This window comes from Schistocerca cancellata, chromosome 3, assembly GCF_023864275.1.
Source record: "Schistocerca cancellata isolate TAMUIC-IGC-003103 chromosome 3, iqSchCanc2.1, whole genome shotgun sequence".
NCBI lineage: Eukaryota > Metazoa > Arthropoda > Insecta > Orthoptera > Acrididae > Schistocerca > Schistocerca cancellata.
The window spans coordinates 808,906,615-810,012,270 of NC_064628.1; the positions used below are offsets into that span (position 1 = coordinate 808,906,615).

General features: G+C 41.7%; 2 protein-coding genes across 11 annotated transcripts; both read left to right on the forward strand.

The window, feature by feature from the left end:
* Window positions 1-159,900: 159,900 nt before the first annotated feature.
* Window positions 159,901-756,327, forward strand: LOC126175874 (serine/threonine-protein kinase tousled-like 2). 10 transcript variants are annotated; one of them, XM_049922899.1, is made up of 20 exons: window positions 159,901-160,408; window positions 161,711-161,772; window positions 407,989-408,090; window positions 418,465-418,593; window positions 565,546-565,631; window positions 623,367-623,486; window positions 709,106-709,196; window positions 709,884-710,143; window positions 722,204-722,338; window positions 722,754-722,846; window positions 727,322-727,569; window positions 733,089-733,314; window positions 733,397-733,600; window positions 735,515-735,606; window positions 735,696-735,843; window positions 737,278-737,389; window positions 737,684-737,822; window positions 738,779-738,890; window positions 743,936-744,043; window positions 754,227-756,327. In XM_049922899.1, exons 2-20 carry the CDS (start codon window positions 161,742-161,744, stop codon window positions 754,458-754,460), a joined length of 2,670 nt encoding a protein of 889 aa, XP_049778856.1. In that variant the 5' UTR covers window positions 159,901-160,408; window positions 161,711-161,741; the 3' UTR covers window positions 754,461-756,327. The 10 variants fall into 10 exon arrangements, with proteins under 10 accessions (XP_049778856.1, XP_049778858.1, XP_049778857.1 ...); XM_049922900.1 differs by having other exon boundaries at window positions 159,905-160,408; window positions 722,219-722,338; XM_049922901.1 differs by lacking the exon at window positions 407,989-408,090 and having other exon boundaries at window positions 159,904-160,408.
* Window positions 756,328-895,460: 139,133 nt separating this feature from the next.
* Window positions 895,461-991,748, forward strand: LOC126175875 (reticulon-4-interacting protein 1 homolog, mitochondrial). Its single transcript, XM_049922910.1, has 6 exons — window positions 895,461-895,994; window positions 949,632-949,858; window positions 959,489-959,686; window positions 975,098-975,210; window positions 989,260-989,548; window positions 990,549-991,748. The coding sequence occupies exons 1-6, from the start codon at window positions 895,715-895,717 to the stop codon at window positions 990,696-990,698; spliced, it is 1,257 nt and encodes a 418-aa protein (XP_049778867.1). The 5' UTR covers window positions 895,461-895,714; the 3' UTR covers window positions 990,699-991,748.
* The last annotated feature ends 113,908 nt before the right edge of the window (window positions 991,749-1,105,656 follow it).

Here is a 1,105,656-nt window from a genome sequence, read left to right on the forward strand (position 1 = left end):
TTGTTACAGGAAATGTTCAAAATGTCCTCCGTTAGCGAGGATACGTGCATCCACCCTCCGTCGCATGGAATCCCTGATGCGCTGATGCAGCCCTGGAGAATGACGTATTGTATCACAGCCGTCCGCAATACGAGCACGAAGAGAGTCTACATTTGGTACCAGGGTTGCTTAGACAAGAGCTTTCAAATGCCCTCATAAATGAAAGTCAAGAGGATTGAGGTCAGGAGAGCGTGGGGGCCATGGAATTGGTCCGCCTCTACCAATCCATCGGTCACCGAATCTGTTGTTGAGAAGCGTACGAACACTTCGATTGAAATGTGCAGGAGCTCCATCGTGCTCGAACCACATGTTGTGTCGTACTTGTAAAGGCACATGTTCTAGCAACACAGGTAGTGTATCCCGTATGAAATCATGATAACGTGCTCCATTGAGCGTAGGTGGAAGAACACGGGGCCCAATCGAGACATCACCAACAATGCCTGCCCAAACGTTCACAGAAAATCTGTGTTGATGGCGTGATTGCACAATTGCGTGCGGATTCTCGTCAGCCCACACATGTTGATTGTGAAAATTTACAATTTGATCACGTTGGAATGAAGCCTCATACGTAAAGAGAACATTTGCACTGAAATGAGAATTGACACATTGTTGGATGAACCATTCGCAGAAGGGTACCCTTGGAGCCAATCAGCTGCTGATAGTGCCTGCACACGCCGTACATGATACGGAAACAACTGGTTCTCCCGTAGCACTCTCCATACAGTGACGTGGACAACGTTACCTTGTACAGCAGCAACTTCTCTGACGCTGACATTAGGGTTATCGTCAACTGCACGAAGAATTGCCTCGTCCATTGCAGGTGTCCTCGTCGTTCTAGGTCTTCCCCAGTCGCGAGTCATAGGCTGGAATGTTCCGTGCTCCCTAAGACGCCGATCAATTGCTTCGAACGTCTTCCTGTCGGGACACCTTCTTTCTGGAAATCTGTCTCGATACAAACGTACTGCGCCACGGCCATTGGCCCATGCTAATCCATACATCAAATGGGTATCTGCCAACTCCGCATTTGTAAACATTGCACTGACTGCAAAACCACGTCCGTGATGAACACTAACCTGTTGATGCTACGTACTGATGTGCTTGATGCTAGTACCGTAGAGCAATGAGTCGCATGTCAACACAAGCACCCAAGTCAACATTACCTTCCTTCAATTGGGCCAACTGGCGGTGAATCGAGGAAGTACAGCACATACTGACGAAACTAAAATGAGCTCTAACATGGAAATTAAGCGTTTCCGGACACATGTGCACATAACATCTTTTCTTTATTTGTGTGTGAGGAATGTTTCCTGAAAGTTTGGCCGTACTTTTTTGTAACACCCTGTATATATGTGGTGTCCATGTGAGGAGGGCATATGTTCTCTTCAGTTCGGATCCTTACAGTCCTTCGAGCCTGGTGTGCATCTGCACTGAAGAGACCCTTGCCTTAATTGTAAATATGTGGTGTCTGTTCTTTTGGACATTCAGAGTGGATGCACACCAGGCTTGATTTCTTTTGGGAAAGGCAAAATGCTGTGAGTAATGAGTACAGGGGCGGATCCAGTGGTGGGGGGGGGGGATGGGGGCAATTGCCCCCCCCCCCCATGGTGCTTGACCGATCTTTTTTTCCGACTGCTTTAGGGGCTGATTACGTCGGCCTATCTAGTATGTTTCACTTGAAGTCGAAGATGTAAACAATGGCACGCAGTTTGATGAAACAATTCAAGAAGAGACCTTGAAGCCTCTTTCATTTAGCGAATAAACTACAGAAGAAACAACTATACTTGCGAATAAAACGATAATATTCGCTGTGGCATGAGCGATGTGTGTCCTTTTTTTAGCACTTTCCCTGCAGCGCGTATGTAAGATTTAGTTTCTAGTGGCAATTTGCAAAGAGATGGTGTTTATAATTAGGCAATGAACACCGAAGGAATACTTGAAAATATTCTCATTAGTTGCAAATAGTGAGAACCTTACGACAGTCCCTTTTATTCTGCAATTGCACGTTTTCGATCTGGATGAACGCTTCTCCCCCATTTTGGCTTTCTTCTTACTTTTGATGCGGAATGTGAACAAACATTAATTAGCCAAATGTAATAATGTACACGAAAATAACGTCTGTGGATTTACTCACAATCCATTCTCCCATTTTATTTTTTATTTTGTCCAGTAAGAATATAAATGTTACGAACAGCAGATTCAAACAGATACTGAAATCTAGAAAACTCAGATTCATTTCTCTTTCTCCAAAGTGCAGAGGACAACTCTGCCAAAGACTGAGGAAGATGCGTTTTCCTCATCAATATAATTTATTCTGAGGTACTAAGCGTATGCTTCTGCCGCAATCTGCAAAAAGCATGAATTTCTTACATTGTTAGAACTTGGAGCTGTGGCTTTGTTGTAAACTGCTTGCTTATTTCGGAAGTCAAATCTTTGAAGAAACGAACTGGTGTTTGCAAATAGCCAAGGAAACTGCCGGAGTAGAAGGAAGAATCTGCTCTCGAGCTTGCTAAACTGTCATAACTGTATTTAAAGAAAAAATGAGCTCCTGTTGCTAGTTCATGAATTTTTATTGTTTACGTCCTGTTTCTGAATCCTATAATGTCATCATTACCCACCTGCTTTCCTCCCACATGATTTTATTGATAACGTATATTTCGCCACCAGTTCATAAGTATTTCACAAGACTCTAAAAACCCAATGGTACTCGGTCGCTGTAGCGGAACAGCTTTAGGCGTTGTCATGAGCCGCGCGTACGCGAAGACTGTGTTCGTGTCCCCCCTTGGGTATCGGTGTTAGTGATGTCTGTAGATTAAGCTACAATAAGTTAGCACTAAGCTGTCTCAAATGACCACATTGTCAACAGGACGTAAAACAACAACGTAAAAAAAACGTAGGCTTCGCATTTTTTTGCTTCTCAAATTCAGTGAAACACGATAGTGATAATGTAAGTCACCACTGTAGTAGGCCTAGAAGCGTGATTTGACAGAAAAAAAATATCATATATTAGAAACTACTGCGAACCGCTGAAGTCAAGAAGGTTGCGTTGAGGTGCGGTTTGACTGTTAAGAAACTCACAGCGTGCGAACGCTTTGGGTGGCCACCGGCATCGACCTCAATATTCCTCGCATACCTCGCCACGGCCGACGCCAAGTTTATCGTGACAACCTGAACTATGGATGTGTTCAACCTTTCTGTTTCCAGTCCAGAAAGTATTGTGAAGATCTCTGCAGGTGAAATTGAAAATATTGCAGAGTCCCTCACCAACAGCTTCGGTTCGTTGCTTGACGTGGACAAAGGCATTGCTTCTCTTATGTTACGGGATGAAATGATGTGGCGAGAGAAATGGAATCAAGAAAAGAAACGACAAAAAGAGCTTCCAACCATCGCCCTTGATATATTGGCTAGATGTGATAAGAAGGCATATCCTATAATACGTAAGCTTTTATTGATCCTGGCAACGCTTCCAGTGACAACTGTATATGCTGAAAGATCGTTTTCGTCGTTGCGGCGCCTGAAAACCGCCTGCTTGGTCTTGCACTTATGCATATTCATTACCAGATTGTTGTAGATGTAGAAAAAGTAATTACAAGATTTTAAAAAAGTGGGCGTAGAAGGAGATTAGAATTTAATATTTAAGAGCAGTATTTTGAATATACATATTTAATATTAAATTTCATTTTATTTATACTTTTGCATTTTTATTTTATTTCTTTTTTTTTACAAGGAGAAAGAAAGGAATTTCTTATTGTTAATATTTACATTCATGAGGAAAAACAGCTTATTGTGAGCATAAAATGACATAATTAACAATATAAGATGATTTCCTGAACACAGTCAAATATCCTATTATAACTTTTCGCAGTCGTATCGTCATTGCTGCGTATAAACACATGCGCGAATTCAATAGCAACATTCTGTCAAATGAAAGAAATTGGTGACCTAATTTCGAAGATTTAAGAATGGAAACAAATGAACATTAGCATTTTTATAGATTATTTTACATTAGCAGACAAACACAGAGTTTTTCAAGTGCGCATGCGTATTTGAAGAATATTTTTTAGGTAATGCAGTAAGTTATTTCATTAAACACACACACATATGTGTGTGTGTGTGTGTGTGTGTGTGTGTGTGTGTGTGTGCGCGCGCGCGCGCTTATAGAATATTAATGGTTTTATTTGGAATTAATTTTTTGAAAGGCAGGTACACCCCCCCCCCCCACCCCCCCACCCTGAGATCCTGGATCCGCCCCTGAATGAGAATAATGGACAAAGGGCACTAAGCTAGTAGCGTGTGGCCAAGTTGAGGATTTGGGTCTGACAGGAGGTGTGCTAGTGTAGTCCATGCAGCTGCAATGACCACTGTGTCCAGATGGCTTAGTGCTCAGAGCATCTGCTTAGTAAGCAGAAGACCTGGGTTCAAATACTGGTCCAGCACAAATTTTCTACTTTCCCCATTGATTTAAATCAATGTCCACTCAGAGCCAATTGCTGTAACTCCTTTGTGTCACATAATGTTTACTACTGCATTTGTATTACCTATACACTACCTAGACACTACTACTTTTTAATTCTCATTATTCGTGTTGTGAATGGTAAATATTTTCCCCAAGACCATTACATATTCTCATATTTCTTACCATACTGCAAATTATCAAACATTTGATTTTGATTCCAATACTGTAGCAATATAAACAAAAATATAGATACAAACCCATATCAGTAACATCTTAAGTGCTGATATATCATTGGAAACTCAATATTGACTTTAGGAGTGTCATTTTTTTTTTAAGAAACAAAATGCTTTGTCTTTGCAAAAGCTTAGAAAGTGAGAGCAAGAATGAGGAGGTCGGGGAAATAATTTCAGAAATGGACATCTTAAAGTATTGCACTGAATACAAAGAGGAAAATGCTGCAGATCTGAATGTTGTGGTGTCAGAGATAATTTCAAGTTATGTTGCCTATAGAGTTAAATGTAAACATGCATAATTAGCACTTAACCTAAGTGAACACATAATTTTTTTCAGAAAGAACTGGCTTCAAACAATTTCCAGGGGTTTCTAGAATGAATTTACACTCCACAACAGAGTGTGGGCTGATATGAAACTTCCTGGCAGATTCTCTAAAGTCTGGAAGGAATGAGAATAGATACTGGCAGAGTAAAGCTGAAAGGGTTCCCATGTCAAGTCCTAGTCTGCCACACAGTTTTAAGCTGCCAACGAGTTTCGATTTCTATGGGTATTAGATGGTGGTGGTGTTTATAGAATTTCTTTTTTTAAAATGGAAAGAGGATTTCAACAATTCCATTATGGTTTCATAATGGTAACTCAGTAGTTTCTATAATGTTTAATGACATTATAAATTCAAAATATCCATTGATAGGAAACTTTGTTGCAATGTGTTTTGTAAGGACATGCACTTTCTTCATAATGAAAGCTATCAACAAGAAAAAAAAGCAAGAATAATAAAGAAGGCTGAGAGCAAACAAAGACAAAAAGTTAAGAAAATGAAAAAAGTTGCAATATAAGTTCCCAGAGTAAAGAAACAAAAACCTGTTTCTACAGTTAAAGGTTTTAGTGTGAAAATTGAAACTTTATTTATATTAACTATACAGGGTGTTTCACACCTTGAGAGAGGGGACTTAGTAAATAAAGTTTTGACAAGGAACCCACATTCAGAAAAGTACCTAATGGGTATAAAATGCACCTTAAGACGAAAAAAAGATGCACCATGAAGGAGTTATGCAAATTGGTCACTAATTGATACTCATAAATGTATCAATGGGGAATTCAAAATTATAAACGTTGGCACGCAGCGTGGGGTAGCCGAGCAGTCTGAGGCGCCTTGTCACGGTCCCCACAGCTTTCCCCATCGGAGGTTCGAGTTTTCCCTTGGGCATGGGTGTGTGTGTTGTCCTTAGTGTAAGTTAGTTTAAGTTATATTAAGTAGCATGTAAGCTTAGGGATCACTGACCTCAGCAGTTTGGCCCCATAAGACCTTACCACAAATTTCCAAATTTTAAACGTTGGCAGCTGATGGATGAATGTGTGATGCAGATGAGCAATTTCACTGTACAAGTGGCAAGGATAGTAAACAGAGGACATGCCAGTGCCATGGCATAAAGTCTATGTGAATTTCTTTCCATGTACTCAGTTGAACACTAATTGTGCCTCACCAACAGGCATATGAACAATATACACAGATGTCAGCATTTGAGAGAGGATGTGTAGTTGGGCCCAAAGAATCCTGCTTGAGTAATCAGGAAATCACTTGACATATGAATAGGAGCAATGCTACTATTCAATGATGCTGGTAGGAATGAGTGAACCACAGCTGGGCACAGCGTTCAGAAGGAAGCGGTCGGCCTAGAGAGACAACAGAACGTGAGGATCGAGCAGTTGTCAGAGAGCCACTCAGTGCCATAAGTTCATCATTATTGTCAGTGTGACATGCAACTGGTGCTCCAACGACCACAAGGACCATTAATAGGTGGCTCACAAAATGGAGGCTGAGCTCATGGTGCCCCTTTCACTGAATACCATTGGCCTCTGTACACCAAAGAGCCCTGTTTGCAGTGGTGTCATCACATTTGGCCTGGAATCTCATTGGCTTGGGTAGAATTGTCTTCAGTGATGAATCTTGCTTCAAATTGGGTCCTAATGACCAGCAGAAACATATCTGGAGACCCACCAGGCAGCAGCTGGATACCAATCTGACAATTGCTCGCCACATAGCCTGACAACTAGTAGTGACGGTCAGGAGTGTCATTTATGACCCCTTTGGTTCTCATCTATGGCATCCTTACGCCACAGTGGTACATCAGTGTTATTCTGCGCTATTTTGTTGCCTTTTACAGCAAGCCATCCTGGGCTTACAATTCAGCAAGATAATGCCTGCCTGCTCACGGCAATAAATTTTACAGCTGGTCTTCGTGCTTATCAAACCCTGTCTTGGCCATCAAGGTCACTAGATCTCTCCCTAGCCGAGAATATTTGGAGCATTATGTGGCTGGGCCCTCCCATGAACTTGGGATTTTGACCAGCCATACGCCTGACACATTTCACTATTGCAGTTTCATCCCATTCAGGTAATTCCTTCATGGTGTATAATTATTTTTTTCTTAGAGTGTACATTTGAAGATCAGATCATTTTCAAATCTCCCATTCCACAGCACACATCACATATAATTTTCATCAGAGTAGAACAACAGCCGCAGAAAGCTGGTATGTTTACAACTAGATGGGTTGACTGTGGTGCTCCACAGACATGCCACACTTTCGACATTGCTAATGCCGTGACCTATGTAGAACACACAGGTCAGAACTCATTGACTCTACTGTGTGCATACTGTGAAGCAGCAGATTTGTAAGTGATGTGATTTTCCAATTTATTTTAGATGTAAACAGTACATTTCCAAATATGAGTACCTTATCAAAACTTTAACTATGAAGTCACTTCTACAACCCCTAGAAGTATATAAATATGATTGATATGTAAAGTTTTAAAAATTGAAACTCACTGTTACAAAGAGTTTAGAATGATACTAGTGTGACTTTCTCTACACCACAAGTCTGTGTGGTATAACTCTGTGTAAGCCTCTTCTCCCAGAAAAAGAAGTAATACTCTCCAATTTGATGAAAGAGGTTGACGTCTTTCAGAGACTTTATACTAGCATTTCACTGACCACAGAAAAATAGTCTAGATCAATTTTAGGAAGCAATCCTTTAAATATTTCTTATAAGCAGGAAACCAGTTAAATAATGGAAAATTTATTTATTTAACAAATAAATAATTTATTAATAATAATAATAATACACTATAACATGAAAAATCCCAATCCTGTTCGTGGTTGTGTACAAGTTAAACATGTGTGCATGGTGTGCCTACATATTTCTGTGCAGTGTTATCAGGTGAGATGGTCAGCAGTTACATCACTCACAGCACATCTGTATGTGATATCTACCATGTATTCTACTAAGTAAGTCATGTTTGCTTGAAATTCCTCCAGAGGTTCTGGAGCTCTTCCAGACAAATATATCCACATCCATTCATTTACATTCAGATCACACTTGAGATGTTCATGTAGTGCTTGGACTAAAACCCCACATTTTGACTGTCATGTTTACCCCAACATAATTTCATATGCAGTCAATGACCACTTTTTGAAATGGCATCAGCATCATGAGAAGACTTTTTTGAATGAGACTCAAATTTTGTAGGATGTAGGCAACTGTAGCGTATATGTGTAAATTAAGTGATTTGTGGAATCTAGACATCAGTCTCTAATAAATGAAGGAAAAATCTACCTGATATTAAAATTTGTCCTGAACTGTATATGGTGATCTGGTCTTCTTACAATGGATTGTGGAGTACAGGTGAAGCTGAATGCTGACCTGACTTCCTGTGGGTGAAAAGGTGAGATACAAAGGGAATAATAATAGTTGTCAACTGAGCTCACCAGATAAAAATATTAATTCCACTCCCCTCCCCCCAAAAGGAGCAAATCAGTCACTTTGTAGCACTATAGACGGTGTAGAACTGGTATCAGGCTGTCTTGCGATTCTGCTGCTGACGTGAGTCATGGCAGTGAGCAGGTGTGTTGAATGAAGTTGCCCGATTGATTGGTTTATCAACATGGACTGTCCAACACGTCAATAAGGAATAGTGTTCCACCCACTCACTTAACAGGGGTGAGTAGTTATCTAGTGAGAGTACGAGATGACCTTGGCCTTGAGTATCAAGTTGCACTTCTCGTGTTAGGTTACATTACTTTGTCTAGTTATATTCAAGGTCACCTCCACTACCCCTCCCCTCCCCCCTCCCCTCCCCCCCCCTCCCCATTCCACCAGGAGAATCCCCATCCACCTTAGGTAATTGTATGAGCTATATCTGAGGTCACGAAGGGGAACCCTGCCTTACCCACACACCTGGGACGACTGACAACTAGACTAGGTCATGATGTAACTCAATGCTGGTAACATGGTGTTGTATGATACAAAATTGGTGGGAAGCCCACATCTCTCTCGGCCAATGGGAACACATTAAAATGGCAGAAAACCTCTCCTGTCTCCCCAGGACCAATAAGATTCAACTAATCCTCCCCGTCATTACCCTTTACAACTAGCTCAATTACGTAAGCTCCTCCATTCGATGTCTGTGCATCTTAGAGAGAGGTTCAGGTTTATTATCAGAGGTTCAGGTTTATTATCAGTAAATTATTATTAACAATAATTCTATAGCTCTGTAGTGAAAGGGCCAAGAATTTTTTTTACAATCTCTTTATTGGTTTGGTTATAAAGCTATTTTTTTCAATTTTTTTTCTTATGTTTAACGTACATTACTAATACTAACAGGTATGATAAAAGCTAGAAGAACTTAAATATTACATTTACCATTAAATTTGTAATTGTCGTTTTCCATTGTATATACAGTTTAAAAAATTTTAATCACAGATCATTATATGCACAGTGTTTATAATTTAATTATTGATTGGTTTGATCAGTCTCTATATATTTTAATCCACAGGTGAAGAAAATCCACACACACATATACACAGCTATTTATAATAATGGCACACACACATAGTGTGCACATAATTTACACTCACACATAGTGTGCACATAATTTACACTCAAACATAGTGTGCAGTCACTCATACATACTCACAAACACACAACTTTGATATTCAGTTCATCCAGATATTTGTGTGCACTGACACACACCATGAATGTTTACAAATAAGTTAACCAGTCACACACTCAGTCTCTCAATGAATGGTATGAATATGGGAGAGTCCAAATCTTGTCCCCACTGACGAACTGTTTGTTGTCATGATGTGACAGCCCATCTTACAACTGCAGTGCAGCATGTACCTCATAGCCTTGCATCAGTATCAATACCCTCAAGCAGCCATTTCTTGTAATCCTCAATCGTGAGAGCCTTTGATGCTGCACACTGCACACCTACACTTTTTAACAACCTCCTTTGTTAAGCACATTTGGATGAGCATTAATTGTAGGAATGTTCATGGAGTAAAAATATTGGCTGGGTCTAGTGGTAGTTTTAAAGAAAAAATATTCATTTGTTTTTTGAGGATCTCCTTCAATCCATTGCTTCAATTTCTCCTGTCTGGAACCCAGATTCTCTTGTAGGCCTGGAAACCTAACAGGTTGATGTGTTTATTGAATAATATATAATAATATATAAATATATTTTTCCTACGTGGAATGTTTCCCTCTATTATGTTTATTGAATAACATAGACAACAAACTGATTCCTATGTAATTTTCATATTTAATAGTCCTGTATGCCTCTCTGCCATCAATTAGAATGTTCACTCAGCAAAACACATTCCATTTGTATGCAACTCAAATTTAATTTGTCCAATAGCTGAACACAACAGAAAAACTTTACATCCCTCCTTCCTTCCTGCCAGAAACACACAAACCACTTGCAGTACAAAGTACATTAGTAAAAATATAGTCATGCAAAAATCGAAACATAGAACATTAAATAGAAAATAATTTGCAGAAAATGAAATTCACTCAACATCACAACAGACCAATTATGATAATATATATTCACATAAACAAAAATTTATCTTTTGCAGTACAGTAATTTTATGAAATTTGTTTCTTAATCACAGGGGTTAACTGTGTTAGTACAACGTATAAACATTTCAGATAAGACTGAAAAAATGATAAAATCATAAATTTGAGAATATACATGGTCCAGATGGCTTATCACATGTTACGCATCTCGAGAGTTTCAGTCCCATTCCACTGCGAGAGAAAGTCTCACAGGCATGCACAATGTTTACAGATTTGGAAAGTAGAACATGCAGTAAAACAAGTGTTTATGAAATATCATCGTAGGTTTCTGTGGCCTGAATAGTTGAAGGCTGGTAAAAGGAGGCGTCTGATGTGCACTGAATTGGAGATGGCTCTTCATACTGCTGATGGTGTTGATGTTTTTTTTTAGGAGTATTTTAGGGTATTTCCTACAACATTTCACAGTTTATCAGCTTCAGAATCCAAAGTTCCCTTGTCACATATATGAAATATTTCATGAGAAAATTGCAAGATAAAAAAGGCTCTCAGAGTCTAAATTCCGAAGGAAAAAAAAAAAAACAGGGAAACATCAAAATGACTTCTTAACTGATCTGAAGTTAAGTGAAAAGAATACTTGCCAAACCCTTAGGCAAAAGCAAATACTAACTCATCTTTAAAAAAATTGAAAAAGTTACTTCTTGCAAAAATAAAAAAAAATAAAAAAAATTTAAAAAATTGTCAGATGTAATTATGCTGTTGAGTTTTACACAAATACTAATTAGCAATATTTAAAAAAATACTTATACTAATGCAAAAACTGTAAAGCAAATATTAATGCATTAGTGGTAACAAGACTAAAACTAACACTCAACAATCAGTAAATTTTAACTTGGATACAGAAAATAATAAGATAAATGATTTGTTCTCTTATACACTTGACTTCCTAATGTTACTCAATTTTTGAAAAGTTAATACTATTTTGAAAACAGTCTTTTCTGTTACTTTCATCATAGCTGTAAAATACGATACCACTTGCAATATTGCAGATTACGATACCAATTTCACTACCAAAACATGCAATACCATAACTCAGAAGCGAGTCCTCTGTGCCTTTTCAGCACCACCATGGCTTACAGTACCATTTTACATTGTCAATAGTTCATGAAATACTGTGTGCAGCATGGACACTATTAAAACGTCAAAAGCATTTGATAAAGTTCTGTGTGCTACATAGGTACTACTCAGTTCCAGGATACTAGATTATGTGTATAGTAGTTCAAATATAGTAGTTAAAATATAAGTCTGATGTGCTAACATGGCACAATTTCAATTTGGGGATACCATATGGTAAAATCTATCACATAACTTAAGGTCAAACAATGGAAAATCTAGGATGGAATGTAACAATATTATGAGAAGGAAAGTTTCTACTCACCATATAGCAGAGATACTGAGTCACAGATAGGCGCAAAAAAAGATTTTCACACTTAAAGCTGTCGACCAATGACCTTTGTCAACAATAGACACACATATGCACACACACTCATACAAACACAACTCACACATATGACTGCAGTCTCAGGCAACTTAAACCACATTGCAAACAGCAGCACCAGTGCATTATGGGAGTGGTGACTGGGTGGGGGAAAGGAGGAGGCTAGGGCGGGGAGGGGGCGGGATAGTGTGGTGGGGATGGCAGACAGTGAAGTGCTTATCTGCGACTGGTGAATAGCAACTTTCCTTCTCATAATATTGTTACACATCTAAAGGTTCTTTGTGACAATTTAAGTTCAAGTCCATTTGTGGACACCACATAGTGTGTTTAAATACGCAGCTAAGTTCACTATTAGTTTGGTTTAACTCGTGGTTGAGGATACTATACATCAGTGAAACAACTTACACTTAGAAGCACTATGGTGAATGTCTATAGAACATGTTATGTAACTAACACGTAAAGCACAAAAATGAAAATGTTCTCCCCCAATCAAGGAGTTGTCTGAAATTTACATACCATTTCTGGTTGAAAATTCACTTAATAGAATTGAAAAACGTCCACTTAGGTAATACACAGAATTACATACTGTACACAGATGATACTATGTATCAAATTTTGGGAAACAAGTGCCCACAGATTTCAATAACTTCCCTGATATCTTTTACACACTTCTGTGAAGATAGGATTTGGTTGTTTCAGAGTTCTGTGTCATAGACATCTATGTAAAATTTCATGGTGCATTCTGCACTGTTTGCAAGTAGTTCAAAGACAAAGAATAGTATACATGTATTACTAGATATCAGATGGTATCTTCAAGGTATTTACAAAAATGATAAAATGTTATGCAGTGTTTATGGGGTGTGGGTATAATATTAAATGGCAAAGTAGTCTTTGTATCTGTTAGTATCTTTCAAGAATCATCCTCATACTCATAGTTAGTTACATAAATAACAAAATATCAAAGTAAATATGTATTGGCACTAAGATATTTACAAGTCATTGTGTGGGCTATGGTTGTGCTGAAACACTTAAAAACTAGAATTTCTGTACAGATAAATGTTGATCATTACATGTTTCAATAAGTCACTGTATGGTTGTACACTTGGTGCACATCAAGCACAAGACAAATTCAGTATAGGGTCAAAACATCTGGAGTACAATGTTTCAAACACTTAGTATATACCTCATCATGCTTTCAGAAAAGTAACAAAATAACTCCAACCTCTCATCAGATTTTCAGAAACAGTAACAAAACAGTTATATGTCTCAATAAGTAGTTCAATTCATATACCCTTTTGAGTACTAAATACATCAACCATCAAGTGTTCAGATGTGTCATCCTGATTTACCTTATATGGCCTAGTGTAAGGATAAGAAATTTCATAAGTTCAGAAATAAACAGTTTTTGCTTCTCATTACCTTTCAGCAGTGTACAAGTATGTAATGGGGTATAGATTTAGTTGTTACTTCACTAAAAACAATCTCCAGTTTACTTTCTATTTTCGAGTGTCATGTTCTTCACATTAATTACCAACAATATATTTAATCACTTTTCATTGTACAGATTACTGACATGTTGCCAAATTACAAAAGATGTCACACTTCTTATTGAATCAACCTTTCTACATAATTATAACTGAGTATTTAATTAAATCTGTCACTTCAGATCAAAAACAACTTGCATTACTAACCTTTCTGATTATGTGTTTCTTTCATAAACTTTCTCCACAGTAAGAAAATACAGGCCCTAAACAGTCCCTACCTAACTTCATTCTCCTTATTACTTCAGTAATACATCAATACTTCATTAAATACATCAAATATCTCCCCATTGCATCAACATAATAACTTCACCTCCTGTCCTCATAATATCACCTCATTACTCCACTAAATACTCCATAATATTAATCACCTAAGAAACATCACCTGCTTCATACTGCACAATAGATCAACCTCACAAAATAACACCACATAGCAGCAGAACTGGTATAGCTTTTCCTCTAACAATACAAACAAAAAAGCACTACATCATCAGACCACAAATGGCCCATCAGGACCATCCAACTGCCGTGTCATTCTCAGCTGAAGATGTGGATAGGAGGGGCATGTGGTGAGCACACTGCTCTCCCGGTCGTTGTGATGGTTTTCTTTGAGCGGAGCCGCTACTATTCGGGTGAGTAGCTCCTCAATTGGCATCACGAGGCTGGGTGCACCCCGGAAAATGACAACAGTGCCTCGCGGCCCATATGGTCACCCATCCAAGTGCCGGCCACCCCCGACAGCACTTAACTTCAGTGATCTGACGGGAACCGGCGCATCCAATGCGGCAAGGCCATTGTACAACAATAGAAACAGACACTACATTATTTACATGTTTTATTACTTTACTGTAATCACTGCATTGCTTGCATTACTCATTACTGTATACATTCATATTACTTCAACTTAAGAGTCAGAAAGGTAACACTCCCTACAATCACTCCATTACTTTCTAATACACTGTACTTTCACTTGTTACATTACACAAACACTGTGAAAACTAGTACATGACACTAAAAATCTCAGATGTACTCTTCTATTAATAGGTATATATGCCATATACTTCCCCAGAATTTTCCAAAAATTGTGTATACACTGTGTACTAATCTCATTACTCCTGCAATTACGCAACCTTTTACACTTTCATGTTTACTGGTTACTCAGGGTGTTCATCACAATTTGATATACTTGTACATTTTGTAAAATTCCATTATCTTACTTTCTTGGCATAATTGAAAAACTTTTTTTTCACTACAAACAGAAAAACATCCTCCTCCATTACTTTTGTCCTCAGAAAATAATCAAATGGGTGTTAACTCTCTAAATTTTACATAACCAGTGTTGTACAGGTTTTATACCTCTATTTACTGTCAAAAATGACTGCTCACCAATCTTTCTGCTCAAAATATATGTGTCACTCTCTCAAAATGTTAACTATACATTACCTGAAATCTAAGACAGTTGGAGATACTACCTAACTTTTTATAAACTAATGACAGGATAGGAAGAAGAGTGAGTGACATTGCCACTGCAGTGTCACAAACAGATCTTGGGAGCCTCCTACTTGTCTTCTGCAAATTTTGAAAACTAAGTTTTTTGGATGTAAGTCTTCAAATCAGTAGTGTTTCTCAAACGTAGGAGTTTTCTGGACTTATGGTATACCAGTCTGTACCAATTGGAGCAAGGCATTTCATCTACTTCAAAGGCTGCAACGTACATATGAAAGAATTTCTTAAGTCAGAAGTAACAATACGAGAGAAGGAAAGTTGCTACTCACCATATAGCGGAGATGCTGAGCCACGATACGCACAATAAAAAGATTCACACAAACATAGCTTTCGGCCATTAAGGCCTCTGTCAGCAGTAGACACACATACACACACTTGCACACACACTCTCAAGCAAGTGCAACTTGCACACACATCTGCAGTCTCAGAGAGCTGAAGCTGTAGTTTCACAACGTAACTTCACTTCTTCCTTTAAACCAACAAAATATTTCACATCTCCAGCACTATCATCATTAGCTTCTAACTCATTATAATCACTAACAGTACAAACAGTATCATCAACACCTGCGTCATTCACAACATCATTATCAATAACACCATCATTTACAGAACTATATGTTACACTATTACCCTTGGTATTATTACTCTCTTTCAGCTCAAATAGATTTTCAAGAATATTATTTTCACTGCAGCTAGTATGCTCATTCACAGGCTCCTGATTAAACAGATTTTCTAAATCTCCACTGTCCAGACAAAACTCATCGTTTACCTCCTTTGAATTACTCTGATTCATTATATGCCCTTGTCAAAACTTGTACCAATACCTCTCATCTACAGATATTTTATTTACCTGAAAAGTATTCCTATTCTGAACCTGTCTTATTTTTTATCTGTTTTCACATTGGTTATATTTGGTCCTTACCTTGTCATATTTGGCATCTCTCAGGTTGTGGACTGCCGACTGAGAGGGTCTGAATTTAACCTATCACCTCTACTATCATTATATCTCACAAGTGTCCACCTCTATTTTCTAAATTTCTATCACCATTTCTGTTCCCAAATTTCTATTCTCATAAAACTGTTGGTCCCCATGGTTTGGTCCTACATCCTGATAATTTCTAAAATTATTTGGATTCCTGTCATTCCTTCCCAGATTGTTGTTATATTCTTGGTTAAAATTGTCATTATTATTAGTATTTCTATTATGATTGTGGTTACTCCAGTTTGGCCTCCTGAAATCCAAACCTGTTATACAGCCTGTCCAACTTTGGTTGGTTCAAATGGCTCTGACCACTATGGGACTGAACATCTATGGTCATCAGTCCCCTAGAACTTAGAACTACTTAAACCTAACTAACCTAAGGACAACACACAACACCCAGTCATCTCGAGGCAGAGAAAATCCCTGACCCTGCCGGGAATCGAACCCGGGAACCCGGGCGTGGGAAGCGAGAACGCTACCGCACGACCACGATCTCCCTGTCCAACTTTCCTACATATTTCAGGAACTGGTCTACAGAATCATTTGGCCCATAAACTAACCCCACTTGAATTCTTTCTGGTAGCCTTCTCTTAAGTGCATCTATTTGAGTTAATTCATCAAAAGGTTGGTCTAAGTGTACAAGTTTCATGATCTGGTCTTTGCAAAACTCTTTATACCCTCTCTCTTCTCCCTGTACATCAGACCATTTAAAAACTCACTCTTTATCCTTGCCTGTTCAGAAACACTTTTCAGATTCATCTATGGATAAATTGCTACAGTCAAGTTGGTTGGCACATGACAAGGCTTCACCTTCTAATGATCTTTAAATAAACTTAATTTTTAATTCATCACTCATATCAGGCAGAAAACTATCACAGCAATGTCATATAAAATCAACTGCATGAAAATGCTTGTCACCAGTGACACACATTAGTGGCATAGTATGAAAGCTTGGGTGCCCTGCATTACAGGATGTTTCAGATAAGCCCCATCTTGTAACTGTTATACTTGTTTTTTTATAATAGTGACATCATTAAGTAAATCTGACATGTTTGAGTCTGTTGTCTCAGCGATCTTCTGAACTTTTTCATCTACATCTGAGGCAACACTGTCTATTTTTTCATTTAACTTATTTGTAAAGATTACAGCTTGCTTACTAGTGTCTCCAACAGCATCTTTACATCTAACTTCAACAGCACTTATCTCAGATATGAGATCCTTGTCTACTTCCCCTATTTTTGTCTCTAATGATTATATTTTGGATCCTAAAGCCTGTAGCCTCCCCTCTACTTTTTTCACACATTCATCTATAGCTTTCACTTGAGAATACATACAACAAATAAGTCTTTTTTAACATTTGAAATTTCTGCATTAAGTTCTGCTCTAATGAAATTACACCCTGAGACTATTGATTTTTCAAGTTTTTCACTAATCTTTCCCATTGATGACAGTTTTTTTCAAGTTTTCACTAATTTTTTTCCATTGATGACATTAATGCAGTAAACATGTCTTGTAAATTTAACTGTTTGGATTTTTCACTCAGCATTGTTTTACTTACAAGCAACTGTACTTGTTTCTCATGGTCTGGACTCAAATCTAACATGTTACTGTCTAAAAATCCTGAGTCTGCACTGATTTCATATAACTGTTTTGGTTGACTATTGTCAAATACATCCTGGAACATGACTTTATTGGCTATATCCTGTTTAAAGTCACTAGTTGAAGCTGGTAGGTTTGGCATATTTATTTCATTGTTCTGATCACGATCCATTTTTTGTAAATTTGTTCATGAACTATCAATGCTAAAAAAACTGGTCAAAATGTTCACACAACACTGCACTAAGAAAATACAAAAATAAATGTTTTAATTGGTACTTAGCTTATTATTGTCCTGAATTGGGTAGGTGGCATCAACTTTAGTAATAGTGATTCAACCTTTACAACCACGTATGTCCATAGTGTTGCGTCATTCCAAAACTTCTCCACATGTACTATGTCAAAAATATTTGATTTAAAATCGTTCCACTTTGCAACACAATTATATGATTTTTGGTCACTTGAAAAATAAACACTGTCAAAAATCCAGATGTACAAGTATCCTGGTCACGATGGCACCAGTTTAATGACCTCCTTTGTTACGCACATTTGGATGACCATTAATTGTAATAATGTTCATGGAGTAAAAATATTGGCCAGTTCTAGTGGTAGAATCTGGAACCCAGATTCTCTTGTAGGTCTGAAAACCTAATAGGTTGACGTTTTTCTCGAGTAACATAGATCACAAACTGATTAATATGTAATTTTCATATTTAATAGTCCTAGATGCCTCACTGCCATCAATTACAATGTTCACTCAGCAAAATACATTCCATTTGCACACAACTGAAATTTGCAAATTGTCCAATAACTGAACACAAGAGAAAAACTTTACATCCCTCCTTCCTTCCTTCCCGCCAGAAACACACAACACCACTCACACACAGTTGACATTGTTCAAAAGTACATTGGTAAAGATATAGTCATAATAAGATCAAAACATAGAACATTAAATAGGATACAATTTACAGAAAATGAAATTCACTCAACAGCACAATAGAACAATTATGATTTATCTTTTTGTAGTACAGTAATTTTATGGAATTTGTTTTTTAATCACACAGGTTAATTGTGTTAGCATGACTTTACTACTATACAATCAGAGTTTAAAACACTTCAAATAAGATCAAAAAAAGGATAAGAACATAAATTTGAGAATATACATGGTCCAGACTGCTTATTGCATGTTACAACTTGTAGCCCACCTTTGGGTGCTTGTTGGCTACCTATTGTCAGATTTTTGAATATTCACAATAGCTTAAGGGGCTCCGGAACGCCCTATACTTGCAATGTTAAAATAACGCTTATAAATTACATCTTTCCTCACAAAGTATTTGAGGTAGGAAGTTGAACTTTTTACAGATTATTTATTGGAATATGGGCTACAACTTAACACAGGGATTTTACAAAATTTTAGTTCAGTTATTAAAGATGATTTTTTTTTCAATTGTAATGAAAATTCACAACATTTTTTTGCAATTTTTTATTTATATATTAAAAAATATACAGTTTTTTGGAAAAAGGCTGTGTTAAATTATGCAGAAGGTACTGTGTAACATTTACTGAAAGTTTGAAACAAATATGTTTGGAAGATCCTTAGAAAACATGTAATTAGTATGAGAAAATAAAAGTTTTGGGAATCGAGCGACAAAGATTGGATTAACTTTTTAGTGCATTCCAGGTCCATAGGATGGATTATCTTCATCCTCTGCAAACTCCTCCTCCATCTTCCTCTTGTTCCTCCTCCTGTTTACTCTTGCTTGTATTTCTAGACTCTTTACAGCCCTGTCTGCAGCCCGAAGGCGTTCCTTGTCTAAAGCAAGCATCGCTCGTACCATGTTAGAACCTATCTTCATTCCCATATTTCTAAATACCTTGCACCTTACAATGTTGCCATCATTGAAAGTCACAACAGCATCATACACACCAAAGTGAAGTGTTTCTATTCCAACAAATACAGTCTTGGAGATTCTCGACCATATAACACTATTTACACTTTCATTGGGGTTTTGAGTTTTTCCATAAATCCACTTTTTCAACAGTTCAGGTGCTGCTAAGTCTCTGAAAATAGGTTAGCCACAACACATACTTTATCTCACATCACTAAAATGTACCTGATGAACACGGACGTTAATAATAACACCATTTGACAGCAGTTTAACAGCGCCACAGTGGGTCACGCCCATGTAGAACACATTTCAAAAAAAATTTAAAAATAGTTGTAGTCTTCGGAATTGAATAAATTATGTATCTATTAAAAGGTAATAGTCTGCAGATTCAGAAAACGCAAAAAAGTAAAAATTGAACTTTTCATGATTTTGAGCCTTTCCAGAGCCCCTTAAACACTAACGCATGCGCGTGCGTGTGTCCACACACACACACACACACACACACACACACACACACACACACATGAACAGTCAACTATCATGGTTCACCCCGCTTACACAAGGATGCTGTTTGTTGTGATCATTTAGCCACAATACAAATCATCCACTTTTATTACACTTGGATGTTTTAGGCATATGTTCATGACATATGAGGTTAATTCAAGCATTATTCTCCATACATATCAACTGTGGACACCTTACATCCAAAAATAGGAACATCAATAGGAGTGTGTGATGGGTCATATTCAGTCACCGTATTCTTATCTATATACAGGGTTATTACAAATGATTGAAGGGATTTCACAGCTCTACAATAACTTTATTATTTGAGATATTTTCACAATGATTTGCACACACAAACAAAAACTCAAAAAGTTTTTTTAGGCATTCAAAAAAAGGTTCAATATGTGCCCCTTTAGTGATTCGGCAGACATCAAGCCGATAATCAAGTTCCTCCCACAGTCGGAGCAGCATGTCCCCATCAATGAGTTCGAAAGCATCGTTGATGCGAGCTCGCAGTTCTGGCACATTTCTTGGTAGAGGAGGTTTAAACACTGAATCTTTCACATAACCCCACAGAAAGAAATCACATGGGGTGAAGTCGGGAGAGCGTGGAGGCCATGACATGAATTGCTGATCATGATCTCCACCACGACCGATCCATCGGTTTTCCAATCTCCTGTTTAAGAAATGCCGAACATCATGATGGAAGTGCGATGGAGCACCATCCTGTTGAAAGATGAAGTCGGCGCTGTCAGTCTCCAGTTGTGGCATGAGCCAATTTTCCAGCATGTCCAGATACAAGTGTCCTGTAAGGTTTTTTTCGCAGAAGAAAAAGGGGCCATAAACTTTAAACCGTGAGATTGCACAAAACATGTTAACTTTTGGTGAATTGCAAATTTGCTGCATGATTGCGTGAGGATTCTCTACCGCCCAGATTCGCACATTGCGTCTGTTCACTTCACCATTAAGAAAAAATGTTGCTTCATCACTGGAAACAAGTTTCGCACTGAACGCATCCTCTTCCATGAGCTGTTGCAACCGCGCCGAAAATTCAAAGCGTTTGACTTTGTCATCGGGTGTCAGGGCTTGTAGCAATTGTAAACGGTAAGGCTTCTGCTTTAGCCTTTTCCATAAGATTTTCCAAACCGTCGGCTGTGGTACGCTTAGCTCCCTGCTTGCTTTATTCGTCGACTTCCGCGGGCTACGCGTGAAACTTGCCCGCACGCGTTCAACCGTTTCTTCGCTCACTGCAGGCCGGCCCGTTGATTTCCCCTTACAGAGGTATCCAGAAGCTTTAAACTGTGCATACCATCACCGAATGGAGTTAGTAGTTGGTGGGTCTTTGTTGAACTTCGTCCTGAAGTGTCATTACACTGTTATGACTGACTGACTGATGTGAGTGCATTTCAAGCCCAACATATGCTTCCTCGGCTCCTGTCGCCATTTTGTCTCACTGCGCTCTCGAGCACTCTGGCGGCAGAAACCTGAAGTGCGGCTTCAGCTGAACAAAGCTTGATGAGTTTTTCTACATATCTGTAATGTGTCGTGACCATATGTCAATGAATGGAGCTACAGTGAATTTATTAAATCGCTTCAATCATTTGTAATAGCCCTGTACTCTGTTGTGCTACTAAGATAGCCCTATTCATACTGTGAATACTGCACTTTAGCACCAACATGTTTTGCATTTTCTGCTCCTATAACTACTTCAAAGCCAGTTGCAAGGCCTACATTCACATGCTTAGAACCACTAGCAGTCATGTTGTATGGGGTGGCGAATAACAGTATTCTTGTGGGATTTAGCTGAGACTTTTTGAGCTGCAGAAGTTTGTGTTGTGGCTGCTGCTGTGTTGGCAGTACACAACAGTTGAATACCAGGTCCAATAAATTGGGAAGACCACCTGCTGGTGGCTGCTGCTGCTGCTGCTGCTGTGGTGGCAGACAATAGCATACTGAATACTTGATTGCCCTTGTCCAACAGCTGTGCTCCTATAGGATCAGATGTGCAGGTGTGTGCTGCAACACTGCTGGAATAAAAAAAATAACAAAATGTAAATATTTTCAAACAATGGAAAATCCAGGATGGAATAATAACAATATTATGAAAAAGATAGTTGCTACTCACCACATAATGGAGCTTCTGAGTTGCAGGTAGGCACAACAAAAAGACAGATATTTACTCTCAAATCTGAAAGTCTTATTCTTCTTATTATGCCTGGGGGCACTGGTTGGTCCCTGCTAGCACTAAAGGATGAGCCTTTCAGTATGACACTCAAAACTCGAATGAAGGGGGCTCAGACAACTGGATCCGTAATATAATAGAGGGTATGGGAGGGTAGAACTCAAGTCCTACTGCTCCAGGTGTTTCAAGCCATCCTATTGATCCAGAGAGGAGGAGTGGGGAGGTGGAAGGGGTGTGTAGGTAGGATGGTTGGGGGGGGGGGATTCCACTGGGTGAGCTATAAAATAACTCTCACAATTGCTGGTGATTCACTAGGATGGGGGAAGAGGGGAAGGGGGGGGTGACTTTGGATATAACTAGTCCATGTTAGTTGACACCGGAAGTGTAACCTGATACTCAAGATCAAGGTCATCTCATACTAACAGTGTTCATAAAAAGATCCTGACCATCTACCAACCAGTTTATTAGCAAACATGGTGAAGGAAACTGCATGCAATGAGTGTTTGGAGTTGGGTACCTCACAAAAAGTCACTGCTCATGGCGACACACAATGGGCCAAACACAAAAACTGGGCAATGGCTGACTGAAAGTGTGAAGTGTAGTCTGACGAGTCAGGATTTTCTCTCCTTTCAAATGATGTAAGGCATAAAATGCACCAATGACAGACAGTATAATAATGCTACTGCCATCAACATACATCTCGAGTAACGACCATGATGATAACATAGCAGAATTCAAAAAGAAGCATACAGACAATCATTTTTCCCTCACTCACTGCAACATCTCCAGATGACAAAATTTTTTAATTAGGCAGTGATGCAAAGACATAAGTGGAGCAACAATATTAATATTTTGCAATGATTTCTCCCTTGAATAAAAAGTTCTTGGATTCCCAGCTGAGTCAAGTGATTAAAATTATATGAGCTTTCAACCAAGCACTTCTTAGTCATCATCAAGGAGTATGACTGCCAGCAGGCTGCTGGTACACCCTTATATACACTAGCTGCTGGCTGTGACGTCACTGGTTTTTATGGCATTACCATATATGGGTGTATGTAGGCTCAGCATTTGATATGCCTGCTTAAGCCATGCATCACTGGATCCTGTACAGCACTGATCTGCAGTTCACCGTGTCTATTAAGGTTGGTAAAGGGTGTTATCAGTGATTTTGATTTCAATGGCTTCTTTAATTACACAGTCCCAGAAGTTGTTAGTTCTAGCCGTGACAGAATTTTCATCAAATTTGATATGGTGACCAATTTCTAAAGCACGCCCAGCTAAAGTTGATTTCTTGGGGTAGTGTAGGCAATAAAACCTCTCATGCTCATTCCTGTGTTGTTCTACAGAGTGTACTGTTTGTCTGATGCAAGACTGGCTATGCTGCAAGGTACCTTGCAGACCCCAGGTGTTCCGAGACCTGCTGCATCTTAGCTGGTCTCAGTAACTGTCAAATTTTTGTCATATGCCTGAAGATGGATCTGATCTTCTGTCATTACAGCAGGGGGCTTATTTTGCCCAATAAAGAGCCACCGAACTCAAGAAGGCGAGTTTTTTTTTCTTCCTGCTCCTCGGCAGTTGTCTTATTGTGATTGCTGCTTGAAAACCCTTTATTTATTTGATGAACATTGTAGCTTTTGCTTCTGAAGACCTTGCATAGGTGGCTCAACTCATAGGACTGGTTCTCACCATCTAGTATCATTGTTGCACAATGCACCAATGTTTGTAATACAGTGTGCTTCTGTGTCAGATGTTGATGCCTGATGACATGCAAGTGCAGATCAGTGTGGGTAGATTTTCTATAAACGTAATGGCCAAGGCATCCATTTTGTCTGCAGCAAACTAAGATCTAGGAACAGCAATGCACTGTCATTTTCTACCTCCATGCTGAATTGTATGTTACTGTTAATGCCATTGAGATGTTTTAAGAACTTGTCAAGTTTCTCAGTTTCTTACATCCATGTGGCCAAATGAATAGACTAGAATAGAATAGAATCTTTATTTGCCTTTCTGTATGTTTTCCATACAATTGGCATTGTCAGTGTGTTCAATACATTTTTTTTTTTAAATTACAATATTTATTACTGTACATAATTGTGCCTGTGCAGGGCAAGCAGATATGCATGCTATAGTAATATTTATAATACAACAATTATTCATTCACAATAGTAAAAATAAAAATAATAATAATAAATCATAACAGTTAAATATACAATAGTATCAAGCTATATTTATGGTACATCTTACGTATACGTGTAAAAAGTCTTTGTAGGTGCATTACTGTCGCAAACATATAGGTATAATTCATATGGCAGTTTTTTGTTTCATGTAGCATATCTCTTTTGTGTCACTGTTTTGTAACTCATCAAGTGAGTAATATGGCGTACATTTGAGCCACACTTCAATTGTTTGCTTAAACTTATTCATTGGTAGTTTGCTCACAGCCTATGGGAGTTTGTTATAAAATTTCAAGCTAAGGTGTTTATGGCTCTTTTGTGTTAATGTCAGCCTTGTGTATGGTAGGTCTATGTTACTATTATTTCAAGTATTATGAACATGCACTTCAGATCTTAAATTAAAGTTCTTTGTGTTCTCTTTAGCATATATTAAACAATTATAAATGTATATACTAGGTAGTGTCATTATCTTTAGTTCTTTAAAATGATTTTTGCAACTTTGTCTTGGTGCTAGTCCTAAAATGCACCTGACTGCTTTCTGCTGCCACTTGAAGATGGTACTTGAACCCACTGAGTTGCCCCAAAGAAGTACCCTGTATTGCAGTTGCGAATCGAAAAAAGCTAAGTACGTGGAGATTAGCAGATTTTTACTGACAACGTGTCTCAGCTTGTGTAATAGAAAGAGAGTTTGAGCAAGTTTGCCACATAGATAATTTGTGTGTCAGTCCCATGTAAGTTTTTGATCTATATGTAAACCTAGTAACTTGATATTTTTTGTATTCTGTTCAATTGGTTTCAGGTTGAAGTAAATTTCTTCAGTTTTCAATTTGTTTATTGATAAAAGGCTGGCTCTGCACCAGTCACTGCTCATTTCAATTACTACTTTGTTGTATTCTATGACATCTTGCATATATTCTCCATCTGTTATTAGTATCATATCATCAGCATAGGGTACATTATTGCATGGCATATAATTTGAGAAGTCATTGATGTGAATAATGAACAGGAAAGGGCCAAGCACTGATCCTTGTGGGATTCCTCTCTTTACTTTCATGGGTGTTGACTTTTGATAGTTTGTTTTTACTAATTGTACCCTATTGCTTAAGTATGATTGAAAAAATTGTAATGGTTTATCTACAATACCATAATGTTCTAGTTTTTTAATCATTATTTCATGTGTGACTGAATCGAAGGCCTTTGTTAAATCTAACAGTGTAGCACAAGTGAGTTTCTTGTTTTCATATCCTTCATATATATTACTAAGGAGGCATTCAACTTCTTTGATTGTCGATAGTTCAGATCGAAAGCCAGACTGGTGCTTACTCAATAATTTATTACTTTCAAAATAATTGTAAATTTGGATATGTTTGCAGTTTTCCATTACTTTTCTATTACTTTTGATATAATGGGAACTACTGATATAGGTCTATAATTGTTTGGCATTTTTCTGTCACCTTTCTTATAGATTGGGAGTGTAACTGTCATTTTCAGACATTGAGGGATTATTCCTTCTTCAAGTATGCGATTCGTCAGATATGTTAGTGGCATTTAGATTTCAGTGGTTATGTGTTTAACAATACTGTTACTAAGCCCATAATAGTCCTCTGTTTTTGAGTTTTTAAGTTTCTTTATAGATCTGATAATGTGGCCGGAGGTGATTTTTGACCAAGAGAATTTGCTGGTGCTTATTGTTTAAGAAGGGTTACAGCAGCTGAAATACTATCAGAATTATTTTTACCAAAAGAAGAAGAAGAATGAGAGCTGGCACAATTTATAAAATATTCCTTAAGCATGTTGCAATCTATAGGCACTGTGGCTTCCTGTTTGCTCATATTGATTTCACTTTTTATTATATTCCAAGCTGCTTGACAGGCATTTTTGAGCCTGCAATATATTCATCATTTACTTTACATTTAGCTGATTTTATTTCACATTTGTACAACTTCTTAAGGGTCACATAGTGTTTCCTGGCTTCCTCATTTTTATCACTATTATTTTTTAGTATAAGTAGCAGTGTTCTCACTTGCTTGAGCTCTTGAGTGTACCACTTGTTAGAGTGCTGAGGTTTTTTCCTGTTGTTAAGGGTGCATCTTTTTGTGATAAGTGGACAGTGACTATCTACTGCATTTTTAATAATATATAAAAACATAGAGAAACATTCATCAAGATTTTTTATATTGTGTAGTGTATTTGGCCAATCTACCACCTTCAGTTCATGTTTCAATTGTACAATATTGCTCTCTTTTAGTATTCTGAAAGTGACTAACTGTTTAGTTCTCTCTGGGTTCATACTGCCCATTCTGACCCATATCCCGTCATGATTAGATAACTCTAACTTAATCACATCATGCTTTAGTTGATCCTGATTTACATTACTAATTACATTGTCAAGGCATGCATCTAGTCTAGTAGGTTTTTCATTTATACAGTAGCAGTTTAGTGCCTTCAGGCTCTTAACCATGTAATTTACATTTTTTCTACTTTCCCTTATATCAATATTGAAGTCACCTGCAAAAAAATTTTGTGATTTTTGTGTTTAGTGAATAATTTAGTTAGTGAACTTAGTTTATCTATAAGAACATCCTCACCAGAGGCCGGTGTATGGTACACAGAAGCAATGATAATTTTTTGAGTATGCAGTGCTATGGCTGCTACTTCAAATACACCTTCAATGCAATGTTTGTGTAGGTCTATCACTGAATGCTGCAGATTTAAGTTTTCTTTGATGTAGATTGCAACTCCACCATGTGCAATATTTGTTCTACAATATTTTGTGGCTAATATGTAGCCATAAGTTACACACATATCTATCTCTGAGTCATGCGACCAATGCTCATTAATAACACAGTATGCTACAGTTAATTTTGTCTGCCAAGTACTGTAACTCATTAACCTTATGTCTTAGGCATTGTACATTAACATGAAATAACATTAAATCGTTTTTGTTACTGGGAGGAATACTTGTTGCTTTTTCTGTTGCATTATCTTTACTGTCCCTTGCAAACTGTTGTGACCAAACCCTACTTGTGTTAGAATTGGTCACTACTGGGAGTTTCCCTGTACCATATCTTTGAACTGAAGCCTATAAATTGTTTTATTAGCAGAGCTTAATTTTTCTCTTAAAATCCCAAGTATTTTTTGCTTAGAAGTGACTTTCCTAAGCCATTTAGATGCTGACCATGGCTTGTATGACAAGCTCTGTTACAGTGACACAGTTTGATACTCATCATTAGCACCTCCTATAATTACTGCATTGTCATTTGATGGTAGATTCTTGCATTCTCCTTCAACACTGTCAACAACTTGGCTTAATCTTGCATTTGGTTTTACTAGTTCATGAATTTTAAACCTTCCTGCTGCATCATGATGAATATGTCATCACTGTATCAAAGGAAACAACTAGTATTTATGACACCTTGTCCAAGACTATATCCTGAACATTCTCCATGAAGAGGTTTGCAACAGCTGGAGTTAATGGGCTTCCCATCACAAGGCCAATGGTTTGATCATAAAACTGACCATGGTACAGAAAATAAGAATACATAAGTTTGTGCCTAAATTGCTGGACCACATCATTTAGAAATAACTGAGATACTAGGTCCAAAGAGGCTTTGATAGGCACATTTGTAAAAAGCACCACCACATCAGAACTGACCATAATGTCACCCTCACTAAGTCAAATACTGTTAATTTCGCCAATAAAATGTTCTGAGTTTTGAATGTGATGTTCACAGTGTCCTGCATGTGGAGCATGACCAACTATTTCATCAGCTTGGATGTTGGTGAAACAGCAGTGGATACAATGGGGCAGTATAGTGTTCCACCTTCGTGGATCTTCAGTAAAGCTTAAGCAGTAGATGGTATAGGTGCTTGTGGGAGAAGATTCTTGACCACATTGTCTTCCACTGAAGCATGCTTGAGAAACTCAGATAACTTTTACATTATTCTCATTGTTGGGTTGTGTGGGGGCTACCTGTAAGTATATTTCCCCAGCAATGCACATATCATCATACCATAGCCGGTGTATTTCATAATTACAGCTGCATTGCCCTTGTCAGCAGGTATGTCCACAAAGCTTTCATCATTGTATAGTGCTCACAAGCCACTCGACAAAATACAGCATGAAAGTAGCCTTATTCTCATGATGAAAAGTTACCAGCACCCAACATGACCAGGATGTGAGCACTGTGCAATGATGAAAGCATTGTGGCCCTTCCTAATGACAAGTGTAATGCAGCCATAATTATGGAATACATGGACTACAGTATGAAGATCTCCACACCATTGGATGAATATAATCACCGGAAGCTCCCAAGTGACCCAGCATTGAGAATAATGAGAATGACATCTGTGATTCTTAAGCACTCTTCAGTAGAAGACAGTATGGTCAAGAATCTTCTCCCACAGGTACATAGACCACCTGCTGCTTATGCTTTACCAAAGATCCACAAGGATGAGACACCATTCTGTATCATCATGTTCACTATTGGTTCACCAACATACAAGCTGGTGAAGTACTTCCTACTCCCCTCACTCCACATGCGGGACTCTATGAACATCATATTCAAAATTCAGAAGATTTTATCAGGTGAATTAACTATCTACCATGTAGTGAGAGTGACAGTATGATCAGTTTTTATGTGGTGGCTTTTTTTTTTAATATAAATGTGCCTATATAAGACTCTTCAGACCTAGTATCCCAGTTCTTTGTAAGTGATGTGGTTGAGCTATCTAGGACACTATCTTACATATTCTTATTTTCTGTACAATGGCCAATATTATAGTCAAACAAACAGTGTTGCAATGTGAAGCCCATTAGCTCCAGTTCTTGTAAATCTCTTTGTGGAAAATTTTGAGGAAACACTTTAGATACAGTGCCATAAAAGCACAGTTGTTTCTTTCAATACATTGATGACATATTCATTATTTGACCCCATGGACATGAGAAACTTGACATGTTCTTAGATCATCTCAGTGACATTAACACTAACACCCAGTTCACCATGGAGATAGAAAAAGAGTATGTATTGCCATTCCTCAATGTCCTAGTTCACTGCAAACAAAATGGGTGCCCTGGCTGCAGTGTCTGTAGAGAACATCCCCACACTGATCTGTACTTGCATGGCATCAGCCATCATCATCTGGCACAGAAGTACACTGTATTACAGATATTGGTGCAGCATGCGACAATGAAAAAGATGCTGATAACCAGCCCTATGAGCTGAGCCATCTATGCAAGGTCTACAGAAACAACATCTACAATGTTCATCAAATAAATCAAGTGATTTCATGCAAGAATCACAATAAGACTGCCAAGGAGGAGTAGAAGAAGAAACTTGCTTTCTTGTTATTCTGTGGCTCTGTTTAGGGTAAAATAAGCTGACTGCTGAAAAGACACAAGATGAAATCAGTCTTCAGGCTGAGGTCTGCAAAGTACCTCGTGAGTGTGGCCAGTCTTAAATTGGACAAATGGAATGTTCTGTAAAACAAAGCAGGAAGGAGCATGAGAGGTTTTATTGGCTATGCTACCACCAGAAATCTGCATTAGCTGAGTGTGCTTTAGAAAATGGTTACTGGATCAAATCTGATGGAACCTCTGTCATGCCTTGCTCTAACAGCTTCTAGTACTGTGTAATTAAAGAAGCTATTGAAATAAAAATTACCGAAAACACCCTTAATGGAGAATAGGGCAGTGCGGAATCTAGCGATCATGTGCTTGACATGGGTACATTGAAAGCTGAGTTGATGCATGCCCATATACGATGATGCTGCGAGCACCAATGACATCACAGCCAGCAGCTAGTGTATATAAGGGTGTACCAGCAGCCCACTCACAGTCATACCACTTGACGATGGCCAAGGAGTGCTTGGCTGAAAGCTTATGTAATTTTAATCACTTGACACAGTTGGAAACCCAGTTACTTTTTATTCAGTGATACTCTTACAAGAGTCTGCACTCTTAGCTTTCTCACAGAGCTTCTATGTTAATCAAGTTGGGCTTTGTACAAACCCATCACTCTCTGGCAGCTTGGTATATGGACATATCTGTGTGTACTAGCCCTAGGTGAATATTATTATTGCGAAAAAGTACCTTTAGAACTTCATAAAAACAAGATGATTGTTTAAAAGTTTTATTTATTAATTACATATATGAAAAATCGTGAACTCAAAGAAATTCTGTAGTTCTAAAGTTATAGCACCTGCAAAGAGTAGATCCTGACCAGATCCTTTTGGCAAGAATAAGGCACTGAAAGCAAGAGAAGAGGTAAAACTGTAATTAATTCCCAGCAAAATCCAATATCCTTCATGCAGAATGCAAATCCAGAACTCCCAAGAATGAAGTTTGTGAGAATGTGGCCACCATTCCCTAGGATGCAGCAAATTTGCCACAGTCTTGAATCCTAGGGAGAAGACCACGTAATTGTGAGAAAGTATAGAGCCAGTACCAGTTATGACTGAAAAGAAATAATGCCAAATGAAATCACAAAGTCTACCAACTACTTGACATTGAAAAAATACATAAAGTAAATCTGTGTAGATGTGGATTTTAGGAGAGATGAGGCACAAAAAGAAAGTTAAAAATTTAATATTACTAAGTGATGCAGATTGAAATTCTTTGAGTGTAATGGCCGACAATAGCTGCCTGGTGAGCAATGAACATTGTTGAGAATGAGTTGTAGAAGAAAGACACCATTACAGAATGTAGCACAAAAATTTTAATTTCAGAATAAATTGGTGAGGGTAATTTACCTGGTGTGTTTAGAATAAGAAATTTGTGTTTATCTGTGCTCTGAGAAGAGAATTACAAGAATACCTGTAAAACAGTATGATAATACCTGTAAAACAGGATGATAAAATTGCAAAGCTTAATGATCTTTCCAAAAAAGTAAATGTAGTTAATGTTTACCACAGTCCTACAGTAGTTCAATTTTAGAAGCAGTTAGGAAAATTAAAGGTATTTTCAGAAGTAGTTAGTAAAATTAATGACATTTCAAAGAAAGTAGTTGATGTTTCTATGCACGTACATAGGTTCGAGAAGAGAGCAGAAGAAAAGGATAAATAAATGTAAGAAATATTGGATGCAAAATTTAATGAATAGAGGATAACACAAAATGCAGAGTGGGGAAAGTTCTAGTTAAGGTATTTAACCAATGCAGAATTGACATCTAGTAGAATTTGTAATCAGAAGTTTGAAGAATACAAAAGCAATCCCCATGCAAGGTCAGTAGAATTGAAGCCAGAATAAGTGACATTTCACATACAACATATACTAAGCTGAAAAACATGAATTCAGATACAGATTGTAAAATGAATGCTATATCCAATTCTGTGGAAGAAATAAAGTTTGACATCCAATCCATGCTAAGTGAATTTGGTGAACTAAAACGTAAAATGAATGGGCCAGTGTAAAGCAATATAGTTACATAGAATGTGCTTTCACAGATACATGTCCATATATCACTCAGCAACAGAAGAGATTAAATTCATTCGTTCACAAACTTGGAACCACTGAACCAAATCTAACCATTTACTTAATGGAAGATAGCATGCTTAAGCATTTGCAGTTCACAAAATTCACACCAGGAAGGAAAGATGTACATCCAGTCATGTTTATAAATATTTTCATGGCATACTTCCCCAGAGCTGGAGTGACAGACACAAAATTAAATTTTTAGAAGAAAAGTTGCTACTCACCACATAGCAGAGATGCTGAGTCGCAGATAGGCACAACAAAAAGACTGTCACAATATAAGCTTTTGACCAACAAGGCTTTTGTCAAAAACAGATGACCAAAACACACACACACACACACACACACACACACACACACACACACACTCACACACTCACATACATATGAAGCCAGTTCAGCTGCCAGAGGCTGCAGTCATGTGTGTGTGAGTTGCATTTGTGTGTGTGTGTGTGTGTGTTGTCTATTTTCGACAAAGGCCTTGTTGGCCAAAAGCTTATATTGTGACAGTCTTTTTGTTGTGCCTATCTGCGATTCAGCATTTCTGCTATATGGTGAGTAGCAATTTTCCTTTTCATAATATTGTTACAGTCCATCCTGGATTTTCCATTGTTGCTGCCAAAGCTGGAGATAGCTACGACTAGTTTGAAAAGGCTTTTCTACAAAGATATTGGTCCAAGGGAAACAAGAAAGACTAGGGAAGAGAGTATTGCATCCAGAACCATTCACTCAGTGTTAAGGCAGTCTCCAACACTATTTTGAAAAGTATTTGAAGAAGGCTACATATTTGGAACAGGAGATTCCGCTGACCAACATCTTGAAAATTTTAAAGAACCTGCTCCCCATAGAGGCCAGAGAGAAGCTATTAACAGTACTGCATGAAGATACTGAAACGTTTCTCTCATTTGTAGATTCTTTGGACATGTTAGAAGATGATTGATGTACTTTTTATGGGAATGGATAGAGAACACATTTCTGAGGCACAGATGATCTCAGAGGAAGATATGATGACACTGGCTGATGTGACAACGGCCAAGTATGAGGAAGGCATGACACGAGAAGTGCAGCATGCATCTGAACACTACACATGCTGTATCAAAATAGAAAAGATTGGAGAGACTTTAACTGAAAAAAAGATGAAACAACAGACATGAAGACATGATAATAGAGGAAACTGGGCAGAAAGAAACCGGGATTGACAGAGATTTTAATGGAACTGTGACACCCAGCAACAGCACAGAAAAGTCAAGGGAATTATGATGACAGGCAAGGAAGTGCACAATGGGCCCACATGTATATCCTGCTGGCCTGACCATAGGGAATTATGTGGGCTAGAGGCAGACCCATTCCATTAGGCACCAGAATGGGGAATTAATGAGACACCTTAAATCAGGAACCAGTTACAAATAAGTAACATCATTTGAACCAAGCTGCCACCAAAATTAAATGTAATGGAAAAAACATAGGAGCAATTCTAGGTAATAGATCAGAGATGAGTTTAATTTCCTATGTAAGGTACAATCAGTGAAAGAAGAACAAAGAAATTTTGATGCTACCAGTTAGAAATATCAAGAGCTTTGGTGCAGCAGATAATCAAATACAGTCAGTGAAGATTCAAACACAGGTCTGGTTTAAAATTAGTGACAAGGTGCTCAAACAAGTATTTTTAGAAGTGGAGAATTTGGTGGATGCCTGTTTACAAAGTATTGATTTTTGCTGAGTATTACATTTATATGTATATGATATCTGTTCTTTCAGACATGTCCAACTGAATGGACAGCACACACTATTATGATTTAGCAGCTGTGAATATCAGTAGTGTCAGGGAAATTTTTCCAATGGTGGCCACGTTAGGGCATTGAAGTTAACCAATGGCACATGTTGAAAATTTGTGCCGGACCAAACCTCAAACATTTATGAAGAGCCTGAACCCACAAAATATTTTTATGCCCTGTCTGTCTCTAAAAATGTCGTAATTTTAAGGTCCTTTGGAGATTCACTGGCGTCTACGAGAGATGTTCCATCTGTATACATGATCACAGTTTCAATTACATCTTGTGGTATGTAATTTACATATAGAATAAATAGTATCAGTCCCAGTACTGAACCTTGTGGTACATCACATTTTACCTTCTTGAATTTTGAGTGTGCATTTTCTAAACTGTTGCCCTATTTATATTTTACCTCTGTGCACTATTGCCTACTTTCAACAAATGTTTTTATAATATTGTTTGCTCTGCCTCTTATGCCATACTAACTTAATTTTTCTATCAGAAGTGTGTGACACACACAACCAAAAGCCTTTGATAGGTCAAGGAATAGAGTACAAACTTTTTCGTGTCTTTCTAGTGCCCTGACTACATATGTTGCAAAGTCTGCAACTATTGTCTTTGTGTATTGACCTTTTCTGAAGCCATACTGTGCTCTATTTATTAACCTGTCTCCCTATGAATTCACTTTCCTATCATTTATGGCTATTTTTACAGTTTTAGGCAGTCAGATGTGTAACAATATATCTGTAGTTGCCAGGATTCCCTTTGTCTCCCCCATCATATGTAGGAATTCCTTTTCTTTTCTTCAAGAAATTTGGAAATATTCCTTCCTCAACATTGAAGTCCCCACAAATAGTAATTTGCTTTCCCCTATCTGACAGATAGCACAACAAGGCATCCAAGTTGAGAATGGCCTTTCTGATCATGATGCTCAAAACTACCCTCCGAAGTTGTGCATTCAATTAATGATTCAACAATTAGAAATTTCAGAGAAAATCTTCAGCAGTTAGACTGGGATGAGGTGTACAAGGAACCCAATGCTAATTTAAAATATAACTTATTTCATGATACACTTGTAAGAGAATTTGAAAACTGTTTCCCCAAGAAAGTAGTTAAATCTAGTTATAACAAACCATGCTAAAAGCCTTGGCTTACGAAGGAATGAAAATATCTTGTAACCACAAAAGGGAACTGCATTTAACAACAAGAAAGAGTAATGACCCAGAAACAGACAAACATTATAAAAACTACTGTGCTACATTAAGAAAGATTATTAAAAAGTCCAGAAGCATGTGCATCATGTCTGAGATTAATACCTCCAATGACAAAATCAAAACCCACCTCTCCTTCTGAAATTAGATAGATAATAAGCTGTCTAGAAATAAAAGCTCACATGGAATTGATGGCATTTCCAGCAGGATAATAAAAGCTTGTTCCCACGAAATAAGTGGGATTCTTAGCCACGTACGTAATAGCTCTCTGAAGCAGGGTATTTTCCCAGATAGACTGAAGTATACCATTGTTAAACCACTGCATAAAAAAGGGGATACGTCTGATGTCAAGAACTACTGCCCAATCTCTCATCTGACTGCCTCATCCAAAATTCTTGAAAAAGTAATGTATTGTAGAGTAGCTTCACACCTTTGTAAAAATAAAGTTTTAACAAAATGTCAGTTTGGTTTCCAGAAGGGTTTTTCAATGGAAAATGCTATATATACTTTCACTAATGAAATATTAAATGCTCTGAGTAACCGGAAAACACCTGTTGGGATTTTTTGTGATCTATCAAAGGCTTTTGATTGTGTAAATCATGGAATACTTCTAGATAAGCTCAAGAATTGTGGTATGAATGGGACAGTCCTCAAATGGTTTAAATCATATCTAACTGGAAGAGTTCAGAAAGTTTAAATAAACAGTTCACATAATATGCAAAAAAACTGGTGATTTCTCAAACTGGGGAACAACCAAGAATGGCGTGCTGCAAGGTTTGGTCTTGGGTCCTCTGCTGTTCTTAATATATATTAATGACTTGCCATTCTATATTCATGAAGATGCAAAGCTGGTACTTTTTGCCGATGATACAAGTATAGTTATCACACCCAACAGTCAAGAATTAACTGGTGAAATTGTAAATGATGTTTTTCAGAAAATCATTAAGTGGTTCTCTGCAAATGGGCTCTCATTAAACTTTGACAGAACACAGTATATACAGTTCCACACAGTAAATGGAATGACACCATGAATAAATATAGACTTCAATCAAAAATCGGTAGCTAAGGTAGAATATTCAAAATTTCTAGGTGTATGCATTGATGAGAGGTTGGACTAGAAAAAACACACTGAGGATCTGCTGAAATGTTTGAGTTCAGCTATTTATGCTATTAGGGTCATTGCAAATTTTGGCAATATACATCTGAGTAAATTAGCTTACCATGCGTATTTTCATTCTCTGCTTTCGTATGGCATCATATTCTAGGGTAACTCATCATTGAGTAAAAGAGTGCTCATTGCACAAAAGCATGTAATCAGAATAATTGCTGGAGCTCATCCAAGATCATCCTGCAGTCACTTATTTAAAGAGCTGTAAATCTTCACTGTAGCCTCACAATATATATATTCACTTATGAAATTTGTTGTTAACAATCCGAACGAATTCAAAAGTAATAGCAGTGTACATGGCTACAACACTAGGAGAAAGGATGATCTTCACTAGTCAAGGTTAAATCTAACTTTAGCTCAGAAGGGGGTAAATTATGCTGCCACAAAAGTATTTGGTCACTTACCTAATAGCATCAAAAGTCTGACAGACAGCCATATAGCATTAAAAAAAGGAAATTAAAAGAATTTCTGAATGGCAACTCCTTCTACTCATTAGATGAATTTTTGGATATAGTAAGTGGGTAATTTCCCCACCCCTCGCCCAAAAAATATTAAAAATATTAAGAGTCATGTAATATTTTGTGTAATGTAATATCTTATATAGACACCTTTTATTAACCTGACACGTTCCACATCATTACGAAGTGTCGTTTTCATGATCTATGGAACAAGTACTAATCTAAGCTAATCTAATATAATCTAATTGAGTATGCTTTGTTTAGTATTTAGAAATATACTTAACTATTTTAGGAGACATGCCATTCAATCCCTCTCAATATTTTAAGGATCTAACTATAGCTTCAACCTTTGACTCATCTGTAGATGATAATAATATACCTTTTTGGTACTTTATGTGTTTCCAGAATGAGATTTTCACTCTGCAGCAGAGTGTGCACTGATATGAAACTTCCTGGCAGGTTAAAACTGTGTGCCAGACTGAAACTCAAACTCAGGACCATTGCCTTTCGCAAGGAAATGCTGTGCCATCATCATATCACTGTGCCACCAACCATTGACATCTGGCACATCTTACCATGATTATGTCCCTGTTAGCTGCAGGGTTGTTGCTGGTTTTCCCATCTAGTCCTTTTCCAGTACCTGGCAGTGGAATTGGGGATGTAGATACAGATTATCAAAGTTAGAAGTTAGAAGTGGTATTAACATGTGGTGCCCTGTGGGTGACAAACTTTTTGTGCAATATGCTTATTTACCTATGATCATTATGTGTACATCAGGTTGGTTATTATAGACAGAAGGAGGCTTTAGCTGGTGTGTTTTTGGCAGGTGGCAGATGAGCTACTGGTGCGTCTACAGAATGAGTTTGGCACAGGCGGTGTCATGGAGGAGCCAGAGAAGCGTGTCGGCCAGCAGTGGTACCGGCCCATGGTTGTTTATTGCAAGCTACCAGGTGGCGCCTATTACTTGCGTGTGCGCCAGCCGGGGATTGACGTACCACTCGAAGCACAGAAAGCACACTGTCCTGAAGATGTAAGTACCAGTTCACTCCCAACATCTTCTCATGCAACAGGCCTCACAGCATGAGGTAACATCACCAAAGTTAGGCAGCTGTGACCTAATACCTGCATAAGCCAGCTGCACATGCTCTATCCATCAAGCACTTACAATATGACACTGTAGCTCCCCCCCCCCCCCCCCCCTCCCCCAGTACCCAAGTCTTATTAGGGCAAGAGGGCAAGCCTACACCTCTGACAGAATGCCAAAGCTGTGCCCTTGACCAGTCTTCCTCCACCCCACTGTAAAAGTAAGTGAGAGATCATCCTCTGCCTGCTCCTCTCCTACTCCTACATTCACAGAAGATAATTCTTCAGAAGATTCTTGATAGCCAAAAGAAGTGAAAGAGGAGAAGAAAAAATCTTGGGAGAAGGCAACTCTGGTGACTGGAGGTGTCAGGTCCCCCCAGGTCACCAACTTTAAGACTAGTGTTCATGAAAACTCCATCCCTACCAGTGACAGGCACAGTTTCTGGGGTGTGGTCTGTTCTCATGGATGCCTTTGGAGAAGTACCATATCATCGGGTAAGGGCTTTCTGATTGAGAAGCATATTTCTGACTTTGCTGTGTGTCTCCTCCTACCCACTTCCTGGCCACTCAGTGCACCCAGCTTATGATCTCTTTCTCCAATCTCTGGGCTTTGCTACAAATGTTGTTACACAGTGATCTTTGTAATAAGGCTTACTATCCAATTAAATGCAGTAAGGATAAATGCTGGGAGTGCTAAGACTCTTCCTTGGGAACATATGCCGCTTCCTCCCAGATGTCAGCCAAGGTCCATAGTCTACTGGGTCAGCAAAGATCACCAATCATTCTGGGACTCCTCCTTCATAATAGTATTTCTACCAGTGCACCAGTTCTTGCTGAGTGCCTTGCAACCCAGTCTGAGATAGCATCAGTGTACTCACCTTACCTAGCTATCTTTTGAATGGATAAAAGACAAGTTGAAAATATCTCCATGTCCTTTACCCTCCATCACACCAAATTATATAATGAACTTTCCACAGACTGGAAACTACTTCTCGATATTTTGTCACATGATATGGCCCCAGGCCCTGATTTGATTCATAATCAAATGATCCAACATCTGAATGTTATTCAAGGACTCCACCTGCTTATGGTCTTCAACTATATTTTGCTGGAAGGTACCTTCCTTTCACAACTGTGAAACAGTATCATCATCCCAATCCTTAATCCAGACAAAATTCCCATGTCCATAGACAAATACTGACCAATTAGCCTCACCACTGTACTTTGCGAACTGCTTGAAGGAACGGTAGCCTGACGATTATGCTTGGATCTCCAATCGTGAGACTTTTCATTCCGTGTCATTGTGGTTTCCAAGAGGTGTGATCCACAATCAACCATCTTGTTAGACTAAAAAGAGCAATTTGACAGACTTTTTCTGAACACCAACATCTCATTGTAGCTGTTTGCAGCCTACATAGGGTATATGACACTGCTTGACATGATCACATTTTACTCACCCTTAGTGACTTGGGGTTTCAAGGTATCCTGCTGAATTTTATTCGTCAGTTTTGGTCCCAGAAGTTGTTTCAGGTTAGAGGTAGTACATCACTCAGTCTCCCACAGGTCCAGGAGAGTGGCATCCTGCAGGGCTCCATGCCAAGTGTTAGTCTCTTCCTCATTGCCATCTGTGGGTTAGTTACCTCCAACAGACCAGTGGTCACCTTGCACTGTATGTCAATGACTTTGCATTTGGTGTAGCTTCCAATTTGTAACCTCTGCTGAATACCACCTCCAGTGGATCATCTGAAGAGCCTCTGCATGGATCTTTTGCCATGGCTTCCAATTCTCTCACACAAAAATGCAAATTTGCATACCTGTTGTCATACCATTGCCCATTCAGGCCCAGAACTGTTATTGAGTACCTAACAGTTAGACATTGTGCAGTCCTGATTCTTGGGATTCCCTCCAATAAAAAGTTGACACAAAGTCCCATAATTGTCAGCTTAAGACAATCTGTAAGCATAGTCTTCCTGTCTCTCTGCTTCCTTGCTCACACTTCTTGGGATGTGGATCACACTGCTCTACTCCATTGTACCTATCCCTGGTCTCCTCCTGTTGGATTGTGGTTGCCAGGTTTATCACTCATTGGCACCTTCAGCTTTGAAATTAGTGGGCTCAGACCATCACCATGGATGTTGATTGGCTGTTGGTGCCTTCTGAACTAATCCTATACACAGTCTCCTCACCAAAGCAGGGATCATACATCTTCAATTCCAGCAGTACCAGCTCTTGCTCACTTATACAATCACCATCCGACAATTTCATAATCATCCAACTTATCAAATTATTTTTCCATACAAGGGGCATCTACTCTCTGACATCCATCCACAAGTGAGATTACCTGTTGGAATGTTCCTCAAGGCCCTCCAAACTTTCACATCATCTCCTTAATATGTATTCCCTGTGTTTTCCTGCATACCTTCCCTAGCTTAGTACCCATGCAAACTTAGTACTGATCTGTTTCAAGTACCTAAAAGTTTCAATCAGCTCCATGACCTTGTGTCTGTTCCTCTCAGTTCCTTGGGAGTATCAGAATATCATTTACACTGATGGCTCTAAAACCATGTATAGGATGGAATATGCTTTGCTGTCGGGCATATGTAGTGTCTTTACAGCAATGCTGATGTCCATTAACAGAGCTGTACATTTTATTAAAATGATCTACATTTCCCAAGTTTAGATTTGTAGCAACCCAATGAGCCTGGAATGATGTAGTATCTCCTCATACACCTTACCAACTATACCCTGACTCACAACTACATCTCCTTTAAGGGGAAGGTATATAAACAAATCCATGGCACAGCCATTGCCTCCTTCATGGCCCCATCCCATGCCAATCTTTTTATGGGCCATCTGAAGGAAACCTTCCTAGCCTTCAAAAATCCCAAACCCCTGTTTGGTTCTCTGATGACACCTCTTTGATCTGAACTCAGTGCCAAGAAACCCTATCCTCATTCCTTCACAATCTCAACACCATCTCTCTTATCTGCTTCACATGGTACTACTCAACCCAACAGTCCACCTTCCTGAACATTGAACCCCCTCCCCTCTCTAATGTCTCTGTCCATACCTCTGTCCATATTAATGCCACTAACTACTAAAAGTACCTGCATTTCAACAGCTGTAGTACCTTCCACAATTAAAAATACCTCCCATTGTCTGGCAACCCATAGGTGTCATATCTGCAGTTACAAGAACTCACTTGCCAGGTATGCTGTAGGTCTCTTAAGGGCCTTGACCCACCCCCCCCCCCCCCCCAAACCTAGTCTGCAAAAAAATTTCCCATGTCATTTGCTCTCACACCCCTAATCCTCCTACAATCCCCAAGAATCAGCTACAGAGGAACCGTTCCTCATCACTTAGTACCACACTAGAATGAAACAACTGAAACATGTGCTCCAACAGCACTTTGATTTGTCTTTTGCTAGTGCTCTCATTATGTACCTTCATGCACTTAAATAAGGGACATCCTACCCTACATCCTTCCCAACCATCCTAAAGAGGTGTTACATCACCCAACCAACCTACTCAACACCCTACTTCATCCATATGCCACTTCCACTCCCAATGCCTTGCCATAGGTATTATATCCCTTTGGAAGACCCATGTGCAACACCTCCACATTCACTCACCCAGCACTTCCTATTAGAGTCCTGTCACATGCTTATCCTCTCCCATCAGACAGGGCAACCTGTAAAAACAGGCATGTTACATACCATCCATGTTGCAATCACTGCACAGGTTTTTATGTTGGTAGGATACCAACCAGCTATCCCCAGAAGGAATGGACACCACCAAACTGTGACCAAGAACAAAGCTGACCACCTGGTGGCACAACATGCAGCTGAGCACATACTCAGTTTCAATTGCTGCTTACCAACCTGGGCCACGTGGATCCTTCTTCCACCAACAGCTCTTCTCAACTATGCAGATGAGAGTTAACCTTGCAATTCACCCTCTGCTTCTCCTACTCTCCTGACCTCAATTTCCATTTACCCACTGTCTCCACACCCTTCTCCCAACAGTTTCCCCTTCCTCTTTCTTATCACCCCTCCCAATTTATGTCTCCATGTCACCTTCATTGTGTGCCACTGCCCACCATCTCCAATACCAGTGCATCAAATGCCTATCCCATGCTCCCATGGTTTGCCATCCCTCCCTCCTGCATTCCTAGCAAACAAACTGGTTGCTTCATTCCAAACCACTAGCTACTTACCCCCAACCCCTCTTTGTGCCTCCTCTCTCTCTCTCTCTCTCTCTCTCTCTCTCTCTCTCTCTCTCACACACACACACACACACACACACACACACACACACACACACACACACCTCTACCTATCCCACCTGACACTACCCTCACCTTGTACAGGCACAGGTGCAGCCATGCATGAATGCATGATTTGTGTGTGTGTGTGTGTGTGTGTGTGTGTGTGTGTGTGTGTGTGTGTGTGTGTGTGTGTGGGCACACATTTGTACATGCATGTGTCCAAATATTCCAGCTTGAGAAAGAATTTATCCTGAAAGCTAGCAAGTCTCCTTTTTTGTGTGTGTGTCAACAACTCAATGCTCCTCTTTTTTGGAGAATGATCTGCTTTGCTCCTAAAGTATTTACATTCCACCAGAACTTTCCTACTATAATTAAAGAAGCATTCATTAATTTTAGCAATAGTAATACACATTTAGTTTATCTTAGTTGATATTAACTAAGACAAATATGAACATTTTATTAGCTTTTCACCAGTTATTTAAGCAAGAGTATGAATTCAGTGCTGTGGAACAAAAGAAACCAAGCAGAAGGTGTTTTTCTGAGCCTGAAAGGTCAGTTAGGCCAAGAATAGGCAATGTTTGAAAATGGAGGAAGGTAAGTGGGAGAGAAGTTTTGGAGAGAATAACATTTCAGATGAGGAGAAATGAAAGGATGTTATCTTCACTCATGTAGAGTGAGTAAGATTTAGTAGTAAGTATCACATTGATAGTTTAAACAGGGAAAATAATCTTGCACCTGTTTGTGTGCCAAAATGAATTACCAGAATATTATTAATCCACTGCAGATGACTGAATAATATTATAGTGACCCCTGGTCCACGGTGTGTTGGTCATGGGCCAGGATAGTGCCAGCAAGTGGTGGAAGCAAAGTGGATGCCCAGGTGGCTCCAGAGAAGGCCAGCTGCCAATGTTAATTTGTTGAAGCATCTGCACTACTTGATACACTGGCTCAGTGGTCAGCAGGCCACTGAATTCTGCAGGGCTGGCTGCCTACACACCCCACATTGCTGACACAGTACTACATTGCACCAGTAGCCATGTTATGTAAGCTGTTTGCAGGGACCTTGTGCAGCAGCCATGTTATGTAAGCTGTCTGCATGGACCCTGTGCCAGTAGAGCACAAACTTGATGCTCTTGTGGCTGCTACAGCTCCTTGTAGTGCCCAGTGACAGTGGTGGATGATGGCTGGTGTACACAGGAGGTGACCCACTGCCCCGTGGGCAACAGTTGACTGTATTAGTGGAGATGTCCTGGTGTGGCCAGCTGTGCTGTGGTGCTATGTCTGGTGAGGGATTTAGTGTGCAGAGCTGTTGCCCCACTGTGGCCTCAAACTGGTGGCCTCTGCTGGTAGGTCCATGGGGCATTCCCATCTGGCACAGCTCCATCATCCTGGTTGGGCTGCAAGACTCAGAATAATTCTATTACAAAAATTACCATTACTAACTGCCACACTCAGTGTGAAAATCTGCCTTGTCCCTTGCTGCACTAGTCAGGGCAGTGCCGCTGTGTTCACTGATCCAGCAAGCTAACCTGTCTCACTACTCTGTGCTGGCCTTATAGAATTACAGCAGTGCCAACATCCTGTGCTCACCCACCATCAGCATTGCTGCAACACAGTGCTCATGCTCACATTAATATGCCCATGAATGAGATGTGGTCAAAAAGCAATGGGATTTTTTTTGTTTTTCTTAAAGAATATTTATTTATTTATCAACATCAACATTGTCCCATTCACAGTAATTCCCCACAGATATAATATACTTGTGCGAGTGCTTTTTCCAACCTTGGAAAAACTTCTGGAAATCACTTCTCAGTATGGTGTTCAGCACCTTCAGTGATTCTGTTTTATCTCATCAAAGATGGTAAAATGATGTCCTTTCATGGTGCTCTTCAACCTTGGGAGTAAAAAGAAGTCACAGCAGACCATGTCTACTGAAAACAACATAAGTTTTTTTTTTTTTATTTTGCCAAAAAATCATGAACAAGCATTGAAGTGTGAGCAGGAGCACTACCATGATGTAATGTCCACAAGTGGTTTTGCCATAGTTCAGGTTGTTTTCCTTGGACTGCTTCATGCAAATGGTGCATAACTTCCAGGTAGTATTCCTTGCTGACCATGCGACCATTAGGCAGGAACTCATAATGAAGAATCCTTTTGTAATAAGAGAAAACAGTGAGAAGAGCCTTCACATATGATTGAACTTGTCAAATTTTTTTTCGATCTAGGCCCTTCAGGCTGTTTCCATTGGAGCGATTGGGTCTTGGTTTTGATGTCATACCCATATACCCATTTCCATCACCTGTTACAACCTTCTTTATAAGTTCTGGATTGTTGTTGACTTCATCAAGCAATTCCTGAGCAATCTCTACGTGATGTTGTTTATGGCTGAAATGCAACAATTTCAGAGGAAACTTTTCTGCTACACGTTTCATGCCAAAAAAAAAAAAAAATAAAATAAAATAAAATAAAATAAAAAATTGCTTGGCTTGAACCAAAGGATATGCTAACATCATCAGCAACCTTTCTGATGGTGATTCAGTGATTTTACAGAACTATTTTCTTTACTTATTCCACATTGTTGTCAGTAATTGCACGGACATAGGCAAAGGGAGGGTCTGGGAGGGTCCGGAGCCCCGCTGTCACCTAAATGAAAATGCACATGCCCTAGTTGCTGTGCAGTCATACAGCATAAAAGGGATGTGCTCTGTTGATCCTCAAAAGAACCACCTACAGATTTAAATCATTGATATATTGATAGCACTATCGGCTATCACCCATCCCTACTTTAGCCAGGACCAACTACCATACGCTGCTGGCCTTATTTGACCATAGTTGTTGTTTTGCTGATCCGTCCAGTTTTTACTTGTAGTTTAATTTAATGTAAGCACTGCCATTTATTGCTTTTGTGCTGTGCGCTGTTATGATAGTTTTCAATTGTGAATAACTTTCTAACAAGAGAGAAGAGAAAAACCAATTTTGATTCATCCACTAGCATTACAGTAAGTTAAAATATGCATGCACTACTATAATAGCCTAATTACCTCTCTATAGCAGACTGATGTTAGCACAGGAGTCCTTATTTGTAGACTGGTAGAACTTTGGGGTTGCAATATTTCAGTATTACACAAGCCAGCAGAGTGATAAAGGTAAAATTTTACTAATGGGAGTGGTATAGTATGCTAATGCTGGTAATGACTATTGAATACTGGGAGGTATGATGGAAGCAAAAGAATGTGTATCAGTTGTTTGTGCTATGCAGCCAGTGAGAGACCAGCAGCCAGATGACGTATTTCTAAGTAATACTTTCAAAGCAAAGGGTCAAACATTACTGTAAATGAAGATTATAAATTTAATTGTTCCATGTTTGAGCTGAAGCTATTTAAACTGTGCTGATATCTTATTTTTGGGAAAGCAACAAAATATTTCTCAGCTCTGTATTGTTATGAAGTCAATCTGCATGAGCACATTGATTAAGTGGATCAATGTTTTTTTTTTTTTTAATTAAATCATGGGAGGAGGTACGTGGATCAATGTTTTTTGATTAAATCATGGGAGAAGGTAGGTGGATCAATGATTTTTTTAAATTATTGAATGTGCAACTCTATTATGAATAAAAATTAATCTGCCTACCTTCTCCCATGATTTAATTTAAAAACATTGATCCACTTAGAGTGCTTATGCAGATTGATTCCATTGCCTTTTCACCATCACATTTTTTACATTTTTGTGTCTCTGCAATTAATCCATGAGACATGCACCAACAGACAACATCTCTGTGCAGAACTAAATCACTTGAATCAGTCAACTTTATAGCAGTCACTTCCATAATCACAAAAAACTGAAAAAATATGGAAAGAAGTAATTGCACCTTAAAGTTCATGATAACAAGATCAGCACAAGTCATCGCACTGGGCTTCATATTTGTGTATTCTGACAAAACAAACCAGCAAATGTCACTGAATATTGTATACTATCACCCAACTGATTAACACCAGCAGCACATAATTCCCAGCATTCAACAGTCGTTTCCAACATTAGAATGCTATGCCACTGCCATAAGTAAAATTCAGCTGTGATAAACATTATTACAAATAAGATTAAATTAAAACAGTGCATAAAAGTACACTTCAATTTGATAGTGTCACCCAAAAATAGTGTCGATCAACAAAAATATTGCCTAAATGATGATGATTGCAGTTCTTCAAAAAAATTACTCACAATTATTCTATCATTACTAGCCCAAATGGCAAAATATTACCCACTGTGGTGACCTAGGTAGTACTCAGTTCTGAGAATCAGTTCCAATATAGAATGATGGGAAGGGGTTTGTGGAAAGCATAGGGGGTATGTGATGACAGCACATTCTACAGTTAATTTCTAGAAGATTGTTTCAGTGGGCTGCTTGAATCGGTTCAGATCGACGACCCCTGTGTGGGGGCTGCACATCTGTGAATACTGGTAGGGTTGTACACCAATGGGCTTGAGCGACTGGTGGGATGACTGACTCGGTCAAGTTTTGCCTATTGTAGGCAAGTCGAAACAACATGCGAGCCGTCTGAGTGTCACTGCAGTTAATGTATTTACCATTCTGGCATGTCTGGAATGAAGACTGGCACTGTATAACAGCATTGTCCTCATGATTCTGAGAATACTCGTTGACCGTGCCCTGCTGGGCATGACTTTCTGGCACCAGATGGCCAGTGGTCTAGGCATGTTGTTTTCGTAGGCGATCAAATGGCAAGATCAGTTCCCCAAGCCAAATAGCAGAGGCATGATTGGTCAACTTAAACTGAGGCCTGTTGACGCCATAAAGCCCTGCTCGAAATTGGAAGGAATGGTCGCTATTGGCATGAATGATGTTCTGAGATAGTGTGGGGGAATTTTGGGATCACCACTGAATGCTGATTTGCGGTTTTCGAGGATATTGGGGAGTTGAGTAACATGGTCTTCGCTATTGTGTTGTGTGGGTGCAGGACATTTGGGATCTGATCTTTGTTGGAGCTGGACAGTCTTGCGACTTAGTCACACTTGTTTGGCAGAACTTAGAATTCTCGGACAGCCTTCCAGGACAGGGCTTGGAACAGAGTTGCTGCACAGCACAAGTTGGTGCCTATATCATCAAAACACTGTCTACCGATGACGTGCTGCAAGTTTGAGAATTGGTAAAGTATTTTGCTTCTCCGGCGTTATAGGACCTATCATTTTTATATTGAAGTCCTCAGCAGCAAGCACGCTTGCCCTGCTACAAGTCCACCTTTCTTGTTTCTCCATGTGATCCCATTTGAGGTCTCACTACTAATCGCAATACAGCATTATAATCAGGGGAGTAATATTTGATTCATTAGGACCTCCAGTCATTATCATCAATCTATTGCATCTCAGAGAGTAGGAGCCCCTTATTCTTGATTCAACTCTTATTCTCTTAACAGCTCAGTATAACCTACCCTTTAGCCTACAGTTTGTATTGACAATCAAGTACCTTTGTGTTCTGATTAATAATAAATCACACTGTAATATTTAATCCACATATCATTTCATAGATAGATGCAGAATCCCATTTCCTGTTGTTTATTATGATAAAATTCCCTTTTTCTTTATGGGGTAGATAATGATTTTTATTACATTATTGTGAGTGTGCACTACTTATTTTACCAACTAGCAGGGCCCACCATCAATTTCTATTGTTACCGTTGTGCACATAATCAATAACGTGGTAGGTAAGGAGGGTGTTGAGTGCATGTCCAGTTCTCATGCAGAATTCACCAGAATTAAAGAGGTACAAACTCTTTGTCACCCTAGCACCTCACTTAGTTACACTTAGCTTGAAAATAAATGGAATACATGTTAAGTATAGATGTATATAATAGTGGTCTAATTTATATATTTTATAGAGCAATGCAAATACATACATTCGGTGGCTCTTTCCCAAAGGGATGCAATGTCAGGTTATACTTTGCACTGACATATGTCAATATTAAGTAAAAAATTTTGTTTATTTTAGTCTCCTCCCTCTCTCTCTCTGGAAATGCTTGAAAAATGTATGCTAAGGCCCAATTAAGATTCAAAAGTTGTTTTCTTTTTCTCTGCTTTTCTCTATTTCAAGATGTCTGCAGTGTAAAACATTACTACCAGATGAAGGATATGTGAATGTCACGATGAAACAGAGTATAGCGAACAGTTTAAAGATTAATCAACAATGAGCAATGCAGAAGGCAGAGACAATAAATAATAACTTCTTCTAAAAGAACTCCATGGACCAAAACAGCAATAGCAGAATTCGTAACACGTAACTAAAGCACTTGATAAACAGAAGAAAGTCTGTGGTATGTGCCTGGACCTATCTAAAGCATTTTGTTGTGAACGTTATGACATCCTATTAAAAAAGCTTCATTTTTATGGTATAAGGGGGAAAGCAGTAGAAATCATTAAATTGTTTTTGGAAAATAGAAAGCAGTGTGTAACAATAAAGCAAAAAATGAAAAATAATATTACAAGTGTCTTTTGAAATTATGAAATTGTTAAATATGGAGTTCCCTTCCCCAAGGAACTACTTTTCATTTTGTATGTCAATGATATGACCAAATCAAAATCCAATAGTGTGGTCATGTATGTAGATGACACTTCATTTGTTGTTACCAGTTCTACAACAGATGACCTGCATGAAAAGGCTTCACTAAATATGAAAAGTGGAAACAATTATTTCAGGGAAAACAATCTCTTTATAAATCGAATCAAAACAACATATACATGTGTGCAAACAAACAACACACTTTGGACAACATCACAGCCAGGCTTGGAGGTCTAGAACTAAAGGAGACAGTCAGCTATAAATTTCTTGGTGTAACAGTGGACAGGTATATGACATGGGAAGATTCACATAAATAACATGTGCAGCAAAATAGGTTCAAGCATATTTCTGATGAGAAAAATGTCAAAGTTAGTAATCAGACACACCCTGCAAACAATATACACTCCTGGAAATTGAAATAAGAACACCATGAATTCATTGTCCCAGGAAGGGGAAACTTTATTGACACATTCCTGGGGTCAGATACATCACATGATCACACTGACAGAACCACAGGCACATACACACAGGCAACAGAGCATGCACAATGTCGGCACTAGTACAGTGTATATCCACCTTTCGCAGCAATGCAGGCTGCTATTCTCCCATGGAGACGATCGTAGAGATGCTGGATGTAGTCCTGTGGAACGGCTTGCCATGCCATTTCCACCTGGTGCCTCAGTTGGACCAGTGTTCGTGCTGGACGTGCAGACTGCGTGAGACGACGCTTCATCCAGTCCCAAACATGCTCAATGGGGGACAGATCCGGAGATCTTGCTGGCCAGGGTAGTTGACTTACACCTTCTAGAGCACGTTGGGTGGCACGGGATACATGCTGACGTGCATTGTCCTGTTGGAACAGCAAGTTCCCTTGCCGGTCTAGGAATGGTAGAACGATGGGTTCGATGACGGTTTGGATGTACCGTGCACTATTCAGTGTCCCCTCGACGATCACCAGTGGTGTACGGCCAGTGTAGGAGATCGCTCCCCACACCATGATGCCGGGTGTTGGCCCTGTGTGCCTCGGTCGTATGCAGTCCTGATTGTGGCGCTCACCTGCACGGCGCCAAACAAGCATACGACCATCATTGGCACCAAGGCAGAAGCGACTCTCATCGCTGAAGACGACACGTCTCCATTCGTCCCTCCATTCACGCCTGTCGCGACACCACTGGAGGCGGGCTGCACGATGTTGGGGCGTGAGCGGAAGATGGCCTAACGGTGTGCGGGACCGTAGCCCAGCTTCATGGAGACGGTTGCGAATGGTCCTCGCCGATACCCCAGGAGCAACAGTGTCCCTAAATTGCTGGGAAGTGGCGGTGCGGTCCACTACGGCACTGCGTAGGATCCTACGGTCTTGGCGTGCATCCGTGCGTCGCTGCGGTCCAGTCCCAGGTCGACAGGCACGTGCACCTTCCACCAACCACTGGCGACAACGTCGATGTACTGTGGAGACCTCACGCCCCACGTGTTGAGCAATTCAGCGGTACGTCCACCCGGCCTCCCGCATGCCCACTATATGCCCTCGCTCAAAGTCCGTCAACTGCACATACGGTTCACGTCCACGCTGTCGCGGCATGCTACCAGTGTTAAAGACTGCGATGGACCTCCGTATGCCACGGCAAACTGGCTGACACTGACGGCGGCGGTGCACAAATGCTGCGCAGCTAGCGCCATTCGACGGCCAACACCGCGGTTCCTGGTGTGTCCGCTGTGCCGTGCGTGTGATCATTGCTTGTACAGCCCTCTCGCAGTGTCCGGAGCAAGTATGGTGGGTCTGACACACCGGTGTCAATGTGTTCTTTTTTCCATTTCCAGGAGTGTATTTTATGTCTGAGAACAAAGTACTTAAGTGGGTAATTGAAAAACAGTATGTTTTGTGAAAGACAGAGAATCTTATGTAATAACGTGTAAGGAATATTAAATATGTAGAGACAAAGACCTTTGACTGAAGTAATTATCAAAAGTTAAGCAACAAAACTTCTAACTAAAATTTGTATCTTAGGTTTATTAATGAGAATGATATTTCAATTCATGTGTTCAAATACATAACTCGGGTAGAATAAAAGTCACTATCAGTCACACCAGTCATCAGTCTATTGTGACTGGTAGCAGTTATTAGTCTCTTAGAGTTCAATTACATCCATTATGTATAAAAAACAAATAAATAAATGTTTAATTTTCAGCTTCAGTCTTAAGAAAACTGAACTTTCCTCATATAATTTCATCTACAATATTTTCTGCTCAAGGCACAAGTCCAGTAATATATGACCTATCTGTGGAGATGTATGATGTGTACAGGTTGGTTGTAGATGGAATAGCAAAGTAAGTATTAGTGTGACCTTTACAGAGGCTGAGTAATCACTTCTAATGTTGGGTGTCTGCAGAATAAGTAACTCAAAGAGGCAGATTGTGTAACAGAAACACCAGGAGGTATAAGCATTGATAACTCTTCTAAAAATGGTCCACTAGTGAATGAATAGAAGAAAAAGTTTTAATTATTAACATGGAGTGATGTGATAAAGCACAGTTTAAAAAAGTGCAGCTCACTTATCTTGTGCCCAAATATGCTGGATGAAATTAAGACTCCCATCTGAAACCCCTTGGACTGAGCAAGGTGGTGCAGTGAATAAGACATTGGACATGCTTTCATGAAGATGGCAACTCAAAATTTTGTCTGGTTGTCCTGATTTAGGTTTTCTGTGGTTTCTGTAAATCACTGAAGGCAAATGTTGGGATGGTTCCTTTGGAAAGGATGTAGTCGCTTTTGAGATCAGACTACTACTATATTTAGTTTTGAGGCAGCTATTATTTTTTATGTATTTCATAGCTTTTGTTCTTCTGTTTGCAGGATACCATATTCATAACAGGCAGTTGTACGAAACCACAGGGATATTTCAGAATCCATTTTGATCGGTGTGACATAGTGAGGAAGATAACGTGTTATTCTCAAAATGTAAGTAATATAAAAAATAGTGGTTGGACATTTATTAGTTAGATTATGCACTATTGAGAATAGATTAATGCAAGCAATGAAATCTCTGTAGCAGATAGGTTATTAAAATTTTTTGACTATAATTAATGATTTTCTAAAAAACAAAGCAAGTGATTGATGTTCAAAGATAGTTAGTCATATGAAACACATTCCATTACATGTATTTCACACATCCATAGGAAAGACATTCTATCATGGGTGGAGTGATAATATTCTGAAAAGAAACACTGTAGTCACTTGGAACTAAACAAACTTCTTCACAGCAGGCAGCATGAATTCCAAAGCCCCAGTTGTGGGAAACCTAATGAATTGTATTCTAAAAGCCTTGGGTAATGCTCATGAATTTCGTGTTATAGGATTTCAGAATCATTCACATTCATTACCACATTACCTACCAAAGGAATAAATACTCATGTAGTTTTTTTTTTTTTTTAATCAACGAAAAGAACAAGCTGGCTTTAGAAGTATTACTGCATTACCTACTAAAGAAAGAAACACTCATGTAGGATATTTAAATCAATGAAAAGAACAAGCTGGCTTTAGAAGCATTGTAGCAGGTCTGGGTTCAGTGACATCAGATACTGAGCGTTAGTGACAGGGTGGAGTAAAGGTCATTATTTTGTCAGGGATGGCAGGAGGGAAAGCGACACTTCATGGGTGCTGAAGTAGGCACTTTTCATGGCTCAGTGGGTGAGGTGTGAGTGAAACATTGGTGGTTCCACTATCAGTCATGTATTGAGACATAAGACCCTTTAAACAAGCAGAGCAATGCAATGCATTTTAATTCACACATTTCCTCATGGGGCATAGCGTGCAGATTCCATGGACCACTGATACTGCAGTGGGTCATGTTGCAGTGGAGCACCAGGTGCCATATTCTTCCATTCAGTACTGTGCCTGTGACCCTCTGCAATGATGGTGGTGCCATCTTCTCTTTGTGAATTTGCTCACTGCATTATTAACAAGCTGCTGTGGTGCAACATGGAGTGCTCTGTCCTGGAATTGAACCAGTGACCCTCAGGTTTGGCATCTTCTGGCGGAGTTCATCAACCTCTAGGTTCACAGGTGACCCATTTGATGAGGCTGCAGTCCTTTTGTCCTCACCAGCTACCTGGGTAAGTACCACACGAACTTCTTTCCAGTAACATCTGGGACAGTGTCTTCTGTGTTGACCTATTGATGCAGTACTGACATCTTCTTCTCTTGATCAGTGTAGCCGCTAAGTCTTAGTGAAGTATGATGTTCGCTGACAAACCATCGGTCCATCTGTCCAGGCTTTCTCCCCTTCCTTTCTCTTCTCAGAGGACCTCTCATGTCCCTTTATTGGAGGTATTTATTCACCTAGGGTGGTGACTGACTCTTCGATCATTGATCTATGCTTCTCATGTTGGGCAGAAATGTGAACAATCTTGACATGGTCATGTGGTAGATCATTGCCCTGTCATTCTCCTCCACATCGCCAGATACATCACACATGTGAGTTCAGTATGCTGACAGTTCCTGGAGCATTGACCGCTGATGTGAAAACTGTGCTGGTCATTGTTCTTCTTGGAAGTATTGCCTGTCTGCTCGGTTGTTGATGTGTCGAAGTGCTCACTGCTGCTGCACAAACTCTCCAGGTCATCGACCTCCTTGTTTGACTGCTGCCGGTCCAAATATTGTGGCTGAATGTGTCAAAGTCTTTAAAATGCTCACTTAACCTGTAATAAGTCTTTACATATTTTTCTGACAGATCTCTGCTTTGAACAACCATAAATAACACATAATTATTATACACAATTATTATACACTTCAGAGTATATCTAGCAGAATGCACCATTTTCAAGTCATGAATGAAATTATATAACAGAACAATGAGTGTAACAATTATGAAAAGGAAAGTTGCTACTCACCATATAGCGGAGATGCTGAGTCGTAGATAGGCACAACGAAAAGACTCTCACAATTAAAGCTTTCAGCCATTAAGGCCTTCGTCAACAATAGACCACACACTCTCACACACACACACACACACACACACACACACACACACACACACACACACACACACACACAAATGTAACTCACACACACTAATGCAGTCTCAGGCAACTGAAACCCCACTGCCCGATACTGCAGTTGTGTGTGTGAGTTGCATTTGCGTGAGTGTGTGTGTACATACGTGGTGAGTAGTAACTTTCCTTTTCCTAATTGTTACATTCCATACTGGATTTTCTATAGATTGATAGAACAATGAGTGTGAATTACCACTTTCCCTGGGATTCATAGGAATCAAGAAAGCCTTAGATTCACTTCTAGTATTTCTGTAGCAAGAGCCCTTGGAAGAAAAAAAAAAAAGAAAGATATATGAGGTGGTATCCAAAATTTTCAGGACTGGTGCTGCCATCTGTTGAAAACCTTACCTTTGGACTAATGGTCACCGTCACCCTCAAAGTAGTTCCCCCAGCACGTACACACCAGTCCCAGCACTTATGCCGCTGGTCAAATGTTTTCTGGAAGTCCTGTTCTTTGAGGGTGTTTACCACCGCCAGGACAAGAATAAATACTACTTCAGTAGCTTCTTAATTGTGATAATTTCACAGGATTAGAAAGTCTGACTTCATATATAGTTATTCTTCTCTAATAGTCAAATGGTTCAAATGGCTCTGAGCACTATGGGACTTAACAGCTACGGTTATCAGTCCCCTAGAACTTAGAACTACTTAAACCTAACTAACCTAAGTACAGCACACAACACCCAGTCATCACAAGGCAGAGAAAATCCCTGACCCCACAGGGAATCGAACCCGGGAACCCGGGCGTGGGAAGCGAGAATGCTACCGCACGACCACGAGCTGCGGACTCTCTAATAGTCAACAGATGTCATAAAACTTACATGAGGCAAGCAACGATAGCTGTTACAGATGACAAATGTTTTCATTTATGTCTTTGCTTGATAATTTCTGCATTTTTCCAGTAGTCATTAAGATCACAGCGATAGCATGACAGCAAAAACCATAAAATTAAGCCCTCTGCCTATCTGTGGTTTTAACCATAACAAATAAAATTTTGCAAAACACTTCATGATAATCACAATATTCCAGTATACGTTGTAATACTTATTGAAATGCAACTAAGATGTGTGATACAACAAACTGATAAATCCACATAAGTTAAATTGCTGTACAAGATAGTCCTCACTTCCAGTAATGAAATGCAAATTAAGAAAGTGTAATTAAATAAATAAGTAAAGAAGAAAAAATATTACTTCAGTATTCACTCACAATTAAGTTTTTATATGTTGGTGTAATTTCTATAATAAATCTAATACAATGGGTAGCTTAGGTGTGACAATAGTAAATGACACCCTATGTTAAAGTCAGCAAGAAAAATTTTTAAAATACAACTACACACAATAATTCATTAATTACTAATTAGCAACACAAATGTTAATCACTGAACTCTTCTTTCCATTACCTAATTGCTGACTTCCCTTTTCCATTACCTAATTCAATAGTATTCCTCTTCCAGCAACATAAGAAAGCGATCATACAGCAAGAAATGTTTAAAATGTAAGTATTTGTAAAAATTCTTGAAATCCAGTTCAGCCTTAAAAGTGTAAATATATATTTATGTTTTACATATTATAATTAACTATTATCCTTAATTAGTATGTCATGTTGGTTTGATTAATTATACTTATTAATCTGTTAATGAGAGCTAAATTAAGTGGCATTCCACTTAATGAAACCTCATTCCTAAAGTCAAATTAGTACAGGTCATCTGTAGCAGATAACTTAGTAAGGCAGTTCAGAGATCTCAGTTAAATGCTACATAATTAATAAGAATATTAATTTAAATTATATACAGAACAGATTCATTTAAATTAACTACAGAACAGAACTGACTCATCATACAGTAATCAAAATCATCATAGTTTTCACATATCCTAGTAGAGTATAAGTTTTTACATTAACAATATCATCACTCAAAAGTTTAGTTTTTATCAGTACAGTGAAATATCTCTAGTGATTGACTTTTACAAAATGCATGTCAAAGCTGCAGTCTTTCTAACAGCTAAATACGCTCACAGATAATCATTTCACGAGTCAGTTCTGCTACAGAATCCCCTCACAAATTACAGTCACAGTTTAACTTCAAAATACTGTTACATTTCTTCTTCATCATCCTTTTAGAAAAATTAGTTCACTTATTTACTTCAGAAATTAGACATTTTCAAATACTCTTAGTCAGATAATCACAGTGTACTTTTAAAATTACTGATTCTTGTAGCGGATCATAACGAAGCAGAGTGTAACATATGTGAATCTTCACTATCCCCTGTGTCACTGTATACCATCAACTGCCAGAAGCATTCTTAATTAGTCATTAATTACATGCATTGTATGTTACTTAAAAGTGAATCACGGTATATCCATTCAGCCAAGATAATTTACAACATAAGTAAGTTCTGTCTTTATACAGTAACTGTACTTCATTAAACCATAGAAAAACAGTTTTCACAATTTTTTTGATTGTTCACTTCTTAGACAAAGTAATTAACTTTCTTAATTATCTTGAAATAATACTACATTTAATCATATTGACAATAAAATTAATAGATACTGACTTAAGACCAGAAAAGAATGAATAGTAAAAATGGTAACAGGATTACTGATGGCATAATACATAGTTACAGTTCATCAATACTCATTACTCTCCAAGTAAAACAGTAGCTGTGTAGACATGCATAATACTGACTTCATCACTACTGGTGAATGCTCCCTTAGTTACACATACAAACAAACACCATCCAAACAGACCCTGAATGCCCAACGAAACCAACCAGTCTTACACAGCTCTTAGGTGTCACCGGATGCAGATACAGAGGGGCATATGGTCAGCACACCACTCTCCTGGTCGTGGTCAGTTTTCATGACCAGTGTTGCTACTTCTCAATCAAGTAGCTCCTCAATTGGCCTCACAAGGACTGAGTGCACCCCACTTGCCAACAGCACTTGGCAGACCTGGACGGTGACCCATCCATGTGCCAGCCAAGTCCAATGGTATTTAACTTCGGTGATCTGACGGGAACCCGTCTTACCACTGTGGCAGGGCCATTGACTTTAGTTATACTTAGCTATAGTAAAATCCTTTACACCTATAAATTTGTATTGGAACAAATTGCACTGATGGGGAAAAATTACAACACCAAAAAGGAGTTGTGTGACACAAATGAAATTTGGTAGGTGTGTTTCTACAGTTGAAAGATGATGTCTACTCACATTTCACACTGGTTGCATAAGAAAGGCACTAGTAGTGCTGCTGTGAGGATACAAATTAGGTTTGCTTTTAATACAAGCTGTAATGGCCATGAGTGTTAGTTATCTTAGAGAGTGGACATGGTGAGTTGATGTTAGTCAAGAATGCCTTTAAGGAAGCAAAGGCACCATTATCGACACCTCACTGGGTTTGAACAAGGTTGTGTAATAGGGCTATGAAAAGCTGGATGTTCCTCCTGTGGATTTGCAGAAAGACTTGGCAGCAACAGAGCCACTGTACACAATTGCTGGTAGCAGTAGTCATTAGAATGTGTGGTCGCAAGAAGACTGGGATCTGGGTAGCGTGTGACACTACTGAGAGGGAAGACCATTGTGTTTGGCCTATGGCTCTGGCACATCAGAATGTATCTGCAGCAGCAATCTGAGCAGCAGCAGGCGCCACAGTGACACAATGAATGTTACAAACTGGTTATTTCAATGACAGCTATGAGCCAGATGCCCTGTAGTGTGTATTCCACTGACTGCAAATCACCCCCATTTGTGATTTCAGTGGCTTCAAGTGAGAGCTCATTGGAGGGCAGGGTGGATGTCTTTTTTCGTTTTCTGATGAAAGTTGGTTCTGCCTCTGTGCCAGTGATGGCATTGTGTTGATTAGAGGGAGGCCAGTTAATGGCCTGAAACTAACCTGCCTGCAAGCTAGACACACTGGACCTACACCTGGAACCTGGAGTTATGGTCTATGGTACAATTTTACATGACAGCTGGAGCGCTCTTACGGTTTCCAAATGCAACCTGACTGCAAATCTTTATGTCAGTCTGGTGATTCAACCTTTTGTCATGCCACTCGTGACCAGCATTCTAGATGGTGTTTTCCAAAAGGATAACGCTCGCCTACATACCGCTGTTGTAGCCCAACAGACTCTACGAAGTGTCAACATGTTGCCTTTGCCTGGTGGATCACCAGATCTGTCCCTAATTAAGCACATATGTGATATCAGTGGATAACAACTCCAGTGTCACCCACAAGCAGCATTAACTGTCCCTGTACTAACAGACCAAGTGCAACAGGCATGGAACTCCATCCCACAAACTGACATCTGGCATTGGTACAACACAATGCATGCACGTTTGCATGCTTGCATCTGTGATCTTGCAATGTTAATCACGTAAATATTTTACATAGATAAATGTATTCCCAAAATTTCTTTACTTTACATTAATAATTTTTTGGTATTGCCATTTTTTGTTCTATTAGTGCATTTTAATTGCACATTAACTTTCTTTCAATTGTCAACTAGCAAGTAACCTCTAAGCAAACCTAAAGTACTTTAGTTTCAAACTTCAGCTTAATAATAATTATGGTCCAATTTTCAGTTCATTATCCTTCACATAGTATTACTTTCCCTATAATAAATAATTAGCATCAACAATACCACCCAGACAAAATGCAACCTAATCTTCTATGTTAACAAGTAATTTCCTAACGTAGCAGCTGAATCAGTATACTGCATCACATTTCCTATCATTAATTACTGTACAATGTTGGTAATAAAATTACATATTAATTCTTTATTCTTTATTTGTCTGTGGATCATTTCTTACAATGACATTGGATAATTTCATTTTTACATAAATCTTACACATACATAAAGGTAGTACATATACATATATTTCATAGAATATTCCCAGAAAATGTCATTAAAGTACATTATAAAAAATGTATACATATACACTATTTAATTTTTTATTTCAAGATATTCTTTAACACTGTAAGGGCAAATATTGATCAGATGTCATTTTAATTTTCTTTTAATAAGAGACATACCTTCTATAATCTTTATACATTGTGGTAAACTGTTGTACAGTATGCACCCACCATTAACAGGTTCTTTGTCTGTTAATTTTAGCCTGCTTCCTTCTATATAATAGTCATTTTTTTATTCATGTATTATGTTCATGATATTCTCCATTTAGCAATGTAGAGCATTTAGTTTTTAAGTAGATAATTGTTTCATATATTTATATTGATGCTCCTGTTAAAATTTTTAGCTCCCTGAATTTATCTCTGCAGGGTTCTCTAGGTGATACTTTTGTGATGCATCATATGGCTCTGTTTTGTAATCTTAATACCCTTTGTGTGTGCACATTCGCAGCATTTCCCCATGCCAGGATGCCATATGAGAGGTGTGAATGGACCAGTCCATAGTATATTGTTTGCAGGGTGTGTCTGATTACTAACTTTGACATTTTTCTCATCAGAAATATGCTTGAACCTATTTTGCTGCACATGTTATTTATGTGAATCTTCCCATGTCATATACCTGTCCACTGTTACACCAAGAAATTTATAGCTGACTGTCTCCTTTAGTTCTAGACCTCCAAGCCTGGCTGTGATGTTGTCCAAAGTGTGTTGTTTGTTTGCACACATGTATATGTTGTTTTGATTCGATTTATAAAGAGATTGTTTTCCCTGAAATAATTGTTTCCACTTTTCATATTTAGTGAAGCCTTTTCATGCAGGTCATCTGTTGTAGAACTGGTAACAACAAATGAAGTGTCATCTACATACATGACCACACTATTGGATTTTGATTTGGTCATATCATTGACATACAAAATGAAAAGTAGTTCCTTGGGGAAGGGAACTCCATATTTAACAATTTCATAATTTCAAAAGACACTTGTAATATTATTTTTCATTTTTTGCTTTATTGTTACACACTGCTTTCTATTTTCCAAAAACAATTTAATGATTTCTACTGCTTTCCCCCTTATACCATAAAAATGAAGCTTTTTTAATAGGATGTCATAACGTTCACAACGAAATGCTTTAGATAGGTCCAGGCACATACCACAGACTTTCTTCTGTTCATCAAGTGCTTTAGTTACGTGTTACGAATTCTGCTATTGCTGTTTTGGTAGATTTTCCCTTTCTGAATCCATGTTGCTCATCGTTTAGAATATTGTATGTTTGTATAAAATTTAATATTCTGTCTTTTATTACAATTTCTATTATTTTAGAGAGTACAGATGTAATATTTATAGGTCTGTAGTTTCCTGGATCTTTTTTGCAGCCTCCTTTATGTATAGGGATTACTTTATTCTTTTTCAGGCACATTGGAAACATTTGTTTTTTATGGATGAGTTTATCAGACAGGCTAATGGCTTTACTACCCATTGTATACAGTATTTAATTAGTTTAGTGGATATACCATTAAGTCCCTCAATGTTCTTTGTTTTTAAACTACTGTATTATTTTTACAATTTCTGATTCAATGGTTGGGGTCAGGAATAAGCATTTTGTCTCACATGGAATTTTTATTGTGTTTATTTTGGAAATATTATTTTGAGTTATTAATTTGTCCACAACTTCATACAGTGTTTGTTTAAAATATTGCTGACATTTTGTGCATCCCTCAGTTCCCTCCCATTTACCTCAAGTGTTATGTTATCAGTGTTTTCCTCACCTACACCTTTCCTCTTTTCATTTATGAGAGACCATATGGTATTAGTGATGTTTGTAGAGGTTGTTATCTTGTTTTCATAATATGTCTCTTTTATCAGTTTGGTGTATGTTTTCTTCTTTTCCCTATATGCATCCCTATTTTCTTGGGTTGGCCTTAACTGACACTTTTAATACATGCTTTTCACCTCTGCCCTCTCCCTTTCTACCTCTACTGTGACCCAATTTTTATTCTTCTTCTTATTTATTTCTCTACATACTAATGGACATGCAACATCTATGTAATGGCCTAATGTTTTGCAGAATGATTCCCATCCTTTATCTAGGTTTTCTGTTAAGTATACTTCACTACAGTCTTCGCTTTCCAGTAGCCATTGTAACCAACCTGTGTTTGTTTGTCTAAATTCTTTAAATTTTTTTTCTGGAATTCCTATGTTGCCTGCTAATTCAACTACACTCATGCTCATAAATTAAGGATAATGCTGATACATGGTGAAACATCGCTCTAGTGGGTGGTTTGCGGGTTTAAATCACCTCCGGGTATGACCATGCGCTGCATATGACCTATGGTCATTGCACGGTGGCACTGGCAGCAGTCCATATACGTAGAGGTGTGTTGGTGCATGTCAGAGTATGGTGCAGCGAGTAAGTATGCAGACGTTTTCAGACGTGCTAATGGTGACTTTGTGTTGAAAATGGCTCAAAGAACACATATTGATGACGTTGTGAGGGGTAGAATACTAGGGTGACTGGAGGCTAGTCCAGCACAGTAGGTCATAGCATAAGCCCTCCATGTGTCACAAAGTGTGATCTCAAGATTATGGCAATTATTCCAGCAGAAGACCGATATCTCACCATCAGTGCCCACAGATGGCCACGGAGTACTACAGGTAGCCTTGCACGGGACCTTACTGCAGCCACTGGAACAGTTGTCTCCAGACACACAGTCTACAGATGACTGAACAGACATTATTCACCCGGAGACCTGCAAGGTGCATTCCACTGACTCCTGATCACAGAAGAGCCTGTAAAGCCTGGTGTCAAGAACACAGTATATGGTCATTGGAACAGTGGTCCCAGGTTATGTTCACGGACGAGTCCAGGTATAGTCCAAACAGTGATTCTTGCTGGGTTTTCATCTGGTGTGAACCAGAAACCAGATACCAACCCCTTAATGTCCTTAAAAGGGACCTGTATGGATGTCATGGTTTGATGGTGTGGGGTTGGATTACAATTGGCACACGTACACCCCTGCATGTCTTTGACAGAGGAACTGTAACAGGTCAGGTGTATTGAGACATCATTTTGCACCAGTATGTCTGCCTTTTCACGGGTGCAGTGGGACCCACCTTCCTCCTGATGGATGATAACGCACAGCCCCACTGAGCTGCCATCATGGAGGAGTACCTTTGAACAAAATATATCAGGTGAATGGAGTGGCCTGCCTGTTCTCCACACCTAAACTCCATTGAGCACGTCTGGGATGCTCTCGGTCGATGTATTGCTGCATGTCTTCAAACCCCTAGGACACTTGAGGAGCTCTGACAGGCACTGGTGCAAGAATGGGAGGCTATACCACAGCAGCTGCTCGACGACTTGATCCAGAGTATGCCAACCCATTGTGCAGCCTGTGTACGTGTGCATGGTGATCATACCCCATATTGATGTTGGGAAGATACTAGAAAAGGAGGGGAAAATTGCTGCCCTTCAGGCTGAGTTAGACAAGGCCAGGGGAGATCTTGACAGGTTAAGGAAGGAGAAGGGTAAAGAGAGGTGGGAAGTGGCAACAGGCAACAGGAGGAACAGGCCTAGAACTTTGTCTGACAGCTTTATGGTGAATGTGGAAAATAGATTTGACCTGTTGCTTCAGTTAGAAGCTGGTGAGCCTCAAGCAGTTGCAGGTGTAGACAGGGCACAACAAACTTTCAGCAGCAAATTGAAAAGTAAGAATGTAGGGAAATCAGTAAAGAGAAAGAAAGTGTTGTTGTTAGGTAGTTCCCATGGAAGAGGTGTCGGCCAACTTTTGCAGGATGAACTAGGATCAGAATACCAGGTCACCAATTTTTTTAAACCTAGTGCTGGTCTGTAGCAGGTGACAGAGGATTTAGGATCACTTTGCAAAGATTTCACTAAGGAAGACACCGTGGTTATAGTGGGTGGGGCAGGTAACAGTATTGACAGAGATCCTGGGTACAGTATGGAGTGTGACCTGGCGAAGATTGCATCAGCATCAAGGCATACTAGTGTTGAGTTTGTATCTGTTCTTGGGCGCCATGACCGACCTCATTTGAACTCTTCTGTCAAGAGAGTTATTTGGAGCTGGAACGGCTGCTCATGTCGGGTGCAGGGTCACACATTGGTGTGGTTCATGATGATTCTCTCAGTAGGTGGGATTATACTAGGCATGGCCTTCACCTCAACAGGAAGGGGAAGGGTAAATTGGCTGGGGAAATAGCAGGAAAGTTAAAGGGGGGAGGCACTGTCATGAGTGGTAAAATACCAGTGGTTATAGGATTCAGAAAAGACCCTTTTTTAGGGTAGGGAGGAAAGAAAGAAAGCAAATTTTAAGAGAGGTTAGAACTGAGACAAACCTTCAGTTTGAGAAAGAAATCAAAAAACATAATTCCAGCTTATCAGCATAAACAGCCATTGGTTAAGAATTTTCAACTGTCAGCAGATATTTTAACTCCACCCAATTTTAACTCAGTCAGTGTGAAATGTCAGCTATCTTTATTGCATCAAAATATTCGAGGACTGAGAAATAAAATTAATGAATTAACTATCTGCATAGATGAATTAGAGTCTTCAAACCCAGCTGACATAATCTGCCTCTCTGAACATCATGTGACTACTGGTGTAGAACTTTTAAGTGTTACAGGGTTTAGGTTAGCATCTCACTTTTGTAGATCAGAAATGGAGAAAGGAGGAGTTGCCACATTCATCAGGAACTGTCATAAATTTAAGAACATAGACATTCATAAATTTTGCCTAGAACAGCATATGGAAGCATGTGCAACAGAATTAGATTTTCACAAAAAAATCTTTCATAATATTAAGTGTATACCGAGCATCTGCAGGTAACTTTAATCTGTTTGTAAACCACCTTGAAGCTGTACTGGCCCATTTAACAACCAAAAACAAAGAAATAGTGGTTGCTGGTGATTTCAATGTAGATTTCCTTAAAGACTCTCCCAATTAGAACATATTTGAGTTAGTAACACTATCATTCAACTTAATTCCCACAGTAAAGTTCCCCACTAGGATAGCCACTTGCTCACAAACAGCCATTGATAATATCTTTATAGAAAAGTCAAATGAACAAAATTATATTACAAAACCAATAGTCAATGGCCTCTCAGACCATGACATGCAGTTCCTTCTGTTAAATGTTAATACTGAACAGGATATAAAATCTGTTAAATCTGAGCTCAAGAGGGTAATCAGTAAGCCAAAAATTGATTATTTTAGGACACTCCTCAGAGACATTCACTGGACTGATGTTTACAGTGCTCATGACATGAATGAAAAATATAACATTTTTGCTAATAAAGTGCTTACCTTATTCGAACACTGCTTTCCCCCAAAACTAACCAAGGTTAGAGCAAAGTCTACTAAGAAGCCATGGATTACTCGAGGAATAGGAGTATCTTGTAAAACAAAAAGAAAACTGTATCTGTCAATCCGAAACATTTCCAATGTTGATGCTATAGCACATTATAAGAAATACTGCAAAATATTAAAGACTGTAATACGGATGTCAAAGCAAATATATTACAAAGAAAAGATAGTCATATCAGATAACAAAATAAAGACAATATGGGATATAGTGAAGGAGGAGATCGGTAGAACCAGACATGAAGAGGAACAAATAGCATTAAGAGTAAATGATACATTGGTGACAGATGTGTATAGTGTTGCAGAACTTTTTAACAAACATTTTATAACTGTTACTGAAAAGATGGGGTTGTCAGGTTCGGTAGATGCTGCTATGGATTACCTTAGACCAGACATTTCAAGTAACTTCCATAATAGGAATTTGACCCTCACTACCCCAACAGAAATAATGTCCATCATAAAATCTTTAAAATCAAAAACATCTAGTGGGTATGATGAAATATCAACAAAGTTAATTAAAGAATGTGATTCTGAGCTAAGTAACATATTGAGCTATCTGTCTAACAGGTCGTTTATCAGTGGAATATTTCCTGAATGGCTGAAATATGCTGAAGTTAAGCCACTGTTTAAGAAGGGAGATAAAGAAATAGCATCATATTTCCGTCCAATTTCACTGTTGCCAGCATTCTCAAAAATTTTCGAAAAAGTAATATACAGTCGTCTTTATAACCATCTTATCTCAAATAACATACTGTCAAAGTCACAATTTGGATTTCTAAAAGGTTCTGATATTGAGAGGGCTATCTACACTTACAGTGAAAATGTACTTAATTCATTAGACAAAAAATTGCAGGCAACTGGTATATTTTGTGATCTGTCAAAGGCATTTGACTGTGTAAATCACAATATCCTTTTAAGTAAACTAGAATATTGTAGTGTAACAGGAAATGCTGCAAAATGGTTCAAATCTTATATCTCTGGCAGGAAACAAAGGGTGTTATTAGGAAAGAGACATGTATCAAGCTATCAGGCATCATCCAACTGGGAACTAATTACATGTGGGGTCCCACAAGGTTCCATTTTGGGGCCCTTACTTTTTCTTGTGTATATCAATGACCTTTCATCAGTAACATTACCAGATGCCAAGTTTGTTTTGTTTGCTGATGATACAAACATTGCAATAAATAGCAAATCAAGTGTAGTCTTAGAAATATCAGCCAATAAAATATTTGTGGACATTAATCACTGGTTCCTAGCCAATTCTTTGTCACTAAACTTTGAAAAAACACACTACATGCAGTTCAGAACTTGTAAGGGGTGTCCCAAGAGTATATGTCTAACATACGATGACAAGAAGATAGAAGAAGTGGACAGTGTTAAATTCTTGGGATTACAGCTTGATAATAAATTCAACTGGGAGGAGCACACCACAGAACTGCTGAAGCGTCTTAACAAATCTTTGTTTGCAATGCGAATTTTGTCAGACAAAGGGGATATAAAAATGAAAAAGCTGGCATACTATGCTTACTCTCATTCCATAATGTCATATGGGATTATTTTTTGGGGTAATTCATCAAGCCAAGTTAAAGTTTTCCGGGCACAAAAACGTGCAGTAAGAATTATATGTGGTGTGAACTCAAGAACATCCTGCAGAAGCCTGTTTAGTGAACTAGGGATACTAACTACAGCTTCCCAATATATTTATTCCTTAATGAAATTTGTCATTAAAAATATATCACTTTTTCAAACCAACAGCTCAATTCATGGAATCAATACTAGAAATAAGAATAATCTTCACAAGGATTTAAAGTCACTTAGTCTTGTACAAAAAGGTGTGCATTATTCAGGAACACACATTTTCAATAACTTGCCAGCAGCCATAAAAAGCTTAATAACCAATGAATTTCAGTTTAAGAGAAGCCTAAAGGATTTATTGGTGGCCAACTCCTTCTACTCCATTGATGAATTTCTTAGTAAAACCAACTGATTTGTATATAAGTACAACATAACTTCTGCACAATTTCAGTGCAGTAATGTGTTCACTGAAAATTTGTGTGTGTGTGTGTGTGTGTGTGTGTGTGTGTGTGTAAGTGTGTAAGTATAATATTTCAGTGCAGTAATGTGTTCATTGTAAATAAGTATTACAGTAGTTGTATTACATGTTCATTACCTTATAAATAAATAAAAAACTTTTTTATTCTAAATTCAGTGCATTAGTATTTGTAAAATGACTCTTAGTGTTCATTAAAAAATGACGATCATTCCACTTGGGACCTGTGGAATGGTACATTAGCTTATTTGTTTTATTTGTAAATATTTGTCATGTATTGTTGTTTTTCTGACATGTTCCACATCCTGGAGGACCTCCTCACTACGGATCAATTGGAATGAAAGTAAATCTAATCTAATCTACATGTGCAGGAAACAGTGGTGTTTTGTAGCACGTGTTCTGGGGTGGTTTTCTCAACTTATCACCAATACCATGGACTTACAGATCTGTGTCATGTGTGTTCCCTATGTGCCTATGCTATTAGTGCCAGTTTTGTGTAGTGCCACATTGTGAGGCACCACATTCTGCAATTATCCTTAGTTTATGAACATGAGTGTACTACCCCATAGTAGTCTGCAATGGTTGTGTTTATGACCTTTACTGTCTGCCTGCTTTGTTGTACATTAGTGATCACATGATCTATTAATGTTTCTACATTTTTACAGTAGCTCATGGGACTGCCTACTGCTAAATAAAGTCCATAAGTTTTAATCAGACTTGAAAACTCTTTGCACAACGGTTGTCCTTTAGTGTGTTAATGTGTAGGTCACCAGCTACAATTATATAGGAGAATTCCCTGCTAGCCTTATCCAACAATACTTACAACTGTTTTAGAAATCCATTTATCTGACTGTTTGGTGATCTATTGTCCCCAAAATATGTTGTCTGTATCGCTGCATCTTGAAACAGCATTTCTGTACAGTTATCTACTGACCATGGAATGCTACCCTCTATTTTACTGTGTACATAGACTGCCACCCCTCCGCCCTTATGTTCAGATCTGCGGAAATTTGTAACTTTTTTATATTCCTGTATGTTGTAAACATTAATTTCTTTTCCTTTCAGCCCATGTTCTGACATAATAAACACATGTGGTAACTCTGCAGCTACTGGTACTTCTATCTGTTCTAATTTACTGGATGCATACTGTACATTCTGCTGCAAGATTCTTACATTATTAATATTTGTGTTGATGTTTTGATTTTCTATGGCACCTTTCTTTTCACCTGCTGGTACAAAAAATCCTGCTCCTTGAGATGCCCTTGCATCTTCGTTCTCTCTCCTCTCCCGTATCTCGCCTGTGGGATCTCCGTCACAGCTTCTTCTTCTGCAGGTAGCAACACAGCTTCTTCTGCTGGTGATGACACTGTTTCTTTTTCTGCTGGTGATGACACTACTTTTCCCTCCTTTTCAGGGCATTGTGTAGTTTCCTCTTCTGTTCTTTCATCTTGTGGTTGTTATGAGTCTGATACTGTATGCAGTATTGTATCTTCTATTTCCTCACTCATTGACAGTGGTATAGGTCTATGTACCTGTTCTTGTGTCCTGCTAATTTTTTCTAATATTTCTTTGCACAGAATTTGTTTACCATAGTTGTTTCTATGCAGGCCATGCTTTGTGAAGTGGTCTCTCACCGATCTTGTTGCTTCAATAAATGTAACGTTAGAGAAATAGCTACATACCTTCCTGAATTTTCTGTTTGTGTTGACGATTTCTCTGTTTCCACATGAAGCTTCTGTCAGGTTATGCCTGTGTGGAATGCTTAAGACATATACATCAGAATGTATAAGTTTTCGTAATGAATGTCTTAGAGGCCTGGTTGAATTTACACTTTCGTTCTTACATACATCTTTTCCTCCCCCAATAATAACACATTTGGAACCATATGTCACTGTTGTTTCACAGTCCTTTAGAACTTCATTTAGAGGTGTGCCCAGATGGGTAAAACCAGTTACTTTTAGTTCAGTTTGCATAGTGGTCATAATGCCTGCTAAGCCTTTTCCATGGCTAGTTGAAAATATGTAAACATCACCTTTCTTATTTTTCTCACTTGGCGCAAGATTTTGTGAATTTTCAGTATTTTCTCGCTTCTTCCAGGTACTTCTTGGAGATGTGAAATCATTTTTCTTATTTCCCTTGATGACTTTATCTTCATTTTCATGTAGTGGATCATTTTTGTTCATTGTTTTCAGTTAAAAATGTTTTTCATTTTGTTTCACATGCCAGCTTTTTTTAGGCCTAAAAAAGGCTCATTTTCCACTTTTTGTTCTTGTTTGAGTTCCTTTATCACTTTTTCCAGGTTAATTATATATTGTTTTGCACACAATAAGTCCTGCTCTAATGTAGAACAGGTCTACATGAACATAAACCTACAACAAAATCTTTGAAAGTAGAAAATCAGTTAATTTTAATTCACCATTCACATTAAAGTATGTCTCCTAACACCAAACAGTCAAAAGCCTCAAATAGTGATCAAATTATCTCACTCCAACATACATTCCAACGTAAACATTATCCACGTCCAAAGTTACCATTCATACAGAAAATAGGATAAAAAACTACTTTTGATCCCTCGTGGAGATAAACTTCTCTGCATCACTAATGACCTTGTATTACATTTACTCCACCAGGCTGTCTCTGTGACTTCTCTTTTAGTACAACTGGTGGAATCTTTTGTGCCTATAATCAACATGCTTCTGTTTCTACACTTTACTGTTAATTCTCCCTTCACATCTGCTTTCATATTTTAACTACATGACCTTATATCACAAGCAAACACAGTTCTGCATTTACAAAACATTGATACTCTTTCACTTAAAAAATATGATACATCAAATCCACAGAATTTAAGGTCAGAAATGTGCCTATTTTACAAATAAGTGACACATTTTGTATTATTGGAATATTTTTCAGCACAGAACCATGTAGTTTCCAAACACCATAAGGAGTTAGTGTGTCTTAGTTATATGGTTTCTCACCAAACTTATGTGTCTTGCACATGTTGGCATCATTCACTTTATTCCTGCTAACTAATTTCCCATCATCAGTATATATACAACAGCATGCTTATGAATATGTTCCAAAATGAGACACATAAAAACAGGATTTTCCAGTGCTCATACCTCGGGTTCTGTTGGTGATAAAAAAATTAGGGTCAAGTGTTTTGGATAGCCCTTGGGCTATGGACCATTTGTGCTAGGGGCTATTTGTGTACCCAATGGAAGTATTGTCTTAGTATCACTGTCCTAGAGTACAGTGCCAAAGAGTGAATATTACACACTTCCTCCTGCTCAGACAAATGATGCAGATTGGTTGGTTCTTTTTGTTTTTGATGTGGTCTACAGTGTTCTTGACAGAACATATGGAGACACCATTAGTTCATGGGCAGTTACTCAGAAAACCCCAAAAAAGGGATTTTTTACTATGCTTTTGCTGTTGCCAGTGGACCAAAACCCAGCCAAGGATTACGAGGTGGCTATGCACAGCAAATTGCAGAAATTTTGACAATATATTCCTGAGATCCCACCCTTGAACAGACTAGAAAATTTTCCGGCTACAGAGGTTCAAAGTTGCCCTCCTTCTACATGTAAAATATACACATAAAATTTAAACAATGGAAAATCCAGGATGGAATGTAACAATATTATGAGGAGGAAAATTCTTACTCACCATATAGTGGAGATGCTGAGTTGTAGATAGGCACAATAAAAACATTTTCACACTTAAAAACTTTCAGCCAATGGCCTTTGTCAATAATATACACACATACGTGCACACACACACTCACGCAAACGCAACTCACATCATGTGATTGAGTTGCATTTGCATCAGTGTGTGTGTACGTATGTGTGTGTATTGTTGACAAAGGCCATTGGCCAAAAGCTTTAAGTGTGAAAATATTTTTGTTCTGCCTATTTGCGACTCAGCATCTCTGCTACATGGTGAATAGCAACTTTCCTTCTTATAATATTATTAAATAAATTGATTATCAATTGAAAATGACAGCTATATCCATGTTACTACCTGATTTAAATTGATGGTTACGCCCAGGATGAATGAATGATGCATTTGTGTAAATTTTGTGGGTTCATTTCATCAGAACTGCACATGGTATCCCACTCAAAAGAGGCCCCACAAACATTTGCTTAAATTACATTAAAGCCTGTGCACAAAAATCAGGAAATGAAGTGAACATTTCATACCCTGTTCATAGGGAAATAAAGGTGAATCCTAAAAGATGCTGAAAGTGACTGCCCTCGACTTGAATACACAGTTGAACATAACACTGCAGATTCTCAAATGTTACTGCCATAACTTCTTATGTCACTGTCTGGATTTCACGGATGATGTTCTCTCTTAATCTTCCAAGTTATGTGGTTTGTTCTGTAGACCTTGCCCCCTTTTAGGCCACCCCAGAGGAAAAAAATGCACGGGCTACTCAACCAGCACATGTGAATTTTCATTACACCACAAACGTGTATTCTGAGAGATTACGTAGCCAGAGAGCTGGAACCATGCCTCATCACTGAACCATATGTACTGCAATATTCCTGGCCTCTGAGCAATAGATTGCTGAACCCAACAGCTAAATGTAATTCATTTGTGTCTATCACTGACATTCAGTTTTTGGAGTGACATGCAGAAACACGCATGGAGAGCTGCATCAAACCGGTCTCAGGACTGAAGACCACAACAACAACAACATGCAGAAACACACCACTGAATACTGACCTTTCTTACATCAAGTAAACCAGCCTATATGTCAGCAGTTATATGTTTGAGACTCATTTTTGTAGGACTTTTCCCTAGTTTTGACCAGGTCTGTCTACTGTAAGAATATGTGGCATTCCTTTAAACATCATATACATCAATACCATATATGATAAAGCAAGTTACAATTGCAGATTTTTGAAAGACTATGAGGTTATTAGATTAGATTAGATTAGGTTAATACTAGTTCCATGGATCATGAATACGATATTTTGTAATGATGTGGAACGAGTCAAATTTTCCAATACATGACATAATTAAGTTAATTTAATAACATAATTAAGTTAATATAACAACCTTTTTTTAAATTTTTTTATCATTTTTTTGTTTGTATTTTTTTCTTTTTTTCTCAGTTTATATCTAAAAATTCCTCTATGGAGTAGAAGGAGTTGTCATTCAGAAATTCTTTTAATTTCTTCTTAAATACTTGTTCATTATCTGTCAGACTTTTGATACTATTTGGTAAGTGACCAAAGACTTTAGTGGCAGTATAATTCACCCCTTTCTGTGCCAAAGTTAAATTTAATCTTGAATAGTGAAGATCATCCTTTCTCCTAGTATTTTAGTTATGCACACTGCTATTACTTTTGAATTGGGTTTGGTTGTTAATAAAAAAATTCATAAGAGAGTATATATACTGAGAAGATACTGTGAATATCCCTAGATCCTTAAAAAATGTCTGCAGGATGATCTTGGGTGGACTCCAGCTATTATTCTGATTACACGCTTTTGTGCAATAAATACTTTATTCCTCAGTGATGAATTACCCCAAAATATGATGCCATATGCAAGCAATGAGTGAAAATAGGTGTAGTAAGCTAATTTACTAAGATGTTTATCACCAAAATTTGCAATGACCCTTATTGCATAAGTAGCTGAACTCAAACATTTCAGCAGATCATCAATGTGTTTCTTCCAATCTTATCAATGGACACACCTAAAAATTTTGAATATTCTACCTTAGCCATATGCTTCTCATTAAGGTCTATATTTATTAATGGCATCATACCATTTACTGTACGGAACTGTATGTACTGTGTCTTATCAAAATTCAGTGAGAGTCCGTTTACAAGGAACCACTTAGTAGTTTTCTGAAAGACATTATTGACAATTTCATCAGTTAATTCTTGTTTGTCAGGTGTGATTACTATACTTGTATCATCAGCAAAGAGAACTAATTTTGCCTCTTCATGAATATAGAATGGCAAATCATTAATATACACTCCTGGAAATTGAAATAAGAACACCGTGAATTCATTGTCTCAGGAAGGGGAAACTTTATTGACACATTCCTGGGGTCAGATACATCACATGATCACACTGACAGAACCACAGGCACATAGACACAGGCAACAGAGCATTCACAATGTCGGCACTAGTACAGTGTATATCCACCTTTCGCAGCAATGCAGGCTGCTATTCTCCCATGGAGACGATCGTAGAGATGCTGGATGTAGTCCTGTGGAACGGCTTGCCATGCCATTTCCACCTGGTGCCTCAGTTGGACCAGTGTTCGTGCTGGACGTGCAGACTGCGTGAGACGACGCTTCATCCAGTCCCAAACATGCTCAATGAGGGACAGATCCGGAGATCTTGCTGGCCAGGGTAGTTGACTTACACCTTCTAGAGCACGTTGGGTGGCACGGGATACATGCGGACGTGCATTGTCCTGTTGGAACAGCATGTTCCCTTGCCGGTCTAGGAATGGTAGAACGATGGGTTCGATGACGGTTTGGATGTACCGTGCACTATTCAGTGTCCCCTCGACGATCACCAGTGGTGTATGGCCAGTGTAGGAGATCGGTCCCCACACCATGATGCCAGGTGTTGGCCCTGTGTGCCTCGGTCGTATGCATTCCTGATTGTGGCGCTCACCTGCACGGCGCCAAACACGCATACGACCATCATTGGCACCAAGGCAGAAGCGACTCTCATCGCTGAAGACGACACGTCTCCATTCGTCCCTCCATTCACGCCTGTCGCGACACCACTGGAGGCGGGCTGCACGATGTTGGGGCGTGAGCGGAAGACGGCCTAACGGTGTGCGGGACCATAGCCCAGCTTCATGGAGACAGTTGCGAATGGTCCTCGGCGATACCCCAGGAGCAACAGTGTCCCTAATTTGCTGGGAAGTGGTGGTGCGGTCCCCTACGGCACTGCGTAGGATCCTACGGTCTTGGCGTGCATCCGTGCGTCGCTGCGGTCCGGTTCCAGGTCGACGGGCACGTGCACCTTCCGCCGACCACTGGTGACAACATCGATGTACTGTGGAGACTTCACGCCCCATGTTTTGAGCAATTCGGCGGTACGTCCACCCGGCCTCCCGCATGCCAGCTATACGCCCTCGCTCAAAGTCCATCAACTACACATACGGTTCACGTCCACGCTGTCGCAGCATGCTACCAGTGTTAAAGACTGCGATGGAGCTCCGTATGCCACGGCAAACTGGCTGACACTGACGGCGGCGGTGCACAAATGCTGCGCAGCTAGCGCCATTCGACGGCCAACACCGCGGTTCCTGGTGTGTCCGCTGTGCCGTGCGTGTGATCATTGCTTGTACAGCCCTCTCGCAGTGTCCGGAGCAAGTATGGTGGGTCTGACACACCGGTGTCAATGTGTTCTTTTTTCCATTTCCAGGAGTGTATATTAAGAACAACAAAGGACCCAAGACCGACCCTTGTGGAACCCCATTTTTGATAGTTCCCCAGTTTGAGGAATGTGCTGATCTTTGCATATTATGAGAACTGAGAGGAAGTATTATCCAACAAAAATTCTAATAATATCAGCAGTTCTGGTTAAATTATCAACATCATTGAAGAAAGTCAATTAGCTCTTAATGAAGAGAATAATTAGGGTCAAGTGTTTTGGATAGCCCTCGGGCTATGGACCATTTGTGGCTAAAATCTTTAAGTGTGAAAATCTTTTTGTTCTGCCTATTTGCAACTCAGCATCTCTGCTGTATGGTGAGTACCAACTTTCCTTCTCATAATATTATTAAATAAATTGATTATCGATTGATGATGACAGCTATATTTATGTTACTACCTGATTTAAATTGATGGGTACACCCAGGCTGAATGAATGATGCATTTGTAAAATTGTTGTAGCCCTTTTGACTATTGGGTTTTTGAGTCCCCAATGAAATCATTCATTTTGTAGCAATACCTGTAAGGCATAATGTGCAGGGATATAATGTGGAATTATCATTTAGGTTCAGTTTCAAGTCAAGTAAATGTCAGGTCTTGATTCTTTGATAAAATACTGGGAAAGTTTAGTTGTTTGTGATAGACGTAACTTATAAAACACTTGTACAGGCTTGAATGGAATGAAGTTCAAGTGTATGTGGTCCTTGTCAGATTGGATAAATGGGGCCACTGCGAGAATATGAAGAAGGATAGTGTGAATAACTACAGGCATGTACAATTTACAGGAAATTATTATGAAAATACTGAAAAATATGTGCTGAGAGACACTTGGGATGCGTAAATTCTTGTGAAGACCTACTTAATAAATGACAATAAGCAGTTTATCTGAACCCAACAAGAACATTCTCAAACCCACTAGAAAATCCCATCACTACATAATATCAAACTATTGTTCGTCCACACAAAGGCATAAAGCACTAAATCATCCCACAAAAAAGAAGTCATCTGCATTACAGTACATATATAATTACACCATAGTATTAAATTGTTAACAGTCCACATAATGCATGAAGAAGTAATTCTCAAAATGTATGGGTAGAAGCCTTCATAACAGTACAATATTTATGGAAGGCATTAGAGACTGTGTTGTAACCTTCAACTTCTGTAACAACAAACAGATAACAAATTAGTCAATGAATCAAGCAGAAACTGTTCTTGGAGGAATATTCATCTGAGTCACAATAGAAACTATTTGGAGATCACTCCAGAGTAGAAGAATAAGGTCCATGTATGACTAACCAGTTAACACATATTTCATACAGGGGTCGAACAGAAATATGAAAACACCAGAAACACAAGACATTACTGTGCCCATTATGGCAGAGGGAACATGCTAGCATACAAAATAGATTCCAGTCATCTCAGAATGGACAGGTAAAGGTGCTGTATGATTTTCAAGAGTATCATATGCCATTCTTCTTGTAAAATAGTGGCAAGCTCAATTCAGGATGTCAGAGGCAGATAGCAATCATGTACCCTTCTCTCCAAAGTAGACCACAAAAGCTCAATAATACTGAGGTCTGATGACTGTGGTGCCCAGGGGAGAAGGGACAAGTCATCCTTCTGCTCACAAAACCAGTCCTTGATTATGCACGCTGTGTAAATAGGTGCCCTGTCAACTTGTAACATAGCATCACTATTGGGGAATGGATATGGTCAGCCAAAATTGTCACATAATCCTTGGCCGAATTGCGGCCTTGCAGAGTAACCATGGGGCTCAAGGAATGCCATGATATTGCTGCCTGAATCATCACTAAACACTGCCATATTTCACTCATGCAATGTAATTTCAACCAGAAGCTGGAAACAGTGTGAAACAAGGCTCATCACATGACTCATCCATTGCTACATAGCACAAATTTATGGGTTTGGCGCATCGTCTTCGTGTCACAGGTGTTTGCATCATGGATGAGTGGTTTTAGAATACCAGCTCACCCTGCAATTGCCAGTTTATGGAGCTGCCTTCATGTTGTTCACATAATTTACAGAAATGCAGCTGGGTGACATAGTCAACAACCACTATATTTCGGCAGGTGCACAACCTGTCATTTTCAGGACAAACTGCAGCAAGAGACTGCTGTGGAAGGGAATTTAAAAACTCAATTCCAGGAAGATCACACACACACACACACACACACACACACACACACACACACACACACACACATGCAGACTGTAAACACTAGCATCACCACACAATCAAAAATGACTGATATCAGAAGTTATTTACAGTAATTAGAACTAGACATGGCGAGGAGACGCTGGCAGACTCGCCGAGGGGTTCAATGAAGAACCATCAAAAACCACAAATGACAACAATAGCAATAGATGAACAACAAGACAACATGACAGAATAACAAGTCCAGAATGCAAACCAAATTGAAAGTGTAGACATAGTGGTATCTGGAACCAAGCAACTCGCAGATATTAAGAGCACCACCTAGCAGCTGTCTTCTATGTCCAAGCGTTCTGATGAGCTTCATCAAAAACTTTCTCTGTGAGATTTGTCACAGATATAATATTAGACGTGGAAACATTCAGACCTCACCAAATGCTGATCAGTTACACAATGAAATTCCCAGTCAGACAGTGACTATATGAAGCACCATCCAGCCAATCCCAAGAAAAAACCAAAATTGTTGAAGTCATCATTAAATCAGCAAAAAAAAACTCCTTAGAAATAAAATCCATCTGTTGATGAGTGTAATGGCTTCTTTCACAAACAAGAGCTAGGCCAGCACATTGCTTGATGAGACTGGCAGCAGGAGAGACTGATATTCTGTTGATGTGGTCTCTCTGTTTGCTCTAGTTTCTCTGTGTGATTCATTACAGTTAACTGGGGTTAGGTTTAGTGTTGAACTAACAAACCTATTTCAACATGTATTGAATTACACTTATTTTTATTCGATGAAGAAATGTATTTGCAAATTGCAAATACAGTATCACAACAGCTATACAATTTACTGGAAACATATTCAAATTTGTGGTGGTCCGGTGCTCGAACCCAGATTTCCTGTTGTCCCAAGCAGTTGCCTTAACACTTCAGCTATCTGAGCACACTTCCACAACTGACCCAAATCTCCATATGTTCCAGTGTCTGCTTCCCATAGTGCTTGCACAATTGTGTGGCTCCCACAAAGGGAGAGAGTTATTTATTTTTTACATAGGTTTCCTTAACATCAGCAAGAAATACATTAGCACATGTCTGTATTTGACAGTGTCTGTATAGTCTGATGCAATGTTCCTGTGGACATGTGTGCATCCCTGTCTGAAGTAACATTGCATCAAACTATACACACACTGTCACACATTGCATTAGTGAACTTCATTGAATGACCAGTAGTATGAGCAGACAGATGGAGTTGTGATGGGAAGCCCATTCATTGTCACCTATTGTTGCCAGCTTGTTTATGAAAGACTGTGAGGGATGTGCCTTTGCGTTGACAGCTTTGAAACCTGTGCATTTTCCCCTTTCTTGGTGTGTTGATTAGGAGGAAGGTTGATGGTACATTGGGACATGTTGTTAATAGGGATTCCTACTTAGAGTGATGTATCTACAGGCTGATAGTTGTCACCATCCAGCTCAGCATGAAAGGGAAATTCATACCTTAGGTCACAGGGTCCACATCATCTTAGACCATGAGAATTCATCAGTCAAGTTAGCCCATCTTAAGGTCATCCTTCATCAAGATGGTCAAAGTGAAAGGCAGATCAAATGTGTGTTGCACTAGTGACCAGCTGTGCACCAGAAGAGTGATGATAATACCGAGGTGGCACCAAAGTCTATGGCCTTTTTGCCTTACACAGGGAGCATTTACAACAGGACAGGTCATATCTTGCAGATGTATGTGTTTTTTGACCACCATCAAAGGGAGGGTCCTTTTAGGTTCTGTAAAGAATGATTTTGGTTTGCATAAGGTGGTTGTCTATCATATTCCTTGTATTTGTGGCATGTCAAATATTGGTCAGACTATTAGGACCACGGAGGCATAGTGTATCAAGCATGAGCATCACACACACTTACAACAGCTAAGCAAATGTGCAATTATAGAACATTATCTTGGTGCTGGTCGTCCTATGGAATATAACAACACAGAATTCTTGCATGCACTTCCATCTATTGGGAGTGTTATTAAGAGACAGCTGAAATTAAATTAGCAAATAACCATATAAATAGAGATAGAGATTTTTGCTTAAATTCTGCTTCCCCCTTGTCAAAGAACAGGGGGACATGGTTAATGCTACCTCACCCATTGATTATGTGTATTATCTTTCCAGAACTGCAGCACAAACTGAGGTTTGAAAATGTATGTACCTGTTGAAACATTGGTGGTTGTAGACATCACCACCACCTGACTGTATTCTCATAAATTATTTGAACAATGAACATCCCTTCATATTGTCATGGTGCTGGAAGGGTGACATTCAGTGTGACATTCAGTTCTGCAGTGACTTTTGCAGCTGTTGTCCTCTAATTTTTCATCAAAATCCTCTTCAGTGACCATCTGTCATGCACACTCAACATACACTTTCATGCATTTCATGACTTATCAGACAATGTTTCTCTGCTTTCCCTCTATGTGGTATAAATCTTCAATAATATACCTCTTGAAACAGCAAACACTATGGCTGTCTTGATCACAGAAGTGCCCATAATTTACCCACTTTTAAATTCACTTAAGTCTAACATTATGCATTCGCAACTACACAGAACAATTTTCTGATCATAACTGACACTTACAGCACATTGAGGACATTGCACAGATGTCATTCACGGTCAAATACACACATCAACAAAAGTTTATTTTGAAATTCATGGCACAGAAAACGAAAATTGGCTATGAGGTATGCATGGATATTCATTTGCAATAGTGTCTGTTTCCTGAGCAATTCAGTTACATAGTGGAACATCCCCTTGCTTGGATGCAGGCTTGAAACGGTTGTGGCCGACCATCAACGAGATCATTATGCCATCTCTGCTCCAGATTGTTCCAATTCAATGGTCATTCTGCATAAGTTGCACAGGTTATGTGGTCATTGTTGACATCCAAAAATAGCTCATTTAAATCAATCCCACACAGGTTCAGTTGAGTTCCTAACTGTGGCGCAGGCTAGCCACTCCATTCTGGCAGTCCTAGCATACTGAATGAATGTGTTCATAAGAACACTATGATGACCACATGAGTTTTCATCCATCAGAATGAAATTTTCAACAAAACAGTCACACTACTGGCTGTAGATTCTTGTTCCAGTACATAGAGCAGCAAGACTGCCCTTAGAAACTACGAGGGGTATATGGTGGCCCCATGTAATGGCACACCAGAACATCACTCCACCAGCACCTTATGGTACATGTTGGAAGCATTCAACATTACCAGGTTGTCTCCAAACAGATTTTCTGTGATTATCAGGGTACAAACAGATCCGAGTTTCATCCACAAACAACATCTGGCACCAATCCTGGAGCAAACATTCTGCTTGATTTCTTGCACTGCTGTAATACATTCCACGGTGTTGTGGTGTAGGAAGTGGTGCACACCATGGTCATCAGGAATGGATTCCCATCATGCAATCATCTTCTAACAGTCTGGTGTGATACATGATGTCCTATAGCATCCTTGAATGCCAAATTATGTTTTAGAGCACTCAGCCCATGGTTCCTTTGACTCAGAAGTCATAGTTATTGATCATTCAATAAATGTGGGAGGCCTGTGTGATACAGATTCTCAACACTACCTGTCAATTGGAACTGATTTAATGTCTGTACCACATCACTTTGACTCTGGTGCACACATTGAGGTATTTCTGTTGTTGACAAACCATCTGTGCATAATGTGATTATGTGGACCTGATCATTAGTGATGGTTGTCCTCCATGGCATGATGAATATTTACTCTACTGTTCCATAGATATCTCTAAAGTATCCCTACTGGCACTGTACTTTCAGCTGAAATGGTGCATTCCATTGGACTGCAGTATTCTACCCATAGGTAGCACTCTTGGTAACTGTTGTTGATACAGCAACAGTAAGAATAGCAACTCACCTGCACAATATATCAGTGTGATGCAAAACTTTTGTTGAGGTATGTACAACTGCAGGCTTGGCTACCATCTGCATTTATGTTCAAGCGTGAATTTCTCATGACGTTTCCATATTTTTGTCCAACCATTCTAAGTAAAATTTCATACAGGGAAGAGGTAGTGGAAACCACAAGCTCATGATTTCTTTGCATGAAACATCCAATTGGTTCTACAAGGTCCACTTGTGGAGGTGGTTAGATAACAGCAAACTGAAGGCGGACACAGCAACTGTTAGTTATTTTTTAACAAAATTTGGCCCACTGTGGATGGTGATGAGCCTACAGTAGTGGCTGCACTCCTCCAGACATGCCCTCACTTCACATGTGTGACATTACATGTATTGATTGGTTTTTATCATCCATTTGCACATCTGATGGGATTACTAAAGACTGGAAGAAGATTTCATCAGCTTCTACCAAATGTTGTGGACATTGGTCAACCATCATAGATTCGGTGCAACTATACTTGATACCAAAAGGGAACTTCCTGTCCAAAAAGATGTGAGATTTTGTGGGATAGGATCTTTCTTCTCCACATTCCCCCAAGTGAGAAGAGGTTACAAAACCTGTTTCATTCATTCCCGAGTGCGACAAAGAAATACATGAAATGTGTCTGTCTCCTTCAGGCAGCTCTGTGAGGGTGAGCCCCTTGTCTTTCTTGATGCCAATAACTTATATTAAAGTAGTCTTGTTATTGATGTTTCAGCGAGTTGAAAAGTAAGGGTCAGCTGCTTGCAAATCATAGTTCTTTACCGAGCATCATGTGCTTGCTATGTTACCTGTTTTGCAGTATACATAATACCTGGTCAGGTGTGGCTGGCTGTAAGCTGGTAAACATTACCCCTGCAACTGTAATCAATCAATCACTCTTTCCAGATATAGCTGAAATAATGACAGTCATAATATAATTGTAATATAATATCAATGTTTTGTAATTTATATTTTGCAGAAAATTGATGCTGATAATCTCATATGTTTGTATGGGAAGCATGAAAGCCTACTTAATAATCTTAAGTTTCGGTATGAACAAGGAGAAATTTCAGATTTCTTTGAATATTTTAGAGAACCTTGGTGCTACGCTATTTATCACGACCGCTTTTCAGAACTCCAAGCTGAAAATTTGAAAATCATTTCTTCTGGAAAGGTAATATTCCTTTTACTAATTCTGATATTGATTGTACACATCTACTGTCATTATGTAGAGTGGCTAAATCAATAATACTAGTCTCTCTCTTTGTAGGGACATCCTGGAGAAACCATAATAGATGAAATTGGCGCGTACCTTAAAGAAACAAGCTGGAAGAAGGCATGCTTTCTGACACATTTACTATTCTTTGTCCTAAATGCCACATGTATTATTTTATTTATTATTGTCTAGTGTAGATGGTGGGTTAGAGGTATGTGACTTCTCTTAAATGCAACCTACAATTCATTTAGTTTTTTACTGGGAAATAGAACAGTAGATATTGCTTAGCACAAATAACAAAATTGTACAAGGCTCAAGGGCTTCATGGAACTCTTGTTGGATATTACACAGAATGTACAGCTGAGTTAGTACCCTGTTTAATCATACTATGTGGTAGATCCCTTGAACAAATGTGTCCAGTGGTTGGACGAAAGCCCAAGTCACACCCGACTACAAGACTGGTAGCAGAAGTGATAAGCAAGACTACTGTCAAATATCATAAACATCCAACCTCTAGACACAGCTGTTTGTTTGACAGATCTTTGGTATATTATGATTAATATAGGAACTAACACAGTTGTATTTAAGTGAAGAATCTAGAAATATATTAAAATGCCCTATATTCGAGGGGTGTTCAGTAAGTAATGAAACATATTTTTTTCTGAAGGCATGTTGGTTTCATTCAGGATTCCAATACACTATATTATTCCCCACTTTTCTGGCTGCAAAATCCTATTTTTCAACAAAGTCTCCATTCAATGAGATGGTCTTATGCCACCTTACTAGGAGGGCCTGTCTGTCAGCATGGTATCAATCTGTTGGTCAATGTCAGAGCCAATGTCTTTCTGCATCAATAATTTCCCCATCGTCCATGTAATGTGTGTGCATCCTTCATTGGGCCAAACAGATGGAAGTCAGAAGGTGTGAGATCTGGGTTGTAGGGTGGATGGGGAAGAATACTCAAATTAAGTTTTGTGAACTCCTCTTAGATGTGCAGATTTGTGTGAGGCCTTGTGTTGTCATGGAGAATGAGGAGGAGAAGGAGAAGTTCACTTGCATTTTTGAGGCAATGAACACACTGAAGCAGTTTTTTCAGTTTCCTGTGACAAAAAACTGTCGTGATCAGCCTTGCAATACACAAGCAATTCCACACAGGTGGTCCTCTTTATGGTATTCTGTTAGGCAGTGAGGAATCTAGAAGCCTTTGAGTACCCCACTTGGTGGACAAGCACATCAGTAATACCAGCAGGGGTATCCAGTTGTGCAGTGAGGTGTTTGATTGTGATCCATTGATCACCTTGAATGAGACTATCCACACATGCCAGCATTGGAGAGTCACAGCTGTGTGCAGCCAGCCAGCATATGGGTGGTCAGACAGGTTTGCACGACATTGTTGTGATGATGACCAACACCTTGCCCCACAGCTTTCCATGCTTTTGTTCACTGCCAGATCACTGTAAACATTCCGTAACTACCAATGAATATCTGCAATTTTCTGGTTTCCTGCCAAAATAAACTCAATGACAGCTCTCTACTTGGAACACATCTCCATTATGGACGCCATTTTTAAGGCTATATATAATGCCATCACCTATCAGAACTTCATGGAACTAAAGGGGCTGAAGTGGAAATATTCCATGATGTCCCACAACAAAGTCCACATTTTTTAAATTGAAATGTGTTGCACTGCTCACTGAATGCCCCCATTATTTCCCCATAGGAACTGTACAATGAGATATGACCAATTACAGTACAATCAGGAGTATTTAAAAAGACATTATTTCCTACACTCCATATACAGATTACACATACAGTAATATTTATGTAGGGTACAATGGGAAGTACTCCCTGTCATGTTTTCAGATTATGGCTGTAGATGTAGATAAAAGTAATAATGACACCAAAATACAATAATAAGTGTATGAGTAGTGTTGTCAAGTAGAGGAATAATAAAAAGGAAAAGTAATAACAATGACAGTTGCAGTGATGACAACATAAACTCAGTCTGCAGAAATTTACATTTAGATTTAATAATGTCAGAATGGCAATAGTATTAATTCCAAAATAAAAATTGGTGTAATGGGCTGGACAATTGTAGTAGTGGTTTAAAAGCAGGCAACAAGAGACAGGGAGATAATAAGTACTAGTTATGTAGGAAGCATGTAAACTAGTAAATTGTGATGAATTAATTTCGAAGTCAAGGACAAAGAGATAAAAAAGTCTGGAAATAACAAATGTAATAAGAAGATAATGGGATTTTCTTCTGTATCAGACTATAATATAAGTCCATAAAGCTATTATTGTATTTAATTATAGGCTCATTGGACAAAATATTAGTCAGTCCCTTAAAAGAGAACAATGGTCATTTTTGAGCACTGTAAATGGTGTAGAACTGTACCAGATGATCGTTTGACTCTACCCTCCACCAGTATTGTAAGAAATGGCAAAGTGTTGTGTATGTGCCAGTTGGTTGTGTGCAATCAGCATAGTAAGATAGGTCAACATGGATATGTGACAGAATTGCAGAAAGAAGCTATCATATTTCGATGTGCTTATGACCACACAGTGAATGACATTGCCAAGTTTGCCACATCAAAGTGGACTGCCCAATGAGCATATGAAGAATGGCATAATGCTCGCTGCAATGGTACATGAGGTAAGAATATAATAGAGAAAAGATCCTAACTGATAGGGACCAGAGGTGAGAGCCATGCATTTTCAATGGCAATCAATTTTAAATGCAACATGAATTGTTGCCGTTAATGAATACAGATCTATCTCAACCAGTTTTCAATCAAATGTAACAGAGGTAATGGGATATAATTGACATTTGGAATTGGGTACCTCACCAAAAGCCATTGTTCACAGTAAAACATAAAGATGCAATTCTTCAGTGGGCCAAACAGCACAAAATTTGGATAGTAACTGATTGGAGGCATGTAGTGTGGTCTGAGAAGTCACAGTTTGACCTCTTTTCAAATGGTAGAAGTTATTGAGTACACTCACGGCCAGATTAGGCATTTAACTGACATTGTGAGGAGGATGTTGTTCAGGTCTGAGGTGGTCCTGTGGTGTTTTGGGGTTGCTTTTCATACCATGATCTGAGACCTGTCCTTAGCGCTACCATGAACATGAACCAGGATATTTATTTCAACTTTCTCAGGGATGAAGTTAACCCTTCATTCTATATCTTCATGATGATTATGCTGGGAACACTCCCATCTTCCAAGATGGAAATAGCAGTGTTCACAGAGTGACACACATACGTTGCTCGTTTGACAAACACTCAGGTTCCCTATTGCACATTGACTGGTCTGCTAAATCACCTGATCTTAATTCCACAGAAAAAGTTTGGACCTGTTTGGATGAGTAGGTGAAACATGGCAATCAATGTCACTGCAATTTGATTGTTCTGTGGAATCTTATCGTCAATGAGTGGCTACAGCTGGATATGGAATGCCTGAAGAATTTTGTGGACTCGCTACCTCACCAAACTGAGACCAATATTAAAGCAAGAAGTGATGTTCCACAGTATTAATATGAAGTCTGATGACAGTGAATAATTTCTTGTCCAGTGTACCTATGTAAAGTATGAGTAAAATGGTAGCAGCAAACGAGAAAAAGATGGAGAAAGTTTATGTTTTAAGGGCAGATACTCCTAGAATACAATACAGATAAGACTGTGTACAGCAGTTATGAGGTATCACAGGTGAAAAGGCGAGCTATGCTCATGCATGTGACATTTTCTACATGCACATACCAGACTGATCAAAGAGTGAATGACTATAAGATTTTGAGCCACTTAGTAAATTTACATAAGAGCAGAATTTTCTGCCATTCTTGAAAAGATCTTCTGTGGATACATGATGGTGGAAGATGTTGTATGTGTCTTACATAGCTCTCCTTACAGATGCAGGAACTCATCCTAACTTCTACCTGTCAGTATTTCTTTAAACTGTTCTGAATCAAGATTTTGACAATTTCTGTTTACCATTTCCTCAGCTTTTTGTGATTGTTGTTCTTAAATGTGGTTGAAATTTACCCATCCTTATTCAATTTAACTTGACACGTTCTAATCCCTAGAGCAATGCAAGGTAAGTTTAAACTTTCCCCACAATTCCTCTACATCCATTGCATTCAAATTAAATAATACCTATTTGTTTTTTATGTGAAATGATAGCCATGTCTTATTACTCTGCAAAGCATAAACCCAGTCCTAGCCTTCTTGATGTATTTGTTGACTCTAGTAATCACTGTAGATGCCAACGGCCTTGCCATGTTGGTAACACTAGTTCCCATCCAGTCACTGAAGTTAAGCAATTGGATGACTGTATCAGGAAAACCATGTGCCACTGATTTTAAGGACATGTGAGTCACCGAAGTGGCATCCAATTGAAAGACCACGATGTCACATGACATTTATTTATTTTTATTTACCATTGTGGATGTAATGACATCATGATGGTGGTCAGGATGATGGGTGGTAGTGTCCATTTGTCCTTCAGTGTTGTTGATTTGTAGCAAAAAACACTCTACATATTGGAATAATGTATTCAGCTCACCAGAAGGTGTGACTACATAGTGTAGCTGTGACACTGTGCACCAATGCCATGATTGTGGATGAATCATTTCTGTGACATCTTCAATTTCTCACTAAATTTCTCACTGAGGTCACAAGTTGATTGTCTAAACCTGTCCATGAGATAAAGTATTGTGACTATTTGGTAGGTACAAAGTGAGTTTAAGAGACTGATTCTGATTCAGGTGTGTTTCTGTTACATTACTCCAGACTAATTCTGCATACTACTGGGCACAACAGCAGCTTGTACAGAACAACTCAGAAGGTTTGTAAGAGTGGTGACATCAAGTTTAGCAGTGCGAAGAGCTGAAGCAACCTTCCTATCATTTTGACCTTCATCCTTCAACATACTGATGCTAAGTGAGGCGATAACGACATCAAAACAATGAAATTAATATTGTCTGTATGATATCCAGATCATACTTGGAGAACTGCAATACTACATCATGTATGGGAAGCTCAGGATTTCTGTTTACCATTTACTTTGTCTGCAATTTTTGCTGTACGTATGTCTCAATACAAGCATCTTTGGCAGTGGATAGGGAAATGGAACAGGAGAAGGAAGACATAAAGAAAGGTAAAAAGGAAGAGGACAAGATGAGAGTGAGGACAGGGCCAAGTGATGGAAGAGTGTGCATTGGAGGCGACTGAACAGGAATGGATGGAAACTTGAGGGAGGCCAAGAGAGAGGGAAGGTGTAGGGAAAAAGAGAGATAGGAAGTAGAGAATGAGAGAGAAAAGGATGGGTATTGAGAGACAGTGGAACTGGATCAGGATGAGGCAAAATAAGAGGTTGAAAGAGGGAAATGATCAGGGATCCTTACCAGATAGTATTGATGGACGACATCGAAAGAGCCCACCGACAGGCAGTTCATTTCATATTATCACAAAATAGAAGAGTGAGTATCATGGATATGACAACTGACTTGGGGTAGCAATCATTAAAACACACATTTTCTGTTGTGGTGAGATCTTTCCACAAAATTTCAATCACCAATTTTCTCCTCTAAATGTGAAAATAGTTTAGTCAACAACCTATGAGGCATATTCCAAAACTAAAACGGTGATAAATATTCAACTGATAGTAGGTGTGAATGAAGTTTCACACATTTTGTGCTGTCTACCAACTCTTTAAAAAAACTACTGCAATGTTGGTTTGATTCAGTAATCATTTGCCAGTCGGTGAGAGCAGATCACAATGGACGAGACAGTTGTAGATCCCTGAAGCTATGAAGTGCATAGTGCAATTAGATTTTTGCTGGCAAAAGGATCTTCAGCTGCTGAAATCAGATGTAATTTATGCCTAGTGTATGGTTCTGAAATAATGAGTGTCAAAAAAGTTCAAAAATGGTGTCAAGAATTTCAGAATGTCTGCACAAATGTTCATGATGAACAGCAGAATGGAGGCCCAATATTCGGACCAATGACATCATTGATCAAATGAACAAAAGACTTTGATCACAATTGATGATTAGTGATCTGGCTAATGACTTCCTAAATGTTGCCCAACCCTTAATTTACAGGATTATTATTGAATAGCTGGAATATCACAAACTGTGTGTGAGGTGGTTCCAAAAATGTTCACTTAACAGCACAAAGAGCAAAGAATGCACAGTGCTATAGAAAAGATAGAGATGATTTGTTTTCCCACATTGTTAAGGGCAACAAAATGTGGGTATCATATACCATCACAGAATCGAAACCATTCTCAATGCAGTGGCACCATGCAGATTTGTGCAAACAAAAAAAAAAAAGTTTAAGCAGTCTCCATTCTTGACTTAAAAATAATGGCTACCATTTTTTGGGATGAGAAAGGCACCCTTTTGATTGATTTTGTCAATTGTGGTTAGCAGTTACACTTGAAACAGTACCCATACTGTGACATGTGATACAAAACTGACACCATGGGAAACTGTCATCTGGCATAATCCTACTTCATGATGATGCACCCCTCACACTGCTGACAAAACCAAGGAGAAAATGCAAGATTTTTGTTGGGAAATTTTTGAGCACCCTCTTTACAGTCCTTGACCTTGCACCAAGCATCTATTTCCTCTTCTTCCATTTGAAAAGGTGGCTGGGTGGAAGATGATTTCAAAACAATGATGAAATTGAGACTGCTTTTACCAATTGGTTCAGTTCCCAGTTGGAAAAGTTTTATGCAGAGGGATTAAAGAAGCTAGAGGAGCATTACAGCAATTATATGGAAAAGCGAAGTAGATATGTAGCAAAATATTTCACTGTTAATATAAACCTTTTCACATTATCTTCTTTTTTTCCGACCAAATAGGCCCTAGTTTTGGAATATGCCTCATACATAGGAAAAAATTATCACCCCAACAAAATAAGAGATCAGAGCTGGTACAGAAAGATTTAAGTGTTCATTTTTCCCACCCACTGTTAGAGAGTGGACTGGTAAAAAAATTGTCTGAAGGTAGTTCAAAAACACCCTGTGCCAGGCATTTCAGTGTTAATTGCAGAGGAGTCATCTGAGTCAGATGTAGGTGAAAGGAGAGGAATCATGAGGAGACATGAGAAGAAGGGCACAAATAGATTGATGAAAGAAGAAGGCTGGAGAGGGGAGAGGAGAAGTGTGAAAAGGGCAAAGCAGAGGTAGAAAAAGGAGAGAGATGAAATTGGAGAAAGGTAGAATGAAGGTAGAAAAGAGAAGTGAAAAGTGGAGGAAAGCAGGGACCGCTCAAGGGGGAATTAGAAAAATGAGAATGGCAGAAAGGAGAGGCAGGGTCAAGAGAAAGGCCAGATGAAGGAGAGTGAGATGGGGAGACAAACATATGAGGAGCTTGGGAAGTCAAGGGGAGGAGGAAAGAAGAGACTGAGAACAGAAAGGGGAAAGGCAGAAGTTGGAGATGGATGTGAGGGAGGAGGACAGGAAATGGAGAAAGTAAGACAGTATAGGCAGTAAAAGGTGTAGAAGCTGGTGAGAAATGTGGAAGTGCAAGGTGTGAACAGGAGGTATTACAGTCTGGAGGAGAGGTAGTGTGGTATAAGATGGGAAAAGTGAGAATGTTAGGTGGAAGGAGGAAAAGTGGAATTGGGAAGATAAGAAATGAGGTTAGAGTAGGCAGATGGGGATGCATTGAGGGGAAGGAGATATGGAAAAGAGAGTTCAACAGGAGGGAAGAGACAAGGGAAAAGAGAGAGACAGCAATAGAAAGGTAAGATGGAAGGTGGTGGAAGGAAGGAGGGGGACAACTGTAAAAACTGTGTGTTGCAGATGCCAGATGGTAAGCGTGCAGAGCTGGTGTCCCGCTTCTGGACATCACCACTACGGCGAGATGTGGAGGGGCGCATGCTGGCCTTCCTGAGGCAGAACCGTGATGCGCTGCCAATGTATGCTGACCCAGCTACTTTCCGATCTGAGTAAATCTTGTATTCCACACATTCACGAAACTACTTCACCCCCTCCCAAATTAAATAAATATATGTGTATGATTAACAGCAGAACTCTGCAATTTCTTTTTTAATCATTCCTTTTCAAATGTTTGCAAGTTTGGAGAAAACTGGAACAGCCAGATGATCTATTCCAAAATTGGTTTGTATAAACTACTTACAGTCTCCTTTAGTTTCCACACAAGTGATTCACCAAGCCCTTCTGGTTCAGTTAATTTCAGTGGCTCATTCAGATTAAGTTCTTTTTAGAGGCTGTTTCCATTTGACAGTAACAAAACTGACTGTAACACTCAAATACTAGTATGCTGTCATTTCTTATTCCACTAGGAAAGTAACTATCTGCATCAGTTATGCAATTACGCTCCTAAGGAAACTAGTGAGTGTACATCCCTTCATCTTTGTATTGATATGACCATTAGATCTGAAAGGCAGTGAGCATAATTCAGAGACTGTATTAATTATTTGTTTGCCACAAATGAATTTTGATGAATTGTTACCTCAGTTTTGGATAACTGCATTTAAACAACTACATTGCAGATCATCAATCAGTGTAGTATGTGACTAGCCGATTACCTGCGGTTAATTTAAGTAGATGAGACTTGATTTGACCATAAACATTAGTTCATTCAGTAATCAAAGTTGAGTTAAAGTGTCTGAACTGTAATCTTGGTGTACCACATCATTTAAAATAGCCTACCCAGAAAGAAACGTTTTGGCCCCATTCAATGAAGGCATGGTACTTGAGGGCCATTGGTAGCCCTGGTGATTCTGGGAATTCAACTAATGGCAAAACAGCCTGGGCTCATTAAGCATTTATAGTCAGAGTGGATTTTGGTAGTGTGCAATGTGGCTATCCATGATCTCAATGGACAGGAACTACCAGACCCAATGCCACATGATGATGTAGAGTGTGCCTATCCTGCTAATCCCACAATGAAGTGGGATTACTGCTGTGAATGAGGCCTCTGTCATAGGCAGAGATGGTCCAACTGCATCTGGTGCCTCCAGCCAAGCAGCAGCTTTGCTAGGCTGCTGCCATTCATTGGTAAGACATACAAAAGCTTTAAAATGTGGTTAGACATTCCTTTGTGAAAGTGTCACATGATCTTTTCCTCCTATGTATTGTAAACTGTCTGTTTGTTGAGTTTCATTATAGAAGCTGGTGGAATTGGACTCCTCACTCACCAAATCTAAATCCATGTGATTTTTATCTTTGGGGCATTAAAAGATAAGATGTAGGCAAACAAACTCGGTACATTCCCAGAGTTAGAAGGCAGTATTCGGTTTCCAATTTCAAGAATTTTGTCAGCCAAAAGTCAATGAGTAGTTTATAATGTATTCAGAAGGTGTCAGGTTGCTCTTGCTAAAGGGAGAGATTATTTTGAGCACCTGCTGTAAATAAATGTAAGCTTAAGTTAGTTGAACTGTGCCTTTATTTATGTTCAAGGCAGGGAAGACTTGCTGAGCCTTTCTGTGGCAACTGCTGAGCAAACTAGCCACTGTACATCCCATGTGAACTGTAGTCATGTGCTTGCAACATGCATGACATACTCAGTAGATTTGTAGATATTTTAAATTCATACATTCCAAATCATAAATGTAGATGATAGTTCTCTAGCATGTAGCTATCACATCTAGTACCATCGATTGCTACTGAAATTATCATATAATGCTCTAGTGTGACAATGAAAATAATCTTCAAGGATATCATCTCAGTAGACATGTAGGGTCCCAGTTCCACATGGAAAACCATTGTCCCAGTTCCACATGGAAAACCATTAAGTCTGTGCATCTCACACAAGGATACTCTTGTATTGCCCCACCTAACACAGGTAGCCTCAAGGCTTCATATCAGCATGGACAGCATAAAGGAGTGGGAATGAAAAGTTACTACCAGTGTGAAGATATGAGTTTCACTCACTTATCATTGTGCAGCACTGTGACTAGGCCTGAAATGGTTAGTGTATGCCACTTGCTTTTTTGTTGTTGGAATTATGCTGTGGACGTGGTACTGAGTTGATCATAAGTGTGTCAGATCAAGCTTTTATTCTTTATGACAAGTGTGGACTAATCACTGTATGATTTTATATGTACCTTCAGCTCTTGATAAGTGGAACTTATTCAGCTTTGCCTGCACCACTCATGTATCCTCCATTTGATATGAGTTGTAAGACTTGTCCATTTACCAGAGTTGGCTACAAATGCTCTTTCTAATCAAAGCGTGCATCATGTCTTCAGTATTCTATAATTCAGAATGTTTCAAACTTATTCCTAAATTGAATGTGCTAAGCGATAACAGTAACCTAGGTTAAATAAAGATCTACAGTTGTGGATGCTACTGACTTGCCAGTGCAAAGTGCTAAATGGCACAAAAATTTTCTCAGACTTCTTTCCAAGGCCTATCCAGACTTGTCTAGTTTACTCTTAGTTAAAACACTTCGTTATATATACTATTCTTGTGTCTATTATGGATCCAGTCTCTTGAAAATTCCTTACCAATTTGTGTCTCTACGAATTACTGAGCATGTGAATACCAAGAAATTTTTCTACGAAGACATGGTGATATTCCACATACAACACTGTTCTTGCATAGTTCATCACAAGAAACACTCATTGATCATTCATGTTGCAGGCATTACAGATCTGATCAGCAGGCAATGAATTCAGAAGTCTGCTGAAGGTGAGGGTAGCTGCAGCAAATAGCCAGGTTACTATAAAACCCTTTATTGATACATTCAGCTGAATCAGACACAGATGTACATCTGATCCTGTCAGCACAACCCGGCATCAACCCTAAAATTGTCATATCTGGTACAGAGGACGCAGCCATGCCTGCAGCTTGTGATCAAACTGTTACCAATTGCATAGTAGATGCATTTAAAATCTTTGATTTGTTTGTTGCTTCAGATTACACACAAAGCACTTTATAAATTTGGATATGGTGACAGTAGAGCAATATGTGTCTAGTAATTAACTGTTCATTATCATATTAATAATAAGCTGACAAAAACCTGCACACAACAATTTTTAATGCCATATGTTTACTAATTTTAACACTCCATTTTAATAAATTACTGTTTCCTCTGTAAAACACCTGAACTTGACCAAAAGAACAAACAAGCAACTTTCTTGGTGGACTCAACCATGCGATCTGTATATCTTATAGGTACTCAAAGTGTTAAAAAGTACTCTTATAATTGTCAGCTAATTAGACAAAGTATTTCATTTATTTATTTAGTATATGGAAATACAAACTCAACTGCAATGTACATTCATGAATTGCATAATTTTACAAAATAAATAGAATTAAATGACTAAATCTCCAAATTAATATCTAAATGTTCAGTCCATTCAAGGACTGCCTCTGTCACTAAAGAGAAATCTTCTACAGCTTCTTACAGTGTGCTTGATAGTCTAATGTTCATTTCCACAATCACATTGAGAGGATACAGCATTTCCCTGTCAGTGGAGGCTTTCTGCATAAATGCTATGGCCTGTACAAGTCATACTAGTTGTTTTCCACTTTTACAAACAATCTTCAAAGACAATTCTCCTTATTATAAAAATTTACAAAATCAGTACAGTTAACAATGTTTTTTAGTTAGATATGAAGTGTATTCTAACTATGCAAAGATAAAAATCACTAAAGTGTTTCCAAACTCATGTGCAAATACCTTGTGCTACAATTGTTACAGAATAGAACAGTTAAATATGCTTGTGAATATGAATAAATTCATGTTGTTGTTTTTAACAGAGAAACAATTTTAGAACAGAAATAATATGTTTTTCAAGTCTAATAACGTTTTCTACTTCATTAAAATATCAGACTTTGAATAACAAAGTATTGGAAATAAATACATGAAATTATAATGGTCGTAATACTGGATCAGCTACTTCGCTACAAGTGAGTATTGAGTAGCGAACTAAATGAATCTCAGGATAGTGCATTACAAGCTCCCTCACACTCCTAGGAGACAGTGTGCTGATAATGTGATGCACTGGAGGGCGTCTTACCAACACAGTGCCCTTGCAGGCAAGGGGGGGAGCAGTCAGTAGTACCAGTGGTGACACTGCGAAGTCCCACTATGTTTACAGTATTCCATGGAGAGCCCAGCAACATCAAATGTCAGACCTTAAGTAGTGTGGTCAGCAACCATCAAAGGCTGTCTGATGCAATACACAGCTCTGCTGAGCTCTGTTGCCGAACTCTTTGCTGGTCATAGTCATCTAAACCACATATTTATGGCATCTCTGCACTAAGTTGTTTTGCTGTCTGGCGGAGAAAGTGTGCATGAGTGCTGCTTCAGCACCTAGTTGCAGGAGTTTTGCCAGAAGTTGATGTAATGCCAGAGGCAGTTAGTAGGTCTACCCTATCATCAGCCATGTGCTTCAGGGATGGTATATATATATATATATATATATATATATATATATATATATATATATATGGGTGGATATGTGTGTGTGTGCGAGTGTGTACCCGTCCTTTTTTCCCCCTAAGGTAAGTCTTTCCGCTCCCGGGACTGGAATGACTCCTTACCCTCTCCCTTAAAACCCACATCCTTTCGTCTTTCCCTCTCCTTCCCTCTTTCCTGATGAGGCAACAGTTTGTTGCGAAAGCTTGAATTTTGTGTGTATGTTTGTGTTCGTTTGTGTGTCTGTCGACCTGCCAGCACTTTCATTTGGTAAGTCACATCATCTTTGTTTTTAGATATATATATATATATATATATATATATATATATATATATATATATATATGAATATAATAGAGGGAAACATTCCACGTGGGAAAAATATATTTAAAAAGAAAGATGATGAGACTTACCCAACAAAAGCGCTGGCAGGTCGATAGACACACAAATAAACACAAACATACACACAAAACTCTAGCTTTCGCAACCAACGGTTGCCTCGTCAGGAAAGAGGGAAGGAGAAGGAAAGCTCCCGGGATTGGAATGACTCCTTACCCTCTCCCTTAAAACCCAATCCTTTTGTCTTTCCTTCTCCTTCCCTCTTTCCTGACGAGGCAACCGTTGGTTTGGTTGCGAAAGCTAGAGTTTTGTGTGTATGTTTGTGTTTATTTGTGTGTCTATCGACCTGCCAGCGCTTTTGTTGGGTAAGTCTCATATATATATATATATATATATATATATATATATATATATATATATATATATATATATATATATATATATGATGAGACTTACCCAACAAAAGCGCTGGCAGGTCGATAGACACACAGTGTATATTGTGCCTTGTTTACTGTGCAATCATGTATATGTTATTTTTCCTTTATCATTGTGTGTAGTTTCCATTCACTATGATATACACTGTCATGCTGTGGGTGGAATATCATGACACAGAGGAATGTTGAGGCAAAAAGATATATATATATATATATTTTGTAAAATATACAGGCAAAATACATTGTAAAATGTCTGCTTGTGTCTGTGTATGTGTGGATGGATATGTGTGTGTGTGCGAGTGTATACCTGTCCTTTTTTTCCCCCTAAGGTAAGTCTTTCCGCTCCCGGGATTGGAATGACTCCTTACCCTCTCCCTTAAATCCCATATCCTTTTGTCTTTCCTTCTCCTTCCCTCTTCCTGACGAGGCAACCATTGGTTGCGAAAGCTAGAATTTTGTGTGTATGTTTGTGTTTGTTTGTGTGTCTATCGACCTGCCAGCGCTTTTGTTTGGTAAGTCTCATCATCTTTCTTTTTATATATATATATATATATATATATATATATATATATATATATAATAGAGGGAAACATTCCACGTGGGAAAAATATATTTAAAAAGAAAGATGATGAGACTTACCAAACAAAAGCGCTGGCAGGTCGATAGACACACAAACAAACACAAACATACACACAAAATTCTAGCTTTCGCAACCAACGGTTGCCTCGTCAGGAAGAGGGAAGGAGAAGGAAAGACAAAAGGATATGGGGTTTAAGGGAGAGGGTAAGGAGTCATTCCAATCCCGGGAGCGGAAAGACTTACCTTAGGGGGAAAAAAAGGACAGGTATACACTCGCACACACACACATATCCATCCACACATACACAGACACAAGCAGACATTTTACAATGTATTTTGCCTGTATATTTTACAAAATATATATATATATATATATATATATATATATCTTTTTGCCTCAACATTCCTCTGTGTCATGATATTCCACCCACAGCATGACAGTGTATATCATAGTGAATGGAAACTACACACAATGATAAAGGAAAAATAACATATACATGATTGCACAGTAAACAAGGCACAATATACACTGTTAACCAATAGATCATCAGGCACACTGTTCAAGAAACAGGCAACACCATCATGAAGTGATCAGACCCTGCCTATGGGGGTATTGGTTGCCGTGCAACACCAAAGATGGCGCTTACATCATACATATAACATGCTATATGAAAATGATTCACTTAAATACACAAGGCATCACATAACGCCTACTCACTCTCACAAGCAGCAGTCCTCACACTTCGCCACCCAATTCAGCTCATATTTGGCAGTTCACTTGTGTACAACCTAAAATGAAAGATTGTAAGATATTTTGGCTCAATATGCCTCCAGTTTTCTTTTTTAACACCCCTGAAGTTCATGGCATGCAGTCAACTCAGAATTGATGGGATCAATCAATAACTGAAAATTGAGCATTTTTCATCATCATATATGGGATCCGCAAACACATTTTTTTCTAGAAACTAAGGAAATAAACTGTTCTTAAGTGTCAGTTATGTGCTCATTAGTAAACACTGTACAACGAAAGTGCTGCTAGCATACCAACAAAGGTATCTGGCTGCACAGCAGAGAACCTGTGTTCAATTCTCAAATGCGTTATGTAGTTTTTTTTAATTTGTATTTTTTTCCATATTGAAACTGGTAGAAATAGGAGAGTTAATCAGACAATCAACAAATAATAATAATAATAATAATAATAATAATAAGGCATGCAAATGAAATTTTCAAATAACCTAGATTAGTGAAAAATTAAAATTTTAAGCCAACCATGCAATGCTTATACACAGTAATATGTGGTACCGACCTTTATTTGGAGGTTTCAGAACCGCACTGTGCTTCTGAAATCCTAGCAGAAAGTGCATAACTGCATGGGTGCAACAGCAGTTCATAGCATAATTCATTATTAACTTCCAGCACCAATTTTTCAGGCAGTGTTGTGGTACACATGATATACAGTAAAATTAATTCCCACGATTGAGTCAAAATATCTTCTGCCAGTTATGAGCTGAATTGGTTGACCATGTCTGAGGCTTTCCCCTTGTCAGCACAATCTTTTTTAATATAAGATTTTGGAATGAGTTTTCCCATGAGTTCATGGTCAGCCTAATTTAATCTCAACTATGATTTGAACATGGCTGCACTTCAGCAACTATGATGTAAGAGCTTCAATGGATTGGGTATAACAGTCAGCCAGTTGCAAAATACAGGTTTATTAAACTGTCTTCTTCAGAATGTATTGTGCCAATTAAGAAATATTATGACATTTTGTGTAGACAGATATGGTATTCTTACTATAAACAGAATTACAGGAAATGTTTACAAACAATTCCAGTGAAATACATTATTTATGTCCATCGTGCAAGTCATTGACTCTGTCTAGTACAAGTGTGTGTCATTCACCTAATCGCCTTTTAAAATGCACGATTTAAAGGTAGTAGCGCTCTACTGTAGAGCTTTGTCTTAGAACTTCTCAAATTATCACATTTTATATTGGATCCAAGAGTGTGTAGTGTGCCACTTGACAGATCTCTCTGTCATACATATTACATTAAATAGAAAACATAACATCTGATTCTACAGAGCATAAATATGCTACATACAGAACTGTGGCCTGTTCTACTCAGAATATTATGTTCCCTATGTCTTTTATTTTGTTATTTTACAATATACATTTTCATAGTTCAGCTGTTCAATATTTTACTAGTGAGCCACCGTAGAAAAATACCCCCTTCTGTTTAATGTTTCTTTTTCTTTTTTTTAAATTTTTTATTCTTTATTTTTAGATTTTTAGTGTGTTTTACTCTACCTATAACATAATGATTTCTAAACATGCAAACACTGCTTAGTGGCCTTCATTTAGTCATTATTTTATTAGGTATTTTACAACACTTCCCTTCTAGTATGCTTGTTCATGCAGCATGCTTTCTCCTTTACCATTATGCTTCATAAGTGATGATCTACTACCACTTCCCTCCCCCTTACCCATTTCTGCATTCGTCTTTTAATATTTGCAGTTTCTCTGTCACGGAGGGTCCTTTTACAGTTTCCTTCATGTCAGGAACCAACTTAATACATCAGTATTGGGACTCTTATACATTGGTAATATTTCCTTGAAGCATTTCTGCTTGGACGCTCAAGCTTGTTGCAGAGAGAGGGAGAGAGAGAGAGAGAGAGAGATTAAATCATGATTAAGTGGATAACATGTGCATGTACTAGACAGAGTCAATGATTCCAAGATTGGATATAAATAACATGAATCAAAGTGAGTATGCTTCACTAAAATTATTGTAAACATTACCTGAAATTTTGTTTATTCTAAGGATACCATATATGTTCTACACACAATTCCATAATATTTGTTAAGAGATGCAGTACCTTCTAAAGAAGACAGTTTTAAAACTATAGAAAACATGGTCAAATTTTAATAAATCAGTATTTTACAACTGGTTGGCTTTTATTCCCAATCCATTTAACTTCAACTGCTTGTTGATTAGCCCTAGTGACTCAGCTCGTAAAGTATCTCTTCCAAACATCTACAAACTGGTTGTCTAAGAAAAAATTATTTATTGCGGCGTTCAATCCATTTTAGAGCACACAGTGAGAAGCCACCATATTCCCTGAGATAAGAACAAGCATTCACTGGGATCTTCAGAAGAGACATAGGACTGCATGGGAGCTTTGAAAGTACCTTGGTCAGGAGCAGTTAGGTGTATCATGCAGTTATCTACATCTAGTGAAATTGCTAATGCTTAAAAAATTGCTAAATATGTATGGGGATTGGGTATATAAGGGGCAATCAAATGAAAATGAGACAGGAGGAAAAAAGTAAGTGAACTGTTCATTATTTCAAAAGTAATCACTGTAGCTGTTAATATATTTATTCCACTGTGAGATAAGACAGTCAATGCCTTTGTGAAAAAATGTTTGTGATTGCGTACTTAACTATGACTGTATCCAGGCATGCACCTCCTCATCTGAAACAAGTCAGCAGCTGTGAATGTCTGTCTTCTACTTTTATGCGATCAGACCCAATGGACTGTGTGCTGCTACAAGTTCCCTTCTCCATTGATTTCTATCCATATCTATAAAATGTGTAGTTCTTTACCACATTCTCTCAGTTTTTCAGTGAGCTGTCAGAGAACGATGATGTGATCTACTATTAACTGGCCTGGCTGAAAACCTCCTTGTTATTCTCCAGTTACTGATTCCGCCAAGTGTTGAATTCTATGTATGAGGCACTTGGACAGGATCTTGTAGCATAGACTAAGCACAACGATTTCTTGGTAGTTGTCACATTTCAATTTATCACCTTCCTTATGGATTTGATAGATCAAAACCATTTTCCATTCTGCTGGTTGTTTGTCTTTGGTTTTTGTCATTCTTCAGAACTTCAAAAATATGAAAATTGCATGGTCTGAGATTGGGACTTTGTGGAGGATGTATAAGAGCTTCTTAGCAAAACTTCTGCAACATAGTGAAAACAACCTTCACAACGTGTGGGTGGGTATTATCCTCCAGCAGAATGCTGCCATCCATTTACACCCCTGGGTGTTTGGACTTGATGGCATCCTTCAATTTTTGCAAAGTGTTCATGTACCATTATGCATTACTTGTAGCATCATGTTCCAGAAAGTTAATGACAAAGGGCCCTTGCAGTCTAAGAAAAACATCTTCATGACTTTTCCAGAGCTGGTGTGCATGGTGTTGGATTTTTTTGTTAACCACAAATCCATGTGCTACCATTGTTGGCTTGTTGCTTGTTCTCTGGCTCAAAATGATGACACCATGTTTTATCTTCCAAGAAAATATGGGACAGGAAACATTCTTCATCGTAGGATTGTTCCAGGTAATCCAGTGATGTTGACTTTCTTTACAATTTCTGCTGCTTAACACACTTTACACAGATTTCCCAGAATTTCATATGCTCTGTCATGATGGTGTGAGCAGTTGTTTGACTTATGCCCAACATACCAAATGTCTTGCACCATTTGCTACTGGTCATGTCTGAAAGCAGCACCCACTACAGCAATGACAGATGAAGTAACAATATGATGAGCCTGTCCTCACCAACTGCTGTCTTTCAATAACTTACAACCTTCTCAAAATCATTTATTCCATGCAAACACATGCACATGTGACATATTGTGTTCACCATGCACAGCAGACATTCTGCCATGAATTTCACTTCCTGACACTCCTTTCAAAGTCAAAAATTGCACTATACCTTGCTATTCCTCTTTCCCAGCCTCCACAGTGAAGTCTGACTCACACATAACTTGCTGCCCTAAGGTTGAGTATGTGTAACAGACAAATAGCACCTCAGTGAACATTCACACTTACTTCCCTATCCCTATTACGGGGCATTTCTACACACACCTTACCAATGTCCATGCCATATGTCATGCTCATTATATAGTCTGTCTTGTTTTCATTTGACTGGCTCCTAAATGTCTTAATCTTTATTCTCTCCCCTCTCTCAGTCAATCTCGTCTTCCCCCTTTCTCTGACCTTGAGTCTTGTTTATTATTATTGTAAATGAAACCTTGATTGGGAACTGAAGTTGCTTAAAATGAATGGTTAAATTGGTTGGTATCATTTGTTTAAAATTATACACAAGGAGAAATAATATATGGGAGAAACAATTGGCCTACATATTTTCATAGCTGAAATTTCTTGCAGGAAAGAAAATGAAAGTATAAATTTTCACAGTACACCACAGCATTTTCATCCTCACAATCAGTTTTATGAGAAAACCTGTACTTTGTACATTCTGTAAATATGTAACCTATGCCCATGTTTATTAGAGCACTGTATAAAAATCTGAAGTAAACCAATCAGGAACTTTCCAGGGTTCTTGGAAGCAATGTTTCATCTTTATATAATGGTATAGATAAATATACAAGGTGGCCAGAAACAGTTTGAAAAGCTTTTAAGGGTGTTGTAGGATAGGTTGTGTTGAGAAGAAAAAAAATTGATGACTGTACCAGTTCCAAATTAATTAGCCTTGAAGTTAGCAAATCAGCCATTGCATGTGCAAAATCAAGCAGCCTGTCAGCTATGGTGTAACCAACTGTGTTCCTAAAACTTAAGAAGAGACATATACAAAAATTACACATTGGACAAGAATCAAACCTAAGTCAAAGGCTGAGCAGTCTCATACAGTATCATTTATGCTATGTAACGACAACAACTGCCATTAATCATATATGTCAGGCCACTTGAATTTTCACATGCAATGGAATGATTGGCTAACTTCAATGTTGATTAACTTAGAAATGGTGCAACACATGAAATTCTTCTCAATAATTACTTCTCACCACAACCTACTCTGCAAGACCCTTACAAGCTTTTCAGACTGTTTCCGATCACCCTGTATATATTTATATATTACATATATATTGAAAAATATGTAATTCATGTCCATCTGAATGTTTATTAGAGTAACATGTAAAAATTTGTTGTAAATTGTCAAGAACTTTTTGAGGTTTTTGTAAAGAACATTATATCTTGTCTTTCTTGTAGCACACCAAACATATTTGGTCCTACATGAAGTTAGAGAGAAGATTTTAGCAGCATGAGCCACAGGCAAATGTGGGTGTTGTGCTTTACAAAATGTGACATAGCTGTCACTATGTTGTGAGGTGGCCTAGCCAGGTACTGTGTGAAAATAGTTAATGCAGCAGTACTCAAGCAGCAAGGTGTCCCAAGCCTTGCACGTGCCAAAAGGCATAGCGCAGTCCAAGCCATGCAGCTTGGAAGAGTATATAAACTACCATGGGGGCTGTGTTATCTGGTCACTGTACGAGATGCCGATCAAGAACAGCAGTTCACATCTACGCCAGGGCAACCTGCCATGAAGCTGCTTGATCTCAGAGTTGCTGCTACAGCAGGCCAACACCAGCCCAGGGTAGCAGCCATGACAACTACATCACCAGACAGTGATCTTCTGATGCTGTGGGGAGGCAGGGTGAGGATCATGCTGCCACCAGCATAAGGGCCCCTGTGGAGGCTGTTGAGCATGATGAAACACCACTGGCAGAGGAGGATGCATAAAACAGGATTTGTTAGTACCTGTCAGATGTACACAGTGTAATTTGCTGAATCATTCAGCACTGTGTACAAGGTTGGTAGCAGTGGAATGTTTCAAATGCAAGTGTCATGACTACATGGCTAGACAGTGCTGGGAGTTGAAGTGGGTATGAATTAAGCTGGTATGTTTTGTTCAATTGAACTAATAATTTACTGGTGTTCCAAAACAAGTAAAAATTAGGCAATGAAATGGCAGAATCAGGGACACAAGTAGTGTCAGAGCCAGAAGCAGAATGTAAATTGTCAGAAAGGTTAGCACAACTAACAGCCGTTAATACAGAGTTTCATGGTCTATTAAAAGTGCAGTCGGTATAGCAAGATGCAGATTTGACAGCCGCAGGTCTAATTGATCCTTTACTTGGTAAATTGCTGATGATGTGCAAGTGTTTGTTGGAGATCTGAAGTATTTGGTAGAGATGGAAGATTGAAATGACGTGGAGCTTTTAAGAGTTAAGGTTAATGGGAGAAGCAAAGGCTTATGTGGGATATATGGAAGCTCTTAAGAGCAGAGACATTTGAGCATTTTGAGAAAGGGTTGATACAAAGGTACAGAAAGCATAACAGTGCCAGACATTTCAAAGAGCAATTAGGTATGGTACTGAAAAGCATGGAGGGTCTGTGGAAGAATTTGCAGATAGGGTGAGAAAGATCAATTGCTGCAAACATTGACATGTTAATGCCAAGACTGTAAGAGGTGCCTATCTTTTGATAAATGTTATGGAAACTATAGACTATTTGGGTCAGTGCAAATATTTTTTGACAATGGACCTGAAAAGTGGTTACTATTAGCTAGAGGTGGTTCTAGAAGGCCATTTGAAGAAAAGAGTTTTCCTCACTGGGGACATTATTGTTTCAGGAGCATGCTTTTTGGATTGAAAAATGCATCTGAACATTAAAACTGGTGGTTACTGTGAAGTGCCTGACTGCATTAATTTTTCCTTTGTCTGGTGTGCCTGGTGGAAGAAAAATGTTTGTTTTTGTCAGTCAATACACACTTTGCATTTTTGTGATGACTACAGGTAATAAACAAAGAACTGTTTCACTGATAGTCAAATGTACAACATTCAAACATTATTATAAGGAATGGCCTAAGCCACTTTTATGGGAATTACATGTGCAAGAATTTAACTGTTGATATGAAGTTATTGAAACAAATGTTCGTATAGTTTAAGCTAGGCTTTCATCAGAACAAACAAGTACAAGCAAAAGAGAATTCTGTGTGGTGTACCTGGCAGGCCTCTTGCAGGTCTTTCAACTGGACGCCACTGCAGCTACTTACATGTCCCTAACCTTCCCCAGTAACCTAATCGGAAAATGGAGACCTGCAGTTTATTAAGGAATCTGAACCACATCTATTTTGTGGCCACTCCAACGTTTCTGAGAATGCTCAGTTAAAAATCATAGTGAAAAAATTTGTGGTCTGAATGAGATTTGATCCCGTGCTCTCTCGATCAAGAAGTGCATGCTTTGTCACTAGACCATTTTTGTTTTAGAGGAAAAAAAAGTAGAATATGACCATTAGTCCTTAGACGTGGAGTGGAAACACTAGCTGTGTCACCTCTTGTTTATAAATTTCCCCTCAGTGGTAATTAGAAGCCAGAGAAAAATGGCAGCCGACATACAAGCAAAATTTTGGACCATTTCTAAGGAGAAATGGAGATGCAGTTCCATGGAAAGTGCACAATCTCCACAAGTCACACTTCCATACAAATTGAGACATTTAAATTCTTCCTTCCCTGCACCATTTTGCATACTCCGTCAAGAACAGTGCACTCGCCATGCAAAATAATCCTTACTGAAGAGCAAAGCTTCACATTGTGGCTCTAGCAAGATAGCATTGTATCCTGTATGCTGAATATTAGCTCCAAAAACTAAAAGCTAATAACACAGCATTGATAGGCAGTGTTTGCTACCTTGTGTTGTCTTCCGTTCCCTCTAGTATAAACAATTCTACCCATATACAAGAAAATGGTAGTGAGTTTTCTGCAAATGCTCATCTGCACATATTTGCTTCCATTTGCTCAATTGTAAACCAAGATTTAGGTGCTTAAAATTGGTGTCTGTGAACTCTGGATAATTCCCCTAGGTGGCGCTGCATGAGTGATTCACCGAGTCTCGCGCTAGGTGGACAGAGCTGTATAAACCGCTGTTATAAGCTGTTCTTCGCGCGGCAAAAATGTGTAACTTAAACATTTTTTAACAAAATACTTGCAGTGCCTCTTAGCAACTAAAATTTTGGCAGTGTATGTCTTTCGTCGTCTTCTTCCTGTGTAAAAAATTTCAAAATAGGTTTCGACATGTGTTATTGGAGCATTCCCTTGTTAGATTCTCTGATCAACAGTCTATCATGTACAAAAAACTATGATTGCCTACAAAACTGTTTCCACTCATCATCTGTCCTCTGCACTGCTCAAGTTCATTACCAACTATTAGTACACTCACTTTTCTGGTTAATCTGCACGCATTCCCATGTCTTTTCCCAAGACTGTGTATCACTTCATAATTAAACTCACTCAACTTCATCACCCATTGTGGCAACCTACTAGATGTATCCTTCAACCCCAGCAACTATCTCAATGCTGCATGAGTCATTATGACCTGAAACTACCTCTAATAGAAATTAACAACTGAAATCGATGATTTCATAAATAAGACTCAACGTTTCTTTTTTTGTCATGGAGTAATTCTTTTTCACCAATTTCATCTCTCCCAATGCTTAGGCTACTGGATGTACCATGCCCTCAACTTCTCAACTCAGTGCACAACTAAGTGCATGGCTGCACATATTTCATGAAAAACTAAACTCCTTGTTGAAATTTGGAAACCCCAAAAGTGGACTTGCCATTAAAACTTCTTTCAGTTCCTCAAACACATGCTGACAATCACTTGTCCATACGAATTTCAAACTTTTCTACAGTAACTGCATTAATAGTTTGGCAAATCCTTTCATGCATCTCCTATAGTAATTCACGACTCAAGAAACTGCTGCAGTTCCTTCAAAAATTCAGGTATAGGAAATTCATGCACAGTCATCATTAACATCAGGGCCATCTTAAACCCATCTTTACCAATAATGTGGTGAAGATAAGTCACCTCTTCCAACACAGAATTACATTTCCCCATTTTCAACATCAAATTTACAGTGCTCATTCTCAAGAATAGCTTCCTTAAGCACCGTTTGTGCTGCTTCATGGCACTTGAAAATACAATATATCATCCAGATATATCATACACTGACACAGTTTTGAGCCTCTTGGGACCCTATCCAACAAGAACTGCATAACTTCAAGCATTTTTCCCTCCTTTGTTAAACAATATTTCACTGCCTTTTCTTTGTCACTGAAAGCTGTTACACTACTTTTTTTTATGCTTCTAAGGCATTCTTCTTCAGAACTGTATCTGGCACAACTGATGTCATACAAACCACAATTCATGGAGTTATCACAGTTATTTCCTATTTCTTCTAACATATCCACAATTTCAAATGAAATGTCGATATCATTCGAATGACTGTCAAGGAAATCAAGTAACAGATGACACACATATACATCCTCAGGAGAAGTAGGTGATTTCAGCTGGAAACCACGTTCTTCCTGTTTCATCATTACTAAATTCAGAATGTTAATTGGATTCCACATTACTGTGAAACTGGAAGAAAAGAAAGTACTATAAGCAAGCATGCCTTACGAAAGCACAATAAATATTAATTCAGTTTTTACTGTATTGTCAATACTTACCAATACTGCAAAAAGCAACTGACAATTTGTAATAGATGTTACTTGAGTGGCTAATTTGAGAGAATAGTAACTGTGTACTGTAGTGCCAGAGAAACTATCAACAAATGCTAACCTGAAACATCCTTTACAAATTACGATTAGGTTGTATCGTTTTTACAAATGTACCGCCAACCACGGCTGTGTGTCTGTGCCTAGTTGCACATGCGCAGTTGCTAAAGCACCAGCAGGGGCGTACATTTCTACCACCATCTGGCATGCTATGAATTTGGCAATTTTCAGCTATTCTTTTTAAATACATGCAGTGCCTCTTAGCAGCTAAAACTTTGATAGTGCATTTATTTTGTTGTCTCCTTCCTGTGTAAAAAAAATTCTGGGCGAATTTCAACATGTCTTATTGGACCATTTGCTTGTAAGTTGGAGCCACTAGTAGTGGTGTCAGAAAAGTAGAGAGAAAATATATTGAAGGAGACACATGGTCACATGTTATCAGGACATGGGAAGTGTAGATCTACCAGCAGAAGAGTAGCAGGGAGGTACTGGTGGAGGAATAGAAAGGTGGATGTGGATCAGTATGTGCAGAATTACATGCAGTGTACACATAGGACCGATTTGCATGGACAGAGAGTATCACTACAAAGAATGCCTGAAGCATTAGCTTCACTTCAGTTATTTGGGCTCGATGTCTTAGGTACTTCTACCAAAACGCCTACAGGAAACAAGTAGGTACTCACAGTTATAGATAATTTTTTTCAGGTATGCAGAAATGGCTACTATACCAAACTAACAGGCAGTAACAGTAGCACAAACACTAGTTAACAGAAGTCTGGAGTACCTGAGATGATACTGACTAATCAGAACAAAGCAGTAAGTGAGTAGCACACAACACGGATTGCGAATTTAGAGAAAGATTGTAAGGTAACAGGGGATAATATGGAACTCTTTCAAGTAGTTTAAAATTTAAAGCACGGCAGCAGAGATAATATGCTGGGCAAAAATAGACCGGAAAATATTTGTTTGTGTTTTGATGGACGTTGTAGTTCCGTTGGATAGTGTTTTGGTTTTCTTTTAATTGCAACGAATTATATAAGTGTGGTGATAATTTGTAAAATTATATAATGTATTTAGATTTAAGTATTTAAATATTATAAAATACTGTAAACGAATTGTGGCCATGTTTAGCAATTATTTTGACTACTGTCGTGTCATGTGACCCGACTCAGGACTGTGGATGTGAGCGGGAAGATCGAGGTCTTTTGTGGTTGGCCGTTGTGGTGGCGAGTTGGGAGCGGCAAAGTTCCGCGAGTGCAAGCATGGACGCCAGGGTATGCGATGGAACAAAGTGAAAGTGTGTGGGTGTGAGACAAACAGTGTACGAATTGCACCGATTATTATTTGTGAACTTAAAAATGCATGGCCACAACGTTAAAGTGTTTCTTTTGAATAAATAAGTTTCAATCTGAACGTGTATAGTTCAATTCACTGCTCTTCAAAAGCCAGCCAATATCAGACTCAATAATAGGGGCGATAATGCAACCGTTTACTACCAACCCCCTTTACAGATGAGCCACGTGACAAAATAGGTAGTAAACGAGCCCGAGTTCTGTTGCAATTGGGGGCTCGTCCGGGATAGGACTTTCTTCCATATTCCATAGTATTTCGGAATCGAATGTCCTTCTGATGTTAGGCTTTTGAACAGTCAGTGTGGGGGCTCTGAGCTAAATCGGTGCATTAGCAGTACCGGAGTGTTTGTGCTGGACAAGATACGCGCTGCCCCGTGGTTACGCCGATATAAGGCCACCACGATTGTGAAGCAGTCAGTTACACAGTCTGATGAGTCGACCACGTGTTTGCCGCGGGTAAAACAGTCGTCCGTGCCGCGATATGTGCTGCCGCGAGAAGAAACCGTCGTCCGTGCCACGTCCATGTGTTGCTACGGGTAAAGCAGTCGAAGCTGTATCCACGTGCTGCCGACGATCAACGCCGTCGTCCGTGCCACCGACCAACACGACTACATGCTGCCAGGGGCCTACGCAACGTGTTCTCGCTCCTGATTGAGTTTGCTGTGTGTCCACGCCGCCGATTAAGATTCATTGCATAGCTGTGCTGCGGAGCTCACTGCAGACGTCGCGTCACACGAGGATTTAAAAGATAAGTACAGCCAGCAGCTACATTGCAAAATTGTGTCCTTTTCATTACCCATGGCCGATGAGACGCGTGAATCTCAAAGTGAAGGCGAATCAGTGGATGTTAGGAGTACCTGTAGTAGCCCTAGCATGCCAAAAGAAATAGGCTGGATACCAGGAAGTGACCTCAGCACATTTTTTGTGAAACTTACTAGTAAATTAGGAGAAATAGACTCGAAAATAGGGAATATAAAAACTGCAATAGTTGGAGAAATGGATTCGAAAATAGGGGATATGGAATTAAGGCTTAGTGATAAAATAAAGACAGTGAGTGATAAAGTTGAAAACACAGTTAAAATTGTTGAGGGAATTATCGAGAGAGTTGATGAGGTTGAAAGAGGCCTAGTAGCCAAGGTGGACACTGTGCAAAGTAATCTTGTGGGGCAGATTCAGGTACAGGAACAGAAATGCACATTATTTCAAGGACAAACAGAGGCAGACATTGAATCCATTAAGATAGGAGTGCTGGACTGCCATAAGGGAATTACTGACAATAAGAAGGAATTAGAAGGGGAAATAAATGTCTTGAGGGAAACAGTTAATACTGTGGCAGCAGGGAATGGAAATTTATTGTTGGGATATCCTCTGGGGCATGGATTTCAGTCAAAACCTTTTAATGGGGAGAATAAATACCATGCAGTTGACTTTCTAGCTGCATGTAAGGATAACTTTGTGACAGGGATGAGTGAGGAGGCAAAAATTAAATATGTTAAGAGGCAGTTGGAAGGGGGAGCTCAAACATGGGCAAACCAAAATGATGATAAATTTTGTGATTTTAAAACCTTCGAAAACCTGTTCTTGAACAAATACTGGGGTCAAGCAAAACAATTTAGATTGCAAAACGATTTTTTGAATGGATCCAGTTACAAGAGTGGAAAGGAAAGTATGAGAGAGTTATGTGTTAGAGAACTGAATAAATTAAATCATCTGGATAGGCCACTGGGCATATTAACAAAAATATCTACACTACAGAGAAGATTACCAGAGCATTTGCAATGGGATTTGATTCACAGTGCAACAGATTCAGTGGAAGAATTTCTTAATTTTGTGGGTAATATGGACAGGGCATTGTGTTACAGACCTAAATACATGGAACATAGGGAGGTACGAAGCTTGACATGCATGTCTGTTAAAAAAATTATTGGGGGCTATGTATACGTGTATTTATAATTGGAGTATTATTTGTGTTACTGTGTAAGTTGTGTTGCGATGCCATTGTTGGTGGTCAACAAACTTCATTATACTGTATGTATTTGCAATAAGGGAATCTGTTGTCCAATGGATTTGCACAACTGGTGTGGGTGTGATAGAAGCCTTGTTGAAAGTCATATGGGAACTGAAACCTACTGTACATATAATCTATTTCTGTATAAATGTGTGGAGAATATAGGAGGGAGGAAATCTGCAAATAGTTTGTTTAAAAAAAAAAGTTGAGATTTTATTAAAATTTCTAATGTATCTGTGGCACCGGGAGTTGATACTGGTGCGTGGGGGTATGATTGTTGCTGGGACAGTCATGTAGGGCAGTCACTAAATATGCAAATTGTAGAGGCATATGCGAAATAATTAACTTGCTTATTATAAGATGTTCATGAGGGAAGTGAGGGAAAGAACACTAATGGCTAAGTGGATGCTTGTAAAAGTTTATGACCTTGGTGAGTTTGTTTGCCATTTATGATTGAATCTAGATAGCCATGGAAATGTCATGAAAGAATGGGTTTCAAGATACTGCCAAATATTATGTGAAAATTTATATAGGAATTAAAAAAAAAAAAAAAAATTGAGTGTATTTATGTACAGTGATATAGCTGTATGGATGCTTTAAAAAATATATATATATTATTATTATTATTATAAGTGAAATAGAATATATTTAACTATGCCATGTTTGTGTTTGATTTGTGTGCATGTTTGTCATTTGTACAAACCTCAATAAGAACTGATCAGTGAAAACAGGATGTTCTGGGGAGGATTTGGATAGCTTGATTCCTGGGAAATGTGGGTCTGCATGTCTAGCCAAGATTTATGAGGATTTGATTAAATTTTGATAGGATGGCTTGGCTAATGAGAGGAAGCACAGTGCTGTTGGCTGGCAAGTTTGGAAAGACTGTATTCCAATGCATAAACCTGTGAACAAAAGGATCTGGTTACAACAACTTTGTGCAACTTACAGAAACAACTGTGTAAAAAGTGGAAGTGTTAATGTGCAGTGAGTGTGCAACCTACATATAGACTAACATGGGCATTTATTTTGCCTGCCCAATCAGACTCAATAGGAGACTATCCAATTGTATATTTGAGTTGGATACATTGTTGGATTATGTATGTATGTTTTCTGATGACAGTACTTACACTGATTAACTCACCACTATAACACTGTTCTACATGTTTTGGTGCCATTATAGTTATAATTAAAATGTTTAATATATAAAGTAATATGGGTTCACTCCATTTGGTGCTACTTCATGTTGCCGTTACTAAGGTAATGTCTCCATGAAGTGGGGGTATGTAAGGTAACAGGGGATAATATGGAACTCTTTCAAGTAGTTTAAAATTTAAAGCACGGCAGCAGAGATAATATGCTGGGCAAAAATAGACCGGAAAATATTTGTTTGTGTTTTGATGGACGTTGTAGTTCCGTTGGATAGTGTTTTGGTTTTCTTTTAATTGCAATGAATTATATAAGTGTGGTGATAATTTGTAAAATTATATAATGTATTTAGATTTAAGTATTTAAATATTATAAAATACTGTAAACGAATTGTGGCCATGTTTAGCAATTATTTTGACTACTGTCGTGTCATGTGACCCGACTCAGGACTGTGGATGTGAGTGGGAAAATCGAGGTCTTTTGTGGTTGGCCGTTGTGGTGGCGAGTTGGGAGCGGCAAAGTTCCGCGAGTGCAAGCATGGACGCCAGGGTATGCGATGGAACAAAGTGAAAGTGTGTGGGTGTGAGACAAACAGTGTACGAATTGCACCGATTATTATTTGTGAACTTAAAAATGCATGGCCACAACGTTAAAGTGTTTCTTTTGAATAAATAAGTTTCAATCTGAACGTGTATAGTTCAATTCACTGCTCTTCAAAAGCCAGCCAATATCAGACTCAATAATAGGGGCGATAATGCAACCGTTTACTACCAACCCCCTTTACAGATGAGCCACGTGACAAAATAGGTAGTAAACGAGCCCGAGTTCTGTTGCAAGATGTATTGATTAATACTCGGTTGCTACGCAAGCTGACAGCTTCAATAATAAACTATGCCAGAGCTGTGGAAGACGGTAAATCAGAATTTAAAGGTGTTGCAAGCCAGATAGAGGTGTTGGATAAGGTATTAATAATGACAAGGTGATTGCAGTCATTGGAAAACATTGTGTGGGATGTGCAAAAGTAGTATCAGAATTATGGGAAGCCATAAAGCTTGCATTATGAGGGCAATAGAGAGTGTACTTGTTGTCACAGGATCAGTACCTGCAGGGGTACAGAAATGGAATTACCACCCAAGATAAACCTGATTGTGGAGCCTAGTCATAAAAGCCTACATTTCTATTTCAACATTGCAACAATAGAAGTGAGAACTGATGGAGCAAGAGTATACATCTCAATCTCCTTTCCACTAGCAGGAAAGCAAGCACGGTGTCAGTGTTATGCAGTCCATGCATATCCAGTCAAGTGGAAATGCTCAAGAAGTTTGTCCAGGTAAAGGTGCAGTGGTTGTTGTTAATTTTGGAGGATGAAAGCAGGCCTGCAGAAATGAAGGAAGTAGAGTTTCAGATGTGCTATAAGCAGAAGGTCACAGTGCATCCAAGCAGGGCAGTAAGGAAAGGCCAAACTCATGCACAGTGAAGTTGTGGGAACATAAGGGAGAGAAAGATTGTACAAAAGAAGTTCTCAGGCCTGATTGTACTCCACCTGTGATAAAGTAATAGTATTAGCAAGTTGTTATGAGCAGGAGAAGATTACAGCAGTATAAAGGGTAGAACTGGATGGGATTGGATTGTTGCTGAATGAAATGTCATGCAAAGCAGTGGGGCCTACTTTCCAACTATCTGCCACAATCTAAGGAATGACACATTGAACATTTCTCACCCTCAGTTGTATTGGGCAGAGGAGCCCACAGATGTGCTACCAGACATGAATTTGATTATCCTAAATCAGACTTTGATACTTGAGTTAATGAATTCCACAGGTGTAATCATTAATGGTCCGCCCCTCGTGGTCTCGCGGTAGCGTTCTCGCTTCCCGAGCACGAGGTCCCGGGTTCGATTCCCGGCGGGGTCAGGGATTTTTCCTGCCTCGAGATGACTGGGTGTTGTTGTGTCGTCTTCATCATCATCATTCATTCCCATTACGGTCGGAGGAAGGCAACGGCAAACCACCTCCATTAGGACCTTGCCTAGTAAGGCGGTGCGGGGTCTCCCGCATCGTTCCCCTACGCTCTGTAAAGAAGCACGGGACTTCATTTCCATTCCAATCATTAATGAACATGAGGAGTGAATCTCTGTGGAGACACTAACATAATACTTTAACAAATTCAGGGATGACAAGAACCACATGGACTATTATCATACCAAGTGCCACAATGACACTTGCTTAGCTATGTATAGTCGTTGCTTTCATTTACAAAAAGCAGAACATGGAACACTGGACAGAACTAGCCATTGTTCAGATCCCTTTGGATTGAATACCCAGAGCCTAGAAGGAAATGGAGGAAATTATAAACACAGGCTAAGCAGAAGTGTGAATGAGCCAGAGGACCCTGGAAAGGAAGTCAGAGCTTAGAATAAGTAGTGTTAAAGAAAATTATAGTGGTAAGACTAATACCAAAATGAAAGCAGAATAGAGCCAACTGGCTAAGATGCCAGAGTACTTGTCACTTTAGAATGAAAAAAATGTAAGCTAGTTTTAATGTGATCCAAGAGACCAGGTTTTGCTATGACAGAAGGTAACGTAACAATCCATATTTGGTCACAAATGCATGAAGTTAGAAAGAGAATTGAAGCAGCACCAGCTGCAGGTGAGCACAGGCACAGTGCTTTACAAAATGTAACATAGGCATTGCAATGTTCCGAGGCAAGCCAGCCTGATACTGTATGGAAATACACACATCAAAAAAAGTTTTGCATCACCTCGGTTCCGAGAGTTTCTCAAGCTGAACAGAAAACTGGGATAGAGATCAACATAAACATCATTTCTGCCCTTTTTATTGCTCATGAAAACCACACATTGCATGTTGTACAACCATACAGCGAGACCTTCAGAAGTGGTGGTCCAAACTGCTGTACACACCGGTTCCTCTAATACCCAGTAGCACGTGCTCTTGCATTCATGCATGCCTGTATTATTCGTGGCATACTATCCACGGGTTCATCAAGGCACTGTTGGTCCAGATTGTTCCACTCCTCAACAGCTATTCAGCATAGATCCCTCAGAGTGGTTGGTGGGTCACGTCGTCCATAAACAGCCCTTTTCAATCTATCCCAGGCATGTTCAATAGGGTTCATGTCTGGACAACATGCTGGCCATTCTAGTCAAGCGATGTTGTTATTCAGAAGGAAGTCATTCACAAGATATGCACAATGGGGGCGCGAATTGTTGTCCATGAAGATGAATGTCTCGCCAATATGCTGCCGATACAGTTGCACTATCAGTCAAAGGATGGCATTCACATATCATACAGTGGCTTCCATGACCACCAGCAGTGTATGTCAGCCCCACTTAATGCCACCCCAAAACAGCAGGGAACCTCCACCTTGCTGCACTCAGTGGACTGTGTCTAAGGCATTCAGCCTGACCAGGTTGCCTCCAACCACGTCTTAGACAATTGTCTGGTTGAAAGCATAAGCGAGACTCATCGGTGAAGAGAACATGATGCCAAATCCTGAGCGGTCCATTCAGAATGTTGTTGGGCCCATTTGTACCATACTGTATGGTGTCATGGTTGCACAGATAGACCTCACCATAGACATCAGAAGTGAAGTTGCGCATCATGCAGCCTATTGCGCACAGTTTGAGTCATAACACAACATCCTGTGGCTGCACAAAAATAATTATTCAACATGATGGCATTTTGTCAGGGTTCCTCTGAGCCATAATCAGTAGGTAGCGGTCATCCACTGCAGCCATAGCCCTTGGGTGGCCTGAGAGAGGCATGACATTGACTGTTTCTGTCTTTCTGTATCTCCTCCATGTCCGAACAACATCGCTTTGGTTCACTCCAAGATGCCTGGACACTTCCCTTTTTGAGAGCACTTCCTGGAATAGAGTAACACTGTGGACATGATCGAACCACAGTATTGACCGTCTAGGCATGGTAGAACTACAGACAACATGGACCATGTATCTCCATCATGGTGGAATGACTGGAACTGATCAGTTGTCAGACCCCCTCTGTCTAATAGGCACTGCCCATGCATGGTTGTTTACATCTTTGTGTGGGTTTAGTGACATCTCTGAACAGTCAAAGGGACTGTGTCTGTGATATAATATGCACAGTCAATGTCTATCTTCCAGAATTCTGGGAACTGGGGTGAAGCAAAACTTTTTTTGGTGTGTGTAGTTAAAGCAGCAGTGCTCAAGCAGCAAAGCATCACAAGCCTTTCCACATTGGCAGCTGCCAAAGTGTTTAATGTACATATCAAAATATGTAGCACAGGCCAAACATGGGCAGCTCAGAGGAGTATATGTAGCCAAGGCATTTATACTAAAATCACTTCTCTCAGTACCACAACTCTAATACCAAGAGGCCTGTGTCAGCTGTGATGCTGATCGAGGACCGCAGTTTGCATTTATGCCAAGGCAGCCCACCCTGAAGATGTTTGATACTGGAGCCGCCACTACAGAAGGCCAATGCTGGCTCAGTGTAGCAGCCACGAGTGAAGACAAGCATGGGGAAATGGGTCACTGCCCACTACATTACCAGTCAGTCACTTTCTGACACTGTGGGGAGATGGGTAGAGGATCGTGCTGTTGCCAGTATGAGGGACATTGCAGGGGCCACCATGTATGAAGAAACACCACTGGTGGAGGAGGTTGCATCTCGAAAACCAAGGCTAGCTGACTCAACACACTGTGAGCAACGCTGAGCATCTTAGAAGTAAAAAAACCTGAATCAGCAGGTGCCTGAGGATCCCAAGAAATACTACATACAAAGTTCAAAAAAATCAATATTAATTTATTCATATATTCTTCAGCACCCTATTGAGGTGTTGCTCCTTCTTTGTCGTACAGGTGTCAGCTCTGCGGTGTCAATATAATTTTCAATTTCAATTTAAAATGCATGAGTAATCAACATAGTGTTAGGAGAATTAGAGTATGCATGATGGTTGTATGTGCACTGTGGTTGTAGGTAATTTTTATGGTAACTCATCTTCAAAGAAGTCAAATATAAGAATCATTCCTCAGCAGCACAGAACTTGAACATCATGTTCAAACTTATTAATCCACTCCTTCTTACATGTAAATCAAGTTTTCATACATTCAATAATCTTCAGTTCAGCAAAACTAGGCTGTAATATCTTCACTTTCTTCTCTCAAATTAGTATAGAACTAAAATATACTTCTTGGAACTTTCATCTTTGTCATACTAATAAATCACAGTATTATGCTTCAAACATATGTAAATGCCGATGTGAATAATAAGCCCCTACTGACTTTTAAATTCAGAGATTTGTTCATAATTAAGAAAAACATATACAAGCTTTCTTGCATCTCCAAAGTATCAGAACACAAATTTATACATCCTAACTAGTGACAAGATCCAAATTTCAATGAATGGTTTACATAGAGCACACAGGACAAAGCATAATTTTGATGAGATTCAGCCTTTGATGTGTGGCATGAATGTATAACAATTTAGCCCAACAGCAGTTTTGTCTTAGATGTGGGAGCTAATAATTAGTTGAAGAATACGCTAACTGAAAAAAACTAACTTGGTAATGTTTATTAAAGTGAGACCAAACTAAACCAATGCCACTGCAACTATCACTCCCACAGCAATCATGACTTTTGCTTGCTGAGGACATTATAATGGGAGAACTGAAGATTGTTGGTGATGTATATCCACTGGTCAAAATTTCAAATGATGAGTTAAGTCACAGTGATTTTTTAACCTTGACTCTTGGTAAAGCACGGTTGGCATTAGGGACAGTTTTGGTGTAAGAACAGAAAGAGAGCCAATAATCTGCTAACTCACCATGCTGTACAGCAAAGTTTAATTTGCCTATGTGTGCATATGAGGTGTGTTCAAGAAGTAAGGTGACTTTATATTTTTATGAAAAAATATTTATTTATTCATCAGTATTCACATTGGCACCTTCAAAGTAACCTCCTCAGATACAATACACTTGTGCCAACACTTCCTCCAGTCCTTGAAGAACTTCTCATAAGCACTTTTTGGTACAACCTCGAGTACTGCCAGCAATGCAGTTTCTATTTCCTCAATCATTGAAAATCTTCATTCTTTCATAGGTCTCTTCAGTTTTGGGAAAAGGAAAAAGTCACAGGGGACCAAATCCAGTGAATATGGTGGCTCTCTCAAGCAATGATGGATGAGCAGTTGCATTGTCGTGATGCACAAGCCATGAATTGTTTTTCCACAATTTGTGTAATGATTCTCACAAACAGCACATAATGTCAAGGTAATACTCCTTGTTGACCATACAGCCTTGAAGCAAAAATTCATGATGCACTACGCCACTGTAATTGAAAAAAACAGTGAGCAAAACTTTGACATTTAATAGTCTTGGCTCTCCAGGATGATTTCATTGGGACGATTGGGCTTTTGTTTCTACATCATAACTGTAAACCTATGTTTAGTCACCAGTTATGACCCTTTTGAGCAAATCAAGATCATCGTTGATGTCATTAGAGAGATCTTGAGCGATGCTTATGCGATGGTTCTTCTGATCGAAATTGAGGAGTTTTGGAACAAACTCCACTAACACCGATCTCATGCCTAAAACATCCTAAAAAATTGCATGATGTGAGCCGACCAATATGCCAACATCCTCAGCAACTTTTCTTATGATAATCTGACAATTTTCCAAAACAATTTTCTTCACAGCTTTGACGTTATCATCTGTTGTTGATGTGCTGGGATGTCCAGAGCGAGGTTCATCATTGGGACCCTCTCGGCCATCTTGGAAGAGGTTGTACCACTTTTGGACAATTTTTTTTACTTAGGGGAGACTCACCATATGCCACTATCAACATTTTAAGTGTTTTACAGTACTTGATTTCATTTTTCACACAAAATTTGATGCATTTTTTATAATAATCGAAAATTGCCGAACTCTCTAAAATATGTCTAACCTTTCTATCTGTCAAAAACAAATGAAGTATGCTGTACCCTTGAAACTGTGAAAATATGTTCATTACTCGCGTACCAACATAGCAAGAACAAAAAGATTGATAATTGTTGCCCATGCAATTTGAAAAGTCACCTTACTCTTTGAAAAGCCCTCGTATACAGAATTCTGGTTACCCTGCTTATCATGGTCCAGCAGTTCCACTACAAGTAGAATGCTGCATGTGCTCCAGCTGCTCAGCAGTCTTTCTCAAATTATTTTACAGAAACTATTCAGCACAAAAATTTGACTTTGCATTACTTATAATTTTATATGTCAACTTTAAGGTTGAAATGCCCATAATTTCATTGATGGTCACAACTGTTATATTTAGTAAGACACGGTGCAAAATTCTAAAAGTCTGCAATGAAATATAGAGGTTGCTACGATTTTGATTTTGATTCATGACTTGGACAGAGGTGTCTGTCATCTCCAATCTCGAGAAAAAGGATTTAATGAAGTGTACTCAGATCTGACTAAAGTGCCAGTAATAAAGCCAGAATGAAATATCCCTCATATCTCATAAATAGTTGAGATAACAAAACAAGATTTTGGCAAATGATGCAAACAAGGTGGGGAGTATTTGGCCACATGGTTAATGTATGAGACTTCACTATCTGCTGTATTGTTCAAGTAACTATAGATTTTTTTCAAGTAACAGTGTAGTTTTTAAGGGCCATCGATAGTTTGTGAAAGAAGAATTGCTGTGCAATTTGTAACAACATATGTGAAGAAATTATATATTTACTTTTATAATAAGGGTGGGTTTTTCCACAAGCTTTTGACCTGACTTGTCCTCAGTTCCCCACTTAATAAACCAGAGTTTCAGCATTCTGTTCAACTTGCATCTGCATTGGAATGTTTGTGAAATACATTGTGCAAACTATGCTGTGTTTTGGCAAAAGAAGCAAATTTTAAAATGGGAACTAGAAAAATGTAGGTTTTCAGTCAAACTTTCAACTGATGATGTTTCTCTGAAGAAGAAATGTAACCCAATGTGTTTTTACTAATGAACAGCTGATGCTAAAACTCACCAGAGACGTTTCTTTCTATGCTTCAGTGATCTGAGAAACATGAAAAAATTCACACCAAATGGCAAACCATGATTTTCATCCTATGAGTGAAGGACTAAACTTCTTCACGTCATATATTTTTTAGTTCATCAAAGATACTGACAATCTGTTTTTCTCTTGACAGGTAGCCAATAGGATTCTGGAAGTTATCAGAGCGATCACAGCTTCAGAGCTACAAAAAATATTGTCTCAACAAAACTATTATTCCAGAGTCAAAAAGAAGAATAGTTCTTTCATAAAAATGTAGTTAATTCCTTTTATGAGCTGCTTATAATTCTTCATCAAGATGAAAATATATTGTATATTTAACACATCAAAAATTATTTGAGGTGAAACAGTTCAGGAATTCATTTTGAATGGTGATAGGAACAAAAAGGTGATGCACTGTCACTGTGGATTGCTTTCATTTTTCTCAGAGGGTGTAGAAAGAACATTTCTTTACTTTCAGAGAAGTGTTATCAGTGGTTAATTTTGAGTAACACCTATGCTTTCCGTGTTGCTATTTTAAAATTTGCTTCTCTTGCCAAAACACAGTACAGTCTACAAAGATTCATCTCACTAACATGATAATGTAGTTGAAACTGGGACAGAATCCTGTAACCACGTCGTATAAATTACCAATTGCGGGCAAGACAGGTCAACAATTTATGAAAAATCCCATTCATGGTATAAAAATAAGTGTGTAATTTCTAAGCTTATGTTGTAGCTATAAGTAGTGTCAAAATATTTTCTTTTTGTGAATTTTCTTCTTTCTGTGTTCAACCCTGAGGTTGGTTTGCAGCAGAGTGCCATTCCTCTCTCCTGTCTGCCTTCCTCTTCATATGCACGTATGTGTTACATCCAACATCATTTATGATCTGTTGCATGTATGATATCCTTAATCGCTCCCACCGATTCCTTCCCTCAATAGCTCCTTCTGCTATTGTTCCAATGATGTTGTTGTGCCATAGGATGTGCCCTACAAGTTTGTCTCTTGTTGTTTGGATGTGCCTCCACAGAGATCTGGTTTCCCTTACTCTTCTAAGCACCTCTTCATTTATTACTTTCTCTCTCCAGCTGATCTTCATCATCCTTCTATAGCACCACATCTCCAGGGCTTCTAGCCATCTTCTCTCTTCTCTTCCAACTGCCCAAGTTTCACATCCATATAGGGCCACACTCCAAACAAAACCTTTCGTGATACGTTTCCTTATTTTCAGGCTGATGTTGTTGCTGGGGAGTAAGTTCCTTCTCCGATTAAATGCAATTTTGGCCTTTTGTATTCTGCTCGCAATTTATTTCCGGCTTCTACCATCCCTTGTGATTTTGCTCCCCAGGTAAGTAAATTCCTCTACCACTTCCAGCTAGTCTCTTCCAATTCTCATTCTCAGAGTTTCATATTCTGCTCCTCTACTGCATACCATGACTTTAGTCTTTTTCTTGTTTATTCTCATTCCATACTGATTGCATAGAATAGGACTCCCTCTAGATCTTCTTTTGTCTCTGTGACTACAGCAATATCATCTGCATAATGTAGCACGTCTATCTTCTGCCCATTAATTTTGATCCCTACCTCAGTAGTTTCTCGAACTTGGTCTATAGCTTCCTGGATGTAAGCATTGAGTATAAGAGGAGAGAGGGCACATCCCTGTCTTATCCATTTTTTTTATATTTGCTTCTCGTTCCTGGTGACAGTTCCTTATCACTGCCACCTTATTCTTATAGAAACTGAGTATCGCACATATGTCTTTGTACTTTATTCGACTTTTTCTCAGCACTCTGAACATCTCTTGCCAGATAACGTTATCAAATGCCTTGTCCATGTCTACAAAGGCAATATAAGTTAGTTTATTTTTCCGTAATTGCTTTTCAATAAAGATTCTCAGTGCCAGAATCGCCTCTCTCTGAAACCAAACTGATCTTCACTCAGCATATCCTCCACCTTCTCTTCAATTCTCATCAGAACTATTTTTATGAGAATTTTTGATGCATGTAATATTAGGCTTAGAGTTCAGTACTGTTCACATTTTGTACCTGCTGCCTTCTTTGGTATAGGAACAGTGATACATTTCTGGAAGTCTGTCGGTATCTCTCCTGTGTTACAGATGGACCTAATAAGTTTAAGCAGTATCATTTTCATGCTGTCACCAGCATTCTTTATTAGTTCTGCAGGGATGTCATCAATACCTGTTGCTTTGTTGTCCCGTAGTTCTTTTAGAGCTCTGTCAAATTCTTCTTGCAGAATGTCATCCCCTTGTTATCTTTGTCTAATTGCTCTTCTCTTCCTATTGCGTCCTCCAAAAGAGGTGTTCTGGCATACAACTCCTCTATGTATTCTGTTGTAGCGTAGCAAGAGCCACACCACTCTGAGGTAGCCGAAAGGCACGCGATGTAATGCAGACGGGCGTGAATTCTGGAACAGGATAACTATTGAATGGTAGCAAGAAAAGTACGTAGTTGCTTTATACTTAACTTTTATTCTCTGATGAATACAGCGTTCTTCTTGAGACATTTATACTTTAACTCTCAAAGTAGGTAAGGCTAATGGCGCCTTGCTAGGTCGTAGTCATGTGCTTAGCTGAAGGCCATTCTACCTGTCTCTCGGCAAATGAGAGGAAGGCCTCGTACGTCTAGTCGCTAGCAATGTCGTCCGTACAACTGGGGCGAGTGCTAGTCCGTCTTTCTAGACCTGCCATGTGGTGGCGCTAGGTCTGCAAGTACTGATGGCGGCGACACGCGGGTCCGACATGTACTAATGGACCGCGGCCGATTTAAGCTACCGCCTAGCAAGTGTGGTGTCTTGCGGTGACACCACATTCCTCCCCCGCAAATCGGCGAACGGTCGCGTTATAAGGCTTCCGCCCGCCGTGGGGAGGGCCCCATGTTGACGTATGCGATGAGGTGGGGAGCCTAACAACAGGCGAGGCTGTGCCACCCGCACCCGGCCATTCGGTCCGAGGGGAGCTAGGAAACGCCTGGAAACCTACTCCAGGGTGCACGTCAACATGCGGCGTATGCGCCCGTAATGAGACAGGGTCGACCTCCATTGCGTCGGGGTAGCCGACGCGCGATGACGCCATGTGGTCCGGAGCGGGAAAGAGGTCCATGGCGGAGGACAGCTGGTCACGGGAAGCGATCGGCGGCGCGTGACCCAGGGAGGCGGATGGCGGCTGCAGCGAAGCGTCCTCTGCGGGCGGCAGCGGCGGCGGCGGCGACGGCGCGACGCCATAGGGCAAAATGGAAGGCATCGTCGGTAACACCTGGGGATGAGGCGAGCCAGTAGATGGGTCCCCAGGGCGCTGACCGGACGGCTCCGTCGCTGAAAGCAGACGGGGAGCGGCAGAACCCAGGCGACGACAGAGGCGCAGCTGATTGAGATGCCGACGCACCTCACCAGAGGCCCCCATAACCAAATACATCGCGCGGCCGAGGCAGCGAAGAATGCGCCCTGCGAGCCAACGCCTTGAACCGCGATAGTTGCGATATAATACAGCGTCGCCAGGAGCAAAAGCAGGAGTCTGCCGCTGCACAGGAACCTGATGCGGCGGATGCAGCAAAGACATCAAGGTTCGATGAGGACGACCGTGAAGCAACTCAGCCGGCGAGCGACCATCGCGGGGCTGAGAGCGATACGAAGACAAAAAGAGCAACAACGCGTCCTCCCGAGAATGCGACTCTTTCAACTTCAACATCTGTGACTTGAAAGTCCGGACCAAACGTTCAGCGGCACCGGTTGACTGAGGCGAAAACGGCGCGGATGTCAGATGTTGAATACCATTGGCCTGGCAGAATGACTGAAATTCTGCGGACATGAATTGTGGGCCATTGTCGGAAACAATAGTCTGTGGAAGACCTTCAATGCAAAAGATAGCAGACAACGCTTGGATGGTGGCAGATGACGTCGTGGAAGACATCCGGACAACAAAAGGAAAATTACTGAAGGAATCGACAACAACCAACCATCGAGCATTCCAGAAGGGACCAGCAAAATCTATGTGTAAGCGTTGCCAAGGGGAAGTGGCTTTCGGCCAAGCAAAGAATTTCCGCGGCGGTGCGGATTGTTGTTCGGCACACGCCATGCAAGAAGAGCACATATTCGTAATCGCAGCATCGATTCCGAACCAAGTACAGTGCTGACGAGCAAGTTGTTTCGTACGCACTATACCCCAATGTCCTTGGTGGAGAAGCTTTAAGACAGAGGACTGTAACGAACGTGGGACCACGACCCTAGACTGATCATTATCAGAACGCAACAACAAAACACCACGTCGTACAAAAAGTCTCTCCTTGTGAGCAAATAAATCGGCGAACCATCGGATCCTCGATCCGCGACTTCGACAAGGGCCACTGCGTAGCAACAAAACGCAAAACGGTAGCAAGGACAGGGTCAGCTGCTGTGGCTGTAGCTACACGACGAAAATCAATCGGAAAAGATTCGACCACGTCATCGGGTTCCGCATCAATGAACATGCAAGCAAGTTCGGAAGAATCGAATGCTTTATCCTCGGCAACAGGCAAACGGGACAACGCATCTGCGTTTCCGTGCTTAGCAGTGGACCGGTACAAGATATCGTAGCGGTACTGCGAGAGAAAAAGAGACCAGCGAATGAATTTCTGCGCTGTACGTGGAGGTACAGGCTTGTTCGGATGAAAAAGCGATGTCAAAGGTTTGTGGTCTGTGATGATGGTAAAGTGACGACCATACAAGAAATCGTGAAACTTTGTAACACCAAACACGAGAGCCAAAGCTTCTTTCTCTATCTGGGAATAATTTCTTTGCGCTGACGAGAGCAATTTGGACGCAAAGGCAATAGGGCGATCATGCGAACCATCTTTGTGCGCAAGCACAGCACCGATCCCGAAATCCGATGCATCTACCATCAACAAAAGGGGTTTCTGGGGATCGAATGGCGTAAGGCAAGTATTTGAAAGCAACGCCGATTTCAATTGGCGAAAGGCGCGTTCGCATTCCGTCGACCAGACGAACGGAACACCTTTACGGCGTAAGCGATGAAGCGGAGCTGAAATGGAAGAGGCATTGCGCAGAAAGCGATGATAATAATTAATTTTTCCCAACACACTCTGTAGCTGCTTCAAAGTTTGTGGTGCAGGCAAGTCCTGTATGGCACTTAGGTGCTCTGGACTCGGATGGATGCCTTGGGCATTTATGACATGTCCCAGATACGGCAAGTCACGAGCAAAAAACACACATTTGTCCTTCCGCAAGCGAAGACCATTTTGTCGCAAGACCTGAAATAATGTTCGGAGATTTTGTAAATGTTCCGCTTCTGTCTTTCCGGAGATCACTATGTCGTCCAGATAGTTAGCTGCAGTAGGGACCGACGCACAAACAGTTTGTAAATATTGCTGAAATAATGCAGGGGCGGATGCACACCCGAATGGCAGTCTTTTGAATCTGTATAGTCCAAGATGCGTGTTAACCACCAATACGCGCTGGGATTCTTCGTCCACCGGTATTTGCAAGTACGCATCTGCTAGGTCCAACTTTGAAAAATATTGTCCCGGGCACAATTTGTCAAAAAGATCTTCCGGGCGGGGCAAAGGAAAAGTAGCAGTCACTAGTTGTGGATTCACTGTTGCTTTGAAGTCCACGCAAAGTCTCAATTTGCCGGAAGGTTTTTGCAAAATCACTAAGGGTGAGGCCCAGAGAGAAGCCTGCACACGTTCAATGACACCTTGGGATTCTAAATCGTGTAATGTGCTTGCGACCTCATCACGCAATGCGTGGGGAACATTGCGCGCTCTGAAAAATTGCGGTTGCGCGTTGACTTTTAGTTCCAAATGTGCTTCATAGTTCTTAGCGCAACCAAGGCCCGGTGCAAAAATGTCTGCAAATTCCTCACATAGTCTAGAAACACTGGCTGAAGGCACAGTCTGGTTCACTGAGAGAACCTGATTCACAATAGACAAGTTAAACAATTGAAATAAATCTAAACCAAACAAGTTCACTGCAGCAGAAGAACGAAGAACGTAAAACGACACAAGTTTTGTTTGTCCCTTGTATGTTGCAAGAAGGCTGCACTGTCCTAACACAGGGATATGCTGTCCTGAATAACTAGTGAGCTGAACTTTAGCGGCACGCAACGGCGGTGCGCCCAGTTGTTTGTACGTGGCGTGATTGAGCAATGAAACTGCAGCTCCGGTATCGAGCTGGAATGGTATCACTTGTCCGGCAAAGTCCAAATCTACAAAAAGTTTATTGTCCTGCTGACGACAAGAGCGACTGTTTTGTGCAACTGGAACAGACACTGGTACAGAATCACGTGCGACGTGACGGGATTGCCGTCGACGTCGACGCACACTTTTTGCGGGACGAACACAGTCACAGTTAGAGAGAGGAACACTGGGCGGAGTGGCATTAACTACGTGAATGTCCATGGGCGAAGGTTCCCGAGCCTGAGTGTCCGTGGTTCGATTCCGGCGCGAAGCAAAGGGCCTGGAACGGTTGTGATTGTCTGATCTGAGCTGTTTCTGGCAAACACTTTGAACATGTCCTTTCTTGTGACAGTAAAAGCAAATAGCTTGGCGTGACGGGCAATTTTCACGCGAATGTCTAGTAGCACACCGCGGGCATGATTTCACTGCATTTGCGGGCTGGCGAGGCACACCTGGTTTAGAGCGCGGCGTCAGCTGCGTCGAAGTGCGCGAGGGCCGGTTACCGGGCCGCGCAGCGCGTCCAGCGGGCCGGTTAATGTTACACACTGCTGGCGAAGCTTCAAAAGATTCCTGAGCACAGTCAAGTGTGTCTTGCCTATCCAATATGTCTATCACTTGTTGAAGGGAGGGATTAACTAGTTTCAAAATCTGTTCCCTTATGCGAACATCAGAAACATTCTGTGCTATTGCATCACGCACCATTGTATCTGCATAAGGAAGGCCACAGTCACACTGAAATTCACAATCCCTAGTAAGGCCTTGCAAAGTTGCAACCCACTCCCGATTAGTTTGACCGGCCGTACGTTTTGTACGAAAGAACGTATACCTTTTTGCAACCACATTAACTGTTTCTTTGAAATAGGCATCTAAAGCCGACACAATTTCGTCGTAGGACAGAGTTGCTACGTCGCGTCGGGGAAACAATTTCACTATCACACGGTACGTTTGCACGCCGACACAAGACAATAAGTGAGGCTGCCGCTCGTTACCTTGAATTCTGTAGGCGGCGAGATGGAATCCAAACTGGCGTGACCACTCCGTCCATGTTTCGTCGTCGGGACGAAATTGACGAAAAGAGGGTGCAACTGCGTGTTGTGGCTGCGGGAACGGCGAAGCGGCGGCGGCCGCATCGTTTTGCAGCGCACGTTGACCCTGGACGAGCTGTCCCAGGGCATCCAATAACGCCTGCGTCTGCTGATTCTGCAAGCGATAAAATTCGGACAGTACATCTGGAGATTGTGGCGAAGCCATGACACAAGCAAATCAAATCAGAGCAAAACAAGTAGGAAGAACACGTTGACTCGTCGCCAAACTGTTGTAGCGTAGCAAGAGCCACACCACTCTGAGGTAGCCGAAAGGCACGCGATGTAATGCAGACGGGCGTGAATTCTGGAACAGGATAACTATTGAATGGTAGCAAGAAAAGTACGTAGTTGCTTTATACTTAACTTTTATTCTCTGATGAATACAGCGTTCTTCTTGAGACATTTATACTTTAACTCTCAAAGTAGGTAAGGCTAATGGCGCCTTGCTAGGTCGTAGTCATGTGCTTAGCTGAAGGCCATTCTACCTGTCTCTCGGCAAATGAGAGGAAGGCCTCGTACGTCTAGTCGCTAGCAATGTCGTCCGTACAACTGGGGCGAGTGCTAGTCCGTCTTTCTAGACCTGCCATGTGGTGGCGCTAGGTCTGCAAGTACTGATGGCGGCGACACGCGGGTCCGACATGTACTAATGGACCGCGGCCGATTTAAGCTACCGCCTAGCAAGTGTGGTGTCTTGCGGTGACACCACATATTCTTTCCATCTCTTCATCATGTCTCCACCAAACAGCATTTTCCCCTCTTTATTTTCTATTCTGCCTGCGAGTGTTGTTTTATGTTTGTTAAAAAACTGATTTGCTGTTCTGTAGGCTAAATCAGTTCTTGTATTTTGCATTTTTTCTTCCACTTCCCTGCACATTTCTTCAAGAAAATTTTCTTTTGCTTTCCTAGCTTCTCTATTAACTAAATTCCTTAGTCTTCTGTATTCAGCTTTTGCTTGTTCATCAGTTGCATTTTTTGTATAATATCCTGTTTTCTATAAGTATTGGTGAATAGTTTCTGTAAAATCATTTGAGAAAGATTGCAAGGCATGTGCCTTTATTCTGCGAGTGCAATGCATAGCTAACCGGTGGTGTCAAAGTGGCCAAACAATGTCTCGTATTTCCTGGCTTGCCGACAGGTGCAGTTTTGGGCCATTTGGTGGTTTCCCCTGACATCAATTGTGGGCTCTGTCATTAGAAAACCAGGAGATATGCTCTGTGCTTGTTCAAGTCACCTTGTACTGGTCTTCGATATGCAGGTAACCCACTTTCTTTCTGTGCGCATTGTAAAGTGCCAGGCACTGCTCAAGGACTGTAATAGAGTAAAGGCCATTTCCATCTCAAGTTTACCATTTGACTTGCTATCTTAAATCACAAGCCAATATGCACTTCACTTGACTCAGTTAGCAACATATCTTTGCTTGTTAATCAGTGATATAGCAAGCATCTTCATATTTGTAAGCTTTCAACTTTTCAAAAGGTAATCAGTAAATGGCATTTTTGGCTGGCTTGAGCAAAATCCATGGTAATTTAGAGTCATGGGCTGTTGTGGCCAATAAAATTTGTTGTTGTCAAGGGCCTCTCAACCGATGTATTGCTTCATTGTGATTTTTTTTAAAGCAGACAGGGCATATTCTAGATTCTGAAAGCAGATAGTTCCTTTTGTCAGTGTCAGCCTAACAACAGGTATTAGATGTGTAACCATAATTATATTCAAGGGGTGTCTAATGTCAAAGAGAAAGCTGACCCTTTTAACATTGCTCATTGAGTGAAATTGAGGCTCAGCATATCCTGGAAGTACTTGGGAAATTTCCCAATGGATTGGCTGATATATTAGGAGTCACAGATAAGATTGAGTACAAATTCAGCTCATTGATCAAATTCCTGTCAGCTAATCCCCTTACTGATTGTCTCCTTTGAAAATGAAGCCAGTGGTTGATTACCACTCCCTCAATCAAAACATAGTATTAGAACTGGTACCATTACTTGACCTCTGTGGCCAATGAGGCAAAGCCCCTCACTATAGTTTTTACTGACTGGAATGTGTTTGAATATAATTGCGTCCCTTTTGGGTTGCCACCACACTGGTTGTGTTGTTGGTTTGCTGGATTCAGTGTTAGGGAAGCTCAAGTTTAAATTTGTTTACAATTATTTAGATGACATTGAACATTGTGATCATTTACACACTGTCTTCCACTGTTTACATGAAGACAGACTTACTGTGAAACCTTTCAAAATAGATTTGGCCTACCAGAAGATTTCCTTGTTGGAATACGTTGTGTCTGGCAATGGAATCAAGGTATTGTGGCTAAGTTTATAGGAATGGTTAATTTTTTTTCGAAAATTTACCACTAATTTTGCCCAACTGGCCACACCCCTAACTCAGCTGCACCAAAAAGGTGAAAAATTTCAGAGGACCAATACTCAGCAATCTATGTTTGACATCTTGAAAAATGGTTTTGGCTGGCATGCCCATCTTAGTTGTTCTTGATTTCAACCATTAATTTGCCTTGAAAACTGATGTGTCTAATTAGAGGATAGTGGCCGTGCTACTTCAGGTGTGTGAAGGGGATCAGAAGCCAGTCATTTACACTTTGATGCCTATCATCCACCAAAGTCAAGTACTCTGTATATGAGCTGGAGATCTCAGCTGCCTTGTTCGGACTTAAGAACTTTAAGTTCTACCTTGAATACAAATTATTTTGGCTGGATATGGATCACCAGATTTTGACTTGAGTATTAGCTGGGCCCCATAAAACAGGAAGGATTGCCCACTGGACAGTTAGAAATTCCACCTTTTGTTTTCATGTGGAGTAGAAGCGGTGCAGAGAAGCAAGTGGCTGATGCTCTCAGTCCATGTTACAATGCAACTCAAAAGGAGTTGAGAACCCACAAATTAGCAAGCAATTCATATTTTTTTCTGCTGTTCTGGGAGAGATTCCTCCACTGTTGATTAACTTAAAAGAGAAACAGGATGAGGAGCTTGATTAAGTAATATCAATCAACAGCTTAGAGATGGTCGACAGATGCTGGGTTACTCAATAAATAAAGGCCTCTTGTTTTACCATACTTGCTATGATGGGAGGTTTAAGATTTGTCTTCCAAAGGAATTGATCCCAGCAGTTTTTAAATACTGCCACCAGTCTCTACACGGGGGACAATTCTATATTTAAAAAACATCATATGGACGAAAGAGCATTTCACTTGGCTCAATTTGAATGGCAACATAAGGAAGCTAGTTAGCCAATACTGAGAACACAAAACGGATAAACGTAATTCTACTACCCATAGGGGCTGCGCTCAAGTCAGGGTGAGAATCCTATGTGTAAGCTGTTTATTGACTATATGGGGCCTCTAACCAATATATATTTGTGGCGGTTGACACATTTAATCCTTCTGTATGGTTGTTTCCAAGTAAATCTGTGACAACTATGATTACTGTTCAACACCTGGCCAAACTGTTTTCAGTGTCTGGGGCACTTAAGATTTTAGTGATAATGCACTGGCCGTTTTGACCCAGGAATTCAGACAGTTGTTTTTTAGGAGTCCAATGTCATGCATTATGACTGCTCTCATTACCTACATACATATCAGTTGACTTAATTTTGCATCCAACCCAGCTCTGCATGGAACCGATAAAATTGCACCCACCAAGCTGATGTTTTTGTTCTTGATTAACTCGCTGAATCAAATTTGTGGTCAATAAATGACATCCTTCCTGAGGATATGAATTTCTAGATCATCAAGAAAAACTGGGAAGCTGCTAGTTACAATATTCACCTAGCACAACAGAGGGAGGCTGATTGATATAGTAGGGCAGGTACCCTTGCCTTGCTGAAGGTTGGTGACACTTTTTAAAAAAATTCTGGACTTAGAGGAGGCTAGCCAGAAGGTTAGTGCTAAGATGAACCTCAGTTTGTGGGGCCGTATGATGTCATCAAGGTGATGTCCCCAGTCATTTTCCTTGTTCACAACTGAGCCACTAAGAGAGAGCTCAGTGCACATTCAAGTCAGCTCAAAATTAGCTCTGGTAATTGGGATATTGAACCATAGGTTTCCCTTAAATCCCAGGGTCTGGTATTCACCACCACCCTCCAGTGTTTTCCTTTTAAGGAAAGGGAGGTTGGGGGGGGGGGGGGGGGGGAATCAGGGAGAGAATTGAGTCTCTCACCTGCTCATGTGTTTGCTTGCAGAACTTGTTTGAATTTCGTTCCCTAGCTACAGTTCTCTGGCTTATAGTAGGTGGCGCTCTTGTGGTGCCTCGAGCTGGATTTAAGTGTGAACACATCTGATGCTAGTGGTCTGTTTGCTGGCAGCTGACTGTCTCGGAAGATGTATCTCTGGAGCACAGCCTGAGCTTGCTAGTTGTGGAGGTCCGTTGCTGTATTTGAATGGCAGATGTTTACTTTGAGGAGCATGTCTACACCTGCTGGAGATTCACCACTTCCCTCTGCCTTTGCAATAGTAGGGCCATATTATGGAGTTTGACTGTACCTGTCTCCTGCTGCCTTCGTTGTTAGACATGGCCACATAATCCATCCTTAATTCTTCTAGCCTGACACAGGAATAACAGTGACTGGCATTTCTTGTGCTTGGTCAAGTGTCTGCTGCAGTTCTCGAAAACCCGTGTGCTTTTACTGCTGTATTTCATTTGATTATTTGGCCTATACTGCTGGCCATTTTTTTGGATTACAACCTTAACATGGATTAGCATTACAGTAATTAGGAAGTGCTTGAGTTAAGCTTACTTGAGTGTAAGAGGATTTCCATTTTAAACTTTGATCTAGAAAGATTTGCCTTTACTTGCACCACTGGTTCACATCCTCTTATGGATAGGTATTTCAATATTTTTCATTGCCAGTTAAGATTAAAATGCCCATGTAAGTGTAACAATTTATTTTGTTACTTAAATTCTATTCTGTTAACACCCATGTGCTTCCAGTTCAAATGGATTTAATTGTCTGCCTTTATTTAATTTGTCATTGTTGGAGGCCCACATTATTAGTGATTTACATAATGTGTAAATTTAATACATTTTATGTGTGTATGTTATAGAATCTGTACTGAATGAAGCAGCTGTTTAGGGTGGGGGTCGTGCTCACGCCGGTTATCGTACATTGCTTTGATTTGTCCTTGGTTGCTCTTGTGAGTAACTACTTATGCGTGTAAATTTGCTGTATTGAAGTTTCATATTCTGATATCTTTAAATGTTTTTTTTAAGTGTATGCATCTTGTGATCTTTGTAGCATTGCTTTCCAAGTATCCAAAATGATTGTTAGGTCCAGTAAGTGCAAACAGGCCATTTTCAAATGTTTAAAGTTCGAAGAGTTAGTTTGGATTTGATCACAAAAAAGATGAGCTAAATGGTTCATAATTGTTTGTGTTAAACTTGCCCTAAGGTGAATACATATATATATAGCTCATCTTTATTGATGTTAAATTTGGCCTCTGTGATAAATATGTTAAAAAGTTTGTTCTTTAGTCTCAGCAGCTTATCACACTCAGATCATAGCTCTACATCATTTCAGAAACATAATGATGTGAACTGTCACATGTCAGTTCTGAGAAATTGCAAATAACATTTCCATGATGTCTTTACAATGGAATATGGATAAGAAATGAAGTTAAATTTGTACTGTGTAGCTGCAACATGTATTTACACTGTAGATTAGTCAAAAGGGTACTTACAGATCACAACTATAATTTTTCACGAAATAAGCAATTACTGTAAATAATACTACTCAACACAGTGGGCTTCATACTTTATCTCACCTATTAGAGTACCATTTTTGTGTGTGTAATGCTTCTTTATGCATCTCACTTTGGAAATAACATTTTTACACATTATATAACAGGTGAAACAATGCTCACTTTGCAGTTACATCATGAACTCTCCTTGTGTTACCACCTTAATGATGGTTCTGTTTCATCATAGTGAAGTCAATTTTGTGCTCATATGAAAATCATAGTGTGTTGTACAAGGTTCTGTAAACATTTTATGGGTCTGGAGATCTTCTGTTTATGCAATGGAAAGCTGAATTGCATATTCATCTAATGTACAGCTGTGAAAATGGTTGCTATGACTGAAATTGATAGAAAATAAATAATAATAGATAGAATAATTAAAATATACAACTACAAATAAATAACTGTAATAACTGTCTAGGTGGAACATCGTGGCATTTCTAAAGTAAGTTTTTAGATTTTACTAAGTTGACAATTCCATTTTGTGCACAATATTTAGATAAGGTTGTATTAATCTTTCTTAGATGCCCTGAGTACTGGTTTTCTTTCAAGTTCACTGTTTGGACTCCCGGGAGAATGTACTGTATTGTTGCCCCCCATGCTCCTGTTTATTGTCAACTTTGACTTACAATGGGCATTATATCCTCTGATGTGTGTTTGAATTCCCAGATCCCAATAATATTCCATGAAATGTGGGCTGCAAAGTATTTTACTGTTCTGTAGGATGAAAAGACTGGTATGATCTTTTTAAGGGAGTGCCAGATAAGAAGCTTTGCTAAATCATAATCTCTGTTACATTTTATAAAAGCTTCAGAATAAAACTCAGTCATCAGTTGAACAGATATTTTTATTTCACTTTACCAGTTTCAAAAAACTAATTTGTCATCTTCAGAAGCTTAGTACGGGTTTAGCAGATACTAATATCTTCTTTATGGAACCATAATGCCACAACATGTCCAAAAATGTTTACAATAATAACATGCAATAAATACATTTTTGGACAGGTCATGACATTATGCTTCTGTTAAGAATATAGTGACATCTGTTAAACCAGTGCTAAGCTTCTGAAGATTACAAATCAATCTGTCAAAACTAGTGAAGTGAAATAACGATAAATGTGCAACTGATGACTGAATTTTTATCAGAAATACATGCTACAGTTGCTGCAAAAATAACAGTTACGAATAAAATTATAAACATTCTGCAACTTTTTTCAATAGAGATTCTAATTATGCTGTATCAGCAACTGCAAGCTTGAATAATGATACTGGTCTTCTCATATCTCATTTCATCACTATATTCCAGATGGTTCTTAGTGACAGTTGATATGCTTGTCTGTTTCACAGCCTAGTTTTTTGGGGGGAAATTAACCATTAGCAATTTTGATTTAAAAACTGTGAAACTGTTTGAAATTATGCAGACATGAAAGTGCAGTATTTTGAAAGCATCTGATATAATGATCATTGGCTCAAATTTAGTGTATTTTTGAATGTTGAAAGAATAAGTTCACTGTAATTCATCTTTACTTAACTGCATTTTGCACATTAAAAATTAGCAGAAGTGTTTATTTACATTTTATGTTCCACTCTGTGCATTATTGTGAAGTTGCACCACAACATTGTTGACAGACGCTTTTTGATTTGCATTCTCAACAAAGTTTGCTTAAAATTGTTTATTGAAACACCTTCATTCCAAATGACTTACATAAGCAAAACAGCTGAACAACCAGAATACTCCAACAATCTGACAGGTATTCACTGCAATTTAGTCTAGTTATAGACTACCTCACATACAAATATTTTTGCAATTGTGTTTTATGTTCCTTTCATTAATTTTAAATTCAGGCTCAGTGTGCCTTTATTATACTTTTGCCTACAATGTTTTAATCTTAGTGCATGATTTAATGTTTAGCTCACTTAGATACACAAATGTCTTCATTCACTTCAGCCAAATGCTGCAGCATTAGATTTAATGCTTTCATTGCTAAGCATGATGCAGATCAGGCTTTCGAACCTGGTGTATCTTAATGTTTTACTATAAGGGATAGTCCTATGCCCCCGCAGGGGGCTCCCGTCTTGGGAGTATGTGGGTGGCAACCACACGGGCCCTTAGCTAAGCCTGGCATTACTTCCCCTTACTTGTGTCAGGCTTCTCCTGTTTTCTTTCCTATCCGGCCCCCCTCGGCCAACTCTTGGTTTCTTCGACCCCAATGGTACTAGGTTTCCGAGGCCCAAGGGTGTCTTTCACTTTCCTCTCTAGTATCTATTATCTACCCTTCGACCTAACAGCGAAGTGAGAGGAAAAAGAATCTTATATCCCAGGTTCTCAACGATCGTGGAGGCGGAAGAGGTCATGCCAGACAAACTGGCTGTAAAGGCACCGCTCAGCCATCATTGAGCTCACGGCAGTTCGTTGCAGTTCTGGTACTGGAAGTCACATGTCACATACACATGTGCCGTGATGAATTGTTCCAGAATCATAGTGTGTGGGTCACTTCCTCACAACCTGTAATCCACCTTAAACAAATTCACGCAAATGGCAATTTCTCCTGTCATTTTCTCTAAAGACCAATGGCGATGGGATAAAGACGATGTGAGTGAGGCTGGAAGCTACTAGTCTGAACCTGCACATTGGCGGCAGGTGTGTGACTACTCGGGAATCTGGTCCTGCATCTGCAACTGGTCAGGCGTATTTAGGATGACCGCTGCCCACCCTGAATGGGGAAGGCCCTAGAAAATGTGGGCTAAACATCGGAAGTCACACTTTAACCGGGCTGGGAATCCGCACCCAGTAGGTCACTCCTTATACTGCGGACGTAAACAAAAGAAGAATGAAATGATTATGACAATAGGGACATGGAATGTCAGGACCCTCCTGGACGTGAACAATTACAGGCCAGAGAGAAGAACCGCTCTTATCACCCAAGAACTAGCCCGGCTAGATATAGACATAGCTGCCTTGAGTGAGACAAGACTCTCAGGTGAGGGACACATTAGTGAGGTACATTCAAGGTACACCGTCTTCTGGAAGGGAAAGGATGCAGGAGAACCACGCATCCATGGCGCAGGATTTGCCGTAAAAACGAAAATAGTGAAAGATCTTCTACTTACACCTGTCTCAATTAATGAAAGACTGATGACTCTTAGAGTATCCATTGGTTCAGACAGATTCATCACCTTCGTCTCTGCATATGCTCCTACTTTAGACAGTGATGAAGACACAAAGAATCAGTTCTACCACCAACTGAACAGTACTCTCTCTAAAATACCCATTCAAGATAAATTAATTTTACTTGGTGATATCAATGCCAGAGTGGGAAGGCACAACCGTTTTTGGAGAGAGGTCATGGGGAAACAAGGGGTGGGAAACTGCAATGCAAATGGGTTGTTACTTCTTGGTCTATGTGCTGAGCACGAGCTTTTCATCTCCAATACCCAATTCCGTTTGCGTAACCGCTATAAGACCACATGGATGCACCCACCCTCCAAACATTGGTATCTTATAGACTACGTTATTACGCGACAGCGTGACAAGAAATACATTCTCATCACAAAATCAGCACTAAACATCGATGAGTGCTGGACTCACCAAAGACTTTTAGTCGGCCGTTTGAGAGTACCAAAGTATCGCAAGCCACGATACCACTTTTCAAACCCACCACGCAGAAAATTCAACATAAGCAACCTGAACAACAAAAACGTTTGCTCACACTTCCAAGACATACTGTCTAAACAACTTAACAAAGCTCCAGCAACCACAGACGATGTCGAACAAGAATGGACCACATTAAAGAACATCATCTCATTGAGAATGTTGTTGGTTTTAGTGCACGGAGAAGAAGTGACTGGTGGAGAAATCCAAGCCATCATCACTGCAAAGCAGGATGCTTACCTATCCCTTGCTCAAGATCCGTCCTGTGCAGAAAAGAAAGCACACTTTCAAGAACTCAAGCAGAAATGTCAAAGTGAAATACGAGTAATCAAGAACAAATGATGGCAACAGAAAGCCACAGAACTCCAAAATCTTTCCGATGCAAGGGACCTGCGTGGCTTCTACGCTTGTATTAAAGAGCTGTATGGACCTATCCGCTCCTCATCAGGAACACTGAAAGCTGCTGACAACTCCACCATTCTTACTGAAAGTCAGGACATCTTAAATTGTTGGAAAGAGCACTTCACCTCACTGTTAAACCGCCCTTCTACTGCCGCTAGAGATTTTCTCAAAAATGTCTCACAGCACCCTCCAAAACCCTGGATGGTTGATCCTCCAACTTTTCAAGAATTCTGCAAGGCACTCAAGAGTGTGAAACCTGGGAAGGCTCCTGGATCTGACAGCATCCCGATGGAGCTTATTGAGGGTGGCGGCTTGCCTCTAAAAACTAGACTCTTCTCACTCATTCTATTAATGTGGGAAACCCGCAAGGTACCATCTGACTTAAAGAACTCCACAATTGTCACCATCTTCAAGAAGGGCGACAGAAGCATCTGTGGTAACTACCGGGGAATATCTCTACTCTCTGTCACTGGCAAAATTTTTGCAAGAACCCTTTTAAATCGCCTCCAGACACTTTCAGAGACTATACTACCTGAGTCTCAATACGGGTTTCGACCTTCAAGAGGGACAATTGACATGATTTTCTCTGCACAACTACTACAGGAGAAGTGCAGAGAACAGCAAAAGCCTTTACTATTTGTTTTCTACGATCTAGAAAAGGCCTTTGATACAGTTCCCAGAGAAGCCATGTGGATGGTCTTAAAACGCTTCGGCTGCCCTGGACATTTTGTTGACCTGATTGAAGCTCTCCACGATGATATGACTGGACAGGTCCTCTGCCAGAATGAAACGACTGGTGAATTCCCAATAACAAGTCGCTTAAACAAGGATGCGTTCTTGCACCAACATTATTTGCATTGTATCTGGCAGCTATGCTTTACGAGACAACTGTAAACAATGCAGGAATAGAACTAAAGTACAGGTTTGATGGAGGATTATTCAATCAGTCCAGACTCCATTCAAAAAGGTTCACCAGTACCACTCGTGTGACAGAGCTGCAGTATTCTGATGACAATGCTTCTCCAGCTCAGTCACTTGTAGAGTTGCAGCTGTCAGTTGATTCCTTCAGCAGGGCGTACGAACAATTTGGTCTCTCCATCAATATTCCAAAGACAAAGGTGATGGCGCAGCCAACTCCTGGCTCCTCCGTTCCTGACTTCAGCGTATCCATTTATGATACACCCTTGGAGCAAGTGGACCATTTCCTCTACCTGGGAAGCATACTGTCATCTAACTGCTCATCTGGAAAAGATGTGGAGAATAGATTACGTGCTGCCCATGTAGCATTTGGACGTCTTACAAAGCGTGTCTTCCTGAATAAAGACCTAACACTGTACACTAAACTGATGGTGTACAAAGCTGTAGTCATTTCCACCCTGCTATATGGTTGCGAAACCTGGACGTTATATTGCTGTGATCTGAAGAAACTAGAACGCTTCAACCAACAGAAGCTAAGATATATCATGAACCTGAAATGGGATGATTTCATATCCAACACGGCTCTTCTTGAGAAAGCAAAAATGTATAGCATGGAAGCTCTTATCACTGGGCATCAACTCAGATGGGTCGGACATGTTCAGCGGATGAAAAATGACAGACTTCCACGCCAAATGCTGTACAGTGAAGTGAGCACAGGTAAAAGGCCACGAGGTGCCCCTCTCAAACGTTATAAGGATCAGTACAAGAAAAATCTGAAAAACTTGAACATCGATCCGAGTAACTGGTCCACAATAGCAGAAGACCAAAGTCGCTGGCGCTCAGTTACCTCAAATGCTCTTCAAAACTTTGAGCTGGAACGTCGAAGAATGGAGGATGACAAACGCCGGAGACGTAAACTCCTCCAGGCTCAGCCACGTCCTCCACCTTCCATCAGCTGTAATGTCTGTGGCCACCTGTTCCACGCTAGGATTGGATTGCTAAGCCATCAACGACACTTCCACGCCTGAACCGTGACAAAGGAAATCTCAGGAGAGAAATGAAAACTCAGATACGAGTATCAGCCGCCGCCGCCGACAAGTCCTATGGATTGTGGAGTGCTCTGTATCACCAATTGTGAGTGGGACAGTGTGGCTGAATACACTTTCCTGTCTGTCAACATGCCTCGAAAGATCATTTCGAGATGAGACCTTGCACGTGTTGTCATTTTATGTCAAGAAAGGTTGTCAAAGCACAGGAAGTTGAGAGCCAAGTTCTTAACAGCAGCTGATTACAGTTACCTACATATTTTAGCTCATAGGTACCTCAAGGAGAAGGCAACAGAACTGTATGCTGCCTTTTGGAGGCATCTGGGAAGGCTATGTTGGCTCATATTGCATGCAACCTTCTCCCCACAATCAGTCTGTCCTCTGCGAAACCCATTACAAACAACAGTACAAAACCAGTTGGTACTGTAGCACACAAAGAATGTGGACATGGGGCACCTGGAATAGAACCTGGATCAATGGTGTTTGGTTCTCTTCACTGAGGATTTGTCTGTAATTGATGATCGTTGTACAGTACTGTGGAGGTGACCACATAGCATTGCACATCACAGGCATGCAGTCTCATAGGTTCAGCATGCAGTCTCATAGGTTCAGCATGTAGATGGCTCAATCATATTTTAGGTTGGTATCACGTATGAATGTTGGACACCTCTCATGGCTATAGATGGTAATTTTGAAGGCTGTGCAGTATTGCAACAGGATCCTCCAACCTTACATGCAGTTCTGTAGACAATTTTGTGGCAACGTGTTCCCCTTTCAAGACAATTATGCACGATCATATCATGCTCACATCATGGACCCCTTCCTCCAGGAGGCAGGAATTATCCAAATGGAAAGCCCTCTGGTATCTGCTGACGCAAATCCTATTTAGCATGTTCCAGACCAGTTGAACATTGTAGTGCATTGTTGCAGGAAGTGTCACCACACACTAAATGATCTCAGGAGGGGTGCTTTCAAAGTGTGGGACAGACTTGAGCAGCAATGTACCTACCATCATGTAGACAGCATGCCGAGGAGTATCCACTGTTATTGGATATTACTCAGCTATTTTGACGTCACAGATGTGCAAAGATGTATACTTGTGAACAGACTTTAATTTTTATTTAAACTAAAGTTATTTTTAAGTTTCATATGATTTATTTTTTCATTCTTTGTCTTCTTGACCCCACACACATATACATTCATAAATATGCAGGTAGACATACTTTTATTATTACCTATTTTTTTAGCAGTTTAATTTACAGGGGGTGTTCAATAAGTAACACAACACTTTTTCCCCCCCTCAGCTAGTTTCAGTTGGCAAACTGCAGAACTTGTTGTGGGACACTGTGGAATATTCCCACTTCAGCCACTATAGTTTCACAAAGTTCTGATAGTGGCAACACTCTATGTAGCCTAAAATGGTGTCTGCAATGGAGATGTGTTCCTAGCACAGAGCTGTCATTGAATTTCTTTTGGCAGAAAACCAGAGTTTCAGAGATATTAATAGGCACTTGCAGAATGTCTACAGAGACCTAGCAGTGAACAAAAGCACAGCGAGTCATTGGGCAACCCGTCTGTCATCATCATGACAAGGCCGTGCAAACCTGTCCAATCTCCTGCATGCCAGCTGACTTCACACAGTTGTGACTCCTACAATGTTGGAAACTGCACACACTCTCATTCATGGTGATTGATGGATCAGTAATACCTCGCTCCTCAACTAGATGTCCCTATTGGTAGTGCTGACACACTCATCCACCAGTTGAGGTGCTCACCCATCGGACTCCCCACCGCCTAACAGAAGACCATAAAGAGCAACAAAGAACCATCTGTGCAGAATTGCTTGCATGTTACACAGCTGTAACCATAAATTTAAAGAAAACTAACTATATTAACTTCCAATTGAATAAAAAACACAGTGCCACTAGAATAAAAGTTAATAATAATGAATTAGAATGTGTAACAAGTACCAAATTCTTAGGGATGAATGTAGACAGCCAATTGAAATGGACAAACCATGTCAACATTTTGGCAAAGAAATTATCCACAGCATGCTATGCTCTTAGAATCCTTGCACCGGTATGCAATAATACCAGTCTTAAAATAACATATTACGGATATCTACACTCAGTCCTCAGCTATGGGATCATGTTTTGGGGAACAAGTGCCAGTAACATACAAACTGTGTTCAAAGTACAAAAAAGAGCCATAAGGATAATAACAAACAGCAACAACAGGGCCCACTGTCTAGAATTATTTAGAAAGCTAGGCATTCTAACTGTTTCTTGTGAGTGTATCTTTCAGAACATAATGTTCATTAAGAAAAATCTCAACATGTACAACACAAACAGCCTAATATATGACCATGAAATAAGAGCTTGTCACCACCTCCATCTAGACAGAAAGAACAAGGCAAAGACACAAAAAAGTATATTTTATAATGGGATAAAACTGTATAACAAATTACCACAAGAAATTAAAGAAATAAATGAGCCCCTCACTTTCAGACAAAAGCTTAAAACCTTTTTAGTAAGTAAAAGTTGTTATACTGTAAAAGAATATTTAACATAGATGTAGATGATTAGCAACATATGACATTATCACCAAAATATTATGTAATTATAATTGTGTGTATGACTAGTTATAAAAACTAAACAAAATATGAGAAACCTGTTTCATTGTAAATGTAAATGTGTGCTCACGTGTTGTAAACTGACGACATCCATACAATATTTATTGTTCCGCGGATGAATAAATAAATAAATAAATAAATAAAATGTTGTCTATGTTGAAGATATGGTGTGGGCCAAAGCCATTCAAAAGCTGTTTTAGTTCATCAGTCCATTTGGTACAAAGGAAATTATCCATGCTGGCACTCTCTCTGCAGATTTTTTTAAATGTGATTTCATGGTGCTTTTTTAAAATTTGAGACCCATTCTTCACTTGTGGCAAATCCTTCAATCCCAAGAGAATGGGCAAGACTTGGTTTTTGTCTTCAACATGAACCCACCCACAGGAATGTTTTGTCCTCTACACTGATTTATACTCAAGCTGAGGATATTCATCCTGCCGTGAACTTTTCCTTCCTGTGCATGAGGCACTTCCGGTGACACAAACTCAATTTTTTAAAATCATCGACAAAGTAGATGGTAAAATAGTGAACTGTTTCGTAACCTCTTTTTTTGAAATTCCACTCTCCACAGTATCAACAACAAGCTTTTTTCATTAACTGAAATTTCCTTCTAGCACTAATGGCATCTCAGTTTCAAGAAACACAGACTGACTACACCACAGTATTAAAGTAGACAGCAGACTGAATGGCTATGTGTCACAGAAACATAGGAAAGATGGTCCAGGCCTGTACTGGGAATCACCAAAGTAGGGAACTTTAAATTACAGACAGTGCGGGAGGCATGACTTCGAATCATAAAGTGTTGGCACAATGCCATCTTCACTAGAATTTTAAATTATTGAGGGGACCAAAACACATTGATTTCTTTTTTTTTCTTCAGTTTATCAAATACTTTTCATGTACTGAGAAAAATTACAAATTATTGGGAGCTTCAAATTATCAAGAATCAACTGTTATTAAAATTGTCTGCAAGGTCATTAATATACTACATGAGCAGGAAGGGTTCAAACGCACCTCCCTGGAGCATACTTTAAGTTACTTTTAATATCTGTTATGACTCTCAATCGAAGATAAAATGCAGTGCTCTCCCCAGCAAGAAATCCTCAACGCAGTCACAAGTCTCACCTAATACCTCGTGTGATTGTACTTTGAATAATAAGTGTATGCAATGTACTGGAAGTAGTTGTATCACTAATTACTTAATTTAGTATGTTAATACAAATTTTATAGTAAGTGAATAACAAGCTGACATGCTGAGATGCTAATGCATTTTGTGGCGAAACGTATTTTTGTGGCAGAAGGTTCTTATCCCTGCTGTGATCCAGTTACTTTTGCTAGCATTGCTAGCTGCAATCTGGAAGTGGTGAGATAAAGTCAGTGGTGAGATAAAGTCTATATGAAAAAAAATTACATTTTTCACTTACATCACTTATTCCATACATGGTTGTCCATACCTAACAGCCTATTACAAGCATTAATGTTTTTTTCTGACTGAAGAATCCATTAAAAGGTTTTGAAGTTGAGCTTTTTAGTGTATCATTTTTATATCGACCTTAGTACATTTGGGCAAGGTAATCACTGAATACTGTATCACAGAGAAGGTTCTGAATGTCTTGTCTAAAAATGACTGAATAGACAGAGAACCAAAACATGATGGCAATGTCACAGATCTAAAACAACTAACAGACCCAATCTTTTCAAATCAGTTAATGTCAAGCAGAGCGCCATTGATAATAAGGCTGTGACAACATCAGGAACTACACGGAAAACATTTTGTGTAGCAAGAGTGACAGAATACGAGATTCAGGATACCCGAGTTGTAAACATTTATTTATTTGTCAACTATGCACCTCTGAGGGTGAAGTTGTGGAGCATAAACGGATAAAACTCATAAGTATTGTAAAAGATATCTTACACAAGTTATGCAGTGAGCAATGGGAAAGACCCAATGTGGTTCAAGCTGTATTTGAAAGTAGCTACAAAAGAAAAGAGTGTTTCATGTCTGGTTTAACTGAAGTCAAAGCTTAGCTGCCAAATAAAAGCTGCACAAAGAGAAAATGAGTATTAGGTGAGCGAGGGGAGAGACTTTCAATGAATTTGAAAGTAAAATTTTGCCAAATAATCTGATAGTTATCCTAAAAAGTTATGGGCTAATGTAAAATCAGTAAGCATCAATCCAGTCACTCAGTGGCCATACCTGAACCAAAACAGAAGATGACAAAGAGGGGGTGAAAATACTGAACTTGGTCCTCCAAAAGAGTTTCACAGTGAAAGATTGTAATATTATTTCTCCTTTCAATTGCTGCATGAACATCAAAATAACAGATATTGCGGTAAGTGATAACGGAATGGAAAATCAACTAAACTTCTCGACAGAAGAAAGACAACTGGGCCGGATGAGGTATGCTTCTATCTAGCAGTAGTTAACTGTAGGTCATTAGATCAATCTTTTGTAGAACTATGGACCATGTTTTATGCTCATGCCTTATGTAGATCTGAAGAACCACAAGATCTAGCTAGATTGCTGTAGTTAAAAAGCATCCAGTTTGATGCTGTGTTCCCTGACTTACAGAAGACATCTGATAACAGCTCTACATTGTCATTTAATGAAAGATTATGAGGTTAATGAATATCATACCAGATTTGTGGCTGAGATAAGAACTACTTTGGAGGTATATAACAACAAGTTGTCCTTAATGGAACAAAATTGATTGCTCTAAAGAAAATGGTCAACAAACTCTTGTGGCAGATGCTACAAGAGAGGTTTATATTCACAGGACATGTACATTAGTATGACTGCAGAAATGATTAGCATTTCAGTCACCTTGGTTCAGCATGTTTACTGTTGCCTAGTAAGCAACAAGTCCGTCATTGGCCCTGATAATTTGTTCCATGCATGGTGGCACTGACACACATAATGTGCGAATAGCATGCCATGTTATAGCCATCCATACTGCATCCGCCTGGTTCTGAAGTTCATCTGTGGTGGTTGGCATTGGGTCACAGTGCTGCACCCATTGTTTTGCCATATCCCATACATTTTGAAGGCACGTGTTTGTGCAGCAACATGTGGTTGTGCATTGTCATGCTGAAAAATGGCATCTGGGGTTTTGCACAGAAAGGATATGACTACTGGTCACAGGATGTCATTCACATAGGTCACACCGGTGACAGTGCCCTGGCACACCAACTGTGAATTTTGGTTGTATCCTATTGCGCCCCACCCCCCTCTCCCCAACAACTTAAGGCTTTGAGGTGTTGCTGTATGTCTTGTATGAATACAGTCACTGTGATGCCGCTCCATGTCCACAGCAAACCAAAATGCAGCCATCATTTTACAACAAACAGAACCTGGATTCGTGTAGAAACACTACACTATGTGATCAAAAGTATCCGGATACCACAAAAAAATAAGTTTTTCTTATTAGGTGCATTGTGCTGCCACCTACTGCCAGGTACTCCATATCAGTGACCTCAGTAGTCATTACACATCTTGAGAGCAGAATGAGGTGCTCTGTGGGACACTCAGAATTCGAACGTGGTCAGGTGATTGGATGTCACTTGTGTCGTACATCTGTACCAAGATTTCCACTCCTAAACATCACTAGGTCCACTGTCTCTGATGTGATAGTGAAGTGGAAACGTGAAGGGACATGTACAGCACAAAAGTGTGCAGGCTGACCACATCTGTTGACTGACAAAGACCGCCGACAGTTGAAGAGGGTCATAATGTGTAATAGGCAGACATCTATCCAGACCATCACACAGCAATTACAAACCGTATCAGGATCCACTGCAAGTACTATGACAGTTAAGTGGGAGATGAGAAAACTTTGATATCATGGTCGAGTGGCTGCTTTTAAGCCACACATCACGCCGGTGATTGCCAAACAACGCATCGTTTGGTGCAAGGAGCGTAAACATTGGATGATTGAACAGTGGAAAAACATTGTGTGGAGCAACAAATCACGGTACACAATGTGGCGATCTGATGGCAGGGTGTGGGTATGGCGAATGCCTGGTGAACATCATCTGCCAGCACTTGTAGTGCTAACAGTAAAATTCAGAGGCAGTGGTGTGGTTGTGTTTTTCATGGAGGGGGCTCGCACCCCTTGTTGTTTTGTGTGGTGCTATCACAGCACAGGCCTACATTGATGTTTTAAGCACCTTCTTGCTTCCCACTGTTGAAGAGCAATTCAGGGATGGCGACTGCATTTTTCAACATGATGGAGCTCCTGTTCATGATGCACGGCTGGTGACAGAGTGGTTACATGACAATAACATCCCTGTAATGGACTGGCCTGCAAAGAATCCTATAGAACACCTCTGAGATGTTTAGGAAAGCCAGCTTCATGCCACGCCTCATCGACTGACATCAATACCTCTCCTTAGTGCGGCACTCCATAAAGAATGGACTGCCGTTCCCCAAGAAACCATACAGCACCTGACTGAACGCATGCCTGCGAGAGTGGAAGCTGTCATCAAGGCTAAAGGTGGGCCAAGATGGAGGGCGCCACAATCTTGTAAGTCATTTTCAGCCAGGTATCTGAAGCCATTCCTTTCCTCAGTAACATTGGTCCATACACCACTGCTGTCTAGCATGTTTCTGCACATTCGTCAAAGGGTAGGCAGAGAAGTGGACGACATGCACATAACCCGTGCTGAAATAAATCGTGAGAGACTGTCACCCCTGAGAGTGTATGACAGTGTTGCACTGTTTCACTATTATGCTAGAACCGAGGACGACGCACATCTGTCCTGCAATGCCATTCTGATATGGTATCAATCTACTCGGGGGTGGCCTGGGTGGTGCGAACTGACCGATCTCGTGTTCTACGCCCTTCCATGAACCATTCTGCACACATCTGTTGCACTTCTGAAACACTTCGTCCTACATGAGCAGCAATTTCCCGTATGGGTGCACCACATTCTCTCATGCCAATAATGCGCCCTATTTCAAACTCACTGATGTCACGGTACAGTTTGCACTTCTGTCTGCGGGGCATCCTGCACATCTGCTTAAGTCACACTGATCCATTTTATAGTGACAACATGAGCCGCAAGCACATTTTACCAGTAGGTGATGTTGCACCACAATATTGATGTTGACCTCAAACCTATGGGCCGACATGGTTCAAATGCTAATCATTTCTGTAGAACATACAGATGTGCACGTCCTGTCAATATGAACATCCTAGCACTAGTTGTTCAAGGTGTTATGTTTTCTCTTAACTTGGGTGTATTTGGGTAAAGTAATAACTTCATTGTTTTATTTACTGCAGGTAGTTACTACACAATGCTTGAAGTTAGTTCTACACTGCAGGCATTAAAACTGCAATACCATGAAGATAGAATGCAACAAATATCAAATTGCCACGAACTGTACTACACACTTGGATATGCAAATGATTAGCAGTTTGGTGCAACTGCTCAAAGTTGGTAGAGTTATGCTATCTACATTTTGCATATGAGGAAAGATTACACAGCAGGGTTCTGGTTGAGAAATCGCATTTGAATGTTGGTTGTTTGAGGGATCATGTAAGGCTTAACAGCATATGTTGAAATTCAACAGTGGCAGGATCGTGGGCTATTGAGACTGCGGTTTATTGTTCCACAATACTACTACTCATGAAGGTCGGGATTCCATAACTGCCATATGAAAATAAAATCAATGGGTTCAGTTGAGCTACACTCAATGCCAAGCAGTATCTTAGTGGCCCAAAGCTACTGTACCACGAGAGTATACACGTATTTTTCACTCAGCTGCACAGCTTCGTACATCCACATCATGTACCTTGCATCAGTAAATAGCCTTTTCGGCAGGAGGAGAAGCATTCACACAGACAGAAGGACAACAACTGGAATGCCATGTACTGTTGTCTATTGTTGTGGTTTCCGTTGACACAGAAGATATTTGACTGTTGCCCTGAGCAGCAAGTTCTCCCAACCTCTCAACCATTAAAAACATCCAATCACTGCTTGTCAATGGACTGGCATGCCACCATTGCCTAGCCTCTACAACTGATGGTCTCCAGGATACAGTTGAAACAGTACTTATATTTGACATCCAAGCTCAGCTTGACTTAAATGCACAATCATGTTAGATCTGTAGTTGCTACTAGAGGTGGCAGCTCGGTGAACTAAATTTTGTATCCTACTAATTTAATCATGCATTCTTCCTACTATTTCATAGACACACAGCAAGTAAAAATTTATTATTTGCTATCCTTCATGGTGTTGGAATTTTACACACAGTAACATATACTAATTATCATGTAATTTTAACTGAATGATCATAGCTTTGCTCCAATAATCATAGGTGCACACTATTGATATTTCATCACATTTTTTAGCAAAATTTCTAGTTCATCAATTTCATTAAGAATCAAACAATGAAATGATATACTTTAGAACTTTCCTGGCAGGTCTGAGTCACATTCACAGCACCACTGACCTGTAGTTTAAATTTTGCTTGTATTAGAATTTACTTGCGGGTTCCCCATTTATTTCATATACAACTGTATCCAGAGATGGACACCACAAGTCACCGTTATTTACAACAGGTGTAACAGAATAACTAGTACAAAACATTCAATTTTATTAAAACATGTGCAAATGAAAGTTGTGGAATATGGACTAAACTGGTAATTACCTTCCTAGAAAAAAGTAAATAAATAAGAAATAACCATTCCAAAGTGCCAAAATGAAAATACCAGTGCTCTTTTCTATAAATGAGTCACAAATCACAGCTAAGGTTATTTTTTCATTATTTGAATTCAGAACAATACTTATACCTGCTATATATTTCTAGACAATCCTAAGTCCCTCAGTTCGATAAAAAATGAGTCATAATGAGCCACAGTTCTTAAAATTTCTGTCATAGGTAAAGTTTTACTTATGGGAAGGCATGTGAAAATGAGTCATAATGAGCCACAGTTCTTAAATTTCTATCGTAGGTAAAGTTTTACACATGGGAAGGAGTGGGTTGTTGCAAAAATGTCATTTAATGAAAAAATAATATACACTGCAGAGAATAAAAGCAAAGCAGAGTGGGATATCATAAAGAAAGAACCAAGGATCGACAAAAAAGGCAAACAACATATAGATAAGTGAAGCTAGATAAAGTAATAAATGATTCACACTACCTAGCAAACTATGTAAATGAGTATTTTTCAAGTATTGCAAAGAAGTCACATAAAAAACATATAAAAACAACTGTAACACCTATTTTGGACTGTTTGTGGTGAATCTGGATTCCTTACTATTCTATCTGTCACACAACAGCCAATAATTAATAGTCTGTGATGAATTCAATGTCAATTTTCTAAAGGATTCTGATAGGAAAAATTATCTGGAAACTTTATATGGATTCTACAACTTGTTTTCGGAAATTAGCTTTCCAATGCAGGTGGATAAAGACAGTTTGGCGCTAACTGGTAATGTTTCCTTTGGCAAAGCTTTTTAAAAAAAAAAAAGAGAGAGAGAGAGAGAGAGAGAGAGAAACTGTTTACCCAGTAACAAATGCTTTCTCTGTCCATAATGCACAGTTAAGAAAACAACATAGTGCCTGACAGTATGGATACTCCTTGGTGGAAATCAATTACAATAATTAATGACTCCAAGACAACTGTTTTTGAGGATGGTTTAAATCAAACAATGGAAAATCAAGGATGGAATAATGACAATATTATGAAAAACACTGATTGCTACTCACCATGGAGCGTAGATGTTGAGTCGCAGATAGGAACAACCAAAAAAAACTCTTAACAAGTAAGCTTTCAGCCAAAAGGCCTCCTTCTGTATCACACACACACACACACACACATACACACACACACACACACACACACACATTCGCACAAATGCAACTTGCACACACATGACCACTGTCTCTGGTTGCTGAGGCTAGTCTGACCTCGGCAGCCAGAGACAGTGATCATGTGTGTGCGAGTTGCATTTGTGTGTATGCTGTTTAATTCAGAAGAAGGCCTTTTGGCTGAAAGCTACTTATTAATAGTCTTTTTGTTGTTCCTATCTAAGACTTAGCACTCCACTTTAAGAATAGTTTACAAGAGATAACATGGGATGAAATTTATAATGAACCAAATGCTAACATAAAATTTAATCTATTCAACAATAAATTCACATCATTATTTGAAATTAGCTTCCCACATAAGCTAATTAGAAAGGACATTAAACAGCCATGTAAAAATAACCTGGATCACTAGAGCGATTAAAGGTTGTGTAAGGAAAAGGGAAGTGTACCTGTTGGCAAAAACAAGTAGAGATCCTGTAGTAGTTGCACACTACAAAAACTATTCAAAACTACTAACAAAAGTTATTAAAAAATTGAAGAAGACGCACATAATATCAGAAATCAGCAATTTCAACAACAGCCTTAAAAGCTATATGGAATACAGTTTTACTAGACACACATCAACTAGCCACAGACCAGAATAACATCACTACTGAACTGGATGGAAGGGCTATAAATGATTAGTCACAGGCTGCAGGTTATTAAATAATCATTTCTTAAATATAGTAGAAAGTATAGGGACAAACAGCTGAAGACAGAAATCATATGTACGTATGTTGAAAGAGCAGCTTTCATAAAATTCTTTCATACGAATGTATCACCAACTTCTCTTTCTGAAATTACGAAAATTATACATTCTCTCAAAAATGAAAGCTCATCTGGATTTGTTGGCATCTCCAACAGAGTAATAAAGATTTTTTTCCCCATATTATAAGCCCTGTCTTATCTGAAACATATAAAGCATCACTAAATCAAGGCATTTTTCCTGAGAGACTGTGCCATCACCAAACCCCTATTTAAGGATGTGATGGGAGAGATGTCAACAGCTACTGACTGGTTTCACTGCTCACATCACTTTCTAAAATTTTTGAGAAGGTGATGGATTCTAGAATAGTATCTCATGTAAGCAATAATAATATCCTCAGCAATCACAGTCCGCGTTTCAGAAGAGCTGTACTATTGAAAATTACATTTACCTTTTCACTCACCAAACTGTACAAGCATTAGATAATAAAATAGCACCACTTAGTACGTTCTGCAACATATCTTAGGCATGTGGACGTGTGAATCACAGTATTCTCCATGATAAATTGAAGTTTTATGGGACTGATGGTTTAGCCATCCTATGGATAAAGTCATATTTAACCAAAGGATTGCAGGAAGTTGTACTTAGTAATTTTGCCAATTTAGTCTGCAGACATTACTACGACTGAGTAGAAATCACATATGGGGTTTCCCAATGCTCAATCTTAGATGCACCATTTTTCTTTTTGTAGATGACACTAGTATTGCAATCAATCTGAGCATACTTGCAGAAACAGAAGAAATGGTAAACAGCGTCCTTAAAAATACCTCTATGAGTATTACAACAATGATAAATGTAACCCTTGGTGAGGAATTAATAAACAGTATGGAAACTTCAAATTCTTAGGTGCCCATACTGAAGAGAATTTAAGGTGAAAAAGGCACATTTTTGACTCTTATCACTTAGAAGCATTGAAAATCTTGGAAGGAGCAAATCAGGAAGTTGTCGTATGTTACATATTTGAGTAAAAGGTGTTGGGTGGCTATTACTAACTCACAAATGTATATTTACAAAAAAATCTTATAAATATTCAGCAAATAGCCATATTAAAAAATTAATTTGTGATGTTGCAGTGTAAAATGACTTATTCTGCATCACTATGATTTATCATGCAAAATTATGTATGGTACATAAAACTAAGTAAAACTCAATAATTTTGCATGAAGTACGATGATGATGTTCCAATCACAGAGCACAAAGTCAATAAAACTGAACAGAAACTAAAAAAAGAAACATTAGTAGGCTTAGGTGAAGCACCAATGTGTGTACTGAAACAATGCACAGAGAGTATACAAGCTCCCTTCATAAATATAATAAACAAACCCCTCACATCTTGGACATTTTCAGAGTATTTGAAACACGCAAGAGTTGTACCTATGCTAAAGAAACGTAGTGCTGAAACATAAAAAAGTTACTGGCCCATTTCTCTACTTTCGTCATTCTCAAAAATAATATAATCAGTTATGAAAGACAGAGTAATGAGTTGCTGGAATAAACACAACCTACTAAGTGAATCATAGTTTGGTTTTCAAAGTAGCAGAGGTACGGAATCAGCCAAGTCATAGAAGTACGGACTCAGACATGATAGAATTAAGAAAAGTGGCACTTGATGTTCTTGACAAAGATGAGTGTGTCACAGGCATATTTTCAGATATTTCTAAGGCTTTTGATATTGCTGACAGTAGGTTTCTACTACATAAGCTTGAAGCATTAGGAATAAGTTAGGTAGCTAATGACTAGTTCCTGTCATGCCTAGCAATAGAGTACAAAGAGTGGACATAACACACACCTCCAATAATTCTGAAGTTTTATGAAACACTTATCAGAGCCAAAATACATGAATACAGGAGTCTCTCTGACTAGCATTTTTGGGCCAATACTGTTCCTGATACATGCCAATGACTTTCCCACTAGTGTTGGTCATGGAGAAGAAAAATTCTCTTTGCAGATGATAGCAATATTACAGTCACAGAGGGAACAAGGTAATGCCTTGCATAGAAATCCAAAGAAACCCTAAAAAACTTTTCAATTCGTCAAAAGTAATAAAATGACATAAAACATAAAGAAAACAAATGAATGCAACAACTTTCAGTCTGAAGAGGAAAAATGACATTATTCAATTAAATGTAGATGGTCTATCTATAGACAATACAACAAATGCAAAATTTCTATGAATGAATACTGATTCTTAGTTGAAGTGGTTAGTATGAAGACACATAGATACCTGCAAACAGAATGTCATCAATGTGTTAGACGCTTTGAGTCCTGTTACCAGTGTGTAATAGCTACTGTCTTTTAGTTACATACTATTCACATGCACACTCAATTCTTATCTACAACATTCTTTTCTGGGGATCAAATACACAAAAATATTAACACAATTTTGAAACTGCAACAAAGGGCCATAAGAATAATAAAACAAAAAATTGTAGTCAAGCACACTGTAAAGATCTGTTCATAACACCTGGGATTTTACCTGCACCATGTGAATACATTTATCAGTCAGCTTTACACATGAAAAATAACATTGGTAATTAAAGTCATTTCAATAAAACAGTCCTGCTTGCATGTGAGTTGTATATATTTTTTTGGTGATCAGTTTCAATCTTTTTATCATTTTTTCCTTCTGCTGTCACCAAGGAGTAAAAAATGGTCTGATAAAAAACAGAAACCAGCCACCAAACTAAATATACGCAACTCACATGCAGTCTTGAGTGTTTCATTGAAATAATTTTAAAAATTTTTTCAATCACTGTTTCCTAAGGACAATGTTTCAAAAAATTCTTACTACATTGGTAATTACTGCACAAACTGTTCTGTCGCTGACTATGGAACAAGATTTAGACCGAACTTACATTTACCAAGACAGAATAAACATAAAATTCAAAACAGCTTTTTCTATCAAGGAATAAACATATACCATAAATTACCAAAATAAATCAAGAAACTTCTAAAAGAAACTTATTTTAAAAGTCAGGTAAAAAATACCTATCTGTTAACCCAGATATTCTATACAATGGACTACTTAGACAACACAGAGTAGGGGTTTCATAAAAAACGTATCAAAAACAATAATAGTGATAATAAAACATCTAACATTCTATATAACACTTTCACACTATATTTTTTCCTTTGTTCTTCTTTTTCTGCAAAAATATACCCGGAAAGCTATGGAGTGTATAATAAAAACAGCTTATCCTCTTTTTCTGAGCACATAATGTGTGTAGTGATGTGAAACAATGTGTTGTGTGCTGAGTGACTGGGAATGGGAAAGGAATGAACAGTGTAACACTAGCCTCTTACATTATCAAATAACTTATTTGTAAAGCAGTATTGTGCACTAGGTACAAACTGAATGATGTAGCACTGCTTTAAATAGGCTGGCCTTGCATTTGGGAAGGTGGAGGCTCCACTCTTCATCCAAACATCCTGATTTAGGTTTTGTGTGGTTTTCCTCAATACTTTCAGGCCACAGCTGACTACCTGTCCCACCCTCATCATTCTTGACCTGTAAGCTCATAAGTGAATTACTGTAATTTTGCTGTCCTTAATACCAAGGTAGGTCCAATATCCTTATGGATAAATAAAGCTGCTATTGCTACAACTACTTGGCTTATTTATTTTATCCATTCTTCTGCTACCTTTCTTCTCTTTTTCTGTTTTCCTTTCATTTTCAAGGAAGCATCTCATAGCTCTCAAGAACAAATGTTTTTCTTCTGTTGTTAAATGATGTGGTTAACTCTCAACTACTTCAACTAAGGTAAAATAATGAGTATTCAATGTCTGTGACTTGATTCATAAGCGTTCTGTTCTTTACTGTTGCAGGGTATGTGGCAAATAGGCAAAGTAAACTTAATGGTAAAACTGCTGAAAAAAAAATTGTGTGTTTGACAAACGTAAACTGTAGTTGTTATCAATTTTGTTTATGATATATGAAAAATATAAACTCTGAAATAAAGTAATTCCACACATTATTTATAAAATAGATATTTCAAAACAGAATTTATACACTGACTCTCTCTGGCAATCAGATCATCAGCTTTGGAGCACTAGCTCTAGGTGAGGAAGAAATGGGAAGGAACTGGTATTGGCTTTGTTAGAAAAACTGCCACATGTTGTTCTCTAGTATTTTTGAGGATCTAGCATGTACTTACACAAGAAGAGTCAAGTACTCTATTGGTAACATATCTCATAAGTTACAAAACTGTTTACTATTGTTTACCTAACCAAATACTAATATCGATCATGTTTGCTTTCACTGTTCTTTGTTTGAGATTTAGAGTTATGGATGGATCTATGATTCAATGACAACAATGAATCATATATTTAAGAAATAACTTCAAAGAGTACCATATTGTTTTGCAACATGTTGTTTTGGTCTTCAGTCCTGAGACTGGTTTGATGCAGCTCTCCATGCTACTTTATCCTGTGCAAGCTTCTTCATCTCCCAGTACCTACTGCAGCCCACATCTTTCTGAATCTGCTTAGTGTACTCATCTCTTGGTCTGCCTCTACGATTTTTACCCTCCACGCTGCCCTCCAGTTCTAAATTGGTGATCCCTTGATGCCACACAACATGTCCTACCAAGGACAAACTCCTCTTCTCCCCAATTTTATTCAATACCTCCTCATTAGTTATGTAATCTACCCATGTAATTTTCAGCATTCTTCTGTAGCACCACATTTCCAAAGTTTCTATTCTCTTCTTCTCTAAACTATTTATCATCCACGTTTCACTTCCATACATGGCTACACTCCATACACATACTTTCAGAAACAACATCCTAACACTTAAATCAATACTCGATGTTAACAAATTTCTCTTCTTGAGAAACACTTTCCTTGCCATTGCCAGTCTACGTTTTATATCCTCTCTACTTCGACCATCATCAGTTATTTTGCTCCCCAAATAGCAAAACTCCTTCACTACTTTAAGTGTCTCATTTCCTAATCTAATTCCCTCAGCATCACCTGACTTAATTCGACTACATTCCATTATACTCGTTTTGCTTTTGTTGATGTTCATCTTATATCCTACTTTCAAGACACTGTCCATTCCGTTCAACTGCTCTTCCAGGTCCTTTGTTGTTTCTGACAGAATTACAATGTCATCGGCGAACCTCAAAGTTTTTATTTCCTCTCCATGGATTTTAATACCTACTCCGAATTTTTCTTTTGTTTCCTTTACTGCTTGCTCAATATCCAGATTGAACGACATCGGGGAGAGGCTACAACCCTGTCTCACTACCTTTCCAACCACTGCTTCCCTTTCATGCCCCTCGATTCTTGTAACTGCCATCTGGTTTCTGTACAAATTGTTAATAGCTTTTCGCTCCCTGTATTTTACCCCTGCCACCTTCAGAATTTGAAAGAGAGTATTCCAGTCAACATTGTCAAAAGCTTTCTCTAAGTCTACAAATGCTAGAAACGTAGGTTTGCCTTTCGTTAATCTAGCTTCTAAGATAAGTCGTAGGGTCAGCATTGCCTAACGTGTTCCAATATTTCTACGGAATCCAAACTGATCTTCCCCGAGGTCAGCTTCTATTAGTTTTTCCATTCGTCTGTAAAGAATTTGTGTTAGTATTTTGCAGCCATGACTTATTAAACTGATAGTTCGGTAATTTTCACATCTGTCAACACCTGCTTTCTTTGGGATTGGAATTATTATATTCTTTTTGAAGTCTGAGGGTATTTCGCCTGTTTCATACATCTTGCTCACCAGATGGTAGAGTTTTGTCAGGACTGGCTCTCCCAAGGACATCAGTAGTTCTAATGGAATGTTGTCTACTCCCGGGGCCTTTTTTCCACTTAGGTCTTTCAGTGCTCTGTCAAACTTTTCACGCAGTATCGTATCTCCCATTTCATCTTCATCTACATCCTCTTCCATTTCCATAATATTGTCCTCAAGTACATCGCCCTTGTATAGACCCTTTATATAATCCTTCCACCTTTCTGCTTTCCCTTCTTTGCTTAGAACTGGGTTTCCATCTGAGCTCTTGATGTTCATACAAGTGGTTCTCTTATCTCCAAAGATCTCTTTAATTTTCCTGTAGGCAGTATCTATCTTCCCCTAGTGAGATAAGCCTCTACATCCTTACATTTGTCCTCTAGCCATCCCTGCTTAGCCATTTTGCACTTCCTGACGATCTCATTTTTGAGACGTTTGTATTCCTTTTTGCCTGCTTCATTTACTGCATTTTTATATTTTGTCCTTTCATCAATTAAATTCAATATTTCTTCTGTTACCCAAGTATTTCTACTAGCCCTCGTCTTCTTACCTACTTGATCCTCTGCTGCCTTCACCACTTCATCCCTCAAAGCTACCCATTCTTCTTTTACCGTATTTCTTTTCCTCATTCTTGTCAATTATTCCCTTATGCTCTCCCTGAAACACTGTACAACCTCTGGTTAATCAGTTTATCCAGGTCCCATCTCCTTAAATTCCCACCTTTTTGCAGTTTCTTCAGTTTTAATCTACAGTTCATAACCAATAGATTGTGGTCAGAGTCCACATCTGCCCCTGGAAATGTCTTACAATTTAAAACCTGGTTCCTAAATCTCTGTCTTACCATTATATAATCTATCTGAAACCTGTCAGTATCTCCAGGCTTCTTCCATGTATACAACCTTCTTTTATGATTCTTGAACCAAGTGTTAGCTATGATTAGGTTGTGCTCTGTGCAAAATTCTACCAGGCAGCTTCCTCTTTCGTTTCTTACCCCCAATCCATATTCGCCTACTATGTTTCCTTCTCTCCCTTTTCCTACTACGAATTCCAGTCACCCATGACTATTAAATTTTCATCTCCCTTCACTATCTAAATAATTTCTTTTATTTCATCATACATTTCTTCAATTTCTTCATCATCTGCAGAGCTAGTTGGCATATAAACTTGTAATACTGTGGTAGGTGTGGGCTTCGTATCTATCTTGGCCACAATAATGCGTTCACAATGCTGTTTGTAGTAGCTTACCCGCATTCCTATTTTCCTATTCATTATTAAACCTACTCCTGCATTACCCCTATTTGATTTCGTGTTTATAACCCTGTAGTCACCTGACCAGAAGACTTGTTCCTCCCTCCACCAAACTTCAGTAATTCCCACTATATCTAACTTTAACCTATCCATTTCCCTTTTTAAATTTTCTAACCTACCTGCCCGATTAAGGGATATGACATTCCACGTTCCGATCCGTAGAACACCAGTTTTCTTTCTCCTGATAACGACATCCTCTCGAGTAGTCCCCGCCCAGAGATCTGAATGGGGGACTATTTTACCTCCGGAATGTTTTACCCAAGAGGACACCATCACACAAAACAACATGTTGTATTGATTGTTATTCTACCAGCAAGCAGAACATAATCTGCTTCCTAAACTGAAAGTCTTATTTATAAACTAATACTCAAGATGTCACTGTTCCAGCCCTTATGTTATCTAGTTTACTGTATATTAGTGCAGCACATCTCCAGAGACCCCCATGAACCACATACTCTGCCACTGTGGTGGTTGCTTATGTGACTCGACGATACAGATGGTCATACCATAGGTTCAACCACAATAGAGGGTAATCTGTTGAGAGGCCAAACAAATGGGTTCTTCCTGAAGAGGGACAGCAGCCTTTTCAGTTGTTGCAGGGCAACGGGCTGGGTGAATGAATGATCAGTTCTAATAACAGCAACCAACATGGCCTTTCTGTGCTGCTACTTCAAATGCCTGAAATCCAAGGGAAACTATAACTTATTTTTCCTGAGAACATGCAGCTCTATTGTATGGTTAAATAATGGTGGCATCATCTTGGGTAAAACAGTCCTCCATTTGGGCCTCAGGAGGAAAAGCAAAACTCACAGTTTACAGTTTGGTGTGTAGAATTTTACATTCCCTTATTGGACAGGTAGGTTGGAAAATTTAGAATGGTAAATGGGCAGGGTGAAGTCAGATATATGCAGGAGTGGATGTAACAATGAATAAGAAAATAGAATGTGAGTAAGTTGCTATGAACAGCATAGTAAACACATTATAATAGCCAAGACAGGTGGGAAGCTAACACCCACAATAGCGTACTACAAGTTTATATGCCAGCTAGCTCCACAGATGATGAAGATATTGAAAAAAATGTATGCCGACATAAAAGAAATTATTCAGATAGCTAAGAAAGAAGAAAATTTCACTGTGACAGGCACTAGAATTAGATAGCCGAAAGATGAAGAGAAAGCAAAATATTTGGTAGGATATGAATTGGGGGAAAGGAACAACAGAGGAAGCTACCTGGAAGAATTCTGCACAGAGCATAATTAATCATTGCTAACGCTTGGTTTAAGAATCAAAAAAGAGGGTTATATACATGGAAGAGACTTGGAGGCACCGGAAGGTTTCAATTAATTGCTAGACAGATATTTAGGAACCAGATTTTAAATTGTAAGATGTTTCCAGGGGCAGATGTGGACTTGGACCACAATTTATTGGTTATGAACATTTCCAAAAAGGTAGGAAATTAAGAAGATGGGCTCTGGATAAATGAACCAGAGGTTGTTCTGCATTTTGGAGGGAGCACCAGGCAACAATTGACTGAAAGAAGGAAAGGAATACAGCAGAAGATGAACGGGTAGCTTTGAGAGATGAAATATTGAAGACAGAAGGTGATAAAATAGGTAAAAAGACAAGGTCTAGCAGAAATCGTTGGCTATCACAGGAGATAACTGAACTTAACTGATGAAGGCACAAAATATAAACATGCAGCAAACAAAGCAGGTGAAACGGAATACGAAAGTCTAAAAAATGAGATTAACAGGAAGTGAAAAACAGCTAACAAGGAATGGCTAGTGGATAAAAAAGGGAAAGCTGAAAGGTGGACCAATATATAGAGCAGCTATGCAAGGTAAATGAACTTGAAGGCAATATTATAGAAAGGGAAGATGACACAGATGAAGATGAGATAGTAGATATGATACTGCAATAATCTGAAAGAGCATTGAAAGGCATAAGTTGAAACAAGGCCCCTGGAATATATGACATTCTGCCTGAACTACTGGTATCCTTGGGAGAACCAGCCATGACAAAACAATTTCACCTGATGTACAAGATGTATGACAAGTTAAATTTCCTCAGACTTCAAAAAGAATGTAATAATTCCAATTCTGAAGAAAGTCAGTCGTGTCAGGTGTGAATATGGTTAAACTATTGGCTTACTAAGTCATGGTTGCAAAAAATACTAACACAAATTATTCACAGGAGAACAGAAAAACTGGAGGAAACCGATCTTAAGGAAAGTCACTGGGATTCCACAGAAATGTAAGAACACAAAAAATAAGTTACTGACTCTAAAACCTTTCTTAGAAGATGCGGTAAGGACAGACAAACCAACTTTTGTTGATCTTTTATTTCTGCCAGTACTGATTGGTAAACACTATTTGAAAATCTGAAGGCAGCAGGGGTAAAATACAGGCAGTGAAAGGTTATATGCAACTTGTACAAAAACCAGACAGCAGTTATAAGAATCGAGGGGCATGAAAGGTAAGCAATGGTTGACAAGGGATTGGGGCAGGATCGTAGCCTGTACCTGATTTTATTCAATCAGTACGCTGAGAGCACAGTAAAAGAAACTAAAGAAAATGTTGGATAAGGAGTTAAAGTTCAGGGAGAAGAAATAAAAACTTCAAGGTTTGCTGATGTCTCTGGCAGAGACAGTTAAGGACTTGGAAGATCAGTCGAATGGAATGGACAGTGTCTTAAAAGGAGGATACAAGATGGACGAAAGCAAAACAAGGGTAATGGAATGTAGTCAGATTAAATCAGGTGATGCTAAGGAATTAGTTTAGGAAACAGGACACTACATGATGGCCCAAGTAGAGAGGATTTGAAATGTGGACTGGCAATTGCAAGAAAAGTTATCCTGAAGCAGATAAATTTACGAACATTGAATATACATTTAAATGTTAGGGTATTTTTATGGAATGTAGCCTTTTATGGAAGTGAAACATTGGGCAATAAAGCAGTTCAGACAAGAAGAGAATAGAAGTTTTTGAACAGGTACAACAGAAAAATGTTGAAGACTGGATGGGCAGATCATGTAACTATAGATGAGATACTGAATGTGTGCAGAGAGGGGGAAGGGAGTAAGAGTTGTAGAGGGAGATCAAGAGATGAATACAATAATCCGGTAAAAAAGGATGTAGGCTGGGCTGCAGCAGTTATTTGGAGATGATGAGGCATACACAGGATATAGTAGTGTGGAGAGCTACATCAAACCAGTCTTCTGAGAGAGGACAACAACAACTTGCCAAGATAGTATTTGGCTACAGCATTTCAACAGCTTTGTGGTGTTTCATAGCAATCATTTTACACATAAACGTATCTCCTCATACTGCTCCGGTGCATATCCTGTTTTTCCAATAATACAGGAGCTTCATGAGAGGCTGCATGTGATCAGCAAACAGTTTCTCGTATTAACTATCATCAAATAACAGTATACAAAATAAATTAAACTTCTAACAGCCAACAGTATAAATAGCGTAACAATTATAGATGACCCAAGAGTCATACACCCCAAACAGATCAAACTATTAGCTTCATATCATAAGAACTCTGAAAGGTACCCAGTTCTCTATAATTAAATGAGTAACTTCAACAGCCACTGTTAGATGCTGCCTCTTTACTGTGGAGTCAACAGAACACAATGGCAGGTCTTGTTCTCTCATAACCAGCCAGGTATCATCGATTTAGTTTCATGTAATACACCAACACGGCTCGTAGGATTTCTCAAATAAATTTTGAAAGTTGTCACTGTGATTGACCACTATGCTATTCACAGAGGAAATTAATGAATGATTAACAACTGGATCAAAACAATATGATAGACACATCTACTAAGACATATTTCAGTTTAGAGCATTTGTTTTTATACTAGTATTTAGCATCAAGGCTCTCGTTTTGGCCACTACCCCACTTTTGGCCACTCTGATGTAATCAGTTAAATTTTAGGCTTCTTTTGAATACCGGCCAATGTTACAAAGGACTTTTACAAACAGCATGATATGTGTCATTCAATTAGATACAGAAGCATCCATTTGTTTGGAGTCACAATTTTGAGAAAAGCTCTAAGCTAATTACGTATGAAACGAACAACAGTATACACTACGAACAATTGGAGCAATAAAACACACAAATTAATACGCAATGAGCAAAATATTACTGTTATTAATTACTTTTAATTTACGAAATGCCTTCAAACATTCATCATTGCACAACATAATATCGCGTTAAGTCGTTCTACTGCAGACTGTTACACCACCGAACTGAAACACCAAAAACTACTTCTCATTCAATTTATTATTATTAATTTCCTGCAAAATCCAACTTCACGTTCCCCTCAAGTGCTTCAAAAAATTGAACCAACAATTTGTACGCGACAATCTAAACTATCGATTCCTTACCCTCGTACTGACAGTCGTTATCGCGTTTTCGTCTATCGAGATACTCTACGGGTATCGATAATTTCAAACATGAGCCCGCGCAGTCCTTATTCGTTTCAGACGCAACGCAAAAACTGCGCGCGTAGAGCCAATGAAGCGTAACGATTTTTTGTGCTTGAATGTTCAGTGACACTAAATTGTTTAAACATTTTCCGTTCAGAAGAACTTCTGAAACCCCAAGCTAACAGTCTAAGTATGATGACGATTTGTGTATAGGGCTCGGTTACTGAAACAAATAGAATGTGCAAACTGTTATCAGAAATCTGGACCAAAAGCTGAACCAAATGGAAATTAGGGAAGATTCTTATACGCTGCCAAACCCTCAAATTAATTTGAAAATCAGTTTAGTAAATTTACACTGCATAAGAGCATCTGCCCACAATGCTTTTCCACTAACAACATACTAAGTCTTTATTTTTCACCATTATTATCGTGTTCTCCTCTCCTCTATTTCTTCTTCTAATTACTATTAAACTACTTATTCTTCTTTTCATCTTTTTTCTTCCCTTAATCTTTGTTTACATTTGAGATGTATATTCATACACGAAATACACATGCGTTATCGCTTCGTATTTACAATTCATCTGATTTTGTTTGTAAATAAATACTTCGCTATCGAGCGTCGAAAGCCCATAATCAATTTTCACGCAGAATACATCCATACATTGCGCCAAGAAGTCTTTAGAAACAAGTTTCCATTCATAACACAGCGCATGGTAGTTACGCACCTCCAGTGTGAATGTAAGGCAACACGTGCATAGCGATAAAAACAACATACAAATTTCAATTGCGCCGTATTACATCGGTCGCCGTAATGATAGGCAGAGCAGTTAACAGTTCGTGAGTTATTTCTTGTCTCGTCGCGCTCAGTTCATGAATGGCGACGACGCTAAATACAAACTGTAACAGTGTTGACACTTCCACAGCGTGATGTATTTCGATTTCTTTGATCATGCAGTTTAAAAGTCTTGTATATAGTTTAGGTCACAGCTATAAACAACTACTAATATAATGAAATAGTAAAAACCAGATGAATCTGACGTCACAGTCACCTGTGAAACGGGGTAATTTTGATAGTAGTGAGGATGGGAGTATGCTATAATCGTAGTACAGCGTAGCGTAAACGCGAACTGTCACGGCCATTCTGTTGTTAGGAGTATATGTTGGCCTTTTACTTTTTATGAAACGTTTGTATTTTAAGAGTTATAGACGTTTCCGTGTAGTACGAGCCATCCAAGTGAATGACCATAAATCTACGACAGGCGGGCGGCCGCCATCTTCCAGATGAGTTTTTCTTGGTTCTGGCGAAAACGAAGTATTTTATTTCAATTAATATGTGCAACAGGGCGTTTAAATTGATTAATAGTTGATTTGAGTTGGAAGAATACTCTCCGAGGAACACTTAAGACTCAGTCTCAAGGTATGTATTTTGCAATTTAAGGGATAATTTTGTGAAACAATTTAGCACGTACATGACTTGTGTTGCCGAATTGACAGTAAACGTAGCGTTCGTTCACTATTTAATTTTTACATCAGTAGTGTAATGTTCAGAAAAATTGTCCTAAAGTGCTAGGTTAACAAACTCAGTCAATTAAATCGCCTAAAACCGATGGGGTAAACTAAATTTTGCAATAAAGTGGTACAATTCGCTATTCAAATGTGTGTTTTGAGGGTTAATGATCACTTTAAACATTTATCAAGTGACAACACACATTAAAACTACGAAATATTACGTAGAGTCTATTACCGTTTTCTTTAAACGTTGTAATGACGCTATTGGACTTGTATGCCCACTTTTTAAAGAGAATAAAGCGTAGCAATTTGGTTCCTGTATTTTGTTTGAGAAGAGAGTAACCTACATTAGTTATTTTCGTGTAAGTACTTATTCTCACGTTCAGAAGACATTATTATATTCGATCTTAACTTGAAGAGAGAACACTGTTCGTCACATTTTGAGTAATTCAGGTGAAAACTCATAATACAAAAACTTATAAAATAGTCAGTTTATTGCCACTGATAGTAAAAACATTGAAATATTTTGAAGTTAATAGCTGTATCCTGTTAATCACATGCCAAGCTATACACGACGAACTTTTCAACTATGTCTGCTGTGTATAGGGGCCTAATGCATAGGAAGTTCCATAATGTTTTGTGTGTTACTTAACGTTGAATAATCACATTTGTTTTTCGAAATTAATGGTATTTCTGTTGAAACAATTTGTAATTTATATTCCAATGAAATGTTGAATATAGTTTTATTTGTTGTGTAAGTTGGTTTTGCTTAATTGTGTTGGTTATGACATCGTTTCATTCATGTAGCATGTCTCGTATGACATGGAGGAAATGGTCAGCTGGTAAAATAAGTAATGTTTGGGCTGTTGGATATCTGTGAACAAAATTCACAAATAATTTTTCAGTCATTCTTTCGTTATAAAAGGAATTCCACTTAGGTAAAAGGAATGGTATAAGGAAAGAAAATCCTGTGCTTGCCATTGATCAGTTCTCACTGAATGGAAATAATTGAAGCTTCTTGTAGTTTAACTAAATTCTATAAACTTTAGTGTCCAACCACATACAGAATATTTTATTTATTCAATAACACCTATAGATGTTCTGCCCACAATGTCTATTCTGTCTCACACAGTATTGATTAGGTCAGCATATCTGTAATCTGTTTGATAGTACTCAGAGTGGACCACAATTACATGATAATTTTTGTCAGATTTCAGAGATCATAGAATGCAGTATTTGGGATGACTGATAATCGGTGGAATTCTGGTGGTGGTGAGTATTATCATGTTTACAAACCAAGAAAATTTTTGTGTATAGTTTAGCAATTTTTTCATGGGATTCAGAGCTGCTGCGTTATATAACAACACAGTTTACATTGTTCTCACAATTCAAAAATTGTTTTTAAACAAAAAGGGATTGGTTGTAACAAGCACAGGATGACAGGTGTTGAGTGCGTGAAGCTTTCTTAAATAAGAATTTCTGTTATTCAGTTAAATTCATAGACATACTTAGGTAGAAAAGAAACTGTAAGTAAAGGGTGTTGAACAAACAGGTTAAACCCAACAAGAACCCCTTACAAAAACAAATTTTGTTTTGTATCATAACTTCAACAATTTCCATAATAAAATTACATGCGGCTTGTTAATTTGTTGTTTGAGAGATAATAGTTTGTGTTTGCGTACATCTACATTTATTAGGGCTTCTTAGAGATTCATTCGAGTATAGAACATAAAAAGAATAATTGCTTAAATGCCTCTGTGCACACCATAGTTGGTCTAATCTTGTTGTCACAATCTCTATGGGACTGATGAACAGGTAGTTGTAGTATAGGCCTAGATTCATCACTTGAAGTTCATGAAACTTCACTGTATAGTTTGCATCTATCTTCAAGTGTTTACCTCTTCAGTAATTTTAGCGTGTCTGTGATGCTATTGCATGTGACCTGCAAACCTGTGACTATTCATTTTACCTTTCTTTTTATACTTTCAAGAACTCTGTTAGTTGTGCTTGGTACAGGTCCCACACACTTGAACAATATTCTAGGATGGTATGCACAAATGTTTTGTAAGCATTTTGCCTTGTATACTGATTGCATTTCCATAGTAGTATACCAGTGAACTGAAGTCTATCAATTGATGTACCTGCGACTGAATGTATGTGATTGTTCCACTTTGTATTCCTGCAAACTGCTACACCCTGACTTTTTTTTAATAAGTTGAATGAGTCCTCCTGTGTCTTGCTGATGATATAATCATAGGATAGGGTGTAAATATTTTCTCTTTTTGTGAAATGCACAGTTCGACATTGCTGAAAAATTGAAGTAAGTTGCTGATCTGTTCACCACTTTGAAACCTTATCAAGATTTGAAAGGATAGTTACTCGGCTCTTTTATCAGTTGGTACTTCATTACAGATAACTGCATAATCTACAGAAATGTGAGATTATTGTTGATATTGTCATGAATATACTATATGAACAACAAGAGCCTCAACACACTTCACTGGGACGCACTTGAAGTTACTTCTATGCCTCTCGATTCCAATCTTCACAATATAATATTACATCAAATTATTTTGCATTCATTGCAGCATGTGGTGTGGTTGTGTATTTGTTAGAGTTCAGTTGAAATAAAATCTTTTTATTTTTGTTTCTATCTTAAAAGGAGTATATGTTCTGTTAAGACACATCATACATTACCAGACTGAAAATTTCTGTTTATTATAGTACTAGATCTCGTATCCAGTGAAAGTCGGCTCTTACCCCATTTTTTAACAGTTTATTTTCCCACTTGGGTTTGCTGTCTGAGTTATTGGCCATTTTAGCAAATGACGCACGGGCTTTTTACTGTGTTTTACTTTTTATCCGCCAAAGCAATATGGCGAAGGTCATTTCATTTTTAGCTTTGGACCTCTGTTTCTGTAAGGTGTCTTTCTTAGCCCTTTCTCCATGTCCCTGTTTTTAGCTGTCTTCTCTTACGTCAATTGGAACTAACGTATAGTCATTTTTTAACTCCTCACTGTCTTCGTGTTTAATTTTGACATGGGCATTTATGATCCCAGTTGTTTTTTGTACCCTGAAGCAAAACAAAACCAAACCAACCTTACCTCATCTAATATTAAGATGAGTTGTCTGATGATACAGAAACTTATATAATGTTCTGTGATCATAATATTTTGGTCCTCTTCAGTTTCTTCTGACTTAACTTTTATCTCTTAATTCTTATACAGCTGCATTGCATCTTATTTATTGTTGTTTTAGTTATTGATGAAATGTTAATATCTCATCTCTCTTTTTATACTAACTGGGCTTAGCGTCTTGACTTTTTTGTCTTTGGCAGTATGAAGAAAGATTTACGTGGCAATCTACTTTGCTACATATAAACAAAAAAAGAAATGCATTACACCTGGCAGAAAGATGCTTCCTTCCAACTATATGTGGAAACTTACTCATGCTGTGACAAGTGCTGTTGATATGTTGTTTTGAGATTACTTCAAGGAAAGGGGTGGAGACCAGTTCATTTATTTACATTTTAGTATCATTAAATGTCCACTATTGCAAGCATTTGCGGGCTTACATTGTGAGTGACACATTTTTATGAAATATATCAGGAATATTGCATTATAAATGTCATAAAGCACTGTGTTATTTAATTTGCAAGATTTAACTTGTTACTGTTTGTGTGCCGTGATGTAAATCACATTTATTTTGTAGGGTAAGTCTGTCCAGTTTCTACAATTTCAACTTACGTCCATATTGTAACCTTCTCACAGTGGTTAATTCTTGAAATAAGGGTGGCAGTACTGCTGTATGTCATCTTGAATTTGTGCTCTGTTTAGTGGACAAATGCCCTTTTAACACTGTCTGAATCGGCAATGAGATGTAGCAGGGCTGTTGCATTTCCTCAAGAAATGAACCATTATGGGACAACTGCAAATATGGACTTTTGTTGAAACGGAGGAAGTTGGACTTACAGCCACTTGCCTCTAAGGTTTGGAAATGTTGCAGGATTCATCAGTGTTCAGCCTATTAGTGATGTATCTGATTTCCTTTCCTTATTGCTCATGAACATCTTGTAGGTGCTTCATCTGAACAATAGTTTCTGTTATACTCTCAAAAAGCTGTAAAGGATTATGAATGTTGTCGTCTACTGTCCATATCTCATGAGCTTGACATCTTATTAAATCTTTGCTAGCTTCCAAATTTCTCCGTCAGTATAAGGTTGGTATGAACACTGCAGGGATTTTCTAGGTATTTATTATTGGAAGTAGTGTGCCCTTGCCATTCAGCTACCTTTCGAACTAGTTCGGGAGGCCCTAAAGCGTAACAGGACTCAAACCATGGTGCAACTTAGAATTTTTCACATATACAGATAATTGCCAGAGGTGAAATAAGCGATTAGTAATAGTGAAAAATAATATCAAGAAATCTGTTGGGAATTCAGTCAGTGAGATTTGGATTTGTAGTTTGACACCAATTCTTGTGTATCAAAAGTATTTTAAATTCACGTAGTGCACAAGAGCACAACATTAATGTATTTCAATTTGGTTTTATTATTTTAATAAGTGTATCTTTAACTGCAGACTGCTCTTTCTTAATCTTGTTTTTATGATTTGTGTACAATGTTACTATTAAGATCTGTAAATGCCTTTTGCAGCCAGTAAATGAAAGGCAACACTCCAGAAACTTCCCAAAAAAAGAAATAAAATTTGCCTCTTTTGGTGCAGAGCAAAGAGCTCACCCCCCCCCCCCCCCTCACCCCCCTTGCTGGTGTGATTAACACTTCATTTTAATACAATCCAATGTAATATTCATTTTTTCATTTGCTTTATTTAAATATTCAGTAAATGTGTCCCATCATGTTTCCACGTAATTGTCTTGTGTAAAAATTACAGTACTTTTACATCTGATACACGTCTTCAGCTGAAAAGAATTTTTGACTCTGTGACCGAACGTGCACTTACGTGAAACTTACTGGCAGATTAAAACTGTTTGCCAGACCAGGACTCTTCCTCTCATGGGCAAGAACTCTAGGGATTGAACTACCCATGCACAGTGCACGATCTGCCCTCACAACTTTGCTTCCACCACTCCCTCATTTTCTACCTTTTAAACTTCACATGAGTTCTCCTGCGAAACTTGCAGGACTAGCACTCCTGCAATAAAGGATCTTGCAGAGCGTTGGCTTAGCCACAGTCTGGAGAACGTTTCCAGAATGAATTTTTCATTCCACAGTAGAGCGTGTGCTGGTATGAAACATCCTATCACATTAACACCTGTTATAAAAGCAGTTCTAGTCTGTTAGGAAGTTTTGTTTCACCCAACTTTAATTCATAATCTTCCAGTTCCATTTTGTGGACTTTCTCTGTCCTCTTGTGGTTAGTGTTCTTTATATGTATGAAGTTGAAGAGAAGTGCAGGCCTAAAAATATTTGAATCCAGTTGTCCATTTCTGTAACTATCAAAAAAGGGAAGGACTTACTATAAACCTTCATCACCATTAGATAGTTTTTCATTGATGTTAAACTGTTGGTAATACAAAGTTATGTCTTCAGGAGGTTGTGCCCCACAGCTTGTAAGTATCTGGAAAATGTCATACTGACCACCGCAAGCTACTGAGAAAACTTTTTGTTTTAATGAGTTTTCCTTGATAGACCACCATCAGGATCTTAAAAGCATTCATGGCATCATATTAGGTGAATACTAAATCATTGACATCAGATAAAGAAATCTTGAATTTGTCACTGTTGTTACATCATACTCTAAAATACGTCGTCAGTATATAAACTGTGCACCGCCTGCACCGTTTATCTATTGATGCTGTAATTTATATTACAATGTGACAACAGTGACAAATTCATGGTTTTATTATCCAACATCAGTGATTTTTATTCACCAAATATGATGCTGTAAATGCTTTGAAGAGCCTGATGATAGTCTATCAACTGAAACCGGTTGGTAAATAAATAATTTTATCAGCAGCTCAAGGTGGTAATCATGAACTTTTTCAAATAAAGTTATGTGCTGGCATAATATTCATATTTATCTAGTTGAACAGAACACATTAATAGAATGTTTAAAGATATTTAGGAAACATTGTTGCACTTTGGATGCAAGAGAATTAAGGAGGACTTGCACAACAAAAATAAATAGCACCATGCATATCTGTAATGCCAATGCTGTCATAAGTTAGTGAAATATCAGAAAGTCCAGAAAATTGTAGCCTTATGCAAACCTAGCATATCAAAATCATACCTGCAGTCACTAATTGCTCAGTATCACATTGAAACAGAAGACAGCCAGTCTTAAATTCTACAGTGAAAAATTCATTTAGGCAGTAAGGCAAAGATACACATGTTTGACTGCTACAGAACCCTTAAATTTGTAATATATAAAAGTCCCATCAAAAAGTTTCTGTACGATGGCCATACAATCCAGAATTGGTATGCCAATCAGGCAAAATTTGTCATGAGCGTTGAAGCAATCATCCCGCTGATGCACCAGGTTGAAAATACCCATTTGTTAAAACACTGTGTCCTGCTGTGTGAAGAAGTCTATAACTGCCTGCTGCACATCCTCGTCAGACAGGAATTGTCAAACCTTCAAGAGATTTTTTAAGGGAGCGAAGGGGGCATGATAATTGCATGGGGAGAGATAAGCACTCTTGGGTGGGTGCTTCAGTGTCTCCCATTTGATTTTGCGTTACTTCCAGATTACGACATTTGCAAATATGGGGTCATGCATTATAATGAAGCAGTAGCACTCGTCGCACACCATTTCCCAGTGGTGATTTTTGACAGACATGCTGCGCCCATTCACTTCCTTCATTCTCTGATGGATGTTGCCCGTATTTGTCCTGCCAAGAAAAGAATAACAACAACAACATATTGGTCTTGTTTGGACGCATTTGGTAATAATTTAAACATTGTTCACATTTCCTCATTTACCACACACATTTAGGAAAGACACGAATGTCACACTAGTCCCTTGCTAACATGTCGGTGCTTATATGCCCGCAAAGGAGGCGCATTACATATACACTGCTGCAATACTCTCAAATGGAAACTCTTCAATCACCCCTTAAGGAATGATCTTCAGTGGTGTTAAAAGTATACTTTGATGTAATTCTGTTGGAGTGTTTCTTGTTTCACATTTATCTTGAACCTTCATCCAGCAATTATTCCCAAAAGGCTAAAGATCATGTCCAATAAAAAAATATTACAGGTACGCAGAATTGCAAACCAATATATTTAATGCATATCTGTTTCAAAAGCTTTGAAAAATATCCTAAGCTCAAATGTAACAAACTTCTTGAGAAAGAAAAGCTGTCCTTAAGATGTGGAATTAGTAAGCAAGTTATTGTGCGTGCAAAGACCGTGAAAAAAGATGTATTTCGTAGTCACATTAAACATAATATTGAATTTTGAGCAGATGACAAACACTCTGGTAAGTTCCCAACAAGCAATTTGCTTAAAGAATTCTTGTTGGAAAGACCGAGGTTCATTATTCAGCATTAAAAGCTTTTGTTAGAAACAAAAGGTATATTGGAGTGTGCTCCAAGAAATTGTGATAGAACTGCTCACATTCTCTGCATGTTGTTGTGGTCTTCAGTCCTGAGACTGGTTTGATGCAGCTCTCCATGCTACTCTATCCTGTGCAAGCTTCTTCATCTCCTAGTACCTACTGCAACCTACATCCTTCTGAATCTGCGCAGTGTATTCATCTCTTGGTTTCCCCCCTACGATTTTTACCCTCCACGCTGCCCTCCAATACTAAATTGGTGATCCTCAGAACATGTCCTACCAACCGATCCCTTCTTCTGGTCAAGTTGTGCCACAAACTTCTCTTCTCCCCAATCCTATTCAATACCTCCTTATTAGTTACGTGATCTACCCACCTTATCTTCAGCATTCTCCTGTAGCACCACATTTCGAAAGCTTCTATTCTCTTCTTGTCCAAACTATTTACCGTACATGGCTACACTCCATACAAATACTTTCAGAAATTACTTCCTGACACTTAAATCTATACTCGATGTTAACAAATTTCTCTTCTTCAGAAACGCTTTCCTTGCCATTGCCAGTCTACATTTTATATCCTCTCTACTTCGACCATCATCAGTTATTTTGCTCCCCAAATAGCAAAACTCCTTTACTACTTTAAGTGTCTCATTTCCTAATCTAATACCCTCAACATCACCCAAATTAATTCGACTACTTTCCATTATTCTTGTTTTGCTTTTGTTGATGTTCATCTTATATCCTCCCTTCAAGACACCATCCATTCCGTTCAACTGCTCTTCCAAGTCCTTTGCTGTCTCTGACAGAATTACAATGTCATCAGCGAACCTCAAAGTTTTTATTTCTTCTCCATGGATTTTAATGCCTACTCCGAACTTTCTTTTGTTTCCTTTACTGCTTGCTCAATATACAGATTGAATAACATCGGGGAGAGGCTACAACCCTGTCTTACTCCCTTCCCAACCACTGCTTCCCTTTCATGTCCCTCGACTCTTATAACTGCCATCTGGTTTCTGTACAAATAGTAAATAGCCTTTCGCTCCCTGTATTTTACCCCTGCTACCTTTAGAATCTGAAAGAAAGTATTTCAGTCAACATTGTCAAAAACGTTATCTAAGTCTACAAATGCTAGAAACGTAAATTTGCCTTTCCTTAATCCTTCTTCTAAGATAAGTCGTAAGGTCAGTATTGCCTCACGTGTTCCAGTATTTCTACGGAATCCAAACTGATCTTCCCAGAGGTCGGCTTCTACTAGTTTTTCTATTCGTCTGTAAAGAATATGTGTTAGTATTTTGCAGCTGTGGATTATTAAACTGATTGTTCGGTAATTTTCACATCTGTCAACACCTGCTTTCTTTGGGATTGGAATTATTATATTCTTCTTGAAGTCTGAGGGTATTTCGCCTGTTTCATACATCTTGCTCACCAGATGGTAGAGTTTTGTCAGGACTGGCTCTCCCAAGGCCATCAGTAGTTCTAATGGAATGTTGTCTACTCCCGGGGCCTTGTTTCGACTCAGGTCTTTCAGTGCTCTGTCAAACTTTTCACGCAGTATCGTATCTCCCATTTCATCTTCATCTACATCCTCTTCCATTTCCATAATATTGTCCTCAAGTACACCGCCCTTGTATAGACCCTTTATATAATCCTTCCACCTTTCTGCTTTCCCTTCTTTGCTTAGGACTGGGTTTCCATCTGAGCTCTTGACGTCCATACAAGTGGTTCTCTTATCTCCAAAGATCTCTTTAATTTTCCTGTAGGCAGTATCTATCTTCCCCTAGTGAGATAAGCCTCTACATCCTTACATTTGTCCTCTAGCCATCCCTGCTTAGCCATTTTGCACTTCCTGTCGATCTCATTTTTGAGACGTTTGTATTCCTTTTTGCCTGCTTCATTTACTGCATTTTTATATTTTCTCCTTTCATCAATTAAGTTCAATATTTCTTCTGTTACCCAAGGATTTCTAACAGCCCTTATCTTTTTACCTACTTTATCCTCTGCTGCCTTCACTACTTCATCCCTCAAAGCTACCCATTCTTCTTCTACTGTATTTCTTTCCCCCATTCCTGTCAATTGTTCCCTTATGCTCTCCCTGAAACTCTGTACAACCTCTGGTTCTTTCAGTTTATCCAGGTCCCATCTCCTTAAATTCCCACCTTTTTGCAAGTTCTTCAGTTTTAATCTACAGGTCATAACCAATAGATTGTGGTCAGAGTCCACATCTGCCCCTGGAAATGTCTTACAATTTAAAACCTGGTTCCTAAATATCTGTCTTACCATTATATAATCTATCTAATACCTTTTAGTATCTCGAGGGTTCTTCCATGTATACAACCTTCTATCATGATTCTTAAACCAAGTGTTAGCTATGATTAAGTTGTGCTCTGTGCAAAATTCTACCAGGCAGCTTCCTCTTTCATTTCTTAGCCCCAATCCATATTTACCTACTACGTTTCCTTCTCTCCCTTTTCCTACACTCGAATTCCAGTCACCCATGACTATTAAATTTTCGTCTTCCTTCACTATCTGAATAATTTCTTTTATTTCATCATACATTTCTTCAATTTCTTCACCATCTGTAGAGCTAGTTGGCATATAAACTTTTACTACTGTAGTAGGTGTGGGCTTCGTATCTATCTTGGCCACAATAATGCGTTCACTATGCTGTTTGTAGTAGCTTACCCGCATTCCTATTTTCCTATTCATTATTAAACCTACTCCTGCATTACCCCTATTTGACTTTGTGTTTATAACCCTGTAGTCACCTGACCAGAAGTCTTGTTCCTCCTGCCACTGAACTTCAGTAATTCCCACTATATCTAACTTTAACCTATCCATTTCCCTTTTTAAATTTTCTAACCTACCTGCCCGATTAAGGGATCTGACATTCCACGCTCCAATCCGTAGAACGTCAGTTTCCTTTCTCCTGATAACGACATCCTCTTGAGTAGTCCCCGCCCGGAGATCCGAATGGGGGACTATTTTACCTCCGGAATATTTTACCCAAGAGGACCCCATCATCATTTAATCATACAGTAAAGCTGCATGCCCTCGGGAAAAATTACGGCCGTAGTTTCCCCTTGCTTTCAGCCGTTCGCAGTACCAGCACAGCAAGGCCGTTTTGGTTAGTGTTACAAGGCCAGATCAGTCAATCATCCAGACTGTTGCCCTTGCAACTACTGAAAAGGCTGCTGCCCCTCTTCAGGAACCACACGTTTGTCTGGCCTCTCAACAGAGACCCCTCCATTGTGGTTGTACCTACGGTACGGCTATCTGTATCGCTGAGGCACGCAAGCCTCCCCACCAACAGCAAGGTCCATGGTTCATGGGGGGGGGGGTCGCTGCATTTATTAATGTGAAATTACTAGACAGATTCAGTTGTAAAGAAAACAGGCAGATTAAATTAATGTAATGGATGACTTGTGGCAGGAGTATCACAACTACATATGGGACGACTGTACAGTGTGTATGAGATGATTGCACAGTGGGGTACTGTTGGAATATTTGGGATCCTTCTCGGTTCTGAGTGAGTGCTCCGTCTCTTGTGATCTCATTTTTGGTGTAACATTTAAGTGTGCAGGATAAAGTGCTTCTGACCAATAAAGATGTTGCAATGTGAAATGCTGAATTTCTATTTGGAACTAGGTTCACTCAAATGTTTTTCTGTTTGCCTGCTTTGTTTAAGATTTGGATGTTTGTAAAGACCTATGTTCAGTACACTTATGGCAGATGCAGGTGCCGAAACAAGTTTTGTAACTATCGAATTTTCCAGAACGTTGGCTGCTAAATTTGCACTATCAATGCCGGGTCAAACATTGGTGTCCTTTAACCCACATCTTTAGCGAACTTCAGACGTGTCTCATCATTCCTCAGTACTTCAGTATCCCAATTCTTTCCATACTGATTATTCTGTATTATTTTCATAAACTTCAGTCTAGTCTCCATCAGAGCGTCAAATCAGATCCCTTTCGGCCATCTAATTTCCAAGCTGTTATTTTATTGTGGTACCAAGATGGCATAATACGGGGTGTTCAAAAAGTCTCTCCGCAGTGCGGTGTGATTGTTAGCCACGCGTGCCATACATTTGGTCTGAATATTCAATAAATTAATAACTTGTATTTCACTGAGTTTCATTTTGGTGTATTCACTGCGGCATACGACACGTGCGCCTAACAATCGTATGGCTCTGCGGAGAGACTTTTTGAACACCCCGTATATCGCTGAAACTGGTAGGCCTGTAAAATAACAGCTTGGAAACTAGATGGCTGAATGGTGTTGGATGTGACACTCCATACGAACAGCTGAGGTCCGGCAACCATCTCTGAAAAGGTGGACGTGCAGAGGCTACTCTTCATTACTAAATTGTGATCTGAGTCTATATCTGCTCCTGGGTATGCCTTACAATCCAGAATCTGATTTCGTCTGACTACCATGTGATTCAGTTGGAATCTTCACATCTCTGAGCCTTTTTCTTGTTTACCAGCACCTCTTGTGATTCTTGAACGAAGTATTTGCCATTACTAGCTGAAATTTATTGCAGAACTCGCTTGATTTTTCCCCCGTCTGTCATACTACCAAGCTTGTACTCTCCCTCAATCCTTTTTTCTACTCTTCTCCTTCCTCTACAACCACATTCCCATACCCCATAACTATTATTAGATTTTCCTCTCCCTTAATGTACTGAATTACCCATTCACTATCCTTGTATACTTTCTCTCTCTCATCATCACCACCATCATCATCTGCTGCAATATCAGTATGTGTACCTGAACTGATGTTCTCGGAGTTGGTTTCTGTCAATTCTGATGAGAACAAACCTATCACAGGCCTGTCCACATGAATACTCTTTATACCTTACCTTCCTATTCATAACAAATACTACTCCTGTTACACCATTTTTTGCTGTTGTTGACTTTACTCTATATTTGTCAAACCAGAAATCTTTTGTCTTCTTTCCAATCCACTTTATTGACTCCCACTATATCTAGATTCAGCTTTTGCATTTCCCTTTTCAGATTTTCTAGCTTCCCTACCACGTACAAACTTTGACGTTCCTTGCCCGTTTTGTAAAATGTTACCCTTTTGTTTATTATTGCATTTTTTTCTCATGACCACCTCCCCATTGGCAGGTCCTTCCCAGAGATCCAAAAGGAAAACAAATCCAGTATCTTTTTGCCAAAGGAAGGATCATCATGACACCTTTCCAATTATGGGCCACATGTCCTGTGGATACACCTTGTGTTTTTAATTCAGTGATTTCAATTTTCTTCTGCATCTGTCAAGCTGAGGATGTCTTCTTGTGCTGGAAGCACTGGCTGCCATTGCTGATGTTTTTTGTTCAGAATTTAGACAGTGGCCAGGTTCAAACCTGCGACAGAGGGAATTTGATTACCAGTCAGAGGACGCTACCCCTAGACCATGGGTCACATGCTAATCGAGGTGATTGACTGAATCTCCGATGCAAACTGCAGGCAGCTATTTCAGTCAGACACAGAATGCTGAATAAGAGATATTAAATTATGTAAGAAAGTGCACTTACTATATTTTTGTTAGTACTGGTTACGAATTTTGCGACTTGTTGCCAGTCAGTTATGCAGTTCAACAAATTGTTAGTCTGCGTAACTGAAAATGTGATCACACTGTTAAATTTCATAATTTAATTTTTATCCGTGTTTTGAAGCATTTTCCCTAAATACCAAGTAAGACAAATCATTAAGAACACATCATTTCAGATGTTTTCTAAACATCTAAAATTTTTAAAAATTTCCATTAAAACTTTTTGGTCCTAATGCAAATAACCAGTTTCATAATTAAAAACCATCTTTAGAAACTTAATTTCTTTCATAATTCATAACACACCACAAAAGAATAATACCTTCACATTTATGAAAGTTCTGTGAAACAATATTTAATTCCATGAAGAACCTTCTGTGTATACATTCAGTGCCTTGTTCGACAGTATCTTCACCTGTACAGTTCAGACTGTCTTGTGCCTCAGTGTTGGCCAAATGAAATGTTCTGTTGCCATGGACTGAGTAATTTGATTATAAACTCATCCTCTGACATCACTTTCACTTTCGCTTTATTATCATTTTTGTGAGGATTGATTTTTAATAGTCACCAGATATTGACCGTGCTGAAGATCTGAGTAACCCCTTATCTATCCTTTTAAGTAATTAGCATTCAGAGGTCTCTTTCTGATCAGGATCCCTTTTTTGGTGTGTAGTGCTACATACTTTCCTACATATTGTCCATCCTTGCTATTCATTGTATGTAAATTCTGATCAGCTCCCACAAGAGCTTCCACCAAAACAACTGTTGTATGAGGTAGCAGTTTCACATTGCATGTTGTCCCAGGAGTTGTAAGTCCACATTGAACTGGGTGACTGTCAGAGCTTGTTGACTTATTTTAAATAGGCTAACTATCCTATACTGTTGGCATTGTCATTTCTCCAAAGTGGTAGAGGAATACCTATAAAATTGTCTATATACAGGGTGATTCAGACAGAAAGAACAGGTTTCAGTTGTTTATTACGGACAAATTATAAAAGACAAACACAATGCAAATGCTGGTCCCGGCGGAGGTTTGAGTCCTCCATCGGGCATGGGTGTGTTTTTTTGTCTCTAGGATAAATTAGGGTAAGTAGTGTGTAAGCTTAGGGACCGATGACCTTAACAGTTAAGTCCCATAAGATTTCACACACATTTGAACATTTTTTAACAGTGCACATGTCATTGGGCAGATACAGATTCAGTCTTATGTTCACACAGACCCCATAAAATGCACTCAACATGAGCACCATGGATTGCTTGAGAAACATCAAAATGGTAGTCCATTTCCACACATGAATCAACAAGTCCGAATTTGTTTATTGAATCGACAGCTTCCACTATTCGATTTTTCAGATCTTGAAGAATAGCTGCCATAGGTGGGGCAAAGTCCATGTCTTTTATGTACGCCCACGGAAAAAAAATTGCAAGGTATGAGGTTTGATAACCTGAGAAGCCAAAAACAATGAAAAGATCTTGTTGTCCACTTCTTCCAATCCAACATTATGGGCTGGTGTTGTTAAGATAATGTCACAGCTCAAGATGAAACTTAGGCAGGGTGCCATCATGCATAAGATTGAAGTCATTGGAAACTTCGTGAAGTTGAGGAAACAACTAATTTTGCAGTATGTCCAGGTATGACAGATCTGTCACAGTTTCCACCACAAAAAACAAAGTTCCATAAACATTGTGGACAGAAACAGCACAAAACACTTTCAGTTTTCGGGATTCTCTTTCATGTACAATAATGAAGCCAGGATTTTGTGAACCCCCCCCCCCCCCCCCCCAATTCTTACATTACAGCGATTTACTTTACTCAATAGATGAAATGTTGATTTGGCTGAAAAGATGAGTCATTTGGAAAAAGTGCCCTCTGCCATATCCTGGAGAATTGAAATGCAAAATTTGTACCTTCTATTATGGTCGCTCGGATGCAGTTGTTGCAGTAACTGCAACTCGTAAGGCTTTATATGCAGGCTTCATTTCAGAGCACTCCACACTATTGTTTGAGGAAGTTGAAGTTCCAGGCCTGCCCACCTTGTGGAATTGGAGAGCTCCATGTGAATGCGTCTCGGATATGCTCGACATTTTCATCAGATATGTATGGCCAACCAGTGCTCTTTCCTTTGCATATGCAACCAACTTCCAAAAATTTTGTGTTCCAGTCATAAATCAACTTGGGTGGAGGTGGCTTCTTGCTGAATCAACAGCGGAGTGCATGTTGCACTTAAACAATAAATTGACTTCGTGCAAATTCCAACACACACAGCGATTTATCTTGTGGTGTATCCGCCATGTTGCTGCAAACAAACAGTGCTGCTGTACCATAATGCGGAACCTTCCCCTGTCCGTTGAAATGCATAATATGTTTCTCTCCATGCTCCATGTCTGATCTGTACTGAACTTTTCCTGATGTCTGCTTACTACTCGACATCACATGGTCTGTCTGCTGGTTCTAATCAGTTTAATAGAGCTTTGAAAAGAATTTGTAAGTGCCTAGAAAAAGAGTAAAGTTCAACTTCATATTGATGTCATTAGATTCAGATTGCGGTCTCTGATTGGACAAGGATTACAAAGGAAATTTTGTTATTTCTGTATTTAAGGAACCGTCCCGCATGTGCCTCGAGTGTTTCAGGGAAATATAGGAAATGTGACTCAGAGTAGCTGGACACATACATGAACCACAGCCCTCTTGATTGTAAATCCATTGTCATATCACTGTGTCAGCTTGATCACTATAAGTCTCTGTAGGTATGGAGCTCTGCTGTATTCCCTTTATTATAGTCAATGTATCAATACAGGAGAGGATCTCTTATATTTCCTGTATTGTTAGATGAATCTGGTTTTGGCATGGTTTTATAGAAAGGCCATCTTTTGTAAGCTCTCCAAAGTACTCGGAATTGTGATGCTCTTTTTAGTACTCAAGTTGGTGTCACACTTTTGTTGAATCTGTTGCACGATTGGGATTCATGGTATCCAGTTTTATGGCGCTATACGATAAGCTCGTCGATTTGAAAAAAGCGTATGGGGCCTGAAGGCGGCAGAATGAATTGCTGAAACTGGTTGCGGTTCGAAATAAAATAAAATAACCTAAAGTATACGGTTGGTAAAGATTGAAAAGTACATACCAGCCAATGTCCCCCGGCCGTAATGGACCGACAGAGATCACTGGAAGTAGTTACATCCATGAAATATTTAGGAGTATGCATAAGGAGCTATTTAGGATGGAACAATTAGTTAAAATGTAGAATCTGAAGAACATTGACTGAGTGGCAGAGAAGGAAGATACCACTGAATACGCAAAAATTATTCCAAAATAATAAAGGTAAAAGAAGGGCATGTTAAAAAGAAATCCAGAGAAATAGACTAAAATCTTTCCAAAACAACAGGAATGTTTGCAACAATTCTGGAAGAATTTAGCAAATTACCAGTCTTTTTATGCAGAGTTTCCACAAAGCAAATAATACTTAAGAGCCTACATCTACATTTACACTGTGCAAGCCACCTCACAGTGTGTGTGACACAGTACTTTGTGTGCCACTGTCACTTCCCTCTTCTGCTATTCCATTCGCAAATGGTGATCTTTGGATCTTCTCTATTTCCAGTATCCATCTTATCTGGTATCGACTCCAGACTAAGGAGCAGTATTCAGTTGTCGGTCGAATGAGATGTTCTGAGAAACTGGTATTTGGGGAAGAATCAGTGTGGCACATGTGGCGAAACAGGCATTGAGATCACAACTTGTGTTTGGAGAAATGCATCACACACACTGTGCAGTCTTAGAATATATTCATTCACAACGAGTTTCAATCATCTTCACAGTGGAAAAATATCAATTGTGACAACTTCACATGTCGTACATGCTATTTAACCAGAAAAGTATATACCATAGCTGACATGTAAATGTCATAAAAAAATACTTAACACCGTAATGTGGGCTGTCGATGATCGAAACTGGTTGTGAATAAATATATTTTAAGGCAGTACAGTGTGTGATGCATTTCTCGAGGTATGTTATGCTGTTGACGTAGCCTGAAAATAATTTTTGAGGATATTGTGTGTTGCAGTATACACCCTCTACCTTTGTTCACTCATGCTAACTGATAACTTCATAGTAGTCTTGCCAATGTAAAAGCTGAACAATGTGTACATAACAGGTGGCAAATGACGTCATTTCACAGGTGGCTCTCCCTTTTATAGTACATGTTTTGCCACTTACAGGGCTGATATAGTTGGTGGGAGGAGAGTGTGTAGGACAAGTCTTACAGCAGGGATGGTCACGTAGGTAGAAGCCATAGGATAGGATAATGGGCATGGAAGGAGCCTAGGGTCTGACAAGGATATGGCAGATGTTGGGAAGGTGACAAAAAGCCATTCTAAGTGTGGTGGGTGATCAGAAAGTCAGACGTAATAAACCTCATTTCAGGGTATGATTTTAGGAAGTCACAGCCTTGTCAGAGTAGCTAATTAATACGTTCAAGACTAGGTTAACATTGAGCAACAACAGGTGTATCCTAAGTTGCTTTTTGGAGGGATCAGTAGTACAGCGGTGCATTTCTGAAGAGAGTCTGCATCTGAACAAATATGTTTGCCTCAAATGCCAAAAGTTGTATGGGAGGGAGTGTTTGACTTGTAAAGAATGACAAATGCCAATTTTAAGTGAGGATGGGATTCAGGATAGGACCTTACGGAATTAAATTGGGAGAATGTATTCAGAAATTCTCAGAATTTTAGCAGGTTAGCCTCATCATGAGTCCATATGGCAAAGAGGTAATCAGTATATAAACCAAAGCAGGCACTGAAGGCTTTTGAATGCCAGGAAAACCCATCCAAGACATCCACAAAAAGATTGATGAGAGAAGGAGCTATCCTCGTTCCCATGGCCTTCCCCCTGATCTGTTTGTATGTGTGTCCTCCAGAGATAAAGTAATTATTGGTAAGCTAGTTAGTACAGAATGTAAGAGACAATAGTAAGCCACTCTACTTATCAATCTGCACCATATTTAATATCATAAAACATGAAGGCTGAACTATTATGCTACATAGCCGAAAAATGTTAGGTCCTCTTTTAGCACAAATGATAAAGGAAAAGTAAGCTATATGTTATGAGTTAGGAATTGTGGCTTGGGGGGTAAGATAAGAGGAGAAAGTAATGAGTGTGGGAGGTGGGAGGCAAAAAACACATAAAAGTGCACACAGAAACTGTGTGAACTGAAGTAATTCTAAGAACTGGGATTATCTTCCATGTTTTCATGAGCAATACAGCCAAGCATCATCTTGCAATTGCTGAGATATTTTCTGTAACATGAAAGGTCCAGCAAAGAAGCTGTATAGAGTGTGTTGGCAGATATACCTATATAACTAAGTGTGTAGGTTGATTTTGAGCTACTCACAAACATCCAGCATCTGTATTAATAATTCTGACATTACTGAGATGAGATTGATCATTGTTTAACTATTCATGTCAGCTTATTCATTATTATTAGTTGCAGTGAACAGTCAGAAAGGCTTCCTTGAATTTATTTTGCTGTTTCTACTGCTGCCCACAGTATGCAGTATGTGTAGTACATTCACTGACAAAATAAAGAAGCACCTAGGAGAGGAGGAATATTAATGAAATTTAATGTATTCATGACTTGTGTAGTTTTAGTTTGGTGATTAAAAAAGAAGTTAAATGAACAATTAAATTGCCAGGTCTGTAAGAGAGTGCATCTCTTTGGATGGTGAATCTGGCCCTTGATGTTCTGGATATTCCCACTGGGAAGTAATTGTCATTAGAGCTAGTCCCACCCAAATTCTACTGGGGGAAAGTCAGTGGGATATTGCTGGATGTGGGAGTTTCTCAATGTCATGCTCTTGGATAATATACACAAATGCCATGTGAGTACTGATGTTCTCCTGTTGAAACATAATACCAGGGTACTGTGTTGTGAGGGGTAACCCATTAGGATGCATGATATTTTTGATGTACTGCTCTGCTACCAGAGCTCTTACTGTCAATGCCAGAGGTGACTTGATGACAGTGTTCTCATTGGATGGCAGTTCAGTAGTCCTGCGTCTTGCCTCCAATACATGGTGTGGAGCATGAGATGGGGATTTTTAGTGACTCCATTATTTGTGCCTGGGTGGCAGGTGCAGATGTGAATGTCTTACATCACATTTGATACACAATAGTAGGTAAGGTGGTTGGGCTTTGTCGACAGCAGCCCTTAAGGCATGTGTGGTGTCCCATTCATTTCAACATTGGCCCACTGTCAACCCTCATTTCTGGACATTGTACAATCCAGCATGCAGACCATACAGACCAGAATTAGTAGCAAGGCCATTGGCTGAGGCAGAATAAACAACCCTTTTATTTGGATGGGTAAGGCATGTTACATGGAGAATAATTGAATTAGCTTGTCATAGATTAACATCAGTGTTGTTTCAATCTGCCAAGATATTTCAGTTTTCACAAGTGCTTATACATGTGTCAGACACTGATGGAATAGGTTCTTGTTGAAATGGCAGTTGTGTAGAGTAGAAAGCTAAATTGTTTTCTTTAATATCCTCCCTCCATATCTCTCTCTCTCTCTCTCTCTCTCTCTCTGTGTGTGTGTGTGTGTGTGTGTGTGTGTGTGTGTGTGTGTGTGTGTGTGTGTGTGTGTGTGGGGGGGGGGGGGGGATAAGTAGAAATCTATTATTATTATTATTATTTTTGCGGTATCAGCATTCATGAGAATGACAAAACCCTGCAATTCAAGTGTTCCCAGTTTTCCACCTATGTACTGTAAATGATCTACAGTTCCATTAACCACATCACAGAGGCTCCTGAATGAGACCAAGCAATATTTTCAGAAGCATGTAAATTTGTATGTGGTTGGGTCATCAGAGTGACAGGAGAAAGTTGTTTTTGCTTTGTGCTGTGGACCAGATAGACTCAAACCCAGGAATTACCCTTTTGTGGGCAATGGTCTTACCAACTGAGGCGTTCAGATACAACTATTAATTTGCCCTCACAGCTTCACTTCTGCTACTACTGCTCTCCTACTTTCCAGAGCACTGCCTATGATAGGTAAGGCCTGGCTGGGTTTGAGTACTGGTCTGGCACACAGCTTTAATCTGCCATGAAGTATGACCACTGTACTGCACTGTAAAAGACTCATTCTGGGAATGTTATGCTCTCAGATATATAATATGTCACTGCAAGTTCCGTAATATTCAAATTCATACAGAATAGTAGTTGTGATTGGTTGTATCAAGGTTGACAGTACATAAGTTATAAAAGAAAGTACTTTTTAAGAGAATTATGTAAATTACACTGGCGTCAAGGCCCAACTAATATTGCCTTCGTAAACATCGAAATCATACATGTTGTCTTCAGCCCAAAGTTTGGTTAGATGCAGCTGCCCACACCATTCCATCCTGTGCAAGCCTCTTCAACCTCAGCATGACTGCTGCAACCTACATACATACATACTTACAGCCATTTGAACAGTTTATCCTTTCGTCTGCCTCTACAATTTTCACCCCCTCCCCCCCCCCCCCCCCCCCCCCCGCGCGCGCGCGCGCGCACACACACACACACACACACACCCCTCCCTACATTACGACGACAATTTCTTGATACCTCAGGCGGTGTCCTAACAATCAACCCACTGAGTAATTGAAGTTGTCATAATGTTTTTTCACAGTTCGATTCAGAAGCACCTCATTTGTTATTCGATCCACCCATCTAATTTTGGACATCAATACATTTTTAAGAGTGATTTTCGTCTTGGCTGATCTGTATATCATTCATGTTTCACTTTTGTACAAGACAAACATCTTCAGGAAAGATTATCTAACAAGTAAATTTGCATTTGAAGTGTTTAAACGATGTTGCGATCATTTTATTTTTAAGACGTATTGAAGTGCTATCGTGTCTGACATGTTGTTATTCTGAGACATTCCTTTGCATTTGATCACAAGTTTCTTTTCCTAATTTGAGGATGCACAGAGTTAGACAAAAATTAAATTACCGGTTTTGTGGTGAATTTCGAAGTATGTTACAGGCTCCTAGCGGAGATCGTGTAACTTCAAGAGAGACTTTGTACGACAGTCATTCAGATGTCACAAAAAATCTGTGTAGAAATTAGCCGGAAACTCGAATACTCCATCCTTAAGTGTTACGCACTGGATGCAATACACATGCATGTATTTGTTTCTGAAAAACATACATCGGGAGACTGCGCCGAAGACGTTGAAAAATGCTATGGGTGAATGTCTTGAATGCGAATGCGCACATTGTTTTGCATCTCTTTGCCCTATCGTATGCGCTGCGAGCAGCGCGGTAGCGGGCGTCAGCCAAGTGGCATATGGGTGTGACCTGTTCCTGTGTCCATCATTACGTCCCTCCCCCACCACCGCGCCACTTGGGACACGCCCTGTACGTCTCATCCTCTGGTCCGTGGCCACAGCCATCTTGACTCCGACAGGCAAGCCCAACCGGGACAGGGTATAAATTCGGCGTTGAAGAAATTGCGTATATTAGTGAGATGTACTCCTGAAGTACTGTTTACTTTATGGAATACAAGCTTCATAATGTGCATCACTCTAGGTTAGTTTCGTTAAGTTCATTCTCTACAAATTCTAGGTGTTCGTGATCGTGGTGGGATGGGCACATTTAGTACAGGCGGGCTTTTAAAAAAAACACGTGTAGACACTCTTCCCTGCAAGACTCGTGTCGGTGAGATATACGTAAATTTACATTTCCACTGCGTCGGAAAAACATTTATGAAACTCGTCAAGGTTTTTCTCGGTTACTTTTTTAATGCCTTGCTGCTCATTTTCAGATTGTTTCTCTTTTACAAGAATATTGAATAATATGAATTGGTAAGCGGTTGTGGACAGGCCCGATTACCTGACGAGAAGTATATTATTAGATTCTTTTTTTTTTTTTTTTTTTTTTTTTTTTTTTTTTTTTTTTTTTTTTTTTTTTTTTTTAAGGAACGAATGTGGGAATATCTAGTGTACTCGTTCCTATCGCCAATGTAGGAATATGCAGAAATCCTAACATTTCAGAGTATAAAGCAGCTAATCTATAAGTTTTAGATTTAGGATTTAAACCTCTTAGCGCTGTACGCGTAGTGTTTGAAAGCTAGTTAATGTTATTGCATAAGTGTAGAAACTATCAATTCTGTATGTCAAAATAACATTGATTATTCAGAATCCTTATCCTTTCCTGGGACCACTACATCGCTGTCTCTCACGATAAACATAGGTTTCCGGCACTGCTACTGTCGAAATGATTCTTGTAATGCTGTGACTAAACGATGCGATACATGCAGAAGGTATGGACAGTCTATCGGAAGACGTATTTCGCAGATCCAACCCCGTGACATTTCTCTGACCACAATACCGTCGAGGGAAATCCACTGTGATTAGTATTCAAAACGTTCTGGGAATCATTATGTGAACCTTCTGACATAGAAACCTCGGCAGAAAAATATCTTATATACCGGAATCATTCCTACTTCTACTGCTCACTCAGAACTTGGCTTCAACGTAATTTCAGGTTTATATTTTCACTTGATTTTTTAATGATTTTCAGGAACTTCCGCAGTCTCATATCAGTATCTGATGTCAGTTCAGCTCTTACTGAAGTAAGCTTTCTTTGCCTGTGCCATTTATTTCTGCCATCTTTCTTGCTTCGGTCATCCTTCGTAATAGAACTTTTTAGATAAAACTCTTTCTCTTCTTCCATTGCCGTGCCGCTCGCAATTTTCGATGTTAAGTAAGTTGTTCTGTTTATCCTTCAAGCACATTCCGTCTAAGTATATTATCTCTTTCTTTCAACAGATCTTTAAAGTATTTCTTGCATCCGACCCGAAGGACTGTGCCGTCAGCGAATCTTATTTACATTTATTTTCCGTGAACTTTTATTTCTATTCCGAAATCTTCTTTCATCTCATCTCATCTCTTGCTTCTCCAACGTACAAATGGTGATCAGTTGCAGTCTTGCCTTACACTCTTCCTAACATGAACTTGTCTGTCGTTTCTTTTCACTTGTGATGCTCCCACTAGTTTTTTTGTCGATTTTGTTAGAACCAATCGTCTAAGAACTGTGAACATCTTATTCCACGTTACATTGTTGAAGGCTTTCACTAGACCCACAAATGCTAGGAAGGTGTCGTGATATTTCATCAATCTATAATACGTGTACACGCCTTCGCTTTCTTTTCGCTCCCGGATTTGATTTCTAAATCGTTAACAATGATGATATGCACTATCTGATGAAAGTATCCCGACACCGCTATGTAATGCGGAATAGACCACTACATCACGAACTAGTCATTGAATGTCACCTGAGTAACAAATCCACTAGGAACATTTCAACCTTAAAGTCGACTGTTGATACGATTGTGAAATGGAAACTCGAAGGAACAACCACGAGTAAACTAAGACCAGGCAGACATTATGTACTGAGGGACAAGGGCGGTCGAGCATTGCGGAGGGTGGCTATAAAAAGACTGGTATGAAATCAGCGGAAGAACACACTCGGTTAGTTTCAGAGGGCTACCAGCAATCCAGTTGTCACATTGACTGTGCGTAGGGAGTTAAAAAGAATGGGGTATAATGGTCGAGCAGCTCCTCGTGAGCTAAACGACGAGGAGCGACGCCACTGGACTGTGGATGGCTGAAAACGAGTGATTCGGGAGAGGAATCGCATTATACCCGGTGGCAATCCTATCGAAGGGTTGGCACATGCCTTGAAAACGTTACCTGCCATCATACGTAGTGCCATTAGTGGAGTGCGACGGATGTGGAGTTACGATTTTTCGTGGTTAGGATGTGTTCATCTTACTGCGCGTAAGAAAACGTTAAAACCGGAGGGATATGAAGACATTTTACAGCACTGTGTACTTGTACAGCGGAAGAATTGTTCGGAGACGATGACAGTGCACTATTTCATAAAGCAGCATCCTCGAGGCAATAGTTAGTGGACACTTATATTCCTGAAATAGTGGCCTGCCCAGAGTCCCTACCTGAACCCAGTGGAACGTCGATTTCACTCCAGACCCCATTGTCCAACATCACTATAGTTCCATTTCTTGAGAAAGAATGGGCTGCATTCCTCCACAGACATTCAGACCCCTCACTGAAGGTGTCCCCAGCAGAGTCCAAGGGTAATGGTAAGGGTGACTGTATACTATCACCCACCATAAAGTCCGGATACTTTTGATCAGATAGTGTAGTCCAGTTGTTATCTTCCATTGTGTTACAGGCCTTTTCCAGATATACGCTCTCGTCTTGTGATTTTGCAATAGAGATTTCGCTACAACCAGGAGAAACATACGGCAGAACTCAAGAAGCCTCCCCCCCCCCTCTCTTTCCTCCCGCCCCCCCCCCCCACGTATATTCTTCAGTAATTTTACCTTTCAACCACTACTCTAAAACAACGTTCCAGTCGCCTAGGACCATCAATTTTTTTTATTACCATTAACGTACTTGATCGATTCCTCTTTTTTCCCATATATTTCCTATATTTGTGTACCGTCAGCTAGTGTTGTGGTCATGTACAATGGTGATTGGTGTTGGCTTATCTTTAGTCCACAGAATAATTATTCCGTCATTGCTTTCTTCACTCGTCTTTACAAATTTTAACGGAAGTATGCTCATCTCTCCTTTCGGATTCACTTCCTCTAAAACAGCGAGACTTACAACGTTGCAGCGTTGAATTCCTTGCACGTTAGTCTGATTCGTCGACATCCTGATAGCTTCCTGTTGGCGAGTCCTGACTCCGAAATTCTTCGTGAAAGAAGTTGTCATTGTGAGGTTATTTTTGGTAGAACGCTTGTCCTGTTGATACGCTTTATATCTTTAAAGCAGAGAGCTTTCTGCATCCTCGTGCCGTTTTTAATTACTGTTTTTTTGGCCTTTTAGGGTAATTTCCCATCCCAGGGCCAAGACGGCGGCCTGAAATTCTGTTCACTTCTTCGCCCACTCACAAGGTAGTTTGACGGGGTGAGGATGATTCCTTATACCGGAAGTCTTCAGTCGGTCAGTGCTGATGACTTTTATTCAAAATGTAAGCAGTTGTTGCCCATGAACCCGGGCCCCTGAAGGTAACGATGCTAGCGAAAGTAATGGCTATGGACCACGAGTACGAAATAACGTTTGATAGTGAAATATAGTTAAAACAGCACCGAAAGTAACTTGATGTGCTCTGTAAAGTGAAATGCGAGCATAGTCGGCAAAAGCTTAAAGAAAAATACTGATATGCTTTCCCGGGCACACGCGCACCCTCACTGCATTCTGTCGCCACCCAATCCCCCTGCGCAACTACATTCGTGTGCTAACTGCTCGTATTACAATCGGCACACGGGCGGCAATTTCCAACACTATTGCATTCGTTAGTACGTGACTGAGTAACCAGGATTTCACATGGTAAAACATACTAGTGTTCTTTGAATCATCCCTCGCTTTTTTTCTCACAGTGTGTCTGGTCTCCATGCTCGTTATCCAAAAAAGCCTATCCGACGTGCTTTTTAGCACTGTTCAGGTGCAGTGTGATCAACAAATCACTGCCCTGAGCTGTGTTCTCCGTAGCTGTTCGAACACTCGACTTGATAATTGCCAATCATCAGTAGCCGGTTTTAGAACAGAGAAAACTGTACCGTTTAAGTGTCTCATGCTAACTGACGAAAATACAGACTACATGACTAACGGCACTTCATTTCTAAACAGTTCATTACTATTACACATTCTTCTCAAATAATCGCAGACGACATGTGGTGTCATGCATTATATTATTCGTTCAAACCTTTCAGTTATTTTCTTTTTTAACTTTCTATATCTAAGCCCAGACAATGAATAACGGACTAAAATGTGATTATATTAATTAATAAATTATAGGCATTAGCTTCTGGCGAATTTCGAAGGAGTGGAGGAAATTGAGTTGCAGCTTACTACGAAAAAATGTCACGAAAATTTGTGGCAGATGAAAATTGTCTAACCGAGACTAGAACGAAGAGAATTACCCGTGGAACTCACGGTTCCGGGTTATAGTTGCCGTCTACCTCACTGTTTTAATCTGCCAAGAACTTTGGTAAAGCACATGATTTGAGAAACCAAGCACGGAAATTGTTCCTTCAGGTGGTCAGCCTGGAGTGCCCAACACGGTTCTCATCTGTCCCGCATCTTATCACTGTACCATCTCAGTCCGCTATAAGTATACGTCGAAATCTGACTGATACCAGTGGTTTTCTTTCCTGTTACTTAATAAGCTATAAAAATACTCAGAAAATGTTTGCATTCGCATCTGTGCAGGAACTTTCCAAAGTAAGGTTACTGTGCCTCGACTTCCTGAGCAGTAGAAGCGTTCGTTTCATGGAGCTGTCAGCAGAGCTGATGTGGGACCGATTCAATCGATGCATTCATTTCGCACCGCGCATGCTTTTTGGGACCTTGCGTTCTGCAGCGTCCTCGTAAACAACAAAGAAATGAAAGTGAAAATTGGAAACAGACGTGCTGTCACATCGTATTTCTCTTTATTAATTCAGCAGTTCAAAGTACGATTCACATCGCTCTAGGGAACGTAGGTTTCTAAATTACAGACCCACTATAGTATTTCTTTTGGACATATGCAGACTAGTTGACACCTACTAAGAGATTAAATGATTGCATTCTGCCTTCCCATATTCCATCGAACTGACAGCTGAAAGGGAACTCTTGGGAAGTAATTTTAGGCTGCTGCCCGCAAAGAATACTGAACAGCTTGTCCGTTTGTACTCCAGTTGCTGGACACATAAGCATCGATTTTTTGACATTTAACATTTTCCTTAAAATCGACTTACTATGTTCCTTAAAAGTGACTTAACATTTTTTAAAAGTGACTCAACTATTTACTTCCAGTAATGTTGTTGCTGTTGTTTTCAGTCCGAAAACTGGTTTGATGCAGCCCTCCATGCAACTCCATCCTGTGCGAGTCTCTTCATTTCCAAATAACTACTGCAACCAACGTCCTTCTGAATCTGCTTACTATCTTGAGGTCTCAGAATGTGTCCTATCTACCGATCACTTCTTTTGGTCAGGTTGTGCTACAAATTTCTTGTCTCCCCAATTCTGTTCAGTACCACCTCATTAGTTACGTAATCGACCCATCTAATCTTCAATATTTTTCTGTAGCACTACATTTTGAAACCTTGTATTCTCTTTTGTGTCTAAACTGTTTATCGTCCTTATTTCACTTCCATACATTTCAAATATCTTCAGAAAAGACTTCCTAACACTTAAATCTATATTCTATGTTGACGAATTTCTCTTCTTCAGAAATGCTTTTCTTGCCATTGCCACTCTGCGTTTTATATCCTCTCTATTTCGGCCATCATCAGTTATTTTGTTGCCCAAATAGCAAAACTCGTCTCCTGCTTTAAGTTTCAAATTTCCTAATCCAATTCCCTCGGCATCGCCTGATTTAATTTGACTACATTCCATTATCCTTATTTTGCTTTTGTTAATGCTCATCTTATATTCTCCTTTCAAGACACAGTCCATTCCGGTCAACTACTCCTCCGAGTCCTTTGCTGTCTCTGACCGAATTACAATGTCATCGGCAAACCTTGAAGTTTACTTCCTACTCCAAATTTTCCTTAGGTTTTCTTTGTTTGTTCAATGTACAAATTGAATAACATCGGGGGTAGGCTACAACCTTGTCTCACTCCGTTCTCAAGCACTGCTTCCCTTTTATGCTCCTAGACTGTTATTACTGCAGTCTGGTTTCTGTACATGTTGTAAGTATCCTTTCGCTCCCTGCGTTATACACCTGCAACCTTCAGAATGTCAATGAGAGTATTGCATTTAACATTATCAAAAGCTTTCTAAAGTCTGCAAATGCTATAAATGTAGGTTTACCTCTCGTTAACCTATCTTCTAAGATAGCCTATTGCCTCGCGTGTTCCTACATTTCTTCGGAATCCAGTCTGACCTTCCCGAGGTCGGCTTCTACCGGTTCTTCCACTCTTCTTCTGTAAAGAATTCTGACTTATTAAACTGATATTTCGGTGTAGAAAAATTTCCGCTACCAGTCACAATAAAAGGTTATTTGTCACACGACTGGTGTCTGGCTTGCGCTCATCCTCAGGTGTTTATTCATTCATGTACATGTTTATATTGCTGGAGATCACTATATAAATACAAAAAATTATTTTCTGGTGACTAAACAGAAACAAGTGGGACAACTATAAGTGGCAAGGCAGCATTTGTCGGAAATACATCTGTACTTATATAAAGATGAAGCATCCTTATTATACAGGGTGTTTCAAAAATGACCGGTATATTTGAAACGGCAATAAAAACTAAACGAGCAGCGATAGAAATACACCGTTTGTTGCAATATGCTTGGGACAACAGTGCATTTTCAGGCAGACAAACTTTCGAATTTACAGTAGTTACAATTTTCAACAACAGAGGCCGCTGCGGTCTGGGAAACTCTATAGTACGATATTTTCCACATATCCACCATGCGTAGCAATAATATGGCGTAGTCTCTGAATGAAATTACCCGAAACCTTTGACAACGTGTCTGGCGGAATGGCTTCACATGCAGATGAGATGTACTGCTTCAGCTGTTCAATTGTTTCTGGATTCTGGCGGTACACCTGGTCTTTCAAGTGTCCCCACCGAAAGAAGTCACAGGGATTCATGTCTGGCGAATAGGGAGGCCAATCCACGCCGCCTCCTGTATGTTTCGGATAGCCCAAAGCAATTACACGATCATCGAAATATTCATTCAGGAAATTAAAGACGTCGGCCGTGCGATGTGGCCGGGCACCATCTTGCATAAACCACGAGGTGTTCGCAGTGTCGTCTAAGGCAGTTTGTACCGCCACAAATTCACGAAGAATGTCCAGATAGCGTGATGCAGTAATCGTTTCGGATCTGAAAAATTGGCCAATGATTCCGTTGGAAGAAATGGCGGCCCAGACCAGTACTTTTTGAGGATGCAGGGACGATGGGACTGCAACATGGGGCTTTTCGGTTCCCCATATGCGCCAGTTCTGTTTATTGACGAAGCCGTCCAGGTAAAAATAAGCTTCGTCAGTAAACCAAATGCTGCCCACATGCATATCGCCGTCATCAATCCTGTGCACTATATCGTTAGCGAATGTCTCTCGTGCAGCAATGGTAGCGGCGCTGAGGGGTTGCCGCGTTTGAATTTTGTATGGATAGAGGTGTAAACTCTGGCGCATGAGACGATACGTGGACGTTGGCGTCATTTGGAACGCAGCTGCAACACGGCGAACGGAAACCCGAGGCTGCTGTTGGATCACCTGCTGCACTAGCTGCGCGTTGCCCTCTGTGGTTGCCGTACGCGGTCGCCCTACCTTTCCAGCACGTTCATCCGTCACGTTCCCAGTCCGTTGAAATTTTTCAAACAGATCCTTTATTGTATCGCTTTTCGGTCCTTTGGTTACATTAAACCTCAGTTGAAAACTTCGTCTTGTTGCAACAACACTGTGTTCTAGGCGGTGGAATTCCAACACCAGAAAAATCCTCTGTTCTAAGGAGTAAACCATGTTGTCTACAGCACACTTGCACGTTGTGAACAGCACACGCTTACAGCAGAAAGACGACGTACAGAATGGCGCACCCACAGACTGCGTTGTCTTCTATATCTTTCACATCACTTGCAGCGCCATCTGTTGTTGAAAATTGTAACTACTGTAATTTCGAAAGTTTGTCCGCCTGAAAATGTACTGTTGTCCCAAGCATATTGCAACAAACGGTGTGTTTCTATCGCTGCTCGTTTAGTTTTTATTGCCGTTTCAAATATACCGGTCATTTTTGAAACACCCTGTAGTTACGCTGTGGTGACAGTTTTTCCACTTAGTTGCATACTTATCATTTTCATCATTACATGAATGTACAAACACCTGAGGATGGGCGCAAGCCCGAAACCGGTCGTGTGACAAATAAATAACCTTTTATTGTGACTGGTACCAGAAATTTTTCTACACCCTATAAAGGAACAGTCACGGAGTTCAATAGAATCCACTATGGAAAAAAATTCATTTGATAGTTTGGTAATTTTCACACCTGTCAGCAGCTGCTTTCTTTGGAGCTGGAGTTACTACATTGTTCTTGAAGTCTGATCCCTACACCAAATCCGCTATAGACACCAAATCTACTATGGACAAAAATTGATGTTTACATGCTACAGGTTTGCTTTTGCGAAGTTAGTCAAAACGATTGTACAGTGCGTAATTTATGGTTCGTAAGTATTGTGTACATCGTTTGCTACGTCCGAAAACTGAAAGCCTTAGAAGATGGTAGATAACCTCTGTGAGGCAGAGCTCCTTGACGCAGATATATGTATGATCATAATACGACTTTCTGGCCATCACAGATCACTAGGGCGGAGGACAGAAACACCACTGCATGGTTCTACGTGTAGCCATTACGGAAGCAGACCGATCATTCTGCATGGCTGTTTTTCACAAACGAGTGTTCATACCAACAAGTAGGTTTCCACAGTATCTTATTTCTGTGCGATGTTTTAGAATTAGGTTGCTAACATCGTTTGTATCGTGAATAGGATGTAGAATCATTGACAGACTAGCGGCTGCAGCAGTATCAAAAGATTTGCATGTAATAAACGCTGTTAAAAAAATTGGCCAGGTCCGAGTTGGACTCGCGCACTGAGTGTTCTGTACAAACTTAATTATGCCTATAGACCGGTCATCCATTCCGGGGATTAAGAATGGGGATTAAGAATCTCGACCATTGTTGGCTGTTATCGACATTGATAGTGGCAAAATACCTGTCCGAGGGATTCCAAGATTTTCGAGAATGTTTTTATTTCAACGATATAAATGCTACATAATGTCATGCAGGCGACAGTCGACCATTATTATAATAATCAGTAGCTGTCCATTCAGACTGACTGAGTCGCACCAATTAAGGTCAGACATCAGGCAATGAATGATTTCTCATATGATGCATTTCGGAATTGATCCATTTTCAGATATCCAGGAGCGATTACTCCACTAGATATGGCGGTTCAAACTGTACGTGGAACGCCATATCTACGTGCAGTTATCGCTCCTGGATATCTGATGATGGATAAAAGTCAAAAACTCATCATATGAGCAGTAAAGTCATCCCCTGTCTGATGTTTGACTTCTACCATTATGACCCAGTCAGCGTGAATGCATAACTACTGATTGTTTCTTTCAAGTTTGACGTTGGATAACAAATGACAAATATTTTTCGTGTAATATAATCACAAATTAGCAATTTTCAGATTTTGTCCTTTACTTACACTGTGAAACCTTCTTTCTTGCCAAATTTCATCATTGTAGATCAATGGGAAGTACCTTATAGGTTTTGATGAGTGAGTTTGCGAGCACCAAAATACATGAAATAAATGTTCGTTTCTTTTGATCCCAATGACTTAGAAGCTTAATTTTTTCTTTTTTTTACCGTCAAACGGCAGTAGAACTTAATATATGACATAAATTTCAACATGATACGTCTATTCATCCGTGAGAAAAGAGGCTTTTAACAGTTGGACTGACAGTCAGACACAGACAAATATACAGGAAAGTGATCCTATAAGGGTTCCGTTTTTACCGACTGAGGTACGGAATCCTAAGAATATCATTTTCGAAGAACCACATGTAAAAATGGAAAGCATCACTGCTTTTCATTAGAGTGCCGTATAGCTATTGACAAGGATGTCACGCGACTGCAAAAATTAATTGGTTAAAACAATACTTTAGAGTGGAATTCAGACCCAGATTTAAGTCATTCTCCAGTAGCAGCCAGTTTGTGAAATGAGCGATCAGAAAAACTCTGTGACTCATCCTTCAGCATAGCTCTAAAGCCAAGCGAGTCTGATACTAAGCTTGGACTGAACATACGTGACAAGTTCACTGTATGCCGCGCCAGGACTCGAACGTAGATCTTTAACTTGAGGGAGCTTTGCCACTAGTTACGCTAGTATGACTCGCCTCAAAGACCAAGGAAAAGCGTCATCCTACGTTACGAACACGTGAGAGGCTCACCCCCTATACGTAACTGGTACCTTACTGTCTATGAAACGTATTCGAACCGAATACTACACAGGACAGTAGAAACATGTCATATCAGTACTTTCACGTTACTTACTGTCGTAGTTTCTACTAAAAAAATTTGTCAGTTGACAGCGTAAAAACCAGCACAGAAATGGTTTGAGTAATGAACCAGCAAGAGACATTCTCTAAGTGGAAATGTAGACAGCAGTTTGATGTGCTTTTTTACGGACTGTCGCAGCTGAATTTACTGGAACTTTATTTCAAGGCTAGCTGGTTGAAAAGATCGAAGGAGGACTACATTTTTCCGCACTACATAATGCTGTTGTCGGAAAACCACGTCAGCTTGCCTGATCTTACCAGGGAAGGCCACCTAAGCTCAGTTACAGCAGTAACAGAAGACGGGTAATGGCATTCTGTTGTCGTGGGCGTGAGCGGTAGTGAAAAGTAGTCTCGTTGAGATACCCACTGCCCATTTACGCGTTTAGAAAGTAGCCTGCTCGGCGGCATGGTGGTGCCGTCGCTACCGTGTTCTGCTACTAGCGCCTAACATTGTCATTGCCCACGCGTTTGTTTTGAAATTGAATCGGAGCTTTAATTTATACTCTGAAGCCTTCTGTCTCGAACGACCCTCTGATTGTGCTAGACGTTTTGCTGATTGTGTCTGAATTCCCCACTAATGTCTGCAACAATTAGACTATTAGTTCGGAAGCTTGTTAAAAAAAAACGTGCTTTCTGCTCATCGACCCGATCGTAGTGATTTAAACAGGATTATCAGCACTTAGGGTTTGACTTTGGACATTTTATCTGTAGAAGTGTGTTCGGGGCTGTTTCCTTATTCTTGGTCTTTTGTTGGTTAGCAATTTCGGAATCAGCTTTTACTACTTGTTGCGGTCTTCAGTCGGAAGATTGGTTTGATGCAGCTTTCCACGCTCCTATATGCTGTGCGAGCCTCATCATCAGCCTGCCGTTGTGGCCGAGCGGTTCTAGGCGCTTTAGTCCGGAACTGCGCTGCTGTGGTAGCAGGTTCGAATCCTGCCTCGGGCATGGATGTGTATGCTATCATTAGGTTAGTTAGGTTTAAGTAGTTCTAAGTCTAGGGGACTGATGACCTCAGATGCTAAGCCCCATAGTGCTCAGAGCCATTTGAACCATTTTTTAGCCTCTTCATCTGTGCAGAACTGCTGCAACGTACATCCATTTCAACTTGCTTACTGTAGTCGAACCTTGGTCTTCGTGTACAGTTTTTACCCTCCACACTTCCCGTCATTACCAAATCGACTCTTCCATGATACCACATAATCTGTCCCATCAACTGATCTGTGGTTTTAGTCAAGTTGGGCTATGAATTTCGTTTCTCCCCAATTCGATGCAGGAGCTCCTCGTTACTAATCCGATCTATCCATCCAACCGTCAGCGTTCTTCTCTAATGCCATATTTCAAAAGCATCTGTTCTTTTCCGTTCTTATCGTTGCACAATTTTTAAGTTAGCATGCATTCGCTAGGAATCTTCGCAGTAACAAATAAAATTAATGGTGTGCTTTCAAGAGTCAAAAATTCGGCAGAACAGCCGGAAGCACACCATTAAACCGTAACGCAGAGAACCTTATAAATCACAACACAGGAAATGGCAGCAGATCGTGCGCGAGGACATTAACACTGTCGTCTCTAGTACGGCTATCTTCAGACAGTAAACCCACATTTACCATACTGCACTCTGTCCCTTAAACTTGCACTTCTTTTACGATTAGCAATCGGCGTGAATCTGAAACAAGCTGGGTGGTGCTGTAGCCGAGAACAGGGTAGCAGTGCCGATACGAAGACAGGTAAACATCGGACGATGCATCACTGTCCGTGACATAACAACACCGCGGCTGATAAGCAGTAGTTATTCAGTCTATGTTAACGCCCAGATAACGATCTTTTCTCAAGGTCACTGGTAAATAAGGGGGATATCAGGTTACGCATCCGTATCAGGTTACCCTCTTAGACGACTTATAATAAAGCCCCCATTCCCCCCCCCCCCCTCCCCTTCCAGGGGACACCCATGACACCCCGGAGAACCCCCACACACCAAAGGCAATTTTGTGAGCTATATTCGAGGTCATGATACAACTCGATACTGGTCATGTGATATAAAGTTGGCGGAAACCTATCTCCCTGCGCTCGCATATGACAAGTGGTTCATCCAAATATTCCGCACACACTTGCACATAGAACATCAATTATGTACAAATAAGTACACAGCAACACTCTCAAGCATTCCAACGAATAATGAGAGTATGATAGGGTGTCGATACCGTACCCACAGATGAACAGCCTGTCGTCATGACGCACAGTCGTACTTCCGGCTTCAGTGCAGAATCCACCTCATGGCTTCTCGATCAAAAGATTACCTGGCGCACCGCACCGTATGTGGAGCTCGGCCAGCGCACTCAAGGAGTCACCTTTTATAATCTTCAGTTGTAAGAGACTTCGAGGCTGCCCGATGCACAGCTTAGCCCTCCTCTGGATGGCACCTGCATCTATATGGTATGCGTGCATCTTTGGTCTGAGCCCCACAAACTCTACACTCTCTGAACTACTCGCCTCATCTTTCATCAGGCCAACAACTTTCTTGTTTTGTTATGTTATACCAAAAGGATTATCGGCTGTACATCCACACTGTCAAATTCTTCGTGACTGTACCTAATTACTTCATATGGAGCACAGCCTTTCATCCAATAGATGAAACTTTCTGTATCCATATAAAATAACTTGGCGTTGTCAAAGTTGGGCTTCGCAAACTTGTAGTGGAATTGGTACACGCAGAGTTTGGAGAGGTCGAGAAACTCGTGCTGATATAGACAGGCTTCATGAATTGTATTGAAACCTTTACCATATCCACATGTCCGAAAGAACAGACACCACACATATAATTCAGACGTGGACGACCATTGATCCCTTCCGTGCAGATGCACACCAAGCTTGAACTCATACGGGAATCGGCAAGATACCGCGAGTAATGAAGATAGTGGGCAAGGGGCACTACATCAATAGTGTGTGGATAAGTTGAGAATTTTGAATCTGGCGGGAGGCGTGCTAGGGTAGTGCATGCAGTTGCGTTGGCCACTGTGTCAGGATGGCGCAGTGGTCAGCGCATCTGAGTAGTAGGCAGGAGACCTTGGTTCGTATCCTTGGGTGGCAGAAATTTTCAACTTTCCCCATTGATTTAAATCAGTGCCCACTTGCAGCTAATGTCATTAATTCCTTTGTGTCTCAATTCCATTTCTTATTGCGAGCGTCAATGTAATTGCTGTGGAAAGAGCATGGAATGACACATAGTAAAAAATGAATTAACGTTTATTGTTTAAGTGTTAATTGTTCATATATTATACAACATCACATAGGTAGTGGTATGTTTCATAAGATTGGTTGGTCATCTTTCTGTGACCCACTGTCGTAACGTTCTTGATCGTCAGGATCTTGGTCTGTTGTTATACTGCTACCTTCAGCTGCAGGTGTTTCTGTACTGTCATCTTACAGTGGAAGTGTGGAGATTTGTTAAGGCAAGATACACTTCGGCTAATGCTGCATGTTTTGGAACATTGCGGAGCAATCATTTTGCTCACTTGCAGCTTATCAACTTCGGCAGGTGGTCTGGGGTATGAGGGAGCTGAGTAGTTACTGGGACTAGTGTATTAACAGATTTCCTCCATCCCCACTTCTCAGAGGACTTTGCAACACTTACACATAATTGTACCTGATGGTACACTGTAGGAGTTTCGCCTCGCAGCCTCCTCTTTTGGGGGAAGTGGTGAAAGATTCATTTTATTCCTAGTTGCAGAGGTTATGAAGCGACGTAACTCAACATATTCAGAGATGTTTCGTTGACTGAAGTCCGATACAGTGCCATAAACCATCGACAGCAGGCCTAAAAAATGACGTGATGGGATCCACAGGAGCCGTAAACACTTACTCTGAAGGTACCATATACAGGGCTATTACAAATGATTGAAGCGATTTCATAAATTCACTGTAGCTCCATTCATTGACATATGGTCACGACACACTACAGATACGTAGAAAAACTCATAAAAGTTTTGTTCGGCTGAAGCCGCACTTCAGGTTTCTGCCGCCAGAGCGCTCGAGAGCGCAGTGAGACAAAATGGCGAGCCGAGAAAGCGTATGTCGTGCTTGAAATGCACTCACATCAGTCAGTCATAACAGTGCAACTACACTTCAGGACGAAGTTCAACAAAGACCCACCAACTGCTAATTCCATTCGGCAATGGTATGCGCAGTTTAAAGCTTCTGGATGCCTCTGTAAGGGGAAATCAACGGGTCGGCCTGCAGTGAGCGAAGAAACGGTTGAACGCGTGCGGGCAAGTTTCACGCATAGTGATGTGAAAGATTCAGTGTTTAAACCTCCTCTACCAAGAAACGTGCCAGAACTGCGAGCTCGCATCAACGATGCTTTCGAACTCATTGATGGGGACATACTGCGCAGAGTGTGGGAGGAACTTGATTATCGGCTTGATGTCTGCCGAATCACTAAAGGGGCACATATCGAACATTTGTGAATGCCTAAAAAATCTTTTTTGAGTTTTTGTATGTGTGTGCAAAGCATTGTGAAAATATCTCAAATAATAAAGTTATTGTAGAGCTGTGAAATCGCTTCAATCATTTGTAATAACCCTGTATTTACAGTTCTTCAGCACTCCAAAGATTTTTTTTTTTTTTCATGATTGCTGATTACGTGTTGCCACATCCACTGAAGACAAGGAAGAACAAACTTTCAGGAAGTTTCCATTTGTTTGTAGTTCCTTTGATTAGTATAACGTTTGTGCCTTGTTTTCCTTTCTTGGTTTAAGGAAGATGTCTTTCTGAGGAGGAGATAATGCTACATTCAAAACCAAATAGTTCAAATGGCTCTGGGCACTATGGGACAACTTCTGAGGTCATCAGTCCCCTAGAGCTTAGAACTACGTAAACCTAACTAACCTAAGGACATCACACACATCCATGCCCGAGGCAGGATTGGAAACTGCGACCGTAGCGGTCGCGCGGTTCCAGACTGTAGCGCCAAGAAACGCTCGGCCACTCTGGCCGGCCTTCAAAACCAACAAATCTACACCATCTCCTACTACAACAATAACTTCATTAGCTGCGCTAGAGTTGGTCTCAGCAGCTCTCTGAACCATTAACGTATCGGCATCGTCCTGTGTTAGTGTCACTTTGGTCCCTTGCTGCCCTTGCTATTCAAGTTTTTCAGATTGCAAGGCTATGGGCTGCGTTTTGTTCGTATAATTTACTAAGAAGAGGAACACAGGCACTTCAGATAGCATCACACACACTATGCTGTTTCGTAATAAGATATCAAATTCAAGGCTTTTGTGGTCAGTGCGTGAATCCTATAAAACAGGACATGGGACCTTTTTTTGTACATAACTTTGTGTTCTTTAATTTTCCACCGAAGTATTTTGCTCATAAATACTACTGTTTCTCATAAAAATGAGAAAAGGTGATTTTTGCCGCCGTTTTTCAATATGGCTGATGAAGCTCCAGCGCGGTCGGTGGGGACTTCTAGTATGTAGGTATAAGGAAGGTCTGTGCCAAAATCTAGATTTTTACAAATATCTCCCCCCCCCCCCCCCAAACGTCAAAATTCGGCCTAATTTGACTGGGCTGCATTTGCTCACTGCGCGCATGTGTTAAGATACCAGGGTGCGTCAGAATGTGTACCGGAGCAGCGGTACGTGTAGTAATTTTCCAGATAAGGTGACAACGTGTTATGCAGTGTATGAGTGTCACCTTGTGTATATCCCTTGGCTGCACAAACGAACCACTTTTGTTTCGCGTTCGGCGAGAGTTCGGTCATAAGTTGATATTGGCACCGTAGAACAAATTCACAAATTAGCATAGTATGGTCTATAAATATAGTACTACAGTCGATGTAAATGAATCAGGTACTTTTATGTGTAATACCTGTTTGATCAGTGTTAATAACAAAAACCTCGTCATATTATGTTATGAGGAATCGAGTCTGCATTCGAAAATTTGCTACTGCATCAAGGGCTTGCTGTAGTGAAGCGCTTTCCCTCTCGGATACATATCTTGTGACTTTTCTCTGACGAATCCGGTGTCTTCGTTTGAATAGCACGACCCACGAGTCAGAAGCTTGAAAGTTTGCAGGAAATTGGTTAGCATTGAGAACTCATTGCTACACGTTTCTCTTCGTCATCCGCTGATTAGTCTCGAACTTCTATGAAACGAGCATAGGTCCACAAATAAATTGTTTTAAGTAGTTCATGCTTTGTTCCACCTTGTTTTGTATATGTTCTCCCCAACTTTTCAAACCTTTCATGCTTTTGAGGCGTGAAGCTCCCCTTCTACGAAGAGTGGCCAAAAGCCATCCTGGATGTTCTCCGGCTAGATTGACGACTCTAATTTTATAATAGTGCTGAACGTAATCGCTGTCCATTTTAGACTGCTTCTCCTCGGCCTCGTAATAGTCTGAAGAACCTGAAGAAGTCGCGTCACCTTCATCAAACACACAATCAACAACAATGGCCGGCCGCTATGGCCGAGCTGTTCTAGGCGCTTCAGTCCGGAACCGCGCTGCTGCTACGGTCGCAGGTTCGAATCCTGCCTCGGGCATGGATATGTTTGATCTCCTTAGGTTAGTTAGGTTTAAGTAGATCTAAGTCCAGGGGACTGATGACCTCAGATGTTAAGTCCCATAGTGCTTAGAGCCATTTGAACCATCAACGATGTCTTGGAGGGCAATTAATTCGTATTGTACCACTATTGTTTGTCCGCTAGCATTTCGTGAATTCTGCGAAACACTTCTTCTCTAATTTCTGTGTGTTCTTGCGTTATTACTGCTGAAGGTTTCGAAGCGATGACATTGTTTTGGAGAAGGAGCTGTCTATTCTACACGCTTGCCGTTTTTAATCGTACTTTTGAAACTTCATTTTAAAGTGATTCGGCTACACAATCAGGCTCGCGTTCTCTTGCTGTCGAAGTTCCAGGCACACCATTACATTTACTCGTAAAATCAAGAAATCTTGGAACGCTGGCAAACGATTGAAGTATTCTTGATGTTTCTAAACGCTGTTCTCTTCCTCCCTCCACCAACCGAAAGTTGTTTGTGCACACGCAGCTGTTTCTGGTTGATCAAAACTAACTGCAAGAGTGCCGGAAATAATGGGTTCATACGGTGAGTCGTAGCGTACCTGTACGCATACCGGGAAAATAGACTTATAGTAGGTTGAAACGTACCTGCAGGAATACTGATATAATGGTAAACTACTCTCCAAACGTGAGAGAAAAACCCGAATTTTCAAGGTGAAAATTGTTAACAATAATTGATTCCTTTAGATCCTGGTAATTTGCACAGTCGTAATAAACCTGTTATTAGAATTACGTGGGAACTATAATAATAATAATAATAATAATAATAATAATACATAAAAACAGTGGGGGGAGCGAGATTCGATCAAGAGTTCGCATCTTATGAAACCAAGCGTTAACTAGGTCGGTTATGCACCCCTTGGCCGGTAGCGACCACACATATGCGCGCCTAAAACTTTGACTCGATTTTCTCTAAAACGGTTGCGAGCTGCGCCTTCCTTTTTACATACGTTGAAATCAGCCATGTTCCACACACCATATCAATATTAATCAAATCGGTGAGGGCAAGTAGGTACGGTCCCCCTATCAGCCCCTTCGAGCCCTCCCCCCTGCGGGTCCGGGGTAAGAATAGGCCCGAGGTATTCCTGCCTGTCGTAAGAGGCGACTAAAAGGAGTTTCAACCGTTTCGGCCCTCCATGTGATGGTCCCCCTTGGGGTTTGACCTCCATTTTTCAAAATTCTACAGAAATACGAGCCTTTTGGGGAAGGACGCCTTACGTGGTGTATCACTGGTCCTCAGTGAACTAAGACCTGGACACTCAGCATTGTAACGGCGTTGTAACCACACCCACTATTCCTCAAATTGGGCCTAAACGCCTGATGGGTTGCACAAGTTACGCCCATAGTGCGTCCCCATCTGCACCTACGATCATGATGGACTTTCCATGGCACCCGAAATCCAGCACAGTAGCCAGCCCGTTGTGGTGGGGGTCGTCATGTACCCTCTAGGTTGTAGCCCCCTGACAACACAGGGATCGTACTGCCGATACCTGAGCTGCACCCTCCCCACGTAGGCCAAGGAGTAGATGCCCGTCTCCTTGGGGCATCGGGACTCCCGGCAACGGTCATCCTGCCAGGTGGCCCTTGCTGAGGCTGGGTGGCGCCCGTGGGGAGAGCCCCTGGTCGGTGTGGGTGGTATCGGGGCGGACGTTTCGCAGATGAAACGTCAACATATATCAGGTCGCTCTGCGGCCGAGTCTTTTAAAAAGAAAGGTACTGTCTCTGGTTATGGTTCTCCTGCCCTTTCCCCCTTGGCCACTCCCTGGGAGGAAGGACAGGCCCGCCGGCTTGGGGCGAAGTACTTCCCCCGCTATTTAGTCTGTTCTCGGACCAATGGGGGGACGTTCGCCACCTCCAAGCCCATATTCTTTGTCCAGCACATCGAGGACATCTTCGGGGAAATCAAGGCTCTCAGTAAAATGCGTTCGGGGTCCGTTCTTATAAAGACCGCCTCCGCCACACAGTCGGCGGCGCTCCAGGCGTGCGACCGACTAGGGGACATCCCAGTGTCCATTGTCCCGCATCTGGGACTGAATAGGACACAGGGGGTTATTTTTCATCGGGACCTCCTGCTGCAATCTGATGAGGAGCTCAGGGCCAACCTGGAGCGCCGAGGCGTGCATTTCGTCCGGCGAGTTCAGCGCGGCCCCAAAGACCGTCGCATCGACACTGGAGCCTTTATCCTCGCCTTCGAGAGGGACGTTCTCCCGGAGAAGGTAAAGGTGATGTGCTACCGGTGCGACGTACGACCTTACGTCCCACCTCCTATGCGCTGCTTTCGGTGTTTGCGCTTTGGGCACATGTCGTCACGGTGTGAGGCTGAGCCCCTTTGTGGCGATTGCGGACGTCCTCTTTCGTGAGGAACATACATGCACCCCACCACCTCGGTGCATCATTTGTCCTGGCATCCACTCGCCTAGATCTTTAGACTGCCCCGCGTATCAGAAGGAGAAGAAGATTCAAGAATTAAAAACTTTGAATCGTCTCTCTTATTCTGAGGCCAGGAAGAAGTATGACCGCCTCCATCCCATGACGTTGACAACTTCATTTGCCTCAGTCGTGTCCACTCCTTCCACAGTATCCTCACCCCTATCCTGTCCCCCCTCCACCTCCTCACCCCATCCGGGGTCTATGCCTCCACCTCCCAAATCCCTCCCTTCCAAATCCTCCTCCCTCGCGGCCTCTGCCCCAGGGGCCACCCTTCCTCCTCCTACCCCTCCGCCGCCTGAGAAGCGATCCTCTTCTCAGGCGTCCATCGGGGAAACGTTCCGGACCCCGGCTTCCGAGGTCCGGCGTTCCAAAATGGACCCCGCACGTGAGGACCTTCTTCGGGTCCAGCCCACCATCCCCGTGCCTCATCAGACTTCCAAGAAGGCCTCCAAGAAGGCCTCTCCACCCCGGCGCGTTTCGTCTGACGCTCCATCCGTGAGTCGCTGCTCCCGGCCGTCCTCAGTTTCGCCGGGACGCTGTGCTGCCAGGCGCTCAGCTGGCCTCTCGTCGGCGAATGATGCTGCCCCTCCTACGCAACCCGGGAAAGCGGCCGCCGTTGGCGACGACTCGATGGAACAGGATCCGCCTCCCGCCGGTTGTAGCGTTGTTCCCTCGACACCTGGGCCCTCCGCGGCCGTCGAGGTTGACCAGCTCTTCACCCGTTTCGTTCCCCCTCTTTTCTGACTAGCGATGGCTTTGTTACATTGGAACATAAGAGGTATTCGATCTAATCGGGAGGAATTACAACTGCTCCTCCGCCTGCACTGTCCGCTCGTCCTTGGTCTCCAGGAAACCAAGTTGCGCCCAACTGACCGTATTTCTTTTACTCACTATACCTCCGAGCGGTCTGACCTCCCCCCTGTGGACGGTATTCCAGCTCATGGTGGAGTCATGTTGCTCGTTCGGGACAATGTCTATTACCATCCCCTCCCATTGACCACCCCACTCCAAGCAATAGCTGTCCGTATTACTCTTTCTGCCTTTACTTTTTCTGTCTATACCGTCTACACTCCATCGTCATCCGCAGTTAGTCGGGCTGACATGATGCACCTGATTGTTCTGCTTCCTCCGCCGTTTTTATTGTGTGACGACTTCAACGCCCATCATCCCCTTTGGGGCTCTCCTGCATCCTGTCAGAGAGGTTCCCTCTTGGCGGATGTCTTCAACCATCTCAATCTTGTCTGCCTCAATACTGGCGCCCCGACTGTCCTCTCGTACTCTACTCATACCTACTCCCACTTGGACCTCGCGATCTGTTCTACCACTTTTGCCCGTCGGTTCGAGTGGTATGTCCTTTCTGACACCTCTTCGAGCGACCACTTCCCCTGTGTCGTTCGTCTCCTGCACCACACCCCATCCCCACGTCCTTCGAGCTGGAACATACCGAAAGCTGACTGGGGACTTTACTCCTCCCTGGCGACCTTTCCGGACCACGATTTTCTCAGTTGTGACAGTCAGGTCGAATACCTCACGGCTGTTATCATCAATGCTGCCGAATGTTCCATTCCTCGTACTGCCTCTTCTTCACGTCGCGTTTCCGTCCCCTGGTGGAATGAGTCTTGTGGAGACGCTATCCGTGCTCGACGACGTGCTTTACGCACCTTTCGCCGCCATCCTACGTTGGCGAATTGTATTGGATACAAACGACTCCGAGCGCAATGCCGTAGAGTCATCAAAGACAGCAAAAAACCTTGTTGGGCCTCTTTCACCAGCTCCTTTAACAGTTTTACTCCCTCTTCTGTCGTCTGGGGTGGCCTGCGCCGGCTGTCGGGCATTAAGGCCCACTCCTCGGTACCTGGCCTGACTTCAGGTGATGAGGTCCTTGTTGATCCTGTGGATATCTCCAACACCTTCGGCCGCTTTTTCGCGGAGGTTTCAAGCTCCGCCCATTACCACCCTGCCTTCCTTCCCAGGAAAGAGGCAGAAGAGGCTCGGCGACCTTCCTTCCACTCGCTGAATCTGGAAAATTATAATGCCCCCTTTACTATGCGGAAACTCGAACGTGCACTTGCACTGTCCCGGTCCTCTGCTCCGGGGCCAGATGCCATTCACGTTCAGATGCTGGCACACCTTTCTCCGGCAGGAAAAAGCTTCCTTCTTCGTACCTACAATCGCGTCTGGACCGAAGGTCAAGTCCCCATGCGTTGGCGTGACGCCGTCGTTGTTCCTATACCCAAACCCGGGAAGGATAGACACCTTCCTTCTAGTTACCGCCCCATTTCTCTTACAAGCTGTGTCTGTAAGGTGATGGAGCGCATGGTTAACGCTCGGTTAGTTTGGATTCTTGAATCTCGACGGCTACTTACCAATGTTCAATGCGGCTTTCGTCGCCACCGCTCCGCTGTTGACCACCTTGTGACCTTGTTGACATTCATCATGAACAACTTTTTGCGAAAGCGCCAAACGGTCGCCGTGTTCTTCGATTTGGAGAAGGCTTATGATACCTGTTGGAGAGGAGGTATCCTCCGCACTATGCACAGGTGGGGTCTACGCGGTCGCCTGCCCCTTTTTATTGATTCCTTTTTAACAGATCGAAAGTTTAGGGTACGTGTGGGTTCCGTATTGTCCGACGTCTTCCTCCAGGCTCCGTCTTGAGCGTAGCCCTTTTTGCCATAGCGATCAATCCAATTATGGATTGCATTCCACCTAATGTCTCAGGCTCTCTTTTTGTCGATGACTTCGCGATCTACTGCAGTGCCCAGCGAACATGCCTCCTGGAGCGCTGCCTTCAGCGTTGTCCAGACAGCCTGTACTCATGGAGCGTGGCAAATGGCTTCCGGTTCTCTGAAGAGAAGACGGTTTGCATCAACTTTTGGCGATATAAAGCGTTCCTTCTGCCATCCTTACATCTCGGTCCCGTTGTTCTCCCATTCGTGGAAACAACTAATTCTAGGGCTCACACTGGACAGGAAACTTTGTTGGTCTCCGCACGTCTCTTATTTGGCTGCCCGTTGTACACGTTCCCTTAATGTCCTCAGAGTTTTTAGTGGTTCATCTTGGGGAGCGGATCGCACTGTCCTGCTTCGCTTGTATCGGTCCATAGTCCGATCAAAGCTGGATTATGGGAGCCTCGTCTGCTCGGCCATCCCTCTTACGCCGTCTCAACTCCATCCACCATAGGGGGTTACGTCTTGCGACCGGAGCTTTCTACACTAGTCCCGTCGAGAGTCTTTATGCTGAAGCTGCCGAATTACCATTGACCTACCGGCGCGACGTACTGCTTTGTCGGTATGCCTGCCGGCTGTTGTCAATGCCCGACCACCCATCTTATCAGTCCTTCTTCGCCGATTCTCTCGACCGTCAGTATGGGTTGTATGTGTCTGCCCTGCTGCCCCCTGGAGTCCGCTTTCGTCGCCGGCTTCGACAATTGGATTTTGCTCTCCCTACCACCTTCAGAGAGGGTGAGAGCCCGACACCACCTTGGCTCCAGGCTCCGGTTCATGTTTATCTCGACCTCAGCTCGCTCCCGAAGGAGGGTACTCCGGCTGCAGTGTATTGCTCACAGTTTGTCGTTGTCGAACTTCGTGCGCGACTTGCCAGTCACACCTTTATTTACACTGATGGCTCCAAAACTGACGATGGTGTCGGCTGTGCCTTTGTCGTCGGGGCCGTCACCTTTAAATACCGGCTCCTCGACCAGTGTTCCAGCTTTACGGCCGAGCTTTTTGCTCTCCATCAGGCCGTTCAGTATGCCCGCCGCCACCGCCATTCATCGTATGTACTCTGCTCTGATTCACTCAGTGCTCTTCAGAGCCTTGGAGCTCCATATCTGGTCCATCCCTTGGTGCAACGGATCCAGCAGTCCCTCCATTCTTTTGCTGAGGGTGGCTCTCCTGTCAGCTTTCTGTGGGTTCCCGGCCATGTAGGAGTGCCTGGGAATGAGGCTGCTGATGCTGCAGCCAAGGCTGCAGTCCTCCTGCCTCGTCCAGCCTCCCATTGTTTTCCGTCATCTGACGTTAGTGGGGTTGTTTGTAAGAGGCTTGTGTCCTTGTGGTGGGATACTTGGTCCTCACTTCAAGGAAACAAGCTCCGGGCAGTAAAACCTTTCCCAACTGCTTGGACAACCTCCTCCCGACCATCTCGGCGAGAAGAGGTCCTTCTGACCAGGTTGCGGATTGGGCATTGCCGGTTTAGCCACCGCTACCTGCTCTCCGGTGACCCAGCCCCGCAGTGCCCTTCTGGTCATGCATTAACAGTGCGCCATGTTTTATTGTCGTGTCCCCGTTTCAGTCAATCTCGTGTTGTCCTGTCTCTGCCATCTACTTTACAGGATATTTTAGCGGATGACGCTCAAGCAGCTGCTCGTGTTCTTCGTTTTATTACTTTGACTGTATTGTCCAACGACATCTAAATCTTTCACTTATTTTATCTGCATCTTTGTAAGAACTTTCTGGTGTCCCCCCCCCCTTTAGTTTTACTAGTTCTATGTGCTCTAACAATTGTGACTGGGCGCTAATTACCTCAGTAGTTGAGCGTCCTTAAACACCCACCCCTCAAAAAAAAAAAAAAAAAAAAAAAAAAAAAATACAACCTTCGATGCCTATTGAGGAGCTACTTGATTGAGAAGTAGCGGCTATGGTCACGAAAACTGACAGCGGCCGGGAGAGAAGTGTGCTGACCACGTACAACTCCATACCCACAGCCGTTGACGCCTGTCGGCTGAATATGACACGGCGGTCGGTCGATACCGTTGAATCTGACGAGGCCTATTCGTACTGACTTCAATTATACAATATATGGAGTATCCGTCACGACCAAGGATGTGATAAGCTGGCAACAAACACACCCCATTTGACAGAACATAACACGATAATGGATACACTCATAAAAATAGACATGAATTACATACACTCCTGGAAATGGAAAAAAGAACACATTGACACCGGTGTGTCAGACCCACCATACTTGCTCCGGACACTGCGAGAGGGCTGTACAAGCAATGATCACACGCACGGCACAGCGGACACACCAGGAACCGCGGTGTTGGCCGTCGAATGGCGCTAGCTGCGCAGCATTTGTGGACCGCCGCCGTCAGTGTCAGCCAGTTTGCCGTGGCATACGGAGCTCCATCGCAGTCTTTAACACTGGTAGCATGCCGCGACAGCGTGGACGTGAACCGTATGTGCAGTTGACGGACTTTGAGCGAGGGCGTATAGTGGGCATGCGGGAGGCCGGGTGGACGTACCGCCGAATTGCTCAACACGTGGGGCGTGAGGTCTCCACAGTACATGGATGTTGTCGCCAGTGGTCGGCGGAAGGTGCACGTGCCCGTCGACCTGGGACCGGACCGCAGCGACGCACGGATGCACGCCAAGACCGTAGGATCCTACGCAGTGCCGTAGGGGACCGCACCACCACTTCCCAGCAAATTAGGGACACTGTTGCTCCTGGGGTATCGGCGAGGACCATTCGTAGCCGTCTCCATGAAGCTGGGCTACGGTCCCGCACACCGTTAGGCCGTCTTCCGCTCACGCCCCAACATCGTGCAGCCCGCCTCCAGTGGTGTCGCGACAGGCGTGAATGGAGGGACGAATGGAGACGTGTCGTCTTCAGCGATGAGAGTCGCTTCTGCCTTGGTGCCAATGATGGTCGTATGCGTGTTTGGCGCCGTGCAGGTGAGCGCCACAATCAGGACTGCATACGACCGAGGCACACAGGGCCAACACCCGGCATCATGGTGTGGGGAGCGATCTCCTACACTGGCCGTACACCACTGGTGATCGTCGAGGGGACACTGAATAGTGCACGGTACATACAAACCGTCATCGAACCCATCGTTCTACCATTCCTAGACCGGCAAGGGAACTTGCTGTTCCAACAGGACAATGCACGTCCGCATGTATCCCGTGCCACCCAACGTGCTCTAGAAGGTGTAAGTCAACTACCCTGGCCAGCAAGATCTCCGGATCTGTCCCCCATTGAGCATGTTTGGGACTGGATGAAGCGTCGTCTCACGCGGTCTGCACGTCCAGCACGAACGCTGGTCCAACTGAGGCGCCAGGTGGAAATGGCATGGCAAGCCGTTCCACAGGACTACATCCAGCATCTCTACGATCGTCTCCATGGGAGAATAGCAGCCTGCATTGCTGCGAAAGGTGGATATACACTGTACTAGTGCCGACATTGTGCATGCTCTGTTGCCTGTGTGTATGTGCCTGTGGTTCTGTCAGTGTGATCATGTGATGTATCTGACCCCAGGAATGTGTCAATAAAGTTTCCCCTTCCTGGGACAATGAATTCACGGTGTTCTTATTTCAATTTCCAGGAGTGTATTATTGAGCGGACTCCGCACTCATTCCTCCCCATCCGCGCGCATAACTGTCAATTTCGGTCGCGACACAAATATGCAACGCAATGGAACTGAAAATAATTTGTTGACCACCGAGTGATATGGCGCATAGTTTAGCCAGACTCAGGCAGGGTTTCGGGAGGACTACAATTCAAACCCAAAGTCCAACCATCCACATTTACGTTTCCGTTGTTTCCCGTTACCACTTTCGGCGAATGCTGGAATAGTTTCTTTGGAAAGCACATGGCCAATTTCTTTAGCCTTCTTTGTTCTTCCCGAGGTTGTTTCCGCTCCCAATAATCTTGTCTTCGATGATAAGTTCTAATCTTCCCTTCCACTCTTTTTTCTCATCTCTCTTCTCCTTCTCCCTTCCTTTAAAACTATTATATCTCAACGTTAACACACGGAAAGCGCTACGAAGTGTAAATTAGAGCAATCAGAAAGACATTGCAGTTGCCGCAACAAAATGTTTGAGATGTTCTTATTACAAATGTGTGTGTTAATTGAAAATACTACGTCATGTGGTAATACGAGGGCTATCCACAAAGTACATTACGTTTTGGAATTAAAAATAAATAAAGTATTGGAAAATTTTTTTGTTATATACAGATGAAAGCCACACTTAAATACTACTTTTCTACATAGTTGCCATTTAAATTAAGGCACTTTATCGTAGCGATGGACGAGCTTGGAAATTCCTTCGTTGTAAAACTCGGCCGCCTGCGCCTTCAACCACGTGGTTAATCAGTAACCCGGTAGAAATACGATTTTTGTGGATTTCCTGGAAAGAGGCACTACAGTAAACACTCAAAGATATTGCCAAACTCTGCACAACCTCAGAAGAGCAGTACAAAACAAGCGCAGGGGAAAGTTGGGCTCAAAGATCTTGCTGATTCACGACAACGCCCGGGCCCACACGGAAAGTGCCACTCGTGAAGTTCTCGAATCTTTTAAGTGGGAGTTGTTTCCTCATCCGCCGTACAGTCCCGACCTGGCACCGAGCGACTTACACTTATTCCCAGCAATGAAGAAGTGGTTGGCTATGCAGCGTTTTGATGACGACGCACAGCTTCAAGAAGAGGTAACCACGTGGTTGAAGGCGCAGGCGACCGAATTTTACGACGAAGGAATTTCCAAGCTCGTCCATCGCTACGATCAGTGCCTTAATTTAAATGGCAACTATGTAGAAAAGTAGTATTTAAGTGTGGCTTTCATCCGTATATAATAAAAAAAATTCCAATAATCCAGAATGAGATTTTCACTCTGCAGCGGAGTGTGCGCTGATATGAAACTTCCTGGCAGATTAAAACTGTGTGCCCGACCGAGACTCGAACTCGGGACCTTTGCCTTTCGCGGGCAAGTGCTCTACCATCTGAGCTACCGAAGCACGACTCACGCCTGGTCTCACAGCTTTACTTCTGCCAGTATCTCGTCTCCTACCTTCCAAACTTTACAGAAGCTTTCCTGCGAACCTAGCAGAACTAGCACTCCTGAAAGAAAGGATATTGCGGAGACATGGCTTAGCCACAGCCTGGGGGATGTTTCCAGAATGAGATTTTCACTCTGCAGCGGAGTGTGCGCTGATATGAAACTTCCTGGCAGATTAAAACTGTGTGCCCGACCGAGACTCGAACTCGGGACCTTTGCCTTTCGCGGGCAAGTGCTCTACCATCTGAGCTATCGAAGCACGACTCACGCCCGGTCTCACAGCTTTACTTCTGCCAGTATCTCGTCTCCTACCTTCCAAACTTTACTTTAAAATTCCAATACTTTATTTACTTTTAATTCCAAAACGTAATGTACTTTGTGGATAGCCCTCGTATTTATGAAAATGCGGTGGCAGTGATTTTCTCAACTCTGTTTATTTTATTTGAATGATACAATATCCCTGTACTGCGTAGTGAAATTTAAGACATTAAATTTTTACGTAGCCTTTGCGCCGCAAATTATAATTTATGCTCTGTTTATCTATAGTCGTCTAAAGCCGACTTTTGAGATAGGTATTCAACAACGTGTTCAGAAATTTGGATCGAAGTAGACAGCGCAGTGACTGAGAAGCTGGGTGTGTATTCGCGAGGGAAACTCTCCCAGTCTCCGTCGACCGTCGTGATGGTTGCCTTACACTAAATCGCCAAAGATACTCGTACACCTGTCTAATATCGTGTAGGACCCCGCGGCACGCTGAAGTGCCGCAACATGACGTGGCATGGATACGACTAAGTAGTGCTGGAGGGAACTGACACCATGAAGTGTCACCAACCGTAAGAGTACGAGGGGGTGGGGGTCTTTTCTGAACAGCACGTTACAAGGCGTCTCAGATATGCACAATAATGTTCGTGCCTGGGGAGTTTGGCAGCCAGTGACTAAACTCGTGTGTTCCGTGCGTTCCTGGAGCCACCCTGTAGCAATTCTGGACGTGTGGGGTGTCGCATTGTCCTGCTGGAATTGCCCAAGTCCGTCGGAATGCACAATGGACATGAATGGATGCAGGTAATCAGTCAGGATGCTTACGTAGGTGTCACACGTCAAAGTCGTATCTAGACGTATCAGGGGTCCCATATCACTCCAACTGCACTCGCCCCACACCATTACAGAGCCTCCACCAGCTTGAACAATCCCCGGCAGACATGCAGTGTCCATGGATTCATGAGGTTGTCTCCGTACCAGTACACGTCCATCCGCTCGATACGATTTGAAACGAGACTTCTCCGACCAGGCAACATGTTTCCAGTCATCAGCAAACCAACGTCGGTGTTGACGGGCCCAGGCGAGGCGTAAAGCTTTGTGTCGTGCACTCATCAAAGGTACACGAGAGGGCCTTGGTCTCCGAAAGCCCATATCGATGATGTTTCGTTGAATGGTCCGCATGCTGACACTTGTTGATGGCTCAGCATTGAAATCTGCAGCAATTTGTGGAATGGTTGCACTGCTGTCGTCGTTGCACCTGTTCTTGCAGGATGTTTTTCCGACCGCAGCGATGTCGGAGATTTGATGTTTTAGCGGATTCCTTATATTCAGCGGTAAACTCGTGAAATGGTCGTACGGGAAAAACTCCTCGTAATCGCTATCTCGGAGATGCTGTGTCCCATCGCTCGTGCGCCGACTACAACAACACGTTCAAATTCACTTAAATCTTGATAGCCTGCCATTGTAGCAGCAGTAACCGATCTAACAACTGCGCCAGACACTTGTCTCATATAGGCGTTGCCGACCGCAGGGCCGTATTCTGCCTATTTACATATCTCTGTATTTGAATACGCGTGCCTATAGGCCTACCAGTTTCTATGGCGCTTCATTGAATTTTTTCCCAAATAGACGTAGAGATACTTCTTTCAGATCCTGAGTACCAGATAGCTTTGATGATGGTAAGGATAGTAATTCGGAGTGTGAATCCAATCTGTGGGAGCAATCGAATGAAAACAGTCGACACAGTCCGGCTCATTCTGTTATGAGCGGAAACATTCGATCGTTTAACGATTGCTAAGTCATTAGTGTTCACTGTACTCTGTTATCGCATTTCTTCACGTATTGCCGTTCCAGTAGTTCCTTTTTACTGTGTTCCATTAAGTAGCTATTATTTCAGTTTTTTCGTCCAACGCTATTATTAGGATTTTTCTGCAACACGAAAGTTGAAAAGCTTGTATTCTTTTTTTGTCTATGCTATTTGTCACCCAGGTATTACTACCGTACAAGACTACATTTCACACAATTACTTCTATGAAATACTTTCTCATATTGAAATTTATATTCGATGTTAGCAAATTTCTTTTTCCTGAAGTTCTTTTCTATCTGTTTCCAATTTTGTATTCTCTCTACTTAGTCATAAGTTATTTTGCTATCCAAATAGCAGGACTTACCCAATACTGTTAGTTCCTCATTTCCTAGTCTAATTGCCTCAGAATCACCTGATTCAATTCGACTCCATTCCATTATCCTTGTTTTATTTTCATGATGATCATATTGTAAGCAATTTCCATGATATTATCCAATCCGTTCAGCTTCTCTTCCAAGTCCCTCAACATCTCTGACAGCAACTTACCAGATGACTTCAAAAAGTAAGTTACACACTATTAATGTAGGCCAAGTATTTTCATTATGCAACACAACACGTCGGAATAACACAGATACATGACACTATTATCAGCATAGTCACCAACTGTCTGTAAATAACAATCTGAACGTTCTACCAGTCGTTCAATTTCTCGACGATAGAAAGCCTCCTATTGGTCACGAAGCCATTCAAGAACCGCAGTGTGAACGCCCTCATCGTTGGAAGATAGCTTACCCGCAGATGTTCTTTCAGAAGTTGCAGGAAAGATGGAAAACACTTAACGCAAGACTGGACTTCCCGATCAGCGTCACCCACGTCTTTGCGGCCCTGGTCAAATTGTTGGCACCATTTCACTACTGGTAGACGCGACATTGCATTTGGTCCCTATACCGCCAGAAAATCACAATGAATCTGTGTGCAATTTAGGCGTTTTGCTCAAAAGAATTGTACTGTCCCCTATACTTTAACTTTGCAGTAGGCTTCCAGTTGCCGCGCATTTCAGTCGCACACTGTGATGCATCTGCTATACGTATCACGGGAGAACGGTCAGCAGGAAACCAGAAACATGTACTCTCTTCTGACGATTCGCCACTCTTCTTGCGCTATGGACTTCCGTGGGACGACATGTGTAACTTCTTTCTAGAGTCCCTGCGTATTCCTTCTGCTTGAACTTTAGTTCTCTTTGGAAGTTTCTCCTTGATTTCTTTTACATCCTACTCAGTGTACAGATGAATAACATCGGGGATAAGCTGCAACTCCGTCGTGCTCCCTCCTTAACTACTGTTTCTGTCGTGTCTGTAAACACTTTGAATTACTGTACCTTGATTCTGTACAAGTTTCAGGTAATTTTTTGCTCCCTGTATTTTGTCCCCCCTATCTCCAGAATTTCGAAGAGTGGTGTCCAGTCAATGTTGTCAAAAGCTTCCTCTACATACGTGAATGCTATGGATGTAGATTTGTCTTTCTTTGACCGATTTTCAAGTATAAGTCGTAGCGTAATTTTTGCCTCGTGTGTTCCTGTATTTCTCCAAAATTCAGTCTGATCTTCCTCGACGTCGTCTTCTACCAGATTTTCCATTCCTCTGTAAATAATTCGCCTCGGTATTTTGCACCCATGAGTCAGGTTATTTTAAATCAAATCCTGCTAAGGGTCCCTTGCAAGAACTTATTCGGACATAACATCGAACGCGATTAACAAAATAAGAATTTAAAGTTTTGGGTCGTCAAGTAAGGAGCAGAATGAGTGTGGAAAGGACAAGTGTTTTCAGTGTGTTTGGCGGTATCGAGCGCGCGCGTGATGCTCTGTGCCTGGCAGGCGGCTAAGTAGCACGGCCGAGCCCGCCCTGGCGCGGCGCGGTGCGGCACGGAGACTGACCGTATTGATTCAAGCCTTCCGTCTTCCTTCAAGGAATGTGGGACGCGTACGCCCAGCTTCGATTTAATAATGCACCAAGGCTGGCTGCCGCGTGCGGAAAGCAAAGGGCAGCAGGAAACCGTGCAAAGAGCGCGTCGGTAATATCGCAAAGTTATGCGCAGTATTAAATTACATCTGTTATATCACGAGACAATTTCTCGTCGCTGCAACCATTCATCTGTTTTTTCAGTTTGTCTTTGCACCTTCTCAGTTTCGCTCGCTTTCCTCTTCAGAATTTCCTTAGAAAACCCATCGAAGTAGGTCCCCTCCGCCCAACTTCAACACATACGTTACTTACACCGACGGAAAAAGGGTCGCAACAACAGGGAATGATCAATGTAGAGTTATGAAATTTCCGGAAAACCTTTGTCTAAGTAACATATTTAAGTGATTAGCTTTGCAAGATCACATGTTAATTTAAGCGCGAGAAAGGTGATTGCAAATGTGAAATTCTTGTTCATTATTAACTGGTATAACAGCCAGAATGTTGAATGCAAGTATACATTGTGTCGTAGAGGTGTCAGATGTCAGTTTGTGGGATTGAGTGACTGATGACCTCAGCTGTTAAGTCCCATAGTGCTCAGAGCCATTTTTGTGGGATTGAGTTCCACGTCTGTCAATACAGGGACAGTTAATGCTGGTTGTGGAGGACACTGTAGTTGCCGTCCAATGATGCCCGTACATTTTCGGTTATGACAGATTAGCTTACCAAGTAGGACAAAGCAATATGTCGACACTCTGTAGAGCATGTTGGATTACAAGAGCGATATGTGGACGAGCGTTATCCTATTTGGAAGCACTCTGTGGAATGATGTTCATGGGTGACAACACAACAGATCGAATCACCAGAATGACGTCCAGATTTACAGCCAGGGTACGTGGGATACCCAGCTGAGTGCTCCTGCTGTCATACGGAATCGCACCCCAGACCGTAACTCCAGGTGTAGGTCCAGTATGTCTAGGCCGCAGACAGGTGGGTTGCAAGCCCTCACCTGGCCACCTTCAAACCAACACACGGCCATCGCTGGCATCGAGGCAGAACCGGCTTTTATCAGAACACACAACAGTCCTCCAATCCTCCCGCCAACGAGCTGTCGCTTGACACAACTGAAGTCGCAAACGGTTGTGGTTTTGGGTCAGTTGAATACTCGCCACAGTGCATCTTGCTCGCAGCTGTCCTTGAAGTAATCGATATGTAACAGTTCCAATTGCTACTCGAATTGATACTGCAGACGCAGTACGAGGCACCACAGCCATACGCCAAAACTGACGGTCTTCCCTGTCGGTAGTGCCATGTGGCCGTCCGCAGCCCGGTTTTCTTGGGATCGTACCTTCTCGTGACCAACACTGCCAGCAATCACGTACAGTGGCTACATTCCTGCCAACCCCCCTGCGGGTCCGGGGATTAGAATAGGCCCGAGGTATTCCTGCCTGTCGTAAGAGGCGACTAAAAGGAGTCCATTCCCCTCACGCGGGTAGTTAGCGCCTGCGTCCGGAGACGGACGGTTCCACGACCTATAATTGTGGTCTTTTTGGTTTCTCACTTCTCGTTTCTTCCTTCCTTTTGTTGGTTCCTTTCTTTACTCTTCTCCACCTCACTGTCTTCCTTACTCTTTCCCTTGACTTCTCCTTGCCTTCTCATTACCTTCTTCTCATTGCCTTCTTCTCCTTGCCTTCTCTGGTCTCCGCCTCGGCGTTTGAGACAGTCTGTCCTCTTTTTCCCCTCTCTCTCTTCTTTTTCCTCTTCTTCCTTCCTCCCTGTGCGTGCCTGAAGGCCGACCCACGCGTTCGCACGCGTAGCCGGTGACGGGGTAACGCGTAATTCCCCGCCCTGGGTAGACATGTAAGGCACGCGCGTACCCCCTGGTAAAGGCCAGGCCCGGGGAGGGGTGATTGCCTGAGCTGATACCTTCTGACCATGCCGATTGGTCCCTCCGTCTGTTTCTCGGGAGGTGTGACCTGAGGTGTAAACATTCACCTAAGGCGGGAGTGCCCTCTGAGAGGGTCCCCACAAGGAAGGAGCGCGCTATCGGAGACGCTGGCAATCATGGGGGATTCCTCCGCAATGGATTCCACTCCATCTCTCTCGACTTCTGCCCAAAAACGGAAACGTGACCAGCCACCAATGACAAAAGTACTACCGCCTGCCCCACAGTTCCTCGTCGTTTCTCGATCTGAGGACGGAAAGGATTTTTCCTCTGTCAACCCTTTCGTTATCCAGAAGGGCGTAGATGCCATAGCCGGATCTGTCAAATCTTGTACCAGGTTGCGTAACGGTACCTTATTACTAGAAACTGAGAGTGCCTTTCAGGCACAAAAACTGCTTCGGGCCACACTCCTGTACACGTTCCCTGTCCGGGTGGAGGCCCACCGAACTTTGAATTCGTCTCGTGGTGTAGTCTATACTAGCTCCCTCGACGGATTGACTGACGAGGAGATTCAATCTTTCCTCGCTGAGCAGGGCGTGACGGCTGTCCATAGGGTCATGAAAAAGGTCAACAATGACCTTGTACCGACCCGGACACTTTTCTTGACCTTCGATAGTGTTAAGCTGCCATCGCGCATCAAGGCGGGCTACGAGGTTATTTCTGTTCGCCCCTATGTCCCGACACCTACGCGCTGCTACCAGTGTCAGCGTTTCAATCACACTCGACAGTCTTGTTCCAATGCGGCTAAATGTGTCACTTGCGACAGGGATGCCCATGAGGGTGACTGTCCACCTCCGTCTCCTCGTTGTGTGAACTGTCAGGGTGACCATGCCGCATCCTGCCGCGACTGTCCTGTCTATAAGGAAGAACGCTGTATCCAAGAAATTCGGGTCAAAGAGAAAGTGTCCACCTCGGCTGCTCGCAAGCTGTTGGCTAGTAGGAAGCCCGCGCTGCTCCCAGCGGGGAAATACAGTACTGTCCTCGCCTCTCCTCGGACTACCAGGGAGGTAGCAACCCAGACATGCGATCTGACCTTCAGCACCACGGTCGTCCGTTCGGCCAGTGCTAAGATCGCGCGGTCGACGTCTCCTCTTCCTCCCATCACCCCACAGACACCAGCCCCTTCATCAGCTTCTGCTAAGACGAAGACCCCGAAGTCAGATGCACGGGCCTTCAAGAAGGAACCATCCAGTGTAGACTTCCTACGTACCTCGACCTCCCAGCCTTCGACCGGTACTTCCACCAAACGTCCTTCCAAAAAGGCTCATAGGAAGCACAGTTCTCCTTCTCCGCCACGGCGCATTTCTTCTCCTGCGCCACCCAGCGGTTGCCGCCCCAGGCCGTCATCCGTTTCGCCTGGCCGCACCGCTGGTAGCCGTCCATCTGGCCGTTCACCGGCGGAGGAAGCTCCCCCTCCCGACCATCCTCCCAAGATGGCCGATGAACCTATAGACCCAATGGACGATGACTGTCCGCCTACTGATAGCGGCGGCAGTGCTCGCTCGAAGCCAGGCCCTCAGCGGCCTTCGAGGTGACCCCTTCTTTCATCTTCCTTTTCTTACGATGGCACTTATTCACTGGAATATTCGCAGCATTCGCTCCAACCGAGAGGACTTGAAGTTGCTGCTCCGCTTGCACCGTCCGCTCGTCGTAGCCCTCCAGGAAACGAAGCTACGCCCATGCGATCAAATTGCCTTGGCACACTACACCTCTGTGCGTTTTGACCTACCCCCTGTGGTAGGTATCCCAGCTCATGGAGGGGTTATGTTGCTGGTCCGTGATGATATTTACTACGATCCCATCACGTTGCACACCGGCCTGCAGGCAGTTGCCATCCGCATTACTCTCCCCACTTTTACGTTTTCCATTTGTACCGTTTACACTCCATCGTCATCTGCCGTTACCAGGGCAGACATGATGCAACTTATTGCTCAGCTACCTGCACCATTTTTGTTAACTGGAGACTTCAATGCCCACCATCCCCTTTGGGGCTCTCCAGCATCCTGCCCGAGGGGCTCCTTGTTAGCAGACCTTTTCAACCAGCTCAATCTTGTCTGCCTCAATACTGGCGCCCCTACTTTTCTTTCGGACACATCTCACACCTGTTCCCATTTAGACCTCTCTATATGTACTCCCCAATTTGCACGCCGGTTTGAGTGGTATGCACTTTCTGATACATATTCGAGCGACCACTTCCCGTGTGTTATCCATCTCCTGCAGCATACCCCCTCTCCGTGCTCCTCTAGTTGGACCATGTCCAAGGCAGACTGGGGGCTATTCTCTTCCAGGGCGACCTTTCAGGATCAAACCTTCCCAAGCTGCGATCGTCAGGTCGCACACGTCACGGAAGTCATTCTCGCTGCTGCTGAATATTCCATCCCTCACCCTACTTCTTCTCCACGTCGCGTACCGGTCCCCTGGTGGTCCGCAGCATGTAGAGACGCTTTACGTGCTCGTCGACGTGCTTTACGCACCTTTAAACGCCACCCCAGAGTGGCGAATTGTATCAATTATAAACGATTACGTGCTCAGTGTCGTCGTATTATTAAAGAAAGAAAGAAAGCCACCTGGGCTGCTTTCACAAGCACCTTCAACAGTTTTACTCCTTCTTCTGTTGTCTGGGGTAGCCTGCGCCGGCTATCTGGCACTAAGGTCCACTCACCAGTTTCTGGCTTGAAGGTCGCGAATGACGTCCTTGTGGCCCCTGAGGCTGTCTCCAATGCCTTCGGCCGCTTTTTCGCAGAGGTTTCGAGCTCCGCTCATTACCACCCTGCCTTCCTCCCCCGCAAACAGGCAGAGGAGGCTAGGCCACCTAACTTCCGCTCCTCGAATTGTGAAAGTTATAATGCCCCATTCACCATGCGGGAACTCGAAAACGCACTTGGCCGATCACGGTCCTCCGCTCCAGGGCCTGATTCTATTCATATTCAGATGCTGAAGAACCTTTCTCCTGCGGGTAAAGGCTTTCTTCTTCGTACATACAATCGCATCTGGATTGAGGGACATGTTCCCGCATGCTGGCGCGAATCTATTGTTGTCCCGATTCCTAAGCCGGGGAAGGACAAGCACTTGCCTTCCAGTTATCGACCTATCTCGCTTACCAGCTGTGTCTGTAAAGTGATGGAGCGAATGGTTAACTCTCGATTGGTTTGGCTGCTCGAGTCTCGACGCCTACTTACCAATGTACAATGTGGATTTCGTAGGCGCCGCTCTGTTGTTGACCATCTGGTTACCTTGTCGACCTTCATTATGAATAACTTCTTGCGGAAGCGCCCGACCGCGGCTGTGTTCTTTGATTTGGAGAAGGCTTACGGCACCTGTTGGAGGGCGGGCATTCTCCGCACCATGCATACATGGGGCCTTCGCGGTCGCCTCTCTCTTTTTATTCGTTCCTTTTTAATGGATGACAGTTCAGGGTACGTGTGGGTTCTGTCCTGTCCGACACCTTTCGCCAGGAGAATGGGGTGCCACAGGGCTCAGTTTTGAGCGTCGCTCTCCTCGCCATCGCGATCAATCCAATCATGGATTGCCTCCCAGCTGATGTATCAGGCTCCCTTTTCGTGGACGATTTTACCATCTATTGCAGCGCGCAGTGTACACGTGTCCTGGAGCGCTGTCTTCAGCGTTCTCTTGACCGTCTTTACTCCTGGAGTGTCGCCAATGGCTTCCGTTTTTCTGCCGAGAAGACGGTCTGTATTAACTTCTGGCGCTACAAAGAGTTTCTCCCACCGTCCTTACGACTCGGTCCCGTTGCTCTCCCAATCGTGGAGACAACCAAATTTTTAGTCCTTACATTTGACAGGAAACTTAGCTGGTCTCCACATGTGTCATATTTGGTCGCCCGTTGTACCCGTTCTTTAAATGTCCTCCGTGTTCTCAGTGGTATGTCGTGGGGAGCGGATCGAACCGTTCTACTTCGTCTATATCGGTCGATCGTCCGCTCCAAGCTGGATTATGGGAGCTTCGTATACTCCTCTGCACGGCCATCCATCTTACGCCGCCTCAACTCCATACAACATCGGGGTTTACGACTTGCGATCGGAGCATTTTATACTAGTCCCGTAGAGAGTCTTCATGCTGACGCTGGCGAATTGCCACTCACCTACCGGCGCGATATACTGCTTTGTCGGTATGCCTGTCGGCTACTGTCAATGCCCGACCATCCGTCTTATCGTTCCTTTTTTGACGACTCTCTCGACCGTCAATACGGGTTGTATGTCTCTGCCCTGCTACCCCCTGGAGTTCGCTTTCGTCGCCTCCTTCAACACCTTAATTTTTCACTCCCTGCAACCTTTCGAGTGGGCGAGAGCCACACGCCACCTTGGCTCCAGGCTCAGGTCCGCGTTCACCTTGACCTCAGCTCGCTCCCAAAAGAGGTTACCCCCGGTTCGGTCTACCACTCCCGTTTTTTGGAACTTCGTTCGAAGTTCATCAACATGACTTTCATTTATACAGATGGCTCTAAGACCAATGACGGGGTCGGGTGTTCCTTTATTGTCGGGGCACAAAGTTTCAAATACCGGCTCCATGGCCATTGTTCGGTCTTCACAGCTGAGCTCTTTGCCCTCTACCAGGCTGTTCTTTACATCTGCCGCCACCGACATTCTGCTTATGTCATCTGCTCCGACTCCCTGAGCGCCATCCAGAGCCTCAGTGATCCGTATCCGGTTCACCCTTTCGTGCACCGGATCCAACGCTCTCTTCGGCAGTTGGTGGACGTCGGTTCTCCGGTTAGCTTTATGTGGGTCCCTGGCCATGTCGGTATCCCTGGGAACGAAGCTGCAGATGCCGCGGCCAAGGCTGCGGTCCTCCAGCCTCGGACAGCTTCTTGTTGTGTCCCTTCGTCAGATTTTAGCAGGGTTATTTGTCGGCGCATTTTATCGCTGTGGCATGCCGATTGGGCTGCCCTTACAGCCAACAAGCTTCGGGCCTTAAAACCTCTTCCCGTGGCTTGGACGTCCTCCTCACGCCCTTCTCGGCGGGAGGAGGTAGTTTTGGCCCGGTTAAGAATTGGACACTGCCGGTTCAGCCATCGCCATCTGCTGACGGCTGCGCCGGCGCCGTTCTGCCCATGTGGGCAATTGCTGACGGTCCGCCACATTTTAATGTCGTGTCCGGATTTTAACGCACTGCGTCTCGATCTTAACCTGCCATGTACTTTAGATGCCGTTTTAGCGGATGACCCACGAGCAGCTGCTCGTGTTCTTCGTTTTATCAATTTGACAAACCTCACTAAGGACATTTCATGATGCTGTTTTTAATCCTATGCCTGTCAGTCTGTCTTTTATCGTGTTTTCCCTTTTAGTTGTTGTTTTAAACTTGTGCCTCGCGGTGCATTCTTAACGTCGTCAGGGCGCTAATGACCATTGAAGTTGTGCGCCCTAAAACCACAAAAAAAAACATTCCTGCCAAGTCTTTCTGCAGTATCACTGAAGGGACATCCAGCTTCTAGTAGCCCCATTGCACGACCTCTTTCGAACACGGTGAGCTGTTGATACTGCCGTCTTCGTCGTTTTAAAGGCGTTCTTGATTAACGTCGACTCACTACATCCAATCTCGAAGGTGACTAATGCTCACGATCGTTACAGCACGTATTTAACTCAAACCTGATTTGAGTCCTTATAGTGTCCGCAACTAGCGTGAAATTTGAATAGACGTCATCTTTCAGATGTAGAAACACGGTTATCAACTTTAGATTATCTCGCACACCTCCTCTTGGCGTTGCGATTCTTTTCCATCGGTGTGTTACCGCTACAACTTTTCATTTTAGTTAGTGAATTTGACACCTCACCCACAATTGGCGTAGTAGATAGTTGGTGGCTTTCAACCTTTAATCGGATAAATGATCTTCCAGTATTAGGACCACGACCCATTCAATCAGCGAACGTACACCGACGAGCTAAAACATTTATATCACCTACGTAATGGCGTTGTGGTTTATAGCTGGAACTCAACATAATGGCGATCTGCGTGGAATAGATTCGACAAGATTCTAATAGACTTCCAGATATGTACGCACAGATCACGCAATTCCCGCAAATTACGGGTCGGTAGTTTGTGGGCGCGGAGCTAGCACCCGATAGGTGTGTTCCATCGGATTCAAATTAGGCTAATTTGGTGCCCAATACTTTAACGTGAGTTCACGATCATGCCCCTCGAACCGCTGCAGCACGATCGCTGCAAGATGCCATCGCTGTTGATGAAATGAGGGAATGCAGATGGGCTGCAGTAATGTTCACGTAGTCTACACCTGTTGTGATGCCTTCGATTACTGCTACAGGTCCCGTGGTAACCGAGGTGGTTGTCTCCCATAGGATAATACAGCTCCATCGACCTGCTACCATGGTGCAGTGCGGGTTTCGAGCAGCTGTTGGACTGGATGACGGCATATTTGGCGACTCTGGTATAACAAGAAACGTAGTTCATATGACCAGACGACGTGTTTCCATTGATCCACTATCCGATCTCGATGATCCGTGCCCATTGCAATCGTAACTGACAATTTTGTTGGTCAACATGAGAACACATAGGGAGCCCTTTGTTCAACAGCATGTGGTGAACGAAGTGCTTCGCAACATGTGGGGTGCATCAGCATTGTACTCTGTCGTCATTTGCCAAAAATCCACATCTATCCCCTTTACAGGGCGGAAAAGACGCCGATCTCCACGTTCTGTGATGATGAGGCGTGGTCCTCCAACTACTTGAGGCTGCTCGTGGTTTCGCCGTCCCTTAACCCTTTTCCACAGATGCTAACTACAGTGGCATACGACAACTGACCAGCTGAGCCGCTGCCAAGGAGGTCGTTTCCAGGTGCCGTGCCATAAGAATCTGCCGTTTGTCAAAGTTGCACATGTTAGTAGCTTTCTATACGTTGTTAAAATGATTGCAGATTCGGCTGTGATCTGTTTATACACTTTCCTTACGGCGTCACGTCCTCGCCACGCCACCAGGCTGAGTTTAATCTAGCAATGGACAGTGATCATGATGTATTGGCTTATCAGTGTCACACCGTAATACACTGAAGCGCCAAAAAAACTGCTATCGGCATGCGTTCTCAAGTACAGAGATGTGTAGACATGCAGAATATGGCCTTGCGGTCGGTAACGTCTGTATAAGACAAGAAATGTCCGGCGCAGTTGTGAGATCGGTTACTGATGCTACAGTGGTTGGTCATCAACATTTATGTGAGTTTGAACGTGGTGTCGGTGCACGAGCGGTGACAGCGTCACCGAGGTAGCGATGAAGTGGGAATTTTTCCCATACGACCATTTCACGAGTGCCCCGTGAATATCAGGAATCCGGTAAAACGTCAAATATCCGACACTGCTGCGGCCTGAAAAGGATCCTGCAAGAATGGGACCAAGAGTGACAGTGTGCGAACCGTTCAACGAAACATCATCGATATGGGCTTTGGAGCCGAAGGTCCACTCTAGTACCCTAGATGACTACCTGAGCTTTACGCCTCTACTGGATCTGTCAACATCGACATTGGACTGTTGATGACTGGAAGCATGTTGCCTGGTCAGACGTGCCTTGATTCAAATTGTATCGAGCATGGCCGAGCGGTTCTAGGCGCTACAGTCTGGAACCGTGCGACCGCTACGGTCGCAGGTTCGAATCCTGCCTCGAGCACGGGTGTGTGTGTTGTCCTTAGGTTGGTTAGGTTTAAGTAGTTCTAAGTTCTAGGGGACTGATGACCTCAAATGTTAAGTCCATAGTGCTCAGAGCCATTTGAACCATTTTTTTGTATCGAGCAGATGAACGCGTATGGATGTGGAGACATCATCATGAATCGATGGACCCTGCATTTCAGTACGGAACTGTTAAAACTGGTGTAGACTCTGTAATGGTGTGGGGCTTGTGCAGTTGGAGTGATATGTGACCCCTGATACGTCTAGATATGACTCTGACAGGTGACATCCTGTCTGATCACCTCCATCCAAACATGTCCATTGTGCATTCCGACGGACTTGGGCAGTTCTAGCAGGAAAATGCAACACACCACACGTCCAGAGCTGTTACAGGTTCGCTCTAGGAACGCTCTTCCGAGTCGAAACACTTCCGCTATCCACCAAACTCCCCAGACAAGAACATTATTGAGCATATCTTGGATGCCTTGCATCATACTGTTCAGAAGAGATAACCACCCCGTCGTACTCGTGCTGATTTATGGGCAGCCCTGCAGGATTTATGGTGTCAATTCTCTCCAGTACTACCTCAGACATTAGTAGAGTCCATGCCACGTCGTATTGCGGCACAGATTCTTGGTGAGCAACGTTGAACGTCGAAGTGACATACATGACATACATTGAGATAACCGACCTAAGAGTAGAAAAGCAACTATAGTAGCTTAGTGCTGGAAGTGCATCAGGACCAGGTGAGATACCCATAAAATTCTGCAAAAATTATGGAAAGAAGTTGCTCCTCTTCTAGCAATAGTTTATCTTAGTTCGTTCGAGCGTTTAGGGGTACCTAAAAACTACGGTCTGAACAGGCATCGGAAGGCCCAATGGTACCGATAGATTGCCTTGTCATCCTCAGCCTATAGGCGTCATTTGATGCAGATATGGTGTTGCATGTGCTCAGCACAGTGCTCTCTCAGCCGTCGTTAGTATTCGTGACCGGAGCTGCCATTTCTCAGTCAAGCAGCTCCTCAATTGGCGTCACAAGGGCTGAGTGCACCTCGCTTGTCAACAGCGCTCGGCAGACGGGGCGGCAACCCATCCAAATACTAGTCAAGGCCGACAGCGCGTGACTTCTATGATGTGACGAGAATCGCTGTTACCACTGCGGCAAAATGAGGACTGCCTAGCGACTGGAAGAAAGCACAGGTCATTCCCATTTTCAGGAAGGGTCGTAGAACGGACGTACGTAATGTCGTTACGTCAGTGTGTTGTAGAATTATGGGATATGTTTTATGCTCAACGGTTATGACGTTTTTTGAAAAAGGTAACCCCTGTTAAAATCAACATGGATTGCGCAAGAAGAGATTTTATCAAGCTCAGCTCGCACTGTTCCTCCAAGAAATCCATAACGCAGGAAACAACGGCGCTCAGATGGATGCCATGTTCCTTGACTTCAGGAAGGCATCTGAGACCGTCCCGTACTGCCATGTAGTGAAAAAATATCGGACCAGATTTGCGACTGGATTCAAGACTTCCTTGCAGATACTGTAGAACTCAACACGTCACTCTTAACGGAACCCGCGCGACTGCTACGGTTGCAGGTTCGAATCCTGCCTCGGGCATGGGTGTGTGTGATGTCCTTAGGTTGGTTAGGTTTAAGTAGTTCTAAGTTCTAGGGGACTTATGACCTAAGATGTTGAGTCCCATAGTGCTCAGAGCCATTTTTTTCTTAACGGAACAAAACCGAGAGAGTTAAAAGAGCTGTTCAGAAAAGAATGATCATAATTTTTTATGGTCATAATTTCTCGCGCTAAAATTTAAACTTAACGATATTCTGTTAGCTTAATGTGTAACAAACACGCCGTAGTGGTTTCATTGTTGGGACTCGTGGTTCCCGCCTGTGAGAGGCAGACAAGGTCAGACATGTTCAGTATCGCCTACCGCTGCTTTGGAGGTAACATGCGAGGAACAAATGGGGCTTTGAAATTCTGCTTTCGTCTCAATAAATCTTCAATTGAGGCCTATACAATGTTACAGGAGACCTATGGAGAGTCTGTTCTTCCCTACAACACAGCTCGAAGGTGAAATGTTTAAAGAGGGGAGATAATCAATTTCAATGGCAGGTGGACCCGGTGCTCCAGTTACTGCTCTTAAGGAAGAAAACATCAACATTGCTGCTGTCATTGTGAGAGAGGATCGTCGAATTACTTTAGTATCACTTTCTAAAATACTGAACATTCCATTGGGTGCCACCCACACGTTGGTGACAGAAAAGTCACACATGACACGTGTTCGTGCGTGATAGGTTCCAAGACTGTTGATTCCCGAACAAAAGGGCATTTGCGTGCAGCTCTACATGCAGTTTAAGTTGATGTTAGAGGAAGATGCGGAGTTTCTTTGAAATGTAATCACTGCTGATGAAACTTGGCTACATCATTTTGATCCTGAGAGCAAACAACAAGCGCGCGCGCGCACACACACACACACACACACACACACACACACACACACACACAGTAACTGGACAATGCTACAGGGATATCCTGAAACATTGCAAGTCCATACCAGGCGCAAAAGACCACATTTCCGTGAAGCAGGCTGGATGCTGCACCATTATAATGCGCAGCCGCATATTGGCAATGTTGTTGCTGAGTATTTTGCGAAAATCAACATGAAGTGCATCCGTCACACTCCCTATAGTCCGCATTTAGTCCCGTGTGACTTTTTTCTGTTCCCTAACCTGAAAAAACGCCGTCGTGGGAGGCATTATCAATCATCAGAAACGGTGGTGAAGGCTACTGAGGCGATTTTGAAGGACCTCTCAGAAAATGGTTTCCAGCACGTATTTGAAGACTGGCAGAAACGCTGGGACAAGTGCATCGCATTCATGGGATACTGCGTTGAGAAGGACCATCAAAATTATCAGGATGAGTAAAGGTATGTTGTAAAAAAAAAAAATTATGCTGATTCTTTGTTGAACAGCCCTCGTAATTTCCTGACTACCCCAAGGAAGTGTGATAGGACCGTAACTGTTTACAATGTGCATAAATTATGAAGCAGAAAGAGTCGGAAACTCTTTAAGACTGTTCGGAGATGATGCGGTTGTCTGTAAGAAACCAACAATGCCAGAAGACAGAATCGATTTGCAGAATGACCTACAGAGGATTGATGAATGGTGAAGGCTCTGGCAGATGATCCTGAATGTAAATACTGTAAATGTACCTACTGCGCTTACATAGGAAAAGAGACCTTAAGCGGAATGACCACATAAATAGTTGAAAAAGCAGACGCCAGACTGAGATTCATAGGAAGAATGTTAAGGAAATGTAACTCATCCACGAGGGAAATGGCTTGCAAGGCGCTTGTTCGACCGATTCTTGAATATTGTTCATCAGTAGGGGATCCTTACAATGTAGAAGAGTAGAGAGAAATTCAACGAAGAGCGGCGCATTTCGCCACGGGATCGTTTAGACCGCATGCGGACGTTGCAGAAGATGCTCGACAAACTCCACTGTCAGCGTTACAAGATAGGTTTAGTATTGAAATTTCGAGATATCACTTTCCTGGTAGAGCCGCACAACATATTATTTCCTGCCACATACATCTCGCGAAATGACCAAGACGAGATAATTCGAGAAATTAGAGCTAACACAGAGACTTAACAACAGTCATTCTTCCCACGCGCCATTCACGAGTAAACAGGGAAAGGGGGTCAGTAATGATACCAGAAGTGCCTTCCGCCATACACCGTTAGGTGGCTTGCGGAGTATTGAAGTAGTGTAGGTTTCGTAAATGCTGATTATGGGACACTTATCTCATGGTCTTCGAAAACGATACACTCAATTCTGCAGCTAGGAGAAAGCAGGTGATTCGGCCTCTCTAGACTTTAGAAAACCTTTGGATTAAGTAGCACATCGACGCCTCATAAAGAAAATAAATTCCTGTAGCGATGTATAACAGATTTGCAGCTAGTTAGAGAATTTCGTGGCGTTCGGGATGCATCACATCCTAGGAGAGGAGTCACTTACAGACACTGTGTACAGACTGCTGTGCCCAAAGATAGTGTAGTATGGCCATTACAGTTCATCTTTTATATTGATAGGTAAGCGGATACATCAGTTGCAATCTGACTTTCGCAGGTGATGCAGTTATTGACAGAATACTCCATCCAGTAAAATTTGCAGTAATATCTAGTTATAACTTGAGAACATAAAGTACCTATCCTTATTTATCAGTGTAAGAATTCAGTACTTGATTAAAGTCCTTACGTAGGTTCGAGTAAGATCTTCCTTTTTTGTTTCAAAAGTGGTTGTTCTCCTGTGGCAGGAAGCGGCGAAATGCGCCATTCTCTTGTGGGTTCTGTCTTTTTGTTCCTGTCTCATAAAGAGTGAACCAAAAATCGCGCACTACGACGCCGCAACGACATTCCTCGCATACTAATAGTACAAAAATGTCTGTAACGAAATTTAGTCCTGTGCATATTTTTGGTAGAAAATAGACGTCAAAGAGTCAGTTTGGCAAAATTGTAATCACGTGTACCATAAGGATTTAACTCAATACGTCTGACTGTGCTGCCTAATTAATGCAGTGCATAGAGCTATGCATTACTATAATAAAGTAACTATGCTGCTTAGTTGGTGCAATAGATAAAGTTATGCATTAGAATAATAATGTTAGAGAGTTCAATTCTGGGTCTACGCGTACCTATTTATATATTCTGATTTTGGGCTGCGTGGTACGGTATCTGGCTTTTTAATTGTTACAGCATGTCTTGTACAAAACATGTGCAATTATTTAATACCAACACAGAAATGAAAATAGTCATTTTTATTATTCTGCTTTTAAAGATATATTTTTCCTTAAAATGTATATCCTGTTCCAGGCATTGCACCTATGCATGCTTTCTTGTACATTATCACCATTCCTTTTCTTCAGTTGTAAGCCATTCCGCCATTCACAAAGCACCGAAGGCTAATGTATGTTTTGTGAAAGACACGCTGTCACTGATAGTCTATTAAAATTTTAAACTTGCCGCTCCTATTTAATGTAGCATTTATGTTTCACTTATCCACATTGATAAGTTTCTGTCCCGAGGCAGGTAATTAATTTGTAACTGACTACTACTCTTAGTGACAATTTCTGAAATGCCTGAGCAATAATTAAGTTCAACGTTAAAAAAAAACTGTGAATGTAGGATATGTATTATTTAAGAAACGGCGTATGTTACAATATTATTGGTTGGAGGAAAATTAAATAGTAAAAAAATTACACTTAGACCCGAAATAGAACACTTGAACTAGAATATTCTAACGAAAAATTCTATGCAATGCACCAGATGCTAATATTTGTCTTACGGCAAATAACAGTGTTATTTCTTTGACGTCCATTTTCTACTGATCATACGCTTGTGTCGCAATTTTGTTAGACATTTTTGGACAGTTATTATGGAAGAAATTACACTGTCGTGTTAGTGTGCGAATTTTGGTTCACCGTGTGTACTGAACGAAGCGGCGCATTGCTTTCTTTCCTAATACGACTCAAGCTCACTCGTTCACGTTTTTCTTGGTTTTTGTGAAGTCTATAGGCGAAAGCGAGGTCTTTTTGGAATAGAGTACCGGTAGTTCAAGGTACCACTTTTATGATAACCAAGGCAGATAATGAGCTTCGATTACTTTGATGTCAGTTAAGTTAAACTCTCATGAGGTGGGGAAAAATAGTCGGTGTATATTAATCATGGAAAGTCCGTTCTTTTTTTTGTTTTTGTGCACTCACTGAAGTCAGTTCCATGTCAGTTTATACTGATTTATCAGAAATGGTGAGCTTTCTAGTTAGGCGTATGTTTCTCCTGAAGCAACAAACAACCAAGTACCTACTTTGAAGTCTGTAAACTCTCATCGGGACTGTTTGACGAATAATGGCCTCACAAAAAGGCGACCGAAAAGTTAAGATAATCATTTTATTGACATTTTCCTTAGTTCACTGAAACCTACCTTCAGTCACTTCCTATAACATCTCCTTCCTAGGCACTCAGGCGCTGAATCTTTTGTTGTGCGTGCAAATTAGGAACAAATGTCAGACGAATGTGGGTCCCTAGTAAACAGGACACGGTAACGTTGAGCTACGTTCATAGGAATGATGCACTTCTTAGCTTTCTCATAACCTTTAACATCACATACGCGTTGTTGCACAGTCACAGATAGTTATTTAGGGATTCTGAAATATCTGATACAAAACAGTTACCTTTCATTGTATAGTTGTGAGGAGTGAAATTGGTTTAATGGGGTGTTACGTACAATGTAATTTTCGGTCAAGCGCACGGTCTGACTCCACTCGTCGGCTTTGACCAGTGGCGTCACGAGTCGACGATGCGAAGGATGTAAGCGGCCTGTTGCTACTTGTTATCTATGACTGTCCCAGTAACTGCTGTAAACTATGAGGTTCATTCAGATGAAACCTGGTCAGTGCGTCTGCCTTACACGTAAGGTGGCACCACGTAACTGCGGGTATGGTGGCGCCTGCTGCATAGCGCCAGTGTGGTTTCACGCCGATGAGAAGGTGGTCACACAAGTTATCGTCCACTACCGAACATGCAGGCGAGCTAGCAGAAACAGCGAGGAGTGATTCTATTTTTGGCGAAGGAGGGAGTTGGAGGCCGTGAAATGTATCGATGAAGGCTGTGTATGATGAGTACAGTCAGTAGTTCATGTGTCGTGGAATGGCGCAAACGATTCCTTGAGGAATGCGAGTCACTGGAAGACAATGCTCGTACTAGACAGGCTCATCGTGTCATCACACCGGAAATGGTTGCGGAAATAAAAGCTTTAGTCTTGGACAACCGCAGAATCTCCGTGGACGAGATCCATCGATTACTGTGTATTAGCGTGGGCACCGCCCACACCATAATGCATCAACACTTGAACTTTCGAAAAATCTGTGCACAGTGGATTCCACCCCAACTGACCACCGAACAGCGCAATACTCGAATGGCGCTGTCTTGGAGTCATCTGCAACGTTATCATGAGGAGAAATACGGCTTTCTGTCGCGTATTGTCACAGGTGACGAAACGTGGTGTCACCATTTTGAACCGGAAAGCGAGCGTGAGAGCAAGCAGTGGAAACATGCGACTTCACCACCTCCAAAGAAATCGAAGGACGTGCACACCAGTTCTGATAAGGTCATGTCCTTTTTTGACCACAAGGTCCCACTGCTTGTGGAGTTCCTGGAACTGGGAACCACCATCAGTGGCCAGTGTTATCAAGCACTTTACAGAACCTTAGACGAGCCAACAAGTCTAAATGCCGAGGCATGTTGTCCAATGGTGTTATCCTCCTGTATGATAATGCTCGCCCAAACACGGCCAATGCCGTGAAAACGACATTGCACTAGTTTCAGTGGGAAACGCTGGAGCATCCACTGTACAGTTCCGCCCTTTCACCTTGTTACTTTCGTGTGTTGGATCTCTAAAACAAGCTATTCGTGGACATCGATTCGCAACGGACGACGAAATGTGAGACTGTGTCCCGGCCTGCTAGTGTCGCAATGGGCGGCTATTTTTGAGTGTGTGTACTGTGTGTAAATACATTTTTGAATTAATAAAATCGTTACCATTACTTTACACTTGTGACCCGGTTTCATTTGAATGCCTCTTATGTTTTGTTTATTCCAAATAAGTCGCGATATACGAGGGTGCGGTTAAGCAGGAGCACATCTTAAATTGTTGCTAGAAAAACGAGTAGCAATCATACTACAATCTCGTTTCTCAAAAATGTTTTGTTGGTGCTTTCCGTGTTTGGTACGATTTCAGAGGGTAAGGTTGGGGAGGAGCCTAAGAGCACAGCTGAAATTGTTGGAATGGGACGATTAGTGATTATATTTCTAACATTGTGTCTTTCAGATATTTGGTTGTTTTTCGAATGTGGAAAGTTTTTCGAGTGTAAGGCAGGAACCTAAGAGCGCAGCTTAAATTGTTACGATCGAAACGAGTAGAGATCATATTTATCACCTTGGTTCTTACGAATATTTGCTGGTTTTTCATTTGTGAGGACGTGTGGAGGCGCGGCGCATTTCAAATGGATTCGTGTAGGCGCGGCGTATTTCAAATAGATTGTAAGGGGCTTGTTGTTAGTGGTGGCGGCCTCTGGGGGTGAATATTTATGTTCGTGATTTGGTCTGTAATAATGGCTCAGTTGAGTGGAATCAGTGTTTTGGTAGTTACCGTTAGTTTATTTGCTTTTCGTTTTTGAGATGTCAGTTTTGCAGTTTGTTGGTTTTTTTTTAAGTTGAGTGGTACATGTTTCTCTATCGTTTGTTTGTATTGAGTTTTGCCTTACTATTTCGTTGTTTGCAGTACGGTAGCGTGTGTGTGTGTCCGTGTTTGTGATCTTTTTGGTTCACTGTGAGATGGGAGTTTGTTTATGGAAGGGGGAAGATGATGTCTGCGTTTGAGCTGTATAGTTGTAGTGAAAATTGTGATACTGATTATTATGGGTTTGTGCGAGTGTGGGGTGTCTGGTACAGCTTTCTTCGTTTGAGCTACGGTCAAGTGAATTCTCATTTCTGATTATTATGGTTTTGGGAGGGGTGCTGGTGGGCGGGCGGTGTCTTGTGTAGCTGTCTTCGTTTGAGTTATATAGGTCAAGTGAAACATTCGATTCTAGTTGTTTGCATCTTGTATTTTTTGTTCGGTATATTCTGGAGGAATTCGTGTGCGTTACTTCTCGATTATATGGTTGTCATGAAATGATGCTCGTCTTATTCCAGTAATTTTAGTTTGACCCCGCCCAAAACCCCTTAATTCCCGTGGCAATCGCGTTAGTTTCATGTCGGTGACTGGAGTATTTCGCGTGTTTCTTGTGTTTGATTGCTGCCTTAATGGTCTATTTTGTGGTCGCCATCTTGAAGGCCGTAAGTGCCGTGTTGTTAAATGTTATCTCTGGTTGTCTTAGTAACTTGTGTAAAACATGCTGTCTATTCCAGACACGACGTTATGGATCAAAGCAGACGGTTGGAATCCGACCGTGCAGTAATCCCCAATTTTCTAAAACATCTCTGCTGGGAGATCACTTGATTCACGTAGCAGACCCATCTAAACACAATGGTACCATTATCGTTAAGAGTCAGGAATTATCCAGGCAAGCTACTGATAGCGCATTAATCGCTTGATAGCGCATTAATCGCTGATCCGTTTTAAGGACTAAGTACTAATCACAAATCATAACGTACATAGTACCTGCCGAACGCGTTCTCCGCTAGCGGCTGCGACGCGTTGCCACGCAACGTTTCACCGCTATAAAAATAGCGTATTTTTGTTATCCTCAAGGCAGACAAGTGGTCCGCACTGGTGGTTAGAAAGGGCGACTATTTATGTCTATTGGAGACGCGTGTCGAGACAATAGATAGTTGCCACGTAGGAGATGGCAGTCACTACGAAACTGGAGGCAAATGTGCCCTAGAGGAATTACTTCCTGCTGCTGTCGGAGCCCAGTGATGTTACGTGCGCGAATTTTTTAGATGTTTCATTTTCCCATCATTATTTTCTGGTAACGGAGCTTATAGGTGAAAAAATTATAGTCTGCCATCAGCAAATACTTATTTCTACGAACAGAATTAAACAATTAAAATAGTTATGACTTAGGTTTTCCCGGAGGATCTGTTGCAAACACAGTGCTCGGGTTGCCACTGGCGACACACCCGAAAAGTGTAATCGCAATTTAAAAGATATATATAACATGGTATTAGTATCATGTACGTGCCTGTTCCCAGACAGTACACGTATAAATTTAATAAACCTCGGATGCGAATGTGAATTATATGTATCTCTTGCACAAAAGTATTACTCACGAGCTGGCAAGTCTTAGACGGGTTGTCTTGGCTGTCACGCATTTTTGGGTGTTAAATGTTTCCGCACGTTAATTTACGTTTTCCTATATAGTGGCGCTGTAAATCGCTTGATGTTTGTGAAACTTGCAGTAACAAGGAGAATGTTTATAGTTGAAATAACCTCTATCCGAAGGTTATATACATGACAGTACACTGTTTCGGATTACAGTACTGTACATAAACATTCGACTCAAAGAATTCGCTTTGGTGTAAAGTCCGAACGTGTTGCAGTGACAACATCCAAACATCGTGACATAAATCAGAGGACATGAATATGTTTCTAGGAAATGGTCCTGCACATAGTTTGTACACAAAACGACAGCGATCGCTAGTAAGAGAGGAGGAGCATTGTACTTATCGTCCCGTCGACGCTGAGGTCTTTAGAGCCTAAGTCGGATTGCGGAAGATAGGGAAGGAAATGAATCGCGACTTTCTCAAAACAACCATCACGGCATTTGTTTAGATTAATTAGGGAATTCACGGAAAACCTAAATCTGTGATGCCTGACAGAGATTTGAACCGCCATCCTCCGGGATGCTAGAATAGTGTGCTAATCATTACGCTTGTGGTTGTTGAGGAACAAATAGGTGCAGTCTTGTCGTAGATAAATTCGATTTGAGACCTGCGAAGCGAACTCTCAAGGCACGTCACACGTCTGTTTTTCTCCTCGAAGTAGGCTCGTATATTCCCCGCTGCATGTAATCTGGAATACTATTGCTGAAACAGGTCATATGGAGTTATTTGAGGAAGAGGAAACCATTCACGCTCTGAAAATTTCTTTGTGCAGAAGCTGCTGTTAGTATTGCCCTGAATACCCCTGAAGTCGTATCTTGTATCCGATGGAGCCTCCAATAGTCACACTTAGCGACGTTCCTATACCAGATTAGGTACAATACCTGTTGTTGATATGAGTACCCAAAATTGTATGGATATTGCAAGATATTGAATTTTTCGTACATTTTAAGCTTTTCTTTAACAAGAAACAAGGTTAAAATCGAAATTATGCTATATATTCATGATCCAACTTTAATATAAAATAGCAACGTAAACAATAAAGGAGAAATAGTCCAAACGGAAACAAAATATAGGGCTTTATATAAATATTATGCTACACATACAGTATGTACCATTAATAAAATGCATTATTATAACCTTTCCTTTAAGACTAATACTCAGTAACAACGTGCTTTCTTTAAGACAAAAGCACGCATTCAGAATACAAGGCAAAAGTGGGATTCAGCTTGGGTATAAAATCAAAACTCGAATCACTGTTAAAGAGGTAGTTTCTACGTACTTAATCATTAGTATATGTTGTTGAAATAGTACATGTTCGTTATAAACCAGATAGTGTGTATTTTATACGGCTACACATACGTTCTCTATGTTCTACACTCACTCTGTATATAATTTCATATTAAACTAGCTATACAGTTAAGTAAAATAAAGTCGTATGGCATGAATAGCTGGGAGACCCCGAAAACCAGTTTCAACAACCTAATTGAAAAGGTTTTTCCTATCCTTCGTGCCCGCAAACACCTTTCCTTAGCGAAGTATGAGAGTTGTGTAGGTAAGTGTACCTGTTAAGTGTAGTTGACTGTAATGTGAGTGCGTGGGGTGGAGTGTTAGTTTGGTGTTGGAGATGATGAGAAAAGGGCGAGGGTGAAAGACGGCTGCCGGCACAGAGCATACTCCCCCTGAAGAGCACCAAGGTGGCCGCCGAGCGTGACGTCCTCACCTGACTGATGTATTACAATCAACTGTGTCGCGTGCACTCACTTCATGAGACAATGCGGAGAGGTTTGGAATTGAATCCAGGACATTGGCGCAAAGACAGGTGATCAGGGACGTTACGCCACGACCCATCCTGTCCCCTCTGCCGTAAAGGACAAGGGAAAATTGTCAATAGTACGTGGCGTACCCGAACGTTCACCCATCCAAGTACTGACCACGCGCGACGGTGCTTATCTTCGACGATCTGATGGGAACCGGCGCATCCACCTCGACACGGCTGTTGGCATGAAAAGTTAAATTCCTTTCTCCAACACCATTCGATACTTGCGATACCGCTATTGAGATATTTCTTAACATGCTATGGAGTTAGTATTTGGTATCATTCAACAAAAGTATCGATTACTTCTGCAGCGTGCTCAGGAGCGTAAGGGCAACAGTTTCGCGGTGAAGATGAAATATTTTGACGTTTCACAGCAAACGGCTCTGAGTACGTTGGCTATGAGTCAGGAACCATTACATGTTTTTTATAGAAAATATTGAACTGATGCAGTTGTCTGTCTGGGCAGGGTGCGAATTCGGTTACGAAGGTTTTTTTGGAAGGAAGGGGTGGAGAGAGAACGCAGGCTGCTTATTCACATCAATAGCAACAGACTATCCTTTGTCATACCTGGCGTTAGTCACCCAACAAGATCGCGGTTACCAAGGCAGCCAGTAACGGGACTAGTTCAAAGTCAGTTTATTTCCACCCCGTCCAGCCCACACCAGTTTTGAACCGTGCATACAGATCAACATACATCGCGTTGCTCTAGTGTCGAGCCGACACTACACGCAGCGTTGTTCACTGTAGTCCGTTACGGCCATGCGTCCAATCCAACAGGACAGACACCCTGTTCCGTAGTCCCATTGTGTGGCCCGGTACCCGCTCGTTCCTACGCACTACTGTCGTGTTTTCTTAGGCTGTTAGGACAGTGATAGATAATACACTCAGTCTTGCGCGAACTGAAATTCCACGGTTTGGTAAACAAGTTTCTCGTGGGCAATCATTGTGCCCTATTCGAACTCACATAGTGAGGCCTTCATCTACATATATATACTCTGCAGACCACTGTAAAGAGCATTGCAGAAGGGACTCTCCATTTATTACGGCTTCTTCCCCTTCTGTTCGCGTAAGGAGCGCAATGATTGCTTAAATGCCTCTGTATGCGCTGTCATTAATCTTGTCACATCACCCCTAGTCCTCCACCACCTTTCCCAGTAAACTATCAATGAACCAAAGTATTCTATCTGCTTTACCTACGAATGAGACAATGTGATCGATCCCTAAAACTGGTTACATCCAGGTATTTGTATGAGTTGAATGATGGTGACTCGTTGATCTTGTGATCAGAGGATATTACTTGTGAAGCAAAGGTTTCTATCTTTGCGCCACTACAATCTCACCGAATATTTGTGTAGTTGGGATAAAGCTCCATCGTTCATAACGTTGTCATATTTTATATATAGACTGACAAACCCGGCATTGCCCAGGTATTCAATTTGCCAATTTTCTGTTAGAAACGGCAACAAGAAGTGTACATCGTTTGAGTGCAATATCGAAAAAATTTCATTTCAGTGTATTCGTGAAAACACCTTTGAAATAATGGAGCAGTTGTGCAAAGAAATATGCATAATGTACAATCGTGTAAGTAAAGCTGCTTCTCATGTCTACAACGCAGTTTTGTAAACGTCTCTATGGCAATGCCTCTCGTAGCTCTATAGACGACTGCTATTGGTTTCGCCTGCAGACATTTGCGCTTCGCAGTTGAAAACTGTCAAAAGCGCTGGCAGGTGTCATGGATTTCCTTAAGTTCATTCAGCTGTAGGAGTGTCTTGGTAATGAAGAAAAAATGTATTAAAACTTCGTGCATGCTGCGGCAGTTTTTCATCCATCACAGTGTTTATGATGTCGCATCTCCTGAATTACGATGGTAGGAGGCTCTTTCCATGTCACAGATTGTTGCCTGACGTTGAGGGATACGCATGCCAATTACGGTTGAAACCGGCCCAGTGGTTTAGGAGGAGAGGAGGTGACACACACACACACACACACACACACACACACACATATATATAAAGGTCATCGCATCAGATGGATGATATATATTTTTTAATTTCCGAAAAGGATTTACCTCAGCAATACACCAACGTTTGTAAACATACAAAAGTGGATTTTGTATATATAAGATCCACTTTTGTATGTTTACAAACGTTGGTGTATTGCTGAGGTAAATCCTTTTCGGAAATTAAAAAATATATATCATCCATCTGATGTGATGACCTTGATCCATGACATTCAGGGAAGTCACGTGAGAAGTCAGGTTGCGCATGACCTGTGTTTTCGGAATGTCTACTGGTAAGCGCAATGGTGGTCATTCTGTTAGAAATACCAAATTGCATATGAGCTCATGATGTGTTCTGTGATATAACAGATTGATGTCAAAACGATAGTTTTGTGGATCAGTTATGCTACGCTTCTTGTAGACGGATGTGACCTGTTGCTTTCTTCGTATTACTGGGCAAAGTTTTTTGTAAGAGGGATCTACGGTATATTGCGGTTACAACGTGGCTTACTCAACCACATACTCTATCTAGAACCTAATTCGATCGGATTTCTTCGTATTACTGGGCAAAGTTTTTTGTCACAGGGATCTACGGTATATTGCGATTACAACGTGGCTTACTCAACCACATACTCTATCTAGAACCTAATTCGATCGGATTCTTGAGCTTTATATAGTTTTAACGATTCAGTTGTTTCTCACTGATATTAATATGGATTTCGTTCACCCTTGCAGTGATAAGAGAATTTTAGCCGAGAGTCTGTCTGTCTCCAGCAGGAGCTGCTGCTCCTACTCCAAAGGAAAACGGGGTAATATTTCTGATTTTAAAGCAGTCTTATATGGCCCGCTTTGTGCATATGGTCGAATACTCTCGTTGCCTGCCTGCTGTTACACATCCGTAGGGGAAGTTTTTTGGGAGAACAGTAGCCTCAAAAAACTCGTGAAGTGGGTTCCATACTGTAAAACTGGTTTGTTTTGGCTGACTTTCGCGCTGCCGTTGGCACTATTCCAGCTGTCCTCCGTCGTTGATACGCAGTCGGTGGCACCGCGGAACTGTGTCGGCCAAACCGTCGCCTTCACAGTGCCACAGTCTACAAAATGGTGTAACGTTAACCACCGTTCTAACTTTCTCAACCTGCTTGATTCGGTTCTCTAAACCACCTGCTTATTTGTTATAGTACTTGATCCTATTCACATAGACTGTGGAAAGCTGGAATTTTATTATATCAAGAGCGCCGTTGCAACACCTAGAAAAACAGTAGATCATACCACTGTGTTATATAGTGGAACTCGTCGTAAAATCTGCCGTTTTCGAAAGCTTAGGAGTGGTAATCGTACCTTGTAACTTACTTTACGTGCCCGGGTCATCAACTACATTGCTTATTTCCAACTTCGTCGTTTGCTATAAGGTCTGTCGCTGCGCAAGTTTTTCCTATTTTTGGGCCTATCATTGAATGCTGGTGATTTTGTTTTGCACCACACTGACAGGAGTAACTTTCTTTATATCGCCATTTTCTCAGCTTAGTATTGCGTCGTGTGTCGCCAGTTCTTAAGCGGTCAAAAATGCCCTCGATGTCGGAAACGGTAGATGGATCGCAGCAGCCAGTTGTACTTTAGGCTTTATTTACATCTGATTAATACAGTTTCGGCATAAATTTTCACCTGGTATTTCAGGCGGCTCGTCTAAAGGGTTGCTCATTCTCATGAAACTTCGTCGGGACTTCAGTCAGCTATGTTGCATTTGATAAGCTGTGTAATAGGTGCCTGTGATCGTAAGACTGTTTCCTCCTTTCGGACTTAGCTGCAACTTGCCTTCTGATTGTGGGTAGAGCTGTGCCTACACTGCAGTAAATTTGTTGAACTGGCGTTGATTTTAGGCAGCCTAATACTATGAGCACTGTCTCGTTATTTGCCACGTCAACGTATTTGGCATGTGCAGAGCTGTACCTGACAGTTGCTGCATACTCTGCTACAGAGAAACATAGTGCAAGAGTCAGTGTTCTCACAATTTGAGGTTGAGCTCATTTCCTGCTGACGAGTTTTCGAATGATCTTATTCCTCGCACCTCGCAAGTGCTTTTCCCTTAACATTTTGACAGTGCTTCAGCAATGTCAAGAGTAATGGCAAGTGGGATATCCAAATATTTTGGCGCATCATCATGCTTCATCGCCTGACCCTGGCACATCACTCTCAATTGCCTAAGTGCATCTTCATTTCTAAATTGGAAGGCATACACGTGAGTTTTAAAGGGATTTGGCTTGAGGAAATTTCATCTGTAGCAACAGCTGAGTCTTACAGAGTCTGCATCAGTTTCCTTACCACTTCCTCTGACGATTTTCCTCGTGCGACGATGGCATCATCGGTGTATATATATACTGTTTCGTTTCAGCGTTTATAGGTTGGTCGTTTGTATATATGTAATATAAAATTGGTGACAGGTCACTGCCATGGAATAGATCATTAATTTGCGGCCCCCACCAGAAATTGCTCCTCTGTAGAGTCACATAAAATCGCCTATTTTGAAGAAAACATTTCACTATTTTTGTTATTCGGAGGTTCTTAGTCACGTTATAAAATTTAACGAGCAGCCTTTAGTGACTGACAGTGTGATAGGCAGCCTAGAGATCTATAAAAGCGACTCCAGTTGCTCGCTTCCGTTCGAAGCCGTCCTGTGAATTGGGTGAAATTGAGTTTTTGGCCACTACATGATTTACCAGACATGAATCTTACATGTTCTGATACTATTTTGGTCTCTATTGTACCAAAAATTCTCTCAAGGACTTTTGTTTCAAGTACTTTGTAGAAATGCACACAAGTGACGCAGACTTGAAGTTCTGTGGATCTGTTGGTTCTTTCCCTGTTTTTAGCCGGGCTACCACCTTGACTTCCCTCCAGAGATTAGGAATGCGCGTGATAGTGAAACAACAATTAACTATACAGTCTATTTTAGGGCTGCAGGTCCAAAATACTTTATTTGTTGAGTGCAGATATCATCCAAGCCAGCAGCTTTGTTCATTTGGTCGATTGTTCTTCAGTACTGAATGGCGTTGTATTACGTCTTTGGGGTAACTTGTGGCACTGTCCTCAGTCGTAAAACATAATACATAAACTGCCGCAATTTGTAAACAACGATAGTGTCTAGAACTGTTAGGTGCGGCTAGTGACAGACGATTATTGAAAAGGATTGTGACGAATAAAAAGAGGATGACAGCCGCAGAAGCCTCTGCAGAAGTGAAAGTAACTCCATAAACGCGGAATCGGAGAGCGATGTGGAAGGCCATAATTACTCATCAGTCATGAAAATGTTCGTAACAGTAAAACGTGCCGCTGAAGCCATAAAACCTGAATTATGGAGCAACGGAAGAAAGTCGTTTGCTTGGATGAGTCTTGTTTCCAACTTCTGACATAGTTTTACGTCCCAAGAGTGAGACATGGCGGGCGTTCAGTGACAATTTGGGCAGCCGTATCGTGGTATTCCATGGGTCCCGTGAGTACTGCAAAGTCGCATTACTGCCAAGGGTTATGTGACTATTTTGGCTGATCGGACCCATCCCATGGTACAGTGTTCGTTCTCTATTGGTGATGTGTTCCAAGACGACAGGGCTCATGTTCAAGCAGCTCGCATCGCCCAGGACCAGTTTTTGTGCACGAAGGTGAGTCGTCGTATCTTGCCTGGACACCACTGTCATTGGATCTCAATACAGAGTGTATCAAAGAGAATCGCCCGATTTCAAAAAATCATAACTATTGTGTTATTTGAGATACGTGTGTGAACGACGTACTGTTGGAAAGAGCAAACTCTTGAGTTTTACATGGTTCCCGCTAGGTAGCAGCAGTGTGCGCCCACTTCAGTTCTCTTAAAAATGATGTCGGGACAACAAAAAGCTTTTTGTGTTCCACGTTTTGCGCAGTACGGGTTACTAATAAGTTTTAATCCTGACTTTCGTACTAGGTATGGTGGCATTAGACGATGGCATGAACAATTCCGAGAAACAGAGTGTTCGTGTCAAGGCAAATCGCCGGACCGTGCCCGAATGTCTGATACAGACGTCGAATGCATCCGCCATAGTTTTACAAGAAGTCCGCAGAAATCCCTTTCTCCATGCAGCTCCACGACTCAACATGCTCCCGACGTCCGTGTGGTGTGTGTTGCGTCGATTTTTACACATGAAGCAATACAAAGTTCAGCTACTGAAAGCTGTTTGTGAAGGTGACACTGGACCAAGTGACTCAGCCTTACATTACTGGCCTCCAAGGTCACCGCACCTGACTGTGTGATTATTTCTTGGAAGGGGGGGGGGGGGGGGTATAAAAGATGCTGTTTCTGTGACTCCTTACCAAAAACAACGAATGAACTGAGACCTCGCATAATAGCAGTTGTGGAAGCTGCTACTCAAGACATGATCGCTGCTGTGTGGGAACAATTCGAACGCCGCATTGACGTATGCCATGCATCTCAAGGAGGGCATACTTAACGCCTATGAAAAGGTATGAAAAAAACTCTTTGAGTTTCCCGTTCATCAAAAAACAAAAGTTGTTGTATATATTTGTTTCAGAAATGTAGACGTGCCGAGTCTGATGATTCTTTTTCATGCACCCTGTATTATTGAGCCTACTTTGGAGAAAAGGATGCATGATCACTATCCACCTTCACCATCATTACCTGAACTCGACACTATTTTACAGCAAGAATGGTATAATATTCACTTGAAAACTGTACAGAACATGTGTGTATCCAGTAGGAGACGACTGGAACCGTTTTTGAATGACAACAGGTTTCCTTCCTGTATTAGGCATGGTAATGTGTTGTTTCCATATTTTAGTCCATCCCGTGTTAGGGCCTATATGTAGCTTGTAACGCTTAAATCACAAATATAATACTAGAAAATATTTATTATTTTATTCATGGCTGTTGGTTTTTTTAAATATTTGCAACTAATGACTGAAATTTATACTGAAAAAAATTAAAAATGGTATTCATAATAATATACTGTGAGACAAAACTTTATAAAACTGAAGTCTCTCCATCTTAGGCTGAAATGTGATGTAAAAACGTTTGTCTCGTGTTGTCAGATACTCTTCATTGCATTCTTCTGTGAAAAACGCACAAGCTAGGTACAGAGCTTGGGGAGGAAGAGGCGTCTCAGTGCTGCGTAACATTCCTGGTAAACGTAGATACTGAAGACTCATTTAGTTCGATGAGTACTACAAATATTAGAATTTACTCTGACAGTTTGGAGACAGGTAAATTAGGCCTTTGTCGCTGACACTGTTCCCGCCGCTTCGCGCAATAACAAAACCTCCGTCCCTCTCCTCCTTGCTTTGTTTTCGTTGTTTTTATAAAATACTCCAGATGAATGCGGCAATGGTCGCCTTAGCAAGGCTATATCTGAGACGGAACGGAAATCTTCGCTCCTCACCTTCGACAAGAAAAAAATCGCATTTCTACAGCTATCGATATAGTCGCCGCCATTACTGGCGAACATGTTTGCAGTCGAATGCAACAGATGATGATGGATGTTTGCTGGGAAGATGATTTCCATGCATTAGAAAGTTATTAAAGTTTTTGCGAGTAATTTGTTTGTAATTGTGTGCCTTGATTAGATTAGATTAGATTTACTTTCATTCCAATTGATCCGTAGTGAGGAGGTCCTCCAGGATGTGGAATATGTCAGAGAAACAACAATACATGACAAATATTTACAACTAAAACAAATAAGCTAATGTACCATTCCACAGGTCCCAAGTGGAATGATCGTCATTTTTTAATGAACACTAAGAGTCATTTTACAAATACTAATGCACTGAATTTAAAATAAAAAATGTTTTTTATTTATTTATAAGGTAATAAACATGTAATACAACTACTGTAATACTTATTTACAATGAACACATTACTGCACTGAAATGAAATGGTGCAGAAGTTAGATTATACTTACACACTTACACACACACACAGACACACAAATTTTCAGTGAACACATTACTGCACTGAAATTGTGCAGAATTTATGTTGTACTTATATACAAATCAGTTGGTTTTACTAAGAAATTCATCAATGGAGTAGAAGGAGTTGGCCACCAATAAATCCTTTAGGCTTCTCTTAAACTGAATTTCATTCGTTGTTAAGCTTTTTATGGCTGCTGGCAAGTTATTGAAAATGTGTGTTCCTGAATAATGCACACCTTTTTGTACAAGACTAAGTGACTTTAAATCCTTGTGAATATTATTCTTATTTCTAGTATTGATTCCATGAATTGAGCTGTTGGTTTGAAAAAGTGATATATTTTTAATGACAAATTTCATTAAGGAATAAATATATTGGGAAGCTGTAGTTAGTATCCCTAGTTCCCTAAACAGGCTTCTGCAGGATGTTCTTGAGTTCACACCACATATAATTCTTACTGCACGTTTTTGTGCCCGGAAAACTTTAACTTGGCTTGATGAATTACCCCAAAAAATAATCCCATATGACATTATGGAATGAAAGTAAGCATAGTATGCCAGCTTTTTCATTTTTATATCCCCTATGTCTGACGAAATTAGCATTGCAAACAGAGATTTGTTAAGACGCTTCAGCAGTTCTGTGGTGTGCTCCTCCCAGTTGAATTTATTATCAAGCTGTAATCCCAAGAATTTAACACTGTCCACTTCTTCTATCTTCTTGTCATCGTATGTTAGACATATACTCTTGGGACATCCCTTACAAGTTCTGAACTGCATGTAGTGTGTTTTTTCAAAGTTTAGTGACAAAGAATTGGCTAGGAACCAGTGATTAATGTCCACAAATATTTTATTGGCTGATCTTTCTAAGACTACACTTGATTTGCTATTTATTGCAATGTTTGTATCATCAGCAAACAAAACAAACTTGGCATCTGGTAATGTTACTGATGATAGGTCATTGATATACACAAGAAAAAGTAAGGGCCCCAAAAATGGAACCTTGTGAGACCCCACATGTAATTAGTTCCCAGTTGGATGATGCCTGATGGCTTGATACATGTCTCTTTCCTAATAACACCCTTTGTTTCCTGCCAGAGATATAAGATTTGAACCATTTTGCAGCATTTCCTGTTACACTATAATATTCTAGTTTACTTAAAAGGTTATTGTGATTTACACAGTCAAATGCCTTTGACAGATCACAAAATATACCAGTTGCCTGCAATTTTTTGTCTAATGAATTAAGCACATTTTCACTGTAAGTGTAGAGAGCCTTCTCAATATCAGAACCTTTTAGAAATCCAAACTGTGACTTTGACAGTATGTTATTTGAGATAAGATGGTTATAAAGACGACTTGCATTGTAACAAAGCTATTGTTGGGGTTTCGTAAAGCTTTTTATTACACCTATTTCATAAATTCACGTCACATTAAGAGGAATGTTTAAATATCTCTTTCAATGCGAGCTCACTATCGTTTGGTGGATGTTACGTTACAATAAAAGACGGGAACGAAATGGCAAAGTGATAACGCGTTATCGTTGGCAGCGAAGAGAGAACACATGATTAATCTCGTCCTGTAGACGAATAAATTTTCCACACCTCTTAAGAGTGTCAGGACACTGGGTTTTGTAGTTTGTGGAGCGTCGAATAGCGCATATGATTTTATCCGTTGCAACTTAAAAGTTGTTGCGTTCCGTTTGAGCCGTTTGAGATGCGTTCCAGGTCATTTGTTGGTTAATAAAAGCACCATTTCATTTCAGTCCGAAGTACCGAGAGTCTTCGAGGCAGTTAAATTCCTTGCGGAAAACGTTCTGATGTTCTACCATAGTTGTGAGGAAATCTTTGCTACCCTAACATGTTAAGACTGCGTACAATGTAAAAATATTCTTGCAGATGCCTTCCTTAAAACAAATTGCGAGATACGTTTGATAGATCTAATCATTCATGCAGTGAGATACGATTCAACCTTTAGTTAAACGCAAATGCCATTGAAGAACGCAGAGCAGTTCGTAGAGCGCGTTTGTTTTTAGTTTATCTAGAAATCCTCTGCCGTACAAACATGCCTTTGAAGATGAAAAGTTTTTTTCAGTGTGCCGTGGCACATCGGACCTGATCGAGGACATTGTATGTAATTGTTTTTTCTTTTCTTTAATGTTTCCTGCAAATGCAGAAAATGAATGTAAGGAAGAGACGCAGGTTGACGCACGTCTTTCATTTCAGTTTCCGTACTCACAGTTCCGAACTTTAAAAAATTCTGTATTAATAAACAAACCACAACTCTATTGTACCGTAAGATTTGTCGGCACTGATTCATATGGAAAATACTGCACAGGTGTTTCTTACGGAAAACTCCATGGTTCAGTAACACATAAGTAGAAGACGACCATCATCACGGCCGAGAGGAAATCAGCGTTGGAAAGGAAAAGAACGGTTCCCTTTGTCGAAGCGAGTACCGTAGTTTAAAGTAATGAACTTTTATTTTGGTCTTGAGTCGTTCTCGTTCGAATCACAACGCGTAAAACGAAATCTTCAGGAAAAAGAAAAGCAAGGCAGACGTTATTGTCAGTATGTGCTCAAAAGTATTGCTTCTTAATGAAATTAAAATTCCGACTAAGCTTACAATTGATGTGTAATACACTTTTTCCTGTTAATTTCAAATGGCTCTCAGCACTATGGGACTTAACATCTGAGGTCATCAGCCCCCTAGAACTTAGAACTACTTAAACCTAAGGACATCACACACATCCATGCCCAAGGCAGGATTCGAACCTGCGACCGTTGCGGTCGCGCGGTTCCAGACTGAAGCGCCTAGAACCGCTCGGCCACTCCGGCCGGCCCAGTTAATTTGTCACTCAATTTCTTCTCTCGCAATTTGATTTAATTGAATGATAGTGATACGGTCAACGAGAAAGTCACGTCTTGAAAAATGATGCTTGGATGTTAGCGAAATTGTGTGGGATCATTATTGGCTTAAAAGTGCACAAATAGAAACTAAAAATAAACCCCCTTAATCGCGTGACTTAATACGGTGCGTCCTCAACTGTATGAAAGAGTGATTTTTTTTAATATAGAGATTCCAGACCGTAACGACGTACACATTAGCGCGTGGGCGTACACAGCTGTCTGTTAAGCATCCATTGCTGACGCTACGGTGACCGCGGATCAGGACCAGGACGAATGTCGTACATGTAAGTGTCAGCTAAGGGCATTACGAATCGTTTGCTGAAAGGTGGACTAAGGGCTGCAGTAAAACTATTCAGGGTTACTCCCTCACCATGTCGCCGAAAAGCCTACTTTCCAGAAGCTCAAATAAAGATATGAGCTTCGATGAGCTGTGTTCGGTGATGAGAAAAGATTTCTGCTTTGGCGTCATTAACAGTGATACAGTAAGTGCGCTGGTGGCTAGGAAAGTCGGTTGCCAGTGTTACACGTAGCGACGAAATTAGCCATTTTTGTGTAATATTGTGACGAAAACCATATCCTACAGTCACTATACAGCAGTGAAATGCGCGGGATATACCCAGGACGTCATCCGGCCATAATGAGCTTAGTGCTATTCTTACAGTGTGAGAGAGATAGGATTGATAAATACATTTAGCCTTCATGTTGTTATTTCTGTGCCTGGTGTTGTTTTCATAAGGACGTGCAGTAAAACGCTCTGAGATATGACATAGAGATGACACTAACTTCATTGAAAGGATAATGCATGGTACATAATTTCGAACAAATCCTGCGTGAACAGACCATCTCATCTACAGCACTAGATTTCAAAAATGTATTCCAGTGATGACAGCGACGATATCGGCAGCGGTGGAAACGCAAAGGCTTTTCTTGGTGAACGGCTCGGGTGAGGCCTTATCGAGGCGAGAATTTGTCGCTTTCGCCTGTATTATTTCAATAATACTGACAGAGCACGGAACCACCAAGTTAGCCGAGAGCGCTAATACGCCGCTTCCTGGACTCGGGTAGGTGCACCGGCCCCGGATCGAATCCGCCCGGCGGATTAACGACAAGGGGCGGTGTGCCGGCCAGCCTGGATGTGGTTTTAAGCGGTTTTCCACATCCTACTAGGTGAATACCGGGCTGTTCCCCACGTCCCACCTCAGTTACACGACTCGCAGACATTAGACGCAGACAGCTGAGGTACACCAATTACATCGCGGGTGGTACAGGGTGGTGGCAGGAAGGGCATCTGGCCACCCCTTAACATTAACCTTGCCAAATCCGTTCCAAACCATGTCGACCCTGGAACTTCGGGATGAAGGCACAAGCGAAAGAAAGAAAGAGTGACAGAATACACTTTTCGAAGTTACTACGTTTTCAAAGTAGTTCATCATCTCACGAAACTAGCATGATCAACAGACCTGTTTCCCATGGAGTATGCCTGGGACATCTTGGGGACACTGTCTATTTTGGTCTACTTCACTGACTCACAAGAGGACCGCGTCTACTCGTCACATATTTCGTCTAAATTTATGATCTTTGCAGGGCTTGGCCAGAAATTGTGATGGAATTGGGAGCTCTAGAAGGCCAAGAGTTTGGGAAGAATAGCATTTTTGGTGCGAGTCGGCTGAGGCATTAACCATTTATGTTAACGTAGTTACCACGCAGCGGGCGGTGCAGCGGACAGGTTAGAAAACGGTGATCCGAGGGTTGTGGGGTCGAATCCTCGTGGAAAAACTATTTCATTTTCAATTTTAACGTTACGCTGCAAAATATTTCGTTTATTGATATTTTCATAAAAAGTAGGAAAAGGTAAGGCAGAGGAAAATCGGGGATTGCGTATAAATTTCCAAGAAAGGACTGTAATTACTGTGTGTATGCTCTGCAAATAACATTTCAATAAGGGATTGTAATTAACACGTATAGGACTTCGTATCCCGTTAGTTTCATGTTGTCCTTGGGGATGATTGCATCAAAATACATTCCATTGTAAATCGCCAGCTATCGTCCCCAGTGTTTGAAGAAATGATTCGTTATGTGTGGTTTGCTGCTGAACTGTGCGATGAGTGAGAACTTTTAATGACATTATACCACGTTTGTTTATATACAGAAACTTTAAAACAACCTATTAACTTTTCATAACTGGGATTCACAGTCATGTCATATTTCTGGAAAGGCATCATGTATGCGCCAGTGACTGTAAAACAAAATTTTTTTTCCAATATTGCAGTTTCGGCATTAGGCTATTATCAGGTGCAGCTGAAATACAAAATGCTTACAAAATATTTTACAAAAATCTTTGTGTATTTTGACATTCGGCCGATTATACAAATGAAAAATGCAGCTATGTAACCATGTTTTGGCTTTAAGCCATGTCTACTTTATACAAGCTGACACATTTATATGTCGTTGTCATTTGCTGTTGTATACATTCGTAACGCTCCTAAATAGTGGGAGGGCACATGTCCATATATCGTAAAACAGCACAGTCTGTACATACATATGATTGTTCCACCATCACTAGTAACTTTTGCACTAAACCACAGCAGCGAACAACTGTTTACAGGCTACTGGTAGCCGTTTTGGAGCTTAAACGGATTACAGATATTTTTGTTCTGAGTACAGCGTTATTGCAGTCCAGCCACTGTACTAGCAAGCATGGAGTTATGCACTCGTTTTACAATAATGGAACATACCATAATATCTTACAAAACCTACTCTTAATGTTAGATGGGTGTAGGAACAGGACATAATTTATTTCGTCATAGGTTTTTTAAAAACTACGTAGTTAAAATACGTGAAGGTTTTACATCGATTAATTAAAATACCGTTGGCGTGACATTCTGTCAACTTTACACATATTTTAAGCACACAGATTGATCATAGACATATAGGCATAAATTCAGGTACATATAACATGTCGTATTAAAGGCAATCGTCGTTACATAACTAAATTAGTCACTCAAGTAGTGCACATTGTCGTTTTGACGGGATTTAGTCGTTTTATGATAATAGTACAGGGTTATTACAAATGATTGAAGCGATTTCACAGCTCTACAATAACTTCATTATTTGAGATATTTTCACAATGCTTTGCACACACATACAAAAACTCAAAGTTTTTTTAGGCATTCACAAATGTTCAATATGTGCCCCTTTAGTGATTCGGCAGACATCAAGCCGATAATCAAGTTCCTCCCACACTCGGCGCAGCATGTTCCCATCAATGAGTTCGAAAGCATTGTTGATGCGAGCTCGCAGTTCTGGCACGTTTCTTGGTAGAGGAGGTTTAAACACTGAATCTTTCACATCACTATGCGTGAAACTTGCCCGCACGCGTTCAACCGTTTCTTCGCTCACTGCAGGCCGACCCGTTGATTTCCCCTTACAGAGGCATCCAGAAGCTTTAAACTGCGCATTCCATCGCCGAATGGAGTTGGCAGTTGGTGGATCTTTGTTGAACTTCGTCCTGAAGTGTCGTTGCACTGTTATGACTGACTGATGTGAGTGCATTTCAAGCACGACATACGCTTTCTCGGCTCCTGTCGCCATTTTGTCTCACTGCGCTCTGGAGCGCTCTGGCGGCAGAAACCTGAAGTGCGGCTTCGGCCGAACAAAACTTTGAGTTTTTCAACGTATCTGTAGTGTGTCGTGACCATATGTCAATACAGTGAATTTATGAAATCGCTTCAGTCATTTGTAATAGCCCTGTAATATAATGTTTTTATTATGGTAGCCTAAGTAGTGGATATTGGCTGTGTTCTTCTATAGAATAGTGTTTTTTTTTGTTTTTGTTTTCCAGAGTTGGGTGTATAAAATTAGGAACTTAGTGCCATATGTCTTTAGATATCAGTAGTGTTTGATGATTTCGTACCATCTTAATACTGCTTTTTTACTTGAGCTACTATTTGTGGGTACATGGTAAGATAGAGTAAAAATTATCTAGGTATCGTTCATTTCTGAAGTCGGTTTGCTCATTTAAAAGGTTATCACAATCATTTTTGAAGTGATTGTAATTTCCATGTCTTCAAGGACGTTAATGACTCTTCATTTGGGTACAGCGTTTAGTACTGTCAGGGCTGAATCTATGTTACTAACAATGTGTTCATTTTCACTTAAGTGTTTGCTAAACGCAGAAGTGCTATTTTCGGTTTGTCTAACGTGTTCTTTAAATGCATACGTAAATGTTCTCCCTGTTTGTCCGATGTAGCATTTCTCGCACGTGTTACGTAGTATTTAATAACCCCAGACTTTGTAAATTGGTTAGTTTTTACTGTAGTTGTGTATTAGTCTATTAGCTAGGGTGTTACTGATGTGGAAATTGATTTTAACCGGGGTTTTCTTAAAAGCCTGCGCGATTTTATCTGATACTGTGCCTATGAATGGTAAAGTAGCATTCTTAATCTTTTTGCGCGAATTGTACTCTCTTTCTAACATAATTTCGCTATTTATCCCTGTATTTCCTCTTTTAACTTTACGTCCATATACATCCTTAACTATTTTGGCTTCGAATCCGTTGTTGATAGCCACTTCTTGTAATATCGTTAGTTCTTTTTGTATTTCATCATCCAGCGGTAGGGTACATAATCTATGTATCATACAGTTGAAGTAGGCTTGCTTATGTTGTTTTGGATGGCAGGAGTCATTACTTATAATACAGTCTGTTGTCGTGGATTTTCGAAAGATTCCAAATTGGTGTTGATTATTTAAGTTCGTGATTTGGAGATCTAAGAAATTTATACTTCTGTTATTTTCTATTTCTTTTGTAAACTTCGTGTTTGGATGTAGGCCGTTTAGTTGGTTATGCATTATGTTTAAATGATGTATAGAGCCTTCAAAAATTACGAATGTATCATCTACATATCTTTTGTAGTATTGAATTTTATCTTTTGTCTGTTGGAATTCTGTTAAAAAACCTAGTTTCTAATGTGTTTATAAAAATGTCAGCTATCGTTTCTGCTAAACAACTACCCATGACAAGGTCTTCTTGTTGTGTATACATTACATTTTGGAACGTAAACAACCATTTAATTGTAAAAATGCAGCTTCATAACGTGGTGAGAGATACCGAGAAAATTACTGATCCCTGTGTTTTTACTGTGAATATGACATCAATACGTGTAAATCATCTGCTACAAAATAACAAAAGTACCTTTTCATACCTATTACGAAAATATTAGGAAACACAATATGGTGAGAATTATTACGGTTAGTCTAACGTAAACATTGAAAATAATGAAATAAAAATGTTTCTGCTGAAAGCCTCGGTCCCCACAACCCTGTGATTACTGTTCTGTAATCTTTCCGTTGCGCCAGCAGCTGCCCGGAACCTACACCAACAGAAATGGCTCGTGCCTCACCCGACCCGCGCCAAAAATCCTTTTTTTTTTCCTCTCTAAACGCTTGGCCATCTTTAGCTCCCATTCCAGTCAATTTCATTTCTGGCCAAACCCCGCATACACGATAACTTTGAGCGAAATCGGTGATGACAAGTAGCCGCGGTCACCTTGTCAGCACATTCTGCTCGTTCACGGGATCCAAAGCACCACAGAAATCGGTGGTCAGTTTGATGCCTTTCCCATGATTTTCGAAGGTTATGCCAAACCAATGATGACACTGCCACTAAAACAGAGTTATTAAACACGGTTTTCCGAAACTCCTTCGCCAAAGAAGACGAAGTAAATATTCCTCAGTTCCACAAGAACAACTGCCAAGATGAGAAACATAAAAGTAGATATCCTCGGTGTAACAAAGCAGCTTAAATCACTTAATAAAGACAAGGCTCCCGGTCCAGATTGTATACCAGCCAGGTTCCTCTCAGAGTATGCTGATAAAATAGCTCCATATTTAGCAATTATATACAACCACTCGCGCACAGAAAGATACGTACCTAAAGACTGGAAAATTGCTCAAGTCACACAAATACCCAAACAGGGAAGCAGGAGTAATCCGCTGAATTACAGGCGTATATCACTGTCGGTTCGCAGTAGGGTTTTAGAACATATACTGTGTTCGAACATCATGAAGTACCTCGAAGAAAACGATTTATTGACATATAGTCAGCACGGATTCAGAAAATATCGTTCTTGTGAAACACAACTAGCTCTTTATACACGTGAAGTAATAAGTGCTACCGACAAGGGATGTCAGATTGATTCCATATTTTTAGATTTTCAGAAGGCTTTCGACACCGTTCCTCACAAGCGTCTTCTAATCGAACTGCGTGCCTACGGAGTATCGCCTCAGTTGTGCGACTGAATTCGTGATTTCCTGTCAGAAAGGTCACAGTTCGTAGTAATAGACGGAAAATCATCGAGTAAAACAGAAGTAATATCCGGCGTTCCCCCAAGGAAGTGTTATAGGTCCTCTATTGTTCCTTATCTATATTAACGACATGGAGACAGTCTGAGTAGCCGTCTTAGATTGTTTGCAGATGATGCTGTCATTTACCGTCTTGCAAAGTCATCAGATGCAAAATGATTTAGATAAGATATCTGTATGGTGCGAAAAGTGGCAATTGACCCTGAATAAAGAAAATTGCGAAGTTATTCACATGAGTAATAAAAGAAATCAGCTAAATTTCGATTACGCGATAAGTCACACAAATCTGAGGGCTGTAAATTCAACTAAATACTTAGGGATTACAGTTACAAATAACCTATATTGGAACGATCACATAGATAATATTGTGGGTCGAGCAAACAAAAGACTGCGATTCATTGGCAGAACACTTATAACGTGCAACAGGTCTACCAAAGAGACTGCTTACACTACGTTGGTCCGCCCTATTCTGGAGTACTGCTGTGCGGTGTGGGATCCGCATCAGGTGGGACTGACGGATGACATCGAAAAAGTTCAAAGAAGGGCAGCTCGTTTTTTACTATCGCGAAATGGGGGAGATAGTGTCACAGATACGATACATGAATTGAGTGGAAATCATGAAAACAAAGGAGTTTTTCGTTGCGACAGGATCCTCTCATGAAATTTCAATCACCAGTTTTCTCCTCCGATTGCGAAAACATTCTGTTGGCACCCACCTACATAGGGAGAAATGATCATCACGACAAAATAAGAGAAATCAGGGCTCGCACGGAAAAATTTAAGTGCTCGCTTTTCCCGGATGCCGTTCGAGAGTGGAACGGTAGAGATACAGAATGAAGGTGGTCCATTGAACCCTCTGCCAGGCACTTTATTGTGAATAGCAGAGTAATCACGTAGATGTAGATGTAGAATGCTTGCCGAATACCAGATCAAATGTGTGTGGATTTAGGACTTCTTAATAGATGCTACCCAAATTATCATTCTTAACGGAACAAAAATGACCGATTTTACTCGGAACTACCGCAAGGGAGTATCATACAGGGGCTATTACTGTTTATATTATATAATGTGCATCAGTGAGGAGCATACTGTCAGGAGCTCCCTGGGGTTGCTCGCGGACTATGTTGGTGCCCATAGGATCCTTGCTGTAGAGAAATGCAAATATACCTGCAAAGGGACGGCGAATTATGCAGAGATTAGTATTTGACCCCGGCGTAAACAAACATAACATACTGCACGCAAATACGCATCATACGTTGTTAGCGGTAAATCACTGGGAATAGTAATAACCGTAAAATACCTAGGAGTTACCATCATGAGCGATGTAATGGGGAACGACCACATCAAAAGAGTTATAGAAACAGCAGATGTTAGGCTGAGATTAATAGGAAGAATCCTAAGCAAATATAACTCATCGACGTAGCCGGTTACAATACCGATTCTTGAGTATTGTTCGTTAGTCTGAGGCCCTTACCATTAATAGAGGAGGTGCAGAAAATCCATCGAAGAGCAGCGCGTTTCGACACGGTATCGTTTAGTAAGAACGAGAGCATAATGGAGACCATCAACAAACTCCAGCGCCTGACGCTGAATGCGAGGCGTTGCGTATCACGGTGAGACTTTCTGTTGAAATTTGGAGAACGTACCTTTCAAAAAGAGTCGGGCAACATACTACTGCCTGCCACATACGGATCGCAAAATGATCACGACTCGAAAAATCAGAAATTAGAACTAATACGAGGTCGTTCTTCTCACGTACCATCCGCGTATGGGAAAAACGGAGGGGGGGGGGGGGGGATGATTGTGGTACCAAACGTACCTTCCACCACAAACAGTAAGGTGGCTTACTCAATATTAGAAGTAGATAAAGAAACAACGACAACAGCTGAAAGCAACGTGAACGCTGAGAACCAAGATGACGTCCGTCATCTCTGTGATCATTTCTGTATACGATTACAGAACTGCATTGTGCCCAGTGGAAGTTATAAAAGATGCTAAATTCTGTGCCCAAGATAATATCCACACCCATGCATGGCACATACCGCATACACCCTATATTAGTTTGCGTCAGTGACAGAATTAAGGCGGCTATCTTATGTTTACACATTCAAACTAACAGCGAATTTATTTGGCTATAATATACGGATTTACTGATTTCGTTTTGTGTGTTAAAAACTTAACGACATTGGTTTGCTTCTTTCGATAGGTTTTATGTATATTTTATGCCAGGAAAAACGAATTTATTAAGTTTGCTTTGAGGTTTGGTTGCCTGCTTATTACATTTGTGTTTCGTTTTGTTTACGAATAGAAATGCCTAGAAGACGATCGTGTCTTTCTTAATACACCAGAACGGATAAAAGAACTATTCGATGTCAAGGACCTAACAAAGATCGTGATTCGAGACTTGCTGCAGCTCGAGATGCTCCGGGTTTAACTAGCTCTTTGGACACTCCGATCGAGAGCGCCATGCATTAACTCACTCCTCGCAACCTTTCACTTGCAGAGGCTTCAAGACACACATCTTCAACGTAACATCATAGAAGCGTAAATTTTGATGGGAAATGGTGCAGGCGAGCGAGTTTTTGTACTCCGAATCCCGCTTATTCCTAGCAATTTACCACTTTGCTTTAAACTTATACAATTCCCGGTGAGCTTATGTTAATGCCATTATCACAAACAAAGCACAAGGCCAGACGCTGCGTTTTGCGGGCGGGGACCATAGTGTCAATTGCTTTTCGCACGGCCTACTTTACATGGCTCTCTCCCATGTTAGTGAAATGAAAACTCTTCATTTATGTCGACAGTTATACAGCTTCAAATATTGTATTCAAAGAAGCTTTACAAGTAAAAAATAAATTCCATGGATACAAAGACCTGGCCACAGCTATAAATACATACCTGAACAATGCTGGGTTTCTTTGTTTTACACTAGTGTATTCGTGACATTAATACATATAACCATCGATGTCTAAATGGTATGTTATAAAATACGACTCTAATATTCTTAGCATTTTTTCCGTGACTACAGTATAGAATAGTTTCGTGATGTGATACCGTGAACGAAGTTTCTCGATTTTTGTGAGGTCTATGTGAGGAGAAAACAGAAGAAAATATATTCATCTTTCTAACGTGGACCATTAACGTTTCGTCACGACGACGACGGCTGTAATACACACACTTTTCATACTTTGTAATGTACCTCTAAATGTAAGCTCTGCAAACTACCACATGGTGTGTGGCGTAGGGTACTCCTCGATTTTTCTCGTCGTTATTCCGTGAAATGTACGTGAGTGAAAGTAATATTTGCCTTACTATTCTTGAAACGTACGTTCTTCAGATTTAAAGTGTAAACCTCCCCGTGATGCATAATGCATCTGTTACAGCGCCTATCACTGCAGTTTTTTGAGCATCTCTGTAACGCTCTTGGGCCGAGTAAACTATCCTGTGAAGTGCACGGCTCTTCGTTAGAGCTTCCTTATCTCTTCTGTTAATGTTATTTAGTTGGGTGGCCAGACTAATGCACAGTACTCAAGAATACGGCGAACGAGTGTTTTGTAACCTAACTCTTTCGTGGGCGAATTAATTACCTAGAGATTCTCCCTATGTCTGCCATTAGTTTCTTTAGGCAGTTATTACAGTTTAGGTAGCTGCAAATGGTTTCTACGGCGGATTTTACGGTACTTACTACTGTTTTCAGCTATTTGTCGCTAATTGTGATAGATCAGTAGTGGATCTCTTCTGTTTAGACGCAGTACATAAGCTCTATTTACGTTCAGGGTCAACAGTCATTCATTGCATAAATGTTATTGCAAATTGGGCGCGATCCTGGGACATTATTGAGTTTCCTTCTGAAGAAATTGTCAATGAAATTCATGCGTTTGCCACATTACGATTCGACAGATTATGTGGTAGGCATCTCATAAGAATACGTGATACCCTGAATGCGTACATGATCTTTGCTTCGTTTCTTAACCACAGTAAAAAAGGGTTCGGGAGGAACCTTCCAAAATGAAGTCGGGAAGGACTGAAGCATTTTCTGGGTTTCAGGCGTATCGTTATTGTAGACGATACGTGGATCCACTACGATCCAACCAGTGTGATGGCGATGGCGAAAGTACACACAAGTTAAAATGGTTTTCAAGGCAGTACAATTGAGGCAAACTATTTGCCACACAGATTGTCAACGATTGCACATTTGCAAAAGAGCGAAACAGTGATTTGTTATAAATCAAAGCTATAAGACCGTTGACATAGTATGTTGAAAAAGAAACAATCAAGATTTGTCCACATTAGTTGTTCTTCCGCTTGCACGATGCGGTGCCCGTTGCGAAGACAAAATTGCATGAACTGAATTTCCATATATTGCGGAATTACTTTAGTCATCGTGAAACCATTGTAAAGTATCTGATCGAGTTTGGAATACCTAAGAAACTCATTATTTTGGCTAGTGTGCATAACTAGCACTAACTCAAAAGGGTAAAATGGAACGAGGGCTCAAATCACAGAAAGTTCATTTAATGACTGACAACGGGACCTTACGGACTTGGCGTTCTTCGATTTGCTTCAAACTTACAGAATTTGAAGATCAATGTCGGGACATCCACTTCTAAAGCAATGCGACACAATTTTCTTAAAAAAAAAATAAAAAAAAAATGCTTTTGGAGATTAGATTATTTCCGAGCTCTTTTAAGTGCAAAAGATACCAATCTTATAAACATTGTCGCTTGTCCGAATGGCTCTAATGGCAACTTATTATGTTTGTATTTATGTTGTATATTCATTTTCAAGTAGAAATTTTATTAAATATTTAAATTTTTTAACAAAAATAACATTTTTGGCTACTCTTCCTATGTAAACGCGTTGCAAAAAATTGAAATATGTAATGGAAAATATAATTTTTATTTCTAGAGATTGAACAGTTTATATACACTCCTGGAAATGGAAAAAAGAACACATTGACACCGGTGTGTCAGACCCACCATACTTGCTCCGGACACTGCGAGAGGGCTGTACAACCAATGATCACACGCACGGCACAGCGGACACACCAGGAACCGCGATGTTGGCCGTCACTGGGGCTAGCTGCGCAGCATTTGTGCACCGCCGCCGTCAGTGTCAGCCAGTTTGCCGTGGCATACGGAGCTCCATCGCAGTCTTTAACACTGGTAGCATGCCGCGACAGCGTGGACGTGAACCGTATGTGCAGTTGACAGACTTTGAGCGAGGGCGTATAGTGGGCATGCGGGAGGCCGGGTGGACGTACCGCCGAATTGCTCAATACGTGGGGCGTGAGGTCTCCACAGTACATCGATGTTGTCGCCAGTGGTCGGCGGAAGGTGCACGTGCCCGTCGACCTGGGACCGGACCGCAGCGACGCACGGATGCACGCCAAGACCGTAGGATCCTACGCAGTGCCGTAGGGGACCGCACCGCCACTTCCCAGCAAATTAGGGACACTGTTGCTCCTGGGGTATCGGTGAGGACCATTCACAACCGTCTCCATGAAGCTGGGCTACGGTCCCGCACACCGTTAGGCCGTCTTCCGCTCACGCCCCAACATCGTGCAGCCCGCCTCCAGTGGTGTCGCGACAGGCTTGAATGGAGGGACGAATGGAGACGTGTCGTCTTCAGCGATGAGAGTCGCTTCTGCCTTGGTGCCAATGATGGTCGTATGCGTGTTTGGCGCCGTGCAGGTGAGCGCCACAATCAGGACTGCATACGACCGAGGCACACAGGGCCAACACCCGGCATCATGGTGTGGGGAGCGATCTCCTACACTGGTCGTACACCACTGGTGATCGTCGAGGGGACACTGAATAGTGCACGGTACATCCAAACCGTCATCGAACCCATCGTTCTACCATTCCTAGACCGGCAAGGGAACTTGCTGTTCCAACAGGACAATGCACGTCCGCATGTATCCCGTGCCACCCAACGTGCTCTAGAAGGTGTAAGTCAACTACCCTGGCCAGCAAGATCTCCGGATCTGTCCCCCATTGAGCATGTTTGGGACTGGATGAAGCGTCGTCTCACGCGGTCTGCACGTCCAGCACGAACGCTGGTCCAACTGAGGCGCCAGGTGGAAATGGCATGGCAAGCCGTTCCACAGGACTACATCCAGCATCTCTACGATCGTTTCCATGGGAGAATAGCAGCCTGCATTGCTGCGAAAGGTGGATATACACTGTACTAGTGCCGACATTGTGCATGCTCTGTTGCCTGTGTGTATGTGCCTGTGGTTCTGTCAGTGTGATCATGTGATGTATGTGACCCCAGGAATGTGTCAATAAAGTTTCCCCTTCCTGGGACAATGAATTCACGGTGTTCTTATTTCAATTTCCAGGAGTGTATATATAATCATTTAACAATAGGACATTTCACATGTCTATATCAGATCCTGTTTTCATACTATCAATAATTAAAAATAATTGTTGTTGTTGTTGTTGTTGTGGTCTTCAGTCCTGAGACTGGTTTGATGCAGCTCTCCATGCTAATCTATCTTGTGCTATCTCCTTCATCTCCCAGTACCTACTGCAACCTACATCCTTCTGAATCTGCTTAGTGTATTCATCTCGTGTTCTCCCTCTACGAATTTTTACCTTCCACGCTGCCCTCCAATGCTAAATTTGTGATCCCTTGATGCCTCAGGACATGTCCTACCAACCGATCCCTTCTTCTAGTCAAGCTGTACCACAAACTTCTCTTCTCCCCAATCCTATTCAATACCTCCTCATTAGTTACGTGATGTACCCATCTAGTCTTCAGCATTCTTCTGTAGCACCACATTTCAAAAGATTCTATTCTCTTCTTGTCCAAACTAGTTATCGTCCATGTTTCACTTCCATACATGGCTACACTCCATACAAATACTTTCAGGAACGAGATAGTGACATTTAAATCCATACTCGATGTTAACAAATTTCTCTTCTTCAGAAACGCTTTCCTTGCCATTGCCAGTCTACATTTTATATCCTCTCTACTTCGACCATCATCAGTTATTTTGCTTCCCAAATAGCAAAACTCCTTCACTACTTTAAGTGTCTCATTTCCTAATCTAATACCCTCAACATCACCCGACTTAATTCGACTACTTTCCATTATTCTTGTTTTGCTTTTGTTGATGTTCATCTTATATCCTCCCTTCAAGACACCATCCATTCCGTTCAACTGCTCTTCCAAGTCCTTTGCTGTCTCTGACAGAATTACAATGTCATCAGCGAACCTCAAAGTTTTTATTTCTTCTCCATGGATTTTAATACCTACTCCAAATTTTTCTTTTGTTTCCTTTACTGCTTGCTCAATATACAGATTGAATAACATCGGGGACAGGCTACAACCCTGTCTCACTCCCTTCCCAACCACTGCTTCCCTTTCATGCCCCTCGATTCTTATAACTGCCATACGCTTTCTGTACAAATTGTAAATAGCCTTTCGCTCCCTGTATTTTACCCCTGCCACCTTCATAATTTGAAAGAGAGTATTCCAATCAACATTGTCAAAAGCTTTCTCTAAGTCTACAAATGCTAGAAACGTAGGTTTGCCTTTCCTTAATCTTTCTTCTAAGATAAGTCGTAGGGTCAGTACTGCCTCAAGTGTTCCAACATTTCTACGGAATCCAAACTGAAATTCCCTGAGGTCGGCTTCTATCAGTTTTTCCATTCGTCTGTAAAGAATTCGTGTTAGTATTTTGCAGCTGTGACTTATTAAACTGATAGTTCGGTAATTTTCACATCTGTCAACACCTGCTTTCTTTGGGATTGGAATTATTATATTCTTCTTGAGGTCTGAGGGTATTTCGCCTGTCTCATACATCTTGCTCACAAGATGGTAGAGTTTTGTCAGGACTGGCTCTCCCAAGGCCGTCAGTAGTTCTAATGGAATGTTGCCTAGTCCTGGAGCCTTGTTTCGACTCAGGTCTTTCAGTGCTCTGTCAGACTCTTCACGCAGTATCATACCTCCCATTTCATCTTCATCTACATCCTCTTCCATTTCCATAATATTGTCCTCAAGTACATCGCCCTTGTATAGACACTCTATATAGTCCTTCCACCTTTCTGCTTTCCCTTCTTTGCTTAGAACTGGGTTTCCACCTGAGCTCTTGATATTCATAGAAGTGGTTCTCTTTTCTCCAAAGGTCTCTTTATTTTTCCTGTAGGCAGTATCTATCTTACCCTTAGTGATATGAGCTTCTACATCCTTACATTTGTCCTCTAGCCATCCCTGCTTAGCCATTTTGCACTTCCTGTCGATCTCATTTTTGAGACGTTTGTATTCCTTTTTGCCTGCTCCATGTACTGCATTTTTATATTTCCTCCTTTCATCATTTGAATTCAATATCTCTTCTGTTACCCAAGGATTTCTACTAGCCCTCGTCTTTTTACCTACTTGATCCTCTGCTACCTTCACTACTTCATCCCCCAGAGCTACCCATTCTTCTTCAACTGTATTTCTTTCCCCCTTTCCTGTCAATTGTTACCTTATGCTCTCCCTCAAACTCTCTACAACCTCTGGTTTAGTCAGTTTATCCAGGTCCCATCTCCTTAAATTCCCACCTTTTTGCAGTTTCTTCAGTTTTAATCTACAGGTCATAACCAATAGATTGTGGTCAGAGTCCACATCTGCCCCTGGAAATGTCTTAAAATTTAAAACCTGGTTCCTAAATCTCTGTCTTGCCATTATATAATCCATCTTATACCTTTTAGTATCTCGAGGGTTCTTCCATGTATACAACCTTCTATCATGATTCTTAAACCAAGTGTTAGCTATGATTAAGTTGTGCTCTGTGCAAAATTCTAACAGACGGCTTCCTCTTTCATTTCTTAGCCCCAATCCATATTCACCTACTATGTTCCCTTCTCTCCCTTTTCCTATTCTCGAATTCCAGTCACCCATGACGATTAAATTTTCGTCTCTCTTAACTACCTGAATAATTTCTTTTATCTCATCATACATTTCTTCAATTTCTTCGTCATCTGCAGAGCTAGTCGGCATCTAAACTTGTACTACTGTAGTAGGCATGGGCTTCGTGTCTATCTTGGCCACTATAATACGTTCACTATGCTGTTTGTAGTAGCTTACCCGCACTCCTATTTTTTTATTCATTATTAAACCTACTCCTGCATTACCCCTATTTGATTTTGTATTTATAACCCTGTATTCACCTGACCAGAAGTCTTTTTCCTCCTGCCACCGAACTTCACTAATTCCCACTGTATCTAACTTTAACCTATCCATTTCCCTTTTTAAATTTTCTAACCTACCTGCCCGATTAAGGGATCTGACATTCCACGCTCCGATCCGTAGAATGCCAGTTTTCTTTCTCCTGATAACGACGTCCTCTTGAGTAGTCCCCGCCCGGAGATCCGAATCGGGGACTATTTTACCTCCGGAATATTTTACCCAAGAGGACGCCATCATCATTTAACCATACTCAAAAATTTTACTTCGTATTATTAATATTTCCATTTGATAATAAATATTGAATTTAGATAAAAGTATAAAGAGAAGCTGTTACTAGAGAGATTAGAGCCAGAGATTTCATTATTATAGAAATTTATGTTATGTGTTATCTACTGGCGAATCCCTTAATAAAAATACTAACGTTTTGCGCTTGACAGCGGTCAAAAATCTTCAAAGGCGATTTCTCGACTTTTTTTCATGAATTGTTGTCTGGGCACTGATTATCAAATCTTAAAAATATGAAGAAAATCGTAGAGAGCCAGCCATTCCGTGACGCCCCCTTTGTAGACGGGTAATACAGAATCCACCGTGGCATATAGTCGTTTTGTACAGTTCCGAGGAAGAACTGTTTGTATTTCGCGACGGAATGTTGACTGCAGCGACGAGGATAAGGCAATGAGCTGGCGTGTTGGAGATACGAAATAGGTCGTGTAAAAGAGGCCAGAGTAGATTGTTCGATCATTAGCAGGGATCAAGCCGGAACAAGGGATCTACTACAACCACTGACATTAGGTAGATCTTTCTATGAAAAGGCATTGTCAGACAGAATCCAACGCATGACTCCAACTGAAATTTGGCTCCTGTGTCAATACAAACGAAAGATACGGCCATTTAACTTATGTTACATATTTTGACACTCGCAAACTCCTCACCAAAATCTAGATGGTACTTTCCGTTGGCTAAAACCATGAAATTTGGCAAGAAGAAAGCTTTCGCGCGAAATGTAAGGAAAAAACTAAAATTGTTAATTTGTAATTATATCCACGAAAAAAAATTAATCCAACTGCTTGTCCGTCTGTTAAGAGCCCTTTTTCTCAGGAGCGTTTGGACGTATCAAGTTGAAATTTATGCCACGTACTATGGTCCATTGGCGGTGTAAAAAAAATTTACTACATCAACGGAACCAAACGATACGGCCATTTGTATCACATATTTTGATACCTTGGCATTATCGGTATCGATAAGAGGCAAGTCGTCTAAATTCTAGATTCCCAGGGTAGATGAAATATCTGTGTACATAATTACGTTTTTATGGAATGGACGATGCGTGAGTCCTGCTCGCACTTAACTGAATTTTTTAGCGGCGCAAATGCACGTTTGTTGAAATGTAGAAGAGTTCAAATGTTGTAGGCTTGACAAGCACACACCTAGTGTGGGCAGGCTGTACCATTCGAAATGGCACCGCTGATGGTCTGTAAAACTGCTCGATTTGTCTCCTAGTAGTAAAGATACCTCGGGGCAGGCTTATAAAAGGCTCAGTGACTCGTTCAGAGAGGATATACTGTGACTGGCACACGCTACAATTGTGCCCAGAAAGTACCAAATAAAACACAGTAGTAGGAGGAGGATCCTTCACGGTGTTTCAAGTCACTTGAGACTTACCAGTAGACAGTGTGATGGTGATGATTATGAGGGATGACGCTACTGGTCCATCAGAAATAACTTCCTCGTGCGACTACTTCGGACTGTTTCATCGTAATCTGGCAGACTTTAAGGAGTAAAATAGTATAAATTACATGTCCATTATTGTGAAGTATGTTAAATATAAAACCCGAGCCTCCCGATTAGCGCATACGGGGGTGTAAAGAGGCTTAAACTCATATTTTTGACATTACATGGAGCTGTAAAACTTAGATAGTACCCTTTGTGTATGTCGAGTCTAGTCGATTTTACATGAATCGGTCTGAAAGTTGACGCTACCATTACAGAGAAACAGCTGTAACATGATCGTTAAATTACAAGTTTGTATAATTACATTTATGCTCTTGGTTTGCATCAAACTCTCCTACTGTTCACCAAAAAAAGCTTCTGTGGTCCGACGAGGCGAAAAAGAGGTAGAAGTGAACTCTTTGGTAATAAGATGTCGGTGATATCTCTCTCTCTCTCTCTCTCTCTCTCTCTCTCTCTCCCTCCCCCTCTCTCTCTCTCTCTCTCTCTCTCTCTCTGTGTGTGTCTTTCTTTCTTTTGCGAAGCTAACATGTGAACAATTGAGATAGCGGAAAGGGAAAGGAGACCTACGTGTAACACAAAATATAGCAAACTGTTTGGACGGCTTACACATCAGTGTATCATCTACTAACGAAGCTTTCTCGATGCGTGTTACCAGCAGTGAAGCATTGATCAATAGAGCAAACACTCAGGGCTCTCCGTGAGTTACCTACGTGCTAACGAAGCCACCCAGTGTCTACGAGCAGACATACACAGAGGACTCGAATGGGCCTCTAGACCGTCATTTGCACAAGAGGAAGCACTGAAAGGAGCTAGGCGAGCTAACGCCATATTTGCAGAGAGCTCTTCGTGTAGAATTCGTAAGTCTTCATTATGAAATCATGCACTTTTAAATGCTGTTTCAGAAAGGGTTATGTCGTATTGAGCTTGTGCGTAACATCAGGTGGTGTGTTTTGTTCTTCATTTTTTTATTTTATTTTTTATTTATTTATTTATTTAGATTTAGCGACCAATGACAGTCCAAATAGAGTTTCACCCTATATTCACATGATTTTCGTCCCAGAATCTGTCCTACGATACCACTGTAATTCCTGAACAGCACAGTTATAAAATCCCTAGAAACAGACTTGTGCTATGCCTTGTAGATAACGAGTATTAAGTATTTAATCTTTCCAAATATATTATCTTTCGGTAGCTTGTCCAACTTGTATCACTGAAAAAGCCGCTGGCAATTTTATTGAGCGAATCATATGACGATCCGAAACAGTGCCATTAACTGATTCAACTGGTCTTAGGTTAATTTGATATTCAATGTGTTCATTGAGTTACTACGTCATCATCATCCACCGCAGAATAAATGTATTTAGCAGAATTTTCCGTGCATTGGTGTCGTTAGCAATACACATCCTTGGTGATATATGTTTTCTAATATAATCTACTAACTTCGCATTAAAAAGTCGCTTTGGTCTTTTCGCATCTCATTCAACCTGAAAAATAAGTACCTTGGTCTGTCTTCCATGGTTTCACATTGATACATGTTACGCCCACCTACATTTCACTTTCATTACAACCATAATGAAGGCTTCCACTGAAGTGTTTTCCCTGATTCATTTGATCGTTTTCCAGTCACTTCCAGAAATTCCCAACTCGCACCTCTCCATATCTTACTGAACAGCTCTGTATTTGAAAGGTTTGAGCATTAAAAGCCCATATCTTACTTCCATAAGCCAGATAGGGTAAAAACACACTGAGCGGAAACTTTCAGTTTCGAACATTTCAGAGGTTGATTTTTAAAAACTCTATTTAGTACACCAAAAACACTCCAGTCCGGTTTTACTCTTCTGTTTCTCTGCTCAGAATGTTTAAAAAAAGCTGATTGGAAGAGTTCGTTGTCATTGCCCCATTTTATTTTAGATGTGGTGCATATGTTTAACAGTAAGTCAATATTTCTTTGCAATTTTGTCAAATAAAGACGTGATTCGAGACCGTGGCTGTTACATGAAATAAATGGTTAATGATGTGCAGCTACCAGCCACAAATTTGCTTCAGGTTACTGTATTCAAAAAGTACCGTCACCGTTGTACAGTTCGTCACTAGACGGCTCTCATGCTTCCGTCAAAACAAAACTGTTAGGTTACTGGTAAGCTTCCGTAGGATAAACACTGATTCATAGTTAACAAATATGTAATAGAGATCGTTGCGCTACAGACTTATGCTAGAAAGCATCTTACGTGAAATGTTTGCCTGGAGCATTTTTTTTACAGTTTTCTTCCAACGAATCATAATCGTAATGTTGTTTGTATTATCACAGCCACGTACGTCAGTTTTGTTAAACACTTTAGTTCGGTCACAAATGAATTTCCAGTGTGCACCACATGTTTCGACACATTTTAAATACATGAAAACAAATGGAGTTCACAAAGTATGTGAGTGTCAGATATGCTGCGATATAATGACTTATTACAAAGATGTGTCATTTTGGGAAAGGAAACGCAAATCACTGTTATGTTAAACTGAAAAAAGTACTTTTCATTAGATGTAGGACACTAAATACAAGAAGGTGAATGGGACTTTATGAATTAGTCAGTTTACAAAATGATGTAGAAAAGTAAGTATTTGTAATACTTACGTGCTATTTGAACAGTGATGATGACAGTCCATTTAAATGTAATAATGTTTCTACATCTATCTGCGGATCAGGTAACAAATCTTATAATATTATATGTGTCTACAATAGTAAGTAATTTTCATAGCACTAAATATAAACAAATTGTAATGTACTGTCATCATCACTGTTCAAATAGCTCATCAGGATTACAAACGCTTTCTCATCTACATTTACTCATTTATCATTTCGTAGAATATGTCTGAGCTCTGTGAGTCACAAAGTCCCATTTATCTACCTGTATTTAACGGCATACGTCTAATGACAACTACGTTTTCAATTTAACATAACAGTAATTCCCTTTCCCCAAATGCCATATTTTTGTAATATATAATTGTATCGCAGCATCTTTGACGCTCATGTACTTAGTAATCTCTGTATTTTTTTCGTATGTTTTGAGTCAAAACATGTGGTGTGCCTTGAAAAGTCGTTTTATGACCAAACTAAAGTGTTTGATGAATCAATCCGAAGCACCTGATGGATTTGTCTGAAGAAAACTGTGAAAACAAATACTCCAGAAGAAATTTCACGAAGTTTCATTCTACCACAAGTCTGTACCGCAACCATCTTTATTACACGTATGTAACAGTGATTTGTTGTTTATCCTAGAGCAGCTCACCAGTAAACAAATGTTTTTATGAAGGCCGTCTGATGAACTGTATAAATTCGAAACTGGTAACGGTACTTTTTGAATAAAGTAAAATAAAACTAATTTGTTGCTGGTTGCTGTACACCATTAACAATATTTTTATATTCTAAGATTATAATCTTTTTTCATTTTTCGTCATTTTTTAAGTCTTTTGTTAATACTTCTGTCCTGCTGGCTTCAAGGATTCAGAAGATCATTTAGCTTAGCCGTAGATTATTCTACAAAGGGGGCTGGGTGCTCGTATTAATGTGTAAAAGGCAAATGGACACTGCATGTTTTTGTAAATAATGCATTTTATGGAACTCATTGTGCGTCTAGAATTGGCTCTGAGCACTATGGGACTTAACTTCTGAGGTCATTAGTTCCCTAGAACTTAGACCTACTTAAACCTTACTAACCTAAGGACATCACACACATCCATGCCCGAGGTAGGATTCGAAGCTGCGACCGTAGCGACTGTAGCGCCTAGAACCGCTCGGCCACTCCGGCCGGCCGTCTAGAATTCTCTCGCATGAATGTGGGTCATTGCCTCATCATATCTTCGTATCCCGATACTGGTGTGTAATTGAGTTAGGCTGACCTTCTTTAAGAAACTAACCGTATTTGGCACTCGAGCTTTATCCATTAGGGGTGGAGTAATATCTCTCGATATCCTGGCGGGTAAACTGTTACATACTAAAAAATATTTCTCGTACATGTGAATTTATCCTTCGGGAATAAACCTTAACGTCTCACAAAACAACCCCGTTGAATGCCCTGATATTATCATCATCAACATCTATTTAATTTTTTTGTTGTATTCCAAAATAGCTTCAGGTGAATGCCGCGATAATACAGGTATCGTGTTCTCCAGCTTAAAGGCCGTAGAAATCGAAATGTAGCGCTCTAAACTGTTAGGTAAGAGGCTTCAGTATGTTGCTGTGTGTGTGTGTGTGTGTGTGTGTGTGTGTGTGTGTGTGTGTAGGGGGGAAGGGGGGAGAGAGAGAGAGAGAGAGAGAGAGAGAGAGAGAGAGAGAGAGAGAGAGCGCTTGAATTTTTGGGAACGTGTGTTTTACGATACATGTTGACACTTTATGGGTTCCTTTTCACCACATCCTTCTACTAAACATTCGTAAGGACGCGAAAGACCTAGATGCCGTGAACACGGTAACATATATCATCAACAACAATTAAGATCTCTTCTTTTTGCTATATTTCTTGCCTTTTTTGTTAGTCGTGCGCTAGTCGCCAGCTACAGTTCGAAACGATTGTAACTTCACGTAAGTCTAAAGTTGACGTGGAAAATAAGTAGTCAGTGTTTTGAGGTGTCCGATTAGTAATTAAAGCTAGGTGCTGGTGAAGGATGAAGGAAGAGAGATTTGGGTTTAATGGCCCGTCAGTGACGAGGGGTAGTAACAGTCGCAGTGTACTGTCTATTCCGTAAGGTAGATATCGGGCTACTCACTAGAATAAAATTTGTGGAAAGATCTTATGGGACCAAACTGCTTAGGTCATCGGCCGTCCCTAAGCTTATACACTACTTAACCTAACGTAAACTAACTTCCGCTATGGACAACACATACACACACACACACGCACGAGGGAGGACCTGCGAAGGGGGGACCGTAAGAAGACGCGTCATACCGCCTACTCACTAGAGAATCAATTTCGTATTGTTAGTACGAAACAGGAACTATTTATTGACAATGTGCAGATCGTCTCTAGATTCTGGACGTTGGCGAAAAAAACTGATTTCGGCCAGAATCTTCCAATGTCTGCATACAACTTTTTCGATAGTGATCATTTTAATTACGTACATGCAAAATACCATCATCCATTCTTTCGTTCTGCGTAGAAAACACGGTTTGTATAATGCACATGACTAACGGTGGTAAAATAATTGACCTTAGCATTAAGAGTATCCAGATGTGGTGATATCTTGCCTTATCATGTGCTTCAATGCCTATGTGTCTCCTCGTAATGTGCTGCGCGTGACTATGAAATAAGCTCTTGGATGTTACATAACATATCGTTTTCTAGCCCCCCGTATGTAATAACCATGTTCGCTGTTGTAGTAGCCTTAGCCAGTTTCCGGCCGCAGAGGAAGGATTTTTTTTCTTTTTCTGCCCGTGGTGGTGGTGGTGCTAGTAATGGTGGTGGTGATATGACGAGCTGGTTTTCATCCTAACTGGATGAGGGAGAGGACTAGACTGTTTCCAAAAGCGAGTGATCTCTACAGAATGCCCGGTGTCTCCTTAAGGCCCTTCGGGAATGCCTCGGGTAACGGCCGCAAGTGGAACTTTGTGCGACGCTACAGGATGTCCGAGGGACGCACACAAAGAACATTTGAAGTCTTCTGACTGGTCTTGCGAATTCCTGTCCGTTGCCAAGCTCTTTATTTCAAAACAGCACTTACACCCAACGCTTGCAATTATTTGTTGGTTGTATTCCAGTCTTCGTCTTTCTCTACAGTTTTCACCATCTAGAGCTCAGCATGATGTTTTTACGCATGTGCTATTATCGTATCCCTTCCTCTTGACAATGTTTTCCACGTGTTCATGTACTCATAGACTCTGCGAAGAGCTTCAGTTCGGAACCGCGTGACTGCTATGGTCGCAGGTTCGAATTCTGCCTCGGGCATGGATGTGTGTGATGATTTAGGTTTAAGAAGTTCTAAGTTCTAGGTGACCGATGACCTCAGATGTTCAGTCCCATAGTGCTCAGAGCCATTTGAACCATCTGCGGAGAACCTTCCCGTATATTGCCGTATAGGCAGGTCCAGTTCGATAATATCTTCTCACACAAGCTACTTTTAATTTGGCGCCTCCCTCTCTCACGTCTCCACCCCTTCCCCTTTTTTCTCGTACACTATCACCCACGTCAGTTTTTGATACTAATTTTGATACGCGTCGTGGCTTGTGTCGGTTGGGCCTTAAATCGGCACTACCTATAGGTCCACATAATTTCCAGCAACGTTCTCTAGCACCACGGTTAAAACGTCTCGAGTGTCTTATTTTCAGATTTCCCCACAGTCGACTTCCATACAGTGCTTCAAACGTACATTATCTGACATTTCTTCCTTAAATTAAGGCAGATGTTTAATTCTATTAGGCTTGTTTATGCCAAAGGTGCCCTCTTTGCAAGTGGTAGTCTGCAAGATCCCTTATCATTTAGCTACAATATAGCAGGTCAGCAACTGGAAGCAGTTAATTCCATAAATTATCTGCGAGTACGCATTAGGAGTGATTTAAAATGGAATGATCATATAAAGTTGATCGTCGGTAAAGCAGATGCCAGACTGAGATTCATTGGAAGAATCCTAAGGAAATGCAATCCGAAAACAAAGGAAGTAGGTTACAGTACGCTTGTTCGCCCACTGCTTGAATACTGCTCAGCAGTGTGGGATCCGTACCAGACAGGGTTGATAGAAGAGAGAGATCCAAAGGAGAGCAGCGCGCTTCGTTACAGGGTCATTTAGTAATCGCGAAAGCGTTACGGAGATGACAGATAAACTCCAGTGGAAGACTTTGCAGTAGAGACGCTCAGTAGCTCGGTACGGGCTGTTGTTGAAGTTTCGAGAACATACCTTCACCTAGGAGTCAAGCAGTATATTGCTCCCTCCTACGTATATCTCGCGAAGAGACCATGAGGATAAAATCAGAGAGATTAGAGCCCACACAGAGGCATACCAACAATCCTTCTTTCCACGAACAATACGAGACTGGAATAGAAGGGAGAACCGATAGAGATACTCAAGGTACTCTCCGCCACACACCGTTTGGTGGCTTGCGGAGTATGGATGTAGATTTTATGTCCTCCTTGCTTCGTCCTTTACGTGCTTCCAAGGTAGCAGAATTCCTTCATTTTGTCTAATGCCTGGGTGAGCCAGTTCAGAGGTCGGAAGAAGGCGAAGTCATGCCTCCTCCAATAGGAGGACGCATCGCGGCGTTCAGACCAATCTCGGTGCTGAGGACGGCTTTAGTTAATGAATAACAGAGAGCCCTCACGCAGACTGCCGAAGATTGCTAGACCAGGGAGAACTGAAAACGCAGTCGCCATTTATTTTACAATGGTTGCAAATAACGGCGAGTGGTGTAGACGTGGAACACGGAGAAGGAAGGAGAGGCGGCACGAACCAGATGGAGAGGAAAGGGGGATACGAAATAGCGAGGCGAAGCGGCCGGCAGTGGCTCGAGTGGCGCCGACCGTGCTCGACGAGGTGGCGCGCAACCCCGGTAGCCACAGCGGCAGCGGCAGCCGACGCCGCCGGCCCGCCTCAGTCGGCCACCACGCGGCCACACGGGCTGCTATTTTTGCGTGCGTGCCGCCGGCGCTGGCGTACGCGAGCTCTCCCCGCTTTTTGTTTATGCCATTCGCCGACGGGCTTCGTCTAGCCGAGTGCGCGCCCGCGGATCAATACGTCAACCTGGGCCTGCCGTCGGTGTCGGCACGCGGTGATTAGGACCGCGCCCGCCGGATTCGCATTGTACTCTCACCTCTTCTTTCCGCCCCCTTTCTCTCGTGGCCGCCGCCGGACGTCGCCATGGCTACCTTGCGGCGGAGGACCTGTCGTAAGTGCGGTTTTGCTGCGAGTCCAATCTGCTCCGAGGCCTCTTCCTGGGCGGGCTGGGAGAGAGAGAGAGAGAGAGAGAGAGAGAGAGAGAGAGAGAGAGAGAGTGGATTCACAGCTTCCAGCGGTGCCTCGTTCCCACTGCGACGTCAACGAGAGTAGCAGTGGAATCTGGGCATTCTACTTGGCGTTTTAACTGGGAAGTGATCGTCGCCGTTCTCTTTACGGCAACCGTTGTACGAGAATTTGATGCTTTGTTCCGGACCAGGTCTGGAAATCGAAACCTGGCTTACATGGGTACAGAGCTACCACAGGCCGTTTGAAATCGCCACACGCTTTCATTCTTTCCTTCGGAGTTCTGCGGAGATTCTGTGCTGCTTTGGTATTAGCACTTAAAGGAAATGAATGTAGTGGGCAGCTTGGCTTCTCCAGCTTCAATGTTCCCACTCAAACTGAATGGAACTCTTTGAGTGTGGAAGGAGCAGAGAAGATAGGGAGGTAGTTTGAAACTCTACAGGTACTTGGGTAACACAATTCGTACCAAAGGCTGGTAGCTAGATTCCAGTCCCTACCTTACACACAGTTTTATCACATACACACGGGGGCAAACTTCAGGAGATGATTCTCGACAAAGAACAAAAAGTTCGTATTTACGTATGTCCTGACATGGACGGTGAATCTGCGGTGAAGCAGTTGGTACTGGTACATCGCATTAATATTAATTTCTCCCAAAGATATACAGGTGGCCGCCTTGTGGTGCAATGGAAACATTTACACCTCGCACCATGGATTGCCGCGCTCTTTAGTTTTCCCCAGACTGTAGCCGAATGTCGTCACAGGCTACACACACAACCTGTTAGTGTTTCCACATTAGCAACTCGTTCAGCATACGTAACACGTCTCATATCCACCGACAAATACATCTTCTCTTGTAGAACGCATTTCTCCCACGGTCGCCCAAGTTGCTCGTCTCCCAGAAAGGATCCATGATCCCTTAAACGCCGAAGAATGGATACAAAGATTTTGTGAACTGGGAGGGCTGTCTACCATGGTTAAACTGATTCTATAAATCCTTGTAGACTATAGACCTTTCCCGCGTCATTGGCTATAGACGAAATCATCTCGGCTTGCTCAGGAGTGAACAACGGACTACTGTACTTCGATTTTGCTTACATCACACAACCTAGAACGCAAAGAATGTTGCTCATCACAATTGTGTGCATTAGCAAATGCACATTAATCAAGTAACAAATTAATACGCTCTAATATGTAATGTAACGTACAATTACGAATTGCCTTATTGCTGGTTCTCTGCCCATTCGCGGACATACGTTGTGATCCTTTTGTCACCTTTCCGGTCAAGAATCACTTCGTCATTGTCAATGAAAATCGGAGATGTTAAGCCATTGGTTGCTAAAAGTAGGTTTGTTCCCAATCAACCAGCTAGCTCCGAGGACTATTCAAACACCTGTACCCAGGTCCCCGTTGCACGCCTGATGTTCGTCATCGAATCGATAATCTACACGCCCGCAGATAACTCTGTTGTCCACATGACGCGATGTTTGACACTCCTAACAACATATTCTAGCATACTGTCTGTAGTATAGAGTTCTCCAGCATCCCCAATTGACTTAAATACAGGTGGAAGTAACCGCGGAAGGATTTTTCACACAATAATTTCAAAAGGCCAGATTCGCGCTATGCTGTTCGTTGCGACCTTGGCGCTCATGATGCTTACGCAAAACCAGACCGCTTACTGACCAGTACGAAAAATCTATTTCACGCTCCCTTTGATTAACAATAGGGAAGACTGCTAAACCTGCTCTGACAAAAAGCTGCGTCACGCACGCAGTCATTACGTGACAACGCAACAGATGTGCGCTGGCTCTGCACGCGACAGATTTAGCTTGTGAAGAGCGACTGACAAGGCCACGTATTACACATGTATTTTACATGCGCAGATAATTGTTACAGAGATGTAAAAACGCCGCCGGGAAATTACACGATTTTCGTGATGCCAGGTGGCGTATCCGGGCTGCGGCACCACTTTCAAGATGGCGGCGGCCGGACCGCAGCTGAATAATTGCGCGTTTGACCCGTGCTGGCCTGTCTCGTCTCAGGCAGGCAGGCTGACTGCCAGATCAGCCGGACAGAGGGCTACGGCTGGCTACAATATCACGTAGTATTTGCTATACCCACCAGCCCTCCAGCTGACCTTCCGTTTTTCCTTACGTAGACTTTGTAAGTTTGAAGTGTGTAAGGTATTTTCTAATAACGCTTGGTATTATCTATTTTTCGAGATACCAGCGCTTCGAAGGTACTAAGCAGTTGTTGTATATCGGCTATAGAACTGCCAAAACTAAACATACTTTCCTTGACGTAGATAGCATTACTGTACGAGAACTTTTAACTCCGTTTTCCTCTTCGTTGCGATCTGAAATTACGGGCGAAAAAGAAGGAAGAGAGAGATCTTTTACAGTAAGATGCCATTAACTGATATGTAGAAAATTTTATTCTTCACCTATCAAATAACTACTGACAGATTCGAGGTGTAATACAGATGAAGATGCGAAACTTCTTGACGCTTTAAGAGATTACCTAAAGACAAATAAGCACACACCTTATGTACCAGCAATAGCTACATCCGAAGACAGTCATTTGATCTACTCTTTTTTTACGTGCGCCTTCCTGTTGTTTCGGGATAATGATTTCTGATAGCCTACGACCGCTGTAGAACATTATATGAGGCTAAGAACTAACAAATGCATCCTACGTTTTCATTTTGGTTTTCAGAGCAGGGTTATTGCTGTGTGTGTTACTGTTAATTTCCTCGGTTGTTGTGCTGCCGCACTTTATTTATTTACGTTCGTAATTTTTAGCTGCGATCATAATTGCTATTTTTTCCGTTGCGCAAATATTCTTAGATACATTTCCTTGGTGTTCAATTCTTTAGCTGTTCTCTAAATTTATGTTCTTGAAACAAGCTGGAGTTGCAACATACAAATCAAAAAAAAAGGTGAAAGTATATTTCAAAAGTCTGCGTGCCTGCGTTAGTAAAATGTAAAATCAAAAACATAAGCCCGGGAGAATCGTGTCAAGGCTTCGTATGTTACGATGCCATAGATGACTAGCTGATAGTTTCTGTGCACGATAATAAGCGGAAAATACCTTCCACGCAACCATCAGTTTCTTCATTTCTGGTCTGTCCAGGAGCGGACATAAACACTTCATGGGAGAGTGAATACCTTGAGCATAGGTTTTTAGATGGTTCTCGTCTCACTGTGACCTATCACTGGTCTTGAAGTACAGGTCCGGTGTACATAAAACGCATGACATGCATTTTTTTGCAGACTCGCGATGTTACTTACTAACCAGCGTAGATCTCTCTTACAGTCTACACAATTTTGAAAGAAACTACACCTGTAATCTCTAACCAAAACAATTAGTATGTATGTATGTACTGAACTGGAGGCCTAGAAATGACTGAGAGGCTTCGTCACCGGCGTAGCCTTCAGTGGTACACAACCCCACAACAGGTTACAGCAGTCCACTCACCCATCCGCCACCTACACCGAACCTAGGGTTATTGTGCGGTTCGGCCCGCAGTGGGCCCCCCCGGGAACGTCTCATTTCAGACGAGTGTAACGCCAATGTTTGCGTGGTAGAGTAATTGTGGTGTACGCGTACGTGGATACAGTGTTTGCGCAACAATCGCCGACATAGTGTAACTGAGGCGGTGCGCAATCGCCGACATAGTGTAACTGAGGCGGAATAAGGGGAACCAGCCCGCATTCGCCTTGGCAGATCGAAAACCGCCTTAAAAACTATTTCACAGGCTGGCCGGCACACCGGACCTAGGCACGTATCCATCGGGCGGATTCGTGCCGGGGACTGGCAGTGCGTTAGACCGCACGGTCAGCCGGACGGGCCAAAACAATTAATACTCTCTCTTAATATCGGTGAATAGACAAAATATCTGTTCAGAATAGCATACAAGGTGCTAGGCTAACAGTTACACATGAAGTCTATAATAAAAGAAGTTATTTGGTAGTCTATATCATCCATACCGCGTGACGCTTGTCTTAATTTCGTGCTGTTCCACTTAAAAATAGATTAACTATCTCATCTCAAGGTCACTAAGTAGCCTGATGCCCTGTCCACTTCTGGGGCCATGTTGTGTGCTATATTCGTCAGGCCGGCCGCTGTGGCCGATCGGTTCTAGGTGCTTCAGTCCGGAACTGCGCTGCTGCTGCTACGGTCGCAGGTTCGAATCCTGCCTCGGGCATGGATGTGTGTGATGTTCTTAGGTTAGTTACGTTTAAGTAGTTCTAAGTTCTAGGGGACTGATGACCTCCGATGTTAAGTCCCATAGTGCTCAGAGCCATTTGAACCATCCGGCCCCTGTAATGTTACCATTAGCTCTGATATTGGATGGGAATGGTAGATGAAATGCACTTTATTTAAACAAACTAAAAAAATTCGAAGTGTCGACACACACGTCATCGTCTCAGCGGTCGGCGGCGCTGATCTCCCTCATAGCACATCGTTGAGTAGTGGGTCAATGTCTACTGCCGCGACTGCTCGCTGCCTGTCCAGTGGCTGCGTGCCCATACGTCAGAAGAAGCTGCAGTCTCGATAAGAGTCGGCAAGCTGTAACTAGCAGCGATCATGCGCCGGCGGGATCTGTCAGGATCGTCCGCACCTAGTAAATAACCCGGGATCTCCTGCTTACATGGCAGACGCTCTGTCCATCTCAGCCACCGAGAGCACATATGAATAGCGCGACTGCAGGGACTTACACCTTGCACGCTTCCCGTGAGACCCACATTCCCAACTGTCCACAATCTACCTACGTAACGTATCAAATACACATTTGCCCATCCACTCATTAGTCGCGCACACTACGGTGACGATTCCCGTAAGAGTTCGGGCAACCGGTGCGCATTCGCAGAGACAAAGGTCAATGGCTGGGTAGCCTTTAACTATACATGAAGATAGTAACTGTTCTCGAAAGAACAGATACCATTGATGACCGTGCAGCTTCTCTAGAATAAATGATAATTAGTTGAAACCCTCAGCTGTCGACAGGTGTTTCTAGAGAAGCTGCACGGTCATCAGTGGTACCTGTTCTTTCGAGAACAGTTACTATCTTCATATATATAGTTAAAGGCTACCCAGCCATTGACCTTCCTCTGTGCGAATGCGCACGGGTTGCTTGAACTCTTACGGGAATCGTCACCTTATGCGCATGAGTAATTAGTGGATGGCCAAATATCTATTAGGTACATTACATATGTAGATTGTGGACAGTTGAGAATGTGGGTCTCACGGGAAGCGTGAAAGCGATAAGTCCCTGCAGTCGCGCTATTCACCTGAGTCCTCGGTGTCTCAGATGGATAGAGCGTCTGCCATGTAAGCAGGAGATCCCGGGTTCGAGTCCCGGTCGGGCACACATTTTCAGCTGTCCCCATCGAGGTATATCAACACCACCTGTCGGCAGCTGAAGGTTTCAATTATCATTTATTCTAAAGAAACTGCACGGTCATCAGTTGTATCTGTTCTTTCGAGAACAGTTACTACCTTCAATTCGTTTCAGTGTGCTACTTGATTAAGCGCCAAGCACTCCACAGGCATTGACTCTAATAATATAACTGCTATCATAGTCGTTGAGAATCTTTCCAGAAATAAAACTTTATTAACGTTTCACCACCGCGACATATTTTTCTATAGCAGGACCTTTACACTAACTTTTTTTTATGTCGGCCTGACGTCCTACTGCTGCATACGTATACTTTAAGAGTACGAAAGTCCTTTCCAGTAACGACATACGGATTGCAACGATAACTGCCAGCTTCATGGGCGTCTAATGGACACACTTGCTGGGTTTTATCTTGCTAATTAAACATATATTACCTCCAAGTGTGGGAATAAGAGGTTAGTTTTACTTACATTTCGTTCCGAAGACGTATTTTTTGCGACCTTTATCCATCCTTGTTCTATTCGCAAATGGTGCATGGAAAGAAGAAGCGAAGATTTAGTAGTCCTTATAACTTCTAAGGTCTGCATTTTAGAGCCTGTGTTTACTATATATTTTTGCTTAGAATGATCATTCCTGTTATATTCTTGGATACTGACCATTCCTCCTGGGACCTCTTCGTGAATGAGGCGTTAAGAATCAAATTTGAAGGCAAACCACCCGTCTCATATGTTTGACTTGTTTCTAATCAAGTCTCAGATACCTTATTTCATACGAAAAAAATTATATATCCAGTTTTTGTCATGAAATTAATGAAGTAATTTAGTTAATAGTAATAATAATTATACGTTTGCAAAATTTTCATACATAGGCTAGTAACAGCAGTGCATTTTTAACAATTGTAAAGATTGTAATTAATGTGAAACTAGATTCAGAACCCAAAGAACAAACACTAATGTACCACACAGAGTATGACACATTCCAGCACTTCATGCTCCTTGTTATCAGTATTTTGATTAAGCACGCTCTGTTGCTTTTTGACATTTTTCCCACTGCTTTTCGTCTTTTCCTCTTTCTGACTTTTTTCAACTGCTTTTCTTCCTTAAAAATTTTTCACCTTTATTTTGTACCATTTCATTATTACAAGCTGTAACCTTCATTTTCAGCAGCTACCCAAAACAAACATTACTGCTACATATGCGATGTAGACATTGAATCATGTTGGCAACTCTAGATAACAACTGAGCAGCGCAGAGCAACAAAATTATGCTTTGTGCTTTGGGGCCATATGGAAGTGAATATCAGACAAAAAGCTGAGACGGGATTTAATGAATGGTTTTTGTATACTGTGTGCGCCTACAGCACAGACAAAGCTCGTTCGCTATAAGATGAAGATGTCAGGAGCATGCATACATGCTACAATCTCAAAATCTATGCTCAAAATGGCTTAGAGCTATGGGACTTAACATCTGAGGTCATCAGTCCCCTAGACTTACAAACTAATTAAACCTAACTAAGCTAAGGACATTACATACATCCATGCCCGAGGCAGGATTCGAACCTGCGACCGTAGCAGTCTCGTGGTTCCGGACTGAAACGCCTAGAACCGCTCGGTCACAGCGGCCGGCTGAAAGCCTGTGCCGAAGAGGCTTAAGCTCCCGTGGTTCTCAGTGCCTCAGTTATGCAGCATTTTTTGCTAACTCCACCATAGGATGTAATGCAACGTAAACTACCTCATGCAACGTAAACTACACAAATATCCAAAAGACCTAGTTATCTTCTCTCTCTGGAGTATCATGTAAACTAATGTGCACGTAGTAAACACTCTTAAAACATATTTTTTTATGGAAGTATGTTAACGGATGACCACTCTCCCGTAGTATTTTACAGTAAATACAGATATTCTGTATTCCCATTTCGTATCGGTATTTTTTCCGTATTTTTTCATATGTTCCGTAATTTTACACATAGTATATGTAAATGTCCAAGAATATTTGTACTCCTATTGCCTATCCTACACTTGGAAGAAGCAGTGATCTTGCAGACACTTCGTACATTCTCTCTGACTTTGTGATGAATCTGAATGAAGGCAAAAGAATTTGATAGGGTAACAATAATTTACCCAGAGAACATAAAAAATATGGAAACAGGAAGGAAAAAATGGGGATACGAAATGAGAATATAGGATATCTGTGTTTACTGTAAATACTAAAGGAGAGTGGTTGTATGTTGATGTACTTCCAGAAAAAATGGTTTAGAGGGTGTTTACTGCATGCACTTTATTTTACATGACACTTCAGAGGTAGAAGATAGTAGTGGTTTTGGATACTCTGTATAGTTTATGCTGCATTAGAGATCTTACAGTGAATTTAGCAGAAAATCCCATATAATTATACAAGGTAAATAAAAAATGTATACACACTTTGGTGAAGATAAGCTTATACAGGTTGTTAGGAGTATAAGTATGGCTATCTCTGTTGGCGACTGAGGAGGGACTAATGAACAACATGGCATTAATATTTATTTTCCCTTGGGCACATGGACACGTATTGAAGTGTAGACGTGTGGATGCAAAACGGTTAGTCTATACTGACATGCGTTGTCCACTTCGCGACGCATTGACGACCATGCAGGAAAAATCAGGTACGAAATCACATGATGGTTGGTTGGTTTGGGAGAGGGGACGAAACAGCGAGGTCATACGTCCCATCGGAGTAGGGAAGGATGGGGAGTGAAATCGGCCGTGTCCTTTTAAAGGAACCATCCTCGCATATGCCTGGAGTGATTTAGGGATATCAGGGAAAACCTAAATCACAATGGCCGGACGCGAGATTGAACCGTCGTGCTCCCGAATGCATGATGTGTTTGGGGGAAGACTGTTGCAGAGAAAAAACGACTAACACAGTGAAGTTTGTACATATTAAGAACCAATGATCTCCATACCTGTATTATAAACCTAATATCCTTCGTATTATGATCAGTATTATAATGACTCAAAATGAAACAGTTACAATAAACGTTCAAACTACAAATAATCGACTCCAAACATGTCTGATCATGATGCCGTACACACGAGGTCACATTTTCCATAGTAGCTGCAGGAATTGTTTGACAAGCCGTTTCAGTTTCATGACGCAGTTCCGCTAATGTGCATGGTTTCCTGCTATGCATAACGTTTTTGAGGGTACCCCAGAAACAAAAATAAAGTGCGGTCAGCAGAATGTTCGGGGTACTCGATGGGACCCCCTTCGTCCAATCCAACGACCCGGTGCGTTATTATGCATACAGGCGCGCGCATCCCTATGAAAGTGGGGTAGAGCGTTATCTTGTTGGAAGAAAAAAGGTTCATCACCAAACAAAGTACAAATGGGTGGTAAAATTGATTCCAGCATCTTCAGGTAACTCCTGCCAGTAATTTTAACCTCGAAAAAGAAAGGTCCAATCAGGCCCCTTTGATAATAACATTGACCGCTTTCTGAACATAAACATCTGGATATCGCAGGGACCATTACAATCATTTATGCCTGTATACTGTGCCATTTAGTTTAAATTATGGCTCATCCCACCACACCACTTTGGGAAAAAAATAACATGTTCAGATTGCGCGACAAAGCATTCACTAAACTGGCTTACCTGTATGTCGTCCTCAATCAGTGGATGTAAGAACTGGAGCTTGTCAACATTCCATTTTACTCTGGACAAAATGGTACTTGCGCTTGCCTTACTCACGCCTGCTTCACGAGCACCTTATTGTTGTCCATTTTTCCTTGTGGTTCGTGTGTGATTGCATCTAACACCTGAACAGAGCACTCTTCACCTGTTGCTGAGTGTGTGTGGCCGGCATGACCTACCTATATGCATGTCCGTAATTTATCCAGCATTTTCGAACTTTATCACGAAGGCAAGCGATGTTTACGCGTGTTGGTGGTTCAGTTCCATATCCCCGCCTCCAGTGTCATTGCACTCCACTGATGTTTTCGAACTTCCAGTATCATTTGAGCATGCTTTCTCGCTGCTCGAATGTCAGTCTCGTTTGCACCGTGGTCTTAGTTTGTACACATGGGCGCGTCACAGTACTTCTTTCATCTGTTCCTCAATCATCGTACTAAACATTCAACCCATATTCATTGCGATTTGAAAGTGTGTGGTTTGTATAGTCAGTTTTAAAACCTGTATCCATTTTTATATGGCCTTTATATACACCCAAAAGCTGAGGCTGTTTTGTTAAAGTTAAACCTCATGTTGCCGATCAATATAGATACAGATAGTATCTACATCGGTCAATTCTGATTATCATTACATGATTATCTTAACACTTCCTTCTGATAAACTGGCCAACATTAAGGAATCGTTATTTTAGGACTAAAGGTAGAATTGACAGACAGTACCATCGTTTGTCGACATGGACGGTCTTCCGCAGGGTTAAAAGCAGTTCTAGCCGTCACCTAGCACTATTGGTAAAATATTTCGATCTGTATCATCTGTCAACAAATGGCTCACGATGTGGGAGTAACACATCAAACGCAGCTTTTGCTGCACACTCCACTGTGCCAGTAGCGACTTCATGCTGTAGCAGTATGTACTGCATGGAAAAAAGTGAGTCTGTTACAATACATGCCATCTGTAACACTGTAATTACACTGTCCAGTCACATTAATGTGGCATGTCAAAAGCCTGAATAACCAACTTTTGCAGCGCGGACTGCAGTAAGAGTGTCTACATCTACATTTATACTCCGCAAGCCACGCAACGGTGTGTGGCGGAGGGCACTTTACGTGCCACTGTCATTACCTCCCTTTCCTGTTCCAGACGCGTATGGTTCGCGGGAAGAACGACTGCCGGAAAGCCTCCGTGCGCGCTCGAATCTCTCTAATTTTACATTCGTGTCAGTGAGGTTGTGGTAGGTACCGATAGGAAAGTGGAGCCATGCCGTCTCCAGCGCCATAGCTGGCTGCTCTAGGTTTCTCGGTTGAGGATCAATGGCGCGAACAGCCCCATTGAGTTGGTCCCGCCGATTCTCAGTTAGGTTTAAATCCGGGGACGTTCGTGGCCTCCTGGTGGTCTTCGAACCACATATGAAAAACAAACTGCGTGTAGAGGTGGACATGATCTCAAAGAATAGATGCATACTTGTGCTGATCCATTTGCCTTCGAGAATCACATCACCCAGGGAATGCCCTCCGCCCTGTACCCTACGGACTTTCTGATGTTTTACGTCGTACACGCCAACGCCCATCTGTCCGATGGAACACGGAACGTGATTCATCTGAAAAGACCACATGCTGCCACTCAGTGGACGTCCTGTTTCGATAGTGGTGTGCAAATTTCAGGCTTAGTTATCAGTGAACAGCAGTCAGCATGGGGGCATTAACCAGGTACCTTCTGCTGAGGTCCATAAGCAGCAACGTTCGCTGAACGGTGTTCACGAGACACAGTTGGTACCCCCCTTGCTTCATATGGGCGGTGACTTGCTTAACTGTTGCACGTCTATTCACCCATATAAATTTCTGGAGCTGTCGTTCACCCCCTGCCATATATGGCCCATGGTGCACCGCGTTTGCCTCGGCGCTGGTTTTGGATAGCGCCAATTTGCCACGCATGGTTTACTTCAACGAAGGCGGCACGCGAACAGTTTACAGACGTAGCCGTTTTGGAAAGGCTGCCCCCCTTCAACCGAAAGCCAACGATCATGCCCTATGGACGTTAACAAGTCTCTCCTTTCTGCATCGCGACGACAGCACTGTTTTCCGCGTTCCTTCGACCCTTTTAGTGCACCCTCCATTGCTAGTGCTTCCACCTGCCGTCTGAGAACCGTTATTGCCCGTGAATGGACTGTGCGTAACTCATCACCTGTGCCCATGTCTTATATTACAGTCTGGTTTATAAAAAAAAATTAGAAAAAAATCCATATGCTGGAAGTAAGCGGAATTTGCGAGAGAAGCTGGGGGCTTTAATTTAAGAACTTGATGTGTGGGAAGGGGTGGCGTGGGGAGGGGGGGGGGGGGCTGGAGTGGATGGAATAATATGAACACCGTTCAATAGTTCAGTATAGTACATCTAGTTGCAAGTTGGCACAACTGCGTACCTGTAAATACGCTGGCGCTGGTGCAGTGCAGTTGAGGTGTCAAACAGTGGAGGTTATGTTTCAGTGCATTATACACTTTGTTCTGATACAGTTCACACAGGCGATCGGTGAAATATACGATTATTTCAGGCTTCCAAAAAGGGCAACACGCTGGTATGGGGTTAGCGGAAGCATGTGTCACAGAAACGACTAGCTGTTTAACGTTTCACGAGCGACAGTATCCGCGGTAATGACAGCATACCGAAAACATGGAAAAAATCATCGCCGAATTAGAATGGTGGATTTCCAGAAAAGGGTTGTGGCCGTACAGCAGTAAACTACTGCGGCAGAAGTGATTGCAGAACTTACACTCGGTTGAGTAATACTATGTCGACAAAAACAGTACGGCTGGACGTCCACAAGACTAACATACATCAAGAGCTGCTATTACCTTAATCACGGGAGCTAACACAAAACTACGAAAAAAGTGACACGATCATAAAATTTGGACACCAAATGTTGGAAGAATGTGGTACGGTCCGAGGATGAATCAAAAAATTGTTCAAATGGCTCTGAGCACTATGGGACTTAACATCTGAGGTCATCAGTTCCCTAGACTTAGAACTACTTAAACTTAACCAATCTAAGGACATCACACACATCCATGCCCGAGGCAGGATTCGAATCTGCGACCGTAGCAGCAGTGCGGGTCCGGACTGAAGCGCCTAGAACCGCTCGGCCACCGCGGCCGGCGAGGATGAATCTTCATTTACATTGTTGCCTACAAAAGACAGGGTTCACGCATGAAAAATCCTACGATCCGACATACCTGCTTTTTACAGTCAAGAACGGGACAATGATCAGCACACAGGACTCGCATTCGGGTCATCCATACTTAGGTTACTTAAAGCAAATAAGGGATGGTTCCTTTGGAAAGGGCACAACCGACTTCCGTGTCCTTACCTGATTCGACCTTGTTGTCGACTGGACGTTAATCTTTAAGCTTCATCCCTAATGCTGTGATGATAAACAGGCTATGGGTTTGCATTTCTGAAGTCAGTGCGCTGCGAATGGCAACAAGTACATGAAGGATCTGAAGAAAGAACGCACAATATTCAGATATGTCTCTGCGTTACAGAAGTAACAAGGTCACTTTGTCAGTAATATTCTGTTTTGTTCGCAGTCAGTAGTCCGATAAAAATTTATAATTCAACGGAGGAGAATAAATTACTAGTTATCGCGCTTTAATTGCTGTAGCGCCAACTCTAAACAAAACTCTCATACACAGACCACTCCTAGACGTCGACTCAGCTGTTGATTTCTCAAAATGCCCTCCTGTGTGAAACGTCTGTTAACTTGTTAGAAGCAACTGCCAGAACTGTTCAGCAGGCCTTCACGAGGGTCACCTCGAGGTCATCCGTCATCGCAGCTGCTAGCGGCTGGATACCAGCATCCGAGACGCAGTACATTCGCCAGCGGCCTTTGTTCGTCTTGCGCAATGCGCACGTAATATTGGCCGTATTCCTAAACTACTCATTGAGTTTCCATACTGGTCATCTATGCAGGTCACGAAGGGACAGTCTATTTCCAGTGGATCATAACTACCACACTACCACATTTATTCACGGTAACACCGTACGTACTTCAGTGCCAGATATTACACTTACCGTTTGCCGTGTCAAACCGACCACTGAGAATTAATCGGGCTATGGAAGTAAGAATTATTACAATGGAGAGAGCAGATACCTCTTAATATTCGTTCATATCCCACTTCTCTAACAAAAGACGCCCGAATATTTGTTTTATTTGCTACTACAGTTGTTGAAAAACCTCAATGTTAGCGAAAAATGACATTGCGTAGTCTTTGACCCCTACCTGTATTACCTTGTATTATTAAGCCGCTGTCCCGGAACCTAGTGCAATTCCATGTTACCCACCTAACGACATCCATGGGAAACAAAAATTTAAAGAATTTAAATAAATTAAAAATGCTGTCATATTCTACTCATTAAGAGGTATATCTTAACACAAAAAGACAAATCTTAGAGGTGGAAACTGTTTGGGTCAGCTTAACTGACGGCGTGAAAATACGGGATATATTTATCAGGTATTCGGGAATGAGAACACTTATTTACTTTCTACAAAATCTCAAACCTTTACGAAATCGTTTCCCGTTGACACCCCGTGGAGATTGATGAAAGGGAAAAAATTAATCGCTTATTACATATCCGCCGTTCATACAATAAAACTTCAGCATCAGACATGTTTTAATTAAATTTGTTAGTTCTTTTCCACCGACGCAATTCACAACACTGTTTGCATACAGCATTCACATACACCACTGAATGTACCTGCAAAAGTATATAATAGCACGAAACATTGTTCAGGAGATATACTTCATAAACATTAAGATGCGTCAAAAATTAGCTTTTACTTAGAATAAGGCACGGATTAACCAGAATATATTCATCCATCGTTTCATAACGAGAACACTCAGTGATTTCCAGCAAACTTTAATTTCAAACCTTCCCTAAACTAAACAGTACTGCACATGCCATGTCATGGTGAACAGATGACTTAAATATAAGGCGTTTCGGGTTTATCGTCATCAGATATTCCGAAAAAGAAGTAAGAAATTAACAGCAGTGTCATTCTGTGTGAACATTTGTTACAAGAAAATGAACACTTACCAAACGCATCACGTTGTTCAGATGAACTGAAAGTGCAAGTTGAGCGCATACCTGTCAGAGGCAGGCTGGTAGTGCTAGTAAGGTGACATCAGCATGGAGCAAAACCTACTGATACAGGGCACTAGTTTGTCCGGGGTGGCGCCCTCAGTACAATGTTATTAGTATGATGGAAATTCAAATAAGTGCCAAACATACACATATTCAATTGATGACAGTGTTCACATGTCAGGCATAACAGATATAGATAATTACAAAATCAAAAGGTTTTTTCATTTTTGATAAATATTCAAAAAGCCAATATAAGAGCAACATTGTATAACGATACTGTTGGTAAGTCTGAAAAAATAACGATACTGTTAAGTCGGAAAAATAAGAGCTTTATAATAGTTATACGGGCATATAAGAATTTATGGAAATTGGATTGCAAAAGAATACAACCGGTGATATTGGGAATTATAGGAAAACATCAGCATAAAATACTGTCCTACAAGGAATCGTGCCTCTATGCTTATAACCTTGTACGTGTTTCTTATACAACCAATTTTTTAACAAAAGTAAACCACATAATATATTTTCAGTTAATGTAAGGCGCTAAAATACAGCATTGGCAGTTGGTCGTGTTTGGTGCCGTAGTATCTCCACAACACAGAAGCTGAGAGAAGTAACCGTGATAAACACTAAAATACAGCTGTTCACATAGGAATCAATACTTCATGATGTTCATGAACATGTCATTTATATACTCAACATGTAATTTCAGTTCATTTGAATAAACTGATGTATTTGGAGTGTGTTCATTTTGTTGTAACAAATGTTAGCGCTTCTTCATACGGCATGTCACTGTTGTTGATTCACTATTTCATGACAATGTTTCCTCTTTCTTAGAATGTTTGATGCTGAGTAAGCCCGAAACTTGTTATATTAAAGTTATTTGTTCACCAGCTGATGACGTTTCATTGAGTGGCCTATCCAGCATTTGAACAATACTATTTTACTTATGCGTTAACGACTAATGCATCCTACGCGACATCCTGTCGCACCGTCAACTTTATTAATATTTTTCTCTGTTACATGCATGAAGTCAAATATTTAACATACTAACACATTTGAAAAGTATCAGACGTCCGAGGCTGCTTTATACATCAGAGTTCGAATCGGGGTTTATTGATGATGCTGTAGTCGGCTGACTCCATTCCCTTTCGCATACACTATTGCTGTTTCGACTTCGTAATCCACTCAAGGGATTTATTATTGCCCTTACGTAGTTACATTTCATGTTGTATTACAGTCAAAATCATCATATTCATTGTTTGACCATATAGAGATCGTCATGTTAAAAGTCTCTTCTATATTGTCATATGATGCACTTGATATGTATAAGGACATGAAATGGAACTAACTTCGCAGAGACAATAATGAATTACTTGGCACAAGCTACAAAGACGAAATTGCAGTAGTATTTCCAAAAGGAAATAGACCAATGACGATAGCATCATTTGCACAATTCTGCATGACTGTAACACTAAGTAATAACAAAATCTTCCTCTAGCAGTCTAGCTGTTCTTTGAGTTGTCGGTAGGTCTTTCTTATTGTCATATTAACGAAAGTGTTATTAATTTGTAATTAAAACGGCATTGCACGTCTCTGTAGGGCATGCTTGATAAATTAAGTGAAAAAATATAGCTAGGTGATGTAAATATTAAGAATAAGTATTCGAAACGACACTGTGAAGATGAATAATTTACGTCAGTTCTGAAATCCTTTAAAAATAATTTATGCGTTTCAATTTGTTACATGATGGGAGGATTTATTACAACGGAGAGCATATTCGATCAAGACGCGTGAGTGAACACCCGCCATGTGACTTTGCTGACCAGGCTGGACGTGTCAGCGGATAGATATTACAGCTTCGGTCGGTTAACGCGCAGTATCTGCCCTGCAAATAGACCGAGCAGATGTTATGAAACTAGCGTTGATATTGCAGCTTTGTATTCGGCGTTTTGCCTTCTGTAAAATTATAAGCATTAAGTATCCCATCTTGAAAGTAAAACTCTGATTTTAAAAATTAATAGTCAAATAGGTTTCTCTCTCTTCCATGTGGGTATGGCACTAAACTCGTTTGTGGAACTGGTTTCAAGTCTCTGAAAATTTTGGTGGCAGGGCTTCGTAATACATAATATTAAGTGGGATAATGTCACAATCAGCAGCGTCCCCCCCCCCCTCCTCCCCCCCCCCGCACCAAAAAAAAAAAAAAAATGAACTAGTGCTACGTTTGTAAGATCACACTCAACTGAATATTAAATCTCACGAATTAGAAAGCTTATCGTTCCGTTCTAATTACTTGTTATGTAGCATATAGTGCTCATCTTGGATTTTAAAGATTATGGATTGAAAGCCAGAAAGAAGCATCAAGTCTGTTACGATACACGTTATATGGTCGTTAGATACGTGAAAGATGATGTATATGGACAAATAATGCAATACTGTACATATTGGCGCTAAGATGAATTGGTCGCTGCGAAGTGATAACACTGCGCACATATTGCCAGACATATCTGTAAATTACTTTGTAGATATTTATTAAGGTTAAGGGAACTAGTGATGCTAGGCGTGAGCGCAGAACTTGGCTTCGCGTAATATAACTGAGTTGAAGGATACGGAGTCGTGTACCTCTGGAGCGAAAATGATGAAACAACCGTGTTTCCGTGACGTTTGAAGGTATAAGACTGTTCCTAACAATTACTTTAAATACGAACTAACCAGTGGGACCACTTCTCGGAATGACACAGAACGTAAGAAAAGTTTCTGCGTTTACCTACTTGCCTATAAACAACGTAACGCCCCTTTAGTATCTGTTATGAACGTTCGTTTAAATTAATGAGTTTACGTAAAGTGAAAAATATGTTTCTTAAACCGCTGTTAATGTGTAGTTAAATCATTCTGCTAGCCATATCGGTTCTCTGACTGATACTCTTCACTCGTGACAAGTAATTGAAATTCTGTGAAATTGGAACTATTGCATTATGTTAGAGTACTCGAAGTTCCCTAATGAGCTCTCTCAAAACATGAATTAGTCACTTACCGCTGCAATTAGATGTCATACGCTTCCCTGAGTGATGCAGACTTAAAAAAAAAAGAAAAAAAAATGATTTCACGTAAGATTCCGTACTAATATCTGCTAGCAGTTACTCTCATGTGGTCTCAAGAAGTTGAATGGAATCAGTTTTAGAAAAATATGCGTTGGTCACCGAGAAGTCAATCAACGACCTCCTCGTTACAAGATCACGGAAGAGTTCGTCTTACCGAAGTCTTCAAATAGATTGTAAATAGATTCAATCATTATCTAATTAGAGAAAGTGGTGTACTGCTATTACTCGAGCCTGCAAAAGCTCATAGAAAGTTTGCAGAGGCACGTCTAATAACCTCACATTCATGAAATTAGCTGCGTATTTCCACTAGACTTCTTGGGTGTTCACTGAAACATATGTGTGAGGGGGCGAAATTTTTAGTTTAACTCCAACAGTTGAACCACTGTCTTTAAAATCTGTCCCAGGCGCTACAGATCCTCACCAGGATGTATCCCGATATCTTGACGACCTGTTTCGAGCAGTGAAGATAAGATGAATCCGGCATCCTGGTTACGATTGTCTCTGTAAACAGTATGTTCTCCGACGGGACGCAATTTTCATTCTGCTGTCGTCGGCTGCCGGAAATGTCTCCATTTCGTTCAAATATATGAACATTGCAGAGTATATTCGTGAATTTTGCTTGTAAATACAAACACTTTTTCAGGTCATGAGTATTCGTTCTATTCGTTTGTTAATTTTTGTGATTAACAAAATTGACACTCCACGATTACGCGCAGATGCCTTCCTGACATGGCGAAGAACCGCCAGTAGTAAACATTTCATGGAGCTAAGTAGACGTGGGAAGATGACACAATAATGGACCCCGCTCACAAGCTTTGGTTTTGATCACTGATAGTGCCTAGGTGCAGATCCGATCGTCCCCATTAAAACGTAAAGTCTCCGAGAAACATTTTAGATGCGAAGATAACTAGGACAACATCACCACTCAAATGTGGAATATCTCGCTGACGAAGTGGTGGACATTGGTTTGGTACGTCTACAAAGCATGAACAGGTGCCTGTACTCAACTTTACCCGTGAATGGAGACTCGCTATTTATATCCTGTCTTAATAGGTAATATCTGGCTCTGTACCATAGCATCGTTTCTCTTTGACCGTACTGCGAACGAAGACTTTTAGGATTAATCTTAATTGACCACATTGATACGTCAGTTAAAAAAAGAATAAGAACAGGACTAAGAGTTAAATTCGAGTACTGTTGTGCATGAATGTGTTCCGGTACTTCAATATACACCGTAAAGAACGAATAATTCTGTCATGATTGGAAAAAGTTGATAACAGTGGCTCACATTTTCAGCATTTCCGGGGAAAAAAATCACGGATAAACGTAAACCATAATTATGTGTGAAGCCCTTAACTGTACCAGTTGACACTATAAATTATGGTGGCAGTGAAGCTGAAAATATAGGTAAAACCGATTGCTTGTTAATACAGAAACGACGGGATGAAAAAAAAAGCATCAACCAGCCACCATTTAGATTTTCAAACTCGCTTTGTTCTCTTTGCCAATTTCGATATGTCGGTACAGTTGCTTGCTTGTTTCATTCTCTCGAGAAATAAAGTAAATTTCAAATACGGTATTTTTGTGACTTGCCTCTTTAATGCGATGTTACTTAAAAGGTTCCATTATGGACAGAATCTTCGCTACTGGTAACAGGCTTTTAAACATAAATCTCCAGATGATGTAGCGGGTAAGAGTTCGAATAATATTTGCCTATAGTTACCGGGAGACGTTGAAGTATTCGCTTTTCAGACTTAAATGAAACTCACGAATCACTTTTTACAGGTGAATTTTTGTCCGCTTTGTGGTTTACTATTGTGATTTGGATAATGTCCCAGGAAACTTAGATGTCCGAAATTATTAAATTACACTCAGATTTTACGCGGTGTGGGTGCTACAACACGACTTAGTTGTCTTATCAGTGGACGCGCCATATACTAGGCTGGCGCTTTCATCTGAGGCTACTAATAACTGTGGCTACAATGTGAATTGTACGCACCAGGGAAACATGTCAGATACACGCTTGTTGCCAGTTTTAGGCGTTCGGCAGCATTTCTGCAGTTAAGGCATGCGTTGCTTCATGTACAGTGTTACAGTAAATAAAAAAAATCGAAGGATAAAGAACCAAACTATTAAGTCGTCGTCTCTATACATATATTTCAGCTTTCACATGTTTAACTGGTCAGGCACAGTTGACATTTAAGATGGGAGATTTGATGAAAGAAGAAATTCTGTAATTGGAGTCAATTTGGGAGCTATAGTGTATTCTTTTGTCTATTATGATATTGGCATTTGATGACTTAGACTTATTGGTATTTTTTTTGGAAGTCGTCAATTTTTCCAACCACACGTTGTATGTAGAGCTCCTGCGGGATAGTATAAACGCAGTAACAGTGCCATTCAGTAACTAGTATTAACGGTAGTTACCACGAACTTGTGAACTAGTTTGAATGTGATTTAGTTACAGTATTTCGTCAGTTATTAAAGTCTAAACCGTATGTAAAGCATAAAAATACAGGTGGAATATGATTAGTCAAAAAATTTTGATTTGTTGAGTTATTAAGGCAAAATTATTCTCTTTCGAATTTTGTTTATAAATTTTAGCTTAAATTTTAGAGCTGCTTTTGTTAGCATTTCTCGTTTGTTGCTTCCCGCACACGATTGCGAAGATATTACAAAGTAGTGTAAGTAAATTACCATAATTATATTTTTTGCAATGATTTCAGAACTCAGAAGTTTCTAGAGTTTCACGCTGAAATTTTTCCATGATTTTCATTTTCATATCTCAGAAATGTGCCTGTTAGATTAAAATCCGTAATAGTAACCCAATACTCGCGCTTTTTTCTCCATGCAAAAGATAAGACGCTACGGTCGCAGGTTCGAATCCTGCCTCGGGCATGGATGTGTGTGATGTCCTTAGGTTAGTTACGTTTAAGTTCTAGGGGACGGATGACCTTAGATGTTAAGTCCCATAGTGCTCAGAGCCATTTGAACCATTTTTGAAAAGATAAGATCGTTACCCATTAAATGAAGACAATTGCATGTTTTTAATTGTTTCAGTTTTAGGTCTCTGACCATTAGTTTTAATTTCCGGGACAGTCTTGATAGTTCCTCGGTCACTGCAAGTATGAATAATATACAATAAATTAACTAAAAGGCGTAGCAGTGGGAATGGAAAGGTTGTTGGTAGCGTAAGAGGAGTAAAGCGAGGGAGTCACGATAAAGATCGCCGTAATCTGAAGTATGGGACATACAATATAGTAACGGTAAAGATAAATGCTTACCTTTTACGAAGCGCAACAGTGATGAAGATAGGGAATAGATACAACAATCGAAACACGCATAACAATGGAGACCGCCAAAACGCAGCACACTTCGAAGATGTTATCGACTAAGGAAGAACAGAGCTTATCCTTGAACATTTATTACCTCAGGAAAAAAATATTCTGCTGACTGGAGACGTTGAATGATACATTCTGCATGCAGAAGTAAATCAACCCGAAGAGGCTATATACAAGCGCTCTCTCTCTCTCTCTCTCTCTCTCTCTCTCTCTCTCTCTCTCTCACACACACACACACACACACACACACACACACACACACACACATATATATATATATATATATATATATATATATATATGGTGGTCCATTGATCGTGACCGGGCCAGATATCTCACGAAATAAGCGTCAAACGAAAAAACTATCAAGAACGAAACTACCAGATGGCGCTATGGTTGGCCCGCTAGATGGCGCTGCCATAGGTCAAACGGATATCAACTGCGTTGTTTTAAATAGGAACCCCCATTTTTTATTACGGATTCGTGTAGTACGTAAAGAAATATGAATGCTTTAGTGGGACCACTTTTTTCGCTTTGTGATAGACTGCGCTGTAATGGCACAAACATATGGCTCACAATTTTAGACGAACAGTTGGTAACAGGTAGGTTCTCTAAATTAAAATACAGAACGTAGGTACGTTTGAACATTTTATTTCGGTTGTTCCAATGCGATACATGTACCTTTGTGAACTTAAAATTTCTGAGAACGCATGCTATCACAGTGTGATTACCTGTAAATGCCACATTAATGCAATAAATGCTCGAAATGATGTCCGTCAACCTCAACGCATTTGGCAATACGTGTAACGACATTCCTCTCAACATCTAATGTTCGCACATGCATTGACAATGCACTGACGCATGTTGTCGGGCGTTGTCGGTGGATCACAATAGCTAACATCCTTCAACTTTCCCCACAGAAAGAAACCCGGGGACGTCAGATCCGGTGAACATGCTGGCCATGGTATGGTGCTTCGACGACCAATCCACTTGTCATGAAATATGCTATTCGATACCGCTTCAACCGAACGCGAGCTATGTGCCGGACATCCATCATGTTGGAAGTACATCGCCATTCAGTCATGCAGTGTAATATCTTGTAGTAACAGCGGTAGAACATTACGTAGGAAATCAGCATACATTGCACCACTTACATAGCCATCGATAAAATGGGGGCCAATTATCCTTCCTCCCATAATGCCGCACCATACATTAACCCTCCAAGGTCGCTGATGTTCCATTTGTGGATTTTCCGTTGCCCAATAGTGCATATTATGCCGGTTTACGTTACCGCTGCTGGTGAATGACGCTGCGTCGCTAAATAGAGCGCGTGCAAAAAATCTGTCATCGTCACATAATTTCCCTTGTGCCCAGTGGCAGAACTGTACACGACGTTCGAAGTCGTCGCCATGCAATTCCTGGTGCATAGAAATATGGTACTGGTGCAATCGATGTTGTTGTAGCATTCTCAACACCGACGTTTTTGAGATTCCCGATTCTCGCGCAATTTGTCTGCTACTGATGTGCGGATTAGCCGCTACAGCAGCTAAAACACCTGCTTGGGCATCATCATTTGTTGTAGGTCGTCGTTGACGTTTCACATATGGCTGAACACTTCCTGTTTCCTTAAATAACGTAACTGTCCGGCCAACGGTCCGGACACTTGGATGATGTCCAGGCTACCGAGCAGCATACATAGCACACGCCCTTTGGGAATTTTGACCATAATAGCGATACATCAACACGATATCGACCTTTTCCGCAATTGGTAAGCGGTCCATTTTAACACGGATAATGTACCACGAAGCAAATACCGTCCGCACTGGCGGAATGTGAAGTGATACCATGTACTTATACGTTTGTGACTATTACAGCGCCATCTGTCACAAAGCGAAAAAAGTGGTCCAACTAAAACATTCATATTTCTTTACGTACTACTCGAATATGTAATAAAAAATGGGGGTTCCTGTTTAAAAAGACGCAGTTGATATATCAGTGCCATCTAGCGGGCCAACCATAGCGCCATCTGGTTTCCCCCTTCAAGCTAGACGAGTTTCGTTCTTTGTAGTTTTTTCGTGTGATGCTTATTTCGTGAGATATTTGGCCCGGCCACTATCAATGGACCACCCTAATATATATATATATATATATATATATATATATATATATATATATATATATATATATACCAGATGAGAACAATATAATTTACATTGTAGGGACTGTAGGCTCTTGTACCTAGGTCAGACAGGTAGGACATACGAAATATATCTCTAAAGCATTATTCAGATCCTTACGTAACTCTCCTTTTCCCTCATTTGCGAAACATCTCTGAAAACAAAACGACGGACCAACAACAAAAAAGATACAGTGATAATTATCCCTGTTCGTTATATCTCGGTTTAGTAGCAGAAATTACGTGATATTGCAGAAGAACAGGAAAATCTATGTGAAATTTTACTAAGCTAATGAAAATTAAATTTGTCAGTGCAATAAACTGCACCACTTTATAATTTTTGTTGTCTCCTATATCACAGATATATATTAATTGAAGAACTGGCTGTGTGTCTCATATGTCATTTAAGTCGCGTACATGGAAAAGTGGCAACAGTAGCTTTATTTTTAATATCTCTCGTGACACAATCACGTGAGCATTTCACAATGCCGTAACCGGTTTCGACCAGTCAGTGATGATCTTCAGACTGTAGTAGACTGGAAACCGTAGTGACTGTTTGCCGAAATGAAGTGGAGTACTTACGATGCGACTCGGGAGGACCCCCGGGAATTCTACGTATTAATACATAGACGGAAGCCAAATAACCCTTATAGAACTTAAATCCAGGGGGGATGGGTCTCGTAGACCTGTGATGATGTGCTTACATTAAAAAATTCCTCCACCCTTCTATGCCTCCTCCTTTGTTTAATTACAAGTGCTATCAGTTAAAATATTTTAATTTTTAAAGTTTTAATAATTTGTGTAAAAATCATTCAATTGTTGCAATTACTGTAACTCCAGTATCTGCTGAAGTAGCAGTTGCTTTCGCGAATACAGATATGAATAGCCTGAGGTCTTCTTTTCGCCTACATAACGTAGACTATCTTCCTACAATTGCTTTTATACTCTGTTCATCATAAGAATAAACCTGATGTAAACGAATACAAACGCGATGGTTGGTCAGAAGTTGTAGCACAAGTGAACTGGTGGTGTTACGCTCTTGGAAGTAGGTCCTGCTTATGTATTAGATATATTACTGTAAGTTACGTTAAATGAGACTTTCAGATATTCTAATGTATTGACGGCCGTCAACGTTTTTTCTCATCACACTTTTAGCTATGTAGTTATTACTTCAAAAATCATGTACAATCACAGTCTCTGTACAGTTGTGTACGGATTGCCGCGCTGTTAACACGCAATATGAAATTGGCTGAGGCTGCTTCCTCTTCCGTAGAACACACGTGTAGAACACTGTTCGAAAGCGCCGAGAAAAAGGTTTTTCTTACAGTTTTTCATAAATTTACAGAAAAAAATCGCCTCTGAAGTTTTCCGAGGGACTGTATTCGATGCAGTTGAGGTAGTAGTACACGTTGGATGTACAGCGCAATCGGTAGCGTAGTGGATTGATAATTAAGTGTAGTTCATGGATTGCTAGTTAGTCTCGCCTTAGCCATTTTCTTTCGTTTAATTTGAAATACCCACATCTCGTAATTGTATAATTCATAATTTTTTATGAATAATGCACGTCTTCTTGTTTCTAAGTATATATTGCATGCGAAATTCCTGTTTTCATTTCAAATATAAATTCTTAATTATAGATATTTTATGAAAGATTGTTAATGAAAGCTGCTTAAATAAAGAAAAATAAGAGTTTAATTTTTTAGGGCAAAAATTAAATACACTTTATTCGGACTTCGTCCATTGTTTCTACCATTCATGTAGTCTTACACGAAACAGAGTGATAGGAGTCGTAGAAACATGAAGAAAAAAGTCATTTTCACAATATGGAGCGCACGAGACAAATTTTGCACTTTTACATTTGCCACTGTACCATTAGAATATGAACCCAACAGGACGGACCTGGCCGGCCGGAGTGGCCGTGCAGTTCTAGGCGCTACAGTCTGGGACCGAGCGACCGCTACGGTCGCAGGTTCGAATCCTGCCTCGGGCATGGATGTGTGTGATGTCCTTAAGATTAGTTAGGTTTAATTAGTTCTAAGTTCTAGGCGACTGATGACCTCAGAAGTTAAGTCGCATAGTGCTCAGAGCCATTTTGGACGGACCTGAAGCCAGGTTAAGGGATTTGGCCCGAGAAATAACAAGACTGTTAAGCTGCCAGAAGTACTGGAAGCAAGTCACGCAGCTTCTTCCCATGTCACTGCCGAAAGTTACCGGGATATAGAACAGCACGTCATGAAAGAAGAGGAGCAGATGGCAGTTCCAGAACTGAAATGTGTTTCTTGGATTTGGATAAGGAGGGAGCTAAGAGTTTACAGACGACTGACTAATTAATACCTTCAGTGGGTTCAGTATTCAACAGTGCGATGAAATCCCTGCATCACGCATAGCTCGCTCAGAAAAATTATCCTTTGTTAAGTTGGTAATTTCATCACTCTTGTTTGTAATTAGAATACTGTGTTAGCTGAGAGCATTTTATGCTTTCCGTCTGGTCACCTAAAACGCGTTAATTGTGCTGGACGTTCGCCGAATATTATTTCATTGTCTTTGAAAATTAAATGACATCCGAAGCGATGTTGTTTCTTTGCTCGTCTCTTCTTGTGTGTGAGCTGCGACTTCTCACATCATTGCAGGTTAGTTGGACCTGTTGGCTTGCCAGTGCTTTCCAACTTTAATGCGCCGGTAAAGCTGTTGTCACGTATTACCGCTCAGTCAAGGTGAGCGTAACACAAGATAAAACGTATCTTTACGATCGTACTTGACTGTACTGGACACAACTTGGCTTCCGCTCCACCTGAAACGAATTCCAGTAAGATTCAAGCAAACGCGGAAGAATACATGGCCTAATGTTTACACCAGGTTTATTCTTATGACGTAGTATTATAGACAACTCTATGCGAATTGATTGCAGCTTCTGCCTTAAAGTATTTTTTTTTCTTTTGTAGCATTAAGTTGATAGTCACTTGTCAGATTTTATAAAATCTATTATGATTCTTTGTCTCCTCTTTCTGTCCATTGACAGTCTGCAGATGATCACTGGCTTGTCGGAACCAGACACGTTCACGTGATTGTATCGTAAAAGATACGTGAAGAACAAAAGGTAACTGACATCTTTGACTCTACGGCTACAATGACAGGAGGAGAGTGTGTGTCTTAGGTTGGCTGGTGATTCCCTAAATATCGTTGCAGACTGCCATGGCGGTCAGTTGTTTGGGTGTGCTGGCAAGTAGCATCGGGCAGCTAGCGCGTGTTTGGAGGCGGCGACGCGGAGCTGGGATAGTCACCGGCCCGGCCGCGCGGCCTCAGGCTTAGCCGCAGCCGCTGCTGATGGAAACTGCCTATTATTAGCTCGCCCAGCCAACCCTTAGTCACGACAAATGCCTGCCACGACTACCTGACACGAAAACACAGCGAATCTCTGCGAAACTTTGGTCCCAAAGGTCACAATCTGCACTCTTCATCCTAGAATCCCATGTACCCTAAGGCGTCATTGTCGACGTTATTTTACGTCTTTTGTTATCAGATGATGTGTACGACGCTTGACGAAACTGCGCGGTATCATAATGCTGCCACCCGACGGGAAATCAGAACATTTCGCCATTTTTATACGTCAGGAAAGTTCACATTCAGTCATAAAGCCATCGATAGTGTAAGACAATTACCCATGTTTGCTCAAGACCAAGGGCGCGCATACCCGAGGGCAAGGGGGCGCTGCGCCCCTCTCCCCCCCCCCCCCCCCAAGCGCTCAAGGAAAGAAGATAATATAGTGTAATCAGGTGATTTTCTTTAAAGAAAATGATGTAAAAGACTGTATTACGCATGGTTTTTATATGGTCGGAATTGGAACGTTTTTTTGTGGCTACTTACGAATCACCATTCATTTTCCAAAAAATTAAAAATACTTCACCCACCCCCCCATCCCCAACTATCGTATGGGCGCTCTTGCTGAATGCATACTGTAGCTGTGTCACAGAATTCGTCTTGACTTACTCCGTTATCACTGGTTAGGTTCACGACGTCTCGTACAAAGGTGCTAACACGAAGTTTAAAAACATACAGTAAACGAAAAGTTAGTCACCACCAGGGTACACCACGCTAATGTGTAGCATAGCCTCCAGCCTTTTCCTCAGTCATCCTATAACTTATTTTTACGGTTTTTTAGAAAAAACTAATGGAGCAACAGAGGTAATTCTTTGTGCTCATTATTTCCTGATTCTTGGATATAATTCTATGATTTCTTAAAGAATTTCAGTCATCATTAAGCCCGCCATCCGTGGAGTTTCATTTCTGTCCAAAATGAGATGTGTCCATGGCGGAAGTGCTGCAATCTGCAAATTGTATCAGAAATCAAAAAGCAAACAATTTTCTTAATATCTATGATATTACGCATGGAGTAATAGCGCACTGTTTTTGAAATTGGAACAAATAATAAAATGGCGGACGTTTGAAACAAAGATGTAGTTTTGTCGTGTGTTTTTGGTCACGTTTATTGCAATAAATAATGAAGAAATTAAAATAAAAAAAGCAGCCTGCTACTCGTTGCGGACATGCCTGAGATTATCATTATTAGTGATAAAGTGTATCTCGAGCTGTCGGAATGGATTGCGGGCACGCTAATACAAATATGTCTGAAATTTGGCTCAATTACTCGGACGAGTCGCAAGGAGTAATAGGAGAGTGGTATACTATTCATTGTAGTCACAGAGGACGGTCAGCGTTGATATACCAACAAATGGGTGGCCACAGGCACGCTAAATCAAGATAGTTCGTTTCTGCCGTTCTGTCACGTCCACTCATTTTACTGATTTCACACAGTCAACTGGCACATACAGGCCACTTAACTGCCCCGGCTTTACAGCGGTGGAGGATCACATAACTGACTCGTACCATCTGTATATTATCTACAGCGTTCCAAAGCGACAACTATGCCCCTTTAAGGGCATGCCAAAAATGTTCTGATCGGCGACCTTCTATAAATCGTGACTTAATAACTTCAAGACTCATGTCTCTGATGTGGGAGAGCTAGGAGCCGTCAATGGTCCACTTCCACCAAGACAAGGAAGTTCGACAGTAATTTGAAAACCTTAATGACCGCTGTTCCCAGCAACGTTTTCACGCGGAAAACGTTTTTCCGTATCTCACGCTCCTCAGCTGCAGGAGTAGAGCGTCGGTCGCTCATTTCCGTCTTTGGTACCAAAATATCACATGATTAAGGTCTTAGCCGTCTCCACGGTAATGGTGAAGACAGGCCATTCTTCCGAATCGGTGCAGCGGACGCTGTGGATTCCAGGCATAGAACGTGTGTGCGACTGATGTTTGGAATACCATCGTGTGGCTGGGACGCAGGGATGTACCTCGTTATTGGGACGCCACCGCCCCCAGGGGCGAAAAATTTTTTCTGTATGTTGTCCTACTGATTTCATAGTGATTCTTTCTATGTCCCAAAGGAGCCTAAGTTCGGAACCCCATCATACTCGTAGCTGCCCGCAATGATCACGTCCAGTCCTAACCTGTCTTCCAGTTCGTTTCCCGAGAGTCGCAGTTGTCTTTTACCCAAATAAATATAATTTGTATGTTGTATGATGTCCACCTGCAGCGTTATCTCATATACTAAGAGATTATTGTGGCGTTACGTACGGTGATGCTGTAGTGATTGCAGCGGTATTTGTGAATAAGGTAGTATCACCGTCATTGATGTTTTTCGAAGGTAAGTAACATGGCTGTTAATTCTGCCGCCGTGCTAATGCCCCAGGGGGCAGCATATATTTTGCCGTCACCCGAGATGGTGTTGATAACTACTGCACACCCAGCGCCGTTGCTACCCTTTTCCCCTTCTTGATTAACAAATGAAAATGGTGAGTGCCGGTCTTACGATCCTGAGAAGAGAGTGGTTGGATAATAGTTCATTACTTGATGGGAAACTGAAATAGACATATCTGAAGATGTTTTAACGATTCACTAGGGAAGTTGTTTCGCAGATTGCTTCCTCTGATGCAGAAGTTGCACCTAATTTGCAATGTTTCACTTGTTTTAACGCAGTCAGCGCCGTCGTGGTGTCCTACTCCTGACTGACAAGATGGATAGTAGTAAAGGCACTTCAGGTACTGATAGGCCGGGAAATGCTGAACCTGCCGATAACACCCATCTGCTTCGCGGCATGAAGTCATCAAAATGACGGACATAAACCGCTAGTCGGAATACAATACGCTGAAAACACGAGTCATAGCAGTAATTATAGTTCTATTCATAAGTTTCATGTTAATTACCAGACAGTCGCCTTCCAACGTAACTTAGACCCTGGGCGACGCTACAGATCAGCATCTCATAGCAACTTACAGCCCGAAAATTGTACAGAAGAATGGAATTTGTTACTGTTCACTTCTCTCTGTGCGTGCGAATGTCGTCCACCCCAAAACATCGTGGCGCCAGATATCTTTAGATCCAACGTACCCTACAGCTCACCAAGCAAGAGAACGATCTGTGATTTGTTATTTTGTTTTGAGCAGAGTACCTTGGTATCCTTCAGGGAAATGGTACGCATAAATAATCTTCTAAAGTATACTGTGGCTATATGACTTGACAATGCTTTGGGGAACATCACTTAAGAATGGAATGTGCCTTACTATTTATAGCAAAAGATACGATCTTTTATGCAGAATTAATGCATAGCTTTTGACAAGAACCTTTATTTTTTAATTGCAGCTCTCTGCTTACACATGTAGTCAGCATTAATAGTTAACATAAAGCAGAATAGCTAGCATAACGTAATGTTAATTCCCGACTGTCGCACTCGTTTATACTAAGTCGTGCCGATTGAATCGCGTCCCGTGTTGATACGGGGCTCTTACACAGGCTGGAGCGCGATTCAGTTAACGATCTAGCCATCCTGAACAGATTTTTCATAGCTTTCTTAAATCACTCTGGACAAACGCTATTATTTCATTCAGTGTTTGTCAGGTAAGTAAGTGGTGCAATCTGTTCCATCCTTTCTGTATTGTCCCCTTACTCTAACACCTCCTAACCTCTGGCCCGCATTCAGTTCTGAATCACCTTGCTTATGGAAACTCAATAAAAAATGGTAGTGGGTTCGTGGTCTCTAACACAGTCAACAACCTACTGAATTTATTGAATGACAGTTGTAGAAGGGTGTTGCCATAATCCACTAAAAATGATGCTCCACCAGTTACTCTCTATCATAATTAGGTTTGAAGTACTTGGATCGGTATCGGGCTTTTCAGCAATTAATGAATCTTTAGACTGACATCCAGGATGAACTTTTGGATTGTTTCAATCATTTCTGCAGTCTACCCGGTGTGCAGTATTTAAAAGTGTCAACCTGATCTCCAGCGGAGTGGGACAGAACGAGATGACGTAGTGGTAAGCCGTTGTACACGTATTTGATAGTATGGTGTTTCAAATTTCCATCCACTCAGCCAGATTTAAGTTTTCCTTGATTTTCCCGAAATCGTTTAAGAAGAGTGGCGGGCTGGTTCCTTTCGAAGGACACCACCAATTTCCTTCCCCAACTTTCCCAATCAGTTTGTGCTCTGTCTCTAATGACCTCGCCCTTGACTGGATGGTGATCTCTGATGTTCCTTCCTTCCTTCCTTCCTTCCTTCCTTCCTTCCAACGCAATGAACCATGTCCCGAATTTCCTCCATATCAGTTTCGCGAAAAAACCCACTAAAAGTAGTGTATTTATCTTCTTCCATCTGTACTGTCGTGTAAGAAACAGGAGCAGGGTATATGAGGAAATATTTCCTCAGTAATTAGTCGCTATTGTCTTTTCTAGCCACGCAAACAATATTGGAATTTATATGTAAAATACTGGAAGTGTTCGTAGAATGCACCCTATAATCGAAGAACTGAATACAAGAGGTAATTTTGTATCCATGAACAGTCGTCTCCCAGAACACCCTCTGACGGTTTGTTATGACGTATTGGTAGTATTTGACAACGGTTCAAATTCAATTGCTATGAACGGGCACATTCAGCCGGCCATTTTCAGTATGTGAAAATCAGATTAGTTAAGACGAAAACGGAAGAAAGATTTCTTGTAATCAGAAAAAGCTGTCTTGAGTTTGCTTTCTTAGCTGATGGACCCTTGTGGGAACTTTTTTCCCACTATATGTACTGTCTGTAGCTGACTTGCTTTCTTTAGACGTCTCGCCTTTTGCTGGATACGAATGATTTTTGCGAGTGTGAAGAAAACACGTCGTTTTCTTCATCGGCTCTGTTTATAGCAGATTTTTGCGTAAGGTGATTGATTAAACGTCAGGCGTGCAACCATGAAAGCGTAGCCTCTTTTTTTTTTTGCGGTTTCACGCCTGAAATTTAATGGATCAACCATTGAGCTGCGAAAATATGAAGATAAATAATTGCATAAGGTGTTATTTATAAAAGGAAAAAATCATAAGGTTTTGTCTGTAATTTTCCGCTCTTCTTTTGCTACAGGTGGCACCCAAAGCACGATCGTCAATGAAGACAAATGATGGCTTCTTTTACCTCCCTGTTGTAAATTATATTTGGCATTTTCTTTAGCTTTGTTTTATCATCGCAGCTGACGAACAGAGAGACAACACCTGTGCTAGTTCTCCGATGGGTCTTTCCGTATTTTCTCTTCTAGCCCTTCATTGAGACGTGGTACCCTTGTAGAACTATCAGTTGACGTCATAGCTCACTCTATGCCAGAATGAAACGATGTCACACCATTAAGTGGACAGACAACTCTTCAAAATTATCCACCCTTATTTAAGCTGAGACTTTTTGGATTGGTTGATTGAATCTTAAATTCTCCAGGAAAATGTCGACATCCACTGTTAGATTTAATTTCTCGTTCAAATTAAAATTGTTTCCTGTATCTATTTATACTTCAGGACATAGTATTTTCGTAGTTGCTCCCGCTGCTAACTATTTATTTTGAGGGGAGTGCTTTAGAGCAAAGTGGTATTTCATGAAGTATTTCAAAAGAACTTCTTACTCGTTAAATACAGGGTTGAAACTAAAGCAGACGTAGCAAGCCGGTGGTGAACAAACAGGTTAGCATATAACCGTGCCCAGCTCACTAGATACAGTCAGATAGAACCGAGGCCAAGAAAGCTACACTCGGAATAGAAAAGTGTCACCATGCAGATGGTGTTGCTAATTGTATTTTCAGGAGTGCGAAGGCGGGGGAGAGAGAGAGAGAGAGAGAGAGAGAGAGAGAGAGAGAGAGAGAGAGAGAGAGAGAGAGAGAGAGGGGGGGGGGGGGGGAGCTGCCACGGTGTTTCATGACTTTCGTTTATTAAGATGAAATTGTCCGTGTGGTATTGCGACGGAGTTGGGGGCGAACATCGTAGTCTAGTTTTCTTCTCCCCATGGTGCTAAAGTTTTATGTACATATTCCTGAGACTTCACACGACAGTTTTGAGCAGGAAAAACGCAAAATCAAAAAGTTTTCCTCATGATTCATAAATTTCATGATTAGGAATGTTCTTCGTCGTTTGTAGCACTAGCTTTTAAGTTCGTCCTTCCTAGGAAGCTGTAACAGTAATAAAGAGTACGAGCCATTGTAAACGCCGTACATCGTCCCGGTTACGATTTTAACATTGAAAGTTTCGAGAAGTGGCAGAAGGCACTTGATGTGGGCCATTTTATTAATGACGCTGCTGCGATTCAGTGCGCAGTTGCATTCATTGTAGATATGTAGGGCGCTAGAGAGTTGGGAATGCATCATGACAGCTGACCTTTACTTATGCGATAGCTTTGATAATTTAAAGGTGCAATAATTTGAGTAATACTACGCACAAATTATCAGCACGTTTAAGTTGCCCTAATCGCTAGTACCTACGTACTTGTGACGTTAGTTGCCTCCATTCTTTATCTGTGGCGCAAAACACTAGACGATTACTGATGGCGAGTAGCGAGTGATTTAGTAACTAAATACGTGTTGACAATATTGTTTAGTCAAGTAGCTCGGTAAAATTGGTGAAATTCAATCAGCTTAATTGTTGCCGTTCAAGTAGCTTTCTGTAACTCATTCACTTATGAGTGGCGTACCACTGACGAAGTGTGAAAAGTATTTATTTAGTAGAGTGTAGTAGTTTACAGTCTTTCTTGGGGTTTCTTTTCAGTCATCTCTTCCTTTTGAACCGACAAGATTCGTTGGAGTGATGATGGTCACGTTTAAATACCTTCTTGTACCAAAAATTAAATAAAATAAAAAATAAACAGCCCAAGCAGCAACAGTTGCTGATTTGGCGAAGGCGCCAAGAATACCAGGCTTTCGAGGTTAAAGAACAGATTAAAAGCATCTGTTTGTGACATTTCTACTCGAAGTATATAGTTCTCTGTCCTTACATTGCACCCAATTTTGGAGCGCGACGTTTCAAATCATCGTCCGGCCATCCAGATTTAAGTTTCACACGACTTCCCGAAATCGTTTTAGGCAAATAACAGGATGGTTGGTTCGAAAAAGTCACGGCAAGCTTCCTTCCCCAGTTCGAGTCTGTGCTTCTTCTCTGATATTCTCATTGCCGGCGGGACGTTAAACTCACGGTGATTCTTTCATGCGATAGTAAGAAGGAACAAAACTGCTTGCAGTCTTATTAATGTTGGTACTGTTTTTCTTAGATGAATATCGATACGCAAGAGTAAAATAAATACTTCAGATGAATTCGCAATTGCGAAAAATGGCTATCATAAGCTGTAGAATGGAATGATGACAGTGAAAATTTGTGTCTACCCGGGATTCGAACCTGAATTTTCCACTTATAGCGAGCGGTCGCCGTACCATTTGGCTATTCGTGCACGACTCACTGCCAGACCCAAACTTCCGTATGTCGTCAACCATACGTCTACGATCTGTACTCGCGCATCCACTATGTGTATTCCCGTTGAGATCAGACTTGTGCTTCAAAGTCGCATGCGCGGTATCAGCTGATAAATACATTGCAGTGCCGGTGTTATCCTGATGACTAAGCACTGCGGCGACAATAGCCGTTACTAAACTCATCAGATGAATTCGGAATTGGGAATGGTTGACGACATTTGGAAGTTTGGGTTAGGCCGTGAGTTTTACACGGTTAGCCAAATGGTAAGGCGGCCCCTCGCGATAAGTGGGAAATCCGGGTTCGAGTCCCGGTCCAGCACACATTTTCATTGTCTTCATTCCATTCTACAGCTGATGGTAGTCATTACTCGCAATTGCGAATTCATCTTATGTGTTTAGTAACGGCTATGGTCGCCGCAGTGCATCATCATCAGGATAACACCGGCACTGCAATATCGTAAAATAAATACTTTTAGATAGAATAAATACTGTTAGAAAAACGTACTCTTTGCTTGTGTGTGTGTGTGTGTGTGTGTGTGTGTGTGTGTGTGTGTAGGGGGAGCAGGAGGAGATACTCATGTGCGGGTTTCCTAAATAAACTTCGCGGCAAGAGTCAGTCACGCTATGCCCTCGTGCAGTGCACGCTCCACGGCAACTGACGTTTAACCGCGAACCAAACTGTATATGAACGTACAATTGCCCACTAACAGATTTGTCGTGTAGTACAGCAACTGAATGACTCGCCATTTGACTGATTATCAGCTTTTTATCCATAGTGACTTGGGGAAGGGTTCTGCACTTGGGTGTTCAAAAGTGAATTTCTATCATAGTTTTAGGCTTTATCATTTATTAGGGTATCCTATATTTAAACTTTATAATATTGTAAAGCTCTCAGTACAGATACACTTCATTTTTTATCACAATTATGCAAGTACAGTGACGGGAAAAAAATCGCAACAACAAAAAATAATTAATATAGAGAAATGAGATTTTGGTAATACATTTGCCAAGGTAACATATTATGTGGTTAATACTGCATGATCACAGGTTAATGTAAGTGTGAGACAAGACATTGTAAACGTGACATGCTGGCACATTAAAAACCAGTGTAACCAACAGAATGTTGAATGCAAATGCATGCATAGCGTTATACACGTGCTGTATGTCATTATGTGGGATTGAGTTCCAGGCTTGTTGCACTTTGTCGGTCAGTACAGGAACGGTTAATACTGCTTGTGGATGACGCTGAAGTTGTTTTCCTATGATGTCCCATATGTGCTCTGTTGGTGACAGATCTTGTGATCGAGCAAACCAAGACAACATATCAACACTCTGTAGAGCACGTTGGGTTACAACAGCGGTATGTGAGGGAACATTGTCCTGTTGAAAACCACATCCTGGAATGCTGTTCATGAGTGGCAGCACAGCAGATCGAATCCCCAGACTGACGTACAAAGTTGCAGTCATGATACGCGGGATAACCACGCGAGCGCTCCTGCTGCCACCTGAAATCATATTAACAGAACAGACCTCCACCCTGTCCTCCAGTGAGCTCTCGCTTGACACCACTTAAGTCGCAAACGGTGGTGGTTTGAGGTCAGTGGAATACACGCTACACGGCGTCTGGCTCGAAGCTGTCTTTGAAGTAACCGATTTGTAACAGTTCATTGTGTCACCGTGGTGCCAGCTGCTGCCAAAAAACTGCTGCAGATGCAGTACGATGGGCCAGAGCTATAGGCCGAACACGATGGTCTTCCCTCTCCTTAGTATCATGTGGCCTTCCGAAGCCTAGTCTTCATGCGACCTTACATTCTCGTAACCACCGCTGCCAGCAATCACGTTCACTGTCTACATTACTGCAAATCTTTTTTTAAATATCACAGAAGTAACATCCAGCTTCTCGTGGCCCTATTAACATAAACCCTCCACGTCCAGTCGCACGGGTAACTAACGCTAACGATCGTCATAGCCTTTATTTAAGGAAAACTTAATTTAGAACTTCATAGTGACGCTACTAACGCCACTCTTATGCGGCTTGCGCGAAATTTGAGCAGACACAATATTTCAGATGTAGAAATACGCCCACTAAATTTCGTTATAATGGCACAACTCCTGAATGGTGCTGCGATTTTTCTTTTTTTTCAGTGTGTTAGTCAGCCCTTAAATCCGTCGTGGTCTTAATTTGGCGATTGATGTAACACTTATCTAGTTGATAATTTAATTTCTCCGCTACGCTACTGTTGCACTAAATAGGTGAAAATTATGTGTGTAATTGTGTTTAGATCGGAATTTACTTTTGATACGAGAACCATAGTACTCCTGTCCCTTCGATTACGGCCGCTTCGCGTTTCTGGCTACGAGTGACCAATTAGCATTTGCAAAATGACAAAGGTCAGAGCTGTGCCCTTTGCTCCACGCCAGCCTCGCGGCCATTGCTGTCGGTATTTCAGTACTTTGAAGCGCACAAACCCAGTGTCGTCCGCCGACAGTTCGCCCACGCATACGCTTTCCGAGTGAGTTGTACCGTCACTCACTACCTGAATTCGCCGTCTTGTTGTTTAGACCAAAACAAATATCTTTTTCATATCTCAAGATAGCAAAGAGTATAAACCAAATACTTTGGATGCTACTCCAAATTTCTAAGAATCATACTATCAAACTACTTAGTTTATTTACGAACGGTGAGGTATCTAAGACAGGCTGCTACAAATACAGGTGACTCACCTAACACTCACCTAACAAATATTTCGGATATGGGAAGCACTGTCAATACTCTGTTTTCACGAATTGAACTGTAGGCAAGGGCACATATTTTCACTCAGTACACAGATTCTAAGACGTTGACGAAAGTGCAGTTTCTTACAACAGCTATAAATTTGTTAACGGGACAGTGGCTATCGACAGTAAAATCTTAAAATTAGTGTAAATGAGAATGTCGGTTATGTTCGTTGCACGAAGCTAGTGCAAGTAGTTTACAAGTTATCGTATTGCGAACATTGTAAACACCTACGGTTGTTTGTTCAAACATATTGCTTAGATACTAGGTGACTATGTTATGTTTGTTTTCATTTCATTGTGTGTGCCCTACGACTGCATTGCTACGCCCTGTCACTTATTGTATGGTAGTGGACGTAGTAAGATGTGCTTGGAAGATGGTATTTCCCAATGGGGAAAAAAGCGGACGTGCTCATGGTTTATGGTGAATGTAGGAAGTGTTCCGTTCGTTTGTGTACCGGATACGCCGAAAGATACCGCAATAGACGTCAGCCTCTTAATCTCTTCAGTTACAGATGTCATGAAACGGGACACTAAAGCTGCCTGCGGTGCAGTTTCTGCTGATATGCTAGAACGTAGCAGCAATCGTTGCATGAGACATTGCCAGCTTGTATTGACGCTGGTGGAGGTCATTTTGAGGACAGTCTTTGAGGGTGCATTTGTTCTTTACCTGTCAGACCCCGCAGAGGTAGTGCATTCACTTTTGCTTGAATTTCGTCTGTCCTAGACAATGTCGCATTTAACAACACGACAGCTCATGGGCCACACTAACAACTCTATAGGATTGCACCTACGCACCCATATGAAATTCACATTCGTTTGTGCTTAGACTTGGACCAAATAACTGTCGGTGTGTTCAATGTGCAGACTAAGATTTCTGTAAACTATTTGCATTAGACTCCTGTTAAAAATGATTCAAATGGCTCTGAACACTATGGAACTTAACTTCTGAGGTCATCAGTCCCCTAGAACTTAGAACTACTTAAACCTAACTAACCTAAGGACATCATACACATCCATGCCCGAGGCAGGATTCGAACCTGCAACGATCGCGCGGTTCCAGACTGTAGCGCCTAGAACCGATCGGCCACTCCGGCCGGCAGACTCCTGCTAAAAACACCATAGACGTTCCAATTTAGTCTCCCTTGTATTGTCAGTAGCATTGTTCCATTTAAATATTTGTACCTGTTTTAAAAAATAAACACACATTTGTAACTCATTACAGTCTGTGTATGGGTTGCGTAGGCAAGTCCCCGCCTACCATTCCAGTCTGTGGAATCCGCATATCAGTGGCACCTTCCCGTATCGAAATACATACGGTGCAAGTTTTAGGTCACTCACCCTCTACATTCATAACGAGTAAATATATCGAAGTGCGGTTTCCGAAAAGTTAGAGCGGCTTTTCCGACCAATGCAAGTAATATTAAGGTTTGTAAATGCCGAATTGTGTTTCAGAGCTTTTATTTTTAATGGAACTATATAATTTTTTTCTGTGTGATTGGAAACTGCCTTCGAAGAAGACTTTTTAGCCACGAAAAATATTTGGAACTTGATCAAATAATATCAGCGCTGCAAACCACTGTCCCACCTTCAGAAGCAATGTCTGTTTTGAGGAAGAATGCTACAAATGGAAATACCATAAAGGCAACACAAATGAAAACATTTATAACTGCCTTCAAGACGCTGCAAAGAAATAGAACACTGCTTTATGCTAAAATTCCAAAGCAAAATTATACACTGAGATTGGAGATGAGTATCCACAGGTATTAAAAGAACTAAATTCTTAGACGTTCATTATTTTAATCTAGTTTGTAGTCACTTAATGTTTTCTGTGTTGCCGGAGCAGGACCTCTGCCGAGGATCGAACAGAATGTAAGCTGCAATCGAAGTAGCGAAGTATGGTTTGCATTTGTTTACGTTCACATAGTGTGCTCTCTGCAAAAAGCTGTATTTCTTTATGCTGTTCGACTTGGCGACTGCTTTAGTAATTGTAGCAGAAGAGTTATACAAGTACAATCTTCCCCTGCTTGACTATGTCTAATCCTTAAGAGCGCTGTTTTTTGGTTGCCATATGTTCATTCCAGTAATCTGTACCAGCTGTGCGAATTGGGTTGTTCATTGAAGCATATTTCCGTATGCTGTAAGAGGTGGATTCGGAAACAGTTACTAAGTGTGTCTGCCCACCCTCTGTCTGGAGTGCAAGATTCGATAATTGAGCAACAGATACATCTCGTGCAGTTCTAATCTTTTACACATTCTTCTGCAGCTGGTGAGGAAGAATTGACAGCTATCAATCCACAATGCGTTCGTAACAGAGATTCAAACAACACAAGTTCTTTTAGATGTCTAAAGCGCATTGCGTTCATCCAGGGAGTTCGATATGTACACTATAATTCGCAGGAAACAGTTTGTCTCGGCTCCGTTTGCAGACGCGTGATAGTATAGTAAAAGTCCTTTGTACTTCAGACTGTCGAAGATAATGGAAAAATACTTGATTTCTGCGGTGAAATTGTAAATAAATGTACGTGAGAGACATTCTTGCTGCGCTATCAATGTAGAGGTTTGACTATTCAAATTGCTGGAGGCTTTTAGTAACATATAGTTGTGGAAAGAAGCGTTTATGTCACATTGTCGAAAATCTGATTATCATGTAATGTCTACGAGATAGAAATTCTATGAATGTTGATTAAACATTTGTGGGATCATGCTGCAGAGCACGTTCGTCACTGGTACAGTATGTGACTCAGTTCTACATGTAAGAAAAATCAAGAGCTAATATAACAGAAGCGCTCATAAGCATGTTAGTCTTCTGAGAAGGCGAGAAGAGCGAATATCTGATGACTGGTCACGCTGTCCGAGTAGTATCCGGAACACATAAAGAGAATTGTACAGATGTTTAAAGAAATAAGGATGATCTAATATCGCATCGTGGCGAGGGTTGCCCCACCCACTGTGGACTGCTCCGGACGTCTTAAATGAAGAAGCAAGTAACTTCAAAAAAGTCAGCTGGATGTGATTTCACTGTTATTGTACACGGATTTTGTTTGGGAACCAGACTTGGATTCTGATCTGTTTCTGGATGGTCTCCGTCGACCAGATTTTATAGCGCGTATATACACATTTTATTTTTTAAACTGGCCGTTGAAACGAATAGTTATAGAGGTTGCAAGTCACGTTTGACGTGCTTACGATATCATTTTCCTCGTTATTGTCTTTTGTTTTTAAGTGGCCAAATTGAATGGATCACACCAGTATGGTGGTATAAACTGCTTGTTGCATACAGTGCTACATCGTGAGTAAAATACTGTCTCGCTACCTTTAAATGTGATAAGCGTAATTCTTTTCAAAACTGTAACATAAATATGCATAAATAAAAAGGAAGTAATCCATGAGAATTTTACTGATCGGTGACTTATCGTTTTCCTTACTTTCAACGGAAGAGAGTTGTTTTCATCCTATAACTTGTGCTTTCGGAACTGTAACAATAATCCTCCCCGTGACGATAATTCATCACTCTTGTAACGTGCGCTACGTAGTTTGTAGAGTTGATGCTTTCAGTCTCATGCGATCTTTCTTCTCTCTTCTTCCTCTATCCGGTAAGGATCCCAGACTGGTGAATAGTACTCGAGAATAAGTCGAATGAGAGTTTTGTGTGACAGTTCGTAGATGCAGTAAATTTCCTTAAGAAAAATCAGGATCCAGACAAATTAACAGGAAAAATCTTAACACTACTCATGTATAGTCATTCCACTTTGGATAACTCCGTAGGGTTACTCCTAGGTATTTTACGGTTGTTAATGTTTCCGGTAACATCGTCAACAATATGGTCGGACAGTATTTCACCTCTTTCTTTCAGAATGCTGCAGCAGTTTCATTAGCAACTGATCTCTCAGCCAATTTCTGCGCGATCTGCGTCAAGGTCAACTGCCAGTTTCTCCACCATTTGTTAGCCTTCTGCAAGTCTTCCTGCATTTCGCTGTAATCTTTTGTCAATGCAACGTTCGTATAGCCAACAGCATCGTTCGCGAACAGCCTCATGCAGTTTCCAACGTTATGTAACACATCTTATATTCGTAGCCTATATTGTAAAGAGAGCGCCAAGTGGACACATCGCTGTCGCCACAACGCAAAATCTCGCTACGCGACAGTTTAGTCGTCTCGGCTCCAAACACTTCATTATTTCCCCTAGAGCGCTGATCTCCCTCTGCCATTCTTCCATGAACTGCTATGCAAAAGGGAAACACAGTCGACTAGAAAAGGGAAAATTGTGAAATCAGAATTATTGCAATATGCGAAGCGTATTAGTTCCATTGAGGCAGTAATTTAAGCACATTTTTACTTCTACCTCAGATTATACTAACAGAAACTCATTGAATAAAAGTGTGTTTGTTACGTGGTCGCAGTTGTCGCGACTGTCGGATAGGATAGCCGTGTGGGGAGCGTAGCCGTGCACGGGGCCAGCAAGCTTTATCCGGCCGGGGCTAGGAGAGAAGAGGGTAATCGGGCGGCTGTGCCTCGGCGCTTCCTGTGCCGATAAGTGGCTGCTCGCCGCCACCTACGCGTGGTCCGCGCCCGGATGAAACAGCCAGCTCTCGTATTCACAGCCGTGTTGCCACGCCTTTGTTCACCCCAGCGTGCCGCTGCCATCCACGCCTCCACGGTTACCAAAACCTTCCGCATCTGTGAAACACCCTTCAGGCTCAGTACGACGGAGCTACGTATGCTGAGCGAGCAGTCTGCCTGGTGAACTTTATGATAAAATAATTGGCTGATATATTTTCTCTAGGGATTATTCAGCTCATAGAAAAGTCAGGTGAAACTACCCACCACCAGGTTGGTTTGGACAGCGCTTTGCTCTACCAGGCAGCCCTGTTTAAGTAGTATGTCCTTGTCTTCTACCAGCCTTCGAACTAACTCAGCCAGTTATTATGGGACCTTGTGTTGTAACTTGCAGTCCTGACATGCAAATCATAGGCAGAATTGAAAGAAGCGATAGCTGACACACAAGAACCGATGACCCACAGAAGACTGAACTCAAAATGTTTTGATTTCGTATCTCACATTTAGGCACTAAGTCACCTCACTACACCCATGAAAGATAATATTTTAGACATGAACTATGAATAAATTTGGAGTCGCTTACGACGGACGGCAGAGCCAAGCAAATATTTTATAAGTGTCTTCGAGACATTGTTCTGAAACGAGTAACCTCAATAATGAAACGCAGTTCAGAATAGCTGGAACGTGAAGGTGCTCAATGTTTTGTGCCAAGAGTACAAATTCATAAAGAGTAAATTCTTGTGACTGTACAAAGCGAACAGTATCATTTTCACTTACAGGCGGTGTTGAACGTTAAGCCGGAAAGCAAGCTTTCATTGAATAACAAAGTACAAGGTGTCCGTGCTGTAGGTATAGGTTCATATTTCGCTATCTATTCGGGCTTATAACTTCATTTGTCCAACATTGTACATAGGAGCTCAAACATTTTTATACATGTTGATACAGTTCACTGTGGGCACCGTTTGTAGCTCGAAAGATATCGAAACGGTACTACGCCTCTCGCCAGCTGTTCATAAGAATTACGTACTATTATGGTCTCTTGTGCGGCGTAGGTCCGTTCTCTCAAATCTGCCAAATCTGGAAGTAAAAAATGGTTCAGATGGCTCTGAGCACTATGGGACAACATCTGTGATCATCAGTCCCCTAGAACTCAGAACTACTTAAACCTAACTAACCTAAGGACATCACACACATCAATTCCCGAGGCAGGATTCGAACCTGCGACCGTAGCGTTCACGCGGTTCCAGACTGAAGCGCCTAGAACCGCACGGCGACACCGGCCGGCCAAATCTCGAAGTCCTTGACAAACCCACATGCACTGAAATCCAGCGCAGTCAGATCGGGAGACCGAGGAGGCCAGCCAGTGGGACCCTCCTTCCGATTTAGCGCTCACGAAACGTATCATTGAGGAATATGGTAACGTCCTTACGATAGGGGGGAGGGGGATGACGTCGGGAGGCATCTGTGGAACTGCCGCACATGCGGCAAGCGACTCAGGGCTGTTCGCGAAATAGCGAGGATCACATCCTGGAGTGTGTCTCTGTCTGTAGTTAGATGAAGAAGATCAGACCAGTAGCTAGTTTTTACGCTTCATTATTGTGCGTGCACAGCGAGTACCGACTAGTGAGCATTGTGGACTTTCGTGCAACTCTACGGATTATGTCCTGCCGACACTCCTCAAAATTGTCACGATCCAACACACATATTAATCTTTTAATCTCTCGGGAAATCTTGCATAAACGCAGCCTGCGTCACAGTAATTCTTTTTTGGTAATACTAGTTACTGTGCTAGGAAAAAATAAATCTGCTGCATGCGCAAGAAGAAAAGAAACTAAGATTAGAAGGAAGGCTAGTATTGGTCGTAATTTTGATGATTTATTAACAGCAAAATCGATTTTCGATCACATAATGATCATCTTCTGTGCTTTAGCGTACAAATTAAAGCTCGTAGGCACTGGTGTCTAGTTATTAGCAGTAATAGAAGCTATGAGACGATACTAAAAAGTTCAGTATCGGTGGGCAAAATTCAAGAGCCTTGGCCGGCCGCGGTGGTCTAGCGGTTCTAGGCGCTCAGTCCGGAGCCGCGCGACTGCTACGGTCGCAGGTTCGAATCCTGCCTCGGGCATGGATGTGTGTGATGTCCTTAGGTTAGTTAGGTTTAAGTAGTTCTAAGTTCTAGGGGACTGATGACCATAGATGTTAAGTCCCATAGTGCTCAAAGCCATTTTCAAGAGCCTTGTACAATATGCTATAGACAGGTACGTTCCGAACAAAATTATGAGGGATGGATAAGACCCGCCGTGGTTAGACAGTCATTTTAGAAATCTACGAAAGGAATGGGAGCTTCACAGCAAATTTAAACTTAGTCAAAGCCTCACGATCAAATGAAAATTAAGCGAAGCAAAAATTAGCGTAAGTAGAGTCTTGCGTGAAGTGAAGTGTCCGAAAGTTAAATTCTGTCTACCGACTTGTCAGAAAATAGTGAGTATGTCTCATCATGTATAAAAAAAATCAGAGCCATCTGTCCAGACACTGTGAGATCATACAGGCGATGGAACGGAGGACGGCACAGAAAAGGCCGAAATACTACACGTTTTTTCACAAAACTGTTTCACAGAGGGAGATAGTACTCTAGTTCCTCCTTTAAATCGCCGCACGAACGACGAAATGGCTGACACCGAAAAAGTGACAGTGGGATAGAAAAGCAATTGGCATCGCCCAACAGAGGGAATGCCTCTGGACCTGACGGTATAAGAGTAAGATTGTACATGAAATATGCGAAAGCGCTTCCTGATCTTTCAGCAGAAGTGTACTGTAGGTCTTTGGAGGAGCGAAGTGTTCCAGATGATTGGAAAAAAAGCAAAAGTCATCCCCGTTTCCAAGAAGGGACATCGAACAGACGCTCCAAATTATGGACCAAATCTCTGATGTTGGTCATGTGAAGAATTTTGGAACGTGCTCGCGTTTTATGACATTTCTGTAGGCCGTAAATCTCCTCTGTTGGAACCAACATGGCTTCCGAAAACAAAGTTCGTGTGAAACACAGTTCGTTGTGTTCGTTTACGAGACACAGAAAGCAGTAGATATAGACGCTCAGGTAGACGTCGCGTTTCTTGATTTGGGAAGGCTTTCAATACAGTTGCGAACTGCCTCCTAATGAACAAAATAAGTGCGTACGAAATATCAGGCCAACTGTGTGATTGGTGTGAAGGGTTCCTAGCTTTTTGCGGGTGATGCTGTAGTATACAGAGAGGTTGCGACGCTAGGAAATTGTAGCGAAATGCAGGAAGACCTGCAGAGTATCCCCGTTTGTTGCAAGGAGTGACTGTTGAAACTCCACATAAACAAATGTAACGTATTGCGAATACATATATAGAAAGGCCCGTTATTATATGATTACTAAATTAGAGAACTATCACTGGAAGCACTTACTTCCATAAAATATATAGGAATATGTGTACGGACCAATTTGAAATGGAACGACCACATATAATCAGTTTCGTCTAAGGTAGGTGCCATACTGAGATTCATTGGAAGATGCCTCAGAAAATGTAGTCCATCAGCAAAGGAAGTGGTTCACAAAGCATGCGAGACAGTCATTCGACCAATACTTGTATATTGCCAGTCAGTACGGGATTCGTACCGGGTAGATCGATAGAGGAAATAGAGAAGATTCAAAGAAGAGCATCACGTTTCGTTGCAGATTCAGTAAGCAAGCAAACAAAGAGTCACAGAGATGATCAACCAACTCCAATGACAGACGCTGCTTGAGAGGCGTCTTGCATCGCCTTATGGTTTACTGTTAAAGTTTCAAGAGCGTATGTTCATAGAAGTTAAGTAATAGAACCCAGTACGTTGTCCTCGATGGTGAGTGTTCATCGGAGGTGAGGGTATCATCTGGAGTGCCCCAGGGAAGTGTGGTAGGTCCGCTGTTGTTTTCTATCTACATAAAAGATCTTTTGGATAGGGTGGATAGCAGTGTGCGGCTGTTTGCTGATGATGCTGTGGTGTACGGGAAGGTGTCGTCGTTGAGTGACTGTAGGAGGATACAAGATCACTTGGACAGGATTTGTGATTGGTGTAAAGAATGGCAACTGACTCTAAATATAGATAAATGTAAATTAATGCAGATGAATAGGAAAAAGAATCCCGTAATGTTTGAATATTCCATTAGTAGTGTAGCGCTTGACACAGTCACGTCGATTAAATATTTGGGCGTAACATTGCAGAGCGATATGAAGTGGGACAAGCATGTAATGGCAGTTGTGGGGAAGGCGGATAGTCGTCTTCGGTTCATTGGTAGAATTTTGGGATGATGTGTTTCATCTGTAAAGGAGACCGCTTATAAAACACTAATTATTCTTGAGTACTGCTCGAGCGTTTGGGATCCCTATCAGGTCGGATTGATGGATGACATAGAAGCAATTCAGAGGCGGGCTGCTAGATTTGTTACTGGTAGGTTTGATCATCACGCGAATGTTACGGAAATGCTTCAGGAACTATGGTGGGAGTCTCTAGAGGAAAGGAGGAGTTCTTTTCGTGAATCGCTACTGAGGAAATTTAGAGAACCAGCATTTCAGGCTGACTGCAGTACAATTTTACTGCCGGCAACTTACATTTCGCGGAAAGACCACAAAGAAAAGATAAGAGAGGTTAGGGCTCGTACAGAGGCATATAGGCAGTCATTTTTCCCTCGTTCTGTTCGGGGGTAGAACAGGGTGAGATGATGTTAGTTGTGGTACGAGGTACCCCCCGCCACACAACGTATGGTGGATTGCGGAGTATGTATGTAGATGTAGAAGTCAACAGATATATCGCTTTTTCACCGTGTATCTAGGGCAAAGACTATGGAGATAAAATCAGAGATTCGAGACCACTCGGAGGCTTACCAGCAATCAGCCTAGCCGCGAACCACTCCTAACTGGAACAGTATAGGGAAAAGAGACAGTAGTATGCAACATATTCTCCGCCGCAAACCATAAGGCGGCTTGCTGAGTGAACTTAAAAGAAGGGACGTAATGCCACAAAACTAAGTAAAACATGTATTTAATTATGGAATTAAGCTGCCAAAAGGCTAGCGCTATTTTATGTTAGTATCTAAAAGAATTTTACAGTTGCATATTAAATTTGTTTGACTGTACATCAGTGGTGTAGCAACCATCTTTAGGACACTATTTCCACAAAGCAATCTGCGATATTTGCAAAATAAAGTAATGGAATTTTGTACGAAGTGTAAAACGACGGAAAATTTGTCTGTTAAGTCTCTCATCTTAAAGAAATTTTTGTGCTGATTCCAAAACTGGCATTAGGTTTTGCAGTTCTAAAATGTAATATTCAGTTCTCCGTAATATTGAGCTGATACATTTCGGTTACAGTTGTATATGTAAAAAGATAATCTTTTGTCCTACAGCGTCTGCTGAATAAATATTACTTTTCAAAACAGTTGTGTAATTGTATTTAAAAATTGAACAACTGCTTTCTTCGTTAATACGCGATGCAGTTTTCAAATTAGCCAAATGTGTTGACCTTCCGTGTGGTCTGTAGTTGTTACGATCCTGTTTTGGTTACAAAATATGGGGTGATATATTAAAGTGGTTCCAAATTCGAATCATAGTTTCCTTCAGGAATGTAAAAATACAATTTCGGGCGAACTGTGTGGTGTTAGTGGAATCAGTAAGCAAACAGCAGTGTTGTCATAAATGTGTCGTATGTTTAAGGAAAAAATGGGATTCCGTTGATAAGTTTTGCTTAGGGCCAAAGAGTTTGTTGTTAAGTGTAGCGAGCGACTTCCCTTAGAAAACCTTATGAAATTTATCACAGGCTGCATTTCGGCAATTTTCAGTTAAAGATTCATTCAAAGCACTCTTGGGCAGCAGGCGGCCCGCGGTCCGCTTCGGGCCCGCGAGTGGTATCAGTTCGGCCCGCGGAAGAAATTGCAGGTTCACATGGAATGAATCTTTCCTCAGAAATGTGTGTTTTGAGGTATGTTTTGTGTGTCGTGCCATATCGATATCATACCCCATAAACATTAAAGTCATGGACTTCATGCGCTAGGCTCGTTCCTGTCAAGTTGCGACGAGTGTGCTCTTGAATGCAGGAGAAATAGATGATTCTCGTGGTTTTTTGTCAATTGAAGTAAAAAGTATTGTTAAATATTGATGATATAGTTTCATTCCGTACGTTTTTGTCTTCAAGTTTCTGTATTCATATCGGACGCTCCCTATAAGCGCTGCACCAGCTGGAAGGACTCCTTGGAGCCGGAACATTGGTGATCGGCGGGAATTTCCGAAACCCTTCTATTGGACCTGTAACAAATTAATTTTGTATGTCATTTCCAGTACATTTCCTATAGGCATACATAAGATAATTGGAAAAACATAGTAGGTTCTAACAAAATGGTGAAATGTTGAAACGTCATTTTACACGCCGAAAAAAAAAAAAAAAAAAAGAGAGAGACCAAGGCGTGCACAGAAAACTGATTTTCGAGGATACCTAAAATCGACTACCTAATCTGAGAGATTTCAATTTAGAATGCCGGCATCAAATTCCGATCAAAATCTTTATGTACCATAGTCAAGCTATGTCGTCCATCAATTTGAAAAGTATGGTTTCGACGAATACGCTTTTCAATTTTTACGTTACAATTTTTGTAGTTAAGTTAAACATACCTCCAGCAAGCGATCGCTGGACCATACAGCAATCTCTCCAGATTCAAAAGCAGCTCCACTTTCATCTTCTTCGTGGTTCTGGTGGTCATACCGGCCTCTGTGGCAGCTTCTGTCATGCTCTGCGCGCTCGATACGCTTTTCATCCCCATAAATTGTAACAAGCTGGTCCAGTCTCACGTTCGAGCTCTTTCATAATTTCCATAATGCCTGTTAGGCCATAGCTGAAAGTACATGCTGCCACCTTGGCACAGCTTTAATTGTTCCCGCCGCGAATGGTTTTTCGGAGACACATTTTCACAAGTCATCTTGTAACTCGATAACGGAGTTTTTGGCGAACTTGGGAATGAATATTACAGTAAAGTAGACACCTCAGAAATCATTCAGAGCCAAAAAGTTTAAACCTCTTCAATAAATATCAGAATCAGTCCGCGGGTCACCAAGGTTGCCCATTCCTCAAAGTTTGATCCAACGTCGAATAGGTGCGGTAATATAATAACTGTTTGGGTGTTATGCACGAATAACCGCATTTAAATGACACACGAATGCATTTCTTTGTTCTGAAAAATGTATAACTTTATGATTTAAGTGAGTATAAAAGAAACACCAACTTTCGTAAAATTCTCAACCATTTCCGCAACAATACTTGTTGCGCTGATAGGCTGCCTCGGAATGCTTATGAACCTTCTAATTTCAGTGATGATGTAACCGACGATTTCGCCACCACTGTCAGCTTTAGATGCGGAATGGAGTTGCTGCTGAGAATGTAGGTGATCGCGGAACGCTGAAGTACCAAAATGACAGTTCGCAAACGTGTTAGGTGAAATTGAAAATACATCTGCAGCGTCGTGGGGGGTGCCCATTCAACACATGGATGATGGAGATCAATTAACCCGTCTTACACGACAAAATGAAGTTCCCAGCTGCTGTTCAAGAATAGTAGGTTCCGTTGCGTTTCTTTTATTTACGAAGGCTTACTGGAAAATAACACCGTTAAGCTATAAATAAAGTATTGAAAATGTTAAATTAACTTTTTTAGAAAAATCTTAAAATTACGTCTATTACTTGTTCACAGAATCATCTTTCACATTTAAGCATAGGTTAAGTTCTCAGTGAATTCATATATTGCGTATGCAAAAAATCCTGACACTGTCAGAAAATAGACTCAAAAATTGCTGACAATAAGCCCCTCCAACAAACATCTACAGCACCTGTGAAAGACACCAAAGAAACCGCAAAATCGATTTTTCCATCAATAGAAAATTTCAGCGAAGAGCTGTACACACGTCTACACATCATGTCAGGTCCTGAGGTCGGAATGTGTAAATTGAACTGTAATAGCTGTCCCAAATTCTATGTTGGTCACGGGTAAAAGATTTGAAATAAGATTTAGGGAACACCATTATACTCTACGACTGAATAACTTAAGCAAATCAGCCTTTGCCACTCTTCGTGCAGACCATTACTCCGCAAGTCACTGCAATGTATAGCAAAGGATATTTACCACTGTACCACGTATTAAGGTCTTCCGTTTCATTCGTACATGGAGCGTGAGAAGAATGACTACTTAAATGACTCTATGCGCGCTGTATTATAATAACCTTATCTTATCTATACATTCGGGACAGGTACTTAGGAGACATTAATATTCCTTGATTAATCGCTTACGGCTGTTTCTTGAAGTTCCGTATTGGGGCTTTGATAGGATAGTTTGGTATATGTCTAGCGTCTGCCAGTTTGCGGTTTTCAGCATTTTAGCGACAGTATCACCCTCGTGATGACTGGGTGTTGTGTGCTGTCCTTAGGTTAGTTAGGTTTAAGTAGTTCTAAGTTCTAGGGGACTGATGACCATAGATGTTAAGTCCCATAGTGCTCAGAGCCATTTGACAGTCTCACGTGGGTCCTCTAAACCTGTGACCCCTCGTCCTGTCCTCATTTATATACATTTAATATCACCTGATATGGAAATTTGGTGTGGTTTCCCTAAACTTGAACAATATTCTAGAATGGGGCGCACAAGTCTTACGTAAGCATTTTCGTGTCTACTACGATTGCATTTTCCCAGTATGCTATCAGTGAACGGTAATCTACCATTTGCTTTACCCACGGTTGAGTCATTTCATATTCATCTATTGTAATTGGCATCAGGCAGTTCATAAATTTATAGCTTATTGCTCTTTTGGTCATAGGATACCACATTTGTGCGTTTTGTAAAATGTGCAGCTTGATGTTTTTTCTGAACATTTAAAGCAAGTTGCCAATATTACCACCATTTTGAAATCTTATGAAGATTATCGGAATATTTGTACATCATTTCTCAGGTATGAATGAGTAATGTCTGTCCGAAAGAACCGATTCCAAGTATTCATATAATTGATTCGCCTCGATGGGCAGTGAATCCACAATCTTCAATAAGGATGCACATTTACGTTCGACCTCCAGCGGGAATTTAAAATTAGCGGATAGGTGGCGCTAGGTCGGTGTGTCAGTAGGCTGGGGAGCGTGCCGAGGTAGTCTACGCGTTTGCGATAAATACTGCGTCCGGGTGGCACAGTGGTTAACGTAAGTGCGTAATAAGTAGGAGATCCCCGGTTCTAACCTCAGTCACGCACACATTTTCACTCGCCGCCGTCGATTCCACATGTAGTCCCGATGTAGTTGCTATCATTCGCTGCTTCCCTTTCCTTTCCCCTCCCTACACCTTCAATTTACATAATATTTTCAGAGACCATAAACATATATAAGTGCACAATCTACAAAAAGTCTGAGATTACTGTTATTTCTGTTCGCTATGTCATTCTCACGTCAGAAGCAAAGTCAAGGCCGAATGTGAAAGCAGAGTTCAAGAATTAAAACGCTTATAATTAGAGGTCCCCATCGCTGGGATCTACGTTTTGGAACCATCTGCACATTGATGTACGTTAAGGTACTACCCTTCAGCCATTCAGCCTGTTGTGCCCTTACTTGCGAGTAATGTGTGAAAAGAAATTTTGGAATTTTGCGTGATGGTCTTCAGCTTTATAAATAGCTTGTTGTAGAGAGTTGTTGCGTAGCGTATTGGTTATGGTACAGGTCTTACATGTAAAAGATTGTGGGGCAAATATCATAGGGTCCTTTGAAATGTTTTATTTTTTAGTATTTATCGAAATGGCTTTGATCATTATTTTTATTCAATTGTTTTAAATGTAATTTTTCATACTTCAATTCCTTTGTCCCATCATTTTAGTCACGGTATTAACGTTTTCAGTTGCTGTCATTTTTTTATTCCTATGATTCTATTTCTACTTGCAATTTTTGTGTGTGAATTGCTTTTATTTATCTATCACAATATTTAAAAATGTGGCAATTGAAAATTCGAATGAAATAAGGGATTTTAACTAAAACTAAATCGAACAAAATGAGGAACAGAAGTAATGAATGCATTTAATTGGGCGAAAATATGGAATGAGAAACGGAAGAAATTAAATCGAGGTTAATATATAAAAATTATTAAAATCACGTGAACAAACACTCAGAGTGGAAAAAGTGACAGGAAGAAAAATGAGAGCAAATTGAAAAGTTAATACGATGATGAAAACGAAGTGACAGATGACTGTAAATAAAAAATACATTTAATCCAACTAATTGAGGAGTAATAATAATAATAGTCATTTCGAAAAATATTTTTAAAAAATAATTTCAAAACACCTGACGAGATTAGAGTCTACAACCTTTTGCATGTGAAGTCTATACTTCAACCATAACGCTACGCAACCAGTGTGTCGATCTTTCCTTATTGAAAGCTGTAGAGCATCACGCAAAATTCCGAAATTTGTTTCGTCGATTTCTCACAATCAAGGGCCTACCAGGGCGAACGGCTGCAGGGTATAATACCTCGGTTGTTAACCTACGTCACACTATAAATGGTTTCAAAATGTTGATCCCACCGCAGGGGACCTCTGCTTGAAGCACTGAAAGATTTATTGCGGTCACTAAGGTTCAGACACAACAGAACGTCCTCCTGGACGGAGGGTGCTGCCATTTATACAAACTTCTCAAATTTCGAGAACCTTCTAGAAGTGAAATATTTGGTGGTGGTCGAATTTGAACTGGCGACTCGCAGCAGGCACAGCCAGCTGTTATTCCAACGTGCATACAGCACAGCTCGCGGAGTTACACAACATTAACACGAACCCATGGCAGTACCATTTCCGCAGTGGTTAGCACACTGGACTCGCATTCGGGAGGACGACGGTTCAATCCCGTGTCCAACCGTCCTGCTTTAGGTTTTCCGTGATTTCCCTAAATCGTTTCAGGCAAATGCCGGGATGGTTCCTTTGAAAGGGCACGGCCGATTTCCTTCCCAATCCTTCCCTAACCCGAGCTTGGGCTCCGTCTCTAATGACCTCGTTGTCGACGGGACGTTAAACACTAACCTCCCCCCCCCCCCCCGTACCATTTCTTTTAACGAAATCCGTAGCCAAGCGGTTGTAAACGACGTGTGCTGTGCCACACGGACCAGCGTGATATGCGAGACAGTCATACAAGCCGACATTCGGCTGTCTCTTCTGTAGCTATAAGCGATACTGGTCGTGTGGACGTCAGCATTAAGTTATCTCGAGTTCCTTATGAATAAAACAATACTTCAAAATATAAATTGTTATACATAAACAGTACTTCAATAGAAATTACCTTTTTGGGCTTCTTCAGGGGTAAGTTCCTTAGAAGGAATGTAATTACACGACGCCGAAAGGTACGATTGCAAGAAGAAATCCTAAAGTTCTCCACGCTTTTTGTAGTCCGTCAAGAGGACATCTTTTAAAATTACCTCTACCATGTTTGTTCGGACGTACGTTTCTTTTTGTTGATCGCTATTGCCTTATGCATGATGTATGTATTGAACAGAGCCATATCCGACGTACAAAAAAGTTTTCTGTATCCTTTGAGGAATCTTCTCTTGGTTGGGAAACAGACTAAAATCTGATCTTGACGATAAATTCCGCCCATTCCATTTTATAGTATTTGAGGATGCATTTGGGCTTCATTGTTTTTACAAACTGTTTGTCTACGTGTTCAACCACATTTGCCTATTGCTGCGTACTGTGCCCATAACATTTGTATTTTCGTGGTGGAGCTTTAAAAAGAGGTTGGGGGAGAAGTTCCAGTTGTCAGAAAAATATAGCCCTTATTCGGAATGCATTTTGCTAAGTCCATGCACTGTTTTCCGATCAGTTTTGTCCAGGCCAGTGTATATATATCTTGAAACCGTAACAAAAATCAGTGCCTGCCGCGATGACCGAACGGTTCTAGGCGCTTCAGTCCGGAACCACGCGGCTGCCACGCCTCGGGCATGGATGTGTGTGATGTCCTTAGGTTAGTTAGGTTTAAGTAGTTCTAAGTTTAGGGGACTGATGACCTCAGAAGTTAAGTCCCATAGTGCTCAGAGCCATTTGAGCCAATTGAATAATCTGTACCTGCCTCTCATAGTTCGTAAATTTTTAATCCAAATCTCGCTCTTTTCGATGGATGAAATTGTTTATAAGCTAAACGGCCTTTATATTTCATCAAGGATTCTTCTGTACTAACATTTTCGTCCGGTGTGTAATTTCTTTACATTTCTTATTCCAGAGGTTGATGATCGGTCTTGTCTTGCGAAACTAATCAGTACTGTCAGCAGTTCTATTATAGCAAAGATTTAAGAATCTCTAAATTTGTTTAAATCTTTTAAGAGGCATTACTTTTTTAAATATTGGCGTTTCTGCCTTTGATTTTTAAACCAGTACTTTGTATTTAGGTGGATCAAGTTAGAAAATCAAATATCCACAGTACGTAGGCCTTCATTGGGTCAAAAGAAACAGCGTACCAAGTGTCGTCCACTTTCCGTTTTTTCCCTTCGTTGTCTGTTATCTGACACGCGAAGAGAGCCGCACGGGTTTAGCCGAGCGGTCTCAGGCGCTGCAGTAATGGACTGTACAGCTGGTCCCGGCGGAGGTTCGAATCCTCCCTCGGGCATGGGTGTGTGTGTTCGTCCTTAGGATAATTTAGATTAAATAGTGTGTAAGCTTAGGGACTGATGACCTTAGCAGTTAAGTCCCATAAGATTTCACACACATTTGAACGCGAAAAGATTTGTTTACGTAACAAGTATTTCCCACAGCTTGTCATAAAAAAAATAGAAAACAGTTCTAATAGTCCCGCGTGTTCACTTAAATAATTTGAAACATGTTCTTATGTCACGCGACTCAGAATATTTCCAAATGATTGTTGAGTTTGTCGCTTCCTACCAAATCCATTATACAAATGACTTAGGTATTGCATTTTCCTCTTCACTATAGTCATTTACATTATTAAATAAATTGTAAAGTAATAAACTAAATATTTACATAAATAAATTAAACCATTTGCACGCTTTCTCCTTTATACAGTCACGTCGCCTTCACTGGATTCATCATTATTTCCATGTAAATGCGCCTCTTGACATGTATTTATCAAAGGTTTTATCTGAGGTACAGAACAACTAGCACGCTTGCTTTGTAACGTAGATTTTTCGGATTGTGGCCAATTCTCGCGGCTTAATAGTACGAAGTAAACCACGATTGTAACTGCCAAGTGTTCTTCTCACGGGTTATAATACAGAATAATTTTATGGGGTAAATCATCACTTACAAAGAAAGTACTGCTTACACAAAGCGAGCAGTAAGAATGATATATGGAGTTCACCCATGAACGTTATTTAGGTACCTCTCCAAGGAGCTAGGCATTTTAACTGCGCCGTCACTGTGTATATATTCGCTAATGAAATTCGTCATAAATAATCCATGACAATTGGAGGAGACCATTAAGGTCTGTACCTTCAACACTAGAGGAAAAATGACGTATATTACCCACTGTTTATGCTGCCAGTGACTCAAAGGATTTCAAAAAGTTTATATCATTTTCCCAATAACATAAAATGTCTGACACGTACCAAAGGCAAGTTTTAAATTTAATTTAAAATACTTTTTTCCTCGGCAACTCTACCTATTTCATTGACGAATCTCCTTTTAAAAATTTGTGGCCACTAAACAAAGTTAATAATAATAATTATTGTTGTTGTTGTCGTTGTTATGTGATGTTGCACGAGTAGGACTAAAAAATGTTCATTAATATTAGCACTAATCATATATACAAAAACTGATTAGTTCCACAACATTTCGATGAAAGATCCGTTCCAATGTTCTATGGAACATGTAAGTAACTATCCACCCCTACACGCAGTTTGTTTTTCCTCGGCTCAGTGGCATCTACCAGCAGGACAATGCAACGTGTTATACAGCTTAAAGTGTACGTACGTAATTCGAAGAGCACCAGGCTGAGTTTACGAAACTCCCCTGGCGACCCGGATTTAAACCCAATCAAGAATCAGAGGAACCAACTCTGTCGCACTGTTCGCGCCATGGATACTCAACCGAGAAACCTGGCGCAACTGGCCAAGGCACTAGAGTGGGCATGGCTCCACATCCCTGTCGGTGACTTCCACTGTCACTCTTCTTGAACGCCTCGCAGCGGTCCGCGCTGCAAAAGTTGGATAACGCCCTAGCGGCCTCGTGGCAATAAAACGGGTATTCTGGGTTCGAGACGTCAATTAGTGCCCTGCATGTAGCTGTCGTACTTGAAATAATAGTATGGACATCGAACATAGTAAACATATCAAATAAGTGTGTGTACAGCGCGCATGTGCGTCACTGGAGGTCAAGTGACTCAGAGGCGTAAGGCAGAAGAGCATGAATTAAACAAAATAAATGCTAGGACTATCAAGAAAGTAATCTCCATTTTCATGTATCTTCAATGGTGGTGGTGGTGGTGGTGGTGGTGGTGGTGGTGGTGGTGCTGGTGGTGCTGGTGCTAGTAGTAAACAGTGAACTGCCGCTACACCGATTCTCACAGTTCTGTGCACGTAGATGTGCTATACCGTGAAACCTAGAATGCTTAGTTTTCGGCTACAGGTGTAGCGATTTAGAGTTTCGTTAGAATTGAGAAGTCGGCCACAATTGAAATTCATTTTGTAATACAGTTTTTAGTGACTGCAAACCTGAAAGTTGTTGACATTTATAGCGAAATTTGTACTGTACATGGATCGTATGTGATGAGTGGTGGTGGTGTGCGTTACTGATTTAGTTCCAGAGTGGAAACGACGAATATTAATGAGGACAGAAGTAACCCTACCTCCTGTAATCAGCAACGAGCCATTAAATAAAAATTACGGAAAATTTGCATTTCACAATATCTCGACTGCTGTACAACTTCTCCGAGATTTCTGAGTGTGTTTTGCATGAAAGAGGCGTTTCGAACAAATTAACTCCAGGCCAACCAGCATGGATTAAGCAAACATCAGTCAAGCGAAACTTAACTTGCGCTTCTCATATGACACCCTGAAAGTCATGTATCAAGGCAGTCAGACGTAGTATTTTTTGACTTCGGAATATATTTTGACTAGTACCACACAAAGGTTTAGTAACAAATATAGTAATGACGAGCATTAAACACAATTTATGACTGGATTGAGGATTTCTTAGTTGGGAAAACACAGCGTTTTATGTTGAGCAGATGGCCAATGCCAGATGCAGTGGCTTCTGGCGTGACACAGGAATGTGGATCTTTAATCCTCTGCCGTACTTCGACGAGTCTGACTCTGAATAACAATTTTGGTCAGACATGAATAACTCTAGTCAAAGTCGTGGAAGCCAGTGCTGGCCAAACGTAAACGTCACGGGAACGAAAGTCGGGCCAAGGGTAAATACCCAATAATTTGGATCATTCTACCCTGTTTACTGACTCCTGCCCATGTGCTTCATCAATAGTTTGTATGGCTATTTATGTAGAGAACTGAATGCAGAGTGTTTTTTCAAAATTTCGGGAGAGTCCATTTTCAAACTTAATTCATTGGAAAATATAATTTACAAATTCTTATGTTGCTTTCGTTCTGTTGGGGTTTACTATAAAAGTAACGTGATATTGTCCGCAACGATAAATGCATATTTGTATCGATCCATTGCGTCTTTCAGAATGAAGAGATCACCCAGGGACTGCTCTCCTGTTTTGACCCCTCCAACAGTAGTTGCAAGGTGTTTGCTTTCAGACGGGTCACGCCGTACTTGACACCGGCCACCTGTCCGATGGAACATGAAACTTGATTCATCTGAAAAGGCCGCCTGTCGCCACTATAGACGTCCAGAAGGTGTATATACCCTCACTGCTAAGTGGTGCCACCTGCCGTCTGTGAGTGATTACTGCACGGTGACGTCGAACATCGGCGGTGGTCACGTTAATGTCTGAACAGTGTAGCACAGGAATGATGTGAGCTCATACGGCCATCTACCGCCTCTAATTCAGTCGTCCATCACTGATTGTTTCATTGCTCTTTGATTTTCGATAAGCCCCCTGGGAGTGTTAAGCAACTATGTGTAGAAGAAAATGGTCAACTGTAATTGTGTTCTTACTGAAAATTGGTCAGTAGTTGTAAATAGTCTTCACGCGTTTGCCGCCGGATCACGTTGTGCAAATTCCACAAATTTCCTCGGTGGAACTGTCCGACATCTTCAGGTGGTTCAACCTTGCTGGTGGCTAGATACGACTGTATTATGGAATTTGCACGACGTGATCCGGCGGAAAAGCCATGGAGATTATTTACAACATATCCGTAAGAAAAGCTTGAAGCCGGCCGATGTGGCCGAGCGGTTCTAGGCGCTACAGTCTGGATCCGCGCGACCGCTACGGTCGCAGGTTCGAATCTTGCCTCGCGCATGGATGTGTGTGAGTCCTTAGGTTAGTTAGGTTTAAGTAGTTCTTGTTTCTAGGGGACTGATGACCTCAGAAGTTAAGTCCCATTGTGCTCAGAGCCATTTGAACCCATTTGAAAGCTTGAAGGGTCACATTTGGTCAATTATTACTCGAATATTACTCTAAAATGTTATATTTGTGGTCCAGTCAGATAATTACAGTATGTTAACCATGAAACGAGCTATATAACTGCATTTCCCTTTCATGGCGCGAAAACATACGTCCACAAAACGGAACTGAAGCGAATATGATTTATAACGGTTTTTGAGGCAACGCGAATAAAACAAGCTTTCTTCACGACATAATAACGTTGGTTGGTCTTAATTCAGAAACAGATGCTTACAATATTTTGTTATAATTCCATAGAAAAGAGCTAAAGATACGTTTTCATGGTGCAGTCTAGCAATATTCTTCACGTTCGGTATAAACCTCTGTGTCCATGAAAATTTAAAAGCAGTTTTTCAAATATGCTGCACTGAGAGGACGGCGTGCAAACCAACTTAATACCACAGATAAGTTAAACGACGATAAATAAATTCTTACGAATAAAGTAGTCTATTTAATCTCTGACTTCGAAAACTCGACATTGTATGATCCCCAGCATACTGAGTGAGTTCTATGTTCTTGGGGAAGACCATCGCACAAGGTTTGTACCCGAGTCCATAGAATATTAAAAATAGTTAAGACATGTTCCCGGCAAGGCAGGCCAATGTACAGGTCAAAGACGCAGCGTTACCACTTGTTCTTCGAAGGACTGTAACGCCTTCCTCGCTGCACGTTGCCGGGAGTTATCCGTTGAAAAATGTCATGTGAACTCTTCTGAAGAGCCGGTAGTATCTCTGTCTGTGAAATCATCTTGTTGTAGTAGTTGCTCAAATTTCGCTGAGCCGGCCGGTGTGGCCGTGCGGTTCTAGGCAGTTCAGTCTGGAACCGCGTGACCGCTACAGTCGCTGGTTCGAATCCTGCCTCGGACATGGATGTGTGTGATGTCCTTAGGTTGGTTAGGTTTAAGTAGTTCTAAGTTCTAGGGGACTGATGACCTCAGAAATAAAGTCCCACAGTGTTCAGAGCCATTTGAACCATTTCGCAGAACACGGAAGGACACCGGATGTTGTAACCCAGTGGTGTCCATATCCAGAGCACGTGGTATTGTCGTCAATGGTGGTCACCAAAATGGGCTCGTTGCGACCACCACTGCAACATCTAAATGTGTAAGGCCGTAGAGCCGGCCGCGGTGGCCGAGCGGTTCTAGGCGCTTCAGTCCGGCACCACGCGGCTACTACGGTCGCGGGTTCGAATCCTGCCTCGGGCATGAATGTCTGTGATGCCCTTAGGTTAGTTAGGTTTACGTAGTTCTAAGTCCAGGAGATTGATGACCTCAGATGCCAAGTCCCATAAGGCCGTAGATGTAGGCCAGACAGTAGTGAGACTCATAATAATACATCATGCCTCATAGCAACCTGTGACGGCGTTTTTGTGCCCATCCACCATCGGCAGAAATTGTGAAAACTTGGGATCTACTTCAGCGCAGTAGCAGCTGCGGCATTACTTTTGAATCCTTGTTTTTAACTAACGAACCCAGCAATGCTTTGCAATTGCTAAATATGTACGGGAATTGGATATATATCCTAATTTCCTTCTTTCCCATCTGTCCGTTTCCTCCTTCCCCCCTATATCGATTTTCTGCCCCCTTCCCTGCCCATCAGCTCCCTCCTCCCCCTTTCTGTGATCTTTAGTCTTGTTTATTATTACTGCAAATTCAGATTTCATGGTAGTTTTCTAGTAATGAGCGGATACGCCGTACATATAATTCTTCTGTAACCAACTGCGAGAAAGAAAACAAAACACCGCATGTATTCACATTAGATCAGAGTACAGCATTTATTTCTCGCAGTCGGTTTTAACAGAAAACCTTTATATTTTTGTTTAAAAAAAATTGCAGCTCATATGCATTTGAACATTGTTAATGTCCTGTTGAAATTCGACATAAATTGTTCAAGAACATAGGGATTATTATTAATAACCTAGGCCCAGCCAAATTCTTATTAGAGTAACGTGTAAAAATTTGAAGAAAATCGGTCAAGAACTTGACTAAATCTTCGGTAACTACATTTCTCTGAATCGCGCTCCAGTGATACATAATAACCGACGCCTATTCGAATGCAACGTTGTCAGAATTTCAAAGCAGTCACTGAAGCACTTTCGTATATTGAAGATTTTGAACAATCTGGCATTTACCTTGTTTATTTATATTATTTTTGTGGAAAGTGATACGTCTGTAGTGCACGTGAATCAGTTTTCAAGCAAATTTTTATATCGTTTACGTGTAGTGGTTAAGTGTAGAGGTGATAAAATCTCACTCTAAGTTTATTACTAGTAGCAGCACAAAGAATATTCGCGACGAAAGGAGCTTTCGTACAAACAGTAGTCGTTCCATTATCACTAACTCGTCTTTCATCTCGGGAACTTAGGTTATTAATAGGCTTCAGCTTTTGCAATCAGTAACTGCAGAACTGGTAAATTAAGTGTTCGAAGGTACGAAATAAGGTAGCATAATTGAATTATAATAAGACACGTCTAGGGAACGTGTATATTGCGAAGTGACTGTATTAACTGGTATGCAACTTAACAACATTTCAATGAAGATGGGCAAACTACGCGTTTGCTATACCTCGACCGCATCCGTCGATGCAAAACACGATTTGATGAACGAAAAGCAGTACGTGGAGATACGTGGGACGACTATGTAATAATAAACAGAAATTTCGGCAGCGAGGCTATATGTTTTACTATTCCGTCCCACCAAGTAATTTCGTGCGATGGCATGATGCCAGTGTGGCTAAGATGCAGTTATTGACGTTCTCCAGCTACGTTACTGTTCATATAACATTAATCTGACGTCTGATACACCTTAAACTCTTAATTACTGTTTCACTTTTTATTTACTTGATGGCATTAATAAATAAAGTTAATAAATAAATGCAAAACTTAAATTGCGAAGTGTTTTTTTTTATATTTCATATAATACATTGTTAATGCGGAGCGTAAAAATACAATTGTCACAAGCTTGTATGCCTAGTAATAGACTGCAGTGAAATGCTGAAAAATCTCAAACTGGCAGACGGTCAAAAACAGTCGCAAAAAACTGCCTAGGAACAAAAATGTTTTTGCCGTTGAATGTTTAAAAATTCGTCAGTACCTATCATTCCCTTAGCGGTCTTTAAAATATACCCATAAGAAACGCACAGAAGCGTATGAGCAATCATAGGTCACACACGCTTTGCGTGACTGAAACAGGACACCAATCAAATGTATTTTACAGAAACACAGTTTGTCGCCCACTGAAAATGATTCACAAAATACAAATGTGGGTGTATGCATTGTGCAGTTAATGTTGTCGTAAATTTTGGTTGTTGATAAACGGAAACTGTTCCTTCAATTTAGTTGTGGTTGTATTCAGTCTGAAAAGTAGTGTGAAGAACAGGTAACATTAGTCTATCCTCTTCCCTCGAAATTGAATATTCCTTGATGCCTCAGGAGACTTCCATCAACCAATCCTTTCTTTTAGCCAAGTAGTGCAATAAGTTTCTTTTCTTCCTAATTCGATGTAGTGCCGCCTCATTAGCTATCTAATTTATCCATCTCCTCTTCAGCGGCCTCCTGTAACACCGCATTTCTACAGTTTGTGGGTGGTTGCTCTTTTTTTTTCCCCAGGCTATTTATATCCTCTATACATTGACAATCGTGTGTTGTTTTGCTGTTCCTCTTCTGCCTTTAGTGTCTCATTTGCTAATCTAATTTCCACAGTATCATATTATTCGATTCTACTACAATCAATTATGTCGTTTTAGATCTGTTATTAGTTTTAGAGCCAGCCGGAGTGGCCGAGCGGTTCTAGGCGCTTCAGTCTGGAGCCGACCGACCGCTACGGTTGCAGGTTCGAATCCTGCCTCGGGCATGGGTGTGTGTGATGTCCTTAGGTTACTTAGGTTTAAGTAGTTCCAAGTTCTAGGGGACTGATGACCTCAGATGTTAAGTCCCATAGTGCTCAGAGCCATTAGTTTAAGAACCTTTTTCCAAGGCATTACATATTTCGTCCAGCTTACATAGCCGTCTCTGGTAGAATTTCAGTGTCATAAGCAAATTTCAGTTTTATTTGCTCATCTTTAACGTTAATTTATTTTCCATTTCGCCGTCGGTTGCCACAAATGCTTGCTTGCTCGGTATACAGAGTAACATGGTAGATAATCTGTTAGCTTCTCTCACTCTCTTCACAACTGTTGCTTTGCTTTCATGCCTTAAGATTAACAACTGCTCTATAGCTTTCTGTAGATAACGTTTCTCTACGTTGTGTTTTATTCATGAGACATTTCAGCTTCAGGCGAACGTTATTTTCGCGAAGACCGCGTGTTAGGAAAAAATGAAACCAAAGTATCCAGGGTGGCGCTGTGTTTGAACGCAGACTTTATTAGGAGAATTGCGTATTGTTTTTTGTAACAACTGAAGTGAGTAGTGTTGCGCACTTGGGTAACAGAGTAAGCTAGGAGTGATGGCGGCGGGGGCAGAGGGCCCGGCCGGCGAGCATGCAGCGTGCCCGGCGGTGTCGCGGCAGTGGCAGCGTGCCGGCGGACACTTGCTATTGATTTCCAGCACGCACAGATGCGGGTCACAGTGCATGCGGCCCTCTGCGGCTCCTGCTCCGGCCGGGTGGAGCCTCCCTCCGTGCCACTATCGACCCTGCCCCCTCCAATCACGGCCGGCGCACACCTAGCGTAGCCTAATAATCTGATCCGCCGCAAGTCACTGCTGTTAACGAATGTTAATGATTTTTCCAGATTTTACGATAATGGCGCCAGAGACCACTACTTTCAAAGTGTAGGTCATATGCACATGTAAGCGCCGATATTATGACCACTTGCTGTTTTTCCGAATAATCACCGGTTGTTGCACACACAGCAAGTAGACAAACTGGAGGGAAGTCCTCTTAGCTGCTTACAGGGCTCCGTGCTGTTGCAGTGCTTCTTGCAGCTATGCGAGGTGGGATGATGGTTAGTAGGCATAAACATAATTCCTGTAACAAAGAGAACCTGATAGTATCCGATTACTGATGTTCATCTTGAGAACGTCTCATCAGATAAGTTTTTATGAGTAGTACCAAGAAGCGATATGAAATTTGACGATCAAGTAAAAGCGGTATTTGGGAATGTCAGTGAAAGACTTCGATTTGTTGAAATGGTTCTGGCAAAATAAAAACTTTTCTTCCTGACACTAGACATCGAACGATTTCAAGGACGCACTGATCGGATTGTAAAAGGTCTATACCATTCGTAAGAAAGTGTAACAGATATTCTCTAGGAACTTAAATGAGAATCCTTGGAAGAAAGCCTACGTAGTTCTCACGAAATTCTGTTTAGTGAATTTAGAGCGCCTATATTCCAAGAAGACTGCCATCGTAACACTGCGACCAATATATATATATATATATATATATATATATATATATATATATATATATACTCCTGGAAATGGAAAAAAGAACACATTGACACCGGTGTGTCAGACCCACCATACTTGCTCCGGACGCTGCGAGAGGGCTGTACAAGCAATGATCACACGCACGGCACAGCGGACACACCAGGAACCGCGGTGTTGGCCGTCGAATGGCGCTAGCTGCGCAGCATTTGTGCACCGCCGCCGTCAGTGTCAGCCAGTTTGCCGTGGCATACGGAGCTCCATCGCAGTCTTTAACACTGGTAGCATGCCGCGACAGCGTGGACGTGAACCGTATGTGCAGTTGGCGGACTTTGAGCGAGGGCGTATAGTGGGCATGCGGGAGGCCGGGTGGACGTACCGCCGAATTGCTCAACACGTGGGGCGTGAGGTCTCCACAGTACATCGATGTTGTCGCCAGTGGTCGGCGGAAGGTGCACGTGCCCGTCGACCTGGGACCGGACCGCAGCGACGCACGGATGCACGCCAAGACCGTAGGATCCTACGCAGTGCCGTAGGGGACCGCACCGCCACTTCCCAGCAAATTAGGGACACTGTTGCTCCTGGGGTATCGGCGAGGACCATTCGCAACCGTCTCCATGAAGCTGGGCTACGGTCCCGCACACCGTTAGGCCGTCTTCCGCTCACGCCCCAACATCGTGCAGCCCGCCTCCAGTGGTGTCGCGACAGGCGTGAATGGAGGGACGAATGGAGACGTGTCGTCTTCAGCGATGAGAGTCGCTTCTGCCTTGGTGCCAATGATGGTCGTATGCGTGTTTGGCGCCGTGCAGGTGAGCGCCACAATCAGGACTGCATACGACCGAGGCACACAGGGCCAACACCCGGCATCATGGTGTGGGGAGCGATCTCCTACACTGGCCGTACACCACTGGTGATCGTCGAGGGGACACTGAATAGTGCACGGTACATCCAAACCGTCATCGAACCCATCGTTCTACCATTCCTAGACCAGCAAGGGAACTTGCTGCTCCAACAGGACAATGCACGTCCGCATGTACCCCGTGCCACCCAACGTGCTCTAGAAGGTGTAAGTCAACTACCCTGGCCAGCAAGATCTCCGGATCTGTCCCCCCTTGAGCATGTTTGGGACTGGATGAAGCGTCGTCTCACGCGGTCTGCACGTCCAGCACGAACGCTGGTCCAACTGAGGCGCCAGGTGGAAATGGCATGGCAAGCCGTTCCACAGGACTACATCCAGCATCTCTACGATCGTCTCCATGGGAGAATAGCAGCCTGCATTGCTGCGAAAGGTGGATATACACTGTACTAGTGCCGACATTGTGCATGCTCTGTTGCCTGTGTCTATGTGCCTGTAGTTCTGTCAGTGTGATCATGTGATGTATCTGACCCCAGGAATGTGTCAATAAAGTTTCCCCTTCCTGGGACAATGAATTCACGGTGTTCTTATTTCAATTTCCAGGAGTGTATATATATATATATATATATATATATATATATATATATATATGTACATATATATATATAATATGAAAATTTGTGTGGGTGGCTGGTATCCTGTCGGATATGACCGAAAAGAACACATACCATTTTTGATACTACAGCCATTATGAATTAAGACACAAAGGAATTACAGACATTGGCTTCGAGCGGGCATTGATTGAAATCCGGGTTCGAATCCCGGTCCAGCACAAATTTTCAACTTCCCTATTAACTCGATAATGTCCGGTCGCAGCCAGTGTCTATAATTCCTTTGTGTCTTAATAAATGTAATGCACCTCCAACAGGCGTTAAATTGAATCCAAAGAATTTGAAGGAAAATAAAATACTTTCATTCTCAGCTAAAAAAATTCCACCCTCCTCAGGGAAAGCAGCCGTAAATGACCGAGGAGGATAGTATTCTAGCGTGGATTCGTATCCAAGTCATCTTGAGAGAATATCCGACCGTAAGGTTCCCCCATCCCTAATTTCCGAATATTTTCATCTGCTTCGGATCCCCATACGCGCCATGGCTCGCGCTACTGTTATGATAGAACGGTCTGTCTGGACTCATATTTCCTTGTGACGGATGAAGTGATTAGCCTCTAAGCAGTGGTGTTGTCCAAATTGGCACATAACATTGTTGGGACGTGGAGCACCGCGATTTGTGACTATTACTCGAAATTATGCATTTATCCCCATGATGATACTTTAACCATAGAGATGCATGAACGGTTCGCAAACTTGGCCGTTTCAGAAATTTGGTGTCCTTACTCTTCAATTCAACACTGATAAATGGTTTCCTTTTTCGGTGACAGTAATGAGCGAAATGGCGAATAGAAAACCTTTCTTCCCTAGCATACCGAAGCACCTTACTTCGCATCTCGTAACACGTCATGGGTTATGTGACGCAGACGTGAAAGCGAAGTTGACGTCGTGGTCTTATTACACTGTGTCAGTACATCATGATCTTTTCGTCCCGTGGGAGACTGTTCCTCACATATCTGGTGCATTAATTTTCCCGTCAGTGTCACACCGCGAGATACATTTAGGAGAAAGTAGAATGTCTGTTCTCTCTCCGTGGAATTTTAGCAGTAACCAACAAGCCTGTCTTGTAACTTCCCCTCGTCGAGCAGATACCCTTCTATGTGACGACGCTCTTAGGCATATTAAACCAGTCCGTAACAAAACTTTTTGTTTTTTTAACCTCATCACTTATATTCATAGTAAGGGCCCCAGAGAAGAGCAGTACTCATTAACATCTGAACGAGGGTTTTGTAGACCACCTCTTTCGTTTGGGAAACCTATTTCCAAAAAACCTCTAGATATTTCATATAATGATGAGACATAACATTATGATTACCTACTTCTTTGTCTGTCTTTGGAACGAAATACACCACTGATTATGCGTGTCAGAGATCGGACAGTTTGTTGGTCGGTTTGTGGATGTATGTGACATTAGATGTCTCCGCACAGGTCATGTAATTCGTATAAATAACAGGCCACAGATTTACGTATGCGGTTACATCGCCCGATAGCGACCCAGATGGGTTCCATAGGATTTACATCAGGCAAATTTGGTCGCCGAGACATGAACGTGAGTTCATTATAATGCTCCTGAAACCACTGTAGCGCGGTTCTGGCCCCGAGACACGGACAATTATACTGCTGAGAGATGACATCGCCGTCGGGGAAGACATCAAGCATGAAGGAGTCCAGGTGGTTCGCAGCTGTCAGCGTGTCTTCGATTGTACCACACGCCCCATGCAAGAGCAGGAGAATAGCTTAATATTGTTCCCACCAGCCTGTCTCTATGGAGACGTTCCGAACCACCGTTCACCTCGATGACGGCGTTTGTGGAGGCGACCAGCGACCTAGTGCAGCAAAAATGTGATTCACCCGAAGCTTCGACACGTTTCCGTTGATAGACAGTCGAATACCGATGGTCCCGTGCCCATTGCAACGATGGACGGTGTGCTCCAAAACACTTGTGCGTGCACCAGAGATGCCACGGATCACTTTAGAGACCAGACAAGCCTCCGAACCCCACGTTCAGTGAAGAGTCTTGGACGTCCAACCATTTAGCGCCTAGTTATAGTTTCGCTGTGCTACCACTTTCCGTCTTTCCGTAGATGCTGACGTCAGTAACACGTAAACATTCGACCAGCTTCGCCGTTATCGTGATAATCGTTCTCAGGCTCTGCGTAATAATAATTTTCTCTTATTTTTTTTTTCCTTACTTCAATGGATTTCCCCATTTGCAGCCCATTCGCTAGGGTGATCCCCCGTCCGTGTCTGCTCCGTTTACATACTTTTGTTACCGCGTCACGTGCCCGCAACGCCACCAGGCGGCATCCAACGTCCCGGTGGGCAGTGGTCGTAATGTTTTGGCTTATCAGTGTACATTTTGGTGCAAATTTTCTGTCTTTGCAATTTACTATATTGTATAGCATCTATTTGCTAGGAAGTATTTAGTCCAGTCAAAAAGCTTCCGATATTTCGTAAGCTCATATTTTATTCAGTAGGTCACAGTGCGGAACTGTATTGATCGCCTTCTGGATGTCGGTGACCCTCGTAATAAGCGTAGCAAATAACAGGAAGTTCTCATATTTGTGGAAGATACTCACGGTTTGAAACTACTGTGAAATACTCGTCTATTCTCGAGGTTTATTTAGAGGAAACATGTATTGAAATAGCCTCCCTACATAATGTTTGAAATTAATAAATAAATGAGTCGCGTTGTTCAGTGCTGAAATGTAACGTTCATTGTCACCATTCCAGTGCAGTAACGTATTTTGTGGAAGATTTGAATTTCAAGACAACATTTTTCCCTATCTGTTTCACGAAAGTTGTTTTCTTTAGAGTCAAGTACTGAAACCAATGGGTAAGAACTGGACAGGTTCAGATCCCGTTCCTGGCATCCTTTTGCAGGTTACATTTCTTGTAGTAATATAAACAGTTTCTTTACCTCATTGTTGTCACAACTGAACTAGTGTGTGTGTGTGTGTGTGTGTGTGTGTGTGTGTGTGTGTGTGTGTGTGTGTGTGTGCGCGTGTGCGTGCGCGCATTGTGCAGTTGTTATATGTCGAAGGGCATGCATTAAACGTTAAGGGGGGTGTAACGGAAAACATACACATTTAAAAAAAAAATCATTACAACCATATTATTAATGTACAAATTTAAAATTTTGCATGTGTAAAGCAAAATAGCTATGTTTTAACGGAAAAATATAATAAAATATTCAGGATTAATATCTTGCCAGAAATTTGAATTTTTTATTCTCTTTTTTATGAAAAGCCATAACTCGAATTCTAGTCATACAATTAATCTGAACATTTAATTCTAGTGTCCCGAGAAGGCTATAAGAGCAATGAACTACATTACTAATTTATGGTACAAATTGTATCATTCAATTTTTAAATTTGCACATCCAAAATTAACTTTTTTCTATATACAATCATCTAAAAATCAGAATGTAGTTGCAGGATCTCATATTTTTTAGTTCCAGGGAGACAACAACACGTTGCGAACAGTTCCCGAAAATTTCATAGCAATAGCGCATATACTTTTTGGGAAAAGGTTTATAATAACGAAAAAAATGTAAAACACAGAAAACGAAGTTCAAAGATATTCTTCTCATACTTCTACATGTAATAAGCTTACCTCAATTTTAAAATCGTTCATACTGATACTTCTCATCCTCCAGGTTTCTCTTCTCTTCAGATCTGCCTGGCCTGTATTTGCAAGTAGGACGCTGATTTGTTAGCTTTCTTGACCCTGCTCTCGTCGATGGTGTAAAATGATTTTGTTGTGAACACACCAGGATCAATACCAGCTCTCTTCAGCACTTCAATTCTGCCATTATTTCCGTTATTGTAACAAAAAACTGCGTGATACACCTATTTTGAGTTAAAGTCCACAGAATATCCATCTTGAGCATCTAATCCAAATTAAATTATTGAGGCTTTCATTTGCACTTTGTCTCTTTCCGTGAAGACACTTCCTCAATAAATCAGCGTTTGCAAGAATGTGGGCTTAATTGCATTCATAACGAGTTCTCGTAATGAGTGTTTATGTGTACGCGTCTCATGTCTGTTGTTGAACTAGTTCCAATCGTCTTTCGGACACAGATTGTGCGTTGGTTTTTGATCAGTGGATTGTTTGTGGGAGAAAAAATTGCACACACAGCACGCCTCATTGCCTCTAAATTGTGTTTTTCCTGATAGCTTTCCTATAAAATAACTGAAGAGAATCAATTTCTTTCAGAATAAGCCTGCCTTTTTCTCTAAGTGGTTTTCCATCCTCAAGTACTTGCCTTTCTTCTCTTTCAGCAAGTGACGAAGCCTACCACCAAGCCTCTTTTGGATGTGGCCAACACATTCCAACTCTTCTATTGTTGTATTGTACGGATTTTTATCTGTTACAGCTTTGAACGAAGAAGAGGCCCCATCATCAAGGTATTTAGTATATCTAACACCATACTGGTCTTCAGATCAGGAGAACATCCTCACAACTGCAACAGCCACCATGCCCTCAGTTGAGCCACTATAATTTTTAGAGCATGCTACTGTATGCTTTTCTTGCCACAGTTTCTCACTGTCTTCATTGTTGGGCATTTTCATTGTTGCACACTGTTGGCAGTATTTAGACTCAATTTCTACATCTAACACTTTGCCTGAGTCAATACCAATAACAGATGCAACTCCATACAGAGATGTGTGACCTCTTTTTATCCACATCCCATCTAGACACACACACACAGATCAGTAGCATTTGTTGGAGATTCACTGTCATGAATATCTACCCCGGGATCTATTTCTTTTTGGTTTATTTCCACCAATTCCTCCACTGCTTTCTTCATAGAAACTTTCGCAGTATCGCATACGGCATCAGACATTTCTTTGTTTACTTTTTTCAAACCTTGCACAATGTGGAGGCATGTTCAGAAAACCACACAATAAATTAGCTCCTTTCCTGCTCTGTCTAAGGCATCTCAGAGCAAACGCTAACCTAAAATTGCTTTCATAGGTACCAGTGTCTCTTTTTTGGAAGAGGAAAAAGAAAATTCATAGCCACACGAATTATAAATTAATTTAAAATCACAAGCCATTCCCACTTTTCTTTCTCCAACAGCAATCATGCATTCCGTATTTTTACAGCTAAAACATAACATAAAAATTTTATAGCCTGACAGAAAGCTCTAAATCAGCAAGTCTGAAGCCAGTAGAATCCATATCAACATCATTCACGCACCTGTACAATTCTCGTGTCCCAAGTTCCGATGCTGAAACTGAGAGCTTATGTTCTTCATTTCGAGCTGCTTCCCCTTTTTTGTTGGTAAACCGATTTTCATGAAGCCTCCGTTTCCTAAACACAGTTTTCCCACCACCCATTGTGATGAATAACTGTTTACTTCCACGTAAAGTTTTGCGAATTCAACGTTCCACCTTCTAATATGTGGTTCTTATTGTTAAAACTTAAATAAATCACATGCAATAAAGTTTTCAGGCAAAGATATAGGCGTCAACCAGAGTATAGATGTCGCCAAATATATCGAAAGAAAATAGCCTTCACACTGACAAAAATTCCGGTGAAGCAAGCAGTTTCCCAAATGTCGGAAAAAGCTAGGAGTGGCCACCAGTGCAGAGTTAAATTGATTAACAATTTAAAGGCATTTCTAAAGTTGCTCTCACGGTAAAATTCACACACAACATAGATAAAACTGTGTAGATCAAGAAAATAATATTTTTGAAAAATCGTTTTTTTTTAGCAAAATCCATTACACCCCCCCTCCTTCATTCGCAAGTGGTAAGATATTTATTTCGGTGTATGTAGTGTCGCTTAATTGTCATTATAATGATACACTCTGGTATTAGATAGGTTCTGTTAGCAGTATTCTTCCTTCCATTGATTATAATTTTTAAACTGTTGCAGTTTCCCACGATACAGACGGATTAAATATTCAATAATAATGGTTTCACAACTGCACAGGTTGCAGTCCGTGCCTAAATGAACCCTGTGTGGTCGATGAAAACTAAGATACGCTTATTAATGATTCGTCGGGTTATATGTTTTCCCGGAGGAGTGTGCTTCTTCTGAGCAACAAATACATATCCTTCACAAATATAATTTCTCCCTCCTGCACGTTCTACGCTCTTCGTAAGTTATTTTTACCAGTACACTGTCCTGTATCTCAATAAAAATAATAAAGTGACAGATATTCGAGCGTAGGAGGGGCGAGGCCGGCCTTGGTGACCGAGCGGTTCTAGACGCTTCAGTCCGGAACCGCCCGACTGCTACGGTCGCAGGTTCGAATCCTGTCTCAGGCATGGACGTGTGCGATGTCCTTTGGTTAGTTAGGTTTAGGTAGTTCTGAGGTCATCAGTCCCGAACCATTTTTAGGAGGGGCGCTTCACGTTTGATTGCGCACTCAATACGGCTGCGGCAGCGACATCTGGATATTTCCGTCCTGGTTACATTCATACGCTGACCATTAATTACTTGAAGAGGTTATAATAGTCTTACCACTCCTGTGCATTATCGCATCTCGTTTAAATATTGTCATGTAACATACACACGCCGCAAAGGGAAACAATGCCAGCAACGAAAACCAGTCACAGTTGTTACGTTACGAGCGGCATGCATCGTCTGAAACTGACTGTGGCAACTGGCTACTGAGGTTGCAGAACTATGTGGTAACAGTGATTTGCACACACTTCATTCAACATGTAAAGGTCACTACAAATATACAAATTTAGTATAGGGCATGTTCGATATGCCTGCCATCATTGGCGCTGATGTGGCGGAGACCAGTAGCGAAATTGTGCATGATTCGCTGAAGTGTCGGAAAATCGATGCTGTCGATGACCTCCTGAATGGCTGTTTACAACTCAGCAATGGTATTGGGGTTATTGCTGTACACCTTGTCTTTAATACAGCTCCACAAAAAGAAGTCACGTGTGTTCAGATCCGGAAAACATGGTGACCAGTCGAGGCCCACTCCAGAGCCACAGTGCGATCACCAAGTGCTTCTCCAGGACATCAAACACTCTCCTCCTTCGACGGGATCGAAACCCGTCTTGCATGAACCATAGCTGTTCGAAATCAGGGTCACTTTGAATAATGAGTATGACATCATCTTCCAAAACCTTCACGTACCGTTAGGGACTCACCATCCCATCAAGGAACATCGCACCGATTATTCCGTGACTTGATATTGAATACCACAGTCTCCCGTTCAGGGTGAAGAGACTTCTCGATCGCGAAACGCGGATTCTCAGTCCCCCAAATGCGTAGGTTTTACTTGTTGACGAACCCATCCAAATGAAAGTGGTCTTCTTCACTAAACGAAACCATACTGAAACCATACTATTTCCCATCATGCCCTGCGGCCAACCGCGCATTTTGAAGTCCTAACGCAAACCAGTCAAAAGTTACGACGATTTTATTTCATACAGTTCAATAATTGTCACCCTGTAGCTGTCCTATTAACCGGGAACTGTCACACCCGTTGCGCCCTCCCCTCTCTTCCCCCTTTGTGAAACAAATTTACTTATTTACTTGCGCCCCCCACTCCCAGTTTTCTTTCCTTCCTTAGCACTTTTCATACTTGGCGAAAAAAAGGCCCATGATATCTATTCAAGCCTGTCAATGGTCAGTTACAGAATAATAATAATAATAATAATAATAATAATAATAATAATAATAATAATAATTGTAACAGTAATTACGGGGTGCCCTTCGAGCACATCATTGTTAATGTTTGTAAATTGTCGTAAATTTGTGCTATTGAATAGTGACGGAAGTTAAAAATTATAACAAGTTTATGAATAAACACGACTGTGTGTGCCGTTATTACTGAGCAATTAGGTGTATTTCATTACATTTTTTAAAATTGGTTCACATATTAACTATTTGAAGTTTAACTGTTTCCAGTTATGGTACTTTTAATTCCTATAGAATTTTTTAATCTGCGAAAGATTACGACGAACAAATGACACCAGAACAGTAATCAACATATAACTGCTATTCTATTCAAACTGATCATCCAAGAAGAAAATAAACAGGGGTAAAAATGAACATCGTCCAAAATTCGTAAATTTTCCGACATTTGCAAATTAAATGTGATTGTGTCTTTGTTTTTGTCAAGGGGAAAAAAACGGATCAAGTCTTGGTTGTATCTTTGAAACAGCAACTCGCAGATCGCCTTCCAGCAGCAGTCGAGACCGATGTTTCATCTTGATTGATGCAATTGTCAAAATTGATTCATTGAAGTAAGTTGATGCGAGCGAATAGTAATAACTCACTGAAGTAAGTTGATGCGAGCGGTGAGTAATAACAAGTCCATTGCCCTTCATTGCATATGTGGGTATTCATTCCGATTCTGCACCCAAAATTTTTCGAGATACTCCAATTAAATTCATTTCGAAGTATTATATCACTTGAAAGTCATGTTAGCTGCACCTGTTGTACTGTTCTGTTATGATCACATCGAACGGATTGTGGATCCAGCCATTCTCAGACAAAGATTCTGGAAATTTATCTTCGAATTTTTGACGAAGGTGTTCGAGATGTACTATTCTTGTTCTAGTAGTTTTACATGTAACCAATTCACTTTCCTTCTGGAAATCATTTGGACAAGAAAACATCTCGAAGCTACCCCTTTCCATCTAGATTTTTCAAAGTCCAAGTTTTCTCCCACACACTAGCACTATCTTGTTTAGAATGATGATCTTAATATTTCGGCCATGATGTGATACGTTAAGATCATTCAGTTTCTCAAAGACATCGGTCAAGTAGCACAAAATTAGATGCCATTTTTTTACATTCAGAAACAGACCCACGAATGTAAAAATGCTGCACGATAGGGAAAGACAAAGTTCGTCCTTCAGCTCTTCAACGTGACGAAGAAATTAACTACGAGACAATCTACGTATTTCCCTATGCAATAGAAGTGAATCTTGATAGAACCCATCTCTTCGCAAAAAATGGAAAATAGCCAACTGTTTAAAGCTTCACAAAATTTACAGCACTCATTGCATCGCCCTTCCTAAATTGGTCCAGTTACAAATAGAGTCGAATGCGAACAGGACTCGTGTAGGAATCTTACAGAACGAACGGCGACACTTCATTTTTTTTTTCTCCATGTTTGAAGATGTCCATTTTAGGTCATCATTTCATGTTGCAAGGTTCCTCACTAATTTCTGACGAGTAAAGAAAGCTGCCGTTTATAGTATTTCAACCAGATTAACAAACAGCCATTTGCCACTTTATGTAAAAAAAGCTTCAGGTGGCTCTGAGGCATATGTCCTTTCGATTAAGACGTCAAAATTAAAGCTCTTACAGGTATTTATTGATTCTCATTAACAGTATGGACGAGACCACATGTGGCGGAATTCATAATGAGCGTAGATACCACCATTGTGTGGAGAAACAAGTTTTGACTCCGATTACAAATTAGTTATGAGCACCCAAACAGTGCAGTATTCGATACCACCTTTAGAAGCTTGTTGTTTTCAATCCTCAGTGCGTTACTCCCATTGAACCTTAGGTTTCACGCTATCGCCTAGCAAACGAAATCTGAAGTTTCGAGTGATTACACTTCAGCATTTCTTAAGCAAATAGTAACCGGATTTAATCTTAAAAATACTCTTTTTTTCTCCCAGCTAAATTCATTAATAATTACCGAGAGAAAACGCCTCATATACTTATTTAAATCAGGATTCGTTGCAGTGAGGAATTTTGTCATCACACGTTTGTCCTAGCTATAATCCCGCAACATAGGAAATATTTGCATTATTGTGTCTATTTTGAAATGCTGTTATTGGCAACAAGTCAGCGCGAGGTTTTCAGAGTACTTCATTATATTGTCCGACAAAGACTTTTTTAATTTACTGAGACATTTAGTTGTAGGGGTTCCTTACAGACTGGGTACTTTCTCATTAAATGACCAATTTGGTGGTGTTGCTATAGATCTTGCGTGAAAACGCTCTAGCTTCTGCTTACTTTGATGGAGGGAAACCAACTGAATACCTGATGAGGGAGACAGAAATTCGCCGTTTGTGACGTAAAAATCCACCCTATAACACTACGTTTTTTTTTTTAATTTACTGTAATGTCCTTAGTTTACACTCAAGAGCAGTTAGACACTAGCAAGTATGCAGCACTCACTTTCCGCTACAATGACTGCGAAGATGTGTCGTGACACCGAACGAGTTGGGAAGCCGTTCTGAGCCTCGATCTCTTAACCGCTGTTCGAACTTGTGGACCAGTCGGGGCTATGTCCAAGGCCTGCTCAACTTGTACGATGGTATTGCATAAAGGCTAAACAGGATTGGAAGTCAGGCGACCGGGAGAGATGGCTGGGCACAGAAACACCTTAATATCCGTGGATGTTCACCAAACCATCGTGAAACCATACTGAAGCGATAGGGCGGACCACTGTAGCGGGCATCATCGATCCACATCATTGGGCACAGGTTGGTTGTATCGTTAGACAAGAGACGTTTGACACCATGCCATGCAAACATTCTCCATTACCTGGCTGAACGATACCCTCTTGATAGCGAAATTTATCCCATGGTGTGGTTTACAACCTGATAGTATCCTGCAGTAGTGTACCGCGACTCATCAGGCCAGTCTTCCTAACTTTGTGTGTGTGTTTAGTGTCCACTGGTGTTATTCTTGTGTCCTTGCTAACCTCTGTCCCCTGTGACGCGCATAAGTAGAGATAAGAAAAGAATGTGGTATTGTGGTTTCTGCAACTCATAGCAAGGTGGAGGTTGTGTGTTGTATAACTGCTCAACGATTGTATCGTCCAATACTGTATTAGCAAGTGATTTGTTGCATTACAGCTCATCCATTCGCTTCTACTAACAGCTATAGTCGACAGCGCCCCCCTGCCACAAACGCGTTTTCGTTTTCGCCCACGACAGTTAATTCTTGACGGTTGCTTGTTTCCGCCGTATCGCGTTGCTGATGGTACGCTCTTAACACGATGGCACCTGGGAAGCCCCGAGTCTGCTGTAGTGTTCCATTTGTTGGACACCCACAAACTGGCCGCACTGACACCTCACGTTTTGCCCATCTAGCGCTTGACTGTGACGCCAGCGGCCATTACATGCTCTGACAACATTCCACTATCGTGACACACCGCGCTTTTCCATTCCACGTTGCGACACGAGGTTCATTCTCTCCAAAGCAGCAGTGATCTCTTTTCGTGAGTGTATGAACGAATACGGCGACGATGACAGAACAGGTCGTCGATTTATTCTGAATACTTCAGGCCTACGTAACACACTAAGTAACCGCGGCATTGCTGAAATCGCCGGAAACTGAAATCTCACCTGTACTGGAAATGCAGTTGTACAAACACCAATCATCTGAGATGTCATATATAGTGTTCATTGCCGGAAGTTAAATGTAGCAGTACAGCAATTTTTATTGCTGTGGCACATCCAGTGCGTTACCTTCAAAGCGATACTATTTTTATCGTTTTCGCACAGGAACCATACAACAGTGTAAATGAAATGGTTTCAGTTAACACAGTCAGTTTGAATCTCGTGCTTCTTTATTTTTCAACGCCTGTTTGCATTGAACGACGTCAGACGTGAAACACACAGCGTCTTTTTTCCAGACAAGGTGTAAAGGCACGTTGTTAGACGTACTTATATTGTATTAGAATCAGTACGTCGCACACTAAAGCTGCAGTTGTAAGTGAAGAATTGAATTCGAGTGACAGGGCTGAAAGGATGCTGCAACAGGTGGCCTTCGTTAAACTTGGAAGAATGGAACAGTTTGAGACGGAGAAACAAAATTATCTGTGCGCGCGCTCGATGTTATCTTCCGAGAATGCAGCAAACACTAATTTAAAGAGAAGAAATTTGCTTCTACGACTCCTTTTCACGTACGCTACGAGATCAAAATTATGGAGTAGAACACAGAGAAGAGCAAAGAATTTTCGCGTTTCTCGGGTTTTCATCGTATTTTTCAGGAAATACTAAGTCAAACTTGAGGGGGAAGGCAAAGTTACTAGATCGTGGAAATGATATGGAGATAATGTACACATTTAGAACCAGAATGAGAGTTTCACTCTGCAGCGGAGTGTGCGCTGATATGAAACTTCCTGGCAGATTAAAACTGTGTGCCGGACCGAGACTCGAACTCGGGATCTTTCTTAAAAGTTTCGAAGGTAGGAGACAGGAGACGAGGTACTGGCAGAAGTAAAGCTGTGAGGACTGGGCGTGAGTCGTGCTTGGGTAGCTCAGTTGGTAGAGCACTTGCCCGCGAAAGGCAAAGGTCCCGAGTTCGAGTCTCGGTCCGGCACACAGTTTTAATCTGCCAGGTAGTTTCACACATTTTGAGTTTCCATCACGTTCTGATTTGCTGTAAATATCTGTTCCGGAGTCTTTGATTAAGACTTCGGTTTTAGTAATGTGTAAAATATCCAATAGAAACACAATTCCTTTATTTATTTATTTATTTATTTTATTCTTGCATTCGGTTCGTGCCCATTCACCCATCCCAGTAATGGAAAGACGATATGATAGCCTATTGGAAAAATGTTTCTTGTAGTTACAACTATACGAAGTCTCCTATCAAGCGGAAAAATCTCCAATCCGGTCGGGAATCGAACCCGGCCCCTTTCGGTTAGTAACTGGCTGCGCTGAGCCCGCAGCTATCGAGGCGGGCGCCCACGTGTTTCTTGGTAAACCACCATAGAACCAGACTACAATGATCGAAAGGTGACACGTTAAAAGTTAGGTCAAGCTTCATTTTTCGTATAGGATATTGCACGAAGATTTACGGTGGCCTTCTGTATGTAACTAGACTAGAATCTGGACAGAAGTTTGATTCAGATACTACTGACAGAATATGCAGGTTGTTCGCAGCTTCCTGAATTGGAACGCTGAGAGCATAAACCCCCGGACGGTTTTCTATTTTGCACTCGCTGGACAATGTACTGACGACCAGCGTGCTCTGTATATAGGCATAATTGAGTTTCTTGGCGGTAGTGACTGTTACGAATTAAAGCTGTTCACAGTATCAACTCAGCTACAACTTACAGGAGCTGCAGTGGCTTGAGCAACAATATTCGCTTGTCGTTACGTGGTTTTCTTTGAAATAAACTAACACGTAGATACTTTGTGACGAAAATGTATCGCCTAAATCTCTTCAGGTCAGCGCTGACTGGAATTGCAATTATATCAATATACCACTACTAAATTTGGTTTTGTATGTTGAAGAAGTAGTAATTACTATTTTAATTCATATAAGTAGATTAAATATTACAGAACAGTGCCGCGCCGGATTAGCCGAGCGGTCTTAGGCGCTGCAGTCATGGACTGTGCGGCTGGTCCCGGCGGAGGTTCGAGTCCTCCCTCGGGCGTGGGTGTGTGTGTTTGTCCTTAGGATAATTTAGGTTAAGTAGTGTGTAAGCATAGGGACTGATGTCCTTAGCAGTTAAGTCCCATAAGATTTCACACACATTTGAACATTTTTTGCAGAACAGTGGAAGATAGTATGGAAGGGGAGCAGAATAGAGTAAGTGATAGGTGGTGATTCAGGCTGGAATGAGTCGACAAAAGTAATTCTTTTTCATGGAAACTATGTTCTGCAATGGATCTTGCCTTAGAATAGTTTGATGTTCGAACGCTATTTTGTTTACTTCACTTGCCAAAAAAATCTTCAGTAAACGAACAATGAACACATTAAATCGTGTTCCTACCATAAACCTTAAAAAGATCTTCAGTTATACTAAAATTATTAATAACTGTTGAAAGTTAGTGAAGTTTTGCAATAAATTTAACAATTGATGAATTTGTTTATCGAAAACAGCTTGCAGGTCGACACTGAAAGGGAGTAAATAGGAAAACTGGAACGATTTGGAATTTATTTTAGAAATGGAATTCCATATTGTAAAGTAAACGCGCATCTCACTTGAAACAGGTGTTTTTTTTTCTGGTTGTAATTTGTGATAGTGGAGTAAGATTGTTACCAATAAATATGAGATGCTGAGAACTCTTAAGGGCCTAAAACACACGTTCGTCGAATTTGAAACCGTTGCATGTATCCATTCTCTTTACATCTGCTGACGTTAAAGTGAATCAGATTTGTCTGTGCTGCAGCTCCTTATTGTGTATACGAACATTCACGAAAAGCTGCCTCACCGGTTTCTATGATGATCGTTTCCATATGGGTTCGTCGACGGTGTGCTAGAAGACCTTACGATTCTCGGAGCCTCATATGCTAAACGTACAAAAATTACTGTTTGCACAAAAGAAGCAAATTGCGTATAATGAGAATCATTGGGAAGGCGAATAAAAGGATAAAAGTTACGCCTTGTGACTGATGAGAAAGTGAAATGGAGTTGAGCATAGCTCATAAAAATGAACTGAGGGAAACTTCTTTGCTGGATACCTCGTGACAACTGATCTGGACCACGAACTAATGGCAGAAATGTCTAAATGATAATACCTTCTTCATTTGGTTGGTGTTTCTCTTGTATACTCTATTACTGTCTCGGCTTTGTAGCCATTGTCAAGTGTCTAATTATTTTGCTTTCGACATTAATTAAATTGCATGTTTTAGTACATCTGAAGTGTATCGATTTCATTCAGAGATGATGTCATTGTCACTTAGATGGTGCGTTAGATCACTAAGTGAATGTATCATTTAGGTTGTCGACAGCTGATGCTTTCACTTTGTACTTTAACGTATAATATAAGTGACATTAACATGCGATCCCTATATGAATACATTCTTCAGATGTACTATGACATGCAGTGTGCCCGATTCCCAAAACAATAATGACTCACTCGGCGATAGTTACAAAGCCAAAATTGCAATATATATCCACCAGCAATGCAATAAGTCAGGTAGGAAAAGTGTTACCGAAAATGGTTCAAATGGCTCTGAGCACTATGGGACTTAGATCCATGCCCGAGGCAGGATTCGAACCTGCCACCGTAGCGGTCGCCCGGTTCCAGACTGAAGCGCCTAGAACCGCTCGGCCACAGAGGCTGGCCAAAGTATTATCATTTATGCAGTTATACGGAAGTGTGACTCCAAATAATAAGGAAATAGTAATGGTGGAAGGGTTGACAACAAGAAATAGTCAAGTTAAAAACGGAAGACGCTAGCTTCCACACATACTTACCTTTTCCAGCAGTGTAGGAAAAATGTCAGGATTTACATTAATGGTGAGCTTATGGCGTAATGACTGATTTTCATTTTACTGAGGCAATCCCAGATACCTATGATCGGGTTATTGTTAGAAATCTGAGCATGCTTCAATTTTTCCACGACGACGATCTGTGCATACTTCGGGTCGTTCAGTGTGTACTCCCATTGTGAACAGGGTATGACCTGCGTGTACTTCTCGTGATATGCACCTGGCGCGTCGCCTCTTGCGCTGTTTGCTCACAGTCATTGGCGGTATCTGATTAAAATGGCACATGCGGATCGATAGAGCCCGGGGAATATTGCGCGTGGCGATGGGTGGCGGGGGCGGTCGGAAGCGGCGGCGGCGGCGGCGGCGGCGGCGGCGTTGCGCCTTGCCGCGCGTCCGTCGCTCGGCCGCCACGAGCGAGTTTTGCAGCGCCGCACACCGCCCGTATTGATCACTGCCAGCCACGCACGTTTTTCTCTGCTAGAAAATTGGCCTGCAGCTTCCCTCTGCCGCAGTGTACCGCCTTTCTCGCCGCAGTGCCAGCGTTGGCATACGGATCCTGCTTACCTTGCAATGGTGGCATCTATTCGCAGGTTAACCTTGAAACAGAAGGACCCCGTGAGAAAAGGCCTATAATAGTTCATGTGAATAACGTTTACGAGGGAGAATTCCAAGCATGGAACACAAAAATACATTCGCTAATATCCAGTTTATTAGTACATGTTTGTGGTAGAAAATATAGCTACATGTTTTAGCTGTCATATAAGCATTTTTACAGCACATAAAAAGCAATTGCTCAGCGTCAAGAGAGATAATACCAAATTATGTCTAAAACATAATTTTTTAAACCTGAAGTTTTAAATGTTTACAAAAACGTGAAAAGAATTTTTTCTTTTACTATAAACCGCTTGACATTGATAAAGTTTTTGAAAATACTGGTGTTAAAGCGTAACAGTTTTGGATTTCAAGGAAGTAGAAGTATTACAATCTTCAGTTATCTTTGACGTATCTGATGTACGTACGATGATGTGACTAAAGTCACGGAGTCACCGGTTATCTCTTATATCGTGTTGGACCACCTTTAGCGCGGCGCAGTACAGCAACTCGAAACGGCATGGACTGAACAAGTCGTTGGAAGTCCCCTGAAGAAACATTCATCCATGCTGCCCCTATAGTAGTCCGCAAATGCGCAAGTGTTGCCGGTGCAGGCTTTTGTGCGCGAACTGACCTCTCTGTTATGTTCCATAGGTGTTTCATGGGATTCGTGTTGGACGATCTGGGTGGCCATATCACTGGGTGGAATTGTCCAGAACGTTCTTCACACCAATCGCGAACAATTGTGTCCCTGTGACATGGCGCATTGTCATCCATAAAAATTCCGTCGTTTCTTGGAAACATGAAGTTCATAAATAGCTGCAATGATCTTCAAGCAGACGAACGTAACCATTTCCAGTCAATGATCTGTTCAGTTGGACCAGAGGGCCGGCCGGTGTGGCCGAGCGGTTCTAGGCGCTACAATCTGGAACCACGCGCCCGCTACGGTCGCAGGTTCGAATCCTGCCTTGGGCATGGATGTGTGTGATGTCCTTAGGTTAGTTAGGTTTAATTGGTTCTAAGTACTAGGCGACTGATGACCTCAGAAGTTAAGTCGCATAGTGCTCAGAGCCATTTGAGCCGTTTAAACCTTAACCGTTTCGGAAACCTTTTCACATGACTCACCCGTATACAAATGACAGCTCCGCCATTGGACTGCCCTTTTACACCTTGTGTACGCGATACAACCGCCCTCTGTATATGTTCATATTGCTAACCCTTGGCTTTGGTCACCTGAGTGCATGTTGTAAAAACGCATCATTTTGCGACTGGAAGGCTTACTTTATTTATGCAACTGCACCCCGAGCCACATTTTACAGTTTTAAACTTCCCATGTCATTCAAATTCTCAGTATGATTGGTAGATGTAGCCATGTAAACATTATTTATTTAGCGGATTTTGGTTTTATGGCCAGACAACCAACCATAGTTTATACATATCAGTAACAGCTGCCAGTGTTGACTATTATCTATGTACAAATTTACATATGTTATTAGTAAAAGAAGTATAATTTGTATGTGCACATTACGTTAATCTGTGTAAAAAATCTAAATTTAAATAACTCACAACAAAAGGTGTATTACTTTTAACAAAGTAATGGGGTTCAATACATTTCACTGTGTGTGTCTGACATGTCAACGTTTCGCTGCATTCCAGCAACGTGCAGGAAACAAGAAATAAAAGGAAAATATATCGCAGATCATCTTGAGTCACTAATAACACTGCACTAACAATCACGTCACTCAGAAGACAGTAATAAATACAGTGAAACTAATGACGTGGTTTAAGATTAGGACAGAAGTGAGGGATAAAATAGCTGCCGTTGTTTAACTAGGTGCAGATTGGCTTATTTGAAACTACCACCTTATTCTTGATATTATGCAGTGCGACATTTCCTCTTGTTTCCCAGGGCTTGCCTCCGTTTTTTGCTGTACATTTACATTATAAAGTCAGTATTTTTGAGGCTAATCTCTTTCTTAAATCAGTTGTTCAGTGTAATAAACAGACCTTAAGCTACTGTAACTGACCATGTAATAACTTCGACAGAAAGGTGGACATTTCTCCTTTTTCCCCTCAATTCTTATTGCTACTGTATGAAGGTACTGAACTTAGCATGGAACTCCAGTTACCACGTTACGCATGTTAGACTACTCCAAATAACGTGACAGCAGGCTTTGTGCTAATTTTAGTAGTGTCCCAACTACGGTGTCAGTGAATATCCTTCCGTTTATTAGGGCGTCATGCGTTGGCGGAATCGATATTCTTAATTTAGAGGTGACTCGCCGCCCCCACGTATTATGTTAGTCTCCTGTATGTTGTACCGGCGTCCAAATGAAACGTCGCTACAGGAGCTCCCAATAAGCACACGACGGCTAATTTAGGCCCCCAGTATATTGGTAACTATCCTTGCAGCTGACATCAATCCTGGAGGGACTGGCTTACGCAGGATTAACCTCGTAAGAACTGGTGTTAGCAGGGTTAAATCGTCGCCATATGTGCTGGATTTATTGTTTGTCATACATGTTGCAGAATTCTGAATAAATGTTATCTGAATGTAGATTTGGTCAGTTCGTTTGTCTTCAGTTTTTTTTTTTTGTTACCTATGTGCATATGTCTAAGATTTTTATGTAATGATGTATATATTTAACGACATGTATTGAACATGTTTCTGACTTCAGTAAGTAAATAAAAACTAGACCGCCGCGCTGGGTAGGCGCGTGGTCTAGGGCGCTATGTCACAGTCCGCGTGGCTCCCCCCACCCCCCCCCCCACCCCCGTCGGAGGTTCGAGCCCTCCCTCGGGCATGGGTGTTTGTGTGTTGTCCTTAGCGTAAGTTAAAGTAATGCGTAAGCTTAGGGACCGATGACCTTAGCAGTTTGGTCCCATAAGAATTTACCACAAATTAGAAACTAGGCTGACGATCGACACTGATGGTATAAAGCACCACGTTATCTACACAAGCAATTACTTTGTGTACTGCATCTTAGAAACGGCACAGGAACGTTGAAGCTGTAGTAAAACCATTATCATGTTCTGCATTAAGGAACGCGGTGAAATTAAAGAAAGTGAGAAAGTAGCTGTCTCGGCTTAAGAAGCAATGTATCCCGGATCAACGAAATACGACAAACTGCCAATTAACGACTTCCTGTGTACCGAAACTGGCCATGCCCTTTCAAAAGAACCATCCCGGCATTCGCTTGGAGCTATTGGGGAAAATCGCGGGAAACGTAAATCCTGATGGCTAGACGGTGATTTGAACAGTCGTCCTTCCACATGCGAGTCCTTTGTGCTAACCACAACGCCATCTCACTTGGTCAGTCACCTAAGACAAAATTGCGTCAGAAACTTGCAAGGAACAATATCGCACATCAACTTTAATGGCGGGACGTTCCGCCAACGCCTATATCGGCTCAATATTGTCCCCTCTGCCCGCTATCACTGCAGTTCCGAAGATGATTTCCACCGTATTTCCTTCAACTGTCGCCAAAAATAGCATACAACAACGAAATTACTGCAAGAAATGTAGTCAGGGAACAAACTCCCAACGAAGGTGAAAAACATGTTGGCGACAAACGAAATAACCACATACATATATACATACATACATACATACATACATGTATACAACTTCATAACTGTGTCAGAGATAAAGACGAAGTTTCAGCTGCATGAATTAGGTTATTAGCATTGACAGAATACCGTGTTAAGTTATACCGTGTTAAATTCCTTATTTTAATATACTTTTTTCGCGCAGGTAAACTACATGTACACCTCACAAGGGAACCTCGCCATCGCAACCCCCTCAGATTTAGCTATAAGTTGGCACAGTGGATAGGCCTTGAACAACTGAACACAGATCAATCGAGGAAATTGGAAGAACTTGTGTGGAACTATGAAAAAAATAAGCAAAATATACAAACTGAGTAGTCCATGCGTATTATATGCAACGTCAAGGTTATTGTGAGCTCAGGAGCGCCGTGGTCTCGTGGTTAGCGTGAGCAGCTGCGGAACGAGAGGTCCTTGGTTCAATTCTTCCCTCGAGTGAAAAACTTAATTTTTTATTTTCAGGTTATGTGACAAACTCTTACGTTTTCATCACTTTTTTGGGAGTGATTATCACATCCATAAGAAAACCTAAATCGGGCAAGGTAGAAGAATCTTTTTACCCATTCGCCAAGTCTACAAGTTAGGTAGGTCGACAACATATTCCTGTCATGTGACGCACATGCCTTCACCAGTGTCATATAGAATATATCAGACGTGTTTTCCTGTGGAGGAATCGGTTCCCATTGGAGAGGCACGTCCTTTCGTCTACTAATCGCACGGTTTTGCGGTGCGGTCGCAAAACACAGTCACTAAACTTATTACAGTGAACAGATACGTCAATGAACGAACGGACAGATCATAACTTTGCGAAAATAAAGAAAGTAAACTTGAACCAAGGACCTCTCCTTCCGCAGCTGCTCACGCTTACCACGGGAGCACGGCGCTCCTGAGCTCACACTACCCTTGATGTTGCCTATCTTGCGCATGGACTACTCAGTTTGTATATTTTGCTAATTTTTTTCATAGTTCCACACAGCTTCTTCCTGTTTTCTCGATTGATCTGTGTTCAGTTTTTCAAGGCCTATCCACTGTGCCAACTTATAACTAAATCTGAGGGGGGTGCGATGGGGAGTTTCCCTTGTCAGTAACACACGTGGTGATTGGCTGTATGTGTTATTTCCGAAATTCAGGAAATTTAAAAAGAAATGAACGATTTGTATCACTTAGCTGCAAGATAATAGAGCCATCACATCACCTGTTGTGGAAAACTCGGTCTCCTGAATATTAACTGATGACACACGTTAATGTTGTATTAGTTGCAGTGAATTTCGTTATTGTCATTTGCATACATACTTTACACAGATTTTCGCCTCGAGGTTGTAACTGTAAAAGATCCACACAGTAAGCGCACATTTAAAGTTCTACCCATGCCTGAGATGCGACTCGCACCCGCGACCGTCGGTTTGTCAGGCAGCGATGCCATCCAGAGAAGAGAGGGTGCCAAAGAAGTGTACGGTTTGATTATTACGAAATGGAGTCATAAAGTTTTATCAACTCGGAGCAATGAAGCTGTGACCACGAATCTTGGTGATGGGGTTCCTTTACATATTCATCCTTCAATGCGACACGTTTTTCACAATGGCGAAGTACTTGGCGCAGAACCTTCGTTTCAGAAGTCTGCGCTTTGACTGTTCAGATAACGTTCCACGTTGAGAATCACCTCGTCGTCGTTCTGGAATGCTTGCCACTCAGTGGTTTTTTCATCCTGGGAGAGGTGAATTCAGTGGGTGCCAGGAGAATACGGGACGTGAGGCAAAATTTGGTAGCCCAAAGAAGCAGCATATGTGAATGTGCCCCGTGTAGAATGAACTGGTGTTTTGCCATGGAGCGAAAAAACCTCCTTGTACACCTTCCCGCATGCTCGTGTAACGGTTGCCCACTTATGAGCACAGTCTGTTATTATCGCGCCATGGCAGTCCCAAAAGCCGCTAAGCATCATCACCTTCCCCGATGGTATTTCGGTCTTCGCGTTTTTCGGCGATGGTGCATCTCCGTGTCACCGCTTCTATCTTTACTCTTTCGTCGCGGTGTTACAGTGATACATACAGCACTCTTCCATTGCGATTAAGTGGGTAAAGAAGCCATATGGATTGATGTGACAACGGTGCATCATTTCCGTTGCTGCCACAGTTCGGCAGGCCTTTAGTATGGTTGTCAGTAGTCGCAGTATATCTGAAAGCTATCCATTACTGGTTTTCACTTTCTGTACTATCGCCGCGGTTTTAACGGGGCGGTGTTTGTTATTCTAGGACCTCCACTTCTCCCGAGATTCCGGGTTCTTCACAGACAAATGGTCTGCTACTTCGTTTTTAGCCTTTTAGGCTTGTTTGACCAGGCTGTAAGTGTCTGCACCACGTGACCCCTACGCCATATGATGAGGCATCTTCGCGGTAACGTTCCACAAAACTAAGCATCTATTACTGCAGTATCGTTCCCCATCTAATGCACAAAACGAATTACTCCACTTTAACAGTGAACTATGGCGTTTTGTTTTGGCTCTTCCAGCTGCATGTTACGGGAATGTGGCGGCGGTCCTGGGGAGGGGGGATCTGAATATGTTCTAAGACTGCAGACATTTATGTGCAAAGAAACGAAAATTAATTATATAATTCATTGTCCACGCGATAATAAAACTTCGACACCACCAAAAATCTTAGGTGTTGATGAGTGTCATCTTTTAGTGATTAACAGTTCCATAGGTTTTCTACTATCTTACTATAGTGAAAACTTGTAAAAAATATGCCCGGGAACTAAACTTAGAATATTAGCTTAGTGAGCAACATTAGTTTTCCGCACGAGAGAACGAAAGTTGGGCTAGCCCGTTTTGTGTGCTTCTGGTGCTACTACATGCTACGTTTTCAGTCCAGGGAGATTGGTGGCGTGAAATAAGTAACTTCTAATAACATTACGTGTTCTCGAAAATATACGTACGCCGCGTGCATAACTTTCTCCCGTAATACGATTCTCCGTTCCTTCGTCGTTTGCGATTCACGAATGTGTGTGTGTGTGTGTGTGTGTGTGTGTGTGTGTGTGTGTGTGTGTGTGTGTAATATTTCGCCTCATTGATTTTGATGACTATGAGATCTTTCCATGTATTCGACTTATTTCTTTCGTTAGCCTTACTTCTGATGCGTATTTGAAGAAGTCTGCTAATAAGAGTTGGAAAAATACTTCGTACCCAGTCAGGCAAAGAATTTGATTGTTTCCCACACACTTCCGCCGGAGAGAAGTTCATTGAAGATTTAAGATTAATTCATTGAGCTCAAATGCTAAATAACTATGGGCACTTCCTTGTTAATTACTGAACGGTATGGGGCAGCGGTTAAGATACTGGGGACGATAAGATAATCGATTTAATGTCTGTCGAACGTCGTGAAGGAGCATACTTGCAGCCACGTGAAATAGCATTGAGAGTGCCTAGAAGGTACCTTGCAAACGGCCGCTATGAATTTTCTTTACCACACCTGGGATAATGTTGTATGCATTTGTACACAGTAGGTAAGTGCTGGTCCACATGTTCGATCAATTCCGTAGTTCGATCCCTAATTGGTCCTGAATTTTTTTCCATCACTTTTCTTTGTGTCACCCCTGGCAATGATTTGTACGTGTGCTGAATGTCAAGCTGCGCATTGATTCGCATCCACGTGAACTGCAGGTCCCTCTGTAGCTGGCTTGGCTTCTTGAGTTGATTCAAAGGTCGGAAGACGGAAATGGCATACCACCTCCGAAAGGACAATGCCTAATACCGCGCGCAGGTTTCAGACCAAACTTTGTTACTTTGTCAACTTACTTACTGATCAGTCTCTAACGATCTCCATGTCTTGCTCCGCTATGATTTTAGATAACTGAATGGGAACACCCACATTGTGTAGTTGATAATAGATCTTTGGAGTGGTGTTCAGCTAATAAATACCATTAAAATATATGCCTCTGGGATTCAAACCAGGATCCTACCCGTGCGTGGTCCGTGATTTTTTAATGCGCTGTTTTATATGCCCCATTCGCACTCATATTTAATCTGTTTAGGTTTGTCAAAGAAAAACCGTGATACTGATGCTGCTGCAGAACGCACGTCGAACCGATATTTTGGTCCAGCGCCGTATATGTAATATTTGCAAGAAGTGCTGCTGTAATGCTAAACGCTAATAGTTTTTAACCTTAGTGACCTACGTTACAGTTGAGTCTAGCACTACAATAAATATTGAGAGGCCGTGTAAACCAGCAGGGTGGTATTGATGTAAGTTGGTTTATTCATAGAGGAGCATTGAGCGCTTACGCATTTGATGCGGCTCAAATCGGAGTTATCGTAAGGAAGGGTGGTTTAGACACGGTGTGTTAGAGCGGCGGCCTTCCTCCCGGTGCGGTTTTTAGAGCGTCGCCGTGGCGCTGGAGGGGTTGTCTGTTATTAGAAGGGCGGCGTGGCTGGCTGCTGCCTGGCCGGGTGGCGCGTATTGACCGTCACCGGAGGGTGCTCCACAGTTGGGTGTCGGCCACCCCGCGCCCGCACCCGCCGGTGCAAGTCTTGGTTGGGCCCGCCCCCGCCCCTAGCTTCTCCCCCTACCCCTACCCTTACCCCTCACCTCCTCCCGTCTCTCTCTCTCTCTCTCTCTCTCTCTCTCTCTCTCTCTCTCTCTCTCTCGAGCGGATATATTGATTTCGGATCCACACCCTTATCTTGCCACAGTTTCGCAGAGTTTCGCTTACTGCCGCTGCTCTGCATTTCAAGACGTTATGTGGCCGAGCTACAAGAGTCCCCATGCTGTGGACAGCTGTTTACTATTATGCATCTGTATTAGAGAAGACGTGCAAAATTTAACTTCCCTTTAGTACGCAATTTTCTACGAATGCGATCGGCTGCCAAATGATAATCAGTCTGAGTGCGAAAAAAAAGACACTGGCCAGGACGCTTGAGATTAACTTTGTCAATCACAAAGATATTTTTCGGACACAAAATGAAGTTACACAATTACAATCTAGATGTGACAATCTAATTCAGAGAAGGATATCCTAAAGTATTCTGAAATGTTTATACAGGGGACGCTGTCTTATGTAAGAACTCCTTGCTATAAATTGTTCACAAAATTTTGTATATGCTAGTGTAAATCATATAATTGATGTATAAATTTAATGACTTGAGTGTCCGTATGACAATTCTTACAGTATCTTTACAAATAAACGAGGATGCGGTTTTCAGTTTTTTCTTTGAAGGCAGCCAGGAGATGCCTTGCTGGTAGCTGTTGTCGTCTTCTACCATCCTGATATTGTCAAATAAGCATCGTTGTCCGTAGCTCTGGATAATTTTTAATATAGTGAGCTAACTTTCACTTAAAATGTGTTTGAATATTTTATTACGATATCAGGCCACACATTCATGTAAATAATGATTGTGCTGCTGATGCCATTTTTGGCTTTTTTGTGGATGAGGTGCAACAGTTCGACGTGGCACCGATCCGCCATTTTTGGTGTGACTTTGTTACTACTTTACAATATTTTTTTTCTTATCGTACAGTATTAACCTGCAGTCATTCGAAATAGTAGTCCGAGAATTTTAACTAACCGTGTAGCACAGATCGTGATATGCAATTTGCATTTTCAAAAATTCCATCGGTCCACATCTTTAGTTGCGCAGCTCCCAACATCAGTCTGGGACAGTTACGACGTGCATCTTTGTACTGTTTCGGTATTCATATACTGAGCGGAGGCGATATTTTCTGATTATTTTAGTATAACGGGGCCCGTGGTCTCCGGTGGTTCTTTAGAGAGAAATTCGGTACTTAAGATTTATTCATTTTGTCACTCAAATTGCCTTTGTCTCCGTGACAATAAATTCGTCAGTGAAAAAACTTAATATGCAATCACCAAAACGTACAACGCAAACACAGTAATGCAACAACCCTCGGAATTCGTGTTCAGAGCTCGTGCAAAGCGCTACTACTGTTGGCACGATTGTGTAATTCATTTTCTTCAAGGTCGGGTGTTCTGACTCGTTACACGGCCAGTATCTTTCATTCTAACACGGAGGGATCCGACTTCTCGTAGGTGCCGGTGTATAAATGGGAAAGTACTGTCAAATGATTGCCGTTTCTGCGGGAACAGCCCAGAATAGCGTCATCGTGTAGCTTCTCCATTCTATTCAGTGCAGCCCACGCTCTCTCTGCGTATCGATACTCTCTTCATAGGTAAGCTAGGAGTACTGCCGTGTATCACTGTTCACATACAGCTAGTACTACTGGAGAAACAAACACGGGACAGAACCGAGCACTGCTAGAGAGGAATAGTAAAGTGAGCATTGCTGTTGTAAACAGCTAGTACCGTAAGTGGAACAAGTTCGTTTACAAAAAACATATGTAGCTCATGCTGTTGCCATTTGCACTGTTTTGCAGATACTTTTTAGGGTAATATTGATAGAAGGATAATTGGGGTAAGAAATCAAACACAATTCAGTAACGGCCCAGTGGAGACCACGGATGCCTTTTTCTAAAACACTAAAGAAAAGTATCTCTGAACAGGCTCTGGAATTTTGCCGTTGGAGTTTGGATTCACCCTGTATATTCGATGAATACAAACCTAACAAACATACGACCCGTATGTGTAACTGGAAAATGGAACAGTTTGCAAGTGCATTTCTTCTAAATGTTTGGATCACGCAATAGGGATATAAATAACTCCCTTGGACAGTTAAATTAATAAACTTTAAATATATCCCGCAACAAGAGTTGGCTGATAATTAGAAAATGTATTTACAAGATAAATCTAATATTTCCGTCCGAAACACTTTGGTAAATGACATTGTTTGAAGAAAATAGTATGACACATAGGGAAAAGAGACTTCGACGTTTCGCAGCTGTCTGTTCCGGGTTTGTAACACAGTGTTTTTTTTTTTTGTCCGCTCCTGACAGGTAATGTTTGGTGCCATCAGGAAGTCGGGCGACTCCTCACTGTCTGTCAGTTGTACGTACAAATATTCCGTAGAAGGAACTACAAGACGGGCCAGACTACGTGCTAAATTTCGTCCACTCGTGACATTAAATTAGGAACAGTCACTGTATTGGACAGGGAGGTCACCTTTCGACTCGGCGAATGGCATAATTCATCGTGATATGTGCCTGGGATGTCGTCACACCTTGCTCTGGTCGTTAACGTTGTGGTCCAGCAAGGGAAGGCCAGACGCCCGAGAGCGCACAGGGACTTCTTTTATTTTATTTTATTTTCTATCTTGTCAAGGGGTGTGATGTGATCACCGCTGTTAGGGGAAGTACGCCGCTGCTAGAGACAAGTACCGTAGGAAATAACGTGCGGGTGACAGGGGTCCCCATCGGCTATACAGATTTGTAGGTGTCTGATAGACGGAGCAGATATGACAACAAACTAAAATTCAGTGCTGGACAACTGTAAATGATGACTAACCGTATCATCCAGAACGAATAACACACTTAGTGTTGCAGGAGCTATCGCCCTCATACCAGTACGTCTGCTCCTACGTATCATACGGCGCGGAGATAAGCGTGGCCGCAGGTACATCGAAATTGGACTCCCTAATCGAGGGAAATGATCTCTAAACCCCATGAGTCGCGGCTCACATTGATGGCATACGTTTACATAGGTCGTAATGGAGACACAGATGCGTCTTCCTTAAGCCAGTTGACTACTAATCATCTGGACACCATTGTAATGCATGAGGCTTGAAAAAAGCTCAGACGAGACTCCGAGCGTTACATGCGTCAGTTCAGTAATCGAGCAGTTCCCAATGGCTCCCCACGATCTTTGTTTCGTGGACACCCACCGTTGTATATCGCTGTCGTCTTGGAGCGAATCGTGTGCAACCCGCTACTTGGTTAGTGACTCTGTATGCAATTATAAATAGAATTAATTAGTTTAAATTATCGCTAACATATCAATATAATACTCTCAGTTCTAGTTTGAACGTATTCTTAACGTATTTTTGTAACTGTGGAAACGTTGCTGTCAATTCATAGCCTTACTCTTCGATTAAAGACTCGCTGCAGGGGAAAGGTAGAGGAGTGAGTTTGTCGAGGTGGCGATGAGGAAGTGTTTAAATTTAGTTTTATCCATATTTTGCAGCTTAAAACGTGACTGTATTCAAAACATTGGAGGTATGAATTAAACAACGCCTTCAGTTACAACTTATTCGTATTTTATTAACTACACGATGCATTTCAGACCCTGTGGGTCCATCGTCAGGTGTAATTTGTCTTAATACATCTTTCATTTCTTCTCCTGAATGAAGTGAAATACATATTCCTGTCACGAAAAGGTTTAATGTTGGGTTATGAATTTCGTAAGTCGAACGCGGAAAATATGTGCAGAGTAGTGGAAAACTAACCGTATAAACTTACCACATCATACAAGGAGAGCATTTTTAACGTTTTAGTACTGGCAAACATTCTTTTCTCCGTCGTTTTAATACATTTCACTTCATTCAAGATGAACATTTGCACACACGTGTTTATAAACACATCACAGATGTTTTTGCACATGGTACTCTGTGTAGCATGTTAATCTTGTTTGAGCTCTGTTATGTTGTTTTAAGAAAAGAAAGTCAGTGTTTTAGTGATGTATTCATCTTTGTTCATAATTACTACAGAATTGCTTTTGTCAGCTTTCAGAATCATGGCATAGTTGTTATTGAGTTTCATGTTTATGCTCGTTACTAGCTTTCTCTCTTGATAAACTGCCCTTGAGGTTTCGTTATGGTTACGTACGCTTTTATGAATAATTTTATTTATGTTGTGTGCTAAGACAGACTGTTCGGTGTTATTTAGGTCAGCTAAATCAGCTGCTTTTTTAGTGTGTATGAGATCCCACAATAAAATTCCAAAACAAAATCAGAAAAATGGTTAATAAATGCAATTTCCTCTTCACAGAAAAACAAGCAAAAACATGCATTTTAATGAACCACACACCCCTAAGACTATGAGCTCAACCTAAGACCCATAAACCCCATGTTCCCTTAAGAGCCATTGTTAATTTTAAAAACACACCTGCCTCCAAAGTCTCCCTATTACTGAATGAAATTCTGAAACAGTACTATACATTTGATAAATCATACTCAGTTAGGAACACAAACGAAGCAGCAACTAAAATTGACATAAATATTCCTGCAGGTGCTAGGTTTGCCTCTTTTGATGTAACTAACCTATTTACAAATGTACCAACTGAAGTCAAGTCAGAAGTCAGGGACATGTTAAAGCTAATATTGTCTCACAATTAATTTACATTTAATGGGAAAGGTTACCAACAGAATGAGGGTCTTGCCATGGGCAGTAGCATTTCAAGTTTTCTGGCAGACATATTTCTCAATCATCAGGAAAGTAAGTTTTTTAATGAAGACAGTAGACTCAAAAGTAAAATAGTGTATTACTGGAGATACATTGATGACATCTTGCTGCTATTTGATGGAACAGAAGATGAGCTCGAAGAACTACTAGCAGTATTCAATTCTTTCCACAAAAACATAAAATTCACAATAGAACATGAGGACAACAAAAGCATAAACTTCTGGATCTTAAAATCACCAACCACCAACAAAAACATAAGTTCAGCATACACAGAAAACGCACAGACACAGACATAACACTGGACATCTCATCATGCCATCCCATCACACAGAAACATGCTACACAGAGTACACTCCCTTGATTTAAAAGAAAACACTGCCAAGAATGAGATAGAAACAATAAACAGCATTGCCATAAGCAATGGCTACGCAGCCAAAACAATTGACAGTTTAAGCAGACAAACAAACTATAGCAAGACAACGAATGGACACACTGTGAAAGAAGAGAAAATATTCGCCAGTATCCCATACTTGGGCCCCATATCACAAAAAATCGCCAACCATTTCAGAAAAAAACAAATGTAACAGTTGCATTCTCAACCAGTAATACACTCCTGGAAATGGAAAAAAGAACACATTGACACCGGTGTGTCAGACCCACCATACTTGCTCCGGACACTGCGAGAGGGCTGTACAAGCAATGATCACACGCACGGCACAGCGGACACACCAGGAACCGCGGTGTTGGCCGTCGAATGGCGCTAGCTGCGCAGCATTTGTGCACCGCCGCCGTCAGTGTCAGCCAGTTTGCCGTGGCATACGGAGCTCCATCGCAGTCTTTAACACTGGTAGCATGCCGCGACAGCGTGGACGTGAACCGTATGTGCAGTTGACGGACTTTGAGCGAGGGCGTATAGTGGGCATGCGGGAGGCCGGGTGGACGTACCGCCGAATTGCTCAACACGTGGGGCGTGAGGTCTCCACAGTACATCGATGTTGTCGCCAGTGGTCGGCGGAAGGTGCACGTGCCCGTCGACCTGGGACCGGATCGCAGCGACGCACGGATGCACGCCAAGACCGTAGGATCCTACGCAGTGCCGTAGGGGACCGCACCGCCACTTCCCAGCAAATTAGGGACACTGTTGCTCCTGGGGTATCGGCGAGGACCATTCGCAACCGTCTCCATGAAGCTGGGCTACGGTCCCGCACACCGTTAGGCCGTCTTCCGCTCACGCCCCAACATCGTGCAGCCCGCCTCCAGTGGTGTCGCGACAGGCGTGAATGGAGGGACGAATGGAGACGTGTCGTCTTCAGCGATGAGAGTCGCTTCTGCCTTGGTGCCAATGATGGTCGTATGCGTGTTTGGCGCCGTGCAGGTGAGCGCCACAATCAGGACTGCATACGACCGAGGCACACAGGGCCAACACCCGGCATCATGGTGTGGGGAGCGATCTCCTACACTGGCCGTACACCACCGGTGATCGTCGAGGGGACACTGAATAGTGCACGGTACATCCAAACCGTCATCGAACCCATCGTTCTACCATTCCTAGACCAGCAAGGGAACTTGCTGCTCCAACAGGACAATGCACGTCCGCATGTATCCCGTGCCACCCAACGTGCTCTAGAAGGTGTAAGTCAACTACCCTGGCCAGCAAGATCTCCGGATCTGTCCCCCATTGAGCATGTTTGGGACTGGATGAAGCGTCGTCTCACGCGGTCTGCACGTCCAGCACGAACGCTGGTCCAACTGAGGCGCCAGGTGGAAATGGCATGGCAAGCCGTTCCACAGGACTACATCCAGCATCTCTACGATCATCTCCATGGGAGAATAGCAGCCTGCATTGCTGCGAAAGGTGGATATACACTGTACTAGTGCCGACATTGTGCATGCTCTGTTGCCTGTGTCTATGTGCCTGTGGTTCTATCAGTGTGATCATGTGATGTATCTGACCCCAGGAATGTATCAATAAAGTTTCCCCTTCCTGGGACAATGAATTCACGGTGTTCTTATTTCAATTTCCAGGAGTGTAAGTTATGAAACCTACACAAACATACAACAACAGCGGAGTGTACAAAGTATAATGCCCCAGTTATCCTGCCTACAATGTAAGGAAAACAGGAAGAAACTTCAAGACTGCTTTAAAGAACATGTAAATGCTTTCAGCTCAAAAATTTCGAAAAAATCAGTCAACAGTCTAGAAAACAATTCGGTAATAATACATAACAAAGCTAATGGTAAGACCCTAAGTCTGTTAGAACAACTGGAGATATACCTCCACAAAATCGAAAAACCAGTTTCTTTGTTAAATGAACAAACAGATTTCGCAAGCCATAGTTATTTCAGTAATTTTAAAGACCAATTCTAAAGTTATGCCCATGTCAATTGTATAATAGTTATAGCTTTAGCACTACGTATAAATTCATCTTCGACAAATGCTTTCTTTGGACGATGTGGTAAGTTTACGCCGTTCATTTTCCACTATTTTGCACATACTTTCCGCGTTCGACTTACGAAATTCATAACCTTTTCGTGACAGGAATATGTATTTCACCTCATTCAGGAGAAGAAATAAAACATGTATTAAGACAAATTACACCTGACGATGGACCCACAGGGTCCGAAATGCATCGTGTAGTTAGTAAAACACGAAAAAGTTGTGACTGAAGGCGTTGTTTAATTCATAGCTCCAGTGTTTAAATTCTTACCACGTCTGCATATGTGAAACATCACTGCAAAGTGCGTTAACAACTACGAACTACGGTAACGTTTATTGGGTGGTAACAACAATGACTTGATTAGATACTTCTGTTACCTGTTGGTGAGTCTGTTCATTTAGAGAATGAAACGTAATTGTACACTTTATGACTCAGTTTTCTGGAATGCTAATACGACAAAGTTTCAGAGGCATACCGTCGTGTATGTCAGATAGATGGCATGACGCGGCCGGCCGGAGTGGCCGAGCGGTTAAAGGCGCTACAGTCTGGAACCGCACGACCGCTACGGTCGCAGGTTCGAATCCTGCCTCGGGCATGGATGTGTGTGATGTCCTTAGGTTAGTTAGGTTTAAGTAGTTCTAAGTTCTAGGGGACTGATGACCACAGCAGTTGAGTCCCATAGTGCTCAGCCATTTTTGGCATGACGCGTTAGAAACGCCACTTTCAGTTTCATGTTCTGCACTCTTGCTGTAACAGATGTGGATACTACTGTTTGTTCTTGGTGTATTTCCTTCCTCATTCCCTCTTCGTAGGTAACTTACGTCGATTTCATTCAGCAATTGAGGCATTGATTTTGTGTTTCATTCGAGATGGCTTCAAATCTCTATCTATTCGGATTTAAGGTGTCAATGCTTTTCCCAAGTTATTTAACCGCGAATCCCGCTATAGAGTCTTTGAAAAGTTACACCTCTAATCTTTCCTTATCCAATCTAAACTTGTGTTCCGGTACTAACGTTGTTGGCGTCTTCTCTTAGATTTCGTTGCGTTGCATGAACATGATAAAGAACTGCCACTGAAGAGGATATCACGTCGTTGGTGTATTTGGCAGATACCATATGGACGTACGTTTCCAAAGTCCACTTAACTACGAGGGTTGGATCTTTAATAGTGGCAACTATTTACTTACGGCTCGTACAAAATAGATACGTGTTACAATGTTTTACTGACCTTCAAAGTAGGCACCAGCATTGTGTATAACCCGTTGCCAGTGATGTGGAAGTCGTAGGATACTCTTAGCAGTGCCAGTTGTGTTGACAGTTCGATCGGCGCGGTCTGTTGTTCGGCGAATTTGTAGCAGTTCTGAAGCGAATGCCGTGAAGTGTTTGCTTCAGTTTAGAAATCGAGTTGAACTCACGAGGGCTTAAGTCAGGTGAGTGCAGTGGGAGGTCGTAGGTTGTGTTCAAAAAATGAACAGCATAGCGACAGAAGTGATGACACTTTCTGCAGGACCTGCTCATAATTTTGCAGGACAATGTTCAAGCACGAACAGTGCGAGCTGTTACCGATTTGTTTGACTTAGGGGGCTGTTAAGTGCTATCCACCTACTGCACTCCCCACTTACGCCCTCGTGAGTTCAACTCGATTTCTAAACTGAAGGAAACATTTCACGGCATTCGCTTCAGAACTGCTAAACATTCACCGGGCAATAGACCGCGCCACTCGAACCGTCAACACAACTGGCACTGCTAAGAGTATCCTACGACTTCCACATCGCTGGCAACGGGTTATACACAATGCTGGTGGCTACTTTGAAACACGTATCTATTTTGTACGAGCTGTAAATAAATAGTTGCCACTATTAAAGTTCCAACCCTCGTAAAAATGATAGAGCATCTCGTATGTGATTTTTCTGTTACTTCAGAAGTACTTGTAATATCGCTGGAATATTGCTCTAAAATGTACACTGGCAAACGCTTACTGCTTAGTGACAACCTTTATGCTTGCTCATTTGCAACGCGTCCGTAGTAGGTAAATCAAGTAGTACAGGGCGTGATAACACTGGTACTCTGCCACGAAGTGTTCTACTGATCCTTACTAGGCGCTTTGAAACTTGTTAGAAATGTGCATCAAATTCACGTGAATATTGCTTAATAGAATGTTCGAAAACTGATGTTACATACTATACTAATTACCAGTCTGTTATTCGTTATTCTTCACGCGTGTGGGAAGATTTCCTTATCAGATCTATTCTGCTAAGAGTGCCTGCAGTACGCTAAAGCGTTCGGAATTGGCTTTGTTGGGAAAACATTCCATGATCTGCTTGTTTTACGGAAGCTAAGAAACCTTGTATCAGGAGGGATTGCTCGGTACAAAGAACTGTTTTGTCTCATCATGTAGATCCACATTTTGTTTCTGTTAGACGGATATAAGGGGAAAGGAAATAACGAAAAGTGGCTTTCATTTAGCTGAAAGGAAAGCACTTCTCTTAGTCAGCCGTCAAAGAAATGTACGTGTATACTTTCCATATAATGCAGTTCTTGAGTAGTAGTCCTGAATATTTAAACCCCACGCTATTGCCCGATGCGGGATTCCGACCAACACTATCCAGTTGCCATCCAAGAAGGAGTTAAGTCCTGACCCAGTAATGATCTTGAGTGAGGTTGCATAAAGCTTTTGTACAATGTAATCCATTGTTTATTTGGTCGCCTATTCCCATCCCGTTTTTGTTGACAAATTCATATGCGATTCCCTAAGGATGGAAAACGGTGTTTTTCTGCTTTCGACACGTTTCTCATTTGGATCTGATGTCAGTGGGGATTGCGATCGTTATCTGAGAGAGAAAAGTTGTTTAGAAAGAAAATCGAACAGAAGCAGCATTTAAAGTTTTTAGCGGGAAGAGTCCAGCCTTGGAACACGAAGTCTGTCTTGACTGTTTGCCGTCGACGGCAGTGACAGGTGACGACACAGTGGTGTGTTAAGAGCTGTACTCGCCAGAACGACACGTCGCCCGCCCCTACCTTGGCTTAGCCCCCCGCCTCACGGGCGCCCCCATCCGCGCTCCTAATGCTTATTTGTATTTCACCCTTGTTGGGCTCCCCCACGCGGTAGGAAGTGACCGTGAATTTCCATTATCCTGAGTTGATGGAATTCACCAGCGGCGGCGGGAAGGGATGATTACCGAAAACGTCTGTTAGTATGCCACCCTATAATCTACCGGGACCTCGTGGGGCGCAGCTTCCCGTGGACCTTGCTAAGCCTCCCCACGACCTGCTTCACATCTTACAGCGCTTGTTTTTCCGGATTATGCCTGCGTTTTGTTCGAAATATGCTTCCGATGCACGAAACGTTTGGAAGATTGTTGCCGAGGCGACACATGGAGGTTTTTCTCGATGTTTGGAAAAAAATTTAGTAAGGCGTACCTGGTCGAGTCGGTGGCTGTCGTTGTCTGTAAAATAAAATTCCCCGACGGGATGGGCAGAAGGAACAGTTTCTGAGATGATCCGCAATATCCATAATTTAGTAGATTAACCTTGTACAGACTAAATAAAGATATTGAATCAAAACGAATTTCGTTACCAGCAACACCAGCGCTGTCGTTTCGTACGATACATTTCACTCGTGCGCGTACGCACACACATTTGCTTCGCTCGCAGACGCGCGCGCGCGCACACACACACACACACACACACACACACACACACACACACACACACACACACACGAAGTATAATGGTGTGCAAATTTAACTTTCGCATAATGTGTCACTGCCAAGTAACGTAGCTCGCTTAAACTGACACCATGCATATCAAGAAATGCTTCTGTATAGTAAAAATATTACTGGAAGAAATACGCAATAAGAACTATGCAAAATACACTATTTTTTTAAATACTTAGACTGAAGTTACCGCGGAAAATTATAGCTTCGTGGACATCAAAAAAGGCAGGGCATGATTCTTAATAGTGTGTGTGTGTGTGATAACCACGGGCGACAGTACATGCTCTGTAACTTGCTCCCATGTTGCCCACAAGGCTGGTAAGGAGTTCATGTGGTAGTGTTCCTGCCCTCCATCAGCGAGGTTGATGAGTGCTGGTTGGGCATTAGTACACGTGGACGTGCTGCAGTAAGTCTCCGAAAGCATCCCACACATGCTCGATGAGATTTAAGTGGGCCGGTGGAGGGGGCCAGGCCAGTTCATTCATCGAATATCCTCTCGCCGCAAGAGTTGCTCTGCCTGCACTGTTCGATGGGGTCGCGCATTGTCATCTTTAAAAACTAAGTCAGAGCCGAATGCGCATTTCAAAAGACGCACTTGGGGAAGGAGTAAAGTGTTACAATAATGATAACCCGTGAGTGTACCGTGTTAAAAGATGAGGTCAGTACCTCCGTGCAACATTATGCCTCCACAAACCATAGCACCTGGACCACCAAAATGATAATGTTAGACAGTGTTCCTGGGTGCAAACGAGAATATGTCCGGAACCCCTACTCGGACTGAATCTGCTCTCATCCGAGGACGACACGCGTCCCCACTCCTCGTTCATCCTGTCCCTGTGCGCTTCGCAACATCGGAGACGATGCCGCCGATGTGCGGTTGTCAACAGAAGACAACGCACAGGTCGTCGTGAAAAGAAACTACTCCCATGCAGTCGTCGTGCCACTGTGGAGCGTGAGATTGCGTGCCTCGCAAATCTCTCAAATGTTCACCTGCTGTTTGACGTGGTTCCCTGTTCGCCTGCTGCACAATATGCGGCAACGGTTGAACGTGGTCTAGCACCTCCTCCGGGCGGCAGTGCCTTAGTTGCGGAACGCTCCTCATGCAACAGTGCTTTGAGCATAAGGGCTACACTCTTCACACTTCGTCTTTCTTCCAATCTCCCAACGATTTTTCGCCGTGTGAAGTTATCCAAATGTTGACACCGGGACACGTCGTAACGAAGACCACTACCACAGTGCACCATAACTGCTCGCTGAACTCTGGCCGTGTGAAGTCTAGCCATCTGTCCACGACTGGGAGACGTATGGCAACATGATCCCGCACTTTCATTCATTCCTACCGAGTTTCTAATATGTTATATTACTTCACCTGCCTCATCCTCACGTTTTGCAGAGCAATAATGTATATAAAATCTTTAACACTTCCGGAAGGAAGATTAGGGCTTGAGTTGATTTAGGGGGAGGAGGCCAAATTGCGAGGTCATCGGTCTCATCGGATAGGGAAGGATGGGGAAGGAAGTCGGCCGTGTCCTTTCAAAGGAAACATCCCGGCATTTGCCTGGGACAGTTTAGAGAAATCACGGAAAACCTAAAGAAGATTAGGGTTTAACTTCCTGTACGACAAAATCACAAGAAGCCTCGAATAGGATAAGGATGGAGAAGAAATGGCTATGTCCTTTTTCGAATGACCGATCTTTTCATTTGCTTTAATCGATTTTGGGAAACTACGGAAAACGCAATATTTTTGTCCGGATGGGAAATGAAACCAGCTCCTTCCGAATGCGCGTCCATTTTGTTAACCGCTTTTATCGGTATTAAAATTTTTTTAGACGTTTAATGTTGAACTGTAATATCGAAATATAGGATACCAGGTAAGCAGTAAACTAAAACTAAACACGTTTTGAGCCTCATGGAGAACAACGCTCTGCATTCCGACGTGAGAGAGCCTCTTCGGTCCTTTCTGCAATACCGATAATTTTAACTTCAGTTAAATACGAAAAAGGCGACATAGTTATGGGCTAGGTACCCAGATGTGAACTAAACACTTTTAAATACCACCAGAGTGCTTACTAGTGTATAAACATACAAAGATATCATTGCGTGTGTGGCGTTTCTCCCTCTCTCGCTACATTTAGAATGTTTATTTTAAAGATCACAAATTTAGTTAAAAGCTGTCGGAAATTTACTTCGGGGTGAAAAGGTGAAAAAGATAAGGTTAAGAACTGTGACCATGGACTTGTCACCAGTTCCGTGCGTGTCCCTTTCTAGATCGTCTACTACCATTTGGAATAGTATTGAGTTTAATTTAATTAGATAATGTAGTATCCTGGGTCGGACTTAATAATTAACCATAAGCACTTGTAATGAAAGTCACTATTTTCTAGACAACAATTTTATAGTAAGTTAATTTGCACTCACAATGGACATTGCATTAACAAAACCATTTATATGCTCGTAACTGTTACTGTGGCATTTTCCACATGAAAATTATTGAAACTAAAATCAAACAACGTTTAAGAAAATTACAATTTCTATAAATCACAATTTCTCATCATGCTTGCACGATAGTTGATCTTGAAAACAAGGGTCAGTTGATTCAGATGTGAATGCCTTCATAACTTATATTACCTTCTCGTGAATTTTGTACATAATATGCTTTTTTTTTATCTTTTTATCTTACCTACTGTTGACGATTACATATTAATATTCGCAATATAGGTATTCATTATAATTGTATTTCACACAAGGTACTCTCTATGTGCGCTTGGCGACGCGCTTAGATACTCGATTCTCGGTTTCTGTTGTACTTGAAAAACTCTCATTGGCGGGGCGACAGTGTCCAACGAATGTCCGTCTCCCCGTCGACAAGAATTTTTAAGAGCCGCCAGTTAAATTGTTTTAAGATGTGTGGCCGTATTCTTAGTAGGGGACTGAAATGTGGTACATGGTTAACACCTCCTCACGAAAATTACTGCTTCACGGTAACAGATCCTTTACGGAGTCACTTTAACTTCGTGTGTGTAACGTTTTGCATATTCCTTGGCACCGCTGGCTGCTGATGTAAATTGTGCTAAAGCTTTTGAGTGCGTAATTCCCACCCGACGAAATATACGTTTGCAGTATAGTTATCTACTGTGTGGTGATTTAAATTCTATGAGCTGATTATGAAAGCGAAGGATATGACACGATAAAAATTGGTCGCACGATAGTGGCATAGGTTTTATCCCTTTTTTCAAAAGGAAGAGAAATCCTGTTTGAAAAACGAAAAATTGAGTCTGACGGATCAGAACTTCCTGTTACATCAGACTTTAAAGCTATATGTGCCTTACACGAGCAGGGATGTTTCTCAGATAAACGAGCAAGTTGTAAGCTCCACGAATGGACCCGGCGTTTGTTTGCGGGCACACCTCTCGTACGCAAACTCAGTGCCAAACTGGTAAGCACGGAAGCACACCTTATGCAGAGAAGTCAGAAACAGTTTAAAAAGCGTGTAACGGTGTTGCAGGGGAGGTTGTGCTGAGAAATAATTGCTCAGAAAAAACTTCTGTACGTTCCGCTGTTCCCCAGTTATTTAGCACTAAAGGTAGCCAATCTGGTCGTCGCGCGCGCAGATATAAGCAGCGTACCAGAGGCGGTGTCGCCAAACGTGTTCTTCGTTTGGTTTCCTCAAACCGAAGAGACTTAGCTTTTGCTCACCTAGCTTAAATGTGTTGCTTCCGAAAAGGCACTTATAACCGCTAATAAGCATTTCAACAAGTGGTAACTCGGGGAACCACAGATGTCTGTGCATTATTTTACCGCATGTCAGCTCGTGAAAGTGCTTTAATTTGCGCCCGCAATGACCTGATTGGCTAACGTCAATGCTAAATAACTCTGTAACTGTGTAACTATCTAATTTATTTCTCGACAGTTATTTCTCAGTACAACCTCTCGTGCGACACTCTTCAGACTGTTTCCGACCATCATGTATTTAAAAAGTTTCAGGCCACAGACTAAACTAGTCGCGACTTAAAAAAAAACAGTTGTAATTTGTCAAGACCCTTTATCCGGAGCAAATACTGGACGATAAGAAGCGAATGAATTCTGAACGTCAATACTGAAGTTAATGTTAAAGTTACGACGACGTTTATATTGACTCCTATTTGGGTGGGATTCATCTCAAGGTTTTGCATCTGGCCGTCGAGATACACAGAACAGTGGTTTTTCTTATCTTGTCTGGGGGAATTTCAAGGTATTTGCGTGATGGAATCAGAGCCTAGTTTCTTCCCGACGTCCATTCCAAACCTACAAGATATGATTAACAGCGTCAGCTTCCTAGCAAAACACAGTTATGTTTGCTTGTCCAAACGTGTTCAACCACAAATGTTGCATTTTTAATGGGCGTTTACTTAGTTCTTTACTTTCTTTTTTCTGTGACTAAAAATTTCAACCATAGATATTTAGTTAATGCAGTATACCAGTGCCGTCCAGTGGGATTATTAGAGCATTGTGAAATGACTTTCGGCTTCTTGTTTACTCTCATTGCACCCCTGCGTTGTCTTGACTGTGCTCGTGCAGTTTTGCACTGTTATTCGTTTGCCAGCAGAATTTTCAGGCTAAATCAGTTACCCAGAATTAAAAGAATAATTATTCTACTGTTGTCATGTTCCATCAGGTATCCAAGCAAATTTGTGTTTCTACGTAACTTTTAATGGATACATCAGTTTTTATGGCTTCCGGACGATCTATTAAATGTTCAGTTTAATCTTAGCTAGCTTTACATGTGTGACCGAAGGCTCGGAGACTATCTTCGGGGAAATGGCGCTGAAATGGATCATTCTCACTATGGTAGCAACCAAGACACCTCGGCATTATGCTGGATTGCATTTGATGAGTGACTGCAATTGAGGCCGCGTCGTTGCACAGCTGAGGATAGTGCATCATTAGGTGGTACTCGATAAAAGACTGCTACATTCTTCTCTTCCGTCTTTGATCCTTCGCCATTTCGCCTGTGCAGAATGGCAGCGAGCCCACTGTCGTCTGCCAAAAGTCATTTGTTGAGGGAAGTATCTGGTGACAGTTTTAACTTCCCAGTAACAGCTGCTGGTGTCTGAAGAAACAATCAGCAGAAAGCTCTGATGCTGGTGAAAGAGCAGTTTGAATACATCACAACATCGGCTAATACTTCGGCTTCCACGGACCTTTGAGCTTGCTTGTCCAGCCAGTTGTAGGGGGACCTAGAGTTTGACGTGGACTCTGAACCTCTTTGCAAGTGGAAATTTTTCACCATAAAAAGTGATTGTCAGAAGTAAAAGAAGCTACAAGTTACAGAAGATACTTGAACAGCCTGGCAGGGTCAGGGATTTTCTCTGCCTCGTGATGACTGGGTGTTGTGTGACGTCCTTAGGTTAGTTAGGTTTAAGTAGTTCTAAGTTCTAGGGGACTGGTGACCATGGATGTTAAGTCCCATAGTGCTCAGAGCCATTTGAACCATTTTTGAACAGCCTGGGAATCGAATCAGGATCTTTTGATTTGTTTTCTGGAATACTTTGCAGTCAGTGGGTTACGAGCCACTGAACTAGACGCTTCTCATACATGACTCATGAATTAGTGGTATGCAGGATCTTCAGTTTAATTTTATCACAAGTAGCGGCATTTTGCCACTTCAGAGGTTAACTTTCAAAGACAAGGCATAATGGCTTAGGGAAACACTGTGACCATTATGTGAAATTTTATCATATATATATTTCAGCCTCAGTCACACAAATGCCATCATTACAGGCGCCTCTCCTGACTTGTTTAGTTGGACTTCGAAGAGTTACTTTGTAACGTATTCGAATCATCTGATAAGAATTACTTGCCAAGAACTCGAAATCTGCAATGACCTGAGGCTAAATGTATTTTTAAAGAAGGTAACTTAGCCTTCTTCTCGTAATATTGGTATCTACAATATTCTTTTTCCTGCCTGAAAATGAACACTGTGAGCGCACCTAATGGGTGAGAGATGGCTTGTCGTCAGAAGGAAGTGAACAGAGCATTGAAACGAAATTTCCTTTTCCAGAATGAAATTCAGCTCTGCAGCGGAGTGTGCGCTGATTTGAAGCTTCCTTATCCGTGTGCCGGACCGCTCTGCTGTATAATCTGCTAGCTTTCAGGGCACATACTTTCCCGACTGAGATATCCAAGTACGATCCACGACCCGCCCACTCAACAATGGTAAAATAATAGGTACTGGCGGAAGTAGAGTTGTGAGGGTAGGTCGTGTGTCGTGGTTGGATTGTTCAGTTCGTAGGGCAGTTGCTCACGAAATGCAAATGTCCTGGGTTGGAGTCCTGGTCGTGGTCCAGGACATAATTAAGCGTTAGGGAGTTTCGGAATATGCGAGCGCGCGACCTGATTTGCATGTTCAGATATGTCCTCGGAATGGCAGCGATGCAATGTTCGGGCAGCCGCGTTGTCTTGTTAATTGCTGAACCGGTTGCGTAGAAATGTAGTAGTAGTAGTGGTAGTAGTAGTAGTAGTAGTAACAGCAGCAGTTTTACTCATCTGTGGGTCACTTTTAGGATAACTGACAAGTCACGGTATTACAGTTTAAAGAAAATAACAATTCATTTATACAAGCAAATACGTACGGACAGGTACCAGGTTTAGTTTGACAAGGATGCACCAGTCGATGAGTCCTCTATGACTATAGTCCGTGTAAAGTTACGCTATAGATGACGTCTGTCACTTGCTGCTAGGGTGTTGCCACATCGGCCGCTGGCTACCGCTCGGTTGTTGGTAACAGACAAACAAGGCGAGTCACTTCACAAATGCTGTTAATGTATAACGCAGAGCAATCGTGGAAGCGACCCGCCGCGAGGTACGTCAGTATGCGAAATGCTCCGTCGCAGCTGATTTAGGTGACCAGTGACTGAACTGCGGCAGGAGACGCGTTTTGCATCCGGAATTTAAATTCGTGTCGTAAGCAAACCACGACCACGTGATGTGCAATGTATCTGAGAAAGCGGCGAACAATTGCTTTGTTCTCTGCTGTTAAAGCTAACCTCTCAAATCAAGACAGAAAAAGTTCATTTTCGGCGCTAAACACAAACCGTAATTTCTCTGAATAACGAGTTACTTGAAACCATCCTCTCATTGCTTACACGAGCTGCCGCGTTACCAATTGATGAGCAGTCCTCGTTGGCACTTGGTTGTAGATTATAGGCGACACTGGAAGAATCCAGACGAAAAAAGCATGATACGTAGAAAACTACAAATAAATGACATGGCAAAAAATAGGAAATAAAAAAATACATTTAAGCCAATTAACTGAATAAGAATGATAAAATCTAATTAAACTCATTAGATTTAGAAATAAAAAAAAATTAGAGACATTGGACGAGATTCGTACTCACAACGTTCAACATCGCAGGTTAATCCGCTAACCATTACGCTGTAGTGAAACAGTGTTTATTTGTAACTGTGGCCGCCCAGTCGCAGCGATGAATTGCAGCCTTCAAAAATTTTATCACGCAAAGTCGTGCGAAGGTTATCTAATATATAAGATTATCATAACTGGATATGTGATGCTGAATCGCGTCTTCTGCGGAAGTATCCAGTAGTGTTTTGGTTATTGCCGTGTATGAAACGTGTGTATTTCGCTATGTATGACGAAATGCGACATAAAAGTGCCAGACCTACGTACAATTAGGGACCCAAACACATCGAGAAAGAACGCCGGACAAGGAAGTGAACTGATCTTGAGTTCAGCCCTTTGAATGGAGGACCAACCCCAACACGTTGAAGTGCTAACTAAAAAGTAATTTCAATCGTGCTGCTGGTAGAGATACAGAGCGTGTAAGGGGGAACGCTTACTTAAGATGTACAGGATTGCACGTTGCTTGTTTCGCGGGCCCCGCTTTCGGCGAGGTGGTAGATGTGAAGCGCTGGCAGGGCGTGCAGGTGCGGGATGGCGGAGCAGGAGCAGTGTTAACAAGATGGCGCCCCGGGTCGCGGTGCTTAGCACAAAGCATTGCGCAGCAGCCGGGCCAGCCGCTCCGCGCCCGCCCACCCGCCTACCCGCCTTTGAGGACGGGCCGGCCCGCCAAACTAGATACCGCAGATCAATACCGGCCGATATGTCGTCTTCAGCGGGCGCGGCCGGCGCCCGGGGCCAGCTCTGCGACCAGGTGGTCACTTACTTACTTACTCACTCACTCACTCACGCTTGCATGTGCATAAAAGTAACATCTGAACTGCTAGATCATGTTTTGGCCTTTCGCATCTTGCATCTGGTGGCGTTTATACATTGGGTTTATTCCACGTAGCTACAACCCCCCCCCCCCCCCCCCCCCCGTTCGAAATCTCATCAGGCCACTGCGTATTTCACTGGCGTTTTAAATGAATGGATAAATTTAGTCATACGATATACAAATAGTTCAATAGCAACTGGTTGAAATTAATTAAGAGTAGGGTTTGACAAGAGAAACGCGTTGATAAACTCAATTCCTTGGCGTGATAAGTTCTGGTACTAAACAAAATACATACAAATAAGAGTAGAAAGCATATATCTTTATGGATCAGAACTTTGGGAAATGAAAGACAGAAAAGATACATGGCTGTCCATGGAGAAAATTATTGGAGACGAAGTGCTGGAACCACAGGGTTAGACCATATCAGAAATGAAGAAATCGGAAAAAATTTCGAAAAGGGAAGGTATATAATGAGAGCTATTGAGATGAAGGTGTTACAATGGAATGGCCATTTAGGCTGAATGGATGTCCAAAGAAGGTATAGAGATGGATACAAGCGGTGGAAAAGAAAGGAGGTTGATCGCCTAGAAGATAGGTGACAGATGATAAGGAAACTACGGGCTCGAAGAATCTTAAAAGAGGGGATTGTGAAAACCGTAAATGGTATGTCCTTATAATGCCATTTACGGTCTTCACAATCCTCCTCTTTTGATTCCTTGACATCTGTCATCTATCTTCTAGGCGGTCAACCTCATTTCTTTTTTCACTTCTGGGGTACTTTCCTTACCTACTTTGTCCATCTATTATTATCCAATCATTCTAAATGGCCATACCATTGTAACGTATTCCTCTCAATGGATTCCATTATATTCCCTCTCTTTCGGATTTTTTTCTGATATTCATTTCTGATGTGGGGTAACCCTGAAGTTTCAGCATTTTGCGTGCTGTATGTGACTCGCTGAATTGTTAGTCATACGGGGCATGGAGACGCGTTGATTATGCCATTGGACTCTTATTGGGGAAGAGAAAAAAGGGTCAAATGATGTGTCTAATAGTACGAAACTAAACAAATGAGAGAAATACTTAACGCGACTCCGAATGATGCTATAAATCATGTATAGCAGAAGAGACGCATGAGTACACAATCCACCACTCAGTCTAAAAAAACGTTTGAAGATATTTAAGGTAAACATTGAATTTTTAGGTTATCAGTCGGCACCTCATTTGCTGCATATGATTTCGAACATCAGAGTACGTCAAATGATTCCCTAACGTATATTTTCCGGACTTACAGGCAAATTATTTGGCTTTCTTTTCCTCATTCTTTTTATTGACGGCGAAGTATTACGTCAGTGTAACTTTTTATACGCAAAATAACTAGGATTTGGAGAGATCAACTTCTTGACACTTCATTTACATAGCTGGCAACACCTGTTCGGGAAATATTTCGGTTTATTCTCAAATCGCCAAGTTTTTCTTAAGGCAATCGGGAAGTGAAAATCCGTCGAACTAACAATTTTTTGTCAAGTTATATCCCAGTCCTTTCTGAACCAGGACGTGTGAGATGTTTGTATGTTTGGTGCATATTAATAGGAAACAGCATTTTCTAAACAGTGACACGTTCCCTTCTGTCTGCTGTCAATTGAACTGCGTTTGTTTCAATTGAACTGCGTTTGTTCCGGCTGCAGTATATTTTCCTTGTCATTCCTGTATTTGTTCTTTGACCGCTGCGTCGCAAGTAGATCATCCTGGTGCTAAGCGAGCGTAGGTAACAGGTGAATATCAAGATCATTTGCATCAGTACAGTGTAGATTCTTGGGACACAATTTCATTCGGTGATAGACGACCCCAGTTACCTTCGCTCCATCTGCAGAGTACGAGTATGTTGTGTAGACTGGATGGCAGCATGTTCACTTACATTTGAATGCCTCGTAAAATCTTTCTTGGCCCTCCTAGGTACTGCGGCTGACTGTTCCCAACTTCCTGTTATTGTCCGACCATTCTTTTTGAGCCTGGAGAAGACTGCCAGTCATCATATTTTCTCGCAGACTGTTTTATATGGTACATCCCAGGGATCGGTTTGTAAGTTAGTTAGCTACGAATTGCTCCCATCGTTCCATTTTTGTTCTACATAAATGTTCCTTAAAACGTTGTTTAATATACCTGTATCTACCCAACCTTCGGACTCTAGCCGGCCGAAGTGGCCGTGCGGTTAAAGGCGCTGCAGTCTGGAACCGCAAGACCGCTACGGTCGCAGGTTCGAATCCTGCCTCGGGCCTGGATGTTTGTGATGTCCTTAGGTTAGTTAGGTTTAACTAGTTCTAAGTCCTAGGGGACTAATGACCTCAGAAGTTGAGTCCCATAGTGCTCAGAGAAATTTGAACCTTCGGACTCTTTCTTCTTGGGTAATGGTGCTAAAAACTTCCTGGCTCTTCTTGCCTCACATCTTAATTTCCACAGCGCCTCGATCCATATGCAAGGCACTCCTTTAGAATGACCTCTGGTGACAGGTATCGATGCCTCCATTCCTCTATGTGTAGCCACTGCCAGTTACTACCCTTTATCATCTACATTATCACCCAGCGATTGACTTCCCAGATACTGAAAAACCCTTCTTAGTTCTTCCAAGCTAGTGAGCGTTCTAGTTGTATTTGGGCCTTATTTGCATATTGTCTGCGGCGTCTTGGATTTTCCTTCCAGTGATCGTATAGTGTATGATATTGTGGTCACTTCATGTCATTCCACACTAAACCTTCCAGTCATTTACACGGCGCGCCGCTGCCGCATTTGCTAAGTGACGTCAGTATTTGATGTTTCTCCGACCCTCCCTTCGTAGGTTGGCGGTTTGTCAGGTGCATTCAGTGCCTTCAGGCTGAGTTCCACAATGACTTCCTCTACTCGTCTTCCTCGGTCATCAGTCAGGTGGCTATGCCATCATACTGACTTCCCATTTACATCGGTGGAGTACACAAGAGGTTTACTTTGTCGTAGGTAACTAAATCTTTAGTCGTCGATCTCATCAGTAAATTGAAAATACGTGGAAACCAGGATGCAACTCTCCCATCTGGTTAACATTTCCACATGGATTACGTGTGCTTCACAGTACTGTGATACTTCTGTCACTGTTATGACCTTGTTAAAGAGCATTGTTGTTGCCAAAGCACGTTGCCCTTGTGTGATTATCTGGGCAGTAACTGGCATACTGGGATCTATCCTGTCTTAGTGTATGGTTCTTGGAGGCACAATACATCGAACTGCCCACTCCTAGAGCCTCATGAAATACGCTGACACTTCTCATGGCATTGAGCTGTCCTATCTTTATCCCCATTAGGGATGATGGGTATATATTTGACGATCTTGCCCTGCCGCCTGTAATCCCATACTACACTACCATGCGTCATCACAAAGTGCTTGTACAACGTATCTAAGGAGAATAATTAATTTCTTCTGGTAGAAACGTGGCTGAATAACTTCTCTAATTTTTCCACTTCTGTTGGCAGATATTTCACTGTGAGATGGATTCTGTATACGAAATCTGGCACAGGAAAAGTAATGTTGTTATACCTTGGTAGATGCGTTAACGCTGCAGGAAGCATCATCGGCTGTTCCAGACTACTGATTTGCATGACGTTCTCTTTGCTTTCATAAAATCTATCGCGGATCTGTTTGCCTGCGTTTTATTGTTTCCTTCTTTTACTTTTGTAAGTGTATTCCTCAGAAATTCCGTAGGAACTATGAGCGCTTGTTCAGTCGAGGGGTATGTTTCAAAGTACCAAAGATGAACAAGCGGAAACCCATGTTTATGAGACCATTTTTCTTTGAATGATCGTTCTTGTCATATCCATGAATATTGATCAGTCCTTCTGTGATACTTGCTCAATTACTGCTTTTCTGTCTAAAAAAGTTAAGTTACAATGTTTGTACCTCAATACGTTCCATTTCTAGTTACGATTTATAATGAAAATCGGACAGTTATAATGCAAAGTGATCGTTCTGTACATCGACATTTGGATATAAAAGTGATAAGTAACTTTAACGTACATACACAATGATCAACATGTGGACCGTAATTTGCGGTTGACATGGAAGTATTCTGAAGACGTTGTTCCACTCTGCTACATTACAACCTTTATGAATACAGGAAGTGGAAGAGTCCAATTGTGACAAGGAAGTGTTGCGTAAAGGTTGTGTGCGATATGCTATAAATACGTTTTAAGAGAAATTAGACATACTTAATTACTCTGTTAACATATGAGCTCAATGGGAATGAAATTTGCATAGCTTAAAGGAAATGGTTGTTGGAATTAGAGCTTATATGTAGTCATTCTTCTTATTTACTATTCTGATTTCCAAATTAATTTTAGGCGAATGCCGGAATCCTGCTTTCGAAAATCGAGCCGCCAAACCTCTCTTTTTTTCCAGAAAAAACTTGTCATCCGCCTCTAATGTCATCGTCATAGGCGGGCGCTAAATCCTGATTTTTTTTTTTTGTCCTCTTCCAGATATTTGCCCTCTTCCAGATAAAACCTGTATTTTCATAGAAGAATGGCAAGTGTAGATTAATTTATTAAACGACTGCATGTAGAGTGGAGAGCCAAGCAAGTAAAGGGAATAAAGAAGTGGGAGATGTCGAAAGCCATATCAAATACTGAAAGGCGTAGTATGCAAGTATAAAACTTGGAGAATTTTGGTTATTATTAATAATTGTATTCGTGTTCATTTAGTTGCAGCAAAGCAAGAGTGTGGTTTCTTCGCCCCACTTTAATAGTCCCCATGCCACTCCACCTCAACAGTTACATTTGTAGCTTAAGATCTTTTGACTTCTTCGGTGACCTCGTCAACCTCATTCACGGCCATCTTGTACGTACTCTGTTCATTAGTAAGTGGATGGGCTTTGATTCATCGTCTTTCACTGATTTCACATGCTCAAACCATCACATCGTTGAAGTGACTTGTTACACCTCAGCACAGTATACAGTGCGAAGGACATTTTTACATTCAACGTTGTCATTTTATAAAGCTGTACGAGACGGGGGATCCCATACGGATATCTGTTTTTCGCGGATACTGCGCAACCTACAAGGTGCATAAAAAAATTCGATAAATGGTCTCAGAAAACGAAGGAAACAAGAGATTCAAATAAAGCACCGTTACTGGTCTTAAAAGTAATCGCCATTAGCTACAAAACACTTCTGACATCGGTTGTAAACCTGTTGGAAACTGTCAGCAGACGCTTCTTGTGGAATCGCTCTAAGCACTGTCGTCACGCATTGTTGGATATCTGCATCATTACAGGGGATGAGACCTGGTGCTACCAGTGCGATCCTGAGACCAAGTTACATTGGGGTTGTTTGTGGGCAGAGACCAAACTGCGAGGTCATCGGTCTCAACGGATTAGGGAAGGACGGGGAAGGAAGTCGGTCGTGCTCTTTCAAAGGAACCATTCCGGCATTTGCCTGGAGCGATTTAGGGTAATCACGGAAAACCTAAATCAGGATGGCCGGACGCGGGATTGAACCATCGTCCTCCCGAATGCGAGTCCAGACGAACTTACGATCAGTGGCGTCTCCGTCTCTCAGAAAAGTCTGCGTCTGAATCAAAGATTAAGACGATGCTGATCACATTTTTTGGCAGCAAGGGCTTGATCGTCACGAATTTCCACCCGAGGGAGACTAGGAAGACGATGGACAGCATGCCATCGTCTGTCGCCTGGTCTCCGGATTGTATTGGTACCAGAAAGTCTTACCTCGCGTGTTGATGCGAATATCATGACGATAATATTATCTTGGAACTCTTCCATTTGGTCCGTGTTTGCATATAAAAACAGTAATATCAGAAATTGAGTCCACCTTGATGCAAAAAACCTTGTTATTCGTTTATTTCTTTATTATCCCAAACTAGTTTCGGCGACAAATATCACCATCATCAGTGGGGTTTTTTAATCTAAAACATAGAAGATGGTATGGTTGTACAAACACTGTAAAACGCTATTACATTTTTACAAATCGTCTTTTGAAATATAGTTTTATATTGATATTTTCATGCTACCTTATATATTGTATGCTACAGCATGTTCTAAGTAATTATTGGCGCTATTTGTGACATGTTTTCTGTGCTTTTTTTTTCTGTTGCCGTCTTTTTACTTAGCGAACATCATGTCATCTGCAACCATGTGAGCGGCTGTGAGTAAACAAATACTCGAAGGTGAACTTCGTATGTCAGCAGTATGTACTTGTACAACCCCAAGTACATACTGCTGACATACGAAGTTCATCTTCGAGTGTTTGTTTACTAACAGCCGCTCACGTGGTTGCAGATGACATGATGTTCGCTAAGTAAAAAGACGGCAACAGAAAAAAAGAGCACAGAAAATATGTCACAAATAGCGCCAATAATTGCTTAAAACATTATGTAGCATACAATATATAAGGTAGTATGAAAATATCAATATAAAATTATATTTCAAAAGGCGATTTGTAAAAATGTAGTAATGTTTTACTGTGTTTGTACAACCATACAATTTTATGCATGTTTTAGATTAAAAAAAACACTGATGATGGTGGTATTTGTCGCCGAAACTAGTTTGGGATAATAAAAAAATAAACGAATAACAAGGTGTTTTGCATCAAGGCGGACTCAATTTGTGATATTACTATTATCATGACGATGTTGCTTAAAGCGATTCCAAAAGAAGCGTTTGCTGACAGTTTCCAACAGTTTTAAACCAATGTCAGGAGTGAGTTGTGGCTAGTGGTGATTACTTTGAAGGCTATTAAAAATATTATGTTCATAATTCGTGTTTCTTTTTTTTTCTGAGACCATTCACCGAACTTTATAGACACACCTGTTAGTGCTTTGTCCGAGCAGGTCTCGCTGTAGAGAGCTGTCTGAATTCCAGTTACGGTCTGGCACAAATTTTAACTTGCGTTAAATAGTCACCCGTTCGTTTTACTATTTATTAGTCAGTGTGTTCTCTTCTACTTTTGTATGCCGACGCAGTCGGTTCCCACTTTATACTTCGTTTTCCATGTCACTGGTCCTTTATAATCGTTCCTTTGCTCTGTTTTTTGTTCCATATATCGTTATTAGCAAGCATATTTTGTAGATTATTTTATTTGCAACGGGATATTAGTTTCTTTCAGTGGTTTGCATATACGGTGGCCGGGAGGAGGGGGGGGGGTTCAGAGTATTAAGGTGAAGTATTCTACCCTGAAAGATCAGCCAATAACAGCCTTTATCCCGCTTCTCTGTGTCGCGTGCACTTCGGATTGTGCATTAAAGTTTCATCCGTTACTGTCGAGTTTGCCAGTTTCGTGTCCACCATTATACTGTCGAAGATTTCTTTTATTTTGTGAATGGAAGCACTTAAACTCTTTCGCTAATAAGAGAAAAATATATTAATTACCGTGTATAAATTTTTCAAGACGAAATCAGCATAAAGTGTTATTTGGGACATAGTTGCATTGCCAACTGTTCGGCAAGAGAAGCTGAAGTAACTGACGTGGTGCAGAGATTGCTTGCTGCCAACTGATAACGTGACATTGTGTTCTGTGTATGTGTACGCAAAACGCGTGAGGCGCTCGCCTTACTTAGTGCGCATCAGTGTAACAGATTTCGCACTGTGGAAGAAACCGCTGGTACCTTCTTTCCACTCCTGATCACGTCATAAAATATTGTATATTTTCTGTTGGCACATGCCTCTATCATTTTTTTTTCTGTCTGTCCGCTATTTAGTATATTGTTTCATTAAGCACGTCAAAAATATGTTCATGCTAAATTCTATTCAGCCATGAAGAACGATATTTTTCTACCAGCAACTATTTTTATTTTTTACACTACTTGTTTCGGGCATTGCCCATTCTCAAATGTGTCTCAAATCACAATTTAAAAAAAACCAGTTAAACACAAATTGTACAACTACATAGTACGTACCATTACACAAACATAATATTTACCTCTAGTAATATACACTGCTACATCGTCGTCATTAATTTAAAAGTAGCGGACGTGTGACAACTGTGCGTTGCACAATTACGTATGGCGCGCGATTTTTAAATTAATGACGACGATGTAGCCACATTTTACTAGAGGTAAATATGTTTGTGTAATGGTACATCCAATGTAGTTAAAAGATTTGTGTTAGATGGTTTTTGCTATGGTGTGTTGCTGTTGCCACACACTTACGGGTAATTTCCAAGAATGTTTGCCTATCGAAGCCGAGGGCTCCAAACAATAGATATCTAATGTGCTATTCTAAATCGATCATGCGACTGTGGTGGCGGGCGTGATGAGCATGTCTATCACTACAGCAACGACAAAATGAGAGCGTTACTAAAAGAGTTGTAATTACAAATGAAACTACTTGCCTCACTCGTCGTCGTCGACATTGTCGTCATTAGAAAGTCCGTTTGAGGTGATTGCTACGGGAAGCATTCCCTCTTTGCCGTAACCTGTGTAGACTCTGCCAGTGTCACGCAAAAATATGGGTAGAGTGTCACATTTCCGATAAAAATTAAACAATTTTCTACATTGCATAACTATGGAATTATATTCTTCCACGTGAGGCAATCGGCCGAAGAAATGTCTAAGATACCAGACATCCTACTCACTACCGTCATAAATCGTTTGGTTTTCCCTAGTGTCACAAATAATTTATCATAACGCCCACCACCACAGTCTTGTGATCGATTTAGAATCGCACGTTCGATGTCTATTTTTTGGAGCCCGCAGCTTCGATAGTTAAACATTCTTGGAAATTACCCACCTAACAAGGGAACCTCCTCATCGCACCCCCTCATATTTAGTTATAAGTTGGCACAGTGGATAGGCCTTGAAAAACTGAACACAGATCAATCGAGAAAACAGGAAGTAGTTCTGTAGAACTATGAAAAAAAATAAGCAAAATATACAAACTTAGTAGTCCATGCGCAAGATAGGCAACATCAAGGACTATATGAGCTCAGGAGCGCTGTGGTCCCGTGGTTAGCGTGAGCAGCTGCGGAACGAGAGGTCCTTGGTTCAAGTCTTCCCTCGAGTGAAAAGTTTAATTTTTTATTTTCAGACAATTATCAAAGTTCAGGCACTCATACATAATCAATTTCGTTCTCCAAAATTCCAGGACATGTTCAGATTTGCTTGGTCATATGCAGGATTTGACCGTCTCCACACGGAAAAATTTGAAAACGTTAAAAACATATATTTTGACAGAGCACAGGGAAAACTGTGCGACTGTGAAACTGTTGCATTCATTTGTTGCAGTTTACGTGACAAACTCTTATGTTTTCATCACTTTTTGGGAGTGATTATCACATCCACAAGAAAACCTAAATCGGGCAAGGTAGAAGAATCTTTTTACCCATTCGCCAAGTGTACAAGTTTGGTGGGTCGACAACATATTCCTGTCATGTGACGCACATGCCGTCACCAGTGTCGTATAGAATATATCAGACGTGTTTTCCTGTGGTGGAATCGGTTGACCTATGACCTTGCGATCAAATGTTTTCGGTTCCCATTGGAGAGGTCTATCCTTTCGTCTACTACTCGCACGGTTTTGCGGTGCGGTCGCAAAACACAGACACTAAACTTATTACAGTGATCAGAGACGTCAATCAACGAACGGACAGATCATAACTTTGCGAAAATAAAAAAAGTAAACTTTTCACTCGAGGGAAGACTTGAACCAAGGACCTCTCGTTCCGCAGCTGCTCACGCTAACCACGGCGCTCCTGAGCTCACATTCTCCTTGATGTTGCCTATCTTGCGCATGGACTACTCACTTTGTATATTTTGCTTATTTTTTTCATAGTTCCGGAGAACTACTTCATGTTTCCTCGATTGATTTGTGTTCAGTATTTCAAGGCCTATCTGCTGTGCCAACTTACAACTAATTCGGAAGGGGGGTGCGATGGGGGAGGTTGCCTTGTAAGAATGGACAATACCCGAAACTGGTAGTGTGAAAAATTAAAATAATCATACACCGTCTGGTGAAAAAAATGTCGTTCTTCAAATTTATTGATGATATGGGGCCCACACAGAGGAAATGAACTATTTAGTCGTAACTATGGATTTTTAATGTTTTTCTCACAAAAGTGCAGGAACTATTTTGAAGGGACCAAGTAACAGTATCTGGCGCCTACGTCTCTAGAACTTGCTGTTGCTTCATTCGAAGGTAAACTCGAATTTAGCTGCCTCTCAGTTCAGTCGCCCAGATTTAGGGGATAAGAGAGAAAAACTAGAGGGGACAATGGTGAGAGAAACCGCAACAAGAGAGGTAATCGTACACACGGCGAGAGGATTTGGCGAGCAGCGCGTGACGCAAGCAAGGCCGACGGACATGCGCGCCTGTTGGACCGTCCGGGAAAGCGAGGCCGCGGGCGTTGCGGAAGAGCGCACCCAGGAAAGGCGCCCAGCACGCGACGCTGCGGTCTTGCCGCCTCTCCGCCGACGTGTAATTATCGCCGGTGGAGGAAGAGCGCGCTTCCGAAATAGAGCTCCGCTCTACTCCCCTAAGTCCTAGACCGGTTCCACGTGTTTTACTGATTCACGCTATGACAACAGTGCAGAATTATATAAAGTACTGGTATGGTAGTTATGTCCACAAACAGACCAGTTGCTTCAGTGTTCAGTTACGAAGCTCAACGGACTTATTTACATAGTACAGTGGAGCGAGTTCTGTAATTTATCAGCAAGCCATTTAGATGGTTAAACTTTCATGACAAATGTTCCCAGGTCGGGTTTGTAGCCTTTCCCAATAGCCTTTCTAAAAAAGATTCCTCCTGATAACACTAATACACTCACGGGAAAGTCATTTGTGAACCAAACCTGAAAGACCGTAGCAGTAGTCTTTCTCTGTCCCAGGTTTTCTATACCTGCTTTACATCACGACGTATGACGTAGAGTATTTACAAAGAAAGGTTCCCAGCTGTAGGATCGACGTTTTGAAACCACCTATACGGTGATGTATGTTAAAGTCCCAGGTATCACACCCTGCAGCCGTTCATCCTGCTAGAGTGTCGTTTGCGAGTAATCGACGGATAAAAAATTTCGAGATTTAGCGTGATGCTGAATAGCGTTAAGAAGGAAGTTTGGACTGGGGTGGCTGTGTGGTGTAATGAACAGGATAAGGCCTTCACATGTGTAAGGTTTGCGTTTGAACCGAGTCAGATACTTAAAGTTTTTTTTATTTTTAAATATTTATCGAAATGACTTTGATCATTATTTTTATTCAGGTACTGTAAATGGTTTAAATGTAATTTTTTATTTTTATTCCTTTTATTTTTGAGAATGTGAATTGATTATATTTACGTATTATAATACTTAAATATCTGAGAAACCCAATCTCCCGATTAAAAAGCAAAAAAGATGAAATAATTTATTTATGTTGACTGTACAATTGTCTCAAAATTATTTTTCGTCACAAGATGTGCATTTTTCATTTTTTTATGGTAATCGTCATACAGACATTTGGAACGTTGGCTAAACTCCTACTGCGCAGTGGTCAAAATAACGCAGATGAAGATTTAAAAGAAAGAAGGGGATTATAAGTAAAACGAACTTTCAAGCAAACTGAGCAATAGAAATATTAAATCAATAAGATGGACGAAAAAATAGCATGATAAAGTGAAAGAAATCAAATCGAAATTAATACATTACATTTAAATTACATGAAGAAAGATTTCAAGCGGAAAAAGAATGCTAAGAAAAAGACAGCAATTTAATTTGATATGATTAAAATGGTGTGACAAATGAATAGAAATAAATAATACAATTAAACTAATTAACGGAATACAAATAACGATCGAAGTCCTTTTGATAAAGAATTAAAAATGAAAAGCAGTACACTTCACGAGATTTGAACCCATAACCGTCTGGATTTGAAGTTCTTACCGTGGCCATTACACCACGCAACCATTCCATACGTCCTTCCTTTTCGCTACTAAATGTACTTCAAAATTTCGAAATCCTTTTCTCGTCGGTCACCCGCAAACAGGAGCCCGCCATGGTGAATGAGTGGTGGGTGTGATACCTGGGATCTTAACCGACACCGCCGTATAGGTCGTTTCAAAAAGCAGATCTCACCACAGGAGGCCTCTCTTTGTTAATGTTCCACCGTTATTAACCACACTTCTCCCCCTTTTTTCGTGTTGCAGTCGTGAACGGTACGCGGGATGAACGATAGATGGTAAGCTTCCTTTAAGCATGAATCTCTCTGATTTTATCTTTATGATGATTTTAGAAGTTTTAGATAGGAAGAAGCAATATGTTGGGCGACTCCTAATTTTAAAAGCGAATCACGCCGAGACGTAAAACACCTCTATCCCCGATGAATTTCATGAGTGCTGTTGCAGTGCAGTATAATATTGTCTTTATTAATGCTTATGGAAATGGAACTAAGGGAGAGAGTGATACCTAGTGCCTGCGGTAGCATACTTCTCTCTTACAACGCCACAGCGTCCACTGAGCTTATCTGCATCCAACAGATTCAATCGCCATCAATAGTGTTGCATGCATTCACTGCTGTAGAACTGTGGAGAGGCTTGAGTTTCAAGAAAGGATATTGGCTTACTGTTTGTCGATCACGAACTGTGACTGCCGAACACAGATCGCGGAGATACCCTTTTCGTTGATCTCCTCAGCTGTAAGTGGCCATTTAAACTGGGGATGAAAACATCTTTCACCACCAGCACCCTGTCTGGCTACCTGCTCGTACGCATTAGCACGAGTCGGTTGTGACGGCCGCATCCGCGGGGAATTGGAGAAAGTCGTTAGATTTGTCGTTGGGCACATGTTTCTAAACAGTTACGAATGTTCGACAAGTGCAGTAAAATGATTATTTCAAATCTCACCAGATCACATGCCCGGATCGTTGGCCGCTGTTTATGCCGAAGACGGTATGAGTACATCCAGCACTACTTAAAATAGTCTTCATTTTTCTGTACCAAACTTTAATAACAGTCTCTATTCTTATAGGTTTAATGTTATCCAAACTTTTGCGTTTGCGTGTATCATTCGTACCAAACCAACAAAAGGCCAAATAAACATACCGGAAAACCCCTGGTTTTTTACGTTTTTAATGGATGGAATATTTTTACGAAGTTCTGAAGTCAGAGATTCGTAACAAATTTTCAAAATCTCTTCAGTTTATTTCTAAAGAAGAACTCATATTTCAATCCAGGCTGGATACACCAACAGCGTTTAAAATTTATGCGTAGGTAGGAGTTATATGTGACAGGTAGGCCCATGTGTTTCCCCAGCATATCTCACAGTTGCAGTCTTGAGGGACCTTGCGCAGGACAGCCTTCCACATTTCCTACAGAATGCGTTCATGTGAAATTAGGGGAAGCAAGTGGTGTACGAATTATGGGCGCCGGTTACATTGTTTTTTGCACTGCATGTTTGATTTCCTCGCTGACAGGTGGACAGGTTCGAGAGCACCAGGTCCATGGCACGAACGCTCTCCCAATCGTACTCATTTACAGTATTATCCGAGGGTCTAGCCTAAGTAAATTCATAACGCCAAGACGCTTCTTCACAGTGTCATAGAATCCTGCAAACTGTTAGACACGGTCAGTGGGTATTTGAAAGGATGCGACAGTCCACGATCCGGCAATTGCAGGCATGTGTTGAAGCAAGCGGAGGACATTTTAAACATTTAACAGTTAGACAACTGTGTAAAATGTTCTTTCGTTAATAATTTAAAAGTAAAGTATTTCTAGGCATGTGGTTATATGGACTACTTTTTTTCTGTATTGGTGTGAAGAATCAGCCCCGAAAGTTCGTAAAGTATTTTTAACGTATCCTGTATGTCGACTGGCTGTTAAAGTATATAACATTCCTCTTGGAGATTGGGTCGTTCAGGTCACCATTCTCAGTGTGCAGGTACGTCAGTTTACAACACAAGAAACTTACTCTTCAAAAGGTTTCACTACGACCTTTTTCGAGAATCATGTTAGACTGCTTCATCTTTCGGGTTTGACAGTGTTGGACCTCACAGAATATAAAGGGCGTTCATAATCTGGGCGAAAAAATAGTACAATTTCGAGAGGAGATGTCTTCTGCTCTGAAGCTGAATCTTAGATATTTTAAATTGGTTATTAATAGTGTTCACCACGACCCTCATGGGGATTAAACTGTTGGATAGAAGAGTGATGGCTGCCTTTGACATTTGTTCATGGATTCGGGTTACATTAATTAAAAAACTACCGTCTTTTTTGGATGTCGAACCAGTGATGTGTCAGACGTCCAGCATTTTAATGAAACGTCAGTAAGTCAGCGAGTTGACGGAAATTACACATACATACTCTGCAAGCCATCTTATGGTGCGTGGTGGAAGGAACCCTGTACGACTCCCAGTCATTTCTTTTCCTAATCCACTCGTAAAGAGAATGAAGGTAAGCAACTGTAGGCCTCCATAAGAGCCCTAATCTCTCTAATCTTATTTTGGTTATCGTCATAAGAGTCTTTCTGCAGTCAGCTTCAGATGCCGGTCTCCTGAATTTTGTCAGTAGTGCTAGTCGAAAAGAACGTCACCTTCCCACCAGGGATTCGTTGTTCGAACTACCGGTAACATATCTAGCAGCCCGCCTTTGAAATGCTTCAATGCCTTCCTTCAATCCGACCAGGTGCGTATAGCAAATACTCGAACAGCACTCAACAATTGGCTAATGGGGAACATGAAACTTTCAGCACAGGATAGGATCGTTTAGAGGAACTATGGCTCAAGTTTAAAAGAATAATTGACCATGGATAGAAAAGTACCCATTAGAACAGTTCGTAAGCGGTGGGATCCTCCATGGTATACGGTCACCGTAAAGAAACTTCTAAAGAAACAGATTACTGCATAATAATTATAAAACATAATGTAGAGCAATAGATAGAGAGATGCTGAATGAGATGCATTTGGCTTTCAAGAGGGCAATACATGATGCCTTCAATGACTACCGCAGCAGAATATTGTCAAATGATCTTTCATCAAAACCCAATGAAATTTTGGTCGTATGTGAGGCTGTTAGTGTCACCAAAGTTAGTGTCTAATCCATGGCGAAAGAGACAGGGACTGAAATTGAGGGTAGCAAAGCGAAAGCTGAAATGCTTAACTCCATTTTTAAATGTTCCTTTACAAAGGAAAATCCAAGAGAATTTCCCCAATTTAATTCTCATACTACTGAAGAGATGAATGAAATAAGTATTAGTGTCCGTGACGTTGAGAAACATCAGAAAGCTCCATGGAACACTTACAAATTCTATACTGAATTTGCGGTTGAGTTACCCCTTTTTTCTTACTATGATCTATCGTAGATCCCTCGAACAGAAAACCATACCCAGTTCTTGGAAGAAAAAAAGCGCAGTCCACATTAGTCTACAAGAAGGGTAAGAGAAGTGTCCGCAAAATTACTGTCCAGTATCCTTCACACAGATTTGTTTCAGAATCGTAGAACATATTCCGAGCTCTAACATAATGAGGAACAGAACGACCTCCTGAATGCCAAACAGCATGGATTCCGAAAACATCGCTCATGTGAAACCCAGGTCACACTTCTCTCACATGACATATTGAAAGCTTTGGACCAAGGCAGTCAGGTAGATGCAATATTTCTTGATTTCCGTAAAGTATTTGACTCAGTACCAACCTGCTTCTTTAAAAGTACTATCATATGGGATATCAAGTGAAATTTGTGACTGGACCGAGGTCGCAGAACGTTATCTTGGATTGAGTCATCATCAGATATAGAAGTAACTTCGGGTGTGCCCCAGGGAAGTGTGTTGGGATCCTTGCTGTTCATGTTTTATATTAATAACCTTGCAGACAATATTAACAGTAACCTCAGACTTTTTTCAGATCTACATCTACATTGTTACTCCGCAATTGACACTTAAGTGTCTGGCAGAGGGTTCATCGAACCATTTTCTTACTACTACTACTCTACCATTTCACTCTCGAATGGCGCCCGGGAAGAAGGAACATCTAAATCTTTCCGTTCGAGCTCTGATTTCTCATATTTTATTATGATGATCATTTCCCCCTACGTAGGTGGGTGTCAACAAAATATTTTCGCATACGGAAGAGAGAGTTGGTGATTGAAATTTCGTAAATACATGTCGCCGCAAAGAAAACCACCTTTGTTTCAGTGACTGCCACCCCAACTCGCGTATCATATCAGTGACGCTCTCACCCCTATTGCGCGATAACACGAAACGAGCTGCCCTTCTTTGCACTTTTTCGATGTCCTCCGTCAATCCTACCTGGTAATGATCCCCTACCGCGTAGCAATATTCCAGCAGAGGACGGACAAGTGTAATGTAGGCTGTCCTTTTAGTGGGTTTGTTCTGCCAAAAAACCGCAGTTTTTGTTTCGCCTTCCCCACAATATTATCTATGTGGTCTTTCCAATTTAAGTTGCTCGTAATTGTAATTCCTAGGTATTTAGTCGGATTGACAGCCCTTAGATTTGTGCGATTTATCGTACACCTAAAATTTATCGGATTTCTTTTAGTACCCATGTGGTTGACCTCGCACTTTTCTTTGTTTAGTGCCAATTGCCACTTTCCGCACCATACAGAAATTCTCTCTAGATCATTTTGTAATTGGAATTGACCTCTTGATGATTTTACTAGACGGTAAATTAGTGTCATCTGCAAACAATCTAAGAGGGCTTCTCAGATTATCACGTAGACCATTTATGTAAATCAGGAACAGCAGAAGGCCTATGACACTACCTTGCGGAACGCCAGATATCACTTCTGTTCTGCTCAATGATTTACCATCGATCACTACGAACTGTGACCCCTCTGAGGTGATACTCCATATGAACGCAATTAGATTAATAATCGCTTGTGAGGAACGGTATCAAAAGCCTTCTGGAAATCTAGGAATACAGAATCGATCTGAGATCTGTCGACAGCACCCTTTTTTTTCATGGGAATAAAGAGCTACTTGTGTTGCACAAGAACGATATTTTCTGAATTCGTGTTAGTTATGTATCAATAAGTCATTTCCTTCAAGATTATGAATAATGTTCGAGTACAGTATATGCTCCAAAATCCTACTGCAAACTGAGGTCAGTGATGTGGGTCTGTATTTCAATGGGTTACTCCTATTTCTTATCTTGAATATTGGTGTGACCTGTGCTACTTTCCAGTCTTTAGGAACAGACCTTTCGTCAAGTGAGCGGCTGTTTACGATTGCTAAGAAAGGCGCTATTGTGTCTGCATACTCCGAAAGGAACCTGATTGGTATAACATCTGGACAGGAAGACTTGGCTTTCTTAAGTGATTTGAGTTGTTTCGCAACACGTAAGGTATCTACTTTCATGTCACTCGTGGTAACAGCTGTTCTGGTTTGGAATTGTGGAATATTTACTTCGTCTTCTTTCGTGAAGGAATTACGGAAACTTGTATTTAGTGTGTCTTGAAAGGAGGATATAAGATGAACATCAACAAAAGCAAAACTAGGATAATGGAATGTAGTCGAATTAAGTCGGGCGATGCTGAGGAATTAGGTTAGGAAATGAGACACTTAAAGTAGTAAAGGAGTTTTGCTATTTGGGGAGCAAAATAACTGATGATGGTCGAAGTAGAGATGATATAAAATGTAGACTGGCAATGGCAAGGAAAGCGTTTCTGAAGAAGAGAAATTTGTTAACATCGGGTATAGATTTAAGTGTTATGAAGTCGTTTCTGAAAGTATTTGTATGGAGTGTAGCCATGTATGGAAGCGAAACGTGGACGATAAATAGTTTAGACAAAAAGAGAATAGAAGCTTTCGAAATGTGCTGCTACAGGAGAATGCTGAAGATTAGATGGGTAGATCACATAACTAATGAGGAGGTATTGAATAGAATTGGGGAGAAGAGGAGTTTGTGGCACAACTTGACAAGAAGAAGGGACCGGTGGGTAGGACATGTTCTGAGGCATCAAGGGATCACAAATTTAGCATTGGAGGGCAGGGTGGAGGGTAAAAATCGTAGAGGGAGACCAAGAGATGAATATACTAAGCAGATTCAGAAGGATGTAGGTTGCAGTAAGTCCTGAGAGATGAAGAAGCTTGCACAGGATAGAGTAGCACGGAGAGCTGCATCAAACCAGTCTCAGGACTGAAGACGACAACAACAACAACAACAACAACAACAACAACAACGTATTTAGTACCTCGGATTTAGTGACACCATCATCGGTGACATTTCCCTTGCTATCGCGTAGGACGGTATTGACTTTTTTTTTTTTCCTCCAGTGGTGTACTTTACATACGACAAGAATCTCTTTGCAGTTTTCTATAATGAAGTATTGCCTGGAAGAAGCTGCACAAATATTGTCAGATATTGATAATATTCAAAGTGGTGCAACGATTAGCAACTTGCTTTAAATGTTCAGAAATGTAAAATCTTGCTCTTCACAAAACGAAAAACCGTAGTATCCTATGACTATAATATCAGTGAATCAGTATTGGAATCGGCCAATTCATACAAATAACTGGGTGTAACACTTTGTAGGGATGTGAAATGGAACGATCACATAGGCTCAGTCGTGGGTTATTGGTGGAATACTGGGGAAGTGCAATCAGTCTACAGAGCACTCGTGCGACAAGAATATTCCTCTAGAATAAGCGCGTGGGACCCGTACGAAATAGGACTAACACGGGATACTGAATGTACACAGGGAAGGGCAGGCAGACTTCGAAGATCAGACCTAAACTATACCGAGAAGGTTTAACAAAATTTGAAGAACCGGCTTTAAATAATGACTCTAGGAATATATTACACCCCTGCACGTATCGGTCGCATAGGGATCGTGAGAATAAGATTAGAACATTTCCTGCACGCCCAGACGCATTCAACCGCTCACTCTTCCCGTGCTCCATACGTCAATGGAACGGGAAGAAACCCTAATAACTGGTACAATGGGACGTACCTTCTGCCATGCATTTCACAGTGGTTTGCGGAATATAGATGTAATTGTAGAATGGGTCGCTCTGGTGTGCTACATGCTGTCTACTTCACAGATGAACCTCACTTTCCTAAAATTCTCCCAATAAACCGAAGTCGACCATATGGTGGTAATGCAGAAGAGGACAGTGAATTTTAGATGCATTTGCGTACAATGTGATGTTGGCTTCCCGCTGGCGATAACGTTGGCCGCTCACCAGGTTACAAAAACGGAGTGCGTCAGCAATACCTTTCCCGCAGGCGCTTCGCTCGCCGGCCAGATAACGCCGAGCCGCCGCAGAACGCCTTCTTTGTCTCTGCTGAATGGCGGCTTGCGCCAGCTGCAGCGAGCACGTGCCCATCCCGTGGGCTGCTACTGCTAGCTTTACGTGGTTGCCAGCTTTTAAACTTCCTCAGTTGGTGGTCGTCCGAAAGAAAACAAGGCCATATGTCGGTAAAGGACATGATGTACATAAAGACATCTCAGCGTGCGATTGGATTGATGAATTCTTGGCAAACAGTACACTGCATGTCGCTCTTCGCGTAGAGAAACATTCAGACGTTAAAATACCCTCGGGTGCGCTACAAGGAAAAGTTACAGGACCATCATACTGTTCACAATACATGAGTGACCTAGACTAAGTACTAATGAATAACGTTGGAAGCTTCGTGCGGCTGTTAGTGAATGATACTGTTACTTACAAAGAAGTCGCGACGTAAGATAATTGTAGCTAAATGCTGGAAGATCTACAGAGATTCTACGCTTGTTTGGAGAGGTTGACAGTTGACCTTTGGCATAAACAAAAGTGTATTGCACGTAAATCGACGGAAATACGCATTATTGGTCGGCGATCGTGTAATCATACACTCAGTGGAAGCAGTCACACCCATTAAATATCTAGGAGTGTACATACGGAGCAGTTTAAAGTTGAACGACTTCATAAAACGAATGGCGTAAGGGAGTTTAGACCACTGATGGAGGAGATAGGTTATACCGACACTGGAATATTGCTCGTCAGTGTGAGACTCTTACGATACAGGACTGACAGAGGAAACAGAATGTTCAAAGAAGAACAGCACTTTTCGTCACAGACTCATTTAGTAAGTGCAAAAGCGGAGTGCTTCTTATTAGAAACCATCCAACATATTGCTTACTCCTCCGTCTATCTCGCAAAAAGTCGATGAACTCATTATGAGAGAAATTTGGCCTTAACAAGTATCGTTCTTCACGCGCACGACTTGATTGGAACAGGAAATAGGGGAGCAGACAGAACAGGAAATGGGGTAACAGACATAGGTACACTAAGTATTGTCTGCACGTAGAGTAAGGAGGGTTGTTGGAGTATGTTGTTGGTGTACGGTGATTATATTCGAAGGACTGCGAACTCATTAATAGGACAGGGCTACACTAGGGTAGTGTTACTTTAAGAGAAATGACCATGCTGTTCCTTTTATTTCTTAGTGAAGCATAGGAGAGCCACAGACCTTTCGCTTGTGCCCTATACTTGCCATTACTCGTGCTTTCCTTCTCAGCGATGTAGTACGTACATGATTCTCTCTCTCTCTCTCTCTCTCTCTCTCTCTCTCTCTCTCTCTCTCTCTCTCTCTCTCTCTCCCTTCCTTCCACCCCCGCCCTCTTCTCGCTCCAACGCTCCAGTCGAACATAGGTTTGGTGACATCACTTTGTCCTATCCTCGCAATATTATCAAAACGTCATCACTTTCGTTCTCGCTAGAATGCCAATTCGTAAGCTAGTGCTTCTAGAGGGCTTCATTTATTGGGAGATGTGGCCATCTCGCACCAACGGAACGACAACATTATTCATGAATGAGTTTCACTCTGCAGCGGAGTGTGCGCTGATATGAAACTTCCTGGCAGATTAAAACTGTGTGCCCGACCGAGACTCGAACTCGGGACCTTTGCCTTTCGCGGGCAAGTGCTCTGCCAACTGAGCTACCGAAGCACGACTCACGCCCGGTACTCACAGCTTTACTTCTGCCAGTACCTCGTCTCCTACCTTCCAAACTTTACAGAAGCTCTCCTGCGAACCTTGCAGAACTAGCACTCCTGAAAGAAAGGATATTGCGGAGACATGGCTTAGCCACAGCCTGGGGGATATCAGCGCACACTCCGCTGCAGAGTGAAAATCTCATTCTGGAAACATCCCCCAGGCTGTGGCTAAGCCATGTCTCCGCAATATCCTTTCTTTCAGGAGTGCTAGTTCTGCAAGGTTCGCAGGAGAGCTTCTGTAAAGTTTGGAAGGTAGGAGACGAGGTACTGGCAGAAGTAAAGCTGTGAGTACCGGGCGTGAGTCGTGCTTCGGTAGCTCAGTTGGCAGAGCACTTGCCCGCGAAAGGCAAAGATCCCGAGTTCGAGTCTCGGTCGGGCACACAGTTTTAATCTGCCAGGAAGTTTAACATTATTCATGTCTACAATCTCCTGTGTAATTGTTTGGTTACCTTCTATATTTCTTAAGCGTATGGAAAAGTAGTTTTAGCATTTGTTAGGAAGACAGAAGACAAGTGTCTGGCGCAGTTGTTACTTCGGTTACTGCTGCTACACTGGTAGTTTATCAAGATTTAAGTGAGTTTGAACATGGTGTTACAGTTGGCGCACGAGCAATGGTATGCAGCATCTCCGAGGTAGCGATGAAGTGGGGATTTTCCCATGCGAGCATTTCACGAGTGTACCGTGAATATCAGGAATCCGTTAAAACATCAAATCTCCGACCTTCGCTGCGGCCGGAAAAATATCTTGCAAGGACGGGACAAATGCCGACTGAAGAGAATCGTTTAACGTAACAGAAGTGCAACCCTTCCGCAAATCGCTGCAGATTTCGACGCTGGGCCATCAACAAGTGTCAGCGTGCAAACCATTCAACCTAACAACATCGTCATAGGCCTCCAGAACCGAAAGCCCACTCGTGTACTGCGCTACACAAAGCTTTACGCCTCGCCTGGGCACGTCGACACTGATATTGGACTGTTGGTGACTGTGAAACATGTTGCTGGTCGGACGAGTCTCGTTTCAAATTGCATCAAGCGAATGGAAGTGTACGGGTATCGAGACACCTCATGAATCCATGGACGCTGCATGTCAGCAGGGGACTGTTCAAACTATTGGAGGCTCCGTAATGGTGCCGGGCGAGTGTACTTGGAGTGATATGGGACCATTGACATGCTAGATACGACTCTGACAAGTGACACGTTCATAAGCAACCTGTCTGATCACCTGCATCCATTCATATCCATTGTGAATTTCGACGGACTTGATCAATTCCAGCAGGACAATGCAACACCCCACACGTCCAAAATTGCTACAGAGTGGCTCGAGAAACACTCTTCTGAGTTTAAACACTTCCGCTGTCCACCAAACTCGCCTGACATGAACATTATTGAGCACTTCTGGGATGCCTTACAAAGTGGTGTTGAGAAGAGGTCTTCTTCACCCCCTCGCACTCTTACGGATTTATGGAGAGCTCTGCTGGATGCATGGTGTCAGTTCCCTCCAGTTTACTTCAGATATTAGTCGAGTCCATGCCACGTCGTGTTGCAGCACTTCTGCGTGCTCGCGGGAGCCCTACACGATAGTAGGCAGGTGTACCAGTTTCTTTGGCTCTTCAGTGCATAATGAAATGGAAGTGTCAGATTGTGCCAACCAATCGAGAGCACTCGGAATCGCTTGGTGTGGATTCCTCAAATCACCGTCAAATGCTTGCAGTGGGCACTCTTTAACAATGTATTCTATTGTTTGCTCTTCTGCCTGCTCCGCAATCGCAGTCAACAGATGAACGGAAGCTCCACTTCTTCAAGGCGCAACCACACCTTCATTGACCCGTCCTGATGCTGTTCCGCATCGACCAGGTTTGACGCTGTACTTGGAATCCCTCAACATTCTTTATTTGGTATTGAATCAGGCGAGCGTTGCCGGCTCGATCTACGATCCAGCGTTGACGCCACTTGGATGTCACGTCGAAAGAACTGATATTTTCTGATTCTGTCCAGGGGGTTTACGTGATTTCGGACGTGTTGTTGATGGATCTTATAGCACATCATACAAGTGGCAGTTCTTATGAGATCTTCTAAAGTACATTTATCTTAGCCGCTTTCTTCCTTGGGTCTTGTGGATCAATGTTCGTTAGGAATGGTAATCACTGAATGAGGGTAGATGTAGAAGTCCCAATGATAATCCTCATGGCTTCATTAAGCTGCATGTCAGCCTTCGTTGTGTGGGTGCTGTGTTCCCATACAGGTGCGCAATATTCACCTACAGAATACATAAGAACGATTGCAGCATAGCGTGTTGGCGTCCGCACCCCAGTTGTTTCCAGCAGTCTTGTGAAGTAGATTCACTCGGGAGCCAGCCTTCTTAGATAACTTGATGCACTGTTGTTTGAATGCCAAGGACAGATTCGGTGATTCCTAGATGTATTGCGTTGTAGCTTCGCGGTAGTTTGATCCCGTCGTAAGTCACGTGTAGCTTCCTTTGAGCGTGTTAATTATTTGGATGGAACGTAGCAACTTCAGTCTTATTCGGGTTAGGATGAAGTTTCCATTTATGGCAGCAATCACTCAGTTTCGCCATAGCACTTGTCACCTCGTTCTCAGACTGCATAAGATCGTTACTCTGGAAGGCTAATGGTAGATCTTTCGCTTATAGGATTTTCGTGGAGTCAGGCTCTGGCATTTCGTTGGTGTACGTGTTAAACAGTATGGGGGCCAGAACTGATCCATGAAGTAGAACAGTCCTGAATCTGCTACCTTGTCCTTTAAGGAACACGTTAAAATGCCTGCCAGAGAGCATGTTGTTTCTCAGAAACGCCATCTTTCGACGTGGAATGACTTCAGTAATCCTTGACATCAATCCCTTTGTTCATACAGTGCCATAAGATGCCGTGTGATCCACAAAAACTGCAGCTGGTTTGAGACGTCTTTGAAATCCAGCTTCTACTAGAGTTGTCAACGTTAAGACCTTGTCGCAGCAGCTCCGACATTTCCTGAAGCTACCTCGTTCGACGGGGATGATTTGATCAATGGCTTATTGAATGTGATTTAGGACAAGCCTTTGCAATAGCGTATAGGTCATGCTGAGCAGCGAAACTGGTAAGTAGTGAGAAGCATCGGTTCCGTCTTTGCGTGGCTTCGGGATGGCAATTGCCTTAGCCCTGTTTGAAAAACTAGTAATTTTCCAGTTTTCAAGAGTCCCATTGAAACATTCAGTGAGCCACAATTTTGTTTTACATCCGATTAAGAAACAATGGTTATATGCCATCAAAACCAATTCCTTTAATTACCTGTAATGTATTCAAGACTACATCAAGTTCCTATGAGTAGACTGCATATGTGATTATAGATAGGGTGTTTTATGTAAAATTCATTTCCTTAGTTCGTGTGTGTACCTTGTCTCTCTTACTTTCCGAAATATTCATTTGTCTGGCTGCAACAGAAGTGGCGTTCACATGTCGTGCTTGACAACCTTAGGACTGTACCAGATTTTTTTATAATGTTCCAGTCTTTCTGACTAGAATCATTAGAACAAAGGCGTTTTTCGTTGCGACGGGATCTTCTCATGAAATTTCAACCACCAGTTTACCCTTCGCTTGTGAAAACATTCTGTTGGTACCCACCAACATAGGGAGAATGATCATCACGATAAAATAAGAGAAATCAGGGCTCGCACTGAAAAATTTAAGTGCTCGTTATTCCCGCGTGCCGTTAGAGACTGGAACGATAGAGAGACAGCTTGAAGGTGGTTCATTGAACCCTCTGCCAGGCACCTCATTGTGAATAGCAGAGTGATCACGTTGACGTAGATGTGTAAAGTTGAGTCTTGCCGTTGTGTTATACTATTTTTCTCTTCTGTTCTTACTGGGAGCTCCCAAGAGGTTATCAGCTGTTGTCATTCTGAGATTCCTAATATTTAGCATATAACCCGTCTTATTCTGGAGACCATCTGAGTACGTACTCCTTCCAGAACCACGTGAAATCAATTCCCTTACATTAACTTTAATTGCACCCAGAAATCGTTCATAATTGGGTGGAGTTGGGGGACGGATCCACTTAAAGGTACTATCAAGACCTTCCCGTTTCGCAATTTGAAAAGTCCATCTAGTTTTAGGAACGGACGTGACTAATGGAATATCAGTACAATAATGAAATATGACTGGCGTTTTCTAGCTGTGTGAGAAACACATGATATTCTTTCGTTGCGTCATGTTATTTCTAGAGTTACATAAGATGCACAAATCAGAAGACTAATGTTTTTGCCACTTACAAGATTCAAACGTTCGTGGATCTGTAGCGTTCTATACAAGCTGGAGATTGAACGTTTCCATCCATTCATTTAGAATAGCTTCATGGCTGTTTCTTCCTGATGTCCCCAGACATGACTATTGCTGCTGAAATCACCAGCATACACAGCTGGGTGACTGAAGGACCTGACAGGTGATTTGTGAATATTTACAACAATGATGCCGGCAACCTTTATAGCCAAAACAGACATCTGCTGTTCTGTCTTGGTAAGTTACTTTATTATCAGCTAGACTGGATCTGACATACGTTTCAATGCTGTATTGTTAATTATTTATGGCCCCCAACCGTAACGTATCCGAATATACTTCTTTTCTGTACTCATCTGTGTCATCCTTGATATGAGTCTCCTGTGTCGCTATAAAATTTACAGCATTCTGAAGTACCAGACGTGAGAGATATCGACTCTCAGCAGAGGAAACCAATTCAGTATTCAAGTGACATATCCGAGGGTGAACTGGTGGGTGTTCCGTGTTTGTTTGGTCCATAGACAAGAGTTTCTTTACAAAAATCCCGGACTAAAATAACAAAGGAGCCCTAGAGATTGTTAATTATATAACGCCTATAACCTTGTAATATGGGAAGTGCGATACAGTGCAAAACGTAAAAAGTTTTGTATCATGACTCTGTGCATTAACCTCACGTCTGTGATTTGCCCAGAAACGAAATGAAAGTGAGCTGGCTAATCTGTCGCACTCTTCTACGGGAAAGTGCGCATGAATAGTGCGTCGCTGGTGAGGATTTCACGCAAGTTTCTTGATCTCAGACACTTCTGCGGCGAGCAGAAGCTCACAACCCTCTGTGGTGTTGCACGTAAGTGTACTTGCTCGTCCTTTCGTAGGAGCTCTTCAACTCTTTACTAGCAGTTTCCACAGGGGATATTGTGGGACATTAAGTTCCTCATGTGCAGCCCTCACTACCTCGAGAGGGAATATGGGGTTTATTGCGAGCCGTTTTCAACCAAACTGCGGGAAATCTTTCTCCAGTGCTCTCAGCACTTCACTTCAAGTGGTCTCATTTGCTGACTCGTATTCGGGAGAGTTGTAAACGATCTAAGGGCCTTTGGTAAACATATATGAGTTGTGACCGTATCCCGTCGATTGTTTTCAGTATGGAATCCGCACGTTAATGGGTATAGGCAAGGACGGTATGCCGAAACTGGTGATTATCGAGGAAACAGACACATTTGTGCACCTTTTCGTGATAAAGGAACCGTACGTAGGAAATTGAAACCCGGAAGAGAAGCAGAAACAGGTGTCATTTAATATTCTGTTACCTTTAAATAATCGTTACAACTGCACAGGTAAGAGTACCATCGTCGACTTCCAGCAATAGAAAATTGAGAGAGAAATGGCTGCTCTTTGGCACGGAAATTTTAGCATGTAAACAAGAAATTAGGTAATACATGTATGTGCTAACAGTTTTCTGATTCTTATTAACTCGTTTCTCTTAAAGCCGTACCCTATTCACCACTTCAGATTACTTATTAAAAATGGAAAGACTTGTCGACGAAGTGCAGTGGTCCGTTAATCTGTGAACCTTATTAATTATCTTATATATGTTACATCATACTTCCCTAATTTACTTACATTGGTTGTTCGCTCTGTCTGTTAAAGTCTTCATAATTACTCTGAAATTCACGCTTATGTGCGTGGCATAGGGTTCATCGAACCACTTTCACTATTTTTCTACCGTTCCACTCTTGACAGCGCGCAGCAAACAATGGTTTCTCTATGCGTTGGTGGGTGTCAAAAAAATATTTTTGCATTCGCAAGGGAACGTTGGAGATGGAAATTTCGTGAAAACATGCGTCGCAACGTAAAACGTCTTTGCTTTAATAATTGCCATTGTAACTCGCGTGTCATCCGTGACACACATTCCTCAATTTCGCAGTAATACAAAAAGAGAGTCCCTTCTTTCAACTTTTTCAGTGTCCTCCGCCAATCCTATCTGGTAGTGATCCCATACTCCACAGTAATATTATAGCAGAGAACGCACAAGCATAGTGTAGGCAGTCTCTTTAGCGGATTTGTTGCAATTTCTAAGTGTTCTGCCACTTTGTAAAACGCAATCTTTGATTCACCTTCCCCCCAACATTATCTATGTAATCGTTCCAATGTAAGATGCTTATAATTTTTATACCTAGGTATTCAGTTCAGTTGACAACTTTTAGATTTCTGTGATTTATCGTGTAACCGAAATCTGACGCATTCCCTTCAGTATTCATGTGGATGACCTCATATTTTTCATTATTTAGGGTCAGTTTACACTTTTCGCATCACACACATACCTTGTCTAAATTATTTTGCAAATGTTTTTTATCGTCTATGACCTTCCGTCACTTACTACTTTCTGACAGGAAATCACGAATCCAGTGGCACAACTGAGACGATACTCCCAGACAAGCAGTTTTATTAGAAATAGCTTTTGAGTAACGCTGTCGAAAGCTTCCTAGAAATAAGGAATGTTCGGCATCCCCTTCCTATAGCACAAATTCCTTTACTTTGATTATTCTGCCAGATTTCGAGACAGAATTTCGTTGTGGAGAGTATCAAAAACATCTCGCATTTAAGTTCGCGTTAAATTTCGAGGTTCTATAAAACTTCACCAACCTTGGGGATTTTGCGTTCTTTTAAATTAGGCATGCTTTTTTTCGTTGCTTCAGCAACAGTGTTCTGACCTGTTTTGTGTACCATGGCTGATCAGTTCATCTCTTCTAATTTATTTGGTATAAACTCTCCATTGCTGTCACACTATTTCTTTGAATGTAAGCCAAGTCTTGTCTACGCTTACTTAGTTCAGAAGGAATGTAGGCTGTCTCTTAGGAAAAAGTCAAGCGAATTTTTATCTGATTTTTTAGATGTGCATTTTGCATTTATTTTTATTGGATTTGGATGTTTACGGTATCCACTCTGGGTACCACAGCCTAGTAGTCACTAATCTCTGCACCTGTCATGATGCTTCCTAATTGCTGGGGATTATTTGTTGCTAAAAGGTCAAGCGTGTTTTCACAAACATGTATATTCGAGTGGGCTCCTGAACCTGTTGTTCAAAATAATTTTCGGAAAAAGCATTTGTAAGATTTCGAGCGATGTTTTATGCCTATCACCGACTATAAACGTAAATATCACCAACACATCGGGGATAGATGAAGTCACCACCATATATAATTGTATGAGTGAAGCACCTATTTGACATGACTCACTCTTTTTTGAACTGTTTAGCGACTGCATTTCATGAGTCGGGAGGTGGGTAAAAGGAACAAGTAATCAGTGTAGTCCTGTTGTCAAGTATAATCTTTACCCACACTAACTTACAGGAAACTATGTACTTAAATTTCGTTACAAGATAACTACTTCCAACTGCAACAAACAAACGCAACGCCACCACCACCAAATGTGTTTAGTCTATCCTTTATGAAAGACGCAGGTCAGTTTCGAATGAACTTATCTCCGGCTTTGGACAGTTTACAGTACCTATAACGACTTAGGCTTCAGTGGTGTCTATTAGCGCCCAGAGCTCTGATTCTTTCCCAACACAGGTACTACAGTTTTCTACTCTATGGTTCCTAGATCAGTTCTTGTCCTTTGTTTGACCTGCAGCCTATGACACTGAAACCCTTTTTGTTCTTTCCCGAATAATTAATTTTAAGAGAGTGGAGAACTGGTCCACGAATTCTTCCAGGAATTCAGCTCTTGACAGGTAATTATCGTATCCACTTTAGTGAAACTGTGAAATACGTTATACTAAAGCTCGACCTAGGGCCAGTCGAAAAGAATACCCCCTTTAAGCTGAAGCTACATATAGAGCTGTGGTGGCAATTACATCCCCTCGTCACGTTCCTCATCTCAGAAGACATAAATTGTTATTTTTTGATGATTCGCAGTGTAATTTGTTTATCCGTTTTCTCCGTAATTGTGATACTCCCTTCAGGTCGTAGAATACCATACTTTCGATGTCTCAGTTTTTCATTCGTCTACCCTGATTCACAGACACTCCGCTTCTTAAGCAATTAGAATATGTTTCATAAATTACAACAGCTGGGTTCCATTACTTCATATCTCGTCACAACCACGGGGCCGCTGTCGCGTCTACATCATTTCCGATTACTGTCGTGAGGTTCGTCTCTGGTAAAACCTGAATACATCGTTAGCCGACCTTGAGAGCTTCTAAATTCGGTAACTGATTCTTGCGAAATCCCGCCCGGGAAGCTGTATGGCCGTGGAGTGGCACGACCGTTTGATATGCGTGGAGGCGCTGCAACCTACTTTCTTCTTCCGACTCGCCAGGCGCAGTGAATGATGCGGAGCGCCTAGTTCTTGCGGTGGATGTCATTGACAGCTACACACCTTATTTAAAATACTAGCTGCGTCATTTGTATGGTATTTTCAACGCGCGTCGCTTATTTGTATGTATTTTTTACTAACCACTTAGCACTAGTACAAGTTGACTAACACCATATCTTGCTGTGGCCATGATCATGTTAGTAATTGGTAATGTGTATGTGTGGTAGGGATGTCTGCGGCAGAAATTGCGTTACAAACGACGATCGGACAGAGGAGACCGTCCGAGCTAAGCCCTCAACCGCCTGCCCCTGTTGCTTACGAAGCGGGAGGTAAGTGTACCATCGAATCTGACGATCGCCACACATTGGTGTTCGAAATGTTCGAAACCACAAAGGTATGTTTTCTTTCAAGACTTTATTTGTTAGACGACGTGGAAGTCGCGGCCGCATGCGCACAGAAGAGCGCTCCTGTCCCCATTTTCGCCGTTCTAGTCGACGTAATTGAGAAGCGTTTCGAACTCTGTATTCGGGTGTCGCCGCTTAGCGTGTCTCCTCGACTTTCGCGCACTGGCGGTGTTTCATGCTATTTCGTTGGCGGTTGAAGAGTTACAAGAGATGTTGTACATCAGTAGTGTTCAGTCCGCCAATGCTTCCATTATGCAGTCTGCTCCAACGCTGTGATTTCCGCAGACGACCACGAAACTCCCGCTGTGGCATACCGTGTAGTTAAAGTTGTCGCTGAAACGTGCCACCGTATACAGATGAATAACTTTATGCAAGGTAGGGAAGAGGCTGGTGGTTCGATCGTATCAGATTTTTCTTCTTTTATACTCAAGGATGGAGCATGAATTCGGATTCATTGTAATACCCGTTGGCTGCGCTACACAATTTGAAATTCTCACCTAAAATCGGACCACTGAACTATGCAGTGAACATCTGTGAGGTAACAGGAATGTTTCTACCGCATCCTGCAGTTTCAGATCCCGATACATTAACATACGCAGTCGGAAGTGTTACGTTTGACTTTCTTAGCACTGGATCTTTTACTGTTTGTCTCTTAGAATTAGAATACATCAGTAATGTTACAGATCAAATTCCGAAAAAGTCTCTGAAGGTATTGAAAGCTTTTCACACGTACGACTTGACTATGTACAATATTTCAAATTTCTCCGTGTCACAAAATATTTTCCGAAGCGCTATATTCCGGCTGTACGCTGTATGCCGAGGTAGCATACACGACCCGAATGAAGCTGAAGAAATCAATGATGTGCCGTAATGATTTCATTAAAGAAAATGTTTAAAAAGACATCAAAGCATTTTCCTGAAATACGTAAGGTACTTGGAGCGTTTTACAATCAGAGGTACTAGGCAGACAAACGGCGTCAGTTCTTTGAATGTTTAGCCTTCCGCGTCAAATGACTATCAAAGCACAGATGCTCGTGGAACTTGTGTTAACTTTTAAGTGTTATTATCAAGAAATATTTCTTTGGAGAGAGAACAGTGGCATGGCACTCTGCGGTATAATTTTCACCAAGTCCGACAGTGGGACATTCCTTCAAGAAAAATAAACCCAGATTTTATAGCACCTAAATCGCTCTAAAATATTCAAACGCTTGTGTAGATTAGGAGGGGCAACTTAAGTTTTGTTGTTGGTCCTCATTAAGATCGTCCTTCCTGAGGCGAATGGTGGTGTAGTGCGGAAACTACAGGATGACAACTTGAGTGTGACGCAGGTCCAGATAGACGAATTATTGGCAGTCTTATAAACTAGGAGAGAGGTACTGGCGGAAGTAAACCTGTGAGGGTGGCTGAGTTATAAAGAGTATTACCCTCTAAAAGCAAAGTTCCGGGTTAGTGCCCTGGTCCGGCACATGGTTTTAATCCGTCAGGAAGTTACAAGCAGCGCACGCTCTGCTACAGAGTGAAAAATTATTTCCAGGTAATTTTACCTGCACACATGTACAGTTTAGGTAAATCTATATTAAAATGTAGGTCTGCTTTAACAGCTGTTCAGAGATGGAAATGGACCGCCGAAGGCAATTCTTCTTCTTCTTAATTTCACTTTGGCCTTGGGGACCATATTAATTCTCTACATTCCTCCACCAATCACTTCTGTTCCAGGATTTCGTGACCTATTTTCCTTTCCTCCAATGTGGTCCGCGGCATTCCACTGATCCTGAGAATGGTACTCGCGGTAGTCTTTCGTCTTCCATCCTAGTCAGGTATATTGTCCACATTAGCCTTCCTCCTTCATCCTCCGGCCAACATCAGCTTGTAAGTACAGCTGTGCCAGTTCCTAGTTTTTTGGTATCCTCCAGTCCAGTAAGGGGGACCAAATATTTTCCGTTACACCTTTCTCACTAAGATCGGCAGGTTTGTTCATCTGTTTCCAGACCCATATAGAGAGTTATCGGGAGAATTACCCTGTTACAGTCTGATTTTAAAACTTCTTGAAACAGCTCTACTGCACAGCACATTCTGTAAAGCAAAGTATGTGTTATTTGCTGCTGCTATTCTTGCCTTACAAGGGAATACTAAAAGAGGGGGCGTATTTCGCTGTGTTGTTATGTGAATCACGTTATAAATTTGAATACACGTTTCATTACTTATTTCTGAGATTTTCGAAGTAAATCACAAACTTGTAACGTGTGTGTGTGTGTGTGTGTGTGTGTGTGTGTGTGTGTGTGTGTGTGTGTGTGGGTGTGGGGGGGGGGGTCAAAATCATCCGTCCAAGACTATGCCGTTTTTTCATTCTCATGAAAGGGCTCGATTGTAGAGATCCAAACGTTTTTACTTAAGTTAGATCCAGTATTTGGTTTCAAATTCGGAAACCGTCTCCTGCGTAAATAACCGAATGTTTTCTTGCAGTGACATTTGTTTCGAAAGAATGAAACAAATAGGGGTATGTTGAAAATATCTCTTTTTACCACTTGTAATATACACCATTCAGTTGATTATGAATCAAGGGACATGCATAACGAAATTACATTAGTAACTCAATTTCGAAGCCGTTACTTTTTCTTGAAGTGGGGCGTTCTACAACGGACACTCTACAGGTTAGAGTATACGGTTCGTATTTAGGATAAACACGTTTGGGGCTTCTGCCGACGTTCCTCACTTTTCCTAATTAGTCTATAGCATGCTGTCGGCACCTCGTCTTTGTCATCTCGATACATTTGTTAATAAAGGAAATGATTTTCCTGTATTAGTCCGCGATCATTGCGAAAATTTTGTGAATAAAACCATCTAGGTTGCTATTAGAATTTTCTTTATTTATTACGCCGATTCGACTACTGCCATCATCGAGAATTTGCAGTGAAGATTAGAGCAACATAAAAAACGACAAACGCCTGTGGGATATGACCGGTAATTAGTAAAATAATTTATAAAGCCGTCGAAAACCTCTATGGTAAGTATGTCCATACTGCTAGAAATAATGTGAAACATTTAGATACGTACAAAACATGTATTCAGTACAGTGTAGTCGTCAGGATATGGGACAGTCTGAGCAGCAATCTCCTTTCTCACAGGAGGGTAGTCGTCTATATAGTCTGTCGCGTTTTCTTGTAATACATATTACTTCTCGTGAAGGGGTAAACAACGCTTAGTTTCTAGCGTTGCAACTCACCTTATTCATTCCGACCCATAACTGTGAAAACATTGACGTAAAAATAGCTTTAACGCTAATGGCGAAATCGTTAGGTTTTCGTTGTGCAACTCTCGAATATGATTACTACCTTTTTGACTACAGTTTATCTTATCAAGACTTCCACATAATTGCGGAAAAGCTCTCTACAGACACACACTACGAGAATTCATGACAAACATGGTCAGCGCTGATATTGGCAAGCCACCATATTTTGACCATACCCTGATAGCCAGCCGAGGTGGCCGAGCGGTTCTAAGCGCTACAGTATGGAACCGCGCGACCGCTACTGTCTCAGGTTCGAATCCTGCCTCGGGCATGGATATGTGTGATGTCCTTAGGTTAGTTAAGTTTAAGTAGTTCTAAGTTCTAGGGGACTGATGACCTCAGATGTTTAAGTCCCATAGTGTTCAGAGCCATTTGAACCATACCCTGATAGCGTGTGCGGTTCCTTGTCGGGTTGTCAGAGCAAAACACCGCATATCTTTCTCTCTCAATTTGCTAGAAAAACCTTAATAATGTCTTACGTGCCATAAGACGTGCCAGTTCACTTAATTTAAGACATTGAGCAGAGAGTACCCAATATTTACCTTAAAAACTCTGTGTGTTTCCTGGACCATATTAAGGCTTTGCACTCATTTCTTCGTAAATGGTGTGTTCGAATAAAAGTTAACATAATTGTAACAAGAGCTGTAATTGTTAGAAATCTCTTTCAGATCTGTATTTCCACATGTGATACGATCAAAAATTGTTGCCGAGATCGTGGCTTAATCTTGAGGTTGTCTTTATTTTAATTTGGGAGCAGAAGTCCGTTGCTGCATTTAGAGTATGCGAACTGTGCTGAGCTGAAGCGTGGCTGCTGCTGTGAGCGACAATGAACTGGGTCAAATCCTGCGTCGCGCAATCCTGTCACAGGAGCTCGCCAGTCTCCTCGCGTTGCTGAACACGGTTGGGCTGTTCGTGATGCAGGTTTCGTAGCGCTTAGTACTAGATGCCAGGCACTGTCTTTATTGGTGCAGTTCGTATTGCTGTTTAGCTTTGTCGGGTGGAAGGAAAGCTAGAAGCTGAAGGGTGAACGTAAAACCGTAAGGCATAGTAAGCTGGTAAATCGCCTAGGATTTCATTTGCCTATACCGAAAAGCACTTTTCGTTTGAGAACTGAGAATGGTTCCACTTAAGAGTAACTTTTTGTATAGGTTACTTTAACAAGTGCGTGTAACGTATGAAGTCGTGCTTATGTTGCCGAGGACAGCAAGATGGAGAAAGAAGTGGGCAAAACCCAGTGGTTATACACAAAAAAAGCTCACGAAACACCAAGGATTCAGAGTTTAGAACCTACTGTCATCACCCCATGAGACGCTGTGAATGATTTCGGATTTAATCCAAGATATGGGTACAAAGAATTTTACAGTGCCGTTTAATTCTTTCCATTCCTTGCGACATATCGCTCACGAAAATTTCTTAACCACCACTGTCCGAATAGGCCTTCGCTTGGTCAAGTGGTGTTAGACTACTTGGGGACTTTTCCTACATCGAATACTGCGAATACTGAGAGGGGTATTTAAATGGTCAAATTCAGGAACTATGTTTATAGAAAAAAAACTCTTTAATGACCAAATCTTCTTCTTTCATTTCAAGGCGTGGGCATTGGCCCATTCCAAAACAAAAAAAAAATTATCAAAACTGTTTTCTTCATCTCTTACTGGCCATCCATATCCTATTTCCAGTTCGTTTGGAATGAAGTGCTTGCCATGGCAGGCGTTCGCATGACATCCTTTTGATGTGGTCATGCGATTTTCTGTAGTGTCTAATTTCTTCTGTCGTGTCTATGGCTAGTTACTGTCTTATATCTTAATTCCGCGCTCAGTCCCGTAGCATTAAACTTAGAAGTGGCCTCAGAAATCTCAGCTCTGCTGCTTAATTTCTTCGTTCATTTCTCTTTCTTAGGGCCCAGGTTTCAGTACGATACCTAAGAGCATGCTTAGCAAACACGTGTATTCATAGTGTTTTCTCCTTCCCCATAATTGTACGTAGATATCTCCTTACACACACACACACAGCATTATATCCCTGTGTATTCTGAACCACATCTGAACTAATTTTGTACATTGATATCTTTGTCCTGAAGTATTTAAAAGATTTTACCTGTTTGCTTACTTTATTATTTATCATTATTTTTTATTTATTTACACGCACAACCATTTGATAATTTTGTAAAGCGTTATTGAATTCAGACACACATTTTTGTAAAGCCTGCCAGATGTAATAGACTTTACAAGCATCCTTCAAAATGGACAGTGCCCTGCAATTTGAGCATCCTTTTTTAACCCTTTTCTTGTGTATCCTTAAAATTCTTGCTACCTTCCATTCGTCTGGGATTTTTCCGAAGCAATAAATTTCATTCAACAACTGCACAAATAACTTTTTCCATTTAACACTGGTGCATTTTATAAGTTCCAGATTTATTCCATCTGTACATTTAGCCATTCTGTTCCTGACCTCCTTTAAACTACTTTTCAAGTCTGTCATCGTGATTGTATCGTAATCTCCAACATTCAAAGTATTGTTATAGTAGGGCTCATCTTCCTTCCTGCTTGTAGTACAGCAACTATTTCTTTCATGGTATTCTGTCTGTGCTTTGTTATTGATTTCACTACGAAAATTTTGAATACTACGAATCCAAACTTTTGAGTGTTAGTTAAATCATATTCTAGTTATTTAGCAGTACTTACCCAGCTATCTTTATTTGGTTGTCTAGCACATCAACTTTCGTATTTATTGTTACCAAAAAGAGGAGCTAAGTAGTAAGTACCAATGCAGCAGTTTCAAACTAGCAGTTTCTGTCTGTTCCATCGTACTCATCCTTATCTGTGCCCGCTTAATGCTATTAATCCCCAGAAATATGTTTACTGAACCTGGAAAACTTTAGTTTCTCCACTGAACGTGAAGTTGTTGCCGTCGAATGCGTTTCGAAAAACCGGCAGGAAACAGTTAAATCATTAATGTAAAAGAAACGATACACACAGCATAACACTTTATTGAGAGTACGGCATGTTGCTGTAAGGATAACACAGTTTCGATTGAACCAGTTGACAAGGCACAGAGGTGGTTTTTGAAGATAAATAGCTATTTTGAAGTTTGTTTCGTTTCCAAATTAAAAGTAATTTGTGGTTGAAATGAAATGAATGCGCATATTACGTGCCTCAAGATTAGGCTGTTGTTATGAATCGAAAAACATTCGTTCTTAACTAAATGGATCCCACTCTAGCAACATTCTAAACAACTCAACGAGTTCAGTAGAACAGTGTATCTTCCACAAGCAAATACGCCATATTTAAAATTAGTTTTTCTGAAGACGGAATGTCGAAAGAGCAATGTTGCATCGGTCCAGCTGGCACACACGTCTCTCTCTCTCTCTCTCTCTCTCTCTCTCTCTCTCTCTCTCTCTCTCTCTGTCGCTTTTTTGAGACTAACAGTTATGTGTTGAATCCCCTCAGTGAGGTCGGCAGAGGAGCAGTTGTTCTCCAGTTCTCATCGGTGGAATACTGTAAATGGCGAAAATGCAGTGTCGTTTGACACCAACTCCGGACAATAATGTTTTGTGTTGAATCTCTCTAGTAATGTACATATCTTTTACTTCTATTTAAATTCCATGTTTGTTAACAATAAACTTTATTATCAACAAGACCACCTCCGTAGCCGAATGGTTGGCTTTGCTGCCGTCGGTGCGAAAGATGCCGGTTTCGACTACCGGAACCACCCCGTATTTTCCAGAGGTAGTTAGGTCTGGGACGTGACACACACTGCCTCGTGAGGCCGAATTAGGAGCTGCTTGATTAAAGAAACAGCGGCATCATCACAACTCGTCTACTGGTAATAACAAATGGAGAGATTAACGACGTGTTGATCACACATGTCCCGCGATCTTGTAGGCAGCAGTTGGCGATTGGGAACACGCGTGATACCAAATCAGTGAATGATGTTTTAACGTTTTATTTATTAACAAATAGAAGTGTTAACAAATAATGAATCTTAATTATTTAATGGATGTAATAACTAAAGTATGAAAATCTAGTCCACAATAAATTAAAATTTGGTACAAAAATGCGAAACGTCAAATAGAAAATAAAATACTTAAAATACTTCTTATATATAGAGATTGAACAATATTGGTGATGCACACGTCCTTTTAATTTAACAAAAGCATATTTGACGTGCCTGTATGAAACTTTGTTTTCGGTAATTAAATATAAAATGTTATTTTCGCTGAAAATTACGATCCAGGTTTGTTAATATTCCTATTTGGTACTAAATATGGATTTAAAATGAAAGTAAACAAACATGCTACTAGAAAGATTCGAACCAACCACTTTACGACTGCAATCTTTTAACGCTGTGTTTTCATTCACCACGGAATATGTTAGTAAACCAATAATGTTTTATGCTTAACAGCGTTCAGAAATATTCTAATCTTCAAAGGCTGTTTCTTGAGTTTTTTGAGAATTCTGTAGTACTGCGTTACGAAACAGACGACGTGCACAGATCTTCCGATCTTAAAGTTCGATGAAAATGGAAGAGGACCTGTTCGTAAGGGTCCGCTTGTGAAATTAAGTCACTAGGCTTAATAACTGGCGAATTTTATTTTATTATGATCAGCACCTCTCTTCTAACCTGGATGTCCTGTTGCTATGTTTCGTAACAATCATCTCAGATTTTTCATCGGTGGTTAATCTAAAGAGAGGAAGAGATCAGCAAATCAAATAAGAAACATTGAGAGCTATTTCAAAGCCGTAGTCCTGCATAATACATTTTGGTATTCATATGATACTTTCTGGTACTCATATGATACTTTCTGGTACTCCATGTCATGTAATGTTTTGCTTTTTATGGTGGTAAAGGTTAATTTACGGTACTCTTGACGTGCACCGTTTTCTTTTCGAAGTTATGGTTAAGACACAAAAAGTGGAAGTTGTAAATTCGAATACAGCTAATGTGAAGGAGAACTCCAGTGGATTATACTCTGGAGAAACCGAGTCATTATATTTACGGCTTCTATCATTCAATCCATCGGGAAGTTTTACAGAGACGGTGGACTCTGTTGACGTTGTTAGGTTGTAAATAAGTATAATTATCTTCAGGTATTGAGCGCATTACAATTCACATGGAAAGTACAATTTGTCTAGATGTCCGAACGGGAACTTCCGAGCTCTGATCAGAGTAATTTGACAGAAGCCATTCGGAGGAGGAGAATCTCCAGACACCAAGAATTGTCAGTGTTAAAAGTGGATTATGTACGGTTTTTTCCATCTATGTTGTCACTATTATAGTAGGTACGTACCTAGCCACCAGCAAGGTTGAACCACCTGAAGATGTCGGACAGTTGCTCCGAAGAAATATTGTGGAGTTTGCACTAGGTGATCCGGCGGCAAACCCGTGAAGACTATTTACAACACATCTGCCGGGAAAGCTTGAAGAGTCACATACATGTTGTTGTTAAAGTAGACAAAAAGACGTTAACGAGAAATGAAAAGGAAAACGCGTTGGAACTTTACAGTTGTGAAAAAGGAGCACAACAAAAAAGAAACCTGTTAGAGGATGTTAGAAATTGCCAAAGAATGATTATTATCTGCAATCTGTAAAAATGGACATTCAACTTCGTAAACTTAAGAAAGAAAAAAAAAAAAACGAAGAAACATGTTGGTCCACATTGTTACTTTCGTGTACCGTGGATGATGATGATGATGATGATGATGATGATGATAACTCGAAAGGTGGTGATAAATAAATATGTGATACAGATTTTACCGTAATAATTTCAGTTGCGAAAAAATTTTGCTTGGCCTCTGCTCAGATATATAGTTTTATCAGTGATGTTCGGTCTGTCTTATGCTATATACGTAAGGCCAACGACCACATCATATTTATACGAGCATAATTAGTCCCAATAACAATACTATGAGAATCAGCTCTTTCGTAAGTCAAGATGAATTCGATAGTCTCGTGAGAACTATGACCCAAGGGCCGCTGATCAGCCTAAATTCCGTGCTTATGCTGTTCCAGCAGTTGTGTGCAGCCTTCCCCAAAGCTGATATATGGCTCTGTAACGACACTGGTATGTATTGTACAAGAACAACTGCCACCACATCCCAAGAAAAACGGAAAAGTAAAATCTTTACGGTAGCTAGTTCAGTTACAGTGACCCAAAAAACACGCGAGTGACAATCTCCCCATAATTATTGCGCCCCTTTTCGCTCAATTTCCTATTTCCCTATTTCATCTTGCTGTCAGACACAAGAAATATTAGCCCTTCGAAACAAACTTTCATAGCGCTTGATTTTTCTGTGAAGCTAATTTGAGTTACAACATTAAGTTGCCGTATTACTCTGTCTAAATCTGATCAGAGTCTGGTTGTTTTTGTCGCCGTCGTCATCGTTGTTGTTTTGACCGTTGTTGTATAGTCTCTTTTTGGTGGTGGTCGTCGTTCTATTTTGTTGTTGTTTTATGGTGATCGTCATTGTTTTGTTGTTGAAGTATTTGTGGTGGTGGTGGTGGTGGTGGTGGTGGTGGTGGTGGTGGTCGTCGTCGTCGTCGTCTGATGATGATGGTCTTCTCTTCCTTCGTCACCAGCCATGCCCGGATGTATTTATTTTTTTCATTCGTATAGCTCAAAATAGTGTCTATAGTGTTAGCAAAACGTTATTCTACAGTGCGTCTTCGGTTCGAAATCACAAGGTTCTAGGATTTATTGAAAATTTCACAGATTGAAGGTAAAATAGATAATTGAGCACTGAAGTGTAAAGTGTTTCCTCCTAAAACTTCCCCAATTTGAACGTACTGACACATTTCGCTGCCTTCGTGCGTTTTAATCTGTATCAAGATAACAGAGCCTATCCTTGTGCACTGAGTCCCAACATTCACATTCCCAGAAATGGCCGATTATCTGAAAAGAGTGGGAGGCAAGAGAGGAACTATGTAAAAGAATGTGGTTATTGGTCCGCTGTTATCTGCGTTAACGACAAACTGTAATACTGGCGTTTCTTATCTTTCTTTCTTTGCAGTAACTGCCGTCCTCGGGGCGAAAATCAACGACGTCCACACGTCGCTATCCAACCTGGGATTCAACCGCAGCAGCACACTGGAAAACATTTCGCCTAAAACATCGAGAGGGGCGGCCCGGTTATATCGCGGTAGGCGTCGTGAACACGTGGACCTCAAAGTCCCGCTACACGTAGACCTAACACTGCCTGCCGATTTTCCTCCTACACGAAGCTCCTACCATTACTGAGCTTCTCATTGCGTGACACATTTTTATATTTCAAATTTTAATTTCTTCTATTCTTGAATAATTAGAAGCAAATAGAAAATATTCTTTGCTTTTCCCGTAAATCTTCCTGCTGCACTTTGATTTTTGCGTAGGTGTTGAGTCTCTTCTGTAGGTCTCGTTACTTTCCTTTTAACACAGTAGTATTACCAGCTCCGAATTGTCCTTTGCCTGCTCTGTGGCCTTTCTTTATTGCACGCATTTTTTGTTGATGCCTCTATAATTTTCCGGTGTAACAGCTGCAGCTTGTAAGGTGTATGCTTTTATTTTGGCAGTAATTTTTATCAGCGGAATGTAACTGTGTTTCTGATATATAGCGACACTGGTCCTTAATGGTAATTACGTTAATCTGCTCGCAGAGTTCCAAGCACTAAATAGCCATATACGTCAACAGTACAGGTAAGCACAATCATTTTATTACAAATAGTTGTGTACCATGGTCAGTACCACAAAACGGAAGCTTAGCGAAGATGCACTGCGTCTATGGAAAAGGATGAGCGTGCCGTAGCGAGTGAATTTGATTTTGTGTGTCATCACAGAAATCAGACTTTTAAACATTTTATCGACGATGACGTAGTTTACGTCTCAGCCAAACGCGTAGTTCTTGGAAACGCCGAATAATGACAGAATCCCAATAAATACTGCAACGTATTAGCGATAGTTAGTAGGACATTTAAAATTCCACTGTGAAACAAATTTTGAACAGGTTGTTCGAATGGTCAAGTTTAGTTTTTAAAGACTATATTTAGTTGGCGCAAGAGTGAACGAATACAATTTTGAAGGCTATCATGATATGTTGAGTTTGTTGATGCCAAGAGGTTAAAGTGCAAAATCAACTGCTGATTGAGGTGGTTCGACTATTGTTATATAGTGTCGTCGAACATTAATTGCACAAGTGACGACAACACAGAAGAATCTTTTTCTATAAAATAGATCTGCCAAGAGTCCTCTAGACTCCAACGCCAAGGGTAAAGATACCGTGTCCATGTCAGTTGCCGAAGATAGGAATATGCGTGGATCGTAATTGTGTGCACTGTGGCTCATACTACGTGGTCTGTTGAGTCGCTGTATGTACTGTGTCCAAGAAGTTGAAGAGTACTTGAGTAAAGATTCTTGTTATAAAATGTGAAAGCTAACCTCTGATAAATTATATGCCACTACCGTACTCTTACTATTAATCTTAAACGATTGTTTCCTTGATAGTGTGTGTGACCCTATGAAGCATAAGTTAATACTCTAATACACATGTTATTTACTGGTATTAATTCTGTCCTTTAAGATTTGTGTTCACCATTAAACGCTGCTCCAGACCTTCAGTCAGCATGATACCCCTCTCACACCTGTCGGGCAATTGTGTGTGGCACATTCAAGGTCACAAGGTAACATGATACCCATCAGGTGTCCGCCCAATCATCTTGGACAATTATGTGACAAAAACAGCAGATAAATGAAGGTCACCCATCTACTATGGGGTTCTAGCCCAGATACTGTTGGAAGATAAGGTTACACAGATCTAGGCGAAAAGGATGGCATAAAAAGGCGGTAAATCCTACAACCCCCCCCCCTCCCAAATCCCACATTGATCAAGGCCAGTAGGAAGACAATAAGCTGGCGGAAAACTTTCTGCCCTCCTCAGAAGAGAAGTTGTGTGAGCCTCGTCATTTGTGCTCTGTGCATTGTAGTGAAAAGATCAGATTTGTTTGGGATCCGCGTGTCGGTTTTTCGTAAATAATAATAATAATTGGTCTATAACAAATTCATTTTTGGCTTTTCTTTTTTCTAGCGAGGTGTTTTAGAATGCATGTTTAATTTAAAGTCTGTTAGCAATATATTTTTCTTAGCTGAAACAGTGTTTTACAGTACATTTTTGTTAACATTACTTTTGTACTTTAATAGAAACTTATATGCACACATATACAGGTATATTTACTTGGGAGACGATACGGTAATACTGACTGGGTCGATTAGCAGCAGGTGAAGAAAGGAAAAAAAACCCTCTAAGGTGTACACACTACACATATGCAGCATATACAAAATTTTATATATACCTGTTGTTATTTACAAAAACTCGCAATCCCTGATCTCTACCATCCCTGATTCTTTTTCACTAGCGTGCACAAAGCACAAACGACGAAACTCACACAATGGCTCTGGTGAGAAAGGAGTTGGGAAGCAGGGAGTTTGCCGCCATTTTGCCTTACTACTGGCCTTGATCAAAGTGGAAGGTGGAAGGTTGGATTTCCCGCCCTTATGAGTAGCCCTGTTAACCTACATTACTGGTTGGGGACTTCTTCTTGGATCATTATCTGTGCTAGAACCCGCACAGTGAATGGGTGAAGTCACCCATCCCATTCTCCCGCCATTTTGATGTCATGCAATTGCCGAAGATGCTTGAGCGGACGTGTGACGTATATCAGCTTACATCGTAATGCTGAATGAACCGCACACTACTGCCCGAGAGGCGTAGACGAGGGTAATCATATTACACCATGACCTACAGATAAAATAGTTATCTTCCCTAGAACTCACTGTGCTATCCTAATAACACTCGCTGTAGAGAATTACTAAATTTTGTGTCGGTACTGGTACGCACAGCTTGTCCGCAAGGATTTAGTTGTCTTGCAGGTGTTCATTAGGAAAACTCGGAGGCAGATCCTAAGAATTACTTTACTGGGACGTCATGCATTGTTTGAAGTACTTTTAAGGGCTTCGCGAATACGGCGCGTTACAGCTGTTAATTGTAATTTGAACTACAGCGAGAAAATTTCGGAGATTATTTATACATACATCATGAGTGTTTTGGTATAAGCGACCTGTGGTCTCCAGTGTCTCTTCACGAAGTAATTGAGAAATGAAAATAAAAGAAATGAATCGCAAGCCAACTACAAGAGAGAAAGCATGCAAATAATTGGAACAAATTATGAGATAGGTACTACTTTACACGAAGATTATCACACAAAAAGCACAGACAGAAAACAAACTACCACTAGATGACCAAGTGAATATGAGTAACCACTCAGTGTTTCTCGCGAATACGTGCTGCAAAGTAATTGAATTTCAAAATTGTTAAGGCTTTCGTGGCCACTTGTTGACAAACTGCCTATTGGCTTCTGTCTCGGGTTCTTCGGCCGACGTTCATCTAATGATTTTTCTGACGTTTCGCCAGCACGAGTGGCTGGCATTGTCAAAGCTTCACCCTCCATTGCCGGCAATGGAGGGTGAAGCTTTGACAATGCCAGCCACTCGTGCTGGCGAAACGTCAGAAAAATCATTAGATGAACGTCGGCCGAAGAACCCGAGACAGAAGCCAATAGGCAGTTTGTTAATTGAATTTCGTTTTTTATCTTTGTATCTTTACTGCGCTGAAAATAACAACGACAGTGAGAATGTGGACTATATGCGCTCTACGTCCTGTTTGGTAACAAATTTGTTCCATTCACTCGCAGCAGTTAATGTTAGCAATACTAATGCCCACTTTACTTTTCGGCCTTAAACTTGCATTCAGTACCGCGGGGTTCTGTTTCGGGGTCTGTTTTCGGCATTTGTTTACGATGTAACAATGATACACAGCAGTATGAATAGATTTACGCGTGAAGATCTGACCGATATGCACTCGTATACTGGTTCGCTAAAGGCAGTGAAAGAGCTGCACAACGTTGCTATTCTGAACTGATTCGCAGCGACGACAACTACATCACAGTATTTGTGCCGTACTCTGTGTTACGTGTTATAAGTTTTGATGATGGCATACTTCAGACGTTTGGAGTGTTGCACGGTATTTTCACAGGAACAAAATTGGAGTAACGAAAGGAATTAATTACAACGAAGCGACGAAAGTCATGGGGCACCTAATATCATGTCGGTCCTCCTTTCGTCGGCCATAGTCCAGGAACAGAAGACCAAAGTGCACTCCGTGTGCATACCGGGGGGAGTCATTCCAGATGTGGAAAGGGTCCTTCCGGATGCCATGAAGGGTACAGGGTGCACCCATCTGCAGGTGGTCGCTCATGTCGGCACCAATGATGTGTGTCGCTATGGATCGGAGGAAATCCTCTCTGGCTTCCGGCGGCTATCTGATTTGGTGAAGACTGCCAGTCTCGCTAGCGGGATGAAAGCAGAGCTCACCATCTGCAGCATCGTCGACAGGACTGACTGCGGACCTTTGGTACAGAGCCGAGTGGAGGGTCTGAATCAGAGGCTGAGACGGTTCTGCGACCTTGTGGGCTGCAGATTCCTCGACTTGCGCCATAGGGTGGTGGGGTTTCGGGTTCCGCTGGATAGGTCAGGGGTCCACTACACGCAACAAGCGGCTACACGGGTAGCAGGGGTTGTGTGGCGTGGGCTGGGCGGTTTTTTAGGTTAGATGGCCTCGGGCAAGTACAGAAAGGGCAACAGCCTCAACGGGTGCGGGGCAAAGTCAGAACATGCGGGGACCAAGCAGCAATCGGTATTGTAGTTGCAAACTGTAGAAGCTGCGTTGGTAAAGTACCGGAACTTCAAGCGCTGATAGAAAGCACTGAAGCTGAAATCGTTATAGGTACAGAAAGCTGGCTGAAGCCAGAGATAAATTCTGCCGAAATTTTTACAAAGGTACAGACGGTGTTTAGAAAGGATAGATTGCATGCAACCGGTGGTGGAGTGTTCGTCGCTGTTAATAGTAGTTTATCCTGTAGTGAAGTAGAAGTGGATAGTTACTGTGAATTATTATGGGTGGAGGTTACACTCAACAACCGAGCTAGGTTAATAATTGGCTCCTTTTATCGACCCCCCGACTCAGTAGCATTAGTGGCAGAGCAACTGAGAGAAAATTTGGAATACATTTCACATAAATTTTCTCATAGTCTTAGGTGGAGATTTCAATTTACCGGATATAGACTGGGACACTCAGGTGTTTGGGACGGGTGGTAGGGACAGAGCATCGAGTGACATTATACTGAGTGCACTATCCGAAAATTACCTCGAGCAATTGAACAGAGAACCGACTCGTGGAGATAACGTCTTGGACCTACTGGTAACAAACAGACCCGAACTTTTCGACTCTGTAAGTGCAGAACAGGGAATCAGTGATCATAAGGCCGTTGCAGCATCCCTGAATTTGGAAGTTAATAGGAATATAAAAAAAGGGCGGAAGGTTTATCTGTTTAGCAAGAGTAATAGAAGGCAGATTTCAGACTACCTAACAGATCAAAACGAAAATTTCTGTTCCGACACTGACAATGTTGAGTGTTTATGGAAAAAGTTCAAGGCAATCGTAAAATGCGTTTTAGACAGGTACGTGCCGAGTAAAACTGTGAGGGACGGGAAAAACCCACCGTGGTACAACAACAAAGTTAGGAAACTACTGCGAAAGCAAAGAGAGCTTCACTGCAAGTTTAAACGCAGCCAAAACCTCTCAGACAAACAGAAGCTAAACGATGTCAAAGTTGGCGTAAGGAGGGCTATGCGTGAAGCGTTCGGTGAATTCGAAAGTAAAATTCTATGTACCGACTTGACAGAAAATCCTAGGAAGTTCTGGTCTTACGTTAAATCAGTAAGTGGCTCGAAACAGCATATCCAGACACTCCGGGATGATGATGGCATTGAAACAGAGGATGACAAGCGTAAAGCTGAAATACTAAACACCTTTTTCCAAAGCTGTTTCACAGAGGAAGACCGCACTGCAGTTCCTTCTCTAAATCCTCGCACAAACGAAAAAATGGCTGACATCGAAATAAGTGTCCAAGGAATAGAAAAGCAACTGGAATCACTCAACAGAGGAAAGTCCACTGGACCTGACGGGATACCAATTCGATTCTACACAGAGTACGCGAAAGAACTTGCCCCTCTTCTAACAGCCGTGTACCGCAAGTCTCTAGAGGAACGGAAGGTTCCAAATGATTGGAAAAGAGCACAGGTAGTCCCAGTCTTCAAGAAGGGTCGTCGAGCAGATGCGCAAAACTATAGACCTATATCTCTGACGTCGATCTGTTGTAGAATTTTAGAACATGTTTTTTGCTCGAATATCATGTCGTTTTTGGAAACTCAGAATCTACTATGTAGGAATCAACATGGATTCCGGAAACAGCGATCGTGTGAGACCCAACTCGCTTTATTTGTTCATGAGACCCAGAAAATATTAGATACAGGCTCCCAGGTAGATGCTATTTTTCTTGACTTCCGGAAGGCGTTCGATACAGTTCCGCACTGTCGCCTGATAAACAAAGTAAGAGCCTACGGAATATCAGACCAGCTGTGTGGCTGGATTGAAGACTTTTTAGCAAACAGAACGCAGCATGTTGTTATCAACGGAGAGACGTCTACAGACGTTAAAGTAACCTCTGGTGTGCCACAGGGGAGTGTTATGGGACCATTGCTTTTCACAATATATATAAATGACCTAGTAGATAGTGTCGGAAGTTCCATGCGGCTTTTCGCGGATGATGCTGTAGTATACAGAGAAGTTGCAGCATTAGAAAATTGTAGCGAAATGCAGGAAGATCTGCAGCGGATAGGCACTTGGTGCAGGGAGTGGCAACTGACCCTTAACATAGACAAATGTAATGTATTGCGAATACATAGAAAGAAGGATCCTTTATTGTATGATTATATGATAGCGGAACAAACACTGGTAGCAGTTACTTCTGTAAAATATCTGGGAGTATGCGTGCGGAACGATTTGAAGTGGAATGATCATATAAAATTAATTGTTGGTAAGGCGGGTACCAGGTTGAGATTCATTGGGAGAGTCCTTAGAAAATGTAGTCCATCAACAAAGGAAGTGGCTTACAAAACACTCGTTCGACCTATACTTGAGTATTGCTCATCAGTGTGGGATCCGTACCAGATCGGGTTGACGGAGGAGATAGAGAAGATTCAAAGAAGAGCGGCGCGTTTCGTCACAGGGTTATTTGGTAACCGTGATAGCGTTACGGAGATGTTTAACAAACTCAAGTGGCGGACTCTGCAAGAGAGGCGCTCTGCTTCGCGGTGTAGCTTGCTCGCCAGGTTTCGAGAGGGTGCGTTTCTGGATGAGGTGTCGAATATATTGCTTCCCCCCTACTTATACCTCCCGAGGAGATCACGAATGTAAAATTAGAGAGATTAGAGCGCGCACAGAGGCTTTCAGACAGTCGTTCTTCCCGCGAACCATACGCGACTGGAACAGGAAAGGGAGGTAATGACAGTGGCATGTAAAGTGCCCTCCGCCACACACCGTTGGGTGGCTTGCGGAGTATAAATGTAGATGTAGAATGTAGATGTAGAACTCGTCGTGGTATGGACTCAGACAAGTCGATGGAAATCTCTTCCAGTAATACTGAGCGATGCTAACACTACGGCGTTCCATAATAGCGCAAGTGTTGCAGATGCAGCATATTGTGCACGAACTGACCTCTCGGTTATGTCTCGTAAATGTTAGATGGGATTCATTTCGGGCCATCAGGTTGGCCAAATCATTTACTTGAACTGCCTAGAACATCCTTCAAACCAATCGCAAACAATTGTGGCCGGGTGACATGATGAATTGCCATCCATGAAAATTCCGTCGTTGTATGGGAACATAATCTCCAACTAGACGAATGTAACAATGTCCAATCAGTGATCCATGTAAACACAGCTCACACCACTGTGGAGTCACTACCAGCTTGCACAGTTCCTTATTGACGATTTGGGTCCATGGCTTCTTGAAGGGTGCACAACCAGCTCTTACCAACTGAAATAGGGACTCATCTGACCAGACCACGGTTTTCCAGTTGTCGAAGGTCCTACCGATGTGGTCATGAGACCAGGGGAGGCACTGTAGTTGATGTCGTGCTGTTAGCAAAGGCACTCGCATCGGTCGTCTGCTGCCACAGCCCATTAAGGCCAGATTTCACCCACTGTCTTAACGCATACATTCGTCGTACTTCCCACATGGTTCCTCTGGTTACTTCGCGCAGTGTTGCTTGTCTGTTACCACTGAAAACTCTACGCAAAGGCGTTTCTGTCGGTCATTAAGTGAAGACCGTCGGCTACTGCGTAGACCGTGGTGAGAGGTGATGCCTGAAATGTGGTATTCTCAGCACGCTCCTGACACTGTGGTACTCGGAAAACTAAATTCTCTAACAATTTCCGAAATAGAATGTCCACTGCGTCTGTCCCCAACTACAGTTTCACATTCAGAGTACATTTTTTTACGTCGTGTGGCCGTAATTCGTCGGAGACCCTTTCACATGAATCCTTGAGGACAGATAGCTCCGCCAGTGCACTACTCTTCAGTACCTTGTTTTCGCGATACTACCGCCATCTGTACATGTGCATATCGCTATGCCATGACTTTTGTCATCTCTGTGAGTAATGATAATAGTTACTACTCTGTTACGAGCCTCCTGAGATCACATTGGTCTCTTGCTCCAAATACTCAAAAAAACCGAATAACTTCGTAAATTTCTGGGAGGAACTTAGTTTCTCTCTGTATGAGCATTTATAATCCGATATCTTAGAAGAATGCCAAAAGTTTCCTCAGGCCATGCTTCGTTGGATAGACACGTGAACGCAGAGCACTAGTTAATGTTGGAGCGGTATGGAAAAAAAATTCTACGGAAAGTGAGAGAGTCATTGTATAGCCACTATGAACGTTGATGTAGGAGTTACACGGGGATTGTTACGGAATAGAAAGATACCGAAGACCACTGTAAATTTGTGGAATAAACTCTTCCCTACAATGCTCATCTCTATCGCTAGTACCTAGCATTTGTCGTAGGCTATTTCCATCAGTGGAAGTTAGCAGTCTTTAAACTTTGTAATTTCTTTCTTAAATACGAAAATTTAAAAGGCAGATTGTAGAGAAAATTGTCATAAAGCGGGCGTGTTGCGGTGTAGTGGCGGTAGTTGAGCGGCAGAGCTGGGGCTTGCCGATGCTAGCTCTCCCGCTGCTCTATTGCGTAAACGCAGTCAATAAGTCGGCTCGCCAGTACCGCACCGGCGGCTTTAATTGCAACGCGCGCCGAGAGCATCCGCCCGCGCGAGGCACACGAGGCGCTTTCCCGGGAGGGGCGCGTCACTTCCCGCGGGAAATGGGGGAAAATCCCCGCATCCCCATCTCTGTCTCACTCCTGTGAGCGCTTTTCTTTTCTTCTCTTCCGTCCCGTCCCATCCCATTACATTCGCTCTCTTTCCCTATCTTTTCTCTGCCCCTAGCCGCTCACGGGTCGTAGTAGTGCTCGCGGTAAAGAGCCGGTGAAGAGTGGGAGATGGAAGGGCGGAGTAGGGAAAAAAGGACACAAGTGTGACAGCGGCGGCCGAGCGCATTGATCTGCAGCCGGCCGCGGCCGCCACCGCCACCGGCGGCGCGGGTTTGTTCGCCGTCGGCGGCTGCATGGCTGCCGGCTGCCCGGCCGGCTCGGCTCCCCAATAGCCCTCTCCTGCCCCGGCGCGCCCGCGCTCTTGCGAAACGCGCGTTTGATTTAATTAAAAGGAAGCCGCCAACAGAGGGGCGCACTGCTCACCTGCGAGTGCTCAGCACCTCTCAGCCTCGAGAGTCGCCGCCAGACACGTACGTCCGCGTTTAGTTTTATTTCAGTTTCCAAGATCCACCCAGTCTGTAAACTGTTGTTGCAACTACTAAAAGTTAATTTCACAACGCGACGAGATAGGTGAAATTCAGTTCGACATACATCTCTCCCGCCACTCCCTCTCCTTTCATGTATCTGGCGCGATTGAAAAGTAACGGGAATTTTTCTTCATAGTTTTGGTGTACGTGTTCTTGGTGTAAGTTCGTATTTTCGGGTGTTTTGAATATTTAGTTTATTGTTGACAGTGGAAAAGGTTGTAGCGTAAGGTGAAGTAACTTGGCAATGTTTTCAAAGAAACGTGTTGTCAAAACAACATTATGAATAGCAAGGGTACTACTCACCATATAGCGGAGATACTGAGCCAGATAATCAAATAAAGCTATTGGCGAAAAAGATCCTGATAGGATCTCTCTCTCTCTCTCTCTCTCTCTCTCTCTCTCTCTCTCTCTCACACACACACACACACACACACACACACACAAAGTCTCTGGCTGCCGAGACCAGACTGCCGCCGGCCTGGGTGGCCGAGCGGTTCTAGACGCTACAGTCTGGAACCGCGCGACTACTACGGTCGCAGTTTCGAATCCTGCCTCGGGCATGGATGTGTGTGATGTCCTTAGGTTAGTTAGGTTTAAGTAGTTCTAAGTTCTTGGGGACTGATGATCTCAGATGTTAAGTCCCATAGTGCTCAGAGCCATTTGAACCAGACTGCCTCGAGTCTGTTTGGCCTCGGCAGCCAGAGGCTGTCCTCGTGTGTGTGTGTGTGTGTGTGTGTGTGTGTGTGTGTGTGTGTGTGTGTGTGATACACCTGTGTGTGGGTTTTTTTTCCACGTCGGTTATGTGTGTGAAATATTTGCTTCCAATAATATTTGCTACAAACGTCTCACAGGAAGGTGTAGAACTGATTTAAGAGCAGCGTTGACAGTCATCCAAATGAGTAACCGACGATTGAGGCAGATCGATGTCACGCTTAGCGTTGATTTTATAGGGACCCAGAATGTTAGGTCAGACATCTTTCAGCCGTCTACATTTCCAAATTGTTATTTTGTTGGGCTACCAGTTTCAGGGATACATCACGCAATCTTCAGGCCCCTTGATCCGCGTGTAAGAAGATTCCTACATTTGATCCAGTCAAAATAGGAGCCAGCATTCATTGGTATCCGTAGATTTTTGAGATAACGTCAGTGTCGGCAGATGATGTTTGAAGTGGTACTCGTTCGTGAGTTTTTTTTGGCAAAAAAACCAAAACCGTTGATTTAGCCACCGTATACGCCTTATATGACCTGCTGTGACTTCTGTTTTCGAGGCTGAAGAGAACCTTGAAAGGAAGCCGTTTTGTCGCCATTGACGAGATAAAAGCAGGATAGCTGAAGCAGCTGAACACCATAACAAGTGGGTTCCAGAAATGCTTCCAAGATTCGAAAAATCACTGGCGCAATTGTTATGTCTAAGGGGGTTTACTTTGAAGGGGACAAAGGTGAAGTTGATGAATAAATAAAGATTCTCTAAGAAAAAAAATTTCTCGTTACGTTTGATCACATCTCGTATCTATTCAATATTTCTGCACGAATACTGTCATGGAAACTAGGGCGCATCAATGTGTGTATTTAGATGGTGTCGGGCGCACAGACAACGTCATAAGATTTATCCTGATGCTATTCAGTTGAAATCAATCATGCCTGTATTACCTTCACCCTTAATATCCTATGGTATATTTTGGGGCAACTTCATGAACTCACCAACAACGTTCTTAGTCACGATGATCGTTGGTCAGGCAGATGTACAGTGTCAGTTCAATATTCATTCAGCGAACACGAGACGGGAAAACAATTCGTATTTGAATAACACTTCCCTAAACACTGTATAGAAAAGTATGTACTGGACAGCAGGTTCCATTCTCGAGCAGAACGGAAAAGAAATAATGTGATAAACCCAAAGTCTTCAAATTCAGGGAAGAATGTTTTGTTGCAGCACTTCTGTTTTGTACAAGAGTCTTCACACTACATACAAACACCTTTGTAATGTGTTGTTTATTCGTATACTCACAATTTTTCTCACGCTGGATGCTACTCTGAGGTTCAGGCGTTGGCACAGGAGGAGGATACGTAGCAAATCCCATCAAACCAATTAGAAGACTCATGATAAAAAAAATACATTTTCTCTATTCAGCATTCCTGACAGAATAGCTTCGGCACGCAACACTTATCCTGATAATTAAGTAAATAAATACGTAAAATAAAAATTATGAAAAAGAAAAATTTTAAAGTTCGACGTAGCAAGCTAAGGTGCAATCAGTAATTCACCCACAAGTTGGAAATTAAATCCGGAGAACAGGGAACAAGAGCTACAGTCAGCTGAGGCCACCCCACTCACTGAATCGAAGTATGTTGCTGGCAGAACAAATATTGCGTTGCTGTAGTACAGCTGCCAAGCAACTTGTCTTCGAAGTGAAATTGCCAGAAAAATGAAGCGAACCAGGGTCTCCGCTTCCTAAACACGAGAAAATCTGCATCAGACATGTGCGAAGTGAAGAGTTTCGTAAGAACCAGTTAGTTCAGATTGAGCAAGACTTCAAAAGTAAAACATGTTAAGTAAACTTTCAAGCACAATCGGAACAAATACAGCCCCAGAGCGTACAGTTAGACGATTCCAAGGGGAAACGAAACTGCCAGATTCTAGCAATGTAGCTTGAATGTGTCCCTAACTGCGAGGCTCCAGAAACGCCATTCGTTTGTGAAAACAAGCGAGACATCCACCCAGCTTTGTCTCCACCTACGAAAGAATAAATCGGGATTATCATCCAAGAGCTGTAGGACAAGAAGGCAACACTTGACCGAGGGACTTACGACGTCGCTATTTAGTCTCTTACCAAAAGCAAGCAAGCAAGCAAGCAACCAACCAACCTACCATGAAATATATAGACATTGGACGAAGATAAGTTACAGGGTTCGGAAAACATTGCCTCTTATTGCCACGCAGCATGACTGAAGCCAGCCAGGATATCTTAAATATGTTAACCTACTTTCAAGTTCAGAAATGGGGCATGTTGTACAGAAGTCGAAAAAGGTCTACGAGAACTGGACATTTTTCTTAAAGATACACACAAAAAATTAAAAAAAATGTTTTCCATCACCCCGATTCCAAGAACTCCTGAAGATACACGTTGCTGTGGATATTGTGTCACAGTCAGTTTGACTGTTCAGAGGTGTCACTAAATCCGCCCAAAGATGTAAACAACCATGCGTCAGCAGCGCCTATTAGACGGAGGGGATCCGACAGCCGATCAGTTCCTGTCATTCCACCAGGAAGGAGGTACACGGCTCGTGTTGCCTGTTGTTCCACCATGCCTAGGCGGTCAATACCGCGGTTCGATCGTGTCCGCATTGTCACTTTGTGCCAGGAAGGGCTCTCGACAAGGGAAGTGTCCAGGCGTCTCGGAGTGAACCAAACCGATGTTGCTCGGACATAGAGATACAGAGACAGGAACTGTCGATGACGTGTCTCGCTCAGGCCGCCAAAGGGCTACTACTGCAGTGGATGACCGCTACGTACGGATTATGTCTTGGAGGAACCCTGGCAGCAACGCCACCATGTTGATGATGCTTTTCGTGCATCCACAGAACGTCGTGTTAAGACTCAAACTGTGCGGAATAGGCTGCATGATGCGCAGCTTCACTCCAGACGTCATGGCGAAGTCCATCTTCGCAACCACGACACCATGCAGCGCAGTGCAGATGGGCCCAACAACATGCCGAATGGACTGCTCAGGATTGGCATCACGTTCTCTTCACTGATGAGTGTCGCATATGCCTTCAACCAGACAATCGTCGAAGACAACCCGGTGGTCAGGCTGAACGCCTTAGACACACTGTCCAGCGAGTGCAGCAAGGTGGAGGTTCCCTACTGTTTTGGGGTGACATTATGTGGGGCCGACGTACGCCGCTGGTGGTCATGGAAGGCGCCTTAACGGCTGTACCAAACGTGAATGCCATCCTACGACCGATAGTGTAACCGTATCGACAGCAAATTGGCGAGGCATTCGTCTTCATGAACGACAATTCGCGCCCTCATCGTGCATATCTTGTGAATGACTTCGTTCAGGATAACGACATTGGTCGACAAGAGTGTCCAGCGTGTTCTTCAGACATATACCCTATCGAACATGCCGGTGATAGATTGAAAAGGTCTGTTCAAGGACGACGTGACCCACCAACCACTCTGAGGGATCTACGCCGAATCGCCGTTGAGGAGTGGAACAAAATGGTTAACATGGCTCTGAGCACTGGGACTTAACATCCGAGGTCATCAGTCCCCTAGAACGTAGAACTACTTAAACCTAACTAACCTAAGGACATCACACACATCCATGCCCGAGGCAGGATGCGAACCTGCGACATAGCGGTCGCGCGGTTCCAGACTGAAGCGCCTAGAACCGCTCGGCCACAAGGGCCGGCAGGAGTGGGACAATCAGGACCAATAGTTCCTTGATGAACTAGTATGTGTATGATGTATGCCATGACGAATACAGGCATGAATCAGTGCAAGTGGACGTGCTACTTGGTATTAGAGGTACTGGTGTATACCACAATCTGGACCACCACCTCTGGAGGTCTCGCTATATGGTGTTACAGCATGCAATGTGTGATTTTCATGAGCAATAAAATGGGCGGAAATGTTGTTTATATTAATCTCTCCACCAGTTTTCTGTACAGGTTCCGGAACTCTCGGAACCGAGATGAAGCAAAACTTTTTTTTTTTTAAGTGTGTATATAGGAGCGTGATTCGCGTAAGAAAAATTATGAATGCACGCAGGGAAGGCATGGACACCAGAGAGAAAAAAACAGCATCGGAGACGAATGCAGGAATTCGGGCTGTAATTAAAGCTCGGGAAAAAAAGTCAGTTCAATTGACAGTTGGCCGAAAAGAAGAATGACGAAATAAATAATTCGATGGGTCGAGTCGCGTTGCAAGAAGGGGCACTCTACGTAATTTTTTCGTCAGCTAACGTTGGGGGAGGTGCTGGTTCTTAGATAATTCTGTACTTATGGTAGCATACCATTTACAGAGTACTTTCGACGGTCTGCCCCCTTAGCTAAGTGGTCAGCGCGTTTGATTGCCATGCAGGGGGCCCGGGTCGGGGATTTTCTGCGCCCTGTGACTCGTTGTTGCGTCGTCGTCATCGACACGCAAGTCGCCCAGTGCGTGACCTGAAAAGACTTGCAACTCGGTGGCCGAACTTCCGAACTTGCCCAGGCCATCAATGACATCGATCATTTCATTGCATCTTCTGATCTGTCCAGGTACCGACAGGCTATGTTACAATTATGGCAAGAGTGCAGGATCGACGGATTGAGATAAAAACTAAAATCACCCTACCGAAGAAAGTCAACTTTATCTGATGTGCGTCTGCAATTGCATTTGACTTATGCGAAAAAACCTCTTCTAGCAGGAATTTATTTTAAGCAATTGCATTAACTGCATTCGTTCCAAGTGACTACAAAATACTTAAGTCATTTCCATTTTGAAGGATAGTCGTCAGGCAGGTGCATATAATGTTGGACCTGTATCGCTGACCTCAATTTGTCGCCGAATTATAGAATACCGTTCATGATCGCTTGCTACAACGTTTTTTGCAGAAGGAAAATCTTCTCTGGGAGTCGACATAAGAGTCCTTGACAACAGCGCTCGTGTGCAGCGCAGATCGATATGTTCGTCCATGAGATCCAGAAAACAGCGGATAAAGGCGCCTACTTGATGCTCTGCTCATTGATTTCCGGAATGCATTCGATAACGTTGCGTATTGTCGCGTTCTGAACCAAATACGAACTTACGAAGTATTGGACCAACTTTGTTATTGGATTCATGGCTGCCGTAACACATCGTGCATAACACATCGTGCTTAAAGAGGGAAAAATCGTAACATGTGAAGGTGATTTTGGGCGAACCTTTACTATTCACTATAAATTAATGGGCAGGTTCGTGACGCCGAAAACTCCGTGAGGCACTGTATGGATGATGCTGCTGCGTATAGGAAAATCGCAACGCCAGAAAATTGTAGCGAATTTCAGGAAAACCAGCTGAGGACCTACGCTTCATGCAGCGACTAGCTGTTGACCCTCACCTTAAATAAATTTACTTATAGAATCAGTTGGCGAAACGACTTCGTTAGTTAGTAAGATTCGATCTACCATTGAAGCAGGCACCACTTTCTGAAACTAAAGATCCAGAGGCACCTAAAGTGGAACCGCCACATAAAATTAGTTGCAGGAAAAGCAGACGCAAGATAGAGGTACAGTTGAAATAATTCTAAGGAATTCTATGTTCATCAGCGGAAGAAGTGGCTTCCAGAACCCATTCTTGCGAACCTACTAATCAGAGAGACTCTAACAGCCAATATTAATAAAAAAAAATTTAGTAGAAAAGATGCAAAGAACAGAGACTCGTGTCGTCACGGAACCGTTTAGTAAGCGGGGAGACGTTCATCGAACTCCTAAGTCAGACTTTTGAAGAGAGGCACTGTGCACCACCGAGGGGTTCATTCTTAAAAATTCCAAAATCATTCGTTCCAAGAATAGTGAAGCAACATATTCCTTCCTTCCACATAAATCTTGGAAATTGACGTCGACGAGAAAAATAGACAAATTCGAGCTCAGCTTGGGACCTGACCGACGGTCTTACTTCCCGCGCCCCATTCGGGAATTGAACTGGAATGGGAAAATAAGTAGCACTGAAAGTACCTTCGTCCATACAAATAGTGTCTCCTGAATAAATATGTCTGTAACTTTTTAATGGGCAGGGTTTCTGTGCAAATTACCCGAAGAGAACGAACGAAGGAGTACGTCTCATCCATCTCCAGATTATTAGATACGAGAGCGAACTGAGTTGGACAGCGCTTTCAGTAGGACGTGGCCATGTCTTGTTTAAGCACCGTCCTGGAATTCGCCTGTGGAGACCAGAAGGTTGGAACGGATCTTGCATCTCATTCGTTACGAAAATGAGTCTAGCGCCTTAACCACTGCGCCAGTTCGCTCGGTAACAGGATGTGTATTAATTCAGTAACATATAAGCACATTTTGAAAAGGACACAGAGGAATGTAATGGTAATCGATGAGTATTTGAAAGGGATAAGCTTCGAAAGAGTTCGCTGTGACCCAAGTCTCCAGAATCGTTTGTTTTTCGTTAACCATTACGGTTTTAGAGGACGCCAGCGCCTCGACAGATACCAAGTTTTCTATGTTCGTGGTGTCCGGCTTTCGTCAGGAATGATGTAGGAACAAAAACAGAAAAATCAAAAGTCACTAGGTTGGGAATGAGGTTCAAATTGAATGTTTGAGGATACTTGACACCAGAGTGCGACCTGCAGCTGAAAATACGACCAGTCTGCGATATTTTTGGTCACATATCCAGTATTTGGAAATGCACTTCATGTTATCTATTTTTATTGGCTTTTGGTTTATTTGCAAACTATACACCCAGCACATTTTTACGTAGTTCGCTTTTGACTTACGAAATAATATGATAATTACGGTTTATATCTACTGACTTCGGAACGTTAGTACAAGTCTACAATGTGTACGTCGTGTTTGGACAAAAGTTTAAGAAGTTAACTTAACGTTATTTACACAAACATTCTTCGTTTGCGTTTTGGCGACATAACTTCCTGTATATTCGATAATAGCATTATAGGTAATGATAAAGAATTTGTTCTTCTCTGGATGTTGTCTGTGTGTTGCAAGAACTTGACCGAGCGGTTAAAGGCGCTACAGTCTGGAACCGCACGACCGCTACGGTCGCAGGTTTGAATCCTGCCTCGGGCATGGATGTGTGTGATGTCCTTAGGTTAGTTAGGTTTAAGTAGTTCTAAGTTCTAGGGGACTTATGACCACAGCAGTTGAGTCCCATAGTGCTCAGAGCCATTTGAACCATTTTGCAAGAACTTGACTGAGGGGCGTTGGAGTAAGTAAGACCTCGAGGAAGAAGTGATCACGCAATGACGCGTGTGGTCTTGCATTAAACCGCCCGTCGCACTGCTGGCGCATGCGCGGGCGACCCCTCAAGCACGTAATGGCGCGGGAGACTTCTGGAAGGTCCTTGATCGCCCACGAGAGAGGAGATATCTGCTGTATTGCGGCGCGCGGGGAGTTGCTGTGAAATCGATCGCGTGGAGCTAACACACAACACGTGTCAGAAATATTGAGCGAGGGCTTATGTCTCGAGTCTCTAAATACGTTGCTGACGTTCAGTACCGCAGTAGGAGTTTCGGTCTCAAATTTACCGTTTTATAGATTTTATTGCTATACTCCTGATTAAACGGGTGTAGTATTTTCTTTTGTGACACATTACTTTTTTAGAGTACTTTTTTCTCTGTATCTGATACGTTGCAGGACAATTTGATGTAAACATACGCCACTACTACTAAATAAGTGCTGGGAAATGTATGTTTGTTAACCTGTTACAGTATGTTAGGAGAGTTTGCCAATACAGCTCTTGAATCTTAGTTAGTAAAAGTTTCCTTCTAATATTATCTGCGCATGACCGGTCAGATTCGACTCGAGTGATTTCAACACACGCGTTGTTTTTTCAGCAACGCAGAGATAATGTAAAACTTTTTCTGTTTTCTTCAGCTTTAAAATTGCAGTACACACACTTCTTGTGACGGAGTTTGCTGCAGTAACTTAGGAAGAACTGAACTGGGAAACGTGAAGTCTTGAAGACGCAGTGAAATAGAACTAATTTTAATATTTAGGAAACAACCTGACGGAGCATAATACATGGAAGTGAGAAGAAATACGCGATCCCATCCAAAGAAAAACAGTAAACATAGATACCATAAGACGAGATTGTGAGTACGCGAACCCCTTCAGATTGCTGGAAGATTACCAAGCGAGGAGGCGGAAGTAGTAATTAAAGAGAAATCACGTTAGAACGTTTGTCTCGAAATGGCTCGATGAATGTGAGAATATTTAGAAAAACCTTGTTGTTGTTCGCTGTCTTCAGTCCGAAGACTGGTCTAATGCAGCGCACCTTGCTAATCTATCACATGCACGCCTCTTTATGTCTGCATACTGGCCGCAGCCTACATCCATCTGAAGAACCGGCTTTCTGTATTCAATTTCTGATCCCCTCTACAATTTTGACTCCCCCCCCCCACCACACACACACACACACACACACACACACACACACACACACACACACTCGCATTTCCTCCAATACCAAACTGACAATTCCTTGATGCCTCACGATGTGTCCTGTCAAAAATACTATGAAAAGTAATAATTAAAAGAAACGGCGTTATGACTTGGGTTATGAAAGTGAGCGTGGAATGTAAGAATAATTAGAAAAACTGGACGAAAGGTGTGTTCAAAGCACTATCCATAAATGATGTTATAACTCAATGACAGAAGGGTCGTCTTGCTTTTAGTTTCCTTGCAAACAAGGAAGACCACGTTTCTGGTATGGAGCTGATGGTCTTTGGGAGCCTTTTGCTCGTTCCTTCAGCTTTTTTTCAGTTTGCTTGGTGATTGGTAGACTAGGCGCCAAACGACAATTTCACTCCCCCCCCTCTTCTTCCCTCACCACCACTGCCACCACTACCACCACCACCTGTTAACCCCAGGACTTCTTACGGTGGTTACTGTGGACGATTTTAACTTGAGCTACTTTCTTGGATATTAATGAAAATGCTTTGTTGCACCTTAGTTAGGAATCAACGCGAAATATAGCTCCCCCTGAAACTTAGGCTGGTTATCGTGTCTCAGGTTGAAAATGGTTGAAATGGCTCTGAGCACTATGGGACTTAACATCTATGGTCATCAGTCCCCTAGAACTTAGAACTACTTAAACCTAACCTAAGGACATCACACGACACCCAGCCATCACGAGGCAGAGAAAATCCCTGACCCCGCCGGGAATCGAACCCGGGAACCCGGGCGTGGGAAGCGAGAACGCTACCGCTCGTGTCTCAGGAATTTAACGGCACACAGTCTCATTAGGGTCAAGGTTAGTCGATCACTGTCTGTTCAGTTAAGCCTTTGGTGTGACGTCAGTATTACTGTTTTACTATTGTTGAAAGGATTGCAAATCGAGTAATTTGTAAATTATGGATACTTTCATCTGGAAGAGTTATTTATTAACAGTTTACAGGAAAAGCAGCAGCACTTGTCACACTCCTTTTCATTAATTTTTGTAACGGTCCAGGAGGGACATGGGACTTCGTCGTAGCTCTGTAAATAAACAGTTTTAATAATCTTTCCGTATATGTGCTGTCGCCTAGCGATTCAGTAAGACCATTCCAACGTCACCAACGGACGGAGTTTGCACTGGTTAAGGCACATTCCTCGCACTCGGGGGGAGCGGAGTTAAAGTACTCTTCTGACCATACAGATTTAATTTCCAAATGATTACCTCAAAGTCGGTTAAATATCTCTCTCTCTCTCTCTCTCTCTCTCTCTCTCTCTCTCTCCTCTCTCCCTCCCTTGCTGCTGCTGCTGCTGCTGCAAAAACTCTTAACATGAAAGACACAAGGTCGAATAAATACCGGCTGCATAAGCGAGATTACCCTTCATACTTCACAGTTGCTTCGACGTGCAATCACTGCGTCTATTTTCGCGTTTTATAAAGCCCATCACGCGAAGAAGTCATTGGCACTAGCTGTGCTAAGCAAGTTTCAACAGTTACTAAACAAAGTGAACGAACAATCTGTCGCCACTAACATCATTCTGTATATTTTCAGTGTGTAAAGATGTTCGTTTTCTAAGTGATGTTCACATTTTATTTCGCATGTATGAAGTATTTGTGATCCCTTCGATTGAGAGGTAGCCTGTCGTGAGGAAATTTATATCGACCAGCATTTTTTCTAATAAGACTCTACTGCGTTTCCTGTAGAGCGGGAATGGTCTTCAACATATGGGCAAGACGTGGATAGGTGAACTATTTCTTGTCAAAGCGTGATTAATGACGAAGCCTAAGCACGACAGCGATGCATATAGACGATCAGTTACATGCAGATGGTCGCTTTGTGAACCCAGAAATATAGAAGATGGAAATAATTTTGATATTATTTTAAGTGTTGTTACACTATTTTTTTGTGGATATTCACCAACTGACAAAGTATGTGAATTTTGACGTAGGGCGTCCTTGCGCTTTTTTGCAAACATCTAACCATGTAGAGAAGAACGAAAAAAGTAAAAGTAGCTTCCAGCTAAATTAGACTTGGTTTACGGTGGGAGAGATTGTTTTGTATGTTGATCTCGACATCGTAATACACGTCGTGATCGCGAAATTGAAAAGGAGAAAAAATGTCCAAATGAGTCCCTAAGCTTGCACACTACTTTACCTAAATTATCCTAAGGATACATACACACACACACACACACACACACACACACACACACACACACACGCCCGAGGGGGGACTCGAACCTCTGCCGGGATCAGCCGCACAGTCCATGACTGCAGCGCCTGAGACCGCTCGGCTAATCCCGCGCGGCTCAAAAGGAGAAACTTTGGGTGTTTTAATCACAAAATATAACAGAAACCTTGTTCGTAACATTGAAAATTTGAGCCAGTACTTACGTACGAAAGCCATAACGGGGCATCATCCATTTGTTAACTCGCCTCTTCATGTACATACCCAGTAGTTGCATGTGGTTGTTCGTTTCCTTCAAAGGTGAGCAAAAACACGAAGCCGAATCAGTTAACTACAGGTTTTTTCGGCTGGACTATATAGTGGACAACCTTCAGTTTCTGTGTTTGTATGTAAAGCATTCACGAGATTTGTGCTGAATTATGGACCTATCACTAGGTTCGAATAGCATCTCGTACAGACTAACTCCATATGCTCGTATTCAGAAGATTTCTTATAACCTGAAAGTGTGCAGTTTAGATAACAGAAGTATTAGTTAAAAAATTCTCTCAAGAGTCTGGACGCCCCCCGCCCCGCCCCCAAACCCACCCCTCCACACACACACACACACACACACACACACACACACACACACACACACACACCTTCGATGGCAAGATGTCGACCCTCTCCTCGTTCCTTCGTAAGAATGTGTTCCATAAGCCTAATAACCAATCGAGATACGCAGTGGTAAAGACACTGCGCTGTCACTCGAGTAGAGTAAAGTTCATATCGGCTTTCGCACATCTTGAATTAGGCGTTCGTAAATCTCATTAACCGACTGCTAGATGCTTCCTTGTAAAAGGATTGTACTGTTATAATCTATTGTGTTTGTACGGTATTGCAGTGCCTGTGTTAAGATCAATAGTGCAGTGTTCCTTCGGATATGCATGCATGTCCGAAGGAGCAGGTATTGCAGCAATTACGGCCGTTATGAAATACACTCCTGGAAATGGAAAAAAGAACACATTAACACCGGTGTGTCAGACCCACCATACTTGCTCCGGACACTGCGAGAGGGCTGTACAAGCAATGATCACACGCACGGCACAGCGGACACACCAGGAACCGCGGTGTTGGCCGTCGAATGGCGCTAGCTGCGCAGCATTTGTGCACCGCCGCCGTCAGTGTCAGCCAGTTTGCCGTGGCATACGGAGCTCCATCGCAGTCTTCAACACTGGTAGCATGCCGCGACAGCGTGGACGTGAACCGTATGTGCAGTTGACGGACTTTGAGCGAGGGCGTATAGTGGGCATGCGGGAGGCCGGGTGGACGTACCGCCGAATTGCTCAACACGTGGGGCGTGAGGTCTCCACAGTACATCGATGTTGTCGCCAGTGGTCGGCGGAAGGTGCACGTGCCCGTCGACCTGGGACCGGACCGCAGCGACGCACGGATGCACGCCAAGACCGTAGGATCCTACGCAGTGCCGTAGGGGACCGCACCGCCACTTCCCAGCAAATTAGGGACACTGTTGCTCCTGGGGTATCGGCGAGGACCATTCGCAACCGTCTCCATGAAGCTGGGCTACGGTCCCGCACACCGTTAGGCCGTCTTCCGCTCACGCCCCAACATCGTGCAGCCCGCCTCCAGTGGTGTCGCGACAGGCGTGAATGGAGGGACGAATGGAGACGTGTCGTCTTCAGCGATGAGAGTCGCTTCTGCCTTGGTGCCAATGATGGTCGTATGCGTGTTTGGCGCCGTGCAGGTGAGCGCCACAATCAGGACTGCATACGACCGAGGCACACAGGGCCAACACCCGGCATCATGGTGTGGGGAGCGATCTCCTACACTGGCCGTACACCACTGGTGATCGTCGAGGGGACACTGAATAGTGCACGGTACATCCAAACCGTCATCGAACCCATCATTCTACCATTCCTAGACCGGTAAGGGAACTTGCTGTTCCAACAGGACAATGCACGTCCGCATGTATCCCGTGCCACCCAACGTGCTCTAGAAGGTGTAAGTCAACTACCCTGGCCAGCAAGATCTCCGGATCTGTCCCCCATTGAGCATGTTTGGGACTGGATGAAGCGTCGTCTCACGCGGTCTGCACGTCCAGCACGAACGCTGGTCCAACTGAGGCGCCAGGTGGAAATGGCATGGCAAGCCGTTCCACAGGACTACATCCAGCATCTCCACGATCGTCTCCATGGGAGAATAGCAGCCTGCATTGCTGCGAAAGGTGGATATACACTGTACTAGTGCCGACATTGTGCATGCTCTGTTGCCTGTGTGTATGTGCCTGTGGTTCTGTCAGTGTGATCATGTGATGTATCTGACCCCAGGAATGTGTCAATAAAGTTTCTCCTTCCTGGGACAATGAATTCACGGTGTTCTTATTTCAATTTTTCAGGAGTGTAGATGAAATGTATTCACAGTTGAGAATATGGACAGCCATCAGTTCTATAAGAGAATGAAGACAATGAAAATTTTTACCGTACCGGACTCGAACACCTATTTCTCGCTTTGCGCCAGCGATCTCCTTAACTGATTTGGCTATCCGTGCACGACCTACGGCCAGACTCAGACTTGTGTATGTCGCCGCTCCTGCGTCACGACCTGTCTCGTACACACGTTATGAGTCGTGCACGTATATCGAAACGGTTAAGACGACTGCTCGCGTAAAGCGGGAAATCAGGAATCGGGTCCCTCATTGTCGTCATTCCCATATGCAGCTGATGATTGTCTAAATTCGCAACTGGGAATACATTTCATGTACTGTGTGCGCGCTGCCTGTAACTGCCAGTACACCTTCATCTCAACACTTTCTTCTTCCCTCAATCCCTCCGTTCCTTCCTCCTCATCTTCCGCATTCTTCTTTTTTATCCTGTGCCTGCCCATTACCCCTTGCGCAATACTACCTCTCCTTCACACTGCTTCCTCTCCCTCCCTCAAATCCCATTCTCTTCGTATGTCTCCCATTCCTCCTCTATTGTATTTCTCATTCCATTTCTCACTTCAGCGCTTCCAATTCGTTTTTTCTACGTATTCTTCGTCCACAGTTCGACATGTTCGTTTTACTTTCTTACCAGCTGCATGTCTCCCTACAGTTTCTCTTGGCTAGCTGTCAGTAATATTGCACCCGTGAATTCTCTCTGATTCTGTCCCCTGCTTTGTATTAACTTTGTACATTCTAGGCTTGGAAATAATACCAAAGAAATGGAATTGTAGTTTGTGACATACAGCCGGTCGCGGTGGCCAAGCGGTTCTAGGCGCTTCAGTCTGGAACCGCGCAACTGCTACGGTCATGGATACGTGTGATGTCCTTATGTTAGCTGGGTTTAAGTAGTTTTAAGTTCTAGGAGACTGATGACCTCAGAAGTTAAGTCCCATAGTGCTCAGAGCCGTTTGAACCATTTTTCTGTGACATATGTCTCGAGTTTTGTCTATTGAGAGGTTCAGAAACCCGAGTACCCGCCCCGGTCGCTTGTTCTGACACAACCACTGTCTCACTGGACTCATTTTGTTGCTGAGACAAGTGTCGATCCGGCGGCTGCGGCGCACCTGGACCAGTGTTGCCGCTCCGCGAGGAATGCCGCCGCCGTGCAGATCGGCCGATCGCGATATTGTAAGGGCGGCAGCGGCCGCGGAGGCGGAGGATGGCCAGCCGCGACTGGCCCGAGGCACTGACCCCCCTGACCGCTACGCTAACGGTCGCCGGCCCGCGCTCGCCGCCACTCACTCTCGCCAGCCTTGCCACGCCGGCCAAACCACACCTGAGCTTCGTTTGCTTTGTTTGGCCATTTCACTGAAGGACCAAGAGATCACCGCAGTGCTCCAGAGTACACTGTAAAGCAGTCCTCTCACAGATCGTGACACGCGCACGGACAAATAGCTGGTAATGTCAAACCGTGAAATTCCACGCTACACTAGACTACACAGCGAAGCGTGAAATAAAGACTGTCGCAGCTCGTGGGGAGGAACATGGCCAGTGAGATAAGACATCGTAGTACGTCGCAGGCAGAACATCTACGCAGTCCACTGTACGGCTCGTGGCGGAGGGTACCCCGTACCACTACTAATCATTTCCTAATCATTTGCTGTTTGGGCAGTAAAATAACTGATTATGGCCGAATTAGGGAGGATATAAAATTTAGACTGGCAGTGGCAAGAAAGCATTTCTGAAGAGAAACTTGTTTACATAGAGTATAGATTTGTCATGAAGTCTTTCTTGAAAGTATTCGCCTGGAATGTAACCATGCATGGAAGTGGAAACATGGACGATAAACAGCTTAGATAAGAAGAGAATAGAAGCTTTCGAAATGTGGTGGTACAGAAGAATACTGATGATCAGATGGATAGATCACGTGATTAATGAGGTGGTACTGAATTGAGGAGAAAAGGAATTCGTGGCACAGCCTGACTAGAAGAGGGGAATAGTTGATAGGACTCAGACTGAGACGTCAAAGGATCACCAATTTAATATTGGAAGGAGGTATGGGTGGTAAAAATTGTACAGGGAGACCAAGGGGATGAATACAGTTAGCAGATTCAGAAGGGTGTAGGTTGCATCGATTATTCGCAGATGAAGAGGCTCTCACAGTATAGAATAGCATGGGGAGCTGCATCATCACATGGCTAGGAAGTGCTGATGTTAGCCAGTTGCTGCGCAGCTAAATGTTGCCATAACGACAACCGTAGTACTACTGCATAATCTCCAGTCAGTTGTGTCCTGCTAGTCTCCAATATTTGCCCGCCGTACCGTACTGAGAGAACTCCACTTGCAGTGCATTAATTCGCGCAGACCTACTAAACCTGTCGCCCACTAAGGCCAGGGGAGACCAACGTATGAAAAGGAACATTGTTACAACATAAGGCCATGAAGAACTGGAAGAGGCAAAGCTAATATTCGAAACGCAACAGCTGGCGTCAAAGGTGGTGAAGAAAACTATGGAACCAGGTGAACTGCTGCATCGCTGTACAGGTGGTTCAAAAATGGTTCAAATGGCTATGAGCACTATGGGACTCAACATCTGAGGTCATCAGTCCCCTAGAACTTAGATCTACTTAAACCTAACTAACCTAAGGACATCACACACATCCATGCCCGAGGCAGGATTCGAACCTGCGACCGTAGCAGTCACGCGGTTCCGGACTGAAGTACCTAGAACCGCACGGCCACCGCGGCCGGCAGTGGTGCTGTGTTGTTATATAAAACACGCATGGAGCTTTAGAGAGAAGACTGTTGTGACTGTGACCTTGGATAAATAATACAGAACTCTGAGGAGGAATACTGTACAGAAAGAAGCGCTGGCATTTCATGCAACGGTTCAGGCATTTAAAGGAGTGTTACGCCGTTCTACGACACTCTTGTTGGAAACGTAATCGAAGGGAGCTCCATCCTGCTTTAAATAAAAGTAGCCTAAACCGTTACTGTCGTCAATGATGTGCGACCTGTCATGAGAAGTAATAGTGTTGCTATCCAGATACTGCACCTGTGCATTCGCCACCTGATACAAAACCAATAAGACGATTTTCCGAGCACCAGTAAGTACTATTAAATCGATGCGTCTGTTTCTACAGGTTTACTGAAGAATATTCGAACCACAGCGTATTAAGAAATAAATTGCAGGATAATACTGTACCGGCTCACAACAGATTGACTGTAGCGGGATTGTGCCACCCGATAAACTTTCTACAAGGTTGAGGAAGTGCCATGTACTCAAAGAAGTTTTACACGACAAGAATTTTAGGGATATTCTTCAGTGATGGTTTGGAACTGGTCACAATACAGAAAACATTAGTGAATGATTACTGCTCACTACGGAATGCACTGGCAACACTTCCTGTAGTTTAAGTGTTTTCTTCTTCTTTTCACTCATACACGGATCTCTTTCCACGGCGAATAACACTCGTGCACTTTTTATTGTTCGTTTTTAAGCCAAAAATGATTAATTCATTTGCATGTATTGCCATTAACGCTATAAGGCGAATCACTGTGGAGAAAAAAATAGTGTTCGCGTTTTTATTTTTTTCCCTTATCTTCTGATGTTAGCCGAGCTACGCTGACAAGAAAGCAGTAGGATGACCCATTTTTAATTTCCTGTAAACCCCTTTTCTTGTACACCTTTATCGTTGTTTCTGTGCATTTTATTTTGCCACCATGAAAGCCACAGTGGCTTTCTACGTGTCATTTTTGACATAGAATGTTTTGTTTGAATGCCACTCTACTCCGCAAATTATAGTGCAATGCGTGGCGGAGGATACTTAGTATCGTAATTAATAAACTTTTTCCTATTGCGCTAGCGAGCACGGTAAAAAAGCTGGCGTGTTTGTTTCGACATGCACCTTAATCTTTTCAGACTTTTATGGTCATTACTCGATCTCTAGGCTTAATCCCAGTACATTCTCGTCGCGTTTTTACATTGTTGTATTACTATCGAAACGTTCTTCGAAAAACTATAGAAGCAGGTGCGTAATATACTATGCCTGTAGAAGAATGTAGGCATGCGACCGAGTTGCAGGTGCGGGCGGGGCCTTGAATACCAAGGGTATGGGGTGTCAGCAGCATTCGGAATGAAGCTGCTTTGTCGTGACATACATACACCAGGCCCGGTAATGAGACAGGCTCAAGATTGGTGGACTACGCTAACGCTAGTAGTAGCATAAAACCATTTTAATAGTATTTGTGTAGAAACTCTAGTGTGTGACAAAAGTAGTCCTATCGATCACTTTGTTTTCCTGGGGAAATCCTTAAAAAATCCAACATCAAATTGCAAACAGTAGCAAGATACGTCAGTATTTGACGTCAAAGAAGAAAGAGAATGTTGAAATTGGAATTAAAAACTCATTTTAACAAGGAACAGAAACTTTTTGACTGAGAGAAAAAAATCTGGAGAACAAAAGCTAGTAATAGAGACCTACAGATTTTAGAGAAGCGGCACTTTAATGAAACACTGAATTTTGTTTATTGAATTCTGAAGATATCTGTATGCCCTGGAGTTCTACGTGGCATCGTAACGCATATTGTTGGAAGTAAACTCAGCGTTGAGATATGTGCGCTTAGTGGGTTAGGAATGTCAACATAAGACCTAACGGCTTTTCAGCGTTACCTGTCCAGTGCGTCAGTTTGTTGACTTGTGTTTACTTCCCTTTTAGTTCTGATCGCAACCGTTCAGTGAAGAGCATCGACTACACCACACAATAGTGGCCCCGGTGCACTCTCTATCTTTGTCGTGTATTTAGTCACGTCATTGGAGCTCAACGGCTGTCAAGAACTCATGTTACATACTGCGTTTAACTACTTACGCGAACTTAAGGTAGAACTAGGAGAAACAGTGGTACCCGTGGCGGGAACGTGTATATTGCAAAAAAAGAGAACCAAGGTGCGCGTAGGACAGGCTTAAATTGTGGAACGAACGAGTTTGCTGTCAAAGTGAGGTATTCTGTAAGTTCATAAGGCGCAGCGGGTATGAGTGGGCTTTAACAGAGAACGTTGACAGCGAATCAGTTCACCAGAAACTACACGTCATCATCAGAAATTAAGCAATTAAGCAATTGAACATCCGCCAACGCTGCTTTATTGGATGGATTAAAATAAGTTGGCGGATTGCGGATAGATTTCCTGCCAGAATAAGGTTTACAGAATCAAACACACTGTAAGAAGCGGCCTCCAAAGTAAAAGAAACAGAAGCACACAGTGAAGGTGCGGGAAAGCCGGGATTTAAAATTTTAGCCAAATGTAAAAGGAAAACTATGGACAAAAATAGTCATAACAGATGTCAGTTAAAGTAATAACTTTTACATGATTAAACCGATGGACCTGTTGAAAAATAATTATGGCATTTTTTACGTGAAACACATGGCTGCCAATTAAAACTAGTGAACATTATAAACACGACGTTAGTCCATCTTTAACATTTCGTGGGCCTCGATTCGTCGCGTAGTGGATGCATCCTCCATGTTAAATGCTCTCAGTGCCATTTCAGAAGTCCCAAGGCTTTGCTTGTGGTACCAGAGGTTTGAATATTAGCACCATGCCGCTAATGTGAAATCTGTGTGGCTCGCAGCGGACTTTCAGGTACGTACGTAGTAACTGAACTGACAAGTTTACCGTTATTCCATTTCTATACAGTGTGCGGGCAATGAAGACTGGAGGGTCTGATATGTGGGTCACGTATTTTGATCAAGTTTTACGAGGATGTTCTATATGGAAAATAAGAGACACACAAGTGTTTCGGCTGTATGCTAGAAACACTCTAGTTTTTTATTGAAAAAAAAAGGCCAAAGCTGATGACGGAAACTCGTATTTCCAATGGTACACTTCGAAAGGTCGTCCAAAACAAACATTTTTTTATTAATATAATATGCAGTCCAAAGTTAATGACATTTATTCACGTTTTTGTGTTTTCATGCTGTCGTGAATACGTGTCATGTAGTGTGCCTTTACAGAGAGAGGTCGGCGATAGAGCGCTCAAGACATTAGACTACCAAACTTCTGTTCCAAGTTCTGTTCTTGGTCGTGGCACTTTGTCATTCGACATTTTATTCGATGTATCCGGTGACACTCTGATAGTTGGAAAACTTTTCTTTGCCCTTTTTTGAAGTAAAACATGGGGGGGGGGCATTAATAATCAAATAAGTACATGCTGTAATACATTGGCAATTATTTCATCGTGATACACATTACAAAAATACGCCTGGAGTATATTATTATGTAATGCTAACTGGTCGAATATTCGTGAGGGTTCTCGCAATCAGTGGGGTGAAATTTATTATGCAAAACAGCACACACGAACGAAATTTCGCCACATTGACATTTTTTCTATTATATTGTTCGTGGAAAACATACCTGTTTCACGTTGCCAAAAACGGATCTATCAGTCCATTTGGATGCGTACCAAGCGTATAAAAGCACACCTTAAAAGACAGGTGTGGACGACCAGTTACGGACCTACTCACGAAACAGGGAACCAGCTCGTAGGAGGAAAGAAAATGTGGAGTGAGAGTACTCCCCGGTCGTCAGTTTTAGACACTCTAGCGCTATCATTGATAGCCCACGTGCACTGCAGATTATTAAACGGCAGGCATTTGTTGCGGAGTAATGGACCATCTCAGCGCTGAGTTTTGGGAGAGTGCATTGTTCTGTTTAAGATATCACCCCGAATCTTACACCGCTGTCTTATAAAATGATCGTACATTTGGTTTAACTTTTGATGAAAGGTAAATCAGTATTTCTCTATGGCGCCGGTTACATGTTAAATTCGACCCTGTGTCGCAATTACTTAAAATGTCGACCGACTGTCTGTGAAGAACTTTATTTTTTCCATTATGTTTTACGTTTCTCCATGTCTGCTCCGCTTTTATACTTACAGCGTCACAAGAGCGGAACACCACCGGGCGCTATTCAGTGCTCACAATGTTTCGCTTGAAAAGTGTACCTCCGCCAACTTTGGCGAATTTCCGTTGGTGATAAACCGTCCAAAACAAAAACCTTTATGATAGTGCAATATTGAAGTTTACATATTTGAACGAAATACACGAGAAACATTGTACTTGCATGAACAGTAGCAAAAATTATTCATTAATGTCAACACTAACCAGGTGAGGGCTGGTGTATAGATCGTGTTGCACTCCTAGGAAAACTCAAGTTTATGCAACTGATGGCTTTGCACAAAAATGGTTTGAATCACCGATCCTGAACAAATAGAATGCAAAAGGTTGTGTTGAATAACTGAAACAACGTTGTAAGGGTAGAAAATTTCAGTGACTGGGCAGAAGCCGGCCGAAGTGGCCGTGCGGTTAAAGGCGCTGCAGTCTGGAACCGCAAGACCGCTACGGTCGCAGGTTCGAATCCTGCCTCGGGCATGGATGTTTGTGATGTCCTTAGGTTAGTTAGGTTTAAGTAGTTCTAAGTTCTAGGGGACTAATGACCTCAGCAGTTGAGTCCCATAGTGCTCAGAGCCATTTGAACCATTTTGAACTGGGCAGAAGTCACGAAAGGAGTCTCATATGGTTCAATTTTGGGTCCACTCCTATTCGTGGATAACCTTCCACTTAACATGCAACAAGCAGAATTGATACTTTTTGCAGACGATACTAGTGTCTGAATAGATCCAATTAGAGAGAAAACAGGAGACATAGTTAATGACGAAAGAATTCTTACGTATCAAAATTCTTCTGGGCTGTTGACCACATTGTCAACGTTTCGGCCACTATTTGAAGTGGGCTTCCTTAGCACAAAGCCCTGAGGAGAGCCACGTGCATTAGTGGCCGCAACGTCGGACACTTTTATGTATTGACAGTGCTGCCAACAGCCCAGGAAAATTTTATTGACAGAAACCTACGCTTAAAATTATTAAATGGCCTCTGAAAACTGACAACTTTAATTTTGGAAAAGAAAAACTGTATTCAATTCTGTGCAACAAATAGTCATACCAACAGTTAATGTACATGAACAGGAGTCAGTAAATAGGGTAGACAGATCCAAATCTTGGGGTGTACATGTTGATGAAAACTTGATCTGGAAGAAGCATATTTCTGAGCCTCTCAAACAAGTTTAGCTACTTGTGCTCCAGCTGGAGGTTAGAGTCCTCCCTCGGGCATGGATGTGTGCGTGTTGTCCTTAGAGTAAGTTAGTTCGAGAAGTGTAGGGACCGATGACCTCAGCAGTTCGGTCCCTTAGGGATTCACACACAGCTACTTGTGTTGTTCGTATGTTTGCTAGTCTTGGAAACTAACGATTCAACCTCCTGACATATCTTGCACATTTTCATTCAATTCTTTAAGGAGTTAGACATTTCAACTGTGCCATCATAATTCATATATTCGCTAATGAAATTCGTTGTAAATAATCCATCCAGATTGGAGAAGTATACTTATATCCGTAACTACAACACTAGAGGAAAAAATTACCTGTATTATTAAGTCAGTGGCTCCGAAGGGGTTCAGTACGCAGCAACAATTATTGAACATTTGCCCAATAACGTAAAATATCTGGCAGGTGACAAATGAAATTTTCAGTCTAACCTAAAGCCATTTTCCCTGGACAACTCGTTCTATTCCATGGAAGATTCTATTTACAAATGGTAGCTTGAAAATAAAATAGTTTTTAAATGTAGTTGCATGAGTAGAACTAAAATATAAATGCTCATTAACGTTGACGCTAACCAGGTATACATAGCCTTAAACTGACTCGTTCAACGTCATTTCAATAAAAGAATCATTCAAATGATTAAGGGACGCGTAAACAACTATCTGATAGCCCATTCTTACTCAAGAGCTGAAATCGAAGAAGCTACTGATGTTGGACATTGGGATCTGGAGCAAAATCGACGTTCTAAGTCATACCAAAGATTCCTGTCTGGATACTGGGCAGACCAGGAATTTTATTGTCCACAAACCATTGCCTAACAGATGCTGCTGTATGGCAGGGTGCATTGTCATGTTGATAAAATCAGTCATCATCTGTTCCTCTTCTGTAAGCAGTACAAAATGCTGTAAAACGTATTCTTATTCTTTCGCATGAAGGTTTCTCTAAGTGCAACAAGGGGTCCTTACCATAACCACAAAAACCACCCCCAACCGCTCCACCACATCCTACGATCCTCACCATTGGCACTACGTATGACGACAGGCAAAGTTTTTCAGAAATTCACCAAACTCAGACTCATACACCGGATTGCCACAGGTTGTATCGTGATGCATCACTCCAAATCACTAGTTTCTATTCATCCAGTGTTGCTCTGTATAACACCTCAAGCGTTGCTTAGCACTGACTACAGAAATGTATGGCTTACGAGGAATTGCTCGACCATTGTACCCCTTTCCTTTTTACACCCTACGCAACAGTTACTGTACTAGCTGTGCTGGTGATAGCAGTTTGGAATTCCGTAGTGATTCTTTCCGCCGATTTCATCCAATCTTTTACACCCGCCATGTGCAATGCTTAGCTTTTCAATGTCAGTCACATCATCAACAGTCGACTTTAGAATAGTTGAATGGTCCCTGACGGATTTGTTACTGAGGTACATCCAGTGGCTAGTCACTGATCTCTCTTGCCCAACCCCACTTCCTTTTATACTAGGGTGTCCGCATCTAGTCTCATTTAGTGGCCAGTTTCACATTATGGAGGCGTGCCCGGTCCGAATACTTTTGATCAGAGAAACGAAGGTATCGTCTTTGTGTAAATAAAGTCGTGTTTTTATGAATATGTCGTGGCAGCTGCATATTTGTTCTGGGGTGGGGCCCGATTTCCTACTTGGTATGAGTGGTACCCACAACAATTACGCTTTCTGAACACGCCTGCAGGCCAGACTCGAGACCGTCACTCCCACATACCCCGCGAGAGAATATCTGGTAGTAGCGTTCCCAAGTCATGGGTGGAAACATTAGTGACCGTGTGAGCCTTGTAAGGATTAGAGGTCTGATCAGATAGCCTAATGGTGAAAGAGACTGCTTGCGATCACCAGGAAATTCGGATTAGAGTCTCAGTGTGGCACAAATTTACAATTATTTCAACATATTTATCACTGTGCAGATGCAGCATATCTGACGGTTTGCACTGATACAGTTTCATCGATTTCAGCCCCATCGATCATTACTTTCATACCCTGTCTGCTTCGTTGTCGGTTCTGTTCGAAGTGTGTTTTGTCATAATCTGCATAGACATACAGGATTTTAAAGTGAGACACGGAGAACTTTTTGGATTACCAGGTTGTTGACGCAGTAAACGATTTGCGATAATGCCGATTTTTTTAGATGCTGCGGAAGTGTTGTAGTTTACTTGTCGATGAGTACGTGTTCCACTCTCACTCGCTCTCGTTCGCAAGAGGCAATTTGCGCTTTTAATTTTGGCGTAAAAAGGTGTGCCAGCGAACCAGCTAGTGGGCTGGCAGAATCAATAGGCGGTGATAACGCCGGGGGCGCACCAGGTGAGCGTTCCTGGGGTCGCGGAATCGATGGCCGCCGCCGCTGTGATTGGGGTGTCCCCGAAGCGTCCCTGCTGTCCTGCAGGGCACTGCCCGCCTCTCCGGGCGCTGCTGCCGGAACCCGAGAGCACCACTATTCTTGTCTAGATGTAATACGTTTTGCCACTTCCCTCCACTTACTTTTGACGTTTAAAGTAATTTCTTACGTAAGCACTTAACAAGAAACAACAGTGCTCTACTGCAAATAAAATCGTTTTTGAGGTAAGAGGTATGGATATGATTGAAAACTTGACTGCATTAAGCAGTTTGTAATGGACGTAGGCTGGGTAGTGATGTGGAGATGACTCATGCACGGGAAGACTTAACACGGAGAGCTACATCAAACTAGTTTTCGACGACAACAAAACACCGCAGATTTGATATTTTTTACGAAGTAGCAGTTCCACAGCTACACCTTACTGTTTTTGTTTTGTTTATATAGGGTACTCGGAAATTCCCGTTATAAACTTCGAGGATGTGTAGATTGACGTAAGTAGATAATATTTTGAATTAGAACCCATGTCTGGAAAGTTATCGTTTCCATGCTACAACCATTTGAACACGTGTCGGTAACTCTATCACTTTTACAAGCAATTCATCAGGCGTGACACAATACATCACTTGTTATACGTTCTCATTCTTGTAATAAACCAAGTTATGAAGCTGGAACCTGGCATGAACATTGGCGAGTCTGCGATCGATGACGATGCCAGGTTTCAGCTTGTAGTTCAACTGATTACAAGAAAGAACGCTTAAGAATGGATCGCGACCCCTAAATTTGTCGTAAAGAATGAAATATAAATAAAGAAAAATTGCAGTTGTATTACTCCTATTAACAAAACAATACTTTACCAGCTGTGGATCCACACAGAAAAGCCTCTTCGAATATAACGGAGAAGATCATGGCAGATTGTTCAAATAGTTCAAATGGCTCCGAGCACTATGGGACTTAACTTCTGAGGTCATCAGTCCCCTAGAACTTATAACTACTTAAACCTAACTAACCTAAGGACATCACACACATCCATGCCCGACGCAGGATTCGAACCTGCGACCGTAGCGGTCGCGTGGTGCCAGACTGTAGCGCCTAGAACCGCTCGGCAACCTCGGCCGGTTCTCGCTATTCGCCATCAGTAATCGTCGAGTGTTTTGCGCCACAGATAATGAATGAAGGCAACGAACGTTACAAGTACACAGGTACTAGCGATTAGAGCGACTTAAATTAAACGTGCCGATAACTTGGGCGTAGTGTTACTCAAATTATTGTACCTTGAAATTATCAAAGCTATCGCATAAGTAAAGGTTAGCTGTCATGTGTCATTTCCTGTGTAACTCAAATTTGCATAACTTCTTTTACATCACATTTGGAAGTATATGAAGCTCATAAATCTTGGATATATACGTACATTCATATAATGAAAGATTATTATTCTCTCAAATTCATCTGAGAAATGATACTTGCTGTGCTACCTAAAGTGTTTCGTGAAGTGTAGGGTTGCACCGCAGTATACTAGTGCCTCAATAGCATCTAAACTAACCTAAAATTTTCCTGCTCTGCTCTTTTAACAAACAAATCTAAAAATGGTTCAAATGGCTCTGAGCACTATGGGACTCAACTGCTGAGGTCATTAGTCCCCTAGAACTTAGAACTAGTTAAACTTAACTAACCTAAGGACATCACACACATCCATGCCCGAGGCAGGATTCGAACCTGCGACCGTAGCGGTCTCGCGGTTCCAGACTGCAACGCCAGAACCGCGCGGCCACTTCGGCCGGCTAACAAACAAATCTCTCAAGTCTTATGGTTTAACACCATTCTAACAAAAAATTAACCGTGAAACGATTATATAATCTTTTCCTTCCTTCAGTATTGCTCTTGATCGACGTATTGTGAGACACTGGTGGTGGTGGTGGTGGTGGTGGTGGTGGTGGTCGGCATTTACATTGGTGATGCGTTTAGAGTACTTCCATGTGTTATACAAGCGTCAGTTCACCGAAGCTTAGAGTTGGCCAATCTGACACGCTTATTCGCAGAACTGAAGCAGCGTCAATATTCAGTTCTTGAACGATATGATATCGATTGCCTAAAAATCTTTGCTACGAAGTACTCCTGTGTTAGCTGAGTGTGGTAGTAGGTGTCCCGAAGTAGAAAATGTTAACTGCCCACGACATTTTTTCGTGCTTAAACTCATTTTGAAAAGATTAACAGTTATGCCACGAACTGCTCCCATTTCAGCTCTGTTATTGGCAGCATTATTAATTTCATAGTTCATTGCACACACATCATTAGAGAACCTTTTATGGAAACACGTTAAAACTGTTACGCTGAAAGATTCTACCTCAGAAAATTTATGCAACCAATAGCTTTTGTATGCACTGACGACGGTATGTTTAGTGCGGAAAAATATAGCAGTGGAAACTTCAGCTAAGAAATACACTCCTGGAAATGAAAAAAAGAACACATTGACACCGGTGTGTCAGACCCACCATACTTGCTCCGGACACTGCGAGAGGGCTGTACAAGCAATGATCACACGCACGGCACAGCGGACACACCAGGAACCGCGGTGTTGGCCGTCGAATGGCGCTAGCTGCGCAGCATTTGTGCATCGCCGCCGTCAGTGTCAGCCAGTTTGCCGTGGCATACGGAGCTCCATCGCAGTCTTTAACACTGGTAGCATGCCGCGACAGCGTGGACGTGAACCGTATGTGCAGTTGACGGACTTTGAGCGAGGGCGTATAGTGGGCATGCGGGAGGCCGGGTGGACGTACCGCCGAATTGCTCAACACGTGGGGCGTGAGGTCTCCACAGTACATCGATGTTGTCGCCAGTGGTCGGCGGAAGGTGCACGTGCCCGTCGACCTGGGACCGGACCGCAGCGACGCACGGATGCACGCCAAGACCGTAGGATCCTACGCAGTGCCGTAGGGGACCGCACCGCCACTTCCCAGCAAATTAGGGACACTGTTGCTCCTGGGGTATCGGCGAGGACCATTCGCAACCGTCTCCATGAAGCTGGGCTACGGTCCCGCACACCGTTAGGCCGTCTTCCGCTCACGCCCCAACATCGTGCAGCCCGCCTCCAGTGGTGTCGCGACAGGCGTGAATGGAGGGACGAATGGAGACGTGTCGTCTTCAGCGATGAGAGTCGCTTCTGCCTTGGTGCCAATGATGGTCGTATGCGTGTTTGGCGCCGTGCAGGTGAGCGCCACAATCAGGACTGCATACGACCGAGGCACACAGGGCCAACACCCGGTATCATGGTGTGGGGAGCGATCTCCTACACTGACCGGTAAGGGAACTTGCTGTTCCAACAGGACAATGCACGTCCGCATGTATCCCGTGCCACCCAACGTGCTCTAGAAGGTGTAAGTCAACTACCCTGGCCAGCAAGATCTCCGGATCTGTCCCCCATTGAGCATGTTTGGGACTGGATGAAGCGTCGTCTCACGCGGTCTGCACGTCCAGCACGAACGCTGGTCCAACTGAGGCGCCAGGTGGAAATGGCATGGCAAGCCGTTCCACAGGACTACATCCAGCATCTCTACGATCGTCTCCATGGGAGAATAGCAGCCTGCATTGCTGCGAAAGGTGGATATACACTGTACTAGTGCCGACATTGTGCATGCTCTGTTGCCTGTGTCTATATGCCTGTGGTTCTGTCAGTGTGATCATGTGATGTATCTGACCCCAGGAATGTGTCAATAAAGTTTCCCCTTCCTGGGACAATGAATTCACGGTGTTCTTATTTCAATTTCCAGGAGTGTATGTAGCACATTTAGAAGATTTAAAGTGTATTATTTTATTTAACTTTCTTTAATGAACTAGTATATTGCGTCCGATGATGCCACACTACACTAAGCATCGCGGAATTGGCCACTAGATGGCACGAGAGGCGAATCCGCCGGTATACAAGGAGGCGACGAATATTGTGTTGTCCGTAGAGAATAGTAAACAGCAAAATAAGTCACTCAGGAGAACTCAGTCACTTCTAACTTGGACCGTTCATTGAATATCACCTGAGTAAAAAATTCATCGGGTATATTTCGATCCTTCTAAAGCTGCGCAAGTAGACTGTTGGAGATGCGATGATCAAGTGGAAAAGCGATGCAATGACAACAACAACACAAAGACTAGGCAGAACTCAAGGTACAGGGACCATCTAGAATTGCAGAGGTTTGTTGTAAAAGATCGTATAAAATAAGCGAAAGGAATCAGTCGTATATTCCAAAGTGCTACGACTAGTCCAACTAGCACAACAATAGTGCGTAGAAGAGAAAAAGGCAGGGGTAAAATGCACGAACAGCTCCTCATAAACCACATAATTCTGTATTCATTGCTAAGCGATGCTTGAGAATATTTAAAGAGCAACGCCACTACACAGTGGATGATTGGAAACGAGTGATTCGGTGTGATGAATCACTCTCTACCCTCTGGTAATTAGATGGAAGGATAGGGTTGATGGATGGGTAGAGAACGTGACTGCGAGATCTCATTATGTGGAAGGATAGGAACATACTTCACCGTACTGTGTATTGCGTAAAGTAGAGGACGAGTTCAGAGACGTGATTGATTGTACCAGCATGACAGTCCATCCCGTCATCAAGCAGCATCCGTGAGGCAATGCTTTGTGGACAGTAGCACTTCCATAGTGGCCTGGCCTGCTTGGAGTCCCGACCTGAATGCAAGGGATCCCAGCGTCAAACAACAGTGCTTTCTCTGGTTGAGGAAGAACGATCTGCCAGCCCTCAAGGCACTCAGATGCGTCATTGAAAGTGTCCCCAGCAGAGTTCAGACAGTCATAAAAGCGAAGGGCATACACACACCATATTATTGTCCAATAAATAGGTACCCGAATACTTTGCATCAGGTAATGCAAATTTATATGGTTAATGTCACTTTTCCTTTGGCAATGATTTGCTTATGTGAAAATTTCACGTTTTATAATGGCTCAGTCTACATTAAACTATAGCCTTGCCCACCTTCCCCTCCAAAATGGCTAGTAAAACACATTAAAGGTCGACAGTAAGCACCTCCTGTGTTAGAATGCATAGCAAAGCACTGTGATATTCAAAACAACCGTCAAGATTGAATACCCAATAGTCTGGATAATATTATTTCGCCGTATCCTGTACATTGCACCACACGCTGTACATTTCACTGGCGCTAGACACTTATCACCAGGATACAAGATTTCGTGACGTTATCTCTGATTTACCCACTCTTTATGGAACCCGAGCCTAAAAGCAGCGAAAGTATTCAGTGCAGCAGTACATATTCCTACAGTACTCATAATAATGTAGCCATTATGCATTCCAGAAAAAGTATGTTTCTTGGCTAGCATCATATTTAGTATGTCCGAAGATTCTGGTTATGAGATTATTATAACAAATGTATTTGTTCGTCTGATTAGGGACATCCAGAGGCAGATTAACGACATTGGTATTTTCCGTGTCAGATGATATGTTTGGTTAGGTAGTTTAGTTATTAGCCCTTCGTCATATGCCACTAGATGTTAACAGAGTTGTCCAGTAGCCTTCAACGAAGGAAGCGACGTACTGTGCTTTCGCAGTCTGGAGCGGGGTTCAGATTCCCGTCCGGCCACCAGACTTTAAATTTTTGTTGGTTGCCGCCATTCGATTGAGATAAGTGCCGAGCTGAATCCATTGAAAAGGACACAGCCGAATTCCTTCCCAATCCGAGGGTTGCTGCTCCTACAATGACTTTGTTTTCGACAGTACTTGCAATCCTAATCTATCTTACCTGCTTCCTTGTTAATCCCCTTCAGTTTACTTGTGGATTGTTGTAACCTCCCGGCGTCTGTCGGAAACTATACTAATATGAACTTTTAAGTTTATTTGTATGTCACAGAAAACGTTCTGCCGCTAGTTGTCACACACAAAGAGAGAGGCAGCAATCTGAGCTAAATATCGGCTTATGTTTTCAATCCTACAGTTGTCTGAAGTCTGAATGACGAAATCGAAATTACCATCATCTTCATCGGCCCGAGTACGGTGTAAGTTCCATATAGTGAACCAGTCATTTAACGTTGATCAACCTCCCACGAATGTTGCGCGTAGTTAGCAAGACGAACAGAATTAGAACGGTCCGAAATAGATCGGAGGCGAGCACTTTTCTTGTGTCCCTGTTACTGTAGCTGGTCCGGAAAGGCGTAGCTATAAATTTAGATCTGCAGTCGTGACTGGGAGTCAGCGACATCTTCCGAACTGACCATTGTGTCACCTTCGTTTGCCTCAAGATACTTTTGAAAGTGAGACAGGCTTCCGAATCCATGCCCTCCAGCTTGATGCGATTGGAGATGGCATTCGGAAAGTTGCCGTTCTCGATCGCTTGGCTGTTAAAAATTTCTGATATATTCTGCTATAGTAGGTGGCCTTACAGTATCCTGGAGATTCTCATTTGTTAGCTGAAACATCATAATCGCTGTTCTATTCTTGTTTTGAAATAACAGCAGAGTTCTACGCTCCATAAATAGTTGGTATTCACTCCAAATTATTCGACGTAATTACCTCAGATTCATGTTGACCGATTATTTCCATTATTTTTCTGCTCATCCAAAATGATCTATGGGTGATTGAAATAGCACATTCTTAATTTTAGGTACTGAATGTTCAGTAATTCTGAGAAGTTTCAAAATTGCGTCCATTTCTGTCTGACAGACCAGTTGTCTTAGCAACGCATTACACTTACCGCAGTGATCTTTATTTTTTTGAATAGAAGTATGCAGACTTTCAGGAATTCCAGTCAAACTATATTAGAACAAGAGTATAAACCTCGTAATATCATAACATTAAGATGCATATTTATTTTGTCGGACAAGAGAGTAGATAATATCATATTAAAGCATTTCGTATTGAAAAGTAATTTTAATTTGAAGATCTATCTCTTCTTCGTGTGTAAATGAATCGACAGCGCGCAATTTCAGTAGCAACGCGGGCCATGTTTCAGGGCAAATGTATTATTCAGACGTGTGCCATATCTTTTGGTGTATTCCTGCAGCTGACAGTACCCGGTCTTCGCTACATGTAAACCTTATTTAATGGTACGCGGAGACATTAGTTATGAAGTCATTCTGTTTGGAACACATTTAACGGTACTTAGGATGAGTATCATATTGTATTAAATTACTGGTATGTTTCAGCATGCGTTTTCGCTGCTCCTGGTATTTGGTAATCTGAATGAGGTAGCAAGCGGCGAGGGGAAGACAGTGTGGCGTTTTCCTGTTCTGGGTAAGAGACGAGACCATACACGATTCCGTTTTGAAGTTCCCATCAGCACTTGCTCAGATGTGCTAGGGAACGTTCACTTCTCCAGTATTAGAACTACTAGTTTTAGAATTTTTAACTTTCCTAAACGAAAAGTTTGTCATTGACCTTGAAAGAAGCAACTGTTTACTTTATCCGTATCCAGTGTGGACGTAGTTGAATTCTGCGACTATTTCTTCTAGTGAGCCTACATGCTGAATAAACTGAACCAACTATTTTCTTGAAATTTTCGTTTATTCGTTAAGTAGTTACCACACTATGGCAGGCTGAATGTAAGACAGCAAATTTGCATAAATAATCACAAAGTGTTCACTCTGTAGTACTGTAGATATTGCTCTTTCATTAACAGCCTGTTGATACTTAAAACCACTTAATGGATAAACATTTCGAACAAAAATTGTCACTGGCTGTACTTCTTGCCAAATGATCAATGGCAAGTATTAAGGTTAACGTGTAAATTTTTTTTTCACCGCACTCTCATTGGTTTACAGTAATGACTTTGACTTACGGTAAGGACATAGTTGCTCCTGTCTTAACTTCTAACACAGATTAAATTGGTTAGGGCAGTGATCTCTGTCGTATTACATTATGCAAAGCATGTTTACAGAACTACACGAGAATAGAATTAATTTGTTTTGCTACTAAGGAGAGACTTCTAAAGGGGATTGTTTCTGTGAGTTTGAAATTTAGTACATCAGTAGAAATCGTAAAAGGTACGTCGTCTAAAGTCACTCAGATGAAAGTGTTTCCTCTAAATAGAGTGGGGACAGTACCGGGAGCGTCTCAACGGTTTCCATTGTTTTCGTGTTAAGCACTGAAAATAGTGTACTGCATTGGTCACTACTTTACTGTTACTTTTGAGTGACTGCATGTTTAGACGGTATGTCGTTAGCGATAGGTCGTTTTTGTGTGTACATGGAGACAGTTGCACATAGTTCTGATTCGAGTGCACAAGAGGTAAGAGTATCCACGTCAGTGTAATCCATTTTAATGAAAAGTATCCATTTTAATGAAAAGTATCTGATGTGAGCGTGCCCTAGAAACGTGTTGTCATTGAGAAGTAATTATAAGAGTGTGGCAGTAAACTACATTCATTCACACTATTAGTTTCTCAAAGATCCAAATTTTTAGAGAGTGTGTGATATTGTGGGAGTGGCAGCAATGGTTGAGCAGAGCATCATACCAGAGTTTGGGAGGCAGAGTGGCGCCACCGGATGCCCCCGTCCCTGGGCGCCTAGCGACGCTGGGCGTCACCGGCCCTTCCCCCTCCCCTCCTACCTCTGTCCTGTCCTCGCTTTCTCTCTCTGTCCCCCCTCGTCTGCTTTGGCGCCGCTTCGCGAGTGCTCTCTCTCTCTCTCTCTCTCTCTCTCTCTCTCTCTCTCACCTCGGCCGCGCTGGTCGCTGGGTCGGACCGCTGGTCGGTATTGACGCCGCGGCGAGCGGCGCTACGCTGGTCCATCGCGCTTTAGGGAGAGCGGAGCAGCGGCGCAGGAAGCGGGCAACAACCTCATCGATTGCGGCTCGCCGACAGCAGGGCGGCCAGTGTAGGCCGCGGCAGACTTCCCGCGCCGCGCCGCGCCGCGCCGCGCCGGCTCAACAAGTTACCGCCGCCAGCCGGCCAGCGCCGAGGCTGCTGGCGCGCGCGCACCCCGCGCTGTTGAACCACGCGGCGGTTTTTCACGCGATCGGGCATACATGCGGGATGTTTTACTTTCTTCGTCACGTAGTGAACCCAGTAGTGAGCGACCCAAACTGTCTGTACGGATAACTTTAATCCTGATTGAGGAACGAAGTTGGGGCCAAGCACAAGGCCTGCGCTGTCAGTTAGAGTCACAGCAGTAAACCATTTTATAATTTGATATTACACGTTCAGAACAATAACGATGCAACTACACTAATTGACACATTCACTGGTGCGATTTTTAATTCAGTGCACGATGCATTTCGAGTCCTAGGGCTCACCTTCACATCACCTTAAATTATTCTAAAAATCAGATTACCATTGGTCCTGTTAACCGTACTCAAATATATTAAAACTTATATGCTCTGCTGTAAAGCAGCAAGAATTTTTACAAAACGATGACAAGAAATGGAATTTCACACCGTTTCCAGAAGTGGTTCCGCAGTCTTTAGGTACAGGAAGTATAAACAGACATTGACGAAAATAAACGGCAGTAACAAAATATTATTAATATAGAGTAATAAAATTTCGGGAATACATTTGCGTAGCTAACCTATTCAAGTGATTAACATTTCAAGATCGCAAGTTAATTTAAGCGCGTGTAAGCCATTGCAAGTGTGAAATACTCGTACATTAATAACTGGTGTAAGTGCCAGAATGTTGAATACATGCAGGCAGAAGTGCAAGCGTTATGTTGTACAGGTGCCGGATGTCAGATTGTGGGTTGGAGTTCCATGCCTGTTGGACTTCGTCTGTCAATACAGGGACCGTTAATACTGCTTTAGGATTACGCTAAGGTTGTGCTCCGATGGTGTCCCATATTTTCTCGATTGGAGGCAGGTTGTTGATCGAGCAGGCCAAGGCAACATGTCGACACTCCGTAGATCATGTTGGATTACAAAAGCGGTTGTTGAGCAAGCGTTATCCTGTTAGAAAACACCCCCTGTAATGCTGCTAATGAATGGCAGAACAACAGGTCGAAACACCAGATTAACGTACAAATTAGCAGTCAGAATGTCGGGGTACCCACGCGAATGCTCCTGCTGTCATATGAAATCGCACTCCAGATCGTAACTCCAAGTGTAAATCAAGGGTGTCTAGGACGCAGACAGGTCGTTTGCAGACTGTAGCTGGCCGCCTCCTAACAAACTCATGGCCGTCACCGGAACCGAGGCAGAAACAGCTTTTGTCAGAGAACACAACAGACATCTACCTTGTCCTCCAATAAGCTCTCGCTTGACACCGATGAAATCGCAAATGGCGTGGTTAGGGATCAGTGGAATGAACACTACAGGGCGTTGGCTCGGAGCTGTCCTTGAAGTAACCGATTTGTAACAGTTCGTTGTCGCTGTGGTGCTGCAGATGCAGTACTACGTACCATACCCAGGAGGTATGGCACGTAGCGCCACTCTAATGCTACTGTCGCGAACTTTTAGTAGATATGTTTTAGACGTAGAAACACGCTTAAGTACAACTCCTCAACTACTTGGTGGTGCGATTCTTTCCCGTCAGTGTATTTGTAGGCATACGAACACCTCCAGCCTCAAATCACATTTCACAAAATTTAAACAAGTTAGAGAGTTCAGAAAGAGTTTTTCGCTCTCCAGCGGAGTCTGCACTGATATGATACTTCCTAGTCGGACCAGGAGTCGAACTTGGGACCGTTGCCCTGCGCGGGCACTTGGTCTACCACCTGAGCTACCCAAACACCACGGCTTGTGCTCGGGTAGCTCAGTTGGTAGACCACTTGCCTGCGAAGGGCAAAAGTCATGGGTGGGAGTTCCGGTCCCTCAGATGTAATTTACTTTGTAAAATGATTCATGATCACCATTTTTCGGTTTCAGTTCGCCAGGTGTGCTGTACAAGCGCCTGTCATCTCCTCGAGATGATCTTGTGTTCCTGGACAGCTTGCCACTGGAAATGGCTATATCTGTTAAAATGTGAATTTTATAGGAAAAAACATTTGAAGTTGCTGAAAAACTGATGAAGCACCTTGATGTGTGCCCTCAGGGCTCGAAATGGATATTGCATTGAAAGAAAAGGCACAAATAGTGACTGAAGCTGGCTTATTCTTTTTTCTGCTAAAATAATAGTCGCGGCGACGTCACTGACACCGCTGGACAAAAGTAAGGTGAAAGTGGTAAGCAAAGCTGTCCTCAATCCTAAGACGGGTATGAATCCTGGGTTCTTTGCCAGAGGGGGGGGGGATTCACAGTTCGTTATATCCTTCCCCCCTCCCCCCCCCCATCCTTGCCATCATCCCCTCTTTTAATATGCTGACGATGATGACAAAAAAAATAATAGACGGCAACACTATAGACTTCGGTATCCAAGGACTGTTCAGTAATAAAATAGGAAGGAAAATAGACAAAGGAGTTCAGTTTCTGGGAATGGCTTTTGCAGTCAACAAGAGGATCCTCCGATCAGTAACGGAAGTGAAACTTGTAAACAATAGAGATGATGATGATGATGATGATGATGATGATGATGATGATGATGATGATGATGATGCTCAAACATGCTAATAAAACATAGACGATAGTCAAGGCACAAGCACAGGTAAAACATGGTAACATGGTAACATGAGGGACAAAGGAGTTACTAAATACTGGGATGAAGCAGAGATAACTATGAGAAAAATCCCTAAAGGAGAAGTTAAAATTCTTTTAGGTGACTTAAACTCTTACTTAGGCAGAGAAAAGATGTTCAGAGGAACGATAGGACAATACCCAGGACACAGATTAACTAACAAGACTGATCAGAGACTGGTCGAGCTATGTTACCAACACAATATGAAGATAATGTTAATTCACTTCAGGAAAGAGATCAAGAAAACCTTAAGAGAACACCTGATCGCCCAAGGAGCAATTACTCACAAGAACCACGGAAAAGTCATGAATAACATACGGACACCAAAATTCGATATGACAAAATTAGAATAATCAAAGATCAAAAAGGAATGGGAGGAAGAAATAGCTGTGACACCGGAAAAATTTAAAGATAATATAATCAGTAAACCTAAAAAAATTCTCTAATCAAGAAGAAGATACATTAATCGTGGAATGAAACATTCAATAAACCAGTTGAGAACAGAAAATAGCATATATCAAGCGGAACAGCGACAAAACAGAAATTAACTCGGCGGTGTACGTAGAGGTGGGAAAACAAACGACAAGAGACATCAAGAGAGACAAAAGAGAATACGAAATCGACCGTTTAAATGGAAGAGAGTTTTAGAAATTGTTGCGCGAGAGACTTCTACAGAGCATGTAAAACCAGACTATTAGGATACCAACCACAAATTCTGTGTTTCAGAAAAGAGGATGGAGAATTGGCACTAAACAACAAAGAGAACTGCGAGACACTGGCGAAATATTTCTGTGAAAGACTGAATTATCCTACACCAGCTGAGAGATTCCCAAAGAGCCAAGGGATCGAGAAAAGTGAGTCAGAAGTATCAGACTAATTGGAGATACAGATACAAACCATGAAATCGATAACGGTGGAACAGCGGGAGAAGATTATTGTTGTTGTTGTTTTCAGTCCTGAAACTGGTTTGATGCAGCTCTCCTTGCTAATCTATCCTGTGCAAGCTCCTTCATCTCCCAGATGGTGTCATAGTTGATTTACTACAGGTAACTGGGCTGAATTCCATCAGAGAGCTGAGAAATATACAAAACATATGGAAGACTGAAGTAATACCAGAAGCGTGGAAGTGCACCGTTACACACCCTCAGCATAAGTGGACTAACGAGGATCATGCACCCGCTCTACACTTCAATCTTTTATAACTGGGACACTTACGAGGAATTACACAGGAGCTGAAGAGCATCGGGAGAGGATGTATCTATTTGTTCATACTGGGGACACAAGCAGAGGCCACAGTCAGACGTTCAACTGCTCTCATTTTTACGTACTTTTCAGTATTTTTCATAGTCTTCCCTGTTTACGTCTTTTTCACCTATTCATCCATTTACCTATTATATAAACAGAGGCACTCTGGGGTGTAGGTAGAGGTAGTGTCTATTTGTTTATAACAAATTACGTCACGCCAGGTCTATTCGTTTAATATTTTGATGCACTAGCTGACACCACACCCAGACGTATAATATGTGAGCACTCTGTTTTACATACCACAATTTTGCACATCGTACCCAATTAACGCGAGTTAAGAGTCGGCTTCACGTCGTGTCGTGTCACGATTTCGTGACGTGATACAACACAGTGACTCGACGCGACACTGTGACATAGGTTGTAGCCTCTGCTGTAGGGTGCAGCCTCTGCTTGTCTCGCGTAATATTACTATTAACAAATAGAGCTCAAGTAATGTGACTTACGGTCATTTGTTATTAACAAATAGATACATCCTCTCCCTATGCTGTTCAGCGCCTCAGTAACCGCTACCGCTCCCACACAAGTGTCCATTTTTTATAAAATATGGTGTGTAGGGGGTGCATGATCCTCATTAGTCCAGAGGGGAAATTGTTGTGTGGGTGTTTCCCATGGGTGACCTCGACCAATTCTTGGTGGTTTCCCGGAGAAGAGGAAGTGGGGGAAACAAGGAGCCCAATTGTGCAACCGGAAACCAGATGTGGAACATCACACCTCCTTATCGTATCTGAAGTATGTGCTTGTATCGGCAGTAGATACCCACTCCGATACTGGACCATTTCTCCAGTCTCTCAAATCTTTGACTTTGTGATGTTTCCTCAACGGATACACACTGAATACTCATATATCAAAGTCACTTCTCTTCCCATACGTATATGAGGACTTGTTTCAAAGTGAAGCTTCAGTATCGTTTAAATATATACCTGTAGTATATGCGTATCATATGCCTGCAAGAGCAAGAAAGAAATTTTTGTACATATTAAAGTAGGTGTTTTGTGCTGACCAGTTTGCCACGCTGTTCAGCCAGTGTATCATGACCACCCACCTAAAAGCATAGTGAGCCCCACATATAGACAGAAGAACAGCACATTGTCGTGGTATGGATTCTCAGATTTCCTGATTCATTGTTGGAGTTAGCTGTAACCAAATGACCAAACACGATTATGCAGTGGCGGTTTCAGTTATCCGACCTGTCACATATGCGGACTCCTGTTACATTTTAAACAAGGAATCGTGACCTATGCCTCCCCCAGCATTGCTCTTGCGCAGCAAATTTCCACTGCTTTGTCTTCTGTTGGCGATTTTATGTTCATCCATGCTCTTGCGAACGACTCTGAAGACATCACCATACCAATATTCGACCCAAACCTTTCTCGTTATACACTCCAGCCAGTAAGCCATCACTGTGTGACCTTCCTCTAAGGATGTTATATATGACGGCTTTCTTCATTCTCTAAACACAATCTCTCATATACAGCGTGAATTGCTGTGAGCATAACCCTGGTATCTCGTTGGCTGCAGTGCGGTCCAAATGACCCATGTCATTTCCTAACCACCGGCATTAACAGAATTTAGTAACTGACGGCATTTCGTTCGAAGTAGCTGACGTGAAACAAACAAAACCTCACAGTTCACAACACATCAGTTTTTTTCCATGATGTGTAGTTTAACACAGTGTACAGACGAGAAAATACAAAATTTGGGAGTTCTAGAACCTCCTGTATATTGATGAAAAGTTAAACTGAGAAAAATTATTTAGTATAGCTACTAAAAAGTTTTGGGTAACTTATTGGCCGGCCGGTGTGGTCGAGCGGTTCTAGACGCTTGTCTGGAACCGCGCGACCGCTACGGTCGCAGGTTCGAATCCTTCCTCGGGCATGAATGTGTATGATGTCCTTAGGTTAGTTAGGTTTAAGTAGTTCTAAGTTCTATGGGACCGATGACCTCAGATGTTACGTCCCATAGTGCTCAGAGCCAATTTGGTAACTTAAGTTTTCCCTTAACAATAATAACCAATTTCGAGAACAGAGGACAGGAAGAAATTTTTCGCTCAGTGATATTTCCTGGGATTAGAATTTCATGATTCTTGACTTCAGATAAAAATATCCATTGCGTAAAAAATATTTGAGATATTTGTGGCTTTCACACACACACACACACACACACACACACACACACACATACCTGAAAGTAACTTTGTTTTAGGGGCATTAAACACTGTCTCACTGTACATTTAACTTCTGACGATTATCAAAAACCATTTGTGACTTGGAGTAGAGACGTTTACAAATAGAATATTAAAATAAATAATGATCTGCACTGTGGTTTAGCGACTGAAACTTTGGTACAGAAAGGAATTAAAAACAGTCACATGACTATCTGACAATTTGTCCATTAACATGAAGTGTCATGCAGGAAGCAATCGTGTTTGCAAGGAATACTGGCGTTGCTTCGTCTTGATAACTATTCTTAGACAGTTACTCTTGAGTATACATCAACAGTGAGCTAAAAACTGGCAAATGGCTGGCATGTAGCCGTATAAATATACTGTTTTAGTGTGTGCATGTTTTCTTGCACTGACACTTTCCTCAATACGTTAGTCGTTGATGAGGTTCATGGATATGTTTCTAGCTAACCTAGCATCCAACAAACCATCTATGTGATCTCTGTTGTGGCGTGACGTTAATTTCAAACCTACTTTTCTTTCGGATAAGTTAGGTATTTTTTATTCGACATCTATTACAAATTTTCGTACCAGTCACGTGCCTTCCGGAGAACACATTCATGCTTATTCCCACTATAGAGGGTTAGTCATAATATTCCCTGCGCTTCTGAATCCTAGCTAAGTTCGTAGTCCAGGCAGCGAGTCCACATAACGGCAAAATTCGCAGGACCATAACAAGGCGACTGGGTCGGTAGTCCAAATATTGTGCATAAAACTGAAAAAAGAACTTGGCATAATATCCGGAAGCACACTATTAGTCATGGCGAGAAAACGTGAGGGATCATACGGTCAATGTGTCAGCGTGATGTAGCATATGAAATAGGATGTTCAGTGAGTACGTTTGACGAGATACGCCAGACACCCTGACGGCAAACCACCGGGGTGATTGGACCTTGAGGCATCAGACTCTCGTGCACGGTCAGAATTGTTCATAAACTTGTTACTGAAGATGCACCTGAAACATCAGCGATCGTTATTGTTAGGGTTGATATTTAACGTTGTTTGGACTTGCTGTGGCGATGCTAGATAAATATACTTGAACGTCTGTACCTTGCTTTCGTAGCAAACATTCACTAGTAGTGGGCAGATTTGGCAGGAAATAAGATTAACCATGTATTTACCTATTCTGTAACGAGTTTGAATCCATCCATCCATCGTGTTCCGTAGATCCCATCAAGAAAGAGAACCTTCAGGGGAATGTAGATCGGATCAAGTGTACGTTAACAAAATACAGAGAAATCATAGAAACTTAATCTTTATACTGTCTAACAATAAAACCTCACTGCTGCTTAATGCTGGTCGTTCTTGCCAGTGAAACCCAAATCAGTCTAGTAAAGTAGAAAGAAACCTCTCGGGTCCGGAACCGCGCGACTGCTACGGTCGCAGGTTCGAATCCTGCCTCGGGCATGGATGTGTGTGATGTCCTTAGGTTAGTTAGGTTTGTTCTAGGGGACTGATGACCACAGCTGTTAAGTCCCATAGTGCTCAGAGCCATTTGAACCATTTGAACCTCTCGGTTTTAAAAAAGCTACTGCCTCCTTTCGTACCTTATGGCTTTCGCTTAACTGCTACTGATAGCCTTATATTTTCTTGATCAGAATTGTATTTTTCAGAGAAAATATTTAACCTCACCTGTAAATACTGTATCAGACTGACAGTACATTAATACTAGTTGCCATGTTGCTTTATGATAATCACTGCTACATAGTTAAAAGAACGCTTGAATCCTTAAATTCAGTGTGTTCGCTGGAGATGACAAATTACTATTCTTTTAGCAGGTGTATTCCTTGTTTATTAAGAAGTTCCGAAATGGAGTGGGCTATGAGTTTTATTACCTTGTTAACTCGCGCGGATTTTCGATGTTACTCGACCTTTTTCGTGAAGAAACAAAAAAAGATAAAACTTGAATTTATTTAGAAATACAGCAATCAGCCACTTTAATCCACAGCCACGTAACTCAACCACCACTATCATGGATAAATTAATGTCTACATAGTTTATAGAAAAGATGAGTTTGACAGTGTTTGTCAATTTCAATGTATCTCAGTGCATCCGTTGAAAGTAGAGCCAGTGTACGGAACAATGAGTGATATTTCCGAGCCGTTGTTTTGAAATGTCACACTTTCAAAAACGGATTAGGTCATAAATCTCGTGTAAAATGGTGTACATCTTCTCAAGATGATTTGTAGACTCCAGGCATAGTCATCAGAGTCAGTCGTTGGAGTAAGGAGACATATCTTCCATTGCTTCTTCCTTGAAATCCGATAGTAGAGTCCGCGCAGGATACTGTGGCCAATGCGCGCATTGACCAGCTTCGTCCAAAGTGCTGGGCGAGTTCATTCGTTTGTTCGGAAGGGGAGGCGAACACTGTCACCTTTCGGCCGGTCGGCGGTGACAGAATAAGAGGCGCACGCCCTGCAGTCTTTCTCAAACAATTTTATTGAAACTATATGGTAAAAAAAATTTTTTTTGCGTTACTTACAGCTTTGCCATCACTTCGTTAATGGTCATTTACGTGGAAGTAAGACCTTGCACGAAATTCGAAAAACTTTACAGTGAAAAACAGGGGTCGCTATGATTCTGCGTTTGGTGCATGTTGCATAAAGTTACTGAATATGAAATTTAGCTAAAATATTTAATTTTCCTTAGGCTTGGGTGAAATCTCGAGAAAATTTATGTGATGTAGTGCACGCGTTTGCTGTCGCGCCGTACCAGCGATAAAACCAGTGAGGAATATCGACAACATTCCTCATTTCATAAACTGTTGAAGACATCGAAATGAGAATTTGCAAATGGTAGCACCCAGAGTAGAAGGTATTTTTCCTTATGGTTATTATGCAAAACTTCATAATCTACCGCGTTATTCCACTAACTACAAACTTTTTCGATGAAAGAACGTAATTTTTAAGGGCATCCATAGTTGATGGAACGAGAAATACTATGGGCTTTCGAACCACAGGAATGAAGACATTACACTATTATTTTTTACTGAGGATGTGCTTTTCCATAAGATAATGATCTTTCTTTTCGTCAGTTCTGCACTTAATGAACATAGTAAACACTGTTTCAGAGTTCTCTCGCAACTGCTTCTGCACAGTTTGTTAGTAAATGTGATGCACTGTTAACTCCGCTTTGTTTTCGCAAAAGAAGCAAATTTTAGCATTGCAGCAAGAGAAATGTGTAGTTCTTACTCAAAATTCGCCACTCGTGACACTTCTCTGAGAGTTGCAAATGGTTAACAAGCCAGGCGAAAATAAATAGCTGCATTTTCGGCGGATTTCTCTGTAGGTACTAACCAAAGCAGAGTTGACATATCTTTTTGGAATGACCGCCATGCAAATGTGGGCGTGGTGGGACCCATCTGTAATATTTACAAAAATTGAGAGCTTAGACTTAGTTTAGAACGGCATTTCCCCTCCAGCACTCGGCTTTCGCCGTACAGCGCCTGCCCGCAGCCCCCACCACTACCGCTCTCTCCACGCGCGCCCTGTCGTCTGCCCTTCTACCGGCCATGGTATTCTGCGCGCAGTGTAGCCAAGTACGATCATTATTATTTCTCTGCTCCAGTAAGCGGTTGTTGCGTTGAAAGAGCCAAAAAGATGCTGCTCTTTGAGTATAGTGAACTACACTTCCAGCAGAGTATCGTTAGACAGTCCAAATTGCGCTTAAGTAGACCTAAACGGTCACTTCGCGTCTTGAGATTGCAGAGAATGCTTTCTTTTTGGATGGGTATTCAGTCGCATTGGTTTCTCTTTTGGCTTTAGATCTATCGGGCCATTATTTGCACGACTCATTAATTCTTTATTTGAATTTTAAAGTAAAGGTTTATTGTATTTAACCAACCTTACGTCTTAATTAGCGGTGTCATATTGGAGGAAAATTATGTAATGTGTATTGAGGCGATTATCTTTTCGAATGAATTCGACTGAAAAATCCTCCTCGATCTACAAACGAAGTAGAAACAGAGAAAAATAAGGTACTGACAAAAGCTATCTCCATTTTAAAATTGCAGCTACATAGAAATTGGACCTTATTATACACAAATAAAAGTTAACACGTCATGGTGAAATTAAAAATAATACGTTTAAGCCTGAAAGAAATAAAGTTTTCAAGAGGCTGTAGTAAAACTAGCTCTGATGGAAGTTAATGTTCGTAATATCTCAACAAAAAATACAGTTTTTTGCTTTGTTTTGTGTTAGTATATTGCATTTTTTTTCTGCAACTAGCTGAAGTCCATTAATGAATTTTGCATACCATTGTACTTCAGGCGGTGTTACTCCGCGAAGTTGTTACAATAAATACAAATAATTTTCTCATTTACAAAATCTTATGCACCCAAAAACATTCAGCTGTATCCTTCACGTGATCGCCGCCCACTAATGCACATGGAATCCCTGGCATCACAAAGTATGAAATTCATTACAGACAGCAAGCATTGAGCTTGGCACAGCTGTCGCTTTTTTTTCGTGTTTTGGTTAATTTAAAATTTCAGAGTTTCATAGAATCTAATAAGTAATCGACCAACTTGTTTCTTGATCTAAAACTCTTACCAATAAAGTATTTGCAGAAGAAAATGGAAAATATAATTTTTTTCAAGCCTTAATCATCATAATCATCATGTATGCAACTACGAAACTGTTTCTCTATTAATGTTTCTCATCGCATTTTCCACATTTTGTGTTCCTACTAAGCAGCTCATTCCTATTACACTGGATTCTTCCTACATTATTTCTTTGTACATTATAATTTTCTGCAAACAAATTCGTCGTCAGATGCTAAAGTGGTTCCCCTGTCCTTGGGTGCGAAGCTAAGGTCGAGTACAAAAACTGTGTGGTGTGTTCGTTCCAAAGAAGCATGTGTATCAAGAGTAGCTATAACCGTCAATTTTACACCCTGATTTTGCTGCCTGCAACTATATTATTATAAAGTTACCCATCGATTTCGTTTCCAACAATATATCATTTGCTTTAGTGGAAACTTGAATAGATGCTCGACCAGCTGTTCATTCCACCTAAACATCGCAGCTTTTTTTTTATTTATTTCGTGTTGGATGTCATAATTTTCCATCAGAATAGCTGCTTATAAAATGTAATATTTGTTGCTATTCTGAGTAGGAAGGTTGCTTCCACAGATTCATGTACAGGAACGGCTTATTCTATAACTCTTTGCTCAAAATTCATCTGCAGCTGAACGTATCTGAAAGATAGTAAAAGGCTCAGGACCCACACCAAACTACGAAACTGGAAATTGACGTCGATAGCAGTTTTTTTAGTTACTGCTTTATAAACACCAATGTCAGATGAAAATTTATTTTCGTTTTGTTCGCCAAAAAACCATGTTGTTAAATTTGAGAGTCTCGCCTAGAATGTGCTCGATGTTTATCAAGTTTGAAGCTGCTACCGCAAACAGAAAGCGAACAGACATGCAAGAAAGGTAAGGGCAAATTAAACGTTTCCTTGGGGTCGGTGTTGTTGGAAATGGAACGTATCCTAGTTGGACAAGGTTGACAACGGAAATTATCGGAGGCTTTATTCTGTTACCCACTGCAGTATGCATCTTAAATGACTGAGGGAAGCAAGGAAGCAACAGATCAGGATGCCCGGACAGAGTATTAAAGCTGGCTCCTCCAGAGTAAGTACCCAGTTCCTTAAACGCCTCTTCCTGGCTATTTCACCTCAGGTAGAAAATGGCAAGTTGCGCATTTGAAGGCGGTTGGTTGATTAGGGGTAGGGGACCAAACAGCGAGGTCATAGGTGCCGTCGGATTAGGGAAGGATGGAGAAGGAAATCGGCCGTGCCCTTTCAAAGGAATCATCCCGGCATTTATTTGAAGCGATTTATGGAAATCACGGAAAACCTAAATCAGGATAGCTAGACGCGGGTTTGAACCGTCGTCCTCCCGAATGCGAGTACAGTGTGCTAACCACTGCGCCACCTCGCTCGTCAATTTGAAGGTTGCGGGAAAGCAAGGACATACCTGCTCCGAAAGGACGAAGCTAGTAAAGCACTGCGGTGTTCAAACTTCTGGTTGGGAGACAGCTTTACCGTTTCTTCTTTTTCTTTTTTTTTCTTTCTTCTTTCTTTTTTCTTTTTCTTTTACCTTAAGCACTACGCCACTGGTTCAGTGTATTCTTGAACAGAACGTAGACGTGCATTAGGATAAGCTATGTCGTCCATTTGCACTAATTCTGAAACATGTAATGATCAGGCCTCTTTCCATGGTCTTACAACTATGAACTGTAGACAACCAGTCGCAACAATTTTCGAACGTAAATATTGTTAACGTCGGATTGTAAGTTGCCAGAGTACCGTGAAACACTCTACACGAAAGCACTATCTGATAGAAAGTATCCGGACACTTCTATGTAATACGGAATTGACCACTGAATGCCACTGTATAAGGAGGCGGGGAGTGTTGTGTTGTCAGTGGAAAAAGCAGTAACGACAGAATGGGTCAGTCAGAAGACTGTAGTGGCTTCGAACATGGACTAGTCATTGGATGTCAAATGGGGAACGAATCCATCAGGAACATTTCAGCCCATCTCAAGCTTCCCAAGACTGTTGGTGATGTCATTGTAAGGTGGAAACGCGAAGGAACAACGTCAGCTTAACAAAGACCAGGCAGAGCTCATGTACTGAAGAACAGGTACCGTCGAGCGTTGCGGAGGGTGGTTGTAAAATATCGCATGAAACCAGCGGAAGGACCCACTTGTTAGTTCCAAAGTGCTACCAGCTGTACAGCTAGAACAATGATACTGCATAGAGGGTTAAAAGCAATGTGTTACAGTGGTCGAGCAGCTTCTCATAAGTCACTTTTTTCTACAGTGTTAGCCGACGCCTGAGATGTCGTAGTAAACAGCGACGCCACTGGACAGTGGATGACTGGAAACAAGTGATGTGGAGTGATGAATCACGCCATACCCTGTGACAATCCGATGGAAAGGTTTGGGTTTGATGACTGGTTGGAGAACGTTACATGCAGTCACGTGTAGTGCCAGCAGTGAATTACAGAGGAAGTGATTTTACGGTATGGGGGGTGTTTTCGTGGTTAGGGTTTGGTCCCCTAACTGCGGTTACTAAAGCGCAAAGTGTGGAAGGATTTCAACACATTTGACGGCAGTGAGTTTTACGTACTGTAGAGAAATGGTTTTTAGACGATGATTGTTTTTACCAGCATGACAGTGCATCCTGTCATAAAGAAACATCAGTGAGGCAATGGTTTGCAGACATACACACACCTGCATTGGACAAGCCTACCCAGAGGACCGACCTGAATCGAATGGAACACCTGTAGAATGAGTTAGAACGTCGACTTTGCTCTAGACCCCAGCGTCCAACATCACAGCCTTCTCTTGGTCCGGCTCTTGAGGAAGAATGGGCTGCCATCCCTCCACAGACATTCAGAAAGTTTATTGAAAGTGTTCCCAGTAGAGTTCAAGCCATCATAAAGAGAGTGAGAGGACAAATTCGATATTAATGTCCACTAATAGATATCCAGATACTTTTCGATCAGGTAATTTACGTCATCGTTTCTCGTATACTGCAGCAATGCTGTGCTTGGTAGTAAGGGGCTTTCAGAAGTTTTTTAAATAATGTCTTTCAGCCGCTCTGGTCACGGATATAGCTCAATAGCAGCAGGACCATCATCTACACGAGGGGTTAAGCCACTTGGTCTGCTTCGCGCCTTCAAATTTGTTCAGACTATCTCTTCCTTGGTTTTCTGAAATATCTTTTGTCTCCTGGTTTATATCGTTTCATTATTTTTGTGATTCTTGTATCTTTCTCAGGTTCGACAGATTATTACTGGTGTTGGCTTGTTACCGAGTCGTCGTCATATGATTTGCTTGAAACGAAAAAGAGGACCGTAAAGTATGAGGAAAGCAAATGACAAACTAATTTACATGCACAACTGTACACGCCTGAATACCTGTCATAGTAACTTCCACTCGCAGACATATGGTTCCCTCGCGTCTTCATCGTAATGGAATTCCCTGTTCTGACACATTCGATCTGACGAAACTCAACGACGAACACTTCAGTTGACTAGTTATCATCCAGCTTACTCAGTACGCATAGATGTGTATAGAATTTAGTTTGATTTGTCATTTAGATTTCTACTGTTTTATTATCCCTTTATTTCTTTCTTGAGAAACAGATCGTCTGAAGATGACATAGTAATAAGTCGAAAATCGGTAATGACACCGTTTGAATGACTGGAGGCTGAAATATACAATAAAAAAATTTATGCGGCGGTCACAGTGTTTCCCTACGGCAATATGATGTACCAGTGTTACGTTATAGTAATGTCTGCGTTTGAGAACAAGTTGATCACCATCTAGTATCAGGAAACTGTTACTTTCGCATCCAGTGTAGCACACACTGGACAATGGTGAGTATGTGCGTATATATATTTTATTCTATTTTTTTCAGGTTTGAATGCGACTAGTGGTAAGATTGTCACAGGAGGTTTCGGACTAAGACACGTGATTTTTGCGAAGGAAACTAGATTCGGTTTCATCTGCTTTCGCTTGGGGCGTCAGGTTCTACGTAGAGGAAGCATGTCCTCTTTCTCCTTCCGGGCGTCGCGTCAGCCCACACCATCTTCGGATTCCGCGTGCGGCGTGACAGGAGGAAATAAAAGCGGGCTTGCGAGTCGGGTGTTCTCCGACGGTTCCGCCCATCTCCTGTTTCTCAGCCTCCTTGTTTCCTTTCGTCGCGAAATATCCCGCCGCAGTCCTCTCTCCGTCCCTCACTCCTTTTTCTCTCTTGCTCTCTCTCTCTCGTTGCCGCTTCTCTTCCTCCTGCTCCTGTCGTCCATATTGACCCATTTTCCCTTCCCCACCCTGCTCAGTGGCTCACCCTCTCGCCCCCGCGCCTTTGCACGGTCTTGTTAGCCTCTGCACTGCGTCGCCCCCGAGAGTCCACTAAGATAGGCAAAATGGCCGTACCGGTGGCCAAGTCGTCGTGTGATGGTGTTGCGCATCATTGGTTGCTCCCTTTTCTCGCTGAAACGTGGACAGTATTTGTGGGAGCGCGGATTTAGGAACGCCGTAGTTTATTTAAATTTATCTCATGACTGTTAAATTCTTTGTATCTTTATTCTTGCAATTTAGTCTACAGATCATCTATCGGAATGTAGCTTTGGACACCGCCCTAACGCTTCACTAGGCATAGCCCTGTAGGGTGTGGAGTGCCCTTACTATCTCCAATCTGCACCAAACCATTAAAATGCGGATTCAATACTTAGAATGATTCACCATGTTCTAGTCGACTTGAATTCTGATGTGAGTTGATATGGAGAAAACTCAGTAATTTTATCAGTTCCTATACTGATAGCCTTTGGAGAAGTGGCTCTGGATTCACACGTAACAGGGCTCCAGATGCTGTATTTCTTACTAGTTCGTTTTGCAGCATCTTGACACTTTTGTGGAAATGTGCGACGTGTCCTCCAACACGTTATAATCGTTGCCGTTTTTTTTATAACGAGAGTTCAGTTGCAACTCGTACACCATCCCCAAGTGCTAATTGAGATTTTCTGAGATGCTATAGGGAAATACTGCATAGTTCTTACAGCAAGCCATGGTCAATTTCCTCTGTTATTTCCTGTTCCGTCTCCAAGAATATTGGCGTTGATGAGGCACTAAATGCTAACTTCTTTCATTTACTCTACAACTGTTCATATTTACTTTTCAAAAATGGTTCAAATGGCTCTGAGCACTATGGGACTTAACATCTGTGGTCATCAGTCCCCTAGAACTTAGAACTACTTAAACCTAACTAACCTAAGGACATCACACACATCCATGCCCGAGGCAGGATTCGAACCTGCGACCGTAGCAGTCGCACGGTTCCGGACTGCGCGCCTAGAACCGCTAGACCACCGCGGCCGGCATTTACTTTTCGCTACACTGATCACCTGCACTCGTGAAGTTACCTGTTAGCTATCACGCCGCTACAGCTATTAAAAAATCTTTACAATCAATGTATAGTTAACAATACGTCTACAGTGTGGATCAGTGAATGTGTAAGTCGCGATGCAATATCCCTTACAGGTATGCGGTTCCATCTCGCCATCATCGCAATAAAATTACATGTCTTAACTCATTTAGTTTGTGGAAGCTCACCGATGAAGCTTTGATTGGAAATGTAGAACGACGTTTAATAAAGTTCTCTCTTTTCAAAGTCACCCTCTGTAAATGTGAGTTAATTCACTTGAAAGGTACTATGGTTCCTTTCTTTATAAACCGAAGTTGGTAGGACACTCCGTTTGAGCAGTCTCTGTATCTTTTCAATTAAATTACTTGTGCTATAGATCTTTCATTCAAACGTTCTGTTGCCTTTTCGTGTTCATTTTGGCTAGAATAACTCACTGACTAAGCTGTGACAATTATTGAACTTTCTCTCGAGAAGTGAGAATTTCTGTAGGGATCCACTCATTTCGTTGCCGTGGATAAGTGTCTATCATATTGGTAAATCGAGAATATGTGGACGTGGTGTGTTGGAAAAAAAAAAAACACTGTGTGTTGCTGATAAGAAATGGTCGCTCAGTTGTCTCCAGCTGCTTCAAATAAATGAGGTAATTCATTTCTTAGTTCTGGCAAATCTGAATTAGTGCGTCGTCTCTATTGATAGCGATTCATTATCTGGAGGGCTACGTACGGGAAGAACTGTACATCGTACTTCTGGACAACGCAGATACTGCAATATCGTATTTAATAACTGACACCGGGCAAGCGACTTTAAAATGTCTCCCCTGTATGGGAATGTACATAATGAATGTAAGAGTGCAGGTTGTGAACACTCGGTTGACGTCATGTGGAGGTTTGGGTCTGATAGTGAGTATGCTCGGATTGCGTAATGGTAAGGAGACCGCAAGCGGTAAGCGGCAGTAAAGCCTGCCTCGAGTCCCGATCCGGCACAAATTTTCGTCGTCGTTACTCCATTATACAGCTGATAGTTGTTCATATTCGCAATTACGAATACATTATACACGAAATTTTTTTGCGTTATGGGGTACTGCTTCTTCAGCGTCTTTAGCTGCGGAACTAGTCCTACATTCCTTAACCTTGAAACGTATAATGTACACATATGCAGAGTTCCCTAAGACAAATTACCATACAGAGTGTTGTAACACAACCTCCGTTTTTAAAATTTATTACACCAGTTTCATGGTAGCTAAAGCGGCTATTTTTCGTAGACCGGGACAGTGAATTAAAAGATAAACGGACTTGATAATAAAGTTTTCAATAATTTTCAATCGGATTCAGCCACTCAACTGTTCCACCAAAGTTTGCAGACTGTTAAATAAATTCGAGAGTCCTACGAAGCATCTGTTACTATCGAAAATAGACGTCACAAATTATTTTCAGTTTAAAAAGTGCCCCGAATCATTGTATTGACAGAGAACTTTATTCCTGGCCTCAAAAACAGTGAACTGCCGAATAAGCTCTTGACTTTACATTGGTTGTGGTGTAGCCTGAACCCGTGGGAATATTGTTCTCTCTCAAGTTTTGTCGGAGCGATGGATTAATGATGTGCTTAGTCAAAACACCGGAAGCACACCATTAATTGAAAATATTATTTAATGTACGAAATGGTTAGTTTTTACGCTCCCAACATCACCAGTGTTATCATTCAGTCTACCATATGTAATTCATCTTTAAAAACGTTACATATTTAATGTATTGAAAATACGGATATTACAACCGTAAGTTCGATTTTTGTTTTCGGTGTGCTATGGTGTGGACGTGTAAAATCCAAAATAATGCAGTATCAAACATGGTAGAATGCATAGGGCGGGGATAAAAAACCACATGTGCTGCCAGCTGATATTTAATCAGTGTAGTAAAACAAGCATTTAAAGCTCATTAGTTCACCTGAAATATTGACGCAGGTGATAAATGCCGGCGGAGTAATTCTGCCATCGACTTTCCGAACAAACTTGCATAATATCCGTATTATATAACAAATTCTTCGTATGGGTCTGTGGCCAGTGGAACACCTCGTTGGTACTGCAAGATTACAGATCCTGAAGAACAGTGCTGCAAGTAATTAAAAATGCTGTGCAGATGACCAGGAAAATGAAGATCATCTTCCCTCAGGCAAAAGTCGGTCGTTCGCAGTGAACTGCTTTTTGTTCCACATGCAGACTGTGCTTGGCTCAACAAGTGGTATTCTGCTCGAAGTTGGAATTTTCAGAGTAAACACTGTTTTAAAACGCTGTGAGAGGGGGAGGGGACGCAGTAGGGCGGCATAGTTGATAGGCTCGGCCGTGGGGAAGCGGCGCTTAGCGTCGCTCAAGACAGTGTTCTGGCGGCTAACTGAGCGCTCCGCGTGGCCCAGCGGCGCTGTCCGTGCAATCGATCGCAGTGTGCGCCCAGCCGAGCCTCTACGTGCTCCAGTTAAATACGCCCGATCTGCCCTTAACTCCTCTGGCTGCCTGTTGGAAGCGGACGCACTCTTAGTTGGTAAGTTCTAACCATTAACGACAGTACCGCCAAACAGTGCTGCAGTTCTGTCTGCTCATTGACGGTTGACAGTGGGGATGGAACAGTAAGAAGGATCTCTTCGGTTTCATAGATCGATTTTTGACCTGCCGCGAGTACTGCGCTAACGGTATTTGTGCGTTATAACCTGGTAGAGAGTTGCGGAGTAATTTGCTGCAGCGCGGTAACTGTATTGCAGCTGCAGTTTATAAGGACGTACGTTAAATTACGTACTACGAGTTGAGCGGCACAGCGTTAGATCCTGTGTAGATTTTGTAATCACATCAACACGGCCTTGTGGTCTTTAGCAGTACTTTTATGAATCTATGTTCATTCGCAGGTATATATCGATTGCGTGTCATTTAAAAGTTTTAAGTTAGTAACAAGTACCATCTCAGAGCCGTCTTGTCGCAAGCGACCTTTCAGTGTAATGAAGGTTTTTTTCCGCCCCCAGGTAACTCACAAAGAGAGATAGTTCTGCTGGAAAAATATTCATCATTCGAAACATGCAAAGCATAATTACTACAGTTATATGAATATAGTTTTAATTGCTATATTTCGTTTTTTTTTTGTTTTTTTTTCCGTAGTGTAACAATGGTGTGTGACTCATTTGTACCTAGAAGTTCGACTCTGGCTCTGGTATGCTGACTGACACTAGCTGGCAGACAGTTAAGCCGGCTGCCTGGCTTACTGACTGATTTTGACTATGACTCTGGCTTCGTTAACGTTCTTCATTAAAGCTCGGAGGAATAATGTGCACTGATTTCAAGGAAATTCGCAAAAAGCCTATTTCCCAGATCCCCATACGTCGAGGCATATTATTTCCCTTAATAACCTTGACGCCCACATTATGTCAAACGCAGCAGAATGTAATAACTAGACCAGGGGTAGTCAGTCTTCCTTATCTACCGTCCACTTTTGTATCTCTGTTAATAATTTCTAATTGCCCACTACTTCCACAGTATTCGTGATATTATGAAGTAGGGAAGTAGAAGATTTCAGCAAGTTAAAGCATGTAATAATAATTACGTACTGAGTACTTTGTCAAAATTTTATAAAAATCCGATGAAGATATCTTTGTATCCCCTGACCCCTATCGTCCACCACGAAAGCTGGAACGCTCACTGTTGGGTAGGTACTAGGTCGACTACTGTTGAACCAAGACAGTTTTTAACCGACCCTCACCAGCGCTCTCTGGATGGGTGAGAGAGAGCAAAACTGTATGTTGGGGAGTTCATCAACAGCGTCCTCTTCACAGCAAAATGAAAGATTGGATATTTATTTATCGTTCATCTTCGTCAGTAGGACTACTTTGCAGCTAACCTGAGTACGCCGCGGATTTGGAGCACCGTGTTCACATTTATATGGACTCTTAAGTTCTCCTGGCGCCTCGATCATATTCTTATCTTGTGGGAAAGTTGTTGTGGCCAGAACATATTTTCTTGACCACAGCGCTACAAGTGTGTGCCATCGTGTGTTGCGGCAAATATTTGAAGTAAGATATTTTTACGTTGCAGGTTTATCTGCCTATACTTGCCTTTGGTGTCAACAAGGGTTTTCATTTGTTGAACCCAGTGATGGCCCAGGACATTACGTTTGCCAACTAGAGGAGACCGCCAGTAAAAGAATTGAATGAACTGAGACTTTGCTTTTCTTTGTTGTTTTACAGCTGCTAATCATATTCCAGGTTTACAGGTAATCTTAATTGTTTGGTAGATGGAAGTGTAGACACAAAGTTGTGCCATGATTACGATTTATTCCGTGACTTGAAGTTATCGCCTTAGAAAATTTGAATCTATCCCAAGAACACAGTAAGTTTTGATTAAGCAACATCTTAAGATGAAACATATGGATACAGGTGCAAACTTGGTAACTGAGCAGACCAGCCAAAGAAAGTCTGAGCTTATGCAAAGAAGGCAGCACCTCACCTCATAAGTCAGTTGCATCAGTGAAGAAGACGAGAGCACAGACAGCAACATACGAATTTACGTCGGCGTTAGAATACGTATTCGTCACATAATTTAGTATACATTTATTAGTTTTTAAGATGATGACTAAAAGAAAACAGATGCACATAGTCTGTCCATCTCTAAGAGATCTAATTATCGATCTGTTTAGAGCAGTGGCTCCCAAACTTTTCTACCTAGTGCGCCTCCCCCCCCCCCCCCTCTTTGCAGTCCCATGATATTTCATGTCACCTACGGGTATATATTTTACGTTATGTATGTATGTATTGCTTTTTTAGAAAACTTTCACAGTAATCTGCAATCCACATTGTACTAATAGAGGATTATCAAATGTAGAATAGTAAAAAAACTATAGTGTTTCAAAGGACTTGGTAACCGAATATAAATCTTAACGTCGTACTTAAATACCTAATGATATTGTTTTCAGATGAATTACACTTTCACACTTTTTTTTTTCCTTGCAAGTCACAAGAAAAATTCAGAACATAAACAGGGTGTATACGACCCGGGAAAAACCCGGGATATTTTCAGAATTCCGGAAATTTTTCATTGTTTTAGTTTTCAGTTCAATTTTTGTAATTTTGACTGATAGAACCGATACTCTGACAAAGGATATTACTGTTTCCCGCTACTGCAGAACTAGAACTTCAACAGTAAAACATAAAAGAGAGAAATAAACGAAAATAAATTGCAAAGGAAATGCTCCATATACAAGAACAACACACAGTGCTCATGCAAGCGTCTGCCAATTGAAAATGTGTCGAAGGCTTTAGGAAGACTATGCAGTGCTTCGTAACAACAAATTGCCTCCAATGAGCGTGAAGTCGCAACTGTTTACATTCGATTTGTTTTAGCAGTTATGCGCGGGCGCATGCGCAGTTGAGTCGCGTTTGAGTAGTAGATTCTCCCATTGCTGGCTACAGGAATGTGGCTGTTGGCTGTGCAAGCAGTCGCAGCAAGCAGCTAGATGCTACCAGGAAAAGGGAGCACCAAATTCATATTCTTGAGGAAAAAAACTTGTTTCACAAAGCGCCTAGCATCCAACGCATGTTTGTCTATCGATTATTCATACGATTTTGAAACGCTTCCCTGTTGGTTTGTGAACATTTTTGAACACATTTTAAGTTGATTTCTGAACCAATCATAAGTTGACTTTTGAAAGCATGCATAGTGTACGTAATGTCTGTCAGAAGAATCCTCGTCGCCTCTATAAATAAACTTTCCACAGACAAAAGGGGACTGGGCTATACGAGCTGAGGGAGTAAAGCCGAACGGATGAATGCCAATCGCTGTCTGATTATGTGGTTGATTGGGTTTGCAAATGATCAACATTGTTATAATTAATAGCGAAATCCATAAATTCAGACTACCACAATGGAAATAAACCACTGACAGGAATAACAGGAGAGAAAGATTACGTATTATCTTCTCGGTGTATCCAAGAAAATGAAATTTTGACAAATTTTTGGCCACGTCGCTACACTAGTAAGGAACAGTAGTACAGTCCCCAGCTAGCAGCCGCGTAAGTTCTATTCTGGAAGTAACGCGGAAAATAATCGCGGTATAACTAAACCTGTGATTCTGGCAGGGTTAGTGAAATTAATCAGCGAACAAATTTTGACAGTGGCAACAATAGCTACAGAATTGGTGATGACAAGATTGTTAGAACGAGGAAGGAGAAGAAACGGAGCCATCACACAAATTATGGAAGAATAAGGCAGGCAAAAAGGAATACAAACGTCTCAAAATGAGATCGACAGGAAGTGCAAAATGGCTAAGCAGGCATGGCTAGAGGACAAATGTAGAGGCTTATCTCACTAGGGGTAAGGTAGATACAGCCTACAGGAAAATTAAAGAGACCTTGGAGAAAAGAGAGCCACTTGTATGAATATCAAGAGCTCAGATGGAAACCCAGTTCTAAGCACAGAGGGGAAAGCAGAAAGGTGGAAGGAGTATATAGAGGGTCTATACAAGGGCAATGTACTTGAGGACAATATTATGAAAATGGAAGAGGATGTAGATGAAGATGAAATGGGAGATACGATACTGCGTGAAGAGTTTGACAGAGCACTGAAAGACCTGAGTCGAAACAAGGCTCCGGGAATAGACAACATTCCATTAGAACTACTGACGGCCTTGGGAGAGCCAGTCCTGACGAAATTCTACCATCTGGTAAGCAAGATGTATGAGACAGGCGAAATACCCTCAGACTTCAAGAAGAATATAATTCCAATCCCAAAGAAAGCAAGTGTTGACATATGTGAAAATTACCGAACTATCAGTTTAATAAGCCACAGCTGCAAAATACTAACGCGAATTATTTACAGACGAATGGAGTAACTTGTAGAAGCCGACCTCGGGGAAGATCAGTTTGGATTCCGTAGAAATGTTGGAACACGTGAGGCAATACTGACCTTACGACTTATCTTAGAAGAAAGATTAAGGAAAGGCAAACCTACGTTTCTAGCATTTGTAGACTTAGAGAAAGCTGTTGACAATGTTGACTGGAATACTCTCTTTCAAATTCTGAAGGTGGCAGGGGTAAAATACAGGGAGCGAAAGGCTATTTATAATTTGTCCAGAAACCAGATGGCAGTTATAAGAAAAATTTGGAGTAGGTGTTAAAATCCTGGGAGAAGAAATAAACACTTTGAGGTTCGCCGTTGACATTGTAATTCTGTCACAGACAACAAAGGACTTGGAAGAGCAGTTGAATGGAATGGATAGTGTCTTGAAAGGAGGGTATAAGATGAACATCAACAAAAGCAAAACGAGGATAATGGAATGTAGTCGAATCAAGTCGGGTGATGCTGAGGGAATTAGATTAGGAAATGGGACACTTAAAGTAGTAAGGGAGTTTTGCTATTTGGGGAGCAAAATAACTGAGGATGGTCGAAGTAGAGAGGATATAAAATGTAGACTGGCAATGGCAAGGAAAGCATTTCTGAAGAAGAGAAATTTGTTAACATTGCGTATAGGTTTGTCAGGAAGTCGTTTCTAAAAGTATTTGTATGGTGTGTAGCCATGTATGGAAGTGAAACATGGACAATAAATAGTTTGGACAAGAAGAGAATAGAAGCTTTTGAAATGTGGTGCTCCAGAAGAATGTTGAAGATTAGGTGGGTAGATTACGTAGCTAATGAGGTATTGAATAGGATTGGGGAGAAGAGAGGTTTGTGGCACAACTTGACTAGAAGAAGGGATCAGCTGGTAGGACATGTGTTGAGGCATCAAGGGATCACAAATTTAGCATTGGAGGGCAGCGTGGAGGGTAAAAATCGTAGAGGGAGACCAAGAGATGAATACACTAAACAATTCAGAAGGATGTAGGTTGCAGTAGGCACTGGGAGATGAAGGAGCTTGCACAGGATAGATTAGCATGGAGAGCTGCATCCAGCCAGTCTCAGGACTGAAGACAACAACAACAACAACGCGTTTCCAAATTTACATAAAAATTTCGTTATTCTACTTTTCGATCTCGTGCTTGAGAAGCTGGTGCGTATAAATAAAATGTGAAACTATTTCCTAACATAAAGCTTTTTGCTTGTAGTAAGCCTAATAAGTATTTGATATTGGTACTTCCTGGATTATATTCTGTCGTGTTATAAAAATGGCCTTTTGTGCTAAAACAGTTTCGTTTATTTGGTGTGTTACAAAATTGCTGCCATATTTGAAAGGCCTATTTTGTTTTATCTAGCAGACAGTGACAAAATAGTCGTAATCAGATCGAGAAACCACACCAGTCTTGGGTATTTGTATTAACAGCTTTTTCAGTATTAGATAACGACATTTCGATTTTTCATGTAGCAAAACGTTTGACGAACTTTGATGAGGTAATAGATTCTTTCGCAGAAAGGAAAGCACGCCATGTAGAGCTGCAGCAATATTAGAGAGAAAAAATGCTAGGAGCTAAGGTTTGAAGAAATGCTTATCTCTTGTCAGTATTGGTTTTATATATACTCTATTTAATTTTATGTCACACAAAACGGCAAGTTATTAACTAATAGGCAAGAAAGAGTTCAGATTTTCTGAAGAGTTCTTGTTCTCTCGATTACAAATAATACTATCCGCTATTAATTGCGAGATTTTTTTAAAGAGGGGCAGGCTGTCAAACCGGGCGAGTGGGAGCAGGAGAGGCACCACAGGACATTTCAATTTCCACTCTCCTGAATATAGTTTGGACGTGCGGTAGAAAAATGCTTTATGAAGAGGCGTGGCACTGCACTTTGGCATACTTAAGACCAAATTATACGTCTTACATTTCCTCGAATACATATGTTTTATATTTCATGACTTTCCAGAAAGATGTGCGCTACAAGATGAACATATTTTGAAAATTCGATTTTTTTTTTTGTATTGACCCGGTTCGCAAATGTCGTAGATACGGGGCTGATGCGCAGAGCAGTTCAAGCTATAGTGGGTAGTCTCCATGTGACCCGTGTTTACATTTAGTTATTTGGCTGTTTCCCCCTTCGTTTACTCTCACGTCAAATGAAAACAAAACGGATATCTGTGGCCGGGAACTATCAAGTGAATTAAAACACATTCACATAATTACGGAGAGCTGAAATATGTCATTAGTTTCAGATTTTATTTTTGTCTGTTTGCTAAGAAATTTGACTTTTGTTAATCTTTTCCGCAGAGGCAGTCAATGTATTTGAAACGAAATGTTTAATTCCACAGTACTGGCTAGTTTCAACTGTTCGCTGCATTTCAAGTGCACATTTTCATTTTCTAGCACGTATGACATTATGCCATGATAAAGAACCAAACATGATATAGTACAGTACTGGTGCTCCCAAGAAAATTTACATCGCGAAAACCACACTGAAAAGCTTAATATCAGGTCGTGGCTACTTCACTGGGAATCTGGACATACGAATTTGCGCTTTAAATGTGCACATTTTAATATGGTTCACGAAATTCCGATGCTCTTGCAGTATCCTCTGATGTCTTGTTTCTTTTATGACATAATGTATAATCTTTCAATGTTTTACACGTACGTACATACGGGCTTCCTACGTTATGATAGCTACCCAAGCGCGGCGTCGCCAGTTATCTGCGCTCTCTGGCAACTGCTGAAACGAACGTATTTCTAACAGGTCGCGGGAAAATATTGCGAATAGTGGTTCTAAAAGCATTACTTTCAAAGTAAATATCCTTTTACTTAAGTTGAACTATGTGCAAGAATGTACCATGAATTTATTAAATCACAGATCGTTTGACTCTCATTTAAAAATCAACTCTTTGATGACGAGCCATTTAGAAGAATTTCGAACCCTGAAGATCAGACATTTATGTCATTATAACAAATTTTACTGGCACATTTGTGTGATATATCTCATAGTGTAACACACGCCAAAAAGATCAACAGTATATGCGAAAGCTTAGCTTCTCTTGCAGGTTGAGACCAACATTATATGTGAAAGCTTTGCTTTTCTTGTAGCAACACTATGTATATTAATTTAAACTATTAACTTTCCCTGTTTGCGTGTTCGTGCAGCTTAACAGTGATGTTGCTGTTGGCTGACTACATCACGTGTCCTATGAATATCCGCTGTCATCGGCTGGCGAGATCACGTGACAAGAGATACGAACGGCTTACAAAAGGGCATCGAAATCTCGGTTCCAATGATTCGGAAAGTAACATGCGGTGTTTGGTGGAATTCCAATGTATACTTTCGTAATACGAAAATACGCAGCGTACATGTTGCTGCACATCAAAGATATTTCCAAAACGTGTCTTTTCCCCTGAATTTCGTTTTCTGAAGTGCGGGGAAATTGTACACCCGTGTATAAAACCATAACCATTCAAAGGACTGGCAAGGGAAAAATATACTGTCACCCGGGAGAAAGAGTATTTTTAACCGGGAAATCCGGGAATTTTTTTTCCTTGTCCACGTGTACACCCTGATAAAGGAGACTGTTCAAATTGTTTTTCTTTAAGATGGTCCTAAATCTTTGGTCTAATTTAGTTCAAGCACATCTGAGGTCACTCTCCACGTTCAGGCAACTGCCCTGTTTTGTTTTCATGATGTCTAGTGTCGAGAAACTCGCCTCGCATTGGTATGTAGATAAGAACCGTTCGAAGAGTTAAGGCTCCGTTTGCCAATTCTGGATAAATAGGAAGAACACTATACCAAAATTCTTCCAGTCCCATTTGTTGAAACTCTTCTTTAGCAATCTAATCACATTTCAATTCAATTGTATCCCCATGTATTTTATCAGGAAGTGCATGCACATTAGTTGTGAAGGTGTAAGTAGGCTGTTTAGATTTTTATATTGGTAATGCCACGTAGCGCTCTATATGAAAATCACTGGCTGTGCTGTGTGCAGCCTGTGGCTAGTTTGCATTGTTGTCTGCCATTGTAGTGTTAGGCAGCGGCAGCTGGATGTGAACAGCGCGTAGCGTTGTGCAGTTAGAGGTGAGCCGCCAGCAGTGGTGGATGTGAGGAGAAAGATGGCGGAGTTCTGAAATTACATATATTATGACTATTAAGGTAAATACATTGTTTGTTCTCTATTAATATCTTTCATTTGCTAACTATCCCTATCAGTAGTTAGTGCCTTCAGTAGTTTGAATCTTTTATTTAGCTGGCAGTAGTGGCGCTCGCTGTATTGCAGTAGTTCGAGTAACGAAGATTTTTGTGAGGTAAGTGATTTGTGAAAGGTATAGGTTAAAGTTAGTCAGGGCCATTGTTTTGCAGGGATCTTTGAAAGTCAGATTGCGTTGCGCTAAATAATATTGTGTGTCAGGTTAAGCACAGTCGTGTACAATTGTTCTAAGGGGACGTTTCAAAGGGTGGCACGCGAGGCAAAGATGATGCTGCCAGCAGTACAGAAAATGAACTCGCTGCTGTAACTAGAAGTTAACATATTTGAACTTAGTGACCACATGTTCCTGCCTTCTTCTGAGCTTTTTGCCACCCTCACCCCCTCCACGGCGCGGCCACCAGGTAGGGAACCACTGTTTTAGCGGAAGCAAATTAACGAGAACGAACTGTATTTTGGTTGAGCATTTCGATGAAACCACAAATTCGGAATTAAAGAAATGAAGCAACACAGTAGATGAGAACAGTAAAGACTGAATACTGGCTGGCTCAATCGTGTTTCTGAATCTAGACAAAGATAAAGGCAATCGCCCATATTCCTCAGAATCGGGAAGTTTCGGAAATAAAGCGTAATACTAAACGATTTATAGATTGGGAACAACAAATAGACACGCATTCCACATCTGTACAAAGGCTATTATTTCCTGTCTCATATAGTCGAAAAACGAAATGGGTTATTAAATTCACAAGTAAATGCAGAGGCTCTCCCGATGAAAATATTTCACTACATATACGGTACTGTTCGCACAATGATCATCTGATTGCAATACGTCGTGCTATTTTCCCAAGGTAGACATCAAATTGTAAGACATCCATGAATCACCGTACCCGGCTACTAATTCTTTGAAAACTGTCTTTATATAATTGTTACGGCTTTGGAAAAGAAATATAATCAGGAATGTTCCTTGAATGCCTTTAAAACCTGAATCATGGTTAACGGCAAATAAAATTGCCACGAACAACTTCATGAAGTAAACAAAGAGTTCTGTGGCTCAAATTTTTAGGATACTGGTTAACTGAAGGCGTTAATTTAAATTTAGTAAATAAAGATGAAAAAACCTGGAAACGAAATATTTTAGAAAATTAATAACGTAAATACAAAGTATTAATGTTCCACAGTAATAATTATAGTTCGTTATGAATCGGCTTTATGCTTCTTAGGCAATCGTCAGGTAACTTAATGCTAAACAGATAGTCCACACAACTTCAGCGAGAATTCATAGCTGTACAAAGAATAGTGTACAAAAATGCTGCACAAAGATATGTGACATTTTATGACTATATCGATACAAAACACAAGCATGATGTAATACCTAAAGAGATTCTGAACAAATAATTCTTACATTATGGTGTATTCAGACACTAAAATTACAAGAGTATATAAAACAGTTCAGTGAACCCTCTGCCAGGCACTTCGGTGTGATTTGCAGAGTAACTATGTAGACGTATTAAATCACCAAAGTAATAAAAATCAGAATTTTGTGTTATGAATGCATAATATAATTAGTCAATTTGTGTTCCGCTAATGAGATTAAAACCATTAATAATTACTGTGGAGCGGTCGGTATTTAGTGACAGTGTCGTCAGTACTTTTTGTTACTTCGTGAGGTTCATCTGCTGCATCCGTGTGCACCGACAGATCATTCTGTTAAGTACAGAACAGAAGTTTCCAAATACACTGACGGAAAAAAATTGCAACACCAAGATGAAGTTACGCCACATCACGAAAGTTGGTAGGCGTGTTTCTACATATGAAAGATGTCTAGTCAAATTTCGCGCGCTGGTAGCGACGTATGAGGATGCAATTGATGCTAGTCAAAAATGCCTTTCAGACGACAAAGATGACATTCTCGGCACCCGACTGAATTTGAACGAGGTCGTGTATAGGGCTACGAAAAGCCGGATTCCCCTTCTGCGATACTACAGCAAGACTTGGCAGGACGGTAGACACTGTACAAAACTGCTGGCAGAGGTGCTCACCTGAATGTACGTCGCAAGAACACGTGCTCCGGACGAGCACATGGCACTATCTACAGGAAAGACCATTGTGTTCGACGAATGGCTCTGGCGTATCGCACTGCATTTGCAGCAGCAGTTTGAGCATCAGTTGGTACCACTGTGACACAACGAACTGTTACACATCGTTGCTTCAAGATCAGCTCCGAACCAGATACTGTGTAGCACCCATTCCACTGACCCCCAAACCGTCGACGTACGCGACTTCAGTGGTGTCAAGCGAGATTTCATTGGAGGACAGGGTTGTGTTTTCTGATGAAAGCTGTTTCCGCCTCCGTGCCAGTGATGACCTTATGTTGGTTAAGAGGAGACTAGTTGAGGCTCTGAAGCCGAACTGTCTTCGTGCTAGACACGCTGGACCTCCACGGTCTGGGATGCGATTTCATATGAGTGCAGGAGCACTCCCGTGTTTATCCCACGCACGCTGACTGCAAATTTGGACGTCAAGCTGGTGATTTGACACGTTCTGCTGCCATTCATGAACAGCATTCCAGGATAACGCTCACCCCCACATACCGCTTTTGTAATCCAACATGCTGTACAGTGTGTCGACATATTGCCTTGGCCTGCTCGATGATCAGATCTGTTTACAATCGAGCACATGCGGGACGTCTTCAGACGACAACGCCAGCGTCATCCACAACCAGCATTAATCGTCCCAGCATTCACCGACCAAGTGCAACAGTCGTGGAACCCCATCCCTCAAACCGCTATCCGGTACCTGCACAACATAGTGCTTGCAAGTCTGCCTGCTTGCATTCAACATACTGGCGCTTGCACAAGTTATTATTGTACAAGCATTTCACATTTGCAATGGCTTATCTCGCGCTTGCATTAACCTGTGATGTTGCAATGTTAACCACTTAAATATGTTACCTAAGCAGATGTACTCCCGAAATTTCATTATTAAGCATTATTTTTTAGTGTTTCATCTTTTTTCTGTCGGTGTAGTAATGGCTATATGCCGGTCGTTTAAGAGTTAACTGACGATGAAAAATAGTTATTTAAGTAACCTGTTCCTCACTATCTGGATAAAGGAAGAGAGGTAATTTCTTAAATTCCTTGTTGCAATTTGTATACATGTTTGCATACGAATTTCGCGTATATATTTCGCCCTACACGTGATGAGACACGCAATGTCTTCTCGGTAACTCGTATCTCACTCCGATCCTCTATGAATAATGTCATCTGTTTTTACTTCGGTACCCAAACCAGCGCATTTGTAGTTGACGAATTTTCACCTGTCTCGAGATGGCTGTGTGTTTGTGTCGTCCTCATCATTTCATCATCATTTCATCATCATTCATGACAGTGGCGAGTTAGGACTGAGCAAAGGTTGGGAATTTGTACGGGCGCTGATAACCACGCAGGTGAGCGGCCCACAAACCAAACATCATCTAGGTGGTGAAATACCATACAAAGAAACGTTGAAGGAAAACGGTGGCAATAAAATATTGTCAGTCCGAACAGCAGTTATTAACAACACCGCTACATCCTGTTAAATAACCTGTCCCAGTTCGGGTAATATGTGTCTTTTGTATAGGGAGGCCGGCCGAAGTGGTCGTGCGGTTCTAGGCGCTGCAGTCTGGAACCACGAGACCGCTACGGTCGCAGGTTCGAATCCTGCCTCGGGCATGGATGTGTGTGATGTCCTTAGGTTAGTTAGGTTTAACTAGTTCTAAGTTCTAGGGGACTAATGACCTTAGAAGTTGAGTCCCATAGTGCTCAGAGCCATTTTTTGTATAGGGAGAGTTGTGTCAAACCTGACAGCTAAGTCTAGGGAGACTTTTGGTTAGGCAAGTCGACGATGGGACGCGATTCACATTAAGTTTCTTAGTGCCGTATAGGCATCCTTCTGAAAATGGTCGCTTCCTGAAACTGAAAAATATTTAAAAGAATGTATCTTCCAGGATTTTATTGCGTTTTAATCAACTACCTAATTGTGATACAGTGTGGGGAGAGGGATTACCACTAAACTCATTCCATGCCAAAACCTGACGTTCCTATTTTTTTTTTAACCTTACTTTCTGGTTGGACTTTTAACGTGTTCCTGAATGGACAAGCTAGGAGATGGACGACTCTAAATAAGTCTATCTCAGGTGTCAGTTCTGACCTCCTTACTGTTTAACCTGTAGATCCATGACTTGCCATACACGGACTCCATGAAAATCCAGTATGCAGACGGCCTAACATTAGCCATCCAGAGTGCAGATCTTATGGATTTTGGGAATGTGTTCACAAGTGATCAGACGACATTGAGTGACCAGTTCCATAAATGGAGATTTTATCTTTGCCCGAGTAAAACTGACGTTGCTGCGTTCCACCAAAATAATTCAGAAGCTCAAAGGAAGTTACGTGTGACTTCCGACGGAATTGGAATACCGCACAACTACGAGGGTAGTTAGAAACGTTCTCGGAACGGAAGAGACGAAAGTACTTACATCACTGAAACTTTTTTGTTTTTCAATGTAGTCTTCTTGTAGATTAAGGCTTTTGTTCCAAGGATGTTCCAGTGCCTTGATCCCATCTCGAAAATGAGTTTCCTCCAGGCCTGCAAAATAGTTGTCAACTCCGGCTATCAATTCTTCATTTGAAGTGAATCTTTGTCCATCAAGAAAATTTTCAGTTTTGGGAAGAGATCTATGTCTGACGGAGCCATATCAGATGAATAAGGCGGGTGTGCCGACAATTCACACCTTAGTTCGTGTAACTGCGCCATGGCGACGGCATATGTATGCGGGTGCGCATTGTCTTGATGGAATATGACTTTTGTCCTTGCTAAACCTGGCCTTTTTTCACGTATCTTTTATTGCAATTTGCTAGGAGGTTAGCATAGTATTCACCAGTAATTATTTGCCCAGCGGGGAGGTAATCTACATAACCCCTTCGCATCCCAGAACACTAATGGCATGACCTTTCCCACCGAAGGAATTGTCATTGCTTTCTTTGGTGGCGAAAATCAGCTTGTTTCCACTGCTTTGACTGTTGTTTTTGTCTCTGGGGTAGGGTAGTGCACCCAAGCTTCATCTGTGGTCACTAACTGGCGCAAAAAAAAAAATCTTGTTCATTTCTCCTAAAACGGGCCAAACATTGTTCCGATATGTCCATTCACATGTGTTTTTGATCCAGCGTCAAGAGTTGAGGCACCCATCTTGCAGATAATTTTTTCATTTCTAATTCTTCAGTTAAAATGTGATATACCCTTTCAGATGACATCTGGAAAGCGTGAGCAATTTCACGCACTTTTAATCGGCGATCCTCCATGACCATTTTGTGCACTTTTGCAACGATTTCTGGAGTTGTGACACATCTTGGCCGACCACTGCGCGGATCATCATCTAAGCTCTCCCGACCAAATTTAAATTCATTTGCCCCCTTGGCAACATTTGAATATGAAGGAGCAGAGTCCCGCAGTGTGTTCTGGAAATCGGCGTGAATGTCCTTTGCTTTCATACTTTTATTTACGAAGTACTTAACCGCTGCTCGAATTTCGATTTTCCCCCCTCCCCCCCCATCTTCGCAAATCACTACTCGGGAACAACAACAGAGCCATCACCGCCACAGCTCTCTTCCAAGAGCACTGACGTGGCACGTGTTTACAAGCAATAGTTCGATGAATATCATATGAACAACTCGTTGCGCCAACGATCCATCCCCAATCAGTGGTTAGGTCTCCTAGCTAATATTACTTTACAAGACCTATGGAGGAAAGCGGCTAAGATAAACTTGCTCTAGAAGATAACAGCCGTTAAGAGCTCGCACGTGTCTTACAAGAGACACGAACAACTCGTTGGAAAACAGTTCAGCCACCGTGGGTTGATTCAGAAAATTTCTATTCTTTCGGCGTGACCTACCAGTGGCGATAAACCTGAAACGAACATCCACCCAACATAGCTCACTTTATTGGAGATCTGAAAAAGAAAGTTGCGACTTTCCAACTACAGCGCCAAACATAGTGGAGGCTGAACCACGTTAGAACGGGTCAAAGAAGGAGTGATTGCACCCTGAAGTGCGGTTTCCGTTCATCGGCTGACTGCGACTACGGATATTCAAAGTTAACTTGTCGTAGGCGAACGGGAAGAAGACACACAATCTGTGATAAGTAACACGTGAACGATTTAAGTTTCGCTCGCTTTTAGCACTTGACATTACCATATTAAGAGTATAATAACTGCACGAGTCATAAAGAACTACTGTAGCTACCTTTATTCATACACTAACAGATAAGCAATACATAAGTCCCAAAAAATGACTCCCCTATTAGCAAGAAGGAATTTGTGACAATATTTCGAAGTGAATTCACTCTTTGCCGTTTTCATATGGACGACATAAGTTATGAAAGCATCTGTTTCATTTTATCCAGTTGAAAGAATGACATACAGACTATGACGTCAGTCGCACTAGGCAAAAAATATGCTAAACAGTGGTTAGAAAGTACCAGAACATTGTGCCCAACTGAAGGGCAAGTTTGTTACTTCTTTTCTTAAGACATCATAATCGCCGTTGACTGTATAGATCATTTTTCTCCATTCAGCATATTTCTGTTCACCACTCAGCGTATTTCTGTTCTCCATTCAGTATGTTTCTGTTCACTAATTGTTTCTAAATTTTTATGTACCTCAATTGATTTCCTCAGGAACAGAAGTCACCGTTAGATCTTAATTAATTTTTGACAGTTAATCGAGATTTTTCACCGCTGAAACAGCTTCCTTATAATTTTCTATTCTGAACCTGCTCTTACCCCTTCGATGTTCGCCACCACAAAATATTGTGTGTTTTTCGTTGTATATATGAGATAAGTAGTACAAGGCTTAAAATTCATTTTGTTTCTTCAACACTTAAAGATATCGAAACGCGGTTCCTGCAAATGATGGTACACAGTAGGCACGAAATTTTATTGCGTACTTAATAAGCTTAACTCCCGTATTGACGGAGATATTGAAGCAAGTTTGTGTATTTGCATTCGAAATCTCTTGATAAGACGAGTACAATAATAAACACACACAAGTTTTGCATCACCCCGGTTCCCAGAACTCCCGAAAATAGAAGTTGACTGTGGTTATTGTATCAGAGACACAGTCCCTTTGACTGTTCAGAGATGTCACTAAGCCGCGTGGTTTGAGGCGTCATGTCACGGACTACGCGGCCTCTCCAGCCGGAGGTTCGAGTCCTCCCTCGGGCAATGGATGTGTGTGGTGTTCTTTGCAAAGTTAGTTGAAGTAGTGCGTAAGTCTAGGGACCGATGACCTAAACTGTTTGGTTCCTTAGGAATCCATACACACATTTTAGATGTCACTAAATCCGCCCAAAGATGTAAACAACCATGCATCAGCAGCGCCTATTAGACGGAGGGGATCCGAGAGCCGATCAGTTCCTGTCATTCCACCAGGAAGGAGGTACACGGCTCGTGTTGCCTGTAGTTCGACCATGCTTAGACGGTCAATACCGCGGTTTGATCATGTCCGCATTGTTACTTTGTGCCAGGAAGGGCTCTCAGCAAGGGAAGTGTCCAGGCGTCTCGGAGTGAACCAAAGCGATGTTGTTCGGACGTGGAGGAGATACAGGAACTGTCTATGACATGCCTCGCTCAGGCCGCAAAAGTGCTACTACTGCAGTGGATGACCGCCACCTACGGATTGCTCGGAGGAACCCTGACAGCAACGCCACCATGTTGATTTATGCTTTTCGTGCAGGCACAGGAAGTCGTGTTACGAAACTGTGCGCAATAGGCTGCATGATGAGCAAATTCACTTCCGACGTCTATAGCGAAGTCCATCTTCGCAACCACGACACCATGCAGCACGGTAAAGATGGGCCCAACAACATGCCGAATGGACCGCTCAGGATTGGAGTCATGTTCTCTTCATCGATGAGTGTCGCATATGCCTTCAACAAGACAATCGTCGGAGACGTGTTTGGAGGCAACCTTAGACACACTGTCCGGCAAGTTCAGCAAGGTGGGTGTTCTCTGCTGTTTAGGGGTGACATTATGTGGGGCCGACGTTCGGCGCTGGTGGTCATGGAAGGCGCCGTAACGGCTGTACCATACGTGAATGCCATCCTATGACCGATAGTGCAACCATATCGGCAGCATATTGGCGAGGCATTCATCTTCATAGACGATAACTTGCGCCCCCATCGTGCATATCTTGTGGATGACTTCCATCGGGATAACGACATCGGTGGACAAGAGTGGTCAGCATGTTCTCCAGACATGAACCCTATCGAACATGCCTGGGATAGATTGAATAGGGATGTTTATGGACAATGTGACCCACCAACCACTATGAGGGATCTACGCCGAATCGCCGTTGAGTGGGACAATTTGGGCCAACAGTGCCTTGATGAATTTGTGGATAGCATGCCACGATGAATCCAAGCATGCATCAGTGCAAGAGGAAGTGCTACTGGGTATTAGAGATACCGTTGTGTACAGCAATCTGGACAACCATCTGTGAAGGTATCCCTGTATTGTGGTACAACACGCAATGTGTGGTTTTCATGAGCAATAAAAAGGGCGGAAATGATGTTTATGTTGATCTCTATTCCAATTTTCTTTACAGGTTCCTGAACTCTCGGAACCGAGGTGATGCAAAACATTTTTTAATGTGAATATAAAGCTTATTAATCTCGAACGTTGAAACTTTTTTCTAAAAATACCTGAGAAATGCCATGAAACTGAGAAGCAAGGCGGCAGGACGTGACTATTCTAGTGTAATCAACGCCCGTCGCAGCGATGATGCCAGGCTCCTTCGTTGGGTGAAGCCGTCAGATAATTTACTATCTGCACTGTAAAACTAGGAGGACTGTGTGTCGTCTGTCGACTGGTCTTTCTTTCTTGAACATTTCTTGTGCACAGGCATGCACACCAACAAAAGTTAAAAAAATACTGCATGGTGAATGTCTCACAACACGTGTTTTACCTTCAAGAAGTAGTCTCATGCAGGTCAGACAATATGGTTGTCAACTCCAGAAGTTAATACAGTAGTCCCGTTTTTTTCTGACCTCAGCCCTCAATGATTGTCGAGATTGGAAGCATGAAGCCTTTATTTCAGAGGTGAGAAACGGAACGAGCGCAAACGGAATATACGTAACGAAAATGCAACTGTTAACAAAGCTTATTTTCTTAGACACAAGGACATACATTTGGAATATTTTTCCTAAGCCACTTGTGACATTCTAGGAGTTGGGATACAGTTGTGCGTACAAACAGCGTAGCTGACCCTTTGTATTTGTCGTATCAACTAAGACCAGGCAAAAATAATTTTTATCTTAACCAAGTTGTTGCATGTAAGGACGGAGCCTGGTATGAGTGCCCCGCTTAGCGTTATTTACACCTTCTTGCTTTTTAACTTCTTCACGTTTCTGAAATACCTTTGCGAAAAGTTTCAACAGGAATGTTAACGAACTTAGTGTCGTTGTTCAATGTATTTTTAAGAACTCTGGAATGTGGTTAGAAAGGTATCTCGGCCTATTGAAAAATAATTGCTTCAGTATTTCTGGTGATAAGAGTGTTAACAGAATTTGACAATGGGCCTCTCGCAGTACTATAATTTGCCGAAAATCTTGTTCAAATATCTTCAACCGTTCACGAAATGCAAGGGCTATTTTGCACTCATAGTTTATAAGGGTGATTGCGACTCTTAGTTTATAAAGGGTGATTCCGTGATGATATTACAAACTTTCAAGGATGATGCAGAAGGGTCATGTATCATCTTGAGGTTAGGAACCCTGCTTCAGAAATGACAGAGTCTAAAGTTATAAGCGAAAATTATTCCGATAACTGTGCAGTGGGATACATGCACCAAAACTGTTATTTCTAAGATTGTAGTGCAGGCAGCTGTCAGGGGTAGTGGTATGGACCAAAACAAGAAAAAAAGTCTAGTAAACATGGACTCTAAAATTTATTTTTACATGTACAGTAAATATTAAGAAATACATATAGTATACAATTATACGTTCAAGGATTTAGGCATAATGCTACTATGTTTAAATTTTGAAAAATGTTAGTGTAATGATACCGATAACAATTAGAACTGTTAAAGTACGTACGTTTAATCAGACTTCAACATCTAGTGAATGAAGCCAGTGGATAACAGAACAGGGTGTATATGGCCCGGGAGATCCGGGAAAAACCCGGGAATTTTTTCATCCGGGAAAAACCCGGGAATTTTTTTAGAATACCGGGATTTTTCATTGTTTTTGAATTTAGTTAAAGTTTTGTAGGTTTGACGTGTAAGATGTGATACGCTGACAAAGAACTGTAGTCCGCTACTGCTGAATAATACTGCAGCAATGAAACGTAAATCAGAGAATAACACCACAATAAAAGTTTAGTTGCATAGAAAATGGGTAATTTACACAATGCACAGACCAGAGTGCCGACACCGGAAAGTGTCAAAGGCTTTAGGTCGAAGATTATGCAGTACGTCCGTAACAACTAACGTGCATTCGATGTGCGTGACGTCACAATTGCTTACATTTCTAACAGTCACCAGAAAATATTACGAGTATTGGCTTGAGACGCGTTACTTTCAAAGTAAATATCCGCGCAAGATGATTTATGTTACGTGTGAGAATGTGCAGTGAATTTCTTAAATCACAGGGCGGTATAACTCTCATTCAAAACGTAACACTTTGAGGATCAGCCATTTGAAAAATGTCGGGCCCAGAAGATAAGTCATTTATGCCACTATTTAAAATTTTACCGGCATATTTGTATTTGATATGACTTAACGTGTAACACACGTTAAAGAAAGACCGAGCTTCAAGTTAGTTTCCATATTTAATGTTGTTCTTTCATGGATAAAAAATTATGCAATCGATGGCAAAAAGTGTAATTGACCTTCAAAAAAAATGTGCATAATGTGTTACTGACAAGGGAACCTCCCCATCGCAGCCCCCTCAGATTTAGTTATAAGTTGGCACAGTGGATAGGCCTTGAAAAACTGAACACAAATCAATTGAGAAAACAGGAAGAAGTTGTGTGGAACTGTGAAAAAATAGGCAAAATATACAAACTGAGTAGTCCATGGGTAAGATAGGCAACATCTAGGACAGTCTGAGCGTAGGAGCGCCGTGGTCCCGTGGTAACGTGAGCAGCTGTGGAACCGGAGGTCCTTGGTTCAAATCTTTCATCGAGTGAAAAAATTTAATTTTTCATTTCAGTTTATTTGACAAACTCTTATGTTTTCATCACTTTTTTGGGAGTGATTATCTCATCCACAAGAAAACCTAAATCGGGCAAGGTAGAAGAATCTTTTTACCCATTCGCCAAGTGTACAAGTTAGGTGGGTCGACAACATATTCCTGTCACGTGACGCACATGCCGTCCCCAGTGTCGTATAGAATATATCAGAAGTGTTTTCCTGTGGAGGAATCGGTTGACTTCTTACCTTGCGATCAAATGTTTTCGGTTCCCGTTGGAGAGGCACGTCCTTTCGTCTACTAATCGCACGGTTTTCTGATGCGGTCGCAAAACACAGACACTAAACTTATTACGGTGAACAGAGACGTCAATGAACGAACGGACAGATCATAACTATGCAAAAATAAAGAAATTAAACTTTTCACTCGAGGGAAGACTTGAACCGAGGACCTCTCGTTCTGCAGCTGCTCACGCTACCACGGAACCGCGGCGCTCCTGGGCTCACGGTATCCATGATGTTGCCTATCTTGCCCATGGACTACTCAGTTCGTATATTTTGCTTATTTTTTCACAGTTCCACACAACTTCTTCCTGTTTTCTCAATTGATCTGTGTTCAGTTTTTCAAGGCCTACCCACTGTGCCAACTTATAACTAAATCTGAGGGGGGTGCGATGGGGAGGTTCCCTTGTGAGCAATGTCACAAATCCCTTCATGCCAGAACACTTAGACTTTTCTACGCAACTGATAATCATTTTGGCACGATTTTAATTGCTAAATTAGAGCCTGTTAGTAGGCCTACGGACTTCCTATCATTGTAGGACTAATAACAGTGGATGCCAATAGACGATGCAATTCTCGTTCGTACATACACTTCTACTTAAGAGTTAACCGGTGTAGAAACGCACTTTGCTGAGTTGAGCGAGCTCGGCCTATCTTCGTAACGTACGCGCCACGGCCTGTCTTTCTCGTAGGCCTCGTGCTCTGAATAACTGCCGTCATTCGCTAGCGAGATCACGTGACATGAGCTATGACTGGCTGACAAAAGTGCATCGCTCAACGCAGTCTCTATTTTAGAGTTTCGGAAGCTATTGTGCTGTAATTTGTGGAATTTGTGTATGTACTTTCGCAATACGAAAATAAACTCTATGCATGTTGTCTCGCATCAAACAACTTTCCAAACGCATTGTTTTTCCTGGATTTCGTTTCCTAAAGTGCTGGGACGTCCTCCGCCTGTATAAGACCTTTACGATTCAAAGGACTGATAGGTTTTACAGCTTCGAGGAGAAGAATACTGTTACTTAACACGGATGTATTTTCACCCGCTTTATACGTAATTTCATCAGGGAGAAATTGTATTTTCAACCGTGAAATCTGGGAATAATCCGGGAACTTTTTTTTCTTGTCCACGTAGACACCCTGCAGAAAGAGAAACATTAATAAAGTCACTAAATGGTCCTGGATATTTTCTCAGAGGGCATTCTCTGGCAATGTACTGAACGGTTTGCTCTTGGGCCCCACAATCCTATGCTGAAGACTTTGAGTACCTCACTTGTTCGTCATTGCACATGATGTGACCAGTTCTTGTCCTGTTCATTGTTGTCGACTCACTTTTCTTCAGATCAGATCCTGGTAGGCCGGCAGGTGGATCTTGAACCCGTTGATGTTTTATTGTTGTAGCATCCCTCTCTTGTACCACTCTTCTTTAATTACAAACTGCCTCTTCCTTCCATTATGCCACAGTGGAGTGCGTGATATCAGATGGCCAGGAGGACGATCATTTAATACTGTATGAATACTGAGGCACAGATTCAGCTACTGGGTCCACGCGTGTGTAAGCTGCAGCAGTGCGTAGAGTGGATGCTTCAGCACTTGCCAGTTTCTTTAAGGTGTTATTTCGGGCCTACGCTTTGGACTGATCCAGAGTGACGCCAAGGGTTTAGAGTGGAAAAAGTGTCAAATCCGCCTTTGAAGGGAATTTCACATTGGACTGTTGGTTTGCAGTTCTATTGTTTAGGTGGAATGCGCAGACTTCTGTCTTGGCTACATTTGATTGTGGTCTCCATGCTTTGTAATGCATATCATAAGAGCTACGAGAACGTGGTCATTTCGCTCCTGTGAAACACGACACTTCTGTTGGCTAAGTGCCCATAGCTCTTCAGGTATGCATTTTAGAGCCTATATTTATTGGATGTTTTTTCTTGTTTTGATCCATACTCTCTCCCTGTCTTCCAAAAATATGGAAACAAAGGAGCGTGCAGTAGAAGAGATGTTTCACAATATCAAAGGTGAACAGCTGCTCATAGCTCTTATGGTACTGCACATAATTTGGAGCCCATGTTCACCAGACGTTTTTCTCTCTCCTTGTTTTCGTCCATGCCACGACATCTGAAAGCTACCTACCTTACCAGGCTCGGCCTGATTCCGGGTGCCGAGCGTTATGGACGTAAGATAGCGTCGTCTTGCCTGATTTGCCACTTACGTTTAGAAAACTTCCTAGCGTACCTTTGCGTAGTTCACACTGTTCATAATATGAGATTAATAAAGAGTGAAGGTGAGGTCTTGGATATTATTTCCCGATAACTTTACATGTAGCGTACTTTCAGCCATTGATACGGGACCATAAGGCGATTGAACGGCCAAGATTAGCGATCTTTTACGCAAGCTCGAAATGTAGAGTAGACTTCAATGCGAGTTGGTTATAATAGTTTCCACAACGAAAAGTGGGTCTCGAAGCCTGCAGAAAATCCAAAGAGATTCTGGTCGTGTGTATAGTATGCTAGCGGCAAGACACAATCAGTGCTTCTCTGCGTGATAGCAATGGAAGTACTGTCGATGACTGTGCTTCTAAAGCAGAGTTACTAAACATAACCTTCCGAAATTCCTTCACCAAAGAAGAGGAAGTAAATATTTCAGTTTCGAGTCAAGAACAGCTGCCAACATGAGTAACTAGGAAATAGATTTCCTCGGAGTAGTGAAGCAGCTTAAATCACTTAACAAAAACAAGTCTTCCGGTCCAGACACTATGCCAGTTACGTTGCTTTCAGAGTATGCTGATGCAGTAGTTCCGTACTTATTATATACAAACTGTCGCTCGACGAAAGACCCGTACACAAAGATCGGAAAGTTTTACAGGTCACACCAACATTCAAGGAAGGCTGTAGGAGTGATCCAGTAAGTTACATATGTTTTGTTCGAACATCATGAATTACGTCGAAGAGAACGGTCTTGACACATAGTCAACATGGATTTAGAAATAGAAAACGTCGTTCTTGTGAAACGACTACCTCTACTCACACTAAGTGTTGAGTGCTACTGACAAGGGATTTTAGGTTGATTCCGTATATCCAGAAGGCTTTTGGCACCGTAGCTCACAAGTGGCCTGTAATCAAATTCTGTCGTACGAAATATCGTCTATTATGCTACTGGATTCGTGATTTCCTGTGACAGAGGTCACAGTTCGTAATAATTTACGGAAAGTCATCGAGTAAAACAGCAGTGATTTCTGGCGTTTCCCAAGGCAGTGTCATATGCCCGCTATTGTTCCTTATATAACGATTTAGCCGGCAATCTGAGCAGTCGTTCTAGGTTGTTTGCAGATGATGTCTTTTATCGTGTAGTAAAGTCATCAGAAGATGAAAACAAATTGCAAAACGATTTAGATAAGATACCTGTATGATGCAAAAATTGCCAGTTGAGCCTAAATCATGAAAATTGTCATGTCATCCCCATGAATACCAAAAGGAATCCATTAAACTTCGGTTACACGATAAATTATTCAAATCTAAAGGCCATAAATTCAACTAAGTACCTAGGAATTACAAACACAAGCAACTTAAATTGGAAAGAACACACAGAAAATGTTGCGGGGGAAGGAGAGTCGAATACTTCGTTTCATTGGCAGGGCACTTAGAAGATGCAGCATATCTACTAAAGAGACTGCCTTCACGACGCTGGTTCGCCCTCTTTTGGAGTACTGCTGCACGGCGTTGGATCCTTACCATATAGGATTAATGGAGGTCATCGAGAAAGTTCAAGGAAGAGTAGCACGTTTTGTGGGCTGGCTCTGAGGACTATGCGACTTAACTTCTGAGGTCATCAGTCGCCTAGAACTTAGAACTAATCAAACCTAACTAATCTAAGGACATCACACACATCCATGCCCGAGGCAGGATTCGAACCTGCGACCGTAGCGGTCGCTCAGCTCCAGACTGTAGCGCCTAGAACCGCACGGCCACTCCGGCCGGCGCACGTTTTGTATTATCGAGAAATAGGGGAGAGAGTGTATTACAGAATTTGGGGTGGACATCATTAAAACAAAGACGTTTCTCGGTGTGGCGGTATCTTCTCACGAAATTTCAATCACCAACTTTCTCCTCTGAATGCGAAAAAATTTTGTTGACGCTGACGTACATGGAAACGATTATCATAATAAAATAAGGGCAATCAGAGCTCGTTTTTTCCGCATCGTTAGAGAGTCGCATAATAAACTGCCCTTAAAAAGAAAGCTTGAAGTCGGTAACATATCGGTATCAAACAACTCTGGAAGGATTCGGCAACTCTTTGCTGACGTACGGAGTAGAGAACTTGCCAGAAACACTGAGACATCTGTATTGTTGGCTCAGTTTGATTTTTTACGTAATTATTACTTTCTAGACATAAAAATTATCGTAAATAGCTATGTTTGTCATCGTTTACAAGGTTTACTGCACTTGGAGAACTTTTTTCCGAAGTCGTTCTTTACTTGTTCATATATTCTGGAAACGGTAGCTTAATACGGATTAATGATTCGCTGTTCACATTGTGATATTCTATTTTTAGGTGTGTTACATTAGAGTTTGATAACGGTTAACAGTATGTGCACAGCGCTGTGCAAAGCATCTCGCGATGAAATAAGCATACGTAACGTCAGACGACAGATGTATATACGGTGATGTCAGAGGTACAGCCATTTCACACATGACGTGGGACATCATAATTGCAGGTTGTGCCTTAGCTAGCAAGGGAATGCACTTTTGAGTGGCACGTAAGTTTATCTGTCTGCTAGTGGTGCACTGCCTCAGTGACATCTGTTCTGGGCGTTGGCTCAGTTGCTGTGCTGTTGGTTGCACGACTTTCAAGGACTCCTGGTGTTTCTGCACGTGACAGTGGGTTTGGTTGGAGAGACAGCTTGTAAATAAACGGAAAAGTGCTTGCTCACTATTAAACTGCTTTTGAGCATGTTAAAGAGAAATGTAGACGAATTCCGATGCGTATCACCAGCATCTATCCACATAAGAAGCAACGCATTTAAGTCAGTGGCAAGGTGCGGCATTTTTAAAGACGGGTGTGAGGCGAAATTGACATTGAAACATGATAAGAAACTGCTGAGCTACCATGACCTGCGCATTTCCCATTCTTGACGTCTTTCAAATAGTTGTATCAACCATTGAGCATAGAACATGTTTCAACGACTATTTCGCTTCAGAATGGATCACATTATCATCTCTTAACGTGTACTTGTTTTCTCTGCAACCTTTTGCTAGATCGATGAAGTCATCGACAAGCCTTTTACTACAGGTATAAGTTTTTGTGGCTAGAGACGTATCATCCAATCAGTCTAGCTAGATTCGACCTTGGTTTTTCCTGGAATTTCCTGTGTTTTTAACGCAGAAGGCGGAAATAGGGAACACCTTCCACTTTCAATTGGATTACTTAAATTGCCCTTGCGTAGTTAATTGGGGTTTAAGAACACATGTAAATGGCACACAATGCTCTGTTAAGTATATGAACAGAATGTTGCAGAAACAAAAATATCGTGTCTCCTCTCATCCAGTTGCAATGTATTCATAAAATATATCTCAGTAGTCGTTTTAAACTTTGTTTAAATGACGCTTATAGCTGATAGTCTTAGGAACAACCAGAATTTGTCCGTTGAAGTGCGTGCCAGAATTAATAGAAGGGACGAGAACAAAATTGTTCGTTTCTGGTTGTCAGATTGGGCGTGTTTGTGGTAACAAATTTTGTCGGGAGAGAGGCGTGTCTAGCAGGCTGGTGGCGGGTGAGTAACCTTCCTTCCTGCACTCAATATTGATCTGCCCCCGCGGGAGCAGCGGCAGCCGCAGCCGACGAGATGCGACAATTACCAGCAGCGGGTGCGCGCGCCGCGCAGCGCCGACCACACCAGACCAGACGCAGACTGAGCGCTCCTCTTTAAGCGCGCCTTCCGCGTTCTGCCGGCCACAGCCACAGCCACAGCCAGCTGCCGCGGCAGCGCGGCTCCGCGACCGAGCGCCGCCTACTGTTACAGCGGCTCGCTTTCATTTCCCCAGCCTCTGATAATGTCTTCAGCAGGCCGACGTCGGCGGAGGGCACGTAATGCAGAGGCGTGTGTGTGTGTGTGTGTGTGTGTGTGTGTGTGTGTGTGTAGCACATCTCCACCTTCCTGTTCGTGGATGGCCGGAAGATAGATGATCGGCACCCCCCTTCATTTAAGCAACTGTGTGATTAAATTTATTCTTCCGATCGTTACACAAGATGGGCTACATTATCATGTCGAACAGGAACATGGGCCATCTGAATTTTAACATTAAAGCTCTCTGCGAATTACAACCCTGCGAATTACATCGCCTACGGTTGTCCAGCTTTTCCAAGGCACATCCACGCTGGGCAAGCAAACTTGAGACGATATGTTGCAGAGAAAAAAACCATACACACACAATATTACATTGCCTATTAAGGAACAACTAGATTTAATCCGTGACGTCGACGGCCTTAATGACGAATCAGGCCACAGCTGCGACATAAGTCACTTTTGTATTGTGATTGTGATGTAGAGTTCGCTATATTATTTTTTCGTTCGTGCCTCTTTTGATATCGACTGAGCGCTCACTTGAGCAAATACGTCATTGCTGCCGACTCATTTCCATTCGTCACCGACTGAAAAAGGGAAACAAAAAACAGTATTCATCGTTGCGAGTGGGTGCAAGCCAGAAGTGCGCTCGCATTTTGTATCCAATTTCGCCAAATGTGGTGGTCAGTTGATCAGAAATTTGATATTTCCTCCATTATTGCAGATATCATTTAAAACGTTATATTTGTGTTAATATCGTTTCTAGAAACGAGAAAGTGTGAAGAGCAGATTGCAGATCTGTAAAGACTGTTGAGTTAACAGTAAACAGAACGATGAACATATTTTTTTAAATATTGCACGACGGTTGTAAATATACACTACTGGCCATTAAAATTGCTACACCAAGAAGAAATGCAGATGATAAACGGGTATTCATTGGACAAATATATTATACTAGAACTGACATGTGATTACATTTTCACGCAATTTGGGTGCATAGATCCTGAGAAATCAGTACCCAGAACAACCACCTCTGGCCGTAATAACGACCTTGATACGCCTGAGCATTGAGTCAAACAGAACTTGGATGGCATGCACAGGTACAGCTACCCATGCAGCTTCAACACAATACCACAGTTCATCAAGAGTAGTGACTGGCGTATTGTGACGAGCCAGTTGCTCGGCCACCATTGACCAGACGTTTTCAATTGGTGAGAGATCTGGAGAATGTGCTGGCCAGGGCAGCAGTCGAACATTTTCTGTATCCAGAAAGGCCCGTACAGGACCTGCAACATGCGGTCGTGCATTATCTTGCTGAAATGTAGGGTTTGGAAGGGATCGAATGAAGGGTAGATGGAGCCACGGGTTGTAACACATCTGAAATGTAACGTCCACTGTTCAAAGTGCCGTCAACGCGAACAAGAGGTGACAGAGACGTGTAACCAATGGCACCCCATACCATCACGCCGGGTGATACGCCAGTATGGCGATGACGAATACACGCTTCCAATGTGCTTTCACCGCGATGTCGCCAAACACGAATGCGACCATCATGATGCTGTAAACAGAACCTTGATTCATCCGAAAAAATGACGTTTTGCCATTCGTGCACCCAGGTTCGTCGTTGACTACACCATCGCAGGCGCTCCTGTCTGTGATGCAGCGTGAAGGGTAACCGCAGCCATTGTCTCCGAGCTGATAGTCCATGCTGCTGCAAACGTCGAACTGTTCGTGTTTTCTTGCAAACGTCCCCAACTGTTGACTCGGGGATCGAGACGTGGCTGCACGATCCATTACAGCCATGCGGATAAGATGCCTGTCATCTCGAGTGCTAGTGATACGAGGCCGTTGGGATTCAGCACGGCGTTCCGTATTACCCTCCCGAACCCACCGTTTCCATATTCTGCTAACAGTCATTGGATCTCGACCAACGCGAGCAGCAATGTCGCGATACGATAAACTGCAATCGCGATATGCCTTTATCAAAGTCGGAAACGTGATGGTAGGCATTTCTCCTCCTTACACGAGGCATCAAACAACGTTTCACCAGGCAAGCCGGTTAACTGGTGCTTGTGTATGAGAAATCGGCTGGAAACTTTCCTCATGTCAGCACGTTGTAGGTGTCACCACCGGCGCCAACCTTGTGTGAATGCTCTGAAAAGCTAATCATTTGCATATCACAGCAACTTCTTCCTGTCGGTTAAATTTCGCGCCTGTAGTACGTCATCTTCGTGATGTAGCAATCTTAATGGCCAGTAGTGTAGTAGTGGCAACGTAGTCCAGACACTCGCAAGAGAATCGGCCATGTGCAGATAAGATATGGGAGCTAAATAATTTCTTTATATAATTGTCGGTGAATTTGCACAAATTCTAACGTTTTGAGCTGCTCGTTATTATTGCATCATCACTAGCGGTTTAATGATTTTCTTCCAAGTGTGTCTATGTGCATTCTAATTACCTTGTTTACCTACATAATGCGGAGAACACAAACTGTTTTGATAATACCATTTACCCTGGCGGTATACCTGCAACGTATTGCACCGTTTAAAATTTCAAAGTTTTCTGAAGCCATTTCAAATGCACATTCAATGTTTTTTCTTCCTCTGCTTAACCTGTACTTCAAAGTTTTCACATTGTCGAGACATTCTACATCTACATCTACATCCATACTCCGCAAGCCACCTGACGGTGTGTGGCGGAGGGTACCTTGAGTACCTCTATCGGTTCTCCCTTCTATTCCAGTCTCGTATTGTTCGTGGAAAGAAGGATTGTCGGTATGCCTCTGTGTGGGCTCTAATCTCTCTGATTTTATCCTCATGGTCTCTTCGCGAGATATACGTAGGAGGGAGCAATATACTGCTTGACTCTTCGGTGAAGGTATGTTCTCGAAACTTTGACAAAAGCCCGTACCGAGCTACTGAGCGTCTCTCCTGCAGAGTCTTCCACTGGAGTTTATCTATCATCTCCGTAACGCTTTCGCGATTACTAAATGATCCTGTAACGAAGCGCGCTGCTCTCCGTTGGATCTTCTCTATGTCTTCTGTCAACCCTATCTGGTACGGATCCCACTACTTCCTTTGTTTTCGGATTGCATTTCCTTAGGATTCTTCCAATGAATCTCAGTCTGGCATCTGCTTTACCGACGATCAACATTATATGATCATTCCATTTTAAATCACTCCTAATGCGTACTCCCAGATAATTTATGGTATTAACTGCTTCCAGTTGCTGACCTGCTAATTTGTAGCTAAATGATAAAGGATCTATCTTTCTGTGTATTCGCAGCACATTACACTTGTCTACATTGAGATTCAATTGCCATTCCCTGCACCATGCGTCAATTCGCTGCAGATCCTCCTGCATTTCAGTACAATTTTCCATTGTTACCTCCTCTCGATACACCACAGCATCATCTGCAAAAAGCCTCAGTGAACTTCCGATGTCATCCACCAGGTCCCATTAAGTAGCGTGATAACGGGAACGCCTCATCTGCTACAAAATAGTAGGGAAAAGGGCCATCACCCTCATCGTACGTTAATCTCCATGGGAATAGAATATCAAGGCATGCATGTGTTAACTAGTGCTTGGCTGGTAAAGCACAAAATATGTCTCCGTCACATTCCTTCCAGCATAAGACGTCACTATTAATGTAAATAGTCCATCAGCATCTCAACATGCCATTAGCACATCAAAGTGGTATGATTTTTTACCTGAAGTATTTTGAACTACTACCCGCCAATTTTTCTGTTCTAATATGCGTGCCTTTATTGTGCACAGGCATCATTGGGCAATTTATTTCCAGTCTCTTTTTTTGGGACGGGCATATACACTTACTCGAGTACATCACAAAATATTTTTGTGCTCCACACTACGATGCATCCCGTGCAAATTACAGTGAAAGTGAAACAGATTTTGAACCATAAACGAAATACCTCTAAATGAAAAAAAAAACTGTGTATAAGTTTGTGTTAATTTATTTCGTGACTATATTGTATTCCCTTTTTAACTATTAAGAAAGGGGTCTTAGTTTTGTTTCAGTGCATCCATGCAAAACGTGGAAGAGTTTATGGACTGCCTGTTCGGAACATGAAACCTGCTCCACGTGGCAGTGTGACAAAGACAAAGTAGCCGTTTTATCTGATGGAACTAATTCACTTAGCATTATCTTTTGTTAAAACCTTAATTTCTGCTGCCAGACATCCTCTATGTCTAACGGAATGTATCTGACATTGCAAGCGGTGAAGAAATCCCGTCTCCGAATCTCCATGTTCACCTCAGTCATCCTCGTCAACATCATCACCTCCTCCAGAAATACCATTATACTTCCCAAAAACTGTAGCTAATTAGCTGAATGAAGACAGGCAATCGGAACAACTCCAATTTCGCCAAGCTGGTAGAAATTTTCAGACATCTAGTTCTTGTCTAAAGAAAAAAAAAACTTCTTTAACGACGTTATAAAGCAAATGAAGTTGACAATGAGTTTATCAAAACCAAGAAGGTCGAAACTGACGCCACCTCACAGCAGTTTTAGCCCCACAAGGAACAGACATGAAGATGTCTTCTTAGCTTACTGTCTGAATTGACTGAGATGAGTGACCAACAAATAAAAATATTAAGGCGTAGGATATCACAGCTAATTTAAGAAATCTGACTCAGGCAACAACACCACTGTTTGCCCTAGTACCCGTTGGAATCCCAATGAAGTAGTGCCTCACGTGAATCAGGCAAATATGCTGAGAACAGTGTCAAAGAGATCAGTGCTACCAATCAGTATTACGAGGTAGCTCGGCAAGCAGTTCGCTAGTTACGCAGAACTTGAAAGTTGGTTAGAAAAGGTTTACAAAATACAGTAATCAGTATGTACTTCCAAGGACACATTATTTCCTAATCTGTTTATTATGATGTTTAATAATAATATAATTTTCTGTATTTATTAACTATGTGTATAAAATAAATCAGCACTTCTTACCCCATCTCGAAGTGATTAATATCCTTCCTCAGCACTGACACATACTCTTATGTTTGTGTTACGCTGTGTTATGGCCGGAGAAATCGACTGTACCATATCACTGTAGCAATGTGTACTCATTCTATTAAAAAGGACAAGTGCGGGTAGGACTTGCGCATTAACCGTTCTGTACAAACTTAATGTGTGTATACTCGTAGTCAGCACATCTACAGATTTTGATGAGTGAGTTGGCGTGTTTCAGCATGTGTGACATTAGCGACCGTGTCTTTTGATTACACTGACTTACAAGCCTACATTTTTTACACATCCGATAGACCACAGATTTTGGCATAAATTTAAATTTGATGCCTCTAGACCAGCGGCCGTCATACTGCGGCCCGCAGTTCTCAGCTATATTTTATAATTCTAGCGAACCCTCCAATGCTTTACTATTGCTAACTACATATTGGAATTGCATAATTCCATGTCTCCCTCCTCCCCCCCGTACGTTTCCTCTTTCCCACATATCTCTGAGCAAAACCTCCTCCTCTCCCCCCCCCCCCTCTCTCTCTCTCTCTCTCTCTCTCTCTCTCTCTCTCTCTCTCTCTCTCTCTCACTCACTCACTCACTCCCTCCCTCCCTCCCTCCCCTTCTGTATGACCGTCTCTGTCTGAATGTTCAGTAGAGTATCTCGTAAAAATTCGAAGCAAATCGGTCAAGAATCTTTCTAGATTTGTGGTAACTACGCTTCCCATGTATATAATGTGTGTCCGATCGTTCATTAGAGTGTTGTGTAAAAATTTGTAGTAAATAGGTCAATACCTCTTATTGGAGATTTTTAGTAACAACGTTTCAAACAGATTTTCTTGTTATGAAAACGTGTGACAGCAGATCTGTCAAACTGAACGCAAAAATTTATTTGCTTTTTCACAGCAAAACTACCGTTACCATCCACAAATTCGAACTCAACAGAAAAAAAAAAAAACAAGAAGTCGGTCGAGCCGTTTCCAAGTGACGATATTCCACACGTGATTTTAATTTGAGTCTTTCCTGGCATATTTTACAAAAAATTTCTTTCGTACAAACCTTGCCCTAACAATAACCAACACAAAAAAGAATGTCAACCAAGTCTTTCTCAGGCAATGATCTTCCATACTTGCGGCAATGTATTTTTTATTAATATACATGGATGCATCTAGCAACTAACAGCAGAATCGAGAAACTAAACTAACGTCAAGATCTCCTTAAGACGGATTTCTTGCTGCTCAATACTAAATAAAACTGCTTAAAGAGACAGTAATATTTTAAGATGTACATAATATTAATTGACGTTGGTGAATTCGACCGGAGCTAACTGAATTTGACCGCTTGCCTTAGGTACAGGAGAGTAAGTAGGCCACTGCGGGGTTAGGGGATGTCAGAGGGGGGGATGTTTTATTGTTTGCGTTCCAGTACTGACAACTGAATGGCTTGCTCGATTCGTACCGGTCAGCTGCTAATAGTATAAATTCCGAGATGGTGATCTTCAAATGCGGTAGATATTTGTAGCAAGGAATATGAAATTAAGTTAAAGCTGTGGTACCAAAAAATGACATTCAAAACATTTAGTAAACATTGTGATCGTATTACATAATGCCTTTGAAGAAAAGTACAACATTGGTTTTTAAATCACGTAATAATCTGCTCACACAGACAACAAACCACAACTTCTGGGCCACGGACAAGGGGCAATACGAAATGTCTCTCGATGAGTTTATACATTTTGCCGGTGTATGTAGGGCACGATTAGACTTAGACATCTGCGAACAGGAAATCGCAAATCTCATCCGTTTCCGAGGAAATAGAGTTCGAAAATTTTAGGCATGCGAGAGCACCAGCAGCAGCACAGTACTGTTTGTATAAAGCGTTTATTTTGCATTTTGTTTACGACCTTCCACTAAGGAAGGGATTCTATTTGTGTTTATCTGCTCTGCATAGTAACTAACAGTTCTTGATAAAACTTTACGTAGTTTTCGTGTTAGAGTTCTTAGTGTTTTCTTGATCGTTTAGAACAGAAAGCGCCCTAAAACCGTCTTTGTTTGTTTCGCGGCCGTTAGCCACTAGTCACTTGAATCAGCAGTTGTCTTGTGACAGCGAGAGCGAGAGCAGCAGCGAGTACTGTTTGTATAAAGCGTTTTTGTACTTATTTGCTTCGCTTAGCTTTTAAATAGTTTTTCTGGGAAAACCTAGCGTAGTTTTCGCGTCTCGTATTTCAGTGAGTGTTTCTTGATTATCAGAGTAGCTCATCAGAAGATTATCTTGGGAATTTGTCACCGTATAGGGTAGGGTAAACATAGTCATGTGTAGGGACTGTGGTTGTTGTGAGCGGACGCAAGGAGAATTGGCCACTCTTCGGGGGCAGGTGGAGGCTTTGTCTGTTAGGCTCATCGAGCTCGAGGCGCAGGCGTCGGCTCGTAGTGGCGTTGGGGCAACTGTGGTGAGACCTATGCCTACTTCGGTGGCCTTGGAATCACATGGAACCCCTGATGTCGCTGCGTCTTCCGGCAGTGAGCATCTTACCGGTCAGCCATCACTCCAGGGTGAATGGCGGACAGTGGTGGGCTCTCGCGTGCCTGGCCGAAAGGCGAAGGTGGGATCTGGCCGCGTGGCAGCTGCCTTACCCCTTTCCAACAGGTACGGGGTGCTTCCTAGTGGTGATGACATCGTTTCCGAGCCACCACAGGATGCCTCGCCTGTTGGGCCAGTGGCCGATTCTCCGGCAAGGTCCCGACAGTCACAGAGGGCGGGCCTATTAGTTATAGGGAGCTCCAACGTTAGGCGGGTTATGGAGCCCCTCAGGAAAATAGCGGGTAGGTCGGGGAAGAATGCCAGTGTGCACTCGGTGTGCTTGCCGGGGGGTCTCGTCCGTAATGTGGAGGAGGCCCTTCCGGCAGCTATTGAACGCACTGGGTGTGACCGGCTGCAGATAGTAGCACATGTCGGAACGAATGACGCCTGCCGCTTGGGTTCTGAGGCCATCCTTGGTTCCTTCCGGCGGCTGGCTGATTTGGTGAAGACAACCAGCATCGCACGCGGAGTGCAAGCTGAGCTTAATATCTGCAGCATAGTGCCCAGAGTCGATCGCGGTCCTCTGGTTTGGAGCCGTGTGGAGGGTCTAAACCAGAGGCTCAGACGACTCTGCGACTATAATGGTTGCAAATTCATCGACCTCCGTTATTGGGTGGAGAACTGTAGGGCCCCCCTAGACAGGTCAGGCGTGCACTACACACCGGAAGCAGCTACTAGGGTAGCAGAGTACGTGTGGCGTGCACACGGGGTTTTTTTAGGTTAGAGGGACCCCCCCTTGGGCGAAACGATAAAATACCTGACGGCTTACCAGAGAGGACATTATCATCGTTGATAAAGAACGTCCGTCCTCAGAGACCAAAAACAGGAAAAGTTAACGCAATATTGGTAAACTGCAGGAGTATCCAGGGCAAGGTTCCTGAATTAGTATCTCTTATTGAAGGAAATAGTGCGCATATAGTATTAGGAACGGAAAGTTGGTTAAAACCGGAAGTGAACAGTAACGAAATCCTAGACACAGAATGGAATATATACCGCAAGGATAGGATAAACGCCAATGGTGGAGGAGTATTTATAGCAGTAAAGAATTCAATAATATCCAGTGAAGTTATTAGCGAATGCGAATGTGAAATAATCTGGGTTAAGCTAAGTATCAAAGGTGGGTCAGATATGATAGTCGGATGCTTCTATAGACCACCTGCATCAGCAACCGTAGTAGTTGAGCGCCTCAGAGAGAACCTGCAGAACGTCGTGAAGAAGTTTCGTGATCATACTATTGTAATAGGGGGAGACTTCAATCTACCAGGTATAGAATGGGATAGTCACACAATCAGAACTGGAGCCAGGGACAGAGACTCTTGTGACATTATCCTGACTGCCTTGTCCGAGAATTACTTCGAGCAGATAGTTAGAGAACCAACTCGTGAAGCTAACGTTTTAGACCTCATAGCAACAAATAGACCGGAACTTTTCGACTCCGTGAATGTAGAAGAGGGTATCAGTGATCATAAGTCAGTGGTTGCATCAATGACTACAAGTGTAATAAGAAATGCCAAGAAAGGAAGGAAAATATATTTGCTTAACAAGAGTGATAGGGCACAAATCGCAGAATATCTGAGTGACCACCATCAAACGTTCATTTCTGAGGAAGAGGATGTGGAACAAAAATGGAAAAAATTCAGAAACATCGTCCAGTACGCCTTAGATAAGTTCGTAGCGACTAAGGTCCAAAGCGAGGGGAAAGATCCACCGTGGTATAACAATCATGTACGAAAGGTACTACGGAAACAAAGAAAGCTTCATCATAGGTTTAAGAGTAGTCGAATCATAGCTGATAAGGAAAAGCTGAACGAAGCGAAAAAGAGCGTAAAGAGAGCAATGAGAGAAGCATTCAACGAATTCGAACATAAAACATTGGCAAACAATCTAAACAAGAACCCTAAAAAGTTTTGGTCATATGTAAAATCGGTAAGCGGATCTAAATCCCCTATTCAGTCACTCGTTGACCACGATGGCACCGAAACAGAGGACGACCGAAGAAAGGCAGAAATACTGAATTCAGTGTTCCGAAACTGTTTCACTGCGGAAAATCGTAACACGGTCCCTGACTTCAGCCGTCGCACGGACGCCAAAATGGAAAATATTGAAATAAACGATATCGGAATTGAAAAACAACTGCTATCACTTAGTAGCGGAAAAGCATCCGGACCAGACGAGATACCCTTAAAATTCTACAGTGATTATGCTAAAGAACTTGCCCCCTTTCTATCAGCAATTTATCGTAGATCGCTGGAAGAACGTAAAGTACCTAGCGACTGGAAGAAAGCGCAGGTCGTTCCCATTTTCAAGAAGGGTCATAAATCAGATGCGAATAATTATAGGCCTATTTCGCTTACGTCAATCTGTTCTAGAATAATGGAACATGTTTTGTGTTCTCGTATTATGACGTTCTTAGATAATACAAATCTCCTTCATCATAACCAACATGGATTCCGCAAACAGAGATCATGTGAAACTCAGCTCGCCCTATTTGCCCAAGAAATTCACAGTGCCGTAGACACTGGCGAGCAGATTGATGCCGTATTCCTGGACTTCAGGAAGGCATTTGATACGGTTCCGCACTTACGTTTAATGAAAAAAATACGAGCTTACGGAATATCGGACCAGGTTTGTGATTGGATTCAGGATTTCCTAGAAGAAAGAACTCAACATGTCATTCTTAACGGTTCAAAATCTGCAGATGTAGAGGTAATTTCGGGAGTACCGCAAGGAAGCGTGATAGGACCTTTATTGTTTACAATATACATAAATGACTTAGTTGACAACATCGGTAGCTCCGTGAGGCTATTTGCAGATGACACGGTTGTCTACAAGAAAGTAGCAACATCAGAAGACTCGTACGTACTCCAGGAAGACCTGCAGAGGATTAATGCATGGTGCGACAGCTGGCAGCTTTCCCTAAACGTAGATAAATGTAATATAATGCGCATACATAGGGGCAGAAATCCATTCCAGTACGATTATGCCATAGGTGGTAAATCATTGGAAGCGGTAACGACCGTAAAATACTTAGGAGTTACTATCCGGAGCGATCTGAAGTGGAATGATCACATAAAACAAATAGTGGGAAAAGCAGGCGCCAGGTTGAGATTCATAGGAAGAATTCTAAGAAAATGTGACTCATCGACGAAAGAAGTAGCTTACAAAACGCTTGTTCGTCCGATTCTTGAGTATTGCTCATCAGTATGGGACCCTTACCAGGTTGGATTAATAGAAGAGAGAGACATGATCCAGCGAAAAGCAGCGCGATTCGTCATGGGGACATTTAGTCAGCGCGAGAGCGTTACGGAGATGCTGAACAAGCTCCAGTGGCGGACACTTCAAGAAAGGCGTTACGCAATACGGAGAGGTTTATTATCGAAATTACGAGAGAGCACATTCCGGGAAGAGATGGGCAACATATTACTACCGCCCACATATATCTCGCGTAATGATCACAACGAAAAGATCCGAGAAATTAGAGCAAATACGGAGACTTACAAGCAGTCGTTCTTCCCACGCACAATTCGTGAATGGAACAGGGAAGGGGGGATCAGATAGTGGTACAATAAGTACCCTCCGCCACACACCGTAAGGTGGCTCGCGGAGTATAGATGTAGATGTAGATACTTTCTTTGGTCGCTAGTATTCAAGGAGTCCGTAGCTGAGCAACTACGCGCTTACTTTCATAAGCACGAGTTCCCTGGATCGAATCCCGCTGCCGGCATTGTCTTCGTTTTTAATTCTTATGAACACTTTTCAAGATGGAGATAGTGTGCTAACGTGCAGTATTTAAGTCATTCCTCCAAAATGTACGCCACTGATGCAGCCTTGCGACGTTTGTTTTTAAGAGGTAGGTGAAAAACCATATAGAACGTCTACAAAATGACGTCTACGTCATCTAACTGAACAGAGTGCTAGCTTGTAGAGAAGACTGCATCAAAATTCCATCAATTCTGTACCAATGTTGATTCGTTGATATGCTTCGATATGCGTGGTACCGTACGCCGCGAAACTGTGCGATGACCAAGAAGCATTTATGAATATAAACCAAGTTTGTTTTCCAATAGACACGTTGAAAAAACCATGCACTTACAAAAATTCTTCTTCCATATCATGTGCTGTATATTGCCTGAACATTGTTTTCCATGTTCCTACGATCAGTATCATCCTGATTTACACATTACACTTCACACAAATGTACATACAATATTATAAATAAAATTACTATACTGATTTGTTTGAACTCGTGTACCCCGGTTTTTCCTATGGCCTTCCAAAATTTTATTCTTTTTTCGGTATAAGGATTATAGAAATAATAAATAGTACGTTAGATATTGATAATTTTCGCAAACATAATGAATCTGTTCTAGGTGTGAATGGAAAAAAGTAGTACCAGTTGAAGATTAGATCCAGAGACGTCGCGAGTATATAAGCACGCTTAAAATTTACCAACTCGATTTTCTCGAAAACGCTTGTGAGCAGCATCTTCCTGTTTAGATTTTGTTGAAGTCCTAGTTGTGCCCCCACACATCCTGTTCTTATGAATGAAACCGGTGAGGGGAATAATTAATACGGCCCCCTTGTGAGCGTGGCAGAAATCTGGAACAGAGAACAATCGACACAAAGTGTTTTGGAAGGTGCCGACTTTCAACGACCAGTACTTTGGGCCGGCAATCAACTTATCGCGCCCTTATTATAGTTCGTCTGCTGTAGTGGCGGATACATATGGGAGGCGCCCCCCTCCCCCACCCCTTGCGGGGCCGCCTGTATTGCCACCTTCACCGCCCCCGCCAGTCAGCCCGCACGCTATTCGTTCGTTTCTTTCGTCAGTCTGCTCGACTGAATCGAGTAGTTGTACTTTCCTATGTAACACGCGCGTCCGCGTCATCGTATTTTATACATTTTATACGTTTGTGTCTGGCACCTAGATAACTAATACCTATGAGAAAAATCGCGGCCATTCCAGTGATCTCGATACTTTTTCTGTCTGGCGTTTGTTCGAGAGAAGTCGGGAATATTCTACTTTTTTTCTTGTACAGAGAACCTCCGATACGTAGCGTTATAACACAGACTGCCGGGTTACCAATTATCTTTCCGAGTACTAAACATTGTTACTATGTCAAACAGACACCATGTATGATTAAGCAGCTTTGATTATTATGAGTAAATAGGCACAAATAAAGATAGTGAATATGGAGAACAAACCATGCTAGGCAGCAGCTATTACCTTTAACTGTGAACGTGAGCAGAGTACTGTAATGTGAAGAATATGACTTGGCAACAGTTATATTCCCCTTCTGTTATGGTTTATTTAAAATTCATCAATATTTACTGAACCGAAAAAAGCCGAAATAGTGGACGTTGCCCATGTCCATATATTGTCTACCTGTTTCATTTTAATTTTTTTTATTCACTGATGTTTCTTGTTTCCATTTCTCGCTCTTTCCATTGTGTGACACAAGTCATGGGATAGGAACATGCACACATACAGATGGCGGTAGCATCGGTACACGAGGTATAAAAGGGCAGTGCGTTGGCGGAGATGTCATTTGTATTCAGGTGATTCATGTGAAACGGTTTCCGACGTGATTCTGGTCGTACGACGGGAATTAACAGACTTTGGAGCTAGACGCGTGGGACATTTCATTTCGGAAATCGACAGGGAATTCAATATTTCGAGAAACACGGTGTCGAGAGTGTGCCGAGAATACCAAATTTCAGTTATTACCTCTGATCACGGAGAACATTGTGGGTGGCCGACGGCCTTCACTGAACGACCGAGTGCAGCGGCGTTGGTATGGAGCTGTCAGTGCTAACAGACAAGCAGCACTACGTGAAATAACCCCAGAAATCAGTGTGGGACGTGCGACGAACGTACGAAATCTGGCGTTAATGGGCTACGGCAGCAGGCTACCGACGCGAGCGCCTTTACTAACAACACGACATCAATTGCAGCTCATCTCGTCGGCTCGTGGTCGTATCGGTTAGACTCTAGATGACTAGAAAACCACGGCGGGGTCAGATGAGTTTCAGTTGGTAAGAGCCTTATTACACTAGGCCGCCAAGCGGCGCAGCCAGCCACGTCACATTAGATGCTGTTCCTATTACACTAGGCCGCCAGCGGCGCAACAATCACTTGTTCAACATACGGTAGTTCGGCAGTTGTCGCTTAGTCGAGCAGTCTGTTTACAAATAGTTCAAATGACTCTAAGCACTATGGGTCTTAACATCAGAGGTCATCAGTCTCCTATACTTAAATAACTACTTAAACCTAACCAACCTAAGGACAGCACACACATCCATGAACGAGGCAGGATTCGACCCTGCGATAGTAGCAGCAGCGCGGTTCCAGACTGAAGTGCCTAGTACAACTTGGCCACAACGACCGGCAGCCTGTTTCCCTCGCACACTTTTCTGCGCATTATTTCATTTGCTTCAGTATGACTAGTGAAGTGCAGTGTCACTTTGGAAAGGAGTGAAAGTGTAGACACGACAAAAGGGATACGGTACACACGAAGCTGGAAGAAACACTGAAAGAATGCCAGAAGTTATTGTACACACAAGTGAATACCGAAGATTTCATTTGTGCAGTTGAACAACATCTAGCAATTTGAGACACCAGTTCTGAAGCTTACAGTAATAAGCAGTTAAAACTAAAAGCTTGGAATGAAATTATTTGTTCACTGCTACTGGATTTTGAGCACGTCCTTGGTTGAGAGCAATAACGTTTGAAAGTATTTAAAACAAAAAATTTAATAACTTTCAACACAATTTATCGGTTTATTTACCTCAAGAGGCTAAGAGTTTTTCTTCTGGTGAAACACACTTTCTCATTTTCATTTCTTTCCCGGTGATATCAGCCTTTATTGGCTCTGAGCACTATGGGACTTAACTTCTAAGGTCATCAGTCCCCTAGAACTTAGAACTACTTAAACCTAACTAACCTAACGACATCACACACATCCATGCCCGAGGCAGGATTCGAACCGGCGACCGTAGCGGCCGCGCGGTTCCAGACTGTAGCGCCTTTAACCGCTTGGCCACCACGGCCGGCTATCAGCCTTTATTAACGACAATAACTCAAAGAAAGACGATTTAGACATTCGTAGATATTAAAAAAAAACTTGTTGTCGTCGGAACACAGTTCATTAAAAAGAGTGTAATACAACCCTTTATATTCTCTTAACGATAGCATTGAGTGTACATGGATCTTCCTCTCCCTTCGCTTTCTCCTTCTCATTAAAAGTGCTAGGAGGAGCATGTATGTATAGCCGTTGTTCGACATGCTCCCGCTCACTGGTCACTAGTGCACAGCGAACTGACTACGTGGTGGCCAAACAGATTAGTGGTGGCTGGACTGACTGCGCAGCCTCCATTTGTCACAATGCCCCGCCAAGACTCTCCGCCACAGTGGCGGATGACGCAGTGGCGGGGCATGGCAGCCAGTCAGTAGCCAGATTCTGGCGCCAGCGGCTGCTCTCGCCTAATAAACTCCATAACAATCTATTCCCAATGACGAGCAGTGCCAACGGTGGCGTGGCTGGCTGCGCCGCCTGGCGGGGTAATGTAATAAGGGCGTAAGAGCTGATGGTAGGGTGCAAGTGGGTCGCACACAAACGAAGTCGTGAACCCAAGTTGTCAACAAGACACTGTGCAAGCTGGAGAAATGGTTCAAATGGCTCTGTGCACTATGGGACTTAACTGCTAAGGTCATCAGTCTCCTAGAACTTAGAACTACTTAAACCTAACTAACCTAAGACATCACACATATCCATGCCCGGGGCAGGATTCGAACCTGGGACCGTAGCGGCCGCGTGGTTCCAGACTGTAGCGCCTAGAACAGCTCGGCCACAACGGCCGGCGCAAGCTGGAGATAGTTCCATAATAGTGTGGATTGGGTTTACATGGAAAGGACTGGATCCTCTGGTCCAACTGAACCGATCATTGACTGGGAATGATTCTGATGACTCCTTGGAGACCATTTGCAGGCATTCACGAATGTCATAGTACCAAAGATGGAATTTTATCGAACATTTATGAGACATAATCCAGAGATCAGTTTGTGCACAAATCCGTGCACCGGCAACACTTTAGCAATTATGGACGGCTATAGAGGCAGCATGGCTCAATATTTCTGCACAGACTTCCAACTACTTCTGAGTCTATACCACGTCGAGTTGCTGCACTATGCCAGCCGAAAGGAGATACGACGTGATATTAGGGGCTATTCCATGAGTGCTGTCACCTCAGCGCTGATCTTTTACTTAAACCACTTATAATATAAACATAAATGTAGAGTAATTTGATGCTTTTTCCCAAACATGCTTAGTAATCGATATTTTAGGCGTCTGTACTCAGCGTAGACATCGTGATCGAAAGAAACTGTTTAAACATTATGTCTAGAACATTATGTATTATGTGTAGCTCCCAAAGCGCCACCGCAAAGAACGATTTGCGTTTCTGTTGTAACTACAACCATACCTATTTAGAACTCCTGTGCTTCAGACATTTGTATTGTCGATTGAGTTTTCAATTCTCCATTAATCTGACGTCATACTTCGATCTGCTAATAACATACAACATATAAGTAGGCGCCAAAGTAAATCATCTCGTGAACGAGAGTAGGCGTAGTATATGTAGCCAGCTGTTGTGGCCGAGCGGTTCTAGGCGCTTCAGTCTGGAACCGCGCGACCGCTACGGTCGCAGGTTCGAATCCTGCCTAGGGCATGGATGTGTGTGATATCCATAGGTTAGTTAGGTTTAAGTAGATCTAAGTTGTAGAGGACTGATGACCTCAGATGTTGAGTCCCATAGTGTTCACAGCCATTTGAACCAGTATATGTAATTTGCTCCTGTCACGAATTAATCGCTACTTTTGAAAACAGCTGCGCATGGAACTTCGTTACAGCTTTTGTGCCCATTTGCAATGGGACAAAAGTAATGGTTGTTAACGGGAAACGTCTTTTAATAGGTGTTAAAGGGAAACGCCTTTAAACACTTCAGCTCAACATCCCTAAATGAAACTTTATTGTCAGCAGCCCTAGCTGGCAATTCACGTGTGCCATGCGAACGTAAAATTTATTTTCTTTAGTGTCTAATTCAGTTTGGTTGCACGTCAGTTGCGTAATTTTCTAAGGAAAAAGAAGGAATAATATAGTTCTGGTAGTTAACAATAAGAAATATCGAAGCTTCCAAACGAAGTATGTAGCACGGACACTGGACACGCGGTACCAGGATTCAGATTTCTCCCCAGGGATACCTGTTTGGGTTTTTCGTGGTGTCCCAAATATCTGGACGATTCTCATAAACAGGACGTCGCCATTTTCCTCTGTGCGCTTACATTCTTCTCATTCCGTGTTCATGTTCCAACTCTAATGACCTCGCCGTTCACGAGATTTTAAACCGTACCTTCATTGCGTCCACCGAAGCTTGCAGTAACAAATATACATTTTACTGATTCCGGGGCTTACAGCCGGCGCTATTATCTCCATCTATATACATATTTCGAAGAAGCCATATGACGAGCCGGCCGGGGTGGCCGAGTGGTTCTAGGCACTTCAGTCTGGAACCGCGCGACCGCAATGGTCGCAGGTTCGAATCCTGCCTCGGACATGGATGTGTGTGATGTCCTTAGGTTAGTTAGGTGTAAGTAGTTTTAACTTCTAGGGGACTGATGACCTCAGCAGTTAAGTCCCATAGTGCTCAGAGCAATTCCAATCATTTTTGAACCATATGACGAATGGCGGAAGGTACCCTGTACCGCCACGGATAGGCATTCCCTTTTCTGTTCCACTCGCAGATGGAGCGAGGTAAAAAAGAATGTGTTTTTCCGAACGAGCCCTGATTTCTCTATCTTCCGTTCGCTGTCCTTGGGCGAAATGTGTGCTGGTGACAGTAACACCGTTCTGCAGTTTTCCACAAATTCCGGGTCTCTAAATCTCAATACCGTCTCGCCAAAAGAACGTCTTCTTCCTTCCAGGGATTTTCATTTTACTTGTAGTACACAGAGCATTTCAGTAACACTCGCATGTCGCTCGAACCTACCGATAACAAATATAGCAGTGTTCCGCAGTGTTTATACGTATTCCGAATAAGAATACATAAGTCTGTTTCACACGTCTTCAGGATAGTCGTAAGCAGCCGGGATATAATGGAACAGTACTTCCTAGAGCTTTTAACTTGTCAGTTTTTCATAACAGCGGTAGTACATTCGTAGGCATCATCGTTAATAGATATCTGCCCATTAATGACTGTCACTAAATAGAAGCACGGTGACCCTCAGCAGAGTATACGTATAGTACTGTACGAATACGCAACATCAAAAATTGAATATATGTATTTTCCTCCCTGCGACCCGATCGTGGCCAGTTACTGCCCTTGCGCGCTGCGATATCAGCGCCTGCGAAAGGAATTAAGAATTATGTTACCAACACGAAATGCGTCTGTGCATGTGGGCGCGGTTGCCATCTGCAGATGGTCAGAGCTGCGGCTGGGAAGGAAAAAAAACAAGTTCCGGCTGCCTCGATTTCACGCTGCCTCCCACCGTAACCGCGGAGTATACTAAAGAAGGCGGTCAGCGCGCTGGCAGACAGTGAACGAGCCTAGCAGTCCTTGTTGCCAAGTGCTGCCGTCGTTATCGAATCATCCCCGGCTATTCTCGGCCCGTTCAGGTGTGTGCCGCTCGCTTGTGCCGCGGCTCGCGGCCTTGTTCTCGTTGTTCTCCACCTGCGCACGCCGAGTGCCAGTGTTTACAGAATACGCCGCGCGCTCTACGGCGCCCTGCGGGTATTGGCGTAAGCTTAATATAATCCGCGGTGATCAAGAATTGCGTGCATTTTTCTTGGTTTCGAGGTCCTCCTTCCATTATAACACAGTTTTTACAAAACGTCCTCGTGTGTCAGAAAACAGTGGTATTTACATTCTTGTTTGCTCTATACAGGTTTTCCCATAAGGGACGATTAGTGTTCAGCTATATGACAGGAGCGATCATTCGAAGCAAAAAAGTCCAGTAAATACGACCTCTGAAGTCCATACCTTAAGAGCTATTAGCCCTTGTTCATTTTCGCTACTGTGAAACACATCTCTTCTACTGAACAACTCGTAGCTCAAAAGGTATGCACATTCTTTCCTTCTTTTGGTGCATAGTACCACCTCTCAAAATATGGAAAACAAAGAGCTTCCAGAAGACATCTTTCATCAAGCCTCACTGAGTGCGTTCTGATTGTTTTAACTTTTGACTGCTTGTGCCACCATTATATGGGCCAGTTCTCACAAAGTCTCCTCGAGAAGGAAAGTGGCTCAGTTACGGGTAGTCGCTACAAGGTCTAGAAGCTCTTTGTTTTGTTGCACTGGGTACTTAACTGCAGAAATGGTTAGGTAGCGGAACAAAATTTCACACGATATTTATAATTTCCTTTTCGAAGTGAAAGTGTTTACAAGTCTCACTTTTGAAACCAATATATGCGTAACTAAATATGAAGGGAAATTATTGGTCGTTTTGTAAGCTCATTCTCTCTCTCTCTATCTCTCTCTCTCTCTCTCTAAAACATGCACGCTTTCGCCCTCAAAATGCACATAAGTGTTTCACAGTTGCAGTTAAATGAGGAGTGAACTGGTTAATATTCTGGGCGCTAGTGAGAGGTACATAGATTTTGTACTGTTTTGGTATCTAGGGGTTTTTCGTTGTCCAGAAATTGTGATGTCTCAGTTATTAAGCTGTCTGAAGCCCATAACCCCTTTTTTGGTTTTTTCGTCATGCTCAGTACTTTACAGCGTTCATTGTTTTACCTGTCCATAAGAAAATAATCGGGACAAAATCACGTTCACCATTCTCGAAACTGATATTTGCATTTGGGGAAGGGTTCTAGGGCACTGTCAACTCCCGTAGGGCACGACAAAGATAGATCTTTAGTGCCGAGTTTCACCGATTATTTCTACATTATAAGTAAATTAATGTTGGTTGACAGAGAAAGTTACTGTTCACATTTTCTGTATTTCAGTGGAGTCGTTGGAAATCCACTTATCCACCTTCGCATTTCTCGAAGTTTTTGTAGGTATCGTGAAAATTTGTTAGTCAGTGTGGGGTCAGACTCTAGAAAAGTTACTTTTATCACATTTTTTAACAGCCGATTGCGTAATGATTTCATTGAATATGTGCAGTAAGATTGTGGACCCAGTACTCGTCAAATAATGTTTCTGTTGTTTTCTCTAGAGGTAGCTATTTGACTTTGTCCTTGTTGTGTCGTGTACTACGATGCAGTTCGCCGGTTAATGAACAACCATAAATATCATTCTTTCCGACCCCAGGGCATCGGGTGTTCTTTCCGACCCCAGGGCATCATCAGACGACCTTGATGCGCAACCACTTGACCAGTTCAAAAGAGCGTGTCCAGTAATTTAAACAAGACTGCCCAATTCGTGAATTCCAAATTAAGAAAACGCTCCGTTTACGGACAGCATCTGAGGCACATTATATGAGTCTCTGTTCCACGCCTCGGGACGCTCGCTATCATCACTTGGTGAACCTTGCATGCCGCTGTCAGGTACAGTCCTCATTCCACCACTTACCGGGAAACTAGCGAAGAATGGACTACCAACTGTGGTGCTCTTGAGGTCAGACCCTATTGATAGCCGTATCGTGTTCCGCTGTGGAATTCTGGAAAGGAGGATAAGGATTTTAAGTCCCGTCGATGAGGTCATTAAAAATAGAGCAGTAGCTCGTATCGGAGAAGAAAATCGGCGGAATCTTTTCTTAAGAAAACCTCCCAGCAGGTGCATTAAACGATTTACAGAAAATGCGGAAATTGTGAATGGCCGGTCAGTGATTTACACTCTGCCTCTCCCGATTGCGAGTACCTGAAGTGTGGAGAAACGCAATATCACAATCCATTCCTTGTGTGTCACCATTGAAACCACCTGAGTTATCTTTCTCGAAAAAACAGTTGCGGCGTCAGATCCCCTTTCACCTAACGAGATGCCGCCGTGTTAAGATATCGGACTCGCATTAGATTGGATAGAGTCCCTAATCCCCTTTTCAGCCATACAGATAGAGGTTTTTTATGCTTCCCCTAATTTGCTTAAGACAAATGCTGCGATGGTTCGTTAGGATAGGGCACGGTCGATTTTCTTCCCAATTCTTCATCAATCCGAGCTTGTGCCCTTCCTATAATGACCTCGTTGTCGACGAGACGTTAAAACATCTGTGTTTCTCCTTTCGTTCTCTTTCGCCTCTCCAAACAAGGCGTTAACGCCCGCAGTGTGCTAGTCAGTTCTCTCTCCTCCATTTTATCCTCCTAAGTTTAGTTGACTATTGTAGTTAATACTGCCATCGTAGGTTTTGTGAGGGTTTGACCTTTACTGCATCTGAGTTAAAAGTATCCGGTGTTGAAGACATGCTTTACTGGCAGTCAAGATGGAGGTGTACTTTTATGCTCTCTGGAAGTAAAGAACTGAATCTGCAGGCAGTACTCACACTTGAGTAGAAATAATGACAAAAGAATCGTGCTCAGAACTCCGCTATTTCAATTCTTAATAAACCTGTGTGTAACATTGATGGCGAATGATTTTGTATGTAAACCGCAGAGTGCAGCTGGACGACTCGTTCGTTTATCGAAGTCAAGCAAACATCGCCTTAGTTTGGTCTGCCGGCAGTATGTGAAATGGGCATAACGATAGTTGGATTCAGATGAAAATATATAGTGCACTGTTCGTCCGTCTTCCAGTTCGATACTTCAGAGAGACTGCAGATGAACTAATTAAAGCATAGTACTGTAACAGCGTAGGTATCTCTTAGGACACTCGAACCATTACTTGTGGAATGTCTTTTGTATTATTAAGCGATATTGGCTACCTCGCTGGTTTATGAGATGGAAAGTTGCGGAGCGGAATCCGCTAACAGAGAGACCACACGCCAATCCGATTTTTGTAATTTTTTATATTTACGGTAGATGAAGTTCAAAACTCAAATACTGATCTTCCAAAGCATTCGATACGACTCGCAAAAATTCTTGAGAAAATTGACTTTGAATTTTTCCGAGACTCCTTAAGTCTCTAAAGGTTTGGACAATTTCTGGATTGTCTGATTGGCTCTGTGGTAGAATGCTTGATTGGTACGTATGCGGCCCGGGTTCAGTTTCCGACCCAAGAAATTTTGTAAAAAATGGTGCGTGTTATGAAGCATAAAATACATAAATATGGAAAAAGTAAAACATAGCTTGCGCTAGAGACTGGTAATCGCTAGGTTGCTAGTTAGTCCCGTTTTGGTCATTATTCTTTCATTTCCTTCCCATTCAGTTCAAATACCTATGTCATTTAATATAAAATTCTTTGAATATACAGGGTGTCCCATTTATCTTGGCCACCCTAAATAACTGTTTGTCCTGATGCAAATTACAAAAGGTTTCAAGCAAATGCTCTTTAGCCGTCAGGGGGACATCAGTCAACGTGATTGCGTTAGTTGTAGCTTTGTTTTTTACGAAGATACGAACAGTGGTATGACTTTTTTAAATGACACCCTGTATCTTTTTTAGGTAATTCATTTCCTCTCCTTAAGACCTATTCAAAAAGGTATTACAGTGTACCATTCACTGAAACACAATGTTATTAATTGCATAACATAACATTGACGCTCCCACCGCTTAGTGCAGGTACTCGGGGTAATGGAACGCATCCACGTGCTGACATTGACAGAAGACAAATGTAAACATAAGTAGAATGCACACCAGTCATTCCGTCAACCATCTTCAATTGAAGAGTTGTGTGAGTAGAATGTACACCAACGAAGAGAAGGTAGAAATGCTACTCGTCTCTGGGGAATGTAAGTTAGCAGAACAGTAATTGCAATACTGTTTTCTTATGGCCGGGTACATTTAGTGCAGTAGTTAAGTCCTTTTAAATACTGTTGTGTAGAGTAGACCTACAGTAAAGGCTGCCCTTCCTACAAACTGCATCGACATAACGTTTCTTTTATTGTTGTTATTGAAGGTAGGCGAAATGCTACTCAGGCAGGGAGCGATATCCTGACAAGAACCCACCGAAGGACGTTTTCTCGTCTTGTTGCGACGCTTCAGGAAGCGGGAAGTTTCAACCCACGACAACGCAATCGTAGTACTCGCACAGACGAAGCTGCTGAAGTTACTGTTCTCGCTTCCGTTGCTATGAATCCACATGAGAGCACACTACAGCTTGAACACGAGATTAGCATTCCTAAAACCAATGTACATTGTTTTCTTACACGTCACCGGTTCCATCCTTACCGTGTACACCTACATCAAAATTGCATGGGAATGATTTCCAGAATCGTTTACAGTTCTGTCAGAGGGCATAGCAGCAAATCCTCACTAACCCGAACTTCTTCTCCAATGTTCTGTTTACCGATGAATGTTCCTTCTCAAACAAAGGACAGGTAAATACAAGGAACATGCATTATTCGCCCAGCGACAACCCACGATGGCTTAGACAGGTGGAACATCAGCGTCAATGGAGAGTCAACGTCTGGTGTGGGATGCCTTGGTACTACAATTAATGGCCCTTATTTCATCAATGGTAGTCTAAACGGCACAGCGTATGCCAACTTCCTCAGACTAATTCTTCTTCCTCTTCTGGATGAAGTAACGCTAAGAACCAGAATGCCTATGTGGTATCAACACGATTTATGTCCAGCACATAATGCCTTGCGTGCACGTCGTGTATCCTGCCAGATGGATTGGACGAGGAGGAACAGTTACTTGGCCCACTAGGTCTCCTGATTTAAATCCTCTGGACTCTTTTTCTTTGGGGATGCATTAAAGACGTTGTCTATCGCGATATTCCAACAACTGCAGAGGACATTCAGGAACGCATCGTGCTTGCTTGTAATTCTCTGCAGCAGGGAACACTGGAAGCAGTAAATAATTCTTTCATTCAACGTGTGCACCAGTGTGTCGGTGTCCAGGGGTCCAGGGTCAGCACTTTGAGCACATTTGGATGGTCTACTCGTGGGCAAGGGTACAGTAGAGTCAAAGCCAATTTTGTGTTATGTTTTTACATGGTTTTTATTTGTTTTCTTACAACTCCAGCAAGTGGACGAGTTTTTCGATTCCGGGCTCAAAGTCAGTGTTGTGTTACGTAATTAATATCGTTGTGTTTCAGTGAACGGTACACTGTGACATATTTTTGAATAGGTATTTAGGAGAGGAAATGAATTACCGAGTAAAAAATACAGGGTGCCATTTAAAAAACTCTTATCGTTGTTCATATCTTTGTAAAAAATAAAGCTACAACGAAGGCAGTCATGCTGATTGATGTCCCCCTGACGGCTGAAAAACACTTGATTGAAACATTTTGTAATTTGCATATGGACAAACAGTTATTTAGGGTGGTAAAGATAAATGGGACACCCCGTATAGTAATTAACACAACTAATTAACGTTTTGTATAAAAAATAAATGCTTTCTTACTTCAAATTACATGTCACACACACAATTCCAGCTTCATTGCAAATATAACTTTTTAACTGAGCATCATTTATAAAAGATTATCAATGCATATTATTTAAATTAAATAAACATTACAAATTAAATTTTTGGGGCAAATATAAAAAAATCAAATACTCTTTGACTGTTTCCACTGGCTTAGACCTCAGTTGTGGCCTCACACGAGCCCGTGATAAGCATCGTAAAAACACGGAAAACAGTAACTTTCATGGCATCGGGCACCCTCTACAAGTGCCTCATTTTAAGACACCATCAACTCACGTGCATTTTTCGTAAAACAGTAATTAAAGGTGTTAATTAGCATGCATTTGATGAATTTTGTATTTAAAAGACGTAGGTATTCGAACAGAAGGAAAAAGAAACAAGAAAATAATGACCGAGAGGGAACTCGAACCAGCGATAACCAGTGTCAGGTGCTACCAATTTTTCATCTTTATGCTTCATGGGAATGCCTGTAGAAAATGCACATTTTTTAAAATTTGCGTCGACCGAGAACTGAACCCTGGTCACAAGGATGGCAGGCATGGACTGACTGTACCACAGTCTCGCAGTCCATCGATAAAAGTTTTCCAAAGTTTTACTGACTTGAGGATGCTGTAAAAACTTAGTCTGTTGTATCGAGCAAATTTGGGGGACATATTTGAGTTCTGAACTTCGCTTACTTTAATATAATAAAATTACAAAACTTCGATTGCCGTGCGACCTCCTTGTAAGCCGTGCGACGCTAATTGACACGATGCTTTAATAAATAACTAGACTGATGTGCAAGTCCCCCAAGTGCCGCAAATCAGGAGACTGAAAGAGCTGGTAGCCACGCGACCTTAATGAATTGGAGCCACGCGACGTTAATGAATTGCACAAATCCAATCTTATTTACAAGGATTGATAAACTTCGTGAGTACTGGTATATTTCTATTCTCATCACATTCGCCGGTTTTTGGTTGTGTGGCCTGTGGTGGTTGCTGAAAGGCGCCTCCCAGCAGGGAGCAGAGACGACGACGCGGTTTGGCGAATTGTCTGCCTGGCACCGCATTTTCTACTCACCCGCCGCAGACATCACGTTACAAAGAGACGGTATCCGTGCCGTCATTGTGGCCGCCAGATGCCCTCAGGACGATATTCTGCTCTTTTGAGTGGCACGTAATGAACGCTGACGCGCGGCTTAGTGTGGGCAATGGGGGTACCCCAGTGGGAGAGTCATTTCTACTCTCTTGTGCCGCAGGCTTTAGACAGATGTGGTCCGGGGGCTGGGACGCCCTGCTCTGCAATCACCCCGAAACGTAAGATCGTTTAATTTCTTTTCCGAGACACTACAAGTGACATAGCTGCCAGTTTCTAAGGACACGATGTACTGTGTTCGTACACTGAAAGTTATTGCAAATACAAATACCTTTAGTTTCGTTTGCGTTTATCCACAATCGCTTTTCGTGGATCACATGCTGCAGATTTGGCATTCCTGATATCTTTTGCTGTTTACTGAATGAAAAGTTTTTATTTTACTTAAATCTTTACAGCAATAAATAAACAGTGTCATTGCTTTCCAAAACTTTATTAGCTGTTTTTTGCAACATTTTTTACATTACTATGGTATCTTGGATGACGAAAGAAAGAAAAAAATGTTTTAAAAAATTTCAATATATTAGAATAAAAGTTAGAGGCCGTCCAATTTAAGGGACATTGGCAAAAATCATCTTATTTTATCTGTATCGGGTGGTAAATGACCAGTTCTAAGTCATCAGCTTTATCTTCACCCATTTCATCGCTCTCCAGTTAAGGTGGAATCGCTTCAAACTGTAAGTCCATGCGACATGTTTTTATTCTGTTGGAATCGTAAAATATGAATGAGGTAACGTCTCATATTGTATGACGAAATCTCAAAAATGTAAACAGTTGTTTTTGCACGTAAGAGTGCATACAGTAATAGGGCACATCAACGAAAGATAGATAATATAACATACATTACCACATTATTGTGATGCATAAAATAAACTGATATTGCACTAACTTCAGGAAATCTAAAATATGCTGAATCTTACATGGACATCCGTATGTACATAACAAACACACCCAGCAACTAAATCACAATTCATTGTTGCACAGGAACTACCAGCTGACATACAGTGTAGTAAAGTGCGAAGACAGAAAATAGGCTGATTAAGTCCTTCGCTAATATAAACTAATTAGAGAAAAATATTTATTTTGTATTTACAGGCATTACAGAAGTCAGTTCGTCCTTGAGGTACTGCAATCGAAGCCAAAAGTTTCATTGCTTACATAGAAATAAGTAAAATAATTGCATCCTAAAGAAGGGACAATGGTAAGTGATGGCTTAAAATGGAAAAAAATAATCTAGAAAAGGCTGACAAATATTTACCCGAAACTGTGACTGCTCTGATGTGTAGCTTCCCACGAATTACACAGTTCCATCTTCAGACGTGCTTATGGTAGTCAAACTCATCCGAAACACTGAAGGAAAAAAAATTGAAACGTTATTACATCACGTCAGCAGGGAAAGTGGGATAACGCGGCCACGGCGAGAAAACTGTACATTTCATGTTTTTGACCCGGACAGTGCTGCTGCCTGCTGCATGCCGATAAGTGATCAGGCTAGTTGTAACATGCACCCTAATTTTTGTCAGTGAGTTTGACAGAGAAAGCTTGTTCCGCTATTTTGTAGTAAAAACCCTTTTGATTTTCAATCGTTTGATGTAAAATAAGTAAAATAAGTAAAATTTATATTATTCGTGTTACTTCTCGTGATGTAGAGCAATACTTTCCTACATTATCTCTGATTAAGCGTCAGCTTACAGATATAGTGCCTTGTGACTTCTTTAGATTCGGTAATTTCATCTGTGTACCACTAACGTCGATATGACATCCCATCGTGAAAAGTGGCCACGCAACTCGTTGGGAAAAAATGGCCAACGTGTTAACCCCAATGAGAGTCAATTACTTCCCTGTATCACGCGTAATACTACAGATATGTTCGACTTCTAAAATCTTTTATATACAAAGCTGTCATCTGTAATTATATCCTTTCGTGACGCTCCTGAATTAATTAATTTATAGTATTCAAAACTGTCCTGTTATATTTGGCCAAATACAAAAATCTGATTGAAAACCGTCGGTTACACCGTTCGGTATTGTTTCAGAAACTAGGGCTTAAGGATGCCTAGGAAATATGTGCTGAAATCAGAACAAACAACATGGAATTCTCTTTGGCACTGACCACATTACCCCAATTAGGGTGGGGAAATAATAAATGAAAAGCACCAGTATGCTTTTGTTCTACAATATTACTTTTATCGTTAACCGATTTTCGGCTTACGAGGCCATCATCAGACATAAATGGCCTTGTAGGCCGAAAACCGGTTAACAATAAAAGTAATATTGTAGAACAAAAGCAAACTGGTGCTTTTCATTTATTATAATGTTGTTCTACCAAGAACCGACGGAAGATTCTGTTAATAGGTAGGGAAAGGACGTCATCCTGTGAACTTCCAGAAAAATGTTCCTATATATTTTTTTCGCTTACAAATATTTACTGTGATACTTAATGAAATGTATGTTGTAAATGCGCAAGCGGCAAACTTCTATCAACAACAATGGTTTGGTGAAAATCATCTTTCCGTTAGAGCAGCCACTTTATACCAACTTCCCTATTGATACTGAAAGCATAAAATATGGCAGCTCAGTGAAAACTAAATATCTTAGTTGTGGAGTACTTTTTTATGACGTTCTGTCCCACTTAAGCTGAAACAAATATTTTCTGAAACCTTTTTATGTACCATTAAAAGCACTCATGCATTCCCTGTAGCGTGCTTTATGTACCTCTCTATGTGCACCACTCACAGACATTTATTAATTCTTGTTATAAGACGATGGCTTCAGTAAGATATGGTGATTCGCTGCTAGATAGCGACATCAGACGAGGTAGTAAACAGTAAATTCGCATTACCGCAACGCTGATTCTCTACGTAACAAAAACCAGGGAAACAGGTGTTTCTAAACGATACTCGCGTACACTGCAGCTTGCTTATATAACCAGAATGCTAATTTCGCTACGTGTTGGCATTACCAAGTACTCGCCTTTTGCTCCTTGCGGGCAGTACGTTGCAGTAATATCTTCTGTCTTCATTTGCGTTAAGGTAGGTAAAAGGAATTTTTGTAAATTATACGTAATTTTATGTTCTACATCAGTTTTAATAGATATGGAAAATAATAACTCAATGTACAATTTTCAGTATTACACAAAGAAGTTCTTAAGCATTTAATAGAATCTGGGATTTCATCTCGTCTGCTAGCCTTTTACACGTTCTTCCCATGAAATTTGTCAGCTATTTTTCAGAAATATGTCGCTTGAAATCGACGGAATCTGATGATCGCTCTAGACCCTGCTTCAAATATAATACTACTAACTGTAAAGTCGTTTCCTAACAAAGCCTGGGTAAGGCTCGTCTCATCATGATCATCATATGTTCATAACAGTGCTGCTGAACTAATACAGTACATTTTAGTCTTCGAACTTTTTATACTTAGTTGTTATGTACTTTGTGTTTTAGATCCAGTCTTTCACACTTAGCGTAGGAGAACCCGAGTGTTCGTTGAAGTGATCTATACTGAGCGGCAAATATTGTACAGAAACCAAAGTAACATCGAGTGTTCCCCAAGGAATCTTAGTGGAATCCTTAATTATCTCAGTATACATTAACTATTCATCAGTTAGGATCGGCAGCTCTGAAACATTGTTCGCTGACAGTGAAGTTTCTACGAGGAAGTATAGTTTTTGGATCGTAATCAGAGAATTTAGAAAGACTGGGGGCAATGATCCACTTACTTTCGAGTGGCAGCTCTCTTTAAAAGTGGGAATGGCTATAAGAAAGAGAAATAACTCAATAGTATTTGATAAGAACATTAGTTTTGAATTTCTCGAACACATCAAAACATACAAGTACTAAGGTGTAATGTTAAAAGTGATGTGAAATGTAACGACCACGTAAAATCAGTATTAAGGAAGACGATTAGTTTTGTTGAAAGGGTTGTAAGAAAATGCAATTCATATGTAACGGCAATTGCACCCAAGTACGACAAATTGTAGAGTGTTGTTCCAGTGGCTGGATACCTTATCAAGTAGACGTGACAACACAACAGACATAAAATGGCACTAAGCACTATGGGACTTAACATCTGAGGTCATCAGTCCCCTAGACTTAGAACTACTTAACCTAACTAACCTAAGGATACCACACACATCCATGCCCGAGGCAGGATTCGAACCTGCGACCGTAGCAGGCGCGCAATTCCGGACTTAAGCACCTAGTACCGCTCGGTCACAAAGCCGGCCAACAGACATCGATTCGAATTCTGAGACGCGCAGCTAGGATCGTAGGAGGTCGATGTAGCCCATACGAAAGTATAACAGAAATAGTCGGGGGACGTAAATGGGAATCCTTGCAAGAAAGACGACGTCGTTTTCGGTAAACACTGTAGCATAAATTTAGAAAACTTGTATTTGAAGACGACGGTGAGACAATGATGCTATCATGATATACCCCGCCTAGGGATTATGAGACTAAAATAAGTGAGATTAGGGCGCGTACAAACGGGTAGATAGTCATTTTCCCAATCGTTCAGTAAGCGAATGGAGTAGCAAAGAAAACATTATTGATACGACTTGTTCATCACCATGAAAATGAAAATTATCGTATGGCATTGTTGGCCGGGAGGCCCCATTCGGGTTAGTTCGGCGACTTGCGAGTCAATGATGATGGAAATGATGATGGACACACAACACCCAGTCCCCTTCCGGGAATCGAACCTGAGCCCCCTGCGTGGTAAGGCTGCCGCTTCGCTACGGAGGCGGACATCCATCACCATACTCAGTGGTTAGCGGAATATATGCAGTGAAGTGTCTAGTCTTGGGTTTGCTTCTAACAACTTGTGGGGCCTCCTTTTGGCCGGCGCAGTACAACAGCTCGACGTGGCATGGGCCAAGAAGTCGTTGGAAGTGATCTGCAGAAATACTGGGCCATGCTGCGTCTATAGCCGTCCATAATTGCAAAAGTGTTGCCGGTGCAAGGTTTTGAGCACGAACTGACCCTCTATTACGTCCCATAAATGACCGATGGGATTCATGTAGGGCAATGTGGATGCCCAGATCAGGAAGCAGAGAGTATGTGGTATGCAAATAGAATAGCTAATTCACAGGATAAAATTAAAACCATATCGTCAGTTGTGAAGAAAGTGTCTGGTCAGCGGCACAAGGTCGGCGAAATAGTCAATTCGCGGTAAAAAATATTTCTATTACTGATAAATCAGGGATCAGTGTTGGGGCCAGTATTACGGGTAAGTCTAAAATATTTCTGTTTGCTGATGACACTAGCTTGGTAGTAAAGGATGTTGTGTGCAACATGGGCTCGGTTTCAAATAGTCCAGTTCATGGCTTGTACAAAATAAACTGTTAAATCACAGTAAGACTCAGTTTTTACAGTTTCTAACACACAATTCAACAAAATCAACGATTTAATTTCTCAGAATAGGCATATGATTAGTGAAACTGGACAGTTCAAATTTTTAGATGTTCAAATAGATAGTAAGCTGTCGTGGAATGCCGACGTTCAGGATCTTGTTCAAAGACTTAATGCTGCCATTTTTACTATTTGAACGGTATCTGAAGTGAGTGACCATTAGACACGAAAATTAGTCTACTTCGCGTATTTTCAATTGCTTATGTCGCATGGTATTTTATTTTGGGGTATCTCTTCTCATTCTAAAATAATATTTTTGGCTCATAAACGGGCGATTCGGGCAATAAGTGGTGTAAGCCCACGAACGTCTTGTCGTCCCCTGTTCACGAGTCTGGGTATTTTGACATTGGCCTCTCAATATATGTATTCTTTACTGTCATTTCTTGTTAACTATATTAGCTTATTCCCAAGAATAAGCTGCTTTCACTCAGTTAATACTCGACAGAAAGCAAACCTGCATTTGGATCGGACTACTTTAACTCTTGTGCAGAAAGGTGTGCAGTATAGTGCTGCATCCATTTTTAATAAGCTACCACTCGAATTCAAAAATCTTAGTAGTGATCTACGCGCTTTCAAATCGAAACTGAATAGTTTCCTCATAGGTCACTCCTTCCATTCATTCGGTCGAGGAGTTCCTTGAAAAAGTAAGCTGATTCTTCTTGTATTCTTGATTTCTTTTACTTAAGCTTATGGACAGACTTTTTTCGGGTTCATAAACATTTTATTTTCATCTGTTATTACTTTTATGTTGCAATTTCATCTACTGAAACGTTCCATGACCTTATGGAGATTTGCTCCTCTATTTGGTCCTTCGGAACTTGACGTGTAAAAAAAAAAAAAAATAAATAAAAAGCTGTCCAGAATGTTCCTCAAACCAGTCACTAACAGTTGTAGCCCTGTGACATGGCGCATTGTCATCCATAAAAATTTCATATTTGGAAACTTGGAAGTCCATATTTGGGAATTTGGAAGTTCATGAATGTCTGAAAATGGTTTCCAAGTAGCCATACATAACCATTTACAGTCAATGCTCGGTTCAGTTGGACCAGAGGACCCAGTCCTTTGCATGTAAACTCAGCCCACATCATTATGGAGCCACCACCAGCTTACACAGTGCCTTGTAGACAACTTGGGTCCATGTTAGGGGGGTCTGCGGCACACTCGAACCCTACCGTTAGCAGTTACTAACTGAAACCACGTCTCATCTGACCAGGCCGCGGTTTTCCAGTCATCTAGGATTCAACAGATATGGTCACGAACCCAGGAGAGGCACTGCAGGCGATGTCGTGCTGTCAGCGAAAGCACTCGCGTTGGTCTGCTACCATAGCCCATTAATGCAAGTTTCGCTACACTGTCTTAACATTCATCGTAAGTGCCACATTCATTTGATACATTGTTTCTTGTCTGTTAGGACTGAGAACTCTACGCAAACGGCGCTGCTTTCGGTCGTTAAGTGAAGGCCGTCGGCCACTGCGTTGTCCATGTTGAGAGGTAACGCCCGAAATTTAGTATTCGCGGCACACTCTCGACAGTGGTGGTCTCGGAATATTGAATTTACTAACGATTTCTGAAGTGGAATGTCCCATGCGTCTTGCTCCACCTAACATTCCGCGTTCAGTGTCTGTTAATTCCCGTCGCGCGGCCCTGGTCACGTCGGAAACCCTTACGCATGAATCACCGGGGTACAGAGACTGTAGCAGGGCGGTTTTAATGCCTCATTGCTTTACTAGGACGATCGTATTAAGTGTAATATCAGCCAGACGTCCTCCGACCCAGCCTGTTATTATGGAACCTTTGCATATGCGTTGTTGTACATAACTGCCTTCCGTAGTTGCAAAGATCGTTAAACTTGCTGTGACTCTCGCCGCCAGTTACCATGCTGCTGTGATGGATTACGCTGTGGACACTGTCCACTTGCCAGAGTTATTCAGAAATTGGTACTAAGTATAAAAACAAGGTGTACCAAGCACAAAAATAGATTAAAACCTCTGCTTGGACGTTAACACTGATATCTTGCTGGCTGCAAAATCTGTATTAACAGCAAAACATTGTTATTATCTTTTTAGGACAGTTGAAGTGTTGTCTACCAACTAAGTAGCACGGTACTAAGTTCCGTGATGACATTGGTGGCGTAGCGGTATTTAATGCCCGTTGTAGTAACGAAAGCACAGAGGTATGCGGGTGCAGACTGGGCGAGAGGGCGGTGCCGCCGCTCTTCTGCATGTGCCACAAATTGCCCGTATCCTGACAAAATGGCCACGTTAAACCGCCGTCAGTGGGCTCCGCGCTTTGTTTAGACGCCCACACTTCGCCACACACAGCGTAGCCTGCTCACAGAGCCTACAGAACTCTCTTTCGCGACCCAAGTGTATGATGTTTCAAACTGATAAGACAGTTTATTGCCTCGCAATTAGGTAGCACTCTATCTAAAGTTTGCGCTCCTTGCGTGCAATGTGACAACGTACTCGTAGTTCCTCGCGGCGACATTCTAAAATTGTTGTTGGCCGAGCTGGATGTATGTCACGGAGACGCCACAAACTCACGGAACTTCCATACGCTATCAGAGTATATGACGATACTTGTACTGAAAGGACATTGTTAGCAATGTTGATTTTGTTAGATGGTTGACGATAACTTATTTCTCCGTTGCCTTTCAGCATCAAGTTCCCGTTTGATAAGCTGCTCACACTGCGCTGAATTTTGAGCAAGATGGCGCACTTGTTAAAGATTCTGTAATCTAGTTACCAAGAAACTAGATTTAAATCCCGGTTCTGGTTCAGATTGCCGTCTATTTATTTATTTATTTATTTATTTACTTATTTACTTATTTTACATGCGCGGGAGCCTGCCGTTGTGGCAGAGCGGTTCTAGGCGCTTCAGTCCGGAACCGCGCTGCTGCTAAGGTCGCATGTTCGAATCCTGCCTCGGGCATGGATGTGTGTGATGTCCTTAGGTTAGTTAGGTTTAAGTAGTTCAAAGTCTAGGGGACTGATGACCTCAGATGTTAAGTCCCTTTTGCTCAGAGCCACTTAAACAATTTCAACATGCCCGGGAGTTACATAATACAAATAAAAAAAAGTTCTTACGGGAATTTTCTGTTAGATGGACAGTAAGCTCCTGAATTCCACTATCTTGAGGCCTTCTCACTTGGTGCATATAGATCCTCTGTCGTGCAGGAATCAGCCTTTTTTCTGCATATCAGGAGATGATGTGGCTTCAGTCATGAAGTGCCACTTCCTCAGGTTCACCCTGGCTCGTGACACCCTTGTCCTCAATCGATTTAGTGCCTTCCGTGACATATACAGCATATGAAAGCCCACAGCACGTACATGTTTGATGTTTTCCCCAATCACTTCGGTTAATGAATTTCGCCATAGCTCTGTTCGGCGAGTTCCAGGAGCTGATGGAATTGCTGATGATGTGTGCACGAAGCTCCTCCTCGACCTCAAACTAGGTTTTTGTAGTTCATATCAAAACAGAGGGTGTCTGGGATCGATATCCTGCTTTTTTTCTCCATTTCTGTCATTGTTCTTCAGCGGATGTCAGTTGACGCTCTACCCATAATTTCATGACCTTAAGTGTCAGGATTTGGTCGTAGGCAGCCAGTCACAATGCGTCCAGTTTCATTCAGTGCCGTATCCTATCTGTTTGGCATGTGTGGAATTTCGCCAGACTAGTGCTGCGTATTCTGCTGTAAGAAGCATAGAGCCAGGGCAGATATGGGGGCCTACAAAGTACGTTTGGCTGTGAGCCGTAGATGGTACAAGTAAGTTTGCGGGTGATGTTCCGGGCAAATAATTTCAGCTTTGGTTCTTGACAATGATCTTTGAATGTGAGACTACAATCCATCTTTACTCCCAGCTGTTTTGGTGTGTGTAGTGACATAGCTGTTGCCTGGTTTCTCATACGAAAGGCACAGACCTGCGTCTACCTGGTATTTGGCTTCAGGTGGTTATCATCATAATACTTGGCGAGATCTTAAGAGGCTGCTGTAAGCTTCATTTCCACTTCCTCAAAGCTTTTGCTTAAGCTGCAATTGCTGTGTCATCTGCATAAATGTTCTTGTTCCAGGGCTAATGGGTTGGACGTTTGTGTTGAAGTATAGCAGGGGTTGCCAATACATACCCAAAGGGACACCATTCTTAAATGTCCTCCTTCGGTTTCTTCTTCATATTATGCAGAGTGACCAAAAAAACCTCTTGTTTTGTAGCAAACACTAGGTGACCTGTGCTAAGCGGTAGTCATATATAACTGAATATACATTTCCTATTAACTTCTTGTGGTTTATGGTGTCATATGCTGCTGACGGGTCTATGAAAGCCACTCCTGTAACTTGTCCTCTTCCGTATCCATCTTCTGTGTACTAAGTAAGTTTAAGGATTTGACCAGAGGATGACTTTCATGGGTGGAAATCTGACTGCTCTGGTCGGAAGCTTTAGGATCCATTGGTTCTTTTCCAGGTTTCAGAAATGCTACAACTTTGATTTTACACCAGATCTTAGGAAACTATAATTTTGAAATGCAGGTGTTTATTAAATTTAAGACCCGTTTGCTTTGTTAATGACCCAAGCATTTTAATTTGTTCTCGACTCAGATCATGTAAGCCTGCAGCTTTAATATCCTTCATAGATTCAAAAGTTACTTTGTCAGTTCTTCCTTTTTGAAAAGAGTGCCAAGGTAGTCTTCCTTATCAGTATTTCTTAGAAACTTGCTGTTCACTGTTCTTCTTTTAGTTTCCCCATTCAGCAGTAAGTTGATGTGCAATTTTTTCAGAAATTACTTTAAATATGCTTGGGGGAGCACTGATTGGATCACATAAGTTTCTTCGACAACTTCCATGCTTTACGGTTGTTCTGTTTTGTGTATAGTTGTGACACTGTACCTCACGATTTCCTTTTTCTAGTTTTTGATACAGCATCCCACTGCTGCAACGATGCATATAATTGGTCGGTACTGACTGTGCAGTTCCAAAACGTCCTCCTTTGTCTGTTGGGCAATGTGTTCACTGGCAAAGATGTTATCTAGATTATACTGACCACGCCAGAGGATGACAGCTTTGGATCGTGTATAAGTATCAGCCCCATCTGTTCAGCCCATTCTTAAAGATCTTCTCCATCATTGTAAGTCTCCAGGTAACCCCAAGGATGGGCTACGACAGTTGAAATCACACACCTGGAATTGAAAATCAGATTTGTGCTAAATTACCACTGGCGACAACTGACCAGTCACAGCCGGTTGTTCTCACGTCGTTCTACAGTAAGTGTAATTCTCAGACTGTAACGATCCCATGGTCGATGAGACATTTCACCCACCGTTTTTGTTCTCCGTAACTGAAATCATGTTGTGGATCAATGTATACGTCGTCTATCAAACCCCGAATGACGAGTCTGTTGCTTTGATTTGCGTGTCACGTAGTCAGTCGCTACTTTCTCTTCATACATTCTTAGACTGGGGCGAGAGAGCAGTTGTGCTCAAGGCTTTGTACAATCGCCGCACCGCTCTAAAACGATAGAACGTTTATTCTCCTCCTACAGACACAGGTGAGTCACGTATGAAAGACAGCAACATCTATGGATATAGTGTTTCGAGAGTAGAATTGGAAGGAAAAGAATAAGGGACTTGGATTATTTGTGCAGGGAAGCTACCGTTAGCAGCAAAAGTTATCCGAAATTTTCAGATATACAAATGTCGCAACTTTGCTCACTTGGCCCGAAGCAAAGATCAGCATTGTGGTATGAAACGTCTACTCATTTATAAGAGCAAAGATGAAGGTGGTAATACAAATCTACTCGTGGCGTAGTGAGGAAAACGGCGAATCGCATTTTTATGGAATAGTGGGCAAATTTGCTCTCTCAGATCGATCAACAAAACTTTCGCCTATATATCTCTCTGCACAGTCTTCGTCAGAGAGCACTGTCGTTAGCTGCCGGTTTCCCCTCTCTCGATTACAGCAGGAGTCGAAAACGCTGAGAAAAAAATCATGGGTCTGAAATGCAATTATTTCAGTACTGAATTAGTTCAGTAGTAAATAAGCAGCTTTTGGTAAATGACATAAATGGAATACCCCAATTCCCGAATGCTCTTTTTCTGATGACCTTGACGAGCCATTGATCACACACATTCACAAAGCAACTATTTAATGCGGTATTAAAAACTTGGACATGATTTCCGGTAGCTACTTCGACTTCATATGAAACTATTGTATTCATTGCTTTTGAAAGCAGGCGGCTGCTATTTTTTTCCTTGTGACACTTTTTTTCGTGGTGACTTTTTTTCTTTTTGTTACTACCAATTAAGATTACTATAACCAAACAAATGTATCTTTCTATTCAGTATTAGCAATTCGATTGCCACACAATCATTTGATAAATGCAGTCGTCGGTATTCGCAATCATCATTTAAAAATAAGAGAGCATAGAGTGTGGGTCAGTCTCTCTCTCTCTCTCTCTCTCTCTCTCTCTCTCTCTCTCCCTCTCCCTCTCTCCCTCTAAAAGAGCACGGTGTTAATAATTTGAAGTATGCCATAATTCACATGTACCCTTATACAAAATCGCTCTGGGTATCACATTATAAATATCAGAGTTTATCCTTGCTCCACCGCCGAAGAAAGACGACACAAAACAGTCTAGAGCAGCGTAATATACACTGACGAAAAATAATCGCATGACCAAAACTGGGCTTCAAGAGATAAAAGAAAATTGGTAGGCGTGTTTCTGCTTCTGAAAGATGATGGCTGCTCAAATTTCATGCCAGTCTCGTATGAGTGATTAGCGCCACTATGAGTATGCGAATCAAGTTTGCTTTCAATTCACGCGTTAGCGGTCATGAGTATTAGTTGCTTTTGAGATGGGACGTGGTGAGTTGATGATAATCAAGGATGCCTTTAAGGAGGCAAAGACGCAATTATCAACACCTCAGTCAGTTTGCACGTTGTCGTGTAATACGGCTACGAGAAGCGGCATGTTCCCTCCACAGTATTGTAAAAAGACTTCGGACGGCCACGTAGAACTGCCGAGAGGGAAGACCATCGCATTCGGCGTATAGCCCAGGCGCATCGTGCTGCATCTGCAGCAGCAATTCGAGCAACAGTTGACACTACAGTGACACAATCGCTTACTTCAAGGACAGCTCCGAGCCAGACGCCCTGTAGCATGCATTTCATTTGCGACTTCAGTGGTGTCAAGCAAGAGCTCATTGGAAGGCATGGTGGAGGTCCATTGTTTCTTCTGATGAAAGCTGCTTCTGCCTCGGTGACTGTGATGGCTGCGTGTTGGTTAGGAGGCGCCGGTTGAGGGTCTGCAACCGACCAGTCTGTGCGCTAGACATACTGGACGTACACCGTGAGTTATGTACTGGGGTGTGATTTCGTATGACGACAACAGCACTCTCGTTGTTGTCACACATTCTGACTACAAAAATCACACTGGACCCGCATTCGGGAGGACGACTATTCAAACCCTCGTCTGGCCATCCTGATTAAGGTTTTCCGTGATTTCCCCAAATCGTTTCAGGCAAATGCCAGGATGGTTCCTTCGAAAGGGCACGGCCGATTTCCTTCCCCATCCTTTCCTAATCCTATCTTGTGCGTCTCTAATGACCTCGTTGTCGTTGGGAGGTTAAACACTAACCTCCTCCCCTCCTGCTGTGACTGCAAAAATGTAAGTCAGCCTAGTGGTCTGAACTGTTCTGCTGTCATTCATGAACAGCATTCCAGGAGTTGTTTTCCGACAGGATAACGCTCGCTCACATAACGCTGTTGTAACCGAACATGCTCTACAGGGTGTTGACATGCTGCCTTGGCTTGCTCCATCACAGATCTGACTCCAGTCGTGCACATATGGGATATCATCGGGCGACAACTCCGGCGTCATCTAAAAGCAGCAGTAACTGTCCGTGTAATGACCGACCAAGTACAACACAATGCATGCAAGTTTACATTCAACATTCTGGCTGTTACACCAGTTCTTAATGTACCAGCATTTCATATTTGCAGTGGTTTATCTCGTGATTACATTAACGTGTAACTTGCAGTGTTAATAACTTAAATATGTTATCCAAACAAATGTATTCCTGAAAATTTATTACTCTACGTCAAATACAGTATATATTGGTGTTACTGTGTTATTTTCTTGTCAGTGTATTTTTATCTTGCCACTAGCTGCGTCGCCGGCATTGCCCTGGTATGTATTTATTCCAGTCTTTTATTTGTCTATTTCCTGTTTCCCCCTCTCTCATGCCATGTGCTCCTTCCCTCCCTCCTTCTCCCCTCTCTGTCCATTTCCCTCTCTCCTTCCCCCTTCGCTGTCAACTTCCGCCATCTCTGTGCACTTCCTTCGCTTCCACTCCACGTTCATCTGTTCCTGCCCCTTTCCCTGTACAACCCCTCCACCTGTCGCTCTTTGCCTGACTCGTCTTCCCACTCCCTGTCCATTAATCTTCCTCCTCCTCCTCCTCCTCCTCCTCCTCATCATCATCATCATCATGATCATCCTCCCTCATCTTTCTGTCCATCTTCTACTCCTTCCATTCTTTGTCGATCTCCTGCCCCCTTTTTCTGTCCTCCTCCTCTTCCTCCTTCTTACATTCTCTGTCCATCTACTGCTCCTCCTCTCTCTGCCACTCTCCTCCCCCCCCCCCTCTTTCTGCTCATCTCTTCTTACCCCTGTCTCTGTCCATTTGCTTCTCTTTTCTTTCTTTGTCCATCTCCTCCTCTTCCCCATCTGCACATTTCCCTCCCCCACCATCCTTCTGCAACCCCCCCCCCATCTTTATCTGTCTCTTCTGCCCCCCCCCCCCCTCAGTCTGCCATCTCCTGCTCTCCCATCTCTCTCCACATTATCACCTCCACCACAACAGGAAGTTGCTGGTACTTACCCCACAGTATTTCTTTCTAGATAGTAAGTAATATTTGCCCAAAGTTTGTTTTAAATTGATCAAGGGTGGAGTAGGAGCTTTTCTAGGTCGATATCAGCCCTGCAGTTGAGTTTCCACGCAGTTAAATGTTCATGACGTCATATATCCTGAACTATGTGTCGCACAATGATATAATTTCGCGGGTACGTTCAATCTGAGTGCTGTCTGCAAAATGTGTCACGAATACAGTTAGTAGTAAAGAATTAATAAATTAAAGCGTCATGCCTGATGCAGTAGTTTTACTGCATGAACGGCGAAAAATGTAGTGAGCGATAAACTATTTTTTTCCTTTAATCATATTATGGGGATTATCAGCGAGTAGTAGTTTCGTAAAGGCTTGAAATAATATGTAAAGTTCACTGCAAGTCACTAAGTGCTCTCATCCTCAAATACTGGATGAATATAATCTGGCTATTCGTGCGTTGCGAAGTACGCTACTTTTTCACTCCCATCCCTTTGACGGGAAGTGGGTTCTTACCCCCACAGCGATTGTTCCCAAACAGTAAGTGATAAGTGTACAAAGTTTGATTTGAGATGTTGGATAGATAGATAGATACATACATACATACATACATACATCTGTTGTTATAACACGTATGGATTTGAAACTTCCTGGCAGATTACGTATGGATTTTGTCAAAATTGTTCAAATGGCTCTGAGCACTATGGGACTTAACTGCTGAGGTCATCAGTCCCTTAGAACTTAGAACTACTTAAACCTAGCTAACCTAACGACATAACACACATTCATGTCCGAGGCAGGATTGGAACCTGCGACCGTAGCAGTCACGCGGTTCCAGACTGTATGGATTTTATCTACGTGCACCTGAGGGCGGCATATGAGTGGAGTCGAGATACGGATTTTACTTTTCAGAGTGCGAAATAATAGAATTCGTTTTTGGAAACTCAGAATCTACTATGTAGGAATCAACATGGATTCCGGAAACAGCGATCGTGTGAAACCCAACTCGCTTTATTTGTTCATGAGACCCAGAAAATATTAGATACAGGCTCCCAGGTAGATGCTATTTTTCTTGACTTCCGGAAGGCGTTCGATACAGTTCCGCACTGTCGCCTGATAAACAAAGTAAGAGCCTACGGAATATCAGACCAGCTGTGTGGCTGGATTGAAGACTTTTTAGCAAACAGAACGCAGCATGTTGTTATCAACGGAGAGACGTCTACAGACGTTAAAGTAACCTCTGGTGTGCCACAGGGGAGTGTTATGGGACCATTGCTTTTCACAATATATATAAATGACCTAGTAGATAGTGTCGGAAGTTCCATGCGGCTTTTCGCGGATGATGCTGTAGTATACAGAGAAGTTGCAGCATTAGAAAATTGTAGCGAAATGCAGGAAGATCTGCAGCGGATAGGCACTTGGTGCAGGGAGTGGCAACTGACCCTTAACATAGACAAATGTAATGTATTGCGAATACATAGAAAGAAGGATCCTTTATTGTATGATTATATGATAGCGGAACAAACACTGGTAGCAGTTACTTCTGTAAAATATCTGGGAGTATGCGTGCGGAACGATTTGAAGTGGAATGATCATATAAAATTAATTGTTGGTAAGGCGGGTACCAGGTTGAGATTCATTGGGAGAGTCCTTAGAAAATGTAGTCCATCAACAAAGGAGGTGGCTTACAAAACACTCGTTCGACCTATACTTGAGTATTGCTCATCAGTGTGGGATCCGTACCAGATCGGGTTGACGGAGGAGATAGAGAAGATCCAAAGAAGAGCGGCGCGTTTCGTCACAGGGTTATTTGGTAACCGTGATAGCGTTACGGAGATGTTTAACAAACTCAAGTGGCAGACCCTGCAAGAGAGGCGCTCTGCATCGCGGTGTAGCTTGCTCGCCAGGTTTCGAGAGGGTGCGTTTCTGGATGAGGTATCGAATATATTGCTTCCCCCTACTTATACCTCCCGAGGAGATCACGAATGTAAAATTAGAGAGATTAGAGCGCGCACAGAGGCTTTCAGACAGTCGTTCTTCCCGCGAACCATACGCGACTGGAACAGGAAAGGGAGATAATGACAGTGGCACGTAAAGTGCCCTCCGCCACACACCGTTGGGTGGCTTGCGGAGTATAAATGTAGATGTAGATGCAATGATCACACGCACGGCACAGCGGACACACCAGGAACCGCGGTGTTGGCCGTCGAATGGCGCTAGCTGCGCAGCATTTGTGCACCGCCGCCGTCAGTGTCAGCCAGTTTGCCGTGGCATACGGAGCTCCATCGCAGTCTTTAACACTGGTAGCATGCCGCGACAGCGTGGACGTGAACCGTATGTGCAGTTGACGGACTTTGAGCGAGGGCGTATAGTGGGCATGCGGGAGGCCGGGTGGACGTACCGCCGAATTGCTCAACACGTGGGGCGTGAGGTCTCCACAGTACATCGATGTTGTCGCCAGTGGTCGGCGGAAGGTGCACGTGCCCGTCGACCTCGGACCGGACCGCAGCGACGCACGGATGCACGCCAACACCGTAGGATCCTACGCAGTGCCGTAGGGGACCGCACCGCCACTTCCCAGCAAATTAGGGGCACTGTTGCTCCTGGGGTATCGGCGAGGACCATTCGCAACCGTCTCCATGAAGCTGGGCTACGGTCCCGCACACCGTTAGGCCGTCTTCCGCTCACGCCCAAACATCGTGCAGCCCGCGTCCAGTGGTGTCGCGACAGGCGTGAATGGAGGGACGAATGGAGACGTGTCGTCTTCAGCGATGAGAGTCGCTTCTGCCTTGGTGCCAATGATGGTCGTATGCGTGTTTGGCGCCGTGCAGGTGAGCGCCACAATCAGGACTGCATACGACCGAGGCACACAGGGCCAACACCCGGCATCATGGTGTGGGGAGCGATCTCCTACACTGGCCGTACACCACTGGTGATCGTCGAGGGGACACTGTATAGTGCACGGTACATCCAAACCGTCATCGAACCCATCGTTCTACCATTCCTAGACCGGCAAGGGAACTTGCTGTTCCAACAGGACAATGCACGTCCGCATGTATCCCGTGCCACCCAACGTGCTCTAGAAGGTGTAAGTCAACTACCCTGGCCAGCAAGATCTCCGGATCTGTCCCCCATTGAGCATGTTTGGGACTGGATGAAGCGTCGTCTCACGCGGTCTGCACGTCCAGCACGAACGCTGGTCCAACTGAGGCGGCAGGTGGAAATGGCATGGCAAGCCGTTCCACAGGACTACATCCAGCATCTCTACGATCGTCTCCATGGGAGAATAGCAGCCTGCATTGCTGCGAAAGGTGGATATACACTGTACTAGTGCCGACATTGTGCATGCTCTGTTGCCTGTGTGTATGTGCCTGTGGTTCTGTCAGTGTGATCATGTGATGTATCTGACCCCAGGAATGTGTCAAAGTTTCCCCTTCCTGGGACAATGAATTCACGGTGTTCTTATTTCAATTTCCAGGAGTGTATTTCGACATGTTAAAGTAGACTGCCAATATAATGTAAGATACTCCTTAGTTTTGAAGTTCAAGATATCAGACGAGCTGGAGGAAAAAAAAAAAAAGTTTTTGACCAGTTTCTACTGCCAGTGATTTCTACTGGCTTTGAGCTATGGACATTCAGTGAGTTCGTTGTCAGGAAACTAATAGTAACCCAAAGAGAAATGGAAAGATCAGTGTTGGCCCAGACAAAGACAGACCGACAGAAAGAAAGCAGTTGATATCAGGCAGACAACAAAGGTCAGTGACATAATGGAACGGGTGAATACCTTGAAATGGCAGTGGGATGGTCATGTCATTCGAAGGAAAGATGGCGGGTAGTCAAAACAAGTACCATATTGGAGCCCAATTTACCAAAACGACCAGGGGGAAGACCGCCTGACGTAAGGAACAGATACTTTGAAAATACAGCCAGACTGAAATGGCAAGGGGATGCTGAAGACCGGCACAAATGAAAGAATTTGCACGGTGCCGACTCAAGAGGCTATATCACCAAGTAATCGAGTTGGATGACGAACCTTGAAAGCCGTCCGGCGTGACCGTGCGGTTCTAGGCGCTTCAATCTGGAACGGCGTGACCGCTACGGTCGCAGGTTCGAATCCTGCCTCGGGCATGGATGTGTGTGATGCCCTTAAGTTAGTTAGGTTTAAGTAGTTCTAAGTTCTAGGGGACTGATGACCACAGATGTCAAGTCCCATAGTGCTCAGAGCCATTTGATTTTGATCCTTGAAAACAGTAAATATTAGACAATGAAAAGGGACAACTGTTTCCTTTCTGCAAAAATTCCCCTGGTACTTCGCATGAGCAGTTGAGCACTGCTCCATAGAGCTCTTGCTGTAACGAGGGTTCGAGGTAGCGGTGTGTAAAGCGTCGGCTGATGGCTTTGCTTGCCGGTGTGGGCAAGGATGACGCGTTAATTGTGAAGCCCGCCGTGCAGCGGCGCGGCGGTGTATAGCGCTGCGTGGGGACGCAGAGTGGGGCTGCCGGCCGGAGGAAAAGTCGCGTCCGCGGTCGGGGCTGCCGGGCTGGCCTGGCGCGTGTAATGCGCGAACTTGGCGCATTGTCGGTCGGCCGTCCCGGCGTGATTGCATCGCTATCGCCATCTCTCGGTCACACGCGGCAACAGGCGTGCCGGGCCGGGCCGAGCCGAGCTGGGACACGGGCCCCCGCGGCGTTGCCACGTATCACTCGCACGGAGGACGAATATCAGTCACGAGACAATTCGCTCGGACCCCGGTGGAATCCGCCTGACGTAGCGCGCTAGTATGTGTAAGGGCGCCAACGTCACTGCTGCGACCAGCGGCCGCTTTATTTATAACGTCGGCCTCCGTCGCACGGACTAGCTGGCCGGCGAAACCATTTGGTATTGCCTTTTGCTTACTTTGCTTCTACTCTCCTTTTGTGCCTTTTACGGGTAGGTAGCATAGTCGTTTTTACAGGTGGAGGCCGTTCCTGTGCACACTTTCTCTCTGAATCCGCTTTAAACTACTGCCGTTATCTTAAGTGCCACGATTTGTTCCAGGAATCTTGTTACTGCTGATGCACCGCCGTTGGTGCTTGCTTCCAGTCCTTAAGTGTGTTGTTTTTCAAGAACTACTAATATTTTTTTACTAGCATTTCCGAAGGAGATCAGTCATTTTCTAGTCATTGCATCGCAGTTCTTTTTTCAACTATGCATGTGACAACTTCCGCGGCCTTTCGCTCTGCTCGTACCTCGTTATTTAAAGGCAGATATTTATCCTGTGTTTGGAGACATTGTGGGCTGGTGCTCTCTAGCTACTCCGAAGTGTTGGGTGTGGGATAGTACGTATTTATTTTTTCTTCGTCACCCGTCTTTCTCCCGTTAACGTAACAACGATCGGAGAAACTTTGTTATAAGGAAGGGTGAGGGAACGAGCTTGAGTATACCGCTAAGAAATCCTCACAGCATGAAGGACGCTGTTCGGGAAACCTTTTAGTTGCGGCAGGATGTGTTGTATGGGTATTTATTCGGCCGTTACTGCCATGTTGCTGCTACTTCTTTACAGCTGTACGTATGACGTGGCAGAGGGTTTCAGATTCCGCAACTACGTTCGCGCGCACAATTTCTATCGACAGAGCGGAACGGTGTGGGCGTGAGACCAGGCAGCTACAGTCTGTTTTGAAATCATATTTTCTCTGAATTTTCACCGCATATATATATCAACGATTATACCGGTTGTTCCAGAAGGAATGGGCAATATTCAGGGCTGTGACAGCAACGACCATTCGAAGCAAAATAGTGTTGTAAACATGGACTCTAAAATATATACCTTAAGAACTATAAGCACTTCATCTTCGATACAGTGAAACAAATCTCTTATACTGTAAGCTTCTTCAGTGTAAGAGATGTTTCACAGTAGCGAAGATGAACAAGTGCTCATAGCTCACAAGACTGGCACCTCAAAGCCCATGTTCACTGGACATTTTTGCTTCGAATGAGCATTCCTGTTATATCCCCGGATATTGACCATTCCTCCTAGGACACCCTGCAAAAAAAAAAAAAAAAAAAAAATCGTTCCCCTCCCTTCCTTCCTGCCCCTGCCAACTTCAACTTCCTTCGTGGGTGTATACGGTGCTCCAGCGCCGTATGGAATACATTTCCGCCGTTCGTACAACGATGTACATTGCGTTTGGCTGTTGGTTGATGGCGGTATGCAGTGGGTTCGAGGTTCAGCAGCTGACACCATACCTCGAAACGTAGTCAGACTGCTGTTCGTCAGCGCAAGGGCTTCATCAGTAGGTCTTTTCAAGCAGACGGTGGCCGGATGTCGTGACGTATTCACGCTTACGTGTGCGTACGTGCAGCGAATACATCCACCATGGGTCCCTCAGAGGTAAACTCTGTTCGGGTGTGACCAGTTGTCACCAATCCCTGTGGACCGGTTCGTTTTTCGATTTTAAATTCACAAGCTCTTTGGAAGCTACCATTTCGTATTTCACTCGAAAAATCGCAGATTTGCCGGACTGATTAATTCTAATCATTGTCTAAAATACCGGTGCTCAACGTAGCCAGAAGTTTCGTCGTCTTCATTAGAATTTTTTATGCAAATCATTAGTTAAAATTACCTCGCTGTCGTGTTGAATTTTATTAACTGTCAAACTCTTTGAGAAGCTTATTTGCCAACTAACGAATGGTTTCTGAACGCGTGGTGAGGTATAGGAAAGAATTTCATAAATTTGTGCATATGCAACGTTCGGTTGCTTTCCACTTAGCGCAACTATAACTAATTGGCGTGTGGACTGCGAGGCTATGTGACTAGCTACGCGGCTATCAAAGCAATAATATAAGTTTTGATCATAAACTTCTGAGTCTTTCCTCCACTACCCTCCCTCTAGGGTGTCTCTCTCTCTCTCTCTCTCTCTCTCTCTCTCTCTCTCTCTCTCTCTTACACACACACACACACACACAATCCAGGCTTTTAGATAAATACTTTTTTAATCCATAGTTTGCCTGGCATAAATCATTGTGCCAATGAATAGTTTGATTGAGAACCTGATGTTGCAGGGAAAAAAAAAAAAAAACAGAATAACTGCATTTACAATATAATGTCTGTAAAAATCCGTTTAATAATATTATTTGCTCTGTTAGTCCCTTGCGCTATTCCTCACGATTAAAACAAACTTTTCTTTTACGGTGGGAATTACGGTGAAGTACAATAGTCAAGTGGGATATAAGATCGCCAACTTTTTAGATATGGAAAGGCGTTGGGCTGGAATATTTCCCTCACATGTTCGTTCCTCACATGAATCTCAGTCAAATAATTCCACAAACGCTACTTGGAATCGGTGAACTGCAGATATAATGTTTGTCTGTTTAGTCTTCTTCTGACAGTATTCGCAATTTCGTTTCTCATGCGTTCGTCGTTAAACTTTTGCTGTACAAAAAATATGTGTGAAATCTTAAGTTATGTGATCGCTTGAGTCGATTTTCTGCATCAGAATTTGTGACTCAGAGTAAACACTTCTGCTGTCTATGGAAGCCACGTTGATGCCGACATTTTGTGATTTTGACTACTTCGGAAGGAAATTGATTTCATTCTTAAAAGTGCAGCATTCCCAAAATCACTTAAAAATATGAATGACTGATCGTTTTGAAATCGGCAAAATATTTCACTGATGCACGCACGAGGCGATGTACGTTGCAGTTGAACGTTACTTTTCAGTTGGATCCAACTGTTTGTTGAAATAAGGCGTGGACTGAAAGAAGTCTACTCGTGTAATGTCTTTGATATACAAAAACTCAATCAGTTGCGGACTTCGGTGAACTTAACCTTTTACCCAGATGTACACACATTAATGAACACACAATAAAAGTAAACTCAATACTTCAGTCTAGGTTGACTTGATTAGCGAAAAAGTAGGACGTAGCCAACAAAGAGTAAATGGATGCTGAAATGAAAATAATTGAAGTGACCTGAAGGAAGCTGAAAAGAAGAGAGTATTGTGTCAGAACATAATCCATGATTAGAGCTGATCTTGACCGAAACTTCTTCCTATGAGGTGCCTTACATTCTGACACCTGGTCTGTGAGGTAACATAGTCGTTAAGAAACTGGTATTACGGTTACAAATTGCCTAATGTAGTGGAGGTTCTGCACTATTTCTGTCAATAATTTCAAAGGAAAACTGGAGAGGTTTCTTCGAAAAGGTAGCCATTGATTTCCTGTCCAATCCTCGTCCCTCTGAGCTTGTGCTCCATCTCTAAGTGGCGTCGACACTTGCAGGACTGAGAGCTTTGGTAATACTTCCATTCTTTTTAATCTTAATGTTCCCACAAACGTCATTGGAATATTTAATATTGATTTCATCCTTGTACCACACAAGGAGTTGGCGACAGTATTACGAGATAACTATTGCATATAGTGTCAAACCCCTTGTGCACGTACAAGTCGTAAAGAGTACCAGTCATTCGAAAGGCATTTTTTCAAAGACAAGTCGTCTTGAAGGATAAATAGGTTCTGCTGCAGGACTGGGCACGAGAACGAATTATAAAGATCAGGAGGGATAGGGAAAAAGAGTCGAAAGTTAAAAATATATTGCAGTAAATAGTTGAGAAAGTGAAAAACAGAATGACAAGTGTAACTGTAACAGTTTCAGGAAAGAGGAAGCCATAAAATGCTACTACCTTTCGTTGCTTCTATTGGTTTCCATTGTAGACAATAACCCCGTAGTGTAGGTATCGAAAGAACAGTGTTCAGATTTACGTACTTAATTATGCTAGCTCATTCTAAGGCGTATTCGAGCTTTGGCGCAGGATACTTAATTGTTTTATAGAGTCAGGATTCATTTGCAAAGGCATAGAAACCACGCGCTGCAAAGTTTTAGCTCGAGTGTGTCCATTCCCTGGGGAAAACATGTAGAAGTAGGCAGGCCCCTTGGGAGAGCGACCCTACCGTCACGCAGTGGTCGCTAGAAACTGGCCAGACAAGCGCGTTTGCCCACGGCGAGGTCTTCGACCGCTCAGTCTGACCCTTCCCTTGTGTCCTGTACAGCGCCGTGCGAGCACAGCTGCAGGTACCCGGCGAGAACGAGCGGAGTAGTTCACGTCCGGCCGACACCGCCGGGGGCTGCGCCGTCCGCGCTCTGTACGCAGCTGATGGAAGGGGACAGTTCACTGTACAGAAGTTATATTGTGGGTACTACGGGTCGGTGGTAGCTGCTTCGTTCCGCTTGTGGAAACACTCGTGACTGTTCGAGACACATTAGATGCCAGACATCCTGCCGGCCCGAGGGGAACCGTTGTTCTGTACATATGTAAAGATAAAGCGCATGTGCTGGATGCTAGGTTTTGCGCGCGTCATTTAAACGATGGCGAAGAAGAGTTTTTTTGTACGCAATACGTTGTGGGGAAGCGCAATGAGAAAAATGTACGGGACGTCATAGATCAGAATGTGTTTGATATTGTGTACAGGACGTATTGTGTAGCTGGTATGCAGACGCGAAGAGATTTGCACATGCCGGAATAAAATGGCGACATCTAGCCGTTCAAGGGATATGTCAACAAAACCACACCATATCAAACCACCTTACGAGATGAGCAGAAGTAGACGTCGAAAACCAGTCACTTATTTCGGCAGATGCCGGAATTTTCGTCAGTGGGGGCGTGACTTCCAGAAACAGCACTGGATAAGCTTTGGAAATACAGTGTAATTTATTTTTGTTTTTCAGAATTACATCCACGGCACTGCACACTGGACTTTGATTCTAGAATGGCCCTCAGGTCATCCAGATTTTAATACTTCCTTCACTTCCCTAAATCACTGAAGGCGATTTCCTTTTTCATTTCTTATTTATTTTTTAAATTTAGATGGGGGCTGTTTGTCTCCCCGTCCATTGAATATCACTTCATTGCAATTTAAGGATCACGGTCATATATTTGACCTTTCCCTAGCGGTAGACCTCATTTTGTATACTGTGGCGATAGATTACACGGCTAAAACAAATTTTTTCTCTTGCATGTTTTGCGAGTTGCGGCTCGAGTTTTGTCGTTGTAACCTAGAACGCAATGTTCCCAAAAAAAGATTTCGTACTTCACTTGCCATTTTGAAGGTAATTTACAACGAAATGGTCAGCACCCGATCTGTGAGGCTGATCCGTCATTACGAGCTGCTGAGTGAGTGGCATGGGTTGATCCGACGAATCACATGCCAGCGTTTTCTGTGCTGCGTCCTGGCCGGGCATTAGTGTGCCAATAGGCGGGCGTCTCGCGCAGCAGCGCGCTGGCCTGTGGGCCAATGATCGTTAGGCGCTGCTGGGATCCCAGGACCTGGCGCGTCGCCATGTCTGTCCGCAGGCGCACCTACCGGTCCCGTCCAATAACGCAGCCTAGGAAAGCCATGTTCTATCACATTACCGCCAGCAGCTGCTAACTTTGAAGGTTTCTACTGGCCCATCCTCTCCCTTCGCATCAGTTTGCTCAGCCTGCTCAGTCTGCTCATCTTCCTCTACCCCAGCGCCACCAACCAATATCTTTCAAACACTCCTCAGGTATTTCCCATATCTGTCAGTTGAAACCTTATCCTGAACATCATTTGATACTGCACATGAATGCTTTAATGTAAAGTTTTTCTTCGTCTTGCCCAAAATCGTTCGCTCTCCATCAGCATTGGAAATTTCCATTTCCTGTTTGCAGGACCCTTCTTGTATACTGTACTACTTCTAAATTTCTGTTTGCTATCAGCTTCAAATACTGTCAGGCTTACTAATCTTTAGTTCCCTGTTCGGGAGGACAGCACTTTAAATCCTTGTCCAGATTTACGTTACCAGTTATTTCCATAGATCACTAAGGTAAATGGCGGAAATGTTTCTGCGAAAGGGCACTGACTACCTTCAACGATCTGACCTTTTTTCCGTCCAGCGACCTCATCGTCAGCGTGATGTTAAGCCCTGGTATTCATTTTTCCTCTTCATTAGCTCCGCCCTACATCCTTCCTCTATCCGAACTCTATAATTTTTTTACACATCTCTTCCCGTCTTTTTCGTCTCAACGTGTTTTAATGCAGATATCATTTCTTTTTCACACTCCTCGGCCCTTGTTCCGGTAAAAGCATTTGGAGCTGGAGTGAGATGTTCATTAGTAGTGATTGTTTTTTGTAACTTGAATAATGACGTTGTCATTTCGTCCATGATGGTACCGCATATACTTCCTATGTTTTTAAAACTGCACAGGGACTTTCCTCACTTGAAATGTAGCTGTTCGTATTTTAGTGTTGGGTTGCCAACATCCTGAGGAATATGCCCAGCAAGATCTGATAATATCTAGGAGAAGGAACTGATCATAGCCGTCATTGTGGATCCGTCTTCTCGTTCACGTAAGCATTCCAAGGATTCTCAGACCTTTATGAAAGGCAGCATTAGCAGATTGTCATCTTCAAGAAGTCATTCTGAAATAATGCTGAATTTTGGGCTACAGATTATACGACAGGCAAGTCCGATTAGGAGTTGAATGAAACTGTAGTGAAACGGACACAGTTTTAGAGCACCCTCGGAACGGGGTCTGAGCAGAGCAGAGGAAGGGGCGTATCACCCCCTTGGGACGACAGGGCGCGCTCTGTGGTCAGAAGGCTAGTGGAGACGGACTGCGCTCAATACTCCACTCCAGCACGTGCCTCGGCTAGTCTCGGCAGCGTCTCTCTCTCTCTCTCTCTCTCTCTCTCTCTGCACCCACGCCGCAGGCAGGCCACGCATCCACCGCCGGGGCCTGGGTGTAGTAATGGCTGCTGCTGCAGGCAAGGGCGAGCAAGGGCACGCCTGCCACACCTGCATTTCTGCCCTCTGGGGCAGCGAGCGGATTCACCACAGTCATGGGACGTCGATATCTTCATGCGGATTATGGAGAAATCACATTCCTCACACATCCCCGAAAGAGATACAGGCCTTTTTAAAAAGGATTACAAGAAGTTTTGCCCCGAGTTTTACCAGTATAAATCAGTAGACCACAATCCTTTTAAGTCATTACTCCGGCGCTGTGTTTAAATTTACTACTGAACGGGTGATATTGCTTCACCACAGCACGTAAAATTACATGTTTCAGGAATCATGGTTCGTACTTAATATACCGTCCTCATGCTTGATTTTACCTTTGGTCTATACCACTAGAAAGAAATCTAAATTTGCCTTTCTTAACGAATGACGTGAGCAGTTTTTTCTTTTACATTGTGAGACGGCACCTGTCACATCGTAAATCGGTACGTGCACTTTACTTTCCAAGAAGACGCGCGCGCGAAAATGTAGTTTTTCAGGTCATATCTCGGGCCTATGTCACAGAGAAGAAGGGCAAGTATTTTGGATAGTTGATACCCTAGCGAACATTCTCATATCTAACGGAAGAGCGGCATTATGCAGCTACCCTATGGTACCGGGTCAAAATTAAAACATTGCACACTTCCTCCAACCCATGCAAATTCAGCAAATCGGTTAGTTCTTTCGCACTATGTGTGATCTTCTAGAGTAGGCCTCCGGCGGCTTATAAGAATATCATTTGTTCTTCGGCAGTTCCTGAGAAAATCCCGAAAAACCATGATTTTTTTGGGTACGAAAAGTATCAGTTGTGGGGATGGGAGGCCACTTCTATGATTTCTGTTCATTGCAAATAGTCGAACCATACGTTCTTAAGATGAAACTCCAGGAAAACTTCGAAAATTTTTCTATATAATTATCCGTTGCCAAGATCCTGAGGTCCAGAGATACCGTATTTATAATTTAATGTATGCACGTAATATTCAGACTGTAGTTTTAACTAACGTAGTGTAAACACAGAAAGTTCTAGGGACATCGCAAGGGTTCCGAGATCACCAAACTGCGAGCATGTTGTTAGGCTGCATTTTTTTTTTCACCTAGAAAACTTTGATGCACTGTCTCTTTGTAAGGACACTTACCGCCTATACGAATATGCCCGAAGTGGTACTGCCATTACAAAAACTGGGTTCAAAAAGATCCTAACATGCCTGAAAAACTTAAAATGACTGCCAAAAATTGAGTAAAGCAGGAAAAGTGTCAAATTCCTCAATATATTTCAAGATATAAATCATGAGGCGGGCGTTTTCAGTGAATTGAAACCGATGAGCAAAGCATCTAGAAAAAAATGAAAAGCAAAATTTTGTGTGTTAGGCTTATATTTGCGTACTTATTTTTTGTTTGTATGTGTGAAAATATAACTGTGTCGAACTACATAAATAAACCTGATTGACCTATAGAATTCTTTTTATATAACCGGCTCATCCTGCTCTCGCAAGGAAAAGAAGGAAACCAGCGGGAAAATGTTGCTGTTGAAGCACAAAAGTTGAGAGGTCAGACAAACATGTGATTCCTGAAGGGTGGCAGCCGCCTTTTCAGTAGTTGCTGGAGCAACAGTCTGGATGATTGACATTGCTGGCCTTGTTACATGAACCAAAACCGGCCTGCTGAGCTGGTACCGCGGACCGGTGAAAGCAAGAGGAAGCTACAGCCATAATTTTTCCCAGAGGGCATTCAGTTCTACTGTATTGTTAAATGATGACAACATCCTCTTGGGTAAAATATTCCGGACGTAAAAGTCTACTATCAGGAAAAACAAAACTAGCAGTCTACGATTAGGAGCGTGGAATGTTAGATCCCTCAATTGGGCAGGTAGTTTAGAAAATTTAAAAAGTGAAATGGATAGGTTGAAGCTAAATGTAGTGGGGATTAATGAAGTTCTGTGGCAGGATGAACAGGACTTTTGGTCTCGTGAATACAGGACCATAAATACAGAATGAAATATTGTTATTCAAGAGTTAGGTTAGTAACGATTAAGGAAATAGATATCGAAGTAAGCTACTACAAACAGCATAGTGAAGGAATTATCGTAGTCAAAGACAGATACGAAACCAACACCAATCACTTTAGTACACGTTTATATACCGACTAACTACGCAGATGATGGACTGTTTGCAAGGAAAAAAGTATAATGAGATAAGAGATTATTCAGATAGTTAAAGCAAACGACAATTTAATTGTGATGGGGAGGGCGGGGTGAATTGGAATTCGATTGTAAAGAAAGGAAGACAACGAAAAATAGTAGATGAATATGGACGGGAGAATGGAATGAAAGAGGAAGGCGCCTGGTAGAAATTTGCACAGAGAATAATTTAATCGTTGCTAACACTTTGTTTAAAATCATGAAAGAAGAAAGTATACGTGCATGAGAGCTGGAGACATCGGAAGGTTTAAGACTGAATATACCGGATGGTTATATTATTAAAGTCCAGATACCCCAGAGGTGCAGTGTGGGCTGTATTTATCGTTAGGCAGCCAAACTTCTTAGATACTCTAATATGTTATTGCGGAACCGATTAACGCTGGAAAAAAATTAGTTCCAGTTTTTGCCACCAGGTGCAAGTCTGCCCCTGTGAAGGCAAGAAAGACGTACCGAAATGTTCCGTTATAAAATTGGTTAGGTCAAACAAATGACAAAGGCTTAAAGCTGTTTTTATTATTAACTGCCGCTTGCACAGTTTGTTCAGTATGAGCACCGGTGAAGTCGACGAGATTCTATATCCGTAAAAATACGTGATAAAAAGTTGCTCACAGCAGTTCCGGTGGAATCTGAGTAACGTTTTCTTGTATACTGGCCTTCAGATCAGGTAGAGACCAAACGTGTTCCTGGTAAACTCGTACTTTTAGATACCACCAGAGCCAAAAGTCACACGTTTCAGATCAGGTGATCTTGCAAGCCATGCATGTGGAAATCCTCTGCGGATAACACGTTCGTGGAAGGTTGCATTAAGCACGTCTTCCACTGGGCGACCGACATGAGGTCACCCTCTTAAAAACGGTGGTTTCCACACAGTGGCGCTCATCCAAAGCAGGACTCACAAGGTGGTCTCAGTAACGTGCTGACGACACGTACACCTGACAGGCCCGGCGGCTGTATTCTCTTCAAATTAGAACGGACCGAGAATAAATGTGCTTGTGAATTCATACCACACCAGTCACATCCGTCGACTGCAGTGGCTCTTCGTGTACAACATACGGTTTAACAGTGCTCCCAATTCGGCGGGTCTGTGAGTTCACTGCATCCAGAAAGGGTAAAATACGAGTGTTTCGTCACTCCATAGAATATTGCCAGGCCACATATCATCAACTTCGAACTGAAGAGCAAATTCAGAACGAAATATATCGCAAAATTTGCCGTTCTGTTGATCGTGTGATGGACAATTTTCGTGACACTGTACGACCACGACCACTTGCACTACTGGGGCACTTTGTGCATGGTCAGTTATAGCGACGGCAACCTCGTCAATTGCTTCCGCCGGGATATGATGCCTTCCGCTTCCAGGTGCCACACAAAGCTCATTCGTATTTTAGAATTTCATTATCATCCTCTCCTCAGACCTTTCAATGGACGATACTCTCTCAATGCAGCACTTTAATTGCTGCCGTTTCCATAAATAAGTTTCACTTACTAACAGCACGGGTCTCTTCTCGATAGCCATACTGTTCACTCGCGTTATGGTTTGCAAAATCACAGCGTGAATGTCATACCGTCATACAGACAGTGCACAGCGCCAGATTTGCTCCTGACTACCACAATTGCATTGGCGTATCTACCAAGTTTCGCTGCTATACGATGATTACAGCCCACACTGGACATCCGTGAATAGCTGCACTTTACTTATAACCACTAGGTATACTGGAAAACAAATTTCGGACCCAGATTTTAAACTGTTAAGACATTTCCAGGAGCAGATGTGGATTCTGATTACAATTTAATGGTTATGAACTGTCGATTACAGCTAAAGAAATTGCAAAAAGGTGGGAAATGAAGGAGATGGGGTCTGGACAAGTTGAAAGAACAAAGGGTGGTTGAGAGAGGGAGCGTTAGACAGCGAGTGACAAGAACAGGGGTAAGGGATACAGTAGAATAAGAACGGATAACTTTGAGAGGTGAAATAGTGAAGGCACAGAGAGTCGGGTATATAATAAGACAAGGCCGAATAGAAACCCTTAGCTATCATAGGAGGTATTGGATTGAATTGAGGGAAGGAGAAAACATGGGATAGGAAATGCAAAATGGCTAAGCAGGGATAGCTGGATTCCTTTGAAGAAAGGAGAAGCAGTTATAAGAATATCAAGAGCTGAGATGGAAAACTAGCACTAAGCAAAGAAAAGAAAGCTGAAAAGTGGAATGGATATATAGAAGGGCTATACAAGGGACATGAACTTTACAGAAAGTGAAGAGGAAGCAGCTGAAGATGAGATAGCAAATGCGATACTGCGAGAATAATTTGACAGAGCACTGAAAGACCTAAGTCAAAACAAGGCCACTGGAGTAGGCGACATTCCGTCAGAACAGCTGATACGCCTCGGAGAGCCAACGATAAGAAAACTGCTCCACCTGATATCCAAGGTAGGTGAGAAAGGGAAATTTCGTCAGACTTCAAGAAGAATGCAATAGTTTTAATTCCAAAGAAAGCAGGCGCTGACAGGTGCGAATATTATCGAACTATCAATTAATAATTCATGGTTGCAAAATACTGACACAAATTAATTACAGAAGACTGGAAAAACTGGTAGAAGCAGCCTTCGCGAAAACCAGTTTGGATTCCGGAGAAATCTAGGCACGCGCGAAGCATTTTTGACCCTGTGACTTGTCTTAGAAGATCGGTTAAGTAAAGTTAAACCTACTGTCATAACTTTTGTAGATTTGGAAAAAGATTTTGATAATGTCAGTTAGAACACACTCTTTAAAATTCTTAAGGTAAAAGTGTAAAAAATACAGGCGGCGATGGAATGAAGAGTGACGAGTGGTTGAGAAGGGAGTGAGACAGGCTTGTAGGTATCCCCGATGTTATTCAATCTGCGCTATGAACAAGCAGTTTACAAAGCCAAAGACAGATTTGGAGAATGAATTTAAGGTTTGGGAGAAGAAATAACAACTTTGAGGATTGCCGATGACACTGTGATTCTGTCAGACAGAGCAAAGGACCTGGAAGCGCATTTGAGCGGTATGGGCAGTATCTTGAAAGGAGGATATGACATGAACATCACCTAAAGCAAAGCAGGGTAATGGAATGTAGTCGAATTAAATCAAGCGATGTTGAGGAAATTTGATTAGGAAATGAGGCAGTAGAAGTAGTAGATGAGTTTTCTATTTTGGTAATAAAATAATTGATGATGGCCGAAGCGGAAAGGATATAAAAAATAGACTGCTAATTACAAGAGTAGCTTTTCTGAAGAAGAGAAATTTGTCAACAGGGAATGTAGATTTGTGTGTTAGGAAGTTTTTTGTGAGGTTATTTGTAGTGTAGTCCTGTACGGAAGTGAGACGGGAGCGATAAACAGTTCAGACAAGAAGAGAATAGAAGCTTTTGAAACGTATCGCTACAAAAGAATACTGAAGATTAGATCGTGTAACCAATGAGGAGGTACTGACGAGGGGAACATGGCAAGTGGCATATTCCGATTTTCCAGAAACTTCTCTCAGCGGAAGAGGAGTCAAAACAAGCGAACACGTGTTTCGGTTAATCCGTAGATACTTGATATTTCTGATAATACGACCATAAAAATTTTCGACGTAACTTAGATGCCATTTAGTGTCGCGGCCTCTCACTTTGTCTTCCGTGTTCGAAACACTATTATTGTTTTTATTTATTTTCTTCCCATGTCCGTAGAAAATTACTACACGGATTTTCGTATCTTGTTAGGGGATACAAGGAAGTTACATTAATTGTAAAATTACAAATGGGTTTCACAATGTCGTTCATTTATCATATAATATGTGTCGTGGTATTTCCAGGGGTTACTATCTTTTAAAATTCTCAAACTCTTTCATTTCATTCTTATATTTTATTCTTATGTTTATTCTTCAGGAAGATTTGGTGCATTCCTTTGGATGATACCGATCGTAGAAATATTCGAAACATACAAATTGCGAACAATACGAGTATCACACGAAGGTAGGTTTGCCACATTGACATTGCTTCGTATGAATCTCACTCGGCAAAGAAATGTCATTAACAGTGCGGAAGATTTCACGCATTGGTAGTACTTTCGCGGCAAACCACTCGTAACAGATCATTTTCCGAAAACTGACGCTTGCAGTTGGTTACGAATCAAGATACACCACAGGAATTGCAACAAAACAATCTCACATTTTTCCGTTCATTTATTGTCTTTTTTTCTTTTTAATGCATTTACCATATAATTGGTAGACAAATACGGACAACGTATTTCAGTATGCACTGGAGAACATTTATGTAGTAATCCCCTATGGACAAGGGCAGATAAATGAAAACCAAAAATTAAAAAAAAAAAAGTTTTCGAACAAAGGATGCAAAAGTGCGAAGCCGCGACGCTAGCCACCGTGCCAACGCTTCGACTGAAACTACACTGACAGAAAACGAATCGCAATGCTAGGAACGAGTTGTGCGACATAAACGAAATCTAGTAGCTGCGTTTCTTCATCTGAAAGATGAGGTGCATTCAAATTTCGCGCCAGTCGCATGAGAGTAGCGCCACTATGAGGATGCAAATCAGGTTCATTTTAAATACGCGCTGTCCTGAGTGTTAGTAAGCTTTGAGATTTGACATGGGGAGTTGTTGATAGTCAAGAATGCCTTTAATACCACAAAGATGCCAATATCAACAATTCACCGATTTTGAACAGCGTCGTGTAATAAGGCTACAAGAAGCTGAATGTCCCTTCTGCCATACTGCAGGCAGAGGTGGTCACGAGAGTGTATGTTCGCGAAGAGACCGGGCTGTGGACTGGCGCGTGTCACTACTGAAAGGGAAAATTGTGTTCAGCGTATTGCTGTGGCGCATCGTACTGCATCTGAAGCAGCCATTTGAACAGCAATTAGCACCGTAGTGGCACTACGAACTGTTACATATAGGTTATTTCAGGAACAGCTCCGACCCTGACGCCCTTTAGCGTGCATTCCACTGATCTCAAACCTTCGCCACTTGCGACTTCAGTTGTATCAAGCGACCGATCATCAGGGGGCGAGGAAGGTGGAGACCTGTTATCTTTTCTGATGACCCGCGCGTTACACACACTAGACCTGCACCTGGAGTTATGGCCAGGGCCGCTATTTTGTATGACAGTAGGAGCACTCTCATGGTTATCCCACGCATCCTGACTGGAAAACTGTACGTGAGTCTGGTGATTAAACATGTTGGGCTGCCATTCATGAACAGCATTCCAGGGGCTGTTTTCCGACAGAATAACGCTCACCCACATACGGCTGTTGAACGCCAACGTGCTTTAAGAGTATCGACATATGTGGCATAAATGGACCTAAAGAGGAAACATTGATACATCAAGGAATGATCTGTTTAAAATTGGAGAGAAGTGCGGGGAATAAGAAGTGTAGAGGGGGACCAAGAGATGAATACAGTTAGCAGGTTCGAAAGGATGCACGGTGTAGTAGCTACTGGGGATGAGGTGGTGGTATGCACAGGATAGTGTCGGGGGAGAGCTACATCCAATGAGTCTCCAGACTGAATGCTACAACACCAGGAAGCCACAAAGAAAATTATTAGTGTATGATGATGGCAGGAACGAAGACAAATGGAACAGATTGTTCGGAAATTATTCTACGATAAACTGTTTGAGCTGCATCTAGATGTAAACAAACGGCGTCGTATTCTTCTACACGACGACATTCTGCTGGATTTTTCCAGGCAATTTCCACCAACATTTCGGAGATACGTTACTCCTGTGTTAGCACTCCCTCTACACACTACTTTGCGCCAATTGTCTCTTTTGTCAACTTCGTTGTGATAAACCTTGTGGTTAAATTATTAATAGGCTATGATATTCACGAATAATTAAATATCTCGCAGACTTCCAGCCAAGCCTATATTGGGAATATTTCTGACGCTAATGTTTTGTTTGTGCAGGCGCGGGTGTCAAGATGGAGCACCTGCAGGCGGTGCTGGACCCCAGGAAACAGGAACTACTGGAGGCGCGCTTCCTGGGCCAGAGGGTGAGTACTGCGGCTCACGCTCGTGCGTCACGCTCCGCGCCACTCCCAGGTCGATACTTGTCACGCGCCTGCACACCTCCTCTGGACGCAGCCGCCGCAAGTCTCGAGGCTCTTTCTCTGTCTTAGCGTCTTTCTGGTTTCGCTGCTTGGGGACGGATAAAAGCGCGTTCCATAAATACATCCGTCATTTTCACATAGTCACCACTATTCTTCGTTGTACAGTCTTGCCAACGGCTTACTACAGACTCTATGCCGGTCTCGTAAAAACCTGAACCAGCTGAGGTTAGCCACTGTCGTACAGCTTTGACGACAGCTTCTCATTCTGGAAAATGTTGGCCGTTTTGTTCATATTTCATGGACCCAAAGAGAGAGAACTCTGAAGGTACTAAATCAGGGTTGTACTGCGGATTTGGTACGATAGTTCAGACATAGCTAACCGTGAGATCCATGGTCACAAAAAAAAAAAAAAAAAAAAATGGCTCTGAGCACTGTGGGACTTAACATCTATGGTCATCAGTCCCCTAGAACTTAGAACTACTCAAACCTAACTAACCTAAGGACAGCACACAACACCCCGTCATCACGAGGCAGAGAAAATCCCTGACCCCGCCGGGAATCGAACCCGGGAACCCGGGCGTGGGAAGCGAGAACGCTACCGCACGACCACGAGCTGCGGACATAGTCACAAAACTACTGTGGGGTCTGCAGTTACCTGGTTGGAAGCGGGAGTTTTCCTTCTTCTCTGGCTTGACTCTGATAATTTGGGGTTTCAGCCTAGTCAGTGTCACAATGTAGCGTTCTGAATTGCTTTGGGCTGAAAGACACGCAAACGAAGCACACCCTGCCCGTCCCAGAACACTGTGCACGTCACTTTGCCGGCAAGTAGGCGTGTCTAGAACTAAGATGTGTCTTGAACTACTACTTTGATGGTGAATTCCCTACTCATCGTTCCATGACCTGTATTTTGGTTTCCTGCGTGCTGCGTAATACCACGTCTCATCTTTAGTGATCATGGTGTTTAGAAAGCCATTACATTCAACCTCGTGTTGCTCTAAGAGATCTAAAACCGTGGACCCGCCTCTCACACTTTCCGGTAAACATGGTTGAGTATCATGTTTTCTAAGGCATTACAGCCGACATTCATGTGTCCACACAGTTCTTTGGTAGTAATCAGCGATCGAGATGCTGTTCGTTATGAGGGATGAAAACTGAGCATAGTGGAAAAGAGAGAGAGGGGGGGCGGTGGCGGGGGAGGACGATTTGTGGTTCACACTCTTCTCACCACTACTGAACACATTACATCTACTGTATTGTTTCCACACACGTTCAGCAAGCTGCTATGTATTTCAGTTGGCGCAATTTGATCAGCAGTAGGACGCCAAAGGCGTATGTCTATTTTATAAACATTTTTATAATGCTCCCTTGCTACACCTCCCGGTCACAGAACAACGAAACCAACAGGATATTAGCAGGAAAATTAAAAAATTATTACTACAGCAATGAAACCTCTGGGTCGCGCGCAAAGGAAGGATAAAAAATAATGGAATAACCTCGTATTTTGAACAAATCAGGTAATCTGTAATAATTTCCCTGTGCGTGAGGTGACTCTAAGCATGGTCCAGTGAACTCAATGTGACAACCACACGTAACTCCTGAAGACGGCCATTATGTCAGCAAATCAAAGATTTCTTAGTCCGCACTGTGACTTTATCTTCAAAGGAACTTTGTCATGCAGTCATTAGTATCGTGCATCAGAAAAATTTGCAGTACTTTATATAGATTACCTTACAACGTATTTTTTTACTGTAATTGACTTTCAACCTTCCTTCTGAGTAATGATACACTACGTGGTCTGAGTAGTGATACATTACCTGCAGTGACCGTAGATCCTAGTACAAGCGTCGTACTGAGGAAGGGGAAGCTCGTTTATGTTTGGAACTTCGCAATGTTTGGGAGGAAGAGGATAGATTTTGCAGACATCCATGTGTTGCTAGATTGATCACTTGTTGGGACTGGTAATATTTGAGAAAAACCTAAATTGTAGTCTCTTTGAAGAAACCATTACAACATTCGTATGGCGCGATGTTCGGATAGCCATTTCACAGTGCTGGGTAGGTATTGTAGCTTATTTTCTTAGAACATGATCCCATTGTCTAAACCATTTAGTCTTCTTGATCGGAGGAGCACCATAACAATTGTCATATATTTTGTAAACTTTGCTACTATGTAAGTAAACTTACATGGTGTCTGAGTATGTGTAAGCACTCTACAAAAGGTTGTCAGATGGACGAAACAAATACTACAGGCGAGCCCAGTTTACCTAAGAAGACTCGGGAAAACCATCGGATATATGGGACTTAGAAAAAGACAGCTGGATTCATTTGGCAGTGGGAATATCAAAATCAGCAGAATAAGAACCTGGTGGATTTCTATTTTGCACACCGGCTCAAAGCAAACAAAGTCCAATAAACATGCACTCTAAAGTGCATACCTGAAGAGCTATGCGCACTCGTTCATCTTCGCTACTGTGAAACACATCTTCTACCGGACAGGTGGTCCTAGCTCTTAAGGTACGCATTTTAGAGCTCTTGTTGACTGGACACTTCGATCTTGTTTCAGTCCTTACTAGCTCTTCCCAAAATATGGAAAACGAAGACCTTCCAATAGAAGAGATGTTTCACAGTATCGAAGATGAGCAGATGAAACACTGTTAGAGATATCAATGTCAATAGTGAGAGCTTATACTTCCGGCATTAAAATAACCAAAAAGTCTGCTCCAGTGTAACTCTTCTGTTTCATTTTCTGGTGGCGCTGAAAATAATTTAATGGCGGCTAACAGGAGTTACTTAACAGTAATATTTGAGGAACCACTTGTTCCTGCTGCAAATGAGTCCTTCGCGTTCCACAGTTAGTGAGAGGTTTCTGAACACAGATAGGACACTGTCCAGGCCGGAGAAAGAGCAGGGCACACTCTTCCAATAGGGTCACGCCTAGCAACGCATTGTGGCGGTCAAATCAAAATTTGGATTGATATTAGCGGTACTTTTTTTTTGTGAAAGTCAGAAATATTAGAACGTCTGAAAGATGATTGACATTGCACAAACCCCTAGGATGTCCTTAATAGTTTTCCTTGTGGGTCTCTCTCTCTCTCTCTCTCTCTCTCTCTCTCTCTCTCTCTCTCTCTCTCTCTCTCTCTCTCTCTCTCTCTCTCTCCCCCCCCCCCTCCCCCCTCTCCCCCCCCTCTCTCTCCCCCTCCCCCTCCCCCTCCCCCTCTCCCTCCAGTGGTGTTCTAGCTCTGTTTACTCACGTCTCGGAATGCTGTAACTTACTGCGACTTTGACTCTGTGATACACTTGCTCTGATACCCTGAAGCTGTGTTCTGTGATGCTGTCTGTTATATTGTGGGCTTTGAGTTGGTAAACGTTTCAGACTGACTGTTGTTTTGGCCTGAATAGTGATTAGTAAATGGATTAGTGACAGCTCTAAGTAGGTGTCAAATGACGTTCGGGCAGTTCTATCATAGTCACCCGCCCGCCGCACCTTTCTCCGCTTAGCGTCTCCATGTTAGGAAAGTGCTGTGTGTGTAGGAGAAAAAAAAGTGAGGTAGTCCAGATGCGATGTAAATCGGAAAAAATTTGACACAGAAAATGTTCTAGTATTGAGCCAGCTCTGAAAAACAATGACACACACACACACACACACACACACACACACACACACACACACACGCACGCGCTTGTGACATCCACTCGTCCTGCTCAAAAAATGAAAAAAAACTTTGATTTTCTTTGCTGGATGCCTTCATTGTCTGCTATTGAAAGACAGACTGTTGAATTTTTTGTCGATTTTTGACAGTCGAATTATTAAATGTTTGTTTTCAATAGCGCTATGATCGGTGCAGCATCATTGTTTTCACATCTGTGCTTCACTATTTTCCCGAAAACTGTCTTTCAGAACACTAGAAATGATTATACATACATGTTGAAATGTATTGATCATGAAAGAATGATTAAGATTAGATGGGCGGCTCGAATTACTAATCAGGAGAAACTAAATCGAGTTAAGGAACAAAGAAATTTATAGCGCAACTTGACTAATAAAAATGATCGTCCGAAAGGACACGCCCAGAGGGATGAATGATTAGTCAGTTTGGCAACTGAAGGAAGTCAGTGCAGAGGGCCAGGGGGGGGGGGGGGGGGGTAATACGAGTAAAGGTAGACCGAGGCTGGAATACAATAAGCAAGCTCAATTGGATGTAGTCCGCCGCTCGTGGTCTCGCGGTAGCGTTCTCGCTTCCCGAGCACGGGGTCCCGGGTTCGATTCCCGGCGGGGTCAGGGATTTTCACCTGCCTCGAGATGACTGGGTGTTTGTGTTGTCCTCATCATTTCATCATCATCCAGGAAAGTGGCGAAATTGGACTGAGCAACGATTGGGTAATTGTACGGGCGCTGATAACCACGCAGTTGAGCGCCCCACAAACCAAAACATCATCAATTGGATGTAGGTTACAGCAGTAACCATGCAGAGATGAAGAGGCTTACACAGTAACTTGGAGAACTGCATCAAACCAGTCCTCGAACTGAAGACGACAAGAACAACAACAATAATAACCATGTTGTATACTCTAACATCTCGTCTTCACTTAAAAAGATGTAAGACTTTCTCAAAGATTAGTACCTTCCTAGCATTACTCACTAGAATACTTTTCAGCGTTAATAAAACTGGTTACTTAGACACTCTTCCGCACACGCATGTAAACATAAAATAATATCTAGGGTGTAATTAATTTCTCTTAGTGCCGTAAATCCATTTATTATAAACCAGGATGGGCCAGTGCTTTACGTGCAGGAACTCGTAATCTGGAAATTAATAGTACAGAAATGTTCTCTGCGTACTATTCTTTATCAACTCGCATTATTCACATGTACCACGAAAACTTTAGTCAGTAAAAATATTACAGTGTTGTTTAATTTTGTGTGGTTTCCCTAAAACAAACACTCTGCACCAAATCAACGTTTTAAAAAAATTTACCGATAATAAAAGAGCAGTTGCGAAATTCGATCCTCAGTCTGAAACGATTTCGGTGTCGTCAGGACGCCTAATTTCTGCCTTCCTTCCTTCCTTCCTTCTCCTTCCTTAATTATTTACTTGAACCCTTCTGACGTGGACCAGTATGATTTTCCTCCTTTTAGCACTAGCAAAATCTGTAGTACAAGCTTACGAAGTAAGACAACTAAAAATGCTCATCGTTTAATTTTACCGCCTTTTTTTAGATTCGGGAAACATTCGTGATTAATTGCTTCCGGAAGTACATAAACGGAGGAATTTGACAGTCCTAATAGATATTGTTTGTAAAAATATATAAATTTCGTTGATTCCAAAGAGCACTGCTCTCGGAATTCCTCTCTTCAAAACCAACCTTTTACACCTTATGTCGGGTGTGGTCATCGATGTATCCTATGGTGCTGACACAACGGACGTAATGACGTCACCCAATCAATAGCAGGCTGTTAGTCGCAGAGGATTGCACGCGCTACTTTGCACTCGCAAGCGCCTGGGCAGTCCCTTCTTCAGGCAGTCGACTCTCTGCAGCCAACCTTCACAAAATACGTTCAAAACGCTGTCCAGATCGCAGTGAGAAGCGAAGCAGTGACTTTAAGTACTATGTTCTGTTTGAAGATTTACTTTTTTGCTCCGATGCTTAGTAGAACTTAAGGTATGCCAGATTTGTATCTCACAGTTTCTTTTAGTAGGTAATGGAGAACACTGATATCTTTTTTAAACTAATGTTTAACACCGTCTGGTTACAGTTTATAGATTCAACATTCTACACATCTAAAAATCTCTAACATGTACTGCCACGAAAAATTGTGCGGTAGAAATATATCGAAGTAGTAGTAACATGTGGATGAATTCTTAATTCGGCAGTTACATTATCAGAACTTCGCAAGTACTTTGAAATTGGTTACGTGTTTGTGAAGTTTTCAATCATTAAGTTGTGATTTATTTTTTATGACCTTTTATTTTCTATTTTACATTTAAGAGGAGAAAACACACAGTAGAAAATATGTTTAATATAATTTACTCTTATTTCATGTTCCAAAATAAGGAAACATAAGAGGAAAGTTGTTAAGTCACAAATTTCACGACACTTGCAGATAAGATTTCGGCATGTGTCAGCTTCTGCATAGATAAAAAGAAAGATAAGTAAGCAGTGCCGCCATACCAAAAGAGAATGTTTCCAAGAACGCCACCCTCCTATATGACGTCAGTGACAAACTCTCGCATAGTTGACTGGAAAGTTCCGTACGCCACTACGTATCAGAATGTGAGGGCCTACAAACTGAGGTAATGGATGAATTTTACGTTTCTCAATACTATAAATTTTCCACCGACAGGAAAAATAAAGAACTAACAGTTGTAACTGACTGAGAGAAACGTTTGAATGTTTGTGTAATAGTATACAGAATAAAAGATAAGAGAGCTGAAATCGCCACAGGTATAAAAAGAGGAACACTGAGCGACATGGGAGGATATGGAATGAAGCAGCAGCGCAAGGTAACACGAGACGGTTTCGTCTGGGTGCCTCTGAGTTGTCGACTTCGCGGGACTCCACTTGGGGGCGCCTTTTGGGATTCCACGATTGCCTGCAGGCACCGCCCACGACTTGTGAGGGTTGAAGCTCGCTCTAAATGAGGGGTAACTTTTTTGAACTGAATTACGTTTCGTACAAAGGGATAGAGCACACTGGTCGCGAAATAGCCATCCGTTACCAGAAACGAACGAGTCTGAAACGTTGCTTGTTGCAGTGCCTATACCCTGCAACAAACTTCAGTAGTTTCCCTGCCGAAAACGTCAGTAATAAAATCGTGATAGATGCAGGATATCGTAAGAAGTAAAATTGTTAGGTCTTTACTCCATATCATGTAAAAGAAATACAATAAATTTTAAACTACTTAGTAGAGAAATTTGAAAATGATTCGTGTGGGTACTGTAAGAGTTCTTGTTATCTTTCTTTCCTAAAATTTTGTTCTTCTTGGGGGTTCAGATTTTTTAATGCTCCAGATATCGACAGCCTTGACTCTTAGACTACTTATTTAGTCAGATTCGTATACGAAAGTTAGTCTGGCGCTGTCTTAAGGAGTAAATTCAAAAAAGTTTTTTTAAGGAATTTGATCATGTGTTCCCCAGTGCCGTTCCATTTCGTGTTAAATGAAGGCTTTCAATTTTGCCTATTCGTTCGTCATTTGTTATGTTTTTGGGAATTACCAGTGTATGGTCTATTCGTGGCAAATTATTTGTGTTGTCCTAAGACTTTTCTTCGATCGTATCGAGAACGTTTAATTGCCTGTTAATATTAGGCATTATTCTCTGTGTCACTGCCAACTCCCAGCGGAGGACAAAAAAGGAAGTAAAGTTTGTCGCTTGAAAGAATGTATAAGATGCAGTATTATTTATTTACGTTACATACTGGTTCATCCCTCCCTTCCTGAGGAGGATCGCCGCTGTCGAGTAATAACGAGAAATAGCCTGCATTGCCTCACATAAAACGACATAACTTTCACATTTATTACTATTACTACTACTACTACTACTACTACTACTATTTATAGTGGTGGTGGTGGTGTTTCTTCTTCTACTGAAGATTTCTTACTTGGAAGATGTCTATTATTTCTGTGTACTGCCCACCATCTCAGTCTTTTAAACTTGGAGAGACCGCTTTCACCACACGTAACGGAATGTCTTTCCTGGGCTTCTGCGGAGCACTGCTTGTATCATTGCTCTACTTCGTACTTACGGACGACGGTGTAGACGGTTTCAGGTTGAACTCCCAGGACAATCACAAAAAGCAGGACGTCTCTTTCTTCCTGTAGGAAACTCAGCTTGTAAGGTTCGTCTAACGTGATCCTGTTTGCGGGTTCGTGGTATTCATCCGTTATTTAAAGTCAAGAGGAAAGCATAAATCTTACCTCTAATTACTTTGACACAATAGAGAAATTTTATCGCCAACTTTTTTTGCGCAGTGTTGGATCTCAGTCCAAGTTTACCTTCATTATTTCGAATTCCGATAAATTTTCGTTTGCGTCCACATTCTTTGCCTCTGCTAGTTGTCAGCATACGTTATCATGTTTGCTCCTTTTCTCCTTAACGTTTATTTCTTCTGCACGACGCCTGATTCTTCGTTAGCCATATTACGTATAGTTGGTTTCTTTTCGAGCTTAGACCATTTGTATTCAATGTGACTTCTGCTGATCCTGTTTAGTAGCCCTATTGGCATTTTAGCCTTACCATATTCAGAGTTCTCATATGTTTCACTGAAACTCTGGCAGGTTTCAGCTCTTCTGTTGCACAAAAGTTTGCTGTTGCCATAACTGACTCATTATCTATCATCAAGTCATCGTTCAAAGTTGTTACCAAAAATCTTGAAAAGTTCTTGACCAGATTTATACTTCAAATTTTTACACGGTACTGTAATGATCATTCGGACGGACATAGGGTACCTGCTTTTTAATACATAAATTCATACGTGCCGTGATATAGAGGGTGTTCGGAAATTCGCTTTACAAACTTCTAGGACTTACAGAGGTGAATGAGTTCGTAACATTTTGAATAGGACGGTTTCAATTTAGATGTTTAACTCATCCACTTCCGCTTGAGGATTTGAATTAGAGGCGTCACGCAGTACAGTTGATAGGTAACAATTTGCAAGGAAACGTAACGAAACCTCCATTTATCACTTAAGCATGGTTTTTTATGTATTAACACTGGAATACTATGTTCCGTACGTACAGTATGATGGGCTCTTTTTTTGTTTCGGAATAATGTAAAAACGTAATGTTTATGTCTCAGTCCAACAAATGTGCTTAAGTGATAAATGGATGTTTCGTTGTGTTTCCTTTTGAACTGTTACTGTGTCACCCCTAATTCAATTCCTCAAGCTTGTACTCACTTCCCTGTAAAAGTTCTAGAAATTTGTGACGGGAATTTCCGAACACCCTGTATAAGCGGAAACTTTGTTACCGAAAATTTCGAGAAGTTACTTAATTGGAATTATATTTCCTTGCCCGCAGGGCACCTACATTGCGAGGTTTGTCGTCATAATTGTATCTATTATGTGTACATAAGATGTGGATGAATGTATGGGGGTTTTGGTGTTTTGCTTGTGTAGCTGATGACGATGAGAGAGAGGAGGGAGGGCGTAACCCGGGGGCCGGTACATAGGCTACTCCTCTCAAATAGCATTAAGGGGACCGTCGAATTTAAGTGTCCATCCAACGGTCGGATCACCTCAACATTTGTTACTGGTCTGCACTCTGGAACACTGCGGAGAGGTTGCTTTATAGACGAAGACATTGGCGGAAGGTTTCCTGATATTCCCATCCATTGTTGGATGAGAACTTGTTCGCATTTCGACGTGTACTTCTCATCGTATTCATTACCTTACCAGTAACTTCTCCTGTCATCCCAGGTAAGTAATTAATTTTTCCGTCGATGTATATTACAAAAAACTTTCAACTTCAATTCTTTTACTAACTGTTAATTCCTTTTTATTCGTGGATCCATGTAGTCCACAAACTTTTTTTCCATTAACATATTGCGTGTAGTATTGTGCGTGGCTGCATGCGAGATTTTTTCTTTCGCGTCAAATGTAACTCTTCCAAAATCGAAACCGTTTATGCTCATCTTACCCTTAAATTCCAGAGTCACCTTCGAAAACGTTACATCCGCTGACTGACCTTCAGGAACTGTTCTGAAAACAAGTCTTAGAGCGGGGCATTTGAACGTTGCTGTTCTGACTACAAGCTCTCTTGGGGGCACTCTGTACGGTATGAAACAAAATTGGAGACTGCTGGCATTACTAAGGACTTGAGTTTGAAGAGGCGTGTTAGTGTTTCCATGCTCTGCAGCAAATGTCTTATTTGAACAGTTCACTGGCAGTCGACGAGCAATATACTGCAACCGCCTCCCTGGGCTCCGCCAATAGTTACGAGGTGTGCACGATATTTTGTATGCGTACCAAATACCTTAACTTAATAGTTATCGTGTTCATAGTTCAACCCATTTGTGTCAACGCAAATCTGAAACGGTTCTTTGCAGTGTTCGGAACCTTCTTGCGTGCCATTTCCAGCGAGTCTACACAGAGTAACTGCTGTGTCGGCATCCCGGCAGAGACCAAGAACACTGTAGTCAACTGCTCTTCCGCTGTTACTGAGTTGATCGGCTTTGGTGGAAGTTGTCACGGACGAAAAACAGTCGCATACTAATCCGTCACTATAAATAGTTCTGGCTGTCGAGCCACGCTGCCAAGAACTAGCGTGAATTGCATTCAACCACCTTGAGTAGCATGTCTTTCCGTTCAAGCTCTGATTTCTCATAATTTATAACGGTGGTCATTTCTCTCTATGTAGGTAGGAATATGCAAATTTTTTTCGCATTCGGAGGAGAAAGTTAGAGGTTTAAATTTCGTGAATAGATCTCATCGCATTGCTAAACGCCTTAAACCGTGTGTTATATCCCTGACACTGTCTCCCCTGTTTTGACATAATACAAAACTAGCTGCCCTTCTTCGAACTTTCTTGATGCCCTCTGTCAGTCCTAGATGATATGGATACCATAACGCGCAACAGTACCCCCAGAAGACGACGGACAAACGTAGTATGGCAGTCTCTTTAATAATGCGTGTGGTCTCTTCTTTTTTTATTCAGTTTTTTTGAATGAATCTATAATGGTTTTTACGTTCACATTCAGTCGGTGAAAGAAATAAGTTATATGACTAAAAACTCGTCGATTGACTGTGTATCGATTTTTAGGTTTTTATCTCAGAAGTGTGCTTAGGAGCTAAAGTTCCATCGTCATGGTTACCGAGTCAACAACGACTGCCAACACAGTTTCTGTAGGGATTAAGTGCTGCGTATTTTTTCGTTCTTGTGATTACCGTCTGTACAGATTAGGCAATGGTTTCTTCTGTGGATTTGTATTTCCTCGGTTCACGTTGTTACGTTTGGTTGCTTTCAGATCTGTTACGCTTCAGCCTTGACAGTACAACTGCTCGAAGCAATGCCATGACATATTGAACAAACGTATTGTACTTCCCCATCTCTGGTTTAATGCGTCCCTGTCATTAACTTAATAAGACTGCAGTATTGCGGCGTCCTGGCACAGGTCCTGTCACCAGATTCTGACGAAGGCACAATAAGAACACTGACAACATTGTTCGCTGAGCTCTACTGAGTTACCTGTAACTGAGTGAGAGGGAGAAAATCTCAAAGGATGATTAGCACAGGTGATTTTGGATCGGAGAGGAGAAATTGTTAGCTTCGTAGGAAATGAATAAGGGTACAAAGCCGTAAGGATTAAATTTAAGAACAATTTATTTCCCAGTAGTTCAGCCTTATTTGGAGAGATGTCTTACAGTGGCTGTATTTCTTTGCAAATCAAGGAGTACACCCTACCATTTTTATGTTGGTCCTTCCTTGTATCCCCTAGTTCCTGAGTTCCACCGTTCGCCATCAGAAACGAGCGCTCTGTTTGCAACTCTTTCTGGCAATACACAATCAAAATACTCTAACCACAGTGAGAGACGAGTGTGAGGCAGCTGGATTCCTGTTTCTATTCCGACACACAGAAAACATCAACTGTTAGTCGTTGCTACTACTAGAGACAAACTCTATATAGCATGTTCTTTATTAACAGGCAGAAAACTCAAGATGGTAGCTGTTACTGGACACTTATTGGAAACTAGTTGTCTTCCCTCTAACCTCTATAGACGTCCTGTAGCTTTTGCTGCATCAGCATCAAAGTGACATTCTATAGTGACTGCTTCCGACGACACGGCTGTCTGCTTTCTGCTGATAACTATCTTTGCCTTTTGCACCGGGTATTCATATACTGTTTTTTCAGGGACTTTCGTGCGAGTTACTCCCATAGAGATTCTCTCTCTCTCTCTCTCTCTCTCTCTCTCTCTCTCTCTCTCCCCTCTCCTCCCCTCCCTCCCTCCCTCCTTCCATCCCCCCCCCTCCCCGAAGGTCTATCGTAAGATTCTTCGAGAACATTCCAGAAGCTTCTCGAACATTTTGGTCGTATGCCAGCGTCTGCTAGTCGCCTTGGTGCCGGAGTCTGTTGTCTTCGTGTAGCCATTACTGTTCCGCCACTTCCTCAGCAGGCTGTCGAAGTCTGACTTCCTACAAACCTCTGACCCACTTTCTAATGTCCGCCCCCGCCTTGTGCATTGTCTTAAATATTATCTTTAACAAAGTTCCTCTCATTTCCTCGTAGCCATGCCACTTCTTACATTAATGAACTTGGTAGCTATGACAGTGACCATTAAGCTTTGTCCCAGATACTAATTTGTACAACGCTTTGATGATAACTTCGTAAGATATTTCAAAATTCTTGTTTCTTTTGTTAATAATTTCAACAGTTTCAGAAGAGTTCCTTCGACATGTACATGTTCTGTAATCACTTTCTGAATTTTACATGTTTGTGTCTCTAAGCTTTTTTGTCCAGATCTTCTTTAAATTTCAATAGTATCCTACAGATTCTGTCTATAGCATTGTGAAGGTATTATTAACGTAATGTCATTCGTAGCTCCAGTTACTGTTATTAATATTATTATCATTATTACACGGCCTGAAAAAAGTGGAACGGTCAGAAGACATGGTAAGACGTCAATGAAACTTCTTTCACATACCTTCTATTAGCGTGTGTAAATAGTGTGTCCCACCTGATACTGCTACCTCATATACGAGGGTAATCCCAAAAGTAAGGTGTCCTATTTTTTTATAAGTACATAGACCTGTTTATTTCTACAATGGTTTACATCAGTTTACAGCTCTACCATTTAGTTATTTTTCGACATAATCACCATTTCTGTCGATGCATTTTTATAGACGCTGTGGCAGTTTTTGTATGCCCATGTCATACCAGCTCGCCACCATGCTGTTAAGAAAGTTATGAACCTCTTCTTTCACCTCGTCGTCAGAGCTGAATCGCTGGCAGGTACTGTGAGACTCTGAAAAAACTCAAACGGACAATTCAGAACCGGAGAAGAGGAATGTTGAGCAAGGGCGTACACATTCTCCATGACAGCGCTCGCCCACCCATGGCTCGGCAAACCGTTGCTCTCCTGCAACAGTTTCAGTGGAACATAATCACCCACCCACCCTATAGTTCTAACTTGCCGCCCAGTGACTATCCTCTGTTCCCTGGGTTAAAAGAACATTTGGCCGGAAAGCGATTCAGCTCCTTCGACGAGGTGAAAGAAGTTCATAACTTTCTGAAGAGCATGGCGGCGAGCTGGTATAACATGGGCATACAAAAACTGCCACAGCATCTACAAAAATACATCGACAGAAATGGTGATTATGTCGAAAAAATAACTAAATGTTCAAGCTGTAGTTCCTTCTCTAGATTGTCGCACAGATGACAAAATGGTAGATATCGAAATAGACGACAGAGGGATAGAGAAGCAATTAAAATCGCTCAAAAGAGGAAAGGCCTCTGGACCTGATGGGATGCCAGTTCAATTTTACACAGAGTACGCGAAGGAACTTGTCCCCCTTCTTGCAGCGGTGTACCGTAGATCTCTAGAAGAGCGTAGCGTTCCAAAGGATTGGAAAAGGGCACAGGTCATCCCCGTTTTCAAGAAGGGACGTCGAACAGATGTGCAGAACTATAGACCTATATCTCTAACGTCGATCAGTTGTAGAATTTTGGAACACGTATTGTGTTCGAGTATAATGACTTTTCTGGAGACTAGAAATCTACTCTGTAGGAATCAGCATGGGTTTCGAAAAAGACGGTCATGTGAAACCCAGCTCGCGCTATTCGTCCACGAGACTCAGAGGGCCATAGACACGGGTTCACAGGAGGTAGATGCCGTGTTTCTTGACTTCCGCAAGGCGTTCGATACAGTTCCCCACAGTCGTTTATTGAACAAAGTAAGAGCATATGGACTATCAGACCAATTGTGTGATTGGATTGAGGAGTTCCTAGATAACAGGACGCAGCATGTTATTCTCAATGGAGAGAAGTCTTCCGAAGTAAGAGTAATTTCAGGTGTGCCGCAAGGGAGTGTCATAGGACCGTTGCTGTTCACAATATACATAAATGACCTGGTGGATGACATCGGAAGTTCACTGAGGCTTTTTGCAGATGATGCTGTGGTGTATCGAGAGGTTGTAACAATGGAAAATTGTACTGAAATGCAGGAGGATCTGCAGCGAATTGACGCATGGTGCAGGGAATGGCAACTGAATCTCAATGTAGACAAGTGTAATGTGCTGCGGATACACAGAAAGATAGATTCTTTATCATTTAGCTACAAAATAGCAGGTCAGCAACTGGAAGCAGTTAATACCATAAATTATCTGGGAGTACGCATTAGGAGTGATTTAAAATGGAATGATCATATAATGTTGATTGTCGGTAAAGCAGATGCCAGACTAAGATTCATTGGAAGAATCCTAAGGAAATGCAATCCCAAAACAAAGGAAGTAGGTTACAGTACGCTTGTTCGCCCACTGCTTGAATACTGCTCAGCAGTGTGGGATCCGTACCAGATAGGGTTGATACAAGACATAGAGAAGATCCAACGGAGAGCAGCGCGCTTCGTTACAGGATCATTTAGTAATCGCGAAAGCGTTACGGAGATGATAGATAAACTCCAGTGGAAGACTCTGCAGGAGAGACGCTCAGTAGCTCGGTACGGGCTTTTGTCAAAGTTTCGAGAACATACCTTCACCGAAGAGTCAAGCAGTATATTGCTCCCTCCTACGTATATCTCGCGAAGAGACCATGAGGATAAAATCAGAGAGATTAGAGCCCACCCAGAGGCATACCGACAATCCTTCTTTCCACGAACAATACGAGACTGGAATAGAAGGGAGAACCGATAGAGGTACTGAAGGTACCCTCCGCCACACACCGTCAGGTGGCTTGCAGAGTATGGATGTAGATGTAGATGTAGATGTGAACCATTGTAGAAATAAACCTGTCTATGTACCTATAAAAAATAGGAGACCTTACTTTTAGGATTACCCTCGTATTTACGAAAAGAAACTAAATGTGAAAAATATAATTGGCCAGGGATCTCCTGTGTCAGGGGATCACACAGTGGGCAGAAATGCATAATCCATAAAGGTCAACGAACATCACTTTCAACACGGTTAGATTTTTTAATGGTACGTGTGTGTTTTTTCTACAGAAATGAAAACTGGAGGTATAGTTAGTAATGGTAGACTTGGTTTGACTGTTCTAAACCTCATACATTGTGAAATATTAGACTTTTAAAGGTTCGTAACGGCGCCGCAGTTGCTGCTCTAGTGCGCAGGCAAGGGTTGCCTGTACAAAGTATTGGCCTGCATCCAGCTGTAAACAGACCATTATCAGTGTGCACGTTCTACCTACATTGTTAAGCCTACTAGTGTTTCGTGCTCGTGCCTGCTGTCCTGCTGTCTGTGCCAAACAGGAAAATTCGCTGTGACGATTTGCAAGTACGTTTCGAACAGTGCTTTCCCTGTTTTTGTGTGCTTCGTGATTTTTGCCGTCGTTTGTCGATATAACGGCCTTTAGTAACTTAGTAATTTTCCGGCGAATGTCGCAGAACTGCAACCACAACTGTAGTAGCGTACGCTGAACGCTTCCCAGATCGACGGCGTCCTTCACTTCGTACCATTTGCAAAATCTGCACAAGTCTTACGGAGACAGACAACTGGGACCCAGATAGCGTCAACGCACAAACTCAGCAACTAACAGTGACAAAGAAATTAATGTTCTGACTGCTGTAACACACAATCCTGAGGTGAATGTACGACAGAGAATCCGCGTATCTGGTATTAGCAATAGTAATGTGTGGAGAATTTTGCGTAGCATGTTTGATCTGTATCATATCTCACTCGACAAAGAACTGTACGCAATGACTTTGAATCCCATACTGAATTCTGTCGTTTTGCACTTCACTGAGTGCAAGGTTATCCTGACTTCATGCATGATACGTTGTTTAAAAGTGAAACTTCGTTCTCAGTTCATGGTCTCGCGAATCTGCGGAGCATGCATTACTGATCGGTGCGAAATCTCCTCCGGCTTCGTGCGCTTGCTGATCAACGACATTGATGTGTCAATGTTCGGTACGGCATCGTTGGTACCCGTATTTTATGTCCTTATTTTTATCAGGGAACTTTAACGAGAATTTCTGCAAGACTCTACCCCTTCTCAAAGAGGACATTAGATTGGTAATGCGTCTATCAATGTGTTCCAACACGATGCATGTCCCGCACACAATCCCCGTGGAGTAGTGGATCCAATGTTTCCATCTAAATGGATAGGACGGGGAGGCAGGTGAGCTGGTCAGCTTGGTTCCCCGACGTGATGCAGTTAGACTTCTTTCTGTGGGGCGCAGTGAAAGAGTGTGTGCCACAAATCCGCAACGACACCAGAGGATATGGAACAACGCATTACGGCTGCGTGTGTGACAGTATCTGTGGAAGCAGTAAAATTTGTGCAACGCTGACTCGTTCACCATCTCCACTAGCGTATTGTTGCAAACTGTGGTCACTTCGAACATCAGGTTCATTGGACGTGACGTTATCGGTTGTGTGTGAGAGTGTTTTCCGTGCTGGATATTATGCACAAATTTAAAGTTTCTGTGGGCTATATGCCACTACTAATTATGTTTAGGACCCAAGAACACATCTTACCTCTAAATTGTACGTATAGTTTTCATTTCTATCGAAAAAAACATACGTATGTCACTTAAATAAACGAAACTTTGTGTCGAAAGTGATGTTTGTTTACTAGTATGAATTGTGCATTGCTGCCCATTGTGTAAGGCTCTGACAATAGGTTGCAGGACAGTGGAGGCAACCTTCGGTCTGCGCATTACGGCGCCGTTGCCGTCCTTAATAGTCTAATATTTCAGAATGTATGAGGTTTAGAACACTGAAACGAAGTCTGCCATCGCTAATTGTACCTCTAGTTTTCATTTTTGCAGAAAAAACATACATTTGGGTTTAAAAAACCTAACACCGCGGGACTGCTACGGTCGCAGGTTCGAATCCTGCCTCGGGCATGGGTGTGTGCGATGTCCTTAGGTTAGTTAGGTTTAAGTAGTTCTAAGTTCTAGGGGACTTATGACCTAAGATGTTGAGTCCCATAGTGCTCAGAGCCATTTTTTTTAAAAAAAAACCTAACTTTGGGTTGAAAGTGACCTTTGTGACCTTTTGGGGATTATGCGCTCCTGCCAATTGTGTGAATCGCTGACATAGGTACATCTCTGGCCAACTGCGTTTTTCACATTTCGTTTCTTTTCGGAAATATATGAGATGCCAGAGTGAGATGGGAAACCCTGTAAAAGGGGCGTGAACACTGCCAGGTGTTAAGTGAACACTGTTAAGGACACACAGATGCTGCCTACTCGCCTGAGACACAGTTAGCAGCACCTGAGGTAGTGTGAAAGGGGCCGCATTGTGGATCTGCAGTTAGCCGGCTGTTCGAATCCTGAAATATTCTGCATTGTAGAACATTGGCATGTGACAATCGCCCGATGTTGGACTGCATGGGAACGTGAGGCCAGGCGTACTAGTCATGAAGGTTTCCATCGACGGCGTACAACCACCACACTGGAGGATCGCCGAATTGTGCACCAAGCGCACCATAACCCCTTCACGTCTCAACCTGCCATCCAAGTGCAAGTAATCGACTCCCTGCAACATTCAGTCTCATCCTGCACCATTAGTCGGAGACTTTGAAGCAGTCGGACTAAGGAATTACCTTCCCATGTATAGGCTGCCATTAAAACAAGAACAGAAATGGCTGCGTTTAGAGCGGTGCTGTTACTGGGATATATGGACTGCAGATATTGGTGTTCCATTGTTTCCAGCGATATATCGCGGTTCTGCACTACCCCTCTGAAAATCTTCGGCGACTATGGTGGCGACTTGGGAAGAGGTCACATTTTCCCCAGTGTTCTGGAGAGGCACAACGGTGGTACTCCTGGTATCATGGTGTGGTGAGCGATTGGGTATGACTTGAATGCTGGTAGTGATTGAGTTGGACATCAACTCTGTCCCACTATCCGTATCCAAGTACATCACGGACTTCTTTCGTCTTGATATGTTACCTCTCGTGCAGCTTTACCGTGGTGCCGTTTCCCCAAAGGCCCAAAGGGCATTACGTTTCCGTACATGGTAGGCGTCCGATTGAACTGTCTGTGTGATGTCCGTGGCCAGCAAGAACGTCATATCTGTTCCTGATGGAACGTGCGTGGGACCGACTCGGTCGTCAGATCTGTCCCAGTGGCTTCAGCCAATATATATCAAGCACCAGTAACAAAAGTTGTGGACCAGCTTGTCTAAAGGGAGGACACAACTGCTTTACGACACTCCAGCCGAATCACAGAAGTATACAGGTCAGAGGGGATGCAAATTTTTGAAAATATCGGGTAACCGGTATCGAGATATGTCTCGGTACATCGATATATCGACGAAAAGAACATTGACGTTCTTGCCTATAAAAATATCGGCTGCGCATTGTAAATATACCGCCGGTTTTAGATGTGTATATTTGAGTATTGATTTATTATTAGATATTCTGTACATCAACAAACTGTCAGCCTGCTTAACCCCCTTCGAGCAAGAATTGAAAGGAAAACTATGCACGTCCACGTTTGGCAATAATCACTTAGCCAACAATGGAAACAGCATGTAAGAGGCACAATAAAAGGTGTCCGATGGGTCCGTCGTTCGGTTTCGTCAAATAGCGGATTTGTGTGGAACACTTCATGTTGACTACCCTGTTTTTTTTTCATTTCTGCGAATGCCAGCGACCTAGCAGTTGTAGTGTCAAAATTGCGTAGTGGAGTTAATCGTTGTAGTTTCTGTTGGTTGCGCCGGACGCCGATTACGTCTGCATATCCCCTCAGACGTCTCCTTCCATTGCAAAAACCACTCTTGTCATTTCTATTATGGTCATCTTGTACAGTAATTGTTTTTGAAGAATGCCGATGTGAAGAAATAGCACACTAGTTGCGTTAAAAATAGTTTTTTACCGCAGTTAGTGTGCTATTTCTCCACATCGGAAATCTTGTTGTTCCTTTCGCACCGCCACCCCGTAATGCAAATCGGGCTACTTCTTTGTGCCACCTGTACTTGCTTCATACAGTCAAAGAGAGAGACTGGACGTCACGGGAGCTCAAAAAGTAGTAAGACTCTTTCACACAGTGAAAGTAACATTCGAAAAGAACAGTTCCATGTATTTACAGAAAATCGCAAAAAAATGTTAATATTAAATAAAAATACAGGCACTCGATATTGGCATTTCGATATCAATATATCGCTTAGAAATTTATTGGTTATGTAAGACGATACTTTTTCGAAACCATGGACCTTGTCGTTGGTGGGGAGGCTTGCGTGCTTTAGCGATACAGATAGCCGTACCGTAGGTGTAACCGCAGCAGAGGGGTATCTGTTAAGAGGCCAGACAAATGTGTGGTTCCTGAAGAGGGGCAGCAGCCTTTTCAGTAGTTGCAAGGGCAACAGTCTGGATGATTGACTGATTTGGCCTTGTAACACTAACCAAAACGGCCTTGCTGTGCTGGTACTGCGAACGGCTGAAAGCAAGGGGAAACTATAGCCGTAATTTTTCCCGAGGGCATGCAGCTTTACTGTATGGTTAAATGATGATGGTGTCCTCTTGGGTAAAATATTCCGGAGGTAAAATAGTCCCCCATTCGGATCTCCGGGCGGGGACTACTCAAGAGGATGTCGTTATCAGGAGACAGAAAACTGGCGTTCTACGGATCGGAGCGTGGAATGTCAGATACCTTAATCATTTACATTTACATTTATACTCCGCAAGCCACCCAACGGTGTGTGGCGGAGGGCACTTTACGTGCCACTGTCATTACCTCCCTTTCCTGTTCCAGTCGTGTATGGTTCGCGGGAAGAACGACTGTCTGAAAGCCTCTGTGCGCGCTCTAATCTCTCTAATTTTACATTCGTGATCTCCTCGGGAGGTATAAGTAGGGGGAAGCAATATATTCGATACCTCATCCAGAAACGCACCCTCTCGAAACCTGGCGAGCAAGCTACACCGCGATGCAGAGCGCCTCTCTTGCAGAGTCTGCCACTTGAGTTTGTTAAACATCTCCGTAACGCTATCACGGTTACCAAATAACCCTGCGACGAAACGCGCCGGGCAGGGCAGGTAGGTTAGAAAATTTAAAAAGGGACATGGATAGGTTAAAGTTAGATATAGTGGGAATTAGTGAAGTTCGGTGGCATTAAGAACAAGACTTCTGGTCAGGTGACTACAGGTTTATAAACACAAAATCAAATAGGGGTAATGCAGGAGTAGGTTTAATAATGAATAGGAATGCGGGTAAGCTACTACAAACAGCATAGTGAACGCATTATTGTGCCCAAGATAGATACGAAGCCTACGCCTACTACAGTGGTACAAGTTTATATGCCAACTAGCTCTGCAGATGACGAAGAAATTGAAGAAATGTATTATGAAATAAAAGAAATTATTCCGATAGTGAAGGGTGACGAAAATTTAATAGTCATTGGTGACTGGAATTCGGTTGTAGGAAAAGGGATAGAAGGAAACGTAGTAGGTGAATATGGATTGGGGGTAAGAAATGAAAGAGGAAGCCGCCTGGTAGAATTTTGTGCAGAGCGTAACTTAATCATAGCTAACACTTGGTTCAAGAGTCATGAAAGAAGGTTGTATACATGGAAGAAGCCTGGAGATACTGACAGGTTTCAGATAGATTATATAATGGTAAGACAGAGATTTAGGAACCAGGTTTTAAATTGTAAGACATTTCCAGGGGCAGATGTGGACTCTGACCACAATCTATTGATTATGACCTGTAGATTAAAACTGAAGAAACTGCAAAAATGTGGGAATTTAAGGAGATGTGACCTGGATAAACTGAAAGAACCAGAGGTTGTACAGAGTTTCAGGGAGAGCATAAGGGAACAATTGACAGGAATGGGGGAAAGAAATACAGTAGAAGAAGAATGGGTAGCTTTGAGGGATGAAGTAGTGAAGGCAGCAGAGGATCAAGTAGGTAAAAAGACGAGGGCTAGTAGAAATCCTTGGGTAACAGAAGAAATATTTAACTTAATTGATGAAAGGAGAAAATATAAAAATGCAGTAAATGAAGCAGGCAAAAAGGAATACAAACGTCTCAAAAATGAGATCGACAGGAAGTGCAAAATGGCTAAGCAGGGATGGCTAGAGGACAAATGTAAGGAAGTAGAGGCTTATCTCACTAGGGATAAGATAGATACTGCCTACAGGAAAATTAGAGATCTTTGGAGATAAGAGAACCACTTGCATGAACATAAAGAGCTCAGATAGAATCCCAGTTCTAAGCAAAGAAGGGAAAGCAGAAAGGTGGAAGGAGTATATAGAGCGTCTATACAAGGGCGATGTACTTGAGGACAATATTATGGAAAGGGAAGAGGATGTAGATGAATATGAAATGGGAGATACGGTACTGCGTGACAGAGCACTGAAAGACCTGAGTCGATACATGGCCCCCGGAGTAGACAACATTCCATTGGAACTACTGACGGCCTTGGGAGAGCCAGTCCTGACAAAACTCTACCATCTGGTGAGCAAGATGTATGAAACAGGCGAAATACCCTCAGACTTCAAGAAGAATATAATAATTCCAATCCCAAAGAAAGCAGGTGTTGACAGATGTGAAAATTACCGAACTATCAGTTTAATAAGTCACAGCTGCAAAATACTAACGCGAATTCTTTACAGATGAATGGAAAAACTTTCAGAAGCCGACCTCGGGGGAGATCAGTTCGGATTCCGCAGAAATGTAGAAGCTATATTAAGGAAGGGCAAACCTACGTTTCTGGCATTTGTAGACTTAGAGAAAGCTTTTGACAATGTTGACCGGAATACTCTTTCAAATTCTGATGGTGGCAGGGGTAAAATACAGGGAGCGAAAGGCTATTTACAATTTGTACAGAAAGCGTATGGCAGTTATAAGAATCGAGGGGCATGAAAGGGAAGCAGTGGTTGGGAAGGGAGTGAGACAGGGATGTAGCCTATCCCCGATGTTATTCAATCAGTAAATTGAGCAAGCAGTGAAGGAAACAAATGGGAAATTCGGAGTAGGTATTAAAATCCATGGAGAAGAAATAAAAACTTTGAGGTTCGCCGATGACATTGTAATTCTGTCAGAGACAGCAAAGGACTTGGAAGAGCAGTTGAACGGAATGGATAGTGTCTTGAAAGGAGGGTATAAGATGAACATCAACAAAAGCAAAACGAGGATAATGGAATGTAGTCGAATTAAGTCGGGTGATGGTGATGGTACATTATTTTTTCATAGGAAGTATAGGTAGGTGACACTCGGTTAAAAAAACAAGTCAGACCTATGAGACTGGTGGTTTGTCTACAAATTTGATTTTCACAAACATCTACGTTTCTCCAAACTTCGTCTCTGTGCTTTGCGCTGTTGTGGTTCTCAGTGCCATAATTCTTTAATCGTGAACAGTTCTGCTGCCGACGAAGGACTTGTCCATAGGCGAAAGTTATATCCTGACAAATAATTTACAGCTGTGGAATACTACTGAACGTCGTGACGATTAAAACAGTGTTCCAATTACAGTTTAGATTCTGCATCTCTACTTTTCCTTACATTCGAAAATCACTCGTACATCGTTTTTTCCACACTTTGCAGCCTACCCTCCCTCGTCGAGAACAGTGTGTTCGAAATGTGAGAGACTGGTAGGAACAAACCGTATCATCTCATTAATCAGTGAAAAGTGCTCGGATGGTTGGAACTGATGGCAGTTACTACAAACTTAAGGCAGTGATATTTAGTTAAAACTGTGCGCAGGACAAGCGTCATCCGTCGCAAAGACGTGTGCTTGACCAGTCCGTATAAGGTCTAAAATGTTTCTCGTTAATTTTGTTTATTTGGTTGTCGACCACTTGCTGATCTCAGTACAAGAAGAAACAATTCTGAGCGACACTAATTAGACTAATTTTTGCAGCTGGTGTATCGTTGCTTTTTTTGAAGGTGGAGATAGAGCTTCTTCGGGTCATTGTAGAATGCACGCTTTCCACACATAAATAGCCGATTCGTCTATTTAATTTCTTGATGTTTGGGCGTCTAGAACCGTTTCTTATACTCCTACACCACTCCAATTTTCATTCAAGTCAGTATAATCTAGGCTCTTCTTAGCGACTTTGAAAACTTTGTGTGGTGGGTTGGTCCGCAGTGACTTTTTTTTTAAATATTTAAATACTAGTGTTGTCCCAAGTGTATCTGTTTCTTATGCACGTGAAAGTCTTGCAGTTTTTGTCTTTGATAGCTAAATTTTTTGCTTATTCGTTGTCTCCTCCTCCGTCTTCCATGTCACACTTAAATGAGACAGCTTGCCGAAGCTACGACCTTGTGTGGAGCCTGTACAAACGGCGTTAGACAGCTTGAACGAATTTCAGGAACTCGATAAAGCAGGAAGTTGACATGGGCTGCAAAGAATTTATGTTAAAAACTTAGTTATATTGGCGCACGCGCTCATTTACAGTGGAACACTGTTAAGTGCCGCTATGCCACATGAATAATCTTCATGACTTGGTTTCATAAACTGAAACGACATTTTCTTGCTGCAGTCTGTTTATTTATATCCTAGACGCGTTTCGCCTTTTACATTAAGGCATCTTCAGTGGATTTAATCTATATTAATACAATTATTATTTTGCAAGCGATACTTACAGATTAGAGAACAGTTCGCGTCATAATTTTTACATTAATAAATTATTATCGGAGAAATGGAGTCGTGCAACTAAATGAAAAACTGTTCCTTGTGCCACACGCGTTTCGTTTCTTTTTATTTATGAAGCATCTTCTGTGCCCAGTCATAAAAGTTTTGTGTATGTAATAATTGTGTTTTGTGTGCTTCCAGATATGTTGTTGCAGTACAGTTGTTTTTGTTGTTTTGTCAGCATTGTGGCTGAGCGGTTCTAGGCGCTTCAGTCCGGATCCGCGCTGCTTCTACGGTCGCAGGTTCGAATCCTGCCTATGGCATGGATGTGTGTGATGTCCTTCGGTTAGTTAGGTTTAAGTAATTGTAAGTTCTAGGGGACTGATGACCACAGATGTTGAGTCCCATGGTTCTTAGAGCCTTTTGTTCCCCTAATGCCAGGTAAGAAATAACACTTTGGAGCGCAAGTTTTGTCAGTTTAAAATACTATTTGATTCTACTTACGACATTATAATCTTATTATTCTACATGCGTCGTCCTGGAGTTGTACTTAGTTGGCCTGCGTCCAACAATACGTCCGATATTTGGCTTTTTCGAACACTTTCAGTTGAACACTTCACTTTCACTGTGTAATGATTATGTGTGTTTATATAGTGTTCTTAATTGCCACTGTGTTGTGTTTTTCGTTAATCTTTTGTTTGTGTTGTGGTGTCTGTGTATTGTTTGATCTTTGTTTTCTTTATGTGCGTGTGCATGTGGTGTTGTGTGTGGTGAGGTCTTCTCTGGGAAAGGAAGAATCTGAGTGGAGGTAGTCGCAAATAATAATATTAATGTTTGTGGTGGAGAGATTAAGATCAGTATTTAGTCTGGTTACGTTCTACATCTCTTATTTTTTTTACTTGCTAACGTAATCAGTGAGTTGGCACTTGTATTGATTTGGTCATTTATTACTTCCTAATTCATAGTAAGGGCACTTCGAAACACTTTAGCTGTACTCTAGACCAGGTTTTAGTTTACGGTTTTTTTCTTTTTTTTTTTTTTTTTTTTTTTGCCAGTCGGAATGAACTTCCCATTTGGCAAGCTAGTCTTACATTCAGATACAGTTCTGTTTTCATGCCGCGTAAGGTCCTGTTAGCATTGCGCCACATACACTCTTTCTGGTTGAACATGTAATCAACCTTTCCTCTGCATGACGACAAACATCGTAGTTCGACCGTCTGTTACATTTGAAACTCCACCGCAGCATCTGTTAGGACAGTCAACGCCTGACAAAGACGGGAAGTAAGTCGTCGAAAGCTTGCATTATCGTCTAAACTTAGAAGACAAAAACAGTGAGATGGTATACGAAAAGGGCGACGCGAAAAACTACTTTTCCCGTACAATCTCTTAGAATACCTTTTACGTACTTACTCCATTTTACATTGCTTATTAGTGCTAACACTAGTATTTTCGCGGTGTGATAAACTCCAAAAGTGTAGGACTAACGTTTTGTTTGGGTCCTTTATTAGTGCCCTTGGCATTCAGTGAGAGAAGCCGTTCATTACACAAAGTGGAAGTACTATCCACGTAATTCTGCATTTTCACACAGTGATTATTGTACTGGATTATAATGCAGTCACGCTACTATTCTGTTGACAACAGCATCATTAGAGAACGATCTGCGTGTGCTGCTGATCCTATCCGATAAATCGATTGCGTTTTCAGAACATTCGGAGGCTCTACTGCGCTTTCTCGAGGCACACCAATCTGCATTGTGGTTCAGTGGTTGACGACTTCAGAAATTCAGGAAGATAGAATCTACCTCTTGACTTGCGCCCACTATCTGCGAGATACCGCTTGTGCAACGAGAACTGTTTTTCACAAATTGGCTATTCCCGAACATGTGCTTTTTCTTTGAGAGAACCTTAGAATATGTTCTAGAATCCTGCAACAGACGATTGTTAAAAATATTGGTTTGGAATTCTGTACAATTATTGTTTTAGGTCTTTTCACAACTATGGTGACCATAACACTTTTTCAGTCTCGTGTGAATCTTCGCTACAAAGAAATTTTTAATAAATATGAGCTGGGGAAACTATCAGTTACGCTTTTTGCTGAATGTAAAATGTAGTATGTAGTATGTCGTGGCCTGGCGCCTTGTATTTTTCATGTTTCTTTTCTTATCTCACCTATCTCACGTAGAAACCAATTAATCCATCCAGATAGCTTCGGCGGCTTTTAGTTTATCTCTTTACCTTCTGTAACGCTCTAGGGATTTGTCTTGACTAAATATGTTACATAGCCCACACTCGAATTAATACATTTCACAGTCTAATTTTACTATGCGTAAATGTTTTCACAATACATTGCTCATATAAAGATGGCGTTCGTAATTTAGTTGCGTAAAGCAATTCAGTACTAAGCCCCAGTCGAAACAGAAGTATATCAGTGTCATCCCACTGTCTTCATCTTCAGTTTAGCGTGACATTTGAAAGTTAAATGTCAGAGACCCCACCTCTGGTGAGCTTGCTAGTCGATAGTGTAAAAGAAAAAAATAGAAACAGAAAGGAGGTTAAAAAAATTCGCGTTATTGGACAGAACGATCCAGTTCGCCGCCGGGACAGGTGCATCATTAATTTGTTTGAAACCAATCCAGCCTATCCAGGCCACCCTTGATTTTCTTCAACGTATACGGAAGCAAGTGAATTGTTCTGGCTGTCAGGACAAATGAGAATTTGGGGAAGGGAATTGTCGGGTGCAGCAGACATGTTACGTTTCCCTACACAAAGTAACTTCGTTATTGAGGTACTGGCTTTGAGTCCTGGAGAGGATTAGCAGTCGAAGTTAAGGCAAATGAAATGCCCTATGGCTGCGAACCTAAATGCAACTAGAGAAGTGTACAGTAGTGCTTCTAATTCGCCTCGGGATTTGTCACTGCCCTCAGGCGTATAGATTCCTAGAACAAGGAGAGAGCATACAGCTGTTCGCCACGCGTTTGAGGAGCACACCAAGTTTCAGAGAATAAATCTTGTTCAGCTACATTTGGATTATTTATTGTGTCATCATCAGTTTCGAGAATAAATCGTCTTTATCAAACGCTCACCGTACAGCCTTAGTATTTGTAAAGGCGCCTTAAAAGTAAATTACATATCTCCCTGTAACCAGACCAGAAATTAATATCTTATTGACTTATCTTGAAGATCTAAGAATAAAAAAAAGTCACTTGTCTTAGCTGTATTCCCTGTAATGTTACCAGCTTCGGGCTCTCAGTAGTTTCCCCCTCAAGAATGGAGACTATCGTTTTATATATAACAGGTATCCATACATATTTGTTTAATTGCTCTCCTCGATTAATTTTATTTATCCGTGGTCACGTGTTACAGTGGACTTTAATGCAGTGTTACCCAGTCTGCAATAATAATTGTTTTTTCAGCACCGGAAGTACTTTCGCAACAGCGTTATTTGATACTTACAGCGGTTAGACTTTGGCACTTCAATATTATCCTCATGCTTGAACTTATTTTTGGAATCCACTGTTGTAATGTTGTTAAGTGCGTATTGTTTCGACTTTAGACTGACCGGAGAGAAGTAGGCGAAGTTTGGTGTCGGGTCGACGTAAGACTACGTCGCAACAGCACAGGTGCACAATATTGAGCCGTCTTATAAATTAAACCACACATTAGATTTTGTCGAAGGGCTTGAAAGGGAGACATTAGTTGAGAAGAGTGAGACAAAGCTGCCACGTGTCCCTCATGTTATTCAGTCTGTACATAGAAGAAAACACAAAGGAAACCAAGGAGGAATTTAGAAAATGAGTTTAAGTTCAGGGAGAAGAGAGAAAAACTGTAAAAGTTTTCGGTGCTATTGGAATTCTTTCAGAGGCGGCAAAGGAATTGAAAGATCAGTTGAACGGAATGGGTAGGGCCTTCTAGAGAAGCTGGACATGTGTGTGCCTAATGTTATGCAAAACATTTATTTATTTATCTCCTGATGACAGGAGAGATACTACACAAATATTTACATCATATATATAATCTAAAATTTCTTAATGGGTCCATAGCTCCAAGTCAAGGTTTGAAATACAGTCAGACGCTTCCGCAGACAAATTGTGAAGGTCTTCCATTGTACCTTTTAATGATCTGAGGAGGGAACAGTCAAATGTTATGTAATGTACTGTTTGTTGCTCCTCACTGCAGTCACATTCAGTGGAGGACTTCCATCCCCCTTGGAGCGCAGTGCCCCATATGTGCCTCCGTTAGTTCCGATCCAATTCATTGTGCATCTATGTCGACGGAGTAGACGAAACCTGCTGGTGGCCCTGAGGGAGTCTTGATTAGTTGGTGATGCTTCACGGAAGATTGCTTTTTCATTAATTTTCCCAGGCTTCTTTCATGTTGGAGTTACTGTCCGGCAGGCTGACTGCTTTGTGCCACAATAGTTTTGTAGACGTCAGTCGCTGGGCTATGTTGATAATGAAATTGCAGTGTGAATTGGCGATTCTGGGTTGGCTTTTATTCTTGTACACACGTTCAGTAATGACTGCGGTCTTCTTAAAGATGGTTGTGAAATATTACGAAGAACAGGTAGCCAGTGCGTGTTCGTGGTACGAATACACCCTGTGGTGAGGTGCATTGCTTGACTGCGCTGTGTGTCGATTATTTTAGTGTGAGCACTGCCTAGCGAGGTAGAATAGCAGTATTCTGCGACTGAGTATGAAAGAACTAGAGCTGATGTACTGGAGAGTCTGATCTCTAAATGAGATGTTAGGTTTGTAGTTTGCTTGTTTATTTTGTAGGCGGTCGGTTGACGTACGACAATCTTTTGAGGATTCGGTCGGAGAGTAGTATTAATCCAATGTCTGTAGGTCAGATGCTTATGTTGCTTCAGTTTCCCTAAAGCTTCCATCCTGAGCGATCAGAGCAAGATCGCCCGCGTAAATAAATTTCGTTGACTTTTTTTTCTGGAAGGCCGTGTGTATACAAATTAAAAAGGGGTGGCGCCAGAACAGAACGTCTTGCGATGCAGTCGTTTAGTTTGTGAGTTCTGCTTTTAAAATTTTCTGAGAGCAGCTGGAAGTGTCTATTGTTCAGCAGTTAGTGATCAGTTTCTGACACAGAATAGTGCTGATAAGTTCGAGCAGGAGCTTTTTTTTGTCACGCCAGACGTTATCGTAGGCTGCAGTTAGATCTAAGACGGCCCCTTATGTTTATCTTCTACTTATCAAAGGGAATTAGATTAGGACATGAGATGCGGAATTTGATACACAAGTATTGATATTAGGACAGAAAAATAACTGAGGAAGGCCGGAATAGGTAGTGAAGATATAAAATGAATACTGGCAAAGCAAGAAAAAAGTTCCTAAAAAAGATAAATATATTAGCATCGAATAGAAATTGAAATTTTTTTCTGAAAGTATTCGTGTGGCGTGTAGTCTTGTACGGGAGTGGAACCTGAGCGAAAAACAGTTCAGACAAGAAGAGAGTACGAGCTTTCGAAATGTGGTGCTACATAAGAATTCTGGTGATTAGATGGATAGATCGTATAAGTAAAGAGAAAACACCGAACCGAATTAGAGTAAAAAGAAAGTTGTGGTACAACGTGAACAAAAGAAAGGATCGGTTGATAGAGAACATATCCGGTGTTATAAGGGAATCGTCAGTGTATTGACGGAGAGAAGCGTGGGATGTAAAAGTTGCAGAGACAGAAAGCCTTGATTACAACAAGCAGGATAAAGTGGATATAAGTTGCAGTAGTTTAAGGTTGCCAGGCTGTTCCTCATATTCTTACGCTTTTTTTTTACTGTTAATTTAGCCTTACGTTTTTTACTTCTCCATACAGCACTTTCTTCCGTTTTTTTTAATATTTGGCGCTGGCCTATCGTAGACCAAACATAGTCCTTCCCCTCGATATACATATAACAAAAATGCGCATTACTTTGATTATATTTGTTATTATTACCGTTCTAACACAGATTTTAAGGAAGTCTATGTGTAGCTTGGTACTTAAGATCACTCAATCGCACAGTCGATATTGTTGTCGATAACTTAATTTCCGTGTGATGCTACATACATGTTCGTAAACTCCATTGCAGTGATAATTTTTGAATCCATACAGTACTTACCCTAGTTTTCTTCATTTAATTTTGTTCGAGAATCGCAATAATTCACAAGCTAAGAAGAAACTTACAATTTTCAGTAGTATAGTCAAGTGTTTTTAAAGAAATGGGTTGATAATTTAATGTGGGTTAGACCAGGTTCAGCTTCTAATACACATGCTGTTTGTACGTTGTGGAGGATGGAATTTGACATTTCGCATGGCGGACAGTTTGATCTCAGGCACCATAAGGAGAAAGCAAGTATTCAGTCCACATAAGTGTCTAAATATTTTGATGTCAAAAGCAATCAGTATCAAAATACATGGGAAAAAAGGAGCTAAGTGTTATTGAATGACGTAAGTCTGTGCATAACCTGTAAGAACTCGCAAAGAAAGAACGATAAATTCTATGTGAGAGACCAAGAAATTAGAGATATTTCATAAACATTCCTTAATAAGGTTTCAAGTGTATTTTATTGTTTCTGTGACACTTTTTGAAATATCTCGAAACCCGTTGTGATCACTCGGCTAGTAATAAGTATGTAATGTTGGAATCTCTTCCTTTGAGTGGGGAAATAGAATATTGTGAATTCGAACTTGAAGTGGAAATATTCAGTGTACAAGATCAAGTCAGCCTGGATCAGCTGTATGAAGAATGTTTGTGATATGAAAGTTACGTTTACTGACTGTGTCGCTAGAGATAGTGTGGTGATGTTGTGTCTAAGTGGTTGAAATTCTTCACAGTAGTGCCTCAGCAAAAAGTAACAGATGTCTCTCCACTCGTGTGTGTTATACTAAGGATACCAGTTTCAAATGCTTTTGTGGAATGAGAGTTTTCTACGATGATGAACAAGTGGACTACTGATAGGAGCAGGTGTTCACCAGAAACACACAAAATCAGAGCTTCACAATGTAATAAATTTTGACGTTTGTTGCAGAGAGCTTTTAACCCACTGGAGAATGACAGTGCATGCCTAGGTAAAGCTGGAACAATTTCAAAATGCGACAGTGATATGAAGCAATAAGGTTGAAGACGTAAATGTGTAAAAAATGTCCATGAAAAAGTTTCCTTTCTCTACAAAGGAAGTGGCAACCCAATAGTACCTACGCAGCGATGAAGAGATTTACTCAGGATAGAGTGTAGGAATGTTGGTTATGGCCGAAACAACCGCCTTTCGGTTGCATCGGTTTTTTTACGCCCCAGTTTAACCTAATTGTAAAACCCCTCTCAAATTAACCAGTTTCTTAAATAACCGATTTTACGTTTTTTTAACTACTGTTATCTCGTGTAATAAACGTAGAAATAGAAGAATATCAATGTTTGAGCATTACGAATAGTCAGTGCTAAAGGGCGAAAACTGAGGTTGAAGAACAATGTTTTTTGCAGATAAAGGCATATTACGTAAACAAAGGCAGGAGATAAGTTACTTTCTATTCTTATTGTGTAGTATGAACAAATTGTGATTAAGTTTTTAATTTATTACTGTTAGCATAATTTCCTTTCCATTTTATTATTTCTTAGAAACGCCAGACAGGTATTTAATCCTTTTAAAGAAAATGAAGTATTGTACTTCATTGCTACGTCATTTTGTAAAAATACTTCTGGACTGCAGTACAAGGGATGCCCGGCGACGACAGCGAGAAACTGCCGTGTGGATCAGTTGGGGGGGGGGGGGGGACAAGTCTTTTGCACCCTGCATGTTGGGGTCTCTTAAGCTACGACACAGCAACAGGGACATTATTGTCTCAGCAATGCTGTACCAATTCTTACGCCATTGTTCGTCTCTCGGTTCTGTCGGCATTGCTATTAAAATAGCGCTGATCGTTTTTGCTATGTTTTATAATAACATGATATTTCAAACCAGTGCACATTTTACGAATACAAATTACTTTTTTTTAAAAAAAAGTACATTTAAAAACGAAGAAATCCAACAGTACTACTACGGCTAATTGATATTTGTTTTTTACTCAGTTGTCAGTAAAAAAACACCTGTTATAACCGAGACCAAACAAATACCGAAGAATATTGGTTATTCAGAAGTAAAATACCGGTATCGATTTTAACCGGTAGGTGTTCCCCATCCCTAGTAGAGTAACGTGAAGATCTTCGTAACTCTTCGGACTTTGGGACCACAACGACAGGCACGTGGGAGAAATGCGAGTGCAGCCGTTATGTCGGTGGCGGTTTAGTGAAACAGAGCTGTGAGAAAGTGTGTCGTGCATGCAGGATAGCAGTGCGTACGGCGGCACGTCGCGTCTATTTATAGCGCGGCCGCGTGTCGGCGGCGCTCGCGAGATGCTCGGCCAGGTCGCAGCACGCCGCCTACCGCCCGCCGGCCGCGTGCGGCGGGCTGCCTAAGCGGCAGGCTACTGCGCAGTTTGAGCCGCGGCGGCAGCGGCAGCGCCAGCCCAGCCGGCCGGGCCCGCCTCCTGCCCCACTCATTACTTCCAGTCGCGTGCGACGCGGCGCGCAGCGGGCGGAGACGGCAGCGCCGGCGACACAGCCGGATCGCAAACCGACGCGGCCCGCGCCCGCGCCGACCCGCCTCGCCTCGCAGCGCCGCCTCGCCACGCCGCCGCCGTCGGAGCTCGCCGTCACGATTCGGTGCACTGTGCGAGCCTGACCGCCGCGCTAGCGGGAGGGTGGGAAAGCCGGACACGAGGGAGACGCGCGCCCGCCGCATGTGGTACTGCTCCGAAAACTACAACCCGCAGCCGCACTCCTCGTATTTCGTTTACCAGGATGTAGAGTACAAAATGTTCTGTGTGAGTATCCCGAAATAAAGCTCTTCTCGATGATAGCTCAGCGCAGGAAGTGTTGCATTAGTGTCTCTCTGTGATGCGTTCCGTTCTCGCTGTCTCCTCTGGCGACACGTGACTTGGCCGGCGGTGTGAGAGGTGGTGACGTTTCGGACGCGAGTGGCTTTGGAGATGTTTGCAGTGTACCGGCGGTGAATTGTCAGCTGTGCAGGTGATGAATGATTTGTCGTCGAACAGTGCGCCGCGCCTGCCGCCAGAAACTTTTGGACAGTGTTTTGGTTTCGTCAGCGCATGCTCAGTGAGCTACGTCAGTGAACTGGCGGTACTTCCCTCGTTAGATGGCAGTGTTTTCGCACAGCTGCTGCTATTGTTCTTTTTTCATCTTCAACCTTATATTCAATGTGAATGTAAATATGCGGTATCCTCTTTCACGTTAAACAACACTCTTACTTTTCGTCCCCCGTACTGTTTTGTGGTTCATATTTAATTTCTACGAGCGTTGTAACGCTCAGTGGTGTTACAGATACAGCTCCTTGTAGATACCCACACAGTATTTACGGAGTAACCATTACAATTTCGCGTGGTGTTAGTGTACTTGAACTCCATTCTTCGGCGCCCTTTGTAATTTACAGTTACGAGTAAAATTCCTCGAATCTCATTTATAAGCTACTACGTTGACATAAACACGTTGTGAAAACGCCAAGAGGCGTAGCGGTGTATACTAAATTGTGCTTTGACAAATCCACGGTGGCGAAACACCCTGTCGGGTTTCTTTCACAGACGGGAAACATACAACCGGGCTGTGACTGCGGCGCCATGTCTGCAGAGTGTGTGACACTTGGGTGTCTTCGTGCGTGCTAAGCAAGCGGTGTGTTAATTATCATTTTCCTGCAGCGTAGCGCCTATTAGATCCACACTGGAGCTTCCATGTTGGTGTATTCGTCAAATAATCACCTCTGTGTGTCCACTGCTGTGAAAGGCAGCCCAGCGTGGGTTGGGGGCAAGAACGTAATGCGTCAGCAGACTCCTGCTAGGCGACAACGTGTCGCCAGAATGTGCGAGGAATTTTCCACTATGCGTCCGATGAGTGAACACGTACTTCAGCGAGGCGTTGTACTGTGCTTACGCCATATTTGTGCGCCTCATCCAGTGCGTCTTAAGTGAAGAGTGCGAAACAAGTCATTGTAGCGAGGAGATTCTGAAACTAGAAGAAACTGTGTTCATTTCTATTGTACACAGACAATGACGTTTACTTAACATGAATGTCGGTCTTCTAACCACCATCACTCGTAATATTATTGGCAAGTTTTACTACCACCAAATTTCGGCCATTATTTTATTGCACGGTTAGGAAATTTCCAACTTTTACTGTATGGAAGTGTCTTGACTGTGATTGAAAGTCAAGGAATGTGTGACATCAGAAAGGCCAGAATGTGTATTGAACAAATATCAATGGCCATGTTCTTTGATTCATAAGACTACTGTGCTCATTGTCCTGGAGTAATGCCAGCATTAGTTATCAAGTTATTGTGACTGGGGCAACATGTATACAACTGGTATACTCTTTTGATAAAAGTCGTGTAAATATTTCCTATTTTTTTAACAGTTTCGGATAGTAGTAGGGCTAGAGACTAGTGAATAAGAAGTATCATCTGCCACTGCTTCTGAAGGCTGTTGTGAGTGGTCTCCACTAGTCTCAGAATCGTTTCGTATTGTTGGTAAACAGGTTTGATGCGAAGAATTCATAATAATTTGAGCCAACCACCCCCCCCCCCCAGTCTCTCTCTCTCTCTCTCTCTCTCGTGTGTGTGTGTGTGTGTGTGTGTGTGTGTGTGTGTGGGAGGGGGGGGGGGAGAATGCCGAAATGGTGAGGGCAGGTGACGGCCCAAGAGCGGTGTTGCCAAAGGCGCACATTCTGTTCAGAGCGCCTAAACAGGTCTCAGAATGACGAACGGCGTTGACCTTGGAATCCGAAGCGCCGTGTAATGTACGGTCACCCTGATTCTGTCTTGCTGAAGCTGTCAGCCGTTTCCTCTCTTCATTTGACAGTCTTTACTAGCAATGACATGCCAGCACTGATATTTTCTCCGGCGTAGAGCATTCAGGTGTTCACGTACTACGGGTTAGTGTTTCCCAGTAACGAGATTAGTTTTTAGAGCTGCAGGTCATTCGCCTACATAAAGCCTGTTGAATTTTTCCGTTGGTGGTGTACTGTAAAGTAGCCAGCACCAACACCTTAGGGCACTCGGCGTTAGGGACAGACGGCTGGCCCCGCCGCTTAGGCCACACACACACGGTCGCCGAGCCTCGGCCGGCTTTATTGATCTTGGCGCAGATTCTTAGACCGTCAGGCAGTTCGCTCGGTGGCCACCAATGAATCATTAACGTGACTCACGCACGGAGTGTCGTAACGACACCCTGTCATGCACCGTTCGGCGCCAGGGGCGGCGTCGGTGGCGGTGGCAGCGGCAGCGTCTGCGCCCCGCCGCCGCTCCCAGAATAGCCCCGCACTCCTCCACAAAATGTGCACGTCGCCGCGTCTCCAGCACACCACACGGAAATAGTCCATAAAGGTGTATCACTTCAGCCTTCTGATGTTCGTGTCGATTCACCAGTGGCTGTCACTGCTGGTCGGTCTGTAGGTGCTGCACAAGTGGATTGCTAATATCCAACCCTAGCTATGACAGTCTGTGATGTACTGGCTGACTTGTTGACTGCGACCTGATAGTTGCGTAATTAACTGCTGGGTTAGGTCCACGATTCGATCCCAGCTGGTCCCAGCACACTTTTTGCAAGTTACCGTGATAAACTGTTTCAGAATTGCTCCCGCCATTCTCCCAGTACATTTCAAATGACAACCTTATTTTGCCGGACTGTACAAATACCAACGATTGTGTTTATGCTTCTATTCGCGAGGACATAAATTTCCCGCCTTCAAGGGATTTGCTGACTTTTAACAGTCATCTTCAGTCTGAAGACTTGGTTTATGCTGCCTCTCTACGCTACTCCGTCCTGTGCATCCCTCATTATTTCCGAAACACTGCAACCTACATCCATTTGGACGTCCTTGCTGTATTCATCCTTTTGTTTCCCCTCTACAGTTTAACCCCTTACGTTGCTCTATAACCAAGTAGAAAATTTCTTCTAGCCTCAGGACGTGTACTACCAACCGATCCATTCCTTCAGTCATCGTGTGCCGTAACGTATCAGTTTCGTATCACCTCATTAGTTACTAGATCTGCCATCTAATCTTCATCTGTATTTTGTACCACCACATTTCAAAAGCCTCTTTTCCGTTCTTGATAGGGAACAAAAGTTTGGTTGGTTACTTGTGATCTTGGACCCCTTACTTTTGAAAGTCTTATGACATGCGCCGGCCGGGGTGGCCGAGCGGTTCTAGGCGCTACAGTCTGGAGCCTCGCGACCGCTACGGTCGCAGGTTCGAATCCTGCCTCGGGCATGGCTGTCTGTGATGTCCTTAGGTTAGTTAGGTTTAAGTAGTTCTAAGTTCTAGGGGACTGATGACCTCAGAAGTTAAGTCTCATAATGCTTAGAGCCATTTTTTTATGGCATGCATTTATTTGTGCTCTGGGGACGTCCAACCTTTCCATCGCAGATGACGTATGAATTTAAGGTTGTGTTCCTACAAGAGGTCTTGAAAATAGCTCTGAAATTTACTAATGATATGACAGAAATAAATGCTATAATCTGTAATGGTGCAAACTTCGTGCAACAGTGTTGCCATTAAAAAAAAGTGCCACGGAATTCGCCTCTGCCAGTGATATTCAAATGTGTAAAAAAAAGTTATATCAGGGTTAGGTTTGTCCATTACATCTGAGATTCGTATGCATGAGCTCTTTCAGAGGTCGGAGGAAGGCCCACCACCATTAGATCCATGGCTGTGGTTTGCAGACCAATCATTGGGTTGAGGTGGAGCCTTTATTTTTTATTTTTTTTTATTTTTTTTTTAACAGCAACAAATATCGTGTTAATGGTCTGATAGTCACCTTGCATTCAGATCAAAGGCCAAAAGAAGCATTGAACCATAAGCCAAGGAGCTGTCATTGCGACGCTCTTCAATTTTATATTCGACAATACGCCAACAGACGTTTCGTTATTCAACATTTTCGAAGAGACATTACGTCTTTGCGCACCCCAACCAGCCCCCTCCCGCCTCCCCGTCGCCTGAAAGACGCGATGAGCTGTATTTGTTTGGGCTGATTTCAGATACACAACGCAAAAACGAAATTGCAAGTATCTGTCGAGACATTGGAGGAAGTGCTCCTGACGACTCTTAGGGCAGACATTACAGTGCTTGATTTGTAAAAAAGGAGGTGGTTCCGGTACAGTGACCTTCCGGGAGGGACGGGGGGAGGGGATGGAAATTTAAACTTCTTTAAGCGCTATTTTAACACTTTTCTGCGCATTTTGAAAGTGTGAATGCAATATTTGCACTGGTAAAAAATAAAGTTATATCGTACCACACATCAAACCTGCGCTTCTGATTTCTTTTCGTCAGAAGTGCCGGCACGTACCGTCACAAATCAAGCGCTCTATGTACCCCCTCCCCGCCACACACACAGATTATATATATATATATATATATATTAAAAATCAAGCACTGTAATGTAATGTCTGTCCTAAGAGTCGGCAGGCGCACTTCCTTCATTGTCTCAACAGCTACTTGCAATTTCGTTTTTACGTTGTGCATCTGAAATCAGCCCAAACAAATACTGCTCATCGCGTCTTTCAGGCGACGCCCACTGTCAACGGAAAGCATAGATTTGTTTCCTATTACAAAATTATTTTTAAAACGGAGTTTCTCCTGCCCATTCGACAGAGTGGTCCGAGAGTAGTCTAGTGTGATATGCATTTAACAGGGACAGTAAAACTTGAACAGTAACTCCAGCAGCTGAGTTTTTAACGCTGTTACCAAGTTGCATCGCACACACTGTTTTTCGACTTCTGCCTAATAACAATAAAATTTTTAATTTCTCCTACTGAATGCGGAAGCGATTAACAATTTTTGTCCACTCCAGATAGTTTCCGTGCAATGTATGATATATCTACAGAAATGTTTCGCCTGTTAGGCTTGCAGGTGGCAGAGTTTTTATCTTTGGCTCGTAGTGCAAATTACAGCGCTTGTAGCCTAGGGTTTATAATTTTTTGTAAAGCACCTATGATACGCAGTTAAATACCTGTATTAAATGGCTCCACCCAATACTTTTCTCCACCCCTATTAAAATTAAATCAGTCATTGCCAATTCCGCCACTTATGTACGGTAGCACACTAAATAAAGTAATCATTGATATTTGCAAATCTATTTCATACTGAAGGTATGTACGCAGACCAAAAACGCACGATTATTCAGCGTATGTAAGTACGTGCAAACAGATCTTTATCTAGGTAAATGAAATTTTGTTTTCAAAATACCGTTTAAGTGCATTAAAATTGGAAAGCGTAATTGACTTATGTGTGTAATTAGCAGTGAACGATACTAGGTGCTTCGTGTGGTGTAATGAAATACATCACAATGGGGAGCTTTGCAACAGACAGCGATGTACATTAGTATTGACAGTAAAATACACACTATACAACGTGTAAAACTGATTCCATTACGCATCCCTAGTAAGCTTCGGATTTGGCAGCTGTAATCTTATCTCCCAGTAGTTCATGCGACGTCCTGTATCAGCTACATTGCCGTGGTATTGTCAAAGAGCGGTGACAAAGTACGTGATAGATAAGCAGACTAGCACCCCGCAGGACTTCCTGTGCCAGTGTTGCCACGTGGTTACGGATATTACAAAAGCAAGTGCGTTGTTAATCGTGAATCTGTGGTTGGGAGTCCAGTACCTCTTACTAGAGTAGTTGTGTGTTTCACCGAGAGAGTTAGTGCATTGGTTAAAGACCCTGGGTGCTTCTTCGGGAAGACTGGGGATCGTATCCTGCACAGCTTTACCGACTTACGTGTCTCGTACTTACACGAATGTGATTCGATTGTCTCGTCAGAAGAGCCACTTGAATTGATTCTTATTAGCCTATGTAATGACCTCGAAGTCGACAGGATCTTTTATTCTTCCTCGCTTTCATCATGATGAAACTGGTAGATTCTTGTCACCAGATCTTTCTTTCAAAAAATGTCTCTACTTCGCGTACTTAGTGGAAGTACGTTATGTAAGAGATGATTACCAAACTTGATAACATGGGCCTATTCTATTACATAATAAATTTGTTCCAACGTCTGTAGAGTGATATAGAACGAATGAATAAAAAAAATATCCTCTAGAGAGACTGGCATACATTGCTTGAAATAGCAAATGTCATTTTTAGACGCGAGCATTGTGTATGTGAGAATGGGACAGCAGATACACTTATTTCTCGTTATATCGCTTGTAGTCTCTTGGTTGTGAGACATACCGGTAGTTCCATTAATGTTAAAATATTTATCAAGTTAACTCATTTTCCATATTTTTTGCTTGGAAAGTGAAACAGCTATGTTGTCTTTCAGCAAATATACGGATGGTAGGGAATAATGGGATGAAGAGTTTCTAAACAGATGACGTAATCTGAAAATCGTCTGACATCGTTAATTGAGTGGGAGTCACTATAGTGCCGAACTAAACTGATGTGGTCTGTTCCATATAGGTACAAGGAGCTGTGATTTAACTCAGGACCAATCTTGACTCCTTCCATTACATCGTGAGAGTGATTCTGGAGCTTAAGTCTTGCTGAAAATGGCTCCTTACAGGGGTCTGTATGGAAATCATCATTACTTATCTCCGTTGCTAATTGATTTTACGCTGTACATTAAATACAGTGTTACAGTCAGAAAGGAAAACCAGCAAGTAGCAGAGAAAAGTAGTTCCCAGGCATAACCACCCTAGCTCCGGAGAAACAAGGAAAGGTAGTTCTTGTGCTGTACAATGTTGAGCAATTGATGGAATAAAGTTCGAACACAATTGGCTGTAAAGTTGTTTGGTTGGGTTGTTTGGAGAAGGAGACCAGACAGCGAGGTCATCTGTCTCATCGGATTAGGGAAGGACGGGGAAGGAAGTCGGCCGTGCCCTTTCGAAGGAACCATCCCAGCATTTGCCTGGAGCGATTTAGGGAAGTCACGGAAAACCTAAATCAGGATGGCCGGACGCGGGATTGAACCGTCGTCCTCCCGAATGCGAGTCCAGTGTACTAGCCACTGCGCCACCTCGCTCGGTTGCAAAGTTGTTCATTAGGGGAGAGGGAATCTGGATTTTTGTAGGTTGCTAACTTTCATGAAAGAATCCCGCTGGAACCTTGAGGCTGATACTGTAGGGTGTGTCTATTTCCCAACCGAACATAATGTGTCAAGTTGATGTAGGAAAAACATTTTTTATGGTACTTGGATATAAATATTTGACTTATAGTCCTGTCATGCTAATAGAGGCATCGAGACATGTTTCTGGATACGGTGAGATGCAAGTGAAGTGTAATCACCAGATACGGACTGTCTTACTTTCAGTAGAAACAAACCTCTCTCTCACACACACACACACACACACACACACACACACACACACACACACACACACACACACACGTAAGCCTTTGTGAGGTCATAACTGCACAATAGTCATTTTCCATACACTACCATATCCTCGTATTCATAGTCATGTTAAATGGAAAAATACTGCTCTGAGGCAACAGACGTCCAGTGTTCCTCGCTGACTCAGACGATGAGATCAGCTGGCTGAGTACAGATATTTGAAGATCCGTGAGTGTAGCTGTGAATATGTTTACAGTTGAGCGTAAAGGGGACTTGATTCGTTCGCCGTCATTAGTGTTCCTTTTGCGTCATTTGATAGACCACAATTTTTTGGGGACTACAGTGAAGGCCGCTAGAACTCAGCGTTGTAAACCTCCACACTGAGTAGTACAGGCGAAAGTGAATTCACTGAGGTACGAAATGACGCTGCTCAGCAGTCTCGGCTTTCCCTCCAGCGCTTTGACACCGTATTTAATGCCCAGCTGTTTACAGAGTTTTTTTTCTAACGTTCCTCTTGTAGCTGCTAAGATGGCTGCCACAGTGATCGATACACCCGTACGTCTTTCGCTTTTCCTTATCGCCTCTCTTCTCATTTGACCGCATTTAGTTGCTCCTATCTATTGTTGCTGATTTCTTATAAAAAGGATAAATAAAAAAAGCGGAAGGCACCAGCCTTTTCAGTTGTTTGATATTTTTAAGCCATGGAAACGTGTCCGTTACCGAGAAATAGTGAAATTTCGAAGTGTTTTAATAGCTCAAACCTTTCCATGGCGCACAAAAATGCCCTCGTTAAAACTACTCCAGAGTAATATTTCTTAAAGCTGGAGCATGATCATGATCTTTGTTACTTACTTCTACCGGCGATCTCGTCGTTAATGGATTATGATCTGTATGTATGTAACCATCGCATAACATCAGGTGTGTTAAAGAGTGTTGTCGCTGTTGGCCTTTTGATCAAACAATTAGTTGCCATTTGTCTTGAAACTCTAAAAGGGATCGGAAAAAAAAGTCAACTGTAGGAAACAGAATTGAGCAAATAACCAGGGAATCTTTATTGATGACCATTTCCAGTATATTGTAAAGCCAGTACCACCATTTCAACCACTGTCTATCTGATAACATTTGAATACTTTATATTTTAAAACACCTTAGAAGTAAACATGTTACCGATAATTACTGTTACAATTATTTTTCTCGCAGTTTACAATTCTGGATGTTTCATTCCAGTGTGTGTCGTCGTCATAATTTTTGAAGGCGTCAGGGTCTTAGCCATGTTGATGAACTGGAGAGTCATATTCATTCCAGTACATAGGATTTGAACTGATCCTCTTCTTGTTTGCACATATTTATAATACCACTAGTGCAACAAAACACAGATTGTCCCAGGAGAAGTGGTCAGTATTCAGGGATATGACAAGAACGATCATTCGAAGCAAGAAAAACTTGTAAATATGGGCTCTAAAATGCATATTCAATAGCTCTGAAAATTTGATCGTCTTCGCGACTGTGAAACACTTACCTCCTACTGAACAAGTGCTCATAGCTCTTCAGATGCGCCTTTTAGAGCCCATTATTACTAGGCTGTTCTTTATTATTTTGGGTCATACTACCCCGTCCCAAACAATGGAAAGCAAGGAGCTTGCAGTAGAAGAGATTTGTTTCACAGTGTCGGAAGTGAACAAGTGTACTAACTCTTAATGTATGCATTTCAGACCCCCTGTTTTTTTTTTTAGAATGATCGTTCCTGATTTCTGAATATTTACCATCTCTCCCAGGACACCCTCTACTTATGGGGTGTTCCTCCCCAGAGTTGTCGAACGCATTTTCTGTTATGTTCAGGCTGATACTTGCAATTTAGTTTTTGCAACGTATAGTTGCAGTCAGTCAAAAGAAAGAAAAATGCTCCCCTTCCGGTCTTTCATACAACGCGCAGAGTCGACGGAAAGCATCGGCATTTTCCCATAACAAACAAAATAATTTTTATAGCGGAATTTAACGTTCCTCTTCGATGTGTATGAAAAAGGAAAATAAAACACGAAGAATAGAGTATTTCGGGATAGTACCGCCGTTGACAGGTACTGACTGCTACTGCGCTGCTCGGTCGCTGCTGGAGTACTGGCTATTTATCTTGTTTTCCCGTCACTGTTAATATGTATCGATAAAACAAAAATCGCACTATACTAATTTGGGATCGTTCTATCGAATGGCCGCGTAAAATCGCACGTTAAAGTCAATTTGATCGTAATGGGGACAAACAAGAGCAGTCGCCAACACTGGGCGTCACATGAAATGCCTGACGAGCAGTATTTGCTTAGCTGACTCCAACTGTACTTGCAAAAACGAAATCGCAAAAATCTGCGAAAACAACAGAAAATGCGGTTGATGATTGTTAGGAGGGACACGTGACATATATACATGTTCATCTATTTTGTGTCCCAAAGATTCACTTCTTAGTATGATATCCTCTTGGCAGCTATAGATTACATCTAATACCATTAAGGAACATTCTTTCTTGGAGTTTACGTGGAGTTCTCCCGTTTTCGCTGTAGTCCAGCGTCCATTTTGTAGACAAAGGAGCTTCATGAACAGATACTGTCATGTGTTATTTTCTGCTACTGTGAACTTCTGGAGTAATGTGTCAGGATTTTAGACTTACAAACATATAAAAGACATGCTGTGTAAGATGGACGCCCCAATATTTCATAAGGAGTCAGTGTAATGGAACAGGGTTTCACCAAGCAATAGCTCCAATAGCGTCTCACTACTTTGCCATACCGTTAATATTCCGTAAATTTTTGTATGGGATTAGATATCGGAGCAATGTTTTTCGTGCTTTTAATGGCCGTGTTTACTTTTCATCGCCTTTCGATACCTCCTGGCTGTAGCGGTACATTGATATAATGTCTGGTTAGGTTTCGCAGACATAACTGGGAAGTGCGCAAAATGTGATTCCAAGTGTACTGGCTCATTGCTTTTCCAATTCAGTTAGGCAGTGTTTACGTAGCAGTCAAGCCGATACCGCACGGTGCCAGCAATCTTGGCGTACTCTTTTAGCAGTTTTCATTTTTTCGCAATACGTTTCACTCAAAACGTTGATGAGTTTTGAATTATTGAGCTTAAGTTTTCATTAGCTTTTGATCGTTAATTAAAGGAGCTAAATTATTCCATTAAAAGAACCATAGTTGTTTGATTGTCTTGATGGGGTAAGTTAGAGCGTTAATCATACGGGGAAAAAATTAATCTGCTGCATACTATCATTTATTGAGAACTTCGTTTCACTGCCTTGAACAGTTGCTGAACTGTTCATGGTGCCCACATTACATGGTGGCACATGTACTATGAGAGCGGACTTCAACGGAATGCCCAAGTGCTGTGGGTACAGCGCGCAAATGTTTGCCGTCCTTCCTTAGAACAATTAACGTCAGCTGGGCGAAGTAGGCAGACTTCTGGAGCCGGGTGAGGTTGGTTGACGGCGGCGAAGTTTCTGGAAGACGAGATGTCCAGACGCCGCATGTTGACCAGGCTGTCTTCTATGATGGTGGACCCTGCGTGTGTCTGCCGTTACAACAGCTTATGCACTTGCTGGCGGTGATTTCTTGTTAACGGACACACAGGCCGTCGTCTGATGTGGATCATGATGTGCTGTCCTTTGTCTCTTGATTTGGACCGTAAAACCAAGAGAAATGCTGTCCCAGCAGGCTTTAGATTTGTAGTGTCTCAGCTGAAAAGATTGTGTAACTCGCTGCAAAAACAGCGTTCATAGAAAACTCATTGTGTTGATACGATAGCTTTTCATGACTGCCGTGAGATATTGATGCTCTTAGACGATAATTTTCAGTGTGAGCTGACTATTAGTTTTGTCTAATAGTTATAACACTGTTAGAAACTGTACCTAAAAGATATCTATATAGGCTTCAAACGAAGCTGAATCGGCTAGCGTGCGGTGCTCCTGAAACTGCTCCGCTAAACTTTTCAGTTGTTTGTGAAATCTGACATACTCAGTTCGTATATTACGTTCCGTTCCGTTACATTGTTGGTAAGATAGTACATAATTGGGAAGCAGTTGTGAAAATGATTAAGGTTTAATGAATCTTCAATTACGAAGTCTTGAGAGACGGAGTATATTTGGAACTAGGGCCCATATTCAGGGGAGTGATTTCGTAGATTACTCAGCTGATTGTTAATTAAATCTGTATCTTAACAGCGCAAATTTACTCCTATTCTGGAAGATAACGAAGATTCTAAGATTTAGTGCACTCATCAACTCGACTGTTAGCGTCTTATTCGCTAAGAGTTGCTCGCATAGTTTGACCTAGAATTCATCTGAGTCACTCTTGATAAGTGATCTTATAGTTATTTCAAAATAACCCCGACCTATCCTCGTACTAGTCGTTCCACTGAGCTACTCTGCGGCGTCTGATTATGTAGCTAGCGTAGCGTAAAAATGAATACTTCGGACATCTTTTAAGAAATAGAAATCGATATCCTGCAGACTTGGGGTGAAATGAGGTCTTGCACGGAAGAACCATACTTTCTTACGGAAACACGGTGACCGTAGTAATTCCTTTAGTTCGTATTTCAGTCTCGGGTAAAGAAGTTTTATTTTACGGGTTCGACGTTTTACCAAGTCATCATAAGGTGATTTGAATATACTGCTTAGTAATACGTAAACTGGAGATGGCCGGAAAATTGTAAAAGTGAGGAAAACAGTATGAAATGTAAATAAACGTAGGAAATACCAAAGTGATGAGGATTCACATACATTACGTTTCTGTCAAAGTATCGTAAACGTAAATTCCGTGCACAAGCGCACCGTTCTCCCAGCCGTTGTCATTTTTTATGACCGGGAGCCGCTACTTCTCGATCTGAATTGACATCACGACGCTAAGAAAAATATTCACCAAGTGTTTTCAGCGACTAATGGGAAATCAAAAGAAAGAGGAAAAAATAGTAAGTTTCGAAATGTGGTTGTGAAGAAGGTGCTTCAGACGTGGAGAAGGTGCTTTAAATGAAACGAACTAAGGAAATAAATCTAGAATAAGATAGGAAACAAATGGAAAATAGAAAGAAAGACTGGTACATTTTTCGCGAAGAAATTGTGGGGAAGTGAGGCGGGGGAGGGGGGGGGGGAGACGGAGAAGGATGATTAGAATTAGAATCATGTATCACATTTAAAATGGACGAAATTACCACCAGATTAGGGATGATGCACAGAAGACAGGAAATTGGAGTGCGTCGGCCGATATCTGTTGTAAGTAAAGTATATCAAAGAATAATGATTTCTTAATTGTCTGTTGAGCTCGTTACGTAGTTGAACTGTAACTTCCATTCATGAAACTGGGGGAGCGAAATAGGATCTACCTCAGTCACTTCCAGATAACCGTTCCACGATATTTTTTAGCGTCTCATTTTGCTTGAAGTCAAAAGAAAGTGAATTTGCTGAAGATTGAGCCTATCGTAAATAGGTTACTGTTGGACTTTAACGAAGCCCTTGAGCTGAAGAATACCGCAGTATACTGACACCAGTTCAGGTGTGGGACGCAATACTGTAGAAGACTATGACAACTATTACTGAGTGTGTAAGCGATAATTTTAGAATTCGAAATTCTACAGTATCAAGCCATGGAGGCGAACGTCAGTGGTATTAGAGCAACTGCTGTCGATATTGAGACTTTTCACTGTGTTAAGCTGTAGGCCAGATGTGCCCTTGTTCTCTTCAATTTTTCGTATAGGAAAATTTGCCTTTAATCCTCATCTCACGTTTTCGTTCTTCCTGAACTTTTTGTTATGTTGACATAATGAACAGCTGCAGCATAGTGTCATCAGGTATTAGTAACTGCCACAGCATTATTGTTGTGCACATATGAAAACTATTGCGACAAGTTGCATTGTGAATTTTTGTTGCAGCTTGCACTTTGCGCTCGATATTTGAGACGGAAGGAGGTCGCATTTCGACAGTAACACTATCATTGTTTTTTTGATTGCTCTATCTTCTACAATGGTGAATTGAGAAGAGAGATTTTCCATACCAGAAACATAGAATCAAATAATAAAGTCTTTGTATGGTTTAATTTCTCGCCGTGCCTAATAGAGATGATGTAAGTGGGGCAAATAAGACCAGTCAAACGCTAAAGAATTAGCATGCGAGAATCTGAGCAGCGTATTATGTGTAACGCCCTGTGCATCTTAGCTCGCCTGTGATCGGCTCTTAACAGTGCTTTTTAATCGGTTGCATATCACATTTGATGGATTTTAAAGTATTTGCATGTGTGAATGGTGAAGGTACATGCAGGAATGACAGCGTTTAAGTAGACTGGAAATAATAAAAAGAGTGTTCATTGTACAATTAAAATAAAAATGATACTATCCAGCAAATATGTAGTCTTAAGTGGGTTACAGGAAGATGTAGGACTCAGCAAGTAACGTCGTGGAAAGGCTTGTAATGAAGTCCTAGCACAGTGAGGCATGCTACGAGGCCTAGGTCTGCAGATTGGATGTCCGCTGAGATAAGATCCAGGATCGGCACTCGTCGGGAGTATACTCTAAATGAGGGACTGCGGAGCAGGAATCCCCCAAGAATGACTGACTACTTACAGCACGTGTGCCGGTCTAGGTACTGCTGAGGCAGAGGTATGCAGCGCAGATCTGGCTGCACCTCCTACAATCGATTGGAGCACCAACTGTCGACTGGTGGCATACTGAGTTCCCGGTGATAAGAAGTCGCTTTGTTATTCTCTGGCTTGCTATCCGGATTTGTTGTGGTCGGAACTTGCTTGCAGACACTGTTCAGGTAGCAAAGACCTGAGGCTAGACCACCTGCGAGACGCTGGTGTGCATGCGGTTGCAGTCCGGTCGGATTGTAGGTGTGGATACTGCAGCCCTTCTTCCATGGGGAGAAGGCCAGAGTCATCTTTCTGGTAACTGTAGCTCCTGCATGCCCTTCTCCATAGCAAAGCCATCGAGTTGTTGTTGGGGAATCTGTTCTCCGTCCCTCCCCTCCCCCCCCCCCCCAGGAGGGGGAGGGAGGGAGAGACAGCGAGTGCGCAGTACCCATCCATAGTCGGAACGAGCGCCGCCGACGGGTGTCTGGGGGGAAGCATTGGCGGCTAGAGCCCAAACCCAGGAAATGGGGAAATGGTACCACAGTTTGAGAGGCGGTGTGAGCAGGCACGACTGAAAAAGTAACAGATTGAGGATAAGACATCGCTAAAGGGACGATGAAGGTGGTGGCAGGAAGGAATGCGCAAAGGAAAAGGTCAGAGCATCGGAGAGTTGGACCGCATAGTGCACAGAAAAGGAAGAATAAGCCTCGGGAAAGGAATGGGGAATAGAGTGACCCGTTTAGCCGAAGAGACCGGCGGAGCCAGTAAGGCAGGCAGATAGAGGGCGGTGAGGAGTCCATTGAGCGCAAAACTACCACAGGCTGGCATAACCCCAGAGTGGGTTATCCTGTCAGTCCTGGATCCTCAGACTGCTAGAGGCCGAGTGGCTGGGTGGCCTGGGAGATGGACAGAGGCCAATCATAATAGAAGCCTGTTGGTGTGGTGATCGAGACGGATGTGAATTTTCGACACAGGGTGAGACATTAGAACACGAAAACAAAAAGAGGGCAGAAATCCATAAGAAGAAAAATCTATCGCAGAGGTACACTGAGATTACAACCACAGGCAGTGTCAGAGGACACACTTAAGAAGTGCTGACCGAAATCAGAGGCCGTACTGGGTTCAGTCTGAAAAATGTAATGTCACAGAGAGGCCAGAGCCAACAGAAGACTTAGTGCTAATGAGAGGACAAGAACTGAAAAGGTGGTACTAGCACTAAACGTAAGAAGTCCCAGGCCGAAGCAGCTAGGAGAGCCTTCCTGGGTACGACCGACGGCGAAAATGTGGTATCTCGTCGCTAAACCTGGGATTGGGCGAGATTGTAAGAAGCGCTGCTGGAGTCGCCGAAATGTGTGATCTCGTCACCTAGTCCTTTTCCTGAAGCAGTGCTACCATCGAAAAGAGGACCTGTCATGGCTGCAGTTCGTAGATGCAACAGTAAAACCTCATAGGTAGATTGGAAGGGGCGGCAGTCGGATGGCAGACGTTATACTTTAGTGCTATGATCGTTGCCAGTTCCATTATTGAAACGAGAACGATGTAAAGAGATCTGTTGTCAGCGATGAAACTGCGACAATGAAAGGTGGAACTTCGTGGCAAAAGATGTTGCCAAGAAGATTTTTATCCACGCCGCCATTAATACCGCGGACGAGGCTTTGAGAAGTGCTTAAAACTGCATCCTGATCACCATTAAGAAGTGTGGCAAATAAGAGATGATTGCGTGGGTCCTGAACCATCCTCGTCGCCATTAAAGTACTGGCTGGTTATAATTAAAGTGCACAGAGGCCCATTGCGGGCTGTAATCATCGTATGGCAGCGTAACTTATTAGATATAATGCGGAACAGATTTACTCTGGATAAAGATTAGTTCCAAGTTTGACCACCAGGTGCAAATCTGGCGCTGTACAACACATCGTCGACGTTTGCGGTGCTCATATTGAGCAAATTGTGTAAGCGGCTTTTAATAATAAAATTAGCGTTATGCCTTTCTTACTTGTCTGATCTTTTGTGCGTACGTCTCGTTCAAAATCCATTACATACAGAAACAAATCTGTACGTCTTTCTTGCATTCACAGCGCCAGATTTGCACCTGGAGGCTAAAATTGGAACCAATGTTTTTCCTTCGTAAATTACTGCATTGACATTTTCTGTGCCATACTGTAGTTCCAGCCCAAACTGGACCTCTGAGTAGCTGCGTTTTAGTTATAAACATCCAGTATCTGCGTATGCGAATGGTGAAAGGTGAACGCAGGAATGACTGCAATCACAGAGACTGGAAGTAAAGCACATATTCAGGATACAGCTACAGGTAGAAATAACACTATCAAGCAACCGTTCCGCCTGTATGGGTTACAGGAAGACATTGCACTTAGCTGGTAGTTCTATGGTAACATTCATGGTGCAGCCCCAGCGCAGTGAGGTGTAACACGAGCCCTACGTCTGCAAGTCCGATTTGCACTGAGCTAGTGGTCCGTCCATGATTGGCGATTGTCGGCGGTGGTCGGTAGTACACTCAGAGTGAGTGACCGCGGAGCCTTCAGCACAATGTCTGTGGAGTAACTCCCACCGATGACTGACTTCTACCGCTGACGGAGGGAAGAGCACGCTGCGTCTCGCGAGAGTAGCGCCTGCATTGGTAGCGTCCTGGGTTCTCGGCGATAACAAGCCGCGTTGTTGGTTGTTATTGATGATGATACGCTGGTTTGCTACCCGAAACTGGCTTATTTGCAGACGCCTGTGCAGATAGCGGACAACGCCTGATGATGCTTGCGGGACCTGAACTGCGTGCGGTTGCAGTCAGGTCGGAGTGTATAGGTGCTGATATCCCACATTTATTGTATTTAGTCGCTAATAACGGGCTTTGTTTGGCTTAATCTTGTAAATTTCGGAGTAAAAGCAGCTGTTCAACCTGTCTTGCTCTTAACTCATCTCTCTTTTCTTCCCCTCATTATTTTTCTATTAAGATTTTAATGTAGGGCGTTGCTGTTATTCGTCTTCGCCAGGGACAATAAAGTGGTGTTTCTGTACTAAACATTTCGGCAAGTTACGGCGAGGTGTCTCGTTCCTGCCCTACCACACCAATGATTTAATAACTATACTCCATACGAATTAAATACTCAAGTTTACTTTCAACATCGTAGTCTCAACTTGCTTATACAGCTTTTCCATGTTGCTACAATAATTAAGCAAAATGCTATGATACGAAAAGTTCCAGAAACCTCCGAATGGTAGAATGTGAACTCTTATGCAATTGACTTACTTGTTTTATTTTACATGTCCAGGACTTAGGTACACGAAATAATGAAAATGCAACATGGTAAATAAAAGTACAGTACAGTAATACAAGATACTGACAGTAATAACACAATAAAGCAAGAAAATTGGACCGCAAGCTCCAGAATTCCCAGGTTTTGATGGTCTTACCTCTTGTTTCACAATGATCTTCTGTGGTATAAGGATCGGGTAGGTTTCTGCAGACCGGGAGATGACGTATCTCCTGAAGGTCGCCACCCTCACATAATTCCTCCTCAGTGGTGTAGCCCCATTTCCTGAGATTCGCCTTGTATCTTAACGTTCGTGTTCTTAGTCGGTTTAGTCTTCCATAAAGCAAATGGCAGACGAAAGCCCACAGCAGGTTCCTCTTTGATGATGATCTTTCTATCCCTTCCACTTAAGGAATCTTGCCACAGCTCTGTTCTGCGAGTTCCATGTGCTGACGGAATTGCTGATGATGTGCATGAAGCTCCTCCTTGACCTCAGCCTAGATCTCTGTGCTTCATGCCTGAACAGGGGATGCCTGGGATAGGTTTCCTGCTTCTTTTTCTCAATTTTTGCAGTTGTTCTTCTAAGGATGTCAGGTGGCGCTATATGCATAATGCGATCAGAGTTTGGTGAAAGGAGTTGGTCGTAAGGGGCCAGTCACAACGCGTCCAGTCTCGTTAAATGCCATGTTCACCTGTTTAGCGTGTGTGGAATTGCGCCTGACTGGTGCTGCGTAGTCTGCTGCAGAGAAGCAAAGTGCCAGGGCGGATGTACGGAGCACGTCAGGTTATGATCCCCAGCAGCTGGCAGGAAGTTTACGTACGAGATTGTTCCGAGCAGATACTTGTTTCTTGGCACTGATCTTGAAATGTTAGAGACTACTGTCCAACTTTACTCACAGATATTGTGGAGTATCATAGTGACATTAGTTGTTGCCCCTCTTCAGGTAATACTTAACTCCCTCCTGGCTTCCCGGTTTATCATATGAAAGGCGCAGACCTGCATCTTTCTGGGATTTGGCTTCAGATGGCTATCATCATAATACTTGCCGAGATCCTCGAGGGCTGCTGTCAGCTTGGTCTCCACTTCCTCAGATGTTTTGCCTTGAGTAGTTGCTGTGTTATCCAGATAAATAAATGTTTTTGTTTCAGGGTTCATTGATTGGTCGTTAGTGTAGATGTTGTACAGCAGGGGTGGCAGTACGCTACCTTGAGGGAGACCATTCTCAAAGTTCCTCCGTCAGCGTTTCGTGTTATGTAGTGACAAAAACTCTGTTTTGCACCAAAAAGTAGATGATATGTGCCAAGTGGTAGCCATTTGTAACTGAATATAGATTTCTAATTGCGGTTGACGGTGTCATGCGTTGCTGACAGACCTCTGGAAGCCACTCCTGTGATTTGTCCTCTTTCGTATCCATCTTCTACATACTGAATAAGAGTGAGGATTTGACTGCAGCATCACCTTCCTGGGCAGAAACTGCTCATTTATAAGATTTCTATCTGCATGTTGGGAGATGCGATTGAGGATTAGCCTTTCCAGGACTTCGGACAGTTTGCAAAGAAGAGAAACTGGTAGATTTAGGACCAGTTGGTTCCTTTCGAGGCTTGGGAAGTGCAACAACTTTGGCTTTGCACCAGATCTTAGGAACCTATAATTTTGAAATGGAGGTGTTCATTGCATTTAAGATCTATTGCTTTGTTACTGGCCCAAACATTTTAATTTGTTCTGGTCTTAGACATCTACACCTGTAGCTTAATTGTTCTCCGTAGATTGAAGAGTTGCTTCCAGTTGTTCCATGCTGAAGGGAGTACCAATGTAGTCTTTAACATCAGTATTTCTTTGAAGATTCCTGTGCACAGTTGTTCTTTTAGTTTTCCCATTCAACAATAGTTTATGTGCAATTTAAGCAGGTGTTAAATTAAATAGGCTTGGAGGAGAACTTGTGGGGATCACTGTTACGTCTCTTCAGCAGCTCCCACGCCTTACGGTTGTACTGATTCATGTCTAGTTGTCACTATACCACAGCATTTCTCTCTTCTTGTTTCGTATGTAGAATTCAATAGTTCCTCGCCTGTGTGAGTTGTTTCTTCAGAGAAGGGTCAGTTTCAAATAGGTGTTCGTATTTCCGGAGGAGAGATCTTGAATCGTTATTGAGTGCAGGGATGCAAGCTTTTCTGCACCCTCTAGGAATATATCTACGAGAGATGATTCTAACTAATTTGATAAGCATATCATACATCTGTGTTTGGCTCAAGCTTTATGACTTCCTTGTCGATTTTTTGGCTGAAATTCTCCCACTGGACTCGCGTAAAATTGAATCGTCTTTTAAATTGGGCAGTTTCTTGCTGCAATGTAGTAGCTGGCATAGTGCAGATCACTGATCGGTGCTGAGTGTGAAGGAGACTCGAAAATTTCCTTCTTTGCCTGCCGGGCCATATGGTCACGAATAAATATGTTGTCTGGATTATACTGTCCACGTCATCTCTCAAGTCTGGAGGATGATGGCAGCTGTAGGTCATGTATTAATATCAACCCCTTGTGTTCAGTCCATTCTTAAAGATTTTCACCATACTTATTAGTCTCCCAGTAACCCCAAGATGTGCTGTGGCAGTTGAAGTCACTCGCGACCATCTTTATTGACTGGGATTGAAAATTAGGGGGTTGCATAAATTTGCATTCAGCATTCGGTGCTTTATACACTGATGTCACTAAGCTTGACCAGATATCAACGGTTTACCCTTAAATGGAGAAAGAGGGACTATTAGTCGCAAATTCTTATTAGTATCAACGTGACTTCGGCTCTTCTGCTTTACTCGTGCAGAATTTTAAATGTTAGATTCAGAGTAAGTTTTATCGGCTTGCTTCGGAAATAATAAAACCCGCGTAGATGCAAAGTCTTTTGTGTAATGTTAAAGTGATTGTCAGTAGTTTGAATTTCTTGATTCCTTCGTCAGTCTGTTTCTATACTGAGCCAATGTTTTTCTGTATATTGGTACTACACCCCATAACTCAAGGAATCTTCTTCGTAGGTATCGAAAATGTCTGATGGTTAGAATATTACATTTACTTAGAGTTCAGTTCTTCTTGCTAGTTGGATAATAAGAAACATTCCTTTTTTTGACGCGACAAGCATCGTGTAGATCGTAAACAAACGTCTGAGCTATGCGTATCTAGGGTCGCAACATTAATTTTGTGCTATTTAGGAAAACTCATTAATATTGTGTGAAGATGGGAGTAACAGCTGCCCGCATCTCGTGGTCGTGCGGTAGCGTTCTTGCTTCCCACGCCCGGGTTCCCGGGTTCGATTCCCGGCGGGGTCAGGGATTTTCTCTGCCTCGTGATGGCTGGGTGCTGTGTGCTGTCCTTAGGTTAGTTAGGTTTAAGTAGTTCTAAGTTCTAGGGGACTGATGACCATAGATGTTAAGTCCCATAGTGCTGAGAGCCATTTGAACCATTTGGGAGTAACAGCTGTACGTGCTTGAATATCCAAATTACGTGTCAGTGTTGTGACGTGCCATCCTATTTGAAACTATTGGTTTTCGGAGCTGGCCCTTCTTTCTGTCTAAGCGATTGTTGAAGTTTCGTATCGATATACTGTGTAAACTATTTGAAACTCAGCCTTTGTGGAGTGTAGTAATTTTCGAATCGAAACTCGCAAAACGTGAGATCGAAGCAGTTGCGCCCTGCTGGGCGCAGCGGCCGGAAGTCAAGGTCTAGGCGTGGCCCCGAAGGCAGGTGAAAGACGTGCGCCGACGGGAACGAGAAGTGTAGCACTTTCACAGAACGAAAAGGACGTTGGCAAGGAAATTAAATCTATCTAGAGGCGCATTTCGAGACCGTTAGTCGCTCATGCTAACAGTTGTCTTGCACTGTACTCGTACTTTGAGGAAAGCGCTTGACGACGTAGACCAAACTGCAAGTGAGATTAATTTACTAGTAACGCAAGTGAGGTGGAAGTAATCCAACACATCAAATTATTTTACAGCTTCTCGATTAGTCACCGTTTTGATGAAAGAGAGTGCTACAGGAGAGATTCGAATTAATATACGAAAAATGAAAATTTTCGTAGCTGTATCAAGCTTTTTCTCTCAACACAGGAAGTTTCTGACATAGCCTTTATTTCCTCTTACTATTAAAAAAAATGTGAAAGCCAAACGCAGTTTCTCTCCTCACCCTATCCTCCTACTTTCCTCTTCGCGTATCTTAATTAAAAATATTTGTACGACAACACTTAATCTGAAGCCAGATGTACCTGCAAAGGCATTATTTAATGGGTGTGGGGCAACTTTTTTACGGATGTTCTGCTTCTCCACCAACGGCGCGGCGGGTGAGACACAAAGTTGGGCATGATCCGACCGTACTTCCCTTCCGGCCATTTTGGACAAAAGAGGTAGCTGTCGATGGGCGTCAGTTCCGGGTTGTGCAATGGAAGAGAACGAGAATTTCGAACCCTTTAGATTCTTGTGCCAACTGTTCCTCCTAGTAGCTACTGAAATTATGGAATGTCTTAGTGAACCGCTTGTTGCTGTGTGTGAAGCTTTCGCCGTCTCAAAAAAAGAAAATGTCAGAAATACTTTCTGTGCTCACAATAGTAATCATCAATCGGAAGAGTTGCGACGCCATACTATTGACTGTTTCCTTAGTTACGGATAAGAAAGTAAGGCCATATTTCATGTCCTGTCGCCAAATCTGGAGGAAAAAGCATCTTTATCGGCGTAGTGGCAAGACGAGAATTCTTTTGGAAGATAGCGGTCCAAATCCGTTCCTAAATCACTTAGGGCAAATTCTTTGAGAAGGACACGACCGATTTCCTTCCCAAATCCGAGCTTGCACTCTTTCGCTAATCAACTTTCATTGAGCGGACGTTAAGCCCTAAATTTCTGTAATTTTTCCTTGTTGTTGATAGTGTACGGCTACCAGCCGCAAATTGGTTTTAGGTTACTGTATTCAAAAAGTACCGTAAGAATAAAGTAATCTAAAACCGATTTGTGGCTGGTTGCTGTACAACATCAACAATTTATTTAACAGTCACGGTCTGCAACCATGTCTTGATACGACAAAATTGCATTTTTCCTTATTGACTGTGAACATTTCAAGCAGATAAGGGAAGATTTTCATCTCTCTCTTGCCTATCCGCGGGACTAAGTTGTCCACTGTGGGACGTTACGGTCAGTGATCGACAGATTCTGAAACTTGAATTTAGGGAAATAGCCCCTCCAGCTGTTCCTGAATTGAGTGACCGACGCCAGTGAGATAAGCTATCTTTCAATACGCGAGGCCGTGCATCCATATACATCCAGTTGAAATGACTCAGTTTACATTGAATCATATGCTTCATACCATTTCACTCGAGGCGCACGGAGATTCGTTTTTGGCTCACTGTAGCTGTCGTGTAGCTTATGAAATGAATCGCCACTACTTGCATTACACGAAGACAGACGAAAATCTCCAGACGGGAGGCAGTGAGCCGCTTTTCACTTGTCGTATTCGTCGTCATTTATCTTCTTTAGATGTCGGTACACTTAAGTCGTCATCTCCGTTATTTCTGCCCACTGTTGATCGTCAGGATACCGTGTGGTAGACGTCTTCTGTGCCAATCTCAGTCTAGAGCTGATTGGGGGTGTTACATTAAAAAAGTAAAGCTGTTGTCAGTCCGAATGTTGATTTGAACTGCACAGAGCTTTACTACGCGTGGTTCTTGTGGATGTGGTATGCCGTTGCTTTCCTGTGAGTTTCGAAAGATTACTCAGTTATAGAATGGCTTATAGTTTAACGTTGTTTCCGAACCACGATGCAGCTCGGTATTTTCACGTTAATAAACATTGCCAGAAGTGATAACTTCCAAAAAAAATTGAAATCCTAATACTGGGTGGGCATACCAGTTCTTTATTTTCTGTGTATTGTGTTTCTTCATGGTCACAACACTCACAGCCTAAACTACTTTCTTTGTGGGGAATGCATTGTAACTGACTTGTTCAGTAAACAACACGCTGACATGTGGGGGTTCGGCTATCACGTAATACACAAACTGCAGCGACCGGGACTTCGCCTCATTACGCCGATGACCGGCTGAAGAGAGTAGCATCCTGAGCCACGACGATCGCGTGGAAGGGGCCTAATAAGTCACGATCGTGTTTACATTGTTTTCATTGAACATTACCGTGGAAACACATTGACTACTGCTATTTTTCATGTATTTTTGTAAATGTTCAAATGTGTTTGAAAACTTGTGGGACTTAACTGCTAAGGTCATCAGTCCCTATGCTTACACACTACTTAACCTAAATTATCCTAAGGACAAACACACCCATGCCCGAGGGAGGACTCGAACCTCCGCCGGGACCAGCCGCACAGTCCATGACTGCAGAGCCCTAGACCGCTCGGCTAATCCCGCGCGGCTTTTTGTGAATCTAAAAGTTGTTGGAGGCCTTTCGACAACACAGGAAGGCGTGAGCTGTTCCGCCATCTATCTTCAGTACTTCAGCCACTGCTAATGCCGTTAGTTATTTGCATGTTCCGTGAATGATATTGGCGACCTCTCGCTGTGATAAGTCACTTTTACAGTAGTGGCAACATACTGACCATTTAAATGATTTCTCAAGGTATTTCAACTCTCCCTCCCTGCCCTCCCTCCCTCCATTCTTCCCTCCCTTACACATTGCGTACTACTTCTATGGAGTAACAGAAGTTATCAAGCAAATATGATTTCAGTTTGTGTTTGAAGTTAATTATATTATTCATTAAATCCTTTATATCATTGGGTAGATGGCCAAAGATTTTTATGGCTGATAAATACCTTACTCTCATTTGAGCCGCTCTGAGACTGAGTAATGGAAAGTGTGAATCATTGGTCTTCCTAGTATTAAATTTATGAGTGCTACTGTTTCTTTCAAACTGTGATTAGAGACAACGAACTTCAGAAGGGAGTAAATTCGCAGCGATGCATCCCAATAGTTGAAAGAGCCGACTGCAAGGTGCTCTTGAGTGGACAATGCCAAAACTTTTTTTCCTAAATGAGGACTTACGCCAAAATGCGATGTGTTCACATTAGCGAATGAAATATAGAAAAAGTAACTCCACTTTTTTGTAAATGTTTGTCTATATATCTTACATAAACGGTAAATAAATAAAACTGTAGAGGCAAGATGTTTTAACATTTTCAACATCTGACTTCCAATTCAGGTTCCTGTCAATACAGACCCCTAAGAATTTAGAGCATTCTGGTTCATTTACTGATATACGTTCATGCACTGTTTCTACCGTAGTGATCAGATGTTGTGCAGTAAAGAATTGCATATATTGTGTTTTATACAAATTCCGTGGGAGTCCATTTGCAGAGAACGAGTTATTAACTTTAAACTTATATACATATGCAGGTGTTGAAGTTACTCCATTGGGCTTGAATATAATAATTTTCTAGAACATTTCTCGTGGAGAAACGGCTGTGTGACGAAAAAGTTCTTTAAAAATGAATACAAACAGTGTCGGCCGCAAAAACATTTACTTCGATGGTAACCGGTGGCGCTGAACGGAGCGGGTGTTGTAACTCCACGAACGTCAGTTGCTCATAGCAGCTGGCGATCGTGAGGATGGTCAAGAACTGACCGAAACCAGTTACTATCGAAATAAGTGTTTTTGCGGTCGAGGCTGTTGGTGTTCATTGTGAGCAAGCTGTCACAATAGGCAGCGCCCCTAGAGAGGAGTGCCAGTGTGTCGTGGAACAGCGGCGCGGCGCCCAGCAATGCCCGTGCTGCGGCTCAGCTCTCGGTGTGTTGCAGGGCGGCGGGGCGGAGTACGGGACGTCCGCTAGCTGCCCGCAGTGCCCCGCCGCGCGCTGCGGCCTGCCCACTACCACGGCCGTTGACTGGGCTGCCGTCTCCAACTCCCGGGAGCGACAGGTAACCAACTGCCTACCTACTTTCCTGGCGCTGCTGCTGCTGCTCGTCACTTCCGGTCTGGCCTCAGGAAACTTCCTGTTGTCTCAATCCTCATCGTGCCTTGATGACACGTAAATTTTCTGTGCGCTGCTTGCAGCCTGCTTAAAGGACTGGAGGATCCAAGACCTCACTGTTGAATTCATTTCATGAAAAAAAAGTTGTGTGATATCTACTACATCTACCACTAAGTACACTCACGAGATGTGTGTTGGTGGCAGAGGGAGCGTTCTGCAGTTCGTCGAAAACGGCAGTTCCCTAAATATTCTCTGTAGTGTTTTGCGAAACGAAGGTAGTCTTTCCTCCAGAGATTCCCATTCTAGTTCACGGAGCATTTCCGTAACACACGCTTGTCGTTCGAACATATCAGTAACCATTCTGGCAATACGCCTCTAAATTGCTCCGATATCTTCCTTCAGTCCGACCTGATAAGTATGCCGAACACTCCAGCAGTGCTCAAGAATGGACTGCACTAGTTCTCTTACACGATCTGCTTCACAGGTGAACCATATTTTCTGAAAATTCTCCCAATGACCCGGTGTTGACCATTCGCCTTCCTTAAAACTGACGTTACGTCCTCGTTCCATTTCGGCCGGAGTGGCCGAGCGGTTCTAGGCGCTTCAGTCTGGAACGCGCGACCGCTACGGTCGCAGGTTCGAATCCTGCCTCGGGCATGGATGTGTGTGATGTCCTTAGGTTAGTTAGGTTTAAGTGGTTCTAAGTCTGTGGGACTGATGGCCTCAGAAGTTAAATCCCGTAGTGCTCAGAGCCATTTCATATCGCTTTGTTACGTCAGGCATAAATATTGAATATAACTGAGTGTCAAGCAGCGCACCACTACCACTGTATTCCAGCATTGTAGTATTGTTTTTCCTACTCACCTCAATCAACTACCTGTCTCTGGAGCCGAGGTCGCTAACGCACGCCTGTGCAACGGTGCTCGACTCGGAGGTAGGCCGGTTCGAATTGTGGTGTTGGATGAAATTTTCACTGCCAGTATTTGGCCAGCAAGGGGAGAAGTGGGGGCTTGTAATCATCATTGAGAGAGGGCATGTGACACTGTTGGTGGTGATGCGTCCTTCGCATGGGGACGTTAAGCTTTGCGGCCCTTTTGTTGCTATTCGAGAGGAGTAGGCTATGTGCTGGCACAGGTTTTCATTCTCTCTCTCCACCATCACCACCACCCCATCCAACACAAACATAATATGACACTACGCACGCATCCATTACACTCAGTTACACTCCACAACTGCACATACGACACAACTCTCACTTATCGGCAACTAAAGGTGCCAGTGTGCATACAGAAAGAACACGCTTTCTGACAGGCTGCTGTTTAGCAAGAGCAAGCTGACATTCATTATATCAAATAGAAATTCTGTGGACGTACTCAAGTACCAACTTAGACACTCATTGTCGCCACTTCTCCATACACTATAGCGACGTCAGCAAACTGTCGGCGATTGTGCTTAACCCATCCGTCAGATCGTTTGCATATATTGTGCATAAGAGCGCTCATCCCTGAGGCACTCCTGACGGTACCCTTCTCTCTGATGAACACTCGCCGTCCTGTACAACGTACTGGGTTGTAGTACTTCAGTAATCTTCGAGCGAGTATGTGAGGACCTATCCCGTATGTTTCGATTTTCAGTAATAATTTGCAATGGGGCAATGTGTCAAACGCGTTTCGGAAATCTAGGAATGTAGAATCTGTCGATTGTCTTGCATCCTTGGTTCACGATATCACGCAAGAAGAGAGCTGGCTGAGTTTCGCACGAGCGATTCTGTCTAAATCTCTGCTTATTTGTGGACAGCTCCTCTTCTGTCGCTAGGAAATTTATTATATTCGAATTTAGATCACGCTCAAGAATTTTGCAGCAAAGTGGTTATTCTTTTGTACGGGAGCCCCTTCGTTTTTGTTTATTTTTTTTCCAGCCGCTTTGGACTTGCCGCTCATATATGTGATTGGCTGCAAGACATTTTGAGTAGTAAAACACAGCACATTGTCCTGGATGACGGGTTCTCATCAGAGGCAAAAGTAACTTTAGGAGTGCCCCAGAGAAGTATGAGGCAAGAACTCTCCTATTATCCACGAAGGTAAACTATCAGTCGGAGTAGGCGAGAAGTATCTGACACTGCTGACGACGCTATTACGACAGGAAAGATTTCGTTCAGTGGCTGTAGGGGGATTCGTGAGGGCTAAGGTAGACTTCCCAGTTTCTGAATGAATGGCAGCTGGTTTTAGATGTGTGTACATCTCAGTTAATGCAGATCAGAACTAGAAATATTCATATATGCTTGAATACATTATTAATAGTTAGCTGCTCGGTTCATTCATGTCGATTAAATATCTAAACGAAACTTTGTGAAACGACATGAAATAGAACTAGCATTTAATGTCAGACCTAGGGAAGGGGAACGGCCAACTGTTTTACTGCGAGAGTTCTGGGGAAGTATACCCCGCTTTAAAAAAGAAACTGCATGCAAAGCGTTAGTGCGACCCGTTTCTGAGTACTGCTAGCAGATCGAAGGAAGACCTTGACCGTTCGTAGATACACTGCAAAAATTTTACTGGCCAGTCCGATCCTTAACAGTGTGTTACGGAAGCGGAGCTGAGATGGCAATGCCTTCAGTTTTGACGACGATGTTTTCGCGAAATTATATAGAGAAAGTTTGAAGTACAAGAATTGGAATTGTAAAACTGAGACGTTCAAGGGTTTTACATGGGAATTTTTGCAAGAAAGACCATATTCTCCATACAAAGACCATTGCGTTCCACTGTATCAAATAAGAATGATGTTAAATTAGAGAATAAGGCGCTCCCACAGGCATGCAGTCAGTTATCTTTAATTCTGTTAGCGATTGGTTGGAAAGATAAGTCACCGGTAATTTAATTGTGTACTTTCCTGTGCGCTAGAAAATGCCTAGCGGAATGGTAACCATGATTCCCCTTGGAAATAACGCTGCTAATAAACAAGTAATACTCATACCAGAGAGTGTAGCAGTTTCCACTCTGTCACGAGTCTGCAGAAGCAATCAAATATGGTTTCTGATCTAGGGGACAGTTTTTTTTCATTAAGGAACGATGTGCAGCTGTCGATTGGTATTGAGAAAAGAAACATAAAGGATGAAATTTCGGAGAGAATAAAAAATTGTTGAAAGTGTTTTTATTGTGCATCGGACGTAATTAGAATGTTGAAAAATACCTTACAAAGCAGAGACTATGATAAAAATCCATATTACTTGCTAATTCTGAACTATGGGCAAAGAATACAAGCAACAGAGATGCTCTTTCTACAAGGAGTCCTGAATAAGGCAAGAAGTAACAGGATAAGGAATGAAACAATACGAAGCACCGTTCATACCAATCTATGGAGAGAAATAGACTTACGGTTTTTGGCCAAGTTAAAAGAACGGTAGAAGAAAGCCCTCCAAGAAGAGCTCTATAATGGATGCAATCTGGACGAATAGTGATTGGAAGGCCTCGAACAAGATGGAGAGACAAGGTGAAGGATGATAACCGAAGAGGACTGGAGTGGGAGGAAATGCTAAATGATGAACTGTGGGAGAAAAGAGAAGCTTGGAACAGCCTCTGTGAACGACTTCCATAAGCACAAACTTCCCAGGAAGAGGAAGAAGTAGTAACAAAGCTACATACATCCTAGACTTTAATTCAGAAGTATGTGTTTCAAGAAATTGGCGAAAAATTGTATTGATGTTTTGCTACGTAAGTCTGAAAGATTGTTTAACGTCCCATCGATGAGGACTTCGTTTGAGACGGAGCAAATTCTCAGCTCGAGGAAGGAAATCGGGCGTACGCCTTCAAAAAGAACCATCCTGGTGAAAGTATTACTCACCTCTGGGAAATAGTAGAAAACTTAAATCGGCATAACCAGTCTGAAGTTTGGTGTTCGCTCGTAGCGAATGTGAATTCATTGTCTGAACCATTGCGCCACTACCTTCGGTTGCAGATTCGTGTAATCTGTAGAATGTTGTGTTCAAGAAGTGAATGTATTTATTAATATCCGTTTGTACAAATGAGTTCTACACGAAAGCGTATAAAAGCGTTAGTTCTGGGCCATTACTGTGGACGTAACAGCTCAAGACAATTAAGTATGTCTTTTTTGTTGTACGCTCGGAAGTGAAAAGCGATTGACTGTGGAACAGCAGCATATGTAGGAAGAGAATGGTAGACTCAATAGTTTAACTGGCTGTTGGGGGTGGTAGTTGTGGCTGCGGACCAGCATCATCAACAGCCCCACAACGTCCATTTTTAGCACGAGTCGGAGTCTGACGGCTAGCGCGGAGGGAGCGGCGCGTAGTCCAGAGCACGAAAATAGCGTCACCTTGTGTCGTGCTTGCCCCCATGAATGCGCCGGCTGCTTTTCCCCGAGCCGGAACTGCTCGCCGCCTGCCGACCGCCGCCGGGCCAAACGTGTCGGCTACCTGCCGTGCCCCCAGCTGTCGTGCTCTGCCCTGGACGGCGCCACTCTTGATGCGTACATTTGGTTTAATCCACGGGAACGCACGAGCGTTACCGTATTGTACTCGTGCTGTAATAGGTGGCATTTATAGCTTAATTGAGGGGCCACTTGAAAGTGCAGCACATATGTAGATATCTTTGACGAATTTATTACAGTCCGTCCTGTAACTTAAAAATACCTGTACCTTTTTGTAAGTTCACTGCTTGCTGATACTAGTCTACTTTAGTAGAAACTTCTATCAGTCAATGCGTCTAATTTTACACTCTGTACATCGGTATTTGTTTTTTTCCACAGCTCCCACACTGTATGTAATCTGTCGTACATTGTACCTTGAAGCATGGATTACTTAATTTTTTCCCCGTTCCTACGTGTACGACCCGCTTTCGCATGTCTTGTGCAGTTACGTATCCATCGGATTTGCGGTTTCGGTTAGTTATTTTGGTTGGTCCGAACATACAGAATAGTTTCTCAGATGGAAGAATTATTAAGCTGTAGAACTCAGTACGTGATCCTTGAACGGTGAGTGTTTATCGAAGACAGGGTGTCGTCAACGAGTTTCCCAGGAAAGTGTGATACTACCACTCTTGTTCTCTGTATGGTAGCATACTATTGAGAAAGTTTAGAGAACAGGTATTTGCAAAACGATCGTGTTGCTATCAGCATACATTTCGTGTAAGGGCTACAAAAACCAGATCGTACGGAAGAATATAGTCATTTTTCTTCCCTCTCCATTTACGTGTGGGAGAGGAAAGGAATGATTAAGGTTACCCTCTGCAATGCACTGTATGGTGGCTAGCGGAGTAGGTATGTGGTGTAGACTTAGGTATTTAAAAAAATCACAGTGTTGTTCGCGCTCACTCATGATTCGTGTTCGTTACAACAAAGAGGCGTATCCTGTTCTCTGCATTTAAGCACCAAAATTCTTCAGAATGATTCCATTCGTTTAGAAATATGTGTTTGTTTTAATAAACTTGTGCATGTATCTCACAATTTTCTCAAAGGGGCGAGTTTTGATCCACAATGGTCGCTAATTGCTTCTTGCTCTTCTAGCAATGATTTACCGTTGTTAAAAACGCGTAGATGCACCGTGTTTCGGAGTCCATGTTAAGCTGTTATGGACCCCTGTAACTGGCCGGTTAAGTCTGTTCAGATGTGGGAGGAAAACAAGGACATACCATCACCAGTAGGATCATGCCTAGGAAAACACCGCGCTGTTTACAAGCCAACATTCTAATTCAGGACATCTTTACGTTATTACGTACGTGCTGCTATCTTACTGTTACTCGAGCTTTTACCTTCATCAGGTACGCGCTTAGCAATTGAACATCCGAAAACTGGTCGCGGCACCACTCATTTTCTCTTTAGAGTCTGAAAGATAAAATGTCTCCATTTACCAACTCCACCCTCCATTCCCCCGCCCCTCCACCCACAAAAAAATTAATCTCTTAAAAGCTTTATCCTGCACGTGCTTCTCATTTCTGTTTCAAATAACAATTAGTAAACTGTGAAACAGATCGTGGACGGCAATGTTTTAAGTGTTGGTCCCAACAGTGCGTTGTAAATCATTTCAGTACTGTATGACAATTATAATAGACATATAGATGTTGGTTGAGGTAACGCCAGAATTCGCTGGTGAATTTATAAGCGACTTCTTTTTGTGATATAAGCGAATGCCGTGATGGTTCCCTTGAAAAAGGAATCGCCTGATGCTATCCTTGGCCTATCTTAGCTTGTGCTCCCTCTCTGATGATATAGTCGTCGGCCGGTCGTTACATGCAACTCTTGCTTTTCTTCTAGTGCATGATGCGTAAACTATGGCAACATACGGACTAAAAGATCGAGCAAAAAGCTTTAATTTCGTTATTGATATAAAAAAGTTGAATCTCTCAACACCTAGGCAGCAGCTACAAAACAGCGGAAGATTTAAAAACAGAAAATAGCAGAAAGTAAAACATCCTGTACATTATTTGTTGTGTATTTACAACGCGTGAAATTATTCTTTCGTAATGTGATACAGAACAGAGCTAATTAGTGGAAGTTTCTCAGTAGTAGAATGTATTCGCTTGTTGTTGAAGACAACCGGACGGCTTAGTAGCCCTGTTTTTCTTCATGCAGAAACTACAGCGATATTTATGAGCGTTCTTATCTTGCCACGCAAGCAAATGTTTTTTTTTCCGACCCATACGCGATTAGTAGTCAATTGAGTTATATAAGAGCAAGCACACCGTTGCCCCGTGTATAAGTCAGTGGATCCCTGTGTTAATAACATTTTCGTTATCTTTCTCTTCTTGCAAAAATAAAATAGTAATTACATACGTGCCCTTCAGAAGAGCCTAATTTCTAGTCGTAACATAGTACGTCCCAGAAATACTTGAGAGGAATCTCGCTTGGTAAATTACGACAGTTATTGAAATATTTTATCATTTCTGTTTGTGCTGGTATATTCAACAGCGACTGCTTTCAAATCTTGTTCAGCCCAGCCTCGTTTAGCTCTCTCCTCTAGCCTTGCCGGAGACATGCCCTCAACAAGGCCACAGGTAGTTCCTTCTCCGATCGTTACACAACTTTGCTTGTGGGAGGTACTGATGATCTTGCTCTTACCAAGCACATAGGTCCTTCCTTCGGACAACGGAGCTAAGGTGTTTTGGTTGAACTTGTTCCTCCCTAGACTGTGCACCATTTCGAGACTTAAATTACTTCGTATAGATACATGCGATAATACAAATTTCATGTTGACCAAGCATACATACATCAGTTTTACACCAATATTGCGGACAGGCGACTTACTTGTGCATCGCATACCAGAATTCCGTCTTCCTATAGTCGTTTTGTTGGTAGGCGCAAAGCTTGCAAATAGTCAAGTCTGATAAAGTTTTAGGAACCGTATTGCAATTTGAATGTGCATGAATGTGGTGAAAGTTCATATATGTACATGACCACAAGCAGTGTGTCATATATTCATGTGGAACGGGTAGTATCTTGAAAAGATGTTGTAAGACGAACATCAGCAAAAGTAAAATATGGGTAACGGAATATAGTAGAGTTAAATCGGGCGATGCTGAAGGAATTAGCTTAGAAAATGGTACTAAAAGTAGTAGGTGAGTTTTGCTATTTGGGCACCAAAAACACTGATGATGGCAGAAGCAGGGGGGGGGGGGGGGGGGACATAAAATGTAGACTTGCAATAATAAGAAAAGCGTTTTCGAAAAAGAGAAATTTATTACCACTGACTTTAAATTAAAGTGTTAGGAAGTTTCTTTAAGGTCTTTATGTGAAGTGTAGCCTAGTACGAAGTGAAATGTGGACGTAAGGAGTTCAGACAAAAGGAGAATAGAAACTTTTGAAATATGATATTATAGGCGAATGCGGAAGATCAGAGGTATATATCGAGTAACCAGTGAGGTGCTGCAACAAGTTCAGGAAAAAGAGAAATTCATGACACGACTTGATTAAAAGAAGGGATCAGAAGATAGGATACATTCTGAGGCATCAATACATCGTCAATTTGGTATTCAGTGGAATAAAAATGGCAGAGAGAGACCAATGTTTGATTACAGTTAACAGGTTCAAACGGGTGTAGGTTGTAGCGACTACACGAAGATGAAGCGGCTTGCACTGTATAGACTTGCGTGGAAAGCTGCATCAAACCAGTTTTCGGACACCAAACAACGTAAGTTTTTGCTGACTTTCCCCTTCTGGTCAAATCGTCATATTTTGACCCGTTATATCCGTCGTCGAATACTCGCCCAGATAGCCATGCGCCCTAAAGCGCCGGTTCTGGGACAGGAAGGTGTGCCAGCTCAGAATCTAATCGGTCCGGCAGAATGACGACGAGAGTGGGTGTGCCGTCCAGACTGGGTGTGATTTTTAGGCGGTTTTCCGAAGCCAATTAAGTGGATAGCGGACTGGTACTCCAGTCCCGCCTTTTTTACTTGGAAGACATTTAGAACAACTTTCGCTTTCATACGAATAACACAATGCACAGACCGCTGGGGGTACACATATTCTGTCCTAGAAGGTAACGGGGTGGCGAAAGGATGGACATCTGGCCACCCCTTCAATTAACTATGCCAAATCCGTTCCTAACCATGCCGACCCTGCGGCAACGTGGGGCAAGGGCGCTATAAAAAGAAGATAATCTCTGTCGTCGAATGTATTCATCTAAGTAGTGCATGACGGAAGCATAGCGTACCATTATAATCACTTTTCTTTCCCACTCGATTCGCGTATTGAGCGAGTGGCAAAGTAACTGTCCATGTGCTGCTGTACGTGGCCTAATTTCTTATTCTCATCATCACTACGCAACACGGTAATAGCATATGACCTTTTTCAGCTACAGGTTCTTATAAAGTCATCCAACTAAAAATGAAATCTAATTTGTCTTAACCTATCGGAACAGACCAATTGCTACGTTTTTGTTGTGTATGCAAGGTAACATGGGGTCTGCTTAGGTTGACACTGCTAATGTGTCATTACATCGCTGTAGTCATATTGTCTCGGAAATTCTTGTTACTATTTCAATAGTGATGTAACTAACTACATTTTGTTAAGAGAGGGCAGCTGAAATGAAATGATGGTACTGTTTTCTGGTTACGCATCATGAAAAAAGTATGATCTCGGGAACAGTCCATCTGCTTAGGAATACAGGTCGAAGTGCAACTCAATAAATTGGTTGATACTTAAGGTGTGGAATAGTTGGGTTGATTTTCAGTGAATAATACATATATTCTATGAATCAAATCACCAGAAATATAATCTCATTGACAAAATGATGACTAAAGGACTGATAATAGTGTGTTTGCCTCTAAATAAAATTGGAAGAAATAAAAGAAAATGGCACATCCAATGTCCAGTGGTATGTCTTACACTGAACAGCTCCTAATTTGACACTGAAAACATAGGAATTAAGTAGGAAGTTCTTTGCTTTGTTTCCGAATAAAGTATAGTTGTGGTTAGAATACTTAATGTGTATTACCATTCCGGTATAGAAACAGGTGTAAAAAAAATCCTTCCTGGAAAAGATTCACTTTGTTTCGCTGTTCATCTCTCCTTTGATGCTCTGCGACCATGGGACTTGAAAAATTTGATGCCTGGCCTTGTAATCCGAAGATCGGTTTAACTAAATAATTCCCGTAGAATGTACACGGTGTTGTGCTTTTCAATTATTACTATGTGATTCTACCAAGAAGCGATGGAATAATCAATTGACATGATTAGTAAATTTGTTTAAATATGTACCGCGTTTCTGCTCTACAACCTTTTGAGTTTCATATTTTGTACTTAGCTCTTTCGCATGAGAGTAACTCATAGCAATCAGCTTCCCGAATGACTGGGTGCGGCTTTAAACGATTGACCGTTCATACTCAGCTCAACTGCAAGTGGAAACGTGCCAACTGTTTCGTAACTAGTGTATTCGCACCCCAGCGGATAGAAGAGCCGCCAGTGTGTACAATAAACTTCACGCCAAACGAACGAGATTGTACCATTCGTTGTACTGTTGTTGTGGAGAACAGTTTTCCAGATGCGTGTTTAAAATAGCATCTATTATTGGATGACAGAATCAGCCGAAGCCACAGTGTAAGGACTTCATATTGTCTTTTCGTACCTCTGCTGCTGCTGCTGCTGCTGCTGCAAAATAGCGGAAACAAGACACTGAATTAGGACTAGTCTGTTACTTGGCTGGTGAGATTTGCTGCAACCAGTACAATAAGGGGCGTGGAAGTAATCGTAACAGAGGATGCGGAAAGAAAATGGATTAGTGTTCTGCACACGAGACATCCTGGTAATCACAATTAATAGGTCTATATGGAACAAAATCACCGTGAGATACCGTGACTTGCACAAAAAATGACGTAATTTGTCTGGAAGTGTGTTGATCAGTGGTAGTCTTTGAGCCTGAAACAGCCCAGTACTTCTAAATTCCAAGCGGTATCTGTGAAGTTCAGTGTATTACATGGTTCTGAAGCAGTCCTACAAATATACGCTCTCTGACATGCAATTAGTTCTTTGATTAGTGTCTATATCTTTGAATTGTTTACTTCCAATCGTTACAAAAACTTAGGGCGACGCGGATGATATTTCTTTATTTTGTTACTCGACGTGAGGGACTTTTAATTCAACAAATGCACTCGCTCGCTCTGAATTCGTGGGTGGCAAATTTCACAATGGCGACAGGCGCGTCTACCACCGCAGCTGTATGTAACACTCAATGCCTTCATACAGTATTTCACACACTCATATACTTGCAAAAACGAAGAGTAGGTGAGTTTTTTCTCATTTTCTATGCACGTGAGCCTTTGAGATTGCTGCAAAGACACCAATGTTCTCAACGCAGCTTATATATTGGCAGTGCACGGTACAGAATGTTGGTTTTAGATTTAACCGTATTTCATTGTATTTACTCTTACTGCATACTCTTGTAAGTAACGAGAAGAATTTTGATCGGAAAGCTATGTGGTGCAGTAGTTAACAAATTTGATCAATTAATTGTACTGATTACTATTCAAAGTTCAGTGAATTGTACTTGGCTCCTGCAGTTCGAGAGTTGCTGTACACGAATAATGCTGGAATGAGTTGAATAAATCGCACCTTAAGACAGCCTAAAGAATTTCATCTTAGATGAAGTTTTAAGTCGCCCCAAATATGATTCTTAGATCCTAGTTTGATAATATTTGAGATGTCAATCTTGCCATCTTGTATACTACTTCTTCTTCTTCTTCTTCTTCTTTTTCTTCGAACTTTTGTGCTTACGCAGGTCGTTCAGCGTTTCCTCCCATTGTAGTCCTGTCTGATTCACCTCATCTTTTATCTGGTCTCTCTGACTTGACTGTGGTCTTTCTGTTGGTATTCTTCCAGATTCTGCTCTTTCCAGAGCTCTTCTTCTCACTAGTCTTTCTTTTCCCATTCATTTAACGCGGCCAAACCCAGCCTTACTTCTGCCCATCTGAAGAGTTTTTGGTATTGTTTAATTTCGTATCGTGACCCTCCTCATTGTACCCAACTTACATCTTGTATACTGACAGATCAAAATCGAGACACGTCCTTGGCGGCTTCGTTATTTTTTCTGACAGTGTCTTCAGGATTTGCTTGTCACATACTTTCAATGTACAACACCGGGGTTAAACGGTATCCTGAAGACACTATAGCAGATGGTATGTTGCCCAGAGAGAAAGTCTTTTGTCTAGTCAGATTACCACACTAACCGTCAGGTCCTCGAGAAAATGCAACAAACAGAAAAAAAAATTGCCCATAACATACGGAGCTGCCTTCTCCTGTTATAAAAGCAAGGAAAATAGGCATTCTAATGGGTGTTAAACACACAAGAATGTGAAGGTAAATGAGCCAGAAGAGTTAGAAGCCAACTGGGTCTGTGTGAGTGTTAGGTTTAATGCTGAGCCAATCCCCTGGGATCTGTCATAACACAGTAGAGGCCGCTACCATGGATCAGTAGGATAGCTGGAGGTAAGGTACAGGAAGCTATAGACATTGAAGACAACGACATGGTTGTAGAGTTTCCCCTCGATATCACTGAAGTGGCAGGTAAGTCTCGTGTGTCAGCCACTCTCCTCACTCATGGCCGTTTACTGTGGTCAGAGGAACCCCTTTTTTCAAGGCGTACAGGTTTCACTAACCCACGTTCTGGCTCTATGGTAGCATTATATTTACGCGGGGGCCTGCCTTCTATTTTAACTGAAGATGAGTGTGGTACGTATTTCACAGTTTTCAGTGTTGTCTCTCTCCACAGTATCGCTCAGACCCAGAACTTTTTTTGCTTGTGTGAAACCAGAAATTTCATGTCCCATGGTCTGTCCAAATTAATTCCGTTGATCCACAGGTTCCTTTTGGTAAGTTGAATGTGCCTACAACGCTCGGAGATAAGTCCAAGCTGTTCAGGTTTTAATGCAACCATCTCATATATCAAAGTGTAGCACAGGGTGTACTTTGATAAGCCTCTTGCCTAGGTGGACATGGGCTATCGGGATTTTGACTTCCCTCGCTTATGTGAATCAATATTCTCAATCAGTCATTTAGCGTTACAGTCAGTATGTGCATAGTTGGTACAAATAGGACTTCAGTGTTTTGCCGTTATTTGTGTTAGGGCATTGCTTGTTGTTCGGAAGACAATTGTACGTGCTCCCCAGTTTTTGACCGTAAATTTGTAAAAAATGTTTCTCGCATTGTTTTCAGTTGCTGTTTTGCAGAGGGTTTTTTAAGACCTGAACTGATCCGACTCAATACGTAGGTACATTGACTGAGTAAAAACTGTAGCTGCTGATACATGAACTGTAGTAATCGTATGTAATGGGCTCTTCTGTTGTCTTGACGATAGGTGCTGATCTCAGTTTTGTATGCATTGGGTTTTAATCACCAGATGCTGCAATTATCTTCTTTCAGAAGATTTTTTCTGAAAGTGGCTTCCGCAGTTTCTAAGTCTGCGACTTAAGTTCTAAGGGCTGTATCAGCAGTATGCAGGATGTCCCAGGGGGAATGGTCAATATTCAGGGGTATGTCAGGAAGCCTTATTTGAAGTAAAATATTTCATGTGGACATAAGCCCTATACCGAATTGATGCCGAGATAGAACACATTAATTTATGGATCTGATGGCTTTACTCACAACTGGTTTGTATCATACTTGACAAACATTCAAAAAGCTGTACTAAGTAATTCAAACAATGTTACAACGAAAGATAATTTTAGTGGCTGGTGTGAAATCACGGAGTCCCATAGAGTTCAATTTTGGTCCACTCCTATTCCTACGGCAGAAAGACGTTGCGAGCAAAAAGGTTGCAACCAACGTGATAGGTTGGGCTAAAATAGAACGTAAAAGAAATTGAGTGGGTAGGACATACCTGCGCGCCACTAGCCAAGACACAAATGTACATTAACTTTGTTCTATTTCGGAAACCATTTGGAATTGGACATATATCCATAAGTTTTTTTGCTTCAGATGAGCGTTCCTGTAATATCCCCGGATATTATACATTCCTAATGGAACACAGTGTATAAATGCTCTCAAAAATACATAACGTGTACATACGGTCCAACAGATCAGTTATTTTAGAATTATTAATAGCTATTCTTCCTCCAGTAACAGTAAACATGGTATTTTAAATAATAGAGAGGTGTGTGTGTGTGTGTGTGTGTGTGTGTGTGTGTGTGTGTGTGTGTGTGTCCTTCGTCTTAGTAAATAACACGTTCATTTTTAGTGAATGTTTTGTGTATAGTGGATCCATTCAGTTACTGGTGGTAGTATGAACATCTGTGCTTCGTGAAGAACGCCACCAGGCTGCTGTAATTTATTAACAGCTTCATTGTGATTCGGTCAAGGACTCAGATTTGAGAGTTCATGCTATAGTATTTGGCTACTCAGTCATTCGGCCGGGCATCAATCTTTGAATCTCATTTTTGAATCTCAGCCATCTTTTGGATATACATGTCACAAATTATATTTATGTATTCCAATTTATTTTTATTAGTTTTATTTTGTTATTCTTTATCTGTTGCTTAATGTATTCGCATTTTGTCGGTGATTCACGTTCTAAATAAAGTCATTAAAATCCTGCTCAAAGGGCGGCTCGAAACCGTGAGTCCTGCTTTACGAAAAAGTGATGTACCGCCAGACAAGCGAGACTGCCTGTCTGCGAGGTTATGCTTCATCGGCTCACAGTGGATATCAGCAAATAAAGGTGTGTAACCCAAGAGACAATGATTTCGATCCGAAATAAGATTGTTGTGTAGTAAAACAGTATTGCTGGAAGTTAACCTATTTTTACTGGAACACGTTCATTTTTATTTCTCATGCTTCTTGAGACCAAACCAAACCATATTCGGTTATGGAACAAGTCACTACTTCGATAGTCGACACAGTCATGGTTCACTCTTAATTCTCAATCCAAAGCTTGGTTGACAGCAATTCTTCTTCCCCACTCCTCTCAGTTCCCTGTTAGTCTCCACGTTTCCTCATTTGAGTCTGCTCCTAGATAATCTCCGATATGTCTCGCGTATTATAGTCTACATATTCCTCTACCCCACTCCCATCGAATCAGTAATTAGAGACCTATATATCGGTAGAGATGGCTAATTAATTGATCTTCATTTTCATACTGTTTATTGAACAAATCCGTCATTTCGTCTTCTAAGAATTTCTTAAAATGCCAGCTGTGTTGTCCATGATATCTTTTCTGGCGTCCTACAGCATCATATATCAAATGCATCGAAACAGCTCTTTCGGCGTGCACGAAAAGACAACGTTTTGACCCATAGAAGTACTGTCCTTAGGTACTTTAGAAGCAGATAAATACAAGAATAATTTAGCTGTAAGGCACTGAGGTGATGAAAGTCGTGGGATAGCAATATGCATATATACAGGTGGCGGTACGAAGGCCAAATAAATGTAACACTTACAGAGCCGTGCCAGTAGTATTGCGTTGGCTTCAATCTTGAAACCAATGTCATGCTCGCAATGCTGAGAGTACATCTTACTTTGGACTGCTGCATGTTAATGTTACGGGCATGGCTGACCAAGATGCTGTACCCTAAAGATTGTTGGAATGACAAAGATTTCAGTCCCTCTGTTCCAACCAAGGAACAGTATCGCGTACAGAAGATATAAAAGGACCGTGCATTGGCAGAGCTGTCGTTTGTACTCACAAGGGATCTTCCCCATCGCACCCCCCCCTCAGATTTAGTTATAAGTTGGTACAGTGGATAGGCCTTGAAAAACTGAACACAGATCAGTCGATAAAACAGGAAGAAGTTGTGTGGAACTATGAAAAAAAAAAAGAAAATATACAAACTGAAAGGTCCATGTGCAACATAAGCAACATAAGCAACATAAAGGATACACTGGACTCAGGAGCGCCGTGGTCCCGTGGTTAGCGTGAGGAGCTGCGGAATTAGAAGTCCTTGGTTCAAGTCTTACCTCGTGTGAAAAGTTTAATTTTTTTATATAATCAACTTCGCTCTCCAAAATTCCAGGACATGTTCAGATTTGCTTGGACATATTGACGGTCTACACACGGAAAAATTTGAAAACGTTAAAAACATATGTTTTGACAGAGCACAGCGAAAATGTGCGACTGTGAAACTGTTGCATTCATTCGTTGCAGTTTATGTGACAAACTCTTATGTTTTCATCACATTTTTGGGAGTGATTATCACATCCACAAGAAAACCTAAATCGGGCAAGGTAGAAGAATCTTATTACCCATTCGCCAAGTGTACAATGCCGTCACCAGTGTCGTATAGAATATATCAGACGTGTTTTTCTGTGGAGGAATCGGTTGACCTATGACCTTGCGATCAAATATTTTCGGTTCCCATTGGAGAGGCACGTCCTTTCGTCTACTAATCGCACGGTTTTGCGGTGCGGTCGCAAAACACAGACAGTGAACTTATTACAGTGAACAGAGACGTCATTGAACGAACGGACAGATCATTATTTGCGAAAATTAAGTTTCCGCCTGAGGTAAGACTTGAACCAGGGACCTCTCGTTCCGCAGCTGCTCACGCTAACCACGGGACCACGGCGCTCCTGAGCCGACATTATCCTTGATGTTGCCTATCTTGCACATGGACTACTCAGTTTGTATATTTTCTTATTTTTTTCATAGTTCCACACATCTTCTTCCTGTTTTCTCGATTTATGTGTGTTCAGTTTTTTCAAGGCCTATCCACTGTGCCAACTTATAACTAAATCTGAAGGGGGTGCGATGGGGAGGTTCCCTTGTCAGGTGATTCATGCGAAAAGATCTCTGGCGTGATTACGGCCGTACGAGCGGAATTAAGACTTTGAACGCGGAGTGGTAGTTGTAGCTAAACGCATGGGACATCAATGACAGAGAGCAGCGGCATTTTCGTGGGTTTCAGTGCTAACAGACAAGCAACACTGCGTGAAATAACCGTAGAAATCAATGCTGGACGTGCGACGAACGTATCCGTTAGGACAGTGCGGCGAAATTTGGCGTTATTGGACTACGACAGCAGACGACTGACACGAGTGCCTTTGCTGACAGCGCGATATCACCTGCAACGCCTCTTCTGGGCTCGTGACCTGGACACTGGACGACTGGAAAACCATGGCCTGTTCAGATAACTCCCAATTTCAATCGGTAAGAGCTGATGGTAAAAGTAGAGTATGGCGCAGATCCCACGAAGCCATGGACTAAAGTTGCCAATAAGTCACTGTGCAAACTGTTGGTGGCTTCATAATGGTGTAGGCTGTGTTTACATGGAATGGACTGGGTCGTCTGGTGAAAATGGTTGTTTACTTCATGCTCCAACTTTTCACCGGGACACAAGTCTTCGCGATTTCTTTGAAGAACACTCTGGACAATCCGAGCGAATGATTTGGCCAACCCTATCCCCCAACATGAAATCCATCGAATAATTATGGGACCTAGTCGTGAGGTCAGCTCCTGCACAAACCCCAGCACCGGCAAAACTTTCGCAATTAAGGACGGCTATAGAGGCGGCGTGGCTCAGTATTTCTGCAGGGGACCTCCAACGACTTTCTGAGTCCATGCGACGTCGAGTTGTTGCACTACGCCCGGTAAAAGGAGGTCCGAAACGATGTTACGAGGTATCGCATGACTTCTTTGACTTCGGTGTGTGTGTGTGTGTGTGTGTGTGTGTGTGTGTGTGTGTGTGTGTGTGTGTGTAGCGCAATAAACCGAAATAGTTTTGTATAGAGAAGACGAAGTGCGCCAGAAGAAAGCTTTCGTTGTAGATGCGACCTGCAGCGTACTGCAAAGCTCTCTCTGCAACTGTTGAGGATGTGGTACCGATTGCTATTCCAATACGTCGTCCAAAGTGTGTGCCTGGCAAATGAAGTCGCTGTGTATGCGTTGATGACTCGCAGAAAGTCTTCAGTTTCTGACGTGCAGAATATTTGTCGGTTCTGCCAACGTGTGTCGAAATGCTAGGATCGTGGTTACGAACACTGCCTAATGAAGCCCAAGGTCAAACCGCGCGTCATGGCGCGCTAGTGACCCGACCTTTGGGAAAGGCGGCACGGCGCGCAACAGCGCGCTCTGCTGCAGCGACCCCGCCCCCCCGCGTTGCTAAGGTGCGTCCGCGCTCGCATGTGATTGGCAGCATCTGCGGCGGTGAGTCCAGTTCCTTGCCCCAGCGACTGACCTTGGGAGCGCGGCCCCGCAGCGCTGGCTCATCGCGGTGCGGTGCGGCACGGCACCAGCTCCGGCCCAGCCCGTTTTCTGCGGCGCCGACCGGCGCACAATGCCTGTCGCCGCCGCACCGCCCCCGCTGCCGCACGCCGCGCTCGGCACCCGGGACGCGCCACACAGGCAAATGTAAATATAATACTCTGTTCATATATACCAGCGGTGGAGCCTCCTGTTAAAGAGCACGCGTGTTCTTGTCTAGGGGCGCTCCCACGTTGTCTGATGTGCGCGTAACCTGAACGCGCTCTTTAAGGTGCAGGGCGTCGTTCATCGGGCGTAGTTGCCGGTTTTACCTCTCACCCGGAGACTCGAGGACGTGCTCATTATTTCAACGAGCCGGACGGCAGCACGCAGGTCCCGCGACCGCGGTCCAGCGGCGCCACCAGTGTCGGCCCCGCAACATAAATTACTCACCGTCTGGCGGACACCTGCAAGCAATAACAGTAGCCCAAGAATTATCCATGTATTTGGTTCAAAACTACTGTTTTCAAATGATTCACATTGTTACATAATTACGAACAGTTCACATGAAACGAGTATCATCTATGCCACGCTGCCTTCAGGTAAGCTCACGGGATAGAATATTAGTCACCTTCCTAAAAAAGGATACTGGTCACTTTGGAGCGCTCTAGATAATGTAGAACTGATACCAGGCGATTCTGTGGCCATCTAACGCTGGCAGTGCAAAAGTATTCGCGAGGTGTGATCAAAAAGTAACGGGTGCCATTTAATTTCACGGCCTTCATAATCGGTTTTTTTATCTTGTTGGTAAATACGTTCTTGATCTATATTTAAATGATGAGCTGTTTTGAATATTTAGTTTGTTGTTGACATCCGAACAGGTTATACGTGTTTTCGAGTGCTCCACGAATTTTCACTTCAGAAAAACGGGGGTCAGAGAAACTTCATTAAACTTTGCTTGAAAAATTGAATAATGTGCAGTAGCGGGTTCGAAATGTTGACTGTCGCTTTTGGCGAATCTACTGTGAGAGAGAAAAGAGTTTGCGAAGATGACGACCGCTCTGGACGCCCTAGCACATCAATTACTGGCGACGATATGTAAGAAGTAAAGAAAATGGTTCTGAAAAATCGCCAAATCACCAACATAGAGGTTGCTGACGACGTCGACATATCCTTTGGCTCATGCCAAGCAATTATTTCGGATGTTTTGGCCATGAAACGTGTAGCAGCAAAGATTGTTTCGAAATTTTTGAATCACGACCAAAAACAACATCGTGCAGACATCGCTCTGAAGTGGATGAATGAGGTCGACAACGATCCAGAACTTTCGAAGGAGATTATACCGGGTGACGAAACATGAGTATACGGGTATGATGTCGAAACCAAGACCCATTCGTCCCAATAGAAACTGCCTGAAGCGCCCAAGACCGAATAAAATTCGATAACATATGAAGGTTCTTCTCATTGTTTTCGTCTATCACAGTGCGACAGTGCATCATGAGTTCCTGCCTTATGGCCGTACGGTCACTGAGTACTTGGAAGTACTTCGGCGTTTGCATGAAGCACTCAGAAGGAAATGACGGGATTTGTGGCAGAACCACTCTTGGAAATTGCAACACGATAATGCTCCCGCTCACACCTGAATGCTTCTTCGTGATTTTTTGGCAAAAAACTAAAAAGGCTAAAGACAACCGTGAAAGGACTTCTTTTTGTCACCGTTGATGAGATAAAAACAGAATCGCTGAAGAAGCTGGCCAAGATTGGAAAGAAACGGTGCCAGACGTGTATTATCTCTGAGGCGGATTACTTTAACAGGGATAAAGTTGCTGAATAAATACAAATTCTTTAAGAAAAACAAATTCCCGTTTCTTTTTGATCACACCTCGTACGCATCAGTCGGTAGTTTGGAATCAGCAGATAAATTTGCTAACTTCTTTGGATGAGCTCATGACTTTACCATGAATGAAGTTGCCTCATTTGTTGGGATATCAGCGCGAACTGTCAGATTTGTCCACAAGGAATGGTGTGCAATCCACAGCCATGTATCGAAGAATGTTCGTAAAAAGATCGTAACCAGCAATGAGCGGTGATGAATCTCATATCTTGTCAGTGACAGTCTGTTTCAAAACCGAACTGCTGCTGTCAGTGTCTGCGGATCCATCTCAAGTGGTTTCAGACGTGATGAGTATGCAGTGAACACTCGTCTTCCTAGGTGATGACAGCCGTGGTCAATACAGCTGCACGCTTAAGTTCATGGTTTGACTAACGGTCAGCCGCCCTAGCGCACATCAACAGGCCTGATCGTAATCCTATGGAAAGTGTCAGGAACTATACTATTTGGAACAGCAGGTGAAGCGTCGCAATCAATATCGTTGCAACTGGGTAACTCTTCGGGATCTAATCACCAATGGTTGGCCTCAGCTGGTTCTCCTGTTCCTGAAGAAACGTCTGGACTCTTTTCTTCGCCGAACTGATGCAATTATCAGTGCTAGAGGCGACGTTACGCAGTGGTAACGTGGTGCCGTCTGGCGATAACTCTTTGTCTGGTGTGCTTTGTTTTACGCATGACAGCACTGTGAGCCGTATTGCAGTAAGGCATTTATTATGGCAAGAGACACGGCGGACCCAGATTCGATCCTATTACCACCAGTAACTCCCTCGTCGGACGAGTGGAACGGGATGCACAGTCTCGTGGGAATAACTGACGAACTATGTGGTAGGATCCTAGCGATATCAGTTTGTAAAATGCAAATTTTAAGGGCCGGAAATCCTTGGGTCGTGACCCCTGCCGTCCAGTGATGCCTTATGGCGGAGGTTGAAGCAGCTGTAGGTTGCTATAACCCCCTCTCCTCCCCACGGATGTAGCCACAGAAATAAAGTTTAAAAAATGGTGTGACTGTACGCGTCCAATAGTGTTTCCTGTTCCTGCGTTTTTGTAATGACTGCATTTACTTCTGTGAAATAAAAAGGATAAGTTGTGCCGTTAAAAACCTTGAGCTGGAATTCGGAAACCAGATGCCAACAGCATTTCAGTTGTATCACATGCTTCACAACACGTTCCTATACACAGTATGTGACGTTAGACGACATACGCACATTTTCGATGCGTGTAAGGGAACAGATCACGTAACATTTAATAATTTCTACATATAACCACGTACACTTCACCGACGCAACTGATTTTGAAAAGCGGCACAAGCCGAAACTGGCCAGTAATGTAATAAACGAGGTAGTTGCATTCATTCGTATAAAAAAATCTGACTGTCTGTGATAGACATTAAAAATGGTTTTAGCATTCAGAACATTCAGAATAATCATAAAGTATGCGTGACTGAAAGTGTCACTCAGCAAAAGTGTCACTCAGCAAAATCAGTGACGTCACAGCCAACTACCACAATTTTATCTCCAGAAACACGGAGGTAACGGAACAGGTACAAATCATTGGCAGCTTCAAGCGTATGCGACAGAAATAGGGTAAAATACTCGGCAACTAAACACTGGGAGAAATAAGTCTTTTTCTATCCTGTGATATATTCTAACGAAGAATCTCCATCCGAGTTGGCGGCCGGATGGAGGGAGGAGGGGAAGCTAGACAGATTTATAAAAAGTAACTTGCAAAATAAACAGAAGCTAGAGCGTAAAATTCCCATATTAGTGACTTCATACTCAGTGTCTCATGAATCCCTGGCCGTCATTTTAGACGTTCACGTATTGTCTGACATAATAGCAGCTGTGAACAAACATCAGTAAATGATGTATGGATGGCGGTTATCGCTGAAATAACGTTTTCAGCTGTATGGGTTTTTCTCGACGCCAATTTAACGTGACAGTTAAAACCATTCAAAATAACCGGTTTCTGAAATAACAAATTGTCGGTTTTTTTATCCCTGTTATTTCCTGTAAAAAACGGAAAAATCGAACAAAGATGGAAAAATTTGGACTCAGTTTCAAGGTACATAGAATCAAAATATTAAATTAAATAAACAAGTAGGTGAAAACTTCGTCTGCCCACTGTTCGCTCCTTTTCTTAGATTAAATCACCAATATTCCCCTGGTGATCCAATTTTTTTTAAACTGTTCTAAAATCATGTAATCGAGGATCATACCACTACAGATAGTGCTAAAGGGTGAAAATTGATGTCGAAGAACTCTTACTTTTCATGTCAATTTGTCCATTTTCAAAGCTACAAGCAGATGAAGGCATATTACCTAGACACACGCAGAAGATCAGCTACTTACCATTTTTATTGTAAACTATTAACTATTAAGTTGTAAGTTATCTCCTTACATGATGTCGCAAGTTTATTGTGGCTCGCGTTTTTAAATCTATTAAAGGCAATGGAGTGTCACACTGCATTGGTACCGCACTTAGAAAAGTACTTCGTTCTCTTAATACAGCTAACGCCTGACGACTACAGTGAGAAACTAGCATATAGATCAGATGAGCCAAGTCTTGCACACCGCGTGTACACGCTTACCTTAAGCCACGCCACATTCTAAGAGGTACAGTGTTGTCTCAGCAACGCTATACCAATGTTTGTTGCTCGTTTCTGTCGGCATTCTTCTTACAATAGCCCTGATTCATTTTCCTATATTGTGTTATAATGCAATATTTCAAAACAATGTAAATTTTGGGAGTAAAAATTACTCCTTTTCTAAAAATATTTATTTAAAGATAAAAATTTAGCACTGCTGCTATGGGTAATAGATACTTCGGTTTTTTTACCTACTGATTAGTAAAAAATAAAGAACACTTGTTATAACCGAGAGCAAACAAATGCCGAAAAACACGGGTTATTCAGAACAAAAATACTGGTATCGGTTTTAACCGGTCACTGTTTTCCTTCCCTAAAACGGAGGTGCTGTATACAACTGAACGTAGAGTGATGCGCCCACTGAGACTGTCGGCGAGTAACTTGATAAACACGAACAAGCAGCTGTACTGTAGCTCCTGCTTTGGGTAATGGGAACAGTATTTGGGCGGTGCTGTAGCGCCGGGCAGCGGCTGCGGCAGCCGGAGCAGGCTGGTCTCAGGTGTCGGCGCCGGCGGGGTCACTGGCGAGCGGAACAGAACCGCGTTCCGAGCCCCAGACCTCGGCGTTCTTCTTCCGCCATGTTGTCTCCAGCGGTTCGTGCGCCGCCATCGCGCTGCGTGTCAGGTCGTTGACCTGCCACTTTTCCACGAATCATTCCACTTTGATTCCTGTTTGCTTTGTGCCAGTGAGACTGAGCGCCTGCAACACTTCGCCACTCAGTCCGACACGAAATTCGTCGTTTTGTAGAAAACATCTGGAAGCTCTTGACTGTCATGTAGGAGCGTGGGAGACTTGATCCTCTTCCTGCCTGTTTGGGCATGAAGGCGTGATGTGAATCAAATGTCGAACACTGCTGACGTCGGCGTTCTCACATGCACCCGACAGGTCCAGTATAACCTAGCTGTTCGTATTCCAGATTTTGACTACGAGAGATGATATTGAATATACAGTGTAGTTTTTACTGATACAAGAAGCAAAGCTATTTAAACTGAGATGACAAAAGTCGTGGGACAGTGTTATGTACTTACACAGAAGGCGACAGTAACGCGTACACAAGTTATAAAAAGACAGTGCATTTGGTGGAGCCGTGGTGCGTATTTAGGTGATTCATGTGAAAACGTGTCCACGTTATTATGACCGCACGACAGCAATCAACAGATTTCGAACGGTTTAGATGCATGGGACATACCATACAGGAATCGTTTGCGAATTTAGTATTCTGAAATCCACCGTGTCAAGAGTGCGGAGAAGACCAAACTGAACAACGCAGTGTCAATCAATGACAGAGAGCAGCGGCGTTTGCGTAGAATACTCAGTGCTAACATACAAGCAACACTGCGTGAAATAACCGCAGAAATGAATGTGGGGCGGGCGATGAACGTGGCGTAATTTGGCAGTAGATGACAGACGCGAGTGTCTTTTGTTAACAGCACGGCGCCGGCCGGGGTGACCGAGCGGTTCTAGGCGCTACAGTCTGGAGCCGCGCGACCGCAGGTTCGAATCCTGCCTCGGGCATGGATGTGTGTGAAGTCCTTAAGATAGTTAGGTTTAAGTAGTTCTAAGTTCTAGGGGACTGGTGACCACAGCAGTTAAGTCCCATAGTGCTAAGAGCCATTTGAATCATTTTTTTTAACAGCACGGCATCGCCTGCAGCGCCTCTCCTGAGCTCATCATTATATCGGCTGGGCCCTATACGACTGGAAAATCATGGACTGGTCACATGAGTCCCGATTTCAGTTGCTAAGAGCTAACGATGGGGTTAGACTGTGGCGCGGACCCCAAAAAGCCATGGACCAAGTTGTCAACGAGGCATAGTGCAAGTTGGTGGTGGTTCCATAATGGTGTAGACTGTATTTACATGTAACGGACTGGGTCCTCTGATCCAGTTGAACCGATCATTGACCAGAAATGGTTATATTCGGCTAGTTGGAGGTCATCTGCAGTTGATACGATGTCCCTGCAGTTTAGTCCCTTTCACTCCAAATCAACAAACCAATCATTTGCAGCCATTCATGGCCTTCATGTTTCCAAAGAAAGGTGGAATTTTTGTAGATGGCAGTGCGTGACAGTTATTCGCGATTTGTTTGAAGAACAATTCGAGCGTATGATCTGGCCACCCAGACCGCCTGACATGAATCCCATTGATCATCTGTGGGACATCCTCGAGAAATTAGTTCGTGCACAAAATCCTGCACCGGCAACACGTTCGCAATTGTGGACAGGTATAGAGGCAGCATGGCTCAGTATTTAAGTAGGGGTCTTCAAATGACTTGTTGAGTCCATGCCACGTTGAGCTGCCTCACAACGCCGGGCAAAAGGAGCTGAGGCCCGATATTAGGAAGTATCACATGACTTTTGTCACCTCAGTGTATATAAAGTGTTGTTACTATATCGGACGACGGTCTATCATGACCAAGTAAAGTGTGACCGTAGAAAGACAGCGAGCGTTTTGGAACAACATGAGGTGCAGTGCCCTGTCTTACTATACTATCATCGAACAAGGCAGCACAGTGTTTATGTGCTGGACATCCATTCGGTAGAAACAAAGTTCATATCTCTATTCGTCCGGAAAGATTAGGTTTTTCCGCGATTTCTCCAAGTTGCCTTAGGCACGTGGTCGGATCGTTCACTTGAAAAGCAGAGAACTGTTTTCTCCTCGCTCCAATCTTGTGTTCAGTCTCTTACAGCATCGTCGATGGAACTTTAAGCTGTAATCTTCTGTCTTCCTTGTTCCTCTGGTTTCCTGCTCCTACAAACTTGATGGTCTAATGATAGTGCGAGCGTGGAGATCGGAAGGTCGCGGGACCAAAACCTGACCAGACACAGGGATTTTCCGATCTGTCTTTACGCGAAACTTCACCTCTCAACGATGTGAAGATAGGCCAGGAACAATACGTGGTTCAGATTCCACGTTAAACTGCATGGCCTCTTTCCCCGGTAGGATTACTGGGGTAGGTTAGAGCCGCGCAAGTCGAAGTGGCGTCCAATTGAAAGGAATTACAAACAGACAGTTGAACGCCCCTCTTGAGAGACTCCCAGCCAGTCATGCCATACGAATTTAATTTTCTTTTCCTAAGAAGAGAACAAGAAGGAATGTTAAGTATCATGCTGAGTTTCACTTTTTAATCTAGCACGTGTACACGAATAGCTCCATCTGAAACGCTGTGTCCTCGTCTCTGGGCCCATACGTCGCCTGATCAGGCAATAATCAATACGTCCGTTGCTAAACATCTGTATTTCTAAGTGACTGTCCAAAGAACCCAGTTTTTGTTGCAGGTTGCATATCTAAAGACTTGCAAGGACAACAAAAAATTGATTTTCAGTACTGTGTTTTTCTCGAGGTAGCATAACTGACTGCGCGCAACTACCCGGACTTCATTCATCCAGTATATGAGAACACTTAGCGAATTACAAAAAACTTTAAGCATATTTTAAACCTTTTACAAACGTTTTCTCGCTTACATAATAAACTTTAAATAATATCAACTGATTTGTTATCAGACGTTTGAAGGTGTTTTATGCATGGGAGGTGGAGTCTTAAAAGGATAGAGGGTTTACTGGTGTACCTGAAATAGAGTAAAGCTGGTCTCAACCCGTAGGTAGCGCAATGATTTAAGAGGTGTGGAGCTTGCACACCGTTAGGTCTTCCGACCTTCTGGCTGACTTATCCAGCCAGTTGTAGAGGGGTTTAGTCGAACATTGCTCACATTAACAAATCATTGCCATAGGTAAAATATGCGATAAGACATAGAAAAATTGTAAAATCGACTGGGTATCGAACCCGGCACATTTGGATTTCTAGTCTGGCACCTATCTACTGTGCTAACGAGCTGTCACGTCTAGATTTTTTAATGTTTTTTAGTCAGAGCTCCTACAAATAAATTAGATCTTTATCTGTGACACACTTTAACTACTTAGTACGTCCTGCTGCCTGGTTACGAAAATGCACATTTTTTCGTGTGAGGAAGCTCTGAAAAAGTGAGTAACATCCTCTAACTGGTTCTTTCCTACGGTCACTTTAATTTTAAAACACATGAACGAGAGCCATGGCTATTAAAATGTTTTGAATAATTATATTCAGGTTGTTAAGGAAACGTCTTGTTTAGAACAGATACGAGATGCGTAAGGTCTCACGTACTAGTTCTCATAAAGAGAGACATTCTGAGTCCCGTTCTGAGAAAAATCCACAGCTGCTAACTGACTGGTAACCTATCTCTAAAGAAAAATGCGACCTCGCATCGTTGCACTAAAGGGTACTGGAATTTAATCTATTCGTTATAGGAATTCACCCTCACTGATGACAGCGTATTCGCCTGAGTTAACATTTGAGACTGTGCACAAATGAAGCAGTATTTGACTTTTCATATCATATCCCTAACCAGTACATTTTATCTTTTACATCTTTGGTTACACTATGTGATAAAAGTATCCGGATACCCCCAGAAACATATGTTTTTCATATTAGGTACTTTGGACTGCCACCTACTGCCAGGTACTCCATATCAGCGACGTCAGTAGTGTTGTACATCGTGAGAGAGCAGAATGGGGCACTCCGCAGAACCCACGAAGTTTGAACGTGGTCAGGTGATCGGGTGTCACTTGTGTCATACGTCTTTTGCGAAATTTCCACACTCCTAAACATCTCTAGGTCCACTGTTTCCGATGTGATAGTGAAGTGGAAAAGTGAAGGGACACGTACAGCACAAAAGTGTACAGGCCTATCTTGTCTGTTGACTGATAGAGAATTCCAACAGACCATCAAACAGGAATTCCAAACTGCATCGGGATCCACTGCAAGTACTATGACAGTTTGGCGGGAGGTGAGAACTTGGATTTTACGGTCGAGCAGCTACTCATAAGCCACACATGACGCCGGTAAATGTCAAACGAGGCATCGGTTGGTGTAAGGAGCGTAAACATTGGACGATCGAACAGTATAAAAGCGTTGTGTGGAGTGACGAATCACGGTGCTGTGTGGCGATCTGATGGCAGGCTATGGGTATGTCGAATGCCCGGTGAACGCCATCTGCCAGCGTGTGTAGTGCCAACAGTAAAATTCAGTGTTTTTCATGGAGGGGGCCTGCACCCCTTGATGTTTTGCGCGGCACTGTCACAACATAGGCCTACATTGATGTTTTAAGCATCTTCTTGCTTCCCACTGTTGAAGAGCAATTCAGGGATGGCGATTGCGTCGTTCAGCACTATCGAGCACCTGTTCATAATGCACGGCCTGTTGCGGAGTGGTTACACGACAATAACATCCCTGTAATGGACCGGCCTGCACAGAGTCCTGACCTGAATCCTATAGAACAACTTTGGAATGTTTTGGAACGCCGACTTCGTACTAGGCCTCACCGACCGACATCGATACCTCTCCTCAGTGCAGCAATCCGTGAAGAATGGGCTGCCATTCCCCAAGAAACCTTCCAGCAGCACCTGTCTGAACATATGCATGCGATATTGGAAGCTGTCATCAAGGCTAAGGGTGGGCCACACCATATTGAATTCCTGCATTACTGATGGAGGGCGCCACGAAATTGTATAAGTCATTTTCAGCCAGGTGTCCGGACACTTTTGATAACTTAGTGTATATCTGTGTGTTCCTCACCTATGGGGCAAAATCATTCATGTACATGTGACTGATACGATTTGAAGTAGCAATTCAGCTGACGATGACGTGATCAAGAACGTACGTAGAGGATAAAATAAACTTCAGTACTGCAAAATGAGGATTTGTTTCTCTCCTGTTACGTGCTACTAACAGAAGCCTGTACGCACGATGCAACGTTCAGCACAGGCTTAAACTACGTGTCAGTCTGATTAGTGGTACATTTACATTTGCCAGGCGTTACTTCGCGAAGTGAAACCAGCGCAGAACTTCAGTCCATTTCTCTTTCCCAATCTGTTCTTTGGAGCATGGAAGGGATTAAAAAAAAACTAATAACAAAGTGATGCATACGTGAGGTGGACACAATAGGAAGAACGCTGTTGACAAATCTGATCCTTTTTTTGGTGTGTCTCTGTCAACCAGTTGCTGGAGAATGGTAGGGGCAGCGAGTAAATCAGCATGCTATTTGTGCAGGAGAAATGTGGGGAAAAGAGTTGCCATGCTTGTTAAAATTAAGCACAAGTTCAACATAATTGAAAATAGTAATCTACCACAAACATGAGAGCAGGTTCCTGTGAATATTTGAAGAACACAAACATAAGAACAGGTACCTGTGAATATTTGCATGTCATTTATAATTATCATTATAAACAAAACCCTGTTCGTAACGCATCAACTTCTTCAAGAATCACCTTAAAAAAGAATTTCCTAATACTTTACTCAAATATCAATATTTTATTCTTATCTTCAGATAAAGGAAGTGATTTTGAAATATCATTAATAATTATTCTCATTAAAACACACACACACACACACACACAAAAACTACCTAGTTCCGTGTAACACTCATTTCGATTTGATGACGGCGGATGCGCGTCTCCACTGGACACACACCTTTATGTCGTTGGGAAGCCACCCTGATTCATATTACTCATCCGCCGTCCACTACTTTGGAAGATTGACAGGAGGTGGCGCGTGCCTCCCGCTCGGACACCAATGTCGTAGTTTCGTAGAGTTTGAGATCAATGGGGTGGTATTCGCATACTGAAGGTAAAAGACGCGTGCTGGTAGCTGCAGGCGAAGAAACAGATGCACAGTACAGTACTATAGTGCATTCATCCGACATGAACATCCCCTGTATGAGAATGCATTTACCTCCTTTCAGAATGATGCCGTATTAGCAATTGGGGATCCGTCTCATTTGGTTCTGGATGTACTCTTGCCGTGTCGACACATCAGTGCAGATAACCTTTTTTCTTTTATAGAGCGTGTAGTGGCGCGGTGCTCTGCACCCATACTAATCTCTACCATTTGTTATTAGCTGAGCGGACACACAAAAGTGGCGTACTGTTTTTTTTGCAGTCCATAGGGGACAGGAGATTCTGGATAGTATTGCTGTTCATCAGTAGGTGGTGTGGAGCGTTAAATAGTGCGTGAGATCTCCTGCTCTGTGGCAGTTCTATCCACTGCTAGAATCAGCGATAGCGGATTGCGACACCTGTCATCTGTGCGTTGTTGCCACTGCAGCTGCCTCAGATAGCGGCTTTTTTCCTCGAACGGAGTACAGTACACCCGTGAGACTGTGGCACGTGGAACTCCCAGTGCCTGCGTGAGCTCAGGGGCGTAGCGGTGTCCGAAGCCTCGGGCATCGACCATCTTATGGCGATCAAAAACGCCAATGTCGCCCGAATTGCAATAATCAATTAGTAAAGAGCATATGACTGGGAAAATCTCTTCAGAAAAGCGGAATAGAATTCGAGAACAGTAGTACATTTATAACCTGATTGTGTGTGAAGACATTGTGATACAGAAATTAATCCAACAGGAAATAGCCACATCACAGTGCGCAAGCGACCGCAAAAAGTAACGTGCTAAATCTCAGTGAAACGAAATTTAAAAACCAAGTAACGACCAATGTCCAAACATTGAAGAAACTAATGGGAGTCTTGACTTCGTGGATTTTTTCCTTATTAATTTTTATTTATCTTTAATAACAATTTTTCAAAGACGTGGTGTAACACTTGAGAAATTTCAGAGAATTCGTGGATTAGAAAGACAGTGTGGCAAGAAAAGGAAATTATGTAAATGGTTAGGAATACGAGAGTTGTAAGACTGATTTCATGCTATATTTTATACAGAGTAGTAGTTTACAAATCAAAAAGCGTCGGTACAAGTTTTGAATATAGCAGTTACGACAATAAAATTAAATTAACAGTGGAGAAGCTGGTCACACCAGAGGGGATCACAAAAGGGATGAAGATGTGTTTAAGAAAATTAAAATGGAACCCTCACACGTTAGATTCAAAACTGTCAAAACAACTAAAGAAAACATCTGTAGCAAATGAGCTCAAGGATGGTACCAAAATCCATGCTACATCTTTCACCCCAACGGTGTAAGATCACTAGATCGGCCAATGAAAATATGGCAGGAGAACTTCTTGACGAGACCGTACGATGATGATGATGATGATGATGATGATGATTAAGCAACAGACCATATTGAGTTTACAACGTAGCACTGTTATGTTCGAAATAATAACGAATTATCGTGCATATTCCTATGAAATATATTGCAATACACTCCGCGAATCATTCTGTGCGTCATGGCAGAGCACATGATACCAACTTCGTATGACCTTCTCGTAATTAGATGCAGAGATAGCGCGGCTTTGTTAACATTTCTTGCTTTTGTGTACAGCTCGCGCATTTACAGAAAGAGGTATTTGATGACTGTAGCTACATTATCTAATGCTGTTCATAGATACTTTGTTTGGGATTCAGTTTTTCGTATCGAGTAATAAATAAGTATGTATGTATGTATGTTTGAAAATGTATATCCTACATTAAGGTATAATTTATTTGCAGTAGAACTCTGAGCTAACTAACGAACAGCAAACAGTGGAGAATATCAGAGTTCTGATGACTAAGAGGAACGCTCACTTCTAATATTTGTAATGGCCATCAGACGAAGTACCAGTAAACCGTTGAATCGACAGTTTACCACGAAAGAATGCCTTGCTAACTGATTCACGTTGTGACCTATAGCAATCTTCAATTGCCGTGAACTGCGTGTACTGTCGTAAAGTCCTCATTGTAACCAAGCGAGATGACGCATTGCAATGACATTGGACCCACCGTAGGGAGGGCAGCGGTTCAAAGACCCGTCCGTCCATCCATCCACCTTTAGAATTCCCGTGATTTCCCAAATTCGCTTAAGTGCCGGGATGGCTTCCTTGGAAAGGACACGGTCGACTTTCTTTACTCATCCTTCCGTAATCCTAGCATGTGTTTCGTCTCTAATGAGCTCCAAGTCTACCGGACATCAAACACTTATCTTCCTTGCCTTCCTTTTGTCACAGTAAACTATTAACTTTACTCAAAAGATGTGCGCACTGGGTGTTAATATTTTAGTGGAAGGTGTTTTAGTCCAATGTGCGCACTGAGTGTTAGTTTTATAGTGAAATATGTTTTAATTTAATAAATAGTTGTGCTCCTCAGCCTCTGAATTGCCTTACATAAATTTTAACTTTTAATCTTCGACACCTGTTACATCCACATGAAATGGTGCACTTGTTAATGTTGCGTCTATTGCTTATAGTTCTTTGAAAAATTACAAATAAATGTTCCTTAAATAACCGTTTCAGCTAATTAAGTTGCTTACAAATCCACTATGCGTCATTTGCATACAATACGCTGTAGGATTTTACGAAAACCAATATCAGTCGGAATGAGATTTTCACTGGGCAGTGGAGTGTACGCTGATATGAAACTTCCTGGCAGATTAAAACTGTGTGCCGGACCGAGACTCGAACTCGGGACCTTTGCTTTTCGCGGGCAAGTGCTCTACCGAGTGCCCGCGAAAGGCAAAGGCCCCGAGTTCGAGTCTCGGTCCGGCACACAGTTTTAGTCTGCCAGGAAGTTTCATATATCAGACGTACTGAAACTACGTAAAAACACGTCGTAATTTCGTCATAGCTGTCGATTGTTGTAACAGGACATATTGGAGCAGTATGCACTGAGGAACCAAAACATTATAACCACTTGCTCAACAGCGTGTTGGTCTACTATTGGAACGCAATGCAGGAACAGTTCTGCGAGGTAGGTATTTGAAAAGTTTTTAGTAGGTTTCCGGAGGTATGTGATACCAGATGTTTACGCACAGGTCATGCATTTACCGTAAATTACGCACTGGTGGTTTGTGGGCGCGCAACTATAACACGATAGGAGATGTGCTCCATCTGGTTCAGATGAGGCAAACCACTGTAACACGATTCTGGCCTTGCGACACGTACAGGGAGATGCCATCGCCGTATGGGAAGACGTTATGCATGAAGCGATGCAAAAGGTACACCATAATGTTGACGAAGTCTTCAGTTACTACCCCCTGCTTCTATAGAAGCCTAGGTGAATGTCCCCCGCAGCATAATACTGCCCCCACCGGCCTGCGTCCAACAGTCGTTCGCTTGGATGACGGCCTGTACAAGCAGGAACGTCGACGGTGAAACAAGAAACGTGAGTCGTCCGACCAGGCGACACGTTTCCATTGATCACGATGATGGGAATACGTAGCGGGTCGTCTGCTGCGGAGTCCCATATTCGGCAACAGGCACTAAATGGTGCCTGTACAAGCATTGTCGTCATATCTGCCACAGATCACCGTATATCCTGCTTTACGGAGAAGTTGACACCCCTCCCCCCCCCCCACACACACACACACACGTTCTGTGATGAGACATAAACGTCCAAGCCTGCACCTGATTTCACCGCCCTTAACATAGATGCTCACGACAGTAGCACACGAACAGGCCACCAGCATCGCCGTTTCTGAGATTTTAGTCCCCGTTCCCAAACCATATCATTACGCCCTATGTCACAGTCGCTTATGATCTCCCCATTTGCGGTTGTATTAACGCTAAAATGACTCCCTATTAGTGTCTGCTTCGCTTATGTACAGGGCGAGACAAAAAGGACTTTACACCTTTGGAACGATGTAGAAATTTATTGAGATAACTTATAGAATCAGTAGATGATAACTTATAGAATCAGTAGATGTCACTTTTTAGCAAAACCTCAAGTTTTACATGGAAGAGTCATGTGTCATTTTGGTTCCATGTGACTACCGTTTCTGATATGACAAACATCCCACAGGCAATCAATTTCTTCCCACACTCGTTGTAGCAAATCGGACGTAAATTGTACAACAGCAGCATAGATTCGATTGTTCGGGTCGGCTAAATTGTTTGGTAGGGAAGGAACATATATACTGTTTCCAATGAAACCCCAGAAAAAGAAATCCTGTGGTGTCTAGTCTGGGCAGCAAGGTGGCCATGCGATTGGCCCTTCACGGCCTGTTCACCGTCCTGGGAAGCGATTATCGAGAAAACCTTTAACTTTCGTGAGGAAATGAGGTGGAGCACCGTCTTGTTGGTAATAAACCATCCCATCTCTTTCATCTTCTTCGACCTATGGAATTAAAAAGTTCCCATGTGTGTCCAGATACGCAATATCAATGACACGGGGGCGACTTTGTGGTTTATCGTATTGCAGTGAACAACCCGCTTCAACGAAGTTCTCGTGCGAAGAGTAAATTAGTTTCCCTGTTTGGAGGTACTTCAGAGCATTCGGTGCGAAATTTACACTGAACAATTGTTGCAAAGTTCGTTTCATGAAACCAAAACACACAGCGAACTCGCTCCACAACAGTGAAAGCAACCATTTTAATTGTGCACTACGCTGGCGTTCCTGGTGGCGGAATGGGGTGTTGATGCACTACATGAACCAAACTTGAGGTTTTTCCCACAAAATGACGCATCTATGGATTCTGTAAACTTTCTCAATAAATTTATGTATCATTCCTAAGTTGAGAAAGTTCTTTTTGACTCACCCTGGACTCTCCTTATTGCGTGACGTGCCAGCTACTTCACCAGGCGGCATACAATCTCGCGGTGGTCAGTGGTCATAATGTTTTGGCTTATTGTGTATATTGCCCAGTAACCGTTTATGGACATCCAGTGGGCGTGTCATACAAGTGGTTGCAATCCATTTTCACTTCGACTCCTATTTCATTATTGACACACAAACATGCCTTTTCCGATGGCAGCGTCTTTGATAGATACTAGGACAGTCCAATGTTTAGGAACATGCCCTTGCTATACGGGTACCTCTTGCACCCGTTAATAATTGTAAACGAGAACTAATCATTCCACAAGTCGCCTTCCACATTTAGCCACATGGAGAATGTTACTGAATTTTATTAGAAAGAGAAACGCCCTCAGTTATCAGAAGTGGCGATCCAGAATGTAATTTAGCATACATTGGAGAAGATTAATAAGCCATTTTATCCGAGAGAAATTGCCATTTTGCCGAAATTGAACTAATGCTTAAGAACAACCAGAATCAGGTCATGGACAAGTTATAACGATGCTCCGTGTGCAATTGCTGAAAGTGTGCGTGAGTACACACTCACGCGGTGAGTCATCTGGAATTTGCTACGTTAGCAAGAGTTCTTTAGCTATATTCTCGGACAGGAAATGAAGAAAATGAATTATTTCTTACTCCTAAGTCCCAGCTGAATGAGCTGTTCTTGAGAAGTCTTGACGGAGTGAGTCTGCCAGGAGGTATCTACTACCCCACCTAATTGCATTATCTTGAAACAGGCAAAGGTATTGTGAAATTCTTCGTGCTGCCCAAAGGGACGGACATGAGGGCATTAGGATAAAGGTGAGTCATCAGTAACGTTGTAGCGGTGGTATGCTCGGGAGGGATACTTATGCACCAATGAGAGGCTACCACGTTTCAGTTGAGCAAAGGGGAGTGTGGGGACCTGTAAAAGCAAGAAATTAAGGTTTCAAACCAGGCCATGACACTATTCCAGTCGAAGATGTGCCCGAGTGATTCAGTGATAGTTGAAATTCGGACTCTTGAATTCGTGAGAGGTTTCGTTTGTGTTCGGGTGTGAGGTGAAGTAATAGGGGCGATCAGTGTGCATTATTTCACTTAGATCCTAGCAATGAGAACTGTAAATACTCCCATATTATATATTATTCCATCGTGAGAGAACTAGGTCTTGAATTTAACGGCGTTACAAGTATTGTTAACGATTGGCAAAGTCTCTCTCTCTCTCTCTCTCTCTCTCTCTCTCTCTCTCTCTCTATATATATATATATATATATATATATATATATATATATATATATATATTCTTTGTGTGCTACCTGTCTTGCGGCATCTGCGTATATATTGTAAACATCAGTAACAGTGTCTGACCCGCAAGATATATTTTTCTTTAAATTTCATAACAATCGCCGCGGTCTTCCGTAACACATTAACCAGTTACTTGTGCTGAAGAACATAACGCCCTCGTCTCTTGTTAACGTTGCCGCTAGAACACCTTTGACTGGCTCTTTTTTGGCCTTTCAAAACAACACATTCAAACTTTCAGTGATACTTTCTTCACAGAACAAATATTTCATCGCCATTTTGGCAGCGCTCTTTCCAGATCGTGTTTTCCATATTGTCACTTATGCTACTTCACATAAGGTGTTTCCTGTTTTTCATAACGCAAATTATTCACTGCCTAGACCGTCCAAGATTCATTGGCACTACCACAATGAAAGTTTTATTTCACTGCCTGTGAATTATCAGTCTTTCTGGTGAGAGAAGTTTTATTTTGTGATTTATGTTAGTTTGAGTTAACATATACCAATGACGTAGGCCACTTTACTGATCTTGTCTTGTAGATACTTACAAATGACAGGGCATATCTTGGAATGCGAATGTTTTTGCTAAGAAATGCAATTAGGAAAGATGTTTTAACTTAGTAACAAAAAGTTGATTTGTAATTAAGATTACAGCAAAGGAGAGTAATACGTAGGAGGAAACGGTAAATAATTAAGATGTAAGCAGAGAATATCACAGGCAGTGGGCAGTATTACGATTTGGCAGAATTTATACGACTGTCTCAGTGTAGTTTTATGCTGAGATACTCAGCTTCACGGGTTTGGTATAGTAGTGTGGATATCAGTCAAGGCCTTCAACACGAACGATAAAAAAAGAGCTAGGCCGGGATTGCGAACCAAAAGGTGCATATTAGCAGTTAGTTTCTTTGTCCACTTATCTGCGTCACCGGCTGCCCGAAAGCAGCTTCAGGGAGAAGACGACCGTAAAGAGAACAACTTGTTTATATCGCTGGAGAATGGAGGTAAATGATGAGAAGATGGAGGACACCGAATCAGGACATCCGTATGGCAGTGACTCTGAAGAGGTAACGCTGCTCCTAAGATCTATTTAATAATAGAGCTGCTCTCTAGGTAGAACTTCAAAACTGTCGCTGGCGTAGTTGAGACCATGTGTTTTTTTTTTTATTTTTTCGTCTACATCCATAAATTGCAGCTATTTAAATGTACATATACTTTTAGAGAATAATGATTAAAACAAATAATAGGTGTTTGATTAGGAACACAGACGACTACAATTGGCAGTGCTCCGTCTAAATGACTACTGAAATATTTCACTCCGACGAGATTTAGCAACGTTTGTCATGTGTCGCTTACTAAGCAAAACTGTGAAAACTGTGTAGGGTCAATTAGTAGAGTGCACGTAAGTCGTAATTAACATTACTTTTTCTTGCCTCCCAATTAGTAGCACAGCTTATATAGAACGCAAATTTGGCCTTTTAATTAAACGTCTCTGTTCTTCTCTGTGGGAAGTGACGACTCTAACCGTAACAAATTAGTCTTCACATAACAAAGTAACCGACCTGTTTGCTAATGCCACGCACTGCCCGTGTACTGTATATTATGTGAGCTTAGCAGTCTGTAAATTGGTGTAGATATCCAAAGAAACGAAGCTCGTGGAACACTGACTAGTTAGGGAGAGTTGGGGCACCCTGCATTTCACGAGGTGCTTGTTTCTTATTGCTAACGGTTTGTTTTGTCAGATATTCACTTCGATTGATAACAGCATTCCCAGTATGTTATAACAGTATCACATTGATTATAACTTGAATACAGCATACTGAATTATGAACGTTTTGAGGACTCACAGTACCAGTGGGAGGCCGTAATAATGACCAACTTCCAGTTTGAATTTAACACGAAAGATAATGCATTTGACCTTATCCTCCGCCACACTCAGAAGGCGGACTTACTAGTATGTATTAACGAAATGCTACGGCTGTCTAGACGTCACGGAAGTCTGTGGTTTGTTTGTGGTGAGGTTGAAGGGACCATACTACAATGGCCATCGGTCCCACGGAAGTCTGTTCAAATGGCTCTGAGCACTATGGGACTTAACATCGGAGTAGAACTACTTAAACCTAACTAACCCAAAGACATCACACACATTCATGCCCGAGGCAGGATTCGAACCTGCGACCGTAGCGGTCGCGTGGTTCCAGACTGAAGCGCCTATAACCGCTCGGCCACACCGGCCGGCTACGAAAGTCTGTGAATGGTATGTGTAGCCAGCAGTAAACTGTAGTATGGCTACTGGTGACTAATTCCACAACACGTTTAATATAAAGATAAATGTCTATACAGTTTTTCATTTACCTTTTTTGTACCATATGTACAAATAAGTACAACTTTTTAAAACTGTACAGTTATACTCGTAAATGGTTCAACATCTTTCACAGTCAGCATGCACAGGTTGGTAACTGACGAACATGCACGAGTGTCATATATGAAAAACGACAAACATCGTCCTGACCGCTTTTTGTTTTTATTCTGTTAGTAGTTTCGCTGCTTGGTACAAGTAACCTTCAAATTGAGATCTAATTGCTGGGAATCTCTCTTCGTGAGCAAGCGAAGAATCACTTAAACAGCATCTTTGCTCAGCTAACTGCGACTCGTGGTGTTAGATGTGGACTTTAAGAACGCCTGTAAGAAATATTGCCATCTAATCTTTGAATGTTTCGTGCGCTGCATTGACCTTCTTTTGAAATGTCGGAAGAATTTCCCGACTTACGTTAGGTGATCGTGTGAGTGGCGTTGTCACACAACTCTTAGGAAAAAGGAAAATTGTAGAAAACGTGGCGTAAGAATAAAATCATTTCCGTTTTCAACTGAGTCATTTCGGATCAAATTCACTAGTTATCGACAGGTATCACCAAGGAATTAAACTACAGTCTCGGAAATAGCATGCGTCCTTCTTGAATGCGGGAAGCGGCAGTGTCCAGAACTTTCCAGACGTGGGGCGAAGTGACGCATGCGCGGCGAGGGCGTAACAAGCAGCACGCGGCAGGTTCACCGAGGGACCACGTGACTTTACGGAGAGCGACGGACCGGCGCCAGCTTTGAAATTGCAGCGCCTGTCTCCCTCTGAAACACTCGGGCCTCGCTCTTTACTCGATGTCCGGCGGCTGTCCCAATTTCCTATTGAGGTCGTAATCCTGATCACTGTTGAATTTATCGCGCTACAATCGAACCTGCATTATCTGTTATTACTGAACTAGGTGAAAAGAACCTCTTCAATTGATCTTTATTTTCATTGGTCCTCTGACAGGACTCCAGATCACTTGAGAACATCGTACAAACGAACATTTAAAAATCATTAAAATGTTAGTATTTCACGGCAAAATATGGAATGTTCCGAAAAGAATGTACGTATTTCGAAAGCATGTATTTATTAAACTAAGACATGCAGCTATGAAACTTGGGACACACATTTGCGAATCATTCAAGGTTAGATTACAGATGTTCAGTATATCTTCCACCAGTGACACGAACAGTATCACATCGATACTGAATTCCTCCCATTCTCAGGTAAGCATGTCTTATCGTCACTGGTGTTATAGCAGTACGGATCTGATTCTTCGACGCTTCTAAATTCTGTGGTAGTGTTCGTACATAAACGCTGTCCTGAATTAAACCCCAAAGGAAGAAGTCATACGGCGTCAAATCCGGTGAGCGTGGAGGCCAACTGAGAAGTAGTAATTCGCCGGCTGTTTGACGACCAATCCAATGGCTCGATAGTTCCATGCAGATATTCACGCATTTGGCGACTGCAGTGAGGGAGTGCCTGATCATGAGAGATGTAGATGTCCTTGTTCAGCTTAACAACCAGTTATGTAACATAGCAAGATACTGCTGACCGTTAACCGTTTTTCCGTCAAAGAATAATGGGCCTTAAACAGATGAGTGGGGATAACGCACAAAACACATTGGCTTTGGTTGAATCTCGTACATTTTCAGTGTGTTCATGTGGGTTCTGCAGGCCCAAAATTCGAATATTGTGTGTGCTTCATCACAGAACGCGATGCGTTATGCGAAAGTGTCAATAGCATTCTGAAGCTCTTTAGAAAATTCCACATGTTTGCGTTTGTGGTCTTGCCTAGAGTCAGTAGCAGCTGTAATTTCTACGGCTTCAGAAACAACCGATGTCTCAAAACGCGCCAAATTGTTGTTGTAGGTAGTTTAACCCCCCCGACCGGCACGAAGAGTTGAGTATGTAGGACTACGCTGGAAAGCGGTTTGAGTTCACTCGACGAGAACAGCCAGGACTCTTTCCTTTACACACACATTCTGTGTCTACTAACTATCGATACCATCTGCGAATGTTGCATCCAATCAGATCATCAGTTTGGTACCTCCATCTTAAACGTCTTCGCACTATAATCATCTCGCGACTCGGAAACGCGAAATTGTTTCTGCTGCAGAACGTGTGATGGTAACCAATCAAACAGAATACAACCGACATCTAACGGCAATGAATGTGAACTACACGATGTATTCGTTCCTCCAATAACCAAGCCGTGGCGCGATCGATAGTTTTGAAAACATTTTTGTAATACATATATTCTTCCTGTACTGTACTATAGAATGTTCTAAAATACCCCTAAGTAACCCCAATTTGAAATAGAGTACTTTCAGGCTCACTTATTTAGGTTTTTTTTTTCTTTTTCGGAACACAGAGAACATTCCAAAGCGATAGAGAATCTTCCAAAACATTCGTAACTGTTCGGGAACGTTGAAGACAAGCTCTTGAAATTTTCTGGAACATCCCGGAACATTCGTAAACGATGAAGACCATTCCAGGATAATCAGAAACATTCTGGAATGTTCTAGAACATTCGAGAACATTTTAGAATATTCGAAAAAAATAGTTAACATTCAATAATTTTTGTAGAAATAATCAGAGTAACATGAAAGCTAATTTCCACAAAAACGTGGATTGCATGTGTGTGCATTTAAACGACAGATCAGAATACAGATGAGAACTGATATTTTGAAACTATCTGTAAGTAGTTACAAAATAGAGTCGCGAAATATTTCCGCACAGTAAAATTACGTTTATAGAGAAAGTGATTTGTTAATCCGTCGACAAACTCACAGTAACATACGTGCAGATGACAAGCTACAAATATACAGAGGGCCGTACATACCCCAACTATGTAGAAAAAATTAACGACAACACAGACTGTTTTTAGGCCTAATTTTGTTCGAATAATTATTACTTAAAGCATGTTCCCATTATATAGAACTGTCTAAAAGTACCCACCGACGATGGTGTAGTGGCATTCATTATACGTGTTTGGGTTTTAAAGGAAACAGTTTGTTTGCATAAAAAGACACCTGAAATCCAGTAATCTCGAGAACATTACGTATAACTCACTAGTTTTATCCTTTGAAATATACATTGACGTGAATGAAACAAAAGATCTTCTGGTAACCACCAAAGTGTGATAGCGACCATTTCAAACACTTCCGTACAGCCTCAACAGCTGCCGCTGGACAACTGGGTAACCAAGGGGAGCACCATACACAAAAACCGGTGGTTGGCGGGGCGGGTTTGGAGTTCTCGATACAGTTGTGTTTAATTTCGTGAAAGAAAGCTTTATTTGTTTTCACTTTATTTCATACTTAATTGATTGTATTACAATTATTGCTTATGTACTACTTATGTATTACTTAGTGAGTGTATATATAAATTCTTTGGGTTTCCACTCCAGAACAGTCAACACTTAGTGGCCGTGGGAAGAGCGTCTTTCTTCGAAATTAATACCGTAATATGTTAACCTTTGCCCATGTGAAACTAAATGTTAACCGCATTGGAAATTGCAGTCCTTTGAATTGAAACAGCTGTGAGATAGATATGAGAGGAGTCCTCTGAATAAGTACTGTGTATCCTTCACTAAGATTTTTGCTTAAATCGTATAGTTAGATAACTATTCTTGTTCCATTGCAAAATAATTGATCATATTTTTAATATTAAGCCATGTAAATTCATCTCTGTTACTTGAATCGAATTCAGAAATTATGTGGAAAAATTGACATTCATATGCATTGTACATTGAATCGAGTGATTTATACAGTCTTCTCTCGTCAGAAAACTTGATTGGAACTTTTAATTTAATATCGTCAACTGCTTCATTTCTTACTGCTAAAATGGCTCTTTCAGGCAACCAATTTGAATTTGCGTAATTTTGAACAGTGTTCGGATAGACTTCATCTGTTAGTCCATCTTGACTTCTACAAGATGTGACATAGATGATCTGTAAGTTCCATTATGTCAGACAATTAGTCGGGTAAGTGCCTTCACCAACGTACAAAAGTTTCTCGCTTCTTAATCGCTGGAAACGTGAACACTCATATCTGTTCTTAAGTGTAGTGCCTTCACTCCAAACCAAATAAGTGGTTGCTTAGAACAGAACATTGATTTCATCTGCTGGAGTTGAAAGTGGAAGTACTGGAAGTGTTTGCCGTAAATCTCCAGAAGTGTAACGGATACACCTGTCATTAATTCTGAATTATATCGCAGATTTTGTACTGCTCCATGTAATACTTCGAATGACTTACTGTGCCGTGCATTTGTCCCATATGTTTACTATACTTAACACGGTTTTAAAAACTACCTCGTCCAGACGCTCGCAATAAATTGCATACTGGAAAATCTTGTTCTGCAACCTTTAATGGCATTTCAAAGTAGAATGAGGTGTTCGTCTCGTTGCATTGATGTTGCCGCATTTCCAGATGATTCTAGTGCTAGCTAAATATTTTGTTACGCTTGTTTCAGTCAATATTCAACTTACCAAATGTCTTTCTCTCTTCATGCCTCCAAACAGGTTTTTCCGCTGGTAACTCTCTTTACATGATGAAAATGTAACATTGTTTTCCACTTTTAGTTTGTTTTGAACGATGAATGGCAATCATTAATCAACATTGTAACTTCCCTCTTTCAGTATTTTGGAATTCAATGCATCGACTCCAACTCTTCGTCGCGTTTGCATTCAGATTTCAATTAAAGGTGAATAAGTGATTATGTGTCTCTTCATTCAACACGATATTTAATGATGATTCAGTACGTCATCAGTAATTCTTTCTTTGAATTTCTCTCATAATATAGTCTTACACGATGGAATACTTCTTGTCAGTATTATTGCATAGAGATATTTTACTTGTCCTGCGGTTGCTGTCAACGCGGTTTCTTGAAGCGCCAACACCCAGTGGTAGTCATTTTCTAATAATCCAAAACGCTGACACGCTTTTGTGTACTTTTCACATGTGTATCAGTCGCCTATTTAAAAAAAATAAACATAAAAATAAAGTAAAAAATAGGTGAAACAATTTTTCCACGAATTTCATGTAGTAGCATTCGTAGATATAAGCAATCAACATTTTTGATTGCACCCTGTACACTTGTAACTTCCGAAGATTGATACGTGACCTCCGACAGGAGTTCCTTGCTTTATTCGTTGAAAGATTCGGCTTGTTACATTCCGTGTATAATATGATACATCAGCATAAAGCAACGTCCTTTACAAACGGTTCACTGTGACAAAATTGGAAGACCGGAGTTATCATCGTGTACACTGATTGATTTCTCTCCTGTAGTTTCTCTTGTAAAATATATCTGTTGACCATTTTCTAAATGCACTGCCAAATGAATAATTGCTGGTTCTCGATCATGTATTTGGAAACCCAATATTCGCAGAGTTGCTTCATTACAATTTACGTGTTTACTCATTTTATACTGATGTATTTCATATTTCGGTTGCCTTTTGTCAGCGTAATTGAACAAACATTTAATTGATTTTAGTAAGGTCGCAGTACGCCACATTTATAGGTACTTGACGTATTTTTGAGAGAAGCAGATTTTGTGACATCACCCATTGATTATCTATGCCTGTCTCTAGGTTACATCGCTTTCGTATTTTGGCAGTGAAATCACCAATTTCCTGAGGTTGTCTTCTGTACTTAGGATATCCAGCTTCTCCTATTTGTCTCCGTTAAATATAGTCTTAACATGTTTTTCACAATTATATTGTATAATTATGGAAATTCAACTCAAATTACTTGTTCTTCTGTTCAACCCAGTGGCAAGATCCCCACATCATTTGTGTTTCGCCATCTTGTTTAATATCTATTACGTAACACACTGTAATTCCACTCAGTACACTGTTCACAACCTTAAACAATTCACATCGCATTCACATACATTGTCACTTTTTTCCCAGGCTCTATTCGATTTCCAGAAGTGTGGCAACGAATACGTCTCGCCATTACCTGTAACAGAGTGCCTCTCAAGATCGTCAGGCACATTTCTCTGTTGTTTCAGCAGATTTTTGCGTTTCCGTTTTTGCAATGTGTAATTGGAGTCAGTCAAAATAAATGTAGTTCAACATGTCTTTTATGCGACGTTCGATGTCGACGGATTGCGTCGGTTTGTTTCCGTTACAAAGAAAATTATTTTTAAAGCGGAATTTTATGTATCCATTCGACAGAGCTATCCCAAATGGGTCTAGTGCGATATTTATTTTATCGATATGTATTAACACGAACAGTAACACAAGTAAAGCGAAAAAATTGGTCCAACTAAAACATTAATATTTCTTAGGGTACTACACGAATATGTAATAAAAAATGGGGGTTCCTATTTAAAAAATCGCTCAGTTTTGTTGTCCTACATGGCAAGCCATCGTGGACTTACATTACACGAAGATAATGCTCGCTCGCAAACCGCTGGAGTTTCTACTTCTTGGCTTCGTGTTCGCCAAAACATACCTTGGTTAGGGGTCCTAGTCCGGAAATAAGCGCCGAAAAATATCAACGAAAATGGACTTAAATACTGCTTTAGCCTCGCGCATCCCTCGACTTACGGGCTTCCGAACGCAGATCATGAAGTATAGATTTCCTGCTGAGTATCTGCCAGTGCTCCCAGAAATTTCCGCTCTTGATGGACAAGTAACGGTGCACGTACTAAACCTTAGAGAGACCGGTACAGTAATAATGAAGTCCATTTACTTACACAAGTTTCAGAAGCTGCAACATTTACAAAAGTTCAGCCGTGCAAGAAGTGGGCGTGAGATCAAGTGAACGTGCTGGCCACTAAACAGCCCCTCCCCCCTCCCTGTGCCTATCCACTCCTCAGGGACTGTCTGATCCAGGTGTTTACGAACCCTCAGTTCAAAGTGCGGCAGGGATCCATATCATAATCACATCTGCTGATAAATAACAAATGGGATACGCACCAGCAACCTGGGTAGTATCTGTCTGATAAACATTGTGTACATTGGTGCAGTTAAGCGGGTAGGAGGAACAAACGAGCCTAATGCATAATCACTGACTGTACATGCCCACATGTTGTCTGATATTCTGTTTCGTTGACTCTTAACAACTGTGGCTTGAGAATTCTCATGGACCAACACATCACTACAGCGACTATGTAGAATTCCGGATCTGGTGAAACGAACTTCGTTCGTGAGAAGTGCACACGTAGGAAAGTGAGGATCGACTGTAAGGCTCTGCAAAAATCATTGACTAAACTCGACACCAGATCCGAAGTCAGCGGGAATCAAAGCTTGCACTTTCTACGGATGGTAGGGGTGAAGCTGCATTACCCGTGATACTCTACACACAGTGCTCAGCGAAACATTCATTTAATGTGCAACTGATCGTCGCCTCATCCACTTGAGCAAGCACTGCATCTTCTAAGTCTGGAATCCGTGTAGTTCGTTGTGCTGTGGTACCAGTTGTCCTGTTTCACTTAATCATTGCAACGTCTTGGAAATATGGTGTGAGGTGGATGTCTTGTACAAGGATATTTGGTCCTGTAGAATCTCTCTCTTCTCCGCTGCTTCCATTTGTTTGTCTATAAACGAAAATCATGTTCGCAAGTTTCGCCACCGGGTGAAACTCCTTCTGGCTGGGGTGATCTGCGTTAGTACTTCAACTTGTAAACACGGACTGCAATCTATTACAGTACAGACATAGTAAACCATGATTGCTGATGTCTGCACACAGTACGCCGTCTGTACAGGATTAGTCGAATTACTATCCGGACCCCTGCACCCAAGTGCTCCTGGGGATTGCCTACCCTACAGTCTTAGCAATAACAGTACCGGTACATGTATCCCACTGTCAGAGTATCAAAGCGATTTTCGCTCATAACTCTCAACTCGGTCGTTTCCGGACCTGGGTATCTTGCTTCAAATTGATAGATACACTCATCTCCATTATCCCAGAAAGACTGAGATTTTGTAAAATCATGGAATCACCCCATACACTTGGTGTAACTAAATTCCATTTACATATTTTCAGGACGTGTAGTGGGGACCAAGACAGTTAAGTTTCTCACATTAATTCGTGCCCGGAAGTTACCGTTTTCCCGATTACAAGTAGGGCTGGTTGTGACGACCACCGACGTCAACACAATACTGCACCTCCATACCAGTTTCCATACACACCATCACCAGTGTCTGGTCCTCCAGGATTCTTCGCAGCTGTAACCCACTCCAGTAGGTCTTCCTCGGATTCCATATGGATCTCGCAAATCAAAGATTTAATGTGACCCCAAGGGTAGTAGTCCAGCGGGTTCAAGTCAGGAAAACGTGCAGGCTAAGCAACCGGGCCACCACGCCCTATCCACTATTGCCCAAATCGTTGGTCCTGATGATCTCGGACCGCACTTGAAAAATGAGATGGTGCGCCATCGTTCTGGGACCACGTGTTTTGAAGCACATATAGTGGCACATTGTTCAAGAGCCCATACGCGGTACCTGTGAGGTGGTGAAAGAAGTATAACCCAATCACACGTCCCTCCAGGAAGTCTGTCCAAATGTTCAGCCTGTATAGTTCCTGAAATCCATGAGGGCGCGCAGCATGCGGGTTTTCATCAGCACATACATGACTGTTTAGGAACTGAGAACACGTGCCCTGGTGAACTCGGCTTCATCTGTGGAAAGGATACGCTATGGGAAATTGGACTCATACACACAAAGGTGCAAGAACCACGTGCAGAAATGGGTTAATGACACAATATCCTGTTGGCTGCATTGCCTGTACTTTCTGCGGATAGTAAGGTTGTAGCTGCTCTCGCGCAGAACACGCTACACAGTTCGGTGATCAACATTCAGTGTATTACGCGGCAAGGCGAAGCAGTAATGCGACAGCAACGGAAACTAACTTGATCACGCCACTCGGTACAATCACTCTCCTATTAAAGTAGTGCGCGTTATTGCTTTAGAAACACATCCCAACCGTAAGGCATTACAAAACAGCCTACACCACAGCAACAAGACATCTCTGAAAATGGATGCAAAACACAAAAAGTTGATACTTTGCAAAACGCGATCCCATGGAAATCTTACCAGTAAAGGAAGCGCGCAGTACAAACATGGAAGGTGAGAGCGGAAAAAGCGAGCAGGCATAATGGCTTCCTGTTAACGTTATTAAGGAATTTATCGTACCGGCAGAGAAGGCGACGGAACGTGCAGCCGAAATTTTAAAATTGGTTTGCAAATTACGGAACGGGGGACAATAAGCCGAACAGAGTGGATTTCAGGTTTCTACGCCCAAGACGAAAATGAAAGGTATTCATCATAAGTAGTCTAATGACTATATGGATAATGTGTTATCAGGCAGCAGTTTCTACACTGTTGCGCACAATATAAAGATATACCAACTTTTCAAAAACTGCACAGGTTTTGTCACTTTTAAAGGCAAGCAAGGAAGCTCTCAGCAGAATTGTTTTGTCTATGGGATTTAGTTTTAAAAGGCGCTGTTATGTGCGAACGAGGGGACTTGCAAAAAGGGCGTGTTACATTAGGTTTTTACGGAAGAATGAAGCATCAGAAGCAAAGCGGCCAGTGGCTTTATATGAAACATGGATTTTCGCACAAATTGCACCGTAAATAAATGTTGGAAAAGGGACAGTACAACGCGGGGTATTGTCTACGTTTAATTGTTGAGCATGCAGGTGGTGACAAGAGTTTCTTTAAAGATTCACTTCTCACAATTATATTACTCAAAAACCAGTACGTCGACTATAGCTCAGAAATTGAAATTCGTTTTTTTTTATTTATTTGAGGAGACTCACATTTTATCTTTGTTTGCCGAAGCAAGATGCACAAATGCTGAAATATTTTCAAAATTTAAACAAAACGAGACAAATTGACGGCAACGGTATTATTCTTCGTAGCAGGTTAATTTGTAAATTATTTTAACAACTTTCTCTTACTGGCAAACGCTCTTGTCCACAATCCTTTGCTGGTGACAAAATGTTCGGTAACACACAGTAGGAAGGGATGGGATCGCCTTTTTGAAACCATTTGTAAGGTTAATACGATGATTAAAACAACGTGATAAAGTATCAGAAATAAAATAAATTCAGTTAATTGCAGTAAAATAATGAGTTATTTTGATAAAGGATTAAAAATGAAAATTTCGATGTATCTGTAGCGATTCGAACTTTGTCTATATTTCAGTAAGAATATGACTTAACCCCTACGCTACACCACTGCTTTGGACAACGCTGCTAATTTTAATGCTCTAAAGTTTAGAGCAGTAGTGGCCAACCTGGTCCCTGCCGCCCACTAATAGGCGTTCCAACTTTCATTGTAGGCGGTAGGGGTTTTAAAAACATACTCATTAGGTTTTCATAAGATACTGAGATAAACTATTTGGTAAGTATTGATTATATGCTTTAACTTGCTCTACCTCTGCTTTATAATTTTATATAAATTTCTCCCTTACTTTATAAAGTAACGTTATTGTGTAATCGATGGACCGTTAGAAAATTTTACTACTTAAGGGGATACAAAAGTGGGCCGTAGGTAAAATAGGTTGACTAATCCAGCTCTAGAGAATCACACGAATATTGATTAGGTGTGGATAATCTCACATAACTCAGTTTATCAAATCGCATCAGCAGATTTGCAAAATCCATTCGTGTTAGGCAGGTGACACTCAGAAACCGAGATTTGACCGGGTTAGCAAAATATATTCGGGACTACCATGTAAACATGGCAGAGAACATCGCATTCGGATTTCGAAATTAGATTTTCGTTTTCTGCAAATTGTGTTGCTTGTAGATCTGGTAATAGGCAGATGGCGTGTGACACCGACCTGCTTGTAAGAATACTGGACTGTACGCCAGTATTAGTCCCACACCCACCCCCTCCCTCTTAATGTTTTTCGGGCGTTAACACGACGGTGCTGCCACCGTGTCGTGATTACCACATCGCTGTGCCGAATATAATACCTGATGTGTTGCTGGTACTAGTCATCGCGCCCTTTCCACTGCGTGAAGTAAAGCCTCTTCAAACTCAGGTGTTGCCGGGTGGGGCACCATGGTCGGCCCGCTGGTGCAAGGGAGTGCGAAGGATCTGGCGGAACTGAATGGCATTTAAACAAATCTGCAGTGGGCGTAGGACACCAGGTGACCGATGAATGACGTACATAATACACTAATCTGTGGCGCCGAAAGTGCGGGAGATTTGATCGTGTAGTGTGGTATTTCAGTGTATATGATGTGTTGTTATATCAAATACACATGTGAGGAACAGCCGCACAATAAATTATACATTTGACGTTTTTGTATTTTTTATACATTTCGTAAAACGAAAACCATGAAATTAATAAGCACATTTAATTTGCACCGAGTCCTCAATTTGTTAATACATCTTTAAGCGCGTGGGTTCATTAAAAAAAATACTCAGGACTTTTACTGTAAGATAAAAGTGAAAAAAGAAATTTGTCAACAGAAACAATTGGAACTTGTGGCAGGCAATATTACTACATATTCACGAAGGAGTTGCATCGTGATGGCGTGACGATCCAGAGTGGTCATTAGGGTGAATCACATACCGTAGCGGGTTGAGTGACGAGCGAGGGGTTATTGTGTGACAGACATGCAGTTTTTCCCATTGCAACCTCCCCAGTTTTTATGTTTGTTTTATGTCATTCTTACCGCTACTGACAAATTGCACCTTGCAGATCCGTGTACGAATAACTTCATAATGTTTTAATATTATTTGCAGTACCATTGAAGGCGTTGTGTGTATCTCTGTATTTTCGTAATTATTTGTATGGTCTCTCCTCCTTTGTCCTTTCCCTTTCTATATCTGAAGATGATGTGCTAGTCAGGTCGAAAGTTATCATCATCAGGTATAAAAAGTATAGTGAACCGGACGGCGTTTTTTCATTCTTCATCCGTGTTACGTGGAGCACACACACAGGACAACAAATGTTCAAATGTGTGTGAAATTTTACGGGACTTAACTGCTCAAGTGATCAGTCCAGCTTACACAGTATGGAAATGAAGGCCCATACTTCTTTACAGAGTAGGGCTCTTACTAGGCAAGGTCCTAGTGGAGGTGGTTTGCCATTGCCTTCCCACGACCGTAATGGGGATGAATGATGATGATGAAGACGACACAACAACACCCAGTCATCTCGAGGCAGGAAAAATCCCTGACCCCGCCGGGAATCGAACCCGGAACCCCGTGTCCGGGAAGCGAGAACGCTACCGCGAGACCACGAGCTGCGGTATTTAACCTAAATTATCCTAAGGACACACACACACACACACACACACACACACACACACACACACACACACACATGCCCGAGGGAGGACTCGAACTTCCGCCGGGACCAGCCGCACAGTCCACACACAGGACAGATCAAATGGCCATTGGCTTATTCATATACACTCCTGGAAATTGAAATAAGAACACCGTGAATTCATTGTCCCAGGAAGGGGAAACTTTATTGACACATTCCTGGGGTCAGATACATCACATGATCACACTGACAGAACCACAGGCACATAGACACAGGCAACAGAGCATGCACAATGTCGGCACTAGTACAGTGTATATCCACCTTTCGCAGCAATGCAGGCTGCTATTCTCCCATGGAGACGATCGTAGAGATGCTGGATGTAGTCCTGTGGAACGGCTTGCCATGCCATTTCCACCTGGCGCCTCAGTTGGACCAGCGTTCGTGCTGGACGTGCAGACCGCGTGAGACGACGCTTTATCCAGTCCCAAACATGCTCAATGGGGGACAGATCCGGAGATCTTGCTGGCCAGGGTAGTTGACTTACACCTTCTAGAGCACGTTGGGTGGCACGGGATACATGCTGTTCCAACAGGACAATGCACGTCCGCAAGTTCCCTTGCCGGTCTAGGAATGGTAGAACGATGGGTTCGATGACGGTTTGGATGTACCGTGCACTATTCAGTGTCCCCTCGTCTTTCACCAGTGGTGTACGGCCAGTGTAGGAGATCGCTCCCCACACCATGATGCCGGGTGTTGGCCCTGTGTGCCTCGGTCGTATGCAGTCCTGATTGTGACGCTCACCTGCACGGCGCCAAACACGCATACGACCATCATTGGCACCAAGACAGAAGCGACTCTCATCGCTGAAGACGACACGTCTCCATTCGTCCCTCCATTCACGCCTGTCGCGACACCACTGGAGGCGGGCTGCACGATGTTGGGGCGTGAGCGAAAGACGGCCTAACGGTGTGCGGGACCGTAGCCCAGCTTCATGGAGACGGTTGCGAATGGTCCTCGCCGATACCCCAGGAGCAACAGTGTCCCTAATTTGCTGGGAAGTGGCGGTGCGGTCCCCTACGGCACTGCGTAGGATCCTACGGTCTTGGCGTGCATCCGTGCGTCGCTGCGGTCCGGTCCCAGGTCGACGGGCACGTGCACCTTCCGCCGACCACTGGCGACAACATCGATGTACTGTGGAGACCTCACGCCCCACGTGTTGAGCAATTCGGCGGTACGTCCACCCGGCCTCCCGCATGCCCACTATACGCCCTCGCACAAAGTCCGTCAACTGCACATACGGTTCACGTCCACGCTGTCGCGGCATGCTACCAGTGTTAAAGACTGCGATGGAGCTCCGTATGCCACGGCAAACTGGCTGACACTGACGGCGACGGTGCACAAATGCTGCGCAGCTAGCGCCATTCGACGGCCAACACCGCGGTTCCTGGTGTGTCCGCTGTGCCGTGCGTGTGATCATTGCTTGTACAGCCCTCTCGCAGTGTCCGGAGCAAGTATGGTGGGTCTGACACACCGGTGTCAATGTGTTCTTTTTTCCATTTCCAGGAGTGTATTTGGAGAATATAGAATAAACTCTGAAAAACCTGAATGGGGTCAATGAAGAAAAATTACTGTATACGGAGGCCGGCTTCTGCGAATAATCTTCATTTCCCTACTTACCCTTTCCTAGGGATTATGAAGCCAAACTTTCATGTGTAAGAGCAAGTACAAGAGCATATTAACATTGGTTATCTACCTACATCTATCTATCCATCCATCCATGTACGTATTTAGTGTGTGTGAAGCGGCAAGATACTGAATTGTGTGTCACAAAAAATGAGTTTAAAATGAATCCCATTGTACCTTTTGCTTTTTGTGGCCCCGTCTCCACTGTCATCACGTTGTGCAATAGAAAAAAGTGGTTTGTCTTTTGGTGCACAGGGGACACAGTTGGCACCAATGATAGAAGCTAGGCATCTTGAGAGTGAGTCAGTACTGAAAGGAAAGGTAAGGTGGGTGTGTGTGTGTGTGTGTGTGTGTGTGTGTGTTTTTTTTTTTGGGGGGGGGAGGGGTGTTGTAGAGGAGCGCCACCGACCCATATAAGGGGAAGTGAGCGCCTCCCACGCCACGCCAGGCGCTCTGCGCATCGCGGCGCGCCGTTTCACTTTCTGTCCACAATGGCGGCCCGCGTTGTTGCCGTGAGCGCTGAGCGCTGCCGGGCACGCCCCGCCCGTGCCGCTGCGCTCGAGGCGCTCACGTTCATCTGGTCAGGACGTAGCCGGCAGGTGGTCTGAGGGCAGTGCACAATCCACTCTATGAAATTCTAAGCACACAGACTTGACTCATTTATTCCTTCCGTCGTTCTGTGAACTGCAGCTGGTTTTGTTTCCCCACTAGGAATTCACTTTCGCAAAATTCTTTACGTCTGTCGTTCCACTTCTTTAACAAGCACACGATGTTCTCGTTAAACTCTCGAAGCATACAGATATGGCTTCCGTGGTCCAACGTTGTGGTCTTCAGTCCCAAGACTGGTTTGATTCACTTCTTCACACCGGTCTTTCCTGTTTGAGCTTCATCGTCTCTACATAAATTTGGAATTGCTAACTGTAATCAAGACTTGGTCTTCTCCACCCCTCTCCTCACCCCCACCCCCCTCCGCTTCCCTATTTCTTTGTAGTTCAGGATGTGCTATATGCATCGATCCCATTATTTACTTCAGTTATACCATAAATTTCTTTTTCCCGTGATTTCATGCAGTACCTACTCATTAGTTATCCGATCTCCCACCGTACAGTCTTCAGAATTGTCTTGCAGCACTACGTTTCAAAGCCTACTGTTCTCGTCTTGACTGAAATGATTTTTTTTTCAACATTTCGCAATTGTACAAGTCGTCACTCAAGTCTCCCTAACACTTAAATTTCTATTTGACGTTAAGAAATTTCTCTTTTTCAGAAATGCTTTTCTTGATACTGCCAGATTGCATTTTATATCTACATCTACGTGATTACTCTGCTATTCACAATAAAGTGCCTGGCAGAGGGTTCAGTGAACCACCTTCATTCTGTCTCTCTACCGTTCCACTCTCGAACGGCACGCGGGAAAAACGAACACTTAAATTTTTCTGTGCGGTCCCTGATTTCTCTTATTTTATCGTGATCATTTCTCCCTATGTAGGTGGGTGTCAACAGAATGTTTTCGCAATCTGAGGAGAAAACTGGGCCTGCCTTTGTCGCCGAGCGGTTCTAGGCCCTTCAGTCTGGAACCGCGCGACTGCTACGGTCGCAGGTTCGAATCCTGCCTCGGGCATGGATGTGTGTGATGTCCTTAGGTTAGTTAGGTTTAAGTAGTTCTAAGTTCTAGGGGACCGATGACCTCAGATGTTAAGTCCCATAGTGCTCTGAGCCATTTTAAGAAAACTGGTGATTGAAATATCATGAGAAGATCCCGCCGCAACGAAAAACGTCTTTGTTTTAATGATTGCCACTCCAATTCACGTATCATGTCTGTGACACTATCTCCCCTATTTCACGATAATACAAAACGAGCTGCCATTCTATGTACTTTTTCGATGTCATCCGTCAGTCCCACCTCATGCGGATCCCACAACCGCACAGCAATATCCCAGAATAGGGCGGACAAGCGTAGTGTAAGCAGACTCTTTGGTAGACCTGTTGCACCCTCTAAGTGTTCTGCCAACGATTCGCAGTCTTTGGTTTGGTCTTCCCACAATATTATCTATGTGATCGTCCCTTTCTTACTTCGGCTATCGTCAGTTGTTTCGCTACCCATATAGCAAATTCTTCTACTTATAACTTATTCCTTCCTAAACTAGCCCCCTCCACACCTATTGATTCAATTAGACGACGTTCTGAGAGAGGTAAGAGGTAGGTCGCGTTTGTTTGTGTGGTGTGGCAGTACTGTCCATCCCAGTTAGCAAATCTTATTGTTCTGCGTGCAGCTTAGGGGTGCTCCTGTTGTGATCTTTCCTTCTCATATTGTATAAGTTCGTTAAAGGCAGATACTATTTTATCGACGATTTACCTGAAAGTAGCTGGTTCTGGACTTTGCAGTCATAAAACCAACGAAATTATTACTTCCCTTCAATGTCTTGTCTGTATAGATGCTAACACCTTTCTGTGAATCTTTGGTGCTGACGTGCACCGACATTTGTTGAGGATTTTGCTCGCGGCATGTTGGCGTAGTAAAGTATCACGGTAGTAATTCTGAAACATCAGGAAATTGATGACATTATGAAAGACAAATCAGCTGCTCTTCATAACATTAACGTAGTGCTTATCGTTTCGTAGCTACATTAGATGATGCATTTCTTTTTGGCCGGCCTTTGGTAATTGCAGGCAGCACAAAACTATCGACAACAGGAAACACTCCGAGCGAGGTGGCGCAGTGGTTTGAACACTGGACTCGCATTCGGGAGGACGACGTATCAAACCTGCGTCCGGCCAGTCCTTACTTAGGTTTTCCGTTATTGCCCTAAATCGCTTCAGAAAAATGCTGGGATTGTTGTTTTGAAAGGGCACGGCCGACTTCCTTCCCCATCCTTCCATAATCCGATTGGACCGATGACCTCGCTGTTTGGTCCCCCCCCCCCCTCCCCCCCCTCCAAGTCAACCAACCAACCAACAGCAAACACTGCGGGTAGAGAGATTTCGTCTTCATTGGAACATTAGCCCTCTTTTAGGCATAGTAGTTGTCATGTTATCTGTGTAACTGCACAACTCATTGATGTATCTTACATTCAAATACCTCCTTCATTAATGACTCGTAATTTTCCTTAGACTCTTGCAAGCTTTCATATCCTGTTTTCTGTTTTTTCTCTTTCGTGGCCACATATGAATATTCTGTGGCATACATTAATGCTTCCTCTTTATTTGTTGTATAGTCGGATATTGTGATTGTCCTATTATACAGTTCTAAAATTCCCTGTTCTTGCTGCACCTCGTTCCTCGTTTATAAATAACTTAAATTACCATCAAAATTGAGTGACACTGTTTTTAATTTACATCCATCTCGTTAAAACAGCTTGTTGGTTTATGCCGTTACGACCTGAGAACGGATCACACAGCCGCTTATACCTCGTCCTACAGTTCAACGTGAAAACCCAAATACGGTGTAAGTAGACTTAATCTAAGTGTATGAAATCTTATGGGACTTAACTGCTAAGGTCATCAGTCCCTAAGCTTACACACTACTTAATCTAAATTATCCTAAGGACAAACACCCATGCCCGAAAGAGGACTCGAATCTCCGCCGGGACCAGCTGCACAGTCCATGACTGCAGCGCCTAAGACCGCTTGGCTAATCCCGCGCGGCAAGTAGACTTACACAGTGCGCTTAACGTTGTTTGAACTGCCACAAAAAAAGTTGGGAATCTTAGGCTTCTTACTTTGACTTCCAGTAAGGTATTGAGCAAATGCACTTAAACTGTTCGGACAGGGTCTAGTTGTATATCCCGCCTGGACTTCGGACGTTTATATCTGGCGCCACAACGTTCAACCGTTACGACATGGCCCCTTCTTTCGCAACTGGTCTACGCTGATGCGTGTCGCTCTAGTTGTAATACTGGATTACAATAAGAAATAAGCTTTATTAAATTCTCTCTTGTACCTATTGTTATGCAAGAATTGAATTTATAAATTTAAAGACACAACCTAGAATTCTAATCACTCCTTTGTATCCGAGAGCACCGAGACCACCCTTAATTACTTTTGAACATGAGTAAAGTCTAATATGGTTTGAATATCTACAAGGACACGAGTATAAGCCACGTAAGTATAGACATACGTAATAATTGTTTCATGTCGGCGAATTCTGAACATCAGTGTGTTCAATCGTTTCTTTGATTCTTTGTGCTGCATGTTTAGTACTGCGTTATGTGGTTGTGATTGCGTAGATTATATTACTTGCGCTAAGCGGGACACGAAGGAAAATTATTCAGAGCAGTCATTGAAAAGGACAGCTATTGCTGCGAGTTAGAATAAAACAAGAGTAGTTCATGTGGTAAGTGGATTTCATCATACCATTCTTGAAATTGTTTCTATAACGGAGAAGAAATAAGTATAATTTACTGTTTCGGTTGCTGCGTTTTACGTAAATAAATGGAAATTCTTATACTATCACTTGGTTCTGGCATTTGGCACACTTGCATAAGGCTGGAAGTGTACCGCGATTGAAATTCTACTGTAACTGCAGTCCCCTTCCGTAACTGACTTGGTTATTGCGTAGGAGACGAATGGAAAGAGGTTACATCTCTCTCCAATTGGATCCTATCCTCTGTAGACAGTAAGCTGTGCAAACGAACTTTTGTGTTCATGCCAGCTGCACTTCATTCTAAATAGTTTATGTTTAACCACCAAGATGAGCCTAAGTAGCGCTGCTGCGAATATGCCTTTCTCTCAGCGCATACGCTAGTAGTTATTGGTTTCACAAACACGAGCTAGCCTCCTTCGTGACAGGACAAGAGATATTTTATTATGTGTTGTGTTGGGACGACTGGGCTACCTCCTCCTTGTAAGGAAAGCGACAGGACTGCCCCCTTCACTGTTAAAGCTGAGCGGAAAGAAGATGGTCTGACGCCCCGAACTAACTTGCAGAGCAGGAAAACCGCGCGGTTGTCTTTGCTATGAGGTTGCGTAATGGTTCGCTATTCGCATGCGGTTTCTCGTTTACGTAACTACAGTGTTGCGCCTTGAGGATCGTCTGACCGCTAAAAAAGCAGTGCTTGTGCGCCGGTTGAACGTGTCCGCAGTGATGCTGTTTTTGTACACCGAACAGTTTTCTGGCCACGAAGAGCTACACTCAGTAGGTCAGTAAGTAGAATCTTCGGTACAGCTTCTCCTCTGATAAAGCTATCATGTGATAACCTTTTGCGTAGTAGTCTTGGGCAGTCTTCTGATGAGTATCAAACAGAAGGGGAATATAATTAAATAGTCCATACACCACACTCTATCGAAACCAGCAAGACTGATTTATTAATATAGTAGCTTGTGCTCACTATCGCATAATAGAGTATTTACGACTGGATTTTCATCTTCTGATGTGCAGAACGTTTAGATAATTGGTGCAGTTGCTTGATAGCGAAGATCGTAAACGATGATCCAGTTCCTATCTCCTACAGTACCTAATCCGACCAGGCTGTCGAAGCACTCGCAGTACCACCACCAGAAACAAACTATAGGCTATATGAAAACCATTCTGTACGCATTATCCTCTCTTCCATAGGAAGAAGACTTGCACCTTCGTAAGAGAGGCTGTGCGAAGCAAAGAAAAACACCACTGATCGAAACTGAGGATGGGGCCCTGTGATGAGTTCGAACAGCTCATTTGGACCAGTGTAGTCCGCGAAATACCGAGATAAGGCGCTAAAATCACTGCTCTGGGTCAAATTTGTAATGTCGTTAAATTTGAGCGAACACGCCTGAAGTGAGTAGATTTTAATGTTGTTGTGAAAGCTGTTCATCAACTGTCAAATGAATTATTCCGAGAATTGTTCATTGCGAGAGCATATAACGTTTTCCACTGTAGATATGGACTTTCATCTGCCACAGGAAGCATAGACTTCCAGGTCATCACTGAACATCTAGACGTCCTGCTACATTCAATCTTTATTTAATTTTAGATTTTCTCCCGCTACATGGTAACAGTTATGTGGCACTTATCATTCAAGCTAGTTTGTTTATCAGCAAAGGGAAAGCAAAATCTTTTTAATATCGCTGCGCGTATCACGCTTGAAACTTATCAGATGCTTCTGATACAAATATAACACGATAAATAAAATAACTGACTTGCAAAAGAATGCATTGCATCAGTACGGTGTGGCCGAAGTATTCCAAACACGGGATAACATGATGTGAAGGGACTTTCCATATTCTCTCTCTAAACAGAACGATATATTCCAAGACAATTACATCACATAGTTCTCATCTTCCTGTTGAACTGAGTGATCCTGCACTGACATCATTCGAATTTCAGTGGACATACAGAGCACGGTACTCTAGCATGCGTTTACATGGCGACACATCTTTCGGAAGACGGTAATCGAATTTCGGAAACCATTTTTCGCTTTCGTGTTTACATGTTAAGGCCGGAATAGGATTTCCTAGCGCAGTTAAATATGACTTCCGAAAAACAGCTTTTTCAGCTTCTGATTTAGTCAGTACAATCACTATTTCTCTTCAATTAGAGTGGTAGACAGCATCATGCTCAGTCTAATATTTCTGCTTCTCCTTCACTGCACAAGGAGTCACTCCTTCCATATTTAGTTAAAAAAAAAAAAAGACGTAAGCTGACAACCTAAGCACGTTTCACAAAAGGTTGTGCGTTTATATGAGAGCGAAAAGTCGATTGTGGTAGTGGAAACCCGGCAGCTAGTTACGGATGTGCAAAATCGATTGTGAAGTATTTATGCGACCAACCAGAAGCGGTACTGGAAAATTGGTTTTTGAAATCCGGTTTTGGGAACCTCGTGTAAACGTAGTATATTCAAGATGGCGGTTCACAGCAGCGAGACCTCGAAATGGGCTCAGTGTAAACTGACCGTTTCTGATGACTAGTCCCACTTCGCTCTTATTTTACCCGGACATCTAGCTGTATTAGCGATGGACTTCTAAGAAATAACAACTCAATACTGGTAGTTATTTGCCGTTAAAGTCAGCTTTGCCTCGTCTTCTTAGCAGATGCGTTTTTCTTTTTTTAATATATATATATATATATATATATATATATATATATATATATCTCCCCCTTTGGTGGTGGTGGTGACAGTACTGAGTACCATACCTCGTGAAGTAGAAGCAGTGAAGTGGTCCGGATTCTTAAGTGAAATGAAGTACTGATGTAAACACTCCTTGGAATTAGTAACAGCAGTGGCGAAAAGATCGACCTCAGTTCACCGCCTTCTTTTGGTATTATGTTAAGATTTGAACCCCATTTAGTGAATCAGTAGACAAAGAGCACTAGCAGGAACTCTTTATGTTGGGGAAGATGAAAGTCAGCTGTAACGACTTTGTGGGACAGGATAGTAACCCTTGTTCCTTACCAGTACGAGCACAACGTATTGTCAGCACCTAGCTCATGCTGGATGCCGAATCTGCGAGTAATGGCTATAAACACCATTTGATGTGCTAAGTGTGATCAGAATGTTTGGGGCTAAATACGTGAACGCATTTTTAAATTTCTGCAGAACTGTCACAATAATTCTGGTATATCCCTAGGAATACTTTACTATCAGATACTTTACCAGTTGTCACAGAAGTGTACTAGGTGCCAACTGATAAATGTTGTGTATATGCTTGACACTTTTAGCAAGTGCTGAAAAAGTCAAATTAAAAACTGATTTCTTTTCTGAAAACTAGATTCGTTCTAGGACGACCGCCGATGATTAAATGTTAGGTAACTTCAGCTTCTTATGGTTTCGTTTACGATTTCAGACAATTTGGATGTGTGTCTCCATAAATAGCTTTCGAACGCTAGCTTTCACAGCCTCGGATTCTGAAATATTACACTCTTTCTATAAATTAGTGTCTTCATCAATCTCAAATGATGGCTGTAGGCTACTTACCAGACGTTTGTGGCATCAGGAAGATGCAGAAAATTGTTGTTTCCATTGAAAAGAAGTGGGAGGAAATGTCACAGTATTTCGTATCAGGGCATATGAAGTCTCATACGAAACATATATTATGAAACATAGATTATATGTTGTCACTCTAGATGTTGATACTTTGCTGTTCATTGACTGCATTATGCTTGGGGATGGGAGAGGGCTATTTTTGTGTGTTTGAAAGTAATGTAATGCTGAATAATATAGATTATGTGATAAAAATTGAGCGAGTATGCCAGAAATTTCCAAAAGAGTGACAGATAGGTCATTTGTGTTAATGCCAATGAAGTACAGAGCTATTACTCGAAGTTTTCTCGAATGGTTTCAGTGACTAAAGCCATCGTCACACGAGGTACGAGGGAGCTAAATGGTGTCAGCACACGGAACGAGCTAGTTAACGTGATTTTGTGCTCTAGCGCTCTCCAGCGGCAGTTGTCTATCTTTATTTGGCTTTCAAATCATACAGTTCGTTTACGGAAATGGACGCACGTGAAATTCCTACTTCAGGTCTATTAAACGCATATTTCCTCCCTTGTCCATGTGCTGGTCATGCTCTCTTTTTAGTATACATAAATAAAAACATCAGCATCCATGAACACGTAATGCGATAAAAAGTAACATGTTCAGTCAGTAAAAGTTCACAAAATCAAACAAACTCACTCCTCGCGAAGTGTGCTCTCACAATTATATATATTACAGAAGTTATTTCTGTTAATTTAATGAGAAAGTCTCATTACTTTTTAGAAAAAGGCGAAGATGAAAAAAAATTTGTTACAGCAGGACACGAACCCGCTACTTACCATTTTGTAACGTGGCAAGCCTACCAATTACGCTATGGTAATGTTCTAAAATCAGCGACCTTACATTTTGTTTTTCGGTCTTACGAAGGATTTAATCGCCTGTGTGTTATTGACATTTAATTACAACAAATCCCACAAAGAACACCACTTCTTGACGAATCTTCGGTGTTCTGTTGCTTTGAAACGGCATATTTTAGAACACCCGTTTTATGGTATAACACCAAGGCAACTAAATATGAAAATTCTTTAACGACCACGGTGACATTTTTCCGTTATTTCATTACAACAAATCGTACTAATAACGACGCGTTCTCGAGAGATTTAAAGTTCTGGTGCTTAGAAATAGCACGTATTCGTAGGATGTAAGTTGTAACGTAAGACCTACCGAATATGGAATTCAGCTGAACACAACAAATACAGTCTGTGGTGTCATAAGTTCTTCTTGTGACACTGAGTGCATTCTTGCTTCTTATTGGTTCTTCTTTACGCGGCACGTCGCTGAAATATCGCAGAACTTTGGTTTAGCGTGACGAAATGGCTCCTCAACTTGAAATAGCAGGAAGTGAGTCACAAAACTCGTAGAGCGCCACGTCGGCGTTAGCCAGTTCTTCCCGTCTGAAGCCGGACTAACGCTTGTTTCTCGGTCATACAATTTGAGGCACCAAGTTGCGAGTGCTTTTGGGTCGTCTTTGAGGAATCGCCACACACAACGTGAATTGAAGGAACTGTTTGCAGTGCAGTCGTTGTCTCGTGTTTTCTGTTGTTGGTGAAGTGTCATTAGCAAAAACAAGCGCCTCGGTTGTTCCATTTGTTTGCTGTGCACGTTTTTGCTGAGATTCATGAAGTGGGCGGACCATCGTGCATTTATCCTAAAATCCGCATTCCCATACTTAACAGCCAAGATCTGTGAATTTCGGATGACACTGTACTTCCTAATATTTGAGTTTCGATTACAGACGACTAACATTAGCTCAAGTTCTTATCACGTAGGAAGTATCCACCATACCTGTACATGATGTACCAGATTAAAATCTGACCAACATATCTTGTAATAATAGCTGGAATGCAGCAGTTAATAGGCTGCATTGCCAAGTGTGTGTGTGTGTGTGTGTGTGTGTGTGTGTGTGTGTGTGTGTGTGTGTGTGTGTGTAGGGTCCGTCACAATTCCTGTTACTCACAATTCCTGTTACTGGGTTCTTGACGTTGTGAAAGGAACGTGGTAGACAAGGAACACTTGCCCGGGAAAGTACCATTTTGAATATAAAATAAGACGAAAGATAGGATCAGCTTCAAATCTTCCGCATCGCGGTACACACAGTTGTGATCACCAGTTCACCTACCATTTTCGTGCGACTACAACGGCTGCAAAAAAAACTGGCACGTTCGCAAGTAGGAGGGTTAACTGTGTTGCTCCATGGACGCGCCGCACTCTCGTTTTAAAAAGATACGCCCTTCGTCACGTAGAAGAGAAACCGGCGACGAATTTTGGAAAAGTTACCCAGGGTTCCATTGTCGCCCGTAGAGCGTACAGGTCAGAGCTAATCGTCTCCCCTGTGTGCGTATCATGAAACAGATGATTTGAAAGTGGTTCATTCCCCAAACTATTTTACATTCAAATTGTACATTTCCGGAGATAGGTTCCTTATCAAAACTTCATCTAACAAGTCGTCTCTACAACCCCTAGAAGATTGGAATAGGAATTGTGAAACACCCTGTGTAGAGACCTATTATTGAAATGGCCCTTGTATTTATAAAACCCATTGTAGGGTTTCTTTTAGATTATTCGAGAACTGAAAACTAATATTTCGTTTGTATCGTGAATCGACATGTCTCCGGGAGGGGGAAAAATCGTGTAAGAGTAACGCTTTCCCGAAATGTATTTCTTTAGCTAAGCGTTTTAAAATATTTTTGGATATATATGCAGTCTGCTGTGTCGTTCACGTAAAAACTTAATGGCCTATGTTGCCAGGAATGCATTATGGAAAAGTTATGTGGGTGATCTTTTTGTTCTGATTTGCTACACTCGTCTGTAGTCCAGTTATGACGAAGCGATTTGTACACAAATTAAGAATTTTTCCTTCTGACACATTACTTCTGTATCAATCTTGAAATTACACGGTAAGTATGTCAGCATAAAATGAGACTCAGAACGTCGAATGAGCCCTGCTGTGAGATGTTTTTCAGCCAGACTATAGCTTCGTTACGACAACGCAATGCTGAAGTAGCCGCTTGCCGCAGTGACGTTTTATCAGTTGACGCATACTCTCCAAACACGCGTTCGTGTGGAGGTGCTAGTAGTTGTGTGTGCCTCAGTAAGAATAGCTTCTTATGCCTTTCGGAGAAACGGGTATGTCAGTCTAATCTTTTTGGTGGAAATTATACTTTTTTTCGTGGCGTATGTTTCTCCTATGCGAAAGACTAGGTTGTTTACCTATCTTCGCATGTTTCCTGTTTTTATTTCAGTCTACCAACTGTTAGATTTTTCTTAGAGTCCATGGGGGCTAAGAACTTTGCGAACGTCAAAACCACCGTTCTGCTTACACTGTAAATCTTTTGGCTATCACGATTGGCCACTGAGAATTTTCAAGTGACACATGTTTACTTAAGATTTTGTGTGTAAAAAGACATTTTTGTACGTGGACGGTCTTTGAACATACCAACCATTGAACGAACTGATAACTAAAGAAGCTGCCAAACACACTACCAAGCAATTGAAGCACGCTACTTCATCAGTGGAAGAGAGACGTGCTTTACCCTGTTTGCGTCTTCTACCGTGTTTTGTATGATTATCGCAGTGATGTAATAGGCGGCTTCTGTATGTGTCAGCTCTTCCGACGATTTATATCTTTGGTATGTTTAAAAACTGTCCACGTGTACAAAAGCTCATGACGCACGTAATCTGAAGTGAAGCTGTGTCATATGAAAATGGTTTGTCGTGATACCGGTAAATTTTAATTTTCGACAAATTAATGTAGTGTCCCAGTGGAAACACTTGTTTCAAGCCTTTCTGTCCATTATGTACCCGAACAACTGTGTCAAGCGCATGTTCAATGCTAACAATAATCTGCAGTTTCGATGCGACGTGTCATTTCTGTAGCCTTAGCAAGTGAGGGACCACCTTCCTTCATTTGTCGGTTTATGGCGCAGATAACAATTGCGAGGAAATCCTTGAGAGCGACACAGTTTACGATAAGGGAGCGTGCCGTCTAGTGCCTACTTTCAGGCTGCCAAGCAGATAAAAGCTGCGGCTTTCTGAACTGAGAGCTTAGTCAGCGTTGCTAAAGTGTAAAACTGACCCTTAAATGTTCAGACGCATACCTTGTTACGAAGTATTCTTCCAATGCACAGAAACGTTGATAACTCAATAGATGGTTTTTCGAAATACTATTGGGTAGCAAAGCCCTTACTGAGATCGAACGCAACTCAGTTATCAGTTGTTTTTTAATATGTATCTCTCTCTCTCTCTCTCTCTCTCTCCTCTCTTCTTCACGAGCACGCGCGCGGTTTTGTGTGTGTGTGTGTGTGTGTGTGTGTGTGTGTGTGTGAGGGATGGGGAGTGAGCTTCTGAGCGGAAAGATTTTAGACTCTCAAATTTATATTGCAAGTAAGCTTTGCACCCTGATGTTGTGTATTAAATGAATACTGGAATCGCTTTCTTATACTCTGTAAACCCTGGAAGTTTAAATGACCAGGACTTAACCACTTTTGCTGTTCACGGCCGCTGAATGTTAACGGAACATATTTTTTTATTTATTTTTTCGTTTTTCTTATTTCTTTTCCCAAATCTACATGTTTTGTCTATGATAAAATACTCTGTAGTACATAGTTCATTACAAAAAAAAAAAAAACCTCGTCATTACTAAGAATACTTGAACTATTCCTTCTTGCATTGATGTTTTCTTTTACAAAGCTAAACTATAACAGTGCATCGAACAGCAATTTGTAACTAACCGAAAAAAATGTCGAAAACGACAAAAATTAAACTTAACTCTATGAAAAAATTAAATATTAATCAAAGTGCAAGTGGGCTCAGTCCAAGCTCGTAGTTTATAATTGTGAGAAGTGAAACGGAAGTTAAATTTTATAATCAAAGGAAGTGAGGTGGTGGAGAAAGTATTTCTTGAAACTGAGAGTGCATAATGGAGTTTCGTTTCCAGGCAGTGGGAGGAATGAGAAGTTTTATCCCCCCCCCCCCGGGTAAACCTAGAAGTCATATTCAGTTACATTCATAGGTTGGATACGAAGATGCGCGACGAGCTGTACGAAAATCCTCAACAGGAACAACGAAATGGATTGTGTGTGGGAGCTAGCCAAGAACGATGTAAAAAAAAAAAGCGTACTACTTCCGGTTACGTAGAGCGGAGTTTCTGTCAACAGGATTTTGAAGACCGCTACTTTGTTTGCCCGCATGATAGAATACCGCAAATAAAATAAACCAGCGTATGTCACGGGGTAGTAACGAGGAAACGAATATTCTTATTTAGTTTCTTTATGTAAAAGGTACGTAATGCAATAGTGTAGTGTCACAACAAGGTTTTTCGTGATCAAAGCAAGCGGAGTTATTTTTTATTGTAACAATGATACTGTAGTTTTTACTTTTCCAGATTGCGATGTTTAACGCTCCTTAACCAAAAATGTATGTTCGCGTTAAAACATAATAATTGAAACATGCGAAGAAATTGTGGCACAGAGAATATGATGACTAAAAGTTGCCCACTCGTAACAATTACTTTAAGCATAGTCTCCTGGTTATTAAATTCAGAAAATAATTTAACATTTGCCGTAGCGTTTGTGCCATTCAGAGTAGCCGTATGCCAAGAAATGTTTAGATAGCCTCAGAAGTAACAAAAAAAAGGAACAGTAATGGCCTAATGGGTTGTTGATGTGAAAAAAGCTTATGTATATGCCACTTAGATTTATCATAAAAAAAGAAAAGAGGAGAAACACTAACTTGAAGAGTAACTGCCATTTCACAAGCAAACTAGATGCATAAGATTATAGGAATATAATTTATATGTTGTTGGGCTGCGTCGTGCTTAGATGAAAGTTTTGAATGCAGGCAGGCCATCTGTTGGCGACACTGCAAGCTGCCAAGGCCGCTCAGCAGTTGCCCACGCCGTATCATCACACAGCTGGTTTTGGAGCAGTCGTGACAAACCGCCGTGGAGGGGGGGAGTAAGGAAAAGAGGAGAGCGTTTAAGATGGTGAATGAAGTTAGAGATTGCGGTCGTGCTACGGACTATGGTATCAAGTGAAAGAAGACCTCGAAGAAGAGAGAGTTAACTAGCGGGGCCAGTGCGACGTAAAGTATATGAGAAGACTGTCCGGAAGCCCAACTCACATTTCGTAAATCGCCATTTGACTACGAGACGACCAATATTTTCCTGGAAGGTTCGTGCTTTTCTTTCTGGTTATCTGCCTCCGGCCACACCACTTGACAATCTACCCCAGCTCTTCCTTGTATTAACTGAGAATGCTTTTGTGAAAGTGTCGGAGGTCACTACGTGTTTTACAGGATTTGTCGCCTTTCTGTGCAGCTTATTACTTTCTTGCATGTTGTTAGTGGCAACCTTGCGCGAAAAGACGGTGAGCGGAGGGGGGTAGAGGAAGCAGGCTCGGTTGGATGACTGCTGGTGATCTCTTCTTTGCTAAGATGCGACTGGGAAGAGATACAAGCCTTGCAAGTTTGATCTGTTTACCATTCCTTGTGATCAAGAAGTTAAGGTTTCCTTGGCTCTATATAATATACTGTAACATCCGGGAGTATATAGCGGTTTTTGCTGCTCAGATGGTTCAAATTGTGGCTTAAGTGCCACCAACAGTAGTATATAAAGATCACAAAAATTCACGCTTCAGGAACAAATATGGGGCATAGTTCCAACGGGGAAAAGACTGCGCGTTTTGCAAATGCTTTTTTTCAAATACTGCAACCGGGACAAAACATTCGAAGTGTTAGTAATCTTACCAGTTAAACTTCTGTGGATGAAATCGATGTATATCCGGACTTCTGCGCCAATGCAGTTTAATAAAGAACTACCTTCAGCTGTGGCAATACAGCGTCTTGTTGCTCAGTGATCGCCTGCAAACTGTTTTCTGCGCCGAATCTGGCACGCCGACTGGCGGTGAGATGTCTGTCTCACAGTCAGCATCTTTGGCGTCACGTTGGTATCGCGGCGCGGTAGTAAACATCAGCTGGATGCAGTGGATAAATGATACGCCATCTTGCTCCACTCCGGAAGCTCGGCTCCATGTGTTTCATTGACATGAAGCGAAAAATAGTGAAGAATACATGCATTACTTTGACACACAGGAGATAGGTCATTAAAATAAGTACGATGTTGCTTGTTGGTTAAAATGCAGAGTAACTTATTCATGATAGGGATTACGGGTATACATATTGATATGGACATTGTTACTTAAAACTTAATAGCGTATTACGTTTCCCATTCGCACAGGTAGGTCAGAGGCATGCAAATGACTTGCTGACAGATTCCGACTAGCAAGAAATATGAAGACAAATAACATTACGTTCACGTACAACATAAAAAGTGTGGTCGCATGACACTGATTTACCGACATCGTCCATGTTGGTATTTTTGCGGTTATCCATGAAGTCCGCCTTGACGCTGCTAGCATGGCACACAATGAAAACAGTGCTTACGCTCGAGCTGGTAGTTATTTTTCGCTGGCGAATCGGCGTTGTTTTAAGCCGACAGCTGCAAGCGACGAGATTTGCTGAATTACGTGTCACTCTGCAGAAAACTCGTACGTAGATTGAGCCATGTGTGGTTGTCGGTTCGTTGCATTATATAAATCCCCTCTCAGATTGTTACCGAACCGCCTCCGCCGACGCGCGAGAGGCGACTGGCGGCAGCACGTGGTGAAGGCGCTGGGCGAAGCCGCAAATATCCGAGAGCTCCCGAGCTCGACCGAAGGGTACCGAGCACAGCCCGCGGTCGACACACTGGCCCCTCTGCTGTTTCCTTTGCGGAAATTTAATACTTTCGCGTGGTAATATCAGGTACAGTACTTCTGCACAGTAATGCCTGGCCTGGTCCTATGAATTACACACACACACACACACACACACACACACACACACACACACACACACACAAAGTGGAGCACGACGGGGGAAGTAGTGGATTGGTGCATTCTGAGTTCGGAATGGGCTGAATACAGTAAACACTAGGTTTAATTTTTATTTTAGTCTACAGACAACTCTAAATCGAGAGTGCACTCAGAGTACTCACGAATTTTGCCCGTCTAAGGGTAGGCAACAGATACTTCCGAATAACATGCGACGTACGCCTTTTTTTCGTTTGACGCAGCTCCATGCCTATGAATTCTGTTAAAAGGCGAAAAGGACGCAGATAAAGAGGCAAGGGTGTATTACGTTCATGTACGAATTTTGTCAGTCAGTATCAGGTATTTAGTTGCTAATGTGTCTTTTTACTTACAAGTGGTGATGTGTTGCGTCAATTTCATCATTGCTTGAAACTGATAGTAGCAAAGTGTAAACCTTGTAAAAACGTCTGTTTGCTTTGGTTTCTTCAGAGCTTACTCCTTAACATCAGTTTTTGATCCGTTCTTCATTAGTCTTTCCTATGGTGAGGTGCATGTGTCAATCCCATCTCATTCCTTCTTACACATGCACATGACTGAAGCGATTTTGTGCTGTTTCGATTAATGAGGGTGTATGTACGATTACTGTCTATGTTTTACTATCGTTTTGCTTCCGGAATATCGTTCTAGATATTACTGGCCATCATTCTTACACTGATTTTGTTGCTTTGACTGAATGTGCTCAACTCGAAAGGTAAATTAGCCACTTTACAATGTTGCACTCCATTTTTAAAGCCTCTCAACATGTATGTATAAAAAAAATTAAATTGAAAGCTGCGTAGTTTAAGATTTTTGCACTGATTTGTCAGTCTTACGTAAGTCACTCTTTCTCCTACATGGCAGTACAAGGCGTCGTAATAACTTTTTATGCGTTATCACAAATTTTTTATGAGTCATTTCACGTCGTATCTACACATTCTCTGCTGTTAGGAAGATTGATGATCCTTAGGCTGCCAGTAGACAGAAGCTTTATGATGTTATGGGTGACCCTGCCCACAGAGTTAACCAACGAACCGACCAACTGCATGTCCGTTGCACAAGTAACACCGCGATATAGCTATGGATGAAACGCGACTTAAGCTGTACACATCGTGAAAGTATGAAACCTGATAAGTGGAAGCTCTTACACTTAAGTATAAATAGTGTATATAGAGAATATTGTGGTAAGGAAACGATTACAGTATACTATTTAGCGGAGGCTGATTTCGTGGTTTTTAATACATTTAGACGAAATCATTTTCTGGAGACAATTAGGACAGCAAAAAGCTTTTCTTACATGTTTCAAGGTGATTGATAATTTCATTTAGTGCCCATATGACACGCTCTAATTAACAGAAACATCACAAAAATTGAAAGCTATACACGCCTGTTTTCTTAATCTGAACCTCATATTCGAAAATTATTTCGATACGATTTTGCACCAAAAGAAAAAAAAATTGAAGCAGTAAATTTCAGATATGTTTTTGATGCGATAGTCCCTTCTCAATGTTGTACTATAAGGGACTGCGTACAAGTGACAGTCATTTTTGTTTTATTCGGCTTTCGAGTTAACCATGTTACTTATCAGGCGAGAAATAGTAGTAGTACGTTTTGTTCTACTTTCCGATAATAGTTCTTTGTGAAGACGAAACAGAAACAGGTTGTCTAAAGGTTTAATTCATTTTTGAGACATGGCGAGTAGGAATATTTCCTCTGATGTATAAACGGAATGCTGTACTGTCAGAGGCACGAACTGTCATATAATTTGTGCACTAATTTCCTCTGTGTTCTTCACCCTTTTCCCATCGCTTATTCCTTACTCCGCCTCTACTACCCGCCATTTACAATTTATTTCATTTTTGAAGCGCTATATTGTTACATAGTGTTGGTTTGCACTTGCCATTCCAGTTGCGTACTCCGAAAGCCTAGGTAGTCCGATTAAGAAGACAAGCTCGTATATGGTTTCCAACTGGCAGGGAGGAAAGGTGGAGGGGCGGGAAGTTCACTACTGTTTCACGTTAACAGTCCACTGTACAAAAGATACCAAGATGCAGACGTTCTGTGCATATGAATTGACGCTTCAGCCTTTCTGAAAAGAATACGAGAAATAGATGGAGAGAAAATAGTTGAATTTTATTACTAATGTATCAGAACATAAAGTTCAGGGAGACTGTGTTTCACTCCTTTGTTCAGAACTAGTGTTTCATCCGGGTCAGGATAGGACTAGAGGATAAATTGCATTGGCGTTGACTGCGTACTGATTTTAGAACGTCACAGATTTCAAAATGAAACCGCGTAGACAACTGGACCCGAACTTTTCCGGAGCAATGGTTTGTGTTAACTGCAACTCTCATATCCTGAGCGGGTCAGTATGTGAAACTGAAGAAAATAGAGAAAATGTAACCCATGGTACTGTTTTAAACAATTGGATGTGTGAATACGCTCGTTTTTGTAACAGTTGCGTATTTTTGAGTCACATACTGTTCGAAGTTGTATAAAGCTGTACAGACTGGAAAGACTTTTTATTAATACTTCTATCTCTGTGATCATCCTGATTTAGGTTTTCCGCGGTATTCTGAAAGTGGTTACTGTCTCACGTTGAGCTCTTCTCCGTTCTGCCAACTAGACTACAATTTTCCGTATTTGGACTAATTTGCGTAAAGTTTGGGATTCTTTCAATTTAGTCTGATGTGATATCCTGTACAGAGCATTAAAATGTGACCTTCCTTTCCATAGAGTGTGCTATTGAATATTTGTAGGTGCCGAACCACGATCGTGCAACGTCAAATTGGAGGCGACAACGTTGACGTCAGGGTGTCGGTCTAGAGCTGTAGGAGCGTAGTCAGTGGAGAGCTGACAACAGTGACCACATGATGGCGACTGCGACTGCAGCGCGGCGCCGTGCCGGACTCGCGACCCACCTGCGCCGCGCCCGGTAAACCGGATCCCGAGGTTATCGGCCCGCTGCCCCTCGCCACCACATAGTTCACGTTCCTGTAATCAGGCGTCGCGCCAGTCGCGCCCCCTCGCGCCAGATAAGGGAAGCTGCTGTCTGCCATCTTGCCGCCGCCACTGCTGCCGCCCCGCGCCGTTGCCAGCTTCCGGCCTCCAGACACCCCCCTCCCTCCCTTACAGTACCGCCCCCTGCAAGGCTAGCCAACTGCATTTACCTCCCATCCTTGTAATATCTACTTTGTCATTCTTTCTGTTCCGAGGAATAACCAGTCGTCTTTAGAACTGCATCCCTTATTATACGGAGGCTTTGGGTTCGTGTCCCTGCCTTATCCTGGCAAACTTCTCATCTGCATGACTGCCCTACAATTCGCACTTCAGTACCTGGCAGATGGTTCATTGAAACACCGTCAGACAACCTCTCTGCAGTTCCACTCTGGATAGCACGCGGGAAAAACGAACACTTAAAGCCTTTCTCTTTTGTGTCACACTGATGATTTCTTCCTTATAGGTGGCCGTCAGTACAATAATTTTGCAGGAGCAAGTTGGTGATTGAAAATTCAAGAAAATATCTCGCCGCAACGAAACATGCCTTTGTTTTAATGATGGACACTCCAACTCGCATCATAACAGTTATCCTCTCTCCCCTACACTGCGATTGTACAAAACGAGCTGCCCTTCGAACTTCCTTGACGTCCTCTGTCAATATTATCCAATTAGGGTCCCACACCGCGTAGCAGTAACCCGGAAGAGGACGTCCAAGCGTAGTATAAGCAGTCTCTTCAGTAGATCTGTTGCATATTCAAAGTATCATGTCAATAAAAAGCAGTATTCGCCACAACATTTTCTATTTGACGATTTAAGTTGTTTGCAATTTTACCACATAGATATTTAGATCAATCAACCAGCTTCAGATTTGTGTGATTTATCATGTACCCGAAATTAACGGGATTGTTTGGAGTCAATTACTAGTTTCGGCGCCATACGGGCATCTTGTCTAAATCATTTTGCAGTTGGTTTAGATTTTCTGGTGACTTTATACTAGACTGTGAAAGGCAGCTTCATCTGCAAATAATCTAGGAAGGCTGCACAGATTGTCTCCTAAATAGTCTGTATAGATTAGGAACTGCAGAGGGCGTTTAACACTTCTTTGAGGTACGCCAGATATCACTGCTGTTTCACTCGATGTGTTGCGTTCGTCACTTACTGCGAGCTGTGACTTATCTGATAATGCGACAACAATACTTTAATTCGACAGCCAAGGATAAAGCGTGATCTGGAGTAGAATTACAGTTTCCTGTCAGTAGGAAACTATGCGCTAATGAAAGAACGCGAAATTAGGAAAGATGATTGTTCTTGAAAGCTGTTCTATCAGTGGTGTCAGGTCGCGTAGACATTTTATGTCTACCGGTGCCCAAGCGGCCAGGATGGTCCTCGCGATAGCGAAGTCCCAGTCAACTAGGAGAGGGCTAAATTGATACTCAGTCGGTAATAATTGGAAGAGGATTACCAGTTCTAACATTTGCTTCATACCAAAGAAAAACTACCTGAAAAATACACCAGGATAGCGAACTCTCAACGACTACATGCACGCGTTCGTTCTCTCTCAACAGATAAGTGAATTGTTGACGTTAGAACGAAAAACTAATAGTATCCAAATGTAGTGATATTGAAGCTTCAATTCATCCACCATGTGTTCTCGTTCTTATTTTCTTGGACGTCGACGATACCATAAGTTCATCAGACGATTTAATTAGATTGTGTCGCATGGAAGGGATACTCGATACTGTGATATAACAAGGTACCAATCATGCTCGATGAGAGGGTCCTCGAGAAAATTTTGTTGAGAACCTTGGACTAGACCATCACTGTAAGTCGCTCATACTCGTCCACTCCCATTTGCACATTCTCTCACTCATTCATTCATTCAGCCCAACTCATGAGCACATTGCCATCCCTTTGTGTCCCTTTTTATTTTTATATTCCTCGTTGTCATTGACATAGACCGTGCCTCTGATTATCACTGGCCCTCACCCACTTTCACTTTCTCCTTCTCTTTATTCCTCTCCCACTGGCACTGTCACCAACACTCTTTTCCTAGCACTGTTCTGTCATTGTCAGTTACGTGCCATTGCTACTATGCCCCTCTGTTTCTCTCACGTTGCCATTGTCTCTTTCGCTCTTTCTATACCACAGCCACTGTCTACTATCTTCCAGTATATATTACTTCTTCGCCTCTATCCCACTGACACTACCTTCATCTCTCTCAGCATAAAAAAGCGCGAATATGATCGCATGCCAAAATTTTGGGGAAAATTTTCAGTGGTTCTGACGAAGGTAGAACGAGGCAGATGGAACCCCACTTTTCAGTCAGCCTTTTAATAAAGAGGAGCTTCAATAGGAACATTTTCCGGCTGGTTTCCCTTCTTTTCTCTGCTACTGCAGGGCACTTCATTCGTATGAAAAGAACTTTGTCGTTCAGTAAAATTTTGATAGTTATGTGAAACTGAAATAACGTAAAACTAATTTTACACCTCAGACAGGATTTTTCGCGCACAAAATTTTTTCATGTACTTCATTACTACAAAATGAGGTTTCCAGAACCCTTCTGATGATAAAGGCATTTGTTGTGCATAGCCGTCTTGGAATCCGCGGCTCAGTTCTGGTGTGAAAAAGTGCTAAGGAACACGATTTTTTGGTTTTCTAAGGAACCGCCGACGAACTAATGGTGCCTCCAATATCCGCTAAGGCCCATCGTAGACCACATCAAATACAGAAAGAACTAACCGATTTGATCCATTTGCTTGAACAGGAGGAAGTGGTGCAATATTCATACTTTGACCCCTCTGCTATGTATACAAATGTTCTCCAGTTAAAGGGTATCCAAAACATTTGACTATACCTTTCTGTCACCATCAGAATCCACGGTATAAGTCCCGAAAGACTCCCGTTTTTGTGCGCGGCATTTTGGTACATATTAGTTGGCGCCTGTTTCTTTGGACAGAAATGGTAAAATAACCAGCACGACGTTTTTCAATATAAATAGCGGAGGTCAAGAAACAGCTGAAGAGACCTTGTTCCAACCTAGTCGCCAAATAATGTTAATTAAACTGAAATGATGTCTGTGTTACCCGTCGTTACACATGTGCACTCACTTATAAGTGAGTAGGAATACTTCTTAAAAATATACTGCATAAAATGATAAAAAATCGAATTCTTTAGCGTTTTGATCTAATTTACTTGTAGAGGATTGGGGGGGGGGGGGCGTAGATTCAGCATCTACACTCGGCTATTGCTATCATTTCAGTGACTCAGTTACTTATTTTTGACCTTAAGTGGTTCATGTGTCAAAAGTCGTCTTTGTATTGTTCGAAGATTATATTTTGCTCCTTAAAGTTTGCTGAGAGGCTCCTTTTACTCTCAAGAGGCATAAAGGAGTAAAGATTTTCCCTCAGCGTACAGTGAAAGTGGCCCGTAGCGTGAAACTTCTCTGACGAGCTTAGGGGAAGTTAACGCAGTTGCGCCTACAAATTATGTGCACTCGGTGGAATTTCGAAGCTTGTCAGTTGGTTTCTATTATCGTTATTATTATTATCATTATGATATTGGTGGTGGTGGTGGTGGTGGTGGTGGTGGTGGTAGTAGTAGTAGTAGTAGTAGTAGTAGTAGTAGTAGTAATGCTGCTGCTGGCCACAGCAATTCGCATGTTCTTTCGTCGTTTATCTGAAGTCGTCTGGTAGGCACATTAACGATGCACAGTCGATTTCTTTTTGTGTCTTACATATGCGTCTAAATAGTACTTTGAGACACATACAGGGTGTCCCTGGAGAAATTCTCAGTATTCAGGGACACCCATTCAGGCCAAAAGCTATGTAAACATGGGCTGTAAAATGTATATTTTAAGAGCTACGAGCGCTTGTTCATCTTCGCTACAGTTAAGTACATCTCTCCTATTACACAAGTGCTCATAGCTCATAAGGTATGCTTTTTAAAGCCTGTGTTTACCAGACGTTTCTGCTTCGAATGATCGTTGCTGTCATGTTCCAGAATTCATATCCCAGAATATTGACATTTCCTCCTGGTACACTCTGTATACAAGGCTTCTATAGACGATTCATTTGTTTTCAGAGTTCTAAATTCTCCAATGTATTACATCTACAGATATGATTGATTGCATGAACGGAACCATTAACGTACCAGTATTGTATTTGCACTGTACAAGTGTACTATGGGTGCCCTCTGGTCACACGACACACATGCAAGCGGTAATCAAATTTGTTTCATACCTTATGTAGCAACATCATGTCAGTGGCCATCACACCAGCACTGATGCGTTCTGTCAGCTGTTACAGTGGTCCTGCTGGTGGGGCTACGTATAGACTGTCCAAAGTGCACCCACAAGGAAAGTGTCACACTGCATTAGGTTACACGACGTGGGGGGAGGGAGGCGGGCGCCAGCAAAAGAACAAAGCCATATCCAGTAATGCGGAAATTCATCGTTTAGAAAGCGACGAACATCGATGCTCCAATGACGGGGTGCCCCGTGTTATTGGAAGATGCAATTCTCGAGAAAAGAGGTCATTTGTGGAAACAACCTCAGCTGCAACATATCACGGTAAGAGGAACCCGTCACAGTCTTCTCCACAAGAAAAACGGCCTACGTTGTGCTAATTAACCTTCCCGGATAAATGGAAGTTTGTTTTGTCGCTGAATATCAGCTTGGAGGCGAAATGTTCATCTTCAGTTACTTCCTGTATTATGATGCAAAATTTAAGGCGCTGGCCTCCAGTTGGTGGGTTCAAAGCAAACTCGGTGAGTTTACACTTCTACGCATGCATCGGTCATATTCTTAAAAGTAATACTTACGAAAATATAGAACTTGGAAAGTGAATGAATAATTTATGTTAGCACTGTATATTTGTCTCTAATTTTACGAAAGTAAGCTGTGGTAAAGTGAAATTAATAGTTTGTTAAATACCTTCGCTGTATTGTTTCAGCAAACGAGTGTGTAAAGCGTATTATCTAACCATAAGAATCATTTTCCAGTTCCTTTATCTACGTACGTTAGCGCCACTTAGTTGTGCCTTACGCCACTGCGTAATATTCCGTTTGAGTCGAGCCACCGAACTCAGTGTGTATCGAGGCGGCGGAACTCGCCTGACCGGAAGCTTCACACGGGCCGTTTCACAATTTGTGTAGGAGAACAGGGGCTTCAGTAAGTTACTCCTCTCCTGGAGTAGTACAGGCTGGTGCTGCAACTCAGCGTAGCTCTAACCCAGCCAGAAGTTCTTTGATAAGTTTACCGTTGCATGTTTTGTGGTAGCCATTTGATTGGTGTAACATTAGGGTGTCTTACCATTTATTTTAATAATGTGAATGCGACACAGGATTGACGCACCTAGAAATTTTACGATTTTTCTGTTCAATGTTTTAAATAACCGAAAGTTTGGGTGCCATTCCTTCAGTTATGAGAATACGTTATCAGGGAGCCAAAGCCAGATTTTTTTTTTGGTAGCGGCGTTCTGGGGAGGGTACTGAAAATAAGTAGTGCAAATCGAATTCTAGACAGTTTTTTAGTCACTTGTTTTTTCGTGACCAATGTAATATCGTCTTCCCAAATATAGTTAGTACGCATTCACTACTCATTGGTTAATATAGGATACATGGCAACGGGATACACGAATGTAATTCGAGGATACGGTGTTTCCAACGTCCTTGCATGGCTTAAGTTTTATTTTATTGATTTCTTTTTATAAGGGATGGTTCATTAATTTCCTCTGTACGGTGAATCCTTTGTGTCTAAACTCCCGTTTCCTCACGATAAAAACGTGAAAGCTTTACCCTAAGTTTCTGCAGTTGTTTTCTTGGAATTTAGGCAGCCGTTGTCTCACAACCACGTTGCGCGCCTGAACGATGGTTTGATGCTCAACTAAAGCACTTTGATTCTGGTATTTAAGAATAATAACTACCAGCGGAGAAATGCTCCTTTCAGAACACAAAGGCGATCATGTTCCTCTTTAAATGACTCTGACAGGAAAGTGGAAAATCAGCTGCCATGCTTCAATCCTCATTCCGCCTTCCTGACCAAAAATTTTGGCATGCGCTGTTTTAACGCAGAACATTTTAAATAATTTTACCCAGTCTCTCTCTCTCTCTCTCTCTCTCTCTCTCTCTCTCTGTGTGTGTGTGTGTGTGTGTGTGTGTGTGTGTGTGTGTGTGTGTGTGTGTGTGTGTTGTTAGGCCTTCGTACTCAGCATCTCCGTCTGACTACCAGGGTCTATATACGCCTCTCACAGGGTCTCCTTTTTCTCCTATTGATTTACAGTACATCCCACTGCTACTGACGCCTCTCTCACTTATACAGTCTCTTTTTGTCTTTCTTTCCCACTGCCACTGCCTGTACCGTAACTCGGCAGCTCAAAAGTTTAGGGAGGTCAAAATTATTATTTTCCGCCCGCATCTCGTGGTCGTGCGGTAGCGTTCTCGCTTCCCACGCCCGGGTTCCCGGGTTCGATTCCCGGCGGGGTCAGGGATTTTCTCTGCCTCGTGATGGCTGGGTGTTGTGTGCTGTCCTTAGGTTAGTTAGGTTGAAGTAGTTCTAAGTTCTAGGGGACTGATAACCGTAGTAGTTAAGTCCCATAGTGCTCAGAGCCATTTGAACCATTATTATTTTCCCTACACCCGCGTTTAAAAATTTCGGTCCAAAATGCGCCATTCCCTATACCTACGTGTTAAAGTTAGCCAGTCTGGATGGGGCCCACTCATATCTTTTTTCCATTTGCACTCTCTCTTCTCTCTTTTGCTCCCAGTGCTTCTGCCTCCATCCTCACACTTGGTAGTTTTCGCACTCAAAAATCATGGTTTTTCGGGGTTTTCTCGAGAACCGCCTATGAACAAGCGGTGTTTTATAAGCCGCCTAAGGTCTGTGGTAGACGAGTAATGCAAAAGATTTTTTTAATTTATGTCCTCTGGAGGTAGTGTGCAGTGTTTAAATTTTGACCCTATATTGTAGGGTAACTGCAGTATGTCCTTCCGACAGATGTACAAATGAGCGCTAGGCGTAGGACTACCCAAAACACTTGAACGTTTACGTCTGTGACAGTAGAACTCGAAATATGATCCCCTGAAAAATAGCATTTCAGCCAGCGGCTTTTTGGGACACGTTGTTACCGTGCACTGTCGTGCATGGACCGATTCTTACGTGCGCGTGTATGATTTTGCTTTTGCCAAATTTCTCTGCGTTACTGTTTCATGTAAAGTAAACAGAAACTGAAATTGCAACAGTCTGATGCTCCAAGCCCAGTGTTTGTATTTCCGTTCTCGTTTTACATTGATTCTATAACTAACTACAGTTACAAGGATGGTTTACACAGCCATAGTCCGTTTTTTTTTTTTTTTTTCCTTTCTTTTCACCATCGTTCCCTTTGTAACGATTGGTTGTTAACGCTGATGAGGACTGTGCGTGTGTTTTACATCAGGAATTATCATAGGTGTTCTTCGGATAGCAGATGGCAAAAATTTAGTATAATGACGAATGACGTTTTGAATATGGTTGTCCTCTTATGAACCTAAGTTTTTTTAGTTTATTTGCAGTTGTAGTGCCTTGTTTTTTCACCTCAGTTGATTGGTGGCCGACTTGCCCAAAACTTATTCCACAGCTGAGTGTTGCGTATTATGGTTAAATTTGGCTACGTTACGCCTAAAGTAGTAAAGATTTGTTTCCGTTCATTAAGTTCTTATCAGAGATGTTTGTTTCCTATATTCGATTACAGCTTTCTGTCTTCGCATGACCTACAAAAAACGAAGTATCAAAGATCGTAGCCTTTTTCCCTCCTTGTGTAAAATAGTGTCTTTAACGGATCTGTTTAGTTGTTAACGGTTAAAAGGTTACATTGACCGGAATTAGTGTTTTCCTAATGCGCTAACAGCATTTCGAATTCACTGTTTGGGAAATGTGGCACCTCTGTCTCATAAAGTAACCACAGACGTTGTTGTCCCTGTACACTCTCTGTGTGTGTGTGTGTGTGTGTGTGTGAGAGAGAGAGAGAGAGAGAGAGAGAGAGAGAGAGAGACACGTACTGAATGACTGCGAACCGTTCGTTGTGTGCGTTGCTCGTCCCCGTATACCTGCAACTGGTTCCAACCGACCCTCGGCAAGCGTCAGCCAGCTTGACTATTGTTCGCCCCCCTGCAATGCCCCTCGCGCAACCCCAGGCTGCCACCACTCACCTTGGTCTTGTAGTGTTTAGGCTTCTACGTTCTTAAGGCGGACTGCTTGCGTACTTCCTTCCAAAGTGCCGGCTTTCACTTCGCTTCTTCCTATTTTTAGAGCAGACGAAACAGCGCTGTGCCCTATAATCTCCTGCTCAGATTTAGTTTTCAGGTCAAGATTTGTTTTCAATTAAATCTGCCACATTTTTGGAGATGTAGGATGTCGACATGGAAATTTGACTTAGTGTTGCAAAGTACTACAGAAATCAATCCAAGGAAGTCGGGTGTGTAGGATCACAGGCTCAGCTTCGAAGAGTCGCACAAAGAATAATGAGCATAAAAATAATCATCCGATTGATCGGACATACGGCGGGCATTGTAAACGTCTGGTTCGTGGCCCGTGGTCTACAGTGTAACACCACATGTTGACACAAATGTCTCCCATTTACTGTGGGCAGCAAGAGAAATTGTTTATGAGCCTTTAGCTGGCTCAGAGATGAGATAATAGGTTTAATATCAAGTAAATTTTTATATAAGATCTAAAGCCGGAAGTCTTCTGCTCCGCAAACAACTTTCAGGTGCAGAAATGTAGTTTATCTTCGTGCTCAGGCCACTTTACATTGTCTACTTTGAAGAGCATTCTGTAGTAGCGACGGGTTCCAAAACGATTTAAATCACAGGCTCCCAAAACATAATACTGCCACCATTTATGTATGTCGGCCGATGCACGTGTCAAAGAGGCATTCTGCTGGTAACGGTGATGCCTTTTACGTGTGAGAGGAAATTTGGTTCACATGAAGAGGCAGCTTGATTCTATTGCCTAACAATAATGGTAGTGAGCCCACTGCTGACTGCAATTGTAACTGAAGTTTGCGCAGTCCGCAGTCCAATGAAAGCTTACCATAAGCCGTCGCTATACGGACCGTGCATTCGAACTGGGAGTGTTCAGCGTGTCGAGTTTAGGCACACATACAAGTCACATTGTTCCTGGGCGTTCAATAGCACGTCGAAATCGGCACGCTCACCGTGGACGTTCGAAAGCACGGTCCATGCGTTAAAGGCTATGTCGATCAGCGGTTACGAGCTACAGCAGGCCATAAACTGAATGCTACGAGAAGTTTGTACCATGCCCAGGATTCTACTCCTTTGTATGTTTTTCCGCATATTTCTGCCTTACCTGTGTGTTTTAAAGGGTACAAGTCTCTTGCAACCATCTCTGTAGACGAGGGAATACCACCGACTACGTTTTCCATTAGTGATTTCGCAGTTATTCTTCTGTTTCTAGTCTGCAAATGACAGCAGCCCATTGAACCTCGCCGTGTACGAACTATTAAGTTTCCAGGCGACCACCATCACACTGTATGCTTTGCCAATCTGACGTTAATCTGCAGTGAATCCGACACTGCAGCCTGCGTCATCCATGTGACTTCTGTGCATCCCCGCAGCTGTTACACCCCTTGCGTATTACCGAGAAACGTGGCGAAATCGTTAAGATACTAGATGCTCATTCGCGGGAGGGTGGGGGTCAAATGCCCGGATATTTGATTTAAAAACTACACTTCCGATTTACTTCCCTATCCCAACGTCGTAGATGATTTTGTCAATAGAACGTTGTGGTCTAATCTTCTTCATTCGTTTTGTACTGCCTACAGAACCTTTTAAATAACCTGGACATATAGCTTACAATTTAAGGACGTACGGTCGTGTTAAACGCTCTTTTGTTCTGCGAGAGTCCCTACATTCAATTTATCGAAATAGGTGGGCTGTAGTTCCGTGGAACTGACAACTGTTATTATAAGATTTCTTGCACTTACAGGGTGAGATTACGAGGGCGCTCCATTGCTCAGAGCACCGATTTCTTTGGGTATCGTCATTTCGGCTATTAAGAATTTCAACGCCGTTACTTTTTTTCCAGACGAGATACACGTTAGAGTATACAGTATGCTTCATGGAATTACATACTGTTTTTTTGAAGTCTTTTATACGTAACTTTCCTTATGTATTTCAAAATCCGTAACGACTTTTTTCAACGATTTTCGGAATTCCATGCATTCTCATCGATGAATTTCATTGGTTTTTATATTCAGGTTTTCTGTTTTGATGAATGTTACTTGTAGCAATGATTGTACTTTGGAATTTAGTGTTTCTTATTTTTTTTATGGCTTAATCACGTTGGAAAATTGAAGGGCGGTCGGGGGGGGGGGGGGAGGATGGACCCAAGATAAAGTGCATCGTCCCAACGCCGAGGTCACTGGGGAAATCGAGCATAGTCTTATTTAGTAAAGTTTCTGAGAAAACACGGACGTAAGTCTGGTTGATCGAATTTAGTTAGAGTCGAACGCGAATACAATCTTACAACAGTTACCTGGGTAATCTGCACTGTTTGCCGGTTCTAAACCCGGCTTTTCCCAAAATGTGAGTTCAACTTCCCTTCAGCAGAGAAGCAAAATATCTCAAGTGCTAACTGTAACTCGATTCTCGTAATTCCGTACATTAGTTGAAGCTAATGTATTACGTAAGCGCAATTAGTTAAGAGACGTATTTCCCAAAATTAAAAAAAATAATAAGAGTATTCGTAATCCTGCTTTAACTATTGGAAATTTAAGCAGTCATTTGTTCGTAATGGATACTACTAGTTAATCATTGTTGTGAACTTCAAAACATATCCGTGAAGTGGATCTTTTCATGTCCCGTCTCTTATAAGCAATGAAATTCCGAGCCATCGAGAATCCGCAGCCAAACCTAGAAATCGTGATTACTTTTCTTCTCGTGACGACAGAGCGATTCATCGTTTCTTAAGAAACGGAATGAACTAGCAACAGCTCATGTTAGGGCGACGCGCAGGATTAGCCGTATGGGTGTCTGTCAGTTCCTCGACAGCTAAAATGAATCGTGATTTCTTTTACATGTGTCGTCCTTCTCAGCGGTTAAACAAGACTTCTAAATTTTAGCCACGCGTATATTCGAACGTGTTTATTTACTGCTACAGATGAGAGCAGGTAAACCAAGCCACGTTTCTTTCTCGTGGGAAAATTTTCAAACCCTTTTTTTTTTAAGTTCGGAGTGTGTGTGTGTTTGTTGCTGGTAGTAGGGCGGTTTGGAGTATGTTGCGACCAGTTACGTAAAACGCAGTCGTTGTATATGTTACCAGTATTCATTAAACCTTGTAGTTGGGCTATCGGCTCATTTGATGTGTCCCTCTGCAAAGGCTGCGTACGCCTCTGGGCTGGAACGCTCGGCAGGAGAGCACCGAGCAGCTCTGTGGGAACGCCAAGCGTAGCGAGCACTGCAGCGGGGTTCGATTACCCGGCCTGGCCCCACCTCCACGCGCATTCTTTACAGCCGGCTCGACGGTGTGTGCTCTCTGCTCACTTGCTCTCTTTGGAGTGCTGACGTGTTGACAAATCTCGGGCGAGCCGTTCTCTAGTCTGGCGCATGTCTAAAATCTCTTGTTTTATTTTAATGTCTTATCGCGCCATAAAGTGTTATTTTGAAGGCATGCGAGAAACTAGCCCAGTTCCCTAGTTTTCGATGATCATTGCGGACTTAACTGTATATATATATATATATATATATATATATATATATATATATATATATATATATATATAATACTCGTTCCTCTTATTTTGAGCTGCTTTCGATAAGTAATACCTTTTAGGGAACTGTTTTGTGGGAGAAATTTGAACTTGGTCATCATGCCTTGAAGACAACTCAGTGGTGATTGTTTACGTACATACTCGTAGTCGCAAGGCGCCAGACAGCTGATATGAAGTGAAATTAAGTTATAGGTAGCTTGTCTGGCAGTCTGCCGACCAATTCTGAATTGGAACAAATTATGCTTGCTTTTTCTATACACTTCTGATCTATGTTTCACTAGTAATGAATTTAGATCAGTGGTTACTTTGCCTTCGAATGTTTACGTTAAAGGCCTGACCCATTTTTCATTGCTGTTTTCAAAAGGCCGCCAGCAGAAGCACAAGGATTTATTAAATATTTAGTGTTAACTACAACAATGTTAATTTTTACGCCCCAAGTTTTCCACTGAGAAATGAGGTGCGTATCTTTGCGCCCATTCCTTTCCATTTATTCAAGTGTTCTATAGCGCCACTCGTTGTTTTGAACACGGGAAGTTGGCCTGTGCATCAGTACTTCGCTAGTCACGGTTGCTTTTAAAGTGGTGGAATCATGCATACTTTCAAGCTGGTTAAGTAGCGCGTCCTAGGATGTTTTACTGTAGTAAAGAGTTTTTCACTCTCAATATCTTTAGATTTTCTCATGCTACTTGATGATCGTAGGCATCAAAGCCGCACTGCAGTTCGTTGCAATCTTGAATTCACGAATTACATTGTTAAGCAGCGCCCAGCCACAATTTTGAAATGGCAGTTTCGTGTATTTTGCATAGTTTGTGCTGTTAATATATTATTTTAGCAGATAAAGTTTGTGTGTAAATTTAAAAAAATGCGTATATCAATAACTTATGGGAAGAGCATACACAAACAAGTCAAGGCCACACCTGTTTACAGATGGCTGTCGAAATTAGCTGCGCAAATTATCTATAATGTAACAAAGCGGGATGATACGCTATATCTGCTTTCAGCGTTTAAATCCACACAATTTTGAGAACGTGTTGTGAAAATATTAGACATTTTATTATTGGCACTGCCGGCAGATGGGAGATGCGTTCGTTAAGTTTCGGCAGGCAGAAATGGCGGCTGCTTTATTCGCTTCCTAATTGCCTAGCGTTCCAGGCGGTACACGGGAGTCAATCCGGGTGTTGGAGTGTGCGGGAGAGGAGCGGCGGAGGTGGCTGCGCGAGGAGGGGGAGGGAGCGGAGAGGTGGGGAGAGACAGAAGGGCCGGACACACACGTGAACTGCCATTGGCCAGCACTGCAGGCCGACGGGTAAATTTAGCACTACTTCCCATGCACTCGTCTCTCCGCTAGTCGAGATTACCAATTAAGCGGATTTAGCAATATTTGCCATTCTGTGCCCTTGTCTTAAAACGAGAGGCGCCTATCGTCAGTAAAAAGTTGGCTGGCATGTTGCTTCCGTGGTGACAGAAGCCTTCGTAGCGCGTCGCTGTTCCCGCACCGCCGACCGTCCGTGAAAACATGCAGCTGGCACAGTGGAATCGATACCGGCAAGAGCTCACGTACGTCGACGGGGAAGTCGCCGTCCAGCCCACGGTTAGTAGGGGAAAACAGCGCTGCGTAAAGCAAGGCGTACACAGGGACGCCCGCAGCTGTCGGAACTACTACTGCTACTGCTTGTGCGCGTGCTTGACACACTTCCTGGAGGGGAAACAGTAATCCCTACATTACTGACACGCGCGTCATTAAAAGTTCTGGCCTCGAGGCTTGACTAGAAGCGCTGCCCTGCCGTGGTTCAGTTTTCGTAGCGCCAACACGAGCAGTAGTAGGCGAGCCGACAGCCGCGGACGCCCCGGCAAGCGGGCTGGCTTTGTAATCAATTAGGGCCCGAAGCTGTGTGTACGTGCGCGTGCGGTGGCAACAGCGCATGGTTGGCCAGCTGGGCGCCCCGGCGTTGCCGCAGCTAGCGGCGGAGACAGCGACGGCGAGACGAGCGGGGCGAGCCGACGGTGACGGCCGCGCAGGGCCACCAGGGCGGGCCGCACGAATTGAATGGCATTGCGCCGCCGCCACCGCCGCTAGCGGTTGCCATGGCCGCCGTCGCGCCCTGTTCGCGCACCCTTCGCTCGCAGAAGCAGCAGCTATGACGTGCGCCGCCGTATCTGTGATGGACAGCATGGTGCGCTCCTTCCTGCTCACCTATTGGGAGTACCAGAAGGTAATTAGCGGCCACTGACCGACCGGTTTCTGCGACCGTGGGAGGCCGGGTGACTACACAGGACGACTGTGACGATGGAGCGTGCTTTCTGCTGATCATATGGTGGACGACGAATTGTGTAACACCAGTGAACAGAAACTAAATACAGTGTGCACTCGTCGGGGTAGAATGTCTGTTTTTGCTATGCTGGCCGTCATGGTGTTTCATGTTAGAGCAACCATCAAGATAGGCAGGAGTCACTAACTTTGTGCTTTCGAAAAGCAAAATAAAAACATAGTTGCGTACATATGCGTTACACTCGCAGCTTGCCACCATTGATTTTAGAGCTTGCTCAGTCAATGTCGGAATGTTTCCCTCTCTGTCCCGTTGAGGAGTAGGTAGGGGGCACGGCCGGAGGAGGGGCGACCCTGCTCTTATAGTCAAGTGTGTTGTATATGCTGCCGCCGCGCGATAGGCATGGCGCGGCGACATCTTGCCTTCCTGTATTCGCGTCGCCGCTGTGACCTGTAGCAGTATGAGGCGGATTCCTAAATCGCCACCTTCGCTGTTACGGAAACAAATATGGCCGCCCGCTCTTCCGCTGCTCCTGTGCGGAACTCGACAGTGCAGCGGACACTGTTATCTTCTGCCCGTATTGTTTTAAGTGTGTGCGTACGTGTGTACCAAGAGAATAGTGCACTTCTTCACATTCAATTCCGCCGACCGTCGGTTGCACTTCGATGAGTTCGACAGTTTCTGGAAGTAAATATAGTAGTGGTAGCAGTGTCGTCTTTTAATTCTACGCTTGTCATAGAGATGTAGCCGAATGTGACCGTGTGTAAACGCGAGTGAATATCTGGAAGAAGGTCGAGATGGGCGAACGACTCTCCCCTCTCCCGCATTTCCTCCATTTTGTCGTGAATCTGATCCATCAGCCGTAAATTTTGTTCTGATCGTAACTATTATCAAGTGTTGTTACTTAAGTTTACTCATACAGGAACTGATCATACTGAAAATGTGTAACGCTAAAATCATGTTACGTAGATCGCCGTTGTATATGGGAATATTTCCTAAAACTAGGTTATAAACACATTGATGGTAGCTATGTTCTTAACCTTCAGTGAAACTGTGAAAAGATAAGTGAGGCCAGGCCTCGACCTAGAAGAATGCCACCAGCTGACTGGGAGTTTCGTATGAGAGTCATCAGACTGGAAACCTACATTTATGAAATGATTTTCTGTGGTACGTTATCAATATATATGTTGATTATTCGGGCGTAATTACGAATATTGTCATAATTTTGTTACTCAGAACTGAGCCGTTTATGCCAGATGTGTGTTTCTTGTTTAACTTTACAGTGATTACATTTATAATAAAAGTCACATTTCATCAAATATTCTTTAGTCTTGTCACTTTCATTCTGTTGATTCACTATAAATTATTATGGAAGGTTATGATCAAAACAAATGTACTTTTAAAATATCAGTTCCCCACTTTCTAATACTGACAATTCTAGTGAGCTTGGCAAATGCACACACTAATTTATTTCCTCTCTTCAGATGTCAGCTGGTTCTCAAATTCAGATGGCACCACAGACAAATGTCAATTCGGGCCAACCAGTTCATAGTCAAGACTCCAATATGAGTACAGGTAAGTTTTGAAAGAAATAATTTGTTCTAGTTTACAGACAATTCAGATCTATCAAATGCAACAAATCTTTCCTGTGTTGATTTTCCATGTACTCTCATTAATGTAATGTTAGTTCTATGGTAGACCTGCCTCATAGTTTTAATCTACACGTGTTTTACTAATTTAGTTTTATTCTTTCACTGATAATCTTATCATTAAAAGCTAAATGTTGAGTGAAATCCAGTTGATACAGTGTCATTCTTGACGTAGTATCTGCCCTGAGGTTTTTTTTTTATGTAATTGTGAGGCTAAAGTGTTGTGGTATTGTGACAACTTGGTGTTTGAGAAGATAATTTAGTAGATTGAAACTGTTGTTTTTGCTGAAACAATTTGTAACCTACACTGTTCTCATTATTGGTGACAGGAAGTTTGTGATGTCAGTTTGAACATGCTAATAGTGTCATTAGCACAGTAATAATACAGAGAAAATTAAGGTAATTAGTTTGTTTCTGTGTATATTGTGATTAATGTAGTCAGCAATCAAATGTCACTATTGACACATAATACATTCAAAACTCCATTTACAGTGTTAGGACAGTGGACATAACTTTGTAGAATGTAGTGAGTAACGAGAGGTATTTAGGACAGGGACATATTCAAGTGCTACTGTTTGTAGTGTTTGCTAAATGTGATAAACATTTGTTTCAGGTTCATCTCACAGTGACAAAGAGGTGGACCCAAATACTCCAGAGAAACTCCCTCGTTCAGCTTCAGAGCAAAGAAAGCGCAAGCGAAAGGTGGATGATGGAGGAGGGGGAACGGTTGTGGGTGCAGGAGTACCAGTGGGGGCAAAGGGGGCAAGGGCAAGTGACAACAAGAAGATGACAGAATATTTCCCAAAGCATGCGAGCAACAGTCCGATTAGGCACGGGGGCTCTAAAAGTCCATCACCACAGCAAGGGTTTATGGTAAGTGTATGCACAGCTTTTATGCATTATAATTTTGAAGCCAGTCCTGACTGTCAATTTAGACAAACAGTGTGCGTTTTAACCAGAAGTTTTCTTCTAAAACTGCAGATATTATGCAGTGGTAATCAGTTTGTTGCTATATTCTGTGAAACATTTCATGCTATGCATGTAGGGTGTTCAGCAGTCCCTTTCTGTTTGTACTTGGCTCTTGAATAATGTAAGAAAATGGGAGCAACAAAACTTATTAGCTTTTTTTAGTGATTTTTAACGTGCCATGTCAGGTGTTTGTGTCCTGTGAAAATTATGTGGGTGGAATAAAATGGTAAACATTAGCATTTGTGGTTGAGTTGCATGGTGTAAAAAGTGTGGAATGTAAGTGAAGTTTTTATAGGAAACCAATGTGTAATAATCAAGGTTAAAAGTTGGGCGGCAATATAGGAGTAATCTTTCAAATATAAAGGACAGAATAATAGTTCTTGAGTTCAATATGTTTGTGTTACATATAAATTTCGTTAGTCTTAGCTCTTCAGTGAAATTGCAATTGCACATAAACTGCTTAACTGTGAATATTGTTTTGAATTAGCACACTTGCACAGTATGTAGTGAAGTCACTCAACGTAGGCCATTGTAGCAAGTATTAAGTGTGACAAGTTGTTGAATGACAGTCCTGATATCTTGTGTGGTGCAAAAAGAGTTGCCAGCTACAAACTCGTGAAAAGGGTTTTGTCAAAGTATTTGTGAATAGTAATAGTAATGTCTACTATGTGTTGTACAATTCAGTATACACAATCGTGACTCAAATTTGTAATTTTACTGTAAAATTTAAACGAAAGTGACATTTTGGTCCTTGGGAGAAAGTGAAAATATTTTTATAATGCATAATGTAGTGATGCCTGCTCTGCTTACTAAAATGTTTCTGCAGTAATATTTTCCTTCTTTCACAGGCACAGTTTACCCCTCCTCCAGTTGTCAGGCTGATGTACCTCAAAGAAAATCTTAATTGGGTTTCTATGAGTTTAGTAATTTCAAGAACGATACTTTGGAATAAAAAAGCTATCTAAAATTTTATGACAGCTACTATGAATTACAAATATTTTAATTGATAAACTTTAAGTGCAGTATTATAAGCCAGTCCTCTTGAACAGTACCTTCAGCTAACTGAAATATTTTTCAAGCTTGTTCTTAATTTTGATTACTGTCACTTATTTTGTGGAAGTGGCTAACGTTTCAGTTTTGTGAGGTAAAATTCACATGGTTCTGGCTTGTGTTTGGAGATACTGTGTTCAGACTACATGCGAAAAATACCTTTTCTGACTAATAATCTAGGCTTTATTTCATGCTTCACAAAAGGAGACACCTGTTGTATGTAATAAATGAGATGTTTCCAATTGATCTGCTTCTGACTTGAAAGTAATAATGGTTTACTTAATGTCACACACAAACATAGATTGCCAAATGGTTTATCTTCTTCTCATTCTTACATTTGTTCATAAAAGTGTGAATTGTGATATGTCATTACTGGAGTTGGTTATAACTATACAATTAAAAAAAAAGATAACCTTTGACAGTATCACTGCCATTGCATTCTTTTATAAAATGCTTTCATCTTCTCTGTCTTAGCACCATTCTCTGGTCCAGTGTCATCAGATGTTCAGTATTGATTAGTTGTTTACTGAAATAGATGACTTGAAAGCTGGAAGGTGTCATCGTGCTGGCAGACTAATTGGCAGTGTGATGAGACACTGGACTTGTATTTGAGAGGATGGCAGTTCAAATCCCTATCAGGCCACCTAGACTTAAATTTTCTATTTTCCTAATTTGCTTATGGTGAATACTGGAATGGTTTCTTAGAAAGGGAACAGCCAATTTCTTTCCACATCTTTTGCAGACCTGACGTTGTGCACTGTCTTAATGATCCGCACATTGATGGAGTAGAGAGCATGATATACTTTGTTTTGTTTATAAATGCAGGGCCCTCAGTAGTGTCTCAAATCCACAATTCCCTTTTATTTGTACTTGTTAGTTTGTCAAATTTTGCTTCATATAATGTTTAAAGGGATTTGTAGTGGTTGAAAAACCAAAAATTTTTATAATATTCGTCATTATTCATCACAAAACACGCACATAGCCCCATTTCAGCATGATGGCAGTGTTGCCACCATAATACGGCAGCTTATTCCATTATTCTTATGGCATCGAACAAGCCCTATGTTACAAAGTGACTTTAAACGAAATGAATATTTCTCCAATTATCAATATTGCTGAAGACCAATTTTCAGTTTGATTCAGGAGATGCAAATTACGTTCTTCACCCTTCACCTGTTGTTGGTTCTGTTAGACTGCAAATCGTGTTTCTGTTGACTTGGGTTGACATAGAGCAGAAAGACTAAAATGATATAAAAATGTAAACACTAAAATATTAACATTACAGATAAAATGTGATTCACATGTATCAAAAGATTGCATTTTTATCACAATTACAAATGTGAACTAGAGTTTTCCAGGGAAAAGTCTCGCAACTAACTCATTTGTATCCATGTTTTAATTAATATCAATTTGAACAATGTTGTTTGGGTGAGATCTGTTATCTGTATCGAAGTATTTTGACCTTGTGAATTGACTGTGATGCTTCAAATAATCCAGAATGCTTATCAAAAGAAAAGGTTTAACTTGGTTTGAGCTGTGCTCCCATATCAGGCTTTGCAGGACTGTTTCATTGAAGTAATCCCCAACAAACCTAGAGTCTTGACTACAAATAAAAGGTGGTTTTGGCTTCCAATAAATGTTTGTAAAGCTGAGCATAATTTCTAAAAGAAAAACCAAATACAAAAACTTGAAAGGCATGAGCAGAGCTGGTAATGCAAGTACAAGTAAAGACAAATATAGAAGAAGGCAGAGAGTTTAAGTAATTTTATGTAGTCAAAAATTACAAGGGGACCAACTGTTGTTGTTAAAATTTAGGTTATGATCAACTTGGGACCTTCCATCTGAAACGGTAGACTGTGACTTACAAGGGAATGGTCAGACTTGTCATGCTGAAACATGTATTGCTTTTTTTTAGCACTGTTATTTAACTGTGCAAAAGGTCCGTATGCAAAATTGTAGCTGCTGACATGAACTGGAAGTCACCTAAAAAAAATCACGAACATGGCTGTGTTTCCTGCTTGGCGCTTGCAGTGACAGCTGGCCACCCCTGGAAATGGCGAGTCGCGAGTGTTGTGCGCATGGTCGGGAAGCGCGGCCGTCTTACCGCGGCGTTCATTAAAGAGGAATATCGCTGCACGGTTTTGGTGTAAAGGGGAAACGAATATTCGTTTCTGTGGCATGCACATCCTTTTAATTTCTGGTATGTATTTCGAAACATACCGTCCTGAAACTGGCTAGAGATGTGAAAGATGTTCTGTACATGTCCATCTATACTCCGCAAGCCACTTTACGATGAACATTCAATCCCCCCTCAACAGGTGATGGCGAACCCTTTAAATGTTTTGCTGCTTGCCATGGAGATATACCACAGACGCCAAATGAAGCAATCAACAGAAAACACGCGTGAAGTCTGTGTTGTGCGACATGGTTGTTAAACTTATAGACGAGCATGTAAATGGTGCAGACATGTGGCTATAAACAACTGAAACACTCGATATTGCAGACTGTGAATCTACAGACGGCGAAGACACCGACGAAAGTTGCACTCATGAAGACTCTTCGAGTGATAGTGCCACGTACCATCATCAATTATCTCCGAAAGTAACACCAGCAACTACAGTTACCTTTTCAGACAAAGAAAAAGCGGTGACGTATTGGTTGAACGAAAGTGGTAAGATACGCCTACGTGTCGGTACTGTTCAAAATAAGTATCGCTTTGTCCGTTCTGAACGTGAATTGTATAGATGGAAAAAGTAAGTCGCTGGACGACGTAAGAGTAACTGGAAATTGCGACGGAGATAAATGCGCGACTTTTTGAGCTATTTACCGATGCCAGACAACAATCATTTAGTGTCAGCGATACAACTTTGCGTGATTGGGCGTTAGAGAGTGCCAACGCGATAGGCACTAAAGAATTTACAGCTTCTCGAAGTTGATTAGTCGCTTCAAAAGATCACATAAAATTGTGGCAAGAAAAATAACAAAATTTGTATCTAACTTTTCTTACAAATGCAAAAAATGAGATCGCTAGTTTTAGTGAATCGTACGTGTACAATGCAGGTCGGTCAGGTTTTCAAAAAGAAATGCGTGCGGAAAGAACACTGTCATTCAAAGGGGAAAAACATATTGAGGCGATTGCGCAGTCCACGACTGCACTCACCCATTCATATACTACAATGCCCATAATTAGTCTGGATGGTTCATTGCTGCCTCAACTATATGTGTGTCTTCAAGAACCAACTGGACGTTTTGGACCACGTGTCAAAAGAACAATGTTCTACGCAAACAATCTTGTGGTAGACGCATCGAAGTCTGGAAAAATGGGAAATGAAAATGTTACACGTTTCATGCGTCATGCTTTTCTTCCGTTCTGCGGGAACAAATCTCTTCTTCTAGATTCGTAGTCAGGTCATAAAAGGTCTGATTCATTAAAAGCTGTATTTTGAGCCTACCCTGACAAAGAAGTAGAGATACTTCAGATTCCACCTGGCACGACAAACGTAATTCAACCTTTAGACAGAGAATTTTTCCGTCAGTGGAAGGCATTTTGCAGAAAACTAACAGAAAAATATTGTGTGCAGATTATTGCAATTTCCTGTCTATCACCGTGACAATATTCTCAAGCTGCAGTCAGTGGTACATTATCGATTTTCCTCCCAACTGTTTCAGAATTTGATTAAATATGTGTGGCACTCGTCGAAATATACTGATACTAGGCCTGATTCATTCCTAACACCAGCCCAGTTTTGTCTACGGACATCTTACAACGGATGTGATTCGCAGGGCTGCCATATGTAGTCTTTGCTTGTATGTTCTTGGTGCACAAAAACCTATGTTTTGAACATTGTATCAATATTTCGCATTTTTGCGGTAATTACAAGAAATAAAATTTGGACGTGTTCTAAACCGTATATTTATTTGTGTCTATTTCATAGCTATTTGGAAAGAATGTCGTAGATAACATATCAGCCATATTTGTCAACGAATGTTTCATTATCATATGATCGCTTTCACTGGGGGAATCAGCTCTCTCACTGCTGTGGCGAGAGAGCGGCGCGTAGCTAACGCCACCTTGTCCCTAGATGGCGTTGGTATAACATAGCGAGAGAGGTCAGGGTTATACAAGACGCAGTTATAAGCGCGGAAACCATGCGACAGTAATGTCTTACTTCATAAAATTGTTTACAGACTTCGAGGTCATGTCAGCAGCTAAAATTCTGCATACAGACTTCTTGCAATGTTAACTCACAGTGGTAAAAAAAGCAACACAGGTTTCGACATGACAAGTCTGACCATTCCCTTGTTAGTAGTGTTCCCAACCAATCTTTGGTTTATGAAAAGAGCAGAAAATTTAAGGGAATTGTATCACAACATTAACCCCTGACCTTCCTTTCATTGTAACTAAAGATTGTTAGCATCTAGTAGACACTATGAACAAAGTGGCAATGTGGTAAAGGTTGTGAGACAAAAGGAGACAAGCTGGATTCATTGATATCTTCCACGGAGGCTAGCTGCACGGTTTGCGGTGTCTTGCCCCAGTTTGCACAACTCCCTCACCCCACCCCGTCAAAGGCAACCCTCAGGTGTGTGTGTGTGTGTGTGTGTGTGTGTGTGTGTGTGTGTGTGGTGTCATTAATGTAAGTTAAAGCTAAATTAAGTAATGTGTAAGCCTAGGGACTGATGACCTCAGCAGTTTCGCCCCGTAGGAACTTAACACAATATTGATACCTAATACATTCCTTCAGCTTCCAGCAGTAACATAATAAATCAATATGCAACTGTCTCTTATAATCGTGAATATCTCAGTAATCACAGTATTTAGTACACCTGTGGGAAAGCAAAGGTTTCGCCTGAGATGGTTCTTGATATTAATGCCTTTAGACCTATCGAAAAAATGAAAGTATCAGACCACTGTGGAGTTGTAGGGGTGTTTATAGGAAGGTGTAATGTAGTTACTGTGTTTTACAGACTGTAAGATGCTGTAGACCATAAGACACACCATAATTTTTAAGAAATTTTTAAAATAACATTTTTACCATTATTATTTGATTGCAAAGCTAGAATAAAAAAAAGCTGAACTGACCTCCAAAAGCCTTAAAAAAAATCATCTGAACTTTCCTCCTCCGTCATCGTCCCCCTCTTCATATATGATGGTCTTCACTGCCATCGAAAGCAGTGCTTATGTCACACTTCTTGACAGATTTAACAATAATGTCTTCTCTCACTCTAGACCACACCTGTTTTATCCACTCACACACTTGTTTGATTGTAGGTCATTTTAAAGCTCCCTTCGGCATGAATCCATATTGGGTTTCATCCATCTTCCATTCCTTTCTCATATTTACTTTAAAGTCTCGATAAATAGACATCAGGAGGTAGCAGTTGTTTAAGTAAGTCCTCCCACGAGAATAACGGCAAGCTCTGTTTTTCCCTATTTCAGTTTCTCTTTCACCGAATTTTCCAGATGATGATGATTAAACTGATGTATCACAAGAAGAGAAATCTTCTTCAATAAAGCACCTTTCCTTCTCTCCTGCACTTTGCTAATCTATAATTTCATATCAGCTTCATTTATCCAACCCTAATCATGTACGTGACCACCACTACCTGGAGGTAATTCAGTAGGTTCTGCCTTTTTGTTCTTAAAAATGATTATTGGATTAAGTTTTGTACCATCAGTACAACATGAAGGGACAACACTGTAAAGCATTTTTTCATGTTCACTGTATTTTTATAGTTAGTTTTAGCACCTTTCACGTCAACATTTTTGTTTGTCTATACTCAATGTTTTGGCTTAGTTCCACACTGGTTTTGTTTCATGTTGGATAATAATGTGATGGAAAGATAAAATATTATCTTCATACTCTTGTGGCATTTTATGAGATACTTTGGTTACAGTTCGTGTGCTAAGTCCGTGACACTTCATAAACCTGCAGCACCAGCTTACTCCACCTTTAAAATTTGTTAATTTCCACTGTGGCTTAGGAGTGTGTATTTGAATCATTTTTGTATTAATTCCATTGCCATTTTGGCAGCATCCTTGAATCCATTTCATTACATCAAGTTTTGGTCATTTTCCATTCAGTCCTCTATTAGCACAGTTCATCAATTTATTTATTTTCAGTTATTCTTCGCTAGCCCGCCAATGACAAAATGGTTTTTTCTGTTGATGGAGGGCTGAAATGCCTCTTGTCAGCCTCTCAGCTGCTCTGTTTCCATGATGTTCTGCATATGCTATTTCTTTCAATTTATGGGCAACATCATATAAATACCTTTTATTTTTTTCCATTACAAAACTAACTGCTGACAAAAATATTGTCCTGTTACCGGTAACACAAGTATTGTGAATATCTACAACTCATGTTCATCACAGTGCACTGCTACTGCCAGTTGAGTCCAATGTTGCAAGATAGAGAGAAGTTACCAGTGACATCAAATATATGGCCATTTTTAAGAGTGGCAAGAATTTTAACTGAAACAGCTGAATTTTAGAGGCAATTTTTCGAAGGAAAAATGCATAATATAATCCATAAAATTATGATAGATTACACTGTCTGTGGTGTCAACAAAACTTCCATCTCAGTCTTACCTAGACCTTAGGCTGTGTTATAGATGTACAGAATTAAATAATTTTTGGTGTATGCTAGAAATTTTACTTTGAGAAGACCATGACCATGGTGCTGCTCCAATTACGTCAAGTCTGAACTTGTGCAGTCTGCAGTAATCTTGCTGACAGAAAATGAAACTACTAGCATTCTTTTTTACTTATTTGTAATCTGAAACTTTCATATGCTGCTATAGTCTTGTCCACAGTAGTCCCTATGGAGGATGGCTATAATGTTCAAATGTTGGAAAAAGGATAAGAAAGAACTTTGCTGTAGCTGCTTAAAACCCAACTGCTTCGGAGTGTCAGCCCAATGTACAAAAATCGGCATTGGAGCTGATGTGGGCATTACTCCACAGTGCCATCCTGAGCATGGTCCTAGGGGATGTTATGCGCAGATTGCCTTCCTAGGGAGAGGAAGAACACAATTATGTCCTCTTCTCCCCCTCCCCCCCCCCCTACACACACACACACACACACACACACACACACACACACACACACTCTACCACACTCAAATACACTGCCTGAAACTTTTGATCACATACACAACAGCTTGTGGTTAGGTTTTGGGTCGGTGGTAAAGACTGTTTAGTCTGTTTTCCTGAAGTCTGTCACTTGCCACTGTGAGAGTATATTTTAGCTATAAATCTTTCTTACAGAATATGTAATTTGTTAGGAATTCAATTTTTTTCCTCCAACCATTTTGAACTTTCGGTGGAAAGAACACGAGCTTGTTGATTTGTTTCTGTCACTTGTCTATAACTTCAAACTATAGCACTGGCCAAAAATGGCTTCTAGCAAAAGAACTCGTCTTCATGTATCTGTACATGAAATGTGAAATTGTTAGCAGCTGGCATGTAGTATGCTGCTTGTGATGACAGAGAAAGAATAAAATGTCTGCTCCCATGCAGTCATCAACCATTTGATGTCCACTGGTGGATGAAGGCCTCCTCTACACTTCTCCCTAGAGCAGGGTCTTGAACTGCAAGCGTCAATGTTCATGCACAGTTTCTGATGTCGCCCACTAACCTCACATTAGGTTGTGTGGGTGCCGCAAGGTTCGGTCTTGGGTCCTCTGCTGTTCTTAATATATATTAATGACTTGCCATTCTATATTCACAAAGATGCAGCCGATGATAAAAGTATAGCTATCACGCCCAACAGTCAAGAATTAACTGGTGAAATTGTAAATGATGTTTTTCAGAAAATCATTAAGTGGTTCTCTGCAAATGGGCTCTCATTAAACTTTGACAAAACACAGTATATACAGTTCCACACAGTAAATGGAATGACACCATTAATAAATATATAGATAGATAATAAGAAATCGGTAGCTAAGGTAGAATAGTCAAAATTTCTAGGTGTATGCATTGATGAGGGGTTGAACTGGAAAAAACATACTAAGGATCTGCTGAAACGTTTGAGTTCAGCTTCTTATGCTATTAGGGTCATTGCAAATTTTGGTGATGTACATCTGAGTAAATTAGCTTACCATAACTATTCTCATTCTCTGCTTTCGTACGGCATCATATTCTAGGGTAACTCATCATTGAGAAAAAGTGTTCATTGCACAAAAGCGTGTAATCAGAATAATTGCTGGAGCTCATCCAAGATCATCCTGCAGACACTTATTTAAAGAGCTAGAAATCTTCACTGTAGCCTCACAATATATATATATTCACTTCTGAAATTTTTTATTAACAATCCTAAGGAATTCAAAAGTAATGGCAGTGTACATGCCTACAACACTGGGAGAAAGGATGATCTTCACCACTCAAGGTTAAATCTAACTTTGGCTCAGAAGGGGGTAAATTATGCTGCCACAAAAGTCTTTGGTCACTTACGCTAATAGCATCAAAGGTCTGACAGATAGCCATATAGCATTTAAAAGGAAATTAAAAGAATTTCTTAATGGCAACTCCTTCTATTCATTAGATGAATTTTTGGATATAGTAAGTGGGTAATTTACCAACCTCCATAAAGAAAAATTAAAAATGTTGTGTCGTGTAATATTTTGTCTAATGTAATATCTTGGCACAAGCTTTATAGTATAATTTTGTTTGGGATTTAAAACTTACCTGTTGTGTTCTATTCATTTTTAGTCAGTGGCTTTTTACACTTTGTCTGGCTTTTGCTATTAACTATATGGTAACTTTGACATTTTTTTTGTTTCATTTTGTCCCTGTCAAGACTTACTTTCCTTCATTTTGTGAAGGATGTGTTTAATACAGTCCTGCTCTTCGTAAATCTACTAATTTATTGCCTTTGTTATTTATGGTATACTTTGTTTTCCATTGGAAATACCTTGAATGAAAGTTACTTTTCAGACACTAATATGCAGCAGGTTGCTGTAGAGCATAAGCAGTGCCTGGTTTCCTGGCTCATACTAGCATTTTTCTATTGCATGAAGTCTCAGCTGGACAGGTGAACTGAGTACATTGTTCACTGTGGTTTCTCTGCTACTATAGACCACATGTATCTGTACAAAAGGGGCTAACACATTGAATTTATTAAACATAAGAAAAAGTGGAGATACTTTAACTCATTCAAGCCAACCAAATTTATTGTAGCGTAGTAATACACATTTTCCCATATTAAGCAGTACTAAAATTTGAAGCCATTCTCTGGGCATTAAATCTTGGCAGCATAGTTTTTAGCAATTACAAATTATTATTTTATTGCTGCTTTTCAAACTGCTCCCTTAATACCCTCATTCCCAGTTGAATACATGTGTACAGTGGTCTAGGAAACAACTGTACTGTGATTGAGTAAAGGGGACCATGAAAGGATTATTTCCATTTAGAGGCTTATGAAACAGTTGAACCAAACCCTGAAAACTACCTGCAGTGATAGTATGCTTTTGGTGTTGTAGCAGATTCGATGATTGTTTTTTAGATTAGAAATCCTAAAATAACTCGTTCACCCATCGCACTGATAAAACACCATACATTGCCACCTTGCAGAACACTTCAGTTAAAACAAAGGATTTATGACAACTGGCAGGAGATGAAACCAAGAGGCCTGCTCATTGTTAATGATGATTGTAATTAACAACTATATAAAAATTTGATCATGCCATAAAAGTACATTCAAATTACATAAAGCCTGTCTATTAACTGAAGAGTTCAAAGCAGCAGAACAGATATCTTCACATGCTATGTTGGACTTGGAAAGTTTTTGAATAGTGATAGTTCAGTATGATGGAATGCAAGAAGAAAAGTTCATGAATACCAGAGGCTAATCTTTTAAGCACAAACAAACCTAGTGACAGTGTCAAAGAACTAGTGTGCATGACCAAATTTCCACAAGAAGCTAGCTCTTATAACGTAGCAATGCAGTTAATTTGAGACACTCATAAGTTGGGCATGGAAGATAACATAATGTCTCAAGTAATCATAGTTGTTTGAGGACAGTAATCTGGAATGATTTCTTGGCTGGTGTAAATAATTGAGAGTTTGAATATACATTACACTCACAATTTTCAGTGCTATATGGTTTTTACACCAGAATAATACTCTTATTGTAAAACTCCATTGTACCCCCTCAGTTCTTCTCTTACTGTTTGCCACCTTCTTCTTTTCTTCTTCTTTTCCTTGTATTTACTTTGTTTTGCCAACATACTTAAGTTTTCAAGCTACCTTTGTCTCATTTTCGGTGCACATTTTATTAAAATTATGTTTGTGTTTTCCATCTTATTATGGAGTCTCCAGCAGCTGAAGTTTTCTGTTTACTAGCAAATGTCTGTATTACATTCATGAAATGAAATGGTCAACTACAGACAAGATGGTGGGCATAAATTCCTCATCTTTCTTCAGTTTCAGTGAAACATGAGTGTTGGTTCCCCCCCCCCCCCCCCCTCCCCACTGGCGTTGGAGTATTTTGATGTAATCATTTAGAGAAATAATCTTGTGAAGTGCAGAAGTTAGATATGTGCTGTGGTGCAACCTGTTTTGCTTGTGGTTTCCATAGGTAGTTGAAGAAATTGTATCACATTGATTTAAAAAAAATGCAAAAATGGGAGTGTAAAGGTGGAGACAGCCAACACTTTCAGGGTCCTTATGTATTTTGCAGAATGGTTTGGCAGTATTCCCATAATAATTAATCAGCTGCTGAAGATGCAAGCATAAAAAGATTTCATTCTGTACATTATAGATGATCAGCATTTTAAAAATTATGTATATACTTAAACCACAGTCAGTTATTCCAAAATCAATATATTTTCTGTTTAAATTCCATTCATTAGATTAATTTAGTGTAACTTAATATTGAAACTTTATTCACTTCAGAGAGTTAATAAGAGTAAGTAGTCACTTTTGTTACAGTACCCACCATCACCACAACCAATACTGCAGTCCCCACAGACACCAGTGCAGGGTGTACCACCAGAATACAGTATGATGCACCCTCCTAGGCCTCCACCTACGGTCAGCAAGCATGTTCAGGTAACTCAATAAATGTAATTTCATTATTAATTATTGGACAAATATTAATAATTCTGGAATCAGCAGTTGCAATAATTTGAGCTTATGAACAGTGTATTATTGATAAGTGCTATATTTTGTAGAGAAGTACAAAAGTTTAACTAATTCAGACCACCCATTTCACCTAGTAGATTAGAGAACTTACTTGCAAAGGTGTATAGAGAGTTGGTGGAGTGAAACCCAAGGCAGTGAAGTTCATAGATTTTATGTGAATTTATGTGAACAGTTGCTAGAATAATCATAGCATCAGTGACATGCTGAGAAACTAGGACTTCTTGATAGACAACCTAAGGAATAGATGCTTTCATGATTACTGCTTCAGACATTTGAGTGGCAAAAATGTTATTTAATTCTCTCTCTCTCTCTCTCTCTGCAGACTGAATTAACATGCCAAAGGATACAAGAGTTTGAGACACAGGCTTCGTCTGACCTCGAGTTGCGGAACAATAAAATAGATGAGCTGAACCGGGTATGTGAGAGTATTAATGATATATCCTAACTAATTTACATGGGCAGGTCAAAATGTTTTTGCACATTGTCACTGAAATCAATTACATTGCAAAAAAGACACGACACAGTTTGCCTAGCAGAAACTTTTGTGCTATGCAACTTCCATACTGCAGAAAATTCACAAAATCTGCATAGTGTAGACTAATTTAGATGGGTTAATTTTCACTTCAGTTTCTGTGGAGTAAGTCTGCTTTACTTTGCTTTAAATGACTTTTGATTCACTATTGATAACAAAGAATAGAGAAATTTTCGTAAATGATATGAAACAGTAGCTGATACTTATAACAAGACAGCAATTGATAGAACTGAAAACTGCCAAATGTGGAATATATTTTGTGTGTGTGTGTGTGTGTGTGTGTGTGTGTGTGTGTGTGTGTGTGGGCGTGTGTGTGTGTGGGCGTGCGCACACGTGTTTGTAGAGTAACGTAATACAAATGTGAGCACTAGGTGTAAAACTGAACAATGATGCTGACATTTGGACTAGCTCTTTTTCTTTTATTGAAAAGTGAAATTTATATACATATAAGTCTTGTTCACTTAAGACAGTCTTAATACAATGCTAACAGTAAGTGATTAGTAAGAGTAATTTGTGAAACACTATGAATTTGTATGGTATGAGGAAGCTGATTGAAATGCTAGGTCAACTATGGGAATTGTGGTATGTAGTTGACACTGTTGGATTCATTTTCTGACTGAGGCTAGTCAGTTATCTAATAAGGGAAAAGAAAATTATCTGCCTGAGTTCACAAGGTAATGGCAGAGAGACGTGATAATTTTTAGGTGAACCTACCAAGTACCATATCACATAGTCATTTTTCTGTGCTTACTGGGGAGTAGGTACAGAACTACTTAAGTTATTAAAGAGTCCAAAAAGTGTTTCAACTGCCTTCATAGATGTAGCAAATCCAAAATTAATATTTTTCATGTACTTGCTACTTAACACCCTTGTACAGTATAAATATATCCTTATCGATATCAGAATAATTTCAAGAATGTGTATATTTCCTCTAAATTAACACCCATGACATTCCAGTGTAAAACTTAACAAATTATAACAGCGTTTTATGTCAAGAAGTTTCTCCAGTTAGATAAATTATTAGGCTTGTCAGTCTTAAATCTTCAAAGGAAAAATAGTCATTAACCTTAATGATCAGAATCTCCTTGTACACAGTTGACTGTCTTGTTGCAATTGACTACACAAGAGAAGCATGCCTCCTGCACCTTCCTGAGCATGCTGTTGTCGTACTGAGTCTTACCTGTTTGAGTGCTAATTTTCATTTACGTGTAAACACCAAATTTGCTGGTGTTGTGAGAGCTGTCGGCTGTGGAGTTATTCGTAGTGGAAGTTCTTAACAGTTGTGTGGTAAACACTCTACACTCCTGAGAACTGAAAGAACAGCAGAAGTGTCATCCATACATTTCAGAACATATGTGCGTATTTGCTCAAGAAAATGTGTAAAAGCAGTCACATCAAGCAGTATCTTGAATGCAGTCAGTAGTGCCTTGTTGCTTTGTCCTTTATATAATTTTCTTGCAAAGTGGCAAGTAACAATGAAAATTATTTGTGCAGTAAATCTGATTTTTTATTGTTGAAATAATTTTTGTTAAAACACGTTTATCTGGTTACATTCTTATTTTTGAATTGTATAGTTTTTTTCAGTAAAATGTAAATACTTTTTGCTTTTAGACATTTCATCTGTCTCATAGGAGAACATCAGCAGGGAAAAAACAGAGACTGTATTGACAGGGTTATTACAAATGATTGAAGCAATTTCACAGCTCTACAATAACTTTATTATTTGAGATATTTTCACAATGCTTTGCACACACATACAAAAACTCAAAAGTTTTTTTAGGCATTCACAAATGTTCGATATGTGCCCCTTTAGTGATTCGCGCAGACATCAAGCCGATAATCAAGTTCATCCCACACTCGGCACAGCATGTCCCCATCAATGAGTTCGAAAGCATCGTTGATGCGAGCTCGCAGTTCTGGCACGTTTCTTGGTATAGGTGGTTTAAACACTGAATCTTTCTCATAACCCCGCAGAAAGAAATCGCATGGGGTTAAGTCGGGAGAGCGTGGAGGCCATGACATGAATTGCTGATCATGATCTCCACCACGACTGATCCATCGGTTTTCCAATCTCCTGTTTAAGAAATGCCGAACATCATGATGGAAGTGCGGTGGAGCACCATCCTGTTGAAAGATGAAGTCGGCGCTGTCGGTCTCCAGTTGTGGCACGAGCCAATTTTCCAGCATGTCCAGATACACGTGTCCTGTAATGTTTTTTTTCGCTGAAGAAAAAGGGGCCGTAAACTTTAAACCGTGAGATTGCACAAAACACGTTAACTTTTGGTGAATTGCAAATTTGCTGCACGAATGCGTGAGGATTCTCTACCGCTCAGATTCGCACATTGTGTCTGTTCACTTCACCATTACGAAAAAATGTTGCTTCATCACTGAAAACAAGTTTCGCACTGAAACATCCTCTTCCATGAGCTGTTGCAACCGCGCCGAAAATTCAAAGCGTTTGACTTTGTCATCGGGTGTCAGGGCTTGTAGCAATTGTAAACGGTAAGGCTTCTGCTTTAGCCTTTCCTGTAACATTTTCCAAACCGTCGGCTGTGGTACGTTTAGCTCCCTGCTTGCTTTATTCGTCGACTTCCGTGGGCTACGCGTGAAACTTGCCTGCACGCGTTCAACCGTTTCTTCGCTCACTGCAGGCCGACCCATTGATTTCCCCTTACAGAGGCATCCAGAGACTTTAAACTGTGCATACCATCGCTGAATGGAGTTAGCAATTGGTGGATCTTTGTTCAACTTCGTCCTGAAGTGTCGTTGCACTTTTATGACTGACTGATGTGAGTGCATTTCAAGCACGACATACACTTTCTCGGCTCCTGTCGCCATTTTGTCTCACTGCACTCTCGAGCGCTCTGGCGGCAGAAACCTGAAGTGCGGCTTCAGCCGAACAAAACTTCATGAGTTTTTCTACGTATCTGTAGTGTGTCGTGACCATATGTCAATGAATGGAGCTACAGTGAATTTATGAAATCGCTTCAATCATTTGTAATAGCCCTGTAACTTTTTAATGTGCCACGAAAACGATCAATCAGCATAAGAAGTCAAAAGGCCCGAGGCACAAAATCAGTTTCTACACTGAGTGAGTTTGACCAGAACACATTGTAACTTCCAATGTTAGCAACGCTGCCAGGGTCCTTTGTCTCTGTACATGCACAATGTGCAGCATATTGAGAAATTTATAGAGGTACAAAAGCACACACTTAGAGTAGTAGACTTTAACAAGAAAGATGATGTGTAAAACGGGCTCCAGATTCGTCTGTTCAGTTACTGCACACGAAAAATGTAGCAGTTCCCCTTCATATACTTAAGTGTTGTTACATCATACTTGTGCTTCTTCATGCAGTATCTGTTGTCGATTAAACAAAACACACACATTGTCCAGTATGCAAATATCTCCATTTGATGTGGAATCTCGTTAGCTGGAGTAGAATTGTCTACAGGGAAGAGTTTGGCTTCAAATTTAGCCCTAGTGACCAGTGAAGATATATCTGGAGACGCCCTAGACAGTGGTGGAATACCAACTTGACAGTTGCCTGTCATATGGCCCTACAACCAGGAGTGCTGGTCTGGGGTGCCGTTTCATTTCTTAGCAGTCCCTTTGGTTGTCATCCATGGCACCCTTACATCATAGTGGTATATTGATGATATTCTATGCCCCGTTTTGTGTTTTTCATTTGAAACTATCCTGAGCTTACATTTCAGCTAGATTAATACCTGTCCGCACACAGCAAAATTTTTATTGCTGTTTTTGTGATGACCAAACCCTATCTTGGTCAGATAGGTCTTCAGATGTGTACCCAATTGACAATGTTTGGAGTGTTATGGGCAGGGCATTCCAACCAGTTCAGGATTGTGATGATCTAATCAGCCAGTTGGAGAGAATTTGGCACATTATGCATCAGGGGTACACCCAACATTTGTCAGTGTGAAGCCAAGTGCTTGCATAACGACTAAAAGTGGACCAATGCATTATTGATTTGCTCAATTTGCATAGCTCTTTCTCTGGAATAAGTCGTCCAATTTTTCTGAAATTGTAATCGTTCGTTTGTACATGTACATAACATGTACCAATTTCTGTCCCGTTCGTTATTTGTTTGTGGTGTTTTTTAATTATTATTGTAGATTATATTTTGGCATTGACTGATTAGCTGAAAATGAAATTTTGCTTTCTAAAGTGCACAGTGGTGTGGAGGAAAGTGAACTCACATGGTGTTCAGATCTAAGTACAAAAAACTTCACTCGCATAAATATTGTTACTGTTACTTTAAAAGTTCTGTAAATTTTAAGTTATAGCAATTGGAAAAAAGTGGTAACGTATCGTCTATGGATAGCCTTTGTTTTTACAGTCAATGGAGGAGATGAGGCACCAAATAGCTCATCAACAGAAACAAATGGAGCAGCATAAATCTCACATAAATAAATGTATAGACGTTGTGAAGAAGTTACTAAAGGAGAAATCAAATATTGAGAAGAAAGAAGCACGGCAGAAATGTATGCAAAACAGATTGCGTTTGGGTCAGTTTGTTACTCAGAGGGTAGGGGCAACTTTCCAAGAGAACTGGACAGATGGATATGCTTTCCAGGAGCTTGCCAGGTATGTGACCTGCTGCACTAAACATTCATTTTGTTTTGTATTACTGTAGTGTATTAGCCATAGGTATTAGTATGGTATACATATATAAAAACTATACTCCAATGAACACTCTGTGCTAATTGTGTATGTGTAGCAACAAGACTTGTGCCTTAAGGCTGTAGGAACCTAACAATAACAAGAGAATAGGTGACAGCTTCAAACTTCTGAGAGTAAGAAGGTAGAATAACATTGAGATACATGAAATTTGGAAAAGTAGAAGAAAATTGATTTATCAGCAATTTTAGTTGGTTGGGTGCAGTTCATCATAAGTAATTTGTGTGTGAATTTGTTACGAATTAGGGCTTTATTCATTACATAACTCCATTAAAAGGGATCAAATAAGAAATTTCAGCATATATGGGAAGTACATTAGAGATAAAAGTACTCAGCAACTTTGATCGTAGATGAATTGTTGTTAGTAGATTCAGTGGTTTTTTACTAAAGATGGTTGGGCGAGCATTGCAATTTAATTTATAGCGATACGATTGTTGAGAATGTGGCTAGGCCCCAGTAGTGACAGTACACGCAAACCAAACTTGGAAAGCATTTTCAGTGGTCAGTGTAATATCGTTTTTTCCTTATAGTTTTGTTTGCTGTTCATTATCATAGCAAACAAAATTGTAAGAGAAGAAAAAGCATATTGTAACAGTGACCACTGAGGATGCTTTAGAACAAAGTGAAACATCTGGTCTTAATAAGACTCATTACTGTTGCAAAAATATGGAAATTAACCTATACAACTTACGGGAAATTAGTGCAGAGTGTTAGGTGCTTGGCTTTCCCTGAAAGATAGGATATTTTAAATTTAAGTGTATACAATGCATTTTAAATAAGTTATGATTTTTGACAGTTCGGTACAGGGTGGGTGACCAGAAGTGTAGCTGCCAGTGTCTGCTCATTCAGTTGATTTTAAAGAAACTATTAAGTAAAATGTGATTCCCACATATCTTATAGTTCCGTTAGTCAGCTTCATGATTTGCCTATCATTTCATTAATGGTTGCTGTTGATCTTTTTCAAGATACGTAAACTACTGCAAGAAATTCTTAAGATTTGCAGTGAAAAATAGGGATTGTTACGAATTTTCATTTGGCATGGTCACATGTTGCTGCATATGAAATCTGAAGGATATCATTGTCTCTAATCTCGAGAAAATGAAATGTATATAAAGTACTGTCACAAATGCTTATGCCAGTGAAAATGCTAGAATGAAATATTCATAAATCACTTGTATCTCATAAGTGCTTCAGATATTGAAACAAGATTTTGACAACTGATAGCACACAAAGAGAAGAGTATTTTGCCATTTGATTAATACGCGAAACTTCCATATCTGGCATAATATTCTAGTAACTACAGATTTTTTCCCATCGAAATTGTGCAATTTTTAATGGGCTAAGTTAGCTGGTGAAATGAGAATTACTGTAGGTTTTGCAACAATATAGAAGTGAACAAGTTACTAATTTGCTTTTATACTGAGAATGGGCTTTTCATAAACTATTGACACATCTTGTCCCCAGTTACTGAGTGAATAATACAAGTTTTCAGGGTTGTTGTAATGTTAACTGCATTAGAATGTTAGTGAATGAATATTTGTAAACTCCCATGTTTTGGCTAAACAAGCAGATTTTAACATGGGAACAAGAGAATTTAAGCACTACCCAAAACTTGCCACAGTCCTTGGTGAACCTATGTTTCCATAACTACGTTACTAATATGACTGACAACTCAAAAATGGTTGTGTGGTGTAAGATTTGCAGTAGCTTGTTTTGCCAGCATTTCAACCTTTCTTACCATAAACTTCCTGTTGTTATTTGCCACATTACTTTTACCTGGGCCCAAACACTTTCAAATATATTTAAATAGGCATCATACGGCGGAAACCAAATTAAACTGCCCTTCAGTAATAGCTAGTTTGTTGATCTGGTAACATGCGGTTCTCAGCTTATATGGCACTAAAAGTTCTGATAGCTCTGCTTCACATGTGCTAGGTTCACCTTTACCCAATGTAACATTTCTTTGTACCCAGACCAAAATATCCACTTCCCTCCATGGCATTGTTGCTTTATCAATCACAACACAGCTGTATGGCATGTTGTCCATTACTATTGTCCTATTGTCAAGTTGAGAGAAATATTTTGCAGCAGAACATTATCTTCACAGCTGGTGTGTGTGTGTGTGTGTGTGTGTGTGTGTGTGTGTGTGTGTGTGTGCTTGGATGATGACTGTTGTTAATTTTGTGTTCAGATGTAGTGCACTGTTACTATTAATGAAAGTCAACACAAAAGACTTGTTCACAATACCTGATGACAGCAGAACATTTAATGCCAAAAAATACCATCTTGCAATGAGACCTGACAAACATCAACGCATCTAATGGATGGCACCATGTGGTAGTGTATATCTACGGCATGGCAACAAAGATACTTTACAGATTGAACTGCTGGTGGTATAGTAGGGGAAACCTGGCCCACTATGGCTGTTGCCTGGATAGTAAGTAGTGTCCTGTTGCCTCTGTGGAGCCAAACGTGGAATGTCATAACCAATTTTAAACACACTATAGTTTATGTGATACAGTAAAGGATACTCTTGGAAATGTAAAAGAAATGAAAGGTGCAAATGAAAGTTGCACAGCCAAATTGCAAATTAGAAATAGCGAAGGTTTGGTTAATTTTTCTTGTAGTGTGTGTGTTTTTCTCAGAAGTGTAGCTTGGCAGAGTGGAAATAAAGATTCCTCGAGTAACTTAAAACCATTGCGACATGCAAACTCATAGTTTTTCTTGGATTTAATTGGATGTTATCTCAAATGTACATGATGTGATAAGACGTATCCGTACACCCCAAAAACACAGTTTTTCATATTAAGTGGATTGTGCTGTCACCTGCTGCCAGGTACTCCATATCAACGAACTCAGTAGTCATTAGATACTGTGAGAGAGCAGAATGGTGTGCTCCGCGGAACTCGCTGACTTCAAACATGGTCAGGTCATTGAGTATCACTTGTGTCAAAGTCTGTACAAAAGATTTCCACACTCCTAAACATGCCTAGGTCCACTGTTTCTGATGTGATAGTGGAGTGGAAATGTGAAGGAACACATACAGCACAAAAGCTTACAGGCCGACCTCGTCTGCTGACAGACCGCTGACAGTTGAAGAGGGTCGTAATGTGTAATACGCAGACATCTATCCAGACCACCACACAGGAATTACAAATTGCATCAGGATAAACTGCAAGTAGTTTGACAGTTCGGCGGGAGATGAAAGAACTTGGATTTCATGGTTGAGCGGCTGACCATAAGCCAGCCATCGTGCCGGTAAATGCCAAACAATGCCTTGCTTGGTGTAAAGAGCATAAACATTGGACAATGGAAAAAAATGTTGTGTGGAGTACACAACGTGGCGATCCAGTGGCAAGGTGTGGGTATGGCGAATGCCTAGTGAACATCTGGCAGCGTGTGTAGAGCCATCAATAAAATTTGGAGGTGGTGGTGTTATGGTGTGGTCATGTTTTGCATGGCACTATCACAGCACAGGCCCACATTGATGAGTTTGAAGCACCTTGCTTCCCACTGTTGAAGAGCAATCAGGGATGGTGATTGCCTCTTTCAACACGATTGAGCACCTGTTCATCATGCACAGCCTGTGGTTATGTAACAATCACATCCCTGTAATGGACTGGCCTGCACACAGTCCTGACCTGAATCGTACAGAACTGCTTTGGGTTGTTTTGGAACGCCAACTTCTTGCTAGGCCTTACTGACCAACGTTGATACCTCTCCTCAGTGCAGCACTCCATGAAGAATGGGCTGCCATTCCCCAAGAAACCTTCCAGCACCTGATTGAACATATGCCCGAGAGAGTGGAAGCTGTCATCAAGGCTGGGGGGAGGGGGGCGGCAACACCATATTACGAGGTGCATTCAAGTTCTAAAGCCTCAGATTTTTTTTCTAATTAACTACTCACCCGAAATCGATGAAACTGCGTTACTTCTCGACGTAATCGCCCTGCAGACGTACACATTTTTCACAACGCTGACGCCATGATTCCGTGGCAGCGGCGAAGGCTTCTTTAGAAGTCTGTTTTGACTACTGGAAAATCGCTGAGGCAATAGCAGCACGGCTGGTGAATGTGCGGCCACGGAGAGTGTCTTTCATTGTTGGAAAAAGCCAAAAGTCACTAGGAGCCAGGTCAGGTGAGTAGGGAGCATGAGGAATCACTTCAAAGTTGTTATCACAAAGAAACTGTTGCGTAACGTTAGCTCGATGTGTGGGTGCGTTGTCTCGGTGAAACAGCACACGCGCAGCGCTTCCCGGACATTTTTGTTGCAGTGCAGGAAGGAATTTGTTCTTCAAAACATTTTCGTAGGATGCACCTGTTTCCGTAGTGCCCTTTGGAACGCAAGGGGTAAGGATTATGCCCTCGCTGCCCCAGAACATGGACACCATCATTTTTTCAGCACTGGCGGTTACCCGATATTTTTTGGGTGACGGTGTATCTGTGTGCTTCTATTGAGCTGAGTGGCGCTTTGTTTCTGGATTGAAAAATGGCATCCACGTCTCATCCATTGTCACAACCGACGAAAAGAAAGTCCCATTCGTGCTGTTGTTGCGCGTCAACATTGCTCGGCAACGTGCCACACGGGCAGCCGTGTGGTCGTCGGTCAGCATTCGTGGCACCCACCTGGATGACACTTTTCGCATTTTCAGGTCGTCATGCAGGATTGTGTGCACAGAACCCACACAAATGCCAACTCTGGAGGCAATCTGTTCGACAGTCATTCGGCGATCCCCCAAAACAATTCTCTGCACTTTCTCTATCGTGTCGTCAGACCGGCTTGTGCGAGCCCGAGGTTGTTTCGGTTTGTTGTCACACGATGTTCTGCCTTCATTAAACTGTCGCACCCACGAACGCACTTTCAATACATCCATAACTCCATCACCACATGTCTCCTTCAACTGTCGATGAATTTCAATTGGTTTCACACCACATAAATTCAGAAAATGAATGATTGCACGCTGTTCAAGTAAGGAAAGCTTCGCTGTTTTAAGTATTTAAAACAGTTCTCATTCTCGCCACTGGCGGTAAAATTCCATCTGCCGTACGGTGCTGCCATCTCTGGGACGTATTGACAATGAACGCAGCCTCATTTTAAAACAATGCGCATGTTTCTATCTCTTTCCAGTCCGGAGAAAAAAAATCGGTGGCCTTAGAACTTGAATGCACCTCGTAAATTCCAGCATTATCAATGAAGGGTGCCACGAACTTCTAAGTTATTTTCAGCCAGATGTCTGGATACTTTTGATTACATAGTGTAGTAACCTGCAGTGCATTCAGATAGCTGTATGTTTAGTATGTACTAGCATTCAAAGAAAAGTGTGAAAGTTTTGGAAATTACAGTCCTTGGGAGAGTCTGCTATTTACTGTAACTGAGTTTCTGATAATTCTTATTTTGTCTAGTAATCAATAATTTGTGTGTAAATAGGCGACAAGAAGAAATTACTGCAGAAAGAGAAGAAATAGATAGGCAAAAGAAAATGCTCTTAAAAAGGAGGCCATCAAATAATGAAACGGGTCGGAAACGTAATAGTGGTCAAGCAAGTCAAGGAGCAGCTATCCTGCACAATGGTACGGATGCCACGTTCCTGAAGCCTGATGCTGTTCCAGGCCTCTCTTGGCAAGAATACTATGAGTCTGATGAAATTCTTAAGGTGGGTATTCATTGACTCTCTCCACTCACTCTCTCACCTCTCCCAGTATTACATGATGAATGACATAAATATATTTGTTTAGTTGCGGCAAAGTGCCCTGAAAAAAGAAGACTCAGATCTGCAGCTAGAAATGGAGAAACTGGAACGGGAACGAAACCTTCATATTCGCGAATTGAAAAGAATTCACAATGAAGACCAGTCTCGTTTCAATAACCATCCTGTGCTGAATGAAAGGTACCTCTTGTTAATGCTGCTGGGTAAAGGTGGATTCAGTGAAGTTCATAAGGTAAGACGTTTGAATGTATCCGTGTATAGAACTTTTTATTGAGACCCTTTCCAGTGATGAAAAGTAGAATTTTTTCTCTGTCATTTAATAAAGAAAAATACAATAATTTGTCTGAAAATATGTAATTTGAGCAGATTTGTGATGCTCACTATAAAAATATGTACTTCATTAGTTTCCATATTCTTAGTTGACTTTCCTATTTTTTATCAGGCTACATAAATCAAAATGTCTGTTTACATGGTTGTGTGATAACAGTAATTAATCATAAGTGGTAAGCTAATTGTTTTCCAAATCAATTAATAGGATAAATTAGAATGTTCCATTTAATAGGGGTTTCTAAGTGTTGACACCTTTGAATTAGTTGAATGTCTGAAAAATAATAAATTAGTTTGCTGTGATATGTAATACTTGAAAATAAAAACTATGCTATTATGGACAAATTAACTGTTGGTGTAAATGTTGGGTACATAATTCAGCAGAAAAATATCATGCAAATTCTGATGCAGAATCCTTGTGTTACGGCACCCAAAAGCTGTTATGGCTATTTCATGGCTAGTAAAAGAAAATACAGGATGGGCCAAATAAATCTGGCCCAGAAAAATTTATAAAACTGATACAGAATTGAACCTTGCTACCCACAATAAAACAGCACATACCCAGTGTCTTACTTTACAGTCACAGTGTAAAAAAAGTGCAGGGACTTTTTGCTCAAGAGCTTAAAACATAGTGTACTTTCAAAACTTTCAGCTAAATCTATTGCAACACTTAGTGACAAAAATAGCTGAAACAGGCTGCGTAGTGAGTAAAATGATCCAGAGTTCTAACACGAAAAAAATGTGGCTTGAGTGAAGGAAATCTTGGAACTGTCTGACAAAATTTCAGTGCTGTTTATCTGTGCAAGTGAGAATTAAGAGATTGCATGCACTTGCATGTTTAAATATTTAGTGTTGCACATTTAGTGTCCCGAGGAACTTCCGTTTGTTTCAAAGTTTCAGAGTGCAGTAGAAACAGGACTTCTGGATCCTCAATTCTTCGTTTCTTCATGAGACGCGAGTTCACCCACTCCAAGTGCATGTGAACTCACAGAATGTGCAACATTATCTTTCAAAGATGTGCATTGGTTCTTTGAAAAGCTGTTCCATAATCACAAGTGATATTCAGTGCGCAATCTCAAGTGTCTGCATCGTACCACAGTTCTTTCACCAAACTGTTAATTCTAACTATTAAATCCAGAAACTAGTTACTGCATATGGGTATCAGCTCACAGAAGATGGATGGCTCTACAGAGGCAGTGCAGTCTTGGAGCCACCTCCATTGTCTCCTCTCACCACGATTTTTACCTGTGGAAGAAATTGGTCAGGAGTACTCAAATAATCCTCAGAATCTGAAATAACTAAAAAGCAGTGTTACAGTTCCTATTGCTGCTATTCCTCAAACTGTTAAATGTGTCTAACAATAAATAAATTCAGCAGAGTGCTGTATTGATGTCAGTAATGGCCATATTCTGTGATCTTCTTTGGGAAGAGTCATTTCTGTGCCAGCCTTACTGTAAATATTTTCTGGGTCAGTTCTATTCCGCTCGCACTGAAGTTGCAGAATTTGTGTATGAATTATGAAGTGGCAGATAAAATTTGCCTGATAAGTTTAAATGACTTGCACTGACTTTTAAAAGGCAGTGATTCAGTTTTATGCATCTGACTTACAGGTCATATAACAGTTTGAAATATGGTTCAAGAATTGTATGTACTACCTATTGTAGAGCAAATTTTAATAAAATGCTATGCTAATCTTAAAGAATATTGGTAGCAATATGATAGTACCCAACTACTTTGGTTTTGTCATTTTTCCACATGCTGTTTTAAGTTTCGTGGAAGTGTGACCACTGACACACATTTTTTTTAATCATTCCAACAGGCCTTTGACTTGAAAGAGCAGAGGTACGTAGCATGCAAGGTACACCAATTAAATAAAGACTGGAAGGAAGATAAGAAAGCTAATTACATCAAGTAAGTGTGAAATGTATTTAACTGGTGAACTTTGTTAGTTGTCAGTAGGTATTAAAACATAATTCTGCAATTAGAATTTCTTTTTACAGACATGCACTGAGGGAATACAACATTCATAAAGCGCTCGATCATCCTAGGGTTGTCAAGTTGTATGATGTATTTGAAATAGATGCCAATTCGTTTTGTACTGTTCTTGAATACTGTGATGGCCATGACCTGGATTTTTATTTGAAACAGGTGAGTTCATGCAAGTAGTAGCTAGCACATGGTATAATCCACTTGTATATAAACCACTAAAATAAAATTCAAATGGTTGAAAATGAGAATAATATAATTTCTGTTGCTTGTCAGGCAAATGAAATCAATAAGGAAATTGCGTTTCAGATACTAAGAAGGATTTTGTGTGACACACACTCACACCCACACCCGTGCGTGCGCACTCACTCACACTTCTATGGCTACAGAAACCCAATCTTATTTTGAAGAATTCCAGTGGGTAGGGTGTACCAAATTAGCAATGCCTTCATTCAAATGGGTCAGATTTCTCTACACCGAACAATTGTGTGACAATTGACTCTTTAAGTGCCAGTTCAAGGGATGTGAGAAGCTATGAACTAACCACCACAACACTCTAAACCTCTGTTTAAATATTGACAGTTTTGTGAAACGTAGGAAGAAATAGTATCAAATTCTGTCACCTTACAAACTTCGGTTGTATTTGAATAGGTTTGCAATAACAATTCTCGTAAATGTATGGCTACAATATACATACATTTATGCTGCTTTTTAAGTAAAGGTAACATTCAGATGCGAAAATCTTGCCCTCTTAAAACCATTATTTGATTTTGAACCAGTCAGTATTTTATTTTATTATGAGAAACTTTAATTATTCCCAAGTGAGTTGCAAGTCAGAAATTCTGTCGTCGTTCACAAGCTGTATTAGAAAACTGAGGGGAAAATGTCACTAACTTCATACCAAGATGGTATCATTCAGGTGAAACAAGAAAGAAAATTAATCTAGTATGAAATGTCTAAGAAACAAAATAATTGGAATCAAACCAATTGCAGCTGTTATCACAAGAATAAGTTACTGTGGAAAGACGTATTGTGAAAGACGTATTGTGGAGATTGTACCAACAGACGTCACTAGATTGCAGGGAGAGTTGACCCCTGTTAGTAGGGTGGTGATTATGATGTTTAAAAATAGTGATACCACAGACAACGGGAAGCAAAAAAGGCAATGAGGATAAAAATTAATATTAACCATTTCCTTTTGTTTATTTTATATCTATAAATAAGTAAAAGTTTAGAAGAGATGCATTAACTACTTAGGCAAAGACCTTACATCCATAAAAGTTAGTAATTTTGATTAGTCCAAATAGGTTTAAAAAAATTTCTCAAGGAGCCTTTTAAAAAATGGAGGTTGTCTCATATAAAGGGTTGTTTTATCCTCTGCTAAATATGTTACATGGAAGTACAAAACTTTAAGGATTTTATGAAGTTTAATGTTTTTTTCCGAAATTAATAGGGTTTTCATTTATTCTAAAGCATCATATGTGCTTGTGTAGTCTGCACTGTACGTAGAAGGCAGTGCATATTTTTAATCAGATTTGCTATGCTGCCATCTAGAATTGAGTACACAAACTTAATAACTTTTTTGAATTTTTCCAGCATAAAACAATTCCAGAAAGAGAAGCTCGCTCCATTGTGATGCAGGTTGTCTCTGCTCTGAAATACCTCAATGAGATAAAGCCCCCTGTTATTCATTATGACCTGAAACCTGGTAAGTATTTTGTGTTCTCTCTCTCTCTCTCTCTCTCTCTCTCTCTGTGTGTGTGTGTGTGTGTGTGTGTGTGTGTGTGTGTGTGTGTGTGTGTGTTTCTTTCTTTCTAGGATTGGAATTTTTGGGAAGTAATTTATGATCCAGTAGGACTTCTTCCCAGAGGTTTCCTATTGTAAAATTAATAGTGTGTGGCTATTCTATTGTCCCATGATTGTTAACTTTGTAGATATCCTCAAGAAATAATGTTATTGAACACTGCATTAAGAGTAAATTAATATATTTATTCTGTTACAGGAAATATCTTACTTACTGAAGGCAATGTCTGTGGAGAAATCAAAATTACAGACTTTGGTTTGAGTAAAGTAATGGATGAAGAAAATTATAATCCTGATCATGGTATGGATTTGACATCACAAGGAGCTGGCACTTACTGGTAAGTTTTAACAGTTCATCACTTTTTTGAATGTTCTCATGGAAGTATGAAAGAGCTATAGCTGCCATACAAGGAGTTAAGTTACTATCACACAGATTAAAATCCTCAGTGTGTTCTTTGTCTCCTTTCACTTAGCAATTATGTGACTACAAATACATCAGTTTTATGGAATGCCATTGCGTTTATCAGAAATTAGTTCTGCATAAAAAGTATAAAATTGTTGTTTGTTTGAATAATTTTGTTAGCTTTTGAATTAATCTTTATTTGTTACCAACAAAGCTTCAAAAATCCACAAACAAAATTGCATCATTTGGTTGGTTATGACAAATATCCAAAGCAGCAGAGGGAAGCCTCCTTTAATGATTGTCTTTCATGCCCTTATAGTACCCTACAGCATTTTATGTGCCTTGAAAATATTGTAGTCAGTCACTTAAAATATTGACCAAAGTTATCGAATGAAGTACATAGGTGTATGAGTAGAATATGTATTAGCTAAACGAACAATCCCTCCTGCCCTTCCATTCCTAGCAATGAAGCTGTAAGTATGCTGCTCTTGCGTAGAATAGAATATCATCAAAATAATGAGTGCTGTTAGCTTCTTTGATGAACATATCTATTTGCCAGTGTACAAAGATGTTTTTGTTGTTTTTTGTAATGTAAGAGTGTTGCTATGATCAGTGGTAGTTGACAGTACCTGTTCTGAGAAGGAATGATTCTGGAAAGTCCTTAGTGGAATTCTTACAATGAAAGGTGTACCAATAACACACAGTTCATTATCTCAATCACCAGCTCATCAGTAGGGCCCTATTTTAAATTGCATCTGCCACGATTTGTGTTAAACGTGAACAGTAGCTTGCATTACCAATCAAATTTTTATTACTTTTAAGTAATTGTATTTTCATTTTCCATGCTTCACATTGATGAAATTACATTGCACGTTTGTGCTCTTGTTGCAGGTATCTGCCTCCAGAGTGTTTTGTAGTAGGAAAGAACCCCCCAAAAATATCTTCGAAGGTTGATGTGTGGAGTGTGGGAGTAATATTTTATCAGTGTCTTTATGGAAAAAAGGTACCGTATTTTACTCTTCATGTTATATCCATAGTATTTTTTTAGAAATATGAAATACCTTTAAATTTCAGCCTGTCTTGCCACCATGAAGTGAGCATTAGAAAATCCTGAATTTTGTCACTTAATTTTAAGCAGTGTAAGTAGATGTACAGTTAAGTGTAACATTACTTAATGAGTGAGTTACTTCTGTAGTGTCTTCCAGTACTGATACAGCACTGTTGATTACAGAAAACCCATTAACATATCCCTTTTTAAAGAATCCCATTTAATGAATATTTTCATGTCCTGGCAAAACTGACATAGGAACAATGTTACAGAAACACTTTTTTTTAATAAACCTACCCTTTGAGCTTTTTCTAGGAATACAGGAGTATTATGGAAATTAAAATAGTGTTTTGCAAACAGAAATTTGCAGTAGTTCCTTTTTAGTGTTCTTATTAATTGGGCTCCAAGCTAAGCTTGGAGTATAGATGATTGAGAAATAACAGTATAGATGATTGAGAAATTAAGTTTGGGCTTAAAATATGACAGGTGGTTCTTTAAGACTTTGGGTAGCATCGAAGTTTTCATGCTAAACTCTACGTCAGGTCCAGCACAATGATGGCTTTGTAATTACAGAACATGTATTTGGCCAAAAAATGTTCAAATTGTAATATAAAGCTACTTCTTCCATGTGCAACAGCTAAACCCAGTTTGAGGGAAAAATATCCTAGTCCTTACAGATTTTGTAAAAAGAAGTTGTATTATTTCAACTGGATTAGTGGTACGGCAGTATTAATGACGTACATTCTTCATGTCTTCTGAGACTGCCATTTGCAACTCCTACTGTATATTTGTCTAATTTGTTTGTGGTGCCAGATGTTTTATATTGGTTATTAACATTATGTAAATTATAAAAATCCGTTTTCAAATTGAATATTGTGCCGTTTCTGCAGCAAATGAATGGCAAGAGCATGAAATGGACAATTCAGTTTTACAGAGCATGGGTTTACCTCCATTGAAAATCATCTCTTTCTTATGGAACTGTTTCCGTATTATTCAGATATGTTTCAATATAGCAAAGTAATGTTTCATTCTGTAATGATTGTTTCATTCTGTAATGATGTAAATGAAATGCATAAGGATGAGCAAATAAAGTATCTTTGGTAAATAAATTGCCTTACAAGAGAGTTAAAGCATCCCCAAAACAAGATAACTTAGTATATTTACACACCTGAGGAAGGTAACTAAATTATTATAGAGTTGAAATTCTGTGACAGAATAGACTTAAGAGTCTTAGTGTTGTTGGTTTAAGTGTTACATGGCTGGGTTGTGAATGGTGTCAGATGTTGAGTGAGCACTGTGAAGCATGTACAGATGCCCTGTACTTCAGTGAGATAGCATTATATGCGACTGACATAGTTTGAAAGGGGCCTAGCTGTGAGTCTCAAATTAGTCAGCTGGTCAAATTGTGCAATATTTAGGTTTGTCAGGCTTTCAGATGTGATACTGGCTCAATGTTGGGCTGCATGGGAATGTGAGGGCTGGCACACTTGTTGTCTAGGTTACAGTTGACCACCACAATTTAGGATCACCATATTGTGCACCATGCACATTATAACCCTTCCACATAAACACCTGCCATCTGAGAATAAGTAATGGGCTCCTTACAACTTTTGTCATTGCACACCATTGGTCGGAGACTAGCAGCATCTAAGTTTGGGGATTATTGTCCCATGCATAGGCTGCATTAAAATGCGTTTGTGCATTACCCTGGTTAACCATCGTCAGTGAGAATGTCGGTTATCTTCAGGGAGCTCCCATTTTTCCAGTGTTTTGGAGAAACATGGCAGTGTTATTCCTGGTGACATGGAGTAGGGACTCACTGGATATTACATATCTCAGCTGACAGTGATTGAGGGAAATATGGTGGTACAGTGGTACGTCACACATATGCGAGTCCACATGTTTCATGTTACAGGACTGTATCATGTGACTGTTTTTTTCAACCGGACAATGCTCATCTACACAGCTTGTGTTCCTATGAACATGATGTTGAGATATTTTCGTGGCCAGCAAGATCGACAGGTCTGCACCAGATAGAACATGTCTGGGATCTGCTCGGATGTCAACTCCTCCCCAGTGCTAGTATTCAGCTAGTCTAGGATTGGCTCCAGCCATTGTGGGCCCTTCTTACCTAAGGAGAGGAACTTGTTTACCGTATTTACTCGAATCTAAGCTGCACTTTTTTTCCGGTTTTCGTAATCCAAAAAACCGCCTGCGGCTTAGAATCGAGTGCAAAGCAAGCGGAAGTTCTGAAAAATGTTGGTACGTGCCGCCACAACTAACTTCTGCCGTCGAATATATGTACTATGTAGCGCTACGCAGGCATGCTCTGTAGGCACAAAGATAAATACTGGCGCCAAAACCTCTGCGTCAGTAAATAATTTTTTTAAAAAAAGTGGAAGTCGAGGTCTTTTTCTCCGCCGCGAGTTTCGACCACTGCATTTTCATACATTATCCAACGAAGTAAATACAAATTCCGTATTGTTCATCTTCAAATGTAGCATAATTTCAGTGTACTACGAAAATCTGACTGGCAAGACTGTTTGGGATGTTTGTCAATATGGCCAACTCTACATTCTGAATTTTTTCCTATCTGTGAGAAGAGATGGTTGCTAATAGGAACCTGTTGAAATTTGAATCACATACAGTATTCTCTTCACCATAAGAATAATACGAATATAAACATTTTGCCATGTATTCTTTCGTGTTTGCTGCTATATCATTTAAATCCTGTCTGCTTAATAAACCACAAAACTAGAGTGAGACAACAGCAAACGCGGAAGAATATACGTATCGTCTCATGTTTATATTCGTATTATTCTTATGCCTAATAGTGATACAGCCAGAAATGAAGCACGGCAAGTGACTTAAACTTTTAAATCTAAGATGACTCTAATTTCTGTGCAGAATTTGATATAATAAAGAAGCGGCCGCGAAGATTTTCAAACGGAGAAAAATTTTCGCCTAACTCTCGTTCAGAACATGTTCTATCATACGCAGTCTATTATTTGATTCTTGTTGATTATTATCAAAGAAAGCAGCAGTGTAAGTAACAACAAATAGCAGTCTTGTCATTGTTTCGCTTATGAGACGATTCCTCTCTTCTTTTTATTGTACGCGGCGGTAGCGCGCACAAAAGCAAGCCATGCCGCGAGCCGCGACAGGCCGTAAACACGCACTATCAGAATGTGACAAACAATGCATGACACAGTGCAGTAATGTATTTTCAGCTTAAGAGTGACGCGAACACCTATAACAAAGAAAACGGCATTTATCAGATCAAAGCAAAATAAGCAATCGATTCAAACCAGACGAAGCACGTGAAAAAGGAAGGGTACCCGTATAAATACAGACGGAGCGCCTGACGCATAGCAGTGGCTACGTGGTAGAGCTTAACTGCTAAGCTTACGACTGGAACCAAACTACTGTAGCTGTATCGTCATTCATTCGACCTAAATTGTGTCTCATATTACAATGGACCAACTTTGTTTCGATTTGGAGGTGCGGCCTAAAACTTTTCTCTCCCCTTGAATTTCGAGTCTAAAATTTCAGGTGCGGCTTAGATTCGGGAAATTTTTTTTTCCTTTATTTCGAGTCAAATTTTTCAGGTGCGGCTTAGATTCGAGTGCGGCTTAGATTCGAGTAAATACGGTATACACAATTCCCAGTTGAATTGGTGCGGGCACAGAGGACAGGTGGGATGCAGTGTCTTACTGTTAAATGAGGGCTTACTGTAAAGTTGTGAATTTGACTTGACTGTGTAATCACTGAAATAACAGCACATACCTTTACAACTCATCAATTTTTTAGTTTCCACCTCCAGAAACCTCATTTCATTGCATGCCATATATTAGTGAGTTCTTCAGACCTTTTTCATCCTCTTCTCAAGTAAAATATGGTTTAATATATCTAAAAACACCACCACTAACACCAATCTGTCAGAACTCCGGAGATGGGAACTTGTCCTTCAGTATATCCTCTCTTCTCGTTATCCGCCAGGCCTCAACCTCCGCTAATTTCAAGTTGCCGCTGCTCATACCTCACCTGTCTTTCAACAACATCTTTGTCTCTGTACTTTTGCCTTGACTGACATCTCTCCCGAAACTCTTTGCCTTTACAAATGTCTGCTTGTGTCTGTGTATGTGCGGTTGGATATGGGTGTGTGTGACAGTGTATACCTGTCCTTTTTTCCCCCTAAGGTAAGTCTTTCCGCTCCTGGGATTGGAATGACTCCTTACCCTCTCCCTTAAAGCCCACATCCTTTCGTCCTTCCCTCTCCTTCCCTCCTTCCCTCTTTCCTGATGAAGCAACCGTTGGTTGCGAAAGCTTGAATTTTGTGTGTGTGTATCTGTTTGTTTGTGTGTCTATCGACCTGCCAGTGCTTTCGTTTGGTAAGTCACATCATCTTTGTTTTTAGATATATTTTTCCTACGTGGATTGTTTCCCTCTATTATATCCAAAATATGGTTTAAGGTAGTTGTATTCAATATTACAATATTGGAGAAGGAAACTTGCTACTCGCCATATAGTGGAGATGCTGAGTTGCAGATAGGCTCAACAGAGATTTTCACACTTAGTGTTTGGCCAAAATATTCATTAGTGTGTAGCACTCTATGAAAATTCTACAGGAGTTTCAGTAGTATCACACAGTAAGTCCAATGAGCCAAAATTTGCTAAATATCTTGAGTCTTTCTTTTTGCAGCTGAAGTGAGTTTTCAGAACACTGAGGTATCTGTAGGCTATAGGAAGGAATACACTTTTCAACTGTCGTGTTTAAAAATAAAATAAGTGTTAGATGAAGTTGATATGTAGGCATTTAATGAAAGATGTTGTAGTAACTAAGATTTGAGAGAGAGAGAGAGAGAGAGAGAGAGAGAGAGAGAGAGAGAGAGAGAGAGAGAGAGAGGGGGGGGGGGGGGGGGGAATTATTTATGAAAAATGTGACACTTCATTTTTGTTTATTGGTCATAGTGTTTATTATATTATTACTATTTTTATAGCCATTTGGACACAACCAGTCACAAGCTACAATCCTAGAAGAGAATACAATACTGAAAGCAACTGAAGTTCAGTTTGCAAATAAACCAACAGTTACAAATGAAGCCAAGGTATGAATATTTTACTTTTGACATAAACTTTCTGATGCTGTCAAATACTTTTATCGTAGTCGTAATGTCAATTGCACTTGAAAAAAATTTTGCATGTCTTACCTTAAATATCATTATTATAAAAATTCATATCATTATTATAAAAATTCCTGGGCTAATTTACAGGCCCTACAACTAATTTATTCAAATATCTTGAATGATTTCTGTCCCAAAAGTTCCTTTACACACAGATCTTTAATGGTACTCTCTAATGTTAATACACTCCTGGAAATTGAAATAAGAACACCGTGGATTCATTGTCCCAGGAAGGGGAAACTTTATTGACACATTCCTGGGGTCAGATACATCACATGATCACACTGACAGAACCACAGGCACATAGACACAGGCAACAGAGCATGCACAATGTCGGCACTAGTACAGTGTATATCCACCTTTCGCAGCAATGCAGGCTGCTATTCTCCCATGGAGACGATCGCAGAGATGCTGGATGTAGTCCTGTGGAACGGCTTGCCATGCCATTTCCACCTGGCGCCTCAGTTGGACCAGCGTTCGTGCTGGACGTGCAGACCGCGTGAGACGACGCTTCATCCAGTCCCAAACATGCTCAATGGGGGACAGATTCGGAGATCTTGCTGGCCAGGGTAGTTGACTTACACCTTCTAGAGCACGTTGGGTGGCACGGGATACATGCGGACGTGCATTGTCCTGTTGGAACAGCAAGTTCCCTTGCCGGTCTAGGAATGGTAGAACGATGGGTTCGATGACGGTTTGGATGTACCGTGCACTATTCAGTGTCCCCTCGACGATCACCAGTGGTGTACGGCCAGTGTAGGAGATCGCTCCCCACACCATGATGCCGGGTGTTGGCCCTGTGTGCCTCGGTCGTATGCAGTCCTGATTGTGGTGCTCACCTGCACGGCGCCAAACACGCATACGACCATCATTGGCACCAAGGCAGAAGCGACTCTCATCGCTGAAGACGACACGTCTCCATTCGTCCCTCCATTCACGCCTGTCGCGACACCACTGGAGGCGGGCTGCACGATGTTGGGGCGTGAGCGGAAGACGGCCTAACGGTGTGCGGAAGACGGCCTAACGGTGTGCGGGACCGTAGCTCAGCTTCATGGAGACGGTTGCGAATGGTCCTCGCCGCTACCCCAGGAGCAACAGTGTCCCTAATTTGCTGGGAAGTGGCGGTGCGGTCCCCTACGGCACTGCGTAGGATCCTACGGTCTTGGCGTGCATCCGTGCGTCGCTGCGGTCCGGTCCCAGGTCGACGGGCACGTGCACCTTCCGCCGACCACTGGCGACAACATCGATGTAGTGTGGAGACCTCACGCCCCACGTGTTGAGCAATTCGGCGGTACGTCCACCCGGCCTCCCGCATGCCCACTATACGCCCTCGCTCAAAGTCCGTCAACTGCACATACGGTTCACGTCCATGCTGTCGCGGCATGCTACCAGTGTTAAAGACTGCGATGGAGCTCCGTATGCCACGGCAAACTGGCTGACACTGACGGCGGCGGTGCACAAATGCTGCGCAGCTAGCGCCATTCGACGGCCAACACCGCGGTTCCTGGTGTGTCCGCTGTGCCGTGCGTGTGATCATTGCTTCTACAGTCCTCTCGCAGTGTCCGGAGCAAGTATGGTGGGTCTGACACACCGGTGTCAATGTGTACTTTTTTCCATTTCCAGGAGTGTATATGAAAGGTTACCTGAAGTCAAACTGCTGTTCTGAACTTGTGAAGGTTCATGTTTTGTTTAAAGTGCAAATACCTTAATTTGTTCCTCCACTTTGGTGAACAGTTTCTTATGCTTATGAATCGATTCTAAATAGATGCTGCATAAGAAATTTTGACAAGTTCATTTTACAAATGTATTAAAGATAGCACTAGATCATGGACAGATTTGTGAGATTTCCAGAGGTGGGAAAGGAAGTGAATCACTGTTCAATAAGTGTGTGAAAATTAAATTAAAGAAATAAAGTAGAGGTAAGCTAGATTACTTAACACAAGTGATGGAATCATTTGAAAGGGTTCATTTGGTGGCTGGAGAAAAAAAAATCACATTGATGATCGTTCGACTAAAGTTACAGAATTTTTTTAACTATTCTGCAACAAGCAGATAGAGTATACTTCCAATTATTTGGGGGTAATGTGGGGGACAGGATACATGAATAATTGAAAAACATTAATTATACTTTCATATACATGTTCTTGTTCCAGAAGTTTATCAGAGTTCTGTGCACAGGTGCTGTAGGCTCGTTCATTTGTTAAACAGTTTGTGATGTTAGTCTACTTCTGAAAGGAGTTGGCATTTTTTGTGCAACATTTAGAATTTTTCTTGCAGCAATGTCATTATACTGTAACCCCCTCTTGCCCATACAATCTAGAGCAGCAGCAACACATTGCAGTGCAGTACAGTGACTGACAAGGTCACTGTCTTCATCCCCACTTTCACATTCACTATCCTCTTTGTTTTGTTGTAAAGCAGCAGTCACAATTTTGGTGTCATGGGTTGGAAACCGGGTTCATATGCGTCCATCTTCAGTCACTGTCAAGTTTTCTTCATTGACATCTCCAAAACCATTTAAACCTGCTGCCATATTAATTATTTATGCAGTTTTTATTTCTCCGTCATTGAAGCTGTGAAAATTACTTTCTTCTCTACCCGGAAGAATTTTTATCCACGATAGAACTAGTGAAAGTGGTCTGACTTCCTACCAGGCATCAGAAATGCCATGTGTGGCATCTAGAATTTTCTTCTTCCAGAATGCATTAAATTATCATCATGAACAAACATTCTCAGTAGACCATCCCAGTAGCACTGTTTTACTGATGCAATTGCACCTTGATCCATTGGCTGTACAATGACAGGCACAGTAGAAGGTAAAAATTTAATTATGATGAGACAATCATCAGATACAAGAATAATATCATCGGGATGTGAAGGATGTTATTGAACAATAAAACATTCTTATGAGGCAATATTTCTTTGTTTAGAAATTGCTGAGCTTGTTGTACAACATATGTGGTACCAGTTTTTTTAAAAATTTCACTATCCATCCCTGTAGCATTTTGGTTATAACAATGCACAGGGACTCCTTCAGCTGTGATATCTCAATTGTTTTTTCCAATCACATGCAGTTTCACCTTTGTGGTTTCCAGAAGCATTAGTGGAGAACAAAATTGTAATGAATTCTTTTAGACAGTTCATATCAAGGATTACAAACTTTGCTCCTAAAAGCAAGGGTTCTAGTTGATAGACATGTCCAATATGGACCACTTTTGTCTACATCTTAAATTTGGTTTGATGTGAAATTCTTACTCCACTAATCCTCGGAAGTAGTCATGGATGGAACTGGCTACCATAACATTTGAACTAAGCTGCTCTCCTTGCACAGGGAATTCATGGATCCTGTGACATTGTTTGAATCTGATTAGCCATCCAGATGAGGCATTAAGTTATCCCTCAAACCCTAGAGATGTGTGAAAAAATTTAACTTTTTCGTCACACATCGAATTTGAAACTGCAACACCTTCTGCTCATTATTTGCTAAACTATTGCAAAATAGCAGCACCTAGTTCATCAAATGTAGACTCCTTCATGCTCGTGCAGATGGTCCAGAACTAAACCCCCATTTCCTGACAAAATTGTGTGTAGTACACAATAACATAATCAACACTTAGTTTTTAACATAACTACGTTGACACTTAACACACCATTAACATAAGTAAACTGAGTTTGTTTTCAATACACGTGGAACAGACTGGCCGATAAAAATGGAAACGGTACTCTGTTATGTGGCAGTTGTTTAAACAATAGAAATCATAACATTACAGTTTTTATTGCTGTATGCTAGAGAAAAATATTGCACATTTTATTTTATTTACTTTCTATTTATTTGTTTTTTGATGCACAAATAATCGAGAGTACACTGTATATGGAAAATTCCTTTTAGATAATGCAGCAAAATTGTTCTGTATTACTATAAACACATGTATAATGTAGATTAATTTGTTGAGTTTTTATTTTAACTTTCCTGGATTATCCTGTTGCAGAAAATTTGGAATTTTGTTTAAGCATGTGCTGTCTTAAACAGAATATGATGACAAAAGAATTGCACAAAATCTCTCATGGAGTTATATGTGAAATTTGTGAAGTAGGACAAATTCATGCTAGCAGTATTAAATGGGACATTTTAGCAGTATGGAACAGAACAAGTAGTAATAAAACTAATATTGCACTTGGAGTTGGCTAGTAGTAGTTTGAGAGGGACATAATGTATGGAAAGGTGGACAAATAAATCAGACCAGCTGTTCAGTCCCATGGCAACACACATGACGTACTTATCATTTCTGATTTTTTTATGAAAATTTACATACTTGAGCTGTCACTCACTCGTTAATGTTGATCTGTTTGCATAGACATCCATTTATACTAAACTGTGTAAGTTGCGTCTCCATACCTACACTAATATAAAGATTATTGCTTAATATTGTACATGCTCTGAAGAGCACACTGCAGACAAAATACAGCAGATCAGTGTTATTGGCTGATATACTAGAGCCCCATGATTCTGCACAGTGCCCCCACCATCTGCCTTCTTTGTGCTCACCTTAGTACTTAGGCTAATTAAAGTTGTGCTCATGTTTATAGAGTGATGTAAGATGGTGTGCAAATAGTGATACCTAATGAATAGTTTAGGTCGACAGAATATGCACTCATAAAGCAGTCGCAAGGATATAAAATGGTATGGAAAAAGATTCGAAGGTTAAAACTTCTTGGCAGATGGAAACTGTGAAACTGAACTCTGTTTCACAAGCAATAGGTGGAATCTCTCAGATAATGTCACTTAAGTTACACTCTAGTGTCAGTGTAAACTTCAAGTAAGAACAAAGTATTGGGCAGAGTTCTTACTGAGGCAATATGATAAGCAATAAGATATGTTGCAATAAAGGTCGTGGGACACAACCGTTATTTCTACGATGCTCTTGTTCCCACAGGAATGATACAACAAGCAACAATACACAGCAGGTGCATCACTGCCAGCATTGTCTGGAACAATTTCCAAGTAGGTCACATAATTAATAAAGACTGGGAAAAGATATTTGAGACTGGAAAGAGATATGGCTCTCCTTTCAGCATTAAAAACAATTGAAATACCTTATCTACATTTGCTATTGAAGTATATGATCTAAAAGGCACCAAAAGTAAACTATCCAGAGACTGACATTTTACTGCAAACTTTGCAAAATATATCCTGTTTTTGAAATATCACAACCACAAAAAGAAAAGCAATTCACCATCAAGGCATGATGTGTGACTACAGATCTGAAAAATCAGCTTTTTACCACATAGTATCCTTATAATCGAATGAGATCATATGTAGTAGGAGAAACATGCGAACCTAAAAAAAAAATTACACAAAATGCAAAATCTTTACTGAGAAACTAAGTAGAGGGTTTGATGTAACTTCACCTGATTTACATAAAGTAATGATTTTTGAGACAGTCCCATTGTGAACCAATTAAACTGCTTCCACTACGTTTTGATGGGCTATACCAACGCAGGTTGCTTCTGCATCATATCATGAGTGGCATATCATACCACCCACAGTGGGAACTGTATCTTACTTTCCTATACACACACCTGTTCAGACAACATTCATGTGTCAAATAATGGAGCAAACACTTGCGTAAGAAAAAAATTCTAAAATTTTTAGTAAGATAGTGAACAGTTTGTAATATTTCGCCAAACAGATAGAAAACAAGTTAGTTCATCAATTTGGAACTGGTGTAGCAAAAAATTTTCATTGTATTTAACCTTGAACATTGACGTTACCTCACACCTAAAGAAAATTTAACTTTTTAATGATTATTGTTGACTTAACTTCAAATGTGTGTTCTTGCAGCCTGATTGCAGTCAGGCCAGTAGCCCGGTCATGGACTACATGTCACAGACAATCAGATAGGATCATCAGCACTGTCAGATTGCTTGCTCATAGAGTTGGTCTCCACAAGAAAAAATCATCATTGGACAAATGAAAAGAAATACAGAAAAATTTGGACAATAGTTCCAACTTGTTTTAATGATGCACAGCTCTCTCTAAATGTGGGTTCAAACTTCAGAGCACACTTTTGTTTAAATATTAATTTTCATAAATCTTAATTTATCTTTGTGAGACTTATTTCTCTCTGTTGGTGTTTCAACACAACTTTCTGGTCTGGTATCAATTGATGCACTTCTATTCACAAAAAAGGATCTAATTACATACTTTCTTTCGCTCATAATTTTTAGGAAGCACAAGGTTCAGTTGACAAGTTACTGATGAATCATTGATTGTTGGATTAATTATGGAAGTTGTTATTCATTTCAATCCAGTTTAACTATACTGTTTCAGCAGCATCCTTTACTCCACGACACAACATTAATCACTTCACACTGAAACTATAAAACTATAAGAATGTGACATAAATAATTAGCCCAACACATCAGTCAGTGTAGCCTACAACTGTCCACTCATCGCTACAACTGTCCACTCACTGCTGCCATGCTACACAAAGTCCACACATGAAACAACCACAATTTTGAAAAGTATTGCCAGTGGGAAAAGATTACTGTTAAATGCTGGATGCGACTAACCAATTGTAGCTGCAGTAATATAATGTGATGATAATCGATAAATTTGCAAGAAATGTCATAAAATATAACTGATATTCTGATGTGGGAGGATACAGGATCCTCTCACTGTGTAATACTCTTTTCGTCAAGGTAATTGTTACTGCAAAGAGGAATGAAAGTTAGTTGATACGTCTGAAGTTACCATGTCCCGAAATTCCTACAGTGTAGTTATTTTAAATGATAAACCTTATGATAAATATTGCTAATAAGATGATAAGTTTTGTAAACAACTTCTGTAGTAGAAATGGTCATTATATTTAGGTAGAGTCTGTTGCTGAAATATCGTAAAGCTTCCAATTGATAGTCAAGAAAGAATTTGGTATTATAAATGCGGTAGTTCTTGGGAATATGGTGTTGCTTTACTAGGAGATATTCATGTAAGATTAAAGTCAGCTGCCTTTGTGTAGAAGCAGTGTCGCAGTCAAGAGGCACGCAAATAGAAAGCTTAACACATTGGCTGTCGGACCTGAGATCATGTGCCAGGCTGAGACCTTTGTCAAGTTTGTTTAATTCTTAGACAAATGCCCTCTGAAGTTAACTTCTTCAGTATCATTCCTGCTAGGCCATGTGTAGAGGAATTAAACACATACTTTAATTACAAATCTACACTCCATTTCAGATGAATTACATATATTTTTCGGACGAATAGTGCAAAAAATATATAAATGCTGAATATTTAATACTGCAGCAGGTTGGATTACAAATTCACAGCAGGTATAACAATATATTTGAATTAATGGTTTGTATGCTTTGCTTTACAAGTGTGAATAACGAAAAAACATTTGAATGAAAAAATATTCTAAGGACCTGAACTTCTAATTTGGACAACCCATACAGTTTGTGATGACTTGCTGAAATTTCTGTACAGATTCAGCTTGAGCAAATTTTTGAGAGTATCTTTGGTAACATAATGTGCACCTGTTTCTCTTGCTGAGTGTCTTGCAAGACAAGGTTCGATCCTGGTTTCAGTTTTTCAGTGTTTATCAGTGCATGTGCAACATTATCTCGAAATTCAGTTACTTACACATTTGTCAATTACTTGCTTGTAGATAGCATGAGCATTGAGAATTGCCATATTTGTGAGGAACACTCTTGTGTTATCTTTTCACTCCACTCCTTTTTTTTAAGTTGAGGCATATGATGCCATTTGACCTTACACATATATGAAGGATCTTAACAGATAATATTCCAAAATGTAGATGATTTCTTTGGTTCTTGAGGTGTTTGCTACAATTTCTGAAACTTTACTGATCAGCTATAAGATCTGTCTCTTGTGCTTCCATTTTCCTACAGTAACGTTTGTGTTACACCATTCTTGACTTTCACTACAGTTGTTAGATTGTACTTTCTGTTGCTCCTAAATGTCCCAACGAGGCGGATTGAATGTTCATTCAACTTATGAGCTGAGGCAGTGTAGTAATTGTTGATATACAAAGTGCATTCAACAATGGACCCATGATCTATCACCACTTCACAGGAAGACACCACATCATCTGTGGAAGCAATCTCCTTTCTAGTGTAAACATTCACATGCCAGGTAGAGTCTCCGTGAACAAACAGTCTGAACAGCTTGATAAGATAGTTATAACAATATCTTATCCCGGATTTTCCATTGTTTGACACGGAGAAACACCAGTCTTCCTCCTAATTGGCATCATAGTTTCATCAGTGCATACTTTCTCACCATGACAATAGATTTCATCCAATTTGTCATATATTGTATCAACAAGTGGTGAAATTTTGTAGTTTGCTTTTGTTTGTGCGAATATTTTCTGAAAAATGCAACCTGTTCGGCACAAAACTTTACTACATTTTCATAAAAGTACGTTCTTTGACCAGTAGTTTCGGAGTATAAGTTTTCCATCCAAACCAAGTACAATACAAAGAAACTTAACATTTCTTCATTATTTGTATCCACCGATTGTTGCAGTCTGCTGTATTCTGTACATATTCCATCGACAATGCTGTTAATAATTCATTCCTCAGCAAAACTGCCTGGATGACAATCATTTCCAAAACGGAATCATCAAAAAAGAATCACAGTTCAATTCATCACATCTTCCAGTCTTTTTCAGCCTCACATGATCCACAGTACCTTCATTACAAGTTGTGATTCGTATTTCCAGTTAAATCGTGCTGAGTAACTCCAGAGATACATCTGGGAAACACATTTGCTGATTCCCCAAGCGTTTCTTTTTCTTTTCCTCAGTCTGACTGCATCAGAATAGTCAGAATAACAACTACTCTCAGGAGTGTGTTCAGGATCACTGCTGTCTGATACTTCACCAAACAAATTGGCCTCACTCTTTGAATTCATTTTCCTCATCCAGCCAACCTGCTTTTGTCTCTGTGTCTGATATTGTTACAAACTCACAAGAAAACAAGCTCAAATCTTCATGGAAAAACAACTTCAAACACACACAGTCTTTAGCAATGTTGCAGCGAGTGTATCAGAGGTCTTAAATGCAAGGAAACAGCTGACCGCATGGAAAACTGCAAGGGTCAACTATTACACTATCCATCAATTAACTTTGGAACCAAAAGTGCATTCTCTCTCCAGGAGGCGAAGGCAACTATATATGCATTTAAATAGAATGTAGCTGTATATACAAATTACACACATGGCCTGGAATGTGTGTGTCAATTTGATGCATGTGGCAGCTGTTAAACATTGTAGCTGTTTCTGCTTATTTGTGATATTGTATAGGAATTTAAACACCATTCAGATTTTGATGGAAATATTCATAAACACTAATCAGATAGATCACCTCTGGTTCATTTTCATTTCTGTGATTTCACTATTGGACTGATGTCCTGCAAAAGGGAACTGTGGGGAATTTGACTTTCACAGCTTTGTTTTTAGTTATGAAATTTCTAAGACTCCATTGGAGCACCAACCCTGAAAGTGTAATAAGGGCACTGTGCAGTTCCTGTCTCCTAAGTGCACTTATTTTCGTAGCAGGGCAAGTAAGTTATTCTTTAACTCTAATGTGTGATTTAATTCCCGATATGTGCTGCTCAAACCATTCTCTGGACTGAAGAAGATGACGACAGTGATGACAACAACATGTGCTAATAGACTCCATTGGAAGAGCACTGCTTGAATTTAGTGTAAAGGTTTGGTTCAGCACATGGTGTTCACTACAAATTTGCACTGCAGCAGATAGTGTGGCAAAGAGTAGAATACTTTGTCAACAGTGATTCATGATAAAGGCAAGATAAAATGTTCAGATTCATAAATCCAATGGTTCTGCATCTCTGCTATTGTATCAGGTTCTTCAGTTATGACCTTTAAGACTAGTCTGCAACGTTTGATAGCATTATTGAAATGTGCCAACAGTAGGTTTACCTGTTTTTAAAATCTTTGGGTTCAGTGTGACTTCTTGGTGTGTAAGCTGATTAAATGAGTGTACCAGCTCTAAAGTTTTTAATGGGTTATAACTTGATGTTTTTTGTGATTTTATTAAACAGACTTTAAGAACTATCTCTGTTGCAGAGTTTCATCCGAAGCTGCTTGGCCTACCGAAAAGAAGACAGAATAGATGTTTTCGCATTAGCTCGTCACGAGTACCTGCAGCCACCCATGCCAAAGCATGTAAGGCAGAACAGTAGTCAGCAACAGTTGCAGCAGGCTGTTGCAGCCCAGCAGCAACAGCAGCAGCAGCAGCAACAGCAACAGTCATTCAGCACAGGAATGTTCGGTGGCATGAATGCATCAAGTTCATCGTAGTGTATGTGTGGCGCGTGTGCCGTGCCGTGTTGTGCTGGGGGGCCCACAGACAGTTTTAGGGCAACGTGGATGACATTTTCTTATTTACGCGTTAATAAACAAACATATTTTCAGCAAAACAGACCAGCTATGGGACAAAGTGCTGCTCATTTTCCTCTTCCAGTCTGGTTTTTATTCATTTTATGCCCTCGCAGAGGCCTGTTTTCACCCATGAAGCGCAGTTTATTTTATTTATTCTCCTTTACAAATATATTACATCATTAGAAGCAGGAAATAAAACTCCAAAAAGTGCTCTCAAGTACGTAACTCTTGGTATAGCTCCAGCGTAGGACAGTGCTCCATTTATTTTGTGTCACTAGGCAGTAGGATATGTAAACTGATGCTAAATGATATTTGCTTTAGACATGTTCAGTAATTCTATATTAAGATAAATATTGAAGTTTTTACATGGAATGCAGAACATTACATGAAAGTAAATCTCATGGAGTGCTCATTTGCTTTCCACCTGGCACAGTGTCATTTGCAGAATGCATGCCATTAGTTAAGCAGTGAATTTATATGTGCTCAAACTTAATAGAAAATCTTGTGATGTTAGTCTGATGAATGAACTGACTTTTTAATGAATGATCTGTGATATAAATGTGATTGTACACATTTTCTTGAACGTGACAGATTTTAGTTAACTGATATGTTTTAATGTCCAGTTTAATTTATTATCATGTTGTAGCTCATAATTACATTGTTTTCCATTTGCCATATATTTTGTAAAATTAAAACTGTAGCTGTATTGTTTTGCATTATTTTGGCAGGTGGGAAGCAGATACAGTTTTCAGTTGCATTTGTAAATGAATTGTGCAGGAAAATTTTTAACATGATTTCTGTACAGTGGAACTGACTAAATGAAATAAGTTTGCAAGAAGTAATGTGATGTTCTGCGGTATTTCAGGCAAATTAATATTTGGAGCAAGAAATTTATGGTTAAATCTCTATATAATACATACATATTCTGACCTACATTTGCACAGAATAATGTAAACCATTCATAATAGAACTTAACAGATCAACTGATAATGTTCTGGTCTAGGAAATCTGTCTTTCTAGTACTGGTAAATGTTTCTGTTCTGTTGTGTTGCACACCACAGGTCTTTAATCATGTTGTTTACTGTTGTTTTGAATAGTGAGTTCCCTATACTGAAGTGCTTTATTGGTGCTCGATGATGTTCGCTCCTCCTGGGAGAATGTGCGCAGGACAATATTTTTGCGGCACCTTAAGAAGTTCCTCGTTGTAGTGTAGAGGCACTGCCAGTGGGATGCTTGTATAGAGCAGAGGGGGGGAGAAATACTTGTGTATGTATGTGTATATGTATATATCTATAAATAAAACAAATCCCTGCCCTCATCTGCTGGGACAGCAAAGTTATTCGGTGAGCTTATCGTTGAATCAAAGTTCGCTGAAGTGTTAATGAAGTGAACTGTTTGTTTGACTTTCTCTACTGGATCATAAAAGTAGGGATGTGTATGTTTTCTGTTTTGTTATTCCCGTGTGGAAGTGAACACTGTGTATACATATGTAGTGTAAAGCTTTAGTAACTTGAAAAGTGCGAGTGCAGGTGTGTGTGAAGTATTCCGTGAATATTTCAACACTTCTCTCTTCCCATCCCCCTGCTGATGCTTCTTCTGCTGCTTCCGTGTTGACAAAATGTCACTGGTCCATATGATTTAAATTTTATTTCCTGTCTGGTTTTGTAAAAACATAATTGTTGATTTCGAAAACAATTTTTACAACATGGAAACCACTGAATTGTGTAATAGTCTGAGTAAAAAGTGGTAATGTATTTAAAATTATATAAAAGGCAACTCAAATTAATTCAGAATTTTACAGCTGTCTTATTTCTTTCCTTTGCCTGAAGTTAGCTGTTTGAAAAATGTATAGAAATGAAAACCGTTAAAGGTCAAAACTTAATGTATTGTCAAATATCGCTCCATGTACTACATGAGAAAAGCAGTAACTTAGGACAGTTTTTACTGAAGGTCTATCTGTGCTACACAAGCCATGGAAGATGGACATTTTCTGGTTTGTGTTATTTGTGAAGGAAAATGTGGTAAGAATTTTAGCTTTTAAATTTTGGTGCGGAGGTTATATTTCTTGTGAGAGTGTGTGGAAACCATACAGTTTGCAGTCAAATTTCATTCTCCAAAAATGAAAAAGGTAACCCCATTAAAAAAAAAGAAAAAAACCTATTTGCCTATGAACAACCTTACATATTGGCACTCTTACATTTTTTTCATGCAGGATTTGAAGGTCAGTGCCCAACATCAGTTCCATAAAGCAGTTAAGCTGTTGAGAGAGAGAGAGAGAGAGAGAGAGAGAGAGAGAGAGAGAGAGAGAGAGAGAATGAATTTGAAACAGCACATTTGAACATACCAGAATGCCACTAAGCCTTTCAACAAAATCTCTGGTATTTGGGTGGGGAGTGTGCAAGTTCGTTCTTGAATTTGCTTTTCCAATTCTCTTCACTTTTTAAGTTTTACATTTATTGACAAATGGAAATGTTAGTTAACAAAATTGAATAATTTTTATGAAATTTATCTTTAATTACTAATTACATGGAAATAAATTTAAAATTGATACAGATATATGAATTAAATTCCTGTTACTTGGACAGTGATAACTGTTCAATATCTGGAATTAAAAATTTGTGTTATTTTCTGCGTAATGTTTTGTATTGTGGTACACTAATTTTAATTTACTGTGAATGTTTACATTTTTCAAGACATCAGAATAAAAGTTACTTTTATTTTAAAAATTATAACTAACATTTATTAGCATTTCCATTTGATAATAAATATAGAACTTCAAATAATTATTTGTTGTTGGTGTACCAAACCAGTTTCTCCAATTAATTTTTACACTGCCCACTAGCTACCAGTGACTATTTAAATTCCTGAAATGTTTTGTACTCTACAGCACTCGCTAACATAATCTTCAAAGGCAGGTTTTAGAGGTTTTTTTAATATTGTTGAACTGCATTAGGAACTTGATGTCCAGGGACTGATCTCCATATCCTACAAATACGAAGAAAATAGATCAGTCTGTAAGGTCTTCTTGTCTGTAAATGTTATCTTCTGATCATTCTCTAATGTTCACAATATTATCTCAGCACCTTACCTATAGGTTTTTGTCATAAAATTGTTGCTGGGGCTGGTCTAAAATTTCCCACTTGTAGCATCAGGTTCTTTTGCAGTCCATAAGTGTTACAGATAGAAGTAAGTTACAGCTTCTAGTGAGCGAAAGATATAATTTCGAAGAAAACACTTACAAAATTGTTGGATTGAACTGAGAAACATAGGTAATAGGGGACTCAAAACAATTCACTTGTTTACAAGGCAGAGAGAATTTTGAAAGAGGTGAAAGGAACCATTTATGTACTTTCATGGAGTCCACTAATATGTGTGAGGTTTGCTGTAGTCACGAAGATTATTGGCTTTAACCTGCGACAGTCCACATCCATGAATTCAACTGCTAGCGAGCATTACAAATCATGACAAGTTATCATGAGATACTTTCATTCTGCAAACAAGATGTGTGAATATGGCACACTCTAAATGAATAAAGAAATTTGTGGATGCCTCTTTCATGTTACTGATGTTGACTGCTTCAATCCAAGTACTTGCCTTTGTAGCCACTAGAAAAGAAATGAATCTAAAACTGTATCAAATAACAAGCAGCAATGTATATGAAAGTTCTAGAAGAGATACTATCCCAGTGTTGTTAGAATGTTGCTTACACTCCATATTGGTGCCAGAAATAATACTATAGAGCTACTAATAACTATAGATATGTTGCAGTTACATTTGTAGAGAACTGCTTGAGAAAACTGAATTATTGCAGCAACTTAACATGTGCGCATTGACTACAGTGTTCATAAAGGAAGTTCATCAGGCTGTAATTACACATCCCTCTACCACCATCTTTCAATCTTTGACTTACTATGCTCTACCCATTAATCTTTACCGGAACTCATTTGGCTGCATGGTAACTAAGAATTTACTTCAGCTCCAAGCCAGCAGAATTCTTCACATATTTGAGAAGCATTTGGAAATAATGTTAGATAATGGAGACAAGAAGATTTAATAATTTTGGATTGATGTACATTGTGTGTAAAAACTTCGTTAGTTAAAGAAAACATGGGATTTTGCGTCTACCCAATATATTCTTATTCAGTGTAGAAAAGATGAGGATAGTTAAAATTTAATATATAATTCTGAGAGATGCATACTCAGCACAGAGAGTATTACCCAAGACGAGTTCTTATGAAATACTGTATTCTGCAAGTAATTTTTGTTGTACCTTGGCTCATCAACCAGTTTTTTCAATCATAGCTTGTCTGCAGTGTAAACTGTACAGATGCTTGGGGAGCATGAAGTCAAATTGTAATGAGCATGGCAAAGAAAAAACACTGCCTCTTGAATAAGCTGTAGGTTCTTTCTCACATTTGATTGTATGGCTTATCAAGTGTAAAACACTTAGTGGTGAAATGGAATCAGTGCAAACTGTTTTCTCATCCACTTGTGAATGTAGACTTGAGTAAGGAAATGGACTAGACCGCAGTTTGGTGTTTTGTGGAGGTTGTAAAACTAATCCTTAAGTATGCAGAGACTTACAAGTGAATCTTTTAGGTAGTTCAAAAAGTCTGCCTACTAGATGTGTGACAAGAACATATCAATTTGTCCATAGTCACAATAAGGAGCCCATAAGTACAGTTTTATCAAATGTCTAAATGTTCCTGACCACAGTATTTATTCTGCATACAAACAATATAATTGCAATAAGTAGTTACACAGTAAAATTAAAATATTAATATTCAGAAAAAGTGCAAGCTTGCATCATCATCATCATCATCATCATCATCATCATCATCATCATCATCATCATTTAAGACTGATTATGCCTTTCAGCGTTCAGTCTGGAGCATAGCCCCCCTTATACAGTTCCTCCATGATCCCCTATTCAGTGCTAACATTGGTGCCTCTTCTGATGTTAAACCTATTACTTCAAAATCATTCTTAACCGAATCCAGGTACCTTCTCCTCAGTCTGCCCCGACTCCTCCTACCCTCTACTGCTGAATCCATGAGTCTCTTGGGTAACCTTGCTTCTCCCGTGCATGTAACATGCCCCCACCATCTAAGCCTGTTCGCCCTGACTGCTACATCTATGGAGTACATTCCCAGTTTTTCTTTGATTTCCTCATTGTGGACACCCTCCTGCCATTGTTCCCATCTACTAGTACCTGCAATCATCCTAGCTACTTTCATATCTGTAACCTCAACCTTGTTGATAAGGTAACCTGAATCCACCCAGCTTTCGCTCCCATACAACAAAGTTGGTCGAAAGATTGAACGGTGCACAGATAACTTAGTCTTGGTACTGACTTCCTTCTTGCAGAAGAGAGTAGATCGTAGCTGAGCTCTCACTGCATTAGCTTTGCTACACCTCGCTTCCAGTTCTTTCACTATGTTGCCATCCTGTGAGAATATGCATCCTAAGTACTTGAAACCGTCCACCTGTTCTAACTTTGTTCCTCCTATTTGGCACTCCATCCGTCTATATTTCTTTCCCACTGACATTACTTTCGTTTTGGAGATGCTAATCTTCATACCATAGTCCTTACATTTCTGCCCTAGCTCTGAAATATTACTTTGCAAACTTTCAATCGAATCTGCCATCACAATTAAGTCATCCGCATATGCAAGACTGCTTTTTTTTGTGTTCACGTATCTTAATCTCACCCAGCCAGTCTATTGTTTTCAACGTATGATCCATAAATAATATGAACAACAGTGGAGATAGGTTGCAGCCTTGTCTTACCCCTGAAACTACTCTGAACCATGAACTCAATTTACCGTCAACTCTAACTGCTACCTGACTATCCATGTAAAGACCTTTAATTGCTTGCAAAAGTTTGCCTCCTATTCCATAATCTTGTAGAACAGACAATAACTTCTTCCTAGGAACCCGGTCATATGCCTTTTCTAGATCTATAAAGCATAGATACAATTCCCTGTTCCACTCATAACACTTCTCCATTATTTGCCGTAAGCTAAAGATCTGGTCCTGACTAATACTCGCACTTTCCTTTCAACAATACCTGAGAAGATTTTACCCACAACGCTGATTAAAGAGATACCTCTGTAGTTGTTACAATCTTTTCTGTTTCCATGTTTAAAGATTGGTGTGATTACTGCTTTTGTCCAGTCTGATGGAACCTGTCCCGACTCCCAGGCCATTTCAATTATCCTGTGTAGCCATTTAAGACCTGACATTCCACTGTATTTGATGAGTTCCGACTCCAGCCGCTTTATTGCACTGCAAACTATTGACCATTTTTTCCGCTTCCTCAAATGTGATCCTATTTCCATCATCATTCCTATCCCATTCTACCTCGAAATCTGAAACATTACTGATCGCATTTGCAACACTAGAAAATTTCTCTTGAAGTCTGATCCGCACCAAGGCTGTGTCTGTTGCACATGTAAATATATCAGACTGTGGAAAGTCCAGGATGGAACACCAAAACTACGAAAAAGATTGCAAGTGGATAGATAAAAAATCTACACACCAAGCTGTGGCAACGCGTGCACACAAGGAAGAGGGGTGAAGAAAACGGCTACAAATGTCTAGGGAAAGGGATAGATTTTGGAAAAGTCATCCAGAACTGCTGGTCAAGGGAGACTTACTGGATGGGATGAGAAGGAAAGACTGACTGTTGGGACTGTACTGGAGGAGATAGGAAAACTTGAGAGCTTAAAGGTGGAAGACAGAGTGATATGTAAGAGGCATTACTGCTAAAACATTGTGAATAAGTTAATAGGTGTATTATACGTGCAGAGATGGGAGGGGATGGCAAAAAAATGATATAGATAACTAAAACAATTTAGGAAAGGAGTAGTTGCTTTGAAGAGATGCTGAGATCGAAGAAATTAACATAGGCCAGATAGGTGGCGAGAACCAAGGACATGTTACAGCACTAGTTCACACCTGTGGAGTTCTGAGAAACTGGTGTCTGGGGGAAGAATCCAGATGGTGCATGTTGTGAAACACACCGAGGTAACGATTGTCATGTTGTTGAAGCATGTTTGGCAACAGGATATTGTGTTGCCAATATACACCCTCTGTCTATGCCAGTTCATCCTAACTGATAATTTCGTGGTACTCATGCTGAAGTAAAAGGCCGAGTAGTTTTTACATAACAGCTGGTATGTGACATGTTTCACAGGTGGCTCTCTGTTCGATAGTTTGCTTTGCCAGTTACAGGACTGGATTAAGTGGTGCTAGAAGGGTGCATAGGGGAAGTCTTGCAGCAAGAGTGGTCACAGGAGCCATAGGGTAGGGAGAAGGGTGCAAGAGCAGCATAGGGTCTGACAAGAATATTGCAGAGATTGGGAGGGTGCCTAAAAGCTACTCTAGGTGTGGTGGGCAAAATCTCAGACAGAATGGATCTTAGTTCAGTGCATGATCTTAGGAAGTCGTGATCCCGTTAGAGTAGCTGATTAATACATTCCAGACGAGGATAATAGTGAGTGATCAGTAGTGTGCTCCAAAGTAAAAAAAAAAAAACAGAGGAGATGTTGAGTTGCAGGCAGGTAAAGCGAAAGAGACTGCTGTACATTTAGGCTTTTGGCCAAAAGTCCCATCTTCTGAAATATGAGACACACACATTGACAAATCTCTCTCACATTACCAATGCATCTGGCAGTCTAGCCACAGCAGCTGGAGTCAGTGGTGTGTGTGTGTGTGTGTGTGTGTGTGTGTGTGTGTGTGTTCTCTATTTGAGAATGGCTTTTAGCCAAAAGCTTAAATTTATTGCAGTCTTTTTTTTTCTTTTGTTGTACCTGTCCAGGCCTCAACATTTAAATATATCCTTTCTTTGCTTTAGCAGTGGACTGCTAAATTTGTAATTTTTAGTTAAACACTTCTTATTAAAATATTGGTATTTTATGTTTCCAATCAAAATCATTAACTCTAAATTCTGTTCTTTTTCCTAAAGTTGATTATGGTTGAAATTACTTTCAGTATATTTACCCAAAAATACTTTTTCTTTCATGATATCTTGAGTCTGATCCGTGTGAACAACTTTCTGAATTACCATATTTACTCGAATCTAAGCCGCACTTTTTTTCCGGTTTTTGTAATCCAAGAAACCGCCTGCGGCTTAGAATCGAGTGCAAAGTAATCGGAAGTTCTGAAATATGTTGGTAGGTGCCGCCACAACTAACTTCTGCCGTCGAATTTATGTAGCGCTACACAGGCATTTTTTACAGGCACAAAGATAAATACTGGCGCCAAAACATCTGCGTCAGTAAATAAATTTAAAAAAAAAAAAGATGGAAGACGAGCTTTTTTCTCCGACCCGAATTTCGACCACTGCATTTTCATACATTATCCAATGAAGTAAATACAAATTCCGTATTGTTCATCTTCGAATGTAGCAGCTTTTCAATGCACTACGAAAATCCGACTGGCAGGACCGTTTGCGATGTTTGTCAGTATGGCCAATTCTACGTTCTGATATTTTTTCTACCTGTGAGAAGAGATGGTTGCTAATGGGAACTTTTGTGAATTCTGAATCACATGCAGTATTCTCTTCACCATAAGAATAATACGAATATAAACATTTTGCCATGTATTCTTTCGTGTTTGCTGCTCTCTCATTTAACTCCTGTCTGCCTAATAAACTACGAAACTAGAGTGAGACAACACAAACGCGGAAGTATACACATATGTCATGTTCATATTCGTATTATTCTTATGCCTAATTGTGATAGTCAGAAATGAAGCGCGCGCGGCAATTGACTAGATTTTTAAATCTAAGGTGACTAATTTCTGTGCAGAAAATAATGTACTAAAGAGGCGTCTGCAAAGATTTTCAAACTGAGAAAAATTGTCGCTAAACTCTCGTTCAGAACATCTTCTACCATACGCAGTTTATTATTTGGTTCTTGTTGATCATTATCAAAGAAAGCAGCAGTGTAAATAACAACAAATAGCAGTCTCTTGCCATTGTTACGCTACTGAGACAATTACTCTTTCTTTTTTTATTGTAAGCGGCGGTAGCACGCACAAAAGCAAACCATGCCGCGAGCGGCGACAGGTCGTGAACATTCATTATCGGAATGCGACAAACAATGCATGACACAGTACAGTAATGCATTTTCAGCTTAGAGTGACGAAAACACCTATAACAAAGAGAACGGCAATTATCAGATCAAAGAAAGATAAGCAATCAATTCAAACCAGACGAAGCATGTGAAAAACGAAGGGTACCCGTATAAATAAGGACGGAGCGCCTGACGCATAGCAATGGCTACCTGGTAAAGCTTAACTGCTAAGGCTCGAACCAAACTACTGTAGCTGTATCGTCATTCATTCGACCTGAATTGTGTCTCATATTACAGTGGACCAACTTTGTTTCGATTTGGAGGTGCGGCCTAAAACTTTTCTCTCCCCTTGAATTTCAAGTCTCAAATTTCAGCTGCGGCTTAGATTCGAGAAATTTTTTTTTCCTTTATTTCGAGTCTCATTTTTCTGGTGCGGCTTAGATTCGAGTAAATACGGTAGTCTTCTGACCCACAGCACCACAGTGTGATTCAATTACCAGTTCAGAAATGTCTTCGTTGCACAACCCACAGGCTTCAATAAATAAGACAAGCAAAAACAGCACATAACCTTAAGCTTGCATCCTGAAGCATGACTCGTAATTCTTATTGAATTTAATAATAGGTATATGTATCCAAGCTCTTATCTTTTCCATTATCTTTTTGAACACAAATTTTTAAACTGAAGCTAGTAAAAGGCAATATCAATGTCAAAAGTTCATCTGGCTGAAAGTTTATCTACTCATAAATTAAATAAGTCAGACTTTATTACATGAAATAAAATAATTATTTAAAACACTGCCTAATATTTGCAATTCAAACTAAATGTTAACATAATTTTGGGGAATGAAGGGGATAGAGAAATTATTGAAGTGATAAGTGTCAATATACAACTGTGATTTTCACAAATAGCAAATGAAAATAATGTATCATTAACACATATTGTTATTAAGCATCTCCAGAAGTAGCTTGGCCACCAAATTATGAAAAAGATGCAATTGCTGCCCACTGCTAACCTTCTGGGACAGTATGTGCAGTACAGCTAATAGACACAAATGAAAAAGTGACTCGCAACTTTTGTCTCTCTCTAGCCAGTATGACAGTTCAACTCCTTAATGTAATTACTGGCCTAATTTATTAGTTTTCTTGACTGAATTTTCCTTTGGCACAAATAATATTCAAATGGCTCTGAGCACTATGGGACTTAACATCTTAGGTCATCAGTCCCCTAGAACTTAGAACTACTTAAACCTAACTAACCTAAGGACATCACACACATCCATGCCCGAGGCAGGATTCGAACCTGCGACCGTAGCAGCCCCGCGGTTCCGGACTGTAGCGCCTAGAACCGCACGGCCACTGCGGCCGGCTGCACAAATAATAATTGTCATATTTATGAACTATGTGAAATTGGGGCACACCTTGGTGGCCTGATAATTTCTTACTTCATCATGAAGTCATGTCTCGTGACAGGGTGTATACGACCCGGGACAACCGGGAAAAACCCGGGAATTTTTTCATCCGGGAGAAAACCGGGAAAAACCCGGGAATTTTTCGGAGTTCCGGGAATTTTTCATTGTTTTAGCTTTCAGTTAAATTTTTGTAGTTTTGATTGCAGAATTGATTCTCTAGCAAAGAATGTTATTGTGTCCTGTTACTGGAGAATGATACTGCAGCAAGAAAATATAAACGAGAGGAAAAAAAATAAAACTTTAGTGGCAAAGGAAATGTGCAATTTACAACAACAAAACACCGTGCATGCACAAGCGTCTGCAAATAGCAAAAATATGTCAAAGGCCGTAGGGCGCAGACTGTAATTCTTCGTAACAAGAAACTGCTTGCTATGAGCATGACATCACAACTATTCACATTAGGTTCGTTTGACCAGTTGCCAGCGGTCTGTTGCGCATGCGCGTTTGACTCGTGTATAAGCAGTACCTTCTCCCATTTCCCGCTACTTGAAGTTTGGCTGTTACCTGTATCGGTAGTAGCAGCAAGCAGCCAGATGCAAATGAGAAAAATTTTTCTCGCGCGCCCTAGCTGCCAGATTCGCGCTTGCACAGAGATGTCCGAGTTGTAGTGGGGAGGGAGCTAGTCTCCACGTGACCCGTGTTTACGTTAATTGATTTCGTTGCTTCTCTTCGTGTACAGCTCCCATGTCAAATGAAAACAAAACGGATTTCTGTGGCCGGGAGCTATCAAGTGAATTAGAATACATTCACATAATTACGGAGGACAAAAATATATTATTAATTTCAGTTTTCCGATTTTATTTTATTTCCAAGTTAGTAGCAGTCAAGCATTAATCGCCTTGCAGAACAATGAAGTTATTTTTCCAAGTTTGCTAAAGAAATTTGGCTTTATTAATCTTTCCGCTGAGGCAATCATTTTATTTTAAACGAAGTGTTTCATTCTACAGTACTGGCTAGTTCCAACTGTTCGCCGAATTTCAAGTGCACGTTATCATCGTCTGCCATGTATGGCACTATGCCATAATAAAGAACCAAAAATGAGATCGTAGAGTACTGGTACTCCAAGAAAATTTACATCCCAAAAACCGCACTGAAAAGCTAAATATCAGATGGGACCTACTTCATTGTGAATCTGGAAAAAGCCAATTTGCGCTTCAAGCCGAATTATGCATTTTAGTTTGGTTTACGAAATTCCGATGCTCTTTGGAGTATCCTCTGATGCCCTGTTTCTTTTATTGTGTAATGTAAGCTCTCCTAGTGCTTTATACACACGAACATGCGGGCTTCCTGCACCACTGTAGTTGCACACGCACAATAATGCCTGTTTTCTGGCGCTCTCTGGCAACTGGTAAATCGAACCTATTTCTAACAGTCTCCGGATAGTATTGCGAATGGTGGTTAGAAAAGCGTTACTTTCAAAGTAAATTTCTATTTACGCAAGGTGAATTATGTTACGTGTGAGAAAGTGGGATGGATTTCTAAATCACAGAGCGTTCGAAACTGAACTTCTTGAGGACCAGCCACTTACAAGAATTTCGAGCCGAGACATTTATGCCATAAATTTAAGTTTACTGGCACATTTGTGTGATGTATCTTAAAGTATAACACACGCAAAAAAGATCATTATTAGATGTGAAAGCTTAGCTTCTGTTGTAGAGTGTTAATCTTAGAGACCAATATTATATGTGAAAGCTTAGCTTTTCTTGTAGATATACGGTACTGTGTGCATTAATGTAAACCGTTAACTTTTCCTCTTGCGTGTTCGCATGTAACCAGTGATCTTGTTATTGGCTGACTATAACACGTGTCCTATGCTCTGAATAGCTGCTGTCATCGGCTGGCGAGATCTCGTGGCTTGAGATATGACTCGCTTACAAAAGGACATCGCAACCTCGGTTTCAACGCTCCGGAAACTAACGCGCTGTGTTTGGTGCAATTCGAATTTATACTTTCGTAATACGAAAATATGCAGCGTATATGTTGCTGCAAATCAAAGGTCTTTCCAAAAATTCTCTCCTTTTTTATTAAAAGTCTCTCCAAAACTTCTCTGCCCCGTCTTTCCTTTTTTTTTCTGTGAAGTTCTACGCGATTGTATAAAACGTTAACCATTCAAAGGATTGATAAGTTTTACAGTTCCGAGGGAAAATCTACGGAAAACCTACTGTCACTTAGAACAGAAAAAGTGTATTTTCGTCCGGGAAAAAGCATATTTTTTAAATGGGATATCCGGGAGAAATCTGGGAATAATCCGGGAATTTTTTTTCCTTGTCCCTGTATACACCCTGTGTGAAGACCTGACAAAATAAACTCCGTTTATGTTGTGGTTACTTTATCAGTTGAGAATTTGAACATGCACACCTTGCCCAATGTGGTGTTAGGCTGTCACTAATAGAGTTAATAAATTATTAACCAACTGGTAGAAAATGCAATACACACAAGGAAAAACTTTATTTTGAGCATGAGTGCTCAATTAAAATGAATTAACAAGATTGGTATTGTGTACAGATAATGCAGACATCTAAAAATGGACTTGACAAAATGCAAAATGGTTACAAAGGAATGATTAGAGGGCAGATGCAAGGCTACAGAAGCATTTATAAGTAAGGAAAAAGAAAGACACTGTTTAGAAAGATTAGACACACATTTGGAGAAGAGAGACGCAGCTGCGTGAATACCAAGAACTCAGATGGGAAAATCTGAGTTTAGTCTAACTTGGGAGGATGAACAGAGAAACTGCTTGAGAAAGTGATCAACAAGAGACTGCTTGAGAAAGTGATCAACAAGAGACTTACTGATGCAGGGTTGTGTAGAAAGGTTTGGACCAGTCTGTCTCTCATTTATCTATCTTTACTGAATACATTGCATATTGACGGCTACTATGTGGAAATCATGAGAAGAAATGTACTACTAATATTTACACACATTGTTTTTATTTGCAGTCTTTTTTATAATGCAAAATGTGACTTCATTTTTTTCCACACAGCTACACTGCTTGACAAAAAAAAAGTGAAGTACCCAGAAGGGTAGGAGGAAACAAAATGAAACTCATATTTGAGAAGGTGTGTGATGTTATTGTAGTGGTTACAATATTGAGTCACATTTTTTAAAGAACTTGGCTGTATGTGCCCATTTGTCAGTGTTATCACAAGCTGTGACCCAAAATAGAATAAATTTACTTTACTTCATGTCTATAATCACAAATTTTTAAGTCCTTAGATGATCAGTTTCGATCAGTAATGACCATCTTCATATCTGTTTCAAAGAAACTTATCCTAAATGGAGCCATAGTGGTGTAATCAAGGGTCTTCATTAGAGTAGTGCTGCTAAGACAACTTTTGTGTATACTATTATTTATATATATATGTTTGATGATGCTGGCACTGATTTTGTGTTAAGCATTTGATGATGCCACTATGGCTCCAGTATATTATGACAAGTTTATATAAAACAGGTCTGAAGATCATCATTGCTGACTGAAACTAGTAGTCTGAGGACCTAAAAAAAGTTTGTGACTATAGACGTGAAGTGAAGGAAATTTATAAGTATGGTGTTTCACTGCCTGTGGCCTGGATCCATGCGCTGATTGTTGTAGCTGATCCTGATATTAACGATACTGCGCTGGTACCACCCATGTTCTGTTGGAGACAGATCTAGGGATCTCGGTGACCACAGAGTACCTCTTGGTCACACAGACAGTTCGTAGGAACACGTGACGTGTGTGGACAGATATTGTCATGTTGAAAAATAGCAGCACAATGTTGTCATATGAGAGGTAACACATGAGGATGCAGGATATCTGCATTTTACCACTGTGCCACCAGAGTTCCCTCAATCACTACCAGCCGTGACCTGAAGTCACACCTAATGGCTCCCTGTTTCTCAATGCTAGACGTAACCCTGTTGTGCCTCTCCAAAATATTGAAAGAATGGGACCTCTCCCAAGGTCACCATCATACTCACCAACAGTGCAGAATTGTGATTCATCACTCAACACAGTGTGACAGCAGTCCATGTTACCAAGTCAAGGTACTGTCTCTGTTGTGGTGGTTGGGGCAGCCTATGCATGGAACAGCAATTCCATAGTCTGGCTGCTGCTAGTCTCCAACCAATGGTGCAGGGTGACACAGAATGTTGCAAAAGGGTTAATATATGCTTGGTGCATATATGGCGATCCTTCCTTCTCACACATGGTCGTCCAGAACTTGGACAGCAAGTATGCTGGCCTTCACGTACCCATGCAGTCCAACTTTGGGCCACAGTCACATCTGAATCTCCAAAAAATATTTTGACCGACTGTCCAAGTGTACTCTCACAATGAGTTCCCTTTCAAAATCTGTCAGGTGCTGGAAATGCTTTCTCTCATGAATATGTGACATCTCTGTGTCCTTCCCATCAAACACTCAACATCTGACACTGTTTTTGCCTCTTATATGTCCTGTGAGACCTGGTAACAATAAACGTTAAGAACAACACTAGTGACAATTGTATGAGTTATAGAGAGGTGTAACTCAATTATTTATGTCCCTACCTATGGTGTTTGTGTGTACAAAATCACATTGACATCCAACCGTGTTGTGGGTGATACACCTTTTTCATCAGGCAACCTAGTTACGGTTATAGATATTAAGTTTATGTTAGAGACCAAACAAATTGTAGGAAAATTAAAAGGTGAAGCAGCAGATTTTCTTGGAGATTTTTTAGAATATGGCTCTTCAGAACCATGAGCAGTAGAAATTATATGAAATTGTTACATTAAACTTTATCTTCTCACCTAGAAGTGTTAAGCATTTCTGTCCTAGCCCCTGTGTACGACAACGGCAATTGGAGACTTTGCATATTAGCGATTATAATGTGCCCTGTCACGTTTATTATTGAAACTAAATTTGCATATTCCAGGAACTATGTGGGAAATTGTAAGTGTGTCATGTCCACAAATCTTCCAAGTGTTTTTTCCTTTAGTATACTCATGGAAAGCCCCTTTAACGGTGGCCATAACATGCGTTTTAAAACCCATCTAGTGACAATTATCTTACTACATGACCTAGTTCTACACCTAAAAAACTCTGATTTTGATTTTCACTTGGGGAAATTATTTATCTGTTCATAGACTGTCAATTGTGCTTCCATGTTTATGTGTTTATTTATTTATTTTTACTCACATGTGTACTGACTTCTGATCTGCTAACTACTGACATAATGACGTATTAATGCCCTTACATAGGTCCAATTTCTTATAAAACACAAACCATCAGATTTTTTTTTCAAAAATCTGTTCTTATTTAATTCCATGTGTGTTTCTCTGTTTTTCTGTATAGTTTCCATATTTTTTAACCATTTGTCACAATGTTCTACAAGCTTTTGTATCCCAAGGTCATCGACATATGCCACTTTTGAGGATAACCACTCTTTTAACTGCTTCTTTCATCTCATCCTATTTCGAAGCACTTGCCACCAGGAAACACTTTTAGGTAGCGGACCAAGTGAAAATCATTCACCACCAAGTTTGGACTGTACTGTGGATGGAGAGTCTGTTTCTGTCCAAAAGGTCTGGCCACAATTTGGGTGTGAATAGCAGAATGGGGTCTAACATTCTCATGAAGCAAGAAAACTCCAAATATCAGAAGGCTGTGTTGCTTATTCTGTACTGGACGTCAAGTTTAGTCAGGCTAGTGCAAGAAGTGGTTGTGTTTATTGTTGGCCCTGTTGCATAAACTCAACTAACAAAACTCCATGTCTATCCTAAAACAAATTGTCATAACCTTGCTTGTTGACATTATCAGCTTGGGCATAACTTTGGTAATGTAGTGTAACACCATTCCATTGACTGATGTTCAGTCTCTGGGGTCAAATGAAACCTATGCTTCGTTCCGTCTGATAAAGTTCTTTAGCAATTTATTGCTTTCTGTATGACATTGGTCCAAAATATCAAGAACAAAAGCCATTCTTTACATTTTGTGTTTCTCAGTAAGCAGCCTCCGAACCTAAGATCGCACCGTTTGTGAAATTGCAACTTCTCAGAGACAGTTTTGTGCAAAGTTGTTCTGCCTCCATTCAGAAATTCTGGTGCTGAAGTTGAAAGTGTGAATCGCTGACCTTCATGAATCTTTTCATCCATGGCTTTGGCCAAATCTCTGAGAACTCTGATGGTCAGTCTGATTGTGGTTCATTGTATCGTGGACATTTTTCCCTCTGTCCTTGAAGTTCTCACCCATTTACACACTTTACTGTCACTCATGACTTTGTGGTCATACACCTCACTTACCTGTTTATGAATCTCTGCTGTTGTGATGTCCCTTGCTGTTAAATCTGAATCACTGACTGCATTTCAGAGTCTGTGGGCTGATGTTACACATTTTGAACTGACACTGTAAACAGCAATCTGACAGTACCAGTGAAAATGGTGTCATCTGATAAGCAGGGCATGCTGGGAGTTGGTGTGTATCTGCCTTTCAATGTTCAATTAGCTGTGGTGATTTGGGCTTTACTTTCTGAATAAACCTCATATTTTATTACTGCTAATTCTTTCCTTTATGGAAAATTTCTTTGTAGTTACTCACTGCAATCCCATTGATTAAAATATACATGAAAGGTAAATAAGTAGTTGCAATTTGTTATTGAAAGTTGTTTCCATTAGTCAATAATATTACCATTCTGATAAATGATGAATCATATGATTTAGTGGATGCAAATGGTGGTGCGTGTGTGTCACCAAAAAGAAATCAAAACCAGGAAACAATTACATTTTAAGTATTATTATTGCTGTTAAGGCTAAATCCTGTTCATGTACAAAATCTGTTTTAACTGGAAAATATCTCTCTCCATTTCTAAAACATTTAATTTATTTTGTTTTGGATAGATAATGTAGTAGACATTTATGACTCTTTGGCCACAAGGTAGAAAAAGAAGCATGTTAGCCAACCAGATGACAGGATCATGGCATAATAGTCATTGATGTATCAGTCAGCTAGAGCTCTGTGTGTGCTGCAGTACATTCATCTAGCAACTGGGACTCATTGACTCTGCACACTAACACACTTTTAAGCAATTGAATTCTTTGGCCAAAAACTATATGTATCAGTCATTCTGTTGTGCCTGTCTGCAACATGTCATCTTTACAATGACTGCAATCTAAAATACATGAATAATGGTTGGAGATAGGTTGAAGAGTGTGCACATGCTGCTTTTGATCTACCTAATACACTTGCTAAACGGGCAGTTGAGCTGAAAGTGGGAGGCAGGAGGTGGGTGGCTGATTGCAGAAGCATCCCCTTGTTTTTAGTGTTTTGCCCAAACCCATTTAGATGCGACTCGATGCTGATGTAGTAGCACTGTGCCTTGCAAGATATAAACAAATAGATCACTTGTTTAGACAGGAAGTTCATATAGTGTTCACTGGTGTGCAATGACGGAACACACACCAGGGGACCCATTCCATAGTTGTAAATTGGTCAATACCTTCACTACATACTTACAATGCCCTGTTAGTAAGTGGTGTGCACCAAATCATTGGTTTTCATTGCATTTGTACCCTAATATTAACATGTACCCATTTCAGTCATGACTAGTCATTCCAGGTGACCTGTTTCTATGATAAAGGAGTCCAGTGCCATTGTTTCTTTATAGGTGTTCACCCATGTGCCATTTGAGCAGGGTACCCATGTGGTGTTGTGGCTTCTGTACCACACAATGAGGAGGTGGCTCTGGATGGTATGGCTGTTCATCATCTGTTTTCTTTCAGTACTGAATTAACAAGGAATTTGCTGCAGTATGATCTATCTATATGCTGTTATAATGTACAATATTCAAAGGTGACTCCTATTATGAATATTTTGCCCATGATGGCTGTCTTTGTCAGGGGTGGAGACAACTGAACTGCTGTACTCTTGGCAGACTCTTGACACAGTAGCTCTTTAAAAAATAAAAAACTGGTGCAGTCTTGAAGTGGAGCATTCCTTGCATTAGGCGTTCATGAACTGGTCATGATGAAATACTCTGATATTGCACATTTTGTATATCATCCACTAAACAAATGTTGACAGCCAGTGTACATTCTGATAACACACAAGTCATGTGACACACAGTATTCAATTCATTATGGTGACTGAAGTGTTATCTCTTCAACATAGCAGCTATTTCAATTCAGTTGCTCATGATTGCAGAGATACAACCCACAGCATAACAGACCTTTGCCTACAGAACAAGCTGTCTAAATAATCAAACTGATACTTGAAACTCCTGTTAATATACCACCGATCAGAATTAAACTCTTTTCTAATCTTCCCATGAGTAGTCTGCCATTAACATTCTTTATTGGACATAAATTAAATAATGATGAAAAGGCACCAAAGATTACAGATAGATGAGTACCTCTGCTTCGATAGTGTAAGGTGTCTCAATGAATAAATTTCCGCATGCTAGCTGCTTCACTTTTTGAAACATTCCTGAGTGGGCACAATAGCAGCTGTTAGTGTATATTTGTTGCTACTTCACAAAACATTCACTTTAAAAAAACCATAACTTTACTGTACCTAATCAATTAACTGTTCTTTATATTAGTCAGAAGAGCTTAGCTTCAAGTGTTTTATTAATCGAAATTTTCTTTCATGTTTTATAATTAAATTTAAAACAAATTACTTTTGTTAAATACACACCTCAACAAAAGTTTGAGATATGATAGGTCTTACTACAATGACTTCTTATGGTACACCCATTGAGGCTTGTACAACTTGTACAATACTTCATTAACAAAATAAACATAATTTCTTCTGGACACAAGAATGATTTTGGTTAGTTACAAAAAAGCAATACAAAACAAAGGAGACTCTCTTCTAAGTGTTCATCTTGAAAACAAAAATGGTGAAAATCTTTATCTCATGATGATGATGATGATGATGAAGATGATAAGTTTTTCCATTCTGCGAGGCATTCTCTTGATGAGACTATCAAGTTTATCTGGGGTATGAGGTCCCACTCCTCAATAGCAGCTTCAGATGGGAATTAGAGGGGTGCACCGTCCCATCATTATTGTCATGCAGAACATTACAGTTCACCTGTAAATGGATGGACTTCCTGAACGTGTTCCTGGTGTCATCTAGTGCTTCTCCAAACCGTAAAGGACATCTGGTGTCCAGTTGCAAAACAATACTGGTCTCATCAGCAAACATGGCATTACTCCAGTCTGCAATGATCCAATGTTGATGTGCAAAAGTCCAGGTCCTTAGACTGCATCGGTTCCAGTGGTTCAGTGCAAAACTCCTAATTAGTCTTCTGGAATGCAGATCATCCTAATGCAATCTTCTACATACTGTTTGGTCTGAGATATGAATCCCTGTTGTCCAGGAGAAGTCATTTCCAGTATTTGTGGCAGTTAATGTTGGATACCTGTGAGATGACAGTTGGAGGAAACCATTGTGCATTGGTGTTGTCATATGATTACTACCACTGTGAGGTCTGTCGTTCACATTTCCTGCCTCTCTGTACTTTCTCCACACCTTAGGCACCCGACTTTAAGTGACATGTAACCAATTGGCAACATCTTGCTGTGTATGACCTGCTGAAAGTAAAGCCATTATCCTGACTATCTCAAAATGTGGCATGTTACTGCAGTGCTGAACACAAACTGAATTAAGCTATTGTTGATACTGGACTGCTCATGGTGTGCTGCTGCAGCAGCGGTATGTTTGCGATGACTGGGAAACAGCCACAAAGCGTGCCAGTAGTAAACATGATCCAGTATATCGCTTCTAACTGGATAATGTTTGAAGTACCTAAGTCAATGAGACCTCTGGTATTGTAGACTACATTTTATAGTAGTATTCCATACTTTTGTTGAGCAGTTCAAAAATGGCTCTGAGCACTATGGGACTTAACTGCTGAGGTCATCAGTCCCCTAGAACTTAGAACAACTAAAACCTAACTAACTTAAGGACATCACACACATCCATGCCCGAGGCAGGATTCGAACCTGCGACCGTAGCGGCCGCGTGGTTCCAAACTGTAGCGCCTAGAACCGCTCGGCCACTCCGGCCGGCCATTGAGTAGTGTATTGTTATTTAATTGTTGTTGCACCAAAGTAAAATTATTTTGGCATTCTCATTCCCTTGATTGGTTTTACATGTTTCTTCTAATGCCTCAAGTTTGCTGGACAACAACAATCTGTAATCAGCTATACCAACCAGAAGCAGCTCCATGTTATGTAGGCCTCTTCATATAATATATTTTTTTCCCTTAGAAGTCTGATTTTTTCCTATCATCATCGTGGTCCTTTATAATCCAATTCAAATGTATTGTCTTGATGATAAACATTTCCTACATAAATTGCTGCAAATGTATTTCTTGTCCAGTTAAGCTCCCATGGTTAACACTGTAATGAAACGAAATTCCCAGTGCCTTTCACTTTGTTTAGTGGTGTGAGAAATAATAATCACATTTCTGTAATCAAGTCATTGGCACTGTCATACCGAGTACAGGAGTTGGACAGAAATATGGAAACACCAAAATAAATGTGTGCTTGAATGTAAGTGCCTGTAAGTTGCACTTATGTATTTGGCCACAAACGGTATCTGTGGAATGTCCTCAATATATTGCAAGTGTCAGTTATGGTCAAAACAATGTTCTGTGTAGTTGCGAGTATTATGTAAGAGCTAAGTGAATTTGAATGGGGGCAAATTGATTGTGCTTCTGCAACCAGGGTAACCGAATTGTTTGGTGTTTCAAGTCGTATCATATGGAAGACCTGTACCATGGTCATTGAAGAGGATTGCGACAAAAAGAAGAGGATGGAAGGTGCAAAAGTTAGTGCAGAACTGAATGTCACACTTGTGCACCCTATTAGCAACAAAGCAGAACAAAGGGAGCTCAATAAGCAGGGAATTGCAAGGTGAACCAGAACTCCAAAATTGCTTGTCAGAGATGCATAAGTCCGTAACAGGAAAAAGTGGTGCTCAAGCAATAAAATTTGAAATTATGGAGCAATGGAAGAGTGTCATTTGGTGGACGAGTTGTGTTTCACACTGTTCGCAACTTGTGGCTGCATTTACATCCCAAGAGTGAAAAATGGCTGGAGTTTGGTGGTGATTTTGGCAGCCATGTCATGGTATTCCATGAGTCCTATAGAGATCATTTTGGTTGATCGGGTCCATCTAACAGTACGAAGTTTGTTCCCTAATGGTGATGCTGTGTTCTAAGATGACAGAACCCCCCCCCCCCCCCCCCCCAATTCACATAGCTCACATCTTTCAAAGCTGATTTTGTGAGCACAGGAATGAATTGTTGCATCTTCCCTGGCCACAGTCACTAGATCTCAATATTATTAAGACTTTGGAAAGAACGGTGTATGATCACCGTCCATTTCCATCATCATTGCCTGAACTTGCCACTATTCTGCAGGAAGTATGGTATAAGATTCCCTTGAAAACCATACAGGGCTTGTATGTGTCCATTCCAAGATGACTGGAAACCGTTTTAAATGCCAAAAGTTTTCTTACATCATATTAGGTACGGTAATATGTTGTGTTTGTGGTGTTTCCATATTTTTGTCCACCCACTCTGTATCAGCTGCCACAAAAATTGGCTGCATAGATCACAATTGACAATAAATACTTTTTCACCTTTCCTACAGCCAAGAGCTGTTGTCATTTAATGACATAATGCACTTATTGATTGATCAAATACAGAAACAACCAATGTATTACCCTTGACTTTCTTTCATTAGGCACAGTAAGTTTGTTTACTGTATTTTTCTGTCTTTGTTAGATTTTATTTATTGTTTTTAAATTTCTGTTTCTTAAGGCAAATTGCACACTTCGATCTCTCTCCTTCTTAAGCTGCCATCAGTTTACACTGAGGATGAGCATTTCTTTTGCACAAAAATGTTGAGAAAAATAGATCAGATTTTAATTCTTTTCATCATTTATTTCTTCATTTTGTGATGACGCAGTTTGAATAAAATACTTTAACCACACCTTTATTGAAATGATAAATTCTTGTCATATTTTCTGTAAATTTTTCTTTTGTTTCTCAAGCCACACGTTGGGAATCACTAGATTCTCCATTAAGCATTTCAGCAGCAAGTGAATATTGCTGTGTTCTCTCAAAGAAGTATGTGAATCCCAACATATTGTTTTAATTGGTGTTTAAGATTTATTTCAGATGAATCCATTTTCATTCATTTGTTCATTCATCGTAATCATCGGCCATTTGACATCCACTGCTGGCCAAAGGACCCTTCTAGATTTCTCAAGGCATTATGGTCTTTAGCTATATGTGCCCATGTTTCCCTTGCATTTTTCCTACTGTCATCTACCCTGCTTCCATTCACTCATCTTCTTACCTTTCCATACCTGGTAGAAAGCAAAAAATCTCGTTGGTTCATCTTTTACCCATTGGTGTTGATACGAATCCTGCCCCCATCCATTTCATTTCCATCATTATCATAATCAAGTCTGTCCTTTGACCCATTTGATTGTTTTCTTGTCTCTCATAATAATCCTCAACATGTATTTCTCCACAGCTTGCTAAGCAACCCTGACTTTTGAATCATTTTCACATTAACAGTTATTTCATTTTTATAAGTCAGAACTGTTAGTGAACACTGGTGACAAATTTTCTTCTTCATATGCATCGGAAGCTATAGAATCATAGTTATATAATGAAAACTGATGTCAGGGAAAGGGATTTGCATGGTATGGTTCTGAAAGTCTTGTCTGAAAATTAGTTTGAGCAGATAGTAAAGAACAGACTTGCAAGAGAAATGTATTAGGCCACCAAGTAACTAACATACCCAAACTTTTCGGAATAGTTAATGTCAAGGAGAGGATATAAAATGTAGACTGGCAATGGCAAGGAAAGCATTTCTGAAGAAGAGAAATTTGTTAACATCGAGTATAGATTTAAATGTCAGGAAGTCGTTTCTGAAAGTATTTGTATAGAGTGTAGCCATGTATGGAAGTGAAACATGCACGATAAATAGTTTGGACAAGAAGAGAATAGAAGCTTTCAAAATGTGGTGCTACAGAAGACTGCTGAAGATTAGATGGGTAGATCACATAACTAATGAGGAGGTACTGAGTAGAATTGGGGAGAAGAGGAATTTGTGGCACAACTTGACTAGAAGAAGAGATTGGTTGGTAGGACATGTTCTGAGGCATCAAGGAATCACCAATTTAGTACTGGAGGGCAGTCTGGAGGGTAAAAATCGTAGGAGGAGACCAAGAGATGGATACACTAAGCAGATTCAGAAGGATGTATGTTGCAGTAGGCACTGGGAGATGAAGCAGCTTGCACAGGATAGAGTAGCATGGAGAGCTGCATCAAATCAGTGTCTGGACTGAAGACCACAAAAACAACACCACGTCAAGCAGGGAATGAGAGAGTGCAAGGCTGTGATAGCATTAGTAACTATTTGTATAACAAATAATGTTTAAAAAAAGTAGGAATTTTTGTTAACAAGAGTGACAGGATACACATTGCAGAGTGCCTAAGTAGGCTACATCAAATATTGAGATCTGAGGACCACGACGTGGAGCACAAATGGATGAAACTCGGAAGCCTTGTACAATATGTCTTAGGCAATTATGTACTGAGCAGTATGGTGAAGAATTGATAAGACCAGTCATGGTTTAATAAGTATGTTAGAAAATAGCTGTCAAAGCAGAGAGAAGAGCTTCATACCTGAAGCAAAATCAAACTAAGCAGGCACACAAAAGCTGAATGAATCTATAATGAGAGTGATACGAGATGCATTACATGTACTTGAAATTAAAATTTTGCCAAATGATATGAATGGGAGGCCTAAGCAGTTTGTGTGTCATGTAAAGTCAGTAAAATCATGTAGTCTGTTGCTCTGTGATCATTCTGGCTCCAAACCAGAAGATGACAGAGAGAAGATTGAAATACTGAATTCAGTCATCTGAAAATGTTTCACTGTCGTAAACTGGAATGCAGTCATTCCTTTTGGTCCTCAAAAGAATGCTGAAATGGCAGATATAAGTCATCACTGAAAAGAAAATCAACCCCCCTCCCCCGTGGTGCCAGGAGTGCTAGAATCGACCCGCAGCTCTTCCTTGCCTGTCGTAAGAGGCGACTAATAGAAATTTTTTTTTAAAAATCGAGTTTTTTTAGCTTGATCTTCTGACTGTTTTCAGATTTTTGAAGGTTTTTGCTCTTTTCACTTTTTTCTTTTTAACACTTTTGCTTCCCATTTTATTGATTTTTTAAATTCTGGTCGCCTTTTTGGGTCTGACCCCCACTTTCCAAATTTTACCAAAGTGTGGGCCATTTGTGGAAGGAGGCCTTACTGTAGTGCACTACTTCTCCACTGTGCTCTGTTATCTTGTGGATCTACCTCTGCACCCAAAATCCAGTGCAGTGGCCAGTCCATTGCAGTGGGTTTGTCATTGTACTCTCTTAGAGGTAGTCCCCTGTAAATGCAGGGATCACACTGCTGATGCCTAAGCTGTCACTTCCTTGCGTCAGAGAAGTAGGCACCTGTCCACTTCGAGGTACCAGGACTCGGGGCAACAGCTACTGTGCCAGATGGCCTTCGCCTTGATGTGGTGTCACACGTTGGGAGAGCCTCCAGTCAGTGTGAATGGCTTTTAGGCAGATGATCAACAGTGAAACAGATCAAACTTAATTGTGGTCACGCCAACATGGCCGTCTCATGTCAGGAATAGTGACTCGAATGCATAAGTTTACAATCCTACAGATTTCCATCATTGACCATGCCTCAGGATGAGTGCCAGGCAAGGAGAAATGGAAATGGTCAGTTTGCCAAATTCTTGGTTTGTTCCCACACCAACAGAGGCTCTTTTGCTTCAACAAAGCCAATGTTTTGTTGAAAATATTAAAGATCGGTTTGGAGAGGTTACGGCAATAGAGAAGAATGGATCTTGTCTGATCAAAACATCACACGCCAATCAATCACTGGGACTTCAGGTCTGTATCAAGTTAGGTGATATACCAGTCACCATTTCTCCTCATAATAAGCTCAATAGAATTCAATGTGTTATCTCCCACAGGGACCTAACACTTCGGACTGATGAAGAGCTGCATACGAATCCGGTGTGACATGGACTCCATTTTGTTTGCCACATCCAGAAGGGACCCAAGGATTATAGCGGACATGAGCTTTTATCTTAGCCTTTGATGGCAACATTTTTGCTTGAGAAGGTTAAAGCCATGGTTTATAGGTGTGATGTCAGGCCTTACTTTCCTCCTCTGATGAGATGTTTTAGGTACAGTACAAAAGGTTCAAAACACGTGTCCTCCCACTGTTCTAATGAGACTATCTGTAAGGCAGGTGGACAGGCATCCCACAAGGGAGGCCCTTGTGATCAACCCCACAATGTATCAACTGTCCTGAACCGCACCCTCCTCGTTCATTGCAATGCTCAGTGTTCAAGAGGAAAAAGAAAATTCAAGAGTATAAAACAATTGATCGCCGGTCTACCAAGATGCAAGGGGAAAAAAGACTTCATCCGACTAGTATGATCTCCAATTTTGCAACTGTCGTGTCACAATCCACACCTCGTGCAATGACAATGACTCATGTGACAACTCCAGGCTCTGGTCATATTCCAGGGGCTGCCTTCCAGTTGGGAGGGGGGAAGTGAGCATCAACTCCTTTATTCCGTACACCTATAGCACTGGTGGTTCCCACATCACTGGTGTTGCCAGAGATGCCTAGTCGTCCTCTGCCATCAGGGATGAGGACACCTGTCTAAGTGCCCCCCCCCCCCCCCCCCTGTCAAGACAAGGACCAGCAGCCATAGGTTGTTGGCCAAAGAAAAGTATGGTCCTCTTTGCTCCCAAAAGGTAAAATGGGAAAATATTCACAGAAATCTAAGTCTCAGAAGGGTAAGCAGAAAGGTAAACTACTTTCTGAGGCTTTGGGTGTTCCGTTCTCCTGCCCTGCAACAGTCGAGCCTTTCCATACAGATGAATGGTCACACGGTCAAGTAGACCACAACCTGGTAGCAAAGTAATCACACCCGTATTTTCCATTAGCCACTTTCTCAGATCTGACACCATCACTTCTACAATGGAACAGTAACAGCTACTATTACCATCTGACCAAACTCCATCATCTAATGGCTACTTATTCCGTAATTGGCATAGTGCTTCAGGAAACAGGGTTTACAGCAATACACCTCCCTGCTCTGAAAAACTACCACCCCTATTGTACCAACTGCCAATGTTGAGAGAGCAGCCACTGGGGTGTGTATCTTCATACATTCTTATATTTTCACTGAGCAGTTGCCCTTAACCACTGCACTAGAAGCCGTGACCATTAGTGTCTGTCAGTACGGAGACAATATGTAAAGTTTATTACCCCCAGACGGACCTGTCCATTATCACGGACTGTCAGAGTTAGTGGCACAGCTCCCTGCCCCCCTTCCTCTTATTGGGAGATTTTAATGCCCATTATCCTCTGTGTGGCAGTGACACTTTGTCTTACAGGGTCTAAGTACTAGAACACCTTTCAGAATAGGACGTCTGCCTACTCAACACTGGAGCTGCAACCCATTTCAGTGTGGCCCATGGAACATTTTCGCTATTGATCTTGAAGTTTGCAGCCCGAGTATCTTGCCCCTGATTTAGTGGCATGCCCATGGCGATCTTTGTGACAGCGACCATTTTCCTATCGTTATCTCTATTCACAGACATCTAGAGCATGCTCCACACTGGTCGATTCGGAAAGCTGATTGGCAGACTTTCTCTTCAGCAGCCACTTTTGCAGCTGGTCATGTGGCAGATATTGATAAATTGGTACAGAATACAATTGATACTCTTACTCGTGCTGCAGCAGCAACAATACCCTACTCCTCCGGCTCACCCTGATGAACATGAAGATACAGCAACAGCTATCAGGGAACTCCACAGTGTGCTTCAACATCACAAGCACTGGTTCTCTATGGATAATTTAATAGCATTCAAGAGATTCTGAGCCTAAGAGTGGTTTTTAGTAAAGAAAAGGAAGCCGGAGTGTTGGGAGTAATGTGTCTCAACTATGCGATCCCACACCCCATCGTCCCAAGTTCCACGTTAGTGGCCAGCCACAATTCCTGGCATCCTTGTCAATGATAATATCTGCACTGATCCCATGGTACTTCCCAAATGTTTTGCAGCACACTTCACTGAAGTGTCCACTTGCAGTAATTACCGTCCTCATTTCCTGGCTCGGAAACACCTTATTGAGCACCATCTGCTATCTTTCCGTGCACACAGCTCTCTGTCGTACAGTGTCCCTTTTATTGTGTTGGAGCTTTGCAGCACTTTGGCAGTGTGTTGTGACACAGTTCCTGGACCTGACAAAATCCACAACCAAATGCTCAACCACTTTGCGCTGATAGCATGAAATGTATCCTCTGGCATTTTAATCACATCTGGTGGGAGGGAGTATTTCCCTCTCAATGGTGGAAAGATGATGTTATTCCTGTCCTGAAACCGGGTAAGGATCACATATTTTTAACTAATTACCAGCCATTCTTGCCAGTGAATGGGCTGCGTAAGCTATTCAAACGAATGGTCAGCTGCCATCTTCGTTAGTGCCTTGAAGCCAGAGGGCATATATCACAATTCCAAAGCGGCTTTCAGGCTTTTGGGCTTTCTGGTCCTCCACAGATCACCTGGTTCATCTACAATCTGCAGGGCGCAATGCTTTTGTGCATGCCAATATCTGATTGCTGTGTTCTTTGATCTGCAGGAGGCATATGATACCACCTGGCAATGCCTCATCGTCTCTACACTGTGTGAATGGGGTTTCCAGAGCAGTTTATCGATTTTTATCCAGAATTTCTTATATCTCCAATTTTTTCAGGTCCAGATAGATCCGACTCTCAGGAACCACTATGAATAGGAACCTGGAGTCCCTCAGGGATTGGTTCTGAGCATAACCCCTTTTTGCTATCACCATCAATGGTATCATTAATGCAGTGGGCACCACAATCTCTACGTGGATTATCTTTGCTTGTACTGTGCCTCTGCATCACTGCACACCACTGAGTGCCAGATTCACGGGGCTGTCTAGAGAGTCCATGACTGGGCCCTGAACCATGGGTATTAATTTTCCCCCTCAAAACCACGAGTTATGCATTTTTTTTTACTCCTGACTGTGCACCCACAACCAGAAACTTCTCTTGGTAACCAGTTACTAGAAGTCATTGACACTTTCCAGTTCTTCAGTATTTTATTTGACCATGAGTTAACTTGGCTGCCACATGTCCCCTGGCTCAAGGCAACTTGCATGAAGAAGCTGAATTCTCTCAGTTTTCTTAGTCACTCCTTGTTGGGTGCAGACCACACAGTTCTTCTGAGATTTTACAAAGCACTGATTTTATTCCACTTGGACTATGCCTACAGATTGGCAGCACCATCTCTACTGAGTCTACTGGATGCTGTTCACCACACTGGCATGCAGTTGACAATGGGGTCCTTCCATACAAGACCTGTTGACAGCCATCTGGTGGAAGCTGGTGTCCCACCGTTGCAGGGTAGACAACAGCAGCTTCTGGCAAGTTACACAGTCACAGTCTGCCAGATGCCTGCCTATCCATGCCACTTAACACTGTTCCCCAACCAGCAGTTCAGATTGTTTGAGCATTGCCCAAAACTGGGAAGACCAACTGGGACGTGACTCGATTTTCTACTGAAGGACCTCCAACAGGCTCTGTAGTCTGTATTCTGTATTCCTAGAGTGCCCTCTCGATATCCCCTATGTGCTGTACCATGTCCTGTGATATGGGTGGACCTCTTTTGAGACCCTAAGAAGGATGCAACCCCCCCCCCCCCCCCCCCTGCATGAACCATGGACCTTGCCGTTGGTAGGGAGGCTTGCGTGCCTCACCAATACAGATAGCCGTACCGTAGGTACAACCACAACGGAGGGGTATCTGTTGAGAGGGCAGACAAACGTGTGGTTCCTCAAGAGGGGCAGCAGCCTTTTCGGTAGTTGCAGGGGCAACAGTCTGGATGACTGACTGATCTGGCCTTGTAACACTAACCAAAACGGCCTTGCTGTTGTGGTACTGTGAACAGCTGAAAGCAAGGGGAAACGACAGCCATAATTTTTCCCAAGGGCATGATGATGGCGTCCTCTTGGGTTAAATATTCCGGAGGTAAAATAGTCCCCCATTCGAGTCTCCGGGCGGGGACTACTCAAGAGGACGTCGTTATCAGGAGAAAGAAAACTGGCATTCTATGGATCGGTGCATGGAATATCAGATCCCTTAATCGGGCAGGTAGGTTAGAAAATTTAAAAAGGGAAATGGATAGGTTAAAGTTAGATATAGTGGGGATTAGTGAAGTTTGGTGGCAGGAGGAACAAGACTTACGGTCAGGTGAATACAGGGTTATAAATACAAAATCAAATAGGGGTAATGCTGGAGTAGCTTTAATAATGAATAGGAAAATAGAAGTGCAGGTAAGCTACTACAAACAGCATAGTGAACGCATTATTGTGGCCAAGATAGACACGAAGCCCACGCCTACTACAGTAGTACAAGTTTATATACCAACTAGCTCTGCAGATGATGAAGAAATTGATGAAATGTATGATGAGATAAAAGAAATCATTCAGGTAGTGAAAGGAGACGAAAATATAATAGTTATGGGTGACCGGAATTCGACATTAGGAAAAGGAAGAGAAGGAAATGTAGTAGGTGAATACGGATTGGGGCTAAGAAATGAAACAGGAAGCCGCCTGGTAGAATTTTGTGCAGAGCATAACTTAATCATAGCTAACACTTGGTTCAAGAACCATGAAAGAAGGTTGTATACATGGAAGAACCCTGGAGATACTAGAAGGTTGCAGATAGATTATATAATGGTAAGACAGAGATTTAGGAACCAGGTTTTAAATTGTAAGACATTTCCAGGGGCAGATGTGGACTCTGAGCACAATCTATTGGTTATGAACTGTAAATTAAAACTGAAGAAACTGCAAAAAGGTGGGAATTTAAGGAGATGGGACCTGGATAAACTGAAAGAACTAGAGGTTGTACAGAGTTTCAGGGAGAGCATAAGGGAACAATTGACAGGAATGGGGGAAAGAAATACAGTAGAAGAAGAATGGGTAGCTTTGAGGGATGAAGTAGTGAAGGCGGCAGAGGATCAAGTAGGTAAAAAGACAAGGGCTAGTAGAAATCCTTGGGTAACAGAAGAGATACTGAATTTAACTGATGAAAGGAGAAAATATAAAAATGCAGTAAATGAAGCAGGCAAAGAGGAATACAAACATCTCAAAAATGAGATCGACAGGAAGTGCAAAATGGCTAAGCAGGGATGGCTAGAGGACAAATGTAAGGATGTAGAGGCTTATCTCACGAAGAGTAAGATAGATACTGTCTACCGGAAAATTAAAGAGGCTTTTGGAGAAAAGAGAACCACTTGCATGAGTATGAAGAGCTCAGATGGAAACCCAGTTCTAAGCAAAGAAGGGAAAGCAGAAAGGTGGAAGGAGTATATAGAGGGTCTATACAGGGGCAATGTTCTTGAGGACAATATTATGGAAGTGGAAGAGGATGTAGATGAAGATGAAATGGGAGATATGATAGTGCGTGAAGAGTTTGACAGAGCACTGAAAGACCTAAGTCGAAACAAGGTCCCGGGAGTAGACAACATTCCATTAGAACTACTGACAGCCTTGGGACAAACAGATCTTCTGGCTCACAGTTCACTCTATTCATCCATGAAATACAGAGTGCTGCAGACAAAGATGCCCAGGTTTATGCCATGTTCCTTGCCTTCCAGAAAACATTTAACACAGTTCTCCAATGTTGTTTAGTGAACAGTATATGAACTTACCAAGTGTAAAATCAGACCTGTGATTTGATACAGGACTTTTTATTACAAACAGAACTCAACATGTCATTTTAATTAAACAAAATCAATAAATGTAAAGGTAATTTTGGGAGCACGCTAAGGGAGTTACGGGGCTGTTATTGTTTACAATTTATATTAATGATGGGGCAGATGATGTTGGAGGCTCCTTGAGGCTATTTGTGGATTATACTATTGTCTACAGCATGATTGCATCGCCAGAAGACCTGCAGAGGTTTGAAGATTGGTGCAGAGACTGGCAGTTGACAGTGAACGTAAATAAATGTCATGTAACGTGCATAAATAAAAAGATACGCTTGTACAAAATACCATTTGAGTCACATAGAGCGGAATAACCACATAAAACAAACAGTAGCTTAAATTCTTTGGGAGAATCTTAAGGAAATTTAATTCATCCATAAAGGAAGTGGCTTACAAGAAACATGTTCAAACGATCCCTGAGTGTTATTCATCAATCTCGGACTCTTACCAGGTAGGATTGATAGAACAGAGAGAAAAGATCCAATGAAAAGCTGTGCATTTCATCACATGATTGTTGACATCTACATCTACATCTACATTTATACTCCGCAAGCCACCCAACGGTGTGTGGCGGAGGGCACTTTATGTGCCACTATCATTACCTCCCTTTCCTGTTCCACTCGCGTATGGCTCGCAGGAAGAGCGACTGCCGGAAAGCCGCCATGTGCGCTCAAATCTCTTGGCACAAATGCATTATGGAGATGCTCAACCAATTCCAGTGGCAGACACTGCAAGAGAGACATTGTGCATCATGGAGGGATTTACTGTCAAAGTTTTGAGAATGTACATTGTGAGAATAGCCAAGCAACATATTACTTCCTCCCACATACACCTTGTGAAATGATCACAATGGAAAAATCAGGTAAATTGGAGGTTGTATGAGATGTGTTCACAAAGTACTGAACATTTGATTGCCAGAACTACATCTATTGATTTAGAGAACCTTAAACCTACCCAGAGTAGTCTCCTTGGTAACACACATACTTCTCAATTGCACCTGCCATTGTTGAAGATCCTTTCGGAATACACCTTTTGAAATAGTGATCAGCAAGTTGTTGCATTCCACATGATGTTCTCTTGCCTCAATTAATGTTCATTTCATGGTCATTTTCAGCCAAAAGTCATACAGATCCATGTTGGGGGAGTGGGAAGCTTGACCACCCACAATCATGTTGTGCCAGGAGAAGAAAGCCTGATTCAGATATCCAGAATGAGGTGGCTATGTAATTGTGGTAGAGCTTCAAAATCTTTACTGCCCATGCATCTGGCCTTTAGCACTGCACAGTGCCACAAAGACAACAGATGACATCCTGGTAGTATTCCTTTGTGATGTTTTGGTCTTATGTTGTGTTTTCATGATGTATCATCCCACGAGAGTTGAAGAAAGTGTTAAATGTGACCTTGACATTACTGTGGACTTGCCATGCCTTTTTTGAGCATTAGAGTTGTCAGATGTTTTCACTGTAATGACTGCATCTTGGTTTCTGGGTCATACCCATAAACCCATGTCTCACTGCCCATGATATCAGCATTCAGAAAGTTGGGGTTACTGTTTGCATTGTCCAGCATGTCATGAGTGATTCCAGACAGCATTACTTCTGCTCAGTTGTCAACTGTTTTTGTATGAATTTTTCACACACTCTCCTTGTGTGTAAACTGTCAGTCAAAATTGAATGTACGGATTCAATGCTTACCTCTGTCATGTTCACAAGTTCTCATACTGTCATACAACGGTCTGCTATGATCAAAGTCCGCACTTGCTCAGTGACAGAATTTTGACTTGTTGAGGACCTACTTGAAAGCTGCACGATATCCAGTCAAGTCTTGATAAGATTTCTAAATGTTGCAAAGATTGCCAGCTTGCTTTTAAGTGTTTACAAATTTAAAACTATGGGATAAAAAATGGTATCAGTCATCTCTGGTAAATATCGAGATGTAACAGTTTTTGGAGTATGAAGTAGAATGACCATATAATCTCAATTTTAGGTGAAGTACCGTATTTACTCGACTCTAAGCCGCACTTTTTTTCCGGTTTTTGTAATCCAAAAAACCGCCTGCGAATTAGAATCGAGTGCAAAGTAAGCGGAAGTTCTGAAAAATGTTGGTAGGTGCCGCCACAACTAACTTCTGCCGTCGAATATATGTAGCGCTACACAGGCATGCTTTGCAAGCACAAAGATAAATACTGACGCCAAAACCTCTGCGTCAGTAAATAAATTAAAAAAAGGTGGAAGACGAGCTTGTTTCTCCGCTCTGAGTTTCGACCACTGCATTTTCATACATTATCCAACGAAGTAAATACAAATTCCGTATTGTTCTTCTTCGAATGTAACAGCATTTCAATGGGCTATGAAAATCCGACTGGCAAGACTGGGATGTTTGTCAATATGGCCAACTCTACGTTCTGAATTTTTTCCTACCTGTGAGAAGAGATGGTTGCTAATAGGAACTTTTATGAATTGTGAATCACATGCAGTATTCTCTTCACCATAAGATTAATACGAATATAAACATTTTGCCATGTATTCTTTCGTGTTTGCTGCTATGTCATTTAAATCCTGTCTGCCTAATAAACTACGAAACTAGTGTGAGACAACAGCAAACGCGGAAGAATATACATACCATGTCATGTTTATATTCGTATTATTCTTATGCCTAATAGTGATACAGTCAGAAATGAAGCATGGCACTTGACTAGATTTTTAAATCTAAGATGACTCTAATTTCTGTGCAGAATGTAATGTACTAAAGAGGCGTCTGCAAAGATTTTCAAACGGAGAAAAATTTTCGCTAAACTCTCGTTCAGAACATCATCTGTCATACGCAGTCTATTATTGAGTTCTTGTTGATCATTATCAAAGAAAGCAGCAGTGTAACTAACAACAAATAGTCTCTTGCTATTGTTTGGCTAATGTGACGATTCTTCTCTCTCTCTCTCTCTCTCTCTTGCGGCGGTAGCGCGCACACAAAAGCAAGCCATGCCGCGAGCGGCGATAGGCCGTAAACACTCATTATCAGAATGCGATAAACAATGCAGTACACAGTACAGTAATGCATTTTCAGCTTAGAGTGACGTAAACACCTATAACAAAGAGAACGGCACTTATCAGATCAAAGAAAAATAAGCAATCAATTCAAACCAGACGAAGCGCGTGAAAAAGGAAGGGTACCTGTATAAATGAGGGCGGAGTGCCTGACACATAACAATGGCTACCTGCCACCTGGTAAAGCTTAACTGCTAAGCTTACAACTTGAACCAAACTACTGTAGCTGTATCGTCATTCATTTGACCTAAATCGTGTCTCATATTACAATGGACCAACTTTGTTTCAATTTGGAGGTGCGGCATAAAACTTTTCTCTCCCCTTGAATTTCGAGTCTCAAATTTCAGGTGCGGCTTTGATTCGGGAAATTTTTTTTTCCTTGATGTCAAGTCTCATTTTTCATTTGCGGCTTAGATTCGAGTAAATACGGTAGGTGGAATATTTTGGTTGGTTGGTAATATACATGGAAAACACAGGTAGTGTGCAAAGGAGACTGTTTACAAAACACCCCTATGATGTATCCCAGAATCTAGGTAGAGTGCGTGGGAATCATACCAGATGTGACTAAGAAGGCTTACTGAATGTATACAAACAGCAGCACAAATGGTCGCAAGTTTGGTTCAAGGGAGAGCGCAGCGGAAATGCTGAAACACTTGTGCTCGCTGACACTTCAAGACAGATGACAACTATCCTGGGAAATTTTGCTACTTTGTTTCAAGAACCAGTATTGAGCAAGAAAGCTAAGAATATGATAAATCTAGGAATATACAACAGGCCCCTATGTATCATTCCCATAGGGACTGTGAACACAAAATTAGACTACTTACAGCCTGCAGATGCATCTAAGCAGTCATTCTTTCTGCAACAAAATAGGAAGAAACAATATGTGGTACAATAGAACATAATCTGCCACGCTCTTCAAAGTGTTGTACAGAGTATTTACATAGTTATGCAGGGTCTACATAAAGTCCAGGAACACTTTCAGTTATTTATTGCACAAGAACTAAACATTGTACAGATGTCATACATGTTGCATTTTGAAGAGAAACTCTGAAAGTTTATTTTTACAAACATTCGATATGTGAATCACGAGTGACCCAGCCAACATCAATACGGCAATCGAATTCTTGCCATACCCATGGCATTGTCGACTGTGGCAGTCACTTTCCGTATTCTCTCCTGGAGCACTGCTACATCACATGGTAGAGGCGGTACAAACAGCAGATCTATAATGTGTCCCAACAGAAAAAAGTCACACAGAGTGAGAGCTGGTGATCGGGGAGGCCAATTCATGAAACAGCTGTCCCCTTCTGTAGCACAGCCGATCCATCAATGTGGCAGCTCTGTGTTCAGGTACCCATGAACTTCACGATGAAAATGGGGTGGAGACCCATCCTGCTGGAAGATGAACGAAGAGTCCGATTGCACTTGAGGCATCAGCCATTGCTGCAACATGTCCAAGTAGGAATATCCAGTGACAGTGCTCGCAGCGAAGAAGAATAGCCCATACAGTTTTCGATGTGAAAAGGCACAAAAATCATTTGCCTTTGAGGAATCACACTTAAATTCAATGCATTCGTGTGGATGCTTTGTACCCCAGATTCGACAATTACGCCTGTTCACTCTCCCATTAGTGTGAAAAGTGATTAAAAATTGAGGTACCAACAATGCCCTCACCATCCTCATTCAATTGTTGCAACTGTGGACAAAACTCAAAATGCTTGTCTTTGTCGTCGTCACTGAGCTTCTGCACTAGCTCCAGTTTGAATGGTTTCATAGACAGCTTCTGCCACAGGACTTTCCACACTGTCATTGGAGCCATTTCAAGTTCACAGGATGCACGAGGCACCAGTTTATTTGGACTCTTTATGAATGTCTCTCATTTGTGCTCCACATTCACTTCACTTGCACTGGGACATCCGCTTCTCTTTGCTGGGCACAAGCAACCCGTCGTAACAAATTTGTTGTGCCAGTGGTAAATGGCCTTCCTTGTTGGTGGGTTCTTACCGTACTTGGTTCTAACATCTGTTGAACAGCTGTAGCACAGTTGTTTTTTTCACACTCCAACACATAGAAAGCTTGCTCTGCACCTGAACTCGCCATGTTTGCGACTAGTGCAAATTACCAAACTACGCTGTGGCGGTACACATGGAAAAAAAAACTTTCAGGGTTTCTCTTCATAATGGCATATTATAATATCTGTACAATGTTTGATTCTTGTGCAATAAATAATTGAAAGGGTTCCCCGATTTATGTACACCCTGTAAATGTGCTTGGCCACGTTTATAGTAGAACAATAATCATCTCTTTGTTGTGAAGAATAGGAGTCTCTTCAGAACAAACATTGCTACTTGCAGTTAAAAGGAATGTTCAGTATTTGGATCTAGATCTTTAGATAATTTTTTTAAAAGGTTGTCTAATGATGGCTGCTTAATTTTTATTAATATCCTGTCATTAATATCCTTATTTTGCATTAGCAGGTCATTTTTGTTGATTTGAAGTAGCACAATTTTAGTTTTTTTTTTCCTTTTTTACACTTTCTTAATTTTATTCACATTGCTTCAGAAAATGAGCCAAAAGACATTGGGATGAAAAGGGGAGGATGTACGTAAAATAAAGCAGCTTCCTGGTTTTCAAGTCAACACAGCAATAGATACTTCTAAGTGCAAAGCATCCTTATGTGCGTTTCTTGATTCGTTTTTCTATGTATTCCCTCCATTTTCAAATTGGATCCCGAGGAATTTTACAGATATTGACCTATTTAATACACTGTCATTAATACCCTTATTTGGCATTAGCAGGTCATTTTTATTGGTTTGAAGTAGCACAATTTTAGTTTTGTGAGACCAAGACAGACACTCTATTAATGTCAGTGAAAATTTCTGAAAGGAATAATATGTAAAATAAAGGAAAGGCAACCACAGATGACTGATGTGTAGCACACAGAAGCACTCAACAGATTACAGTATTGACACTAGTTTCCAAGCTTATGCTCTGTCTCTAGCAAAAGAACACAATTCACATGCACAACCATAAGGATGTCCATGTGGTTATGTGTCTGTCAACGTGTGTATTTTTGGTAGAGCAAGAGCCAGAGTTCAAAAGCTGGGGTAAATACTGTAATCTGTTGAGTCTTCCTATGCACCACACATCAGTCAGCTACAGATGTGTGGTTGCCTTTCCATTATTTTAGACTCTTTACTGTTAATCAACTGTAGACTTGCTCAGATTTCATTTGGTCTGTGATTGGTATGGTTCTATCTGGACCCTTAATTAGTATCATTGTATCACCAACAAATATGAGGTCTATTCAAAAAATTCTGAAACTTTGTCCACAAAAATTTTCTACACTTACCTTTTACTTATTGTACATGGTGTCCTTCGAAATATTCTGCTCCACAATTGGTACACTGCTCCCAATGCCATTTCCACTTCCAGAGGCAGTCTTGCTATACCTCTTGCTGGGTCACACAAAGCGCCATCTGTGAATGTTCTTTTATCTCATCTGTCATGGCAAATCTTCATCCTTTAACAGGATTTCAACTTTAGAAATAAAAAATAAAAAAGTCTGCAAGGGCCAGGTCTGGAGAATGCAGAGGATGAGACAGCACAGTGATTTTGTATTTTGTGCAATAGTCACATACCAACAGGGATGAATGTGTAGATGTGTTATCGTGATGCAAGAGCCATTGAATTGTCTCACTACATTTCAGGCCATTTCCTTCTCAAATTTTCTTGCAGGCATCACAAAACGATCTGATAATACCATCAATTAACAGTTTGTGCCTGTGGCATGAATTCATAATGAACTAATCCTTCAAAGTCAAAGGAAACTATCAATGTGGCTTTGACATTTGACCTGACCTGATGAGCTTTTGTTGGTCTTGGAAAGTCTTTCCCAATCTATTGTGAAGACTGAACATTGGTCTCAACATTGTAATCATAGACTCACATCTCATCACCAGTTATGATTCTTTAAGGAACACCTTATTTTCATTTGTGTGATCTGAAGCTCTTCGCAGATTGCAAGCCAAAGCTCTTTCTGGTCTTGACTCCTGAGTTGGACAAACTTGGTGTCAACATGATGTGTTATTAGAGCCTGTGCCAAGATTTCATGACATGATACAATTAAAATGTTATATTCTTCTGCAGTCTCTTGGGCAGTCAGTCATCAATTGGCTTGCACGATTTTGTTGATGTTCCTGACTTGAGCATTGTCAGTAGGCGTCAAAGGACATCTTGAACAACAGTCATCTTTAACTTCCATCTGGCTGTTTTTAAACCGTCTGAACCATTCATAACACCGAGTATGGTTTAACCACTCATCACCGTAAGCTTTGTGCAACATTTGCTGCATCTCTGTAAAGGTTTTCTTGAGTTTCACACAAAATTTAATGCAGACCCATTGCTCCTTTAACTCTGCCATCTCAAAATTCACAAACTGTGTGACACGACATTCTACTCAATACAGCTCTGAACAATAACAGACATACAATACTAAAACTTCCAGCAGTTATCCATTAAACACCAGGCATGTGCATGGATACAAAGCACATTTCACTCCACCACACCATTGGTGCAAAATAATGTATGTTCTGGAATTTTTTGAACAGAGCTCATACTACAGTTTTTGAACAATTGTTTAAAGTCAATGGAAGGTTATTTGTATCAACTGGAAACAGAAGATAGCCCAACACTAAACATTGTGGTATTCTCTGTTTTATCTTCCACATTCAGACTTTACTGTTACTATTAAGGTGTAGGAAGTCATTGTGATCTGATCTATGTTTTCAAGACGAAGACTTAATCCAAGTTTGAGAAATACCATGAATGCTGTAAACCTTTAGTTTTACATGTAGAACTTTATAGTTTACATAATTTAAGAGCTCTGAAAAGTGATACAGTAAATGTATGAATATGATAATGTTTACAGTTTAGTCAGATGGTTCAAATGGCTCTGAGCACTATGGGACTTAACTTCTGAGGTCATCAGTCCCCTAGAACTTAGAACTACTTAAACCTAACTAACCTAAGGACATCATGCACATCCATGCCCGAGGCAGGATTCGAACCTGCGACCATAGCGATCACGCAGTTCCAGACTGTAGCGCCTAGAACCGCTCGGCCACTCTGGCTGGCAGTTTAGTCAGGTTACATGTGATTTACGTTGTAGAGGTGCAGACAGCCACAATGAAAAAGAGTGTCTTCTTTATCATTGTACCTGCCTGTGACTGAACAGCTCCTTTATGTGATGAGTAGGGCCTGGATTTTAATGACAAGTCATGTTTTTTTTCTGAACTATAGGGTGAATTTTAGAACAATTTATACACAAATCTAGGCATTTTAGTATCGAAAAATGTATTTTGATAGTGCATATAAAGTCATATTTCAACAAATTTTAGTAATAGGTCATATTGCGGCTAACGTTTAATACAATAGATCATATTTCCGTCAACTTTTGCCAAAAATGCGTATACCGTTTTTCTCGTATCTTACAGGTCACACGAATAAGAAAACGAATATGTTGTTCATGAGACAATATTTAACGTGCTATTATGAAAGATAAAAAGACAAATTAGAACACAGTTTCATTTCTTAGGACTGTAGCAGAAAATTGGTGTACCACAACAGTCATTTCGCGAACATAAAACATTGTTGCACAGAGTCGACAATACGCTCTCAGAGCCAACAAAGGTGGCTTCTGCCATAATAATCATCGCAGTCGCACAGATGTTCCCAGTAACCAGTTTGAATACAGCCTTTGCCTTGTTCAACATACCTAAAGCAAAGTGCTCCGACAGTGTGAAGCTGCGAGGATATGTTCAAGGATTTGGAGAGAAGTTATTTAGTACTGATGGGAAAATATCATATTGTAAACTGTGTAATTTTAAAGTTAGTGCAGAAAAGTGCTTTAATGTGCAACAACACTGTAATAACACTAAACACAGCAGATGCGTGAAACAAAGTGCTGAAAATAACAGCAGGCAAATGCTGTTATTTGAACAGACAGGTAAATCTTCAACTGTGCAGTCATTCTGCAAGGTTTTGTGTGAGATGATGGTGTCCTGCAACATCTCATTGGAAAAGCTAAAGAATCCACACTTCAGATGGTTCTTGGAGGAGTACACAACACATCCAGTTCCAGATGAATCTACACTGAGAAAGAACTATTTATCCGTATGCCACAATGATGTGCTCAACAAAATACGAATTACTATTGCTGAGCAAAAGATCTGGCTGTCAATAGATGAAACTACGGATATTAGTGGGCAATATATTACAAACGCTGTTGTTGGTGTTCTAAAAGTTGATGGCCCTGGAGATATGTACCTACTAACGTGTGAAGCTCTTGATAGAGTAAACAATCTGACGATTGCTATTTTGTTTGACAACTCTCTGTAGTTACTGTGACTGGATGGTGTGAAAAGAGACAATGTTCTGCTACTTGTAACAGATGGTGCTTCATATATGGCTAAAGTAGCCAAAGGGCTTCAGATTCTCTACCTCAGTATGGTGTATGCCACTTGCCTTGCACTTGCCTTGCACAGAGTTGCCGAAGAGGTGCAATCAAATTACACTCCTGGAAATTGAAATAAGAACACCGTGAATTCATTGTCCCAGGAAGGGGAAACTTTATTGACACATTCCTGGGGTCAGATACATCACATGATCACACTGACAGAACCACAGGCACATAGACACAGGCAACAGAGCATGCACAATGTCGGCACTAGTACAGTGTATATCCACCTTTCGCAGCAATGCAGGCTGCTATTCTCCCATGGAGACGATCGTAGAGATGCTGGATGTAGTCCTGTGGAACGGCTTGCCATGCCATTTCCACCTGGCGCTTCAGTTGGACCAGCGTTCGTGCTGGACGTGCAGACCGCGTGAGACGACGCTTCATCCAGTCCCAAACATGCTCAATGGGGGACAGATCCGGAGATCTTGCTGGCCAGGGTAGTTTACTTACACCTTCTAGAGCACGTTGGGTGGCACGGGATACATGCGGACGTGCATTGTCCTGTTGGAACAGCAAGTTCCCTTGCCGGTCTAGGAATGGTAGAACGATGGTTTCGATGACGGTTTGGATGTACCGTGCACTATTCAGTGTCCCCTCATCGATCACCAGTGGTGTACGGCCAGTGTAGGAGATCGCTCCCCACACCATGATGCCGAGTGTTGGCCCTGTGTGCCTCGGTCGTATGCAGTCCTGATTGTGGCGCTCACCTGCACGGCGCCAAACACGCATACGACCATCATTGGCACCAAGGCAGAAGCGACTCTCATCGCTGAAGACGACACGTCTCCATTCGTCCCTCCATTCACGCCTGTCACGACACCACTGGAGGCGGGCTGCACGATGTTGGGGCGTGAGTGGAAGACGGCCTAACGGTGTGCGGGACCGTAGCCCAGCTTCATGGAGACGGTTGCGAATGGTCCTCGCCGATCCCCCAGGAGCAACAGTGTCCCTAATATGCTGGGAAGTGGCGGTGCGGTCCCCTACGGCACTGCGTAGGATCCTACGGTCTTGGCGTGCATCCGTGCGTCGCTGTGGTCCGGTCCGAGGTCGACGGGCTCGTGCACCTTCCGCCGACCACTGGCGACAACATCGACGTACTGTGGAGACCTCACGCCCCACGTGTTGAGCAATTCGGCGGTACGTCCACCCGGCCTCCCGCACGCCCACTATACGCCGTCGCTCAAAGTCCGTCAACTGCACATACGGTTCACGTCCACGCTGTCGCGGCATGCTACCAGTGTTAAAGACTGCGATGGAGCTCCGTATGCCACGGCAAACTGGCTGACACTGACGGCGGCGGTGCACAAATGCTGCGCAGCTAGCGCCATTCGACGGCCAACACCGCGGTTCCTGGTGTGTCCGCTGTGCCGTGCGTGTGATCATTGCTTGTACAGCCCTCTCGCAGTGTCCGGAGCAAGTATGGTGGGTCTGACACACCGGTGTCAATGTGTTCTTTTTTCCATTTCCAGGAGTGTACCTTGACGTGGACAAATTAATTTCCTGTGGCAAGAAAATCTATGTGAAGGCTCCGCTGCGGGTGCAGAAATTCAATGAACAAGCACCTTCAACGCCCTTCCCACCTAAACCTGTTCTTACATGATGGAGTTCTTGGCTTAATGCTGCGGAGTACTACTGCACCAACTACACCCAAATAAAGACAATCTTCTGTGAGCTCGATAGCAATGAATCAAGTGCTATCGAAATTGTGAAAGAAGTTTTTACAGATACATTGTCTCGAAACTTTGCATACATCAACGCCAATTTTTCAGTGATATCAAAAGCCATCAAACGACTGGAAGCTGTTGACACTCAGCTATATGAGGCCCTGAGTATTGTGCAACATATGCAGAGTGAGTTGGGTCAAGCTGGTGGTCATGTGGCTGACAAAGTGAAAACCAAATTGCAAAGTGTTCTCCAACGGAATCCTGGATATTCTACACTGTGCAAAATTAGTGACAGTCTTTCAGGGAATGCCGCAGCATTTGAAGATACTGAAACAAAGCTGAACTCCAGTGACCTGGCTGCCTTGAAATACATTCTAGTGACATATTGTGAAGTGGAAAGGAGCTTCTCCAGGTACAAAACTATCCTCAGTGACGACCATAGATCTTTGACAATGGAAAACCTGAAAATGCACCTTGTGATCCAGTGCAACTTTGCAGATACTGGAGACTGACATACGGTATTAAATAATGTGAAACACTTTAAATACTATGCAGAAATAAAAACATTGTTTTACTGTTTCAGTAGATGATCTTTTCACTGTACTTTGTGTTTAGAAAACATTCAGACATTCAAAAAATAGATGTGAATTAGCCACAAACCCTACAGAAAGAAAGAACTATACTTACAATATTTTGAGAAGTGAATTTTGTATCACTTTATGGTGAATAAAAAATTAAATAAACAAACAAGAATGCTTTAAATAAACTTCTATTAAGTCATATTTTATTTTTTAAGGTCGTATTTATGTAAGTTTTAGGTCATAAATGCTTGCATATTTCACTGTTTTTTAGGTAATTAAAATCCAGGCCCTAGTGATGAGTAACAATCTACTCTTTTCATATTGTTGTTATTTCATCCTGGATTTTCCACAGTTTCACTTTACTTTGTAAATAATAATTTATGAGACCTATACTATGAGGCAGTAAAAAAATTTATTTGTGGAAAAAACACAAGATTTTAATTTTTGCCACAAAACAGTCACACCAAAATAATTCCTACTTTTAGTGACTTAATGATTCTGGAAATTTCCTTTGGGTTAACTTGATGTTAACAGTGAATACTATAGTAAATACAATTCATTTGTTTTTTCCCTTTTAATTTGCAGCTACAATGTTTGCTGCTGCTATGAAGAAGTAAGTTTGAAATTGGTGGCCAATGATTTCAATCTTGTCTCATTGTTTTTACTTGTTAATGCTCTAGATCATTTTTGTTCTATAATTGTTTGTTTGTAATACATTTATTTTGCCTTTTCTTTAAAAACAGTCTGGAGGACTTAACAATAGTTGTGTAATAGAGTTAATTCTCTTGGTTACACTTTCTGAACTAGGCGTATGTTCTTTTTTCTGGCACAGCATATTTGGTCCCACATGTTACCCCTACGTCGACTCTGGTTTGGTTTGATTTTTACCTTTTTCTTTTCTTTTTCATTTTCCCCTTTCTTTTACATAGTCTGAATATATTTGCTCTGCTGTTATTATCAGATAAACCATTTACTTTTATTGTTACATCTACTTCTAAGAAAGTTATGGTAGATGTAAATAATTTAATTGTAAAGGAGACTGCTCACCAAATAGTAGTAGTGTTGAGTTTGTAAGATGAACACAGTTTAACAAGCTAGCAAGCACACAGGCACCAGGACCAGTTCATGTGTCGCACAATGATAGTTGCATAAAAGCATGGATTGGGAGATCACAGTACAGAGGAATGGGAGACTTGAATAGAGGGTGCGGGTACTGTGAGTTATCAGGGACTGAGGCCAAGAGGATTACAGGAATGAAGAATGTTTTGCAAGGATAATTCTTATCTGTACAGTTCAGAAAAGCTGTAGGAAAGGATCCATATGGGTGGCCATTCATTCTGATGGACAGTTGTTTGGTAATCATGCTCACATAAAATTCTTTGTGTATGACACAGCTGCTTTCCAAGCTGGCACTGTCTCCAATGGGATAGGATAAGCCTGTGAAATAAAACGACTAGAGTAGGATGTGCTGGGTGTATGAATTAGGTAAGTCATGCACATGGGTCTTCTGCAGGGATATGACATCTCTGTCAAGGGGTTGAGAATGTGAATGCCATGGGATGGACAGGATGATATGTAGGTTGGGGGGGGGATTGGCATCAGAATGCCAGCTTCAAACAGGAAAGGATTATGGGTTTCCGGACATGATGACAGATAATGGAAGCCCTGATGGAGGTCATGGTTCAGTTGCTCTAGTCCGGGATGATACTGGGTGATGAGAACATGACTCCAATTCCCAACCCTGCAGAAAACCAAAGTGCAAGATCTGCCTGATTTACCCATCTAGCTTGTCCTACTCTACACTTACATAACCAACCAGAGGCAGGGCCACTTGTTAAACCAGTCATGACATATGCCAGTTCTGGTGCTGTTTTTGCATGACTACCAACCACCTGTCCACCAGTATTAATGGCCACCCTGAAAATGTGGCCAAAAAAGAGAATTGACCAACCAGTGGCAGAACACACTACTGAGTACAATATGTACAATGACTGCATAACAGTGTATGCTGTATGGCTCCTTCCTTCCAGCACCAGCTATTATAAACTGTGCAGGTGGGAATTATCCTTGCATCACATTCTTCACTTCCATAATCCCTCTGGCCTCAATCTTCACCAACCCACTGCACTGAACCTTCTTCTGAAGTGTGTCTCCTTCCTCCTCCCTACCAACCCCCTTCCCCCCATCTTCACCTTTATGTCGTAGTCATTGTGCATCGCACAGATTCACTGCCCCAATGCCTGTGTATTGCATTCTTATCCCCCACACTCTTGCTGCCTTCCAAGACAGGTGTAAATGTCTCGTTCTAATTTTATGGACATTCTCTCAGACAGCTTACTGAAATTATAGGTGCTTTGTAGCCATGAGAACTATGATGTTATTTAATTTCCAGTCCATTGTTTGTTGCAGAAAATTGTTCAAAAACCTATTCAACATGATATTTACAGATCTCTAGGGTATGAAATTCACTGCAATGAAGACCTTTGAAATGAAAGAACTGTAGCTGGATACATATTGATTGATGGCAAGTAGTACCCATGAGTGTAGCAGGACTGGGTTCTTGCTCTTGTCACATGTTCAACCTTACCTTGTCAAGAATTTCCATTTAGGATATTTGGAGTATGAGGAGTTTAGGGTTCACACATATCCTGTCCTGTCCTTCTCTACAAAACAACACATTGTATACATGTTAATTTTCTGAAGGTAGCTGTGAATACAGAGGACTATGTACAGGGTATTTATCTAATGTGAAGAACATGTGAGGGTTGTGAAATGTAATGTACAGTGATCAAAAAAGTATTCATACACCTATGCTTTTCCATTTACTTTTATATTATTTTTAATTTGAAACTGTTATTATTTCTTTAAAATAATGCAGCTATGCAATCTTGGAATACCAAAAAATGTAAATTATTTTCTAGACATTATTAAATAATGAAGCAGTGTATGCGACCACACTGTCAATGTTTCATGTTCTCTGACATTGTGGCCACTGTTGCAAATGGACTCCCTCACAGAAGAATTTGTTTGACAGTAACAAAAGCCATGGAAGCCTATGCTTACAAGATTCATACAATCTGCATTATCAATCCTCAGTCTCTAATACTTCATGTGGAGTCCCTTTGCTTGTTCTATTCTCTGTAGACGTCTAGGCATCAGGTCCATAAGATTAGCTGTGACTTCATGACTTATTTTCCTTACAGTACCAGATAAAATAATGACATTGCCTTAGTCGGCTGGCTTGTTTTTGAACTCAGTGCTGAATTACAGGAGCACAAGAAGACAATTGCTTCACAACCAGAAAATACATTCGTCAATGAGGATTGAGTGTCAAAAAGTGGTCAGGTCAATTCAGCCTGAACTATCAAGAGTACTTGAGAGAGAAGGCAGCTTATATGGTTGAAAAATTTCAAGAGATCAAGCAGTCTTTCATTATTCAAATATTTTTGTTCATTTTTTGGGTATGAAATATCATACAGCTCGATGCCCTTCCTGTCGCCACAGTACGTCATTGTACTACACAAGTCAAATTATGCTATGAATGCTGCCACATATTGTATATCGAGTCTACAGTGTGTAAACTTTTATATGGCAGACCTCTCCCTAGTCCTGAATCGGTAGAAGTCGATAAACGTCGGGAGGCTTCGGTAGGCACGCAGTTTCGATTGCTGCCAACATTACGTAGCTGACTGTGTTGTACAAGGTGGTCATTGTTGTCTGCTTCGTTATTGTTTTGCGCTGTACTGTTCTGCGTGTTTTTATTGTGCAGTTGTGCTAAACATTATCAAAATGAGTGAAGAGGCAGTTGCTGGCCCATCTCGGGAGTCGCCAACAACCCCTACCGGTAGGCCTACGGTTAGAAGGAAACCAGTCGGTAGGCCTACGGTTAGAAGGAAACCAGTATTACGTAGCGATGCTCGCAAAATTATATTGCGTGTGACTGTATGCTGCGAAAGGGAAAGGGAGCAGAAAAAATTGCTTCACCCCATTTACAAATCTTCAGTGAGAGCTGCTACATACCAGGACAAAGCATGCGTAGCATTGGAAGATTCAAAGAGTTTTCCAAGAATCATCCTGGCGTATCACTACAAACGCCTGGCAAGAAAAGGTGAGTTTCCATTTCAGATATTTTGTTCGCGATCACTTTGAAGGAGCCCCCTATTTCATCTGAATTACCTTATATTTCATTTTTCCTTGCTACCGTATTGCTTTGTATGGAAACAACACTGGTTACTGTATTATTTCGAATCACATTCATATTACAGTACATTTCCAAATTCAAAAAAATACATGCAGTGCAGAAGGTATTTTCTTATAATATTTTCTTATAAATCTCTCTCTCTCTTTTAACTTAGGAAAAGAAGTGGAGAAATTGAAGTATTGATTGATGATTTCAACCAGCGTGTCATTTATTCAGTGCGGAAGATTGTGCCGAGCCCTCGAACACTGCTTCCAGTTTTGCATGACAAAATAGGCTGGAAGTGGAGTATTGTCTCGCTGAGAAAAGTACTTTTGTCTATGGGATTCATATGGCGTAAGGTGGAAAACAAGAGGAATGTGTTGTTAGAACGTCCAGACATTGTGCACTGGCGATCTCGTTTCATTGTTGACATGAAGAACTTCAGGGAAGCAGGCAGAGAAATATTTTATCTCGATGAATCGTGGATCGATAATAACTTAACGTTTAATAAATGTTGGCAGAAGAAGGGCGACTTACATGAAGAGAGTGTCGTTGGTGTTACTGCATGGGGGAGCTCATCGGGAAGACTGATAGTTGCCATTGTCGGATTGAAGAATGGGTTCGTCAAGGAAGTGCAAAGTCGACAAAGGGCGATTATCACGGTCAGATGAATTCGGCAAACTTTGAAAAGTGGTTCGGAGAGAAGGTACTGCCAAATCTCCCGCCTAATTCAGTAATAGTTATGGATAACGCTCCTTACCATAACAGTCAAACAGAGAGAACTCCAACGAATTTGACACGAAGGTGCAAATGCTGGAGTGGCTGCAACGCAGAAATATCCCCTGTGATGAGAGTATGAGGAAGGACGAGCTGTATGCAAAAGTATGAGCGAATAAGCCAGCTGAGAAGTCTTTTGCTGTAAACCTGTTGGCTAAAAGCAAAGGCCACCAGGTCGTTCGCTCGCCACCTTACAACTGCGACTTAAACGCAATAGAATTAGCATGGGCGAACATACACTCCTGGAAATTGAAATAAGAACACCGTGAATTCATTGTCCCAGGAAGGGGAAACTTTATTGACACATTCCTGGGGTCAGATACATCACATGATCACACTGACAGAACCACAGGCACATAGACACAGGCAACAGAGCATGCACAATGTCGGCACTAGTACAGTGTATATCCACCTTTCGCAGCAATGCAGGCTGCTATTCTCCCATGGAGACGATCGTAGAGATGCTGGATGTAGTCCTGTGGAACGGCTTGCCATGCCATTTCCACCTGGCGCCTCAGTTGGACCAGCGTTCGTGCTGGACGTGCAGACCGCGTGAGACGACGCTTCATCCAGTCCCAAACATGCTCAATGGGGGACAGATCCGGAGATCTTGCTGGCCAGGGTAGTTGACTTACACCTTCTAGAGCACGTTGGGTGGCACGGGATACATGCGGACGTGCATTGTCCTGTTGGAACAGCAAGTTCCCTTGCCGGTCTAGGAATGGTAGAACGATGGGTTCGATGACGGTTTGGATGTACCGTGCACTATTCAGTGTCCCCTCGTCTTTCACCAGTGGTGTACGGCCAGTGTAGGAGATCGCTCCCCACACCATGATGCCGGGTGTTGGCCCTGTGTGCCTCGGTCGTATGCAGTCCTGATTGTGGCGCTCACCTGCACGGCGCCAAACACGCATACGACCATCATTGGCACCAAGGCAGAAGCGACTCTCATCGCTGAAGACGACACGTCTCCATTCGTCCCTCCATTCACGCCTGTCGCGACACCACTGGAGGCGGGCTGCACGATGTTGGGGCGTGAGCGAAAGACGGCCTAACGGTGTGCGGGACCGTAGCCCAGCTTCATGGAGACGGTTGCGAATGGTCCTCGCCGATACCCCAGGAGCAACAGTGTCCCTAATTTGCTGGGAAGTGGCGGTGCGGTCCCCTACGGCACTGCGTAGGATCCTACAGTCTTGGCGTGCATCCGTGCGTCGCTGCGGTCCGGTCCCAGGTCGACGGGCACGTCCACCTTCCGCCGACCACTGGCGACAACATCGATGTACTGTGGAGACCTCACGCCCCACGTATTGAGCAATTCGGCGGTTCGTCCACCTGGCCTCCCGCATGCCCACTATACGCCCTCGCTCAAAGTCCGTCAACTGCACATACGGTTCACGTCCACGCTGTCGCGGCGTGCTACCAGTGTTAAAGACTGCGATGGAGCTCCGTATGCCACGGCAAACTGGCTGACACTGACGGCGGCGGTGCACAAATGCTGCGCAGCTAGCGCCATTCGACGGCCAACACCGCGGTTCCTGGTGTGTCCGCTGTGCCGTGCGTGTGATCATTGCTTGTACAGCCCTCTCGCAGTGTCCGGAGCAAGTATGGTGGGTCTGACACACCGGTGTCAATGTGTTCTTTTTTCCATTTCCAGGAGTGTATATGAAAGGTTACCTGAAGTCAAACTGCTGTTCTGAACTTGTGAAGGTTCATGTTTTGTTTAAACATGCTGAATCTTGTGGACGCAGCTTTCCAGGCGGTTACTGCCAATGATTGGAAGGGATATTGCAAGATAGTTAAAGAAACAGAAGAAGAATATTGGGCACGTGATGGTGTCATCGAAATTGCTGTGGACGAAATTATCATTAACACAGCCACATCAGATGTAAGTGAGAAAGACTCAGACACACAAACGGAAGACAATGACAGTGAAAGCGATTGATCACATGGCGTGAAATGTTTTTACAAAAGTATGACATCTCGAATAAATACGAAAAACAATCTGCCATTCATTGCGTCGTAAATTTTATTTCTATTTCAGGCTGTTCCTTTCCTTGCGCTGAGCGTACTTCATTGCTGCATTTAAGATATTTATTAAACACTAGCTATACGCCCGTGCTTCGCAACGGAAGAAATCTCGGAAAGTTGTTGACCGATTGATTTAAAATTTTGGCACAACGTTTTTTAGGAATACGCCCGTTGTTTTATATACTTTTTTTAACACGTTTGCGAAACGTGTTGCGAATAGTGTTAGTAGTGAAGAAATAATAGAACAAAACGTCATGCCTGACGCGGCACTTTTTCACGCATCTCGATGTTTATCACGTTATATCTCCTGAATTATATTTCGTAAAGAGACATAAATTTGCCGGCGCATTTACTGATATATGTGGAACTGTATGCGAAATATGCTGCGATTAGAGTTAATAGTAACGAAATAATACATTAAAACGTCATGCCTACTGCGGCAGATTTACGGTATGTACTGAGAAAATATAGTAAGCGACAACCTTTTTTCCTTTCATTATTTTGTGGGGGGTGTCAGCGAGAAAAATTTTCGTAAAGGTTTGAAATTGTATGTAACGTTTGTCGCTAGTCGCTAAGTGCTCTCATTCTCAAATAGTGGATGCATAAATCTGGGTATTTTCCTGCGGTGGCATCTCATTGTTTATGACGTCATATCTCCTCAAGAATGTGTCTTATTTCTTTTCTTTTCGGCTAGGAACCCTCGTGGGCGTACGGAGAACAAATCACCAAAATTTCATCGCAATCTGATAACTGGTTTGGGAATGCACAGAGCGCCGACATACATACATTCATTTTTATTTTTATATATAAAGATTGACAGTTACATTGTACTATATGACCTGTTTAAGTATATTTAAATTTTATAATTAATAGTTTAACACCCCCCAGGGGTTCCACAACTCTTTTGTGGATACGTGCGTGGCGAGCACGGGGCCCCGAGCCATTGCAGCATTCTTTCTCTCCAGGGCTGCATTTCCTTTCCCTTCCCCTCCTTTCCCCTCCATGCTCCTTTCCCCTCGCCCTCTCCTCTCCCTCTCTTGGTGTCCTTGCTTATGTTGGCCCCCGCTATCCTCCTGGTTCTAATGGTTTTACAATTCGGCTTTGTTGCGTAATCATCTCCTCCTTTTGACATTCCCTGGTCCCTTTCTGGGGTTTGACCTCCATTACAAAATTTCTCCTCCGTAGTGTGAGCCATTTGGGGAAGAGCACCTTACCTAGTGTCTCCGACGTGCGCCCTCCTAGTACATTCCACCTTTTCTTTCACGTCGTTGTCTGATACTAGGGTGCATAGCCAGCACGGTAGCCAGCGCGTGTGGTGGGGTCGCTGTGTACCCTTTTGGTTGAGCCCCCTGAACACACAGGGATCACACTTCTGATACCTGAGCTGTGACCTCCTCATGCATGCGTTGGAGTGGTTGCTCGTCATCCTGGAGCATTGGAACTCCCGGCAATGGCCGCCGTGCCAGACGGCCCTTGCTGTGGCTGGGTGGCGCCCGTGAGGAGGGCCCCTGATCGGAGTGGGTGGTATCAGGGCGACGCTATGCAAATTAAATGCATACGGGTCCAGAACTCTGGCCGTTCTTCTGCGGCCGTCTCTCTGCGTGGAACTGATTCCTAAAGTGCTGCTTCTCTTGCCCCTTCGGCCTTCCCTTCCATGACTACCCCCTGGGAAGAGGGTCAGGCCCGTCGGCTAGGGGCAAAACCTTTCCCCCGTTATCTAGTTTGCACCAGGACTGATGGAGATACTTTCACCAATACCAAACCTTTATTCTTTGTGGAACACATTGAAGACAAGTTTGGCGAAGTGCACTCCCTGAGCAAGATGCGGTCAGATTCGTTGCTGATAAAAACTGCTTCAGCTGCCCAATCTGCGGCCCTTCGTGCCTGTACCCATCTTGGCACAATACCTGTGTCCATTACCCCCCACCACTCTGTAAATATGGTACAAGGTGTGATTTTTCACAGGGACCTCATCCTTCAAACTGATGAGGAACTCCGGGACAATCTCGGACGGCGGGGTATTCGCTTTGTTCGGCGTGTTCAGAAGGGTCCTAAAGACATTCGTATTGATACTGGTGCCTTTATCATGGCCTTTGAAGGGGATACCCTCCCTGAGAAAGTTAAGATTATGGTCTATCGCTGTGATGTGAAGCCGTACATCCCACCTCCTATGAGGTGTTTTAAGTGCTTGCGTTTTGGACACGTCTTCCCGCTGTTCACAGGCCCCTCTCTGTGGTGACTGTGGACGTCCACTCCATGAGGGGAGTCCCTGTGTTCCCCCTCCTGTCTGTGTAAATTGTCATGGTAGTCATTCTCCACGTTCACCAGATTGCCCAGTATATAAGAAGGAAAAAAAGATACAGGAGTATAAGTCCCTCAATCGTTTAACCTACACAGAGGCCCGTAAGAAATATGCACGACTCCACCCTGCGTCCCTGACATCTAGTTACACCTTGGTTACATCTTCACCCCTTCCTCCCCATTCCTTACCCCCTTCCCGGACCCCTCTCCTCCCCCCCTCCCCTGCGGCTCCCACACCTTCTCCTATGGGCGCTGCTCCCCCTCCCCAGCCGGAGAAGTGTCCCACTCCTTCGGCATCTGCCAGTCAAGGGCGCCTCTCCCGGGATGCCCCTTCCCGGCACCTTCCAAGCCAAAGGTCTGCTGCCGCACGACGACCGCGAGAGGCGCGGTCTGTCGGCCCCCAGGTCGCCTGGTCTCTTTCTGTTCCTGATCTTGCTGCAGCTGGCTCCTTCATGCCACACAGCCCTCCTCGATCTCAGCCTGAATGGAAGAAGAAACATAAGTCCCGGGACAAAGAGCCTCTGGTGTCACCGGAGGTCCCTTCCCCAACTTCGCAACCGGATTCTGACCTGTCGTTCATGGATGTCACCCCCTCCTTGTCGGTGACAGGTGGGGACCCGGCGGTATGACTAGATTTAAAGTGTTCAGCCCCCATTTAAACCATCGTTCTGTGGTTCTCCAATGGAATTATAATGGATACTATCGTCACCTTCCGGAATTGAAATCCCTTCTTTTGTCTTACTCTGCAGCTTGTGTGGTTCTCCAGGAATCTCATTTTACTGATGCTCACTCACCGACCCTCCGTGGGTTCCGTGTTTTCTGTCGAAATCGGGTCGGACCCCTGCGGGCTTCTGGTGGCGTTTGTACATTGGTCCGTACAGACATTGCTAGCATATGGATTCCTCTTCAAACTACATTGGAAGCGGTTGCTGTTAGGGTCCACTTCGATTTTGCAATCACACTTTGCAATCTTTATCTCCCTCCTGACAGGACTCTTACAACTGCTACCTTAACCACCCTTCTTCAGCAACTTCCTCCTCCCTTCCTCCTCCTTGGGGATTTTAATGTTCATCATCCTTTGTGGGGCAGTGCCTTCCCATCTAGACAAGGTCTTATTATAGACCAATTTATTGCAGACCACGACCTGTGCCTTCTTAATGATGGCTCCCCTACTCATTTCAGTGCCGGTCATGGTACCTTTTCTGCCATTGATCTTTCTCTTTCTTCTCCCTCTCTCCTCCCTTCATTATACTGGTCGCCACACGACGACCTTTGTGATAGTGACCATTTCTCGTTGATTATCACGCTCCCTTGCCACTCCCCGATGGACAGGTTGCCTCGTTGGTCTTTCCAACGCGCCGATTGGCCTCTGCACAGGTCGCGTTTTCTCCCTCTTTGTCGGGTTGTATTGATGACGTCCTATGTGACGTGTCTGACGCGATTGTTCGCGCTGCTAGCCTTGCTGTCCCGCGCTCATCTGGATCATTTCGTCGCCAGCAAGTCCCCTGGTGGAGTACGGCTATTGCCATTGCCATCCGTGATCGCCGTCGAGCTTTGCAACACTTTAAGAGGCTCCCAACTGTAGCCAGCCTTACCACCTTTAAACGCCTTCGCGCTAAAGCCCGTTATTTAATCAAACAGAGCAAGCGGATATGTTGGGAACGATTCGTTTCTTCCCTTGGTTCTACTGTCCCTCTGTCACGGGTATGGGCTACACTTCGCTCTCTCCAAGGTTGCCATCGGCAGTCCACCCTCGGAGGCCTTCACCTCCCAGATGGCATTTGTACAGACCCATTAGTTCTTGCAGAACATCTATCGACCCATTTTGCAGTGGCATCAGCGTCAGCCTCCTATCCAGCTGCTTTCCTTCATCAAAAACAGCGGGCTGAAGCTTCCACCTTATGTTTCACCCCTTGTGAGTCAGAATCTTACAACGAACCTTTTACTGAATGGGAATTTCTTTCTGCTCTATCTTCTTCTCATGATACGGCCCCTGGCCCAGATTCCATTCATAACCAACTGCTTCAACATCTCAGTGCTCCACAACGGCAACATCTTCTTCGGGTGTTTAACCGTATCTGGCTCCAGGGTGACTTCCCTTCTCAGTGGAGGGATAGCATTGTGGTTCCTGTCCTTAAGCCTGGTAAGAACCCCCTATCTGTTGTCAGCTATCGGCCAATTAGTTTGACCAATGTTGTTTGTAAGTTACTTGAACGGATGGTAGCCCGTCGGCTCAATTGGGTCCTCGAATCTCGGGATCTATTGTCCCCTTACCAGTGTGGCTTTCAAGGGGGATGGTCTCCAATCGATCATTTACTTCGCTTGGAATCCGCAGTCCAGCAGGCTTTTTCCCAGCGCCGCCATTTGGTTGCAGTGTTTTTTGACCTTCGCAAGGCATATGACACGGCCTGGCGCCATCACATCTTACTTACCCTTCATCAGTGGGGTCTTCGGGGCCGACTCCCGATTTTTATCCGCCAGTTCCTGATACATCAGTCATTCAGAGTCCGAGTTGGTACTGCTTTTAGTTCTCCATGGACCCAGGAGACGGGCATCCCACAGGGTTATGTCTTGAGTGTCCTTCTTTTCCTCATTGCTATCGATGGACTTGTGGCCTCTGTCGGTTCCTTGCTCGCCCCTGCCCTGTATGTGGATGATTTCTGCATTTGGGTTAGTTCCTCCTCGATGGCATCTGCAGAACAGCAGCTCCAGGTAGCTATACGGCGTGCCTCTGCATGGACCCTCTCACACGGGTTTCAATTCTCTCCTTCAAAATCGCGGGTGGTCAACTTCTGTCGCTGTACTACGATCCACCCTGATCCAGAGCTCTATCTCGCCGCACAAAGATTGCCTGTGGTCCCACAGTTTCGTTTCTTGGGTCTTCTTTTCGACAACAAGCTCACTTGGCTGCCCCATATCAGACTCCCGAAGGTAGGTTGTTTCCGTAAACTCAATGTCCTTCGCTTCCTCTCCCACTCCTCTTCGGGTGCGGACCGTTCCCTCCTCCTCCGTCTTTATAGTGCTCTAGTTCTGTCTCGCTTGGACTATGGTTGTCAAGTTTATGGTTCAGATGCTCCTTCCACACTGCACCTGCTGGATCCAGTCCACCATCGTGGTATCCGTTTGGCCACCGGTGCCTTCCCTACTAGCCCTGTTGATAGTCTCATGGTTGAAGCTGGGATCCCCCCCCTTTCTGTTCGGCGGTCCCAGCTTCTGGTGTCTTATGCACTCACTATCCGTTCCTCTCCCACTCATCCTTCCTATTCTATCCTGTTCCCAGACCATGGACGTCACCGACCCGACTCCTGCCCTCGGGCTAGTTTACCGGTTGGGCTGCGCCTTGCGTCTCTATGCCGTCATTTTCAGCTTCCTTCTTTGTCCTGCCTTCCTCGCTCCCTCCCCTCCACCCCTCCTTGGTTAGTTCCTCGGCCTCGAATTCGGATGGATCTCCGCCGAGGTCTGAAAGATTCCATCCCCCGGTGGTGTTCCGTTCCTTTTTCCGCCAAATTTTATGGGAGTTTCGGGATGCTGCTGTTTTTTACACTGATGGCTCTAAATCTGCTGATCATGTTGGGTATGCCTTCACGTCCTCTGTTGGAACGGAAAGTCATCTGCTGCCACCTACATGTGGGGTGTTTACTGTGGAATTGATGGGAATTTCCCAGGCCCTTACCTTTATTAAACAGTCCCAATACAACCACGTTTTGTTATGTATGGACTCAATGAGTGGCCTTCTTGCTATTGACCGGTGTTTTTCGTGCCATCCCTTGGTCTCTGCCATCCATGACCATCTCGCTGCTTGTTCCATTGACTTCCTTTGGGTCCCTGGCCATGTGGCTATCCCGGGTAATGAGCTTGCTGATCGTTTGGCTGGGGGAGCAGTTACTTACCCCCCGTTTTCTGTAACCCCTCCTGCAGCGGATTTACGGCTTCACATCAAATCCCGCTTCACACAGTCATGGACCACTTCTTGGGAGGCTACTCCCCTGTCTAATAAACTTCGTGCGATTGAGGTGACACCAGGCCCGTGGAGTTCTTCCTTTCGCCTCTCCCGAAAGGACTCGACCACACTGTGTCGTCTCCGCATTGGCCATACCAGGGTGACCCATGGTTTTCTTTTGTGTGATGAGCCACCCCCACTTTGTGGTTGTGGAGCCTTCCAGTCAGTAGCCCACATTTTGGTTGAATGCCCCCTTCTTTAGGCTCTGCGTGCTAAGTACAGACTCCCCCGCACTTTACCTTTGATGTTGGCTGACGATTCCCGGATGGTCTCTCTGGTTCTCGGTTTCCTCCAGGAAAGTGGTTTTTATTCTCAGTTTTAAGGTTTTTAATCTCTCTCTGGTGTTGGGGCAGGGCGGTGAGTGTTTGGGTGTCTCCCACTGTGAGCAGTGTTCGGAGATTCCCGATTCCCCTCCCTGACTGAAATCCTCTTTTCTTCCCCTTTTACTCTGTTTTTACCCTTTTTTTTAAGGCTTGGTTAGTCCTTCTATTCCCATACGTACTTTCTACATTCTAGCAGTTGTACCTTTTACGTCACAGGTGGTCTTGCCTATGCTGCTTCAGCATAGTGTTGGGTTCGTTTCTCTTGCCGACTTCCCTCATTTTGTTTTGTACCAATGACAACATGACTGCCCTTTTACTTTTTTACCTTTTTCCGTTTTATTTTTCTGACTTTACTGAGATGTCGCATTAGTGGAATGGAGCCTATTTGAAACAAGGGACTGATGACCTTGCTGATTGGTCTCTTAAACCTCAGACAACCAACCAACCAATAGTTTAACATTGCGGGGAATGAAATAAATTGAAAAAAAAAAAAATAAAAATTGCGAGCAGTGGCAATAGGACCCGAGCCCGCTGCATGACAAGCATTTACCTAATCAATTGCGCTACGCATGCTGCAGTGAACTAATTGTTGAAACGTTTTCCATTGCTCTTTTTGGGCGTTCGGAGAACAACTCACCAAAGTTTCATTGCAATCGGATGAATGGTTTGTGAGCGCATAGTAGACAAACATACATACGTTCATTTTTATATTTTATATAGATTTTAATGTACATGACGATTTCAGTTTCGTTTACGAACGGGTGAGTTTTACTCCCAAGCCTTTCGTCTGCTTTCGTGTAAGCATGACGCGCAATTTGTAATGCCAGCACTGCAACTGGTAGGCGTGCCTTGTCCCCCCCCCCCCCCTTCCCAATGGCTCCACTCCCCTCGCCAACCAATGCTTGCTTCCTCCTCTCCCCGCACTCTCCTCACAACTCTGCCGTCTTACAGTTAACACACGTACGTATTCTTCGTAATAACTGGGCCAACATCTCACTTTCTTATATGACGGATAATTTGCAAAATCTCATCATTATTGTCCAATTCTATTATTATTTCTGACTAATCATCGATCTTATTCCTCGAATAACCCCGCCTGTTAACTTATCCCAAGTTTACACTCCGGTTACACATGCTATTCCAAGAATAGAGGTTGACCGGCAGTTAAAATACCCACTTCACACAACCGGATATAACAAGACACAAAAACATAAAGATCGGTCACTATGATGAGTGCCACCTAACCCCCCTCCCCCCTCCCCCTCTCCTTGGCGTGGTTCACGATTGATTTTCAGGGTGATGCAAACTCCACCATGTGTATTTGAGTTTGACCAGAATGATAAGCGTGTAAATACCGTGTGCCATCTGCTGACTGACGTTTGTACTTCGTTATAAGAACTTCAAGTTTCTCCCTATGGATGTACCATGCATCCGCAAAGTCGTTCTGCAGCATCAAGCCTCACGCGTCTCGGCTTAAGAGGCACGTAAGGTTGGCAGCATATTTGAATCTCGTCTGCACGTGACCTGTGGACCTACAGTGGGTCGAACTCGTTCATTCCCGTGAACTACTTCATTCATTTCACTCTTTGCCGTGAAGCGTTCAAATGAAGTAGTTCATTCATGAAGTACGGAGGCCTGGTGAAGTTGCCCGGTTCGCCGCCCAGCCGCGGCTACGCTCGCTTCGCCTCGCTCGTACAATAAAGCCTTGTAATACTTCATAATTTTACCAACAGATGGCCGAACTATGCAGTAACGTGCACACATTTTACCCTCTTAGAACGTCTGGGTTAACTGAAATAGAGCATGGTCGAAGGGGACAAAGGAAAGATAAACAGAGAAGCCTGTCACATATAAAGAAGGTATTACATTTAATCTTGCTCGACATTTTCTCATGAAGCGCCCAAAAAAGTTTTTATCGGCCAAGTGAAACCTTATTTGTTGCATTCATGGACCGAAAACTAGGGCTACAAACGAGATGAAGTCCAAATTTATGTTCCTTTTAAAATTTAATCCAAAATAGAATGAGTATGTTAACCACTGTCACAAAGTCTATATACGTACGTTAAGTAATTATTCAGAAGTTTTCCTGTAGATTTTATTTTTGTTGAGAATAATAACCCTCCAAATTCAAACCGTAAACTGCCACCTGTAGTCATTGGTACGATTTCAGGTAGAATCCCACTTTATTTTATTCGGAAAGCAGTTTGTGTCTGTTCACTCTTATACAATGGCTAGCAACTCGCGATCGAGTAAAAGTAGTGAAATCTGGGGTTTCTTCGCCGATTTAGGTGATGGGAAAGCAAAGTGCAACTGTTGTTCTAAGTGTATTTCATATAAAGGAGGAAAGACATTTAATCTAGCGCATCATGTTCGAGTGCTGCATCCAACAGTGTCATTGTCAGTCAGGCGCTTAGGGCCCCCTGCTCCTGCATCTTCCGATATTTCTCGGCCAAATAACCGGGACAATCCGGCACCAACATCAGCAATTTCCAGAAGCGAACAGCAATCAGTGCCAGAAAATAACAGTATCACTTCATTATCAGACAGCAGACATCAATATCACGGAACATTACCCTTCAACATACTGGAAAGCAAACATTTCCAAAGTTTTGCAGGCAAACTGAATGGTGCTTACAGAATGCCAGCTCGGAAGACCATGTCCAATACACTACTACTACAACAGTACGCCATGATGAAAGAAATTGTGAGAGTCGAAATTAATTCTGCGGAAGCGGTTGTGCTGACAATGGATGGGTGGACCTCAGCCACAAATCAGTTATTTGTTGGTGACAGCACACTATGTTAAAGACCTGGAGCTGGCGTCTTCCCTCCTAGAGTGCTTTAAATACGACGAAAGGTACACGCCAGAAAAAATCTCCGAAGTACTGTGACGTGTCACAAGGGAATGGGGCATTCGAGAAAAAATCGTGTGTGTTGTTAGCGACAATGCTGCTAACATTGTGGCAGCTATAAGACTCACTGCCTGGAAACACATCCCCTGCTTTGCACACACACTCGATTTAATTGTTCAGAATGGACTTCCGCACATTCAAACCATTCTGAATAAAGTAAAAAAAAAGTTGAATTTTTTAAAAGAAGTTCGCAGGCCTGCACTAAACTGAAAAAGATGCAGGAACAGTTAAAAGGGCCAGTTCTGACACTAAAACAGGGCACTATTACAAGATGGAATTCAACCTATATGCTGCGAAGAATAATCGAAGTTAACAATTCCCTAATGACAGTTATCACTCTGAATTATCCTGATCTTCCAAATCTGACTGCAGAGGACATTGCAAGTGTAACACAAGCCTGTGACCTCTTGAAAGTTTTCAAAGACCGCACTGAGGAAATGTCAAGTGAGAATGGTGTCACTGCTTCTAAAGTTATACTCGTTAGTCGCTCGTTGAAAAAATCGTGTTGCAGGTTTGTTAATAACACTGAAATTCATGTAGACGTGCAACAGATGGCCGAAAAGTTAGCTGAAGACCTAAAACGACGGTTTCGAAATATAGAGGAAAATTCCATTTTCGCAGAAGCGACTTCATTGGATCCACGGTTCAGATTACATAGTTTTTCTGATAAAAATTCTGCTGAAAAAGTAAAATTAAACCTAATTAGAAATTTGTGACTAATAGATCCACGGCTACTGCAACAATCTCAGTTCCAACCACTGAATTTACTTCTAGTCTCTGGCTCGAATTTGATGAAGTGTTTTCCAGGCTGCAGAGTAATCCATACCCTAGAGCTGCTGCAATAGTGGAAATGGACAAATATTTACAAGAGCCCCTGCTACAAGAACAAGGCAATCCACTTCAGTGGTGGTCTGAACGGCTGTCAGTATACCCCTCGCTCTTTGAACTTCCAAAAATACGTCTGTGTATTGTTGAAACCTCCTCGCCGTGTGAAAGAGTATTCTCGAAGGCACCTTATAACTGACAGAAGAAATCGCCTGACAGGAAAAAAAGTGGAACAAATCATGTTTTTAAACGGAAATCTCTGAACCTTCGCCAAATCCGTTGATGTTCATACATAAATATAAATGTATTTTTTTAAATTTAATGAGGACAATCCTCAAATGACATTTAGTGTAATTATTTCAATAACATATACGAGATAAATATTCCTATATGAACGATTATCTTTCAAGCGTGGATTCCACGCATGCTTCAGTTCCAGACTCACAAGGTAAGCATTTTATTTTCGTGTTGGCTGTGCGTGCTCACACAGCCAGCCTCTTCGTTTGTATCTTTAATATTCATTTGTCTGCAAGCGCTGCCAACGGTTGGCTACCCGTAGACGCGAAGTGTAAATGCACAAATAGTCACGGGTAATGATGTCAGCACCATGGAGGTAAGAATAGAGGGAGACGCCGTGACGTCACAGCTGCGAAGCTATGTGAAGCCGAGGGTAGCCATCTCAGTCCGACCAAAACATTGCTGCTGTAAGCTTGTGTGCATAGGCTTGTCGCTCGCTTTTGGAAGGATTTTGCGCTATTATGGTGACTTGTGTGGTGTTTGGATGTACGAATCATTCTGATTGTGATGCGAAATCGAAGGGAATAACATTTCATGTGTAAGTTGTCTCTTTAAGTGTGATTTTACAACTTCATTGTGAATGAACGCGTGCTACATCGGTACTTGTACTATAGCGTGTTTTTCTCCTGTATGATTTTAGATTTCCTAAAAATGAAAGTCGGAAACCTCTGTGGGAGAATGCCGTGAAGAGGAAGAATTGGCGTGCGTCTAAATGGAGCACTATATGTTCTCAGCATTTCCGAGAAGAGGACATAGACCGAACTTCCCTTTCAACAGTAAGGCTCCGAGAAAATGCTGTACCATCAGTTTTCCCTACACACCCAAAACATTTGCAAAATGTATGTTAATTCAAAGAATCAAATTCTTAGTTTTCAAGTTCACGTTTCAGTATAATACGTACGTATCGTCAATAATCGAAGTGTTGAGTAACTCACTTTGTCTTCATCATGTACCAAATTAAAAGCTAACACTACATTAACTGGCGTAAAGTATAGGCCTAAACAGGACACTTGTGTAGATTTGCCATTTTATGTACCGTATTTCAGTAAATATTGGTGGTATTGAACAGTGTTTCCCAGTAGTGTAACGTAACTGAAATGTTCCAGTGCGTATTACAAACAAGATGTATTTATGGGGCTTTGGAGGGAGGGTATAGCTAACTTAGTTTTCAGTTTCTATTATTTAGTTTGTGATACACGTTTATTACTGAATTAACAAAATTGTATCATTTACATTGAAGACTAGCTATTCGTAATATTACATTAAAAACTATTTTTAATCAGAAGAAACGCGGAATTTCGCCTTTACGAGATTTTATTTTAAACAAAAACTTTGAAACAACCAATCTGATAACGTTACATGCGTATATGGTGCAGTTAGCGACTGTAATACACGCAGCGCTATAGCACACTGGCAATGTTTTGGTCAGAGTGTCATGGCAGCGAGCACGCCCCCATGGCTTCAAAACGTAGTACAGCTGGGATACGTAGCGCCATCTCCCCTTATTCTTACCTCCGTCAGCACTGCAGGAAGCAGCTGACGCTGCCTTCCCCTCGCCCCTCACCTACACAACTACTCGTAAACCTATCGTTCTCCACTAACACCGCGCGATTCGTCGACAGGCAGTAGAGGGAGGACTCAAGTGATGGGAGGATAAGTGACATAGCGCCGATGTAGTGGGAGTGGAAGAGGGGAAGAGAGTGACTGAACTAGAAAAAAGTGTGGAGTGTGCTGTATGTGAAGAGTTTGAAGTACCAGTTCATTGAAATTGAGTGGTTAGTTCACACTTCACTGGAGTGAAGCGTTCATTTGAACGACTCATTCACGAGCTCCCCATCACTACTACAGTGGTAGGGTTGGGGATAGCAGTGTTGTAGCTGTTAGTTGTGTTGTTGTCTAGTTTTGTGTTAGCCAAGTGTAGTGAGAATGCTTACTATTGCAGAGAAAGATTTTTTACTGGAAGAGGTTTCCTATGCAGGAGGAAACTTTGTGGAGTATGTGAGGTGGTAAATTAGATTGCGTTTTCCTGAGTGTCCGTATTGTGACGCTGTATGTGATTTAATCACACATTCCAGACAACAGGTTCAGTTCATGACTCACCACGAACTGGTAGGCCCACAATTTAACAGAACGGTAACTTGATGATATTTCGGACATCATGTTGCGGAGTCCAATAAAATCAAGTGAGAAGATTACCACAGGACGCTAAAGCTGCTCATACGACAGCACATAACGCCCTAACCAAAGAACTGGGGATGTATCTGCATTAATTACTGCTGTGTTGCAGTTATAGTGTATGGATCATGCGAAAGGAATAGCATATTGTGAATGGTTTCATTGATTTGTTATCAGACGTGGAGTGCATGTTGTAGACCCAACCCTTTTCACTGATGAGGCTTGGTTTCATCTATCTAGCTTCATTAATTCCCAAAATTCATAAATTTGGTCATCAGAAAATCCACATGCCTTGACAGAAATGCCATTGATGCAGATAAAATCGTGGTGTGAGTTGCCATAACGCAAGTTTGAATTATAGGGCTGATCTTTTTCGGTACTGCAATCACTTTCGATGTCTACTGTTTCCAGGTAATTTGCCCATTTATTGCCCTGCTGAATGAAAATGAAACCATTTATTTTTCCAACAAGACAACGCTATTGCTCATAAAGCACCCGAATCCCTACGCCTTTTAGATTAAATCTTTGGAGACAGGGTAGTAACGAAAGGTCTCTGGCACCGAAGCTCATTGGATGTGTCTCTGCCAATAAGCTCAATACTAAACTGGAGAGACTACTACGCGAAGCAAAGCTGTTAAAACACTGTCACCATGTTAAATCTGGGCAATGTGTCAAACTGTTACTATTATGTACTATTTATGTACACTATATGAAGCTGTGTGTGTTTAGTTTATACTTCACTGTTAGCTAACACTAACACTTACCTGCAGGAACAATTTCGCAGTTATTCTGCTGTGTTGGCATACGTAATCTTCGTATTGCCACTATGGATGCTGAGAAATTATGCTTCTCAAAAATCTTACCACTGTGCAACAGATTTTTGCTTTCACTTTTCACATTTTATTTCCTGAGTAACGAAACTATATAGTGATACAAAATGACAAAAACATTGACAAGGAAAATTTCTTATTATAGTTACCTCAATAGATATGTGGCTAACTTTCACACAATAAAACATTTGATGAAAAGTGCATTGCTTTCTACACGTAACGAGAAAAGTTCTGTACACAGCATTAGGAACAAAACTGCTAAAGCATTGCTTTATTGCTAATTTCAGCTGCTAACAGGGGAAAAAACCTGTAATGTTAATATGAATCACTTTACAGGTTGTTATGTTAACAATTTACAGGCAAGAATTTTGGGAAGGAGAGGTGGTGGTCAAATTAGTAACATGAAAACATCAAATTTTAATTTTTGTGTAGTGTTTTTCTTCATTCAGTATATATTCACGTCATACAGTGGCAAATGTAATTAGCTTCCACAACCTCTGCCTCATGCCAGAATAGTTACCCTGTGCATCAGGTGCTCCTTTTTTGTGTGTGTCTTTAATCTGAAGGTACACAGTAGCAGTACGTCATATTGCTGTATTACTGTGACTCAAGCATGTCTTCAGTCAATGGAAGAGACTAGCATATGTGCTTTACCAAATACATTGGATTATTCAACAACGAAACAACAAACAGAATTAATAAGCTTGTCATAAAAATGGTTTGAGTTTAAAGTAAATCTCACTAGAGCAGATCGAAAGAATTTTTCTGTATGTTGTACTATTTTAAACACTAATACAGATGCGTGAAACAAACGACGTCTGTCAACCTTCTTAGTAAAGGCAGCTGGATTTGCCATGGGAGTCTTGCAGTAAGTGTGATCATTTGGGCATATGTAGGATACAGTAATAAGTTGTTTGCACTCAGCACATCTTAACATTTGCAAAATCTTTCTCGCAACATATCCTGATGTATAATAAATGATATTATTGTGGTATTCACTGAGTGGTGTTGAACTGAGAGCTTCAAATTAACTAGTATCTTCACTGTCATCAATGAACTTATCACTTTACCTCTTTATGCAAAATGAATTCAGGGACACTGAAAGAGTTCGCTTTGGCAATGCCATCTACTTTACTCTTGTCACTTGCAGTAACATTGCTCTTGAGCAACATTGTTCTTAGAGCAGACTGGAACTGTAAAGTGTTGGGATTATTGTTCCAACCAAACCTAGATCTGATGCAAGAAACAAAAAGTTCTAGATAATCTTGTGAGAGTTTGTTTCTTAAAAAGTACTTTATAGGTTCAATATTCTGAAACAGAAATTTTTGGAAGAGACTTGAACACCGTTTATACACATTAAAAATCCCAGCACAAATGTTTTTCGTGGATCCACTTTTGCACACTGTATTCTCCCTCCTCCTTCCTTCTTCCATCTATTGTCCACATTAAACAATGCCCAATCCAAGTAATTAATAAGCAAAGTCTTTTACGAAGCCTTGAGGCGGGCGAAAATTACAATAATCTTGTAAGTTTACTTTGCTCGACGTGTTGAGATGGCTCCAACTCTTCTTGTTTAGTGGTCTGAGTCTTGATGCTGAAAATCTAACATCAGGTCCTCACGCTTGGTTTGAACTAAATAAAGCGTGCAAGGGATAAGTTCCTGCAGTCATGCTATTCATCTGTGTCCTCGGTGGCTCAAATGGATAGAGCATCTGTCATGTAAGCAGGATATCCCGGATTCGAGTCCCGGTCGGGGCACAAATTTTCAGCTGTCCCCATCGAGGTATATCAACAACACCTGTCGGCAGCTGAGGGTTTCAATTAATTATCATTTATTCTAGAGAAGCTGCATGGTCTTCAATGGTATCTGTTCTTTTGAGACCAGTTACTATCTTCATATACACATTTAAAGGCTACTCAGACATTTACCTTAGTCTGTGCAAATGCGGACAGGTTCCCCGAACTCTTACGGGAATCGTCACCTTGGTGTGCGCGAGTAATGAGTGAATGGGCAAACATCTATTAGGTACATCACGTCAGTAGATTGAGGCCAGTTGGGAATGTGGGTCTTATGGGAAGCGTGCAAGGGATAAGTCCCTGCAGTCATGCTATTCGTCTGTGTCCTCGGTGGCTCAGATGGATAGAGAGAGAGTCTGCCATGTAAGCAGGATATCCCGGGTTCGAGTCCCGGTCGGGGCGCACATTTTCAGCTGACCCCATCGAGGTATATCAACAACACCTGTTGGCAGCTGAAATGTTATTAAAGAAAACTTATATCAGATACTGGTAGGGACAAGGTTCCGAGTATTTTTATGTGTATTATACACACATATCGTACATAAGCTATTAAAAACGCCATGAGGTCCCGCTGTGGAATTTTTACCAAATATTTAACAACATAGTGTTCGCAAGACAGATATTTTTTCTGTTCTAAAACTCATAGATAAACTTTTGCGTGTATTCAACTATTGCATTTAAACTATTCTCGGTATCAACTTTTAACTGGAAGATCCAAAGTCTCCACTTTTGTTGCTTTCAAACTTGAAACACACAACCTTCCAACCTAAGCTGGAGCTTGGGCTACGCTGCAGGTCAGTCTGTCGTCAGAACTAAGATTTAATCTCTTTATCATACTCCAGCGGCTCCAGGCTGCTGCGACGGCTTTTATTGCGTCAAGCAGATTCCAAATTGCAGTTTCAGAACGATATTTTCAGCAGCATGAACTGCAACTCTTAAAAGTCCCCTTGCGATAAGCTCTCTTCGTGAGAGAACTGATGCCATGCTGCAAGTGCTAAAGGTGGCTTGTCGATTTTGGTAGAAAAAAACTGAACCATTATGTTGGTTAGGATCAGATCCTATACGTTATGGGCAGTACGTCTGTCCAGTGTAAGAAGATGTCTGTTTGAGCAACCATTCTATTGTTGAAACGAAGAAGCCACATGTGAAATGACGTGCCCTCGATCCAAGCTTTCTTATGGAGAGAGTAGATGCAATGTAAAGTGTCTATATTTACGTTTTTAAATCAACGCGGTTCTCGTACTTACCAATAACCGATGGACGAAACTTCTGACTGCCTTCTGCATTACATACAGGGGCAACAGTTATACACTGTTTAATGCATGCTCCACGATGATACTTATCACCTTTTAAAAAAAGTTAGTGGGAAAATCCACTTTGGTCCATATTGAACACATCATACTAGTCATACGTGTCCCTCACTCGATCGAATTCATGCACCCAGCTTTTTGCACTTCCATCATCAATTTTATTTACTTCACCACAAATTTACGTATATGAAATCAAATGTCTCTTTTAGAACCGTTGGAGCCAACGCCTGAACTCTTCGATGCCTATATTTTTGGGATCTCATTTGCTTTAGACAGAATCATAGAGCCACTTAAATATATGTTGGACGCACAAATATGATGAAACCATTCTAACAGTAAAGTCTCGATGTCTTCATACTTAGCGCCACAAAGTCGTTTAGATTCTTTCCGGAATCTGATGCTGCAGCATTAATGGTTTTTTCTCGACTTTTATGTGTCGTAGATAAAGTATATTTGAGAATCGAAACCTGCTCTCCAGTTGCTGTTTTCTTTGCATCACGGTCCACTTCACCTAGAATATTAATCTTTATCTGTACATTTAGAGCTGCCTGTTTCCTCTTTGCCGTGTTCCACGTGCTACCGTTTGTAGATTTTTATTCAGTATTCTAACTCGATATGGCTACGACTAAAAGAACACATGGCACCTAATACGTTTCGAAACGTTAGTGCACAAATTATTACATTTATTTAAATGTACCGATCACGGTGCTTTTTGAGGCTATAATCGCAGCTGCAGACCTACAGTAACGTTAGAAACGAGTCAACAACGGATACTGTAGTTACATTTGTTGCATTCATTTCGGAAAAAATTAACACTTAAAAATACTGTAACTTCGTGTGAAAATGAAATTTAATTACGCTAGGGACAAAAAAAAAGTTCGTAATTCGCCTTAACTGAAACTCGCGTTAACCAATAAGACTTCCCCTAAGAATCAATATATTCCTTCATGCCAAGGCCTTTGTATTAAGTGAGTTCGCGCTAACGAGTTTATCCTGTAATCTCTTATAGATGTAGATGCATACATAGATCAGCCAGTTATCAGAGAACTGCGTCTGGAAACTAACGAATATGATTGAATTTTTCTATCATTACTAATTACTATCAATATAATTCACAGTGTACAACTGCGAATATTTGCAGTGATGAAAGCTACTGAGTGGAGCATGTTTCGCATCTGGTAATAAATGATTCCACTTAAGTTAATTCAAAATGGCTCTGAGCACTATGGACTTAACATCTGAGGTCATCAGTCACCTAGAACATAGAACTACTTAAACCTAACTAACCTAAGGACATCACACACATCCATGCCCGAGGCAGGATTCGAACCTGCGACCGTAGCGGTCGTGCAGTTCCAGACTGTAGCGCCTAGAACCACTCGGCCACACAGGCCGGCTGGTTCATTCACTAACTCAGAAAGCGGCGAGGGAGTAGATGAGTGTTGTAGGTTTACATGTTGCAAGCACGACTATGTTGATCGCGTTATAGGGTAGTATGGGAACTGCCACGTAGGCCTATTCACGACGACGAACAGTGGGGTGCTAGTTGTATGGTGCAACGTCTGGGAGTAGACTCACAACGAGGTGACTATTTCGAAAGTAAAAGTTTCGCAAGAAACTATTGGATGTAACGAACATCTCCACAGCTACATCGATTACCTATTTCTGGCTTGTTAACCACATAGCTATAAGCATCTGCGTCTCTTAATTGTTTGTGACAAGAGTGTTCCATGTCCAACAACAGTTTAGTAACATATGCTATATTTGGCAGCCAAATCAGATTGAGTTCATTTGAACTAATAAACGAGGAGCCAAAGAAACCAGTAAACATGCCTAATATGTTGTGGGGCCTCCGCCAGCACGCCAAAGTGCCGCAACATGACATGACGTGGCCTGGACTCGACTAATGTGTGAAATAGTACTGAAGGGAACTAACACCCTGAATCCTGCAGGGCTGTCCGTAAATCCGTAGGAGTAAGTTGGGGTGGAGATCTCTCCTGAATAGCACGTCGCAAGGCTCCCAGGTATGCTTAATAATGTTCATGTTTGGGGAGTTTGGTAGCCAAAGGAAGTGTTTAAACTCAGAACGGTGGTCCTGGAGCCACTCTGTAGCAATTTTGGTCGTGTGGGGTGTTGCATTGTCCTGTCCGTCGGAATGCACAATGGACATGAATGGGTGCAGGTGATAAGACAGAATGCTTACGTACATGTCACCTGTCAGAGTCGTATCTAGACGTATCGGGAGCCCCATATCACTCCACCTGCCCCATGCCCCACGCCATTACAGGGCCTCCACCAGCTTTAACAGTCCCCTGTTGACGTTCAGGGTCCATGGATTCATGAGGTTGTCTCTATACCTGTACACGTCCATCAGCTCGATAGAATTTGAAAGTAGACTCGTCCGACCAGGCAACATGTTTCCAGTCATCAACAGTCCAATTTCGGTACTGATGGGCCTAGGCGAGCGTAAAGCTTTGTGCCATGCAGTCATTAAAGGTACGCGAGTTCGCTTTCGCTTCTGAAAGCCCATATCGATGATGTTTCATTGAACGGTTCGCACGCTGACACTCGTTGATGGCCAGCATTGAAATCTGCAGCAATTTGCAGAAAGGTTGCACTTCTGTCACTTTGAACGATTATCTTAAGTCGTCATTGGCCTCGTTCTTGCTGGATCTTTTTCCAGCCGCAGCGACGTCAGAGATTTGATGTTTTACCGGATTCCTGATATTCACGGTACACTCGTGAAATGGTCATACAGGAGAATCCCCAGTTCATCGCTACCTCGGAGTTGCTGTGTCCCATCACTCATGTGCCGACTAGAATATCACGTTCAAACTCACTTAAATCTTGATAACCTGCCATTGTAGCAGCATAAGCGATCTAACAACTGCGTTTTTTTTGTTTTTTTCTCATTTCATTCCCTCCTCTTAGGAAGGAAGTGGGCTGTTTGAGTGCCTTAGGGATTGAGCACAATTCAGCCACAGGGTTTTATGTAATTCTGTTTTGGCTCTGTCTATTTTCTTTCTAGGGGGAAAGGGGGGGGGGGACTCGCCAGACACGTTTCGTCTTATATAGGCGTTGCTGACGGCAGCGCCGTATTCTGCCTGTTTACACATCGCTGCATTTAAATACGCATGTCTATATCAGTTTCTTTGGCGCTTCAGTGTACACGTTATTGTTTCGACGACACAAAGCAAAAGTTTTGGAGGGTGTCTTCACATATGAACGTTTCACTATGCAATGCTGAAATTATCTACGTTTGGATTAGGTTACAACCCATCATCCATTTGCCTCATTGACACTTATTCTAACGAAGATGGTGTAAAGATACCATGGGAATTGCTCCCTTTCTGCTGTCATTGATATCATGAATTGCAGCTATATCGAGTGAAAATGCAGCTCAGATTCATGTGAAAGTAACAAAGTGGTTAGAATCTGTATTCTAAATACAAACACTCACTGTACTCTGTGACAATTTAAATTATTATTCTCACCATCGTACCGTTAATATTTTCACACTTGCTCCATTAATACAAAACTAAATCCAAAGGAAGTAGATATATAAACCATACTTAACTTTTTGTCGGTATGAAATTTTCACTGTCCACAAGCGCAACTTTCGTATATCGTATAAAAACAGAGGAAGAATAATTGCAAATATTAACAATACGATCTCACGTAACATTTTGCAAGTTGAGTTTATTGATCCTGAGATGTACTAGTAGCTGCTTTTAAAGGCGAAAACGTAACACTTCGTTGTAGTTACACAGTTCACCTGGCCAGTTAGCAGATAATGAGATATACTGTACGTGCCAGTGCTTCTAGGTGTTACTTGCGGATATCTACAGTAATAAACAGGCTGTGCTTATTCCTTTATAAATACGTTTCGTATGCTTGAGTGTTTTCGCTAGCGAATAAATGCCGATGGTTTTAAATGTTGTTTCACTTCTCAGCACTTTACTACGCAAAACTGATCGGGAACATACGTTATAAAGTTCGCTTTGGCGGTGAATAAACGTTATCATTGTTAGTTCCTGAATTCCGATACTAACTCATACTTTTTGTATCACGAATGTTCACCAATAATCTCATTTTCACTGTCTGGTACTGCGCTAAGCGAATTGACGTGATGTGACGTGTGACATGACGTACAGTGTGAATACACCCTTATTATTGTTCTATGTAGGTGTTTGAGATTCCACAGTTTGTGTCAGTCGAAATGCTCCCACAGTGGTGCTACTTACATTGCATTTCATTCCATGTGGCGATTGTATCAAAGCTTTCTCTGATCATCTCTGAAGGTAACACCGTACTTGGTACTCCGTACCACGCTGCTACTTGGCGGCAATTTTCGCTTTAAGACAGAATATGATCCTATGCAGTTTCGAACGCGGAATCTCTGTCGCTGCTTATCCTCATCTAACTGACTGTGGCACTGTCATGCTGAACCTTTCGCTTGCACATTTGGTATTTACAGAGCCTATTGTGAGCTCATTTTTTCCCAAACGTTCGCAGGTTTGCACTTAGAAAATAAAGCGATTAATAGCTTCAAAATTGCAGTTATATACCAGCTGAAGATACAACGAGCTGCTTCTTTAATTCGTCTGCAAAAATGGCTACCGCAGTTTAGTGTCTCAAACAATCACAGAAGTCGATACGCAGCCTGTCGTCTTCGATACTGCGTGTACACGTCGTAATGACGTCACGTGTGACTTTATCAGTGCGAAAACTGTACAAGCCTTCTACCACAGTCAAACATAACGGTCGCTGATACTGCGTCTTTTTCTTATTTTTTTGTTACCCACTGCGATTGCAGCTCGCCAAGCAGCCAGGAAGTTATATTGTTGAGATATTGTGAAAGCGTAAACGAATCGTAATTGTTTATATTGGTCTGTAGAATGCTTTTTACAAATGGGAGCGTCTGTAGTGCAATAAATTGCAGCAACGTCTCTATGTTTTAGAATATGGTAAAGTCTCAGTCTGACTACTGTAGTATAGTCACGGACGTTCCGATTAAGCTCTATTCTCGGAATAGCGCGGGAAACGCGTTGTACCAACACGGAATAACACCTAACCGGAGTATAAACTCAAGATAACTTAACCGCCGATTTCGGGCAGTGTTAGGAAGTTTAACTGGGGAATAAGTTTTGACGATGGCAAGAATAGAGATAGAATCAGCAGTGATGATGAGATTTTGCCATAATTATTTATTAGAATGAGGAAGGAGAAGAAAGTCAGATGTTGCACCCATTACTTTGAAGAACATGATGATCGGGAATTATATCTAGATTTCGTCCATTGAAAGAAGACGTAATTCGTCTTTGCAATCTCGTACATGAGAAACTGGAGCAGATCACTGACAGATGAGACTGTTTCTAAATTTCCCAGCGTACAATGTTTGTTTGCAGTAATATGCAGTTGATTTCAGTAGTTCAAATGGTTCAAATGGCTCTGAGCACTATGGGACTCAACATCTTAGGTCATAAGTCCCCTAGAACTTAGAACTACTTAAACCTAACTAACCTAAGGACACCACACACACCCATGCCCGAGGCAGGATTCGAACCTGCGACCGTAGTAGTCCCGCGGTTCCGGACTGCAGCGCCAGAACCGCTAGACCACCGCGGCCGGCCGATTTCAGTAGTTGTGAATGACATATCGCCCTGCGATTTCTACAAACTAGGTGCATAAAAGTGATATATCACAGCAAATCAGTCTCATTTATCTGGCATGTGTCACAATTACTGCAATGTTAGGAAGTACTTCTTCGTTTTTTTAGCAAATAGTGCCAAAACAGACCTATGCAAATCGAAAAGCCACACAAGCCTTGGCCGCTATTTGTGTTCATTTCTTTTTCAGTACTACACAACAATTGTATTATTTTAAATAAAACAAAAATTTAGTTAGTGTGCTAGTGTCACAAGTTCACTCAGCCACACTACATCTATAGCAGAAAATATTGTCCTTTCTTATTGTCCACTTGTTGTCTCATCGAGACAACTACAATATTTTCTGCTCCTCTCTTGAACTCATTTAGAGTGTCTACCAGTTGTGATGTTACAAAATAAAAGTGATGTTGTTATTCAATGGAAAGATGGAAATTGAGATTTCGCTTACTGTTTTATCAATCACAATTGGCGTAAGAATCATGGATTAACCATTGTCATAAAATATTGCATTATGAGATGTGAATAGTTTTTACTTGCAGTTTCACGTGGATTGAGGCAGTCACAACCAGCGTGCTATTGATTAAGAAATTGCATTATCGTCTTTCTAATTACTTCAGAAATTTCTTAAGGGCGCAAAAACAACTGTAACATCACACAAAAGGGAAATTCAATATTAAAGCTGATGCAAGATGACGATAAAACAGTTTTCTTTTTATCAATGTAACACGTACATTGGACTGCTGATCTTCGTGTCTGTAATCTTAGCAAATTGCATAATTAGAATGAAAGTAGTACTGAGGAGATGATAGGAATGAGCACTGCTAAATGATTCAGTATTCCCAGAACAAATATTTATTGTAACTAAAACATATATCGTACCTTAAGCTTAGTACTACAATGACGGTAGATTTTTAGGTCTGTTTCATGTCCATTGAGCGCTCTTTTATATAGCCATTGTCCTTTTGAGTCACCCGTGCATCGTTACGGTAAGTTGTAACAGTTCTTCTTACACTTCACTCAAACTTAGATGGAACACATTTTTATTTATTTAGTAAAAAAAATTATATCAGAACGCCACAAATCTGCGTCCGTCTTACTTAAGAAAAACAGTACAAGTCTTTAGCGCTCAAGGCTTCATTTGTTCTCCCGCGAACAAAATAGTGAAGGATCGCATATCTATCCGTATTTTTCTGTTTATATTGCCGCCCAAAGACGACGAATTACATTATTTAGAAAATTCCACCGTCGCTATGCGACGCCTTATTATACATTAATCATTCTTTATAAACAAGTATTTGCCTTCTGGCTGAAAGTATTAACTATTTGCTGTTTTAATGAAGTCAAAAATAGCGAATATCACACAATCTGAGGTATCTTCGAGGAAAAGTTCCATGATCTCGAATGCTTATAGCGTATATTTTTAATTTAGTATGTCTGTCGATGTTTGTAAAGTTGTTTGTGACAGACACATGATGCTTCAAAAAAAAAATTAAGGATAGCTCGTTATATTGTTGTACATACAACTTAGTTAAAAGGTTAACAATAGTATTTTCATTGAATGAGAACGCAGTATTTGTCGCGTTTTCCACTAGATTCTTGTACTTATTTACAGTATATACCAGTTTCAAAGTACCGTCAAGTGCATAGTTTTGCGATCTGGAACGCTTATCATCCATGTTAGACACGCTATTTCTGCGGACTATGACTAAATAAATATGAAATGATGTACGCCAAAATACTCAGCGTGGCCTCAGTTGTAGCCAACTTAACAAGACGGGACAGATGTTCAGGGAATAACTAACTGAGGAATAAAATCACGTCATACAATGCACTCTACAGATTAACCCTTAGTTAGGCTATTCCTCACTTAGCTATACCTCGATTTATTCTGAGACTGTACAAGCAGTCCTTAACCTGTGGTTAGCCTACTCCTAGCTTAGCTATTCCTGGATTTATCCTAAGATTGTACAACTGGCCCTAGAATCACAGCTACCCTATGTGTCAGTTATCTGTCTCTGGATTTATCTAGAGATTGTACAACTGGCCTTACCAATTAAAACATAACTGCTACATTCATTCTTTACAACACCAACATCTTGTTATTTTTCGGTAAGATGTTTGAAGTTGCATTTTGAAGCAGTGCCTGGCAAACTCTTAGGCCAAAGCTCAGTTTATTCCAGCGTATCAAGTTCTTCATTTTTACGATTTCCAACAACACATTTATATTGATTACCATGAAATTTTTGAATGCAATTAATCTTCGTTTTTGGCATTTTAAAAAGTAAAATGGTTGAAATATCAGATCACAATAACAAGTTTACAATATGCATGGAAGTGAAAAACAGAAGGGCTGGTTGTACAATCTCAGGATAAATCAGTGGACAGGTAACTGATGAATAGGGCTAACATGGGTTAACTTGGAGAGCACGTTGAACGACGCAATTTTGTTTTTTAGTTAGTTATTCCTGGAATAGTTAAGTTTGCAACAACTGAGGAACATGTTCTGTATTTTCGCTTACGTTATTTCATAGCTACATAGTCGTCATCTGCAGAAATAACATGTCTAATATGAGTGTTAAACATTCCAGATCGCAAAACTATTCGCTTAAGGATACTTTGAGACTGGTAGATGCTGTAATTGAGTTCAAGAGGTACTAGAAAATATGAAAAGAACTGCGGTATCAACCAATGAAAATATTACTGCAAAACTCTTAACTAATTTAGGTTACCTGCATATATTACAGTCTATCATGAAATTAGTTAATGGATCGAGTATTAATTCATTACAGCAACAATGGGTATTCTACAGAAAGTACGTTTGCTGAATTATTGAACACTATTTATGTATTCACTTTTGCAATTCTTTCGCATATGTAAATTCTGTTTCTGTGATGAGATGGTTATTAATAATAATCTTGAAGACATATGTGCAGAATAGCGTGCCAATATTTACAATGTACAAACATAATTTTTTTTAGGATCATGGGGTTAGAAAAGTACCTATGGCACATATCCAAATTGGAGGCTGTTGTTATTGTATCTCACACTAAATGTCTGAGGAACAGTAACGTTTTGATACATAATTTTGGCTTGTGCAATCTTCTCCTGTAGCTATGTGTAATCTGGGAGTGAAGGGGAAGTATCTGGCGGTGTGATAGCTTCACTATGCTCTTCCTTCTTTTCTACAGATTGAAATTGTCAGTTTTGTTTTCAGAATAAAAGTACCTGCTCTCAAATGTGAAAGAATTAGCATAGTTGCAGGTGCTGTTGCTTCAAAAGTAGCATTACAAGAACCAGAGAAAGGAGGAAAAACTGTGATGGTTAAAAAACGAGCATCAAGCTCAAAATTAGGACCAGAAAATAAAAATTAAAACAAATCATTTCAGAATAAAAATATATTAATCGATACACATTTGTTTATTTTATTTTTACTTAATTACATCAAAGAACTGAAATAAATTGAAGCAAATCACCAGAGGAAAAATAACAGAGTGTCAGTAGTAGCTGGGTTGTGGGTGCAGCAGAGTCGTTTCTGAAAGAAAGAAAAGATTGAATGAAGCAGTTTGTATGAGGATTCAACGCAAATTTAGAAGCATAACTTGCCAGACACTCTTTCCACTGTTATAATTATATAGATCCAATAATTGAAGATTCCTGTTAGCTGAATGACAAGAATCTATGTTCTTATAACACAGAGATAACAATTACTTTACGATAAATATGCATGTGGTTGTCAGGATATTACTAATGACTTGACTAAAAACAAAAGAGCTATATCCTACAGCTTTCTTTAAAAACCGACTTTCCTATTAATCTTACTATGTTACACTTAACTTGAGGAAGTCCAAATAGATCACAGGCTTTAGTGAGTAAATGGTAGGTGGGTGACCATGTTGTTGCTCTTAAGCATTATTGAGCCTATGCACCTAACACATTCTCCACTAAAGACGGAAGGAGGTTCTGAAACATTTTTGTTATTTACTAACCGAGTCATTCCTAATAGCCGGCCAGGGTGGCCAAGCGGTTCTAGGCGCTACAGTCTGGAACCGCGCGACCGCTACGGTCGCAGGTTCGAATCCTTCCTCGGGCATGGATGTGTGTGATGGCCTTAGGTTAGATAGGTTTAAGTAGTTCTAAGTTCTAGGGGACTGATGACCTGAGAAGTTAAGTCCCATAGTGCTCAGAGCCATTTGAACCATTCCTAATAGAAAACGGAGTGGAACATATTGTCTGCTATTGCCACTATGACTCTGAGTGAAACCGGGACACTACTGTTGTTTTATGGACACATTTTGCAAATTGAGAAATCAATGTTTTTGTCTGAAACTGAAAAAACTGTCAATGCAAATGGTTCCCATAACTGGTGTGGTTTTTTGATTTGGTTAAATCTATTATGCTGCTAAATGAAACCGAACAGTGCTTTCTACTAACACAGCAACTGTAACACACACCAGATAAAAAAGACCAGTTTGGCATGTGTACTGTCATTTTAATGTGCCTAATTTACACAATAACATGGCGGAATACACGAAATACTGAAATCAAACGCACATTACTACAAATAAACAGTATTGTTTAGAAAACAGAGAAATAGTCTCACCTATCAATAATATGCTCCGCTTTCTCACGTAAAAGATTGAAAAGATGAAGTCACACTTCCTTTGCTAAGCGAAATCTGGATATAAATTTGAAATCGTCGAATTCCTCGAAATAGCTGTGTGACATCTCACTTTCTTCTCCTTCCTAATTCTCATGTACACTTCAGGCAAAATCTCGTCATTGTTGTCTGATGGCTAACAGCACTGTCAGTTAAAAAGCAAGATAGCTGAGGGTCTCGTGAGCACAATTAAAACTGTGTTAAACACTGGTTAGCAAAATGCATTCAGCTAACCGGGAATTTGACTGTCGTTAAGGCCATATGTCACGAACGGGAATGCCCATTATATATGTAACATTGATGATAATCGCAGTCTGTGTTACTCATGTGCATTTTTAAGTTTGTCATTGTAATGTTGGTAGTGTTTCTGTGCTATATACAGTAAGAAAAGGAGCCCTAATTTCTCAGTATTTGAAACTGATATCTTTTTAGAGCTGGTAGGCTGTAATGAGAAAATGTTAGAATGCAAAAAAAAAAAAATAAATAAATAAATAAATAAATAAATAAATAAAAATAAAATGGATGAGTAGTGTTAAGATGATTCAGGACACATTGATAGCCTGAACAGCGAATAATGCTGTACAATGACCTGAAATACATACTAGTAGAAGTTATAAATTAACTCAGTTGAATCTTCCTCTCGTTTTCAGATTTAAATTGAATACACTTTATACTGTCTAATCTCAGTTTGAACGTGTGTAATATCAATGTTCTCAATGTTACATTGACTACCATCACTCTACAGTAACATACTTCATCACGTAGCTTTCACGATCGAGATTCGCCTCGTAATATCATTTAAATGGAAGAGGAGATTTTTTAAAGCCGCTCATCAACAATGAAAAAGTTATTTACCGACAAGATACAAACATGAGGCGACCCATATAACCAAGAGATAGTGATATATATTCTACACTAACTTTCATAGTAACAAAACTTCCAGTGTGTAACTTGTGTTTACTTTCTAACATAGACTGACACTTACATTATGATTTATGGTTGCTGAATCCTGAATTTATTCTCCAGCACTGATATCAATGTATACTACTAATGACTGACATCATACAAAGATAGCCGATCTTTTCAAATCAATATGCCACTATGTGCGTCTTCCAGACATTGGCCTTTGCCATAGGAATTGCAGAAAATACATTATTTATAATATATAAAATCAACTAATGCATTTAATACTTCTATTAACCTAATGAGAAAGACCAAGAATTTTTTAGAAAACAAAAGGTGAAAAAAGAAATAATTTGGAAGGAGGTGGTTATGAACCCTCTGCCTTTCTCAGCTTCAGTGATCTGAGTCGTTTTGTCATGGTACATGCTGCTCCCCTCGAAGGTTCGAGTCCTCCCTCGGGCATGAGTGTGTGTGTTGTCCATAGTGTAAGTAGTTTAAGTTAGATTAAGTAATGTGTAAGCTTAGGGACCGATGACCTAAGCAGTTTGGTCCCCTAAGATCTTACCACAAATTTACCAAACTTATCTTTCTCATCGCACCTCATGACACTATCAGTTGTGCTATGTTTTCGGCAGGCCACTTATGGCTCCACATTAGTACACACTGTATAAAGACCATATCTGTAAAGGTCATATTTGACATTTATCCATGACAAATTCCATCAAAACCATATTAAATGCACCAGTTGCATATGCCCTTAATGTCACTAGAAGTCTTTTCATGGGTGAGACAGGGTTATTTCGATAAGTGGGAAATACCAACCTCTCGTTGATTTGACCTAATTACCAACACACTGCTTTGTTTGAACAGTGAAATCTCTCTTCAAATGTGCTGTCCCCATAATCTTCGAAAGGATTTACTCTTTTCACAAGTACAACAAAATGGCTGCAGCGACGATTACATGGCCAATATATAACATTTTTTTATCTTCTATGCCATCTAAAACATCAAAATGCATTATCATTGCAATATGGCGTGTGTTTAATTTATTTTAACCCCAATCACTACAAGATAAACGAGCCTCCAATCACAGTCAACTTTAAAACCATGATCAACTCCCTCGTTTAACTTTAACCAAGGTTGGTATAGTCGAATTTCACACTGATCAGGGTGAAATGTCGACTTAACAGTGGTTATCTTTTAATCGATATTGTTGCAGTCAGCCCTGAATCTATCACTTTTCCTGCATTCTTGAAACCTTATTCCCCAGCTATGCTCACCAGCCAGAAATTCCGTTTAAGTTACCCCGAATTTATTTTCTAGTTAGTCTGTGTTTACTGTGGCACCGTTACAAAGTAGCTGATCTCTTTGCACGAACATAAAGATTTCGAATGACAATCTGTGAAATTTAAAACAGCTTGTTTTTTTGGGCCATATGACACGAAACATGGGCTATGAGAAACTGGTAAGTATAGTCACAGGAGTAATTTGTGGCAAAATGTCAGGAGGAGGATATAGTACGAAACAGGTTTATTGGAAATCACAAGTAGGTAAGATCTTTATCGGAAATTTTAGGTGTTGATTATACCCTTGAAAAATAATTTGTTCAGGTGACAAGGATGGTGAATGCAATGTTTAAAGTTACTGTAGTGGATCTTTTTGGGTTGTGGTAGGCGGACATTAGCTATCTACAAATTATTATTACTGCTTACTGGCATTTTTATGCCAGTAGGCTGGTGATTATGTGGTGTACGTACGTGTTTTCACCTTACAGTGCTTTAGGTGTACAGAGTATCTTATTCCAAACTTCATGTTTGTTTTTCACACATGCTGAATGACAGTCATTGAAGAGTAGTTGAGGTACGTCTGCACAACTTCAAATAAATTCAGCAAAGCAGGTCTTGAGTGCTTGTAGAAATGTGGTTTGAGCTGAATTAAAACATCTGTTATTCACGGTGAAGATGCAGTTCTGGGTCGGGTAAAACTAGAACTGACTCTTTGGTATTTGACACCTGGCGATTAGATCTTTCCAGTGATTAGGCCTATAATGTGTTCTGAAAATAACATTCAAAGTTTTTGTAGGATGCTATTTAAAATGTCCTAAATACTAATTTAAAAGCTAATATTTTCACTCGTGTCCCAAATACTACGAAATTTTTAATTTATTCTATACTGAATTCTAATACTATGTTTCATGCAAATGCACTGAAAGACGCTGTAATATAGTTGATTTTCTTTATTAAAAGCTACACTCAATCTGAAATCTTTTTACATACTTTCTCAAGTCTGATGGACAAGTGTCAAAGAGCAGTGAAGTTTCTAGTACTACAATCTGATTATCTGAACATACCTACTGCCAGTATTGCAATAATATTCACCGTTTTTAGAATAAAGTGAGTAGCTGTGAAAAACGACTTTACCTTTCATTAATTAAATAACGCAAGCTTACACACACAGTTTATCCATGCATCAGATAATAGACACATTTACTTGCACCAGGTAAATTAACCATTATTACATGTTCATAATTTCAATGGCAAAACCTTTGTACACTGTAGTCACCACTGTAGCATAATAAACCATACTCTGAACGTGTTTTGTGCAGTGCATCATTGAAATCACACAGTTTCACAATACACAGGTTTTTCGTAAAATTTATCTGGTAAAGACGAATTTACTCTCGCCATCATGGCACCGTCACGTCAAGGTGTATTCACACTGTCCATCATTTCACTCCACGCCGAGTCCTTTCAAGTCATGTGATCTCAATTGTTTCCTCGCAGGAATTGTGACCTTCGCGAAACGATTATCACCTGTGTTTACATGCGAAGTGCACGTACACAACGTGTCAGTTTATGTACATGGGTGTTGGAGTCCACATTTGTACGAAAATAGCATTTATTGATCTCAAATGGTTTGTGGCTTGCAGGGATGGCTTGTATATTAGAGAAGGCAGACAGAAGTGCAAAACAACACAAAAAAGAGTGTGGGTCAGAAAAATGTGATTACATGGTACAGAACCGGAATTTCATGTACTTTACAAGGAGCTCAAGGTAGAGGAATCTTCAACTTATATTTTATAAAGTAGAAGCATCAGCTTTTTCATTTGTCATGTCAAATTGCAGCCTTTAATTACTAAAAGAAACACAGTATTATGAGTTGCTATCACATCCTGTGAAACATTTGTTCAATGTTAAGTTTTGTTGCTAGTCCTGTGCAAATTTTTATGCAATAGTCATACCTCCCACAATACCCTTCCCTTCAATAGGTAAAGGTTTTCTTTATGTCCTGTATTTACTCTTAATACTTCAGGTGCCTTATTTGTACGAGGTAGCCAGTGAAACCACATAAATATTCGCCACTGATGCCTGCAAAGCTGTTTCACACAGAATCCAGGGAACTACATAACAATAAACATGCCTGCCACAAACACATACATAAACAAACGACATTCAGTGTCTGAAGGGTTCAGTGCATTTCTTTATGAAATATTAGAAATGCCTGTTAAAATACAAATAAATTCCACCTACTAATCAATCTGTTACTACACACAGTAGTTTTTTTCACTTCAAGTTACAACCATATAGCATGCATTTAATTGTAAAATATTAAATACCGTTATGGTATGTACAAAAATCCACTTCATAAAAGTAACAAAGGGCAAGTAATTTAGTATACTCATGTCATATGATTCAGACTGCTGCCTCACTGCTTCAGTTAATCTTTCGTTGTTTATTATAAATTTTAACAAAAGAAGCAACGAAGTGAAACGATTTTATAACAAATAACGAACAAAAACACAAGTGATATTTACCATGGAAACCACATTGAAACGAAATATGGAGCTCTGCACATGGCTGTGTATCTGGAGGAAATGTGCTTGGGTGTCACATGATCAGCAATGGATGGTTGATATCAGCCATCAACACTTTCTTTCAGAGAAATCTTGGCGGTGCCATGACATGATGGGATGAAAGGCAAGTGTGGTTGCCGCCATTTGAAATGCATTACGGAATGTTTTTACAGGATGGGATGTGACGGGACAGCTAGTGTGAATTGGCCTTCATTTCACTAACTGAATACAGTGTATAGCATTCGACACGTTTTTTTCAAGACGGATATAGCTCATTCGGCATCTTTTTAACAGCAAATGCTTCAGATCCAATGGAAAGGCATCATGGTATCCATCCCACTCTTGGAGGTTAAAATCTAACCTGCTTCAAGTATAGAATAGATTTTAACGTAACCTGCTCGACACCACCAAAAACTGAGAAATGACAGTGGACACACCATGACCAAGCTGTCGCCCAAAGTTATTGGGTGACCTCTGGCTGTGGCGTCTGATGATGGTTGTCAAGGCCGCTTTGAAGATAGCCTTAGGCGTTATTCTGGATTCATACAACGCGTTTCTCACGTTATTCCAAGAATAGAGCTTAAATGGCTGCTAACTGAAGATTTTAAAACTGACCCTAAGTAAGCTCAGGTAATCTACTTGTATCGAGAGAAATATGGAATACAAGAAATCCCTGCTCATAGTACAGTCGATATGTTCTTCAAGGTTATCACGCAAATAAATAATGGCGCCAAATTTAACGGCTGGTTGTATGAACACTGGAACTCCAGTTAGCGCTTATTCTCGGAATAGCGCATTGTACCAGAACAGAATAGCGTTAACTGGAATATAAACTTCATCGCAAACTACATGGTGATTATAGTCTGGTTAGCAATGTTTTCTGAAGAATAGCGCGATTGCGGCTTGAAGGTATTGCAGGAATTATTTTAGCAGGTAGTGTTGATCAAATTTTAGTGGGAATGTTTACCAGAAAGAGGAAACAAAGGAAAGTGAGACGCTATCCTAATTACTTCATAGAATATGATGACTCTGAGTTTACAACTAAATTTCGTCTGCCCAAGGAAGCCGTATAGTGTTTTCTCAATTTTTGTACAACAGAAACGGGAGCATCTGACTGACAGGTAAAACTACAGAAGTGTCTTATTGCATAATTATATTATTCATTAGAACATATAGGAAAAATATGTCCATTTGTAATGCAAGTATCTCAGCTATACTACTCCAGTGTTATCAATATACCAGAAAGCAATGTATCCATGTCTTATATAAAACATAATGGCAAAATAACCTAATTGAAGCGAAAACCTCACTCTTCTCTCGGATGTTATAGGCGGCATTTTGGTTAATATCTTTTTCAATTGTTAGAAAATATTTAGAGTTTAGTAGCAGCAAAAAGTACATGCCAGAGTTTTTCTTCCCCTCTCAAATTATACACAGTTTTTTATCTCCCCAAAGCCACTTTACATTAATAGCAGAAAGTATTACTTAGCCCCATCTCACACTTGCAAAGATCGTTTGTGTAAACACAACAACAGTGTCATAGGTCGTTTTACTTAAAATACAGGGTATTCAAAGAAATAGGAAATTTCGAAAGTTGTGTTGGTAGCTATGGACGATTGGTAGTGGGGAGTAATGTATGCCAGCCTGTTAACATCACCTTTCTATTTAGTTATATGGATGCTTAGAGTGAAGCTCAACGTGCATTTGCGATAAAAGCGTTTGCAAGAACGATGACAGGTGGAGGGGCACATAGCGAATTCCACCATTATTTTAATTTAGGATGCCATGATCGTGTTCCATCTGCATATGCAATTAAAACATGATAATTAATTTAGGGAAAAGTGGTTTGTCAGTGTAAAAGAAATCTCCAGGTCATGTGTGAACCGTTTGTACACCAGACAATATCCAAGCTGCTCGAGATGCTGTCAATATAAGTCTCTGTCGGTTAATCCATGGTCACACAGTATCTTTACTGTTCGCAGTTCAAATGGTTGAACCCCCCAGGGGGTCCACAACTCTTTTGTGGATACGTGTGTGGCGAGCACGGGGCCCCGAGCTATTGCAGCCTTCTATCTCGCCAGGGCTGCATCTCCTTCCCCTTCCCCTCCCCCTCCTTTCCCCTCCTTGCTCCTTTCCCGTCGCCCTCTCCTCTCCCTCTCTTGGTGTCCTTGCTTGTGTTGGCCCCCGCTATCCTCCTGGTTCTAATGGTTTTACAATTCGGCTTTGTTGCGTAATCATCTCCTCCTTTTGGCATTCCCTGGTCCCCCTCTGGGGTTTGACCTCCATTACAAAATTTCTCCTCCGTAGTGTGAGCCATTTGGAGAAGAGCACCTTACCTAGTGTCTCCGACGTGCGCCCTACTAATACATTCCACGTTTTCTTTCACATCGCTGTCTGATGCTAGGGTGCATAGCCTGTATGGTTGCCAGCCTGTGTGGTGGGGTCGCTGTGTACCCTTTTGGTTGAGCCCCCAGAACACACAGGGATCACACTTCTGATACCTGAGCTGTGACCTCCTCATGCATGCCTTGGAGTGGTTGCTCGTCATCCTGGAGCATCGGAACTCCCGGTAATGGCTGCCGTGCCAGACGGCCCTTGCTGTGGCTGGGTGGCACCCGTGAGGAGAGCCCCTGATCGGAGTGGGTGGTATCAGGGCGGACGCTATGCAAATGAAACGCATACGGGTCCTGAACTCTGGCCGTTCTTCTGTGGTCGTCTCTCTGCATGGAACTTATTCTTCAAGTGCTGCTTCTCTTGCCCCTTCGGCCTTCCCTTCCATGGCTACCCCCTGGGAAGAGGGTCAGGCCCATCGACTAGGGGCGAAACCTTTCCCCCGTTATCTAGTTTGCACCAGGACTGATGGAGATACTTTCACCAATACCAAACCTTTATTCTTTGTGGAACACATTGAAGACAAGTTTGGCGAAGTGGACTCCCTGAGCAAGATGCGGTCGGGTTCGTTACTGATCAAAACTACTTCAGCTGCCCAATCTGCGGCCCTTCGTGCCTGTACCCATCTTGGCACAATTCCTGTGTCCCTTACCCCCTACCAGCCGCTAAATATGGTACAAGGTGTGATTTTTCACAGGGACCTCATCCTTCAAACTGATGAGGAACTTCGGGACAATCTTGGACGGCGGGGTGTTCACTTTGTTTGGCGTGTTCAGAAGGGTCCTAAAGACTATCACATTGATACTGGTGCCTTTATCCTGGCCTTTGAAGGGGATACCCTCCCTGAGAAAGTTAAGATTATGGTTTATCAATGTGATGTGAAGCCGTACATCCCACCTCCTATGAGGTGTTTTAAGTGCTTGCGTTTTGGACACATGTCTTCCCGCTGTTCACAGGCCCCTCTCTGTGATGACTGTGGACGTCCACTCCATGAGGGGAGTCCCTATGTTCCCCCTCCTGTGTGTGTAAATTGTCATGGCAGTCATTCTCCACGTTCACCAGATTGCCCAGTATATAAGAAGGAAAAGAAGATGAGTATAATTCCCTCGATCATTTAACCTACACAGAGGCCCGTAAAAAGTATACACGTCTTCACCCTGCGTCTATGACATCTAGTTACGCTTTGGTTACATCTTCACCCCTTCCTCCCTCTTTCTTACCCCCATCCCGGACCCCTCTCCTCCCCCCTTCCCCTGCGGCTCCCACACCTTCTCCTATGGGCGCTGCTCCCCCTCCCCAGCCGGAGAAGTGTCCCACTCCTTCGGCGTTTGCCGGTCAAGGGCGCCTCTCCCGGGATGCCCCTTCCCGGCACCTTCGAAGCCAAAGGTCTGCTGCCGCGCGACGACCGCGAGAGGCGCGGTCTGTCGGCCCCCAGGTCGCCTGGTCTGTTTCTGTTCCTGATCTTGCTGCAGCTGGCTTCTTTATACCACACAGCCCTGCTCGATCTCAGCCTGAAAAGAAGAAGAAACATAAGTCCTGGGACAAAGAGCCTCTGGTGTCACCGGAGGTCCCATCCCCGACTTTACAACCGGATTCTGAACAGTCGTTCATGAATGTCGCCCCCTCCTAGTCGGTGACGGGTGGGAACCCGGCGATATGACTGTCTAAAGCGTGTTCAGCCCCTATTTAAACCATGGTTCTGTAGTTCTCCAATGGAATTGTAATGGATACTATCGTCACCTTCCGGAATTGAAATCCCTTCTTTCGTCTTACTCTGCAGCTTGAGTGGTTCTCCAGGAATCTCATTTTACTGATGCTCACTCACCGACCCTTCGCGGGTTCTGTGTTTTCTGTCGAAATCGGGTCGGACCCCTGCGGGCTTCTGGTGGCGTTTGTACGTTGGTCCGTACAGACATTGCTAGCACATGGATTCCTCTTCAAACTACATTGGAAGCGGTTGCTGTTAGGGTCCACCTAGACTCTGCGGTCACAGTTTGCAATCTTTATCTCCCTCCTGATAGGACTCTTACACCTGCTGCCTTAACTGCCCTTCTTCAGCAACTTCCTCCTCCCTTCCTGCTCCTTGGGGATTTTAATGCTCATCATCCCTCGTGGGGCAGTGCCTTTCCATCTAGACGAGGTCTTCTCATAGACCAATTTATTGCAGACCACGACTTGTGTCTTCTTAATGATGGCTCCCCTACTCATTTCAGTGCTGGTCATGGTACCTTTTCTGCCATTGATCTTTCTCTTTCTTGTCCCTCTCTCCTCCCTTCATTACACTGGTCGCCACACGACGACCTTTGGGATAGCGACCATTTTCCGTTGATTATCTCGCTCCCTTCCCGCTCCCCGATGGACAGGTTACCTCGTTGGTCTTTCCAACGCGCCGATTGGCCTCTATACACTGCACAGGTCGTGTTTTCTCCCTCTTTGTCGGGTTGTATTGATGACGTCCTACGTGACGTGTCTGACGCGATTGTTCGCGCTGCTAGCGTTGCTGTCCCGCGCTCATCTGGACCATTTCGTCACCGGCAAGTCCCCTGGTGGAGTACGGCCATTGCCATTCGTGATCGCTGTCGAGCTTTGCAACACTTTAAGAGGCACCCATCCGTAGCCAGCCTTTCTACCTTTCAACGCCTCCGCACTAAAACCCGTTATTTAATGAAACAGAGCAAGCGGATATGTTGGGAACGATTCGTTTCTTCCCTTGGTTCTACTGTCCCTCTGTCACAGGTATGGGCTACACTTCGCTCTCTCCAAGGTTGCCATCGGCAGTCCACCCTCCCAGGCCTTCACCTTCAAGATGGCATTTGTACGGACCCATTAGTTCTTGCAGAACATCTTGGGACCCATTTTGCAGTGGCACCAGCGTCAGCCTCCTATCCAGCTGCTTTCCTTCACCAGTAACAGCGGGCTGAAGCTTCCTCCTTATGTTTTACCCCTTGTGAGTTAGAATCTTACAACAAACCTTTTACTGAATGGGAATTTCCTTCTGCTCTATCTGCTTCTCATGATACAGCCCCTAGCCCAGATTCCATTCATAACCAACTGCTTCAACATCTCGGTGCTCTACAATGCCAACATCTTCTTTGGGTGTTTAACCGTATCTGGCTCCAGGGTGACTTCCCTTCTCAGTGGAGGGATAGCATCGTGGTTCCTGTCCTTAAGCCTGGTAAGAACCCCCTATCTGTTGACAGCTGTTGGCAAATCAGGTTGACCAATGTTGTTTGTAAGTTACTTGAATGGATGGTAGCCCGTCGGCTCAATTGGGTCCTCGAATCTCAGGATCTATTGTCCCCTTACCAGTGTGACTTTCGAGAGGGACCGTCTCCAATCGAGCATTTACTTCGCTTGGAATCCGCAGTTCGGCAGGCTTTTTCCCAGCGCCGCCATTTGGTAGCAGTGATTTTTGACCTTCGCAAGGCCTATGACACGGCCTGGCGCCATCACATCTTACTTACCCTTCATCAGTGGGGTCTTCGGGGCCCACTACCGATTTTTATCCGCCAGTTCCTGTTCCATCGGTCATTCAGAGTTCGAGTTGGTACTGTTTTTAGTTCTCCATGGACCCAGGAGACGGGCATCCCACAGGGTTCTGTCTTGTGTGTCCTTCTTTTCCTCATTGCTATCGACGGACTTGTAGCCTCTGTCGGTCCTTTGGTCGCCCCTGCCCTGTATGTGGATGATTTCTGCATTTGGGTTAGTTCCTCTTCGATGGCATCTGCAGAACGACAGCACCAGGGAGCTATACGGCGTGTCTCTGCATGGACCCTCTCTCATGGTTTACAATTCTCCCCTTCAAAATCGCGGGTGGTCCACTTCTGTCGCCGTACTACGATGCACCCTGATCCAGAGCTCTATCTCGATGCACGATTGCCTGTGGTCCCACAGTTTCGTTTCTTGGGTCTTCTTTTCGACAACAAGCTCACTTGGCTGCCCCATATCAGACTTCTGAAGGTAAGATGTTTCCGTAAACTCAATGTCCTTCGCTTCCTTGCCCTCTCCTCTTGGGGTGCGGACCGTTCCCTCCTTATCCGTCTTTATCGTGCTCTAGTTCTGTCTCGGTTGGACTATGGTTGTCAAGTTTATGGTTCAGCTGCTCCTTCCATGCTGCACGTGCTGGATCCAGTCCACCATCGTGGTATCTGTTTGGCCACTGGTGCCTTCCATACTAGCCCTGTTGATAGTCTCCTGGTTGAAGCTGGGATCCCCCCCCCCCCTTTCTGTTCGGCGGTCCCAGATTTTGGTGTCTTATACACTCGCTATCCGTTCCTCTCCCACTCATCCTTCCTATTCTACCCTGTTCCCAGACCATGGACATCACCCACCCGACTCTCGCCCTCGGGCGGGTTTACCGGTTGGGCTCCACCTTGCGTCTCTTTACCGTGATTTTCAGCTTCCTTCTTTGTCCTGTCTTCCTCGCTCCCTCCCCTCCACCCCCCTTTGGTTAGTTCCTCGGCCTCGAATTTGGATGGATCTCCGCCGAGGTCCGAAAGATTCCATCCCCCTGATGGTGTACCGTTCCTTTTTCCGCCAAATTTTATGGGAGTTTCGGGATGCTGTTGTTTTTTACACTGATGGCTCTAAATCTGCTGATCATGTTGGGTATGCCTTCACGTCGTCTGTTGGAACGGAAAATCATCTGCTGCCACCTACATGTGGGGTGTTTACTGCGGAATTGACGGCAATTTCCCAGGCCCTTACCTTTATTAAACAGTCCCAACACAACCGCGTTTTGTTATGTACGGACTCGATGAGTGTCCTTCTTGCTATTGACCGGTTTTTTCGCGCCATCCCTTGGTCTCTGCCATCCATGACCATCTCGCTGATATTCACCGTGCTGCTTGTTCCATTGACTTCCTTTGGGTCCCTGGCCATGTGGGTATCCTGGGTAATGAGCTCACTGATTGTTTGGCTGGGGGAGCAGTCACTTACCCTCCATTTTCTGTAACCCCTCCTGCAGTGGATTTACGGCTTCACATCAAATCCCACTTCGCACTGCCATGGGTCAATTCTTGAGAGGCTACTCCCCTGTCTAATAAACTTTGTGCGATTAAGGTGACACCAGGTCCGTGGCGTTCTTCCTTTCGCCTCTCCCGAAAGGACTCGACCACACTGTGTTGTCTCCGCATTGGCCATACCAGTCTGACCCATGGTTTTCTTTTGCGTGATGAGCCACCCCGACTTTGTGGTTGTGGAGCCTTCCAGTCAGTAGCCCACATTTTGGTTGACTGCCCCCTTCTTTTGGCTCTGCGTGCTAAGTGCAGACTCCCCCACACTTTACCTTTGATGTTGGCTGACGATTCCCGGATGGTCTCTCTGGTTCTCGGTTTCCTCCGTGAAAGTGGTTTTTATTCTCAGTTTTAAGGTTTTTAATCTCTCTCTGGTGTTGGGGCAGGGCGGTGAGTGTTTGGGTGTCTCCCACTGTAAGCCGTGTTTGGAGATTCCCGACTCACCTCCCTGACCGAGATCCTCTTTTCTTCCCCTTTTACTCTGTTTTTACCCCTTTTTTTAAGGATTGGTTAGTCTTCTTTTCCCGTACATACTTCTAAATTCTAGCAGTTGCACCTTTTAAGTCACAGGTGGTCTTGCCTATGCTGCTTCAGCATAGCGTTGGGTTCGTTCTCTTGCTGACTTCCCTCATTTTGTTTTTACCATTAACAACATGACTGCCCTTTTACGTTTTTAGCCTTTTCCTTTTTATTGTTCTGACTTTTCTGAGATGTCACATTAGCGGAATGGACCACATTTGAAACAAGGGACTGATGACCTTGCTATTTGGTCCCTTAAACCCGAAACAACCAACCAACCAACCATCAAATGGTTGAAGAATATTAGTACAGGACTTGAAATGACATACGTGAAAGTTCCAAATTGTCCACGGCCTGAAGTTCACTGATTGTGTTATGCATGACAAATCGTGAATTAATGCTACAAAAGATACAGGATGAGGCGTTTATTAACAAACTATGGATGTCAGACAAATAACATTTACACCTCAGTGGATTTGTTAATAAACAAAATTTTAGATACTGGGCACAAGACGATCCTATGGAGGTAGACCACTGTCCATTGCATGGCAACAAATTTAACATGCGATGTGCTGTCATCACATAATGCATAGGACCAATTTTTACAGTCACACTTATTGTGTCACCATGATTGAAATTTATGTTATGCAACAACTACAGGGATTTCCTCGCATTACTGACATGTTCTGGTTTAAACAATATGGAGCGATGTCATACAAAGCATGAATATCGATGGCTGCTGTACGCCAATTGTTTGGGGACCATATAATTTCGAGAAATGGTGATATTCAGTGGCCTCCCAGATCCGTTGATCTGTCAGCTTATGCGGTCACCTTAAAAGCAAAGTGTTCCTTAATCGACCTGTGAAGTGGAAGGACTGATAGCCAAGAACCGATAAGCAGTTACCGAAATTCCAGTTGAGATGTTACATCAAACATGAACCATGCTGCAGGAATGCTTGTGTGGAGGAGGAGCTCACCTGCAAGATATCATCTTCAAAAAATAAACTGTGCTATATTTATTCTAAAATGGCATTATGTTTACTATTAAATAACATTAACAAATATGTATTTTTGAAATATTTGTATTCAAGAAATTATTTAATTTTCATAAGATATGGTTTCTTTGAATCAGTCTGTATTACTGTAGACCTGTCATGCAATTTAGAGGAGCCTGTAATCAACATATTGCCAGTCACTGACTTATGTATAACAATAACCCTTTATTCAACCCACAAATAAACTGATGAGCGAAAACATTATGACCATTGCCCACAGTGAGGTCGTATGCTGCCTGGTGGTGCTGAGGACACGTGACGCAATAAGAGAAGTATATGAGTGGTGTAGAGACCAATGGGAATCATTCTAGCGACGATAAGTGGTAGAAATCCGTCGACTTAAGCGAATTTGACAAAAGCTGGATTTCTGTGGCCCAGTGCCTGGGAGGAAGCAACTCCGTAATGGCGAAACTATTTGGCTGTTTGCATGCCACTGTTATGAGCACCTATGGAAAGCAGTTGAAGAATGCTGAAATCATGACTAGGCGACCAGAAATTGGACCTCCATACCCCGTCGTAGTACACAGTGATCAAAGGTTTGTCCACTCTCTGACGCAGGATACAAAGCGATCTGTGGCAGATCTGAGGACAGACTACATTGCTAGTGCAGGACATTTGTTTTGGAGCACACCGTTCAGTGCACAGTGTCGAATTGGTGTTCCCCACCAGAGGACCCCTATATGTGCCCATGTTGACTCAACGACATCATCAATCATGATTACAGTGGGCACGGGATCAGTGATATTGGACTGTAGATCAATGGAATCTTGTTGTCTGGCCACATGAATCACGTTTTGTCGTTAAACCAAGCACGCCTCAGATGCAGGCCAGTGATAGCAGTATTATGTTAGGGGGACAATCACCTGGGTTTGCATGGGACCTGCAGTAGTAATCGAAGACATCATGACAGTTGTGGACTACGTGAACATTGTTAGGGACCACCTGTAACCCCTTAATGTCTTCCCCAACAGCGATGGCATCTTCAGGCAGGTTAACTGTCATTGTCGCAAGGCCAGAAACCTGCTGAAATGATTTGAGGAGCATTATAGTGAACTCATGTCCATCAAAGTCGGCTTATCTGCAACCAATGAAACCCAACTGGGACTCATAATAGGAAGCTAGCTTGATGCCTACAAACCAACCGCCCATAAATTATGGGAAGTGTGTGACATGTGTGTAGGCATGTGGTGCCACAAACCTTTGGAAACTTGCTGAAACCATGACACACTGAATAATTGCTGATTTGAGTTTTACAGTTGCACCAACAAACTTTCAAGTAGGTGGTCATAATTTTTGGACTCATCAGTGTATTCATTGCATATAGAAGAACCAGAAAATTTCAAGTCTTTTGCATTAGGTTAATAGGGCCATGTTCCACTAGAAGTGTCAACGATTGTCATTAGACAAGAAGTGCAAATAAATGGTATTTTACCAATCAGAGGTGTAGAACAGGTTTATAGAGATAATTACTTCACCTTTACCGTGAGAAGAATCACAACTAAACTAGGCAGCATGTTGGCCAGTTTTTAATCCTCCATATTGTCTACTTTCTTGATATAGAAGTTTGAAGATGTAATATTTATGTTTCTTGCATTGTATCTATGAAATTAAAATATATGTAGAAGTGCGGTCATTTGACGAGTAGTAATTCTTTAAAAATACGTTTTAATCTGGTTAGTACTCCAGTTTTCCTAGTTCAATGAACTGATTTCTTGGATATGGTTTCACAAATGGCTCTTTTTTTAAAGAATCAGTAGTTTATAGCAGTTTTCTCTGGTGTTTCTACTCCAGATTTCAATTCCATTGGTCAAGTGTAAGGAAAATAGAGGATGATATGCAACCACTACAACAGTGTCTCTACATTTACTGCACCATAAGGAGTAAACAATAAGTTTCACTTCAGATTGTTTGCTCAAGGAAACTTATTCTGTTCTTTTTAACAATTTCTTCACTTAGGCACAATTTAATTTCATTAATAAGTCTTTAGTTGAAACCCATTATGCATATGTTGTCCATAAAGTGGTTTTCATTGAATCAAAGTAATTTCATATGTCATGTGATTGCAACAGGACTTCAGCACGCTCTTGAAATTATTTTTACACGCTTATTATTGTATTTTCTGAATACAGAACTACTGTAAAATAAATTTCATTTGCCACATGACTTTATGTAATTTCTTTTCTTTCAGAAATGACACTCTTCCACCAATGTACCAGTTACTTCTGACACTAAGATAGTTTTCTTGTACAGACTCTCTTATATTTGTTATGGACTTCAATGAAATTGGCGAGGGGACAGCAAGCAGGACTATTAAACAAATCTCAGAAGCCATCATGTCTCTTGCTGCAGCAAACATACAGTTTCCCAATACACAGGACATTGCTAGGTCACAAGAATGATTCTTCAAAATAGCATCATTTCCAGGAGTTTTAGGTGCCATGGTTTGCACCAATGTGAAGATCAAGTCCTCAGGTGGTATCAGTGCACAAGACTACAGAGGAAGTAAAGGTTACTTCTCCTTCAGCGTTCAAACAGTGGCCAGCTAGGTCCTCAAAATATGAGACATAGTTTGTATATGGCCAGGGTCAGTACTTGATCATACTATATTTAATAAATGCATCCTGAAAGCTCATCTTGATTGTGGACAAATGGGGACTTGTGTATTGTTGTGTGACTGAAGCTACACTGTGTCACATCATCTTCTTCCTCCATTTGACAGCCCATAGACGGGGCCTGAAAATCTATACAATGAATCTCTCTCTCTCTCTCTCTCTCTCTCTCTCTCTCTCTCTCTCTCTCTCACACACACACACACACACACACACACACACACACACACACACACATATATATATATATATATATATATATATATATATATATATATACAGGGTGAGTCACCTAACGTTACCGCTGGATATATTTCGTAAACCACATCAAATACTGACGAACCGATTCCGCAGACCGAACGTGAGGAGAGGGGCTAGTGTAATTGTTTAATACAAACAATACAAAAATGCACGGAAGTATGTTTTTTAACACAAACCTACGTCTTTTAAATGGAACCACGTTAGTTTTGTTAGCACATCTGAACATATAAACAAATACGTAATCAGTGCCGTTTGTTGCATTGTAAAATGTTAATTATTCCGGAGATATTGTAACCTAAAGATGACTCTTGAAACCTACGACGTTGAGTTGCGTGTTGTAACAAACACGGGCCACGGTCGGCGAGCAGCATCTGCAGGGACATGTTTACGATGACGACCGTGTTTACGAGTGTGGCTGTAGTGCACTGTTGTGGTTTGGTCTAGCTGTCAAATGGTTCAAATGGCTCTGAGCACTATGGGACTTAACTGCTACGGTCATCAGTCCCCTAGAACTTAGAACTACTTAAACCTAACTAACCTAAGGACAGCACACAACACCCAGCCATCACAAGGCAGAGAAAATCCCTGACCCCGCCGGGAATCGAACCCGGGAACCCGCGCGTGGGAAGCGAGAACGCTACCGCACGACCACGAGATGAGGGGGTCTAGCTGTCGCAGTGTCCGCATGTGGCGCTTGCTGCTATTGTTATTCTGCATTCGTCTCCGCACGCAGACCAACTGTAGAACATCGTTTTACCAGACGTCTGTGATAGTGTAATGTTGTAGGAACTGTGACCATGGTGTATTCGAACTCTGAAAAGGCGGAGATGATACTCATCTATGGCGAGTGTCGACGAAATACAGCTGAAGCCTGCAGGGTGTATGCAGAACGGTACCCGGACAGAGAGCATCCAACGTGCCGCACATTGCAAAACATCTACCGCCAACTGTATGCAACAGGTATGGTCATAGCACGCAAACGGGTCCGTAACAGGCCCGTCACAGGAGAAGCGGGTGCAGTTGGTGTGTTAGCTGCTGTTGCCATGAACCCACACATGAGTACACGGGACATTGCGAGAGCCGGTGGACTGAATCAAAGTAGTGTCATGCGCATACTGCACCGTCACCGCTTTCACCCGTTTCATGTGTCGCTACATTAGCAATTACATGGTGATGACTTTAATCATCGAGTGCAATTCTGTCAATGGGCATTAACAGAGAATGCGTTGCAGTTCTACCTGTTTACCATTGAAGTGGATTTCACAAACCACAGGGCAGTGAATCTACGGAACATGCATTACTGGTCCGTGGACAATCCTCGCTGGCTCAGACAGGTAGAGCGACAGCGACCGTGGACTGTAAATGTATGGTGCGGAATCATTGGCGACCACCTCATTGGTCCTCACTTCATTGCAGGGGCCCAAGCAGCTGCAACATACATCGCGTTTGTACGGAATGATCTGCCAACGTTGCTCGAAAATGTCCCACTGGAAACGCGTCGACGTATGCGGTATCAGCATGATGGTGCACCTGCACATTCCGCAGTTAACACTAGGCTGACCCTTGACAGGATGTTCGACGGGCGTTTCATAGGACGTGGAGGACGCATAAATTGGCCAGCCCGTTCTCCTGATCTTACACCTCTGGACTTCTTTATGTGGGGTACATTAAAGGAGAATGTGTACCGTGATGTGCCTACAGCCCCAGAGGATATGAAACAACGTATTGTGGCAGCCTGCGGCGACATTACACCAGATGTACTGCGGCGTGTACGACGTTCATTACGCCAGAGATTGCAATTGTGTGCAGCAAATGATGGCCACCCCATTGAACATCTATTGGCCTGACATGTCGGGACACACTCTATTCCACTCCGTAATTGAAAACGGAAACCACGTGTGTACGTGTACCTCACCCCTCATGGTAATGTACACTCTTTGACATAAAACTCGACCGGCGGCCGGCCGCTTCAGAGGCTAAGTCCGCGCCGATCGCGACATGGGACAAAATAACTGGCCAACTCGCAAATTTTCTAAGTCCGGTTATCTGCACAATCTGGCAACACTGTAGACTGCGGCACTTCCTGGAGGAAAACTTGTCCCAAGATAGAGAGACTCTAGGCTGATTACGCCTGTGGTCTAGCGGTAGCGTGCGTTGTTTCTGTTCATAATGTCAGTGGATTGAGAGCAGCTGGCGTAAAATATTTTTATAGCCTCTTCTGTCTGAATGCTGAAGACGTGAATGTAATGGTAGCGCAGATTCAATCTATTTCGCTTTGTGACACACCGATATCAAAAATTTATCTAGTAACGATTTTGCGGCAGATTTCCTGCAGACTGTCCTCCTCTGGACGCCGTATGCGGCAAAGCTCCGGGATCCATTTGCTGGCTACTGGCAGCGGCCGTGGCGACAGCAGCGGCGCTGCACTCCCCCGTTCTTTATCGAAAGCGCCTGCTACCGCTCATCGCTTTTGATAATTTAAAACGCTTTATTATTAAATGTTGCTCCACAGAAAATTTCTACAATTTCCATTCACGCTCAAAAGCAACGGAGACAGACGCCCTGATTAGTAGGCGGGTAATCGGCAAGAGCTGAGTATGGCCCGAAATTAATTTTATAGACTGGGACGAAATTAAACCACCTCACTACATTCGATGAATTTATAAATGCTTCATACCTCGTTTCTTTTCCTTTCAAACTTAATTATTTGTGCAACTTTTGGTCAATGTTTGGATGTTTTTGTGAAGCCAGAGTGAGCGTCTGTAGTGTAAAGTGTATTACAGTTCTTGTTTCATTCCTTATGGTAGGTCTATGCGATAAACTGTTTGAATACTTTGCAATGCATGCTCTGTAGCAGTGCAGGCACACTGCACATTTGGAGTTCCATGTATGGGTTCATGAAGTATTTATTGTTGATCGGAAGTGATAGTTAAGGTCATCAGATTTAAACCAGAAAAATTTGTCGTTTTGAAGGTTTCAGAGAACGGAAAGGAATTGCTAACGCCGGTGTTAGAAAACGTCTACAGTTAAATGCTATTGCAAAAATTTAGAAGATGGGAACTATATTAATGAACATGTGCACTTCATAAACAACCTTCCGACATGTTAGACCTATATGACGAACAAAGCTCAAATTTATATCGTTGACAGTCGGTTTGAATCTTTTCAGGACCTATTTTACAGTGAAGCACCTTGGAATTTGCAAAGCAGAAATCCATGATATTAACTTAATTTACTAAGTCGAAATCGGACGAATATTGATGTTTAAAGGCATTCTTCAGATTTCGCATAAGAAATTTTTACTAGCAGTTTGCAACTCCATTAATTAAAATAGAAAATAAAAGGTTGTAGTCAGCGGCTTCTTCCGTGATTCTAACTTAGTACAAGCACTGCAACGCACGAGGGAACCTCTGAGCTAACGACACACTGGCGGCCAGAGGCGGGCTATAGTCACTGCGATGTTGCCTGAGCCTCAAAACGCAACCTTAAACACACAAACAGAGGAGGTGGAGATTACTGTTTTAACGTCCCGTCGACAACGATGTCATTAGAGACGGAGCACAAGCTCGGATTAGGGAAGGATGTGGAAGGAAATCGGCCGTGCCCTTCCTAACGAACCATCCCGGCATTTGCCTGAAGCGATTTAGGGAAATAATTGAAAACGTAAATCAGGATGGCCGGGCGCGGGATTGCACCGTCGTCCTCCCGAATGCACACACAAACAGGTGTTACTTATGTGAAGAACGCCGTTCTTGGAGTCCAGAAATGAAATATACTTTCTAATTGTGTCAACTTGCAGTGGATTATATCGTACGAGTCTTCGATGTGGAAAACGAATGTCAAGTGAATTTAGCGAGGTAACGAAGACCTACACCCGGAAGTAAATGCACTATCAGAGTGTTGACAAATACTTGCTACGACGCTGCCATTTCTCTGATGAGGCAGCTCTTCAGTGAAATGCTTGCCGTGATTCTCCCATACGGTTCTTCAGAGTGGAGACGCGCGCGCACGTTTGGTTTTTATGCGGCGTTCTCCCCTGATGGTTTCTGACGTCGCCTTGTGGGCTATGTATACATATGAGACATTCAATTATCATTAATCCAGAATGATACAAGTTTCAGCTTCCGGCGTGGAAGAAGGCTGTTGACGCCGACATTATATCATTTCAACGTAGGGAAAGCAAAACGGGTCATTCAATGTTTCTCATTCAACATAAAGCATGTGAGATAAATTTCGGTAACGTTCATAATCATCTAAAAATACAAACGAAGTAAAAATACACCGGAAGCTTATTCGAATTGAATATAATGTAAGATACCAAACGCTTTGCACCTCGATGTCGAATTTGTCCATTTTCAATCGTTTGCAGCATGCACATGGAATGTCATGATAACCACGAGAATGAAGAAATATGTTGGTAAGGATGGAAGCAAGAAGAGACGCAGTCAACAAATATTCTACTCCTCATGGCATTCATTTCATTTGACACGTAAGAAGAGGTAAAGCGGGAATTTACTTTCGTTAACACGAAAGATATGCCGCACATATTGATAACGAGGAAGTCTGCGTCTTCATACGTTTCCTCCTTGAAATCTGTATGCTCTATTATATACTAAGTAGCCCGATCATTGTTTCAGTAATGTTACCCTCTTGTTTGACCCCGTAACGATGAACAGATTCCAAATGCATGTCTCTGCGTGAAAGTAGCTGTTCGAACCCTTCCTGGGTTGTTTTTTGTGTTTTATTGCTTGGAATTCCTGAAGCAGACCACTGTGCCTTCCCCCCTCGTGGGTTAGGTCTCAAAACTAAACCGCTTTGTATCCAATGGCATAATTTATTCATGCAGCATCAGCATAAGACACTTGCGAGTGAGAGAATGACAATAACAATCGTAACAAGAACAAGCAAATAATGAATGATGTTTATTCCAACGCAGAACGAGAATGGCTTTAAATATAAAAATCTATATCTATATCCATATCTATTGATCTTTGAGTTGGCACAATGCAAATATATTCTTAGCATTTAGTTACTGAATTTAGTTCTGGATGTTTGCAGAGAAAAGGAAAAGTCGGTACTTCTCGCTAGTGTAATATAATGTGAACCAGCAACTACCCTTTCCTTAGAACACGACTCAAGCAGGTCCTCAAGTAGGCACTGCTGCATTCTGTTCCCTGACATTGCTCTGATGACGGTTAATGCAGATAGTTCCGATTATGAAATACGAAACGTATTTCAGGTTAGTTCCTAGGATAGTAACATTAAATTTGCGTTGTAGACGGCACATGAGCGTGACGACTATCCATATTACTCATCAATATAAAAAGACAATATTTTGGGAATTTAGCAGGATTACCCAAAATGAATTCTGAAATTGGGTGACTGACCGCACAGGTGCTAAACGTCGTCAAGAGTATACGATGTCCTAATCGCATTAGGAATATGAAGATCGTCTTCGACAGCTCGCAACTTTCACATTGCTATCTCCACCCTACTCCAGACAGCTCTCGGTGGAGTTGCACTACGTTGCCGATGTTATGGAAGGCCTTCAAACCGACAACAGACCACATATTGAAAAATACAAGCGAATTCTCTTGCAGCGTAAGCTTATTGTAACTAATCTAAAAATTATTGGAGAGGAACATTGTCCTATTCAAAAAAAGTAAAATGTTACACACTGTTGACGTCAAACGGACATTATCTATGTCCTGTCTTGTGTCCTACTCATCTATAATACCAAGTGTACTATGAAAATGATTATATATAATGGATTATAAAGTAATGCATTGATACCAGATGGTGGGGGCCGGCCGATGTAGCCGTGCGGTTCTAGGCGCTTCAGTCTGGAACCGCGTGACCGCTACGGTCGCAGGTTCGAATCCTGCCTCGGGCATGGATGTGTGTGATGTCCTTAGGTTAGTTAGGTTTAAGTAGTTCTAAGTTCTAGGGGACTGATGACCTTAGAAGTTAAGTCCCATAGTGCTCAGAGCCATTTGAACCATTTGAACTATTTAACACAAAATGACATTAAAAATTTAAGTTATTCACGAGCAGCTAGTTGAGAATATGTATGAACATTAAATGACACGACGAACCGTCTTGTTCTGCATATGGATTCAAACCCAGCTCAATGCAGACTAAGCAAAGATTTCGTGACTGACGGAAACTAACAGTCATTCCTGATTAGGCATACAGAGAGTGATATACCTCGATTTTAGACAGTATCAGTTAGCAAATATCAACTTTAAATTGCATAACGCAAACATTTTTAACAGACGCGAATTCCTACCCAGCATCTATTGTCCCTGTTAACGAACTACGAGAGATGTTAAATATTGCTTCTTCACAAGTAACTTACTTGAAATACCGTGAGGTAAAGCTGTGTGTTGGACACGGATTCGAACCCGGAACCTAATCGGATTGCTATCGAAGCACAGTCAAATGTGACATATCGGAATTTCGCGGCAGTAACTAGATGTTTTAACTGAAATGACGAGACGAAACATTAATTTTTTCCTTCCCAGGACTCCAACCCGGCACCTATCGCTGTTATATTCTAGAGAAAACTAACGTTAAATATGGGTTTGTTGCACCAGCAGTGACATGTGAGCATGTTTGAACTGAAATAATATGACGAAGAGTTCAGCGCTACTGGGAATAGAGCCCCACACATATCGTTGTTGACTACACACAAAGAGACGTCAGCTACCGAATTTTTCTCCACCAGCTGCTCAGAATAGCATCTTGAACTTACAGTCATCTCGCAAATAGTTCTGTGTCTCACTGGGAGTTAAAAAACGTCGGATATCGTTAGTGTTGACAGGGAATGAAAATACATTAAAAATCAAAATTATTATCCACCAGCAGATAGGTGTTCTCGTGCTAGAGCTTGATAATACATAATTAAATCTTTAGTGCCGGGCCAGGATTCGATCCCATTCACGCATAATATGTGAAGGTGTTGAGGAATCTGCAGTTTTGAACAAACAACAAATTGTAGCCGAGCTGTATTGCCACGAAGGGATCAAATTCTGCGTTAAGGGCGGTCTGAGTTGCATTCCCAGTTCAGAACCAATTTTATCGACATACAGAAGCTCAAATAAAAGATGCAATAAGTGTCCTGTGACCATACATAGCGTTTGTGTCGTCACTTGAAATAAATAACTAGTATAAGAAAGGTTACTGGTGATAGAGTTTCTACATGTCGCCACTCCAGACTTTATTGTGGTTCAACCTACCGTCTACTTGGTAAAGAAGGAATATCATCTTTAATGTGAATTTTCAGACCACGCAGCCATTATATCTCCTTCACTTGGTGTAGCCAGGAGAGAATGGAATCTGTCTCTCCCTATCTAAAATCATTGACAGAAGTGATAATCGAACCCAGACCATAGGTATAACAACCTACCATCCGTCCAACAGACCACGAGATCCTCTTCTCTGCGAGTCATTTTTCTATCGTAACGCTGTTGCGCCACACTGGATAAGAATTCTGACACACAGGCTCCCTGTAGTAATTTGCAGCATGTTCAGTAAATTCATTTACTTGGTTGACCGAATCACCATAAACTAGCTGCCTCGGCTACCCAGTGCATACATTCGACTATTTTGTAATCACAGAAATAAAATCACGTTACTGCCACCTACACACAACTGCCAACATTGTAGGATGCAGAAGTTTAAACAGGAAGTGTTCCTTTCCACTTGAGCTATTCTATTGCGCTATCTGTTACTAGAAAACGTCGTTCAATCGAAAAGAAAAGCTGTAACTGTTTGTCTCTCAGAAGTGAAGACCTGGCCATATGCATAATCTCACAGTGCTGTGGAATCCAAAAGTTCTGGAGGAATAGTTGCCGAGCTCTGGAGCTGTTGTAGCTACGTGTCAGCTTGTAGCATAGATAAGATGTCGCGAGTTCGAATACATTCAGTGCTACATTTTTTAAAACGCAATTCTGCTCTCTGCTGAAGTTATCAATCTAATGGAACTTTGAACATAATTCCCTTCACTTCTCAACCCAAAGTTGTCGCATGTGGAAAAAGGACTAACTACTGTGACATTTTGTTCTATTCAGGTTTAATAGACAGCAGGCAGCAGATGCATCTCGAAGATGTGCAGGGAGAGCGCATCGTGCCATAATATGTCAGAAAAGTATTTTCTACATTAGCCGTCGTGTGGTAGTGATATTTTATTCTTCTTCAAACTTTGATTGACAGCTTCAACTCAGAACAAATTTTCTACATGCATGTAATCAATAAACTGCATGTGCATTGTCAGACTGTCATAGGTAACATCAGAGAATTCGCATATATCGTTGATGATTAATTTCTCTCTCATGTTTACTATTGTTTTAACAACACTAAAGGAAACCTTACGAAAATTGTGCACTGTATTATAAGAAATGAAATAAAACTAACCATGATAACTTTACGACGAAAGTATCTGTACACAAGCATGCCTCTATCGACACGAATTACTAAAATACTATTCACTTGGATTTTGATTGGGTCTGTGTTTAATTGGTATGCTGTGTCATACTCAAGAGGTATGTAAATGTGGCATTTCATAAATATAGTTACGTATTCCTAGAAACCCAAAATTCGCTTGTCAGCAGCGGAAAGAGGCGTTACCTGTTGTGCAGCATTGTAAGGTTTTCAACATTGCACTATGAGCTGAAAGCATTTTCTTGCGATTTCCTTACTGATGTTTGATCTGACTGCTTGTAGCTCTTGCACAGAAGGGATAAAAACGTTTCAGTCAGTGAGACTGGAACTGCGAACCGTAACAGACGTTGTTTCATAGGTCAGCACGTTACCACAGAGCTGCGAGGAGGTATGAGTCTCAACTTCCTATTACGACGGCAATAGTAACTAGAACTCGTAAACCGCTATTTAAAGGTCGAGATTAGTTGCGATTTCCACCTGCAACGACTTTCCTGGGCTGAAAACCGTAAATTTTCAGTCTTTTGTTACCCTTAAAGCTATAATAACTCAGATTATTCAATGGAAATGACAGGTAAAATCAAGTGAACTTTGAGGCTTAATTCCGTGCACACCAGGAAGTAACTCGTCGATCACAGAGTTGCCAAACATACGTTGCCTTGTTGCCAAATCTCAGTTACAGTACCAGCAGGAAGAAGACGAACCGATGTGATCCTACAGCGGTCTGGGAAGTGACCATAGCTGGTGTCTCCAAGTCGCAGCTGCTACGGCCTGGAATACGTAATGCGTCTGATTCGCTTTCTGTAACTAGGTTTAGGGACTGGAGCGTAGTTACTAATAATACTCAGAACTGACTGCAAACTGAGCATCATAAATCAGTAACTCTCATTGTTGTTTTTATATTTCTTTCGTAAGTGCACTCAAAACTAAGAAAGTCATTCACAGGCGTTTTCGTGCCTCGCCGATAGTCGAGCACAACATACAAATAAAAAAAAAAAGAATGTGTGTGTGTGTGTGTGTGTGTGTGTGTGTGTGTGTTAGAGAGAGAGAGAGAGAGAGAGAGAGAGAGAGAGAGAGAAATAAAAAGCAATGAGAGAGAGTGTAAAAAATTGTTGTAAAGAAATTGAATCATGGTATTTAAAGAAATCTTTCATTAAAATGACACGTTCCACATCATTACGAAATGTCGTATTCATGATCTATGGAACAAGAGTTAATCTAATGTAATCTAATCTAATCTAATCACATCATATTGATGATTAGCCATGAAGAGTCATGAATTACCGAAAGTTTTGCCACTACCAGTAACCAAATCTAAACTTGAAAATAAAAGACGACAATTTTTGTAATAAACCGCGACTCCTATCAAGACCCTTTCATCCCTGTTATCTAACCACGAAAGATGTCTGATATACCTCCATTCTGAAGTAACAAAGTGTGCATGCATTTAAAGATGAAGTGCATGATGTGAAGTTCTGTGACGGAGGTACGAACCCAACACGTAATCCGATTGTTAACTAAGAAAAATCAAATGTTACGTATCGGTTTTTCTTGCGAGCCGCTAGGTGTCTGAATCTAAAATAAGGATACAAACTTTTGTGCCTAAGCGACAATCGAACTGCACACCTACCGTGCATCCACGAATATAGCTTAAGTATCAGTTGCTTACTCATGAACAGTAAGATGTGTGCGTGTTTGACCAGAAATAACGACACCTGTTGCGATTGTTGGCAACACATGAATAGACATTGAAATTGCGCGTTAATTTTCACTAGCAGGTGGGTGTGCACTTGATAAAGCTAGAAATGAAATCATGAATATTTTTGTACTGGATCAGGTTTCAGACCCACATACTTATCTTTGGAGGAACCCTAGAGAAGATTGCAGTCTTGGGAAAAGGAACGAAATGACTGAACTATACTGTTCCGAGAGATTCAGATCCTCGAAAGAGGAGATACGAATTCGAATCACAGTCCAGCACCAAATTTTTAAACGTCTCTAGTTCAATCAAGTACAAGTAAAATAAGAGCCCTGTCCCTTTAAATGGCTATCGGTTCATCAAATAAACTAAAATTTTCTAATGTAAGTAAGCTTACTGGCGACTGTATTTCTTTTTACCATGACTTCCGCTGTGTCATTTCCCAACGTAAACCTGCTCTGCCCAGTTGGTAATGAAGGAACGTGATGTTTAATGCGGATTCTGGATTATAACGTCTTTCTCTTGGGGTTACCAGAGGTAAAATAAATCTGTTTGTGCCTCTTAAAAGTAAATGCCTGAACCCACGCATTGCACCTGTGATAGCTCGTTCCACCAGACCATTGTGGCCACATTACCCGGTCCCAGGAGTATGCTGTAACGGATGATGTGCTTAGCTTACAAAATTAGTCACGGTGGAAAAAATGCGAGTCTATTAAATGGTCAAGTAGAAGCAAGCTTCGGACGCAGAGATTATGCTATTCTAATGTCAGTAGGATGTAAAGACTCTTCTAGACATCATAGGCTGGATGTGAAGCCATTTTGATTTTTCACAAATTCAGCAAATTTCTTAGTTCGAGAAAATCCACTGTGAAGTGTGAAGTTGCCGGATAATTCGATTATTACTGTTATTATTAATATCATTTTATTCATACCGCTGATGGAACACGACCGTAGTCTTGAGGTAAAACGCGAGACCTGCTAATATGACGTCTGGCGACCGAAAGCACATATCGACAACATTTTTATCGCCCCTTTCCTCTCGGTGCTGAAGCTATGAGTGTAATTCAAGCGAATCTACAATATCATATTAGCTGGTCTCGCGTTTAACCTCAAGACTACGGTCGTAGTCAAGAGTAATGTACTAAGACTGGAGTCAAGGCTTCCTCTGGGAAGTGCCGCAGTCTACATGTTGCTAGATAGAGCATATTGCCAGACATAGAATTCTGAGAGGAGCATGACTGTATTGTCCACCTTACGTGAACGACTCGGCGGTCAATTTTTTGGTCTGAGACAGTATCTACAACACATATTGCACGCTTAAGACCCAGAAGAATTTAAAAAAAAAAGTAGTTTATGAGAGCAACGTTAACCATAGCGTTCGAAGTATTCATAGTATTGTATACGTGTGTGTAAACGCCTTCCAATGACCACTCAAGAAAGACAAGGATACACAGTCTAGCTTCAATATTATAAATACGCCTCAGTTTGTGGATGAACTCAGACTTAGGTTGATAATAATTTTGAAAATATAGCAGCACTGTACCCATTGGTGTTAAACTCGTTTTCAACCAATGATTCCCACAGCTACAGGGATACTACTTGTGATACCTCTTAGACAAAATACTTAAGCAGTGTTATCAGACGAAAAGATCAACCTGACACAAACTGTGGGAAGTTTGTTTTACAACCTTCGTACGTGGATATTCAGCTTTTTCCTATTTGAGATATCTGTGAACGTTGCTGCTTAAGACGATTTAAGCAGAAACTAAATTCCCTCAGCTTCGACAATGTTTAAAGAAATCGTCTTATCGGCACTAAATCGTGGTTTGTGAATTGTTTACCCGCCGTACTCTTCCGTATTTTGCCGGTTGGAAGGCGAAAGCCTACTGACAAATTTCACACAGAAATTACTGTTACAGTGTAGTTATGGAGCCAAATGAGTCAATTGCGTATTTTCCGGTGAGAAAGAGCACTGGCAAACAGTCTTCGCTACATTAGGTTATTTAAACTGGTGTCGCTCTGAGCTGGAATTTATGGTCAGCGACTAAGTGTAAGATCAACGTTTCGGATGCGAGTTTTGCGACTGTGAAATACTTTTATACATTATAGAAGCGAATATTAAATTTGCACTAATATTGCGAAAATTTTGTATGTGGACAGCTTAGAATGAAAATACTTCTGTTTATTGCAAAGGGAAACAACAGATTTTCTAAAACACTGTCTGTCATACACTACTTGAAACAGGTCATGTCGACCAAATCATGTGGAAGAACTAACAGCAACGTATATCGGAAGGCAGTAAGATCTCTTGCCTTTTGGTTTGTCAGTACTCGATAGCCATTTCTAGGCGAAAGTAAATGGAGAAAGGCAGTGCGTTTTTGTTACCAAGTAACGTCTTCGTCAATTACTTTCGTTTTAATGTAATCTACGAGTAATTGCTGGTGTTTGATATTAACATGAAAAGGATTCCGTAGACAGGGAAAGAACCTGTTCTTGGGAAACTACTTCTATAGTGACCAAAAGGCACTAAATGATGTTCAAGCACTTGTGTTACAGCAGCAGTATGAATAAAATGATATTAATAATAACAGTAATAATCGAATTATCCGGCAACTTCACACTTCACAGTGGATTTTCTCGAACTAAGAAATTTGCTGAATTTGTGAAAAATCAAAATGGCTTCACATCCAGCCTATGATGTCTAGAAGAGTCTTTACATCCTGCTGACATGAGAATAGCATAATCTCTGCGTCCGAAGCTTGCTTCTACTTGACCATTTAATAGACTCGCATTTTTTCCACCGTGACTAATTTTGTAAGCTAAGCACATCATCCGTTACAGCACACTCCTGGGGCTGGGTAATGTGGCCACAATGGTCTGGTGGAACGAGCTATCACAGGTGCAATGCGTGGGTTCAGGCATTTACTTTTAAGAGGCACAAACAGATTTATTTTACCTCTGGTAACCCCAAGAGAAAGACGTTATAATCCAGAATCCGCATTAAACATCACGTTCCTTCATTACCAACTGGGCAGAGCAGGTTTACGTTGGGAAATGACACAGCGGAAGTCATGGTAAAAAGAAATACAGTCGCCAGTAAGCTTACTTACATTAGAAAATTTTATTTTATTTGATGAACCGATAGCCATTTAAAGGGACAGGGCTCTTATTTTACTTGTACTTGATTGAACTAGAGGCGTTTAAAAATTTGGTGCTGGACTGTGATTCGAATTCGTATCTCCTCTTTCGAGGATCTGAATCTCTCGGAACAGTATAGTTCAGTCATTTCGTTCCTTTTCCCAAGACTGCAATCTTCTCTAGGTCTCCTCCAAAGGTAAGTATGTGGGTCTGAAACCTGATCCAGTACAAAAATATTCATAATATCATTTCTAGCTTTATCAAGTGCACACCCACCTGCTAGTGAAAATTAACGCGCAATTTCAATGTCTGTTCATGTGTTGCCAACAATCGCAACAGGTGTCGTTATTTCTGGTCAAACACGCACACATCTTACTGTTCATGAGTAAGCAACTGATACTTAAGCTATATTCGTGGATGCACGGTAGGTGTGCAGTTCGATTGTCGCTTAGGCACAAAAGTTTGTATCCTTATTTTAGATTCAGACACCTAGCGGCTCGCAAGAAAAACCGATACGTAACATTTGATTTTTCTTAGTTAACAATCGGATTACGTGTTGGGTTTGTATCTCCGTCACAGAACTTCACATCATGCACTTCATCTTTAAATGCATGCCCACTTTGTTACTTCAGAATGGAGGTATATCAGACATCTTTCGTGGTTAGATAACAGGGATGAAAGGGTCTTGATAGGAGTCGCGGTTTATTACAAAAATTGTCGTCTTTTATTTTCAAGTTTAGATTTGGTTACTGGTAGTGGCAAAACTTTCGGTAATTCATGACTCTTCATGGCTAATCATCAATATGATGTGATTAGATTAGATTAGATTAGATTAGATTACATTAGATTAACTCTTGTTCCATAGATCATGAATACGACATTTCGTAATGATGTGGAACGTGTCATTTTAATGAAAGATTTCTTTAAATACCATGATTCAATTTCTTTACAACAATTTTTTACACTCTCTCTCATTGCTTTTTATTTCTCTCTCTCCCTCTCTCTCTCTCTCTCTCTCTCTCACTCTCTCTCTCTCTCACACACACACACACATTCTTTTTTATTTTTATTTGTATGTTGTGCTCGACTATCGGCGAGGCACGAAAACGCCTGTGAATGACGTTCTTAGTTTTGAGTGCACTTACGAAAGAAATATAAAAACAACAATGAGAGTTACTGATTTATGATGCTCAGTTTGCAGTCATTTCTGAGTATTATTAGTAACTACGCTCCAGTCCCTAAACGTAGTTACAGAAAGCAAATCAGATGCATTACGTATTCCAGGCCGTAGCAGCCGCGACTTGGAGACACCAGCTATGGTCACTTCCCAGACCGCTGTAGGATCACATCGGTTCGTCTTCTTCCTGCTGGTACTGTAACTGAGATTTGGCAACAAGGCAACGTATGTTTGGCAACTCTGTGATCGACGAGTTACTTCCTGGTGTGCACGGAATTAAGCCTCAAAGTTCACTTGATTTTACCTGTCATTTCCATTGAATAATCTGAGTTATTATAGCTTTAAGGGTAACAAAAGACTGAAAATTTACGGTTTTCAGCCCAGGAAAGTCGTTGCAGGTGGAAATCGCAACTAATCTCGACCTTTAAATAGCGGTTTACGAGTTCTAGTTACTATTGCCGTCGTAATAGGAAGTTGAGACTCATACCTCCTCGCAGCTCTGTGGTAACGTGCTGACCTATGAAACAACGTCTGTTACGGTTCGCAGTTCCAGTCTCACTGACTGAAACGTTTTTATCCCTTCTGTGCAAGAGCTACAAGCAGTCAGATCAAACATCAGTAAGGAAATCGCAAGAAAATGCTTTCAGCTCATAGTGCAATGTTGAAAACCTTACAATGCTGCACAACAGGTAACGCCTCTTTCCGCTGCTGACAAGCGAATTTTGGGTTTCTAGGAATACGTAACTATATTTATGAAATGCCACATTTACATACCTCTTGAGTATGACACAGCATACCAATTAAACACAGACCCAATCAAAATCCAAGTGAATAGTATTTTAGTAATTCGTGTCGATAGAGGCATGCTTGTGTACAGATACTTTCGTCGTAAAGTTATCATGGTTAGTTTTATTTCATTTCTTATAATACAGTGCACAATTTTCGTAAGGTTTCCTTTAGTGTTGTTAAAACAATAGTAAACATGAGAGAGAAATTAATCATCAACGATATATGCGAATTCTCTGATGTTACCTATGACAGTCTGACAATGCACATGCAGTTTATTGATTACATGCATGTAGAAAATTTGTTCTGAGTTGAAGCTGTCAATCAAAGTTTGAAGAAGAATAAAATATCACTACCACACGACGGCTAATGTAGAAAATACTTTTCTGACATATTATGGCACGATGCGCTCTCCCTGCACATCTTCGAGATGCATCTGCTGCCTGCTGTCTATTAAACCTGAATAGAACAAAATGTCACAGTAGTTAGTCCTTTTTCCACATGCGACAACTTTGGGTTGAGAAGTGAAGGGAATTATGTTCAAAGTTCCATTAGATTGATAACTTCAGCAGAGAGCAGAATTGCGTTTTAAAAAATGTAGCACTGAATGTATTCGAACTCGCGACATCTTATCTATGCTACAAGCTGACACGTAGCTACAACAGCTCCAGAGCTCGGCAACTATTCCTCCAGAACTTTTGGATTCCACAGCACTGTGAGATTATGCATATGGCCAGGTCTTCACTTCTGAGAGACAAACAGTTACAGCTTTTCTTTTCGATTGAACGACGTTTTCTAGTAACAGATAGCGCAATAGAATAGCTCAAGTGGAAAGGAACACTTCCTGTTTAAACTTCTGCATCCTACAATGTTGGCAGTTGTGTGTAGGTGGCAGTAACGTGATTTTATTTCTGTGATTACAAAATAGTCGAATGTATGCACTGGGTAGCCGAGGCAGCTAGTTTATGGTGATTCGGTCAACCAAGTAAATGAATTTACTGAACATGCTGCAAATTACTACAGGGAGCCTGTGTGTCAGAATTCTTATCCAGTGTGGCGCAACAGCGTTACGATAGAAAAATGACTCGCAGAGAAGAGGATCTCGTGGTCTGTTGGACGGATGGTAGGTTGTTATACCTATGGTCTGGGTTCGATTATCACTTCTGTCAATGATTTTAGATAGGGAGAGACAGATTCCATTCTCTCCTGGCTACACCAAGTGAAGGAGATATAATGGCTGCGTGGTCTGAAAATTCACATTAAAGATGATATTCCTTCTTTACCAAGTAGACGGTAGGTTGAACCACAATAAAGTCTGGAGTGGCGACATGTAGAAACTCTATCACCAGTAACCTTTCTTATACTAGTTATTTATTTCAAGTGACGACACAAACGCTATGTATGGTCACAGGACACTTATTGCATCTTTTATTTGAGCTTCTGTATGTCGATAAAATTGGTTCTGAACTGGGAATGCAACTCAGACCGCCCTTAACGCAGAATTTGATCCCTTCGTGGCAATACAGCTCGGCTACAATTTGTTGTTTGTTCAAAACTGCAGATTCCTCAACACCTTCACATATTATGCGTGAATGGGATCGAATCCTGGCCCGGCACTAAAGATTTAATTATGTATTATCAAGCTCTAGCACGAGAACACCTATCTGCTGGTGGATAATAATTTTGATTTTTAATGTATTTTCATTCCCTGTCAACACTAACGATATCCGACGTTTTTTAACTCCCAGTGAGACACAGAACTATTTGCGAGATGACTGTAAGTTCAAGATGCTATTCTGAGCAGCTGGTGGAGAAAAATTCGGTAGCTGACGTCTCTTTGTGTGTAGTCAACAACGATATGTGTGGGGCTCTATTCCCAGTAGCGCTGAACTCTTCGTCATATTATTTCAGTTCAAACATGCTCACATGTCACTGCTGGTGCAACAAACCCATATTTAACGTTAGTTTTCTCTAGAATATAACAGCGATAGGTGCCGGGTTGGAGTCCTGGGAAGGAAAAAATTAATGTTTCGTCTCGTCATTTCAGTTAAAACATCTAGTTACTGCCGCGAAATTCCGATATGTCACATTTGACTGTGCTTCGATAGCAATCCGATTAGGTTCCGGGTTCGAATCCGTGTCCAACACACAGCTTTACCTCACGGTATTTCAAGTAAGTTACTTGTGAAGAAGCAATATTTAACATCTCTCGTAGTTCGTTAACAGGGACAATAGATGCTGGGTAGGAATTCGCGTCTGTTAAAAATGTTTGCGTTATGCAATTTAAAGTTGATATTTGCTAACTGATACTGTCTAAAATCGAGGTATATCACTCTCTGTATGCCTAATCAGGAATGACTGTTAGTTTCCGTCAGTCACGAAATCTTTGCTTAGTCTGCATTGAGCTGGGTTTGAATCCATATGCAGAACAAGACGGTTCGTCGTGTCATTTAATGTTCATACATATTCTCAACTAGCTGCTCGTGAATAACTTAAATTTTTAATGTCATTTTGTGTTAAATAGTTCAAATGGTTCAAATGGCTCTGAGCACTATGGGACTTAACTTCTAAGGTCATCAGTCCCCTAGAACTTAGAACTACTTAAACCTAACTAACCTAAGGACATCACACACATCCATGCCCGAGGCAGGATTCGAACCTGCGACCGTAGCGGTCACGCGGTTCCAGACTGAAGCGCCTAGAACCGCACGGCCACATCGGCCGGCCCCCACCATCTGGTATCAATGCATTACCTTATAATCCATTATATATAATCATTTTCATAGTACACTTGGTATTATAGATGAGTAGGACACAAGACAGGACATAGATAATGTCCGTTTGACGTCAACAGTGTGTAACATTTTACTTTTTTTGAATAGGACAATGTTCCTCTCCAATAATTTTTAGATTAGTTACAATAAGCTTACGCTGCAAGAGAATTCGCTTGTATTTTTCAATATGTGGTCTGTTGTCGGTTTGAAGGCCTTCCATAACATCGGCAACGTAGTGCAACTCCACCGAGAGCTGTCTGGAGTAGGGTGGAGATAGCAATGTGAAAGTTGCGAGCTGTCGAAGACGATCTTCATATTCCTAATGCGATTAGGACATCGTATACTCTTGACGACGTTTAGCACCTGTGCGGTCAGTCACCCAATTTCAGAATTCATTTTGGGTAATCCTGCTAAATTCCCAAAATATTGTCTTTTTATATTGATGAGTAATATGGATAGTCGTCACGCTCATGTGCCGTCTACAACGCAAATTTAATGTTACTATCCTAGGAACTAACCTGAAATACGTTTCGTATTTCATAATCGGAACTATCTGCATTAACCGTCATCAGAGCAATGTCAGGGAACAGAATGCAGCAGTGCCTACTTGAGGACCTGCTTGAGTCGTGTTCTAAGGAAAGGGTAGTTGCTGGTTCACATTATATTACACTAGCGAGAAGTACCGACTTTTCCTTTTCTCTGCAAACATCCAGAACTAAATTCAGTAACTAAATGCTAAGAATATATTTGCATTGTGCCAACTCAAAGATCAATAGATATGGATATAGATATAGATTTTTATATTTAAAGCCATTCTCGTTCTGCGTTGGAATAAACATCATTCATTATTTGCTTGTTCTTGTTACGATTGTTATTGTCATTCTCTCACTCGCAAGTGTCTTATGCTGATGCTGCATGAATAAATTATGCCATTGGATACAAAGCGGTTTAGTTTTGAGACCTAACCCACGAGGGGGGAAGGCACAGTGGTCTGCTTCAGGAATTCCAAGCAATAAAACACAAAAAACAACCCAGGAAGGGTTCGAACAGCTACTTTCACGCAGAGACATGCATTTGGAATCTGTTCATCGTTACGGGGTCAAACAAGAGGGTAACATTACTGAAACAATGATCGGGCTACTTAGTATATAATAGAGCATACAGATTTCAAGGAGGAAACGTATGAAGACGCAGACTTCCTCGTTATCAATATGTGCGGCATATCTTTCGTGTTAACGAAAGTAAATTCCCGCTTTACCTCTTCTTACGTGTCAAATGAAATGAATGCCATGAGGAATAGAATATTTGTTGACTGCGTCTCTTCTTGCTTCCATCCTTACCAACATATTTCTTCATTCTCGTGGTAATCATGACATTCCATGTGCATGCTGCAAACGATTGAAAATGGACAAATTCGACATCGAGGTGCAAAGCGTTTGGTATCTTACATTATATTCAATTCGAATAAGCTTCCGGTGTATTTTTACTTCGTTTGTATTTTTAGATGATTATGAACGTTACCGAAATTTATCTCACATGCTTTATGTTGAATGAGAAACATTGAATGACCCGTTTTGCTTTCCCTACGTTGAAATGATATAATGTCGGCGTCAACAGCCTTCTTCCACGCCGGAAGCTGAAACTTGTATCATTCTGGATTAATGATAATTGAATGTCTCATATGTATACATAGCCCACGAGGCGACGGCAGAAACCATCAGGGGAGAACGCCGCATAAAAACCAAACGTGCGCGCGCGTCTCCACTCTGAAGAACCGTATGGGAGAATCACGGCAAGCATTTCACTGAAGAGCTGCCTCATCAGAGAGCCGAGAAATGGCAGCGTCGTAGCAAGTATTTGACAACAGTCTGATAGTGCATTTACTTCCGGGTGTAGGTCGGCGTTACCTCGCTAAATTCACTTGACATTCGTTTTCCACATCGAAGACTCGTACGATATAATCCACTGCAAGTTGACACAATTAGAAAGTATATTTCATTTCTGGACTCCAAGAACGGCGTTCTTCACATAAGTAACACCTGTTTGTGTGTGCATTCGGGAGGACGACGGTGCAATCCCGCGCCCGGCTATCCTGATTTACGTTTTCAATTATTTCCCTAAATCGCTTCAGGCAAATGCCAGGATGGTTCCTTAGGAAGGGCACGGCCGATTTCCTTCCCCATCCTTCCCTAATCCGAGCTTGTGCTCCGTCTCTAATGACATCGTTGTCGACAGGACGTTAAAACAGTAATCTCCACCTCCTCTGTTTGTGTGTTTAAGGTTGCGTTTTGAGGCTCAGGCAACATCGCAGTGACTATAGCCCGCCTCTGGCCGCCAGTGTGTCGTTAGCTCAGAGGTTCCCTCGTGCGTTGCAGTGCTTGTACTAAGTTAGAATCACGGTAGAAGCCGCTGACTACAACCTTTTATTTTCCATTTTAATTAATGGAGTTGCAAACTGCTAGTAAAAATTTCTTATGCGAAATCTGAAGAATGTCTTTAAACATCAATCTTCGTCCGATTTCTACTTAGTAAATTAAGTTGATATCATGGATTTCTGCTTTGCAAATTCCAAGGTGCTTCACTATAAACATGTCGGAAGGTTGTTTATGAAGTGCACATGTTCATTAATATAGTTCCCAGCTTCTAAATTTTTGCAATAGCATTTAACTGTAGACGTTTTCTAACACCGGCGTTAGCAATTCCTTTCCGTTCTCTGAAACCTTCAAAACGACAAATTTTTCTGGTTTAAATCTGATGACCTTAACTATCACTTCCGATCAACAATAAATACTTCATGAACCCATACATGGAACTCCAAATGTGCAGTGTGCCTGCACTGCTACAGAGTATGCATTGCAAGGTATTCAAACAGTTTATCGCATAGACCTACCATAAGGAATGAAACAAGAACTGTAATACACTTTACACCACAGACGCTCACTCTGGCTTCACCAAAACATCCAAACATTGACCAAAAGTTGCACAAATAATTAAGTTTGAAAGGAAAAGAAACGAGGTATGAAGCATTTATAAATTCATCGAATGTAGTGAGGTGGTTTAATTTCGTCCCAGTCTATAAAATTAATTTCGGGCCATACTCAGCTCTTGCCGATTACCCGCCTACTAATCAGGGCGTCTGTCTCCGTTGCTTTTGAGCGTGAATGGAAATTGTAGAAATTTTCTGTGGAGCAACATTTAATAATAAAGCGTTTTAAATTATCAAAAGCGATGAGCGGTAGCAGGCGCTTTCGATAAAGAACGGGGGAGTGCAGCGCCGCTGCTGTCGCCACGGCCGCTGCTAGTAGCCAGCAAATGGATCCCGGAGCTTTGCCGCATACTGCGTCCAGAGGAGGACAGTCTGCATGAAATCTGCCGCAAAATCGTTACTAGATAAAATTTTGATATCGGTGTGTCACAAAGCGAAATAGATTGAATCTGCGCTACCATTACATTCACGTCTTCAGCATTCAGACAGAAGAGGCTATAAAAATATTTTACGCCAGCTGCTCTCAATCCACTGACATTACGAACAGAAACAACGCACGCTACCGCTAGACCACAGGCGTAATCAGCCTAGAGACTCTCTATCTTGAGACAAGGTTTCCTCCAGGAAGTGCCGCAGTCTACAGTGTCGCCAGATTGTGCAGATAACCGGACTTAGAGAATTAGCGAGTTGGCCAGTTATTTTGTCCCATGTCGCGATCGGCGCGGATTTAGCCTCTGAAGCGGCCGGCCGCCGGTCGAGTTTTATGTCAAAGAGTGTACATGTGCGTCAGTGACAAAGACCAATAAAAAGGTGTTAGCATGTGGATGTAATGTGCTGTTCCAGTCTCTTCTGTACCTAAGGTCCATCACCGTTCCCTTTGGATCCCTACGTAATTCGGTGCTCTCTGATACACACGATTGAACAGCGAAGGAGTGGTACTCAAGCGTCAACTATAGGTTACAATATCTCCGGATGTAATTAACATTTTACAATGCAACAAACGGCACTGATTACGTATTTGTTTATATGTTCAGATGTGCTAACAAAACTAACGGGGTTCCATTTTAAAAAAACGTAGGTTTGTGTTAAAAAACATACTTCCGTGCATTTTTTTATGGTTTGTATTAACCAATTACACTAACCGCTCTCCTCACGTTCGGTCTGTGGAATAGATTCGTCAGTATTTGATGTGGTTTACGAAATATATCCAGCGGTAATGTTAGGTGACTCACCCTATATATATATATATATATATATATATATATATATATATATATATGGTGGTCCATTTATCATGACTGGGCCAAATATCTCACGAAATAAGCGTGAAACGAAAAAACTACGGTTGACCCTCTAGATGGTGTTGCGATAGGTCAATCGGATATCAACTGCGTTTTTTAAAAAATGGGAACCCCCATTTTTTATTATATATACGTGTAGTATGTAAAGAAATATAAATGTTTTAGTTGGAGCACTTTTTTCGCTTTGTGATAGATGGCACTGTAATAGGCACAAACGTATGGCTCACAATTTTAGACAAACAGTTGGTAACATGTAGATTTTTAAATTAAAATATAGAACATTTTATTTCCGTTGTTCCAATGTGATACATGTACCATTGTGAATTTATCATTTCTGAGAATGCATGCTGTTACAGCGTGATTACCTGTAAATAACACATTAATGCAATAAATGCTCAAAATGATGTCTGTCAACCTCAATGCATTTGGCAATATGTGTAATGACATTTCTCTCAACAGCGAATAGTTTTCCTTCCATAATGTTTGGACATGGACTGACAATGCGCTGACGCATGTTGTCAGGCGTTGTCGGTGGATCACGACAGCAAATATCCTTGAACTTTCCCCACAGAAAGAAATCCGGTGAACGTGCGGGCCATGGCTTCGACGACCAATCCACCTGTCATGAAGTATGCTATTCAATACCGCTTCAACTGCACGGGAGCTATGTACCGTACATCCATCATAGTGAAAGTACATCGCCATTCTGTCTTGCAGTGAAACATCTTGTAGTAACATCGGTAGAACATTACGTAGGAAATCAGTATACATTGCACCATTTAGATTGCCATCGATAAGATGGGGGCTACTTATCCTTCCTATCAATGCTGCACCATACATTAACCCGCCAAGGTCGCTGATGTTCCACTTGTCGCAGCCATCGTGGATTTTCCGTTGCCCAATAGTGCATATTATGCCGGTTTACGTTACCGATGTTGGTGAATGACGTTTCGTCGCTAAATAGCACGCGTGCAAAAAATCTGTCATCGTCCCGTAATTTCTCTTGTGCCCAGCGGCAGAGCTGTACACGATGTTCAAAGTCGTCGCCATGCAATTCCTGGTGCATAGAAATATGGTTTGGGTACAATCCATATTGATGTAGCATTCTCAACACCGACGTTTTTGAGATTCCCAATTCTCGCGCAATTTGTCTGCTACTGATGTGTGGATTAGCCGCGGCAGCAGCTGAAGCACCTACTAGGGCATCATCATTTGTTGCAGGTTCCTTCAAATGGTTCAAATGGCTCTGAGCACTATGGGACTTAACATCTGAGGTCATCAGTCCCCTAGAACTTAGAACTACTTAAACCTAACTAACGTAAGGACATCACACACATTCAACCCCGAGGCAAGATTCGAACCTGCGACCGTAACGGTCGCGCGGTTCCAGACTGTAGCGCCTAGAACCGCTCGGCCACAACGGCCGGCGTTGCAGGTCGTGGTTGACTTTTCACATGTGGCTGAACATTTCCTGTTTCCTTAAATAACGTAACTATCCAGTGAACGGTCCGGACACTTGGATGATGTCGTCCAGGATACCGAACAGCATACATAGCACACACCCGTTGGGCATTTTGATCACAATAGCCATACATCAACAAGATATCGACCTTTTCCGCAATTGGTAAACGGTCCATATTAACACGGGTAATGTATTACGAAACAAATACCGTCTGCACTGGTGGAATGTTACGTGATACCACGTACTTATATGTTTGTGACTATTACATCGCCATCTATCACAAAGTGAATGAAGTGGTCCGACTGAAACTTTCATACTTCTTTATGTACTACACGAATATGTAATAAAAAATGGGGGTTCCTATTAAAAAAAACGCAGTTGATATCTGTTTGAACTATGGCAGCGCCATCTAGCGGGCCAACTATAGCGCCATCTGGTTTCCCCCTTCAAGCTAGATGAGTTTCGTTCTTTGTAGTTTTTTCGTTTGATGTTTATTTCGTGAGGTATTTGGCCCAGTCACTATCAATGAACCACCCTATATATCCACAGATAAATGATGAATGAAGATGTCTGTTGCAAACATGTGTACAACGATAACTTTTCCTGCACACTGACCAGGAGTCGAAGCTGGGTCTCTCCACTTTGGCCCAATGGCACCTTGACCTCTCAGCCACTAGATTACACTGAACCGAAGAGGAGACCTAGGTTAAGGTCACAGTAGGAGGACATTTTCCAATTCCCACAAAGGAAAGGTATCGCTGGAATAATTTCTGTTTAGAAGATGACATATTTGTAACAACACAAACATACATTAACACTTTGTGTAGCTTTACCTTTGAATGTTGAAAATATTACTGTGATATAGTGATGGTTGTGATGGTGGTGTGTGTTCTCCATGAGAAATTGTTGAGTTTATTTCTGCTCACTGAAGAGCAGACAGCAGAAGTCACTCGTACGTAACAACCTGTCTAAAATCCACGTAACTGCGTCTGTGTGCATGCCGACTGTTTGTGCCAGATGTGTATTTTATTATCTCTTCAGTGCTATAAAATTAATTAAATAACGCCAAAAATTTGTTTTGTTTGTGGTCTAAGTTGCTAAGAAGTATAAAATATTAAAACAAAGCTGCATGTGGCGCTTTCGCAGTCCCCCCCCCCCCCCGCCCCCAATACCCGTCACTCATATTGCTTAGATAGCGTGGCGTGGCAGAGGGAAGTGTGCACTTGGTGAAGAGAGATTTAAAATGTGCAGGAGCACTGCACGTGAAGTGAGTTCTTACCTAAACCACCCCTGCCCCTCGGCAGGATGAAGGTTTCGTACCTTATCATGAATAGCAAGCCGTGGCAAGCAAACGAACCCGATGCCGCTAGCATGCGGCGGGCCACGGATGGTGTAATAGAAAGTGTCTGTGCCACGTGAGGGATACGTGTCGCCAAATAATCGAAAATATAGGATGTTTACTTCTATTTTATTCTACATTTAAATTTTGTGAAATGTGTAATCACAGTAACTTATTATGTCACTCACGATTTGCTGCATCTGTCAGCAGCTTGAAATCTGTATTGCAACTGTGATCAATGGCAGCTGTATTATAGTCATTGCCATAGAACTTTTTAAAATTTAAAGAGTATTTTGGGGAGATTCATCTGCAGTTAATATTTACTATTGAAAACACAGTAATAATGAAGCTTAAATAGCATCAGCTTTTATTAGTTGTGTACAGTTCATACAAACTGTGTATTGAAATTGAGGATTTTTAGCGGTACAAGCATTTTTTTGCCATATATTCTCTCTGTTGCATCTAAAAGACATGCACACAGCTTGGTATCTAACACTGTGTTGTAATGACACCGAAACTGTAAGCAGTATAAAATGTGCGATTTACAGCTTTCCCACCGAATCATCTACTGCTATTGATGGAGAGCCAAGTGCAGTACCAACAGTATGAAATATGCTTCAGGATACAAGCTGTAAACCTAAGGCACCCACATACTACACTTATGTATAATTTTACTGGATCATTTGAAAACCTAGTGTTCTGCTTTAACACCTTTGCCATAATCAGATGGCAGAATGTTTACAATACTTAAATTAGAAGATTTTTTCTGCATCCATTAAATATATAACTGTAGAATAAATGGGGACGATTAATGGTACTCTCCCTCCAGAACTTTCAGAATCACTGAACTGAATCTAAAAATAAAAACAGTTTTGAAGCTGCTTTGATTATACACTAGTAAGCGTGCATGCCCCCCCCCCCCCCCCCCGCTCCCTCTGTCTCTCTCTCTGTGTCTCTGTGAATTAATGCTTCAGAATGCGTTTACAATGGCAAACTAGCCTGTGAATATTGTACCTCAAAACTGGCAGCCAAACTATAGGATATGACCTCTATCTCTAAGTTTACAGAATTTTCTGGAAGCACTTAAAAAGCAATAGATAGAACAAACAACAAACATTAACATTTCAAAAAGCACTACACATTTACAAATAGCTTCTGTATTATTTCGAATTATAGCTCAGGAGCTGTAATTTCATTTACTATACACATTCTCTTTGCGTTGGAGCGTTAACTTACATTGGAATGTTGCATCAGAATCTAATATACTCGACTCTGGTGACCTGTTGATATCTTTATCATTCCTAATATTTTACTAAATATTAAATGAAATTTCTGCTCCATGTAAGGACCACCAACAACCTCAGTCTCTGTTGTCTCTGCTGATAATAATATTTTCTGATTTCCTTTGTTAGAGATTCCATCTTTTTTCTCTGAGCTGCTCTCCAGATCGATGGCAAGTTGTTGGCGAATTGTAAGCCCGGCTTATATTCTCCAAAACATAATTCTGAAACTTAGAAATATCTTTTACTGGTTAGTCAATAAATATTTGAAACTTTCATAAACTACCTTCAAGGTAACGGTGATATACTACATGAACAAATAGCACTGAAAACGCCTAAAATGTGTCTCACTTAACTTTTTCACAAGAAGGCATCTATTTGTTTTCAACGACGTTGTTAAAACCAATTACGGTACCTAACAGTCCCAGGATGTCTTTAAATGAATAATGTTGTGATCTAATGCATTTTAACCGAGCGAGGTGGCGCAGTGGTTAGACACTGGACTCGCATTCGAGAGGACTATGGTTCAATCCCGCGTCCGGCCATCCTGATTTAGGTTTTCCGTGATTTCCCTAAATCACTCCAGGCAAATGCCGGGTTGGTTCCTCTGAAAGGGCACGGCCGACTTCCTTCCCCATCCTTCCCTAATTCGATGAGACCGATGACCACGCTGTCTGGTCTCCTTCCCCAAACAACCAACCAACCTAATGCGCTTATCTGACATTCTTGTAACTTGAGTTTTAAAAGGGCCGCCGTAAACGTTCAAACGTTTTTGACAAAATCGCTTTTATCCAGTCATGGATTTGCCAAGCAAGCCTGTACACGTTCAAACTATGTTTGTCAGTTTAATCTCACTTCGAAGAAGGCGCAGTTCGTATTTAGGCAGTAGTGAGAACCGCCACAAATACAAAGCAGTCCTAGCATTGACTTTAGCACTGTGGTTTTAAAGAAGAAGAAGAAGAAAACAAGATCCTGCTCCAGGGAACGGCTTAAAACGAGTGATTCGTCCATGAAAATCTACCAAATCTTAGAACTCGATGATTACTCAACTTTATTTGAATGGACAATGCAGCTTTCTTAAAAATTGTTAAGGCCCTCCCAAAAGAGCAAGTTCGTTCTTATCAAGTCACAGATGTTTCAAATGGCTCTGAGCACTATGCAACTTAAATGTAGTGGTCACCCGGCTCCAGACTGCAGCGCCTAGAACCGCACGGCCACTCCAGCCGACACAGATGTTTCATACATGAAAGCTTTTCAATGTAACCGTACCTTTGAAGCAGGCCCTTTTCGAGTATTCTGTATTTTCATACTAGTGGGAACTTGTAACATTGACTCTGAAAGGTCTCTGTTGGATTCCTTTCATGTTAATTTCTTAAATCTGTTGTCATTTACTGCATAAATTCCTCTTCTAAATTTACTGTGGCGTTTCTAACTATCTGGGAGGAGACTGAGTGGAACATGTTACTTTTACACATAAACAAGAACGATCTGTCACACTACTACACTTAAAACACAGTTTATATGTAATTCATGTCACACAGTCTCATACGGAACCTACATCCGCTTTCTTTTATATACTGTATATGATAAGATACTGTCATGCAACTTCCCTTCTGCGTAAGAGGATAAATGAGCAAATGTATTTCTAGTTGCATGCTTGAGGGTAGCAGACAAGCCTGTCTGCTAAAGAACAGTAGGACCAACGTCGGAACAGGTAGCTACGCTTTCTAAAAGCAGAGAGGTTTCTATTCTTAGTATGGTCCTGTCTGTCCTTTGTCATGTTGGTATAGGAAGCTGCCTCTGTGGCCACTTCCGTTTGTATTTGTGAGCCACCCTCAGGAAGGGACCACGGCAGTCTGTCCATGGCGAGCGTTTGAAGTGGTAAGATCTCTGGCTAAGCGTGTGTCTGCTAAGTCCGTAGGACAATGGATTTCTTAAGTTCAGCCTAACTGAAAATTTAATCACCTTTATTTCAGGTTTAGCTCTAAAATATCTAATGTTATCTTAAATTGCAATGCAGTGTAGTTCGAGTGTGAAGTTCAGAATATATTCCGGTAGTTGCTTTGTCACTACTTTATGAGTAACGTGGAACCACGTGTTGATCAGTAACTCTAACTAGCATCATCAATCTTCAATGTTTTTTGTCGTTTCGTGTAGTGGCATGTGTTTATATTTAGTTTGTCCCCACCCAAAAATCTCCAATTTCCCCCGCTTGTCTATATTTGTTTGTTTTATATGTGTGTGTTTTTTTTCTCGCTTGTAAATTGCACTGACTTCGATCAAAGATAGAAATTTGTTTTGCGTGTGAAAAAGTGCGTACTAGGTTGGGTACCTTTCGTGTGGCTGTCGTAATTTTTGGGGGATGTGTTTATTCTGATTAGTGTGTTGCATACTGGGTATAAATTGAACTAATGCAGACACGTAACCAAGCTAAAAGTAGGCGGTCCAACAACTTAAGCAACATGGACCAAGGGGGTAATTTGATTCCGAATATTAACGCCTCAGACGGTTCCGAAAATGCATTGGGGAATACTTCAGAGGAAATGCAAAACAGGACGAACAGGCTCACATCAGAGCCAGAAATTAATTTGCCTCCAACTAACCAAATTGATTTGGCAGAACTCATGAAAGCCTTGTTGCAACAAAATAAAGAAAACGCAGAGAAATCAAAAAAATCGTTCCGAGAACAAAAAGAATCATCCGAAAAATCGATCCGAGAGCTAGGCGAACAAATGACGCAGAAATCTGAAAAATCGATCCGCAAGCTAGGCGAACAAATGACGCAGAAATCTGAAAAATCGATCTGCGAGCTAGGCGAACAAATAGACGAAAATCTAATCCAGCAGACAAATAAAGTTGACAAGTCGATGCAGAGAGTGTCCGATGATATCTCACAAAGAATAAACAATCTGGAAAGTGAAATAAAAAGTGATATTATGAAAGAATTAGACCATACATTTGAACAAATCGATGATCCTCTCCTAGCCTTAGAACAGGGCAAGCGGAGTCGCGATGCGGAATCGAAAGAGTGCGAAGAACAGCTACTTAGGAATTTCCAAGCGCTGAGAGAAGAATGCCAAAGGGAACGCCAGCAGGTACTCTCAAGGGTCCAGGAGGCGGAAACGCATTGTCCCACGTCCGTTAGCAACACAGTAGCGGACAACAGTCAAGCGATTCACGCACTCGAACAGCAAGTAGAACAATTGAAGCAGACTGGGGCGGAGGACAACAGACAAATACATGATAAGATTGCGGCATTAGCGGACATCGTAGGCACGATGAAGGTGACGGAAAGCAAGAACAATACTACACCGGTAGCAGTCGGAGAGCCCGAAGAAGTGCGTTCGCTTCTTAGATTTCAGAAGGGACAGTTTGAAGTGAACAGGCGACACAAAGCTGTAACAGGCGAATTACAAGAACGCGTGGCGCATCTGGAAAACCGCATGGCGTGTGATTCCGAACTCGCCAATAGCACTAAAAATAGCCGTACGATCAGTGCAGGGAGGGACTCCGGCCACGAGGGAGATTTTGACGACAGGGAAGAATGTATTTTGAGGGACAGACATGAGAAAAATAGAAACATTCAAGGGCCTCGCCGGGAGGAAATGCGGGGATTTGATTTCAAACTTTTCCTTGCGGTGAGAAAGTTTGAGATATTTCGAAATTCGCAAAAAGGAATACATCCACGAGCATGGCTCGAGCAATTTGAGTTCTGTCTTCCCCCCGACTGGGCAAGTTCACATAAGATAGAATATATGTGTGGCTATTTGGAAGACGAACAGGCGATTCGCATGAGGTCGGCAGCGCGTCACTGCAGCTCCACTCGGGAGTTTTGACAAGCCTTTCTGTCCGCCTATTGGTCGGAAGCGGCACAAGATAGGGTCAAGTATGGCATAATTATGCTGCCAAATTTGAACCAGTCTGGTTTCGGCAGCCCAGCACGCCTATTCGACCACATGCTGCAGGCAAATCAATTTTTATACGATCCATACGGGCCGGCGGAACTAATTAGGATATGCATCACCAAATTGCCGATGCACTTGCGCCACGCCATTCTTGCGGGACGATGCAAAGAGGCACAAAGTTATTACGGGGCACAGCAGCGCGATCGCAGTCGTGGCCGTAGTACTAATCAACGGCGTGACTGGTCGTCGCGACGCGAACGGAACAATAATCGGGACCGGCCGTATAGAAACTGGGGTAACAGTCGCGAACACGAAAATGATCGAGGACATGGACAGGATCGTGAACGCAACAGTTACGGCAACCAGAATCGATACTACGGTGAACACGGTGGGATTAGGACTGTAGGCGGAGCACCTCATGATGTTGAAATTCGGCCGGCTAACCCTAGACATAATCCAGCAAATGGAATTGAACAAAACCGGCAATGACAAACGATCAGCGCAGAAGGCGCCAAATCGGAACAAATGAGCGACATGGCAAAGGAGTGCATACGGTATATATAGAGAGAAGATATTAGAGAGGATTTGTTGCAAGAAACAACGAGTGCTAAAATTTCGGGAATAAATCCAGTCGTGACAGTTGCAGTAAACGAAATATGTTTTAAGTGTGTCACTGACACTGGAAGCCCTTTCTCGATAGTGAGCGAGGCAGCATTTCAAAAATGCGAAGGGACTGGGACTTGGCCCGTTTTTCAAGTGCGAGGAATAAAGGTGAAGGGCGCAATCTACGGTAAGAGCGTAGAAATCCGAAGGCAGAATCGGCTTAATTTTACCTGCTAGGGAAGAGAGTTTGAGTACAACTTCTTTGTGCTCCCAATGCTGAATGTGGCAATGATATTAGGAAATGACTTCATGAATGCCCACCATGCAGTAATTGACATGGGTGGAGGAGTAATGACAGTTCAAGTTGGGGATCAGCCAGTTAATTTAGTATTGATGAATGCATATTACGTGCCGAGTCAGAAATTAGTTGCCTAAAATTTCAAGCTCAAACCGAGTCGCAACCCAGACTGGAGTTACTCGTGAACTATATACAGGGTGTTTCAAAAATGACCGGTATATTTGAAACAGCAATAAAAACTAAACGAGCAGCGATAGAAATACACCGTTTGTTGCAATATGCTTTGGACAACAGTACATTTTCAGGCGGACAAACTTTCGAAATTACAGTAGTTACAATTTTCAACAACAGATGGCGCTGCAAGTGATGTGAAAGATATGGAAGACAACGCAGTCTGTGGGTGCGCCATTCTGTACGTCGTCTTTCTGCTGTAAACGTGTGCTGTTCACAACGTGCAAGTCTGCTGTAGACAACATGGTTTACTCCTTAGAACAGAGGATTTTTCTGGTGTTGGAATTCCACCGCCTAGAACACAGTGTAGTTGCAACAAGACGAAGTTTTCAACTGAGGTTTAATGTAACCAAAGGACCGAAAAGCGATACAATAAAGGATCTGTTTGAAAAATTTCAACGGACTGGGAACGTGACGGATGAACGTGCTGGAAAGGTAGGGCGACCGCGTACGGCAACCACAGAGGGCAACGCGCAGCTAGTGCAGCAGGTGATCCAACAGCGGCCTCGGGTTTCCGTTCGCCGTGTTGCAGCTGCGGTCCAAATGACGCCAACGTCCACGTATCGTCTCATGCGCCAGAGTTTACACCTCTATCCATACAAAATTCAAACGCGGCAACCCCTCAGCGCCGCTACCATTGCTGCACGAGAGACATTCGCTAACGATATAGTGCACAGGATTGATGACGGCGATATGCATGTGGGCAGCATTTGGTTTACTGACGAAGCTTATTTTTGCCTAGACGGCTTCGTCAATAAACAGAATTGGCGCATATGGGGAACCGAAAAGCCCCATGTTGCAGTCCCATCGTTCCTGCATCCTCAAAAAGTACTGTTCTGGGCCGCCATTTCTTCCAAAGGAATCATTGGCCCATTTTTCAGATCCGAAACGATTACTGCATCACGCTATCTGGACATTCTTCGTGAATTTGTGGCGGTACAAACTGCCTTAGACGACACTGCGAACACCTCGTGGTTTATGCTAGATGGTGCCCGGCCACATCGCACGGCCGACGTCTTTAATTTCCTGAATGAATATTTCGATGATCGTGTGATTGCTTTGGGCTATCCGAAACATACAGGAGGCGGCGTGGATTGGCCTCCCTATTCGCCAGACATGAACCCCTGTGACTTCTTTCTGTGGGGACACTTGAAAGACCAGGTGTACCGCCAGAATCCAGAAACAATTGAACAGCTGAAGCAGTACATCTCATCTGCATGTGAAGCCATTCCGCCAGACACGTTGTCAAAGGTTTCGGGTAATTTCATTCAGAGACTACGCCATATTATTGCTACGCATGGTGGATATGTGGAAAATATCGTACTGTAGAGTTTCCCAGACCGCAGCGCCATCTGTTGTTGAAAATTGTAACTACTGTAATTTCGAAAGTTTGTCTGCCTGAAAACGTACTGTTGTCCCAAGCATATTGCAACAAACGGTGTTTTTCTATCGCTGCTCGTTTAGTTTTTATTGCCGTTTCAAATATACCGGTCATTTTTGAAACACCCTGTAAGTGAGTCGTGCTCTACGTCTGGTGAGCAGGGGAAAGATGTTGTTTTTGCTGATGCACTGAGAAAGAGCATCGCGGGTGTCAGAACCACGGACAGGGAAAAGGAGAAATTGTATTGCCTACTTAGGAATCATGAACGGGTATTTTCTGAGACTCCGGGGGCGATTAAGGGTTTTACTTACCAATTCAGAGTACGTGACCATCAGAAGTTTTCTGTTAGACCATACCCTATTCCCGTGGCGTATAAAGCCCAGGTGGAGAAGGAAATGAACAAGATGTTAGAACAAGGAATAATTGAGCTCAACTCACCCTTGCTTGTCGTACCAAAACGCGACAACTCAGTTCGTTTGGTGCTAGACTCGAGACAGATAAACACAATTATTATGTCGGAAACGGACAGGCCTGAGAGCCTTGAGGAACTCTTACAACGTTTCCACGGGGTAAAGGTACTATCATCTGTCGATCTCCGTTCGAGTTTTTGGCAAATCGTGCTACACCCATCTTGCAGATTATACACTCCTGGAAATGGAAAAAAGAACACATTGACACCGGTGTGTCAGACCCACCATACTTGCTCCGGACACTGCGAGAGGGCTGTACAAGCAATGATCACACGCACGGCACAGCGGACACACCAGGAACCGCGGTGTTGGCCGTCGAATGGCGCTAGCTGCGCAGCATTTGTGCACCGCCGCCGTCAGTGTCAGCCAGTTTGCCGTGGCATACGGAGCTCCATCGCAGTCTTTAACACTGGTAGCATGCCGCGACAGCGTGGACGTGAACCGTATGTGCAGTTGACGGACTTTGAGCGAGGGCGTATAGTGGGCATGCGGGAGGCCGGGTGGACGTACCGCCGAATTGCTCAACACGTGGGGCGTGAGGTCTCCACAGTACATCGATGTTGTCGCCAGTGGTCGGCGGAAGGTGCACGTGCCCGTCGACCTGGGACCGGACCGCAGCGACGCACGGATGCACGCCAAGACCGTAGGATCCTACGCAGTGCCGTAGGGGACCGCACCGCCACTTCCCAGCAAATTAGGGACACTGTTGCTCCTGGGGTATCGGCGAGGACCATTCGCAACCGTCTCCATGAAGCTGGGCTACGGTCCCGCACACCGTTAGGCCGTCTTCCGCTCACGCCCCAACATCGTGCAGCCCGCCTCCAGTGGTGTCGCGACAGGCGTGAATGGAGGGACGAATGGAGACGTGTCGTCTTCAGCGATGAGAGTCGCTTCTGCCTTGGTGCCAATGATGGTCGTATGCGTGTTTGGCGCCGTGCAGGTGAGCGCCACAATCAGGACTGCATACGACCGAGGCCCACAGGGCCAACACCCGGCATCATGGTGTGGGGAGCGATCTCCTACACTGGCCGTACACCACTGGTGATCGTCGAGGGGACACTGAATAGTGCACGGTACATCCAAACCGTCATCGAACCCATCGTTCTACCATTCCTAGACCGGCAAGGGAACTTGCTGTTCCAACAGGACAATGCACGTCCGCATGTATCCCGTGCCACCCAACGTGCTCTAGAAGGTGTAAGTCAACTACCCTGGCCAGCAAGATCTCCGGATCTGTCCCCCATTGAGCATGTTTGGGACTGGATGAAGCGTCGTCTCACGCCATCTGCACGTCCAGCACGAACGCTGGTCCAACTGAGGCGCCAGGTGGAAATGGCATGGCAAGCCGTTCCACAGGACTACATCCAGCATCTCTACGATCGTCTCCATGGGAGAATAGCAGCCTGCATTGCTGCGAAAGGTGGATATACACTGTACTAGTGCCGACATTGTGCATGCTCTGTTGCCTGTGTCTATGTGCCTGTGGTTCTGTCAGTGTGATCATGTGATGTATCTGACCCCAGGAATGTGTCAATAAAGTTTCCCCTTCCGGGGACAATGAATTCACGGTGTTCTTATTTCAATTTCCAGGAGTGTATACAGCGTTCCTGTGTTACGGAAATTGTTTCCAATTCCGGCGTCTCCCGTTCGTACTAAACGTCTCATCAGCTGCTTTTATAAGGGGATTAAATAGCATTTTACCTGATGATTTGAAACAGCGAGTGACAATTTACGTGGATGACATATTAATTGCGGAAAAGTCGTGGGAGGACCATAATGACGTTCTGAACAGACTACTGGATGTTTTTGAGAAGGCAGGTGTAACAGCCAACTTAGATAAGTCACAGTTCAGACGAGAGAACATAAAATTCTTAGGCCATATTATCTCAGCAAATGGAATACAACCTGACCCGGAGAAAATTGCGGCGATAGCGGAGTGTGCAATGCCGACAAACAAAAAACAGTTGCGAGCATTCTTAGGCCTGTGTAATTTTTATAAGCGCTTTATAAATTTTAGTGTACTTGGTACACCCCATCTATGTGGACTAACAGGGAAGAACGCTTTGTGGGTCTGGGATCAAGAGGCACAGGATGAATTTTATAAATTGAAAAAGGCATTGGTAGAGGCTCCCATCCTTCTGCATCCCGACCTGACACAAGAATTCTGTTTAATGACGGACAGTTCATTGTCAGGATTAGGTGCGGTACTGTTTCAAACGGAAGGAAATGATGATATTACAACTTGGAAAACAATCTCGTTTGGGAGCAGGGTGCTCTCTCGATGTGAAAAAAAAATTATTCCGTGACGGAACTCGAAGCACTCGCGATAGTTTGGGCATTCTCAAAATTTAGGTATTTCTTATTTGGGAGGACAACCAGGGTGTACACTGACCATCGTGCACTCCAATTTCTTATGAGCACAAAAATCACGCATGGGAGACTAGGACGCTGGGCACTATACCCACAGGAATATAATTTCACTGTAGAATACATTCCTGGACAGAAAAATGTAATTTCTGACGCTTTATCGCGCATTCCTATAGGTTTGGTTCACACAGAAGAAGGGAACTCAGTGAAAATAATTTTAGCATCCTATACTTACAGAATGTAGCGTTCGAGAATTTTGTTACCACCTCTTTAGGGAGTATAGCGGACGAACAGGATAAGGACGCAGTATTGAAAGATATAAAGAAGAAGTGGGAGGACAAGGAGAATGTAGGAATACGCCAGTACTACTTAGTGCGCTATAGAATACTATTCAAGAAACGAGCCCCGGACGACTCCAGAAGGGTGTTGGTGATTCCGGAGGAACTCGTAAACAAAATAATATGGTACATACATTTGAGTTATGGTCACTTCGGTGCACAGAAATGTTGTGAAAAACTTAAAGAGACATGCTATTTTAACAACATGCTACGGCGTATTCGTTGTGTACTTAGAGTGTGCGGACCTTGTCAGCGTGCAAAGGTGGCCACAGTGACTTATGCTGCATCATTGCACCCGATAACACCAAGCAAACTTTGTGACCTCGCGGCCGTGGATCTATTTGGGCCACTAATACGATCTAAAGCAGGTTTTGCATATGTTTTCGTAGCGGTGGAGCTAATCTCCAAGTTTGTGTGTCTGACTCCGTTGAAGCGAGCCACAGGAAGGGCAGTGGCAACTGCATTTGCGAAGCAGTTTCTGCATGAAGTTGGGAGCGTGAAAAGGGTTATTTCGGATAATGGACCACAATTTTAGATCGCAATACTGGCAGCGGATGCTTCGAAGGAGAAGAATTAAACCTATATATATATATCTCTATTTCACCCCAGCTCGAACCCCAGTGAGCGTATTATGCGTGAATTAGGAAAATTATGTAGGTTATACTGCAGTCGTGATCACCGATCATGGGACATACGCCTAAAAGGATTTCAGAACATAATTAATGAGTTGCCTAATAGGTCAACAAAGCTTCCGCCAATCACTGTGCTAAAAAACAAGGAGCCCCCGAGCAAAATCAAAGAGGTGGTGCCTTGGCCACTAGAGCCGAGACTACGCTGGAACACAATTGTTGACTTAGCTTTACGCAACATCAAATGTGCAGCAGAAGCCAGAGTCAAGGCGTATAAGAAAAACGTGAGAAAAACAGTGTTTCATGTAGGACAAAAAGTTCTTATCAGATCACACAAGCTGTGTAACAAACGGTCAGGCGTCTGCAAGAAATTTTTTAATCTCTTTAATGGCCCATACCGGATAAAGAAGATTCCCCATGAAAACGCCATAGAAGTTGAAACTCTTCGATCGAAGAAATCAAAAGGGCTACACCATGTGTCAAACGTAAAACCATACATTGAGTAGAAAGGACAGTGAAGAGTAGAGAGGGCGGTGAAGAGAAACAATTGATTAGTTTACATTTGTGATAAATGAATTTTGAATAATGTGTTGGTAAAAATAATGATAAAGATGTTTCTATGTGATTGATTGAAGTGATGTTTGTAGTTTTTTTTTTCCTTGTGCAATTAGGATTTAGGTTGGTTCAAATGTGAAGATAAAAGGTTTCTTTGTGAACGAGTGAAATGCTTTTTACGTTTTTTTGTGTAAATTGAAACGAGTCGCTCCTGAGAGAAGCAAGATCTGTGTAGAATTAATGCAAAACTCAGGGGAATATCCGATCTGTGGGTATTATGGGTCTGGCAAATCCAGGTCCCCAGCTGTTAGTAGCCTTGTTTCCGATTTTCTGCTTTCAGTGCTACTATCTATCTATTACTATTCTATATCTGTCAGTATAAATGAGGATCTGTTACTATAGTATGCGTGATGTATGAATATTTTAAGATAGGAGAACTCTGAGAAAGGAATGAGTAAGTTTAGAATCTTGAAAACAGGATGCGATAATACGATTGTTCAACCAATGGCTTCCCAATATGCGCTAATATGTTAATATTGATGATATATCTTTTTTTGTTCTTTATAGCTGAGTAGGTAAAGTGCTGTCTGTGGATTTCGTCAGTATATTGATTCCCTTCAAGGTGAAAGAAGAATTGTGGCTTGTGTAATTTACGTGGCCCTCAAATATTATTGTGGTAGTCAAACGACGAGCAGTTTTCCAGCAAATGGAGAATGGAACAGAAATATGGATCCTTTTTGTAGTCTTGATTGACGTTGAGCCAGAGCCTGAAAAATTATTCTGCGTTAATACTTGTCCTAGAAAAGTGACGTTTATGTGTTTTGCTGATGCTGTGAGCATTACAGCGTACTGTTTTCGCTGGTGCGGGATGCACTGCAGCCTATATGATTTGTACTGAGGAAATTTCCCGCTTGAAGGTAGAGGAAGATTAAATAATTTTGATTATGGGACCGAAGAAAAGCTTGGTTTAAGGTAATAAGGATGAAGCAAAACATTTGTCATTTAAACTACAGGAGGATTCGGATCTTTTGTGTCTGTTGTAAGTTCAATATGTTAAGATGAAACTGTTTTACAGAATAGAGGAGATCACAATTTTGCCATTCATGAGAAATGAATCTAGAATGACCACCACAGGCGAAATAACTGATTTGGAAACGAAAGGTAACTTAAAGAAGGAACGAAATGGGTAAGAAAATGTAGTATAACATGTATAATGAAAATATTTTTACTCTTCTCAGAGTCATCTGTGTGATTAATTCTTGTGATAACGTAATTTTAGAGGAAATTTTCTTACTGTTTTATGTGTGAATATATGAGTATGATAAATGTATAATTGCGAGTCTCTTATCAGGTGTGTCAACTGGTATAAATGTTTTGGCGTGTAAATAACCATTGTTCTTTTTACTGTGTGTGTTTAAGGAAATTTCTCCATATTTATCATGTGACAAGACATATGCCGCGAGCATCAGGAAGAGGATGAATTAGAACAATGTTGTAGTGGTATAAACACTATGTTGGAGTAGCATTGAAGTAGCTTGTTGGATTAACTAGTAGTGAATTGAAGTAGAATTTTGAGTAATACATGTTTATGGGTAGTTAGTTTGTAGAATAGACAACAGGTGTGCATGTGTGTGTGTAAATAACATGTGAACCCTATGCTGTCCTGACCTATACTTGCACAGGGCATAATCCTATTCATTTTAGTGAATTAATAAGTAGCATTTGATTTATTAAAACGCAAGTGAACCACATTAGTGATGTGGATTTAGATATTATATTGTCAGTTCATTTAATTTTTATACTGTCAAGCCATTTCACTTTTATTTTTTTGTATTGTCAAGTCATTTAACTTTTATTTTTTATATTGTCGATTCATGTAACTTTTTTATTAAAAAAAAAGAGTAAGTCTCACTTTTGTTCTTAAAAATTGTGAAAGACAATACTAAGCGGTATTATGTATGACATTTTGTAATCACATAACTATGATGAACAATTTCTGTGAATGCAGTTGAGAACGTGAAAGCGAACTGGCTAAACTCTTACGAGACAGCGGGAGCAGCGAGGAGGAGTGCTAGTTGTAAACTGGCGGGTTTCCCAGCAGGACACACTGTCAACTGGGCCACTTCGGGAGCGCGGTCGACCACAAAAGAAGGGTACGCGGCAAACACTTTCCCTTGCACCCGGAGCTAATGGCCGGCCGCACCAGTGCGACCCTCCGTGGAGACGACCTGAGATGGCCGAGTGGTCCACCGCGCGGAAATCCATCTGCTGGCAACGCACCACTCGTACGCGACTGTGACGAGACGGCCGCGGTGAAACGACAAAAGACAGGGGATAAAGAGGAGTGGAGCCTTTTGACAGGTACTGTCCAGAGAAACTTGCAGACGTCAACGATGCCTATCGACATTTCCTGACGGATGCCTACTGTCAAGCGACAGTAAATCATGGTTCGATGTTCTCTGGTCGCTATGGGTGGCACAAAGAAGAGCCAGTAGGGGTCATCCTTGCCCAGGAATATCAAACCGGCGAGCCAATTGACGATGACTCAAGAATGTAACAACGCAAGGGGCGTGGAGCCTTTTGACACATACTGTCCAGAGAAACTGGCAGACTTCAATGACGCCTATCAACATTTCCTGGCGGATGCCCACTGTCAAGCGACAGTAAATCATAGTTCGATGTTCTCTGGTAGCTAAAAGTGGCACAAAGAAGAGCCATTAAGTGTCATCCTTGCCCAGGAATATCAACCTGCTGTGTCAAACGAGGATACCACACGAATTTGACAACACAAACATGGAACCAAATCGAGATGTACGTGACACGGGCCACCAAGAGAAACTTCATGAGAGGGCAGAGACGGCGGGATTGCACGCAACAGATGGACAAAAATCCCTACTGACAGCTGCGGTGATGAACCCCCCCTCCCCTTATATTGTGCCTCAGAACAGTGGAACTACTGAGTGTGTCAGTGAACAGTGATTATATGGTTCTTAGTTCAATGCATATATGTGTGTTTCTGTCAGAGAAACTTTGACTCGTGTGTTTTGCAGGGGTTCGATTTATTGGTGTTTGTTACACTGACTCTTGTATTTTGCAGGTGTTCTATTTATTGTTTTTTTTAGACTTTGACTCTTGTATTTTGCAGGTGTTTTATTTATTGTTTTTTTTTTAGACGTTGACTATTGTACTTTCAGAGCTGTTTTATTGATCAATGTTTGTTTTTGTATGATGTATTAGATTTGTGATATTTTGTTTCATAAATTCATTCCTGTGGCATTGCTTCGTTTATCAGTCAGATAGCTATTCATGTTCATTGGACTGTGATCGATTAGCCTTTGCATGGGGCATATTTATAGTGAGGAACCCCTTAAGGGTAACAATCACATAATTAATTCTAGTTTCAGTATAATGACACAGTGATCATTGTTTGCTAACTAACTGAAAGATAGTAGAGTGATTAAATCAGTACCACAAAGTTATTTTAATTCTACAAATTATTAGTTTTATAAGATATAGAAATTTTTTTGTGATAACCACTTTGTAAAACATGTTTTTTTTCTCCTATAATTTTTTTGCTTTTGTCGATTGTGCATTGTAATGTTCTGCTTTATAATACTGATGTTATTTTCATGTTCTTTTTTAATTGCTGTGCCGCCTTTGCTATTTTCATAAATTTTGCTTGTTAATAAACAGTCATAAATTTTCCTGTGATCAGTTGGCTCTTGCAATGAGCAAATACTGGTGAACTCCATAAGGGTAACAACCAGAAATTGTTTTCATATTAATCACACAGGGGCCATTGTTTTTACTTGCTGACCGAATTAGGTCTACACGATCTTTTAAATAGGTGTCACAGATGGTGTTCTTTTTCTGTTTGAAATTGGTAGATTTTAAAGATTTGTTGAAATTATTGTGTTTTAGCAAGTAGCTGGTGACCTTTTGCCTTTTCTTTACATTTTTGGTTTACGTTGGGTGTGAGAAGCCTGCTTGGGAATGTCCTAGCATGGCCAGAAAATTCCCTGCAGTCTTTTCCTGGGGCGTTGGGGTTATGAAAGGTCTCTGTTGGATTCCTTTCATGTTAATTTCTTAAATCTGTTGTCATTTACTACATAAATTCCTCTTCTAAATTTACTGTAGCGTTTGTAACTATCTGGGAGGAGGCTGAGTGGAACGTGTTACTTTTACACATAAACAAGAACGATCTGTCACACTACTACACTTATAACACAGTTTATATGTAATTCATGTCACAGTCTCATACAGAACCTACATCCGCTTTCTTTTATATACTATATATGATAAGATACTGTCATCCCCCTTCCCTTCTGTGTGAGAGGATAAATGAGCAAATGTATTTCTAGTTGCATGCTTGAGGGTAGCAGACAAGCCTGTCTGCTAGAGAACAGTAGGACCAACGTCAGAACAGGTAGCTACGCTTTCTAAAGGCAGAGAGGTTTCTATTCTTATTATGGTCCTGTCCATCCCTTGTCATGTTGGTATAGGAAGCTGCCTCTGTGGCCACTTCCGTTTGTATTTGTGAGCCACCCTCAGGAAGGGACCACGGCAGTCTGTCCATGGCGAGCGTTTGAAGTGGTAAGATCTCTGGCTAAGCGTGTGTCTGCTAAGTCCATAGGACAATGGATTTCTTAAGTTCAGCCTAACTGAAAATTTAATCACCTTTATTTCAGGTTTAGCTCTAAAATATCTAATGTTATCTTAAATTGCAACACAGTGTAATTCGAGTGTGAAGTTCAGAATATATTCCGGTAGTTGCTTTGTCACTACTTTATGAGTAAAGTGGAACCACGTGTTGATCAGTAACTCTAACTAGCATCATCAATCTTCAATGCGAATGTGCGTGACATTATAACGTCTCGTCTTGACAATATTTTTCAATATAGCAACTTTTCTTTATGTTCAACCCACGTGGGGTGTACTTTGTGAGACCAGTACCACGTGCTTATACAATTGTTTGACCCATCAGGTTAATAGTAAGACAATAGTAATCAGTTCGAGGTTTTTCTTTTGTAAATTGCTTTTCGATCTAATTTATTTTAACTATCAAAATTATTGTGGAGTTACACTCTTTGTGTAAACCAAGTTGACTACGTGAAGCATGTGGTGTAATCATCAAAGTAACCCTCAGCTATTCTTTTTGGGAAGATTTCACAAAGAGTTAATATGAATTTAGTATACCAGTGTGTGGTAATTACATGATAGACAGGATTGTGCTCCGAACGTAACACTTTGGGTGAAAATTGAATCGGTTGGTTGTGGTTAATTTCCTCCTGCATATTTTTCAAAGTTCTTCGTGTGTTATTTTATGAATGCAGTGTTGTGTGCAGTCTCCCAATCTTGGCTCCATATTTGATGTGTTCCATAAGATTACAATCTCACATTTTCACAATCCTAAATAAGGCACCAGTTTAGTTATTAATCAATTTTAATATGCTGAAATTTCAATGATCAATGTTAAAACAAATTTCCAAATAGAAACTGATTTATTTCTTTTTATTTAAATTCTCTTATATATATATATATATATATATATATATATATATATATATATATATAAATCACTGGTTGTCGTATGACTATTAAAAGATTATAATTAATGTTAATCTGGTTGGGAATTTGGTAAGCTAGACTGGATACCTGGTGAAACAGTTGCGCAGTAATGCAAGGTTAACTTCCCCAGACAGCTTACAGCTTTTAACCCGCTTTTATTGTCTATCAGCACCGCTTACACCACAAATTAAAGCAACAACCTTACAACTCTTGTACTGTGTTTAAATAAGAATAAAACAGGACACTGGTCCAGGGAATTATTTAAAATGAAAAATATATGCATGGCAACCTATTAGAGGGAATGTTACACTCAGAACCTGATGATTATGTCAACTTTCTACTGACAGACATTGAAACATTTAATAACTTGTTTAATGTAACTACACCCTCACATTGAAAAATACAAGCATGCGAAAAATTATTCTCTTCTACTCGATCCTGACAGATTGACAGTTTATTAAAATAGAACACTGTGGGACATATAACCATCGAAGTCCATAGAAGGACTGGAGAACTTCGATTTCTTTTATTTTATTCCATTCCCACTTGTATGTTACTATATGCATAAAATATTGATTTTACTCATAACCACTTCATATGTAATATATGGCTGAGAAACAAGTGGTTCCTCTACCATTTTGGTAACTGTGAGTGCTATTTTGTATTTTTTCTTGATTGTAGTTTCCATGATATAGTGAGATAAATTGTAATAAAACAATTTTTCACTAAACATCGACACCAACAACGTCCATTATATTGTCAAAGTTTCTGTCAATCAAGATTAATCACAAACACGATCTAAACTTGACAATTACATTGAAGAGCATTGCACATGGTCAAATTTTTGGCAAGCATAGATACGTTTGATAAATGTTTGAACGTTTATGAAGGTCTAAACACAAAACCAAAACAATTTAACAATACTCTAATCATGCGTAAAAATACTCCACAAGATTCACGCCACATTGCTGACATATAACTGGGCTTAAGCATTATTTGTCAAATAGCTAACTGGGGAATAAATTGGCATCATACGCTAGTAGTTATACCACAGTTAGATTAATCGGCATATAGTTATTCCAGGATATATCCGATGTTCATAGAACTGGCTCTAAATAACAAGACATTGTAGGCAAGGTTTTGTGTTTGACAGTTAGTCATTCCCGCGCTGCCTCTGCTTTATTAAGGGATTTAAATACGAAAATGATGAGTTACTATACATAAAGTGTGTATTTTTAGAATTAGGAAGAACCACAGAATTTTATTAAATAAGAAAGTTAATTTTTTGGTCCCTCATGACGTACAGTTTGCCTTAGTAAACTTTATCATTGTTAGTCAAATTGTGATATCGTACTCCGACTTTTTGCATCAAGGATGGTAATCTCACTCTCACCATTCATTGTTGGGCTTAGCGAATTGACGCGGTCTGATGTCTAAGAGTCGATGCACCCAGACATGATAGTGACGTGACATGACTTGATGATCAGTTGAGTAAAGTGGCCCCAGTTCAAATGGCAGCATTTACACAGGTCCCAATAGACCGCCACCTCACGTAAAGATTTTTAGGGCATGAAACACCCCCGTTTAAATTCCTTTTCTTGGATTTTTGTGTAATTTATCGAAGCCGCCAAACAGTTAATTATTATGATTACATGACCATGAGCTTAATGGATGAAAGGCTATCGGTTTTTCTGCTGTGGCTTCGGGGGTATTTCAACCGAGTGCGATTGTTTTGCAACTGAATAGTGGATGATTGAAAGTTTGTCTATTATTAAGGACCATAAAGGTTGCGATGTACAAGCTGATATATATTTCCTACTAACACACAAATTCTGAGGCAGTTGCTACCTTTGCCTTACATGTCTAATTACAGTTATATCTTTTTATTTGTTGCTGATTTTCTGTACTTTGTCACACGCAATGCTGATGGTTAATATTCACAACAATCCTCACTGCAATCCGTGGTTGTTGCTGGCCGACGCGGTTGATGCAAAACACGTAATTCAGCACTTGTCACTTTCTGTTTCATATCACTCGCGAATCGGTATTAGTGAGGGTCAACTCACGACAATCAGGGGAACGTGCTCACTCGTCATACTCTGGTGAATTTTACAGTTTACAACTCACTCGACCACCATTCTTGCCCGTCTCTGCCGCACTACTTCTCACTCGACATTCTCCAGTACTACACCGCACTGGACACTCGTCTCACTGCCTCCTGCAGCGCTTGACAATCGACTCCTGTCTACTATCGACCTGGGCGTCGGATACTAGCATCTATGTTCGTGGGATAGTGGATCCCTTACAGGCAGAAAGTTTTTACTTTTTACAGTGTCATCGTCTGCTAATGTCGCATGTTCACCTTTTTTCACTGTGCATACTCATGTTATAGTTATGGATTTGATGCTTTTGTTTCTTTTTAATCTTCTTTTTTTCTATTTAGTGTTATTCCGCAAGTGGTAAGATATATGAAAGCGATAAATTATTTAGATTTTACAATAACAGGACAAAATGGCTCTGAGCACTATGGGACTTAATATCTGAGGTCATCAGACCCCTGGAACTTAGAACTACTTAAACATAACTAACCTAAGAACATCACATACATCCAAGCCCTAGGCAGGATTCGAACCTGCGATCATAGCGGTCACACAGGTCCAGACTGAAGTGACTATAACAGCTAGGCCACACCGGCCAGCTACAATAGCAGGACAGAACTGATGCCAACACTGTATATAAATAAGAACATAAGTTCATGTAAGAATTTTCATTAAAAAACATTTTAAGTGAAAAAGTAAGGTCTAATGAAAGAGAAAAATTCGGTTGTAATGACATTAGTTATGCGAGAAAAAAAGTCATGGGCAATGTAAGCAGGTTATGTTTATTCCCTTATAAATATTGTCTGATGCCTTTGTATGTATATGCTTTCGCCAGCAAATAAATGTCGATGTTCACTAGCAAATAAATGTCGATGTTTAGAAATGTTTCACTTCTCAGCACTTTACTATACAACACTGAACAAGAACATATGTTATGAAGTTCACTTTTGTTGTTAATAAACTTTATCATTGTTAGTTACACAATTCCGATACAATATTCCGACATTTTGTATCACAGATGATAACCTTTATTTCACTGTTTGGTACTGAGCTAAACGAATTGACATGATGTGGTGTGATGGACAGTGTGAACACACTCTGCCATGACAGTAAGTGTGAATTCGCCTTTCAGTAATGCTAAATCTTCAATTATGTGAGAAAAGGTGAGTCACTCTCAACTGAAACTGAACAACATACAATGTCAACAACAGGAACAGCAGATATGGGCTCAGGTCCAAGACTGCTCGGATCTATGAAAGTGAAGAGTGAAGCAGCCTGAATGATTTAAAATTCTACGAAAAATGTTCATCCAAATCAGTTGTGAAGCAGTAATGAAATTAAGTGAGCACCTTATCATGGAAAGATTAGATTCGGTTCTAGCTCCATAGACCCAAAATGAGATGATTCTGTTGGGTGTGGAAAAAGTCAGAAAATAAAAAACACAAAACATTTGAGTATAATACTCACTACCCTGATCCTTTGCCACTAAGTTGTCAATACATGTGAATACATACCAGTGACGTGGAACTGCTGATATTCACAGAATTAACTCATGAAATACTGTTATGCTCCTTTAATAGATTTATCACAGACAAAATACCTAATCTTGACTATTATGACCAAGTGTTGTCAAAAACGCAGTCTAAAAGCTGGTCTAACAATCCATGTTAAGATATTCATCTATAGACTCGAAGGATTTGCCTATCAAAAAGTCTTTCTAACTCTGTTTAAATAATGCTTTATCTGAAATCAAGTTTTTAATGGTTTCTGTCAGTTTATTGAAAATGTGTGTTCCTGAATATAGGACCCTTTTTGGACCAAGATAAGTGAGTTTAGGTCTTTATGTGGATTGTTCTTATTCCTAGTATTGCTACTATGTACCGGTATTGAGCTTTTGGTTGGAAATAGGGATATAGTACATGCAACAAATTTCATTAAGGAGTCAATATACTGGGAAGCAATGGTTAGAATACCCCTCGCTACTTCCTTCCTGAGACGAGAAAGCGCCTTGTCAACCAAGGATGTTAGTCTCGGTCGGGCACACAGTTTTAATCTGCCCATGGAGGTAAGAATTTATACCTCCGTGAATCTGCCACAACGAGTTTTAACTGGTTGATCTGCCAGGAAGTTTCAAGGATGTTAGAATTTCATCGTTTTCTACACAGACACCACTGGAACATATCAGTAAATGATCCTCTTTGACGCAACAACTTTGTTGTCTGCTACTATTGTCAAAATAGACGCGTTACGTAATGGGAAAGAGGGGCGCGGGTGATTTGCGTGCTTAACAGTGCAAAACTGATTTCTGCAGAGTGGATGTACATCATTATGTCATTACACCGGGAGTAAATATTTGCGTTATATATATAGGAAACAACGCAGAACAGTTGAAAGAATAATTTATGTCAACAAAATATTTTTAAAAAGCAGACCAGAATGCCGTTAAAAACAGCTGTAGCTCTCAACCGACTTTCAAGAGTTTATTGCTTTCACCAAAGAATAAGAAATGTAGCATACTATTCAACAGCTCCTAATATTGATATTCAAGAGACCCCAGAAACGCGAGAAACTCAGTGTTGGCAAATACACTCCTATGGCGGTGTGGAAGAATTAAAACTTTCAAACCTTACCAGACCTCCAAAAGTACAGAAGCCAGATGAAGTTATCGTGAAGGTGCACGCCGCATCGGTCAATCCGATTGATGTTGCAATGCTGGGTGAGTGACCCCTGTGTTATTCTTTTGTATTCGCCTTTTGATTGTTATTGGCTCAGAAATAAATCTCAGGGTGACACACAGTTTTGACTTACATAACTGTGTACGGTTTGATGGGTGCTCAGTTATTGTTAGATTTCAAGCAGTGTGTATTCATTTTACATGTTTTACCGTAATTTGCAGGGGAAATCATCATTTAATTGCAGTTGTTTTGCAATTTAAATGTTTTAAAATAACTGATACTATAGGAGATGAGGAAGAAAACGAAATATATTGAAATACAATGCAGGAATCACACATCTTACGAAATTGTATTTTTTTACCAGACATAAAAAACTAATTAAATAGTTCGAAACAAAGATTTCACGTGGAGCTTTTCAACAGCTTTGCAATCACGATTTTCCACAGCTCTGAAAGAAAACTGCTGAGACATGTGATGTAGTAGCCAGTTATTGTGCATTATATGTTTTGTACGTGCACACTTTTAGCAAAATATGACTTTTATTATCACAGGAATTTTAAAAGTTTTAATGCAATAACATTGAAGTGTCAGAAAAAAAGCTTTTGTAATATTATTTCACATGATAGAATAATTCAGTGAGCAAAATTAATAAGAATCTCCAGGAAAAAACATATAGAGGCAGTTTGCCTTCTCATTCAGTGTCATATTCTGCTTTGTATGTTGTCGGCTATTCGAAAAGTGTCTCACAAAACTCACTGTGTCCTTTAGGGACATGTTTTCAAAGTTTTTTCAGATCCTCCACTATTTTTATTATTAGTGGAGTATTACAAGTGATATATGCTTTTCCATAAGTAATTTTATTTTCCTTAGGAATACCTCTACATGTTGTCCATGTTCTGTAATGCCTGGGCCACCATTTCTTGATAGCTAGAATATCATATAAACTTACCAAATTGATGGAGAAACTCTTTCTGTGCATTTTTCAACAAACTAACTCTTCTCAGCCTTGTGACATTATGAGCAGCAAATCTGCTGTGCAACTGAAGGGATAACTGAAGCGTCCGATTCCACCCCTCTGCTTTGACCATTGACGTTACCAGTATGGCGGAAACGACCATTCACGACTCCTCCTATATCGCTCCCATGGCGTCACCACGCAAACATGACAATAAACACAAAAATAAATCGAAAAACCACCAAACAGATATTCCTAAAAAAAAAAAAGAAACTAACAGGACAAGCGGGGGAAATTGGAGATTTTTGGGTGGGGACAAACTAAATATAAACACACGCCACTACACGAAACGACAAAAAACACTAAAATAACAAGATCCCACAACCTTCCCAAATTCCACTACACACAAAATCCACTTCAATCGATAACTTCTATTGACCTATATAGGCCAACAGCAACTACTGATACCACACTATAAATCTCAAAACTTTCACCATCACCACCACCACACTTAATCCTACAAAAAAAAAAAAAAAAAAAAAAAAACCCAATGAAAATTGAAATTGGAATCGAACACTTCCCTTGATGTATATAGGTCAACAACAACTATCGATACCAAGCCAGCCATAGCCACAACCACACCTTACAACCAAACACTTCCGTAAAGTCATATAAGTCAACAGCAAAACAAAATACCAAATCACCAATACAAACAACCAAACAACTCACAAACACCCCACCAACCATTAAAAAAAAAATACTAACCACCACCACCACCCCCCCCTTTAAAGCCGCAGCCACCACCACCCGCCCAACACCAAACTAACCCACAACCTTAGGCCTATAGATCCTACTTACCACCCTTACAAAAAACCCTAAAGATACAATAACCTTCAGGGACGCTCTTCCACAAACAGTACTCATCTAGATGAGACTGAAGATTAGAAGAGCACCTCTTCCCCCTCCCAATCACTGACTTAACTGCCACCCAAAACCCCTCTATAGTATTTGTACAAGCCCCTGTCTCTTAATTCTTAAATTCAATGCTGTGGCTCACTACTAAATGATTGTACACCTGCTGACACAACTCCCTATAAGAAGAAAATGCATCTGAAACCATAGTGGTACCCTCTTCAGTAAAATCCTCTATCAATCCCACTAATTGCCTTTTTGTCTGGCCCTCCAAAACCCTAAATACACATTCTGAAAACCCACCCCTCCATACCACAGCCCCTCACACCCATAAACTAACCAAAGACTTACCCTTCCCATACTTTCTCTTCCCAAACGGTGACTCATCAATTTCCACAACACCAGGCCCACCCAACCTACCCCTGTACTTAACATACAGGGTAGTCCATTGATCGTGACCGGGCCAAATATCTCACGAAATAAGCGTCAAACAAAAAACTACAAAGAATGAAACTTGTCTACCTTGAAGCGGGGAACCAGATGGCGCTATGGTTGGCCCACTAGATGGCGCTGCCTTAGGTAAAACGGATATCAACTGTGTTTTTTTTAAATAGGAACCCCCCATTTTTTATTACATATTCATGTAGTACGTAAAGAAATATGTATGTTTTAGTTGGACCACTATTTTCGCTTTGTGATACATGGCACTGTAATAGTCACAAACGTATGGCTCACAATTTTAGACAAACAGTTGGTAACAGGTAGGTTTTGTAAATTAAAATACAGAATGTAGGTATGATCGAACAATTTATTTCGGTTCTTCCAATGTAATACATGAACCTTTGTGAACTTATAATTTCTGAGAAAGCATGCTGTTACAGCGTGATTACCTGTAAATACCACATTGATGCAATAAATGCTCAAAATGATGTCCGTCAACCTCAAAGCATTTGGCAACACATGTAACGACATTCCACTCAACAGCGAGTAGTTCTCCTTCCGTAATGTTTGCATGTGGATTGACAATGCGCTGACGCATGTTGTCAGGCATTGTCAGTGGATCACAACAGCAAATATCCTTCAACTTTCCCCACAGAAAGAAATCCGGGATCGTCAGATCTGGTGAATGTGCGGGCCATCTTATGGAGCTTCGACGACCAATCCACCTGTCATGAAATTTGCTATTCAATACTGCTTCAACCGCACGTGAGCTATGTGCCGAACATCCATCATGTTGGAAGTACATTGCCATTCTGTCATGCAGTGAAACATCTTGTAGTAACATCGGTAGAACATTACGTAGGAAATCAGCATACATTGCACCATTTAGATTGCCATCGATAAAATGCGGGCCAATTATCGTTCCTCCCATAATCCCGCATCATACATTAACTTGCCAAGGTCACTGATGTTCCACTTGTCACAGCCATCGTGGATTTTCCGTTGCCCAATAGTGCATATTATGCTGGTTTACATTACCGCTGTTGGTGAATGACACTTTGTCGCTAAATAGAGCGCGTGCAAAAAATCTATCATCCCATAATTTCTCTTGTGCCCAGTGGCAGAACTGTACACGATGTTCAAAGTCGTTGCCATGCAATTCTGGGTGCCTAGAAATATGGTATGGGTGCAATCAATGTCGATGTAGCATTCTCAACACTGACGTGTTTGATATTCCCGATTCTCACACAATTTCTCTGCTACTGGTGTGCAGATTAGCTGCGATAGCAGCTAAATTACCTACTTGGGCATCATCATTTGTTGCAGGTCATGGTTGATGTTTCACATGTGGCTGAACACTTCCCGTTTCCATAAATAATGTAACTATCCGGTGAACGGTCCGGACACTTGGATGATGTCGTCCAGGATACCGAGCAGCATACATAGCACATGCCCATTGGGCATTTCGATCATGATAGCCATACATCAACATGATATTGACCTTTTCCGCAATTGGTAAACGGTCCATATTAACACGGGTAATGTATCACAAAGCAGATACCGTCCGCAGTGGTGAAATGTTATATGATACCATATACTTATACGTTTGTGACTATTACAGTGCCATCTATCACAAAGCGAAAAAAGTGGTCCAACTAAAACATTCATATTTATTTACGTACTACACGAATATGTAATAAAAAATCTAGCAGGCCAACCATAGCGCCATCTGGTTTTCCCCTTCAAGCTAGACAACTTTCATTCTTTGTAGTTTTTTTGTTCGATGCTTAGTTCGTGAGATATTTGGCCCGGTCACTATCAATGGGCCACTCTGTATATGCAGAACATACCTCATGACAATAAGAATACCAATCAAGCACTGTTCTCTCGCACAGACACCCCTCATGTGCACAGAAACTGTGAGAGGATTTATAACAAAAATGATACGTCATTAACACAATTTCTCGCATGCCCAACCTAGACTTATCGAACCAGGAACCTCACCTAATGGAGCACCGTAAGTTATCCTTATGACAACTCCACATATAGCTGTCAGATGCTGGAACTTTAGTAAGCCTCGTTTCTTCACGACACACTGAACACTCCACGACTTCATCCAACAGGCCGAATAGCTGATTAGAGACAAGCACTGTCCCCCATCATCGCTGACAACCGAATACTGTTGGCCTTGTCAGTCATATCCATACCTACCAAAGACATAAACAAAGCAATTTACCAAAATTCACACACAAAAAAACTACAATAACATCAACATAACAAAACCAAAATTTTTAACTCACTGAAAAATATTCTGCTGAAAGCACAGTCACCGCCAATAACACATACATGCAATGCTACCACACTAATGAACCCCATATGCCACATAACACGCTACCCCTAAACACACCACCAGAAAGAACCACCGACCGCAACAATACGCCACCTATAAACATGCCACACATACAAACTAAACAAAAAAAAATCACCTAACACACAAGCACACCACCAGAGACCACCACTGATAACAGCAAAACGACACCTACAAACGCGCCACTCTCACAAGCTAAACTCCGCACTGTCGTGACATCACACATCATAACAGCCTTATGTCACGGGTCAACGCCGACGGTTGGAATCGTATGCTTCCGTTGACTTCCAACTGAACTATAGGCTGCAGAAAGGATATATTTGCTTTGCAGAAATGAACTACTATACTCAGTATGTCCATTTTGCATCTTTAATGACAGTCAACAGCCAGATAAGTCATATTCAGATGGGTATATGTGACATTTGTGCACAGTGGATAGTGTTGCACTCCAACTAATGGTTGAATTTTCTAATTTTGTTAAGTATGCCATTTTTGCATCTTGTAGTTCAAGTAGTTTTGACAATAATGATTTTGTGTGTGTGAGCGCACGTGTCCACACATGCTCTCTTTGCAGTAAAGATCTACTCAGGCTTACCATATGTCTAGGATTAGCTTGCACAGTCCTGGTATTTTAGTTCTGTACAGGGCTACAAAAGTGTCTGGGGTTTAAAAATTTTACAACTGGTGAGGATATTTTTTTAAAATTTTGGAACTGTTGTGGAATTGATTTGAATTCAGTTAGAACGTACTATATTGTGATATCCATGTATAAGGACTGAGTTCTTTGGATACTGTTTTTTGATATATGCTTATTGTATGTGCTCTGAAAAAAATTAGATAATAAATCAAAAAAGTCCAGTATATTTAATAGTATTTATTTAGTGGTATTAAGTAGTATACCCAAAATGCTTACCTTGATACTGAGCAAGTTTGCTGCATTTTTTTTTACATCTTCAGGGGCGGCCTAACTGAAACCATCACAAACACATCTGTGAAGTCAGAGCCTTCATCCACAACCCAGTCTACCAACACTGTTTTACCAATTCTAAAATTAAACTAAACTACTTCCATACGGACCTTGAAGGTCCAATGGTACTGATCAACCACTGTGTCATCCTCAGCTCACAGGTGTCGCTGGATGCAGATGTGGACAGGCATGTGGTCAGCACACCACTCTCCTGACTGTTATCAGTTTTCTTGACTGGAGCTGCTAATTCACAATCAAGTAGCTCCCAAATTGACCTCACAGGGGCTGAGAGTGCAGTCCACTTGCCAACAACACTCGACAGACTGGATGGTCACCCATCCAGACATTAGCCAAGCCTGATAGTGTGTAACTTTGGTGATCTGATGGAAAGCAGTGTTACAACTGTGGCAAGACTATTGGCTTCACCAATTCGTAGTGAGTCCACTAGAAATTTTAACATCAAGTAGCCTACTTTTTGGCCTACAAGGAAATTATTATGCCTTACCCAGGTTTGAAGCTATTTTTAGGTTGCATGGCCTCATGTCCAACTCAGACCAGTTTACCATGGTTGTATCACAATTAGATCTTAATGTAATTGAACAGTTCAGTGATATTTTGCACCAACAGTCTTACTGTGTATTTAAAGAGACAGTGCTCCAATCCTTTGTTTTCACACCAGAAATTTGCCTACAGAAGGTTGTTGATGGTAAGAGCAGGTGATTCCCCATCTCAGATTCTTCTCTTAATTTGTTCACTCACAGGTAATGAACTGCTGGCTGACACTTAGTTAAAGATTTTTTACATGCACAGGCTCTCACAAAATGGCAGGGCGGTTCTTTCAGCCTTTACTGCAATCTGGCTATTGACAAACTGGCGATGAAAGCTGACACAATTGCTATTGCATGAGCTGACAGTAACAGTTGTGCCACCATTAAAGACGCTATAGGTGGCAGCCCTGAACTGCACATGAATGCTACAGGCCATGCAGATGTGTGCCAGTTGCAGAAGACATCAACAGAGCCATCTGTATGAGCTTGCATGCCTAAATGCCAAGTTAAACAGACAGAATTCTGAGTCTACTGCTCATGCAAGAAATAAGTTTCAACTCTCTCACATGTGGTGTCGGTACCATAACCATTTTGGGGTTTCAGCAAGACAGTTCACCAAGCTCACTCTTATCCAAACGTGACCGAGTGCCAATATGCACACGTGCTCATTAGTCTTGGTCACAGCACGTACAATACTACTCAACTGCCACAGTTACTTATGTTGCTGGTTCTGCAAGACTGATCATTAAAAACTAGTTATCACAAGCTGTGTTCTTGACTGATATGAAATCAGAGATTAGTGTTACTCCTCCAACTGAGAGTGGTTTGAAACATGTTACTAAAATGGCTATTTTAACAGCAGCTAATAATTCACCTGTCAAAACCTTTGGTACACTTGAGGCTCAAATTGTGAAATGTTCGGAAATGTGGCATGAAGAAAAATGACTCGACAACTTAGCAACGAGAGGAAAATCAGCTCTTGCGAGATTGAGCAGACCAGGTGCAAATGCCTTTGGAGTAGGTGCACCAAAAATTATTACAGTCAGATGGAGCAGCTGCCATGCAGATCAAAGACCTGCCATCCCCCCTCCCTCTCCTGAAGCTAGTCGGGTGGCAGGCAATGACCTCGGCCAGCTGTTGCTGAAGTATTTTCCAGTGCCGACTGACTCAACATTTGCAATGGAGAGGCGTTGCCATTCTACTCTCCATCACATCAAAACTACACTAGAACTGCTGGTGGTTAGTGGACTTCGTCACCTGCCTCCGGAAAAGTTGTATGCTGCTCGACAAGAGGTTGATAGAATGATTAGTGATGGTTCTGTTTCTTGCTTCACGAGTGCTTGGTCTTCTTCCCTGCAGATGGTCAGAAAAAAAGATTGAATATGGTGAATCTGTGTGGGGATTATAGAGCTTTGAACTCTTGTATAGTCCCTGACAGGTGCCCCGTCTCTAATGTATTTGACTTTAGCAGTAACTTGTCTGGTGCACAATTTTTTACTGTTCTGGATTGTGCTAAGGCTTTAGCACAGATTCTTATGCCCCCCCCCCCTCCCAAAGATATTATGAAGACTGCTATTACTGCACCTTTCAGGTTATTCGAAAATACAAATTTTTGAAATTGTGTAATGACAGTAACAATGGACATGTTTATTGCATAGTATGCACAGGAGAATTTTCTGTCACACATAAAAGAAAGGATGCTGTTACAGGTCATATGAAAACAGCTTAACATCGGAATGCCTTTAATGTCACTGCTTCACCAAACAGAAGAGATTTTTAAAGCCAAAGATGGAATAACAGTGATCTGGAAGGTGCTGCTTAAGACTCTACATTTCCGGCATTATGGAAGCGACCGTAGCTTTGACCCATGACGTCAAGATGGCAACCACCCCTACTTCCAGCATGTACAATATGACAACCATAACGTCACTACATACACATGTGATTAGCAATGAAAGTGAAAGAGAATATTTCTCTCCAGCAATAAAATGAAACTAATGGGACAACCATGGGAAGTATGGGTTTTAGGACAGGGCAAGCTAAATATATGACAATATGAAAAACAGCACAATCCCAGAACAAATTTTATTGACAGAATTCAACATACAATTCCCAACATATGATATAATACTACAATCGCAGAAACCACTGGAATCATACATTTCACTTGACCCGTATAGCTCACATGAAGCCCTCCTCAAAACGCAGTATCAGAAAATTCCATTAATCTATATAGCTCCAACAAAGCCAGTGATACCACAACCCTACACACAATTTGAAAACCCAAAACCCCGACATTTACTTAACCAATTAAAATACAAACAAAAGACTATACACCAAAACAAACGAAACACAAATAATGCATTAAAAATATTTCTACCAACCAAAAACCCGATGAATACAACTTGGTTGCCCCCCCCCCCCTCCCCTCAAAGATGTAAAGGCGAAAGATGATAAAAATAACACGTAAGTAAAACCATCTCGCTGGCTGCCAACCTAGAGCTCTTGAAGCATGTCCCACATCAGATAGATCACTAAATATGGCTTAAGTCTAGATCAGTGCCAGCGGCTGTCACGGCCGAGCTTATCTATTGCTTATATGTTGGCAACATGTCAGTTTTGCATAGCCAGTGCAGTGATACTTTTAAATGACTAATGGGACGTGAGAACAAATGCAGTGTATTTGTAGTGCCAAAAATGAAACTTTTTTTTGCACTAGTTAGTTTAGAGAGAGGTACTCTGTGTCAGCAAGTGGTATGAAGTGGAGTGCTTTAACAGATTTAGTATCCACCTACCTCCTCCCATGATTTAATGAAAAACACTGATCCATCTACCTCCTTCCATGATTTAATTACAAAACATTGATCAACTTATTCAGTATGCTCATGCAGTTTCATTGCGTATCAACATAGAGCAGAGAAATATTTCACTGCTTTTTCAATTACATCATGGGTTGTGATGCTGTCCTTGCATTACATTTATAATCTTGTTTACAGCAATATTTCAGTTTCTCTTCCAAATGTATTCAGAAGAAATTGTATGTTTACTGTTGTCTCATTGGCTGCATAATACAAACAGCTGACACATTTTCTTTTGTTCCCATCATACCTCATGGCATGTGCTGACAACATTCCTGTGTGAAACACATAAGTACGCCACTGGCCCTATTCTAGACTTTTACCTCAAGTATTGTCATGGTGACACCACCACATATGTAGGCCCCTGGTGCAAGAAGCCTGGAGTCTGGTCAACTTTATTCTCTCATTACAGATATAGCCAAACCTTTGCAAAAACCTTATCATCACCATATCATCACCCAGTGCAACCCGGAGTGAATATCTACTAATTTTTCCATCATATCCATCTCTTAACAAAAACAAGAAAAACACTATTACATTTAAGTTCCTAAAAACACACACACAACACTAATAATATGTAACACATTCATGAAGGCATAAACCCCAAGAACAGTAAATCAACATAACTCACTAACAGTCAGCACTCTCTTCCAACAACTACTCCACAGAATGATTACACGAAGTCAAGTTACTGAATACCACACGTAACACAACATCTTCAAACACGAAGATCAGTTACAAGAGCACGACATCAAATACTACAAAACACCATCTACAAACACAACTTTGATTTCATAAGGAACCGTTTTGCACAGTGGCTGTATGCTATTATAAGGAAGATTAGGAACACAGCAGTCTATCACAAACCTGTTGGTTTGTTATGATTCTTGACTATACAGATTTCAGTTTTAAATGGCCATTTTAGTCCTGAAATACAAGGAAATTACAGAATCAGAATTGATTTGCACAAAAATTTACTTGAAACATTAAGAAAAATACCACATTATCCAATAGCAGGTAATCCATTTGAGTGAGTTACAATCCAGCAAACTCACAGCAGTACATGTCATACGTCTTAACCGGTCTATAGGCAGATGGAAACTGAGGTAGTTGTTTACAATAAGTATAGCAACCTCAGTTTGATCATGTAGTACAATTAATGCCCCATATAATAAGAAATAACTAACCCAATTTTGTTTCAATTTGGTAATTTAAAACTCTGCATTAATAAATAAAACCAGCAATGTTTATCTGCCTATCACTTTTAAATACATCAAAAAATGCCAGCTTACAATGTTTTTGTTCATATACTAGTGGTGAAGTTATCTACCATACCTTACACAAACATCATAAATAGGTTCCTACAATTGTCCTGTACAGAATTATTATATTACTTTAGAAATCAAAATTTTTGCAGATTGTCTTGATAAAATAAAGGTACATACCCATTTGAAATTTTTCAAAAGCTAAACCCTAGCGTAGTCATTCATATTGTAATGATTAAGTGATCCACTCCATAATCACAATAAAATACCATTCAGATAGTTTTTATAAAGATTTGTTAACATAATATTAAAATACTGAAGATCAACATGCTAAGCCTAATTTAACCAGGCACATTTAATAAAAGATACAAATGTCCTCTACTGATGTAAATTTCATATGTAATGTATAGTGTACCTCCAATTGCAGTACACTGCTTGCAAAGAACGATTTAACAAATTGCACCTAAGGCTAATAGTTTAACAGTATTTTAATTGTTTGATAGTGAAACTGTTGCAGCACTGGATATTGTTGTTATTGTGGTCTTCAGTTCAAAGACTGGTTTGATGCAGCTCTCCATGCCACTCTCTCCTGTGCAAGCCTCTTCATGTCTGAATAACTACTGCAATCTACATCTTCTTGAATCTGCTTACTTTATTCACCTCTTGGTCTCCCTCTAAAATTTTTATCTCCGACACTTCCCTCCAATACTAAATTGGTGATCCCTTGATGTCTAAGAACGTGTCATATCAACTGATCCCTTCTTTTGGTCAAGTTGTGCCACAAATTTGTTGTCTCCCCAGTCCTATTCAGTACTTCCTCATTAGTTATGTGATGACCCATCTAATCTTTAGCATTCTTCTGTAGCACCGCATTTTGAAAGCCTCTATTCTCTTTTTATGAAATCTGTTTATTTTCCATGTTTTGCTTCCGTACGTGGTTACACTGCAGACAGATACCTTCAGAAAAGACTTCCTAATACTTAAATCTATGTTCGATGTTAACAAATCAGAAATGCTTTTACTGCCATTGCCAGTCTACATTTTATATCCTCTCTACTTCAGCCATCATCAGTTATTTTGCTGCCCAAATAGCAAAATAACAAAACTCATCCACTACTTTGTCTCGTTTCCTAATCTGATTCCCTTAGCATCACCTGATTTAATTCGACTATATTCCATTATTCTTGTTTTTCTGCTGTCGATATTCATCTTATATCCTATTTCAAAAACTGTCCCTTCCATTCAGCTGCTCTTCAAAGTTCTTTGCTGTCTCTGGCAGAATTACAATGTCATCGGCAAAACCTCAAAGTTTTTATTTCTTCTCCCCGGAGTTGAATAACGATTTAAGATTTTTCTTTGATTTCCTTTACCACTAGTTCAATGTACAGATTGAATAACATCACGGATAGGCTACAACCCTGGCTTACTCATTTCTCAATCACTTCCTCCCTTATTACTTCCATCTGGTTTCTATACAAGTTGAAAATAGCATTTCGTTCCCTGCATTTACCCCTGCCACCTTCAAAATTACAAACAGTATATGCCACTGAACATTGTCAAAACCTTTTTCAAGTTTACAGATGCTATAAATTGACACTTACCTTAACCTGTCTTCTACAATGAGCCATAGGGTCAGTATCGCCTTCCATGTTCCTTCATTTCTCCAGAGTCCAAAGATCTTGTCTGAGGTCTTCTTCTGTCAGTTTTTACATTCTTCTGTAAAAAATTCGTATTAGTATCTTGTATCTATGACTTATTAAACTGATAATTTGGTAATTTTCAGACCTGTCATCAATTGCTTTCTTTGGAATTGGAATTACGACATTCTTCTTGAAGTCTGAGAGTATTTCACCTGTCTCATACATCTTGCACATGAGATGGAAGAGTTTTGTCATGGTTGCCTCTCCTAAGGTTATTGGTAGTTCTTACGGAATGTTGTCTTCTCCGAGGGTCTTGCTTTGACTTAGATCTTCCAGAGCTTTGTCAAATTATTCTCGCAATATCATATATCCCATCTTGTCTTCATCTATGTCCACTTCCCTCTCCTACAATATTGCTTTCAGGTTCATCTCCATTGTACTGACCATCTGTAAACTCCTTCCATCTTTCAGCTTTCCCTTCTTTGCTTAGAACTTGTTTACCGTATGAGTTGATATTCATATGGCTGCTTCTCTTTTCCCTAAAGGCCTCTTTAATTTTCCTGTAGGCAGTATCTATCTTTCCCGTAGTGAAATATGCTTCTAAATTATCACGTTTGTCCTCTAGCCATTCCTGCTTAGCTATTTTGCACTTCCTGTCCAGCTCATTTTTCAGATGATTGTATTCCCTTTTGTGTGCTTCATTTTCTGCATTTTTAAATTTTCTCTTTTCATCAGTTAAATTCAGATCCCATGTGTAATCCAAGGATTCCTACCAATTTTTGTCTTTCTACCTACTTGATCCTCAGCTGCCTTCACTATTTTCTCTCTTAAAGCTACCCATTTGTCTTCTACTGTATTCCTTTCCCCTGTTCTAGTCAACCATTGCCTGATGCTACCTCTGAAGCTCTCAACAACCCCTGGTTCTTACAACTCATCCAGGTCCCATCTCCTTATCTTCCTACCTTTTCCCAGTTTCTTCAGTTTTAATCTATAGTTCATAACCAATAACGTGTGGTCAGAGTCCGCATCTGCCCGTGGAAATGTCTTACATTTTAAAATCTACTTCCAAAATCTCTATCTAACTGTTATATAAGTGATATAAAACCTTCTGGTGTCTCCAGGTCTTTAACACAGAAACAACCTTTTTTCATGATTCTTAAACCAAGTGTTAGCAATCATTAAATTACGCTCTATGCAAAACTCTACCAGGAAGCTTCCTCTTCCATTCCTTTCCCACAGTCCATATTCACGTACTATTTTACCTTCTCTTTCTTTTCCTACTATCAAATTTCAGTTCCTCATCACAATTAAATTTTCTTCTCCTTTAACTATCTGAATGATTTCTTCTACCTCATCATACATTTCTTCAGTATCTTCTTCACTTGCAGGACTAGTTGGCATGTAAACTTGTATTACGGTGGTACTCGTGGGCTTTGTGTCTATCTTGGCTATGGTAACGTGTTCACTATGCTGTTCATAATTGCTTCCTCATATTCCCATTTTCTGATTCATTATTAAACCCACTTCTGCATTACCCCTATCTGACTTTGTATTTATAACCCGTATTCACCTGACCAGAAGTCCTGTTCCTACTGCCACTAAACTTTACTAATTCCCACAATATCTAACTTCAACCTATCCATTTCACTTTTAAAATTTTCTGATGTACCTGCCTGATTAAGGGATCTAACATTCCATGCTCTGATCCATAGAATATCAGTTTTGTTTCTTCTGATGATGACACCCTCCTGAGTCGTCCCTGCCCAGAGATCTGAATGGGTGACCATTTTACCTTTGGAATATTTGATCCAAAAGGACATCATTTAAACATACAGTAGAGCTGCACATCCTTGGGAAATATGGCTGCAGTTTCCCGTTGCTTTCAGCAAGGACATTTTAGTTGATGTTACATGGCCAGATCAGTCAATTGTCCAGAATTTTGCATCTGAAACCACTGAAAAGGCTGCTGCCCCACTTAAGAAACCACACGTTTGTGTGGCCTCTTATGAGGTACTCTTCTGTTGTGGTTGTACCTACAGTACAGCTGTCGGTATCGTTAGCTGAGATGTGCAAGACACCCCACCGATGGTTCATGGGTGGGGGGTCGGGGGGGGGGGGGGGGCAGCATTGCATAGTAGTAACAAAATGGATGACAGATCAATTACAATGCTAGTAATAAGTTACACTGAGAAGACACAAGTCAGGGGATACCTATTAATATCACCTCAGACCTACTTTTACTCAGCATAGTGCAGCAATTCAACTTGACATGGGCTCAGCTAGTCATTGGAAGTCCCCTGCAGAAATATTGAGCCATGCTGCCTCTATAGCCTTTCATAATGCGAAAGTTTTGGTAGTGCAGATTTTGTGTGTGAACTGACCTCCAAATTACGTCCCATAAGTGTTCAATGGGATTAATGTTGGATAATCTTGGTGGGCAAATAATTCACTTGAATTGGCCAGGAAAATGACTCTGGCCCGATGATATGGCACATTGTCACCTATAAAAATTCCATCGTTCTTTGGGAACATGAAGTCCATATATAGGTGCAAGTGGACTCTAAGTAGCCGAACATTACCATTCCCTGACAATGATTGGTTCAGTTGGACCAGAGGACCCAGTCCATTTCATGTAAACACAGCCCCTTCCATTATTGAGCCACCACCAGCTTGCACAGTGCCTTGTTGACAACTTTGGTCTGTGGCTTTGTGCGGTCTGTGCCACACTCGAAACCTACCTCCAGCTCTTACCAGCTGAACATGGGACTCACCTGACTAGGCCATGGCTTTCCAGTCACCCAAGGACCAACCGATATGGTCACGAGCCCAGAAGAAGCGCTGCAGGTGATGTCATGCCATTAACAAAGGCACTCGCGTCTTTCATCTGCTGCCAGGGCCCATTAACACCAAGTTTGACTGAATTGTCCTAATGGATGTGTTTGTCTTGCATCCAACATTGATTTCTGCAGTTATTTCATGCAGTGTTCCTTGTCTGTTAGCGCTGACAACTATATGCAAACGTCGCTGCTCCCTTTCATTAAGTGTAGGCCGTTAGCTGTTGCGTGGATAGAGTTAATGTTTGAAATTTAGTATTCTCTGCACACTCTTGACACAGTGAATCTCGGAATATTGAATTTCCTAATTATTTATGAAATGAAATTTCCCATGTGTGTAGCACCAACTACCATTCTGTGTTCGAAGTCTGTTAATTCTCATCATGCAGCTATAATCACGTTGGACACCTTTTCGCATGAAATACCTGAGTTCCAGTGACATCTCTACCAATGCACTGCTGCCCTTTTGTACCTTATGTGTGCGACAGTACTGCCATGTGTATGTGTCCATATTACTATCCCATGACTTTTGTCACCTCGGTGTATGTTATCATATACTACCATGCCTAGTTTTGACATATTAAAGGCAAGCCAAAATTTCCATATTTGTTCCCTCCTGGATCATGACATCTCCTTCCCCGAAGCAAGAGACATGAAGAGCTCCCAAAGCTGGCTGCTTTTCACCAGATGACCTCAGAGGTCAGTATGTGTCAATCTCTTCCAGGAGATCCATGACTGTGCCTTACTCAGCTTTAAGCAATAATCTGATACTTGACCTCAGAGGGGTGGGGGGGGAGTGTCTACTCTCAGCCAGGTGGGCAGCAGAGTTGGATCTCTGAACTGTATCCACCTGTCCAAACCTACATGCTCACCTAAACTGATCTCAAGTCTTCTGCCTGTCTGTATGACGTAACAGGCATCACTATCTGGACATCCCATCCTGTACACATCTTTTCCATGGTGCATACTTCTTTTATCAATCCCACCAGGCAAAGTAACAAGTGTTGGTGAGGAGTAGCTGTTTTCAGGAGCTCTTAGATGGACTCCTGCTTTGGGGCAGGAGACCTGAGAGGGAACTAATTTGGAAATTGTGCCCTACCCTTAATACATCAACACTGGGCATGGTAGTATTTTTATTTTCATCTGTGGATTGTTTTGTTTTCCATTTTATTGGTACTATCCAATGCTATATTGGTTTTACTGTCAAACAAGTAAAACACTATTAAAGTATTAGCCTTAGGGGCTAGTTATAAGGCAATTTGTTCATTGCAAACAGTGCATCGCAGTTGGAGTTACACCGTACATTATGTACAAAATTTAAGTCAGTATAGGACATTTGTCTTTTAATGAATGTAACTGATTAAGTTAGCCTTTTCGTGTTGATCTTCAGTATTTTATTATATTGTTAACAATTCTTCATGAAAATGATTTGTACGAACTTGTATATTTCTTTTGTCTTAATTATGTAGTGGACCATTTAATCACTATGATATGAGTGAGGATGCTAGTTTTTAGTTTTGAAAAATTTCAGATTGGTATGTAACTGTATTTTATCAACTTCACTACTAATAGATGAACAAACACATTATAAATTGGAATTTTTGGAAATGTTTAAAAGTGATATCCAGATAGACTTTGCTGGTTTTATTGATTAAAACAGGGTTTTAAACTTCTATATTGGAATGAAATTGGGTTAATTATTTTGGTATTATAGAGGACATTATGTATACTACACGACACAAACTGAGGTTGCTGTACTTATTGTAAACAACCACCTCAGTTTCCTTCTGCCTGTAGACCAGTAAAGACATACGGTGATGTCCTGCTGCAAGCTTGTTGGATTGTAGCTCGCTCAGATGGTAAGTTGACTAGAATGGATCATTGCTATTGGATAATGTAGTGTTTTACTATTTATAGCTGATATCTGGATATGCAAGAGTAATAAAAAACTAGTTGGTTTTGTGAAAGATTGCTGTGTTCCTATCCTTCCATACAACTACAAACATGACCTGAACAAAAACACCACACCACAATGATGTCACACAACATGCTTATGTCATGGGTCAAAGTAAATGGTTGTAATCAAACATTTTGGATGGTCCACATTTTCATACCACACTGCTAGGCACAGATGGGCTTTCAACAAGGCAGACTGGGAAACTTTCACCTCTGCTGTCACCGTTGAATCTCCCCCACATGGTAACATCAATGTGATGGTTGAGCAGGTTACTACTACAATTGTTTCTGTGGTAGAAAATGCGATCCCTCACACTTTACGGTGCCCCTAACATAAGGCAGTCCCATGGCGATCGCCAGAAGTCGCTGAAGCGATTAAGGAGTGTCGGCGAGCTCTACAGCAGCATAAGCTTCACCCTTCCATTGAGCACCTCATAGCCTTTAAACGGCTCCATGCCCGCTTTTGCCACCTTATCAAACGATGCAAGCAGGAGTGTTGGGAGAGATACATCTCAACAATTGGGTGCCATATGTCACCTTCCCAAGTCTGGGCAAAGATCAAATGTCTTTTCGGGTACCAGACCCCAACAGGTGTTCCTGGTGTTACCATAAATGGTGTGTTATCTACCGACACAACCGTGATTGCCGAGCACTTTGCTCGAGCCTCTGCATCAGAGAATTACCCCCAGCCTTTTGCACTCTCAAACAACAGCTGGAAGCGAATGTCCTCTCATTCACTACATGCCACAGTGAATCCTATAACACCCCATTTACAGAGTGGGAGCTCCTCAGTGCCCTTGCACATTGCCCTGACACAGCTCCTGGGCCTGATTGGATCCACGGCCAGATGATTAAACATCTCTCATCTGACTACAAGCGACATGTCCTCGTTATCTCCAACCGGATCTGGTGCGATGGCATCTTTCCATTGTAATGGCGGGAGAGCACCATCATTCCGGTGTTCAAACCCGGTAAAAACCTACTTGATGTGGATAGCTATCAACCCATCAGCCTCACCAATGTTCTTTGCTGGAACGTGTGGTATGTCGGTGGTTGGGTTGGTTTGGGTCTTGGAGTCACGTGACCTATTGGCTCCATGTCAGAGCGGCTTCGGCCAGGGTTGCTCTATCACTGATAATCTTGTGTCTCTTGAGTCTGCCATCCGAACAGCCTTTTCCAGACAGCAACACCTGGTTGCCGTCTTTTTTGACTTACATAAAGCATATGACATGACCTGGTGACATCGTATCCTTGCCACATTGTATGAGTGGGGTCTCCAGGGCCCGCTCCCGATTTTTATCCAAAACTTCCTGTCGCTCCATACTTTCCGTGTCCAAGTTGGTGTCTCTCATAGTTCCATCCATATCCAGGAGAATGGAGTCCCGCAGGGCTCTGTATTGAGTGTTTCTCTATTTTTAGAGGCCATTAACAGTCTAGCAGCAGCTGTCAGGCCCTCCGTCTCAGCTCCTCTGTATGCGGACGACTTCTGCATTTCGTACTGCTGCTCCAGTACTGGTGTTGCTGATCATCACATACAGGGAGCCATCCACAAGGTGCAGTCATGGGCTCTAGCCCATTGCGTCCAGTTTTTAGCCACAAAGTCATGTGTCCTGCACTTGTGTTGGCGTCATACCATTCGTCCGGACCCAGAACTTTACCTTCAAGATGATCCACTTACTGTAGTGGAGACATATCGATTCTTAGGACTGGTTTTTGATGCTCGATTGACTTGGCTTCCTCATCTTCGTCAGCTTAAACAGAAGTGCTGGCAGCACCTCAATGCCATCCATTGCCTGAGCAACACCAATTGTGGTGCAGATCGCTCTATGCAGTTGCGGCTTTACGGAGCCATTGTTCAATGCCGAACTGACTATGGGAGTGTGGTTTATGGTTCAGCAGCACCCCAAGCATTGGATTTACTCGACCCTCTGCACCATTGTGGGGTCAATTAGCGACAGGAACTTTTAGGATGAGTCCAGTCACCAGCATACTGGTGGAGGCTGGGGTCCCTGCATTGCAGATCTGAGGTGTACAACTGATCGCCAGTTATGCAGCACACATTCATAGTTCTCCTGAGCGTCCAGATTATCATCTCCTTTTCCCACCTGTGGCAGTCCGTTAACCCTCCATGGTGCACGCCTCGGCTGCAGCTTCGTCTGGAGTCTGGACCTGTCACATTGCCCTAAGGACTCCGTTAACCATGCGGCTCTCCACTGTCACTTCCTCTCGATTCTTGACGTGTTCCGGGGCTCTGAAGTGGTTTACACCGACGGATTATCGTTGCGCAGGCTTTGCCTACGTTCACGGTGGCCATATTGAACAGCATTTCTTTCCCGATGGCTGCAGTGTATTCACTGCAGAGCTGGTGGCCATTTCTGGTGCACTTCATTATCTCCGTTCAAGCCCTGGGGAGTCTTTTCTTTTATGTACTGACTCTTTGAGCAGCCTGAAAACTATCAACCAGTGCCACCGTTGTCATCCTCTGGTAGTATTCATCCAGGAGTCCATCTATGCCCTGGAACCATCCAGTTGTTCAGTGGTGTTCGTCTGGACCCCTGGTCATGTCGGAATCCCAGGAAATGAACTTGCTGACTGGCTGGCCAAACAGGCTACATGGAAACCACTTCTAGAGATGGGCATCCCTGCAACTGACCTGAATTCGTTATTGTGCCGCAGGACTTTGAGAGACGGAATGGCAAAGTATCAGTACGCACAACAAACTAAGAGCCATTAAGGCGGCCACGAATGTGTGGAAGTCCTTGATGAGGGCCTCTCGCTGGGACTCCATGGTTCTCTGCCCGCTCCTCATTGGCCATGCCTGGGTGACCCACGGCTACCTCCTCCGCTGTGAAGACCCACCTCATTGTCGGTGTGACACCCGGTTGACAGTGGCTCATGTTCTTCTGTTCTGTCCTTCTTTGGCTGCCCTGTGACTTCATCTTCGATTGTGCCGTACTCATTATCATTGATTTCAGCAGACAACACCTCATCGGCTGATTTGCTTTTACATTTCGTCTGTGAGGGTGGGTTTTATCATTTGATCTGAGTTTTAGCACATGTCCTTTGTCCCTCTGTGTACCCCACACTAGTGCTTTTAGGGTGGAGGTTTTAATGTGTTGCAGGGTGGCTGGCTTTTTCTTTTTATTTTTGTGGTCGGCCAGCCACTGTAATCTGATACCTTGTTTTCTCCCTCCTAACTGTTTCTTGCATCTCTCAGTTGTTTTCTTGTCCTCTTTTGTTCCTTTTAGTGTTTGTTGCCTTTCCTTCATTCTTGTGGTCTTTCATTTCTTTCCATTTTGTGTTATATGTCTCGTCTGTTTTATTGTCACACTGGTGGGAATGTTTTATTAGAAACAAGGGACCGATGACATCGTAGTTTGGTCCTTTGCCCCCGCTATTAAACCAACCAACCAACCACACTGCTAGATGCAAACTCAGTTTCACCAAGGCATCAAACTGCACTACTGAAATGGTTAAAAATTAAATGACCCAAAATTTTCATCTGCTAGAACCAAAACAGTTATTTTTAACATTGTTTCACCATTGATATTTGATAATATGTTGCTTTCATTGGAAAATATTAATTATTAACAGTCGTAATGGATACTCAAACAGAAGTGAAGTAAGACTTGTTCTGACTCGTTCCACATCATTACGAAATATCGTATTGATGATCCATGGAACTACACTCCTGGAAATGGAAAAAAGAACACATTGACACGGGTGTGTCAGACCCACCATACTTGCTCCGGACACTGCGAGAGGGCTGTACAACCAATGATCACACGCACGGCACAGCGGACACACCAGGAACCGCGGTGTTGGCCGTCGAATGGCGCTAGCTGCACAGCATTTGTGCACTGCTGCCGTCAGTGTCAGCCAGTTTGCCGTGGCATACGGAGATCCATCGCAGTCTTTAACACCGGTAGCATGCCGCGACAGCGTGGACGTGAACCGTATGTGCAGTTGACGGACTTTGAGTGAGGGCGTATAGTGGGCATGCGGGAGGCCGGGTGGACGTACCACCGAATTGCTCAACACGTGGGGCGTGAGGTCTCCACAGTACATCGATATTGTCGCCAGTGGTCGGCGGAAGGTGCACGTGCCCGTCGACCTGGGACCGGACCGCAGCGACGCACGGATGCACGCCAAGACCTTAGGATCCTACGCAGTGCCGTAGGGGACCGCACCGCCACTTCCCAGCAAATTAGGGACACTGTTGCTCCTGGGGTATCGGCGAGGACCATTCGCAACCGTCTCCATGAAGCTGGGCTACGGTCCCGCACACCGTTAGGCCGTCTTCCGCTCACACCCCAACATCGTGCAGCCCGCCTCCAGTGGTGTCGCGACAGGCGTGAATGGAGGGACGAATGGAGACGTGTCGTCTTCAGCGATGAGAGTCGCTTCTGCCTTGGTGCCAATGATGGTCGTATGCGTGTTTGGCGCCGTGCAGGTGAGCGCCACAGTACATCGATGTTGTCGCCAGTGGTCGGCGGAAGGTGCACGTGCCCGTCGACCTGGGACTGGACCGCAGCGACGCACGGATGCACGCCAAGACCGTAGGATCCTACGCAGTGCCGTAGGGGACCGCACCGCCACTTCCCAGCAAATTAGGGACACTGTTGCTCCTGGGGTATCGGCGAGGACCATTCGCAACCGTCTCCATGAAGCTGGGCTGCGGTCCCGCACACCGTTAGGCCGTCTTCCGCTCACACCCCAACATCGTGCAGCCCGCCTCCAGTGGTGTCGCGACAGGCGTGAATGGAGGGATGAATGGAGACGTGTCGTCTTCAGCGATGAGAGTCGCTTCTGCCTTGGTGCCAATGATGGTCGTATGCATGTTTGGCGCCGTGCAGGTGAGCGCCACAATCAGGACTGCATACGACCGAGGCACACAGGGCCAACACCCGGCATCATGGTGTGGGGAGCGATCTCCTACACTGGCCGTACACCACTGGTGATCGTCGAGGGGACACTGAATAGTGCACGGTACATCCAAACCGTCATCGAATCCATCGTTCTACCATTCCTAGGCCGGCAAGGGAACTTGCTGTTCCAACAGGACAAAGCACGTCCGCATGTATCTCGTGCCACCCAACGTGCTCTAGAAGGTGTAAGTCAACTACCCTGGCCAGCAAGATCTCCGGATCTGTCCCCCATTGAGCATGTTTGGGACTGGATGAAGCGTCATCTCACGCGGTCTGCACGTCCAGCACGAACGCTGGTCCAACTGAGGCGCCAGGTGGAAATGGCATGGCAAGCCGTTCCACAGGACTACATCCAGCATCTCTACGATCGTCTCCATGGGAGAATAGCAGCCTGCATTGCTGCGAAAGGTGGATATACACTGTACTAGTGCCGACATTGTGCATGCTCTGTTGCCTGTGTCTATGTGCCTGTGGTTCTGTCAGTGTGATCATGTGATGTATCTGACCCCAGGAATGTGTCAATAAAGTTTCCCCTTCCTGGGACAATGAATTCACGGTGTTCTTATTTCAATTTCCAGGAGTGTAGTATTAATCTAAAATAATCTGATTGTTGTAACATATTTCGGACTAGAGGAGGAAATTAAACTTTTAAATTTTGATGAACTGTTGAGTGAAACTGCTCAAACTTTGACTCTGTATCTTTTGCATTATGTGAAAAAATACAGACATGAAGAAAAATTGCTTTTGTTATCTTGCCGATAACACTAACAGTAATTTTGGTGGTGTGAAGTCATGTCTAATGAAAAAAATAGCTGAATAAATAAAGATAAATTTTCAGTAAACTGTCAAGACTTTTAAGTACATATTTTCAAAAATATGTCATGGGTTGGATCCCAAAAAATACTGTAATATCTCCAAGGTTAGACACAAAAGGAATATTGTAAGCCCAATTATCATGCAATGTTCTTTCATGTATGCCTTTGCCATTTGTTAATTCAGATTGAAAAGTGATTAATAAATTTTGTTGTTAGGAAGTAATGGTACACTTTTCCGCACACAGTCTCCCTCTGTTTCAAAAGGACAACATATTCAGTTCAGCATTTCTACAGGTACTACACCAGTGATAATTATAATGCATGGAAAGGAAATAATAAATGTGCTAGAAACTTCAAAATTTTTAGGTGTCCATATTGAAGAGAATTTTAACTGGAAAAAGTACATTTTGAAACTTCTAAGTGGAATTATGTTCTGGGGTAACTCATCTTTAAGAAAGAAAGTTTTCATTGCTCAAATATGTGCTGTAAGAGTAATACGCTGATGAGCCAAAACATTATGACCACCTGCTTAATAGCTTGTTTGTTCGTCTTTGGAATGAAATACATAACTGAATACACATATCGAGGACCTGACAGTTTGTTGGTAGGTTTGTGGAGGTATGTGGCATTAGATGTCTACACACAGCTCACGTAATTTGTGTAAATAGTGGACCACTGATTTGCATATGCAGTGATGATGCCTGGTAGTGACCCAGATGAGTTCCAAAGCATTTAACAGCAGTCGGATTTGGTCATTGAGACATCAATGTGAGTTCACTATAATGCTCATCAAACTAGGTAGCATGATTCTGGCTCTGAGACATAGACAATTATACTGCTGAAAGATGGTATCAATGTTGGGGAAGATATCAAGCATGAAGGGTTGCAGGTGGTTTGCAGCTGTCGGTGTGTCTTTGATTACTACCATGGGTCCCATGCAAGCACAGGAATGTCTCCCATAGCACAAAACTGCTCCCACCAGCCTGTATCGATGGCACGCTGCACATTTTGAGCCGTCATTCACCTTGATGAAGGTGTTTGTAGAAACAACCATCAACATAGTGTAGCAAAAATGTGATTTACCCAAATAGCCAACACGTTTCCATTGATTGACGGTCGAATCCCAAAGGTCCCGTGTCCATTGCAATGTCATTGGGTCAACATGTGGACACACAGGGGTTGTCTACTGTGGAGCTACATGTTCAACAATGTATAATGAACAGTGTGCTCCAAAACACTTGTGCATGCACCAGCATTATGCTCTTTCACAAGAGATGCCACAGATTACTATCTATCATACATTATAGAGCACACAAGCCTCCAAACCCCACATTGTGTGAGGGATCATGGACGTCCAACATTTAGCACCTAGTTGTAGTTCCATTGCTGGCGACAGCAGCATATGAATATTCAACCAGCTTCGCCATTTTTGAGATACTCGTTCACAGGCTCTGCATAATAATAATCTGCCCATTGTCAAAGCTGCTTATCTAAATAGATTTCCCTATTTGCAGCCCATATCTTTGCTAGGATGACCCTCATCCGTGTCTGCTCTGCTTACACACTTTTGTTACCGTATCACATACCCACAACGTCATCAGGCAGTATTCAATATAGCGGTGGGCAGTGGTCATAATATTTTGGCTGAACAGTGTATGTGTTGCTCACCAACAATCATCTTGTAGAAACCTGTTTAAGGTGTTTTGCATTTGGTTACCAGTTCATAGTAAATTTATTCCCTTCAGCACATTAGAACATGAGAGGCTTGAAAAACAAGATAGATGAGCTTCTTGTATGCCTAGATGACGTGGGAAATTCTAAATTGATCTGTGCCTCTCTGAACACCATGTATCCACAGAGATTGGAAGTTAAATACCAACTATTGTAGACAAGCTTTGTTTTCATGTAGAGTTAACATGGAAAAAGGAGAAATTGCAACACATGTAAACAAGGATACAAAGTCGGAAATACTAAAACAAGTAGTTTTTGTGTGGATCAGAACCTAGAAGCATGTGGTTCTACATCTGCACCCTGCAAACCACTGTGAACTGCATGGTCGAGTGTATGTTCCATTGTAGAAGTATTATGGCTTTTTCCTTTCCTTTCACATAAGGAGCATGAGGAGAATGATCATTTAAATGCCTCTGTGCATGTAATCTTGTCCTCAGGATCCCTGTGGGAGCAATGTGTAGAGGCCGTCTCTAATGACCTCGTTGTCGACGGGACGTTAAACACTAATCTCCTCCTCCTCAATGTGTAGAGGAATGTTGTATATTCTTAGAGCCACAATTTGAAGCTGTTTCTTGAAACTTTGTCAGTAGGCTTTTTTGATGTGGTTTACTTTTATCTTCGGGAGTCTGCCAGTTCACTTCTTTCACTATCTCTGTGACACTCTCTCACAGGTCAAATGAACCTGTGACCATTCATGCTGCCTTTCTCTGTATACATTTATTATTCCCAGTTAGTCCTCTTTGATATGGGTTCCACACACTTTAACAATATTCTATGCTGGGTTGCACGAGTAATTTGTAAGCCACGTCCTTAGTAAACTGATTGCATATGAAGTGTTACACCCAAGTATTTGTATGAGCTGGCAGATTCCAGCTGTGACTCGTTGATATTACAGGGTGTTTCAAAAAAATATACGTATTACAAAGTATTATTTTGCCCAAACTATTGATCACTGCACCTCAGCTCAGCTATTAGAGAAACAAATACATAGTTTAGTTTATATTAATAGCCACTAGATGTCAGTTGTCTTCTGTTTTGCTTGGTAACCATCATATGTTTAAAATGGCTATTCCGCTGTAGAAATCATTTTGTGTTCTAGTGTTTGTGAAGTGCAATTCCCTAATTACAGTGCAAAGACATTTCAGGTTGAGGTACCAAATTGATCTTCTGAATGGGTGGAGCATTCACAGATGGTATCGACAGTTTCTGGATACAGGATGAGTATGTAAAGGAAAGAGTCCTGGCTGCCCTCATGTTCCTGAAGAAAATGATGCGCGAATTCAAAGTGCTTTACAACGTAGTCGTTCAAAATCAACGTGTCATGCCAGTTGGGAGTTACAACTGCCTACAAAAACAATTTGGTGTGTTTTGAGATATTGGTTGGCTGTTATAAGCTCTGCGTCCCAATGACAAACACAAATATGTGGTATTTTGCGACAAGATTCTTGATGCTGTTGATAATGATAACACTTTCGCGCAGTGCATCGTGTTCAGTGATGAAGCGACTTTCCATGTTAGTGGTCAGGTAAACAAACACAATATTCAAATTTGGGGCCTATAGAACTCACATGCAGCCATTGAACATGTGTGAGGTTCACCCAAAGTCAGTGTGTTTTGTGCGATATCCCGATCATCTGTTCACGGCCCATTCTTCTTTGATGGAAAAATGGTCAACAGTCAGCAGTATCTCGCTATGTTACAAAACTGATTGTTTTCGAGGTTGCACAAAGACAACATCATTTTTCAACAAGACGGGGCACCCCCTCACTTGTTTTACCAAGTGCATGAATATCTGAATGAAACTCTACTGAACTGCTGGATTGGGCATCATGGAGCTGGCGACTTATGTCTCAGCCGGGCTCCATGGTCACTGGATTTGACTTCTTCCTGTGGCGTTTCGTTAAAGACTATGTTTATGTACCCCCACTTCCACAGAACCTGGAAGAGTTGAAGATCCAGATCCGTACTGCCAAAACATCAGTGACTGAGGACATGCTGGCTCGAGTATGGGAGTAATTTGAGTATCAATGTGATATTGTTCGTGTCGCTGATGGAGGACATATTGAATATCTATAATCTGAACTTGAGAGGTTCGTAAATGTGTGTGTAAATTTTCATATTCATATGTCTTAAAGTTTAATAAATATATGCATTCGAAATACATATATTCTTTTTGAAACACCCTGTGTAATCATTGGATACTACGCTTTTGTATTTTGTGAAGTGCAGAATTACTGATTTGCGATCAATTAAAGCAAGTTTCCAAACTTTACACTACTTTGATATCTTGAGTGAATACTTATACAGCTTCTTTCAGATAGTGCTTAATTATAGATAACTGCATCATTTTCCTGTTAATGTTGTCCACAAGGTCGTTGATATACAACATGAGCAGGAAGGGTCCCAACACCCTTCCCTGGAGTACACCCAAAGTTACTTCTACATCTGTTGATAATATTCCATCCAAAGTACCCTGCTGTGTCTCCTCTACCAAAAAATCCTCAATCCAGTCACAAATTTTGCTTGATAACCTTATGATTGTACTTTTGACATTAAGCATAGATGTGCTACTAAGTAAAATGCTTTTTGTAAATCAAGAAATGCAGCATCTGCGTGACTGCCTTCATCCAAAGCTTTCATTATGTTTTGTGAGAAAGGTGCAAGTTGGGTTTCACATGACTGATGTTTTCAGAAGCTTTGTTGGCTGGCATGGAGGTCATTCTGTTCAAAATATGTCATTATGCTTGAGCTCAGAATATGTTCTTTGGCTGTACAACAAATGGATGTTAAGGATATTGGATGGTAGTTTTATACAACACTACTTCTACTCTTCTTGTAAAATGGGTGTGATGCATGCTTTCTTCCAACTACTGGATGCCATTTCTTATTTGTGGAATCTACGCTGTATTATAGTTACAAGAGGGGCTAACCCAGCCATAAATTCAGTACAGAATCTGGTATGAATTCCCTTGGGCCCTGTACCTTTTGTTCAATTTTAATGATTTCAACTGTTTCTCAGTACCACTGACTCTAAAACTTATTTCATCTATCTTTTCAGTGATATGAGGATTAAATTGGGGCAGTTCTTGTGGGTTTTCCATTGTAAAAGGAATATTTGAAAACTGAATTAAGCATTTCTGTTTTTTAGATGCTACTGTCAATTTCAGTTCATATCCCACACCCAGCTGACTGGACACTAACTTTTGTGCCACTAACAGCCTTCCATACAACCAGAATTTCTTTGGATTTTGTGAAAGATCATCTGACAATATCATGCTACAGTGGTGACTGATCTCTTGAGAGGCAAATGTGTTTCATTCAGCATCTCTCTATCTATAGTCCTATGCTTTGTTTTACACCTATTATGCAGTAGTATCTGTTTCGTAACAGTGACTGCATACCATGGAGGGTCTCTCCCATTATGAACTGTTCTATTCCATACGTAACTATCTCATGCATGTTCAGCTATAGATTTAAACCGTAATTCCTCTGCATGCTCCTGTCCTGTGCTAAAAGTTTTGAGTTTGTGATTGAGATATGTCACTACTATTTTTTATCTAGTTTACTCATCATAAAAATCTTTCTACTTGGTTTAGTTGCCATTTGTACTCTAGTGATCATTGTTGCCATAACTCCCTCATGATCATTGATACCAGATTTGATGTGGACATCCTCAAAGACATCAGGTGTATTTGTTGCCATTAGATGCAATATATTTCCATCAAGAGTGAGATTCTGAACTGTCTGTTCTAAGTAGTTTTCAAAGAAGGCATTTAGTAATGTTTTACAGGATGTTTTATCATGCCCACCATTAACAAAACTGTAATTTTCCCAGTTGATCGTTGGATGATTAAATTCTCCATTGATGATTACATTATGATTGGACAACTTACTTACAAAGGAACTGAGTTTCAGTTGCATCAGTAGATGAGTCTGGTGGTCAATAGGAGGATGCAGTAATGGTTTTAGGCCTACTCCTGATGCTGAGTCTTGCCCAAACAATCTCACATGCAGCTTCAGTTTTTATCTTCATGGATCTGAGTGGCTTGCCAACTGCGACAAATGTGTCACCTCATTTCCCATTAGCCTAGCCTTTGAGTCAGCTTCATGCTTTAACTAGCCTTCTGTACCAAGATTTATGTGAGCTTCACTGCTTTTCAAGAGCTCTTCAGACACAGCAACTTTGTTGTGAATGCTTCTGCTGTTAACTACTAGTTTTTTAACACTCTCACCTGCTAATGCTTCTGGGTCTCCTACAGCTGTCATTATCTGCCCTGGATGAAGAGCTGCCTAATAAAAAAAAAGAAAAAAAAACCCTTGTGTGCACTCCACACAGTCAGCTTGAAATATCAAGTTCATTCCTGCCACTTGACTCAAGACCAGGGGCCCATGATCAGTTCTGGGGATGACACTGCAAATCGTGAGCTTCATTGAAACTCCACTTGCAAGACTGATGTTCTCAACATTTTCTACCACTTGCTGGAATGGTCCAAGTATGTCTTCGACCTCGAAGCATAGATGACAGGCATTGTTTATCCCAGTGTGCACCACAACCTGCAGTTCTCTCAGTGGCTGCCAGAATAGCCTCCTCAACATGTTGAATGAGGCCCCCAGGCATACATTCTGAGTGCACCAGTTGTTTCTTAATGTAGCTGGATGCCACATCGCCGAGGGGTACCGTCATGCTTTTGAACTGTCAACAATTAGAAGACCCTATCCTTCCTACCCACCCCCACCCCACCCCACCCCCCCCCCCCACCCCCGCCCCCCTCTTGACTCAGGATAAATCTGGTTTCGCAACAACTGAAGTGTGTCCCATTGGCTTAGTTTCAATGAAAGACAGCTCCTCAAACTTGTTGGTTAGGGGGATCAATATGACATCTTGGTTCCTGTCTACCCTGTACAGAACTTCTTGACCTACCACTCACAAACCAATCACAGTCAAGAGGATGAATAATGACAGAGCCTGTGCTTCCTGCTCAGGAGACAGGATCCACACCAGATTGTAGTACTTTTTTTGTATTTATAGTGTGTCAAAATGTAAATTTATTTTATAGTGATAACCTGACCCTCATCATTTATAGATAATCAGTTATTGTGTAAGGATAGCGCAAAAGCAATACTGCAGATATACTGATGTAATTTGAATTGTATGTAATATATTTCTCCTGCGGAGTATTCAAAGTGTCTGTAACTCCATCTTCTGTCTGGAGTATGGGACTACGGCTGGTCAATATCCAATACAACAATACCAATAGCCGTTATTTAGGTTTTATTTTTAGGCTACCAGTTTCCTTGGACAGTTGTCCAAGGGGCACGCATGCCCTTAATAATCATTATGAGACCAGTTAAAAGTGCTGCTGTATTTTGTAACACAAAGGTTATTTGACTGAGCAGGCTTGAAGATGACATAGTGTATCATCGAAACCTAAATAAAGGCAATTGGTATTGTTTTATTCAATATTTAAAATGTGTAGTTCATTGATCCATATTTAAGGTACTCCTGAATTGTTTAATTTTCCGATTAAAATAAAAAATATAGCTTCACATTTTGTTTGTGTAAGTACTCACTAATCACTATCATCGGTATCAATGTAAAACAAAGTACAGGCCTACTTTGGTATTTGTCTTTGACAGTTAATAGAAAACCAAGGAAGTAACCAAATAAATGAAAGTGTAAGGTTCCTGGAATAATTTTCTATGAAAAAAAATGTAGTTACACATTCCAGTGTTTTTCAGGAAGTATTCTTTTTAGAAAGACACTTTTTGTAATACGTTCAGCTGTATGGCTGCTTCTGTTATTAGGAACTTGGAGACTGTGTTGAAGCAACACACTTGGAAGCAACTGATGTTGCTGAAGAAACCCAGTATTTTAAAGCTACTTTTGACAACACAGGGATAAAATTCCACTTTCTATCCAGAATTTAAGGGCATTGGAAAACTTTGAAATATTAGGCCTGGCATAGTACTAACATTTCTTGCTAGGCACTTCATTTGACATATTTTTTAAGACATTTTGTTATGTCTATCCCTCAGGAATGACCTAGCTGCTGCTCCTACAGCAGGTAATAGATTTCCTTTCCTTTTATGTTCCATAATAATTTCATTGGCTAGATCTGAAATTGCCTCAGAAATAGCTGAAGTGGAACTGAAGTGAAGTCTTTTGAAATGTGAATCCATTACAGTGGCTGTGGCAAAAAACATGTTGTGTTCCAAAAGCACCAATCAGTCGACTATGCATTTTAATAAGTCAGTTTCACAGACATTCCGACGACTGTAGATGGTGTACTGCGTTCAACTTAATGTCTGAGCAAATTGGTAAGATGTATAACCAGACTGGCTGTGACACATTTTTCTGCACTTAGTTCTTCTGTTGCCATTTTAAATGAAGAAAAAAGCACAATTAAATCTTGTAGCATAGTTAAATTGTGAAGCCACCACCACGTCTGGCATATTATGATTGCTTCTTTCTGCTAACATTTTTGCAGCAATTGTTCATAGTTGCAAAAACAACTGTATCATGTCCAGGCATGAGCACCACTGAGAGCATACTGCTATAATAAGCATCAGTACTTGGCCTTTTTTTCCCTTCTCCTTCTTGCTCTGATCTAAGCTCATCGGAAGCACTGAAACAGCACTTAAAATACCTCACAATTGTTTTTATTTGGTCAACCAAATTTGAAAAATTTGAATTATTTTTCAGAACACCATCAATTATGAAATCAATTATGTGAGTAACACAGGGAATTCTTTTACTTTCCCCCAAAAATGGCTTTACAGCAGCTACCCTATTACTGCTGCTGTCAATGGAAATATTTGACTTTTTCTTTATTAATGGAGACTCCATTGTGATTTGTTTCAAAACACTGTTTGATATATTTTCCTGTGTGTCTCTGAAAAGCAATAAATAATTGATAACATTGTTAACATTATATTACCAACTTCTTAGAAAGCATGACAAAAATATTTAAAAGTAACTTTACCTGTGTCATGTTTTGAGCTGTAAGACTGCAACTGCCGAGACTTGCATCAGTGACATTGACAGAGTGGACAGTTATAATTAAAAAAATATTGTGGTGGAATTGGTCATTGCAACAATATCACTGCTTAGGGCAAAGAACCTTATTTCTGACAAGTCACTTGATAACAATGCTTTTTGCACAAATGTATTTATCTTCCACTGATTCAGTTACCTAAAGATTACCAATTGGTTGAAATTAGACTTGAATTTAAAAAATACACAATTAGCAACATTTTTGAAAAATAAAAATATTAGGAAAATTATATGATACACCTTGAATCTTAACAGTAATTTATTTTGAGAACATACTACATGAACAAATTTTTCAAACCTTCCTTCTCAATACAAGATGAGAGTAAATTGACCTTAATAATCACATACGCTAAAGATTGAGTAACCATAGTATTCTACACTACTCCTTTTGAAATTAAAGGAGATACTGTAAGAAGACAGGGAAAACATTTACAAAATGTAAATTATCACATGCAAATAAACCTTGAATGGTATCCAATCACATACAGCTTGTGAAACATAATTTACGGGTGTGCAGTGAGCACAACCGATAAAGTTATAAGAGAAGAATGGAACTGAGCTGTTGTACATATGACTTTCTTTGCTAAGTTTCCAGTCTGATGCCTTTGTCCTACGTTGCTACACATGGCATTTATCTTTGTTGTAAAAGGTGCTTCTTTCATTCCGTAACATGCAAGTACAGTGACACACCGTGCATTTGTCTTTCTTTTCTTTCCAAATCATGCTATGCCGTATATTGTACAAGACCAATAACTGGATAGCTGACTTCTCAGGTATTTGTTGTTGTTGTTGTTGTTGTTGTTGTTGTCTTCAGTCCAGAGACTGGTTTGATGCAGCTCTCCATGTTACTCTATCCTGTGCAAGCTTCTTCATCTCCTAGTACCTATTGCAACCTACATCCTTCTGAATCTGCGTAGTGTATTCATCTGTTGGTCTCCTTCTATGATTTTTACCCTCTACGCTGCCTTCCAATACTAAATTGGTGATCCCTTGATGCTTCAGAACATGTCCTACCAACCAATCTCTTCTAGTCAAGTTGTGCCACAAATTTCTCTTCTCCCCAGTTCTATTCAGTACCTCCTCATTAGTTGTGTCATCTACCATCTAGTCTTCAGTATTCTTCAGTAGCACCACATTTTGAAAGCTTCTATTCTCTTCTTGTCCAAACTATTTATCATCCATCATCCATGTCCAAACTATTTATCATCCATGTTTCACTTCCATACATGGCTACACTCCATACAAATACTCTCAGAAACGACTCCCTGACACATAAATCTATACTCGATGTTAACAAATTTCTGTTCTTTAGAAACGCATTCCTTGCCATTGCCAGTCTACATTTTATATCCTCTCTACTTTGACCATCATCAGTTATTTTGCTCCCCAAATAGCAAAACTTCTTTACTACTTCAAGTGTCTCATTTCCTAATATAATTCCCTCGGCAGCACCCGATTTAGTTCGACTACATTCCATTATCCTTGTTTTGCTTTTGTTGATGTTCATCTTATATCCTCCTTTCAAGACACTGTGCATTCCGTTCAACTGCTCTCCCAGGTCCTTTGCTGTCTCTGACAGAATTACAATGTCATCGGCAAACCTCACAGTTTTTATTTCTTCTCCATGGATTTTAATTCCTACTCCGAATTTTTCTTTTGTTTCCTTCACTGCTCGCTCAATATACAGATTCAATAACATCAGGGACAAGCTACAACCTTGTCTCACTCCCTTCCCAACCACTGCTCACCTTTCATATCCCTCGATTCTTATAACTGCCATCTGGTTTTTGTACAAATTGTAAATAGCTTTTCGCTCCCTGTGTTTGAATCCTACCACCTTCAGAATTTGAAAGAGAGTATTCCAGTCAACATTGTTAAAAGCTTTCTGTAAGTCTACAAATGCTAGAAACATAGGTTTGCCTTTCCTTAATCTATCTTTTAAGATAAGTCGTAGAGTCAGTATTGCCTCATGTGTTACAACATTTCTACAGAATCCAACTGATTATCCCTGAGATCAGCTTCTACCAGTCTTTCCATTTGTCTGTAAGGAATTCGTGTTAGTATTTTGCAGCCATGACTTATTAAACTGATAGTTCGATAATTTTCACATCTGTCAACACTTGCTTTCTTTGGGATTGGAATTATTATATTCTTCTAGAAGTCTGAGGGAATTTCGCCTGTCTCATACATCTTGCTTACCAGATGGTAGAGTTTTGTCAGGACTGGCTCTCCCAAGGCTATCAGTAGTTCCAATGGAATGTTGTCTACTCCTGGGGCCTTGTTTTGACTTAGGTCTTTCAATGCTCTGTCAGACTCTTCACACAGTATCAGTCTTCCATTTCATCTTCATCTATGTCCTCTTCCATTTCCATAATATTGTCCTCAAGTACATTGCCCTTGTATAGACCCTCTACATACTCCTTCCACCTTTCTGCTTTCCCTTCTTTGCTTAGAACTGTGTTTCCATCTGAGCTCCTGATATTCATGCAAGTGGTTCTCTTTTTGTCAAAGGTCTCTTTAATTTTCCTATAGGCAGTATCTGTCTTACCCCTAGTGATATATGCCAGTACATCCTTACATTTGTCCACTAGCCATCCCTGCTTAGCAATTTTGTACTTTCTGTCGACCTCATTTTTCAGACGTTTGTATTCCTTTTTGCCTGCTTCATTTACTGCACTTTTATATTTTCTCCTTTCATCAGTTAAGTTCAATATTTCTTCTGTTACCTAAGGATTTCTAGTAGCCCTCACCTTTTTACCTACTTGATCTTCTTCTGCCTTCACTATTTCATCTCTCAAAACTACACATTCTTTTTCTTCTGTGTTTCTTTCCCCCGTTCCCTAATGCTATCTCTGAAACTCTCTACAACCTCTGGTTCTTTCAGTTTATGCAGGACCCATCTCTTTAGATTCCCACCTTTTTGCAGTTTCTTCAGTTTTAATCTACAGTTCATAACCAATAGATTGTGGTCAGAGTCCACATCTGCCCCTGGAAATGTCTTACAATTTAAAACCTGGTTCCTAAATCTCTGTGTTACCATTATATAATCTATCTGAAACCTTCCAGTGTCTCCAGGCCTCTTCCATGTATACAGCCTTCTTTCATGATTCTTGAACCATTATGCTCTGTGCAAAATCTACCAGGAACTCCAGTCCGTATTCACCTACTACTTTTCCTCTTCTTCCCTTTCCTATTATCGAATTCCAGTCACCCATGATTATTAAATTTTTGTCTCCCTTCACTGTCTTAATAATTTATTTTATCTCATCATACATTTCATCAATCTCTTCGTCATATGCGGAGCTAGTTGGCATATAAACATGTACTACTATGGTAGGTGTGGGCTTCGTGTCTATCTTTGCTACAATAATGCATTCACTATGCTGTTTGTAGTAACTTACCCGTGCTCCTATTTTCTTTTTTATTCATTATTAGACCTACTCCCACATTACCCCTATTTATAACCCTGTATTCACCTGACCAGACCTGCCACCAAACTTCACTAATTCCCACTATATCTAGCTTTAACCTGTCCATTTCCCTTTTTAAATTTTATAACCTACCTGCCCGATTAAGAGATCTGACATTCCATGCTCTGATCCATAGAACGCCAGTTTTCTTTCTCCTGATAATGAAGTTCTCCTGAGGAGTCCCCACCCAGAGATCCGTATGGGGGACTATTTTACCTCCGGAGTATTTTACCAAAGAAGATGCCATCGCCATTTAACCAGACAGTAAAGCTGCATGCCCTCGGGAAAAATTACGGTTGTAGTTTCCTCTTTCTTTCAGTTCACAGTACCAGGTATTTATATACAGAAAATAACATTATTTGAAACTATCGCATAAAAAAGACCAGTCTGGTTACAATTCGTGACAAAATAGCATTTAATATGTAAGTCTGCTGTTTGAGTAGAGATGGGCAAACTCGTTCATCCTTGGGAACTAATTCACTGGTGATTGCTCTTTCTTAGGAACCGTTTATTTTTACTCATTCACCTTTCATTTGTGCTTGATATACGGTTCTTATGAAAAATTGAAAATTAGTAGCATAGGTGACAGAAGATGACAGGTGCCAAGAGGGGGCACTTGCCTCCGCCATGGAGTACAGAGTTTTTATTCATAACAGAATTCTCACACACTTGTAATTTTCGTGATTCTGTAAAACTTCTCGTTTAGTCAAATATAGCGTTATGTGGCTGATCGCAGTGAAATAATATAAGGTGGTGCACAAAAAACTGGCCCAGTACAGACTGCTCGCCAATTACGCAGGATTTGTTGACCGCTACGAGCAGAATAGATAAACGTGTAACAATTAGGCAGTGAAGAAATAACAAATAAGGTAATGCAAACAACTACTTTGAAACAATAGATGATGATTGGTAGGTGACAGTGAGCAGTCTAGTACTTGGGGCCGATTTTTCATGTGCCACCCTGTACCACTTAAATAATATTGTAGAAGTTACCACATTCTCTTTACAAAATGTGACACCAGACACTCGATTACAGAACCCAGAGTTCATTCGGTTGTAAGTCTGTCTGCCTTCCATAACAATGAACATGCTCTTTTACCTTGGATCAAAAAAAGACGGAAAATGGCACATTTTAATTATCGGTCATGGACGTTGAGTGGAATACGAAAAGAACCAGAAGTTCAGAATTCAAAAGAGGTTTTATAACAGATTCAGAATTGGCGTGCGCAGTGAATGAAATGAACAACTCTATACTGAACTATGATCAGTCAGCAGTTGAAATGCGAAGGAGGAAGAGTCCGGCCGAGTGAGACCGTGACAGATGGAAACGGAACCGAGGCTGGAACGAAATCGGCTGACGTGCCGTTGTGGGAACCTGACCGACAGTTTCCCATTCTCAGGAACTATAAGTAGAAAACTGCAACTGAAGTGAACTATGAACGACCGTTCCTTAGAATTCGTTCATCGTGATGAACCATTCCTCTGAACCCGTTAGTTCGTGAACAACCCTTCTCTAATTTGAGTCTCAATTCTCATTCATCGTGAATTTTTCATTTCCCTGAACATAAAATAACTCTTGAAACCAGACAGATCCGGATCAATACGGTAGAGGAGGGGGTGTAAATGTGAAGACAATTTTTGTTTTTGCTGAAAGAAAGAAGTGTTTACTGCCCTTTTAACTTCAAAAATTACCCAGAACTAATTAATAGTACTTTAGAAGTGAATCTAATTTCAGAGGGCGCCAAATTCATTTCCTTGAAGAAAAAAACCTAATCAGAAGTTAATTTTTGAATGTGTGCATAGTGAATTAATGCCTCTGCCAGAGGAATCCCCATTGCATCAAGAAATAAAAATCTTTCCCGCAGAAAAAAAAAGGGGGACAGGGCTAAACAACCTGAGACGAATAAACCTTGAATATCAATTGCTGTTTGTTTATGTTTTTGCCCCTGTTCAGAAACATTGTAGATACGGAGCTGCTTTAAAAATATGCGTAAATAATTTTAAAAAAATACTTTCTGCTTGTGCTACATGTCTTCAACTTTTAAAAAAGTGTGGATAATGTGGAAACACCCTGAAATTGTGGAAAACTGAGTCTTTCAAATTAAAATAAATAAAATTGTTGGAAACTATTTTATTTTAAAACAGATTTAAATTAAACAAGATTTTTTAACAAAATTTGAATAGAGAAGTGCTTCATAAATGACGTTCACTTGGAAAAATAGCATTTGTAAATGTCACCATAACTTCCAGCCCACAGAGAGAGACTCCACTCCTGACACACTACAAACTTAATCCATAATCCTCCCTGAATGTCTTTGGAAAGTAACAATTACAACTAATTTATTTGATGTGGGTATTGTGGAAACGTTTCCTTAATGCCATGTTATGTACACTTCCACCTTGCCTGCACGTCTCTGCTCACTGCAAAGACCAAGCTTATCATCTAGATTTTTGCTCATCATTTTCAGCAACTGTTTTTGAGCAATGGCTATGTGAAAAAAATAGCACCATAGTTGCTTTAAAAATAGTTTCTTCACATCGGAAATCTTGTTATTCTATTCACACAGCCATCTAACTCCAACTCCCCAGTGCAATTGGATTTCTTCTTTTGTGCCCCCTGTACTTGCCTCACACAGTCAGAGAGAAAGACTGGACATGGTGAAAGCTCAAAAAGTAGTAAGACTCCTTTACATAGTGAAAGTAAAATTATGTTCTACTAAAATTTAAAACATTTACTACAAACTGCGAAAAAAATATAAAATAAAAATATCTGCCCTCGATATTGCCATTTTGATATTCGGTATATCGGGGAAAAATAACGCCGAAATATATCGGTAGTTTTGGGAAAAAGTATCAAAATTTTTAAAATCAACAGCCCTAGTTCTGGGTGACTTTCTGAACTCTCCCCATTTCCCAAATCTTGCCAGTCCTTTTACTTCACCTGTCTTCCTTGCTTTTCAACCCTTCTGACAAAAAATGGAGCCACTGCTTCTGAAAGCCTGCAGATTTGAATAGCTTTGTATGTGTTCTCTCCTGCCGCTGCTTGGTAAGCAGATTTTTTATCTTTACAATTATGTGGTATGGGAAGAAGTATACTTGGAGAGAGATTGTAATGTCACATTTTGTTTATTCCATGGCAAAGTTACTCAGAAATTCCATTAAAAAGACAACTAGGTTGCAGACAACTATGGAAATCAAAAATTATGTAAAAGGAAGAGGGAAATTTATATAAAGGCTATAATAAGCCAAGATCCAACAGTACTTGTGTAAATGCAAATAATAAGATAATACACTGAAGAGCCAAAGAAACTGTTACACCTGCCTAATATCATGTAGGGCCCCAGCAAGCATGCAGAACTGCTACAACACAGCATTGCATGGACTCAACTAATGCCTGAAGTAGTGCTGCAGGGAACTGACACCATGAATCTTGTAGGGCTGTCCATAAATTTGTAAGAGTATGAGGGAGTGAAGATCTCTTCTGAACAGCACATTGCAAGACATCCTAGATATGCTCAATAATGTTCATGTCTGGGGAGTTTGGTGGCCAGCTGAAGTGTTTAAACTCAGAAGAGTGTTCCTGGAATTGCCCACATCCATTGAAATGCACAATGAGCATGAATGGATGCAGGTGTTCAGACAGGATTCTTACATCCGTTTCACCTGTCAGAATCATATCTAGACATACCAGGGGTCCCACATCACTCCAAGTGCACACACCCCATACCATTACAGAGCCTCCACCAGCTTTGGTTGGTGGGTTTAAGGAGGGGGGAATGGACCAAACTCTACCAGCTAAACAGTCCCCTGCTGACATGCAGGATCCATGGATTCATGAGGTTGTGTCTATACTCATATCCATCCACTTGATACAGTTTGAAACTAGACTCAGCCAACCAGACAACATGTTTCCAGTCATCAAAAGTCCAGTGTTTGTGTTGTGCCCAGGCAAAATGTAAAGCTTTGTATCATGCAGTCATCAAGGGTACATTAGTGGGCCTTCAGCTCCAAAAGCCCATACTGATGGTGTTTTGCTGAATGGTTCACACGTTGACACTTGTTGATGGCCCAGCAATTGAAATCTGTAGCAATTTGTGGAAGGGTTGCACTTTGGTCACGTTGAACAATTCTCTTCAGTTGTTGTTGGTACTGTTCTTTCAGGATCTTTTTCTGGCTGCAGTGATGTCAGAGATTTGATGTTTCAGCAGATTCATGATATTCACGGTATACTCGTAAAATGGTTGTACAGGAAAATCCTCACTTCATCACTAGCTCAGAGATGCTGTGTCCCATCACTTGTGCGCTGACTACACCACCACATTCAAACTCACTTAAAACCTAATAACCTGCCATTGTAGCAGCAGTAGCCGATATAACAACTTCGCCAGACACTTGTCGTCTTATATAGCCAAAGCCGACCACAGTATTCCGCCTATTCACATATCTCTGTATTTGAATACGCATGCCTATACCAGTTTCTTTGGCGCTTCAGTGTAAAACTGTATGAGATGTTGTCAAACAATAGAGGACAGCTGTGAGTGAACAAGATACCATAACATTTAAACTAAGTGACAATGTTGCGATTGATGATTCATAAGTTGCAAATACTGTTAACAGTTACTTTCTAAATGCAGCAGAAAAAATAGTATTAAATGGTTCATTTAAAAAGGCAGGAGAATATATTAAGAATGTCATTTCTCAAAACTTTAAACAACTTGAAGTAGCACCAACATCTTTCAATGAAAGTAATAGAATTATAAAAACACTAAAAAACGAAAGGTCATATGGTGTTGATGGAATTTCAAAAAGAATTTTGGAAATTTGTTCTACCTTAATAAGTGATGTCCTTAGTGATACATGTATGCATAAATGTCACAGACATTTTTCCAGATTAAAGTATGCAATTTTTAAACCTATTCATAAGAAATGTTACAAGAAAGACTTAAATAATTGTTATCAAATTTCTTTATGACATCTTTCTCCAAAATATTTGAAAAAGTAATGTACTCAAGAGTAGTCTCACGTTTAAATAGAAACAATTTACTTAGCACACCACAGCTTGGATTCTAGAGGGCTTGCCCGACTGAATGCTGTTTATACAGTCACTCATCAAATGTTACAAGCCTGAAATAATAGAATATTTTCAGTTGGTATGTTTGATTGCATAGATCATGTGACACTCTGAGAAAAACTTAAGTTTTGTGGAATTGATGACTTTACACAAAAAGAATGTTGTTCTGAGTAATTCAAACACTGTTGGAAGGGTAAAAAATTTTAATGACTGGGGAGAAATCACAAAGGGAGTCCCACAGGGCTCAATTTTGGGTCCACTCCTGTTCTTCTTCTTTTGTGTGTGTGTGTGTGTGTGTGTGTGTGTGTGTGTGTGTGTGTGTGTGTGGTCCTCATTCAACAAGCAGAAGCAGAAATGATACTATTTGCAGATGATACTACTGTTATAATAAATTGTGTTAGAGGAAAACTGACAGAAGAGGTTGTTAATGGTGTTTTTCCCCAAGAATTATTAATTTTTACTCTGAAAATGGACTTTCTTAATTTTCAAAAAAACACATGTATTCAGTTCTGTGCAACAGGTAGCAATATTATAAATTGATGTAGCACATGAACAGGATTCATTATGTAGTATAGAATGCTCCAAATTTGTTGGTTTGCGTATTGATGAACACTTTAATTGAAATAAGCCTATTACTGAGCTTCTCAAACAATTAAATTCAGCCACTTTTGTTATTCGTACAATTGCTATCTTGGAAACAGATTAATCAAACTCCTGACATATTTTGCATATTTACTCTCAATAATGTCTTGTGCAGTCATTTTTTGAGGTAACTCATCACTTAAAAAGAATTTATTGTGCAAAAGTGAGCAGTGAGAATAATATGTGGAGTTCACTTGTAGTTTTCATGTAGGTACAGTCAGGAATTTAAACTGCACCATTACAATACATAATTCACTAATGAAATTCATCATAAATATTCCATCACAATTTGAGAACAATAGTGAGGTCCATACCTACAACACTAAAAGAAGAAAATGACCTTTATTACCCATTATTAAAGCTGTCAGTGGCCCAGAAAGGAGTTCAGTATACAGCAGCATAAATTTTTGATCATTTGCCCAGTAACATAAAATGTCTGACAGGTAGCAAAGTAAGGTTTAAGTCTAACCCAAAATCCTTTTCTCTAGAAGACTCATTCAATTCCTTGGATGACTTTCTATTTAAAGACTGGTGGCCTGTTAAAAAAAACCTTGTTTTTAAGTATAGTTTCATGAGTAGGACCAAAAAGTTATGTATTCATTAATGTTAACACTAGTTATGTTATATACATCTTGTAAACTGACTCGTTCCACATCATTTTGATAAAAACAATCATTCAAATTATCTATGGAAAATGTAACTAACTAACTAACTAAAACTGGGTAACAACTACATCTTCAACTTTTAATCAACCTGTTTGGATCATATTTACTGAAGACTATGGTGTATCAAAAGTTTAAAGAGCAATAGGGCACAATATAATGGTGAGATAACAGGAAACGGTAATAGAGGACATAAACTAAACCACAATGGTGAGAAATCTTTAAACCTGAAGAGAAATGATGTCAGAACAGTCAACATACCTCAAAAAGATGTTCCTGGAATGGCATTCTTGCAAATTACACAAATTGGTAACCTATAGTGTGGTGACAATTTTTATATCATCGCCACCATCAAGAATGTTTCACTATTACGGAAATAATGCGTTGGTTAGACTGCCAGTGAGAGAGCACCTCGACTTCCTGCTGCTAACAAGGCAAGTTCACCATTTGTTTGTTACATATTTTTACAAGCTGCAAACAGGACCAGCTTCAGTAATGGATAGGAACTATGACTGCTGTGTACAGATGCGAGCCGAGTTGGTGACCCTTTGCTCACAACTCCAGGTGGTGTTGGCTTGCATCACACAGCTTGAGCGTGTTGCCTATGGGCATCTGTGTGCAGGGTCGGACATGGCGATGTGAGGGATGTCGAGCATGTCCCCTGATCGGTCCACTGCTGTGGCCACTCCAGGTACTGTCTGCACTGAGGCTGACCACTCGCCTGTGGTCGAGTGGGAGATCATTCCAAAGTCTGTCAGGCAGCAAAAGACTTTCTGAGGGGCCAATCGTAGGGCCTCTCCAGTTTGTTTGATGAACAGGTTTTGGGCGTCTCTAAGCGAGATGCAGTTGTCCACCCTGTTCCAGAGGAAGCTTCTCGGCTCACAAGGTCTGGGCATTCACAGAGGATGAGTTTGCTGCTAGTTAGGAGCTCCAATGTTAGGCACGTAATGGGGCCCCTTAGGAACATGGCTGCTAAGGAGGGGAAGGAAGCCAGTGTGCACTCCATGTGCATACCGGTGGGAGTCATTCCAGATGTGGAAAGGGTGCTTCTGGATGCCACGAAGAGTACAAGGTGCAGCCAACTGCAGGTGGTGGCTCATATCGGTACCAATGACAAGTGTCGCTTTGGATCAGAGGAGATTCTCTCTGGTATCAGGCGGCTAGTGAAAATGGTAAAGATTGCTAGTCTTGCTTGCGAGATTAAGGCAGAGCTCACCATCTACTGCATCATCGATAGAATGGACTGTGGTCCTTTGGTGCAGAGTTGAGTGGAGGGTCTGAATCAGAGGCTTAGGCTGTTCTATGACTGTGTAGGCTGCAGATTCCTTGACTTGCACCATCAGGTGGTGGGTTTCCGGGTTCTGCTTAATAGGTCAGGAGTCAACTACACACAGGGAGCAGCTACAGAGGTAGTGGGGGCTGTGTGGGAGGGACTGGGCAGTCTTTTGGATTAGAGGGTTTCAGGAAACCACAGAAAGGGCGTCCATCTAAAAGGAGGCAGGTAAAACACAGTACGGTAGTTGTAGAAACAATCAGAATTGTAGTTGTAAATTGTTGTAGCTGTGTTGGGAAAGAACCAGAACTCCAAGCCCTAATAGAAAGCAATGGAGCTCAAAAAGTTACAGGTACAGAAAGCTGCCTGAAGTCAGAAGTAAGTTCAGCTGAAATTTTTTCAAACAACCTAACAGGATGTATTAAATACAGTTGGTGGTGGAGTATATATTGCTGTCAGAAGTAGTTTGCCTTGTAGTGAAATTGAAGTAGATAGTTCCTGCAAAACAGTATGTGTAGAGGTTATACTTGACAATCAGACTAAACTCTTAAACCCCCCCTCCCGACTCAGACGATATAGTTGCTGAACAGTTCAAAGAAAATTTGAGTTACATTTCAAATAGGTAATCCACTCATAGTCAGTGGTGACTTGATTTCAATCTACCATCGATATGCTGAAAAAATAATACATTTAAAGCCAGTGGCAGGCATAAAACGTCATCTGAAACTGTACTGAATGCTTTCTCAGAAAATGATTTTGAACAATTAGTTCATGAACCATGGACCTTGCCGTTGGTGGGGAGGCTTGCGTGCCTCAGCGATACAGATAGCCGTACCATAGGTGCAACCACAACGGAGGGGTATGTGTTGAGAGGTCAGACAAATGTGTAGTTCCTAAAGAGGGGCAGCAGCCTTTTCAGTAGTTGCAGGGGCAACAGTCTGCATGATTGACTGATCTGGCCTTGTAACATAACCAAAACGGCCTTGCTGTGCTGGTACTGTGAACGGCTGAAAGCAAGGGCAAACTACGGCCGTAATTTTTCCCGATGGCATGCAGCTTTACGGTATGGTTAAATGATTATGGCATCCTCTTGGGTAAAATATTCCGGAGGTAAAATATTCCCCCATTCGGATCTCTGGGGGGGGGGGGGGGACTATTCAAGATGACGTCGTTATCAGGAGAAAGAAAACTGGCGTTCTACGGATCGGAGCGTGGAATGTCAGATCCCTTAATCGGGCAAGTAGGTTAGAAAATTTAAAAAGGGAAATGGACAGGTTAAAGTAAGATATAGTGGGAATTAGTGAAGTTCGGTGGCAGGAGGAACAAGACTTTTGGTCTGGCGAATACAGGGTTATAAATACAAAATCAGATAGGGGTAATTCAGGAGTAGGTTTAATAATGAATAAGAAAATAGGAGTGCGGGTAAGCTACTACAAACAGCATAGTGAACACATTATTGTGGCCAAGATAGACACGAAGCCCACGCCTACCATAGTAGTAAAAGTTTATATGCCAACTATCTCTGCAGATGACGAAGAAATTGATATGTGTGATGAAATAAAAGAAATTATTCATATAGTGAAGGGAGACGAAAATTTAATAGTCATGGGTGACTGGAATTCGGTAGTAGGAAAAGGGAGAGAAGGAAACGTAGTAGGTGAATATGGATTGGGGGGAAGAAATGAAAGAGGAAGCCGCCTGGTAGAAGTTTGCACAGAGCACAACTTAATCATAGCTAACACTTGGTTCAAGAATCATAAAAGAAGGTTGTATACATGGAAGAAGCCTGGAGATACTGACAGGTTTCAGATAGATTATATAATGGTAAGACAGAGATTTAGGAACCAGGTTTTAAATTGTAAGACATTTCCAGGGGCAGATGTGGACTCTGACCACAATCTATTGGTTATGAACTGTAGATTAAAACTGAAGAAATTGCAAAAAGGTGGGAATTTAAGGAGATGGGACCTGGATAAACTGAAAGAACCAGAGGTTGTAGAGAGTTTCAGGGAGAGCATTAGGGAACAATTGACAGGAATGGGGGAAAGAAATACAGTAGAAGAAGAATGGGTAGCTTTGAGGGATGAAGTAGTGAAGGCAGCAGAGGATAAAGTAGGTAAAATGACGAGGGCTGCTAGAAATCCTTGGGTAACAGAATAAATATTGAACTTAATTGATGAAAGGAGAAAATATAAAACTGCAGTAAATGAAGCAGGCAAAAAGGAATACAAAAGTCTGAAAAATGAGGTTGACAGAAAGTGCAAAATGGCTAAGCAGGGATGGCTAGAGGACAAATGTAATGATGTAGAGGCTTGTCTCACCAGGGGTAAGATAGATACTGCCTACAGGAAGATTAAAGAGACCTTTAGAGAAAAGAGAACCACTTGTATGAATATCAAGAGCTCAGATGGAAACCCAGTTCTAAGCAAAGAAGGGAAAGCAGAAAGGTGGCAGGAGTATATTGAGGGTCTATACAAGGGTGATGTACTTGAGGACAACATTATGGAAATGGAAGAAGATGTAGATGAAGATGAAATGGGAGATATGATACTGCGTGAAGAGTTTGACAGGGCACTGAAAGACCTAGGTCGAAAGAAGGCCCCGGGAGTAGACAACATTCCATTAGAACTACTGACAGCCTTGGGGGAGCCAGTCCTGACAAAACTCTACCATCTGGTGAACAAGATATATGAGACAGGCAAAATACCCTCAGACTTCAAGAAGAATATAATAATTCCAATCCCAAAGAAAGCAGGTGTTGACAGATGTGAAAATTACCGAACTATCAGTTTAATAAGTCACGGCTGTAAAATACTAATGCGTATTCTTTACAGACGAATGGAAAAACTAGTAGAGGCCGACCTTGGGGAAGATCAGTTTGGATTCCGTAGAAATACTGACCCTATGACTATTCTTAGAAGCTAGATTAAGGAAAGGCAAACCTACATTTCTAGCATTTGTAGACTTAGAGAAAGCTTTTGACAATGTTGACTAGAATACTCTTTCAAATTCTGAAGGTGGCAGGGGTAAAATACAGGCTATTTACAATTTGCACAGAAACCAGATGGCAGTTATAAGAGTCAAGGGACATGAAAGGGAAGCAGTGGTTGGGAAGGGAGTGAGACAGGGTTGTAGCCTCTCCCCAATGTTATTCAATCTGTATGTTGAGCAAGCAGTGAAGGAAACAAAAGAAAAATTCAGAGTAGGTATTAAAATCCATGGAGAAGAAATAAAAACTTTGAGGTTTGCCGATGACATAGTAATTCTGTCAGAGACAGCAAAGGACCTAGAAGAGCAGTTGAACGGAATGGACAGTGTCTTGAAATGAGGATGTAAGATGAACATCAACAAAAGTAAAATGAGGATAATGGAATGTAGTCGAATTAAGTCGGGTGATGCTGAGGGAATTAGATTAGTAAATGAGACACTTAAAGTAGTAAAGGAGTTTTGCTATTTGAGGAGCAAAATAACTGGTGATGGTTGAAGTAGAGAGGATATAAAATGTAGACTGGCAATGGCAAGGAATGCATTTCTGAAGAAGAGAAATCTGTTAACATTGAGTGTAGATTTAAGTGTCGGGAAGTCGTTTCTGAAAGTATTTGTATGTAGTGTAGCCATGTATGGAAGTGAAACATGGATGATAAATAGTTTGGACAAGAATAGAATAGAAGCTTTTGAAATGTGGTGGTACAGAAGAATGCTGAAGATTAGATGGGTAGATCACATAACTAATGAGGAGGTATTGAATAGGATTGGGGAGAAGAGAAATTTGTGGCACAACTTGACTAGAAGAAGGGATCGGTTGGTAGGACATGTTCTGAGGCATCAAGGGATCACCAATTTAGTATTGGAGGGCACCGTGGAGGGTAAAAATCGTAGAGGGAGACCAAGAGATGAGTACACTAAGCAGATTCAGAAGGATGTAGGTTGCAGTAATTACTGGGAGATGAAGAAGCTTGCACAGGATAGAGTAGCATGGAGAGCTGCATCAAACCAGTCTCAGGACTGAAGACCACAACAACAACAGTTCATGAGCCCACTCGAAGTGTAAATGGTTGTGAAAGCATACTTGACCTCTTAGCAACAAATAAAGCTGAACAAATAGGGTGTATCATGATGGATACAGGGATTAGGGACCATAAGGCAGTTGCTGCTAGGCTGAATACCGTAACACCCACAACCACCAAAAAGAAACGCAAAGTACATCTATTTAAAAAAGCTGATAAAAATGCTCTTAAGGATACAGGTTACTTACAAATGGTGGAAAAATCAAAACTTTTGTATGGCTTTATTAAATTCTATAGTCTTTCCTCATTACATTGATATCTACATTATAGGGTTTCAGATGAAAAATGACCTATATATACCAAATTTTAAAGCAGTTGTTGTTGATGTGAGCATCTTGTCTTCTTTGATAAAGGAAGTGGTGAAATGTAAACAATGTGATGGTGTAGGCTGACTGGAAATAACTGAACAACAAAGTAGCAGGAAGGGTTTAGTGTCAAAATTACTTGTTCTGTGTAAATCCTGCAATAAATCTATAAATCTACCTCGAAAATGACTTCCAACACTGTGCATAATTCATATGATTTGAGTTTGAAGTTAGTGTATGCAATACATGCAATAGGAAAAGGTAAAAAGGCTGCTCAAACGTTTTGTGATTTAATGGACATTCCTCCTCCTCCCAGTAGATTCAGCAAGTACATAAAAATACTTTTAGGTGCCTTGGCAGTTGTGTCTAAAGCATCTATGAAATGTGCAGTAGAAGAAACTGTAAATATTAGTGGAACCAGGGACACTGCTGTTGCACTTGATGGGACATGGCAATGTCGAGGACATCATTCCTTGAATGGTGGTGTAAGTGCTACTTCTCTGGAGAATGGTAAAGTTGTTGATGTTGAGTGCTTATCTAATTACTGCCATTCCTGCCATGGTAACACTGAAGGTCATATTGAACATCAGTGTTCTAAGAATTATGATGGTTACAGTGGAGGTGTGGAGTGCGATAGAGCTCTAAAAATATTTCGGAGGTTGGTGCCCGTTTATAACGTTAGATGTATGAAGTACCTAGGCGATGGGGACTATGAAGCTTTCAATAAAATTAATGAGTTCAATGTTTATGGTGATACCTTGATAACAATACTGGAGTGTTGTTGACATGTGCAAAAGAGGATGGGTGCTAGATTGAGAAAGCTATGAAGAGACATGAAAGGAAAGTTGCTATCTGAAGGAAAATCTGTCTGGCCGAGGCAGATTGACTGAAACTGAAATAATCTTCAGAGTTATTATGGACTGGCCATTAGACAAACTGCAGCTCTGAATGATTGTACAGCAATGAGAAAAGCTGTATGGGCCACCTACTTTCATAAGTTGTCCACAGATGACCACCCTGTTCACAAACTTTGCCCTAAAGGAGCAGATTCTTGGTGTGGTTACCAAAAAGCAAAAGAAAGTGGTCAGATACACCATTATAAGCATTTTCTTCCTGAGCCTGTTATGAATGAAATAAAACCAATTTTTAGAGATCTGAGTGACCCTGTTTTGCTTAGTAAATGTCTCCATGGGGGCACTCAGAATACAAATGAAAGTTTCAACTATTGCACATGGGAAAATTACCCAAGAATGTTTTTGTAGGACTTAATACATTAAAAGTTGGTGTACTAGGTGCAGGGATATGTTTCAGTGATTGGAAGGTAGGAAGTCCTGAGAAATTTAGGGATAAAATGTGGCTCTAATAGGGAAGATCAACTGCTTGCATGTGACAGACAATGGGTGCATGAAGCTGAAAGATTTGCTCTTCAAGTTACCAAAGGAGCAAGCACTGCTAAAAGGAGTTCCAAGAGGAAGTTTGAAGATGAAGAAATGCTGCAGGATGAAGACTAAGCTTCAGGAATGTTCTGAGGCACAGTTTAATTGGACTCATATCTTCTTTCGCAATTCCACTCAAGTTCGGTTTTTCAGAATTCAGGTACAAATATTTCCTGAAGTTTACAAAGCATTGTTCTGATTTTTTTCTGTAACTTGCAGTAGTCCATACTTATTAGTAGACCTAAGCTTTATTGCAGAATCAACTAAATTATAGAAAAAATAACATTTTTATTAGGAAAAAAATTATAAAAATTAAAATGTAAGATGTGATATTTTTTATCCATGTAATATACATAATAATACCAGAGAAGGAAAGTTGCTACTCACCATATAGCGAAGATGCGGAGTCACGATAGGCACAATAAAAAGATTCACACACTCATAGCTTTCTGCCATTAAGCCTTTGTCAGCAGTAGACATACATACATACACACACACGCACACACACATCCACGCGTACGCGCGTGCCCACCCACCCACACACACACACACACACACACACACACACACACACACACACAAATGCAACTTGCACACACGTCTGCAGTCTTGGAGAGCTGTAGTTTCAGCTCTCTGAGACTGCAGACGTGTGTACAAGTTGTGTGTGTGTGTGTGTGTGTGTGTGTGTGTGTGTGTGTGTGTGTGTGTGTGTGTACTGCTGACAAAGCTTAATGGCCGAAACCTATGAGTGTGTGAATCTTTTTATTGTGCCTATCGCGACTCAGCATCTCCGCTATATGGTGAGTAGCAACTTTCCTTCTCTGGTATTGTTACATTCCATCCTGGATTTTCCATTGTTTAATATACATAATCGGTGGAATTAAATAGGTCTAGTACCTCAGCCATCATGTCATGCATATCTGGTAAAAATTTGGTCTTCTTCAAATGTATAACATTGGATTAAATGGTACCTCAATTTGAGGAAGCATTTTGGGAAAAAAAATGCATCAATTTCTTTGTAATTTTTTTAATAACCCTAAGTGGGTTCAAAAGTATTCAAAATACTTCTAATTTGTGTAGAAAGTGTGCTGCATTACCTGATATCAACAAAAAATCTGTAAAACATATGACGGCAATTGAGAGATATATACCATATGAATTAATAAGTGATGGTACTGATTCCCCATGGTATATAAAACAGGCCAGATAGCTGTTGCAGAAGCAAGGAATAAAGCATGCCAAATTTAAAAGAACGCAAAATCTCCAATATTGGCAAAGTTTTGCAGAAGTTCAAAATATAGCGTGTACTTCAATGCGAGATGCTTTTAACAATTTCCACAATGAAAATCTTTCTTGGAATCTGGCAGAAAACCCAGAGAGATTCTGGTCATACATAAAACACACCAGTGGTAAGGCGCAATAAATACCTTCACTGCACGGTAACAAGGGTGAAGTCGCTGATGAAAGCGCCACTAAAGCAGAGTTATTAAACACGGTTTTCTGTGAAACTCCTTCACCATAGAAGACAAAGTTAATATTCTTGAATTCCAATCAAGAACAACTGCTAAGATGAGAAACATAGAATTAGATATCCTCAGTGTAACAAAGCCATTTAAATCACTTAATAAAGGCAAGGTCCCTAGTCCAGATTGTATACCAGTCAGGTTCCTTTCAGAGTATGCTGATACAATTGCTCCATATTTAGCAATTATATACAACAGCTTGCTCATAGAAAGATCCATACCTAAAGACTGGAAAATTGCTCAGTTCACACCAATACCCAAAAAGGAAATAGGAGTAATCTGCTGAATTACAGGCCTATATCACTAACGTCGATTTGCACTAGGGTTTTGGAACGTATACTGTGTTCAAACATTATAAATTACCTCGAAGAAACAATTTATTGACACCCGGTCAGCACGGATTCAGAAAATATTGTTTTTGTGAAACACAAATAGCTCTTTATACTCATGAAGTAATGATTGTTTCAACAGGGGATGTCAAATTGATTCCATATTTTTAGATTTCTAGAAGGCTTTTGATCCTGTTCCTCACAAGCAGTCTTCTAATCAGACTGCATGCCTATGGTATATCGCCTCAGTTGTGTGACTGGATTTGTGATGTCCTGTCAGAATGGTCACAGTTCGTAGTAATAGACAGAAAGTTATCGAGTAAAACATAAGTAAAAACCGGCATCCCCCAAGGAAGTGCTATAGACCCTCTATTGTTCGTGATCTATATTAATGATGTAGGAGATAATCTGAGTAGCGCTTTGCAAATGCTGCTGTGATTTACTGTCTTGTAAAGTTGTCAGATGATCATAATGAATTGCAAAATGATTTTGATAACATATCTGTATGTTGCGAAAAGTGGCAGTTGACCCTGAATAAAGAAAAGTGTGAAGTTATTCACATGAGTACTAAAGGAAATCCGCTACATTTTGATTAGCCGATAAGTCACACAAATCTGAAGGCTGTAAATTCACCTAAATACTTAGGGATTACAATTACAAATAACCTAAATTGGAACAATCACATAGATAATGTTGTGGGTAGAACAAATCAGAGACTGCGATTAATTGGCAGCAGGTCTACTAAAGAGACTTACTTACACCACACTTGTCCGCCCTGTTCTGGAGTACTGCTGTGCGGTGTGGGATCCTCATCAGGTGGGACTGACAGATGACCGAAAAAGTTCAGAGAAGGCCAGCTTGTTTTATATTATCGCAAAATAGGGGAGATACTGCCACAAACATGATACGTGAATTGGAGTGGCAATCATTAAAACAAAGGCATTTTTCGTTGGGATGGGATCTTCTTGTGAAATTTCAGTCACCAGTTTTCTCCTCCAATTGTGAAAACATTCTATTGGCACCCACCTACATAGGGAGAAATGATCATCACAGTAAAATAAGAGAAATCAGGGCCTGCACAGAAAAATCTAAGTGCTCATTTTTCCTGTGCGTCATTCGAGAGTGGAATGGTAGAGAGGCAGCTTTATGTTGGTTCATTGAGCCCTGTGCCAGGCACTTGATTGTGAATAACAGAGTAATCACGTAGATGTATATGTAGACCATGAAACACAGATCTGATTATTGGAGGAGAGTAGTATGGTCTGGTAAGTAACTCTTCACTTTGTTTCCAACAACAGATAATGATGCTGAAAGAATCTTGCATTAAGGTTGCTTACTAGCTCCTGTTGAATATTGGGATGATTGTGTGGTGTGTAAGCCGCAGTTTTGTGATGTTTGGTTGGACCTGTTGCTAATAGTCAAAGCTGAATTACATCCAAGGACGGTGCTGACATTTTAGGTGATAATGTGCATCCTGTAGTACTGATAATAGGCACTTCAGTAGAACATTTTTAAGAGATGTGTCCCAATCTGGTTGTTGATAAACATTCTGATGAACCGTAGCAGTTTGTCCATCTTACCCCATGATTAAAATTACCTGAAGTCTGTGATTGGTTTTAAACTAGGAAAATTGGATTCAAATTTTATAGCCTGTTTTATAATGGAATTAAAAAATTCAAACATTAATGATTTTCATTAAACTTTGGTTCACAGCTGCGACAAAATGTTTAAATGATTGCATATTGCCTGCAACTGTCTTTGTTGTATGATTTTATAATTTCAGCCCAATACTTCATTCGCTAATTTTTGACTGATGTGTTCTGTACAAATGTGTAGATGCTTGAAAATAGTCTATGGTTAATACTGTACAGTAGTACAAAAAGAGTTAAATTGATAGTGCAGGAAGAAGTTGGTAAGCAATAGGTTAAAGGTTGTGCAGTACCATTATGAGTTTTCCATAGTTTTTTGAACCATTCATGCATATTCACTGTCCATGGTTACTCAGGTATGGCTATGCAGTGTGGCTAAGTTGCGATAGAGGTTGCAGAAAGTATGAAATTGTGACCCCTTCAAGTTTGAAAGGTTACCTAACTTTGCATTTTATTGTTGCCTCACCAGAACAGAGATGTTAAAACCAGAGAGATAATGAGGACTGTTTGTACAGGCATTGGTGCTCACCAAGCCAAATGGCAAGCCCTACTATGTTGATCATAAATGGCCATCAACTCTTGGCAACTTGCAAACACACAAAAAAAGGCTCGTAAAGTATATGTTGTAAATAAACTACAGTGAGTGTTAGTTTCTTTAAAATATAGAAACTTCCACTTGGTCTCCTTGCAACGACATGGAAGGGAAGCTAGCTAGCGCATTTTGATGTTGGTCTACACTTGGCCGGTAAAGTCATCATAAGGGCAGCTAGATTACCTTCATGTGATGAGTGATGGAAAACAGATATAGTAATTACATAATATCAAGGAATATACATCAATATATTGATATCATGGTGATCTTTCTTTAGCTTAAGAAGTGCCACAATGTGCTGTAGCTGTCTTAATCCTTGGACTTCATCTTACACTACTACCTTCCATGTCATTCACTTTCTTGCTTTCTTTTGGACGAACAGCCTAGTGTTTGGTAATCTTGAGGTTTTATAGAAGTATCAAATCGAAGTACAATTTTTTAAGTGGTATGCTGTGAAACTTCTGAGATAATAATTAAGTTGCTTGTTTGTAATGTTGCATGAACAATCAAATGTTACCATTTTTGAGAAAATAAGATAAAATTGAATTATGAGCTGGAATAACTTACTTCCTTTAACAAGGTTTGCACACAAGTGTAAAATGAGATGTAATTGACATTAAATGGTTTTTACCCTTTGTTTTTCAGAGTTAGAAAATGGTTTTCAGAATTTAGGTATGCCTCTACATCACCAAATGTAACGATTCTCAGTTCTGTATTTAATATGCAGCTATTCAATGTAAACAAGTTTGCTGCTGTTGCAAAACTAATCGTGTCCTACATGAAGACTTGGATTTGGTAAAACATTCCACTCGATGGATGTTACATATGTTAACTGTGAGCAAAAAAGTATTGAAAGAATATTTCTCAAAAGTGTTTATATTTGCTTAAATATTTTGCTTATTTCACACAATTAATGATATTATCAAACTATGTGTTGAAGGGCTGATAGCACTGTATTCCTTACCCACATCCTTCTGACCCCACAATTGCTTGCAATTTTATGCTAATGTGGAAGAAGTACTGAGACAACAGACTTCTTTAGAAGAGTAACACTGTTTTGTTGTTGTATGCAATGCTTGATTTGTAAAAAAAAAAAAAATAAAAAATATTACTGTGACCTTCAGAGGGTGTTTTTGAAATTTAGATTTCTTAAAACGTTATTTTAACACTTTTCTGAGGATTGTGTGGATACATACAACTTTTGTTGTACATCACTTCCCTCACATCAGAAGTTCTAGCGTACCACATTCAAAATCTGTGGTTCTGATATTTTACTTGTCAGATGTACCAGTACAGTGTACAAGTGCATACAATCACAAATCGAGCACTGATTGTATATATTATAAAATATAATACAGTAACATGGAATTATTTCACCTTTTTTCAGGTGGTTATGGGTCAGTATTGCTAAATAAAATGCGTCAAGTGGAGAGCTGTGATTTTTCTACTCCTGTAATAGAATTTCCACTGACTCTTGGACGGGATTTCTGCGGTACTGTGGAATACAAAGGCTTAGGTGTTCGTCATCTGAGTATCGGAGATGAAGTATGGGGTGTACTACCACCACATAGGCAAGGAAGCCATGCTCAGAGGATTGTTGCCCCAAGTTCTTTGGTATCAAGTACACTGTAAAATAATGATGCTAATGAAAGAATAAGAATGTAACCTTATGTATACGTGTTGTGTGATAATATTAATGTGTGTTCTTTTCTAAACTTTACCAAAATATATTTCTTTGAACTGTGAATCTATTGAATTATCAGCTCAGCAGGAAAACTGAAAAGTATCATCAGGCTTATCACTGAGAAAAATCACACATTGCACTGAAGTTATTGTCAAATTTTTCAGAAAAGTATTGGTTCAGTAAGCTGTTAATTTAGATAGGGATTTTCTATCTATTGTTACAGACTTTTATGCAGTCATAAACCAGGATTTTGGCTAAATTTTGTTTCATCAAGTTCAGAAACAGATTGCATAATTTATGAACAGTGGATATGCTTTATGAACCAATAGAACAGCACTTGCTGATTATCTATAATTTTCTTATTAGAAAATATGTTTTGCTTATTCAACATTAGGTTGTATTGCAAATATAGTAATTTAAACAATGGAAAGTCCAGGTTGGAATATCAACAGTATTATGAAAAGGATAGATTAGTACTCACCTAAATTACTACTCACCCTATAGATGACAAGTTGAGCTGCAGACAAGCCCAATGAAAAGAATGTTACACATTGAACTTTTGGCCAACACTTTCTTCAGAAAAGAAAACGCAAATACATTCACACAAGCAAGCAGACTCACGCACATGTGACTACTGTGTCCAAAATTTCAAAGTTAATTAAAAATTTATTTAATAGTCACAAAGATCAGTTGAGATGAGACTGTTACTTTGCTCAGCTTTAAATGTATTATGAGTTGTTCATAGCACCATACAATTTTTCTGCAGTTTTGGGCAATTGGACAAGGAAAACTGACGCTCAATAGAAAGATATGATTAATGGTTTTACTATCATTCATATGTTAGGTACACTTTAGGTGTAGTTTTCCCCTCACCATTGTTGTAACTTGTTGTCTACACTGCTGCCTAACATATCATTTTCATACACAGCCACATTACCACCAAATATTTCACTAGGGTTTTGGATGTAATGAAAAAAGTAAAGATAATCATGGGCTTTGTAGTTGAAGTGTTGAGTAGTTAGCAGGTTCATAAATAACATAAAAAATAACTTTCTACTAAATTTTGAGCTTGCAACCATGTGGGTTTCAACTCTTCCACTGATATTTTGGCCATGTATCCGCTGCCCATCCGTGTACTGAGCCAAGATAATGATATCATATACCAAGAGCAGCCTTTTATGATCTACCACAGTGACACTGAGTGGTGAAGTGGTATATCTTGTAGATGCTTGTTCTGTAGCAGGTTGAGAAAGTGCTCCTTCTTTATGTACTTGATGTGGCAGCAACACTCTGGCAACTTCTCTGCAATTTAATTATATTGAGCATCTGATTCCATGTGGTTTATTGAATGTACCACTAATCAAATATCCTTAATTCCCTTTAACTAATGAAATGAAAGCTAAAATCCTAATGTTGTTTTAGTTTATAAAGTGGCCCGTATCTGTACAACATTCTGCCACTGCTGATTTGTCTGGTTATTGCAAGAAGGTGTACCATTGGTGTTCAGTGTGTTTCTCAGGAACAGTTTATATCATTTGGCCAATATCAGTATATGAACTGCCATAACTTCTATAAGGTACACACCTTCAGAAGGAACGAGTCATTCATCAGACAGCTGATCAGCATTGCAGTCTTCATAGAAGGGCAGAAAGTATCATCTTCATCTTCCGGTGTATGTAACTTGATTTCACATGAAATGCAGTGCAAATCTGATCCTGGGAACATCCATTCATTTCTAAGGTTTGCTTGCTCATATCCTGTAGACTTGATAATTCACACAGTGAACAGTTTTTTTAAAAAAAATATATGTGTTAAAACTAATAAAATTTAAAATTTGAAAAAAAAAGCTATTTAATGTATGAATTTCAAGCAATCATGTATAACTATTCCAGCTGTGGCTGCCCCAGTTCTAAAATTATCTGTCACCGTGTAGAGTGTGGGGTCTCCTTACCTAAGACACTCTGTGTCTTATGTACCAAAATTTTCAGGGCACTAGTAGTTTGTGAAGGGAATGGGAACTGCTGGCATTTAAATATATATTTTTGTGTGTGGGTTTGCAATTTATTGCATTTGTTACTGTATTTTAAACATTATCATGAACAAGAATGTCCAAAAACTGGAGGTGCCCATCTTTTCTTATTTCCATTGTGAATTGAATAGGTGCATGGATGGAATTAAGTGCTACAAAAATTGTTTTAGTTTTATGGCAACATCCTTTCTTAGAACCAACAAAGAAAGAGAACACACATAGTGTTTCGGCTGGCTGGGACAATGAGTATTTCAAGCAACAATTTCTGTGTTGTTCATGTGCTCATCATCCACTCAACACGAGAAGGGCTTGGCAGGAAGCAGCAGGTATATGAGATAGGAATGCGAAAGGGAGAGGCAGCGAGATCATTGAATAAGAATGAGACACATGGACATTGAAACCTGAGAGTTTGTGCAGCATATGAGGTCAATAATATAGGGGAGTGGATTGGGAGGAATTGATAGAAGAGGGGAAGGGGTAACTATGGAGAAGAAGATGTGGGTGCAAGTGGTTAGCTGAGATAGATGCCAGGAGGATTACGGGAACAAAGTATGTGTTTCAAGGATAACTCCCATCTATGTAGTTCAGAGTCATTGGTACTGTGGGGGAGGAATCCAGATGACATGGATAGTGAAGCAGCCATTGAAATCTAGCATGTTGTACTCAGCAGTGTATTCTGCTGCTGGGTGGTCAACTCTGTTATTCCGTCTGAGGCCAGGTCGCCTGTGAAAGCAGCCATGTTATATGCCAGCTCTGCTTTAGTTTATTATGCACACCATTTTATGTGGGCATGACCACCAACTGTCCACCCAAAAGAATGGCCACCGACAAACTGTGGTCAAGAACAGAGTTGACCACTTAGTGTCACAACACACTGCTGAACAGAACTTGGTCAATTTCAGTACCTTCTTCACAACCCATACCATTTGGAGCCTTCTGTCCACAACCATATTTACTGAACTATGTAGATGAGAGTTATTTTTGCAACACGTATGTCATTCTCGTAATCCTATGGCCCTCAGTCTCTGCTGACCTCCTTCCCCACATTCTCCCCTTCCTCTGTTCTGCCACTCCTTCCCAATCCACTGTCTCACATCATTTGTCATTGTGTGTTTCACGAACTCATTGGTTCCAGTGTCTCTGTGTCTCATTCCTTCCTCAAGCACTTGCTGCCTCTCTCCGAGCCGTCAACCACATTTCATCAATCGTCCCTCCTGCTCCCGGCCTCATTTTTTCCCTCACCCACCCACAGGGTCATTTTAGTTCCCAAGTGAAACAAGCCACCATTTGAAGTGCTGACCTAAGAGCAGCTGCCACAGCTGTAAGATTTCTATACAGAATTTATTACAATTAGTAACAGCTACTTGGGTTGCCATATTGAGAGGGGTGACAAAGTCAAAGACTTCTTTGCAGCGTGTGTCACAATTACCAGCAAAAACTGACACAGGTGAAAATGTAAGATGGAAAAGGGAGGAGGAGTGATACTCACATGATAAGTGAAACAGAGGATGTAGATAATGTACTATGGAAAAATTAGGCTCTATTGTGATAGATACTTGAGACTATGCTTTCAAATGTAGTAAAGTATTGTGATGTAAGTGGTATGTAATGCTTGTCTGTAAGGCACAAAAACTAAGATAGCACTTTTTTGCAAGAAAGACATAGTTTGACTGGAAGAAGCAGCTGTAGTTTTTACCCTCTGATATAATGTGTGCCAACTTTAAGTGCACAGTTCTGATTTGTGCCTCTTTGACATTCATTTAGCAAAATTATTGATGAGTTTCTGATACATATTTTACCCCACCTCAAGAATGATGTTTTCCTGTTCTTCCACAGCCGGTAATTTTCTGGCCAACATGGCATACATCTTCCAAGTGGCTGCTTACGATATTTAATAGAATTCAAGTCTTGGCAGCAAAGCGAATATGGTAATTAACTGAAGCTGTCACCTTGTTGCTTATCAGCCACCTACTGATGATTATGAGGAGGATTGTGTCCTTTCATAAAGGAATCTCCAGCAATCAGCATACTACCAAACAAATATTCATATTAGACTGGTCATATTTGTTTGAGACATCAAAGAAATCTTTCAGGCAGCATGTAAGTCTGTAAATCAAATACCTCAGTGTTGGTACGAGGGTTGACTGAAAAGTAATGCCTCCCCTTTCGTAGCTCTTCAACATTTGGCAGCATTGGTATGCGGCAGGTTCTGGCTTGTTCCATAGCCTCATCTCTACATCTCCACTTGGCGGGAAGCCTTAACATTGAACCATTGTGTTGTTACAGTGTAAAGTATGGAATGCTGCACAGACGATCGGTCAGTGCGATTGAAGCAACGTGCAGTCATTGAATTCTTGACAGCAGAAGTTGTCACCCCAAAGGGGATTCATCAGAGAATGAAAGCAGTTTATGGTGATTGTGTGGATGTGAGTACTGTGTGTCATTGGGCGAGTAAGTTTAAAGTTGTTGAGGCGGCAACATCTGACCTGCGTGACAAACAAAGAGCTGGATGTCCATGACAGCAATTACTGAGTTTCACAACCAAAATGTTGACAGGTTGATTCACGACAATTGTCATATCATTCAGAGAAACATTGCAAACACAATCGGCATTTCATAAAAATGTGTTGGCCACATTATCATTTTGCTTGGCTATCGAAAGATCTGTGCACAATGGATGCCCTGGATGCTGACTCCTGAAATGAAAGCGCGCAGGCTTGAAATTTGCCAGAAACTCCTCTCGCGTTATGAGAATGAAGGTGATGCCTTTCTCCATTCAATTGTGACAGGAGACGAAATGTGGGTACTCCATTATGATCCGGAGACGAAATGTCAGTCTATGGAATATTGACACAAAGACTTGGCCCAAAAAAAGAAATTCAAGACGCAACCCTCAGCTGGAAAAATCATGGCCACAGCGTTCTGGGATGCAGATGGTGTTATCCATGTTGATTTCCTTGATCGTAGAACAACAATAAATTCAAAGCAATACATTACAACACTGCGAACTCTGAAACGACGACTAACAAGGATCCAAAAGGAAAAGGGAAACATTTTCCTGCAGCATGACAATGCCAAACCACACACTTCACATGCCACCACAGCAGAACTTCAGAGACTGAATCTCACCACCATACTGCACCTTCCATGCAGTCTGGATTTAGCAACATCTGACTTCCATCCGTTCCCAAAAATGAAAGACGATCTCCGGGGACATCATTATTCTTCTGATGAAGACGTTGAGATAGCTGTGAGACTATGGTTGCGGAAACAGAGTGTTGACTTCTTCTGTGACAGCTTCACAAAACTTGTTCATCATTGGCAGAAATATATCCAATTTGGCTGGTGATTATGTGGAAAGGTGAATATTGGCAGTTAAAGATCACATTCTAAGGATTATTTCTGTGTTTGATGTATTAAAATATTCCCATCGAAACCCAATTAACTAAAGTGGAGGCATTACTTTCCATTCAACCCTCATACCTGAACTTGCTGTTGTTCCTATTAATAGTGGAATGTTTTGGGTACATTTTATCACATTCCTCACACCCTGAAGATGTAAATTAATTTATTTTCCAAATTATTCGTTCTCAAAAGTTGACATGGTGAGACTGATGCCATGAAGAAATATAGATAAATTCTGTTACACATAATAATTCTCACAGTGAATCTTCGTGGCAGATTAAAGCTGTGTGCTGGACCGAGTCTCAGTTTGTCACCCACTTTTAATCCGCCAGGAAGTTTCATATCAGCACACCCTCTGCTGCAGAGTGAAAGTTTCATTTTGGAATTCTTATGGTGTCAAATTCAAGCTAGAGTACAATTCATTAGTATATAATTGTTGCTATGATCTTCAGTCTGAAGACTGGTTTGATGCAGCACTCCAAAGCACTCTATACCGTACAAGCAGCAACCTACATCCATTTGAACCTGCTTTCTGTATTCATCTCTTGGTCTCCCTCCACAATTTTCACCCCCTGCCCCCCTCACCCTTCCCGTCACATCCCTTTAACTCTAAACTGATGAGTCCTTTATTTCCGACAATGTTTTCTACCAACCAGTCCCTTCCTTTAGTCAAGGTGTGCCAATTGTGTTACCTTCTCATTAGTTATGCAGTCTAATTGTCTAATCTTCAGCAGTCTACTGTAGCACCACATTTCAAAAACTTCTTTTCTGTTCTTGTCTGAACAGTTTTATCATCCACGTTTCACTTCCGTGCAAGGCTACACTCCAGAAAAATACCTTCAGAAAATACTTCCTATCACTTAAGATTATATTCAATGTAAAGAAATTTCTCTTCTTCAGAAATGATTCTATGGCAGTTGTGTGTACATTTTCTGTCCTCTTTATTTCACCCATTGTCAGTACCCGTGTCTCACTTCCTTCTCAACCACCGCTTCTCTTTCATGTCCTTAGAGCCTTACTACTACTGTCTGGTTTCTGTGCAACTTGTAAATAACTCTACACTATCTATATTTTATCCCTGCTACCTTCAGATGTTCCAAAAGCATACTCAATTTAACATTGTCAAAAACTTTCTCCAAATCTCCAAATGCTACAAAAGTAGGTTTGCATTTTCTTAACTTTTCTTCTAATATAAATAATGAAATGTCGTGTGGCTTGGACCTCTCGTCGGGTAGACTGGTCGCCCGGTGCAAGTCTTTTGAGTTGACACTACTTTGACAACTTGCATGTCGATGAGGATGAGAGGAGAAAATCTCTGACCCAGTCAGGAATTGAACCCGGGCCCCTTTGCCCAGCATTCTGCCGCACTGACCACTCAGCTATTGAGGCAGATGTCTTCTGAGATAAGTCATAGGACCAGTATTGTCTCGTATACCACTAGTTTTTACTGGAGCACAAACTGTTCTTCCCTGAGCCTGGCTTATTCCTGTTTTCCCATTATTCTGTAAAGTATTCATGTCAGCATTTTGCAACATCGACTTATTAAGCAGATAGTTCAGTAATATTCATACCTTTAGACACCTGCTTTCTTTGGAATTGGTATTATTATTATATTCTTCTTGAAGTCTGAGGGTATTTCTCCTGTCTTGTACACCTTGCACACCCAGTAAAATAGTTTAGTCATGGCTAGCTGTTCCAAGGATATCAGTAGTTCTGAGGGAATGTCGTCTCCTCCAGAGACCTTGTTTCAACTTAGGTCTTTCAGTGCTCTATCAAATTCTTCTCGCAGTATTATATTTCTTATCTCGACATCATCTCCTTTCTCTTCCCTATTTGTAATATTGCCATCACGTTCATTTCCTTTGTGTAGCCACTCTATATTCCTTCCACCTTTCAGCTTTCCCTTCTTTGCTTAGTGCTGGTTTTTCGTCTGAGCTGTTGATATTCATATAGCTGCTTCTCTTTCCTCCAAAGGCCTCTTTAATTTACCTATAGGCAGTATCTATTATTCCTCAATATTTAATGTGTACACTGAGCAAGCAGTAAAGGACACCAAAGAAAAATTTGGAGAATGAATTAAAATTTTGGGAGAAGAAATAAAAACTTTGAGCTTTGCCTATGGCATTGTGATTCTGTCAGAGACAGTAAAGGACTTGGAAGTGCGATTGAATAGAATGGACAGTGTCTTGAAAGGAGGAGGTAAGATGAACATTAACAAAAGCAAAACAATAGTGATGTACTGTAGCTGAATTAAGGCAGGTGAAGAGCGATTTAGATTAAGAAATAGGAAACTAAAATAGTTTTACTATTTGGCCAGTAAAGTAATTGATGATGGCTGGGGTAGAGAGAAATGCAATTATAGGCAGTTGATATTGATACTGTGTGTCCTGTAGCTATTTGCAAAATGAACTTTAGTGGAATAGTGTTACAGGAATGTTGTGTTGCTGTCCATTGTGATCATAGTTTGTCTAAAAGTGACAGGATGCATGCTCTGAGCTGCAAAAAGCAAAAACAAATGCAGTGCAGGAATAGAATATTGTGTAGATGCTGAAGAAATATAAAATCATAAAGTTTACACAATATTTCTTATAAATGTGTGTTATTGTCTAGCAAGGAGAGGTCCTACCTGGTGCTGGGGTCTACTTTTTGAAACTATCTGTATAGTGAAGAAGGATAAGGTCCTGCAATGATTCACCTTGTTTATGAGTAATTAATGAAAAAAATTTCCATATTTACATTTTCTGTAGTTTTAATAAGGAATGCTATACATACTGGTTGCATAGCATAGTGGTTAACATACAATCCTCACGTTCAAAGGATTATGGGTTCGAATCTTGTTTCAATATTTTTATTCAATTCATTTTTTCAACTTTTTCATTTCTGTTCCTCTGTCATGTCATTTTAATCAATGTATTAATTTTTCCACTTGGTCTCATTTTTCCTCCTCTTTTTTTTTTTTTTTTTCCACTTGGAATTTTTGTGCATGTGGATTTAATTATTTTGTTTGTTCCTCATAATATTTGAACATTTGAAAATGCTACTCTGTCAGTTAAAAAACAAAACATAAAATAATCTATTTATATTGACTGTGCAATGGTGTCAAAAATATATTTTTCATTGCTGTACGAAAAGTAAATTTTTTCGGGCAGTAATCATTGTACAGATATTTCAAACAGGAATTCTTACTACACTATAGACAAAATATCACAGATGGAGATTTAATTGAAAAAAGGGAATTATAAGTGAAGTGAAATTGAGCAAAATGAGCAGTACAAATAAGGAATGCAATAACAAGGATGAAAATATAGGATGATAAAAGGGCAGAAATAATATCAAAGTTAATTCATAATACATAAGATCAAAGTTAATACATAAAAATAATTAAAATCACATGCCTAAAGATTCCCAGTGGAAAAAGAATGAGGGGAAGAAAAATGAGAGCAAATGTAAAAGTTTATACATGTAAACCAATTAATAGAATTAAAATAACTATCAAAGTCATTTTGATAAAGATTTACAAATAAAAAAAAAATTCAAAGCACCTGATGAGATTCCAACACACAACCATTTGCATTTGAGAACTGTACATTAACCATTGTGCTACACAACCAGTCTGCATAACATTCTTCTTTAAAGCTGTAGAGTGTTGTGCAAAATTCCGAAATTTTTTTGTCAATTGCTTGTACCCAAGGGCCCATCAAGGTTGAGGAGTGTGATACCTGGGACCTTAATTTAATCATTGTATAGATGGTTTCAAAAGGTCATCCCCACCACGGGGGATGTCTCCTTGTAAGCGTATAGTGTAAATGTAAATGGTTTCAATCTTACTCATGATTCTTCAGAGTAAGTGTAGTGAAACACATTGCAAAATTTGAAAAATTATATTCAACTACACATGAGACAGACATGGAGATTAATGGTCCTAAATTTTGTTCACCCTGATCTGTTGAGCATAGATGTAATGAATCTGCCCATGCTATTGAACTTCATAAAGAATATAGCTGTCTTATGCCTTGTGTAGAGTTTTATAGAGTTTTCATTGTGAAAATTTAGCATCAGACTTTTAGCATAACAGCTAGGTCAGTTTCTTTCTTGTGCTGTATGCTGTTTCTTTCTGGATTTTTAGGTGCAGAGGAAACCAAGAAATCTGAACCGTGTTGAGGCAGCATCATTATTATATACTGGTGTAACTGCATGGTCAGCTCTCAAGATATCAGGAGACTTGTTTCTTTTACCTGCACATGGGAGGAGGGTTTTAGTTCTGGGAGGTTCAGGTGGTGTTGGCACTGTAGCTGTGCAACTGTTAAAAGCATGGGGCACACAGGTAACTATGATTACATATTTTAATAATGCTTTATGTCTTACAATAATATGTTATTATAGCTACAATTGCTTTTGTTTTTGGATCATCATTACGCTACTTTTCTGAATACTATAGTAATGGCTATAAGTTATTGGAAAATCTTTAAAACTATGAGAAGGCATGTCATTATTCACTAAAAGCACTCTGATACGGATTTTTGTCAGCTTATTCTACCATATTACATGATAGTGAATTTACATTGACCACCAGTACTTAAGTTACCATTATGCTTTGAGACTCAATATTTCATATTTATGAGCAAATCAAAAGACAAAAATGGAAGACTAATGAAGAGAAAACATGTAAGTGGAGGAGTTATTTGTCTAGAACTACAGTCAAGAAGGATGTACAGTACATTTAAATATATTAACGAAAAAATCAGTTGTTGCCTATAAGCAGTTTTCGACAATATAATGTAATTGGATAGATAAAAAATCTACCCACCATGTCGCGGACGGAGAACACACGTTTATTAAAAATATTGTATGCATGCTTTCAGAGCTAGTGGATCCTTCTTCTGATAGAAGGGTTGAAGGGAAAGGAAGAGGGATGAAAAAAAGGACTTGGAGAGATTTAGGACAATGGTTAGAGTTTGGAAAAGTCAGAATCCCGGTTGGGGGAGTCTTGCCAGATGGGATGAGAAGGAAAGACTGATTGTTGGGGACTACACAGGATGAGATTTGAAAACCTTAGAGCTTAAAGGTGGAATATAGGGTAATATGCAAGACAGAGATTACTGCCAAAACATGACCACAAGTCAATAAGGATGAAAAGCTAAGGCATTTATGTGATAGAGGTGGGGCAGGGACAGCAAAAAATAGAGAGGTCAGAAAATGAAAGACGTAGGAAACTAAAATGGAATGAAGAAAGGAATAGTTATGTGAAGAAATGCTGAGACAGAAGAAATTAATATGAACAAAACATTTCCAATGCCAAACCTGACACTGAACCTTGCCTTGAACAGTTCTGACCTAAAGTCCAACTTGATCCACCACCACTACCTCAAAACCATCCCTTCCAAGCCTTCCAAGAATTCCTAACATCCAGCATTGCTTCACAACCCTTCCTCAGATCCGTACAACATGACTCTAATCTGTCCTCTGCAGAACTTCATTCCCTAAAAGCTGGTAACTCCATCATCATCTGCCCAGCAGACAAGGGATCTATCTCTGCAAGTGATAGGTGGGAGTATCTAAGTGAAAATCTTCCCCAGTTGTCTGACACTTTTACAGACAACATCTACCATCAAGATCCCATACCTGTGATACAAACTGACTTGCAATCCTTCCTGAAAACCTCAGGTGCCTCACAAGGACAAACACCTCAATCTATAGAACTTCATACCCCACCCAAACAATGCACCCCCACCTTTTACCTTATTGCTAAGATCCAGAAACGCAATCATCATGACGTCCTATAGTTGCCGGCTTTGAAGTGGCCACCAAATGTATATCTGCCTTAGCTGAGGAACACCTGAAAACTATAGTAGGAAGACTTCCCTCCTATGTTAAAGACATCAACCATTCCTTAGAGTATCTGAAATCCATGCCCATCTCATTCACAACACACACTTTGTTGTCACCATTGAGGCACCTCCCTCTTCCCCCAGGGTCTCACCACTCTGTGGCGGGTTCGTGCTTTGGTACCATGGGCCCCCAGCCTTTCCCTTTCCGTGCTGCATGTCTATCATCTTGCTATTCTTTTTCCTCTCCCTTGGGGAACGTGTTTGGGATGTTTTTGGGAATGTGTTCTGCATTTTCAATAGCAGACATCAGAACAGTCTCTCCACTGTTTTTCATTCCTTTTTTTCTTTTTTGTTCCCCTTCTCCTATTCTTCCTCCACTTCAGTGTTCGAGGTCCCTCTTCCTCCCTGTGTGCTCCTGAAGCCCGGGCCATGCATCTATCACGTAACAGTTGGCTGGCTAATGCATAATTCCCAACCCTGGGTTGAGAGGCAGAGTTCACATGTACCCCTTGGTACAGGCTAGGCCCAGGGAGGGGTGATTGCCTGTGCTGCTACCTTCCCAAATTGTCAATTGGTCCATCTGTCAGGTGTTATGGAGATGTGAACAATCATCTAAGGCAGGTGCACCCCCTTCTACCCCCCCCCCCCTTCTACCCCCCCACCCCCAGTTGGAAGGAGCACACCATCAGAGATGCTGGAAATCGTGAGAGATTTTCTCGCAGTGAGCCAATCATCTTCACAGTCAATGTCTACTAAACATAAACGGAATGAAGCTCATGATTCAAAGACTCCCCCAGCTGCACTACTGTTCTTTGGGTTTTATGTACTAAAGACAGTCAGTCCTTTGCCACGGTAAATCCATTTATTGTTCAGATAGGTGTTGATGCAATTACCAGCCCTGTGAAATCCTGCTCTCATTTACACAATAGCACTTTGCTTTTGGAGACTACTTCTGAAACTCAAGCACAACAACAACTACTTGCAGCTTTGCTCCTCCATGGCTATCCAGTCCATGTCAAGGTCCATCAGATGCTGAATTCTTCCCATGGTGTTATTTACACTAGGCTGCTTGAGGCTCTGTACAAAGCAGAAATCCAAGTGTACCTTTCTGATCAGGGTGTCATTGCAATCCATTGGGAGATGAAAAAGGTAGATGCATCCTTAGTGCCCACACACACTCTTTTTCTCACTTTTGAAAGAGTAATGCTTCTGTCAAAGATCAGAGCAGGCTAGGAAGTTATCAAAGTCTGACCATACATTCCAAACCTGATGGGCTACTACCAGGGTAATCATTACAACCACACTCGAATGCCCCGTCAACACCTGGCCAAATGTGTAACCTGTGGTAGGGATGCTCACGGGGGCTGTTGTCCACCTCCTACTCTCTGCTGTATCAATTGCAATGGCTATCATGTAGCCTTCTCCCGAGATTGTCTCTTGTATCTCAATGAGTGGGGGTCCAGAAGCTCTGGGTGAAGGAAAAAGTGCCTTACGCAGTCGCTCGCAAGTTGTTTTCTAGTCCAAAACCCTGTTTTCTACCATCCAGCACTTACAGTATGTTCTTGCTGCATCCCACACCATGAAGGAAATGGCCCTGCAGACATGCGAATTCAAATTCAGCACTGCGGTTGTAATGGTTGCAATCCATCTTCCTCTACCAACTGTGTAACAAGCCACCAAACTTTCGCCTCGTGGGGCACAGTCATCTGCTGCACACTTCGCAGGCCGGAAAGGTCAGAAGGAATACTCCCACAAAGACTTTTTATGTCCCTCCAGCCAACAAATGTCTGAGTTTTCCTCTGGCAACTAGAAAGACTCCAAGAAATCAAGAAAAGGCAAACGGTCCTCTCCTTCGCCGAGTCGGAGATCCTCTCTGACGGTGTCGCCATGTGATACCCTCACCCAGCTGAACTCTGTGTCGCCAGTGCACATCTCCAACTGTTTTTCTGCCCTGGACTCTGCAGACCAACAGAGGGAGAATGCCAATGCCTCTGCAAATCTCATGGAGCAGGCTCTTCCAGCCTCTGCGCCCCTTCAGCAGTGAGTCTTTGAAGGCTGGCACTCGGCAAACACTGAGGTGACACCCCTTCATTTTTTCCCTCCTCCCCCCTCCTTGTCTTGACTCTCGTCCAATGGAGAGTTTATGTCCTTGGATCCAACAAAGAGAACTTACAGCTGCTCTTGGAATTAGTGCCTGCTTGTTTTCTGCCTCCAGGAAACAAAATTGCGTCCTGATGACTGGTTTGAGCTCTTGCATTTCTTTCCAGTCCACTTTGACCTTTCCCCCAAGGACAGCATTCCATCTCATGGGGCAGTTGTGCTGCTCTTCCAGGATGGTTCATAGTCAAACCACCTCCCTGACTACCCAGGTTCAAGCTGTTGCAGTCCACATTTTCCTTCCTCACTTCACCTTTTGCCTTTGTACTGTTTACATCCCTCTATCATTCAGTGTCATCAGGGCAGACATCCTCCATCTTATTGGGCAACTCCCTCACCTCTTTCTGCTGCTCAGTGATGCACACCATCTCCTTTGGGGCTCTCCCAGAACCTGTCTGAGAGGTGCCCTCTTGGCTGACCTCAGCATGAGAGCGCCCACGTTCCTTTCAGACTCGATGCACACCTGTTCCACTTTTGAACCTCTCCTTCTGTGCTGCCCAGCTTGCCCATCATCTTGAGTGGTCCGTTCTGTCTGACATATTTTCAAGTGACCATTTCCCATGTGCTATCCATTTGCTGACTCCTACCCCACCTATGTGCACACCCAAATGACAGCTTTCTAAGGCTGACTGGAGGCTTTACTCCTCACTGGCGACTTTCGACCAACAACTTTTCCCTAGTTGTGATAACCAGGTATAAGATCTTACAACTATTATTCTTACCACTGCCGAACATTCCATTTCTCACACTTCCTCTTTACTGTACTGTGTCCCGGTCCCTGGGTGGGCTGAGGCAAGCCGTGAAGCAATTTGCGTGCAGAGACGTGCTCTCCACATTTTTAACCATCATCCTATGATAGCAAATTGCATTTGTTATGTTGTGTGCTTAGTGTTGTGGTGGTATTCAGGATAGCAAAAAATCTAGCTGGATTTCATTTACTACTTCTTTTAACAATTATACTCCCTCTTCCATTACGTGGCTCTCTGGGACCAAGATCCATCCCCAAATTTCCAGCCTGACCATAAAACAGATGATGTCTTTTTGCCACCGCCATTTGTTAAGTGATGCTCCCCCACCACTTTGTGCTCACTGCCCTCAACTTTTGACGGTTTGCCATTTCCTGATGGAATGCCCTGTTTTTAACCATTTAAGTTCTAGTTACGTTTGCCATCTGAGTTATGAGCCATTTTAATGAATGACGCATGGGCTGTTGACCGCATTTTGCTTTTTAGCTGTTGTAGCAATATGATGAAGGTTAGTTCAGGACCTCCACTTCTCTATGACATATTTTGTGGACCTTTCTCCAAGTCCCTGTTTTGAGCTATCTTTCCTCCCATCAATTGGGTTTAATGTGTAGTCGTTCTTAACTTATTTTTTTGTCTTTGTGTTCTATGGTTATACATAGGCTCACATGACCCTAGTTGTTTTTGTCCTCTATAACGAAACAAACAAGCACACCCCTCCCTCTATACCAACATCCCCTATATACATGCTGTGTCTGCTGCTGAACATTTACTCAGTCAGCACCCACCTGATTCTAAACTTGTGACATCCTTCCTGCTCACCTTAATCAATTTTATACTTCCCAGCAATTACTTCACCTTTGTGGGGCAAACATATGTTTAAACAGATCAGGGGTATGGCCATGGGAACCAGGGTGGCTCCTTCCTATGCCAACCTTTCCATGGGTCACTTGGAGAGGACTTTCCTGGGGTCCATAAGCCTTGAGCCCCTCATTTGGTTTGGATACGTTGACAACATCCTTGCCATATGGACTCATGGTGAGGCTGACCCATTAAAATTCATGGAATCTGTAAACACATGCTCCCACCCAATTAAATTTCACATGATTGTGTTCCAAGTCCCGTGCCACTTTCCTTTATGTTGATCTCATCCTCACCAAAAACCGAGTGAGGTGGCGCAGTGGTTAGACACTGGATTCGCATTCGGGAGGACGACGGTTCAATCCCGCGTCCGGCCATCCTGATTTAGGTTTTCCGTGATTTCCCTAAATCGCTCCAGGCAAATGCCGGGATGGTTCCTTTCAAAGAGCACGGCCGACTTCCTTCCCCATCCTTCCCTAATCCGATGAGACCGATGACCTCGCTGTCTGGTCTCCTTCCCCAAACCAACCAACCAACCATCATCCTCACCAAAGGCAAGCTGCACATTTCGGCCCACGTTAAACATACTAACAAACAGCATTACTTGGATTTTGACAGTTGCCACCAGTTCCATGTCAAACATTCCCTTCCATATAGCCTTGGCATTCAAAGCAAAGATATTTGTTCAGATGCAGACTCTTGATGGCAATACACCATCACTCTCACGTCAGCCTTCATTGGATGGAATTACCTCATCAGCCTAGTTCAAAAGCAGATGTCCCAGGCCATCATATCCAATCGTGGTGCCGCTCATCTTTCCAAAAATCCTGACCCTAGGTTTGGGTGTATAAATCAGCTACTTCGACAAGGCCATGACCACTGCTATCTCCAACACATTACTACTGCTGTCTCCAATGTTTTGGTCCACTATCTTGTGGAAATTTTGAGCTCCAGCCAGTATCACCACACTTTCTTCCATCGGAAACGAGTGGAGGGGGGTTGGACGATACACTTCTCTTCTCATAATCGTGAGTGCTACAATGCCACCTTTACTATGAGGAAACTAAATCATGCTCTCACCTCATTCCGGTCTAGATCATGCTTTCACCTCATTCCGGTCCTCCACCCCAGGGCTAGACAATGTTCACATTCAGATGTTGCAAAACCTTTCTCTTGCAGGCAAGCACTATTTCCTTCATAAGTACAATTGCATCTGGGCAGAGGGCACATTTTCCAGATGCTGGTGTGAAGCCACTGTCATACCCATACCTAAACCCTGTAAGGACAAACACCTTCCTTCTAGTTATTGCCCCCATTCCTGTCAGCACTGTGATTGCAAGGTTAGTGGGACATATGATTCATGCCTGGCTTAAGTCTCGTAATTTACTAACTGCTGTACAGTGTGGATTTCAAGCCTGCAGTTCTGCAGTTCACCATCTCATCACTTTTTCAACCCATGTCATGAATGGTTTTCTGTGGAAATACCAGATTGTGGCTGTGTTTTTTGATTTAGAGAAAGTGTAAAGCACCTGCTGGAGGACTGGTATCCTCCGTACTCTCTTTGTGGGGCTTCCATGGCTGCATGCCCTATTTCCTTCAGGAATTTTTAAAACACCAAGTTTTCAAGGTACGTGTGGTTTCTGCCTTGTTAGACACATTTATCCAAGAAAATGGTGAGCCTCAGGGTTCTGTCCTGAGCGTTGTACTGTTTGCTGTCGCCATTAACTCTGTTATGGCCTGTCTCCTACTGGGTATCTCTGGCTCCCTTTTTGTTGACAATTTTGTCATCTATTGTATTTCTCCAAGGACTTGTCTCCTTTAGTGGCATCTTCAGTGTTGTTTTGATGGTCTTCACTTGTGGAGCATTGGCTATGGCTTTCGCTTTTCCACTGACAAAACTGTTTCTATAAATTTGTGGTGGTACAATTGGTTTCTTTCACTGTCTTTACATCTTGGGCCTGTTGCCCTTCTCTTCACTCTGAAACTATGAAATTTCTGGGGCTCATACTTGATATGAAATCTTCTTGGTCCTCCCATGTCTCACCTGGCTGCCTGCTGTACGTGGTCCCTCATTGTCCTACGTGTCCTCAGTGGTACTTCCCGGAGAGCAGATCAGGCCACTCTCTTCCATTTGCATCGGTCCCTTGTCCATTCCAAACTGGACTGAGATGTTTCGTTTATGCATCTGCATGTCTGTCCCTCTTACGTAGTGTCAGTACTATCCACCATCATGACATCTGTTTGCTACTGGCACCTTTACTGTAGCCCAGTTGAGAATCTGTATGCAGAAGCCCCTGAACTACTGCTGTCATACCACTGTGATTTCCTCCTCAGCAAGATATGTATGCCATTTGTCTGCCATGCTTGGCCACCCATCCTCTGCCTCCTCCTTCAATGACTCCTTTAATTGCCGGTATGGGGTATGTCCCTCTTCTCTGTTACGACCTAGAGTTCATTTTCGGCTATTGCTCCAGCAGCGTAACTTCACACAACCTGCTACTTTCCCAGTGGGTGTGAGCCCTTCACCACTTTGGCTTAGTGGACAGTCCGTGTTCATCTTGGCTTTCATTTGTTTCGTAAGGACACTGCTGCAACTGTGCTCTATTGCCGCAAGTTTCTCGATCTTCGCACGGAACTTCACGATAGCACCTTTGTATACACTGATGACTCTTGGACTGAACGTGGTATCGGGTGTGCCTTCGTCACTGGCACCGATGTTTTTCGGTATTGGCTTCCGGAACACACACAGTATTTACAGTGGTGCTCTTCGCCTTGTATCAGGCCGTGCAGTACATCCGTCGGCACAGGTTTTTCAATTGTGTCCTCTGCTCTGGCCCTCTCAGTGCTCTTCAGGGCCTCTGTATGCTGCACACCATCCATCCCTTAGTTCAATGGGTCCAGGAAAGCTGTCACTTGCTCATGCTTGATGGAGCCACTGTGATGTTTATAGGGGTCCCTTGTCATGTCGGTCTGACGGGAAATAAAGTCTCTGATGCTGCTGCTAAGGCTGCACTCCTTGTACCTCAGCCTGCTAGTTCTTGCATTCCCTCTGATGATATTTGTGTTGCTGTCTGTCAGCAGGTGGTGTCACTTTGCCATCACCACTGGTCCTCCCTTCTTGGGAACAAGCTCAGGGGAATTAAACCTCTCCCAGTAGCTTGGACAACCTCCTTCAGCCCTCTTGCTGCTAGATCATTTTAGCCAGATTACGTATTGGGCACTGTCTTTTTAGCCACCGCCATTTGTTAAGTGGTGCTCCCTCACCACTTTGTGCTCATGGCCCTCACCATTTGACAGTTCGCCATTTCCTGACAGAATGCCCTGTTTTTAACCACTTAGGTTCTAATTATGCTGTCTGAGTTATCGGCCGTTTTAACAAATGGCGCATGGGCTGTTGACCACATTTTACTCTGTAGCAATATGATGAAGGACATTTAATCTTTAGTTCAGGACCTCTGCTTCTCTATGGCATATTTAATGGACTTTTCTCCAAGTCCCTGTTTTTAACTGTCTTTCCTTCCATCCACTGGGTTTAATGTGTAGTCATTTTTAACTTCTTTTTTTGTCTTTGTGTTGTATGGTTATGACATGGGCTTGTATGACCCTAGTTGTTTTTGCACCCCAAAACAAAGCAAACACATACACACCTCCCTTTCTACCAATATCCCCCATGTGCATGCTATGTCTGCTCTGAACATTTCCTTAGTCAGCACCCACCTGATTCTAAATCTATGACATCTTTCCTGCTCACCTTAATCGACTTTATACTTACCAACAATTACTTAAATTTGGGGGGGGGGGGGGGGCAGACATATGTTCAAACAGATCAAGGGTATGACCATGGGAACCATGATAGCTCCTTCCTATGCCAACCTTTCCATGGGTCACTTGGAGAGGGCATTCCTGGAATCCATAACCCTTCAGCCCCTGGTTTGGTTTGAATACATTGATGTCATCTTTGCTATATGGACTCACGGTGAGCAGAACTGATAAAGATTTATGGAATCTGTCAACACATGCTCTCTCCCAATTAAATTTCAAATGATTGTATTCCAAGTCCCATGCCGCTTTCCTTGATGTTGATTTCATCCTCACTGAAGGCAAGCTGCACATTTCTGTCCCCATTAAACCTACTATCAAACAGCAGCACTTGCATTTTGACAGTTGCTATCCCTTACATGTCAAACATTCCCTTCCCTATAGCCTTGGCATTCAAGGCAAACGTATTTGTTCAGATGCAGTCTCTTGACGGAAAAACCTCACCTCAGCCATCACTGGACATAATTACCCCAGTGGTTAGACACTGGACTCGCATTCGGAAGGACGACGGTTCAATCCCGCGTCCGGCCGTCCTGATTTAGGTTTTCCGTGATTTCCCTAAATCACTCCAGGCAAATGCCGGGATGGTTCCTCTGAAAGGGCACAGCCGACTTCCTTCCCCATCCTTCCCTAATCCGATGAGACCGATGACCACGCTGTCTGGTCTCCTTCCCCAAATCAACCAAACATAATTACCCCATCAGCCTAGTTCAAAAGCAGATTTCCTGGGCTGTCACATCTAATCCTGGTGCTGCTAATCCCTCCAAAAATCCTGACCCTAGTCTTGAATGTATTAATAAGCTACTTCGACAAGGCCATGACTTCCTAAAATTATGCCCTTAAATTAGTTCCATTCTGTCTGAGATTTTGCCCACCACACACAGAACAGCTTTCATCACCCTCCCAATCTCAACAGTATCCTTGTCAGTCCCTAAACTCCTTCTGCACCAACTTGCCTACCCTATGGCTCCTACCGCTGTGACTGTCCCTGCTTCAAGAGTTGCCCTAAGCACCCTTCTATCACCACTTATATCGGCCCTGTTACTGGCACAATATATGCTATCAAAGTGAAAGCCACATGTGAAATGACACGAATCATATAGCAGCTCGTATGTAAACACTGTTCGGCCTTTTACATTGGCATGCGTACCACCAAGTTATCAATTAGAATGAAAGGGCAGAGCCGGGGGGTGTATACTGGCAACACACAATATCCTGTTGAAGAGCATGCACCACACAACATGACAGTCCTGACCTCAGTGCCTGTTTCACCACACATGCCATTTGGATTCTTCCCGCAGACACCAGTTTCTCAGGACTTCGCAGGTGGAACTGGTGTTACAACATATTCTTGTTTTGGCCACCCACCTGGCCTTAATTCACATTAATTTCTTCCATCTCAGCATTTCTTCACAGTAACTATTTCTTTCTTCACTCCATTTTAGTTTTCTATAGTTTCCATTTTCTGACCTGTCTGTCCAGCCCCCCTTCCCCATTCTGCATACAGTGCACTTAGCTTTTCACCCTTATTAATTCATGCACAATATTTAGTAGTAGTCTGTGTCTTGCATGTTACCCTTTTCATAAATCTCTCCAGTCCTTTTCCTTCACCTCTCTTCCTCCCCCTTACACACACTCATGTTCAGAAAAAAAGGAGAACATCTTGAATGATTAGAGATAGGACGTTCATATTCACAGAACATGTACATTAGTATGTTCTGCAGAAATGATCAGCATTTGAGCCATTTCGGTCCATTGTTTCAAGGTCAACATCAATATCATGATGCAGTAAAATGTGCCTGTGGCTCTCGTTGTCACTACAGATCGAAAGTAATGGATCAGTGTAACTTGAGGAGACATTGAGGATGCCTCACAGACATGTGCGAACCATACCATCATATCAGTGAGTTTGAAAGAGGGCATGTTATTGGCATGTGAGACAGTATCCATCTGAGAAATTGCTGGTCTTGTGGGATGAAGTGTTTTGACAGTGCAACATGTGTGTGCAGAATGGTTCACGGAGGGGCGTAGAACATGGCAAAATGGATCAGGTCGCACCACCCACACCAACCTCCGAGAAGATTGACACCTCATCCAAATGGCATTGCAGGAGAGATGTGCATCCTCCTCATGTCTAACACATCTTACACTATGAGGGGTGACATCCTGTTGCAATTTATTTTTGCACAGGTTACTTGCATGTCATCCATTTCTCTGCCTACCTTTGGCGAATGTGCATGAACATACTAGGTGGCAATAGTGTATGGAATGACATCACTGGGGACATGAGTGGCATCAGATAGTTGTTTTTGGATGAATCCAGTTTCTGTTTGTTTGAATAAGATGGCTGCATATTGGTTTGCTGCAGACGGAGAGCAGCATCACAGTGACTGTATTCGCACAAGACACACAGCAACAATTGAAGGCCTCATAGCATGGGGTGCTATTGGGTGCAACCACAAATCACAGTTAGTGCATGTCCAGGGCACTGTGACCAGTGTGACCTATGTGAATGACATCCTTTCTGCACAACACCCCAGGTGACATTTTGCAGAAAAATGATGCACAACCACGTGTTGCTGCACGAACATGCGCCTTATTGATGTCACATGATGTCAGCCTTTTGCCCTTGCCCACCAGATCACCAGACTTGTTGCCAATCAAAAATGTGTGGGGATATGGTGAAATGACAGATTCAGCACTGTGACCCAGTGCCAACTTTGAGAGGACGACAGTTCAATCCCACGTCCGGCCATCCTGATTTAGGTTTTCCATGATTTCCCTAAATCGCTCCAGGCAAATACCAGGATGATTCCTTTGAAAGGGCACAGCTGACTTCCTTCCCCGTCCTTCCCTAATCCGATTAGACCGATGACCTCGCTGTTTGGTCTCTTCCCTCAAACAACCCAACCCAACCAAGTGCCATCAACCTGTGTATGTGTGTGTTTTCTCCTTCTGCCGCTTGGTGAGTAGCTTCTTTTAATTATCCTAGTACATTTAAGAAGGAGATCATGGAGATTCCTTTTCCACATGATATAGCCTTTGTTAAAAATATTTTGAGATTTAATGTTAACTTTGTAGTTGTATATCATTTTTATCATTGTCTTCATAACTATAGCTTAACTCAGTTAAGTTTAGCACTACCAGCTATATTTCTGTGTGTTTGAGAGAAAGTTGTATGAAGGTAGAATTCATAAAAAGCAGGACACAGCAGAAATAACATCCACAAGCAAGACATGCAACACAAGAAGTCCTGTTACTCAATAAAGCTACCTGTGTACAATATTTTTCCAAGCTTTAAAAAGAGAGAACAGTTTTCACTTGTGGCTGTTACTGTTGATTTACTATTGAAACTGTCCATGGATTTTGTACGCAGCTTTGTGGTCTATTACAGATGAAGTAATGGTGGCTTCATGTCATATTGTTTCATTTATTTGTGTCTGCCTTAATCCTTTGGCATCACTGGAGACAAATATGACACACAGTCAGCTCAGGTGATTGAACAGGCAAACTAGTGTCACCAAGTGAAGCAATTGGATGACTAAAGAACATTTCTTGAAACTTAGTAAATACTGAAAAATGTGAAATGTGCAAATCATCTTCAAGCTCTTCCATCTTGGACCCCAAAAAGCTTTACAGCATGCTGAAATAGAGCAAAATTCTATTGGTACCATGATTTGTATGTTTTTTCCCCTTGAAAAAGCATTTCAGCAATGAAAACATTTTGTTCACTAACCAATTCATGATGTTAACCGAATGCAGTGATGACCCAGATAACCAAGACTCTCACCATTGTTCCCTTTCTACAGCTCAAGAAGTGATCATTCCAAATACTACATGAGATTTATTGTGATAACAGATGACCTTCAAGCACACACAAAATATTGGTGTTACATGATGTCAGTATTGATGTTGTGATGTAGATTAAAGTGGCATATGGGAGATTAGGGAATTAAAACTGTTAGGAGCTAGCTTTACGTACTTTGTATCTGTGTTATGCTGACAGATAAACATATTTTGTTTTGCTACATATACAGTGGAACCTTACATAGCGAGCATAATTTATTCTAGAATCCTACTCATAGAGCAAAACATTTTTTACGCAGAACAATTTGTCCCATATAAATTAATGTGAAATACGAATATATGTTCCATGCCATTTATTCAAAGAAAACTATACATACAGTATTATGTACTTTATTATTCGCAATACATAACTAATTCTTTTTTTACTAAGAAGCTATGTATAGTCAATTGTTTCTGCCGATGCTTCAATACCCCTGGCGAATATATGATGCAGCAACATCATCGAATAAATTTGTAGCGTGCATAGCCACTTTTATTGGGATGATGATTTTCAGTGTATGATGCAACTGATTACCATGCTTTCAGCATTTCTCTTTCTGTGCCAGAAGATTGCTACTTTGCTGTTACCACCACCACCTCCTCCTCCTCCTCCTCTGAACTCCTCTCCACAACTTCCTGCTGTGAAACACATTGCAACTCGTTAAGCTCTTTGCTGGTCATTTATTGGCTGTGATCTTCCATGAGCTCATCAATATCATTGTCATCCAGTTCTAGTTCTGTGCTCATGGCCAAAGACACAATCTCGCTGACTACTGGCTCCACAGGTACTGCTTCGAATGCCTGAGATTCACATTCGACAACAAACTCTGGCCAAAGCTTCTTCCAAGCAGAAGTGAGAGGTCACTTGGTAAGCCCTTCCTTGCCTTTTCGGTCATCTTGACAGAGGCTGTGATGTTGAAGTGATATTTCCAAAACTCCCAGAGAGTGAGATTGGCAGCTTCAGTCAACTCAAAGCAATTCACAAAGAGTGTTTTAGTGTAGATCTTCTTAATGTTAGAAATAATCTGCTGGTTCATAAGCTGGAGTAACGGAGTGGTCTTGGTAGACAGAAATTGGATCTCGATGAATTGAAATTCTTGAAGGAAGTGGTCTTGTAAGTCTGGTGAATGGGCAGGAGTGTTGTCGATAACAAGCAAGACATGGAGCAGCAAATTCATCTCAAGCAAGGACCAGACACTTCACTGACCCAATTCCAAAAAAGATCATGTGTCACTAAAGTGTTGTTGTTGGACCTCCACATCACATTCTGGGCCTTACACTTCTTGAAGGCTCATGGAGTTTTTGAATTGTAAATAGGCAGGGTTTTATTTTCAGATTGCCAGAATAGCAGTGTGAGACAGTCTTTCATTGGCTTGTGACTGGGCAATGCATTCTCCTGTGCTGTTACAAATGTATGATTTGGCATCGTTTTCCAGAATAGGCCCATCTCATCACATTTAAAAACCTGTTGCAGCAGATAACCCTCAGGGTCTACAAGTATCTTGAAGTTAATGATGAAGTTCTCTACCGCCTTGTGCCGTGCTTCACAACACTGTGGATGCCGGTTCTTCTCTTAAACTTTTAAAACCACCCACGGCTTCCCTTAAACACTTCTTCGACTGCTCATGATCCTGGCATTTTCTTAACAAGGTCGGCAAAAATCATCCTTTCCATCTCGCAAATGATGCTCTCGTTAATAGTGTCACCTTGCTATTGCTTTTCATTTACCTGTATAAGGAGCAACCTTTCAACTTCATACAGAATACGAAACCATTGTTACGATACTCTTGTCACCCCTTTGAAGCATCTATCTCCTTAATCTTGTCCTTGTTCTTCATAATAGTGCACATAGTTGATGTAGACCTATTGTACGTGTGTGCTAAATCAGCAATACTTGCACAGTGTTCACATTTTTCAATGATTTTACGTTTCATTTCTAAGGCCATTTTCTTTCCCTTATGGTCGTCTTCTTGCAGCTTTACCTTTGGGAACATTTCTATAAAGTTTATTAAAATTTGCACACAAAAAAACCACTGTGTGAACACAAGTTTGTAAAAATGTATGATTACAAGCTGCCCTAAGATGATAGCAGAAAGAGTACTGAAATGTAGCATGCACTAAGACATTGTTCGTATGCCCCTGCTGACAATGAAAGGTGTTCATGTTGTGGAACATTTCCCGTGCTGCGCATGAATGACTGGTGACATCACACTAAATCGTTGTCATTCTCTATGTGAAATATCACTCATTAAGCAAGTCATTTTTTTACAATTTGTTTTGCTCGTTATGTGAATTGCGCATTATTGGAGGTGCCCGTTAAGGGAAGTTTCAATGTGGCAAAACAAAAGTATAGAAATAGTGGGTAACAGGGTGATTAACAATGAAGGATTCTATTTGTTGTTGACCTGAACTGTGTATGTTAAAAACTTGCTTTGACTGTTATTCTAGAGTTGCTGATTTACCTGATGATGTTCTGTGAAGGTTGTTGCAACCTGTGCCACTGATGCAGTACCACTAGTTGAATCTCTGGGTGCAGATGTGGTCATTGATTACACTAATCCAGATGCAGAGATGCTTATCCGAAAAGCAGGAAAGTAAGGACATTTTATGACTTATTTTGAATTAGCTACATTTGTATCTAAATGTAATTTTACTTAAGCAGCTATAATTCTGAAACAGGAAATTACTTGTGCATTACAAATTATTATATCAATTGGTGATAAATTTTCTTGATGATTTTTTGTTGAAGACAGCAATTCAGGAAGTATTCATTCTATCATTCATAAAAACATTTTCGTATGTGATATGTGACTACTTGTTTTTGTTTAGATTGATATCTTTCGTGTCATATTTCAGAATTTGAGATTCGTTTATCTGAGGTCAAAACACGTGCACACGCGCGCGCGCGCGTGTGTGTGTGTGTGTGTGTGTGTGTGTGTGTGCGCGCGGGGAGGTGGGGGAGAGAAGGAGGAGAGAGAGAGAGAGAGAGAGAGAGAGAGAGAGAGAGAGAGAGAGAGAATGAATGAATGAATGAATTTTGTAAACTGTCCTGTTCATTAGATAAGATAATGTGAGTAAGTGTACGATACAACACTGGGTCTCAATTTTTATATGGTTTATCCAAGCATGTCATTTTTGTATAATTATTGGTATGAGGACAGTCAAAAGAATTTCATAAGGTAGCATTAACAATAATTAAATTCTCAAAATAATGATCAGACCTCAAACATACCTTATACAGACATCATTTATCCCAATGTGATTTCACATGTTCTGTCCCCCAAAGGTTATGTTACAGAAGTGAAAATTATACAATGCTATTGTGCAATGGGTTGTGCACAACAGCTTGTTGAGCCCCCCACTCCTCACACACTGCTCTCTCCCTCTCCACAAGGAGAATCTCAAGACTCTTCTATTGACAAGAATTCAGTCACATTATAGTAAGATTTAAAAGTGGTGCAAAGACTGCAGATTGTTTTAAATGTTCTGAAATGTAAAATTGCGCACTCCACAAAATGCAAAAGTGTAGTGTTCTTTGACTACAATGTCTATTAGTCATAATTGGAATCGATCAACTTGTACAGGATAGGCAAAATGTAACTGACGCCAAAAATACTTACAACAAGACTGATATGAGACTACCCTTATTAATGAATGTCACAGAAGAGTCTAGTAGCAGCTATTGTTGATGTCAAGGCAGTGCCATGCTCTATTAACCAAATGTAAGACACATGTAACAACTCTGCCTGAGGCATGGGTAAAAATCACTGGGAGAGAGATCAGGCAGTTGAGGTGGCCAGGAGGTTGTGCTGTCTCTTCTGACTGTCCTCTCCTCACTTCCTGTTTTAAATTGCTGTGCGAACAGTTCCTTATGCACTTGTGACAAGGTTTTCAAGGCAGTTTGTACTGTTGCACTGTCTTCCTGATAAGTATATACACAATTATCATTAATGGTTTGGTGAAAGAACTATGTCGTTATGCAGACTCCAGAGAAATCACACCAAACACCAGTCTTGAGATTGTGCAACAGTTCTTCAAAACACTGATAGAAATTTTTTGATGCATAATGATGCATGTTTTGAGAGTTCACGTGCTCTGGCAGGCTGAACCAGGCTTAATAAAAAAAAAAAAAAAAAAAAAAAAAAAAAAAAAAAAAAAAATCGAGTCCTATTTCCACTTCATCCAGAAACGAGTAGCAGAACTCTACCTGTGAAAGTTCACCTGGCCACTTTTAACTCATTCACTTCAGTAAATTTGTACTGATGCAAATGCAAATCCTTTTTGATTATGTTTCAAATGGACAATCACTTAATTCCCATCTGGACAGATAAAGAGCGTTGAGATTTTGTCGTTCATCCCAGTCTTTCCTTCACTTGGGCATTGTTTTTTGGTGTTCAGGTAGTTACAGTTTTTATTAGATGCAGAGCCCATTTTGCATCATTTTGCCACTAAATTTTGTATTGCAGTCATAGCTGGAGGTTTTGCCAAACCATTTCCAGTTTTAAACTGTTGCACAAAAAGATTCACGTAAGTTTTCCATTAATACAGGGAGATCCGGGAAAAAATTGGGAATTTTTTCATCCGGGAGAAAACTGGGAAAAACCCAGGAATTTTTCGTTGTTTTAGTTTTCAGTTAAATTTTTGTAATTGTGACTGGTAAGAACTGATATTCTAACAAGAATATTACTGTATTCCACTAGTGTAGAATAATAGTGCAGCCTTAAAACATGAATGAGAGGAAAACAGAAAATAAAACTTAAATTGCAAAGGAAATGTGCCATATAAAATAACACAGTGCACATACAAGCGTCTGCCAACAGCAAAATGTGTCAAAGGCTTCAGGAAGACTATGCAATGCTTCATAATAACAAATTGTCTCCAGTGAGCGACGTCACAACTGTTTACATTAGATTCATTTAAGCAGTTACGAGCGGGCTCATGCACACGCACAGTTGAGTCACATATGAGTAATACCTTCTCCCGCTTCTGGCTACAGAAGTGTGGCTGTTGGCTGTGTAAGCAGCAACCAGCCACATGGTGTACCTGGAAAAATTTTACTGGTGTGCCCAAGATACCAGATTCACGCGTGCACAGCAGGCACAGATCTCGTGGGGAGGGGAGGGGGGGGCCACAAACCGGGCTGTCTTGAACCGGGGGTGGGGGGGGGCAATTTTGAGGGAGGGGGCAATTTCATATTCTTGAGGAATAAAACCTTGTTTCACAAAGCACTTAGCATCCAGTGCGCGTCGGGCTATCAATTATTCATACAATTTTGAAACACACCCCTGCTGTTTTTGGACATTTTTGAACACAGTGTAAGTTGATTTTGGATTGAATTATAACTTGATTTTTAAATGCATGTGTAGTGTACCTGATGTCTCTGCCAGGGGACTCCTCATCACATCTAGAAATGAACTTTTCTGCAGACAAAATGGGACGGGGCTATACGAGCTGAGGGGAATAAAGCTAAACCGGTGAATGCCAACTGCTGCTTGTTGATGTGGTTGATTCAGTTTGCAAATGTTCAGCATTGTTATAAATACTAGCAAAATCCATAGATTTAGACTACCAGAGTGGAGATAAACAACTAACAGGAATAACAGGTAAGAAAGATTATGTATTATCTTCTTGGTGTATCCAAGAAAGTGAAATTCTGACAGAAAATTTTTGGCCACATTGCTACACTAGACAGGGCCAGTTGTAGTCCCTGGCTAGCAGCTGCTTAAGTTCCATTCTGGGAGTAGCGCAGAAAATGCACTGTACGAACACGTAATAACGCTTAACCAGAGAATAATCACTGGATAACTAAACCGATGATTGTGGCTGGGTTAGTAAAGTTAACTGGAGAATGAGTTTTGACAGTTGTGGGAATAGTTACAGAATTAGTGATGACAAGATTGTTTGTAAGAATGAGGAAGGAGAAGAAATGGGGACATCACACAAATTATGGAAGAATATGACGATTCCAAATTTATACAAAAATTTCATGCTACTACTTTTCGGTCTCATGCATGAGAAACTGGAGCATATGAATGAAATGTAAAACTATTTCCTAACATAAAGCTTTTTGATTGCAGTAGGCCAAATAGATATTTCGTATTGGTACTTTGTGAGTTATATTGTCGTACTATAAAAATGATCATTATTGCCAAAACAGTCTCACTTATTTGGTGTATGTTACAATTGCTGCAATATTAGAAAGGCCTATTTTGTTTTATCCAGCACACAGTGACAAAATAAACATAATCAGATTGAGAGACCACTCCAGTCTTGGGTACTATTTGTATCAACAGCTTTTTCAGTATTAGATGATGACATTTCGATTTTTCATGCAGAAAAGTGTTAGACGAACTATGATGAGGTAACAGTTCTTTCACAGAAAGGAAAGTATGCCATGTAAAGCTATAGCAAGACCAGAGAGAAAAATCGCTATGATCTAAGGACTGAAGAAATGTGTACTATCTTGCCTGTCTCTTGTGTTTACTGGTTTTAGGTATCCTATATTTAATTTTATGTCATACAGAAGAGCAAATTATTAGCTAATAGGCAATAAAGAGTCCAGATTTTATGAAGAGTTCTTGTTCTCCCGGTTACAAATAATCCCATCCAGTATTAATTGCGATTTATTATTATTATTATTATTATTATTATTATTATTATTATTATTATTCTTTCTCTTCTCAGACATTATGTCTGGTCAAAAATGGAAAGTGACGCGGACCTTGATCGAGCGTGACTTCCTATTAACTGTACGGTATATGTTACATTGCATTTAGCAACTTTCAGGTTATTGAACACGTATAAATAATTACGGATTTCTGTAGTTGTATATATAAGTTTGGATGTAGCTGTATTGCGTTGATGTACTGGTGGATATTGTGTGGTATGACTCCTGTAGTTGATAGTATAATTGGTATAATGTCAACTTTATCCCGATGCCACATGTCCTTGACTTCCTCAGCCAGTTGGATGTATTTTTCAATTTTTTCTCCTGTTTTCTTCTGTATATTTGTTGTATTGGGTATGGATATTTCGATTAGTTGTGTTAATTTCTTCTTTTTATCGGTGAGTAAGATGTCAGGTTTGTTATGTGGTGTTGTTTTATCTGTTATAATGGTTCTGTTCCAGTATAATTTGTATTCATCATTCTCCAGTACATTTTGTGGTGCATACTTGTATGTGGGAACGTGTTGTTTTATTAGTATATGTTTTATGGCAAGTTGTTGATGTATTATTTTTGCTACACTGTCATGTCTTCTGGGGTATTCTGTATTTGCTAGTATTGTACATCCACTTGTGATGTGATCTACTGTTTCTATTTGTTGTTTGCAAAGTCTGCATTTATCTGTTATGGTATTGGGATCTTTAATAATATGCTTGTTGTAATATCTGGTGTTTATTGTTTGATCCTGTATTGCAATCATGAATCCTTCCGTCTCACTGTATATATTGCCTTTTCTTAGCCATGTGTTGGATGCGTCCCGATCGAAGTGTGGCTGTGTTAGATGATACGGGTGCTTGCCATGTAGTGTTTTATTTTTCCAATTTACTTTCTTCGTATCTGTTGACATTATGTGATCTAAAGGGTTGTAGAAGTGGTTATGAAATTGCAGTGGTGTAGCTGATGCATTTATATGAGTGATTGCTTTGTGTATTTTGCTAGTTTCTGCTCGTTCTAGAAAGAATTTTCTTAAATTGTCTACCTGTCCATAATGTAGGTTTTTTATGTCGATGAATCCCCTTCCTCCTTCCTTTCTGCTTAATGTGAATCTTTCTGTTGCTGAATGTATGTGATGTATTCTATATTTGTGGCATTGTGAACGTGTAAGTGTATTGAGTGCTTCTAGGTCTGTGTTACTCCATTTCACTACTCCAAATGAGTAAGTCAATATTGGTATAGCATAAGTATTTATAGCTTTTGTCTTGTTTCTTGCTGTCAATTCTGTTTTCAGTATTTTTGTTAGTCTTTGTCTATATTTTTCTTTTAGTTCTTCTTTAATATTCGTATTATCTATTCCTATTTTTTGTCTGTATCCTAGATATTTATAGGCATCTGTTTTTTCCATCGCTTCTATGGAGTCACTGTGGTTATTCAATATGTAATCTTCTTGTTTAGTGTTTTTTCCCTTGACTATGCTACTTTTCTTACATTTGTCTGTTCCAAAAGCCATATTTATATCATTGCTGAATACTTCTGTTATCTTTAGTAATTGGTTGAGTTGTTGATTGGTTGCTGCCAGTAGTTTTAGATCATCCATGTAGAGCAAATGTGTGATTTTGTGTGGGTATGTTCCAGTAATATTATATCCATAATTTGTATTATTTAGCATGTTGGATAGTGGGTTCAGAGCAAGGCAGAACCAGAAAGGACTTAATGAGTCTCCTTGGTATATTCCACGCTTAATCTGTATTGGCTGTGATGTGATATTATCTGAATTTGTTTGGATATTAAGTGTGGTTTTCCAGTTTTTCATTACTATGTTTAGGAACTGTATCAATTTAGGATCTACTTTGTATATTTCCAATATCTGTAGTAACCATGAGTGGGGTACACCATCAAAAGCTTTTTTGGTAATCAACATATGCGTAGTGTAGCGACCTTTGTTAAGTTTTAGCTTGATGCTTGATATGTCACCTCTGTATCTATTATCAGTTGCTCTTTACATCCTCGTGCTCCTTTGCAGCAGCCTTTTTCTTCTTCATTTATAATTTTGTTCTGTGTTGTATGTGTCATTAATTTCTGTGTAATGACTGAAGTTAATATTTTGTATATTGTTGGTAGGCATGTTATGGGGCGATATTTAGCTGGGTTTGCTGTGTCTGCTTGATCTTTAGGTTTCAGATAGGTTATTCCATGTGTAAGTGCATCAGGGAATGTGTATGGGTCTTCAATGTAACTGTTAAATAATTTAGTTAGATGTAAATGTGTTGAGGTGAACTTCTTTAGCCAGAAATTTGCTATTTTATCATTTCCAGGGTCTTTCCAATTGTGAGTAGAATTAATTGCTCGGGTGACTTCATGTTGCAAAATTATCACTTCAGGCATTTGTGGTATCATCTTGTATGTATCTGTTTCTGCTTGTATCCACCATGCATGCCTGTTATGTTGTACCGGGTTTGACCATATGTTACTCCAGAAGTGTTCCATGTCTATTACGTTTGGTGGATTGTGTTGTGACTCGCCGATTATTCAAAGTGCTGCCGCGCAATTACGCACGTCCTCTACGTGCGGCGCTGTCTGCCAGCCACGCAGCAGCTGCGCCACCTAAGCGGCCAGCCGAGCAGCGGCTGCTAGACTGAGACTCAGTGTTTAATCGAACGCCGACTTGTACACAGGTCAACTTACTCAGTGACTTATGTGTTGTTGTCCGAAATATGTGTTAAATTTGAAGATATAAAACTTGGCGACGAGGTAGTGGATTTTTCCTTTTCACCGTTGACTCACAGGGTTCCATGGCTACTGTCGAGCAGGTCTTGCAAAATCTCCTTGAACAGCAAACGCTTCTAACGACGGCGATTCGTGATCAGCAAACGCTTCTAACAGCGGCGATTCGCGATTTCGTCGCGGCATCAAATGCGGGGCGTTTCTCGTCGTTGGCTGTACCTCCTTTTCCACCTTATGACGAGACAGCGGAAGACTGGTCTGATTATGAAAAACGTCTTCGACAGCACTTCTTGGCATTTCATGTCACGGACGAACAACCATGTAAGTCTCTGTTCCTTTCCTGGATTTCACCTCAAATGTATCGGTTGTTGTCGCAATTGGCTCCTTTGAAGGATCCTGCGTCTTTGTCCTTTGCTGAAATGTGCTCCCTTCTGTTTGTCTATTTTCAAAAGCTAACGCATGTGGTAGCCTCTCGTGTTGCCTTTTATCGTTGTCAAAAACAACCAAATCAATCCTATCGCGCTTGGGCTGCTGAACTTCATGGCCTCAGTCGAAAGTGTCAACGTTCACAAAGAATCGTATGCCGATTCCATGGTACGGGATGCCATTATCCGGTCGGCGCCCGACAAAGAAGTTCGGCAACGTACCCTTCAGTTGGCGAATCCGACTCTAGATGAAGTTCTCTCCATTGCGCAGTCTTTTGAAATTTCTCGCGCCGCTGGGGCGCAAATAGAGGCGTGGGGTGACGTCGGGGAAATACAACCTCTGTGCGCTGTTGACGACGCGTGCGGCGCGTCCCCGCCAGCCGACGTGGCCGCAGTACGCTCCCACGCGCAGCCTCGGCCTAGCCGTAAACAACCCACTAAGAAACTGCAGCAAAATCCCCGGCAACTTCCTTCATGTCCGCGGTGTTTTACGAAACATTCACGCGAGGATTGTCCCCAACGTTGGGCTGTGTGTCACAATTGCAAAAAGAAAGGTCATGTGTCTTCTGTTTGTAAATCCGACCGCATACATGATGTTCATGAACATGACGCTGATTCTGGTCTGTGTTGTCTGTCCATTGCACTTCTTCCCTTTCAGGGAAGTTATTCCTCACTGTCCAAATCCTTGGTCGAGATGTTCGCATGCAAGTGGATACCGGTTCTGCTGCCACTATAATTAATTCTCAGACGTATCTTCAGCTGGGTTCTCCACTCCTGTCCCCTGTCACTCGGCAATTACGGACGTACAATAAACAGAAGATTTCTCTCTTGGGACAGTTTAATGCTGAAGTATCTTACAAATCCGTCGTTCGCACTGTTCCCATATTTGTGGTCGACCAGAGCACCGCAGAAAATCTTTTTGGTTTCGGTGCCTTTCGCGTTTTTGGGTTCTCCATAGATGACTCTGTCAATATTGTCTCTGACGCTATTCCTTATGCTCAACTGGATTCCTTGTCGACGACATTTTCGTCCCTTTTTTCTCCTGGGTTAGGCCGTGCAAACGACTTTGAAGCTCATATCACGCTCAAACCCACTGCGCGGCCTAAGTTTTTTCGGGCTCGGCCCATTCCTGTGGCCCTTCGTGATCGGGTAAAACAGGAGTTGGATCGTCTCACTACTTCAGGGGTCTTGCTTCCTGTCACTTCCAGTGAGTGGTCCTCTCCTGTCGTCGTAGTTGCTAAGCCCAATGGTGATATTCGTCTCTGTGGTGATTTCAAAGCCACTGTAAATGCTCAATGCCTCATCGACACTTACCCTATGCCCCGCCCTGAAGAACTGTTCACTAAACTCGCTGGAGGACAGTATTTTTCTAAAATTGATCTGTCGGAAGCTTATCATCAACTTCCTCTCGACGCTGCTTCCCGGCAGTTTCTGGTCCTTAACACGCCTTTCGGCCTCTATCAATACCAACGCTTGCCATTCGGGGTTGCTAGCGCCCCTGCTCTCTTTCAGCGATTCTTGGAACAATTATTGCTTCCTGTCCCGGGGTGTATCAATTACATGGACGACATTGTTGTCACTGGCTCCACCACTGAAGAACATCTTCAAAATCTCCACACACTTTTTAATGTCTTACAGACTGCCGGTCTTAAGTGTAATCCTCAGAAATCACAATTTTTTCAGGCATATATCACGTACTTGGGGTTTCAACTCTCTCGGGATGGTATTCGTCCGCTTCAACACACTGTTGCTGCGATCGATGCCCTTCCTCGCCCTACATCTGTTAAGGAACTGCAGGCTTTCTTGGGGAAAATAGCATACTATCACAAGTTTTTACCGTCTGCGGCGTCGGTGGCTCAGCCGTTGCATCGCCTGTTGCATAAAAACATGCCTTTTCACTGGTCCACGTCATGTGACGCGGCTTTCCGGAAATTAAAGACTATGCTGAAACAGGCCCCGTGCCTGGCTACTTATCGACCTGGCCAACATCTTGTTCTTGCCACAGACGCCTCTCAATACGGGGTCGGTGCAGTCCTTGCGCACCGTTTTTCTGACGGTTCGGAACAACCCATCGCTTATGCCTCCAAAACGCTCACGGATGGCCAACAAAAGTATTCTCAAATTGAGAAAGCAGCTTTGGCCATCATTTATGCTCTTCATAAGTTTGGTGTTTTTCTCTATGGCTCAAAATTTCATCTTGTTACGGATCACAAACCGCTTGTTTCCTTGTTTTATCCATCAACATCACTTCCCGACAAGGCTGCACACCGCCTCCAGCGTTGGGCTCTTTACTTGTCCCGTTTCAATTATGAGATTCATTTCCGGCCAACGGCTCAACATGCGAATGCTGATGCTTTGTCTCGCCTTCCCATGGGTCCTGATCAGGCATTTGATAGGGACGAACTTTTGTGTTTCCACCTGGATGTTGCCGAGCAACGGGTTGTGGACGGGTTCCCCATCACTGGGGACAGGCTGGCGGCTGTTACGGGTTCTGACCCTACCCTCTCCCGGGTTTTACGCTGTATTTAGAAGGGTTGGCCAGATCGCCCGTCCGCTAAGACTTCTGATCCGTTGCGGAACTACTACACTTTGCGCTACCGCCTCACGGCTAGGGATGGTGTTATCCTCCTCTCCACTGACAATGCTTCGCCGCGTGTTGTGGTACCTGCGTCTTTGCGTGCTTCGGTCTTGCGCCTCCTTCACCAGGGGCACTGGGGTGTGTCTCGCACAAAATCTCTGGCACGCCGTCATGTGTACTGGCCTGGCATCGACTCTGACATCGCACACATGGTCGCTGAGTGGGGTACACTATCAAAGGCTTTTTGGTAATCAATGTATGCGTAGTGTAGGGACCTTTGTTTAGTTTTAGCTTGATATGTCACCTCTGTATCTATTATCAGTTGCTCTTTACATCCTCGTGCTCTTTTGCAGCAGCCTTTTTGTTCTTCATTTATAATTTTGTTCTGTGTTGTATGTGTCATTAATTTCTGTGTGATGACTGAAGTTAATATTTTGTATATTGTTGGTAGGCATGTTATGGGGCGATATTTAGCTGGGTTTGCTGTGTCTGCTTGATATTTAGGTTTCAGATAGGTTATTCCATGTGCAAGTGTATCAGGGAATGTGTATGGGTCTGCAATGTAACTGTTAAATAATTTAGTTAGATGTGAATGTGTTGAGGTGAACTTCTTTAGCCAGTAATTTGCTATTTTATCATTTCCAGGGGCTTTCCAATTGTGTGTAGAATTAATTGCTCGGGTGACTTCATGTTGCAAAATTATCACTTCAGGCATTTGTGGTATCATCTTGTATGTGTCTGTTTCTGCTTGTATCCACCGTGCATGCCTGTTATGTTGTACCGGGTTTGACCATATGCTGCTCCAGAAGTGTTCCATGTCTGTTATGTTTGGTGGATTGTCTATTTTAATGTGTGTGTTATCCATTGTTTGGTAAAATCTCTTTTGGTTTGTGTTGAATGTTTGGTTTTGTTTCCTTCTATTTTCACTTTTTTTGTATCTTCTAAGTCGTTTGGCCAATGCTTGCAATTTCTGCTTTTTTTCATCTAATTGCTCTATTGCTTCTTGTTGTGAGATTTTACCTAACCTTTTTCGTTTTTTGTCTGATATTTCATTTCTTATAAATTGTGTTAGCTGTCCGATGTCTTTTCTCAGTTTTTCTATTCTGATCTGTAACCTGTGTTGCCATGCTGGTTTTGTGGGTTTCTTCTGTGTGTTGGTTTGTTCTGATCTCTGCCTAGTGTGTATATTTAGTGTAGTGAGTGCTCCTATATAAACCAGTAGTTGTAACTCTTCCATAGTTGTGTTTTCATTTATTTTGTTGTGTATGATTGTGTTGATAGTTTTTATTGTTGTTTCGACTTGTGGGTTATTTGGCGGTCTATGCAAGAATGGTCTAATGTCTGTATTTGTGTCTTTGTATTCTATATATGTCAGCTGAAATTTCTCTTCTATATCTAACACATGTGTCTCTTCGTGTTCTATTTGTGCTTGTTCTGGTGGCTGTCTTAAGATTTCGTTTTCCTCTGACTGTTTAATTGATGCGTGTTGGTCTTTGTTTGTTTGCTCTGGGATGTTTGAGTCCATTACTGTGTTTTCTTCCTCTTCTGATTGCACATTATTTTGTTCCAGTATTTGTTGTACTTGTTGTTTGATGTTTTCTAATTCTGACTGGGGTATCCTGTTATTTTTTATTATTACACGGATCTGATCAGCTAGTCGTTGTTCTGTTAAAAATTTTAATTCCGGGTATCTGGTAATAAATGTTGTGTATACTTGTGATCTGTATCCAGTTGTGTTGGTTCCTAGGTTTGTTGCTTGGTAATAACAGAACATGAGGTGTCGATTAACTTCATCTGACCATCTCATCCTCTGTCTTTGTTTTCCTTCTAGGGTGGTTGCAGGAAGCATATCCTGCAAAACACCTCTATTCGGATTTAAATCCTTTTCCAGTTGGCTAGCAGTGTCGTTACCATTGTGGGCGGGCATAGGGTTCAAGCGTCGTCCCCGACCATGACGGCACTTGTCCGAGGCTTCTTTAGTTCTGTCCTGAACCAAGTAATCACACTAAAAGGGGGGTTAGCCCTATTAGTGGTTTGTTCTTTTCGTCGCCTTTTACGACTGGCAGAACATACCGGAGGCCTATTCTTTTCCCGGGCCTCCACGGGGTTTATTATTATTATTATTATTATTATTATTATTATTATTTGTAAAAGGGGCAAGATGTCCAACCAGCCGTATGGGTGGAAGAGAGGCACTACAGGACATTAATTTCCACTGTCTTGAAGTAGTTAGATGGCATTCATTACAAAATACACACGTTTGAGTTCCACAGATCGAAATACAGTGATGTGCTATATAAGAATGTTGTTTGAAGAGGCGTGGAACTGCACCTCAGCACACTTAAGACCAAATAACATGCCATACATTTCCTCGAAGATATATATTTTATGTATCAGACCTTTTTTTTTTTTTGTGGCTAGTCTGAGTTATAGTGGGGGGGGGGAGGGGGGAGGTAGTCTCCACGTGACTTTTTCTGTTTCCTCTTCGTTTACTGCTCTCATGTCAAATGATAACAAGACGGATTTCTGTGGCTGGGAGCTATCAAGTGAATTAAAATACATCCACATAATTATGGAAGGCTAAAAATATGTTACTAGTTTCAGATTTTATTTTATTTCCACGTGACTTTTTCTGTTTCCTCTTCGTTTACTGCTCTCATGTCAAATGATAACAAGACGGATTTCTGTGGCTGGGAGCTATCAAGTGAATTAAAATACATCCACATAATTATGGAAGGCTAAAAATATGTTACTAGTTTCAGATTTTATTTTATTTCCACCTTTCTAACAGTCCAGCATTAATTGCCTTGCAGAACAATAAAGTTATTTTTGTTGGTTTGTTAAAGAAATTTGGCTTTTATTAAGCTTTGCTGCTGAGGCAGTAAATTTATTTGAAATGAAGTGTTTAATTCCACACTATTGGCTAGTTTCAACTGTTCGCTGCATTTCAAGTGCACGTTTTCATCTTCTAGAATGTATGGCATTATACCATAATAAAGAACCAAACATGAGATACAGTACTGGTGAAAATTTACATCCCGAAAACCACACCGAAAAGTTTGACATCAGGTCGAGGACTGATGTCATTGGGAATCTGGACATACGAATGTGCAATTTAAGCCGAACTATGCATTTTAGTATGGTTCACGAAATTCTGACGCTCTTGGAATGTCCTCTGATGTCTTGTTTCTTTTATGACAGGATCTTTTAATGTTTTACACGTATGGGCTTCCTATGTCACAGTAGTTGCGCAAGCGTGGTGATGCGTCTTATCTGGCACTCTCTGGCAACTGCTGAAATGAATCTAACAGATCGCGGGAAAATATTGCGAATTGTGGTTTGAAAAGCATTATTTTCAAACTAAATTTCATTTAAGCAAAATGGACTACGTGCAAGAATGTACGATGAATTTCTTAAATCGCAGAGCGTTTGCTCTCATTTAAAAATCAACTATTTGATGATGAGCCATTTAGTATAATTTCGAGCCCAGAAGATAAAGAGATTTATGTCGCTATTAAAAATTTTACTGGCGTGTGATGTATCTTCAAGTGTAACATGCGCTAAACAGATCAAGATCATATGTGAAAGCGTAGCTTCTCTTGTAGCTTATTAATCTTCGAGACAAATAATATATGTGAAACCTTTGCTTTTCTTGTAGCAACACTATGTATAGTAACTTGAAGCTTTAACTTTTCCTGTTGGTGGAATTCGAATTTATACTTTCGTAATACGAAAATATGCAGCGTACATGTTGCTGCACATAGGCCCAAAGGGGGATACTGCATGTTTACAAAAAATGTCAGCATGAATGCTCACAGTTTTGTTAGTGCCATGTCATGGAGGTGCTGGAAAAACTGAAATGGCAGAAACCTGAAAATAGCAAGCTATCCTGTGAAAGGCTACTTACAAAGTTTCAAGAACCTTCTTTAAGTGAGGAATCCAGGAATACAAACACAATCCCACATATCGCTCCCATATAGATCACAAAAACAAAATTAGACTAGACACAATGCATGCAGAGGTGTTTAAGCAATCACGATTCATATGTTCCATATGTGAAGGGAATGGAAGCAAACCCTAATAAATGTACAATAGCCAAGCACTTCATAATGATTTGTAGTGTTTAGGTATATGTAGTGTTACATGTCACAGTTCCTTAAAAATGTGGTTCTCATATAAAACACAGTAGCTCAATTGAACTTACACATTTTCACATTTTTATTCCTGTGACCTAAAATTTGTGGTGATTTTACAGATATGATATTATACTTGATGCTGCTGGACTTGGTGCTGATGCTGGACCAGGATATGCTGATTGCCTCAAGAACTTAAGCCTTTCAAAGTACATTACATTGAGATCTCCTTTGTTGAAGAATGTAGATGAGTTTGGAATTGTTGGCGGAATGCTGAAGAACATTGCAGAACTTGTTGCTCCAAATGTAAGAACAGGGCTTTCTAATCCTACAAGTTCAGTCCGATGGGGCTTTTTCATCCCATCAACAGACGCCATCACAGAAATTGGCACATTAGTAGGGACTGGAAAGGTAAAGTGTTTGTTATATCACACCACAAAGCATGTGAATGGTCATGAATGCTTACTAAGTTTCAGTTGGTATTTGTTATTTCCAGCAAACTTGATTTAAAGTGAAATACATTTATTGCACACAAGTAAATGTTATAAATGAAACATATTGCAAGTTTTTCAGTGCATTTTGTGATGTGAACTTTTATGTTTTCCTGTTGTATGGCGATTTGATGATTTTGGACTGCTCTAGAGTACATTCCACCAGGTAGCTTTCACTAGATTTTACAAAATTTCCCCAAGTTCAGTAAGTGTTGGCTTGCCAAATTTTGTAAAATATGAATTACAATACCCTGCAAAATATACTCTGATAATTGTAACAAGTCAGCTTGCTAAGATTTCACAGTATCTATATGATTCAACCTCCTTGAATACTCAAAAGCAGTTGAAAATGTTTTACAGATCTTTTTTTCACAGATACAAACTGTTTTACAGATCTCACAATGGAAAGTACTGGGTGGAATATAAATAACAGGAGAAGGAAAGATAACCACACCCCATACAGTTGAGACCTTGAGTGTCCAGTAATTATAAACAAAATTGCTAATCTTGCTTAGTTTTTAGAAATGTCGTCCAGAGCTAACCAGTGTCACACACATGAGCATTCAAGCTTGTGTTTGTGTGTGTGTGTGTGTGTGTGTGGGGGGGGGGGGCGGGGTTGCATGCATGCATGTTTCTTTTTGTATTTGTTATCTCTGTAAAAGTATGTTGCCGAAAAGTTCAGCAATATTTGCAGTCTGTTTGTATGTCCACTGGCCACTCAATACAACATCTGTTCAGGGAACAGTTACATTCACCACTATTGTTTGTTTTATAATACCTTATCTTTGTGTAATAATTGAAGTTTGTAACATATAAAGTAATTGTGAAGAATTATTACTGCATTCATTGTAAATGAATGTATTCTGTATTTGTTGTAGAGTCACAGTTTGTGTGTGAGTTGTATTGTTATCCTGTTACAGATAATTCCACTGGTGGAGAAAGTTTATCCTTTTGAGGAAGTACCTGCTGCCTTTGATAGAATGAAAACTGGTCATCTGAGGGGGAAAATAGTGGTTGATATGGATTCCACGAAACAGCAGAGTGAGCAAGCAGTTAAAAGTGGAGAGTAATTATTTGTGTTAGTTTATATTACTTCGAGTTTCCATAGGCACATATGTCTGAATACCTTTCTGCAAATAACAAGAAGACTGGTTGAACAGCAGATGAAATATTTTTAGTTTAAATTGGCATTTACCATTACAGGAATCACTTAAAACTGATACCTGCTTATTTTTATTCAACTTTAATTTTGCTTGACAATTGTAGCCCTTGTTCTGAATGTTACGTAATGCTACAATTTCTCTGAAATTATCACCCTGGATGAAAAAGGGATGGTTAAAGAACTTTTCTCAAAAACTATCTGTTTGTACAGAGTTGAGAGTATGAACTTGTTTCTCATATGTATTTATGAGCTTTCAGTGGTAACACTGACTTCAAATAGTGTGGTGATTGCACTCTAAAACAGTGTCCCGTTTATTTGTGGGTGTAAATTATTCCTTCTAAAGTGCTTTTACACTGTCATATTCATTTAAACAAATTTATATTAAAAATGCAATTTTTTGTTGTTAACTGTATGGAAATGGATAAAAATAAACATCACATTGTCTTGTCAATCAGAAGATTTACAGTACAATTCTCACACTAAAACCGTGTATGTAACTGATTTTGTGTATCTAATTATGTCTGACAATATATAGTTTGTAAACATTTTTTCACTATTTTATCCTAACTTCCTCAGTAAATATAACACATCAAAAATATATTTCTTTATCACAGAGAATAAGGGAACTTGCTGTGCCTGATTGTAGCATGTTCTTTGCATTACACTCTTTCAGTAGATCATTTGTTCTCTACAGTAACCACTAGTGTTGTGTGTGCACCGCTTCATAGTTCACATGTGAAGTTTGCGCTTGATTCAGCCACTAGAGGCCACCGAGCCTGCTAATACCACAGCTGTCGCGTGCACAACCTGCTAGCTGCATCCCCTGTTGGAACTAAGTACTGTATAGACTGGAGCACAAGGCTGTGCCATCCCCTTGTGCATCAGTCATGGTATTGTACCTTGCCTTGTACGAGTGTGTTTAGCTGAGCAATAAATTAAAGTGTTCTTGGGTTTAGAATGTTTTCTTTCTTCTTATTCTCAGTAGGTGCCAGCATTTGCTTAAAGAAAGCTCTTTATCACAGTGTCAGCACTTCTTTGAAAAATAAAGATAATTTCTGCTTGTTTTTAGTAATTTTGGACTAGAATGTGTTCAGAATTTGCTGTAATATACTAATATACTCAACACTGTTGACTAAGTCGTGGTTTATTTCATCACTAAAGTACAGCAATATATTTTTTTGGTGTAGCACTGGGACAACATTCGGCAGCAACATACTTCGTGTACTTTCACATTCCAAGAGTATTGTTTTCATGATTTTTAGGTATTTGAATTGAGTTTTCTGAAAATTTCACATATTTCAGTTATTTTCTATCATAAACAGTATTCACTTTAAACATGTTCTAAAATTTTGGTGAATCGCATCAACTTTTTAAATTTACTATTTTAATCTTATTTTGCCCAGAACAATACATTTACCACCTACATAAACTTTTCATTCATAAAATCTTAGGGGGTTAAGCAATGCTTACTGAAATAATGACAGAAGTCAGCTACTGGGGAACAGGTTGAAGTTAGATATACTGTAGGAATTAGTGAAGTGCAGTGACAGGAAGAACACAACTTCCGATCTGGTGAATACATAATTATAATTACAATATCGAATAGGGGTAATGGAAGAATAATCTACTGATGAATTATTCTTGAGTCAGAAACATACAAATTTACAGTAGCCATACACATCAATAAATATGTACATATATATATCTAAAAACAAAGATGATGTAACTTACCAAACAAAAGCGTTGGTATGTTGATAGACACACAAACAGACACAAACACACACACAAAATTCAAGCTTTCGCAACCCACGGTTGCTTCATCAGGAAAGAGGGAAGGAGAGGGAAAGACGAAAAAAAAAAAAAAAAACCCACATCCTTTTGTCTTTCCCTCTCCTTCCCTCTTTCCTGATGATGCAGCCGTGGATTGCGAAAGCTTGAATTTTGTGTGTGTGATTGTGTTTGTTTGTGTGTCTATCAACATATCAACACTTTCGTTTGGTAAGTTACATCATCTTTGTTTTTAGATATATTTTTCCCACATGGAATGTTTCCACACACGAATTGTATTTATATTACATGTGCCCAGTACTTTGCAACCTCCAAGGTGCTTGGAGTGGCTTGCAGGAGATCAATCTTCGTGCAGGATGTAGGGCACGAAAGGTACTGGAGCATGTGGCTTGCGGTTTGTTCTTGTCCACAATCACAGGACGTATCTTCTGTTACGAAGCCCCATCTCTTTAGGTTGTCTCTGGATCGTCCAACTCCTGATCGTAATCTGTTTAAAGATTTCCACACCAGCCAGCTCTCATTGTGTCCAGGTGGTAGTTCTTCAGCTTCTGGCATCTGCAGGTGAGGCGTCAACTTCTTCCATAACTCCAGCCTTGCCTTCTCTGGTGAAATGGTGAGCTTCTCGGATGTTCTCAGGAAGCTCTTTCGCGATCTCAGCCGTTGCTGTGGTGGATTATGTCTGTGAATTGGATGGGCACTGTCCTGTTCCACTTTCAGTCTCTCCTTGTTGGCAGCCACTGTTCTGCATACCCATGGTGGTGCCATTCCAGCCAGGCAGTAGAGCTTATTGGTTGGGGTCATTATTGCAGCAAGATGGATCCAAAGCCAACACCAACCACAGTAGTATGAGTTTATATGCTTACTTCCTCCGCAGGTGCTGGGAACATTCAAAGAATGTATGATACTGGAATTTGATAGTCAGAAAAGGAAAAATTAGTAGAACATGGACAGAGAGAGATACATTAAAGAGGAAGCCATATGGTAGAATTTTGGACAGAGCATAATTCAATCACCATTAACAATTGGTTTACGAATCATGTAAGAAGGCTGTATAGATGGAAGAGATCTGGATACACTGGAAGGTTTCAGTTGGATTATCTTATAATGCTAAGAAAGAAATCATGAAACCAAGTTATAAACTGTAAGACATTTCCAGTGGCAGATGTGGACTCTGATCATAATTTATTGGTTATGATGCAAGAAAATGCAAAAAGATACAAAATTAAGGATAACTTGAAGGAACAAGAGATATTTGAGAGTTTCAAAGGGAGCTTTAGGCAACATTTGGCTGAAATGGGGGAAAGGAATAAATAGAAGACAAATGGGTAGCTTTGTGTGATGAAATGGTAAATGTAGCAGAGGATTAAATAGGTAGAAGTACAAGGCCCAATAGAAATCCTTGATAATGTTGGAGATATTGAATTTAATTGACAAATTGAAAATATATAAAGATGCAGAAATGAAGTAGGTGAAAGGGAAATCAGATCAACAGAAAAGCAAAATGGGTAGCAAAGTGGCTTCGAAGATAAATGCAAGGCTGTAAAATGATGCACAATGAGGGGAAAAATTAGACAGACCTTTGGAAAAAAGAGTAGTAGCCGTATGACTATCAAGAGCTCAGATGGCAAGCCAGTACTAAGAGAACAAAGGAAAACTGGAAGATGGAAAGAATAGAAGGGCTACACAAAGAAAATAAACATGAAAGCAATATTGCAGAAAGGTAAGAGAAAGAAAATGCAGACATGACTGAAAATATGATACTGCCAGAAGAATTTGACAGAACACTGAAATATGTAAGTTGAAACAAGACTCCTGGAGTATATGATATTCCCTCAGTACTACTGATATCCTTTGTACCATGTATCATGGTTGAGGAACAGAGAAATGGATTGTTCATGACTGAGAGTGGTTGGGCTGAAACACATATTTTTATTTTTTTTTATTTTTTCCAATATGAACTTCATTAGCAAGTCTTGTAACCTGATGCCAATTTGGAATCGCTGACATCCTCAGAGTGAACTAAGCACCAGATGTGAGAGTCTGCTCATTTCGAGCAGTGGCAGCACATGCCATGTAACTGTGGAAAGTACAAGACTAATGGAAAGTGGAAGCTCTGGAAGAGAGATCTGTATGAGCAAAGTGATCTGACTTCAACTAACACCATTGGCTGACAAAGTTAATCATATCCCATAGAAAATTCTAAACTTGAATCAAAACTGCACTTACTAATGATCTGAAATTTTCTGGCCTCAGTAAAATATTAAACACACACTATAATTAAGAACAATGTTGACAACAAAATAGTTACATAAATAACAGACCCTCCGATGTACCCTGTTAGTGCTAAAATTCACTGCACATTATTAGACTGTGGTGGCAACACTAAGATAAACCTAAGCTGTTTAAGCTAGCATGCTCACTGTTAACTTGATATCACAACTATGCCAGTAGGCATTTATCACAAGATAATACTTGACTATCAGGTGATAACCCTCTTTTGGTAATCAGCACTAGCCGTAGGTCAATATAAGTTTTCAGTTTTTAGCTAGGACTTAACTCATTTATGACTAAACAGGCACTAGTCTGATGATAACTAACATTATAACACAGTTACAGCATGGCATGCTTCATAATAATCAACACTTTAGGCTCATTTACCACTAAAAGTCTTAGAACTATTCTTGTTAAGTGAGTTCAGGATAGCCATTGAGGAAACTCGACGACAGACGTGTCTGTTGTCCTCAGATGCAATGCGACATAACATCTCAATAAAGTACATACCCATGCGTGCAATAAACAAAACTGACGGGAGTACAAAAGTTTTACCAAACACAAGCAGCATGGACACTGTTCCTTTGAACCAACCAACACAACTGCAAAAAGCAATTCAGACTGATCAGCACAGGGCGATGATTTAAATAAATATTCTCCATGTGTCTCCTGCACAATTAACACTGAGCATGATGAGAATACTGGAGGTGAGTACAGGACAACACAAGTTGATAACATAACTAAATGCTCACACATTTATCAAGTAAACAGACAGTCTACAAGATTAAAACTATTTGATGCAATAGAGCCAGCGAAATTGATTCTCTCTTGGACACAGCTCTCAACAGCCACCTGTCCGTGAGATAGTAAGCCATGTGACAGCTGAGGGAACAATTCATCAACATTCGACTTCCAGAAGCATCCTGTTTAGTATATGACTCGTGCAGATTTCATTGTCAGTCACTTAAGGGGCTGCAGGAGTGGTGCCATCTCTGCTATAAACTAGTAGTGCAGAATTCAGATCAGACTGCCCAAACCAAGTGCAAGTAATTATTGAGGCCCAAACCTCCAGATGTTTCACGTACCCAGGGGACAGAAACATACACTGAATATGTGATACGTGACTGGCTAGGAACACACCACACACAATGAACTCATTGTGAGACAGGTGTCAGCATGCCTACACCAAAAAACAGCTTGCTACTGGCGGTAGACTGTAAGACTCTAGCTGATGCTTAATCAGTTTGGTATTACTAAATAAATGATCAATCGAACAATGGAGGAAAATCATCCAAGCACTTCTGTTATGTAGGAGAATACTACACAGAATGCAACTGCACTTGGCTGCCCCTGACAGCAAAGCTGATGCTGGCACAACTGCCACTACCTATGTGACTGCATGCCTCAGTGATACAACAAGGAAAACCTATAACACAACTGTTGGAGGTGGCACCAAACAGGTGGATAGCTCTGCAGTGTTTGCTGTAACGAACGAGAAGATCTCATCTCTGGCTGCTGCAGGCCTTGGGTTGTGGAAACAACCACCAGAGTGTGTCAATCTCACAGCAGTGCCATACATGGCAGGTGGTAGGATTTCAAGCTTGTGGGAGGGCAGGACCACTCGTCACACGTTGGGAGAGCCATCCATGACAAAACCATTCCACCTGGTGCGCAAGATGAATGAGACAGGCAAAATACCCTCAGACTTCAAGAAGAATGTAACAATTCCAATACCAAAGATAACAGGTTCTGACAGCTGTGAATATTACTATCACTTTAATAAGACATAGTTGCAAAATACTAACACACATTATTTACAGAAGAATGGAGAAACTGGTAGAAGACAATGTAGGAGAAGACCAGTTTGAGCTCCAGGTAAATGTTGGAAAACACAAGACAATACTGGCTTATCTTAGAAAATGGATTAAGGAAAGATAAATCTACATTTATAGAATTTGTAGACTTAGCAACAGCTTTCGACAACGTTGACTGGCATACTCTCCCTGAAATTCTGAAGGTATTAGGGGTAAAATACAGGTAGCAAAAGGCTATTTGCAACTTGTACAGAAACTACAGTACAGTTATAATAGTCAAAGGGCATGAAAGGGAAACCGTGGTTGAGAAGAGAGTGGCACGAAAGGGAAACAGTGGTTGAGAAGGGAGTGAGACAGGGTTGTAGCCTATCCTCAGTGTTAGTAGTCTTTATATTTAGCAAGCAGTAAAGGAAACCAAAGAGAAATTTGGGAAAGGAATCCCTGTTCAGGGAGAAGAAATAAAAACTCTGACATTTTACAAAGTCACTCTAAGTGTGATAGAGGCCACAAAGGACTTAAAAAAGCAGTTGAATGGAATGAGTAGTGGCTGTCAAGAGGATACAAAATGAGCATCAACAAACGTAAAACATAGCAATGGACTGTTGTAAAATCTGGCAATACTGAGCAACTTAATTAGGAAGTGAGACACTAAAACCAGTAGATCAGTTTTGCCGTTTGAGCAGCAAAATAATTGATGATGACGGCAGTAGAGAGGATATAAAATGCAGACAGGCATAGCAAGAAAAGCGTTTCTGAAGAAGATAAATTTGTTAACATTGAATATAGATTTAAGTATCTTTTTCTGAATATTTTTTCTGGAGTATAGCCTTGTTTGGAAATGAAATGTGGATGGTAAACAATCGAGACAAGAAGAGGATAGAGGCATTTGGAAAGTGATGGTACAGAAGAATGCTAAGATGAAATGGGAAGATCAAATAATTAATGAGGATGTAGCTTATCAGACCTGTGAAGGGCAATGAAGGGCTCATAATGCCTGGAGTGTGCAAGATACCATGTCAGTGTGGCTGCTACTGCATCGGGAAAAAGTATGCACTGTGGAGCTATCCCAGACAGAACACAGAGATACTCGCACCTACACTACCCTGAAAAGCCAGATTTGGTGGGACATGCTTTAGAGCTGAGTTATGTTCAATGAAACATCTGTCATTATAAAGAGGAGTGGAATTTTGGATAGCATTATAAAACAAGGAATATTATGAAAGTGTGTGTGTGTGTGTGTGTGTGTGTGTGTGTGTGTGTGTGTGTGTTTCCTATGAAGGACTTATTGGCTAAAAGCTCACTTTCTATGTTTTTGTGTTTAGCCTATCTGCAACTCAGCATCTCCACTGTATGGTTAGGAGCAACTATAATACTATAATTCTCATAATATTGTTACATTTGATCCTGGATTTCCCACTACCTGATTATAAAAGACATTATATAAATAAAAATATGTGAAAACACATCAATAAGGTTGGCAATTTGCAGCTAAGCACAGCCAGGGACCTGACCATCACAAGATTGAAGTGGGCACAGTGGATGCGGGTTGAAAACATGACCATATTTCCATATTTGATGATGAAACAAGCATCAGTGATGTGACAGCCAGTAACATGACTGTATAACAGTGAAGCCAAAGCAGTATGCCAGTCATTTACCACTTGGCAAACATCTGACATGGCTGGAAGCCTGAGAAGACTTCCTTAATTCGTATCACCACAGGACCATGCATTCATAACAAATTGTATATCTGCATGACCCACACAAATAGTGCTCCCCATATCACACACAACCACTTTTTATTCTCACTTACCAGTAATCAGCACTTCTCACATAAGTACAGTACAAAAAATCATAATCCCTAAAAGTATGAAAACAGTAAAATGTACCCCCCAAAATTCTTCAGCAAACATTCCCAAAAGCTGCAAAACAATATCAGCTAGTAAAACTTGAATCACGCAAACATGCATGAGTAAAGGATAAAACACTGAGTAAAGAATAAAACACTCATAATTTATACACACTTCTACCACACTCAGGCACGTCACACTCTCAGGTTTCATGTATACTCAAACTTCTAAACCTTCCCTGGAGCTTCCAAGAACACATCTTTACCTGAATTAATACCAGTTTCACCATTTACAACTTCATTACAATTTGCTTCATCATTAAAACAAATCAAATTGTCAGCAACATCAATATAAAAATCAGCAACACACTTAAAACAAATATTTTTTACTTGTGAAACCACAGAATTTTGATCTACATCAATATGCGCTTTAAGTCCTGCTACTTTCACTCACTCACACATAAATTATTTACCTGTTACAAACATTCGCCTTTATCATGCTCTGACTGGGAATGTTCAACTCCTGACTTGCTATCTATCTCGTTCACTTTACACCTTACCTCACTATTCGGGCTTATGCATTTGCTTGAGTTACTTTCTCTGTCTTCAGCTTGTTTCCACCACCAATTTATTTCTTACACAAAGTATTTTCCATTAATAGGATGCTTTCCTTAACTTCAATTCCTTGGTCTTTTACATTATGTTTAATTTTATGTAACTGCTCTTTCATTTTTGTCATAGCTTGCAATATTAAATTTTCTGGGTTCACTTTTACTTCAGAACTATTTAGTACACCTCCATCGATTTCATTCTCTGAATATCTACTTCTGGTAACTACGGTAATACAATTTCTGGCTAGTTTTTTTTTTTTTTTTTTTTTTTTTTTTTTTTTTTTTTTTTTTTTTTTTTATTCTTACTAAATGTGACAAAGCCACAAAAACACCTGTACTCAAGACAGTTCATTTTGTGGTATTTCTACTTATCTTTTGGAGTCTATGCTGCTTCCCAAGAGCCATAGTGATGTGGTATGCTTCCCTTCCAAATGCCACTGCATAGTTGACACTGCCCCTCGCTAGATTTTCCACTACTTGGTGCCATCTGCTACTGTTGTTCAGTTGCACCACTTGGCGATGATGGCAGTTTCTGTGCACCAAAACCACTGGGGCTTCCAATGTTGCTTCCAGAGTTGTTTACACTTTAGTAGGAACCTTAGGTATTTCTCGTCATCTAGATTCCCTTTTGATTTTTCACATCAAACAATCACAGCTTTGTGTTTGTCTGTGATTTCATCGGGCAGACCCCATATTATTATGCCCTCTTACCGTTTTAAAAATAAGAACTGTTAAATATTTGAAGAAGAGTCATGATTGGTTCAAAATGTTCCAGTGTGTGTGAATTTCTAAGAGACCAAACTGCTAAGGTCATCAGTCCCTCATGATTGGTTGAAATAAAAAGTTCCATGTGTGCTGAACACATTTATTGAATTCGTAGGTACGTTCCTATAAACAGATGTTGCTTTTGTGGCAGCCAAAAACAAAGTAACCTCTCCTTGCTCAGCGTCTCTCTTCCTGCATCTGTTGTCTGATGTTACATCTGCCTGCTACCAGAGGGTGCTTTCACTACACTGTACACAATGTCAAATATATCTCTGACCACATAATGAACTACATTATTATATTTTAGCAGAGACTGTGACTCATACTCTCACATATTTAGAGATGAAGAACTTATCCAGGATAGATAAATGTGGAGAGCTGCATTAAAATAGTCTTCAGAATGAAGACCGCAACAACCGCATGAAAAACACAATAAGGCTTGTCAGTAGATTAGACTCAGAAAAATGTGGGATCAAATTGAGACTGCATTTGCCTACACAATCTGGCATACTATCTCAGCATGTTAGTAAATTCCCTGCTAGTAAACAGACAAACCCCGGGGCAGCATTTATCTGTTTACTTCTTTAACATGCTGATTGTCCCACATGGAGTGATGGATGTTTCACCACCAGGCATGCAGTCTTAGGTATGAGGTTCTGCTGTGGCCATTGACAGACACTGAGTGTCATGCATATGTTTCTGCTGTGGCTGCCACTGATCACATGACAGCCAACATGTCAATCATGGTTTTCTCCTTATGTGAGCAGGGCTGGTAAAAATTTACTGTGGTGGGTCTTTAATACATTGATCAGATAATATTTCAAGAATTAAAAAGTCTAGCCTCTGTTAGTGGTAAAATTCTTAAATTAGTGAAATCAGATGTCATTAGATGTTACTTTACATAGTATGTGCTGATAGAGTAATATGTTTAAAAAAAACAGAAGAACATATTGTATGAAAGGTGCCTTGTAGTTCATCAGTTTTACATGCCAATTATGATATTAAACTGGCCCTGGCTTCAGTATAACATTAGACACAAACGCAAACATGCTGTTCTTGTACTATAAAATAACAGAACAAATTTTGTCAGATGATTGCATTTACTTTTGAAAGTGCCTAGAACTTTGCTTGGGTTTGTGGAAGTGTTATTGTCAACATACAGTTGTTGTCTGAATTAATGAACTGCAGTAAGAAATTAAATGAAACATTTCAGTCAAGAAGTGTATGGACAATGTAGAAAGTGAAGAGAGACGTATAGTGTAAACTGTACTGATTACACACCTACACATCTCTGCTGTGTTCATTGGATCTGATGATGGCTTATACTAACATCTGACCAAGACACTGATGTCTGTAATTTAATAAAGAAGTATACAGCATGCATTATAATAGATTACAAAGTGTTACAGCTAAAAGAAACTACCATTCATTCATGACATGCAACACACGACGACTTTCCAGTGTGGCACAAAAGTTTCTTAAAAGTCTACCCAATTATGTCTAAGAGGCATATTGGGCAATGAGATATAGCTCTCATTGGATTTCTGTCCTATACCCTCCTCAGTCCTGTGAAAATATTTATTTTTTATATTTTCTTCCATAATTTGCTTATTAAGCAATACTAGAAACACAAGAAAAATGTTTAAAAAATCATTCATTGCTCCTAGTCATATAAAGGGATGTCCCCCACAGGAGGGTGATCAACTCTAGATTTTGAATGCTTCAGTGCTGGATTTTCGAAGTAATGATCATCATCAGATATCACTTCGAAGTCATGTGTATGCCATAGGTATTCCTCATACTTTAGGTCTCAAGGTGCAATGGTTCCACAAATCATATTTCATGAAGAACATAATTTTTAGTTTTATCTATGCATTATTTATTTAAATTACCACAAAAATACATTTTATTGTTACCAAATTGTACCTAGGTATTTCTACTGAACAAAAGAAAAGTAGATTAGAAAAAATTCAGAATACAGTAGGTCTATCATAATCATTTATTTCTGATGACAATTTAATTCATTTATGCTTCACAGCTCATGATAAAGCTTGAAGCAGTTGCATGTATCTTGCAGGCAGAGGAAAACTTTGCAGGTGGAATATCTTATGTGTGCCTTATTAGTGGAACACCCTGGAAATTGACAGAGGTTTTTGGTAACTGGTTGAGGAAATTCTGGTAGATGTAAAACATTTTTGGTTCGAAGGGCATCAGGAAGGTGATCAGCTCTAGATTTTGAGTGCTTTGGTGCCGGATTTTTTAAGTAAGGATCATCATCAGATATCACTTCAGGTTAATGTGTATGCCATAGATATTCCTCAAACCTTTTTCGGAACTGGAGGCCATCTAGAATGTCATTCTTCGATGTACCCAAGACAGCTTGATCACACCTGTATTCTAGCCATGAAGCACAAATAGCAAAATCAGTAAAGTGCATAATCACTCTTGCAGTCCACTTCTTAGTTCTGGCACTTACTTTATAATAGCTGATCAACCTGTCGAGAAAGTCAACACCTCCCATATTTGAATTGTAGGTGCTTACAATTGCAGTACAGTCCACGTGAATCTAATTTTTTTTCTTTCCTGCACCAGCAGTGACATTTATCAACTGGATTTACTCCTCCTCTACGGGATATGAAGATAACAGTGTGATTGTCGAACCACTTCACTACACAGACTTGCCCATCACTTCTCACTGACTGATCAATGGATCCTCTACAATTTTTCTTCATATCCTTGTCCAATGATAGTTTGGAAGCTTTTGGAATTCTGGAGTTCAGTAATGTTCTAGTAACTTGACACTCAGCTTATTTGTGCAATTTGTCTAAAAGCAACTCCGATGTGAAATAACGGTCCATGTATATGGTCACTTCAGGAGGAATTGTGGCTGTCAGTTTTATAACAGATTTTCCACCTGCATCCAAATGTTCATATTGAGTGTCAGTCGCTTTAGGATCACCTTTCCTTTGGTAAAAGAAGTAGTCTAAAGGAAGGCCATCAGTTGCAGCCAGTTCAAAATTCGCAAAGGATTAGGTTCGATTTTATGACTTGTCTTGCTGGACTGTGACCCCAAAATGGAATCATCTGCTCATCAACAGAAACGTTAGTTGGCCTGGGGTTCAATCTGCAACCATTCCGTACACTTTCAAGAATAGGCTGTATTTTCCAAAATTTATTATTTTATTTTACTTCGAGGGGCACTTCATCATCATCAACAAGTTTAAGATGTTTTCTAATTGTAAAATATCTGTCACACCAATTTTTTTAGCAATACCTCCCACCCTAGTCTTTTAGGCCCAATACATTGTAATCCAAAGATAGCACAAGTATGACATCATCACTATTGCAGAGATAAACCTTTTCATTTCATCTACGTTACGTTTCAGCTCCCTCCCAGTATTTTTAAGATACCTTCTGTCCGTATATTCAGTAAGGGTGCTAAAAATATTTTCTGGCAAATATTTACTCACATTGTCGTGTGGTGGTAAGTTCACACCAACTGCCACTTGTTCCTCATGTTCAGGTGCAGGTGGTAGGGGGAAAAAATCCAGTCTTCTTCCAAAATGTCCTGTGATGGTAGATTGACTAGAGCAGATTCTTTCATATCTGCTACCATTCCTGTCTTCAGCTTCATCTTCATTAGCTATATTTAATTTCTGTTCATTACTAACATGGTAATCTGGATCTGTACAGATCTCATCATCATTACCATCATCAGAGAGCTCCAGTTCATTAACATTTCCATCAGATAATTCATTAACGAAATCTTCAAATGCCTTTGAATCTGAAAAAAAATCACAGTTAGGCCTAATTCACCTGTAGATTACAATTCCTGAAACATAATTTTATATTCACTACAGAATATAAAATGAAGAATTAAAATATTATTTTTGTAAAAAAAAAATATATATATATATGAAATATATTTTGTTGACAAATCACGTTATGCATTACGCTAAGTCCTGATGTCCCCTACAAGGTACACTCGAATTTAAATACATTTTTCAACGACAATTGTACAATCATTAAAATTATAATTTTAAATAATTATTCTCTGACTATTCATTTACATTATCCCATATAAATTATATTGATTAAAACATAATAAAGTAGTAATAAAATACAAAGAGCTTCTCCTCTGAAAACACACTTTCTTCTGTCAGCAATTTTCTATTCTGCCTGGCAACAATGTGATTGACCACAATGATGATGAACTGCTGTTGCATGAGGTACTGCCATCTCTGAATTGCCTTTGAAAACACTTTTCAGCACTGCCAACACAACACGAGCTCAGCGAAAAAATTTCAAATAATGCTTTGTGTTATGTCCCCCATAGCAAACACCAGGACTGAGGAGGATATTACAGCCACCTCCACCTTCTCCCACTGAGAGCTTAATTTTTTTTTCCAAGCAAAGATAGTAAATATGATGCAGGAGGGGCAGCCATAGGGCCAAAACTGTAAGTGGAGATCAGTCAGTACATGGGGCTCCCCACTGCCCAGCCCACCCCCATGGAAGCTATGTAAAGTAATGACAACTGGCTGTTCATGTACAAGTAACTATACCATGTTCACATTATTTAGAGTGGAGGAAACAGTGGATGCTCACAGTTTTTCACAAACCATCTTTTATGGAGTACTAAAAAGGCCTAAAAGTAACTCATCTTTAACATAATTTTCCCACCTAGACTGCAGACCTTATATTGCTTTCTAAGATATCTCCATGTATGTAAGTAATTCAGCCTTTCTTCTCATGGGAACACTCTGATACAGCCTCCATGCTCTGGGTATAGCCTGATGAAGCCTTGTGACACTTGAGTTCAAACAGAGCTGGCAGAGTTGGCAATTTTGTGTACTCAATTTTGCACCATGTATGGTGCCAAGTCACCTACAATTTTAATCACATATTCTTCCTACTAAACATTATACACACACTTCTTGTTATTGATTATAATTTCTGGTGTTACAATTTTATTGGTTAGTGGTATATACAGCAGCAAAGGGAAAGCCAAAATGCTGCTATTTTCAAATGTTCCTTCATAAAGGAGATGGAAAGAATGATACTGACATTCGATTGCAATACTGCTGCGGTGCTGACTGGCATAGGTGCGTTGAAAAGCAGCTGAAATCACTAAAACTCAACAAGTTTAAAAAAAAAAAAAAAAAATACAAAGAGGCAGTGGAATGGTGTTGGCAGGCGGCAGAACTAATCCACAAAACTGTTGTCCTGTATCTGTCACCTTTTTTCTGGCATATCATCTTGTCTATTTATAATATTCATTTCTCAAGAGTTGGCTATGTACAGGGAGAAGTCATGCAGTTTTAATTATCATCTAAGAGGGGATGTTGGGTAAGGATCAAAGTTACACGATTAACTGCTGGTTTCTTTGTTGGTAAATGTCTACAGTCCTGGTACACACTGAAGTCCCTGCACCACAGTACCATAGCATACTGCTAAAAGAGCCCAAAAAATGGCGCATCCCATTGATAAAATGGAGTGTTGTGAAGTAGTTCATTTTCTGCATTTCATTGAGAACAGCACTGCAGCAATCCAGGTTCAGTTGTTGGAAATGAACAAGAATGATGCACCCTCATATGGTGCTGTGGTTAGATGGTGCAGGAACTTCCAGTGTGGTCAAACAATCCTGAAAGATGAAGACCATCTCGCTGGAAAGAGTGAGGAATTGCAAGAGTATAGTTCAGACAATCGAGGCAACATGGATGACTTTCCAACATCTTGCATGACATTTTGAAGATGACAAAGGTTGCCGCTTGCTGCGTTCTGCAGCTACTCAATCCCATTTGAAAAGCTCACCCAATGGATGCTACCCATCATTTTTCACCTGGAAATAACTGTTTTACAGGTTTATTTTCTTTTTATCTTTTGTTGTATTGTATTAGCTTTAGTATCACACCTCCATTGCCATTCAGGTCTGTGATGGCAAAACTCAAAGCAAATAATGAAATACTGAGTGACGTGGCGCAGTGCTTAGCCCTCTGGACTCGCATTCGGGAGATCGACGATTCATACCCATGTCCGGCCATCCCGATTTAGGTTTTCCGTGATTTCCCTAAATCGCTTCAGCCAAATGCCTGCGTGGTTCCCCTGAAAGGTAACAGCCAACTTCCTTCCCCATCCTTCCCTAATTCAATGAGACCAATGACCTTGCTGTTTGGTCCCCTCCCCCCATATCAACCGACTGAAAAATGGCATAAAAGGAAATATAAATTTTAGCTGTAGAACAGTTATTTACTGGAGAAATATCAGGTAGTTATAATTAAAAGTGCAGCTTCTCAGTGAGTTCCAGTGTATGCTGTAATTACCATTCAGCAGTGAAACTTGGTAGATATGTAAATGTGTTAATATGGAACAAATTTACGCTAGAAAAAAAAAATTAGTTCCAATTTTGGCCACCAGATGCAAATCTGGCACTGCACAGCATCTCATCAACATCTCCAGTGTTCATATTGAACAAATTGTGTAAGCAACAATTAATAATAAAATCAGTATTATGCCTTTCTCACTTGTTTGACCTTTTTTGCCCATGTCCCGTTCTTAATCCATTACATTTGGAAACAATACTATACATATTTCTTGCATTTGCAACGCCACATTTACACTTGGTGGCCAAAACTGGAACTAATTTCTTCTGGGAGTAAATCAGTTCCGCAGTAACACATTAGAATATTTACCAAGTTTCACTGCCCTATGATAGTTACAAGCCATATTGGACATCTGTGAGTAACTATGCTTTAATCCTAACCACTTGATAATTATCAGCTACAGAACCACACATAAAATAAAATAAAAGAATTCTTATAAAATAATGGAGGAGCTCATAAACAGAAATTATTATGTAGGTAGTGAAAAACAGCTTGATGTTGTAAAACATTGTCCCCTACCAGATATCCCAAAAATCCCAGGTAATGTATACCCTCGCTTTGAACCATTTTTAAATTAATTGTTGTCCTTCTTTGTTGTCAGTGTCAGTGTCAGTGGCTGTAAAATGTGTGTCTTGTGCTACAAGCTTCTGTCTCGTGAGGGGCCTGATTGACCCTTCTCATCTGATATGTCACCTCTTATACCACTGCTCTGTCCATGCCTGTAGCACTGAGAAACTAGTGTCACATTGTTAAGTCCCTTTAATCCATATTCCGTCATTCATCCAGCACTAGTTGCAATCTCAGGATTTTCGCCAATTGTGTCGCCACCAGTTGTGAAGCCTTATGAGACTAAAATTTCGGTAGGATCCCATTAAATCTTTACAAAATATCACCTTGATACAAGGACTGTAAACTATTTCTGCCTGTGTAAGAACATAACGTTGTGCACTTTATTAAAGTTGAGAGTAGTAGTCTTTCACTGCTGGAACTGTGAGTCACAACCCAAGGTAGTTAAGCCTTTCAAAGATTTGAGAACAACAATGCATAGAAATATACAAGGTTATTCATAAATACCACTGACGTTTCAGAAAACACTGCACAAAAACTACAAGATGTACAGAAAAATGATATTTACCAATGAACAGAGTATTTCTCCAACTAATGGTTTGTAATATGCGCATGTACAATGAAGTAGTTCCAGAGTGTACCACTAGGGGCAGGCATGTCAGGACATGGCGCCTAATGGAGTAATATATTTGTTTTATGTTCTTGGATTCGTTAAATGTGAGTCAGTTGTGACGGTTCCAGTCTCATGGAACATGTTATACCAGCCAGGTATAACTTATTCCATGAGACTGGCTGCATATGTGGTGTGAGGAAAATGGCTGGGCGGGAGTATCAAAAGAGAATGTGGAGAGAGTGCGGGAATCATGGAGGTATAAACAGAGATGTGCAAAATAGTTCATTAAAGGTATTTAAATTCAAAATACACATACTTGGTTATTTTTTTTTTCTATTTCAAATGTAAATACAAAATTGTTTTAAATAAAAGTATTTAAATACAAAATACATGTTTTCAAAATACTTTTATTGAAATAAAATACCACTAGTTAGTGAACATTTTATGTACCATTTATTTTAACTGATTTTAACACTAATAATTGTTCAAATATTTCATCTTTCATGTTCTGCCTCTGTGGCCTTATTATTACTCTACCAAAGGAAAACAGTCGTTCAACAGTAGCAGAACTTGGTAAACGAGTATTGTATTTAAGAAAACAATTTTTACATTTGGATGTCTGTTCAAGGGATATAAACTATTGACATATTCTTTCAAATATTCTAGTGTTTCCAGCTCTATTGTAGCTTTGGCTTCAGAAGAATCAGAGTCCTCAAAAAATATATAATAAGACTCAACCTTTTTTTCTATAAGAATTTTGCAAGCTCTTCACATCTTCCTCTTCTTCTTCTTGTTCCAACTGCTACACTTCTGAAATAAACATTCTTTAATGTATTCTCTGCTAGCCTTCAGTATCCTTATCACTTTGAAAACAAGGATGAGATATGGATGCTAATATGCTATCCTTTGCTTTGGACTCCTCTAATGGACGGAATCTCTCAAAATGCCTGTTAAGACTTTAATAACTTCTATCAGCACATCACTGTATAAAGATTTATCCATTTGCAACCTGCTTAGCATTCTTTGCATTCTCATTAGTTCTGGCTGAGGATATTCATAGTAGGTATATTTGTCACCTTCCACACTTCTGATGTCATCAGCTATAGGTGTTGAACAGTCTATTTGTGTATTAAGAAATTATATTTCAATTTCTTTAAAAGCTGATAATCTGAGTTTCCTTAAAGTTACATTTAGCAAATCCTTGATTGTAAGTGGATCTTCAATAGAATTGTGGTGTGAATTCTATTGTGTTGGACATGGATAAGTTGGGGCTTTTCCACTTGATTCTAGATAGCTTTCACAAGCTTTAGGAGATCTTGAACGCAGGTTCCAAAGTGCTTGACATCTGACATGGTTGCATCATAAACTTTTTTGTATGAATTACTTTGAGATATAGCCTTATACATAACACTATGTGATCAAAAGTATCTGGAAACTCCCCAAAACATACGTTTTTCGTATTAGGTGCATTGTGATGCCACCTACTGCCAGGTACTCCATATCGGCAATCTCAGTAGTCATTAGAAATCGTGAGAAAGCAGAATGAGGCGCTCTGCAGAACTCACAGACTTCGAACGTGGTCAGGTGATTGGGTGTCACTTGTGTAATACGTCTGCATGCGAGATTTCCACACTCCTAAACATCCCTATGTCCACTGTTTCTGATGTGATAGTGAAGTGGAAATGTGAAGGGGCACGTACAGCACAAAAGCGTACAGGCCAACCTCGTCTGTTGACTGTCTGAGACTGCCCGACAGTTGAAGAGGGTCATTATGTGTAATAGGCAGACATCTATGCAGACCATCACACAGGAATTCCAACTGCATCAGGATCCACTGCAAGTACTATGACAGTTAGGAGTTAGGTGAGAGAACTTGGATATCATGGTCGAGCAGCTGCTCATAAGCCACACATCACGCCAGTACATGCCAAACAATGCCTCGCTTGGTGTAAGGAGCGTAAACATTGGACGATTGAACAGTGGAACAACGTTGTGTGGAGTGACGAATCATGGTACGTAATGTGGCGATCCAATGGCAGGGTGTGGCCTGTGAATGTCATCTTGCCAGTGTGTGTAGTATCAACAGTAAAATTCAGAGGCGGTGCTGTTACAGTGTGGTTGTGTTTTTCATGGAGGGGGCTTGCACACCCCTTGTTATTTTGCGTGGCACTATCGCAGGACAGACCTACATTGATGTTTTAAGCACCTTCTTGCTTCCCACTGTTGAAGAGCAATTCAGAGATGGCGATTGCATCTTTCAACACGATCGAGTACCTATTCATAATGCACGATCTGTGACAGAATCACCCCTGTAATGGGCTAGCCTGCAGAGTCCTGACCCGTATCCTATAGAACACCTTTGGGATGTTTCGGAACGCCGACTTCATGTCAGGACTCACCGACCGACATCGATACCTCTCCTCTGTGCAGCACTCTGTGAAGAATGGGCTTCCATTCCCCAAGAAACCTTCCAGCACCTGATTAAACGTATGCCTGCGAGAGTGGAAGCTGTCACCAAGGCTAAATGTGGGCCAACACCATACTGTGTTCCAGCATTTCTGGTGGAGGGCGCCATGAATTTGAAAGTCATTTTCAGCCAAGTGTCCGGATTCTTTTGATCACATAGTGTATCTCTTCAAACTATTAAATGTAAATGTGCGTCCTCGCTCCCTCCTTCATTCAATTCCTTTGGCGTTTACAAATGATGTTTCAACAAAACAAACAATAATGGTGAACATATAATGTCCAGTCACGTCTTAGTGCCTTTTCTAATAATTAGGGTCATGGTCACATTTACTTGACCGGTATACCTTTGGTGCTTATTGCACCATCTATATCTGTCGTGGAGCTACTTTTGTTTAAAGAAATGGCTCATTAAGTGAATGAAAGACTATGAAGAATGAAATAAAAAAATCAAGAGAAGCATTTTGAATTTTACAAATACAAAGTATATTTTAAATAAAGTAGAAAACGCTTTTTGAAAAAAAAGTGTTTCAAATGTAAAATAAAAATAGGTATTTTGTATTGGTATTTTAAATACATGTATTTCACATAATTCACATCTCTGTATATAGTAACGGTGGTGGCGCTAGAGATTTCGAAGCTGGCGCCGCCATGTTAGTAGTCTCTAAAAATTGGCGTACCGCCTAAGTCTAACGTGGCTGTGGTACCACTGTTTACAATTACTTCCTGTTCTTAATTTCAGTCGTTCATCCGTGAATAACACAGTGTCAGAAAGACATATTCAGACTTTCTTTCTGGTCTCAAAGGCATATTTGATCCACTAATACGACGCATCTGGTTTCGGTAATATAACTTTCTTTTTGTTACACGCTTCAAATAACAAAGAAGTGCAGTTTCTGACACAAATAGGCTGCTTTCGTTGTACAGCATACTCCATAACATAGAGTGACGAAACTGATGTTCTGTGTATGTCCTCTTCGTGAAAATGCTGAGAGCATATTTTGCCATGTCTGGACGGTATGTAATAATTCCTTCTGACTGCAATCAGTCAGAGCGGCCTTCGACTTGTACTGACACTCGAAAGTCAAAGTACAGAAATATAAGCACTACAGTAAAAGTAACTAACGAAAGTAAAATACATGTATATAAAACAAAATATCGCTTAAGAAATGTGATTTACTTAGATTTTAAACTACAGTTACGCATGCCGTAGCATGTGCAACCAATTTGATCCAAAACGACGGGCATAAAAACAGGAATTTTCCAGGCGTAGTCTCTGTTGGTGATAGAAAGACAGGGTTAGGTGTTCTGAATAGCCGTTGGGCTAGGGGCCATTTGAGTTCCCAGCAGAAGGATCGTCTTCTGTAACTATTCTACAATACAGGGTCACAGTTTGAATATTAGGCAAATGGAGAAAATCAGTTGATTCTTTTTGAATTAGATGTGGTCTAATATGCTGCTTAAGGCGCTTATGGAGCCACCATTTAGTTCATGAGCGCTTCCAGAGAAAACCCGGAAAAACAGTTTTCATGGTTTTTTCGTCGTCAACACGGGATATATTCTGTAGACATTTTTCCAGAGGTACCATTTTCCCCGTTTTCAAAAAGATTTATCTGTTGTCGGGTAACACTCCAAAAACATGTTTTTAGATGCTAAAACCGACCCCCGGATTCCAAGACACCTATACGCATCAAATAGCTGTAATTTTTACGATATATGCTTCGACCATAGATATTTATGGTCGAAGGATATATGTCTAAGATCTCGATATCGAACAACCTCGCAAATGTTCTCCATATCTTTGCCCGATTCTGAGATACGGAGATGCAAAGTTACTCTACTTATATACATTTAAATACGGACGTAAAATTCGGTGTGAGGCGAAAGCGTAGTTTATGATGTGACGCAGGGCGGGGAAATATACTGTTAAGTGTCTTCGTTATCATCAGAAGATTTCTGGGAACGCCACTTGTAATACTGAAACGCATGCAAAATTTTTGAGCACGTAAAATCCGGTCTGTAGTGTAAAATTAGTTTCGCGCTATTTCAATTTCACATGAGCAAACTATCAAACATTTACTGACCCATAAACTCTTTGGGAAAACTTGTAAATATGCTAAAGCCTAGTTTACACGACGACATTGGGTTGCGCCACTCGTTGTGTGGATTGAGTTGCACGCGAGTGGTTTCATATATGACTGTAGACACGGCGACACCAGTATACACCTCAGTTACGTCGTTTTGTAGGTCCCTGAGCCGTGTCTGAAATGAAAGTTTTGACAGCTGCACGTCGCACGAGTTGTGATGGAGTTAAAGCTTGTTGCGTGGAATCGCTGCATAAGGGAAAAAAAAAAAAAAAAAAACGTGTTTCGATTCGTGACTGGATGAAAAGACGTCAGCTCGGTTGCTCAGCATCACTGCTGAAACAATTTATAACGGAAGATCCAAGAATTAATTATCTTAGAATGTCACAAGAACGATTCACGTTTGTTCTAAATAGAGTTAATTATGCAATAAGGAATAAAGGTACTGTAATGCATGAAGTACTGTCACCAGAACGGAAATCACATATCAGAACTGAAATTACATATCATATTGCGTGCATTACAATCGAGGACACTCGGCATGCTATAAGATACGGTTCTAGTTGGTGTTGACGCTAATTCATTAACACCAATAATTATTAACATTTACAGTAATAATTATTAACAGCAGCAACAATAATTATTCGAAGCAGGCCACATTAAGAAGATGATTCTGTACAGTGAGAATATTTCAAAATTCTAACATATGTGAATGGATAGCACTGCAGTGACGTTTTAAATAGATGAATATTGAATAAAGATTGCAGCTTGTTAAATTTGTATAGCCTTCCTCCTGTCAACAATATTCCTTAACAAAGAGCTGGCCAACTCAAACGATGGGATTTTAGTCTTGTAGGCAAGAGCATTGCCACTTGCTTGTATTTTATTTAATTCACTTGTATATGTGCTCCTAACTCAATAAATTTTGCCCTGCAGCTAAGATATTGTCAAACCATCTATGTTATGATCGCACATGACGGTCTCAGTGGCAGCAATATGTTGCTTATTCTGGTAATCAGCATCACTGAAATCCCACAAACACCTATCAACGCATAGATATCCGAAAACCGTACATTATTCTTAGTTCCCTACTTCATATTTCAGTTTGTCTACACTCTACGAACACACGTAACTTCAAAACTCGTGCAACTAGTGTCGCCAAAGTTGGAACACGCCGAAAGTGTTTAGTTTCACCAACGAGTTGCGCAAAACGCGCGGCGCGCATGCGCAGTGGCCAGTAGCGCAGTTGTCTGCAACCTAGTGTCGTTGTGTAAACTAGGCTTAAGGAAGGTAAAATGAGGCGGCTAGTACTCGCCTTCCCAGTCAGTCTTTTAAACAGGAGCCTATTCATCTTTTTTGTGCTCCGATGGGAGCATTTTGCTGCTGGTAATCAGAGCGACGAGAGCACCTGTAAATGATGCAAGCTGGCGAATTTTTCTTTTTGTTTTTGTTTTTTTTATCATAACACTTCCACCAGAGGATAATGTTTGGAATTGCTAACATGGCGGACATCGGCTTCAAGTCTGTTACGTCATGGCAACTGCCTTATTATACCTCCATGGCGGAAATCAATCGTTAGGATCCCAAAGAAATAGATGACACGTGCGAGCAGAAAACTGCATATCGTCCAGTCGATTCTCTGTTACATTTAATGCAAACATTTGTGTGTAAAACCATACCGGCTGCAGTTGTTATATGCACTACTACTTGGGACAGTGAGTTTCTTTCTGATTTTTGCGGTGACTTGGAGCGGCTAATGAAGGAAGACGTTTTTTCACAGAAGTTGGTCTTCAGTGACAAAGCCAGGTTTTATGTTTCTAGAAAGGTGAATCGCCATAACGTGTGTGTTTGGTGTGTAAAACAGTCATTCGAAATTGTGGAACACATTCATCTGAAGTTAACATCTTTTGTGTCACATTCTCAAAAAGTTCATCGGCCATTTTTCTTTGCGAAATAAACTGTAACTGGTTTCGTGTACCAGGGCTGTACCGAGGCTACGGCGAGATTGACTGCCACAGGAAAAAAAAATCTCAAAAGATGGTTTAATATGTGACCGGGACAGGCACGCCCCTTCACTTGCCCCACGTGGTCCTGACGTATGCCTGTGAGAAGCAGCATTTTTGCTCGGGCATGGAGTGTAAACGTACGCTGTTGCCATAATGTCATTTCCTTCAGGTAGCACTGCCGACAGGGCGCTTGCTTCAAACAGCTGCCGCCCACACAGACAGCTCATGTTCAACATCGGAGTTTTTGCGGCAACTTCACTACCATATTAAAGAATTTCAAAGGTTGGTGAATGGGCGCTGAATCAAGTATGCTATCTGGCCGAAGGCTTACGATGTTTGTCGATTTCTGCCTACTGAGGACTGGAGCAAAACCGTGCATGCTAGAGCGCTTCAAATTATTTGGCAGAATAATAAGTGAAATTGAAAACAGATCTCACATATTTGTCACACACTGAGGTGACAGAAGTTGGTTCAAATGGCCCTGAGCACTATGGGACTTAACTTCTGAGGTCATCAGTCCCCTAGAACTTAAAACTACTTAAACCTAACTAACCTAAGGACATCACACACATCCATGCCCGAGGCAGGATTCGAACCTGCGACCGTAGCGTCGCGTAGTCCCAGACTGTAGCGCCTAGAACCGCTCGGCCACTCCGGCCGGCTGACAGAAGTCATGGGGAGGCAATATGCACGTATACAAATGGCGATAGTATCGCGTGAACAAATGTATAAAGAGCAGTGCATTGATAAAGCAGTAAATTTGTACTCAGGCGATTCATGCGAAAGGATTTCTGACGTAATAATGGCCGCACGACGGGAATTAGCAGACTGAGCGCGGAATGGTGGTTGGAGCTAGAGGCTTGGGACATACCATTTCGGAAATCGTTAGGGTATTCAATATTCCGAGATCTACAGAGTCAAGAATATCACAAAACACCAAATTTCAGACATTACCTCTCACCACGGGCAACACTGTGGCCAACGGCCTTCATTTCGCTACCGAGAGCAGCGACCTTTGCGTGGAGGCTCAAATGGCTCTGAGCACTATGGGAACTTCTACATCTGAGGCCACACCGGCCGGCTTTGCGTGGAATTTTCAGTGCTAACAGACAAGCAACACAGCGTGAAATAACCGCAGAAATCAATGTGGGACGTACGACGAAAGTATCCGTAGGACAGTCCGACGAAATATAGTAATGGAGTAGACGACTGAGGTGAGTGCCTTCACTAACAGCTAGACATCGCCTGCAGAGCCTCTCCTGGGCTCGTGATCATATCGGTTGGACGCTGTATTTCATTCCTGCTACCTTTAAAATTTCAATGATTGCAATCGAATCAACGGCGTGAAAACATTCCCCTAAATCTACAAGTGATGTAAACGTACACTATGTGATCAAAAGTATCCGGACACCTGGCTGAAAATGACAAGTTCGTGGCGCCCTCCATCGGTAATGCTGGAATTCAATATGGTTTTGGTTCACACTTAGCCTTGATGACAGCTTCCACTCTCGCAGGCATACGTTCAGTCACGTCTTGGAAGGTTTCTTGAGGAATGGCAGCCATTCTTCACGGAGTGCTGCACTCACGAGAGTATCGATGTCGATCGTTGAGGTCTGGTCTGGCACGAAGTCGTCGTTCCAAAACATCCCAAAGGTGTTCTATAGGATTCAGGTCAGGAGGCTGTGCAGACCAGTCCATTACAGGGATGTTATTGTCGTGTAACTACTCCGCCACAAGCCATGCATTATGAACAGGTGCTTGATCGTTTACAAAGATGCAGTCGCCATCGACGAATTGCTCTTCAACAGTGGGAAGCAAGAAGGTGCTAGAAACATCAATGTAGGCCTGTGCTATGATAGTGCCACGCAAAACAACAAGGGGTGCAAGCCTCCTCCATGAAAAACACGACCACACCATAACACCACCGCCACCGAAATCACTGTTGGCACTATACACGCTAAACGCTGGCAGATGACGTTCACGGGGCATTCGACATACCCACACCCTGCCATCGGATCGCCACATTGTGTACCGCGATTCTTCACTCCGCACAACGTTTTTACACTGTTCAATCGTCCAATGTTCACGCTCCTTACACGAAGCAAGGCGTCGTGTGGCATTTACCGACGTGATGTGTGACTTATGAGCAGCCACTCGAACATGAAATCCAATTCTTCTCACCTCCCGCCTAACTGTCATAGTATCTGCAGTGGATCCAGATGCAGTATGGAATTCCTGTGTGATGGGCTGCATAGATGTGTGCCTATTACAGATTACGGCCCTCTTCAACTGTCGGTGGTCTCTGTCAGTCAACAGACGAGGTCGGCCTGTACGCTTTTGTGCTGTACGTGTCCATTCACTTTTCCACTTCACTATCACATCGGAAACAGTGGAACTAGAGATGTTTAGGAGTGTGGAAATCTCGTGTACAGACGTATTACACAAGTGACACCCAATCACCTGACCACGTTCGAAGTCCATGAGTTCCGCGGAGTGCCCCATTTTGCTCTCTCACTATTTCTAGTGGCTACTGAGGTCGCTGATATGGAGTACGTGGCAGTAGGTGGCAGCACAATGCACCTAATATAAAAACGTATGTTTTGGGGGGTGTCCTGATACTTTTATCACATAGTGTAGGTTTGTCTTCCTTCAGCCTTTGTTCTAGCACAAGTCGTAGGGTCACTGTTGCCCTACGCGTTTCTACATTTCACCGGAACTCAGACTGATCTTTTCCAACGTCAGCATCTTCCTATTTTTCCATTTTTCTATGGATAATTCATACCCGTGTTTTCAATCATAACTTATGGTCCAGTAGTTGTATTCGCAGCCTATCAGCACATGCCTTCTTCGTCGAAATCAAAGGGAATTTCGCCTGCGTCGTATATCTTGCACACGAAGTAGAATAATTTTGTCATTGCTGGTTCTCCCAAGAATCTCAGTAACTTAGAGAGAATCGACAGTGTGAAAACCTTTCCCTAAGTATACAAGTGATGGACATGCGTCTTACAGTGCTCTGTCAAATTCATCTCGCTGTATTATACATCCAATCTCATCTTCAACTACTGCCTATTCCCGTTCTATAATACAGGATGCACATAAAGTCCGGGAACACTTTCAATTATTTATTGCACAAGAACTAAACATTGTATAGATGTCATACATATCGCATTTTGAAGAGAAACTCTGAAAGGTTTTTTACAAACATTGGATATGCGAACCATGAGTGACCCGGCAGACGTCAATACGGTAATCGAATTCTTGCCATACCCGTCCCACCATGGCATTGTCGACTGTGGCAGTCGCTTCCCGTATTCTCTCCCGGAGCTCTGCTACATCAAGTGGTGGAGGCGGTACATACACCAGATCTTTAATGTGTCCCCACAGAAAAAAAATCACACGGAGTGAGATCTGGTGGTTGGGGAGGCCATTTCATGAAACAGCTGTCCCCTTCTGTAGTACGGCCGATCCATCGATGCGGCAACTCCGTGTTCAGGTACCCACGAACTTCATGATGAAAATGGGGTGAAGCCCCGTCCTGCTGAAAGATGAATGGAGAGTCCACTTGCATTTGAGGCATCAGCTGTTGCTGCAAGATTTCAAGAAGGAATATCCAGTGACAGTGCTCTCAGCGAAGAAGAATGGCCCATACAGTTTTCGCCGTGACAAGACACAAAAAACATTTACCTTTGGGGAATCACGCTCAAATTCAGTGCATTCATGTGAATGCTTTGCACCCGGATTCGGCAGTTATGCCTGATCACTTTCCTATTAGTGTGAAAAGTGGCTTCGTCGCTAAAAATTAAGCGATCAACAATGCCATGCCCATTCTCATTCAGTTGTTGCAACTGCGAACAAAACTCAAAACGCTTGTCTTTGTCGTCATCATTGAGCTTACTGTACTTGATTCTAAACACCCGCTGAACAGCTGTAGCACACTTGTTTTTGTCGAACTCCAACACACTGAAAGCTCGCTCCGCACCTGAACTCGCCATGTTTGCGACTAGCAATGACTACCGGCAAATTACCAAACTACGCTGTGGCGGTGCACATAAAAAAACTTTCTCTTCAAAATGACATATGTATGATATCTGTACAATGTTTGGTTCTTGTGCAATAAATAATTGAAAGTGTTCCCGGTCTTTATGTACACCCTGAACTGTCATCAACTTCATTTCCCTTGTAGAAGTCTTACAATATTCCGCCCACCTTCCAACTTTCCCTTCTTTGCATAGCAATGGTTTGCTACCTGAGCTCTTGAAGTTCATGCAGTTCCCCTCTCTTTTCTCCAAACATCTCTTTAATTTTCTTATCGGTAGCGACTATGTTTTCTCTAGTTACGTAAGTTTCCACAGCCTTGAATTTGTTCTCCATCGCATCCTCTATATTAATGCACTTTCTGTCAGTCTCAGTTTTTAGACGTCTCTATTCTCTCTCGTCTGCTTCATTCGCTACATTTTTGTATTTTCTCTTTTGATCAGTTAAATTCAATATCTCCTGCATTATCCGAGGATTTTACTAGGTCTTGTCTTTTTATCTATGTGATCATCTCCCGCCTTCACTATTTCGGCTTAAAGCTGTCCATTCGTTTTAAGTTTTATTTCTTTCCCCTGTTTCAGTCAAACATTGTCTAATGTGCCCTTTGAAACTGTCAACAACCTCTGGTTACTTAAATTTATCCATATTCCATCTCCTTAATTTCTGCAATTTAAAACCAATAAATTATGATCAGAGTTCGCGTAAGTCATTTTCAGCCAGGTGTTCGCATACTTTTGATCATATATTGTAAATAAGGTGTATATTAAAGTCATTCAAAATGAAACGATTCGGAGGCTATAAGAGGAAAACAGCTGAAGGGATTTAATATTGTATTGGTATTGCCTACAGAAAAAGTTGTGGTTCCTGTAAGAGCGCTGAGACATCAAACTTACCGTTTGAGACACGAGAGCAAACCCACACGACAGAGCTAGCACATGCACGCTTCGGCGGTCCACTGTATTCAGTAGTGCTGAGAAAGGTGAAATAGTGGCATTTAAAGAAGAGTAAAGTGGTGTAGTGGCAGGCACTTTTTTTTTTCAGCGAAAGGAGGGCGGGTAACGGAAATTCTTCGAAGAATGGCAGAAGCGTCCGAAGTGCACTGCACGTTCTTAGCAAGGATCTAGGCATGGCGCAAGCGCTTCAAGAAAGGATGGACGTCGTTGGCAGGATCAGGAACGCCACATCACTTTGTCAGTACCACTGTCCAGAAGGTGGACATGTTGGCATCATTGTTGAAAAATGGCGAGTTATGGTGGCAGTCATTGCCCCAAAGTCCGATTGAGCGTCAAATGGTTCAAATGGCTCTGAGCACTATGCGACTTAACTTCTGAGGTCATCATTCGCCTAGAACTTAGAAGTAATTAAACCTTACTAACCTAAGGACATCACACACATCCATGCCCGAGGCAGGATTCGAACCTGCGACCGTAGCGGTCGCTCGGTTCCAGACTGTAGCGCCTAGAACCGCACGGCCACTCCGGCCGGCGATTGAGCGTCAACATTGCAACAGACATTCAGTGCTTTCTTTACTTTTGTGCAATTCTTTGATGAATTCCCGTTCCCCGCACTCCTGTGGAATCCGCCATTCATCTGTTTATAACACCACTGACAAGGGAACCTCCCCATCGCACCTCCCTCAGATTTAGATATAAGTTGGCACACTGGATACACCTTGAAAAACTGAACACAGATAAGTTGAGAAAACAGGAAGAAGTTGTGTGCAACTACGAAAAAATAAGCAAAATATACAAACTGAGTAGTCCATGAGCAAGATAGGCAATATCAGGGGTCATTGGAGCTCAGAAGCGCCGTCGTCCCGTGGTTAGCGTGAGCAGCTGCGGAACGAGAGGTCCTTGGTTCAAGTCTTCCCTCCAGTGAAAAGTTTAATTTCGTTATTTTCGCAAAGTTATGATCTGTCCGTTCGTTCATTGACGTCTCTGTTCACTGTAATAAGTTTAGTGTCTGTGTTTTGCGACCGCACCGGTAAACCGTGCGATTAGTAGACGAAAGGACGTGCCTTTCCAATGGGAATCGAAAACATTTGATCGCAAGTTCATAGGTCAACCGATTCCTCCACAGGAAAACGCGTCTCATATATTCTATACGACACTGGTGACGGCATGTGCGTCACATGACAGGAATATGTTGTCGACCCACCTAACTTGTACACTTGGCGAATGGGTAAAAAGATTCTTCTACCTTACCCGATTTCGGTTTTCTTGTGGATGTGATAATCACTCCCAAAAAGTGATGAAAACATAAGAGTTTGTCACATAAACTGAAAACAAAAAATTAAACTTTTCACTCGAGGGAAGACTTGAACCAAGGACCTCTTGTTCCGCAGCTACTCACGCTAACCACGGGACCACGGCGCTTCTGAGCTCCAATGACCCTAGATATTGCCTATCTTGCGCATGGACTACTCAGTTTGTATATTTTGCTTATTTTTTCGTAGTTGCACACAACTTCTTCCTGTTTTCTCGATTGATCTGTGTTCAGTTTTTCAAGGCCTATCCACTGTCCCAACTTATAACTAAATCTGAGGGGGTGCGATGGGGAGGTTCCCTTGCGAGTACAGTGGAAGATCGACTCGTGCACGAACTCGCGCTGACGTCACGTCGCTGTGCGGCCATGTCCCTCCAGCAGCGAGTTTGTGGCCTCAGCGCTCTAATGACCACACCCTCTTCCATAGGCAATTACATTACGATCCCTTCAATGATTTTCATTTTACAGCGTTTGTCTCGTTTCTTTTCGAATGACCGTAATAGACGCAACTAGCAGATGATCGTACTTGAGGTATAATCATAACGGAGAAGTATCTGTTAAGACGCCAGACTAACACGTGTTTCCTGTAGAGGGGCAGCAGCCTTTTCATTACTTGCAGGGGCAACAATCTACACGACTGACTGATCTGGCCTTATAGCATCAGTCAGCGTAGACTTGCTGTGCTGGTACTGCGAACCGCTGAAAGCAAGGGCAAACTGCAGTCCTGACGTTTTTCCGAGAGTAGGCTGCTCTACTGTGTAGTTAAATGATGCCATCTTCTAGGGTAAAATATTCCAGGGATAAAATAATAAGCCGCGCGTAGGGGCCACGCGTTTTGAGGCGCCACGTCACGGATTGCGCGGCGCCTCCCGCCGGAGGTTCGCGTCCTCCCTCGAGCATGGGTGTGTGTATTGTTCTTACAATTAGTTAGTTTAAGTAGTGTGGAAGTCTAGGGACCGATGACCTCAGCAGTTTGGTCCCTTAGGAAATCATACACATTTGAACAACATAAAATAATACCCCATTTGTATATCTGGACGGGGACCACTCTACACTTACATTACATCTAGATGACAGCACTGCAATACACGCTCAACTGCCTGGCAAAGTGTTTATCGAACCACCTTCAAGCCATTTCGCTATCGTTCTACTGTCGAACGGTGCGCAGAAAAAAACGAACGTTTAATTCTTTCCGTACGAGCTCTGATTTGTCTTATTTTATTACGATGATCATTTCTCCCTATGTAGGTCGGCGTCAACAAAATATTTTCGCATTTGGAGAAGAAAGTTCCTCATCAAATTGCCGACACAACTCATGTAACATATCTGGATATTCTACCCATTTCTTTCTTTCTTGGGGCCTGTGTCCCGCTTCAACGCGGGGTCGGCCATGTTACTATTGATTTGGCAGTGTTAGCTGCAAAGGGTAGGCAGATGACCTTCCTGCCACCACCCCAAACCCCCTAGGACGGTATGAGTGTACCCCAGTTGTCTGCATCTAATGTAAGCCATGGAATAGTGTGAACGTTTTCAATGTATGCAAGTCGTGTAACTGAGGCGGAACGTGGGGACCAGCCCAGTATTCACTTAGTGGGATGTGGAAAACCGCCTAAAAACCACATCCAGGCTGGCCAACATACCTGCACTCGTCGTTAACCCTCCAGGCGCATTCGATCTGTGGCCGTCGCGCCTACCCGAGTGCAGGAAGCAGTGCAATAGCTTTCTCGGCTATCCTGGCGGGTATCCGAATACTCTCCCGATATTTAGCGGTAATACGAAACGACTTGCCCTTCTTTGAACTTTGTCCTTCAGTTCTATCTGATACAGATCCCGTCCAGCGCAACGGCACTCCAGAAGAGGGCATAAAAGCGTAGTGTAGATACTCTTTAGAAGACCTGTTGCATCTTCTAAGTATTCTGCAACCCTCTGGAAGAAGTCGTGTTCAGGAAAAACAAAATTGGCATTCTTCGGGTCAGAGCATCGATTATTAGGTCCTTTAATCGGTTAACAGAAATTAAAAGAGGAAAAGAAATGTTTGAAGTTAGATATAGTGGGAATCAGTGAAGTGCAGCAGCAGGAAGAACAAGGCTTCTGGTCAGGCCAGAACCAGGTTATCAACACAAAAGGGGTAAGGTAATGCAGTGCATGATGAGATAACGGAAATATTCAGGTAGTCAAGGGGGTGAAATTGTAATTGTGATGCGTGATTGGAATTCGATAGTAAGAAAAGAAAGACTGGGTAAAATGAATGAAACAGGAAGCCGCCTAATAGAATTTTGAACAGAGCGTAATTTAATCATCGCCAGTAGTTGGTTTAAGAATCATGCAAGTAGGTTGTATGTGTGAAAGAGATCTAGAGCCACCGAAGTTTTCAGATCGATTATATAATGGTAAGACAAAGATTAAAAAAAAATAAATAAATTTAAGCTCCCAGAATGAGGTTTTGACTCTGCAGCGGAGTGTGCGCTGATATGGAACTTCCTGGCATATTAAAACTGTGTGCCGGACCGAGACTCGAACTCGGGACCGTTGCCTTTAGCGGGCAAGTGCTCTACCATCTGAGCTATCCAAGCACGACTCACAAACCATCCTCACAGCTTCTGTAAAGTTTGGAAAGTACGAGACGAGGTACTGGCGGAAGCAAGGCTGTGAGGACGCGGTGTGAGTCGTGCTTTGGTAGCTCAGATGGTAGAGCACTTGCCCACGAAAGACAAAGGTCCTGAGTTCGAGTCTCGGTCCGGCACACAGTTTTAATCTGCCAGGAAGTTTCAACTTTTAAGCTGTAAGACATTTCCACTCTCACAGGAATACGTTCAATATGGTGCTGGAAGGTATCTTGGGGAACGGCAGCCAATTCTTCACGGAGTGCTGAAGACTTTTCCACTCTCACAGGAATACGTTCAATATGGTGCTGGAAGGTATCTTGGGGAACGGCAGCCAATTCTTCACGGAGTGCTGCAATGAGTAGAGGTATAAATGTCAGTCGGTGAGGCTTGGCATGAAGTCGGCGTTCCAAAACATCCCAAAGGTGTTTTATAGGATTCAGGCTAGGACTCTGCGCAAACCACAGTCCATTACAGCTGTGTTACTCTCGGGTAACCACTCCGCCACAAGCCGTGCATTATGGATAGGTGCTCAATCGTGTTGAAAAATGCAATCGCCATCCCCGAATTGCTATCTACAACAGTGGGAAGCAAGAAGGCGCTTAAAACATCAATGTAGGCCTGTGCTGTGATAGTGCCACGCAAAATAACAAGGGGTGCTGACTCCCTCCATGAAAAACACGACCACACCATAACATCACCGCCTCCGAATTTTACTGTTAGCACTACACACGCTGGAAGATGACGTTCGTTCACTGGGCATTCGCCATGCCCACACCCTCGCATCGGATCGCCTCATTGTGTACCGTGATTCGTCACTCCACACAACGTTTTTCCACTGTTCAATCGTCCAATGTTTACGCTCCTTACACCAAGCGAGGCGTCGTGTGGCATTAACCGGCGTGATGTGTGGCTTATGAGCAACCACTCGACCATGAAATCCAAGTTTTCTCACATCCAGTCTGTCATAGCACTTGCAGTGGATCCTGATGCAGTTTGAAATTCCTGTGTGATGGTCTGGATAGATGTCTGCCTGTTACATATTACGACCCTCTTCAAGTGTCGACGGTCTGTCAGTCAACAGACGAGGTCGGCCTGTACGCTTTTGTGCTGTACGTGTCCCTTCACTTTTCCACTTCACTATCACATCGGAAACAGTGGACCTAGAGATGCTTAGAAGTGTGGAAATCTTGCGAACAGACGTATTACAAAAGTGACACCCAATCACCTTACCACGCTCAAAGTCAGTGAGTTCCGCGGAGCCCCCATTCTGCTCTCTCACGATGTCTAATGACTTCTGAGGTCGCTGATATGGAGTACCTGGCAGTAGGTGACAGCACAATGCACCTAATATAAAAACGTATGTTTCTGGGGATTTCCGGGTACTTTTGATCAAATAGTGTGTATGTGTTTGTTTCGAGCCCGTGCGTGAAACCAGCTACAGCAGTAATTATCTCTGGGTCACATTTCTTACTCCGGAACTTCAACAGGAACTGCTAGAACCGGTGACTGAAGAAGAAGTGTTGGATGACATAGGCAACGGGGCTCCCAGTAAGTCACCAGGACCGATTGAGTTACCTCTGGAGTTTTATAGGACGTTCCAGAGACTATTGATCTCCCTGTAGGATACTATATGTCAAGAGCTCATGACACCAGAGATACCACTTCCGTCTGCATTTGTGGAAGGTATCATCATTCCAATACGTAAACCTCGCGGAGGTTAACGTATTACAGCTTACCGACCATTAACGTTGTTGAGCTGTGATATGAAAATCTCCACACGTCTACTGACAGCTCGCATTCGGCGTACGACATCCCAGGTCCTATCAGTGGATCAGGCATTGATGGGTGGGACGCATAATATCCACTCTGCCCTGTGCCGCTACAGAGACCTGATTGCCCTCGCTAAGGTGCGTCGCATACCGGGAGCTCTTGCTGCGATAGACTTCAGTCAAGCATCTGATCGCGTCAGTCATATGTACTTAACTGCTGTTCTTCAGAATATGCATTACCCGGGCACTTTTGCCGAGGTGGTACTCCTTCTCCTACGTGGCGCAACATCGAAAGCGCTTGTCAACGGTAGATTGGAGAACACCTTGCAAATTCGCCGTTTTGTTAGACAAGAATGCCCATTATCGATAACAGTTTACGCTTTGGCATTAGAACCTTTGTTGTGCGGGGTGCGAAACCGCCTCGGGGGTTTGTCAGAATGGTTCAAATGGTTCTGAGCACTTTGAGACTCAACTTCTGAGGTCATTAGTCCCCTAGAACTTAGAACTAGTTAAACCTAACTAACCTAAGGACATCACACACATCCATGCCCGAGGCAGGATTCGAACCTGCGACCAAAGCGGTCTCGCGGTTCCAAGGGGTTTGTCTCTTGGTGGCTTCGTCTTTAGATGCACTGCGTATGCTGATGATCTGATGTTAACTCTTTGTGACTAACATGATGTTCGCAGAGCCTTGGATTGGTTAGCCACTTATGGCGAAGCTTCGGGGAGCCGTATAAATGTACATAAATCGATGGCTTTGAATATTGGCACCGGGATGACGCTTGCAAGCGTCGCCCTACTCAGACTGCGAGATAAAGTCCGCTGTCTTGGTATCGACTTCACGGATGACATCTCACGCATGGCGACCATTAATTATCGGAGCCTCTTGTAACACATCCTGGCTGGACTTGTGGGTCATCGTCTTCGTGCATTGGACCTTCACCAACGGACAGAATTTATTAATGTCTATCAGGCATCACGAATTCCGTATATAGCGCACCGATGCCGAAACACACAGCTCGGAGCGTCATGGAGACATTTGGTTCCTTTGCCAGCGCTGGTATGATATTTAAGGTTGCAACAGAAAACTCGGGCTCGTTTACTACCTATTTTGTCACGTGGCTCATCTGTAAAGGGGGTTGGTAGTAAACGGTTGCATTATCGCCCCTATTATTGAGTCTGATATTGGCTGGCTTTTGAAGAGCAGTGAATTGAACTATACACGTTCAGATTGAAACTTATTTATTCAAAAGAAACACTTTAACGTTGTGGCCATGCATTTTTAAGTTCACAAATAATAATCGGTGCAATTCGTACACTGTTTGTCTCACACCCACACACTTTCACTTTGTTCCATCGCATACCCTGGCGTCCATGCTTGCACTCGCGGAACTTTGCCGCTCCCAACTCGCCACCACAACAGCCAACCACAAAAGACCTCGATTTTCCCGCTCACATCCACAGTCCTGAGTCGGGTCACATGACACCACAGTAGTCAAAATAATTGCTAAACATGGCCACAATTCGTTTACAGTATTTTATAATATTTAAATACTTAAATCTAAATACATTATATAATTTTACAAATTATCACCACACTTATATAATTCGTTGCAATTAAAAGAAAACCAAAACACCATCCAACGGAACTACAACGTCCATCAAAACACAAAACAAGTATTTTCTGGTCTATTTTGCCCAGCATATTATCTCTGCTGCTGTGCTTTAAATTTTAAATTACTTTAAAGAGTTCCATATTATCCCCTGTTACCTTACATACCCCCACTTCATGGAGACATTACCTTAGTAACGGCAACATGAAGTAGCACCAAATGGAGTGAACCCATATTACTTTACATACTAAACATTTTAATTATAACTATAATGGCACCAAAACATGTAGAACAGTGTTATAGTGGTGAGTTAATCAGTGTAAGTACTGTCATCAGAAAACATACATACATAATCCAACAATGTATCCAACTCAAATATACAATTGGATAGTCTCCTATTGAGTCTGATTGGGCAGGCAAAATAAATGCCCATGTTAGTCTATATGTAGGTTGCACACTCACTGCACATTAACACTTCCACTTTTTACACAGTTGTTTCTGTAAGTTGCACAAAGTTGTTGTAACCAGATCCTTTTGTTCACATGTTTATGCATTGGAATACAGTCTTTCCAAACTTGCCAGCCAACAGCACTGTGCTTCCTCTCATTAGCCAAGCCGTCCTATCAAACTTTAATCAAATCCTTTTAAATCTTGGCTAGACATGCAGACCCACATTTACCAGGAATCAGGCTATCCAAATCCTCCCTGGAACATCCTGTTTTCACTGATCAGTTCTTATTGAGGTTTGTACAAATGACAAACATGCACATAAATCAAACACAAACATGGCATAGTTAAATATATTCTATTTCACCCTTCAAATATTCCCAGATCAGGACCTCCGACACTTCTACCCCCACGCACCAGTATCAACTCCAGGTGCCACAGATACATTAGGAATTTTAATCAAATCTCATTTTTTTTTTTTACAAACTATTTGCAGATTTCCTCCCTCCTATATTCTCCACATATTTATACAGAAACAGACTATATGTACAGTAGGTTTCAGTCCCCGTATGACTTTCAACAAGGCTTCTATCACACCCACACCAGTTGTGCAAATCCATTGGACAACAGATTCCCTTATTGCAAATATATACAGTATAATGAAGTTTGTTGACCACCAACAATGGCATCGCAACATACACAGTAACACAAATAATACTCCAATTATAAATACACGTATACATAGCCCCAATATATATATATATATATATATATATATATATATATATATATATATATATATATTTCTTTTTTTTAAAAAAAAAACAGACATGTATGTCAAGCTTCGTACCTCCCTATGTTCCATGTATTTAGGTCTGTAACACAATGCCCTGTCCATATTACCCACAAAATTAAGAAATTCTTCCACTGAATCTGTTGCACTGTGAATCAAATCCCATTGCAAATGCTCTGGTAATGTTCTCTTCTCTTTAGTGTAGATATTTCTGTTAATATGCCCAGTGACCTATCCAGATGATTTAATTTTTTCAGTTCTCTAACGCAGAACTCTCTCATACTTTCCTTTCCACTCTTGTAACTGGATCCATTCAAAAAATCGTTTTGCAATCTTAATTGTTTTGCTTGGCCCCAGTATATGTTCAAGAACAGGTTTTCGAAGGTTTTAAAATCACAAAATTTATCATCATTTTGGTTTGCCCATGTTTGAGCTCCCCCTTCCAACTGCCTCTTAACGTATTTCATTTTTGCCTGCTCACTCATCCCTGTCACAAAGTTATCCTTACATGCAACTAGAAAGTCAACTGCATGGTATTTATTCTCTCCATTAAAAGGTTTTGACTGAAATCCATGCCCCAGAGGATATCCCAACAATAAATTTCCATTCCCTGCTGCCACAGTATTAACTGTTTCCCTCAAGACATTTATTTCCCCTTCTAATTCCTTCTTATTGTCAGTAATTCCCTTATGGCAATCCAACACTCCTATCTTAATGGATTCAATGTCTGCTTCTGTTTGTCTTTGAAATAATGTGCATTTCTGTTCCTGTACCTGAATCTGCCCCACAAGATTACTTTGCACAGTGTCCACCTTGGTTACTAGGCCTCTTTCAACCTCATCAACTCTCTCGATAATTCCCTCAACAATTTTAACTGTGTTTTCAACTTTATCACTCACTGTCTTTATTTTATCACTAAGCCTTAATTCCATATCCCCTATTTTCGAATCCATTTCTCCAACTATTGCAGTTTTTATATTCCCTATTTTCGAGTCTATTTCTCCTAATTTACTAGTAAGTTTTACAAAAAATGTGCTGATGTCACTTCCTGGTGTCCAGCCTATTTCTTTTGGCATGCTAGGGCTACTACAGGTACTCCTAACATCCACTGATTCGCCTTCACTTTGAGATTCACGCATCTCAACGGCCATGGCTAATGAAGGGACACAATTTTGCAATGTAGCTGCTGGCTGTACTTATCTTTTAAATCCTCGTGTGACGCGACGTCTGCAGTGAGCTCCGCAGCACAGCTATGCAGTGAATCTTAATCGGCGGCGTGGACACACAGCAAACTCAATCAGGAGCTAGAACACGTTGCGTAGGTCCCTGGCAGCATGTAGTCGTGTTGGTCGGTGGCACAGACGACGGCGTTGATCGTCGGGAGCACGTGGATACGGCTTCGACTGCTTTACCCGTAGCAACACATGGACGTGGCACGGACGACGGTTTCTTCTCGCGGCAGCCCGTATCGCGGCACGGACGACTGTTTTACCCGCGGCAAACACGTGGTCGACTCATCAGACTGTGTAACTGACTGCTTCACAATCGTGGTGGCCTTATATCGGCGTAACCACTGGGGCAGCGCGTATCTTGTCCAGCACAAACACTCCGGTACTGCTAATGCACCGATTTAGCTCAGAGCCCCCACACTGACTGTTCAAAAGCCTAACATCAGAAGGACATTCGATTCCGAAATACTATGGAATATGGAAGAAAGTCCTATATACCGGACGAGCCCCCAATTGCAACAGAACTCGGGCTCGTTTACTACCTATTTTGTCACGTGGCTCATCTGTAAAGGGGGTTGGTAGTAAACGGTTGCATTATCGCCCCTATTATTGAGTCTGATATTGGCTGGCTTTTGAAGAGCAGTGAATTGAACTATACACGTTCAGATTGAAACTTATTTATTCAAAAGAAACACTTTAACGTTGTGGCCATGCATTTTTAAGTTCACAAATAATAATCGGTGCAATTCGTACACTGTTTGTCTCACACCCACACACTTTCACTTTGTTCCATCGCATACCCTGGCGTCCATGCTTGCACTCGCGGAACTTTGCCGCTCCCAACTCGCCACCACAACAGCCAACCACAAAAGACCTCGATTTTCCCGCTCACATCCACAGTCCTGAGTCGGGTCACATGACACCACAGTAGTCAAAATAATTGCTAAACATGGCCACAATTCGTTTACAGTATTTTATAATATTTAAATACTTAAATCTAAATACATTATATAATTTTACAAATTATCACCACACTTATATAATTCGTTGCAATTAAAAGAAAACCAAAACACCATCCAACGGAACTACAACGTCCATCAAAACACAAAACAAGTATTTTCTGATCTATTTTGCCCAGCATATTATCTCTGCTGCTGTGCTTTAAATTTTAAATTACTTTAAAGAGTTCCATATTATCCCCTGTTACCTTACAAGGTTCGATACGACTCCCTCACTCTTCCTAAAGAACGAGGCGGATTTGGCCTTGTCAGTGTTCATGATCGAGTAGTATCTCTATTCGTTAGTAAGCACCTCAAGCTTTGGCGACGATGCCTGCCCAGCTCCACTGGCCTACTGACGGAGGCCCAGGCACCATATTCCCTTGACCCTCCGATGGCACTTACCGAGATACCGGTGCCTTTTTCTTACTTTGGGATGTTTTATCCGGAGTATAGCTACCTACGGGACATTCTCCCGTCTCTCGATTACCAACGGCCAGTGACATCTACCGCACACTAACTCGGCGCTGGTCGCCTAATGTCGTCGAACTGACATGTCCTACCGTGCGCTGGAACATAGTATGGCGCACTGTCAACGCGGTAATTCTCGGTTCAGGTGTACGTTCGACTTGGTACTAGATGGTGAACAAAAAACAAATTGCTCGAGAGAGACTTCATAGCATACATCTTGCAGATTCGTCTGTATGTGAGAACTGCAACGTTCAGGATACAGACAAACACCGGCTCCACTGTGGGCCGGCGGAAGAGATCTGGTATTTTGTACGTCAAATGTTGGCTCCATTTTACGAACGTCGCCCTCTTATGTCGATTCCCGCACGCTGTTTATTACCCGAGGATGGAACACAACGCTGTCACGTGGATCAGAGGTCACGTGATTCATTATTTATGTGGAGGTGGTGTCGTAGAACTCATGGATTTTGGAACTATTTAAACGATCGCCATTGTGCTATTGTGAAGAACCCTAAGTACAGTCAATACTTTTCGAACTTCTTGCGGAGCATATTCCACGATCCGCCCCGTAGCTGGAGATAAATTTGATACATACATACAAGGAGATGAGCAGATAAGTAGCTACACGGCATTACAAGAAGACATGCCATGAAAATGGGGTGGCGGCGTCCGTGGAGTATCGACGCCGCATGTGCGTGTCACAGAAGTGTAGTTTTTTGTTTATTGTTCTTTCTTTCAGAGATTTTTTGTCAATAAATGAATATTCTCCTATGACCATTTACCCTTTCATATGATCTTGTTTGGCAACGGAGACATCGTGGCCAGGCCTCGTACAATGACCCCTGCCCACTTTGCCCCCGAGACCATTCCTTCTATTCCTTACAACAAAAAGAAAAAAATAGGGGTAGCGTCTTTGATTCAAATCAAAACGTCTTCGTTCCCGCGTTCGAATCCCGCCGCTGCTTGAATTTTGATAAATAATCAGCATTGGCGGCCGAAGACTTCCGGCATAAGAAGTCACCCTTCATCCTGCCGACGGCGTTGTCAAATAGGGCGGAGGAGCGGACAGAGCTTCAGGGCATTCTCTTGTCCAAGGGTTGGGAAATTGCCCCTAAAGGCGGAAGAATCAGCAGTGATCAACGGCATCAGGCTACAAAAGGCAATGGAAACCACTGCATTAAAGACACGTAACGTGTATCCACAGGACATGTGGCCTGTAATTGAGGAAGTGTCATGATGATCTCTCCATTGGCAAAATATTCCGCACAGTCCCCCATTCGGATCTCCGGGACAGGACTGCTAAGGGGGAGGTTACCGTGAAAAAATGACTGAATATCAACGGAAGGATAGCGTCCTACGAGTTGGGGTGTGGAATGTCAGATGCTTGAACGTACCAGGGAAGTTAGAAAATCTGAAGAGGGCAATGCAAAGACTCAATCTAGATACAGTAGGGGACAGTGAAGTGAAGTGGAAAGAAGACAAGGATTTCTGGTCAGATGAGTATAGGGTAAATCAACAGCAGCAGAAACTGGTATAACGGGAGTAGGATTCGTTATGAACAGGAAGGTAGGGCAGAGATTGTGTTACTGTGAACAGTTCATGGATAGTGGTGATCTTATCAGAATCGACAGCAAAGCAACACTGATAACGATAGTTCAGGTATATATGCCGATGTCGCTAGCTGAAGATGAAGAGATTGTATGAGGATGTTGAAAGGGTGATGCAGTATGTAAAGGGATATGAAAATCTAATAGTCTTGGGAGACTGGAACTCAGTTGTAGGGAAAGGAGTAGAAGAAAAGGTTACAAGAAAATATGGGCTTGGGACAAGGAGTAAGAGAGGAGAAAGACTAATTGAGTTCTGTAACAAGTTTCAACTAGTAATAGCAAATACACTGTTCAAGAATCACAAGAAGAGGAGGTATACTTGGAAAAGGCCAAGTAATACGGGAAGATTTCAGTTAGATTACACCATGACCAGACAGAAATTCCGAAATCAGATACTGGATTGAAAGATGTACCCAGGAGCAGACATAGACTCAGATCACAATATTGTAGCGATGAAGAGTAAGCAGAAGTTTAAGACATTAGTCAGGGAGAATCAGTTCGCAAGGAAGTGGGATACGGAAGTACTAAGGAAGGACGAGATACGGTTGATGTTCTCTAAGGCTATCGATACAACAATAAGGAATAGCTCAGTAGGAAGTACAGTTGAAGAGGAATGGACATCTTTCAAAATGGCCATCATAGAATTTGGGAAAAAAACACAGGTACAAAGAAGATAACTGCGAAGAAACCATGGGTAACAGAATAAATACTTCAACTGGTCGATGAAAGGAGGAAGTACAAAAAATTCGGGGAAACTCAGAAACAGAGAAATACAAGTCGCTGAGGAATGAAATATATAGGAAGTGCAGGGAAGCTAAGCCGAAATGGCTACATTCAAAATGTGAAGACATCGAAAAAGAAATGATTGTCGGAAGAACAGGCTCAGCATACAGGAAAGTCACAACAACCGTCGCTGACATTAAAAGCAAGGGTGATAACGTTAAGAGTGCAACGGGAATTCCACTGTTAAATGCAAATGAGAGAGCGGACAGGTGGAAAGAATACATCGAAAGCATCTATGAGGAGAAAGTTTGTCTGATGTGATGGAAGAAGAAACAGAAGTTGATTTAGAAGAAATGTGGGCTCCAGTATTAAAATCAGGATTTAAGAGAACTTTGGAGGGTCCGCAGCTCGTGGTCGTGCGGTAGCGTTCTCGCTTCCCGCGCCCGGGTTCCCGGGTTCGATTCCCGGCGGGGTCAGGGATTTTCTCTGCCTCGTGATGACTGGGTGTTATGTGCTGTCCTTAGGTTAGTTAGGTTTAAGTAGTTTTAAGTTCTAGGGGACTGATGACCATAGATGTTAAGTCCCATAGTGCTCAGAGCCATTTGAACCATTTTTTGAACTTTGGAGGACTTAAGATCAAATAAGGCGGAAGGGATAGATAACATTCCATCAAAATTTCTAAAATCATTGGGGGAAGTGGTAAGAAAACGAATATTCACTTTTCTCTGTAGAATGCACGACTCTGGCGACGTACCATCTGGCTTTCGGAAAAGCATCATTCACACAATTCCGAAGATGAGATGATGATGATGTTTGGTTTGTGGGGCGCTCAACTGCGTGATTATCAGCGCCCGTACAATTACCCAATCTTTGCTCAGTCCAATTTCGCCACTTTCCTGGATGATAATGAAATGATGAGGACAACACAAACACCCAGTCATCTCGAGGCAGGTGAAAATCCCTGACCCCGCCGGGAATCGAACCCGGGACCCCGTGCTCGCGAAGCGAGAACGCTACCGCGAGACCACGAGCGGCGGACGAGCGGCGGACGAAATTCCGAAGATGGCAAGAGCTGACAAGTGCTAGAATTACCACACAATCAGCTTAACAGCTCATGCATCCAAGTTGCTTACAAGAATAATATAAAGAAGAATGGAAAATAAAATTGACGATGCGCTAGATAACGATCAGTTTGGCTTTAGGAAAGGTAAAGGCACGAGAGAGGCAATTCTGACGTTGCTGCTAATAATGGAAGCAAGACTAAAGAAAAATCAAGACAAGTTCATAGGATTTGTCGAGCTGGAAAAAGCGTTCGACAACGTAAAATGGTGCAAGATGTTCGAAATTCTGAGAAAAGTAGGGGTAAGCTATAGGAAGAGACGGGTCGTATACAATATGTACATCAGCCAAGAGGGAATAATAAGAGTGGACGACCAAGAACGAAGAGCTCATATTAAAAATGGTGTAAGTCAAGGATGTAGCCTTTCGCCCCTACTGTTCAATCTGTACATCGAGGAAGCAATGATGGAAATAAAAGAAAGGTTCAGGAGTGGAATTAAAATTCAAGGTGAAAGGATATCAATGATACGATTCACTGGTGATACTGCTATTCGAGTGAACGGAATGAACAGTCTATTGACTACAGAGTATGGATTGAGAGTAAATCGAAGAAAGACAAAGGTAATGAGAAGTAGTAGAAATGAGAACAGCGAGAAACTTATCAGGATTGATGGTCATGAAGTAGATGAATTTAAGGATTTCTGTTATCTAGGCAGTAAAATAACTAATGACGGACGGAGCAAGGAGGACATCTACATCTACATCCATACTCCGCAAGCCACCTGACGGTGTGTGGCGGAGGGTACCTTGAGTACCTCTATCGGTTCTCCCTTCTATTCCAGTCTCGTATTGTTCGTGGAAAGAAGGATTGTCGGTATGCGTCTGTGTGGGCTCTAATCTCTCTGATTTTATCCTCATGGTCTCTTCGCGAGATATACGTAGGAGGGAGCAATATACTGCTTGACTCTTCGGTGAAGGTATGTTCTCGAAACTTCAACAAAAGCCCGTACCGAGCTACTGAGCGTCTCTCCTGCAGAGTCTTCCACTGGAGTTTATCTATCATCTCCGTAACGCTTTCGAGACTACTAAATGATCCTGTAACGAAGCGCGCTGCTCTCCGTTGGATCTTCTCTATCTCTTTATCGACCCTATCTGGTACGGATCCCACACTGCTGAGCAGTATTCAAGCAGTTGGCGAACAAGCGTACTGTAAGCTACTTCCTTTGTTTTCGGAGTGCATTTCCTTAGGATTCTTGCAATGAATCTCAGTCTGGCATCTGCCTTACCAACGATCAACTTTATATGATCATTCCACTTTAAATCACTCCTAATGCGTACTCCCAGATAATTTATGGAATTAACTGTTCCCAGTTGCTGACCTGCTATTTTGTAGCTAAATGATAAGGGATCTATCTTTCTATGTATTCGCAGCACATTAAACTTGTCTACATTGAGATTCAATTGCCATTCCCTGCACCATGCGTCAATTCGCTGCAGATCCTCCTGCATTTCAATACAATTTTCCATTGTTACAACCTCTCGATATACTACAGCATCATCCGCAAAAAGCCTCAGTGAACTTCCGATGTCATCTACAAGGTCATTTATGTATATTGTGAATAGCAACGGTCCTACGACACTCCCCTGCAGCACACCTGAAATCACTCTTACTCCGGAAGACTTCTCTCCATTGAGAATGACATGCTGCGTTCTGTTATCTAGGAACTCTTCAATCCAATCACATAACTGGTCTGACAGTCCATATGCTCTTACTTTGTTCATTAAACGACTAGCAATGGCACATTACTGGCCAATAGAAATTTACTAATATCAAACATAGGCCTCAATTTGAGGAAGAAATTTCTGAGAATATGCGTTTGGAGCACAGAACTGTATAGTAGTGAAACTTGGACTGTGGGAAAACCGGAACAGAAGAGAATCGAAGCATTTGGGATGTGGTGCTATAGACGAATGTTGAAAATTAGGTGGACTGATAAGGTAAGGAATGAGGAGGTTCTGCGCAGAATCGGAGAGGAAAGGAATATGTGGAAAACATTCGTAAGGAGAAGGGACAAGATGATAGGACATCTGCTAAGACATGAGTGAATGACTTCCATGGTGCTAGAGGAAGCTGTACAGGGCAAAAACTGTAGAGGAAGACAGAGATTAGAATACATCCAGCAAATAATTGAGGACGGAGGTTGCAAGTGCTACTCTGAGATGAAGAGGTTAACACAGGAGAGAAATTCGTGGCGGGAGGGACTGATGACAAAACAAGAAGGATGTAGAGGCTTGTCTCACTAGGGGTAAGATAGATACTGCCTACAGGAAAATTAAAGAGACCTTTGGAGAGAAGAGAACCACTTGTATGAATATCAAGAGCTCAGATGGCAACCCAGTTCTAAGCAAAGAAGGGAAGGCAGAAAGGTGGAAGGAGTATATAGAGGGTTTATACAAGGGCGATGTACTTGAGGACAATATTATGGAAATGGAAGAGGATGTAGATGAAGACGAAATGGGAGATAAGATACTGCGTGAAGAGTTTGACAGAGCACTGAAAGACCTGAGTCGAAACAAGGCCCCGGGAGTAGACAACATTCCATTAGAACTACTGATGGCCTCGGGAGAGCCAGTCATGACAAAACTCTACCATCTGGTGAGCACGATGTATGAGACAGGCGAAATACCCTCAGACTTCAAGAAGAATATAATAATTCCAATCCCAAAGAAAGCAGGTGTTGACAGATGTGAAAATTACCGAACTATCAGTTTAATAAGTCACAGCTGCAAAATACTAACGCGAATTCTTTACAGACGAGTGGAAAAACTGGTAGAAGCCGACCTCGGGGAAGATCAGTTTGGATTCCGTAGAAATGTTGGAACACGTGAGGCAATACTGACCTTACGACTTATCTTAGAAGAAAGATTAAGAAAAGGCAAACCTACGTTTCTAGCATTTGTAGACTTAGAGAAAGCTTTTGACAATGTTAACTGGAATGCTCTCTTTCAAATTCTGAAGGTGGCAGGGGTAAAATACAGGGAGCGAAAGGCTATTTACAGTTTGTACAGAAACCAGATGGCAGTTATAAGAGTCGAGGGGCATGAAAGGGAAGCAGTGGTTGGGAAAGGAGTAAGACAGGGTTGTAGCCTCTCCCCGATGTTATTCAATCTGTATATTGAGCAAGCAGTAAAGGAAACAAAAGAAAAATTCGGAGTAGGTATTAAAATTCATGGAGAAGAAGTAAAAACTTTGAGGTTCGCCGATGACATTGTAATTCTGTCAGAGACAGCAAAGGACTTGGAAGAGCAGTTGAACGGAATGGACAGTGTCTTGAAAGGAGGATATAAGATGAACATCAACAAAAGCAAAACGAGGATAATGGAATGTAGTCAAATTAAGTCGGGTGATGCTGAGGGAATTAGATTAGGAAATGAGACACTTAAAGTAGTAAAGGAGTTTTGCTATTTAGGGAGTAAAATAACCGATGATGGTCGAAGTAGAGAGGATATAAAATGTAGACTGGCAATGGCAAGGAAAGCGTTTCTCGAGAAGAGGAATTTGTTAACATCGAGTATAGATTTAAGTGTCAGGAAGTCGTTTCTGAAAGTATTTGTATGGAGTGTAGCCATGTATGGAAGTGAAACATGGACGATAACTAGTTTGGACAAGAAGAGAATAGAAGCTTTCGAAATGTGGTGCTACAGAAGAATGCTGAAGATAAGGTGGGTAGATCACGTAACTAATGATGAGGTATTGAATAGGATTGGGGAGAAGAGAAGTTTGTGGCACAACTTGACTAGAAGAAGGGATCGGTTGGTAGGACATGTTTTGAGGCATCAAGGGATCACAAATTTAGCATTGGAGGGCAGTGTGGAGGGTAAAAATCGTAGGGGGAGACCAAGAGATGAATACACTAAGCAGATTCAGAAGGATGTAGGTTGCAGTAGATACTGGGAGATGAAGAAGCTTGCACAGGATAGAGTAGCATGGAGAGCTGCATCAAACCAGTCTCAGGACTGAAGACCACAACAACAACAACAATTTTTTTATCACCAAGTAAGGGAAATCATCTACTATAAGGGACATTGGCAATCCTGGACAGACGGTTTGACAGGCGGCAGATGTTGGCAGCAGTGCAGACGCATCCCGGGCGGCCGGCGGCGGCGCAGTCTCGGCGCGCGGCGGGCAGTCAGCGCCAGGATGCCGGGCATGCTGTTCGTGGTGTGCGTGCCGACAGCCGAGTACGAGCTGCGGCTGGCGGCCAAGGCGGGCCCCGAGCTCCGCCGCCTCGACGGGCCCACGCTGCGCTCGCGCCTGCCGCCGCCCGCGCCCCTCGGCCAGCTCCCCATGGAGCAGGTACGAACCCCACAACTGTCACGTCTGTAGTTGTACGTCTTCTATTTGCCAACACACGAAATGTTTGACAAGTTTCATCTCGACCCAGATAAAAATTTGCTTGGCGCCTGACTAAGAGACAGTCTCCATTCCTTCCAAACTAACTACAGAGGGGCACAGAAAAATGTAGACACTCTTTGATAATCAGTACCACCGGACAAAATGACACACCGTTACAGTTCTTGCACGGGGGGAAGGTTATTTGGTAATTCCCAAGAATGATTGACTATCGAAGTCGCGCGGTCCAAACGATACATATCGAATGTGCGATCCTAAATCGATCACGGGACTCTGGTGGCGGGCGTTATATGTTTACGGTGGTCACTACAGCAATGACAAAAGAGCGTTACAAAAATACTTGTAATTACAAAGGAGAAGACTTACCTTACTCGTTGTCGGTGTTGTCATGTGAAAGTCCATGTGATGTGTACGCTACGGCAACAATTCCCTTTTTGCCATAGCCTGGGTAAACTCTGCCAATATCACGAAGAGTTACCGGTTATTTTATGTGTTGAAAGTGACATCCGTTGCCAACGAAACAACGTCGATGCCACTGAACTGTTGACCGAAATACGGCTGTCAGTGTTGCCGGTGTGCTAGCCGCACAGGGCGTCTCGGTGGTTTCTCGTAGCTCGTTCAGTGTAGCTGGCTTCTCTTGATAAACTTCATTCTCCGACGTCCCCATAGGCAGAAGTCAACAGGTGTCAAGTGTGGAGACTGTGGCGGGTACTAGACAGCTCCTCTTCAACCTGTCCAACGTACAGGTAAATTTCCATCCAAGTAAGCTCTGACAGTCTCTGTAGCAGTGAGACGAAACGCCCATCTTATCATAGGTAAAATCTTTCATTTCCAACACCTCTCAGATGGCAGGTAAACTCAATGTTTGCATCATATGAAGATACACCTCTCCAGTTGCTATACCTTCAAAGAAGAATGGGCCAACCGCGCGATGACAAACGACACCATACATTAGCACCCGGTAGATTAACATGTTTGTCCACGTGAACGTGAGCATTTTCAGAAGCCCAGTACATGAAGTTGTGGCAGTTTACAGTACCGTTCAGTTTCAATTGCGCCTCGTCAGACCAGATAAACATCCCTGCAAACCATTCATCTACGCAGTACTCCTTTCTTGTTCATAACGTAAAGCGATATTGGAATATACTTATTCCACTTTGCTGCCTTCAGAGTTCGTCGTCTGCTTGATCGGCTAACCCTGCTTTCTTATGCACCCTGCTTCACAGATTTTTGAGGTGATCTAGTAAAATGTTGCAACACAGAAGCGCTGAAATCTGGACTCTTAATGTATTTGATCGGTCAGACCTATCCTTATGCTCATCCTGAACAGTATCGTCGGCTATAAATTTTTTCCGAATACGATAAATTGTTGTACGTGTTGGTAGCTGAGTTACCTACATATTACGCCATTGCCATTGTACCTTCATCATGTCTTCGTACTTCCAGTACCATTTCTATATGGCCTTGCGTTGTTCAAACGACAATATTACTTCATTCATTGCTGCACTGTCATCTGTTGGAAAACACGGGCCAAGATCTGTTGAGAAAACAATGGACTATGCTACCGCGCAAAATTGCAACGATATGTCATTTTGTTCTAAATATGTTAACTATCAAAGAGTGTCTACATTTTTCTGGACTCCTTTGTATGTAAGCGTAGATCAAGCGTGGCTTAGATTCATGGCAATGATATCGACAGTATTGGCAGATTCATATGAATTAATAAGAGAAGGAACTAATGCCCCATGTACACAAAACAAATAGGAACACTGTTGTAGAAGCAACGAAAAAGAATGCCACTTTTAAAAGAACGCAAAACCCAAGATTGGCGAAGTTCGATAGAAGCTCGAAATTTAGTGTGAACTTCAATGCGAGACGCATTTAATGGTTTCCACAACGAAATTTTGTCTCGAAATCTGGCAGAAAATCCAAAGAGATGCTAGTCGTCTGTAAAGTACAGCAGTGGCAAGGTACAGTCAATACCTTCACTGCACGTCAGCGATGATAATGTTACCCATGACACTGTCAAAAAAGGGTTACTAAATATGGTTTTCCGAAATTTCTTCACAAAAGAAGACGAAGAAAATATTCTAGAATTCGCATACAGAACTGCCGTCATGAGTAACTTACGAGTAGATGTCCTCGGGGTAGCGAAGCAACTCAAATCACTTAATAAAGACTAATTTTCCAGTCTAGATTCGGTCGACGAAAGATACTTATCTAAAGAATGGGAAAACGCACAGGTCATAGCAATACTCAAGAAAAGAAATAGGAATAATTCGTGAATTGCAGACCCATATCACGTAACTCTATTTGAAGTAGGGTTTTAGATCATATACTGTGTTCGAACATTATGAATTGCCTCGAAGAAAACCATTTGTTGACAGCACGGATTCAGAAAATACTGTTCTTGTGCAACACAACTAGCTCTTTATTCTCATGAAGCTGTGAATGCTGTCGACAGGGAATCTCAAGCTGATTATGTGTTCATAAACTTCCGAAGTCTTTTGACACCGTTCCTCACAAGCGGCTTTCTGTCATATTGCGTGGCTGATAAATCACACAAACCTGTAGGCTGCCAGTTCAAATGAATTCCTAGGAATTACAATAACGAACAACGTAAGTTGGAACGACATAGGTAATATTGTAAGAAAGGTGAACTAAAGACTGCGTTTTATTTGGGAAACACCGACAAGATGCAACCAGTGCACTAAAGAGACAGTCTACACTACGCTTGTCAGTCTTGTGCTGGGATCTTGTTGCGTGGTATGGGATCCTTACCAGATGAGATTGACGGAGGACATCGAAAAAATACAAAGAAGGGGAGCTCATTTTGTACTATCACGAAATGGGGAGAGAGTGTCACGGATACGACACTGGTGGAGTTGGGATGGTAACCGTTGAAACAAAGGCTTTTCTCGTTGCGGCAAGATCTTTTCACGAAATTTCAATCACCAGCTTTCTCATCCGAATCCGAAAATATTTTGTTGACGCCGACCTACATAGGCAGAAATGATCATCGTAGTGAAATGAGAGAAATCAGATCTAGCACGGAAAGCTTTAGGTGTTTGTTTCCCCCGCGTACTGTTTAAGTTGGAACGGTAGAGAAACAGCCTGCAAGTGGTTGCATGAACCATTTTCAGGTACTTTAGTGTAAATGGAAGGCTCGACATGTAGCTCTTGGGGTAATGCTGTACTGCATCTTCGGTGTTGTCACTGGCTGTTACTGCTGCCGATCGACAGCTTGGTTTAAATGTAGAAAAATGTAAATTAATGCAGACGAGTGAGAAAAACAATCGTGTAATGTTCGAATACAGTATTAGTGGTTTGCTGCTTGACATAGTCATGTCATTTAAATATTTAGGCTTGACACTGCAGAGCAGCATGGAATGGAGCAAGCACGTAAGATCTGTTGATGGAAAGGTCGATTTCGGTCATTGGGAGAGCTCTAGCAAAATGGAGTTCATTTATAAATCAGATTGCGTACAGAACAGTTGTGCGATACATTCTTGAGCACTGGTCAAATCTTTGGTATCCCCGCCAGGTGTGAGTAAAGCAAGGCACCGAAGCAATCCAGGCGTGTGCTGCTAAATTTGTTGCCGGTAGGTTCGATCAACACGCGAGAGCTACGCAAGAACTCAAATGGGAAACCCTTTATTGGGAGAATTTTAGGAAAGTGTGATTCATCTGTAAAGGAGACCGCATGTAGGATGCTAGTGCGACCTATTCTTGAATACTGCTGGAGAGTTTGGGATACGTTCCAGATCGGATTAAAGGGAGACATCGTAGAAATTCAGAGGCTGGCTGCTAGATTTGTTACCACTAGGTTCGAACAACACGCAAATGTTACGGAAATGCTTCGGGAGCTCAAATGGGGATCCCTGGAGGGAAGGCGACGCTATTTTCGAGGAACTCTGTTGAGAAAATTTAAAGAACCGCCATCTGAAGCTGACTACAGGACGATTGTGCTGCCGTTACACACATCGTGCGTAAGGACCACGAAGATAAATACGAGAAATTAGGGCTCATACGGAGACACATAACAGTCGTTTTTCCCTCACCCTATTTACTAGTGGAACAGGTAAGGAAATGATTAGAAGTGTTACAGGGTACCCTACGCCACGGGTCGTACTGTGGTTTGTGGAGTATCTATGTAGATGTAGAAGACAAGTGAGAGAATTCAGGGCTCGCACGAAAGCAGGCAGTCGTTCTTTCCTAGCTCATTTTGCGAGTGGACAGGGAAGGAAATGAATAGAAGTAGTATGAGGTCTCCTCAGCCATGCGCTATACGGTGATGTGCGATGTTTGTAGGTGCAGATGTACGAACGGTCCAAGGCAGCACACAAGGTATTTGCAGAAATTTATCCGAGAGGAAGCAAGATTTTAAAATTAATATTTTTGATACAACTATTTCGATGAGCTTCAGTAAGTATCGCGCCTCACGAACTAATTTCGACAGGAATACTTAATGTATATCAGACGACTGATTGGTATTCACTCGAGGGTTTCCAGCTAGATTACTTTGATATCTAATTGGTAAGTTCATGATTCAACGGTGTGGAGTTACGTCAACCTCGTTATTAAATCCAGGATATTTAATGACTTATGAAACAATAATAATATACCGATAATGATAGGTTGACACTTGAAGTTAGGAATCTAAAGAAAGCATGATTGAGAAAATATTGTTGTATATCAACAAAAATAACCACAGAATACCAAACTAATATGTCTCAAAGTGGAGACACTAGACGTAAACATTAAAAAACTCTTATTCAATTTTGATCCCGTCTATAACAAGTCGTTTCCATAGAAAAGTCAGATCTGACTACGGTAATGAATTTATTGTATTATTTTCATGCCTCTTATTATTTAATGTTGAATGGCGTAGTTAAAATTGAACAGAACATGTTTAGAAACTGACTTTTTCGCCTTATTTGGATAAAGTGTAACACGAGACCAGCAGCCTAGTACATAAATGTGGGAAACATCCCAAAACCATACTCACAGAGGCGGGTAGAAACCACGCCCGGGTTCCCGGATTCGATTCCCGGCGGGGTCAGGGATTTTCTCTGCCTCGTGATGACTGGGTGTTGTGTGCTGTCCTTAGGTTAGTTAGGTTTAAGTAGTTCTAAGTTCTAGGGGACTGATGACGATAGATGTTAAGTCCCATAGTGCTCAGAGCCATTTGCATATTTTTTTTTTTTTTTTTTTTTTTTTGCAGTTAGAAACAGCTTTCAACAGCCGAAGGTAGAAATGACTTAATAGCCGAAAACAGAACCAATGTGTGACTTTACTAAGTAGCTATGCCAACTGGTCTGTATGATTCGAAACTCTATGATCGCACGTTGCGTTGTGTTGCTTCCCAGAGAGTTTAAGAAGGTCCTAATTCTTGGAGAGGACATCTTTTAGACCTTCATACATTTATCTCGACTGACGCAATGTCATCTCCTCACCTTCCGATATGTCGTCGCCTCGGTATTTTCAGATCTGTTGGAATCCAGGAAAGAACTTCCTGCACCCATCTGTCACTCATTCGCGTAGCTACATGTCCCATCCACCTGCATCTAATTTTCAGGATAGTCATAATTACGTTTGCACTTCACTCTTTCCTCTTATCCAGTTGTTTCTTTTTTTTTCCTGTCTCTTCGAATAAATCCCATCGCGCATCTGTCCACTGCTCACTGCTTCCGGTCACGAATGGTTTTCTCTCGTCCGTGTCAGACTGCCAGAAATCAAATCTGGTGATACTAATTGATTCTAAGCTTTCGGTTTCGAATCATACAGACCAGTTGGCATAGCTGCTTAGTAAAGTCACACATTTGTTTGAAAATATCATTTAGTTTGCCAAAAGTCTCTAAACCATTTTTACTTTTCTGTTTCTTTGTTTTGTGTCCATTCAATCGTCTTCTCCAACTACTGTAAATACAAAAACTCATATACCAGTTCAGTACATCCCAATAAATATGGTTTATTGGTGTTGGAAGGCATATTTTCTGGATAAACTGTGATCTTAAGTATTCGACAGATATAATTTTGGGCAGACATTGAGGTGGTTACTTGTTCTCAGTTAAACGTCATTTCAGATAGACTGAGAACATGATACACTTCATGTCTCAGTTTACAGTACTCTCAGGGGGTCAGTGACCAGTATCTTCGCGTGTGTTCCGCACGGCGAAGCAAAGAAAAGCGAAATGATAGTTTATAAAGACTTGTTACCTATTATCGAACGTATTATACATTTTTTGTCAACTTTCATTATTCGCACATAGCCTTCGAAATCAACTCCAGCGAGACTCTGTTTGAAATGCTCCCCTCCCCCACATCATTTTACGACGATGTAGTGTTTAATCACGTGTTTCCCGTAGACTGCCAATGAATTTCTGCAGCTAATATTTTCATTGGCCGTACAAATCGAATACCCGCATGAACTATGGCCTCAGGTTGGAACGCCAGTGTTCATACCACACTATGAGTGGTAAAACGCTACAAAATCAGCTGCTATTCTTCTCGCTCTAAACTTATTTCACAAATGTAAAATGTACAAGTAAATCGTGTTCCGTTTGTCTACGAATATTGTTGTACAGTAAAGAAATCCTCGATTATTTTTTCCATTCATTTCTAACTTTACTCTCCGGATAGTCCTCATTCAAGATCATTACGTATAATTTGTCCTTTCAGACGCATGGGTAATTAATCCCTTCACTGTTCTACCAGCCATTTCCATATAACTTTTCCTAAAACGGAGCCGCTGGCCTCCCCATTCGCGGACGTCTGATATCTTGGTTTGGATGCCACACACTGCCCAGTTCCTAGTTAACATCTACGTCTCAAAGGAGGCGATAAGTGTTTAACGTCCCGTCGACAACGAGGTCATTAGAGACAGACCACAAGCTCGGATTAGGGAGGATGGAGAAGGGAAGTGGCCGTGCCCTTTCGAAGGAACCATCCCCGCATTCGCCTTAAGCGACGCAAGGAAATCACGAAAAATCTAACTCAGGATGGCCGGATGCGGGTTTGAACCGTCGTCCTCCCTAATGCAAGGCCAGTGTGTTAACCATTGCGCCACCTCGCTCGGTAACTATGTCTCATGTGCTCGCCGCCGGCGGCACTTCGTTCTTCGAGACGCGTGGTAGATCATCGTTATTTCGTACCTGCTTATTCTTTCTCGCAACTCTCCTTAGCTCCTCGCCATTCGCTAACATTTGAGCATCTCCTCGCAGTATTTTTCTATCTACTTCCCCTGTACTTTGTCATAAAATGCTTTACTTAGCTAGAGCGATATAAGGGTAGATTAAAATAAAACACGGTTTGGTCAAGCCTACCGTTCATTTGATCTATTGCCTGAATTCCGAAAGTTGTGACGTAGATTCGGGAACCATTGTGACACTATGAAAACGTGACCACCCGTCGTTGAGCTTTTATTTGGTAACTCTTCACTTACTTCGAAAGGAAGGTAGGTTAGGGGTTACGCCCCAAAGATGACATCGAGCTGACACGAGACGGAATATCAGCTCTGATTGGACAAAAATAAGGAAGAACATTGGCTACGATCATGCTGAAGCCCCCGTCTCGGCACCCTTCTCATGCGATTTAGGTAAAACATGAAAATCATGGTGACATATTGAAGATTTAAACGCCAATTAACCTGAAAAATCCGTCAGTACACTAACTGCTACATCACCTTGCAAGGTCTTAGTAGCTCCGTGGCGCAAGCCATGTGACCATATACCGACGTGCTCAAAAATGTCTCTTAACTTTCGATTGCCTCTATTTTTTGGCACACAGATGGCACAAAAGATACAGCTTTTATATATCTAAGACCGAAATTAGGAATGTGGGGCTGTAAAAGACAGTTCGTCGAGAAGGGAAGGATTTATTTCCACCCATGGATGACTACCTTTTTACACGTTTATAACACTACATTTGTTTAAATGGTCGGTAGATCATCGGTAAGATGTGTCTCCTTTACAATCTTGAAGCATGTAATGGTTCCTGGTATGCACAGACCTGATCTTCGGGCTCCGTAGAAACCGCGCCATCCTAATTGCGTCATCGGAAATTTAGCACGTACTAATGACGCTAACATGCCAGAGCTGGTGGGGAGCGCTAATTTCATTTCGCTCACGTGGCAGGATGTAGAAGGGGGCAGGGGAAGAGTGAGGGATGGAAGAGCAAGCATATTTCATGCCACGTGGAGCTAGCGGTTTTCTTCCATTAGCAACCAGCAGGAAAGGAAGCATCGCTAATAAATTCTGTTTATTACATGCTTTCTCATTAACATCACCACAATAAACAAAAGAAGATCAGGACTCTTTCAGGCGGAATCTAAAGACGTCGCGGTCTGTCTAGCAATTGTCTGACCAAAAGAATCCGGGTATTAATATGGGATGTGTCCGCGTTTCACCATTATGACGGCATGAACACTACTACGGACACTTTCAATGAGGCGTCTGAATGTCCGTGGAGGAATGGCATCCCATTCTTCTTCAGCAGCAGAAACCAGAGAAGGTAGAGATTTGGGACGCTGGGTTCTGGAACGAAGGTGACGCCGTAACCCACCCCAAAGGTATTCCATTGAGTTAATGTCGGAACACTGAACACGCCACTCTGTTTCAGGAATGTTATTGTCCACAAATCATTGCCTCCCAGAGATTGCTTTATGGTAGGGCTGTTGATAAAATATCGATATTTTTTCCAGAAAGGTATCGGATATAAACTGTAGACAGGCAATGGTAAGGAAAGCGTTTCTGAAGATGAGAAATTTGTTAACATCACATCGAGTATAGATTTAAGTGTCAGGAAGTCGTTTCTGAAAGTATTTGTATGGAGTGTAACCATGTCTGGAAGTGAAACGTGGACGATAAATAGTTTAGACAAAAAGAGAATAGAAGCTTTCGAAATGTGGTGCTACAGAAGAATGCTGAGGATTAGATGGGTAGATCACATAACTAATGAGGAGGTACTGAATGGAATTGGAGAGAAAAGAAATTTGTGGCACAACTTGACTAGAAGAAGGGATCGGCTGGTAGGGCATATTCTGAGGCATCAAGGGATCACCGATTTAGTATTGGAGGGCAGCGTGGAGGGTAAAAATCGTAGAGGGAGACCAAGAGATGAATACACTAAACAGATTCAGAAGGATGTAGGTTGCAGTAGGTACTGGGAGATGAAGAAGCTTGCACAGGATAGAGCAACATGGAGAGCTGCATGAAACCAGTCTGTGGACTGAAGACCGCAACAACAACATATACCGGCAATATTTTTTCCCCCGATATATCGATATCAAAATGGCGATATCGAGTGCCAATACTTTTATTTTATATTTTCTCACAATTTCAGGTAAATATTTGCAGTTGTTCTTTTGAAATTGTAGTAGAACATAATTTTACATTCACTGCGTGAAGTAGTCTTACTAATTGTTGAGCTTTCATCACATCCAGTCTCTCTTTATGAATGTATGAAGCAAGTATACGTGGTGCAAAAGAAGAAGTCTGATTACACTGGGGTGACGGTGTGAATGGAATAAAAAGATTTCCGATGAGAAGAAATAGCACAACAGACGCGTTAAAAAAAATTAATTTGTGTTAAGTTCCTATGGGACCAAACTGCTGAGGTCAACGGTCCCTAGGCTTACACACTACTTTATCGAACTTAAACTAACGTACGCTAAGAACAACACACATCCATGCCAGAGGGAGATTAGGAGGGGTTGGGGTTGTTGTGGGGGAGGAGACCAGACAGCAGGTCATCGGTCTCATCGGATTAGGGAAGGACGGAGAAGGAAGTCGGCCGTGCCCTTTCAAAGGAACCATCCCGGCATTTGCCTGGAGCGATTTAGGGAAATCACGGAAAAACCTAAATCGGGAGTGCCGGACGCAGGATTGAACCGTCGTCCTCCCGAGTGCGAGTCCAGTGTGCTAACCACTGCGCCATCCCGCTCGGTCCGACGGAAAAAAATTAACGCAACTCTTGTGCTATTTCTTCACATCGGCATTCTTCAGAAACAGTTGCTGAAAATGATGAACAAAAATCTGAATGACAAGATCGGTTCTTGCGGTGGGCTGAGACGTGTGAGGGGAGATGCTGACGGAATCGGCGCTCGGCTCTACGGACAGAGACGGCAACATTTAGCTTCACCACGCAGTTTCGACACTACAACCGCTAGGTCGCTGGCGTCGGCAGAAATGACAAAACGGGGAAGTCTACATGAACTGTTCCGGGCAAACCCGATGTGTGACGAAACCGAACAACGGATCAATCGGACACTTTTTATTGTGACACTTACATGCAGTTACCATTGTAAGTAAAGTGGTTATCGCCAAGCCTGAACGTGCGTTATTTCTTTCCAGTTCTCGCCCTAAGTCGGATACGCAGGCTGCTATCTTGTTGGTGTACAGAATATCTAATAATAAATCAATGCTTAAATACACAGCTCTAAAACCGGTAGTATATTTACAGTGTGCAGCTGATATTTTTATAGGACACTACCTATATATCGATGCCTCTTTTCGATACATCGAGAGCCAAATACTATCTAGTTTTTTAAATACCGATACATTGTATTCCCGATCTTTTACAAACGCATCGCCAACAGCCGACTGTGGCAGTTTCAGAAGAGTTGGAATGACCGACATATTTTTTACGTAAGTGACACCCAATGAGTATACAGTCATCGTCTTCGAAATGTTCGTCCGATGTACGCAGTATACAATGTTTCAAACTGTGCTCATATCCTTTCGCATTTAGCGTTATCTTAAGTGCGATAAGGCGAGCACACCGTAACCACGAAAAGCACCCAATACCGTAACACCACATTCGCCGTACCTCACTGTTGGCACCATACATGTTGGCAGGTAACGTGCTTCATCGGATTTCCGCAGGGTACAGCGTGGTTCGTCACTCGTTTTCTGTCATCCACTGCTCGGTAACGTATCTCTTAACACCACCTCAGTTGACGCTTATCACTAACTACGTTTGTATGCGGCTTATGAGAAGCCACTCGGCCACTGAACCTCATTCTTTTTAAATCCCTACGCATAGTAATTGTGTTAGCTGGACTACTGATAGCACTTTGGAACTCACAAATGATTCCTTTCGCTGTTCTCGTGCGATTTTTTACAACAATTCTTCGCGTTGCTCGATGGTTCCTGTTCTTCAGTACAAGAGATCTGCGTGGTCGTGCTTCAGCTGTGATTGTTCCTTCGCGTTTTCATTTCACAACCGCATCACCAACAGTCGGCTTGGGGAGTTTTAGAAGGGTTGGAATGCCCGACAGACTTTTTACGCAAGTGACACCCAGTGGCTATTCTACGTTCGGCGTCACTGAACTCTGATGATCGACTAATTCTGCTGTTACTAGTTCTCTACTGACAACACAATATGCCCGGCACCGTTTATATTAGCGGATCCACCTCTTGTGACATCTAGTGATGATGCAGATATTTTATTTGTGGGGTACTCCTACTGCGTGATTATCAGGGCCTGTACAAATTCCTAATCTTTTCACTGTCCAGTCTCGCCACTTCCCCGAATGAAGATGAAATGGTAAGGAAAACACAAGCACTCAGTCTCTGGACGGAGAAAATCCCCGAACAGCCCGAGAATCGAACCCGGGACCCCGTGATCCCGAGGCAGCAACGCTAGCCACTAGATCACGAACTGTGGATTGTGACATCCAACCGCATTACATAGACGTGTCCGGACACTTCTTATCAGACAGTGTTTGTGAGGAAGTATCTCTGCCGACAGAAATCGTGTGTTATGACTGCGATGTCCTCAGTGTAAACAGTTTCAGTTAATACAATGTGGTCTTGTATGAGAAGGGAACTGTGCAGGATCAAAATAAAGTGTCCAACAAAATCTGCTTTCTCAAACCTGTGTTGATTTTAGATTCAGTTATCAAAGGCCATGGGAAGGAATGTCGCATTTGAAGACGTGCAGTGCATGAAGTTGGAATGGTCCAGTTAGATACTGCATATGGACCGAACGTAGACACGAAATCTAAGTCGTCTTTTACAGACTTGTCTGTAGTAAACATGCAGCATGATGCGAGTTAACCGATTTTGAACGATGGAGGACAATCGGTGCAAGACGTATAGGTTGTTGAATGTTGGAGATTATATAAGATTTCAGGGTCGCACGGTCAACACTGTCTGGTGTGGGTCTTTAGTATTGCAGAGAAATGTTCCAGCACACGTAGACTGCCATACAGGAACAACCCCAAGTGCTTGACGAATAGGTCTTACGACGCCTCTGGAGAGCGATATGAGGCGATCGACCAGCTACTGTGAGTCAAATTGTCGCCGATTTAAATGTGGGGCGTCGGGAACCCATTTCTACTAACACTGTTTGATGACAAATACACGACATAGACTTCAGCAGTCGAAGACATCCATCACATTGAGCGCCTTTCCATGAGTTTTGGCCACTTACCATAACTCTACTGTTTATCGGACACTGCAGGATTTTCTCTATTAAGAAAGGGCGATGAGCGGGGCATGTAGTCTGACAAACAGATGGAACATTTTATCGTTACAAGAAAAGACCTAGATCAGGATCGGTCAAGATGTGCAAAACTTCACACGAGCACGATGTGTTGTGCTGGACGCGTGCGGGTTGTGGCTTGGCCTGTATCGGCTTTGCTCAGTCCTTCTTGGAAGTAGACAGTATCGCACGGCATCTCATTTAGCATTGCAGAGCAGCGTTTTTCGGTTGGCATGACATTCTTTAGGTCGGCAGAATCATGGTGTGAGTGCTGTTTACCTTTCGCTATTTGTTTCGGAATGTAAAGTACGAGGGTGAGTCACATGAAATCCTTAAATAATTTTAAAAGTATTGTTTAGTGTGCAAAAGTGGTACAAAGCTATATCACTTTCCAACATAATCTCCCCCACGCTCAATGCAAGTCCTCCAGCGCTTAAAAAGTGCATAAATCTCTTTAGAAAAAAATTCTTTTGGTAGTCCGCACAACCACTAATGCATCGCGTGGCATACCTCCCATTGCGTCTTTCAGCTGTCCAAACATATGGAAATCACTTGGGGCAAGGTCTGGTGAGTATGGTGTATGAGGAAGACACTCAAAATGCAGGTCTGTGATTATTGCAACTGTTGTACGGCCAGTGTGGTGCCTTTCATTGTCATGTTGCAGAAGGACACCTGCTTACAGCAATCCACATCGCTTTGATTTGATTGCAGGCCGCAGATGATTTTTTAGGAGATCGGTGTATGATGCACTGGTGACAGTGGTCCCTCTAGGCAAGTAATGCTCAAAAATGACGCCTTTTTCGTCCCAAAAGAGGGTCAGCATAACCTTCTCTGCTGATGGTTCTGTTCGAAACTTCTTTGGTTTTGGTGATGAGGAATGGCACCATTCCTTGCTCGCTCTCTTCGTTTCCGGTTGGTGGAAGTGAACCCAGGCTTCGTCCCCAGTAAGGATTCTTGCAAGGAATCCATCACCTTCTCGTTCAAAGCGCCGAAGAAGCTCTTCACAAGCATCAACACGTCGTTCGCTCATTTTAGGAGTCAGCTGCCGTGGCAACCAACTTGCAGACACTTTGTGAAACTGGAACACGTCATGCACAATGTGGTGTGCTGACCCATGACTAATCTGTAAACATGCTGCAATGTCATTCAGTGTCACTCGGCGGTTTTCCTTCACTATGGCTTCAACTGCTGCAATGTTCTGTGGAGTCACAACTCGTTGTGCCTGGCCTCGACGAGGAGCATCTTCAATTGAAGTCACACCATTTGCGAACTTCCTACTCCATTGTCTGGAGCCGCGAGACCGCTACGGTCGCAGGTTCGAATCCTGCCTCGGGCATGGATGTGTGTGATGTCCTTAGGTTAGTTAGGTTTAAGTAGTTCTAAGTTCTAGGGGACTGATGACCACAGCAGTTAAGTCCCATAGTGCTCAAAGCCATTTGAACCATTTGAGCCTACTCCATTTCTAGACTTGCTGCTGTGACAAACATGTATCACCGTACTGAACCTTCATTCGTCGATGAATTTCAATAGGTTTCACACCTTCACTACGCAAAAACCAAATAACAGAATGCTGTTCTTCCCTGGTGCAAGTCGCAAGTGGGGCGGCCATCTTTATACAGATACTGCGACGGTATGTGTGCACCTGCACTATGCTGCTACCTACAGGCCATTCTGCTCGCTGTTTGTAGCACGCTTGCCAACTTAACAGGATAACAGCGCGAAATTTCGATTTGTTATTACAAATTTAAGGTTTTCATTTGACTCACCCTCATAAGTTGACAGGTCCACTGGTTGTTTGCACAGAGAGAGGCAGTCTAGTGGTCTATCGCTGCAATGAATGCGAATGGCAGAAGAGAAGAATGAGAATTCTCAATACCTATTACATAGTCGCATAATCGACGGGCACTGCAGGTTTGCTATGGAACGGTTACAACGCCATCCAGAAAGAATTTAAAGATTTAGTTGACGATGAAAGAGGAAAAAATTACAGATCGACAGTTGCAACTCATTGTTCTATATATCAAGAAACATTTAGTGTCAAATTTGCAGGCATGGAGCACGTGATGAAATTGTTGGTACAAATAGTAAATTTTCAGAAGTCAATCGCATTGTTACACTGTTGATTGCAACACTTTTCGACGGGGTTGAACGAAGAGTAGGGAGACTTTATACGGGGTGTTCAAAAAGTCTCTCCGCAGTGCCGTGTGGTTGTTAGCCGTAGTATTGTTGGTGTGTTTCGTTACCTGTTGACATCAATGTTTCAAATGGCTCTGAGCGTTATGGGACTTAACATCTGAGGTCATCAGTCCCCAGAACTTAGAACTACTTAAACCTAACTAACCTAAGGACATTACACACATCCATGTCCGAGGCAGGGTTCGACCTGAGATCGCAGCGGTCGTGCGGTTCTAGGCTAAAGCGCCTAGAACCGCTCGGCCACACCGGCCGGCGTTGAAGTGAATGTTTAAGTTTAGTTCCTTTGTTTTGTTTTTGTCACTGTTAAAATGCTGACCATTGAAGAACGTGTGTTTTTAGTCGAACAAATATTCAAAGCTGACGGTAAATACACAATTTCAGTTCGTCAAACATTTAATCCAGTTCTCCCGGAGACAACATTCCCACATGGCGATACTGTGCGAGATTCCATTAACAAACTTGTGTTTGAAAAGATGATAAGACGAATTGAATTGTGTATTCAACTACAGGGGGAACACTTTCAACATTTAATTTTAAAATTTGTAAGTAAAAATGAATATTCAATAAATTAATAACTTGTATTTCACTGAGTTTCATTTCGGTATATTCACTGCGGCATACGGCACGCGCGGCTATCAATCATACGGCACTGCGGAAAGACTTTTTGAACACCCCTATATTACTACAAAGTATGTTGTTGAAGTCAAGAGCATGCCTAGAACGATTTTGCGATTATAACCTGCTGTTGTTGAATTTCTGAACGAAAAAGGAAAGCAGGAACCAAAATCAGAACGCCTCGAATTGATTGTAGGCCCCGCATTTTCAGTGGACTAAAAAGCAAAAATGGTTCAAATGGCTCTGAGCACTATGGGACTCAACTGCTGTGGTCATAAGTCCCCTAGAACTTAGAACTACTTAAACCTAACTAACCTAAGGGCAGCACACAACACCCAGCCATCACGAGGCAGAGAAAATCCCTGACCCCGCCGGGAATCGAACCCGGGAACCCGGGTGTGGGAAGCGAGAACGCTACCGCACGACCACGAGATGCGGGCCACTAAAAAGCACGTTATCCACAGGAAGACGTTACAACATGACGCAACTTATTTGTAATTTGATGGCAATGCATTTAAAAACAAAATCGCATCGTGGAAGGGGCAAATTCTGACAAAAAAAAAAAAAACACCGTCCATTTCTCTGAGCTGACTGACATTTAAGAAAAAGCGAGTTTTTAAGAATTCATAGTGGTCTTGAAAGAATTACAAGGGAAGTTCTCTAAATGCGTTGAGGACACTGCCAATCTTACATATGTAGTCGAGACCACACGCCGTTTCAACAAGTACCCAAATGCATATGCAGATGGAACTGATTGATCTGTAGGGTGATTCCTGTTTAAAAGACAAATTTCTTTACAGGTCTACGTTGTTTTCTTTGGGTAGAGTTTCCACGTCCCCATAATGAGGTTGTAAACATGATAAAATACTTCGATGACTATGTGTGCGCGAAAAGCCAATTATGAAACTAAATAAGACATGATTACATTGCAACCTTAGTGCGACAATCTATGAAATTTTCTGCGTGTGCTGACAGCTTGTACAAGATCAAAATTATACTATACCTACAGTGCGCCAGAAATAATAAAATCATACTGGAAATGTATTTTGTCTGTGATCTACATTGTTAAGAAGTCCGCCTCTGTAGCGCAGCGATAGCGCTACCGCCTACCACGGAAGGGCGCCCGGGTTCGATTCCCGGCACTGGACTGAGTGTTGTATGTTCCTCATCATTTTCATCATAATTGACACGCAAGTCGCCGAACTGGCGTCAACTAAAAAGACTTACAATACGGCGGCCGACCCCGAAGGGGATATCCCGGCCAATAAATGCCATACGATCATTTCATTTTATTGTTGAGAAATATGAAACCAAACCTATGCAGTGTGACTGCATTGCCATCTACACTGCACCGCCAAACAGACTGGTAGAGGCATGTGTATTTCAAATACAGGAATATGTAAACAGACAGAATACGGCGCTGCTGTCGGAAACGCCTATATAAAACAAGTGTCTGGCGCAGTTGTTAGATCGGTTACTGCTGCTACAATTGCAAGTTATCAAGATTTAAGTGTGTTTGCTGTCATAGTCGGTGCATGAGTGATGGGACACAGCATCTCCGAGGTAGCGATGAAGTGGGGATTTTCCCGAACGACAATTTCACGAGTGTACCGTGAATATCAAGAATCCGGTGGAACATCAAATATCCGACATCGCTGCGGCCGGAAAAAGACCCCGCAAGAACGGGACCAATGATGACTGAAGAGAATAGTTCAACAGAATTGCAATCCTTCTGCAAACTGGTGCAGATTTCAATGCTGGGCCATCAACAAGTGTCAGCGTGCGGACCATTCAACGAAATGTCATCAATTGGGCTTTCGGAGCCGAAGACCCACTCATGTACCCTTGAGGACTGCACGACACAAAGCTTTACGCCTCGCCTGGGCTCGTCAACACCGACATTGGGCTGTTAATGACTGGAAATATGTTGCTCGGTCGGACGAGTCTCGTTTCAAATTGTATCGAGCGGATGGATGTGTGCGGGTATGGAGACAACCTGACGAATGCATGGTCCCTGCATATCAGCAGGGGGCTAGTTGGAGGAGGCTCTGTAATGGTGCAGGGCCTGTGCAGTTGGAGTGATGTGGGACCCCTGGTACATCTAGAGACGACTCAGACAGGTGAGACGTACTTAAGCAACCTGTCTGATCGCCTGCATCCATTCATGTCCATTGTGCTTTCCGACGGACTTGGGCAATTCAAGCTGGACAGTATGACACTCAACACGTCCAGAATTGCTACAGAGTGGCTTCAGGAACACTCTTATGAGTTTAAACACTTCCGCTGGCCATCAAACTCCCCAGACATGAACATTATTGAGCATATCTGGGGTGCCTCGCAACGTGCTGTTCAGAAGAGATCTCCACCCTCTCGTACCCTTGCGGATTTATTGACAGCCGCGCTGGATTCATGGCGTCAACTCCCTCCAGCACTACTGCAGACATTAGTCGAGTCCATACCACGTCGTGTTGCGGCACTTCTGCGTGCTCGCGGGCACCCTATACGATATTAGGCGGGTATACTAGTTTCTTTGGCTCTTCAGTGTATAAAAATGCTTAAAAAGGTGAAGTGGAGAAAAATATGCTAAAAACCAGCTCCAAAATCGCAAATGTAATACGATCGTAAATAGCAGGACATGTCATATTCACTTTCCACATGGAGAAGGGACAGTTTTATTTCTCGTTGGTTGAACTGTAGTAGGAATTACTCCTCTCAGAAACGTCACTAAAATTATATAAGACTGCATCACAGCTGGTGGGGCGCTCACAGCTTCAAATGTTCCTTTATTATCTGGACCATGTACAATGTACATATGCAGCCATTCTTAATTACACCAGTAGTTGAGTGCTTCCAATCTCTTGAAAAAGTCCTAATTATGGTCTTCAATTCTATCGTGGATTTGTGGAACGGTATGTAGTGTTCAGGAATTCACGGCGCCGATTCTGTTTGGTCTCCTTCATAATTCGGCGAAAGATGGGCTCTCGCTACGCGAAAGGTAGAAATATTCTCTGGCTGGAATTTGAACTCCATTGAATTACGCAACAGCCCTTGATTACCGAGTCCTACGCTTAACTCCGTCAGGCGGAAGGGATTCTTGTAGGTGGCCTGAGGACCTTGGAATGGAGACATCAATAGACTGATGGATCACAGCTTTATTGTGACCCACGCGTCCTTGGATAACTGTCAAAAGCCTGATGGCTTTATAGTGTCTAGTTAGTCTTGCTAAGCGCCCATTTCTGTGGTTTATTTTAAGGAGTGTTTCAGTTTATCAGGTAAATACAGATCTTAAAATGGGTGCTGGAGTAAAAACTTCGAATACTTTCCACTGAGGAGAGAGTGTATCGATGGATCGGTGGTGCGGAATTAGTCTGTGTCCCTTCTGGAGATATAACGCTTCCAACAGCTCGCTCCCAGGGGCCATATGGTAGAAAAATCCCGTAGCACATCATACGCATTATATTCTCTACGGAGGAGGAACAGATGGATGAGCTGGACAGTGAGTTTAATGATGGCCTATCGATTTGAATCTCTGTTACCAATGTGAACCGAGAGTGACAATAGGTGGGATTACTTCCAAGAATGTAGCGAAGGGAAGAGACGCGAAACGGTCTTACATCGCTTGAAAGTGGTACATCTTGTCGCACAGAACTTTTGTTAAGTATGCAGTACCGAAGAAATTCCTGGCTGATTTGAAACGGTAAACATGCTAGCTCCGTCATTTTCGAGACTGTAGTGACGGCATTTTTGCTGGGCAGTTGTAGCAGCTGTTTGCGACACTTGTTAGAGCTCGCTAATGTGCATAACACGACATGGAAGTGGCAAGACTATATCTCTTGTGATGACTGATTCGTATTATATCTGGGGTGGTTCAAATGGATCTGAGCACTATCGGACTTAACATCTCAGGTCATCAGTCCCCGCCGGCCGGTGTGGCCGAGCGGTTCTAGGCGCTTCAGTCTGGAACCGCGCGACCGTTGAGATCGCATGTTCGAATCCTGCCTCGGGCATGGATGTGTGTGATGTCCTTAGGTTAGTTAGGTTTAAGTAGTTCTAAGTTCTAGGGGACTGATGACCTCAGATGTTAAGTCCCATAGTGCTCAGAGCCATTTTTTTCATCAGTCGCCTAGAACTTAGAACTACTTAAACCTAACTAACCTAAGGACATCACAGACATCCATGCCCGAGGCAGGATTCGAACCTGCGACCGTAGCGGGCTCGTGGTTCCAGACTGAAGCGCCTAGAACCGTTCGGCCACATCGGCCGGCATCTGGGGTGGTTTATGAAGTTTAGTTTTAATTATCATGTCAATAAACGAAGCCTTCTCTATATATTCACACTTCAAGCGACATATTTTTCCCAACGATGACTATCGTGGCGAAGGCCTTGGTTGTAGAAATCTGCGTTTTGAATGGTCATCTCTTTATCATTCTGTAAATTCCTGCCACAATATGGTTTCTTCATTTGAAGAAAGAAGAATTAATCACTGGATGCCATTTGAGAAGAACACAAGGAAAAATTTGACAGTCCAAAGAAACAGACTGTGTGATTATGTCGTGTATAGAAAGAGCTTGGCCGTTATCATAGTAAAAACACAACTGTGAACAGCTTCCCGCGACACTTCGTCTTGGCAGCCTCCTTTAACTGTATCAGGAGATTCTGGCAATATACTCTTGTGACGGATTGACCCTTGAAAGCATAATCTGCTAGCACCACAACATGACATTCCCAAGAAACACTCAGCATCACCTTGTCCAATGATTGTTGGATCTTTGATTTTCAGCAGGGGTGAATCCACATGTTTCCACTGCTAACGGCCTAGAACACAGCCACAGCCCAGATTCATAATGAGGGCTTAAACACAGACAATAACGTCCTGATTAGCAGCAGCGATATGATTCCAGACGTTACTTCCTCGCGTCACTGACGCACATGCACGAGGCTTGCGCAGTTTGACCCACTACCGGATGTCAACAACCGGACCTCGGTCACTGGCCTGTGTTCGAGAGGTTTCCGCGTGACACGGAAATGGAGCAGCTTCCGCTCGGTAAGCACGAACATTGGTATTTAAGGCCAGGTTCTGATTCAAATGAGCAAAAGTAGGCAAAGTTCGGAAAATTTATTGAGACAATGAACAGACATACAAAGGATCTGTTTGGGGATTATGATTGATCATACTTTGAAATTTATTTTAGATTTTCTATAAAAAACAAAATGGCGCTCATAGTTGGGGTTTGATCAAGGGCGTGCAGTGTAGCCCCTCAGGAGTTATCTGATATCAAAAATGGATAACATCAGTCGATACTACATTAAATTTATGTGAGATTATACCTAACCACAATGAAATAAACTTAAATTTAACGGTATGGTGCTAAATCGAACTTTGAGTTCGATTTTTGGGGGTGTGTTTACGACTTCAAAAAAAATTGTTATATGAAGACATGCGAGGTGAAAGAGGCCAACCCTCAAATGTAAAAGGCTACAGATAAGTGTTGCCATCTGATGCTGGGTACGGGAACTATCAAAACTGACATTTGTCTCAACCCTAAATATCACGTTAGGATATTTAGGGGTGGGACCAGTGTCAATTTTGGTAGTTCCTGTACCCAGCAACAGATGGCAACACTTATCTCTTCAGTTTTTAAATTTGAGCGTTAATCCGTTCTTCCTCGCATGGCTTCATATTAACAAATTTCATATACTATAGGTATAAGCTCCCAAGAAAAGTATTTATTTTTCGGGGGTCAAAGATATAAGTTATCAAGTCGAACCGTTTTTATTTTATGCTGCACGCAGTTGTGAAAAATCGTTTCTCGCGAAAAACCTGTTAAAAGTTCAGGGAAAACTTTTATACGTATTATTAGCTCAATATGCATAAAAACCACATGCTGTTATATATTTTTGATGTCGCTGAACGCAGATCTGTAAGTTAGATTTTCAAAAATTAAAATGGATAATCCAATATGGTGGGCCAAAAATTATTTTTTGACCTATTTTGACCAAAATTTGACCAAAAAAAGTGTTGTAGTTACTTACGTTTAGTCCGTAACTCCAGGACTGTATATCAAGCCTTCCTCTAACTGGAATTGTTCCTTAGGAGCATATTCCCTCGTTCTTCTCGACGAGGACAGCCGATATGGCTGAGCCGGATATGCTGCGTTCGACCGCCCGGACATGTTATTCGTCAGCATTTTCGGCGAATATGTTTGCATGCGTACTGCAGTATAAACCATTTTGTGAGCGTGCGTCATGGCACGACAAGTTTTCAACGTGAGCCAGGCATCTCCGGGTGACAGCGTCCCGTGGCGGCCGTGACACTGCTTCGAACAGTGGACTGTAAAAATGTTCGTAACGTACGGATTAAAAAAGTCTTTCCGTCCCAACATTCTAGAAATGGAAATAGAAATGAGCGTTTGGCGTCATTGGCCGGGAGGACTCTTGCGGGGCAGTTCTGGCCGCCTTGGTGCAGGTCTTATTACATACGACGCCACATTGGGCGACCTGCGCGCCGGATGGGGATGAAATGATGATGAAGACAACACAACACCGAGTCCCTCAGCGGAAAAAATTTCCGGCCCAGCCGCAAATCGAACCTGGGCCCGTAGGACGGCAATCCGTCACGCTGACCACTTTTTTTTTTTCTTCATTTTGTTCGTCGTTGATCGTTGTGTTTGGTTGTTCGGACGTCGCATGACATCCGTTCAAGTTCGTTTGTTGATCAGCTTTTTATTACACAGGCCAACCTGCTCTCTGACCGTACACGCTGAGGTACCGTGCCGGCATCCACTCAGCTATCGGGACGGACAACATTCTAGACATATTTAGGGGAGCGAGGGGCTTGTTGTAACAGTTTTCATGAAAACTAATATATCTTGAGATCCACTGATGAAATTGCTACTAAATAAAGATGGATGGCTGCTGTAACGGCGCGGTTTATAAGTCAAATCGAGTCAAAGTAATACGCTAATAAAGTTTAAGATCCTAGTGAAAAGAGCCTGTTACTAACCTCTGTTACAACAAGCTCCTCGCTCCTCTACATTTCAAAAAATGCAATAAAAATCGATTTTCGATCATTTTGAGGAGAACCTGATCTTAAACCCCTAGGATTAGCCCCTTATCAGCGCAGACAGCTGGACAATTTTGCTACGCACAGTTTGCAGTCTCGGATTCTAGACTGTAACTGTGACACAATTTCCACCGCCGTCATCAAGCCACGACCTGCCGACCGCTGCCCGATCGGCCAGGCCCGTGGCAGCAGTCTCAGCGAGACCGCTCTCCGATGAACTTGCTACCGCTGTGCCGCCGGAGACCGCCGGGTAACCGCTGCTGCTCTCCAGCCGACGGAGCCTGGGCGGCACCACACGGTCGCCTGCTGCAAAGCTAGAAGACGCCGTTGGCTGCCTCGTGTCGGCAGCAGAGCCGCGCCAGATACTCTGGTCATCGCCGCTGCCGAGTCAGCAGCCGACGGTCTCCACTCTGTGTGTTAACCTGCGTGCCTTCCAGCAGCTTTTTACATCTACATCTACATCTACATCCATACTCCGCAAGCCACCTGACGGTGTGTGGCGGAGGGTACCTTCAGTACCTCTATCGGTTCTCCCTTCTATTCCAGTCTCGTATTGTTCGTGGAAAGAAGGATTGTCGGTATGCCTCTGTGTGGGCTCTAATCTCTCTGATTTTATCCTCATGGTCTCTTCGCGAGATATACGTAGGAGGGAGCAATATACTGCTTGACTCTTCGGTGAAGGTATGTTCTCGAAACTTTGACAAAAGCCCGTACCGAGCTACTGAGCGTCTCTCCTGCAGAGTCTTCCACTGGAGTTTATCTATCATCTCCGTAACGCTTTCGCGATTACTAAATGATCCTGTAACGAAGCGCGCTGCTCTCCGTTGGATCTTCTCTATGTCTTGTATCAACCCTATCTGGCACGGATCCCACACCGCCGAGCAGCACTCAAGCAGAGGGCGAACAAGCGTACTGCAACCTACTTCCTTTGTTTTCGGATTGCATTTCCTTAGGATTCTTCCAATGAATCTCAGTCTGGCATCTGCTTTACCGACAATCAACATTATATGATCATTCCATTTTAAATCACTCCTAATGCGTACTCCCAGATGATTTATGGTATTAACTGCTTCCAGTTGCTGACCTGCTATTTTGTAGCTAAATGATAAAGGATCTATCTTTCTGTGTATTCGCAGCACATTACACTTGTCTACATTGAGATTCAGTTGCCATTCCCTGCACCATGCGTTAATTCGCTGCAGATCCTCCTGCATTTCAGTACAATTTTCCATTGTTACAACCTCTCGATACACCACAGCATCATCTGCAAAAAGCCTCAGTGAACTTCCGATGTCATCCACCAGGTCACCTATGTATATTGTGAACAGCAACGGTCCCATGACACTCCCCTGCGGCACGCCTGAAATCACTCTTACTTCGGAAGACTTCTCTCCATTGAGAATAACATGCTGCGTCCTGTTATCTAGGAACTCCTCAATCCAATCACACAATTGGTCTGATAGTCCATATGCTCTTACTTTGTTCATTAAACGACTGTGGGGAACTGTATCGAACGCCTTGCGGAAGTCAAGAAACACGGCATCTACCTGTGAACCCGTGTCTATGGCCCTCTGAGTCTCGTGGACGAATAGCGCGAGCTGGGTTTCACATGAACATCTCCTTACTACAATTTACCGAAGTTGGTTTAAAAAAAAAACTATCTGGCTGTGTTTTCATCTGACAATCAGGGTCTCAATGTTAACCTTAAGCTCCGCCTACAAAAATTCTGTCTATCCAATGAGAAACGTTATACTTTTCGTGGTGGGGCAATGTTTTTAACGTTTGCAACGTAACAGAGACGCGAAAAAGCCTCACACTAAAACTTGCAGCTGGTGTGGCCCTTTTAGTGTTATCGTAAGATCTATACTGTTCTTCTGGAGGGCTCTATCTTTTAACATGGGCTCGGGGGTGGTCCTGGTGGTTGGCTGGCGACGTGGGTGTCCGTCCCTTATCGTAGGGCCTTCTAGCTTAACACGGTTCTGCTCTCGGCTTCTGTTCTCGTTTCTTCTCTCGGAACTACGTCTGTTTCACAGTGGGAAGGTATAACATGCATTTAGGCGTTCTTGTGTTTTAAATTCTTTTAAGTTTTTATTTCTGTATTGGCGTTTGGCATCAACGATTTATCCAGAGAATGAGTAAAGAAGTTGTTCAAATGGCTATGAGCACTATGGGACGTAACATCTGAGGCCATCAGTCTCCTAGAACTTAGAACTACTTAAACCTAACTAACCTAAGGACATCACACACATCCATGCCCGAGGCAGGATTCGAACCTGCGACCGTTGCGGTCGCGCGGTTCCAGACTGAAGGGCCTAGAACCGCTCGGCCACAGCGGCCGGCTGAGTAAAGAAAAATCTGGTATATTAGCTTGGTGCATAACTTCGTAGCGCTTTTGTTTTGTATGTTGCTATTCTGGTTTCTACGTGTTTATTTATCGATTGCCATTTGTAGTTCACTGCAGCTATTTGAGACGACATTTTGTCATTTGGAGATAGTGACTGGAGCTGTGGACGCTAGAAAATGGAGTGTCAAGTGGAGAAATCGGAATATTTCCGGCATATTCTTCTGTTTGAGTTCAGCAGGATGGCGGGGGGGGGGGGGGGGGAGGGGGGCGGGGAAGGCAGCCATAAATATTTGCGCCGTGTGCGGGGATAATGCCATAATGCCATCGGACAGAGCAGGGAAAGAAAATGGTTTTCTCATTTTTAGGAGAATCGTTTTCATGTTAGTGACTCTCCACGTTAGGAAGACCTTTTTGGTTTGATGAAGAGCGTTTAAACGCATTAATTCACAATATCCACGTTAGTATACTCGAGAACTGGCAAATGTGATGGACTGTGATCACTCCACCATCCTGTTACATTTGCATGCAACGGAGAAGGTAAAAAAATCGGTTGTATGGGTACCGCATGCTCTAAGCCAAAATCACAAATATCAGTGGGTAGCCACATGTACATCTCTGCTTGCTCATTATCAAGTGGCTCGTGCACAAAACATGCCATTCCTATTCTGTATCATTACTGGTGACGAGAAATTGTGTCTTTTTGCTACGTAAGGAAAAGAAAGGGATGGCTGAGTCCAAATAAAGCAGCAACTCCATGTACAAAGACCTATGCGAACCCACAAAAGATAATGTTACGCATCTGGTGGAACAGCGGCCGTTTGGTGTACTACGGATTGCTTCCCCGAGGTATAACCATCACTGCTGACATCTATCGTCTACAATTGAGGCGTCTTGCAGACGGTCGTTGGACCGGGAAGATTGCGTGAAGTGATGGAACTTCGCGGAAATGCCCATCAGCATTCTGCTAGACTGACAAAACACGCTATACAGGAGTTGGATTGGGAAGTCATTCCTCACCCACGTAATTCACCTGATCTTTACGCCTTCAGGTTTTCACCTTTTCCATTCTCTATCAAACAGTGTTCAATGAACTTCCTTTCCGGTGAAAATGTGCTCCGAACAGGCATGAGCCGACGTGTTCTTCTCCACAAAACCACGTGTTACGCCAACGTTGGCAGACTGCTGTAAATAGTGAAGGATAATATATTATTGATGATTAAAGCCTAAGTTAGGTCTATAAACTTAAGGAAAAACTCTACGAACTTATTCACCAAATAAATATAATATAAGCATATTAGAGTACACTAATATGGTACACTTTGTACATGCAACTTCTCACGCTGGGTCCACTGTGGCTGATGTATAACTGTATATCCGCTTCTTGCAGAAAAAGGGTAATACTGATATAGTCCGCTGTGGACAGTGCCGTAACAGGGCTGTCACAGATATAGGCTGGGGAATTACTGTGCGATAAAGGCCCTTCGAAACTCTCGCGACTGTCTGCTGTGATGCAGACACACAAGTATCACATGTTTGATGTCTGCAATCTTAGGTGGTTGTACTTCCAGCAGGATGTGTAGGCCACAGGGTGTTTGCTTCCGCCTGCCGCTCCCAGAAGAAATATTGCAAGACAACGTCAAGCCGTGCCAGAGACGAGGGCGCACCCAAAATAACTGTCCAAATCAGATGGAGTAATAAAGCGAACTGTTTTGTTCACAGGCTTTCTCTGCAGCCTGCTACAAAGACGCACTGTCTCCCCCGCCGTCATACAAACCCAAGATACCCCAAGTGCACCCACGACCTGATGTGTCTTGAGGTCATAATGATACATACAGCACTCATCCATGATTGTTATGTGGCTAAAAAAGTCATCTTGATTAGCCTGATACAGCTGCAACATTTTCACTGCTGCCCCAATTTGGCAGACTTTTTGAATGTGCATGAACAGAGCCAAGCGGCCGGTGACATTCTTCACGTTCAAAATATCACGCAAGATGTTTAAAAGTGATGCATGGATGACTTTACTTTCGCCCGTATTGTAATACGTCGGTCTTCAAGCACCAGAGCCTCCAGTTTTCTTGTAATTCCTGGTTTTTGGGTATTCAAAAGTGATTGTCGCTACAATTTACTGAATAAGCGAATTCAGATTGTGTTGCAGGTATTGTCCTCCAGTGTCTTTGCACTGTTGCCAAAGTTCTGGCAGCTGCGTAGCAAACCATTCTTTGAGGGCATACCGGCGCCACTGGCCGACTGCTTCAAGTTCGTTATTTGAACTTGTTACCCCACATGATCTCTTTCATTGCGACGAACAGGGCATATTTACTAGGAGCCAGATCAGGCGAATATGGAGGATTTGTCAGCACAGTAAACCCAAGATCACGCGCTGTGGCAAAAGTGTGGTGGATAACACGTGGCTGCCCATATTCGTGTTGGAACAGAATGCCAGTGCCCCAGTTTCCACAGCGGCATTGTTGAATGGGACAGAGAACTGCAGTAACAACCACTGTTGAGGGTGGTACTGGGAGGGAACCAGTCCACCAGCGGCATTCCTTCTTGATCCAAGAACACCGCTGCCATTTGTTTCTGCACGAATATTCCCTGCTGTGACTTTTGAGACGAGGGGTCCCAGTATGCTTCCACACCACAGACAGGCGTTTATTTTCTGGGGTATCGTGGAAGAATCTAGACACGTCGGTGGTGGCCAGACATTCAAAGAACTCCGTTGGATCTGCACTGTTCTGTTGCACCAACTGTTGGCATATCTCCACAGCCTTCTTTTTCTGCGCAATGGTAAGTGAATATGGCATCCACTGTGCACACACCTTCTTCGTCTTCTAATCCTCATGGATGATGGTGTGGGGGGGTCCCCCACGATAGACCTGTTGCATTCCTTAGTTCATCAAACATGATGCATCTGTGCCCGATCATCAAGTCACTGACACGCTGGGTTTGGTTTGGGAGCAGCTGTTGGACGCCCAGTGCTTTTGGGCCTCTCAGCACGGTCCCTGTCATCTCTGACCTCTGACACACAACGATACACGAATCTGTGACTTGGTCTGTTTCCCCACATGTCACTACTAACCTCTTGTGGATGACTGAAGCAGTCACCCTCACCCTCCAGAGAAACCGCACTGTCCACCATAGCTTATGTTTTATGCTTCCATGTTGTCTTATCGATATCCATCATCCTACTGCCTAGCGAGAACAATGCGCCTACGGGATGCAGCAACACCATCTGGTGGCAGTAGCGAGTACTGCAGTCTATCTTCACTCATACATTGAGACACATGTCAGACTGATGCTTTGCAGGAGTTACAGGAAGAGTGCCAATTAATATTGAACGAACTGAATATATTATCTACCAATTTCTTCTTCGTGATTCTGTTAATGCACACTTCCACTAACTCGGCACGGATGTTGCAGTGCTGTTCCCCTTCAAATGGAGAAAACGAACTACTACACAATACTCCGTTTTATTAATGGGCTGCAGTATTTTATTTTGGCTCCTCTACCGGTTTGCCACGATATATTTCAATGCGTACCAGGGCTGTAGATACATACCGCCAAACCAACAAAATGTTAATTACGCAGTTTATCGAAATTGTTATATACGTGAAGAGCGGAATGTAGCCTGTATATGGCAATTCTAAAAGGATTGATTCAGACATGAATTTCAGAACTACAGGGCTATTAGTCTTCTGAATTAATGTTATAAGTTGTATGCCACAATTTTAACAAAACGACTATCGCCAATAGTTAAGTGCTATCTGACGCCCAACATGGTTTTCGAAAAGGCAGATCATTCTCGGACTGTATCTTCACCATGACACAACTAATAGAAAAAACATTGTGAATTCAGTTTACCAGCTTTTCTTGCCTTCGATGAGTACGAAAAGGTGTTTTATAAAGTAAATCAAAACAAACTGTGCGAAATTTTAAGAAACAGAGGCGTTCCACCTCATGTTATAAGAGATGTACAGGGTTTATATACGAATAAGAAAATACAAATAAAAATACCAGGCAGCAGACTTAATATGGCTGAAATAAACCAAGGAGTTAGACAAAAGTATCCCCTCTCACCCATTGTTTGTAACATGTATATATGTCTATGTAACCAGAACTTTGTTACAGACAATAAAACGTTTGAAAATTAACGGTATGGATGTTAGTACACTACTTTTTGCTGACGACCAAGCAATTATTAGTCAGAATGAAAATGACTTACAAGAAGCTGTCTTTAATTTAAGTAAAATAGCCTGGAAATACAATCTGAACACCTCAATCACCAAGACAAAATAAATGGCATTTTTAAGACACCAGCCCATTCGAGTTAAGACTGAAATTGACAAGCAGATCATGACTCTAGTTAATACGTTTAAATATTTAAGGTGCAGTATTACATATAGATGAGATGTGGTGCTACAGAAGAATGTCGAAAATTAGGTGGAGTGATACGGTTAGGAATGAGGAGGTTCTGCACAGAATCGGAGATGAAAGGATTATGTGGAAAACAATGACATGGAGAATGGACAGGATGATAGGACATATGTTAAGACATCAGGGAATGACGTCTATGGTACAACAGGGAACTGTAGAGGGTAAAAACTGTAGAGGAAGACAGAGATTGGAATACATCCAGGAAATAGTTGCAAGTGCTACTCTGAGATGAAGAGGCAACCACAAGAGAGGAATTTGTGGTGGGCTGCATCAAACCAGTCAGAAGACTGATGACTCAAAAAAGAAAGTAACATATAACGCAAATAATAAATATAAAACAGATTAGACCTATTTAACTATTTATGTGGAACTTTATGCAGAATATTGGAAAAGTAAGTCCACAAGATGCGAAAACTGGACTCTTAAGAAGAGAGATAAAAAAAGAATAGAAGCATGCGAAATGAATTTCCTTAGATACGTAGCTGGATATACATTGATGGATAAAAAGAGAAATGATGACATCTGAGCTGACTGATATACAAAACATAATTGACATAATAAAACACCAGTCAAGATGGAAAGAACATACGATAGGAAGAATTCTAAGAAAATGTGACTCATCGACGAAAGAAGTAGCTTACAAAACGCTTGTTCGTCCGATTCTTGAGTATTGCTCATCAGTATGGGACCCTTACCAGTTTGGATTAATAGAAGAGATAGACATGATCCAGCGAAAAGCAGCGCGATTCGTCATGGGGACATTTAGTCAGCGCGAGAGCGTTACGGAGATGCTGAACAAGCTCCAGTGGCGGACACTTCAAGAAAGGCGTTACGCAATACGGAGAGGTTTATTATCGAAATTACGAGAGAGCACATTCCGGGAAGAGATGGGCAACATATTACTACCGCCCACATATATCTCGCGTAATGATCACAACGAAAAGATCCGAGAAATTAGAGCAAATACGGAGACTTACAAGCAGTCGTTCTTCCCACGCACAATTCGTGAATGGAACAGGGAAGGGGGGATCAGATAGTGGTACAATAAGTACCCTCCGCCACACACCGTAAGGTGGCTCGCGGAGTATATATGTAGATGTAGATGTAGATACGATAGACCGTATGTCAGATGCAAGAATCACTAAACCCATAAAACAATAATGTAAACCAAGAGGCAAAAGATCTTTAGGAAGACCAATTAAGAGATAGCCAGACCAATTGCTAAGAAGATGGAACGGACTAAAAGGTGCAACCATTGATGTAGGTGTACGTATGTACTCTTTTTTCTAGGTGATAATTAAAACTTTACGACTAACCCTCGTGTCATGGGACTATCGCGCAGCTTTGCAGAGGCTCAAGAATTCAGCGAATAGTAATTTCACACTCAATGTATTCACATATCAGGCCTCAGCTGTGTACGTCCATCCAATCCTTTCACGCCAAGTGAAGATACACAGGTGCTGTTTTTCTCTTTCACATAGATATATTAGAAAAAGAACTAAAAATTTATCTCACTTCCTATAGGCAATAATTTCTAGTTTTATAAATGTAAAGCAAGTGCCTAACTCAGTCCACTCACAATTTCAGATACTCATCACCATTATTTATTAGACCTCAAAAATGTCAGTGTTTGGTCTCCAAGTCAGTTGGCAGTTGAGCCTGCAAATATATTTGTTAAACGTCCTTATTGATACGTTCAGGTTGAATCGGCGGTATTCATATAAAAAAGCAGCTCTTCCATTGATTTCCCTTGTGCAACAATGCAGTTATAGAATTTTATGTTTTATGTTATGGTGCTATAATTATTTGTAAGCTTCCAACATAATCGTTGGTATGTATTTCTCTAGCATCATAGCGAATAGGAAAGTAACTCCTTTGCTGCAGACACTAATCGAATAGCGTACATGTTTCACCACTCACATTTACTCCCCAACGTCTTGCAGCTTGGTGCAAGATCGTGATGTTGCGAATACTTGTAAGCGCCACCCGGCAACTGGGTGTTTGTGTTGTCCTCATCATTTCATCATCATTCGTGGAACGTGGCGAGACTGGACTGTTATAAAGAATGGGAATTTGTACGGGCGCTGATAACTGCACAGTTGAGCGCCCCACACGCCAAATATCATCATCATCATCATCATCATCGTAATCATCCTTGTATACAATGAATTTTCTTCCGATTCCGCCCCCCTCCTCATCTCTCTCTCTCTCTCCTCTCTCCCTCTCTCCTCTCTCTCTCTCTCTCTCTCTCTCTCTCTCTCTCTCTCTCTCTCTCTCTCACACACACACACACACACACACACATACACACACACACAAGCACACACGCACGAATTACGTTTCTTTCGCGTCTGCCAGATACGGTGATACTCGTTTCAAAGTTTTTGTCAATTTATGCTGAAGAATTGTTCACAAAGACGAAAGACAATGTATTTTCACAACTTTGCTTTTCTCAGCGACAACAGATCCATGTAAAACACTGCACTATCACAAGTGAAATCGTAAATCATTAACGTCTCTTGCGACGTGTGCGTGAAATATGCATATACACTCCGCTTGTCGAAATTCCGATACTCAGCTGTTTTCTACACTCCTACAAATAAACATACGAACTTATAGGGGGTGTTCAAAAAGTCTCTCCGCAGTGCCGTATGATTGTTAGCCGCGCGTGTTCACCTGCCTGGGTTGCTTCCTTTCAAGTGGACTCTCCCAACATTCTACTGTTTCGTTTATCTCAGCCAGCGTCAGGACTGTCGTGGTGTGTGACGTTACGTCCTGACGTGAACGTTTAAGTTTAGTGTTTTTGTTCGTTAGTTTCGTTTTTGTCACCGTTAAAATGCTAACCGTTGAAGAACGTGGCGGTAAATACACAGTTTCAGTTCGTCAGACATTTAATTCAGTTTTCCCGGAGACAACACTCCCACATCGCGATACTGTGCGAGATTTGATTAAAAAAATTTCGAAGCATGGGTTCAGTGACAGATGCACCGAGAAGTGGTCGTCCTAGCGTTTTGTCTGAGGATATACTACTCGATATTTCCGATGAAATGTCCATGAGTCCGAACAAGTCAGTATGAAAACTCGCCCAGGAAATCGATGTTAGTGTCGGAACGGCCCACATAGCTGTAAGGAAAAAATTAGAACTTTTCCTACAGAAAGTGACAGTCGTGCAAGAACTGAAAAATGCTGATCATGGCAAGAGACTGCATTATTGTCAATGGTTTCGTTCAACTAAATGGAAGGGATATTCTTAATGAAACATTTTTCTCTGATGAGGCATGGTTTCATTTATCCGGATACATGATCTCGCAAAATTCTCGTATGCGGAGTACTGCAAATCCATTGTGTGAAAATAGGAATTTGGATTGCAATTTCTGGACGTCGGATTATGGGTCCCATATTCTTCAACGAAACAATAAACGCACAACAACACTGCAGTGATATTTGTACCCATTCATAGGAGAACTTGTGTTAAGTGAAATACTGAACGGTTATTTTCAACAAGATAGTGCAACCGCGCGCGCCTGCAGCTCGCGTTTCAATGTCACTGCTTGCTGATGTTTTTGGTGATCGCGTAATTTCACAGGGACTTTTGCCTCCACGATCGCCTGACCTACCACCACCTGCATTTTTCTTCTGGGGTGCAGCGAAAGCAACTGTCTATAAAAACCGTCCAAAAAAATGAATTGAAAACTGCAATATCCACTTTCACTGCTTCTGTTACAGAAGAAATGTTACAGCTTGTGTTCGTAAACATGATTAGACGAATTGAATTGTGTATTCAACATTTAATGTGAAAACTGTAAGTAAAAATGAATATTCAATAAATTAATAACTTGTATTTCACTGAGTTTCATTTCGGTATATTCACTGCGGCATACGGCACGCGCGGCTAACAATCATACGGCACTGCGGAGAGACTTTTTGAACACCCCGTATGATGGAACTCAGTAGAAAAAGATTGGAAACAGAAAGCAACTATATAACACTGTTTAACAACCCAATTTAGTGGCGGTGTTAGATATTCACGAACAGTGAAGATGAAACTAAGTACTATACATTATTGCTATGGAGTACATAAACATCCCAAATGCAGCGGCATGTCCCAATCGCCCCTATAGTAACGTTCACAATATCATCAGGGCCGCGTAGGCTATCTAAACTGCAGCCTTCGGTGTCGGCAGAAATGCACTGTTGTGCAAAACTGAAGGACGAAAGTAACTTTCGCATAAGTATCGCTGCCAAGTAACATTGCTCTTTGAAACGTGGACCATACACAGAAAGAATAGCAACAGTATGGTGCAGAAGGTAACCGAAAGAAATACGCTATGAGACGAACAGAGATGATGCTTTCATTCAAAGACAGTCGCGATTAATGAGAATCCTCTGGACATTATAAACGGTGGGACGTAGTTCTTAAAAGGCTCTGAGCACTATGGGACTTAACTTCTAAGGTCATCAGTCCCCTAGAACTTAGAACTACTTAAACCTAACTAACCTAAGGACATCACACACATCCATGCCCGAGGCAGGATTCGAACCTGCGACCGTAGCGGTCGCGCGGTTCCAGACTGTAGCGCCTAGAACCGCTCGGCCACCCCGGCCGGCGACGTAGTTCTTAATAGTGTGTGATCACCATGGACGACAGCGCATGCTCTGCAGTGTGTTCCCACAATGTCCACAAGGTTGGTAAGTTCTTGTGATATGGCGTGCTATTCCTTCACTAGCGCAACTAACACCTGCTGTAGCGTAGTTGGTGATGGGGACGTACTTCTACACTTCTCTTAAACTCATTCCACCCATGCTCGATGGGATTTAAGTCGGAGAATGGGAAAGCCAGTTTATTTGCCGAGTATCCTCTCGTTCCAAGAACTCCTCTACCCGCACTGTTCGATGCGGTCACGCCTTGTCGTCCGTAGAAATATTGTCAGGAGCGAATGCACCCTGAAAAGAAGCAAATGGGAAAGGGGTCTAGTATCACAAGAACGTTGACCGGCGACTGTACTGTGCTCAAAGATTTGGAGTTCTACACACTCATGCAACATTATGCCTCCGCACGCCGTAACACGTGGACCATCAAAACGATCATGTTAGGTACCGAAAGTTGGTTGAAATCAGACATAAATAGCAGCAAAATTTTGAACCTGGACAATGTTTAGGAAGGATAGGACTGATGCTATGGGAGGTGGTGTGTTCATTGCAATTAAAAGCTAATTAAACGCAGTTGACATCGAGTCGGACTATCAAATAGTCTGGATAAAGCTGTCAATCAGACAAGGAGTGACCATTATATTAGGATGTTTTATAGACCACCAGCAATCACAACGAACGTCGCAGAACGTTTCAGGGAAAGTCTTGAGTACATAGGAAATAAATATCCAAATTATCCATTAGTTATAGATGGAGACTTTAATCTGGCGTCCATTGACTGGAAAAATTACACGTTTATCACAGGGGGCAGAAGAAAAGACTCGTGTAAACTTATGCTAGGAGCGCTCTCAACATACAACCTTGAGCAATTGGTTAGAAAACCAACTGAAGATGGTAACATATTAGATATCTTGGCGACTGACAGGAATTTTTGAGGAAGTTAAACTAGAAGAAGGTGTTAGCGACCATAATGTCGCTGTGGCTTCTCTTTCAGTGGAAGCTGCAAAAAAACCAAAGAAACAGTGTAGAGTCTTCTCCCAGGAAGTTTCATATCAGCGCACACTCCGCTGCAGAGTGAAAATCTCATTCTAGAGTCTTCTTGTTTGGAAAATCAAATAAAAGAGTCATTATTGAATATCTTCATAGTCAGTTACAAGCATTCATCGCGGGACACGAACATACTGGGCATCTTTGGTCAGAATTTAAAGGCATTGTCCACCACGTGCTAGAGAAATATGTGCCTAGCAAAAATATAGGGGAGGGAAAGGATCCACCTTGGTTCAACAAACATATTAGGAAGTTTCTGAGAAAGCAGAGAATTTTGCACAGTCGTTTTAAACGCAGTCACTGCCCCGCTGACAAACAGAAACTATGCGAAATGAAAGCAGCTGTCAAAAGGTCAGTGAGAGATTTTTTTAACGAATTTGAAAGGAATAGTTTATCTGCAGATTCTAAAAATAGCCCCAAAAAATTTTGCTTGTACGTAAAATCTGTGAACGCTACAAATAATTTAATATCTTCTCTTGCTGACAGTACGGGTAATGTAACGGATGATGATAAGCAGAAGGCCGATATTCTAAACCTAGCTTTCAAAATCTCGTTCATGGTAGAGGACTGCAGCACCATTCCCACTTTCAATTATCGAACAAACGCAAGGATGGATGACCTAGTGTTTAGTATATCTGGGACTGTAAAACAGTTAAGATCCTTAGACGCAGGAAGGCATCTGGCCCAGACGGTATTCCCATAAGATTTTATGTTAACTATGCTACAAATATAGCACCATTCTTATCCATAATCTATTAGAGACCATTGGAACAGCGGAAAGTTGCACGGGACTGGAAGAAGGCCCAGGTCATAGCAATCTATAAAAAGGGTAGAAAATCGGATGCACATAATTACCGGACAATTTCACTGACATCGATTTGTTGTATAATCATGGAACATATTTTGTGTTCAGACAGGGCTCCCAGATTGATGCCATACTTCTCGACTTTCGAAAGGCGTTCGACTCAGTTCCGCACTGTCGCTTGCTCCAAAAAGTGCTCGCTTACGGTCTATCCGATGACATATGCTGTTGGATAGAAAGTTTTCTAACATACAGAGAGCGGTAAGTCGTCCTGAATGGGGAGAGTTCAACAGAAACAAGCGTAACACCAGGTGTGCCCCAGGACAGCGTAATAAGTCCGCTGCTTTTTACGATTTACATAAACGATCTGGTTGATGGTATTGACAGCGACATTAGACTGTTTGCCGATGATGCTGTAGTTAACAGGAAAGTGGTATCACATGAAAGTTGTGAACAAATCAATGACGATTTGCAGAAAATAAATGCGCGGTGTAATGACTGACAGTTATCTCTTAATATTAGTAAGTATAACCTACTGCGTATAACAAAGCGAAAATCCCCATTAATGTACGCGTACAAAATAAATGCCCAGTCTTTGGAAGCGGTAACATCCGTCAAGTATCTGGGTGTGACTATTCGAAGTGATCTCAAATGGAAAGATCAGATTACACAAGTAACGGGTAATTCGAACTCTAGATTGCGGTTTATTGGTAGAATCCTGAAGCGATGCAGTCCTCCAACAAAGGAAATTGTTTGCAATACTTTAGTTCGTCCAATCTTAGATTATTGTTCGTCTGTATGGGACCCTTACCAGTTGGGTCTGATTCAAGACATTGAGAAGGTCCAAAGAAGAGCAGCGAGATTCGTGACTGGTTCATTTAGCCATCGCGAGAGCGTTACAAATCTCATAGAAAGTTTGAAATGGGACACACTTGCAGATAGACGACGCTCTAAACGGAAGGGGCTGCTCATTAAATTCCAAAATCTGATCTTTGCCGAGGATGTAGAGCATATATTATTACCACCAACTTTCAAACCGCGCAATGATCACCATTCAAAGATAAGGGAAATTAGAGCTCGTACCGAGGCGTTCAGACAGTCGTTTTTCCCTGGCGCGATCCGCGAATGGAACAGAGGGAGGGGGGGGGGAGGGGGGGGGGGGAAATATGACTTTGGCGCGAATAGTGCCCTCCGCCACACACCGCTTGGCGGCTAGCGGAGTACATACATAGATGTCAACGTAGACGTAGACAACGTTTCTGAGTGCACTGCGTGTTCATATCTCTCGCCATATGCGGGTACGACCAAAATCACTATTCAGACTGAATCTGCTCTCACCCGAGAAGAATACACATTGATCTGTTAGCTATGCTCTTGGCACTGTCTCAGATGGACTATACCAGTCACACTTCGTCCTTCTTCCAGTTTCACAATGATTCTTCCCCTTGTGAAGTCATCCAGATGTCTCCTGGTCATGTTGTAATGAAGAGCACTACAGTACACCGTAACTTTTCGCTGATTGCCACACGCTGTCTTTTCCTGTTCCTGCAGCTGCCTTGTGTTGCACAGCCAGTCCCATTTGGTGCTATAGTCACTCTGATCTCATGCTATGTGACGCCCAACTAACTAGGCACGACTGGGAGACCTCTGACTACATGATCCCGCCCTTTCATTCATTTCCACCGAGCAGTTAATATGTTGTCTCGTCATTAAGTTTAGCAGAGCAGTTTGGTTACACAGTCATTATTAACTTACAGATGTGACACATGCGCATGTAGTTCAAAACTTGAGGGTTGTACAATGAGCATTGGAAAGCTGCATGTTAGCAATGACAATGGGGGCAGAAAGAAAAACGAACAAGTGGATAAGAGAAAAGACAGTAATTGAGGACGTAATAGTGTCTGCTACAAATCTGAAAAGGAGATGGGCAGAACATGTATTAAGACGAAATGATGCGCCATGGAGTAACGATATTATGTGTTGCCATGGAGTAACGATATTATGTGTTGAGTTCCTGCGAAAAGACATAAAATAAGATAAATTAACGAAATAAAGAAACAAGCATCAGGACAAAGTATGCTGCATAAAGCTTAAGATTGTAATTTATGGAGAAGTTTGGAAGAGACCTACAACCAGCACTTGATAATAATGGCTTCTGCTGATTCTGCTGTCGATGATGATATATGTCATTATTCACTTCTTTAATTTTCTGAAGGGAGAAATCTTTGATAGAGTATAATTGCTGTTGAAACTGATGATAGTCTTATTACTCACGGCTGTTAACAGTTCAAATAAATGAGATAGTGTTCTTGACTGCTGACAGGTAAGATAAAACAGCATTAGCATAATGTGGAACGTCACTTAAAACCACGAATCACCATGGTTACCACTATGAAGATATTCGGCCTGTTTACTTCTGGCAAAGACAATTCGATCAGTCACCGTGTGTATATGTCACTAGTGAGCTGTTCTGAACGATTATCTGTTTCCTTCTTTCTCCTGCCGAATTCTGCACTCTCCCCCCCCCCCCCACCCACCTCCCACCCACCCACCGTCCCCGACTTTACCCCTGCTCCACAATTTTCTCTAAAATATGAGTTCAGAATTTTCTCGATGTTTCGAGCTGTCTCAGAGAGGGATATGCTTGCCTGTGTCAGCGATTGTCTTTGCACAGGAAAATGAGGTTGCTCGCCAGACGGACGTCGTAAGAAGTATATAATAAGCGGTAATGAGCGCCGTTCGCTGGTGCTAATCAGTTCGTAGCCGGGCCAACTGGACACCGGTACTGTATAAATATGACCATGGAAGCAAAGGTAGTTTTTTTTTTGTATATTACTGGCAATTATGCAGAAAAAACAAACGTAATTATGTATATAGACAGTTTATGCAGTCCGGGAATCGAGAACTTCGACCATTTTTGCCTGTTATCAATACTGGCAAGATATCGGACACAGGGACTCTACGATCTTTGAAAATGTTTTAATTTTAATTACATAAATGTGACATAAAGTCGTGCAGGAGGCAGGCGACTGTCTTTGTAATAATTAGTAGTTCTCCATTCAGGCTGACCGGGTCGCAGTGATAAAGGTCAAACGTCACACAAGGAATTACTTTATTACTTACAGGAGGCCTTTCGGAATTTATCCAACATTAGATATCCAGGAGCGATTACTGCACGTAGATATGGCCTTTCGAGTTGTGTGTGAAACAAATATTTGCAGATTAGTAGTTTAGAGGTGTATGTGAAACAAGGATTCACACACATTCAACTTGAAACGCCGTGTCTGCGTGCAGTAATCGCTCCTGGATATCTGATGACGTGTACATTCTGAAACGTGTCATATGAGCAATAAAGTCATTTCTTGCCTGATGTTTGATTTTACCATTGCGATCCACTCCCCTGAACGCAAAACTACTGAGTGTTTTAACTCCACACTGTAGGAAATACTGCAGCCAGCCACAAGTGTAAACGAAAACAGCTCCGATATTCTCCAACGACAATGGATAAAATAAGGGTTTTAATTTCCAAGTTTTACGTCGGATAACAAATGACAAAAGGAATATTTTTTCCTGATATAATTACAGATCAATAGTTTTCGGATTTTTTCCTTCACGTGTACTGCGAAACCTTGCCTCTTGCCAAATTTCATGATTCTAGCCCATCGGGAAGTACAATATGGATTTTGATAATTGTTTGCAAGTATCAAAATATGTGCTTGATTGGCCGTATCTTTTGATTGCATTCGCTTAGAAGTTTCAAATTTTTACACCTTTAGGTGTCCATGTACCTCACTCAGTATGTGACAGAAATTTCAACTTGATATGTCTAACCGTTCCTGAGAAAAAGGGTTTTTAACAGTCGGACAGACAGATAGGCAACAGTTCGATCCTGTTAGGGTTCTTTTTTTTTGCCAACATGCATTGTTTCTCATATCTCGTGACGACGTATATTTAACCTATGAAAAGTAACTGTTTCTCATTACATGTATTTCCATTTGTGTCCACAGCATTAACTGGTTGTGCTGTTACTAACAAATAAATCCGTAAAATCAGGACAAATACGTGTAACAATAGAAAGTTTAAGACTGCGTGTAAAATGTAAACAACGGCGTTATGCCAAAAGTTACGTGAAATTTTCTATTTGATGTTGGTGACATGTGCAGTATACTATACTCAGTTCTTAGATATTCCTACTGTGGGTTCACCAACTTAGAATCAAACTGAAATATTTGAAAATAACCTAGACCTCGGTCTACACTACAAATCAGTTTGCCACCATGACCACAACCAATATTACAAAACGCAATATAGAGGCAATACAGACATTGTCAGTTTTCTGTTCTGCCTCGAATGCATGCTCGCAGCGTGACAAAAGAGAACTGCAAATAGATTATCTACGCACGGGCGTATTCAACTGAATTTTTCGGTGGTTAGCTGTTATGAAAACCTTTATACGCTCAGTCCCACAAATAATAGTTATGCCTTTCTGGAGTTTCTTCCTTCATCGATTTACGTACGCATACCATAAGGTAGCCAGCCATTTCTCGCTGGTAACGTCGTTACAAAAATGGTACTGACAATGCCTAGCTAAAACGCAAGAAAAAGGGGAGTAAGTATTAACATTCCCACAACAACGAGGGCATTAGAGAGGAAACAAGAATTCAAGTTACGCAAGGGAAGGGGTGACAGAAAGAAATTGCCCGAGTTTCTTTGAAAGAACGATTCTGTTATTTATCTTAGTCATTTTTGAGGAATCTACAAAAAACCGAAATCTGAATGACCGTGTGGTGATTTGTGCCCTGTTTGATGTTAGTGGTTTAACCATTGCGCCTGTCCACTCGTAAATTATTAACCGGCAAAGAGAACTGAAGAACTAGTCACGGTGGCTGTTCGTAGCGTTTACGTCCGAGAAAAAGGGAGGAAGGTACGACGAGCGCCACATACTTTTGTTAGTGGAGCGCTGTCATTACGTTAATGCCCTGCATAGCGCAACAATTAAAGATTAATAGGTACTTTTGTATAACAATGTCCTTCGCACACTATCAGTGTGACAGTGTTACAGTTTAAAGTGTAGGGATGCATGTTGTGCAGCACTGCCCACCTTAACTCTGATGCTTCCTTTCTTTTTCTTAAAAGCTATGTCTTCTCATTCCCACGTGATGAATAATTGATTTTGACACATTTTGAAGCTAATTCCCTCAGGGCACTGTTTCCATAGCTTCCTTTCTAGCTTTGCAATTCATTTCCACATGGTAAAAACTATGATGTTTTAGCAAAATTGGTACAGTGCATATAAAAATTAATATAGCGCTTGCAAACAGCTATAACCATTTAGTATGTAGCAATTCATCGATGAGAATTACAGGGAATAAAAAAAATAGTCTAAATTGATCACACAGGCAACTTCTAAGTATTAATCTGTACATTTTGTAGCATATGTGAAATCGTCGACACAAACACATTAGAAATGTGCGTCTCGAGTTCCCACTGCGGTTCTAGCCCCCGCTAGTGGGCATAGGGAATCGGAGATGTCACGGGGTTGCCTGCCTGTAGGTGCCAATAACTCCGGCACTGGTTGTCACTATACAGATGCCTTTTTGAAGTGCTCAGCGGAGCTGCTTGGGTGACACCGAGGGTGTTGTCGAACTGGGGGATCTTAGAGAAACACTTCGCCATTTTGTCGACCCATTTCTTTATGTCGCACCCTCCCCACCATTCCAATCTCCCTTCATCGCGCCAAAGGAGGGTGTAAAACAGGAAATAAGACAAAGCATAAGCAGCCTTTGGTGCTTCGGATCACGTTCAAATTTTGTCGATTGGTTTTGAATGGTCTCTAGTGGTACTACCCTGTTCACTAGAGAAAACTTGCAGTAGCACCACACTCCAAAGGGATGCAATCACGTTCACTGGGATTGCTGGTCCATGATATCCTTAGAGAAGGGTTGAATCGTGCCAGGGGAGTCAGCAGTGTGAAGTGTTGTCAAGAACGTCGTCCTGTCGCTTTTCACACTGTGAACTGACGTTTTAGACCGCAAAATGCGAGGGAATCAACGGCCCAAGGGAAGTCACTCCCCAGGAGTCTTCTCGTGTCGATTCCGAGCTGCGTGTGGCTGAATTTTTTTTTCGGCCATCCGTAAGGAAACGGTGTGATCTCAACGCTGGGCGTCTCGGTTTCGACTTCCGCCGCCGAGCGTCGAAAGAAGGGGTGAAATGTTGGTAAGAAAGGCTGTGACGTTCTTCACATCGTGTGACACGACCTCGTTGGCGTTGGGCAGAACTTCGGTGAAATTTGATACCATTGTGACATCATTAACCACCTTGTACCTCACAAGAACTTCTGAGGTCTGGCCTTCGCATTTGTCGACACCTTGCAGTTTGAGGGCATCGTCGAGCCCAAGGATGATGTCGAAGGGCGCCACGCTTTTTCACCGTTATATATATAGGTTATAGACACCTCTGAGCCTATATAGAACTAAATAAGTTCTATGTGTTAACCATATGGCAAAATACATACTCATTGTGTGCTATCAGTTACCAAAATCTCGATCGATACCTCGAACGGTTTAGGTGATGTGAAGTACGTTATGAGTATTTCATTCTCGTGCGCTTGCGATCGGAAGTGAACGTGCTAAGTAGATTCAATTTTCTCGAAATTAGAGACAGTTAGAGACCTTCTCCCAAATCTAAAGAAAAATTCAATATCTTAGCTAAATTACATTCACAGCAACATATGGTGTAATATGCACCAAATGCAAAGTCATAGCGACTTCTATTTTTGGTTGAAAACTTTTCAAATTTCGCATAGTGAGATATTTAAATGCAAATATCACACTAAGTGTGATTGTTATCTAAATTTTGGGCACTTCACCATGAAGCTGACATATGAAGCTATAACTAACGTGAAAATCGCCTTTTTTTAACGATTAGTTTCTGTAAAATCATTTCAGAAAGACTGCAGGGCGTGCGTCTCGATTCTGTGAGCACACGTCACCAACAGGCGTGCCGAAAACGGGCAAAGAATCTTCCATTCAGGCCTCGCCGGCAGGCCGGGGCCACGCGAGTCGGTACTGCCACCCTGCAGCCATTGTGAGCTGCCTCGTTAGATAATACTGCCCCCCCCCCCCCCCCCAACCACCTTTTCCCCTTCCTGAACAGGTAACACGCTTTCTTTCTGTGCGCATCCTAAAGATGTAGCAACACACGAATTCTTAAGCCCAGGACCTCCTTGATTTTTGACTTTCGAATTTTTAACATGATTTTTAATGGCATTTGTGAAAATCAACTTTTGGTACTCAGTCATCAATTTTTGCATTCTAGAGTTTTTAGGTACGTTCACAAGACATAGTGCAACAGTTCTATGCATTCATTTTATGAGAAATGTTATTAATTTACATTCAGAATTTTTTCAAGTTTCAAACTTAAATTTCGTTTAATTATTGGTACATAAACGTGACAATAAACTGTACAAAGTACACCTTCGATAATATTAATGCATAGAAGTATGCAAATACCTCAAGACTACTTCCTGCAAAAATATCATTGAGATTGGTTGATATTTAGCATAAAAAAGTTAGCAATGAACTTAGAAATACAAACTTATAGGAACATGGATCTTAAAATTTTATTAAAAAATAAATGCTAGTACAAGACACATACCCATTAAAATTCACCACCACCATATGTTTTCCCTTTCTGCTCCTATAAGGCTTCTTATTGTTGTGATTCCAAGAGCAGGGTAGCGTTTTCCTGTTCTTTTTTTTTTCCTTTTCTAGACAACGTCATGTGGACTTGTTGAGCTGTTATCTATCCCTAGACGAGCAGATCTTCTTCTGGATGGGTGAAAAGGAAGTGCTAGGATTCCTGTTTCCTTCAGTCTTCAAACATCCCGTGTTGACCTGAGAAACAGTTTCTAGAAGACGCAAAAATATCTATTTTTTTTCTTTGTGATACTTGGACCAAATGCGCAAATTTTCATTTGCATTTAGTGTCTTGTTATCAGCCCATCTTGTCTATTGTGAATCAGACGCAAGTCTCTGATAGACAGGTACTATCTTCACCACTTTGGCAGCTGTCAGTGTGGCATGGGTGCTCGTGCATTCTATATTTCAAACATTTCGTAAACATACTTCTAATCTGGTTACAGCCAAATCGTTTTGTGATCTAAGATTAAATACTCCGAAGATGTGAAGTAACCATTAAATTTTTTTTGAAAAAGAATTCAGATTTAAGGCTGTAGTTCCCCATAAAAAAAAAAGAAACCGCATCCAAAAAGCCCGATTTCTCTTGTTCTTTCTGACTTTATCCCTTATGCGATGTAAATGTAGCAGAGTTGTACTCACGTTCACTAGCTCGCGTTCGTCCATTTTGTGGCAATAGTGTAGCTCCTAGTAAACATTTCTTGCCTGGAAACATATTGCCCTAAACACTGCCGTACTGCCGCGATTCTTGTGCCCGCAATGTTGTCGGGCAATATTGTCGAGATGTATTATCGACGATACGCAATTTTTATCGCCCATCTAAGCGTACCTTAAGTCATTCATTCACCTCTCTTAGCACTAATTTAGGTGATTGTCCTATTTCATACCACTTCTTAAAATTATCGGTATACCTAAATACTTATATGGTTTGACAAGCTGTAGATGCTCACTATTAATCTCGAAATTAGATATTGTCGGCCCTTTTTGTTTGTTATAGGCTTCATCTAACATTTACCTACTTTAGTGAGACCCAGCATCCATGCACCATGTAGAAATTTTGTCTAAATCTATCAGTAATTCATTACGATCGTCCAACGATGATACTTTTCTGTTCACAACAGCATCGTCAACGAATAATCTTATACTGATGCTGATTCTATCTGAGAAATCGTTCATACAACATCTGAAACATCAGAGGTCCTATTACGCTTCCTTGGGGTACACCCGACGTTCGTTTGTGTGGAACATCCGCTGTCAAATACAACCGACTGGGTTCTATTAGTCAAACTATCTCTTTTAATGACAACGGCGTCCATACACAATCATTGGCTGTTAACAAAACATTCACTGATTCTATTTACATAAATACGAATGTGTCTTTGCTCGCTCGTTATGTTTTCTATCATTTTAATTATATATTAGGCCTGAATAGAATAATTTTCTACCAGTGACTTTTCCCCACAACGCAGGCAATTTATGTGGGTTAATATAACAATTTCTAACGGATTATTTGGATTGGATAATATTTTTAAACATCTCTTCTTGCACATTTTATTCCTCCTCCACCTTACGAGTTCACAGACAGCCGAAAGGATATCGGATTCTCTTTTTGTTAATAATATCTGATTTCGTATGGATGAAGACGCGAGATTATCAGTACTTTCATCTGTAAAACAGGGACCAAACGTGTACAAGAGCTGACGTTCGTAAAATCGATATGTTTCCGGGTTTGCAAAATAGACTGACGCCTAAAATTAAAGCGACAGCGGAAAAAGTTTTCCTAAATTCAGTTTTCATCTTCCACAAGTTACGTCTCACGTTAACTTCGTGAATAGTACTGGCTACGTGTGAATATTAAAATTTTCCCGGCGAATTGACTGTTCAAACAAATTTCGGGCTTGCAGCCGGTCGTCGTTCAATACTTCGCACGATATTTCAACTGAGCACCTGCCAGTCATCTTCAGGTGAGCCGTCTGCAAGCCCGAAATTTGTTTGAACAGTACTGCCTACGTGTCTTGCTTGACCGGTGACGTGATCTACATTCCAGCTATTCGTTGAGTATATCGTCATACCTTTGGCTGTGTTTTGAATCCTAAGGGAACCATACAGGTTTGAATTACGAAAACTGTTTGCATTGCAAAAAAATGAAATTGTATGGTACGTGTCTTAGATTATTAAAGGAAATAGTTACAGTATTGGGAAGAACAACGATATAGTATAGTAAGAAATCTTCACAACTTGAATGGAGTCAACGACATGCAGTTCGAAGTCATGAAAAAAAATCTATTAAAAAGAAATCGAAGGCAGCAAAGCAAAAGAAACTTTAGCTATATAACTCAAGTAGAGACCGTGATATACAGTTCAGAATAAATGTATAGACCTGGCGTAAATCGAAGCGGTTATCAGAAAAGTAACTTCAACTGTTTGTCGGAAATAAAATGATTCATTATATACAAAATCGAATCTGGTATCGCAAAATAAACTTTAGCTATGTAGTTTAAGTGGATACTGCAATATACATTTACGAATATACAGGGTGGTCCATTGATAGTGACCGTGCCAAATATCTCACGAAATAAGCATCAAACGAAAAAAATACAAAGAACGAAACTCGTCTAGCTTGAAGGGGGAAACCAGGTGGCGCTAACCGCTAGATGGAGCTGCCATAGGTCAAACGGATATCAACTGCGTTTTTAAAAAATAGGAAACCCCATTTTTATTACATATTCGTGTAGTACGTAAAGAAAAACGAATGTTTTAGTTGGACCACTGTTTTCGCTTTATGATAGATGGCGCTGTAATAGTCACAAACGTATTAGTACGTGGTATAACGTCAGTGCGGACGGTATTTACTTCGTAATACATTACCCGTGTTAAAATGGACCGTTTACCCCGAAAAGGTCGATATCGTGTTTATGTGTGGCTATTGTGATCAAAATGCCCAACGGGCGTGTGCTATGTATGCTGCTCGGTATCATGGACGACGTCATCCAAGTGTCCGGATAGTTACGTTATTTAAGGAAACAGGAAGTGTTCAGCCACATGTGGAACGTCAACCACGACGTGCAACAAATGATAACGCCCAAGTAAGTGTTTTAGCTGCTGTCGCGGCTAATCCGCACATCAGTAGCAGACAAATTGCGCGAGAATCGGGAATCTCAAAAACGTCGGTGTGGAGAATGCTACATCAACATCGATTGCACCCGTACCATGTTTCTATGGACCAGAAATTGCATGGCGACGACTTTGAACGTCGTGTACAGTTCTGCCACTGGGCGCAAGTGAAATTACGGGACGAAGACAGATTTTTCGCACGCGTTCTATTTAGCGACGAAGCGTCACTCACCAACAGCGGTAACGTAAACCGGCATAATATGCACTGTTGGGCAACGGAAAATCCACGATGGCTGCGACAAGTGGAACATCGGCGACCTTAGCGGGTTAATGTATGGTGCGGCATAATGGGAGGAACGATAATTGGCCCCCATTTTATCGATGGCAATCTAAATGGTGCAATGTATGCTGGTTTCCCAGGTAATCTTCTACCGATGTTATTACAAGATGTTTCACTGCATGACAGAATGGCGATGTACTTCCAACATGATGGATGTCCGGCACATAGCTCGTGTGCAGTTGAAGCGGATTTGAATAGCATATTTCATGACAGGTGGATTGGTCGTCGAAGCACCATACCATGGCCCGCACGTTCACCGGATCTGACGTCCCCGGATTTCTTTCTGTGGGGAAAGTTGAAGGATATTTGCTATCGTGATCCACCGACAACGCCTGACAACATGCGTCAGCGCATTGTCAATGCATGTGCGAACATTACGGAAGGCGAACTACTCGGTGTTGTGAGGAATGTCGTTACACGTATTGCCAAATGCATTGAGGTTGACGGAGATCATTTTGAGCATTTATTGCATTAATTTGGTATTTACTGGTAATCACGCTGTAACAGCATGCGCTCTGAGAAATGATAAGTTCACAAAGGTCTCATGCTTTACTCGTCTGACCAGATATCCTTGTCGTCTTTCCATTTCACTTCGATGAACCCCACTATAGCTAGATTCAGCCTTAGCATTTCCATTTCCAGGTTTTAAGGCTTCCTTACCATTTTCAGACTCTACTGCTATTGGTATTACGCTTTACTCGTCTGACCATATATCCTTGTCTTCTTTCCATTTCACTTCCATGAACCCCACTATAGCTAGAATCAGCCTTAGCATTTCCATTTCCAGGTTTTAAGGCTTCCTTACGATGTTCAGACCTCCGACATTCCACGCACCGAGTCGTAGAACGTTACCTTTTCGTTAGTTATTCAATCTTTTTCTCATGATCATCTCCCCTTGGCAGTCCCCACCATGAGTTACGAATGTGGGGCTAGTCTGGAATCTTTTGTCAAAGGGGAGATCATCAAGATACTTTTAGAATTAAAGGTCACATGTCTTGTGGATACACATTATGTGTGTTTAATGTAGTGGCTTCGATTGCTTTCTGCATCCTCATGCCATTTCTCATTGCTGATTGTTCCGCTTTTTAGGGTCATTTAACCATCCCAAGGGCAAAGGAGTGCCCTGGATCTTTCCCTGGTCCTCCGCCGTGTTCGACAAGGCGATTGATAAAGTGAGGGTGTCTTCTGATGCCAAAGTTCTTCAGCCGCCATTTCTGATGTGTTTTATTTAGAATTTAAGCCGTGCATGTTCCAACCCGGGACCCAGGGCGTTTTGATTACTAGTCAAGAAGCGCTACCCTGGGCTACCTAATCCAATATGAATTTGCTAGTGCTTGCGTTATGGGTTCAATGCTAATTTCTAAATGGAGGCGTTTTTATTAAAATAGTACTGACAGCTTTTCTCCGTTTCCGTATTAATCCAAAATTTCAGAGCAATGAGAATTTTGAACCCAGTACAGACTGGAAAACAAAATGTTGAAAACACGTTGATATTGATGTTTGCAACAAGTATCCCGTCAACTAGCAACAGGTTGATGGATACCCGGCAACCTCAGGAGGCACAAGATCAGATAAATTTATTGACTGTTACTTGTATCCGTATTTTCTGTTACAAATGGGAACCATCACCCAGTTGTCAATATTTCTTTTTAACAAATGGTGAACGTGGAGTTTCAGTTGGCTAGTATCACATTGGAACAACCGAAATAAAATGTTCAAATGCACCTACGTTCTGTATTTTAATTTAAAAAACCTACCTGTTACCAACTGTTCGTCTAAAATTATGAGCCATATGTTTGTGACTATTACAGCGCCGTCTGTCACAAAGTGAAAAAAGTGGTCCAACTAAAACATTCATATTTTTTTACGTACTACACGAATATGTAATAAAAAATGGGGGTTCCTATTTAAAAAAAACGCAGTTGATATCCGTTTGACCCATGGCAGCGCCATCTAGCAGGCCAACCATAGCGCCATCTGGTTACCCCCTTCAAGCTAGACAAGTTTCGTTCTTTGTAGTTTTTTCGTTTGACGCTTATTTCGTGAGATATTTGGCCCGGTCACGATCTATGGACCACCCTGTATATACAAATAGCGAATTAATTGAAGCGGTTACCATGAAAAGATATGTTTTTATATTTAGCGGAGAGTATTGAAAAAATAAGCTGTAGCTGGAATGGACAGCACGATATACAGTTTTAAAAAGTCATCATGAGCAAATTGAAGCTAGTATACCAAAATAAACTTCAACTTCATAGTTCATGTGAAGAGTAATATTATGGTTAAGATTATATGTGTGTATCAAGCGCAAATCGAAGCTGTTTTTGCAGCATGAAATTTATAAGTTTTCGAGATTCTAATGAAGGTCCTCGGATATCTAGTCTTCTCTATCTAACTAAGAATAGTGAAACGCACTCCTGGAATCTCGCTATCAACTTTCACGCTACGTTAAAAAATGTCAGCCGAATCAGGCATTGTACTCAGACCCGTTACCATCTTCATACTTCGCAATGAAAGTGAATAATAACACGCCTAAAGTTTACAAATAACACCGAAACAGAAAGTATTGTACTTTTTTCCAACACACAGCAGAGCATAGAAAAAATAATTTGTTTCGAAACCATCGGAACTATTAAGAGGAACAACGCTGCGGAAAAATGGAATTCATAATACGCACCAAGAAATTTCGTCACAGCAGCCATCACCAATACGTCAGTGGTCAAAGGCGACGGCATATTTCTATCGATCCGTTGGAACAATCGTCGCGCGATAAACCCTGAAAAGGCACAGAAAGCCAATGCATAATGCGAAGTGATGCGTACTGTTAAATCTGTGCAAAGAATGGTGGCACAAACCTGCTGCAGGTTTTCAAATTTGTCATAGGCATCTCCAATAAGCGCCTCTTGTTTATCGTACTTGTATCTCTGTGTTGAACACTTCGTTTGTATCTTCCATGGAACCGTAATACGTTGCAGCTCATGCTTTGAAAAGTATTTTTGATTATTTCTTTCCATATTAAACCAAGTATGCTACCACACGTGAAGTTTCATCCGCGAACAATGATCTTCTTGCCAGCACAGATAACCTATGCCATCTATTGCTTAGTGATTTCTGCTTTCGACATCCAGCTGTTCCCCTGGAGGTATTGTTGACAGTGAGCCTGTTGTACTGAGGTTTTCTTTGTGGCTTCATTTTCTATTTTCGTGATGTGACTGCACCAGATATTTATGTTCATTCTGTGTGTGGCGATGTTCCGTGTCATTGTAAAATTATATCTCTGTTTTTTTTGTTCTATTGTTACGATTACGGTGTAGCTTTTGGTTGCAATAAAGAAAGGAGCAATAAGTTATTTTTACTCCAATATACTGTATTAGCTCTGCGATTTTCTGCCAAACACAGTTAAAGACATCAGGTTATGGGCCCAGGAAAACGCATACATTCGCTATTTCTTTCTGTTCTGTGAATTCATTGCTTTTATCGGAGTTTTATTTGCGTGAACCGTGACGCATGAGTTCTGGAACCGTCGTATTTCGCAAGTCTTGTGGAAAACCTTCGTTTTTGTTTTGAGCTGAGTATTATATGTTTGAGTTACATTCAGCCTACACGAAGATGGATAAATTGAAAACATACAGTATCCAGAAATTTGACGGTAAGAATTTCCAGCTTGGGAAATATCAGTTGCAAATTTTTTTCGTGCTGGAAAAGTGCTCGATATCGTCGAGGGGGAACCGAGGCCAGATTAAGCTGGTGAGAGTCAAACCGCCTGGGACGACTTAAATGCGAAGGCGATGCTCATTCTAACTACTGCGATAGAATTTGACCAACTGCAATCTGTTATGACGTGCACAAATGAAGCGGCCAGACTAAAGACTTCATGAACGGCGATACGCTGTTAAAAAAGTGGCCTTGAAGCAGACATTTTTTGATTACAGAATGTCGCCGATAGACACAATCGCACAGCACATCAGTCAAGTTGAGTCCTTGGCACAAACATTAGCTGATATTGGGAACCTGTTACAGAAGCTGACAAAATGGCTAAAATTTTGGGAAGTCTGTCAGCAAAGTTCGCAGTTTTTACAACTGCCTGGGACTCGTGTGCTGAAGATCAACAAACGTTCGATAGTTTGGCTTCAAGGTTATTGAAAGAAGAACAAAAACTTTTACAATGTGATGAAAATTCAACAGCCTTCGCAGCAGTTAATGTGGACAAAACACACAAGTTCAGTTCAAATACCGGTAACAACAGTGCGTCTAACATGGTCAGCAGAAAAGACGTTTAATGTTATTACTGTCACAAAAAGGGACGTTTTAAATCTGAGTGCAGAGAACTTTTAGTAAAACTCAATACGAAAAGTGATGCGTCTGAGCACCAAGAGTTGAGTGCAGAACATGTGTATGTTTTTGCTCAAGGTTGTGAAAACATTTGGTTAGCTGACAGTACTGCGTCAAAACATATGACATCACACAAAGAGTGGTTCAACACATTTAAGCCAATTCAGTCGGATGACTCATTTGTTCAAATTGGAGACAACTCGATCATCAAAGCAGAAGGCATTGGATCAGTTGAAGTATTGTCATCAACTGAGGGCAAATGGCAACCTCGCACTTTGGAACACACATTAGATATTCTTAAGTTACAGAAAAATTATTTCCGGTGTTAGCAGTCACAAAGAGAGGAATGAAATCTATTTTTGACGACAAGATAATGGGAGTTCGCAGTTCAGGTCTAATTGCAGCAGGAATTAAGATGTTATTTATAATCCGTCTTGATTGCAAAAAATGTTTATTCACATGACCGGTTTCGGTTCCTCTAGAACCATCTTCAGATCTGCAATTCCGGTTACATGTGACGCAGCATGTGAAGGTTGCTGTGTATGGACGGGTTACTCACGCAATCGAAATTGCAGGTCCTGGGGGGTACGGTGGCGGCAGGAAGGGCATCCAGCCACGCCTTAAACTGACATTGCCAAATGACCATACTGACTCTACCTGACTGCGGGAAAAGGAACAAGCGAGAGAATAAGAAGAAGACGGTTACAAACAAAATGATTTTTAAAGCCGAATTTCTGTGCTCTTTCGACAGAACGGTCCAGAATTAGTGCGGTACTCGTTTTATCGATACGGACTAACAGGGACATTAAAACAGAGAGAATAACCATTACTACAGCAGCGGCTAGGTACTAGGGCTGAAAGCCAGTAACAGTCAATGCGCGGCAGGGCAGTGCTGTTGCTGCTGGAGTACTGGTTATTCTTCATCTTTTACTGTCCATATGAATACATATCGATAAAATGAATATCGCACTAGAGTAATCTGGGGCTCTTCTATTGACTGAGCAAGTAAAATTCTGCTTTAAAAATCATTTTGTTTGTAACTGGAAAACAAAACCGTCGCTTTCCGTCGACAATGGGTGTCTCATGAAAGACGTGATGAGCAGTATTTCTTTAGAGAGGTCCGAGCTACACACTGCAAAAACTAAATTGCAAGTATCTGCCAAAAACTCCAGATAAAAAAAGTCACCTGACGACTCTTTGGAGTGAGACCCATTATATATATAATGAAATAGCATTTCAGCTCTTCTTATGACAAACATTCATTCATGGTACATCACAATCCGCCTAACGATGTGTGGAAGGGGATATTTTGGATACTTCTGACATATTCTCCCATTCTCTGACGTCCACAAGAAAAACGTCTGTCTTCCTATGAGCTCCAATGTTTTATTTACTCTGTTGATTACTCGCTAGCTATTTATGTGGGAAAAAAGTAACGAGTTGCTTCACTCAGCTTGGAACGTACGTTCCTAGAGTTAGAGTAAAGCTCTCCGTGACGCGTCAACATGTCTCTTGTAATGTCTGGCTGTTTATATACTTTCCGGGATGTGAGATCGTGGTCCAAGAACTTTTCTGCTCCTTACGTTTCGTCCAGGACTGCGCTGGACTTCCTCAGAGGCAGTCGGCAAGACTCAGCGGAGCAACGCCTCTGAGGAAGTCCAGCGCAGTCCTGGACGAAACGTAAGGAGCAGAAAAGTTCTTGGACCACGACCTCACATCCCGGAAAGTATATAAACAGCCATGTCAACCGGTCGTGAAAGCCTTCATTCTACAATCTTGTAATGTCTGCCACTGGAGTTCGTTGAGCATCTCAGATACGCCCACGCGCCAGATGAACGATCCCGTGACGAAAGGCTCTTCTATTCTTTTGATTTTCCCTTACTTCCTCTATTAATCTTACCTGATGAGTAGTCCAGGTTGTCGAATAATAGTGAAAAATAGGCCGATCGAGGATTTTGTAAGCTACCCCTTTCGTGGCTGAATTACATTTTCATTTCAGTAAATCTCAATTTGGCATCTATTTTTCTTGCAACTAGTGTTATGTAGCCGTTACGCTTTAAATAGCTCCTGGCGCATACTTCTGTGTACCTTACAGCCAGTAATGTTTCCAGTGATTATTCCACAAAAATGTATTCGATCAATAATGAGTGTCACTGTTTATTTTTGCGCAATGCGCTGCGTTTGTTTATGTTGAGGAGCGTACTCTATGCACATCGTGAAACTGGGACTTATTTTGTGACCTACTTGCCTTCGCGGCGCTGGAAAGTAACTTTACTCGAGGGCAGAAATATCATACCTCTGCGAATAACGTAAACTCTGTTCTATTTCTTTTTCTATTTTATCTCTTTGCTACGTGTTTTGGAGATCAGCCAAACAGTTGTTCAAACGAGTGTGCGGCATCCCCTATAAACAATACTCATTTCGGCATAAGTTCAGAAGCGGTTTCAAAGTATCGAAACAATTATATAGATATATACACTCCTGGAAATGGAAAAAAGAACACATTGACACTGGTGTGTCAGACCCACCATACTTGCTCCGGACATTGCGACAGGGCTGTACAAGCAATGATCACACGCACGGCACAGCGGACACACCAGGAACCGCGGTGTTGGCCGTCGAATGGCGCTAGCTGCGCAGCATTTGTGCACCGCCGCCGTCAGTGTCAGCCAGTTTGCCGTGGCATACGGAGCTCCATCGCAGTCTTTAACACTGGTAGCATGCCGCGACAGCGTGGACGTGAACCGTATGTGCAGTTGACGGACTTTGAGCGAGGGCGTATAGTGGGCATGCGGGAGGCCGGGTGGACGTACCGCCGAATTGCTCAACACGTGGGGCGTGAGGTCTCCACAGTACATCGATGTTGCCAGTGGTCGGCGGAAGGTGCACGTGCCCGTCGACCTGGGACCGGACCGCAGCGACGCACGGATGCACGCCAAGACCGTAGGATCCTACGCAGTGCCGTAGGGGACCGCACCGCCACTTCCCAGCAAATTAGGGACACTGTTGCTCCTGGGGTATTGGCGAGGACCATTCGCAACCGTCTCCATGAAGCTGGGCTACGGTCCCGCGCACCGTTAGGCCGTCTTACGCTCACGCCCCAACATCGTGCAGCCCGCCTCCAGTGGTGTCGCGACAGGCGTGAATGGAGGGACGAATGGAGACGTGTCGTCTTCAGCGATGAGAGTCGCTTCTGCCTTGGTGCCAATGATGGTCGTATGCGTGTTTGGCGCCGTGCAGGTGAGCGCCACAATCAGGACTGCATACGACCGAGGCACACAGGGCCAACACCCGGCATCATGGTGTGGGGAGCGATCTCCTACACTGGCCATACACCACTGGTGATCGTCGAGGGGACACTGAATAGTGCACGGTACATCCAAACCGTCATCGAACCCATCGTTCTACCATTCCTAGACCGGCAAGGGAACTTGCTGTTCCAACAGGACAATGCACGTCCGCATGTATCCCGTGCCACCCAACGTGCTCTAGAAGGTGTAAGTCAACTATCCTGGCCAGCAAGATCTCCGGATCTGTCCCCCATTGAGCATGTTTGGGACTGGATGAAGCGTCGTCTCATGCGGTCTGCACGTCCAGCACGAACGCTGGTCCAACTGAGGCGCCAGGTGGAAATGGCATGGCAAGCCGTTCCACAGGACTACATCCAACATCTCTACGATCGTCTCCATGGGAGAATAGCAGCCTGCATTGCTGCGAAAGGTGGATATACACTGTACTAGTGCCGACATTGTGCATGCTCTGTTGCCTGTGCCTATGTGCCTGTGGTTCTGTCAGTGTGATCATGTGATGTATCTGACCCCAGGAATGTGTCAATAAAGTTTCCCCTTCCTGGGACAATGAATTCACGGTGTTCTTATTTCAATTTCCAGGAGTGTATCATACTACACTATCGACTTCCTGCCCAACAAAATATATACAACACTACACACTAAAAGTGAATTAAAGTGAATTTTCAAGTAAAATGTACGAAATATTCCATAGCAGTTGTCCATGTGTAGAGCTGCCGGAATATATGGAACTTAAAACTGAGCGATACCAATTTTAGAACGGCGTCTGATGTAAGTCGTCATTACGTCACCAATACCATAACACGAGCGAAAGCTGAATTGTAACCTCAAAAATTCGTGAGATATGCGTCATAATGAGACATACAGCCGAGAATACCGATAATGTCTTTGGATTTTAACCCAATTTTTCCTGGAGATCAAGCTCGATCCCAGTCACTGTTTAAATTCTGGATAAAAATCATCAACAGTAGCGACCGAAGCCTTCCGATATAATGAGTTCCATCATGGGGGCGCTAGAGTGGATAGAGGTTGCAGGCATCCTCTTGGCTTTGCGATGGGAAAAGCCGGATTAATCAGATATGATCAACACAAAAGGCAATGGAAAGCACTGTATTGTCGGGGGGTGGGGGGTCAGGATGGCTGGAGCATTTAGATAAACCGGTAATGGATACGATGGCGTTGACAGCTGGTGCATGAAGCCTGATGGATACCCAATGAAAGGCCATAGAAGCAGCAAACACATTAGTTTATTTATTCTTTGCGTAAAGTACAGTGTCGCTGCCGTAACATTGCCTTGCTGCGGTCGGCGTCCAGGGGCGCAAGCTAGCCATGGAGTGTGGGGTGTATGCAGAGCACACCAGTAGCGGCTGACAACGAATCTGATGCACCTCTTATAATTCAATGTACCTATACCACCTCTTTACCCTCGTTCTCTAACAAGAACTTACAGCTTCCTGGGTGATAACTCCCCTAATTCTTGACTCAGACATTATGAAGCCTCCATCCAGTGCACGTGGCAGAAGGAAAAAAGGAAAGAATAGGGGTAATAAAAGTACAGCTAACCGTGAAATTGAAGCCTTACTCTTGGTCTTTACGCTTAATCACAAGCCAATTGGATTCACGTGACTGCCTAGCATAATGCCCATACCTACGGCATGTAGAGCACATCACTGGGACTGATTACGTACAAGGTACTATGATCTAGTAGATTACACTATGCACATCTCACCAGACAGAAACCACTACAATTTTGTCTTATGTGTCCTCTAAAATGGCTCAAGTCTGCTTCCCCTTCCTACCTAACAAACTTAACGCTAAAATCGCCAGTCCGGGGGTTCTGTCACCACACTCACAAACAAAGTTGCTGCACTCGTTCCACTGTGCTGATGGGCTGTACGCCGCAGCTAGCCACATCGTTCCTATTCTGCTTGCCCACTTCTGACTCCATTTGGTGCGGAGGTCATTATGGCTGGTGTATTATGAGGTGCCAAAAGCGATAGTGATGGGATACCTTCTAATATCGTGTCGGATCTTCTTTTGCCCCGCGTCGTGCAGCATCTCGACGTGGCATGGACTCAACAAGACGTTGGAAGTCCCCAGCAGAAATACTGATTCGTGTTGCCTCTATAGCCGTCCATAATTGCGAAAGTGTTGTCGGTGCAGGATTTTATGCACTGATCCCCCTATTATATCCCCATGATGTCCAGAATGTTCTTCAAACAAGTCGCTAACAATTGAAGCCCACTGACACGGCTCATTGTCATCTATAAAAATATCATCGTTGTTTGGAAACATGAAGTCCATTAATGTCTGCGAATGACCTCCAAGTAAAGGAACATAACCATTTCCACTCTATGATCGGTTCAGCTGAACCATATGACCCAGAACATTTCATGTAAACACAGTCCACACCATTATAAAGCCACAACGGTTTTCCAGTCTTCTAGGGTCCAATCGATGTAGTAATGAGACCAAGAAACGAACTGCAGGCGATGTCGTGCTGTTAACAAGGGCACCCGTGTCCGTTGTCTGCTGCAGTATAGCCCATCAACGCTAGATTTCGCTACACTGCCCAACGGACACGTCCCACACTCATTTCTGCGGTTATTTCATGCAGTGTTGCTTGTCTGTTAGCACTGACAGTTCTACACGAACGCCGCGGCTCTCGGCCCTTAAGTGAATGCCGTCGGCCACTGTGTTGTCCGTGGTGAGAGGAAATGTCTGACATCTGATATTCCTGGCCCACTCTTGACACTGTGGATCTCGGAATATCGAATTCCCAAACAGTTTCCGAAATGGAATGTTGAAATACCTGCCGCGCGGAGTGGCCGCGCGCTTAGAGGCGCCATGTCACTGACTGCGCGGCCCCTCCTGCCTGAGGTTCGAGTCCTCCCTCGGGCATGGGTGTGTGTGTTGTCCATAGAATAAGTTAGTTTAAGTAGTGTGTAAGTCTAGGGACCGATGACTTAAGCAGTTTAGTCCCTTAGAAATTCACACACATTTTTTGTCGAAGTACCATTCCGCATTCAAAGTCTGTTAATTCCCGTCGTGCGGCCATAGTCACCTGAGTGCAAATGACAGCTCTGCCAATGCACTGTCCTTTCATACCTTGTGTACACGATACTGCCGCCATCACTATATGTGCGTATCGATATCCCATGACTTTCTGTCGAGTCAGTGCATATACACTGAAGAGCCAAAGAAACTGGTACACCTGCCTCCGCGAGCACGCAGAAGTGCCGCAACACGACATGGAATGGACTCGACAAATGTCTGAATTAGTGCTGGAGAGAACTGACACCATGAATCCTGCAGGGCTATCCATAAATCCGTAAGAATACGAGGTGGTAGGGATCTCTTCTGAAAAGCACGTTGCAAGGCATCGCAGATCGGCTCGATAATGTTCATTCTGGGGGTTTGATGGCCAACGTAAGTGTGCAAACTCAGAAGAGTGTTCCTGGAGCCACTCTGTAGCAATTCTGTACGTGTGGAATTCTGTCCTGCTGGAATTGCCCAAGTCCTTCGGAATGCACAATGGACATGAATGGATGCAGGTGATCAGACAGGATGCGTACGTACGTGTCACCTGTCAGAGTCGTGTCTAGACGTATCAGGGGTCCCGTATCACTCCAGCTGCACACGCCCCACACGATCACAGAGCAAACACCAACTTGAACACTCCTTGCTGACCTGCAGGGTCCATGGACTCATGAGGTTGTCTCCGTACCCGTATACGTCCATTCGTTCGATACAATTTGAAACGAGACTCGTCCGACCAGGCAGCATATTTCCAGTCATCAACAGTCCACTGTCGGTGTTGACGGTCCCAGGCGAGTCATTAAGCTTAGTGTCGTGCCCTCATCAAGGGTACACGAGTGGGCCTTCGGCCCCGAAAGCCTATATCGATGATGTTTCATTGAATGGTTCGCACGCTGACACTTGTTGATGGCCCTGCACTGAAATTTGCAGCAAAGTGCGGAAGGGTTGTACTTCTGTCACACTGAACGATTCTCTTGAGTCGTCGTTGGTCCTGTTCTTGCAGCATCTTTTTCCGGCCTCATTGTTGTCGGAGATCTGAAGTTTTACCGGATACCTGATATCCACGGTACAATGGTCGTACGGGAAAATACCCACTTCATTGCTACGTCAGAGATGTTGTGTCCTAACACTCATGCGCCGACTGTAACAGCACATTAAAACTCACTTAAACCTTGATAATTTGCCATTGTAGCAGCAGTAACCGATGTACCCACTGCACCAGACACTTGTTGTCTTATATAGGCGTTGCCGACCCCAGCACCGTCTTCTGCCTGTTTACATATCTCTGTATTTGAATACACGTGCCTATACCAGTTTCTTTGGCGCTTCAGTGTAGAAACTCCATTACTGGTAGCGATGACTTTGCGAGTTGATGGTATATGAAGCGAAGACAGTTTATATTTTTTTGTGCGTAAAGTACAGCAGTCTTAATGTCGTCTTGCTATAGTCAGCATTCACGGATGCAAGCTGGCTCCGGAATGTGAGGAGTGTGCTGGACTCAGCATGTGGCTTTCGAAAGCAGTGCCCTGTCGTGCAAGGCAGCATGGCGAGCGATGTGCAGTGTCAAGACCGTAGCAGGTGGCCAACACTCTGTGACTAAAGGCCCCGTGGATGGCGCTCTCGACGGCTCTGCACATGCGCAAGTAAATCCACGAGCATGGAGGCGAATCGAGGACTTCAGTGCAGGATCTACATCTACATCTACATACATACTCCGCAATCCACCATACTGTGCGTGGCGGAGGGTACCTCGTACCACAACTAGCATCTACTCTCCCTGTTCCACTCCCAAACAGAAAGAGCCAAAAATGACTGCCTATATGCCTCTGTACGAGCCCTAATCTCTCTTATCTTTGTCGTCTTTCCACGAAATATAAGTTGTCGGCAGTAAAATTGTACTGCAGTCAGACTCAAATGCTGGTTCTCTGAATTTCCTCAGTAGCGATTCACGAAAAGAACGCCTCCTTTCCTCTAGAGACTCCCACCCGAGTTCCTGACGCATTTCCGTAACACTCGCGTGATGGTCAAACCTACCAGTAACAAATCTAGCAGTCCGCCTCTGAATTGCTTCTATGTCCTCCCTCAATCCGACCTGATAGGGATCCCAAACGCTCGAGCAGTACTCAAGAATAGGTCGTATTAGCGTTTTATAAGCGGTCTCCTTTACAGATGAAAATTCTACCAATGAACCGAAGACTACTATCCGCCTTCCCCACAACTGCCATTACATGCTTGTCCCACTTCATATCGCTCTGCAATGTTACGCCCAAATATTTAATCGATGTGACAGTGTCAAGCGCTACACTACTAATGGAGTATTCAAACATTACGGGATTCTTTTTCCTATTCATCTGCATTAATTTACATTTATGTATATTTAGAGTTAGCTGCCATTCTTTACACCAATCACGAATCCTGTCCAAGTCATCTTGTATCCTCCTACAGTCACTCAACGACGACACCTTCCTGTACACCACAGCATCATCAGCAAACAGCCGGACATTGCTATCCACCCTATCCAAAAGATCATTTATGTAGATAGAAAACAACAGCGGACCTACCACACTTCCCTGGGGCACTCCAGATGATATCCTCACTAGCAATGAACACTCTCCATCGAGGACAACGTCCTGGGTTCTATTACTTAAGAAGTCTTCGAGCCACTCACATATTTTGGAACCAATCCCATATGCTCGTTCCTTAGTTAGGAGTCTGCAGTGGGGCACCGAGTCAAACGCTTTCCGGAAGTCAAGGAATATGGCATCCGTCTGATACCCTTCATCCATGGTCCGCAAGATATCATGTGAAAAAAGGGCGAGTTGCGTTTCGCAGGAGCGATGCTTTCTAAAGCTGTGCTGATGCATGGACAGCAACTTCTCTGTCTCAAGGAGATTCATTATATTCGAACTGAGAATATGTTCGAGAATCCTGCAACAAACCGATGTTAAGGATATTGTTAAGGATACATCAGCAGTGGCTGCGTGCTCTAAGGAACATTTTTTTCGGACTAGGTAGAACAACACTGACACTGCACTACAGCACAGTATCTCACTCCATAGCAAGGCAATACGATGATCGAAAAACAGTGCCTCAGGCTGTGCGGGAATCACGGCAGTATACTGCGAGCGTGGTATGTGTAGATACCAGGACAAATGGAGGTTTGTGTTGCTCCTGGAAGAGTGCTCGGACAGCCGATGTGGTAGGGCGACCGCTCGCGACAAGCGGGAAATCCGGGTTCGAGCCCCGGTTCAGCACAAATTTTCATTTGTTCTGAAAAATTCTACAGCTGAGGCGCAGCGTAACCGCAGTGTGGGAATCAGTTCTGAAGTGGAGTACCATACGGACTATAAGATGCAGTCTTTTCTTCGGAAAATTGCCTCCAAAATTCAGGTTCGCCTTATACTCGGAATTAATATAAAAATGTCCAGTGTTTGATTTAAAATTCCCTGCAGTCTTAAAAACGATGCCGCGGGAAACCTGTCTTCAACTGGCATCAGCAGTGTACCGGTGCTACGAACATGAGTTGCGGGTATTCACAAGCTTGCTAACACTGTCTCCCTCCCGTTCCACCATCACAAACCCAGAAACTATCTAGCGTATGATGCGTCATTGCAATCTACGGTGTCCGTGAACTTGAATTGAAAGTGATTCTTGTTATTAGCAACAGTATAATATTGTCGTCAGTAGCTAGTTTCGCAATGAAAAAAAGGTGAAAGGCATTCGTATGATGCGGGCTATGAAGTGAAAGTATTAGCACATGCAGAAAAACATGGAAACAGAGCTGCTGAACCGCAATTCAGCCCGGCACCAACAGAAAAAAATTCGCGATTGGCAGACTAGTAAAGAAGAACTGAAAAAAAATCATGAAGACTATATGTGCAAACAGAGGACCGAATGCAAAATGGCCAAAACTGGAAGATGACGTATTGAAATGGACTAAAGAATACCGTCAAAATAACGTTGGAATTAATACAAAAATGGCTCAAATACACTCTTGTAAGCCGGCCGGTGTGGCCGAGCGGTTCTAGGCGCTTCAGTCTGGAACCGCGCGACCGCCGCCGTCGCAGGTTCGAATCCTGCCTCGGGCATGGATGTGTGTGATGTCGTTAGGTTAGTTAGGTTTAAGTAGTTATAAGTTCTAGGGGACTGATGAGTGATGACTTCAGATGTTAAGTCCCATAGTGCTCAGAACCATTTGAACACTCTCGTAAGCTAGCGCAACGGCGGAACTTAATAGACATTACGGGTGCTGTTGGTTGGTGCTACAGGTTTATGAAGCGGCATGGACTTAGCACGCGAACCAAATCGAAAATGTCTCAGAAAATGCCACAAGAAGATGAAGAGAAAATATTATCTTTCCATCGCTTTGTCATTCAACATCGAAAGGAAACCAGTGTGGGACTAAGCCAAACAGCGAATATGGATGAAACTCCTCTGACATTCAATGTGCCGATTAACAGAAGGGTTTTCATGAAAGGTGCTAAAACTGCAACTATAAAAACAAGTGGACATGAAAAAATGCGCTACACTGTGGTCCTTTCATGTTGTCTAACGGTTATAAACTTAATTCAGTGGTCATTTTCAAGCGCAAAACAATGCCAAACTGTTCTGAAATACCGTCTGGTGTTGTCCACGTACATGACAAGTGTTGGATGGATGAGGCTGGTACGAAATTATGGCCTAACAGAGTGTGAGAGAGAAGTAAAGATGCTTTATTGAAGATGAGTTCTCTTTTTATGCTAAGGGAAGATGCTTTATTGAAGAAGGTTTCTGTTCTTATGCTAGATCAGTTTAGTAGTCATTTGTAAAATTATGTGAAAGAGAAATTGAGCCAGGGAGGACTTACTTGGCAATTGCAACTTCTTGACGTTTCGATAAAAATACCATTTAAAGTGTAAATGAGAGAGGAATAGAATAAATGGGATGATGGATGAAACTCAACATGAATTCACGCCGAAGGGAGCTTTAAAACGACCTACAGTCAAACAGGTGTATCAGTTGATAAAACAGCCGTGGTCTAGAGTGAGGGAAGACATTACTGTTAAATCTTTCAACAAGTGCGGCATAAGTAACGCTGTCGATGCCAGTGAATGAAGAGGACAACGATGGTGACGAAGAGGAAGAAGAAGAAGAAGAAAAGAAGAAGAAGAAAGTTCAGATGTCGATTTTCAGGGATTTTAAAGGTTGGTTCGGTTTTATAAACTAAGAATTTTTTGTCTGGCTTTGCGATCTAATAATACAAATGGTAAAATTGCTATTTAAAACAAAACTGATTAAAAATTGAGGTGCGTCTTATAGTCCTAGCTTCTTAATACTCCGTAAAATACAGTAGGATGCTACCCTGAGTGTGGGATACGCGGAATGTTTGGGAGCGGCAGCTGCACCACACAACACCGCTGTTGCACGTGTAGCCTACGTGGAAGGGACTAGGGACACCGTCGTTCGCTGACTAAGGATTGAAGAAATGTGTATTGTCTTGCCTGTCTCTTGTCTTTACTGGCTTTAGGTATCCTATATTTAATTTTATGTCACACAGAAGAGCAAGTTATTAGCTAATAGGCAATAAAGAGTCCAGATTTTCTGGAGAGTTCTTGTGCTCCCGGTTACAAATAATCCCATCCAGTACTAATTGCGATTTTTTAAATTTTAAATTTTATTTTTAAGAGGGGCAGGTTGTCAAACCAGCCGACTGGGAGCAGGATAGGCACTAGAGGACATTTTAATTTCCACTGTCCTGCAATAGTTTGGTGGCACCCATAACAAAATATACACGTTTGAGTTCCACAGAGCGAAATACAGTGACGTGCGGTGCAAGAATGTTGTTTGAAGAGGCCTGACACTGCACGTCGGCCCACTTCAGACCAAATATCTCTTACATTTCCTCGAAGATATATGTTTTATGTATCAGACTCTTCCGAAAGATGTGCGCTACAAACTGAACTTATTTGAAAAGTCCCTTTTTTTACACTGTTGTGGGGGAGGAGTCTCCACGTGACCCTTGTTTGCATTTAGCGATTTTTCTGTTTCCTCTCCGTTTACTGCTCTCACTTCAAATGAAAAAAAGACGGATTTCTGTGGCTGAGAGCTATCAAGTGAATTAAGATACATTCACATAATTACGGAGACTAAAATATGTTACTATTTTCAGATTTTATTTTATTTCCACCTTTCTGACAGTCAAGCATTAATCACCTTGCAGAACAATAAAGTTATTTTTGTCGGTTTGCTAAGGAAATTTGGCTTTTATTAAGCTTTCCTGCTAAGGCAGTAAATTTATTTGAAACAAAGTGTTTAATTCCACACTATTGACTAGTTTCAACTGTTGATTGCATTTCAAGTGCACGTTTACATCTTCTAGCGCGTATGACATTATGCCATAATAAAGAACCAAACATGAGATAATACAGTACTGGTACTCTAAGAAAATTGACGTCCCTTTTACGACGTAATGTAAGTAAGATCTTTTAATGTTTTACATGTACGAACATACGGGCTTCCTACGTCACCGTAGCTGCGCCATGACGCCCCTAATCTGGCGCTCTCTGGGAAGTTTTGAAATGAATCTATTTCTAACAGGTCGAGGGGAAATATTGCGAATTATGGTTCGAAAAGCGTTATTTTCAAAGTAAATTTCCTTTTACCCAAGATGAGCTATATGCGACAATGTACGATGAATTTCTTAAATCACTGAGCGTTTGCCCTCATTTAAAAATCAACTCTTTGATGACGAGCCATTTACAAGAATTTCGATCACAGAAGATCAGAGATTTATGTCGGTATTAAAAAAGTTAATGCATATTTGTGTGATGTATCTTCATGTGTAACATGCGCTGAACAGATCAACATTATATGTGAAAGTTTAGCTTCTCTTGTAGCTTATTAATCTTCGAGACAAATATTATATGCGAAAGCTTTGCTTTTATTGTAGCAACACTATGTATATTAACTTAAACCATTAACTTTTCCTATTGGTGGAATTCGAATTTATACTTTCGTAATACGAAAATATGCAGCGTACATGTTGCTGCACGTCAAAGATCTTCCAAAACGTTTTTCCCCTTGAGTTTCGTTTTCTAAAGTGCCGAGAAATTGAACGCTGCTGTATAAAACCATATCAATTCAAAGGATTGATAAGTTAAGTTTTACAGTTCCGACGGTAAGTGTACTGTCACTTAACAAGGAAAAAGTGTATTTTCACCCGGGAGAAAATGTATTTTTAACCAGGAGATCCGGGAATTTTTTTTCCGTGTCCGCATATACAACCTGGTGTAACTTTCGGCACATAACCGTCTCACACACCCCTGCTCAGTGCAGCGCAGTGATGGAAGAAGGCGAAGCACTGAGCAGACCCAGCTGCACTTGTGGAGTGCGAGCACAAATCTTTGTCATGCATACCACAGACTATAAATTGTTGATGGCCAGTACATATGATCAGGAGACGAAATGTGTAGTATTGCTGATAGACACGTATAAAATTAAAAATGAACCTTTCCTAGCTTTCGGAACTATAATTCCTTCCTTTGGGAAGATAGATTGGGGAAAGTTAGATCTCTCAACTAGGATGAGAGTCAGGGGTAGACATAGATCTTTGTCCACATGAGTCAGCAGCTTACAACTTGCAGCAAGGTAAACTACACTACTGGTCATTAAAATTGCTACACCACGAAGATGACGTGCTGCAGACGCGAAATTTCACCGACAGGAAGAAGATGCTGTGATATGCAAATGATTAGCTTTTCAGAGCATTCACACAAGGTTGGCGCCGGTGGCGACACCTACAACGTGCTGACATGAGGAAAGTTTCGAAACGATTTCTCATGCACAAACAGTAGTTGACCGGCGTTGCGTGGTGAAACGTTGTTGTGATGCCTCGTGTAAAGAGGAGAAATGCATACCATCACTTTGATAAAGGTCGGATTGTAGCCAATCGCGATTGCGATTTATCGTATCGCGACATTACTGCTCGCGTTGGTCGAGATCCAATGATTGTCAGCAGAATATGGAATCAGTGGGTTCAGGAGGGTAATACAGAACGCCGTGCTGGATCCCAACGGCCTCGTATCACTAGCAGCCGAGATGACTGCATCTTATCCGCATGGCTGTAACGGATTGTGCAGCCACGTCTGATCCCTGAGTCAACAGATGGGGACGTTTGCAAGACAACAACTATGTGCACGAACAGTTCGACGACGTTTGCAGCAGCATGGACTATCATCTCGGTGGCCATGGCTGCGGTTACCCTTGACGCTTCATTACAGGCGGGAGCGCCTGGGATGGTGTACTCAACGACGAACTTGGGTGCACGAATGGCAAAACGTCATTTTTTCGGATGAATCCAGGTTCTGTTTACAGCATCATGATGGCCGCATCCGTGTTTGGTGATATTGCAGTGATCGCACATTGGAAGCGTGTATTCGTCATCGGCATACTGGCGTATCACCCGGCGTGATGGGTGCCGTTGGTTACACGTCACGCTCACCTCTTGTTCGCATTGACGGCACTTTGAACAGTGGACGTTACATTTCAGATGTGTTACGACCCTTGGATCTACCCTTCATTCTATCCCTGCGGAACCCTACATTTCAGCAGGATAATGCACGACTGCATGTTGCAGGTCCTGTACGGGCCTTTCTGGATACAGAAAATGTTCGACTGCTGCCCTGGCCAGCACATTCTCCAGATCTCTCACCAATTGAAAACGTCTGGTCAATGGTGGCCGAGCAACTGGCTCGGCACAATACGCCAGTCACTACTCTTGATGAACTGTGGTATCATGTTGAAGCTGCACGTGCTCACATGAGGAAAGTTTCGAAACGATTTCTCATGCACAAACAGTAGTTGACCGGCGTTGCCTGGTGAAACGTTGTTGTGATGCCTCGTGGAAAGAGGAGAAATGCATACCATCACGTTTCAAACTTTGATAAAGGTCGGATTGTAGCCAATCGCGATTGCGGTTTATTGTATCGCAACATTACTGCTCGCGTTGGTCGAGATCCTGTACACGCCATCCAAGTTGTGTTTGACTCAATGCCCAGGTGCATCAAGGCCGTTATTACGGCCAGAGGTGGTTGTTCTGGGTACTGATTTCTCAGGATCTATGCACTCAAATTGCGTGAAAACGTAATCACGTGTCAGTTATAGTATAATATATTTGTCCAATGAATACCCGTTTATCATCTGCATTTCTTCTTGGTGTAGCAATTTTAATGGTCAGTAGTGTATTAGTTCTGATGCATAGTTTAAAATCGACTTCCAGGTTTTGCCTTCATTGTATAGAAGACATAACCTTGTGAAACTGGGCGAATCTTTTAGAAATACCCTGTACTGTTCATAAAGGTTATAAACGCTACGTTTCACTTGGTACAGAGTAGGCATAAAATTTACCAACAATGATATATGCTAAACTTGCATTTCTTATTTAATGTGCATATGTTGTGGAGCCATTCCTTTGAGAATTTCAGTTTAAGCCTCCATTAGTTCTGTTTCTACACGCTGCCCTGATAATCATTTTTGGAAAAGTAGTTGGAAGGATTTCTGTGGCTTGAAATATTGTAGTATGCATGAGGAACACATAGGGCTTTTCAAAATTGCAGTAGTCAGTCCTCCACAAAGGATTTCTTAGGGATTTAATACTTGTGACAAACTGAAGGCAATTAAAAACATTGATATCAGAATTTCTTCGATTTCAAGAAGACTGTAAAGCATATCTTCAAAAATTCATTTGCAAAATATCCTCTAACTCCTGTTGATTTAACTGTTGTCACAAATTGCTGGCACTCTTTATCTGGATGTAAAGCTGATTTGAGTCAAAAGTGGTTAAATACACTTCTTTAAATGCTTATGGAAATGTGTTGATTTTATGGTTCCAAAGTCGATGCTGCAGTTCACAAATTCAACAAAATAATAAAACTCCCATGAACAACTTGTGTCACCTATGAGGTCGACACCAGTATCGATCTGAGTATCGTCTTTGAACTAAGCTAAACATTATCTTTGTTCAGTTCCGCCATCCAGTTGTTTCTTGTTTGTAAGCCTTACTTGTGTAAAGAGGTGAATAAATGAACTCATGATTATAAGGTGTTTGGTGTAACTGACCCGAGCATCCAACTCAAACTGATGCACTCAGAACCTTTATTCATGTAGAAGAATGAGT

Coding starts and splice junctions, on each gene's coding strand:
- LOC126175874 (XM_049922899.1), top strand. CDS start 161,742: ATGACTGATAATCGGTGGAATTCTGGTGGTG. Junction 565,632..623,366: donor CGCGCTTCCTGGGCCAGAGG/GTGAGTACTGCG, acceptor GGTGTGTTGCAG/GGCGGCGGGGCGGAGTACGG. Junction 709,197..709,883: donor AGACTCCAATATGAGTACAG/GTAAGTTTTGAA, acceptor CATTTGTTTCAG/GTTCATCTCACAGTGACAAA.
- LOC126175875 (XM_049922910.1), top strand. CDS start 895,715: ATGCCGTTAAAAACAGCTGTAGCTCTCAACCGACTTTCAAGAGTTTAT. Junction 949,859..959,488: donor TTGTTGCCCCAAGTTCTTTG/GTATCAAGTACA, acceptor CTGGATTTTTAG/GTGCAGAGGAAACCAAGAAA. Junction 975,211..989,259: donor CTTATCCGAAAAGCAGGAAA/GTAAGGACATTT, acceptor GTGATTTTACAG/ATATGATATTATACTTGATG.